This window comes from Podarcis raffonei, chromosome 6 (assembly GCF_027172205.1).
Source record: "Podarcis raffonei isolate rPodRaf1 chromosome 6, rPodRaf1.pri, whole genome shotgun sequence".
Taxonomy (NCBI): domain Eukaryota; kingdom Metazoa; phylum Chordata; class Lepidosauria; order Squamata; family Lacertidae; genus Podarcis; species Podarcis raffonei.
In genome coordinates, this window is record NC_070607.1 from 40,892,373 (window position 1) to 42,045,805 (window position 1,153,433).

The 1,153,433-nt window shown below is 41.8% G+C and overlaps 7 protein-coding genes and 1 long non-coding RNA gene across 30 annotated transcripts; 6 read left to right on the forward strand and 2 right to left on the reverse strand.

Annotated features, from left to right (window-relative positions):
• The first annotated feature begins 7,426 nt into the window (after nt 1–7,426).
• On the forward strand, nt 7,427–43,376 carry OMA1 (OMA1 zinc metallopeptidase). Of its 2 annotated transcripts, XM_053392272.1 has the most exons (8): nt 7,428–9,440; nt 14,161–14,389; nt 15,418–15,591; nt 16,289–16,396; nt 16,951–17,079; nt 26,597–26,671; nt 29,282–29,431; nt 42,424–43,376. In XM_053392272.1, the coding sequence occupies exons 1-8, from the start codon at nt 8,968–8,970 to the stop codon at nt 42,607–42,609; spliced, it is 1,524 nt and encodes a 507-aa protein (XP_053248247.1). In that variant the 5' UTR covers nt 7,428–8,967; the 3' UTR covers nt 42,610–43,376. The 2 variants fall into 2 exon arrangements, with proteins under 2 accessions (XP_053248248.1, XP_053248247.1); XM_053392273.1 differs by lacking the exon at nt 16,289–16,396 and having other exon boundaries at nt 7,427–9,440.
• Nucleotides 43,377–74,687: 31,311 nt separating this feature from the next.
• LOC128415708 (uncharacterized) lies at nt 74,688–133,414 on the forward strand. 6 transcript variants are annotated; one of them, XR_008331046.1, is made up of 8 exons: nt 74,688–74,877; nt 75,674–75,853; nt 81,976–82,103; nt 95,113–95,195; nt 111,124–111,222; nt 116,635–116,800; nt 132,094–132,192; nt 132,311–133,414. It is a non-coding gene; the product is annotated as an uncharacterized LOC128415708 (long non-coding RNA). The 6 variants fall into 6 exon arrangements; XR_008331048.1 differs by having other exon boundaries at nt 132,399–133,414; XR_008331047.1 differs by having other exon boundaries at nt 111,124–111,218.
• A 19,067-nt stretch (nt 133,415–152,481) lies between these two features.
• DAB1 (DAB adaptor protein 1) lies at nt 152,482–720,571 on the forward strand. 14 transcript variants are annotated; one of them, XM_053392292.1, is made up of 19 exons: nt 152,487–153,095; nt 315,397–315,568; nt 438,791–438,852; nt 552,096–552,212; nt 583,447–583,649; nt 647,438–647,577; nt 652,402–652,500; nt 677,044–677,175; nt 678,904–679,023; nt 679,580–679,618; nt 681,188–681,253; nt 682,294–682,353; nt 696,037–696,093; nt 700,130–700,192; nt 700,808–700,916; nt 704,454–705,002; nt 706,197–706,324; nt 708,229–708,327; nt 717,161–720,571. In XM_053392292.1, exons 5-18 carry the CDS (start codon nt 583,583–583,585, stop codon nt 708,310–708,312), a joined length of 1,713 nt encoding a protein of 570 aa, XP_053248267.1. In that variant the 5' UTR covers nt 152,487–153,095; nt 315,397–315,568; nt 438,791–438,852; nt 552,096–552,212; nt 583,447–583,582; the 3' UTR covers nt 708,313–708,327; nt 717,161–720,571. The 14 variants fall into 14 exon arrangements, with proteins under 14 accessions (XP_053248281.1, XP_053248275.1, XP_053248267.1 ...); XM_053392306.1 differs by lacking the exon at nt 704,454–705,002 and having other exon boundaries at nt 152,482–153,095; XM_053392300.1 differs by lacking the exon at nt 696,037–696,093 and having other exon boundaries at nt 152,486–153,095.
• Nucleotides 720,572–726,084: 5,513 nt separating this feature from the next.
• On the forward strand, nt 726,085–762,635 carry C8B (complement C8 beta chain). Its single transcript, XM_053392291.1, has 12 exons — nt 726,085–726,319; nt 730,917–731,073; nt 735,653–735,791; nt 739,542–739,683; nt 741,775–741,907; nt 742,488–742,685; nt 751,483–751,723; nt 755,021–755,149; nt 757,093–757,256; nt 758,854–759,007; nt 760,253–760,321; nt 761,555–762,635. Exons 1-12 carry the CDS (start codon nt 726,228–726,230, stop codon nt 761,698–761,700), a joined length of 1,764 nt encoding a protein of 587 aa, XP_053248266.1. The 5' UTR covers nt 726,085–726,227; the 3' UTR covers nt 761,701–762,635.
• Nucleotides 762,636–777,495: 14,860 nt separating this feature from the next.
• Nucleotides 777,496–808,999, reverse strand: C8A (complement C8 alpha chain). Its single transcript, XM_053392307.1, has 11 exons — nt 808,795–808,999; nt 800,139–800,235; nt 799,060–799,204; nt 796,044–796,182; nt 795,371–795,560; nt 790,310–790,510; nt 788,200–788,440; nt 782,080–782,214; nt 780,898–781,055; nt 778,139–778,361; nt 777,496–777,652 (listed from the first exon to the last, which is right to left on the reverse strand). The coding sequence occupies exons 1-11, from the start codon at nt 808,908–808,910 to the stop codon at nt 777,501–777,503; spliced, it is 1,797 nt and encodes a 598-aa protein (XP_053248282.1). The 5' UTR covers nt 808,911–808,999; the 3' UTR covers nt 777,496–777,500.
• A 12,580-nt stretch (nt 809,000–821,579) lies between these two features.
• Nucleotides 821,580–856,378, forward strand: FYB2 (FYN binding protein 2). 3 transcript variants are annotated; one of them, XM_053392308.1, is made up of 19 exons: nt 821,580–821,740; nt 828,098–828,887; nt 830,650–830,781; nt 831,232–831,265; nt 833,750–833,844; nt 834,822–834,853; nt 835,610–835,638; nt 840,867–840,951; nt 841,328–841,454; nt 844,237–844,369; nt 844,477–844,517; nt 846,670–846,739; nt 847,167–847,256; nt 849,327–849,355; nt 850,444–850,504; nt 852,821–852,917; nt 854,610–854,769; nt 855,337–855,370; nt 855,707–856,378. In XM_053392308.1, exons 1-19 carry the CDS (start codon nt 821,708–821,710, stop codon nt 855,714–855,716), a joined length of 2,082 nt encoding a protein of 693 aa, XP_053248283.1. In that variant the 5' UTR covers nt 821,580–821,707; the 3' UTR covers nt 855,717–856,378. The 3 variants fall into 3 exon arrangements, with proteins under 3 accessions (XP_053248283.1, XP_053248284.1, XP_053248285.1); XM_053392309.1 differs by having other exon boundaries at nt 855,710–856,378; XM_053392310.1 differs by having other exon boundaries at nt 821,581–821,769.
• Nucleotides 856,379–858,135: 1,757 nt separating this feature from the next.
• On the reverse strand, nt 858,136–887,373 carry PRKAA2 (protein kinase AMP-activated catalytic subunit alpha 2). Of its 2 annotated transcripts, XM_053392311.1 has the most exons (9): nt 887,224–887,372; nt 880,813–880,954; nt 879,375–879,468; nt 875,988–876,132; nt 874,842–874,929; nt 874,077–874,301; nt 872,748–873,249; nt 868,369–868,495; nt 858,136–866,273 (listed from the first exon to the last, which is right to left on the reverse strand). In XM_053392311.1, the coding sequence occupies exons 1-9, from the start codon at nt 887,321–887,323 to the stop codon at nt 866,038–866,040; spliced, it is 1,659 nt and encodes a 552-aa protein (XP_053248286.1). In that variant the 5' UTR covers nt 887,324–887,372; the 3' UTR covers nt 858,136–866,037. The 2 variants fall into 2 exon arrangements, with proteins under 2 accessions (XP_053248286.1, XP_053248287.1); XM_053392312.1 differs by lacking the exons at nt 858,136–866,273; nt 868,369–868,495 and having other exon boundaries at nt 873,015–873,249; nt 874,077–874,384; nt 887,224–887,373.
• A 28,698-nt stretch (nt 887,374–916,071) lies between these two features.
• On the forward strand, nt 916,072–979,146 carry PLPP3 (phospholipid phosphatase 3). Its single transcript, XM_053392314.1, has 6 exons — nt 916,072–916,810; nt 950,371–950,528; nt 961,068–961,351; nt 962,374–962,431; nt 971,017–971,193; nt 977,194–979,146. Exons 1-6 carry the CDS (start codon nt 916,672–916,674, stop codon nt 977,317–977,319), a joined length of 942 nt encoding a protein of 313 aa, XP_053248289.1. The 5' UTR covers nt 916,072–916,671; the 3' UTR covers nt 977,320–979,146.
• Nucleotides 979,147–1,153,433: the final 174,287 nt, after the last annotated feature.

Genomic DNA, 1,153,433 nt, shown 5'->3' on the forward strand with positions numbered 1-1,153,433 from the left:
AAAAGGGGAAGTTGATAAAACAAAAGAAAAAAATTATTATGTATTGGAATTACATGTGAAATTTGTGGAAATTTAATAAACATATTCATGCTTTCTGATGAATTGGAATCTGGCCCACAGAAGTTTGGGTGACAATAAATTTAATAGTTGTTGAGGTGTAAGAAAACTCTGTTGTTTTAGCAGCGCAATCATACTGTATATAATGTAAAGTGATCTCACCACACTGGAAATGGTTTTCTTGTCCTTTGACATGCTTAGGAAATATATAGATATATCTAATCACAAGTGCTTTACAAAAAAGCTAGGTACATGACAGTTGGAACAGTTTAAGTAATTAAATAATCGTGATAAAATACTGATAAACACTACATAATTTATATCTTAGGGTTTTAACCACTTCTTCAGAGAATGGGTTGTAATATTAACAAATTGCCCCCTCAATTCCCTATTCCTTAATTGGGATGGTTAATACTATTACAGCAATAATCTTTCCCATGCAGGTACAATTACCCTTTTCAAAGCCTTCCCATTGATCTGTTTCAGGGTTTTGATAAATTTCTAAGTGCCGCAATTACTTCATTTTAATGCTAAAATTAATCTTGAGATGTTACAATTGCCTATCAGAGCAGGAAGACTTGACTTTCCCAGGTTATGTTATATATATATATATATATATTGTTTGGCAGCCAGAGCACTATTCCTTATGCCACAGTTTTGCCTCGTTAAAATTTTGCACACGCTGAATAAGCTGACAAGATCCTCATTTTATTTTCATGAAGGTCTTTGCTCCCTGAGGGACAATACACTTAGAATCCTACTCCAGTACACTTCACTACCTAGGAAACAATTATGGGGAGACACATGGTTGTTATCTAAATGAGAGGCAGAATGAGAATGGATTTGTAATCCTCCTCTGAGGTTTGAGAGATGGACCCCAAAAGAACCGGTGACATTTGCTCCCATTATTTCTCAGGCAATTTTTATTTGGAATAAACGTCTGTCCCCACTAGACTTGTGTGTGTGTGTGTGTGTGTGTGTGTGTGTGTGTAAAAAAAAAGTCTTTTTTCTCACCGGAGGAAATATGCTGAACAACAGTATAATAATTGGATCTTTCTAGTAAATGGCCTATTTGAATGGGGTCTCCAGTGCACAAAGGGTGGGGGGAGGGGAATCCTAGTTCTAATTCTCTCTCTAACCTCTGTCATTCCCTGAATATTTACACAGATACAGTACAGTTTCTTTGTACAAGAATGTTAAAATCTGTTAATTCTTTCTGGGGACTATTGAACAATATCTGCAAGCATAAAAAGGTAGAGAAAAAAACAGTAAGTTTTCACCTGTCTTTTAGTAAGCTATCACACTGAGGGACCTGGCAGCCAGGAAAAGTTTGTATTTTAGGTGTATTGTATAAACAGCACTCCTTGGAGGTAAGGTAAATTCCATTTGGGCTTGCATTTACAAAAGCCATGTATCTGTCATACAAAGGGACTGCAATTGTTTTAGCAACATTTTATTCAGCCATTTCAGGGTTTTTCACACATACTCTCCAAATCCGCATTTTGACATCCATAATCCTATGAAATTTTAATTTTGGAATTGCTACGCATTTCAGCAAAATACAATTTCAGCTCCTCCTGCTTTTTTCCTGCCTTTTCTAGACACGATGTTTGGTAGGCAAAGCAGGCCTCCTGTTAATGAAATGCAGATGGTGTTTTTCTATTTTCTTTTCTCTTTATCTCAGTAGCAAAATGCTCGAAGCATATTTTAAAGGGCTGCTATATTCCTGGATATACCTCAGAGCTTGCCCTTGGTAAAACCCGTAGCAGCCAAGGTCTATGTACAATATAAGGTGTCGGGTTTTTTGTATAGAAAATAATGTTAGTTCAATTGTCCAAAGGTTGACCTAAGGCCAGAGTCTCTTGGGAACTTTATTTTAAAAAGCTCTTTTTGATCCTTTCCTCAAAATAAAAGGTGCTATGTCTTCATTAAAAATCACGAACAGCCACAGCCTTTAATAACTACTTATGTCTGTAGATCTAGCTGCCTATTTAAAGAAAACCAGCACTTACACATTTCTAATCGTATGACTATACATGTTACATTTTTATATTAAGAGGCATTCACTGTTGGATTTCAATGAAGCTATCCTGTAATTACTCATGCTACATTTGGTGACGACTTCAGAATATTAATATGTAGGATTGCCAGTCAGGGGTGTTTTAGAAAAGCAGGGTGCATAATGTGAATTTAGTACCATAACATAAGCTTCATACACCCACAATTGACAGAGTATCTGTGCAGCAGCCACATTCGGATGGCAAGCTAAACCATAGTTTAGTGTGACAAGAATGAGTCACAGCAAGCTGAGCCTCTGGCATGTTTGAAATAGCATGTCAGAACCTTTCACTCTTCCATTAACCACAGTTTAGTGTGTTTCCCTAAACCAAATTGTTGTTCATTTTAACTGTGGTTGTTTAAACAAGCCAACTTCATAGCCCATGGTTTTAAGGTGCCTTGTTTCAAACAAACCATTATTAACAGCAAACACAGTTGTTTGTTGTTTCTCACAATATGAGAAGCTGGAGCTAAGCCCAAATGGATGTGAATTCCTCGTAGCCAGGCTGGAAGAGGGGCAAGCCTGAGGCTCACTGTGGCTCGTTCTGGTTTAGCAATTTCCAAAGAAGGATTATGTATCAATATCTGCAACTGCCAGGTGATTATGCCAAACTGTCTTTGCTGCCATTTTGAAACTGGCTCTGCCCCATTTTAAGAACATAGGAAGAGCCTGCTTGATCAGGCCAATGGCTCATCTAGTCCAGCTTCCTGTTCTCACAGTGGCCAACTATGGGAAAGCCTTAAAGGAGGACATGAGAACAAGAAGTCTCTCAGGGTGGGTGTCATACGCCCTGTGAAGACATCTTGGCAGGGCTGGTCCTAGGGGTGTGACGAATGGGAAGAGTGCCTGGCGTTGGGGACGGGCCAAGTGGTCTGTTGGGAGAAAGCACCACCCCAGTGGCATTGGATGTTCCAGTTGTGGGAGAGACATCTGATCCAGTCTGCACCCTGCCGTGAAGCTTTTCCCACCTCAAGGAAGGTTTCTGAGCCTAGGTCGGACTATGAGATGGATGCACTGCTCCATCTCTAAGGACATTCCATTGGCCATGTCAGCACCAGCAGAGCCAGCCTACTTGCAGGAGTGCCTGCTTGCCTGCCCAGTCTTTGGTAAGAGAACAACACAATGACCGCACCTGCTCTGCTCTTCAAAAGGTGGGTCAAGCATGTGTGTCAAGTGTTGAAACATCTTAGCCATTCGTCTTAGAGAGCTTTTGAACTCCTGACCTGTGTACCTGTAACCTGACCTATTTTTAGACCCTGCAGAGAATTTTGGAATAAAGCCTTTGGCAATAAAGTTGAAAGTTCAAGTACTGTGTCTATGAGTGGGAGCCAAAACAGTGGGTCTCAGTAATTTTCAGTTGTCTCTGGTGAGAACTCTGGTACCTGAGCCAGGCCAGTCTGCAAATGTGAAGGTGTGGACTGTAATCCTAGGTGCATTCGAAAGCACATTTAAAAAAATGGCTTCCCCTAAAGAAACCTGGGAACTGTCATTTAACCCCTGCAGCTACAATTTCCCAGCACCCTGAACAAATGAGAGTTCCCAGGATTCTTTGGAGAAGCAATAGGCTTTAATATATGGATGCAAGCCTATACTTCTTTGCCCTGGAGTATGCCCCATTGAGTTCAGTGGAACTTTCCCCCAGAAAGGAGCGTATAAGATTCAGCCTGAGTAGCGGGTGCTAAATGAACCAGGGAGTTTTAGTGTCAGGACTGGCAGCTTGACAGCTGCAGCTAATATTTTATTGCAAGCCTCATAATTTTATGCCACAATTATTTTTTAAGAAACTCAGCTCCCAGAGCTACTTATTTCAGGTTCATGGGCAATATCTCCTTTCTTGTTTGCAAATGTCATCTTCAAAAGCAATGCATAAATATATCTCTAAATATTCAAAATCTCAGTTCCAAATCTGTAGAGTAAACCTGTTCCTTACTGCTCTATAAATATTTCACAGTGGTTTAACATTCTTATTATTTTATGAATACTTAATGAAAGATAAGCATTTTTTTGAAAATAGAGGAGCTAATGACTTGTAAGGTTATGCCATCCATCTGGCTGAAGGGCTGACAGGATGCAAACATGACTTGACAATGGAGATAGTGTTGTTTGCTGTTTCCAAGATTCCCTAGAATAACTATCATGGCTTCATATTTCTGAATAAGGCACAGCAGAATTAAACCCACCACCTTCCTTTTAAGGTGATTTGAGGGCCCTAGTTCAGTTCCCAAAATAGCCCCTCTCCTTCCTCCCAAAAGGAACAAATGGAATAAAGTCTCACAAAATAAGTCTTGTGGTTTATTATCACAAAAGCTTTCATGGGCTAGAAAAAGTCCTTGTGAGTCTGTTCAGCTGCACAATCATCAGCAAACCACAAATGAAAAGCATTTCCCCAACAAAAAAAACAAAAAGAAAACACCATGAGCATGTGTAGTTTCACATTTTAAACTCACTTAACTTGTCCTTGTTTTTGCTCACTTCCTACCTTAGGCTATTCACCAACTCTCAGCCTAACCTACGTCATAATGGCTGTTGTGAAGATACAGAAGAAGGTGTAATACAGCTGCAAAAGGGAATTTAGTGCTTGCATCATTTATTTTGCTTACGTATTTATAAACCATGCTTTCCAATGAAAGATCACAAGGTGGCGTTTTGAGTTTGCTCCCAGGTTGGTGGGGGACTGTGGAAAGCAGAGTGATCTGCTTTCATGAGCCACTTTGGGCAGGGGTTGGCTGCACTGCCAAGTTCTCCATGGGGAACTTAGTAGCACAGCTGAACCCGACAGGATCACTCTCATTGCCACTGACAAGAAGCCTCCCTTGCCGGGGCACTTTAAGGCTCCTGATTGTGCAAAGGCAGCTGTGTTTCCACCAGCCCCATTCATGTTGCGGCTGTGGGGCAGGTGGGCATGGTTTTGGGAAAATGGCTTTGTGTCCCAAACTGGAACCCATGCCGAGCCAAATTAGTCCTGCAGGTCAGAGGTTTCCCACCCCTGAGCTGAGTGAGCCTAGTGCATCTCTAATTAGCGTATGCTCTGGACCCTGCAGCCACTGAAAAGTACCCTCTTCACACAATGGTCCATTATGGCATAACTTGGCCAACCACTTGTCTGTCTTCCCCTAATTTTGAAATCCAGATGTCCAGAAGGAGAAAAATCTCTGTCTTCCCTTGCAACAGTAAAGGCTGTTGATGAGCCACCGTTTAAAGGTTTCTTCCATTTGATTTCTCCAGTACCCCTGGGCTATGGGAAAGCCACCACACGTGGACATTTATTTCCCAGTGTTACCTAGTTGCATGTAAATGCACTTGCAATATGTGTGTGCCCATTTGAGGGTAGTGTAAGTGCCCCAACACACTTCTGAACCACCCATCGCTGGTGTACTAATGGAAATATCGGCAGATCCGCATCTGGCAAGCATGGGCGTAGCCAGGACTTTTGCTGGGGGAGGGGGCGCAATACCGACGAGATTGGTCAGTTAGTTAAGTATTTCTATTGTTTTATTTGATCTGGGCGGCATAGCTGCACCCCCTTGGCTACGCCCATGCTGACAAGCACATTTAAAAACCTGGTTCTACACATGCCACCGAATATGGCACATTTCTGCATTGCAGGGGGTTGGACTGGATGACCCTCGGGGTCCCTTCGTTACAATTCTATGACTGCATTCCATCACTCCGGACTGCCGGTAGATAGGTGCAGAATCACAGCTCAGAATCTCCTCCACGCTCAACTCGCTGACAGTAAACACAGCGGCTGGAGGCGGCCTTCTCTCGGTCGCGAAACAGGGAAACTCCGCCACCGATTGGCTCCCTCCCCAGCCCGGAAGGAAAGGCAAGCGGCCGCCCCAGCCGTAGAGCGCAGGGGGAAGAGGCCTGGTGCACGGGGAGGGCGAAGGGCGCGCCTCTCCGCGGCCAAAGGGTCCCAGAGGTGGCCATTGCGTCTTTACGCGCAGCGCCCCTTCTTCTCTCCAGGGCTGGGCGGACGGCTAGTAAGGGTAAAGCGCTGGTATCTCAAGCTCCCCCCATTACGTCTTTACTTGCTGGAGGGATCGCCGGAGCAGGGGGTCTTGCTCCTCTCCCTCCCCTCCCCTCCGCGCCTCGTCTCCGACTTGAGCTTTTGGCAACCTCGCCTCCTCCTCCTGGAACCAGTTTGTTCTGTTGCGGCTGGTAGGTGACGGGAGTGGCGATGGCGGGGGAAAGGCAGTTATAAGGAGGCGTCCCGCTTGCTCTCTATTGGCTCCGGTTTCCCTGCTGCTGCGTCTGCTTCGGAAGGCGTTTCCCCTTCCTGCCCTCGCAGCGTCTCCTGTTGACGTTGGCCAAAGAGGCTCAGGTGGCGCAGGGAGGCGGCGGGTCGGTTCCCCCGCGGCGCTTCTGCGCCAAGGGAAACCTGGGTTCTACTCGCATGGCTTGAGGCGCAGGAGAGAAGGTGTGCGTGTCCCTCCTCGCCCTCGAGCCTAGGAGCTGAAGGAGACCCCGGGGCACCACTCGCGATGGGTGCTGTTGGAGCCACAGGGGCCTGTAGCTGGAAAGATCTTGGAAGTTAAAAGCGTGCGAAATTTATTTAGCCAAGCAATACGTTGCATCGTCTCTCTGGTCCCTCAGGCCTCCACTTTGTGATTGCTTCTGTGGGACAAAGCCACCCAAGTCACAAGGTGAACCCGCATTTCCCCTGAGATGTAGTCATATAGCAGATAATATGGTTTAGGATTCCCACCTAATCCAGCCATTCATTGCTGGTTTTAATTAGCAATGGAAATTTGATTTGAAATTTAAGTGAGAAATATCTGTTCTATGAGGGAAAGAAGAATGGCTCTACTTCCGGGAAAAAACACCTGCCTACTCCTCATTTTGCTTGCCCCGGTGCCCCTTTTTTGACATTTGGATAGTCAGCCTTAGTTAAAGCCTCACCTATTTCATTGTGTCATTCTCTCCATGCAATTGTCTCTGGGTTTGAATATGACGGCCAGATCTTCCCTCACAGGGAGTTGGCTCCTGATATTGAAGGTAGTACAGTCAGTACATGAACTTTCATGAGGGTGTTTTCCATGGGACACGAGTGCATTGTTAATGAATCTGTCCTAAACAACCAAAATATGACAGGATAGTGCCCAAGCTTTTGACTTCTCAGGCTAGATTAACCTGGTGCTCTGTAGATTTGGACTGTAACTCCCATCAGTCCCAGCTACCACAGCTGTGCTGGCAGTGTTGCGGATGGGAATTGTAGTCCAGAACTTATGGAGGGCACCAGGTTGGGGAGGCTGGGCTAGATGGTAAACAAAGCAGGGGGTTAGCTGCTAGTGCTTATATAGCACTTCAGAGAGCTCAGAGCATTTTACTTGGAATCTCTCAATAATCCTTACAACAACTCTGCCAGGTAGATCAATATTACTATCTCCATCTTGCAGGTGGAGAATAGGGGGTGAAGATGAGAGATTGTGGCTTGCATAAAGACACCTAGTGATTTAGCGATGGAGGTGATATTTGGAAACTTTGAAAGGGAAGCCAAATCAGAGAGTTAAGGGAAGGGGTTGACTGTTGGCCTGAGGGAAGGAGTTTGCTGCTGACACTGAACAGAGAACAAGGTAAAAAGGGTGGACAGAGGGCCATGGGCTACGGATGCCAAGGAAGTTGTGTGTGTGCTGAATTTCATGTGGTGGGTTGTATTCAACTATCTTTTATTCAGAGTAGGCGTCTTAAAATTAATGGCTGCAATTAACTTAGGTCCAGTAATTTAAGCGAGTACAAGTTAATTACTCTGAGTAAACGGTAGGTGACGGCAACCCAGTGATTTGAAATAATCAACCAGAGAAATGGTCAGCTAAAGATCAGAAGTGGGACCTGCATTTACTGCAGTGGGATATTACACCCAAATCAACTTTTTCAACTCCAGACACTTCACTGTATCCCAAATTTTGGTTGGAAACCAAGGTGTCACATATGGAAAATAAGTGCCAGTGGCTGTGGTCAGGATTCTTACATTGGTTCCAACCCTTGATGTTCTTATAGGGACCACATATTCTCTCCCACTCTATGTGTAAATGGGGTTTGCATACAATTCATGCAAGTTTAAAAAATGGGGTGGATGTATTATATAAGTCCTACTCATACAGGTGTGTCCTGTTGGGAGAAAAGAGTGCAAGGCTCACTCCCACACATTGCCGTGTACTAACTGGTTACCTGAACTATGTGTGAGGTAGCTCATGGATGTAAAGATTCTGTGTGACCCATTGGCTTCGTTTGGACTATTTTTCTGGGCTTCCGAAACTGTGGTTCGGCCCAAAGTGGGGGAAGTCTATCTTAATAGTTTGTGAACTTGGGAAATAGCAATGGGATAGAGGGAACTGTATTTGTTTTGACCCTCTTTTCCTCTTCAGTGTGGATTTTTTTCATGTTTAATAGTGTGTCTGTTCAGCACTTCATTTCTGACTTTTACTAAGCCTGAGTTCCCTATTATATCTGGAGAATTTTGGATTATTGTCAGATATTATCCTGGTTGCTAACTAGCTGACAGATTTACACAGTTTTGGACCCACAACTCTGGCTTTTTGTAAATTAGAAATGAAGCAGAACAGTGGAAAGAGTGTAGGTATTTCGCCCTGGCTCATGCTCCTAATTTAATAAACCATAGTTTTTGAAACCTGGAACAATTATCTGAACTAGGCCATTGTACCCAGCAACAGATCCCAGCACTTTGGTAGAACCATGCTGAGGTTTCCCCAATACCCAGTACTGAGTTCCAGTGAATACAAACCCTTAAAGAGCATAGTGTCTTATAGCGTTATCATTTGCTATTGCATCATTTAAAAATATATACTCTTGATTTACATTTCTAGGTGTAACACGTGAGAGAGTGAGTGATGGCTGCTCTTAGTGGCTCAAGAAACTGTCTTTTAACTAGATTGACATCTTTGGCCTGTTGGGGAAAGTGCATTAATCCTTACAAGTTTTCCAGTGAAGCATTGAACAGACACCAGCATCAAGTGACTAAGTGCCAATCATGGAACAAAAGTAAAAACAGAAGGTGCTACTTAATGACTGAAAGTTCCAACACCTACAGTAACCTCATTAATAAAAGTCAAGTGCGGCTTTTGAACCCTAAGAATGCAGGAATTTTCAACGTTGCACACAGCTGTTCTAGGAGGCCTTGTATTTTCTCTGAGCAAAGGGCAAGAGGACTTTCTTTTCAAAAATCTCGACACTTGACTGCTTCTCACAATGTCCAGTTTCACAGGCCTTTTCACAGATCTTCAGCATTGAAGGCGGCTCCCGTTCCAATCTTGTGGATTCTATTGAAGCCTGTTCAGAAACTATTTGCTGTCATCCTTGGGAGGTAAACATTAATATTGCTCTGCTACACACTATAGCAGTATAGAGTATACTACATTGTTGCAATGTAAATTTAGATGCAAGCTTAATAGGATACTTTGGAAACTTCACATAAGACTGTCTGGCATGCTCATAATGTTGCAAAGGAGCCTTGCAAATACAGTGGTACCTCAGGTTAAGTACTTAATTCGTTCTGGAGGTCCGTACTTAACCTGAAACTGTTCTTAACCTGAAGCACCACTTTAGCTAATGGGGCCTCCTGCTGCTGCCGCGCCGCTGGAGCTCGATTTCTGTTCTCATCCTGAAGCAAAGTTCTTAACCTGAAGCACTATTTCTGGGTTAGCGGAGTCTTTAACCTGAAGCGTATGTAACCTGAAGCGTATGTAACCTTTTTGCGAGAATGACTGCTGATTTTGTGTCTCTGCTCCCCTCCTCTTCTCACCTGTTTTAAAGCCTGGTGAGGTAGCTTGGAAGAACATGTGTAACTTGGATAAAAATGGGTAAAGTACATTCCTATGCTGTTTCCCAAACTGTCCCCCAAAATACGTGAATATTCTACCTCTATCCTCTAGCAAAGGATGCTAGAATAGCATTGTGGTACTTTCTGTTCCCTTGCCCGCCCTCCCAGTACTGAGGGATAATGCCTCCTGGCTCTAGGCACTAGGTTGATAGTACAGTACCACTTTTGATTCCTGTAAAGAGGATGGGGCAGGGCCTGTAGGAAGGAGAGAGTGAGTATTATGCATTCTCAGCCTGGAACCATGATAAATCACACCTCTGTTTCTGTGCTTTCCCATGAAAGCAGCCCCTGCTTTGGGGATATGTTTTGGTTTTTATTGATTTTCATTTACCTTAGCCAAGTTTTAATTACTTGAAAGGCCAACTGCTTCCTTGATTTGAAATCTGCGAAGCACTGTAACACCTCTGAAGTGGAGTATGCAACTCTGTTCATCACTTTGGTGGGAAGGTGGGAATGAAGCAGAAGAAATAAACATGCTTTAAATATGCTTAGTTTGAAATGGCATCAACTTGGTGGCTTCTTGGTGGCAGAGTGTTCTTCCTGTGCTTTTATTTCTATACTGTCTGAGCAGTGCCTTTTTCTCCTAAATGCCACCAGCAGTTAGGCACTTTATTATCCTTTAAAAACATTTCCTCTTTATAATAAAATAAAATTTAGAATGTTTTTAACTGTGTTGCCAAGACACACCTTGTTGTGTAATTTCCACCAAGGAAGTAGTTGCGTCTCTCAAGTTTTTAACAGTGACTCAGCGCAGTGAGTTTCGTTCCTAGCTTGCAGACCAATCGGTTAACGAAATTTGGATCTTGGTAATGCACTTCTAATATTAGGAGCACATCCTCATCTCTAGTCACCTTTTAAAAGGTAATTTGGCTACTAATCTCCAATCTAGATATCATGTGCACATCAGAGGGCTGCTGCAGCACTGTCCCCATGCATGTACTATCCTGCTGAGGAAGCCACACCTTTGCAAACTTCCTGGGAAAGGAGTGGAAGGTTCTCAGAATCTGGGGCACTCCATATATAGGCCTGCGTCGCACTTGGATTTATGAGCGGTGGTAAGGGCATGTGTCTGATGCTTCACCTTGTAAGCTGTTTTTCTGGATTGGAGGTTGAGTAATTTGGGCTTAAGAATAGGTCAATCACAAAGCATGCATCTAGTTTTCTAGTACAGTGGTACCTCAGGTTACAAACTTAATTGGTTCTTAACCTGAGGTACCACTTTAGCTAATGGGGCCTCCCGCTTCTGCCGCGCTGCCAATGCGCAATTTCTATTCTCATCCTGGGGCAAAGTTCTTAACCCAAGGTACTGCTTCCGGGTTAGCGGAGTCTGTAACCCGAGGTGTTTGTAACCCGAGGTACCACTGTATATATATAGTTCGTGATCCAGAAGGTTGAGGCTTGCGGTAGTGCAGTAGAATTTTTGACTTTGAAGAGCTGACTCCTTTACTTCCCCATGCCACGTAACAAAACGCTTTTGAAAATTATCCTCAGTTTTGGAAGTCCTCAGGTTTGCCTTGTGGCATAGAGGGAGGACTTCTGTTTGAGGAAAACAAGTATAAAATCCCCCTTGGAGCTGCTTTTACAGTGCTCTGGATTCTGGCCATAAACTTTACATATTCACTATGCAGGCCAAAGCAGCAAATGATGCTCCACTTGTGCTTTTGCAATATGGATGTTCTGTTGCTGCTCAAGGAACCATCTATTAAATTTAAATTGTATATACAAGTTTGACCCTGTGGAAAACCATTGTGGTATATGTGGTAAATCCCATCCCTTATTAAACCTTTTCTTTGTTATTAAATGAACACATTTTTCTTACTGTAAATAAGGTGTCTCAGTGTTTTGAAACTTGGTTCTTTTTCTTATTATTCTCCAGAGCAGAATGTTGTTTTTTAAAATAGAATATAATAGTTAATGTTTTCTCAGCCTTTAAATATGCATTAGATTTTTGTTTTGGCTTTCCTTTTCCATTCTCAAAGGCTTCATTGTAGCCAGATTTTAGATCTGTAGAAATTAACTTTTAAAAAAAAAAAGTTTAGAAGGAGAATAGCATTAGATTATTTAAACTGCTGTTTGGTTCCTCAAATTTCAATTGAGCAATCTCCCACTTTTTTTTTTTTGTATACAGTGCAACCTCAGGTTATGTACCGTCCTGCTTACGAACGCTTTGGGTAATGAGCTCCACTAACCCAGAAGTAGGTGCTCCTGGTAGCGAACTGTGCCCCGGGATGCGAATGGAAGTCGCGTGGTGGCGGCATGGCGCAAGCGGGAGGCCCCATTAGCGAAAGTGTGCCTCAGGTTAAGAACGGTTTCTGGTTAAGAACGGACCTCCGGATCAAATTAAGTTAGTAACTGGAGGTACGACTATAATATCTTGCCTGGCATTATATTACCTCACTTTTGCTTCCTCTTCATTTGAAATGGAAGTTCTTTCTGTACAAACATGTGCATGCTACGTAGGTACTGCCCCATCTCTCCCTATTCATTTATTTGTTCTTGAAATCCATCTTCTTTTTAAACTCACCTTCTCAGCCTATGACTCGCCTTAACCTGGACAGCTTAAAAGCTGCCTGATCCACCTATGGGTTTAATATGTACAAAAGCAAGACTTTATGTAGATCCCTAGCTTTGTGGGCATCTGTATGCATAAATGGGTCCTGGGTTCCTGTCCAGCTGTGGATATGTGCACATAACCTTTTAATTCCCAAATATGATGCTGCCCATTTGTTTAATGAGAGTGATGGTGGTTCCACACTCTCTGTTTGCCATATCTTCCTCCTGTTCACTTCCCATTCAGCTTTCCTCCTTCCCTACACCAGCTCTCTCCCTCACCCCTCCTTGTTGTGCTTATGCACAGCCCTCAGCTGCCTTTCCTCATCTCTCAGACTCCTCATAACGCACAGCTAACCAATCTCCTTAGTTTGGGAGGCCCCACACTCTCTAGGTGTCAGAGACCAAGCTGAGGAGTACTGCTCTGGGGAGGAGTGGTGGGACCCTCCCCCTGCTCCTGGTCAGGATCCTGAAGCTGCCCTGGAGCAGTAAAGATTTGGAACAGTGGTTTGCAGAGGGGCATAGTTCTGACGACGAAAGTTGGGAAGAACTGGGGGGTGAACAGCAAAGCTCTCTCACTGGAAAGTATTCAGCATATCAGTCCAAGGTCACGTAGAGCAGATAAGATGGCTACACAAAAAGCATGGTGGTTGCAAGATGGAAGTGACTGGGGGGAAGTGGGGGGAAGCCTTAATTGGGAACACCTTCCATTCTGATAATGAATGCTTTGTTCTTTTGCTGTGATCATTAAAGACTCTTTAAATGGTAAGGGACTCTTTGCTTTGTCCTGCTTATCTACGGGCAAAGGGGGGGAGGAAGCCAAGTCCCCGGAGCCTGACACCGGGTTAACCAGAAAACCTCCCTAATTCTCCATTTCTCTCATGTGTACAAGAATGTGCAGCATATCCGTTTTACTCTTGTAGAGTGAGGTATCAAAGTGAACATTGCTGCAGCCTCATAGCTTGTTGTATCTGTGTCACATTAAACCATAGCTAAAGACAACTAACAATGTTAACTATGGTTTAATGTGAGCACTCCGCATGTTAGTATATGCCACTGAAAAGGTTTTGCTCTGCTCTTTTTCTGTTTCTGCTGCTGCTATGCTTACAGGAAAGAGAGCCTGGCTTGTTGTTATGTCCAAACCCAGGCCTATGGTTTCTTTCTTTCCAAATAAACCATGTGGCAATCAAGGTTTGTTCTTGGCATACCACTTGTGGTTGACACACCATGAGCCTCAGGTTGGGCACTCAAAACAAGCCAGACCATGGTTTGTTTCCTGGTGGCACAGCAGGCAAAAGAACTTTGGGGCATCATGCACTAGCACGCTATTTGTTTGCATTAAGCAGAGAAGCTTGCCTTTAACTCAACCAATTAACTGAATGTGATGCTAGCCTCTTCGGAATGCATCCTGTGGCTTCAGCATGGCAAGTATGGTTTTTAAAAATGGTGATTTTGCACTCTCCTGTTCTACACGCAGGGTGCTGGTAGCATGGCTATACATGCAAGCCTGCCAGGTAGGAAGAACACATTCACTTCTGCTGTTATGTTTTGACATTTATAACACATGCTGGTAGCACTGATGAGGGTGCAGCAGTCGGGGACACTTGCGATTCGCTCTGGCTTCCTCGAACTTTGCTATATTTGTGCCTTACAGGAGCATAAGAAAATGGTGGAGGGCACTTCCTCCAAACAAGAAGGAACTGTTTAAAGAAGCTGCAAGAAGAAATAAATGGAAGATAGCCCTGGGCCTGTGTACTTTAGGACTTGTATTTATCCTGTTTTATTTTACTCACTTGGAAGAGACACCAATCACTGGACGTTCTCGGCTTCTGGTGTTTCGGAAAGACCATTTTGCTGAATTGTCCCAGATGGAGTATTCCATGGTGGGTAGCTGTTCAAAAAAGCAAACAACAACAATAATAATTCCCTTGCCCCACTTTGCAGTAACTGAGATGACTCTCAGTAACAGTTCAGGGTCTCCTGCTATACTACTTGAGACCCTTATTAATGCACAATGCTGATGATTGAAGATGGGAACTTATACGAAGCATATATCCTGTTTTCTGGCCTTCCCACATAGCTGAGGGAATTTTTCTTCCATTTAAGGAGTGTTGGCAGTGCAAGGATTGAGAATATCTGTTTTACTGCTTGTTACATGAGGAAGATGAATATTGCTTGTTAGTAAATAATATATGTATATATAATTGCTGATGTATTCCATGTCATTAGGTCACCTTTTCCGAGTTAAATATTTTGCTCGAGCACATCTTTAAATTTTATTCCCTAAATGGATATCGTACAGCAGGGCATGTCATTTTAGGGGGTGAAATTTAATTTTTGCAAATTTCTTCCATGAGGGGGTCTTAAAAATACGTTTTTGGGTGCGAGGGATTCAAATCTGCTGTTATATTTGCAATTGGACAACATTTAGCTTGCTAAGACTACGTTTGCTTAAGAAGCAAATAAACTGCTTTTGGAAAGCCAAAGAATTTTAATTTTGCCTTCTGAAAGTGTCAGGTAAAATCATAAATATACATAATATAAGTAAACAAGAATAATATTAAAATATAAGTGCTTGGCAGTCATTTTTAAATTATTTCTATGCAATATTACACACATTTTATTTACCAAACAAAATTAGATTAATGTAAGCAAAATATCTTTTGAATTCCCAAGTCATTCTACAACTTTTTAAGCACCCTTCATTTTGGGAATTTGGGAGTTGAAAAATTCATCATGCCCTAATAGTATGGTGGATGTCTCCTCCCCGCTCTGAATTAGATTGTGTCATATATATTTTAATTTGTACTGACCTCTCTTCCATGGATATTCATGCACATTAATGTATCTCTTAATTGCAATTTTACTTGCCTTGAATCGGTCAGTATGCTGCGTCTTCTTTTTCTTCCAGTGGGTCGAAGAATTTAAAAGCAGAATGTTGCCTGAAACGGACCCCCGTTACCAGGAGGTCAAAAAAGTCTTTTTGCATTTGGTTGACAGCAACAAGGATTTTCCAGGATTCTCTGAGTTCAAGTGGACTATCCATGTGGTGGAGGGGCCAGACATTAATGCTGTTGTGCTTCCAGTAAGTAAAAATCAAAAACCAAAGATGAGATGTAACAATTCGGAAAGAAGCAACTGACAGTGCAGTCCTATTGTCCTTGGGAGGACGTCCCAAAGGCCGAAGGATTTTGTGCATCTCCCTCTTGGCAGTGAGAGTGGGGGTGAGGGGGTCTTAGCTCAGAGGCAGAGCATCTCCCTTGCTCTTCCAGATTCAGTCCCTGGCTTCTGCAAGCGGGGCTGGGAATGTCACCAAATCTGAATCCCTGGGGAGCCTCTGCCAGTCAGTGCACACAGTACTGGGCTTGACTTGGTACCGCTGTCCTTCCTCTGCCATTATTGCTTTCACAGTAGAGAGGGCAAAAAGGTGTTGGGGAGAAGAGGAGCTTCTGGGATCCAGCCTCCCCCAATCCACATACACAGGTTGAGAGAAAACATGTCCTGAAGTTTGCGTGCTGATTTTCTCTCCTTTTTTGACCAACGTGCAGGAAAGTCTCCCTTCCTCACCTCACCCCCCAAAAGAAGTGCGCTGATGAAAAGGAGGAATAAAGAAGAAACACAACTTCTCTTTTCCCCTCCATTCTGTCTCTCACCCCCTCTCCCAATTTTTCTGCTCTGCTGGTGCTGGCCTGGCCAAGCTCTAGGTTCACCCCCACCCCCACTTTGGATTGCTCTGTGAAACAATTTGTTTGCAGTATTATTTTTCCTCTCTTTGCCTGCAGAATGGACAACTGTTTGTTTTCACTGGTATGCTATCTGCTGTGTCAGATATCAATGAGCTGTCTTTCATTCTGGGACATGAACTTGCTCATGCTGTTCTGGGACACGGGGTATGTATCCTGTTTTAAAAAGTGACGTTGCCAAAGCCCTCTGAAACTAAACACACGGTCATAGGTGACCAATGTGGAGACCACCATATTTGACTGGAATTACCCAGCGATGCTCACAGCCTGCCTCTTAGGGCTAATAAGCTTTGCTCCAAACTCTGCATCTGTGATGTTAATTGAACTGACATAGTCAGAAGTTAGGGGTGTGTCGTACAACTGAATAGCTCTTTATAGGTCTTCCTTACCCAGGGTTGGTGCTTTCCAGCATCCAGTGCTTCTTCTGCCAGCATTGTGGCTTTATACAGTGTTTCTCCAATTGGATCTCCAGTTGGACTACAACTCCCATAATCCTTAGCTAGCAGGATGTGATGGGAGTTGTAGTCCAGCAACAGCTGGCGAACCAAGTTGGAGAAGTAACAGCAACTTCTGCGTCTTCACGTTTTGTAAAAGGGGTTGGTAGACAGCGCATCGTTTTGAATACAGAAAACCTTAAATATCCATGCGCAAGATGAGGACATAAATAGGTGGTTTTTAAATACTGTTTTCCTTGTTTTAAGGCAGAGAAGGCGAGCCTGATGCATTTTGTGGATTTTGTGCTCCTCATTCTTCTCATAATGATTTGGGCTGTTTGCCCTGTAGACAGCTTAGCGATCGTAGGCCACTGGCTCCAAGCTTGGTTTCAAGAGGTAAGATGATCACCGTTCTACAGAGCATTCATCTAGCTCCTGCATTGGGGGTGTTCTTTGTGGGGGGAGGTCTCTGTATTACAGGACACAATGCTTCATTTAATAGACTATGGACCTGATCTAGCAGTAAACTTACGGTCTTAAGTCAGCTTGCGTGTTGGATCTAAGAAGGGGAAAGAAACTGCAGTTCAGCCTGGGTGAGTAGCTAATTACAAGCCCGGGCTTGCCTTTCCGCCATGGGAAGCAGGTCTTGATCTCACTGTTTTAAAAATAAGACGGAGTTGCAACAAAAGTAGGTCATTTTGTGGGTGTATTATGCATACTGTCATAGGTGTGGTTTGTTTGTTTGTTTTTAAAAAACACCATTGGATTGATTCACCAAAGACACATATATTGCCTTCTAGTTTGTAAACTTCAGACTGTTGTGAGCTGGGAGTCATCGCTAGGAAATGGAAGTACTTTGTTATTTCCCTGGCCGCTGCTCTGAGCCAGTAAACATTTTTCTTATAAATTCATTCTGCTGGCCCTGGACATACTACTGAGTGGAGCATACTTACCTAGAATCAATAATTTAAATTCTACTGTAGCATTCATCACCCACAATGTTCAATCTCTGGAGGATGGCATGCATTTTGCAATAGAACGTCCTTCTCCTTTTATGACTTTGCATTTTTAAAGGTTAGCTTGATGACCCAGAAAACAATTTAAAATGTAATATTGTTCTTCGTACATCTGTTGAGCCAATATTGTGCTATTTTAACATTCTTGGGTGAAATCCACAGATCTCCCCAAGTGATCCGAGAACCTCGGATGCCCTGAGATCCTTCCACTTGGCTTTCTTTCTTTCTTTCTTTCTTTCTTTCTTTCTTTCTTTCTTTCTTTCTCTTTTGCTCCGTGCTACAAGGCTCATTAACCAGGAACTGAGAAGAGAATAAATGGTCCTGCTCTCCCTGCAAAGTTTCTTATTACACTTGAACTTCCTGCCAGTCAGGAATAAAATCAAGAGATGTAGGAAAAGGCAGTTCAGTAACCTAACCTAAAATGGCTGAGGGAACTGTCAGGATGATCAATGATACTTCAGCACCAGGCTTGCTTTATAGTACACAAGTTGCCAAACCCAGTTCTTCGCTCTCTGTCACATTTGGCAGTTTCTTTCCCTTCACATTCCAGAAGTGTAAAATGCCTGTGGTAGCTCTTTTCTTTTTAAAAAGGGAGGTGCCAGGAAAACTTCTGAGGTTGCAGAAACATGGTGATTTTATTCTTGCTGTTTCTTGGTTTCCACAGCTGTCTGGGCTGGGTACAGTGCTGCTCCCTCTAGCAATATTCCATATTATCCTCTCAAGTAAATGTTGTAACTTTGTATTATCACTCTGACAACTGGAAGTCAATACGCCACATAATTAAATGTGATCTCTGGTGACCCACAAGGCACTGAGCAAGACCATTTTGCGGTACCTCTTTGAAAAGATCGGCTTCTCAAATTAAAATTTTTTATTTCATTTGGTAGTGTTCATAAACCACCTTTTGTTGTGAAAAATAAGGTGGTTTACAAAATAAAACCGCTACAGTAAAGTAACAATATAACATAGTTAGTGCCTTGGAATAACCGTGTGGCCAGGTAGTTTTTTTTACCAACCGGTGAAAATGTGTTATTGCAAGATTAGGTAAAGGTAAAGGTACCCCTGCCCGTACGGGCCAGTTGTGTCCGACTCTGGGGTTGCGCGCCCATCTCGCTTAAGAGGCCGGGGGCCAGCGCTGTCCGAGGACACTTCCGGGTCACGTGGCCAGCGTGACGAAGCTGCTCTGGCGAGCCAGCACCGGCGCAGCACACGGAAATGCCATTTACCTTTCCGCTAGAAAGCGGTACCTATTTATCTACTTGCACTTGGGGGTGCTTTCGAACTGCTAGGTGGGCAGGAGCTGGGACCGAACGATGGGAGCTCACCCCGCCGCGGGGATTCGAACCGCCGACCATGCGATCGGCAAGTCCTAGGCGCTGAGGTTTTACCCACAGCGCCACCCGCGTCCCATTGCAAGATTAATACATGATTAATACAAGATTTGAAAAACTGCATCCTCAGAGTACTGAATTAAAAAGATCCCAATTCCACTATTGTCAGTGACACTCTGGAAGGGGAGTAAGTTTATGAAACCTGTGGTCCATGCAAAATATGAGGTATTTCAAATACAGTTGGAAATATGGTATCAATTCAAATGGACTTTGGTCCATTACAGAACTAGAGCAAGGGCCCCTGTGGCCCTGCAGGTGGTTCCTGACCATTGGGCATGCAGACTGGGGCTGATGGGAGTTGGAGTCTATCCACATCTGTAGGCCCCATGTGCTCCCCGTGCCTGTAGGGTTAAAACGAAATGAAATTTGGCAGTATTGTCAAATATCAGGCGGAAAAATCAGGGTTTTTGTTTGTTTTAAAAAGGAACAAAAGTGGAAACTGAATAAACTCTATTACAGCTGAGGAGAGTCTTGAGGCTGTAATAAGGCATGTCCATCTTTCATATCCACAATTTACTTTCAGCTGGGCTACTACACAGAAAACCTGCTATCCAAGTTTTTTTTGCTGTCATAATTGCAGTGTGAAGCATTACAATGTGTGGGTAATTTCCCATGACATTTTGGGAACTGGGTGGCAGGTAGATTGGAGCTGGGCAGGGCTTTCCTTGGGGCGAGACAGTGCCTCTTCTACAGTCATCCTAAGTTGTTACCATCCGCCCTCATCACTGCTCTCTCTGACTTCGATCTCTGTGCTCTGCTGTCACCGCCAGTCGTTGGTTTACACTGTATTATAATTCATGGATATTTGCATTACATTTTGCATTGAAAAGCTTTAATATGAGGGGGAAAGCACTCTGCATATGCTCCGAGGTGCTTTTTTCCTTAAGACCTCCGCCATGGATTTAAAGGTGAACACACATACTGCGGTGCCTCAGTGTTTTTTGTAACCATCTGTAAAATGGGACCAATGACAGCTAAATGGTCTAAATGCAATAAAGCACATAGAGCAATTGGACTTGATTTGTTTACAAGAAACACATGTGATAAGGTCACACAGGAAGCTACTGAGTAATAAAAAATTAGGACAGGAATTTATTTCATCGGATAAAGTTAAAAAAAGAGGAGTGGTTCTCTATGCAAAGGAGAGTCTATCACCTAAATTTATATTTAAAGATGATCAAGGAAGATTGATAGCAATTGAAATTCAAACACAAGGAGAAATTTTTTTGATAATAGGTATTTACGCACCAAATGAAGGGAAATCGGAATTCTTTGAAAAGCTACATGAAATATTGATGGAATATTTGGACTATAATATGATTTTGATGGGAGACATGAATGGCGTAGTGTCTACAAATATGGATAAGGCACAAAGACAAATAGTTACTAAGGATGGAAGACTACCAAAAACCGTTTTTAATATGACTGAAAATATGGACTTAATTGATATCTGGAGAACGAAGAACCTTCTGGAAAGAGAGGGAACTTTCTTCTCCGAGGCTAAAATGACATGGACAAGAATTGACCAAATCTGGGTGACCAGAGGAATGGCTCCGAAGATAAGCAAAGTTGAAATTTGCCCTAAGACTAGTTCTGACCATAACGCTGTGAAGATGGAAATGAAATTGATGCCATCTGGTTCCTTTAGATGGAGGATGAATGACTCTTTGTTTAGGAATGATGAATTTACCAAAAAGGCCCAAAAAACTTTGAGAGATTATTTTGAGATTAACATGAATACAACAGTGGAAAAAAGAGTAATCTGGGACGCAAGTAAAGCCGTCATGAGAGGATTTTTGATACAACAAAATGCAATTAAGAAGAGAATGCAAAATGAGAAAAAAGATAAAATTCTGGAAAGAATAAAGGAAGGAGAGAAGAAATTGAGGGCGAAACCAAAGTCTCAGGAGATTTTGAAAGAAATAAAGTTATACCAAGTACAATATATGAAAATGATGAATCAGGAAATAGAATGGAAGATTAAACAGATGAGACAAAAGACATTTGAATCAGCAAATAAGTGTGGGAAGCTGTTGGCCTGGCAACTGAAAAAAAGACAAAAACTTAATACTATTATGAATTTGGAAATGGAAGGAAAGAATATACAAAATCCAGTGGAAATTAGAAAGTGTTTCCAGAGGTATTTTAAACAAGTATATACACAGGAGAAACAGAAAGAAATGGATATTGACAAATTTTTGAAAATAAATGGACTACAAAAAATTTCCCAAGAAAACAAATTAATGCTGAATTATAAAATAACGGAACAGGAGGTAGAAGGGGCCATTCAGAATATGCAATTAGGTAAATCTCCAGGACCGGATGGACTGACTTCTAGATATTACAGATCTTTGAAAGAATGGTTAATACAACCTTTAAAGGACGTTTGTAATGAAATAGATAGATAGATTCTTTATTGTCATTACACACGTGCAACATTGCACAAGTGCAACGAAATTGGATGCCATCCCTTAAAAACAACAAAAGCAAAACAACAACAACAACCAACAAACCACATTCCAGCCACACCCACACCCATCAATCTCCCAGGTCACACTATCGAGTTACAGCATTCAAAAGGGCCACAGCTCTCGGGTAAAAACTGTTTTTCAGTCTATTTGTCCTTGACTTGATGTTTCTATATCTCCTGCCAGAAGGCAGTAGTGCAAACAGACTGTATCCCGGGTGAGATGAATCCTGCAGGATGTTGTTTGCTTTCCTAAGACAACGGGAACCGTACAATTCTTCCAAAGATGGGAGAGGTTGACCAATAATCCTTTGTGCTGTAGTTATGACCTTCTGGAGCACCTTCCTCTCCCTAGCTGTACAACTGGAGAACCAAGCACAAATACAGTATGTAAGAATGCTCTCTATGGAGCCTCGGTAGAAGGACACCAGCAGTCTCTCACTCAGATTGTTCTTCTTTAAAAGTCTGAGGAAATAAATTCTCTGCTGGGCCTTCTTCACCAGAGCAGTGGTATTTGCGCTCCAAGTCATGCCCTGATCGATAGTTACTCCCAAAAACCTGAATTCCGCCACCCTCTCCACCCGTTCCCCATTGATATGCAAGGGCTGAATGTCCGCCTTTTTTTTCCTGTAATCCACCACTAATTCCTTGGTCTTAGCCGTATTAAGAGCCAGATTGTTCTCTCCACACCAAACACAGAGCCGCTCCACCTCGTCCCGATAGGCGGACTCATCCCCTCCTGAAATGAGCCCTACCACCGTAGTGTCATCAGCAAACTTGATGATTTTGTTGCTGGAATAGGTGGCTGTACAGTCATACGTATAGAGAGCATAGAGCAGGGGACTCAACACACAACCCTGTGGTGAGCCGGTGTTAAGGCTAAGGGCTGTGGACATATGTGACCCTACTCTAACCCTCTGAGAACGTTCTGACAAAAAATCCAAAACCCAGAGACAGGTGGAGTTGGAAAGTCCAATCGCCTCTAGCTTGGACACCAGTCTATGGGGGAGGATAGTGTTAAAAGCTGAGCTAAAGTCCACAAACAGCAGCCTCACATAACTCCCCGGCTGCTCCAGATGGGACAGAGCAGCATGGAGAGTGGTGGTGATAGCGTCCTCTGTGGATCTATTTGCCCTGTATGCAAACTGGTAGTTGTCAAAAGTTGATGGAAGACAGGAAATAATATGACGGCGCATCAGTTTCTCAAAACACTTCATGATGATTGGAGTCAGTGCAACTGGTCTGTAGTCGTTCAAACTACTGATTGTGGATTTTTTAGGCAGAGGGACAATAGTTGACGACTTCAGGCAGGGTGGGACAATAGACTGGTGTAAGGACTTGTTGAAGATCTTAGTAAAGACCCTCGCCAGCTGATCCGCACAGCCCTTCAACACCTTTCCAGTGATGCCATCAGGTCCAGCCGCCTTCCTCGGATTCACCATCCTCAATACCTTTCTCACCTCATGCTCCTCTACCGTGAATGAGGGGCCCCTATGGGCTGGTGGCTGTAATACCGGCGTCTCAGGTGGCTCCTTCTCGAAGCGAGCAAAGAAGAGGTTAAGCTCCTCCGCCAGCAAAGGGTCACCGTCGACAGCACCAAGGTTAGGTTTGTAGTTGGTAATGTGCTGAATCCCCTGCCACATCTGTCTTGTGTTGTTGCTCCTTAAATTGTCCTCAATCCTCAGCCTATAATCCCGTTTTGCCTGTCGAATACCCCTCTTCAAGTTTGCTCTTGCCACACTGTAAAGCTGCACCTCGCCTGACCTGAAAGCCCTGTTCCTTTCCCGCAACAGGCCCTGGACCTCTCTATTCATCCAGGATAATGGATGGGAAAAGGGCGCCAGAGTCGTGGAAGGAAGCGTACATCACACTTATACCGAAAACAGAGACTGAAAAGACGCAGCTTAAGAACTACCGCCCCATATCACTGCTCAATGTGGATTACAAAATTTTTGCAGACATTTTGGCTAAAAGATTAAAAAAGGTGTTAGTAGAAGAAATCCATAAAGATCAAGCGGGTTTTCTCCCGGGTAGACATTTGTCTGATAACACAAGGAATATAATCAACATTTTAGAAAAGTTACAAGTGAAGATCAATACTAAGGCATTTTTGATTTTTGTGGACGCGGAGAAAGCCTTTGGCAATATTTCCTGGAGTTTTATGAAGAGGAATTTATTGGGGATGGGGGTTGGTCAAGGTTTTGGAAACTGTATAGGTGCAATTTACTCAGAACAAAAGGCCAAATTAATTGTGAACAATGTAGTGACGGAAGAATTTAAGATTGAGAAAGGAATACGACAAGGTTGCCCAATCTCCCCATTGCTTTTTATATCAGTCCTGGAAGTTTTGTTAAATATGATTAGAAGGGACCAATTGGTAAAAGGTATACAAGTGGGAGCCAAACAGTACAAATTGAAAGCATTTGCAGATGATTTGGTATTGACTTTACAGGAGCCAGAATCAAGCACTAAAAGAGTATTAGAATTGATACAAGAATTTGGTCAGGTAGCAGGTTTTAAGTTGAATAAGATGAAAACTAAAGTTTTAGAGAAAAGTCTAACTGAGATTGAGAGAGATAAGTTTCAGAAGGAGACAGGATTGATATTGGTTAAGAAAGTGAAATATTTAGGGGTAAACATGACTGCTAAGAATGTGAATTTATTTAAAGATAATTATGAAAAATGTTGGTCTGAAGTGAAAAAAGACTTAGAAATATGGTCAAATTTGAAGTTATCGCTGTTAGGCCGAATTGCTGTTATAAAAATGAATGTATTGCCAAAAATGTTGTTTTTATTTCAAACACTGCAAATTTTGGATAAAATGGACTGTTTCAAGAAGTGGCAGAGAGATATCTCTAGATTTGTCTGGCAGGGCAAGAAGCCTCATATAAAATTTAAGATATTAACAGATGCGAAAGAAAGAGGTGGATTTGCCCTGCCAGACTTTAAACTTTATTATGAATCAGCCGCATTTTGCTGGCTGAGAGAATGGATGCTTCTTGAAAACACTGATGTGTTGGATTTGGAAGGTTTCAATAATGTATTTGGTTGGCATGCATATCTGTGGTATGATAAGGTTAAAGCACATAAAGCGTTTAAAAGCCACATTGTTAGAAAAGCACTGTTTAATGTTTGGATAAGATATAAGGATTTGCTAGAAAATAAAACCCCAAGATGGTTGTCACCAATGGAAGCAAAGGCCCAGAAAAAACTTAATATGGAGACTAAATGGCCGAAGTATTGGGAGATTTTGGAACAAGAGGGAGACAGACTAAAATTGCAGAGTTTTGAAAAATTAAAAAATAGAGTGTGAGACTGGCTCCATTACTATCAAATAATGGAGGCATATAATTCGGACAAAAAAATTGGTTTCCAGGTGGAAAAATCCAAATTGGAAACAGAACTGCTAGACTCTAAAGTTAAGAATTTGTCAAGAATGTATAACTTGCTGTTGAAATGGAATACTCAAGATGAAATGGTGAAATCAGCTATGATTAAATGGGCACAAGATGTTGGACATAATATTATGATGGCTGACTGGGAACAGTTATGGACCACTGGTATGAAATTTACGGCATGTAATGCCTTAAAAGATAATTTAATGAAAAAGATCTATAGGTGGTACATAACACCAGTCAAGCTTGCAAAAATTTACCATTTGCCAGATAATAAATGCTGGAAGTGTAAGGAGACAGAAGGTACTTTCTTTCACCTTTGGTGGACATGCCCAAAGATCAAGGCATTCTGGGAGATGATCTATAATGAAATGAAAAAGGTATTTAAATATACCTTCCTGAAGAAATCAGAGGCTTTTCTCCTGGGCATGGTCGGCCAATTGGTGCCAAAGAAGTATAGAATTTTCTTTATGTATGCTACAACAGCAGCAAGAATACTTATTGCAAAGTATTGGAAGACGCAAGATCTACCCACCAGGGAAGAATGGCAGATGAAACTGATGGACTACATGGAAATGGCGGAAATGACTGGCAGAATCTGAGACCAGGGAGAAGAGTCGATGGAAGAAGATTGGAAAAAATTTAAAGTATATTTTAAAAAGTATTGTAAAATTCATGAATGTTAGAAAGATGCTGGAATGAACCTACATGGTCTTAGCAGAAAGGTTATAAAGAATTAAGTTAAAATGGATTGTTGATGGGTTAAAGTGTAAAATTTAAGGTTAAATTGCGTCAAGATAAACTATGGAATAAAATTTGAAAAAGAGGGAAAGGACTTGCTGAAACAATTATGAATTAAGAATACAAAAAGGGAGGTGTGAGGAAGTCATGGAAATAAGTAAATGAAAGATAAAGATATGAAAATACTGGATGTTATTGTTTTTAAATGTTATTGTTTAGCTGTATTGTTTTTGGGTTTTCTTTTTTTCTTTTCTAGCATTGTATTTTTCTGCATTTTTGAAGTATTGTAATTTATTATTATTATTATTATTATTATTACTGTTCGTTTTTCTTTCTTTGTAATTGTTAAACTTCAATAAATATTTTTTTTTAAAAAAATGTTTCTTTATCTGTATCTGATGTGTCTGCAGTATACATCACTGCTTTTATTATCAAAACCCATCTGGCTGCATGCATTTTAGTTTCCCCCTTTCACCTGTGGCTAGCTCTGGCCTCTTGTCATTATTTGCCAGGCCATGCAAATACTCCCCGCTTAGCTGCACCCACTACTTCAATCTATAAAACACTGGAGCACGTGCTATCATTCTGTCTACTGTAGACCAGAGAGAGAAAAAAGTGAAGAAGCACCGCTGGCATGCATGGCTTTTATTGGAACCAAACTCTAGAACGCAGCAGGTCCTCAGCTATGCTGCTAATGCAACTGCTGATGTAGCTGCTTCCTAAATTCCCAAGGAAAAATGTACATCTACAGCCTCTTCTCTAAGCCCTTTGCAGAAAGAGTAGGAGGGGGAATGCTTCTGCTGAAACTTGTCTGTTTGTTGCATGTAAGTTAGGAAAATGCATACTTTAGTTTCAGAAACTGGCAAGAACAAAGTTCTGATCTCTCTTTCCTTTCCCTACTAGTTGCTGTTCAACAGGCCATATAGCAGGACATTGGAAGCGGAGGCTGACAAAATTGGGCTTTGGTTTGCTGCTAAGGTAATAATAGTTTTTGGCAACAGAATAGAAAAAGTTCCTTTGCTTCATTTTAAGTAGACAGTGTTTTTCACAAATGGTTTTCTGTGTATAGTTGTAACACCTTAAATAAATGGGTCTTTCCCTTGCCGTCTGCTGTATTAGGGTTTTAGTCTTGTTTTAAATGTATTTGCTGTTTTGTGTTTTTAAATGTTTTTGATTGTCTTGTGTGTAAACCGCTTGGAATGTGATTAAGAAAAATGATATTATGAATAATAATTTGGGATTTCAGTATGAGGCTCATCAAAATGCAAAAAATCCTTACCATTTCATATGTACAGGAATGGGATAACTGTCCCACCACCGCCATCTAGTGTTAGTATTATTATTAGAATTTATTATTAGAACACACACAAGCTAGTTAGCTTGACTGCTGGGAGAGGAACAAAGTTAGTGGACCACATATTTTCACAGGCATTTTTGCGAACAGTGCTGTTCACAAGAACTTTTATTCCTCTGGGTGAAAATCCATCAAGCTTCTTTCTAGGGTTGACAATATTGCCAATGCTTATTGGTTTGTTACAATTATTTATATTTGGCCTTTGAGAATACAGAAAAGTAGGAAGAATTCATGCCCAAAGGAGAGAATGATGCTTCAGCATGTACTTAAAGGGTGTCTGGATGAGGGAAAACGGCCTTTATCATATTTATTTGCTTGTTTGCTTTTTTACCTCACTTTCCTCCATTCTGCAACAAAGGGCAGCTTCATATAACAAATTGTTTAAACTACCCTTTTCAATGAAATATAAAACATAAATAACAAATTACTCCCTTATAATAGATACCACAGTGCAGCTGCTTTATTAGCCATAGGCGCTGGCTTCTGAGGGCTGAGACACTTCCTCCCCTCCCCCATGTGTTTTGTGTTTTTGGAGTGGACCAGGAGCCCTCAATGTTCAGAGGGCTGCATGCACCATGTCAGGATGTTGCACAACATCTCCTCAATCTCCTGGAGAAGCTGGTGCCTCAGATAAGGGCTCACATCTCCCCAGAACACAGTAATATTTATTATTCAAATGCCTGGAGCATCTTTAACCTGGTACGTGTGTATCTCTCAGTTCTGTGTCCGCAGCTATGGAGACCTCTAATTTGCCCTGGAGAGTTGTGGGTTTCAGACCATCCCAGCTAGGAAGCTATTTGAGTACTAAGCCAAAGCAAAGGGAAAGGGTTAATCAGATCTTTATTGGAAAAATGTAGTCGCTGAGAAAAATATTTGAAAAGAAATGTAACTTGAGATGAGACATTTCAGCCTATGAGAAAGAGACGCTTTGTAGTTGTAATACAGAACTACTTGTTTGAAAAGGGAGAAAGAGTGAAAGCGGTGGAGATCTGTGTTGCAGTTATCAACTTGAACTTGTAACACCAATTGAAACAGAGGACAGCCTGGTTTACACGTCACAGTGAGCCATACTGGGACCATGTAAATGTGCTGATTGCTGGAGAGACCCAGATCTGTGGAATCAGTGCTGCTACAAATGCTTTGATTGTTAACCAAAACTCTTAAAAACAACCTCTCTCTCTCTCTCTCTCTCTCTCTCTCTCTCTCTCTCTCTCTCTGTGTGTGTGTGCATTAATTCAGAGAAGTATTGGATTTTAAGCCAAATACAAATTTATTTATTTATTTAAAAATAAGCTCTTCCCTTCTTTCCTTCCGTGGCGTGTTTATTTGTCTCAAGCACTTTGTAAGTCTGTTTCCATTTCATCCATTTTGCTACAGCAGCTCCTTCTTTGCCTGTAAAGGTCAAGAACTTAACCCAGATGGTTTTGCTTCTATTAGCATAATTGGTATCTCCTCCTCTTGCATTGGCATATGTGCAGAAATGCCACCTGTTCCATTTCAAGAGCTATTTGCATTTGCAGGCACTGTGCAGTTTCCCCATGACTCGAGTTCCAGTCTTCAATACCTTTATTTATTAAAAAATAAAAAATCAGTATAAGTTGTTGTTGTTTAAAAAAACAATTTCCCAGTGTTAGTTTGCTAATGTTAAGCTGTTCTTCCTTTTACTCTTCCTTTAGCATTTAGCATATGCTACAGAACCCAGTAGTTCCGTAATTTTAATTTTAATTTATAACCCAGTGCATGCCATTAGCAAGCTCCAGCCTTCCATTTGATATAAATGCTCATTTATTTTACTTTTTTCTCTTTCCCATGGTTTTCTTCTTTAACCATGGAAGTTAAAACAGTTTTCCCTTGATCATTGATATCATAACATTTATGATACTTTGCCACTTACATTTCTCTTCTAGAAAATGTATTTTTCTGCTGCCAGCTCTGACTATTATGGTCTCAGGTTTCACCCATGTTGAGTCATTGTTTAGAGTTTAGAGTTTAGAGTTGTATCTGAACCAGCTCACCTGCAAAGCACTTTTTTGCTCAGCCCAGAAATTAACAACTTGATTTTATTTCGTTAAGGCTATACCTGTTGCTCCCAAGAGTTTCAGAGCACAGAGAAACCTACTTATCTATGCTTTTTCTCTGCTTTTGATGTGAAGGAAATGGCCAGTGATGTTTACAAGCTTCTTAAGATTGCAGTTCATTATCTTTCTGAGATATCACCTTCTCTTTCTTTCTAGGCTTGTATGGATGTAAGAGCAAGTTCTGTATTCTGGCAGAAAATGGAGCTAGCTGAGACTCTTACAGGGCAACCAAGAGTGCCAGAATGGTTTTCTACACACCCCTCCCATGAGAATCGAGCTGAGCATTTGGACAGACTTATTCCAGAGGTGAGGTGGTTTGGGAGTTTTGGTGTGTTTAAACTGATTATCATTTTTCACATGTCTGTCCCATCCTTCTTTGAGTTGCCAAGGGCAGTGTGTATATATAGGATTGATTTCAGACACTCACACACTCCAAATCTAATAGTCATTATGAGTTGCTTTCTTAGCTGGCAATTTTCTAAGACAAAGATACCGTCGAAATACTTGCTGTATATTGCTTAGATTTACTGAAATCTATCTTGGTCCCCCCAAGCTTCAGACCTTCAGCTTTCTCGCAGGAACAAATGTGCCTCTCTCTTCAGCAACTCTTATCCTGGTCCCATTTCCTATGTATCATTTATACATTTGCAAACTGCTTTGTAATCTTTGCCCTCAAATGATCCTGTCATTGTTCATATTTCAGTCATGCCATACAATAATCCTATGGCAAAGGTGAGATTTGAAAACAGGCCTCTTAGTCCAGGCTAAATGTTACCTAGTATTGGAGCACAAGTTTATCTGTAAGTAATCTTAATGGAGTGCTTTAATGTGGCCTCAATCTCAATGCTTTTGGATTTTTAGCAGTGGACGCTAGTCCAGGCGATTATGAACAAGCTGTTCCTCTAAGCTTCTGTCAAATCTGCCATTTCATAGGATTTGAGCTCAAGTGCAACCGCTTGTCTCTTGGGCCCTAACTCACAGGCACTAAGAACTGGTTTGCATGCAATGTTAAACCATATTTAAACAGAAGCTAATGTAGAAGGGAAGCGGGTGGCGCTGTGGGTTAAATCACAGAGCCTAGGACTTGCAGATCAGAAGGTCGGTGGTTCGAATCCCCGCGACGGGGTGAGCTCCCGTTGCTCGGTCCCTGCTCCTGCCAACCTAGCAGTTCGAAAGCACGTCAAAGTGCAAGTAGATAAATAGGTACCGCTCCGGCGGGAAGGTAAACGGCGTTTCCGTGTGCTGCTCTGGTTCGCCAGAAGCGGTTTAGTCATGCTGGCCACATGACCTGGAAGCTGTACGCCGGCTCCCTTGGCCAGTAAAGCAAGATGAGCTCCACAACCCCAGTTGGCCATGACTGGACCTAATGGTCAGGGGTCCCTTTACCTTTATTGGTTAATGCAGAGCATCATGACACATGCAGCTAATAAAGTGCAAACTTCACTCCTTCTCTATTCCTGCTGCTGTTGCACTGCCATGTAACAACTTGCAAAACAACATCAAACCTTGCGTTACGTGAAATACATTTGACAAACACACAAGACGTAACCGGCTGTGCATTCACATAAACAATACTCTTCTATATATTCTTATCACAATATCAAATGTTTATCTTGCACATAAACAACACATGAAGTGCAATAACATAGATGGAAGTCCCAATAAATCAGTTCATTCACAAAGACCAAATATCTGCTGGTTTCTGTTCCACATATGTTCATGAAGTCCAAACTGGAGCCTACTACAGTTCCACAGTGTTGACAAGGATTTCCGGAATAATGCCTTGTTTTGCTCTCATGGGCTTCATCAGTGGTACATGTTGATATGTAGTATATCAAAGTCATGGAACTCGCCCTTCCTGGGCTTCATCAGTTGTACATATTCTAAGTAATATAAATGAATATAATGTCGTAATTCAACATACTTTAACAAATTAAAATTATATAAACAATTGTGCTATAGAAGTACATACCATATATGAAGTATCAAGATAATAGAACTTAGAAACATAGTGGTTTCTGCAGTGAACAACAACTGTTACAATGTAACATTATATAGACTGGCGCAGCATTGATTTTAGTTACAGGTGACAGCAATCTGCAGCTGTAAGGTTTTCTTCTTAAAGTGACCCCTTTAAAACAACAAATGTAAAACAAACTTTATCCATACACAGGTGTTATACATACAAGCATTAGTAATGACTCATAGAAAGCAACTATAATCAATTTCAGTATTCAAACCTGAGGGATGCAAAGAATCAGGTAGGAAAATAAATCTAGTTTCTTTCTGCATAAGAATTTTCTTTGCTCGTTCTACAGGACCTAGATATACCCAAATTACGAAAAATGTCATATCTTCATCTGAATGTGACGCTGTACTAAAGGAGCGTCAATGAAGTAGGAGTTGGGAAAGAGCAAAGCAAACACCTGTTTGCATTAAACTATAGGTTGTTTTTTAAAAAAAACAGTAGAGGGGCCTTAATATTTTAGGAGTAATGTTTTCTCTTCACATTCTGTTTCTGATTTCATGGTACTCTTGGCTTGAGTCCATACCAGTGAATCTCTGGTGCAGTATAATACTTATTAGTGCTGTGGTCCCCAGTCTTTTGCAGCAAACATTTCCTGAACCTTGTATGCTATGTCTTGTTTGTTCTGTAATAGCAACTTTTCTCATCATAAATTGGTTTACTGTTTAGGGATGAGATGAAAACCAATTTATACAGAGCAAGTTATGTACTCCTTTTTATATGTTTCTAAATATGCTGTTTTGAAAGGCATCAGTTGACATGCTTAGTGTTTTCTTCTTTTTTTTTTTAATGAGAACAACTACCAAATCTGAAAATAGAGTGCAAATTGCAAATACACATATTAGATGCAGAGTCTGCAAAATAATGGTGATATATAATGAAACAAATTTATACACAAATTGGCCAGTACAGACATAATCTTAGAGGGCAAGAAGATAATTTATATTGGTTATCTTCCAGTCTCCTCTTCAGTCAAATATTTCTGTGACAGGAATAGTAAGTGGATCACTAGAAGTGTGACATGAAGGATCTTCTCGCTCTGCTCACTCTCCTAGCTAGCAGTATCTGGAAAGTTCATTAACCGTTTTTGTTGTCCTTGGATTTAGGAAGAGAGTTGTGGTTTGCATGTTGTTCTCCTTTAGAAATGGCTTGTATATTGTGTGTTTTGTTCGCTGACAGTTAAACTGAAGGTTGCTCTGCTTTATTTGGAGACATACTTCGTTTTTGTTTTATTCCATAATGTTGCGTGTTTACATATAGATTTGCTTTAACCAGTCTTTGTTCCACAAATCATAAGCTGTCTCACAGATGAGAAAACACACATGACTCCCCACCCCCTCCCTGAGCTTGCTTCGTTTTCGAGCTTAATGAATGTCTGGGGTGGGGTGGCTGAACAAACCATGGTTAAGCAAATTTTATGGATTTGGACATAATGCCAAACCATAGTTAAAACAAACCATGGTTCTGTATCAACAACAAACCACAGCTTCACTTCATGTTTTGTTGGCAACTCCCATTAGCCTTTGGGCTAGATTGAATGTTCAAACCATACGTAGGCCAAACAAACTATGGCTTAGTGTTTGCGCAAAACCACTCAGTATAGCTTACAATTCCTACAAACTCTTTAGGATGTCAGAAATTATGATTAGGCAATTTTTGATGACGATGATGGTGTGTATACTAGCTTTCATCCAAAACTGGTTCTCAGGTGGTTCATAACACGTCTGGTATAGTATGCTAAGGGCTGAGTCAGGCATTTGATTCTAAGGAGGCGGTCGATGAAGAAGTTGAGATGATCAGTAGAGAAGCTGACTCTGGAATAGAAATGCAGCCTGCTATGGATTGCTTTGTACTCCATCCGAAGTCCCAGTGGGTTCAGGAGCTGGCATAGCTCCTCGATATCCAAGTGGCTGTTGTGGCTGGGAATGCCTTTGCCCGGCTTCAGCTGGTGCACAAGCTGCACCTCTTCCTGAAGTACCAACACCTCCCACAAGAACTGGCCCAACAGTTGCCATTGATATTAGGCAGATGCCTTATTTTTTAGCATGAGCTTAAAACATTTTTGTTTAGGCAAGTCTATCCTAGTTTTTAATTATTTGTTTTTAACAGTAAACTGCTTAGAGGTTTTGCTACAATCAAGTGGTATGCAACTTTTGTCACATAAGAAGAAGAAGTTGTGATTGTCACCAAAAGGCCTGCTCTGTGTTCTGTTGCCAAGGGAGTACACTTGTCAATGACACGAAACCAGGGCTTTTTCTGTGACAGTACCCTGGTTGTGGGACTCTCTCTTTGTAGTTCAGCTGGTCTTGCCTTTGATGGCTTTTAAGCAGGCAGTCAGGACCTTTTTATTTTGCCAGCTTTTCTTGGTTCTTAAGTGGTTGTTAAGTTTTCTCTCTTGATGCGGTTTTGTATTTTTGTTGATTAGTTTTTTAATTCTGGGGGTGGAGTGAGTCTGGGGGAAAGCAGAGAGAGAGAGAGAGAGAGAGAGAGAGAGAGAGAGATTTAGTAGGGCCACAGTTGCTGCATATGCACATCCCAGTAAACCATGGTTAATGGCTTGCTGTGAGTGTGCCAATTGCTTTCGCTTCATTCTTTCTCTCTAGCAAGTGGGAGCAGCAGACCATAGCCCTCTGCTTACTTTTATACTTGAACCAAGGATCATGGTTTGTTGTTGTGCCTAGTTTTTAATTATTTCATGACCAACAGTGGTCCCTTGTTTGCAAACGCAGCCATGCTGCAACTTAACTTAAACATCCCCTGGTTTGCGACCACAAGGTATGTGATACCTTCATCATCTTAAGTACCGTGCCTTCTTTCTACAAATCTACTGATCGAACTATATAGCGTGAGAAGAGGAAATACAGAATTTCCTAGAGATGACCTAAAGTATTTCTCTCCCCCAACCCCCCATATATGAGAGGGGGAAATCCCAGCTGTTTTCAAGCCTGTGGTATTGGAGCCTTCCAGGATTAAAAGCAAGTGCTGACTCTTATTGAAAAGCTGTGTGATCCATTCTTCCTGCAAGGCTGACTGTTTTCAAAGCACTGACACATTTATGTAAAGAAAAGCCATTCCTGGCTTACCTTGAGCTGTGCAGCAGGAAGTGGAAAGGGGTTTTAAATTGGGCATGGGAAGGGAGGAACATTGGTTTTCAGGGTGGTTGGGGAGATATTTTAAAATGTAAGGTTAGGTTTCAGAGATTTAGGATGAGAAGGAAGTCAGATGGGAAATTTAACACATGGATAGTCAAAAGGTAGAAAATGCAGAGAACCAATAATTTTAAATGCTCTTTTTGGGATGACTTTAGGTTGCTGTCGGACCCATGAGTAAAAAGCCCCCCGGTTAAGCAGCTGACATTAATGGCATTAGGGAGGGGTTCCTATGAAGACGTTCATTGAATGCTCATTGTATTAATTTCAAATTAATAGTATATTAATAGCATATATCACATAACTTCACGGCAGCTTTCAAGGAAACATATGTGTGTTGGGTGCATGACCGTTTCCTCCTTAGAGTTGATAATGCAAAATGTGCCATTTAAAAAGAAATTAATTGAAAATCCAGAGGAATGCATGCATAACTGTCTGTGCTGCTACACGTGTGTACATGAGAGAGATAGAGGGAATAGCAGAGATATATTTCAGTTTTGTATCTCTCAGTGGTAAGATGAAGATTTTCCAAACTGTGGATTATAGCTACTTAAATTATGATGAGTGGAATGTTGAAAGCAGCTATAGTTGATACTGAAGCCTAGGAAATACTCTGTTGTGAGCTTAAAAACACAAACAAAGCATATTTTTATTTACTGTTCTCTTTCATTTGATGTCACTTTGTGAATTCCATTCTAAACTAAGTGTTCAGTGTTTGGGGAAAGATTTTCAAAAGCAAAAAGTGGCATTTACATCTCATTGAATATGGCTATGTCGCGCTTTGTCGCTGCCTGGGAAAAGCTGTCCCTTGGGTTTCATTCACATGCCGGCCTTTTAAAAGGTAATTGTACTTCCTGGCTACCAAATCCCTAAGTAGTTGCAGTGACTTTCCCCCTACATCCATAATTAATGCAATAGTGGCATCTGCATTGGGGGTCATAAGAATATGTCACAGAACACAATATACTGATTCTGTGGGGCTGCTGCCACGAGATACTAGACAGTTGAACTTTCCATAGGCATGATTTACATGGTAGGACTTGCATCTGTCATTTTAGAAGTTCTCTCAAATGCCACAGCTCTTTCTGCTTAGAAGCTCAGATTGTGTATGCATGTGTTTGGGGACTTACCAGTGGGAAAGAAATCGTTGCCTGGTCCCTAACAAAAATGCTGCTCTACCTGGTATTTGCTAACCCTTGTCTCAGGCTAGTTCTAGGCATTTCAGGCAAATCACATTGCTGTGTCCCTTTGCATGCCCATCCAGATTAAAGGTCATGAAGGCGCTGTGCTGAACCATATTAGGGTTTTGTTACAGAGGCAGGGATAAAGACACACACAGCCTCAGCCCAGTCATATCTTTCCCCTTAAATCCTCTGCAACACAAGGAATACTGTGTGCTTGGTCAAGCAGTATAGCCTGATCATGTTTCCAAGTTACATGTTGATAAAATAATTTTGCCAGTGGAAACACAGCTGAGGCCTCTCTATCTTGTGACCAGGGACCACTTGCTCTGCTTTGAATTGTGCCCTTCGAGGATTGACTCTCTTTTTTCTGGCATGCCTCCTTGAACATGCCAATACAGGCAGAAATTCAACTGGAGCAGCTTTTCCTAGCAGGCCTTTTGTCTGGCTGCTTTCATGCAAGGGCTCCCAGCGACAGCAGCCCCAGGTGGGCAATCTGGTTTTCCAAACCTCTCCCATAGGTATTCCCCAAATGTGACAAAATCCTGCTCAGCAGCTTATCTGGCATTTAGCGTAATGGTTAGAGCATACAGTCAGGGCTTGTTCCAAAGCAGTGGTCATTCCATCCTAGGGTAGCAAGGATAACTTTATGGAGCGCCCACCCACTTGCTAAAGGCCATCGCTGCTGAGGCCTACGTATCCCCCTTGGATGTGGAGATAGGAGCTCAAGTGGCTGCCCTGTAGATTTTTTCCAGGGGGGCGCTCTTGTGGAATGCAGCTGTGGTTGCCACCCCCCCCAACTGAGTGGGCAGGGATCTGCAAGTGTGAGGTCTTAGCTTTGGCTCTGGGCCCTGACCACGCAGACGTTGGGCAGGACTGTGTCTTGATCTCTGTGGAAACTGGTGTTAACCTTGAGTAGGACGTTGGGGTCTGGTTCCAGGAGCACTTGGTTGGGATGAAAGGGTCATAGCTCCTCCTTGGCTGAATTGATACGTGCCTTAATGATATTGCCTGTGTCATTTAAAACTTTAGAATTTAAAACGACTCTCAGTTTAGCATTATGTGCAAACTAGGGATTTTAGATTTAAATAAAGAGCTATCAGTTAAGGCAGCTTCACACCCCCTTGTTTGAAGATGACTTGTTTAGAAACAGGCCTGAATACGCTGCAAGTCAGATTTCTCAGTAGGAAACGTGTGAATAATTTTGGACAACATGGAAAATAAAAGAAATGCAGATTGTACCTTTAGAGGAGAGACTTTCCTCAAGACCACAAAAGGGGAGGGAAGTGTTAAATACCCCCTCTGTATTGGTGTGATCCCTAAAATAATCACACCCCCCAAATGCTATCTGCCTGTTAAAAAGCCTGTATGTTAAACTCAAAGGCACTTCTTTATTTAGGAGCCAGTGGTGTAAATAGACTGTCCCTGTTTGACAGGAGTAGGACATAAAGGTAATCTTAAAACAAAACAACACAGTATAATTGTCCAATGTTCTGAAGCACAAGTATTGGCTATAAAGTATGCTCCAGGTTTTAGATAATTTATGGAGAAGCTGCTTGCTCTGTACAAACATCACTCATTCTCAGTCCAGATTTCACGTTGCTTGTGACACAGACAAACTCAAAGGTAAATATTTTACTAGCTGGTATAATTGAATTGGCCTTGAAACTGCACGGGGCTAGAAAACCTAACATTTTCAGAATTGGAAGGAAAAAACACCCCTTTTCTTGGATTATACGATGTGTACCTGCTGTACAGTAACGAACAGGCTGTCAACTAAAGATTGCATTTGTGAGAATATGTATTTTCTCAGGAAACCTGTTAGAAGAGAATGTGGCCACTTTTATTTCTACTTTGAAAGCATTCTTGTTCTAAATTACCTGGCAAACCCTCTCAAAGCTGCATAATTTTAAAGCAGCTTGCCTTTCCATAGTATTTTCTTGTTTTTGTTTAAAAAAATCTGATAAAGTAGATTACTTTGAGGACAGAATTCACACTTTCCCCATGAGTTCTGTGGGTTTCCTTCCCTCAAGTGCTTTCTTGCTATGAATGAGACATGATAGAGCAAACACCCAGATGATCTTCCGTGGTGCATTCTAAGTATATTGCCGTGCACAAGTCATTTGGCTGTGTTTTCTAAATAATATCCAGTCTTTGCCTCAGGGGGAAAGATGCGGATATTTTACATGAGTGAGAAAGAGAAGTTCACCATCACATAATAGGAACAAGCTACATAAAGAAACTTCTGCCATGCGCTCCCGTGGCTAAAGAATTAAATCGAAAAATATTGACTTATAGGTCACTACTTTAGTATACTTAAACATACAATAAATTAATGTGTTTTCACGCTATCTAAAGCACATTTCCCCCCAGGGTATGGCCTTAGGCTACACTTAGTGAGTAACCCCCATTGAACTAAATAGAACCAAGTAAACATGCATGGGATTGAATTGCTATTGTTATTTCTGCCATATATTCATATGAGGGGATCTCTGCTGTTGCGGCACACCTTAGGTCACGCTGCCACCTATTAGCAGGTCATGACCCCACCAGTTGCAGAGCAGCAGCATATGTTGCCATAATGCCAGCACACTGCTGGCCTTAAGCAAAACATCAGTAGCCAAGGAAGGGCACTCCCTTAATGAGACTTAACTTTTCCTATAGCGGTTGGAAATTGCTGCAAATATCACTCTGTCTGGAGTGTGGCTGCAGGAGGGGCCGTGCTGAGCTCACCCCTCCCTCAGCCGTGCCTGTAGTCTTCATCTTGTATTTAATGGAGTATGAATCAGTGTGGCGGGTGTTTAATCAGCCACCTTTCGCCCCCTCTAACTGCTTGATGTGGAATAAGAAAGCGAAAGGAGGTGAATCCACCTCCACGGGGTACGAATGTTTTCTCTGAACCGTCTTGTGGCTCTTGATGGTTTTCCTTCACATGCACCAGTGTTTTAGATAAGTTAAAGCAGAGAAAGGGGAGCTAGACACTATATAGTTAAAAGAGAGAGGAGGGGGAGAAGCGTAGAGATTTAAAAATGCTAAATTAGTTTAAAAGCGGATTACATTGCCCTTTTCAAGATACAACCTAAATCTTTAGATTTCTACTTGGCTTGAATAATGCTGTTTGACATTAATGCAGTCTTGCAGTGGCTTCTGTTCAGCAAGAAGAACAAGAGGAAACTCTGCCATTGCGAATATCTGTTAAGGAATTGATTGGTTGCTGAAGTGGAAACGGCTTGATATACATCTTGTGAATTTCTATGGGCGATATTCGGAGGGCCATCTGGAAAACAAAGTTACATTTTTTAGAAGAAAAACGTACTCGCAGCAGGGGAGGGAGGAGATGGGAGCATAGTAAAAATAAATATACGATGTCAGAGGGGTATGTGAGACCCTCAGCTCAGGGTGGTTTTGGTGATGAGTCAACTATTCTTTTTCCACCTTTGGATTGTGCAAATAAATAAATTAAAAGTTGTTTGGCTGGAACTTGTTTTCAAAAGCTGGTGTTTGTTTCTTGGCTAGTTTTAGAAAATAGCATTTATTTACATACTAAAAAAAAGGCATTTTTTTGTGAGAAGAAATATGGCTTCAATAGCCAGCTGTGTGAGGGAAGCTTTTTATTCCTCTGTATCTAGGGGAAGTCACACAGGCACAAAATGATTCTAAAATTTAAACTTAAAATAAAAATTGCTTCCTCACGCCAGCCAGAATTATCTGTGTACTTAACTATGGCAACAGGAGATGGTCTCTTTGTGTTCCAGTGATGTGTATTACATGAGGGGTAGGCTGTGGCATTGAGAGCATGATTGGTTTGTGTAAACAGGTGATGTCTAAACTACAGTGAGGGTTTCTGCAAAATGCCAGCAGAAGCTACCTAAGCTTGACCATGAATCTATTGTGAAGGTGGGGCGAGTGGGTCTTTATGGCATTTGCTTGATAAAGGCGCTCCACTTTTGCAACTCTCACTGCTCTGTAATATGGCTGGCACCTATCCTTTTCTGCAGTGGCTCCCCGCTTGTGGAATGCTCTTCCCCAGGGAGGCTCACCTGGTGCCTTCATTACATATATTACATATAGGTGATAGGCAAAAACATTCCAATCTATTGCCTTTTAAACTGTGTGTAGGTTTTTTTTATTGTTTTGGTTTGTTGCTATGTTAAGTATTTTGTGTTTTTATATTGTAAAATGTGATCCTTGGATGAAGGGCAGTAAGAAATTTAACAATTTTTTTTAAAAAATAAAAAATAGCCACCACCTAAAGACTTGGTTATGTGTCCTGGCTTTCAGTAATATCTGGCACCGATATGAATGATTTTTGGTTGACTGGTTGTGACTTACCTGCCTGGCTTTTAATAACTGTGTTGTGAATTTGTTTTTTTTTAAAAAAATATTTATTGGAATTTTCAAAAAATAAAGAAAAAACATAAAAAAACAATTAAAAACACATAAAATTTACATTTCTTACTGTCAATGACCAATTTCCTTGACTTCCCCACACCTCCCCTTCTTGTATTCCAGTTCCAATTTTTAGCTCAGCAAGTTCTTGTCCCCAAACTTTACCTTATTTTCTCTAATTCATTTTAGTTAACCAATTTTAACTTATAAACCTCAATCTTTATACATCAATACCTATTCTTAAAAATCTTTTTCTAAGGTCGGCCCCATCATTTTAGTTAACCAATTTTAACTTATAAACCTCAATCTTTATACGTCAATACTTATTCTTAAAAGTCTTTTTCTAAGGTCGGCCCCAATTCCCTTCCCCGAAATCCCCATTTTTATGTTAGTGGCAAAACCAAATTAAATGAAACAGAATATAGTTATACACCCTTTGGATTCCCAAAGCCCCACCACCCCCTTTCCCGGTTTCGAACCCCAACAAAAGTCCTTCAGTCCATCTGCAGTCAGCCTGCCTTTTTCCCCAACTTTGACAGCTAGTTTGACAGCTGTCAAAGTCTTTATGTCTCTTCCGCAGGCTCTCTCACCGATCGCTCCCGGGTCTTGGGGGAGGGGTGAATTCCGTTCTCAATGTTAGCTCTTATCCTCCAGCACAATCACTTAAATTGCCAAAACGTGGAGTTAATTGCTTTTATCCACAAAAAAGAAAGGTATTCTCACAACCTTAGTTATAAAATCCTTGCTTTACGATGTTTACAAGGCGGGTAGGCGGACTTCCTCTTTACACCTTACCCGGTCATGCCTAATTCCCCCCCCAAAAATTTCCCTTTTAAGTCCAATTTCCGTATTACTCACGGGTTGTTATTTTTAATCCAAATGTTCAGAGAAAGAAGTCAGCGCTCTCCGTCCATGGCATGCGGCTTCACTCAGCAGGGGAAGCAGTCGACTCACAGCACCGCACCGCTCTCTGTCCCCCGTTCCAGAGCCTTTAAAAAGGCTCCTTCGCTGGTCGGGGGGGCGCAAATGGTGCCCGCCGAGTCACCAGGTCCACAGGCTTCAACGCCTGTGGTTTCTGAGGGTCCCCGCGTCGCCGCCGAGGCAGGACCCGACCCCTGCTGAGCCGATTCCCTCCGGAGCTCGGAGGGAATCCGCCATTAGGCGATGGCGCTAACCCGGAAGTCATCGTGAATTTGAAACTCTTTTAGTAAGTAACCCTTCTGAAGTCGCTGTGCAGTGAAGTTGGGTAAGAAATGTTTTGAATGGGTTTATATTTTTTAAAAAAAGCTTGATTGCACAGCATGTATTTAAGCCACTTTTGCAGCACCATAGCTGAATCAACTTTGAGTAATGTTGCAGTGATGCAAATACGGTTTGATGCTTGAGCAGATGATGAAACATTCAGATCCTTATTTTTAACTCTGCACAGATACACTGTGCCAACAGCATGCCAGTCTGGACAATTCCAGTTTGCCCATCATGTCAGTGCCATTTAGAACAAGATGGGATATCGTGATAAGAATTTCATGACCAGCTTGACTTTTAAGGAACCAACTTATTGGAAGCATTTCTCTCTTTTTTTACTCTTAAAACATTCAGCATGCTTTCATGCGCAGCCACAAAAGGAATTGCTTGAACTCAGCTGGAGGACAAGGAGAGGACAGAGGGTGAAGAAAGAGCTGTGGGTGGAGGGTGGACTTTTCCCATCCTTCCAACCCCATGGGAAATTCAACAAACCTGCTGTGGTCCATGCCCCCCAGGGGTTCCATGGATGGGGTGGGAGGACTGGGCACAAAAAATGATTTCCCCAATGCAATAAAATAAATGCATGCAAATTTGTGTTCGTGCATGGATGCATTTTCCTGGGAAGGGGTTCCATCAGCTTTCATCAGATTCTCAAAGGGGGTCTGTGACCGCCTCCAAAAAATGTTAAAAACCACCGCTATAGAGTCGTCTGCTATATATGTATGCCTGTATTTTAATTAGCTGTTTATAAATTATTAAAGCTATTCAAATAAAGTTTTGTAATTTAACACTGGCATCAAACCAGTATTCTTCTGGGTCAGAGAAGTATTTTTTGGTCCACGATGTGATTACATATTAATGACATTGTTTCCCTCGGAGGCCTCTGTTTCAGTGGACACAGTGAATTGGATCCAGAGAAAATGGGGCAGTAGGGAGCCAAAGAAAGCTGACTTCCCTGCCCCTTCTTCCTCCCCACCCCGCCATCCCTAGCTCTCCACAAGGTCTCCCCTAAGGGTTGGGAGTCCTGCTGAATTGGAAGGTAGCCTGGGCAGGAAGGGAGGCAGTCTTCAAAATCAGACTGAGGCAGTATGTTTAAGCAACCAGTATTAAACTTTATGCAGCCAAAAGGATCCAGTGAACTCCCAAGTGCACAAACCCTGACCACTCATTAAATTGCTCTATATTTCATTAGTCTTTGCATTGTAGCAATCCTGGGAAGAAGCTGGTCATTTCCATTTTAAAAAACTGGAGTTCGTTCTCCCACGTGGTAACTTTCTTTCTTTGGTCTTTTTGTTGTCGCCGCCGCAGGTAATTAAAATCAGGGAGCACTGCAATTGCCCAGCTTTGCCTGGACAGGATCCACGCTTTGCTTTCAAACTGGCCAAGCAACAAATTCTGCAATCGTCTAAAAACGAGGGAGGCCTAAACCTCACTCACGATGCTCTTTACAGAACAAAGGAGAAGACACACGTGGACATAGTAGCTGGGAAATAACTCTGCAGGTGAAGGCAGAAATGCTTCCTGGATTAACGTTATCCAAATTCTCAAGGCAAGTACTGTGCTTTTCAGGAAACTGCTTCGGAAATTTGAAATGGCCAGACAGTGCTATTAATTTATGGCCACAATTTTTGACAGTGATGTGCCTCTGGAACTCGGCTCTTGAATGGATTTGCAGAAGAATGCTTCATATGCACAAGGAACATGAGGAGCAGTTTCTGTGATGGAAGAGAACAGGAAACCTTTGTCTGCATGGGGGGGCGGGGGTATTCAGCAGTGCCCCATATGGCACTCGCATACATACTGCATGTATAACCAGGCTGCAATAGCAAATCCTCTTGTACACCGAAATGCTAGTCTGACTGTCAGAACTATGTCTTTTCCCAATCATGTTATAATCTCCTCCACCCCCCAGCCCCGTTTCCCAATGGATGTCTCAAAGGGATGTCCAGCTGAGTGTGGTGGGGAGGGCAGGGAGGGCTGCATATTGGAAAAATGGAAACATTGCATCTGTCTAAATATCTATCCAAGGGCAGTTCTTGCAATGCAGTTTTAAGTTGTATCCCAGGGCTCAAGTTGGATACAAACCTGTCCCTTTATCACAAATAATGAAATAGTATCCCTTACCTGTGTAAATCCTCTTGAATTTGTTGCAAGCTCGGTTAGTTTTGTCCAATGATATTTATAAAATATTGGTAAGAATTCACTGCCTTTTACAAGGATCAAGATGCAATAAACTGACCAGTGGTCTGGTTCGAATATCACCTAATTGGTTGACCTGCTGTTGGGATTCCCTCTCTTTGTACTCTCTAAACGACAGATTGAGTCAACATTTCACTTTGAAGCAATCCCAAAGGCCTGTGGAGTTAACCTTACAATGTAAACATGTTTGTAAGGCACAAGACAAAATTTTATTGGATAAAATCTGACATACAGCACTAAGGAGCGCGGTAGATTATTTGTCGGTGTCATTTAAGTAAACAGAATACCACTTGGAAAGGTTAAATTAGTTACAGTAGACTTTGTCGTGGTCAGATCAGTGCTTGAAAACCCAGTGATTGATGCTCAAGGAAACTCCCTGGAGTTGGATGATGTGCTGTGAGGTGCCTGCTAGTGATTTATAAAGCAGCAAGGCATACCACTAAAGCCACATAGTCCAGACTCGGTGATTCCCCCCCCCCCCCGGTTCCTTGGGTAAATGTTTTGAGGCATAACTTCACTGATGTCTCTTACTGGACCATAATACTCCTTTGCTCCTTGTTGTCCTTGCAGAGTTCCTCATTTTCACCACATGTTCCTGTTCTCCTGCATATGGCTGCATTAAAGACTCAGCCATGGTTGCTAGCCTGCATTTTGCTGCTATCCAACACTGAAACAGTTCTCTGAGTTCTATCCTTTCTATGGACTGCAAACTATTGGGAAATATACACACACACCCCCACGTTTGCTTACTCTGGAAAACTGAAATTCCTCCGCTTCATACTGTAGAACAAATATTAAATAAGAATTACTTGACACAGTACATCAGAGAAAGGCCCATGGCTTTCCACCTTTGGTTAACAGCATGGTCCCATAACATTTAAAAGTTATTTGTATGTTCTTATATGAAAACCTGGGGAAATGTGGGATGATGGAAGCTTTATCCCGCCCCCCCACCTGATGAAAATGTAAAAACATGAAACAATGCCGCATACACCATATTTTTGCACACTATTTCCTCAAATAGGGGTCCCTGGTCCCATGTCCCCAGTCATTGTAGAGCACTGCAGTGCCACAACTCTTATAGTCACAAAATCTGCCAGTCCCATAGATGCCAGCTCAGATCCTAACAGGACAGGGAAGAGGGCCAGATGAGGCTTCAGATTGATCTCAACTTTTAAGGGAGGAAGACTATCTTCCATTACTTAAGAAAGCTAGGGGTTGCCCCTGTCACCCCTTCTGCTACCCAACAAGCCTTCAGGAGGCCAGTCTCTCTGCCATCTGCCATTAGATTGCAGCCATAGTTGTGCACACTAATTTCAGTGGGTCTTCTCTGAGTCTTACTTGGTTGGGTTTCACCCATACTCGTGAAACAAACTGAAGGAGATGAAAAGCTGCTTTTAATTATTCCAAACCTCCCAGTCTTCTGAAGTCCATGAAACTCAGAATTGGCAGCTTTGGATCTTTCATACACTGCTTCAGAGAAACAAAAACTGAAACGAACAAAATGAACCTTCAGTCACAGAACCTATAAGACTGCAGTGCCTTATTAGACATAGAGATGGAATCCGAAGCAGTCACCTTGTTAAGGGCAGAGCTGCCTTGTCTTGTGAGACAGCACAACACCATATTTTTGCTTTTAAATTGCCTCTTTGTTTTGATTTCACTAAAAGAAAGCATCCAGTATCGACTGGACAAGTGTGAACTAACAAGCTCGTAAGTTGTAGTTTGTTTACTGACTTCAGCTGAAGAACATCAGCTCTCTGAGCAGTGCCAACACCTACCTAATTTATCTTTATTTGTAGGAGGTATTTTCAAGGTTGGCTCTGCCTCTGATTGCCAGACCTGATTCTTTGTGTCTTGATTTAGTGCATCCTGCTCCTAAGCCATGTATAGATCAGTATGCAAGATGCCGGCAACAGGTAAAAGCTCACCTTGACCATCTCCTGCCACTTCATTCTTTTCATTTGTAGTGACAGGAGATGTTTGTTTTTTAAACAGAAAAGCTCGGAAATTTGGCCACTGTCACATAAAGTAAACAGAAAAATACACACTACGATAGTTCTTCTCACCCCTAGATTTGTACAACTTCTTATCTCACTGAGGAACATGTTGCAGGTGAATTGCTGTAGAGCACAAAAGGCAACTAATTGCAAAGGCCTTTGTGAATGTGCAGAGTTTTTACTTGGTTTTTAAAGTCACTCAGCATCCCAGAAAGCTGGTGGCACTACCAAGAATGTCTTGTTCCTAGTATGGCACCTGTGAAAGTCAGTTCTTGAAATTTATTGTATTGTCAGCTACATACTGAGGAGGCTATTGTTTAAAGTGCCTAGGCCCCAAGCTGTTTACAGTTGTAAAGGTGACACCCAGCACCTCCTAAAAGGGAGCATGGAAAAGGCCTCACATAATGCAGACCGGGCAGTGCCAAAATAATGTGCTCAGTCTTTTTCAACAATCGGATAGCTGCATTTTGGTCCAATTGAGGTTTCTGGGCATTTTTGTGGGCTTCCCCAGGTAAACTCTGCTACAGGAATCGTGAGGAAGTTAGTTAAGCATAAATAACTGGCTAGGTCTGGCCTTTCTAGGGAAAGACATGGCTGGTGGTAAGAACTGAGTGAGGGTACCATCTTAAATGGATGAGGGAGGAAGAAGTGCCTATACATAACATTAAACTTCTAAATAATGTGTGTTCTTATGTGTGCTCTTCCTATTTTCAGAGGCTTTTAGTACCTCTAGGCAAGCTTTAAAAAAGGACTTTACATTTCTGCAGTATGTGTTACTCTGTGTTCTCAGAGTAATTCCAGTCTTTACTGCCCTCTGTGGTAGGATTCAATTGTAACTTGTGTGAATGAGCCATTACTGTTTCAGCTTAGAACAGGGGTTGGCAAGGTTTACCTCGCCTGGGCCGGTTCACTCCAGTGGAGATCCCTCCATAGGCTGGATCGTGTGCATGCGTGAGCATGCACGGCCATGATTTCTGGCATCTGAGCATGCACAGATGTGATTTCCAGCACCGCGGAAGCGAGTCCCCGCACTGCATTGCGCCAAGCCAGTTTAGCACAGCGCGCGGGGACTCGTTGAGTGGGCAGCTTGGTTCGGGGGCCGGTTAAACAACCCCCATGGGCCACTTGTGGCCCATGGGCCTTAGGTTGCCTACCCCTGGCTTAGAAGAAGAACATCACCCTACAAAGAAAGAAGCAACAGGCAAGTTGACCATAGCCTTATTACAAGGTTTAGCATTTCACAGTTGCCTGCATATCCTGTGCAGCCTTTGTTTGAGTATTTGTTTGCTGTGAGCAGACTAGAATAATTGTAGGATCATCTAATGCAGCCCCCTGCAATGCAGGACCCTCTTGCCCAGAGTCCATCCCTGCCCCTGCCCCCGCTAATGGTTCAAAGAACATGTGGAGGCAGCAGAAATGGCTACGCTGCTTTCCCACCAGAAATTGCACTTTTTGACTTTTTGTCAGGCAGTGCTTGTTGAGAAAATGAAACAAATGACAAAGTTAACCCCTTTCCTGGTCCCCAATCTCAATCTTTGACCTCCCCCTACACTTTTCCAAGGGCTTGTCCCCACCGGGCTTTGGTGACGATGCGTTCGAGGCCATTTGACCTGTAAAATCAACTTTCCTTAAGTACCTTTGCTACTTCTGTCTTCTTGCCAAAATAAATTAAGAGCCTTGTTACGTTCCGAAAGCATGAAAAAGCCTTTAGCAAAAGCTAGAAACTATCATTTTGACCCTTAATGGAATCACTTCTAAAATCCCCGCTAAGGAACAATCACCTTGATTTATTGCAATGCATCTCCAAGGCACAATAAAAAGCAAGAGTTGCCATGTTGGCCCATAAGAAAACAAAACAAAACCCTCCGTTACTTTGCTTAGGATCCACTAAAGTGCCACAAAAATAGTAGCAAAGCTCTTTAGTTCTCTGGAATTCATCAGGTGAAATATTAGGAAGTGGAATGGATGAGGAAAAATAAAAAGCAAGAAAATAATAATAATAATAAAAAGGCTGGATGTTTAGGCTCACTTCCAACATGAAGACTGCAAATTCAATAGGAGTATCCAAGGTGTTATAGGGATCAATTGCACACTAGGGGAGTGGTGTGTGTGTTTGTGTGTGTGTGTGTGTCCCCAAGAATCCTGTATCTTACAATATTTGGTCTTGAAGCTACTAACATGAGTTTGACCAAACTGTGGGAGGCAGTGGAAGACAGGAGTGCCTGGTACACTCTGGTCCATGGGGTCATGAAGAGTTGGACACGACTAAATGACTAAACAACAAACCAGAAAGTTTAAAGTAGCCATTAAATTTGAAGCCTTGCTGAATTACTTTCTCTTTGTTCCTGTATAAGATCTTAGGTTATGTGACCTTTTTGTATTCAGTTGCAGGTGGAAGGGATAAAGGATTTTCTGTGCATCCAAAAAGGAAGAAGGAAATTGTTGCACAACAGAATACCTTGTAAAATAACACACCACTTGACAAAACCCAGCTTAAGTGCAGTGAAAAATAATGATGATTTTGAACTCCTTTTACATCCTTGGCCATCACTGCTTGGTGGCCAGTCAGCCCACTTCAATTTCAATACCTACTCTTTTAAACAATTTTCTTAGATGTGCTGGCGGACTGCATTGGTGAAGTTTTCCTTCTTCACTGGCTTCTCTGTGCAGTGCTGAGTTTTAGAAATTTGTTTTATTTCTTGTATAGCAATGTAAGAATCATTGTACCAGGGGCTACAGGAAGTTTAGCAATACCACAAGAGGTCTAATAGCACAATAGTGGCCTCCCCATATAAAAATAGCCCTGCAATAAAGCAGCACCATTGCCACTTGCTAATGAATGGCCCACAATAAGGAGATTACCAAAGCCTATTATTGGCTTTCTTCAAATTAAAACTCATTGCATTAGAGAAGCTGTCTGTAAAACTTGCATTGTTCACTCATTGTCTGATGTTCTTAAAAACTTTAGAAGAAGAGTGGAGAGACAAGTGGAGGGACAAGCTGGACTACAACTCCCATCACCCTTGACCATGGCTCATGCTGGCTGGGCCTGATGGGAGATGGAGTCCAACACCTTCTGGAGGGCCATCTCGGAATTAGATCTGAACCAAGGTATTCTGACCCTGATATATATGAGCGATCATGAATTTCAGCAAGCAACAGAACAGCCATGATGGGAAATGGATGACAAGAATGGAAGATGGCAACTCTGTGCTTCTTTTTGACAAACTTCTTGGAACCTTGACTGAATGACAGAATCATGTGAGACATTGGCATCTTGGCTGATAAGAGCTCAATGGCAAGGTTAAAGAAAACATTATACCTAAAAAAAATGCCAAAGATAACAATAAGGGCATTATAATGGATGTGGAATTATCAATATTGTTTTGTTTTGAAGAAAAATCTTGGAATATGGCAACATGACCATGACTTTTGAACATGTCAGAAAATGAGGGGGCCTAGTTAAATTTTGGACACACCTGTAGTCTGCATTTTGTGTGGGTTTTGCCTATTTATGCAACGAAGTTACCTGAATTAAATATAATGAATGAATTACCTAATTAAATGAAATTAGTTGAATGAAATTATGCATGAAATGAAATCTTCCATTGTGGTGCCTACTACGTTGAGATTAAGTGGGTGAGCTCTGATGATGAGAGCCTTTCTGCTCAGTCAGTTGTCTCCTTATGGTTGCTACCAATTCCTGATAAACCAATTCCTGAGTGGTTGTTGTTCTTAATGTTTAGTTTATTCAATTTTAATGTATTTCAAGATTCCTGCATTGCAGAGGGTTGGACTAGATAACTCTCATAGTCCCTTCCAACTTTACAATTCTATGATTCTATGAAATATACATAAAAGGTGGAAAATTCTGTGCTAGTTCCTGATCAATAGAAAATGTCTACAGAAAATCATTCCCCCTTGTTTCTTTCCTGTTACTGCCTATTCATCTCTTCTTCATGTGCTCCCTCCATCCTCAGATCTGACTGGATGATTATGAATTTTATTCCAATATGCAGGTATTCTAGGAAACTTAGAAATTCTGTTTCATAACTAGGTAGGCTAGAAGAAGAGACCAACTCTTCACTCAGTGTGGCAAACAGAAAGCCAAAGATATTTATTTAGATGACTCCAATTGATTTGTCAATGCAGTTATAATGCTGTTCTTACTATAACACTAGTCTTACATTATTTTCTATGCACCATATAGCTATCTTATACCACTTTATGTGCCTGTTTTGCTTCAAAGGTCATAATATCTTCCATGTGTACAGCATTACACTGATGAATTTGTTTCAGTTACAGCCTTGGGTCTGTGCTCTTTAATCACTGGTTATACTTTACTCCCTGAACCACTGGGTTGCTAATCTGGAAATGTGAACCTGTATTAAATCACCAAATTTAACACAAGTTACCGCGAGACATTGTCCATGGGGCAGTTGAATGTGTAGGGGACAAAATAATAGGAGAGTGGGAGGTCAGGTAAGATGAGAAAAGGCTTGGGTATGGATAAAGCCTGGAATCTAAATAGCACAGTGATTTATACAGAGTGAGGATTTTATCCATATTCTGTCCTCACCCGTATATCTCCATTTTCCTCTACAGTCCCATGAGGAACACCCATTTCCTGGAAGGTAAGGACAAGCAATGTGATGTTACAGCACCATCAGGTTAATGAGAAGGGAGGATTCGAGCGCCATATGGTAGCAGCAAGAGCAACTGACAGTTGTTAAATGTGCTGAGTGCCTGACAAGCCTGAAATATCCCAACATCCTTGCATCCATTTTGAGAGGTCCAGTACGTTTTTGACTTCTGTTTCTGAAGCAGCAAGAGGCAGCTCCAGAAAGCCCACAGAAAGCTGTGATTTCTATCCCAAATATCAAACGAAAGTTGGTCACAATGAATATTTCTGTGCCTTTGACGGCTTAATTTCTAGGACATCTCTGTCAGATTCCATTCAGCTCTCTGTCTGCCAGTGTGATCCTCTTGCGATTCCTCCAAATCACTCTTTCCTACTCATGTTGTAGCCTGTTTACCCCATTATCGGGTAGTTGCTGCGAACAATGTAGCACTTAGGTGCCCTCTGCCCTCCTCAAACACTTCCTCCCCCACTGTCTTCTGCATTTGGTTTAAAGCTTGAGGTAATTAAATTTCTCTCTTTTTCCCTCTAGCAACATTGATCTATATTGGATATTTAGACTCCAGAGAATCAAAGCTCTTTATTCCTGCCTGGAATATGTTGCCCTCAGATTTATTCCCTACGTGCATGGAATAAATGAGGAAGGACTAATGTACTGGAGTCATAGCAGCAAGATTTGTTAACCACAAGATGGCAGTTTGACTGCCTCGGCTAGACTTTTGTAATTGATGCATCGAAGCAGCCTCAGATTTTAGTCTGGCTTTGGCAGAGGATCCTGAGCATCTTCCTTTGGGGCTTTTAAATGGTTTTAAAAGTGAGACTTGGCTTTCGGTATTAAGTCTGCCATGTTCTTGGGGAATGCATTGTATGGGACATAGTATATTTCTGATGGCCTGTATATTTCCGGGAACTTTTCAGATCCGCTCTTGCTTCATCAACTGTGAAATGTCTGTAGGTGATCTGTTTGTGCATAATTACACCTGCCATTTAATAGAAGATTGGGAACATAGAATAACTGCCTTGGATTCACATATCTCAAGAGATGTGCTAATAACAGTAGGGTTATTATAAGTATATATATTTAAGTATTCCAGGGCATTGGAGTTAAAAGATATTAAGAGAGTAAGCACGATGGTATACATGATTTTAGCCCAAGTTGGGTTTACTCAGAGTAGGCCCATTAATATTAATGGGCATGGCAAACTTATGCCCATCATTTTCAGTGGGTCTACTCTGAGTGAAACTCAGTGGGTCTTGTTTCCATAGGATTGTGTTGGATGCTAGTCTTATTTTCTCTAAGGATAGGAACTAGGCTCTTTTCGTCAACTCCCCTGTTCTCCTCTCCCACCCAATAAAGTGAGGAAGTTGAAGTCTTCCAAGGTCATACAATACATGGGGATGCTGTATCAAGCTGCTGTCATTAGGTTAGGGCTAGTATTATTCCTGGGACGCGGGTGGCGCTGTGGGTAAAAGCCTCAGCGCCTAGGGCTTGCCGATCGAAAGGTCAGCGGTTCGAATCCCCGTGGCGGGGTGCGCTCCCGCTGCTCGGTCCCAGCGCCTGCCAACCTAGCAGTTCGAAAGCACCCCCAGGTGCAAGTAGATAAATAGGGACCGCTTACTTGCGGGAAGGTAAACGGCGTTTCCGTGTGCTGCGCTGGCTCGCCAGATGCAGCTTTGTCACACTGGCCACGTGACCCGGAAGTGTCTCCGGACAGCGCTGGCCCCCGGCCTCTTGAGTGAGATGGGCGCACAACCCCAGAGTCTGTCAAGACTGGCCCGTATGGGCAGGGGTACCTTTACCTTTACCTTTAGTATTATTCCTATCCTGACCATGAGATCAAAAATGCTCTCAAACAAGTGGTTCAGACTAGGACGTGTCATGGGTGCTTTTTGTATGTTTAACTGCTACTATTTTGGTTAAAAAAGAAATGGCACTCAAGACACATTATAGTGTTAGCTGCTTGCTTCAGAACAAAAGAAGAAGAGACCTTGAAGGGAAACTAAAGTGTTATAGAAGCCAGGCACAGGGAACCTGCCTATGCTATTTATTCACTCAAAGTGATTTACTCTACCAAATGCCTCTTGAAACTTAAAGGTTCACAAATCTCATCATTTGGAAATGACAGTAGTTCAGCAGACAGGTATTAGGTTTTTCTTGTCCACAACATGCGTGTGTGTTTTAAAGAGAGATTAGTAGACTGTTTATTTAAGTGTTTTGAAAATTTCTAAACTGCTCCTTCATCCAGAATGGATTCTAGTGCCCTGTTCTTAAAAATCTAATTCCAATACAAAATTAAAGCAATGACAATAAAAAATAAAAAATCAAAACATCCGACACCGAAAACTGTACAAGCAGCAGTACACTTTAAAAACCTTAGCTTCCTTAGCTAACTTGCCAAGCCCAGAATATAGAAGACACAATTTTGACATGGGTTCTTGATGAAGGAAAAAAGCAAACAAAAGGAGTAATTCAAGAAATACACTGAAATACACTGCTGGGATGGTTTCTTTCATGCCTGTAGCTTTTTTCCTATATTTTCAATGTGATGATAATTCCAGTGACAAATGTGGAAGGGAAGGCGCAAGACACAGGTGGAAATTTATAACTTGCGGCCCCAAAGGACTGATGGTCCTTTAAATGAACTACCCTTAAGAAAGTACTCCCTTATACTTTATTTTTTAAAAAATAAAAAACCCACAGAACAAAACCTTCTGTAGAACAGTTGTGGCAGTTACTGTTCCTTTCATAAATGCAGTCTGGATGTGGCTGTTGTCTCTCCCGCCTCCCCTGCCATTTTGATTTACACCACTGCTTGGTTGAGTAGAAGTCTTCCTCTTATTTATGACAGTAACCGAACTTTGTACTATGGATTTAATTTGGGATGTGAACTAAAATATTTTCCTGGCTTTGGGTATAATCCTTCACTGTTGGCTGGCATTCTTGAAGATGAGATCTGAGCGAGTGTTTTAAGGAACAATCTCTGAGGAAAACTCCTCAAATTACATATGTATTCTGGATGAATACATGTTTGACTCTAAGTAGCACACAGTAAGATGAATCTATCCATCATACATGTTTAGTGTAAAAACCTATATTTGTTTTTCTTTCTATCCGTACAGATTCGATCACCATAGCTGGTTTGTCATTTGCTAAATACATGGGCTCAGCTCTCTGCGACCCCAGCTCATCAGTTACCAAGTGAGCAGGCTGTCATAGAAGCTACGCATATCATTTATTACTGTCAGGTATCTAGAGATCAGAATCTTCCCAGAGCTTCTTATCCTTTTGATGGCTTGGAAATAGAATGACTAGGAAAATCTTGTGCATGAGAATAGGAAATGCGAAGCCTGAAATCCTGCAGGAATCGGGCCAAAAATAGGGTTGGATAAGCTTGATTTAATTTCAGTTTTGCAACCTATTCTGTCGTTTAAAATTTGCTCTGCATAATGCATCTTGGCTGTTTCTGGGAAAACCTAATGCAATACCAACGTTTCAATAGGAACAGGTTTGGCCTCCAGAATGATTGAAATGGCCTGTAATCACAGAAGCTGGAATGTAACTTGCTTCTGAGAGGCTGTGGCTGTATCTATGGTGGGGGTCGTGAAATATGCTGGTTCACCTTGTGACTGTGTCCCTGGAGGTAGTTGGGATGCATCATGTGGAAGAAAATGCACATATCTGAACTGTGCCTTCATTGTAAGGCGTTGAACTAGATGACCCTTTGTATCCCTTCCAACTCTCTACAATTCTATGATTACTGGATGCCCATTGATAAAAGTTGATTTCGACTTTGGCTGGAATTTTATTTACGCAGATGTTCATTCTTATTTATATAGATTTAACCATGCAGGTCTCCATATAAGTCCCTCAAAGTGATTTACAGAATAAAACAATAACATTGTGCCATATAAGAAAGGAATCAAATACCATTATTAAACATTAATATGAGCAGCGCATTAAAGCTGACAAACTTAAAGGTTCATAGGACCCAATTCCTAGGGGCCAAGGTACCTTCACCCCTCCCAAAAAATATTTGATGGGGCCAGACTTCCCCAAATTTGATGGACAGACAGTGCCATTCAAATTGTGCATGTGTGCCGCATCTTGTGATCAATTATGTGGGGTGGGGCTTACCTGCCCCTCCAGTATTTTATTCATGTTGGCACCCCTATAAAGGTTACAGAAGACTTGGCAGAAAAGGTCTTAACCAGAAACTTGAATTTAACTCAGATATAGACTGTGCGATAGTAAAGGAATTGCTGCTATATATAGTGAACAACTAGCTTGAAATAGAAGCCGCATTCTAGGCAAGCTGAAATTTCCAAACTGTCTTCAAGTGTGAGCCCTACATATAGTGTATCATAGTAGTCAATATTCAGTAATTTAACTGATTTTTGGAGGCACATGCTTCTAGTACATTATATTTTAACAATATAGTTTCATTATTGCTTTTCTAAGATGGAATAGTGTCGTCTTAAATTCCTCAGTCATTTGTCTTTCTTTCATCTGATATGCCTCTGCTTAATAAAATATAGGAGTAGGAAAGCATTACCCCCCATCAAATAAATATGTAAACACTGTAAATGTGGTTCAGTATAACCTGACATGAGTTGTTTAAATACAGTAGTCTGCAGTGGCGTAGCGTGGGGGGTGCCAGGGGTGCCGGCCGCACCGGGCGCAACATCTGGGGGGGGGGCGCGAGTCCAGAGGGCCCAGCCGCGTTGTGCCCTCGGCCCGCCCCTATTGTCAGAGCGGCCGGCCAGCCTCCGCCTGCTCCTACCTTGCCCACCCAAGGACTGCGGCAGCGCCCGCCCCCGTGGCCACCTACCCCGCCCCGCCTCGCCCATTGGCTCGCCTCCCTCGGCTCCGCCTTTCTCCGATGGCCGCGGGGGGTGTCCTGCTCGGCGCCGGCGCCTTTTTTCAGGAGGTAGGCAGGCTGGACGGGGAGGTGGGGTCAGAAGCGGGCAGAGAAGGAGGGGAGCTTGTAGCCAAAAGGGCTGCGCCGGCCGGCAAAGGGCCGGGGAAAGTTTGGAGAGGAGAAACGCACCGTCATGATTTCCCGGTGGAAGCGGCAGGATTAGGGATGGCGAAGCGTAATTACGCACGAATTTCGCTGGGTGAGAGCTTCGGGGATCGATCGGCGGAAATGGGAATCAATTGGAATATGAGAAAGAGAGAGAGAGGGGGACCATCATTCATAGGCATAGATTTGTAGGGTTAGGGGGCGCAAATCCACGGGTTAGGGGGCGCAAATTACTTGCCTTGCCCCGGGTGCTGACAACCCACGCTACGCCACTGGTAGTCTGCACTTTTCTTGTTATTTCCCCATTCTGCCATGTGGCAGACTGATAACCAGCAGATTGTCTCTGACTATTACCCTACTTGAACCATCACCCCTTGACTGAAATGCTTGTTTTTGACATCACAGCATAACATGCTCTGAGTTGCACCTTAAACCACTTCTCTTGCTTCTCCCAGTTTTGCTTTCTCTTTCTCTTTCTGCATAGGGGAGAACAAACCAGCTCTGCTTACTGAAGTGTGTTTGCTCAGCAAGAAGCCACTGGACTTCCAAACAGAAATTACTGGGGATTTTCCATTTAGGCTGCTTATTGCAGACTGAAAGCTCTTTAAGCATATATTGATAGTTGCTCAGTTTTATCAATACACCTTAAGACATCCCTAATGCTGTGAATGCTCCTTCTGGAGTCCCTGCAGCCCGTCAGTGCAATGATCTATTGCACTGCACATATTGGAATAGCAATGTCTCCATTGGGCCCCAGGATTCAGTTAATTGTCTTCTGTCACATGAGACACCCAGGGATGTTATCTCAACCATTTGGAACTTTGTGCAGGTCAATTGGTTGTGTTTTGCAAATGCTGAAGTGGTCTGCTTACAAGTGCTGGTTTTAAGGATACCTTTGCACAATACTTGCATGATTAGTGATACAGTTCCCTTAACAAACAGTATTTTTCCAAAAGCAGGAACCCAAACTTCCAACTTCCAATGACCAAGCAGCATGATCCACCGTAAACATCCCATTAACCTAACATGTGACATCTCTGGAGGGTTTTATTCACTTAGCTTGAAGCAACTCAACAAAGAGTACACCCTCTGCTTGGCAACCATATCACGACTTGATAAATACAAAGCTGTTCTTGTTCTCTCTCTCTCTTTAACAAAATGGCTAATTATACCCCTCCATTTCCATCTTACTGCTCCTAATTAGATTCTTCTTAAACAAACCAGCTCTTCCCTGGTGCCCCTCAGACGCATGAGAGGTGGTTATCATGCACTCAAATACCACTTGTTATCTTCCCTCATGTCAACCCTTTTGGCTCATTAATAGCTCTACTTTTGCTCTTGCCCGAATTCCCGGTCCACTCCTCCACATCTTTCAGTGACAGCGGAAATGTGTTTCCGAGGCAAAGGAGCCTCCTCCTCCACCACCCTATTGCTCCTTCTTATAATTATATGTATGCAGTTTCTCAGACGTGCATAGGATGTCCTGAACATTGGATGGTGCCAATTTCAAGCATCAAGTTGGAGGCCAAGAGAGAGGGTTACAGGGTCTCTACCTCAAATAATGGAATCCATATAATCCATAAATTAATATCCGTAGCATTCTACCTGCATTAAGGCTGAATATCTCTGCGCTTCTCAAATCCTAAATGATCCATTGGCATACTTCTTTGCGTGCTAATTTTAGCTAATAGCTATCTAGCTGGAAGAAATGAATTACCTTCAAGGTGTATGTTATGCCTCTCACACATTTGGCTTCCGACACGGTGGGCTGTTTAAGTCCAGCGTAACATGCAGTCACACTGTTTTTATTCCTCTTGCACGTCATGCCGTGTTCCCTGTGAAGATGCATTGACTTAGTTTCATTTTCACATTTTACCAGTGTGTGTACAGCCTTGCATTTAAATAGTCTCATTTCCTTTTGATACAGTGACATCTTCTCAGGAGAGGCACCATCTGACTGTCCTGAAAATTTAGCGATGTCACAAGTCATAATGGAAAATCGAAAACGCTGCGTTCTTGGGAGAGCTTGTTGGCTGGGCATGCTGCTGTGTGCTGCTTTGTGGAAAATGGGGGGGGGCCTTTCTGAATGATCAGTTTCTAATGCATTAAATGCACAGTTTTTGTTCTGAGTCCACCCAGGTTGCACTTCATTTTCAAAAAGATCGCTTTCCCCCAGAGTAACATGTGCTGTATTTTTGTGCTTGGAGGAACAACATGGAGCTGTCTTCTGGTTACAAGTTTCATTGGGCATGAGGAATGCAGTGATGGAGTGTCGTGGGATCCTATTGAAAACATGCCCTCCAACATTTCCCTGATGGAAACAGGGATGTCCTATTTAATAATAATAATAATAATATACCCCACCTATCTGACTGGGTTGTTCCAGCCCTCTGGATGGCTTCCAACATATATAAAAACATAATGAAACATTAAACATTAAAAAACCTCCCCATATAGGACTGCCTCCAGCTGTCTTCTAAAGGTTGTATAGTTACTTATCTTTTTGGCCCAAGGGTTGCATAAGTCCACACCCTCCAACATTTCTCTGATGAAAATAGGAATGTCCTAAGGAAAAGTGGGTCATTCCAGGTTCAAATCAGAAACTGGGATGGCTTCTGTAAATCCAGGCTTGTCAGACACAGCTCCCTCATTCTTGTGGCTCTTGTTTTGTGCTTTTTGGTCTTGCCAACAGTTTGTATGTTCTCCTCTGATACTCCATTTCTCAGACAGCAAGAATAACACCAATAAATTCAAAACCTGAATCTTGGGAACAGAATGTGTTATATTATAACAAACTGAAGTAGGTAAACCTTTCTTTTGTGTACATTGATAGCAAAGCCTGGTACAGTCGATTTGGATTATTTGGTTACAGAATACTTAAAAGACTTATTTATGGGTTCACAGTAGATTACTAAGGCACACCAAACTGCTTGTAGTCAATGCATGCTGGTTGTGGAGGGGGAGCAGGGAGACAATATTCACTTAGCAGCCTTCTGTGCAATGTTTGGCATTGATTAAAATTGTCCAGTGTGGCAAGGGGAATCAAAGGAGAAACAAGCAAGGTAAAACAGACCTTGGGATGCAGTCGACAGAGAAAGCCTGAGTTTTACTCTGCTGGGTCCCAGAAAATGCCCAGATTTCAACAAAGGATTGCCTCCAGCTCCCTTGTATATGTATGTGGGATACATAGCTCTTGCAGTGCCCTACAGCATCTATAATGCCATGGAAACAGCAAGCACTTCCAAAACAGTAAATGTCAGCCCTCTAACAGCAAGCCATGAAGATTTAGGAGCTTTCACAAAGAAATTATAGTTCCCTGCCATCCTGTCTGCATTTTTTCAAAGTGAGCTATATCAAAATATGGATGTGAGACTGGTGCACCCCCCCCCCTAATGCTGGGCTAGTTCCATGGTTTTCAAATCACATCTCTGTAAACCTAGGAGTGTTGTGTTCTTAAAGCAGTCTGCACTATTTGAATTAAAAGCATTGGGGTTTTTGTGGGGCTCTAGGAACCTGCTGGCTCTTCTGGAAGGCATGCCCAACAGTTAATACCTTCTGGGCAGCTATAACCGGCCTGACACCTGCGGGTATAGGTTTATATATAATTTATTATTATTATTATTATTATTATTATTATTATTATTATTATTATTATTAATGCTATTATGGTAACACTGTACACATGGGTCCATCTTTATGCCTTCTCTCATTTTCCAAGGGTGACAAGTCTTCTGTTGTGCTGAAACCACATGTTGGTTGCCACATGACCCGTAGTAGCACAAGGGTGCTATTTTTTGTATGTTGTTTTCATTAATATATGCATTTTTGCAAACTTTAGTATGTGGATTTTTCTACATATTATTTGCCTGATAAACTGCAGTGGAAGATTTAGAGAAGTGTGAATCTTGAAGAATGGCTGTATTTTAGTTTATGCATTGTTTGAGAAAGTACGAATTACATAGGTTTGCCTTAAAATGCAAACTGAGTGGAATTGCTCCCTAATACCTAGTGAGAAGTAAATGTGTTTCATGTGTTCAGCCAGCGCATGCCTTTTTGCTTAGTTTTTCAAAATCAATTTACGTGCTTTTTGGAGCATGAGTGAATTTTTAAGCGCCTTAACTCTTTTCTTAAAGTGAAACCTTTTGATCCTAGATATATTGATAGATATCCCTTGAACTGCTTTCTAATCCACTGCTAAACTTGTTCCTCTCTCCATTTATTCATATTTGGCTGCTTGCAAGTATCTTGGTTTATTTGTATTGCCTTGCATGTTCCATACATACTGCGTGGCTTCCATGGCTAAGTCAGTGTTGGAAAAGGTGAGTGTTTAATGCTGCTTTTAACAAGATCTGATAGCTTAAGTCCCTGGTGGAATTATTTGACAAGCCCTACGTGGGTACATTTTATTATCATTATTAATTGTTGCTGTGTGAGTCAGGATTGAAGAGTGGTAAGACAAACTCACCTGCCTGCCTTCATTCTCTTTGCTTTCAATCCTGCACCTTTGATTAGCCTTCCTTTCAGCCATGTGCATTTTTGTCTAATATTAAAGGTTACAAAAAGCTAATTACTGTGCAGGGAAGGTTACTGGTACATTTTCTAAAATATAACTTGTGTGTCTGACCTTGCATGTACTTGTATCGTTCTCTGTTATTTTTCATGTCAGGATGGCAAACAGGAATGATAATAGGGAAAGCAGATGCCACCAGATTGGCTGTTGTAAGTGATGTGGGAGACGTGAATAAAGATAGGGCACAGGCACTCTTTCTTAATTTCCCATCTGCATCTTTCTTCTACAAAGGGTTTCCTGTATGATTAATATTACTGCATTGCTTTTGGAATGATAAACCAAGAAAATATATATCTACAAACCAGAGGTAGCACACCTGGTACACTCCACATGCTGTAGACTACAAATCCCGCAGTTCTTTCTTATGCTGGCTGGGGCCAATGGAAGACAAATTCCACACCTGACAGGCATCACCTTAGCAGCTGCTCATGCATAGCTACAGCTCAATGTTAAAGCATCTTACTTCTATGCAGCAGGTCCCAGGTGCAATCCCTGCCATTTCTAGGTAGGGCTGGGAATGTCCCCTGTCTGAAAACTAGAAAAGTGCAAAGGCAAAAAGGTAAAGGACCCCTGGATGGTTAAGTCCAGTCAAAGGTGACTACGGGGTTGCGGCGCTCATCTCGCTTTCAGGCCAAGGGAGCAAGCGTTTGTCCACAGACAGCTTTCTGTGTCAAGTGGCCAGCATGACTAAACCACTTCTGATGCAACGGAACACCGTGACGGAAACCAGAGCGCATGGCAATGCTGTTCACCTTCCTGCTGCAGTGGTACCTATTTATCTACTTGCACTGGCGTGCTTTCGAACTGCTAGGTTGCCAGGAGCTGGGACAGAGCAATGAGAGCTCACCCCATTGCAGGGATTTGAATTGTCAACGGCAAGCCCAAGAGGCTCAGTGGTTTAGACCACAGCGCCACCTGCATCAGTGTAGATAAAACTGAGCTAGATGAACCTATAGTGTGACTCAGTATGGTATGTGTGTGTTCTTCTTCCCATTTAACATTTCCTTGATGCTTGACAGCCTCCTTAGCTGGCTGTACGTCTGAGTTGTGCGGGGCAGGGAACCCATGGAACGAGTTTCCTCAGGATGGTTTTAAATGAAGTGTGGAAAGCCAAAGAGGATAGCTACTCAGCATCCAAGATCAGTGTAGTCATTGGTTTTGCTTTTAAGGGTAATACTTCATTTTACCAGTCAATAAAACACTTCTCTATTTGTTTATTTAAAACACACACACACACACAGAGAGAGAGAGAGAGAGAGAGAGAGAGAGAGAGAGAGAGAGAGAGAGATCTGGGCACCTGGAAGGGCTGCAGAGTGCAGACTGCTAGAGATATAGAATCATAGAGATGGAAGGGACCCTGATGGTCATCTAGTCCAACCCCCTGCAATGCAGGAATAAGCAGCTGTCCCTTACGAGGATCGAACCTGCGACCTTGGTGCTACCAACACCACACTCTAACCAACTGAGCTATCCAGCAGTAGGATAATAGAAAGGGCACCTTCAAATATCCCTTGGCAACTGTAAAAGTAAATTTACAATAAAGCATGCCCTACTGATTTTTTTCCCTATCCCCTTTGATGATTTTCAATGCAATTTATTTCTGCATTAATTGATGCGGCATGGTTAAAGAAAAGCAAAAATGGTTAAACGAAACTGGGATCTTGATGGACAAACGACCTGCCTGATCAAGTATAAGACAGTCCCTTGTGTTCACAAGAAAATGGTTTAACTTAATGATGAGTGGCAGTACTATGATGTCACTGGTACTAATCCCCACAAGGTGTGTAAGCCGATACATGTACTAACAATGATGCTATACTGTAATGCCATCTTCAGCATTTTCTATGCTGCTCAGGTGTGCATCCCTCAAGAGCATTTATGTTTTCCAGGAGCACAGGGCCATAAGGTCTGGACCTGGAAATCCTCCTTCTTCACAAGTGCTAACTTTGAGGGCTGGGGCTGCTCTCATTTCTTGCTCTCCTCTAATCTTGCAGGCCCTTGGATAATGAGAGGATGCTGGTGCAAGTCAAAAGAGAATGTTGCCCTTGGTCTTTAACAGCTCATTAAGGACAAATAGGCTTTTAGCTAATGAAAATCTAGCATTTGTATTAAAGGCTTCATAATGATATATAGTCAGAGGTGCTATACTATCCTGGGTAATTGGGAATTTTATTTGTCTTTTTCTTCTGGGGGAGCATCGTGGACAATATTGGAGTTGTTCTAAACTAAAATAATTAATTGGGCTATAAAATGTAAGTACCCAGAGCTTTTGGGGATAGAGAAGCAGCTACTGCGTGAACATTAATGCTTCTCTTAGTGCTGACCTGAGATATGACCAGGGCATTACGAATTGGTCAAATACACATTAAATAATGCATATGAAAAGAAGCACTCCACTGGGGTGGGGTGGGGAGGGGAATGAAATTATTTTCTCTTGTTAAGGAGAAGGCGGCTCATAAAGGCAAAGGGCATGCTATTTCCGTGGGACAACTCTGGAAATGACACAGTCATAATGGATTTCATTCATAGGTTGTGATTCACCAGGATTGCAGGAGCCCTGTTACAAATGAATGGCAGAGTCCACTCCATTCACACAAGATAATCTTTGTAGCTTTAGCAGTTGGAGAAGTGGAGAAAATCACTGGAGGAAATTTCATTGACTATAGCAGGGTCAGGCCATGAACTGTCTTAAGGAAGGTCCTCCAGATGTTGTGTGCAACAGACCCATCTTTGGTGTGGAAGAGGCATGAACAGTGAAAATGGTTGGCTGTGAAAACGCTTGCAAGGTATTGAATTTTTGCTTTCACAAAATGGTAAAGTTGGAAATAACATTTCTTCCATTTTATTATTATTTTTAAATGGTTTTAGAAGCCACACTGTCATAAAATAAATAAATAACAAGGCTGAATACAGCATATAAAATCAAAACCAACAAAGGCTTCCATAAAAGACACAATAAATTCTGACCAGATTAGAAGGGAAATTAATGTTGCAAAGGCCTGTCCAAACAAGAAAGTCTTAAGATTCATCTGAATGGATCTGGTGAGGCAATGTATCACCCGAGGAAATTTAAATCTTTTTTGGCTGAGTATAAAGAGGTGCTCTTTTCTTAACACCAAGGGTATGTTAGTATCATTCATCATAGTACCACTCTCCTATGTAGCAGAAAAGCTATAGCTTAGTTACTACTAACCGTTAAGGTGATGCTCAGTTGTATAAGGAGTCTTGAAAGAAATTAGCAACAGTGGGTTATACTAGAGATGTTTTAAGTACCATAAAAAGCCACATATGAGGTCTTGGAAGCTTGGAATATGTTGTTTGCTTTGGAGCTCACAATTATGCAAAATCCTTTTCTCACCATTAGTGTGACATTCACAATCTGCCAGCACAAACCTCTAGTAGATTAAGCGAAATGGGTTTCTAAATTGTATGTTATTGACTTTTCAATTATGCAGGCAATGGTGGGAAAGCTACCGGAGGAGATATAGATTATAGGATCTCTGTCCCAAGGAAGATCTGCAAACAAAGAGAAGCAGAGCAGCCTGGGATCAGTCTGATGAATATTGATGGTGTGTTGACGAGGTGCAAGGTGATGTATAGATAAATAAGCAATGTCCATGTGCCAAGGAACTGTTTGGTAGAGAGACAACAGTGGTATTAAAGAAGAAATCATCCTTGATGGCCATGGGAAGAGGGGGAAAAATCTTTATGGTTATGGTATTTAGCCTCTGAATGAACACATTGAAATCATCATGTAGTACAATTACTGGAACTTAATTCGTTTCTTTGTTGTGTCATTCTTCACATGGGCAAGCCTATTTTCCTTTTGTAATTACATTTGCTCGAAAACAGACACCCGAGTATAAGCTGACACTAGGATGACAAATGGACACAAATGGACCAAAGCAAACAAAGTATAGATTTGTTAACCCTTCATTCTCCTCTCTGTCCACTAGCAGTACCTTGGAAAGGGCCAGGTAGGAGGATAGTGCTTTCATTCTGGCCGGTTGTTTGATAAACCAACTCTATTATTGCACTCCAGAGAATGCCAAGCTGAATTCCAATTAAATCAGTGGGACATTGTAACCAATGGGTCACAATCAATTATTGCATATGTATACTTTGAACACACTACCCTGAGCGGTGAGATATTTCCTTTGGGGATACTGTTCTCACTGTGTCCCTTATCTTATACAAGGACAATTCTCATACAGACTTGCTCCAAAAGTTTATTATGAGAATGAAAGTTTATATTGACTAATTATTCCAATAGTTAATGCAGAAAAGCATATGGGTATAGGTAGGAATCATGGGCACCTTTAACTTAATACATTCATACCTTAAGATATGAAAGAATCTAGTCTATTTTTGTATGCCACAACTGCTGTTCGAATCTTATTAGCCAAGAAGTGGAAAATGCAAGAACTACCAACTGTGGAAGAATGGCAGATGAAGATGACAGACTTTTTGGAGCTAGCTGACCTGACTGGAAGAATCCGCGATGAAGACTGGAGGAAATTCAAGGACTATTTGAATAAATATTGTAATATTAAAAACTAGAAATTACTTGAAAGTACCAAATAGGCCTAGGATTAAATTAGGATTTATTCAAATAAAGGGGATTTAGAACATTAAGAAAAGTGAATAAATTTGATTATAATTGGAATAATGTTGTTTAATAATGATATTGGAAAGCTGTTACATTCAGACACAAGGAAATTCAGAAGGGTGGGACTAGAGGAAGTCAAGTAATATGTTTGTTGTTGTTGTTTAGTTGTTTAGTCGTGTCCGACTCCTCGTGACCCCATGGACCAGAGCACGCCAGGCACTTCTGTCTTCCACTGCCTCCCGCAGTTTGTTCAGACTCATGTTTGTAGCTTCGAGAACACTGTCCAACCATCTCGTCCTCTGTCGTCCCCTTCTCCTTGTGCCCTCAATCTTTCCCAACATCAGGGTCTTTTCCAGGGAGACTTCTCTTCTTATGAGGTGGCCAAAGTATTGGAGCCTCAGCTTCACAATCTGTCCTTCCAGTGAGCATTCAGGGCTGATTTCCTTAAGAATGGATGCGTTTGATCTTCTTGCAGTCCATGGGACTCTCAAGAGTCTCCTCCAGCACCATAATTCAAAAGCATCAATTCTTCGGCGATCAGCCTTCTTTATGGTCCAGCTCTCACTTCCATACATCACTACTGGGAAAACCATGGCTTTAATATGTTTAAAAGGTTGGATTTTTAAATAATTTTGTTTTTGTTGTATACTTTGTTGTTGTTTTTCATGGATGTATTTTTTTGTTCTTGTTTTGGTTTGTTTCTCGGTTGTGCAACGTTTGTTGCAGTATTTGTTATAATTGTAGAAAACTTAATAAAAATTATTGCAAAAAAAAGAGAGAGAATCCAGTCTAAGAGAGGAAATATAGTGGGTGAGCATAGCATTACAATATGATATCTCTATAAAATAGAGAATGTAATAGAATAATCATTTCTTACTTGTACCCCAGCTACTCTGGGTAGCTTCTAAGAGAATATTAAAAAGTCCCAGCTCCCTATAGAACAGTCTATGGTTGGACAGATGGATTTAGATCTGGACGCCAAAAGCGGGCTTGAGGTTTCTATGCTTGAAAACAGTAAGCTCTCTCCTTCTAAATCAGATCTTACGAACCCCAACACCCAGTGTCCTTGAGAGTGGTGGAGTTAAGGACTATGAGAAATCACTGGAACCCAATATGCTTCTGAACCCATGGAAAAAATTGATCTTAAATAGGATTTTGAATTTCACAGGAGTGTATGTGAAAGGGAGGGGCTTCATGATGTGGAAGGGGAAAATAAAAGAGGGTCTTTGGAAGTAAGAGTTTGCAACTTTCCTTCCAGATGTGTTCCAGGGCTGTCATCTTGCCTGCATTGCTAATTTTCATGTACTGTGGAGTAAAGATACACGAAAATACTGTATTTTTCGCTCTATAACACGCACCTGATCATAACACGCACATAGTTTTTAGAGGAGGAAAATCCGTAGGCATGCCACCCATAGGCATTCCCTCCATAGCACGCACAGACATTTCCCCTTACTTTTTAGGAGGAAAAAAGTGAGTGTTATGGTGCAAAAAATACGGTACAATACTAGCAATTAGCTGGTATAAACAGTGCTTTTTTCCTAAAAAAAATGTTTAGGGGTACTCTCACTTTCCTACTCATATTGAAATACTGCCCCTCAATAAGGTCAAACTTAGATTCACAAAATGTTTAGGGATATGCGTCCCCCCAGAAAAAAAGCACTGGGTATAAACATTTTTAAAAGAACTAGCACATTGACAAAAATTCCCTCCCACCAATACAAGACCATACTAACCAGTCCTACTCTGGATCGTGCGGCATCTAACATTTTCCTGTCTTCAGACAAGCCAATGAACAAGTTGGCTGACAAACTAGAAAGAAGCACTTGCCATAAAAAAGGTGGGAGGGGGAGAGAGAAAATCCAAAGTATGTTCCTGGGGAGAATGGTTTGCCCATGCTACCTGAGCTGCAGAATTAAAATGGAAAATATAATTAAGCGTTTAGACACAATAGGCATTGCATTTATGGGCAATTGCTAACCCAGTATACCTTCGGTTGTGTAATAAGACCAGGTGGGTTTTATAGCCCACAGAGTACAGTAATCACTTTCAAATGAGCTGCCTGGAGAGTATTATTGCATGATGTGAAAAAGAAATTATGGATCAAAATAATAAAACAGTCAGATGTGAACACTAACTAGGGTCATATTATGGCCATGGATGAATATGAACAATGCAAGTTAATCAGATGGCATTGATAGAGGATAAACGAAGAGGGCATGTGATTAAGACATGTGTATAAGCTGTGTTTCTAATTCAGACTCAGATTCCTCAAGCTGATTTGACCTCTTTATACTCAGCATTCAGTCAATGATGATGACCAACTGTCCCACAACACTCAAAGGTATTTTGCAGAGCATTAGAAAAAGTTAAAATCCCCAAGTAGGGATATTGAAGCAAGTATGCACAGCTAGCCATCCCAACCTGGGTCCTACTTGCTTATTCCCTAGCCCTCTGACTCTAGTTACAGGTAGGTAGCCGTGTTGGTCTGCCGTAGTCGAAACAAAATAAAAAAATCCTTCCAGTAGCACCTCAGAGACCAACTAAGTTTGTTATTGGTATGAGCTTTCGTGTGCATGCACACTTCTTCAGATACACTGAAACAGAAGTCACCAGACCCTTATATATAGTGAGAGGGTGGGGAGGGGTATTACTCAGAAGGGTGGTGGGAATGGGTGATGGCTGATAGGTGTGCTAAACCTGTTGACTGTTAACGACTGCAATTGGTCTTACAGGAAAAAGCAAGGGGTGAGATGGCTAACAATAGCTTTATCATGTATAATGAGATAAGAATCCAATGTCTCTATTCAGAGCAATTGCAACTTGTTACCAAACTTAAATCCATGGAGAGACCTGGTCTGAATAGGAGGGGAGCTTCCCTCTGGGTCAAAGAGACAGTATAATATGCCTGACTTCTTTCAGGCTGTGTAAGGCACACCTAGGATGTAGGGGGTATGATCCACAGTGGCAGGGGGATGGGGGCGACACCGCAGTTGCCACTGTGCTGTCAGTGGGCTGGTTCACATGATATGGTAAGTCAAACTATGTATGCTGTATAGCTACTTGGATCCTCGATGGTGCTTTTTACTGTCACATTGCCCCAAGCCAAGGTCTGACCATGGGTTGTATCCAATGCTCAGAGTAGACCCACTGGAGTTAATAAGCATAACTAATTTAGCATTATTAATTCCAATAGACCTTGTCTGAATAGAACTTAGCTGGATAGCTGTGATTCCTGCATTGGACTAGGTGACTCTTCCAGCTCTACAGTTCTATGATTCTAACCCTTAGTGTATTGTCCGAACCAGAGCCTCATGGCAAAGCAATGACCACAAGCTGTAGCCCAGGTGTCTTCTTTGAATTTAAGCCACCTTCTTCTCATCTCTGCAACCCCTCCTTAGCTACTGTTGAAAAATCAGAGCGTTCTTTGCTAAACTAGTTTTGCAGACATCTCAAGGGATGTTTGGAACCAAGCACTTTACACTTTCACCCAAGCTTGCAAATAACTGTCCAGGGTTGTTGGAAGCATAGAAATTGCTCCCCAGATCAGTGAGTTCTGGCTTAGACCCTCTGCGGTCTCCAACAGGAATTTAGCCCATAAAAACAATAATACCAAGTTGAGTCAGACTCTGACAGACATGCATGGTTTACTGAGTCAGCACTTTTCCTGCCAGAAACCTCTATCTTTTCTTCTGCAAGCAGCATTTTGTTAATCTTTTCATCCAGTTATTTGCAATAGCGCCATAACATTGTAAAAGTTTAGCTGGACTCCCACCAGGAGGAGAGGAGAGGAGATCTGATCCTTCTTTCCTCCTACAGGCAGCCCAATCCTCTAGAGCAGGTTTTTCAGGGGACACTGGAGACTGCAGGGACTACAGGTGGAAGCCACTTGTTCGGAACTGACCATTCAGCAAGTACTGACTCTCATATCTAGGCACAAGATCTAATCAGTGGGAGAAGACAGGACATGCCTGAAATGGAATAACTGAGAGCATCCCTAGGTATGAAAGAAGCATGATATTTTCTTAAGCAAACATACCATAACCTGTCTTTTTAAATATAACCCACAAAGTTACAATGAAGGCCAACTGTGCCCTATGCAGTTTAGTCTGCAAATTCATGTCCAGCATTTATTTTGTTGGTATGCACTTTACACTTTACAGAACTCACCATTCCTTTCTGAAAAGGCAAGGGCTATACTCTTTGATACCGCATATTGTTTTTACAGTGATTCCATCCCACATCACATTGAGGTGGGCATGGGACCTGGTGGTCTGAGTGTAACCCGGTCCCACTCGGAAGCGGAACCAATTTGTTATTATTCCCATAAGGAAAGCTTCTTTGTTTTTAGGAAATGTTCTTTTAAACATTTTCTTAAGCTGGTTATAGACCTTCTCCCAGAGTACTTTGATTATTCTGCAAGACCACCATGAGTGATCAAATGTACCAATTGTTTCTTTACATTTCCAGCATGGATCACTTTTAGTTCTAAACATTTTAGCTTGTTTACTTGGCATCAAGTACCACCTGTGGATCATTTTTAAATGGTTCTCTTTTAACACATAACTAGCAGTGAATTTTAAATTTATTTTCCACAAATGTTCCCACAGGTTCAGATCAATATTATGATCCACATCTTGTGCCCATTTGATCATAGATGATTTCATGAGTTCTTCTTTAGTTTCCCAATCCTATACATTTTAGATAAATTTTAACTCCATATCTTAATATTTCTTTTTTGAATTATGATGGTTTTTCTCCAAATCTCAATTTCTTATCTACCTTAAATTTTGATTTGATTTGATGATAGTTTAGCCATGTTTTTTAATCTCCCCCCCAATTTCTGGTTCTCCTTCTGAAAAGTCTAACAAATCATGATAGGTACCCCAGTTATCACTCATATTACTATTTTTCCTTGTCTCAGCTTCTATTGGGGATAACCACCATGGTGCTTTGTTTTCTAATAAAATTTTGTATTTTCCCACACCCTAATTAAGTTTTTTCTAATAACATGGTTGGCGAAGCTTTTACGTATTCCCACTGTGCCAGCTGTGTTTGGCATCATGACCCTCCAAATCAAGCAACTGTGTGTTTTCTAGCAATATCCAGTCTTTTATCCAACACAGGCAGGCAGCTTCAAAATACAGTGCAATTCCAAATCTGGGAGTGCAAAATCTCCTCTGTCTTTTATATCAATAAGAATCCTATGTTTTATCTTAGGTTTCTTTCCCCTCCAGATAAACTTAGACTGGTCTTTTCTCCAATCTTTTAGGCATTGCGTATCATTAACGATAGGGATTGTTTGGAATAAAAATAGCATTTTTGGGAGAATATTCATTTTTATCACTGAGATTCTCTCCATTAATGATAATTGCATTCTGCCCCATCCTGATAAGACAGAAGTACTGTTTTGGGGGGACAGGATGTGGGCAGGTGTGGAGGACTCCCTGGTCCTGAATGGGGTAACTGTGCCCCTGAAGGACCAGGTGTGCAGCCTGGGAGTCATTCGAGACTCACAGCTGTCCATGGAGGCACAGGTCAATTCTGTGTCCAGGGCAGCTGTTTATCAGCTCCATCTCGTACGCAGGCTGAGACCCTACCTGCCCGCGGACTGTCTCGCCAGAGAGGTGCATGCTCTGGTTATCTCTCGCTTGGACTACTGCAATGCGCTCTATGTGGGGCTACCTTTGAAGGTGACCCAGAAACTACAACTAATTCAGAATGCGGCAGCTAGACTGGTGACTGGGAGCAGCCGTCAAGACCACATAACACCGGTCTTGAAAGACTTACACTGGCTCCCAGTATGTTTCCAAGCACAATTCAAAGTGTTGGTGCTGACCTCTAAAGCCCTAAACGGCCTTGATCCAGTATACCTGAAGGAGCGTCTCCACCCCAATCGTTCTGCCTGGACACTGAGGTCCAGTGCCAAGGGCCTTCTGGCAGTTCCGGTCTGCTGCAAAGGGAATGGAGGCACGCTCCGTGTCGTCTGATTAAAAGATGACACAGTCCAGGCTGCCAGGGCTTTGGGGGTGAGTGCAAGGGCTAGGCATCCCCGCAAAAAAACTCCCCATGGAAGAGTGGGGACTCCAGCTAGATGGGCAGGGTATAAATAATAAATTATTATAATATTATTATTATATATCTAAATATCTTTATTTCCCCTCCCCACATTTTCACATAGTTATATTTATAGATGTTATGATTGTTTGTTGATACCCACACTCCTAAATCACCCTTTTCTCTATTTTCCAGCCACTAATGTCCCCTAATTTCATTTTAACGGTTATCTATGTTTTTAAGTAACATTTTGTTTTTATCTTTATTTATTTTAAAACCTGCCAATTTTCCAAATTCATTTATCTCCTTTAATAATTCTAGTATACCTTCTAAAGGTTGTTCCATGGTTAAGACAATACCATCTGCAAAAGCTTTTGTTTTATAATGTTGTTTGACAACTTCGAGGGTATGCTATAGCATACGAGCTATTGATATGGTCAAGCACTATGTCTCAAGTACCATCCAAAATGATCATGTAGTATCGACAAGAGGCGATGCTCTGTACTATGACAGTAAAAGTAAATGCACGCTTTCAGTGATGTAGTTGAAGGTTCAAAATCAGCACCGCAGACACATACCTACCTTTCTGCACTGAATCTGAACAAGACATGCCCCGTGTTTCATTTTGCCTACTGCATAGCCTCATAGTTTCCTCCTGTAAGCCCCAACCTCCTAAATCTGTTCCATAATTTATAAGGCAGCTGACCTTAGCATCAGCCAAGCTATTGAGCAAACACTGGAGAGTATTAAACTCCGTTTAGCCAGTGTTCTTGCAGAAGCCCTTGGAGTACATGAATACTGTTCAACACTCAAGTGGCTATCTGGGGACTGTTGCACTTGTCTTGCTAAAAACCATCCCATTGTCTTGCAAGGCTGACAGATTCATTCGTTACAGTTCCAAGAAAAGAGAAAGAGAGAGAGGGAGGGAGGGAGAGAGATTGACCAATTGCCTCCTTTTCCGCATCTACGGTTAAAGAGATAATGCAGATGTACCTAGCCCCTGTTTAAGTACTCTGTTACTAAGGAAACAAACTTGTCAAGCATGAGCCATGTGGGAATAATGGTGATTTATTTAGAAAAGGGAAGGTTTGTCATTTTGAGCTCACTACTACAAAATTGCTTTTTGATTACCTTCAAGCTTATTGCATTGTCTTGTCACAATAAACTATGGAAACAAGTGGAAAGGTTAATAATTGTGGGATCTGTCCTTGTCAATTTCTTCTGAGGAAGGTCACCCAGCAGGCTCATGCCCCTGGTAGAACATGCTGGGAAAATGCAAAAGGTCCAAAATAGGAAGCTAGAACATCATCACTATTATTGCTATTGTCTGTGAAATGACATGACCCATCAACAATGTGTGTGGGGGGGGCTTACACCTGGATTTTCCAGATTCCTTCCATATGTCTTCTCCCCACCCCCTCCACACACAGTGGCATGAAATGGAATATTATTTAACAGAATTCTGGGCCAAAATGACAGGGCACTGTCCATCTCTCTCAATAAAGCATTTCTGTTGTTTGTAAAAATATACACATTTGAACATAATGCTAAACCATGGCTTAGCATTTTGTGGTTTACCTGCAGCAAGCCTTGGACTTCCATGCTCCTTCCTTCACAAGGCACTGAAAGCATCTGCTTCTGCCTTACATTAGCCTCAGTTCAGTGTTATATCTAAACCCTAAACTGTGGTTAGTTTTGCCTATGTTTTCTTGAAGGAAGTCAGCTTCATAACCCATGGTTTGCAGTTAGTTGGTTTAAAAAAACTATAGTTAAGTTTATCAAGGTGCAAACTTTACAACAAGCTGTGATTAATCTAAAACATAAGCGAACATGTAGTGCCAGAGGAGGAGGGGAGAAATAGTGAAGCCTGTGACTTACGGTAGCTCATCCTTGTAATGTTAAATTATGGTTTATGGCTTTAAAGGTTAATAACATCAGCACCTTAGATTGGGCCTGGAAACAGATAGGTAGGTAATGTAACAGTTGTGGCTTCTCCCAAAGAACCTCATGAACTATAATTAGTTAAGGATGCTGTGAGTTGTTAGGATACTGCTATTCCCCTCATAGAGCTACAGCTCACAGAGTTCCGTCGGAAGAAAAGGGATTGATAGTTAAGCCATTTTGAGGGGAATAGGAGGTCTCTTAAAAACTCTCAGCACCCTTGACAAACCACAGTTGCCAGATTCCTTGGGGTGAGCCTATGTCTGTTTAAAGTGATATGATACTGCTTTAAATGTAGGGCCAGCTCATCCCATTTTGCTACTTGAGGCAAAACGAGAAGTACTGCCCTGCCCTGCCACTGGCACCCTGCACTTTGCTGCCTGCCCCGCTGCCTGCTACCAGCAGAGAAGTGACACTGTCATCGGTACTGATTTCTCTTGAGATCTCTCACACACTCTATGAGACCTTGTGAGATTTCGGTGAGATTTCACTTGAAGTCAGTGGTTGTGCTAGTGCCACTCCTCCACCAATGGCAGAGGTGGCGCCCATGGGGGCATCGCCTCAGAGGCTTTCAGTGCCCAAGGCAGCTGCTTCAGCTTGCCTCATGGGTGGGCCGGGTCTGCTTAAATTTATAGTGCAGATGCAGCCGTAGTTCTGCAAGTTTCACTATAGTGCACTGACTTGCCAGTAAATACTTGGAGTGTAAAGAACTGTAGCAGGTAGACTTTTTGCTGGCTTGTTTTAACAAACATTTGATAAGTAAACAACTTGGATATATTCACCTTCTACTGAGGGGGCCAGGGAAATCAATGAACAAATTTAAGATTGACATAATTTAGTTGTATTTGAAAATCATTTTTATTTTAATCATTTTTGTGAGGCATTTCCCAAAATTATGGGATTTGTTTTATGTGACTTACGTAGGAGTGCGTGAGAAACATTTCCCCTACTGTGCACCTTGAGTGTGCGCTGCTCTGTTCATTTGGTCTGTCAGCGTCTAAGGCATGTTTTCTGGTTATTCTTCAAAATGGTCATGTGGAGTCAGATTATATTTTTAAAAGGTTCCCTGCGGTCCCAGCATGCTTAGCTCCACTGAAAACCTTTGCATGCCTAGTACATTGAAAACTGCTGACTTTGGGAGAAAAAATGACTCCTAACGGTCTACCAGGCAATGGTAGTTAATTTACATCCTGCTTCTCAGAAGAAAATGCATTTTTTAAAATGTTTGGATTGTTCTTGTACATTTTCCTTGAGAATTCTTGCACATTGACTTTTTAAAAAATCACTTTTTTTTAAGCTTGGTTGCTCGCAAAATGGCCACCTCATACTTGGTAATGGTTAATTGGTCTTTGCCCTGCAGAAAGCAAAGACTATTGGGTGTTGCATCACTGTCTCATAGCAAAGGTTATAAAAAGGGCTCCCTTCAGACTACAAACTGATAAGTCAAAAATAATTTGGTAGACAACCTCTTTTCATATTTGCGGGATTTACATGAGTGTCATGGTGTTAATATTGTTCTTAGTATGTGTGTGTGTGTGTGTGTGTGTGTGTGTGTGTAAAATATCTGCCCAGCTGTTTTATGTAACAAGAAGACCTGTCTCTTAACCTAGATATTTGTCCACATGAAAGCATATTCTGTCATCGACTGTCAAACAACCTGTGAATATATTTTTAAAAGGCTTAAATGAATCTCAGGAGAAAAGAAAGCCCTAAAGCTAGACTTGATAATCCAGAGGATTCTTCCAACCATCTGCTGCCTCGCCTTGAAGGACACTATCAGGCTAATGGCTTCTCTGTTCCCACCCAGCATCATATTTATGGCAACTGTGATGTGTTAACTATTTTTAAACCTAGAAGTTCTGCTTTTACCTTAAGCAGTCATTAAAAAAATTGCATTCACTTGGCTGTCTTGACTTTGTGTCTGTGTGCTTATCTCAGAGTTCCCTGTTCGTATTTCATTTTGGAAGCAAGAAATCAGCCAACTATATGTGGCTAGAAGGGCTCATCCTGAGTACAATATGTCTGAAATCTGCAGAGCCAGAAGAATATTGGGTAAGACAGGCATCTTACATTTATGTCTAAACTGTTTTTTCCCTGATGGTCTAAAGATCTTTAGCCATTTCTTCCTCGAATTTTATCATGATCACTCAATTTCTCTGCAGACATATGAAACTGTTTTACATAGATAATTGGTTACTCTTATTGTAATTCAGGTGTCACGGTGATAGCTTCTGTGGGTGCCAGTGTGCCCAGTAGAAGGGGCAGATTTCGGTCTTTCAAATTTCAGCAGCATCCTATGTAAGCCCAAAGTTTGGCACCCCCCACCCTCCACTCTGCTCAATTCACAATGGCATAGTTGTGATACCATGCAGCCCCCTAAGCATGGCACCGAGTGCAGCAGAAACAGTTGTGCTGCCCTAAATCCACCTCTGCCAGTAGTACCTCCTGCATTGTAAGAAAAACACTAGGGCCTTATTTGAATAGTAAAACGTCTGGCATCTGGTGGGCGGGGCTTTTGTGTTGTGCTCTGGAATCAGCCCCTCCCTTCAGGCGTTCAGTTAGAGAGGCCAACTGTCATTCTTGCCTCATGATGTTGTTTTAGTTTCTCTCAGACAGTATGATACTGTGTTAAAATTTGTATTATTAAAGCTTTGTTTGACATGGGCTTACTTTGCTGAAAGAAAAGAAACTCTGCTGAAGAATGGTGGAATATCCTAAACTGGGTGAGGGAGGGGATATTCCCAGTCTGACAGGAGGATTGATTTAAAAAAAAAAAAAATCACCCCACCCTCCACAACATGCATTGACTATGATAGGTAAATATTCCCTCAAAAATCCACAATGCATGAGAGAGACTCTTATCTTTTCCTGCCCAGTTCCTATTTGCACTGGCTCAGTTACCCTTACCCTAAACACACCCCTTAAACATTTTCTCATATTGTTGGATGCAAGCATTGGATCCCCACCCTCTCAGCTGTGGATGAGTGTGGTGGTGTAGTTACCTCTCCCCACCCTTGATGGGGTAGCTGATGGTGGGGGAGGGGGGCATGTCTGGACTATTTTGGAACCTTGTCTCTTTTTTGGGCTCTTTTGCTAGTGGCAGCCATTTTGTGTCATGGCACGCCCCACAGCAGCCATGTTGTATTATGGCATGTGGCCCACCCACATGGCCGCCATTTTGTGACTGGCAGCCAGCGCAGTTGTTTAAAATCCCAGATGTGCCCACTGGCACAAAAAAATGGCAACTTTTGGAGTGGCTCAAAATTGCTGACTTTTGTGACCACCTAGGAACTTAAGCGCACAAGTCTGTATCATATGAGGTAAAACCATTCAGAGAAGCAGCTCTGAATTAGGCTCTGCTAATGAATGCACAGTATGTTTAGGAAGTGGCTGAAGTCCCTCTTTGCTGCTGTCAATCAGCGTTAAGTGCCCTTTCATGCTCTCTTGTTGAGTTCTGCAAGGTGGGGCAAGAAAAAAATATTTCCTCACTTGTATCTGTCTTTAATCTCTTCCCTGCAGGGACTGCTTGCCTGATGTTTAAGCAGAAAATGAATAATACAAAGATAAGAAGATGCAGCATAAATTACTAATGGCAAATTAACAGCACATCCCCAGGACAACAGCAGTGGCAAGAACATGGACGACACCTGTTATGCTCCACGTTTAAGAGCACTTCGATGGAATTATTTATCAGCATAAGTAATTTCCATTAACTTTAACTGAATAAAAATGCAGAGAACACATTAATCACAGTATATTAAGTATTTCATTCAAATTAGCCCTAATTGCCAATCTTATTTGATGCACTAAATTTAGGTTGCTTAATACTTATTGTAATGAATATTTTAACCCAATTGTATTGCAGCATCCATGGCGGTATACTGTCATTACTGGAGCCACATATTTGGAACTAATGGGTTTATGCAGTAATAAAAGCAATGGCAGACAGTATGGCTTTGTTTGTGATGGGGTGGTAAGCACTTAAGAGTTCCAGGGGACTCTAGGTCATGTTGAGCTGCTGTTTTTTAAATAGTACATAGTATAGCATTAAGTAGCATCTTGTGTGTGGTTATAACGGGCAGCTGATTATTTCAAATTAAAAGCACTGACCATGCTGTGCACATGTATTTGACTATGTCTGCTGCTTATATTGTTCATTTCCTGCACTACCATAAATGAAATTATGCCAAGACATCTAGGACAAAGCAACTACAGCACTGCAGTTGTCGTATACTAGACATCTTGGCATTTATTGATGCATAGAAAATTAACAATATAAGCAGCAGCCATAGTACTGCCAAGGTGCAGTAGACTGCCAAATGGATAGTGCTAGTATTGCCAAGGACGGTGGCATTAGGAACTGATTTCTTATTTCCTGTACCAATGTGACTGCTGCTCAGAGGAAAGAACTGCAGCAGACAGTTCAGGAGAGGATATAGCCAGTTCCCAGTATCTTCTGAACCTGGCAGTCAGGTGATACCAGGCAGCCACTCCTGTCTGCAATAAATTCAGCAGATCTACTGCTTTCCTTTTAGTCTGTCTGAGCAACATTGGTCATGGAGGACAACAGCCTATCCCTGTGTCCCCCACCCATCCATGGCCACTACACTTCTTTGTTTTTGGCTCTAAGCTTTAACTGGCTTAAAGGTAGCTTGCTTATATATGATGTGCAATTCTTTGCTGGGGAGAGAATTGGAACAGAATTCCTGATAGAAAACTCTTAGTATCTTTTCCAAACTACAGTATCTGTTCCAAACTACAGTTTCCACACCTGCGATAGAGGGGTGGTAGATGAAAAGTGAGATATTTTTTTTAAAGCTTACCATTTATTTATTTTATGAAAGTGAGGTATGGATATTTTCATGTCTAAGAGTTTCTGTGGTATGATTGTATATTTACACCTCACTTCACTTACTGTACTATTTTATTGACTTGTTTTAGATCTAGGATCATTGAATTATGATATAGCTTTATATAAATTTACATATATTTTATCAGCTTTGTTAAATTTTAATTTATAATAAACTTTATTATACAGATGAGGGGGTGGAGACTTGCTGGGAAGCTAATACTGTCTTTCTGGCACATTTAATTCTAAAACAAAACAGACATTCACATGTGGTTCTATTAATACTTGTCAGGAACAGAAATGTGCAAAGCAATTCTGAGAGGAAAACATTTTCTTTGCTGTTCTAGTGGAAATGCATCTTAGCAAACTTTCTGTACAATAACTGGCTACCGTAAAGAAATCTCGATAGCTTTGGCAATTTCAGTGCCTTGTTGGTATGCACTGGGGGAGCCATCTGAGAAAAGGACCTTCTTTGCACCCTGTTGAGGCTGGGAACACTGCAATCTGGAAGTCAGACTGGAGTGCATGGGAGCAGCAATCTGCTCATTTTGAGAATGTTGTCATGAGAACACTGCTCCTCCTCCTCCACTTCTGAGTGCCTTAACAGAGTGCTGAGCATTTCAGTTGGCTTCCTCTCATTAAATGGTCTTAAACTGTAGCTGTTACATATGTAAGGTTCTATACTTAGGCAGGAAGAACCAACTGCCCAAATATACCGTATTTTCCGTCCCATAGGATGCACCTAGTTTTTTTGGGGGGAAATAAAGGAAATTTTTTCCCCTTTATTTCCCCCCCCCCCAAAAGCAGGTTGGAGAAACCGAACCAGGTCGAGGAACAGCGGGATGGCGGTGCTGCGCCTCTCCGCTGTCCCCCGAGCTTGTGGGGCTGGCCGATGTCTGCCCAGCGCGAGGGGCACTCTGATTCAGGGCGCCCCGCCCGCCAGGCGGCAGGCTGCTATCCGCAGTGTGGGGAGCCCTGCGGGGAACTCCTGCAGGGCTCCCCACGCTGCGGATGTATGCCCGGCGCGAGGGGCGCTCTGCTTCAGGGCGCCCCGTGCGCTGGGCAGCAGGCTGCTATCCGCAGCGTGGGAAGCCCTGTGGGGAACTCCTGCAGGGCTCCCCACGCTGCGGATGTCTGCCCGGCGCGAGGGGCGCTCTGCTTCAGGGCGCCCCGCCCACTGGGCGGCAGGCTGCTATCCGCAGTGTGGGGAGCCCTGCGGGGGAACTCCTGCAGGGCTCCCCACGCTGCGGATGTGTTCCTGAAGCGCCGGGCGCCCTGAAAGCAGAGCGCCCGACGCTCTGGGAAGCAGGCTGCTATCCGCAGCCTAGACAGCCCTGCGGGAACTCCCGCAGGGCTGCCTAGGCTGCGGATGTCTTCCTGAAGCCTGGAGAGTGAGAGGGGTCGGTGCGCACCGACCCCTCTCACTCTCCAAGCTTCAGCGAAAGCCTGCATTCGCCCCATAGGACGCACCCAGATTTCCCCTTCATTTTTGGAGGGGAAAAAGTGCGTCCTATAGGGCGAAAAATACGGTAAGTTGGGCTTGCCAGAAAAGGATCTAAGGGTCTTCATAGACCACAAGCTTACCATTGTGATGCAGCAGGGAAAAAAACCCTAATGCTAGGCTGCATCAACAGAAGTATAGTGTCCTGATCAAGGGAAGTAATAGTCTCACTCTATTCTGCCTTGGTCAGACCACACCTGGAGTACTATGCCTAGTTCTGGGCACTACTATTTAAGAATGATATTGACAAGCTAGAATGTGTGCAGAGAAAGGCAACCAACATGATTTGGAAAACAAGTCTGATGAGGAACGGTTAAGGATGTTGGTTAAGTGTAGCCAGGAAAAGAGGAGACAGGGAGGAGATATGATAGCCACCTCCAAATATCTAAAAAGCTGCCACATGGCAGATGGAGCAAGCTTGTTTTCTCCTGCTCCACAGGGTAGGACCCAAACCAAGGGAATTATGTTACTAGAAAGGATATTCATAATTATTGTTGTTGTTTTATTTATACTCTCCCTATCTGGATGGGTTTTGCCAGCTGCTGTGGGCGGCTTCTAGCAGAATATAAAAACATAATAAAACTAAACATCAGGAAGAACTTTCTGACAATAAGAGCTGTTCAACAGTGTTGTTCACAGGTTGGATGGCTAAACATTAGGCTAAACACCTAAACATTAGGAAGAACTTCCTGACAGTAAGAGCTGTTCGACAGTGGAATTTGCTGCCAAGGAGTGTGGTGGAGTCTCCTTCTTTGGAGGTCTTTAAGCAGAGGCTTGACAACCATATGTCAGGAGTGCTCTGATGGTGTTTCCTGCTTGACAGGGGGTTGGACTCGATGGCCCTTGTGGTCTCTTCCAACTCTATGATTCTATGATTCTATGATTCTATGGCTATCCGTCTTGGATGCCTTAGATGAGAATCCTGCATTGTAAGTTGGGCTCCCTTCCAGCTCTACAATTCTATGATTCTATAAGATGCTTTTCTGCAGCACTCATCTCCATCTCATGTTTTTATTGGTATGTTTGAGTTCTAAACCATTTCCTCTACGGAAGGCTCTCTCCAGGGATATTTTTTCAGTGCTAGGTGAAGACATTTTGTAGTTTAATTTTCTCATATCGTGCTTTGCTTTGAATTAGTTTTTTGCACGTTATAGTTTATTTATAATATAAGTTGCTTTGAGATGCTAATGCAGAGCGACTAATAAGTTAAATAAATAATAGTAACAACCTGCAAATAGTTAAAATGAACAAATTTTCTTGAACTATACTTAATGTAAAGCAACACAGCAATTGCCCACAAATAACAAAATGCATAAGTACTTGGTTTTAATGTATGAACAATGCAAATTTCTGAATCCAAAGAAAAAATTAGAAAATTGCTGCTTGCAAACTTTGTAGTTAGCCAGTTCAAACTTTTATTCAATCCACCAATGTGCTGGGTACTTCAGAGCAAACCACTTCAGTCCCAAAAGCAGTCAGCCAACCACAGAAAATAGATATGGTACATGGCATCATATCGACATTTAGAACCTAACAAAGGTTTCACTGTGGAACCTCCTACCAGCTTTCCCTCACTCATGTTTCATTCAGGTAACTTTGGGAAATAGAAAGAAGCGAGTCCGGAAGCTGATTCACACTAGACCTAATTTAGGGGCGGGATTATTTCTTCAGCTACATAAGATGGCTTCCCTGATTTGATATTAATTCCCTTAATTATTTCTGATAGCAACTGGGAAACAAGGTGGGGTGGGTGGGTGTTGCCTTTCACTACAGAAAACACTTTAAGGTCTCAGGCTTAATGATGAGCAGATGAAAATATATAGAAAGTTAAGGTAGATGGCAACACACAAGCAAAAACGCAATAGCTCTTGGATGCATTTAAATGCCATTCTTTTCTTTCGTATAGCTTTTTATTTTCTGCAGTATAAGCCTGGACATTACTTCTACTGCCTATTACCAGACAACCCTTTGTTTTAAAGGAATGCCCCCCTTTCCTAAACATTACGGCTCCATAGAAGTAATGGATAGCCTTTATTATTGAACAAACCAACTCCTCAGCACTACATCAAGCAGAGGCTGAAGCTCCAGGGTTATACTTTGCAGTGGCCCTTATATCTGGGGATGTCGATCTGACAATCCTTCTTCATCTTTTGAAGTGGTTGCCTGTAAAGGGGCTATTGTATGGCCGTGGCTGAGCTTATAACTTGGATATATCCAACAAAGCCATCTAATTCTGAGAATAGAGAGGATTGATGGTTACAGTAAACGGTATAAAAGCTTTTGGAAATCCAAGGAGTTCTGGCTTGTGCACCTCATAACAAGATATAGCATTGCTGGACAGCTTCTTCATCATAATAACAGAAGCAAGGTAATGACCATTACCCCAGTCCTGCTAACTGACCCACTAAGGAATATATGGTTCTGTGTACACACAGCATCTTTATACACTCCAGAATTTTTATTTATCATTTGAATATGTTACGCTGCCGAATCTTGTAGCTGTAATTGCAAACTATGAGGCAATGCATGATTATATTTTCTAATTTCACTCCCTGCCTTATCTCATTAATGCAAGCCTGAGGGAGAACATGCTCACTTCATCCTCCAGAGCCGTTAAATGTCCACTCTAGTTTTTGCTGTCATCAGGTGGTTCAAAGGAGCCAAATGTATACATCCCTCCTTTTCCAGGTCTCTAGCCCGAGGGAATGGAAAGGGTAGTAAGGCAGCCGCTGGCCAGATGGGGTAGTCAGTTGCTTCAACAGATGGTCTCCCAATCTATTTTCTGACAAAGCTACTGTTGATCGCACTCCTATGAATTCAGTCCAGGAGGTCAAGAAACTAAGTTGCTATGGAAATTTCCCTTGCATAATTGCAAGTTGAAAACAGTTAGAATTCATGAGGCAATGCAACTCCATACTCGTCTCATTAAACAGGTGTTGCATGTTTCATACTAAGCAGATGCCATGTTACAAACACTAAAAAGCAGCCTCTGGGTCAAGAAAGCATCTTAATTCAAGACATGATTTAAGGGCATTTCTAGGCTTCCTTGTACTCGGTGGAATCTGAACATTCCCTGAAAGTTAACCTCCTATCTAAAAGGCTGTCCTGACAAACATACAAACTTCTCCCTCATTGCAAGGGAACGCATCCTTCATAGCCACATTCATTTTGTAGAACTACCTTGCAAACTAACTACCCAGACAGATCTGCTTATTCTCTGAACGTATAGGGGGAGGGCTGTAGTTCAGTGGTAGAGCATCTGAGCTGCATACAGAAGGACTCAAGTTCCATCCTCAGCATTTCAAAAGAACTGGAAACGTCTCCTGTCTGAAGTCCTGAGAGCTGCAGCCAGTCAGTATAAACAATATGCAGCTAGATGGACCAATGATCTGACTCAGTATGAGGCAGCATTTTATGATCCCGCCATCACATTTCTCCTGGTTGTTGACAAGAGGCATTCTTATCCTCTAGAAATCTGAGGGCATCTGACAGTGCAGAAAATTTGAAGAACCTTTGAAGAACCTTGGTCTGCAGCCCACCCTGAACCTTAGGCTCTCAAGTCACTGCAAATATCTGAGATCTTGCCCACTTTGAAACAGGTGAGTACTTCATTGCACTTGGGCTCCCATTGCAGCCTGCCGGAACCCTAATGTCCCTTCCCCTCCTTGTATGCAATGGTAACACTCCTTGCCTCCATCTCTCCACAGAGCAAGTCATGTCAAGCTGTTGGTTTAGAACCCAATGATTGCTAGGCAGAGTTGAGAAAGCCTCCAGAGTGATGCCTCCAGGAGCCACTGCCAGTCAGTGTAGGCCAGGGATGGGAAACATGTGGCCTCCAAGATGTTGTTGGACTGCAACTTGCATGATCCCTAACAACTGGCCTTGCAAGGGGAGGGTGATGAGAGCTGTAGTCCAACAACAACTGGAGGATCACCGGTTTCCCCATCCCTGGTGGTAGACAATGGTAACCTAGATGGACCAGTGCTCTAATTCAGCTTCATGGGTGCTCAGGGCTTATCCTCACCTTTTGCCCCACTCTTTCAAGGCCCACAGGTCTATACTTTAAAGCTCTGTGTCTGAGTGTACCCCACTTTTTCTGCTCTGTAGTTTCCCCTGCAAATCGAAGCAAACGGCACTTCGGGTTTTGTGTGGATTACCGTTTGCTCCGACTGAAAGCACAGAGGAAAGCTTAAGTGTGGCCTCCCTCAGTCTGTGATTTGGTAGACTTGCAGGTACCACATGTTTTGACACACATTTGTCTTAGTTACATTTTGTGCCTTTAAAACCTTAGGCATCCCCCCTGAAAAAACATAATGGGTGAAGTTAAGTATCCCTTACAGAGCAGGAGGTGAGAGAAAATCACTGAAAAAGTTCTTTTGGACTGCAGATTCAGGAAATAATAGCTCGTACCTTAGGTGCACTGTAAAACTTCCATATCTTATTACAGTGCAGTCAAGAGCTGAGCACTGTGTACCTTTGGTGGAGGTATGCCTACTTTTTCCTGTTAAAAAGTTGTTCTGTCAGGGAAATGGGGAGACATTTCACAGTGACTTAAATTTATCTCTCCAGCCCTTTTAGCCTGTAAAAATTGTTATCTAAAGATTTGTGGTGATTTATTGAAAAATAAAAATCTACCTCAGTGAAGCTAGCTTTCTTAAATTTCTTACGTGTTATTTCATAATCTGGATGGCATCTTTTCAATATCTTTATGGTAGCAGAGCACTAAGTCCAGCACACCAAATAAAAAGGGAACACAATATCTCAGAAATAAATCTAATTAAATTTATATAGAGGAATGCAAGGCATTTTATTTACACCAATATTAACAGGAGACCAAACAAAGAGCTTTTTCCTCCCTCCTGTGGTACTATACTCTTAAAGCTGTCATCCAGAAGCATCTTCTGTACTAAATGTGATGTAGCCATCCATTTTATACAGCTCTTTCCCCTGCTAAGCTTCACTAAGTGTAGGAAGCTAATGTTGAATGTAGTGATGTTAGGACTACCTTGCTCTACAAATCAGCATGATAGACCATCATTCATTTGTATCAGAGTGAACTTTAAAACAACAAACCATGACATTTTGGGCATAAATCTACCAGCAGATAAATATGTCCACTACTTCCCTTTGTGGGTCAGGTGGTTTTGGGATTGGCTTTAGCTTGTCCTGGGCCCCGAAAAATCCATACGAAAGAGAGTGAACTGTGTGACCCCCCCCCCGCTATCAGTATGATGCTCACCTCTCCAGGGATGATGCTCAATGCAATGTATACATTATCAACTAAATATCCTTTAAGAGAAACAACTATAACCCAGGAGGTCACCTTGGTGGTGTGACTTGTCTGGAGAAGTTATTACTGATATGTAAGCTCCGAGACCTCATCCAAGGTGGATCTACATATAGGAAAAAATGCTATAAATAAGTCAGAAATTAGATCGTTATAACAAAAGGGGGGGGGGACCCTATGGAAAACTGTGTATAAAAATTTCCTGCTTTCTGGTGCCATCTGTTGTTGTATGTTTCTAGTGCATTCAAATTGTTGTTTCTTTATTAATGTAGCTGAGTCCCAGGAATGAAGTTTAATTCTACCATTAACTCCCCTTGTAGTGAATTTCTATGTAAACAGCATACAACACCACACTCAGTTCCCCAGGTTCACAAATATCTCCAATAACTTGATTATTCAGTACTTCACAACTCTCAGTCAAATGTGTGAAAAATATCAGTGAAAAAGTATTGTGCATATGTTCTGTCTCTGATTACTTACTTATTTATTTCAATATTTTTACCCTGCTCTTCATCCCACAAAAAGTTTGCAGCTCAATTTGCAGGAATCAGGGAAAAGGTAGCCCCAACCCTCAGCCTTATAGAAGAGTTTGGATTTGATATCCCGCTTTATCACTACCCGAAGGAGTCTCAAAGCGGCTAACATTCTCCTTTCCCTTCCTCCCCCACAACAAACACTCTGTGAGGTGAGTGGGGCTGAGAGACTTCAGAGAAGCGTGACTGGCCCAAGGTCACCCAGCAGCTGCATGTGGAGGAGCGGGGAATCAAACCCGGTTCCCCAGATTACAAGACTACCACTCTTAACCACTACACCACACTGGCTCTCTGAAAGACATGACAACAAAGGAAAAGGAATTGAGAAGGAGGAAGGGGGGGGAGCAAACTCAACTACTAGCTGGTTGTAACAACCAGCTGAGAGGAGGAGCTAAAAGTTGCTGGCCTCTTAGCTGAGCAGGTGAAGTGGCCCAGTAGACCTTGTGCACCCTGCCTACTATGGGCTGATGGAATGGCTGCTGCTATTTGGTAGCTCACCCATCATGCATGTGTTTGCTGGATACAACAGTTTTAAATAGATGTATGAACTGGCTCTAAACTAGGCTGGTGAAAGGGAAGCCAATGCAAAAGAAGCAGCAAGAGCTTGCTAGCAACCAATATTGTCGAAAATGATCTTGGAATAAGATTGTAATTCATTTTTAGAGGCTGAAGTTAAAAGTTGCTCTCACAAGTAAAATAAGACATGATGTCAGTCTTGTGCAAGTGTGTCAGTCATACTTCCTCTTATCAAAGGTTACCCTCTACACTGCCATGGGGGCAGGGAGAATCTTAACTAGGAGATACTGAACTAGGATACTAAATTAGGGGATATTGAATAGGAAGCCTTTTTTTTGTTGGTGCCTCATCATAGCAGAGAAGCATACACATGGAAAATGCAGCAATGGGGCATGATGGAACTATGGAAATAATACTGCTACAGTGGTACCTCGGGTTACAAACAATTCAGGTTACAGACTCTGTTCACCTGAAAGTAGTACCTTGGGTTAAGGACTTTACCTCAGGATGAGAACAGAAATCACGCGGCGGCGGCGTGGCAGCAGTGGGAGACCCCATTAGCTAAAATGATACCTCAGGTTAAGAACAATTTCAGGTTAATAACGGACCTCTGGAACGAATTAAGTTAGTAACCCGAGGTACCACTGTATATGTTATTGGGTGTGTGTGTCACTCTGCATGATTTCCTGGCCTGTGATTCTGTATCTAGCGAAGTTACAGAATCTAGTAGAAGAATCTGTTTAAAAAGTCAAAGCAGTCTGTTTGTAAGGTATTGGTCTTAATGTGGTATGCATTGCCCCCTCACCTGGCTTGACATATCATCCTAGGATGGAGAACAGGTAGGAGGTGGTCTGTGTGTTTGTGTAAAAGAGAGAGTTTTGGTTGCTACTGGAAGCTGGAAACACAAAGGCTTGTCTTGCTCTGGGCTGTGGCTTGGATAGGCAAGATATATTGGAGTGTTAATGCTGCAAGCCCTTCTATCCTGTGTTCAGGCTTTATGTGCAAAGGTTGTATATATATCCTAAAGACACCACAGTTTCCACTGATTTTCATTCTTGTGGTGACTCTCACAAGCCGATGCCTTCATGCATTTTGGAGCTGATTGGTAACATATCAAGCACCGTTGGACAGACACTGACTTGCTTCAGGGCCACCCATGACTGAGCAGTGGGAGTTGAACCTTCTTTGATCAAACACAATTCCCTGTCCATTGCCCCACCTCACTCATGCACCCTATTATGATGTGCTAGCACACAGCTGTGGCTCCTTTTAGAACCTAGTTTATTCACACTGGACAGGGTTTTTTGTTGAGAGAGAGAGGGAGAGGAAGTGGCTCCATCTGTACTCTGTCTGAAAAGTGCCAGCCAGCATCATTTCACCTACCAGCTGGAGTTGCCATTGGAGACCAGAAGACCCTTACAGCTGAAGCACTTTATAGGAAGGTTGGGACCTCTAATGTAAGACTGCAGTGTCAGCACTGGCAATGAATTCAGACTCCAATGTAGGCCTGGCAACCATGACATTCTGGGACAGAGGTGAAAGCCCTCAATGACTGAGCCAAGCTGACAATTAATTAAACCCTCATTAACAGCAAAGTGGCTCCTCACCCCCTCTCCCCTCCCGTTTAGGAATGTGATTTTTCTGTGTGAGGACGTAGTCTGCATATTTTATAGCTTGTGTACTTTAGACCTTCTTCTGATCTTTTGGAATGGCTGTGCGTGGCATATGTTCCCTGCAGATGGGAGCTGGGAAAAGAAAGGAAAATGCATATTCATTATTTTCAGTGTATGAAGGACATATTTCCTATAAAGGTGTTATTTATAAACCATTCTTAGGAGCCGGTAGATTGTTGGAAGGATTTCAACAACTATAGAGAACCACGGGTGCTAAAAGGCCAACAGCCTGCTATAGAACAGCCTTCCTGAACTTCTGCCCTCTAGATGTTGAGCAGCACTGCTCTCACAAGCCCTGACCATTGACCATGCAGTCAGGGTCTGGAGTGCACCTTACTGGGGAAGGCCACTTTATAATAACCTATCACATCTTCTATCATTGGCAAAGCCATTTCCCACACAAGCGGTTTATTACTGTAGCGTCGCTTGAGCCTAATTGTGCTCAACTGTAGGTGACACATGACTTTGTCTTAAGAGTTATATAACTGGAAATGCAGGACGTTGCCTTCAAATCAAGTCATGCCATTAGTCTACCTAGCTTCATACTGACTGGAAATGGCTCTCCAGGTTCAGAAAGCAGCCTTCCTTCCCAGTCTGTCTGAAGATACCAGGGAATGAAGCCACCATGTTTGGCATGCAGAGCATGTGCTCTGCCACTGAACCATGTATTTCCGAAAAACAGCCATTTACCCTAGGGCTGCTGAAGGCATAAGCTACATTTCATCAGGCCCTGTAACCATTGCACCTGTTGTTTGTGTGCAAGTATAACAGCTTTCTTGCATTAAGAAAACACAGTCTCCTGTTCTTTTCCTTATCATGCCACACTTCTCCTGTTTTCATATTTCCAAAATATTGCATGGTGGAATATAATGCCTCTTGGGGAAGTGTGTTGAGCACCATGACCATAGAATCATAGAGCTGGACTGTTCCTTACCTGAACTTCTCCTCCATTACTGGTCAGGAACGGTGGCCACTTATTGCTGTCTGCCCCAGTACAGCAGCAGCCTGGCACTCACTTGCAGAAACTCTTGTTAGAAAGTGTTGGCATCTCAAGTGAGTGAGCAGCAGCACCACAGATACTGATTTTCTATTAGTCCACCGCGTCTACTGCATATTGATTTTCTTATCCCCTCTCCCATGCTTTCCTCCAAGCCCCGCTTTCTCTGATTGATGGATCATTGATATTACCTGCTAAGAGGAGTTACAATTAAGCAGATGTTAGATAACTTCCCCCTGTATTTAATAGCACTCTTAATTCAATTGTATTCGTTACATTTCCTTTTCTGGCTATAGCCTTAACCAACTTTCATCCTGTGCATTCAACAAAAGAGGTGCTGATTACTGAAGGGAGACCCTTTTGCTAGAATCCAATCACCGCCACAGATCTATTGTAAGTTTTCTTACAGAAAGAGAAGTTTATTTTGCTGCTCACTTAGATACAACAAAGGAAAGCCATGTACAATGGATGGTTAATGTTCACAAATCCATTCAAAGCCAGTGGCTTGGATCTAGAGATTCCACAAGTGGAACTCTGCTCAAGGGATTTCTCCACTGTTGGAAGTGGAGAGGGGAGTGATTTTAACCAATTTGTCCTACACGGTTCCATGTGCCCCTTGAAAATCTGGAGGGTTGTGTGGGAAGCCTGGGTTAAAATCTGTGGCCCTCCCAATGTAGTGCAGATGTTGCTGGACTAAAACTCCCATCATCCTTGGCCACTGTCCATTCTGGCTGGGGCTTACTGGGCAGAAGAATGTCTGGATGGCCAAATGTTTGCTATTCCTGGCTTGGATGACTGATTCTCTCAAGGCACCTGTTTCTTTCCCCTGAGCCCTGTACTTTCTTATGTGGCACTTCCTATTCTGTATTAGGGCTCTGGGTGTCATCTCATCTGATTTCTCCAGTGAACTGTTTCACTTGTGGATCCCAGGCATTAGGGCAAATGGTGCAATGTCCCACCAGCCTCCGTCTGCCTCGCACAACTCCCACCTGCCTACCATCTTGCTTAACATCCAGCCCAGTGGGTTGACATTGGCTGTCAGCTTCCTCTTCCTGAATGTTGCCATCATAGAACTCAGTAGGATGGAGGATGAGGCAAAACTGCCATTCACTCTGCTTGTCATTGGCTCTGGCTCCCATCTACTGTTGACCTCACTGTCTTCTGCCCTACTGGTGCCAGTGAGCATCAGCACCACCAGTTCTGGATCTCTGCGTGATGGGCCAAGCTCACAACTTCTTGCTTTACAGTCGCTGCTGTCTTCCACCCTCAGCTGTTATTCCCTCAAACTGTTGTTTGACCACTCAGAAGGAAGGGGTGGAGGTATGGAATCTGCTGAAAGGAGTGTGTGGTAGTCTGATGAATCTTCTCAGAAAGTTGATTTGAAACCAGCATATTGGTTGCCTTGTGGTGAAGCAATAGTTTGTGCACCTAACCACAAGTGCAGGTCATGAGTTGGTACATCTATGCATATTTCCCCAAAGTGTATTGAGTGAGGACATTAGCCAAACAACGGTCAGTATCATTTTCAGCCCATTTTCTGCCATCACAGAAAGTTGTGAGGATTGGCACTTAATTACTATGCAACAATAGGCAGAAGCCAAATTAGCATTTCTGTCTCTGATGTCTATAGATGCTGCTGTTCCATAGTTTCCTCCCTGGCAAACTTTTGCATCCACAAAGCTTGCAGCAGTGCTGAAATCCCAGAACATATATTTAGCCCTTCTTGACAGGCTCCTAATTACAGAATGATTGATTGAGGCTGAGACTGCACCTGTCTGTGTGAAAATGTCTTCATATTGGTTTCACGACTTAAACCAGGAGAACCACAGAAGAATGATTATGAAATACAAGCGGCAACATTCAGAGATGTACAGAACATTCACTCATTTCCATGTTCAGATCAAATGTAGTATTTTCACAGGAGCAAGGAACGGTATTTCCCCAAGCTCCTTAAATGTGCAAATGCTCTCCTTTTTTCAATGCTGTTTGCTGCAATTGTTTTACAGCAACCCTACCTCCCCAACTGCCTGAAGCAGATTTGGAAATGCCAGAGAGAGCTCAGAGGAAGGAAGACTGAGAATGAATTTAACTCTTTTCTAGCTACTGTTTGGATTAGTGATTAGTGGGTGTAGGATACTGACCCCTCTCTCTGAATCTGCTTGTGCTTTCCCCACACCTAACCCATTGGCATGGTATACAGTGAGACTAACTTCTTCTAATATTTGCAGATAATACCTCATACATACCCTCCAATGCGATGAATGGAAAAAACATCTTCTGGGGCTGCACTTCCATGTGAATCACTTGACCTGTGCGAGATTGTGGCCCTGGAGAAAAATGTTTTTTTCCCAAGCATGGCAGCCCCAAAATGTGCATTTGGGGGTGGCACACAAGATGGTGGCTCCCCAAAAAGCTATTTTTCAGGGCAATATCATGTCTCCAAACTGTGTGGGAGCACAGTGTCCAAAATGGCCATCATGCTCTTGCAGGGAAAAACAGGATGTCCCTTTTCCCCAGGACAGTTAAGGGGTATGCTAATACACATAATCTATGGCACAGATGAGGAACTTGTAGACCTCCAAATATTGTTAGACTCCAATTCCCATCAGCTTCAGCCACCACAGAGCCTTACTAATGTCAGGCAGGTAAGAAGATGTGTCTGTGTAGTGAGGGTGTAGAATCAACATTCTAAATTCAGGTTGGAGAAATGAGGCCCTCCTGGTATTCTTAGACTACAACAATCATCCTTGCTGGTCATGGGCCATGCTCTAGACCAGCTCACAAAATCTGTCACAGGGTCATGGCAAATGTATATGAAATCAATTGCGGCTTCCTCATCTCACTTTGCCTTGCTGCATTTAAGTACATTCCATAATGAAGGAAACAAGCATAACATATGAGAAAGTAATTTGTCGCTGGCGTACCGTTCTTTGCTAGGGAGCTGCCACCTGCTGCCATTAAATAATCTGAGAACAAATCAATTATGTCCACTCAATATATAAACCATAATATTCCCAAGGCTAATCGCTTGAGCACATCTAAGTATGTACACACAGACACAGCAAAGCAGAGGTATAAGAGAAAAGAAAGAATGGAATTAGTCACCAAAGGCAACCAGTCAGGAAAGCTGGTGGGGCTAAGGAACATGGGGAGCTGCCTTTATACCATTGGTCCATGGAGCTCAGTATTGTTTACACTGATTGGCAGAAGCTCTCTGAGGTCACAGACTGGAGACGCTTCCAGTCTCATGTGGAGGTGTTAGAGATTGAACCTGGCACTTTCATCATTCAAGGCAGGTGCTCTGACATTGAGCTGCAGCTCCTCCCCTAAGAAAATGTGTGGTCATCATGAGTAATTTAGGGCACATCAGGATTACCTTTTGTGTCGTGTTTCTAGGCACACGCCTGCAATTTAAAGCACCATGTCCTTTCCCCTGTTTGTCTGGGCCTGACGGTTGCCATCAAGGTTGAGATAGTAGTGATCAGCAGTGGGTAGGGCTAGGGTGTGGGCCTCTGGAGATACCTCACAATGCTAACCCCTGATGACCCTGATGGTTACTTCTGGGGGGGGGTGGAATGTAGGTGTTGGAAAACAAGGCAGAAGCAAATACATCCCTTGCCATTTGAACATTTGGAGAGAACTGTTGCTTATTGTACACTAGCATTTCTCCCAAGGGTGCTCCCAGAATCAAGTATTTTGCAGGAGGGAGTCAAAAGCATGTTGATAATTTAGATCTGTGCAAGGAAAGTAGCTTAAAGGGCTCTGCTGCCCTAGCACAACAAATTCACTTTTAAATAGAAAAGGCTCCTCCAGAGGACCTGTTTATTGAACATTCATCCTAATTTGCTACCACAAATCTTACACGGGAAGTTAGATTATTTATTTATTTATGCTTGCACTGCCCCCCCCCCCGCGAATTCCTGGTAAACCAGCCTGTTGTTATTGTTTAGTCATTTAGTCGTGCCCGACTCTTCGTGACCCCATGGACCAGAGCACGCTAGGCACTCCTGTCTTCCACTGCCTCCCGCAGTCTGGTCAAACTCATGCTGGTAGCTTTGAGAACACTGTCCAGCCATCTCGTCCTCTGTCATCCCCTTCTCCTTGTGCCCTCAATCTTTCCCAACATCAGGGTCTTTTCCAAGGAGTCTTCTCTTCTCATGAGGTGGCCAAAGTATTGAAGCCTCAGCTTCACGATCTGTCCTTCCAGTGGGCACTCAGGGCTGATTTCCTTAAGAATGGATACGTTTGATCTTCTTGCAGTCCATGGGACTCTCAAGAGTCTCCTCCAGTACCATAATTCAAAAGCATCAATTCTTCGGCGATTAGCCTTCTTTATGGTCCAGCCTTCTTTATGGTCCAGCCTACTCATGCACATAGAATGTTAATTATGCTTGACAAAAGAAGATCAAGACACATACAGTGGTACCTTGGGTTACAAACACCTCGGGTTACAGATGCTTCAGGTTACAAACTCCGCTAACCCGGAAGTAGTACCTCGGGTTATGAACTTTGCCACAGGGTGAGAACGGAAATCGCACGGTGGCAGCACGGCAGCAGCAGGAGGCCCCATTAGCTAAAGTAGTACCTCAGGTTAAGAACAGTTTCAGGTTAAGAACGGACCTCTGGAATGAATTAAGTTTGTAACCCGAGGTACCACTGTAGAATGATTCTTATAGAATGTAGAAGGGCTATATGTTGTTGTTTTTAATCTGTCCATCCAAGGTAGGGATTTGCTTTGGAAAGACAGCAGTAAAAACTGGGCTGAGCAGGAAGGAGACAAATTAATATATGATATCTCTTAGAGAGCTCCAGAAGCACAATTCTTCTGTAATGTTTTGTTTCCTTTTTATAAAAAAATCTAATCGATGTTCTGACTGTAGCTATGAACTCCTTTTTTTGCTGTCACTTTAATAAATGCACACTGGGTTCACCTCCCACGTAAGGCAAGCAAGCCCCATGAGTGTAGATGGGGAGACCTTTAAGAAAAGACCAATATTTGCATATCTATTATAAATGTACTCTTGTGTTATTCTTGTTTCATTAAAAATTTCTATTTGGATAATATGCAAGGTCAATACTGTCAGTGTTGTGGAAAATTCATTTATTTTTAAATTAAAGCTAAATACAGAAAAGCTACTTTCTGAAAGTGGTGTAAATCCAGGAGACCTCCACTGATATGAGTAGTGTTACTCTGGTCTGTGTCAGATCAGAATTTATGCTGGTATATTTATAGATTCTCAGAATATTGCATGAGGGGAAGCTAACATGGCAATTACATCAATTTACTTTCTCCAGGTAAACCTATTATTTAAAATACTTTTTCCAAACCAATATTCTGAACCCTGAAGCTCAGGTGTGTATTATTTCTCCATCCTTTACAACGGAAGAGCAGAACTCTCCATTCCATGTTACACTGAGTTTGTTGCTAGTTATGTTTCTTTGAAATGAATGGAGACCCCCACAGGAATTGTTCTTGTGCAGTCATTGAAAACAGAAGTTGGGGTGTGGATAAATATGAAAGGAAATATATAGGTCAAGTGCTCATTTGCTTTCTGATTGGAAATCAGATCCACTTAGGTGCAACTGGATGAACTGGGCAGGACAAGACTAAAGTAATTTGGCATAGTGAGAACTCATTAAACGTGTTATTCTTTCATATGCCATAGACCAGTGCTTTTTGCACATTTAACTGTGCAGAAGCCACCAATAAAATGCTGTTGTTGCTTGGGAGTTATCAGCTGATTCTAACTCTTACCCCAGTGACCAAACCTTCCTGCCTTCTAATGTTCTTCTCTCAAAACTCAATGTTGGCATCTGTGAGCTCACTCATGAATCCAAATATCCATGAATTTGGATATTTGATTTAGCAGTCTGACATGACATGAACAGCCAGTGTGATACTTTTTGGTTGTGTGCTGTTGTATTGCAGAGCTATTAAACGATGTTTAGTATGTTTAGCCTGGAAAAGAGGAGACCGAGAGGAGATATGAAAGCCATCTACAAATACCGAAAGGGCTGGAACACGGAACATGGAGCAAGCTTGTTTTCTCCTTCTCTGCAGGGTAGGATCCAAACCAATGGAATTCAGTTACAAGAAAGGAGAGTCCAACTAAACATCAGGAAGAACTTTCTGACAGTAAGAACTGTTCAACAGTGGAACGGTTCCCCTTGGGAGGTTGTGGACTCTCCTTTCTTGGAGCTTTTTAAGTGGAGGTCAGGTGGTCATATGCCATGGATGCTTTAGCTAGCTGAGATTCCTGCATTGCAGGCGGTTGTACCAGGATGTTAAAACTGCTGTCAAAGAGAGATCCTTCAAGGAAGAGAAGGCAAGCCTGGATATTCACAAAATAGCTTGTTGTGTGCAACATTTTATTGGTAAATGCAAGAGTCCTACTGTTTACCACCGTATTTTTCGCTCTATAAGACGCACCAGACCATAAGACGCACCTAGTTTTTGGAGGAGGAAAACGAGAAAAAAAATATTCTGAATCTCAGAAGCCAGAACAGCAAGAGGGATCGCTGTGCAGTGAAAGCATCAATCCCTCTTGCTGTTCTGGCTTCTGGGATAGCTGCGCAGCCTGCATTCGCTCCGTAAGACGCACACACATTTCCCCTTACTTTTTGGGAGGGAAAAAGTGAGTCTTATAGAGCAAAAAATACGGTAATTTCCAAACTCTGGCCAGCTGCTGGCAGAGGGTGACAGAGCAGCTAAGCCACTGCCTGACCAGCAACTGCATTGCATTCAAGTATAGCAAAATATCAAACACTAAAAACTTCCCAGTACAGGGCTGCCTTCAGATGTCTTCTAAAAGTCAGATAGTTGTTTATTTCCTTGTCATCTGATGGGAGGGCGTTCCATAGGGTGAGTGCAACTCCTGAGAAGGCCCCTTGCGTTCTGGCTTACTCCCTCTCCCTTAAGCCCCCAGAATTCCCTGTTTTAGATTCTTCTGTGGGCTACTGTTGGCAGGTATCCTGTCAAGCAGTACTTCTTCTGGACCTCTTGGTGGGTGGAAGGGGAGCTCATCACCAGTGGCAGCCAGTGAAGGGATACATCCACCCAACCCAGCTCCCTCCACCTGCCCAGTCTGGTGCAAAGAGAGTTTGCATTGTCGCCTGAGGATTGTAGCTGATCCAAATTTTTTGGACTTGAATACTGCAAAAACAGTCAGTTAGCATTGATTGCCTGGATAAAGCGGCAAAAGATGTTATTGAACTGTGAAACGATGAAGCACTTAATGAAAACAACAGATCTGAAATGCTGAGATTTGAATATTAGAGGATGCTGTAAATATTTATTTTCTTCTGAAAGATTTTGTGAGCAAAGATGTAGATTTTTACCAGATTGCAATAACTTGATCATTGATTTCCCTAAAAAATAATTAGAAGTAGATGTATGCAATTATCATTCTTATAGTTAAATCTGATAAAAGTGTTTTCTGTTTAAGCCAATGCATCTAAAGGTCTGCATTGGGCCCTGACTTATGGAGAAACAATATTGTCTATTTAACACCAGTAAACAGTGGTGGTTAAAATGATTATTTCTTTTCAATATTTCACCTGTGAGTTGAGAAATCCAATCTTGTACTTGGTTGTTATCAACAGGAACACAGAAGAATGAAAAGCTGTTTCTAAAGCCATAAAATCCATCCATTCCAATGACTTGGGAAGGTCAAGCTGTGAGCCTGGTAAGCAAAAGGATGGGAGTTCAAAGGACAGTCTTGAATACTAACGATGTGAATGAATTTAGTTGTAGCTATTAGTTGTTGTGTTGGCCTCCTTTAAAGGTAATGAGGGATTTTAATTCTCCCTGAGCTGAGATGCATCTTTAAATATGTAATTTGAGATCCCTTTTCCTAGCCTAGGAAACGAACACTTTCTCTGATTAGCACGGAAGTGTATGAAGTTACAGATGAATTCATGAGCAAGCTTTGCTGTAGGCAAGGAAAGTATATAACAAACAAGCATCAGAAATGTACAAATGAATGAAATTAGTTATCAGTGTGGACCAGAGTAATGAAAAAAAGATATAGCAGGAGGTGTCTGCATAAAAAGACAGTCCTGTAAATAATCAGTAGGTGACCATGTAAACTTGACATGGTTTGGAGGGCGAAATATACATTTCTAATGGAACGAATTTTCATTTTCCACTTTACAATGGAAAAATATTTTAAGCAAGAGAAATATTTCCCTCCCTTTGTATGCTGCAAGGCTCTCAGGGCAGCATTTAGAGAGGTTGCTCTAAATTTATACTCGCAGCAAGCCTATGAATGAGAGAGTGTTACTGAGCCCAGGTCAGCAAGGATTTTAATCCCGATTTACCTGCTCAGAGACTGGCACTGTTAATACTGCATCATGCTTGCACTACACTCTTTAGAGCTCATAGTACAAGTATTCTCTATTGCCCTGCACAGCTACTCAGAGCATTAAAACATTTGCATGTGTCTCAGAACAATGAAAACACCTAACACAGTGGTTCCCAATTAGGGGTCTGGGGACCCCCGGGAGTCCACAGAATGCACCCAGGGGGTCCGTGGCCCCATCCCTTGCCTCCCCCCAATTATTTTTTTGTCATTTTTGCATGGTAAAATCACATATTTTGTGGCCTGGTTTTTTAGTATACCTAAAATCATTTGCTTATTCAAAGCCAATTCAAAAAATTGGTTTGCAGAGGTAACTACCATAGAGTTATCAAAATTTTCAAAAGTAGGGGGTCCATGGCTTGGCTTTTGAAAAATAGGGGGTCCTCAGTAATTGGGAACCACTGATCTAACACACTTAAGATCTAAATTGCTAACCTCCACATTGTTATACTATAAGAATGACCTGTGCCTTTGGTCATTATGGCACAGAGACTCTTGAGAGAGTCCCAGCTCAGCCCCAGACCATGGTCTAAGGGCACACAGCTACTTTGCTAAAACTAAACAGACCTGGGAACTGACTTGATGGAAGCCTACCTTGGAATCCCATGTAGGCCATCTTGAGTTCCAAAGTAGAAGAAAGGTAGGTTATAATTATCTAACTAGCGATGAGAAGCATTATTTTCTACTTGCCACTGTAAACCAATGATATTCTTCCAGTTAAGGAATAAAAGGCTATGGATAGCTGAACAGTCTTGAGGAAGCCATATTGTGGCAAATATTCACCTTTTTTTAAAAGAAAAATAACCATAAGAAATACTGGAAAGCTGTACAATGATGGTTGTTTTCACAATGGACAATGGCTTCAAGGTGGGATTGATGACCAAGATGGTTACAATTAGCCTCCTTGGTGTGGAAAAGCCCTCAAAATGAAAGAGACTCTTTTTGGCCCCAGACTTCAGGAACCACCGAGAGTAGTTCTGTTTGCAACTTCTGTAGCAGAGCCACTAGGGGGCAACAAGCTCACATACATGCATAGCCTATATGGTGTAGCTTTCTGTCCTTGGAAGGGTGTGTAAGAGGACCAGCTAATATCCGAGGCACATGGAGGTTATCATCCTGCTTGAAAAAGGAAGGTACATTCATTCGTATTTATAGGGTCTTCCGACACAGAACATTCAGAGTCACTTCAGCCATGCAATTTTGTAAAGCACCTCAGAGCTGTTCTAGGAAGCTTGACAAACCAACAGCATCACAGTTTTTCAACTCAGCCTATCACCCGTAGACGTGGATGCCATTTCCCTCTGATAGTTTACTTTTATTGGAAGAACCTTAGGCAATTAGAGTGAGGACCTTTAAGGCAGCTTTCCCCAACCTTGTGCCTTCCCAACATTTTGGACTATAACTCCCAAAATTTCTAACCACTGGATGTGTTGGTTGATAGAAATTGTAGTGAAAACTCATCAGGAGGGCACTGGCGGAAAGTGGAAGGCTGTTTTAAGGTGTGGTTGAAAGGGCGTCGATGCACATTTTTCTGGATTTGGCAGCATTTGTTTTCAAGGCTTAGTGGTACCCATTTGTTTTCAAGGCTATGTCATACCCATTTTATCACACTTGAGAATACATGGTTGGCTTCTCTCATGGACTATGTACACACCATTCATTGAAAGCATGTTTAAAACACATACACCCCACTAGGGGTGGCTAACCTTTTTTTTTGCCTGAAAGTTGTAGTCACCCTTGGCCAACCAATGCCAGTTCCGTGTGTGGCCACCTGAAACTATTGCACACTCTTACATACTCCCCCCAAAAACAAGCACACAGTCTCATCCTACAGATCAGAATGATCAAATGAGGAAGGGGATTATCACTCCCCCTTAAGCAAATGATCAACCCATCTGTATCATGGGGCAGGGGTGAGTGGAGAGGTATGCATGCCTGTTATACTATATTTTTAGTTTTGGTGATGCTGCTAGCAAAACTGGTAGGTTATGGAAACCAGAAATGTGTGTGTGTGTGTGTGTGTGTGTGTGTGTGTGTGTGTGTGTGTAGAATCAGGTCCACATCCTGGGGGTAAGCCATTCCTGTCTCTTAAGGAATGTGCCACAAGCCCTTGATGATCTGGTTGCCTTTTTCTGTCTTTTCCACCTCTTAAGATGCCCTTTTATAGATGGGGTGACCAGAACTGTACATAGCATTCCAAATATAACTGCACCATAGATTTATAGAAAGACATTTTACCCTTCAGGCTACTTTTATTTTTAGCCTTCTACTTTATAATCCCTAACATAGACTTACTGCTGGCTGTGCACCACACTGATGTTTTCATTGAGCTATCCAACATATAATGAAACAAAAAATGTAGTACAATGTGGTACCCAGAGTACAGTCTGCTGTCAGTCATCGCTGTGCTTAGAATTTCATATAGTACATTTGTCTTTCGTCTTTCCTTTTTCTGATTACCTGTTTACACACTTTTCTGTTTATGAAAACTTAATACTAGGTGTCTTGGTACATTTCTGTTATTCCTTTGGAAAAACAGTGGCAACATCAGAAATAGTGTATAGATTTTTAAGCGTATGTTTGGAACTAGGGATGTACGAAGGCATCATTTTCTGCCCTGCCCTGTATTGGTCACGTGCAGCACTGTTTACCTTCTGCTGCAGTTTGTCTTCCACCAAAACCTACATTATTTGTCTCACTGTCTGCTGTGGTAAAATTATGAAACTTGTGTCATTTATGTAACTAATTATGCAAATCACATAGTCATTATGCTATTCCACCCCAGTCATTTCAAGGCAAATTGGGAGTGGGGCTGTAATCAATTGTATAAACTACTACAACTTGTGTTTCCTGCTGGTAGACAATTACCGTAACACATGTAGTTCATCCCTGTCCCTGATACTTTGCTGTTTCAGTTGCAGTGATTTCAAATATCACTTCTCTGTATTCTGAATGGGTGCAGTTCACATGCCACTACTTCTTTTCATACCAATCTGTTCAGTTTTAACTGCCTTTCAGGACAATTCTTGCTTACAAAGGATGTTTGAAGTGTACACTAAAGCTGTAAAGTACAGACGCCACAAAGGCACATTTGCAAAGTAAACACTTTTCAGGGGATTATAACTGGCTAAAGCTCCATGTTGAGTGTACACTTGGTAACAAATTCAGGTCTGCCACTAGCCCAAACCATGCATTTGTGCTCCTATGCTCATCAGCATGGGAGTGTGGATGTGCAGGCAGTGCCACCTTTTTGTCTTCATGTGAACAGCATGACTGTCGCTATAGAGACTTCATGCGTACAGCTGTGTGCTTGAAGGCTCCACCATTACAAATGGTAATGCTCCATGTGAAGATTAGAGGCCAGGGTAACTAGATGACTTCCTGTTCCTGTCCGGATGAACACAGGAGCAATAATGCCTGTACAGGGCTTCTGTGTTGTGCACAAAGCACCTTCCTGAGCTCCTTGGTGCAATGCCAGGATTCAGAGGAAAGAAATCAACTCCTCCAACTGACTGAGAAGAGGGTTGTCTCTCTCAGTTGCCTCAATATCAGAAACTTATGGGAACAGCTGAAGGTCACGTGACCAAACTGGCTTTGCAGATATTTCTGAGTTTAATTAATAAGACCACAGCAGTATGTTTTTGCTTGCTCTTCAAACAGAAAAAATCCTGCATCTGTCTCGGCACAAGGGCTCCAACCTAAAGGATCACAGGCTAAATTGTTATTTCCTTTGGCATTTTGCTCTCTGCAGCTGCTCCACCAGCGGAGTCTGCTGCCATTGTTGCAAAACAAACACATTGATACTCACAATTAAAACCAGTTTCAAAATGGACCTTAACTCCATCTCAGAGTTTGTGTACAGGGAAGCACTGCATCTGATGTATGCAACCACTCTGCAGGGAGCCTTTGTCACAGGTATTTGTTTTCGATGTGCTTGCCCAGCGTGATGCTCAATTTGAATTCTTCCCCTTAACACACAGCAATGGACAATCCCTCTCATTTCACTTCAGGCTCTTTTGCAAAGGCTGGATGGCACTGCTGGAAGCTAATCAGCATGATTTTTTTTACACTTCTCAGGGACCTCTTGGTAATGATTGTCATAATCATCCTTTCTAAAGGGGCCCCAATGTACTCCTAAACTCTGCAATGGATTATACTCGGTGAGTCATGGGGGGGAGGGAGGGAAATAACTGTCTCTGCCAATACGTGTTTTGTTGTTTTCCCCCTGAATTCCACAGCTACCTGGGAGACACAGAAATAATCTGGCATTATGATTTTTTAACCCGCTTTAAAAAGTGCCCTTCTTTTTACTCTTAGGACAGATTTCGTATATGCAAGCGTCAGATAGCTTAAGCAATAAGAGCAATTCACATGACGCCTCGAATCCGCTGACAGATCAGTTCAGATCTAATCCACATTTAATTTCACAGTTGAATAAAAGAATTTTATTCTTTCTCTTTCGCCCTAAAGACTATGTTGCATATAATAAATCCCATCTGGAATGAGGTGGTTAGAATCTCTGGCAAGGAATATCTTCATGTAGCAGCTGCAGCTGAAACCTATGCATTGCCACCATAAGTTGGCATCGCTATACTTGCTGAATGCATATTTTGATGTGAATAAGGGTGTGCACCCCTTTTTGGGTCTTCTAGTTGTTATGTACAAGCAGAGCTTTGGTCAGGGCCCATTTTTTAGGGGTAGCCAATGTGCCATCCAGATGTTATCAGATACAACTCCCATAATCTCAGACCATTAGCCATCCTTTCTGGGGCTGATGGAAGCTGGCACCCTACAGCATCTGAAGAACACCACCTTAGCCACCTCTGCTGTAGACATAACTGAGTGTGTGTGCTTAGTCACCCAGCATTTTCTAACTTCTGGAACCAGCAAAACTTAAAGTTCTAGTATTCTCAGAAGGTGGCAGCCTCAGTCAAGACAATCTCTTTCTTGTTCGTTGTCCCATAATTGAACCCCTCATCGGACTTGAGTATGGTCTCTTCCATGGGAATTGAAAGCTCCTTGCTTGTTCAGTGTTGCTTCTCTTAAGCAGAGTGCACTAACACAGATTGCCACCCACCCATAATTCAAATAAAATTGCTTAATGTATTCCACTTACCCCGGGCTCACAAGCTAAATCCAAATCAGGGGTCTTTCTCTGGAGGATAAACGGCTTTCCTTCCACTTTTCTCTCTCCTTCTTCCCTACAAGGGTCTGAAGGGCAAACCCATTAAGATGTCAGATCTTCTCCTCCTCACTTGCCTGCCTATGATAACTGGCACCTCATGGCATATGTCTGAGGAAGAGTGATTTCTTCCGAGCATTTATTGAGAAGAGATGCAGTGATTTATTCTTATTAGTTGGGAGGCATCTATAATTCTGTACAGCACACAATCACATCCAACCTATGGAAAATTGTAGGTCGCAACAATACATCCCTGTTTGTGATAACGGGTCATCTATGCTTCTTACCTGTGCAGGTTGGGTGTCAGATGTGTGCCAGGTGCTGTGCAGGACCCCAAAGTGCTACAGTCTCAGAAGAGACTTGAAATTCATATTACACAGACAGGATAAAGGCAAAGGGTAACAACAGGGTTTGTCATGAAGGAACAAAGAGATGACATATGTACAAGATCATTGGATACAGATTAGTTATTATTTAGCTATCCTATCATGGTGGAACCATGGTTTTTGTTTTGTGAACCACCCTGAGACCTCCGGGTATAGGGCAGTATATAAATTCAATAAACAAATTAATAATAAATAAATAAATAAATAAAGCCATGGTGGTTACAGAGTAGAACCAAGGTGATAATCTAATCAGGTGTGGAGAACCTTTGGCCAGTGGTTGTTGAATGACAAGTCCCATCAGACCCAGCAAGCATGGTCAGTGACCAGGGATGATGGGAGCTGTAGTTCAGCAACATCTGGAGGACCAAAAGTTCTAATCAATTGTTTGATGTGAATAGGACCACAGGAGGCTGCCTTATCAGACTGGCTGCCTCAGGGGTAGTCAATCTAGCATACTCCAGATGTTATTGGACTCCAAATTCTCATCACCCCCAGACAGCTTGAGCAGTGGTCAAAGATTATGAAGGTTACAGTCCATTGATATCTGGAGGGCTTCATGTTGTCTTTTCTTGTCTCTTCTAACAGCTTTCCAGTGTCTCAGGTAGAGGACTTTCATCTCAGGTGCTACCCGAGACCCTGCTTTTTTAGATGCCAGGGATCAAATCAAAGGCCAGCAGAGATCATGTGACACAAAGAACCAATAAGATCTTAAAGCTGCCAACCGTGGCCAAGTCTAACTTGTTGTTTGGGTGCCAACCAATATTTCTAAATGAGATAGCTTGTCTAATCCTGCTGGCGGAAGAATCTGCTTGCCATCTGGCCCAACCCTGACAACGTAGCCCTCACCTGTTGATCCAGTACATCTGGCCTTAAAGAGACAGAAATGATATATACTATATCCTACAGATATCTTGTTGCAGTAAAAGCCTGTCCCAAAGACAGGCATAGGCCTGAGGAGATCAGGTGTCTAAGAAAATTAAGTAAACTCTTATTGTGCTAGATGTAATTCAGGTGCTTCAAGTCCTACCCACATATGCAGTGAATGTAGGGAACTTGCTTGCCATTTGTCTGTCCCATTTGTCCATAAGAGAAATGGAGGAGATGACTGCAATTTGGTCTTGTGTTCCAATACGTTGCCCCTCTCGCTGGGGTACAAGAAGATGCTACCCACTCACACACCTCCTGTTTTTCTAGGGATGTTAAGAGGGGTGTTGTTAAGTGGACATGTTCCAACTGTTTCAGAACTTTTTTCTTCTGCTGGGTTACAAATATTCCTGCACTTGATGACCTGAATTGGCTGCTGGCTGCTCCCAAAAGTGTCACCTGAAGTTTTCCCAGTGATAATTTTCTGCTCTGTGTCTCATTCCCCCTAGTATCCTCCTGTACGTTAATTCATAAAGTTAAACAATTACCTCATGCGTAATATGCTATAATTGAACTGAATGGTTCACCGAGCCAAGCAAATGCAGATGAGGTTGGACCAAGTGCATCTGAACTATACAATAAAATAAGTGTAGCACAGTCCAAGTGCTCTTGGAATGCTGAAGCTGCAGGAAATGGAGTGGTGTGAGCTTGCCAGACACAGGCTGCTTCTTGTCTTGGATATATATATATATATATATATATATATATATATATATATATTCGCCTTCTCCACACTCACTGAACCAGAAAACTGCGGGATTGTTTAATCTCAACGATGACTAGTGGAAATGACAGACCGGTTTTGCATTTCGTTTTTCACCTCAGCAAATATCAATTTATCATTAAATTCTGTTGTCATAATTTCAACATTTGCTGCATTGAGCCAAATATAGGTTTATTTCTGTGCACATTAATAAATGTCAAATTAACATAAATAGAGGGGGAAAGACATGTTTTTTGTAGCTAGTTTTTTTAAAAATAAATAAATAAGATACATTGCCATTAAAACACCAACCATTATATCTTGACATGGTGTTTTTGTTTTTATACCAATGTCTGGAAATATTATTTACAATATTTCAGTTTTTGAATTTCTGCAGCTGTGACATTAATCCAATGTTCAAGATGACATTTTTAACAAGGGACTGGTTAGCTGTCTGAATGTACTTACCTAAGGTTGCAATCATATACTGTACTCGCTTGATTGGGAGGAAGCCCCATTGAACTCAATGGGACTTACTTTTGAGTAGGTATGTATAGGATTGCGCTGTTAGAAACTGCAGAAAGAATAGAGCTCTGTCCTACAGAAGAGTAAAAACAAGTGCAACACATTTTTAGTATTCTGTTTAAAAGCAAAAAAAAATATGGTTATTGGATTTGTTTAACTGGAATACCTGGCTGGGATTTCCAGGAATTGTTCATTAGGCCATATTCATGAGTATGAACAGATTATATTTTGTGTGTAAGACCACACATGGGAGATACTCATATAGTTCTACTGCCCAAATCCCAGAATGACACAGAGAAAAAATGTTTCTCCGACTCTGTAGCTTATATAGGGCTGAATATGGTTTTTCAAATCAGTATATCTTTCCCCCTAGTATAGCTGACTTCCCCAAAGCCCATCTTCTCCACCGGGTAAGACAAGGGATGTACAGTTCAGTCAATGCCCGGTCCATGTCAATTCTGCATCTGTTCATTAATAAGTCCTATCATCCTGTTGCTGCATTACAGAAATCTGCACAGAAATTGCATATCATATAAAAACGTATACATATTTATAAATGCATTTCCCCCCTAATATATGCATTTTATACATTTTGGCACTTTTTTGATCTGAGAACTGTGTTGCAAAATTCAAGGAAGTGCAAAATCCAAACGATAATTGCATTCTGATACATGTATTAATCCAGGAGATGTGAATTAGTTTGATTCACTTAACATTTTTTCCCTGCATCCCTAGGGGGAGACTGCCATGTTTCTAGCTGAGGTTTCAGACGAACAGGAAATGAGTAATTTCCTGAAGGCTAACAGGAAATTCTATATGCCTATCGCCACCTAAGTGCTTATGTATATATTAGTGTCTATGAACTGTTAGCATCAGAAATGTATAAATTGAAATGAATTGTTATTTTTTGAATCAGAAGCTGATTCATTGAAACTTCTATTCTGGAACCAACGTTTTATTCTCTAGTGGAATCACATTGCATATTAAAATGTGTGTGTGTATTTATATGTATATGTGTAAATATATAAACACACACATGCACTTAAGTAGGACTGAACCAGTGTTCCGGTTGGGGCTGTGTATCTGCTGGGCCCACTATGGCTAAAGCTTGCAAATGTGCTCTTCATAGTGCCACATCTGCAAACTGGCAGCTTCTCTGCCTTGAATTAATAACCAGACTTACCTCATTGTTTATTCCCTCTGCCACTTTGCATAACGCCAGTATGGCCTATATTTCCTAAGGGTGACTGGGGCGTTGCAACGCTTCCCAGCCATACTTCTAAAGGGGCACTGGGTATGTGTTGCTGGATGATTTAGCCATTGAGTTTGGGTGCTCAGTCAAACAGAGCATGTTCTGTTACTTTTTTAAAATAGATGGCAGTTCTGTGCATCCAGAACAAGACATGCTGAGTTATTTAAAACGCCAGCATGTGACCATTTTGAGCTAAATTAACGCTGCAAACCTTTATTCAACATTAAATCAAATCACTGTTAATTTTGGAACTAATTAGCATTTCAGGCTGTTTTCATCTCTGCAGTGTGATGATTTTGTATATAATGCTACGTGATTGTGCAGAAGTACATAATTATCAAGCGGAATATATTGTCTCCTGCTGACATCTCACAAAAGGAGATTCTTCTAGTGCAGGATGTTTGCAGCATCTCAATTCCTTTTTCGTTTCAATTTTTTTTAAAAAAAGAAAGCAAGGGTATAAGTCTAATGGGTGAGTGAGCTGCTGGATTTACTGGTCCTAGTTCTGCTTCAATTAAATACTTAACACAAAGGTTTCATTTGATGCTGGTCACATAAACTGAGTTGAGGAAGATGCTGTGAGAGAAATTGTAAGGATTCTGCTCTTTAAATTCTAAGGAGCCTGCACTGGACAAAATCTGATAGACTTGCATAAAGCTTTGGGGTTGTGTACAGTTTTGGTCTCTCCCCCCCCCCCCGTCCCTTCCAGGTAATTAATATTGAGCAAAATACCTATGTAGTCATGCGTGGTTGAATGATGCCTTTAAAACATGAGTGATAGTCTGCCCTGGGGCTTGTTTTGTGTTCTATGCAGAAATGCCATTTCAGGGTTCATTAATGGAAAGAAAGGAGATTTTTGGTATGGCAAAGTCAGGATATTAAAAAGCCACCCTTGGATATACTCCAGTAGTATCAGCTTTGTTGAACACAATGGGACTTACTCCTGATGAGTCACAAGCTGTAAATAGAAAAAGAGTTGCATATTGTTGGATCATTTGTATGTATGTGTTTAGATATCTCACAATAACGAGTCCTATAGATGCCCCGGGAACATAAACTGAACATAGTCTGAAACTATGGGAGCAAGCCCCATTGAGCACTTTTGGGGCTTGTCTCTGAGTAGTACTGAAATGCCCTGATTTCCAGAGAGGTTTCCATGTTAGTGTATTGCAAGAAAAACAAGCCAAAAGCTTATGCCACGAGAAATGTTTTAGTTTCTAAGATGCCACAAGACTCTCTCTTGTTTTAATTTTGGTGTTCATCAAAACAAACATCCTGGCCTACCTTTCACCCTGGCATTTGTCCAGCTGTTTCTCCTGGACCATCACAACATTTGTTACCCTAAAATCTCAGGGCCAAGAAAATCTTCTGTAAATACGACGCAGGAAGAACGATTGTAGGAGTTGGTGAAACAATGAGAGACAAATAGAAAACTTAATATGGTACCTATTGATCAAGTACATATATACCTTTTGGATCAAGTGTCTGTTTGATACTGTGGGTTAAGGACTTGACTAGATTTGTTGTTGTTGTTGTTTAGTCGTTTAGTCATATCCGACTCTTCGTGACCCCATGGACCAGAGCACGCTAGGCACTCCTGTCTTCCACTGCCTCCCACAGTTTGGTCAAACTCATGCTGGTAGCTTCGAGAACACTATCCAACCATCTCGTCCTCTGTTGTCCCCTTCTCCTTGTGCCCTCCATCTTTCCCAACATCAGGTTCTTTTCCAGGGAGTCTTCTCTTCTCACGAGGTGGCCAAAGTATTGGAGTCTCAGCTTCAGCATCTGTCCTTCCAGTGAGCACTCAGGGCTGATTTCCTTAAGAATGGATAGGTTTGATCTTCTTGCAGTCCATGGGACTCTCAAGAGGCTCCTGCAGCACCATAATTCAAAAAGCATAGACTAGATTACTGAAGTCTTAACATTGTATTTTTCTATGCTCTTGCACTGAATGACTGACTTCAGCCTAGCTGTGTGAACAACTTTTATTACATTAGTCCTTAGACCATAGCAGTGTCTAGCCATGGATGGATATTTAAAGCCATCTTGGCAAAGGGTAGATGGCTGGATACTACTAACATAGAATTACATAAACTTCATACGGTGTGTGGGATGTATGTGTAAATGTGATAACTAGAAACCCTGGAAAACTGACTTTCGACCAACAAGTCATGTTCAAAGTTAGTGTTCTAAAATCCATGCTTCCAAATGTTAGCAAGGCCTTATATTGCTTGGCAGTGGGAGTGGGCTGGGGGGTTATTAGATATTTCCTGTGCTTTTTCCCATCCCCAGAGCCCCCACTTGATTTTCTCCACAGTGGCACTTCTTTCTATGCAAACTTTGTGAAACATCATCTCCATTAATTCAATCAGCTGAAAGCAGAAGTGTAGCGAAAATCTAATTCAGCTCAAGTCTTGCTAATTATACCCTTTGCTATTTTTGCACACCAGCCACATTCCAGTCTTGTCCGTGTTTGCATGCCGAAGACACTTCCAATGTCTGCCCTAACAAATGCACCTCCGGGAGTTATAATTTTTGATGCCTGGTGCAGACAAAATGGCTCTGGATCTAGAGAAGATAGCATTTCTTTCTTGTGTTTCCTGTGCTCTGTTAAGGATCGTGTTAGGGAAAGGGAAAGATCAGGGCGATGTTGCCAAAAGAGAGTAAAAAGGAGAGCACAGATTTGCATCCCATCTGCTTGTGTTGATTTATAAGTATAGATGTAAATGTAGAAAAGATTGCCTTAACTGAAATGGAAATACAATACGTCTTAACAGGTGACCTCCTGTGTATGCTTGATTGCCAGGTACTAACTGTTGACTGGCAACTTCAAGGCCCCTCCCCTCCCCTCCCTTCTTGTGCTTCTTTGAACCAGACTTGGACCAGAGAGACCTTCCAATAGAGGACTTTTTCATGTGCAGAAGGACACATGGCCATCCTAGGAGAGAATGTAATATATGGAATCAAGGCAGGACTATGTGCCAAGTGGATGGAGGAGAGAATGTGACCATGAAGGTTATGTATTGATTCCCAAGCCCCTCACTCTTTTGTGAAAGTTTATCCTTCTACCAACCTATTCCATGCTGAGTAGGGGGAAAGGTAATGAGTGAGAAGTTTAGGGCCCAAGCATGCAATGAGAAGGAACTGACCCTAGAGTTCTCAGGTAGCAACCTCTTGGCCTGTAAGCTCATTTGAATGAGGAAAATAAGGAAGTTAAATCATAGATAATGGAATGTTTTTCTGTTCTGGGCAGCCTTCTACCTGAGGAGGAGGGGCTTTAAAAGTGTGCATCTGGCTGGCTGACATGATCTGCACTTTCAGTGGATCTCAGATATCTTTGAGAATGCAGGACTTTGAAGGCACTGACTGGGTCTATTGGCAGCCCCCACATCCAATGGCTCTCTGCTGTCCCTTCTCAGGCAAGGAGGCTCCCTAGAGCTGGACAGCTCTTGCCTAAGGAGGGAGGTCTTTGCAGTTATGGGCCGAGTTACCTGACAGCCATGACAGTGGCTTATGGATGCAACACATTTCCAGAATGTTCTTGTTAGGAACAAGTCTGATTTAGACTCTGCAGGAATCTCACTTGAGGACAGGGCTTGGAAACCTGAAAAAAAAGCCCCAGCACACCTGAAGAACTCATTAAGCAGGCTGACTTACCCAGTCACCCAGCACAAGCTCATATATTGTACCATAAATACAGGCGTGTCAATTTCACCTCTGGCACCAGGAGTCAAAGCTGGATCTGGTGGGAGTGCTTGTTTGGCTGTAAGGAGGCTCCAGGATCATAACTATACTCGGAAGTAGAGGCTTTGTCAGGACGTAAAGGTGGCACTAAGTGTATCTGGTAGCTTACCTAATGAACAGGAAATTGAGGATCTGTCTGTAGTTGCCTAAAATAGGAAAAGGTGGAGCTGGGTGTACTTGCCTGAAAATCGCTAGAACAATAGCTCTCAATATGTTACTCTTGGGTAGACCTATGGAGGTTGTCTTTAGTACCAGGTGTCCCTTGATTAGAGCTCATTTATCTCTGAAGTTGCCTTCACCACTGTGATGCAGTCACCACTACATCACTGTTTTGATCTCAGCATGTGCAGTTCCTGATAGAAGGAACTGAGCCTGGAAAGCTCCGTGGAATTTCTCCACTATGTTAATAATGATTGCTGGATCAGCCTGTAGTACAAAATAAGGGTAAGCTCAACACTGTCTGCTCTTTCCCCCTCTTCATCTACCATCTTGGATCTGAGGACGGTGCAGCTGATGTTGTATAAGCCTGTCCTGCTTCCTCTTTCTCCTCCTGCAGATGTGCCAATTACTGTACCCTCTCATTATGATATCAATGTCTTTTTCTGGTGTCGGTGAGGTTGGCAGGCCATGGGCACCTGAGATATACTCTAAGTAGTGACAGCAGCAGCATCTACAAAGGAACGCCTCTGCACTTGCTAGCTGGTGCAACATGTGGAGTTGGGTGTGGCATGCTAAGCTGTTTCCACAAGGGCAGGAAGGAGAAACTGCCTGAGCACCACTGACTGACACATGCCATTCATCTGTTCTCAGAAATAAGACCATGATATGTGCAAGTAATGTGGATCAATATATGACATCCTTTTGCGAGCACCAAAATATGGATAGGTTAATGCAGGGCAGGTAGTATAGCAAGACAAATTTTGGATGCAGATGGGCAGGGTGCTATACCATCTTGCTGTACAAGTATGTCTGAGAAAAGGTTGAGGACAACAGAGCTGATGTATACACCATACATTTTAAGCACATTATTTTCCTCCAAAGCATCCTGGGAGCTGTAGTTTGGTAAGGATGCTGGGAATTGTAGCTTTGTAAACAACAGTTCTCAGGATTATTTGAGGGAAAACAATGTGCTTTCGGTGTGCATTGGAAGTGTGGTGTATATGCAGCCTAAGTGAACATGAAGTTGTGTCCTAGTTGCGTTAGTGTGAATACGGCCATACGTCATCGCTGTCTTATAAAGCAACTGAAGAATTTCTTTCACTGCCATGTGTGAAATAATTACCTTTCATTATCATTAAATAGTAAGGAGTCTCCCAATTCAAAACTACTCATAGTAAAACCAGCTCCCTTGGAACCCTCTTTTCTTATGCCAGAGATACAGACATTACCGCAGCATTTAACAGACAATGCATTTTACGGGGAGAAATTAGAAAGGGCAATAAGAAATCAAGAAAGCATCGAATTTCTTTCTTCCTTGCATAATCAAAATCCTGTCTCAGGAATCCCTTAGACTGCTTAACTCCATTGCACTTGAGGAACATTCCAATCTTATTCCGTTACAAATGCTGCTTGGTTGTAAATGAGTGTTTTAATTTGTGGGATGAGAACCCCAGCCAGCAGAGCACGTTAACGTATAACAGCTCTCCAGCAACAAAACCAAGCAATTACCTTGAACACTAAAGAATACATTTGTGAATTTCTCCAAGGGCTTGTTCATATTAGACGTTGTCACCACCTGAGAAGGGAAAGTGATGATGCAAACTCCCTTCCCCTACGTCCTCCTCCTTCCTCTGGCTAGTGATTCAGGCTGGGGTGGGATATGCTTTTGGAGGAGAAAAACAGCACCTGAAGGTAAGAGCTAAATTGGGACTTTATTCAGTACATGGAAAAGAACAAGTGCTTTTTCAAAGCATTTGAATTCACTCCTATTTAGTTATTTTACAAATTGAGGCATAAGATCAGATGACCTTGAAATGAAATAGCTCAAAAACTTATGGGCAAGAGAGAAGGTGGAGATTATGTGCACAGTTCATCACAAATCACCTGGTTTCTTGATATAATGTGTTTGTGGAGGTACATGGACAGATGGTGTTCTCGCTGGATGAAGGACATAGCCAAGCACTCCACTTTCTCTCTCGGGCTGCATTTGACTGTGCATGTAGTGAATAGCTAATCTATGAGCACAATTCAGAGCCCTCTAGCCTATGCACCTCAAGTATGGAACTCATCCTGATGCAGGCCCTTGCCTATGCTCAGTGCATATTTACCTTGAGAGCCAAAGTGATGCAGTTGTGCAGTACTTGTGTGCACCTCAGGAATGAAGTGGGCACCTCGCCATGGTGGGCATTCTTCTCCAGTCTTCATGTCATTGTTCTCACAATGCTTCTGAGGAGCCATTTGCTACATATGTGTGGTACAATCTGGGCTGAAGAAGAAACGGTGCCCTTTTGCATTTCTCTTTCACATCAGCTAATACAATGATTCCTTTGCATGAATTCGTATAACTATCTACACAAATTCTCTACACTTTTTGTCAGGGGCAACCCTCCTCATGGAACGGCCTCCCATCAGATGTCAAGGGGATAAAGAACTACAAAACTTTTAGAAGACATCTGAAGGCAGTCCTGTATTGGTAAGTGTGTTTTTTTTTATGTTTGATGTTTCATCATGTTAAATTGTTGGAAGCCACCCAGAGTGGCTGGGGCAGATCTAATGGATCTGAGCCAAACTTAAAAGCAGGCTTTAAAATGTCCTAGGTGCCCCAAGAATTTTGGGCAAGAAATTTGCCACCCCTGTTTTGAGCTGTTGTTATTTATCTATTTGACCTGCATTGCACCTGCATTGCTTTTCTAGAATATGCATATATTTTCTTACTGTTTTAAATCATGTTCTTGTCAAATCACATTTTCTTGTTTTTATTATATCATTACCACATTAACTAACCATTTAAAGGGGGGTAAAATAAAAATAATTGACCAAAAGAAAACGAATATAATAGGGCCTTACATCATCTGGATTTTTAAAAAAGCAATTAAAGGTAAAAAGCAAAGTATCAACTCAAAATAAGAGTTTACAAGCTTATCTGTAGCTTTGAGAGTAGCTATAGAGAGTGTGTGTCATGTGTGTGTTTTAAACCCTTTTTTTTTGCCTATACAGTGGATGCTCGGGTTGCGAATGCGATCCGTGTGGGATGCACGTTTGCAACCTGCAGTGTCCGCAACCCACAGCGGCACGTCTGTGCACGCGCAGGTTGCGATTCAGTGCTTCTGCACATGCACAAAGCACAATTTAGTGCTTCTGCGCATGCACGACCGCTGAAACCCGGAAGTAACCCATCCAGGTACTTCCAGGTTTCTGCGGTCCGTAACCTGAAAAAAAACGCGACCTGAAGCATCTGTAACCCGAGGTATGACACACACACTCTCTCTCTTTCTCTCTCTCTCTCTCTCTCTCTCTCTCTGTGTGTGTGTGTGTGTGTGTGTGTGTGTATATATATATATATATATATATATATATATATATATATATATGCTTCACTTGCCTCTCAACTGGAATGCCAATAATACATTTTAATATAGTGCTGCCACACTGGTTGAGGCTTGACAAAGTTTCCACTGAGAATTCATTTCTATAATTGAGTCAATGAATAAGAACAAAAACTCCTCTTTCTTATGAAATATTTCTACTAAACCTTTCAGTCTTTTCCCCATCTTGCCCTCATAAATCTCTGTCTCTGACAATCTGCACTGAAACTAACCTTTTTTAGTGACTAGATCTTTTGTTCTTGCAAATCCCATATAATAATAGGCAACACATATTGCTCAGATTTGGGTTTATCAGAAACGTCTTGGGAAAACATACTCCTTTTCAATAAATTCATTCTGATTTCTCCCCAAACAACTTCTTACTATGGTATTGGAATTTTTTGTTTTTCCATTACTTCCCAGGCTACTATATTGTGTCTGTGCATTTTTATTTTGTACAATATATAAAAATGTGTTTGCTTGCTTACAATTCCCTCTGGTGTGGAACACATTTAGCTGCATTTTTAAGGTCCAAATCCAACCATTTTAAAAATCCAAGAGAAACTGGGGAAACACCTGCATTGCTGCTTGTCTACAAAATGCAACACTGAGGTTTTAGAGTACAATCCTCTGGCCACTGTCTGGCAGGGCCGAATGGAATATGCATGTAGAAAAGGGCAACCTGGAGCTGGTGCAGTAACTGGGCCTGGATCAAGCCCAATGCTGTCACCTGGCCAGTTCAGCCTCTTCTGACCCCTGGAACACAACATTTTTGGGGCGTTTCATTTTTGCCCACCCACAAATTTAGTGGCTGCAAGGGGAAAATTGGCACCAACAGAGTGATGCACTAATACAGTGTCAACCAAAGGTGAGCTAGGTGGAGTTTTTCTACCTCTCTCAGAATACAAGAGGTCTCTAAACCACCCATCATTTAATACACCTCTATCATGTTTCCCATCTCTTGCCTTTTTGAAAAACCAACCCCCCCATACTGAAACATTGTAACTTTCCCTCATAAAGACGCTTCTTCCACCCATTGATCATTTTGATTGCCCCTTTCTCAGGTAGGAGAACAAGGAAACCCTCTTCCTGGGATTCAGGAAACACCCCCTGCCCCCAAGAGCAAACACCACTGGGCAAAATTGTCTGAGTTAGTTTAAGACAGCTCTCTGTCTTCCCTACTGTGATATAAACTTAAGTCATTTGCACCTTATTTCTAGAGACTAAATCCTGGAAAGATGTTTTGCATGCAGTATTTTACAACACCCTTACAATGTTCATGCTACGTCCAGCAGTATTCCATAATCTCCACCCACCCAATGTGAAATCTGTGTAGTAGCTGTAACATTTCCCCGAGCACATTGCAGGTGTGCAGACTTGAAATCTAGGTCACTACATGATCTATGTCATAAATGATTCTTTAATCTGAGCACTGTGTGAGCCTTGATAAGATTTGCTGCCTGGAATGCAAGTTTAAGGAAACAAAGGACAAAAGAAAAATCAGAATCAGACAAACCTTTTTATTAAAAAAAAATGCTGTTAATTGAGGATATGTTCTCTCTTTTTAAGGGAACTCAATAAAATAGAATACTGAAACAATGTAACATGTCTGCATGAATGAATTAGCATAACAAAGCATTTTAAATCAGTTGCATATTAACACTTGCAAAAAAAGCCTGATTCTGCAAAATGACCCAGCCTTAGCCCTCATCATTGTGTAATTATAATTACCCCCATTACACAATTGCTTGGAAGTAGGGACATACTTCGGGCATGCTGCTAGCACCACCTCTGGGCAGCCACGCCATTACAGTGAAGAAGCCAACATGTCAGTAGCTACTTACACATAGACGTATGCATGACTGGGACTCTGGTGTGACCAGGTGTTCCAAAAATTGGAATGGAGTCCGGGGTGAGCACTTGATAATGTGTACGTTATAGACACCAAGTTATAGACACCAAGTGATTGACCAAAATCACAAGATCTCCTGCTCTTCTTTGTTGATTCCAGGCAACAAGTTATCATCTGACAACATTTTCTTCTTCTTCTTCATCATCATCATCATCATCACCACCATCATGATCTTTTCTTTGTACCACACCCATCTGACTAGCCACTCTGGGCAGCTTTCAATAGAATATATAAAAAACGTAACAGAACACCAAGCATTTAAAAGCTTCTTTGGTTTCCAAGTGCATGATTTTACACTTTTGACTTTTTGCACCCCCCAAATTCAGTGTCTCCTGCCTGCTCTTCTGCCAGAGGACAGGGCTTGCAGCCACTCCTGTTCTCTGCTGTTGGATCTAGGATACCCACCCCATAACAGAGGAGAGTTGAGGATGTAGAAATCTTAGCAAGAGGTTTTGTTAGTCACTTATTCCGCTTCTTTTCAATGCTATTTGACACTGCCCATACCTCTTCCAAGACTGTTTTTATACTTCTTCAGACAGGATCTTGAACTATCAAGGTATTTCATTATAGAGACATAGTAAAAAGTTTCTTTAGCTCCTTCAGGTGTCACTGTGATCGATGGCTGTCTTTTTCACACCCAGTTTCAGTATAGATGCCACAATGAATTTTACATTCTCTGTAGGACGTTCATGATATTTGGTTGGTTGCTTCATGTTTCAAATGCCATTGTTCTATTATTATTCATAGAGTTTCAGACTTTATAGTACCTTCTGGATGAAGATGGCAAAGTACTTTACAGACGTTAAGCCTCACAATATCCCTGTTACGGTTTATAAGTAGCATCATTAAAGTTGGCTTAATTTTTCTACTCTTGTGAAAGCGAGCGTGGGTTATTTTACAAGTTCATGGAAAAGCTGAATTTCTGCCAAAACATTTTGAGTTCAAATCACTGCAGTCAAAGGATTGTTTGCATTACTGCAGAGCAAGAGTCACTGTGAATTTGTTTCTTGTTTAAAACACACAATACAAAATGTATTCAAAATACTAACTGTATATCAAAAGTGAATTTTAAGGAAAGGAGAGGACAAAAAAGATTTTTTTTCTAAATAATTTAAATGCTTGTGTGCTGCAAAAAATTAAAAAATAAACATGTTATAAGTTCTAATAATACTAATAAACTAATTTTGCAATGGCATAGATGACAGCTCAGTTTCCCCCCTGACAAACCCAATATAAGGTAACTAAAGCATTATGCATCTGATCATTTATGAAAAGCCTCCACTATTGTGGGACATCTATCTTTGCACCCCACCCACTGCCATCAACACCCTGTCTTTGAAAAGGACAGAGTACATATTCTGCAATACTTTATCCATGAAACATCTAATGTGTCAAAGTCTTTACTTTCCTAATATTTAAATTCAGCCCTGAAGAATTTTTTGATTGCCCAGGAATCTGCATATTTCTATCACAGAAATCTAGTTCTCCCTGTGTCAGCTAAAGATACATACTGTGCAGCAGTCCCAACTCAGAAGGGACTGCCTCTTGCTTTCGGATTCTCTTGGCCATGATTGACAGCACAGATTACCCACGCTGTGGTTTGCATTGTTGATTGACAATTGGGTGGGAAGTGGGAGAGTGACTAGAAGCTGGAGCAATTCCAGTTGCTGAGTTATGATGACCGTACTGTCACTTCACATGAAGGATGTCTGTCCTCTGATAGAAAACATAGCAATGGAGGAAGCTGCTGTAAGAGATAGCTATCTCATGCTCTGATGAGCATTTTGCTTCTTTCAGGAGTAATTTTTATTTTTATTTTTGCATCAGTGGAATGCTGCTGCGGAGGGATTTACTGATGCTTTCTAATGGAATTTACTAATGTTTGTAACATTAATAGAACATGTAATAGAAACTGTGTCCAAATTGCCCCCAAATTGCCTTTGTCTACTCTTGGGAGAGTTTTGTCCTCATGTGACCACCAATCTGACGCATGAAATGTTTGCATACTCCATTTTACAGATTCCAAGTGGTGATTTATACTAGAGGGCTGCATATAGGAGGCCAATTTTCACCTTATGAGTGGGTGGTGGTTTTTGTTTTTGATTACCTGGTGGTTTACCCTGGTGGTAGAAAAGCAGGCTATGAATGAATGAAATGAGGCTGAGATACACAAGTGTCAACTTTCTCATATTCTAACACCAACCTACAGAAGGAGGAGGTGGGCTCTTGTGGACAGACCTATAGCAGCCCCTCCAGAGAACTAAGCCTCTCCTTTTTTGCCCAGTTTATAGGACAAGATCCAATGCAGCATGAATAAGCAGCTGATTATGCAACAAAATTTCTATTTCTCCCCCTTCTTACAGCCCCCTGCTTACCTCCCAAAATTTGATCCAGGGGGTTGAGGGGCCCTTTGGAGGAGATTTTGGGGTGAGGGACTTGGATGGGGAAGAAAAGAAATTGAAAGCCCTGTTGCACAAGCAAGCAGACACCATTGGAAGGTGGCCACATTTTTTTGGCTGAGTTGAGAAGGTTTTAGTACTAAAGAAAATAAACATGCTTCTTTTTTTTTTTAAAGGAAGCTGAATTGATCTGTGTATATTTTTAATATACAGTGACTGGAGCCCTGACACGATGGTGGATGACTAAACAAATTTCCTGTGTAAAAGTGAAGAAAAGAGCATCCAACGCAGCCCCAAAATAAGCATTCATCTTTGTCACTGACTAACAGGAGTGTGAACAGATTTGATGGGATTTCATCTGCAAAATGTGCTTTTGGAGGTAGGCCAAGATGCATCCCAAAATATAAATAAATCTAGCTTCTTTAGAAGTGTGGGCAGTTAGAGCAAAGAAATAAACTGACAGCAGCATTAGTGGGCACCATTACACTATATACACCCACACAGAGCAGATTAAGCTTCGGATTTTCTTCACCATGTTAAGTCCTACCTTGTTTGCTCACTAGCAGTCTTAATATATGTGAGAGCCTGTTGAAATCCACAACTTGGTCTAAGCATACATTTTAATCAGAATGGGAAAACGAAGGTGTTGTTATGGCTGTAGGATATGGGATGTTATCACGATTTGTCATCTTTCTGTGGTGAGCTCAAAGAGGCTATGCTGTTCTGCTGGGGCTCAGGACTTGCAGGGAATGTGGAAGCAATGAACAGGTCAAGTCCAATCAAAGTACAGTCTCTCTAAGCAGGTCAAGACCTTGGGCAGCTCCTAGCTGTCCCTGCTGGCTGAGCTTTAGGAGATATTATTCTATCAGGCAAGTGTGTGCTGACAAAGCTACATTAAATTCTTCTTAATGTCACTGCCGAAAGCTAGGAACACCTGAGGCCTTATGTAGGGTTTGCATGGTCTATCCAGCAAGTGGCCCCACCTGTTTGCAGAAATGGCCAAGTTTATTTAAAGGGCCCTTTGATTCTGCCAGTGTAAACTTCTATGCTGGGAAAAGGATGGGGAAGTTATTTCAGGACTTGTCCTCTGAGCTGAGTGTGCTGGTCCTGGGGGTTAAACAAGAGGCAAGTTCCAAGTCCCGTCCGTGGTTGATGAAGCAATATGAAGGCAGTCCGTAAAAGTCGAAGCTGGGTGCAGGGCAGGGTTCAGGCAGGAACTGACAACCATCAACGTTGCTCCCGCAACTTGGGACTGGGGCTGGCTGGCTTTTATCTGCCCCGAGGCATAGGGCGGCCCCAGTCCTCAGGTAACTTGCCTCTCCTGGCCTGGAGGCGAGCACTCCTCCTGCGGGAACTAAGTTCCCTCCGCCTCTCTGCCCTGAGCCTCTGCAGCTCAGGAGAGGCTGGAGGGTTACCGGACCCAGAGGCAACCCCAGCTTCCTCTGAGGGGGCTGAGAGTGGAGCACCTGCAGACAGTGGGTCCTCCATCGCCTCAGGAGTCAGAGCAGACTCAGCTGGTGCCTGCCCCTGAGGATCCAGCACAGGTGAGGACCCTTCAGGGTCATGCCCCAACCCCGGCTCAGCTGGTTCTGGAGGCTGGGATTCCTCAGGTTCAGCATCTGAATCCGAATCCCAGGCCATCACACTGAGGAAGGTGGGACAGCTTTGTTCTCAGGCTGGGAGAACCTAGCAGGAGGTGTCAGGAGTGTAGTCTCCCCATGAGTGGACCAACCTAAATTTCCTCCTCATTTTGTTGCTTTGGGGAGTATGAATGTCCAGCTTCTGAGGTCACGACTGAGGTCTCTGTCTGCACTTCCCCAGCTCCCAGCATGTATAACAGAATACATTTTCTCTGGAAAGCAATGGTCCTACAAATTTTATGGAAGCTTGTTCCAGGCTGCTCCAGACAGACTCCAGGCATATCTAAGCCAAGCAGGCTCTGTGAAGCACTCCAAACTGAAACAGGGACCTTTGAAGTGATTTCAGAGCTATTTATCTGTAATTTGGCTAGGAACACATTTCTTCATGCAATTGTCCACAAAACAGTTGGGGAGAAGAAGTGAACCTTGTTTTAACCCCTCCCAAACTGTATGGGCTGCCCATTCAGGAAAACCACTAGAAAATGCTATATAATAGACATTGGGAAATTTGTTTATGTATTTGCTGTTTATTATTCAATGTCTATAAACACAAGGAAGTTGCTTAGGACCTCAGATTGGTTGTGTATTCTGCTTACTGTTCTGTTGATTGGTTTGTAAGGATTCAAAATTAAGTTAAACAAAGAAAGTATCCAAAGTGTACATCAGAATAACCTTTTGAAAATTAATTTCTAGCATTTTATATCTGCGCACTGAGCTGTATATTTAGAATGATGGGGAAAGGGTGGCATTCAGCGACCTGACTAATATTTCCATCAGCTGCAGCCAGCATGGCTAGTGGTCAGGAATGATGGAAGATGTAGCCCAGCAACATCCGTTGAGCTGCAGGTTCCCTGTCCCCCTGCCACATATACTCATCTAATAGCAAATAGAATTAAAAGCATTCTGAAGAAAGTTGAAAAGCAGATGGTTGCGGTTGACGTTTCATGCTGCTCTCGGTTTTCTGCTATATTATTTCTCCTTTGTTAAATTGGTGTCTTGCAGCCAATTTAAGATAAGCGGAAGAATGATCAAAGATCATTCCGTGCCTGAAAACCACTTCAGATCTGTTATAGGACATGTGGGTCAGCCCACCGGCACTAAAATGATGCACTGTATCACTTGCTGAAAAACTGATTTGCAATGATTTTAACAGGAAGGGTGTATGGAAGTGTAATCTGTTTTGAGGAATAGGATGTAGCAAGGTTCTATCCTTTTAATATACCAAGCTCTCGAAAACATGGCAAGGAATTAACATTTGGAACACATATTAGGCACAATATATCTTTCACAGCAGGAAGTTATACTGCAATCCTCCTATGCACATTTACCTGGGACTAAGTCCCATTGAACTCAGTGGGACTTCTGTCACTTGTGCTTTATTCAAGATTACAACATCAATAGTAAATTGATGTTTACAACCCATATGTTCCTCTTGCACATCCTTTTTATTCCAATCCAATTATGTTGCTGCTGCTCAAGTGATGATTTATTCCATGGCCAATCACTAAAGTTGGTTTTTTTTTGTGTGTGTGGGGGGGAACCTACTTGGTAGGCAGCTAACAGGGCTATAGATCTAGAAATTATTCAGCCAGTTTACAGCCCTATAAATGCACACACAGTCCATTTTTTGGGGGGTGCTGGTGGTGATTAGAAACATGTGCAGCCCCACAAATTTGCAGCGAAAGGTATTGTTTACAGTAGGGTTCCCAATGGTTTTGGTGCTGGGGTAGATCTGGAAATCCAAGAAGCTGTCATGGGCACCACAATAGACCTGCTTCAGAAAAGAAACTGGTGAAATAACAAAAGAAGGCAGTCTCCCAGAAGAAATTAGGAGTGGCAGGAGGTTTTTGCAGATGCCAAGAGGGTTTTCTGCAGGTGCTATGGTGCCCATGGGCGCTATGTTGAGGACCCCAGGTATATGGCCACTACAGACATTAAATACTTTTTTTCAGATATGAGCCATGCTTTTAGAATCTAAATACAAATTGGATTTCCTTTACCAGATTGGAGAAGTCAACATTGTTTAAGAAATCTGTTCTAAAATACCTTGAAGACTTGTTTGTTGTTGTGTTTTCCAACTGAGTTGAATGGAAAGTAAAAGGTTTGAATTCAGGATGGAGTGTTCCAACTCGAGCCTTTTTTGCATTAGGAATGCTAGTTGGTTGGGTACAGCAAATTTCTTTTGCAGGGTGTGTGTGTGTCCCAGGAGCAACAACAAAAGGAAAACAAGAACCAGAATTCATCACGATGAGCCCTGGAACTAGAAATAATGCACCTGCCAAAGCAGATGGATGGCAGACAGTCCACATAGATATTAAATATGATTTCTCCCTGTTCTCCACATTCATAGAAACATGTCCCTGTTTATAATACTCAGAATAGTAGTGTGTGTTTCAGGCCCTACTCCGTTTTATGTTTTTCTTGTATTTATTTACTCCCTCCTACATGTACTATACTGGAACAATGCCAACACAGGTTCATTTCTTACTTTAAAAAGAATTCAGGGATGGCAAAAAGTAACAGTTGTGGAGAATAAAAATTTCCAAATATTTATAGAATTGCTTTTGCCTCACTCCCATGACTGCATTTCTCCACCTTCAAATAATAGCTTGTTATCTTGCTGTATGGGGGAAGGAACACAGAGTGGCTCTGCTATATAAAGCCAGCTCAAGACAGATTGCTGCCTGAAGTGTTAGAAAAAATGGCAGCCTCTCCCATTCCATTTAAAGGTGCTGGCCAGACTGGAATGCTGCTTCAGTGGTGGTGAGGGGACAATGGAATGTACTCCATGCATTTATTCCATTAATTCATGAATTTACACTTGCACAATGGTACTTCCCATCCTTTCTCCTCCCCCTGTTTACCCTGCATACTCATGAAGTCTGCTACAGAGAGCTTGGGGAACCCGTAAGAATAGATTTAGAGGAGACACAGAGGTGGAGAGGGAGGAAAGTTCCATTGCACAAGCAGAAATCCTTTTGTTGGTGGAATGAGTCGCTTAGCACTACTTTGGATACAACCCAGTGCCTTATACCAAACCTATGAGCAGCTCACACCCACACCATACAGTTAAAGCAGCCTATACCACTTTGTAGCTCTCCTAGCACCCTTAACAAATTACAGATCCATTATTATTATTATTATTATTATTATTATTATTATTATTATTATTTGGGGGGAGCCATTACTATTAAAGTGGCATAAAACTGTTTTAAATATATTGTGTAGATGTGACTTTATGAGATGCAGGCCAAGCCCTGTGGCTCTGTCCTCCAACATCTTATTGCTGCCTCTGCTGCCTCAGGTAGCCACTTCAATTTGCCCAGTGAAGCAGAAGAAGAACAATTCTTTTTAGCAGGAGTGCCCTCTTGTGAGAAGTTAGTTCTTCTATTACTGGAACCTGAGAGGAAACTCCTTATAATTTAATCAAGACACTCTGACTCACTGGAAGGGCTCTGCCTTTGTTCCCTCAAAAATAGCCTGTAGTGCTGTGTATAAGCAAAGAACAATTTTACAAACACTGCATTACCACATGAAATCAATAAAATAAATTACTGTTTTCAGCTACGAGATATTCCTACTCATTACAGAGTGTTAAGGAACTCAGCTGTTTACAAAACCAGATGAAGGAAATACAGTAGAAAGAGAAGAGGTGAGGAAGGTGAAAAAGAATACAAAGTATAGGGTGGAATCCAGTTGGTGTTGCTCTGCTGATGGAAAAGATCTGAAGATGGAATGAAAGGGGACAATTTCCCACAATCCCTGCTCCCCATCCTCTAAAACAGAGTGGGGTGTGTGGAGGATTATGGGAAGGGAGAGGGAATATTCTTATGAGCAGCTAGAGGGAGGGTACAAACTATGGGTGCATGGCCTGAGGGCCACATTGACTCTTGACAAACCTTCTGGCACATGACAGAAGCAGGTCTATGGCTGTAAGTGTTGTTTTATTTGCATTACAACTTGAAACCAATAAAATAAGCAACTGTTTTCAGTTATGAGGCATTCCTAGTTGTGCCAGAGTGTTAAGGAATGCAGCTATCTATCAAATTTAGCACCATGGGATTGCGATTTGGATTTTCTACTTCAGGCACCAAAATGTCTGATAATAAAAAAGGCATCCTACAAAATGATGTGTGTGCCAGATTTTTTGGGCGCTTTGCCATGGAGCCATTTCAGGCTCTTTCCTTTTTGACCTTAATTGAACAATTTGTGTGTGTGTGTGTGTCTTGTTTGTAGCTAGACTATGCAGCATGAATTAGCACATAGGCACACACACATTAACGCCTGAAAGCCTGTCTCCCAAAGCATCTAATAATTCTGAATCTAGTTTTTTCTTTTGAAAGGAAGCCGTGCTATTTGTTTGTACTTTGGATATACCACACAATATGTTTATTATTTATGGTACTCCAGATCATTAAATATATATATAATGGTGGTATACAATGGAATCACTGAAACATCATAAAAGTATCAACCCAGAAGACAGAGAATAAATGACCAATTTTGAATTGAATCAATTCTCTAAAAAGTCTGAAAAGACGCCTTGCTCTACAAATGAGCAAACCTGGCCATTGGTGGTAATGATGAAAGGGAACAATTTAAATATATAATTAACCAAGTTCTTAAGTGTGCAGTTTGTGTGTTTGTGCCTGTTTTCCGGTACATTACAGGATCCCTGGTCTGTGATTGGGAAAAGGTCTTGTAAATGAGACATAAAGATGCTTATTGCTGAAAATCTGGTACAGAGATGTTTATTCGTGAATGCTAAACATACAGGTATAAACTATTATGTCTATGTGACTGCATGCTCAAGGATGGTTGTGACTACTTGGGTGTAGATAATGTTGTTGCTTTCATTGTAGAAAAACACACACCTTATTTCTGTGAATGTACCGTATTTTCCCGTCTATAAGACACTCCCATGTATAAGACGCCCCCTATTTTTGGGGACTCCAAATTAAGAAAACATGCCTCAGCACTACCCGTGTATAAGACGAGCCCCGATTTTAAACCGAATTTTTTGGTAAAAAAAACCTAGTCTTATACACGGAAAAATACAGTAAATGCCAAAATACCAACCTGGGATTTGCTCAATATTGTTCCATTTTCATATGTATGGCTAGCTAGTCACTTCTATTTCATTTTGTGGGTTTAACTATGGCTACGTAAGCTTTACCTTTTCTCTAAGGTAAGTTTTTTCTTTCTTGTGGCTGTTAACTATTGCTTGCCATCTGGGGGGGTTTAACGTGTTGTATTTCTGAGTCTTCTGTTGCTCTACGGATAATATTTTTGAAGGCAAGATTATAGGCTGGAAACTGTGGAAAACTCTGCAGTATGCAGTCTTCCCTTATTCACACAGTTTTTAGATGTGGATTTAAGCCTTTAACTGCTATGGTGGGTCATCTCAGTGGAGCAGTGGGAGGCATTAGTTGAGTTTCAACAGATCTTTCCTTGGAACAGATTGTTGGATGCTGCAGTGAACTGCTAATTCCTTTTCTCTTTGTTTACAGCAGGGCATAACAGATCCCAGCAGCTGCAGGCCTTGCTTAAGTCAGTCTGAGCAAGAGAAGAGCACCTTGCAGAAATTTAGAAATATGACTCCTGAAAATTGATGACAGGTTACTGGGTGTCACTGTACTGGGTGTCACTGTTCCTTGACACTTACAATTTGGAACTTATATCAACCATAAAACCAGCCCTCACCATTTTTCAAAAGGTCTACCTGTATCTTCTACCATCTTCTTGGGAGCTGCAAAGCTTCTATATATCAGTTTTTTCCCTTCCTGAGTCACCAAGAAGTGGCTCATACCATGGGCTCTTTTAGATTTTAGCACCTGGATTTATGAGGGAAGGGGGAAATGTCTGTTGTTGTGTTAGGTGTCTTCTCTTCGCCTCAATCTATTTATTGTTGAACTCTCTTTTGCAAGGCATTGTTGATTTAGATGCTCTCTTTCTTGCTTTCTCTCTAATTTTCACTTTTCGTGCTCCTGTGCCCTTGTTGATGCTATTGCTCAAGTGAGATTTGCTGGCTATGTGGCCACCTTTGGTCCAGCCAGCACCTTCTGTCACTCCATCAGCAACTCTCAATAATTTTCAAAGAAGGCTTACTGGAAAATAATAGTTCCTGAGGCTCTGCCTTGCCATCTTTTGTCTAGGCTCTGACCTTCTTGCAGAATAGGTCATCAGGGTTTGAAACATAATGGAAACATGCTAAGGGAAGTGCTATTGTCTGATGATGTGGTGTCAGGTTTCATTTAGCACTTATTACCATTCCCATTTGAGCTACTGTAGCTGAGCGATGCTCGCTGGTAAAGTCGAGTTGCAGAACAGATTGTCCAATACCTGACAAATATTAACTGGAAGTGTATCTACCATAATAGCACCTGTCTCTTGCTTTCCTGAGGTCTTTCTTCTTACCTTGAGCTAATTGGCAGGGAATTGTCATTGTTCTTCAAATTTTTCAAAAGGAGAAGGGATTTCTCCTATGCGGTATGTGTTGATTATGAACAAAAATTGGTAACAATTTTCCACGGGTGGCAGTGACTAAGGGGAAATCAATTTGCACCTATGTGCTTAGTATAAGGGAGCTCTTAGTATCTAGTCCTGCTACACAGCTGATTAAGTGCAAATGCTGAGCTATATGAAAGCATTAATGTAAGCTATGAGAAATGGCTCATGATAGTGCGTGTCTCTTATTCTGGATATAGCAGAGTAAAAGTCATTTTGCCTCGTGGAAGATGCTGATGGAATAAAGAGCTCCATTAGTCATTTCCATCTTTGGACAAATAATCAACTGTTTCCTTGTCACATAAGGAACTGGAACTCCCCCCCAAAAAACCACTCAATCTCACGGCAACCAACTAAAAACAACCAACCCACTCTGGGGGTTCCCCATTCAACCTCTCTCACTACCAAGGGAATATAATAGACAAACAGAAAGAGAACCTACCCAAATGATGCTGATATAAAAACCCCACATAGACACTAAGAATATGTTTACCACTTCTCCCCCTCCTTGCCTTCCCTCTTCTCCTTCCCCGACCTTCTTCTGTATACAACACTAATGTCTCACATCTTATGTAACTGATATATAGAAAAGACTTTTCAACCTGAGAAAAGAGACAATGCCTGTACTTTTTAAACCAAGAAAAACTTTAATAAAAAATATTTTTTTTAAAAAAAAAACATAAGCAACTGAAAATGTTACTGGTAAATCTATACCACACAAGTAGAGGGCAGCTCCTGGTTATCCCTCTGCTGAAATGAATGAGCCCATGGATGGTCCCATTGAAACTGATGGTTCCATTTTATTTTATTTTATTATTTTATTTTATTTAAGTAGTTATTACTTAAGTTACAACACTGATGTTTCTCATTTATCTGTTTTGCTTCTATGCAACCAATATTATCAGAAATGATTCACATGTATATTTTCCCTAGACTAATATATTCAAGGTTATGTCTGGGCAAGTGCTTATTTTGCCTATGTGTGCAACAATTTATGATAACTTGTTTAATTATTGTTATTATCTTCATCATTAATATTTTCAGACTGTCCTTCAACAAAAGTTCTCAGGGTGGTATATAAAAACACATTAAAATACAGCGTAAACCCACCAATTAAAATCATGACATTATCCAGCTCATGAATCAATTACAAAAAAGTATCAATACAGAATTTGTAGGGATCAGAAGCAGGCCACTTATGGTTGACATTATCTTTTGTGTTTCTTGTAACAGCATTTTATTTATTTCTAAATGTCACCTTTCAAAACATAAGTTTTCTCGAGGCCGCTTACAATCATTATCACAGACACACCAAACCCACACCAAAATAAAGCCAATATCTAATGTTTTTAGAGCTGAAATGCTTCTTAATGCTTCCTATACCAGCCCAACCATCTAAGTAAACCACTGAAACAGCATAAGCAATTTAAAAGAATGCCTAGGAACTCATTTGCGAAGTGACCTTGAATGTACAAACCTTCTGATCAAAACCGTTATGAGGTGTGTGTAAACAAGGCTGAATCCAACTCTTCCTTCCTAAAGACCATGGGGACCAGAGAGATTTAAAAATGCAAGTTTATTTGCTCTTTTTCCCCCAACCGATATGCACTTATTCCCAGTTCCAAGGGATAGAGATCCTGGGAGTACTTGTGGAACATTGCCCATCTTTTAATAATCACATCAGAGCTTTTGCCAGGCTGACATTTGATTACCTCAGAACAGTGTAACGCTGCATTAGCACCTCTCGCAAATGGATGTTGGATGGCTTATCCATGTATTTGCAACATCCCAGCTCTATTACTGCAAGCTTCTCTGGAGGTTTTCCAGAAGGGAGCACCCAGCCAGCTATTGCACACAAAGGATTCCTGTTCCGACTCAGGAATGTGTCTAAATCACTTTGCATGTGGTGACTTTTCAAATGGTTTTTGTGCATTTTTCTCCCTCAGAAAGTGACTATGTGGTGCAGCAGATTGCCTCTATCATCCTTCATCTCTGGAAATGTAAGCTTCACTCTGGCTTAGGGTCACAAATAAAATGATCTGGGTAATTCGTGGATGGATGCTAGCAGTACAAAAGAGCCACACATCTTAGCACGCTGTCATGGTTGGAAGTCTTGGTGTTGAAAGGAATTGATGATAGACTAGGAGATGGAAGGCAGTTGACCCTATGTGAAGCTAGGAGAATTGCATAGCAACAGGTATGGGAAAACAACTTAATCACCCCAAAGCAGAACCTTCCCAATATACCTCATCCAGTCCTCAGTATGCCCCTGAATAATACTTGCTGCTGGGGAAAAACAGAAGAGAGGGATTGCCCTCACATTTTCTGGTTGTGGGGTTCTCATAGCCACCTGGTTGGTAACTGGGGGAAATGGGATGCTGAAAAAAAGAGGCATTTGGTGTTATCTAGCAGGGGTCTTCTTATGAACGCTGCATGCATACTTTGGGAGTACAATAGAGCCTCTTACTTTGTATGCTGAATTTGTTGATGCAGTGAGGTGGAGTATGGCTGCTGGATATGGAGGAAATAGGGTTAGCCTGAATACCCCTAAGACATCCCTCGCACATTCCTTCAATGTGTGTGTCTGGGTGAGGGTGTTCGAAGCCCCTACCCCATGCTGTTGCCATGGTGGCTCACAGTGGGAAGGCTGGGCAAGGAGATCTGAATGCTATATTTGGACAACTGAGAAATTCAGATAACTTTGTTACTACAGGCGTTTCATCACCTCACTACTAGCAATGCTTAGACTACAGCTCCATTCCAGCCTTAAAAAAAGAAATGACATTAGCTGCAGCATTACAGCATGCAGTCATGTCTGAAATTATTGAAAAAAGATAACAAGTATATTGCATTCTAATCTAATTATCTAAATCATTTAAATTATTTATAAGGGCCGCTTCGAGTCTTTGTTCTAAAAGGTCTTTATAGACTGCACATAATTTAGTGTTCACACAGTTGAGACTCGGAGGAAACTTAAACAGTTCTCTTCTCTCCCCCCCCCTTTTAATGCTCTGCAAAAGAAAAGAAACTCCACTAATTGACAGCTTAATTGCCCCTATAACTGTTGATTCTTAACCTTATTCCAAATACGATTTGAGTAAAGAGAACAATTCAGCACAATGTTCCATGTGCAACTGGTTTTGTGAAGCTGCCATAGTAACAAGGACAGAATCTGAACATGCTTTTCTTCTGAAGGCAAACCTTGATCTTTTATGGACATTAGGCGTGATGGAGCCAGAAACAAAGTGCTTGCAGTCGGATTGGTTTAGCTCCCCCAAGAGAATTCTCGTTGCTGCTTGCTTGGCACAAAGAAATGAATTTTCACTGAAAGTTTCAGACACTGTGTGTGTTTCCTTTTAATGCTTCCAGTAGGAGTCAGCAGGTTTTGTGTGTGAACATTTATCATTCCTTATTAAATTTCTTAGTCGCCTTTTTCAATAAAGGCCCAAGGCGACTTACAGAAAATATAAAGTACACAAAAAATTGAAACACAATTGAGGAGGTTGAAGGTGGGAGAGACGTTCTGTCAGGTAGGTAAAGGTAAATGGTAAATGATGCCTGGATGGTTAAGTCCAGTCACCCCTATGGGGTGAGGCGCTCATCTCACTTCAGGCTGAGGGAGCTGCCATTCATTCACAGACAGCTTTCTGGGTTATGTGACTAAACTTCTTCTATTTCAGCAAACACAGTGACGGAACCAGAAACGGAAATGCCGTTTACCTTCCCACCACAATGGTACCTGTTTATCTACTTGCACTGGTGTGTTTTTGAACTGCTAGGTTGGCAGAAGCTGGGACAGAGCAATGGGAGCTCACCCCGTCATGCAGATTCAAACTGCTGACCTCCTGATCAGCAAGCCCAAGAGACTCAGTGTAAGGCTTTATAAGTTAAGACCAAATTTTTGAATTGGGCCTGTATAACTATATGAGCAGCCAGTGCCCCTGGGCCAGAATAGGTGGTCTATGGTCCCATTATCTGGTTTACATTATTCTGGAAACTGTTCTGCACTAACTGCAGTCACTAAATGATTTTCAAAGAATAATTGCCATTCTCTCACTTTGGAAAGAACCTTTTGGAGCTCCTTGTGATTCTTCTTGGTTTTTACCATGCTGAACAATTTGGGGGGGTCTTCAGCAAACTTGATCATCTCACTGTTTATCTCTAACTCTAGATTATTTATGAACAAATTTAAAAGCCCCAGTCCTTGTACAGATCCCACTTCTTACATGCCTCAACCTTGAGAACTGTTGATTTATTTCTACTTTCTGCTTTTTGTTCTTTATCCAGTCCAAGTACACAATGTCTGTTGGATCACTCCCATCCACTCTTAAGAATTATAAATGGCACTGTGAAGAGCATCACAATGGAGATATTCTGCTATTGTTATCTTTTCTCATTGTCATATAACTGAAAAACAAAGCTAGGGACCCTAAAAATGAGACACCAGGTTGGTTTTGCCTTCTAAAGTATAACTCTCCTGAAAATGTATTGGGACCCCCAGATGGAGATATCTGTTATTGACAAAGATTGTTGCATTGAAAGCATGGACCCTAGATAAGAATATCCAACATGGAGATTCTAGTAGTGTCTTTTAATTATGCAATGGGCCATTGTTAGAATTGGACAAACATTTATTATCCAATCCCAGGTATTTTGCATATATTCAGGCAAGCTTTGACTGAAAAAGTGAATGATTATCTTTGTCAAACCATTTTTAATTTAGATAAAAGATGCAGGGAAAATCGGTAGCTACCATAAACTCCAAAAGATAAAAGAAAAGATATATAAATATAGAGCAAAGTACTCCTTCACCACCAGCCATTTTGATCTCACAGAATTTCAAAGTTAAGCTTCATTGGACTTTAAAATATTAATAAACGTGTTTGAAGTTTAAAGGTGGCAGATTCCAAAAGGCAGTTTAAGAATTTACATTGTATGTCTGGAAACAGCTAGACACAAGGACAACTCCCTGAGTTGCTTTTTGGTTGCTTCTAATAAAACATTATCTGTTGTGAACACATGTTTATCCTGGTGAACTTTCTTTCAGCTTGACAATATTCACCATACAGGGTGTGAGGTACTGGAAAATCAATTTAAGGTGCAACAGTTTAAAATCTGCGTGCAGCAACATCTAAAATGTCCTGTTCCACTCAGGATGAGATGTGCCCATTATTCTTCACATCAAGCCCATTATCCATAATTCGTTCTAATTGAATGCATTTACAAATGCCATTTCAACATGTTTTATTCCATAGGTCTAGCTACACATTATATTAATGGTATCTCTTGCAAATGTGGTATTGTGCTCCTCCACCTTAATTACAGGCATAAGGGGCAATGTTCATTAGGAAAATAAGGTTTAACCTTTCCTTTCCTCATGATCACAATGTATATTGCCCCCTATAGGACTGTTTTCTCCCCTAGGCCTAAACACAGTGTGTCAAATAAGAGTTTTGATCTCAACTTCTGTGTGTGTTTCTGTGTAACCTCTCCTTCTGATGCACTGTGTTTCCAGTGAACATTGTTGTGGTCGTGGCTGTAACTGAATAGAAAACAAAACATAGCAAGTGACGCAATTAGCATCATGTGTTGTTAGCCAAGAGAGTTAACAAAGTTTTAACTTACAGATAAGGTTGCATGTGCACAAGAAATAGGGGAAATACAGAGCTTCTCATGTTACTGTGTTGTGTTTCTTTCCAAGTGTAAAACAACATCTTGCCTGTCAAACAGAGGGAAATTCCTTTACTGCAGTTAGAATAGGAAGCTATCTTGTGCAGCCCCACCATCTCTTCTAAGCAGAAAAACATAATCTGAGATCTAGGAGGTTTCAAGCAAACCAAAGATCTAAAGCACTTTTTCTCAAGTGACAAAACTGACAAAAACTTAATGAGCTTTGCTGCTGTACAAGTGTTCTCACTCCAGTTGCCTACTTGCAGCTTGGAAGCCCAAAGTGGTGCAAAATGGGGTTCTACATGGCTTCAAAGCAGGCAGAAAACATTCAGCATGACACTTAAGCAGTGGGCATAATCAGCAGTGAAGTCAGAGATGAACTTAAGTGCTTGAATGAACAGCAGGAGTTCAATTTAATGTATATTTCATAAAGATGTAGCCATGCTAAGGAATGTTTCGAATCAAGGTTGTCCCTCATTCTGGCCCTTAAGTAAAAGAGACTTAAAGATGGTGACAGTGTCTGCTCCATGCCAGCAGCATCAGGAGGCTTCTATTGGTTTTAAAAGTTTATTATGCTTTATTTCTTGGTGTCTATTTCTGTAAAATGCTTTGGAAAGCATTTTGTTTGAAAAACGGTCTATACATTTTAAAAAACCAAGTGACATTCTCTGCTCCGAAAATGAATGCATTAGCATCTTGTGGATGTATGTTTGAAAGCACTTCTACACTTAAATGTTACGTTTGTTTGTGTCCTTGCTTTCAATAGTGCAGAATAGGGCCAGCCCAGGATGTTTAGCCACTTCAGGCAAAACAGAAAATGTTGCCCCCTATGGTGTTGACAGGGGCGAAGGAAGGGGTGTGTGGTGGGTGTGGTCCACCCTGGGTGTCACCACTGAGGGGGGTGACAAAATGCCGGGTGGCACTCACCACAGGGCCTGCAGCGCACCTGAGCCACGCGTCTCTCCTGGGAGAGACATGGTGGCTTGGGCGCATGTAGACTCCGTGCTGCCGAAATGTTCCTCCTGCTGCTTCTCCCCTAGGTGTAGGGAGACTGAGTGGGAGACAGGCAGGCAGACTCTGGAGGCCCTACAGTGCACCCCACCCCTATGGGCTGCTCGCCCCACCCCTGGGCATGCCACCCCAGGTGCCCGAGTGGCTTCCTCCACCGCTGGCTGTTGACCCCTGTTCTTCCACAGCCCATCCCTGCCTCTGCCCCCACAGCCTTCCCCAACATTGAAGACATGGTGGTAATGGGCAGTTTGGAGGAGGCTAAGGTGTCAGGCAAGCATAGATGAGGAGGCCATGGGCAGGCATGGAGGAGACTGGGTCTGCCACCTGTGGCAACTGCCTTACCTCACCTCATCGGCTGGTCAGCCCTGGTATGGAAGATGGAAACCACTCTCCCTCTCTTCTTCTTTGCACAACACTTATTTGTTGTTTACTAGAAACTAGGGTGAATCTGTTGCTAAAGGCTTAGCCAAGCTATAGGGTTTTCAACAGCAGACAAGTTTCCCAAGTTCCTTGAGTAGGAAATTGTTCATTTTTATTGTTGTTGGGTTTTGGGGTTGTTGTTTTTTTGCTTTTAAACCTGTGCAAAGTGCCATGTGTCTTCATGGTAGTATCTACCCACATTCATGCATATATACTGCATAAGGATTGTTCTAATATTCTAACATTACAGGAGAGCTGACATAGGGAAAATGTTTATTTCGATTTTTTCAAGGAAAATGAATAGCCTATGTCTTATCTTTATGAATCGAAGTATCAAGTAGGTGGCTTGTTTACAAATATGTCTTTCTTTTCAAATCACTAAGCAATTTGTATGTCAGTAGATGATGTCATGACAGGAATGTAGGAGTGACAGGAAAAGAGGCTTCATTATTCCCCCTGCTCTCCACATCCTTCGACGAGACTTTATTATTCTCCCCAATCAATTTGGTACAATGAAAGAAAAGTAAGGAACTCAAATATTGAATTGCAATTCAACAGATGTATTTATATAGCTAAATCATAGCCCTGTCAAGTTGCTGTTGGATGGGCACTAATTAATGTTTCTCTTACTTTGTATTCAGTTCTGATCTGTGCAAGGAGCACTAAGGAAAACGTGAACTGATCACAAGGAGTCATTTGTTACTGACAGCATCCATCTTATGTTCACAGATGTTGCTCCACCTGCCCAGGAAGAAGGAAGGGAGGAACGAGTAATTAGGCAAATCTAAATGGTCACGGGAAGAAGCATCTACAGTAAATGAAGCTAATATTGTTTTCATTTTCCTACAGGCAAAGATGGCGACATGGGATCAAAGGGGGTTAGAATATTATCTGCTGAGGATTTACTTTCCCTTAATGTGCAAAAATATGGCTTTTTGAATATAACTTGTAGACTGTTACTTATAGGTATTAAAGATGATTTGCTCATTCTTCCAATGGAAAACAAAAACGGGGGGGGGGGGGACAAAGCTTACTCTTCACAAGTGCCAACTGAAAATCTTTGTTCATTCTGAGACAATTAATATTTACAAACATTTTTATTAGAGGAGGGCAATAGAGTAGAGTGGGAAGGAGATCATGCATGTAATTGTTCCAGTGGGGATGTTACAGCAAAATATGCCATCAGCAGAAATGGAGATAGGAATCAGCAACAAAACGGCTTCACCTGGCATGCCTCTCTACAGATGGAAATGTGCCGAAGAATAGCACAGGAAACACCATACCCCATATATTTCCTTAGAAGTGTTCCTTTACCCCAAAGCCTCACCACCAGTTGGAGAAAATGACTGTGTGGTCAACTAGCCTGGGACTTAGAAAGAAATCCTGCATATTTTCTGAGCACCTGTTATGAAGTTCTGCAAGGTCTCACTAGTCCTTAACTTCCAAGGATTTCAATGCATTACAATTTCTTTAGGACTCTCCCCCTCAACCCCCCCCCACCTTAATTAATTAGGCTGAAACATCCTTCATCTTTCCCACTTCCAAGGAAGGTAAATGTTTGTGACAATCCTAATCTCTTAACATGGGAAAAGAGTAACAGAAGGTATGGAATTACCAGGTGGCAAAGCCTGACTTAGCATTCCAGATTTGTGATAGACCTCCAATGACAATTCACAGACCATATTTGTCTTAGGGTTTGAGTCTATCAGTGCCATTCAGTTTGAGTGACAAGCAACCACATGGAAGGAAGTGTTGGGATACTGCCAGGGAGATAAAGTCCATCTGAGCCCCCAAGCTCGGTGCCGGACGATCCATCGACCTCCCGTAGTCACGCAGTACCAGCAATTTAGCGACACTAAGCCTCAGGCTTAGTGCACACTCTAACAGCAGAATTCACACAGCAAAAAGTTGCACAGCATGAGAGCAGAACAGCATATTTACAGGTTTTATTTGGCGTAGGTCAGAACATGAGAAGACATGACCGTCTGCTCCGACTGCTCAGGCAAAAACAGCAGAAAACGAAAGGAACAGACAACATAAACATCCTGTGAGACAGGAAATTACGCAGGCTGTTATACAAACATCCTGCTCCCTTTTTTTTTTTTAATAAATTTTTATTAATTTTCCAACACATATTAAAAGACAATACAAAACAATACAAAAACAAACAAACATATAAACACGTATAATTTCTTAACCTTCTTTTCCTTAAGCCTTCTTTCAACGACTTCCCCATACCTCCTTTTTCTGCATCCCTGTTTTAAATCTTTCCAGCAACCCCTAATTTTAATTACTTATGGCACTTCCTTTAAATCCTTTTTCTCATGTCCAATTGTTTATCGCTGCAATTCTATTTTGCATTACTCAAAACATTTTAACACTCATTAATTTTACAACAGTTCTTAAGATAAACTTTAAATTTCTTCCAATCTTCTTCCACCGTCTCTTTCCCTTGGTCACGGATTCTGCCGGTCATCTCAGCCAGTCCCATGTAGTCAATCACCTTCGTCTGCCATTCTTCCAGTGTGGGTAGTTCTTGTGTCTTCCAGTACTTTGCTAAAAGTACTCTTGCTGCTGTTGTCGCATACATAAAGAACGTCCTGTCTTTCTTTGACACCAATTGGCCTACCATGCCCAGGAGGAAGGCCTCTGGTTTCTTCACAAAAGTGCATTTAAGCACCTTTTTCATTTCATTATAAATCCTTTCCCAGAAAGCCTTAATCTTTGGGCATGTCCACCAAAGGTGATAAAAAGTACCTTCAGTTTCATTACATTTCCAGCATTTGTTATTGGGCAAATGATAAATTTTTGCAAGCTTGACTGGGGTCATGTACCACCTATAAATCATTTTCATAATATTCTCTCTTAAGGCATTACATGCCGTAAACTTTATACCGGTGGTCCATAACTGTTCCCAGTCAGCAAACATAATGTCATGTCCAATGTCCTGTGCCCATTTAATCATAGCTGATTTAACCATCTCATCCTGTGTGTTCCATTTCAACAGCAAGTTATACATTCTTGACAAATTCTTAGTACTGGGTTCCAAAAGCTCTGTTTCTAATTTCGACCTCTCCACCTGAAAGCCAATTTTCCTGTCCTGTTTAAAAACTTCATTTATCTGGTAATAATGAAGCCAGTCTCTTGCTTTAGACTTCAATTTCTCATAACTCTGCAATTTAACTTTTCCCTCCTCATACTCTATAATTTCCCAATATTTCGGCCATTTGGATTCCATATTTAATTTTTTCACTTCCTTAGCTTCCATCGGTGACAACCACCTGGGTGTTTTGTTTTCCAACAAATCTTTATACCTAATCCATACATTATATAGGGCTTTTCTAACAATATGGTTTTTGAAACCTTGGTGGATCTTAACCTTGTCATACCATATATATGCATGCCAGCCAAATCTATTATTGAACCCTTCCAAATCCAAAATATCTGTATTTTCAAGAAGCAGCCAGTTTTTCAGCCAGCAAAAAGCCGCTGATTCATAGTACAATTTTAGGTCCGGCAGGGCAAACCCCCCTCTTTCTTTTGCGTCAGTTAGTATCTTAAATTTTATTCTGGGCTTTTTGCCCTGCCAGACAAATCTAGATATATCTTTTTGCCACCTCTTGAAACAATCCATTTTGTCCACAATCTGCAATGTTTGAAACAAAAATAACATTCTCGGCAAAACATTCATCTTAATAACAGCAATTCGGCCTAACAAGGAAAGTCTCAGACTTGACCATATTTCTAAATCTTTTTTCACTTCTGCCCAGCATTTCTCATAGTTATCTTTAAATAGATTCACATTCTTAGATGTCAAATTTATCCCCAGGTATTTCACCTTCTTTGCTATCGATAAACCAGTATCACTCTGGAATTTCTCTCTTTCTGCACTTGTTAAATTTTTGTCCAATACTTTCGTTTTCTGTTTATTCAGCTTAAAGCCTGCTACTTGACCAAATACTTGTATTAACTCTAAAACTCTTCTCGTACTAGTGTCTGGCTCTTGTAAAGTTAAAACTAGATCATCTGCAAATGCTCTCAGTTTGTACTGTTTAGCTCCGACCTGAATCCCTTTAACCAGCTGGTCCCCTCTAATCATGTTTAATAAAACCTCCAGGACAGATATAAAAAGCAGTGGGGATATTGGGCATCCCTGTCGTGTCCCTTTTTCAATAGCAAATTCTTCTGTAACCACATTATTTACAATCAGTTTTGCTTTTTGTTCAGAATAAATCGCACTTATACCATTCTCAAAACCTTGGCCTACCCCCATCCCTTGGAGATTCTTTTTCATAAAACTCCAAGAAATATTGTCAAAGGCTTTCTCCGCATCCACAAATATTAATACTGCCTTAGTATTAATATTAACTTCCAGTAACTCCATGATGTCTATTATATTTCTCACATTATCTGACAAATGTCTTCCTGGAAGAAAGCCCGCTTGGTCTTTATGAATCTCCCCCACCAAAACTCTTTTCAATCTTTTTGCTAAAATGTCTGCAAAAATTTTGTAATCCACATTGAGTAATGATATAGGGCGGTAGTTCTTAACCTGGTTCTTCTCAGTCTCTGACTTTGGTATAAGTGTGATATAAGCCTCTTTCCACGATTCAGGTGCCTTTTTCCCCTCTAAAATTTCATTACAAACCTCCTTCAGTGGTTGTATAAGCCATTCTTTCAAAGCTTTGTAGTATCTGGAGGTTAGCCCATCAGGTCCTGGGGATTTTCCCAATTGCATACTTTGAATGGCTCCCTCAATTTCTTGATCAGTAATCTTCTGGTTTAAAGTCACTTTACTTTGTTCCGAAATTTTTTGTAATCCGTATTTTTTAAGAAATTCTTCTATTTCTTTTTCATTCACCGGCCCTTGTGCATAAAGTCTCCTGAAATAACTCTGAAAACAGTTTCTAATCTCATTTGGTTTATAAATGCTCTTTCCTTCCACTTCTAGATTTGTAACCGTATTTTGTTTTTGTCTCTTCTTCAGTTGCCATGCCAGAAGTTTCCCACATTTATCAGCCGATTCAAATGACCTTTGTCTCATTTGTTTTATTTTCCATTCTATCTCTTGGTTCATCAAATCCATATATTGTCTCTGGTAAAACTTAATTTCTCTCAAAATTTCATGTGACTTTGGTTTGGATCTCAATTTTTTCCCCTTCTTTTATCTTTTCCAAGATCTTATCCTTCTTCTCATTATGTCTCTTCCTTTTTATAGAATTCTGTTGTATTAAAAATCCTCGCATGACGGCTTTACTTGCGTCCCAAATTACTCTTTTTTCCACTTGTGTTCTCAGATTTATCTCAAAGTAGTCCTTCAATACCTTCTGGGCCTTTTTATACACCTCTTCATCTCTAAATAGGGAGTCATTCATCCTCCATCTAAAGGATCCAGCTGTTGTTGTGTTCATTTCCATCTTTACGGCGTTATGGTCGGAGCAAGTCTTTGGGCAGATTTCCACTTTCTTTATCTTAGATGCCATTCCACTAGTTACCCAAATTTGGTCATTTCGAGTCCAGGTCATTTTTGCCTCAGAAAAGAAAGTTCCCTCTCTCTCAAGAGGATTCCTTGTTCTCCAAATGTCAATCAGGTTCATATTGTCAGTCATTTCAAAAAAGGTCTTAGGTAGTCTCCCATCTTTGGAGACCACCTGTCTTTGTGCTTTGTCCATATTTGTAGAGACCACTCCATTCATGTCTCCCATTAAAACTACATTATAATCCAAATAGTCCATTAATATCTCATGCAATTTCTTAAAAAATTCTGACTTCCCTTCATTCGGTGCATAAACTCCTATAATCAATAGTTTTTCTCCTTGAACTTGAATTTCAATTGCCAAATATCTTCCTTGTTCATCTTTGAATACAAATTTAGGAGCCAACTTTTCCTTTGCATAAATCACCACACCTCTTTTCTTCACTTTGTCTGATGAAAAAAATTCTTGTCCTAATCTTTTGTTAATAAGTAGTTTTCGGTGAACTCTGGTCACATGGGTTTCTTGTAAACAAATCAAGTCCAATTGTTCTTTTTTCAAAATATGAAAAACCTCACGTCTTTTTCTAGGGAGGTTCAGTCCATTACAATTCCAGCTTAGAATTTGCAGAGACATCTTGTTATTTATTTAGTTACTCCCCCAGCTGCTCCCAGCAAGTCTTCTTCTGTTGGTGTTTTGATCCCAAAGGATAGGTTTGAAATGTCTGGTACTTCTGCTAGGTCCGTAGGTTCCACCGTTTCCTTCAAAAGGTCCTCCTCGTTCCTTGCCAAAAATTGTTCTTTATCTTGCACTGTTTTTATCTTGATTTTCTTTCCCTTATAGTTAAAGGACAGGCCTTGTGGGAACTCCCATCTGAATGGTATGTTGTTCTTTCTTAATAGGGTGACCAAATCCTTGTAGTAGGTCCTCACTTCCAGGATATATTTAGGAATATCTTTAAAAATCTGCACACGAAAATCTTCAATCTCAAGGGGTCTTTGGAAATGTAAATTTAATATCTTATCTCTCTCTTCCTGAGATCTCAGAGTTATCAAGCAATCTCTTGGGCTCTTTCTGTTTTGTCTCCTGCCCAGTCTGAAAGCAGTTATTATCTTAAATTCCTCTTCTTTCAAATCGTCCTGCCAAAATTCCAGAAATTCTTTTGTAAGAAAGTCTATCAAATTGTCCTTTTCATTTTCTGGAATCAATCTCAATCTCAAATTTCTACTTTTCCTCTGTAATTCCATTAAAGACAGGGCCGCATCATGTTCTTCCAGCTTTTTACTGACTGGTACCAATTTTTCCTGTGCATTTTCTGCAGAATTTTTTGCCTCTTCTGCAGAAATTTTGGCCTCCTCCGCAATCTTTCTAGTTATTTCATTTTCTTTAACTAATTTATTTATTGTCTCTGTATTTAAATCCAATTTTGTTGACAGCTCAGACAGCTGTTTGGAGTTTTCAGTGCTCTGCTTTGCGAGCACTTCCAAAGATTCATTTATTTTGACTAATGCCCTTGTCACTGTCACTGTATCCATAGAAAGAGTTGTAGCAGCTGCAGCTCGATTTGTAATTGACCCCCTTCTTTTAAGTTCAACTTTACTCTTAGCTCTTGTTGTTATTCTCTCTTCTGTTGGGCCACTCATCCCAAGGTCGTTCCCACGGGAATTACTTTCAGTTGGAAAATTCCACAAGCCTATTCCTTGCAATAAAGATAATAGCAATTTCCCTGCAGCCTCTAGAGGGAGCAGTCCAAAGTTCCTATTGCAAAACAACAAGAGTTCCCTTCAAAGGTAACAAAAGTAATAACCAATTGTTAATTGTATCCAAGTAATAGCAAATTGTAACTTTCCAGAGTACCAGACTTGAAGCAAGTAAAGTCTTTACTTGTTATAAAAGGGCAAAACACCAACTTTGTAGCAAGCCTCTAGTGACAGCTCTCAGTCCCGGTGGCTCACTTTCCAGGCAGCCCTCCCCAAGGGTTCAAAACGGCAGAAATTTCCCCTTCTATGCTTCCTCCATGCAGGAAAGACAAATCAAAAATCTTCCCCCCCTGCCCCTGCCTGCTAGAGGGGGGATTAAGTCCAATGTCTGAGTCCGTCAATTTTTAAAGCTGCTTCCTGTCAAATTGCAGCCTCCTATTTCGTTGCTTTGATTACATGCAGTCCGAGGAAGGCAGACTTCCTTATTTTTTGCCTTCTCCGTTTTCAGCCAATTTCTGAATGTTTTTCTTTTGAAGTTTTTGTTCCTTCTTACTCACGGATAATCCAATTACGTTCCGAATGTCAGGAAGGAATCGACGCTCTCCGTCAAATGGCAGCACGGCTTCACTTCACGGGCTGGGTAGCGGCTCTCAGTACCGCGCTCCCCGATGCCGCTCTGGAGCCTTTAAAAAGACTCCTTTGCAGTGAGGGGGGGCGCTTAAGGTACCCACCGAGCCTCCTTGCTCTCAGGCTTCTGCGCCTGAGATTTTAGGGGTCCCCGCTTCGCCGTAGCGGTCAGACCCGAACTCGCGAAGCAGCCTCCCGGAGCGGAGCTCAGCAGGAGGCAGCCATTAGACGCTGGCGCCGACCGGAAGTCCATCCTGCTCCCTTTTAAGGTGGAACGGAAATATCCTAACATCCTCCCCCTTTCCGTGTAACCTGTAGTACCTGTGGTTCAACCCAATTGCAACCTTTGTGCGTAAACCTTAAGTTGTTCTCTGTTAACAACCTTAGACAACAGATCAGCAGGAATTTCATTTCCTGGCATGTAGGACACCTGAATGAGTCCTTTTTGAATACACTCTCTTGCACGATGTAGCTTAATCTGCAAGTACTTGGTCCTTTGCTTGCAACTCTCCGAGTTCAGCAAAGCCAAACAAGATCTATTGTCTTGATACACTTGTATAGGACATTTCACAGAAACCCCAATGTCCTTAAACAGTTGCATCAACCATTCACAATCCATGAGTGAAAATGACAGAGCATTGAGTTCTGCTTCACAGGAACTTAGGCTAACTGTTGTCTGCTTTTTGCACAACCAGTCAAACAGGCAGTGGTTGTACATGTAGCATACTCCAGAAGTGCTTGTACCATCCGTGGTGTCACTTCCAAAACTTGCATCTGCAAAGATTTCAAGACCTCCAGTCTTCTGACTGGTGAACCTCAGCCTGTAGTGCATAGTCCCTTTCAAATACCGGGCTATGCGCTTCAGAGCTTTCCAATCCTGAACAGTAGGATTGTTACCAAGTCTGCTCAGCAGGTTAGTGTTTACAGCAATGTCAGGTCTCGAACATCTAGCAATGAAATTCAACTTGCCTAGAATGCATCTGTACAGCGTTGTGTCAGAAAACGCTTCAGCAGTACTATCTACCTGGTAACCTGTCACCATCGGTGTGTCTGCTGGGTTTGCATCAACCAAATTCAACCTGGTTAATACATCAGTAATTTTCTGTGTTTGGTGTACCAGAAAATTACCTGCTTGGTCCCTCTCCACCTGCAAAGAAAGATAGTTGGATACCTCACCAAGATCCTTCATGTCAAAGTGCTCCTTCAGCTGAGCTAGGGTGCTTTGGTAAAAAGCCTGATTCTTCCAAAACATCAGAAGATCATCAACAAAACATAAACAATACAGTTTGTTTTGCCCCTCCTCCTTGACAAACACACATGGATCAGCTTTGCCCTGGTGAAAACCTAGAGAAAGCAACGTTTCAGTGAGTTTTGGCACTCTGCTTGAGACCATATAAGGATTTCCGCAGTTTACAGACCATTCCCTTCTGTATCTGCATCCCGTCAGGTGGAAGCATGTACAGCTCCTCCCCCAAAATCCCGTACAAAAAAGCTGTATTAATGTCATGATGGGAAACATGCAGTTTCTCCTCCGCAGCGATCTTGAGCATCAGCCGAATGCTCTCATATTTGACCGTGGGTGAGTAGGTCTTGTGGTAATCCTGCCCTGGTACCTGTGAAAAACCTCTGGCAACCAATCTGGCTTTGTGTCTGACAACCTTGCCATTCTGGTCTGTCTTGGCCTTGAAGACCCATTTGCTGCCAACCAGTCTCATCCCTGGGACTACCGGTACCAGTTCCCAAGTTTGGTTCCTGTTCAAGGAATCAACTTCAGCCTTCATGGCATTAAGCCAAGGCTCAGCATCTTTAGAGGTTAACTCCTGAACCTCTTTGAAGCTTGAAGGTTCCCACACTTTCTCTGAGCTACTAAGAACAGCAGTTGCCGTCTTAGCAAACTCATCAGCAAATCTCTTCGGAGGTTTGCCTTTGGTCGCCCTTTCAGACCTGCGAACCAGACGCAAGTCTTCTGGACTCATCTCCTCCTTCTTAGGAGAAAAATGACCAATGGTGAACAGTGGTTCTTCCAGTTCATTGTCAGACTAATCAGATGGTCTGACTGAGGCTTTTGCGCTCTTGTAGTCTGCTGTGTCATCACTGTCACTGACAGCAGCAGCAGCGCCGCCCACTGAACTGGAATCCGAACTCTGATCATCATCATCATCATCATCATCAGTTTCCTCAGCTTTCTCAGCATGATCTGCTTTCTTCACATCACCTTCATCTTCTTCTGGGTAACTCTGGAAAATTCCCACATTTCCCCCCCACTTAGGATTGTACTCAACACTCCTTGTGAACTTTATGGATTTAGAGTTAGTCATCCATATCCTGTATGCACCTTTTTCGTACCCCATGAACAAACCATGTGCCCCACGCTTCCCAAGCTTGTTGCTTTGTGGGTCCTGTCAAAACTCCCAAGTCCAGAGGTGCAGCTCAGTCAGACTAGTCCATCACACATAAAATACTGGAGTCCTGATGAGCTTGCAGTCATGTTTGATTTAGCATTCTGTTGATTTCAATGGGACACAGCCATGGGTAGCTTTTCCTGAATTATGCCTGCACGATTAGCCTATAAACAAACAGCATATTCCAAAGCAATCCAATTAGCCTAAATTGACATCATGACTGAGCAAAGACTTCAGTATGGACTACCCATACCCACTTACCATTCACTGGTGCAGAGCAATCCTAAACCCTTATCTGCACTGTTGTGGGGAGGATAGGATGAAGCAGAGATGTCCCTCTTCTGAGTCCCTCTGGGCTCCTTTGCAGTGGGACTAAACACTGGTGACGGCCCTTGCGGTACTTGCTGAAAGTGTGATGGAACACACACTACCACTGATGGTGCTCCCACAGGCAATAGCCATCATCAGCACTGTAAACGGGGCATTACAGGGGAAGGATGGGGGTGGAGGAAGGCTGCTATTGGATCATACAGATCCAAGATTGGTCTATTTACTGGTGTTGGACCTAATTTGAGGCCGTCTACTACATCAGCATGCAGCTGATGGAGCAAGAAAGGGAATCAAATGACCACCAACTCTTCCTTCCTGGCTGGCACATGCAGTAGGGCTTCAGATGCAGTGGTGACTCCATTCCATCCCAGTGTTCCTAGTCAGGGCTTTGGATGCCTCCCTTAATGCAACAACAATAGGTCTGATGGAAGTTCTTACTTTATTATTGTTTTCTGTCAACATCTCCTGTACAAAAATAAGGATATAGAAAGGAAGACACACATGCTGGCAAGCTGATGTGTGAAGTTGTCAGGATCAGAACGTTTAACTGCAATGCCTTTCTGACATGCATGCTCTATCCATGCATTTTTTTGGCATGGCAATATGAGTTCTTCCACATGCAAAAATGTTTCCTGCTGGCCAAAGTCTTCCTTCTCACTGCCTATCTTGCTATTGTTTACAAAACTTGCAAAATAAGCAGAATGGTTATAAAATGTGGTTGGATATTTAAATGGTTCTTTGTGGTTATTTTTGTGGTAAGTTTTTATAGTATCCTTGCTGGTGAATTTGCTATTTGCTTTTTGTTCCATTTCTCATTGAGCTCGGATCTGGTCAGTAAATGTTTGTGCAGGAATTAATGTATGCCGTGCCACTGAACGGACTGAGCTTATTTAAATGGATTTATTTGTGTACAGTATAGCTAAGGAAGTGGGAGGGAGGCCTGCCTGCTATTAAGAGGACATTCAGATGGAACGCACCCATGCCTGCTAGATCATTTCATTACAAAATGATATTTGCAACCTATAAATCCTTGCCCTTCTGTAAAGTGTAAAGGTGTGTTGGGTAAAATGTCCTGTGGAGACAGCTAACATTCTGGCTCTATACAAATAATTTTAAATAAACCCAAAGTATTTGCATATGTACACTGCAGATTAAAGGCAAAACAAAATGGCTACACCTCCTAGTACAATCAATGGGGCAGGCTCAGTGTGTGATTAAATAATGAATAAAATATCATTTCACATGATAATGTTATACTGTAAATAATTCCATTTGTTTACTCTATGTCTGGCATTGAAGTTCACCTCCCTTGGAGGTTTCTCTGACTTTTGATGCTGTTTTGTTTTGCATATGTTTATACCACTTAACATGGCAGTCTACAAGTATATACTGATAATTCTTTGTTTTTGACTAGTGATCACAAAGGGACTTTTGTTATGAGTCCCAAAGCATCACTGGGCTCAGCGGTAGAGTGGCTGGTTGAGATGGAGGAAGAGTTTTTGGGTTATTTAAGTTACAATAGTTTTGCAGGTCTACATTTCTGTGGATGATCAACCAATGTGAAGCACCATTAATAATAAATTTTGCTTTCAGTGCCTGATGATAAATGAATCATGCTGTAATATGTGACTTAGTAGTGCTGATGGCATTACAAGGTACCCAACTAAAAGGATAGAAATGTGTATCTCATTTTGTCTAAATAAGAATTCTGTAAACAATAAACAACATCACTGGCCCAATTCATCTGAAGTATCCATAAGATGGGTTTGTACAGTGGTACCTCGGGTTACATACACTTCAGGTTACAGACTCCGCTAACCCAGAAATAGTACCTCGGGTTAAGAACTTTGCTTCAGGATGAGAACAGAAATCGTGCTCTGGCGGCATGGCAGCAGCAGGAGGCCCCATTAGCTAAAGTGGTGCTTCAGGTTAAGAACAGTTTCAGGTTAAGTGCGGACCTCCAGAACGAATTAAGTACTTAACCTGAGGTACCACTGTATTCAGAAAATAAAGGGTACATTCACCCTGATCTTTTGCCACTGATCCTTTGCCTACCTACATGCTATACCTTTAAAGCACATTCATAGCACATTTCTCCCCTCCCCCAAGAAGCCTGGGAACTGTAGTTTACTTCTAACAGAGCTACAATTCCCAGCATCTTTAACAAGTTCATAGGAAACTGTCATGTGTGCTTGTGTGTGTGTGCTTTGAATGTGCTTTAAAAGTGTGATGTGTGTACTGAATTATTGTTTGAACTAATACTAAATGCTCTCTCAATGCTATAGGTTTACCCTTCACCCCCTGAGTAATTGAGAGTTCACTTTCTGCTGTAAGATCCAGCAGTTTGTTTACTGCTATGTCCCCTAGGCCAGCTGGAAAATCATTGTGAATAGCTTGGAAGTAGAATGTAACTACTTCTGCTCCTTTGTCAGAAGTAGCTGGGTAGTGTGTCCTTATCGAAAATGGTGTCAGCCACACTGCTTTAATCTAAGCAAGCGAATATGGAACAGTGATCAAGCACTTTCATTCTTTGCCGGGAGACAAATCAAGGAAGACCAGATTTGTTTACTGCAGTGAGGAAAGTGGAGATGTGAAGCATTTTACTGCTGAACTTGGGCATAAGCTACTGACATTTGAAAACATAGGCATGAAAGCACCTTTGCAGATAGGCACCTGAGATGGGGAAGGAAAAGGATGCCGATATGTGAAGTTTATAGACAAAATGCTTGAATGTTCTCTTAACAGCCACCACCTTTTCACAGAAGCAATGAAATGGGCTTCAGAGGAGAGCAGTATAATACTTGCAGAAAACAGCCAGTATGCATCTCTCACATTTCCTTGTCTAGAAGTGATGCTGACCCTAGCTGCTGGATGAGACAAGACGCCTCTCGCTTATTTCCATTTCAGAGTTGGCCTGCTTTGCGAGGAGTGTAATCAGTTCATCACCGCAGCCATGCACTGCAGCTCTGCTGCCGCTGCAGCATGTCCTCTTGAGGCTTCTCCCCTTTGTCTGCCCAGCTGTTTGTGACACTGGGCAGCTCCCAACAGGCTCAGAGAGGCACTGTTAGAGGTTACAGAGGTACAGCAAGATTAGGAGGTTGCTTTGAGCTCCCTCGTGTGTGGTCTTCAGGCCTGCAATATAAACTATCTCATGCACTCACATTTCACACAGCGAGGACTGGGTGGAGCAAACAGCAAGAGAGCTAGGCATAGTGAGGTATCTCTCTCTCTCATGTACACACCCAGTACTTCAGCGCTTAAAATTTACAGGAAACTAAATCTGATTCAGGAGTCACACTTTGATCATCACCATTCTTCGCTTCTCTTGGTATCTTTTTAAAATGGCAGGCGCTGATCTAACAATTAAATAGATGTTCACTCTTCTGTATGAACCAACAGAATGTCAGTGTGTATATGTACACACACTTTAGTAAACCTTACTGTATGATCTTGTAACTTACAGCAAATTATTTAGTGCTGGGTAGGTAGACTGCTTTGGTCTTGGGTGGCTCAACAGGTTTAAGAAACAGATTGGAGATAATGGAGAAAACATGTTACTTCCATATGTATATACTTATGGTTTATTTTCTTTCTAAAAACGGATTGGAAGCCCACCTGACTCTAGCAATAGTTCCATACAGACTTACAGAAATCTTCCAAAAATGTGATAGCATGATATGGTATCTCATGGGCAAAGTCGTCACAGCCCTATTCGAACCCAAAGCACCAAAAAGAAACTGAATGGAAAAGACAAAAGACAAGAAGGGCAGCAAAGTATACCTTAATCACATGTAATCAATAAGGCACTTGACAGCTTTATTTATCCTTTGTTCCTTAAGAGCAGAAATCCAGTGTCAGATAACACAGGTCCCACTGCAAAAAAAATCTAAAGCAACATTGCACTAGTTGAAAGGTACGGCTCTTCTACTTTCTGGCCTCCACAACCAGGTGGAGCTTAAAAGAATAACTAAAATAAGTCTAGTCTATGCTTAGATAAAGTTAATGTTCTAATTCTAATTAGTGTGACAGAATGCATAGTCATTGGTTAGTAAAAACAAGCTTTTAGGTTCCTTGGGGCTTTACTGTATTTATTTTAAACATTTACATACATGCATCATTTTTTTCCCCTCATGAGAAGAGAAGACTCCCTGGAGAAGACACTGATGCTGGGAAAGATGGAGGGCACAAGGAGAAGGGGGCGACAGAGGACGAGATGGTTGGATAGTGTTTTCGAGGTTACCAGCATGAGTTTGACCAAACTGCGGGAGGTAGTGGAGGACAGAGGTGCCTGGCGTGCTCTGGTCCATGGGGTCACGAAGAGTCGGACACGACTAAACGACTAAACAACAACAACATCATTTTTTTTGTTTCCCACCTTTCCATAGTTAAAACCAGGCATCCCCAGCTTGCGGCCCTCCAGATGTTTTTGGCCTACAACTCCCATGATCCCTAGCTAACAAGACCAGCGGTCAGGAATGGTGGGAATTGTATTCCCAAAACACCTGGAGGGCCGAGTTTGCCTATGCCTGGTTAAAACCATGCTCAAGGGAGCCTACAATATTAAGTTACATAATATTGCACATCACCCAAATTTTTGAACAGTTCAAGACTCGAGGGGTTCCAGGGGCTTCATGTTGCAGGGTTCAGAATGCCACCTCTTTCCACTCTGATCACTCATCCTCACCCCAACACTAGTCCCCCGGCTCTGAGCCTTCTTCCCCTGGGGGTTCCCCAGCTGGTGCCTGCCACCTCTGCATCCAGCCAGTCCACACGGCACACATGGCATGGAAATATAAGTTGGATCTAGACTAAGTTAGTTGACCTTAGATCCTACTAAAACCAATGAGACAAATTTATCACAACTTCACTTAAGTCCTATTGATTTCAACTTACTTACTGAGCAATCCTAGCCATGTCTTCTCAGAGAAAACTCCTATTGAATTCTATTGGACTTACTCCCAGGTAAGAAGCATTAGGACTGCAGCCTTAATCAGCATCCAACCCATTGCCATGATCACATAGTCAATATGTACAAATATTTCCATAAGGATTGGTTATGTTTGCCAGCTTATGAACTGGCTCCTAAAGGACCATTTCACCTGCAACAATTGGCAGCCCCATTGTCTGGGATGTCAGCACCATCCTTTCTAGAATTCTTAAGAGTAGTAACACCCAAGCCTCTGAAGAAGTGTGCATGCACACAAAAGCTCATACGTACCAATAACAAACATAGTTGGTCTATAAGGTGCTACCGGAAGGAATTTTTTTATTTTGTTTCGACCCAAGCCTTAAGTTCTCTTCCATACCACACTAACATGGGTCTTTGCAAGTTAAACAGAAAAGAAAAACAATAGCAAATTGTATTTGCAAGATAATTTTTATTTACTGTGTTAAATTTATTTACAGAATTCAACTTCTACTCCTTCTGTTCTTCATCACACTGAATACACATTGAAAAATGTTCCATTGCCTCTTTTAAATCAAACATTCCACACATTGTATTATTCTTTTATCAGAGTTTCTCCATTTTAACAGCACAATTTGAAGGCCATGGCAAATATGAGATTGCACAGAGATCTGATCGGCATTTTCTACATGAAAACTACCACGAAATGGAATGCAGGCCCAAAAGCATAACACAGATATTCCATAGTTTCTTGGTCAGCTATGGCTATTATGGTTAGTCTGCCCTGGGGCATGTAATATGCTACTTGAACTGAAGTTATCCAGTTGGCACATTGGTGCCTATTGTGTTGAATAATCAAAGCTACAGAGCAGAGAAAGGAGAAGTCCACCCTGGTCCCCTTCTCCTATTCAATAATCTATTGGCCTGGCTAAAAATACTGGAATAGCACCCTGGAATATTCAAGGCATGGTCCAACCAACATGGCCAGTTGAGCAAACACAGCAAGTGCTGCTGATGCTGGGCTTGATGAGGCATATGACCCTCACCTGTTCTGAGACTGCTCCAGCTGAGGAATCATACCTCTCCTCCCAGAGCTAGCGAGCCCCACCTGGCCAGCTAGTGGGCTGGGCTGTAGTCCCTTGCCAGCCTCAGCCTCCTAGAATGTCCCTCCTGCTGCTCCCTACACCTCAGAGCTTGCTGTGTTTATGGAGACAGGGGCCCCTCTGGCTCTGGTGATGGGTCCTGCTTCTTTAGTTCCTGTGCACTGACTTGCCCCATCCCCTCATCCTCCATCAAGTCGTGAGTACTTCCTACACCAATCTCTCCTTCCCCACCCCCAGCTTGCCTCAGTGTATCCCAGTCCTGGCTACACCCCTCACTGGGATTCGCTTCTGCCTCCATATCGTCCTGCCAGTTCATGACATTCTACTTAATTTTGTCCTATATCCTGCTGCTGCCTTCTCTGGATAGATTTCACTGAAAGCCCAGTCTACAATGAATTCTACCTCCAGAAACCTATGCTAGGTTTATATGCTCTTTCTTTCTCAGTTCTGCTTTGTCTCTCTTGTGAGTTCTGCTCCAGAGATCCACCTCAATACGAGATCCAATCTTGCTGGAGTCTCATATTTCATACCTCTCTGTGCTCTGCTGCCTATGGCCTAGTATTTTTTCCCTTCAAAAGTGTAAGTAGTATAGCCAAATATCTCACTCCATTGATGAAAAACCGACTTATCTTATGGGCTATTTATATATGCTCATAGTAGTTTCTAGGAGATGCCATTTTAATTTCCCATAAAGCTTCCTATCAGCTATAGACTGATAACTGCATTTCTATAAGTGCTTCTTAGAAGGCACTCTGTTGAAGGTTCCCTCAAGCCTGTAGCTGGCCCAACATCTCCCTCAGCCCCATAGTACATGTTTGTAAAATTCTATTATGTACATCAATGGAGGAGAGAATATTCACTAAAGGCACCCTTTCCTCCATTATCATCATCTGGACTAATGGCAATGCAGTAGTGTAAGACCTTTGTTCTGGAGGCAAACTGATAAACTGAAGATGTCCCACTACAGTGTGTGTGCATGTGGGTGGGGAGTAGGAGAGGTCAGGTTTTATGTGTCCTTGCTGTTAAAAGTCACACAAATTGACTTCTGTGCTATGCATCTAGCTTGAGGGTTGGGTGGAACATAGCGGGTGTCATTTTTCCAACAATGCAATGTGTCCAGGTAGTCAAGTGATAGCTTGTGTTTGGGATCCAAGGTTTTTGACAGAGCATGGAATTGAGAGTCAGCTGAGAAACCCCTATGCCTCCTCTGCACATGCTAAAAGTCTCATGTGATGGAACTGAAGTTTGGGTGGGTTCAGGCACGACTCAAGACCAAGATTTAGCTCAAAAATGATTTATTGGAATATTAGGAACAAGAATGGAAAACAGGGACCCTCAGCCCAGTATATATATACACCTTAAGCCAGCCCAGGGCAATATGCTTGCCTGCCTGTGATAGGTCGCTTTATGCCATGACTAGCGAATCATAACACTGGCCTTATTGCAGCAGGGAATGGCTGCCTGCCAGCTACCAGCAAATATCATTAGAGGTTTGAGAATCCTCTCTGTCTTTTGTTATGCAGATAAAGCTCCTGAGCTCCAGGAGGCATCAAGGCCTAGGTCTGCAGTGTCATGCATACAGCCTGGCTTCGGCCTACAATGCCCGCATACATAACAGGAACATTCCAGTATGACACTTTGATTTATGGTATATGTGTCCATTGTGCTCAGTTGTTGACTACTCAAATGAGTAAAGGGTAAAACAACAGGGTCTGCGGAGGGAAGAATGGCTAAGAGAAGCTGTAAGTTTTCCAGTCGTTTTAATACAACAGAAATAAGAGAGAGCAAATGCTAAGGCGCAATGGAAAGGAATTCCTCTCAGAACTGGGTAGAATGTGTGGCAGAAAGTTTGTTTGTATGGGCTCAAAAGGCATTTCCTTTTCCTACAGCAATGTCCTGTCTGAAGAAGGAAGCACTGAGGGAAACACTTCCTTCCGTTTTGCTGTTATTCTGTTTCTTGTTTCCTATGAGGCAGAGGCCTGAGACTGGCAGTTCATTTTGGGTGTCACAAAAGGGCAAAAAAATATCAGTTGTTGTGTTTATTATTGTGTTGTTATTGCCAAACAGCAGAGGAAGTTGTGAGATTTTTTGGCTCAGTTGCTAAAGCAACTTTAGTAGCCTGATACTATGTAACTTGACTGGGTGGGGGAGGGGACGCATGTTTCTGTTCTGCCTCAGACCCTCAAATGCATTGGGTCAGCCTTGCTTGTTCTGTTTCCCTCCCCTCCCCCCCACCACAGGAGCCAACCCCTAAGGGCTGAGGTCCCTTGCGACAACCCTGCCAGCTGATGGCCACTGCCATTCAAATTGTGTTTATGTGTGTGCTGCATCTTGTTATCGATTATGTGGGGCGGGGCTTACCTGCCCCCCCCAATATTTTAGCACCTCTTCCCCACTAGGTTCTCTCAGTTAACAGCAGTGTTGAGCTCTAGCTAAATAAGGCATTATCATTATATGATTGTAATGGAGAGACCATGCGATTCAAAGTGACTCATTTCTCTCTCTGGTTTTTCAGTCAGATATGCTACTTAGGCACAAAGGGAAGTGGCAAGAGGTGACAGGAATCAAATATCCCAGAATGAAATTCAGTGACCGGGCCTCACTTCTGTTTGGCTCTGACTGCTAAAAGCATATTTTTACTGAGATTTATAACCCAGCCTATACACCAGTGGTGGGAAACCAGAGGCCCTCAGGATATTGCAGAACTACAACTCTCATATATCCCTGACCACGGGCCATGCTGGCTGGGGCTGATGGAAGTCCAGCAACATATGGAGAGTCACAGGTTCCCTTATATCTGCTATACACAATAGAGTTGGTAAACAGATGCACAGAGGGGGAGGGGGAAGAGCGGCAGCGGCGGGGGGGAGGAGGGGGAGGGAGGGCAGGGGAGAGGGGAAAATGTCACAAAATCCAGGAATGGGGTGGGGGGGAGGTTAAACTTCCAAGTGTGCAGAAATGAGTGTATTGACTCAAATATATTTCAAATAACTCCTTCAGGAGTGTTTTGAATACAGTGGTACCTCGGGTTACATACACTTCAGCTTACATACGGTTCAGGTTACAGACTCCACTAACCCAGAAATAGTACCTCAGGTTAAGAACTTTGCTTCAGGATGAGAACAGAAATCGTGCTCCGGCGGTGCGGCGGCAGTAGGAGGCCCCATTAGCTAAAGTGGTGCTTCAGGTTAAGAACAGTTTCAGGTTAAGAACGGATCTCCGGAACGAATTAAGTACTTAATGCAAGTTACCACTGTATTTCCTTCTTAAGCCTTATTCAGTCTTTCTTGTCCTTGTGCAGTAAGGGTGAAAGTGGAGGTGTGCTTATCCCCTCTGTCATGTCTCCTCCTTTGCATTCTGGCCACCTGGTTCCACCAAGCTCTTTATGTTGGACAAGAAGGTCTGCAGTGTGCAGTCTGTTGTTGGTTTCTTTTGCGATTTAGAACCCCATATGATTAGTATAGCAATTTCCTCACTACAGACCTTTGTCCTCCAAAGAAAGGGCAAAGGCAGCTAGAAACATACCCACCCACCCTTTCCCCTTGCACAGTTCTGATTGTGTGATGTTTCTGGTTCCTTCATCTTTGGCCTCAAAGCCTGAAACTTGGCTGTGCATGACATGCTTCATGTAGTCCCACCCCCCACCCCCCGTTGTTGTTGTTTTTGACAAATAGCTGGCAGCTGTGGGTGTCGGGTTCAAGCTAGATTTGGACTGTAGCCTGTTTGTGGGCTAACCTGTTGATCCCATCACAGTCCCAATCCAGGGTCCTTCACACCTGCAATTCAGGATGGGAGGAAAGTGTCCACTGGTGCCAAATGGAGATTTCCTCTTGCTAGAAATCACAGGCATTGTGTGTGTGTGTGTGTGTGTGTGTGTGTGTGTGTGTTATTGTGTGTTTCTGATCAGGAACATAGCAGGCATGAAGGTTTGAAGCCTCCATGGGGTTGATTCAACTCATATCCCTGCAAGCCAGTTTTTTATTTTCCTAAATCCACTACATGACAAGCAGTACATCTAGACCACAGAGTGCCACACAGAAGATATTGCAATACATTGGTTTCAATAAACAGATTTCTGTGCACCAATAAACATACTTTTTGTGCGTCTAGAGAGCTCTTCTACCTCCCCCCCCCCCATATGAGAAGCCTGCCACAAAGATCTGGAGTTTTTCAAAACAGATCTTTTAAGCCCTTCCTCTGACATTCCTTTATCAACCGGCACTGTGGGAATAATGTGTGTGCAGAATTTGCCCCGGTGTGGAGAATGGATTTCACTGAGCCTGTTTGCTCTTTTCCCATGCACAAAGATTTCTTTCTCTCTCTTTTTTAGAGGCAGACCTAATGAGCAGGGTGAGCCTAACCTCCAGGTGATGACATGCTTGTTTTGCTACTCCTGCTGAGACACAAATAGCCTGCTGATGAGATGGAGACTGCAGGAATGATTAAGAACAGTTCAGATGCAGAAATGCAACTGCACAGCGAAAGCTCAGGGGCAGCCTGCGATGAGACGCTGTATTGTGCTCTCCTATTAGAAGGAATGTGGTAGTGATGTATAAGGTATGAACGATGTGGCCTGCAGAGTACCAGAAGCACTGCCTTTGCTGCTGTTGCTTCTGCTGCTGAGAAGGAGATGCTCTCACTGAACTGAAACTGCTGAGGATTTTCTCACTAGGATACCCGTTTCTGAGTGCTTCTGCTTTCAGGATCTACGGATTCTACTGCGGGCAGACTGACTGATAAATATACATACACACAGGGGTTATCTCCCAGAAGAAAATAAAGAACTGTCCATATTGTTTTAGGAACAGAAGACGGGGGGAGCATTTCCCCCCTGCAACAAGAGGATGTGTAGGGGGGCAGATGAAGAAGCAAGCCTGTCTGAAGGTAGGAGAGAAGTTATATTCCTCTGATTGCTTTGAGGATGAAATAAGTAAAGGGCTGAGGGGGAAAGATGATTTTTGTCGAGTTTGTGGTTTTGATTAATTGTCATGTTGCTGTTTGGCATCCTTGGTTCATGTACCTGTACAACCCTCTTTTTAAATTAGCCTCTTCTGCCTTTTCTTGGTACAATCCCTTTAGGATTGTTATGATTAGCAATTTGGAAATGATCAGGGCTCATCTACACTGCTGGTGATGGGATGAAAAAATGCAGAAATGCCTCAAAGAGGCTTTGCAATATGTACCAGGCATGCAGTATCCTGCGGGGTACAAGTGGCATTGAGAATTGGTCGAGGATTCCTATTAACTTTTCTCCTTTTTTTGCAGAGGTGGGGCTGGAAGGGTGTTGTGGGATTGCATAGATAGCCCTTAATTTCAGTTGAAGTTCATGTTTTTTGCCCTTTCACTCTCAAGACTGTCCAAAACCTGCCGCTGTCAGCCTAGCTGTATGTGACTGGAGTAAGTTCTACGCAAAGGCAGAGATTCCAGGGAAGGGGCTGGAGTCTGACAGCATGGCATTTATCCTTTGCCTTTGCCACAAGGGCTAAATCACAAGGAAAGGTACATTTTATTATGCAAATGTGGAGATGTGAATCCAGAGTGTGTCTGGTGGGATCTTTCCCCCATACAAGCTCAGGATCCTTTAACTCCTGCATGTCTGACCCAAAGCAACTTACTTAACATTCTGGTCACCTTTCTGAAAATGGTACAGATAAATGTATGGAGTTATTGACTTCCTGATTTTACACTGTTAGGTCCCCCTTCCCCAATCAAGCTTCTCTCTCTCTCTCTCTCTCTCTCTCTCTCTCTCTCTTGTGTGTGTGTGTGTGTGTGTGTGTGTTACTAGGCGTCTCTGATTGGTTTTAACATTTGTACCTGAATAAATATTTTCCTGCCCTTCACACTGCTTCTCGATGTCTCTCCAAAATGCAGATGATTAATCAATTAGGCTAGTGGCCAATTAGGCATAACCTTGTAAGAAAATAATTAGGTATGGGCGTGTGGGGATTTGACTGGCAATGTACTACAGTATACACCCAGATATTAAAGCTCTGCCTTAGTACATATATTCTGTTCGGTGGCTTTTCTAACAAGCATCAAAGTGCATCAACTATAGATATACCCCAAGGGTTTCACATCTTCAATAGCAGCAGTAAAACATATTTTACCAGTACTTTCTGAAGCAAAAAATAGGGAAAGAGGCCAAAGGGACTATTGGTCACCAAGTATCTTACTCTTTTATATATTCTGTTTGTAATTTTGTATGTGTGCTTGCTTTACTTGTGTATGTGTGCTTGTGTGTGTGTTTAAAATCCTGCAGCACCAAAGGAAATGAGGCTAAAGTGTTACATCTGATGAGAACCATTATTTTTACCAATATTGTTAAATAAATGCATTATTAAAAGAGGACACATAGAATGGTGGTTCCTAAGTTGTGTTCAGAGAGGAATTCCTCTTTATTGCTACAGAGGTTCTGGCACTGCAGCATTACAATACAGCCATATTAAAAAGGTCCTTGGAGCAAATAGCCCCCTCATGCCTCATCTTCAGTAGACTTAAGTAATTCTCCAGAAAAATAATAGCAATGGATTTAAACAATCTAGGCTAAATTGATGATTTTTGTTTCTTTAAAGTTTCTTACATTTTCCAGGGGCAAACATAAATGTAACCTGTCTAGCATACTTCAAATACCTATACATAATTTTGGCAACAGGTCATCTGGTTTTTCAAATGAATCCTAAGGATAGCATCCTGCTTGATTTGTGTATATTTATTTGAGTGGAGGTCTCGTTTCTGTAGTCCTTTGATGAGGAGAGTGGGTGCATGCTGAACATTACTCTTAGCTGAACAGTTTGCTACCATATCTCCCCTGAATATATGAAAAAGGACTAAATAACAATAAGTACAAAGGGAAAATCGGGATGAAAGGAAGAATATATTCCTGAAGGATTACTGAGCTGGCAATTTCTAAGATATTAAGGCTTGTTCTGAAATATCCTCTTATTTTTAAATTGTACATGATTGCATTGAGACATCAAATTCAATTCAGTCAGTGAAGAGGCAGCAATATATATGACAGTTGTCTGACACCAAATCCACAATTTCATTCTTGAGAGGCAAAGGAACAGATTCCAAATGCAAAGCTCTTCTCTATTCACATGTCAACCCCTTAACCCTTTGATGGTTTGATGCTTAAGGCTAGTCTTTGAGTTCCAGACCTTTAACTATATACACCAGGCGATTCCTATTGATGACTAGCACAGATGAAGTGACTTGTTTTGCAGTTCTGAATTCTAGTCTTCAGCCTTTGGGAAAAAAATACTGTTACAGTGTTTTTCAACTGCATTATTCAAAAACAGATGCATGTCATATTTTCAGAAGATTGGGGACGATATCCATCTTGCAGATACCAGGAAGCAGGGCTAATTCTGCATTACACTTGACATGGAAATTTTGGGCACAGTGTTGATTGCAAAGATAAGTCCACACCAACCCTTTGGATATACCTTTTGCAAAGAATTCGTATCACTGGAAAAGGTGATCTAAGACCTGTCAAAGTTCAATTGTGTGAAACATGCCTTGGGTGCAGAAGGTCCCAAGTTGAAGTATCTCTGCTTAAAAAATGTCAGACAATGATGGGAAAGATGACCTGTGCTGGACACTGTGGAGAGCTTCTGCCAAGCAGAGTTCAAAATTCAGGACAGAAAGGAACGGGCAAGCGAATGAGCCAATGTAACACTACCTTTGACCTGGTAGTCAGGCAGAGTTATATTGGCGTTATTAGGACAATTTTGAATTGTGCGTGGGTTTTTGTGTCTGGGGATCTATAGTAATGTTTGATTTGACATTTTCAATAATAATAATAATAATAATAATAATAATAATAATAATAATAATAATTTGTTTATACCCTGTCCATCTGGCTGGGTTTTCCCAGCCACGCTGGGTGGCTTCCAACAAAGTATTAAAATACAGTGGTCTGTTAAACATTAAAAGGTTTCCTAAACAGGGCTGCCTTCAGATGTCTTCTAAAAGTCTGAAAGTTGTTCTTCTCTTTGAGATCTGGTGGGAGGGTGTTCCACAGGGTGGGTGCCACTACCAAGAAGGCCCTCTGCCTGGTTCCCTGTAACTTGGCTTCTTGCAGTGAGGGAACTGCCAGAAGGCCCTTGGTGCTGGATCTCAGTGTCTGGGCAGAATGCTGGGGGGTAGAGATACTCCTTCAGGTATACTGGACCGAGGCCATTTAGGGCATTAAAGGTCAGCACCAACACTTTGAATTGTGCTTGGAAACATACTGGGAGCCAATGTAGATCTTTCAAGACCGGTGTTATGTGATCTTGGCGGCCGCTCCCAGTCACCATTCTAGCTGCTAGGTATAGCTGGCTAAAAAGTACTGTTTCTAAGCTTGCCCATAGTTTCAAATCTAGGTTTAGCACTAACTACGATACTAAAAAGTTTTGCTTGGCAGATTGGTTTACTGTGCATGGACAAATTGCATCTGCTTTGCTCCTCTTGGCTCTGAAATATTTTTAAAAAAATCAATAACTAAAAAAAATACTGTATTGAAGGGACAGTGTAACCAGATAGGAGGAAGTTTCTTGTGTTGCTAACGCCTGTGGAGCAGACACCCCCTCCTTGCCAATTTGAAGAAGGGCACCAATCAAGCTCCAGAGTTTTGACCACATACAACATGAATTCCTGCTTGACAGCTAAGGCAGGCCATGTGTCTTGTTTGCCATAGTTTTCAAATGATGAAGAAATACTGAAAATGTCAGCCAGGCTTTCTGTAGGTCCCACCCATGTACAAAGTACACATAATGGCTACCGTTCATGCTCAAAATGTGCAGCAGGAACCATTTTGGATATTGCATTTTGCCATTGAAGAGGCTCAGAAAATAGACTGAGAAAAGGGAGGATTAAGTGGTGCGGTTGAAATGTGGAATGGTACCAATACATCTCCTTGCACCAAGGACAACCGGGCCACTTAGATAACATCTGAAGTGGGCGTCAGGGTGGGAGATGCACAGTGCTAACTGGTTAGAACAGAATTTGAGAGGATATGTAGGAAAGGATATAGGAACAAAGGACACAGCCTTCTACTGAGACCATTGGTCCATCTAGGTGATCTAAAGTATATGTCCATGTAACTTCATTGATACAGGATATATTTTGAGGAGCAAAGTAGCCATGATGCTTTGGCCCTTGCATGCTTAGCTTTGTTTACGAATTAGTAGCTGCAGGAGCACCTGGTCCAGATGAAGACCACAATAGGAGGAGTAAGGAGAGAAAAGAGATTTAGCTCTTTGCCTCTGCTATGATTCTGATCCAGATTCTATACATACAAACCCAATTGGTCACAGGAGAAGTTGCACTTGCACTAAGGGGAGGTTTTGTCCTGGATTAGCAGCCCCAAACAGCAAAGGATTAACTCTTCTTCCCCATGCTGTGCTCTAAATCTGGGTCATCCCCCCACATCCTGCAGTAGCAATTTTGTAAACAAAAAACCAACACCGGCCAACCTAAACAGCTCATTGAGTGTGGCCCTGAATCATTCCACTATGCAATGGGACAAAGTCCCCAACTTAGACATGGGACATGTGTGGTGCAGACTGTCTACTTTTGTGTTGCAGATGTGATTAGACAGGCTTGGTGTCCTCCTTTTAAAGTTGAATAATGGTTTCTAAGCTGTTTAAAAGGCAAGGATTCCTTTGATAACTTATGGGGCAATCATATTAGTACCTTTGTTTGTAAGGGACAGGCTGTGGGAATTGTGAATATGGGGAATGCTTATCACAAGGAATGCTTATCCTAACAAATCTTCACCATGGTAGAATAGCTAAATCCAAAGTCGTATCACAAGAGCTAAATTCTTTTGTTATGAAAGAAAATGAAGTGAACGTAATTCAATTGTTGCCGAAAGGAATTGTGGGGAAAATAATGGAATAATCCAAGTTGGTGCCCTGGCTGGGTTAAATATTGATTAATATTTTTAGCTAAGGGGTTTTTGGGTTGGTTTTTTTTTTTTAACGTCTTCAAGGGGAAAAATTGTTGGAAGATTAGCATGGGGAACTAATAGTCAGAAATGGGTTTAGCATTTTATGTGAGAGATTGAATTAAGGATTAAATGAGTGCTTTGCTTTCCTTCAGAGTAGATTACTTTGATCAGTGTGCATTTCACCCTAAGGGTCTGTGGCTCTCTTGACACATACATGGCATGCTTCAGCGTGCTCAGGGCTTTCCACATCCTGCCCTACTTATCTGAAAGGGAATCCAACCACTCACATTGCTTTACATATTTTATATTTCATTTCCTTTTTGTTTCATGGCTATGTAGAAGACTGAGTTGTTATTTTTTAAAATTGCTTTATTGGAGCATTTATGGCAGTGTATCTAAAGCCATAGCCATCTTTTGGGATGCACGTTTTACAGCAATATATGCAGGACTTCTGCCCATGGCCACAATTTGCTGATGTGGTCCTGTGAGCAGCTCCTAAGGTTGGCTTTTGCCGCTATGGAGTTGGAAATTCACACATGAGGCTTAGAGTGGCTTCAGCATCAATTGGGTTTGTACGGCAAATGTGAACTGTGCACTGGCCATATATTTATTTCTATTGCCAATGCCACTCCTCCACTTTTTCTTCCACATATACAACAACCAGACAATAACGGATAAAAGGAATAGGCAGCCTGCAGACCTCCACAAATTGCAGAGACCAAATTGCAAACATGCGCTGGATTATGGAGAAAGCTAGAGAGTTCCAGAAAGACATCTACTTCTGCTTCATTGACTATGCAAAAGCCTTTGACTGTGTCGACCACAGCAAACTATGGCAAGTTCTTAAAGAAATGGGAGTGCCTGATCACCTCATCTGTCTCCTGAGAAATCTCTATGTGGGACAAGAAGCTACAGTTAGAACTGGATATGGAACAACTGATTGGTTCAAAATTGGGAAAGGCGTACGACAAGGCTGTATTTTGTCTCCCTGCTTATTTAATTTATACGCAGAATACATCATGCGAAAGGCTGGGCTGGATGAATCCCAAGCTGGAATTAAGATTGCCGGAAGAAATATCAACAACCTCAGATATGCAGATGACACAACCTTGATGGCAGAAAGTGAGGAGGAATTAAAGAACCTTTTAATGAGGGTTAAAGAGGAGAGTGCAAAATATGGTCTGAGGCTCAACATCAAAAAAACGAAGATCATGGCCACTGGTCCCATCACCTCCTGGCAAATAGAAGGGGAAGAAATGGAGGCAGTGAGAGATTTTACTTTCTTGGGCTCCATGATCACTGCAGATGGTGACAGCAGCCACGAAATTAAAAGACGCCTGCTTCTTGGGAGAAAAGCAATGACAAACCTAGACAGCATCTTAAAAAGCAGAGACGTCACTTTGCCAACAAAGGTCCGTATAGTTAAAGCCATGGTTTTCCCAGTAGTGATGTATGGAAGTGAGAGCTGGACCATAAAGAAGGCTGATTGCTGAAGAATTGATGCTTTTGAATTATGGTGCTGGAGAAGACTCTTGAGAGTCCCATGGACTGCAAGAAGATCAAACGCATCCATTCTTAAGGAAATCAGCCCTGAGTGCTCACTGGAAGGACAGATCGTGAAGCTGAGGCTCCAGTACTTTGGCCACCTCATGAGAAGAGAAGACTCCCTGGAGAAGACACTGATGCTGGGAAAGATGGAGGGCACAAGGAGAAGGGGGCGACAGAGGATGAGATGGTTGGATAGTGTTCTCGAAGCCACAAACATGAGTCTGACCAAACTGCGGGAGGTAGTGGAGGACAGAGGTGCCTGGCGTGCTCTGGTCCATGGGGTCACGAAGAGTCGGACACGACTAAACGACTAAACAACAACAAAGACCTCCACAAGTTGGTGGACTCTAACTCCCACCAGCGCCAGCAAGCATAGCTGATGGCCAGTAAGAATGGGAGTTAGAGTCAAATAATTCGAGTGTCTATTCTGCATTGCTTTATTTTAATTCAAAATGTATTGGCTGGGGTTTTTGTGGGTGGGTTTTTTTTTTTTTTTTGCTGTTTATTATAGTATAGTACCTTGAGAAATTGTGTCGAAGGAGATTAATAAATTATCAGAACAATGCCTGGAATGCCACAAGTTCCTCATTGCTGGCATATGGAGTGAGAGGACATCAAATCAATATATGCCTCAAGTGTGAAAGCTCCCATTTTATTTCTAACATGGCACCCAACAGAGGCTGGGGATGTGATTTCATGGTGGTGCTGCCTCACAACTTGAAACTGGCAACTCCCTCCCCAACTTGCCTGCAAGTAACTTATGTATGCTGACAGTGGTTACTGGGATAGTCCCGGTGTCCTGTGTGACTACTAGTTAGACAGGAATCAATTGTGGAGGATAGCCACATCTAGCAGTAGCATTATGTTTTGGGATGTAAGGCATCATTTTCTGTTCCACCCTGTATTCTTCACAATGCAGTGCTGTTTCCATTACACTGCAGCTCAACTTCCAGCAAAAACTATGTTATTTGTCCCTCTGCCCACTGTAACTTATATAGCGTTCATAACTTGCAAAAAAATTGCCTAAATTAATTTTAATTGCCCGATTAATTTTGATGCAAAGGAAACACAATGGAAATTGGGTTGTGGTGGTGGAATGTAATCAATTACATATTGCAGGCTGAAAGAAACAACTACAGCAAATACTGATTGTATTCACTGGATGGATTGTTGTTGTTTAGTCGTTTAGTCGTGTCCGACTCTTTGTGACCCCATGGACCAGAGCACGCCAGGCACTCCTATCTTCCACTGCCTCCTGCAGTTTGGTCAAACTCATGTTCGTAGCTTCGAGAACACTATCCAGCCAACTCGTCCTCTGTCGTCCCCTTCTCCTTGTGCCCTCAATCTTTCCCAACATCAGGGTCTTTTCTAGGGAGTCTTCTCTTCTCATGAGGTGGCCAAAGTATTGGAGCCTCAGCTTCACGATCTGTCCTTCCAGTGAGCACCCAGGGCTGATTTCCTTAAGAATGGATAGGTTTGATCTTCTTGCAGTCCATGGGACTCTCAAGAGTCTCCTCCAGCACCATCATGGGATAAATAAGTAAACATTGGCAATTTCCTTTCCCATTTTTGATTTTGTTGGAATTCTATAACATCCCTACCTTTGAATACCAGTCACTGGGGCACAACAATGGGATAGGACTATTGCTCTCACATGCCATGTCTTTTAGTTTTTACACCAGAATAAGCTGCACTGATATACATATATAAACAGATAATTACTTTAATGCTATGGCATAAAGGGGATTCTAGATGAGGTTTTTGCATGCACACAATTTTTGGGCATGGGTAATATATAATTTCAAGTGTTTAATAACTGTGGTTCTGGGTTAACTGTCTTTGATATTTGTGCATTGACTGACTTACATTTGTGTAATGCAGGGATATCTTGAGAAGAAAAACTTGTTTCAAACTGGGAGAAGATGCTGTGTTTAAGAATGAGAGATGATCTGTGCATCATTTTACATGACACAAATCCTCCCCCTGCTGCTTGTTTGATGACCAGTGTTAACATTTTCCTTGTTGCCGGGAAAGAATTGCTTGATCTCAGTAAAGAGTTGTGCTTACCATGGGCTGTTTATCTATCTGCATATGTGATCTCATATCCTCATTAGAAAGCAGATTTTATGTGCAGCTATAAAATAGTCAATGGGATTGAGGATCCATAAGAAAGCAGTTAAATCCAGAGTTTCCAAATAAGTCTCGTATGCAGAGAATAGTGAACACCCTAATCCTGACCACATTTCCTTGTAATTTTCTATTGATTTCAGTGGAACCAAGTAGCTACAGTATGCTTCAGATAATAGATTGCACTCCAATAGGAAATCATGAGTATATTTATTCAATTCCTTTTTTGGTCACTTAAGGGTATCTTGTTAGTGGGGCAGTAAATAAATTAGGATCTACTAACAGATGTCCAGAATGTGGGTGAATATATCATTCCATTCTTTTTTCCAAATGTTAAAGCAAGTGATCTCAGAGTTTAGTTTGTGTGTCTTGTTCCACTGTATTTATCTTGAAAGCTAACCATATACCAGGCAACTTGGTTTGTAGTTTGACTTCAGTTGGATGCAATAAAGCAATAATTTAGTACTAATGCATTTGTAGGCAGATGAAGCTTTAATGCTGTAGCAGGTGGAAATGTAAAATTTTCTTATATTCAGTTATTGTAATGACTAAAAGGGGGCAAAAGGAAAAGAAATCAAATGGACTAGGTGTGTAACTGCATTCATAATTGTTGGTAAAGGAGAAAATAAGCATGCCCTTAGAAATTTTACTTTGGACCCCAACATTTTAGAGTTGCTGCAGACATTTGTTTGATATCAATAGTCATGCACATATATTTACTTTTGTGGTGTAATGATTAGACTAGGGCCTGGGAGACCAGGAATCTCATTGGGTGACATTGGGCCAGTCACTTGTTAACTCACCTCAAATCACATCTGTCTCCATTCTCCACTCTGAGAATGAATGAGGACATCTATGCTCTCTTGCTTCCTGTCTGATACCCTCCTCACACAATTCAGCCAGTGATGTAGGTAGACCAGCACTCAGGTCTAAGGAAAGGGGGCCATGAGGTTCACCCGGCTGCTGCTATGGACCCTTGCACTGTGGGATCTTATCCATGGGGCTCCTGCCTGCCAGCCTTGGGTTTAGTGCCCCCTTGTCACCTGCATTTGGTTCAGAGTCTAGCTCCTTAGCTAGTGACTTTGCAGCCTCTGACTTAATGTCTTCATCACTGCTGGTTGTGGGATCAGGACAAATGGTGAGCAGTCAGTTCTGCCTCTGTTAATGACTGGACAATTGCAAGGTGATTGTGATGGTGGAGTGAATAGAAAAAGATATGGAGGGAGAGAGGAAGCATAGAGAGAGTGATGAGGTGGCACCAAAGAAAATGGCAAAGAAACTGATGATGACTGGTGTCATTGGTTAGGAAATAGGGGTTATATTGTACTGTTTCAAGCCTTCTCCACCTGTTTTCCCAGCTGGTCAGCCAATCCTTCAAGTGTGTAATTAAACCAATTAGTCTGGTACAACTGTTTAAATTTCCATGAGGTTTCAGCCTTTTCCAGTGCTCTAGAACTAAATGCCATACATTGGAGACGTGTGTTCATTATTTTATTGGGCTGGCTTAGGGTTATGGTTGCCCTTTATGTCTGGGCTTTAAAGCTTCAAATAGCCTTTATTGGTTGATGAATAGAATACAGTGACCTTGTTCTCATTTTGAAGGAGGTGAGTCTTCTGGCACCACTCCATGGCAGGAGAACATTTAGTAATGATGCAATTTTCTTGGTGCTATCTCTACTAGACACCCAAGGCAAAGCTAATCAGAACAAACAGAAAAGGGACAAGAGAAGGGAAAGTGAAAAGGTTAGGAACCTATTCAAGCTATTCTGGATACTTCATGCCAATCATTCTGATTCTTAAGTGACGGCTGTGTCCTAATGCTTTTTAGTTTGTGCACTTGTATGTTTCACTTTGAGTAATACGTCTTTTCGAGGGAATACTTATTTGGGATATTCAGAATGCAAATTTACTGCCTCAGTGAGAGTGTTTGCAAGAGGATGGTGAAGTCAGCAAAAAACAGAGTGAATTTTGTTACAAATAAATATTTTTAAAGTGTTTTTTTGCCAGCTGCTGAAGCAGATTATGTTTCAGGAATGCTGAAAAAGCAGTGGAGAGTGGGAGAGAGCTGCATTTGGATTCTCACTGCTGAACAGTGTGAGGAAAGTGTGTGTGTAGGGGAGACACAACCTCTGTTCACTTTGGAAATATAACATTTTCTTGGTATTAACCAAGGAAAGATATTGTGACTAACCCTGGGTTGTTGTTTTTTTAAAACCAAGGCACACAACAACTTGTTAATCTAATTATAGCTACTCAGCTTATCCTAATTTAATTATGGAGGTTAGATCAGAAACTTAGGCTAAAGAGCTCATTAGCAGGCAAGGCTTTTAAAAATACCGTATTTTTCCGCCTATAAGACGCCCCCATGTATAAGACGACCCCTATTTTTGGAGACTCAAATTTAAGAAGATGGGGGGAGATGGCCCCTGTGTATAAGACACCCCCAAATTTTGGACATTATTTTTTAGGGGGAAAACCTAGTCTTATATACGGAAAAATACGGTATACAGTGGTACCTCGGGTTACATACGCTTCAGGTTACATACGCTTCAGGTTACACACTCCGCTAACCCAGAAATAGTGCTTCAGGTTAAGAACTTTGCTTCAGGATAAGAACAGAAATTGGGCTCTGGCGACGCGGCGGCAGCAGGAGGCCCCATTAGCTAAAGTGGTGCTTCAGGTTAAGAACAGTTTCAGGTTAAGAACGGACCTCCGGAATGAATTAAGTACTTAACCCGAGGTACCACTGTATTATACAATGAAGGCTTCCAGAAGTCAACCATCAGCATCCTCATTAAAGCACTGGTACACTCTTCCATTGGACAGGAGTGAGCCCTTCGCAGCAGTAGCCTATGGGTTCATCAGAGCCAAGCAGTTGCTTATGAGGAAGTCATAAGCAAAAGCCTTCTCCTGTTGTTGTGACCCAGAGGCTAACATTCTGACCCTGGGGGTAGTTTATTGCTAGTAGCCACTGATAGCCTTACTCTCTATAATGCCCTGTTAAACCATCTAAATTGGTGGCCATAGTTTATGTGTGCTGTGTGAACTGCTATCTCCTTTTGCTATGCTTGGCTCAGTGATTTCTTTGCTGACTTGGCTTCCTTCCCACTCACATGAAAACTGAATAGCTTGCTCCAGGCACAAGGGAAGCTCATTCTGCAGCAAGATGGAACTTCAAATGACCTTATTGTGTTGTGAGAACAGCAGAACAATCTCAGACACTCAACCTTTATTTATTAAAAAGTTTTTATACCAACTTTTGGCCCTATGAAGACAATTTGTGAAAAGAAAAGGCAAAAAAAGCAAGTTAAAGAGAAGCAGAATTACACCAAAACATTAACAACTCAGATGAGGAGAGTTAGAAGCTCCTCTGATGACTGAGGAACAATATATTGACAGATAGCATGTAGGAGTGACTGATGCCTGATAATTTATAACTTTTGGGAGTCCATGTTTTAAAGGCTGTTGGAATCAAAGCTGTATTAACAGGCATTTTGTTTGAGGTGAAATTGATGTTCAATTGTGTGTGTGTAAATACAGTGGTATCTCGGGTTACATACGCTTCAGGTTACATATGCTTCAGGTTACAGACTCCGCTAACCCAGAAATAGTACCTCGGGTTAAGAACTTTGCTTCAGGATGAGAACAGAAATTGTGTTCCGGCGGCGCGGCGGCAGCAGGAGGTCCCATTAGCTAAAGTGGTGCTTCAGGTTAAGAACAGTTTCAGGTTAAGAACGGATCTCCGGAACGAATTAAGTACTTAACCCGAGGTACCACTGTAAAACTCTTCTGTATTTCCCCCCCCATTCTCACTCACAAGCGAAAGATAACTACTTCAATGGGGAGGGACAGATTTATTTATCATGCGAGGAATTTATTAACCACTGAAACATTAAAATAATACCATACAGTAAGAATAAAAGCAAATAAAAGAAATAGCACAATTCTAAAAAATAAAAACAAACCCAGAGCTGCTCACAAATTCCTGCATTTCAGGGGGTTGGACTAGATGACCCATGGGGTCCTTCCAACTCTATGATTCCATGAAGTAAACTTGGACTTCTGGGGAAACCTAGAGTAACAGAAAGGCTTTTTAGTGTTGGTGCTGGTATGACCTCAATGACCAGCGTGTTCCACCTGAACCTGCATGGAAAGACCTGGTCCAGACTATCATGGGACAAACTAAAATGTCTCTTTGCCCTGGAATTAATTTCCCTCTTGTACAATAAGAAGTATGGTGGAGGGAAAAGCTTTTTTTCCTTGAGGCCAAGGGGATTTTCAGAGGCATTTATAGGTTGTTCCATGGTAATCTTAATTTTTTTTTATTGTGACTTCAATATCGAGGAAAAGTAAGGCTCATATCAAAATTAATGGCTTTATCATGTGCCAGAGTGAACTTTCCCACTTATCACATTGATCCTGTGGGTATTATTTGTTTTGTCTTCTCTTGTATGGCATGGCTTTCTGGAATCATTAATTTTGCTAAATATATTAAGACTGCAATCCTATACACACCAACCTGGGAGTGAGCCTTATTGAACACTGGGATTTATTTCCGAGCAACCTTTTGGTGCAGCATGTTTGGGTACTTCATGACCTCACCTTCTAGCACAGCCCAAACCTGGACATATGGACTAATCCAGGTGTAGACTTGAGGCTTGTTGGATCTGCTTTGTTACTTATTAGAACCCCAAGATGTAGCCAAGTACAAAAAACCCACAGAATTAAAATAGCAGGGTCCCCATTAGCAGATTCTTAACCAGGGATTGTTTTTCAATAGCAAAACAACTGTGTTCACAGACCTTGCTTACCAGTGGTGGGTTTTTATGTGAAAGGTCTGTGAACACAGTTGTTTTGTGAACACAAGCAGCATTTTATTGTTGTATCAATTGGTAGTCAGATCACTCAGCTATCTCCCAGTTGATCTCAGCCCTGCCCACCCCTGATTACAACAGTTTGGTGATGCTGGGATCATCCTGCATATTGTTAAAACTCTTGGAGGTTCCTTCATGTCCTATATGCTTAAGACGGTGGACCTGACTTTACACCGTGTTAGTACTACATTCTGAAATATCCTCATTTTAGGACAGAGCTGAATGTTTTCCAAAGATAACATCTTTTCAGCGCACAAAAGCGGCTCTGGGGGAAGCTTCTAAAAACCTAGCTACTTTATTATTTATGTTCCTGTTTTCAATTTAAGGAAAATCAACAGAGCTTACAAGAACAATGCATACAACAAAACAAAAGTTCAAAGAAGCCAGTGAATTGAAATAGTACCACCATACTAAAACACCAATAAACAGCAGTATTAAACCTTCTTGGCATTTAATTATCACAACTGTGAGCATCAGTTACGATTAAAATACCCAAGAAGAGTCCTGCTGCATGACCACTGTGAGAACAAGATGCTGGAGTAGATGAGCCAAGTGCAGTCCCAGTGCAGTCATATACCATAGATTTGTTTAATGTCATTGTGATATTGGCAGTTTTATTTTCACTCCTTCTCCCAATGATCCTAACATGGAATCTACCTTTTCCATAGCTGCTACACACAGGGTCAACATTCTGATTCAGCTATCCACTACAATCCCAAAGCCCTTATTTCTGGCTAGTTGCTGCCTGTTCAGACCCATGAATGTGTATGTAGAATTAGCTTTTGTTGTCGTTGCTGTAGTGTGCATCACATTGAATGGCATTTGCCATTTTCCTGACCATTGGAGCTCTTCAGAATCTATTTTTGTTTTAAACACCACGAACAATTTGGTATCACGAGCAAACTTGGCTACCTCACTGCCTCAACCCTAAGTCTCAAACTTTTATGAACAAATGAAAAAGCACAATTCCTAGTACCAGTCCTAGGGGGACTCTACTTTCTATGTCCCTCCACTGCACAATATGAACTCTCTGCTTCCTTAACTGGTTACTGATCCATAAGAGGATCTACCCTCTTATTTCATGACTTTTAATCTTACTTAGGAGCCTTTGGTGACGTTTAGATTTATTATTTTTAAACTATATGTTTATTCTATGTATCTGGTTTTTAAATGGTTGGTGAATTGGTTGGTATTTAAAATATGTTGTAAGTAACTTTGAAACATTTTTATAATAAGTGATGAGTGCATAATAATAATAACAATAACAATATACATTGTACACAATTCCAATTCAATCACTTCTATCTATGTGCTTGTCTACATTCTCAAAGAACCCTAAAAGCCAGGTCTTGCTCCTGCAGAAGTCATGCTGGTTCTGCTTCAGCAAGGGTTGTTCTTCTATATGCTTGATAATTCTATCTTTAACAATGCATTTCATGAGTTTTCCCAGAACAAAACTGGCCTGTAGTTTCCAGGATCTGAATGGATCCCTTTTGAATAATTGGTGTTAGATTGAACATTTTCCAGTCTTCCACTATGGTCTGATCTTGGGGACAAGTTATATATTTTGTCTTATAAGTTCAAAAATTTCACATTGCTTACTGCTTTCAAATTTGTCAGTAAGACCTAGAACTGGCATTATGAAGCAGGTCATTTTTTCAAACAAAAATTGCTGCTGGAACTGGGACGACAGAGAAGATTGCAGTGAAGTGAGCTCACCATTGCCTGAATGTCTGGTGTGTTTATATGTATGTATGTATGTTTGTATGCATGTGTGTTTTGCAAGCCTCTTAAATATGTGTTGGCTCAAAATGTTCAGCACTTTGTGAAAGCAGGTATCCATGAAACAAGTTAATTGCCTTTTGCTGCCTGGAGAGAAAATCCTTATTAAACACCCATACCCATTTCGGCTCAGCCCTATTGACCTCTCTTTTATGTTATTACTTTCTGAAGTATTTGGAGTATTCTTCCCATGCCTTGCTTCTTCATGTGTAACCAAAGTGGTTTGTTCCAGTGAGTATCATGCAGGCTTCCACTTAGGAATTATGAAAGCCAAATTCATTTCACAGGTGATACAGCTTTCAGTCATGGTTACTCTGGGATAGATTTAAACTGGCAGAACAATGCAGTAGCTGCATTGCTATCATTCAAGGCCTGAGCAACTTGGTTAAGGCAAACCATTTCCTGAGTTATAGGACACTAGAGAATGCCAATATCATGTTTTACCATTTTAATTTCTTCGGTTCAATTGATCAGCTGCCAACAGGGAAATTTCAAACCCATGTAACACCAAGCAGGGTTGAACAGAAATTATTGAACCCGAACACCCCTGTTTTCTCTTTTAATGCACATACTGGATGCAGCCAAACTCAGTGTTATTCAGGAATATTTTGACCATAGGTTTCTACAAGTGAAATCTGCAACAAAACCAGCTGTATGACCCCTTCCATGATACCACATTTTATTCCCCCTCCTAGGTTTACACACAGAGCGGCATGCCCAATTGCATTTTAGGTGCCTAAAGATCTTTTGCTCAATGCTTTACAAGCTGAACCCATGCAATCAGAATTAAGCAATCGTAAATACTTTAAGAAAACTGCATACAATTACAATCAGGCAGATCTTAAAAAAATGGGCATTATGTTAGGTGCTACTGCCGTGTGCATGGAGCAGACTCTCTTTCAAGGCATACCTATGGATTCTTCTTCTTGGTGATATAGCTAAGCGGGCTGTCATAATGAGTGCCTGTACTTCGAAATTCACCACTAACCTACTGCACAAGACTTTTTGTTGTTTTTGATGCAACAGAGCTGGTGAATAACATACAATACACACCACTTCACCCATGCCTGGTTTGCTGACGTGTCCACAAAATGCCAAATATTCCATGAAGTTACAAAGGGATTGTCCAGTGTTTGAAACTCCCGTTGTTCTAGCCACATTCTGAGACAGGATATTTCTTTAGCGCAAGCAGTTTCTGAGCTCTGCATGCAGTACTGATTTCAGATTAAAACTGCAGAGTGGAAGGAAAGGAAGAACTTTTTCTGCCTCCCCACTTCCAGCTACTCTCTGAAGATTGGAGAAGAGACCCCCTTGAGAATATTAGGGGGGTGGAAAGGGGAAGGAGTAGACTATGTGAAAAATGAACATAATATTTTAGCTGCAGTTCATTCATTTTCAGCTTTGTATTCTTGTTATTTAAAAAGCATGCCTAGACATTCCGTTGTTGCGCCCTTAACCTAGGTTTAAGGTGCCATTTAGCTCCTAGCTTTCATAGCTCAGTTTCTAACACTGGGCTTGTCCACCGCTTCCTCCTGGGAAAACCCAGCACCCTTAGCAAACTACAATTTCCAGGATACTTTGTGAAAAACTATGTTAAGTGGTGTTCAAGCACACTTTACATTTTGCCCCTCTTCAAAATGGTTTCCTCTGTTAGCCTTGGCTCTTGTTAAGCCCTCTGAAGACATGGGGGCAAAACCACAGTGGGCCTTATTGCTCCAGACATGAGCCTTAGTACAAAGGATAGAAAACAATAGGGAGGGGAGGGGCTAATGAAGTCTTGACTTCCAAAATGCACTTACTAAAGATGGGATAGCTCAGTCAGTAGAGCATGAAACTCTTAATCTTAGGATCATGGGTTTGAGCCTCATGTTGGGCAAAATATTCCTGCATTGTAGGGGTTGGACTAGATGACCCTCGTGGTCCCTTCCAACTCTATAATTCTATGATTCTATGAGTCCAGTTGTAAACGTGCCTAGGATTGTGCTGCATGTCAGCCAGGAATTGCCAGTGATCCAGTATATGCAAGTTTAAGTCATAGTTTAAATCTGTGATATGTATCTGTGCTCACTCCCAGGTGCCGTTGGTTTTCCATCAGCCCCAGCCAGCATGGTCGATGGTCAGGAGTGATGGGAGTTGTAATTCAGTAATGTCTGGATATCCCATTCTGGCTTAAAAAGCATAGATGACATCCTTTCCAACCAGTTCTTCAAAGCTATGACATAGTTGTAATTCTTTCAGTTCACTCACCAAAATTCCTGGGACACAGCTTTACTGTGCTTAAAAATGTTACGCAGGAAAACATATTTCTGTCCAGTCCACAACCAGCCTTCTCTAGTGCTCAGTCATTTGTCTTTTCTGTCAGTCCCACTTGCTGATCCTACTTTTTCATCTCATTTGCTCTTCTGAGCAAGCCACTTGAAGATTGCCAACTGATCACATTATGGGTTACCCCTAGCACCATGAATTATTCTGTGATTGACTGACCAGTTGGTTATTCCTCACCTTTTGCTATGATCATAACAGTGCCACAAACACAGGACAGGCTGACTCCAGCTGCAAGGTGGCATTAAACAATCTGATTCGCCATCAGTGTTGGATCAGTTGCAATCCCTCAAAACACAGAATGTCTCTTGCCTCTAATCTCAGGTAACATTTTTCTTAACATCAAAGACGTGAAAGACACGAGGATGGTCCTGGTAGATGGCAACTGCAATTCATTGTGGCTTCCATAGATCATGGGGCTTAAACCAAATGGCACAAACTAATGATCATTCATGCTTTGAATGCAGGGAAGGAGAGATTGGAGGGAAGGAAAAGCAAAAGGTACATGTGTGATAAGGAGAAGCTCTAGCTGACAGAAATGGAACTTGAAAAGCAGTTGGACTCTCCACATAGCCTACAAAGAAGAAAATTGGTTTGTGAGAAATATAGGTCATGGCACCGTCCTGGTGTCTTGATGTTAGTGTTCTATAAGTATAGTATATTACCAATGGCAGCATCTGGGACTTCTATTAGAGTTGTGCTTTTCTGTCTGACTCAGACGGCTATTTAATATCCCTTATCTGATCTTGTGCGCTCTGCTTCACACTGACAAATAAAGGGGATTTCTTTAGGATTCATTCACACTGCAAAACCAGTTGCTGAGATATTTTCTTCTGACTAGAGCTAGCAAGGAAGCATGGAGAATAAACGTCTGGCAGTTTGCAGAACAGAAAAAGCATTTAAATAGAACCTGACATTCATCACAATCAATCTTCAGAGCCCATGAAGCCATTTCCAAGGTAAGTGTCTCTAATCTGAATATTTGAGGGTCAGGTTATTTCCTGAGTTTGCACTGCAAGTGAAGGTTTGAATCCCCAAACTTGCTTCTGATCTTGTAATAATTCTAGTGGTTTAAGGAGTACAGCTGAGAGGCAGAAAACCAGCAATCCTGTTCCAATCATTTGTATAGTTCTCATATTCAGTAAATTATTGGCTTGGAATATCAGCACATAGAAGGATCGCTCTAGTGTTGCAACTTCATGACATACAAATATTGGGGTGCAAATTTGGTGATGTGTTTTGGACTGACAATAGAGGCAGGCAATGCCAATGAATCTTTGGAACTCTCCAGAAGCCCTTCAGACCCCCTGATGTTTTCTCCAGGATATAGAACTCATGATCTCATTCTTGCAAATGTATCTTGGCCCCAGGAAGCTGCCTGAGGTTCCAGGTGTTGATGCAGGACCTGCTTTATATCACTTGCAAGTCTCTGTAGTAAGAAGTTCTAGGGTCTACTTTCCATATGACTTCACCTTGACCTCTGGCTGCTACATAGTGGACAGGGGGCCATCATAGGAATGCAGGAATCTTTTGGTCCAACCTGGGACTCAAACCCACAACCCTGAGATTAAGAGTCTAATGTTCTACTGACTGAGCAATCCCACAGGGAAGCTACTATCTGATTAAAAACACTCTTAATCCATCAGACTCTTACCAACATTTGTAAACAGCGGCTTTTGACAAAAATGAAGGGGCAGAGCCTTTTCAATGGTAGCCCCACAGCCCTGTAGCCAGGATGGGGCCAGTGGGTCCACCATCCCAACTAGGGGTGTGTCTGGGTTTAAGATTGGCTTTTTAATTTGTGTCATGACGATGTGAGCTTGCATTTAAAGAATGACAGCTTGTTTTAAGAAAAGAAACAATTGTAGTTAAAATATGGCAGGAGCTTCTGGTACTTCCTCCAAAAGTGGATTAGAAACAAGACCCCACACTTGTGGAATTCTGTGTCCCAGAAAATTTAAGTGACCACATCTTTCAAAATTTTAACTAGCAACTTAAAACATCTTTGGTTCAGCTTTGGATTAATTGCTGTTGTTTTTACTAATTGCTGCCATTTTAACTGCTAGTGTTCAATTTTAAAGGCATGTAATGCTGTTTTAATTGGATGATTGCTGCACTGATGTTGTATTTTATTAGATGTTGTGCACCTAAAAGGCTGTGGGATATATATATATAAATCATCATCATCATCATCATCATCATCATCATCATCATCATCATTGTTATTAATTACACATGTTAGTCGCTTGTCACCTAAAGGTCTCTAAGTGACTTGCATTAAAATTACATTAAAATACATTCACATACATTAACATAAGCATTTTATACCATTATCAGAGGAAATTAATAAAATGCTGTCCAGATCAGAAGATCACCTTAAAGATTTTTAGGGTGCTTGATGCTGAGGAGCAATGAACTGCAAGTATCCACCCTCTGTAAATTTTAAGGTGCTTCTATATTAGATAGATAGTCTGGACTTCAGCAAGGCTTGCACAAAGCACAGCAGCTTTATCCTGCTCTAGAATTCACTTTGGAGAATAGAATAATAGTTCTCCCCAAACTATCCATATATGTGATATGTGTTCACATTTTCTGCACTGTGTGCACTACATGGTCTCAGGTCTGAGGCATATGTTTGAAAACTGCAGTCATTGGTCATAATGCTTTCTGTTAGTTTACTAGGGAAAGGAGGACAACCCCTCTGGTAAATTAAGATCTCAACAGAGCCCATCAGTCTGGCGTCTTCTTTTTCCCATCCTCTAATTGCCTTTGCGGTCTTGAAAACCCTCCTGTTCCTTCTGTAGCCTCACAGGCATATGATAAGCAGCATCTTTTGCAGGAATGGAAACAGCTGGCTTCATTTGAAGCCCAAGAAAGTTGTTGCTCCATTGCCGCTCAGTCAGTGTGCTTCCAGCCTTGTATCAGAGGCCAAAGGCACCCATCAGACTGTGGGATCATCTGTAATATGAAGCAGTGACTGTGGCAGCTGGAGCTGTTTCTTATAATGAAAGCCAATCCAAAACACATTGTGATGTGAATGGTGGGGTTGGAAGTGGACAAAGGGGGTCTTGAACCCCTCTTGCAAATGGGATGTGTGTAAATGTAAAATTCTGCATAATTCACAGGAGAAGGGCTTACTGGGTAGCAATGCTGGTAGTAGTCTTTTTCTTTCTCTCTTCCAGCTTCCCAGGTTGAGGTAGGCGGCTTCTTCCTAGCAGCCAGCTCCCACCTGCTCAGTGCCCAAAGGGAGTTATGTTACACCATTGTATTGACAGCATCATTCTAGAGCAGGGTCAGTGAATCTGTGCCCTCCAGATGTTGAGTGGGCTAATGGGAGTTGGAGTCAAACAACACCTGGAGAGCCACAGTTTCCCCATTCTTGATTGAGGGGTGCTGTGTGTAGGTGTGTGATGGCAGTTTCCACTTGGTAGAAAGAGCGTGTCATTCACAGCTCATGCACAATCTCAAATCTAGTATAGAATGCACCCATTTCTTCCTAAGCCTAATCTTTGTGTTTGTTTGTTTGTTATCAGGGCCTTTTATGTAATGTCCCCCAGCCCATCAGTCAGCTGCACCCTGACTCTGACCATACTGCTTTCCTTTTAACTCCATGTATCCCAGATGTGACCACCTGATTCCCACCCGAGGTATCCCATCTGAGGTAACTGGAGCTCCTACTGGTTGCATCATAGATGCACTACCACAAAGAGCCTTTCCACGCAGTGTCTTGTCAGCTTTGTGCATGTCCTGCAGGACCCAACAGTCATATCCTGCAGTACCAGAACAGAGACAGCCCTTTCCATATTGATGCTGGTGTTCCCCACACCCATACTGGTCCATTTGCAAAAGCTGTGCTGAAAAGTAACAAAGCATGCAAATAACCCAATGACCATTTTAAAAGGAAAGTGAAGCAACATGCCAGACCAATCTGAGCTAACATAAATATTCCCCAGCCCTTGTAAAGAGCAGTAGCTAGAGTTCAGGGTGTTGCATCCTATTCCCTCATATGGGTTGGCCACTGTGCTTCCAGAGCTCGCACAACCAGCAACATTGGAGGTAGACAGAAGCTGGCATTTATGTGCCCTGACCCTAATCTCAGAGAAAGTCTCATGAATCCTAAGCTTGGTCTGATACCTTGTAAGATCTTCAGGTAATACATGACAGCCTCTTCCTTTCTCCTCGGAGGTCAACCCTCTCCCTGAATACTTTCCCCACGGCAGATGATTGAGGACCTTTTCTCCACTTGGCTCTCTGGCTGCTCCCATTTTTGTAGATATTGAGAGGCAGCAACTGATGAAGATTCCCTCAGGTGGTAATTTAGTTTAGTAAATGCCTTTGATGCTCCTTCCTTGCCTGTGGCCCAGCAAAGCCTCTCAGATCAGCGCAGAATTCCCTCTTGACTATTTATTTTTAGAACTTGGATTCTGCTTTCTTATCTGAATTGGTAGCTGAGTTGGATCACAGCATAGAAAAATGGCAGTACAAGAATGATAAATAAGCAATGAAAATCACAACAAAACATAAAAGAAACAGCAATATCCAAAGCATTCAAAAACAAACAAAACCATAAATGGGTTATAACTCATTTCCTTTCTGGCATAAGACTGTTGTGTGTGCAAAGTTTGCACTGCACTTACATGAGACTAAATTTAAGCATTTTCCTTTTTTTAAAAAAACCCCAATATTGTTACAGTGCAACCCTACACGTGTCTTCAGAAGTAAGCCCCTTTTAGTTTTATTCCCAGGCGAGTATATAGGATTGCAGCCTTCAATAATAAAAATAGTTAATTTATTTTGTTCAGACTGCCTTTTGGTAGCCAAGGTTAAGCTTTCAAGGGTTTGGAATATTGGCATATGTCATAAATCTCTCTGTAGGTTTAAATGTTACCATGTCCTGAATTTAGGGATTGGGGTTCAGGGTACCGCATTATAAATAAACACATTTAGGAACTTTGCAATTAATTTCAGAGAAATGCGGAGCCTTTGCACTCAGGGAAATATTTGACTCAGCAGCAGTTTACATGGTCTGCCTAGTGTCATTTTTCTATTAATGATTAAAACGTGAAGTGTTCTAGACGCCACCTACAGCATAATGGCAGAAAAGAATTGCCCCTAAATTCCAATGCTTATTCCTCATACGTATTACAGACGCAAAGGAGACATGTAAAAATAGCAATTGGAATACTAAATGTATTTCTTTCCCCCCAGCCCCCTTTTTATTTAGCAAAAAGTGCAGGCACGCTGTATAAATAAAAAGTAGCACAGATCAACTGACGATGCAGCTTTCCCCTCTTAGACCATTCTGTCTACCACCCCTTCAAAAGGCAATGCTAAAATTTACGGAGAGATTTTCGCTCTCCATAATAAGTAACTGGCTGATCTCCAAGGCTTTTACTTTTTTTTCTTCCAGATACCATCCCTTAGGAATAGTGTTGCAACATGAGTGGCTGACATTTTCTTAGAAGGACAAGCTGAACATATCTTTCTGAGCGACAGACATTGATTCATACCTTTCCCTCTTCTTCAAAAAGCTAATGTTCATGCACTGATAAAAATTATTTTGTGCACACTTATTTTACCACGGTAAAAGGTATAATTGGCTCTTTTGTGAACTGTAAATGTAAAATAGTCTTTGTGTGCAGTGTAGAGATCCACAGTAAATAAGCCCAAATGTAGGGCTACTATTAAATTTGCTATACTGAATGAAAGCTGTAATAGTGAAGGGATTATAAAGTAGTTTTAGCTTTTAGATTTGAAGAACTTATGAAGGATCTGAGAAGCATCTTTGGTGCATCTGATGAAGAAGCATGGTCCACAAAACCTTAGGTAAAGGTAAAGGGACCCCTGACCATTAGGTCCAGTCGTAGCAGACTCTGGGGTTGTGGCGCTCATCTCGCTTTATTGGCCGAGGGAGCCGGCGTACAGCTTCTGGGTCATGTGGCCAGCATGACTAAGCCGCTTCTGGCGAACCAGAGCAGCGCACAGAAATGCTGTTTACCTTCCTGCCGGAGCGGTACCTATTTATCTACTTGCACTTTGACATGCTTTTGAACTGCTGGGTTGGCAGGAGCCACAAAACCTTATGCCATACTAAATTTGTTAGTACTTAAGGTGCCACGAGTCTTTGCGTTGTTTTAGTGTATCAGACTATTCTGGTGCATATGGTGAGAGACAGGACTGAAGTGGGCTTTTGTGCCAAGTTTGTAGCATTTCCTCCAGGCTTTGGTTATTATAATCTGGGTTTAATTAGTATTTTGTCCACTGACCGGTTGGCTGCAGTGGGAGAGAGGAAGTGGTTTCTGCCCTAGGCTGAGCATCTGTTAATGGAACCTGCCTTACAGGGTGAAAGACAAGAAAGAAGTGTGCTTATGCTAGGTGAGGTAGCATGGCTGATCTTCTTCTTCTTCTTCTTCTTCTTCTTCTTCTTCTTCTTCTTCTTCTTCTTGAGTTAACTGCTATTCCTAATGTCTTTGCAACTTTTGTTTAGCTGGAAAGCCATACCTGTTGTAAATCTGAGAGTGAATAACGGGTGCTAGGTAGTGTGTATTACTGTGACTGGGGGTGCAAAATTTGGGAATCATAGAATTTTAGAGTTGGAAGGGACCCCAAGGGTCTAGTCCAATCCCTGCATCCACATCCAACATCCACATCTCTTCTCCCACCACACCAATCTGGCCTGGTGCTGCCCTGAGTATCCAGGCAGGTTTTCAACCTTGCAGCAGTAAGTCAGTTCTTCCTCATTTTACATGGATGTGTGCCTGCAGTAGCATCATATGTTTGCAATGTCCCATATTTTGGAACCTTCATTTTGGCATGTGTTGGAAAAGCAGTGTATTGAGTGAGTATGATATTTCAAATTGATGAGTGATCATAGGGAAGGGAGGGTGAATTGTATTTAGGATTACTCTGCAGTTAATCTCTTCAAAGACCCTGTCGCTAGTCTGAGAAATGTAGATGGGTTGACTATTCTGTATTTCTGCCATTGCTTTGTGGGTGGGTAGAAAACCCACATTTAAAACTATTTACATTTATTGTCAGATAAAACAGTCAGCCGTAGCTGATCCAGCCTGACATGATGCTTCACAACATAATGGAAAACTCAGAAGAAGGGTGCAGTGTGTGTTTGCCAATCTGCTATTCAAGGATCATTTAGGAAACACATTCCTTTTAAGAGCTATTTTCCGGTGACGGATATTCCTCCCCCTCTTTTAAGGATATTCAAGATCTTTGAGGGGGAAATAGCTGAGTGGCATGTATTCATTTGTCAATACTATTCCTTTGGAACAAAGCAGAACAAAGCACAAGTAAATTGAGGGACTGTGTGTGTTGTATGAAATCCCCAAATGGGGTTCCTCTTATCAGTGCTTGAAGATCCAGACCCTCCAAGTGTCCCTATTTTCCAGGGGTGTCCTTGATTTAGAGAAGGCGTCCACTTTTCCTTAGGATGTCCCTATTTTCACTGGAGAAATATTGGAGGGTATGGAGTTATCCGACCCCCAAGTCGTCTGAAGGCAATCCTGTATAGGGAAGGTTTTTTATGTTTAATGTTTTATTATGTTTTTATATATGTTGGAACCTGCCCAAAGTGCTGGAGCAAGCCAATAAGATGTGTGGGGCATAAATAGTAAAATTAACATTGTGGGATGGGATGTCTCTATTTTCACCGAAGAAACATTCGTGGGTATGGAGCTCTGGACTTGTATGTTAGGCCGAGATCTGTTGCAGAGTGTGCATGACAGCATCCCCCTATTCCTGGTGCAGTGTATAAAAGGCCAATAGGACTGGATCACTAGGACTCAATTTATACATTATTTAGGCCATGATTAAAATCTTAAGCTTTGTGTTTTCACCCATATCCCATTGTGTTTAAATGCCCTGCACATACAGTGCTGACCTTAGTGCTGGAGCTATATGTGAATGGGCCAACACCTACTTTGCCTCCGTTTTCTCCCAAAAGGAAAGCAGTGCTGTGACAAGGGCTGTGTACACACTCCTGTTTACTCTGCAACCAGTACACTCCCAACAATGGTTTGGGAAGCAGTGTACCCACAATGTTAGCCACAGTTCGTACCACAGTCCATTGCTTCTTATGAAATACTGCATTTTGATGTGTTTGTCCCCAATCCAGCTTCGAGCTGAATTGAGAAAAAGAATGATCGACCTTTGCTTCAGTATTGTAATGTATACATCCCAGGTTTAAGAAGCATCAAACAATGGAAGGAAGATTGGAGTAGCATGAGAACAATTTGTTAACACCAAACTTAGCATGAAGAAATAGATGTGAAACTCTTAAGCTTCGTGTGCACAACTTCGTGTGCATATATTTCCAGGGCTGGTAAAATAAATTTTATGTAGCTTCATTTGCATGCCAGGATGCTGAAAGTCCAGTCTTATGCCAAGTTAGACATGAAGAAGTCCAAGTTAGTTGTCGTTCTCCATGCTTAACCTGCCCTTCTATGCCAAACTTTTCTCAGAACCAAGTCCAAGTGAGACCCCTGCTCTAAACACAAACGTCACTGTTTCCCTAGCAATGGGTATGATGTCGTTTCCTTGGCAACACGATCCATGCCGAAAGCTCTTTGAAACAACTCCGACCCTCAAGTCAAGTTTTTCTTTCAGCTTAACAGTTCTTATGTTTGTTCTCAGGTTGTTGGCTGTTGAAAATCATTATCCCCCCCCCCCACTTTTGCTATTTAAATAATCAAGCTTTAATTACATTTTGATATTATTATTAAGTACCAAGATGCATTTATTCTCATATTCATGGCCTGATGGTGAGGGAGTTTATCTGCAGTTCCTTTATGTTTTGGAAATGGTAGATTGCAGTGCTCAAGATTTATTTATTTTTTAAACGTGAATCTTGCAGGTAGAACTATCAATTATAAGATGTCACAGATCAAAACTGCCTCCATGTTCTCATTCAGAATAGTTTACCTTCTGAAACATTCATGACACTTGAAGGACTTGGAAACATTTTGTATTTCCAGCGATGCTTTTGCAGATCTGTTTGCAAACACTGAGCAGTATATCTGCTGGTCACACATAGTAAGTTAACATCATCTGTCTACCATGATTGGCTCTTACCGTAGGGATGCCCTGACTCCACAGCAAGGGATTTTGCATTGAGAACTGCTTCAGGAAAGTCTGCCATAGATTAGTTTGAAAAACCCTAGATGGTACTCCTGGGGAGTTCTTTAGGAAGTGAACCACCATGGAGCAATGTCCATCTTAAATTTCCCAGGAGCTATTTAAGTCTGGGATTTCCAAGGTTTGGAGTCCTCTTCTGATTATTGCAAGTGATCAAGCATTCATTTCTCGCTGTGATGTGCCACTTTGGGGTACTGTTTTCTCTTTAGTCACATACTGAAGAAGAATCCAATGAGAGCTACAGGTTGATAGACCAGTGGTCTTGACTACTTGTCTGTTTGGGGCTTCACACCTGAAGAGCATTAGATTGCAGCAAAAATGAGGGCTGCCTAGTTTGACCTTGATTTCATGATAAAGAACCATAAAAAGAATGAGCAGGGGCTTTGAAGTTGCCCAACAACAGGTACTACCTGGTTATTCGACTGAGCAGGAACACATCTCACCTGGTCATAGTCTTCCCCACTATGATGAGATGTATTATATCTTTGTTTGAATTAGAGTAAGTATTTTTAAATTTGCATTGGTTAACAGTTTATTTCCAGACCCAATTCAAGGTTCTTACCTTAATGTTTCAACCCCTAAAGGCCTTAGGCCCTAAAATATCTGAAAGACTGCCTCTTTTCCTATAGACCTTCTTGGGTGTCAAGAGGAGCAGAGAGGGCTCTCTTGGTAATTCTACTGTGCTCAGAGATTTGGGGTAGTGGTGGCCCTGGAGGTTCCACTCTTTGGTATTCTCTGTGGCATCTCCCTCCTCACAGAGGTGTGTCTGGCACCTTCATTACATAATTTATAATATATGCTGAAGATGCACCTCTTTGCCCTAGCTTTTTGACACCTGAGATATGTGTTTTCATGACCCACCCTATTCCTGTGGCTGTAATTTGTTCTAACTCATTTTAATATTGGAACTAAAATTGTTGTAACCCTCCCTAAGGTCTAGCAAAAACAACAACCAATTCTACATGGGATTATGCCCTAGATGTTTTATTGATGACTCCATCTTAAAATTGGACTGCTGGTGCAGTATGTATTGCCCACATTTTTACTTTTAAAAACCTTATTTTACAAAGATATCATCTACTGGAATATACCTCAAGCAACGTGAAATTAGAAGCAATTGAGATTAAAGCTCTGTTTGTATTAAGTTTGTCCTGTTTCTTATATAGGCAAAGGAGAGAAAACAGCTCTTAATATCACCCAGCTGTGCTTCCAAGTCTGATTTATGGCAAATGAAATTAGTCTAAAGTGTCTCATACCTAGTGACTTCCCCGTCTTATATACTCTTATTTGTGACTTTGAATAAAATGTGTCTTTAGCTGTTTGAAGCTTTTTAAAAACAACAGATGAAGTTCTGCATGATTTCCCACCTCCCCTTTCAAATTAAAACAGCTTACTTAGAAATGAGATGCAGCTTTTCTCCAGCAGATTAAAAACTTATTAAAGAGTTACCCAGTGGTGCCATGGCTATAGTTAAAGCTCTTGGAGTTTCTATTATACTTGGTTTATATTATGGTGGCTAAAAGACTGGAATACAAATTGCTAGCTTTGTGGCTAATTAATATTTTTCTCCCTAGAAAGGAGTGGGCTTCCCCTGCCCCTAAGAACCCATTATACTTGATTCTGCGTTGCTTTCTGTAAGCCAGAGAGTGCAGTAGGTCACAGACGTGGTGAAGAATTATGTGATGCATTGAATTATTCTGAACCAAGCAGAAACTTCCAGGTGTCAGAAACTGGAAGGAGGAAATGCTGGAGTCTCATAATTAATGGACTGCAAGATATTCAGTACCTGGTGGCTTCCTTTGCTTGTAATAGATTGTATTCTCATCTAGGTAGAAATTGTGGGATTGTGTTTAAACTGGTTGCACAGAGAACCCAGTGGAAGGTATGCATTCTTTGAAGCATGCAGATACCTTCCACTGGGTTCTCTGTGCAATCAGTCTTGGCGACATAGCCCTCAGTACTTGCTACCCGAGTTCACTGTTAAAAAAGAAGATAGTACCTATTATTGGATGACCTTGAATCAGGGAAAGGCTGTGTCAAAATCCATGCCATAACTACAACTGTGAAAGGCGGAGTGTTCCTTCAGTATAAGTGATGAAATTGCAAACCTCTGCATTCGTAATAACTTTTAACTCTGCTATTCTTAGATTTGATGTTTCGTGTATAAACTCTCTATGGCATTAACATACCATTTTGCAAGTGACTTGATGAGCATTTCAGCTTTGGTGGAGCACCTGATCTAAGTAATTCACAAAGACTGAGCAAAGAAACAGAGTGATGAATAAACAAAGGAAAAGAGCATTGCAAACTAAATGGGTGCTCTTTATCTGTTTAGTGGAGCAAACAGATGTACACTATTAACACATATCTTAGGGCAAGTTCTGTACTTGCATAATGGGAAGATGCTGCAGCAGGCTTCGCTGTAGTGTTTCCACTACCAAGAAAGAGGGGATCTGCCCTGACCTCAAAAACTATGTTTATAGAGCAGCTTCTTTGGAAACAGTTAAAAACCCTTAAGAAAAACAAACAAAAGGCCTTAGAAGCCCAGAACACTGAATCTGGGCATCTGAAAAGCTACAGATGAGATAAATTATTTTCTCCTTGAAGAGACATGCTGTTGTATCAGCTGTAAACAAAGCACCCTTGATGCTAATCTCCCTCTGCGGCACTAAGGCCTCTGCCAGAATGTAAGACCCCCACCAATTGTGTCACACCAGCTGAAAGCTCATAGAAATGCCTGGGCAGGGAGGTAGGGCAGTGCAGTGGCTGGATTAAAAAGAGAGGGCAGGAATCCTGCACCTTTTAATAGTACTGTACTGCAGAAGAGAGGGGGGTAGCATGTATGGCAAGCCCTGTCCTCTTAACTCCCCCCCTCTCCATCTGGCCACCCAACTGTGCAGAGGAGAACAGACTGTGCTTAAGGGGTGGGGGAGAAGGAGCCTGGTTCAATGAAGATAGCTTTTCTAGATAGACAAAGTGAAGATAGACAAAGTGACTGTTCTTCAAGCCTTAATGAGGGCTGCAAGCCATTGGGAAGGTTGCACTTCTCTCTTTTCCCCATGCTTGTTTTTAAGTTAATGGTGCTCCCAAGTTTTTGTCATTGCTAAGAAAAAAATTGAAAGCGTAACTAAAGTATACATTAGTTTATTTACATGATGCTTTTGCACAGTGAGCTGTGTCCAAAGTCGCTTACAACAAACCTCAACAATAATGTTGGAATAATACTGTAGAATGTGCAAAATCATAATTGCACCAACCCCACCCTCATATCATATTTTTAAAGGTGTTCCTGTGTGTGTGTGTGTGCGTGCGTGTGTGTGCATTGCCCCCTTTGGGCAGCATTCATTGCTGGCATGCATCCTGTGGAGCAGAGGCCAACATTCAGTGTGGGATTGGCTGTTAAACCACTGTGAGAATTACAACTCTGTAAGGGGAATTGGGGTTTCCTACCAACTCTCAGCACCCTTTAAAACCACAGTACCCAAGATCCTTTGAAAGTGTTATGAGGCTACTTTAAATGTAAGGTGCAGATGGGGCCCTGCTGAGTGCCACAAAATTACTGCCCTGTATCTGAATAAATGGACAGTTCTCTGAATGGAGAGAAGTAGAAAGTGGAGTCTCCCAAGGATCAGCATCAGGACTTGTGCTTTTTAACTTGTTCATAAACAACCTAGAGTTAGGAGTGATCAGTGAGATGGCCAGGTTTGCTGATGACACTAAATTGTTCAGGGTCATTGAAACCAAAAGGGATCGCTATGAGCTCCAAAAGGACCTTTCCAAACTGATTGAATGTGCAATAAAATGGCTACTGAAATTCAATGAAAACAAGTTTAAACTGATGCATGTTGGGGCAGAAAAATATTAATTTCACTTATACCCTCATGGGGTCTGAACTAGAGGTGATGGACCAGGAACAAGACCTCAGGGTCTTAATAGATAGCTCAATGAAGATTTTGACCCAGTGTGCAGCAGCCATGCAAAGTGCAAATTCAATGCTAGGGATCATTTGGAGAGGAACTGAAAATAAAATTTCCAGTATCATAATGCTATTATACAAATCTGGTGTGTGACTGCATACTGTATACAGTATACAGTTCTGGCCACCTCACCAGCAAAAGGATATTGTAGAGTTGGAAAAGGTTCAGAAGAAGGAAGCCAAATGATCAAGTGACTCCCCTATGAAGAAAGGTTGCAGCATTTGGTACTTTTTTTGTTTAGAGAAAAAACGAGTAAAATGACATGATAGAAGTTAATAATATTATGCATGGCATGGAGAAAATGAATACAGGATAGTTTTTCTCCCCTTCTCTCACAACCCTAGAACTCGTGGACACCCAATGAAACTGAATGTTAAAGGATTCAAGGCAGATAAAAGAAAGTTCTTCATGCAGCATATGTTAGACTTGCCCCCACAGGAAGAAGTGATGGCCACCAACTTGGATGAGTTTAAAAGAGGATTAGATCAATTCATGGAGGAGAGGGCTTGCAGTGGCTACTAGCCATGATGGCTGTGCTCTGCCTTCACAGCTGGAGGCAGCAATGCTTCTGAATACCAGTTGCTGGAAACCACAAGAAGGGAGAATGATCTTCTGCTCAAATCCTGCTTGCTGGTTTGCCACAGGCATCTGGTTGGCCACTGTGGGAACGGGATCCTGGGCTCGATGGGCCATTGGTCTGATCCAGAAGGCTCTTCTTATGTCCTTATGAGTCCCAAACTACATATTCATGTAGTTCTGTGGAAAAGGTCTATAATTTCAAACTTCCTTGCAAAGCACTGAGGAAGTATAGCTATTACTAACCCAAGTTTAATTTACAAATGCTGCAGAGAGATCCTCTGCAGTCTCTCTGGAGACAAGAATCCCGATTAGCGCTAACACTGTCACAGCATCTGAAATAAGCCTGTGCTAGAAATAAAGAGAAACAAATAGAAATACTCTTTAAAACCTATTTGCCTTTTTTTGTTTATTTTGCAAACATCTGGAAGTGTGTCTCCCCAAGCACATGATTACTTCCATGATGGCATCGTGCAAAACAGAAATTATATAGGAAATGTTAAGAACGTATTTACCATGGTTAAGTACTTCATTCCCATGTTTCAAGATTGGGATAATAATCTTACTTTACAAGGGTGGTGAGAAGATTAATGTTTATGCAACATGTTGAAAACATATAGAATGTACTAAGTGCTCTAAATTATTACTGTTAACTCCCACATTGTGTAATGTGAAAGCTACCCATGGGGATTTGTTTTCTAACTCTTGATTTTGCAGCCTTTCTGACGTGATGGAATTATAGCCTTTGGAGCACCCTTTGATGCCTCAAGTCAGATTCCATTCACAAAGAAAGAAGGAGCTGCAAAACCCAAACTGTGTGGTGACTGGCTATCCTTCCCACCCAGCAAACTGCTTTTGTGCTGCCACTCACTATGATTCTTTTACTGCACATCTCAAGAGCACCAGAGAAAGAAATGGTCTCAGTGAAATCAGTATATGTATCCATCCATATGGATAAGCAACTTCATGTGGACACTTCAATTTCTGCCCTGGGATGCTTTGGGAGGACATAATATAAATAAATGACACTGCATTTTTATTGGCTCTTATTAATGTTAAAATAACAACACAATCTGAAAAGAAGTTCAACAAATCACAATAGTAGGAGAGAGCTCATTGTATGTAATCAGCTCTTCAAGAGGATCGAATCATAGACTCACAGAATTGCAGGGATCCCAAGGGACATTTAGTCCAACCCTCTGCAATGCTGGAATCTCACAATCCCTGTGATGGGTTGAATATCTCTCCATGGTGTTGCCTGAATATCAGTATTGTTGAGAGGTCTGTTCTTTTTTTAAGGGGTCTATTTTGACCCACGGGTTCCACGTTGTTTCAAAGACAGATCTTTTGGAACAAACTTCAGTTGCAGCTCATGGTTAGTGAGGAAACAGCATAACCACGAGTCTCCACTTGGAAGGCACATTAAGTCAAACCTTGGTTTAGTTTGGAACGGGGAGGAGTAATGCAGTTGTGAGCTCCTCTCTGGGAGTCCACATGTTTGTGCAATCTCTGCAAGTCATATTTTGGCTTACCATGTTAGGTAAACCAGCTCAGTGTGCTGAGATAGGGCCTTTTTTGTATCAGCAGCAATTCAAAGTATCTCAAATTTATCTACAGTGGTACCTCTGGTTATGTACTTAATTCGTTCCGGAGGTCCGTTCTTAACCTGAAACCGTTCTAACAAGAGGGGAAGAGACACAGGCTGATTTGCAACTACAATGCCATACTTAGGATAAAGCTGTTGAAATCAGTGGACTTATTGGCATCTGTCTGTCTCGAGAGACAGTGGAGGAGTGTGCCTTTATGGGTGGAGTCAAACTGTTGGCCCATTGATTTCATTGAGTCTGCTCTGAGTACGACTTAAATACCCCCAATTCTCTTTCCTCTCATTTTCAGAATGAAAATTTACCTTTTGCTGCTGTGCCTTCACCAGTTAGATTAAGAAAACTATTCTTGTTGAGTTTGGGTTGGGGATAGAGATGGGGAAATTGATTCAGTTCACATTTAAAGGTGAATTCTCCCTAATTCACACTTTCTGAAATTATGCGAGCTGAAACATAGCCATCCGTTGAAATTCACATTTATTTGAATTGTGCAAAGCAGGTCTCCAGTCAAGTAATGTGTACAAAAAATGCACACACTAGGGTAAAGTGTGTATTAAAATGAAAGTATTGGTAGCCTAACATACAAAAATGCATTATATCAAGGGAAATTCCAAAAAAAAAGTATACATAAAGCATGTGCACCAAAATGCTGATGAATTTTCATGATGACTTTTTTTTTTAAAATGCAAGCTGATGTAGAAATGTGGAGAGCTAAACTTAAGATTGGAAAAATGAGAAGTTGAGAGGAGCTGAAATTGACAGATTCTCTCATCCATAGTGTGTGTGGGAGGGAAGGTCATTTTGACTCTGTATTGATCTTCCCGCTATTGCTACTATTAGGTTAAGCTTTTAAACATTTTTTAAGGTTGGGATTAGTTTAATTGTGAATGATTTTTAATTCTGCGGTTTCCTTTAATTGTAAACTGCCTTAGGAACCATGCTTTCTGAAAGGCTGCATGAATGGATAGAATAAAAGCAACTTTGCTAGCAAAAAATGAAATTGAAAATGGCAATATTTGCATATGTAAACTTTAGAATTTTAATACTTCCTCATGTTACAAGCATGCTAGCCCACTCTAGAGAGCTGTTTTCTCTTGATGTAAAACAGCAATGGCAAACCCTTGGCCTTCCCAATATTGTTGGACTGCATCTCCATTCATTGTCATGTTGGCTGTGAGTTGGAAGTCCAACTTCTACAGTTCTGCAGGTTCCACACCCCTGATGTAAAATAGCAGTGCCTCTTCTCATTAAGGAAATGAGGCAAGTGTGAAAATCAGTATCAGTCCAGCTATTTGGTTCTGCAGTTTCTGTTCACTATAGCCAAGGTGAGAAACCAAATTTTGCTTTTTTAAATTTTATTGCTTTAAAAAAAGTTTGTATATATTCAAATCCCATACAGACTGGGATAAAGTTCCCCACTTAAAAGGATTGTTTTTAAAAAGGAAGGTCTTCATAAGGTGATGAAGAAAAGACAATCGAGATGGCACTGGCTATGTAATGGCCCGGAGTACCAATGGCTTGTTTCCTGCATTGTGTAGAACAGGCCTCCTGATGAGATGGTATCTGCAGGAGGTCCTCTCTTGCAGAGCACTGTGAAAAAGATTCCTGCTGCTAGCTGGGTAGAATACTCAGATTCTTCCTATTTGTACAGAAGCACACACTCCTTTAAGGCGAACTTCTTCAGGCTATTTCATATGCTAATGCTTCTTCCTACTTTGATGTAGGGAAAATGGTAGGATGCGTATCGTTCTTTCATGTGTGGTATATGTATTTTCCTGCTAAATACATGGAATATACATAATGCTTGGAAATTAGGACCAATCAGCTTCTCTGTGTGAGTGCACAGTGCAAGATATATTTGTGTGTGAAGACCCCCAAAACCACTCCCCAAAATAAAGACACAATAGACACGGAATTTTGTTTAAGGTTTTTTGGTAATAATTTGGCCACAACTTTATTGATTATAGCATGTGAGTGGTTGCCTAGGCATTGGTTCCCGACTACCTGAAACTGCACTGTGGCAGAAACAGGACTGAGAACTGGGCTCCACCAGAGGTCAGTAAGGGAAAACTGGGGGAGCATGAAGCTACATTCAGCCTCCCAGCTCACCCCAGATGCTCCCAGGGACTCTGGCGTGGCCCTAGCCCCTTGATGGGGTTCAGACAAAAGCAAGGCGAGCCCCTGGATTTCTTTAACGCATGCATGTCCAACAAATCACTGGTAGATCACTGGCTCCCCCCAAAGAAGCTTAACATCTTTGCTGCACCCCTAAAAGATGGGCCTTCCTCCTAAAAAAAGCTCAACAACTTGACCTGAAACCCCATTCCCCCCAAAACAGGGGTAGATCACTGCCAGCTTTTAACTCTGTGAGTAGACTCTTGGGAGTTGGCCACCCCTGCTTTAACTGAATTTCCTAGCAGCAGCAATGGAGGGGCAGGCACAGCCAACCACTTCCCCTCCACAAAACATTGAACCAATGCCTAACCGCCAACCTTACAAAGTTGTGACGATTTGCTACACGGTAGGCAAAAACCAAATGGCAACAGCCAATCAGCCAAATGGCAAAATTCCTACCGGGCCCCTGCTCCAAAACAGACGACCCCAAGACAGGCATAGCAAGGCCAGGAGAGCAGCCCTAAATATAGGGAGGGAGGGAGGGAGATCCGATGCACATCACGAGAAAGAGAAAGCTCCTCGCAACGTGCAGCAGCTTCAATAGCCCCTCAGTAGCCAGTAGCCAAGCAAAAGGGCCAAAATTCTGCCCCGGCAACTGAGGGGCAACCAATGAGGGGTTGTGGCTATCCAAACAGTCCCGCCCCAACATTATGGAGACAGTTTAGGTGATCTCACTGCAACATGTGCTCTCCCTGATGGAGGACATGATTTGCGGTGACCCCGCCCCCCCACTTACATGCCCAATCTGAGTGCAGGTTTCATGGTTTTCTTGCTTGGAAGTGAAATGCACAGTGGGCTTAGAAGACCCACTTCCTTATCCCCTTTATGTCCTCTGTTTTCCAGCCTACTCTGCTTGCATCATCTGCAAGCTAGATTCTGTTAAAGGCCTTCTCTCATCATGTCACTTCTGCTGCTCTTCAGCGAACAACATCTGGGCAGCCCATCCCCTTTCCTTAAGCAGAGCATTCCCAGCTGCTACTGTTCCTTTCATTCCCATCTTCCATTGCTTCTGACAGCACTTGGTCCGGCTGCTAGGTCTGATTAAATGGCTTGAAGGTGTGAATTAAATGTCACTTAAATTCCCTGTCTATTCCAGCCTTGCAGGGACAACATGAAACAGAATTTGAATGCCATAGAGCACCCTTTTGCTCAGAAGTGTTTAAACACTCGGTTTTAGCAATGGACTCGGTCTCTTCAAATATGGTTATCTGCCATCTGAGATGTGAATAGCTCTCTTGAATTATGTTCAAGCCCGGTGCAAAAGCCTGGAAGTAAAATTTTCTTTTAAATGGAATGATGATACTGAAGATGAGTCTCTCTCTCTCTCCCTCTCCCCATCTCCATCCCTTGATATCCTCTTTCTCTTTTGCTATATATAGTGCATTAATATATTTTTTAGCTGCTGTTACTTTCTATAAAGAAATGACATTGGAATCAATATTGAGACAATAGCACATTAGCAAAGTATGCGTTCCCTCTTGTTTTCAGTGATGCTAATGCTTTCTTTTTATATGTTATTGTTAATGCAGCACTCCTTCCCCACTCCTTTTTCTCAAAACAAGCAAACAAACAACACGGCACAATAGATATGCAGTTTGACTTCTTAAGAGCCATAATCACAAGTCTGTACTCAACAGCCGGTAGGCATGTCAGGCAGACTGTGACCAAGAAAATGAGACAAGTGATATGGTGCTGCATGCTGTGGACCACAAATCAATGGCATGATGACAGGCATGGCCAATGTTGCAGATAGCCAATATGCAATGGCTTTTTTCCCCTGGACAATCAAAGGGTGGGGGAGGGTGGTCTGAAGCAAGAAACATGCCAGCAGCAGTATGTAAAGTTTTCACCTTGGAACTGGTGCCTGTTCGTGGTTCAGTCAAGAGATGGCATTTACAATGTAAGTAAGGAGAGGCATTTCCAAGTGGAATGTAGGGTTCCAGTACCCAATTGGATTGGATGGCCAAAACTTTCCATACATATACACAGACATATCACCTCTCTATCTCTCTAATCTTGTTTACCTATCTGTAGTACACATTTGCTGTATAAAAAACTCCCTTCCCCTCATCATAGCTGCCTTTCCTTGACTACTTCATTACATGCTGCATTACAATGTAAAGGCAGTTAGATACGGTGTAAAATCAGTATGCCAACTGCCACAACAATGGTTTTGCATTTCTTCCAAGACCTTCTTCCCTACTTCTGTTAGTAGTATGCCTCTGAATACCAGTTGCTGTCTGTTGCAGGTGGGGAGGGTGCTGTCGTGCTCAGGTTCTCTTGTGGGATTCCCATGAGCTTCTGGTTGTCCACTGTGAGAGCAGGATGCTCTCACTAGATGGACTTTTGGCCTGACCTAGCAGCTTCCTCTTATGTTCTCAATTCCCTTTTTGCTACCACTTGCCCACATTTTAGGCCTACCACATATAATACAAACAATACAGTTCTGTTATAGCTCAGATCTTTACTAAGCTTGAATTGCATCACCTTTGTGGGCAGAATGGTGGCATGCTACCTCATCTTCCTACTCCAGTTTGAGCTGCCTTGTTACTCAGCTGTTTCAGGTGACATTCTATACAATGAAAAACGTATTTCCCTGAAGTGTGAGAGTCGGGGGGGGGGGAATAATGAAGATACTGCAGCATGCATATTTCTACATTTGTGAACTATGATTATTCACTAGGTGGCAGAAGGCACTAGGGCTAGCTAGAGCTCTGTGTGCCAGCCAGATGCTGGTACTCCATACCAGAATGTCTTCCTGGGCAGGAACATATTATGAGGTTCTGGCCTGGCCTCACCTACCCAGGCCAGCCACTGGACCCTTCTGTTTGGGATGGGACGTTCCTCTGAACCCTACTGGGTGTGGTTTGTCCAGACTCTGGGCTTTTTCCCATGGTGCTAATTCTTTTGGCATAGCTCCTGACTCCTCTCAGACAGCTGCCTGCCACTCAATCTGATACTAGGTTTAAAGCAAGTGATACTTTTAATTACACTGTAGTAAGTCTTTGTTTCAAAAAACACACACTTCACAACATGATTCTCAATGGGTCTCTTTCTTCTGCTGTTATCTATGGTTACCATGGTACTATGATGCAGATGAAGCATTGGAGTCAATTCCTGACCTAAATATTCATTTTTTCAGTGTCCCCGTCTTGATGTTGAGTGAGGTCTATTTTAAAATGTAGATTTATTAGAATTCTATTAAAAATACTATTTGCTTCAAGTTTGCCATTAATTTTATCCCGGCTCCTGCTGTTACCTCATAACTTAAATTAATACCTGCTGTAAAGAAAACTTCAAGAACTGCGCAGTAGTTACTAAAATAATCAAGGTTTGGAGCCATGATTTACACTGCTTAGAATTTATTATTCATACACAGTTGAATATTTTCTCGTAGACCAGCAGCATTTATGTTTGGTGTTTCATCCTTGATATTTTGTTACCCTGCCCTTCTGTTGGTACATGCCCTCTCCTTTGGGGGTGGGAGGGAAGATAACTGGCCCAACCTCCCAAGCACAGACAGTTGCGCTCGATGGCATAGAAAATAATTGTGTGAATACTATTGCAAGAATGCTTTGCCTCCTTTAGCACTTAGCAGTAAGGGACAAAGAAAACATAACAACTGTTTTTTTACTAGTTTTGGACAGCACATTATCTAAAGAATCATAACTGAACAATGTTCTTGCAGATAAGACCAGTGGGGGGCAGGCGGGGGGGTAGAATACTAAGTGTAGGTTGGATTAAATTGACATATCACAGGTTTATTAAAAAGCTCGACTTTTGTATGTCTTTCCTTTAGCCTTTTAGAAACAAATATTCCTCCACTATTCCTGCAGAGTCTTAGGCAGAGAGTGGGATTAGTCCAAAGAAAGACATGCATTCCTCATGAATGCCTCTCCTATGTATTGCTTTGCACATGTAGGTAATACTTTAAAAGTCTCTTGTTTAAAATGAGGGGTGATTAACCCTACATTTTTCTGGCCCTTCTGGCCACAGGAAGGTAGGTTGCTTAATGAATGCCAGAGACTGCAAGTGATTCACAATGACTCTATTGCTGCCTAAAAGTGACGATACAACAGTCATAACTAGCTCACTTATGCAGACCTTATAAGTGTCCTTCAGTCCTAGTTCTGTCTTCACCTTCCCTGTCATACCATACAAGGCATTGTCTATCTATTCAGGATCACATTTCACCATGAAGGCTAGGTGTCCAGTTGGTCAATAAGGAGTGGTTGTGTGCGAGAATGTGCGGTGGCAGAGGGGGTAAATGTGACCCTTTGGCCAAAGAAGAAGAAGGACAGATTAACCATCCCTGCATTAAACTGATATGGCCTAGAGGGCTTAGCCACTGTAAAAACACATTGAATTGCTTCTAAGTGAATCACAGGCACTGAGGGCTGATTCACAAACTGTACCAGTGCACAGATTAGTTACATGAATGGAGGCAGAGGAGCACCCAGACAATGGCCCCCTGTCCCTCTCCTTTGTTTCCAGTTTTGTGGCCACAATCTCAGTCCTCTATCTTGGCATGCCATGATCTAAATATGAGAAATCTGGAAAGACTCACAGCAGTTCTGAAAAGCATGCCATGATCTAAATATGAGAAATCTGGAAAGACTCACAGCAGTTCTGAAAAGGCTTCCAGTGTATCCCCTTATATTTCACCAAGAATTGTGTGCATATTTCACCCTGTTCCATGGTGCTATGGTTCAGAGGGGCACACATTGGTTACCAAGCTTCCTTCTAGGGATGATCTACTACTGTAGGCCAAAATGTGTGTGTGTGTCTTTTTAAGTACTGCATCTCATTTCTTTTCAGATTACAAATTTCAACCTTCTAGATAAAACCGCTGGCTTTTAAATCATTGCCCTTTTCTTCCTCTCTTCCTTCCTCTAAAACCCACACACAAACATAAAATAAATTATCAGTACACAAAGCTACATCTTTCAACAAGGCTTTATTTTTTTGTTCACAAAAGTCCCCAAGTCTTCTCTAAATTATATTCACCCAGAATTTGATCGGTAAATAAAGCAACAACAGTAAATTTGGATGGCATGGCAGGGAAACCAAGGCATATGGTTTTTAGTAAACAACTTACTCATAACTACAAAGGACAGCTTTGACTTGCCTCTAAATGTCAATGCACAAAATATCTCCTGCTGTGAGGGAGTATGGTCTTTGCAATATCTTCTGAAACATTCGCCCCAATACCTGTCAGCTATACATGGTGACTTTATGGGGCATGATGGCTGCCTAACCAGTCAGAATGAGCATCAAATTGGATTATGGGAAAATTCCATTGCACCTGACTGCTGTGATGGTCTGTCAAAGGAACATCTGAACTGATTAACAAGCACAGTCCTTAAAATGAGCTCGTCTCATCTGATAGCAATTTCCAGATTCATTGCTATACTAGGCAGAAGCTGAGTAGGAACTGGATGTGGAAGGAGTAAGAGGGGGAAAATATATATCTATTCTTTGTTCCATTTCTGTTTAATATTATTTCTCTGCCCATTACTGTAGCACCTGGTACTGGGGTGAATAAGAAATTCAGTTCACATTTTAATGTGTATGAGAAAGATTGCCAGGCACCTTCCCACTTAGGTTTTCCTGTGTTTCCAGTGGTTCAACAACTCTGCCCCATTGGTTAATGCCAAGGGTAGTGCCTAGAGCACCTGGGAAGCATTTTGGTTCCCATAGTGCTCCAGTTCCACCCATTCCAACATAGCACACTCCAAAATCTCAAAGGTTTCAAGCAGTTTTGACTCCTTCCGTTTTGGTTAAGTGGGTGTGGTACAGTGAAAATTGTGGAGAAACTGCACTCGTAATGTCCTCATGTTCCTTTAACCAGAACATGTAAAAGAGCATTGCCAACCTTGCTCAGAATAGCAATTTCTGGAGGTGGGGGAATCTGTTAGGAACAATGTGTTGCCTTTCATTTTAGCACAATATTTTGCAAAAATATATATGAGAATTTGCTTGTTTTAACTTCTTTCCTGATTGAGGACATTCAGGAGTGGCCAGTTGGGGAGGGCACCACTCCAGATTCGGCTTCTCTGGTAGCAGCATCACTACTGTTTACCAGATAAGGTGGGGCAGGGATAGAAATGAGGTTGAGAAGACATTGCTGCACTGGCAGAGCCAACCCAGCAATTCTGGGAGTCTGTCTTCTGCCCTATGGTGGCACCATGCTATGCTAGGAAAGGCCCTGAGGACATTCTATTACTGAATTCACAGGGGCCTCCACAAAGTTTGGTCTGTGCCTAGTTTTTCACTTTGTCACTGGCCCACCAGGGGATTCATTGCAGCATATTCTGCAGGTTGACACCTGGGCTTTCATAAAAGCTGTGCTGTTCTTATTTGGAAAATGACATTTGGCCTTTTCAAATGTCATTTACAAACTAATGCATGTCTGACCTCTACAATGACATTATCTGGTCTATGTTGTTTTCTGCTATTTAAACCCCCAAATCTTGCCTGTTGGTACACTGAACATTCCATGCCTTCTTATGGTGCTGTTTTCTTTTCCCAATACCTGTGTGCTTTTAACAAACCATCCCTTCCTATCTTCCCTACCTCTTTTTATTTTTATTTTTCATGAAGCCCTATGTAAGTTCTCCCCATCTACTTCCACTTCCTCCTCCTGCCAAACACACCCCAGATGCAATCACAGTTCTGCATGTCCAAAGTTCCTGGTGACATTTGCATCCAAATGGGAATGCCAACTGGCTTCTAGGACATCGCTTTGTGAGTGCCTGCCCCATTCAGGAGAAGAATGGGCTTGCATGGGGATTTTTCACTGGGGAAATTGTCTGTTTTTGTGGCAAGCCATCTGCCGACTGTTCCTGCCGTGCCATGTGGTACATGGAAATGGCCACAACTACTGTGACTACTCCTTTTTGTCGCTGCTTTGCATTCACATGCCTCTATTTGACTGTGCCAACAAATAGCAGGGTCCTTCTGTGCATATTTGTGTGCAATTACCTTTCAGATAGTTTGCCCTCTAATTCTCCAAAATCTATTGGCCTGGCTAGTGGTGATTAGCTTGATTAAATGTGTTGCGCATCTTGGGCAACAAGTGCAGCCAGCCAGTCAGACATGTGTTATTTCTGTAGCTTTTTACATTGTATTACGTCTGTGGCATGATTATGGGACAGTGGGCTTGCGTTTTCCATGGGATGTGCTTTATCATCAAGAACTGAATTTTGCTGACTTGTAATCAGATAGCAGGGGTGTGTGTGTGTAAAAACCCACCATATATTAGGGTCATTTGCATAAAGCATGCTTAAAAATTGCCCATCACCTAACATTGAGACTGAGCTAAAAACTTAGAGTAGGGTGGGATGCCATCTTACTTCTCTCCAAGAAGACCTAAAAAAAATAGAGTTGGAGGAACTCCCTGCAATGCAGGAATATGCAGCTGACCCATACAGGGATCAAACCTGCAACCTTGGCTTTATCAGCAACAGACACTCTCCAACTGAGCTATCTATCCTACTGCTTCCCAACAGGCTTAATTGAGCCAAGCCTAATTGCACTGATGTTATCTGAAAGAAAAAAAAAGACCGAGATAGTTTCACACTAGTCAAATATTACTTTGTTTTTCTTGTTGTTTGTAATGAACCTTCTAGCAAGTGTCACTGAATTTGTAAGCCCAACTATACAGATGGCACATCTGCCTGGTCTGATGCCAGCAGTCCTTATTTATTCACCTTAGCATGTTATTGCAACTCTACATTGCTTCCTTCTCTTTCTCAGCCTCTAGGAAATTCAATTTACCATTTTGAAGAGCAAGTGAAACAGATGTCTTGTTATCACTTGCCACTTTTTGTCCTGGCATGGTCTTGGGGTGATCTGAGGGATTTCTCTTTTGTGAACATAGCAGAACATAGCAGTAGGATCACCAGTGGGCACAGAGTGCCTCTTATGTCATGCACCACCCAAAAGAGGGCACAGATTCGCAAGAAATTTGCCTTCGGTAATTTGTGCCTAGATATAAATGTGGAAATAATTACTATTGTAATTTAAATGGAAGTACAGTACATTTTACTATAGTTGGGAAGACTGTGACCACATGTCCTGTGTGCCTGCTCAGTCTGCTATCCAGACTAACAGTTGGTGGGTGAGTTCAAGGCCCCTGTTCTTTATGTTTATGAGATAGATCAGTTGGTAGAGCATGAGACTAGTCCAACATCCTGCAAGGCAGGAATCTTTTGCCTAACGTGGGGCTAAAACCCACAACCCTGAGATTAAGAGTCTCATGCACTACTGACTGATATTTCAAAGATTTACACCTTAGAATGAATTTTGCATCAGGGGTCAGACAGCAGGATTTCTCGTATCAGCCTCAGTCCCAGTTGTTCTTATGCTTTCTACCAATCATTTACCTCTAATATAGCAGTCTTGACCAACATACTTTCCAATCTGCAGAAGCGGGTACAGATTTCAAAATGAAATTGTCCAAGTGCAACCCCTTAGAGCTCATTTGGCTTACTCCCAGGTAAGAGTATATAAGATAGCATCCTGGGGGGGAAAAGTCAAAGTGTGAAAACATTACAGCAAAAGTGGGGAATCCCTTTCAGTCTAGCAGGTGCGTGATGGGTGGGATGAAAGGCAAATAAATGTGTGCAGGCCCAGAACCAACAGTCAATGGGATAATGGATATGACTCTCAGCTGCGCTTTTGCCATGCAAAAGTCCTCCCACCCACTCATACCAGCAAGCTGGAGGCATTGTCACAGATCAAGAGCACATCCCAGCTGGGTAAAGTTAGCCAAGGGCAGGGCTAGGGAGAAGCATGGTCTGGAGATATGGATGGCAGCCTGGGAGAGTCCTCGGGGTTAGGTACAGAGGTCCAAAGAACCACATTTAGCTTTCAGGCTGAAGGTTCTATACTGCTGGTATGCTGAATGTGAATTGGTTTACTTATTTCATCAAGCCCAGTTCAAAAATATATCATTCTAGTGAAAAAACAATTTATCTGTTTTTACAGTGCACTCCTGCACCTGCCTCCTCAGAAGCAATCCTCACAGAAGTCAAATGGGCTTACACAATAGGGCTTAGATCTGAGATGGCTTGCATAGGATTGCACTCTCAGTCTCTTTCCTTGTCCGGTGCTTCCTTGACTCCCAGAGGGCAAATATCTGCTTTGCTTGACGTTGGTGCCTTTTTATTTGGCAGACTTGTCCACCTTGCTGATGATGTGCAACCTGGAAGACATAATGAGAGGGTATTTGGGAGTGAAGTTTCTTATAGGCTACTAACAGCCTGAAATGCAAATCATCATCATCACTTAATGTTTGGCCTCTGCTAAAAATGCCACACATTCAGGCTAGTGTGTGATAGAAAGCAAAGTAGCCCAACTCAGAGACTAAGAGTGCCATTATTATGTGCCATTATTATTTTTCAATGTAGAAGCAAGCGAGGATTATGAACGACTACATTTCCAGCCACAAGGCTGTGGCATTCTTTGCTGACATACAGAAAATTGCTGATTCCAGTATCTTCCTGGCTTGCTTTCCAAAATGGACCTGGGAATATTTAAATATAATATTCATTTTGCTGCTGCACAGATTGCTGCTGGGAATCTTTAAATCTGTCTCCTTCTTTTTAGTATGATATGGAACCAGTCAGTGTCTGCAGACAGGTTTTATTCTGGCATGTCTTATTTGAGCAACTGCGAGGAATGCTTAAATGGGAGAATAAAAGCACAAGAGTTTCCCTCTTTCAGTATTGCCTGGCTTGATTCTTTAACCAATGGAATTAAATGAAACCTATCTCTAGTAAATTGCAAATGTACTCTTAAATGAGCATCACAGATATATTCCTAAAGCAGTGACCTTTAAAGAAAGGCAGCATCTGTCTCTGAAGCCTTAAATGAGCAAATAATACTACCATGTGCAGTTCCTAGTCCTTTATACCATTTCCAACTATAAAAACACCAATGTCATGTTGAGTAGCTAACTTTCCTGACTAACAAAAGTTGTCTTTGATTGGGGATGGATGAATCTATCAATTTTGGTTTCATAGTTTTCCAATCATAAGCTCAGTTCTTCACATTTCCACAGCAATTTGCACATTTTAATTTTTTTAAAAAAATCATTCTCATGAAAAATTCCCCTAATAAATCCATTTTTGCAAACAGTTTCCCCTAATATAATGTAGTTTTGTCTGTTATTTTCTCTGATATTTGCATTTCTATGCATATTTCCCCTAATATAATGCATTTTATACATTTGGAGAGCTGCATCATTCAGAGAAGTGCAAATTTCAAAGGATAGCTGTGTTTCAGTTCATGTCTTGGTTTGAGAAGTGCAAATTAGGTAGTTCTTCATTAAAATGCAAAGACAGCTGAATTCCTTCCCCATTCATATCTCTGTTTTATATCTAGAAATGTAAAAGAGCAGTGTGTCTTGCTTGTATTATTTCTTTGATGGTCACAGGCTCTGTAGCTTCAGCCTCTGGCTGTGCTTAAGGAGTCCATTCACAGCAGCAGCTATCTTCTGGGTCACTACTGCATGAATTGAGGCTTCCTGAGCCTAAATTGTGATGCTTTTTCCTCCCACTTAGCAAATTGATGTATGGCTGCAAGGAAGTAGGGAATGAAATATATAATGCTCTAAAAATAGAGCTCCCCTCCCCACAACCCACTAGTAGAGTGTGTGCTTTTTTCCCATTACACTGAGACCAGTCCCTGTCTGTGGCTTTTTAAATTTCATAATTTGTCATGTCACCCAGCAAAATGGACTTTTTCTGTCATGCTGGCCAGTTCAGACTTCAGTTAGCTCACACAAAAGTGGGTTGGTGTGGGTGGCTGCACACAGTGGTTTCAGGCTAGCTAGCGTAATGGAATCTGTGCATTTATGCCACATATAGCACTTTGGAAATGGACCATGAACTTCATATTTCTATGGTTATTTTTCTTCTTGTTTAGAATTAACATCCACCAGCAGGAGAGAGAGAAAGCTGTGGCCGCTGTGGATTAAAACCCACCACAAGCAGCATACAGCTTTTATCTGTTGTGAAAATCTTTGAGTGAAGTACTAGCTTGAAAGGCAGGTGGTCAATGCTTGTGCAACCTTCCGGACTGTAAAACCTCAGCAGTGGCACATAGCCATTGAAAGCAATGATCTGTAATTATCCTTTTAGGTCTATATTGTTATAGATAAAAGAGGCTTTAATCTACCTTATGTGGCTGAACATGCTCCCTTCCACATGGACACATCAATGGTATATTTCACATGTATCTGTTGGGCTGGTTCAACAGCAGCATTCTTGCTTTGTTTCCAGATTTTAAACTTCGCAAGCAAAATAGTTTACATGGTATGCAAACACAGGTGCAGACTGCTAGGGGCCTGATGTATTTTTTGAGGGGGCCAGGCTTTCAGAGGGCTTTCGGCCCTGCTCCCTGGCTCCTCATGATGTCATATTGCCCCCCCCATCAGCTGAAGAAGCTGGTGCCTCTGTATGCAAGCATAATTATGCACTTCTCTGTCACAAGAAGTCACCTCTTCTCCAAATAGGTGAAATTTTGAAATGAAATCCTGCATATGTGTTATTTGTCCCATTTTGTGATTTCTGTCCCTGTTTGTTGTTACTAACCTGACCCCCTCAGATCCTTTCAGTACTCTATAGAGAATGATATGCCCATTCTACACTCTGTTAGTGGTGTAACCAATGTGTGGACTATGGTTGCCAACATTGGCCATGCTGGCTGAAATTGATGGGAGTTGGACTCCAAAAAAACTTGGAGAACACCACAATGGCTACCTCTCCTTTATTGCCTGACAAATCTCTCTCTCTCTCTCTCTCTCTCTCTCTCTCACCTCCATAAATTCTGTGGATTTATTATGGATCTTCAGGTAGAAATGCTTTCTAAGCAGAAGAGAACTTTAATCCCTGACTTTGTTTTGCTGCATATAGAAGGTACTTTATGTTCCTAGTATTGATTTTAAAAGAATGTTATTTTCCACCATTGCATATTTGTATCGATACCGGATAGACCATTTGAAGTTTTGCTGCAACACAACTACCGTAAGTGAAATAATACAATGCATTGGGCTTTGACATTCAGGAGCAGCCAAAATAGAAATATTAGAAGTGTAAATGAGATAGAAAGGAAACCTCAAGTTTAAATCTGCCTTATGTGTCACACCATCAGTTGCCATTTCCTTTGTGTGGTACTCAATGTGGTGCCTTTTAGCACAATATAAACAAAATTATAATCTTATCAATCAGGCTGAGTTTTAGTGAGATCACAGGCACTTTGGCTGCAAGAAGTGAGATGTAAAACAAAATCATTTTCAAAATAAGTGACAACTTTCTAACCTCAGGATTTGAAAGAAAATTACACTAAAGTTTTCATTTCATAGTATCTGCAAGAGACAATAAAGCAAATTTCTAACAGAGTTCCAAAAGGTCTTTTCTCCTTTTTTAAAAAATCACATAGGATTGGAAGCAAGGGATGAAGGGGATAAAGGGTCTTGTGAATTATGTTACTTAATAGATGCCTTTTTTTGCACACACGATTTGGATGGAGAACTGCACCACAAAATTCAGACAAGTGTGGATTTTGAAGAACAGCTGTGCTTTGTATTAAAATATGGACCAAACTGGATTTCTTCTCCATCCATAGCTATATGCCTGTAACTGGCTTCCCAGAAGGATTAGCCAGGTTGCATGATAAGCACCCAAGTCAATGCCATCAGTTCTTGCCAGACAGAGGTGCCTTTCTGCTAGCAACCAAACTGGCACACATTGAAATAGTTCACAGTAAACTTGCATTCTTGCTCTTTTCAAAACACTGCACACCATTTAATTTTGTGTGTTTATTGCTTGGGAAGTTATTTTCCCTTTAACAGCAAAAGCACATTCTTCTGTTTTCCTGAAGGGAGGCAGTTAATTTGTCTTGATGCTACTATAAACTGGCAGCAAGGAGCTGATATAGCACCTCCACAAGGACAGCCGTTTCACTTTTTCCTATGCTCTATATTGGCTGATGTTAATCCTGTAATTGAAGCTTCCGGTGTTAGGATTAAGCTGATATTTATCAGTCAAAGCCTGGCAAAAAAGAGAAGAGATTTGTGGTAAATAGCGATTTAGTCTAACTCCTTCCATTCTTTCTCCTTGTCTCCTGCACACACATCGACATCTTTCAATATTTCCCTGTGTTGTTTGTTTTCTTGATCTGTGTAAGCTCTCTATGCTATACCACCCAGGCTGACTATTGAAGGCTACTCCAGTAATTTCTTCAGCCAGGGGAACTGTCTGCTTCCAGCGATTAGGGGGAAAGCAGCCCCTGAAATGTATAATCACATTGTTATGGCAGACCAGCAAATCATATTCATGATCAAAGTTGGCTGCTTCTTCCAGGATAACTAAATGATTTCATGTGAAAACGTACATTAAAATATATGAACGAGGACCTGGAGGTCAAAATGAGGGAATTCTGCTTTGAAATGCAATCAAAGATAATCCAGCCCAATGCCCAACCTCAATGCATAATCTTTTTTACAAATTAATTTACGTATTCACACTAATCTTGCATATTGACATTGATCCATGATTTGGGTCCTATTGATTAAATGTTTTGGTATGAGATTTGGCTATATATACCACTCTTAATAGGGATGTGGGTGGCTCTGTGGTCTAAACCACAGAGCCTAGGGCTTGCCGATCGGAAGGTCGGCGGTTTGAATCCCCGTGACAGGGTGAACTCCTGTTGCTCTGTCCCAGCTCCTGCCAACCTAACAGTTCAAAAGCACATCAAAGTCCAAGTAGATAAATAGGTACCGCTCTGGAGGGAAGGTAAACGGTGTTTCTGTGTGCTGCTCTGGTTTCACTAGAAGTGGTTTAGTCATGCTGGCCACATGACCCAGAAAAACTATCTGTGGACAAACGTTGGCTCTCTCGGCCAGTAAAGCGAGATGAGTGCTGCAACCCCAGAGTAGTCTGCGACTGGACTTAACAGTCAGGGGTCCTTTACCTTTACCTTTTTACCACTCTTAATGCTGCACCTACAGTTCCTCTCCCCCTGAACCACACTGTTTAGAATCACACCACCATTTTCTCTGTGCTGCTGCTGCTGTGTTAAATGTACACTTTGCAGATATGAAGTGCATCTAAGACAGCTATACTAATATACAGAGGGCGGTAACTACAGAATTCTGTAGCTGAACCAACCTCATGGGTTTAATAATTGCTCTTCTAAATAAAAGTGCATATAAAACACACCTGCTGGCTACATCATGGGGGACATCATGTGTCGATTTATGAAGCCCTGAACAACTTGGGACCATGAAACCTTAAGACCCTTATATCTCAGCTGGATCACTGATAACATCTAGAGAACATCGTTGTTACAGAGGCCCAACTGGCCTCAACTGGAAGTCAGGCATTTAATGTCACCAAGCATCTAATGTCATTGGTCCCATGCTGTGGAGTGCTTTTCCAGCAGAAATCCATCAGACACCCTTGCTTTTGCCTTTCAGATGTCTCTTCAAGATTTCTTTTATGTCTACACAGGGCTTTGCAATCTTTTTTATTTTTGATTAGCTAATTGCTTTATAATTATCTTGGTTTTTAATTTTTTAATTGTGTCTTATGTTTTAACATATTTTATGATACGACAGTAATGCTCTTATAAATAAATAAACCTTCATAAATACCATAAGCACCCTTGAAACCACAATTACACATTAGAATAGTATAAAAGTCAATGCAGTGAAAGAGCAGATAATGCCACTTCCATTAAAAACAGCACCTTGAGTGAGCAGGCACATCCCTTGCATTTGTTCAACTTTTGAATATCTTGGGCTTTTTAATATTTCATTTATAGCCCATTTAATGCCCAATTTGCACGATGTATTCCTGTGAAGTAAGACAACAAATGTGCATGTATGGATCCAATCAGAACCATTCATGATTGCTTGCATGCACATCATTTGTTGAATGGCCATCAAGGGTATTAAATATTAATTTCCCCACAAATATAAAGCAAACTATTGGGAGAGGGGCAGGGGAGAGAGCCCCATACAGTGTGCTCTGTGGGCACAGAATACTGACGGACAGGAAGGATGGAAAATGGGGCAGTGGTAGCTGGAATGAAATGAGTGGAGTCCTGAACAGCAGTAGCCCACACAGCAACATTTTGATGCAAGCCCCACTTGTGAAATCTCAGTGTTCAGAGACAGTATGCCCCATTCACAAGCAAACAGAATTCAAGCACAGAAAGGCCTGTCACCTCCATTCCCTGCTTTTGGGTTTCCTGGACACTGATTTTGGACCACTATGGAAGGAAGGAAGCTGCACTAAATGGACCTTTGGTCTAAACCTGCAATGCAGTGAGATCCCCAGTAACAGCAATATCTGCTTCAATCTACTGCACGTGAACACCTTCTCTGACACTGCACTGCTCATGTGAGTAGACCCTCCTGACGCAGCGTTATTCACACCTATCATTAGGTGTTTAATAATGTTTAAATCAGCTCTATGAAACTTGGTCAAAGGCTCTAAAGCAGTGCTGACAGGGGTTTCTTGTGCTCTGACTAGTTTGTCAGCACTGTCTGTCACAGATTCCATAATGGTGATGTCTTACAATTTATTTCGTATTCCATCTCATCTCTCTTCAATCTCTTTTAAAGTTTGAGCAAACATATTTACTCTTTTGAAACCATTGTCTGAGGTTCCCAATAGCACAGCAGGGGGAAAATATATGCTTAAAACAGTGTGTATTTTTATGTTTGGCTACATACAGCCTCCTTTAGTCCTGAATTCAGAACATGTAGTACATATATCACTGTTCTGTCCCTTTAGTAATTCTTGCATTGGCTCATGAAATATATTATGCTGGTTATTTCCCACCATTGTTCTCATTCTGGAGCATTTTTTCCCCACTTTGGCTTTCAAAGTGTTTTATTTGCAGGGTTTAAGGAGAAAATGAGCTAAACGTGGAGAAATATGTCTCTGACAGAAAAGGATGTATTAGTGCTTTAGCTGGACATTTATAGGTAATGTGGCCCTTGTTTTCTGGTGCACAGGTTATTATTCTGTAGAAATGAAGAATAGCTTTAAAAAAGAAAACCATAGCAAATAAATGAAGTCACGGTAGCCCCTAGATCTCAGATATAAGGAAGAAGACAAAAGCACACACGGCTTATGGTGGGCAGCACTGTCTGAAGAGGTGCTCATCTCTTGCTATAGTATGTTTTGTTCAGCTTTTCCCAACCTGGTGCCCTCCAGTACTGGTATTTTGGAATACAGCTTCTATGGAAGATAGTATATCCAATTCAGGTGCTAGATTTATTCACTATCAAAGAAATTGTGGAGGGAGGGACATGGTCCTGTATGTACCAGCCCTGCCCCAACATCCCTGTCTTCTCTACTCCTGACCTTCACATTTTCAGTGCAAAGGTCTGAAGGGAAATTCTAATTGTATTCAACTGAATGTGCACAATCAAGTTTCCCAGTTGTGGGAAGGATTTTAAGTGTGTTCAGACCATCACACTAAATGCACAAAATCTAGGTGTGAAGGGAGTGGGGCAGAGTAGTGCATATTTCCACTCCCCCTTTTTGAATTGTGAGTTGACTTAACACCTGCACAGGGCTAGAGTTTGGCTTCTGTGCAACACTATCAATCTAAAGGTACAGTGGTACCTTGGGTTACATACGCTTCAGGTTACAGACTCCGCTAACCCAGAAATAGTACCTCAGGTTAAGAACTTTGCTTCAGGATGAGAACAGAAATCGCACGACGGCGGTGCGGCAGCAGCAGGAGGCCCCATTAGCTAAAGTGGTACCTCAGATTAAGAACAGTTTCAGGGTAAGAACGGACCTCCAGAATGAATTAAGTTCTTAACCAGAAGTACCACTGTACTAATTATACCTTTTAAACACATTTTGCTGTGTGGATCTAATGACTATATTATTATTCTTGAGTCTATTTCCCTGTGTTGTGTCTCAGTTTCTCTGACTGTCAGTGTGGTTCAACCGCAGAGCAACAAGAGAAAAGGGAAATGGGTCTTCCTCTTTTTCTTTCTTTCATAAGATTCTGCAAAATGACATTAATTAGTGCAGAGACTCAGAGGCAGTGCCTGAAATCACTTCCAACTCTTTGGGGGTAATTGACTAGTTTGAGTGGTGCAGTGAGAATGTAAGACACTGTCATAGATGGTAATTGAGTTTTATCCCATGATACTTTTAATAATAATAATAATAAAACCTTTGGCTTCTATGGTGAATGGTTGCATATATGAAGCCTTTCAAAAAGTACAAGTTGAATTTCGTATTAGAAGGAAAAGGCTCTTGCAACATTAAGCAGAAAGTTAGGAAGCCAAATGGTAATATACATATTGTCGCTGTTTCTCTTAGTTGCGGTACAGGATTATAATTATTTTTTGCTCATTTGAAGGGGAATCAAAAGAGTAAAAAAAAGGTGCTGCTTTTGTATAATGGGTTAGAGAAAATAACCACCAGGATTTTCCCAGCCCATGGCACCAGGGGCGTAGGAAGGGTTGTAGGGGGGTGCGACTCTCCCCGGGTGGTATCCTTGATGGAGGGGGGGGGGTGACAAAATGGCACACCACGAGAGTCAGTACTTGCCTGGCCTACAATTCCACGTGTAGCCTACACAGTGAAAAAGCAATGATTATTAGCACTAGGAGCCACCCATCCGGATGCAGCTTGGAAGTCTACTGTTTAAGGTAGAGGAGCAGTATGGTTGGTTTAGGCCAGCCTGATGTTGGGAAAGATGGAGGGCACAAGGACAAGGGGACAACAGAGGACGAGATGGTTGGATAGTGTTCTCGAAGCTACCAGCATGAGTTTGACCAAACTGCAGGAGGCAGTGGAAGACAGGAGTGCCTGGCGTGCTCTGGTCCATGGGGTCATGAAGAGTCGGACACGACTAAACGACTAAACAACAACAACAACAACAAATTATGATAGGCTCTCTAGGAAGGAACAGAGGAAGCTGTGCTGAATCAGACCATTGGTTCATATGAATCAGCATCACCTCCTGGCAGGGCTTTCAGAGAGAAGTCTTTTCTAGCTCTACCTAGAGATTCCATGGATTGAACTTGAAGACCTTTCACATGCTAATTGTGTGATCTACCGAAGAGTTGTGGAACATGAGTCTTATGGATACCAGCTGTGTATGCTTTGCAGGTTCTCTCTTGCTGGGCACCTTTGGTGCCTAATTATGATTCATGAATGCTAAGTTTCTTGCAACAGCTGTTGAGGTCATGACTTTTAGACTTTCATTTTGCTTAAACTATCTGCATGTTCACTCATGTTTGTGCATAGGGTAGTGAAGCGGTAGAGTTTTTGACAAGAGATGGAAGATGGCCAGCTCTTAGGAAAATGAGGCCTGTTTAATTAGGAAGGACTTATTGAACAAATCCTCCCGCACTTTCAGTGATCTTGACCCTAAGATCCTCCTGCTGCCCATTATGTCGTTGGCCAAAAATAAATGCAAAAGTCAGATCCATCATTGTCTGCAAAGTAACAAAATGGAATGCTGTGGATTTGTTCTAATGGAAATATGGAGTATATTTCCAGGCAACTACAGAAGGCAACAGAAGGGCAGCAGCAGCAGTAGAGTGGCGTCCTGGAAAGGCAATATGACAGAATAACCGAAAACATGCAAAACAAAACAAGTCTGAGTGTGTGCCAGAGGCATCTTTTCTCTAAATTATCAGAAGACTCTCAATAGGAGCTGACTGCGGAGGCAGTGTGCTTTTTCACACCTGACTGTAGCAGTCAGTTTTGTATCTTCTTTATTTCTCAGCTGCCATATAGGATACTCAGGCTTCAGTGCACAACTGTTGTGATGTTTAGAGCTGACATGTCTTTCGTGGGCTTTATATTACACTTTCCAGAAACTGAGGGCTGCTAATTTGAAGTCCAAATACAGTATTGCTGTTCTAACTCTGTTAGACTGGCTCCATCACTGCTCACTTTCAGAAAAGCACAGCTTTTTAATTGTTTCCAATGTGTGACGGTTTGATTCTGCTGTCCCTAGTTTTATGATATTTCCTGCTCTGTTTGTAACCTAGGTTATTGCTGTTGTTTTTATATCTTACTTATTGTTAAAAATTGGTTTTAATGCTTACTTTTTTGTGTACTCGTGCCTTGTGGACCTTTGTTAGGGCTGAAAGACTGGGTAGGTAGGTAGGTATGTGGATGGATGGATGGATAGATGATAGATAGATAGATAGATAGATGATAGATAGATAGATAAGGGATAACAGTATGACATTCTGTGTGGCACTGCACTAGACTTCCAGGAACCACAATTCAAGACAATTCTGGTAAAAGGTAACATTGTTCAGTAGGGGCAATGGGAAAGGGAATGTGAATGGTTACAGCTCCTGATAGATCAGAGACAGAGATACTGTGGCTTTTCAGAGGTTGTTGGACCACAGTTCCCTTTAACCCTGACCACTGGCCATGCTGATTGGAGCTGAAGATTTCTGTAGTCCAACAATACCCAGAGGGCCACAGGGAGCTACCCCTGCTGTAGAGTGTCCTCATGGTGGAAAGTCCCACTTCGTGTCTATACAATATGTAAATTGTTCTGATTTAAAAACTGAAATTTTCACACCTCTTTGGCTTAAAATAAAACAAAAAATCCTAAATGACTTAGGGTCTGTTACAAATTCATTAAAAATGTATGGATTATGCTTTTCCTTGCTGAAATAGGAGAAAAATATAGTACACATGGCATACGGCTGCTAATGTTTTTAAACAGAATGTGGATATTTCCCCCCATATTTTTTTTAAGGCTTAGTTTTTGCTTTCTTGTTTCCATGGCAGCACAGACTCTTTCTATAATATCAAAACACACATCCTCAAATTGTTGTTTCCTAAATAATAAGATGATCATTGAGACAAAGGTGAAAATCATTGTTTTTTGAAGAAGTTTAAAAATAAATTAGAAGGGAATGTGAGAACAGGAAAAAAGAATGGCAATGCAACATAACTGGCTACAGAGAAAGTAGAGTTTTGTTCTCCTAGTATTTTAAAATGAAGTATCTTTAAAATCAAGCAGGGATGCCTTAAGTCTCTTCAAGTTTATTCAATTTTATTTCTTGCTTACCCAGGCGGAACACTAATAGCTGTAAGAGTTCGATGAAAAGGAAATGCTTCTGTACTGAGCAGCTGGAAGTTAAACTCTTTCGTCCTTTCCTTTTGCCATATAGTATCTGTCCATCCGTCCAGCTCTTTCCAGACAAGTGAGCTAAACCTCTCTATTCAGAAGTGCAGCTGGCACTGTTAAGGCAAGTGAACCTTGACTATACATTGAATGCAATAGTCCACTCTTCCGGTGATTTTGTGATTCCTTACATCTGTGAGAGAAGGAAAAGTAAGAATAAAGTTTTCTTTTAAGGCAACAGATAAAGTGATTAATTTCTGATACCTTCTACCTAGAATTTGAGAGTGGGTTGGGCTCTTTCCTAAGGATGAGTGAGGAAAAGACTGTTCATCCTGAAAATGAATCAAGCAGCTCGCTTGAGTGTTCAGAACTGTTCAGAACTGTTATTCAACCAAATGCTCAAAGGCATCAGATAACTTCCCTTTCCCTTGATCCAGTCAGTGGGGGAAAGCTTAGCTTGGGGGTCAGAACAGGGTAGGAGGTGACAGTCAGAGGGGTCCAGTGGGCCTTTTCCTTGCCACATCCCCCCCATCATAAACTACAGCAGCATCACTATGCTGTGAGCATCTCCTTCAATCTCAGAAAATGGAGGCTGAAAAAAACAACTCCCAAGATCCAACGTCATTTTCCATCAAGGATGAAATCATTGGACATAATTTCAGACAGAGAGATGTTAGCAGTGTAATAACACTATAAGCATCTCCTGCAATTTGAGGGGGAAATATAGGCATGGGGCACAATGGGGCCTATACATCTTCCAAGGAGACCTCATCTGCTAACTTCTCCTGGTCCTCAGATTATGCTCTTCCACTTTTTGGACCAGGATAGAATGGTGGGGTTAGGAGGGGTGTTGGAGAGGGTGGTTCTCTCATGGGGGAGGGGGGAACGGACATATTCCCCATCCCTGCTCTAGAAGAAAAAAAAACAGATGCTTTTAGTTCTTTGATACTATAGACATTGGTGCCTTTGAAATAGCTAATTCAGAAAACCCAGCAATTTTTTTCTTTTCTTTAGCATTTGCAGTACTGAAAGGTGCAAAGACCCTGCTGGTGATGCATTGCAGGATTCACTTTATATGTGAAGGGCTGAACACACAAAGGAAGGATCAGTTGCATGGGATTATAGATAAACCCTGGAGCATTTTTCCTTTCTTTCAGCGGAGTGATGTTTAAAGTCAAAGTGTCAAGAGCTAAAGGTCTGCATTATCTTGTGTGTCTCTAACTTATACACAAGACAATCTAAGGTCTCATTCATTTTTGGCAGCTTTTCAAGTCAGTGAATCGGCAAAAAAAAGATAAATTGTTCTTGAACTCTGTCTGCATAAGAGACTCCTCTGTGCTATGGAATATTGTTTTGTACCTCCTTTTATGTTGTAAGTGCTCCTAGCGTATGCCATTGATAAAGACTTTCCTTTATATTTTAGTGCCTAATACAACACATAAACACATAGTGAGGAAACAAGCTGGTGGAAACATGAAGTTAAGGAAAGTGGAACTCGGGCAAAATAGTTCCCCTTTAATCTCAATTCTGCATGCCGAGAACACTGGTGCCTATCTCTTCCTGACATAGAGCTGACAAGATTCAAGTGTCCATGCCAACTTTCTTCATATATTAAATGTATGGAAGGGCAGGACAGGATCTGCTGCCTGACTGGTTGAGCTGGCTCAGAAACTAGCACATCTTCCAAGTTTACAGGATCAGTAGCTAGTCTAGATAGTGGATTGTCTGGACAGAGTTGCTTAAAGGAAAATCAGAGTCAACATTGGGGGACTTAATCCAGATAAGAAGTGTATTAAACTATAATAAGAAGCAAAATTACCATAGTTGCAGAATATTGAGTTACTGAAGGCTATCCCCAAAGGGAAGGGATGGGGAGTGACATGGTGTTATATTGATTACAGTAGCGTGCAGGGGGGACATTGGTTTTGTGTAATGCAGCCTGAGACTTTCAGGGACACTCTCTTTTCCATTTCCATGGAGGGTGGTAGAAGCTGATCCTGACCCACACTCAAGCCCTGTCAGCATTATCTGCTAGCAGCAATAAATGGAACATATGGAAGCATGGAGACAAAAGGGAAGTAATTGGACAACAGGGTACATATGCAGGTACAACTGTACACAGGCAGTGGGCCCAGCAGACACTGTCCAGAACTCAACTCCATGTGTTTAGTGTACACATGAAGAGGGCTTCAGTCAGGAGCTCATCTGATTACAGGGGGGAAAGCAGTCTCAAACAGCCACACATTGCATCATACCGAGACTTCAAGGAATTGCAAAATGACTTTAAGTTTCTGTTGGCTTTACAGACAGATTGCTCTAGCTTTCTGGAAACAACATGGTACATGGGAAACAAACTGGTCTCTTCTGTGCTGCTTTTCCAGCCCACTCCCTTTTCTGAAGCGCTGGTACTGAGTGTGTAGAGTGACAGTGGCTGACTTCACAGGCCTCAGTAGAGAAATATCAGGGAGCATTAATAATAGACTCTTCAGAGCCGGGCTGCCCACTTAATAATATGCCACCCATGTATTTCCATTGCAGGCTGATTAAAGCTGATGCTTTGTGACTGAATAGCTGTTCATTCTGTTTTAGTAGTTCTTACAGAATGATTTTAAATATGTGGCTTGCTAAACCCTCCAAATTCATGTGTGGCTACATTATTCAGATATCGTAAGTTCTGAATACTATGCCTTTCTTACATTTGTCCCTGTGTCACACATTTTCTGCACAGATCGACCTAATCAAGCGTGGTGGTAGCAACAATGAGAATGATGCCTTTTCTTGGCGCTCTGCTTTCTGTCCAACAAATATTTAAAACTGAAGCAGGGAGCAGAAACCATAGCTAACCCATTAGATAATGGATTAAATTCAGTCCTTCAAGGGAGTATGCTATAGAAATAGTACAAAGCTAAAGGTCCCTCAATGTATTTTTGACATTTACATGGATCTTCTAGCAAATGGAACACTTAAATAAAAACAAAAAAACCTTATTTCTCTTCACAAAATATACTATAGTATCTTTCACAGTACTGTAGATGAGATACAAAGCCATAGAAACTACTTTGCTCACTGCCATGTAGTCACTTAAAATCTGACAATGATCCAAGCTATTGAGAGTGCTCTGTGGGGACATTAGGAGCGGATCAGCAGGTATGGCCTACTGCTGGGTCTTCGCTACAAAGAAAAGGCAAATATTTGGGTAGTCAGCTTGGTGAAAAGAAGAATCCAGTACTATGTCAAATCTGAGTTTGTTGTTAAATCCTGATTCTCTAAATCATCTATTTAAATACTTTTGATCTTGCCAAATTAGTTCTTCTGCAATTCTTCTCCATTATTTCAAGAAAGTACAGCTAGAAACTGAAATGCTGTCAGCAGTACAGACTAAATGTTCCATAGATACTTCACATCATTCCTGCTAATAGTAAATTTGGTGCTTCTATGCCAATCAGTTTAAAAAGCAAAATGGGAGCATAAAAACCCAAAGCAAGAGGTTTCTTCATTCCTGGAGAGACCCTGAAATTTGCAAAACCGCCTACCTGTCAAAATTAGCTTTCCAAAATGTGGCACTTTATTTTTAATGTAGCACCTGAACACTGTGCAAAGCATGCTGTACTCATGCTTCTACGGAGGGAGTTCTCTCCACCCCACCCCCGTGAAACACTGTGCAGGGCTGAAAGACTCTTCTCTGTAAAGTAGAAGACATGGCCACCCTAGCTACAGACGTAAATCAAAACAGTCTGCAACATTCTGTTTTGGGTTCCTGCTTGATACATCTGAATAATAAACACCACATTTGAAGAATTAAATGGGCAGCAATTTCACTTCTGTCTTTCTCAGGCTTAGAGGAGAGTATATGCATCTGTCTGCACTTTTAATATTATATAGGTAGTAAAAATAACAAAGGGTTAGTCGTCTTGTACTATTTTTGATGGCACTGGTGTTTGTTCTGAATATATTTCTCATGGTCCGACAGACTAACTTCCATCTGTAGGCACCAAATGTGATGAACTACAAAGAGGGGCCACGACTCAGTGGCAGAGCCTATGTTTTGCATGCATACTGTCCCTGGTTGACTCCTTGGTACCTCAGGCTTAATGGGTCATGTAGCAGACGATGTGAAGAACCTCTGCCTGAAACCCTAGACTGTTGCTGCCAGTCAACTCTCAATAGACAGTACTGTACTAGGTTGGATGACGAATAGTCTGATCAGATATAAGGCAGCTTCCTCTGTTTCTAACTTTTCTGCATTTAAATAAATTGAATTAACTAGTAGACAAATGACAGGAAATCCCTAACTGTCCATGCCGTATTTAGTGACACTTCACTTAGGGGACAATGTCCATGAACTGAACCTAGTTTATGTTAAGTGCTTATATTATGTAATAAAAACCAGTTATAATATACTACTTCCTTTCTGTGTAGGTGGTTAGATGTTCAACCAAGGGATCAGTTAGACAAGAAGGGAAATCGGAATGTCTGATGGTGCAAGTACAGTACTGTTTCTCCTGTAGAGGACATAGGGAGATGCCATTGGCCCATCTAGCTGACTGGCAGTAGCTTTAGTTTGTAGGATTTCAGACAGGAGTCTCCCACCACTCTACCTGGAAATCTTAGGAGTTGAATGTGAGACATTTTCCATGGAAAGCATGCGCTCTTAACACTGAGCTATGGCCCTTCCCCATAGTTTTCACTTCTTCCATACCCTGATGTGTTATTATTGACATACACTCATATAACAAAACTCCTTTCTAGGGCAGTGCATTACAAAATGTATTTCTGAAACTCACATTTGTGACAGAAAAGATAAACAGATTAAATGTTTGTTTGTATGACTCTTATACTGAAAATAACATGGTGGCATAGCATAAAGATCAATGCCCCTAGAATAACTGCTGATACTTGCTGGTGAGTGGGGTGGCAGGTGGGTCATTGAAGCAAGTCATATTGCTGAATTCTTTAATAAATTGGTTTGAAATACTAAGTTTTACTTACTCATTATCTTGGACTGTGTCATGGAATGAGCTGCATTTCTACCCAAAGTTTCTTCTCTGGCTTGAATACTAAAATATTATTTTGTGAAATGCTGTGTGCATACACTGTCAGCATTCAGCAGGCCAGGCACCGAAGACCAGCTGCTTTGTAGGCGTAGACACATTTTTGTTGTTGTTAATGTTGAAATCCTTAGTTTCACTGAAAATGTTGTTGACTACTGTGAAACTATATGAAATATACAAGGACAGATGCGTTGTAGAACAACAAGGTTATTTAATATTAAGTTTTTGTTCTAGTTGTTTGCTGTGAACTACATGACCAGACCACCCAACTATGTAAGTTGCCTTTTGTTTGTGTACACTGCTCATTTCTTTTGGTTGTTTCTTTGCAATCGGTTTACATAGTTCCTGTTCCCCATCCAGATCTAAAACACTCTCTTGCTCTCACGTGCTTGGTTTTGCAGTGGTTGAATTTCCTTCCAAGTGGACAGTGTTGGAAATTACAATTCCAAGGGGCTAATGCAATAAGGTGCTTGCATCATCACTCATGTGTAATGTTATGGCTCAGGAAAGAGCTTTTGAAAACTGATAAGTTCTTTGAGAAAGCAATCTAACCACCAGCTATAAATGGATTCTGTGTCTCGTATAACTAATGGGAACTGAGTTAGACTAAAACTCTTCAAGCTATATAGGGGTTGCCACTGTGGGACCATGGATGCATATATGCCTGCAGAGGCCTTCTGTGGTATCCACAGGATCTCACCATCCCATGCTGAAATTGAGTGTGAAATAAGCATTTTGTTGTAGCCAACATAACAGGTTGCAATATGCTTAGTTGTGTGGGAGGGGTGTTGCATACAACCGTTTGTGTTGTAAATGTGACCATGGGGTGAGTAAGATGGACAACCTCTGTTGGGGATGACATATTTCTGAGTCTGCAAAGTTGTGAAGAACATTTTTGGATATTATTGTGCTCCTTGCATTCCCCAGTCAGTTTTAGCTTTCATTTTAAATATGCAGTTCTTGAGTATAGTACGAGTACTATTAAACACTCAACTCAACATTAGTTAAAAGAAAAACCAAACATCACATTCCAAGGCACTTTGTGGTAGCCAAATCAAATCTGAAGTATTTTGAATTAAGCTACAGTTAGTAGGACATAAAAGCAGGTGTGGATAGACAGGAAACACAAGGCAGGGTCCACAGAGATTACATGCTTCAAGCTTGTTACATCAACAGTATGTCTTGGTAGGCCACCCATGTTTGAAAGAGAAATAGTAAGAGGTCCTCTTGTTGCTTCCCAGTCCATGCATAATGTTCCTTTTGCAATATGGGAAAAAGAGTGAAAGAACCTGAGGAAAGCCAGTTGTATTATGTCTGAGGGTACTACCAGGTAAGGCACTGGGCTGAACACTTCTTCCATCTCATTTTGAACAATCACACGGGGGTAAGACATCAGAATCCAACATTAATATAAGCATGCCCTGAAGTAAAAATTGGTGCTGAGAGGGATTGCTGAGGAGAGAATCACAGTTCACATGGCCACATAACTGAAGTAGCTCTAAGCCAAAGTCAGTATCTTCACACTACCAAGAGTGTTGCATTTGTAATAACCTAGAAGGAGTGCCTGGACATGATGTAAGCAGAGAAGCACGAGAAATTGTCAGCAATTCATCCTGAGGGAGAAAAGAAGCAAAACAAAATTCTGATAAGGAGCAAGTTTCAGTGACACAGCCTGCCCCTGAAGAAGCTGTTGTGTTTTTAACTGGGGATTTCCTAATACGAAGAGAGACATCTACCCAACTTTTAATTCATCTTGTTGGTTCTGAAAACAAAGGTCTCACTAGATTCTACTTTTGTGACCTACTTACCAGAAATCTACTGCCCAGCAAACTGCATTTGACGGGGGAATTTCTCCCCTGTGTTTCAAGTTCATCCTTTATTTAGCTTCTAACGGACAGAATCTCTTGCTACTGTAAATAGACACATTAGATAAAGACTCACCTCAGTGCTTCATGGAAAGGAAAAGCTTTGAAAAATATGCTGTGTGGTGACAGCTTTTTCCAATCTGTCTAGAGAGAGTGCATAAAGGTTTTCCAAAGGCTTTTCATGTTGTGTGTAGATTATTTTCCCCACAGATATATGGACTTTCAGTGACCCAAAATGTAGGCATTTTGAGATTTTCACTCCCCATGCTCTGATTTCATGCTGCGCTTTCAGACCCATCCCATGCTGTGGTAAAAATGCCAAGTGTGTTTGTTCTTTTAGTTTGCTGATATACAGGAGGTATGCTTTCTCATCCGGCTCCTGTTTGTACATTTCCAGTTATGCACTGGGTCCAGAGTGAAACTATTTATATTGGATTGGAAAAGAGAATAAAGTCAAAGGCTGGATAAGTTTGATTTAGAAAATGGCCTCATGAGTCTTTGCTACTCTCACGTGAATAGGAATATTTAGGCAATCAGCTATACTAAACTATAGCCATTATCCAGTTAAATTGAGAAAAGAGAATGTTTAAGGGAAGTGGGATGAGAGAAATGACCTTTTATTGTGTGTGTTTATTTCTACTATTTATATTTGTTTTACAAATGAAGAATGAAAATCCCCCCACCAAGATGGCTAACAGGATAAAAATAACATACAATCTAATTTAAACTCACCAGAACAATTAAACTGGTACAATAAAACACAGAAACAGCCACTAAAATTCTCCAAAGTGTTGTTTAAATAGAAATGGCTTCCAGAATACTAATGTTGGGCTTTCATGGGTCCCTCTGAGGAAGGAGTTACAAAAACGGGCATGGCATTGGTGCAGTTTTTGCCAGTGGAAATTGAAAAGGGAAGCAAAAAATTGTTAACAAGGTTGCAAGAAATGAATTTTTTTTATTAAAAAAAATGGCAGATACAATAATGCATATCAAAACCATTCTTTCACAGGCTGCTTCTGCTTCCCATTTACTTAACGACACCTTTCTTGTAGTCCCTTTACGCAGATGACACAGCCCCTTCTCCCTCTCCACTGTTCATTCGCTCTGTAGCTCAGCAAGCAGGGCCAATTTAAGTTAGGTCCATAGGATGGTTAAAGGTGCTGAGGGGGGATGGAAGGCTGCAAGCAAAGCTATCATAAGCCGCCTAATGAATACCCACTTCAGACTGCTAACAAGCTGGATGGACTGTTCCTTCTGACACTTGTCAGGCAGCCTGAAAGAACGATAGCATGTTGATGATTCTGAGAGACAATAATGAATTGAAAAAGGAAACCAAAGCTGATGAAAGGAAACATGGGCAGTGCAAGTGAGATTTGAATCCCTCATTGTTTCTCTCCTGCCATAAAGAATGTAGCTCAGAGCCACGTCCGCCTGTGAGTCTCATATGTGCTCTCTCCCTATTCCCCTATGTCCTTCGCTCCTTTCAGAGGCATATGCTAACACTTGTAAAAGAATTAAATGCGTGCTTCTTCCTCACTCCATTATTTTTAGTACTTGTAAGCAACCCTACACTAACTCATATCACTATATATAAATGGACAAAAAATGGATAACGGATATGGGGAAGAGCCACTGGCATTTGTTCAGGAAGGATATGCTGCATGTAAGGAGGCAAGTTCATAGAACTCCCCAGAGATTCATTGGATTGCCTATCCACAATGATTTGCGCTCATGATGGGATCAAGGCAGTTCTAAGTGATCCGGATTTCAGTACTGTTTGCACCTGAAAAGTTTTCAAGGCAGACAGTCTACTTCATTCCCAGTTGATGTGTATCCAGTAACGTCCTGCTGAAATCCTGTAAATTTTTACACCATAAATGTGTGTGTGTGGGGGGGCTAATGTCCCTATTTTGTTGCTTTATAATCACATGTTTGCAATTGGGGAATGTGCACAGCAGACTGATGTGCTGACAGCCAATATGAATCTACCACTAATGCACTATTGTGTCAGTGACCTGTTGCAGAATACAGTTGTTTGCATCCATCTTGTCTCGGGAGCACACCTTTGGGGATGAAGTCCAACCTTTGAAGAGTTACAGGGATACAGGAGAGACATGTTTTGTTGCAGCTAGGGCAGATGAAGGCATCTAGTTGTGCTGCTGCTGCTGCTCCATGGCGCTGCTTCTCTCTGTGCTCCTCCCAGCAGCCATTCCTCCTCTGGTCACTGTTATGGGTGCATGACCTGACTGTCTGTCTCCAGTCACGGTGGTCATCTGCAAGAGCTTCCCACAGGGCGGGGTTGATGTTGCCAGGCTTCATGTCACATTTGCAGACATCTTTGTAAATCAGAGTTCCATTCTGTGCACATGGCCAAGCCGGCGAAGACGTCACTGAGACAGGAGTGTGGACATGCTGGCAATGTGGGTTTGTGAAAGCACATATTTGTTTGAAACTCTGTCCTGCCATGTGATGCCATCTTCCTGATGCATGTTGTTGTTATGTCTCTCTTGAATAGTGAAGAACTGAGGAGGTGACCTTTTGCTGTTTTTACTTTGGTACAATCTGTAGGAAGAATTGACAACTTTTAAAACTCTAGCTTCTGTTGTAGAACTGTCTGTTCCTGATTCCCCCCCCTTTTTTTTAGTATTTCCCATTCAGCTAATTTAGAATAAGTAGTCTTTATCTTTGGCATGGAGTGCCAAATTAACCCCCTAATTTCTTACCAGGCAGTCAAGTTCTGGTCCGAAAGGGTACCAGAATATTTGAAATGGAGGTATTGTTGGCTTTGCCGTGTTCACCCAATCTATGTCAGATAATAGTAATATTCCATAGGCTCATTTGGTTGAACAATCTGTGGCACCTTGTCTGGTGTTCAACTGAAAGCAATATTCCAATCTGCCATGCTTTGGCTGAAGAGCCTGAGTATGTCACTTTTTTCCCTTTTCACAGAGACATACGCCACATGTCACACAAAGCTGCTGTCCCCTCACACATTCTGTATAAACAGTTTCCATAGTTTTCTGAACATATTGCCTCTTCTGCAAGTAAATTCGACTTCTCTCTTAGTAAATGTTTTACATACGGATGTGGTGCCTCTGATACAGGTCCCAATTAGCCTCTGAGAGTATTGTCTATAGGTTGGTAAATTGGTTGGTAAATTGCTCCCAAGATTTCAGAATTCCTAAGCAGTGTGCCATTTGTTGTTTCAACTGTTCAAGTAACATGGTAATATATGTAAACTAGGGTACTCATTCATAAAATAGGTGCATTTTGCTATCATTCATAAAAAAACCTGTGGTTAATTTGAAAAAAGTGAAAGGAAAGGACAGGTGATTGTGAATATTGCAACTTTTCCAAGTCACTTAAGGGTTACTTTTAGATTAAGAGTAGAATCTTATACCTGTTTAATCAGAAGTGAGGCCCACTGTGTTCAATAGGTTTTACTCTTTGGAAAGTATGCAAAGAATTGCAGGCTTAGAATACTTCTAATATATAATTTTCTCAATTTATTTTAGCCTTTGATAGTTCAAATGCACATCAAATGCAGAAGTGTCTAAGAAAATCTAATCTCCAATTCCTTCCTAAAAAGAAAGTCTGAAGGGAATTATCTGGAATGGGAAATGGAGAACATTGCCTTTTTTTACAACCTACTAAGTGATTTCCATAAATAACAAGGAATTTTGATAACATGCGGATTAGAGCCTCTTGCTCCGGCATTAGAAGGGGTGGAATATCACAACTCTAGTGCATTTGAAATCCTTATCACCTTGGATAATGAGTGCATTTTCTTTACTACATTGTAAAAGGGAGGGGGGCAGTTCATCTCTTTAAAAAGGATTGTTCATGCTGTGATAAAGTGAAGTACCTTAGTAATACTGAATTGTTTTTTTCAATAGTTACTGTTGGTTCATTATTTTAAAATAATGCCAGGGAAAAGAAGGTATAATAATGCTGTATATAATTTTGAAACTCCAATTTATTGACAAAGCTGTAATAAAAAGCTACTGTTTGACAAAGTCCAAGAATGGCTAATAAAATTAATGGGAAGAGAACCTTATTTCACAGTAGGGTAAGCTATAATAAGCACTGAGTCAGTTTTTTTGAGTTTTTTAAAGAGGCTAACATGGGCATTAAACAAAAGAAAGGCTTGTGCTGTTTTGGTGTGTTGCACCTTGCAAATGTGTGTGTAGATATCTTATGAGACTTGGGTTCTGTAACTTGCACCAATCCAACAATTTCCCTCAGTTTAAGGACAAAGATGGCTGGTACCATGAGCAGGCAAAGTAAGCCAGTTTGCTCATGTGACACATTGTGGGTATGGTGACAACAGTCTTTCCCATCTTCCCCTGCCAAGCCATAGCTGTCAAGTGTCCCTTATTTGAAGGGACAGTCCCTTATTCCAGTGCCATGTCCTGCTGCTGTCCCTTATTGATAGATGTCCCTTAAATGTCCCTTAAATGATGTCCCTTAAATTTCAAAGGAAGCAGCTCCACTCCCTCCCTCCCTGCCGGCCAGGGAGGAGGGAAGCTCCAACTGTGTTGCTTGGCTGTGTTGCTCACCCAATAAGAAGTCTAAGAACGACTGAGGGGTGGAGCTTGCATGCCTTGTGTGTGGCTAGTTAATGCAAGCTGAGGGGGTTTTTGAATGCTGGACGCCATTTTGTTGCACGTGCTGCTGCAAACTTTGCAGTGCAAAGCCAGACCGGGGAGCCATCTTAAGTTGAGGCTGCATAGGCCTTGTGGTGCATGTGATTCAGATTCTATTCAGTTAAACCTCTGGTTACAAAGTTGGTTGGACAGTGTTCTCGAAGCTACCAGCATAAGTTTGACCAGACTGCAGGAGGACAGGAAGACTGGAGTGCCTGGAACAGGTGAGGCTGCAGGTCCCTTATTTTGGCTGCTGGTCCCTTATTTTCAAGGCTGCTGGCCCCTTATTTTGAAATCTGAAAGTTGACAGCTATGTGCCAAGCAGTCATTGGCCAACAACAGAGGAGTCTGTAGGGTACTTTTCCTTGGTCAGCAGTATTCCACTTGTTACACTCTTGCACCCTCTAAGTGCAGTAATAGATAATCTTTGTTTTGTTTGCCTCCCCTTTCCATTTTTTTTCAGCCAGGACTTTATTTCCCCCCCTTTCCATTTCTTTCTGCCTGTTTACCTCTTTACCCCCTCTCCCCCCATCTCAATCCATTTCTTTTCCTTCTGCTTGCCATTTCCTTTTTGCTTTGTTCCTGTTTTCTCTTCCTTCCCCTTCACTTTTTGCGCTGCTCTTGCTTCTGGTGGTCTCCTTCCTTCCATTTTTTTCTGGAGTAGTACAGCCAGATTGGTGTTTGTGTGTGTGTGTGTGTGTGAGTGAGAGAGAGAGAGATACGAAGAGCAATCCAATATGTAGGTCCTGCTAAGCTCCGCAAGGTCCCCTGGTAGGACTAGGAATATTCATTGTCAAAGGCAGCATCATATAATTCCTACATGTTGTTGTTGTTTGGTCGTTTAGTCGTGTCCGACTCTTCGTGACCCCATGGATCAGAGCACGCCAGGCACTCCTGTCTTCAATTCCTACATACTTTTTTTGCAAAAGACAGCTGAAAACTTGCCTCATGTTTACTTACACACACACACACAAACACACGAGAGAGAGAGAGAGAGAGAGAGAGAGAGATGCTTCCAACGTTTGCTCTGCTTTGATTTGTCTGAACAGAAAAGTGCACCATTTATTTGTTTCTCTCACCCATTTCCCTCCTGTTTTGTTTTGATGCATCTGCCCCTGAACGTACTTTGCATTCCTCCACTATTTGCAAGGGGGAAATTCTCCCATCATGTCTGCGTCTCCCTGAGTTCTGTTTATTTTTCTTTCGGTAGCAGGCTCTATTTAGTGCTTGTATTAATTACCATAATAGTTTCATTGAAGTGAGCACCTCATTTAGGGGAACCTCCTGGGGATCCTAGCAAATATACACATCCTCATTAGGCAGAATGCTTTCCACTTGTATATCAGCACTTTGATAACAAACACTTCATGGCAATGAGGTGTGCAACACAAATTATAACTTGAAATGTAGCAAGGGGACTGGATTTCATGTCAATGTGGTAATTGTTACTCATGCTGCTTTGGGTCATCTAACACCCATGGATGAAAGCTGGTCATACTTTTGCCCATACTCCTTCTGTGCTGTGTGGATTTTTAGTTACTGCTCTCCTCTCCTCCTGCTCCTTTCTTGATTTTGCGCAATACACCTGTTACTGTCCATTGTAAATTGCTGCTTATACACGGCTCTTAATCTGTACTGTCAGTACTAAGGACATGATGTAGTGCCCATTGGTTCAGCATTGATTCTTCTCCCCACTGTTTATCCTGCTACACACAGGAACATGGACATGCAAACAATGCTAATTAACTATATGATCTATGGCAAGAATTGACTTTCTAGTAAATAAAATTTGGTGTTTGTCTCATCTCTTACATAGCTAACAGGACTTGCAAAATTATCCAAATCTTCTCATCATGAGAACCCACTCTGCAGTCCCCTGCACAGCTTCCATTCATTTCAGTAGGAGTTGTCCAAGGGTATTTCTGACTGTGAACCATTTATTCTTCACATGACTATTGTGAACCTACACAAACAGAATTTCCATTTACAGTGGTACCTCGGGTTACATACGCTTCGGGTTACAGACTCTGCTAACCCAGAAATAGTGCTTCAGGTTAAGAACTTTGCTTCAGGATAAGAACAGAAATTGGGCTCCGGCAGCGCGGCGGCAGCAGGAGGCCCCATTAGCTAAAGTGGTGCTTCAGGTTAAGAACCGTTTCAGGTTAATAACGGACTTCCAGAGCGAATTAAGTACTTAACCCGAGGTACCACTGTATATGAATTTTGGACCTCTAGAATCTTTAGGATTTTTTGGGCCACCCACTTAGTTTGTGTTTGTAATTTAGGGCTCGTGTACCTTTATACCAGGCTTCCTCAAACTCGGCCCTCCAGATGTTTCGAGACTACAGTACCCATCATCCCTGACCGCGGGTCCTGCTAGCTATAGATCATGGGAGTTGTAGGCCAAAAACATCTGGACAGCCGAGTTTGAGGAAGCCTGCTTTACATCATGCTTTCCAGGCAGAGGTTTAGACTTTGCAGGTCTGTGTTTGAGCAGGTTTTTCCTCTCCTCTCAGTGCTTTCTCCAGCAAAACCAGCTTTTTACCACTGAATCAGAGCAAATGGTAATCCACAGAATACCCGATTGCTGGTTGCTCCAATTAAGCAGTAAGACACGATGTTTTCCAGGGAAAGCACTGGGACAAAAAAGAGCATTGCTCAGACAAGGACCTCAAAAGCCCAGACGTTTCCCTAGAAAACATGGAGCAAAAAAATTGCTGTACATTTTATACTAGATGTCTGACAGCTCTTGATGTATTTCGATATAGTGAAATGTTTTTAACTGGGCATTATCAGCCACCTTGGAGGATTTTGGTTTGTTTAAGGACAGAAAGGAAGGATAGAAATGTATTTTTAAAGTTTCCCAAAATAGAGGACTTATCCAGTGGCTGAATGCTTATATACTCTCATATATGCACTTCTGTCTACAGGTATCAAGCACTTTTCAGTGTCACTTAACAAATCTTGACAGCTTTCCTTTCCCTTTCATCTTCCTGCTGTATAATTATACCACTTCATATGACAATAGTCTCAATTAACTAACAGCACAATCCTATATATGTCTGCTCAGAAGCAAGCCTAGATGAGTTCAATAAAACTCATTGAACGTTATTGAATGGAAGTCTAATTTGCTTGGTTTTACACATTTACACCATATATTTAAAACACATGGCTTCCCCAAAGAATTATGGGAACGTAGTTTGTTAAATGTGCTGGAAACTGTAGCTCTGAGTGGTAGACTAAAGTTCCCAGCATTCTTTGGGGGAAGGCATATGCCTTAAATATGCTTTAAATATGCCTTTCCTGCCTTGCTCCTGCCCTGAAGAAAAATCAGTTTTTTTGAAGCAAGTATTTGCATCTGGAGGAGATATTCCACTTCTTCTCTCAGCAGCAGAGTTAAATTCCACACCTGCTGTGATTCCATTCATCCTCAGCGGACCCTGGCTGATACTATTTTTATGCTTAAAAACCTGCACATTAGATGCAAAGACGCTGTCCCTAATAGAGTGGCCACTTACGCATTGCCTCCAAAAAGGACAAAAGAAGATTTGCATATGCTTACACACACACATATATTGAGATATAATTCCTATAATTTAAATGAGGTGGGGGGAATCTCACCACAGAGGGAAGGACTGTCACCAGGTTACTATGCCAGCTCCACCTGCTGTCGGGGTGATAAAAGGATAGGCAACTTCAAGGCTCTTTCTTCTTATTTGTCTTACTCTTTAAACAGGACTGGGACTGAACAGCCCTTAAGACAGAGGGCTGTGCTCTGTAAAGTGGGATACCTGGCTACCTTACTTTCTAAATTCTCTGCCTTTTAGCAAGTCAGACCATTGGTCTGTCTAGCTCAGTACTGACTGCACTGCCTATAGACCAATGGCTCTCCCAGCTTCCAGGGAAGGGACATTCCCAGCCGTGGCTAGAGATGCTGGCGATTCAACCAGGGACGCTCTGCATGGAAGCAGCTGCTCTGCCACTGAGCTACGGCCCTTCCCTAAGGCTGCTTTGCACTTAATGAGAGTTTCTATGAGGAGTACTGCTGAGTCCACCATTCACAGTAAACAGTCCCAGGAGATGCCAGCTATGTCGGAGCTGGTCATATTTGGCCATACTTCTTCATTTTAATGATAAGCTCCTAGGCTGGATACACTGAAAAACACAGTCCTTGAAAATAATATCTTTTCAGGCCCTCTTTTGGGAAGGACTCTGAGGAGTCACTAGCTGCAGTGCTTGGCCATTATCCAATATAAAGTGGTTGTACCAATGCAGTTTCCCATTTGTTGCAAAGGACTAAGAGGAGCTTCAACTATACATTGAGTAAGGATCTACATTTGTCTCCAGGGGAGGGGGTGAAGCTTGTCTGCTATTTACTCCAAGCTTCTACAGGTCCCTTGTACAGCTTACAGAAAGTTAAACTTACTGTAAGTAATTTAAAACAAAGACACTAAATCACTGTTTTTGTCAGACATTAAATTACTTGTCTTTAAAACAAAACAAAAAGCACATTAAAATACTGCAGTATAAAAACAGTCAATGGGATGAAAAGCAAACAAACAAACCCCAAACAATATAAAAGCAATTCACAGAAGGTTAAAGCACCTGGGGGTGGGGAACAGGGAGGTATTTTATTGGATCTGATATAATATCAGCCAGGTGAGCCTCCATGGAAACGACACCCAGTTGGTGTCGCTCCACCAAGTAGGCCTTTCTCTACTGTAGCCTTTTGCTGAACCTCAGATGACAGCAAAGTCCTATAGAAGAAATTGGTTTATTAAATAAGCCACCCAGAGTGGCTGGGGGCAACCCCTCAGATGAGCTGTGCACTAGAATAAAACTATTATTAATTATTATAAATAGGAACATACAACGTTGGCTTTTTCTGAATCAGACCATTGGTCCCTCTCAGCTGATATCCACAATGACTCTCTTTTGCCAGCTTGGTTTGACTTGAAACTATGTGGGCAAATGCCTGGCACTCAGGTTCACACCAGAGAGAACAATATGTGGCATAACCTGATCAGACCCTCCAATGTCCCTATTTTCCAGGGACAGTCCTGGATTTTCTGAAGTTTCTGTAAAGAAGTCCCAGTTTCTGATTTGATCCCAGAATTTCCCGCATTCCCTTAAGATGTTCCTATTTTCACTGGAGAAATGTTGGAGAGTGTTGAGTTATCTTACCCCCAAGCCATCTGAAGGCAGCCGTGTATAGGGAAGTTGTTTAATGTTTATTATTATTATTTGTTGGAAGATGCCCAGAGTGGCTGGAGCAACCCAGTCAGATTGGTGGGGGTATAAAGCAGAATATTATTCTTAGTATTATTATAGAGCAGGACGCCCTTATTTTCATCTGAGAAATGTTGAAGGGTATGCCTGATTCATGATTTAGGATATATGAGCTCCAGTCTTGTCCAGAGACCAACATACTGATCACCTTGTGCATGCACAATACCTACAATCTTGTTAGTTCATTTGCTTGACCAGTTCTATGTCTGTAACGCCCAAATATTATGTGTGGGGAGGAGAAAGAGGGAGAGCACAGCTCAATGTAGGCTTTAGCAACTTCTAGGTGGTATATATTGAATGAAATAAAAAAAGAAAAGAACTGCCCTTCATCGCAGTCAGTTCCAGAACAATATGCATTTTTTTAAATGCAGCACTTAAGAGCAATAGAAACAAATTAATAACCTGATGAATAAAAACAACAACAGCAACAGTGCACTGGAAGACAATTGCTCACTGCTCTTACCAATACTTTAGCCGGTGATTTAACTGTATCCCACACACTTTTAACCTTCAGCAAATCTGTTTGGGAAAACAATTCAGCATAGGATCTGACTGTTATTTGATTTATGGATATCAAGAGGATCTTTGATGCAGGAACATCCTCAGATGTTTTTTAATGTTTGGTTCCAGATGCCATACAAAATAACTGTTCTAACGGGAATTGCATAAGTGACCTTAAAGCACCAAATGGCATCTAAATGTTTAGAAACTAAATGGCCTCCTTAGAGGCTTTAATATAATGTTTTCCATTGCAAGCATGATTTTTGGAAACAAGGAATCGCTGAATCAAATAGGTCTATTTTCAATCCAAGCATCTGTCTAATGAGAGTTTCCAATAAGATTTACTGTTAAAAATAGGCAATAATGCACATGATAAAACTGCTTAATGCACGATGGCATTGAAAGCTAACTTTTTTTTTAAAGTTTGATTAAGAATATTCTGGTCACTTCTGTAATCTCATATGAAAACCTGCTAAGGTTATCCCACCCCCACCCACCCCGGTTTTATTTCACTTAATACCATTTCAATGTTCAGTGAACTTATTTGCATTGATCTTGCCTATTTCTTCCTGGTAACAAGATTTTGCTTTTTACTGTGTCAGTAGGCCAATTGTTAGCATTGGGACTTCTCTTCCTGCATTGCATAAACTCTAACTACAGTAATACAATGGGTACTTCACCAATTTTCTCACAATTGTCAATTGAATTACAATTAATGTTAAACTTGCATATGCACAAACAAATATGAATTGTTTTGTTCATCATCTCTTAGAAAAAATAACTGCTAGTGTTGGGGGATAGTAACATCTTTTTACAGATTAGATTTATTTATAAATATCAGAATGGTCTCCTCAAGGTCATATAATAGGGTTGCCATATTTCAAACAGTGAAAATCCAGACAGAAAAGTTGTTGAACTGCTTTTTTTGGGGCCAAGGCAAAAGCTACACTGCGTCCGGATTTTATTCTGGATATGTCCAGGAAATTCCAGACGTATGGCAACCCTATTTATTAAGTTTCTAAGCATTTCTAATAACATATTTCACAGGAGGTGTCTGAACATTGTTATCATCATTAATACATGCCAGGTAATTGAAGATGACTTGTTTGGCCTCTAATACACCTTATTTTTTGAGTTCATTTTTCAGAAATAGCTATGGACAAGATTTGACTACGGGATTGAAATTTCCCTGGTTTCACTGGTCAATGATCTGTGGCAGGCTATGGGCAGAGGTGAAAGCAGTTTCCTGGTTCTGCTGGATCTCTCAGCAGCTCTTGATACCATTCACCGTGGTCTACTTCTGGAGCATATGTGGGGCTTTGAGTTGGGAACAGTGTTATGCAGTGATTCTGCTCCTTTCTCCTGGGCTGCATCCAGAAAGTGGTGTCAGGGGATAAGTGTTCAGAGCCCTGGGTACTCACTTGTGGAAAGCCTCAGCGCTCTGTCCTCTCCCCCAAGTATTTTAACATCTATATGAAACCACTGGGAAAGATCATCAGGAGGTCTTGGCTGAGTGTTCATCAGCTCTACCTCTCATTTAAAACAGAACCAGTGAAGGTGGTGAAGGTCCTGTATGACATCACCACACAGCAGCCTCTTGGCAAAAAGCAGGCCTTGGTGATGGTCTCCCCCTACTCTGTAAGAGCCCGTGGCACCACAGCCTTGGCACCACAAGCTTGCCATTTCTGCTGGATCCCACAACTTGATACAGTCACCTCAGTTTGGCTCATGAGCAGGGTGGCCATAGTCTAAGGAACTCTCATCTCCCCAAAAGATGTCACTGGGTGACACTCCCACCCTAAGTGCAAATACATACCTGTAGGTTCTTTACAGAGCCAGCATGGGGGGGGGGCAGGTGATATCAGACTCGAGCTTTGCTGCCAGCTGTATATATTCCACTGGCCCAAAACTGTCTGCGTACCAAGATAACTTTAATCTTACAACTTTGATAGTTCATACTGAATTTTGAAAATGTTAGCAGTTTAAGGAATAGGATAAAAAAACCCTGGCAATATGCAAACGAGCTTTCTAAGTTGTGGAGAAAGAGAGACAGGCAGAATTTGTTGCTCATTTGGCTTGTGCACCAAACTGAAAATCTAATGTGTTTCCTTAAAACAAACATGCCTGCTTTCCATGGCCAAACATCAGAAAATATGGGACAAGACTTGAAAGTACGGTAGTTGATTGTCCTAACAAAAGATTGGTCCCTGCTTGCTGGTGTAAGATTGCTTAAATGTTTGAGCTGTGTCTTTTGCCTCCCACCCTTTCCCTCCCCAAACCAGCAGTACATCAAGCACTTTTAGCTTGTGGCGCCTTCTGTAGAAGCATGGCTTGGTCGTAATGGACATCATGACCTATAGTTGCATAGGTGGGACCAGACCTCAGGAGAAGAGCATATGCTTGATGTGCTGGTCCTAGTTAGGGAGGGGCTTTCAACACCCTATCAATCCTGCTGTTTTCTCACAGGCACCTCTGACTGGATGTGCTCCATCCCTCCATCAAATGATGCATCCCACCCAGTCTCATTCCAAGCACGACAATCTAGGAGTTCCCACTTGTCCATCAGTTAGCAATTCATCTATATTTATCTTTTACTGGCATTTTGGGTCTATCGTGGTCATTACTGCCACAGTTCTCACCCACGCAGAGAGTAAATATCGACTAATGTTCTGCCCATTTTTTCAGCTTAATAAAACACAGGCTGTTTCTGTTCATTTGAGGCAGTGGAGATTTTAGTTGTTTTAGCAAGGTCAGCTGTGTCACAGATCTACCATACTTCTACAGTATAAGACAAAATAAGAAGCAAGGAAATATATAGACACCATGCCACCAAGATGAATGTTTAAATAGAGCTGGTGTGCCTGCAAACACTTACTTGAAACCTCTTGCCTTTTGAGAAGAACTGTAATGCTACAAGGTGCTATTTTTCCCCCTCATCAAGAGATAGGTGACAGCTAGAATAGAGAAGGTTCTTTGTTTTTCATAGGTAGCAGACATGTCACCCCATGCTGTGTAGCATCTCAAGTGTGCTAGAACAACTGAATAAACAGCCTGATAATGTGTCACAGCTGCCCTGGGGCAGCTTTGTCCTACAGAAACCTTTTTGCAAAACTTCTTGATGTTTCCTAGAAACTGAAGCAGGGGATTCTGAGCAGCATAATGTATTTCCCTCTGTCTCCCCGCTATTTTTATTTTTATTTTATGTTTTGAAACTAATTAGGAAGACCATACTATAGGCTTCAGCGGTCAACAGAAATAAGAAAGAAGAAATATTCTGACCCCAGGCTTGTGTCCTCTCTGTTTTTTTTAGAGTGGGAAGTGAACTGGCACTTGGTAGAGATAGAAAAATAATATGATACAAGTTGCTTAACTCAAGGCTATCTACAGTAAGAGCTGGTTCACATACGCAAATGCCATGCTCTTTGATATTTCACAGATGAAAATGGGGGTGTTTCTGTGCATCAGAATGAGGCACTAGGGACAGAAACCAGCAAGTGGGCCCAGCATTATGGCCTGGTAGACAAAGGTAGACCAGCGCAATGTGCCTCAAGGATCAAGCAAAACTAAATCTACATGTAAGCAGATGGGTCCATACGCAAAGGCACTGAGGCACATCCTACACTACGTGGGAAGTCAAAATACACGACACACATGCATGCTGCATATATACCAGGTGGAGGACTTTGGTTCCATTTTGCAGCTAAGGAACACTGAGACATAGCAATAACTGGCTAGCCAAATAATTTGATTTCATAGCCAGAATTCTTAAGAACACTGAAGAAATAAGAGGTAAGAAGAGACAGGCAGGCAGGCACACACACACACACACACACACACACACACACACACACACACACACCTGTATTCTTATGGACAGAGCTTTGAAAAAACATGGCAGTCCTGGGTGAAACTAGAGGATAAGAGTAGGCATTATATAGAGACATGTCCTAGCACTCCATAGATTCAGATCCACTGTGATTTCCTTGAACATGAGGACTCATCTTTGTATGTGACCATAACTATGTTGGAACATTTTGAAATGAGCACTCTGATAAGAGGTTAGAGATCTGGTACATATTTTTCATACCACCTGAAGTTTATTCTTGTCCGAAGTAAGGAGCACTTATGTTAATAGGAAAGGACACAGGAGAACTAGTGTACCTATACTCAAGGCCAAGCCAATGAGATTTTCATTCACCTTTCCCTTCCAGAGGTCATAGCATCAGTACTGCAACACACATGTCCCAACTCTGTCTTGTCACATGTATGTTTCTCTGGAACTGGCATATGCATGTCCACACCTAGGCCTGTATACTAGCGATGAAAGTTTCTGTCCATTTCAGTTCCTCACATGTTCTCATTTTCCAGTTCACCTCATTTCTGCGTCAGCTTGCCTTTTTTTGTTTTTAAAGCAAGTCCATTAAAATGTGTGTACACACACAATTGGTACTTAAATTTGTGCAAGCAATTTTCCCCAGTACATTGCATTCTTGTTCATTATTTTCACCACTTCACATTTGTGAGCACTTTCCTCTAATGTACATTTTTATATACATTTTAGCTTGGAGAATTGCAGTGCAAAATTCAGAGAAGAGTGGATTTTGAAGAATAGCTGCATTTTGACTCATACAATGGTTCAGGAAGTGCAAATTTGATAGGTTCACATTAAAATGCAAACTGAATGGATATCTGTTTTATTCTCTATGAAGCTATACAATGAATGGGCCTGTGATAGTCCTAGATTGCACATAGTTCCCTTCTTGTGTGCAAATTTTACACACATGGGAATGTCACAGATGTGCATGTGAACATGAGGACAGCAGGTAGCAGCTGCTGTGTTTTTGCTCCCTTCTATGCACATTTGAGTGTGTATAAGGTGTTTTATATGTAGAAACATTATGGAAGGCTACTACATTTCCTGAACACAGCTGTGACCTGGGTCATAGATTTGTCTCCTGTTCGGGAGATTTATCCCCAGAGAAACTACATGGAAGAACAATACCCATAAACCATTCCCATGCGTAGATGCTCATATAATCCCTTTAAAAGGTCAATCAGTGAGTACAAAATATGACATTTGGAACGGTTCTCATTTCTTTTCACTTTTCACTCTTCTGCATGAGAGATATTGGGTGGAGGGAAGAAAAGGAAAGGAGTTGAGATTTGGTAGTACCATGGTTGTTGTCAGGCTCACTTAATTGAACTTGCCATTTGTCAGTCTCTGTTTTACTCTGGAAAGAGATGCATTATCTCCATGGAATCTTCCTCATACCTCTTCTTTTAGCTGCAGAAATGTTGCCAATAAAAATGTGAAGAGTCTGCAAATGTCATGCTCAAAACCTATTGAGCTAATTCACCAATGAATATGAAAACAGTTTGAACTGGTGAACTCCGGTTAAAATCAATTGATTTATTTTAAAAGAAAGAATAGCTTTGATGGAAGCCATTCTGACAGTGGAAACAGAAAGCAATGGATAGGATTAGCAAACTGAACTGATTCATTTCATTACTACTTTTTTTTTAAAAGAAAAAAAGCTTAGGGTCGATGACCTTTTTCTACCATGAGGAGGCTTGACACAGTGTTGTCTCATGGCAAAGATCTACTTATTGTTTCTGTATTTTATGCAGAGTGTATCAGTACAGCCAGTGCAGATTTATGTATCCTTCTGTGTTATACTTCTTTGGGATGGATTATGATGCCTAGATTGTTAAATAACCAAGCTGCATAGAAAACTTGGACAATGAGGGGTTGTGTAGAACTTCCCCAAACAAATCTCTAGAAGAGAATGGATAACATGAATGAGGAGGGAAAGGAAGACTGTCTTACATCTTTGCATCTGTCCTTCACATGAGGATGTAACATTTGAATAGGGCCTATGCATAAATTCAATGGGCAGAGGTCTATTTTGAACAGCCAGTTTCCTAGATAAAATGTGAGTAGATGCCATGTGATCATAGCCTGCACACAGAGCTTTCTATGTGCATAGAACCTATTAAGTCACAGTAGAGGTATGCACAGGTCCCAAGATTTGCCTTGTAGCTATACTTTTTATTTTAATTCATCAATCCTGACTTACACACATATACTAATACAAGCAATCTGTATACCCAAATAAGTATGTGAAAGAGATTGATGATTATAAGGTATATGTTTAAACATAGAAAGGACACTGAGATCTTAAAGACCACTGAGTAGCAGATGGTGGGTGCTTATCTTCCAAGCCTTCAAGTATAAGTCTTCTTGCAACCTTAAGGGCTCACAGTACAACTTTTGTTGTCCATTCATTAGCACCCACATCACAGGAATATAAATTAAAAGTGGGATTCCTGAGTATTAATAAGGCCTTCAAGTTTCATGTACAGTGGTACCTCGGGTAACAAACACCTCTGGTTACAAACACTTCAGGTTACAGACTCCGCTAACCCAGAAGTAGTACCTCGAGTTAAGAACTTTACCTCAGGATGAGAACAGAAATTGCATGGCAGTGGTGTGGTGGCAGCCAGAGGCCCCATTAGCTAAAGTGGTACCTCAGGTTAAGAACGGTTTCAGGTTAAGAACGGACCTCCGGAATGAATTAAGTTTGTAACCAGAGGTACTACTGTATGCTGAAGTTCTCTGCTGAATTGTGGTCATTGTGACACAAGGTATCACAGAATGTGCATGAAGCAGGATAAACTTAATACCTTCAGTATCCAATTTCTTGATCTCTTCCCAATGCTGCTATGTAGTAATTCTTGGTGTCTCCGCAGTGCCAGGATACATAAATAAAGACAGAGTCCTTTAGACTTTTTCATTAAATTTCTAGGGTAGTTTCTTGGGCTTGTTTGTTTATGTGGGGATCTTGACATTTCTTCCATTTTGTCTGGTTTTAAAATATAAACCTTTAATATAGCACAGACAGATTACTGAAAAAGAGTTTGAAGTAATTTATAGCCTAGAATTTACAGTAGAAGCTGAAAGCATTCCTCCCCCCCCCCCCCACTCCCTGCCTGAACTGACTCTTCTAAAATTTCATGATCTCTGTTCTCACCAAAGTGAAGTTTTGGCTCCTTCCCTTTCCAGAAGTCTCCATAAATAAAGATAAAAGAAGTGTGATAAACACAAAATGAAAGATTTAATTTGCCAAGGACGTTGGCAAAGAAAAAGCCACCAGGAAGAGTGCTTACAGTTTTTCATAGAAAGTCACCCATAGTACTTTTTACTTACTAAATAAATTTTGCTGTTTGATGTTGGCGTCAGTGGATCCCAGGATGACTGAGCCTCTCCTGTGGATGCTCCATTTTCTGGATTCCCATAGCTTATCACCAGTGGGAATCTTGCTGGTGGTACTTCTGCCTACTTGCATGTTCAGCAGGTGGAACACAGAACTCAGTGCTGGAAGACTGTTGCCAGGATCACCCCTCGAGCATGGTGATTTTGATTGCAGCCTTTCAACAACACAGCTCAGTTGTGAAAAAAAAAGAAAAAGTGCTTAACCTGACTGCATTATATCTGATATATGGCTATTCCTATGAATGTGTACACATTCATGGCTGAAAGTGATCTATGGTTGAGAGGTTATTAAAGGGCTCTTCAGATAACTGAACAAGCAGGATGGAGGTGGTGGTGGTGGTGGGAAGTCAGAGCAGGTTTGCAGGCCTGACCCTTCACCAACTTATGTATTCAGCCTACTGTGGGAATGGAGCATTGGCACATATCAACTGTATGTGTGTAGGCTCTGTACACATACAGTCGCAAACCCTTCCCAAAATAAGAGTTTACAGTTGCAGGGACAACTCTGTGCATTTGCATTTTGTACCCGTTGTTGGCATCCATCTGTCCTGAGAGACAATGGAGTGCACCTCCAGGGGTGAAGTCCTAGATGACCTACTTTCTCAGGTTGATGAGCCCCATCTGCCCCTCACTTCCCTCTATGGGAAATTGCCTTCTTGATGGTTGGGCCCACAGTTGGTCTTGTCTGCTCAATCCACCAGAGCCTATTTTGCATGCAAGGGAAGTCCTTAAGTCACCAAGGGTTTGTGTCTCCTCGGCTACCCTCACCTGGTTTAGCCAGCCAGATAAAGTCATGTCCCAGGGTGTGGCCGCTGTCACATGCTGACAGCTTCTAGGAGCCACAGGTGAGAGCTGAGTGCAGGGTGGGGGCCAAAGGTGGACAAACTACCCCAGAAGGATCACATTGTGTCCTGCACCAGAAGTACTACCCCTCCCCTAAAACCCCATACACCCCATTTGTACCTCTATAGGGTTTGATTCCTATAGAGTGGATTTAACACATCTGGATTTAAGTAGAGCCTACCACTGCAGTGTTGCTTCTCCCCACCATGCTTGTGTTCATTCTAGTCTACACTGCTGACTGATTGAAAAGTGCTACTCTCATTTCCCAAATGGACATTGTCTCCCCACTGTTTCTTTTGGTATTTATAATCCTGTTTTTACTGTGGTTTATTAATGCTTTTAAATAATCAAACCTTAAATCAGTGTGCTATGAATATATTATCAAAAAGAAATGTCCATTTTTTTAATTAAAAAAACCAACCTAGAACACTATTAAGCCACTGAATTCTTTATTTTGGAAACCATTCAAGCTGTTATTCCAATCCACTGGTTGCAAAGTCATCCACTAATACCATGGCAAGCTTCTTAGCACTTTCCAACAGATCGCAGAAGGGTTTTTTTTGTTTGCTTCTAGTGTTGACAGCTGGGTGGAGGTTTATTACCCGAGGTACAGCTCCCATCTCCTTATATACCTTGTGTCATATAGTCCAATCTAATTGGCAGCAATGCAATCTGTTTTAACACCTGGATTAGTGAGGGCCTTTGTCTCCCATTTATAACAGATTAGAGGATTTGTGTTTTTATAAACTGAGTACTGATCACAGGATGGCGAGAATTTTTGCTGTATAAACAAACGAAATGCGTTTTGCAGCCTTCCCCCTCTTACATCAAACATAATCAATTTTAGCTAACAGCTTTAGCGGCTTCTTTCCAGAAACTTTGCTGTTTCTTTTATGTATCCTTCAGGCTGGCAAAGTGCACTGGAGCATTTACAGAGAACTTGGTGCCAAACTGATGATTGATGTGGACCAGCGGAACAGTGTCTCAAAGACCTTACACATATGGACACTTTTTGTCAATACTTGGGGTGCTAGTGGTATAATACTGGTGCTGGTAATTCCTGTGCAGAACATGCACATGATTTGCCCCAGGGAATGCAATAATTATTAGCAGCAGTTATAACCTACTGCTAATACATAAGGAAGAATTGCTAACTGTAGTGCATGAGAGAGCAGTATCATGAATAAAAATCCTTGCATACTGAGAGAATAGTACCATATTCACTGATGCTGACTCTTGTATGTTGTGGGCATGTCCATTTATCTGTGCTTCCCAATGTCATTTTGAGCGAGTAAGGTAACTTGGCAATCCTGTACACATGGCTGCATGGCTGATGCACCTTTGAACTCAGTAGGACTAATTTTCAAGTAGACATGTGTTGTGTTGCAAATGACACTTTTGGCTTATTCTTCTGGGATCTTGGTGGGAAAAGAAGTGTGGGGAGGACATAGGTAGTTCAGGCGCTGAGTAAACGACACTAAAATTATATATTAAAAGATCCCTGCTGGATCATACTCATCTAGATCCTGTTCTCAAAGTGGACAAGCAGATTTATTTAATTATAAAATTTATAAACCCACTTGCAGGGTCTGGCAATTTTCCAAATCATGTACAGATTCTAGTATATATATCTATATCTATATCTATATATATCTATATCTATATCTATATATATCTATATCTATATATATATATATATGGCTTGACTAAAATACACAAACCAATTAGAAACAAACAAACAAAAGCATTAAATCCACCATAATAAAGAAAGATAAAACCAATAAAACTTTTAAAACATAACAACATAAGAAGAACCTGCTCAGTCAGACCATCTAGTCCAGCATCCTGTAAACACGGAGGCCACCCAAACACTCAAGCAGCACCTGGCCACAAGAGCACTTTCCCTTCCTGTGTTTTCCAGCTATTTGAAGCATTACTCCCTTCAACATAGCTAGCGTGGCTCGTATCCATTGATAGCTTTATCCGAACATGAATTTGTCCAAGTTGGTGGCTATCATTACATCTTGTAGGAACAAATTCCATAGTTTAATTAATCACTGTGTGGAGAAATATGTCCTCTTGTTTGCCCTAAATCTTTCAACATTTGGATTGACTGGATGTCCCTGAGTTCCAATAATAAGAAGAGAGGGAGAAAATGTCTCCCTTAAGGAAATCAGCCCTGAGTGCTCACTGGAAGGACAAATCCTGAAGCTGAGACTCCAATACTTTGGCCACCTCATGAGAAGAGAAGAGTCCCTGGAAAAGACCCTGATGTTGGGAAAGATGGTGGGCACAAGGAGAAGGGGACGATAGAGGACGAGATGGTTGGACAGTGTTCTTGAAGCTACCAGCATGAGTTTGACCAGTGGAAGACAGGAGTGCCTGGCGTGCTCTGGTCCATGGGGTCACAAAGAGTCGGATATGACTAAACAACAATCCACTTTCTACATTTGGGTTTGAAGATAAGTGAAAAATGAAGAGTGAGGGCGTACTCCGGGGGGACACCAGTGACCTGGCGGGGCCCTGTCCAGTGTCCTAGCATATGTCTGGGTCCTTGCTCTGGTGAGCAAAGGAGGGCTTAGACCTGCTATTCAAATTTCCTAAAATGCTCTGAAGTACTATAATTCTAGGGCATTTGGGGAAATTAACATGACAGCTCCTGCTTTTTTAAAAAAAGAAGTAATTCCCATAATGCCCCAGAGCAGTTCCACATTACACAAAAGAGGAGCTATGTCACTCAATGGCAGGCCAATGCTTTGGATGCAGATCATCCCAGGTTCAATGCCTGCAATCTCCAGGTAGCATTGGGAAAGATTCCAGTCTAAAACCCCAGAGAAAATGCTAGGCTACATGGACCCAATGATCAGTTAAGCTCACTAGAGCTAAGGAGCAGAAGTAGGGACAGGGAAGAGGCCCACAAGAGCATCTTGTGCAAAAGGTCTCCTCAAACCTTGATCGTGCCCTCTGTTCAGTTAGACAGCATGGAAGCCAGAAGAAATCAAGAAATAAGAACTGTACAGATTCAGCTCCACTTCTGTTTTCTAAGCTTATTCAAAATAACTTTCACTTTTTCATGTTTCTTTTTAATACTGCCATGACATTTAGAATGTTGCTCTTTTGCTCTTTAACAAAACGGGATAAAAATATAATTAAATAATCTAAATATTTTCAGCACACTAATTGGGTTTTTTATGGTGGTTTTTTTTTTTTTTTAGGGTGTTTCATTTATAACTGATGTTAGTCCTGGCCAAGAATAGCTCTCTTAATAGAACTAGTCTGCTAGTGAGCTCTGTTTGGTGCTTAAATCTTTTCGGTGCTAGGTAATAATTTACCTCCTTCTCACCAGGCTTTTGATAGACTACAATGATGTTGTTTGCAGTTAGTTGTCCTGCTTTTTTGCATTGTTTTTAATGATTTGCGTGTGTTTTTGTGTAAATGTGTTTCATGTACGTTTGTTTTTTATTATCATGTGTTCATGCATTTTTTGCTTTTACATTTACATATGTTGTCAGTTGCCTGGAAAACTTGTTGTGTAACAAGAGACTAACAGGTAACAACAACAACAACATCAACAATTTGGTGAAGGTATCATCACTGTGTATCACTTTAGTCACTGCTAAGCCCCATGTGACTTCTTCATGGATGACAGATTAGCTGTTCACTATGTGTTGATTTTGTTCCTGGGTATGAATTGGAAGAGAAGGCCATATTAGACCAGGGCGCCAATTTGTCCAGTGGGCTTTAAATAGTTATGCATTTGTGTCACTTTGAAAGGAACTAGTGCCCTATCTTTTCCTAGTGATGATTAATTGCACAGAGCGATAGGTGACAAGGAACGATTTTTCACGTCAAATACGGTTCTGGATGGCAAAATGCCCGGCACTTAATTTCCTACAAGTCCCTTCAAAATAACAACAATGGAAAGTGAAACAGGACTCCGTGCTGGCAATTTTCCTCAAACTACTGGCATCCCATGGTTAGAATCCATCACTTTCCCACTGTGGGACCAGATGTCCCACTATAGAAACCAATGTTACTTTGAGAATGAAACTAGGTGAGCTACCATGAAAGCTAATCTCAGGTGTTTGTCTAACAGTTGGATAGCTTCTTCCAGAGATGGCTCAGAACTGCCCATTTTTTTTAGAACTGAGGTTGTCATTTTCACATTCCTTTTGGCAGGAAAGTAACCTTTAGATTAGCTTTGACATCGCTGCTGCTTGGGGAGTGAAATAATGGGAAAGTCAGGTATTTGCCTCTAACCCATGCCTGTGGTCTGCCATACTCTATTGCAGACATCAGATTATTGAACCTGCATCCTAAACAGCATTGCTAGCTAACCATCTCCCTAATATTCACAAGGGCTTTTCCACGAAACTCTAATGAATATTAATACTGCAGTAGCTGTGCATTCATTTTCTATGTGCAGCTGATTATTTATCACTGGCTTTGCAACAAGATTGGGCCCTGCAGCCCCATAGCGCATGTGTTTCAAATGGAGTTCTCCCACAAGGTAGCAAGAAATTATATGTTTCCTAGGTACCCCATAAATAATGTATCTAATTGAAAATTCACTCTTAAATTATTGCGGACTGCACATTTCTCAGTGATGCAGAAAGAAAAACACTAGGGAATGTAGTATTTTTTGCATCCCTGGAGGTTGGAGAGCTGCACCATAGGCCTCTTCACAGCTAGGAAGTCACTGCTTTTCTCTCTCTTGCAGAACTTGTACGCTCAAGGGCTTGCATGAAGACCCTACTGCAGAACTGTGAAATAAGGCAGTTAGCAAAACTGCCTACTCTAGAAAACGGGACATGAAGAGTCCAGTGCCATTTTAGCATAAGTAGAACTAAAATGCATGTGTAAAAGCCATGTTGCATCACTTATTTGTTTTTGTTTAGATTTCTGGTTTCCTCTTTCATACAAATAATTCATTTGAATGTACTAGACAGGCTTTCAGGGTCAGTTTTCTTCTTAACCACTGATGATTCAATCAACAGCCATTTTTGTTATACAGTCATGTGATACACAAGGTTTCATTTCACATTCATGTAGTGTAGTGTAAGATGTCACATGACTAATGCACCCTCACCCAATAGATAAGGATCATCAGAATGGTTAAGCATTGGTGTGTTTGAATGTTTTGCAAAAAGAATAGAGGCATTAATTTATGATTTAGTTGTTTTAGAGGAACAGAGTTGCCAAGTTCAAGCTTGGAGACTATGGCTTGGATCATAACTAGGGTTTCATGAATGGAAGGGAGCCTCCTGGCTGCTGATGGGATCCAGGAGAACACTTTACCAGTGGAAGGTGGGGGGGATGAAATTTTCATTGATAAACCCTGTATCCCACAATGCTCCTCCACAGGATTCTCCAATCTCCCAAATCAGTTTTTGAGGGGGACAACAAGCAGGAGGAGGAAGCGGGTATCAGAGAGAGTAATAATAATAATAATAATAATAATAATAATAATAAATTTTATTTATATCCCGCCCTCCCCAGCCAAAGCCGGGCTCAGGGCGGCTAACAACAATAAATAACAGGAGTAGCACTCCTGTTGCTGGCAGGACCCTTAATTCTGCTTCATTAATGCTGCCTCTACTAGAATCAAATTTCTTATCCTAGCCTATGCCTTTAGTTTATAGAATGAAAGGCATAGGCTTCACAAAGGCAATTTCTCACTCTCCTAGACCTCTTAGTCACTAGGCTGCCCTATCCATTCTGCCTTAAAATAGCCATAGCTGTCAGCATGGTTGTGTATTGAAAATGCCAGTGATTCGTAGGACTTGTTACCATTCCAAAATTCTGCAGTGCTCAAGAGGTTTGGTGGGCAAAAATACAGGCCAATTTATGCATGCAACAGTTTGTGCATGTTGATGTGACACGTTGTCTGCTTGTGCATCTTCAGCTGAAGATACACATTAGCCAGTAATTTATACTGAGAGACAAGCTATATTGTTGCACTAGAGATTTTTCTTTTCTTTAATAAAGCAGAGAATGCGAACACAGTTGAGCTTCTTCTATAGGAAACAAATTCAGGTATGCCCTCTCATTTGTAAATGTCTGAAAACCAATAGCAGTCAGGAAGAAATCTTATTTTGATGAAGTTTTGCTTACCCAAGCACAGTCGGTTTTGTATTATTACACCCAAGTCCATGCATGAGTAACCAACAGTATCATACTGAACACACTCAGCCACGTGGAAGCCAGGTGAATTATGATCCTGCAAGTTCCTCTTTGTAGTGAGCAAATATTAATGCCTTGAATGAATTGTCTCTTTGATTACTCTGAAAATGTTAGGAGCCAAGAAAAGAGAGTTATTGGAACATGGAAAAGCTTAGTGGATGATGAAGTGGTATCATAAATGAGTTTAAGGCATAGCTGAATTTATACTTGGAAGTCGACACACGGGGATGAGTCTACAGCTGCGCTGAAGTCAATGGGAAGCTTTCTTGGCACACAGCTGTTCTGTTCCAGAATACGGAGCATTAAATTTGGGACCAGAGGGCTGCAGCTGAAAGCTCAGCTAAGTCATTAGGAGAGGTGACATTGCTCAAGTCACTATGACGTGGTCTCATTTCCCCGCAGTAGAAGTTGAAATAACAAGAAGGAAATCATTATGTCAGTATGAGATGAATATCGAATAACACCACTGCATACTAAAAATCAAAATATTTTACACAAACAAAAGCATCATCATCATAACCATCATCAGTCTCCCACCTGAGATTTATTGCTTCTCTTAGGCTCCTTGCTCTTTTCTGCCTGGGTGCTTTCAGGTCCCAGCTCACTTCTGTCCAATGTTTCTGTTTTCCTTCCCTAGACCCATCCTGCCTCCTCTGTATTATCTGAGTAGCCAATACAATGGTAGCTAGGGATTTTTCTACCCCTCTGATTTTAATGCAATCAGTGCCAGAGGCTTTGTATGATGCTTCTGAATACCAGCTGCTGGGAACCACAAGCAAGGAGACTGCTGTTGTCCTCAGATCCTGCTTTTGGCCTTCTCACAGGCCACTGTGAGAACAGGATGCAGGACTCTAGCCATTGGCCTGATCCAGCAGGCTCATCTTCTGCTCTTAGTACAACCACCACAGCATTCCCAACAGCATAAAAGGCTGAGCCAAGGATCTGGACATTTGTGGTTCAAGTTTTGTTTCTGACATTAATTCACAAGGTGGCATTATGCAAGCCACTCTCTCTTAGCCTCGCCCTCCTTCCCACATCTTTAGTCTGGCAAGTTGTAATGATGCTTACAACAACCTTAGAGGGTTGATTTAACAATTGTAACTAAATAATGTATATGAAGTGCTTTGGACATTTGCAAGTCCCATAGAAACAGTAAGTATTACTATAGAAAATATAAAACCAGCAATTTCTACAGATAATCGGTGGAATCCAGTGCTCCCATTCTGCTAGTGCAAGGGCTGTGAGCTAGTGGAACAGAACTTTCCCCTCCTCTTCCCTGAAGCCCCCTGCACACCTTCACCTCTGGGGGTGGGGGTGGGGCTTCTGGAGAAGATTGGAGGGGCACATAGAGGGAAGAGAGGAAACAGAAGTGCCACTGCACCAGCCAAACTCCACTGACACTGCTTTGGAGACAACCCTCTATTTCAGGCATAGGCAAACTCGGCCCTCCAGATGTTTTGGGACTACAACTCCCATCATCCCTAGCTAACAGGACCAGTGCTCAAGGATGATGGGAGTTATAGTCCCAAAACATCTGGAGGGCTGAGTTTGCCCATGCCTGCTCTATTTTTATATGTTTATTCCCCCCCCCATCATTTTTAAGCTGTTGAGCAAACCAAGTTCTCTTTCATTTTCAAGTTGCTACTTGGCCTTGTTTTTTTCATTCTTATTCCCCTTTGGAACCAAATTTAAGGCTATATTATATAATGCAGGCAAAACTCTTATTTGAAACCATTACCTCCACTCTCAGGGTCTGTGTTATCACCAGAAGTCTGGTGTGGAATTATTTTCCCTGCAGCAAATAGGCATGCTTTTATTGCTATTTTTACTCTTATTTTAAAGGAAATTGTAATTGACTTTGTTAGAACTTATGTGTCCAAAAGGGTTAGAAAGTAAACAGTGTTTTTTAAGACACAGAAGCCATGTCTGGTGGCTAGCCTTTCCCCCTCCTTAGAATCACATCTTGTATGTGCTAGCTCTGGGGTTAGTACCAATCCTATTGGTATGCAGAACAAAGGGCAAGGAGTTATGCACAAATAAGCACATCAAGATGTGGACACAGGCACTGTGGAATTCAGCTCCTGGGAGCAGTGTGTTGTTGAGAATCCCTGATACGCTGTATCACCAGTTTGTAAGGTTACAGACACAGAGGCTGCAGCAGATCAAGGCAAGTCCCACTGACTATCCAGGCATCTACTGGTCCCATTCCCTACCTGTCCTCATGAATCCATTATGTGCAGCTGCAGCATAATGTAGGCCCTCACAGCTGCATTCCAGCAGCCCTACAAGTTCATTAAGGGGGATCCATGTCTGTTAGGTAACTAGATCCTAAGGGCTGAGAAGGTGGTAGAGAAGATTGCTATTTATTATAAAGTATTTCTAGGCCAACTTTCTGAATAGATTTTTCAAGGTGGCTTGGTTAATAAGAAATACCAGGTCTCAGAATAGAACACTTCCAACTCCACCTGCAATTAAAAAATTAGCAGTAGCAAAACACTTATTCCATAATACAAGCATAGTTTCCATAAGACCAACAGTTAAGAGAGAACAAAAGACATCTCTCCCTCAGAACCCCATGTTGCCAAAGTATGAGTAGAATTTCCTGGAAATCTCATTGTAGAACACAGTCTGCCCCACCCCCAGCACTTGCTATACTCACTGATCTCAACAAGTTATTTCCACCCCCCTGGTTCTGCTAAAAATATGAACAGTTCTCAAAGTTTTTACTGCATTATTATAGTCATTATTATGTGCAGTATTATATGCATTACTATACTGTAATATATACATATATACTCCAGGCTTCCTAAAGCAACCAGCACATAAACAGATAACACAACAATGCACATAACTCTCCAGAAATACTTACATTCTAAAGCTTATAAAATTATTCTGCAGAACATCAGACAATCTTGCTGGATCAGGCCAGTGGTCCATCTAGTCCAGCATCCTGTGGCCAACTTGATGCTTGTGGGACCTGAGCTAGCAGGTCCTGAGCGCAGCAGAGAAATATAGTAAAGCATGAGGCTTGGTTCTTTCATACATATTGTATGTATAATATACATTTTGCATACAGGTGTTTGTTTGTTTTTAAAGCAGATCAGACTTAAGTGGATACTAAATGCAAGGGGCAGCTTGATGCTGACAGTGCTAAATTGGATTAGAACTACCAAATTCCCTGTATAAATCGTATTCCTCCTCCATCCTCATTTTCAGCTAAAGGCCACCTGGAACAGGTAGGCATTCAAAGCTTTTGAAAACTGAAACGTGGTAGCAAGTAACTGCTTGAGACTTCCAAGATGGCTGTCTGGTTCCAGCAATCAGAATAATGGCCATGTCTCAGCATGCAACTTGGATCTGGCCATTCCACTCACTCACCTCTGTCTCCTATCAGCTCTTGCAATGGAGCCTGATTCTAAGAACTTCCCTGGTAACAGCCACAACCCCAAATCTGGCATGGACTACTCCCCATCCACTAGGCATCTTCCTCCTCCTACACCAGCACTGCCTGACCCTCACATGTAGGCAGGATCATTGAGCATGGCAATGTTAAGGATAGCTAACAGTAATGACTTATAGGCCAGCATAGATTTTGATCTGTGTGCTTGGGATCTGAATTCAGACAGTTGGATCTACAACTCACTAAGGTAGGATATATGCCTTGAAACTGGATGCTCTCCCTTAGCTGTTTCTCTGTCTTTTCTATGCATTTGCCATTCATGTGTTTCCACCAGTGAATTCAATTTTGTGGACCTCCTTAAATGTATTTCAGCATTACAATGGCATCACAGCCTAGCAGCTGTGTTCCAAAGCTTTAATACTCATGAATGTGCAAAGTCATTTTTTTTTAACACTGTATCTTGTGGTAAGTCACAGTGGGCATATGAACCATTTGCATGAAGAATATAAAATATCCCTTAGCACTGCCTTGTAATTCGGATGATAGCTTCCATTCCAGTAGAAAACTAAACGTGTCTGTAGACTCTGTACCAATTAGATTACTTTATAAGGTCAAAATAAAAGTTTGGGAGCCATTTCCTTCAGCTTCATCAATGGTAGTCATTTAACACAAATTATAGAGTGGAGCCGTGTTAATGATAAGGAGCATCAAAACTTGAGGAAGTGAAAATGGAAGTGTCAAAGCTGTCAGAAGATTCATCCATAAGTAGGCTATAGCTGAATTTCTGGAGTGCCTTATTGAGGGCAGAATGACAGCACCGCTGTGTATCCTTGAAGACGGCAAATAATATGCCAACATCTCTGTCCTTATTGCTAATAAAATTCCAGGATGAGTACAGCTGCAATGACAATAGGTGAAGTGATCTGATAAGTCAAAAGGACTTCTAAGTCTTGATTTTACTTTCATTTAATGGCTTGCACGGGTAGTATATAGCTGAGAGCTGTGCACAGCTGATATAATGTGCACACATACATATTGAGTAGTATGCTTCGGTCGCATACATTATTAAAATGAAAGTTATTTCTATTCATTACCTCTATTTTATCATACTGCAATTAACTGTGTGGCAAGGTAGTTATGCATATGCAATTATTAGCTCCTGTTTCTGATGCTCTCTTCTGGCACACATGTGAAATAGATATATAGATTTAAATGACACCAGAAAAAGGTTGATATACCAGTTATTGTTAAAAATGCTGCTTGCACTGTCTCATAGTTCTACCACCCAGAGGTAAGAAGAGAATTCATGTAGTTTACAGTAACATCAGAGAAGCTGCCCTCATGTTTTCCATACCCCAACGTCTAAAATGGAAGAGTAGTTCCCCCCCCACCAAATTTGCATATATAGAGAGCCAATCTGAATTCAGTTGAACCAATGGGAGCACCCTGTTATGAAAGACAGTATATATTTTCTTAAGTATATAAAATTCCCTGCTTGTGCATTCACACTGCACTGACCTTACAGCTACCTTCCCCCTCTGACATGCAGCAGTCATTTAGTTGGAGGGAGGTCAGGCGAGTAGCACAGTCCCATCTTCATTTTGATAAAAATTGGATGCTAAGCCCATCTGAAACACATGTGCAGAGGTTCTTAAGGCTGCAATTCTAAGCATGCTTATACTAGGGAATAAAACCCACTGAGTACAGAGGGGTTGGTTTCTGAGAAAGCATACATAGGATTGTGTAGGAATTCTTTTAGTGTAGCCCTCATCTGTCTCCTCACATGTCATGAACTGGCAAGATCCAGAGGTGTGGTGGGAAGCACCAGCTGGGGAACCCCTAAGGGAGATGGCTCAGAGCCAGGGGATTGGTGGTGGGATGACAATGAGTGGTCAGAGGGAGAAGAGGGAGCAGACTGGGAGGAGGAGGTGTCAGAAGCTGAAGAGGTAACAGGATTTAGTAAGCAGGAAGATAATGGGGAAGAGAGCAGTCCAGAATCAGAGGCAGAAGTGGAGGTGGGCCAAGAGGCAGAGATCAGGCAGGCAGCTGAAGAAGCCAGGGAGTCTCCCCCTCCTGCTGCAACCAGCTCCCCTCCCCTCTGGTTGCCCAGAACCTGCAGAGGCATGAAGAGAGTGAAGCAAAGACAGACAAGGCAAAGAAGTCTCAGGTTGCTTGGGAAGGACCCTGGGGAGGAAGAGAGTTAGGGAACTGTGGGAAGGCAGGGAACTTCAGTGCTCGCAGCTGCCCCACTGGGGCAAGACATCCTGGCAAGAGAGTTGCTGTGCATATTAGGCATGGCCTGCTTTTGTTTCTTTGAATAAGGAGTTAACTTCACCTTGTGAGTTATTGCTGACTTGTCTCCCAGCTCCCACCTTGACCTCAAATATTTCCTACATTGTCAACATATACAGGATATTTCAATTTATTAAAAAAAGTTTGTATTTGCTGCATTACTGATTTTAATTGTTAACCAAGCTGATAAGGTTCACAAATGACATTTTTATAACAGGAACATTATCTGTTTGTAAAATATATGATTTTACAGTGAGTCAGTCATCCCTACTCTTGGAATCTTACTCTATAGATTTCTTCTTCTTTTTTTTAACAAATAAAGTGCCAACATTCATATATTGATAACATTAGCATGGATACCAGCACAAAATGACTGCCTCTGGAAAGTTTCATTTCCCTTTATTTTAGTTTCTAAATATATACTGCATAAATTTAAAGTAAATGTTTTCTTTAAAATATATATATAGCGTATTTTTTCTGTGTATAAGACTAGGGGGTTTTTTTAACCAAAAAATTGGTTTAAAATTGGGGTTAGTCTTATACAAGGGTTGTTTTCTTAATTTGGAGTCCCCAAAAATAGGGGCGCCTTATACATGGGGGCATCTTATACACGGAAAATATGGTATATATCTTGAAGACAGTCTTCTAGTATTGAAATTTATGTTCTCTCATAGGTCTTGCATGCTATTTTATAATCTACAGAGATATTTCTTACCAGTGAGTGTACAACCCTAGGAAAAATAAAAGATTGTTATAGAAGTGTTTACACAACCCTCTCTACTTTGCAAAAACTAATGCAACTATAGAAAAAGCAATCTAAAACCACTGCTGTTTTCTCGAAGGCAGACATGGTTTTTATGTCCTACAGATAAACCCCCATTATAAGTTTTGATCAAAGCAGATACTCTCTCTTTGAGACTTTGGGTACATGTAAATTGCTTTGTTATACATACACATTTGCATATATTTTCAAGAAGATGAGCTGCTGAAATGGCGCCTTATGTATTTTGATGCTGTGCTGAATCTAAAGTATCTCTAGTACTTTGTTGCCAACTAAGATGTTTTAACAAAGGCTAGGAAAACTATAACATGAAGGAAAGTCAGTAAAGTTGATATACAGTATATATCTATCTCTGCAGCTGCTGTGCTAAGGCGTACATTGGGATAGGAGCACCTTAGTTTGAAACTGTTAACACTGGCATATGAAGCATTTGCCATATGGGATTTAGTGCATAGGCAAGGATGTTCAAATGCTATGATGTCTTTCTCATCTATGTCTTTCCATTTTTTGTAAGCTCTCTGCTTAGTTTCCCCGGATTAAATTGATTAACTTTCCATCTCACCTCCCATTAATTATTGCATTAACAGTAATAATCAAAATGTGTGAACAGCTGGCATTTTAGATGTTCTTAAACTCAGCCCCTAGCTTATGTTTGCTGCTCTACTTACACGTACACAAAATTAAACAGCATTTATAATGTGTATGCACACACACACAGTTAGGTATATTTTATGTTTTGAAGCCGCACGTGCACATTTGACTTGGAAGTCTCTTCTTTGCTTTGTGAGTTCCCTTCATTATCATGGCTTGTTAATTCTATAGATGACAAGGTTAGATAATTACGACCTTCTTCATTAAACATCCCTTTGTAATTAACACAGTGCCTCTGGGTTTATGGCCTCTCACTCATTAAGCATATAGTGCTTCAAAAATATTGGTAGAACTGCTTTTCATATCCGTCAAACATCTCTGTGGCAAATTACGGTCGCCACAGTTCTTTTACTACAAGTCTTTTCAAATAGGGGCTCCTGCTAGTTTTGATAAGAGAAATTAATTAAAAAATAAGAGATTCCATGCCCAAATTCTACTTAGCCACTTGTTTCCTATATACCAGGGGTCAGGAACTGGATCTGGCCAGTGGGCCTTGAGGCCATTTTGACAGATAGCATGACCACCATCAGTCTCCTTGGAGAAAAGGTGGGATATCAAGGTATCTAGCAATCAAGTAAATTATATCTTCTTAGTGGATTTTCATTGGGAAGAGGTTTTAACTCCATCCTTCCCTTCTTTCTACACAGTGCTGCCCAAATCCAGATTAGGAATCACATGCCTCCTTGTGATAGATTGATTGATCAATCAATCAATCGATTGATCAAGGCACAGGGCTTTTTTTTCAGCCAGAACTCACAGGAACTCAGTTCTATCACCTCTCAGGTGGGCACCATTGCCATTATAATAAAACAAGGGAGGCATTCATGGTGAGTTCTGGCACCTCTCTTTCTAGGAAAATAGCAATGAAGATACACAAATATAATCACTTATTTAACATATAGAATCATAGAAATGTAGAGTTGGAGAGGACTCTAGGATCATCTTGTCCAACCCCCTACAATGCAGGAATGTGCAGCTGTCTCATACAGGGATCAAACCTTCTACCTTGGCGTTATCAACACCATGCTCTAATCAACAGAGCTATCTGAATCCATGATCTACTTTAGTCCTAAGGCTTTTAGTTAAAAAAAACAAAAACCACCCCAGACATTTTATTAGTGGGTTTATTTTTGTCTCAGATTTTATTTTCTTGCCTCTTACGAGTCAGAATTTGGTAGCTCAGCCTTCCCCAACCTAGTGCCCTCCTGATGTTTTGGAATATAATTCCCATTAGCCTCAGTCAGTATGGCTGTGCTGGTTGGAGTGCAAAACATCTTGAGGGCACCAGGTTGATAGAGAGACTGTTGGAGCATTACATCTGACTGTACAAAATAAACGTGTGCTTTTATATATTTCTAAGAGACTTATAGGAATGTGTGTGGTCACTTTATGGAGACTGATTACGGTCATGCTGCTTGGAAACATTTCCCTCCACCCGCCCTAAGGATACTTAAGCAACACAGATGCCATAGTTGTTGCTGATAAGGGAATTAGAGAGTATAAATACTGCCTCTAAACTGCAAAGTTTCAAGTTTATGGATCTGTGCACTGCAGCGCTGTAAACGGTTTTTCATAAATCCTCACCACTTATCATCCGTGTGATAGCTTTCCTTATAGATCTTACCCTTGTAGTAATTTTCCATTTTGCCACTCAGATGAATGGTGCATGTAGGTAAAGCAGCCCTGGCAGTGTGGAGCTAATTGCATTGCAGCATCTATTTAACTGTTCTCTGCTGAAATTGGGTAGCTATTCTGCATTATTGATTCTTTTCTGAAGGTAAAAATAATCAAATATGCATAAAACATTAAATGCAAAGTGAAATAAACGAATGCATGTTGTTCATGAATATACGAGGGAAGCAAATATCTGCAGCCAGAAAATGAAAATACTTTCATGGCACTGTGTTCAGCAAACTGTTCTGTCAACTACCCATGGTTGTAACATTGTTCCAGCTGTCATCTTTTAAAAATCTATACACACTAGAAAGAAGATTATTTCAACATTTACTAGGCTGGAAAATTGTTATTGCTCACACAGCAAGACTCAGTGAGTTTTGAGGTTTTCCTTTTCATTGCTGCCGACTTTTGATGATCCCAAGGAGACAGATTTTGGATCCTGCTTTAGACTTGCTCCTCCTACTTCCTGTGACTTTAGAATGTCAATGACCCACAGGCTGGGAGCGCTCTGTGCCTTGACTGCTTAAGATGAACCTATCATCAATAAGACATGACATCATATAGAGTTATGAATATATTGTACTGTGTTGTCTTAATTGCATCCAGTCCTTTGCAAACTGATCCCTGCATTGGCCAGAAGAGAGATAGTAAACATAGAGCTGTCCAAATGTTGTTGTACTCCAACTCCTGCCAGTTCCAGCCAGCATGGGTCACCTTGCACCCATCAAGCATTCAATAGGGAGGCACTGAGAGGGAGAAGAACTCTGATGTTTGTGGAAAGAGTGCAACTGCAGTCCCTCTGCAAAAAGATCAAAGCAGAGAAGAAAATGTATTAGCAGAGTGGTAGACTTGTGCTCCCTGCAATACAAAAATCATTCATGCATCTTGCAGTTACCATATTTTGTAGGATAGGGCTTGCAGTTCTGTTGTGCATCAGTGTAATTGGCATTCTTTTGCTGAGATTATTGGGTTTTTGACTCTTTGCACAGTCAAGGCAGTTAAAAGGACCTCATCTTCCATAAAAAAGAAAAGTCAAAGAAGAAAATTGAAGATGGAAGTTGAGTGGAGTTACAAGCAAGCAAGCAAGCAAGCAAGCAAACAAGCAAGCAAGCAAGCAAGCAAGCAAACAAACAAACAAACAAACAAACAAACAAACAAACAAACAAGATAATGTTGTGTTATTTCTGAATCTGGCTCTGCCCACTGTTGTAATGCAGCCCTCAGTCCAAAAAAGCTGCCCATCTATTATACACCTTTATCTAAGAGTAAGTTGCACTGAACTCAGTGGGATATACTTCTGAGTACCTATGCACAAGATTATCAGTTTTGCATTTTTCTGTTATATGGTGGGATGATTTAAAAAGGATAACAGAAGTTCATGATGGATACATTTTGCAATGTCTGTTAGGCATACTTAGCATTCCCACTCATATGTCTAGTCTCCATGAATATACAAGTAATGGCCCACTGTAAACCTGTGCAGATTCAGAGGAGTCACAAAGCTCCTTGGGTAGGACTATGGGCCCATCCTTGCACTTCCACCCTAGCAATATTCCCTCTTCAGACAATATCACTGATGCCTGAGGCGGAATGCATTTGAGTACTACATCCAAGAGAGAATGGCCATGACCTTCAGCGTCTGCTCAGTAATGCTATCAGGTCAGAACTTGAATAGAAGTTCAGCAGAGTGAGCAGTCTAAAATTACCTAGCTGCAACTTTGACCCTGCTTATGCACTTCTGGAGGCATCAGACAGGACGTTATCTCCTAGCAAGGCAGTTCTTACGTTCACAACACAAGCAGTTCAAGAGTCAACTTATAGCAAAGAAGGCAAAAGGCATGAATGTTGGAAGTGTTCTGAAAAGCATTGATGACTTGAGTATGAAGACCAAATAGCAGTTATCTACAATTAAAATGCATCTCTAATCGTCCCACTTAACTTTTTAGTTCATCAACTAAAACAACAGTGCTCTCTTAACAGGATATTTATGCTCCATCCATTTCTAAAAGTGCTTCTAGGCTATTAAGGCAACAATACTGTGTACATTTATACACAGTGTAAGGGGAGTAAGTCCTACTGAATGAAGTAAAATTGCTTAGCATTCTGCTGTAAGCTCCTAAACCTCCATTGTAATGGAATGGATTTGGGTCCTGCTTCTCAGTTAGCACCAGTTCCATTATTTCCCATGTATTAATTACCTTAACTCAAAATAGAGCTGGGAGCCAATGTCTATTATCACTTTTATTTGCTGTGCATAAAGGCCTAAACTGCATCCTTGTGTGCGAGAGCTGGCTGAGGTAATCTGTAGCACTGATATGGTTTTTGCTTTTGTCACTTCTTTGGAATTTTTGGAGGTGATGGAACATACATCTATCCTGGGCATCAATGCCACTTAGTTACATTTTGGCCTTCTAGAGAGATGGACGATGCTGTGCAAACCCTGGATCCTCCCAATGTGTTTGCCATTCAAAGAAAGTTGAAATGTGTAATCCTTGTTCCAGGGTTGCAACTAGGGATCGGGGGGATTTGATACACGTTGAAAGGTGAACCTATCTCATTTATATAGATATACTGTGTAAAAGCATATACTGTGTAAAAGGTGTATATACATGTATATATTACTTAAAATTGCATGAAAATGAATCGTTTAAGCTTTACAAAAATGTGCAAGACTACAACACAAAAATGTGCACATTAAGAGAATTTGTCCCTGAAATGCCGATTAATTTTTATCAAGACTTTATTTATTTTTTTAAATGCAAGCTTTTATAAAAATTTGGAAAACAAACTTGCAACTGGGGAAAAAATGAGAAACTGGGGAGAACTAAAACTGACAACTTAATCCTTTTATAGTTGCAACACAGTCCCTCTCTCTCTGTCTCTTTTTTTAAAAAGTGAATGTACATGCTTATAGCCTACACAGGACACTTCTAGACTGCCACTGTTTCTGGGAGGTATTCAATTAGATACTGACAAATTCAAGTTGTGCAATTAAAATCAACCTGGCACTCTTGTGCTACAAGCTCAAGCTCACCACCCACCTTCCCCCTTTTTTGTAATAAGGGAAGCAACAAGGAAATGCACTGGGATAACAATGGCTTAGCATACTATCATACAACCTTCCCAGAAACAAATAAGAATCAATAAGCATTAAATAGCCAAATGTAGTCTAACCTCCTTGTAAACTTTGTGCCAATGAAGCAGGATGAATGCTCTATAAACAGGTCATCTGCAAGTGACCACAGACAAGAGTCCGTTGTCACGTTCTGATGTCTTCCTTAAAAATATTTAGTTGCCCAAATTTCAAACTGTTGAGCCTTAATCCTCTTTTCAGTTCACATGCCATGAAATTGGATAGACTTAGCATCTCACAGGGTTTCCTGCATATATGCCAAGAGCTCTGTGATCCTTGGATAATCAGCAGTAGATTATTGTTAGCAACTTTTTGCTTTTCTTTCCAAAAGTGGGATTTATTTCTGCAAAGATTGTTGCCGTTGCATTCCAAGTTTTCCAAGACAGATGAAAGAATGTTGTTGGAAGTCAATTGCATGTACTTGCAGTCCAAGACTATAAGTCTGTGCCAATTTACCTGGAAATTTCCATTACATTAAATTCTGAGCAGGTATACATAGGGTTGCATTACACATTTTTATCATATTCTATCATAGTGGGGATAGCAACTTGATTAGGAATGCAATCCTAAACACACAGGAGGAAGTAAGGTCTATTGAACACAGTGGAACTTACTTCTGAGTAAACATGTATAGATAGGATTGCTCTGTATGAAGATCTTTATTATATTGCATATCTGTCGGAGTCTAGAATATAATATAATTTAATACAAAGCACTTTCAGCCTTAACTGAATGAATTTAGTCTACAACTAGCTAAGCAGGTATCATATCCTAGTGAAAAAATTTAGAGCTGATAAATTGGGGGTCCTCTATTGTTAGTTACATTATTTGGCATTTGAAGCAGAAACAGAAAACTATGTGATGAGTTTGGTTTTTTTCTGTCAAGAGCTAGGTCCTAGCTTTGTTTACTTAGAAGTAAGGCCTGATTCATATGGCCAAATTGCTCTTTGGTAATTTATTGAAACACAATAATCTGATGATATCTCCATGTGGCAATTCACCCCATGCCAACATAAACAACAATAGCAAAAAAGCTTTGAAATTGCTCAGATTGGATATGGAATTGGTGCTATTCATGTATTATTCACTGGTATGGCATGGTATTACTGAAATAATTTGATCATTGAGTATGCCTATGTGGGAACCATAAACCAGAAGAAAAAGCAAAGCACCAACATATAAAATAGGTAGGGTACTTGTTTATTTAGGTACGGAGCAGGTATTTTATTAAAAGCAAACATAAGCTAAATAAAAAGCTAAACATAAATTAAATAGACTGTGACCCTATAATGCCATGTATGCCCTATATGTACCTGCAAAGGGGAAAACATGCAGTCAAAAAAGCATATATATATATATATATATATATATATATATATATATATATATGCATGCTCCTCAAAGGGATTTAATAATAAGCAAGGATTGTCTCCTCTTCCTTTGCTTCTGAAGACTCTGTAATATCCAAATGATTTCTAATTAGCAAGCCTATATATTTAGAATAAATTTCAGACATTGCTGTCTTAAGCCCTGCTCCTAGGGCCCGAGGGACTCTGCTAAAATCTCTTGCATGTAATAGATTTTCTTTCTAATCTTCCTTTATTCCCCTCCCCCATAGCTCTGGAATCTGACACAGTCGTGTTTTAATTGGGAAAAATGCCTACGAACCTTCTCTCGCCTTCCTGAGAAAGGCACAAGGGGTGGGGGAGGCTGGAATATCCTGGGATAAACAAAGGAGCTACCTTTATGTGAAAGAAGCCTGAATATCATTGAAATAATGAAAAGTTGTGCTTACAGGGAAGAGGAGCAATTTCCCAAAATATATCAATCTGATATTCAGAGCACTTGAGAGTCTATCCAGGTTACCTATTTCCTGAGGCCTTACCAAATAATACAGATTTAACAGATATGCTTTTTTTCATATGTATTTCTCACTTCAGCATCCTTTCCATTCCCCATAAACGGGCAAACCAAATCAAGTCTGCCAGATTAGTATGTGCATTAGGAATTGGCTGGAATATGTCATATGGACCATTGAAGGAAATAAAGATACAGTACATTGGATGTGCTGTCTTTATGCATGGTATTCCCTCCCCCTCTATCACCTAGGTAAATCTGCAGCCTCTTTGAAGCTTCTTCCTTGAACTGCTCCATATTTGCTGATCATCCTTTCTCTGTCAGCATTTTTCAAACGTCACAATCCAGTGGTGTATAAATTTTATCAAATAAATAAACTACAGCTGACATGAATTTGCCTCCCAAACAAACCATCCTTTGCTCATTTTGGATAGCAAATTTTACCTAGCTACAGATTTATCCTATTTCCATCTTTGACCCCCAGTAATATTAGATTTTAGTGTTTGACATGGCAGTTTATATTTCAACAAGCAGCAGAATTAGATTTTGTCTGTAGTGAACAGTGATATGCAATCGGATATCATAGTGATTTTTCAAATTTTCTACCTTCAAGGAAAATGTTTTGCAATGGCATCTTCCAATGACACCTGTGCATCTTCCATAGAGTTCCATTGCTTCTTCAGGGACCATATTAGGTTCTAGTGTTGGGTCCTGTTGGTACATATCAAACCTTACTGGGTTTCTGAACCAACTTGGAAAACGCCAGGCAGCTGCGTTCTCCCCCACAAGCGACCCTCGGGATGATTCATCACTCTTCTTTCCCGATGCACTTCTGTGACATATATCCGAAGATATATGCACACAATACGATAGCAGAGTCCAAGCAGAAGCTAGGCATTTGAGGTGTGGAATCTAAGCTACTTTATTATATACAAGTGTTACAGAACAAAGGAACATGGCTCCTCTCTCTTTCTTCTTCTCTGAGAGAGAACAGGAAAAAGCAATGGTACAACATAACGGAACAGTGTAACTGAACTTCCGTTCTCATGACTCCAACAGTATGGAATGTCAGCACAGACATGTGATGAAAACAATGACACATCCTGCAACGGGAGGAATGAAATCCCAACAGGTCCCAGCATCATATTTGCCAAGTTTGACCCAGAACATACCCAACACTACCTGTGACTGGACATTGAAGAGGAAAGGCATTAAGTGATGGACAAATTATCTGTGAACACTTCTTATTGAGGAATCTCCAATACGCTTTTAAAGAATTCAGGATTCCCCAGAAAATAGTCTGAGCATCACTAGTGTATCATATCTGGAATGTAACACTACTTAACACTAGATTGTGTTTTATAATTGCAAGGTGTTAGCATTTTTATTGTAGATTCCTTACAGGGTAGAGATGGATGGATGGATGGATGGAACAGTCTATATCCAGTCCATGTCAGTTTCCCTTAAATCCATTCTGTCCTATTTCTCTATTAAGCTGGGGTGTACTTAAAAAAACAAACAAACCTTCATGAAAATCCACATTGAAATGCATACTTTATAACACAATATGAATTTAATTCCATACTTCATATCAAGGAACACATTTCTAAACTGAATTTTATCATTTCAGAAGCATTTAAAGCTTTTTTTTTTTAGCTGAGAACAGCATCACAAAATTCAGAAAAAGCAAAATCCAATAGAGAATAATGTTCCAATATGCACATTGGCCTGGGAAGTGTGGATCATGTGAGCTTCCCTCAGAATTCAGAGAAATACCATTCATCCAGCATCCCTGGTTCAAGCAGTTTCCCATTCTGACTGAGCTGCAACTTGGCTTTCTTTCAAAGCTATGCAGACTGACCCACATTGAGCCATCATCTAGAAACTTCCCATGAAAGATACCATCTGGTTTGGTAACTAACCCTTGTATCCTAGTGGATGGAGGGTGGGGGAGACCTTTAGACATTCAACACATAGTTTTTGGCTTCTGGACTTCACCCGGTGCTTGAGGGGTATTTTGCTCTCCTTTCTAGTATAGCAAAGGTCTTGTGTCTAGTTCCTCACTCATTATTTGGAGTGTTAATAACTAGTTAGATTATACAGTGCATATTTCTGTGGTGCGTATCACTGTGGCAGCTAGATGCTTTAATTACAGAGATTAAAGTACTAAACAAGGACAAAAAGAGAGAACAGCTATAATTACTAAATCTGTACATCTGTGGAAAACGCTTCATGCACTGCCTCAAGAGGGGTGTCGTGTAAGTGCCTATTTTTTGTTGTTGTTGTTGTTTCAAATGTTAGCTGTGGTAGCAGAGTAAATGGAAGCATGTAGCTGTCTCATGTTGCCCATGTTACAGGCTCCAGTGACATGGTGGTTTTAGACTCCTGGTTTAGATATCTGAATCCCCACCTACGAGGTATGAAGTGGTGGGTGGAGTGGTAGGAAACATTTTGAAGGGGAAAGAGTGAAAGAGTGAAAAGGTGAAACTCGTGTCCTTCAGGTGTTTTTCCTGCAAACAGGGCTGCAGAATTGGAACTAAGTCCCACTGGAAGAGAGAACAGCTGAGAGAAGTGGTTTGGGGCTACCTGGGCAGAAACAGGTAGAGGATTCAAAAACTCCTCCTATGGAGTGACACTTTCCTTCTATGCTTTATATCTGTTTGGCATGCCCCACAACAACACACTGGTTGTGCTATGTTCTGCTGAGTTAGATTTAGATACCATACATCTCGGAGAACAGTGTCCTCTAAAAGTTTTTTCAATTGCATGGATAGGTCTGCGTGGAAGGTGGTCAGTTTGGCTCTTGGCATCTCAAATCCAGGGCCTTGTAAGACCCCTGTCTAAAACCCCGGAGAACCAGTCAGCTTAAACAATTCTGGGCAATGTTCTTACTTAATATAAGGCAGCATCCTATAACTCCAAAAGTTTGTGTGATAGATGCATTTTGGTGCCCAGCTTTTGCATTATTTTTGATGAGAAAAGGGCAAGAGAGTGAAACACATGCCCTTGCTGGCCCAGCAGTTTCCATTAGATCAGACGGATGAATCATCTTTCTGGAAATTAATTTCTTCCTTTAAATTAGTCACATCTCTGGCAGAAGACAGTGTGCCACAGACGGATGTGACCCACCTACTCTTTCTTCCAAGACAGCAGGCCACCACTCCTTACTCACCTATCCAATAAATGGCCAATGATGTTGGTAGAACATCTCTGCCTTTGCAAAATTCATTTTTCAGTGGCCCTTATATATTGTATATATTCTAGCAAAAAGAGTCAAAATAAACCCGTGGAGTCCTAGCAAAGACTATAAACACTTATATTGGAGTAAGACCTATTGAACTCAGTGACTCTTATTTCTGAGTAGGCGTGCATTGGATTGCATTGTAATTCATTATCAGTCTGCAACCTTGCAGTTAAAACTTTTTTTTTTGAAGACTTATTATTTTCATAGCACTTTAAATACATTCATTCCATTGAAATCAGAGCAAAAGCTCCTGGTGATTTTAATAGAACTGGATCACACTCACCTACTTTTCTATCATCCATGTGTGGTTCTGTCTTTATTATTTCCATTCTCCATATGAAGATGCAAATCTGAAAGAGAGTCCATTGCCCCAAAAGGCCACCCTGTGAGCTTCTGACGAAACTGGAACTCAAATGCTCATTGTTCCTGAGTCTAGACCAACCCTCTAGCCATTGAGGCAACTTGCTTTCAAGCTATGGATCTAAGTCTTTTTTTCCAGGCATCTGCAACTTGTGACAACTGTGAGGACTCTTTCTCACATTACAGAATGAAACACAGTGAGTTGCCTGTGGCACTCCAGTTTGAGCAACAAGAAGAAAGACTCCTCTCGCACAATAACATCACTGGGATGTACTGCCTTATAGTTGGACTCTTTCATCTATAATGCAGAGGAATAAGCTTTCTGTTTGTAATATTTGTAGTTTACAAATTCAAAACATTGGATTTTCTTCAGATAGATTAGAAAAAACCACGACCCAAGTAAGCACATCACAGGAAAAAGCAAGCACATTCCCCCCAAAAAAGCAGAATAAAATGAGGCATTCAATTATTAAGAAATGGGTATAAATAAAAATGTTCTTTTCTCTACTTCGCAGTCACCGATATGATCTAAATTAAGACTTATATCTCATTTGACTTTTCCCCAGGAAAGAAAAATGCTGACAGAGTAGAAGTTTGAAGAGCTCCCCGAGGTTAAGAGTGCTCCACATTTAATTTGTAGCATTGAGGCAAGAAGAAGAGAAGGTGTGAGATAGCTCCTTCCCTTTTTCATCTCTTCAGGCATGGGGCCTTGTCCATACAATCAGTTTATAATTCATAAGAAAGACACCTTTTGCATGCCTGTCCACATAGCTTTCTTCTAGCTTCTTCTGAACGTCCCCATTATTTTGTATCTGGTGCACTGATACTGGGAAAATATGACTCATTTAAGATAATGTATTCAGTTTGATCTGGTTCCTATATTGCCAGCTGTGTCATGGGAGTCACTGAGGCATGGCAGTTCTCCCAGTCACACTTTGAAGAAAGCCAACCATGTGAGTGGGGCTCACAATGCGATTTCGACGGTCCCCGTTTTTCTTTCCTGAAGGGCAGGATGACGAATCCTCCAGAGAAGCAGGTCCCTTTGGGCAAATGCAGAGCTTCTCAGAGTTGAAGCAGGATGTTTCTGAAGCTAAAATGAAGCAAGGTATTCCAAAACAATTTGAGGGCACATTGGACAATGATAATAATAATAATTTATTATTTGTACCCCGCCCATCTGGCTGGGTTTCCCCAGCCACTCTGGGCGACTTCCAACAAAGACCAAAAATACACTAAAATGTCACACATTAAAAACTTCCCTGTCAGGTAGTTGTTTATCTCTTTGACATCTGATGGGAGGGTGTTCCACAGGGCGGGCGCCACTACTGAGAAGGCCCTCTGCCTGGTTCCCTGTAGCTTTGCTTCTCACAATGAGGGAACTGCCAGAAGGCCCTCGTGCTGGACCTCAGAATCCGGGCAGAGTGAAGGGTGTGGAGACGCTCCTTCAGGTATACTGGACCGAGGCCGTTTAGGGCTTTAAAGGTCAACACCAACACTTTGAATTGTGCTCGGAAACGTACTGGCAGTCAATGTAGGTCTTTCAAGACTGGTGTTATGTGGTCTCGGCGGCCGCCCCCAGTCACCAGTCTAGCTGCTGCATTCTGGATTAGTTGTAGTTTCTGGGTCACCTTCAAAGGTAGCCCCACGTAGAGTGCATTGCAGTAGTCCAAGCGGGAGATAACTAGAGCATGCACCACTCTGGCGAGACAGTCCGCGGGCAGGTAGGGTCTCAGCCTGCGTACCAGATGGAGCTGGTAAACAGCTGCCCTGGACACAGAATTGACCTGAGCCTCCATGGACAGCTGTAAGTCCAGAATGACTCCCAGGCTGCGCACCTGGTTCTTCAGGGGTATAGTTACCCCATTCAGGACCAGGGAGTCCTCCACACCAGCCCACTCCCTGTCCCCCAAGAACAGTACTTCTGTCTTGTCAGGATTCAACCTCAATCCATTTTCATTCATCTTAACTTGCTATCCCCCTGCCCACATCCTTATCAGATTACTTTCATAAGGCAGGCCTGCCTGCCTATGAAGCAGACTGAGGCAGCTGCCTCAGGAAGCAGAATCCTACCACCACTGCCTCTTGAGAAGCAGCAGCAGAGGCAGGTTCCAGTGAGATCTCACCAAAATCTCACCAGATCTCACCTGAAGCTGCTGCTGTTGTCACTCCACAGGCACCACCATGTGACCAGGTATGTGAGGTTTGGGCAGCGGGGCAGCACCTTCCCATTTTGCTCAGGTGGCAAAAAAGGACACACCATCCCTAAGATAACTTCTATAATGCAAGACCATTCCATAATAAGATTGTTGTCCACAAAAGTACTGGGTGTGTGTGAAATGAATCACTTTTAATTCTGCCCTCCATAAGCCATTTTAAAGGTGGCTAGCACAAAAGCTCCTTCATCGACCCTTCTGAAATGGACAGGTTTCTTACATAGGAGCCCAACATAAAAACAAAAGTTTTAGAAAATTCTTTAAAAATAAATAAGTAAGGGGATTAGCACAAAAGTTCCAAGACCTAGGTTCTGTAATTTGGCAAGCTTTACCAACTTGGGAGAGACTGCTTCTACATGTATATTTTTAGGACCAGCCTTATTTTTGTGATTGTAAGTTGTTTTAAACTGTCTTTAATATTGTGCTTTAATGTTGCAACCCACCGTGGTACCTTGGGGTAAAGCAAGCAAGCAAGCAAGCAAGCAATGATATCTTTAGTGAGTATCTATGAGGTAGGACAGAATTTTTAAAGCTTCATGGCTCAAAGTATTGTTAAAAGCTATATTAATGCAATGCAATCATAGATATATACACAACCATTTCAGCATCCATTCTTGTGCTTTATAACCCGTTTAACTGCTCTTACAAGAAAACAAACAAGCTATTGTTCCCCCCCACTTGGCATTATGGGGTGAAAGCAGATTGGTAGGAAAGGTGAAGCAGGGGGAGAGCATGCAATGGCTCTTTGGAAATCAAGTGCAGATTTGAGTTTACATCCCAAACATTTATTTCCCCATTTGTTCGTGAGACATGCCATATATGAGCAGCTTAGCAGTGGTGGGCTTTTGGCTCTCAAATTTTAGTCATGCCCTGTGTGATGCTAAAAGCTGGCGTACCCCTGCCTCTCTCACTTGGTTCTACAGTATGGTTGTGGTGCCCCTGCAGTGCAGTGCAGCCACACCAGTTGTGGCACTCTAAAGCTGCCTCTGAGTTTAGCAGGAAATATTTGACATTAGACATAAAACTGTTATCTATAGACCTGTTCTGGATACCTCCCCTTTCCCCAGATAAACAAAGTCTGATTACAAAGGCCACTTTTGAATGTAAACTCATCTCTGGAGCTAAGACTTCATCTCAGTTCCACCTGTTCAGTCAACATAGAGAAGAAGCAGAATTAAGCTGGCTGGTTTGTCTCCATGTCCATATATTAGGCTGGTTATCATAACAGGCCCAGTGCATGCACCAGACCTGCACTTGCAGTCAAAAACTCAGGTTCAGCATATAGATCATACACATGTAGAGTTTTCCTTCATAAGAGGGAAGGCCAAAGACAGACATTTTGCTGTCTGAAGTGGGGCAGAAAATGGTGCCTTTTCTCCACTTCCATCCATCATGGTGCCTAGTAACAAAGGCCTGCCAGATATTTTTGCATGTGAAATAATACAATCTTTAAACACCTTTTCCCTTCTCTGAAAGTAAAGATAAAATATCTAGCTATGTGCTGTCCTTTCATGATCCCCAGTATTGGATGCCTAAGTGACAGGAAGCTTTCCTATAAACAGGTTCAGCTGTGGTAGTACGGGTGAAAATCAGGATCGGAAAAGGTGTCTTGTTATGTACTGAGTTGAATAGGATCCAAACTGCAGCAGTCTGATTGGTCCTAGAACAATAGGATCCAAAAGGCAGCAGTCTGATTGGTCCTAGAACAATAGGATTCAGAATGCAGCAGTCTGATTGGTCCTAGAACAATGCAGCAGTATGATTGGTTGGCAGGAACTACCCAATCATGCTCCAGATAGAAGTGAATCCACAACCTGATTGGCTTACAGTAGAATTCCGGAATTAGCCAATCATGTGCAGCCCATTGTGTAAATAATGTATATAAAGCAGATACTTTGAGGGGACATTCATTCATTCCTCCTCACCACTATGAGCTGAATAAAGAGCATGAAATCACTTCGCGACTCTGAGTATATTTCACTGGCGACGAAGGTGGGATCCCGCTGAGCTGACTGCCACACACAGCACCGCAGCACCGCCACCTGCCGCACCGCTGCCTCGCACCGTGTATCCAGGCTTCAGCTCCGGGACACAAGGAACTCAGAATGGCAACCGACAACAGCTTCTCGCCATTCAACCCAGCATCTGGAGACTGGGAAGCGTACGCCTCCCGTTTCACCTTCCTCCTAGAAGCCAAAGGGGTCACCGACGAAGAAGACGCCAAGAAGAGGGCGATATTCTTCAGCGTCTGCGGAGAGGAGACGTTTGAAATCGCCCGGGCTCTCCTTGCGCCTGAAGACGTCGCTACTGTTCCATACAAAACAATAATGGAACAGCTGAAGGGGCACTTTTCGCCGCAGCCCTCAGTGGTGGCTCGTCGAAATGCCTTCTACGCAAAGCGGCAAGCCCCTGGGGAAACCATAACTGGGTTTGTGACCTCTCTCCGCCAAGCCGCCCGGTTCTGCAACTTCTCAGAGCTGGAGAACATGCTTCGTGACCGCCTCGTCGGTGGCCTGAAGGATGAGAAGCTGCAACGACGCCTCTACGCTAAGAAGGACCTAACGTTCCAGGTCGCTCTGGAGGAGGCCCTGGCAACGGAAGCTGCCGAGAGGTCGACGCAAGAGGCACGGCCGAGCCGGCTGTCCCAACCGAGGGTCCACCACGAAGACCTCACCGACGACTCAGGATCCGACAGGGAGGAGGTGCACCGAGTACAGCAGCGCACTCAAGCAGCCCACATACCACAGCTGCCTCGACGAGAAGGAGGGAACTGCGCAAGCTGTGGAGAAAGTCACGAGAGGAGGACCTGCCGTTTCCGCAACGCAGAGTGCAGGCAGTGCAGAAAATTGGGACACATCGCCCGGGTGTGTCGGGCTCGGCCCACCCGACGCCAGGCATCAGATGACCAATCCAAGAGCCCCAGGTCCCGGGGCCCAACGCACCAAGGCAACTCGACAGAGCTCACGGACTTCCAGGTATACCAGTTGCCCCACCCCAACGTAGAGAAAATTTATGTTGACGTACAGATAGAGGGGGCCCCATGCCGCATGGAGCTTGACACGGGTTCAACTCTATCCATAATCTCGGCAAGGACCTTAAGGAAACTGTGTCCTACTGGGGGTCCCAAACTCAGGCCGGCCCCATTCACCCTCCGGGACTTCCAAAAACGTAAGGTCCCCACAATGGGGGTGGGGACCTTCAGGGTGCAATACCGAGGGCGGACGCGGCAACTGGACTTGCTTGTGGTCAAGGGCCCCTACATTAGCTTACTGGGATTGGCATGGTTTGGACCACTGGGGCTAGCCGTCACCGGGGTGAACCACACTAGCTTACAAGTGGACGTGGACGCCATATGCAAGGAATTTCCGGGGGTTTTCGATGGGAAATTGGGACAGTATACGGGCCCCCCCATTGCTCTACAGCTTGACCCCGCAGTACGACCGGTCAGGCTCAAGGCCCGCCGGGTCCCATTCGCCCTGAAACCCCGTATAGACGAGGAATTGGACCGGCTCGTGGAGCAAGGAGTGCTGGAGCCGGTGCCTAATGCCCCCTGGGAAACCCCAATCGTCACGCCCGTCAAGCCTAATGGTTCAGTCCGCATCTGCGCAGACTACAAATGTACCATAAACAAGGCCCTCACGGCCCATGCATACCCAGTGCCAGTGGTCAGCCATGTTCTTGCCACCCTGGCTGGGTCGAAAATTTTTGGCAAGCTGGACTTGGCCCAAGCATATCAACAGCTGCCAGTAGATGAGGCCACAGCAGAGGCACAGACGATTGTGACACACAGAGGAGCATTCAGGGTAAAGCGGCTGCAATTCGGTGTCAGCGTGGCACCAGGCATATTCCAGAATCTAATGGACTCTCTACTTAAAGGGATTCCTGGCGTCACCCCCTTCTTCGATGATGTGTTGATTGCCGGGCCCACACCAGAGGAGTTTGAGGACCGCCTCCGCACCGTTCTGCACCGTTTCCAGACGGCGGGTCTCAAGGTGAAGCGGGAAAAATGTCTACTAGGAGTGCCTCAGGTGGACTTTCTGGGATTTATGGTGGACGCAGAAGGGGTCCACCCGACTGGGGACAAGGTACGGGCCATTTGTGATGCCCCAGCGCCCAAGAACAAGACTGAACTTCAGGCCTTCTTGGGACTATTGAACTTTTACCATTCCTTCCTTCCCCACAAGGCGGCGGTAGCAGAGCCCCTACACAGACTCCTGGACAAGCGGGCCCCTTGGGTGTGGGGCCAGCGCCAGGAGGCCGCATTCCAGGCAGTCAAGGACTTGCTTGTCTCAAACTCGGTCTTGGCACACTTCGACGAGAGGCTGCCGGTGGTGCTAGCATGCGATGCCTCGCCCTATGGAATTGGCGCTGTCCTGGGACACCAACTCCCGGATGGAAGAGAGGTACCGGTGGCATACTTTTCCCAGACACTCAACGCAACCGAGCGGAACTACTCGCAAATCGACAAGGAGGGTCTGGCAATCGTGAAGGGAGTAAAAAAATTCCATGATTTCTTGTACGGGCGGCCCTTCACCGTGGTGACTGACCACAAGCCGTTGCTTGGCTTATTTGCCCCTGAAAAGCAGACCCCCCAAGTGCTGTCTCCTCGCGTCCTCAGGTGGTCAATTTTCCTTGCCAGCTACCAGTATGCACTGATTCACCGTCCGGGGAAGGCGATGGGCCATGCGGATGCCCTCAGCAGGCTACCACTACCGGAAACAGGCCCCGACCCAGCACCTGCACAAGAGGTTATGAGCCTGGAGCTGCTTCCCGACCGCCCCATTCAGGCACAAGAAGTTGCACACCATTCCAAGAAAGATAGGGTCATCTCCCGGGTCCTGGACTGGGTGTGGAGGGGATGGCTCAGCAGCAGCCCCGGGCCAGAATTCGCCGGCTACACAACCCGCAAACATGAACTGTCGGCCCACAAGGGGTGCCTGTTATGGGGAAGCAGGGTCGTTGTTCCCCAGCCCCTCCGCAAAAGGGTCCTCACAGCCCTACACGAGACACACCCAGGGGTAGTAAGAATGAAGGCCCTTGCCAGGAGTTATGTGTGGTGGCCGGGGATCGACGGAGAGATAGAGGCCTGGGTCAAACACTGCCAGGCCTGCCAAGAATCCCGCCCAGATCCCCCAAGGGCCCCAGTCCAGTCCTGGGAGTCCGCCCGAGCACCATGGTCACGCCTGCATGTGGACTTCGCTGGCCCCTTTCAGGGGAAAACATTCTTCATAGTGGTGGACTCCTACACCAAATGGCTGGAAGTCGCACTGGTACCGTCCACTTCTACGTCCGCAGCCATCCGGGTACTACGCAGGCTGTTTGCAACCCACGGGCTCCCTGACACTCTCGTCTCAGACAACGGGACTGCATTTACGTCAGGAGAATTCCAAACCTTCACAGCGCAGAACGCCATCCGCCACATCCGTTCAGCGCCATTCCATCCTGCCACCAATGGCCAAGCAGAACGCATGGTGCGGACCACCAAGGACACCCTTCGCCGCATGACGCAAGGGGATTGGGAGTACCGCCTTGCCACATTCCTTCTAGCACAGCACAGCACCCCCAGCTCAACAACTGGCCGGAGCCCCGCTGAACTACTAATGGGTCGGCGCCTTGCAATCAGATTGGACCGCATTCACCCCGATAGAGCTCAGGATGAGGTAGTGGTGGGGGAAGGCAGGAACCCCCGGACCTTCGAGGCCCAGGACCCAGTGTACGCAAAGAATTTTGGGGCAGGCCCAGCATGGGTACCCGCCACAGTCACCAGGGTCACTGGCCCCGTGTCGTACGAGGTGCTAACAGATGGGGGGCAATGCTGGCGCCGCCACTGCGACCAGATACGGCGACGATTCCCGGGAGAAAACCAGGAGGAGGAAAGGTCAGAGGAGTCCCAAGGGAACAGAGGGGCAGTGAGGCCCATAGAGCACGAGGGGCCAGCAGGAGAGGCAGAATCAGTAAATACAGAGAGGACCTGCGAGGCCGAAAGGACACCGGAACCAGAACCACGACAGAGCGAGCCGGTTGCGCCAGACCAAATAGCCCCATCACAGCCAGCATCCTTGGAACACGAGCCAGAACCTGAACCCCGGACCAGGGAACACCCCAGGCCGCAACGCACACGTAGGCCGCCAGCGTACCTCGAGGACTATGAATGCGACCTCCCGGGCAGGACTGGAACTTAGAGGGGAGGGGTGTTATGTACTGAGTTGAATAGGATCCAAACTGCAGCAGTCTGATTGGTCCTAGAACAATAGGATCCAAAAGGCAGCAGTCTGATTGGTCCTAGAACAATAGGATTCAGAATGCAGCAGTCTGATTGGTCCTAGAACAATGCAGCAGTATGATTGGTTGGCAGGAACTACCCAATCATGCTCCAGATAGAAGTGAATCCACAACCTGATTGGCTTACAGTAGAATTCCGGAATTAGCCAATCATGTGCAGCCCATTGTGTAAATAATGTATATAAAGCAGATACTTTGAGGGGACATTCATTCATTCCTCCTCACCACTATGAGCTGAATAAAGAGCATGAAATCACTTCGCGACTCTGAGTATATTTCATGTCTCGTTTCACCAGGCTCCCCTTAACACCCTACAGCAACAGCAAACCTATTTTCCCAACTGAGTGCATAGAGTTTCTTGCATGTTTTCTGAGAATTTGAATTGTGGGACAAGAATATCAGCAGAAAGCAGCAGGAAGAAATGTACAGACTGTCTATCGTATCAGATTTCAAGAAAGCAGAAAGAAATGTCACAGGGAGCTTTTCGTGGAATATTTAATTAACAGCAACAGCTACAGAAATGAAAAACAACATCCAGGCAATTACAGTGTTCAATAAAGCAGCTCTCAAAGGATGAAGCAGCAGTGGATTAGTGACTGGCATTTAAATATGTTATCAACCAGTTAGGGGAGACTGGAGTAGATTCACTTCCCGGAGGACTAGGCTAGTGCAATGTATTATCGCTATATTATTGTGGATTTTTTTACCCAGGGCAGTAAATTGAATTATATATAGGAGAAAGTGATGCCAGTTCAGGTCTCAACTTAAGGTCTCAGCTATGCAATCTGTTCTTCTGGACAGTATATTACACCATGTTCTTGATATACCTTGGGATTCAGTCAGCCATTCATTTTGCTGGAAATCAAAGGCAATATATGTTTTGGTTGAGTGAGAGAGAAGCTGGAAAACTGTATTATTTATAAAGGTGGAGAAATATGCTAATCTTTGGACACTTAAATAGAACAGAATAAAGCATTCATGTGCTCTTACCTCAAGGGCCATGTACACTTGGCGACGGTTGTGCCTTCATGTCAACTGGAAGAGAAAAACGTTGGATAGAATTTCCATAGGTAGTGATCTTTTCCCCAGTAAAATAGGCTTCTTCTTTTTTTAAGCATATTAACTGGACTAAATCATGCATTCACTACAATAAGTTGGCATGCGGTTTCTTAAAGCATTACTTTTTGAAGCCATGCATAACACTGCTTTTGGTTTGTTATTTTAAACACATCAAACAAAAGGTTTCCTGAGCCACCTTGTTCCCTGCTTCTCCAGGCTATCACCATGCAGGCTGCTTGCAGCAGAAACAGCCCTGTGCATTTGGAGCATTGGTGTAACATAGGGGTGAAGACTGCAGCTCTCCACACCAGGCCCAGGAGAGACCTTCTCTGAGTGTTATTAATCTTGGCTTGGGGCCTAACTCAACTTTCTGCAAATAGAAGGGAACCCTCCAGTCATGGAGGATCTCACCAGTCCAAGGCACCACCTTTTTGCAATGGTTGCTTGTTGTCTCTGCCCAGCACACAAATCATCAGCCATGCTTTCTTGTAGTCATAGCATATGGGCTTCTGAGACCAAAAGCAACAGAGATGATCACAGCCAGTCTATGGCTCCAAACAGTAGCCCCTTTGTTTTCTTTGAATCACTTCTCTTATGCTGGCAGCTAAGACAGTCCCTTTCAGAAGTAATTTAAAATGCTGCTTCTTTAGTGCTGCTTGACATTATATCTTGAAGGGTAATTGCATTCTAGGGTGTCACACCCATGCAACAGACCTTCGTAGCTGAATATCTGGCAAAAGAGGAGAATAGTCACAGGCCAACAAATAGTCCTGTGACCCGTCTTTCCTCCCTTTTGAGGATTTCAGAGCCTTAAAATGGCCCTACTTTGCCACCTCCTCAAAATATGATCTTGCTGCCAAGGAAACTCTGGCTTCTTCCACATGTCACAGTTGTACTATATAGCAGGTTAGTTTTTGTTTCATAATGGGATTTGCTGTTAAAATAAATGAATAAACACCCCACAGGTTGTTTTTTGAGGGAAACTCAATGAGTCTTCATAGCACGCAAGACTCTTTGTCTCAAATTGCTCATTCGGTAGAGGGTCTCAGGGTCATGGGTTGAAGCCCCACATTTAGCAAAAGATTCTTGCACTGCAGGGGGCTGGCCTAGGTAACCCTTGTGGTCCCTTCCAATTCTGTGACTGAAAAGCATAAGGCAAGATGGGTCTGTGAAGTTGTTGTGTAAATCTGAAAGGTAGTCAGTAGTGTTGGTAGCATGTGTGGGAAGGGGTAGAAGGTGAGAACAGGACCTATATGCAGGTGACTGTCATACATGATAGACAGCAGAATATATCACCATCCATACACATCTACTGAATGTTAAAAAAAATGCAGAAAGAAGGATAAATGAATGTGGAAAATCAACTAATGGTTGTTGTCAGCATCAGCATTCATTAACATAACTTTATCATTTAGGACATTCATCAGATTGTGTATGACTCTCAGCATTTTTCATGGCTGTTGGTAATTTCTGCATTTTGGGCATTTCACTGTAACGTTTAAGTATGACTGCAGCATGACAGCATTCTGAATAGCACTTTTCCTTGGATGAGTACCATCCAATGAGGGTTTTAAAAGTGGGCTAGAAATGTTGCTGCTGGAATGAATTCCTGGCCGAGAAGGAAGAAATTGTGTTTTTCCATCTCCATACCTATTTCACAAACTGCTGAGACATTTTGAAAGCTTGCATACACCCTCACAGCAACATCTAATAATTTCAGCCCAGAGCTAGTATAGAGGCACTAGGGACAGTGAGAAACCTATAGAAAACTGCCTCAGTGAAGCAGTTTTTAAAGAGTCCTCCTACCCACAGAGCTCTCTTCACATAGGACCCTGAGGTAAATTTGTCAAAGTAGGTCTCTATCACTGTGAAAAATTATAAACATGCTTCCTGCAAACCAAGAAGAAAAAGAAAATCAGAAGCAAAATTGGTTTGAGCTCATCCACTTTCCCGCCTTGCTGCTGCTTCATGGAAATAAAAAGAGCAAAATAGAAAGAAGGGGTACTCTATCAGAAAATGGCATTTATTGTTGTAAAGTATCTGGAAAATGGAAAACACCACCACCATCCAATGTTAATGCTCTGTGTTAATAATATAAAATACATCATGTTCACTACATGCAGCAATAATACCAAGCCCATTTAAATAAATTATAATTATATCTAAGAGTCTCTCATGGCCCTTAAAATATGAATTCAATAGGACATAATCCGTACTATAAAATTCCAGAGTTGGACTGACCATAGGAGCTATTATTGCTGCCATCACAACTGGAATCTCTGTAGCCTCCTAAGTGTCCTGCCAGAGACCATTATGTCCTGTGGAGAGAACAGGTGGAATCAGGGGAACCATCTCTGAGACATCATCTTAAGGCCACATGCCAAATGAGAGATATGCAGTGCAATTCTATAGATGAGTAAGCCAAATACAGTTCAATGGGACTTATTTCCAGGTGAGTGTTCATAGCATTGAAACTCCAGTAACCTACTTTTGGTTCTGTGGTATTCAAACAGGGCTGCAACTAATTGATTATGAAAAGAGACTGTGTGGAAATAAGTACAATTACTCAGCAGTGGTTCATGTCCCAAACAAAATGAATACCGAGGCATACCACACGGTGCACATGCCAACATTTTACACAACTACAGCTGCTGCTGAAGTATATTTTGAATTATGGTTTGTAGGCCGATTGTGATTATCAAAATAATCACTACTCTCTGGGCTTTTAGGTCAGTGTAGGACAGGCTGCTGCAGGGGGAAGTGAACATAAGATAAAGCCAGGTGGTGAAGAGTCTTCTACAGTACATAACTATGAGCAGAGTGAGGCTCAAAACGTGGTCATTGGTATATGAGATGTGTTGTGTTACACAAGCATGCCTATGTATATTTTTCATCTCTGAAATATCTTGAGACTTTGCCGGCATAGAAGGCAGCCCACCAAGCCATCATCTCTCTCCTCTAAGCATGCCCACAATTCTCCTCTTAAAGGTAAAGGGACCCCTGACCATTAGCTCCAGTCGTGGCCGACTATGGGGTTGCGGTGCTCATCTCGCTTTATTGGCCAAGGGAGCCGGCATACAGCTTCCGGGTCATGTGGCCAGCATGACTAAGCCGCTTCTGGTGAACCAGAGCAGCACACGGAAACGCCATTTACCTTCCCGCCAGAGCGGTACCTATTTACCTACTTGCACTTTGACGTGCTTTCGAACTGCTAGGTTGGCAGGAGCAGGGACCGAGCAATGGGAGCTCACCCCGTCGCAGGGATTCGAACTGCTGACCTTCTGATCAGCAAGTCCTAGGCTCTGTGGTTTAACCCAGAGTAAATGTTTTCCTGTGATCAGGTGCTAATGGCTGAGGTTAGCTGGTTCAGCAGCATCTACAAAGGGATGCTTGCAGTTCCACTTGAGCACCACAAGCACGGCACTTTCATCACTTTCGACTGAGAGCAATCACAGCCTATTGTTACACACACAACACACACACACACACACACACACACATGATAATCTTTTTCATTTTCACCTAATGACAGAAATAGATTATTAATTGCAGAAACTTAAAGCAATTAAAGCCATCCAAATTGTGGAATCCACACTTGCTATGTAATTGAAAGGAAAAACTATACTCATTATCGGATGGCGTTCTGGGGTGGGTGGAATAAAATGACTATTAAAACATACAAGATGTTTCTGAATTGAAGGGTTATTATCATATTATTCATACATAAGAAATTTAATATTCAAAGCATTTTACAACCTGTGCTTTGCTTTACTTGCATGCTATTTTAGGGGACAGTACGTTTCCTCAATAAGTGCATGTGACCAGACTATGAGGTTGCTTGCTGTTACTCCCAGTTTACATACAGGGAACTGAAGTTGTAGAGGATAGAGCCTCTCCCAGATTCTGCATACTTGGGTCTCCCAGATTCTGCATGCTTTCAGTTCTCCTATATTTACTCTCTCCTCAAAGTATGAAATGAATAGATTTATATAAAGCATGCTTAGGACTGGGCATCTCCACAATTAGAAAATCACATGTGGAAGAAAGGTGCATTGAAAATGATGTTTGTGGCACTTATCTCCTGGTAGATTAGGCTAATGATGAATTTAGGACTGTCAGTCATCTGTTTCCAGGAGTTCTCTGCTTCACAGGCTGTAGAAGGATGACCCTCTATTTTGAAGGAGTCTCCTGTATGAAGGGCTGCCCAGTCAACACCCAGTTTAAAGATAAAGAACCTTAAGGATGGAGAGCAATGAAGCAGGCTACCCTTGTATAACACAATCGTCTCAGAGTTCAGTGAAATTATTTTCCAGTTACTGTGTTCAGGACTGCCACAGAAGTAGGTGAAGTTGATAGAGAGTAAGGATGAGGGTGAGACACACCTACGTAAGTGTTAAAATACATGTGGGTTTGCCACACACTCTGCCACTGACAGCCGCAAACTGGGCACCTAAGAGAAGTAGTCATACATGCATACCAATTTGTGTGTGTTGAGCTCCACCAAGTGATGGGGGAATCCTGAGCCAAGTAGGCCCATCTCTCACATGAAGGAGCCCTATGTACAAAGAGCTTCCTCTAACATACTATATAGCATTTACAGGGGGGCAGCACTACTCAGTGCACCCCCTTGATACATTCTTTCAACACATAAATGCATTTGAGTGAACCCTTCTGTAGTGCCTCACTTAAGGGCCTCCATGAGAGTCATGATTTAAGGTCTCTTTGGTTTAGGTGTAACATTGTCCCCACCACACCCCACCATCTAGTGTACGGAGTAGAGTACAAGATGGATGCAGACTGTCACATGAAACAATTTTATGTGTACAGTGGTACCTCAGGTTACATACGCTTCAGGTTACATACGCTTCAGGTTACACACTCTGCTAACCCAGAAATAATGCTTCAGGTTAAGTACTTTGCTTCAGGATGAGAACAGAAATCGTGCTCTGGCGGCGCAGCAGCAGCAGGAGGCCCCATTAGCTAAAGTGGTGCTTCAGGTTAAGAACAGTTTCAGGTTAAGTATGGGCCTCCGGAACGAATTAAGTACTTAACCTGAGGTACCACTGTACATAGAATCACAGAACTGTAGAGTTGGAAGGAACCACTAGGGTCATCTAGTCCAACCCCTTGCAGTGCAGGAATCTTTTGCCTGATGTGGGATTTGAACCCGTGACCCTCAGATTAAGTGTCTCATGCTGTATCTACTGAGCACGTGCATACAATCATCATCACTAATTACAGCTTCCCAGTGTTGATGTGCATGCAGTGATATATTTGCCCTGGCAATGTTGCACAAGTGTCACCGTTTTCTTCTTCCATGGAAGTTCCTGCTGAAGCAAATCAGCAATGTGGGAAGCACATTACCTAGAAGTAAAGCTTAATGTCATTAACTTTTTGAACGATCCACGCTGTTCTGTGAAAAAATAGCATCTTTAGCCATGAGAGTTTGGGGAGGGGGGTGGAATCCTGAACCAGCAACAAATTTGTCTTCCTTGTACAGAATTTTTAATGAAAGTCCATCTGTTGGTAGGTCTCCCACTGTGGGTCCCTACCACCACTGCCATTTGCAGCATGCTACTGTTTAGATTGTGGTTATCTATGCTGGGGACCAAATTTGTTTTGCAAACAACATCTGGGGTGGCCAGAATGAGAAGTGCAGAGTTCAGCAAAACACTGACAGAATCCAGAGCACGAACACCTTGCTTCAAACCTCTGTGCTTCAATTACGTGAGCTGGTTCACCTACCGCTTAATTGGCCGCAAGCCATACAAGTAATTATGCCACTGACATCTCCTGAAATTATATTCTTAATTGTTACATTTATTTGTATCACAATGAAATTAAACCACATCTCGGTTTGGTGGGGCTCTGTTGCTCTCATAGCTACAAGCATTGTGGGGGCATGGCAAGCATCAGTTTTACATTTCATGGAAATGTCGTTTGGCAAGCTAGGGGGAGGAAAAAACAAAGGAAAACTCCTCCAAGACCTCTAGGGAGCAAGAATTGTAAAGATGGCAAAGTAACAGAATATTGTAGTATGGCTCTTATTATTATCATAGCGCACTGCAGATTACTCTGTTTCTTTCCGCTCCCGAACCCCCCCCCCTTAAACTCGCTGTTATTGTTTGCTACAATTTATAAGAGTTTACCAGGGAAATGCTGAATTGGTTTGCCTGCAAACAGCAATATAATATCTCACTCCAGAGACACAACATATCTCTATTTGTCGTTGCAAATTTACTTCTTTTGAAGAAATCGGGGAGGGGGACACACACACATCCTGCTTCCTCCCTCCTGTCTCCATTTCTTTCTTTCTTTTTTTAAAGAGGAGGAATAACATCCTTTCAAGGAAAATGTATGCGGAACCAATTTACAGAGGTTTGGGGTGGGGGGAAGGAGCTCTAAACACAGTTTGGTCTTTCTGCTCAGAACTGCTCTCTAATTGCTTTGAATTTACTTTATTGCAAGGTTGGGGATTGCTTTGAAGTGATTATGAGGAGAACGAACAGGCCTTTTCTTTATTTGCAGGGAGAATTTAGAGAAGGAAAAGCTCTCTCTCCACCCCCCCTCCATTTGATATCCTGTTTTAGAAGCTAGAGTTCTAGAAGGTCTCAACAGTTACTAAAAATGTAATGGTGACACATTTACTTCCTTTCTTTAATGGCTGAGTCATTTGTACTGGGAATCTTTTGCTGGCATTGAAAAGTACTGCTTCAGCTTTTCTCCCCTTAACTGTATCATTTCGATGGATGGAGCAACTGCATTCTTCTGTTTCTTGGCAATCCCTTTGCAACACCCCCCTCCTGCTCCTTCCCCCTCCCTGCTCCTGGGCTTTCCACCTCTGGGTTTTCTTTTGCTCTCATACTGTTAAATGTGTGAACACAATATGATTTGGGAAATAAGTAAAATAGCAGTCAGGATTTGCATAAGGAATCTATACCTGATAAAACACAAGCAAAGCTGGTTGAAGGAAAGCAATAAATAGGTCATGTAAGATAATGCTACACACAACCATTGTTAGAATGTTGAGCATCTGAAATATTTACATGGTGATATTGTATATTTATGTGAACCCTTTAAGCAGCCTTCACCAGCACAGGCTGGGAATGATGAGGTTGGGGAAGCCTGTCTTAATGGGGCAAAGATGTGTCTAGCTGCCTGGAGCCCTCAGCCCAAGGCCAGTGCTCTTTGCCTCCTCTCTGGAACCTTGTGGGCAAATAAATTAATAAAATGAAATGGTGCTAAGCTAACCAGCAGTAAGTTTGGTCCACCTTTCATCTCCATGATAGCACAGCAAACTTTGGATATCAGAACTGAGCAATGGTGTTGTGGGTGCAATTTGACTCCCCATCTCACCAGAGATATATTTAGTGGCACAAAGAGAACCATAGAACAAAAAGAATGAAGGGAAGTTTAAGTGGAGAAAGAGAAGAATCCAACTCAATGCTTCTTGTTACAATCTACTGGTGAACGTCAGACAGGTATGACAGAGGTGAACTACTTCAGTGATGACGAAATGACAATGAGCTTGGCCGAAAGCTCCTTCAAAGTTTAGGCCCAACTCATATTAAGCTCTCTTGTGGAGGGAAAGCCAGCTGTTACCACAGCACACACCCCTTTCCCTTTGCCACTAAAATTTACTGAGTCGTAACAGCAGCAATGGAGTCTGAAAACTCTAGTGCAATTCATGCAATGTTGCGCTGCCTTGGGGGTGGCCCCTCCTCCCATGGCGTATAAGCTTCCATGAAGAATTGTGCCATGGTTGTCTGGAAGGAAATTTGAGCACATGAGCTCATGTATAGGAGATTTGTGTGATTGTGACACTGGGTCATGCAGGTGCCCCAGGCGTGTAGAGCATCTTCAAGTGAGCTGCAGCTCACAAGCAGGGTTTTCCAACACACAGGTGTTGAAGGAAGGCAACATGAAGGGCTCGAAAATAATGACCCGAAACCCAAGTCAATAGCAGGGCATGCTATTGCCGTAAACACAAGTAATGAGTGAAGGGGGCTTATGTTACAGCAGCATTACAAGCACTAGGACTCCTGGAATGCACCTTTGGACTCTGAATCCTCCTTGCTGCTGTTGCCACAAGCAGGTCAATTTCCTGAAAAGGGATGGGGGAGGTGGAAAGGTGCTGAATGTGGGGTGGGCAGTGGCAGTGAAGTGCTTGATAAGGCACTGGGAAGATAAAGAGGCCTGGACTTCTAAATGAGCTCAGAAACAATACCATTTATTTTCTGAGTATTTTTTGGAGTGGGAAGGGGAAAACAATTCCTTTGTGTCTACTCTGTTGCAAATTGAAATGCAGAGATGAGGTAGGTTTGCCTATCACAGAAGAATCACCATATGGATCTGGGGGTGTTATTCACACACTTTGCCCCAGAAAGGGGTTGCATATTCAGACATGAGTGGAATACTTTACTGACCCTTCCAGAACAATAAGAAAAACCATTAGCGCTCGAGGCCGCTGGGTACAGAATACACAACTGAAGCAATCTGTTCTGAATGAAATATTAATAATAGTAAATGCATGGCTGTCAGGTTTTTATATTGCACACATCTTTATGTTGAGTCTGAATACTTTGCGGAGCACACATTATCTTGTCTAGGCCATTTGTGATGCCTCAAAAACTTTGCATACCACCTATCTATAAAATGCATGCGTAATGTTTCAGCACAAATTAATTTCTTCTGTATGCAAACTAATGTGTGCACATTTCTGCAGAGGTCTGTAGTTCTGAGTCGAAATGCTTCCCCCGTGGTATTCTGCAGCCAAATAATGGGTAAGGTATTTTTTTTAATGTAACAGATGTCAGGCAGCAGGCCCAGAGAGCAGGCTGGGCGGTAGGATGTAAAATATTCTGTTCCAAAGTCTGACAAATACCTGTCCCGTGACACCAAAAATGTCACATTGCATCTCTCACTTCATTTTTTCTCATTTCACTTCTGCAGTTGTTGTGCAGGAACTTTTAGATTCTGACAAGGGAATGCAAAAAAGAAGTAAGTGATATGTGCTTAATTTGAAATCAGAAGGACCTGAGTATGCCAATTACTTATGATGTCAAAGGGCTTCAGGTTTTATCCAGGTTATGACAGGACAGGTGAAATATACTCAGAGTCGCAAAGTGATTTCATGCTCTTTATTCAGCTCATAGTGGAGAGGAGGAATGAATGAATGTCCCCTCAAAGTATCTGCTTTATATACATTATTTACACAATGGGCTGCACATGATTGGCTAATTCCGGAATTCTACTGTAAGCCAATCAGGTTGTGGATTCACTTCTATCTGGAGCATGATTGGGTGGTTCCTGCCAACCAATCATACTGCTGCATTGTTCTAGGACCAATCAGACTGCTGCAGTTTGGATCCTATTCAAATCAGTACATAACAACAGGGATGAGAGGATAGGAAGGAGCATGTTAAAAAAGACAACATGAAACTATCGTGTATGTATGCATGATAACTGGCTGACTTTAGCCCTCCTCAGGTGTGCAAATTCAGGGCTTATAAAATATGTGATGGACATCTTGTGGACATCTTGTGACTGTCTGAAGCAGTGAGCCTTCTGAATTCATGAAGGTTCCCTGCATGTTTTAGAACCCTGGAAAATCAGAGTTATTAAACATGTGACAGAAAGCTCCACACTTTTCCTCCAAAAAATTGGTGGGCTATAAGAACAAGTGGGGTGGGCAGAATATGCTCATTCTGGCAATCCCGCCCATTTCACCTATTAAATTAATCCCAAATGTCCATGCTTCAAGAGGGTTCTTCTGGTACTCACACCTGAATTGGGCTCTTTTTGGTGGAGCATCTGTAGATGTCTGGATTGGCCCACAAATGGGTCCCAAATTACACATCTCATTTTTAGGCCTGAGACAAGAGACAACAATTTAATTCAGACCTCAGGTCAGTCCTGGAAGAAAGAATGGGCCTGAGCTGCCCCCCCCCCATGAGCGTCTAGTCTTTGTGACTAAATACAAAAAAAGTAAGAACAAAATCTGTTAGATTTCAGAAACAAGGGGAGAAAACATGAATCAAAATTTTGTACACCACCTTGAAGGGTTGTTTTTTTTAAAAAAAAAAGAAGGGCAGTTAAGAAATATTTTATATTTTGGCAGCTGCATCACTACCAAGTGATTAACAGTGAGGGGGTGGTCAGGGCAGTCTGGGCACACTGGCAGAGCCAAACTGGCACTCCCACCCATGCACCTGAGTCATTGAGATGCTGCCAGCATCCCACCCCTTCCGTGTCCTAGTACACAGTGATGATGCCACTGCCAGACTAGGTCCACAGTGCCACTCTATGCCTCCAGCTCCTCTTATTGCCGCTGCAATAAAACAGTTCCCAAAACCATCCCGCAGGCAGAAAAGGTTGCATGACTCAGACAACCTTCTTGCCAAGGAAACAATTTGCCATCTCCCCCTCCCCAAAGTGGTATCTTGTTTCTTTAACACAAAGAAATTCAGCAGTTAGTTTCATCCTGCATCTATTTATTTTAATGGGGTGCACAGCTGAAAAATGCTTAAGACTGCTCTGCAGCTATTCCTCCTTACCCTTCCGACCCCCCCCCCCACAGCACAGACATTACCAGCACTGAAAGAGAGACAACATTTCATGTGGCACAAATTGCTAGCATTTTGTCCCTCCCTCCTTCTTATCCCCAATCAAACATTAAATCTGCATGCAACAATATCAGCCCATCTTACCTGTGACTTTCACTTCAAACACTTGCTGTCTTCAAAGAGACTAGTTGAAAGGATTTAGTTTTATTAACCACTCTGGCAGCTGCTGCTGTCCTCCCTATTAGCTAATGGAGTTTAATTATTTTTGTGGGTGGAAGATTCTGGTTTAAATACTCCAGTTGTATTTTCCTTGACAAACGGGGCCTGCCAATTTACATGGAACATGTACCCACTTTACCAGCAGTTGTTATCATCATGGAAGCACATTGTCAACTTGTACAGAACCAGATGCTTCCATGCCCAAATGAATTACAGAGGAAGAAAGGCTCCTCCCTCCGTATCCTCAATCTCAGCACAGCGAAAAGTCAGAAATCTAAATAGCATCTTGATATATACTAGGGATGGGAAACCTCTGGCATGCAAACCTAATTAGGCCCAACACAGATTCTCAGTTTGACCCGTGAGGCCATTTTCATCAAACCACATCCATCTAACACCCCTAAGTGATTTCAGGTGAGGTGCAGGTAAAGACATGGCTACAAACAAACATTCAGGAGCTTAAAGTGCTCTTCTGCACATGGAACTTGCTGACAGGAGTAACCCACCTTGCCACCCAAGCTATAGCGAGAGCTGTGTGTATTGGCTCTGACAATGAGCCCTGTTTGGATTGGCTGCACTATGAAGTTTGCCTTCAAATGGGCTCATTGCTTTGTCCATTTGCAGGTGCAGTTTTAATTCATGTGACTCTCTGTAATCTCTGATTAGTTGATTAGTGATTATAATGAACTACTCCCAACTTTTACAGGCAAACTGCCCCACACACCTGCCAAGGTTGTTCTGGGGTGGTGGTGGGAGAAATTCTCACCCACTGGCTGGATCTGGTCTCTCCACCCCTATATATGTAAATGGATGAAGTCATTATCTATGTGTGGATCTCTAGTCTCCCAAATGCTGCTATTCATGTACAAGAGGAAAATATCAGCAGGCTTGAGAGGACCTGAGGTTTCCAGGAGCATAAAGAAATCTCTAGAAAAAAACTCCAGAGGGGGTGGGCCCCCCAAAGAGTGCTGTTTAGGGGAAATTGTTGGCACTTAATCATACTGGTATATATGCTACAGATGTATGTAACAGATTTGCTATCTGTTTGCCAAAGCTGAGCATGATTTTTACAGCGATTTATAAGCTAGGCCAATGGAGACATAGAATGCAGAAATCACTTTTTTGATTATAAAGCCCTTTTGATTGCTGATCACTACAAGTTCTTTGCCTTTCTTTTGCAAATCTGATTCTTCTTTTTTAGGGGCTTGGGGAGCGAGAATGAAAACCTTGCTTTCTTCTTCCCATCAGTTTATGTAGAGTGAGCTCTTTTATTCTCTGGATTTTCTTTGCCATTCTCTACCAAAGAAAAATCCCGGCTGCATCATTCCAGTCTCTTGTAGCCTGATAGGCAATTTAAACATATATTAAAAATCATCCTTCCAGGCACATCACTTTGAATGCTGTCTGACACCATTCACAACATCTGTGTCACATCAGCTCTGGAGCCCAGGGAAAACCTGACAGTAGGAATCTGTTTTTCAGGCATCTCTGGGATTTCTCCCCCTTGGACAGTCCTTTGGAGTGGTCTCCTTGACAATACCTCATCATTGTTGTTTTAGTCAAAGATTTAAACTGAAATGACACAAAACAGGGTCCTTGTCCATAAGCTGGGGGCTTTGTGCAACTGACAAGGATTGCCAGCAATTTCAGAAGGAAAAGAGGGAGGTGCTTTCTCATTTTCATAAAATACATTTACTGGGCAGGGTGGGAGAATAAAAGCTGGATTTGCCCTTTTTAGTGCTCTGTCAGAAGGGCAAAACCAAAGGTGGATTGCTGGTTTTCTTTTCTCCTTTCTGAGGTTTTTCAGGGGACACAATTTCCCTGCCATTGGGTGGTAGCCAACATTAGTCATATTCAGAGGCCATTGATTTTCATGGTTCATCTTTGAGTGTGACAAATGCTGGATTTCACTTGTTGTTTCCAAAGGGAGAAAAAATATATACAGCAGAGCCAGGGCTGCCTTACATTCCCACCATTTTGGAAGCAGGGGCTGGGGAGTGATCTGCCCCAGGCATGCCCCCCCCTCCGTTGGTTCACAGTGCTGAAGGCACCCAATATGGCAAGGGCTACAGGGGTTTCTGTGGTGACAAGGAAGGGACTTATGCTCTCTCTCTGCTCATGGAGAAGGAGAGCCAAAGCTTCCTATGTCCCCTGGAGCACTCTCCCAGGGTTCAGAGGATTGTAGAGATATGCACACACAAACCACTGGACCTGCAGAGTTGAAACGGACCTCATGTTTCACTGTCCAATTTGTGGATGAAATAGTGAAGTAAATAGAGGAAGGAACTAACTGTTAATGGAGGCAATAAGAACTGTTCCTGGCATCTGCCAATTTCCCCTCTGGAAGTCTCTTTAGAGCAATACTACGTGTTATTTCTAGATTACTTCTGTGGTGGGGGGATGGTAAGATGAGCTTTTTGTATCACTCTCGGTGCTGCAAAGCTTGTGTAGTAGCAGCAGCAAAAAGAAAGGAGAGTGCTCTTACTCTCATTTTTACCCCAACTCCAAGCCAAAAGTTCTTGTTTGAACTTTCAACTCACCACTGCTAATGATAGAGGGATACTAGGCCAGTGTCATGGGTGGCTGTGACCAGAATCTATGAAAAACCTCAACTCCAGCAGGGCTGCATTGATGAGAGCCCCCTGCTGGAGCTTCTGTAGTGAGGAGCTAGACTGACTGAGGGAGGTGACCCATGTGTCTTGTGTAAAGCCCCCCTCCCCACAAAAAACCTGGATCCTACTCCCATCAGTCCCAACAAACAAGCCTAATGACCAAGAATGGTAGGAGTTGTAGTCCAGCAAAATCTGGAGACTCGTGGGCTTCTCCAACCCTGATGCAAGTGTTAAACAGCCTTGGAGATAAGATGGACCTTAGTGGACTAGAACTTCTGTACAACGGGAAGCCCAATCTTGTTTTGTGAAGCTGTTCCAGAAGATATGATATACACATTTAAAATAGTGTAATACCTAAAATTGGGGCACATTGAAAAGTTGACCAATACTACCATCTTTTCCTTTTGGTCTATGGGTGAGCTGCCTCACGGAATTGGACACAGATCATATGCAGGCCTCTTGTTATTTATACGGAACTAGGCCATTTGGTAAGAGTGAAATCCCTCATCCATCCTCCTACTCAGACTATAAAAATATAAAATTATGTCTTTGAATTTTCCTCCAGAGTGTTTTTTCTTTTTTTGTCCTGTTTCCAAACTTGTCCTAGAAACTCACCCATGTCTTGCATGTGCATACAGACACTGTTGGTGCTTTAAATAATTAGTAATAATAAGAGAACACTCAAATCTAACTCAAGTTGTCAGGGATTTTAAGATACTAATGAAAGGATTAAATAGGGCTTATTACCCATGAGAATCCTGAAGCACTCTGCAAACTGCTATATTTATACAATAGCTTCACTCCCCAAAGGAACACTACTACCTTTGAGTTGAAAAATGTGGTAACTCTGTAAAAGCTTATTAAGTCAAATGAACAAGATGGAGGGGGATGGCACCATCCTTTTATGTCTTATTCGTTCAGCCATTGTGGCCTATTGGAATTACTGAGCTCTGTACAATATTGTGCCTGCTTAGGGTAGGACATCTGGCCTTGTCTCATTTGGCAGGATTAGATGTGGATTTACATTGCTCTCTGTACCACTTAGAGTTGTTGCCAGGCTCTGTAATTCCTGGGCTTGGAATATAAACTTTGTGATTTATCATGTTTGCCTCAAGTGTCAGGTATACATTTCATACACACACACAAATGTACAGCATGAGAGAGGGGATGAGGGAGGGAGAGGGAGGTTCTCCAGTTTAGATTTTACTCCAAGCTGGGGAAGAACTGCACTCTTTCCCAACTGACCTACTGCAAACCCAGTGATCTTTCCACTTGTCCATTTGTTTGCAGCCCCCATCCATCCATCTACCTGCCCACTTACCTTACTGATTCTGCTGTTTCAATGGCAGAAAGGGGAAGAATCATATATCTCTCAATGCTCAGAATAGTAATAGGGATGGTGGGGGAGAAATCCCAACTCAAGAACCAAAGCTGAGCCTCTTCAGACAGATGTGGGACTTGTCAGAGATTATGTGTGTTGAGATTCCTGGATTGCAGGGGGTTGGACTAGATGACCCTCAGGCTCCCTTGCAACTCCACAATTCTATTATTCTATTATTCTAGCATCTAAAGCACTCTCAACCAAATGCTTCAGAGATCTGGATGGTTAAATGAATGCTGCAGACAGCACGTCTGCAAAACTGAAACATGCCAGGGTAGGGAAAATGCCAGGGTAGGGAAAAGGGAGAAGGAGAGCTATTCTGTGACTGACAGGTCTCTAGTCTCTAATTGGATGGAATTTGTTTACCAGGAATCTCATTGGGGAAGGGATGTTTCAGCTGAAAAGCTGACAGCACAATCCTATATATGTCTGCTGTGAAGTATGGCTTGCTGTGCTCAATAGGACCCCCAAGTAAATGTGTGCAGGATTGTTGCTTTAGGCTGCAATCCTGTACCTACTTACCTAGGACTAAGTCCTATTGAACTCAATATGGCCTTCCTCTGAATTGCCATGTATTGGGATGCCTTGCAAGGTAGCAGAGTCAGTGGCACGTCAAATAATATATTTGTTTCTAAAGTCTAAACTTTTTCAGTTTGAGAACCAATCCCTAGCAAAGTTTATCTTAAGCTGTAGAAGTTTAACCAAAAATAAAACCCGTAAAGCTGACTGGTCCAGCATTATCAGAACATCAAATACAGTATGTAGAATTTGTCTACTGTGCTAGTAAAGCCTAAAGCACAATTTGTTTTAAAGAGAGGCAACCTGTTGTAATGTCACACTATCCAGCATACCACAATGGGTCTACATGAGAAAAGGACGTTGGCAAACTTAGACATTTTCCTAACAGCATTGGCACCCCCAAAGGGACAAGCAATTATTTAGTTTAAAGCGCATTTTGTTTCTTGGGCAGCTGTTGCAGCAAAGAACATTAGAGTGAACCCTCACTTCAGCTCTGTAACGTGTGTGTAAATGGCATTGCAGCACTGTTCTGAACATAGTAAATGGTTAATTTTGATTGCCCTGATAAATATGCTATTCATACAAATCTCATAAAACTCTGAAAATTAATATTTTAACCAATGGCCTTGCTTCAGCAAACACAATAATACTGTGCTCTATGTCACCGCAGACCGCTAAAGCAGATGGCAGACGGAAGCTGAGCTGCATAGAGCAGCCTGAAATATTAAATCAAATCAATCTGAAGTTGTGTTTGTGCCTGAGGGAAGCTTTCCATTCAGATGAAGGAGATGGTCTCTCCTAACTGCCTATGCATGGGCCTGGGGTTGGAACAGATTGCTGAAAGATTCAAATGTTAGTGCTACTGTGCTAAAAAGAAAATAGGGTTAAACCTAAATGTGCAGGATTAACCCCAAATTATGTGCATTTCCAAAAAGATATTAGTGAAAGTTGTCATTTTTTTGCTTCCCCACTGCAAAAAGGAGCAGCGTGATTGTTCAGTTCATGCCAATGATCCTTTTCTATTTGTTTAACAGTCTTTCACATATGTATCTGTACAAAAAAACAACAACCCAGTTGTAAGGAATCTGTTTTCCACTGGTGCCCATGGGAGACTGGTAGGACAGAAAGCAAGGAAACCAGCAGTAGGTGGAGTCAGAGAAAATGACAGGCAGAATCAATCAATTTGAGATTTTTCTCCCCATCCTCCTTGGTAAATTCTTCAGGAACAACGCTGAGACTCAGGAGGAGGAACCTATCAGGCAGTGCCACCTCCTGGACTAGTTGCAAGTAAGAAGGCAGACAAGTGAGGGTTGGTTAAGGGCAGGCTGAAGTTGGTGCGGCAGTGTCCCATTTGGACCACCCCCATTGCTGTCATCATTTATACCCCACTCATAGACATGCCTACACCTTATCTGTCAATGCTTTCCTTATCTATTAAGGCATCTATGCATTTGTGGCTTCCAGGGTGGTGCTACTGATGCTTGTCAACATGTCTATCCAGTGATATGATGTGATTTGTGGAGTCACCTGCAGGTGATTCCTTGAATACTTCACTAGAGGAGGCTGCTTCCTAAGGGCTGCACTGAGATGAATGGGAAAATGTTGCCCCATGCTGTTTATATCAGAGGACACATTGAAGTCTATCTAGTGGAGGAGTCATGTGTTGAAAGCAGGGCAGGAGGGTGTTGTATGGCTGTGCAGGCTACCTCCACCCCACTGATGTGCACAGCAGCCACATTCCCCTGCAGCTCATGTGTTTAATGAGTGTGTGAAAGAGCTCTACATATGTACATCAATATATGCATGGAGCAACTTCAGATGCTGCTGATGGTGGATAGTGTGGGACAGTACATAAATTGTATGAAACAAAATATAAATCAATAAATGTTCTTTCCATATATGGGGGACTCTTCTGAACCCCCCTGTGTTCCTAGAGAATGACGCAGCTGTCTCTTCTACAGATGTCATGCTCTTCAAAAAGAGACAAGCTAAATTTTTGGTTTCCATTTCAAAATATGCACATTCAGAAAGGGGAAATTTTTCATCTTCACACAATAATCAAAAGTGGGTCTTTGGATTTTTTTGCCCTGTTTCTGAATGCTATTTGCAACTCACTGTGCAAAATCCAAAGCTCCCGAGAGGAAAACTCCATTCAGAGGACACAGCCACTCATTTATTCATTTATTGTACTCGTTTATTTGGCAATTCATATACCACCTTATTACAATAATTTCTAAGTGGTGTACAAGTAACTTGGTTTGAGCATATTACACTGATCCTGGTCTGACTGCACTGGCTACCAGTTAGTTTCCGGGCCCAATTCAAAGGGCTGTTTTTGACCTACAAAGCCTTAAATGGCTCAGGACCGTGATACCTCAAGAACCACCTCTCCATATGAACCTACCTGGACCCTGAGATCACCTTCTGAAGCCTTTCTTCATGTGTCTCCTCTTCAAAAAGTCCAGAGTGCGGCAACAGGCCTTCTCTACAGTAGCTCCCCATCTGTGGAATGCTCTCTCCCCTGGGAAGTTCACCTGACGCCTTCATTATACACCTTTAGGCACCAGGCAAAAATGTTCCCTTTTAAGCTTTGGTTGATTTGATTGACATCCTATGCCCTTTTTAAATGTTTTTTTTTTTTTGGAGGGGGATGTTATTGGGTTGTTTTTGTTTTGATTGCATATTTTGTTGTTTTATATTGTGATTTTATTCTGCGAACCACTCTGAGACCTCCGGGTATAGGGTAGTACATAAAATTAATACATCAATAAAACAATAAATCACTGCAGCTGAAATCAGTCAAAACAACAAAGTCATGAAAGGAAATGGAGCTGATTTCCCCCTCTGCCCTCTCCCTCCTGGAAATCTGTTCTGGAGGGTTAGAAAAGTGGTGGGCATGGTACAGAAAGCTCCACGGAGAAAGGATTGTCTCCTCCTTTCTGTGAGTGGCAGCTACCACTGGAAAAACTATTCTGCTCCCAAATGTCTGAAAAAATAGGTAATTGAAATTTGCCCTTCACAAAACAACAATTACCAGCACCCTTAATGAACTGCAGTTCCCAACATAAGTTTAAAGTGTTTTAAATATGCCTTAAATGTATGGGGCCCACAAGGGGTAGGAAAACTGACAAGATGGCTTTCAGCTCAGCTGTATACCAAGGGCCTTATGAGAAACCTCTAGGTATCCACTTGAGTTGAAGCCCAAGCTGCAGCTGTCTTGATAGGCACAAAAGCAAAGTTCTGCACTAACATGCCACTGATGATGTCTGGCAATGATACTATTGCAGTCAATTCAAAAGTTGGTGCTCAGTGATTCCCTCCCCCCATTTTTTTTTTTTTTTTGTTTGAGGAGAGAACTCATGACATCCTTCCCTACAACTGTGCTTGTTATTTTTCCTGCTTAAGCCTTAAAGACTTGTTCTTCTTAACCCCCTCAGTGTATCAATCAGGGTTGTCTCCCTCGAGTTCCAGTCTCGTGAGCCTCTCCACTCAGCTCCACCATCAAAGTCCACTTCATTTCTCCTTCTACTTTGTTTTCTCTCCTCTCGTCTCCTCCTCTTCCCTTTTTCTCTTTGGGGAATGAGGTCTTCAAAACACACCTCAACTCATCTGTTTCCTTGAGCTTAGGAATGTGCCGCTTTGGGCTCTCATAATTCCTGCTCTGATCAGCAGTACAAAGGGGGGGGGGGATCTAAATTTGGCCCTTGTTAATGAATGCCTTGGGAAGATTTGCTGTCACAATTCTCCCTCAAGAAGGGAGTATGTAGTTGCTTCTGAAGAGGAGGCATGCACACAAGGAGGAAACTGTCATTAGAGAAAATTTGTGTGACAGTAATCGCCAGTACGTAGCACCAGTACTTATTTTTTCGGGGGGGCATGGCACCAATTTTATGCTGGGACTCATGGCACGTCTTTCACCTCATTCTTTACCAAAAAGAAAGAAAGAATGAATAGCAGCATGAAAGAATTCTAGAGAAAAGGAGTGAAAGACATGTTAATGTTGGCTGTGTACAATGTCCTTTTATCCTAGAATTAACAGAGACTACCTGCACTTTTTTCCACGGAGTCCAAACGCAATCTTGATCTATTGCATCTTTTTTTGGCCCCTAAAAACTGCTTCTTGAGAAACTGGTTTCATTCCAAAAACAGAAACTCATCATAGATTGGTACTGCATTACCCAGCCTTTGTTGTCCATTTGAAAGCAGTTGTAGGTAGTCCCAGCAATGGGGGGCAGGGTGTATCCACACCTGCCCAATGTTGTTGTTGTGTACCAAGATTGCAATGGCCACTCGCTTCTTCATTCACCTGGGACGTGTGCACGGAAGAAAAAACATGGATAGCCTAACCATGGGGAAGGTTTTCAAACATGTATCAAGTAACCAGACCTACCCTTGGCTCAATCTAGATTGAAAGCAGCATGTTGAAGACAAGCACCCACTATTCTTGTGCTGCAAATGGGTTCATGTGTAAGCAGCTGTAGAATTGCACTACAGTGGTACCTCGGGTTAAGAACTTAATTTGTTCTGGAGGTCAGTTCTTAACTTGAAACTGTTCTTAACCTGAGGTACCACTTTAGCTAATGGGGCCTCCCACCGCCACCACACAATTTTTGTTCTCATCCTGAAGCAAAGTTCTTAACCGGAGGTACTATTTCTGGGTTAGCGGAGTCTGTAACCTGAAGCATCTGTAACCTGAAGCGTCTGTAACCCGAGGTACCACTGTATAGTACTGTTACTGGTGCTCTTGTATGCACGCTGATAGGAAGGGAGAAGGAATGGAGCAACGTTTGGGTCAGGGCTGAGTTGAATGTTATTGGTGGATAACACTTTGCCTTGACTTTCTGGGCAAGGAGATGAAACAGGGAGATATTTGAAAACGTCATATAGTTGGTGGACCATGAGCTTTCTCATTTTGACAGTGACACTAGGCACCCCACTTTTTGTGAATTCATCTCCTTCCCTGTGCAGGTACTAAGTTGATAGCTATTTATCCAAAACAAGAGCTACATTGACAGAAGTCTGGGAGCAAACCCCAAAATCTAGGCAGCCTTTGATTGCCTCCTATTCTTGCTTTGTGTTTTCCCCCCTTCTCCTAGCCATCACAAGCACATGATAAAGCAGGTCTCTTAAGATTGCATTTCTGGATCAGTAATTACTGAATTATAAACAGTCTGGCTGCCTAAAGAACTTCAATTTTTAATGAGGAATTTTGATCTCGAGGTGGCTGAAGCAGAAGCACATATGTGTGACCTTTATAGCTGCATGCAGCATGTGTTTCCAGCTCCTGTAAACAGCTGTCCTTTTCAGTGGTATTGTGCCTTTATGTGTACTGAAGGGCTTGCTGCTGTTACCAAGTTATTCTTGCTACCCATGCTGCTTTGATGTTGAATCGCATGATTTGTTTCTCAGAGAGCCACTTTCTTTCTCTCTCTCATAGTAAGAATACAGTGAAAGCACTTCCAGGACACACTGGGATGTGCAGCATTCATGTGCTTCTATTATTTATGATTAATATGCCACTAGTGTGATTTTGAAAGCAACAGTGAAGCTAAACAGGGGGGAAGCAGTTGGAAAATATTGCAATGGATCTGGAAAGAACCCCAGAGTGGGGGGAAATAACATCATTACAAGGTGCACCTTTTCAATCCTGAAAACATTTCTATATAATGTATTTGTTTCTTTAAACAAGATTACTAAAATGTCTGATGGGTTTCAATGACTTGATTCACATCAAATCCTGGTTTAATAATCCAGGATATGCACAAGCTCCTTGCATCTCTGTGTGCCTCCTGCTTCACTCTTCCATTCACACAAATAGGGTAATTAGCCAGGAAACTGAAGCTAACCATAGTTCCATGTTACTTGGAAACCAGGAAGCTATTGGTAATGACATCCAAATAATCCAGTGCTCATGAGCCAACTTTGAATCATGAATTAATACTGTGGCTGGTTTGGAAGCCATTAACCCTGCTTTGACTGTTTGCTCATAATGGGAAGCTATGGTTAATTGTGATCTCCTAACTTGTTTCCTTGTTTCTGCAAAGCGGCTGTGTGCAGATGGGTGGAGCTCATGTGTATTTGTACTTGTTAGGTCAGGATTTGATTGTCTGATCACGGCCAGTATCTCTGCATCCCTCCGTTCATCTAACAATTTCCCACTGAGTCTCACTATTTATTCTACTGGGTTGTTGTTTTGCTTAGTGTATTATCATGTATATAGGTTTGTTTTTCTGTGTGTGGATTGTGGGAAATGTGCATTGGATTGAACCTACTCCATCAACAACTTTTCTTTTCTAAGCCAGTTGTTAAATACTGGCAAGATTCCTTATCTCTCAGCGTGCATCCACATCCTGCATTACTCTCCCTCCACAGGGTGTTCCTCCACAGCACCCTTTATGCCCTTTCTCTATTATATATCTTAACTACCAGCCCATGAGAAATCAGTACTTTGCTAGTCTCCCTTCTCTTCTCATTGAGGCCTGGCCACTAGATGCTGCAAGCAGGCAGAAACCCAGTTTTGACCCCATTAGATCTATCACTCACCATTCCATTGATGTTGCCCATTTCTCCATTGTGATCTGTTTCTCAGTTTTCCTTGTTGCCTATAGCATTATGCCTTTCAATTATTTCCCCCTGCTTCTCCTATGCTGCACCAGCAAGGGATCAAGTTGTATCAGGGAAGAGAATACTGGATCTGCTGAAGTTTCCACCTCTTACAAGCATTGACTGAGTGTCTCTGTCTAGGACAGGGGTGATATTTGGCCCTCCAGGGTTGTTTGCCTACATTGCCCATCAACCTGAAAGGGTGAAAGGGGCTGGAGTCCAACAACATTTGAAGGGCCACAGATTTCCCACCTCTCATTTAGGGTTGCCATGCAAGAAGGCCAGCCCTCCTTCAGCTTACATACCCTCCAAGTGTCCTGGTTTTCCAGAACGATGAAAGCCATCCCAACTTCTGATTTGATCCCAGAATGTCCCTATTTTCCTCACTGGTGCCACCAGTACTGAGCTTGGGGAGGAGGATGAGCCAGCCCTTCTCCTGAGCAAGCACGGTGGCAGCTGTGGCAGCTGCAAGGGAGCTTTCCATTGCCTCTCCATGGCCTCTGCATGGCTGCTGCTGCCAGCCTCCTCCCTTGGGCAGCTTGTAGTGGCTTCTGGAGAGTAGGTGAGGAGGAAGAGAGGATGCCTCCCCCTAGGCCCAGCCCCATGTACATGCTCTGACGGGTAGGCAGTGGGCAGAGCCACCCTGAGTGGAAAGAAACAGGGAGCAGAGCAGAGCATCTAATCTTGGCCCTTTCTAAAATTTGTTTATTGGTGTGTTTTCTTCTTTCTGTAAATCATCCAAAGAAAATAATTAAACAGGGATTAAGGGGTTTTCTCAGTGTGGTAAAGATTGTGTGTGCTGTGCCCCATTGGTGTAGTTTTGGTGGCACTCAACCTTCTTCTGATAATAAATACTCTGTGGGGGGGGGATGACACAAAATGGGGTTTGAGGAGGGTCAGTTGGAGGGCAGTGAGAAATGACCCTGTTTTCATCTGAGGAATGTTGGAGGGTCTAAGCTTATCTCTGAAATCTTTACTCAGTAGCTCAGGATCACACAGATGGTCCTAGACAGTACACATTTCTGGCTGATAAGCCACATGGTCTTCCAAAAGCCTTTTTAATGCTGCTTTTTACAAAGTAAAATTCTGAAGAGATCAGCGTTTTCTATGGCTATTCAGACTACCACATAGGCCCATTCTGAATGCAAAGAAACAGAAAACGTCGTCGTCTTGTTTACCAATGTATGGCTGGCTGCTAGTAGCTATCTTCTAATGAATTTGTCTGACTAATGTAGCGTCGGAAGCAAACCCTGCTTTCATGCTCGAACACTGCATGTATATCAGAGCTGAAATAAATGACCTTACAATTGTATTCATCCAATTACTTACATTTTTTAGTAGATGCTGCAGAGCTGCAGTATTGATTCTTTCTGTACCGTGCAACATGGATGAAAACCAAATGGAAATGCTAATGTTTATTAAACATAACCATAACCACAGAAAATAGGATGATAGCCTGACAACAAAACAAGACTGGTGGGAGTCTGGGTTCCTGGCTGGTCCTACTTGTGACACTCCCCCCTTGGTTTCCCTGTGATTCTTTTTTGCTAGACCAGCATCCTGAGCAGTGCTAGGTAGCTTACTGGTCAGTTGTGAACAGCATTGTGCAGCTCTAAGCTGCAGTGTGTTCTAAGAAACAGTGGGGTTGAATCTCCCCCAGTGGCCCAGAGTGATGTTACAGGGTGGGAAATTCTAGTGTTGTCTGGAGCCAGTCATCCCCTGCTGACTGTTCCCCACTGCTGATGAGGAAGCCCACCAGAATCAATCCGCTCAGGAGAGGTTGAGCAGAGGGCACTTTGCCCAACCCAGAGCCATCCTTGACACTTCATACACAATGCCTCTTGTTTTAGCTTTCCATGACTGTATGATGACACTGGAGGAGCTGCTTGCCTTCCCACCTGCACTAGCTGTTGGGAATTACACCCAGGTGTACTGAAGGAAGGTGGGGCTGGAAGAAGAAGAAAATCAGGATATGCCACCAAAAGCATATTTGAATACATGTGCTTGCATGGCTTCCAGAAGGCGTCTATGATCTTGTGGTGTTCATAATATAGTAGGTAAATCACATGCTTGTACAGCCATTTTGTTTGTGTTTCTGGGTAATTTTTACAATTTGCAGTAGGGAGCCTTCTCTGTTGTTAGTTGCCATGGCAAATATGATGAAATGTGTATTATTAGTGCACACAAAGTGTACCTTCTTTATTTTGCTCTTGTATCCACTTGCTGCTTCCTTTCAATGCTTCTTTTCAATAGGACTGAAAGGAAACTAATAAGCAAATAGTCAGTTGTACCATTTCACTCTTTCAGGTGGTGTGTTGTGTCACTATTGAAACTTCAAATTTGGGGGAAATTGTGAATTTAAGGTACATACACTTAGAGCGGCAATGACAGTCATAGCAATCTCTCTTCCTCACTGAAGGGTAGTTATTCTTTTGAAAGTCAAAGATATGTGATCTTCATGTCAAAGTGGATTAGCTAGCAAAAAGCAAATGGCATCCTTTGCGCCTTGAAGGAACCATGTAAACAAAATTGAGACTTGTTTGTTGTATGCAGAGCACTTAATGCCCACAATTCAACACAAAAGTATAGCGTGTCCACCAAACTCAACAAACTAAGGTTGCAGTTCTGTTTTCCCCTTACTTGCCTGGGGGTAAGTTCTGTTGAACTCAGTGGGTCTTACTTATGAATTGACATTCCTAGGCTTGTGGGGTCAGTCTCTCTCTCTCTCTCTCTCTCTCCTTCTCTCTCTCTAATGCAAAGGAGTCAATGGATTGTGTCGCTGCATTTTTTTGCACATGAATCAACATGTTTGCAGTTGTGATGTATTTAATGCACTCTTTCCTTTTCATTTTGAGTGGTGTGCATAGGGCCACCCCAAGAAAAGACAAGGTGTTGTCACACTCCATTCTATGTGCACAAGCCAACTGGTATGGCAGATGAATCTTGTGTCAAAGCCGGCAAGGGATTGTGCCTTCCGCTGCATCAGAGGCTTCAGGGTAGTTCTGCAGATGAGGGACAGGCTGTGTAGTAAGGGGCTAAGGAAGAGCAGATGGGGCAGCTACCACTTATTGCCCCCTAGCAACTGCTGCCTGTGGTGGTAGCCACAGGGTAGAGCTGGCTTCAGGTGAATAATAGATATAACATATTAAGGAGTTTGTACTGGTCTATTGGAAAAAAGCTCAGACATTCTAAATTATGCATGAAACCGGCACTCCCTATACACAAATCAGAACAAATTGTGGAGCTGGAATTTTAAAGAACCTCCAGACTCAGAAACCACAAAAAAGAAATGGACGTAAAAGCCCATAGCACAACTGTACATGTAGCTAGTATATCCTTCCCTTAACTTCAGGAGCAGAGCTATTAAAAATAAATACCATTTTATGGTTCTAGGGAGATCTTCCAAAAGCACCTATGAGATTGAGGAGCACTGAATCCCATTGATAATGAATTAGGCTTCCATTCCCAGCTCCCTGTTGTGATTTGAAAAACCTGCCCCAGAACCGTTCTGCACTGTGAATCCATAAACAGATATAAATTTTTACAAATTATATCCCTGATGCAAATTTATTCAAGGGGAGTTGCAGGCAAGTTTCTTCTCATTTATAAAATTCTCTGTAGTCACTAGGAAACTAGAGCTATCAATCTAAGGTATTTGCTGTGACGTCATATGTTCTAGCTGAAAAAAACACCCCTACTTTTAAAGTTACAATTCTAAATCTTGGGCTGTAGATCATAATGATCAAGGAAAAAGGAAGAGATCCATGGGGCAAAGGGGAGGGACAATGTGTTTTGAGACAAAACTGGAGGGATGGCAGTGTCCTTGGCCACCCCAACTAACTAATACGCAAACCTGTAAAGAAAGATGTAACAGTGTTATTTAGAAAGGACATGGGGAAATATATTTGACTTTTCACTTTAGGGTTTCTTTCTCCTTTTTTGGTAATGTCTGTCAGCCACTGGCATTAAAAATAAAATGTCATTATCTGATAGATTCTGAAGCTTCAATCTTGAACACTCCGAAGTTCCTGTGTTTATGTGTGTGTGTGTTTAGAAACAACAACAACATGATTTGGTTGCAGGTATTGGTGGTCTGAATTCCATCTTGTATACAATTTTACGCTTAGAGTCTGAGGGGCTTTCGTAACCCCTAAAGATCTGTAAGGGGGGGGACAGAAACCTGCTGCTGCAGTATTATTAAAAAGGCAAACCTGAAGGGCAGCAAATACCATCAAAGAGATGCCACAGTTTGATTTGAATGAATATCAGAAGGTCTTTTTGCCTGCTCTGCTTGGAAGATTTTGAGAGACAGATTAATCCTTCACATCTTTCATTATTGAATTGCAAAAGATGCGGCATTCATCCAAAGCAGATGCGCTAACAAAGTTTTTAATAAAGGTCACTCATTGCTCAGCCGTTCACATTCTGCATGACGCCCCAGCCACCATATATAGTTTTAAAATTAGCCCACCCCAATTATTTTTCCCTTCAGACTTCTCCATTATCACATTTCTAACATTTGCATGTAGATTTGCTTGCAAACATGTTGATGATTCCTTTTTACGGATAAAAACAACATGATAGAAAATGCATTCCTCTTTTGCCATGGCAGTGGAATCTTGCGACATTTTCCCTTAAGAATATCACCCACGGTCAGCCAGACTGATCTAATGATACACTCATAGAAAGTTGCTAAATGTTCATAACCGCATTTTGCTATGCTGAGCCACTGCAAACAGCACTGAACTTAGTAGACCCATCATCTGAATTGCTGTAAGGCAATTTTAGATGTGCCAAAGTTATTCCAGCCCATCATTATATCTTATATATTTTTCAGTACCTTGCCATTTCCTACTACCATTATGTCATCAAGGTACATGATATTTTTCAGACTAACATAATCAAAAGATGGATACGTGTCCCACAAAAGACTTACAATTGTGGGCGTCCGATGGCCATAGTCTATAACAAGACCATCCAACATTTTCCTGCTGAGGCACCTTTCAAGAAGATGTAATTAAATTGGTTTCAGATTCCTGGATGTTCTGGATTTAATTGGGTTGGAAAAACACCATGAACACAGTGTCTTCTGAACATTTCTCCCTTTCAAGGACTCTTCCTATTCACTATTTTGAAGCATTTTAAGTTTTGATAATGGCATCCTTGATGACAGTGCGCATACTAGCCCCACTTTTCTTGGCAGGTTTTGAACTCCTTAAAACCTGCACAGCCTATCAAATTGGAGATGGAGGAAAGTGGCGTGAGTGCTTGAATTAGGAGTGGCAATGCCTCTGACATTCAACTTACTTAGTGATTATTGTCTTTCTCTGGCCACATAACATCACACCCTTTCCCCATTATCAGCTACATGCATCTGTTATTCAAGTTTTCTCTCTTTATATGTGAATTTCTACACGACTTTCTGTTTGTTAAACTTAAAAGCTGGCATACGCTTACACTGAAGGTTTTGGTTTTTTTACATGCTTTGCCTATCCTATTGTTTTCTCCAAACAATACTACATCCACTGTCCACTGAACATAGTTTTAAATGAGATAAGCAAAGAAAATTGAAAGCAGGAACACCCACTCTTGCTGTCTTCTGTTATCTGTGCATGTGATTAAGCATGCAAAGTGGTACATAGTGGATGTTGGAGCTCCTTCTTACATTGCTTTGATGGTACAGCGGTGAATACAGTTGGGGATCTTTCTTCCGCTTTTAAGTAGGCGAATCCTGGTGTGGGGATGAACCAGTGGTGGGATTGTATCTCAGGAAGAAGGTGGGCCTCACAGATTATATGAGATTATTTTGTCAAGATATGGTTGTTTGTGGGCCATTATTCAGTATTAAGGACTTAGGTCATCCTTTTTCTGCCTAGCAGCCACATGACCCTTGGTCAATTAGACCATAGGTGTGTCTAATTTTAATATTTAACTTTCAAAGGGCAAAGTTTTGCATTACTGTGAGGCACCTTATGGAAGCAATCAGTAAAAAAATAAAGATAGCAAGTTTATTTATTTATTTTTTTAAATGGACAAATGGGGAGAGGGTGTGCTTGGAGGACCACAAAAAAACTTTCTTCCATTGCAGTGTTGCAGCATTTGACCTATAGGAATAGTCCATATATTTTAAACTAAAGTTGGAAAATTTGGGGGGAGCCTTGGGGCCCCAGAAAAAATTGGATCAACATGACAATTTAAAGAAATTGTGGGGAGGGTCTTGACACCTCACAAAAAACCCGATGGGCTGTGAGTTAGTCACTTCTGATCTAAGTCAAGAGGTAATTCAAGGAGACAGGCAACAGAAACTTGAGACATTCTAAAGCCTATTTAAGTGTATACAGTATGTGTGTATATTTTTTCCCATTAAATTAATTTTTAGAATAAACTTGACAACAAATGTTCTAAATTCTTTTTTTTCTTCTTTGTTAAAATGCCATGGATAAAAAGTTAAAAACTGAAACTCCTAGTTAAATGGTAGGTTCCTACCACCTTTCGTTTTAAAATAAGTGGGTATATAAAGCCACACAGAATGCCACACAAACCTATTTCACTTCTGAGATGAGCTAAAGCATGGACCTCTCCCTCATGGCATGAGACATCTCATGCTATGCTAATGGTAAGGAAAGGAAGACTATTGCAACTGTTCTCACAACACCAAAATACATGAGAAGGGGTCTCACAACCCCTGTAAATCCTTCCATGTAGCAGGCTGGTGGGGCTGCTGTCTCTGACTTCCTATTTTATCCATTTTATCCTAATAATTCTGTGACTACGCCTGGAGTTTGTTAAGTTTTTATATCCAACAGGATGCACACTAGGAAAGAAATCATTACTCAAACGTAGTTAAGATCGTTATCTGTAGCCATAAAACAACAGGTGGTGGGACAACTGGGACATATCCTTAACTCAGACATATTTGTTATTGGTCTCATAGCACCCATGAATGCTAACAGGAATTAAATACCTAACTATGCTTTCCCCCCTAAATTTGTGGTAGAGCGTGTGAAGCAAACAGCAGATACGGTTTCTCCACAAGTTGTATCTCTCCTTGGAAGAGGATGGGAAATACAACATAATGTAACTTTTTTTTAAAAGGAGCTCTAAAATCCAGGTATCTTTTGGGTCCACTTAATGTTTTATGATACAGTTTATGATCCTCCTGGAAAAATAATAATGCATTGTTCATATACAATATATCTATGTGGAGTAGAGTGGGAAAGGGTCATAGCTCAGTGAGCATCTACATTGAATGGAGAAGGTCCCAGATTCAATTTCTGGCATCTCTAGGATGCCAGATCTCCTTGGAGAGACTCCAGTCTGAAACCCTATAGGGCCACTGCCGGGCTAGATGGATGGCCAAATGTGTGAATGTGAAATGGATAATTGGAGAGAATCATTATGCAGGGATGGGAACCCTTGGCATTCCAGGTGTTACTAGACTACAGCTGTCATTGTCTTCGATCATTGGCCACTCTGGCAGAGGATGATGGTAACTGAAGTCCAACAACATATGGAGGGCCAAATGTTCCCTAGTCCTGCATTATTTGGCATTAAGAGAAGTATACAGTGCACACACACCCCAACCTGGCAAATGCTACAAATGATGGATAGTGGGGCAGGGAAAGAGCTGTGGTCATGGTATTCTCCACATCCTGGTGTTATTTTATTGATTTATTTCATGAAATTTAAATACTGCTTTATGGTTTGTTTTTTTAAAAAAAGACCTCAAAGTGGTTTCCAACCCCCCCCCCAAAAAAACCCTCAGGATGTGAGATTTAGGAGTGCCATTTTGAAATATGGGATCTCACTTCCAGCCTGGCCTGTGTGGGTGTCTTGTCCCCGATGTTAGGATATTCCATTCCACCTTAAGTACAGGTGTGACTGTTGTGTGTCACATGCCTGTTTACATCTCAGCACAGCTTGCTGGGAACTTCTGTTTGTGTATAGCTTTTGCTTTTGCTGCCTTGCTTTGGACATGAAGGGGAGCGGACATGTTTTTCCTTTTGTCCTGATATATGCTGAATAAACTGCTTGTAAGTATGTTCACACATGCCTCTCCTGCCACTTCTGTTGTGCATTTTACTCTGCTGAGTGTGCGTGCCCAGCTTCTGAAGGCTTCTGAAGCTCGGGTCGCAGTTTCATGCTGATCCAAGGACTGGAGATCGCCCGGCACACCGGCTGGTGGGCTGGGGCCAGCTGGGGACCTGCCAATTGCCCCGATCCCTGGGCTGCATCCCAACACCTGCAGCCTAGATGCAGCAGTAGAGTTCTGAGGCTGGGTCCCTGTAAGGATTATGAGCACATGAGTGGCAGCAATAAGTGTTGACAATATGGGTGCATATTCCTGCATTGCAGGGGGCTGGACGAGATGATCCATGGGTCTGTTCCAACTCTATGCTTCTATGATTCTTTGAATACTTTGTTGTAACTACCTTAGTTTTTCTGTAATGCAATAAATCCATTCCATCACCCAATTCCCACTTGTATGGTTTAGGTTCTGTAGACATGAGGACAGAGTGATGTCACCAAGCATGCTCTTTCCTGGCAAGATCTTACATAGCCCCATGTTGATTTGCCATGATTGGCTGCAGGGTTGTGGGAATCCTGTTATCCACTGTGACACTAAAGAAGTATAAGATGGGGCTTAGTCCCCAAAGTCATTGACTTCAGTGGGATGATTTAAATTTATTGTACCACTTCTTTTGTAGGTGTAATGTTACCATGTCACAGGTGGGTGACAGGCAATGAGCCCTAAATGAACATTGTATCCTAAATTCTTCTCCTCCCTCACAACTTCCCTGCTCCATCCACTTTTGGACCTTTCACTAGCTAGCCCAGTAGTGCTTCATCATGTAAGGGTTTGTCCAGCAGGAGGGCTGAGTGATCTAATCCTGCTCAATAGCTGTAACTCATTGGTAGGATTGCACTGAACATGTGCCATGCTATGTGTCATCATGCGCTCCTTTTTCTAAGAACTGGTAAAATAAGCAGAAACATTCAGCTTTAATATTTAATGAATATATATTAAATGTTCACCCAACTTCATTTTTTTTAAGAGAGAGAGAGCACACAACTACTAATATTAACTGCCCATTCCTACAACACAGATAATTCTCTCCCCTGACCTTTTCCTTGAGTCATTTCATGCATTAAAAAAACCAAAAAACTAATTGCCAACTCTTCCTCATCTGTTTCCCCTGTATGGCCATACCTTGTTGCTTATTTTCAGACACAGGGAAAACCTTAAGTTTGATGTAGAAATGGAAGGTAAAATCAGAATGAAAGAAGGAAGGAAGGAAGCCTTAAAGAGCCTTTACACGTCCAACTAATTTAGTGACGTGTGCTCATCATTATGTGTGATTTTTGGGTTGCTCCCTATCTGATGTTTTGGTCAGATTTCAAATACAGGGGAAAGAATCTCTAACACACTCACAAAGTCAGGGTGGGGGAGGTGTTCTGGAAAGCAGTAACATCCCTATGGTCAACCTCTATGTTAAAACATTTCTAGAATGCAGGGATCTGACAATGAAAGATGTTTCTGCGTGTCTATTGTCTTCAATCCTTTTTTTTTTTTTAAGAAACTATTCAGGCATACCCCTGCCCTCCAAATGACAAAAGCAGTGAATTAAGTCAAGCCATTTCCATGTACATACATGCATATGCGTGTACACATACAATATTGCATTGTACCATTATGAGGCCACTGCTCCCATTTTATATTAATCCACTATCAAGCATATGCATGTTTCTATATGAGTGTGGGTAGCAATCCCTTTCATATGCCTATTCCAAGCCTTCAACTTTAAGCTACTACAGGTATGCATAGTGCTGGGGGTGGGTGGAAGAAGCTTACTGCTTCTTTTAAGATCCAGATGATTGGAGGGCAATTGTTCCCCAGCACAGAATTCCAAAATCAGTTGGCAGAATCAGTTGGCAGGCAAAGGAAACTAAAGATTTTGAAGCAATCAATCAAGGCCAACTAACCTTAGTATTGGGAACCTGACATATTGTCTAAGGTATTGTTGCTTATATACCTCTTAGCAGGGGTTCCTCCAATCTAAAGGGAGTGGATGGCACTGCCGTCTAAACCATTAAGCCTCTTGGGCTTGCCGATCAGAAGGTTGGCGGTTCAAATCTGCGAGAAGGGGTGAGCTCCCATTGTTCTCTCCCAGCTCCTGCCAACCTAGCATTTCAAAAGCATATCAGTGCAAGTAGATAAATAGGTACTGCTGTGGTGGGAAGGTAAATGGCATTTCTGTGTGCTCTGGCACTTGTCACAGTGTCCTGTTGCGCCAGAAGCAGTTTATGCATGCTGGCCACATGACCAGGAAAGCTGTCTGCAGACAAATGCTGGCTCCCTCAGCTTGAAGTGTGATGAGTCCCGCACCCCATAGTCACCTTTGACTGGACTTAACTATCCAGGGGTCCTTTACCTTTACCCTCTGATCTTCTGCAGTCTGGCTATAGGAAGCATAGAGCGAGAGATGCCCCTACCATTAGGCAATGTCTTTTATTCTGTTCCCCACCAAGTTATTTCTTTTTATGTTATTTTCCTCTTTGGAAAAATGAAGCAGAAGAGAAAACTCTGAGCATATCTGTAACCATTAAATAGACATTCAGCAAATAACAACAAACTTGGTGGCAGTATCCAATAAATTATGCACAAACATATAGTTGCTCTAAGACTGTGGACATGTGTAATAAATTTCTCCTCTTATCAGTCTCCTGGTGTGTTTTATAGATTAGGTTTTCCTTTTATATGCCAGAGGCAGGGGCAGAGGAGGCAAAGAGGGGGGCACTCCCTGTACATGCCCCTCTAATTTATCTTGAAGAGAAATTTGGGAGGTGCTTCAAGAAGAAATATTGCAGTGTATTGTGGTCCCAATCTCTCTCTGGAGAGGTAGACAACAATATGAAACATGCAGAATTCCAACTCATTTTTCTCATGACAGCCCAAGTATCCTATCTTTAAAGAATTATCAGGCAGTGTAAATTGAAGTGTTAACATTTCTTCAAGATGCAAGCTTAAGGTTTGCCCAGAATCCACAAAACTACTTTCCTTTCCACCCCCCCTTTAAACTTTCTGTTCATTCTTATTTCTATTTGGTACAACAAAAGCATCTCCAGCTAGTTCACGTGTTCCTGGTGTGGGATTTTCTCATACAAAGGTTGAACATGGCTCTGTGAAATAAATAGGATACAGAATAAGCTGGGTGGGTGGGTGCCTATGGCATTGAAAATTGGAAAGTGTCATCCATGAAATTATGCTCATATCTCTCACTCTCCAGAGAACGGGTGCAGTGGAAGTCAACAAGGAGGTGAGAGCCGCTCCACCTCCCCCCCCCCCAACATGTTGAAGAGTATTTCTGCCTTGAACATTGAGTGGTCTTATAGGAGATACTGTTTTGGAGCTCCATGCCAGCATCTGTAAGAAAATGACAGAAATGATGACAATGCCTCCCACAGTTGTGAAGAATGATAATGTTCAGCACAGAGGTCCCCCTGGTGCAAGCACTGTTATTACTGTGAGAATTGCTTCACCAGTAAGGGTAGATATGGGTATTAGTAAGAGAAAAGCAATGCAGATCAGAAATGAGGAAAACACATGATATTTCCAATATGTTATCCTGTGGCAGAACCATGATTTCACTATTGCTTAAATGGCTTTTACCAAAATAGTTCTTTATATCTATACCTATATCTATATCTATATATCTGTATCTATATCTGTATCTTTATGTATATCATCTATATCTATATCTATATCTATATCTATATCTATATCATCTATATCTATATCTATATTTATATCTATATCTATATCTATATCTATATCTATATCATCTATATCTATATCTATATCTATATCTATATCTATCCATGTATGTTAATAATCAAATAGCTTAAATATGGAGAGGAAAGGAGATGAGGGGATGTGTGCTGCCCTTATTTTATTTTAACTTCATTTTTTCCTGTTCTCTTGTTTGCCCCATGATAGTCACTCTTTGCACCCTGGTTTTAAAGACAATCTAATGCTACAGGGATGTAATTACATTTACACCAGCATTCCTTCTATCGTGTCAACCCAAAGAGTCACTCAGTAGGCTTCTTTCTCTAGCCTCCTGTGATACAATATTTTGCCTTCTAAATTCGAATGCTCTTTGGCCCCTGCAATGCCCCACCAGAGGCACATAATTCAAGATACCAACCAACGTAGTACAGAGAAGAAGGAAGCCAGCATTCCCTGCTTCATAAAGTGTTGCACAACATATTCCCAAAGGAAAAATGTTTATATTTTTAGAGCTAATATATAAAAATAGCCATCTTGCTGGAGACAGGGAGACAATATTGGAAGCAGTACTTAATACTGTAAGTGTGCAATCCAAAGATTAAATTCCACTACAAAGAAGAGTCAGGGGCCAAGTTCATGTATCCCTTTAAACAAGAGTTAAGGTTAACTGTGGTTCAAAGATAAATGCATAGTGTGCTGGTGCATGGGAAGAAAATTGTGGCCACTTTGCTCCACCCCTGCTTGTGCTGTGCTACCAAAAGTGAAGCTATGGTTTGCCTGAGCACTGTATCCATGGTTTGTCAGTCCAAACCAACCATGAGATATAAGCAAGGTTCTCTATGGGTTACCACTCATGGTTTGTTTGGGGAAGAGATAATCCAAATGCATGGCTTAGCTCCCAGTAGTGCAGTAGAACAGGGCAGGAACAAAGTGGCTTCAGTTGTCACCCTTTGCACAACCACAATGAGAGTTCACCTTTAAACCATAGTTAAGTATAACTACGGTTTAACGAGACATGTGAATGAGGCCTTTATTGGAAATATTTAGTACCATATAGGTGTACCATTACACTAGGATGTTGCCTTCCTCTTTCTCTCCTCCTTCAGTGCTCCATATTTTCTGAAAAAGTGAATGTCTGTTATCTTATATAATCTTCCCAGGCATGTTCTGTCCATATCTCAAAATGCCATTACTCCTGATTTAATAGATTCCAAATTCTCATTTGAATTACTTGGTAACTTTCACATGATGAAAGTGTGTTCTGGATGAATCTCCTTCCACTACACACCTAAGGTATCTGTGGTATGAACATGAATTACAGTGGTACCTTGGTTTTCGAACGTAATCTGTTCCGGAAGACCGTTCGACTTCCAAAATGTTCGAAAACTGAGGCGCAATGGGCAGTCTGCAGAAAACTGTAAAAAATAACACGTACATGCAGTGGAAGGCGTTTGACTTCTGAGGCGCGTTCAAAAACGGAAGCAAGTACTTCCGGGTTTTCGGCATTCAAAAATCAAAACATTCGGCTTCTGAGAGGCTCAAAAATATTATCACCACAGTACACCTCAATTTCTTAATGTCTGAATCTCCTCATTTGCACAAGCTGAACTGAAAAATCCGATATTGTTCTTAATTGTACTTTGTTCAAGCTATTATCACATTATATTGTGATAATAAACAAAGCTTCCAGCTTTGTTCCATATTCATTGAAATTACTAAACACACACACAAAAGAGGAGAGCTTTCTAGCACATTCCTTGTCACATTAGTGGATATAGAAGTCACAGCTGAAAACACTACTAGTGTAGTGTTACTCTAATGTGATAGGATCTACAATTTCTTCTCTGTTAACATGTTTTGATTGCATTAGTAAAGGAATGTTGCCCTTGTTAGGGGGAGTAAATGGTGTACCTCTCAGTTATGCATGGAAAGCTTCCTTGAGGGACATGAATATGGAAATTAGAGAATGGCAAGGGACTATTGATTAGACTGGTTTAGTAGCTGGTGCAGTTGATAGCATCCTGTAATCTGAGGACATGTCCAGCTGATTCAAACAGAGGAAATGCCTTATTTTGGTGTATCTGATGCAACTACTCACAGGCACACTTCTATAGCCTATGTTGGTTGCTCACATGGCTGACTATAGCGCTTTTCAGCTGTTGAAAGTGAACGTGACAGGAGGAAGCCTCATTCCCCATTTCAATATCCCCAATGGGACATTTAACCGTGTTCAGCCAAATAGGGTGATGTTTAGCACAGAATCAGAGTAGGTTTTGTGGTCCACCTAGCTGACTACCTGCAGAAAGTCATTGCATACATCACTTAGGGATGTTGATGTATTTTGTATAGAGCAGGATGAAGAGAGCTCAGGACCAGGAGCTGAATGTGGCCCTCCTGGCCTGCCTCTCTAGTGTTTCATACTTTCCCTGGGTCTCTCCTCTCCCTAGGCTGTAACCCCCATCAACACTCCTTCATGCCTTCCTCTATCTCTTTTGCTTGGCTGAAATATGCCATTGAACTGTGATTGTATGGGCCTATGGCCGTAATAAATGAAATGAATGGACTGTGATAATGTCTCTTCTTTGCCTGGAAGGAGGTTGTGGAGGTGTGTGTGTGATGTTGGGGGAAGGGTATAGAAACCTATATGGCTGCAACATACCATGCAGTACATTCAGATGTAAGAGTCACATTCATTGATCTACACACTTTTGCCTCTGTTCCTACCCTCCATGGCATTTCCACAGAAGGGAATTCAGTCCTTGGACTGAAAACAGTTCCCTACCCCCTGGAATAGAGGAGAAACACTATTAATTCACCTCACATTGATTGAGTCTTATTAACCATTATCAGGCACAGAGTTACTCAGTACTTACACATCCAAACTTTCTCCTAAAGCTCTTTGTGCTTATCATTATTATCAAAAAGTAGTTCTACTTTGAAGTGCATTATGGGGAAAGACAGTGCCATATTTAAGGCAGACTAAGTTTCCCACCATGTCACTTGCAAAGCCTGAACAGATTTCATAAAGGCATGTGAACCTTGCCGAAGCTAAGTGGGTCTTAGATTGTTCGGCTGCTGAATACACTATGCACACATTGGGGAGTTCAAGTATGGAAGAAAGATGAGATGCAAATGAGAAAAATGTCCTCCTTCAGTTTGCTTATTGAAATGGCAAACTGGAATAGCAACTATGCATGAAGGAGAAGTTCATTCAGGGCTTATTCACACTTACCTTTCCTCTCCGCTTTCCAGGCACTGTCCACATTTTAAAGCTGCAAGTCCAAACAATGCTTTTCTTTCTCTCTTTTGGTCTGGAGCTTTTGCCATGAAAACCCATTCTTTGCCACTGAAACAGAGCAAATGGCAATCGGCTGAAAACCCCAATTTCTATTTGTTGTGCTTTAGCTTTAAAGAGCAGATTTTCACGGGGGGGGGAGGTAACTTGGACCTGTGCCAGGAGAGCACAGGACAAAAGTGTGAACAAGCCCTTAGTTCACTTTTAAATGTGAATATACCTATTTTGCACTTTACAAAACAATATGTAAACTGAAACACAGCCATAACACATACAAAAATGTTTATACTAAGGGAAAGTATGTGTACAAAGGCATATATTGGTGAAAATAATATACAAAATTCATTATACTGGGGAAAATAGCTTGCAAAAATGCATATATATTATGGGAAATTTCATGTGAAAACAGATGTTGAAATGTAGAAAACTGAACTTATGATTGGAAAAATAAAAAAACCTGATAGGAACTGAAATGAACAGATTTGCCAATCCCCAATGCCTACAAAGAAATCTATCTGTGAGAAATCTACCCCATTCTATTCCTGACCTCTGGGCCTTGGGCTTCTTGAACCTTAAATACTCCTGTGCTGAACTTTCCGCATGTGCCTTGGAAACATTCACAGGGCAGCACAGGAACAAAGAATGGGAAGTGACAAGGGAGAAACCCAAATACAGCAAGAGCAAAATGTACAATTAGAAGCAGTGGTGCAGAACTCAGCTTAAGAGTACAAGCTGCTGCATGAGAATGGCCAGTCTCCAATATAGTCCAGGGACTATCAAGCAAGTACCCTCTTTGAGAAGGAAAGAAATCGTTTGCCCTCATAATTGGTATGCTAGAGCTCCCTTTCAGATATAGCTTAATTCTCTACCAATGTTTTATATTCATAGACTACATCATGTCAGCGTAGAGTTGCTAGCTCAGGACACTCTGGAATGACACAGGAGGCTGCAACTGTCTGATAACGTAATGCATGTAGGGATGAATAAGAATACATTACATCAGAAAAATGCTGCAGGGAATTCTGGGATGGCCATCTTACTTGGAGCAGGGGAAGAGAAGGGGAAGAGTGCAAGCAACATGAATAACAACAGAGAAAGGCAAGAGTTGCAGATTTCTGTGGCCTGGCTTCATTCAAATGCTTTTCACACTTTACCAATAAACCTCCTATTTGTCCAGGAATTACTTCCCCTCTCTGTTAACAATATGTTTTGTAAAATGTTGAATGTAAGGAAAGCAGAATCACTCTCGGGTGCTGATAATGCTGCTATGATTGGGGGGAAATGGCTGTTTTTTTGTTAGCTGTCTGTTTATCTAGGGTCATATTCACTTTCAAGATAGTGCAAAGACTGTCTGCAATAGTGGCCTGACTACTAATAACTCAGCTCAAAGACAGCACCCACTGGTGATTTTTAAATTATTTCATTGAGGCCAGGCTCTCCATTGTTTGGTGGGGCTTGGCCATATCTAAATAGAGAGAGCTGACTTGGGATGCAGCAAACAGAGACACGTGGAAAACGATGGTTTGTTCTTTGGCTTTTCACAGCATACAACACTTTAGTTTTTAATTTACCAGTGCGCACCAGGTGCATCCTTTCTTCTCAGCTATTTGGAATCCATGTAACGTGTGATACTCCATTTTTATAAAACAATCTACTACAAACCACTTATACCAGGCACAGTCATACTGACTGCAATTTTGTACAATGGAGATAATGGCTGAATTAGGGTGTAACACTAAACCATGGTCAGATAAGCTGAGGAAAGGGTTACTGCTCCCTCCCCACTTGTCATATGTTTAATATAATGACCAGGGATGACACATGTTGCAACCCATCAGGGTGCTGGGATTTCCCACTCCCCATATTGCATCTGCTTTAATTCAATTAATTTAATTTTTGCTGCTGCTGCCAAAATCAGTGGAGTCCTAGAAAGACAGAAAAAAAATTGCTTAGGGGCCTGATCAAGCCTCTGGGCCAGGGATTAGTCTCTCCTTCTCTATGACACAGACTGTACCATGAAATTACTAAGATTACTCAGAGAAGGTGGTGGGATGTGATTCTTTCTGTTGCAGTTGTTGCTGACTTTGAATTTTTTTTTTGGTGCTTTTAAAACATGGGACTAATTAAAGCACAAAAGTTATGTGCTGCGTATTTCCCTAACCAGTTTGCAAGGCTATTGACTCTCCTGTGGTAGGGAATCAGCCTGAAAGGATAAGGCTATGAGGTGAGAAAAGTGCTGGAAAGTAGCTCATTTGGCATTTCAAATTGTCTTTGCTTTTACCTTAGCAGACCCATACGTACAGAAGATTGGAGCACAAACAAACAAACAAACAAAAAACAAACAAAAAAAATTTCAAAAGAAATTAATATTATCTCACCTGTCGCAAGGATGATGGGGAGGCTAATTTCTAACCATTTCTCTTTCTAAAAGCCAAAGTGAAGCGCCAGACAAAATGAGCTCTTGCAATTCAGAGGAAGTGAAATATCTGTCAGGTTATTGATTTGAATCTAGTTGTAGACACTGTAAACTGACTTGTAACCCAAGAAGGGTACGCTATAAATAGAACGGCTGTCTCATTAGTTAAGTGAGGAGCAAACAGCAATGGAATATGAAAGGAGGGTGAAAAAGAAGGGAGGAAGGAGGCGGTTAGAAGGTGGGGAGAGCATGCTAAAGATGTTACATCTGGTGCCTTGAACGAGATCAAAATGGAATCTGTAATATCAGATCCTTGGTAACCTGCAGGCCAACAGGAACTAAATTATTTAAGCAGCCTGCTCGGTGTAAAAAAATTAGTGGAATTAAACATGGAAATGTCCAACTAGGTCAAGCTGAACATTCCTCCTTCTGTCAGATGTTGCATAAAATATTTCACCTGCTGATATAGTTAAACCTATACTACAATTTCAACACAAATTGTCTTATATTCAGTTCTTCTGTGAATAAATGAGTGGCATCTTATGATACTTACAGCACAATCCCTTGCATGTTTTCTTGGAAGTCGGCTTCTCTGAGCTGATGTCTCCGAGTCAATGAATTGGGAGGAATTCAACATAGCACTCTGGCAATCACTCCGGCAATGCGGGGATTGCAGCTTTCTAAACAAAATGGTCCTCCCACCATGTGCTGTTCTGGGAAGTGGTCCCCTCCCCTAGGCCAATTTGGAAGGCATACAGGGGGGGGTGCGAGGGGGGAAAGCCCATTTTGCCTAGGGAAAGCCCATTTTGCCTACATGGGAGTCTGTTTTAAGGGCTTCCATATTCTGTTCCTACATAGAAGTGCTGCTGCCTGCATTAGGATTGAGATCTACACTTTAAAACTCTGAGACACTCGTGACACAGTAACCTGGTAAAGCAGCTTACACAGTACTTCTTTGGGGAGGGGGGCATTCATTGCCTCACCTGCCAGTCTCCACGATGGGACCTTTCAAAGCACTCTCCTAGCTCAGGTGGCAAGAGATAGCCGCTCCCTCACCCAAGCTGGAATAGCAGAGCACTTTGAAAGAGTGTTGGACCAGCTTTTGGCCTATGTGAACTGCCTCTTCTTAAAGCAACAGAGACAGCACTTTGAATGAGACCGTGTGACATTCTCATGTAGCATGGTGCCAAGATGCATTTTAGCACAGCCCCCAGCAAATGTGGATTGAGACTTAAAGAAGCAAGAAGGAACAGTCAGTCTTCTCACTCCATTAGCCCACAGATTTGGAGAAAATATATCCCAGCTCCTTCAGTTTTGGGACCGATTTTTTTTCATCCCATGCCCCAAGACTGGTAGACAACATTTGAGCTGAAAATTTTGGCTCAGCACTGGATATACTGAAAGTGGGGCAGGGGACCTTGTATGGAATTACATTTCCTGTAATTATGCTTACATATGAAAGAAGTGGACCATTTCTTTCTCACCAGTTATTAATCAAAAATAGATGCACAATCTCTGTTTATTATTTGCATAAATCTGGCGTCCTTCCCTCTCCCCATCCCACTTGGCTTTCTTCACACTTTTCCATCTGACCTGGTTATTCCCATATCCCCCATTTAGCCGGCTACATTGTTGGGTTTAACCAGCCTTGCCCAATAAATAATAGAAAGTTCTCCTGCTTGAATGACCCCACAACAAACAGCATAAAAGCACTGTGTCACAATGCATCTGGATATCAGGGCGCCAGGTGACAGCTATGCATTTTGCCCAATCCCTGCTTATAGGGCTGGGAATTTGTGGTCTCGGAGAAATGCATTTGGTGTGAAAACATGTGCTATTTTCAGAAGATTGTGTCAGAACCAACAGGAAGATGTTTTGTGTGTGTGTGTTTACATTTAATGCAAATTATAGCAGCACAAGCCTCTTTTATTGTTGCATGAAAAGCTTTCAAAATCTGCTTTCATTTGCTACTATATTTAAATTTCAAAAGCTTCAGTGTGCTAAAGATTTTCCTTTTGTGCATCTCCATGGCATTGGAAAAGAGACAAAGCAGAGATACTGCCTGTATGCATTGGACCAATCAGAGACTATGTATAACTGGCCCAACAGTTGCTGGTGGTGATACTAACAGGGAGAGGGGTGTGATGAGCTTGGGCTGAAACCACGGACAGGTGTAAGCTGAAAGCCCATTCCTGTCTTTTATAATTTGAATATTATGTTCTTATAATAAATCACTGATACAATCATTTATCAAATGTTGTTGTTATTCCAGACACCCATTCCACCCACTACTACTCCTATGTTTTATCTGCTACTCTTAAAACTGCCATTCACTAAATCCTTGACAGACTGATTCCTTGATAGAATGAAACCAATCATTCTTTGATAAAATGACCCCAATCTAGCTGAACTGTAGCAGCACATTACACTTGTGGCAAAGCCTCTGCCCTCTGTTATGCTCACTGAGCTCCACTTTTTTCTGATGTAGGAGCTGCATACACAGGAAAAACCTGACCATATAACAGGCAAGCACTTGCCTACAGATACTGTCTCAAGTTTTCCACATCTTCTAACCAACTGATGGATGTCCAGTCTCTATCTTCATGTGTGATCCTTATAGCTACTATTCCCAGGTTACATCTGCTGTTCATTTTGGAATGTAGTTTATCCATCAGTGCTCTATATGTTTGGACACCTCTTAAGATATAGTCATGAAATTGGGCACAATGGTTCCTGAGATCGATGAGAAAGTTTCTGCCTATGTTTTGATACCACCAGACCCTCTATGTGTCCCTATTTTCCAGGGACATCCCTGATTTAGAGAAGCTGTCCCACTTTCTGATTTGATCCCGGAATGTCCCACTTTTCCCTGGGATGCCCCTATTTTCATTGGAGAAATGTTGGAGGGTATGGAGTTATCTGACCCCCAAGACATCAGAAGGCAATCCTGTACAGGGAAGTTTAAAAAAAAATGTTTAATTATATTATTATGTTTTTATATATGTTGGAAGCTGCCCAGAGTGGCTTGGACAACCCAGTAAGATGTGTGGGGGTATAAATAGTAAAATTAACATTATAAAATGGGACGTCCCTATTTCCACTGGAGAAATGTTGGAGGGTATGTTCCACTGCATACCATTTTGAATCAGGATGGCGCACTGTGCCTTAAAAGCTGCAGTGATTTGGACCTGTTAATAAACCATCACAAAATTTGACATGATGGTTCCCAAGATCAAGGAGCAGGTTATGACCTATGTTTGCCTACAACAGGATTCTATTTTGAATCAAGATGGCCAACTCTAGTATTTCTGAACTGGACACCTTTTAAGATATTGTAACAGCCATGCCCCCACTAGAGGCATCTTCCTCAGAGGATGACTTGTCACTCCTCAAAGTAGATGTTACAGAGGAGAAGGCTGCTTCAGTGGACTGTGTGACAGGGCAAGGGGAGGTGGGGCCTTCAGCGCTCACAGCCACCTCTGCAAGACACAAAGGGCCCTTGCACAGAATCAGATGTCAAATGCGAGCCTGGGAAATGTGGAGTCCTGGTGCCTAAAGGTGCCTGTCCAGTCAGTTGCCAGAGTGCCCTTGGGAGTAAGGGACTACTCTGGAAAAAGCTGTTCCTTATTAGTAGACCAAACTCCTTAGGCAATCCAGGTGGCCTGCAGTGGGGCTCTGAGAGCTCATAGTTCAAAGCCTTCAGTTCCTGGGAGAGAGTGCTGAAACAACATTCTGCTCTGTCTGTGGGATTGGCTTTGGTTATTTATTTATTTTTTGAAAAAAACTGAATAGCAAAAACAATGGCGCTGAAAAATAAGTATTTTTGTACGCATGTACTGCAGAAACCCTGAAGATATTGGCATAAAGCTAACAGCCATCATTTTCTTTACAGTATTTTTGTAAACGTTTACTTGGTGAGAGTTTGTTTTGTTTCTAGTTAAAAATATTTGTTCCTGCTCTGTCTTTATTAGTCATTATTCCAAATATGTAAATAATACTGTGATGTGGGTAGTGTGTCTTGCAGAATCTTTTTTATTTGTATAAAGAATAAAGACACTGAGAGAAAAAGAATCTACTTTTGATTGCCCTTTTGATAAATGAATTTGCTGGGGGAACTTTTCCACAGTGGTCGCAAAGCATAATTTTTAATACTGGAACTCTAGGTTTAAGTCAGCTGTAGTTTACCATTGTTGTGAAATAATCAGCCTGGATGTTGCAAATTCCTTACAGTTAATATATTCATTAATATTATCAAAAATTAGATAATAAATACTTTGGGTTTTGACATCCCTTTGCTTCTTTCTATTCTGTGGGTGGGCATTCTTATTAGAGGTGTGCATTCATTTTAAAAATGAATGAATGAGCCTCATTCATTCATTTCTTGTTACAGAAAATGATGAATGAAAATCTGAACAAATAAAAAATAAAAATCCATTCATTATTTTTTACTTGCCTATAAAATGAAGATCCTTTGTCTAACATGTATGAATTTTGGAAGGTTTGGTTTGGTAGTAAAGTAGCTGATATTGCAGTTTGCATAAATAATACAGAAGTTACAAGCTGCAGGAGATTGGCTGGATGCGCTATTGAGAAAGAACCTAAAGGACAAATGAACTAATGCATAAATTCAATTCCATAACATGGAAAACAGAATTAATTAAAGTATAAAATGAATGTAAAAATTACACACCCACACACCCATATAAACCCCCCACGGAAAGAAACAGAGCTATATATTTCTATATTTCATATTCCAAACTTGCATCTAATACTCTTCACTGCAAGAGAATATGTTTCACCTTCATCCCCCACACTTTATATGAGATGAACATGAAATTTGGGTTCTAAGAGTACCAGAGTGCTGTTAGTTCTCATGGAAAAATCCTGTTGTGATTTCTGAATGCCTCCTGCAGGAAGCTAGATAACACTGCAATTTTGATTTGCAAAAAAGCACAATTTCTTTGGGCTGAAGAACCTATTGATATATTTAGGCACCATGTTTAATGCATACTATTGACTAGATTCCAGAGGAAAAAATGTAGCCTGCATTGTGTGCACTACAAAGGAAAAAGGCACTTGTGCTTGGCACATCTGCTTCCATCTGCTTTATCGCAAATCTATTGGCCTGCTTTGTGATTCTTTCTCTTTCTGTCCTGGAAGATTTATTTGTGTTCTAATGTCATGCTGCAGTTTGCATTGGTGTCTATGTCATTCATATTTGTGTGTGTGTGTGTGTGTGTGTGTGTGTGTGAGAGAGAGAGAGAGAGAGAGAGAGAGAGAGAGAGAGAGAGAGCTCAGTTAGTTAGAGTGTGGTGCTGATAATGCCAAGGTTGGGACAGCTGCAAAGTCCTGCATTGCAGGGGGCTGGACTAGATGATTCTCAGGTTCATTTCCAACTCTACAATTCTATGATTCTGTGATACAAACTCAGCACTTTGGCTATAGATTTATATTCACTCTGCAGCCACAAAATATAAAGGAACATTCAGCTGTAGGTGCAATCACTGGGCCTGGGAGCAGCCGCTGAGACCACATAACACCAGTCTTGAAAGACCTACACTGGCTCCCAGTACGTTTCCGAGCACAATTCAAAGTGCTGGTGCTGACCTTTAAAGCCCTAAATGGTCTCAGTCCAGTATACCTGAAGGAGCGTCTCCACCTCCATCATTCAGCCCGGACACTGAGGTCCAGTGCTGAGGGCCTTCTGGTGGTTCCCTCACTGCAAGAAGCCAAGTTACAGGGAACCAGGCAGAGGGCCTTCTTGGTAGTGGCACCCACCCTGTGGAACGCCCTCCCACCAGATGTCAAAGAGAAAAACAACTACCAGACTTTTAGAAGACATCTGAAGGCAGCCCTGTTTAGGGAAGTTTTTAATGTTTAATAGATTATTGTATTTTAATATTCTTATTGTATTTCCCCAGAGTGGCTGGGGAAACCCAGCCAGATGGACGGGGTATAAATAATAAATGATGATGATGATGATGATGATGATGATGATGCAAGGTGAAAGGAGGTAGAATATACTTTAACACATCATCCCCACCAACAGTTTAATAAGATCTGCAAATTCAAGAAATCCAGGCCTGCAACCCAATTTCATTTGTTTTAGTTTTGAGTGATCCCATAACCAGGCCTCATCCTACCACCCCTTTCTTTAAGGCTAAGCTTAAAGGCCACCTTTAAGCCATTCCACATATCATGCAGAATGATCACTCCCACTAGCTGCAAGCTTAAATGGCAAGAACTATTGGGATTGGAGCCAAACGAGAAACAAAAGGGGGTATCAGAAAGCTCTAGTATAGGCAATGTTGAGATTTGCATCTTTTAAAAAAATGGAAAGGCGACAAAAACCCACCTCAAAAAAGCCTAGCGAGGACTGAGAATGGCGATTGAGGGTGGCACTGTGGTCTAAACCACTGAGCTTCTTGGGCTTACCAATCAGAAGGTCAGCAGTTCAAATCCCTGCAACAGGGTGAGCTCCCGTTGCTCTGTCCCAGCTCCTGCCAACCTAGCAGTTCGAAAGCATGCCAGTGCAAGTAGATAAACAGGCAAGTAGATAAATGCGGTGGGAAGGTAAATGGCATTTCCGTGCGTTCTGGTTTCCGTCACGGTGTTCTGTTGCGCCAGAAGCAGTTTAGTCATGCTGGCCATATGACTCGGAAAGCTGTCTGTGGACAAACACTGGCGCCCTTGGCCTGAAAGCAAGATGAGCACCACAGCCCCATAGTCACCTTTGACTGGGCTTAATCGTCCAGGGGTCCTTTACCTTTACCTGTACCAGTGTGTATAGAAAATTGACCTGTACAAACAATTAACACTGAAGGTTTATGTGCCAAAAATTGGTATTAATGCATAACTAATTAAGCACCCCAAGGGGCCATGTTCACATTCAAGTATTTCATAAGTTTTATATCCAGTTATAAGGATGAAGAAATGGGATTTGATATTTTGAAGTTATTTTGCAAACTTATTTCTTCAGATGGGTCATTTACAGTGTGCTTAAGTCCCGACTTCCACTGCACTACCCTGTGGTCTATAACAATGATGAACTGTACACACTGGAATGTCAGACCTTGTAAAACTGCAGGCTTTTATGTTGGTTGTTTGACTTGGCTAAGTGTATGGCTGCGACACTACATGGTATTTCTGTTTTTTAGTCTAATGGGAATAGCCTGGATTGTTTTCACCTGCCACAAGGAGCAAATGTCAACACGGTGTATTCAGGGGAAAAACCAGCTTCTCAACACTAGGAACATAGTGCTGATTTGACAATTGGCATTAGATTCTCAAACACTGTCCTTGCAGCAGGTGGCTTGGAATATGTGAGCATTTGTTTTAAATTGTCAGTGGACTAACCTACATTCAAGCTGCCCCCCTCCAGTGTATGATAACAGTTTTAATCTATGTGTGCATTTAAGTAACATTGCACAACAAAACGCCTTCAAGAGAGCCTCTGTAAGTTAAATTCCTCCATATTCTTAGGTCATGTCATGCCAACATTCAGGCTAGGAACCATTTCATTAGTTTTGCCGCCTGACATGTAAAACGCTAAAGACAAATTTATCAGCAGCATCTTTGTAGGATATGTCTGTCTCAACACTGACCTATAATCAAGAAAGATTGGAATTTTGGCATTTGCTAGCTGTTTAAAACCTCTCTTTTGATGATAAAGTGGAGAAAGTTGAAAGCCCTCATTTGTGCTTTGATCTAATAAAGAATGTAATTCCAATAGCCAGCTAGTGACTAAACTCTCCCCCCCACTGGCCTTTTTCTAGACAGCTTTTAAGGCATTGTATAATAAAATAGATACTATCTTGTGATGTATTGAATGAACCTTCTGAAACACAGAACATTCAAAACAACAGCTAAATGTTTCAAATCAATGATACAAGGAAATTGAGGTGGGCTGGAAAACAATATTTTATATCCTCTTTTGTGGTCATCGTGTTGTTGTTTTAAAAGCAGTTATTTGAATACACACACTCCAGGCCTGAAGTAGCCCAGAATTTAATTTACTGAGTTATTAACTAGTGCTTGAGCATGATAAGAGCCTGTGCCCAAGAATGAAGCCATATTAAATATGAATATGAATTGTTAATACTTCATTATTCAACTTATGCCTGTTAGCTCAATTGGTATCTATTTCCTTCTGCCCTGGGGTGATTTATTTGTTACCAACAACCATTTGTCTGGTGGGTGGCAATTGAAATAGCACTCATTGGGCCATATGAAAAGCAATTTCTTAAGCATTCCTAGTGCTGGAATTGGAAATGTTTCATTCATAAAGTCAGACTGTACATTCCTAATGAACCCAGGGACAGTGTGCAAATGAAGGTCAGGGGTGGGGAAACTGTGCCTTCCAGGTGTTGTTAGAATCAAGCTCAGCTGGTATGGTCACTGGTCAGGGATTATGGAAGCTATAGTCCAATGACATTGGGAGTAGCACAAGTTCCCAATATCTGGTCTAGGAACAAGGTCTTTCATGGGTGCTCCAGACCAGCCTTCCCCACCTGTGGCCCTCCAGATGTTTTGGATGATAAATCTCATCTTCCCTGACAATAAAACATCTGGGGGGCATGGCTGCCTTAGCATAGACAGCTTTGCTCTATAGAATGAGTATTCATGAGGGTGAATCACCATCACAGTGCCAGGCTGTGCCTTAGCCTATGCACACTCATTTGAATACACAAACACACCTACCTCACTCTCCACATAACCACCCAGCCTGATCTTCAAAAGTTCCTGACAATATTGAGAGAGAGCCCCATGCATATAAGATGTGCATGAGATGGAGCCTGCCATTGCAAGGCAAAACTCATATGTGCGTTCTACACAGATCAAATGTCAGAATAGAGCTATTTGTCTACTAAGTTAAAACCTGCTCTTTTTGGTTCCAGACAAAATATGTGAACATGACCTTTTTCTTCACTTTCTCCCCTCCACTGCCCACTTCCCTTTTCTTTGCAGAATATCCATATGTGTGAAGACACTCTGGTTGCAGACATCATAGGATTTTGGTCATTGCTTCATAACTGATGTTCTTTCGGTTGACTTTGGGCTATACTTCTAGAATTTGGAAGAGCTCTGAATGTTTGGTAACATCAACTGTGGTAGCCAGCATCACACGGAATTGCAGCAGGTAGGCAATTATGTAACATGAGGTATTGTGATTTTATATATATATAATATTGCTGCTTTGTTTCCACATTCTGTTATTTTAGTGTTACACTGAATTTCACAGTGAAAGTTGCCATTTTTGTTGAGTGCAACAATGTCTATGGAAAAGAAAATCTAACCTTCTACTTTGTGTGCATTTTTTCCTATCTACTTGCATTCATTGTCTCCCAAATCTGATGCTGTCTTGGGAGTGGTGAAAGGAATGAAAATCCTTTGCTCAGATAATTTTATTGTTGCTGCTATGACATGCATCTGTGACAGACATATGAAGAAAGCAAAGGGTTACTATCAGTTTGCTTCAGCTGCCTGTGTGTAAGCATTTTGTCATTTACTGAACTATTTTTAGCTAAAAGAGAAATGAAATTATCACACTGCTTAGTGCTACTCACATAATAAAAAAATGTGAATTATTCACATATACAGTACCAGTCATTTGCAGTAAGAATATGCATTGCACAGTTCATGACATGCCTGCTTCTTCCTATGTGGATTATACCAAATAAATGTTGAGAATCTAGATGAATATGCACAGGAAAAAAATGTGGACTGTTTGTCATATGAAGTATATAGTTTTGGACCCTATAATCTTATCTGAGCTTTTGCTCAAAAATGAATATATGTAACTTACAAAGTGTTCATACTTGTAAAGTAATAGTTACTAAGTTAACACCTGTAACTTTTCTGGACTTTTAAAGTGATGATTTTAAAGTATGCCACTTTCTTATTGCTTTCTTGTTAAAAGCTATTTGATATTTGAAAATGACCAGGGCATTTGCAATCATTATTGACTTTATTTTGCATATAAGCCCAGGGGTAGCCTTAGCTTTCAGTCTAACCTGCTTTGTCACACAGTTAATAAGGAGATTAGTGCAGTTGGATAAAAAGAGGGTTTTTTGTTTTTGTAAAGCTAGTTTCACTTGGGCTTTAAGCCTAGCAGCAGATGTGTTTAAAATGCTGTTTGGGCAACTGAAAAGGAGGGCATGTGTTCAATGGCATGTAGAACAAAGTTCAACCCTCAATGGAGTTTGTTGGTATTTCTTATGCTACTATCCACAGAAAAAATGACCCTAAGGCTACACCATAGTGCATGAGAATGATTGACAGGTCTGCAATTAAAATGCAGGAGATGCTTTTTGACCTGCATGCAAGATCTCTGTCTTGACCTTTGAACAACTCCTGATATTTTAGCATTAAATGTGCAGCACTCATAAACTATAGTTATACTTGGTTTCTGAATAAAGTGCACATCTTGGAGTAGCTGAGTAAGTGGTCAGGTGTGTTATCTCTGAACTGCTGGTTCCCCATATGAATTCAAGTATAGAAATCAAAGTTAATTTTCTGAAGGGTTTGGTATCATAGTTAAAAGCCAGGAGACTGGGGGATTAAGAAGGAAGAGATGAAGAGACTAAACACACTGATTAAAGTCTCATGCTGCTCATCTATTTATGTGATTCATTTGGGGTTTTTTAATGTCTACCCCACCTTATTTTTCCACCAGTCTATCTGGATTCCTGTTGCTTTAGCATAAATCACTACAGTGGCCTGAGCTGGCACCCTGAGGACTGATTGTAGCTAATTCATGCCATTTAATCTTAGACATTCAGGACATCATGCAAACCAGTCATACGGTCAAAATAGAGTTTTAATTAACATTTGTGTTTGAGATAATGGGCATGGGCTAATGGGGTGTGTGTATGTGTGCTGGTGAAAAATCTAGATAATCAAGATAGTAAAGCTGCACATGTGTGAGAGTGTGTGTGTGTGTGTTTCTGCAATATTTTAAATAACGCTGTAGAATTTATTAGCTGAGACATAACTGCAAGAGGAAATGACAATTGCTCTTCATGACTTTTATCTCGGCTGTTAACCCACTGACTTCAATACTTTTTTTTATCTTGCCTGTTTTCAGAATATGCTATATTCAGGCATGTACGAGGGTCACACAATTAGAGGAAATATATATATAATGTTCCTTATTTTGTCTCCTGGAAGATCTTCTAAATTTATTCAGATTCTCCCCGCCCCATGTTATATAATTATCCTGTGTCCATTAGGCTGGCTGTGATCCATCTTTTTTTCTAGGAGATAGCCAGGAGGTGCTGAAAATAGATAACTCAGCTGTAGCATTCAGTATAAAGCTGGTGAAATAGACCAGAAAAGTCTTCCGTTTGTGAGAACTTGGTTGCCTAAGAAGACTGGGCCTCCTTACAAGTACACTGCATTACCTGGAAAGGACTTGGGATTCTTGCTTTGTTGAAGTCCTTCAGGGAACATAGAAACTGCTTATGGCACATCTGTCAAGCCAAAGTCTTTACTTGTTTTTTTCTAACAGCTTGAAAAAGTTCCTGCTGCAGTACCAGGCCATCTGCGAGCCTCTACTGCTTTGGGCTTTTATACCTGTAGCCTCTGCAGTTGTAACAAAACTGCAGCTCTTGTCTTCTAACTTCTCAGCCTTTCATCGTGATGTCATTGCGCAGGATGCATAGTTAATCTCAAGTTTCCTGCTACTCAGAGAAGCTTCGCTGTCCTGGCATAGATGCATGTTCACATGCTTTTAAAGCACAACATGCCAGGGAGGAATTCAGCAAATGACCTGCATGCAGCTTTATGGCATAAGAAGTTACACTCATTTTCCCTTTGCCTGGGTAGGGACTGCAGCACACTGACAGAGCCATGCTTTGCGTGCAGAGTGTCCCAGGTTCGGTGCCTGACATCTGCACCTAAAGGGATCAAAGCAGTAAGCGATGAGAAGCATCTCTCCTTGAGACTTCGAAGCACAGCTGCCAGTCAGAGTTGGCAAATCTGGGCTATATGGACAAATAACCTGACCTAATAAAAAGCAACTTTCCATGAATCTTATAGAGGCTTTTAGGGAACCTGAAATGGTTTGAGTGGCTGCAAACTGCTAGTCCAGTTGCAGAGAGGCAGTGATATGGTATACCAAAAGGGATGAGTTTTCTGCAAGCGGCAGGAGGAAACGAAAGAGAGGATTTGTGTGATGTGTTGTTTGCTGAGACTTACCTGTGTTCTGCCCTTTTGAGTCTCAGGAGGACTAGAGGCTGAGTTGCTACACCCCTAAATGAAAGGACAAATGGTTGATTCTACTTCCTATTCTTTTTAAAATATCCTGGGGACTATCAGGGGCAGAAAAGGATAAAGCCAAAAAGCTCAAAGGGACCATTGGTATTGAATGAAGCTCCCCAGTATAGCTGCAACAACCGACAGCTGAATAATCACTAACCAGACCCTCTACTATAGCTTCACAGTTGCAGAGCTTTAGTTAAGATAAAGATAGTCTATTTTTTAACTTACTTAATGAAGGCTTCTCCTGGTGTGGTGGTTACTGTCTGCCTGAAGCACTTGGGCAGCTCATTGTACAAAACAGCTAAATATGCAGCTGGGTATCATCATGATTTGGCTTCTCAGTAGCAACTACACCACTGGGAAACATATGACCCTATGAGGCATTTTGTGTGTGTGACTGCTCTTCCGTTCTAGCGTTCTCTACTCCAATATATTCACCAAAGAATGAACCCGGTCTTCTGTTGGACAGGATTAATCAAATTAGGATGTACTGTACATTTGTACAGTGGTACCTCAGGTTGCAGACGCTTCAGGTTACAGACTCCGCTAACCCAAAAATAGTACCTCAGGTTAAGAACTTTGCTTCAGGATGAGAACAGAAATCGTGCTCTGGCGGCGCGGCAGCAGCAGGAGGCCCCATTAGCTAAAGCGGTGCTTCAGGTTAAGAACAGTTTCAGGTTAAGAACAGACCTCCAGAATGAATTAAGTACTTAACCCGAGGTACAAGCTTCAACTCTTCCTACTTAACCATCTGAACTTTCCCCCAACCAATCTGATAGATTTATCACTGTCTCTGCCTCATTAGTGTAAGTTCCTAAAGTAGCCTGGATTGAGCTTCCCACCCTGTTGGGTCTCTGGAAGTTCTATCTTTGTGTGGACTAGAAACAGACACATACTGTCTTTGGTCAATTCATGTTCTAAGGCACCGTGCAGTGTGCAGCCTGCCATTTCACACATGACAGCTGCCGTGGTGTATTTTGAGCCATTGATAACACATTGTCAGGCAATGATGTTCTGTCTAATATATCTTTAATTGAAGCTGTATACACACTAATCCATTTGTAGCATAAAAATGTAGGCTCCCCAGCTCCCATCTGCAATTGTTCGTGCTTGTCCTCAACATGCTGCTTTCAATCTAGATCGATTTTAGACACTGCTGTCCTCAAGGGTGGTTGTGGTTACTTGATACACATTTGAAAGCCCTTGGCCTGATTGGGTTATCCATGCCTTTTCTTTCCTGGTGATGCCCCAGGTGAGTGAAGAAGGAAGTGATGAATGCAATCTCGGTATACGTTCCCCCCATAATGTCATTGGGTGCAGGTGTGGCTACACCCCCATAACTGAAACTATGGTACAACTTTGGACATATTGTGCAATGAGCTTTCCTTTTTGGAATGAAACCAGTTTATCAAGAAATACTTTTAAGGGGGCAAAAAATACGCAAAACACCAAGAATGTCTTTGGACTATGTATAGAGAGAAAAACACAAGGAATTGGTCTCTGTTGATTCTAGAATAAAATGCTGTGTGTATGCAGCCCATAGAACAAGAAAAAGCAGTCTTTGCTCTTCAGTCAGTGGAGGGCTGGCCACTGAAGGATAAATGAATATATGCTATAGCAGCATGAAACAATGTGGAATATTGGGGAGAGATGTCTTGGCAGCAGTGATCCTTTTCATGGGAACACCGCCTGTGTTCCATTTTCCAAATGCTACTACAATCCATGGCTACTCAACTTGCCCAGTTCTCTTCAGGGTGTTTTATTTTGTTTTGTTTAAATGTGTTTATATTTCTGCAAACCTTCGGGTTTCCCTGAGCATGTTTCTCAACAACCCTATTTTGGCTGCAATCCTGTTGGCACTCAATGCGAGAGTTTACTATTAGGAATGATATTATGCCTGGAATATTCATAATGTATATACCGGTGGATGCGATGGCTGGAAGAGCTGCTTACCTTGTAGGCAGCATACTGCTAACTAGTTTACAATGACTTGTTATGGGGTTTTTATTTTAATTGTTGTTAAGCCACTCTGAGCAGAGACAATGCATTGTAAGGGCGGAATATAAATCTTTTGAGAGATTTACACACACACACTCCATGCTGATATGAAATGAAAGATTGTGTTTTAATTTATTTTTGCACAGTTCAGCATATAAGTATTGGAGCAAGGGATGTAAGACAAATGCTTTCTGTAAAGTGGCCATTCAGATTCATTACAAACTGGGGACCTGGGGCCAGCTGACATAATAGTAGTCCTTCTTTCAGCCAACATGGACCACAGTTGTTAAGAGTGTTTAATGTAAAATAATTGTCCGTGACTGGTCTGGAAGGCGAATCCTCTGATAAGAAATGACTCCCACTAAGCTGAGAGCTTGATAGAGGGAATGCCAATTGATTATTTGTTACAATCTCTTGCTCTGTCAATGATAATTAGTGTCAGTAATTGCTGGAGGGTAGACCAGTACCGGTCAGGACTCCTGCCATCTTTAGGAAATAAATCTATAATAGTTAAACTTTCTGTACTGGATTTTTTTGTGACGTATGCAATGCAGGTCAAGTTAACTAAAAGGCTCCTATCATATGCTCTAGTGACCATAATAAAGTACAGGCTATATTAATATAACTGTGTAAGTCTAGGGACTGCACTCATGGCCATTCTGCTCATCCTTCCCTGCTACCCCACCCCAGAGCAGCCTTTAATCCCCTAGAGCAGCCTTTCTCAACCATAGAGCCCCAGATATTGTTGGACTAGAACCCCCATCATCCCTAGCTAGCAGGACAAGTGGATGATGGGAGTTGTAGTCCAACAACATCTGAGGACCCAAGGTTGCAAAAGTCTGCACTAGAGCTTTCCCCTCTCACTCCATGCAGCTACTTAGGTCACTTCCCACCTTCCCAACACCATTTCTGAAGCCACAACTCTTTTCTATTTTGTAGTTCTGCTTTGTGCCCATTTTCACTTCACCCACATGTCCATGTCTCCCCTGCCACTCCTTTTGTGCAACCCCACATGTCCATAAACCAGTGGTAACCTCCTGCATCTTCCTCCTCCCACACATTGCAACTGCTACGAGGGTCGTTCATTAAAGATTTCCCCTGACCCACTTCCGGTTATCATAGGAGGATAAAATTGCACATGTATAATGATACATCTCTCCATAGGTAGCATGGTAATTTGTAGCTCTGAACTCCTAGCAGTTTCTCTGTTATGGGTGCTAATGTGGAGTAACCTCTGATAATGGAACCAGTTGAATGCAGAGCGGTTATTAGGTTCCTGTACTTGTTAAGGGCACACACCACGGGAGACGTTCGATGAGATAAAAGGGGCTTATGGGGAGGATGCCCCATAGTATGACGTAGTCAAGCACTGGCATTGTCAGTTCAAGTGTGGTCGGACTTCAGTGGAATAGCTCCCATTCCTGGGTGACCACAGTCCGCCATTGATGAAGACACCACCCGGCAAGTGGAGGCCGCTATTTTGGAGGATCGGCACATAACTGTTCACCAACTAGCTGCAGATGTCAAGATCAGTATGGGCTCTCTAGAAAAAAAACCACCCATGACCATTTGCACATGGGAAAAGTGTCTGCACCGTGGGTTCCCTGGCTGCTGATGCCTTTCCAGAAACAGGAATGAGTCACATGCTCATGGGCTCTTTTGGCCATGTGTCACAAAAACCATGATGACTTCTTCGCCAGACTAATTACTCAGGACAAAACATGGGTCCATCATTATGACTCAGAGACTAAATCCCAGTCCAAACAATGGAAGTACTCTGTCACACCACCTCCAAAGTAGGCACGTGTCCAACTGTCAGTGGGCAAGGTCATGCTCACGATCTTTTGGGACCAGGGCGGAGTAGTGATGATGGATTTCCTGGCAAAGGGTACCACAATTCCTGGGACATACTATGCTTCACTGCTGCAGAAATTGTGGAAGGCCATTAAAATTGAGAGTCGTGGTATGCCAACCAAAGGTGTCTGCCTCCTGCAGGATAACGCCCTGGTTCACAACTCGCATGTTGCTCAGACGGAAGCACAATCTTGTGGCTATGAAATCCTTCCCCACCCCCCTTATTCTCCTGACCTCACACCATTGGACTTCCACCTCTTTCCAACCATGAAGTTATTTTTGAAGGGCAAGTTTTTTCCAGACGATGAAATGCTGATTTCTGAGGTCCAGTCATGGCTTCTGACACAACCAGCTGACTGCTACAGATGAGGTCTCCACAACTGCTCTTGCTGGTAGCTATGTAGAGAAGGACTAATAACTGTGCCCAGTTTCATTTGTCTCAGTCCACGGGAAGTACACCAGGGCAAATCTTTAATGAATGCCCCTCATAAGCTGAAAACTGCTACTTCCCCTCTCCGGTGTTACTCCCTGCTCACTCTACTCAAACATCTGCCATTGTTTAAAACAGCCGCTTCCCCCTCTTTCAGCACCCTTCCTTCTTGTTGTATTCAAACTTGTCCCATTGTTTAAAACCACAATTTCCCCCTCTTAGTCTTCCTCCCTTCTCACTCCCATGCTATGGGCACTGCTGGTGTGGAACCTTCCTTTACTTTTGCTTCCCTATCCCACTCTGACTTCATGCGAATCCTGGATTGTGATGCAGCATTACAAATCTTCCAACAGGAGCTGTGCAGTGATGATCTTACATATTTATTATATACAGAGAAAGGGAAGGGTTAAGGTTATGTTGTCACATCATATGAACCTAAAACAGAGAGTGAAGCCATTATCAAAGGGATGTTCCCCAACTGCCTTTGACAAAACGAGGGTATCTATGGGAGTCACAGAACTGGGACTGGAAAATCAGGCTTTGTTCAAACAGAAGGTAGTGCATGCACTGAAATAATCCTAGAAATAACAGGAACAAATGCTTGATTATTATTATTTAAGTAATGTAGGCCCTATTCAAAATAATGCTTGAGGATTCAAGCTATAAAGGGAGCATGGTGCGGGAGAGTCTGTATGTGTACAGATCCACTCCAATGTCCCCATGTATACTTACCCCTCTCCCAACATTTGCACATTCAGTGTGAAATTTTGCAGAATGACACACACCTTCAGATGCCATTTCTAGCAGAGTTGGTAGCACTGAATCAGAAGCAAGTGGGAGGGAAGGACGCAGTAACTTCAGGGTGATGAAGCTATTACCGCTCATCAGGGTAAGCACCAATCAACACCAACCAATCAGCTCAGCAGAGCTCCTGATTGGTGTGCAGGGTTTAACATGCTGGTATTCCCATTTATTTTGCTTTATTTATAACATTTCTGGCCAGGCCTTCACTGGAAGGTCCCTGGGCAGATTACAATGATCCTATAAAAGCAAATAATACCATTCCAATTATAGCACAAATAAAATGGTTCCAAATGGAGTAGAACAGTATAAATTTTGCAAAAGGGGTGGGTCCTTCAAAACAAAACAGCTTAACTGTCCATGACCAGGTTTAGAAGCAGGTCTTCAGTGAAAGCTGTATGATGAAGATGTTAGGTGCACATTGATGCAGAGGAAATCCCACAATTTAGGGAGCTGCCACAGAGAAAGCTCTCTCCTGGGCTGCCATTCATCACACTTTTGAGGTTGGCAGAACTACCAAGAAGGACCCCTCTACAGATCTTCACCTTACCAAGAAGGTCAGTATAGTTGTGTCCTTAACAGGGGAGCTTGATCATAGTGATAGTGCCTAGGTAGGTAGAATGAAGAGGGCAGATATGCTGCAAGCATTCTCAATCCCTATAGCTGCTTTTGGTTCTGTCCCTGAGTTCAGCATGCATCTTCAGGATGTGAATTTCTCCTGGAAGTGCAGTTCTGTCAATTCAAAGGAACGTGTTACGCAGACCTGAATCCTACAAAAAGCTTTAAAAGAAAACAAAAAATGTTGGCAGTTCCCTTTTGGAAATGGCAATTGGGGAATGATGGGTTAAAACACGCTTTTAACTGTCACGTTTATCATTATTGGGGACAGTAGCCAAGAGACCTGCCAGTACATGAATCATATGCTTTATTGCTATCTCATATAAATGCTACTGTTGCCAAGCTTCACTTCTTAGGCTCAGTTTTGACATATTTGTCTTCTGCTCCTTTGGGTTTGTATGAGCCCACCCTGAGTTCATTTAACTGGTAGGCACTGGGCTCTAGGCTTGCCCAGTCTTGTATAAAGAATGCTTCTTGAATGTATTGTACCTTTTAACTAATTTGTTAGTCTAAGTAGGGATGGGGTATGTGGGTTGATGGGGGGGGGGAGGGAGGTGAAGGCTCAGTGGAGTGTTGAGATAGAATCCTGAAGCGAGCAATAGAAGAGCCACTTACTGGATAATGGATTGATAACTACAGCAGAATGTACCGTATCTGTATCAAGTTCAGTGCCTTTGTAGATACAACTGGGGAAATTGTACAGGACGTGGCTTGCTCAACCACGAAGAAAAGAGGGAAATGAAAACCAGAGATAAAAGCTCCATGAATGCAGCATAGCGGGGGACGGGATCACAGAATGTAGCAATACTAGTGTTTAGGAAGTCCTATTTGGGGGCAATAAGGAATTTAGTGAGGTACAATGCAAGGAAGCGTTCAAGGCAGAAAAAAAAGCAGCCAATGTGGTTTTAAGCAGAAACTGTTCAAAGGCCTGGGGTTAAGAAACAGATAGGGAAGGCAGTGAGACAAGAATAGACAGTCAGGTAAAGCTCACAGGGGAAAGATAAGGACAGACAGCAAAAGCCATTAATGTTAGAGAAAGAGAACTAAGGACACCGAGAATCACTTTCAAAATTAGATTCCATCAGAGGAAAACAGAACAAGAAGGAACTCGGAGAGAATCTATATGCAGAGGAAATGTCATTAACATAAATAGATGGTGCGTTTTGTTAACACTATTTTACTGAGGTCGTTTTTAAAGAAGGAAATACGTTCATGAAGAATAGGATATGGTTTCGAACTGGGAGTCACAAACAATATTGCTTGCTTTATTGGTTAAAAAAAAGCTACATAAACAGACAAGATTTAGGGCATCATAAATTGGGAGTCACAACTTCACTGGGTTTACAGAAATGAAAAGGTGGGAGATGAAAGAAGATTGTATAAGGAAAGGGGGCATATGAAAGCAAGGTGGAGAAATGTCATAGTGCTTATAAGAAAGTAGTGTAGATCAGGCAATTATGCTTGGTGAAGTTTCTAAATTGGAAGTGAAGCTCTTTCAATTTTAGGGGGAAAGGCAACTTAATAATATTTTTTTAAAAAACAGTGTTTTAACATACTATGGTCATCTTTTGGTTTAAACATGCATGTAGACTATTCACAAGATTTGGGAAACAGCCCAAACTCTTCTGGCTCTTCTGATTTAATTAAATTCATTATTCAGGTCAAAATCTGACTCGTAAATCTATGCTCCGTTGAATATAACAGGGAATCTAAAAGCGGCTCTAACTTAGCTTTTCATAGAAATGTTTTACTTGACTTTAACATTCCTCCCAGTGCCCCCCACCTATCACCTTCCTTTCTGCTCAGTTTGCTATGCCATAGTCGCAGTGCCCTGCAGCACTCCCCAGGCTCAGCATCCCATGTGGCAGAACCAGTTGTGCTGCCCTAAATCTGCCTCTGCCCACCTGTCCAGGGCATTTTCCACCAGTCAGCTTGGTTTTGTTTTGAAAGGAAAAAAGGCATATGTATTGCAGCTTTCCCAGAGCACCCAAGACCACAGAGCGTCTCAGACCTGTCTGGCCAAGCCATGTCTGCCTTTGTCTGGCCAAGCCATGCATCATCCTTCCAGAGCAGTGGCCCTGCTCGGGTGACTCCTTGAGTGTCTTTCCATTCTAGAGCTGTTATAATGCCCCTTGTTTGTCTGGGTGAAGGGCAATGTGTATAGAAATGTCTGGAATGCAAGAGTCACAGCATTTGACCCCATCTGCATTGGCACCAGCCCTGCCCACCACAAGCACACAGGCTGCATGGTGTTGCCTGTGAGGGAATGCAACCCTTGGTTCCTAAAAGGTTTCCAATTCAAGACCTTCAATTCAAGGACAAAGTAAGCAAGAAAACCCTAAATTATACAGATCAGTAATTCATTTTACACACAAACATAGGGAGAGAGAGGGGAGGGAGGGAAGGAGGGAGGGGGAGAGAGAGAGAGAGAGAGAGAGAGAGAGAGAGAGAGAGAGAGAGAGAGAGAAGAGACAGACAGACAGACAGAGGCACACACAAAGGCAGAGAAGGAAGAAAAACATGTATTTTCCCCCACTGTAGATTCCCCACTCCCTCAGTTGAATGTTTACTGTCAACTTTATCCATACAACTGTTGGGATTGACAAGCATTGTATTGTAGCATCTGAAAGATGTGGGACTAGCGAGGCAGAAATGGCAAAAACCACTTCAAAATGTGTACGGATAGAGATTTAAAAAACAATGGAACAGTTGTTTTTCTTTTTTTGAAATAAATTACGGACTGTACAGGTTTTGTGAAACAGGCGCCTCATTAAGATTGGCTTATGCTGGGAAAAGTTTGACAAAGAAAATCTTTTTTATCTTGGGAAGAGAGGGATAAAGATAAAAAATGAAAGATTTGTTCAGAATGATTTTGTGTGCAGGCTGAACATCAAAGGGCCAAAGAATTTTCGCCCCCCAGTCACAGATGGTGAGAGCAAGAGAACACAATTCTAGGGTCTTGTGCTAATGAACACACCGATTTCACTGAGCTGAGAAACAATGGCAAACACTTCAGATGCTTTGCTTTTTCACAGCCCCTTTCATGAAAGGGCTCTGAAGTGTCTACAAAGTCTTGGGATAACAAGACAAGGCGTTTTGAGAGGAAAGAGAAAACTTGTGCTTTGGCTGTGCTGGTGAAAGGAGAATATGACTTTAAAAGAGAAGATCCCCTGCCAATGTGTGTTGATGAAATGGGTGGATAGGTAAGATTCTTAACTGTTTTTATGCCATGGGTCCTAGGCAAGGGAGATGAGATCCCACCAGATTTTGTTGTAATCCCCCTATCACCTTTGGGTAGGGTTGCATTAGGTTAAATTGCACAGCTCCTGAAGTCTTGAAGAATCAGAGCAGAGAATACATTCAACATTCCATAAAATTATTCATTTCCAGATGTATGCACAGTCATGCAGATATGTTTAAATCCCACCATTTCAAGTACTAAACATTAGAATATAGGCTTGCTAGAAGTAGCTGGTGGGCCTTCTGAAGGACCCCATGGAGTGACCAATTAAAGGCCTCAGTGCCACACATTTCGCTCTCTCTGTATTTTAACTCTCCTGTTATATCCCTTTAGCTTAGTTTACAAATATAATCTTGTCACTTTGAGATCTAAGTGAAACTGGATTATGAGAGGAGTCCAATATGCTAACATCTTTGCATACTTTATCTTGGAATCTTGATGCATTTTTTTACAACTACTGCTCCAATAATGTGCCAGACATTTCCCACTGTCAGTATGCGTAGCAAATATGAATCAGTAGTTCAATATGGATATCACCACAAAGTGATGCTGGTGGGTGTTGTTTGCAGTGCTTTTTTCCTAGAAAAATAGGTGCCAGTACTCACCACGGCAGGTGGCGCTGTGGATCCAGTATATCTGAAGGAGCATCTCCTCCCTCATCGTTCTGCCCGGACACTGAGGTCCAGCTCCGAGGGCCTTCTGGCAGTTCCCTCACTGCAAGAGGCCAAGTTACAGGGAACCAGGCAGAGGGCCTTCTCGGTAGTGGCGCCCGCCCTGTGGAACGCCCTCCCATCAGATGTCAAAGCGATAAACAACTACCTGACATTCAGAAGACATCTGACATCCTGTTCAGGGAAGTTTTTAATATGTGACATTTTAGTGTATTTTTCATCTTTGTTGGAAGCCGCCCAGAGTGGCTGGGGAAACCCAGCCAGATGGGCGGGGTACAAATAATAAATTATTATTATTATTATTATTATTATTATTATTATTATTATTATTATTATATATGGATTAAACCACAGAGCCTAGGGCTTGCCGATCAGAAGGTCGGCGGTTCGAATTCCCGGGGTGAGCTCCCGTTGCTCGGTCCCTGCTCCTGCCAACCTACAACGAAGTGCAAGTAAATAAATAGGTACCACTCCAGCGGGAAGGTAAACGGCGTTTCCGTGCGCTGCTCTGGTTTGCCAGAAGCAGCTTAGTCATGCTGGCCACAAGACCCAGAAGCTTTACGCCTGCTCCCTCGGCCAATAAAGTGAGATGAGTGCTGCAACCCCAGAGTCGTCTGCAACTGGACCTAATGGTCAAGGGTCCCTCTAATTTTACTCACCATGAAGTAATGACAGTAAGTGTCACACTTTTTAGCAGCAGCAGCAGCAGCAGCAGCAACAACAACAACAGTCCCTGTATTGTGTACCCTTGAGTACCCCCTGAGAAAAAACACTGGTCATTTGGTGCATAATAGATACCCAAAGTCACCAACCAACATTGTTGACAATGTCAGGAACTTTGGAAAATTTAGCAAGCATGGGATAAGAGGTTTTGTCACCTATAGTTTAGTGCTAGGAAGGCCATTGTAAGACTGGTCTACAGTTGCAAAAAATATAGTCTTAAGGTGATATCCAGCTGTAGCAGCCTGCATTCACAGCAGATGTCTTGAGCAAATGGGAGTTTCCCTTCCACTCTTTTCCCGCTGCAGTCCCCAACATGCCTCCCAAAACTTTTCTGGGACACTCCCTGGAGCAGATTGGCGGTGGTAGTGGTGAACATGAAAGCTACAGGGAAAGGGGAGGAAAGGGAAGTCCCATCGTATCTGCTGGTGCAACACTGGATCTTAAGCTTAGAACCTGGCAATAGCTAATGCTACCACTTCAAATTGTAGGATAAACAGAACTCATCTTTCAGTACACCTACATGAAAATCACACTGCAGAAAATGAATGGTGTGTAGGCTGAACTAGAACATTTCTCCTTGCTGTGCTTGTGGGTTTGTTGCTTTGTTTGTTTTTAGACACAGAGAGTTGTTTTAAAATAGAGGAGCATTACCAAACAGCAACCTGCAACCTGGTGACACAGTCCATTTTGCCACTTATTTCTGCTGCATTTACAGAGGCCTGAAATGAGCATTTAACTGTAGGATAAAGTAGCACTGGTTTCCACGGGATTTTGGCATGCTCATCTTGTACATGTGTCATGTCTATCAATAGAACGGCCACTTTCTTAAAATATAGAACTGACTGTATGCCATTGTTTGCTTCTTATATCTGTAAATGGAAACAAATTTTAAAAGCTACCAATGTAGGCAATGAAAAGTTTTCACTGGCTTAGAAAAAGAGAAAACTCGTATGCGGCATTCCATAAAATGAGCCCTAAATGATGGAGAGAAACTTCCGTTCTGATCACGTCATTCCATAGCTGTGCTCTTCCAACGAAGCATCTTGTACTGGCTGCTGTCAGAGGCATGTTGCTGTACAAGACAGACTGCTGCTCTCATCTATTGTGGCAATGCCTGCATCCTGTGTTTCTGGCAGCATCAATATATGCTAGTATCTCTTCTTCATAAAGGTCGGCAGGCCCTGGGTGCTTTGAACCACATTGTCTATTCTATTTGCCTTTCGGCCAATTACATTCCACATGTAGGTTGAAAGGCAGCTGCCACTGGATGCCCTCGTCTGTTGAAACCAGCATCAAACTGACAAGCCCAAGTTCTTCTGTGGCTGGTTTACATGTAGATTTACATTTTGATTTGCTTATGTGTGATAGGAAATCGTAGGTTCCCCCAGACAACGGAGCCGCAATGCTTCTGTAATTGGATACACTTTATACTGCTAAACTGAAGATTTTGTGGAATCAATTGATCAAAGAGGTGGTGGTGGGAAAATCAATGCTATCTCCCCCCTCCCATGAAAATGCAAAGGCATAGAGCTAAGCAGAGAACAGCTGTTTCCAGGGCTGTACCCTTGTCTTATTCTCCTGGTGTTTTCTGTAGAAGGTAAAATCAGAAATAATGATGTTTGTCCCATCAGGAAAGAGTTACTTGATTTAGGAACACAGGAACCTCTGTTGAGTCAGGCCACTGGTCATCTAGCTCAGAATTTTTAATTTATTTCATAAAATTTATATACTGCCAGATGCGCCAAGTGTCCCTATTTTCTGGGGACGTCCCTGATTTAGAGAAGCTGTCCCGGTTTCTGATTTGACCCCGGTATATTCTGCTTTTCCTTAGGATGTTCTATTTTCACTGGAGAAATGTTGGAGGGTGTGGAGTTATCTAACCCCTGAGTCGTCTGAAGGCAATCCTGTATAGGGAGGGGTTTTTTTTTAATGTTTCATGTTTTATTATATTTTTATATATGTTGAGAGTTACCCAGAGTGGCTGGGCCAACCCAGTAAAATGTGTGGGTTATGTTGTTGTTTAGTCGTTTAGTCGTGTCTGACTCTTCGTCACCCCATGGACCAGAGGACGCCAGGCACTCCAGGCACTTCTGTGTGGGGTAGAAAGAGTAAAATTATCATTATGGAATGGGATGTTCCTATTTTCATTGGAGAAATGTTGAAGGGTATGTACTGCTTGATTGTAGGAAAAACCTCAAAGTACTTTTGTCTGCACCAGTAGTCCTCTCCTTCCTTCCTTCCTTCCTTCCTTCCTTCCTTCCTTCCTTCCTTCCTTCCTTTTTCAGATCTGGGACCCGCCTTTAACCCAAACATGCATCTGGGGACCCATTTCCTATTTATTTGTTTTAAGCCATATATTTGTATGGTGGTAGTGCTGCTGAAGCCCACCTTGAATCAGGCCATTACCCAGTCAACCAGCTGAAGGCAGATGTCTCTTGCTGATTGGTAGTAGTTCTTCAGGGTTTCAGGCAGGAGTCTTTCCCAACCATTTTACCCGGGACTTTCTGCAAGCAAAACAAGGGCTCTCTCACTGAGCTATGTTTCCCCCATGTTGCTCTGGAATGGTATATCTCAAAACAAATGAAATGGTATGTAAAAAATAAACATAAACATAATGTAAAAATAAAGCAGTTAGAATTATCGCTTTTGAGGGGCAAAGCTAGAGATTAGCTTTTGACCAAATACAATGTAAAACTTTTGAATGTGTCAGATTGTTGTGCCATGTGCCATTCAGGTTTATTTTGTGTGTGTTAAAAACACAATGTCGTCCCTAATGCCATACCGTAAAATCTTTGGTTAATAGTGTCTTTCAGGCAGTGTTTAAATAGACTCCTTGGGTCTTGTGATTCAGTTCCTAGAATGTTCGTTCCAGGAAATCCGATAGGCTCCATAAAAGAGATCCCCAATGGCATAATCTAGTAGTTGTGCCTAATAGTTGTGTGGTCTAGCTTCTTCATTCCCCTTTCTAGCTAGCAGCTTTGCTCATACTGACCAGTGAAAAGAGCCAGTGGGATTTGCACCTCATATGTATTTTTTATGCTTCAGAAATGGAGTCTTACTTCGTGATTTCCAATATCAACTTGTTTACTGCTCTATTCTTGTAGTGAATGTGACTGGAATAGTATTCAAAATAAAATAATTATTAGTAAATCAGACCCACCAGAAGGAGCTGAAATTTCCATTTCTAAGTTGTTCAACCATGGCAAAATACTTTTTTCAGAATAATTGGTAAGTGAACATCAGAGCTGCCAGACTAAATAAAATATTGGGGGTGGGGGGCAGGTAAGCCCTGCCCCACATAAGCAATAGCAAGATATGGCATGCACACACCATTTGAATGGCAATGCCCATCAACTTTGGGGGCCCCTCAAATATTTTATGGGGTGGTGCCAAAGGGACCTTGGCCCCTAGGAGCTGGCTCCTATGGTGAACATGATCTTTAAAAACTCCCACATGTGATCATATTTGTTTATGGGAGTTGCTTAGTCCTCCTATTAAAGTATCATCTAGATCAGTTTGCATTTGTCTCTACAAATGCTGTTGTTATGAACAAGCCTGTAATGCAGCGGGTGGCACTATGGAAACAGGTAACATACTTACCTGAGGTACATGAAATATTACAGGTTGGTGGAATAAGCTTTTGTAGACTAGAGTTTGCTTTGCTGGATGCTTGAAAAAGATGCATCTCTATAATATCTCCTCTGGGCTTCTTGTTTTGCCCAAAATCCCATAATGTACCGTATTTTTCGCTCTATAGGACGCACTTTTTCTCCTTCAAAAATGAAGGGGAAATCTGTGTGCGTCCTATGGAGCGAAGACGCCATAGCCCCGCGACCCTCTCCCGGCTGGAGAGGTGACGCGCGGCTATGGCAGGAGCCTCCTGCCATAGCCGAGCGTCACCTCTCCAGCCGGGAGAGCGCGCACGGGGCTAAAGCAGCCCCCCGCGACCCTCTCCCGGCTGGAGAGGTGACCCGCGGCTATGGCAGGAGCCTCTATAGCCGTGCGTCACCTCTCCAGCCGGGAGAGGGCGTGCGGGGCTAAAGAAGCCATAGCCCCGCGACCCTCTCCCAGCTGGAGAAGTGACGCGTGACTATGGCAGCAGCCTCTCCGCTGCGCCTTTCTGCTGCTCCCTGACCTGCTCTTTGGGGCTGGTGGTGGGCTTCCCCCCGCCAGCGCCAAAGAGCAGGTCGAAAGGAACCTTCCAAGGTAGCTGCCTGAACGCACCTTAAACGGCACCTTGTTTTAGAGCGGGAAAACAAGAGGGGGAAAATTCTCCCACTCTCTGTGCAGCGCCTCCTGCCACTTCGCTGAAGGGGCGCTGGGCAGAGAGCAGAAGAATTTTTTTCCCTTGTTCTCCCCCCTCTAAAACAAGGTGCGTCCTATTGTCCGGTGCGTCCTATGGTGCGAAAAATACGGTAACCATACTGATGGCATATATTCAGATACTGAAATGAAGAGAAACAGGAAAGCAGAAGGCAATGCTTTGGGGGTAATCTTTCCAGTGATATAATACAAGAATTATAAGTTTATATGATCCTTTTGACTGCTGGTAAGGAATGTGTGGCTGCTAGTTTTTAACACATTATAACATGTTCCCACAGTGAGACTTTTAAGGCTGCTTTAAGCTTGACTGTTGACTGTTTCAAAAACAATCAGGACAGAACTATGGAAGAACAAGACACTGGCAATTAGATGAGAAAATCCAAACTTGAAGTAACCTAGCACATTTGTTATAATTACTGAAATATTCATTAATATTCAGTATGTGATAAAGAATTTTGTGACCCTAGAGACAAGAATCAGAGGCACATGTGGTCAGTTGGACTCTGGTAAATTCCTCCCCTACAGCACCCTGAGATCACTGCAGATGGTGACAGCAGCCACGAAATTAAAAGACACCTGCTTCTTGGGAGAAAAGCAATGACAAACCTAGACAGCATCTTAAAAAGTAGAGACATCACCTTGCCAACAAAGGTCCGTATAGTAACAGCTATGGTTTTCCCAGTAGTGATGTATGGAAGTGAAAGCTGGACCATAAAGAAGGCTGATCGCCGAAGAATTGATGCTTTTGAATTATGGTGCTGGAGGAGACTCTTGAGAGTCCCATGGACTGCAAGAAGATCAAACGTATCCATTCTGAAGGAAATCAACCCTGAGTGCTCACTGGAAGGACAGATTGTGAAGCTGAGGCTCCAATACTTTGGCCACCTCATGAGAAGAGAAGACTCCCTGGAAAAGACCCTGACGTTGGGAAAGATGGAGGGCACAAGGAGAAGGGGACGACAGAGGACGAAATGGTTGGATAGTGTTCTCGAAGCTACCAGCATGAGTTTGACCAAACTGTGGGAGGCAGTGGAAGACAGAAGTGCCTGGCATGCTTTGGTCCATGGGGTCATGAAGAGTCGGACACAACTAAACGACTAAACAACAACAACAACAGCACCCTGAACAGCTTCAACAGATGGGATTCTCGGCATGAATGGAACAGCAAGGGAAGGCACAGTCTCCAGCTAAGGAGCCAATGAAGTTTAGGGCTCTTAGCTTGCTGCTGGTGGAGATCAAGAGACTGGTGTTCTTGAGGCTGTGACAGACAGAAGCACCCAGAATAACCTCCCATACTACCAGGGCCTGTCAGGCAAGAGCCAGGAACCTCATGGGTATTCTGGATGAAGGGAGGGTGGGCGGCTAACAGATTGAGGTTGAAACCTGACAAGACAGAAGTACTGTTCTTGGGGGACAGGGGGCAGGCAGGTGTGGGGTACTCCCTAGTCCTGAATGGGGTAGCCATGTGCCTGAAAGACCAGGTGTGAGGTCTGAAAGTCATTTTGGACTCAGGGCTGCCTATGGAGGCACAGGTCAACTGGTATGCAGGCTGAGACCCTATCTGCCCACAGACTGTCTCACCAGAGTGGTACATGCCCTGGTTATCTCCCGCTTGGACTACTGCAATGCTCTCTACTTGGGGCTACCTTTGAAGGTGGCTTGGAAACTACAACTAATCCAGAATGAAGCAGCTAGACTGGTGACTTGGAATGGCCACCAGGACCATATAACACCAGTCCTAAAGGATCTTCTCTGGCTCTCAGTACATTTCTGAGCAGATTTCATTGTTGGTGCTGACCTTTTAAAGCCCTGAACAGCCTCAGCCCAGAATACCTGAAGGAGTGTCTCCATCCCCATTGCTCATCTCACACACTGTGGTCCTCCTCTGAGTGTTTTCTGCTGGTTCCCTTACTGCGGGAAGTGAAGTTACAGGGAACCAGGCAGAGGGCCTTCTTGGTAGTGGCGCCCTCCCTGTGGAACACCCTCCCTTCAGACGTCAAGAAGACAAAGAATTACACAACTTTTAGAAGACATCTGTAGGCAGCCCTGTATCGGAAGGTATTTAACACTTGATGTTTTATGTTTTTAGATATGCTGTAAGTTGCCAAGACTGGCTGGTGGAACCCAGCCTGATGGGCGGGGTATAAATAATAATAAAACAACAACAATAATTCTGAGGATTATTATTATTAATATTATTACTATTATTCTACTACTGAGGCTGAGGAACCAAACTGAGACTGATTCCCATACTTTTGTGTATGAGTAAGAAATATCTGCTGCAGCTAGGACCCCCCCCCCCGCCGCCTATGGGCTGTTGTGACTCTAATCTGCAGTTAGCATAGCTGCTGCCCTGCAATGTTCTGCCTGGTATGTCATTCATTTGTTCTCTCATGCACTTTCCTGTATTTGCCAACTCTTGGTTAGTAGAGTGTCCTTCTCCTTCCATCTCAATTTTCTGACCTGCTTTCCAAACTTCGTTTAAAATTGAGCTGCATTGCCTGGGGAGGCTGGACAGAGCGTTCTATAAGTGAGCTGCTAAAAGGAAAGATTTGAAGAAATATTCTTTGTGTTTAAATTTTTAGCAGCTCAGTGTTCAACGGAACCAGTGGAAATGGGATGATACGATAGTGAAAGAAGCCCTATCATATTTGAACAAGTGGAAAGGTTTTATGTTTTGTTTTTAGAATAACCATGTTTGGTTTCCTGAATTTGTAACTGGCTGACTGACCGAACCCAAAGGGTGCTCATCAATGGTTCCTCTTCATCCTGGAGAAGAGTGACTAGTGGGGTGCCACAGGGTTCTGTCTTGGGCCCGGTCTTATTCAACATCTTTATCAACGACTTGGATGATGGACTCAAGGGCATCCTGATCAAATTTGCAGATGACACCAAACTGGGAGGGGTGGCTAACACCCCAGAGGACAGGATCACACTTCAAAACGACCTTGACAGATTAGAGAACTGGGCCAAAACAAACAAGTTGAATTTTAACAGGGAGAAATGTAAAGTATTGCACTTGGGCAAAAAAAATGAGAGGCACAAATACAAGATGGGTGACACCTGGCTTGAGAGCACTACATGTGAAAAGGATCTAGGAGTCTTGGTTGACCACAAACTTGACATGAGCCAACAGTGTGACGCGGCAGCTAAAAAAGCCAATGCAATTCTGGGCTGCATCAATAGGAGTATAGCATCTAGATCAAGGGAAGTAATAGTGCCACTGTATTCTGCTCTGGTCAGACCTCACCTGGAGTACTGTGTCCAGTTCTGGGCACCACAGTTCAAGAAGGACGCTGACAAACTGGAACGTGTCCAGAGGAGGGCAACCAAAATGGTCAAAGGCCTGGAAACGATGCCTTATGAGGAACGGCTAAGGGAGCTGGGCATGTTTAGCCTGGAGAAGAGGAGGTTAAGGGGTGATATGATAGCCATGTTCAAATATATAAAAGGATGTCACATAGAGGAGGGAGAAAGGTTGTTTTCTGCTGCTCCAGAGAAGCGGACACGGAGCAATGGATCCAAACTACAAGAAAGAAGATTCCACCTAAACATTAGGAAGAACTTCCTGACAGTAAGAGCTGTTCGACAGTGGAATTTGCTGCCAAGGAGTGTGGTGGAGTCTCCTTCTTTGGAGGTCTTTAAGCAGAGGCTTGACAACCATATGTCAGGAGTGCTCTGATGGTGTTTCCTGCTTGGCAGGCGGTTGGACTCGATGGCCCTTGTGGTCTCTTCCAACTCTATGATTCTATTCTATGAATTTCGCATTGAATTGTATTAGTAAACTGTCTCTGAAGTTCCAAAGAAGCCTGTAATCTTTGTGAAATAAATGAAAAGGGTAAAAATGGTGGCAAACCTTAAGAAGACAAAGTTAAATGTAGGACTGAATTATAGATTGTCCCCCACCGCATGGAGGCCTGACAAGGGCCTCTGCTGCTGCAGGGAAGTGTGGCCCACTCTCTGCCACTGCAGGGAGGTATGGCGGGACTGTGCCCTTGTGGGGAGACCCAGAAAGGTCCCCTGCCGCCACAGATACATATTGTGATATATCAAGATATCATATTTAGCTGGTGATATATTGTGGTGTTGAAAATCAGATATCGCCCAGCCCTATTACACAGATGGACCAGTTGAGAGAGCACAATGTTGAATTCCGCTCACTATTACGCTGTGCATGGGAGTGCTACTTGCTTCATGGACCATGTTGCCACTCATATTTTATTTGCTTTATGGACCATGTTGTCACCATAGGAGACATAATATCCTGCTGGTTAGTCAAGAAGTCCTTCCAGTACTGTAGCTGTTCGGAAAGCCTTTTTTGCTGGAGGAGATGAATTTGTAGGCCCAACAGCAAAAACTAAAGCTTGTAGTAAAATGTCTCTTTTGATAAATCTGCACCCCCAACACCAATATTAATGACTTCCCATATGGAAGGTACTTTGGGAAATTCAATGTAAGGAATCATGGTCTGTTTACTACTACTTTGTATATCAGTCTGATGGCAATGCAAATAGTTTTCCTACAGACAGAAGACTTGGGAATAGAAAATAAGGAATAATTTACTAGTCTCATTGTATATGTGAATGTACTTCTCTATCTGATGAAAATGTTAAATCAGCCTTAAAGCCAGTCACTCACCATAAACTTTCCCCATCCTAATGTACAAAAGAAATTCATGTAAGCCCTGGTGGAGAAAAACATTTCGAATCAGCTTTAACCATGAAATGCCTGCTTTTCTCTCAATAAAAGAGACAATAATGAAACATGTGCAAATTTACAGTCAAAAGGAGGAGTGAGTGAACTTGAGGAGGAACCACGCATAGAGCTAGAGATGACATCTTGGTACTTCACATGGTGTGTGAATATATGTTAAGAGGAATGTTGAGTGGTTAATGTACACAAAAACCAGCTATTGTGCACACTCTCCAGAGCCCATAGAGAATGTGTACTTAATCCTTCCAGAAAGTGGGAATTGTTTACACTTCCTAGTCAATATACTTAATCTTCAACAGGCCTTGTTGGGGTCTTGTCTTCTGGGCAGCCCAGGACCATCCACACTGCTCTGGAGAGGTCACTTCTATATTGCTATATTGCTTCTATATTGCTAATTCAGCAGAAACAGTGTGGGAGACAGCAGTTACAAGTTATTGGTCTCTGCAGCCACAGTAGGTGCTGTGATTCTCTGGTGGTATGACTTCATTCTGGTGGCACACGACAACAACAACCTTCCTGAAGCATCAGGAACAACCTAGGCAAATTCTGGAGTAAGGGACTGCTTTGGGGCTTCACCTTCCAAGTTCATAGCAAAGATTTAAGGACCATTGTCATGTAGGGCAAATACCTTTCTTTTCTTCCCCAAGCATTCTTCAACAAACTTGGAGCTGTGCTTTTTCTGCTTTGTTATACTAAATGAATTTTATCTGCTGCTTTTATCCTGTTTCTATTGTTTTGTGATTTTTAAAATGTGAATGGTACTGGTAATTATTGTTGTTGTTGTTGTGAGCTACCTAGAGGACACTTATGTACTGCTGGTTTGAAATAAAAACCAGTCAATCAATTGGATGATCATCACTTAGGAAGAAACTAAAATATTAGATAGCTCTTGGATATGTGTTCTTTTCATTTGGGAGCAAATAGTTTGGGTACAAATCTGGCACCTACCATATTAGGACCTGAGGAAGAGAGAACTTTTTTTGCCATATTCCCTGCATAAAGCAAATGGCCGCTATCAGCATTTGGGATGGGGGTGGTTCACTGTTGTTCTCTGCATCAGCAGATGTAAGGATTAAAGGATTACAATCACATGAAAATTTTGCACATCTTTGCCACTTAAAGGCTTGCTGAATTGTATTTATGGAAATTCATGCTGCGGCTAGTTTGGGGTCTCCTTTTATGAAAATAATATGTTTTGACTTTATAAACGGTCCCCATCTAACATCCAATTTTTCCCCCATCTAACAGATATATATGCTTTTGATAGCTGTACAGCAACATAAGAACTAAAGCCATCTCAAGGCATTCAGATAATTGAATTACATTATTTCTTGCTATGCCACCAACTTGGATTTGGGCACCTCTCTGTGGACTTAATAATTGCAGTATGTGATCGGTTTTGAAGGTGCATTAAAAAAAATTAAAAATCCAAGGCTCTGCCTGGTTTGTTTTATTATTGTTGCCCTAGCGAACCACACTGATTTTTTTATAGAGTTCTCTGAATGTCCATGTTCTTGTTTCTCCTTTCTCTTTCCCAGCCTTCCTATTCTCCTCTGATCTTCTGTCCATATCCTTTGCCTGTTATACTGAACAGTTTACTTATCTGATCCTGTATGGCTTGGATTTCAGCTAACCCCAATAAAGACAATGCACATATACCAAATGACACTGAGGACAGAACCATTGCTGGGCTGTCATGACAAATGGAGATTGCAAATAAGGGTACATCTGCTGAAAGGAAAGCATATTTCTTGACTGTGTCCAGATAAACTAGATGTACATAGATGCAAATTCAAACTGTTGCCTACTTCCTGATCATAAGCATTGTTCTGTATAGCACTGTCACCCCGATCAGCTAGAGCTTTTCAGGAACTGATGTCTAGCAGCATCCCCTGAAACTGACCTGAAAAATCTTCCCTGCTGCTTTGAGAAATTCTCAAGAAAGCCTTCCCTTTCATTCCAATTTGTTTCTAAGGCAAGGATGGGCAACTAACCCCCATCTTATAACAGTATCCGCCGCCTGCACCCGCCCCCGCCCCCGTGATGTGTACTGGAAACATAACAATAAAAACCACAAGCAGGAGAAAGAATTATCTGTCACTGATTCATGTAGTCAGAACTGACGAGGAACAGGGCTACAGATACAATTGTTTTGGATTTTGGAATAAAGACTTCCCTTTCACTAGGGCTTTTTCAGATTAAAATTACCAATCATATACAGGTAAAAAGTAAAACCCACTGGGCTTGATGGGGTTACTCGCAAATAGACATACATATGTATTAAAAAGTAGTAAAGGTAAAGGTAAAGAACCCCTGGGCGGTTAAGTCCAGTCAAAGGCGACTATGGGGTTGCAGCGCTCATCTCGCTTTCAGGCCAACGGAGCCGGCGTTTGTCCACAGACAGCTTTCCGGGTCACGTGGCCAGCATGACTAAACTGCTTCTGGTACAACAGTACAACATACCAATACAGTTTTTGTTTTGTAATGTATGTGGATGTAATTCTCTTTTTACTTTAGTGTGCTATACAAACACATACATTTATCACAGAAGCCTCTCAGTTTGTTCACAGGCAGCTGGGGTGGTAGTGAATTGTCTCCCCATAGGTCAATGTATTTGTATCAAATAAAATATTGCCTCTTCCGGTTGTTCTAAATCTACATAGAAAAGGGAGGGGGATACTTTTACAAAGTGGGGGGGGGGGAGACAAATGAACAGGAAAAAACAAATGAGCAGGAAGTATTTTTTAGTTTATAAATAAGAATAAAAATAAATCATGTAAAAGGTATCTATAGAAAAATATAGATATACAATACACTGAAACAAAGAAATATAACACCACCAGTATCCAAAAACTTAAAATAAGAACAGCTGTCATGAAATGCCAGGACAGAGTAAGGAAATATAATGGGATAAAAGAATGAGGTTGCTTCAGCAGGTGTTGAGGGCTATGTAAAATGAGGTTGGAGGCCACAGGTTGCCCACCTGTGCTATAGATCATTGTCTATACTTTATGTACACTATATAGATCCTATATAGAGCCCTTGACACTTTTAAAAAAGCTGAGGTGTTTTGCACATTGACCTCCTAGGCAGTACTGTTTTCCCCTCAACCTCTTTCTAGAGTTTAACATAGGCATAGGCAAACTCAGCCCTCCAGATGTTTTGGGACTACAACTCCCATCATCCCTGACCACTGGTCCTGTTAGCTAGTTATGATGGGAGTTGTAGTCTCAAAACATCTGGAGGGCCGAGTTTGCCTATGCCTGGTTTAACAGCTCCATCCTTATCTACATGCATTCTGGAGTAATTCCTGCTGTGTTCAATAGGGCTGACTCCTAGGTAATTGTTCATTAAATTGCATCCTAAGAGTAAAAAGTGGAGTCCACTGACACCAGAGTTTTGCTAAATAAATAGAAAGCAAGCCTGTCTGCCAAAGAATGGTGATGATGATTATTGTTTTTATATCTCAGTCCCAGATGTCAGTTTCGTTCTAAAAGCTGCTTTATCACAAATAATATTCTTAGAACCTTCAAAGCTCTGAATATGGGTATCTGAACAAGTCTGACTATTGCTATATGCAATGGATTAATCAGAGCTGTTACAGAGTTAGCTTTAAGCCCTCAATACTGTTAAAAGGTTTGAAGCTAGTCTACTTGCAGTGTACACTGTGGAATCTAAAAGTATTTTCACTCTCATATAGCAGTGCTAGGGTGGTCTTTGGCATATATAATCTATGAAATGATGGACTGCAAGTGTACCTTAAACATGAGATGAAAATGTGTAGAGGCACACTGAAAGTTTTTAAATGAGTAAATATGGGACATATACTTTCCTCTGCTCCCCTGAACAGCGAGGAATAATGTTCAGTATTTGTTTTTAAGAACCTAATAAATTAGGAGGTTTAATAATTCTTGGACCTAAAATTCAGGACCAGGTACAAAAAATATTAGAAGTCTCATTTTACTACAATATATGCCTATTTTACATTAACTTTTGCAATAAACAAATTATGAAAATGGAAAAAATAGCACTGATAATACTTAGACAAGTAGTGACCATGAAACTGTCAAGTACACCCAAAATAAATTATTTATTCCACAAGTTAGGTAAAGATAAAGGGACCCCTGACTGTTAAGTCCAGTCGCGGACGACTCTGGGGTTGCGGCGCTCATCTCGCTTTACTGGCTGAGGAAGCTGGAGTTTGTCCGCAGACAGCTTTCCAGGTCATGTGGCCAGCATGACTAAGCCGCTTCTGGCAAACCAGAGCAGCACACGGAAACGCCGTTTACCTTCCCGCTGGAGCGGTACCTATTTATCTACTTGCACTTTGACATGCTTTCAAACTTCTAGGTTGGCAGGAGCTGGGACCCAGCAATGGGATCTCACCCCATCACAGGGATTCAAAAGTAGCACAAAAGCTCTAACTAGCCAGGGAGCAAACCAAACACTTTCTGTAGTAAATAGAAATTTTTTATTATGTACCTGTATGTAAACTGAAAAGACACAGCCAAGACATTATATTTGCTTGTGGAATGCTTGAAAGTCCCCTCCCCCTTTCTCCCACTTGCACTGAGCATATCTTGGTCCTAAGGAAACCACTTAAGTTAAGCAGTTGTCTTGAATGTGCAGTGTACAATTATTCTATAATTGTAATTTGAGTTATGTTGGGCTTTATGGACAGTTTTGCCATCTCCTTCATCTGTATTTAGATAGATAGGGATGCAGTCCTAAACAGGGAGTAAGCCCACTGAATATGTACTTCCAGGTAAATGTGTAGAGGATGGATTGTGCTGAAAGTCCTTTAGCATTTTAGTCTATGCTTTTCTCCTACCATATGCTGCTGTCACAATCAAAGGGCTTTCGCTATGTCTAATGGGCTTTACAAGCTGCTTTCCTACCTCCCTACCCCAGGCCTTAGCCATCAATATATTTGATTGTGATAAGTGTTCCATCTGAAGCAATGAAACTGTAGGCACTTGCAAAATCCCAAAGATTATGATTCCTTAAAAATCTCAGGATTTGATACCCTGTGACAGAATGATGAAATATATGACAGTACACAATCTCCACAAATTATATCCCTTCACACACATGCACACACAATCACTCTTGCTATTTAAATTCAAATTAAACAGCCCCTTACAACATTTTTAGCATCATACTGTTCCAGTAATTCAGTGTCTAATTAATAGAGTGCCACCGGCTATCGCCAGTCAGCAAAATTACCTCAGGAAGGCTCCCTGTGTTTTCCAGTTTTGTTTATCTTCCTCTACAAATATGTGTAACCACACCTCACATCCTCTCTCTGACCCTTATTCTTAAAGGGGAACTATGCTATTGGACACATTCTGTACATACACATCATCTGTCTCTGGATAAAAGTAATCCTACCAATGCATAAAATTTACATGAAGAACTGTTTACATTTGTTCATGTGAACGGAAGCTGAAATTTATGACACCTCTTTGAGCATTACACTCCTATGTTAATCAACACAGAAGTAGAGGTTAGCAGGTAGCCCTGTCCTGTAGCAACAGCGCATCCAGCTGTATGACCACACACACACACACACACACACACACACACACACACACAATCTGCCATGTGACTTGGAACTCATATTGCACCTGAAGTGTTAGCTGTTTATAGAGGTTTCTCAGTGTCAAATGAGGTCTTCTGCTTTTCCACACCACCAGTTGATGGCCCAGTTCAGTGATGGGCCTCACTGATCCTCAGTCTAAGCCAGCATGGTCAGTTATCAGGGTTATGGATGATGGGAATTTAGTCCAACAACACCTGAAAGGGCAAAGGTTCTCCATCCCTGGCCAGGGCCATTTAAAAGAGCCTGAGGCAACATGGAACACTTGAATGCCTGCTAATAATTCCTGACACGTCTAGCAAGCTTCATGAGTATGTTATCTTGTATTCTTGGTTTGTAAAGTACGGTACATTTTTAGAATAATGACAACCTTTTACAAACATGTCAGTGATGAACTATGATGAAAGAGCACCTATTCAAAAACGTTGAGCTTTAAAAGCTACCTAGATATCTATAGATATTGGCTGACCTGGATTCTGTCCAGTTGTCATAGCTATGGCACAAATAAGCTCAAACATACAGACAACTGTGCTGAGAAGCAACATTCTGATGCAAAGTCTTTGCTTTACTAAATCAAATTATTCCTCTCCTTCTTCTGCAAACAAAGCTTTATGAAAGCAAAATTTTCAAAGCAAAAGCAAAAAAGAAAAGTTTCTACAAAATGATGGCAATTATGCAGTTAATTAGGCATGCAATTGCAGTGGCTCTCAAATTTCCAACAGGTGGTGCTTAATAGCAAAGAAACTCAGGTGCATCTAAATCAAAAGGCAGAAACAATTGGGTGGACCTGGAGGCAAGTGCATTCATTTAAGTATGCAGTTGCAGATGCACTATAATTACTTGCCTAATTGTGTGCCCAAACTAAACGGATGCAATTAGTATGCATATGTAATTAATTGTAACTTATTGGTAAGTCCTCGGTCTACAATTCATTTTTTCCATCAATATCTGTGTTTGACACACATACACTATCTATCATCTATGTATCTATCTATCTGAGAATGATTTGGGAATCAACATCGATACGTGTTTTGGCTTTCATAACATGCGAGCAGTGATAAGAGTCAGTCACAGTTCTAAGGATAGAAAGGTATGATTATCCCCAGCTAAACATCACACATTAAGCAGCACCAAAATTTGTTGGATAAGCAGCCTCATACAACCAATATGCTAATTAATGCCTGAAGGGGTTAAGACTATAGAGTAAGCTGTCTCTTCCTGCTCTCACCTTGGAAGGGAGTGGTATCAAGCTCCGCCATTCCACCATTTGAATCTTACTAGAAAGGAGGTCTGGGCTGGTTGCTCTAAGCCCAGGCTGTGTGGCTTAAGCAAGCTGCATTTGTGTTTCTATAGAAATAATTTAGAAACATTTACCACTTTGGAACCTAAGTTTTACTGTCTATGTTTTCTTACTGGAAAAGCACATGAATCTGACCTTTGAAGAACTGGTAAGTAAACCATTTTTAGCTTAGCCGAAGTATGGTCTCTTTTACGTTAAGTGAGGAGGGAAACTTTGAAAGCAACTTAGAATGGGGTATTTTAAGGTCTAACAGCCTATATTCTTGCTGAATATTTTGTGACATTAAATCTCTGCTGGGGTTCTCTCACAAAGAGTATTTGCCTCCACTTGGCACTTGGCATCCAGGGAATTCTCCTTTTGATATATACCATAACTTTTTCTTTTTCTTTAAGTCAAAAACAAAAACCAACAAAATGTACAGTACTCAGTGGTTTACTTAGGTAGAAGTGAACACAACTTCAGGTCACACATAGAGAACATTTCTAGAACAAAGGGAAACCAAATCTACTAGCTGATTCACAGCCTGAAGAGTTTTGTTATTCTGTCTTCCATTTCTGTCTCTTTACAAGGAAGTTCAGGGGAGTTTCATCAACTGGGTGACACCACATATTTAGGATACGCAACTCCTTTTGGGTCGGAATGTGTTTTACAGAGATGAGGATTCTGTATCATATTTCTATATGAATGTAGCACTCTAGAGCACATGTGGTGCTTAATGGCAAATGGAAAGATTTTGCACCAGCTGTTGTTGAAGTATGTCAGACTGGTTTGTTATGCACTTGCTGTGCTTATAATGTATCAGCTTTTAATATGTTGAGTTCTTTTGTGTACATGTTGCACAATTTCAGTAACCCGCCCTGAAATTTCTTTGCAATGAAGAGCAGCCTTGTTGTTGTTTAGTCATTTAGTGGTGTCCGACTCTTCGTGACCCCATGGACCAGAGCACGCCAGGCACTTCTGTCTTCCACTGCCTCCCGCAGTTTGGTCATACTTATGCTGGTAGCTTCAAGAACACGGTCCAACCATCTCGTCCTCTGTTGTCCCCTTCTCCTTGTGCCCTCAATCTTTCCCAACATCAGGGTCTTTTCCAGGGAGTCTTCTCTTCTTGTGAGGTGGCCAATGTATTGGAGCCTCAGCTTCACGATCTGTCCTTCCAGTGAGCACTCAGGGCTGATTTCCTTAAGAATGGAGAGGTTTGATCTTCTTGCAGTCCATGGGACTCTCAAGAGTCTCCTCCAGCACCATAATTCAAAAGCATCAATTCTTCGGCAATCAGCCTTCTTTATGGTCCAGCTTTCACTTCCATACATCACTACTGGGAAAACCATAGCTTTTACTATACGGACCTTTGTTGGCAAGGTGATGTCTCTACTTTTTAAGATGCTGTCTAGGTTTGTCATTGCTTTTCTCCCAAGAAGCAAGCGTCTTTTAATTTTGTGGCTGCTGTCACCATCTGCAGCGATCATGGAGCCCAAGAAAGTAAAATCTGTCACTGCCTCCATTTCTTCCCCTTCTATTTGCCCGGAGGTGATAGGACCAGTGGCCATGATCTTCATTTAAGAGCAGCCTTAAAATGTTTTAAATAAACTAAATCTTTGCTTAAGACTTACAGAACTGTTGTGATGGTTGATTCCGCTAAGACAGCTGAATAACTAACCTAAACTTGTTTAAGGAAGCACCTTAGGTACAATAAATTTGTAAACATCATGAGTTAGACAGGGAGTGGGAAGAGCACAGGAATATGCTGATGCTTCCAGAAAGATTTAATGGAATGCATTTCTCATTATACTTCACTCTCCTATTTCTAATGAAATTTTGCTTTCTTCTAAATTCTAAACAGCTTTTCAAACCAACCCTTAACCCTTTTAGATTTGGCAGACCGGCATCCTATTCCGTTCTTGATTTTTCAGGGTTTCCATTTCCTATTATGAAAATGCCTTGTTCTGGCATCAGGCTGTGAGAAGAGAATGGGCAAGTCAAGCTACAGCACAGCTTACTATTCACACTCTATTACGTATTCTATTTCTGTTTTTTCCTGACACAGCAGAAATTTTGCACTTTCCCCCTTTCTCATCTTAGTATTGTTTTAAACTTTGGTTTCCTTCATGGCTTTTGTAATGGGCTCCGCTTCCCCTTAATCTTTTGTTTGTCTTCCCACCCACCCACCCACCCTCCCTCCCTGACATGCACAAATTCCATATTCATTGTGGCACTCATATCTCTCTCCATTTCCCTTCCACCTTTTCACAGTCACTTCTCATCTATTATAAGCTTGTCTTGGCTTCTGCATCTTCTTAACTCCAGTGTAGGTAGCTGTAAGTAGCACAATAATATGAGGGTGAGAAGATTTTAAGATGCCTTCTAGTGATTAAAAAGGCACACCGTTATAAAATAAACAGTTTGATCAGTCTGATAAATGCATTTCTACTCTGTGATCCTTGACAGAGTCGGAAACTTGCCTGATATTTTTTTTCCAGGTTATTGGCAAAATATAAGGACTGATATTTGCAAGATAGAAGGAACCACATAAAGCTTCTAAAATTCAGCATTACACATAAGTAGACAATAAATATTTCGGACTGCTATCTTGTCAGTTGAGTTGCCTCCCCACCCCACCCCAACCCCCAACTCCGCTCTGGTACTTTTGATTTTAACAAATGATGCTACTCTGTGGTGGTTCAGATTAAATTAATGGAATTTAAATTCAGACCATCATAGGATCCAAAACACACTATAATGTTTGGTGTAACTTTCCTTATATGTTCTATAGAAAAGCAGTGTGAATCTCTCACACAGAGCTTGTGGGAAGGTTTATCACTCCAAAAGTGTTATCTTAGACAAGTGAAATTGTGTGTCCTCTGCAGAGCTAAATTTGATTTAGAGTTTCCAATTACTAAGAGAAGCTGTTTTGAATGCTGGGTTTCATATCTAAAATATATGAAGATCAAGGCAGTACATTCTGAATTCCCAATGTGGTCCAGTTCAGGCAATGATACCTTGACTTAATAAGCTGAGATAGGTGTGAAACTTCTGCTCATACATACAGCCCCTTTGCTCTTCCCTTAAAAACAGAAATCTGGAAATGTAATAAACGATTGTGAAAATATATAGGGAAGTTGCATAAATTCCACATTCCCAGGGGAAAACAAATGCTTTCAGCCCAGACTGAGAAGAAAAGAGGAGTATCTGGTTCCAGAAGGAGGCCATTTCACAACATCTTTTTCTTCTAACAGGTACTGGTGGCAGAAGGAATTGTTGTACATCGCTCACCTTCACTTGAAATATAGGGGCCAACTAGACAAACTAATATTCCTCATCAGATCTTGTATTGCTTTACATTTTAGTGGTAACAGCCACAGGGCTTCCCATTCAAGTTAGGACCATCAAGTTCAATCCTTTCCCCAGCACCTACGACAATCCTGTCCCTGAGCTACTGTTTGCACCATTAGGTATTTAGACAGGTTGTACACATTCATTTCCCCTAGCAGGGTGTGGAGAGCCCACCTTTTAAAGTGCCTTCACTAGAACAAGGTTTGGTTTAGATACAATATATGTCTATGTGGGGATCATGTGAAGGGTTGCATTTGAAATACTAAGTATCTGTTGGTGGCTGATGGTGTTATTTGGTTGCAGAAGACTGGTCTGGGGGTGGGGGTGGGTGGAAACTAGGTTCTTTTAAATAGTGAGAGAGAGGATTGTAAAATTGCACTTCTGCAGAGATAAGACTAATTTTCTTATGATTATAATTTATTTAAAACTGTTTTTGACAGTGTCTGTTACTGTAACCTGCCCCGGGTCCTCCTGGTGAAGGGTGCGTAGTAAATATAATATTATTATTTGAGAAAAGAATGTTTTCAACAAACGTAAAAAACATAACAGTATGTGCACTCCACCTCCATAGGGATGCTTTCAGCCATTTTTCTTTCCATATCTGTTTGAGGACAATTTGGGCTAAAAAGCTAAAATAAAGAATAATTTGGAAATATTGGAAGTACTGTGACTTGAATTTGGCCCTAAAATATTTGTAACTTTTTTTGTATGTGTGTGTTACCCATGTTGGCCAACAGAGTGCACTTCCAATTCTTCCTTTGCAACTGCAGTTTGACCTTTCCTATGCCTAATGACACCAGTATAGGAAAGGTAGTGGGCCTAATTTAGGCTTGTGGGCTGGAGATGCCCCACAACTGTATTAAGACATACTTTTCAAACTACTATTAAAATTACTAATTCACAGTGGAGTTAAAGAAGTCATATCCTAAAAGACGCACCCACATTCAGGGGCATAGTAAGGGGGGGCAGTGGGGGCGAACTGCCCCGGGTGCCCTCACTGAGGGTGGTGATTCCCAAGCCTACCCCAAGCTGTTGGGGTAAGGGGGGAGCTGCACCACTTTGCCAGCGACATTCCCCCCTTCCCTCTTTGCTTTGACAGCTTGGGGGAGGCTTGGGAGTTGTGGGTGGACAGTGCACTGAATGTCTGCCATGAGCGGTTGCTCCGCCCCCATGGGCAGCTCGCTCTGCCCCAGGATGCAGGGCGCACGCGCTGCTCCAAGCGCCCAAACAGCTATTCTGTGCCTGGGAGGGCACCCTCCATGCCACACACCCCTCGGGAGTGCGCCGCCCTGGGCAGCATGGGCATATGCTCTGCCATGCTCTGCCACATGGGAGCTTTTACATGTCTTGAATGTGCTTATTTGGGAGAAGCCACAGAACATAGCCTAGATTGCCCTAAAGGTAGACAATGAGAAGTTCAGGCCACACACAAATGGCACAGTCAACACATAGGACAGAACGTATAGCTTCTATGTCAGATTGTACATGGTCCCCCCCCCAGCAGTGTTTCCTACACTTCCTGCTTTGCACTTAAGTCTAGAACATAGAATGTGAGTAGTCCTCACAAGGACCTGAACAAAGATGAGAAAACCTAATACACAAAAGTAAAGCCATCTAATGGAAAACAGTTACCGTATTTTTTGCTCTATAAGACTCACCTTTTCCCTCCTAAAAAATAAGGGGAAATGTTTGTGCGTCTTATGGAGCGAATGCAGGCTGCGCACCTATCCCGGAAGCCAGAACAGCAAGAGGGATTGCTGCTTTCGCTGCTCAGCGATCCCTCTTGTTGTTCTGGCTTCTGAGATTCAGAATATTTTTTTCCTTGTTTTCCTCCTCCAAAAACTAGGTGCATCTTATGGTCTAGTGCATCTTTTAGAGTGGAAAAATATGGTATTTTGCTTCGGCTCTTGTTCCCTTTGTACATAACACTTGCTCCCATCTGTGTTCTGTATGGTTATGCATTCCACAAGAGTGACAATTTTTATATTGAATTAAGTAAACAATTTGTCACTTCTGAAGAAAACCACGTTGGCAATTTATTACAAGTCACTGTGTTTCGGAGCACAGGATGAGCGAGCAAGACGAAATGGACCTAGCTAATTGTAGATTTCAGGACAAGAAAGAGAATCCAAACTCTTGCTATATTAAAATATGATAAAGTGAGCAAAGCGGCTTAACGAGGCATTGCCAAGAGTTTAAACACTCTGATTAACAACTAACCTATTTTACTTCAAAAGCAACTCCTCCCCACCCCCACCCTTCAAGATTATTTTCAGTAAGTAGGTCATTAAAATCCTAATACCAACTATCAGGTTTCCATGCTCAAATGAAGCATAACTGTGTAATTTTGTGGCACTTAAGTCTTCACAGTAGGTTTTGAAAATGAGAAGTTATACTGATATTACCATTGTATATAAGGTCTAACTAAGTGGTATGAAACACAAACAGCTTTCATTAGTTTACAGCAGTTTTGTGTGGTCTTCCTTTAGTGTCTAGGTAAAGAAAAGAAAAGGAAGAGGGAAGTGTTTTGTTTTTTGTTTTTTTAAAAAACCTTTCAGTTAAGAAGTGTGTTTCTGAGGCAGCAGGTAATTCCTGAGGGGCAGATAACATATTCATAAAGAATATCCCCTCCTTTAGCCTTGTGGCACTACAAGTCAGTTTTTTTCCAGTATGAAGTCCATTACTGGCAGTGGATGCGCTTGAGACTGTTCAGGTGATTAATGACTCTCCTTATGGGTCTGTTACCAACAGAGAGTTCAATTCATCTCACTTCATGGGAGCACTACGTATGCTGCATTGTCCTCAGCAAGGATATGGTCTCTGGCAATTACAGTAGGTAAATTCTGTCTTTCAGAACATAAGTGGTAATTCTTTCATTAGCCTTCTCTTAAGAACTGAGTTGTGAAATGGCCCCAGCTGTGTGCTCTGGGAAATAAAGCGCTTCAATTTGATTTCTCTCAAGTAAGTGGCTTTACTCTGCAGGCGAGGAAATAAGAACTTTCTTCGTTTTCTTCTGTGGATGGTAAAAAAAAATATGAACAAGAAAAGCTCAGCCCAATTGCACAAAGGAAAAGGGTGGGGAGAGTTAAGTGGAGTCTAATGCTGGTAAGATTATGCAGTGGCCCTCTTTCCTCTCTTGTTTTCTAAACGTTTTAAACTGACTCATATATATATATATATATATATATATATATATATATATATATATATGTAACCTCGTTTCCAGCTATGTATGTTTTAATTTTCCAAATACATATAATGCAAAGTCAGTTGTTAGTTCTGGGGTCAGAGGCATGGGTGGAACAAATGTGCTTTATCTAATCAGTTCTGATTTGATTTATAGCTGCTTTAAACGAAACATCTGGGATACGGAAGGTCAAATCTGTAGTATTATACCTCCACTGTGGCATTTATTTATAGCATTGCAGTAATACAAGTCTAGTTCTGAATATATTTGATTGACATTTCATATATCACTTCCATATATATATATATATATATATATATATATATACACACACACACACACACACACACACACACACACACACACACACATTCTGTGAACCAATGCCTTGTGGAGTACCAGATTTAGGGAAGTGGGTGGTTTCCCTGCACAGGGTGCTGAGCTGAGGGGGTGCAAAATCGAGAAGATCCGTAACTAAGAAGATCCATTTTGGGGCACCACCTTTTTTTTTTTTTTAATAAATTTTTATTAATTTTCCAACACATATTAAAAGACAATACAAAACAATACAAAAACAAACAAACATATAAACATGTATAATTTCTTAACCTTCTTTTCCTTAAGCCTACTTTCAACGACTTCCCCATACCTCCTTTTTCTGCATCCCTGTTTTAAATCTTTCCAGCAACCCCTAGTTTTAATTACTTATAGCACTTCCTTTGAATCCTTTTTCTCATGTCCAATTGTTTATCGCTGCAATTCTATTTTGCATTACTCAAAACATTTTAACACTCATTAATTTTACAACAGTTCTTAAGATAAACTTTAAATTTCTTCCAATCTTCTTCCACCGTCTCTTTCCCTTGGTCGCGGATTCTGCCGGTCATCTCTGCCAGTCCCATGTAGTCAATCACCTTCGTCTGCCATTCTTCCAGTGTGGGTAGTTCTTGTGTCTTCCAGTACTTTGCTAAAAGTACTCTTGCTGCTGTTGTCGCATACATAAAAAACGTCCTATCTTTCTTTGACACCAATTGGCCTACCATGCCCAAGAGGAAGGCTTCTGGTTTCTTCACAAATGTGCATTTAAGCACCTTTTTCATTTCATTATAAATCCTTTCCCAGAAAGCCTTAATCTTTGGGCATGTCCACCAAAGGTGATAAAAGGTACCTTCAGTTTCATTACATTTCCAGCATTTGTTATTGGGCAAGTGATAAATTTTTGCAAGCTTGACTGGGGTCATGTACCACCTATAAATCATTTTCATAATATTCTCTCTTAAGGCATTACATGCCGTGAACTTTATACTGGTGGTCCATAACTGTTCCCAGTCAGCCAACATAATGTCATGTCCAATGTCTTGTGCCCATTTAATCATAGCTGATTTAACCATCTCGTCCTGTGTGTTCCATTTCAACAGCAAGTTATACATTCTTGACAAATTCTTAGTACTGGGTTCCAAAAGCTCTGTTTCTAACTTCGACCTCTCCACCTGAAAGCCAATTTTCCTGTCCTGTTTAAAAACTTCATTTATCTGGTAATAATGAAGCCAGTCTCTTACTTTGGACTTCAATTTCTCATAACTCTGCAATTTAACTTTTCCCTCCTCATACTCTATGATTTCCCAATATTTCGGCCATTTGGATTCCATATTTAATTTTTTCACTTCCTTAGCTTCCATCGGTGACAACCACCTGGGTGTTTTGTTTTCCAACAAATCTTTATACCTAATCCATACATTATATAGGGCTTTTCTAACAATATGGTTTTTGAAACCTTGGTGGATCTTAACCTTGTCATACCATATATATGCATGCCAGCCAAATCTATTATTGAACCCTTCCAAATCCAAAATATCTGTATTTTCAAGAAGCAGCCAGTTTTTCAGCCAGCAAAAAGCCGCTGATTCATAGTACAGTTTTAAGTCCGGCAGGGCAAACCCCCCTCTTTCTTTTGCGTCAGTTAGTATCTTAAATTTTATTCTGGGCTTTTTGCCCTGCCAGACAAATCTAGATATATCTTTTTGCCACCTCTTGAAACAATCCATTTTGTCCACAATCTGCAATGTTTGGAACAAAAATAACATTCTCGGCAAAACATTGATCTTAATAACAGCAATTCGGCCTAACAAGGAAAGTCTCAGACTTGACCATATTTCTAAATCTTTTTTCACTTCTGCCCAGCATTTCTCATAGTTATCTTTAAATAGATTCACATTCTTGGATGTCAAATTTATCCCCAGGTATTTCACCTTCTTTGCTACCAATAAACCAGTATCACTCTGGAATTTCTCTCTTTCTGCACTTGTTAAATTTTTATCCAGTACTTTCGTTTTCTGTTTGTTCAGCTTAAAGCCTGCTACTTGACCAAATACTTGTATTAATGGGGCACCACCTTTTGGCCTCACATAGGGTCCATGTTACATAAGATTACCAAAGTCTACCCCTGGTCCTCTGTACAGATCAGCAGCAAAACCCCACTTAGCATCTTCCTGTTACCTCTCCACATAAATGTTGGCATCTTCAACCCCTTCAAGTTGGTCAGTCCCAGGATTAGACCCATACCAGGATATTTATTTCAAATACTTTCCTAAAAGCTAGAGAAATTTCTCCTTGTATATAAGAAAGTGCCAGCCCAGCCCTCACTAGCAGAAAGAAAAGTGCCTACTGAGGCACGTCCTATCACTTTATCAACACACACATTAACCAAAAGGAGGAGAAAAAGCTTGGAGAATGGAAGCAGAGAAGATGAGACCAGGGTGGGGGGAATATTACAGAGGATTGGCAGTGGTGAACTTCTTTCCAGAAATAAGAACTTCCAAGATAGAATACAAGTCAAAATTTATTTTAGGGCAGTTTTTCTTTGTGGGGACAATAAAAGCAAAGACAGGTCTACTGTTGAGATTCTGGCAAGAGTGATGTGCTTTGCAGAAGACCCTGAAGAATTTATAAATGGTTTACAGGCTTTTGGCTCCAAAATTTAGGATTTCTAGTTTATGGAGGGCTAGCTTAATTCTTCGCCTGCAGGTCAGATACAGCAAACTAGACGGGTATTACACCTCTTAATTTAGTATGCACAAAAACAGGGAGCTTGATCAAGCACCAGACCTTGAGATCCTTTGAATCATAGGGTTAGAGTCTTGCCATTTAGCCTACACCCCTGATTGATGTAGGAAAACCTGAGCTAGATCAGAACAGTGGGGTGTGTGTGTGTGCGCGCGCGCACAGGAGCATCATGGGTGGCACAGCCCAAAATAACAACTGTGGCACCAAATCACTATACAGCTTGCCTCTTCTTTAGGTTGCCCTTCTCCCCATTTCTGTTGCAGTGCTAAATCTGACATGGGGAAAAGCTGCTTTCTGGACACAGCTTAACAGAGTCAAAGAACAAAGCCCACTCTGTCAGTGAAGTGGAGTGTAACAGCCTTTTCAAGAGCTGCTATTCCTTCTGTTTGATGAAAGCAGTGATAGATTGAGCTACCAGATGGAATGTGTCCTTTTTCTCTTGGCATACAGACTGTTTGTTTTGGAAGTCCAGAAGAATGACAGGTTTATAGTTGCCAGCACACTGGATGTCAGAGATTGCATTTACAATTCAGTATTCCTGTTTGCCATGGACTTTTTGAGAAGCTCTTGAATAGTTGTGCACTTACTTTTCAGTAATATTAATCCAACTCTAAATCATGGGTGCATCCAACCAAACTAATTAAAAGAGCTTAGTATTTTCCCATTGCTTTTTATATAGTTCAGATTTAATGGCTCATAGTATCAAAATGCAGTCTTATGGGAATTATAGCATTTGATCCGCAGGCATCGAAAGAAAAATATCAAGTTAATGCAATGATGATGAATCTCCTTTTGATTCAGAATTATTTGCGTAATTATGAGCTTTCTCTTTAAAGATTTATTTCTAAAACATCAGAGATTCCAGGAGTTCCAAACTGACGTTGTTGTTGCTGTCTCCTGGTATTTAAAGTTGTCAACATCAGTCTTGGCAGACAATCGCTTGAAAACACTGCCCTACTCCCCAAAGGAGAGTAAGCCCTTAATATTACAGAAATTTTAAAAAGATGGCAATAGAGTTGACATAAGCCTTCTTCATGCATTAATATTGATCATGAAAATGCATTAATATTAATTATGAAAGAATAGTTTTCTGTATTGCATGAAGATGCTTCAAATGGTCAAAAGGTAGTGAGATCATGACTCCTGTGATTTCTGGCCTCCTCCCTGATGTCAAACACTAGGCTGTCCTCTCATCTTAACATGCACTCATTGAGTGTGGACATAAAGGCTTGGGTCCAGATTAAAATGCGACATGAGAGCAAAGCACCAAGAGGTGAGACTTCCTTAAGGTTCTACTTGTGGAGTCCATTCACATACTATAGTTATAGCCTTTTCTGGACCTTTACGTTTTGATCTGAGACACTTCTCTGGGCTTCATCCACTGAGGGAGTTTCAGAGATTGACCACAATGGTTTTTAATTGTAGCTTCCTCTTTGTGCTCTCCTCAGTGAGGTCTGCCTGGCAGCAATGTTAACATTGTTTTGGTGCCAGGTAAAACCGTAGCTCTCTTTCCAAGAATTTGATGGAGTATGATGGCTTTGCTGCTTATTGATTATATATACTTTTGCTGCTGAAGTTTTAGATGCTGTTTTATTAGGTCTGCTCTATAAGTTCTTGATAGAGGAATAGAGGAAGTATTTAAGAGTGCAGTGCACTAACAAACCACTTGTGTTTGGATATCACCTTTCCTTCAATTAAAGTTTGTGCAATATACTGAGTTATCTTACTTAATACCTACAACAACTCTCTGATAGGCTTATCTGAGAGATAGTATTTTAGCCAGGTTTACCATATGAGCTTTATAAGTCAGTTTGAACTTGGACCTCCCCAATCTAAGGCCATCTATTACATGTTGTTGTTTAGTTGTTTAGCCATGTCCGACTCTTCGTGACCCCATGGACCAGAGCACGCCAGGCACTCCTGTCTTCCAGGAGCCTATGTAGCTAGTTGTGAGAGGTCTCTGCCCCAATATTTCAGGATGTCACAGAAGGGAATGGAGAACCTTATGGGCTGTGGTCCACCCTTTCTTCAGAGAGTCAGGTGTCTATGTTAGTAAAAGAGGTAGGTGGCCAATTAGCAGGGCCAGGTGAACCAGAAGCAAAAAGGACTGACTTAGGTCCTGTTGCCAAGGATGTAACACCATCCGCACAAGTGAAGAGACCAAGGCCACCCCATGCTCAGTCGTCCTGCTTGTAATGAGAACTGTACAACTGCCTGGTTCCACCCTGCTCCTTAAAAGCAGAGCGGGAGGAGTATGTCAAGTATATCCTGTATCCTGTATTTCAAGCAAATGCTGAGATTGTACTGGTTTCTTAAACAAAGCTGCTAGGTTTCCTTGAGCTGAGAGTCTGAGTACAGTGCCCAAGGGGTGAAGCCAGGACATACCATATTTTTCGCACCATAGGACGCACCGGACAATAGGACGCACCTTGTTTTAGAGGGGGGAGAACAAGGGAAAAAAATTCTTCCGCTCTCTTCCCGCTCTAAAACAAGGTGCTGTTTAAGGTGCGTTCAGACACCGACCCCTCTCGCTCTCCAGGCTTCAGGTTCCTTTCGACCTGCTCTTTGGGGCTGGCGGGGGGAAGCCCACCACCAGCCCCAAAGAGTAGGTCAGGGAGCAGCGGAAAGGCGCAGCGGAGAGGCTCCTGCCATAGCCGCGCGTCACTTCTCCAGCCGGGAGAGGGTCGAGAGGGGCAGCTTTAGCCCTGGGCGCGCTCTCCCGGCTGGAGAGGCGATGCGCGGCTATGGAGGCTCCTGCCATAGCCGTGCGTCGCCTCTCCAGCCGGGAGAGGGTCGTGGGGGGCTGCCTTAGCCCCGCGCGCGCTCTCCCAGCTGGAGAGGCGACGCGCGGCTATGGAGGCTCCTGCCATAGCCGCACGTCACCTCTCCAGCCGGGAGAGAGTCACGGGGGGCTGCCTTAGCCCCGCGCGCGCTCTCCCAGCTGGAGAGGCGACGCGCGGCTATGGAGGCTCCTGCCATAGCCGCGCGTCGCCTCTCCAGCCGGGAGAGGGTCGTGGGGGGCTGCCTTAGCCCCGCACGCGCTCTCCCGGCTGGAGAGGCGACGCGCGGCTATGGCGGCTCCTGCCATAGCCGCGCGTCGCCTCTCCAGCCGGGAGAGGGTCGCGGGGCTATGGCGTCTTCGCTCCATAGGACGCACACACATTTCCCCTTCATTTTTGAAGGGGAAAAAGTGCGTCCTATAGAGCGAAAAATACGGTAAATGCTGAAAGCATCAAACTTACTGCAGTTTCCAGTATCCAGACTGGCATTGTGCAATACTGCATATTGCAGTACTACATACCCACATCTACTACCACTCCTAGACAAACCCAGTAATAGCTGTAGCTGTTATCTTTCTAAGCAGGCCATCTGCAGTAGCAAATAATGTGGCTCTCAACTTATCTTGGTCTGGTCAGAAAGAGATGATACTGCTTCTTGCCTTAAAAAAAGGTAATTTATCCATCTCAACTCTGCAGCTGTAATTCTCCTTCCATCTGTTAGTAGATCATTCTTTTCCCTTCACTTAATTGTTTGTTGGAGCATAGTTGGGATAGGATTTGATGATTCACCCCTTGCCTTTCTTCCGCTATGCTATTGCAATTATGTACCTGTTCACAATGATTGTTATCATGTGTCCTTAAGTGCTGAGGTGTGTTGTTCCATTTGTGTCTGTCTTTTGTTCTCAGAGAAGCTTCTCCATGGTTTTTACCTTCAAACAAATGGAAATGCCATTGTCTGTCTTTGAAAGTCTGTCTTAAATACTTGCTAATTGAAGCTTAATTTGCTCTTAGGTGTAATTTACCTGGTAAAACCTACTAGAAATTATCTGCTGTTGGTTTTAGGTACTTGATTTTCATATAGCTGTTATCCAATTATAGACTTTAAAAAAATCTTTTTTAAAAAAATATATGAAATCCAAGTTATTTGACTTGACCAACAAGCCCCCAACCAGCACAATGTTCCCATGAAATGCAGAATAATTATAATTATGTAATTTCTAGTGATTAATACAGTCAGTTGTTAAAAATAAAAATGTTGACATTTTCAGAATTTTTAGAAGTTGGGGTTCTTGCAAACGCCCAAAATTATAGACATGCTTTTAAGGAAATTGTATTGAATGGCGTAGTTACAAGTTTTTCACTTTGTTGTCAAAACCAGCATTCTTATCAACTAGACTGGTTTGATGGGACTGTTGGCAAGAGATGAAAGAGTGGACTACTAATCTCTCGTATTCTGTACCTGTCCCACTCATGCCCAGTAATCCTTGCCTGGAGGCCATCTTCTCCCCATCAGCAGTTGCATTCTCTGGTTGGGGTGGGAGAGGGTCAAGAAAGTTTGTTGGGGAGTGATGCCAAGGGAGGCAAAGAGGTGTATTTTGGGATGCCCACCTGTGCTATGTCAGCTAAGCAAAAGTGAACAACTTTCTAGTAACAGTTGTACAATTTACTGAGTCCTTTTAGGAGATTATCACAAAAAGGGCACATGTTCACTCTGTATAATATCTTGTACTGCCTTCTTCTAATGCAAGCTAATTTCTTTATTTGCCAGGCACCACAGTGGATGTTTCTGTCAGTCAGCTTTAACTCTGTAGGGAGTTTGCTGTAGTTTTGAATAAGGAATAAAATGGAAAAGTGGCTTACCTGATGATTTTCTGAGGGATTATAGTTTTATGTAGGAATAATCTGGTAGATCGGATTGCTAAGGAAAATCCATAGAAATTCACTGGAGCATAACAAATACTGAAGTTGGTGTTTATTGTTCCTCCAAACTGCTGAGGCTAGAATTATTTTCTAAAGTTTGCTGGGGAAGGGGGGGTGGGAAGTAGAGGTGAATTGCACATAACATTAAAAAATGTAAGTGTGCCAAGAAACCTTTACTGGCGTGTGTATGTATGTGTATATATATATATATATATATATATATATATATGCGCCCTACTAAACTCTCTTTGGAAAACCAATACTAGATTTTTGATTTTTCCTTTAATATATGAAACTTTTGTTGTGAAAAGTCTCTTTACATCTAGAATTAAATGTTTATTATGTCCAATCAAAGCTGGAAAATCTTCTGGAAGTTATGAAAGACCTGCTTGGGTAGAACATGCATCTTGTAGCTGAGCAAATTTTTCATTGTAATCTAAAGGAATGGTGTGGGTTGTCTCTTGGGCTCTGATGACCCCTATGTTGAACATTGCAGAAGGAGCCTCACTTGCTTGTGGTCCCTTTGTTTGCATATCCTTTGGGTGACATCATCTTTAGGGTTTAGATGGCTGGAGATAGGGATGGCCCAGGAGATTGATGGAGCTAATCCTGCCTTAGTTGAAGTATGTCCTGATAAATGATTTCCACCTAATCAGGTGGTGTAACATCTCTTATTTATTGGCCGGGGGGGGGGGGGGAGAGAGAATATAGGTAGCTGACAGATCTGACAGGAGTGGAGTGGCAAACTAAACAACACTAAAGCATAATGATAATGCATTTCCTAATGGTCTCCTCTGCAGCTGTATACACTGATTTAATCTTTCCCAAGCATTCCTTGTTTATGAGGCCTTTGGGTACAATTTTACGCCTCACTGAAGAGGTTGCTAATAGCTGCCATATTTGTGTTTAAGGACCTGCAAAGGATTAAATATTTTAAAGCAATGAGCCATAATAAATTTATAATATATCGAGAATAATAAACTGCTTTTATCAAATAATTAACTACAAGGCTAGTGAACATCAGATGACAAACCTGCTAATTAAAAACCTGGCATCTAAGCATATAGCCATGTGAGGACCTGATGACCACATGGCACACTCTTTCTGTGCGCCCCAGGTGCATATCAGTGCACACTGCAGCTTTTATTATTATACTTCCTGTCTGACTCTCATTGGGAAGTCATGCTTCAGAATCTGAAGCACTCGGGGGACTGAGCAGTTTGGTTGCACACACATTCTATGTTGTATAGACCCTATTACTTAATTTTAGATTCTGGATTTAATGGGCTGATCCCCACCCCCAATTGTTAGATGGCAATGTGTATTTCTTCCAAATGTCACTGCCCTGGTGTCTTTCAGGGCCTTCTTGTTCATGCTACTGAGTGGGGCCCTGCTTTTCTGCCCCAACACCCTGCCACTTTCAGTTATCACAATGCCAAAGTCACATTTTACATGTAATTGTACATTGCTTAGGGAATACATTCTGAGCAAGTAGAGTACAAATTGAGAAAAGTACTCAATTTTTCTAAAGCATGCTAAAAATGTCTGTTCCTCTGAAGTGCTTCTTCTTATGTTTATTTGCTGATGCAGTACTAGTATCTTATTAATCCAGACATCTGGTCCTTTATATCAGATACAGCCCTGCGGATGCTCAACACACTAGGGAGATAAGCTCTTTTCTGTTATCACTGTGGTTTCCTATGAAACCTACAAAGTTCTCTCTGCCTTCTGCCTTTACCAATCCAAAGAGGCACCAGCCACCAATGGCTGCCTGGCAGGCCATTTCTTCTGTATTACATACATCATTGCAGCCCACCATAATATAGCTGCCTTTACTGCCACATTCTATACCAACTTAAGCTTCCAAAGTCTCTTCAAAGGTAGAATTCAAAATGTAGAGCACATCGCAGTAATCCAACTAAGACGTTTTACCATTGGAAGAGGTGCAGCTGGTCCACCAGCCTAAGCTGGGTAAAGGCATTCCTGGCCACCAGGGCATCCAGAGATAAAGTTGAATCCAGGAGGACCTCCAAATGACAAACCTCATTCTCCAAGAAGAGTATGACCCTAGTTCAAATAAGGTTGAATCCCTATTCCAGAACTCGTTTCTCTTCTGATCAAGAGGTCATTGGTCTTTGCTGCCTTATTAGCTTTTATCAAACCCCTTAGCACCCACAAAAGCAGAAGGAAGCCATGTCTTCTTAACTGCCTACAAGGGAGCTTTCTTTTTTCTTGGTTTGACATGTTACCATAAAAATGCAAATGTGGTGCATGCACCATCCTGCACACGGGGTTGTGTTGCTTTTCTCTATGTGGGTGGTACCATCTACACTAACAATGGGTGTCCCAGACTGCCAAAAAGATTGCCAAGCGAACACAATGGTCTGTGTGTGCCATAGACTTTGAGCTTTTCCAGGACTGAGTGTATTGAAGTAGCGAATCTAAGTCTCCCAGGAAATGCTGGACAAACAAGACCTTGTAGTCAACATTTACCACATTGTTTATTTAAACCAGTTCTGTATAGTCAGGGTTGCAACTCATTGAAAGCTGCTTGGGTAAAAAACATCATATTATACATTGTATGTGGATAATTGCAGGCTGTAAGACTACCAGCCACAAATGCAGCACACTTTATTGAAAAGAGTTAAAAATGAGACAAACTAATGAGCAGAGGTTTTGTTTTAAAGACAACAATTATACAGAATGGGAATCTCTTTCAATTTTGGTTTATTACTGTGCTGAATAGATTTCTTTACTGCTTTGTGTTGAGCTTCAATGAAATACATTATAACACATAAGATCATAATTTGGATTTGTGCTATTTTGGTATTGCAAGCAGCTTCATGTGGTACAAAAAACACTGTAGCATCTTCTTACATTTGATGCAAATATCCAAGAAGAAACAAATAGCCTCAAAAATTGCTATTATTGTATAGTGTTTGTGGCCATGATTATCATCATATGGGAGCAGGGTGAAGCTGCCCTTCTGAAAACTTTCCATAATGGCTGGCTGGGTTATAATTGATTCTATATCTGATACGTTTAAATGATCCTAATTGGTCTGATGACAAAATAAGGAAACTGAGAAAAGGCCCATGCTTGAACCCTGCATTTAAATTGTAATTTTCTATTACTTTCTTTTGGAATGTTTTTAAACGCCACTTCCTTTGCTTGCTAAAATTCTTGTAACTTGCATATTCTGCACACTCTATGAAAATAGTACTCCTTTTTTATTTCTGCTGCAGGACTAGGGAACCTTTCTCAGCCCAAGGGTTGCAGTTTCTTCTGGGCACCCTTCTGGGGGACACATGTTGGTAGTAGGCAGGGGCAGGGGCGTACGAAGTGGGGGGTGGAGGGGGTGGTCTGACCTGGGTGCCATTCTGGGGGGGGGGAGATGGCCCCTGCCTCCCCCCACCTGTAGAGCAGCCAAGGGCGCGCACAGTCCGTATGGGATGCCACTCTCATTTGCTGTCCCCAGAATTTCCCCAGCCACTCTGGGCGGCTTCCAACAGAGTATTAAAATACAGTGGTCTGTTAAACATTAAAAACTTCCCTAAACAGGGCTGCCTTCAGATGTCTTCTAAAAGTCTGGTAATTGTTCTTCTCTTTGACATCTGGTGGGAGGGCATTCCAGAGGGCGGATGCCACTACCGAGAAGGCCCTCTGCCTGGTTCCCTGTAACTTGGCTTCTCTCAGTGAGGGAACTGCCAGAAGGCCCTCAGTGCTGGACCTCAGTGTCTGGGCTGAATGATGGGGGTGAAGATGCTCCTTCGGGTATACTGGAATGAGGCTGTATGGGTGTCCATTCAGGCTGCCTCTTGCACGGCAATCGTACGGACTGCCACACGTGCGTCACTGGGAGGTTCGCCCCACCCCTTGGCATCCCGCCCCGGGTGCCGGAGAGGGTTTCTCCACCACTTGGCAGGGGCATAGGCAGAAATGGGTGGTGGGGCAATGAATACAAATGGTACTTCTGTACAATGGGCTAGTTTCTATGCATACCCCTCTCTGTCCTCCGTCCAGGCAAGTAAGAGGCATTATCAGAGCTCAGGAGTACATTAAGAGTGGAAGGCCTCAATTCCCAGTGATATTGGAGGCCCCTGCTCTAAGAATTTGGCTATGCCACTTCTCAGATAAACCAAAAGCAAAATATTCTTCAAATCCGGGAAACCCTATTTTTTTCTTTATTTATATTTTATATGTGGCACATGCATCATAAAGGGAAAGGTTATGCAAACAAGAGAAAATGTTTGCACAAAGTGAATTATGCAGTGAGAGCAATGAGAACTTGATTCATTGAGTTATGCTTTTATAATCAGTGAACAAAAATAAAATATATGATCTATTTAGCTGACACAGCTTGACTACTTGGATTCATGATTAACTACTTCAGTTGATTCAACAGGCCATGATTTACTCACAAAGTTAAGTCAGTAAGTAATAAAGAATAATACCCACGAGCTACTGGCAGACAATTTACAAATGGCAAAATGGGCTGAGAACACATTTAATACATTATTTTCTCTGTGAATTAGTCACTCAGTTCTAATTAGCACTCCATTATGAAAAATAGCATGGGGGCCTTTTGAAGACCCCATGGGTTTTGTGTTTGGGTTTACAGCCCTTGTGCATTACCCCTCCTCCTACACACTATGCTGGGGACTAATGGTTATCCTAAACCTCAAAGTGCTCAGTCAGTGCCTTAATTGTCATTCAAAACAGTATCCATGTCAACTCAATACATATAAATTTTTCAAACATTCTTGTTCCAGGAATGAACCCTGGGCTTCTTTGGAAGTTCACTAGGGGTTCCTCAATAGAAGGATCAAAAATGGCAGTCAGATTTTTCTGAAATATGACTTGCTCCTAATCTTCCTCTGCAATATACAGCTGCAGCAGTGTTCATGCAAGGTAATGAAAAAGCCCAGTAGGCCTAGCCAGCCAGCCATGTAAACTGACCATTCAACTTAGAACACACCTATGGGTCTTCTACAATATTAAGAAATGGGGACTTCAATCCGTGAAGATTTGAAAATGAACACCTCCCTTGTTTTCTTATAACGGCAGTGGCGCTAACCTGAGAGGCACTGGTAACTGGCTGAAAAAAAAGCCCTGCTTTTGACCATCTCGGAGGAGAAGATGGGAGGGGGAGAGCAGTAGACTCTTAGGTTCAGTAAGGAACTCTTAATACTAGATCGTACTTTAGCATTATGTGAGAATCCTCCCAATAAGAGATAGTCCAGTTACTGCACTTTGGATATGTCTTGACACCTTTATACCCAGAGTATGTTCCTCCTAATGCAGCCTGATTTTAGCTGAAGTGAGTCCCACAAAGTTCCATGGACTTTCTGGCTTCAACATTCAGCCAGCTTTCTCTATTGCCCTAATTTCTTTTAGTTGAATCCAGTCTGATTAAAAGTTCTAGACAACTGAAAAGCTTGCTTAGTACTGTGTGGTATTTTAATTGGACCTCATACAGGTAATGCCTAATTCTAGATTTTGATCTCCCCCCCCCCCACAAAAAAATAAACCAGTGTGTATTTGAGCTATAAAGTTGTATCCTAAATGCACATGCATAGGCCTTGGGGAAAACAAAAGGTTTATAATCTGTAGAGAGTTCTTCTTATGTACCTCAGCCAAATAATTTTAAAGTCCAGGAAGGTAAGTATAATGCCCATTTTTGGCAGGCCCATTCTAAGTAAATTGGCAATGCATTCTTCATTCAGCTATGTGTGTTCGTGTGTGCATTTGCACATATCAACCTCTTTGCTTTACAGAACCCCCCCCCAATCTCTTCCCTACTCATCTGACAGCTTGCACACTGTGTTATTCAAAAGTTAACAGAGGAAAGAAGACAAAAAAAGAAGGCAAATACCATGCTGTCGCTGAAAACTGACACGATAATTTATGCTGCATTAAAAACCCTTCCCTGAGGCAATGCTTTAATAAGATTCCTAGTCAGAAGTCAAGCTCTGCCCAGTAATTCACTCTAAATCCTCAAATGTGCATGGAAACTGTAAAGCCAGACTGAAGAAACCAGAGGCACATATATGAAATTAACCAAACTTAATGTCAGCTCAACTTTATAAATAAAAGGAAATGAGGGATGCAATACCAACTGAAGGACAACATTTCTATCAGTGACAGGCTCAGCAAAGGTTGTTTGAAATACAGTTTTATTAGGTTTGCTTAAAGCGCATATTCAGTATGATGGTTTATTTTTTATCTTAAAAAATTATTAAAATGAGAAATGCTACATTATGAAGGAATTTTGTGGAAGACAAACATTCACGTAATAATATTGCAGATAGTGCATTATATTAAATGGTGCTTCTGTGTTTTATTGAAATTTAAACACTTTAAAATATTTTTTAACAATGCATATGCTTCTGATTCATAATATTTGAATAATAGATACTAATGAGATCCCACATGTTTTATTGATTTGGATTATTCTTGGATACATTCATCCATTTCTCTCGATTGTCAGAGATGGATAAAGCAAAATATCTTTTCCTTTGTTACATTTCTACAATTAGGTTGCAGGCCTAGGCCCATGTACCTGGAACCATTGAACTCAGCAGGTCTGCCTTCTGAGTTCCCATGTCAGACATACTAAACCAATTTCTCCCTGTACTTGTCAAACACAGTGAATCAAAAGCCACCCCCCCCCCCCAATTATCTGTGTTGGGAATTTCTCACATTTGGAGACCTGTGTCATTTTTTTAGAAAAAACATTTGCAGTTCTCACCTGCAGCCTATATATATCTTGCTTTAATTAGTAGTCAAATAGGCTGAAAGGGAAATTTGTCCCCCTGCCTTTAAAATACTGTGCCAGCAATTATATACTCAGTTCAAATTATAAGAAGCATGGGGTGACATAGGAATACAAAACTAAGCAGGCCAGAGTTGCATATAAACCTGAGACATGTCTCTGCACACGGTTGGATCCAGAGATCCCATGATCAAGCATTCCATTCGCAGATGGATGCTTGTCTGAGATTTTTGCCTTTTGTCCCTTTCTCCTGAGCCCCCTCAGGTTAGAGGACATGTTAGAGGACCTCTGAAACAGCACTGGAAATAGCACATAAAACTGCTGGGGGAAATTGCTACTCCACTTTTTGGTCTATGGCTGCCTCCAATGGGCTGCTCATTCTCCTGCATATAGAAGCAGCTCTTCTATTCATAGAAGGGCATCTTTGGATCCAAACTGGTATTGTGATTGTTTACTTCATTTGTATCCCCCCCCATTAAGTGGGTTGATTGGGGATTGGTGTATATAAAATTTCATATAATAAAACAAATAGTCCACATGATAAAAATAATAACGTGTACTGTATTGAAATCTGTTTAACAGCCATGGATTCCCAAAGCAAACAATAGGAATTGTCAGTTTCTGAGGCAGATGAGGGTTATTTGGTAGAGCTTATGCAACAACTCAGGCCCTTCTTTTCCCTACTGCTTCCTCTGTAGTTCCTGGTATCCAAATAGATGTACCGGTATATACTTGATGGGGAACATGCCAGTGTGGAGCCAGGGTCTTGGCACTGCTGAGCTAGGGGCGTTTCTCTACAGTATTTGTTTTTGCTTCGCAAAACTTGAAGAAAACGAAAACCGTGGTTTGAGTGAAAATCAAGTTTGGTTGATCCAGGGTTCACCCAGCAAGGCACATCTTTCTAATTTCATGCCTCACTGGGATGATACGTCATGCTTTCTACAGTGTGACAGCTTGCTACATAGCATAACTCAACAAACTGATGCAACAGAGCATGCTAAATTAACCTGCTAGTCAAACCCAGGAAATTCAGACCAACATGCAGCTTTTGCTGAAACTTGCATTGTTTGAAAACGTGCCTCTTTGTGTCGCCTGGTTTTGTTTGGAAAACAATTTACTACGCTCTCTGCATGGTGTGGCATTCAAATTTCTCTGGTTCCACTAGCTGTAGTAGCGAGTAACTGCTTTGAGAAACTCAGTTCCATTTTCGTCCAGCCCAGGCAGAGCTTCGTCCAGCCCAGAGGAGCAGGGAGGCCATTCACACTGAGCATTTTGCAGAACATTTCAATATATATTCATTATTTTATTTATTTTTAAATGGTGTGTTTCTTAAAAAGTAGTATTGTATAATATTCTTATGAATATAACACACACACACACAATTTTTCAACATAGCTCATGAATGCTCTATATCAATATACTGTCATATGTATGGTCTCATTACATGAGTGGTTCAGATGATCACCACATGGGCTAGCACAGTGTGCCTCACAGCCACATCCCCACGATTTGGCTGGTATGTGAATGCCCTGCCTTGTTCTGGTAGCAGTCAGATATCAGGGCAACTGAGAAATGCATTGTCTTGCAAAGCCGATATTAAGTACAGTGAGGCCGTCCGAGAACAGGCATGGTCCAATAGCAGAGTCATACAACAAAGACAACATAGACTGTCCAAAAGTAGGCAGCATTCCATCATCAGGGATCCAGTGGCCAATAGCACAAGATCAGGCAGGCTAGGAAGCCAAAACAAGCAGCTAAGTTGTACAGAGTACACGTGCTGTTCCAGCAACTCAGAAGCTCAAAGGCAGACATAGTCAAACTTGGCCCTCCAGATGTTTTGGGACTACAACTCCCATCATCCCTAGGTAACAGGACCAGTGGTCAGGGATGATGGGAGTTGTAGTCCCAAAACACCTGGAGGGCCGAGTTTGCCTATGCCTGCTCAAAGGCCTCCCAGGGGGATCCCTAATCCCATCTGCCACTGATGTGTTCTGATAGCCCTTCTACTTGAAATGTACCCATTCTCTCAAGCAGCTCTTTACACCTCCATTACAATGACTTTGAGTTCTTCAGGCATGCACCTTGTTGTAGGCCTGCGGTCAAGGTTTGAATCTTTAGATGCCTGCACACTTGAGGACTGTAAGGTGACTTGACCTATCCCTGACCAATCTGCTGCCTGGAGCTCAGCCTAAGGGCCCATAAGAGTTTCTTCAAGAGGCAGCCCTGGGGAGGCTCCCCTCAGGATTCTCAGAGCTGGCAGCAGGGGATTCTGTCTATTCTCCCAAGTGTTCGAATCATAGAGCTGGAAGGAACCCGCGGATCATCTAATTCAACCCCCTGCAATGAAAGTATCTCAACTAATGTTACCTCTACTGTAAAGAAGTCACCAGGAAATGTTTCCAAATAGCAGCCACTACAAAAGAGGGGATGCAACATAGAGAAGTTCACCACACAGAGTTCCTGTATCTCTCCACACAATTATCACACATTCCTGTTGGCTGGCACTTGCTTAAAGATATCAACATGGCTGCTCTACTGTAAGTAACATGTAGCCTGTCCATGGCCTTCTGGTCAGTAGCAGTAACATGCAGCAGTCTCAGGAAAGTGGTGGCACAGTAGTTGGCTGCTGCGCTAACAGCAGGCATCCATAATGGTGCAAGGGGATGAAGTATTCCATTGTGTCAGTGCTTGGGATCTATTGCAAGAGTCTATGTCAATGTGTCAGCTCTTTGGATTGGAATATAAGACAACTTGTGTTACAATACACATCTGTCTTGTGAGACTTCTCATCTTAACTCTGAGAAAATTTCTCTATGGTCAGTGGGACCTCTCTGTATGAAGATACTTGATAGCAGTGCTAAGGAGTTTCCATATCACGTTGTAAAATCCTGATAACGCACTACAAAACTATGAAGCCCTTTCTTTTTTCCCTTTTTGGTTTTAGTTATTCACACAAGTGCCTCTTCTTTGACTGCTCTGTTGAAGTTGAGGAGTGCTTTATTGACAAATAACTTGAAATCTTTTAGAGAAAATATAAGTAACGTTATCTGTTTCTTCCTCTCCTTTTTCAAAAAAATCCAAAAACAATGCACAAAAGCCATACAGCAATATTATCAACACTTTGCACTTTCCTTGGTATGTATCTTAACATTCTGTAATCCTCTTTGCAACAAAAAGGGGACTACACTAAGATGGAATTATATTTTAATGTAATTCCTCGCAAAACAAAAGGGGAGTGTGCTCAATAGCTGGCTAAGATGTATGGTAAACAGGGAGCCAGGCAAGCCCAAGGAACATCATGAGTAGTTTCTATGGCAACAAAAATGTCAGCTATCCTTTTGGCTGATGCCGTTACTCCATAGTTTGAAGCAGTGACACCGACACTTTGAAATTTATTTTTAAAAATAAGGTACGGAGAGCACCCCAGTGAAGCTTCAAACAAGGGGAAGTTAAGCCATTAAACATAATGTTATGTGACATATATATAATGATATAAAAGTGAAAGAAATTGCCTCCAACCCAGCTTTTCTGTGTTTTATAACAAATGTGATTAAGCTGTTTACTAGAGGAGGTTATCCTGAATTATTTGCCTGTTCTGACAAAACTCCAGATTAGCTGCTAGGATCTGAACATTCAAGTTTTTTCGAGGCAACGTTCACTTGCTGTACATGATCAATGCAAATGCTTTTTATGCAAGTCGTCACCCATATAGAATACTCATGCACACAAGTTTGAACAGAGTTCCCTGCCTTTTCATAGGGCATTAGACATTCGTTGCACTTAACACATGAAGCAAAGTTGAAGCCTGACATACGATGAATTGCAAATGATCTCTTTTTCACAGCAAATGTCTAGTCAGTCAAAGATGGGTCCTCAAAAGCAGTAGTGTTGCAAATGCATCCATCAGATATTGGAGTCAGCCTATATGGGTCAAATACTTTCCTAGGGGTACTCAAAATGATTATGCTACGTTATTTTCCCAGTGGTGCCTTTTATTTTCTGTTTCTCTCTCTCTCTATATATATATAATGTATAAACACATTACTCTGTTTTTCAATGTACGGTGACAATACATGGTTCTACATATTGTACATGGCTGTGGAAGCTGGAAGTAAATATGGTTGTCATGATGATAAGAGCATCTTTTCATCTTTATCTTAGAAATACAGGATCCTCAGGAAACTGACAGCTTCTTGTTATGGAAAATAAATTTGTAATAGTAGAACGGTATCTCTCCAGTTAGTCTTGACTTCTCCCTGCTTGCCAAAGGCAAGGAAGCAAATGAGCATCATTCTCAAGCCTTCTGACTAGTTTCTACATTGCACACGAGTCACCCAAGAAAATATTGTTTGGTGTACAACTGAAACACACAGGCTAGGAAAATGTAACTGTTTATGGTTATCAGTGAAAAAGAGGATGTAAGCTCTTCACACTTTTATCAACATCAGCATTTCAGAAGGTATTACAAAGATTATTTATGGTAGGCTAGCTTTTTTAAAAAACAGAAAAATACATGCCATTGCTGGTTCTGTTTAATATCTGCCTTCTGCAGAATGTAGAAGTGGCACAGTCTGCATTTTGCACAGGGCATTCATAGTCACTCTTAGATAGAGGGATAGGGACAGTCAGAAATGATAGGAAATCAGGCTAGGGAAACAGGAGATCAGGCCAAAGGCTTGGCTGAAGATAAAGGTATATCAAGTGCTTCCAGCTGTTCCAGAACTGCAACTTCAATTATCCCAGCCACCATGGACAATGATCAGTGATGACTGACCATTGAGGGCATTGGGTCCGGAAAGCCTATCTCAAAGAGAGAAATGTCCTTTAATTAGCACAGATTGCTCCAGATATTGAAAGCAATCCTATCAGCAAGGCCAACACTATCATTAGGCAGGATGAAATGGCCATCCCAGGTGACTGATGCTTGGAAGCAGCAAAGAGGTTTGGAGGACAGAGCTGTTGATGCCACTTGTCTTGCCATGCACCTCCAAAGCCAGTCACCTATGCTCAGGTCCTCTGGAGGACATTGCAGCATCATGAGTGTTGAAACTAGAGTCAACTGCTGGTCAGGTCCACTCCTGTATGACCTGGATGTGGGCTTTGCCTTGGGCAGAAAAATGTCCTGAACTGGTCCTGCCCACCAAAACAGTTTCAATAGATGCTGAGCTCTTTTCTGAGGATCTTGTTCTATGCTGGAAGCCATGATTGCTGAAAGCAGGAGAAGAGATGGGGTAGGAAGCAGACTTCTTTCTCCACATCTTTATTTTTGATTGCATATGGAAAAATAGCAGAGGGTTCTCTCTTTGCACTATTCCACTGTTACCACTTGATGGGAAATTGCTCCTGTGTACCAGAAAGAAAGGGTGCATCTGTTTATGTATCAGAAACAAACTAGATGTACATGGAAACATGTGAGCCTTGGAGAGATAAAGTGATGGAAATTATTGTGTACATTTGTAGGTGTGCACATGTGTGTGTAGGAGTGAATACAGGGTCATGCATTTTGACGTGAGACAAATCAGTAATATGAATCTAGTCCTGAACTATTCATCATGCCCATAATAAAATGTTTTCAAAAATCTCTCATTACCTGTTTTCTGGATACAGTTTTGATGCAAGTCCCTTAGAGGTGCATCCATAGATTTTTTTTACAGTTGTCTATTCAAATGCCACATTTGAAGACTAATGCTGCTGTGCATTTGGTCGCTCAGCTGTTCTGTTTTATTTACATAAGTAGGCTCAATAGGAAAAAAAAAATCTCAGAGAAGTCTGCTAGATATCTGTGGCCTTCTATTTGAGTTAATTTTTGTTAAAGATCAGCTCCAGAAATCTCATATGTGAATATAGGCAATTTACAGCATAAAATTAATCTAAATGCCACAGTTAAAATATTCATTTGCTTAGCCTTGACAGAGACAGAATGCTGACTAAAGACTAATAGATACAAATTTATATGCTTTCATTAGCCTTTTAGTCCTGAAATGAATGTTTGTAATGCACCAGCCGACCACATCAAGAAAAGCAGTGTGACCCTTTCCATAAGAGGGTTGCATAGTGCTGGCAAAAAAGGCAGCATTGGGCTGGCTGAAACAAGACTGGAAGCCTCTGTTGTTCATTTGCATAGGCTATAATTCTTCATATATATATGTTTTGCCCTTTTCCTGTATTATCTTGAATGCAATACCTGCTATTAGGAAAATCGTAGAGCTTATTGCCATGCCCTTTTATGCAGGCATTAGCTGCAGTATTTGCAGACTGACTTTGTTTTGGAGCTGGTATGGGCTGTAATGCCACCTCTAGGCTTTGAAGGGCAAGGAACTCCCAGTGGGTCCCATCAATGTGGAATGTGGTAGAATAGGTAGAAAGGGGGTGGGAAACTCTTTTCAGCCCTAGAGCCACATTACCTCCCAGACAACTGTCTGGAGACCACATGGTAGTACTGGACCAGAGGCAAAGTGGGTGAAGTGCTGTTTAGCAGGCTAAACTCCAGCTGCACAAAAGTCAGAAGTGTCTATAGAGGTTCTGGAGAACCAGATACTTCCTCCAAAAATATATATCAATAGTGGTGACCAGATTGTCAGGTAGCACAGTCCAATGAAAGGGGCTTTTAAATATAAGAGCATAAGAACACAAAAAGAGCTTGCTGGATCAGACCAATGGCCCATTTAGTCCAGCGTTCTCTTCTCATGGTCAGTGAGATACCTGTTGGAACCCCATAAACAAGACCTGAGCACAAGAGCACTCTCCTCTCCTGTGGTTTCCAGCAACTGGTATTCAGAAGCATTTCCCATGGAATATTTTGCTACCACCATCTTTGTTGGCACCAAATTTAGCTCCCACTCTGGGGTTTGGAGGCACCATTCCTCATGGTCTAGAACTGCAGGAGCCTTCAACCGACAATAATCTCTACTGCTGGCTACGTGGCAGACAGGGACAAGTCTTGGCTATGCAATTCAAATGCCTTGGTTTCCTAATTGAATAAGCCAGCATCCCCCATCCTACCCTAGAAAACATATTCCATTTCCCTGGAGCACAGTCTACTTTTTTGGTTGTTCAGTGAACACCTGACTGGAGTATGCAAAATACACGGCTTTTGTGCAAACTTTAGTTCCAAATGCATCTCAGCCATAATTTCACTGGCTGATCTAATCATCTGTCTCAGTTTTTCTTCTATATATAAACCACAGTGACCTCACAAGGTCCTGGTAAGGATGAATGAAAAAGCACAAGTATAGGAAGTGTTGTATAATTAATTTCTCAAATTAAATGTTTTCAAATACAAATTATTTTCTATATATAGGCTTTTGTGACCCGAAATCAACATTTAAGGGGGAGAGGAGAATTTTCAAAAACCCTTTCAATGATATAAGTATAGTGTATATAATTATCATAAAATGCTATCCAGTTGTAGCAAGTGTAATAAATCAGAATGTTTATTCTGCAATTCTGCATTCATACTCTACTGCTGGAAGAAGGCTGTTGATTAAGTTAAGTGCCTGTGCATTGGTAGATAGATGCTGTTTTCCTGCAAGAGGGGAGTTGTCTAATAAATGAATGCTAGTTTCTATAAGACTTCCTATAAACTGTATTCTGTTGCTGTTCTCTTCTCTCTTTTTCTCAACAGAATTTCTTCACTCTTAGAGGAAGAGGCTAGGTTCTACTTTTAGGAAACTGTATTTATTTTTAATCCCATACAGGAGGGAGTCACATCTCAGCTAAAATAAAGTGTGTCTGTGGAAGGCTGATAAAAACACAGGTTTCAATGTAATGCGGTATTGAAAAATGTGACAATTTAGAATCATTTTCACTACTGCAATTGCTGAAGTTTTGCTTCTGTGAATGAAATAAAGAATCTGACATGGCAGTGGAAAACAGTCATCCATTTCATTGTCTTCTGTGTATGAGAGAGTCAGACTGTTGAGTTTAAGCCACCTATTCCATAATTGCAAAATGCTACCTAGCAGTAGTATTACTCTGCTATATTTTGGGTCAGATGTGCAGTACCCGGGCTTGACAGAGATCACTGGCTAGCAGTCCTGCAACTCACTCAATCATAGAATAGTTGCCACAAAATTCTAAATGTGTTCGGATGGCCCCATTCGTGCAGAACATCAATTGGGATTTAGAAAGGTGCAAGAAGCGAGGTTTTCAATCGTGACATCTGGCTCCCCTGCAGTACACCTGAGTATCTTTCCCCCTCTTTTACCCACTGCAGTGGCTTGGCACATTCCCAGAACTTGGAAAGAACAGGGAAATAAATCACATGGTTGCTGTTTTTAATTTAGAAAGAGGATATTGAGCATGATAATTGTCTGCAAAAGGTTGTGTGGTTGAAGCAGGCTGTACATCCTTTAAGGATACAAATGGATGGAAAGAATAGAAATTTACATAAAAGGGTAAGCCTTGGAAAGAGCTGGGAAACAAGTTTAAAACTTTGTGATTAAAAGGAAAAATAAGTGAAAATGAAGGAATTACCTAAAATAATTATTTTCCAAAATGTAAATTGTTCCATTACATTCATTACAGCAGGGGTTGAGAACCTTTGGCCCTTGCAGATGCTGCTGGACTGAAACTCACAAGCATGGGCAATGGCGAGGGATGGTGGGAGCCATAGTGTTTGCTGACTCTCACTGTACAGCAACTGGTATTAGATACCTGCCACAGATCATTTCTGATCTCAGATTTCAGGAAGCTGCTGCTTTATTGCTTGGCTGCCCTTAGGTGCTGGAAGTGGCAATGTTAATGTTCATCAGGTAGCCAAAGAGTTAATCTGGTGGAGATGTGAAATCAAGGATCATTTTAAAATCTCAATAACAGTTGTTGCCTAAGGGATCACAGTGTGCTAAACCACAAGATAAAAAGGCCTGACAAAGATTATTGACGCTTTTACCTTTTAATGAGAAGCTTGGATTGATTTTGTTGCCCTTCAGCACTGTTTGGCTTGCCCTGTTTCCACTCATGATGTCATGATTAACAAAGAATATAAATATGCAGGAGTAGTGCTGCCATATTTGAAGAAATGCAAAACATAGTTATAAAGAGGGCAAAAAGAAACAACATAAGCCCCTGAAGCTCCACCATTAAGGATTGCACACTGTTGCACCATCCTTAAATAAATAAGGCCCACTCAGGCACAGCTGGGTCAAATTCAGTCCACCCAGCTTACCCACTTAAGTCTTGGTAATTAATACAAACCAGGTTGGCTACCTTGTCCATGATCAAATCATGGATAAGTGGGATCTTATTATGAATTGACCTGACATTAAATAGCAGCACTGTCAGGCTGGATGGCCCCTGCAGCCAAGTGGCAAGATAAAGAAAGGGCCGGAAGAGGGAATGGCCTACACACATTGACATCTAATTATGCAAACATCTCTAATTGCCTGGGAGTCTTTGTGTGTGTGGGGGGGGGGGGTGGGGGGGTTACAGACACCGGCTCTATATACTACATAAATTATGTGATGGTGGGGAACTTCTTTTTCTATAATTTGCTTTGTGTTTCTGTCTTTACTAGAGTGGTGAATAATCTCTGGGCTTCAATACTGCTGGAAAGCTGCCAAGGGTGGGGGGCGGGGATTGCTCTGTTTGTATGTTATTTAAGCTCTATGGAGATGCATGATTGGAAAATAGCCACTGTAACACAATTTTTAAAACAGTGATCTGGGAGGATCCTGGAAACTACAGGCCGGCTAGCTTAACATCTGTCCCTGGAAAACTGGTGGAAAATGTTCAGGATGAAATACCCATGCATTAAGAAGAACAAGCCTTGCTGATACAGAGTTCTTTGAGAGTGTCAACAAGCAATAGAAATAGAAATGATCCTGTTGACATAGTGTGCCTGGACTTTCAAAGAGCATTTGACAAGGTACCTTGAATAGACTCCTGAGGAAGCTTAGCAGTCATGGAATAAAAGGAGAGGTCCTCTTGTGGATCAGGAATAGGTTAAGTAGCAGGAAGCAGAGAGTGGGAGTACTTTTATATGGTCAAAACTGTCCCTAAAGTAATATACTGGTATCTGAAATGGAAACTGATTACACTATACTGGAGGTAGCCAATATATTGCCTTCCAGATGTTTTTGGACTATAACGTACATCAGCTTCAGTCAGCATGGCCAACAGACAGGGATGATGGAGGGCACCATGTTGGCTATCCCTGCCTAATAGCAAACCCATTATCTGAGTGTGGATTCTTATGTAGCCAAAACAACACCATCCAGGCACAAGAGGGAAGTATCAGCAGGTTCTGAAAGCCCAAAAGTTTACAGATGTACAAAAAATCTTCATGAGAAAAAAAATCAGGAGGGAGGCAGAATCAAAAGCAGCTAAACGAAGACTGAGAGTGCTTGATGGCCACAGAATGGTGACTGAGGTGGAGTCAGGATGCAACTGGAGTATCCTAGAAAAGGACATGGCTGACTGACTGGCACTGTGAACAGGAGCTCTCCACTCTATAACATTTTGTTGCAGGTCCCATTTGTCTGCCATATAATCAGCAAATAGCAGGAATTATGAAATGTCCACATGTCCATCAGTCAACAAGCCAGTTAAAAGATATGTTCCCCATGTACACTCCATAGAAGACAAATCCTAAATTTACATTAGGAAGGCAGGTGAGGTCAGTGTTGCTCACATGTAAGCACATTCATGTGCAAAGGATACAAAAGGGCCTCCGCTATTGTGGGTTAGGTTGTGTTATATATAACCCTGGAAATAGCATTATCAGAAGAGCCATGCATACATGGGATATGAATTATTTAATTTCTATTAAACTCTTTCAACTTGTTAAGAAGTGTTGAAGGACAAAAATACAATCAGCTGTTGACCTTATGTTGCTGGATCATGCAATTTAAAATAGAAACTGGGCAAATGCTAACACTAAGCGAATTCAAAAGTAATCAAAAACAACCCCCTGCAATAAATGAACCCCCTCTGTGCTCAGATATTCTAGGGCAGCCCTATTTGGCACTTGAGTTGACCTTTGTCATGCGGAATTGTGACTTATGTTCATAACAAGCTGCTCCAAGTTGCCTTCAAATTGTCCACTGCCTTCTCACTTGTGCCCTAGTTGTGGAACACTTTCCCACTTGAAGTATGCTCTGGCACAACTTTTCATACTAAGTGGACCGCAAGAGTACTTCAACACAGAACCCGTGAGCTGCACACAGCTTTATCACATGCAGGGGTGAGTGAGGCCAAAATCTGAAATGGCATTAATATCTGGAGCTGCATTGGAAGCCCAAGGGATTCCTTTGTTTGTTTCAAAAGGCAACTCATTCTTGGCTTCTGAAACAAAATGGCTGAATGTTTTCATGGGACCACTCATTGTCATAAAACAGTCCATGGACAATAATAGTTTTGCATTGTGTATCTGTTAGGTATCCACTTGTAAAATTAATAAGCTTTATAAACAGAAAAAGAAACATCAGGGCTAACATCTTCTTTAAGAATACATCATTCAGATTGAAGCATAAAACTAAACCAGCGAGAAATATTTCTTCTGACCTTAGCTGGTGATCCCTTTAATTTATGCCTTTGAGCATGAAGGTTGGGAGCCCTTATTTTTGATAGTAATCTTCTAAGAGGCTGAGTTGCACTGAAGATGGAACTTGTTTCCTGAAAGGGATCTTTACCTGCCTTTCATGACCTCAGGTAACCTAGAGACATTTGGGACTATATTCACAATAAAAAAACCCATAAATTTCTGTAATGCTTTTAGGCAGTCCTGATAGTGAACCCAGAAAGTCAGTAAATGTGGCTTTGAACTTATAACAATGCAATATGAAAGCCTTATTATAAAGGTAAATATTCATCATCAGATATAACATTGGTTTTCTTTATCAACAAAGAAGATGGCAATGCAATTTGTTTTTATGTTCTGCCAAAAACTAGTATTCATCATTGTTGACCCTGTGGCTGAGACAAGTTTATAGCATCTGCTTTCTATGTTAGCCCTTGGGGTTCCAGTGCAGATTCTGCTTTTTGCTGATTCTCTAGCAATAAACTGCACCCCATATTAAGAACTCAGAACTGCCTGGCATGTTATCCTGTTGCTGTGATTGCAGCTGACAACCCAAATTGCATGGGCACCTTTCTGTGAAGTTAATAGCCTATGTTGAGCGGTGCTCACTTTCGACTGATTTAAACAATGATTTTGTGTGTTTGTGTGAGCAATTTTCATTTTCTTCCCCGTATAATCCTGTTGAGAATTGAATATTAGTAGGGTGTCTTATACAGTTGGGGTTCCTTGATGTAACCATACCACCAGGATAATATGTGACATGGACATATTATCTGGATAAATAGAGCAGAAAACAAATGACAGTTCATTAGAAACTACTACATACCCTCCCTTGCTAATTTTGAATTCAGGACCAAATGTTTCCTGTCCTGCTCCTCCAGAAACAGCATCCTTAATACGGATATTTAACAATAGGAAAGACACCCCAATAAATGAAGAGGTACTACTTAATAACATTTTGTGGTTCTCATTTTATTTCTGACAACTCCTCTTATTGATTTTTCTTTCCCTCATGCTTTTGAACTTTTCTCATTCCTACTTCTTTTCCATCCTTCTGATGGAGTGTTGAACTCAAATGAGGTGACTATTGTCTCTGAATAGAGTCAACAGAATGGGATGAGAACCAGTGTGGTGTGGTATGGTGATTATAATATTGCAGTGGGTGCTGGGTTGAAATCCCCAGTCAGCCATGAAGCTCACTGACTGACCGTGGGTCAGCCTTGGATATGCTGAGCTAGGAAGCAGGCTAGATGGTGAAACAGACACGGGTGTAGGCCTGACTCTAGGTTTAGCAGGACCTTCCTGTCCCTGTCTGGGCATGTAGCAAACCCATTCTGCCGGCACTACCAGTACCTATGCATATTTTGAAATTTTCTCAAGTAGTGAGTATATGTATTTGACCAAGAGGAAACATACCACTGACTTTTGTGACTAAAAGTAGCCACAATATGGGCCCTGAAGTTTTCCTAATCAAGGAAAGTTAGGCATAAAGAATCAAAGTATAACTAGTAAATGAATGTGAAACTATACCGTATTGCTGAAAGCTATAATTCAAGTTAATTACTTATAAAAATAAATCATCTTCTGAAGAAAATACAACTGTAGATCTGTGACTATTAATGCTTAGAAATTGGAGAACAATGGCTTTACAACCTTATGTATGAATATTAAAGAATAAAAATTGTGTTGTGTCGCAACGCAGCAAGCTAATGATGTAGAACTGAGTTGTGATAGGTTTGAGCAGATGAGAAATGCACTACTCCTATGAATACACTGGATCGACAGAGTCCAGATAAGAAAGCCATAGAATTTATGTTAATATAAGATAAGCTCGTGGACACAAAAGGGGAAAAAAATTAAAGTTCTTGGAAAATAGCTTCCCTGATTGTCTGCTTCTAACAGCGAGAAGGACTAATGGGGATGGTAGCTGCTAGATGAGAACTTTCACCCAGCCCAATTTTTTAACAAAACATTAAAGCAAACAATCCATTAAATGCAATGCACAGCGATGAGAATCAAATATGAATCAGACTAAATCACCCTGGCCTCGCACAAAAGACTAGGAAGCTGCATTTGCAATACAAACAGTTTTATTATTCTCATAATATAGAATTAGAGGAGGGGAAGATAGAGCAGCCAGTTTCTCACTGTTAATATGCACCCCCTCCCTGTGGAACTCCATACTGGTTTCATTTGTTAAAATGAATTTGTCCCATTTTAGAGTAGGTCCTGTCTTCAAATAGTGTTGGAGAAGACAAGGTATGGCGCCTGCTTTGTGCTCATTTGATTTAAGAGCTTGGCAGTGAAGGCATCATTATATAGCTTCAGAAAATGTCCTGTCTTGGGCAAATCCTGCAAAGCAAGGTGGAAGCCTCAGGAACCTGCTCAGGTGGAAGTACTCAGAGGCAGCTCAGTGTTTTGCAGCCAAAGGTTTGAGCTAGAGGACATGGATGTCCAGCTAGTGAGGCAAGACAGATAGAGGTAGATAGGAGTTTTATATGGTGGCACAGATCCTGGTGACTACCATAAGCTCTGTTCCCTTGATAAGGAATGGAGTCTTTTATTAAACAGGTCATATTCTAGGCTGGAATCTTGAAATCGGGGGTTCTGATTTTGTGGGTGGTGTTTCAGGCAAATGAGTGACTCTTAAGGTAGGTGGTAAGATGGCTCCTTTGTTCCCTTTCAGTGATGGCCCATGGTTGTTCTGGTCAGCTGGGTCCTAAGGCATTAAAGCTACTCCATAGTAAAACAACCACAATAAAAAATAGATGTTTCCCCACTACTGAAAATGTAAAATCTAGTAGTCATACAGTTCAATTCTTTGTTTCCTTTTAAAAATAAAAATGTATTTAGCTTTGCAAGGCCTTCATCAATGTGGATAATTTGGTTTTAACATCAAAGCTACCTGCAGAAAATGGAGTACCAGGCATTTTTGTAAGGGACATCTCTTAATAAAATAAATATCTGAAAATGCTGCATGTATGTGAATATTAGCAAGCCACCTCAAAGGGTTATTATAAGAGCAGATTTCGAAGGACTGTTAAGCATGTTACAAATACTGTATGAGATACAATGCCTGCAAGCTACTTCTCTCCTCCCCCCATAGATGATTCAACATAATTATAGATCAGTTTGTTTAGTCTAGGGCAGGGAAGGACACATAGACTACTGGTTCCTGCAGATCACCTTCAGATTAACACACTTAACAGAGGGATGTGAACATAGTGGTTTTGCATATTTGTTAGCCTTAGTTTTCCTGTGAATCTATATAGTACTTTCTGAATCAACTTATGCACAGAAAGGGGATCCTTTAATCCCTGCCCTGTCTTAATAAGACTAATCGGGTTTGAATATATTTATATAGCATTCTGGAAAGAAGCCTATTTAATCTAGAGTTAATTCCACCTTCATCACACCACAGATACACTTGCAGGCCTATGAAGTATTTTAATTTCCAAATGCCAGGTGTAGAGAATTAGTGCAGTCATAGCGGATAGCTCAGCTTTTAAAAGTCTTCTTGTGTTTAGTGGTAATAAAAAGTGTATAATTTGTTACAAAGATTAACCAGCTGAAAGGAAAATGAAGATTCAATATAGCTCTTTAATGATGGGATAAATGCTGTCACAATCTGCAAGGAATAATCTCAAGAGTGCCCTTCCTGCTCTTTGTAAAACGAAGTTTTTCATCAAGGCAAAGCTTGCTATTTGTTAGGGTATTACTACAGCTGCATGTTGTAGTATCCCACTCCTTAACAGCTGGCAGCACCTTTTACCATCAGAAAGGATTTCTGGGAAAAGACGACTAGGAAAATAACACAGTAGTTGCTAACAGCAACTGGTGACCACAGTTACAGGCTTGTATCTAGATATGTCTCACATGAATGGAAAGGCAGTTCTGCAAGACTACCCCACTGAATTGTCTTGCGCTCCCTGTCTCACTGCAACACCCTATTTCTCTTGACAACTGTGTGTTGGGTTTTTTGGGGGGGATTTGTTTTACATAGAAAAACGCTTTGATCTGTATGAAATGGTACAGTCCTCAGACTGTTTCTCTGTATGATCTTCTAGTTGTGGACTGTTTTCTAAGTGAATATAACTTGATTGCACAGAAGCTGTCGCAGCAGAAGTACTAGTACTTGGCTGCATCCTTTTGCTTTATTTACCATTTTTTACCTATGCTGGCTGTTTGCCATAATAATAATAAACAAACACCATTTCTTACCATTATTGCTAGAGAGCAGCAGTAAATGTTTGTATCTCTGCCAGGGATGGATGCATTGGTGTATTTGGGGTCTGTATCACTTTTGTTTGTGTCCATTCATAAATCTGTGTTGTCCCACTTCTGTATAATCTGGATTTGATGAACATTTCTAAATGTATTTTTATGCTCAAAACAGACATTTCTAAACCTACTTTTCCTAAGGTGCACAATTTCAACTGCACTTCATTTTTTAAAAAATGAGCTCAAAACTGCACCACAAATTTCAGAGAACTGTGACATCCAAACAAAAACCATGTTTCAATTTGCACATTAATCTGTGATGGTGTGGATCAGGGCAGTTTATATCAAATTTCATACAGATCAGATTCCTCAGGGTTGCCTTTGACTGCCTGGCTGAGGAACAAGCTGTATTTTGTAGTGTTGTCCTCACAGCATATGTGGGGCATTCAGGAACCAAGGGATGGATAAAGGAAGGAGAAGGTTTAGGCCACTTTTCTGGCATGAATGATGAATGCCCCTCCTGCCACTTGAAGAGTATTGCCCCAACCCCCAGTCCTATAAAATGTTGTCTTAAGGCATCAGCTCATAGAGAGCACCTGATCTGCACTTAATCAAACTTTATGGGTAAATCTAGTATGTAACCATGTAAGCTTGACATCTGCTTCAGCCCACAGGACAGATCCAGATGGCATCTGAAATATTTTCTAGTTCAAATATGGTCTGACTAATCATCCACTCACACTTGACTGTGCTGCGTGGGGAGGAGGCAAAGTAAACTGTCCCTATGATGGAACTTTCACAATTCTTACAGAAGGCAAGACATTTCCTTTTTTGCCGGAGGTGAAGCAGCAAATAGTGTTTCAGTCCCCCATGTAAAGATGGAAAATCCCACAGGTAGTAAAAAAATCCCTGGCAGTAAAAAAGAAAAGAAAACAGAGGTAATTAATTAAATAATTGCTGCCTGGAGCACCAACCTCACTCTGCCTAAAAGTAAGGCCAGGCCTATATAGAAATAATAAACCAATGCTTGCATAGTTTGCTCAATTATTTAACAAGCTCTTTGGGCTGTCAACCTAACTCTGCTTAAAAAGGCTCATTTGAGAATGTTGTGTAGGCATTTTAATAAAAAGGTAAGGACATATTGTGCTTCTACTAGTCAGGCCATGTAGTTCAAAACTGTCTTTGCTAACAGGGAGCAGCTTTCCAGACAGAAATCTTGCCAGGACTTGGGACTTTCTATGTGCAAAAAATACATTTTGCTCCAGAGCTAGAGTCTGAGTTACAACGTTTCCCCAATAAGATCTTGCTTTAAGGGTTTTAATGTTGTTTTAATTGTGTTGTTTGGGTTAAAATATAATAGCAATCTTGAGTGCTTTGGGGCAGAGAGGTGATCTATACATTTAATAAATTCAGCTTGCACATTTTCTGTTACGTTTTTGCTAGGGGTAGGAAGAAAAAGATCATAGTTACATTTTCTTAGAATAATTGGCTAAAACCCTTCAAACATTTCTTGGCCCCTATCCTTTCTCCCAGTCAGAGTAATATATCTTCTTGTGGATGATTGACTGTCACCAAGGAGAATCTGACATGCAGAAATTTTAGATACTGGAGAATTGATTTTCTCTGCAACATTTATTTCCCTTTTAAATTCCATGTACCTGATCAGGTGTCTCAGCGGGAACTAAAATAAAGAGATTCATGTAATAAATCTTGATTTAATGTGTGTGTGTGTGGTGTTTCTGGTAAAGTATATGGTACAGTCCTAGCAGTAGTTAGTTTACTACTTGGATTCTTACTGGCAGTTTGGAGAAAAACAAAGAGAATCAAATCTTCAATGATCTTTTAAAAAAATCCTTACACTTTTCTTAGTGTAAGGATTGCACTAATGCTTACACTGACACTTGAGGCCCAGTTGACCTCAGGGTCTAGGAGCACCTGTTGGACTGAGATGATTCATCCACAGTATGGAAAGAAGATCACTCAGAAACTCTGACTGGTCCAAACTGCAGCTATCAGATTACTGGCTGGAGTTGCCCTTGGAACACATATAAACCTTGTTATAAAACAGTTTCATTGGCTACCAGCTTGTTTCTGGGCCCAGGTCAAGTTATTTGTGTGATTGTTTGAAGCTCTAAATGACTTAGGTCCTAGCTATGTGAGAGACCGCCTCCTTCCCTACAGACCCTCAGCAGAGGGGGCCCTCTTGGTAGTTCCACATTCCTCAAAAGTTGTGGGGAGGGGGGTGGCCCAGGAGAGGTCAGTCTCCGTGTGGAATTCCCTTCCCACAGTGGCATCTGTGTGATGCAGTTTTCAGCAAATGCTAAAGACACACTCCCCGCCCCCATGACCTTTAACACTTGAGAAGTGTGTTTTCAGGACCCACCACAAATGTGTGATTATAATCTGTTTTAACTGCTTTTAAATCTTCCTTTTCAGTTGTTGTAGCTCACCCTGGGACCTGCTGATGAAGAGTGGATAATAAATTTTATTGTTATGTCATCATAGTAGCAAACTATTCCAGTAAAGCCTGTTTAACAAACCAATATTTAGGGAGTGTCTCATTCTCCCTGCCTCCCCAAAGTTGTGTCGTCTTACATGTAAATCAAATGTTTTGATTGCAAGAGTCACATCATTGCTATCACCTCATCACTGCCAGAAAACTCCCACTGTATCTAATTCAGTGAATCTATGGACTCCCAAAGCAGATGCTACATCAGAACCATAGTCCTACTATGTTTCATCCTTGTTGAGCTTAGGCGGAATCACAGATAACATGGCATTGATAAAGCTAGTGCCCTTTGGAGCCCTCCACTGACCTTAATTTCTTAAACTTAGTAAAGTACTAATGCTTATTGCGACTTGAGGTATGTGCTGTTGAATATTGTAGAGAATGCGCAGACTTTCTGGAAGTATTTGGTTGCAAACTGACTGGATGAAGAAGAACAAACTGCTGCTCACTAGTAACTTGGTTACTTAGAGGTTTATTATTTACAGCAGACTCACAAGTTACTATATATATACAAGATACAGACACGGATCTTAACTCTCTCTCTCTGAACAAACTTCAGCTAACTCCAAGACTTTCCTACAAACAGACCAACCAACAGAGAGGTCATGTGTCATTATGTCTATATGGGTGACCTCGATCAATAGCAGAGCTGTATCCAAGGTTCCCATATCACCAGGCAGAAAACTCCCTCTGCTCAATCTTCCTGGCCTTCGGCCAACTCACTAATTGCTTCTGTGAGAAAGCTGGATCAAAGCACGTAGCAAAATCCCAACATGTACTGTATGTTTGGCAGATGCACCTTCTGATCACGTTCCCCCATATAATAAATGGAATAATAAATGGAATAGCCCATGATGACACATTACCAAGGTCTGCCCATGTAGGGAGGGTTTAATAACAGGAAGCCTTATTGGTAGTGTTGGTGTTGCCGCTGCTGCTGGATACAACCTGTTGGCAAAGGCATGTGATTGGACCTTGATGTGGTGGTTTCCCTGTTTAGGGAATGGCCTTCCTGGTGAAGTGCATCTGTCTTCCACTTAATGAACTTCCTAGGAGGACTTTAAAACATTTGTGCATTTGATGACCCAAATACACTGTTCCTGGCAACCTTGAAATTATTAGTCATGAGAGTTTGTGACTATTTTGCTTGTTTTTGGATGCTTTTAACTGTTTTGAAATGTTTTAAGTATGTTCTTCTTTCTTTTTGATTGCATACCCACCAGGTGCCCTAGAAAAAGGGACATCCTTCCCCCCCCCCCAAGATCGCAGTGGCCATTTTGGGTACCACAATCTTGCACACTCTCTGGGAAAAGTGCTTTTTGTGGGGCCTCATTGTTGCGCGGTGCCCCCCAAAATGCTTGTTTAGGGTCCATGCAAGTTCTCGCTTCAAAAAAGTGTTTTTCCTGGCAAAAGCAAGGCATGAGTCACGTGACTTGCTCAGGAGCCCATCATGGAAGATGAACACCCCAGTTTGGGGTTTTCAGAAATTGTGTAGTATGTAGTTGTATTGTTTTTCCACTTTGATGTTGGCTGCCTGGACTCCTTTGAGAGGATGGGTAGGATAGAAATGGAACAAACAAACAAGCAAACAAACAAACAAGAACTTGAACCTTTCCTGGAAAAGGTACACATATAGTGAAAGTCCGTTATTTTCTCTACTTATTTATATCTCAGAAAGAAAATGGCATTTGAAATGACTTGCTTTGGCTATGGATTCATTCACATGAACAGCAAAGCAAGTGGTAAATTTAGCCTCCAGTTCCCACTGTTTGGCAGTTGTGGAGTATCTGCAAAACTCACTAAAAATGTAAAGTGTGAAAACAGCTCAGAAACAAGTCTCTTGACTTCAGCTTTCAAGAAGTACACCTAAAAAAAACCACAACCCTGAAAAAATTCTTTATTTGTATCATCATCTCAGAGTGGAAGCAGGGTGGGGAATTTCTATTTTCCCTATTTGTAAATATTTTAGTAGTTTGTATCCTACCCATGAAGAAAGAAACAAGAAGGGTCTTGAAGGAAAATGTGGCTGCAACCCTAAACTCACTCACTTGGGGAGAACACCTGCTGAATACAATGGAACCTACTTCTAAGTAGGCATGCATAGGATTGCAGTGTGAGACATTTAATTATTTTGGATTCTAGGATACATAAAGTGAATTGCATGCTACTTATAACGAACGTAGAGTTCATACATTTTTAGTGAGTTTTGCAGATACTCCACAACTGCCAAACAGTGGGAACTGGAGGCTAAATTTACCACTTGCTTTGCTGTTCGTGTGAATGAATCCATACCACGTTCATACATATACATACATTCTTATGTATAGATCAGGAATGGGGTACTTGTGAGACCCCCACCCGGTGATGTTAGACTGCAACTCCCATCATTCCCAGCCAGCATGGCAATTGCTCAGAGATGATGGGAGTTGAAGTCCAACAACAACATAGGTTCCTCATCCCTGGAATAGTGTTGGTGCAGGGTTCAGGAAATGATATACTACTTATGCTACCCTCACTCCTTCCAGCTAGAACAGGGGTCAGCAACCTTTTTCAACCATGGACCGGTCTACTGTCCCTCAGACTGTGTGGTGGGCCGGACTACTTTTTTTGGGGGGGGGGAATGAACGAATTCCTATGCCCCACAAATAACCCAGAGATGCATTTTAAATAAAAGTACACATTCTACTCATGTAAAAACACACTGATTCCCAGACCGTCCGCGGGCTGGATTTAGAAAGCGATTGGGCTGCATCCAGCCCCCGGGCCTAGGGTTGCCTACCCCTGAGCTAGAATAATACTTAGGTGGTCATGTTAGCTCTACTCCTCTGTGACTGGTCCTGTTGCCCTCTGCAAGCTGGAGAACTGAGGTTCAGCAGGGAGCCTGCTCTACTCTGAGTAATGCTAAAGCAACAGGGTTCTAATTCATGCAGCAAGGCTCCACAAGAAGAGCTTTGCCTTCCTGGCACATGGGAGATGGAGGGAAGCAAGCTGCAGGATTGCAATTGAGGGGTGGAGCCAATAGGCTCATCCCCACTATCTCCCTTATGTGAAGTCATCATACATGGGCTTTTGAAGCAGGCTCACAGAGCTTCTCTAGCGCTGCTGTCATTTGTGTTGAAAAATCCTTAAAAGAAAACTTCAGAATAACTAAAATGGTAGCTAAATGGGGGCTTCAACTTGAAATATGATTTGGCTGCCTAAGTCATTTCACAAAGGGATTTCTAAAACCTGTGGCCAGAAGTAATAATTCCAGATGTTGTTGTAGTTTCCCCAGCTGCTGCTGCCGCCAGGGGTCCCAAATGAGAAAACTGGAAACACCCATGAAGATAAACCTTTAACTTTTGCCCGCCCTAAGAGAGAAAGTTCATAGAAGGGTTACTACAGCCAAGCAGCTCTCCAACATTGATGTGTTGTTTTCTGATCAGTCCTCTAGGAAATATCAAATGATAAATTGGACGTAGCTGTAAGAGAGTCATCTGTTCCACTGAAGGGAATCATTTATCATGTGATGTCCTATTGCTACAGAAAATTACTATGAGAGCCTATTGATTTTGAAGAGCCTTCTAGTGAGGCTGCTTCTTCAAAGGGCTCACAAAAACCACTTATTAGACTGCGGGGCCACCCTTATTTCCAAGCAGCTTTACCAATTAATGTGAGTGCTGCTTTGTGGGACCCAATCCAAAGAGGCTAAGGAGAGTTAAATCCTTAGCTTTGTGGGTACCAGTTTGCACCTAGAGTCACAAAGTGAGCAGAAGCGTTAGCTCTAAGATGCCGTATTTTCATGAGGAACCTGCTTCAGACAATTTGCTAGCTACATCACTCACCAGTTCCCGGTGGCATTGCTTTGCTGTGCCACTTAATTGGGAAGCAAAGTCTGAAAAATGGATCCATCTCTGTTATTGCTAAAATGTCGATCACTACAAATGTGGCTGAACATAACATTTACAAAGCAGTCAGGGATCCAGACCCAGTGGCCCTGATTCACACTGGCCACTTGCAGATTGGTCCCACAACACTCAATAATTTTTCTCACTGTATTACATAGAACCATCTGTTCTTTTTACTGTAGTTCTTATAAGAAAGGGCATCCTGTATAGTCATCACAATGTAGTCTTATGACATTTGTATGTTTTATTTATACATTTATTTAGCACATTCATGTGCCTCAGGAATGGTGCCTTGGGAACTTGACTAGTGTCCAGACTGCCTACTTCCAGTCCTGGTACTGCTGGGAATGTGTGGTCATTTGCAAGTGCTGCTACTGCTGATTGCAATCTTTGAGGAGACTTGACACTTGGGGCATTCCAACATGAAAAATATGTTGGCTTGGATCCTGATCACCCTTCAATGAAAGGAAGGGCTTGCAATCCAATGAAACATCCTGGTGGGAAACTGTGTTTAAAAAGCTCGGTGGGTAGGCAGGGAAGCTCATTGGAACAATGTTGCAGCTTCTATGCAGTCTTGGAACTTTTGGAACCTTTGCTACTAATCCGGGCTCCTGAACATTGGCTCTTGCTCTCAGACCAGACTTATTGTTGCTACTCCTTTGCCTTGTAAGAATGGCTGAAACTAGAATTTGCTCTTGCCTAACTGCTGAGTTTGTACCAATAGACTGCTATAAGTTTGCTGCTTTCCCTTCCGGTAAGTGCACCTGTTGTTGGTTTGGCATGGTAGCCAGGACAGAGAGGGGAGCAGTTAAAAGTAATTACACACACACACACACTCTGACAGTAGGAACATTACATCAGTAGAATTCTGTTCACCATATGCTCTGATCGTTGGAAAGAAGCTCAAGATCCTAGTCACTGTGATCATATTTTTTGAGAGAATTAAACTGAAGCCACTCATTTGTATGTAATGCTAAATGACACTTTTTTTGGTTGATGAGCTGCTCTAGATCTCAGAAGCATAAGCTGATAAAGTATAAACATAACACATTTGGACAAAAATATGGCTGCTTTTTAGTACGAAGGTATCTGATGCATACATGGTGGTATTAACAAACTTTTTTGTGCTAGGGTAAGGATTGGCACTTTTGACCAAACTGCGGGAGGCAGTGGAAGACAGGAGTGCCTGGCGTGCTCTGGTCCATGGGGTCACGAAGAGTCAGACACGACTAAACGACTAAACAACAACAACAAGGATTGGCACTAGCACAAGTGGATTTCCCTCCTCTCTTCCCCCCATGTGCACACTGAGCTGTCCCCAAAACTGCTATGGAGAGTTGAAAGAACCACTAGAATAGATTTAGGGGGCATGTAGCGGGGGTGGGGGAGACGAGAAAATTCTTTCTCACAAGGAAAAATTCTTGTCTGACAGTATGTTTACATTAGGGCTATGTTGAATACAACCCAATGACTTCTTTCTATCAGCCCCTGTATGTACAGCAACACCCCACTCCAGCAACATCCCATGTCCACAGGGCATTTACCATCATTCCAACTTGCTTTCATTAATATTTTCATTATTACAGCACCAATATCATATTAAATATTTTGTAGTACTTGCATTTTTTCTTTTTTAAAAAAGAATGCAAAATATCGCACCATTTTGTTCCCAATACAATCTTTCAATATGGAACCATGCAATATTGAGAATCCCCTGTAAACAGCATATTTGTTTGGAGTGCTGTGTCACCACAGGAAGAGGCTATCTTGCAACATCATGCTCTGTGGTGATCATTGACATGTTACAGAGTGGGGAGCACACTTAACATGAAATCTATGCATGAGATTGGATACCGTTTTGGTGGTAGCCCCCTGTGAAACCAATAGCTCTGCCCACAGTTTATGAAGCTAGTGAAATGTGATTGGTGATACCCAATTATGATACGCTTGCATGGAAATCAGTGGATTTAAGTAGTCATGAATTACCTTAACCCAACTGTTTTCAAAAAGTCCACCCTGCTTCGTGCTTAGTGCATAGATCCCATCCTATGCTTTTCACATTCATGCCCATAAATTTTATTTAATGGTTATGGTTTTCTCTTGGCAGACAGAATATTACTAAGGCAGCAAGAAAGGACTGCAACTCAAAATTGCAGCAATACTTTGTTCTTTTCACTGTAAAAAACTATCACATTTAACAAAACTTCATTTTTATTTTCTATTCTTAAATGTTGCAAGTATGGCATATGAGTGCTAAATGTTAATCACATCTCAACATTTAATCTGGACAAAGGAGCCAACTATTATATAAGAAACGTTAAGGATCAGGAGCTGCTCATTGTCCAGTCAGAGAACTGTACATTTGAATGGGATTTCCATTTAAATAGCTTTACTGCCCTGCTGGTTCCTAAAGACCAAGTCAAAACAAAAACTAACAGCCAAATTGATATTATTACTAAGGGGGAATGAACACTAGGCAGTAAATCTATACCTGCTGGGAGCCATCAGTGTACTTAGTGAGTATGTAGGTATAAGGGCTTGTATGATTACTGCAGAACTGTCCTATTTGCAGTGTTGTATTATAGGGATATAATTTTTTCCTGCTAGGTTGAAGGTATATTTCCATTAAACCATTTTGTACTGTAATTGTAGCCCTTGTTACCATGAAAAGGCTTAAACATGAAGAGGAAGTTGAATTGCTTGGAAAGAGACTACCAATTGCCCAGACTTCCTATGTCTGGTTCTGCCCCATGCGCGCTCTCTCTCTCTCTCTCTCTCTCTCTCTCTCTCTCTCACACACACACACACACACACACACACAAACAGACACATATAGCTGAGTCAAACCATTGGTCCATCTAGCTACATATTATTGTTTGCTCTGACTAACTGTTGCTCCTTAGGGTTTCTGATAGAAGATCATTCCCAGGCCTACTGAGAGATGCCAAGGATTTAACTGGGAACCTTCTGCAGATGCCCTACTGAGCCACAGCCCTTCCCAATCAATGTTAAGAATCCTGGGTATTGCCTATGGGAGGTGAGCTGGCCTGTTCTTCTGAACCGACCCACACATGCAGTTGTTTGACCAGGGCATTGGAATTCTAGGTTCCATTTATTTTATCAATCCCATGTTTCTAGTCCTTGAACTTGCTAGACAATTGTGAATAGTGTTCAGTGATGACTCAAATTCGGTGGAGCTAGGGCAATATTTTTGGTGATCCATTCCTTGGATCAATTCTATTGGTCACCAAATTTTTGTATTGCCTTAAATACAAGGTGGCCCAAGGTTCTACTCCCCGCTTCTTTGAACAAAACATTAACAACAATCTTGCTGCCACTTCAGAGGGTTAGCATGCCAGCTCTCAGCAGCTTCACCTTGTTCCCTGAGTAGAATCCCCTACCTCATGATGTAGTGTCATTCCCAGAAACATGTTGGGTGTGTGTGTGTGTGTAAAGATGGCTACTTTTGTTCCTTTTGTTAAATGATAATGAGAGAGGAAAACCCAATCACATTGTTTTCTGCTTTGTGACTTTGCAAGGGGGGCGGGTATTGTGAAGGGATTTTATTGTGAATTGCATTTTGTATTTCATTGGCTGTGTGACCTGTCTAGAGAACCTGGTTGGATGAGCAGTATCTAACTGTAACAAATGAACAAGTAAGCAATTTAAACATAATGCCTAATATTTATTTAAATTCACCCTTCTCTTGAAAGTTGCTGAATACTACCTTCCTTTTTCAGGGGATTTATGATCCTGCAAAAGTGTAAGTGTGTGTGTAGCCTTCTTTGGTTTTGACTAGTGTCCAAGATGTGTACTAATAAGAATGTCATCCATTGCTGGCAAAGTCTGCAATAAAAGGTGGGGGGGGATTTTTATTTTTAAAAAACTACTACTACTACAAAACACATACCTGAAAGTGTAATAAATATATACTGGAATGAATCAATCATATCCATGGATTTAATGTTTGAAGAAATGTGCAAAAGTTAGAGAAGCTGAATCTGGAAAGGGGGGGGAAATAACCTCTAACTCAGGTATTTTCCACTGCACATTTGAATTTCACACTTGCTGCCTTCAGAAATAGATTTTGCATTGGCACTGAGAGCAACTTAACATCTGGAAATCAATTCTTACACACAATTTCTCTCAAAGTATTAGATTGGAAGTGCTCCTCTGACACCTATGGAAGCAACAGTTTACCCCATTAAAATTGGCTATGTTTCTTGGAAATTAAATCAATACTGAACCTCTAGATGATATCTCATTGTGGGTTTGAAATCTGGGATGGATGCTTGTTACCCACCCATTATGAATGATTTTGGCTAAGGAAGAAAGGAAGGGAAAAAATCAATGTGACCAACAAAGGGAAGTGAAATAAAATGATGAAACAAACAACAGTGACAAAAAGCCCAGATACAAGAGTGTCCTAGTTTAACATGTATTTATAGTATACACATTAAAAAGACGGGTCCCATTTACGGGATGGGGCATGTGCTTCTATATATATAAAAGTACACCCCACAATTCTTTATAAAATGAAAGTCTCTCCCCCTCTCTATGCATAAGCCAAACAACCACAATAAAAACAGCCCAGGCTGCAATAAAAATAGTCTGAATTACTAGAATCAATTTCATACATTAAAGCCAAAGAGCAGGATAAATCAATTTGGTGTAAAAATAGGTAGACAGAACCCTGACCTGCAGAAAAACCTTGGTGAAATAAAAAGGTCTTCTGTCTGCTCACCTGAAGCATAAAAGAGAGGGTGTAACCAAACCTCTGTAGATAATGAGTTATGCTAACTTGTGCAGCACTCTGAGACTGTGCAACATGTACAGCACAATGCAGTACTTAAACTAGGAAGATCTGGGTTTGAATCCCTACTTAGCCATGAAACTTACAGGGGAATATTGGACCAGTCACTATTTTATAGCCTAATCTACCTCATACGTTTGGTGTGAGGAGGAAAGGAGGTGATAATGAGCTCCTTGGAGGAACAGCTAACTGGAAAAGCATTTGTAAAGGAAAGGCAATTTCCCCCACACTCTGTAGATAGTTTCCTTTGCATTTTGCAATGGATTTTGCATAGAGATGCAACTGAAATGAAAGGTTTGGATTGAGCGATGGAACTGTGGTGAGGAAATTTGCCTTGTATCAAATTCATACTTGGGAGTTTTTGGTTTGTTTTACTTACCAGAATAAACCATCAAGAAACAGCATAGCTAAAATGCCTATCTACAAATTTATGGCTGCCACATCAGGGCCACTCTAAATTGAAAGTACTCCACATGGCACATATTATGGGGCGGAAGTAAGCCATCCAGTGAACCACATGGTTAACTGGCCATCGCATATAGAACAGCCACTTTTGTGTCCTCTATATCAGATTCCTAGAGCAGGTTTGAGGAGAACTTGGACTGAGATGATGATGCACCAGTTTCCCAACTTGAGGAGGCACCCTCAACACTCCCTTCTATACTGAATGGCCTAAGCATGTAGCTCTCCTGTCTTCCACAGAGTCTGACTCCCCTGCAGCTAATCCTGATCCACTGCACATAGGAGTATGCACTACAGACCCTTTAAATTGCATACAGCTTTCTTAAGGAGGTAGAACCATTGGAGGGGAAACTCATTCCACTCTCCTGGAAGCCTTCAGATAACTCTAGCCATCTGCTGAGACAAAGCCTTTTTATCAGCCTACAGGGCCCAATAGGAGCTGACCAGGGTCCTGATTTTGCCTTACTGTCTGGTAATCACTACTTTCTCCTCCCAGCCCCACCAAAACAGCATACCTAGGACTGTGTGAAATGACAACCATTATGTGTGAGCCTGACAAAGGCTGCAATCCCATGTACTCTTTAAAAAAAATAATATTTATTAAGTTTTCCATTTTAATAATCCAATAAAAACTACATCAAAACATTCCAAATTACAATACAATAAAAAATGCCAAATATAAATGCCAAATTATATATCTCAGTCCTATGTACTCTCACTTAGGAGTAAGTCCCATTAAACTCAGGTCATTTTACTTTGAACAAATATCTGTAGGAGTGGTCTGCAAGAGTGCTTTCATCTCTGTGTTATATAATTAGAATCTTATTTGCTATGGCCTCAGAATTATTAAGTCTTCCTTGGTTGTCCCTTTATCTATGTGATCAACTCATAGATGAGGAAGTGGGAATAACTATCCCCATTACCCTCCATGAGTTAGAGCAGCCCCCCCCCCATATCTGGTGCCCTCTAGATGTTTTGGATTACAGCTCCCATGAATCCCAGCTAGCGTCAGGTTGGGGGAGGCTGACTGCAGCACAAGTAGAACAGACACTCCATTGTGGAAAGTCCCATCAATTCTATGTTAATCGGATGGAGAAAGGAACATCTGAAGAGGACTTTAATCTTCCCAAGTTCTGGATTACACCTTGTTCAGAAGGAGACACTACAATTTTGGCAGAAGCTTGGTACAAATTTGATCATGGATCTGTACAGAAATAGGCCAATTCCATGGCTGCCATAGGAATGCACAATTTTGTCACACAAATCATAGTTAAACCAATTTCTAGAAATTTTGAATTCCCAAATATCGCCCATAATTTTCAAGGCTGTTTCTGCAGAGCTTTTTAAAAAATAAAATAAAATACCAAGGACTTGTTTCTGTGGCATAAGCTAGTGCAACCTTTCTCCTGCCCTGTCGCTTGTTTGGCTCTCCAAGAAAAACATCTGCCCATTCGGTGGAGCTCCCATTTTATAGGGGAAATGATACTGTCCAGCTCCCTTTAGGCATGTATGTGTTGCCAGGGAACCCCTGATGAAAGCTGATATCTCATTGCTGAAGCATCTGGGGTGAAGGCTTCAGTGACTGGGGTTCCCTCTTAGATGAAACATTCATATCTGTGATTCGTGCACAATGGATTAGAGAAGATAGATTCACTTCTAATAGAAACCAACCTAGCCTCTGGATCACTAGAAATTAAATTAACACAGGAGTTCCAATTCTACTTGATTGTAGGTTTGGGTCTGGCTGGATGGTTGCTTTGTTCACTCATTGTGTCTGATCACTGCCTCAGAGGAAATCAATAGCATGAATTCAATTGGGAACTGAAATGACAGGATAGCAAGGCCTTCTGAGTAGATGCACTTTCTTGAAAGCAAGGAATTCACTTCTCACAATCCTGCACAAAACCGAACAGTTTATGGCAATATATATCACATTTAGGGGCATCGTGAAGGACCTTCCAAGGTGTGGCATATGCCATTTCTTTTTGAATGTCTTAATATAGGACAGATAAGCCCAATTAGCCAGGCAATGAGTGCTGCCTGTGAAACTTGTATGAGGGTAAGTGGTTTGTGATGAAATCTAACTTTGAGAGGGAGATTTCATTGCAGAGGTTTTTCCAAATCTGTTGGGGGGAAATAAAAAAGCATAAATTCTGCTCTCTTGCTCTTGCTCTTTTTTTGTATGTTATTGGAAGATGAATTAAAAGCTGTAGCTTTATTTTCCCATGGGAATAGTAATTGAAAATAAACGTTAAGAACTCCGCATGATTTCCAGTAATCTTTAAAAAATGCAGATTTGTGAACACAGTGACAAATCTAATTGAGAAGGGGACTGCGGTTTTGTACAACATATTTGCTGTTATTTACAGGACGCTGTTTTTCTTCTCTCTAATTTAAGATTTTATATGGTGTTGAACATTAGCTAAAAACATTGCTTCATAAAAAGGCAAGGGAAATCGTCCTTTGCAAGACATTTCATCTAAGGCCTAGTTTTGAAAGCCAAGCCCAAACACATCATAATACAGGAAATCCATGGCTGGCTCTTCAAACTTCTTTTTCATTCATTGAAACAGACACAAGGAAATACATTTCTGTTCGGCTGCAGCACTAGGGGAGGGGTTTAACTCTTGCACCTCCCTCACATTGCAGTCCCAATGCAGACAATCCATAGAATTGCTACTTACCACATAGGGAAGAAATAGAGATTACAGGCATTGGGTTTTCTGACAGTCAAAGCTTTGTCCCATTTCCTGACTTTTCTCATATAGTTTGGTACATAAATATCAAAGACCCCTGGGAAGTTATGCACAAAATGTACCTCAATTACACCGGGGTATGTTTCACGAAACATGAACAAATGCTAAACCTTCTAGGCTTTCCGAACAATTAGCATGCTTTGAACTATATATGTATCAAATTCCTGTTTCTTGTATAGAATGAAAGACCCTGGAACAAGGCATGTTGTGGGTCCCCCTGCCTGAGGAACAGTTGTATAAATGCCCTCTTTTCACACATCCCTTGTTGAACTATCCTTGACTGCTTACTTACCAAACTTTCTAGTCCTGCAATTGTATTGACAATTGAGTTAAGTCCCCACAACTTCAGAAGAGAGGCTGTGCTCTGTATGAAATGCTTGGATCAGCCTTGCATGTTAACTATAACTATTTCTGAAACTTGCTGGGTGACCTCAGCCTACCCCCCCCCCCAATCTCTTAGCCTAATCTACTTCCACAGGATTGTTGTGAATAAAGCAATGAGGAAAATATGTACAGTACCCTTGGGGGAAAGATGGGGTATTGATTTACCAACTAATAAATAAATTATATTTAGTTAAAGATTTGATACACACACACACACACACACACACACATGAGAGGGGGGCGGGGAGAATGTATTAAGTGTGGGTGGTGGTGGGATTTAATTCCACCACACTAGGTCTCTCTGTCAAATACTTCATTTTATCTAAACCTACAATATACAGTACTTCATGCCTCGGCAGCATAGTTTCTCTCTCTTCCTACTGTTTATTCCCATTGCTTATTATTTATCCTACTTTAATATACTCTTAGCATTAAATGGGTAAACAGCTTCAGAATTCCTTATTGCTCCACAGTCCAGTAAGCATAATGATGGTAGTTTTAAATGCCAGATGATGCTGATTAGAACCATTATGTTAATATGCATTTATTTGTTTTACCTTTACCACTTTAATCTCATCCTTCACAAATTAGGGTGTTTTTTTAATTTTCTGTACTTTTTAAACCATCCAGTGAAGGTAATTTGCCATCTTTTTCCATTTGAATTGTAAAGCTAATTGAACTTAATGGCTTTAGAAAAAAATCAATAATTTCTTACTGTTATTGATATAAAGGAGCTCACATAAGAGATTATCCAATGGGGACACAAACCATTTAAACAAAGTATTCAACTGTACAGTGTACTGCTTAAATGCTGCACAGACACAATTAGAGAGAGTTTCTGGTATTCATAGGAAACAAGAACTCTGCCCCAATTCACAGATCCTTCCGGGCATCCACTCAATAGACAACCACCCTAGGGGTATTCACATGTTGTTTGCAATGAGTGTGTCTCTGTGTACATATGTACACAAGCAGTTGATGTACACACATGTACAGTTCATCACATACAATGTTCAATGTGTGTAAAGTTTGTGTATGCAATAGTTGAGCTGTACCAGATAACAAGTGTACATTTTTTCACACAAACATTTGTACACGTGCAGAGGTTGTGTTCAGTGTTACATGTGAAGAAGTCTTCTCAGTTCTGGAGCTGAGGTGATGATTGGATTCAGTGCCAACTGAGCCCCATACTCCACTTCATCCCCACTGGCTAGCATTCAGTGGGGTAGGTCCACCCATGGGCAGCTCCCTTTCAAAATCCCTGCAACTCAGCTTGCAGTAAGGGTAGGTTGGGAACTGCTCTTCACCCTCCAAGTGCCTCCAGGGTCTTGTCTAATCTAACGTGACCTCCATCTTTTCCTACCCACACTTGCTGCCATAGAAGCAACTGACTTTTCAGCAACCGTGTGAGATATAATCTCCATTGTACACCTATTCAGTGTCAAGTTCCCTAGGAAACCTACACTTTCCAAGGTCCTTGGCACCTGAGTTGCTTCCATAGCAGTGAGCTATATGTCAAGAATGGAAGGAATCTACTTGCCACTTTTTCTGGCAGAATCATGATCTAGGCAGGGTAGAGAAGGAGGTAAATGGGTGATGGGTGGGTCTGAGAAGGAGGGCAAGCAGAAAGATTATTCAGCCCGGATTACAGTAAATATGATACACAGCCCTAAAATCATGAGGAAATTCAACAGAGGATTTCAATAGTCTCTCACGGAAGAGGGAAGAGTACCTGCTTAAGATGATTCTCATATTCTGGAAATCTGCTTCTTTATTATAGCTTTCCTCACTCACTTCTCCTTTGCCATTTTCCCAACTGAAGAGCTGAAATTGAATGCTCCTCAAGGCAGAGACCTGTCTGTTTTGTTCATGTTACTCTGCATGACACCGTGTACATTGACAATGTAATCATCATCCGTTAATTTGTTCCCAGCTGTGAACCAGGGGAGGGGGAACTGGAGAGGTTCAATCCACAGGTTTCCCAGCAGAGCCCTGCCTGCCAGAAACACTAAATGAATAGGATGATAAACGAAGTGCCAAGTGCAAATGGTTCTGTACACATTGCAGAGCAAAGATTATCTCATTCTGAAAGCTTAACCTTTGGCTCTGGGAGACCTGACATTTCAACCAAAGTCTGTACTTTTGTCAAGATGACTCAAGACTACTATCAGCACAAATACACTGAAATTGTTATAACCTCCAAAGGAACATTTGGCCTTTCCTGGACTGCTGGGATATATTTTGTCCAGTGTCCTATTTTTCTTAACGTCTACAGAGTGTGTACTATCATTTAAGGTCTGAACTAAGTCTGTGCCACAAAGGTTTGGTGTCTTAAGAGCCATGTCTACCCAAAATATTATTGCTTCTTCCTTTTTGGATTAATGGGTAGATTTCAGAAGTTTGAAAGTTCACTCTCTAGAAAAGGGCAGGGATCTCAATTTCTTTGCCCTGTGATATGACCATATCGGCCATTTTACAAATACAAGATATTTGAAAGATATTCTTTGCCTTTCACACACTCTGCCTCTGACTCACCATCTGAGTTCACAAAATACAATGACTGTGTCTACATGTCACTGCAGCTTCTGGCTGTATTAACACACTTTCTGAAAGCCAAAAATACTAGGGATAATCAATGTTTCCACTCTGTAATGTTTTGGTGGGATGCATCAGTTCTTCTCTACAGAAATGATGGATTGAAGTGTAGGAGGCAGAATAGCTATCACTACTCACTTTGGACATGCAGCACAAAAATGCACTGCTGGCTTCCTTGCACATCCCCTGTTTAGTCCCAGACTGGCATAGTGAACAGGTGGCATTTTTCCTGACTGTGCCAGGTACAATTGGGATATATAAGGCAACATCCTGGTGCACATGAAGATATCTCATAAGCTCCAGATCTTAGCCCAACAATTTTGATTTCTATGTCATAATGGTGCTTAGGTGAAATATACAGATTTCAATGCAAAGACCAAACCTCATAAAAATGGACACAATCTCTTTCTTTTTTAATAATAATAATAATAATAATAATAATAATAATAATAATAATTTCTTTGTACCCCGCCCATCTGGCTGGGCTTCCCCAGCCACTCTGGGCGTCTTCCAAAAAATATATATTAAAATACTCTAATACATCAAACATTAAAAGCTTCCCTAAACAGGGCTGCCTTCAGATGTCTTCTAAAAGTCTGGTAGTTGTTGTTCTCTTTGACATCTGGTGGGAGGGCGTTCCACACGGAGGGCGCCACTACCGAGAAGGCCCTCTGCCTGGTTCCCTGTAACTTGGCTTCTCGCAGTGAGGGAACCGTCAGAAGGCCCTCGGTGCTGGACCTCAGTGTCCAGGTAGAACGATGGGGATGAAGACGCTCCTTCAGGTATACAAGACCGAGGCCGTTTAGGGCTTTAAAGGTCAGCACCAATACTTTGAATTGTGCTCAGAAACGTACTGGGAGCCAATGTAGGTCTTTTAAGACCGGTGTTATGTGGTCTCGGCAGCCACTCCCAGTCACCAGTCTAGCTGGCGCGTTCTGGATTAGTTGTAGTTTCCGGGTCACCTTCAAAGGTAGCCCCATGTAGAGCGCATTGCAGTAGTCCAAGCGGGAGATAACCAGATTTTATTAAAGCCTTTTCATAATACAATAAAAAGCTAATCCAAATCAAAAATAAAAACAGAAGGAGAAAAGAAAATATAGACTCCTCTCTCTTAAAGATAGTTCTTAATGCCACACAAAAAGTGGCAGACCCTCCCAGCTCTCATCTGGGAACTTACTTTTCTTCTCCCAGTCTCTCACCCTGGGAGATATTCAGTTCTCTGTCTCTCACTCAGAGTCCTTCCACCAACAATCTACTGTTGGCAGACTGCCGACAAAAGACGTTCAATCCACCATGTTCCCTTCTGTGGAAATCCAAAAATTGACAAAGTCTCCTAGAGTTTCCTAGAAATGTCTGAGGATGCTCTAGAAGGCAATTTTGCTTCTCATTTTAGCCAGAAGGTGGTTAAAATTAGTGCGCACTTGTTACATTACATATGTGCAAGCATTTTTGGACTTTGTCTGTGGGTGTGAGGGGGGGATCCTGTTCCAATTCCAAAAAGGCCTTCACCTTAGCCAGTACTTAGGGTTTCTTCATGTTTTTGGATTGGAGATAAATTTGGGAGCCATTCTAGATAGAAAAAAAATGAGAAGGGTGCTAAAGCATATGCACAGGACTTCCATATTTCTCAAACAAACCAACTGTGAGGTCACAACAAAACTACAGGCTTAAGGTACATAATAATGCAATGGCTTGCAAGATTATATGTTGACAAAAGGTCATCTCTAAGCTGCAAAATCAAGAATATGAAAAACCAGAGAGACATGAGACCCTAAAGTTCCTTATATTAGAATCAAGATAGTAAAATAAGAATGACCTTTATAAAATTAATTGCATTTAAATTACTCTTTAATCAGAAAGCCTATTCCACTTGAGTGTTTCATTGAATTAAGGACACCAAAAGATCAATGGCAATTCTATTATTTTAGGACACTTTTAGTGTTTACAAAGTGACATTTTGGAAGTGACTATTTGTAATAGCTCTGTCTATATAATAACATTGAGGACAGTCCTATGAAGCAGTACTAGTTTGGCACTGAGTGTTTTAAACTGATTTGAATGATGGAGGAAGCACTGAGGTTAGAGAAAGCTGTCAGCACATTTGCTAGAAAAATGACAAGTCTAAAGTGCATAGAAATCAGAATCATTTTGTAGCTCTTAAGAGCCAGCTTGGAATCGGAACACACCTTGTGAGAATAAGGCATGGCCAGCCAGATGCCTTTGGGAATCCCAAAAGCAGTACCTGAGCACAAGAGCGATCTGCTCACTTGTGATTCTCAGGAACTGGCATTCAGAGGCATGCTGCCTCTGACAGTTGAGGTAGAACATATTCATCATGGCTAGTAGCCAGTGATAGCATTATCCTCCATCAGCTTGACTGATGCTCTTTTTGAAGCCATCCAAGTTAGAGGATGAGTGCCTGAATCAGGGAACTTCCAGGGCTCATGGAAGCTTCCCACACAATGTAGAACCCTAGAAAATTTGAGTTCAGCATTGTTTGAGGAACCCAAATGAGTAGAAGAAGGTCTCTGCATGAGTGAGTCACCCTCCAACTCACCAAGTGCAATGGGAATGGCACCAACTCTTCATGTATTGCTTTTCTGGTTACCAGAGCAGCTAAATAGCATCTTCCAGTGACATTCTTGGGGGAAGAAAATGACAGCTATATTAAACTTTCTGTATTTTATTAGGTTAGTCGAGCTCAGACCCTGAGAGCAAGGCCGCATCGTCACCTATGTATTTATTTGCCTAATACTGTAGTTGTATTCATGTTTTTGTAAGGAAGAATTTAGTTCACTGATCCTCTTTCCAATGACTTCCAGATACTTTAGACTAGGGCTCCCATTAGCCCCAGCCAGAATGGCCTGTGGTCAGGGATAATAGGACTCAGCAACAAGTGGAAGGTATCTGCTTGGAAGAGGCTAATATAGGTGCAGGCAATTTTAGAGTAACTACAGAATAGCTTAATAGGAATGTACATCCCACAGCGGGTTACTAAAGTGATCTCTATGTGTTCAGGAGAGACATATCCTATTCCCCTTAGGTTTCTTGCAACTGAACTTTACTCCTTCCCATTTAAGAATGGAGAATACATCCTACATCCTTATCTTTCCTGCATGAGGCATGAAGCTCCAGTGCTTCTTGTTTTGTGCGTCTCTTCTGCACAGCTCATTGAGTGCAGTCTGCCCTCCCTCTGCCTGTCACTGAGGCTCTGAGGTAAAAATGTGCATATTAATCTTGATTTTAAGACCCTTCTTTTCAGACAATGCATGCAAATGTACTGAGTGATTTAAATTGGTTTTTCTCTGTTTGTAAATGTAGTGTTCTGTGACTGCCCAAGGGCAGTGCTAACATATGCTCCTTGATAACTGACATTTTTCAAAGTTTCAAGCTAGCAGACTATTTGTAACTTACTCGCATGCGCCTGTCATACCCTTCCACCCTCCTTTGTGTGTCTTCCTTGTGTGTGCATGTGTGCACATTTGCTGTTTGCGTGTGTATGGAAAACAGATTTTTAAAAACTGTATCAAGACTTATTCTACTATTAAAATGGACCATGATATTGTGATCAGGCTATTCAGTGGACTTAGTGGCTGAAAGGACATTATTCCACTCTTCAGTGTGTGTCACAGGCTGCCCGTGAGTTTCTGAACACCATTGAGATGCTGTTTATGGCTTTTAAAACCAAAATTGGTACCACAGAAAATGTCTCCTCACATATGAAGTGCCACCATTTTGCAGCGCTGTCTTCCTAAAAGGAGGCCTTGTGCCATCCAGATAGCTTTGCCTTCAAAGGCAAGCCTGTTGACTATTGAGGTCTAGTTGTTCCTTCCTCCCTAGGAGGCCCAGCTAAGCCTACACTTTCAACAGTTATAGGACTTAAAACATTTCTTTATAGGACTCAGTTATAGGACTTAAAACATGGCGAGCATTTGGGATTGTGGGGCTCATGTAAAAACAAATCCTGATTGCCCTGATGAGTGGAATGGCAGAAAATGAATCTTTTAAAAACAAATAATGTGTAATATAGAAGGAGTAAATAGCCTATATGTTATCTGTAGCGATGGGCAAGCCTCCCCCCCCCAGCTTATATCTACCTTAAAGTGAATGAAACTATTTCCCCTCCCCAAAATGAGTTCATTTGAAGGAGGGCCTGTACCCATCCCAATGTTCCCATGAATTAAATCAGCATGAGAGATTCTTCTTGCACTCCTGCCAATAGGTAAAGCTCAATAGGTAGAGCCTTCTTAATGGTGCCCCTCAGTGCTGGACCAAAAATTGACAATTTTTTTTGTCCTGATCTGTGAACTGCAGACTGGTTGGTGAGAAGCTGCTTTCTTTTTCGTATATTATTGCTGTATTTTGCATTGTAAGTCATATTTGTTTGTTTGTTTGTTTCATAGGATAATGACATAGCTGAGGTGTGGGATAGAAATTCAGATAATAATAATAATGATGAGGATGATGATTCTGTAGCTTTCTCTATTGAGATAATATATACACAGAACCACAAGAGATGGGTCATATGTGGGGATGAAGTGACCACTCTTAGCAACTTAATAAAAAACATGTTGGTTTTTTGCAATTCATTGGTGATTATTTTCCAGCTAACAGCCTGATCCTAACCATGTTTACTCTGAATCAGGTCCTATTAATTTCAGTTTTATTTACTTCCAAGCAAGGCCTTTAGAATTACAGCAAACATGTTCTTAGACTCACTGCTTCTTAGTCTTATTTCTTAATGGCATCAATGGGTTTCAGTTAGCACAGAAAAAGTCTGAAGTAGAGGAGATCAAGAGTTAAATGCATAAATTAAATCAATTCCCTGCAAGCTCACTCCATTAGAGAGTGAATGTCTCCAGAGAATCACAATGAGGTTTTTTTTCTATAGAGAGTCATGAAAGTACTTCTCTTGATCCTCCAAGCATTTTGAAACGTTATTGGCACCCTAGTGATGTGGACAGAATACAATTTATCAGGATCATTGCTGCTCACTTCCCTTAAAGGCTTGAGGTTGGATATGCACTACCTTGCTTACACAATAAGGCTTGAAAGTCTGAAGGAGTTGATTAATCATGGTTCGTCTTTAAATATTGTAGTCTGATTCTGATTTGATTCTAGGGTGTATTTTAATTGATTGCTTGATTTTATCTTGATGTGTTATATAATTGATGTTAGCTGCTCTGTGCCTGGTTTTGGCCGGGGAGGGCCAGGTATAAATTCTTCTTCTTCTTATTATTATTATTAGGGATCACTGAACAAAGACACTCATCCTGATACTGCTTTCAGTATACTATTGTTTAGAAAGAAAGAATGGGATAGAATGACGGTTCTTCTGGACCAGGCAGTGCTCCATTGGCATCACTGGCCAAGACTGTGTCTCAGCAATCAAAGTCACACACTCAGCTGATGTGGGCTGCTTACTGGATGGAACTGCCCTTGTCAGAAGCCAATACATCCTAGCTGAGGAATAGCTTCCAGATTCCTAAGGCTAATGGGAACCATCACCTCAAGTGGGCCACCTATACAATGAAGAACAGGGCCCGTTCTCATTTAAGCCTTTCATTATAAAATATATTTTCTTGCATATTAATAACATAGGATGGGCCCAAAGTAGGGATGGATCAAGAGTCAATAATTTGTATAAATATAATTTATTTATTCATTAAAGTTCCATCATCTTAATAACGAAGTAGGCACAGAGGCAGCATACAAGCAGAGCAAAATTCTGAGTCCAGGTTTTGGACTGGAACTAGTTAGGCAATGAACATTCTTCATCTATGCCCTAGAAACTTCATCAGCTCCTAGTTAGTTTCTAAGTGCAGTTTGAGGGGCCTGACAGGCTCTTAAGGACTGCTGCTGCTGTTGCTGACCAGGAGGACTGTCTGCTGAGGGCCTGAAGGACCCCGCCCTTGCCTCTTTCCACCTGGCTTGGGGTGGGGCCTGACAGGCTTTACAAGGACTGCAGCTCCTTTTAAATTGTTTTAATTTTTATCTGTGTTGTTTTAAATGAGACCATATTGGCTGTGAGCCCAGGAAGACCTGAACCTTCCTTGCTGGCCCTTTCCCATCTGGCCTGGGAGAGTGGAGTGCTGACTGACTCCAGCTACAAAAGCTGAAGCTGTTGAACAGATTCTTGGGCTGGAGTATTGTTTACGGGGGGTTGAGAGAGCTGTTGCTGTTATTGATATTATTGTTGTATCTTTAGTTTTAGATCTTATGATTTATGTGGAAATTGTTTCCATTTGGTTGTGTACTTTTTGATGTGTTTAATTTATTGTTTATGACTTCTGTTATGTTAGTAATTATGTAAATCTTGTCATGTTGTAAGCCGCCTTGAGCATAGTTTCAACTATGGAAAGGCAGCATACGAATAAAATTATGATGATAATGATGAGGTGAATAGCCTAAGTCCAGGCTGGTTATTGGACATCTTCCAATAATAACACTCTGTTGGTAGCCTATTCCCCTGCGCATTGCAAAACAGCCCTATTTTGTTAGTGGTGGGGCTACCATAACATATTGTTATGACTCTCATAAACAATGACAGGGGCAAACACAATTAACTTTCATTTCATTATTAGATATTAATATCTTCTGTAAAAAAGTCTTTGGTTTATTTTTGAGGTGTTATGTTCCATGCTAATAAACATGGAACTTCACATCCATGGGATGTCTACCTTATTCTTCTTCCCATTTGGTGCTCTGCCCTTTTAAATGAGAAATGAATTGAATCCCCTTACCCAGAGGCAGACAAGAAGTGTCAGGTTGCAATTGAAGATTCAGGGGCCTGAGGCAGGTTGTGCAGTCCAACCAACACAAACGGGCATAGTCTTGAGTTGTGAAACGAGTAGCAGCTCAGGAGAAAGATACAGAAGCCTAGTCTGGCAAAGTGCTCTCTGATGACCAAGTTCCAGGACTTTGTGGGACCTGGTGGTCAGAGCCTGGGTCATGAAGATCTACTGATGAAGTACTCAGACGGGGCTGTTACTACAACTTAGGTGTTTCCCTTGGAGCACAGGGATCATTTGCAAGACCCGTGATTGATACAGAGTGACGGTGGTGCTGGCAGCCTAGGTCCTAGGGCCCCTCCCTTAAGCTTTAGAGGCAAGGAGTCTAGTCATGCAAGTGTTATTTTGGAACAGAGACCATTAATTCTGTCAGTCGTGGCACTGTTTTTTGAAATGTGAATCTTAGGCATGAAGATCCAGTTGTACTTAAATATTCTGAAGGGCTCATTTATATGTTGGAAAGGCCCTTGGGAGCTGGGGTAAAGCTGCCACAGAGATTGCATACAATGCATGCCCTTCCACTGTGATCTCCCTTTCCTCCTGTAAGCTGTGCTTTTGATTTGTTTGGGCAACATCTTGTTAGCATCTCTCAATAGATACCGTATGACCTTTCATGAAAGGGCCGGCATTCAACTGTGGTCTTCGCTAGAGTTTGTTATCAGTGTGAGAAGCCAGTGCTTGGGCCCTCCTGAGTGAATAACTTTACAAAGAAATAATCCAAGTACCCACTGATCATAACACAGGCAAGGAAAAGCAGGAGGCAGAGCTTTACTTATGGCACTTGGCTGCTTTTAAAAGATATGTTCCTCCTGCCCCCCCTTGTTCACTCAAATTCCCCAGACAACTGTTTCGCAGCCTTGCAGTCAGATATTGCAGAATATGTGGTCCAAGCATGGGTTAGTACCAGTGATGACCAAACTTGGCCCTCCATCTGTTTTGGGACTACAACTCCCATCATCCCTAGCTAACAGGATCAGTGGTCAGGGATGATGAGAACTGTAGTCCCAAAACAGCTGGAGGGCCAAGTTTGGCCATCACTGGGTTAGTTTGTTTGTTTTGAAACTTTGGAACAGACTCCTATGGGAAGGAAATTAATCTGTTGCCAGATGATTCAGGAGAGTCAGGATTTACTTATGTTTAGCCTGGTAAAGAGGAGACTGAGAGGAGGTATAATAGCCATCTTCAAATATCTAAAGGGCTGTCACATGGAAGGGGGAGCAAGCTTGTTTTCTGCTGCTCCAGAGGCTAGGTCCTGATCCAATGGCTTCAAGTTACAAGAAAGGAGATTCCAACAAAACATTGGGAAGAATTTTCTGACAATAGGAGCTCTTCGACAATGGAATGGACTCCTGTGAGAGGTGGTGGACTCTCCTTCCTTGGAGGTTTTTTACACAGAGGTTAGACTGCCATCTGCCACGCCTGATTTAGTTGAGATTTCCGCATTGCAGGGGGTTGGACTAAATGAGCCTTGGGATCCCTTCCAACTCTGCAATTCTATGAGTCTATGATTTACAGTGTGCCCACCACTTACATGAGGGTTTGGTTCTGGGGGTCCACATGCAAGGTGAAGAGCTGCATACCGGGTGCTGGGAGAGGTGGCACCTTCCGTTCCAGTCTCTGGGAAGAAGGCACGAGGGCTTTGGGAGTGTCCCAGGGCCCTCTCATGATCTTCCCAGAGCATGGTAAGCGAGGTGGAGGGCTTAAGAAGCTTCTTCTGTAACACAAAAACCTGCTATGAATGGGCTGTGTAAGGTTGAATTTGTGTAAGTTGCAGGTGCACTGCATTTATTACTTAGGGAATTTATGTATGGCTTAACATTATTTTAAAACTAAGGGAGTTATTCAGCTAAATAGTTGTGCTGGTACAAGGATTAGCATTAGTGCAACAGGATTTCCCCCTCTCCTCCTCCTGCATGCACCCCAGGCCACCCTCAAATCAGCTCTGCAAGGTTGAGGGAATCCCTGGAACAGATTTAGAGGAGGAGCAGGGAGAAAATTCCATTGCACAAGAAGAAATCCTTGTGTTGAAGGAATGGTTTGCTTACTGTTATGTTGAATACAACCCAGTATCACTCAGTGGTTTACAGCATATCACAATATTACGTACAAAAATTTAAATACAAGAAAAATGGTGCATTATAAAACCCAATTGTTTTTTTAAAAAAACCGGAATCAACAACTGAACAGGATAACCCTTCTAAAAATCAGAATAGGCTTGAACAAACAGATGGGCTTTTAACAGGCATTTAAAACATCCAATTGATGAGGCTGCCTGAATCTCATTTGAGAGGGCATTGCAGAGGGCTGGTGATACAGCTAAGAAGGTCTGTTTCCTTGAGATTTCCAGATGACAATTTAGTGTCTCTCGGTATGGTTGGTAGGGCTTGCCCTGCAGATTGAAAAAGCTGATTTGACTTGTAGCAGGGAAAGCAGTCTGCTAGGGATTCTAATCCCAAATTGTTTATATGAACTTGGCTCAATAGCAGATAGGCAGCCGGTGCAGGTCCTTAAATGTTGGTATAATGTGCCCATGAGATGTATCATTCGCTACTCTAGCTGTAGCATTCTGCATTAGTCGCTGCATCTGAGCAAAGCACAATGGCAGTCCCACATAGAACACATTGCAGTAATCTAAGTATGAAGTTACCAGTGCATAGGGTATCCCTGGCCAGGAGTGGGCATAGCTGGCAGACCAACAAAAATTGGTAGTGAATGCTTCACGCCACAGAGGTTACTTAGGTCTCTAATGACAAGGGTAGATCTGGGATAGGAGAGGATTACTTGAATCCCCGTTAGGTCTCTGGGGATTATACTACTTATTCTGTGTGTCTAGGAACCAATCTGCCTATTACTATATGAACTCTATTGGAGCTCTACAAACCAGTTATTTAACAAGTAGGGTTTGAGGTATCCTTTACTGTGGACCAAGACCATTTGCTGAGGTTAGAGCAGAAGAAAACCACACACTCCTTTTCTCCATCTTGCTGTGCCAAGGCTGGGCAACCTGTGGCCATCCAGATGTTGCAAACTACCATCATCCCTGGCCATTGACAATGCTGGCTGGGGCTGATGGAAGTTATAGTCCAACAACGTCCAAAGGTCCATAGCTACCCCATCCCTGGGCTATGGGATTGTCTGAGAGCCTCAGCTTCTCTCTTGAGCTGAGGCAGCTCTGCCCTCCCAGGAACCTCCCCAATACCTTTCAGCATCCTTCCTGAACCATTCATTGTGCTTTCTGTTCTCCTCTTTCTGTGTTGGCCTAATAGGGCTTCCTTCATACACAGAACAGCCCTGCCTCCTGCTCTGGCCCATGTTCTATCTGATCACCAATTTGATAGTGTATCCTGTTGTGTTCTATCATGGCCTTGAGATGCTAGCCCTCTTTAGGCATTCAGCCTAGATATGTGAGAACAAAAGTGCAGAGCAATGGTGGGGAATCTGTGGCCCATGCAAGGCCTTTTCCACAAACCACTTCGACCTGCCCCATGCCTGTCAGGACAACACCACTTCCCCACCATTGGTTAGAAATTCACCATAATCTTCTCATTGCAGCACTGCCCCATCAGATTTTACTTCTGTCATCTTGTTCAGAATGAGTTTTATAGATGTCTGAGATGTTTTATCCTACAGAATATCTTGAAACATCACCAGCCCTTAGTATATTGAAAGCCAGTTGTTGGCAACCTGTTAAATCTGACATTCAAGTGGTTTAAACTCTTTGAAGTTCACCTTTCAGGTGGTATTTTTTTTAATAAAAAAAGTGTCTAAAGCTCATTATTTATTTATTTCAAAGCTTAAACTCTGCCCTTCTTCTACCCTCAAAAGCACTCAAGAGTGGCTTCCATTAAAACAAAACAACATGTTACAATGTACAAACACTAACAGCAAATCAATAAAACAATATTAATAAGGCATTATTCATAAGGGCAACAGGCATAAAAAATTCAAATGGCAGAGAAAAATCTTTAAAAGGCCATTTTCACACTTGAGGCTTAAACTCGTTCTTGTTTCAGTAGCATTCATGTGAATTGTGTCAATAACTCTTTTCACATTAGCACTATTTCCTTCTATTTTCTCTCTTGGCCTCATCCACATGTCTTTCTCTCTGAATGTGTTATTTCTTTAGCCATATGTACTTCTTAGGGCACCACAAGATTTGCTACATATCAGTATTATCTGGAAGCAGCCCAGTCTGTTTTGGATCCTATTTGTGTCATTCCAATTCAATTTATTACCGTATTTACTTTAGTCTAATGTGACCCTTTTTTTGCCAAATTGTGCTGTGAAAAATTGGGTGCACATTAGATTTGATGGCGCATTAGGTAAAGGTAAAGGGACCCCTGACCATTAGGTCCAGTCATGACCGACTCTGGGGTTGCGGAGCTCATCTCACTTTATTGGCCGAGGGAGCCAGCGTACAGCTTCCGGGTCATGTGGCCAGCATGACTAAGCCACTTCTGGCGAACCAGAGCAGCGCACGGAAACGCCGTTTACCTTCCCGCTGGAGCGGTACCTATTTATCTACTTGCACTTTGACGTGCTTTCGAACTGTTAGGTTGGCAGGAGCAGGGACCAAGCAACGGGAGCTCACCCCATCATGGGGATTCGAACCACCGACCTTCTGATCAGCAAGTCCTAGGCTCTGTGGTTTAACCCACAGCACCACCCCCGTCCCTTTAGACTCGAGTAAATTCTAAATAGGATTCAAATTTAAATAGTTAAATCTAAAGCTTAGCTTTGCTCCAGTTGACTAAAATGGGGATTTGAAAATATCCCTAATTTTTTCTCTCCTTTTCACATAATACAGGGGTTGGCAAATATTTTTAGTCCCTCAGGCCTTGTGGCGGGCCTGAGAAGTGGCACCGGGGGGGGGAGCTGGAAGACGAGGTGAGGGGGGCAAGTAATCCTCCCCACCCCCAGCCGCTGCGCTTACCTTCCCAGGGGCTGCCACTGCCGACCGCCACTGCCCCTGCTGCTTCTCATGGGTAGGCAGAGCGAGCTTGCCAGCTCCGCTCTTTGGCCCACAGGAGCACCAGGGCGGCGGCGGCGGAGGGAAGATGTGCAGCGCAAAAGGGCTGGCTCAGGAGAAGGGCTGCTTAAAATGGCGCTCAGCCCAGCCCCCTTCCTCCCCTAGGCAGAGTGGTGAGAAGTCAGGAGGATGGAGGGAGGAGGTGCCACCTCCTTTGTGAGGGAGGGAGGGAGGGAATTGAATGGCACAGGGGCGGAAATGGCGCAGCCCGAACGAACAGAATCCACATGCCGATCCATGGACAGTCTGCGGGCCAGATCCTGAAGGCTATTGAGCCTGATCCGACCTGCAAACCTTAGTTTGCCGACCCCTGCCATAACAAGATGGTATACAAAACACTTTTTCCAATTTTCTAATAGTTCAGGCAATAAAATCCCCCCTATTTTCCTCAATTCTCTAACAATAATAGGAGTAAAAATATTATAAACATTAGTATCACCCACTTCTTTAGTATCTCAACCAATGTACCAAAAGTTATCCCTATAACAGCATCTTTTCCTAGGAAGGGAAAGGAAGTGATACTGACAAATTCATACACATCCTGACTATAAAACTTCACACATTTCTCTCCACAGAAAGAAATAAGAAAAGCAATGGCAGGAGATCCAGGTATCAAGGATCTTTGCTGTTTCACTCGCCTCTGTGCAGCAAGAAGGTGTGACAATGCTTTCTCCCAGAAGGATTAGGCATAAGTTATTTCAGTGCTCCTCTGTTTCAGGAAGATCTTCTTTTCTCAAGTGCACTTAACACACACTTGTGAAGTTTTACCCAGAGCCTTCAAATTTGTGATACTGTGGCTAACCACTGGTTTGCCTTCAAATTGTCTGTCTCAACTTAGTTTACCATATTAATTGGTGAAGGATTCTCACAATTGTCCAGGCTCAATCTATCTGGAAATCATGGAAGTCTGACAATTGTTGCAGCCTCTCTTCTTTTTACTACCTCCGTTACTACTTCCATTACTACTACTACTCCAAAACTAAGTGCTAGCATTGAAAGAGGACTCGGAAGTTCTCATTCTAATGAGCCAAAGAGGAAAGCAAATAAGCTAGTGATCATTCCTGGACTTTTGCATCTATTGATTTCAGAGGGAAACAGCATGCTGAACTCCATTACTGAAATCACTAGGACTTGCGTTCAACTCTGACTGAATTCCACTCTAGTTTCTGTTTGCGTTGAATATTTAAGTTGTCTCCTTAAAGGACTTCATTCTTAGTTTGCATAAATTTCTTAGCTGAGGAAAGCTCAGGAGATGTTATTGTTGTTTTGCTACTTGAGCTTTGTTTATTTGGTAATCCATTTGCTAGTCCTTCCTGATGCTCCAGATGTTTCTGTAATCTCTCAAAAGGTAATATTTGTTAAGGATCTTAAACTGGCAATTTAGAAGAGTTTCATGATCAAAATATCAACTCTGAATACAGCACAATTTCTCATTTTCCCTTATAGCATTCAGAGATTTAGGTTGTTTTATATCTAATCTACATAGTTAATCCAGTCAGTAGGATACTGATGTTGAACAAGTATTGTATATGGTATTTTGCATCTACAAATTCACTGCTGAAGAATATGTTAATATTCTACAATTATCAAAGTTAAGGATGATTCACAGTGAGTTATCGAGCACACAGTAAGCATTGAACATGAACCCAGCTAGCTGCACATGATTGCCCTACCAAGTGCCCTATGCAAGTGCATAGATTGCATGCCAGCAGGCCAGGGAATTAATTCAAAGAAAATGTTAAAGGGACAACGAAAGCAAGTAAAATGCATGCAGAGTGGAAAACTGGAAGCAGTAGAAATATCTGATGTACTCTAGTGATAGGTAGACCTCCTCAGTTCAGTTCAGAACCTGCTTTTGGTTTTTATTGCTCCCCCAGTTGAACTGCTTTATTAAGTGCCCCAAGCTGAATCAGAGCCTCATTATTTTCTAACTTACTATACTGGTGGTCTTCTGCACATACACCTTATTCTGCTGCCCCCTAAGAATGGCTTGTTCCTACTAGCAGCTATAAAGGAGGGGTTCGTGAAATTTAGGCATCTCCTGCCCCCCAAAGTAACATGCCCAGGAACAAGAGTAGATAGAAAAAAACTACCACATGAAATACTGGTGAAGAACAAAAAAGAGAATCGACCCAAAGGATGGACAGGCAGTTCAAAGCCATCAATGAGTGGTTCGTTGAAAATAAAGAGCTCGATTCTGCTTGTGCAGGATACATTTTAAGCTGGAGAAGAACACATAATGCAAAATACACCTAAGCATGGCCAGCTTGCTGCATTTGTAATATGAACCACAACTGAGGCGCATGTGTATGTTAATTCCACCAAAAAATACACATATTTGTGGACAGTTCTCCTAATATACACATTTTTGTACACCATAATGCCTCCTCCTGTGCTCTTGTAATTCTGAAGGTCTGATTGAGAAATACTTTGATAGTCAGCTTCTCAGAAACAGCATTGGAAACAATAAATTCAAAGACAGAGCTTGCCAAATGTAGTCATCCCCTGTAATTTTAGGACAAACGTTAAGTAGTGTGAGATACAGACCCAGTAGGCAAAGCTGAAGTAAAATAAACTACTTTTGTACTGACTCATTGAGTTAAGCTTTGGGATTTGTCTTGCTAGCAGTGAGAACACTTTCAGGGAAAAATGCCTTCTAGAGTTGAATCTTATTAATTGAGAGATTTTCTTCTTTTCCTAAGTGGCAAATATTATTACAGAGTGAAGCCTTCTTTCACTGTGATTTCATTTTCTTTCTTCAAAGGAAATCATTCTCCCTAGTGCATTAATTTTGTGATGTTTGTTCACCCAAGGCCAAATTTGCATTCCTGCCAATTTGGAAAATCCCCCCCCCAAAAAAAACACACATCTAGGGAACAATTCACTGGAAAATTCTCCTGCTACAAATTCTCTGGTTGAAATGAATGGAAACTGTGCAAGGCCATAGACATATGCTGGACAGCTTCCTTGTTGAATGTTGTCTAGGAAGTCTCCAGTATTTCATCTAAAATAAGAGGTGGGGAAAAGTAGGTGCTGCATTTCATAGAAACATGGACTCATAAAATTGTAGAGCTGGAGTACACACCCCTGCAATGCAGGAATCTTTTTCTCAACATGAGGCTTGAGGTTAAGAGGCTCATGCTCTACCGACTGAACTTATTTCCCCTTGTTACTGAGCATTTACCTGTTCCAAGTGTAGCCTTGAAACATTGCCCTCACTCTGTATGGTCTTCTTGATCTGACACATTACCAGCAATTATTGGCTATGTTGTATTGTGAAGCCATTCTATTTCTATGATTGATGGTTGGCTTTGATCAGTTGGGAAAGGGAGGCAGCTAGAGTGGAGAGCACTGAAATAGCAGAATAGACAGTTTGGGAATACCCAAAAGGTGAATGAGATTTTGGTTCCCAAAGCCCCATTTCACCCCAAAGGGTTCTTTCTTTCTTTCAAGTGAGCACTGTGCACAGCCCTATATTAAAACCAAGAAAATAAGGGGCACAGCCCTATATTAAAACCAAGAAAATAAGGGGCATCGGTTCAGATCGTATTCCTAAACTTGTGCTCAAAAGCCAGCATGTTAGATTGGAACACTATTTAAATGTGTTTATCAGCAATTCATTTTAGCTACAACTGCTACTCAGCCCAATGACAAAGGGGCTAAGTAAGAAGTAATTAAGAAACTTTGCTAAACTTGATGAGTGACGTAGCTTAGCTTTAAGGTCTTGAAGGGTCTGCTTGCAAGATTGTTTATCTGAGCAATTTAGCAGCTCATTAGCACAGTTATTTTAATTAGTATGCAAACGAGCAACAAAGTATGCACAGCAGATGATCTTTTTTATGCTATGATTTAGCAAGCTCAGCACAGACAATTTTACAAGGTATCTCAATCCTGCGCATATTTGCTGGGATGTACTTTCCTCTGAGTTCAATGAACCTTCCTCTCAAATAAGTTTGCATAGTTTTGCAGTCTTAATAGACAATTGAGTTTACTTACTTGTTTGTTTATGAGATTGGTATCCCTCCTCTCATCATCCAAGGTGGGTCACAACAATATAAACTACAGTATAATGAATTACAGTTAAAAATGTATCAGCACACCCATTTGTCATATTCAGGGGACCTATTCAGTTTTATGGGAATCTTGTATATTTGTATTCCACTCATCTTCCAGGTAGTGTATTGTAGCACACATAGAGCTATCTCTTTTATTCTCACGGTATGCCTGTGGCCTAGGTTAAGACGAGAGAGAACGATTTGCTCAAGGTCACCCAATGAGCTTCATGACTGAGCAAGGATTTGAACTTGCATTTCCAAACTCAAACCACTGCAACCACTAAAGCACACACTGGCCCTCGTCCTCCTTTCACATTGCTTTCTGAGAACAGATTGTAAACAAATGTATCAAACAGATACAAAGCAATGCCCTGTGAGATGATAGCCTCATACTAAGGATCATTATGAATATGGGCCGGCATACTGATCACATTAATACACAGTATCTGTAGCAATGAAGGCAATTTTGGACTGCACCAGCTATCACAGTACAACTAGCAAAAGAAAAATGATTATTTGGGCATGGCTGCAAGGTGGAATTCATTCTCTGGGAACTCCCTCCATCCCTACACACACACACACACAGAGAGAGAGACAGACATGTGGGGTCACTTCCCTGTGGTGCAATCCCATGCTGTTTGGGTGTGTTGTGAAGGGGATCAATGGTGTGTTGAACTTTCCCATCAAATCAGCACCTAACCTAGAGGGCTACGCCATGGAGAACTGTTTGAAGGTGAGATACCAGTCTTCTGTTGCTTCTAGGAAGCATATAGGGCAGGGGTTGGATGTGGGAATGATATGAATGGCAGTATTCTGTATCTATATCCTATGTGCATGTAACCTATCTCTGCTGCTCTTCAAGTGCCCCCCCTTGGGCACTTTTCTTTCTGAGCAAAGTGGGGAGGCAAACACCAAAGTGATGTTGATATGATGTTTTGCTACTACACCAGCATCATGGGCCTGGTCATAATGTTAGACTAGTGCCAGGATAATCGTGCCAATGCACTCTCTGGGCTGTGATATACATGCATCAGCTCCCATGACTGGACCACAAGCCGCCAGAACATCTTTCCTTCCTTCCATTATTATATTATTTGTCCATCAGCTCCAACATGCAAATTGATATTTTTGAAGATAGCAAATTTGTAATTCCAGCTTGAATCCATTTAAATAATGGATAATAGACATCTGTAATTTCTCTTCTTAACAGATTTTTTCCCCCCGTTGTAGACAGCTGTGAAAAAAAATCCTATTTATAGTTATCTTGATGCATAATTTTCAGCCCAGTAGCAGACTTCAGATTGGAATTCAGCTTCCAACAGGTGTCAGCTTCTGGTGTGTGGGGATGTTCCTATTTTTGGCTTGAACAAAATATTATTTTCTGCTGCTTCCCCCCCCCCTAACGACAATCTGCAAAAAATAGTTTATCCTCTATGAAGACAACATACTCTCCCCACCACCACCAATAAGTTTTTGTTCTGATGCTAAACAATATTTCAATCATCAGATCAGCTAGAAAGTCAGAAGATTTGGGGGGGGTGCAGGTGGGAATGCATAGAGTTCATTAGAAATCTAGACACTAATGTTTGTTTTAACCATTGATTGGAAAGAATTAGGCTGCTTCCTTTCAAAGTGATAAAATCAACTGGAACTGTATTTAGGCTGTGATTGAGTAAGTCTGTTAATCAGGCACTTACATTTAAGCACATGAGTAGTTCTGTTCTCTCCTCTGGGGCTGCTTGTGAACTTAAACGAATAGAAAATATGCTTAAATACTCTGGTGGGTCCTGTCAAGCTTTCTCTGAAGTCTTTGTATTCTATGGAAAACTTTACACATAGAATCACTCTGACTGGGCAATAATTAGGGTTTCCCAATGTCTTCGTGTAAATGATGGACCTCCCCCCCCCAAAAAAAACCCCTAAAGAATGTAACAGGAATCCTTGTTTCAGAGCACAGAACCTCAGTTTTCCTTCATTTCTTTTTGAAACCATGATCTTGCCACTCTAGCTTTTTCTCAGCCAACGGTTTATAAAAACTATTTAGAGATGCTTATTTTCAACCAACAGGGGTTTCTGTGCTGAAAGTGCCAGATTGTGGATGAATTAACAACAACAACATGTTCCTAATAGAGTTAATCATTTGGGGCATGCAGAATCCGAGGTGGTGGAAGAGAAGGGACACATTTGGGCACTGTTTTGTGTGCGCACGCATATATGTGGAAATGTGTGCAAATTAAAGCATATTTGCTTATCTGATTACTCACATACTAGGGTGGGCAGAAACATTGACAAGGGTCATTGTGAATAAACAAGACAGTTATGTCTAGGTCTGTGTTAAATATTCTCCACTTCAAATATTTACATATTTTTTTTAATATAGCAATTTCATCTCATTTTGATTGCGTGAATTTTCAGCTTTTCCACTCCTGCTTGGTGTTATTTTTCACCCTGGCTACTGCATCGTTGCTGTCATTTCTTCCTCCTCCTCATGCTGCTATTCCTCCCAATCAGGGATCACATAACGATTGGGATGGCCTCACGGCAATACGCATTGAATCAGTGTTGCCTGCATCACGATGACACTAAGGACAATGGGGAGCACTTCTACACAGTGGTCTATTGTGGATTCATGCTTGCTCATGCACACATCCGCATGGCGTCATCTTCATCAAAATGCCATTCTTTTTGTTCCCCCTCATTTAATCCCAATTTACCATTTTTGCACAGTGGAGGTGGGATGGGGCATGGGGTTTGTTTGTTTACTTAGCAGATATTTGCCTGAAATGGAAATGGGGAGATAGCATGGGATGGCATTTTGATGAGGATGCTGTGCGGATACCATTCAAAGCTTTCATGCTTGAGCAGCACTGAGTCCACTATAGACTGCTGTGTGGAAGCTCCCTGAGAGTGGAGCAAGTGAGGACAATCTAAACAAGTAAGCCACTCTTTTAACAGGGAGTGCGGGAAGATCATTGGAAAATAGCTTAACAAAGGTCACTTTGTCCAAACTCCTGAAAATGCAGGAAACTCACTGCCACGGCACCCCCTCTAGCTGGGCATGCAGCTTAGAAACAACTAATGAAGGGGTGTCCACCAATTTCTGGGGGACTCCACTGTTGGAAAAATGCCTACTGTCAGGAAATTCTTCCTAATGTTTATTCTAAATCATTTCCCGTGATATTTGAACCCGTAGCAGCCAGTGGGGTGGGGCAGAGTCACCCTTCTGACAGTGGCATCACTGCTGCTTATGGAAACATTTACTTTTACAAATGCCTTTAGTCCCCATCACCATGCATAGACATACAGGAAATCACATGTGAATTTTCTTGCAATTTCCACGTCTTTCTCATGAATCTGATGGTTTAAATACTATAGCTTATACCAATGGTTCCCAAAGTGGTTGGTACTGTCCCCTGCGAGGGATGCCTAGTGGGGCTCTAAGAGGCAAAGGGAAAATGGGGAGCCCTGGAGGTGTAAATGACTATCAGACTTTGTAAGGCTGGTATCACTGGATCAAATACATCTATTTTGTTGAATTAATTAAGCTAAATAATTTTAACCACATTTTGAATAAATGTGCAATTACTGTTTTGAATTTTATTGCGCTAAACCACAGAGCCTAGGGCTTGCCGATCGGAAGGTCGGCAGTTTGAATCACCGCGACAGGGTGAGCTCCCGTTGCTCGGTCCCAGCTCCTGCCAACCTAGCAGTTCGAAAGCACGTCAAAGTGCAAGTAGATAAATAGGTAGCACTCCAGCAGGAAGGTAAACGGCATTTCCGTGTGCTGTTCTGGTTTGCCAGAAGTGGCTTAGTCATGCTGGCCACAGGACCCAGAAAGCTTTCTGTGGACAAACGCCAGCTCCCTTGGCCTACAGAGGGAGATGAGCACGCAACCCCAGAGTCGTCTGCGACTGGACCTAACAGTCAGGGCTACCTTTACCTTTATGTTCCTTAGTGAATGGTGCAAACCACTATTCTGAATTATGCTTTTAAAAAAATCACAGCAAATCAATTCAAAAGTGAATAATTGTTCATTCTATTGAGAAAATTACAATAGGCAACTTGGCATCTGCATAGGAATGTAAAAAAACAGACACAGTAGTAACTTGAGTCCTGAATCCACCAGGTCTCTCCACAAGTTTCCATGAGTTGGAGGTGGCCTTCTTCTTCTGATGCATAGATGAAATAAATGGTTGCTGTACCACATAAAATACAATGGGCTTGATGCTTTTTGTAGTGCACTGGGGATGAGTTTATGGAACCAAGAAGGCAGGGGCTCCCAAAAGTTTGGCTTATACTATTAAAAGAGGCAGAACTGTGTGGGAGAGCAAGCACTCCTGCTTTATCTTTTAGTATATAGAGAGTTTGTCAGTTCACTGAAGCATGCACATTGAACAGTTGCACATTGAAGGAATCAAACTTGCTGATCAGCATTTCTAAAGAATACATATTTAATACATTTGCATTCTCTGTTGAAACTGCCTTTTTGATGCACCTCTGATAGATACCTTGTAGGATTATGATCTACATATTTAAAGTACTAGACCCTGAGGCTTATATTCCCAAACCTGAGGTGCCACATAGCTATGAACTGCATGAGGATGTTATGCTTATTTGGGGCTCTTGTCAGGTTTGGTGAACTTTAATGAACAGATTCATGAAGGAAATAGGGTTTGCATACAATTAACATCCAGAGTGATACAGATGGATGTAGCAATGATGGGAACATGTGCTCACATCACGATGAAATGCAGATTTGAGGCCCCGGAGCAATCTCAAGGATGTGGGCCAGCCGAGTTTCATCTCTGTCAGCTTTAATCTGATCTACAAATGAGTGTGTGAGAGGAATCGCCAGTCTCAGAAAAGTAGAGTACCAAATGCAACTTCTGGGTTTTTTTTTCTCCCTAGCAGAAATTGTTTAAACAACTGTTTAAAGCAAACTAATTAACTATATAAGCTGCAAAAAGCTTGAGCTGTATGACTGAAAGTGACTGGGAAGAGGGAAAACAGGGTGTGAGAAGCTTCCAGGTTGTATTTAGTTCCTGACATTCTGCTTATTGAGCAGTCAATCTACTCAATTGAACCCCAGCCGAGCCTGATCCTCTCGTTATAATGCATGGTGTGGAGCCCACCCCCAGATGAAGCACAAAAGAATGGCATAAAAAGGAAAGAATAAATCAATGCATAATGATAACACATGAAATCGGGCAGAAAGTGATGAGCAATGAAAGGCGCAGTCTTAAGAAATTGACCTTGAAAATGTGTTGATCTCTGAGAAACATCTCTGAGTCTTTCTTACTTATTCAAGATTTTGCCTGAGGCACCGGTTGGAGGTAAAGATTGAAGTCGGAGTTCCTTTGCTTGGAGTCAGAGGTAGTTATCCTGGGGATTTCTTTCAAGGACTTGTGGTTTGACATGGAAAGAGATGTGACTACTTGTGCAAGACAAGCAAAACATGCTGGAAGAACTGGACCAGGCAGAAAATAAATAGATGCATATGGGGGAAAGATCAAAGATGTAACGGCTTGTAAAAGTTGACCAAACTGCTTTGCACTCAGGCTATAATTCTTAAAAGTGCAAGGAAAGTTCCCATGATAAGGTTCGCCTTGACCCTTCTAATCACAGGATTTGAACCCCACCTTTATATATTTATTTAACTTATATGCCTTTTGTACTCTGTGATTTAAAATACAATTTAAAAGTAAAATAATAACACACTGCAGACTGCGACTGTGTCAGCCAGTCCCAGAAATCCTCAATATCCCCTTACATGTTCCCACTGAAGCCAAACTGCCCAGTCGACCCTTTCATGGACCAGACTGTCTTTTGAGAGCTCCTTTATGTTCTCACCCCATCGACCACCAGTAGATTTTTTGTCTTCTGTAAATTATTTCTGTTCCCTTGTCTCTTTGACTGTTCTCCAGTCCTCTTTGCTGCAGTCTCTGCATCAATCCCCTCCACACACATTCCTTCTGACATACATGCTTATGCTAGCTGCCTCCCTGCCTCTCACATCCTCATTCTCTGTTCCACACATACAGGCACCAGCTTTCACTTTCTCCAGCTCTGTTTCTGCTCTCTCACCTTCACTCAGCTTTTGTTTGCTCTCTCTTTTCCCACTTTCAACTATTCTCTCTCCGTCTTGGCGTACTCTGGGACACAACCCAACAGGTGAACCCATACTGCTTTTACCTTCCTCTGGTTCAAGCACACTTCCATCTCCATTGTCCTTTCTCCAGCACTCACTGTCCAGTCTTCTTGGCTTGCTTTCAAGGCTGGTTGCCAACATCTGAGAATGGTAACACATGGGCTGCTGCCCCCCCCCACCTTAAAGGGCCCTTATACTTATTTTGCAGTCTTTGGATTCATAATTAGAGGATGCAGAGGTACATGGCTAGAGTATATCCTTCAACTAGAAGACCTTCCAAATAAGGTACTTGCCAAAGAAGTAGTCTGAACCTGGTCTTCATTAGGGTCCTCTGCCATCCACTGCAAGATCTTGAGATGAGAATCATGACACTGATAATGATAGGTCACCATGAGCACCTGACACCTGCACTGCATCATGGGCACTGGCTTTCAAATTTCTCCTTGGCAAAATAGAAGGAAACACATTAGACACTGCCTCTTCTTTCACGTTCCACCATATGAGAAAGCCGCCTTCACTGAACACTGGATTATGATAACACATGGAGAGGTAGGTTGGTGTTCCATAGTTGGGGAATTATTTCCCTTAGAAATTGGCAGAAACTAAGCCTACAATTGTAAATGTAATTTTATTCAGTGTTTTCATAATATAATATTTAAAACTAGGTATTGTATTCTGCTTAGGGGGCATAGAGACCAACTTGTATTCTGTTATTCCCCACCTCCCAAAACTGTGTGCATGTGGAATTACAATTGTATTCTATATTTATATGGTTACTTGTTCAAAGGCCTGAAAGTGCAAGAGAAATAGAAATTAAACATAATTAAATTTTCTGAAATTTAGTATTTAGAATTGGTTTTAATGACACATTTCTTTGTCATGGAGATAAGTTGGCTGGAACCTCCCTTTATTTAGCATGCCCTTCCAGTGCAAATTAGAACTTGATTAATCTAATTGAAAGACATGTCATACTCAGAGCTGCTGTGACACTTGCTGAGCTGAGCCTAATGCACAGCAGCCTATTAGTGGGTCAAAGTTCTTCACAGATGAGATAGATAATAGTAAGTGAACATTGCAGCAGGATAGAAAACTCATTTACTTCCTCCTTTTTTTCTGCCTTAAACTCAAAGTACAAAAGGAATTACTTTTTCACATAGTGTATAGTTGAAATATGAAGTTTCCTACCATGAGATGCAGTGCTGAATGCCAACTTGGATGGCTCTGAAAGACGACTAGAAAAATCATGCAGGATAAAGCTATCAATGGCTACTAGTCATAATGACTGTATCTTACTTCTAGTATCAGCGGTATCATGGCTCTGAATGCCAGTAGGTGGAGAATGTTGTCATACTCGTGTGCTATGCTTGGGCTCCCTATAGTCATCTGGTTGGCAACTCTGGGAATAGAAAGCTGAACTAGATAGCCTATTGGCCTTATTCAACAGGACTTTTCTTATGTCCTTAATCACCATCTCACACAGCTCGTAACCTTTTGTAGTATATAACACACCGGCATTATGAAGTTTAGCCACCGCTTTTGCAACTGGTGGCTGCCAACAATGGAATTTTGCCAGCAGATGGCTACCCATAGCACATATACCAGATTTTGATAGCTCATTCTGTAGGTATTTGCTGTAGGTATGTGACAAATTTCTGAATTTTACATAGCCTTCCAAGGCATTGAAGAAAAGAAAGTAAAACAAAGACAATCCTTTAAACACATTAAAGCCTTCAAAAATGAAGGAAAATGCAGCAGTGGCCCTCTTGGGTTGGCAGAGATGCAGTCGCCGCATGAAATAATTCAAATACAGTTCACTGAGTGGCCTTGTTCCAGTCCCACACCTTCCTTACAGGGTTGTTGTGCAGATAAAATGTGGGAGAAATCACTGAAGCTCCTTGGAGAAAAGACTGGAGGTATATTTGGTTCATATTCCCACAGGTTAACAACAAGTGTTTAAGTTTGCTGTGCAAACATGCTGTTTACTCTATCTCTTATTTTATCCTTTCAATCCCTGTGTTAGATACCTAATGCTGTTACTGAATCTAGTTGGTTTGTGTCATCATAAACTGAGATAAATAATGGTGAGGAACATAAAACAAAATATATCTAATCTTTATGCCATGGATGTTATCATTTGGCTTTGAATAGCATCAGAGCTCCTATTAATATGGAGGAATTTCCAATGTCAGCCATGAAGAGAAGTGGCCTAGGCCATATCTGAGTGCTGTAGTTACTGATGCTCATTCAGTTACACGGATGACTTCCACCTCAAGGTCTGTGCACATGAAAGCTTATTTTCCAGTGGGGGAGCAGATTGGATTTGGACTTGTTCCAGCTCAGTAACTGAATGCATTTCTTTCAGCTGGGAGCAATTCCTGATCCACTCAGCCCAGCAAGTGCCTAACTAGATCTGGCTTGGTCAGGAAAATGAGTCTAGTGCACAGGGATTGGAGACAAAAGCAATGAACTGTTAAGTGTAGGGGCAGGACAAATATCTGAGGCTATTCCCAAATTCCCTGTCTTGAACTTAACCTACTTTGCAGGCTTGTGGTGAAGATTCTGCTACTTATGGGTGGTAGATTTCTAGCTAAAGAGATATTTAGATGTGTTGGTGAAATAAACAGCTACCACTGAAATACAATGTAATAGTTACCGTATTTTTCGCCCTATAGGACGCACTGTCCCATAAGGCGCACCTAGTTTTTTTGGGGGGGGAAATAAAGGGAAAAAAATTATTTACCCCCCAGGCGTGGGGCTGGGGCGGGGGAGGCCCGCCTGAGTTTTCCCCGACCCCAGCCCCCAAACAGGCAGCTCTCTGCAAGCTGTGGGAGCCCAGTGCTGGCTCCCGCTGCTTGCTGAGAGGTCCGCGAAGCCTGGACGCGCTGAGCTCAGCGCGCGCAGGCTTCAGCATGCAGGCAACTCTCCGCAAGCAGCGGGAGCGCTCCCGCTGCTTGCGGAGAGGTCCGCGAAGCCTGGACGCGCTGAGCTCAGCGCGCAGGCTTCAGCATGCAGGCAACTCTCCACAAGCTGCGGGAGCGCTCCCGCTGCTTGCGGAGAGGTCCGCAAAGCCTGGACGCGCTGAGCTCAGCGCGCAGGCTTCAGCATGCAGGCAACTCTCCGCAAGCTGCGGGAGCGCTCCCGCTGCTTGCGGAGAGGTCCGCAAAGCCTGGACGCGCTGAGCTCAGCGCGCGCAGGCTTCAGCATGCAGGCAACTCTCTGCAAGCTGCGGGAGCACTCCCGCTGCTTGCGGAGAGGTCCACGAAGCCTGGAGAGGCTTCACCGAAAGCCTGCATTCACCCCACAGGACGCACACACATTTCCCCTTCATTTTTGGAGGGGGAAAAGTGCGTCCTATAGGGCGAAAAATACGGTACTTAGTGAGTCGCTTGCTTGAAGTATAAACATACAGCAATTTGCCTAAATGGATACAAAGCCAGATAAGACCAGTCAGTGTAGGCAGTACTGAGCTGGCTGGTAGCGTCCCATGTCGCCCATGGGAGTTTTGTCTCTGAGGTAAGCAGTGCCATTGGTGGGAAGTTCAAACGTTCTCTCCTCGCACATGGTGATCTGATGAAATCACCCATCCGAGGTTTACATCCCTTGAAATGACTGCTAGTCACACAATTAAAGTAGAGCAGGCACAGGTAAACTCCAGCCCTCCAGATGTTTTGAGACTACAGTTCCCATCACCCCGACCACTGGTCCTGTTAGCTAGGGATGATGGGAATTGTAGTTCCAAAACATCTGAAGGGCCGGAGTTTGCCTATGCCTGACATAGAGCATCACTTAGTCTTTTAAATCAAATTTTTTTCCTCATAATTCCAAATTATGTTGCTGAATAGAAGGGAAAGACCTTTTGTACATACTCAAACACTCCTTCTCTTCCCTTTTTACTAAAATATTTTAAAGACTCACATGCCATTCAAAATAGTTCTTTAGAACTAAATGCTGATCATTCCTGGCTCAAATCAAGCTTCTTTGAGTCATGTGCTACATAATGATGTGTTATTCTATATTAGAATGATGCATATGGATGGAGTGTTCTCTTGTCATTGTCAAAATTTACAGTTCTCCACAGAATATTTTTTTTAATGTGGAGAACTGCTCAGCTCCCACTGCTGTTTGGAGAGTCTACCAGGGCACGAAACATAATGTTTTTCCTCCATTTCCGGGCCTCCCTTGTTTTTACCAAAAAAGTCAGTGTCTTCGTCAGCTGGAATGATAAACCTAGATTCGGAAACAACAAGCACTTGGCAAAAGGCAAGCTTCCCAAAATTGTGGCTATCAATGAAAACATAGGTAGTTGTGTTTTGCATCCCATTCTCGTGTGTTGGCACTGGCTAGCATGAAGGCTGTGGAAATAATCAGATGATGTTTAAGCTGAATACTTACTGACAAGTCCTGTTTTTTGTTTCTCATGTGGGATTATAAACTAAGGATTGGTTCAAGCATAACTTTTTAAAATGTGTGCACCAGGGATGCAAAATAAATTTGATATTGTTTGCATTTTAATGACAACTACCTAATTCACACTTTCTGAACCATTCCTCAGATTGAAACACAGTTATCCTTTGAAATTTGTACTCTTCTGAATTTTGTGATGCAATTCTTCATCTAAACAATGTGTGCAAAAATGCACATATTAAGACAAAGTGTGCCCAAGTATGCATATTCTAATGAAAACAACAAACAGAAATGCATTATATTAGAAGAAATTTCATGCAAAAATGTGTATCTCAGTCAAAACCGTACTCATACTAAAATATCATTGAATTTTCATGACTTTTTTTTTAAAAGACAAATCACAAATTGCTGTGGAAATGTGGAGACCTTAATTTAAAATTAGAAAAATTAGAAATCAAACCTCACCCTTTTTATCAGTCCCTAGTGTGTACCTTAGCAAATGCATGTGCTCTATGGGGCTGGAATTGGCCACAATGGCAAACATGCTCTCCTTCTATGTTATATTTGAAGGCTACAATCCCATTCCCTGACTTAAAAAATGACTTCCACTGAGACTGGGGTAGGAAATGGAGAAATTTTAATGTCAAGAGAATTCCAGGCAAGCCAGAACTCAAACATTCCCTATCAGAAATTAGGTGAAAGCATTTTCCACTTATTAAATCCCATTATTGAAATGGCCATTGTTTCTTATCTGGTTCAGTATCCAAATAAAATTGTTGTCCAGTTACAACTAGCCAAAATGAATCCAGTGTATGCATTCAATTATACAGAAATCATAGCTGTGAGAAGTGTGGGTAAATCCAAACTATGTGCGCTACACTATGCAAAAATCAAATTATTCTGTACTAAGCCTTTCTCTCTCTAGATCTGTATAATTTTTGCAAGCCCCCTTTTTTTGTTCTAGATTTTGCAATGTTAATGACTTTGACTAATTGTCAACACCACCAATTACTATGACTGATACCTTATCATTTCCTACAATGAGCAATGCTAATTAAAATTGATCGTGCTGCCATTCTGGCACTGCAGCAAGTTCCCCTTTCATTCCCCCCCCCCCATTTTTTATTTTTTGTTTAAACATTAGTGTATTGTGCCAATTTGGTGAATTCAATAAGGAAAGCTCATTAGTTTGATGTTTATTTTTCTAGCAGGGGTTTGAAGTCATATCGAAAGCCAGTTACAGATGTTGCAGAAATAAAACGGCAGGGAAAGAATTAATTTTTAAACTATCAAAGCCTACACTAATAAGAATACTTAGCTCTCTAATAGTGTGGTGCATTTTTTAAAAAATAGCATATGCATTGAAATAATAAAATAATGCATTTTAATTTCAAATGATAGGCACAAATAAATATCATAACCAAGGCATCCTGGTGAATTAGGCCCTTCCTTCCTTCCTTCCTTCCTTCCTTCCTTCCTTCCTTCCTTTCTTTCTTTTAAAAGTAGAATCTAAACAATGGTAGATAAACAGAGGCCCACTTAAACAGCAAAATCTGTCCCACACTGATAGCCCTGAGCTCATCCCTTGTGATGTGTCCCACAACTTCACTCCATAACTTTACTCTGTTGCTAAAGATGTACCTCTTTCCCTGGCCTTTGATATAGATTCACTCTATTCTTTTGTCTGCCAATTGTTTTAGCTGATTTTAGTATTGTATTTTTATATTGTTGCAACTTATGGGAACTTATGGTGAAGGGTGGGTACAAATCTAATGATGGTGTGTCCAGGTGCATTGTCCAGCACAAGAAAACCAATCTGTGCCACTAAACAGAAAGCTGAGTTTAGATGCAAGCCTCTGTTGTGCAACTCTTAGTCTTCAAGACATATACAAGGGTCACAGGAATGTCATCTTCAAAGATGCACCACGGAGATATATGCATGAGACAGGAATCTGCCTTATAACAAATCAGAGCACTGGCCTATCCAGTTGGGTATTGTCTTCGCTGATACATGGAAGCATGCAGAGAAACAGATACAGAGTGTGCAATTATGACATTCCCTGGGATTTTTCTTGAACAAATCCACTGTGTTTAAATTATAATATAATTGTGACTGCTGTCATTCAGAGTTAAGATGAAACCAATATAAAAATATTTGCTCAGCGGAAATGTCAATATAAAATAATCAAATTAGAAATGAATCAAGTGTATAATTAGCCAGAATAATGCAGTATTTTATGACTTTCTGTTTGAAATCACATTGGGTATATTTGCAGTAGGTAAATTAAAACTTTTAAAAGCTTGATTTACAGTTAAAGCAGCCTTTGCCAACCTGGTGCCCTCCAGATGTTTTGGACTGCACACCCATGTTTTTCAGAGACTGAGTTAAAGCACCATAGTAGGATTTAGCTAGTTTAGCCTAAGTAGAGTTTCAGTGCACACTGATTTTCCTCCATCGCCCTTTGTTGGAGAACCGAGTAGCAGCTGAATTTGACAGCATTACCAAGCACATACCCAGAAGCATTGGTTGATGGTGCTGAATCCTTCTCTAAACCCTGCTTGTTATTTGTATGTAGCCAGGCGGGTGGCTTCATTTGTAAATGCTGAGTGCATAATTCTGAAGGGATACCTAGCAGGCTGATGAGGCAGTAATTTTGTGGCAGAGACCTGTCCCCTTTCTTGAAGATTGGAACAATGATTTTGGGAGGAATTTGGGCTGTGTTATTTATTTGTGTAAACAGCCTGGCCAAAATAGGTAACCACCATTCCGAATGAGTCTTGAAGAGCTCTGGAGGCAGCATGATTATATGCCGCATTTATCACAATCTTGGTGAAGATCTTCCCCATTTACAGTAATGAGAGAGAAATCTAAAGCCTTCCATTTTTAAAATGAACAATTATTTCAAGCTAGTCTGTATGTAACAAAGAGAAACGGACCAGCGAAATGACCTGAAAATGTTAATACATTCTGTGTTTGGGCTTCATTCATATTGTATGTCAGCTGGGCCGGAAGCCTTTTCTCATTTACGAGCCACCAGTAACTTTTGCTAAAACAACGAGTGCAAATGAGAAGTAAAGAAAATGTGCCTTGCATGTGGGTTTTTTCTTCCAAAGGAGACACCAAGCAGTGCCCTTTCCAGAACTTCATGTGCTAATGGAAGCACATTATCTTCTAATAATGGTACCGTTAATGCATGTCACCCTTGAAGCTCAATACGCTTCACTTTTCCTGAGAAATGAAGGTGTGTGCCATTCCGCTACCGGAAAGAGTGTGAATGCAGTGCAGTGAGTGATACTAGGAAGGATACTTTGCAGTTCTGTAACATCCTCTTTGTAACCTCTATGGATCGTTTATGAGCACTTAACAAGTATGAAGCCTCAACATTCCTCCTTAAGGTCACAGAGCAATCTGTGGGAAATGAGTAGATGCCAGACCTCCTTACTGAGAATATTGATTCCTTAGTTGGCCCTTTTCAGGCTGGAAATACATGGGGCCATTTCTAAAAATATTTTTGTGAATGGTGAGGATCATGGAAGCACAAAGAAAAAAGGTTCCCCACCTGTATGTTTTCGGCAGAGATACTGGAAGTCTTTCCTGATATGATTATGGTCAACATATGCGTGGAATTCTTTTCCTGTAGAGCTCCAAGAGCATCTATCCCAAGCAAAGGAGGAGCCATTTTACATCCAACACACTCAATGTTGGCGGAAACTGGTGACATGCTTTTACATATGAATAGTAATGCAAATCTCTTTATTGCCATGGCTGTGCTGATTGGGAAGCTCAGATTAGGAATGGACAAATCGGTCAATTTCCAGTCGCCCTGTCATTTTTGTGTGTTTCCATTCATAAGTCTGTTTCATTCTATTTATGCATTGATTACACACACACACACACACACACACACACACACACTGCACAGTGCATCTTCCTTCAGGCAGATCTGCTGGAATAAAATATCTGTCATATACCCATAGAAGTCTTTTTCCATATACCACCCTGCCTTTAATTGAATATTTCTGTGTCCTGTTCTTTTGGCAGCTCACTAACCAGTATACCTTTTGGGCTGATCCAGGTGTAATACTAAAACCAAGGAAGCCTTAAAGACTCTTGGACTTTTGCACCCCCTGCCCTTCTTCCTCTTCCCTTTGTGTGCTGAAATTCTTTCCATCCCCCACATCCTGGTTTGAGTCATAGTTTGCTGTTCCACCCAAACCAGAAAACTATGGTTTGTGCTTGCCCTGCAACCAACTATCCCAATACATTAGTACCTAAATAAGGAGAACAATTAAGAGCTTTCCCTACCTTCCTCTCAAAAAAGAAAAGAAAAATCATACTGGTTCCATTCAGATATCTGCCTTAGGTGCCAAACTAGAACATGAATAACAGATAAGGTGTTTTATTATATTTTGATTAATCATTTATACAGTGTTTTACAATATTTATTTCACTCCTTGGCTGGTGAAATGTCACCTTGCTCTTCTGTCAGTATACAGTTGTCAACAAACTGGCTAGTTTTCACTTTAAAAGTGCTGACAGTGTTAGTAATCTAATGTTATGCTTAGTATAAAGCTGAATCTAAGCCTCTAAAAAACATGGTAAAATATCCTTGGCAACAGTTCATTGGCATTGGCTAGTGCTGGGATGGGCAACCTGTGACGCTCCACATATTGCTGAACTACATCTCCCATTCTCCCAATGTGGGATGCTCTTGGGGGCTGATGAGAGGTATAGACTAGAAACATCTGGAGAGTCACAAGTTCCCCATCCCTGGACCAGAGCATAAACAGTGTGATTATGTTTGTAGAATGCTCCACTCAACGAGGATTAGGAAGTTGTTTTTAACAACAGCAGCAACTAAAGCAAATTGGAATGGCCATTTTGCTTTCTCCAATGAAGATATACTAGCTGGTTTTAATGGAGTACAGGAATTGAGTTCTGATTAATATAAATTCATTTTAAAGCAATTTATTAAAAATGCATTAAAAGTTAGAAATATTGATCATGATCCAGTCCAGTTTCAGGGGCTTTGAATTGGTCCTATCAGATTAAGCACACATTTTTAAATTATATTTGTTTGTTGCATTTATATCCTCCCTTTCTCTCCAAGGAGCTCAAAGTGGAGTAAATGGTTCTCCCCCTCTTCATTTAATCCCTACAGCAAACCTGTGAGGTAGTAGGTTAGTCTGAGGGACAATGACTGGGTGAAGGTCATACAGTGAATTTCATGGCTGAAAGGGGATTTAAACCCTGGCCTCCCAGGTCGTAGTCTGCCACTCTAAAAACTATGCCACGCTGGCTCTTTCCCACACAGCTGGAGCTGAACTTGTGAAAGTGGAAGGAGCTTTCCTGTCCCTTTCTCCTCACTTGCTGCCCCCAAACGGCCTCAGCAGAAGGTCTGGGGCCCCTTTTGAGCAGCACTGGCTGTGCCATGGGGAGACTGTAGAAGGAAGAGGGAAATGCCCCACATCAGGCAGAGACCAGGGTGGGGGGAGGGAAAGGAGACAGAACAGATCTGTAATGTGAACAGCTTGTGGAACATTTGGTCCAATTCATTTGCAGCCAGTGAAACTTGAACATGCTTAACTCTGACTGGAGCGTGTTCATTGAGATCCTTCAACCATTTCCGGAGAGAAAATGCGTTGTTTCATTTAAATGACGTTGTTCTTTCCCAAATATATCTAACTTTGTTATTCTTTCCTTCCCTGAAGCGGGATAGCTCCAACTGTTTGCTCCTGCACTCTTCGTTTCCATGTTTGGCTTCCTTTTAAGCATTCTGGCACATTTCATGACTAACTTGGGAAGATACAAATCAATCCAGCAGTGTTATGTCTACTATCCCTTGGACACAAATAGAAACAAGCACTGCTAATGATGAATCTCTTGTGTCTGTAAGACAACTGACTTTGATTCAGTCACTCATTATTGTTCTCTGTGGTCCATTGAGAAACTAGACTAAGTTTTCCCTTATATTTTGCATTGCAACAAAAGACAGTGGGAAAGGTAATTTCCTAAGTGTTAAGACTGGGCACAGAAATGCCTCTTTTGAAACTGCTGATGGTTGAAAATAGGAGCCATTAGTTAGTTAATGAAAGTTGTTCATTCTACTTTCCTGTGATCCTAAGGGTTAATTCTCATGGCCCTTATTTACCGGGAGATCACTGGAAATTCAGTAGATGGAGCATCTGTAGTAGTCCTTAGATTACTGTTGGGTATATTCATCAATCACAATATGTGTGTCCTGAAGGACTTCCTTTTGTAATTCCACATTAGAATCCTCTTTTCCCAGAATGGCTGCTCTTACTACTTACTAAAGATTTTTTTAAAAAAAAACCCTCTGAAAAAGCATATAAATCTAATTGTAATTTGCAATGCACGTTGCCAAAAATAATGCGAGTAACTGCATAGTAGACAAAGAGTACATTTATTTGTTTATTTCCTGGTTTCCTCTAGATTTCTATCTTAGCAAATGTTGTTTCACAAAGCCCTAATGGTAGTCTATGTAGTTGAAGTACAATAAAAACAAGATTAGAAAATCAATAATGGTTTTAAAACTGTGCGTGTAAACCACAGTTGGTGGTGGGGGCTAAACCAGAAAGCATAATACATACAAGCAAGTAACATGTATTTTCCCTTCACCATCCCAACAGCCTATTGAAAAGATTTTTGTTTGTTTTTGCTAATCTAATAATATTGCTAATCTAATAATAAACAAGAGGGGCGGCCAGTAGGTAAAATAATGTATACTAAAGCAACTGATGATTTTTATGAGGACTATAAGAAAAAATAACAAATTGATGCAAAATTGAACTGAACTTAACATTGGGGGGGAAATGTGAAATTGAAAGAAATCAAAATCGCCAAATTCTGGAGGTGGTGGAGCAAACCTATTTAAGATGCTAATCCAGGATGCACACTCTCCGCCCATGCCCCACCCCAGTAAATTGATGGGAGTGTCATGCAAATGCTGTTGCAGTATTGTTTCTGAGTCTTCAAGTACCCCAGCATTAGTGATGATGACCAAAGCACAATGGGTCAAGTTTTGATTGTCATGGGGGAAGGGCAGTAACTGTTTCAATTCTTTCTCCTTCCCCATACAATGTTCATCTGTGCAAACATGCTTAATCCGTTTGCTAATGAAACAGTCTGCAGAGTCAGCAACACTGGGCAAAAAGTTCTGCTTATATGCCACTCCTTCTTTGGTGTGTTCAGATCCACATACTGTTGTGAAATAGCTGTAGGCCTATACCCTGTGCCTTCACTTCACTCGGGATGCAGATGTGCAAAGAGTGAGCAGAACACACTTCATCCACTATACTTTATTGGAGCCCTTTCCATACAGGTATTCTCCAGGTGTTTTGGACTACAATTCCAATGAGTTCTAGCTCCCATGATCAGTTGTCAGGAAAGACGGGAGCTGTAGCCAAAAACATCCAAAGGGTACCTCGCTACAGGAAGCTGCATTATTGCTTCTGTCCATTTCTTACCTACTGTTTTTTTTATTTGTGCTACAAAAGAACAATAATATCAAAGACAAGATGAGAAAGTGCTATTTTATTATCCTTGGCATTTGTGGTTAAATATACTGTTTGGGTCCATGGAGTTTTCTTGGCAGGGGTACTTGCCGGTACTTTCTTGGCAGGGTTTCTACTCCAGGTGGATCACGTTTGGTCAAAACTCTCCACTATGACCTGTCCATCTTGGGTGGCCCTGCACAGCATAGGTCATAGCTTCTCTGAGTTATTCAGGCCCCTTCACCACGGCAAGGCAATGATCCATGAAGCATCTTAAAAAGCAGAGATATCACCTTGCTGACAAAGGTCCGTATAGTTAAAGCTATGGTTTTCCCAGTAGTGATGTATGGAAGTGAGAGCTGGACCATAAAGAAGGCTGGTCACCGAAGAATTGATGCTTTTGAATTATGTTGCTGGAGGAGACTCTTGAGAGTCCCATGGACTGCAAGAAGATCAAACCTATCCATTCTTAAGGAAATCAGCCCTAAGTGCTCACTGGAAGGACACATCCTGAAGCTGAGGCTCCAATACTTTGGCCACCTCATGAGAAGAGAAGACTCCCTGGAAAAGACCCTGATGTTGGGAAAGATTGAGGGCACAAGGAGATGGGGACGACAGAGGATGAGATGGTTGGACAGTGTTCTCGAAGCTACCAGCATGAGTTTGACCAAGCTGCGGGAGGCAGTGGAAGACAGGAGTGCCTGGAGTGCTCTGGTCTCTGGGGTCACGAAGAGTCAGACACGACTAAATGACTAAACAACAAAATACTGTTTGGGTAGGCTTTGAATTCATTATAAGATGCTATGTGGCTATGTAAACATGCATCTTGTCCATCTGGGTGTGTGTGTGTGTGTTTTGAAAAAATACTACTATGCATCTAAATCAGGCAGAAGCTAGCCACTAGAGGTCTCTTTCTAAAAAGTGGGGGCTTGGATTCTCGGGAATTAGGGAGAAAAGGATTTCTGCCTAAAGGTTTTTTTTGGGGGGGTCGATTAGTCATGTACTGTTTTGTTATGGCATTTAACTGTACTACGGTTTTCTCTGTGGTGCTTTAGTCAGCTTTCAGGGGCCTTTCCCATGTAATGAATATGACCTTATTATTTAGTTATTATAGCAGTGCAATGGACAGTAATGCTTTCCCCAGCCAACCTAAATACTAATGTAGGGCAAGGCTTTTAGAAAAGTTTGGAGTAATGACTCTGTACAATAATTGTGATGATGAATCTCCTCCCCTCCTGAGAATAATGACATAAATAGAGCCCCATGAAAGGCCTATATAGTCCAACATCCTGTTCTTACTGAGATAGTCATATCAGGTGTCTATGGGAAGCCTAAAAGCAGGACCTGAGTGGCAATAATAATAATAATCACATACACATACACACAAGTTTCTAGTTCCTGTGGCTGCTGGGGGGGGGGGGACTATTCACAGGAATGCCCAGGTAACAGAGAGAATTGTTTCGAAGCACACAGGTTGCCCACCATGCTAACCTGAAATCCACTTTGTTCATATAAATTATGTTATCAATGTACAATTAAGAGCCAGGCAGGAGATGGACCATTGACCTAGCCTGGTTCTTACAGTCTCATTCAGCAAAAGCAAACCAGGAGCCCATTGGCTGTGATGTTCAGCTTGAGTGCCTGCGGATGTCTAGCGTTCATAGATTTACTTTTCTTATGTAAGCATTATCCTAGCATGCAATATCAGTATTTAAGCCAATGACCTGAGAAATGCTGTTTATTCCAGTTTGACTTCTCTGCCTCCTCTCCACTTAATCATTCTTAATTTTATTTATGTATCTCATCTCCCTAGTGAGACAATGTGCTAATTAACAGTGTAGCTTATTAAGTTTATGTTATTTTCTCATCATAATGTATACACCAAATGAACCCGATGCTACAGCTCAGGTTGCTGAATGGCTGATCTTTTTATTTCAGTAATAAGACACACATGACAAGTGGTGCATTCCTGGGTGATTATGCTTCTAGGAGTGTTAGGGGACACAAGGTCAAAAGGTTGAGTGACTTTAACTACCTGAGAAGAGCCATATAATCCCCTGAAAATGGGTTGTCTGGAGTGTGTTATGCCTGCTGCATGGAGTCATGAAAGTCATAAAGTGTGTGTGCGTGCACTGAGGAAGGGATGAATAGTCTGAAGTCCTTGTCTAGCCTCTTGCATGGAAGTAGAATCTACAAAGCTACACAGAACAGAGCCAACCTCTTCAAGATCTTGCTTTCTCCTTCCCTGCACACTGCAGACACAAATTTATTTTGTTCTGCTATTCCACCTGTAAGTGTCCTTGTACAAGACAGCTGGTGACAATAGAAGACAGGCAATCAAAGCAAAACCATACAATAAGATAATAAACAGTAAATAAGTACTCAAAGCAAAAATAATACAGACATAAGAAGCATTTTTACAGCACACACACACCCCAAACTCATTATGGAATTGTCTGAAAATCTTGATGTCAAGCTTATCTACACAGGGTTGATTTTTTTTTTATTAAAAAAACCCCATCTCACTCCTTAAGAGAAGCAAAAACCCTCAGTTCTGCAAAGAATGAAGTTATCAGACCTCATTCACATTATTATGTTTATTATAAGCATAATATATTACATACATACAGTATACACTCCAGATCCCCTATGTAAGGAGCACATAAACAGATGCATACAACAATGTATATAGCTGTATGATATATAGATAGATATAGATATAGACAAATTATGCTCCATAAATATGGTACAGCCCACAATTTGACTCTCTTATATTTAGTATAAGATTTGGGGGTTGTGTATTATTTTGGGTGGTTGTTGTTTTTGCTGGCATCTCTCTTGGGAGACAATGGAGTGCACCACCAGGGATGAAGTCAAATTGCTGGAGAATCAGATCACCTGCTGTGACTGCAGAGACTGGTAACTTGTAACTGCTTCCTCCCATGTTGTTTTTGCTGGGTTGGCAGCACCAAAGTGACCTCTCTGGGGCACAAGCCTGAGTAGTGTGTATGGAGGTCCTGGGCTGCCCAGATGACAAGAATTTGCTGGTCTCTCTGATATGATATAAAGGAAAGGAGAGCAATATATTTGGCACCAACTTTGCTGCAGGAATTGCTGGAAGGAGGCATACAGGACACTATCCAACTGTTGTAGGGACTCCACTCCAGATTTATGTAGGGTTTACTACTTAGCCTTTTCACTCTCCTGAAGATGTCCCTCAAGGCAGCAGGTATTTGACTCATTATATGCAAAAATTATACCCCAAATAGACTTTTTAAAAAACAAAACACAGCAATACCCAAGTGCAGGAACAATGCTGCAGTGCAGGAATATTAATCTTGGCTGCATTGAAATCCCTGATGGTAGTGAACAGTTTAAAGCCTTCCCTATTGTCATGGCCCCAGGCCAAGAATCCTCCTACAGCAGCAGCCCTGAGGAGGAGATGCCTCCACTTCCTGGCCCTTCCACAGTGTGTCCACTGGCATCTCAACTCTAAAACACCCAAGTCTGGACCACAGACATCTCAGAGGACTGGGAGAACTCCCAGGATTTTTCTCTGAAACAGTCCCCACTGCTAGAAAACCCACTGCTTAAAAAGCAACTGGCTGCAGATGGACACTTAGCAGGTAGGGCTCCATCTTTACTACCTAGACCACAATATAAGGCTCTGCCCGTTGTTCCAAGATACTTCTGAGATAGCTTCTGTTTTCTGACTCAACTGCAGGATCACTAACCATGGTCCTGAACTTGTACTTTAGTCCTTATCCAAGGTCCTGAATTTTCCTTCCTTTCCCATCTGCTCCTAATGGAGTTATGGACTGGAAATGGGACAGATATTCAGGGAACAAAGATGCAAGAAACTTGCCTTAAAGCTTTTTATGAATTAATAAATTAATTTCAACTGACAGACTCCTGAAACAAAAAAAAAAGTGCTAAAAGCCTGCATGGTTTGTGGGAATTGTATAGGTACCCGATTTCTCCTTAAAAGAGAGGATGGAAATTTATGGTTCCCCAGATGCTGTTGGACTCCATCCCTTATCAGTCTCAGTCAGCATTGCCAATGGTCTGGGGTAATTCTCCAGCGACAGATGTACTCCAGCAACACCAGGGCAGCAATCTAGACCTGGAACATCATTCCACATTTGGACAGGTTTCTTTGGAGGTGGGAGGTGAAATCAGAATACTTTCAGAACATATTTTGTGGTGTGAACTTCTTGAATCTTGTTTTGGGTTAAAAATCCTATTAAATATTAGTAGGAAAGATGTCACGGTCAAACTGGAAAGTAGTACATTTGTACCTTGGATCTCAAATGCCTTGGCTCCCGAACAAATCGGCTCCAGGACGATCGAAACTCGGAAGTGATTGTTCTGGTTTTCAAATGTTCTTTTGGAAGCCAAACATCTGATGGGGCTTCCACGGCTTCCAATTGGTTGCAGGTGCTTCCTGCAGCCAATCAGAAGCCACACTTTGGTTTCCAAACATTTTGGAAGTCAAACGGACTTCCAGAACAGATTCTGTTCGACTTCCAAGGTATGGCTGTATGTGACATGAGGATTTATTTTAGTATTATATTTGCAGACAATTTTTTGAAAACCAGTGTGTGTATCACAGTATGCTTTTTCAAAATGCTGCAGACTTCTTTTGACACACACACACACACACACACACACACACAGCGGCAAAGCCCTACTCAACATTCATCAAAGTATTCCTAAGTTAATGTTACTCTTCATAAAATAAATACATGAGGCTTCTGTGTGTATTCCAGGCCTTAGGGCTTTATATGTAGATCTGTGCCATTAAATAGAAATGCATTGGAGCTGCTATTCAAAGGGTCACAACTTTCAATACCAAAGGAAATTGCTGAAATTGTTTTAATATATCTGCTCTTTTTCTCTCCTTGAAATGTCCACCACAGTATATTGGTTCTTAAAGGATTGACTCTATTATTCCTAAAGACTCATTGAACACACCAAGTGTATGACTTTTATGTGTGCAGAAGAAAAGGTGGAGATTAAAGCCATTGGGGGGGGCTTTGTTTGCAACGGAATAGTTGTATAGTTATACAAAGAAGAGCTGCAGGGTTCTTGACAAATCTGAAGTGCTAAACTAGTCCACCCTTCTTAAACCAGCATTGTGGACCATTTTTGCATCATCTTTGGTCATATCTGTGAAAGGTGACCTTAAAATGTAATATTAAGAATAACGGGATGACTGAGAAGCAATAAGCAGCCCGTGTTGGTCATGTGATTATTGTGTCTGTCTCAAGTTGACTGCATGAATAGTCACCGGTCACTGCCACCAATAGGCGTTTATTTACCATGTGAACAAAATGTTACATGGAGGATACTTTATCAAAAGATGATAATTTTATTCCTTGATAATTACTGGTCCCAAGTGATCGTGTGAATTGCCCTTAATCTGGTTTGGTTTTCCCCAGATGTTCTTTATTCTATATTCCTTCATGGATCTGCTTGATAAAAGCTCAGTCAACCAAACGAATGACAGATCGAATCATAAAATTGTAGAGGTGGAAGGGACCACAAGGTGATGCTAGACCAACCTCCTTGCAATGCAGGAATCTTTTGTGCAACATGGGGCTTGAACCCACTCTCATGCTCTACTGGCTGAGCTATCTGTATTTGTAAATCCAGTTCCCTAATTGGTATTTATTTCTTTTAAACAGTGGCCAAGGCATGGTGACTGCTAAGTGGATCTAGGCTTCATGACCGGAAACAGATTACTGAGGTAATTTGATGCTTTTTTATTATTATTGGTCAAAAGAACTGTGTTTGTTTCAACTATCAAACATGACTTCTAAGGGCAGTAGACAATCAAAGGTCAGGGGGACAGACTGTATTTCATTTTAAATTAGCATTGGCAGACAGTAAAAGTATAGACATGAATTAGTAAGTCCTTTTTAATTCAGACAAAAGAAACATATTTTATACAGAGAACTGTTGGGCTGATCTTTCTCAATCTACAATCACTTAGTTACATGAAACAACTATTATAAAACAGTTATCTGTTGTGCTCAAGGATATTGTGCAGTGTACAGATTTAGTCTCTGGTATTTGTGTGTGATAGGACCTGGTGGCCCCAATATATTATGAAAGTGAAGACTGACATTTATGTGACAGGTGTTTTATTGAGGCATACAATGTGGGCGTAAAACATCTTAGCACACATGTTTTGCAACTTCCTCTGCTTAGAGCTCACTGAGAGCTCCTAGCTCTAGCTCTAAGTGAGTCCATGCTTTCTGTACCTCTTTCCAGAAGAAGAGATATACATTTTGCTTGGCTTTTCTTTTTGTTGTTTTTGTTTCTTTTAAAAACAAGGTAAACTGAAGTCCTTCAGTAATAATAATAATAATAATTTATTATTTATATCCCGCCCATCTGGCTGAGTTTCCCCAGCCACTCTGGGTGGCTCCCAATCAAGTGTTAAAAACAGTACAGCGTTAAATATTAAAAACTTCCCTGAACATGGCTGCCTTCAGATGTCTTTTAAAGACAGGATAGCTGCTGATTTCCTTCACATCTGAAGGGAGGGTGTTCCACAGGGTGGGCGCCACTACCGAGAAGGCCCTCTGTCTGGTTCCCTGTAACTTGGCTTCTCGCAGTGAGGGAACCGCCAGAAGGCCCTCAGAGCTGAATCTCAGTATAATGAGCAATGAGGCTTGTAGGTTCCTGGTTATTTACTATGCTGTAAACAGCAGAAAATGAGGAAATGCAAGTGAGCTGCATTTCATCTGTCTGTTCTGCTGCAACATACGAAATGAAACTTGTAGATCAGTGAAGAACATGAACACCACCAAGCTTCTGAGGCTTATAAATGTCAATATGAGGAAGATCCCAAGTCTTACTTTTGAACACTGCCATAGAAGTGTACAAAGAGGGAACATCTCTCACTCAAGCTTCTTCTCTTGCTGGTTCTCCGTAACATGGAAAAAGGTGTTTTGAGGAGACCAAAGTAAAAATGCATTTGCTATATCCCTAGATCCAGGAAAAGGAGCCGGGAACCTCTGCCTCATGGGACAAATTTGGCCTACCATGACTCCCTATTTGGCCCCTGAAGCAATTTGAGTGAAACCCCGCCCTTGCTTGCCTTGCACATGAAATCATATATGACATCAGGGAGTAGGAGGGAGGTAAGGGCATGGCTTGGTCAAAAGGGGCTTTACAGGCACGGCCAGTTTGTGCAATGCTTCCAAATTGCTCAACAACCAGCTGGCTGTTGGGCACTTAGGAAGCAGTGAGCACAGGAATTGTGAAGCAGTTTGTGCAGTGCTTCCAAAATGCATGAAAATCAGCAGGCAATGAATTCATACCATGCTGGACACACCTGGCCACCCCACTGGCTAGCTTGGACTGTACTAGGAGGCTGCATCAGTTGGAAATGATTCTATTTTGCCCTTTCTGCTCAGAGGAGCTACAGTGGTGGAGCTTTCCACTGCCAGTCAAAGGATGATCTTCACAGTGGACCTTCCTTTACCTCCTGGAGTGTCACCTTAGGGACTTAGGATTGCACACTCAGTATGTACAGTGTGTGTGTGATCATATATTTTATCTTGCTTTTCATTTATATATTTTTCCAGTTTTTGAAATACTCAATTGGTTCTTAAAAAAATCTAATTAGAAAATAGTAAATTGTATCTGTATCTTATAAATCTATATATGTCTATTTTGCCATATATACAAATGAGTCCTGTCAGCAGAAGCCTTGTGCAAGGATGCCTGCTTGTGCAATGGGGTCAACTCCTTGTCTCCCCTGTGTACCCTCTTTGATTTGCCAATTTTCACAATTTATATGGGGCTAAAATATGCTTGCCCTGATGGAATGATCACCTTTGCATAATGTTGAATTCCTCCCATGGCTATACATAGGCGCATGCACACAAGAAACAATGCAGTTTCTGACATGAAATGATGTTCAATCTAATCCTATAGATGTGTGCTCAGAAATGAGTCCTATTGTGTTCAGTGGGACTTATTCCCAGGTAACAATTCCTAGAATTTCAGCTTGGGTTTAAGGAAGTTCAGCTTGTATGTAGCAGTTCTTTGTTGTCAGCCTTGACCTGCCCTCACAATAATGCATTTGGCACTCACATGCTGTGTCAGAAAAGGGTATGTGAGGAATATGTCCTCTTATTACAGCTCAGCAAAGCTAACAGGTACAAATAATGCTGAATGTATCATGACAATGAATTTAATGCACACAGCACAATAAAAGGATTGCTAATATGCCAATAAAGTGATTGATAATGTACTGAAGGAGTTGATGGAGGTGGGAAGATCTCTGTGCAAATGGATAAAATTGTATGTAAAGAAGAGGTAGAAGAATGGACTTGCTTCAGTATCTGGCCAGCTGGTTGCAGGCTTTTTGAAGCATTCTTTGTGTGTGCATTTGTATATGACTGTTTCACAAATAGCTCAAAGTAGCATACATGAAGAAAAGATTCCAAACAGTCTTTCCATCTAGGAAATGAGTAGCGTGAGGCCTGTTTGAATTTGAATGCTTAAACTCTTGCAAAAGACCATCAAGTCATTTTAGGAGCTGGGTAGCTGGCCATGATAAAATAATAATAATAATAATAATTATTATTATTATTATTATTATTATTATTTGTTCTGCTCTACAGCTTTGAAATTTAAAGTGGCTTGTGATGGGAATAAAATAAAATAAAATCAGGTAAATCACAGCAAATACAACATTAGTTGCCAGAATGAAGCCATATTAAACTAAAAGTCCTGTGACTTCCTTGTTTCACAGGAGAAAAGGAAAAAGGGAAGTTTGCATGTATAATTAGCTTTTAATCCTTAATAGCTGAAATGTTGTGAAGCTCTTGGCAGCCCTATGACAGGATACATTTGTAAGCCTATATATAGCATATTTAATCTTATCCTCCACCTGAAAAGTGCCTAGGTTTTCTGTTCTGGATGATGGATGGATGGATGGATGGATGGATAGGCACATGCACTCACACAATTCTGCTTAAAGTAATCCCCTCTGTCTTTAGTCTGTAGCAAATATACCATGCTTGATTTAGAATTGTTGGTAAATTATTTATCTTCTGTGGCTCATGTTGTATAGAAAACAAATGGAACACTGTCTTTTGCGGAAGCTTTGAGAAAAGGGGAGACTTCCTTCGGAGAGAGGTGAAATAGCATATATACTTAACAAATGTCATTGGAACATTGGGGTTTACTTTAAAGGTTAAAGTGGGTTAGATGGATGTTTCTTGGGAAATGACTTAGGGCTTATGTGCCTTGAACTAAATCCCCCATTTTGCCCATCTTGAGCTTGCTACTTCTGCTGTGCACTCCTGCAAACTGGTTGCAAGACATTGTAGAAACAAATCCATTAGTTTTTGCTCAGGTTGATTATGATCATCCCAGTGGAGCAGACAGAGACTATCATTTTGACCTCTTTAACTGTCTTCTGGGGGAATTGCCTCCATAGGAAGTTCTGTATGTAATTATTCCTGTGGATACCCTAACAGGAATCTCATACTGTAGTCTCCCTTCTAACCTCAAAAATCCACTTGGAGACAACCAATATAGTGCTTTTGCATCTATTTTCTAGAATAATTTTAAAAAGCGTTTCTGTTGATACAAATGCTTGATCCAGACTTGCAAATACATATGGAATTCAGCAAGGTAAGCAGTTAAGGATGATTTGCACCACATTTCCTGGGTGCAGATTCCTCAGAAATATGCATCAGTTTCACCGAAGCAGCCATGTTTTCATTTCAGCTGTCATTGGGTGATGGATTCTTGACTTGGGGGCACAGCAGAAGTGTGTGAACCAAATCCTTGGTTGAGTTATTTGCTCTGCTTCCTAGTCCTGAATTGTTCCCTTTGGATACCATGCAGTGGAGGAGAGAACAGTATAAAATTCCACGAATAGTCATTAGTCCTTAAGTGCATGAGCATCTAATGCCAACATCACTAGAGTATTATTGGCAATTTTTCTGAGTTGCAGGGGCAGTTATAGCATAGTCATCAGATTTCGGTGTCTGAAATAAAGCGGGATTTTCAGAACTTCTGCAAATACATTCATGAGAACCCTTTTGAAATAACTGCTAGGATGCATGGCACATTAACCAGTAGCAAGCATTCATTTTCACGATGCCACATTTTACTACTAGCAATATTCATCACAAACTGTTGCTTCCATTTGGCAGTAGTGTTAACTAACCTACTCTGGTGTCATAACTTCCATCAAGAATTGTGACTCTGTGGTGTTGAATTATACCGTTCAATTGCAACTACCATCTGATCTGCTTCATGCTGTGCAATCTTTAATTGGTACCTGCTTCTGTATGTGATCCAGTGTAGAATATTGCTGGAAATAACGCACTCATCTTCTCCTTACCTCCTTTGGTGAGTTGTTCTGCTTTCCCAGAGATCAAAGACAAGGAAGTAACAGGTGTGCCTCTCCAGGTTCAGGGAGTGCGACATGTTCTTTAGTTGATCTCCCACTGTGCACCCACAGCGAACTCCATCTGGCTTCCTTTGCACTGCTTCTGAGTAGAAGATGTAGCTGCTAGGAAGCATGGGTGTTCTGCAATATGCTACTTGGCACACAGTGTCTCAGGCATACCTGTCGGAGAACTGGGATCAAAAGGGAGGGAGGCCATAGTGGCAAGTATCAGCACAGTTCTACATTTCCTCTACACCATAGTATTTTTTCCCCTGTCAGATATGCTAATGATCATCAATGGCCTATTCATGTTTTATTTTATGTTAGTTTTTACTGAAGACCTCTTTTCTGCAAGTGATGATTAGGTGAATGTCCATAAAAAAAACCTAACTTGTAAATGTATAAATATTGAACAATTTGCCTGATGAACCTAACTGCATTTATACTAGAATAATTGGTGTAATAGATAAGGGGGATGCAGTTGATATATTATATCTAGATCAGGAAGGTGACACTTGTGATACTCCTAATGTTCCTGGACTGCAGCTCCCATCATCAGTGATAATTGCCCATGCTGACTGGGGCAGATGGAAATTGGAGTCCATAAACATCTGGAGGGCCACAGGTGCCACACCCTGATCTAAATGCTGGGCAAACCTGTGGACATGCTCACATAGGATTCTACTAGGGCAGAGATACAGTGGTACCTCGGGTTAAGAACTTCATTCAGGAGATCCGTTCTTAACCTGAAACTGTTCCTAACCTGAGGTACCACTTTAGCTAATGGGGCCTCCCACTGCTGCCGCATGATTTCCGTTCTCATCCTGAAGCAAAGTTCTTAACCCAAGGTACTATTTCTGGGTTAGCGGAGTCTGTAACCTGAAGCGTCTGTAACCTGAAGCATATGTAACTCGAGGTACCACTGTAACTTTTATTGTGTTGTGGGTCCAGTTTTTTAATTCAGAGATACCTCTCCCACTCCAATATTGAGTCCTGAAGAAACCAGCAGGAGAAGCCAGCTGGGGTATTTTTGGTTATATCAAGCCAATGACTGCATACAACTACTGCTCCAAATCACCAGGAATTATTTGCACAAAGGAGGCAATGAAGGCACCTTGTACTTCCAAGTGATCACTGGTGTATGTGCGGTGGGATCATCACTGAGAATGAAGCAGCCACACATAAGGCCTTGCTCAACTGGAAAGTGTCACTATATATTCCCCTAGGCTAAACCAGCGTTCAATTCACTGGTGTTTAGTATTTTTATTTAAAATGTAAAGCTAGGTGGTGGAAGTAGGAGTGGTGAAAAGCAGCCTCTGATTTCTTCCATAATGTCATGCTTGCCTTTCCTCTAAAATATCCTAAAATAGCTCACGAGAAAGTACTATAATGAATGCAATTAGATGAACATACTACATCCACATACTCTTCCACTGTATTGAAACAGCAAGTGCTAGTACTGACCTTTAAAGCCCTAAATGGCCTCATCCCAGGATATCTGAAGGAGCATCTCCACCTCCATCATTCAGCCCAGACACTAAGGTCCACTTCCGAGGCCTTCAGGAGGTTCCCTCACTGCGAGAAGTGAGGTTACAGGAAACCAGGCAGAGGGCTTTCTTGGTAGTGGTGCCCACCCTGTGGAACACCCTCCCATCAGATGTCAAGGAAATAAACAACTATCCGACTTTTAGAAGATATCTGAAGACAGCCCTGTTTAGGGAAGTTTTTAATGTCTGACATTTTATTATTTTTTGTATTTTGCTGGAAGCTGCCCAAGAGTGGCTGCAGAAACCCAGCCAGATGGATGGGGTATAAACAATAAAATTATTAGCATTATTATTATTAACAGATAGCAGAATAAGCAGTTCTGTCCAAAGGAGGAAACCTAAGAGTTGATGAAAATGGAGCAGGGGAGGAGGGAGAAAACAGGAAAAGCCAAATAGATTTTTCAGGATGATATGGGTATTCCTATTTTAAAAAATGAGATTTCCAACTGCACTGCTTGGGAAGGGAGAACTGGAATCAGGAGAATGGCCTGGGGTGCATAAGTATTTGAGAATGTGGGTCTGTAGAAACGAGATGAGACAGATTTGTGGCCTGCTGTTTGTTTCATAGTAGATTTGGCTATAAAAGTCTACTGATTTGATAGAAAGTTTGCGTACTCAGAATAAAACCCATCACATCAAATTGAAAGAAGAAATGTGAATAATGTAAGGGTTCCTGGCTCTTTCTGTAACACTTTGCAACTTGCTGGTAGAAATCACATACAGCTGTCTCAGCATGCAAACACACACATACCAGTCTGCATGTTGACGGAACAGCATCTGCCTCTGTAACCACATTGTGTTGTGTGAGAAAAGGAAAGAAGAAAGATTACTGTGCCACTTTTAAGGCTTTGTCCAGGTAGGGGATGCAAATAAATGGTGCCTTCCCAGGTGCATAAAATACCTATAGCTAGCCAAATTATTTTGTCCCTTGCAGCAGAAAACCCCCAAGGTGCCTCTCTCTGTGAGTAAAAAATACAATGAAATAAATAGCAAAACTAAAAACTTTTTTGTTTTGGTAAGGCTACTGAAATATGTGTTTTAATATAGACCGGAAAATCTATTTGTCTTCTCCACTTTGTGTGTGTGTGTGTGTGTGTGTGTGTGTGTATACACACACACAGTGGTACCTCTGGATGCGAACGGGATCCGTTCCGGAGCCCTGTTCACATCCTGAAGCAAATGCAATCCGCGGATGCGGGTTGTGATTTGCCGCTTCCGCGCATGCGCGACATCATTTTGAGCATCTGCGCATGCACGAGTGGCAAGACCTGGAAGTAACAGACTTCGTTACTTCTGGGTCACCACGGAGCACAACCCAAAAATGCTTAACCTGAAGCTACTTCAACCCGAGATATGACTGTGTGTGTGTGTGTGTGTGTGTGTGTGTGTGTATATATATATATATATATAAAATATTTATATATGGTTTTATTTTGATTTTTTTTAGGTTACCTTGTTTTTAACTCTGACTTTCATTGATTTATTTCACATTATTTATTTATTTATTATGAAAACGCAAAATCAACCATTTTCTGCCCTTTCAATGACACCTGAAATGACATCCTTGGGGCAGCTGGGGCGTAGGAAGGGGGGCGCGGGGTTGTCTGCCCCGGGTGTCACACTGGGGGGGTGACAAAATGGCAGGCGGCCAAGGGCTACACTCACTGTAGGGCAGCTGAGGGTGCACACGCCGTTGTTATGGGTGCCGCTCGAGCGTCTTCCGTACGGCGCTCGAGTGGCGCCAGCGGTATCAACACCGCACATGCGCCATCTGTATCAGCACCATGCATGCACCACGGTGCCAAAGGAGCCTTCTTTCACCACTGGGGGCAGCCTCTCCCTCTACGTAACGACAGAGGTTTGTTTGTCTTCCTGTCCTTGAGTTAGAAATTAAGATTGTATCATAAATGCAGGAATTAGCATTGGTTTCCATTAGGGTTCATCACAGCCATGATTTCAACTTAAATTAGTGTGTATTCTATTCATATGTGGTAAAGTAAGAGGTGTGCCAAAATTATCTCCACAGTGTGCAAAAAACTCTGGATTCTCTGTATGAAATGTGCATGCCTGAGTTAGCAGAATGAAAAGCAAAACACAGCTGGAGCGTTCATTAGATGAGGGGTTGCATGTGGGGTTGTAAGCCACATTTAGAAGTGAGAGAATGAGAATTGAAGAGATTTAAAGCAGGTTCTAAGCAAGGATTTGGTGACATGAAAATACCGAGGAGAAGCACCTAAAAAGCACTCTACAAAGTCCCATTTTCAGTCCTGCAACACAGGTGACTAGGAACAGAGGATGCAGCATGGAGTAAGTATAGTTACTAATTAGAAACTGGCCTGGAATAGGGATTAGATCATGAAAAAAATAAATGGAAAGGAAGAGTACACAAGTGTGTGACATTTTCTTTCTATCAGCTGATTATTGGGAGCCACCTGTTGATCTTCCTTGCTTGCCATACCAGGAAATGCCAGACTTTCATACTTAAACATAGGGCGAGCAGCCAGTGAACTGCTAGTTGTTGGTTTTTTCCTATAAGCCTCTTCCTGTTAAGGAAAACTGCCACCAGTTGCTGTCTCCTCTTCATGACACTTAATGCCACCAGCCCCTTTAAACCACTTAAAACAACATGAGATAATGGGCCTAGCATTATGCAAAACAAGCTTGAAGGAACCCAAAGCCCAATGGAAATCACGTTAAAATGTTTTATGAGTAGAAAACCCAAGACCACACGTGAAATAAGAATACAGCTGAACCTTGGTTTTCGAACAGCTTAGTTCTCTAACGTTTTGGCTTCTGAATGCCACAAACCTGGAAGTAACTGTTCCGGTTTGTGAACTATTTTTGGAAGCCGAACGTCCAACATTCTGTGGCTTCCAATTGGCTATAGGAGCTTCCTAAAGCCAATCAGAAGCCATGATTTAGTTTCTGAATGTTTTGGAAGTCGAATGGACTTCCAGAATAGATTCCGTTCGACTTCCAAGGTACAACTGTATATGTAAGCATGCATGATAGCCACTCAGTTACAGTAGAACAATATATCCAAAACCCTCAAGCAGTGATCTCCAAGTTCCTCCAATTGTTATATGAGATCATCTGGATTGCAACCTTCAAAATTTTGTGAAGGGACTGTGCAGACTTTGGCAATTTTAACAGAGGCCTTTCAAAGTATTCTTTTAATCCAACTCCACCCACTCTACCTCTGGTTTTTATAATTGCTGCCTCAAAGTTTTCCCCCAAGAAGCAAATATAAATTTACAGGCACATTTTAATTTTAATCAGGAAAACAGCATGGAGAGTTTCTCCTGATAGCATTTTGGGAAGTTCCCATGAAAAACGTCAGGAGATTCTAATCATGGATCTCCTCCATTGTGTCCAGTTTGGCTCAAGAGATTGTTATTTTAGTTTTAATTATTTCAGAACAGTTTAAATGAATGTTAATTACTCATTGGAAGATCAGGGCCCTACATCACATAGGGCACTTATTAAAGTACTATAGGCTCCCTACTGCAGTCATTCAACTATCTAAGTGTTGCAGAAATGGGGGTGGAATGGGAGTGACAGGCTCATTCTTGCTGTCCCCCTTCTGTAATGGTAATCACGGGGCGGGGGGGATGAGTGTCAAGAGCTTGTAAATGCTCAGAATGTTGTGCATATTCTTGGAATCCTGGTGTCAATGCACAGATCAGTCTTGCTGTAGCACAACCATAGTTATGATTAGCAGAAACCACAGAGCCTAGGACTTGCCGATCAGAAGGTCAGCGGTTCGAATCCCCGTGACGGCGTGAGCTCCTGTTGCTCAGTCCCATCTCCTGCCAACCTAGCAGTTCGAAAGCATGTCAAAGTGCAAGTAGATAAGTAGGTACCGCTCTGGCAGGAGGGTAAACGGTGTTTCTGTGTGCTGCTCTGGTTCGCCAGAAGCGACTTAGTCATGCTGGCCACATGACTCGGAAGCTGTACACCGTCTCCCTCGGCCAATAAAACGAGATGAGCGCCGCAACCCCAGAGTCGGTCACGACTGGACCTAATGGTCAGGGGTCCCTTTACCTTTACCTTTAAGTCATGCTGTTGGTGAAGTGGTCATCTGAACTGATTCATCACATCCACAGGTTACCAGCAATCCTGTGCTGAGCTGAGCACAAAAATGAACTCAGGTCAACACAGGCTGGGGAACTCCAGCTGGAAACTCAATTGTTTGGCATCCCAATGAAGATAATTTGTGGGGTTGTCTCACAAATTAGTTCCAGCACACTGAAATTTATCATCCTGTGGTTATGCTGTGCTGTTATTCATCCCTCTTAATTCCTTAAAAGAAACCAGTGAAAGCTGTGCTTTAAGAATGTTACTTGGTCCTTTAATAAAACACAGCAATTCTGAACTGCCTGCTGGGAGTGAATTTTTTTTGGACAAAGCTATCAGCTTTTATTTAAAGGCCTGCATTGGATTGCACGTTGAGAGGAAAAGCAATCCAAGTGTCAAAATTGATGAAGCTGCCCAAAGCCCTCCCTTCTAACTCTTGGTGGAATTCAACATATTGTTACGTGGGGTACGCATGTGGAGAATGATGTCCGCTCATGCAGAGGGGCTTCCTTCCCCCCCTCTTCCATGCACCTAAGTCACTCCATGTGCCCATAAACATATTCTGGGGGTTTGCCCAAACATCCAGAGCAGATTGGGGGATGTGGGGGCATCCAGTGGGAATGTGGGGGGAAGCCCCTCTGCACGAAAAGACCTTATTCCCAGCATGCATACTGCACTTAGCACTACAGGGACTTCCACCCAGAACGCAGAGTCTTGCATGGCAAGATAAATGACTGGCTCTGCTTACTCTGGTAAGTGAATAGTGAGCTAATGAGGCTTTTGAGTCTGTGATAAAAGGGAAATAGAGAATTAGGCCAGATTCTTTTCAGTGACTCTCCCCTAATGATATATAATAGATCAACACAGCTTCCTGCATTTTGGGACTCTCCTATAGGAGCTATAGGAGCTGCCATGATGAGATCCTGCACAAATCCCTGTTTAATTCTGCATGTAGTAATCCATAAAATGTTCTGGTCATTTTAGCCAGAAGAAGATTTAGGCCAGGGGTGAGGAACATCAGACCCTTCAAACTCTTCTCAGGCTACACCCCTCACTGGCCCTGCTTTGCCTCCCTCCCAAAGTGTTTCTGCTTGGTGGAATGTGTCATTGAACTCTGATAATGCCTCTTGTTTGTCTGGTTAGAGGTTAGCGTGGGTGTGTATACAAACGTGTGAGTGTGTATACAAACCAGCCTATTGTAAAAAGGTGAAATTTACATCCATTGTTCTAGCTGGCGCCACCTACCACTGACATGTGACCATGGCAAGGTTGGCCAGAAGGGAATGTGGTCCTCAGATTGAAAAAGGATCCCACATGTCATCAAGGCAATGGCTAAGGGCTGGATCAAAAGCCCTTTTGTTTTTCAAGAATAAAGGTTGTGAGCCTGGGTTATTTTGAGGGAAATGTTCAGGTTGACTAGCTAGCTAGAATTTGAAGCTGTGAGCTTTAAGTTGTTAACTGTGAGCTTCCGTAAATTTGTGCAGTATGAAGCTTTTGATATGTTAAGTGGAACTCCTCCATGTGAAAACTAGAAGTGCTTCTGAAATCCGAGTCGTCTGAATTTTTGACCCTAATTTTGGGGGAGTTCTGAATTGCCTAGTCTTGTTTCTGAAGTGAAATGAATAGGAATCCCCACCATTTTTTATTTCCAAGTATTATACAGAGTTCTGTGCTTGCACACTTTGCTGCAGCTTTTATTTGGGTCTTTCTTTCCCCTGCCCCATGGGCATTGATAAATCACAGCAAAGGACAACCATCTTGATGTGATTGCACATGCAATTATATCGACAAAGCTTTTATGTGTGACTGTTTAACAGTGCACAGGATCAAATACCTCAGGCCATGATCTGAGATAACCTAAGGCTGAAGCTAAGCAGCTATGCCTCCTTGATGGGAGAAAGGTGGGATATAAATATAGTAAGAAACACATGCATCAGTAAAACACTACCTGAAGATAAACCTGACACAATTATACCTATCATCACAGAAAACTGATTTCTTTTTTTGGGCTGGGCTGAATGTTTGGCCCACCCAAATTCTGAATGTTTCTGGATGGGGGGGGACTCTTTTGGGGACTTTTGGCAGGAAACATACATTTATAAGAGGAAGGGGAGAAATAAGTCAGTTTACAGTTATGAGCTGGTCTAAAGACTTGTCCATTTTTCTTCTTTGGGGGCCAACTTGCCTCATCTGCTCAGAATTTTGGGGACTTGAAGGATGGCAACACAGGAAGGTCATCCTAAACACGTTCAGGATGTAGCTAGGGTTGGGGGCAGGTAAAATGGCCTCTCCTTGCCCCCAAGCAGAGTCTGACTGCTTTTACATTTGAAGGCATCTGCCTGATATTGGGTACCAATTTCTGTACCAGTGGTTTCCCTCTGCAGGTTTTGATAGTTATGTTTAATAAAGTGGCCTGTAGTTCAACCCAGCTACTGATGTCAGCGTCATTATTTCAACCCTCAGTCGCAATCTAGATCCAAAACTGATCAGAGAGCAAAGTATTTTAGGCTTTCCCTTTGTAATGAAGACACAGCAATGGCCTGGTTATCATGTGGGATGGCTTTTCCAGCATCCTCCTGATCTATTCATAGAAACTTCAGCTATCTTCACATTTGATCTTTTTCAGTAAAAATATCTCCCACGGTGTAGGGGGAAGAGTGGAAGGAAGAAAGCCTCCTTTATATAGTTCAAGCACACATCGTTCTGCCTAACTGTTCGTAAGGCTCTTCCATCCTCAGACTGTTTATCCCAGAGTAGATCTACAGAATTATTTCCATCTCTTTCTGAGGTCAACAAGGCCATTTAAGACTTAAGTATTTCTGGATTGCAAAAGTACTATTTTGATTTCAGAAGTTGGATTAGTGATGATGTGTCATTTTCATAAGTGAAAATAGCTTTAGGCAAAGAGCTGTTCCAACTTTCTTGAGTGGGAATTATGCCTTTGCTCAGAGATACGTCATGGCCAGATGGTTGTATTGGAACAAGAGGCAGCAAAAATACATTCTAGATATATTTACACCTGTGAAGGCTCATGTTCAGGATTGTGTCTCAAAAGCAAGGGCAAAAAAAAAGGGGTGCAGAGGCATTTCTGGCTTCAAAATGAGACATGTTGGTTTGCAGAACTCAGGGCTAAAGCCAGGAATTAAGAACTCTTTCCAGAGCAGAAGGTTTTAAATAAGTAATATACCCTGGTAAAATAAGCCCAATGGCAACATTGCAGCATTCTTGAGATGTCATATTCTGATTTACTTCCCCTGGCCCCCCACCAAATAATAATTTCCACCTCTAAAAAGATGATGATCATGTTTGTGTTTACATCCCTGGTTGGCCACTCTTTAAAAGGTTGTATTGCGTTGATGCTAGTCCTTTGATTCTCATTACAGCTACTTAGGTTTCTAAAGGAGAAAGGAAGAGAAATAAAGGCCCTTCCAGGCCTTAATAGAGGGAACAAAGGTGGGCAGACATCCCGGGCTTGTATAGAAGTGCTCTCAGGCCAGGATGTTTGAGGGCAGAGGTCCATTTCCCCATTCAACAGAGTGATCAAACACAGCAGGGGATAGACTTACTACATTTTGAATTGTTATTATTATTTACATTTTTATTGGCCTTCCACCATGTTCTTAAGGCAGTGTACGAACAGTATAGTAAAGATACCATAAGAACATCAACATTAAAACCATAGTACCACTATAGCAGTTCCTCCAGAAATAGGAGGAAGAAATGCATCTGTTTTTTTATGAGTCAGAGAAGAGAAATTAGATAATTTTTATATTAGCAAATATACAGATTGATCTTAAGTTCTACACTAACTAAAAGGCCAATAGAAGCCAAATTTGGGCAGCACTACATAGCAATAGGAGGGTATGCCCTTACCTTAAAAAAAGGCCTGATTTTCAGCTGGTAGAAATTCTTCAATTCCGTTCACATTTCCTGAACCACATGGAAAATGAAGCACAACAACTCTGACTTTTGCAATGCAGTTCTCCAGCTAAGTAATGTGCACAAAAATGAATATGGGAGAGTAAAATGTGTTTTAAAATGCATTTCTTGGCACATTGCATTAAGGGAAATAGTTTTACAAAAAGAAATGTATACTAAGCAGAGTTGGATAAAAATATATTAGAAGTCTGCATTAGAATGCAGATAGCTTTTCATGAGGATTTTTAATTTTATTTTTATCAAACTGATGTGCCAATGTAGAGAACCGAATTTAAGCCTGGAAAAATGAGAAACCGGGAAAAACCAATATTGATAAATTCACCCATCCCTAATCATGGAGAATTATTTATTCCCCAACCCAAAAGAGAAGCATAAAGTGCTGCATTGGTCTGTGTGGGTGGCGATCCAAAATGTTTTGCCCCATTTCCTAGGGTTCTCCCTGCATGCAACATGTTTGGTGTCAATTAGCCCTTAATTTATATAAAAGTCATTTTATGAGGATGAACAATTTGTTCTGCCTTATTATTGTGACATGGAAGAAAGGTGGATATATCAGTGATGAGCATGTGGAGGGCTATGCTTTCCAGGCACCAGTTCCTATTGAATCATGTGCATCATCTTAGCATTTATAAAACAGCCAGCGGTTAAAGTAACACCTGCTGGTAGTCCTTCACATGTTGCAAAATGCAAGTAAGGATGAGTCTGTAGGAAACCTAGATAAAAGCACCACAGCCCTCCGTCACTCTGGGTGGTATTTGTATGCTGTACCTAGATGACAAAAAAGAAGAAGAAGCAGGTATAAAGGTGTTTATTGATTTTGAAGAGGCTTGTTAGGAATAAAGCTTCTTTGAACAAAGCCCTTTGTTGAGACTCTTGGCACTGACACATGTTGCTTATATTGCTTTGTCTCCAAGCAACTTAGAAAGGAAATACTGAGTTTCTGCTAGCTATTGTGATCAGGCTGTATAGCCCAGAAGCATGGTAACATGGCTTGTGAGAAATAAAAGTCAGCTCACAGAAATGCAACAAATGGGTGCTGACATCTTAACATCAGTTATGGATGTTTTATGTGATTTAAGCATGGTTTCTGGCTTGCCAGAAAACTAGGACCCTAGTATTACTCGGGAACTTAATCCCAAAATCCACAGAGTTTTGAAATCAGTGGTTAAAATGAGTGCAGTTTTGAAAGGTTCAGTCCACCATCCTGATTCAAAATGATGGCCAATTGTATCAGAACACAGATGTAAATATGTTCTTGGGAACCATCTTGCAAAATCTGGTTACAATATCTTAAGAGGTGTCCAAATGCAGAGTGAACAAAGAATTTTCCAAAATACATTGTAGGTAACAGAAAACACATTTTGTTTGCATCTTTTCTCACAACAAACACCATTGAAATATGTTTATTTCCCACCTTTTCTCAAAGGAGCTCTAAGTGGCATGCAAATACCTGCCAAAGGAGAATCAGACTCAGTCCCAAGGTGAACTGCAGTCTTGGATAAATAAACTATTTTCATTGGGAGCACTGCTTCTCCTATGCTGATACTGATCTTCATGGCTGCTCTTTAAAAACTAGACATGCTAATTGTAACCATGCAATTTCAAAGTTGCATAAACTGTACTTAGAGGTGTCACCATTTCCCCTCAATATCTTCTATTTGCATTATATATTTTTTTTACATGTTCCAGGGGCACATGGCATAATGGCAATACTTTATGGCCCTAAATGCACCAATGCAGCACACTGAATTGCATTAGCACTATTTAATATTGTCGTGTTGGTTTTGTCTTTTCGTTTGGAGATATCACCTCTGCCTTCAGCAGCACCTTACTAATCCCTACTTTTCCTCATTGCTGACAACCCTGCTTTGTTTAATAGGATGAGAAAGAGCATCTAACATTGCTTGAACTCATCTGATGCCTTGTCAGTGCAGGATTAAACACCAATTACTGTAATTCAAGCTGCAGCTTTAGAGAGGGAAGGGAGGAGACAATCACTTAATAAATTTATTATGAACGCAAATGAGCCCTACATAAATCATACTACCTCATTAAGGAAGGCATTCAGTCATCTAAATACACAGGTGGCAGAGGTTAACTTTGCAGTCATGACACCAACTCTGGCATCATTTCTTAGGCAACTGAATGACGAGTCATTACGACGGTAATGTTCTGGGTTCTCGTCCTTATATTACAGGATAATTTGTTCTGGCGATGCGAAGACTGGAATGAATGCTAGAAAATGTGAGACAAATAATGAAGAGGCTATGGAATCATAGGTTTTACCTATTGCTATTTTAGTTTATGGTAGATGTCAAGGCCAGTGATGCCTGGTGCCCATTGGGACTGGTAGACCAATGGTGGCTGCAGCCAGAGCCAACGACAGGCAAAGCCACCCCCTGGCTGGTTGTATGTAAGGAGGTGGACAGCTGGGGATTGAGGGCAGACTGAGGTTGGTGGGGCAGTGACCCATTTTCCCTAATGGACCAGCCTCCACTGCTCAGGGCAACTCTCCACATTGTTTCCAAAAACTTTTACAAATTAAGAGGTTGTCAGTTAACGTATCTTCAGTGGAAACCAGAGGGTTCCCCTCTGCTGCTCCACATTTAGATCCTTTCCAGTATCTTTTCCTTTAAAAGTGAGCTTATTTGAACATTCTTTATCAGAATCCCCTATTTGTTTGAATTCCCTGCCCAGGTTCAGTTAATCTTTCTCAGTCTCATAAACTATGGTTTATTTCCCATTTTCATAAACTGGGGTTTATAAAGCTGGAAATTAGCACCAGGTCTAAGTGCTCTTTGCCCCTTTCCTTACTTACACCCAAGTCTGCAACTTCATTCTTGGCTTGTATTGATGATGATCATGATGATCATATTCCCATTATGGCAACTTTTCCGTTGAGATGTACATGTTGTTGTTATATCATCCCATTATGCCACCTATTCATATATCTTACTGTCTATATCTACTGTATCTAGGTATATATTTTCTATGCATGAAGAACTAATATGATGAATCTATTGAGTGGCAGGCAGAAAACATGATAGGGAAAGAAGAAAGTCTGGGGATGTTTTTAATATTTCTCATCAAGAAGGCTTCATGGCCTTTTCAAGCTCCATGTAGCCAGTTCTGTGTTGCATGATGGCTGGGACGCATCAACAAAGTGACTCTCTGTCTTAATTTAGTTATACCTATGGTGAAAACTATCCAGTCGCAGCACGACAACACAAACAACAGCCTGCCATATGTTGTGTCTAATGACTTAGGCTGGTGGGTGTGTCTGTCACTCTCCCAGCATATTTCTAGGGCCAGGTGCCTGTGGCAATGCAGCTGTTATCCCTTTTATTCCTTGTTTCATTTTCCTCTTGGCTGCTGCTGCTGTCTGTAGCCAGGAAGTTTAAGCTGTGGCTGATGTGATACAGTTTTAGAAATATAGCACTTGGGTGAGGATGTGATTGCTATAGCCTAGTGCACACTGAATTGTTGCCATATTGTACAGGTAATGATGTCAGGCAACAGTACTGATCGGAAATCTGAGCAGATTCATTTTGTGCTTCTGGAAAAGGGAAGAAGTCTGCTGATGTGCATTCGATTACCAATTGAAATATACTGTATATCTGAAATGGCATTAGACAAAAGAAACACACAGCACAACAGCTCATTTTCACAAGATGTAGTGATGGTCACCAACTTTGGTGCCTTTAAATGAAAATGAGACAAATTTGTAGAGGATGAGGCTGTTGATCTTTATCAGCAATGATGACTGGGTTCTGCTTCTAGTGTTGGAGGCATCATACTTCTGAGCACCACTTGTTGGGAATCACAGTGACACTCCTGTCCTGCTTGCAGACTTCCCACAGGCCTCTGCTTGGCCACTTTAAGAACAGGATGTTGAACTAGATCAACCTTTGGCCAGATCCAGCAGGGTTTTGCTCATGCTTTGGAAAAGAAAAAAATGCTCCCGCAGTGCTTTGAGGAAAAACAGCTTTCTTCACAGAGGGAAACATGCTGCAGTTTGAGGAGCACTTTCCCCTCTGCAGAGCATTTAGGAGATTCATTCTAGCCAGCAATTAGCTGATTGCAGGTTGAAGGGAGCCTCTTTGAGGTACACTGGGAGCATCTCTTTGAAGATGTTTGTTCTATAGTGACCTCCTTTGAACTTTGCTGGTGTCAGTCACCTGGCATCATTTTATTATCAGATGACTGACAGGTAGGTTATATGAATTCAAAAGGGAACCACAGCCAACAATTTGGCTCCTGTGTTTTGGACCAGTTGTATTAACGAGCAGCCCCACATAAAGTGCATTGAAATAATCCAGTCTAGAAGTTACCAGACCACAGAATACTGTGGCCAAGTCATCTTTGTCCAAAATTCATTGAATATTGATATTCTGGTTTAGCATGCAGAGCTTGTTTATTAAATTGCACGCTATTCTTTCATACTTCCCCCTGTAACCTCTTAGTTCATTTGATTAGGCCTATAGCTAGCAAGATCAGGCGTAGCCAATGTGGTGCCCTCCAAACTTTGTGGACTACAACTCCCACCATCTCTGACCACTTACTGAGCTGGCTGAAGCTGATGAGTTGAGTCCAAGAACATCAAGAACATTGGCTAGTGCTGGGCTAGATCATTTGGTTTTGCAAATATAGAGCTTCCTTCTTGTTAATTTCAGTAGGGCTTGTGGAGTATAACATCTCACTTTACATGTCTAATCAATCCTTAACACCAGAGTCTAGACTCTTCTGTAATATTAAATGAAAGCTGTACAAGGAGCTGGGATCATGTTGAAAGTATGCAGTTAATTATCTGGCCAAATCAAGTCGGCATTCCTGACAGAAGCCCTGATAAAATAGCCTATTTGGATGTAATTTTACATATCTGTTTTCTTTTTCTTGGATCTATCTCTGCAGCTCTAGGTTGCTTCTGAGTTCATGAGCTCCTGCTGCTTCTCGTTTCCTTGAAGCTGTCCTAATCCTCCATTTGTGACATCATGACTACTTGAGAAAGGGAGATAATTGTGATTTCACAAACTGTGCATTGTGACCTTCAAGTGAGGGAGACACAGCAGGAAGAGAGAGATTCCTAAGCAACAAAGAGTATATTTTAGAGAAAATATCCTATCTATATATATGCATCTAAGTAGTGGAGTATCCAGATGATGCTATCAGCAAAATATTTAAGTGGAAAACTTTTTCTGAGTTTTTTTAAAAAATAATATTTATTAAAGTTTCAAAAAAAATACAAAAATAAGGAAAAACAAAAAATACAAAATACAGAAAAAGTAAAAACAGTTAAAAAGAAATCCATCTTTCCATAACTTATCTTTCATTTACTTATTTCCTTGACCTCCTCGCACCTCCCTTTTTTGTATTCTAGTTAAATTAATTGTTTCAGCAAGTCCTTTCCATTCTTGTATTTATCTTATTAATTTATCTTAATATATTGTAACTTTACATTCTGACCTGTTAACAATCCATTCTTCCTTAACCCTATATAACATTACTGCAAAAACCACATTACTTCATTCCAACATCCTTTTAACATTCCTTAATTTTACAATGTTTCTGTAGATAGTCTTTAAATTTCTTCCAATCTTCTTCTACCAACTCTTCTCCCTGGTCTTGGATTCTGCCAGTCATTTCCTCCAGTTCCATATAGTCCATCACTTTCATCTGCCATTCTTCCCGGGTGGGTAGCTCTTGTGTCTTCCAATACTTCACTATAAGTATTCTTGCTGCTGTTGTAGCATACATATAAAAAGTTCTATCCTTCTTTGGCACCAATTGGCCAACCATGCCCAGGAGAAAGGCCTCTGGTTTCTTCAGGAAGGTATATTTAAATACCTTTTTCATTTCATTAAAGATCATCTCCCAGAAAGCCTTAATCTTTGGGCCCGTCCACCAAAGGTGAAAGAATGTACCTTCAGTCTCTTTACATTTCCAACATTTATTATCGGGCAAATGATAGATTTTTGCAAGCTTGACTGGTGTCATGTACCACCTGTATATCATTTTCATAATATTCTCTCTTAAGGCATTACATGCCGTGAACTTCATACCTGTGGTCCATAACTGTTCCCAGTTACTTTTTCTGAGTTTTTCCATGATGCCCAGTAACTATTGCATTAGCCAAGGACTAAGGTTTTATTTACAGTAAAGAGCTTCTTACAACACCATTGCAGTACAGATGGAAGAGCCTTTTTGTGTGGTTAATTTTTATTTGGATATTAAAGCCCCTTTTCACATTGACAGAGAATATTACAAAGCATCCTTAGAAGAACAGTCATTCTCAGTGGAAGAGCTGCTTATTGATACCATCCTTGGGGAGGGCCCCAACTGAACTAAAACAAACTTATTTAAAAAGTGATTTATGTTTGTGTAAGCAATGCCAGTGGCAAATGAAAATCAGGTTCAAATATGCATACTTCTGATTTTTATTTTACTCTGCCTGTCAGAGTATCTTGTACATCTCAGAGGACAGTTTGAGGCATGGGATGCCAACGTGGTACCCACTCATGTATCCAGAGATGCCTTCGCTGGTGCTTTCATGGCCCTGCCTCATCTGCTGAAATTAGGCTTGAAAAAAGCCTATTTTGGGATGAAGGTGACAACTGAGGAAGGGAGAAGTGCTGGTGATAGTATCTCTAGTTTGCAAATAGGCTTGCAGGCCTCCCCAAAATTGGCAAACCCTGGTTTGGTGGAATTCTCGAATCTGATCTGAAGAACACCCTGTTTCTCTGTGTGTGAGCACATATCTAAATCCAGTGCTATTTCGCTATAAAAAGAGGTGCTGGAACTCACCATGAATACCTCCCTTGTTCTCTTATCAGGGCAATGGCGCTCACCTAAGAGGTGCCAGAATTGAGTTCAGTTCCAGCTGAAAAAAGCCCTGTCTAAATATATTTTGCTTTGTTCTTTACTCCCGATAACTTCTTTGTGATGAGGGACGGCATGTAGGCAGGCTGAAGCAATTCTGGAGTGGAGAGCGGCAGCACAGCAACATTTTGGATATGCTAGAAATGTGAAGCAGCAGCTACAGTCGGAGTGTTGCCTCAGATACTGTGGTCTGTGCAGTGTGCAAGCCTGTTGCCAAAGATTACACAGCATACTCTGATTATCAAGTGAATATCTATATTATATCTGTATTTACTGCATCTGTGTCTAAAACCAGTCATGTCTCAGAAGCAATTCTTCATTCCTTCCCACCCCTGGAGAACTAATTCAGCCCTTAGCCAGAGTAGCACATGGAGGCAGCCCCAACTCTCCAAGCCAAGCAAAAGTAAATAAATCTGCTTAGCTCTGGTGTGATTCACAAATCACAGATATGAACAGCATAGATATTCCATCCATACCTTTGGGAGCCTCTGCATGGAAAAAGGAAGGAAAATGGCATTGGTCAACCTTCATATTGGAGGAGGAGGAGGAGGATATAGTAGTACTGGGTTAACTACCAATTCCAGCTCTCTGGTGGTGATCAGTTGGTTCCAGCAACAGCTGGCCAGGACTTTTCAGAGCACTGAGCATGGAAACTGCCAGCTTGAGTTTTGAGGAAGAGGAAGAAAGGAAAGTTTCACAGCATGCATTTTTTCTTACTAAATGTCTATTTTGTTGTTTAGTCGTTTAGTTGTGTCCAACTCTTCATGACCCCATGGACCAGAGCACACCAGGCACTTCTGTCTTCCACTGCCTCCTGCAGCTTGGTCAAACTCATGTTAGACTTCCCAAATATTACCTGATTTTTAAAAGCCTATGTATCTTCTATATAACCACATAAATGTAAACAGCCCTTCACATATTATGATTTTTACATGTTGTGCATAAAGAGAAAGGCCACACAAGCAACAAGCGCAAGTTTGCAGCTGTGTAGATTTTACAGGGATGCCTACCAGAGATCCAAGATTGTCTGTGGCTCTTCATGTTTGCTGTTGCATAATATGCAAAGGCTAGACAGTCACACAAGTAGCATCTCAGCTGTGCACAGACAGCAGGAATGCTGCTGAATTTCAGCGACTGAAATGAGATTTAAAAATAGGTACAATTAGCTTCACAATGCAGGTCACAGTGGCCACAAGAATATCAGTCTCAGCTCCATGTGAATCAACTACTTCAGAATTGGATGGAATTGTTAACAGTCAAAGTTTGGTCAACTTGTTAAGTGCTCAGGGGCTGAGATGTTACAGCTTGTAAGTCTCATTCTGACCTTTTGTGCGCAAAGGTGAATTTGGCTTCAGAAATGGAGGCCTTGCATTTAGAAAGGCACAATTTGAAAGTGAAATATCACAGCTACAGCGGACTGCAGCTGTGGGGCTCAACCTTTCCCACAGTGCAGGCCACATCTGGATGGAGACAGTCTCTTTTTGGCTGTGTCTTCCTCTCTCCACTTGTAATCACATACATGGAGTTCCCCAGTGTGAGCTGAGCATATAATGGCCTCTCACTTATACCAAGTATATTGAGCTGTACAAGGCAAGCATTTGAAACCCTTGGGGACTTCACTCATCCATTATTTTCAGTGAAAAGCTGCTGAATCAGGCATATATATATATGACAAACAACAAAACTATAGTTCTGAAACTCAACTTTCCTCAGGAGGAATAAACATTCACAGGTCAGCTACAAAATCCTAAAAGGCAAAGTAATAGACTTGGCAGTTCCTAATCAGCTTTTTAAAACATTTTTTCCAGCCTAATTGAAATGGCTGTTAAAGTCTGCAATTGTATGAACATCTGCTGAGAGTAAAGAATGATGCACAGGTTTTCATTCCATGCCATGGGGAGCAGGGCTGTAGCCAAGTAACCTCACCTCATCACTCCTACCCTTTCCTCTGGCATCTGTGCATATGAAGTAAACATCTGCAGGAAAGAGGCCTTCATGCATACAGCTGTATGTGCAAATACCCTTGACCAGAGGAGGGGTATTCAGTGCATGCAATGATGTGGGATGGGAGTTGTTGGCATGACCCCACTCTGCCGTCACTTATTGAGAGAACACATGTGACATTCTTTTGACAAAGCCTTAAGTGTAATTTAATTCAGTGGGTTTTACTTTTTAATGGACATGCATAGGCTCTCAGCAGTACACGCCTCAAAGAATCTTGGTAGTCCAAAATGATTTTCTTGGATTGTAGCCATTCTTGTAACATCTACTCAAACATCGAATAAATATGTGCCAAATCAAGAGGCAAATTGTGATGTGTCGAATTGTAAACATGTAAACAGGATATTCCACATTGTATACCACCTGGGTTGTGTTGTTTCTTCTGAGTTCAAACAAGCAATGGAAAAAACTAAAAAGTCCATGCCAAATAGATTTGTTGTCATAGAGATGCAACTGTACTGGCATGAAGTTCAAACTGCTGAACAGGCATTTTGTATTGTTAGAGGTGGTAGATATTCTTTTAGTTGATTTGGCAGGGGCAAAATCATTGCCACTATCCTAGTTCTTGTTAGAGAACATGTTTTTCTGGTTGAGAAACTTTGCAGTCCCTCTGCATTTGGAAAACGTGGCATTTCCATAATAAAGTAACGCTGAATAATCGGAAATGACCAGATCCTCAAATTAAACCAAGTCTACTTTTTAAGAGTTCCTTTATGCGTAGAGCATTTACTGGCTTTGTGCTTTTACAATGCTTCTCATTTTTATAATGTTGAAATTCAACAAGTAATTCTAAAGAGCCTGGTTTATAAGAATACAAAGCAACAAATCGATCTGCTCTAGGTATTGGATATTTTTTTTAAAAAAAAATCTGTTAAACAATGAAGGAACTGCTGTGCAAAATGCTGGTGGCTCAATAAAGATAGCATAGAAAAATTCTCAGTGAATTATGCTCATTTACTCTGATCGTAGAGATCATGGCAGGCAGCGCAAGGAATTTTCCATCCAAAAGGTGGTTAGAACTGTTGGCTGTGAAAATACGGATCATATAGATCAGGGATCAGCAACCTTTTTCAGCCATGGGCCACTCCACCATCCCTCAGACCATGTGGCAGGCCAGACTATATTTTGGGGGGGAAATAAGAACGGATTCCTACGCCCCACAAATAACCCAGAGATGCATTTTAAATAAAAGGGCACATTCTACTCATGTAAAAACATGCTGGTTCCCAGTCTGTCCATGGGCCGGATTGAAAAGGCGATTGGGCCACATCTGGCCCCCGGGCCTTAGGTTGCCTACCCCTGATATAGATGCAAAGAGAATTTCTGTCCAGAACACAGGAAGATGCGTTACACCCAGTCCATCTAGCTACACTCTCCACGATTTCAGACAGGTTTGCCTCTCACCCCTACCTGGAAATGTTGAGGTTTGAACTTGGGTCCTGCTTACAGTGCAGAAGCTCTTATGAATCTACGACCCTTTCCTTAAAGAACTCTGTTTTCTAGACAACTCCTGAGCAAAGGCAAACCTAATATTATAACTGAAAATGGCAGGTGCAAACAAGGGCGAAATTAATTCGATGTCCCTTGAATTGAGCCAAAGCAGATCTCCATGGAAAAGGCTGTTATTATTGTTTTTCTCCCAACATTAGTCACTTCCCCAATCCCCATGTTTTAAACCAAAGTCCTTGAAGGTTGCTCCCATTTGTTTTTACCGAGTTTTTCATTCCTAATGAGCTTTCTGCTCCTTATGTAGATTGGGGCAACATAGATTATGTGCCCTGCCTTAGAATATGCAGCTTCCACAACTGCAGTTGCAACAATTCCCGGCTTGTGCGTGTCAATTTAGATGCAAAACCATGTTTCTTCTTCTTAGAAGATTGTATTGTTACGATAAGTTCATGTAAGGAAACAAATACATTTTGATTTTATGTATGCCTTGCTGATTACTCAAATATCCGCACTAGGTGTCTGATGTGGAAATCAAGAAGGTTTTGATTAGGCTCCTTCTGATATGTAAATGCCTGCAAAGAAATGGGAATACGCAAAAGAGGTGTGAGCAAATGGGCAATAGCATTCCAAGGTGATTAGGATTGAAAGGGAAAAGGCAGAGATGAATATTTGTGTGCTTCAAAGAGCTGAAAATAAACCCCCAGCTTTCTGATAAAATAATAAGCTCTGCAGAAATGTGTGGGGAGAGGCCTGGCTTCTTTTTCTCAAAGGTCTTTTAAAAAGCTGCTATAAAACAATTTAAGATGGAATCCTGAGCAGTTCAAAGTCAATTTCTCAAGTCCTTTGCTTTGGGTCAGGTTAAGCACGCAACCCACGTTAACAGCTGCTGATATCTGCTCTCTCCATTACCTGCTGCCTGTTTTAGGGGGTCATAACTAGAGATATGTGTGTTTTGCTGTACAATAAAAAAAGGGTAAAGCCCAAGAATTGCAGAATTTGGCTTGTAAGATACTGGGGCAGGGAATTTGCCAAGGAATTCTGTAGGCCAGCAATGGGGAACCTGCGGGTCGAATGTGGTGCTCAGGACTCTCTCTGGGTTACAGCTGCTCCTCAGTCACCTGCCCTCCTGCAGGCTATATTTTCCTGACCCTATTTTACACTGGTGTGCTAGTCAGCTGACTCCTGCAAGAGCACAGCCCCCAAAGTCACATGTCCCAGTTTTCACTGTAGTCCCTACAACTCGGTTCCATAATGTTCCAGAGGATTCTTCAACCCAAGTATTCCCATGAGTCTTGGGCTGCAGGGGGTGGGAAGAATAAGAAAAAGTCACCTCCTCCCTCTGCCAGTGGGAGCAAATCTGGTTCTAACCTAGTATCTTGCGAACGGATACCAATAAACTTGCCCTTGTTAAAAAGTTCATGTTTCAGTTTTTGCTTATTGCTGTTTTTTAACGTCTTTGTTACTTTGTGGGTGTTGTTTTCCCCCCTGCGTAAGTTGCTTTAAAGCACTTGAGTGCAAAAATGGGGTGATGGTGGTGATGTTTTTTAGGAGAAAGATTTTAGCTCACCTAGGGCTTGTTTTTCAATACCTCCAAGAATAAGGTGATAGCATTGCAACACCCATACTCTTTTTTCCTTTCTTTTTTATCTGAGCAGTAAAACTCCATATCCTCAATCTTTGAGGTCAGCTGTTTAAGCAGAAAGAAAGTGTTCCCTTTTGCAACTGCTAGAGGCAACATTTGCCAGAAAGAGAAAGTCAGTTCTTTATTCTTTGTGTGTGTGAGTTGCTCACCGTGAGGGGGGAAATACTGCTGACAAGGGATTAAAACATAGCTCCCAGACTGTTCACAGAAGATGCCCTCTGCGAAAGTATGTACAGGTTAAGGTAACTGTGTGTTAACAGAAAAGGGGTCCTTTCAGTGCACATCAGTATATGTTTTCACACAAGTCGAAACTTCTAAAATCTAACTTTTATAGGTTGCATATTAGAATACCATCCAGGGGCCTGCTGTCTCAATGGGCTATTTGACCGGGTTGGTGATTAGCTTGCTGAAAAGGCGGACATCTGCAAAGTGACCTTTGCTGAGGATGATTTAGCTGCAGCAGAAAACTGTTTTATGGCAGAGGGTGACCCATCCCCACAGTTGCTTCCAATATGATCCAATAATGTCTTTTTATCAGGTTTTTGAATATGCAACATGTTTCAGAGTGGGGCTCTCCTGTCCAAAATTCCAGCAAACTCTGCCTTTTTTCATGTTATTCCCTCTCTAATTGGTTTTCTGCTTCTCACCTTTTCCAGAAAAACCCTTCTTAGGGCTCTCTTTTTTTCATTTTGGCTGATTTTTTTTGTACCACAAACCTAGGGGTTCCCTTGAGCCCTCTAATTGTTCTTGGGTGTGGATGATGCCATTTTGGCTCTGTAAGTAGCCACATTTGGAGAATGAGTTCATTATTTAACCCACAGGATTTCAGGGGGAAAATAAATATGGGATTTCAAAATGTTTCATTAAAACAAGGTGACTTTTGATGACATTCAGCCCTTTGTGAGAGACTGATTTATGCATGTTTAATTTTTACTAATGATGACTGCAGGGCACAGAATGAAAATAACTTTGGTTAATAATGTGAGTATATATTATTTACACTTTTTCTGTGATGATCGTTTTCTTCTTGCCAGGCTGTTGTTAGAAAAGCACCTCATGCCTTAACAAGAGGTATAAATGTGAAGTGCTGATAAACTGATATGCTCAAATTATGCACTGGAAAGGTTGTCTTGAAATGTGGTGTCTTTTGAAACTTTGATGGAAAGGTGTTAAAGAAGGAGCCAATTCTTAGCCAGTTAGTAATCTACCATTAAGACAAAATCCTCATTGGGAAGCTGATATACAGGTTGGATTCAAATGAGGATCTTCTGGTTATGATGCGACATTTTTACGCTAATTAGTTGGCATGTTCAGATGGTTGCCCTAGTCCTCAGTGACCTGCAACCTGAATCTGTATTAAATATTTCACAAGACTAGAACTGGAGTCTTCACCATGGACTGACCTCAAAATAGTAGGGTATCTTGGGGAATATTTGTATGGATCAGTCCATGGTGGATATGATGAGTATTTTCTTCATAGGGACTCATTAATATGTTGTTCCAATCAGGGTGGAAGCAACCTGTTGGAATTAACAACAACATGGATTTACCCTCTTTCTTTCATAAGTAGCAGGAAAATCAGACCCAGATACCTTTTGGAGTCTGAGAGCAGTAGAGACTAGTCATGCCTTTGTAAAAATCTCCATTAAATTACAAATGTTCAGGTTAAGCAGGTAACAGGCAAACAGGCTCTCAGCAAGCAGTTTGGGAGAATTCCACCTCCAAAGCTGCCAGCACCAAAATCTTGAATCTCTTTTTAAATGTCTCTTTGCACTGATCCCCCCCCAAAAAAATCAAAGTCTGCAGCTGATTTTTTAAAGCCATAATACAGAAAGACAACTGTTGTATTCCAATCTAGCCTTTTAAGACTAAGGGCATCTCACTTAAATGAAAGGGTGATGAGGCAATGTAGATGATTGGTCTTTCCCACATCCCTTGTACATAGAGAGAGATAATAGAGGGCCCACATTTATTTCTGAAGGACTAGGGATTTGCAAAACAGCCCTGTGAATCTATATGGTAAATCTCAGGATGGAGTTTTATACCTGTGAATTTAAAGTGACAGAAAATCCAAATTTTAAACTGCAGGACTTATCTTCCTAGCTCTTGTTGGCAGTTTTTGGGTGTAAGAATTTACTTACACAATATAGGGGAGAAGCTATTATTCTCTGGAGATGCCTGACTTAGATTGAACCTCTGCCATAAGAACAGAATTGAAATGCATTCAGTATGCATGTTCAGATTATTTTTCTGTGATCTTTGGGTCTAAATAATGCCTCATTGGGCAGTTTATGGAGTTTATTTCATCTAAAACTGAAAGCTGTTTTCATCTTTGAGTTTTGCTCCAATCTAAGAAGAACCACTCTTGTCTTGCTTAGGCAATGCCTCCTGAAGGAAAAGGGAACTCATGAAAAAATAAACAGGCACACAAATGAGTTTACCAAGACATGGAAAGAATTGGGCTCCAAGCAGAAAGCCTTAGCAGTTTCTACCAAATAGCCCATTATCTGTTTCATTGAGCAAGCCAATATCTTTTCTCAAAAGATGTATGAAACTATTTAGCCATTCTAGTGATGCAACTAGCTGAACATTTTAAGGTGCTCTTTAACTTGATTTATCAGTCTCTGGAAGTGTGTCCTTGATAGCCTCTGTGCCATATAGTGACTATCCTTTTTCCTTTCTTTTATTTTCTTCCTTCTTTTTTTGCCTGATAGCTGTAATTCCTTATGACCTTCAATTACTGGAGCAGTCATAACTAAATCATCAATACTTACCACTTCAGAGATTTAAATGATAGGTAGCCATTCAGGGTAGGTGAAAGGATCTAAGAATTACCAGACTCAACATGACTGAAAATCCATCTTGCCCAGTGTGTGTAGAGAAAAAAATTCAGGGATGTTTTAAAGAAGAGTGTAAAGGTAAAGGTAAAGGGACCCCTGACCATTAGGTCCAGTGACCAACTCTGGGGTTGCGGTGCTCATCTCGCTTTATTGGCCGACGGAGCCGACGTACAGCTTCCGGGTTATGTGGCCAGCATGACTAAGCCGCTTCTGGAGAACCAGAGCAGGGCACGGAAGCGCCGTTTACCTTCCCGCCGGAGTGATACCTATTTATCTACTTGCACTTTGACATGCTTTCGAACTGCTAGGTTGGCAGGAGCAGAGACCGAGCAATGGAAGCTCACCCCGTCGCAGGGATTCAAACCGCCGACCTTCTGATCGGCAAGTCCTAGGCTCTGTGGTTTAACCCACAGCGCCACCTGCATCTCATAAAGAAGAGTGTAAGAAAGCATAAAAGAGAAAAATGCAAAACCTAAGGCCTCAATCCGGCTATCTCGGTAGTAGTTACAGTTGTGATGCACAAAAGTAATGAGATGTGACCTCACCTCAAGTATCATTTCTGGTGTTCTGTCTGTGATTCTGACACCCCCCTCCTCTTGTTGTCTTCCCAAAGTTGGGTAAGGAGGCACCCAGCCTTGGGGAGGAGGCATAAGGGCTCTGGAAGGGTCCTAGAACCCCCACACTGCCTTCCAGTGCTGGAAAAGCACAAACTAAGCTTTCGGAAGGAGGAAGGAGGACCCTATCAGAGCCTCACACCTCCTTCCGAAATCCCAGTTAGTGCTTTCCCAGCTTTGGAAGGCAGCATGAGGGTTCTAGGACCCTTACTGGGCTTTGAGATGGCACCTCCTTGGCTCAGCATTGAGTGGGTGCACACTGCTCAGACAGCCCTAAGTCCACCTCTGCTCCTGCTTGGACCTAATGTCCTAAACTAGAAAATGAGGTGCCCTAAAAGGTACTTTCACATTTATCCCTAAAGAGAGATCCTACATATGTTCAGTATGTACATAGATAGTCTCATTCATGCCATGGATATTTGGAAGCTAGAATCAGGGACAACAGGAGTAATGCCATTCTGTCATTTCCCTTGCTTCTGCTAAAAATATGATGATGAAAGTGTGTAGACAAGACAATGAGAAAACAGGGATGGAAGGCCAAAAAACCCCTTAACTAGACAGCTGAATGGGGGCACGGGCGGGGGCAGAGTATAATATGAAATAAGGTAGTTTGCATATATCCTTTGGGGGGTCTAGTAGTAGTTAGAGGTTTTGCAAAGAAAAAGAATTTATAAATGTGAACCAAGCTGTAGCTCTGAAATCTGACTATTTCCATGCTAACAAAGCCGGGATTCATGTGGAAATGCTATGTGCTCTTTAGAAACTGAATATAATCCAAAAAATATTGCTATTCATAATGAATTAACTCAACTGCAACTCACGGCACAATGGAAATCATGTGAGCGTAAGTGCTCAATGTGAGCCGATAAACAGCATATTGGCAGTTGTGGTAATTTGTGTCTGGAATTTTTATCTCCCCTTTGCATTTCCATACCATGAAATCGTACTGTGTGACTCAGTCCCTGTGTGGGTTAATCTCCTGAGACTGCAGAAGGAAATACAACTTCCCTCCTTTGCAAAGATCCAATATAAGCTTATTGCATCTCTTTTTATTATTAAAACCACAAACTAGCCATTCACATCTTCCCGTGTCACATTTATAGGCTCAGTGCTAGGGCATAAAGTAAAGTAATAGACCAAGCTTTGACATTTAATGAGCTATCTTAGAGGTGACAAAATCCTGCCGCATTGAGTATGAGCAAATATCTTCAATGATAATTTTCTGTATAACCTTTTATATTCTGAATATAACTCCATGTGCTTTTTCAACTGATTTAAAGTCAGAATGTTCTTCTTGAGTGAATGTCGTATGAGACCAAATAAATAAACTAGTTAAATTTTATAAGTATCAGTAAATAACTTTTCTGAACATGATTAGCAAACCTGTCATACCTAGGTCTGAAGATGCTTTTGTGCAAGCTCTTTAAAAATGGAATTGAACTGAGACTCTTAACTGCAGGGATGGAAAACCTGTCCATATGTTGTTGGATGCCATCCTCCATTAACTGTGGTCAATAAGGTCAAGGGTCAGTGATAGTGGGAGTTATAGTTAGGGCAGTGGCGGAGCTTCATGCTCTGGCACGGGGGGGGGCAAAGAGCAGGTGGGGCGGGGCTGGTGCACATTCTGGGGGCGGGGCATGCCACCCGCAGGCACGGGGGACATGCGTCCTGGGGCTAGCGTGGGTGGTGGGGTAGCCGCGATGGCACCCCACTGGGATTGTGCTGCCAGGGGCAGGGTGCTCCCCCTGCACTCCTCTTCCTCCGCAAGTGAGTTAGGGTGGCCACTTACACCTTGCTCCTCCCCAAAAAGCAGTTCATCGCCGAAAAGATTTGGCAGTTTAATTTTTAGATATGTCAATTTACATGTACAAAAGCAACTTTTAAAATAATAGCAGTAATGTAAACAGAAATATGGATGTAGGAGGCGCTGTGGTGTAAACCACTGAGTTTTGGGCTTGCCAATTGGAAGGTCGGAGGTTTGAATCCCCGCGATGGGGTGAGCTCCTGTTTTTCAGTCCCAGCTCCTGCCAACCTAGTAGTTCGAAAGCACATCAAAGAGCCGGTACATAAACCAGGGGTAGGCAACCTAAGGCTCGGCAGCTGGATGCAGCCCAATCGCCTTCTCAATCCGGCCCACGAACGGTCCAGGAATGTTTTTACATGAGTAGAATGTGTCCTTTTAAAATGCATCTCTAGGTTATTTGTGGGGCATAGGAATTCATTCATATTTTTTTTCCAAAATATAGTCTGGGCCACCACATGGTCTGAGGGACGGTGGACCGGCCCACAGCTGAAAAAGGTTGCTGACCCCTGACATAAACAAACACTACAACCTGCCATTTGCCATGTATCATCAGCTATAGGGTATAGAAGTGGTCCTAGAGAAGTCTAGTGTAGTTTTCTCAGCTTCTGGTGAGCCACTGCTGTCCTGTGTGTGCTGCTGCTATGTATGGTGTATTGGTATGTGCACAACAGAATAGTCAGCAGAAAAAAGAGGACAGGATTTCTAGACCTTTTGTTGTTGTGCGAGGTACAACTGAGATTCCCTTATCTACACAACTGTTCAAAGGCTTCTACTTGTGTGCATCAGGCCAACATAGTGGTCAAACAATTAATCTCAGAAGCCTCTAGCAGCTCCTAGTAGGCTAGATCTTCCTGTCCCACATCCCTCATAGGCCACTTTGATAGGTGGGCAGAGTCACTCACCTGTCAGGCACCTGGCATCACTATTAATCCAAGTTGGTCTGCAAAAGAAATTCCTTTTACTATGTGGTTTGATTTCAGATCTTTTTGTTTCAGTTCAGCCAAGTTTGCAAAGAAAAAAAAAGTTCCTTTGCACAGATAGGTTCTACTGAGTTGCTCACAACTGGTGCCAATGCCGGTGGACTTGCATTCAACCCTGAACTTAAATTCAACACCAAATGCAAGGCCTGTGTGCAGCAGGAATCAAGTCCACTCAGGAGCTCCAGCTGAGATCTTCCAAGAGAAGCCAATCCCAGTGGGATTTGCATTTGATGCCAAATGTAAAAGTCCCCAAATTCTTGCAGAGGGGGGAAATTATGTACAATTTAAGACTCCTGATAGTTCTCTTTGTAGACATGGCATTCCCCATCTGACATCATCTGGGCCAATTGGCCATAGCAGGGAGAATATCCTTGTGGACCAAATTGGGGGCCCTGCCAGGTGTAATTTGGCCTGCAGGCTGGAGGTTCCTCATTCCTGATCTAGGCAATGACTCATGAGTTCACATGGCTTATAGTTCCCAATGTTGAAGCGAGTCTGCTCCAGACCACATCACTCACTGTTCAAGGGGAAGGGGCTTAGGGCACAAGGGTTCACTGCAATACCAAGAATGGACCATCTGATACACTGAGTGAAGCCTTCTGATCCAGATTGTCATACTGATTTCTTCTTTCTGCCTCTTCTTCATCTGTTTAGGGTCCTCTGCTACTCGCAGTGTTTTTTTGGGGTGCTGCTGTGGAGCCATGTAGAATCCAGCCATTTTTGGTACCACTCTTATTTCCTGCATTTTCATCCAAAAGTCCCCCTCCAGTTTTTGCAGGAAGAGGATAAAAGGAAGCCCTCCCAGTGAATATCATTGCTGAACAAAATGTAATGCTTTCATAATTAATTAGATGTGCACTAATCTGCATCTGATATTTCATGTCTTGCCAACCCTCAGCCCAATCCCAAAAGCACTTTGCCAGAGTGTGTCCCAGCCAATTCAACAGCCCTCATGTCTGCAAAGTGCTTTGAGAAAGAATCTGCTTAGGCTAGATTCCCATTGACTTCACTGGGCAGCAGATCAAACAACAGTTCTGTCATCAGAGCAGGGTGGAAGGACACTCTGTAGTTAATGAGGCTCTCTACATGTGATCTATTCATTTCTGCCCAGAAGGATTCTCTTTCCATGAAAACCCACATATATCTATAGCCATCAAAAACTATCATTAAAATATTCATTATGTGAGCATTGCATCTTCATTATTTCCGTATGTCAGGTGTCCCCCCCACTCCCCCAGTATTACAATTAGCTTCTTCCATCTTCTTTCCTAGTAGGTGGTTAATTTTTAAAAAATTAGTAAGTAATGAACAAAATAGTTTTCAGACCTTTAATCAAATACAACATTGCATGCTAAAATCATTAATCACCATCAAAGTTGTTACAGACAAACATGATAGCAGAAACCTTCTTACTTAACAAAAAGAAGGCATCAACTGTCATCTCATTGTGTCTATTACATACACATGAGATTTTAAATTGCTTGTCTTTATTTTAGTCTTACTCCAGAAAAAAAATGGATGAAGTCCATTGTCCTGATAAATAGGAGCCTGAATCAGCAAATCTTTCGGCTCGGATTATTATTGAAATCCTGGCTTTGAGGCTAATTTTACATTTTAAATCCATGTGAGTTAAGATTTCATTATTTTAAGCTTAAATGTGTTGGCAGAGGAAAGTCTGTAATGACTACTCAATTAACAAAGGTGATGGCCAGCCAATTCAGCCAAGCAAAGTGTGAGATATTGCATGCAATCCCCAAACTAGGTAGTATAGTAACTCACAGATTGAATTTGCAATGAAATGTTGCAGTGTGGAATGTTCCTGCTCAGGTTTCTAGCCATGCCATGCATTTCCTCTGTGCCACTTTTTCACTTTCCTCCCATAACAGTCAACATTCCATGACCAAAGTGTTGGGTCCCCCACTTCTAAGGGCTTTCCCCCAAATAATTTTTTTTTATTTCTGCAAGCCTTAGAACTCCCCCAAACTCATAGATACCTGCCTTTTGTGTGCATGGTGTTATTGTTGCCTGGTACTCGGACAACTGAGTTTGCAGTTAGTATATATATGATTCTTATCAGAATTCACTAGCTTCCTGTCAAAGCAAATAGTAAATAGCTTCAGATTTAACCAATATTGGTTCATGCCTCCCACCACCGCCAATAAATGAGATTATGCTGGCCCTTAGCACTTTTAGATTGATTGGGCTACACTTGACTTCACTGTGACCAGTCCTTGAGTAACTGATTTTTCAGGCTGCAGCCACTGTGATTAACAGCAGCAGTTGCTTTCTGAGAGAGCAGGAAACTGATCAGAATGAGTTGGTGGAGGATCTCAAGAAGGCACTGCTAAGGAAAACCTGTATTTGGTCCTGCAAGAAATTATTAAAGTGCAAGTTAAAAATAAAAATATATTATTTTTATAAAATGAAAATATGGCTTGTACGTTCATTCAGCTTTAGAATATAGTGGCCTCTGCGGTGTTTGAGAGAACTCATGTTGTATCTTTCAGCTTGTCTTTTAGGGCTGCATTGCTGTTACTCTTAAAATAAAATGATTGCCAGTAAAATTAATGTTGTAAGCTGATCAGAGGGCAGACCTGTCAGTCACCTGATTCAGTCTAGGACAGCTTTCTGTGTTCCTAAAAGACAACAACATAAGTGTCAGGTGAGACAAACTGGTTGTTTAGCATACAGTCATGTTAAATCTGTGAACAAGAATAGCCTCGTAGCTGTGAGACTGGAGCGAAACCTTTCTGATTCAAACCTTGCACCTACCATGAACATTCCAAATGGCCTTAGAAAAGCTAGTATCTTTCCATCTCAACCTCCATCTGCAACGCAGAAATAATAGCCCAGACCTACCTTACAGTGCTGCTGTAAGGATTACCAAGATAATGTATGTGAAGCTCTTTGAACGCTCTGAAGTGCTATACGAATGCCATTATTGAATATATTCTTAAGCCTTTTGCCTTTTCTTCTTTTCCTTTTGCTTTGTTCCGCAAAGTCAACTTGCTTTTTTCATTCATGAGGCTTCAGAATATTCTGTTATCACTTGCATTTAGGCGTTATGAGGCATGGCTGATAAGAATGAGAGGAAAGGCATATTTGTAGCATTTATGAACAGTTCTACTCTTAAAAAAGGATGCTGCTAGCACTTTGTTATATATGAATTTCAGTGTCTCAGGGAAAAAGATAATCTAGATCATATCTGTGCAGGTATCGCTCATACTCCCCTCAAAGCTGCATTTCTGCAATGTTTCTTTGTTGTATAAAAATTGTCTGCCATGATCTCTCAAAGATCATAAATGATTTGTGCTCCTGTACAACATTATCATAGGTCAGTTTAAATGGCTCCCGCAAGGAGTCTGCAGAGATTTCCCTCAGCTGTAAGGTTGTTACAGAGATCTAGTAGACTCCGTTTGCAGGAAGAAAATGGGATGTGAATTCCATCAACCTCTGACAGGCTAATATGGGCTATTTGACTTTCAATTTTCCATTATTAAGTTTGGCAGCTGCAAGTCCTCTGGAAATAAATGCTTATATTCAAAACGGGTGTGTGGGGGGGGGGAAGTATTTCACTGTTCCTTCTCTTGGCACAATATTGCAAGTAGAACTCTTGGCTGTCTTGTGAATATGGTCACCCCAAGCAACATGGATACTGGTGTGCCCACAATTGCTCCTATGCTGGCCAGGACTTCTGTCCAGGTGGTTCCTGTGGAGCAAGGGTAAGAAACCTCAGCACTAGGGATCAATTGCAGCTCATCAGGCCTCCCTTAGAACTCCCTCCAGGCCATACCTGCTTCCCAGTCAAACCCTATTTTCTAAGGCGACACCTCTCACATCCTCCTGCAGTGGTTTTGCCTGGCTATAATGTTTCCTGCCAACCTAGCAGTTCGAAAGCACGTCAAAGTGGAAGTAGATAAATAGGTACCGCTACGGTGGGAAGGTAAACAGTGTTTCCATGCGCTGCTCTGGTTCGCCAGAAGCGGCTTAGTCATGCTGGCCACATGACCCGGAAGCTGTACGCCGGCTCCCTCGGTCAATAAAGCGAGATGAGCACCGCAACCCCAGAGTCGGTCACGACTGGACCTAATGGTCAGGGGTCCCTTTACCTTTACCTAATGTTTCCTTCAACTCTGTTAATGACTCTTGCCTGGATGAAGGATAGAGAGGGGTGGATGTAGAGATTCACCTACTGTAGAAAGGTTAAAATTATAGTTATTGCTCCACCCAGTCTTGCCGCTGGCCCTGCTGGCCATTGACATGTGGCCCCTAGAAGCTTGCCCAGGGGGAAATGCAGCCCTCATTCTGAAGATGGTTGCCATCCCTGCTGTAGAAACATATATGTGGTTTAGAATATAATGCAAGTCTAACACTTTTCAGTGGCCTACCCGTTGCTTGCATAGTATGATAAATATGCTACTGGACAGACCAACAATGCAGCTGGGAACCTTCATTTCATATAGACCAGTGTTTCCCAAACTTGGGTCTATAGCTGTTTTTGGACTACAATTCCCATCATCCCTGACCACTGGTCCTGCTAGTTAGGGATGATGGGAGTTGTAGTCTAAAAACAGCTGAAGACCCAAGTTTGGGAAACACAGATACAGACTTTAGCTGGTGCTGGAGTTGCAGGATGACAGCAGCAAACAAGCCACCCAGGCAGCAGCAAACAAGCCACTCAGAATATGTGTAAAGGGGTCTAAGACAACAGCTGAAGACAGACTTCCAGGTTGGCGCCATTGTTTAATGGCGGATTCCCTCCGAGCTCCGGAGGGAATCGGCTCCGTAGCGTCTGGGTCTGGCCGCTGCGGCGAAGCGGGGACCCTTAAAATCACAGGCGCGGATGCCTGTGAACACAGAGACTCGGCGGGCACCATTTGCGCCCCCCCAATCTGCGACGGAGCCTTTTTAAAGGCTTCGGAACGGAGGCAGGGTGAGGCGTGGTGCTGAGAGTACTCCCTCGCCTACGGAGTGAAGCCGCAAGCCATTGACAGAGAGCGCCAACTTCTTCCAAGACCGATTGGACTCTAAAATATAAACCCGTGAGTAATACGGAGATTGGAACCTTAAAAATTCTTAATTTTGGATTTGGAACGAGCGGGAAGGGGCTAAAAAGGAAGTTCACCCCCCCCCTCTTTGTAAACAATCTAAAGCAAAGGACTGGGCAGCTAAGGTCGAGAGAATCTGTTTTTTGTTTTTTAATGAAAGATCCTGACTTCACGGTTTTGACACTATAAGAAGACTTACTGGAGGATAAAAAGAATTTTGGGAGCTGAAAATTCACCCCCCCCCCCGAGACCCGGGAACGTCCTATGAGAAAGCCTGTTGCATTGAAGATTTTGACAGCTGTCAAGTGAGCTGCTAGTCAGCTAGTTGTCAGCTGGAAAAAGAGAACATTATTTCTGCTGTTTTTGCTGGTTTACTTGGTATAACTTGTTGAAAATAAGGAGGGCTGATACAAAATAACTGGACTTTTGGTTTTGAGCTAAAAGGAACATCAAGGAACTAAAATCCCCCTAGAGGGGTAATAGGGACATTACATCACAAAAATGGCTGGAGTATGTAAAATCCAAGCAGAATTGGACAGAGCACTCGTTCTCTTGGGAAACTTGCAAGATGAGTACAATGCTTTGTCTACAAAGGTATCGCTACTACACTGGACAGTAAACAACAGTTTTGAGCCTGATAAGGACTTGAAACAGGAAGCCCATTTAACTGAACAAATAAATGAAACTGAAAGTGTAGATACGATGGAGCAATATGTTGTTTTTGAAGAAAATGAAGGAGGAGCAGGAGATTTGCAGGAGTCAAAGGAGAGTTACAATATGAGGCCTGACATGATGATAAAAAAGGACAATAAAAATTGGATGTGGAAAGCCTGGTCTGAATGGGAGTCTGGAAAATGGAGAGATCCCTTTTGGAGGAGATCTGAAGACCTGAGGATTACAAATTTGTTGGTGAAAGCTGGAGCTTTGGGGACATCTGGATCTGAAAGAAATTTGAAACAAGAGTTGGAGCACCCCATAGGCTTTGCCTTTAAGTATGGAGGACTGGCTGGAAGCATCATGGATTCTGTTGGGCCGGAGCCCCTCCGAGGCTTGGGGTTTAACATCAAGGACTATCAAAGAGACCGGCAGAAAGGAACTGAGAGAGATATAAGGGCCTCGGATGTGAGATCTCCAGGCTAAATAAATAACATAAAGACTGATGGATATTGGTTGGGGACTGGAACCGGGAAAAGGGTGGGTGGAGGTTGGGAATCCAAAGGGTACATAAGGATAATTTGCTTTTTATATTTTTTGTTAGTGGTAAGGAAATTGGGTAAATCGTGGAAGGGAAATTTTGGTCGACTTTAGGAAAAAGGTTTAAGAATAATTAATGAGGTATAAGTATTGATGTGTAATTTTAATAAGGTAAAATTGATTTCTTTTCTTTTTAAATTAATTGAAAATAAGGCTGTTAAAAATAAATTGAAGAAATGGAAAAAAGAAGTAAAGTAAAGCAATAGTATGTTAGAACAAATGTTTAAGCTAAGGTAAAGAAATAAGTTAAGGACTTGCTGAACTGACAATTTAAATTGGAATACAAGAAGGGGAGGTGTGAGGAAGTCTGAGAAATAAGGTTAAGAATAATAAGTATTAGAAACTTTGTGTGTTTTTTCTATTTTTTCTTTTTTTTTTGTTTAGTTTTGAATGTTATGTATTTTTGTGATTTTTGTTTTGTTTATTTTTTGTCTTTGTTTGTTGTGTGTTATTTGAAAATGCTAATAAATATTTAATAAATAAATAAATAAATAAAAACAGCTGAAGACAGTACCTCAGGTACCATTAGGTGAGGAGAGAGTAGCAGCTACTGTGAATGTATCCGCACGATCACATCTTGGGTTTAATGAGCTGTGACCATGTCAGATAATCATACCCCCAAAATAAGGCAGACAGCATCTAAAGCTGGCACTGTTGGTTTCTACAGCAACCAGCACATAGCAGGTGGCTGATGGATATGTTGTAACAGAATGTAGTGTGTACATTGTAATATAATGACTCTTCTTGAATGAATGCTAATCTACGTGGGGATATTTCAGAAATAAAAAAAGAAAGGAATGGAATCTCGCCCCTCTTGTAATTGAAGCTTTATTGTCTGCAGTCCAAAGTTTTCATTTGGTTAAAAGGTTAAGCTGTGGAAGGACTGGTAAGTCCCAACACTTACTCTTCCCTGTCACTTATAAAGTTTGTCTTTACCGGTTTACTAACCAGCAGTTGGAAAAAAACTTGTGGTTTGTAATATTTTCAGTATCTGAAATCCACCACCATCTGGGAGGAAATCCTTTTCAGAATGATTCTCAGGCTTACCCCTTTTCTAAGAAATTCCATATGAATGGACATTATTTCATCTTTCACAGAGAGTGCCGAGTCCCACTTTATTAAAATACTTTACAACCAATTACATTGTACTGTTCAACATATTTTATCCAATGGTTTGATAAAGGACCAAAACATGGGTATAATAAAACCTCCAGACTGCTTTTCACATAGGAATTGACACAGGCCAGCTTAAGTGACACAGTGAACAGGTGAATAAAAGTTTGGGTAAATCAAATTTGGATGGCAAAGGTTCATCTTTGTTTTGTCTGATGATGCTAATACCTTCTCACAGAGTGAATGGTGCTGTCATTCTACAGTCTGAGTGATGAATCAGCCGTGTGCTCTTAAAAGATTTTCCCTTACTGCTTTAATATAAAAATAGATCAAACTTCTGCACCTCGGAAAAGGTATGACTGGCATTTAATTATGTGGTATGAAACCAACTCAACTCCCTTCTGTGAGGAAACTCAGATATAGATTTGTCTCCTAATTTCATTTTTGAGCATATGGTAGTTTATTGTGCTTCTGAAACTTTTGAGCTATTCCTGCTGTGCACCTTTCAAACTAGCCTGGAAATTATTCATTTTTTAAAAAAAATAGACGGTTGATCCACAAGACAGTCATTGTGTTGTGTCTGTCATGAAATGAATTTAACAGCCCAATGACGGATGTAAGAATATGAGTTTGAGGAGCTCTCTTACTATTCTATGTTTATTGCATTTATTTCTTAAAGAAACATCCACTGTTGCATTTTATTACTTTCCTATCTAGTAACCTAGCTTTATTGTAAGAGAAGCTTATTCTTATTCTTTATCATTTCAGTCCCAGTCTAAATGGCCAGCTACTCACACGGACCTGCTCAAATAAGTCCAGCTTTTCAGACCCTTAACAAGTTAGGAAGACAGCTACCAGGAAAAGGGCTTTTTCAGCCTTGTCACCTCATATATGAAACATTATCCTGGGGAAATTTTGCCTGGTACCAAATCTTATGGGTGATATCCCACATAGTCACATTCTAGTCAATGTACAAGTCCTAAGTACAACTACCCTGAATTATCATCGTATGTATATTTAGCACCAGGTGAAGACTCCTTCCTGCTCAAGGTCCTTTAGTATCTTTTACTTACTTAAGTCCTTAATTCTGCTTCTTAACAGACCTCAGACGTTTTGTTTGCTGGTCTCCTATTTAACCGTGCAAATCTATATATGTCTACTCGGAAGAAAATTCTGTTGACTTCAGTAGAACATGGATAGATCGTGGTGCTCTTTTGTACAGTCCTAATTGTAAACTGAAAGGGAAGGGGTGTGGTATTGACAGTATGATCCTATCCATATTTATTTTGAAGCAGATTCTGTTGTGTCCAATAGGACTTAGTACAGTGGTACCTCAGGTTAAGAACTTAATTCACTCTGGAGGTCCGTTCTTAACCTGAAACTGTTCTTAACCTGATGTACCACTTTAGCTAATGGGGCCTCCTGCTGCCATTGCACCGCCACCACACAATTTCTGTTCTCATCCTGAAGCAAAGTTCTTAACCTGAGGTACTATTTCTGGGTTAGCGGAATCTGTAACCTGAAGCATCTATAACCTGAAGCGTCTGTAACCCGAGGTACCACTGTATTTAATTGTGTGTAGTTGCATTTGCAGGCCTAGGCTGAAATCCAATACATAGTTATATGCAATCAACTCTCATTGAACTCAATGAAGCTAACTTCATAGATTGTGCTGTAAATAAATATTTTATTTTGAATCAATGCATAGCCATCAAGTTCCATCTACAGAAACTGTTCCAAATGCAGAAGCCTGAATCATACAGTTTACTGTGCATGCGGTTTATGCAATAGATTTGTGGATCCATGGGTATAACTGCAGCTGCAGCATCTTCTTTCATGGCCACAGGTACAACTAAGAGGTCCCAGAACATTGCAAGCCTCTGCTAGCCAGCATACTCCATTGAGAACCAGAAAGCTATCTCATTATCTTTTTTTCTAAAATTGTATTTTTTAAAAAACCAGTGACAGAAACACTGGGAACTGCTAGCCTGATATTTATTTCTTAAAATACCTTTTATTGAAAATATCATTTAGATTTAGAGAATCCCATTTAATGCTTAAGAATATAAACTGGTATGTCTGAGGTCAGGCTGAAATCAATATAGTTATCATTGCACAATTGTCCAGCATAATACTCTATGATTGGATAAAATGCAATTACTTTGAATCTGGTGTATGTTTTAATGGAGAAAATAGAGTGAGATCTATATCAGAATATGGATTAATACTGATCATGTTGTTCACACCCACATCCATATTCTTTTAAAGTACAGCTATTTGTTTCAATGATGCACTGTAATTGAATAGTCATGTTCTGCAGAACGTTAGCTTAGTTAAAAAATACGATACCCCTGACCTTTTTAATGAAGTGGTTCCTTTTGAAGTAAGGATTTTTTTTGTTTCAAGTTTCAACTTGAGGGTTTTCAGCAATTAAGAAAATCACATGCAGCAAACGTTCTGTTTTCATCAAAAGGCTTTGAAACTACTCAGCCAATTCACACCAACAAAGCATTATTAAAAAGCCAATCATATCTAGGCAATAATAATGCAATGCAAATGAACAGAAGTAACTCATGGACCTTGAAATACAAAGGGCCACATAGCACCAGTTACCTGACTCTCTGTTTCCTAATATCAATATGACATCAGAACAACAAAGCCAATGTCAACTAGAGAAACCATGGTAACTATGCCTGCTGTCTGCCACTGTGAAGAGCCAATGGCACCCTGTAAAGGGAGGCAGGAAGAAATAGGAAGAGCTTGGAACATAGAACAAGCCGGTGGATAAGGAATGGGTTTCAAGGCCATCAGCTAACACTAGAACCTATTAACTGTGTTTTTGAAGGGTAATGTTAGCTGAATGCACAACATCTGACCACTGTGCACATTTCCAGGTCATTTTATACACTTTGCAGCAAGCCTTGGGAAGAAATGTGCATACCCCAACAGCATTTTGTGGCCAGATTATGTGCACATTCCCCACAAGGAATGGTCAATGTGCATAAAAGCTGGTTGCCATGTTTATTTTCATTTCATTTTTCATTTGTATATTGCCTTTCAATGCACAAGGCAGTTTGCAAGCTGAAAAAAACAGCAAAATATGCACGATCACCATCTTATAAATCTGATCCAATAAAATAAATCACATTAAAAGTATGGTTTAAAAGAAATAACTTATATCAAAGTAATATTCAATAACTCATTAGAATAGTACAGAAAAGATCTCAAGATGTCAACAAATCATAATTAAACAGAAATTCACTCTCACCAATTACAAGAAATAATTATTAAATTATAATCCATAAAAATAACAGCAAAATTACAATACAATACAATACAATACAATTACAATACATAAAATATCATACTACATTAAAGAAACCCATGTTTCTTTTAAAATTATTAAAAGAACCCCCCCCACACACACACACAAATATACACCTAACTCCTCTTCTTTTCACAGTCACTCTGTTGTTCTTAACGCCATGGCCTGCCTGGGAGAAGCTGTTGCTCAGCTGGACTTTACTGAGGGTGGGAGAGGTGAAGCTCTTTTGCCCTTCTCCACACTTCTCAACCAAGGGAGCTGGCAGGACTCTGAGGCAGAGTTAAAGTGAGATGGTGCAGCAAGGTGTCTATTAGCCATTTAACTCACCGTATCCCTATCTTATGTGTCTAGTTTCAGGGGTGATGACAAGACTTGGTAAGAGGGCCATGTAGCTGCAAACGATCAGGACCTTGGCCAAATCCCTGTGGAGTAGGCATTGGAGATTATAAAGCAGCACAGATCAACAAAGTAGGAGAGTTGCACAAAGCAATTGTCTGCAGCCAATGTTGATCTTTAGTACTCCTGTGCAACAAAGGGAGCAAGTTCTCTCCCTCTCCTGTCCCTGCATGCCCACCCACCCCAATCTGCTCCAGAACTCAAAACAGATTTGGAGGGGTTGCAGGAAAAGGAATGGGAGGGGGAAATCCATTGCACAAGTCTTGCACAAACGGGGTAACTTTGTTAGATCTCATTGTCTGTTGTTACTTGAAGGTATCCTGAGTAATACCTCGAGCCTACAGTTCAATGGGACTTGGGAGTCTCCTGCTTCCCTTGGTTGTTGAGTAGTAGCAGTAGGATGCCTCTCTCACTGTGGAAAATTCTGAGGTGGAGTCATCCTCAAAGTCAGTGGGAATGGAACTACTTTATCAGGTGATGTAGATTTGGATCATGCTGGCTCTGTAGACTGTCCTTTTGTAGGGGTCTCTGGCAAGGTGAGAATTTCTGGGGTTCTGACTGGGTGTGATTCCCCCCCCCCATTCTTCCCCATCCTCCATATTATCAGTATCTGGATCCACAGTCCTCACAACATAATACTTTCCTTTTAGTGCATTACAAGTACTTGACATATTCAGAATTCATAAGTTGAGGATATGAGTAAATAGTTGTAATAAAAAGGCAAGACTCCCATTTGCTTCACTGTATACAGATAACCAAATGCCCACTGACTCTACGGACTTGTTTCAACAGAGCGAAAATCTTTCATTAACCTAACAAGTTCCAGGTGCATAAGATTCCAGATAAACAAAGAATATCTCCCATTTATTAATTGGCTTTTGCATGGATTTTTTATATTTATAAATTCACTGAAAAAAGGGTGTCAACAAGCACATGAGATTCCAAATAAACAAAGGAGCTCTCCTCTTTACAAATATGTTTTTGCATGGACTTTGCATGTTTATAAATTCATCGAAAAAAGGATGTCAACGGTGCGCTATCACTCATTTGCAGAAACTGATTAAACAAGTGTAAATGTGATAATTTGATATTTTGGGAGTCTGGATAATTAATGTAGTGAAATAAAGAATATTTATTTCTTATACTTTGTATGCTGATCATAAACGTCACTGATCTAAACAGGAGCAACTGTGCATTTTGAGTGTAAATTTAGAATACTTCACACATGTAAAGTTAATATTCATCTTGTCTTCAATATTCATATTGCCTTTTAAACTAAAGTGTCATAAATATATGTTTGAAGTTGGTTATCAGATTCATATATGCAGAGTTGTGATTAATGTTTGCAGTGTGTTGTCCTCTTCTTTACAAATCCAGATAAAAAGTTTGCCTCACAGTTGCTTGGCGGTGTTCAGTTCTTCAGGGGACTCCTTCTTTGTGCAACTAAGCATTGCAATATCCAAATATAAAAGTTGTTCCCCCCTGATTAAATGTCTCATTATTAAATAGAAAGACTTGAAACAGTACGTTCATCTGCAAGAATTCTTACTTTCAATTCTCAAAAGATCTCTTTTGCTGCATGCATGGAACACATTAAGATTAATGATTTAGAAATGTATACAAAGGGGAACAAACAGATTTCTCAAAGGCTCTGTTGTTTTTGAAAGAGCCATGTGTGCTTTTGTCCTTCACAAATTAGGCAATAAGGCATGCCTTAATTGTCATGGTTTTTAAAACAGCCTTTCTTTAAAGACATTTAAAATATGGATTATTTACCCCCTTTTTAAAGCCCTGCTACGCAAAGATCAATACCTTCTCAGGTTTTCAAGAACTGACCTCCTCCAAGTGTGGTTGGTGGTGTCATAGTTGAAAAGCATTACAATGATGCACAATTGTCTTGATTAGATGGATGCCAGAGAGTCAAAGATTTAATGAGGTGCTCTGGAGCGTAATCGGCCTCACTAATGGGTACTCACTTTGAGTGTATTATTCAACAAAGATGAATTACATTCCGTACTCTTCTACAGTATGTAATATTTGCAACATGGTACAACTGGAAGCCAACTTAATGAGTTCTCGATGCCTATTGTCATAATAACAACCACTGCTATCTAAAGAGAGAATCCTGGGGTTTGTAGGATAGCTTTACATTGTTTTATTAGCTGTGATTTGAGCATCGGCCAAAAGTGTGCTGGGTTAGCATGAGCAACAAAATGAACATTTGGCATTAGATCCATGTTCATTTAGAAAGCCAGACAAGATTCTGTCATAGAGCCAAAGAAGCAGCCAGATCAGATGTTGATTGTCATTCAAGAACTGAGAGAATATTTGGGGACCTCCACACAACATGTAGTCTTCACTGAGTCAAGTCTTATTTCAGGGCTCTGGTGATGCAGTCCTATGCATTCTTATTGAGAAGCCCTATTGAGCTCAGTAAGCATGTATGGGATTGCAATCTGACATTAATTTCATGGTGTGGGTCATGCTTTGTATGTAGGGCAAAGTAGCAAATGGTTAATTGTGGGCAGTAATCTAAAAACCACGATGGGCATTTGCATGCTTTGATGTACCATTAATTTAAACTGGGAAGTTTGCCAAGCTGTGGCTGGACAAATATTTCTTTATTTAGAATGTAAATAAAATAATAATCTCAATGCAGTGTACGAGATAAAGATATAAAATCACAAACAGCACAAAAGTAAATACTATGCTTTCCAAGTCAAGTGAACTTCTAGATGATTACGTGAGCAAAGCAGGAAAGCAATGAAAGCCAGGATTAGGGAAGTCAGTGTGTTTCTCTGTGGGGGCCCAGACATCAGTGCTTGGTCAGTGCTGAGGAATCGTGCTAATCTAGAACTGAGTCAGATCAGGATTGTAAGCAGAAGAGCACTTCTCAGGTTTCTAGGCAGAAATGAAGCAGAAGCGTAAAGACAGCTCAAATACAGGGATGGATGCAGAATAAAAGTAGCTGGTATATATGCATCAACCATGATTTCTGATCTTGTGGAGCAATGGTGTACAAACGACATTATTTAGAGCAGGGATGGGACATCTGTGGCCCTCCATATGTTGCCAGACTACAACTCTCAGCATCCCTAGCTCTTGGCCATGCTGACTGGGGCTGATGGGAGTTGGGAAACCATCAATACCTGAACAGCCAGAAGTTTGCAATACCTGATTTACAGAGGTTGCCTTTAAGGAAACAATAATGATGAAGAGCAAAAGAGGCTCTGTTTTAGAGTTCTTGTTCCATTCTCATAGGTGAAAGCTAGTGGCTTCTACTTTGGAATGAACAAATAAGTTAAATATGCTCCTAAAGATATGTTAGCAATCCTTCTCCAGCTGCCACCACCACCACCACCACCACCATTATTACCACTCTCCCTTCACCATCAAGATTTAAAGTCATTGGATCATGTAAAGAGGATTTGGTTTTCAGTCATTGCATCATGCATTGCCACAGCCTTTGATCTAGCCTCCTAGTGATGTAAGATGAAATGTCAGGTGTTGGGTTGTTTTTAAGCAGGTGGCTGTGACTGCCCTGTGGTCCATTTGCTTCCGTTGCCCATGCTTTCCAGTATCTCTTCAGTTCTCACTTAGACACGTGCATAATAGAAAGATAAACATGTGGAACATTTCCTTTGTGGTTATAGATTTGTTACACAAAATGGATCATATGTTTAATCATCATTTAATTAAGGTTTTTATTCCTGCCTCTGAAATCCTGATTAGATTTGTTTCCTCCTCTGTTTTCACTAGGCTCTTATCCCTGTTTGGCAGCAAGAGTCCAAACAGCACCTGCAAAGAGCTTGCCCATTGGTTTCTGTGCAAGACTCTCATTAATTAGCACCATAGAGAAACAAGAATCATTTGTATGGCTACCTAGGGCATTTTCAGAAAACTGTTGTGCTAGATAATAACTTGTTCCTCAGTTGCAGAGTTACAGCTGTTGCAGAGAAATAGCATTGCCCAAACTCTGTATTTATGTACGTGTATGTATAGATACATATGTTCCCGCTTCCATTCACGTACTGCAACTATTGAAACTTTAGTCCTCCTCAGATAATCACAGATGGGGGGGGATGAGTGTAGTGGCATGGAAAGATGGGGCTGTTCCCTAATAAAATAGGTGCAACTTTGCCCCACCGCATCATTAAAGTAGTCCGTAAGACTTCCTGCCATAAATAGGGAGTGGCTGAGATTTTACTTGGCCAATGTTTGACCAAGCAGAGGAGTTAATGCATTGCTGCCACAGGAGTGGCAGACCAGCACAACAGCCTGCCCAGCTGCTCTTTGAGTAGCGTGGGGAAACCTAGTTGCTGCTTTTGTGTGGCCAAGTAGGATTTTGGGGGTATCCCATGATTGGAGCATCTTCTTTTCACCTGCTCCACACGGATCTTTATTGTTGGACACAGTCTTGTTCAGTATTGCTAATTGTCTTTTCCTGCTACAAATTTACCAGATATGTGATATGTGCTGGTAGGGGGGTTAACTTTTAGCCTAGCTAAGCATTCAGAGGCAGCCTATGGGAGATGGGCATTTAACCAACTTCCTTCACATTGTTCCCCAGCTTTGGGGGTTGTGTTGATGGAATGCTCTTGGTTTCTGAGCCAAAGGGGCCAGGGTGGCTGAATAGGTTCCCCCACGAGTCAAATGCATGATTAGTCCATAAAGAAGGACTCACAACAGTCAATGACAGGTGCTGGAGTTGAATGGGGAAATTGGGGGTGAGGAGGATACATCCTATCTCCTTGTGATAGATCAGGCTACAGATAGTGAGGATAAAGTTATGATATTGCTGCCAATTCTCTAAGAATTCAGTTTGATTACACTTGCATCTCATCAGGTTGCTTGTACAGACACAGTTGGCTCCTCTGCATATTCAGGTATCCTACTTTTTACAGGGTTCCCAGCTGTACACATAGAGCCTCCATGCATACAGTTTGAATGTATATATAGAACATACATTTTGAGGGGTGGACTATCTAGGGGCTGGCACACAGTACGAAATACATGAAGGCTCTGCCTCCTCACACCCATTTCTCCCCCAAATGCTACTGGAGACAATAGCTATGGTCTTCCTCCACAGCTAGAGGCAGCAATGCTTCTGAATACCAGTTGCTGGAAACCACAAGACAGGAAAGGGCTCAAATCCTTCTTGCTGGTTTCCTTGAGGCAACTTTTCAGCCACTCTGAAAACAGGATGCTAGACTAGATGAGCCATTGGCCTGATCCAACAGGCTCTCCTTATGTTCTTATGTTTATCACTTACATTTTTGGATGCCTGAAGACAGTCAGCGTCGAGAAGCATTGCAATGATTCAAAATGTCTTAGTTACCTTAAGCTGAAAGAATCTGTCATGGAAAAACTGCATTTCCACTCCAACAGCCAGTAATACGTTTTTGCTTGGGAAAATGTGATTCAATGCCACTGTCCCAGGGGAACTATTGCAGTTGTTGCTATAGTGCAGGCATACGCAAACTCAGCCCTCCAGATGTTTTGGGACTACAGTTCCCATCATCCCTGACCACTGGTCCTGTTAGCTAGGGATGATGAGAGTTGTAGTCCAAAAACATCTGGAGGGCCGAGTTTGCCTATGCCAGCTATAGTGATTACTTTATGGAATGAGGTTGTGTTACTGTCAATTTTTCTATTTTTTTGTGTAGGGGAAGTGTCATAGGGAAAAGACCATAAAAGTGTATGTAGCATTAATTGCCCACCCACCCCATTTCTTTTCCATAATAGTTCAGCAAGGATTCCAACTCTTAAAGCAGGGGTCAGCAAACTTTTTCAGCAGGGGACCAGTCCACTGTTCCTCAGACCTTGTCGGGGGCTGGACTATATTTTGCGCGGGGAAATGAACGAATTCCTATGCCCCACAAATAACTCAGAGATGCATTTTAAATAAAAGCACACATTCTACTCATGTAAAAATACTCTGATTCCCGAACCATCCACGGGCTGGATTTAGAAGGCGATTGGGCTGGATCCGGCCCCCGGGCCTTGGTTTGCCTACCCATGTCTTAAAGTTTTATTCAAATGTGTAGCTCATATGACCAGAAGAAAAGTGTAGAGAACACAAGCACATTTGAGCTGTGGAAAAGTCTAGTTATTCCATAGCTGAATAGAACTCAAAGGAAAACAGATGTTAGCCCTGATAACCAAAAGAAAATAGTTGTGGCCAGATGCAGAAATAGATTTCATTTTATCTGTATAGGCAAGGGGGGTTAATGAATTGAAGAGATGACTAAAATAATATCAAGGAGAAAGAAATATAAAGGAAATCCGGTTCCCATAGGATCTGGCATTTTTCAGCTATAAACTCAATATTTTCTGCATTTCTGTTGCCTGTTAACCCTATCCTACCTTTGCTACTTTTTCATACAACTCTGTCACTTCCCAGAAGCTTTGTCTTCTTCATATTATCTGTTCCTTGGTCTTCTTAAATCACTTTAGCTGCAGCCACAGACTATATGGGTATCAATGGTTGTATCAATGGGAACAGGATTGTGCAGTTAATGAAGCACCCCAGAAAGATCTGGCCACAATTCGGAACAAAACTGGGCACACTTCAGCTTACTGATTTCCTGGCTTTGGATTAAATTGTGGCCTGTCTTTTTGGCTTTGTTTTCTGTAAGCTTTATATATTTATATCGCATCTTTGTTCTATCATGGAACCAAGGCAGCACACAGACGGTTCCCAGGTGCTCTTGCATTCAGGCAGGGACCAAACTCAGACCTGCTTAGTTTCAACAAGGTAGTGGCCCTGTGCTTCTTTGGTCCTCAACCTTTCTCTTTCATCCTTTCTGTTCCTGGTGGACTTTCACTGATGGGACTTTCAGTGCTCGTGCCCAGAGTTTCGAACTCCCCTTCCAGAAGTGTCCTGCTAGCTTGTAGGTGAAGTCCATTTGGGTCTAAAATACCTTTAATGAGTTTAGTGGCATTTGAAGTCTCAGTTACTTGCATTTTATCTGTTGTATTTATTTATTAATGGTTTTGCCTACTGGTTTTATTGTATTGTCTTTATTGTGTAATCTGGTCTCTTTATTGTTATTTGTTCTAATTTACTTTTCTATTTATTTATTTTTTGTAAGCTGTCCAGAGATACCATTGTGCAAAAGATGTAGTGGAAGGATGCCAAATAAATAATCTTAAAGTGGTCTTATAGTTTGCCTGAAGATATTCTGTCAACTTTGGTTGAATTTTCCCAAAGAATTTCCCCCCACCCCTTTAAATGATTTCTATCCAATGGTAATAAAACTTCAATTATCAGTATTAAGGAGGAAATTGCACACCACATCATTTCCAAAACCTTTAACTGCAAGCGATAGCAATTAAAATCCATCCCATACACCTAGACTGTTTCCTCCTGAATCAATAGAAAAGCAAATCTGATATGGATCACATTATACAATGAGTAATACAAACTCAATTATTGTCAAAATCCTTGTTCAGTTCTTCATGCAACTATCAACTATGGGTGCCTTCCTGTGTTCCCCTTTGTTTAATTAAATTACATTCTTTTTCTCCCAGAGTCCCTTCTGTCCTTGTTTGTTGTGGACATTTATTAATAGTGTCACTTGGTTGATAGGCTGTTAATTTCAATTTTGTTTGAATTTGGTTATCTTTATCTCTTCACGCTTCAGAGTGTATATTCTTTTTTTGTGCTTTTTTTGAAGGATCTACTATCATCTTTTTGCCTTTAATTGCATATGTAAGTGTTTTAATGCTCATCATTAACAGGAAGAAAAGAAAAGAAGAGAAGAGAGAGAGAGAGAGAGAGAGGGTGAGAGAGAGACGTAGTGAATGACAAACCAGCACAATAAAAGTGTAAAGTATTTATATGTGCAGTAAAAGATGCTCCCTCGCCAAGGCACTTGTCGTTTTTTAGAGTCCTAAGAAAACTCTCAATTAAACCTAAAGAACCAAGCTGTGGTGATGATTTGACTGCAGTTAAAGTGACTGCAAATCAACAGATTTCAGAGCAGGGCCAAAGATGAAACTGGGGATGATAAATCTTTTCATCTGCCCCCTGGAGCCGAAGTGTTTCCTCTATAAAGCATTTATTTATATGAAATCTCGTATTTTACATAGGCAACCTACCATGGTTCTAGTCCCGCTTCAGCTTCAGTACTGCCGCTACAGAGCAAACATAAAAGTAATGCTTGCAACTATAGAGCCATACACGGTTATACTTCCTGAACTCCTAAGCAGGGTTATAGAAGGCCAACTGTTGAGAGCAGTCAGCCAACCTGCTTTGTGCTGTTTTTACTGTTTTTTCATGTTTTATTGTTTATATATTCATACATACTGCCCTGATATTGTATGAGATGGTGATATACAAATACTTTTATCCACTAACCAACCAATCCTTAACAAAAGGAAGGTACTTGGCAACTTTGCCAGGACTTGTGGATGAAGTAAGATTCCTTGTGCTTTTTTTGCCACTACAATTTTGAGTTGTATTTGAAAAATAAAATAATGTTGCCCCCTATCTAGATAGACTTTTATTGTGTTTTCATGATTATTTGTAGTCATGATGGTATTAGGGTGGATATATGTGATCCTGTTTTCAATTCTGTTTGCACCTGCAAAGGTTTCAGAGTGGACATTCATTCTAGGAACTTCCTGCTGAGAACATGCAACTTTTGCTAACAACAACGGCCCATGCTTTTTTTGTTATGCTATAGCACAAGAGGACCACAGACCCCAATCATGTAGGAACAAGTGGGAAAGCCCTGCAGAACAACAAATAAAGAACTGTTGAAGCCCTGCAGAATAGGGCTATGCTATGTGAGGAATGCTATAGGGATGATTCAGTACAAATCCCCCAATAACACACTCTTACTTCATCAGTGACGTGTTGCAGAATACACCTGCCAGAATACAACCTGGGTGGTGGGTCCCTCAGTCCATAGCAGTACTCTGAGGTCCATTAACCCTCTGCTATCCAACCCACAGAAGTGCTAGTTCTGCTTCTGGAGATGTTGTAGCTTTCTGCAACTACTTTCTGAGGAATTAGGGAAACTTAGGGAATACTGTGATTGTTGAAATCATGCCGCAGGAAAAATAAATGCCCGTGTCCATTGCACACTCAGAGAGAATTCCACAATTTTGAAAGCACAGCATCTGAGCAGGCCCTTGGGGATTGCAGGACTAAAGCTAGCACAAAGACAAGAATTGAGGGCATTCTTTTAATTGGTGACTTGTTTTGTTGCCAACAATTTTTGTCAGGAAAACTTGCTTCAAATACATATTTAACTAAGTCTGGGTCTGCCTCGGGTGGATTGCAAATCGGGAGTACCACTTACAAAATCCAGCATTGGTTTTTAAAATAGTTTCTTAACAGATGGATACCACAATGGTCACGTCCATCTATTGTGCATAGTGCTTAGAGCATTTCCTGGATATATAATTCATGAGGTCCTTGTTGCATGCATTCCAGTCCTGTTAGACAACATGACAGGAGGACAGTGGACAGCTGCCACTTCTGTTGTACCTTGATCTAAAAGTACTATTCTCATGCTTTTTAATGCATGAGCCCCAACTTATATCTGTTATTCAGCTAAATTCCATTAAATTACTCTGAGTTTTGGAAGGGAATGGAGCAGATTTACAAATATACATGTATCTCATGCTCATGGGGAAGCTATTTCTCTCTTGGTGTCATGCCGAAATTCGCTACATTTTTGTACTTGTGCAACTTCGTAACAGAGGAAATCTGCACTTCCTTGGGTAGCTTGAGCAGAGCTCCCATTCTGATCTGCATAGTGCAGCCTGGTAAAATACAGGCCCAGTTAATGTCCCTGATTCCTAAGGGATCCTGTTCCCTAAGGCTTCATGAAGTCTGGGAAAACTTTGAGCAATTTAAAGGGACCAGGAGCCCCAATGGGCAGCCTCCTTTTGAAGTTGCTAGCCTATCCTAGCCTTCAGGTTAGGATTTCATTTGCTGCTGCTGCACTTTTGATTTGCACCATGTTTTTCCATGTCTCTTTCTCCTACACATTTTAGCTTTCAAATCACTTGTGTTATAAAGCTGACAGCCTTGTAATACTCCACTCAGAAGGTTTTCCACCCTGACATACAAACTTCCAGCTTCCTCTGAACATAGATACCTCCCTCTTGGTTTTTAGCAAACCCCCCCCCCCTTTCCTCCTCCAATCCTGTCTGGTCTACAGTCACTATTAAAGTTTGTTATTAGAGGGAGAGGTTATGCTGTTTAGAGTTGGGATTCAAGTAAAAAGCATTTGCCTTCTGACTCGATGTCTCTTTCTGCTCCAGATCAGGGGTGAGAAACTCATAGCCTGTCAAATATTGCTGGACTTCAGCTCCCATCAGCATGATCAATGTTCAGAGATGATGGAGCCCAACAACATCTGGGCCGCCACAAGTTTCCCACCACTGCTTTAGACATGGGTTGTGTGTGCTTGTGATGTCCCTAAACACATTTTTTCAGCGTACGAAGAGGAAAATGCAGCATAACTTATGAGTGCTCTTATGCTTTAGTAGGCTGCAATTCAATACTCACTTGTATAGGAATAAGTATTGCTGAACTCACTTGGGCTTACTCTTGAGGAGACATGTACAAGATTGCACTCTTAAAGCTGCAATCTTGTACACACAGGAGGAAACTAAACTGAATACAGTGAGACTATCTTCTCAGTAAGATGGCATAGAATTGCACTCTTCAGAGGAACACAAGAAACTTGCATAGATGGGTTTTCTGGGCATTTTATTACCCTCAGCAATATTCCAATTTATATTGGGAAATTAAAATGACCCCAAACATGGTAGGTGTGAATGTGTGAGAAGAAGGAAATTTAATTTTGCTTCCTTTGATATGATGCCATTTGAAGAACTCCATGGGATATTCAGCATCCCAAAATTTTTCACTAGGTGGGATAAAAAATACTCCAAATACAGGAATCTGAAGGGAATTTATTGGAACATGTTTGATCCAAGACTCTTTTGGTTTTCAGAATGAAAACTCTGTATGAAGATTTTCACCTCCTTTCCTAGATCAGTTTACTGCACTGTTGTTGTTTTTTAACCCCAGTATTCTACACTAGCTGGGATAAAGTCTAAATACCCCACATACATCAGGCAAGTTCCTTTGCACTATTTTGGCTCCTGCTAAAAAATCATTTTTTGTTTAAGCAAGCCTTTCCAGCCATGTAAAAGCTGTCATCTGTTTAGTCTGTAATTTTAGCTTAACTGCTGCTTTTAATTATATTTTGAATTTTTAAAAACTTGTTTTTAAGTTTGACTTTTATTGATAATTTTAATGTATAAGCTATATTTGCCTTTAAGCAGTATATAAATTTTCATAATTAAATACATGCATAGAAGAATTCAAAAGGAAGTTTGTGGATATTTTTTGTCTGACATACTTTTTGATCAGGAAAAATAAGCTGTGACTGAAATTTGGGCACAATTGTTTACTGTTGCCCTAAAAGGGACTATGCTGTAGATGAACTTCTATGCAAAAAGTGCATCCAGGGTGGACATTACCCTTATCTTTTGACAGAATGTATATAGATATATATACTCTGCTTTATCAAGAACCTTTCAAATGACTTCCAAATGGGCATAAAATCCAATTTAAAAACCATCAGAAAATAAAATTAAGTCTTATCAATCTTAATAACAGAATTATGGTGCTACAATTGTAATTAAAACATTAATAAGATAACATTAGAGTAACTGTATAGCTTTTATACATCATATCTAATTCCATTGCTTCCCTGCCCCAGAACATTTTGTGTTGCATTGTGCCTTGGAGTTGGGTTCAGGTGGACGTCCTTTCATATATTCTGGGGCCACAACTGAGTTATCCAAATCTCTTGATTATCTAAGTTTAATTTTTACTTTATATCTGTGTGTATAAATATATCCTCAAACAGCTGTCTTGTTTATCTAAAATTCTCATTATCCAAACTTTTTCGGATACCCCTGAGCAATTTAAGTAAATGAGATTATGCTGAACAGCAACTGTCTCCCGGGATAAGAAAATGCCATGAGATTTAAACAAGAGCAACCAAAAGCCCTAAGGATGATTTCAATTAAGTGGCTGCAGATAATACAAAAACTCAGCCTGGAGTTGTATTGAGAGCTCTAATGGAAGTGTATGTATGATGAATCCATTCCCCAATCCCACCCAATGTCCCAGAGTGCTCTGTGTGATTGCAGTATCCCTTCTCAAGGGATATTCAAGACTCAAAAAGCAGGAGATGTTCTAGGAAGAACTGGGGAGTGGTTCATCTGTATGAGGGTGATGGATATTTAGACATTAAACTTTAAAAAAAATATATAATTTACCTTTGCAAATCAATATGTAGCTCAGTCAGATTTCTACATACTATGAGTAAGGTGAATTGAGCTGATAAGGAAAGTTGAGGATGTGCATGGCCAAACTGAAGTTGGATCCAGCCAAATCACTCTGAACTGTATCAAAGGCCTCTGAAGCTATTCGGAGTGATCCACAGTGCTATTTTTCTAGAAAAAAAGATATGCTGGAACTCACCATGAATGCCTCCCTTCTTCTCTTATATTGGCAATTCTTCTTCTTCTTTGGCGATCACTCATAGCTGAGCACCCACCTGCGAGATGCCAGAACTGAGTGGTTCAGAAATTGTGTTGCTTAAAAAACTGTGCAAGCAGTGTGACTGTAGGCATTGAAACATTTTTCCCTAAGCTTGCAATAAAGAAAATGCCAAGATGGGGAGGAGAGGCCTTTTGTAACTGACAGGTCTAGCTTCTAATCCCAGGGAGTGGTTTTATCAGGGATCTCCAATCACAGTGGTTTGGGAGAGGGACATTGAAGTTATGTGAAGCTTGTTGGTTCTGTACTGTTTCCTAGTTCTGCTGGTGGTGCTTGCTTGGAAAATGCTAGCCATTCAAAGCCTCTCAAATTTGATTTGAACTTAGTTTCTATGAGTTTGGGTGCCACTTAAGTAGAGCACAAGTCAGGAATTGTGTGTGTGTCCTGTGCGTAGATGCACAACCCTAGTACATATTTACACTAATATTTATTTATTTATGCAATGAATTTTGTACAGGCAGGTTAACATGGTAGGCGATAAGTAAATAGTATGTGCATAGTTGTCCACCAGCACACATGATGTAAATTAGCTAATGACTCTAACACACATCTTATCTGATACTGGCATTATGTGTGCAGGCTTGTGGGAGTAGCACCCTCTTCTGTGTACACTGTTCCCAAAAGGACAATGATGTAAAGTCTCTGTGATGCTGTTGGGTGGCTCGAAGAGTGAGAAGTATGGAAATTAAGAGATACAGGGGGTAAATAACAAGCCTCCGTATTCTAGTATGTTGCTGATTTGCTTATATTCATGGCAGCTAAAAATCAATTGTGTTAACAAGAAAAGACAGAATAACAGCTGATATTTCCCCCCAAAGTTACAGTGTAGCCAGTTAACTTTTCTTGCATCTGACGAAAAACTAGTTCAGGACTTGGTGTTGACAAATTGTTTATCTCAGGTATGTGTGTCAAGAGAATATATAAAATTCAGGTTCTTTTTCCATCATTGTACCAGAAGCTTAACATATATTTGTTCCTTCATACGTATGACACGGTAACATCTTGCTAATCGTTCTCCAATTCCTCTTGCCCTCTTTATTTGGTAAGAACATTTGAATGAATGGAGTGCATTCAAATACATACATTTTGCTCATTTAACTCCTGTCCAACTTTTTCCTTATCAAATCATATGCATGCTACTTTTGTATTTTCAGATGTGTAGGTTATATATTCTATGGAGCTTTTGTGTCTTGCATTTTGGGCATCTTTGCCAAGGAAAGCATGCAGAGCACAGCTAGAATTATTCTGAATGTCCTGGGAGGGCATTCAACAGAACTGAATAATCAATAATTTGAATGAAGAGCTACTTGCACAGAAATACAGGAATCATGAGTAGTGGGGCACAGGTATGAGTAAACTTGGAAAGCAAGCGCATTCCCAACCACAACTGAAGCCTATATGTCTTAGTTTCCCTTGCTGCAAGAAACAGTGCAATGCATAAGAAGTTGCCTGATGCTCAGCAGCGGTGAGTACCACTCACCTGGAATGCTCACCTGACCTCCATCCAGCTGAGACAGAGAGGGATAAGGGTGCAGCAGCAGTGAAGTCAGTGCAGTGCAAACACATGAGCAGAGTCAATCCAGCACTTGTGGCTGTGCATTTGCACCTCACCACTGCACCTGTCTTCCTTTCCATTGTAGTATGTTGTAGCAACTCAACCAGATGGAGGTGAGCAGCACAGCCACACCATGCTGTCTGCTGCTGCTTACACTAAATCAGTCTATCAGTCCATCTAGCCCATTGTAAATGGCAGCAGCTTTCCACGTTCTTGAGCAGGAGCCTTTCCCTGCCCTGCTAGTAAAAGCCCTTTACATGACATTGCTAAGGACTGGACATGGAATCTTCTGCATGCAGCACATTTGCTCTCTCATTAAGGTGTCCAACCTCCTTTTTCCTGAAAGGAGGGAGTAAGTGAGATTTCCCTGGGTATATCTGGGGAAATGAACCTAGGGCTAAAGAACAATTTCTGCAAACCAACAAGGCAGGCCTTTTCATGAAAACACTGTATTGCCTTCATGATTGGCACAGTCCTAGCTAATAATATTCCTTGCTCTGTTGAGATTCTGAAAACAGATGAGACTCAGGCAAAACTGGGGCATTCCTCATAATGAAGAAAATTTGAAAGGATGTTAGTGAGCAAAGGCATTAGTATCACTGGAGAAAGCAGCCATCTGGAAGTGTCCTCATATAGTTACCGTACTTTATTCCTATGTCTTTCTGCAACTGCTGTGTTCAGCTAGAAGTATCCTTCTGATTTTGTCCATCTGTAAACTGCAAAGGGTTGCTTACAGTGATTCCCCCTCTAATAATTCTCCGCATCTTTATCAGCTACATGAAAGGCAGGTACCGTATATAAACTATTTCCTAGCATGGAGATGGGGCCAAGGGATTGTAGACCAGTAGCTATGCATATGCATTTTACGCTGAAGGTCCCAGGTTGAGGGTCTATGCTACATTAACAGTGTGATTAGCAATCTTATTGTATTTTCTTTAAAAATTAAAAACTACCCACAGGGGGATGGTGACTGGAGCCACAGTACCCTGGGGAGCTACCCCACTTGGTGCAGCAATGGAAAGAGCTGCCCTAAACAACTTGGCCAGAGCACCAGGTCAGGTTGATGGGGGAAGGAAAACCAAACACCAGGGTGGAGAAACAACATGAAGGAAGAGTTCCACTGTGACTGGTCTAGCTTCTAATCAAACTATTTTGCATCTTATATATATATATATATATATATATATATATATATATAATATTTTGCAGGACTTTCCAATCCCAATGCTTTTGGAGACAGAGCACCTGTGCAAGAGTAAAACTTTTGTCTTGAAAAATAAGGAAGAAGGCCGGGGGTGGTGGTGAAGAAAGATTCTTCATGGCTGGCAGGTCCAGCTTGTAATCAGTTTCAACAGATTTGTTGAAATGAATCCTTTGGTTCTTCCTGCCCCAAAATCAACTTCCAAGTTGCTGAGCCCCTGGGCCTATTTTTCTGACATTTGGGAGCTTTCTTACTTAGGAGTGCCTCTGTCATGTTAGCAATTTTCAGACCAGTTGCCCACAAAACATTAGGGGATATTTATTCCTTTTTCACTCACACCAAAACTATAACAGCTGCCACTGTGGGAAAGCCACTTCAGCTATCCTTCTGAAATTTGACATGTTTCACGCTGCCAGAAGAGACAATATTGCCTGCAAATTTCATTCAGTTCTGCCCAAAATTAAAAATACTATAGTCAGTATTTTGATAGGCATTATTCACTTTGGAAGGGCTACTTTGTGTGCAAATTTCATCCAGTCAACAGAAAAAGAAGTTATTGTAACAACAACAAAATTAATTTAGATAGTGAAGGGATGGGGCAAATAAAGTGGAGATTGAGCCCAAAGCCAAACTGAGAATCCCTCAGACTAGTTTTATTCAAATCAGGCTGCATTACAAAGCATTGAACTGGGAGCCCAACTGAATCTTGTGCTGTTGCACACCCCTAATTTAATAGCTAGACTTAAATTGGATCTGGATTGCAACTTGAACTTTGGGTTATCTGTGCTTTTTATTTCAGATATATTGCTCTGACTTTAATTTTAAATGCTGCCGTGAGGCAATATGTGTACAGATAAATCAATTAAAGCAAAAGGAATAAAGAATGTGTTCTGTAACCTCTCTGAAAACTTCAGTAATTGTCTTGGCTTCCACCAATGAATCCCATAATTAAAAATCCACTTGATTTTGGCCACAGAATAAGAAAAGAAAATAATGGCCTGCTAGGAGCTTTGCCCTAATGGACAGAGTTAATACACTCTCTGTTTTTCCCAGCTGCTAGAGTTGGCAACCTTGATATCCTGCTTCTGCTACTGTGTAGAACAAATACAGGGTCAACCAACATCAACCAAGGAAGGGATTGGTTTGGCTCATATCTCACAACAACCGACTGTTCCCTTACCTTGGAAGCATTCAAGACTGTTAGTTATCTACAATGAGAGTTTTAAGGCCCCCTCAGGTATTAGCTGTCCTGTCCACAGAAGTAATTAACAGAATTGCACTGAGTAGCCTGTCCCTTATCATTTAGGGTTAAAGATTCCCTAGAAGCTTTTGGGTGTACAGCTGTATGGGTGAAGGCCACCTTCTTGCAGATGTTTGTGTTGTACGTGCAGACAGAGGGGAAAGGGCTAGGTGGAGCAAGTGATGTCATGGATGGGGCCATTGGTTAGAGCCCCCCCCCCATTTTTGCTATGTACAACAACATGGGAGCTAATAATTCCTGAAGGGGGAATAAATATATTTCATCCCAGTATTAGCACAAATGTGCAACCAGTTTACACTTGGATACAGTACATTCATCTTTGTGTTAGAAATCACAAATGCGGAAAGCTCTAAGTTGAAGCCCACAAGACACCCAGAAGAATCTGAGAAAAACCAAACCATATGCATCTTTTGTAGCATAATTAGCAACAAAAAATAATTCTCACATGAGAATCATCAACCCCTGCGTATAAGGCCCCCCCTCCCCAGTCTCATGTCCATAACATGAGGTTGCACCACTTTCTCACCTTTTCCAAGGCCTCTGGTTAATGGGTTAGTTACCCTCGTACCTTTGCTCATAGCACAACCGGTTTTCCTGGCGGCTGGTATTTTTTATTTCTCTTTCCCTTCAGACCTCATCTCAAGTGCTCCTACCAATCCGGTTTTAGTCTGAATTAACAGTGCAATGGTCTTCGCGCAAGCTCTCTATATGGTAAACACCAGGCATTACAAGGGGTCTGATTTTCATTGAGACTGCAGCATGTGCATGTTTAAGGCTTCCCTCTGCAGCTGCAATGCTGACATCCTGCCATTGCACCACTGCATGACAACTAGCAGTAGAAAAAAGGCCCCATTGGTCCCAAGACATGAATGTATAGATCCTGCCACCATGATGCTATGTCCTCCACCCCCTGCCAGCTTACATGGGTCCTTTCTTTTTTTTAAAAAAAAAAATAACCTGGAACGAGAGTCCTGGTTGAATGTTGGTGATTCTAGATTTGTTGCTTGCTTTGCAATACAGTGGTACCTCTGGTTAAGAACTTAATTCATTGCGGAGGTCCATTCTTAACCTGAAACTGTTCTTAACCTGAGGTACCACTTTAGCTAATGGGGCCTTCCGTTGCCACACAATTTCTGTTCTCATCCTGAGGTATAGTTCTTAACCTGAGGTACTACTTCCAGGTTAGCAGAGTCTTTAACCTGAAGTGCCTGTAACTCGAGGTGTCTGTAATCCGAGGTACCACTGTATGTGAATAGGGGGGGAATATGATTGGCACAATGTCATCCTTATCACAAATAAAAATGTCATAGGAGGAAAGGCAGCAAATTGGAAAGGTGAATGTTTCACAAATTATTGAAACAGGAAAAACAATGGTTTTGTTGCTTGTGTATGGCGGATGAGTCACAAAGAAAGAATTGAGAAGGCAAAAAGCAATCCATGCAATGACTCTGACAATTATGAAGAAGAGATAGAGGAGGAAGCTATACAGTTCAGTTCACTTTAAAAGGCAAATATACATTACACACACTTTCTGAAACAAACTCTAGACTAAACCAAACTATACATGTGTCTTTAATTGCCGTTTCCCTTACAAAACACAAGCCAAATAAATAAATAAAAATGATGCCACTGGGTGGAGGAAAGTTAGAAAGAAATAGGAATAGCCCAGTCTTTCAAGGCTTTGAAAGGAAGAATGCATGTTGTATCACTTATCCATATAGATTTATTGACACAGACATGCTAAGCATTACTGCACCACACGGGTATCAATATTTAATCTATTGCAATGGGCTATATGCAGGGATGCGTGTATAGAGAAGAACAGGGAAAGAGAAGGGTGGGCGAGAGATTTCATGTTGAAAGCTTTGTGGAATAGTTATCTTTGAAGGATATGAGAGAAAGGAAGCTACTATTTTGTACTCCAAAAAAGACATATAAAGCATCTCCCTTTTTGTTTCAAGAATAGGTAAAACATTGCTATACTTCAGCACATTCTGTTCCACGTTGGCATTGCTGTCAGCTGATGTTAGGAAGGAGTCGCGATCACCACTGTCCTTTGAAAATATGATCTGCTTTGTTTCTGTCGGAAAACATTTCTTTGTCGTCTTAAAATGTCATTGCAGCTCACTTATGCTTTATACCTTTAAGGAAAGAGGAGGAAATGAAATTCTAACAATAACATGAAATGTAAGTCATAGAGTGCAGTGGGGTGGGTGGGTGGGGGTGTATGTGTGTGGGGGTGTAAATCTACAAGATTTCAATTCATTTTCTAACATACATGAAAAGAGACAGCAAACATTCTCACTTTTAGACTGGAAGAGACTTCCTTTTAAAAACTTCCATGAGAGTTATAGCTCGTTGGAGAACTGAACACTTAAATGTCCACTCTTCACTTCCTCACACAAAATGTCAAAAGCAAACAAGCGATGCTCAAGCAGAATGCATTCACACAATAACTCTTTAGTGTATTCTAGAGTTTATGACAATTCTACACCTTGACTGTTTCCTGGCAATTTTGCTGGCTGTGTTTCTCATTTTTGTCAGCATAGTTAGGAGAAAGGTTAATTCCTCACAGGCAACATGTATCTTTTGGTGAGTTGTGTTGCAGTCTGAACTCAACAGAATGCAAAAGTCAATGCTGCAGTGCTGCAAGCATCACTCCATCAGCGCAAGCCTCATGCCTTCTGCCCTGTGAACATGGAAGCAGGCAGAAGTGCTGGTGGCAGCCAGTGGAAAGCCCTCTAATGGGGTGTTCCAGGGGCAAGGTGAAGCTGTGCTAGCTCAGTGTCTGCTGGATCCTGATCCAGTGCCATGGCTGTCAGTTGAATGCTCCAGGCTGCAGCAGCAATGTGTCTCCTCCCTCACTTTCCACCTCAGTTGCCATGTGCAGCCGGGCCCCAAGTTCAGTGGTTCTCCCACTGCTCCATTCAGTCCTGTTGCACAGTGTCCAGTGTTAAGACTGTGCTCTAAATAGGGGGTCTCTGTTGAGAAGCAGTTCACTGCCAGGGTCTAGAAAAAGCAGCAGAAGCAGATTTCCCCCCTGTATATCAATACTGTTCTGTATGACAACACTGTATGTGAAAAAATAAATCAAATAGGGCATTGCTATGGGTGTATATAGGGACGCGGGTGGCGCTGTGGGTTAAACCACAGAGCCTAGGACTTGCTGATCAGAAGGTCGGTGATTCGAATCCCCACGACGGGGTGAGCTCCCATTGCTCGGTCCCTGCTCCTGCCAACCTAGCAGTTCGAAAGCACGTCAAAAAGTGCAAATAGATAAATAGGTACCACTCTGGGTACTCAGGGGTCCCTTTACCTTTACAATGGGTGTATATAGAGCCCTTCGTGTTGTGTTCTTGTTACCTCCTTTGACCACCCCCTTCCTTCTTTGCTCATACATTTTTCCTGCTCATAATGTAGTGCCTCAACTGGTTTTCTTGTTTTATAACCGCCAGGATATGGTGAGCAGCTTAATCTTTGTAAAATCTTAATTACTTGATATTTTTCAAGAATCGTAAGACTATAGGACCCTCCAATAATTCAGGGAAGGACAATGTAGGCTATAGGATGAAAGTGTTTCATTTTGAGGTGACAACCTGGAATCAATATATGTGTAGGTCTCAACTAATAACAAAATTCTGTTTTAAAATGTGCCCACATTGTAGCTGTGAGGACTGCTTTTTTGTGAATCCCTTCTTCCACGATACAAGAGATTTCATTTAATATAGCATCCAGCATGGACTTCCCTCAAACAACAAGCTATTAAGAGTTTGGAGGCCAGCCAGAAGAGGAAACAAGGTTGTTATTGGCATGATTTTAATCATGATAGACAATTAGCACAGCTTAATTATGTTAAGAAAGAAAATGAGCGCGAGCAGCAATAATGAATTTCCCTAGTAAATCTCTAGTGCCCCAAAATAAAATAGTTGACCTATAAATAGAGTGGAATTAGAAGAGGTGTTAGCCCACATGGCCTAGCATTGTTTACCTCACACCAAGCAGAATTTCTGCAGTGGAACTAGAGGCAAAAGTAACCAGGGAGGAACAAGCATATTCACGGTCTAATACTAGCAGGATCTTATATCATTTCAGAAATGCATTTAATCAAAGTGATGGTTTGGGGCTGGATCCAAATGTGTCCCTTTGCCTGATACAAGGAGCTTCTTGCAACAGAAGGAGTCTTCTGTCAGTGGAAGGAACCCTTCTGTCAGAAGAAGACTTTTTTTCCCCAGGAGGAAGATTTCTTCCGTTTGGTGAAAGGAACGTTTGGATACAACCCAGAGTTTATAGTTGTATGAAGAGCAGAAAAACAAGTAATCAACTTTTCATCACTGAGAGAGGGCATTTCAAAGATCTTTCAGTTTTAATTGAAGAACAGCTCTAAGACTTGGATGTGTTTCTATGACATCCAGTGTCCATGAGATGAAACAAAGAGATGTTTGTTTTTCTAGCTGAAATGCCTAGTATTAAGTGTTCATGTGATGTTTGTTCCAATCCTATACCTGCTTGCACCCAATTGAACTCAGTAGGACTTAATTCTGAATAGATAAGTATATTATAACACTGTCACAGGACTTTTAAAAAAAATCATTCCTAGATACAAATACATCAGGCTTATCAGGCTTTCATGGCTGTTGTAGGTACATTTTTCCCCTTTCCTTGAGGAAATTCCTAGCTGCAATCCAAGCCCCCTATGTGCCTGGCTTCTATGGGGAGTCAATTGGGCAGAGGTGTCCCCCCAAGTCAGTGCTGTCTGCCTCTGCCCACCTGAGGGTATAGAGTGATGCCAGTGTCATTCCATCAGTGCTGAGCTCCCCATTTCATCCACCAAACATGTGGGAAGATGAAAGCACCAATGGCGGGGTCCCTAACAACAGTGGCCCATTGAAAGCTGCAAAATGTGGTATTCGGAGGGCAAGGGGGTGCTGAGCTGGCCAGAGATTTTCTGGCTCCTAGGTTGACTCCACTTCTATTCTTTAATGGCATTGGGCTCAATTCATGCTCAATTGTTGAGACAGCTCCAGGCTGATGCAGCAATTTGCCTACCCCTGCCTTCCTACTTTGGCAACATGAGCAGCATGACTGTGGATGTGGTGGCAGCTCTGTCACTATCACTGTCATTCATCACCACTGCTCAGAAGGAGCAGGACATCCCGCTTCACCACTTGAGGTGCCACTCTGAACTGCTGCCCTGCCAAAGCTTCTATTACCTCGTTTGCAAAGTGGTACCTATGATTCAGCGGCGGTGGCAGGAGGTTCTGGTGAGATCTCATTGAAATCTCATGAGATTTTGGTGAGATCTCAATAAATATTTCCAAATAGCTACACATGTGGTATTTGCTTTTGTACCAAAAGTCAGGTTATGGGTGCAGCAAGGATTTTTGAAATTTCAGAGGATTTCTTTGCTAGAAGAGGTCCAAGAAAGCCAGTGGCATTAGGTCAGTTCAAAAATATAATTAATGAACATAACCTGCCATTGCAGCATCAATGCACATTTTGCTTACGGTGCATTGCTTCATCATGACTACTTATGTTGGGAAAAGATTATGTATCTCATTAAATATATCGCAAAGTGGAAGATTACATATCTCATTATGCAAATGCAGAGGTTAACACTGAACTTATTTGTTGCCTTACTTAGGAATGAGGTATGCTAAGATGCACATGACTTAGGATGTTTTGAACATGGGAGGGACGTTGTGTGTGATTATTGGGTGCAACTCACTCTCATTTTCAGACTGTGTCACAGTGGATTGAACAGACAATGTAGCAGTGATGGATTGTTTCCATTTCGTGGTATCTAAACCTCTTGTCCCCTTTGAACTTTAATGTGTCACATCTTGGGAAATTCAAGCTTGGGAAATAAGCCACTCATTTCACTTCTCACTTCCTCATTGTGAACCAGGACCTGTTATAGTAGTGTGCTTATTTTTGATCTACCCGGGTTAGTTTTTCTATATAAATCAAGTATTATATTGCAAGTTTGCACAGCTCTGGTTTAGAATCAGAACTGTCGCATGGAAGCAAATTCCTAAGAAGGCATCTGGAGACGTGAACCAGTGCCTGGAGCCATCGATGGTCAGGAGAAGAGTGAAAAAAACCCTGAAGTTTTTATCCAGACAAAATGTAAGTGCTCCTTATTCAGCGTGTGTCCAGTTCAAGGATAGGAATCTTGATTCATTCTGAAAACTCATACCTGCCGTTCCTAGATCTAGTGCTTTGAGGGTGATAGTAGCCAAGAATACATTAGCTGACTTGCCAGCTTTGCACTTGCCTGAACAGGGAAGACCTAACCACAGTGATTCATGCCTTGCTTACATTCAGACTAAACTGTTGTAATGCACTGTGTGGGACTGACTTGAATAGTGTCTGGAAATCACAACTGGTTCAGAACCAGTTGATTGATGTCATGCAGTTGATTGATGCAGGGTTCATGGAGATACAGCACCACTAGATTCTCAGGTTCTACACCCAGTTTAAAGAGCTGGATATTAAGTGTTTACACACACATCCAATTCAGGGCCCAGTTTGGCAATTCAGACTGGCTCTGTGTAGGCCCAGAATGATCCAGACCCAGTGTGGCCCAATTCTATAGGAATCTCATTGACTTGCATTGTGAAACCAAAATGTCTCCAGTATTTTGGGGTTTCCCCCACAAAGTAAATGAAATTTGGAGACATAGTAACTTCAGAAGGTTACAATTTGAAGATACTGTAATATGTCTGCCCTTTTCAAAGACTGCTTTGAGTTTTGATCTATTCAACTCAATCTGGAACAAATTTGTCTGATGATTCAGTTCATAATTTGCAGTTTGGACAAGTTGGGTCTGCATCCCTACTGGGCCACTTTGGGAGGAAGGGTGGGATAACTAACTAACTAACTAACTAACTAACTAACTAACTAACTAACTAAAGCTCTAGACCATTTGGTCAGGGTATATCTAGCTTTGCCCACCCTCATGCAAACCCACCTGTATGTTAAGACTTTAAAGGTTGTTTTAGACTGACATCTGGGCATAAAAAGAATGCAAATTAAAAATTTCACAATTAAGCAAATAAATTTGCAGAAATTAACCTATCACTTTACCACATCTGACAACTGTTGATATTTAGCGTATGCAAATTTGCACACCTTTTATGTGACTTCTTTTGCCATTGCATCATTATTGTTAGTCTTTACACATAAGACTAGGCTTGTGTGTCGTGATATGACTAATTAGATAAATTAAAGATATGTTTGTGTGAATAAAGATTGCAGAATTTGACCTGAAAACCTTCACAACTAGGTAACTTATTTTTAGCATGTTCTCCATCTGTCTTATCAACAAAGCACTTTAAGGTAATGACTTGGGCATATTTGATGATTGTTCATTTTGAAAGATGTCATTTTAAGAATTTCTAGAGGTTTCAAAACTGCCCTGTGGGAGATCTGTTCTATACCAAAATGTCATTTCAGATTCTGGACTACATATTTCCTTGGACTTTTGCTTTATAAATGTTTCACATCACCTGCATTTTTTATCATTGCACTTTCATGTGAACTGTGAATTCCTTGTGGATAACCTACAATGCCTACCTAAAAGCTAAAATATTTTTTGGGGGTGGGGAAAATAAAGAAATGACTTTGTTCCTATGTCAGAAAAGATGAAACCACCTAACGATTCCTCCTCTTGCGCCTAGATAATTTTTATTAATATTTTAGCAAATGGAGTCTTTACTGTGTCATTCATGAACCCATGTGTTGAAATTACAATAAGCATGCTCTTAAAGTGCATTATCAGCTTGCTGCTACTATAACATGGACAGAATTATGTCTTATCTCTCCAGCAGCATAAAATACTGTCAAACTGTGTCATACAAAATAATAATTTGGGTGACTAATTTGTAGGTAGAATACGCACAAGAAGTAAAGTAAAACATGTTAAAGGTGACTTACCAGATATCGTTGGGCTCGAATTCACAATCACTATCAGACAACATGGTCAGTTGTCAATGGTGATGGGAGTTGTAGTCCAATGACATAGAGAGGGCCATAGTTTTCCCACTCTGTTTAAAGGAGAGTGAGAGGCAGGGAAGGGAAGATCTCCCTGGTGAGAGCTAGGAAGGTCCACCTCTTTCTGTATGAGACAAGGGTTAAGAGCTCCCTTTAAGAGAGAATGCTGCATTTTCTCTTTCTCTTTCTATTTAGATTAGTTTATTTTACTTTATTGTAGTATGAAAAAGCTTTAATAAAATTTTAGAGGGGAAAGACAGAAAATGAGTAACTCAGAGAAAGCAGCATTGACACATTCACCTATCCCTAGTTATGCCTGGGATTCTTACAATGTCACTGAGGTTCAGCTGGCAGAATGCTGGCTGCTCAAACAGGTGCCTAGTCTTGATGACTCTATGGCTGGGCAGGCCCCGTCACCATTGGCGCTGGCATGGCTACGTAAGAACCTTTGTAGTTAGACCAGGCTTCCTCAACCTTGGCCCTCCAGATGTTTTTGGCCTACAACTCCCATGATCCCTAGCTAGCAGGACCAGTGGTCAGGGATAATGGGAATTGTAGTCTCAAAACATCTGGAAGGCCAAAGTTGAGTAAGCCTGAGTTAGACCAATGGCCTCCTTGTCACTCCCTATTTCTACATCAGTGGAAGGAGCTATGCTACAAGAATCTGCTTCTCGCAATACATTTTAAAGGGTTAGATAATTTGTTGGGAGAAAGATCTTCATACACCAGAACCACTGGCATTGACAAGTGCTGGCACTGGATCTTCTCTCAGACATGATAATTCTCATCACTTTATATCTTAAAACACATGTAAAGGCTGCATGGAACTCCTTACTGCTTAGCGGAGGGGAGCCCAAACAATGGACATGACCTATGCCATCCCTTTTGCATAGAATTTGCTGTGGTTTTGATGAAACAACCTGAACTGGGAGGACAAAGCCTCTGAATGATGCTTTTAAATACTATGATAACTTTTTGTAGCATGTTTACTGCAGTCCTGCATTACTTATTGCACTGAAGTTTTGTTGAAAGGAACAGGACCTCTGGACAGCATCTCAGCCATCTTTTGCAATGCATGATACAGTTGATTCTTAAGAACTTAGGAACATTATGTGGCAAAATCAATACATGTCACTAATATTCTAGGTACTACATACTTCATGCATGAGAATGCATGTTTCCTATGTGGGGTGCACTGACACTTGCAGAAAATTATGTTGCATAACTGCTTTGATCAGCTAAGTGCCACTTTTAACTAATTGACCTCTGATTCCCATTGACATTTGCAAAATGCACCTGATTAAAATTCATTTTAAAGCAAGATGCTTCAGAAATAACTTTCAGCATTGTTCCCCAGCCGCTATAAACAAAACCCATATTTTCTTGAAATGCAGAGCAAGAAAAAGTGGAGCGCTCCAATATAACTCTGGTTGCTTTAACTACACCATGTACGACCACAATAAAAGGCATTGACCAATTGCTTTATTTTCATGTGCTGATTTATACAAATCAAGTTTGAATAATGAGAGGCCCAGCTGGTGCAAATGGTTGTGAAATGCCTTTCAAAGCCATCTCTAACAGAAACACATTCATTCTATTTTAACCAAGAACAAATTGTTTCAAATCGTGCTTGAGTCTCTCAGATGTACTGAGCACAAATCCAAATGACTGCTTGGAAGGGACAATTAATTTATGTGCTTATCTCGTGCCAGATGTGAGCACTGACAGGTTCCTCTACAACAGTTCCCTGAGCAGCTCCCCAGTGAGTACAATTTTGGGGGTGGAAGGTACATCACACTACCCAAACAAAGCAACCTTGGCAGGCAAACTTGCTCAACAACCTATTTATTAGTTGCTGTACTCCTCCCCTGCTGTTATATTAATATAACGAATTGTTCACAGGTGCTCCAAATGAGGTTTAGATGATCACTGGGAGCGCTGTTACCAAAGCAAGCCAAATTAGGAGGAGCAGATGCATCAAAACCACAACAGTCCCTTAGCAAAAGAACAAAACATTTAGTCATGAAGGTCATTGCACACACATGGCCTTGATAACCCTTGCAAAAGCCAGACTTATAAATCAAGTACAGTACAGTGCTAAGATTTGTATTTGTGATGGGAGGGCGGGATTTCTACTCTTTAGGTCTAAACTGGAGGTGTAAGCAGTAAATGGTATCTATAGGGAAAGTTACACAGTTGCACTTGAGGAATCCATGTGAGCTCTTCATTGTGCACACTTCACTTGTTTGTACGACCCATGCAAAAGCGAACAAGGGTGTTGGTGGCAGAAAAAAGTGTTAGCGAGGGATGTAAATCCGTTCCAGTAAATGGAATTTCATAAATCAACTTGTGGTCTGGGTAGAATAGTAACATATCTCTGCTTATTCCTGTGCTTTATTTTTCTTCAATATCCATTATGTAAATGTTGTTTCCTCCCTTTTGTACCTATGTTCATGACATGCAGGTAGGTAGGTAGGTACAAACACAGATGTACACACGTGACTTCTGATTTCAGAGACTATTTCATCCATCTCACAAAATAAATTGTAGCCCCCAAAAGGCCCACAGAACTGCTGTTTTTACGACAGTGCATTGACAGCTACCATTCTGGAATTTGGTAGGATAAACAAGCTAATAGGATTCCAACAAGAGTTTGGTAAGCAAATGCCTGACACTGAGACTCTTATGTCGAGCTGCTTGGTTTGGTACCTACGCCAGTCACTCCAAAGCTGCATTTACATTTCTGCTTTCTAAAGAAAGTTCTGTTTAAGTGACAGAGCTCTATAGGCTTCTGACAAATACTGATTTGTATTTATTTCATTTCTGAAAATCCTAGAGCTGTTCCTTGTCAGGAATTCTGCAGTGAAATGGTAGCAGATTTAGCCATCCAGCTAAATTTAATTGTGAATGTAGTTAAGTCACTGGGGTGGTGGTGGTGGATTAGGTTAGGTTAGGATGAGGTGCCATTCACACAATTGGCAGTTTCACAAATGGCTTTTGAAAGGTAAATTGCAAGCTTCCAGGTTGATTCTGGGTTTGGAACCTGTTGTCGAGGTAGAGAACTTTAACTTTTTGCTCTCGTCCCACTATGGGCCCAACTTAGATCAGCCCCACCTCCCACCTGCAATTGGATCTTTTGGCAAAGTGGAAGTAGTAGCATAGGGTGCCCAATCCAGATCAGGGCAGCAGTTGGGGGGGGAAGGATTAAAGTCACCTAAAACAATGTGGAACTGAGTCCCCATGCCTGCGTTTTGCTTTTTTAAAAAAGCTATTCATGTAATTTCCAAATGCATGAATGACATCGTGTCTACTTTGGCATTCAGTTGTAATTTGGCAGTTAATAAATCTCGAAAGAAAATGCAAAGTTAAGCACAATAAAGATGTGCCTTCAATCACATGAATGTAAATTGCAGAGGTATAAAAGATGCATGCTGTCTTTCCCAGCCTTTTATCCCCTCCGTGTTTTAGACTGTAACTCCCACCACCTCCCAGTCAGCATGGCCAAGGGTCAGTTGCAGTGGCGTAGCGTGGGTTGTCAGCACCTGGGGCAAGGCAAGTAATTTGCGCCCCCTAACCCGTGGATTTGCGCCCCCTAACCCATGGATTTGTGCCCCCTAACCCTAACCCCCAGATGTTGCGCCCGGTGCAGCCGGGGCCCCCTGCACCACCCACGCTACGCCACTGGTCAGTGGTGATGGAAGTTGTAGTGCAGTAATATCTGGAGGGCACTGGGTTATGAAACTCTGCAATAGATCCTTGCCTATTTATGATAGTATTAGCTAGGAAGTTGATTAAATGTTCCAGCTAATGTCCATCATCATAATGTTTTCTCTGATGTGAGCAGGAAGACAGTATTAAGCCTAAGAATATAATTCAAAGTATGAAACAGTAAAATATGCAATACAATTAAATTATGATGCTTGAGAGCTAAAATATATTGATCAAATGCTCATCCCTTTGTTTGATCATCATCTTAGGGCTCAGCAAACACACTAACACAAGCTCTCAAAAATAATCCCAGATTAAAATAAGAAGAGACAATGTCAGTGACTTGCTAGGTCCATTTCCTTCCCCTATCAAACTCGAGAGAAGAACAAAGTAGGGTTATGAAACATTTGACATTTATTTCTGGAAGAGGGGCATGTGTGTCAGTCACATGCAAGGGTCATAAACACTGCAAAGAAAAAAATCTTTGTAGTTATGTGCATCCTTACAGAGCAGACAGTTTGAAAAGACAGGATGCATTTATATGAAAGCTGTTCTCTTACATGCATGCATTTTTCATTATAAACCTATAAGGGATGCTGCAGAATATTTTTAATAAATAACTGTAACTGCGCTCTGCAATCATGTGTAAAGAGGGGGTGTGTGTTTCCAACAGTGTCACTCAGCTGACTGTAAAGCATCTGTCAGCAAGCAGAGAGGGAAGTAATCTTTGGTGATTCTCCTTCCGCTCTGGAGCAGATTTAGTGAGAGCTGGACCATAAAGAAGGCTGATCGCCGAAGAATTGATGCTTTTGAATTCTGGTGCTGGAGGAGACTCTTGAGAGTCCCATGGACTGCAAGAAGATCAAACCTATCCATTCTTAAGGAAATCAGCCCTGAGTGCTCACTGGAAGGAAAGATTGTGAAGCTGAGGCTCCAATACTTTGGCCACCTCATGAGAAGAGAAGACTCCCTGGAAAAGACCATGATGTTGGGAAAGATGGAGGGCACAAGGAGAAGGGGACGACAGAGGACAAGATGGTTGGATAGTGTTCTCGAAGCTACCAGCATGAGTTTGACCAAACTGCGGGAGGCAGTGGAAGACAGGAGTGCCTGGCGTGCTCTGGTCCATGGGGTCATGAAGAGTCGGACACGACTAAACGACTAAACAACAACAAAGGGAGTTGTGTGTGGTGGGGAGAGCAGGATTCTCCAAAGATTTATTGTCTCCTCATTGTGCTGGCAGAAGAAGTACTGTAAGCTGAGTGACACCTCAGAATCCTTTTTTTACTCATGCAGTGCTTAAAATATAACTGGCCCTGCTAGCAGAAGCTCATGCAAGGACTTCCACTAGTGCAATGGGGCTTCACCCACTTTCTCCCTCCACTCCCTCCCTCCAAATTGGCTTGGGCTGGGATTAGGAGGGCCACCAGAACAGCACATGATGGAGGAGAGGAGAGATCATTCCACCAGGCAAGCAGAAATAGCAATTACTAACTTGCCCCATTGATTTTAGTGGAAACTAATTTACATATTCCGGATCCAACCCAAAGTTATTAACTTATATGTATTGTGAAGATAGATGGATAGACGTATGGATGGTTGGATCTCCCCCTAAACCTTTGGGACTGGGAGTTAGAGAGATCTAAAATAATGGTGGTTGTAATGATGTAAGTAAAATGCCTTGGGCAAAGCCTTCTAAAACAAAAACAAGGTGCATAATGACACAAGTCTTATGAAGAATAGCAGCCCTCTCGTTTTGTGCCCATGAAAGACACAATCATTCAAACTGACAATTGTTCTCCTTTAGCAATAGATTGGCTTCTCCTTCCACTTGTGTCATATGCAATTTTCCCTCTTCATATTTTGCTTTAAAATATTTAGACAGAGTAGCGAGTTTTAAATGTGTCATTGACACAAATAAATGTTTAAGTAGCCATTCTACCCTGGGCTCTGCTCTTGTCAGATCTGATAAGCTAACCATGTTTGGATCTGGTCAGTAATTGGATGGGAGATCTCAGAGGAGCACTGAAAAGCTCAAGAAGTTTTCTTGGTTATTCAGTAGGTGGTATTTTAACCTCAGAGTAGGGTTGACATCCCAGTAGGGATAATGGCAGGGATGTCATGCCTCAAGTCCTGCCATAGCAGTCTTTTCCTTAATAAAAAGTTCTAGTGCTTGTGTCTAAAATTTGTAGTTTCATTGTAGTATACTTTTATTGCTACTTTTTAGTCTTCTTTTTTTTTGTAAGATGACTAAAATGCTTTGATGAGGCATCCATCAAATGACTAAGGCCATCAGACAGCATAACTTCCCCAACCTAATGCCCCCCAGATGTTGAATGACTGTAATTCCCAATGAGCCCCAGTCAACATGGTCAGTGGGTTTCTCAAACACAGGAACTACTCAGCCACAGTGCCAGTGTCTTGCCAGGATTAAAACTTACCTTTAAGTTCTCACCAGCCAAAAATGGACAAGGGGATTTTCACCTATTCCCTCTACTTCCCACAACCCCTTGTGCCCTCCTCCCCAAAAAATCTGTTCTAGGGGGTTACCTACCTTTAGTCTGTGGAATCCTCTTTTGGATCTTTGTCCTATCCCTAAATATCCATTTAGCAGAAGCCTACTTAGGATTAAATTCATAATAAATAGCTAACAAATAATAAAGTGCAGTTGAAGTACTGAGTGCTGTGCAGATTCTCTGTGGTCTAAACCACTGAGCCTCTTGGGCTTGTCAATCGTAAGGTTGGCGGTTCAAATCCGTATGATGCGGCGAGCTTCCATTGCTTTGTCCCAGCTCTTGTCAACCTAGCAATTCAAAAGCATACCAACGCAAGTAGATAAATAGGTACTGCTGATGTGGGAAACTAAACAGTGTTTCTGTGTACTCTGGCACTCATCATGGTATTCCGTGCACCAGAAGTGGTTTAGTCATGCTGGCCACATGATCTGGAAAGCAGTCTGTGGATAAATGCTGGCTCCCTCGGCCTGAAAGCAGAGATGAGTGCTGCACCCCATAGTGGAATTTAACTGGACTTAAACATCCAAGGAACCTTTACCTTACTTATAACACCATTTTGATATGAAATGCTCCATGTATAGTGTTTGGATAAGGTAAAAGGTAAAGCAAGCCAGAGTTAATGCTCTGGAATAATTTGAAAAATGCTACCGCTGCACTTTGGATTGTTTAGTCTTTGTGTTACGGACAGCCCAGATTCACAGTAGGCTTCTTGTGCCAGCCACTGCAGAAACCTTAAATTTTAGAGAGATCCAGCTCAAAAAAGAGCTACAGTTAAATAGACAAAGGCACGAAAATGAAAAGAAAATGAACATATATTAAATTTGTCGACAGGAAAGAAACATGTTAAAGCTTTTCTTGACCCCTGCCTTCAGCCAGGCTGCCAATCCAGCCCTGCAATGATTGTTCTGCTTATTTATAAGGGCTTAAGATAGAATGCAGTAAAAAAACCAATAGGATTGTGATGCCAGACATCTTTGGAAAATGTTGCATTATATAATACTGAAAGAAAAAGCCTCATTCTTCAAATAACTTTCTCCAAAGTGATCTTACAATAGCAACACCCCAGAGTGAGTGTTAAGTTTTTGTGTCACTAGGAATGCATCAACTTTGACTATGGTTGGGTTTTTCAAGGTCACAGTAAGCTCACAACATGAGAAGCTGAACCACCAGCTGCTAGTACTCCATACCTTAAATATGGGAAGTGGGAATACACTTGCAGTTTAACTGCTTCCACAATGAAATCTTTACAAATGATTACTTATTTAAGTTCAGATTGTGAAGCTGAGGCTCCAATACTTTGGCCACCTCATGAGAAGAGAAGACTCCCTGGAAAAGACCATGATGTTGGGAAAGATGGAGGGCACAAGGAGAAGGGGACGACAGAGGACGAGATGGTTGGATAGTGTTCTCGAAGCTACCAACATGAGTTTGACCAAACTGCGGGAGGCAGTGGAAGACAGGAGTGCCTGGCGTGCTCTGGTCCATGGGGTCACGAAGAGTCGGACACGACGAAACGACTAAACAACAACAACAACAACTTATTTAAGTTGGCTTCAAAGTGCCCTGGAGTGGGGCATGAGATACTCAATCATTTGCACATTTCTAGGCAGTTTTCAAGATTGTTGTAAACCCTGAACAGGGAATGTGTGATCAGTTACCACTCAGCCCAGATTTCCACTGATGATTCAAATATTTAAAGCTTCATGTTAAAAAAGTCCTGATGAAGTGCTAGCTCAATCAATCAATCAATCAATTATGAATTCTAAGGGTTGTAGCCAACTAAGTGGCACTCAAGAGTAGACCCATTGAAATTACTGCACCTATGTTAGTCATGAATAGCTCAGTTGGTAAATCATGAGACTCTTAATCTCAGGTTTGTGGTTCAAGACCCATGTGGGGCAAAAGGTTCCTGCATTGCAGGGGTTTGACTAGATGACCCTTGTGGTCCCTTGCAATTCTACAGTTCTATGATTCTACTATGACCATTAATCCCAATGAATCTACTTTGACTCACATTAGCCACCATTCTAAAGTTTGGTTTTAATTCTGGAAGTGCAACACTATTGCACCCATCAAATGTCCGCACTGTTGCATACCATACACCTGCAGTTAAGATCTGCATACTTAACATCACCTGAATGCATCTCGAAGGATGTGTGTTTAGGATTGCAGCTTTAAAATACAGCACTACCTGGCCTACCACCACCACTAGGGAAATCTTGAGTTTTCATTTACACCTCAGTGAATCTGCGACAGTTGAGCCTAGTTGACACAAAGCCTGAGAAAAATGCTAGGCTCCTTTCTGAGTGGAGATAAATTGGGAGTTTGGGAATGAAAGACAAGATATGGAATCGTGAAGCTGCTAATAGCTCTATTGCACTTTTCTAAGTCTCTCTCTCTCTCTCTCTCTCTCTCTCTGTGTGTGTGTGTGTGTGTGTGTGTGTGTGTATGTAACACAGTAGAGTAGTTTCAAGCATCAAAGGATGCTCTTTACTTAGCCAGTCTATATCGCCACTTTTTCCCTGGTGCATCTGGTGCATTTTTGTTGGTTTAAATATTTAATACAGTTCTATTCTTCCTTGAAGATTAAAATCACAATGACTTGAAGCACTGGAAGCCATCAAAATACATCAAATAAAATGCTGTCAGAAAGCCACCAAAACAGTCATTAATAAAAACACAATATAAGAACAATATATAAAGATTAAGGGACCAATAAATCAACCGCTTGCTGAAATAAAAATGTCTCTATAGACAGAAGGGATAGACTAAGCGTGGAGGGACCAAAACCAGCCACCCAAAGCATATCCAACTGCCCTGACCTGATCCTAAGAACCTTTCCCTTCCACGCTCACAAACACATTTATATACCTCAGTTGATGTTTGCTAAGCAGAGTCAGAGGCAAAGGGACAGAATAGATTTTTAACTGTTTCTTTCTCGATGTAAACAGCAGAAGTTCTCTATGCACCTTAGTTGCCCATTGCTGTGTGCAAGTTGTGACACTGGCAAATCAAAGTAAGCAAGTGAGGTACTTAAGGCAAGCAGGAGTGCTCTGTGAAATAACTCTGTTGCTGTTCACACAGGGTCAGAGGAAATGAAGAATCCTTAGTGTGTACATGTTAGTGGCTGATGACACCAAACTGAGAGGGATAGCTAATGCCACAGAAGACAGACCTGTGGGTATAGGGCGGTATATGAAATATAATAATAATAATAATAATAATAATAATAATAATAATAATACAGTCATACCTTGGTTGACGAATGCCTTGTGAGTCAGTTTTGGCTCCTGAACGCCGAAAACCCGGAAGCGAGTGCTCCGGTTTGCGAACGTTCTTTGGAACCCAAACGTCTGATGCAGCTTATGCTGCTTCCAAACGTTTTGGAAGTCAAATGGACTTCCAGAATGGATTCTGTTCGATTTCTGAGGTACCACTGTACAAGAATACCGTACCTTAACCAAATGGAGAACTGGGCCAAAACTAACAAAATGAATATCAATAGGGACAAGTGTAAAGTTCTACACTTATGCAGGAAGAACCAGATGCACAAATATATGATATATGGGGGACACCTGGCTTGCCAGTAGTACATGTGAGTACTTCCGGGTGGGGAGGAGTTGCGGTCGGTCTACGCGGCCACCCACTCCTTTCTGGGGTTGGTGGGACTTCATCCAGCATCATTTGGTGGTCCCAGCTGCGTCATAGCTCCAACAGCCAATCTGGCTGGTCAGGGGGCATGGCCGCGAGCATTTAAGCCTCAGCACGAGCCAGGGAGCTCCCTTCTGGCTCGGTTTGCCGATCTCCCACCCTGACCTCCCTATTTTCAGGTACTGACACTGGCCTTGCTATGGACCTCGGTTGTCGCCGTTAAGGGGCCTGGTAGGAATTTTTCCACTTGGCAAATTGGCTTGGGCCATTTGGTGTTCGCCTACCTTGTAGCAATTATCAAAACTTTGTAAGGTTTTGTGGTTAGGCATTGGTTGAACTTATGTTGGAGGAGGGCAGATGTGGCCATCACCTGCCCCTCCAATATTAAGGGTATTCTGTTAAAGGAATCCGGGGGTGTGGATCTTGTCCGCAGCCTGTGGAGGGGCTAGGGCCATGCCACAACACTATCGGGAACCCAGGGGTGAGTGTGAGTTGATTTGCATTGACAGTGCTCCTCCTACTGGTGGTTGACCCTTACATTACTCACTGCACGGTGGGCCGGAGTCAGATATAGTCAGGTCAATTCCAATGCCTAAGCGAATACCGCTGACATTCTGTTACCAATAAAGTTGTGGCCTAAATTTCCCCACTAACCATTAACCTAATATCTGTGTCCCTGTGTCTTATTCATCAATGGGCAGTGGCCTCGGGGTCTTGACACGCAAAAGGATCTAGGGGTCTTAGTAGAGCACAAGCTACAGTGTGATGCAGCAACAAAAAAAGCTAATTCTATTCTAGGCTGCATCAACAGAAGTATAGTGTCCCAATCAAGGAATGTAATAGTCCCACTGTAATCTGCCTTGGTCAGACTGCTCCTGGAGTACTGTGTCCAGTTCTGAGCACCACAATTTAAGAAGGATGTTGACAAGCTGAAACATGTGCAGAGGAGGGGAACCAAGATGATAAAGGGTCTGGAAACCAAGCCTTATGAGCAACAATTAAAGGAGTTGGGTATGTATAGCCTGGAAAAGAGGAGACTGAGGAGATATGATATCTATCTTCAAATATCTAAGGGCTGTCATATGGAGCAAGCTTGTTTTCTCCTGCCCTGGAGAATAGGACTCGAACCAATGGCTTCAAGTTACAGGAAAGGCTATTCCAACTAAACACCAGGAAGAACTTTCTGACAATAAGAGCTGTTTGACAGGGGAACAGTCCATGAGTGTAGCCAGGGTTTTTGTTGGGGGTGGGCAGGCTTTTGTTGGGGAGTGGGGTAGAACCTCAGGTGTGTATTGATTTTTATCCATTTAGGGGAGCAGCTGCCCCCTGCCCCTCCCCAGGCAACGCCTATGGAACAGTCTCCCTCAGGAGATTGTGGACTCTCCTTCTGTGGAGGTTTTTTTTAGCAGAGTTTGGATGGCTGTTGACTGAGATTTCTGCATTGCAGGGTTTGAACTAGATGACCTTTGGGGTCCCTTCCAGCTTTAGAGTTCTGTGATTCTGTCACTTTGGTAAATATTGATCACTTACCTCACAATCCACCATGTGGTTCTCCTACCAAAGGTACACTGTGGCTGTTCAGTTTACTTGAAAGTACATCATTTGGATGAAATATGACAGGCTTCTGAATAGACATTCATATATTGCGCTGTCAGATTCATAGGGTTTGCACAAGAGTAGTGCCTGCTTGATTCTACTTGCTTGAGAAAGATCCATGAGCATATAAATGTCCTCATTCAATTACCTTCAACGTAAAGTTATGAACTAAAAATATTTTGCATTAAATTGGAACAGATTGCTTATGGTAACTCTTGCATAATGAAAGGGTACAATGAAGAATTGCAATTCAAATTACTTTTCAGGTCTGCTCAATTTTTTTATTTTTTTAATAGAAAATTGCACACTATAATTACAGCATATTCATTTGCATTCATATTGAAGCCTTGTGAGCAATTTTGCTCTTTTATACTTTTTAAAAAATATTTTAGAAGTGTGACTTGAATCAATAAATTCCAGCACTGAATATCAAATTGACACTTCTCATTCAAAGTTTTGTGTGGTTTTTTTTAATAAAAAACCCTTTCATAAATTTGAATTTTATAAATTTCATAAATCTTCCTTGTGTATCCACACCATTGCATGAGGCTGTTACCTATGCAGAAGACATAACTTGGGGTGCAAACTTGAAAGGCTGTTCAAAACCTTCGTTAAAACTTAAGGCTTACAGTTCATGCTCACAACCCAACACAATCCAATTAAAATGAATAGGCTTAAGAAAAAGCTATTGTGATGATGATGATTAATAATTTATTATTATTGTTATTGTTATTGTTATTATTGTTATTATCTGGCCCCCTCCCAGCCAGAGCCAGGCTCAGGGTGGCTAACATCAAAATGTATAATACATTAAAACATAAAGTTCAGCAATCGACTGAAATACAGCTTAAAATCGGATTAAAATCAAAGTTAAGATCAGATGGCTACCCACAAATTACAACTATAGGGATTGGATACCCTAAGTACTGACCAGGCTCGGCTATTTGTATGAGCCAGTGAGAAGAGTTAGAGAGGCCACTTATCTGCAGGGTCTTGTAACAGGAGGGGGGTCAGACGGGGCCCTGACAAAAAGCCTGGCGGAACAGCTCCGTCTTGCAGGCCCTGCAGAAAGATGTCAAGTCCCACAGGGCCCTGGTCTCTTGCAACAGAGCGTTCCACCAGACTGGGGCCAGGGCTGAAAAGGCCAGTCTAACTTCCTTGAGGCCCAGGACCTCCAAGATATTATTCTTTGCGGACCATATGGTCCTCTGCGGGGTGTACCAGGAGAGGCAGTCCCATAAGCACAAGGGTCCCAGGCTGTATAGGGCTTTAAAGGTTAAAACCAGCACCTTAAATCTGACCCTGTACTCCACCGGGAGCCAGCACAGTTGGTGTAGCACTGGATGGATGTGGTCCTGCAGTGAGGACCCTGTAAGTAGCCTCGCCACAGCATTCTGCACCCGCTGGAGTTTATGGGTCAACTTCATGGGCAGCCCTGCATAGAGCGAGTTACAATAATCAAGCCTGGAGGTGACCTTCACATGGATCACAGTGGCTAGATCAGGGCAGGATGGTAGTGATTAGAGCCATGAAACTCACTTGGTGCTTAGGCTATGTCATTCTTTCTCAGACTGGCAGAGCAATTTGTATCCCAGCCAGGTAGCGGCATCTGGGATGTGAGGAAATGGTGGAGCCACAGTTGCTCATACTTGCTGGGGTGGAAGGCAGGAGATGGGGCAGACAGAAGCCTACTAATCTGGAGCTGATGTAGAGACTGGGCTCAAATCAGATGATGGCAGTGGGGCTAACTCAGCCACTGTCTGCCTCATGGGTGGGTGGGACACAGACTGCCACTACCAGGAAGTCCACGGATAGTAAATCCGGCTTCCCGCACTTTAGCAGGCAGAATGAGGAGCTCTGCTAGCGTTCACTCAAGGGGAAGATGCCCAGTGCAGTACATCAGAGATTTACTTTGGACTGCACCCTAACCTGCCTCTTGCAAGGAAGAACAGCAGCACATGAAGAAGTCCAATAAACAAACTTCCTATAACATCTCCAGAGGCAAGCTTCTCTGTGAAACAGCCTCTTCTTCTACAACTATGCTTTCTTTGGTTTTAATACAGGCTCTTTCATCAGGAAGCTGTGTGGAATGCCTTCGTCTCTATTATGGACAGGGTGATATTTGTGGAGAGAAGCTGCTATCACAGAATAGGTTTAATGGGTCGTGAATTTTGTGTCGAGAAGATAGCGTCTGGATGACTCCTGAGCTGCTTGCAGTAGACCTATTGCCTCAGCAGCAAGTGCATTAGACTACATATGCTCAGCTCATTGACTCTGGAGGTAGCAGCCCTAAATGCCTCATTAAATTTTCATGGGTGACTGAGAGAAGCCACGAGGAAGAAGGGGGGGGCACACCAGCAACCGCCCCATCACATTATTTGTTATTATGATGGTGTTTTCTAGGCAAGGAGGAGAGAGAGAGAGAGAGAGAGAGAGAGAGAGAGAGAGAGAGAGAGAGAGAGAGAGCCAGCAACCTGAACATGAGCAGGAGCAAAAAAACTCACTTCCAAAGAAACGACCTATTTTCCGTAGGTTTTAGACAGTGCACCATTCCACTCGAGATTTGTCCTTCCTCACAATGACTTATTAATGAAAAATGGCTGACATGCTATTAAGGAGCATGCAAAAGGTGCAGGGGCATGAAATGGATGGAACGAAGTGTGAAAAAACAACAACCCTGTGCATCCCTGGTTGGGGATTTGGTGCCCTAAAACGGGATGCCAGAACTTCAGGGTCCAACCAGATTTCTTGAGGGAGGTTTCTATTCCAGACCCAGTCAGAGCGAGCCTTTGCGAGAGGAAGCAGTGAATTGCAGGCACGCGCTCTCCCTGCGTGTATGCGTGCATTTGAATAATCTAATTGCAAGGAAACTCTGGATTTACAGTACACGGCTGGTTCTTTCTGAGGCGCAGAATGCCTGTAACTATATATAATTTCCCCGCATCTCTCTTGAACACCATCATTTAATGAAATTGGCAAATTAAAGTGGGGCTTTCCCCCCTCCCTCGGTGTAATTATAACAGCTCTCCTCCTGCAATCAGTTGAAAAAAGAAGATACAGAAGTGCAAACGTTTGTGAGGAGGGATGTGACAGTATTTGGCTATAAGCAGATGCCCGGGCATATTGGCGAAAAGTCTGAATTGGGTCTCCAGGCTTTCCTCAGGACCCCCCCTTTCTTTCTTTCACCCCTCGCGCCCTGTTCCTATGGAAAAGTGCGCGCGAGGGGGGGGGGTAACATGGTAACGAGAGAGCCTCGTCCTCGCAAAGTTTCTCTTCCACTTCGATAGGTGCTTTCCTCCCCGAGCGCGCGAAGTCTCCAGGCTGGCGCGTGGAGATGGAGGGGCGTGGAGCGAAAAGAGGGGCGCGTGAGGGGAGCCTCGTTTCTAGCCGTGCCAGGCATGCCTCCTTCCCTGGACCAGGCAGCCTGCGAGTCGCGTGAGGAGAACCCAGCGTGGCTTTCTCTCTCCCCGCCCCCATCTTGTTTTTCTTACACGCCGAGGACACCCTCACGCCGCTTCAGAAATCATCCTCATCATCATCACCATCATCCAGGCGCTAAATCCTCTCCCCACCCCCCACCCCGCGTCTCCCTCGCGTCTCTCCGAGGGGGAGGAGGCGGCGTTAGCAGCAGCAGCAGCAGCGACGGCGGCGGCGGCAGCCAGCGACCCTTCCTCTCCTCCTTGGCCTCCCCCTCCCTCCCTCCCTCCCTCGCTCGCTCTCTCCGGCTGGCCTCAGCTTAACCGCGTCGTCGGGGGCCTGAGAGGGCAAAGGCGGCAGGGGGCGGACGCACCCAGCGAGCAGCGGAGGGGGATGGAGGAGCTGGCGGAGCCGCGCGCGGGCTGAGCTGGGGACGGAGAGCGCGGGAGAGAAAGAGAGAGGCGAGCGCAGCCGCCTCAGTCTCCGACCATGCGCGGGCGGGAGGGCTCGGCCCGGCGAGGTGAGTCGGGTGCGAGGCGGCGGGCGCCAAAGGGGGTGGGGCAGCCGGGGGCGAAGGCTGCGCGTGCGCCTTGGCGCGGGGAGCAGCGCCCTCGGAGGCGCCGGGGCTTCCCTTGCGCGCGCCTCGGGGGCGCCTCGTCGAAGTCGAGAGCAGCCGCCGTCCGCCTAGTACGACCCGCTCCTCGCGCGGCTCCCCCTTCCGCGCGCAGCTTCCGCGGAGCGCGTGTTCTCTACCCAGCCGGGCTCCGTTCGTCCCGAGAACAGGTGCCGTCCTCTTTCCGACCCTTCCGGATGAAAACAAAGTGGGACACGTGCGCGCGTGGGGGCTCCATAGTGTGTGCGCGCGCGCGCAGGGAGGCGATGTTAGAGCAAAGGAACCTCTTCTCTCCCCCCCCGCCCCCAATGAGTTGGCTTTTGGGTTTGTTCCATTCGCTGAATGCTGGTGGGTTCCTCACCTCTCCAACGCGAAAGCTGCCTCCCCTTTCCCATTCCTGCTTCAAGGCGGCGGGTGGCCCCCACGTGCAGCCCTGCGGAGTGGCGAGGCAAGTTTTCTGCAGGGCACCCATCCTACAAATTGGCAAAGAACCGTGCAGGAATAATAGCCCCCCCCCTTGTCTGTCAGGAGGTAGCAACTGGGAGTTGTGGAGAGAGAGGAGGCGTGGATGCTCTATTTCTGCCTCCTTGGACTGCTGGCTCCTCCGTGTAGGCATGATGGGGGGGGGGGAAGGGTCCCCTGTAATTGCTCTGGTGAGGAAAAATGCTTCAAGCTCCTCATTATTTTCCCACTTCATTACAAGGCACAGATTCTCCAGGCATTGACAGCGGCATTCATCCCGCACTCATCTCCAACTTGTCTTGCGTTCTCCATGCTCCCTCCTGATACATAAAAGAAGGAAGTTTCGCTGCTCATCTCTTTAAACCCAACAGTGGAAAAGCTTCCTTCCAGCTTTCTGACATGCATTCTTTATTAGACAGTTTGCATTCTTTTATAAGACAGGCTTCTTTTTCCTGTGCTCTTGCTTATAAACCCTATGAAGATCAGCCTTGTCCTTATAATTACTTCTGCTCCCCACTAAAAAGCACAGGAGAGAGGTGGGGGGAGAATATATGATTGTGTGCTTAAAAAATAATAGCAACCAGGATTCAGCGTTCCTGGTGGAAAGCTGCATGTGTGATGGAAATGGAGTTTGTTTTGTGACTGAGTAATAGTTCCCATCGTTCCATTATAGCTATACACAATGTCATGTTATTGTGACAGCCCACAAAAATATGTTTCTTCTTCTGTGTTTACTATTATGCACAGCAATGTTGCAGATGCTTTGGTAGTTCCCTGGGGCTGTTCATAAGGTAATTGCACATCAGATAGTCAAGCAATTTTTCTGATTTCAATAGTACGCAGAAGGAATTCTAAGTCCAAATCAGGGGGGAAAAACACAAAGCCTTTATTGTTTGCAACTGTGCTCAGCTCTGAGCCTAAACCGATATATACTTAGGGATGATCTTGGTTTGCAATCTGTCATTTTCATAATGCATCTCCTGAACATCATTGTGCTGCTCTCTACTGTCCGTTTAAAAAAGGTGTATTATTAGAGTCTCATATTTTTAAAAGCACTACTCATTCGTGTATTTGTCGGGGGTTTTCTTTTATATGATATATTAGGAGTTCAGCTTTCCCCCCCTCCCTTGTGAAAGGAACACAAAAAACTGTTATAACCAGAGATACAATGTAGCAAGTCAGAGAAGGATGTCTGCTACTTTAGGACACAAGCTTCATAGTCATTGTAGAGATACATGCTGTATGCATCCTCGAGTTACCAGAGTAATTATTGCGTGGAAAGAAAGCTTACTGAGGAGATGGCAGAGCATGCTTTGCCCCATTTAAAACTTTCACTTGTTCGGAACACATCTAATGAATTGCAAAGGTACAAATACTGAGGGTATTTGAGAGTTTATCTGTGCAGACCTCTAGATGTCTCTGTATAAGCGAAGAGCTTGAAGGTGGGGGTGGGGAATAGACTCTTAGACCTTCTCATGTGTAAAAAGGCATCCCTTCACAATGGTGGCTGTGGAGGAACTAGGCCCCTTATCTGGATGTAGTCTGGGAATCCTGGTTTCTCAGCAGGCTTTGAAACAACTCCAGAGACTCACATAATGTTAAACTAAAGATGAATTTGTTGATGGAAATTGTGTCGGGTATGATTTGATGAAAAACATTTCAACACTGTAGTGGCATTTGCATGTAAATATGATGGTATTTGTTGTTAGCCACTCTGAGCCTGGCTTTGGCTGGGGAGAGCGGGATACAAATAGAAATTTGTTGTTGTTAGAGGTGTTCTGCTATCACAAGATTCTCCAAGTACTGTATCTGTAGAGTTTGGAAGCAGCCCACTCTCTTTCTGGATCTACTGTGTATCAGGTTCAATTTGTTATTTGAGGCCAATCTGATCTTTTAAATCCAAAGTCTGCTTTGCTCCATTGATTATAATGGGGAATCTAAAACTGGTGATAACTCTTTTCACATAAGTGGGTGACATTTGCAGACAGAGGAGCCCCTCCAGTGTGTACTAAGTCTACAAAATTACAGGTAGATACGTTCTGGCTTTTTCATGCAGGGAATCTTTATTTTTTAATAAATAAATAAATAAATACTTTTAATTGTTTAATATTTTGCCACAGTTGAATGCAACTTGCAGGCAGGTTTGTCACTTGTGAGGTGATAAAAGGTAAAGGTAAAGGTACCCCTGCCCGTATGGGCCAGTCTTGACAGACTCTGGGGTTGTGCGCCCATCTCACTTAAGAGGCCAGGGGCCAGCGCTGTCCGGAGGCACTTCCGGGTCACGTGGCCAGCGTGACAAAGCTGCATCTGGCAAGCCAGTGCAGCACACGGAAACGCCGTTTACCTTCCCGCCAGTAAGCGGTCCCTATTAATCTACTTGCACCCGGGGGTGCTTTCGAACTGCTAGGTTGGCAGGCACTGGGACCGAGCAGCGGGAGTGCACCCCGCCACGGGGATTCGAACCGCCGACCTTTCGATCGGCAAGCCCTAGGCGCTGAGGCTTTTACCCACAGCGCCACCCGTGTCCCATTTGTGAGGTGATGAAGCCTGCCAAATTTAGGAAAGAAGAGTGCAGCAGTTCTCCTACAAGAGCAGACTTGGCCATTTTGGGGTGGGGAAAAAGAAATCCCATGACCACCCCTAGTTTTCTAGAGGCAATTATTTTGAAAATTGGGACATAAAGGAAGTACTCATGAGTAAGAAGCCTGAAGAAGTTCAGACAGATGCTTCCAGGGGCTATTGAGCTGGTGATTTTACCTTAGTTATAAAAAAACCTGGGGAAAAGTCACAGTTTGTCTTGTCACACTGTCTTTCTCACACTGTGTGTGTGTGAGAGAGAGAAAGAGAGAGAGAGCGCGCACTACAGTTTTTAATAGTTTATTAGCGAAAACTGTGCTTGGGAAAGAAGCGGGCCACCCCTATAGTCTTAACTTTGCCACTTACACCCTGCTCTCATGGCTAAAACTTGGAGGTGAATGATGGCCCATAGGAAAAGCAACTGAGTGTATTTCAACATTCCCCTTAATTTCTGATACAGTAGTGCCCGTGGAAAATAACTCACTGTGATTAAAACGTAACAGCAGGTGACTGATAGGTGTGTAGTGGCATCCACTTCTCAAAGTTAGTCCGTGGGGGGAAGGAGATGGGTCTGCTATGCCAGAGTGTTTCCTGATCACTCAGCAAGTAGAGCATGAGGCTCTTCATCTCAGGGGTCACAGGTTTGAACCCCAGCTGGGCAAAAGATTACAAGATTCATGCATTTCAGGGGGTTGCACTAGGTGACTCCCAGGATCCCTTCCAACTCTACAATTCTGTGATGATGAGCATTCTGTACTCATGATCAGCCAGTGGCGTAGCGTGGGTTGTCAGCACCCGGGGCAAGGCAAGTAATTTGCGCCCCCTAACCCGTGGATTTGCGCCCCCAACCCGTGGATTTGCCCTAACCCCCAGATGTTGCGCCCGGTGCGGCCGGCCCCCCCTGCACCCCCCATGCTACGCCACTGTGATCAGCTGATAGGTGGAGAGTTCAGTCCTGGTCTGCAGTGGTCTGCTTTGCCAGCATGTTCCCTTCAGGGAATGATTTGGCAAAACACCACCCAGCAGGACTGAACCCCGCCCCCATCAGCTGATGCCAACCAAGGATATCAGCTGATTGACAGACGGACATTGTTTTGTGGGAAATGATCATGTGAGCCAAACTGGACCCCCTAACAGGCCAATATTAACCTGTGGGCTAGAGCTTCCCCAACCCAGGTGCTGACCACCAGTGGTGTATTTTTTGACGGATTGACATATAGTTTCATAAAAGAGAGAGGGGCTGTAAAGGTTATTATATTTCTGTTTTAAGAACAGACCACTCTTTGAGGCAGTCTTCCCATTGAAGGGAATGAATATTTCTGAAAATAACTGCAGCGTACATTGTAGCCCCATGCAGAGTGTCAAAGTGCAGAAATGTATGTGAGTGACAAGGGATTTGGATCACACCTGCCAGTCCTCTCTCTGATATCCAAGTATTGATTGTAACTTTTGCGCAGAGACCTCCATGAGTAGACTCCAAACTCATGGACTGTGCCTTGCAAAAATGAAGGTCATGTGTTCAGGGACAACATGTGTTAGTCATGTCAGTGGCTGGTTGAATGGAAAAGACTTTAGGGAGAGAAGAAAGGAAGATTAATACTAAACAACAAACTCCAAAAGGCTGTTAGAGTGTTTATCATTTCCTGACCTATCAGTAAAAATTAGCAAACAGATTCTTCCACACAAAATAGTTCCCAAACTAAACCTTTATTTCACAGGGAACTATTTTTATTACTATAATTATTTTGCCAGTTTCCTAAATTCTGACTCTATATCTGCAGCACTTAATCACCTTCATTGTTTTCGGCCATTCAAACAGAATAAAAATTACTTATTGTTGATGAAGCTCATCTCTCAAGCTGTTGCACAGTATGTTTCTATTGCTGGATGCAGAACTGTGGAAACTGCAGAGAATATATCAAATCTTTTTTTAACTCCCCTCCCCCAATATCAATCTGCTCCTTGCTGCTGTGTTTATTTAAAGAAAAATAATAACAGGAAGTTATTGCTAAATGTTTTGATCAATATCTTGGACTTCTACCTGCAGTATGTGGTATTTTAACATCTGTCTTTAATATATAGTTTTGGAGAAATGCTTTAAATTGAGGCTGCAATTCTACAATACTTACCTGGAAATAAGCCTCTCTGAACTCCATGGGACTTAACTACTGAGTAGATGTGTATACATTAGGGCAGTGGAATGGACTCCCTCGGGAGGTGGTGGACTTATTCATTGGAGGTTTGTAAGCCGAAATTGGATGGTCCTCCGTCATAGACACTTTGCTTGAGATTCATGCTTGAGATTCCTGAAAAACAACTACCAGACTTTTAGAAGACATCTGAAGGCAGCCCTGTTTAGGGAAGCTTTTAATGTTTAATAGACTATTGTATTTTAATATTCTGTTGAAAGCCACCCAGAGTGGCTGGGGAAACCCAGCCAGATGGGCAGGGTATTAATAATAATAATAATAATAATAATAATAATAATAATAATAATAACAACAACAACAATAATAACAATAATATTTATTATTATTATTATTATTATTATTATTATTATTATTATTATTATTATTATTGCAGGGGTTGGACTAGATGACTCTCGGGATCCTTTGCAACTCTATGATTCTATGAATTGTGCTGGAAACAAATATTTCTCCTCTATTAATATTTTAAATGTAGCTAACTGGGATATCTATAGATTTTTGAAAACAAACTGAATATGACACACACACCCCCATAATTCTCACACACTCCCCAGTTTGTTTAATTACATGCAATGTGTTCTTTACACTTAGAAGGAAAATGAATGTGGATGCCTTTCTGCATGCTTTGCTTGAGCTCAGAGTGGATTGCTTATATGCTGAGAAAGGGCGCTATCTGTGGCCTGCGTTTCTGTGCGCTTGTGTGATGATTTAAGACCATTTCAGGACAGCAAGGGAGGAGGACACTGGCTCTCATGCTTCTTAGTGGGAGCTGTCTTCTGTGAGTGCACATACCAGTGGCTTCATCTTATGATGATTGGAATTGATTTTTTTTTTTTATCTCAGCTGGTGAAAGATCCAGTGGGTGCCCTTTGACCGGTGGCCCCATATGATGAAGTGACACCAAAAGTGGAGATTATCATCTTGAGATAGAAGCTGTAGGGCATCAAGAGCAAGCGCCACAACATAAGCAGACTTTGTCGAGGCAGTAAGCGTCTTTGAATGCATTTGCAAGCCATAGCTATCAGCATGTAGAACTGAGCGAAAAGAGCCAGGGCCAATTAGGATGAAGGCTGTTTCTCACTAAAACCTCTGCTTCTAAGTTCATATATGTTCCTGGAAAATAAAAGATTACTTTATTATGCATGTTAACATACACACAAACCAGATACAAAACTAAATATATTGCTTTTCCCCTAGTGCTAAAGATAAATAGATAATAACAGGTTAAATAAAAATAGTGTTATTTTTTTTCTGTTTCTGTTTAACATTGCCACATACATGTGTAACCTATTAAAGGCAACCCCCAAACAACAAAGCATTGCAGGGAAATCCTAATCCCCGATCCGTGCCACTGGAGGGCATAGGGTAAGATAGAAAGGACCATCTGCTGGGTTCTGTTTGCCTCTGCTGCTGGGTCAGAGACCCCTGTTGAATCCAGGGAATAGGAAGCTACTGTGTAAAAGTAGCCTGTGTAAAAGACTTGAAACAGGGTGTGGCAATGGTTTGGCACCATTGTCTTTGGATCCAGTCCACAGGTGCCCTGGAGCTGGCACAGCAAAAAGAAGAAACCACCTCACACCCCATCTTCTGTGCTGGCTGGTGTGAAAAGCAGTGTTTAGGATTGTTCTATATGAGTACTTTTGGAAGGCGTATTGGACTAGAACAGGATGCACTCCAGGGACAGGGAGTTTTAAAATGAAGCAACCAACAATCCCTGCCTCTGTGCTTTTGCTGTCCAGACTTGGTGTGCTGCTGGTAAAATATATTTAAAAAGTTGCTCTTCCTTTGACTTGGCTGTGTAAGACTGAATGGCTTTTACTTTTGCAGTGGAGTGGCAAAGTTATTAAAGTTTTCATAGATCAAAACCTTTTGTTTTAAATTATGATAAAATTAATGAGTATAGGAACACCTATGCGACTTCTCGGTTTCATGTTTTTGTGTTGCCAGGTGGCTCAAAAACAACAGACTGGAGAAGCAAAATGCTTTGTGTGAAAAGTTCAAGTTTGGTGAATTGAAGGCGTTCCACATCAGGAACTCTTTAACTTTCGCTGCTATTTCATAAATTTATTTAACAAGGGTATCATTTGCCTAATTTATGTCGGACTAAAGGAACTCCATTATTTATGTGTATTTTGTAGAGGGAAAAGTGATAAACAAAAAGGAATTTGGTTTGTGGATAATCACATCAACCTATGACACTAATTTGTGCAGGTGTGATCATGGTTCCATGTAGCCCAATGCTGTCTGCTCTGAATGGCAGTGTCTCTTCGAGATCCTTTATGACTTGAGAGTAATCACTCTCTTGTTTTATAGTGGTGTGAAGGGGAATCATAGAGGCAAGAAATAGCAGTCACATATCTACTGAGGAAGGCATGGCATTTGCTGAGTTTATTTCTGAAGGTCCTATGCACTCCCTTCTCACAGACAGAAGAGTAATCCTGACTGTGCAGGATTGTTTAAACCTGATCAGTCTTCACATGCACAAATGTTGCCAAATTGCTATTGATTTTTCAATTTTGCTATTTGCTGGGTATGAAGAAATCTTTTATTGCTTAAATCTGTGTTTCCTTTGTTTTGTCTCAGACGGTCATTCATATAGTAATGCTGGCAGTAATACCTCAAGAGCGATCCAAGTACCACTTCACAGTATTCTGCTGCAGTCCCTCAGAAATGAATGGGATTATAATTTTGTAAGTGGTTCTAGAATTGCCCTCTCATCTTTTTTTCTGTAGGTAGACATATCTCATGATAGTTGACTATTTTTGCACAGTATATGCCAATCTAAAAATATAGTGCAGCCCAGATTTTACCAGCAAACTAAGATAAGAGAATCTTCAACTCTTTCATGAAGATTTTAAATATGTTCATTTGAAAGTGCTGGCTTTACTCAAATGAACTACGGAATATGAAGAGCACAAATACGTTTCTCACACTTTTCAGCCACAAGTAGTCAAACCACATGAAAAAATATCTAACAATAAAAATTCTACAATAATTATCAATAAATTTCTACTAAACATATGAGAAGGCTGTCCCACATGCACTTCAATTAATAAGCAATACAGAATTTATAACCATTAAATCAATAAACCCTTACAGCACAAATATTCCAGTATATTTATAAGGGGATAATAAAACAACAATACTCCAGCAGCCAACATAGCAAAACACATACCCTTTCAAGTAATAATTGAAACTACTATAGAAAAAAGTTAAATAAATTATGTAACCACAGTTCAAAGAAATAATACTGCTATGATTACATTTGTTTGTTTGTTTGTTTATTAACTTTTAAATATGTTTAGGCCACTTTGCTGACCAGATGCTCATCCAAAGTGGCTCACAATAAAAACAATAGAAAGAGAAAAGAACAATAATACAAAATTTCAGAACTTAAAACTACAACTTGGCAACACTCCACATTAGAAAATGTAGCCACAGAGTCAGAAAACAACAACAATCAGGCAATCACCCAGCTATTAAAACATCTTGCCTGGAAAGCCAATTTGCAGGCAGTGTCTTCAGGTCCTTTCAAAAATTGTGCAATGTATAAGTTTGATGCAGGTCCAAAGGAAAGGAATGCCATAATTATGGGGCTGCAGCAGAGAAGCATCTCTCCTTTACGACCACAACTCTTACCAACTTAAGTGGGTGGACACACCAGGTGAGCCTCCAAAGCAGATATTAAAGCACCCACAGAATGTTTTGAGGGCAGGTAGTCTAATAAATAGGTCCAAAACAGTTAGGGCTTTAAATATAAAAAACAGCACTTTAAATTGGGCTTGGAAGCGCATCAGTAACCAACACAGTTGAAATAGTAATGGTGTCACAGATGTGACTGCCTCACCCTCAATAGGACTTTGACCAGCTGAAGTTTCTGAACCATTTTAAAGGCAGTCTCACATAGATTAAATTACAGTATTGACAGAACCAGAGCATGGATCACTGTGGCAAGGTGAGTCCTGCCCAGATAGGGGTGCATTTGATGTAGCAGCCAAAGCTAGTAGAAAGCACTCTTCTTCCATCAGTGCTGAACCGACTGTGCTCCTGACTGCATACTTGGTCTTTCCAGAGCTGGGAATCTCTCCACCCACAACTTGGATTCAACATCAGCTTGCTTGATAACATCCATCCCGAAAATGCTTCAAGGCACCTGTTGAGGATTTCAACAGTTTCCCTGGGATCTGAGAATAGAAAGGAAAGGATAGATAGAGCTGAGTGTTGTCAGCACACTGATGGTACTGCAGCCCAAACCTACTAGTGGCTTCATGTAGAAGATGGTTAAGCATCATGGGGTAGGGATGGGCGATGAATTGGTACACCATCCAAAAATGGTTTGAAGGCCACATTGTGATAGCGATTTCATAATATTTGACCTGGCAATGTATTGTGAATCACAATGTGTGTGTGTGTGTGTGTGTGTGTGTGATCATTTCTACATGTAATGAGGAGCAACGCAGCGCTTGCTGGAGGTGGCAAGAAGATGAGGAGAGTTGGCATCCGCCGCCTGGCTGCCTTCCCTTTCCCTTCCCCGTTCCCTCCAGTGTCAGAGCAGTCCCCACCTCAGCGCCTTTCTATAACCACAGTGTCCTGCTCCCTGCCTTCTCTGTCTCACTGGAAAATAATAGCTTTCTTTTCCCTTCAAATAGAAAGTTTGTGCAAGAAGTTTTCTTTTTTAAAAAAATCACTATATAATCTTATTTGTATGGACCCACCTCATATTTGGAAATTATTTGTATGCCAGTCGTTCTTATGCTTCAAACTACTCCACAAAAAGGTTGTTTTCTATCAAGACTTCTTGTCTGTGTGGCACAGCTGCAGGTGGCAAACTGTCTTATTGAGGGCTCTTCATATAGCTGGAGAAATTTTAGGCACACGGTTGCAAGAGGGGTTGACTTTATCATTTGCATCCTGCTCTTCTACAGTAATGCTCAGAAAGGCTCACAATGGAGTAAACATAGATACAGTCCTAAAATACAATTTGAATGAATCAATCTCGTTAACAGCAAACAATTCAAATTCAGTATATATTAAGCAAGTAGAACAAGCCACACTGAAGCAAAACTAACCAGATGTTGAAAGCCTGTCAACATTTGAGTCACATGTTGAAACAGGACCCAATGCAACTCTGCAGAAAATTAATTTTTCCTCTGTGCACACTTACAGCAGGGCCTCTGAGATCTCTACAATCCATGTGGAAGTACGTTGTTGTTGTTGGTGTGGTTGCAACTGGGCCAAAACTACGGAGCTGATCACACATATGGCTTGTCCTGTGGAGTTGTACCACACAGTGATTATTTTCTGTGATGGAAGTAGAAGTGGCTGTGGCAACCCAGTCAGAGGGGAGGCATATAAATAATAAAATTATTATCATTTATTTGGCTCTTTACATGAGGTTTGGGAACAGAAGTGTGTAGTTGTTGGAGGCTGAATGGAAGAAAACCCATAAGGTTAGAAAGCTAGAGAATGGAGACCCCAGAGGCAGAGTGGCTAAAGTGAGGTCATGCCATTGGCTTAGAAACAGGACTATGGGTAGGTTATGTGGATGAGGCACAACATGAAGAATAGAGGCTTAGCAGAGGCAGGGAATTAGGAAGTCACTAGTGGACAGAAGGAATGGGATAAAGCCTTGCTACAAGCCTTTCATACAGGATGGGCTATATGTATGCTGTTAGCAGAAAGAAGAAAAAAGAAAGGCTTTATTGGGAGGGAGGTTGAAAGCTGGCAAACCAAGGAAGATCATGTTGGATAGCAGCTAAATGACAGAGAAATTCTGTAAAGCACCTACCCATATAAGTGTTTTCAACATGTCAGTGTCACATTTAAACTGAAATTTGATGAGCATTATCGATGGAAACCAGTGGTATTTCTTTTTAAGCACCTGCTGTACTTTAGGGACATAGTAATTTTTGAGACCATGATAAACCACGTTTTTTTTTTTAAGTTGTAGAAAACTGCCACACAGTTATGGAATCTCCTTAAAAGGTGAACATAGACAATTAAACTTTTTTCATTTTCTGCAGTACAGGTTTGTATGAAAAAATGATTTGCTTAGGGTAATAAGGGTTATTCAATATATTGTTAAATACAGTTGAAGAAAAGTACATCACATTAAAAACAGCAAGAGGTTGCATGTTATTTCAGCAAGTAATTAAATAGCAATGCTAGACGTTTCCTCTTTTCTGCAGTAAGCTACAGTTTTGAGAGACCTGTAGGAAGCCTTTCTAGTTTACTTCTAAGATTAAATATGAATATATACCATCAGTCAATTATGGTTTTAGAAATGTCTGTGGCAAAATAAACATTATTTGAGAAATGTGATCACACTTGGAAAGCAAAGCCAGCAGCAGAAGTGTTAATACACATTTAAAGTTGATGATTTGTGGCTTTACTTATGGTACTTAGCAAGATAATAAGGCTATTCAATGTCATATGCAAAATGTCCTTCAAGTTCTACTTGGGATAAATGACAGTCAAAAGAACATACCTAGAAGACCAATCTACATGCCAGTTGCCATTACCCAGATTTCAGTAAAAATCAAAACCACAGCCTTCTTGATTCCAAGTAGTCCCATATATTAATAGAGCTACTATGAAGTAATTGGAATTGGCTTATGTACCAATTAGAAACAGATCACTTGTAATGGACAAATGATTTTATTTCCAGCCAATCGAAAGGTATAATAATAATAATAATAATAATAATAATAATAATAATAATAATATTTAGGTATGATTTGGGGCAAGTTAGTACCTTGTGTTTTCCCCCCTTTAAGCTTTCAGCTGTGCCTTTGATGCAATCTAGCATCAGGGTAATTAATGAAAAACTCACACTTCCTTTTAAACTTTAATGTGAGCCACCTTGTCTTCATAAAAGCGAACTGCTGTTTAGTTCATCAACAGCCATTGTGGCAAATATTTTATTAATATTTCAATTTTCAGTTCACTTTTACAAAATAAAATATGCAGTTAAATTATATCCTTTCTTCCTGTCCTTGCTCCAGTGTGCAGCTGGGGCTGAATCCTGACATCTTCCATGTATGCCATTATTCTCCTTCAAACTATGAGGTATAAAGTGTATTAGCAGCAGATTAATACTTCACTGCAAAATGAGATTCACCTGATAGGCATGACTTCATATTGTGTCCTAACTATGCATCTGCCAAACCATGAAATTAGGGACCTTTCCAGAATCTATTTCCCTCCCTTTTCGTTGTGGAAAATGTAGCATGGATGACTTTTCTTCAGTGAGAGTGTCACCCTCATTTGCTGGTGGATTCTCAGCTAGTCATTTCCTGTTTTACAATGACACTGGCAATGTCATGCAAGAATCCTACTTTCCTGTACCTTGTTAGTGCACCTGGGAATTAATTGCTGCCTGCATTTTTTCCTCTTTTTATTAAGCTCTAATTAGTGCCAGATAAATTTGGAACGATCAAAAGCGATTCTTCTTCACTCGGCATGTAGTTAACTTGCAGAGGATTACATACTGTAATATTTTAAAGGGATCGTTGTATTACTTACAGCAACAGTGCAAGGTTTCTTTTCTTCATAAAGTACAACCTGCCACAAAACAAGAGAGCCACATGCCAAAAAGGAAGTCAAAGGCAGCCCGATGTGGTGACAGACACAACACACACAAAACCAATATCCTTTCTCCATCTCAGTGCATGGGATAGGTTAAACATCTGTTAGGTCTTTGATTTTTGACAAATATTTTGCACTCATATAGGGAGTGTAATGAGTCAATGAAATATGGTATGATTCTTCCGCACATACAGTGAGGGAGAAAAGTATTTGATCCCCTGCTAAATTTGCCTGTTTGCCCTCTGATGAAGAAATGACCAGTCCATAATTTTAATGGTAGGTTTATTGTAGCTGTGAGAGACAGAATAACAACAGGAAAACCCCCAGAAACCCAGAAGATGGGTCAAGGATGGGTATTCCAGCATGACAATGACCCAAAACACACGGCCAAGGCAACAAAGGAGTGGCTCAAGAAGAAGCACTTTAAAGTCCTGTAGTGGCCTAGCCAGTCTCCAGACCTTAATCCCATCGAAAATCTGTGGAGGGAGCTGAAGGTTCGAGTAGCTACACATCAGCCTTGAAATCTTACTGATTTGGAGAGGATCTGCAAAGAGGAGTGGGACAAAATACCGTCTGAGATGTGTGCAAACCTGGTGGCCACCTACAAGAAACGTCTGACCTCTGTAATCGCCAACAAGGGTTTTGCCACCAAGTACTAAGTCATATTTTGCAAAGGGATCAAATATTTATTTCACTCATTATAATGCACATCAATCTCTGACTTTTGTCTTCTGGGTTTCTGGGGTTTTTCCTGTTGTTATTCTGTCTCTCACAGCTACAATAAACCTACCATTAAAATTATGGACTGGTCATTTCTTCCTCAGAGGGCAAACGGGCAAATTTAGCAGGGGATCAAATACTTTCCCCCCCTCACTGTACATATCCTTATATCTTCGAATCTCAAACATTCTAAACAAATGGAGACCTAATGTATCTTGTGCCTGTATAAAAATGCTGCACACATTTCCATCTCCTTGTGTTCTCTCCTCTTGGTCTTTCCATGTTTGTTGTTGCAAGCCTGCATCCTTGGTTTTTAAGTTGAAAATGAATTGCTTTTGAATGCATTGAGGCTGCAGTCCAGTGAACACTTAGGTAGGAGTAGGTGTCCTTAAAGTCAATGAGGCTTATTTCTGAATAGACATGCATAGTATCTTACTGCATAGCTTTGCTCCTGTGCTTGCAAACAGTTCAAGTCAGAATCACATAAAGATGTATAGCCTTAGACTCCAAGTTAGCATTTTCAAAAAACTAGGAACTTCTATGTGCAAAAGGGATGGCCTCAAGAAATCAAGGGGTGCTACAAAGAAAGCTGTCAAAAAAACTTGGGTTGACCCAAATTGACCCATTTTGGTTCAGGATTTGGTTGAGGCTAGTGCACAACCCTATAAATCAGGTAGATGAATGTGTTTAGTGATATTTGCTTTATACGTGAGACAGTTTCGAAAGAAAATGTTCTCTTTAGTGCTAGTTCTATAATAAGTATGGAATGTTTCCACATGATTCATTTTCTTCCTTTTGGTAAATTACAAAGCACAAATTTTAACATGCTGCAGAAAAGTCTTATTTTTCCGATCTCTTTCTTCCTAGCAAGATATTATCACCTGAAAATCAAATGAACTGAATTACATGAGGAGCTTCCTTTTGAGTAGCGATATTCATTTCAGTATGTTGGGTTGATGTTGTCTGATAGGTTAACCTCCAGTTCATTGATTAATCTTAGTCTTCACAAATGATAAATTACATCTCCAATGATAGCTTTATTAAGGATAGAACATTCAAGAGATAAAGTTTGAGGCAGTTCTGGAATGATTGTAAATGAAACATTAATGTCATAAACATATTTTTGAGTGCCAGATTACCACATATTTGTGATCTGAAAATTATTGATACATGCAGTGAGAAAAACATGTACAGTGGTACTTCAGGTTAAGAACTTAATTCATTTTGGAGGTCTGTTCTTAATCTGAAACTGTTCTTGACCTGAGGTACCACTTTAGCTAATGGGGCCTCCCGCTGCTGCCGCACCACCACCATGCAATTTCTGTAGTAATCCTGAAGTAAAGTTCTTAACCCGAGGTACTATTTCTGGATTAGTGGGGTCTGTAACCTGAAGCGTCTGTAACCCGAGGTACCACTGTATTTCACACTAAGGTGAAAGAAAACTTCATGCAAATGTATTCAAAATACAAATGTGAATCCTTGTTTCAGGTGCACATTTTTTAAATATTAGTTTCCCCTGGCAATAACTCTCATGGCTTTCTGCTAAACTGGAAATTAGGCAATGACTTAGAGTTTGGCACTAACAACTGTATTTCTTCACTTTTTATTTTCCTTGTTTTCCAGTTCCCAAGAGTGTGTTGGTGGTGAAACTGTAGATGTGGAGAGAGTTGTGAGCTGGGTGCTTCTTACATCAGTGTGACATGTTGCGATGTAAAATTAGCTTGTATTTTCCCTAGCTACATAATCAGCACCACACCAGTAAAACAGGTCTTTCAAAAGTGATCACAGCCCACTGCCCACTGTAATGGCTACTGAGGCAGCTGTTCTGGCTGCCAACAGTCATCTTAGTTTCTCCAAAATGCAATGCCCTGGAAATCCTACCTTTCCATTAAATTGCCTTTTGTTTTTGTTGTTTTTGTTTTTTAAAGCAGTTCCAGTGTTATTGGGGAAGCTACCATAATTGTTGGTTTAGGGGTTTGTTTGTTTTTTGCTTTTTTATTATTATTACCCACAGCGTCCCTCAGTGATGGAGCTTTTGCATTTTTGGAAAACTAAGATGGTGATTAGGAAGACCATAAAACCACAATTGGCCTTAAGCTTTCCCAGGCATGGAATGAGTCCACTGCAATACAATCATGGCAGCTGATTGTAAAGGAAGGCAGGTTGGGGACAAAAAAATCTACCAATATGTGTGCACAATGATAGACGTATATAGAATCATAGAATCGTAGAGCTGGAAGGGACCCTGAGGGTCATCTAGTCCAACCCCTGCAATGCAGGAATCTCAACTAAAGCATCCATTTCAGATGGCCATCCAACCTCTGCTTTGAAACCTCCAAGGGAGTAAAGTCCGCAATCTCTCAAGGGAGTCCATTCCACTGTCGAACGGCTCTTACTTTAAGAAAGTTCTTCCTTGTGTTTAATTGGAATCCCCTTTCTTGTAACTTGGATACATCGGTTTGAGTCCTACCCTCTGGAGCAGGAGAAAACAAGCTTCCTTCATCTTCCATGAGACAGCCCTTAGGTATTTGAAGATGGCTATCATATCTCCTTTCAGTCTTCTCAGAAGTAAACCCCCCTGAATTCAAGTGAGACTTATGCCTATGCAGTTGTGTGGAGAATTGCTGTCTAAATCTCCAATATTGTTTACTTCAGTGTTTGTAGGGTCCCCTAAAATCTAGAGTTTATTTTTTTGGTGTATGTTTCCAATTGAATCCTAATGGTAAGTCCTAATTGCTGAGTTCCAGGGTTTGAATGATTGTGTAATAATAATGCTGATAGAACATTACCGTCTAGTGAGACCCCTGCTATTCATGCCATGAGAAATGTGAAGCAATTATATATAGTGAGTTTGTTTGACAGTTTTTGAAGAAAAGGAGCATTTTACCCTAATGCAATCTTTGATAGCAAACCATTTGAGAGCAAGCCATTGTGCCACGGTTCAAAAGTTCAACATCTTGTAAGTTTACGGTACAGCAGCCAGTTACAAAGGATACCTGGTGTAATCCAAGTTTGAAGCAGAGAAAGTAAGCATGCGGCTATTTATCACATCCACAACTTTAAAGCCTCTATATTGAAGGAGGCCTGCTAACAATTTTCCTTTGGTTCTGTCATCTGCTGATGCTAGAGGTCCTGGCATTTTCAATAGATGCTCTGCAGTAGATTGGCTACTCCAGAATAAATACGGTATTTATTTATAAAGCACCTAACATTGCTGTGAAGAAATGAAAAATAGCACTGGCTTTGTCTGCAGGCTTACAGTTTCGTATTAGGCAGGAAAGGAAGGTCAATAAGGCAAAGCCGGTGGAACAGGTATGCCCTATGAAGTCTTGCGTCTTGTTCTTCACTTTTGTAATGTAATGTAATTAAGAAACTTTTTTGGGGGGCGGGGAGGGAGGAAGAACCTTGAATCTCAAGAAATTTGGGTTGTGTCCATTCATGTTGTTCGGTTTCCATACAAGTTCTTCAAAACCTGATTAGGGCACTTTTGTCAGAGTTCCATCTCTCGTTCAGCACTACCTATCGTAAAATTGTTGGGTTGTAAGGGACCATGAGGGTCATCTAGTCCAACCTCCTGCAATGCAAGAATCTTTTTGCCCAACGTGGGGCTCAGACCCACTCTACCACTCTACTGACTGAGCTATCCTTGCAAGCCAGGTTGTATATGCTATTTAGCTCATTGTGATCCCTGATATTTATTGGGTTAATGTACGGATTAGTGGGTTAATTGTTTAGACGGTGTGTGTGGCATGGTTTTCACTATGCAATGTGCTGTTTTGGTTCTGAGTTCTCTTCATTCCTGCTATTTTGGGGGCATCTTAAGGCTTAAAGGCTTAAAACCTTGATGCTGAATATCGAAATATTGCAGACATACATCTGCTTCACCATCTCTTGCCCAAGGGTTGTTATGAATGCAAGCTAATCTTCCCAGAATCTCAAGATTTACATGGGTCTCTTAGTATTATCACACTTTGCTACAAGACGTAAAATTAAAATTCCCCATGGACCTGGCTTTTTAACTAGTGATTTGCAAATTGTAATCACTAACTGTAATGATGATAGATTTGAATGGAGGTTTAATTTCAGCATGGGACAAAGCTTCATTCTTGCTGGCATCATGACTTACGGTTGCTGAATGGTGTAAAAATAAGCCTTTTGGGAGGTATATTATCTACCTCTTCCACCCAAATATGCTTTTATTTAGTTTTATAGTGTTTAAATTTTAATAAATAAATAAATAGGAGTTTGCGTAGAGTCACTGGAGAAAGTGTGTGAGGAACCACTGTATGGTTTCATAGCCTCATAAGTGGTATTTGCAAATAAATATTTCCATGTTGGCATCCTGGAAAATTTGCACAAGAGAAAATTACCCACTTAAAGTAAATGGAGCCTATTTCGTCTTTCCATTTCTTATCATTTTTTCCCTATATGTCACAGCATATTTCAAAAAGCACAACACAGAAAATCTAGAAAGAAGAAAAGCAGCCTACAGTATCAGGAAAATGACAAGTGTAAAATTATATTCACCATGGGTGTAGTAGGATATCATCATATTTATTTTGTTTTGTTTTTTATTGCAGTGAAATAGCCTTTGATTAAACTTCTGGTATCCATAAACCATGGCTATTTAAATCCACAATGTGTGCCCGTATAACCCTGTATAAGTGTGTGTGTATGATTTACAAATAATTTCTGTTTATTAAACAGCTGATTTTCTAAACATTTTGATATTATGCAGGCCTTACAGATAAGTGAGGTTATGTGTGTTCTTCCAAGATTTCCTGAGTATACACAAGGATGTTTATAATTCCAAACACATCTCCACAATGATTTAACAGTCTGCTAATCGACTAACTCAGCTGGATAAACCCTTTAAAACACTAGCAGTAGGATTTCCTAAAGTGCTTACTAGTGGTTTAATTCTCTTCTGAAAGATTTTTCCTGCTTTGCATTCTATTATTATTATTATGAAAAATAATAATAATAATGGCCAACTGGTGGCCTGCTGTTCTATTTAACTCCAATACTGTATCAAAATGTAATCAGTATGTAGTAATTCCACCTCTCCTCCCAAAACACTCTTAAAGAAAAAGAAAATGGTTTATAAAAGTTGGAAGCAAAGAATATATTACACACTTATTGTTGTGTTTTCTTTCCTTACTTTTATATATATCATAATTAAATTATGATAATTAAATTAATTAATTAAATTACTTTAATTAATTAAATTACTTTTATATATATCATAATTAAATATATATATCATCACTGAAACCTGGTGGGATAAGTCCCACGATTGGAATGTAATAATGGAGGGATACAATCTATTTCAGAGAAACAGACCAGACAAGAAAGGAGGAGGAGTGGCGTTATATGTCAGGGATGTGTATACCTGTGAAGAGATCCAAGATTTAGAACCTCAAAGCCAAAGTGAGAGCATTTGGGTCAAAATTAAGGGAGAGAAGAATAACAGTGACCTCATTGTGGGAGTTTACTATAGATCCCCAAGCCAAACGGAGGACATAGATGATGCCTTCCTGGAACAGATGGCCAAGCATGCAAAAGGAAGGGAGATAGTAGTAATGGGGGACTTCAATTACCCAGATATTTGTTGGATGTCAAACTCAGCCAAGAGCATAAGGTCAAACAGATTCCTCACTGGCCTTGCAGACAACTTCATTGTCCAGAAAGTGGGAGAAGCTACAAGAGGAACAGCCATTTTAGATCTGGTCCTAACCAATGTTGATGACCTGGTTAGTGGGGTAGAAGTGGAAGGATCATTAGGCGCGAGTGATCATGCTCTTCTGAAGTTTACTATACAGCGGAAAGGAGCAGCCAAGCATACTAGGACTCAATTTCTCGACTTTAAGAAAGCCGACTTCATAAAACTTAGGGAAGTGCTGGGTGAGATCCCATGGACAGTAATACTAAAAGGAAAGGGAGTTCATGATGGCTGGGAGTTTGTTAAGAGGGAGATAGTAAAAGCACAACTTCAGGCAATACCAATGAGACGGAAACATGGAAGGTGCCTAAAGAAGCCAGGGTGGCTATCTAAAGAACTTTTAACTGAGTTAAGATTAAAAAAGGATGTGTACAAAAAATGGAAAAGGGGGGAAACCACCAAAGAGGAATTCAAACAAATAGCCAGCACGTGTAGACACAAAGTCAGAAAAGCTAAAGCACAGAATGAACTCAGGCTTGCTAGAGAGGTTAAAAGCAACAAAAAAGGCTTTTATGGGTATGTTCGTAGCAAAAGGAAGAACAAAGAAACAGTGGGGTCACTCAGAGGAGAAGATGGTGAAATGCAAACAGGGGACACAGAAAGGGCTGAACTCCTCAATGCCTTCTTTGCCTCAGTCTTCTCCGATAAAGAAAACAATGCCCGACCTGAAGAATTTGGAGCAAATGATTCAGCAGAGGAAACACAGCCCAGAATAACTAAGGAGATAGTACAAGAATACTTGGCTAGTCTAGATGTATTCAAGTCTCCAGGGCCAGATGAACTGCATCCAAGAGTATTAAAAGAACTGGCAGATGTGATTTCAGAACCACTGGCAGTCATCTTTGAGAATTCCTGGAGAACAGGCGAAGTCCCGGCAGACTGGAGGAGGGCAAATGTTGTCCCTATTTTCAAAAAGGGGAAAAGAGAGGACCCAAATAATTACCGCCCAGTCAGTCTGACATCAATACCAGGGAAGATTCTGGAGCAGATCATTAAGCAAACAGTCTGTGAGCACCTGGAAAGGAATGCTGTGATCACCAATAGTCAGCATGGATTTCTGAAAAATAAGTCATGTCAGACTAACCTGATCTCGTTTTTTGACAGAATTACAAGCCTGGTAGATGAAGGGAACGCAGTGGATGTAGCCTACCTTGATTTCAGCAAGGCATTTGACAAGGTGCCCCATGATATTCTTGTAAAGAAGCTGGTAAAATGCGGTCTTGACTATGCTACCACTCAGTGGATTTGTAACTGGCTGACTGACCGAACCCAAAGGGTGCTCATCAATGGTTCCTCTTCATCCTGGAGAAGAGTGACTAGTGGGGTGCCACAGGGTTCTGTCTTGGGCCCGGTCTTATTCAACATCTTTATCAACGACTTGGATGATGGACTCAAGGGCATCCTGATCAAATTTGCAGATGACACCAAACTGGGAGGGGTGGCTAACACCCCAGAGGACAGGAACACACTTCAAAACGACCTTGACAGATTAGAGAACTGGGCCAAAACAAACAAGATGAATTTTAACAGGGAGAAATGTAAAGTATTGCACTTGGGCAAAAAAAATGAGAGGCACAAATACAAGATGGGTGACACCTGGCTTGAGAGCACTACATGTGAAAAGGATCTAGGAGTCTTGGTTGACCACAAACTTGACATGAGCCAACAGTGTGACGCGGCAGCTAAAAAAGCCAATGCAATTCTGGGCTGCATCAATAGGAGTATAGCATCTAGATCAAGGGAAGTAATAGTACCACTGTATTCTGCTCTGGTCAGACCTCACCTGGAGTACTGTGTCCAGTTCTGGGCACCACAGTTCAAGAAGGACATTGACAAACTGGAACGTGTCCAGAGGAGGGCAACCAAAATGGTCAAAGGCCTGGAAACGATGCCTTATGAGGAACGGCTAAGGGAGCTGGGCATGTTTAGCCTGGAGAAGAGGAGGTTAAGGGGTGATATGATAGCCATGTTCAAATATATAAAAGGATGTCACATAGAGGAGGGAGAAAGGTTGTTTTCTGCTGCTCCAGAGAAGCGGACACGGAGCAATGGATCCAAACTACAAGAAAGAAGATTCCACCTAAACATTAGGAAGAACTTCCTGACAGTAAGAGCTGTTCGACAGTGGAATTTGCTGCCAAGGAGTGTGGTGGAGTCTCCTTCTTTGGAGGTCTTTAAGCAGAGGCTTGACAACCATATGTCAGGAGTGCTCTGATGGTGTTTCCTGCTTGGCAGGGGGTTGGACTCGATGGCCCTTGTGGTCTCTTCCAACTCTATGATTCTATGATTCTATGATTCTATGAAATTTATATCCTGTATTTCCTGCAAGGAGTTCAAGGTGGCATATATGGTTATCTCCACCATCCCATTTTATCCTTCCAGCAAATATCCCAAACCATAGCTAAATATGTATCAGTTTTTTTATATGTTATGGAGAGTTTCAGAGACATGTCCCGTTTGTGTTTGTGTACCTGATGTCTGTTAAGGGAAACAAAAATGTCACATTGCATTGTTGTTGTTTTTTTAAAACATTGCTTCTGCAGTGTGTAATGCATTTTTCAACTATGGTTTGTAAAACAGTTTTTGTTATCAGTTGTGTATTATTAATGAAATCGCAGTAGGAATAAGAGCTATGTTAAGGGGTCTGCTTAATCCTTAGAGTGAAGGGAATGTAGGAAGAATATCACACTTACAAAGGTTGGAAGGGACTATGTGGCTCATCTAATGATCACAGACAATTCAGAGTTGCAGGAAAGGGCACATTCTGACCATACAGGCTTCAGTCTTGCACATGGTTATGTAGGTCCTGCTGCTGAAATGCAGGTTTCCATAGCAGATATTGATTGGCAGCCCTCATGCTTAAGCATATCCTTCCAGCATATCCTTCCAAGTAGTTTAAGAGTTCTGTGGGGATGATAAGTTTGACGTGTTTAGTTTCCTTGGTCATGTGAAACCAGACTTTCCGCTCCTTGCCCAAAGAATTTTCGTTTGGAGTGTGTAACTTTCCCTATGAAACACAGCTACTCATGTAAGGGAGAAGTGGGCAGAAGATTTAACTGAAGACATGGAGGTAGCTGAGTATTACATACAGTGTTTTGTTTTCATCATATATAAGCCCACATAAGGGACGTGGATGGCGCTATGGTCTAAACTACAGAGCCTAGGACTTGCTGATCAGAAGGTTGGCGGTTCAAATCCCCGTGACGGAGTGAGCTCCCGTTGTTCGGTCCCTCCTCCTGCCAACGTAGCAGTTTGAAAGCACGTCAAAGTGCAAGTAGATAAATAGGTACCGCTCCAGCAGGAAGGTAAACAGTGTTTCCATGCGCTGCTCTGGTTCGCCAGAAGCAGCTTAGTCATGCTGGCCACATGACCCAGAAGCTGTCTTTGGACAAACGCTGGCTCCCTCAGCCTATAGAGCGAGATGAGCACCACAACCCCAGAGTCATCCACAACTGGACCTAATGGTCAGGGGTACCTTTACCTTTACCTTAAGCCCACATAGCCTGTGCCTCTTAGGGTATGTCTGAAGCAAAATCTAGAATGCTAACAAAACCTACCTGTAATCTTTACATTAAAATTGCTCTGTCTCTATATTAATTCATATGCCTTGAGAAACATTTATGTAGTTTTCTATGGATCTAAGCCTTATGCTTTTGAAATATCTCTGCCTTGTTGTTGCATTAGACTTGTATTACACTGATGCATTCCATTTTTATTTCATTTGAAGAAATGCATACAGGTTGTATGGTCATCTGTCATGGATGCTTTAGCTGAGATTTCTGCATTGTAGGGGGTTGGACTTGATGACCTTTGGGGGTGCCGTACAACTCTACTATGATTCTGTGATCTAATTTGAAGAAAGAAAAATAAAAAATCTTCTATGATGCACTAGCTACATAAATCACGAGGAAGATAAACATGCATTTTTCTGATTTTTAAGGTTTTTACTCTTCTTTGTCGGATCCAAATTTCTACCCAGTGTCTTCTGACATCAAAAATTAATGTCTTGCAATTAGGTTGGGAGGGTTGCAAAAAGAAAAAGGTTAAAGGAGTTGGGGACAGGGGGACTGCCAGTACTTTGACTGGCTGTGCTAAAAATATACACAAAGTCATATCAGCCATTTAGCTGAATTTTATACAGAACTGCATTATTTGTGCATAACTACTCACTTAGACTTACCGCTGGATGCTATATGTCATTAAAATTTAATCACTGCTCTGTGACACTGAGGTCAGGGAGGCTGGTCTGAGAGAATGGAAGGAGAGAGCAAACTTGATGGGTAGTGAAATATTTCAATCAGTGAGCACACTGATTTATTTGTTTAAGGAGGGACCTGAGGGAAAATGAGTTTGGCTGTTTTCTTGCAGGTAAGCTGCAGGGAACAGTCAAGATATTATCCAGAAAGGTCAGAGCTGTACATCACAATAATCGTGCATAATAACAACAGTCTAAATTGTCCCATTTTTACACACTGCAGACAATCAATTGAACTGGCAGTATGAACTGTCTTACAGCCGTTTACCAAGACACATAGGCAAGGCAAACTCTTTCCACACTTTGATGATGGGGGTTTTCCTCACAAGAAATGCAACAAAAGGTAGCAAGCATTCTTTAATATTCGTTTGGTACGTTCATTTTTTGAGGACAAATTTTTTATTGTTACCCCTGTTGCCTTGGAGCATGGGTTTGGCTTTTTTTTAATAGGTTGTATCAGGATTCACAAGTGGGCTGTGTAGGACTTGCCTGGTTGTGTCAGTGGCCGTATGACATAAGGGGGGAAATGACCTCATGGTCAGGGATGTGACCCCCTTTTTGACCAAGAATAAAGACAAAGTTCCTTATTGTCTCCCCTACTAAAAGTCATGTTTTGCTATGTTTGTAAATCCAACAGGGTTGATTAATATGTCTGCCTTTCTAGCCTATTTTCCATCTATTTGTGTAGGCTTGTACCTAGTTTATAGAGGGATGTGTGTACTGCTTAACATTCGCCTGGTTCATGCATTATGCCAAGTGAAACCATGGCTTAGCATAGATGTGGGGGGGGGAGGGTGGGTCCTGGGGAGAAGATTGTGACTGTTTTGCTCTGCCCCAGTCATTTTGCTACTGCACTGTGCTGAGCTAAGTCATTGCTTGACTTGGCTTACTGGATTTGTGGTTTAGCTCTGCACAATCGGTAACCAATTTTTGTGCGCGTTTGTTTTTTGATTTGCAGCTCATGTTCAGGAGACACAAACCCTGAGCCCTGGTTCATATTAAATCAAGTCATGGCTCAGTATAGTACACTATCAAGCCATGGCTTTTCTCAGTGCACCACAGCTGCAAAATAAGCAGGAATAGTGAAGCAGACATGGGGTGGATATACACAGAGAAAAAAAACCTCGCTATAAATAAGTCATAAATAATATATTTAAAAAACGCACCACTATGTAAAACCGCATAGAAACATTTTGTGCTTTACAGCGCCATCTGGTGTTGCATGTTTATAACACATTCAAACTTCGGTTTGTGTTTTTTTATTAATGTAGCTGAGTCCCAAATCTCCTCCCTCAGAGTCCACACAATTACACTTTTGCACTATGGTGTGCTTTGGCATGTGATCCAGGCGAGTATCTCTGGCCTCATCCAAGCTGTCAGTTACTTGAGAGGGGAAATGATTCTTGGAAGACTTGAGTAAGAACTGATAACTACCATTGGATACCATTTTGTTTGGTTTTAAATTTAATACTTAGAGAAAAAATAGTTTGCGGTATTTTATTTCACTTTGTCTACAAAGCTATTTGCAGATGTCTGTGAACCCTTGAGCAGCAGAGTGTTACTCTCTTTGGTTCCATCCCACTGGTAGCATACTCTCCTCTTCTAGCCACATCCCTTTGCACCACCTGGTAGTGCAGGGATTTTCCAAAATATGCTTTCCTCCCTGTTCTACTGACGGATGGCTTCTGTTAGTGGAGGACACCAATAGGATTCCACCCTGTATTCAAAAACCTGAAGAGTTATGCATCAAAGCCAATCAGCCAGAGTCAATTAAATGTGCCCAGTTAGTCAGACCTGGCAAAAAGCCATGCCAATCTAGCCAAATATATATTTAAGACACTCTCCTCTTTGTGAACTGCATTTGGAACAGCATTTTCAGTAACAAAATGGTGAATCAAAATCTATATATTCTGTTTCCTATGAATCAGCCGACAGGACTAGGAAAGCACTCGGCCATTCGTGATTCGTTGTATCTCTAAAGATCCTGTCTTCACCGTCTTCTGTTACTGCTGTAACCATTATTTCAACCTATTCTCTGTATCAAGTGCAAGATCAGAAGAGGTTAAGCTCAGGTTGTTGTTTTTTTAAAAAAATATCACTAATATCTTAGTATCATTAAGAAATGCATACTTGTTGGGAAAATACTACAGCTACAGCTACAGTAGATAACATCACTGAATAGATAAAATCAGTGAATCATAATAAGCTTTCCTTATCCACAAGACAGTTTCCAGTAGATACTTGAAAAATGTGGAAGGAAGTAGTAGGACTTGGATGACACAGTGGGATGGAACTGAGAGTTCAGACTCTATCATGCTCTCATGGGAGCACAACAGGATAGGATTTGACTTGTAATTTGGCTCGAAATTGTATTTTTACCAGCCAACCCACTTTTACTAGTTTTTTCTGATTAAACTGGGCTGCTAGAGTCTGGCTAAATTGAATGCCCCCTCCTTCCCCGAAGAATCAAAGCAGCTGATTCAGGCAGTGAGTTTGTTGGCCAAACGAGACATGTCAAGTGAATTTTCGTATGCAATCCTCAATGTTTTAAAAATAAAAATAGCATTACTTGAGAGGGAAAAAGGGATTAGTTTATGAAGATTGTAACTGGTGCGGAGGTGAAATTTGAACCTTCCTCACCAGCACATGTTTGCATTCACATGGCCTTAGGGTCAACCACTGACTTATTCAAAGAAGACTGTGTGAGACTCCTTCTTGAAACCTTGGAGAGCAGCTGCCAATCAGTGTAGGAAATGCTGAGCTAGGTGGGCCAAAATCTGACTTGGTCTAAGGCAGGCATCCCCAAACTTGGCCCTCCAGCTGTTTGGGGACTACAGTTCCCATCATTGCTGACCACTGTCCTGTTAGCTAGGGATGATGGGAGTTGTAGTCCCAAAACATCTGGAGGGCCGAGTTTGGGGGTTCCTGGTCTAAGGTAGCTTCCTGTGCTGCTTTCTGGCCTCAACAGAGGATTTTTCCTCAAAGCAAATACCAGCTACAGAAGAAGGATTTTCCCCAGGACTACAGCATAGAAGAAAAGGGTTAAATTCCACTTCTATGCCAACTGCAATGATTAAAGCTGATGTAAAATGTTTCACAAAACCATACATTGCAAAAACATTTTTAATGCCATGTGTAGTTTGGCCTTGCATGTGAGAACATTTAGGGATATAACCTTCATCATAACTGCTAAAACCAACAGAAGACCTATTTTCTAATGTGGTGATGATATGTAATGTAAGGAAGACCAAGAGGTTTTAAAATTTATTCCCATCAGAAGAGGTTTGTTGAGCAACCCCAACTGTGTGCCCCATGGAGTTGGTGTACATTGCCAGCGTTACTATTTTTCCATGCATAATCAATAACTGTCAGGTTTCTTTGAGGAGCAGATTGGAAACCTTGTGCTTTTTCCGAGAGTCTGTTGTGGCTACCGTAGAGCTGGATTACTGCTGTGCTGAAATAAATTATCCAATTTCTCAAATGCTTCTCTTCCCTTCTGGAAGAAGCTTCCATTTTTCTGCCTCAATCACAGGGCACTTTTTGGAATTTTGCCAGATTTAGCTTTGTATTGTATTTTAATATTTTGTTGGAAGCTGCCCAGAGTGGCTGTGACCCAGCCAGATGGGTGGGATATAAATTATTATTATAAATTATTATTATTATTATTATTATTATTATTAGAGGGGTTTAGTATCTTCTTTCAGCAGTAGGTGCCAGTCCATACATGGTCCCCTGCAGCTGACTTTATTAACATGTTTTGACTTGCCTGAGCAAAAATATTCAGTAAGTGCCTGGGCAGGTATGAAAGTAAAGCCCAACCTACTCCACAAATCTCTGGAAAGGGTCCAAACAGGAACAATTGTTTGTGCCTTCCTTCCTTCCTTTTTTAATTAGCAATTGTTTATACTGGTTAAGATTTCTAAATCTGTTTTTTCTTCCATGCTTTACATTAGTTTTCTATTTCTGTTGATTACAGTAGCCCTATGTGAGAACTCTCCCCCCTCTTTCCTCCCAATAACAAGAGAGGTTTGCTGCCAAATACAATGGCTTTTTCACCCCTGACAGAGTGTTGAAATGGTTCACTAAATATCAGGGCCCATGGCAGAGCAGCAAAATGATAATCTCACCAACTCAACTGTCAATCTGGGTTAAAATATGTTAATATCCAACCCCCTTTGTAGTTATCCACACATGTTTTGCTTGCTAGCTGTCAGAATTACAGCTGACCTCTTGCTCAAAAGATCTGGAACAGTTAGCAAATGCTGAGGGATGTTGCTTGCCAAGGGAAAGATCAAAATAGGTCCCTGGAAGATTAGACTGAAGGATTATTTGAAAGGAGAGGATTTGTGTATCTGTAGTATGCTTTTCCTGCAAGTGATATTTTCTAGGGAACAGAAATAGATATTCCATTTCTAGGCTATTTTTACATTTGTTTGGGCACTAAAGCAGAGATTAGCTATGAGATTTGAAGGAAGAATACAGGTTGAAGTAATTCTCAACCATGTTCTGTAATATGCCTCCAAAGTTTTAGCAGCTTATGAATTGCACAGTAATGTCAGCTTACCTCAAGAATAGTTGTTTCAAAAATCTTAACATGTGTGCCATGCATCATGGTGTTTTGTACTCCACAGGAATGTCATAAAATCCAGCCTGGGGATTTGTCAGAAAATATTGCCTTGAGCGAGACCTCAGGTTTTGTCTGTCTAGGAGCCATGTCTTTACTGTGATCTGCTGACACAACTGATAGCATCCTTCCCTTAGTCATTGCCTGTGTACATTCACATATATACACTAATTGTGTATTTTCTATATTGCTTTTAAATTAGGAGTATAATTTAGGTTCCTTAGATTGGGCAGATTCTATTTCTTCAAGACGAAGAGCAGGCACTGATGCAAAAGCCAGCTAGTAGGTGGATGTAACTTCCAGGCTTCGTGCCCAAAGAGCAGGTAGAATAATTGAATTGGACGGAACCTTGTAGGCTGTCCAGTCCAACTCACTTCCCCTTCCCCATCTTTGGAGAGAGTCTGTTCTACTGTGAAACAGCTCTTACTGGCAGAAAGTTCTTCCTAGTGCTACAATACCACTCACCCGTGAAACTGGTTCTGGCTCTTTAGACTCTGATGGCACAAGGATTTTGGTATGCTATTGCTTGCCCAATTTGCAAAGGTTGTGGATGTCACTGCAGTGTGACATGTGCCCCAAATCAATCTCCATTGCTGAGCAGCAGAATCATATAATGTATACAATCCTGGTTACTGTAACTGCAGAGTATATGCTCATTCTGTGTTATCTGCAGTATGCCTGATAAATTAAATACCTCCTTATAAATTAGGTCAGATGTCAAAAATAATGTGTAACTTTGTTTAAAGACCGTAAAACAAAATTATCTGTGGGAGGACTGTAAGCAAATTCTGAGGATATGTTTCTTTATGCCTCATGCTACCCTCCCAGGGTCATTGGGCTGGAATTTTGCATGTATGTGGTACATGACCTGAAGCTCAAGGGAGAGAAGTAGGAGACTCTTGCTTCTTGATTTCTGCCAAAATTCATCAGTGTGCCTAAAGAGATTATTACAGCGGTTTTTATTCCTGCAAACAACAAGTAGCCAATACATTCTCAAGCTCATGTAAACCAGCAAGTTTTGTATTCTCCACCCCACCCCCCAATCCCGTGTCCTAGAAACTTATTATGCTAATACTGAGGTTGGGGGTTGGGTGAGAGAAACGATGAAGGAAGATTTCTGGTGTGTGCTTTTTTTAAAAAAGGGGGGTGAGAGGAGAGCCCTTCATCCTTTCCTGAATAACATGATGAATTGTGGAAGCTGTGATTGAAAATTCTAATCACAGCCTTGCAGTCCTTCAGATCGCAACCGTTGACAGTTGATTCACTCCTTTTCATGCCTGCTGCCTTGCACTGCTTATGGTGTCTCTTATGCATGAATCTATCATTAGCACACAAAGCATGATGGATTGGTTGGGAAACCTCTGTCCTCAGAACCTGGGAAATGCTTCTTTTTCAGAATCGCAGAGCCTGTGTGTGACACCGTCATGAATGAGAGAAGGAAGTAATACACTATTGGATGTGCCCGCTTGCTGCCAGTTTTGAGACGCAGCAAAAATGATGCATTGTGGGGAATGTAAGTATATGGCCTGTTCTTCCCTCATCAGCTACCAGTGCAGAATAAAACATTGATCACAATCAGTGCAAACTACCCCTAGCAAATGTATTAAGGAGGTGATGTCCTTTCAAAAATCCAAACCGTCGAAGAATTCCTCCTCAAACTGCATGTAGTACATTCAATCCTTTTGACTTTCAGAGGAGCCATAAGAACCGAAAGGACTGTGGGTTAATTGGTTTTGATCTCCGTGGAGATTTTCTTTGCACCCTTTGACTGTGAGATGAGAACCACCTTACTACATTCACAGGTTGCTTTTTTTATTTGCTTGGGGTTTTTTTATTTGTCTTGGTGACAAAAGCAAATGCATTTTGGCTGAGAAGGTAGATCAATAGGAACAATTTTCAAATGCTGAATCAAAACAAAAGTAAAAACAGGCATGTTCAAAGACATCAGAGCTGTACTGTACTACAGTGCCTTGTAATAAATGAATTTGCACCGCTGAGTTGACAGTGGTTTGAAGTAACATCATCTAAAGTTTATATTATGGTTTTTGGAAGGCAGCCTTAAAATACAATAAGAAAAAAAGTATTAACAGAAGTTTTTTTAAAAAGAAGATGGGGCAACATGCTGTTATAGAAAACAAATTTTATTGAGGCTGTATTTTCTTTCTACAAAGTACTTTAAAGAGTGTTGAGTGAAATCCTAGAAACAGATATACCTGCTGCAACTTTGCTGTAACTTGCAATAATAAAAAGCTCTAAAAGGTAGTAAGAATTTTCCCTCTTTGATTTGCGTTATTGTGGGATTTTAATTGGTTATATAGAAAATACTAGCATTGTTCTGGAACGCAGGCAGTAGCAATCCAAAATAGAAATTTAGGTTGTTTACCCAGATGGAGTCACTAACATTAATATGTTCCTGTGTTTTTCTGTATGGACAACATAAATGTGGTGTCTTTAAGGATAAAATGAAGGGGTCCACAGATTCATCTGCTGGGTTGTCTACCCTAGTTTGACTAGCCTTACTCCAGATGCCCCATAGAGATAGCCATCACCATGAGTTTTCTTGTCATTGCAGAAGACATAGCAAGAGATATTCCACTTAATTTAGAGCTTTTGCCAAAGGCAGAAAGAGCACATGTCTCACCTGCTCCTGTCTTCTAAAAAGGTTCATTGTGAAGTGATAATAGAGCCATAAAAGCGGAGTAAAGCATCTAGCTGCAGGAACAACATTTGAGGCAGTGTCAAACTCAGCCCGATCCCCTTTCTTCTCTCTCTTGTTTGCTCCCAAAGATGTTTAGCAATTCTTTTGAAAAGATGAGAAGAGACTGGACTGCATTTCAGAAAAGTCAGAGCTTCCTGTATTCAACTGGGCTTGTATATATGAGGCAGCTGGTTGTGAATGAGCTAGTGGCTAGAAATTGCATGTCTTTGCCTCAGCCCACAAGAGGTGGGTACATGTTGTAATCATGTTTTTAGTAGGTGCAGTATAGGAAGCAGGCCCATGGGGGCGGGGAGGAAAGAGAAGCACATACAGCCAAAGGTAAATTTTAACCTATTTTCTTTTTTAGTGCTTACTGTTCAATATAGCCACAACACACTCATGTGCTGATTGTTTGCTTGAGTAAGAAGAGTGTGTGCAGTCAGCTCTGCTAGCTGGAACATACAAAACTGTGATTATAGCATTCTGTTCTTACAAATTATACATTTTATCTCATTTGGCATTATCTTAACCATGGAAGCCACACTAACACTTTTATCATGTAATATGCATGTGTAAACTCATCTGTAAAAATATCTTGGGAAACTAAGATGGGAAGCTGTGTATAGATCTTCCTTTTTTTGGTTGCAGCATTCATATGATCATGCCCTTGTACTTTCAAATATTTAATCTTTATTTTTTGGGTGTGTATGTGTCATGTACTGGTTCCATAATTAGAGTGCTCAATGGTCTCCTTATGTATAACAAAATCCCTACCTGGAAGGCTACCATGGGTTAATGAAAAGTGCATTGATCACATGCTGCTCTACATGCAAGTTTCAGCTCATTTATTTGAAGGAAGCGTTTTCCGTGTAGGAGCTTTCTCATATGTGAATGTGAATCAGCTGTATAGCAGATTAGAATTCCTGCTTCATCCATAAGCATGCATTAGAAGAGTAGAGGAAAATCCAGTCTAAGCATCCTGATTATGAGTACAACAGATGGTTAAAGGGTAACTAATACACATTAAGAGGTCTTGAGTAAAAGCCCAGAGTTTCCCCTCTTAACCAAAGCCCTTGCTTCTTCATTAGATTGTCTACTATTTTTATATGAGCTATGTAGCATCTTTGCAAGATTTGTGGCCTTCGTTTTCCATTTATCTTTTTGTTTGCTCTCCTGACCCATTTTTAAACTACCATTTTATCACTTGCTTGACACATTATAGATGCCACTAAGCCATAAGCTGCCCTACTTTTACTGCCAGTTTCCTCAAAACCTTAGTTTACTGGTAAGAGCAACAATACTTAAACTTTATGGGGGAGGATTTGTAAACAAATATGTTTTACTGATGTGATGATTTCTAACAGACCCTTGCTAGATCATGGGCATGGAAATTTTCCCCTGTCTCTCTAATCTGAATAAATTGGGGTTGAATCCCAATGTGTATATGAATGGTAACTTCTTTATAAGAACTAAATGATATAAGTAATACTATTTGGTCTCTGGGAAATGGTTTTCTGATTTTGTTCAGTATATGGTGCTAAGAGTAGCAACCAGCAGCCATGAAGTGACTAAGGCCTCCTGAATCCTGCATTATGGGTTCCTCAGCCACTTCATGTACTATTGAGAAGCTTATTTGCTGCTCCCCCACACAACTCGGGAGACGTGCCAGTCTGTCAGTGGAGATTAAATACAGAAATAGAAGTATACAAAACTCAAGATGTTTCTGCAAATGATCTCTCCACCCCCCCATCCAGCAAACAAGAGGCAGTATCATTCTTCAGAAGCTCTTGAGGAATGTGTGGAGTAGAACTGAGGAGGTAGCTTAGAGACGGTCACAAGGGTCAGATTAGGGAGGCCTGGAGGATAATATTGGGCCCCTAGGCCTCAGGCTCCCCATCCCTGTTATAAGGCATATTGCTGTTAATTCTGCGAGGGAGCTGTCTTCTATAAACTCCCCCCTCCCCCACGTTTGCCTGTGCTCCTTTAACTCTGTGGTGCTCTGCTCTTTTCATTTCGCGTTGCTTCTCCCAGGAATAAGGCCTCTTCCTGCCTCCTTTCCCAGTTCAATACTTGGCCTAGAATTAATTTGATGCAAGTGGACATTGGCACATTATAAATGGAAATGAGACTGCTGACACTTTGCAGGCATTGAACAGTTCTTAGGTGGTCACAGCTTCTGAGTGACTGTTAGTCTAGAGGGATTGCAATTGGTGACCTAGAGTGAAAGGTCCTGGATCTCATTACAAATAGCCTGACCACTCATTTCCATCAAAAGCTGTGTTTTTGTTTTTTCCCACACTAGAACTTTAGGTCCAGTGCATCTGTGCGCTTTTTTTGTTTCAATAACAAAAGGTCTCATCTCATTAAAATGCAGCATGTTGTTTACAAACTGGTGTGGAAGCTCTCTGTGATCTGTGCAGTGTAAACAAAAGTATATACCTTTATTTGGCTTTTCCGGCATGCAATACATGGTGAATCAGTAGGCTATTCTAAATGATATGCAACGAACTCAGAATCGCTGTGTCAGAGAATTGCATCAAAAATGGTCTGAGTATATATGTACTCAACTGAGATCCTTCAGAGGGCCAGACCACATCCTGTGCTACACGTGTGACATGCAGCTGTATCTCTGCTGTTTCTTTAATTACATGCAAAGGGTCCTCAAGTGTTATTGGGATCACAGCAAGCAAAGCCACAATCAGGATGGAATTTGGTTATCAATGCTGTATCAATGTATCAATGCTGGGGGGGGGGGAGTTCCTACTCGTGCCAGTGGGAACATTTTTCTAATTCTTGTAGCTGTGCCTTGGGAAATATTGTCATTTTCATCATGGCTGAATGTGGAAGAGATAAATCTTCCCTCCCTATATGCTGTAATCTGGATACCAATCATTACCCCTGACACCAATAATTAAAGACATAGCTACACATTAAGCACAATGTAACATTTGGCTCTCAAATAGCCTAGCCTGGTCATTGATTGTTGACCTGTTTCTATCTGTCCTGTTCATTTTTTAAAAAAATAATTGATATATTGTGTCCTGCATTTAGTTTTATTGTTGCAAGCTGCCCTTGTATGTGGACAGGGAATACCAATGTGAAGAGTAAATTTGTATTTTACTTCAGTGATATTTAAGTAATGCTACTGTGCTTGATCACAGTCATAGGTAGTTAAGGGGTATATAAATTATTTGCTTAAATAAATGAATAGCATATTTTTCAAACCTACATGTCTTTAAGTAAACATTTTTTCTTTAAAAAGAAACTTATGTGACAAAGTGTAGGCCAATAGCCTTGAAATTTATTATGAAGCATCGTTGTAAATAATACCAGTGCCTAATAACTTTGAACTTGTTGGGAACTTAGTGCAGCCTATTGTGTCTTACATTATATATAAAGAATATATAAACAATTCTGGTTTGTGCTTGTGTTGGTGTTGAGCATGGACAACTATGCAAAAGAATGTACCTCATATTTATTATTTGAGCCATATTCCACTCCTGGTTCATCTTTCCTCATGATTTTATGCAAACTTTTATGCTTTTTGTCAGTGGCTTTGAATCTTCTTATGTGTCAAGCTGATAATAGTAGTGATGATGATGATGATGATGAATGAAGCAGCAGAATGAAGTTTTGAGGCAGTATAATGCATTGTACCACTGATACTGCAGGTGTGGGGTATTCGTTTGAAAGCTTCCTCATGCAAGAAATGCCTGGCAAACACTGCATTCTCAGATAGAATACTTTATTTCACCACTTCAGAACTCTGCTAATTTATTCCCAACTCTTTCTCCAACATGTGTAAACCAGGCTTAAATCTAAGACCGTACAGTATTTTGCCAAAGTTATTGATACTTTGCCTATGAGTTTCAATAGCCTGAGATATTACAATAAGTATCTGCTGAAGGCCAGTGAGCATAGAACGGTGGCTGGAACACTGTTGCTAAATAAATAACACCATCTAGCAATTAGATGGCTCTAAGATACTTGAACCAGCTCACTGGGCCTAATTATTACTGCATGCATAATATATCAGTAAACACTGATGAAGACTTCCACACAGAGCTAAGATTATACATTGGTCTGGGACTCAGATATTTGTGTCGCAGGAATTGGACTGTTTTAGAACTGGAGGGAATATTTGTGGCAAACATAAAATTCATATCCTCCAGCATCTGGTTGACCATGAAAATAAAACATTTACTATCTCAAGCCGTCTGACCCTTAGTAGCTGTACCCCCTAACTAGAGAGCAACAACATCAGCAGTGACATCTGTGCCTCTGTATTAGTGAAGCAGATGTTTTACTTCTCCTCTGTCAGCCCTGCACCCATCTAAAAGTCAATTTATCCACCATCATTTATACAAGTGCATATTCTCACCCACACTTCCACTACATCAGTCACCCTGGCACATTTCCTGTCAATCACATGCAGATTTCTTTCTCAATTCCAAATAGATAAGTATTTATTCCTACTCCTGAAGACTCTAGGGCTGATGTTGTCTCATCCTATGTAAGAACTTAACCTGGTCCCTGCTGGATCACATCAAGGGTCTATCTAGTTAGGCATACTTTTCCCACACTGGATGACCAGATATGTATGGGAAGTCCAAATGCAGGGCATAAATGCAATAGACTGTCCTACTGTTATTGTTCATCAGCAGCTGCATTTAAGAAGCATGTTGCTTGTGAGTTTGGAGGTAGTATGGAGCCCTTATGAACCATTGCTAGCCATATCTTCCATATCTTCCATCACCACATCTTGTAGTAGTGAATTCCATAGTTTAACTATGCACTGTCTGAAGAAGTCTTTCCCTTTGTCTGTCCTGAATCTCCAACCCATGAGCTTCATTGGATGACTTTGGGTTCTAGAATTAGAGAGAGAAACTTATTTCTGTCATCCTTGAACACATCATGCATAAATCTTACATATCTTTGTCCTGTCTCTCCATGCTTGCTTCCCCCCCCCCTAAACTAAAACTCCACTGTTTCTGTAACCTTTTTAGAGGGGCGTTGCTCCATCTCCCTCATCATGTTAGTTTTCCTTTACTAGCACCTTTCCCAGATCTATGTATCCCTTTTGATGAAGAAACATGGAAATCACTTTATAGCTGCCATATATAGACTTGACATTTTCTTCATTCTGCCTTGCCTGGGCATTCTGCTCCCATCACTTTCCGTCTGCCCCTACCTGGGCCTTTCATTTCTTTTTATTGACTCTTATTTACATAGGATCTGCCTCCCTGTGGAGATTACTGCATTTTCATGTTACGTTTCATCCAGTCTATCATCCTGATGTACACATATTCCTGCCTGTATTGGTATGAAATCCCCAGTTCGTGATCTTAATGCTCACTTCTCCTCTAGTCTTCCTGCCCAGTTAACTTTGCTCCTTCCTCTTGCTTCCAGTACCCGAGCACCTTTATTATCACTGTAACTGCCCCATGTGCAGGTTCTTGAGTTATGGAAGTTCTTTGTTGATAATGATGTCCATTCCTGTCCTTAGAAACCTAAAACTGAAAGAGAGATCTAGACCTACTTGAAAGTGACAAAATTAAAGGACTTATTTTCAAAACACACAGTGGTTTGCTTAATGAGGATAATATTAAGCTTCCCTTTTCTCCTAGAGCTTCAGTCCCAGTTGGAACTCAGCTTGTATTGTGAATCTTCAGTAGTTGTTAAAGCAAATGGCCTACAATAGCCTTTGGGCTATTCTGTTCCAGATTGTCGTCAGGGAGAAAAAATTAATCCAGTGCCAGTTTACATTTGCTGTCTGTGAATCAAACTGTGAAAGCTAATTTAAAAACTTTCACACTTGGCTTGAATGAGGACTGTCTGTGCTTTGATAATGTTAAATTGTACACGATTAGCTCCAAAGAGTGCTGGCTTAGGTAATACTCATCAGCCTCAAAGTGCCAAAGCTTAATGATTGCTCTGATAAACTAACACCAAGGTTGCAAGTGTGTGCAAGTGAGTTTAAGGGCACTACAGAGATGCAAGCACTCTATGCTATAAAAAACTGACCTTTAAATCTAAGTCAACTTATTTTACAAATAGTCTGTGTAAAATGTTGTTGTTGGTTCCTAGACTTTTTTAAAAACTTTTTAAAAACATCAGGTATTCCCGTTCTTTAGTCATTTCTTTCGTTGAATATTTACACCCTGCTCTGCTTGAAAATAAGTCTGGAAAATCACTAGCAAATTTCTGCCTTGTTATTCATCAGCTGCTCATTCACAATGATTGAGATGGCCAAACGCATAACAGTATGTTCTTGGTTAGTTATATTTGTGTATGCATATATATTCACAAATATCCAAAGAAATGTACTGTAATTCTGCACTATTGTTCATCAGTTTATGGGGACACCACTGTAAACTATTTGGCAGCGCAGTAATCCTGATCTGTGGAAGCAAATTTGTGAATTATGCCAGTGTGGTCAGGGTGGCTTTTTGTCTGTCTCAGCTGTGATATAGCTGTCTCTATCTCTCCAAATGAAGCTTTCCCTTGAGAACCTTATTCTTAATCTGAAAGTGGTACAAACTGTATCAATCTCCACAGCTCTGAAAACCTCAAAAGGCACACAAACCCATATGAACTTGAAGGTGTCATAATTGTCCTGCGCATTCTCCCTAACTTCAACAAGTGGGCATATATCCTTCCTAGGGATGGAGGAGAAAACCAGTTCAGTTCACATTTAAGTGTGAAACTACCTGATCTGTACTTTCCAGAACCATATAGGAACTGAAACATAGTCATCCTTCAAAATGCACACTTCTCCAAATTTTTGCAATAGTTAGCAATGTGTACTATATATTAATGAAAATAACATAGAATAATGTTGTGAAATATATTATGTGAAATTGCTTTGCAAAAATGTCAATAAGCAAAATTGCACAGAAAATGTGTATTTTAGGAGAAAGTAACACTGAAATGCTGATGAATTTTTATGAGGACTCTTAATTTTTTTTTATTTTAAATTGCATGTGGAAATGCAGAGAAATGAATTTAAGACTAGCTGGATGAGAAACTGAAAAAAACCAAGAATGGCAGATTCACCCAACTCTACCTTTCACAGTTGTGCTGTGTCAGAAGATTTGTTTCAGTACCATTTTGGGAGTTTGCCTCTGTTATTGCTCTCCTGTGTCAAAATCAACAAATTACAACTGTTGAACTGGATTTTGGATTTTGTCCAGTCTTAGTGTAGTCCAGCCTATTGCAATATATGACAGAATAGATTAAGATAAGCATTTACCAAGTGGTAGCTTCTGGGCCTATTTTGTGGCTTTTGTCTTTGACATAATAATTGTAAGCCAATTGTCTGCATCATCCTGCCAGAAGGCGCCAATAGGTAGTAAAATAGTAAATCTGTGTCTGTTAATTTAAGCTCAAACACATGCATTCTGAGAAGTATTAGGTAGCTACTTCATTTGCAAAGAAGAGGCTATAGGTAATTTGTCTCCGATCACATGATTTCTGCAATGCCTTTTCTTATCCCACCCCCTAAGATGGACTACTTTAAGTGTCAGGAGGTTTAAAAAGAAAACCATTTCAAAAATAAATAAGAATTTATGACAGGGTTTTCAAACTTTGACATCTAAAGCTTCACCAAATTGGGGTGTGGTGGGGGGAAGCAACACCAGCTGTGACACAGACCAAACAAGAATGAATTGGCTATCAAAGATCATTCCAATCGCATCAAGTAGTCACTCAGTCAGCACAAGTGACACATGACTTTCTTCTGTTGCAATGGCTACAGATTTGGGGGGAATGGTGGTGGCAAGATTTGGAGCACAAACAAGCAGAAGACTACAGCTTTCCTAGAAATATGGGGCTGACATGTATCCTGAAAGCTCTGAATATGTTGCATATCAGAATCATGCATAATCAGTGAGCCATCTTGTAAAACACCTGAATCCATTTTTTTCTTTAATCCTAGTTCTTTCCCCTTCTTCCTCCTCCAGGATTTTTACAATATTAATAGTGAGTTCAGATGAATTATATTATAATAATGCTTTCCAGTGCTTTATTGGGTGCAAACAAGGTTCCCCTTCATCATCCTGTTCTCTCCAGCATCACAAACTGCAAGTTCAGTCCCTGCAGACTGCACAGCCAGAGGCACACTGGTGCTTGCTGCTTACTTATCCCTTAACTAAGCAGAACATTAAGTCCCAATGTCTTTTTTTTTAACCTTGCATCCAGAGGATGTGTTCTTTCTCCCCCACCCACTCCCAGTAATAATAAAATGCATTGCAAAAGAAAATACCTGAACTCTTAGCATGTTGTTCATTTATAGGGTTTTGGGGGGGCCTTATCTTATTTCTTGCATTGGGATTGCCACCATCATAAGCTCACTTAAAGTCTAGACCTTCCTACTTGGTAAATGCTAGGGAAGTAGGGAGCTTCTCATAACCTGTGCAATATTAGAGGATGATGGACTAGGCACAGCAACATCTATATCTCAGACAAAGACTGATTGGACGCCATACTTTCTCCAAGTTGGCAGGAAATAGGGATTTCTAGATAAGGAGGAGTCTGAATCGACCAAGCCCAGTCCCAGCCCTTTCGACCATGCTTCATCCAAGTGTTGTTCTTATTGGTGCTACTCTCTTGACCAGGGGTTAGCAAACTTTTTCAGCAGGAGGCTGGTCCAATGTCCTTCAGACCTTGTGGGGGGCCGGACTATATTTTGAAAAAATAAATAAATGAACAAATTCCTATGCCCCACAAATAACCCAGAGATGCATTTAAAATAAAAGTACACATCATACTCATGTAAGAACACCAGGCAGGCCCCACAAATAACCCAGAGATGCATTTTAAATAAAAGGACATGTTCTACTCATGTAAAAACACACTGATTCCTGGACCGTCTGCGGGCCAGATTTAGAAGGTGATTGGACTGGATCCAGCCCACAGGCCTTAGTTTGCCTACCCATGCTCTTGACTTTGAGCAGGATCCTGCTTTGCTGCATCAATAAATAAGATAGATATTCCTGTGCTACCTAGGCTCAGGAGTATGATCTTGGCTACACTCTTGTGTTGTTGCATTTTGACAATTTCACTTTTACCTCATCAGCATTGCTCCATGGTCAGTTTCTTGTGATATGACTTAAGGCTGCACAGTTGAAAACATCTGAAGTGTCCCTAAGTTGAACACTGTGTACCCACCATCCTGACCTGGCTTTCTATACTCACATACCTGACCTTGTCTTGATGTAGAGTATATTTTAGCTCCTGACACTGCCAAGAAGCTTTATCAATAGTGTTCTAAAGCCTCATTCGATGAAGGAGAACAATCACAAGTGTGCTAGCTCTGTCCCCTGACACCCCACCCCTCCTAGACTCTGCAAATTGGAGGGGTCACTTCTGCAGCAGGGAATCATTTCTACTTGTGAAGTGTCCCTGCTTGATTTAGAACCCTGATATTCCAAGAGGAGGCTGTATGTGTTGGACAGGCTCCCTGCTTCAGAATTTATTCCTCCATCTTGTGGAGGGCAGCAGTGCTCAAGGAAGATTTATGCCCAAGTCCGTACTCTCTGCCATCATGTGAGGAATTTAAAATAAATGGCTCCAGTCAACATCCCAAAATTCCACCAGGCCCAGTGCCCAACAATTCTAGATGGTTTAGAAGAAATGTGTTGTTTCAGAAACTTTTTTTTTAAAAAAAGTCTGAGGTCCCCAGTTTCCAAAGCATTGTTCTAATTAGAAGTACTGTTTGATGAAAGTTACACTTAGATCTCAATAAACTATACCAAGGGTAGTAATGAGGACATGCTATATTTCTCCTTTACTCAAAATAAATTATTCAAGGTGTGAGACAAATCCTCATTTTGTTGTATTACTAGGCTTCAATTATTATTATTATTATTATTATTATTATTATTATTGTTGTTGTTGTTGTTGTTGTTGTTGTTGTTGTTGTTATTTTGAAGTTTAGTGGCATTTTATTCATTACTGTGAATTAGGTGCTGGATACTTAAATTAGCAACTGATTTTTTTTTATGCCAAGGACATTATACTTCTGAGCCAAAATTTATTTATTTAATTATTGAGCCACTGTAATGATCTGGCCGCATTACAAAAAACTAAAAGCAGGAGACAGATCTTGCTTATAGGCACTTTTTTGCCTGGTTTCTATAATTTATTTTTGCTTCTGCCTGTCACTAAGAAGGGACAGGGTATCTATGAAAGGCCCTGGTCTGCCTCCCTGTTCACTGGTAATCTCATTCAAGCTAGAAACTGTCCATTTTATAAAGCTCTAAAACACACACTAATGAATCAAATGTATCTTGTATGATGAGCACGATCTCTTTTCGGCTGCTATATGGCCATCTGTTATTTAGGGTTTCATTTATTGATTAGACTTTATTGTGCTATGAGCCTTTCTTTATCAAGAACATTTGGCAGTCTTCAAGTAACTATATCATCTACATTTTTTATAGAAGTGATTCAAAAGATGAAATCCAATAGAGATGTGTTTCACAAGGTGAAATATTGCAGATCGTCTTGGAATTAATGAATGTGATTCATATTAGTTTTCTTATATCTAAGTATGATGAAGAGCAGAACAGCTGATGATTTTCTGCAAAAGCATTAGGGGGAGATAATCAAACCAGGGATAATTAGTTACTATTTTAGTATGGAAAAAGCAAGAGGCATATCTGAGTAGCAGAATGAAATTGGATTATCCAAATGCATCTCTGTATGGCACCCATTCCATTCAGCTAGAAATATAAACTCCGTACTGCTTCTGTAATTCTTAGTTCCTATTTTCTTTTTATATTGTTTGTTAATTGGTTGGCCTTCACCTTCAATAAAATCTTTTTCAAAAGTCATAGATACAAAGCAAAAACCTCTAGGCATTCATAGGCATATGTGCTTGCATATGTTAGTAAGACACAGTTGGTTGGTTGGGCAGTGTTCTCGAAGCTACAAACATGAGTCTGACCAAACTGCGGGAGGCAGTGGAAGACAGGAGTGCCTGGCGTGCTCTGGTCCATGGGGTCACGAAGAGTCGGACACGACTAAACGATTAAACAACAACATGTTAGTAAACCATAGTTAGAGGACTGCTGTGAATGCACCAGTGTTGACCACCTGACTTCACCCCACTCATACTGAGAGGAAACAATCCGTGGTCTGTGTCTTAAGCTTTATGTCTGAAGCAGGGATTTTGATTTGTTTCACTCCCTGAAAAGTATAAACTGTAACCAATGTTTGCTGGTGAGAAGACTGCCCAGAAAACAGCATTCACAATATACCATTAAGTATGGTTTACCATGACATACAAATTAAGCCATTTTTCTTTATATTAAAGGTAAAGGTACCCCTGCCCGTACGGGCCAGTCGTGTCCGACTCTAGGGTTGTGCGCCCATCTCACTTAAGAGGCCGGGGGCCAGCGCTGTCCGCAGACACTTCTTTATATTACCTCAAACTTAATGTATATTCTTTGAAAAAGATTTTTTTCTTTTGTATATCATTTAAAAAGGGAACAAATTAAGCTGTTAGTTCTGCCTTAGTCATGCAGCCAAGAGCTACCTGAGTGTTTGGGTCAATAAACTCAAGGTTTTTGGTTGGGTCTTTCTTTCTTTCTTTCTTTCTTTCTTCACTCACTCTTACAAACTGGCAACGTAGTGTCCGTTCATTAAAAGAGATGTCCCACATTCAAGAGTTGAGAAAGTCAGACTTTGCCTTTGAACTGAGACAGACTTCAAAGGTGAACCAGGACGTGATGTTTGCATTAGACGTGTGCGCAGCTTATCTAAACTATGCATATCCTGCTATTCTGCCTCGCATTAGCATTTTTCTCTTTACCATCATTTAACTTTCAATCTAACCATATAGCATTCCCTTTAATCTAGCTTGGTATTCTGCAATTTTCTCTGCTCAGGTTCAGGACTTGGGTAAAAGAGCTTGCATCAGTGAGTGCTACTACTGTGATTTTTGGAGCGGTGGAATATATTATGTATGTTTCAAAGAGCTGATCCGGAAGCCATAATGGTTCAGTCCAGGGGTTGAATGTGGCTCATTGGCTATATGGGAAATTGCCAAATAGATTAATGAATAACATCAGACCAATATGTTTTGCATTTGGTTACTGTTATTGAGAGTGCTGCTGCTGCTGCTGCTGCCTGTATTTTTTCCCCCTGCCATGTTTCCTTAGATGTCCTCCAGAGGCCTTTAAGGTCAACACTTTCTGAAGCAGATAAAACATTATAATTCCTTGAAAGTAAATCAAAAGGATTATGACATCTAGGAAGAAGCTGTTGCCAGACAGCTCATGAACAATATCACTGTGACTGACCCAAAGGCAATACTTAAACTGCCAGTAAAATTGCCCATGGAGTCTGCCAAGAGACCAGATGCTGCTGCTGCTACTGGAAAAAAAAATACCTACTGTAGCTTGGCATTTGTCCTGTAATTGCTTTCCAGGAGAAAATAAACTATAGCATGACAGGAGAAGGTGAATGGCTCCTCACTGTAAACTACCTGGGTGACCTGAAAATGTGTATGCCTTTTTGTGGCATGTTATCCATCTGCTCCATCCTTCATTCTACCCGAGCTGTCTAGTTTTTGATCTCTACTGCAGTGGTGATCTCTGTTGATGATTTACCACTGCACACCTATTCTTTTTGTCTGTGTTGGGACAGGGGGCTTCCATGGAAGAAAGGGGAGTTGTTATTGTTGTTAGGATGCATGGGTTGTGTGGCCAGAGCCTACAATAAACTTATTGCATGCACACACAGAGAAGGAAAAGGACCAATAATGATTGTAATATATGTTCCAGCATGCCAAGGTTTAGATTCTAAACTTTAGAACTACATATTCCATATTAATCAGTTTTGATTTGTTTGTTTTTTACCATTTTAAAAGATAAGGTGTTTTTTGTGGGGGGTTTTGCACTAGGCCTACATTCTGGCTGTCATGTTAGTAAATGAATTTGCAGCTTGAATGTTTCATGTGCTCAAAAATTATTTAAAACTCTGTGAATAGTGCTTCATTTTCTGTTCATAACAGTTCTGTGATCACACTAAAGGTATTGCAAAATAACTTTACTCAGAATAATTATCCCAAAATATCTGATACTAATTTCTAAAAGCTGTTCACAAAAGTTTTGATGAGTTAATTTCAACAGATGTTCAATTTGTTAACTTTTAAGTCAAGCACATTTTTTTAATAGCTGACTCAAATGTGCCCTGTACATCATTTGGAACCTTTGGGAATGAAATTATTTTTCTGAAGATTGACTTCCTGATTTAAGCAGCTGAAGGCCAAACTAAACTTTATGCTGCATGTGTAGCATGCAGTCATGGCTGTGCTCTTTCATTGCAGTATTTAATTTCGGGTTATATGGTGGGGTGGGTGGGAGATTGTCATCGGAACCACAGTCTGTAGGCATCCTGAGGAAAATCAGGCCCACTGCATATTTATAAGGCTTAGGGGAAATGATAATAATAACAACAACAACAACAACAACAACAACAACAACAACAACAACGTATTACTTATACCCCACCCATCTGGCAGGGCTTCCCCAGCCACTGTAGGCGGCTCCCAACAGAATATTAAAAATATGATAAAACATCAAATATTTAAAAACTTCCCTAAACAGGGCTGCCTTCAGATGTCTTCTAAAAGTCAGATAGTTGTTTACTTCCTTGACATCTGATGGGAGGGTGTTCCACAAGGCGGGTGCCACTACTGAGAAGGCCCTCTGCCTGGTCCCCTGTAACTTTGCTTCTCGCAGTGAGGGAACTGCCAGAAGGCCTTTGGCGCTGGATCTCAGTGAACGATGGGGGTGGAGATGCTCCCATTGTCTCTGAGTTGTCCTGGGTCTTCTGCAAGTAAACCAGAATTCCTTTTTCCCCCTTTTCCCCTTTTTTTTGCATTCTCGTAATAACTTTGGGGTTTTCCTTAAAAAAAAAAAAAGCTTTGAGGTGTCCAGATTTTTACTTCTTGAAATATGGCAACCCTAACTAACCCACACACAAAGTATTTTTTCCCTCCCACATACACACAACTTTCAACTTACAAAGGGTTACATTCTAAAAATAATAATAATAAAAGGAAGACAAAGCCATCCAACTATTTGTGGCCAAGCCAGAGGAAGAGGGAGACGCCTTGAAAAAGGCTTGTCTTATTCATACAACACTAAGTTGTGGTTTAGCTCCACATAATGTCTGTACCAGCTTAGAAAGCTGGCATCTATGTCTTCAGTGCGTTTGAAAGCTCTGACTTTGAGTATGTTCAAATTCATGTAAAAAACTACCTCTTGGTATTTATTCCTCCTCCCCTGGTTCTCTCTGGAGATGACTCTTTGTGACTGGGTAAGTTTCACTTCTCCCCAGCACAGCTTCACTTTAGTGGACATTTAACAGACTTAATTACAACATACTCTGATCTTAGCTGTGTACTTTGCCCCCTCTCATTCCTTAGTCTCTATTTCGCTTTGTAAAAACAGAATCCAGAGCTTCGAAAGACGGGAGAAAATCCCTTCAGCTTGTCACAATAAGTCGCAACAGCGTAGCATTGGTAACGTACAAATTTATCGTTCCTTTGTTAGTTATTTCAGTGTACAGGAGGTTGGAAAATGGGAGTTTTCATTTACCAAGCATACCAGTACTTTAAGACAGTGTTTCAAAGACTATGTATTCTAATAATTATCTCACTGAAAGCATGTTAAAGTTCACAGAGCTACTTCAGGACTAAACCAGGTTTGTAGATAATGCAGTGTATGCATAGGGTGCATGGTTTGGTTTGTGGTGGATGTGCTCATGAACAAGGCTTTTTAAATTGTTATATAGACAATTGCCTAGCTGGGTGCATTTGGAGGGTGAGTAGTACAGGAAGTTCAGGTAGCAGAAGCTGGCAAGCTACATTGGAAGCAACCTTGCAGGATGATATCTGGGCAGCCTCAAAGAGGTAGACAGGGAATGCAGAGATAATTTGGCAGCAGGAGCAAAGCTCAGTTGTAAAGCTTCCTTGGAAGAGTACCCTCACCCAGTGAATAGTTTGTGTCTTCATAAGAAGCTCTAACTTACATTTTGAGACTCATGTAATTAGAGCAGATATTAAATAATTAAAATAAGAGGGATCAAATGGTCGGAAGCTGTGGCCCAAAAATACCAGGGTTTTTTCCATAGGGAAATTACTGCCTATTTACCTCAAATAACTACTGATTTACAAGATTCCAATTCGGTTTTGAAACTTTTTAACCTTCTTATAACAAACCTTACTACTTTTTTTACATCACCTCCTCAAAAGGCGAAAGTGGTGCATTGCAGTGCTGGGGCCCCTTGGTTTAACACCTCTTGCAAACAAGCAAGATCCCTTCTTCGTACCATCTATAATGAATACAAAAACTCTAATGCCCAGGCTCTACCATCCTCCTATTTACAAGCTAAAAGAGCATACAAACAGACTTTAAAGCTGGCCAAACGTGAGTGGTATCAAAAGCGTTGGCGAGCCTTGATTGCGGCCTCGAGATCCCGCAGACCACAGGAATTTTGGGCTCTGATAAACAAAAGAGGAAGGAAGTACCCACTGACGATTATCCCTGTGCCCACATGGGAACAATTCTTGAGTAAATATTTCTCCTTGGCAGAGGAATCCAACTCATCCACGGAATTCCGAGCCGACCATTTACCTTTGTGGCCCTCCACCGACCCAGACCTGATAATGGACTTGATATTTGATCTGAAAACAGGCAAAGCCCCCAGGCCAGATCTAGTCCCTGCTGAGGCTATTGTTGCGCAACCGAGGTGGTGGGCTGAAATTCTGGCCAAAGTCTTTGATGTAATTAATTCTACGGGGCGTATCCCCAGGTCATGGAAGGAGGCCGTGATCGTGCCAGTCCATAAAAAGGGTCCCCCTGCTGACCCGGAGAACTATCGGAACATCAGCCTTTTGTCTATCATCGGGAAAATCTATGCAAAATTTTTGCGGTCTAAGCTATCCCATTGGGCAAACGACTCAAATTTGATTGGCCATGAGCAAGCGGGCTTTAGGAACAATTATTCGACCTCGGACCATATGGTAATCATGTATCATCTTGCCAGAAAATATTCTGCCCCGAGTCGGGGGCGCCTATGTGTCGCTTTCATAGACCTAAAGGCTGCCTTCGACAGTATCCCAAGAAACTGCCTATGGAAGAAATTAGAGAGATGGGGCATAGATAGAAGGCTGTTATGGCTTATAACCCAATTACACCATGGGTCGTCGGCTAGAGTGAGACTCACACCGGCGGGAAACCTATCCAACGAGGTCCCAATAAATAGAGGTGTGCGCCAAGGCTGCATTTTGGCCCCACTCCTCTTCAACTTGTTTATTAGCGATATGAAGCTCTTTCTGAATGAGTCTCAAGCCAACATTCATGCCCCCCGCCTAGCTGATTTTCGCTGCCCTTTGCTCCTATATGCCGACGATGCAGCGATCCTTTCCTACTCTAGAGTCGGTTTATGCAGAGCTCTAAAGATTTTTGCGGCTTATTGCAAACTCAACCATTTGACAATTAATTATGGGAAATCTAAAGTCCTGGTCTTCACCAGGTCTCGGAAAACTTACAGCTGGAAGTTAGATGGAGTCCAATTAGAACAGGTTTTCAAATTTAAATACCTGGGAGTCTTTTTTCACTACAATTTAAGCTGGAAGCCACAGATACAGTATTTACTAAACAAAGGGAAAACAATGCTTTATACTCTACTCCAATTTTTTGCGGCCGACGGAGCCTCTCACATCCCTTCTGCATTGAAGGTATACCACGCAAAAGTGGTCTCCACCCTCTGTTATGCTGCCCCGCTTTGGGCCCCAGGGTCCAATTTAACATTACTGGGGACATTGCAGAATCAGTTTCTCCGTCGCCTTCTGAAACTCCCCATGTGTGTGAGCAACGCAGCCATACGTCTGGAGTTAAGGATTGCATCATTGGAGACTGTCATCTGGAAGCGAGTCTTTGGCTATTGGCTGTCCAGCTGGCATAGGCTTCCCGACCATTATCTTTTTCAGTGTCTCTGGCGGGACGTCTTTGTCAATCCGTGGGTAGGAAAAATCCAAGCCAAACTTCTGAGCATCGGAATTTCCCCAGCGGACTCCTTAAAGATGAACTTACGCTCAGCCAAAAGCCTTATTGAGCAAAGATTAGCAGACATTGAAAATCAACACAACCTCGCCAGTGGTGGGGGTGTCTGCTCCCCCAGGTATCACGGAATAACCCCACCACTTGGCCTTCCATCATACATGTCATCTCTTTCATCAGTACCACACCGACTCGCATTTATTCGTGCAAGGTTCAATGTCTTTCCATCGAACCTGCTGAGCCACAGATTTTCCAAGGGTTTGGTGTCTCCGCTATGCGTGTGTGACGGGAAAACTGTTGAATCTCTTCCACATATAATGTTCAACTGTCCCCTACATAGCATAGCCAGGACTAAATTCCTGGGTCCTGCTTTACTGCGCTTGGTTGGCAGGCCTGTTGAGTTACACGCCGCACTGCTTTTGCAGGATACAGATCCTTCTGTAACTCTGCAGGTGGCGAGATTCCTGAATGCGGTTATCTCACACACAAAAACCACCAAAAACCAACAAAAACACCTAAACTAATCGGACTGTTATGATGAGAGTGCATGTCAGATCTCGTCTTCAGTTTTTCTTTTTCTGTGAACCGTCCCTTGGAGCTCTCCTGGCCCCAAGCTGTCATTTGGCTCTGCTCAAGGACCCACCCTTGCATCGTGGTGTTCACCTTCTGTTGTCGGATATATCGGTCTTTATGTCTCTGTGTTTTTATGTTTGTATATATTTTATGGGCTAATAGCCGTAAATAAATAAATAAATATTAAATAATTGGAAAATAATCAATATATAAGAAGCTAGGTAGTTACCTCTAATGTTTAAAGTAGAATTAGCTCTTTTGAGCTCATTTGTTGTTGTGTGTTCAGACCTAGAGACCTCCCCCCTAAATAAAATCACACATGACTCAAATTTTAGTTTGGGTTTTTGGCAGAATTTAGGACACATCTTTATTGATTACAGAAGGTGAGTGGTTGCATAGGCTCTGGTTCAACTAGTTCCCTGCACTCTTGCAGGCAGCGCTAACCCAGGGAACCAGCATAGGTCAGCCAAGGGTGAACACCTGGGAAGGTGAAAAGCTGGGTACAGACTCTGTTCACCACCCAGATGCCCCCCTGGACTCAGGTATGGGCACAAGCCCCTCTCAGGGGTTGACCAAACCAGTTGAGTCCATGGATTCCTTTAACGGAATACCCTTCACATAGGGATGGCGAGACCGCTCCCCCATCCCTATCGCCTATCCGCCACACGAACACTGCGCTCGCTGCCAACCACTCACATCTGTAACCAATCCCTTAACCCTGCTGACACGGAGGTCAGCCACAAATCATTCCCAATCACAGACAGATGAACCCCATCAAGCCTGTAAAGGGACGCATCACGGAAGGTAATGCCCGGGTGATGAATCACCGTCCCACCCAACGCCAGCACCTTCTTGGCCACTGCGCTCTGCACGCGCCTCCTGGCCCTCTCAGTGGAAGCTGGGCATCGGCTACCACACCACACACGTCGCTGCAACAGCTGCGACCAAAAATTCAACTCTTCCAAGTCCTCCTGCATGCGGGTCCACAGGCTCAAGCTGGGAGCTTCCAGTAAATTATTGTCACCCAGCTGCACCACCATCGCCGCAGGTGTGCTTTCCGCAGACACCTTCACCCGCACCATCGGGAGAAGCTCCTCCCAATGCATTCCTTGTATGGACACCCAGGAGACGCACACATGGCCGAGGAGTCTGAGCCTGCATCCGAATCCAGACTCCGCTGCCCTCCTGCTGGCCCAGTGGACAATGCCGTGCCCGACTCTCCAGACATGCAGGGCAGGCGGACCTAGGAATGAACAAAACAACATTAATAACTGCACCTCAGCGCCGAATCCAAACATAACCCCTGTATACCTCAGATTTCCAGTGGCCCAGATCCTTGATCCTGTCGACGGACAGACCCCAGTGTGCAGCAGTAGTAGCTGCACCAATATGAAAGGAATGAGGTGCATTGCGCATTACTGCAGCAAATTGATGCCTCCTTAACAGGGACCCAGCCTCGTGAACCAGGAAGGGACTGTCCCCAAGCGGGTGAAGTGACAAATATCTCTTGGCATCCTTTACTGGACAACCCAGAACTGTGTCTGAATCATCATCAGAGGTCTGAGAAAACGTACCAGTAGAAGAGGAGGAATCGCCATCTCTCCACCTCTTGGCCCTGCACTTGGAGCGATGACTCCTCTGCCACTTGCCACCAGTTGAAGGGACTCTAGGCACCGGGAGATCCTCCTCCAAAGACTGGACACTGAGTGCCTCCCTCGAAGGAACAGACCGAACGTGCACAGAACTAAAAACATGTGAGGAGCTTGGCTGGGAGAACATTCCCCTTCCCACATGCTGTGCAGGCTGAAGCCCTGAACTCCCCGAACCTGGGGGTGCCGACTGCGAACGAGGCAGCCCTGACCGAAAGGCCTGCTGCACCATAGCACCCATGCTCCTAGGACGACCCCTAGGACTAGCTGGGACTGGTACTCTGGAAGGCTGAAATTGAGACAGCAAAGCCTCAGAAGGATCATAAACCTCACTCCCTTCACTCACATCCAAAGGACCATGAGCCTCAAAAACAGTAGAGGACGTGGAGGGGCCAGGCTGAGCATCAGGCTGCCTCCCAAACTGCTGAGCCAGTGACTTAAGTTCTGTATTAAAGCCAGTCATGGCAGCAGGGTCTGAGCCAATATTGGCCATAATTGCACTTAAGCGATCCAGCGTAGGCTGATGAACCACATGGGCTGGCACAGAATGCAATGACTGAGAGGGACCCCTAATGACCCTAGTAGAAGGGAGAGCAGGATTGGGATTCCTTTTAATAGGCATCACGATCCTTTTGTCTTGTGTAGGGAATGCTAATTACAAATACACAAAAAGACCCAGGCCTTTAAAATGGCACTCCCGCCTCAAAAAGATGGGGCTCCCGCCAATGCAAAATGGCGCTCCTGCCAAAACTAGTAAGGAAGAACCAGACCCTGTAACCTAAAATGGCGGCTGGAACAAAACAGAGGTTTTTCCCGCCCTTAACAAATACACGACCCAGCTAAAATGAAAGGGAGCACAATAAAGGCAGGGAGAGGGAACTCTCGCTGCTATGAAACCAATCAAAGGACTTAACGACAGGGCTAAAGGAGCGACAAACGCACTTGCCCACAGTCGTGTATTAGGCACAAGGCTGCTACTGCAGCCAGAAAAACCAACCACCAAAATGAAAGGGGAGAGCAGCGGCAAGCTCCACAACAGGAGCGCCCGGGGGCTGGAGCCCCAGAGGGGGAAAGTCCGTTAAGAGGAAGGGAAAGGGAAGGAAAGGGGGAGAGAACAACTCAAAAGGAAGAATAAAAAGTAATAACCAAAAAGGGGGAATAAAAAACAGAAAGAAATCACCCAGATGATCTATCAAAGGTAAGTCTCTTGGCTGCACAGAGGACACGCTGTTAGCTTGTTCCGAATGCATGAGCCAAAAGAGGAAGATCTCTCGATCTGTTTGGACTGCGCCCCATTGGTCAGATGGGGCCCAACATCAAGGCACCTACCAATTGGAGGTTGTGGCTAACCAATCAAACCCACCCACAACAGAGGGGGTCAGTCTCCAGGTCTCACCGCAAAACGTGCCCTCTTTTAGGAAGGAGACGATTTGTTGTTTTCTACTCTACAAAGTTTGAGAAGACTTCGTGTACTTTTGTTTTTCATCATAATATAACCATTTTTTGATTTTTGTTTTTATTGATGTGTTTTTGCTTTTGTACATTACTGTTGTAGAAATCTGTAAAAATTGTGTTGTTTTTTTTAAGAAGCTCCTTTCAAAAAGATAGATAGGATTTGGGGATTTTAAATCACAGTAGCAGCTGGACTTCATTGTATCATCAAACACATGACAAAAATCTATGAAGAATAATTCTGGTGTGTATAAATAAATTATATGTCTCAGCTAAAATATAACTTGGTGCATCTTGCTCTGTTGCTTTGCAGTTTGTCAAAGAATATAGTGTAAGAAAATGGTGGAAAGTTCTCTTCCTTTGATATTATGTTTCATATCCAACAGGCATGACAGATAAATGATTCAAGTAATTTGGTCATTTCCAATTATATAACAATAGTAAGTGAATATACAGTAGGATCCCACATGCTGATTTTGCTTATGTGATCACAGCTTTATGTGGATCACCAATAAATGAATAGAAAGGGAGCAGGATATTCTTGCTCTGGAGGCTCTTGTGGGACTGTCCAAGAATTTGCAAGATCTCAGATGGTGGGAGTGGTTCTGGGGGGTCATTCTGACTTTGCACAATTTTGCATTTATGTGCAGCCATCTGGAAACATAACCCTTGTGTCAGTTGTGGTCACACTATGTTAAAATACAGAATTGGCCAAAGAAGAAGAAAACAAATGAGCAATTGTACCAGCACCCGTTATAAATTACAAGTAGTTTATTTCCTCATGTGTATAAAACTATGACTACATTTGCACATAGCAGTATTTTAGAGTTAGAGAGCAAATCGATTTACTTCAGGTTCCCAAATGTTTCATTGTTTTCTGCATTGGGCCAATGCAATGCAGTTGAGGGTTTGATGTATTTGGTTATGAAAGGGGCCTTGTGCGATATCTCCAAACTTAACCTATTCAGAGATTAAATCTATACCTGTTCACAGGCTTGCTGTGATGATAAATGAATTAAGAATTGAAAGCACTTTGTATGTATACTGAAAAGTGCTATTATTAATGGTATTTCTCTCACTGATCACATAGTATGGCTAGTTAAGCCTGTCTGCAGATCTAGGTTACATGACTGACAATCTGTGTGGAATTAAGATAATCACACATATTACAAATTACAATAAATAGGTCAGATGCTCTTGGTGGACTGTACTCTCATCTTCATCTAATTGTTTTTCTTTTTTAAAAATGAGTAACTATGCATATTCCCAGAGCTTAGGTCAGATGACTTTTTTTCTATATAGAAGGAAAGAAATACATAGCAGATGTGCCTGAAGTACACAGAATCCCAAGAGGCCATGGGAAGTGAATTTTTTTTCTTATGCTTGCTGATTGCTAAGAGAGTTACTGTGACATTGGAAAACTGAAAATGGTCCATCTGTGAAGGATTTTTTCCCACAGAAATAATATCGATGTATTTTAGAGGAATTAGGTGGGGAGGAATAAGGACATATTTTGGAAGACTAGGACCTCAGTTTAATTATAATCATACTTTATCTGCTTAATATACCGTGTTGTGAATGAGACAGTGTTGTGTACTTATAAGCACATAGATTACTGATTGGATTACTGTCATGCATTATACATGGGGCTGCCTCTGAAGATGGGTTTGAAACTTCAAACGGAGCAATGGCCAGATTGCTCCCAGAACAAGACTGTCTGAGCATATAATGCCAATCCTGGCCTGACTGCACTGACTGCCAGTTAGTTTCCAGGCCTAAGTTAAAGTGCTGGTGTTAACCTATAAAGCCATCTCAGTACCTTAAGGACCGCCTCTCCCCATAAAAACCAAACTGGACCCTGTGCTTGTCATCTGAGGCCCTTCTTTATGTCCTCTCTCCTCAAGAGGTTCGATGGGTGGCAGCAAGAGAAGGGGCCATTTCTCTGGTGACTTCCCAACAGTGGGACGCTTTCCCCAAAGAGGCTTGCTAGGCACCATCATGTCATGCCTTTAGGCACCAAGCAAAACCATTCTTCTTTATTAAGGTCTATGGCCCTTCAATAATCTATGGCCTGTTAAAGCGGGGGGTAAAGCAATGGACTGTTATCATGATTATTTTATTATCGCAGTGTCTGTTGTTAAGCTTTCTATTGAGCTTTCAATGCGTTTTTATTACTGATGCTCTGTAAAATGTGTTCTTAATATTGTACACTGCCCTGGGATCTCTTGATAAAGGTGGTATATAAACCAAATAAACAAATAAATAGATTGACCCAGAATTTGTACCCAGGCTCTTCTTTTTAGAGCCTCCCTCCTCCTATTTCCTGGCTCCATCATAATTTTGACTGTTGTCCCAGTCCAGTAAGAGAGGTCCACACATTGAAGTTGGGCTCCAATCATCACATACTACTGCATTCTGTTGTGTGGATGTCAAATGCTGTGCCAGGAGGCACCTGATGCACATAGATCAAACGGAGGTGTGCATCTGAGCATGCACGTGCATTGCATTGTATGCTGTGGATAGAGCGTGTCTGTGTAAATTTGTTTTGTGCTGTGAATGACAGTCAGTATTTATTTTTTATTTAGGGCCAGTACATGCAGTTTTTATCTGTTTGTAAGCAGTCATGTGCTGCAACACTTCATTGAATGTAGCCATCTCTTTATTAGGATCTATGTCTACAGTTACAGTGGTACCTCAGGTTAAGTACTTAATTCGTTCCGGAGGTCTGTTCTTAACCTGAAACTGTTCTTAACCTGAAGCACCACTTTCGCTAATGGGGCCTCCTGCTGCCGCCACGCCGCCGGACCACGATTTCTGTTCTCATCCTGAAGCAAAGTTCTTAACCTGAGGTAGCGGAGTCTGTAACCTGAAGCATATGTAACCTGAAGCGTATGTAACCCGAGGTACCACTGTACATGTGTAGTGGATGACATGATGGGACACCACTGCTCCCCTGACCTCCAGTGGGTCACATTGCTGCTGCTTATCAGGAGGTAGTGGGGAGGGGAGAGGTTGGTGCCATACAAAGACCCTGGTTGGGAACAGCAGATTGTACCCACTATTGTATTTGCACTATGCATTAATGGGACTGTGCAAACAGTGGGCTCCCAGAGAGGAGCTTATGGCTGCTTTGCTCCTTCCATGTCCTTTTCACTGACATTGTGTTGCTGATCTGAGCCAGGGTTTGGCTTAGCATGCTGTTCCAACCTGGGCTCAACCTGGATTAAGCTCTCACCTTGTTATTCGGTGCAGCTTGGGATGGGTGAGGATAGACTTTCATCATGGGCATGAGTTTGAACAACATCCAAATCAAATTTTGGCTCACCTCAGTATGGTGCAGGAATAAAATAGACTGGGGAGAGGCAAAGCAACAGTAAACTATTCCCCAGGAACTCACATGTTTGTGTGGTGCTGGTGAAGTGCTGTGTAAACCAGTCCTACCCCCCTTTAAACTAACCACACTTTTAAGTGTACAGTACATGAAACTCTCCAAAATAGACTGTTTCTGCAGGAACTGTAAGATCCGTTCCCCCAATTTTCCTGCAGTACAGTAATTAGAACTGTTGATGCACCAGGTCAAAAGCAGCACGCTGTTTTGATTCTTGTCATTGAGCATTGAGCACTTCAACTCTAGCGTTTAATTGACTCACCAAACACAACTTTGTTCCTTGACTGGCTTCTTTTCAATTGTTTGTGTGCTTCTTCTTTCTCCTTGTTCCCAGAGAAAACATATAAACTGAATTTTCTATATTTGCACCAGTTCTATCTGGGGCACCAGTTGATCGAAAAGTCCTATTGTACATGTGTAATATAGGACATACAATATTTTCCTTGTGTTGTGTTATTTTCTAGCCAGGAGAGTTTAGGTGGAGGTCACTATTGATGCATTTTGGGCAAGGAGGTATAAATGTATTTCTAGTTTACTAACTCTTCTTAACCCAAGTGATAGCTGTGTGTTAGCTCATTAATGCTCAAAATATTACAGGCCACAAAACTATTTTCTCCTGTCTAGTCTGCTTTTGTTCAAATAAAATCAAAAGTGCGTCTTGTAGCCCAAGCTATGAAAACTGTAAAATGCTTATTTAGTGCAAATGCCAAATGATTCATAAAATAAAAATATTTCTAGAAATGTGGTGGAAAAATAAACTTGAAGCCTTTAATCAGTTGTGCAGAGCAAATAGTAATACAACTGCTGCTAGTACTTTAACTGTATTTAATTGGGTTTTTGAATGTTTACTTCATTAATTCCTAGGTATTATATCATCATAAGATGCATTCAGGGTATAAGCTCTGTACTTCTCTTAGAATTAAAAGCCAATTAATTCAGAAATTGTTTGCATTGCTCCTTTGTGCACTCAGAAAGAGAATGGAAATCTTCTCATGTTTGTTAAAATAAGAAGATTGCATATAATCTGCAGGAAAATCTAAGTCATGGGGACACTTTTGTAATAAATAATAGTGTGGTGTAACACAAGAGCTGAAATGTTATGGAGGAGAGATACATTTTAAAACTAATTATGTGATTGTGGTTCTTAAACTACAGTGAGAATAACAGAAGAGCAGAAATGGCATCTCATTGATAAAACGTGCTCCTTCCTCCCCCCTTTGGAAAAGAAATTAAACAATGACCTAGATTGGCAGAGACAATGAAAGCTGTGGCTCTGAATAGCAGCCTGCTTGCCATTCTGATTTGGATATCAAAACAGATGAAATGTGGAAAATATGTCAGCGTTTTTCTATCATGACCCATGCAAAGACCTACAGTTGGAAGGAAAAAAAGCATTGTTGCACGACCTTATTCTGACCCCCGCTTTACAGATGTCAAGACCTTGCTTTCATATGCACTGTTTAGAGGATAATAGGGCGTGACATTGGCTTTTAAATAAATTTGTGTGGGAGCATGTCCATAAGAATTGTAAACCAGTTCACAGGAAGTTCTTCTATGCATGTTTCATTGAGGTTCGTGAAAGATGAGCTACCCCGGCTTGATTTTGGACCCCAAACCCACTCCGAATAGGTTTGCCCCTTCAATCCTCCATTTCAGAATTCAGATTTTATTGCTTTGGTGATAGTGACATTACCCATGGCACCCACACTGGTCCCTGGACCACACCCCACATACTCTTCTCCTTTGTTTTTTACTAATTAGGTGGTGTTTGTAGTAACATCACCACCATTATCAAACATGTCCGGAATGAAACAATTTAAAAGCAATTGTAAAACAGTTACAGTTAAGCTCTCTCATCCACTGATATCAGGGTTGCCAAGAAGCATGTCTAAAATTCCTCAAATGCCTGGAAGTTTATTTTGTCCTGGCTTCGGGTCAGAAAACCAGGTGTGCAATGCCACCCTGCTGATCACAGCTTGTGTACAATGCTTTGGATGCTAAATATATTGCAGGTAAAGGTAAAGGTAAAGGACCCCTGACAGTTAAGTCCAGTCGCAGACGACTCTGTGGTTGCTGCGCTCATCTCGCTTTACAGGCCGAGGGAGCCGGCGTTTGTCCGCAGACAGTTTTTCTGGGTCATGTGGCCAGCATTACTAAGCTGCTTCTGGTGCAACGGAACACCGAAACCAAAGCAGTGCACTTTGACGTGCTTTCGAACTCCTAGGTTGGCAGCAGCTGGGACCGAGCAACGGGAGCTCACCCCATTGTGGGGATTCGAACTAAAAACCTGATTGGCAAGCTCAAGAGGCTCAGTGGTTTAGACCACAGTGCCACCCACGTCTTTATCCCACGTCCAGTCTACTTGTACCTAAGATGCTGGTACCTATGCTCATCACAGTATCTCAGTTGCAAGGATAGTTTGGAAATGTAGATTCCAGGGTGTCTAATAAGGACGAGGGAAGCATGAAAAACTACATTGGTCATAGTTCTTGGTGGCTGGGGTGTTCCCACTGTACCATTCCAGACATCATGGGAAGTTTTAAATTTTGAGCTGAAGAGGAAAATTGTTTGCAGGGGTGTGTGTGCGCACAGAGGGATTGCTGATCAGTTTGTAATTCAGTCAAGCACTGTAAGATGAACAAGTTCATATTCTGAGTCAGGTTATTGTGAGCTTTGGTTCTGTATATATCTGAACTTCATGGCAGATAGATGCAAATGAGGACACATGATCTCACATTGCCAGCATTTACCATATTTCAATGGAGATAGTGCAAAAGTTCTTGGAGTGTGTCTATATTTGTTTTCAAGATTTTATTATTTGAAAGAACCCAGTGGAAGTATGTTTTGCCATAACATCTCTTAAGCATATTTTCTAAATGGCAAACAATATCAGAGCATCACAGTTGTATTGCTGTCTTTGATATAAACCCTTAAAAGTATGTTGAACTTCAGTGGTGTTTCAGTAGTTGTCATTTTCCTCCCCTGCTTTTTGACAACACTTCTTTTTGCTTTAGGCTAGGGCTATACATGTTCTACAAAGTAATCCTGATCAGTATATTTTTGTTTTAATCAACCTTTCTCCCCGCACCCCAGCCCCCAGAAATTGAGGTTATTTATATTGTGTTTAAACAGCTACTCCTGTGAAACAGTTCCATTGTCATTATCTGAATGAGAGACCCATTAAGTGAATGCTGTGTGGCTGACAGCTCCTTAAAAAGAAATAATATGCCATGATAATTAAAGGGGAAAAGCTTCCTTCCGCTTCTGTTGAAAGAACTTGAAAGACAAAGCACTGGATCCAGGCTGGGAGGTTGTTGAAAGCATCCTTCCCCTTGTCAATCTTCTTGTACAGCTTAATAAAGCATAGACAGGACTTAATCAAAAGGAAAAAGGCCTTCTCCACCCAAGCTCAAGATAAACTATGATTATCAATGTCACTTTCCCTTAAGAAAACCAGTAATAAAAATGCTACTTTCAGTAACAAGTCTGAATTTTATAATTTTATAGCAATACACTAGTACAACTATTTTATGTAGGTGTTCTATCTATCTATAGGTTTATTGCGGCCATTGGCCCATATCTTTATGTAGGTGTTCTAAATTTTCATTACACTTTTGCAATCCTGATTGTTTTCACACACATGATATTAGTTGCATGAGTTAGTATTAGAATGGGTTAGTATTATACCCATTTTACAGATGTGAGGGCTGAGTGTTTGAGGCAAGTTCCCTAATGTTGCCTACAATCCTTGGCAGTGAAAGAACTTAAACCATTCTGATGTGAACAGCTTTTTCTCACAATACATTCCTGGGGTGTACCTTCTCAATTTCATTTGAGAAATATGTTCTGGTAAACTAAGAATGTGCCCAAAATTCCCCTTGCCCTGTTGGGTTGAAATAAACGACAGACGAATGGCAAGTGTCATATGGGAGGCATCTCTCGAGCATGGGTAAGCATATTGGAGTTCCTGTTTTCTCATCTTGGTTTTCTGAAGCTGAATTCTCCATTGTTCTGTTAAAAATAAATAACCCAACAACCCTTAAATTTACACAGCATAATCTGCACGTGCGGTTTGCTTTAGCTTTCATTTCCCTTCTAAACAATATTTGTTGCCCAGATTCTGAGGACTTAATGTTACAGGCACCGTATATGTAATCATGGGCATACCCTTCAAGTTTTGGGCAACTTTGTTATTGTAATCTTGCATCTAAATTTTGAAAGGTTGTCCCAACTCAGGACCTTGTACAAAGTCATGAAAAAGTTTGACAATATGTCAGTTTTATCATTTCAAGTGACATCCTTAACAAGTATCAAGACTAAAATCAAGTGCTGCTTACACATTGGATCTTCCTTGGTTTCTCTTCCTGCAGAAAATATTAATTTAGATAAATAACATGGTTATAGCCTGATTCCGTGAAAGGGAGCTGTTTGCTGACATACCATTTTTGCAGCTTTTCTACAGTCGTCTTTTCAGCATGTTATTTCTTGCCTAGTAATTCCATTTTCTGCTGCTCATGTCAGGGAGCGAAAGCTGTGATGGAGTAAGAACTTTAGTTCAAGAAGGATCCCTAAATATTCCACTAACATGTTTTGGCAGAAATTTGCTTCCAAATGTTTTCTGGGTGCTAGTATTGCTTTTGTTCAGCTTCCTTCATCCACATAGATTAGAATGTTCTTCCCCATCACAACCCTTTCCCCCATACATATAGACAAAGTTTTAAGCCTTCATCTTATCCAGACCAAACTTTCTTTTATGGCTTCTAAATAGTTTTGACTAATTAGAAATGCTGTTCTTGTAAAGGTTTTCATAAGCAGTTAGAGCCTTTCTTCATTTCATAGATTAAATTTCAATTTTTCCATTCAGAAAGGTAATTTACAGCTCATCTGAAGCATCAACTATTTTAGAAATTGGTCGGTTTGATTTTGGGTTGTTTATGTGTTATTTTGGAAGTTTGATTTATTTATTTGGGTTTCTGGGAGAGGAGGCAGAAACTTTATACTTTTAAATCAATTGAGCACACTTTGAAGATCTGTCCTTGAAAGTTGCATAATTCACATACAGATCTGAAGAGCTCATTAAGAAGAACCATACATAAACCCTGACACACTAAAGGAATATTAAATCAATTCAAATTGTGCATAGCCATGTAGTGTTATTGAAGCATTTCAAAATGTTGAAAGAGCCTGGATTTGAAAAGGGCAAGTGGTTTTATAGACTTAGCTTCAATAAGTGATTTAAATTGTCAAATCATTCTCTAGTGTTGAGAAGCTTTAATCTCCTAAATTGTAAAGAACTGGGTTTCCTAAATCATTGTCAGGAGCAGAACTGTGGGGAGTCTTGTCAGGATTCAGTTGCAAGTTGTATTGAATCCTAATAGGAATAGGACTTTGGGACACACAACTGAATACACACACGCAATACTGAGTCTTACTGAGGACGCCATCAGAAACAGAAATAAAAATGAGGTCAAGCAAACTATAGTCAGTTTACCCAGAGAAGTTTGGGTTGACAGTGCAGGAATGATGGAGACTGCCAGAGAGGCAAGAAAACAGATACTAGTGAAGGCATTACTTAATATTCCAAGGTAGGGATAGGAGAGAATGAAAACCTACCTAATTCACACTTTTCAAACCAAAATGTGAAGGGAACCATAGCTGCTGGCACAGAACAGAAGCAGGAGCCATTGGGACAAAGGAGTGCTGAAACTTCAAAGGATTTCTTGAGTGCTGAAGGTCACAGAATACAGGAGCTACTTTTCAGCACCCTTGGAAATTAACACAAAAGTGGATAAGCAGTTTCGGCTGAGTGTTAATAACTACACCTCCATGGATGGTTTGTCATAGGTTTAATCTTTCTTGGATAACCTGATTCTACAGAAGATGACCCACCCTTATGTTGCTTTTTCTTGCAGCACTCCAAAAGGGTGAATGAAATGAACTGTCTGCATTCTAGTATCTGAGGAGCTGAGTTATTCTCTTGGAGAGTTGTTCTAAATGAGCCTGGCCAAGATACTGGATCTGTGTGAAGAGGACTAAGGATATAATAGGATGTCAACTGAGACAGAACTTCAAGTGGCTGTTAAAACCAGCACAAAGAAAGACTCAAAGAAGAAAGGTAGGAACTTCCCATACTTTGCAGTTTGGTAAAGATTGTGTTCTATTTATAATTAGATCCTTCATGGTTTTAGAAAATTAGCTATATTCCTGATAGGTACACGTATTGTTGCTTTGCTGTTTTGTTCTGTTGTCCAGTGTAAGTTGTCTAAAAAGAAATGAATGCTTTAGAAATGTAATGCATGTTTCCTCAAAGCACTTTAAAAGTTCACAACAATTAATTCCACTCTGCTAGCCGATTCAGCTTTTCACGTTTTCCCTTGGCTTTATTCTTTCCTGACTGATCCCTGCCAATCAGGAATCACATAATGAACATGATGAAGTTGCAGTGTCATGTAGCCAATCTGATTCTGCTAAGTGCTATTGATATGAAATTCCTGTTGGACTGCCACGTAGGTAAACAAATTTGGGTATATATGGATGCCATGTAAGTAATAACCTTATACTGAATGACAAACACTTTTGCTCCAATCTCCCTCCTCTACAAAATGGTGAAAGGACACACTATTCACAGCTGATGCAAGCATTCAGGGAAAATACTTTGTCCTTTAATTTGTATTTTTACGCATGCTCCTTTATTATACAAAGCACAACTATTGTTGAAAGAACTAGGTTAATGACAGTTAACTAAAATCTTCTCTGTTTGTCAGATATTATGTTTTCAGTGTTAACCTTGGATCTTCAAAGTATAAAACGTATAATAATCTTCCTTAGAACAGTGTGTCATGTCTGCACCTACAAGGTCACTCAGAGAAGCTGACAACAAAAGCTTTCCCATCTATAGACACTGAATCTCTGGATAAAATGGGAGAAATGCCTCTTGCATAAGGGGAAGACAAGGAAAGATGTGTCATTTTAGAAGTAATACTTCATATGTACATGTTTCCCCCTAAAGTTTCCCCAAAATGGGAGCTCAGAATTTATGGCCAAGCCTCCTGTGGGTTGTACTAGGTCTTCATTGTTACCTTCTTTCATTTGGCTCCTCCTCCACCTATTTTAGCTGTCAAGGCTTCAGCACTCACCCATCTCCCAAGTTTCAGTCTTTGAATTCAGTGCAGGAGGCTGGCAAACCCATATCTGGGATGGTAGCATTAAGCTCCTCATCTATGAAAAATGCAGGAAATGTAGTGGAGGGAGAATCGCAGGTCGACCTACTGGGTCCAATTGATGTAATAGCTGGACTGTTGCTGTTGTCCCCTCATTGTTTTGACTTCTAGATCTGGGATTCTGTCTTTTTGTCTTCATAGCATCAGTACAGACTCTAGCAGAGATTTTTTTTTCTGGCTTGTTGAGATGCTTTCTTTTCTCTTGGTGGTTTGTGGACTTAGGTTAGAGTTCCCCTAGCTCAGAATGCTGGAAGTTGTGACGAGTCCAAGGTGTTTGGCTGTAGCAATGGAGATGGCTGTGTTTCAATCCCTTCTATGGTTTGCCTGTCCTTTCTGGTACCACATTGCCTCAGGTTCTGAGCTACTGCTATTCTACTGAAAATGTATGCTTGCTTGCTCCCACTCTTGCTGAGTGCTGTTTTGATAGTGAGCTGGTGGATGGAATTACCACAATAAAGTCGTGACTCTAATGATGGTAGAGAGAGGCATACTGGACTTAGAACCAGAGATGCTTTTGATCACAAAATCCTTATCAAAACAACATAGCAACTTTTATTGTCGTGGACTTCTCAAAACGCAATGGGTGTTTGGCAGTGGCAATAAGCCAGTTGGGATGTTCCTGAGAAACAAGCAGCAGCAATTTGGTCCACATCTTTAGGTTAGCATAAGAGAATGAATTCTGAAAGGTTCAAAATTCTGAAATTAAATTATATAAACAGAAACTTGGATCCCAACTCCCCTTTTATGAATAGAATAAAGTTCATGTTCATGGAGCAGAATGGAGTTTTTATGCCCTCAATCTGCCTGTGTGTGGTCGGAGACCTTTGGGAATGGAATGAGATATCATGTAAAGGGACCCTTGACCGTTAAGTCCAGTCACGGACTACTCTGGGGTTGTGGCGCTCATCTTGCTTTACTGGCCGAGGGAGCCGGCGTTTGTCCGCAGACAGGTTCTGGGTCATGTGGCCAGCATGACTAAGCTGCTTCTGGCGAACCAGAGAAGCGCACAGAAACACCATTTACCTTCCTACTGGATCGGTACCTATTTATCTATTTGCACTTGACGTGCTTTCAAACTGCTAGGTGGGCAGGAGCAGGGACCAAGCAAAGGGAACTCACCCCATCGCAGGGATTCGAACTGCTGACCTTCTGATCGGCAAGCCCTAGACTCTGTGGTTTAGACCACAGCCTCACCTGCGTCCCATGAGATATCATGTAGGGAGCTGCAAATGGAGGGTGAAGTTGGTGGAAATCTCCTCTTCCCTTAAAGTGAGCAGAGCAGCAGCATAGGATCTAAGCCAGAATGGTTATAGAATGATAGTTATAGTTTGTAATTAAAATTCATGGAACAATTGTTTTAAATCATGGCAAACTCATATGAGTGGTTATTTCAGACTCATGAGACTACTTGAATGAATGAATCAATATGTTTCAGATTACATTAAAGACTCTCTTGTTTACTTATGTGCACTTAAGGAATGCTTGTTGACATGTTGCTATTAATTCATATATAACATTTCCATCTATTGCTCCTCATTCTGCTGTACTCTTATTTCAAACTCTACCTTTAGCTTCACCTTTAATATGTTTACAGGCCTTCTTGAAATTTAAACATTCAAACTGTGGAAAAATAATAGTACAAGGCAAAGGACAAATATTTTTAGTATGCATTTCACATGAATGAGTGTGTCTCTAAAGCCTCCTTCATGCTTTAATCATGTAAAAAGGGCTGTGATTGCACAATCTGTTCTGCAACAAAGTTATTGGCAATTTGTTTGTGTATTCTCTTGTGCAACAGCATTCTGCTAGTGCAAAACATTTTGCCAGCAGAACAAGCATTAAATGACTTTACTTTAGCACAGCATTGGCTACCACCCTGGATATTCACTTCTACATGTAGGACTCATGGCCAGCCCAGCCATGTGGCTTCAAATTAAAGATGCAGGACTGCCAGCTTTGGAGGAAAACAAGCTTTCATAGCAATTCTTCTGTTTTGCTTGGGTAACTGGAAATTAGAGAAACCCCCCCCCCAAAAAAAAAAAATTCTGTGATGCTTCAACTTAATAAAGTGTTCCTTTCAATGTGAGGCAGTGGTTGACAACATATTATTACAGGTAAAGAATATCATTAATTTTGTATGAGGCATACACGTAGTTTAGTAAAGTTTTTGTGAAACATGTTTTCGATGTATTATGTGCACATAGTACATTAGGACCTTGGCTTGCAATTCAGGAGCTACAGTTTGCACATGGAACTCTGTGTATGCAAGATGCTCCAGATTCTGCTCAGTAATTAGTGCAATGCTATTCATGCACAAGGAAGAATTGTACACAGAAAGTTTCCATTCAAATATAGTAACAGAAAGCTCTTGCCTGCCTGTGGCCTACAGGCCACTTAATTTAACAGGATATTTTTTTTCGGGGTGGGGGGTGGGAATTGTCACTGTCCATAATTCTGAATACACAAGAAATAGAGAGCCAGAAAATGTGGGAGAACATGCAGATAAACACATCCTGCAGTCCAGCTTCTTCTGACCGCATAACTGAAAAGAAATAAATGCACTTTGATTATCAGGTGCCAGTATCAATATTATCAGGATCAATATTCAGTGAATGCATGGGGCAACAGATATAAATCATAGAGACTCTTTGCCTTATTATATTTACAAATGAGGCTTTTGAAATTATTCCATCCAAATAATATCAATTATATTTACCTTTATTGTTATGCTTTCTGTTTTTGGACACACTTTATCAACCTGAGCCCTTATTGGAATGTGGCCATAGAGATGCTGGGATCAAGCACCAGTTCTGCTATGTGATTGACAACTAAATCAGACAGCATACCATACTATATTTTATATTTGCACCTGGTTTGTTGGTTTTTTTTGCAAAATAAATTATATGTAGTCATCCTTTTGGGTTTTCTTTGGTATGCAAACATGAATGAAACAGCATGAAAGAAAAAAAAATCACATGTGCTAAGTAGTGCACGATTGCTCTTTTTGAGTATTATTTGTGTATAATTGCAAATAAGAATAAAATGAAGCATATAGAGAGAAGCTGTTTCAGACTTTATTTCTATTGGTAGTAAAATGTCCCATTCACGTCTTGTAATATTTACTCCAGTAAACTTCATAAAATAATGTCACAGGAAATTGCCATAAACAGAAAAACTTAATACTGTGCAATTCTTATTAGAACAAAACAGATCTCAGCGTTAATGCTTTTCTAGCCTGCAGTTTTCTCTCAGAGTTTCCTATGCACTCATTCATGGAAAACTTTGGCTCCTGCTATCAATCACTTCCCATCATGAAAATAGAATTGTAAAATGCACACCACCCACTATATATGGGAGTCGGATGCATCCAAATTAATCATGTTCCTCACTGAAAGTGCCAGTATCAGTGTCTTGAATCGTGTTCATTCAGATAGTACAGGCTACAGAAGGAGGTGTGTGTGTGTTTTTAAAAAAACCAGGCTATATATAAAATTCCAAAGCATGCTGTTCAGTAAAAGCAAAAAGTTGATTCTTCCCCTCCCCCATTTATTTTTCATTGGATTATGTCACATCATGTATACATCAACAAATGAACCCTAGCCTAGTTCAGTGTGACACAATTGACATTTTGAAAAAATATCTATTTTTCAGGTTCATTAACTGCCATCAATGGGATCTAGCAAGCAAGGCACCTGAAGTTGTATTGGAGATCACCTAGTTTGTTACTCAATGGAATTTTTTATTCCCAATAAATAAGGCCTTTGATTTAGAGATAAAGAGGTTTCGGCTCTTCCAGCAAATTGCATAGATGGTACAGGAAGCCTATTCAGCTCAAAATAACCGTGGCCAAATTAATCGCGAGCAGGAGAGTAACAGTTTATGTATGTTCCTCATAATTGGGAACTTTAACTCATTTATTGATTGGAATTGTAGCACATCCCATTTCAGTGTGTTTTAAAAGAAGTAGACAGTGTGAAATAGCAACCTTCGTGTTTCAAATTCCTACTGTGAGGAAAATATGATGCCTTCCCCCTATATCTGGTGCCCTGGAAAACAATATCCACACAAAATCCAGTGCTGGTCAGGATCAACCCTCTGCCTGCGGTTTACTTTAAAAGGCTGTTTGAAATAAGATAAGAATGTTTCAACTTATTATATATCACCACAGAAAAAGAGTAGAAATACAAACAAGGCAAGCATGGAGGTGGTTTGAGTTAATTTGTTACCCATAAATATTTCAGTATATTAATCATAACAATGGTTTGATTTTTTTAAAGTTCATTAAAGAACAGAGGAAAAAGTAGATGGCTATGTCTTGTATTGTGCCTTATTCTAATAATTGGCAAATAAATATATTTTGATAAATCTGTCGTCATGTGTCAGTTGTGTATTCTGGCTAACCCTAAAAGTTTAGATAGTAAGACAACTCTCTTAACCATTCTGTTATAATGGGGGGTTCTGGTGATTTCCAGTGCTGCCCAATACAAAGTCTGGTTTTAATTAAAAGGCTCCACAGTAGTTGTAAATTGGCTTTCCCCCATTTCTCTTGTTAGATACTGGATAAAAGATACCTTCAGGGGTTTTTTAAAAGTAATTTGATACCCAGTGATTTGTTGAACAATATTGAATACTTCTTGCATTGATTTATTTGTTCATTAATTTGGACTTGTCCAATTACACACAATTTATGTTAGTGTAACTAGCACCATGTCTTGTTTGGCCTTGAGTACTTAACAGAAAGAGTTTGGGGAAATGACTCGGTGACTCTGGAAACAAGAGCCCTTTTCCTTCCTTGTTTGCTGTGTTGATGTTTTTAAACTGCTTAAGCCCTGGTGCTGGTTCGTAAGATTGAGGGGAGTTTCCTCCCAGAATTCTTGCTTTGCCTTCCCTCCTTTCACTGGACTTTTTCCTTCTGCCACATTGGCAGGTGCACTTGCACTCTTCTGAACCCATGACCAGCTCAACCAGGAAAAAATGTGGCTACTTACACCTGCAGTTTTTCTGCTCTTCCATGGACTCAGCTAGATTGGGAAAGAAAAAGTGTTTTATATGCATTGTATATGCAATATAACACCGTGATGCCATGAAGGAAAGGTGGAGTGCAATGTATTTCTTATTTTTCTGTTCTCACTCGGCTGTGTAATAACATTCAGGGACTGTAACAAAGACTTGGCCTAAAGTGATCCAAGATAAAAAGGGTCAGGGATGTGTATGAGCAAAGGAGCATTTAAAAAATGTGAGCAAAGTCCACTCTCAGAGGAGTGTATGTGGTTAAAACTTTATCGAGGGCTTTCACCTGGCGGAGTTTTCATTGTTCAGACAGTGCAGTGCTCACTGCTTTGCCCTATGGAGCCACTACAATGTCCTAATGAAATTTATGGCTGTAAATAAGTGGCACATGTGAGGTACTATGTGAATTATTAATGTGTGTATATAAAGCTTTTAAAGAAACATGGGCCCAATTTCTTGTGCTATACTCTGTTGCCCTATTTTCTCCCTTCTGAAGTTTAACTTTCTGCTGCTACTCATCTGTAACTGCACACAGGGAATATTCAAAGGCATCTTTCAGGTTTATTTTGAATCCCGCAGTGTAATTTACTCCCAGGCTCTGCAGTGCTTGGCAGAACCAACCAGAGCTGTGCCTGTAGAATTGGCACAGTGTATGCTCAAACCAATAAAAACATTCAAAAGATATTTTGTCTGGGATGGGAATAATTTTTTTGAGCAAAACCAGTGTCTCTTCCAAGAGATTTGATTTTATTTGATTCGTTTTTGGATCCCTGCTTTCATCTGATTAGAAACACAGGGTTGTTCACAAGACAATAACCCACCACCCCATTAAAAATACCTCCCATAAAACATAAATAAAATGAGTTTAAAACTTCTTCATATCAGCCCAGCAGATACCAATATAGAAGGCTCAACCAAATCATCACTATCACCCAAAGGCCAGGGTGAGCATGTGTTTCTTGAGCTGGCTGTGAAAACTCAATAATGAGGCTTCAATTTAATGCTACCTTTATCCTAGCCATTAGCTGTTTTATAAGTGAATCCTGTGTTGCAAACACCTTGATAGGTTTCTCTGGAACTCTAACTGGCATCCTGGAGATATTTGACACCACTAATTAAAATGTAGAAGGGCTGTAGCTCAGGGATGGAGCATCTGCTTTGCATGCATAAGCTCCCAGGTAGGGCTTGGGAGTGTCTCTTGTCTGGAGATCTCCTGCCACTCAGTGTAGACAGTATTGAGGTAGATGGACCACTGGCCTGTCTAGTAGAAGGCAGCTTCTTATGTTCCTAATAGCAAATGGCCTGTAATCCTAAAACCTGGCGTAAGTCTGTTGCTACACCACCCTTTCCTAAAATTATTAGCAGAAGCGGAGAGAGGGATTGAAGGAGTGTTCTCAGGGACTTAATTAATTTCTCTCTCATACACTCTTGGTCATTTCCCCACAAATTAGGCATCCTACCACAAGGGGGTGACAAATTATTAATGAATCTACTCATGAGTTGGCTGCCTGTCTATTCACAGCAATGAGTCTACTGAGAGAGTGGATAAGGAGCTGGCTGTTAGTTGCCTTGGGACAGGGAATTGTAAGGTTTTATTAGCCATACTTTCTAAAAATGTGTAACCTCTGGTGTGCTTGTAATACATAGAGAATGCCCATTTGTGTAAATATTTATGGAATCTGAATCAAATATTAAAGATTTACTTCAGCCTCTTGAAATTTAAAATGATTTCCCAAGTTCTTTTGAGACTTTGACTATACTGGGAAAAGATGTGTTCTGATAATATACCGTAGGTTAGTCATCTCTCCTCTTTTCTGGTTGGTGGTCTACTTTTCATCTTACATTTGTCATGCACTGCAGGTCTGAAGAATACTTGTTTTTGACCTCTTGGAGAGGTGCCTGCTTGTGGACTCAAGCTCCAGTGAACCACATTGTGGCACATATTGCAGCAGGCATGTTGATTTGCGCACTCATTTGTTTTCACTTCCATTCAGCAGATGCATGCTAAGACGTTCAGTGAAGAGGAGGAAGATTTGGGTAGGGTTTGCCTACCTATCTGGCCTGGGCAATTTTAGGAGTGATGAGTGGTTTCCTAACGAAAGAGAGAACCATCTATTGTGCTAGTTAGCAAGATCGATGGTGATGATTTGTTAGACTTGTTAGCCACTTGCTGCCCAAAGGTCTCCAAGTGACTTGCAACACATTAAGAAACATAAACACAAATAGATAATGTCATTACTAAATTATGTGAAGCATTAATAAATCCATATGAAACACCTACAGTTCATTGAAAACATGCCCACTCCCACCTCCACCCCACTTATCCAACAGCCATTGGAAGTTTTGGCAACACACTTAACAATGAAACAACATCCACTCAGTCCATCAGAAGCCTGGGGAAAAAGGTAAGTCTTTATGCAGCACTGAAAAAAATGTTACTGAAGGTGTCAGGTTTGGTGTCAGGTTTACCTTGGTAGGGAGAACATTGCACAGTTTGGGAGCCACAACTCAAAAGGCGCTCTTCCTTGTCATCACTCTTTGATCCTTCCTCAGAGAGAGGGATCTGAAGAAGGGCTCAAGATGATTAAACACCAGTGTAGCTTTTCCCAATCTGGGGCCCTCCAGATGTTTTGGACTACAATTCCCATCAGCCCTAGCCAGCATAACTCATAGTCAAATATGGTAGTCCAGAATATCTGAAGAGTGACAGGTTGGGAAGGGTGCTCAAGAGATTATACCCATATAACAGTTGGGCCCTTCTGGGAAAATATAATCTAGATTTCATGCAGTCCGTTTCATTTAATAATAATTTTTAGTTGTAGCATTTCTGTTTCAAGACTGACGCTTCCTGACATGTAGCAAAATAATAATTTTTGCTAGTGTTAAATTGGTGGAGATCACTGTAAAGAACTGGTTTTTTTATGTGGAGTAGGCATATTTAATGCATTTCCCACAGTAACAACATGGTTTTTTAAAAAATTCATTCATAGATCCATGTGCAGCAAAACTTAATTGAGTTCAAATGCTTTTCTAAATAAATCTCTTGTGTGAAACAGTTACTGACAGCATTAATTGGAGATGTTTTGAGTAGTAGCACAAGCTACAAAAACATTTCTCAACTGAGTCACAATGGAGAAAGCCATTTATTTTCCCATTCCTGCCTTTTGTACGAGTGGTATGTCTGTCAAATACCTACTGTTACAGAAATGAGTTTAATATACATAAAATGTAATGCTTGTATGCAGTGAAGTTTAAAAATGTATGTAAATGTTTGCATTTGCAAAGTAGAGAAGTTTGCATTAGGCAGAAAGAGATGGCAGAAAAAAATGGATATTTCCATTTCAGTCTTTAGGCTAATTGATAATGCACCCCGGAAACATGAGCAGCAGATCTCTCACCTCAGGAAGGGGAAACCTGATAACTCACTGATTTTTAGCCAGACAAACAGTGGCGGCAGCGGTCGAAGCTAAGTTCCATGATGATGAACAGTCAAGTTGCTCTGGATCTCTATTTGGGACCAGAGAGAGGAAAGTTACTGAACTAAAAAGGAGATGAGACCACATTGCTAGTTTGTTAAAGAGCAATGTTTTACTTTGTATTTTTGCCAGTGTTTATTATGTAACTAGTTTAAGACACTTCGCAGTAAAGTTTTGAAACCCATTCTTGTGGTAGAAAGCATTAATTTCTACTCTGCAGAAGGACTAGATAAATAATTCTGTTGCAACAACTCTAACAGCTACTGGCTCTGGGTGCTACACTCTTGCTCAATTTGTGACACTAGCATGAGCTGAAAGCCTAAAGGTTTGAAGGCAATGATTTCTAAATCCAGGATCATGTATTGGACTTGGAATTGTATGGGCTGTTTGCTTTGAACAGAGCTTGAAGGCAGTTCACTGCATTCTATAGATATTGACACAGGGTGTAAGTAGATGTTTGGGAGATAACAGGAGTATGTAGGTGGATCATGGAGGGTACTTGCCAGGGAGAATTTTTGGCAGGGTTGTCCTCTGCTCTCCTGATACTACCCTACATTGGTGGTGCAGTGTTACCTGGAAAGGAGGATCTGATGGGAAGAACTAATGGAAATGGGAAGGGTTAAGTACCATCCCCAATTAGTATGTGTGTGTTTCAGAAGATTAGAATTATCAACACATTTCCTAGGCTGTGCCTTGAGAAGGCTGGTTCCCACCTCCATCAGAACGAATGGTTCCACTAATTTCTAAGGGCAGGAAAAATAGGGAGAAGGACACTCTGTGAGGACGACCGCATGTAGGTGGCCTTCTCTTATCACACTTAGATTTGGTTCTAGAGGTGTTCCTTTCCCCAATAGCAACTGACCTCAATAAAAGGATAAGAAAAAATAGATTAAGTGGGTCCACTCCATCTGGGCCTCAACAGGAGCCCTCACTTTGGCCCTCTCAGAAGCATCTCTGCCGCAAAGCTCTTTTGTGTTACATGCAAATGACTGGAACCATTTTGCACAATAAATCTCAACACAAGGTATTCATACAGTTTCTCCAAGCTGTTAGGCTCAGTTTACAAAAATGATACTTTAAAAGCAGGAGGAGTAATGCCTCTTTTGGGATGAAAGAACAAAACAAAACAAGGAGGCAAGAAACAATAACCCAAATGTAGCCAATGGAATACTGACTAATACGGTTGAGCAAAAAGGCCGGAACCCCAAAATTAGGACTCTATTCATTGTGTGGAGGACTAGATGGATTGAGCTTCTATCCCAATCAGAGGCCATGCAGGCACTAAATGGATGCCAAACAGGCAGTGTTGTTTGGCAGTGCCCTCTGAGCTGCTCAAAGCAATCATTTCTAGGCTTAAGGCTTTTGAAATTACACATTTTTAACTGTGAGCTTATTACCAGGAAATGCTAAATGTCTCAGTCTTGTCTGTGGAACCCACAGTAGTCATCAGCTACAGTGAGTTTATCCACTTCACTCCACCACACATAGATGGAAACAAATAATAGTCTATGAGGGGAGTAGAAAATCAGTCCAACTCATACCTGTAAGTATAGAAATCATTCTCTTCCATGACAGCAACAAATGCATACAGGGTTTTGTTTTTACATCACACACATAGGCACAACTTCATTCACACAAAGAAAGAGACAGAAAACTATGGCACGGGAAAGAGAAAATGTCTCCTTTCCTAACACATGCACACTTGCTGATGCTGGTTGCTTGGGAATGCCCTCCCAAGATGTTGAACAATGAGCTTGAGTGTTCAACCAATAAGAGTGAATAGATGAGCAAGTAGTTCATGGGCCTGACAGCACTATAAATAGGCACAACAACACCAACAATTGTTTAGAATCTGTTGGCTGCTTCAGCAAACAATGAAGTCATAAATCAAGTCTCTTCCTCTCTCTGTTTTACTTGAGTGAAAAGTGTTACTATGAAAAATCTGTATTTGCTAAGAAGTTGAGTAGAAAATTTCTACACTAATAGCAGGGAAGCTATCAGCATGAGTTTGACCAAACTGCAGGAGATAGTGGAAGACAGGAGTGCCTGGCATGCTCTGGTCCATGGGTTCATGAAGAGTCGGACACGACTAAACGACTAAATAACAACAATAGCAGGGATGGGGAAACCTGTGGCTCCCCAGTTCCCTCCAGCCCCAGCCAGCATGGGTTCCTGATCTCCGCTAATAACATCGGTGAGCCTCGTTCGTAATTTCTAATTCAAATGTTGCACCTAAATAAAAACTCATTCCAACACAGAAAGCATGAAAGGGAAACAAAATCCTAAAGAAGCAGTAAGGGAATGTAAAACATTCATTAATGGTACGACTTATCGATCTCTCCTCTGTGCATTTCACACCCACTTTGCACATCATTTTGGCTATCAAAATTCTCTGTGATTCACATAGTACTATTCCTCCCCCCTCACTACATTTGTTCCCCACCCCTAACCACAATGTGATCCCAGAATGGGTTACATAATACAGTGGTGCCCCGCAAGACGAATGCCCCGCAAGACGGAAAACCCGCTAGACGAAAGGGTTTTCCGTTTTGGAGGTGCTTCGCAAAACGAATTTCCTATGGGCTTGCTTCGCAAGACGAAAATGTCTTGCGAGTTCCTGCGGGTTTTTTTTCCCATTCCCCCCCTTTTTCCCAAGCCGCTAGGCCGCTTATCAGCTGATCCGCTAAGCCGCTAAGCCGCTTAACAGCTGATCCGCTAAGCCGCTAAACTGCTTAACAGCTGATCCGCTAAGCCGCTTATCAGCTGATCCGCTAAGCTGCTTAACAGCTGGTCCGCTAAGCCGCTAAGCCGCTTAACAGCTGATCTGCTAAGCCACTTATCAGCTGATCCACTAAGCCGCTTATCAGCTGATCCGCTAAGGCCGCTAAGCCGCTAATAGCGCTAATCTGCTAAGCTGCTTATGGGCTTGCTTCGCAAGACGAAAAAACCGCAAGACGAAGAGACTCGCGGAACGGATTCTTTTCGTCTTGCGAGGCACTACTGTATATCTAGGGACGCAGGTGGCACTGTCGTCTCAACCACTGAGCCTCTTGAGCTTGGCAATCGGAAGGTCAGTGGTTCGCATCCCTGTGACGGGATGAGCTCCTGTTGCTCTGTCCTAGCTCCTGCCTTCCAAGCAGTTTGAAAGCATGCCACTGCAAGTAGATAAATAGATAATGTTGTGGCAGGAAGATAAACAATGTTTCCATGTGCTATGGTTTCCATCACACAGTGTTCGTTGTGCCAGTAGTGGTTTAGTCATGCTGGCCACATGACCCGGCTCCCTCAGCCTGAAAGCAAGATAAGTGCCGCAACCGCATAGTCGCCTTTGACTGGACTTAACCGTTCAGGGGTCCCTTACCTTCCTTCCTTCCTTCCTTTTTTTACAAAATATATAACAAAATAGCTATATCAGGTACTGGAAGAAGCAAAGATCACCAGTGTTGATGCAATGATTCTTCAACATCAACTTTGTTGGACTGGTCATGTTGTGCCGATGCCTGATGATCGTCTTCCAAAGCAACTTAAAAATGGAAAGCATAATGCTGGTGGTCAACAAAAGAGGTTTAAAGACTGTCTCAAGGCAAATTTTTAAAAAATGTAGTATAAACACTGGCAACTGGGAAACACTGGCCTACGAGCGCTCCAGTTGGAGAACAGCCTTTACGAAAGGTGTCATGGGCTTTGAAGACACTCAAACTCAGGATGCAAGGGAGAAACGTGCTAGGAGGAAGGCAGGCTTGGCAAAGCCACACCGTGATCAACTCCTGCCCAGGAACCAATGTCCCCATTGTGGAAGGACGTGTGGATCCACAATTGGCCTCCACAGTCACTTATGGACTCATTGTTAAAACTGTGTTTATGGAAGACAATCTTACTTGGCTACAAGTGATCGCCAAAGAAGAAAAATACAATAAATATACAGTAGAGCATTGAAACAGTATAAAATTGATAAACAAATTGTAATTCCTACATAACTAAACATTGGTGCACATACCTAGAGGTGTTGGGTTGCTTTCCAATAACTTAAATCCCTTCCTAACATGAGCCCAAACTTGGAGCTAGGATAATTTGAATAAAAGGTTGCCCAAAGCTAAATGTTTAGGTGTTCCACAGAGGAAGTATAAGGGTTGTGGTAAAGTGCTGCAGCTTGTCTCCTTTTGTAGACATCCATAGCCTTGAATTTCAGAGTTCCCCTCTGTTACATGAAGACAACAGCTTTTATTACAGATTAATGGGATGCAGAGGCACTTGAGGACATAAGGCTCATCTTTGGGTTTTATTTTGATGTCACAATGAAATTCACATTTTGAGTCAAGCTATTACCACTTCGAGAGGGTATTGACACAGGGCTAAGAGGGTTTACTGGAGTTCTTATGGATACGGAGACAGTCAGCACATTAACCTTTTAAATAAATAGCTTCAGTGATCTCCTTGCGGGTTATGTGCATGACCTACATATTGATAAATGTAGTCCTAACACATTGCAACAACAGTGAATTTACTTCTGTCTCCATGGAGATATACGGGAACAATATTTCAGGCTTTGGTATTGATTGCAGGCCAAGGCTTTTCTGACATACAAAAACTGATATAATAACAGAATAATATAGGGGAGAGCAAAATACTTAATAAATAAATAAAAATCCACTGGCTGGCCTTAGAATGGAAAAGAGAATAATAATAAATAACAACTGATTTGGAAAGGTAAAGGCTGTTCTTTTCCCCAACTAAATATATAATACAAATAGATGAACAATCAGTCAGTAGAGATAACGTAGTGCAATATCACAGGACTGTACCACTTAAGACACCCTCCCATCAGAAACTCTGCCTGCAGAAAGCTGGAATGTTTTTTTTAAAAAAAGCTTCTAGTCTTGCATGCTCCAACACACTATTTTTTTCTATGTGGAAGGAGCATTTCCCCCCACAAAAGAATTCAAACATCCAATTCCCCACCTGCAGTATGAAGTGATATTGTACATAAAAAGCTTTGCATCACTTTACATTTCTTTATGTTGAATGGGAATTGCCATTGTAATGCTCATTTATCCAGTTTAGAGCTATTTTTTAAGCATCGTTTTAACCAGTCCCCTCATTTTCATAAATTTCCTTCATTGAAGTGAAATGTGACTGTGTTGGACTTTCTTGATAATTGCCCAGTTACATATATGTTGAATTTGATAGTCCTGAGGTTACTCTTCCTTTACTTTGGCATGCTGTGGATTCTCTGTTAGCATTGTAACAACAACAACAACAACAACAACAACAACAACAACAACAACAACAACAACATCTTCAAGCCATTGAAACTACCATACAGCCAATTTATGCTACAGAATTAAAAACCTGACATTTAGAGAGGATCAACACATTGTTTCACATTGGTGTTCCCACCCTTTATGGGTGGTGGGGTGAATTTGTCAAACCCTCCCTCCCCTAGAGAAAGAGGAGAGGTATGGCCTGAGGCTTATTGTGCCCAATGGGGAGAGGTGGTGGCCAGCTATTTAAGCCTGCTCTGCCCCCCTCTTTTTCTTTATACGGCACCCACCCTGTCACCCTTTCGCAGTGTGAACCTCCTGATTAGTCGTCTGTTTTCCAGGTGCTGAGTAGGACTTTTTTGGGAGACCCAAACTGGCATTGGATCTTCTATTCTGAGTCAACTCCACATTGGTTGGTGATGTTTGTCTGCTGGAATGCTGTTCCTTCAATTTGGCTAATTGGCATGTAGTCCAGGCAGGTGACAAGATTTTCCTGGAAGCAGTGTTGGGTTGTGGTCATTCATTAGTCACTGTTGTTAGGCATGGCCTGGGGGTGCTGGGGGTGCACTTTGGCCTGATGGACTCATTGGGGTGAACATTGGCCAATGGGGCCATGGTGTGCATGTCAGGCTCTTTTAAGCGCAGCAAGAATGGATGAATCTTAGGATACCTTGCTGTATGCACACAGTGTGCGGCTGTCAACTTGCCCAGGTGATGGGAGAAGAAATTTCCCCCATCTATTAATGAACACCTTCCCAGACTTAATTTGATCTGGTTATGTTGGTCAAATCTGCCTAGTTTGTTTCTTTTGTATTCACATCTGGTTGTCTTGACTCTTCTTTCTGGTGTGCTGGCAGTGAAACTTTGTGATAAAATTTTCCCACCCTGGCCTAGCATCAGGTATTTTCCCACCTGCCAAAGGCATTTTGTTACTTGTGTATATAGGGATGATTGTGTGTCACCTGTTCCATTCCATTATTTAATTGATGGATTTGTTGTGCTCCATTTCCCACTCAGTGTGCCTTTCAGTTTAACTTGGAGAATTTTGAACATTAATTTCATGATTGGTGCAACACAGAGCTTGCTGAAGTTTTCAAATTTAGTCCTGTGTTTCTCAGGTTGTCATTGCACATGTTCACAAGTGTATTGGTTAAAATGCTGGGGGAAAGGAACAATGACACAGCTGCATTTCAACACCAAAATTGCTTCTTCTTTTCCTCCCTGCTACAACTTCCAACAGTGCACATTTGCTTTGAATAAATCACAGTGCAAGAAGGAATCTCACGTTTGCGTGATCACATCAAGATATTGCCAAGTGTCTTCAGAATCAGAAGCCGTGGTTCAGGGGGGACTGAAAACTGTGCCATAATGCACATGCCCAGCTGAAATCCAGGAATCAAAACTAGGAATGGCAGCTTGCTAATGCATCAGTGCTGTTCCACAAAAAAAGATCATTTGAAATCCCAAATCCAGAGGGAAAGAATTTTGTTAAGCATCTTGCTTCCTAGTTGTGCCTGTTAAACTCTTGATAATGAAGGTGAGTTGCTATCCACATCCCTGAAATAGTGATAAAATGGTGGTTAGTGCTCAAGTTCTAGAAGGGAAGGCTCATGCTTCACTAGTTGTCTGTGGTTCTTTGAAGCTATTGCTGCCCAAATAGATAAAGAAAAACACCATGGCTGTGGTTTGATTTTCACCGGGTACCAGTTTTTCATGGTTCCATAGTAGAGATTAATTGCAAAAGTAAAGTCAGAAGACAAGAGGTAAAATAGAGTTCAGGTGAAGAAAAATTTGCTGGCAAGAAATGTGACAGAGTAATCTTGGAAGGCAACACCACTTAGTGAGAGGTTACAGAGTGATAGTTATAGTACATCAAAAACTGAATGTGAGGCACCAGTGGGAAGTTTTACAAAAGAAAAGAGCTAATGCTAGTTCAGCTTTCATTAGTAGAGCAAAGGTATCCAAAATAACGGCAAAATGATAACTGTTCTTCTTGAGTTAGAGATTCCTTACAAAGATTATTCTATTGTTCTAGTGTGAGAATGGATAGAGACAGAATGGAGGGTTTGGCAGGTTCCTGCCCTTGTTTGCATCCCATCAGGCTTATTTGGAATTTGTTGGCTGGGAAGGTAGAAACAGCATAATAATGAAAGGCAACTCGTGATCGAAGCCATTGTCTTTAAAAACAACAGAGGCACATAAGAGTCAAAAGTAAGCCCTTTTTTCAATTGCTGGAGTTACCTAACTGATCCATTGCATATTTAAACTTTTAAATTGTAAAGTGATATTTTTGAGTCATTGGCAAATCCAGTTCTTAAGTCTTTGCAAATCTGGAGTGGGGGGAGAGTGAGATGATTCTCCTTCATATATGTGAGCAGGTAGTGAGGCTAATCCTCAATCCCACAACCAAGCCACTCAACGGCTATGACTGAAATATGTGTGCATTCCGTGTGCATGAGAAGCAGATCTTGCACAAATAAATTAATACACTTTGAGATCTTCCATGTGAGGAGGGATTATGATTGGGACAGTATCCTGACTTGCATGGATGACCCCTATTCATGCGCATTGGTATGCATGACTGGGGTCATGACTGTGGGCACATTGGCAGTAGGGGTGTGGTGTGGCTAGCTCATGAAACCTGTCACATGTTCCTTCAACATGTGGGAAGGTGTCCCAAATACACCGCTCTATTAAATAAATGTTAAGAATTGCAGATTTGTCATGAGGGAAGTTGGTAAGGGAAACAAGACCTGAGACAGACTTCTGCAAGAGAAGAAAACAAAGACTTGTGGTTGGCTCCACCAGCATAATGTGTACACCTTGCCTACCAATGATGATGGCACACAGAACCTGTCTGGGCACATACAGTTTTGACACTGTTGACTAACTGAAATTTGAGTTGCCCTTTCCATTTATCAGAGAGATGAAGTCAGCATACCTTTAAAGGTTAAGGGGTGATATGATAGCCATGTTCAAATATATAAAAGGATGTCACATAGAGGAGGGAGAAAGGTTGTTTTCTGCTGCTCCAGAGAAGCGGACACGGAGCAATGGATCCAAACTACAAGAAAGAAGATTCCACCTAAACATTAGGAAGAACTTCCTGACAGTAAGAGCTGTTCGACAGTGGAATTTGCTGCCAAGGAGTGTGGTGGAGTCTCCTTCTTTGGAGGTCTTTAAGCAGAGGCTTGACAACCATATGTCAGGAGTGTTCTGATGGTGTTTCCTGCTTGGCAGGGGGTTGGACTCGATGGCCCTTGTGGTCTCTTCCAACTCTATGATTCTATGATTCTATGATTCTATAACTGCAGGATGAGTGCTAGTCTTATTCAGAAACTTTTTTTACTTGCACCCAGATGCTGATCCCGGGCGATCTGGTCCTGTCCTATTCTGAGCAGCTCTTTCCTGCTGAGTTACTTTTAGATGCATGTCTGCCCTAGAAGATAGTTTATATGGACAACAGCATAGGCATGGCCTCCAAACGAAAACAATTTTCTACACCAAATTGAAAGTATCCTTCAAATTCTATGGCAAATTGAAAATATCCATCAGCGGCACTATAATGTTGGATTATAGAACGGAAGAATGGAATTTATGTCATTTTTATTCTGCACAAGGGTATCTGGAGAACAATGAAACTTCAGTAATAAGAGGTGATTTCATTACGTCTCCCTCAAATAATCCCAAAGTGGCTTTCATGAGCATGGATGCTTCAGCAAATAAGAACAGGCCAAATCCTACACATATTGTACATTGAAAAAATACATATATTTATTGCAGAATAAAATAATTCCTCATATGATATTCGGTGTATCAACTGTCAACATGCTAAGGGATTATGAATGTAACAGATATATTTTGCACCAACAATTGTGACTAAAAATCTCCAAAGAGATTGAAGTTGTTCAAATATAGCTATGGCAGATTTCTTAGTATTTTTGTAATATATTAAAACCTTTACAAAGAGAGTGATGATGACATGCTGGAAAAGACAAGTAATGCCTATAAGATCAACATAATTTTGGGGGGAGGATAAAGGTGCAGTAAGAGCAACCACCCTGTTCCCTCTCTGAACAAACAGGTGATTGGAACCTGTTGATCAAATATGAAGCTGTAGTTGATCAGATTTCCCATCATACTTTGAAAGTGGTGGAAACCACTTAAAACAATGTGGATATTACAGTGAAACAACATTGAAAAGAGCGTAATTTGGGAAGAAATAAGCTTAGAATGTAATCTAAGGCAGCAACGGGACACGATGTGTCATACTGGCTGCTGTTGAAAGCTGCATCCCAGAGTTACTCACTCTTGTACAAAATTGGAGAGCCTCAGACTCAGAATGTCGCCTTCCATGCCTCTCTGTCTCTCCTTTTGGAACTGTTTCCCCACCGCTCCCTGACCCTGCTTCACACACAAAGTATTGCCTGACTAGAATATGTACCTGAACTCTGATAATGCCTCCTGCATGTTTGGATGCAGGGTAGGTGTGTGTGTGTGTGTGTGTGTGTGTGTGTACAGTGGTAAAATTGACATTTGCTATTCTGTTCACATCTGCCTCTGGCTCCACTTACCACTGACAAGTAGTCCTCAGAATGTTGCTCAGAATAGAATGTGGCTCTCAGACTGAGAAAGAAGGTTCCATACTCCTGCTCTAGTACTTTAAAACATGTTCTCCGCAAACAGAAGCCAACCAAGTGGAGCACAGATGGAGAACAAAAGGAGATGTTTATAGTACTTAACGTTACTGTGTGGTGAGGAAAGGACATGATGCTGAGCTGCTGTTTTCAGCCACAGACATGTGTCCCCTGTCACATCTAATTCCAGCCATTGAGCCACTGCCTAATGAAGTAAATTCAACATATGTTTAACATACTTAAATTGATTTCAGAATATTTACTAATTCCCAAAGTATTTTGTGTTCAGAAAAAACCCTCACAGAGCCACGTTATATGTTCTTTTGAAATGTTATATCAATGATGTTGAAACTATGCAAAAGTTTTATAACGGCACAAGAAGCAACACGTTTCACTATCTTCCACTATTGATTCAGTGATTCTGATTTTCCAAAAGAAGAGTTGGTCACCATCAATAAAAATAGGCAAATGGAGCAGTAATTTCGCAAAATAATTTATTTTCTTTTATGATTACAGTTATTGTCCCGGTTTAATGTATATTAGGAGTTTCTTTTGCTCCCAGATCTAGTGCAGATTTCTGTTCCATTTCTCTAGTGAGTCTGTTATACATTTCAGTGATCTCTAATGCATTGATCAACTGTTTTAAATTGTCCCCCAAGGCTGCAAAGACAGATACCTGTATTCTATTTGTCTCTTCCCCTTGTTGTTGTTGTTGTTGTTTAGTCATTTAGTCGTGTCCGACTCTTCATGACCCCATGGACCAGAGCACGCCAGGCACTCCTGTCTTCCACTGTCTCCCGCAGTTTGGTCAAACTCATGCTGGTAGCTTCGAGAATACTATCCAACCATCTCGCCCTCTGTTGTCCCCTTCTCCTTGTGCCCTCCATCTTTCCCAACATCAGGGTCTTTTCCAGGGAGTCTTCTCTTCTCGTGAGGTGGCCAAAGTATTGGAGCCTCAGCTTCACTATCTGTCCTTCCAGTGAGCACTCAGGGCTGATTTCCTTAAGAATGGATAGGTTTGATCTTCTTGCAGTCCATGGGACTCTCAAGAGTCTCCTCCAGCACCATAACTCAAAAGCATCAATTCTTCGGCGATCAGCCTTCTTTATGGACCAACTCTCACTTCCATACATCACTACTGGGAAAACCATAGCTATATGGACCTTTGTTGGCAAGGTGATGTCTCTACTTTTTACTGCAAGGTGATGTCTCTTCCCCTGCCCCCCCCCCAATTAATTATTAGGAGCTTCAGGAGGGGCATTTAAATGACCGAATAGAATGCTGGGAAAGTGTTCAGTTCCTTGCTCTTTCAGTGCTGCATCTCTAATCCAAATTACCTTCTCTGCCATGACTGCAAAGAAAGAAAACAAATAAAAATGCACAAAAAAATATGATAACAGTCATTTAACATTGTTTGGGCCTCTACTGTGCATTTTTCAAGATAACACCTGCTGCTACATTGCTCCTAGACTGATACATTGCACATGTGAAGAAAACTTGCTGTTGTTGTTTTTGGTGGGCGGTCGGTCGGGGACACACAAAAGAGTTTCAGGAAGAGTTCAGTGATCTAATAATGAGTGCACACTTGCCTGCCTAGATTGCATTCAGAAAGCACTTTATTCCATCTTCTGAACATTTCCTTACCTGTTTCTTTTCATGTTTTCTGTGGACATTCACACATTATAAAGCCACTTCTGGAAATACGGTGGAATCTAACAGAAGATTAATACTCACTTTTGTGTTTCCAGGAAAAAAAATAATTCTACCCCATAAGCTTGGAAAATCACGGGAGCTTTGTGTTGTAATACCTCTGCATTTTTCGTGGCATACCATCCCTCCCCCCCCCCACATGATGAAATTTGGGACACTAGTGCAGCATGCAATTCTTTGCCACAGTTTAAAATTTAGCATGGCATGGCAGTCTATTGATCAAATAGCCACAGTTCCATACCATAACAGGTACTACAATGAAAAAGGGAATGATAGCACTAGTACCATAGACAGTCAAATTCATGTAATTAGGGTTGCCATATTTCAAAAAGTGAAAATCTGGACACAAAAGTTGTTGATGTCTTTTTTGCAAGCTCCCCCCCCCAAAAAAAAATGTTTTGTTTTTGAGCTATTTTGAATGGAACTTGCCAAAAACTAAACTTCCTACATGGTTTGCCATATGTACAGATTTTCCAGGGCTTTAAAAGAATTTCCACTTGGACACTGTTTCCTGGCAATGTCTGGGAAATTCCGGATCTATGGCAACCCTGAAAAAAAAACCCATGTCTGAACCCATCCCAGACTCTTCTTCTTGGAATTTTGCATTGCCCTATTCAGAATGGTTGAAAAGGGTTTATGAGTGAATGTCACTGGGTGCCTTGTTATCTCTGGATTAGGCGAACTAATATCAGTGTACTGGATGAAGCAAAGATCACCAGTGTTGAAGCAATGATTCTTCAACATCAACTCCGTTGGACTGGTCATGTTGTGCGGATGCCTGATGACCATCTTCCAAAGCAACTACTCTATTCCGAACTTAAAAATGGAAAGCATAATGCTGGTGGTCAACAAAAGAGGTTTAAGGACTGTTTCAAGGCAAATCTAAAAAAATGTATGAACACTGACAACTGGGAAACACTGGCCTGCGAACGCTCCAGTTGGAGAACAGCCTTTACCAAAGGTGTCATGGGCTTTGAAGACACTTGAACTCAGGACGCAAGAGAGAAACATGCTAAGAGGAAGGCACGCTTGGCAAATCCACACCGTGATCAACTCCTGCCCGGGAACCAATGTCCCTGCTGTGGAAGGACGTGTGGGTCCAGAACTGGCCTCCACAGTCACTTACAGACTCATTGTTAAAACCGTGTTTATGGAAGACAATCTTACTCAGCTACGAATGATCGCCAAAGAAGAAGAAGAAGAAGATATATATTAGAATTATTTTTAGAAGGAATAAGCAAAGACATTCGGGGCAGCTTCCTTGGCATGCTGCTTCCAGAAGTACTTATGCAGACCACAGAAACATTACATTAACATTTTCATATGAGTATGCTCACTGTGAAGCAAACCTGCAAGTTGATGCCTCAGGATTACATATCTTGAGATTGCTCCTGGTGTCCACCATTTGGCTTTCTTTCCCTTGATGATACTAAATATATAATAGTTTTAATCTTTTATAAACTGCTGTATTCCTACTGTGGGACATATTTTGTCTCTTTTGCTGTTAGAAGGCTAGCTATATTCAAAGAAAGGGTGAAATTTTCAAAGTATTTTATCTTTGGGAGATTGTCCAAGGTCAGTAATGAAATTTCCATTTCAAGTAATTTTGTTCAAAGGGGGGAAATTCCCCCTTAGGTTTAAACCATAGGTTCTAAAAGCCTGAAATCTGAAAATAAAGAGGCAGTAGCTGTAAGCACTGTTCAAATTATGCCTCTTTAGACTACTCAGAAATGCGGTTAAGCTTCTTTCTTGCTTGCTTTAAAATATTCAAGGTTATTGCCCTGCATTAAACTCTAAACCCTTTAAATGCCTCCTTTGCTGCAAAATTATTTAAGATTGACAATCTGAAAGGTTTAAAAATCTGGGTTTGTAAGAAGGAGGCTCTCTGAAAGGTGAGGCTAGGAATTTCCATCACATATGTCATACATTCTTAATATGTAATAGATGCTGTTTTCAAAAAAGTTGCTATTAAGTGGCAGTGATCTCAATAGAATAGACCATAAAGAATTCTGTATTGTCAGTAGCACTCTTTTAAGGTAATAGTATCTGAAATCCACACATCTTTATAAGTGAATTAAATATATTTAATGGCTTGATATAAACAATTTGTCAAACGAATGTGGACAAATCTTTTAATCAGTGTTGGATAAGCCAAATTTCTGTTCATCTGGAATACTGTGTCCAATTCTGGGCATCACAATTAAAGAAGGATGTTGACAAGCTAGAACATGTGCAGAGGAGGGCAGCCAAGATGATCAAGGGTCTGGAAACCAAGCCTTACGAGGAATGGTTGAAGGAGTTGGGTATGATTAGCCTGGAAAAGAGGAGACTGAGAGGAGATATGATAGTCACCTTCAGATATCTTAAGGGCTGTCATATGGAAGATGGCACAAGCTTGTTTTCTCCTGCTTTGGAGGGTAAAACCCAAACCAATGGCTTCAAGTTATAAGAAAGGAGATTCTGACTAAACAACAGAAAAAAACTTTCTGATAGTAAGAGCTGTTCAACAGTGTAGTGGAGGTTTTTAAGCAAAGATTGGATGGCCATCTGTCATGGATGCTTTAGCTAAGATTCCTGCATTGCAGCAGGTTGGACTAGCAGAGTCGTTACCCTCACAAAAGGTGAGACATTCAGCATCAGACAAGGATTACAGTGGGTTTGATGTCACCATAGGAAAAGGTGCCTGTGGAAACCATATTTCTTCTAGTCTCTGCTGTTTCTTGATTTCCCAATGAAAACATAACCCTGGGGGAGCGCCTGGAACCTTCCTGGAAGCTTGCTCCACTTGGCAGACTGGAGGTGGCATGTAACAATATTCTGCTGAGGCTGAAATTAGGCATGCCAGTGAAGTTCGTCAGCTGGGCTTAGAGAGAACTTTGCAGGTTCACAGGAGACAAGCTTTACAAGCCTCTGGCTTGAATTACAATGCAAGAAGGTCAAGAATTTGTCAATATTCCCCCACCAACCACACACACCTTTCTGTCTTCCGCAACTCTGAAAACACATTTCCCCTTCTCTTTACTTGTTTAGTTTTAGTGATGCAGGGAGAGAGGAAGATCTGTCCCTTTCCACCCCTCACTATTCATCATGTTGCATCACATTAAAGAGCTGTATTATATTTCCATTATATAATAAAAGCACTGGGTTTGTAGAATACTTATTATTTTTTAGTCTGAGATGGAAAAAAAATGTTTCAGAGCATTTATTTTTCACAGTGCTTCAGCAAAGTTCAGCCTTAGAACATCATTAAAGCAGTGAAAATCTCACATAATTGTTTGACTGTATCAAGCTGCTGTACCCATGAGATTCCCCCCTCCCTTTTCATGTCGTTGGATATAAGGGGGAAAATTAGATAGCAGCAACATATCTCTGTGAAACCTATATAAATGATAGAATCAAAGCACTAGCCCATCTAATACATGTCTTTTCTATGACAAGGCTTCAGGAAAAACATTTGACATTTCTAGCTCCCTGGAGTGCATGTATTTTAGTTGAATTTTGAAATGTGCCTCTGTCCATCAGTCTCACATGCTTATAATTACAGTGTCAGGAACCTTTGTGTACTTTCCTAAGTAAAAAAAATATTTATATCATGTTGCATATAATAAGATTTGTTTAACCTTAATGATAGCTGAACCTATATACTTAACATGCTTTTTTTTTTTAAGAATATGTAATATTGTAATTAAGCAGAATCATTAGGTGGAATGCTCTTCTATTATCTTTATGAAGTGGAACTATAATTATCTTACAAAGCAGACTGTGCCAACATGTTTAGTTTCAAACTGTATGGAACATGGGCACACCCTTTCTTCCATGTCGCAACCAAGTTTTGAAATTGGTTTCTACTTTGGCAGCATTTTTTACATTAGAGAAGAAATTAGCATGCCATGTGTTCACTGTATTTTTAGTGGTAGCATATAACCCTGTGAATATGTGAATTGACTACATCTGCTTATTTCACTGGATGCTCATTGTGGAAGTTGGTGAAACCAAATGCTCTTCCTTGTAGCGTTTTCAACTTGGATACAGGATATGACAGGCTTTGGAGGCTCAAACATGGATGGGCAAATCCATCCATTTCAGTTTCTCTCAGTTTGTCATTTTTCCAACCTTAGCTGCGGTTTGCCCTATTACTGAATCAATTTGCAATTTTAAAAACAGAAATCCCCCAGAAAATGTATGGTTTATGCACATTTCTCCTTAGATATATATACACATTTGTATGCATTTTTGTCTAAATATACATATTTGTGCAATGTGTTTTTTAACACTTTTGGGGGGGGGCTTGGAGAACTGCATTGCAAAATTGAATGGAGTGCAGATTTCAAAGGATATCTGTGTTTCAGTGCACGTTAGATAGGTTTACTTTAAAATGTGAACCAAACGAAACCATCTATGCTCAAATTGAGAACTTTCATAAAGATAAAGCTTAAAAAAAGCTAAAGGACCCCTGGACGGTTAAGTCCAGTCAAAGGTGACTATGGGGTTGCGGTGCTCATCTCGCTTTCAGGCCAAGGGAGCCAGCATTTGTCCACAGACAGCTTTCCGGGTCATGTGGCCAGCATGACTAAAGCACTTCTGGTGCAATGGAACACCGTGACGAAAACCAGAGCGCATGCAAACGTTGTTTACCTTCCCACCGCAGCGGTACATATTTATCTACTTTCAAACTGTCGCGGGGATTTGAACCACCGACCTTCTGATCGGCAAGCCCAAGAGGCTCAGTGGTTTAGACCACAGCGTCACCCATGTCCCTAGTAGAACTTTCATACCACCTCCTGGACCTACCTGGACTACTGTTTTCCCATGTTGTTGTTTTTAGTTTTGGAGCTTTTAACATTCTCTGAGCAATAGTGTTTTCTGTTGCTGGTTTTATTTTTGTTTCAGGGGTTAGGTGATTGAGAGGAACCAATGTCCTTGGGTTGTATGAGATCCCACCTTACATGCCTGTTGATCTCAGGTTCACTGTGTAAGTGGTATTGTCAGAATCCCCTTGTCACACTGGAAACCTCAACACATGCAGTACTTGGAGCCAAAAAATTAATGTAATCTACTGTATGGTGTGTGGTCACACACACACACACACTGAAAATAGGGGAAAGGCTGTATACTGAAAGAAGAAAGCTGGGATACAGTGGTACCTCGGGTTACATATGCTTCAGGTTACATACGCTTCAGGTTACAGACTCTGCTAACCCAGAAATAGTGCTTCAGGCTAAGCACTTTGCTTCAGGATGAGAACAGAAATCGTGCTCCAGGGGCGCGGCAGCAGCAGGAGGCCCCATTAGCTAAAGTGGTGCTTCAGGTTAAGAACAGTTTCAAGTTAAGAACAGACCTCCGTAACGAATTAAGTACTTAACCCGAGGTACCACTGTATTGATCTGATTTACAGTGAAATGATGGTGTAAATGTGATCTGGTACAGATGTAGAATAATCCCAGGATTATTCTAGAACATCACAGCTGGTGAAAGCAGAAAGAGAAAGGGAAGTGGGGGGAATGAAGTATTCTGAAAGTGCTGTGCTGCTTGTATGCATATGCTTATCTGCATGTGCTGGAAGTCTCATCTTGAATCCAGGGCTGCCAGTCTGTCAGCATCGGGTAACCTTTTGTGCTCTAGATTTGATTTAACATAGAAATTAGCAACTTATTATCACAGGGGGTTGGATATAAGATTTCCAATTAATCGAATTTAGAAGAAGGAAGAACATTGAGGAAGTGAAGGAGGAAAGACAGCTCAGATAGGGATGTGTACAACCAGTCCTTCTGCCCCTGTAGAGTTTTCTGCATTTATGCCCTATATACTTCTGTATGAGTGGAAAACCTGCAGAGTGTCCTTGCTTCTCTGAACAATTTATGCACATTTAAAAATAACATACACACACACACACAAGTGCAGATGTATAAATTAGTGCACACTATAGTGTAGGGTCAGTCTCTCTGTGTTGACATTTTACATGCACAAATGCATGTGAATTCTTAATTCAAAGTCATTTCTTTTTAGTCTGCCTTTAAGAACGAACTGTTTCCACCAGGTGGTTTATAAAGATTTAAAAAGCACAAAGTAACAATAATGATATACCTCATCCATAATAATTTATAAACAGTATATTAAAAGTAACCAGATACAACCAGGAATAAATAAAGCCTAACTGAAGACATTGCCAGACTAGGAGCCAGGCTACCAAGATTCAAATCTCCATTCAGCCATGAATATTTGGTAACCTTGAACATTTCCTCATGGAGTACTATAGTGTTCTTTTTCTTTTTACAGAGTAGATTATTTTGTAATTGGGCAGACCATGATGGTAGCTGTGCCCTGGAAGAGCAAGGGAAAAACCAAGATTCTATGCATATCTAGGGACTGAGGTTTTTGGCTCAGACATGATGCACTCCTGAATTCCTGGAATTTACCTATAAGTGATTCCTATTACTAAACAATTCCACATCAAGTATTACCTCTTGTGTGCCATTGGGTTCAGCCTCTTTCTTTAATACTCCACTAATCCTTAAAAGTAGCTCTGTGGATTTACCAGTAGTAGCAGGAAAGCAGTGTGAATGTGGCTGTGGGTAATTTGAATAACCATTGCAGCTTACCCCCAGGAATAAAAGTTACTAATATAATAACAGAGGTCATTGGGAAGGGACACATTGACATATTGTTCTGAGAGTTGTCCTTGACAGCTTCCATTTGTTTTGCTAGTTAAGTGGAAAAGGTAACCAGCAAATTGCAAACATTTAGTGAGATGGCAGAGTGGAAAGGGGACTCCCTAAGTAAAGCCCAAGTGAATTACAAGCATCCTCACTCTTGACCTCTGCAGCTAGAGCGAGAAGGGTAAAGATTTCTTGTATAAGCTATATCCTAACCATGGCAGGTCAGACTGGATGTAGTTAAATCACACTCTGAATTGTCACACTCAATTATTAATAAGCCCACAGTTGTTCTGCTGCTTATAGGAGTATAAGGGCTGCATGCAGTAAAGTTCTAGAGACCTTATATGCCTTTGCATATAAATTAACGGTGGTTTGTCCAAATGAGGTCAGTTCTTATGTGAATGCAATAGAACTAAACATGCAGTTGGTTTTCTGCATCATTCTCTTGAGTCACAAGGTTTACCGGTGCAGCATGCTTGCGGTTACAGATGCACAAAATAATTAGATCAGAATTCCATGCTATTTTTCTAGAAAAAGGAGTGCATCACCACAAATACATCCCTTGTTCTCTTATAGTAGGAATGGCCCCAACCTGAGAGATGCCTGAACTAATTTCTGGTGAGTTCCAGCTGAAAAAAAAGCCCTGGATCAGATCATTTACTGTGGGGTGGTGTTTTAAAAGACATTCAGGCACGTATGAAGTGGCAAGTTTCACATGCACTCACATTCCTAGTTGCAGTTCTTGTGAGTTTGTAAATGCAACTTGTGTGGCAAGGTCCCAAACCCTCCCAGGAAGTGGAATAAAGACACATGAAACAGTATTTTAGGTTAATGGGTGAAAAAGGCCACAGCTTTATTGATTGTGAGTGGTATTGATTGTGAGTGATATTGGCTTAGGCATTGGAAACCACATGACTATATCTGACTCCTGCCCGTCTGCAGGAAGTCTTGGAAGGGTTAACCACCAATAGGGGGAGACTTGCTGATGCACATCAACTAGGAACTCCCCCAGGGTCACTGCTAGGGGTCATGCCATGGCCCTAGCCCCCCATCTGGGGCTTCGGACGGACACCATGCCCCCTAGATTCCTTTAACAGAATACCCTTGAATTAGGAGGGGTAGGTGATGGCCGCTACCTCCCCTCCCCTTCGACCAAATACTCCAATGCCTTACTGCCAAACCTTACAAAGTTGTGACGATTGGCTATGACGTAGGCGAAAAACCAAATGGCTGGTGCCAATTTGCCAAGTGGAAAAATTCCTACCAGGCCCCTTGGACAACCAAGGCGACCAACCGAGGTCCATAGCAAGTTCAAGAAATAAAAGAGCCTAACCTAAGGGAGGGAGGGTGAGAGAACTGACCAAGCAGGGCAACAACAAGGGCGGGTCCTCAGCCGTGGGCAGTTTAAATAGCCCATGCCATGCCCCAGGACCATCCGGATTGGACGGCCTAAGGATGACATGGTCGAGGACCGTCCACTGGCACAGGGGCTATACCGCCCCATGCGCGTGGGGAGGGCTTGCTCCCAGCCCGCAACGTCATCTCCCCCGGGAACGGGAAATGGCTTTCTCACATTTCCTCACACCTTGCAGTTGGGGGGAAATGTACAGGTTCTAAATTGAGACTCTATTTAGAAACGTTATGTGATTTAAGTGTGTGGCAAAGGGGAGACCTGGGCTGATACCGGGCATTTGAATTTTAAGAACTGGGCAATCATTTCACATTTACCACTTGATTTCCCAAGAGTAACAGTTGTTGACATGCTGAATTTAAATTGGCCGAACTAGATATTTTGGAAGTTCTGGTATGCACTGAACTATTTGCAAGTGTAGTTGATGTGTTTCAAGGATGTCCAGATGCTTCTCAAGATGAATAATTATTTGAAAATATTCACTTTGTTGGGGGTTTTTAAGCAGTTTACACTTAATATTCAATATACTTGGAACTGGTGTGTGCACACATTGGAGTAATATAGGTATTCCCTTTCCAGAACAAGTTCAAGCACTTGATTGAAGCAGATCCATGTTTATATGGACATATATGCTAATATTGTGCCTAGCTTGCATCTGGGCCACTCACACATCCAGTTCTATCTCCTTCCCATAACACCCAAAGCCACTCTTGAGAGTACTCTCCAGTTGATTTCCATATACAGAAGTACCCAGCACTCATATATTAATGAAAATAACATCACAAAATGCATTAGGGAGACTGCTTTGCTACAATGTGTTTATTAGGCAACATAGCATACAAATGTGTAGATTAAGAGAAATTCACACTAAAATGCTGATGAAATCAGTTTTGATGTGGAAAACGGAACTTAGGAATGGAAAAATGAGAAACTGAAATAGAAGGATTGCTCCATCTCATTCCATAGGAATTGTAAAAATGTTTCTGAAATTCTCCATTCTGAATTACTTCAGGAATTTTAGGGCTCTCCATTGCCTGATTTTGTTTATGAACCAGTGGCAACGTGTCAGTGATCTATCATTCTCCCATTTTTAAATTGTTTAGACTGAAACATGTGTACGGTTTGCTGCATGTTTCAGGGATTCAGTGTTATGACGATGACTCTTTTTACACGAATTAAAACTGAGGGGGGAAAGTATTCTGATGTAATAGTGTGATTGCATCAATATTACTTTTGCCTTATTTTTAAAAACTACAAGAGTGAAATTAATTTTTTTAAAATTTCCAAGCTCTGCAAGGCAGTAGAACCAGCCTAGCAGACTTTGGATAAGCGCTCTCTCTCTCTCTCTCTCTCTCTCTCACACACACACACACACACACACAGAGAGAGAGAGAGAGAGAGAGAGAGAGAGAGAGAGAACCATTCATGCATACAGAACTCTAAAAAGAAGAGGTTTGACAGGTCTGTTACACAAAGTGCTTACAACTTTGTTTATTTTAAGAAGATTTCGATTTTGTAACTACACCTACACAGACTTTAATGCTGTGTTAATTATTTTGTCTTATTTATTCTTGGTCCTCTTTTTTAATTGCTTGAGCTTCTAGTATTTACTGTCATTAGGCTAAAGACCTTTGCTGCTGTTTTCACTCTCAGTGCTGGCATACTTGAGCACTGTTCATGCTGCTTTTTAATAGTGTTTATTTGGGGGGAAGAGTATGATAGCAATATCACTGATTTTTATAGGTTATACTTATTTCTTATTAGCAGTGTGATCCCATGAGGGAAGGGGGCAGAGAATCTGTGGTGGAAGAATGTCCAAATCCAAAACCCTGCTAGTCTTGGAAAGTGGGGTTGGGTTGGGCATTGAGAGTGGTGCCTTCCACAGTAATTGGGAGGGAGCTTTGAAGGGCAGCCCTCCTGCTTTGTGTGTGGACCTCTCTCCCTCTTTGCCTATAGAGACCATAGGATTGTGCCCTAAGAGTTACTGAACACAGTGAGACATACTTCTGAGTAAATATCCTAGGGATACACTGTTCATGGCAGGAGCTCATGAGTGGCTTCACAAGTGATGCTAAGAAGACTCTCCATCGCTTGTGATAGTTAAAGCTGAATAATAATAAAAATGGAAGAAAGACATTTCTAAATCCAAAATACATTTGAGTCAATGCAGCTTTTTCTTTTACAGAAAATTTGTCTAATGTGTCATGCGAGAAAATGTCCAAACTACTGAAAAACCACTATTTCTAGGTATAATATATATCCTGATGGCCATTATTTAGGATGGTGTTTCTAATTTGCCAAGTGGCATTCAGATAAGAAAGGGTTCCAGTCTCCTTGGCACACATAGAGTTGCATTTCAGTTGAAAGAATCTCCTAATGTCATAAATTTGAGGCTTAGTTGGATAATAGATTCTGCATATTCTGTTTGTTCTCACTTTGGTGATAGAATAGGGAAAAGAAATACAAGGCTAGAAAGCCATGATATAAATTAGGACTTGGGCAAGGTACAGGAAAATGGAAGAGGGATAGTATCATTTGTACAAGAGTAAGCTTCCTGGAACCAAAAGATAGTAATAGTTAAAGTCTCTTTGATTGTGATAAAAGATGTCCAGAAGAAAATGGTATAGAAGAATTAAGGGCCAATATATTTTGCATATATGCAAAATAAGCATACATAAAAGAGAGTATTATTCATGCCCTGTCAGGAGTCCATGCAGTAATGGGAGGGAACCCTAATAATCTGAAATTTATTGAAAGAGTGAGCACAGAAGGACATTGTCTTGGTGTTGATGGTACAACTGGGATTGATAAAACGTGATGACACATATTGGACAGAGTGAATAATTACTTTTCTTTCTCAATTTGTAATTTGCTGAAGTGTTTTTGCCACATTGGAAGAAAAGAGAATAAGACGAGAGCAACGCACAGTGCTTTCATGGTTTTAAAATGTTTTGTTTGAAAGAGGTTTGCATTTTTCCTGGTCTATGACAAAGTGTAGAAACTTGCAGGCTGTGGCACTAGGAGATTAGAATCAGATTTAAGGATATATATCTATATACAGATATATCTATATACCCAACAACCTTCTGACTCAAAAAGAAAAGAAATAATTCAATTTAGATGAGTTTTCCCCCAACAAGAACGTCTCTTGGTAGGTTCTGTTGATTATATACCTTCCTGCCCATATATTTATGTGTAAGTGAGGGAAGAGTAGATATATGATGTCACTGTTACAGTCAGAAACATAATTCCAAGGAAAAAAGTGTCATATAGCTTTATTAAATGATGCCAACAGAGCCTGTATTGCTTTCAAACCATTTAATCCTCAATGGAGATATAGCTCTCTGGTTTGATGTGTCGAGATGCCTGCTTAAAGCATTTCAGTACTTTAGAAACTGCAGCTGTTCTCCTGGAAAGATCCATCACCAAAGGGCCTAAACTAACTCTGAATGTTTTCATTGACTTTTCTGATCTACCAACTTGAGTTAAAAGCATCATTTTATTTTGCTGTCACTCAGTTTCACTTTTGTGAAAAATTTCAAGATGTATAAGCTCCCTTAGGTGACAGCTCCTGCATGATGCTGTCACTCTAAGCTAGACCATATTGAATTCTGTCACTGAACAGGAGACAAAATGAAGTGCACTGAGGTGTAAAATTTGACTTCTTGTTCTTTTTTATCAGTATCATATCAGGCTATTAGTAGCTATTACTTCAAACTGATATGTTTTACTCTTTAAGCATGCTTCAGCTAAGCTACACGAACCATCAAATAAAATGTGTCAACACGCTTTACATTGGGCACAACAGTAGCACTTTAGATTAGCAAATTACTTTGGAGGCGACACAGCTAAAAATGGCTGATTTCTCTAATGTCGGGGGATAAAATGGAAAACATTTTAAATACCAGTATGTTCTTTATAACCATGTGCTTTAAAGTCACATATTAAACTTTGCATCATCACTCTGTGGGATGTTTTGTTTTGTTTTTAATATATCCATTGTGTTTTCATTGATTAAAGTGCTTTCTGCTATTAAAATGCAGCTCCTAGTTGCATTTGATATTTGTAGGGTGTACCTTCAAAACACTTCTTTTTCTTCCTACAATTACCAGATTATACAGTCATTCAGCCTCTCTGCATAAATACTCATTTGAGATTCCCCTTTCTTTATTAAACATCACAATAGATAAAACTATGCAAGTGCTGTACCCTTCACTATGTTTCAGTGCACATGGGCAGATCTAGAAGTGCTGAACCACAGCCGCAACTCTGAACTGCCCTTAAGAATTTAGGAAATGCTGGATCCAAAGTGTAGAGGTAAATTTTATGAATGCAGAACTGTGCTTGGTTGGAGCTTTAAGCTACTACACATAGCTGAATTTAATTATAAAAAATTGCATGATTTCAAATGAAGCATATATTAACCAAAATGAAACACCTACTTTTAAAGTTAATTCTTTTGAAGATAACAGGATAGAATCAACTCCCTAAAGAGGTTTCCTTTTCTGTTAAGAATGAAGTTCCTGATCCTGCACAGTACTGATAACTTCCTGAGAAGTGCAAAGCAAATTCTCTATCAGAGGGAGTTGAAAAGAAAGACAAGCTGCACATTTCTTTTAATGTGGAATGCTCTTGCTGATGGAATGCCTAAATAAGATAAAAGGAAGTAACCTGAATTTAGGTCAATAATAATTACACACTGTTAAAACTTTATTTTTTTCTGTTTACTATGGTTTATGGTCATTGCATGTAGCATACTATCACTGTTTTATGCACAAAATACATTTCTAATACGCAGATCTTTTATAATTTATTTCTGGCAAAACCAGCATTGGCTTTAAACACTGGTATATATACAGTAATTCGTTTATTTAATTCACTTCCTTGTTTTCTGGAATGTTTCTATCAACAGAATTTCTTGTTATAACTTAAGACAAAACTGCCTGGTATAAACACTTGCAGTTTCTGGTTTGGGTGCTCCTAATATAAACATGCCCTCATTCGTATAATCTTAAGCAATCCACACAAAAATTAGACAGATATTGGCTATGATCCAAAAGATTTGTAGCTATGATTCAAAGCTCTGGCTATTTTCCTGTGTAAAGTGTCAGTGGTGCCAGCTTGAATAAAATATTGGGGGAACAGGTAAGCCCCGCCCTGCATAATCGATCACATGATGCAGCATGCACACACTATTTGAATGGCAATGCCCATCAATTTCTGGAGGGCCCATCCCCTCAAATATTTTGTCGTTGTTGTTGTTTAGTCATTTAGTTGTGTCCGACTCTTCGTGACCCCATTGACCAGGCACTCCTGTCTTCCACTGCCTCCCGCAGTTTGGTCAAACTCATGCTGGTAGCTTCGACAACACTGTCCAACCATCTCGTCCTCTGTCGTCCCCTTCTCCTTGTGCCCTCCATCTTTCCCAACATCAAGGTCTTTTTCAGGGAGTCTTCTCTTCTCATGAGGTGGCCAAAGTATTGGAGTCTCAGCTTCAGGATCTGTCCTTCCAGTGAGCACTCAGGGCTGATTTCCTAAAGAATGGATAGCTTTGATCTTCTTTCAGTCCATGGGACTCTCAAGAGTCTCCTCCAGCACCATAACTCAAAAGCACCAATTCTTCGGCAATCAGCCTTCCTTATGGTCCAGCTCTCACTTCCATACATCACTACTGGGAAAACCATAGCTTTAACTATACGGACCTTTGTTGGCAAGGTGATGTCTCTGCTTTGTTTTATTGGGGGGCAAAGACCCCTCGGCTGCTAGGAATTGGCTCCTAGGATTCCTGTGTAGAAATGTGTTTCCTCTTTAAATTCTGCAAGTGAGGCTTACAGTGCTGAAGTGTGTCCCACTGCTAAAAGAGAAACGCTCCTGTCCACGTCTCTCAGAGCAGGGGACATTTCAGGCAAGGGAAGGGGATGAGGTACACGCTTTTACTTTTGCCCTTCCCTCTACTATAAGGCCTCCCACTACTGTGCTGTAAAGCATTAGAGGGCACTGGTTCTGGCTCACAGCTCTGAACCTGAATGTTTAATTTTCTGCTTTCTTTACCACCATCATACTAGGGGTTCACACAAACTCTCTAGATACAAGTGCCATTTAAATTGTCTTTCGTTCTAATGAAGTGAGAAAGTTAAAGTAAATATTTACCACCAGACTTGGTAGATGTATAGCTGAGCCTTCCTAATGTAGATTTTTATCAAAATATATTGGTCAAGTATAGGTAAATGTTTCTCCTAATCAGGTTTGATTAAACTGCTATCAGATGCATCTGCTCCCTTGGGCACATCACAACCTTGTTATCTCAAATTCTCTTCCAATACAGTTTTTATTAGCTTTTCCTAATCCCCAAATAATTACTCCATACAAGGGCTATTTGTAGAGACAATATTGTCTCAGGAAAAGGGATTCACAGGATATTACAAGCCCTATTAAATTCTTTAGTTCTGTTAAGGCACTACTTTTTGCAGAGTGACCTTCCTCTTACACATGGTAATCGATCTGGAATGTTGGATTTTGGGTTAGATGGGTTGTATGTATGCTTGCTGAGTTCATAGTTTGCATGCATAAGGTTCCAGGTTCAACTTCTTTTTTATCATCATCATCATCATCATCATCATCATCATCAAAAAATAACAACAACAAATGATCTCAGTTATCAGGGCTGGAAGGCATGTGCTTATTACATTGGATTGCCATTACCAATCGAAGGAGTCTGTATAAAACAGCATTGTATAGTCAAATATTCAGTCTTGCATATTTGGACTAAAACATTCATATGTGCTGCTATAAACTTCTGGCAGCTTAATAACAGGCAAGTGATCTTTTGTTGCAATGACTGCAATAGATATTTGCAATTTGCATGCAAAACACAAACATATATGAATGCAACTAAGCAGATAAAATTGCCAAATTAAATTTAAAATTATACGAATTATAATAGGGAATTTCATAATGGCCCTTCTTTTAATGACAGCCACTTTTTAAAAAATTGCATCCTTTGCTGTCATTAGCTTATCTTGGTTTGCAAGGAGAAAAGTCATGTCATAATCCGTCAACCACCATGGATGAGATAATAATGGTAGTGGTGGGGTGATTAACTCTTTATACAAATCTCCGTAAAAATAGCAAAATAGAAATACATGAGCCAGTATTACTGTTTCTACATGGTCATGCACAATTTCTTAAAATGATCTATACTGCCTCTACGCTGCCTAAACCCTGCTTGTTCATCAGTCAATATAGTTTTCTCTTCTAACAGGCCATGTAGGTTGTTGTGATGATTCTTTGAATACCCTGCTCTTGGTTTTCTTGGAAGGAGAAACTTCACTAATTAAGCAAGCAGGGAAAAAAGAAGCTTTTCTGAGAACTACTGTAGTGTAGTTGCTTCGTGACTTATGAGCTGGGAAATCCCCATTTCTAATTCCACCTAAGCCATCAACTCACTAGGTTATTCTTGTGTATGGCAAAAAATGACAGAATTTTATGACACCTTAAAAGAATAGTGAATTTATTCCAGCTTAATCTTTGGTGGGCCAGAGCTCACATTGACAGATGCATGGTGTCACATAAATGAGTAGATACCTATCTCTTGAGCACAGAGAGAATAATGAAGGAAGATAGACAGGCATGTGTAAGGTGAAGCTTTGCAATGGGTAGCATTAGGCCAATGCATTGGCTGTGCAGAGTAAGACCCAGTCAGACTGTTCTGAGCCTCCCTGCTTCTGCAATATGGGGGTGACAAGACTGGTCCACTTTACAAAGCTGTTTCAAGTTTGAGATATTGCACATGCAACACTTCGGATGTGCTATGTAAATGATAAGCATTGCTAATTTTGTGTGACAGTAATGGATTATGGTTTGTTTTTTTCTGTATTTGACTCATTTATATACCCCTTTATGGTTTTAAAAACCCACTCCAAAGGGGTTTACAACCTACTTTAAAACATTAAATGGAGCATTACAAAGCATCAGAATAAAATATTGCAAATGAAGGTCAAGTACAAAGCAGCACTTTAATTAGCAATATAATGCACTTGGAAATGAACCAAGTGATGGCACCCATGCCTTTAGCTGCCTCATACCGGAAATCATAAAAGGTGCCAGAGGTGGTACAGGTGGCCATGGTTTGGGGGAAAGGGACTTGCCGGACAAATTAGGATCCTTACTGGGGCTAATTACTGTGTTTTTCACTCCACAAGACACACTTTTTTCCTCTTAAAAACTAAGGGGAAATGTCTGTGCGTCTTATGTAGTGAATGTGTGGCCCCTGGGGCTGGGGGGGGGAAACCCGGGCTTCCCCTGCCAGCCCCACAAGCTCCGGGAGCAGCGGGAAGGCTGTGCAGCCTGTCTGCTGCTCCCCGAGCTGTTTTTGGGGGCTGGGGGGGGGGACCCGGGCTTCCCCCACCAGCCCCACCAAGCTCCTGAGCAGCTCTGGGGTAGCCCGCAAAGCCTCCGCAGGGCAGCGGGGAGCCTTCATCCTGCTACCCTGCGGAGCCTTTGCACGGCTATCCCTGGCTTTTGCAGGAGGTGGGGGAAGGGACAGAGCGAGGCTCTCTCACTTCCCCCACCTCCCGCAAAAGCCCCCAAGAGCCGTGCTCCTTTTAAAGAGGCATGCAGTGTGTGTGTGTGGCTCTTGGGGGATTTTCCCCGAGGAGGGAGGAAAAGCCTGCAAGCGCCGCACACACGCTCCACATGGCTCATGAAAGGGAGCGCTGAGCAGAGCCTGGGATGCATACAGGCTCTGCTCAGCGCTCCCTTTAAATATTATTAATTTTTCTTGAATTCCTCCTTTAAAAACTAGAGGAGCCTTATGGTCAGGTGCGCCTTATGGAGCGAAAAATACGGTAGGCCCACGGGCTGGAGGTTTCTCATACCTGCTTTGCATTGTAATTTATGCTGAAATTGTACACTTGAAATTAATAATAATAATAATAATAAATATAGTTGCTTGTTTATCCTGTGGAAGCATGGCCCTGAACATACTGAACTGCCCTCAGTGGCAGACCAGATCATTACTCACGTTTAGTAGGGGAGCTCATTGATACTGTGCATCATGGATATCCATCTTCTGTTTTTATTTCGCCCGATGATTTATTAAAACAACTAGGCAGATAGGAGGCATGGGGTGGCTGAAAGCATAATTTATTCACTTGAACTATAACAACAGTGTATCATGAATTCTGTCATCTTGCCAGTATAGTAATTTTGGTTCTTGGGCTTGTTAAAAATAAACATGAAGGAAGGTGAAGCTTAGTGAGGTCATTTAGCTGCAGTTGGTTTATCTACTCTTAGTACAAAGCATGGCATTTTGTTTTGCTTTTTAATTGCAGGGAACTGACACCTATTTTTTATGAGAAGGGGGGAAAGCTGTTATTACAGAGAAATAGATCATAACTGACTTGTTCTCCAACTTGTGTTCCCACAGGGGTGTTGATGGGGGTTTCCTCCCCTCCCAAAGAAGGAAGCTTAAATTGCTTAAGGGACTACTTAGCTGCCACTGGTGCAATTAGATTAATGTAGACAGGATTTTGATTTATTTCTAGAGATGGTTTTGTTTTTCCTAGGTCAGTAATTCTAGTTTGGTGAAGTGAAATCAAATGTTATGTTAAATGTATTCTTGCTGCTTCTTTTTCTCTCTCCTTTCAGCATCCTTCTATTTCCTTTTGAGAGGGGGAGGGGGGAAGTGCCATATACAGGAAGATACTGTAAGAAAATGTAATATCATTGCAAATAATTAATAAGCAGACTGTTGAATAAATGATGAAAATCACCCATTAGGAGAATCGGCATTGCCTTGCTTTTTCGAACTTATCATTTAAGACACACATATATCTAAAAAGAAGAAAGAATGGTAACGTTCATTCCATAAGTATACTAACAACAAAACAGGCTAAGGATAAGAGTTCTCCATTCAGTTTTGTGAGCATTCCCAACCTTACTGTTAAATCCATTTTGTGCTGAAATTGAGCCCTCCCTCTATATAAAAGTTCTTTTCTCAAGATCACATTATATTTATACCATTTATATATTTACCTTTTTATATAAGGACCTAAAGGTTATACGCATGGAGCTATCCAATCTCAGAAGTAGCGATTTGCCAAAGACGACACAGTGAAGCTCATAGCTGATGAAGGATATGGGTTTCTGAAGCCCAGCCCTCTAACTCAGGTCTGCACAGTTTGTGATCCAGGAAGCGGAGCACAACTCACTAGCCATGTGTTATGGTCTGCCACAAAAACAAAAAGGAGGAAAAAATATTTAAAAAGCCAAGAGCTTTAATGAGAACTTTTAACAAAATTGGGGGGGGGATGCAGAAATGTGATAAACTAGTTGAAAAAATGAAAACAGAAACATGAGAGAAGCTGAAATTGACATGTTTGTCCAGCTAAGTGTATGCAAAATTGGCAATCCTCTATGCAGAGAATTTGGGGTTTGCTCTATGGTCCTGTAACTGATACAGACTTTTAAAAAGACACTTTGAAGTGGTGCATAGCCCAAAGTATCTTGTAATATAATAATAATTTATTATTTATACCCCGCCCCCCTGGCTGAGTTTCCCCAGCCACTCTGGGCGGCTTCCAACCAAGTGTTAAAAACAACACAGCATTAAATATTTAAAACTTCCCTAAAAAGGCTGCCTTCAGATGACTTTTTAAGATACGATAGCTGCTTATTTCCTTCACATCTGAAGGGAGGGCGTTCCAGGGCAGGCGCCACTCCCGAGAAGGCCCTCTGTCTGGTTCCCTGTAACCTCACTTCTCGCAATGAGGGAACCGCCAGAAGGTCCTCGGCGCTGGATCTCAGTGTCCGGGCTGAACGATGGGGGTGAAGACGCTCCTTCAGGTATGCTTGTCTTTTTAACAAGCAAAGAAAACAGCATCCAGGCCATTGTGGTATTAGAAAACTAGAGTATAAGTAAAATAAGTACTGTGCGGTCAACCCCTGTTTTGTATGTGTTCTAAGAATGCACGACCGTTCATGCACGGGCCAATTTTGGACGTAGAAGAGGGTGGCATGGAGCAGAACGGTGAGGTGAGGTGGTGCGGGGTGGAATGGAGAATAATGGGGTATATTGGGCTTATGTACGCTCTACCAATGCGCTTAATGACCCAAAACGCAACTCCCACGCCTGTAAATGCTTCTTTGCCTGTGCTTCATGGCTTCTAATTGCTTCATTACAACCAAACAACATTCCTGCCTTTTTCTTCCTGCCACTGCACAAAATTATTACCGCACCAATAATCTATATTTCATTTTAAAAACTTTTCAGAAATAAAACCCAAGTTCCAAACAAAGCATCTAAAATCTGAACACTTCTGCAAATGCTATGTATTTGCACCCATTTCTTCTGTTTATAAAAACAGTTAAAGTTGAAAATGTTATGTCATCCATTGATCTCAGGATTGCCAGGTGATCTGCTTTATACATATGGATATATTTGTCCACATAGCAAATGACAGGTATGCCGGTATAGTGAACTATAATTTAGAAATACAAACTTAGACTGCCTCTGGAGTTCATAAGCATTTTAATAAACCTTTCTCAGTTTTGATGATGTCAGCAGAACCTTGCTATTGAATTATGGATTAGATATTTAATCATGATCCCTCCATTACTCTACCATGTTCTTTTCCACTTCTGCTCTTTCCTGAAAAATTGACAGCCTAAAATTTGATATACATTGGAAATGAACAGACACCTGATAAATAAAATTGTATTGTCCTCCTTCATACATCGTAGTAAGAACAAACAAACACAGAAGATGTTGTTGGCATTATTTTAGAAGCAGAAGCTAAGGGGTGGAGAGGTCTCAAAAGCAAACACCTACACCGTACTGTTCTAATAGATTTTGGTGGTGGAGATTGTGAAGCTTCTGCCACCAGTTGCTAAGTCGCTGTGATATCTTGAGATTTTCACAGATGTTCTGAGTGCTGGTTGTAACCAGCAATGCCTAGAGTTAGGAGGTGTTTTGTGGCTGATCAGTTATTGAGGGAAGTAAAAGTAAATTTGACACTGGGACTAAAATCTCACATGCTGTATGTGCATAGTCTCCAACATTTCTCCGATGAAAATAGGGACACCCTGTTCATAATAATTTTTTTATTTATATCTCGTTTGAATTTCGAAGGATAGCTGTGCTTCAGTTTGCATGTTGCCAATTAGGTAAGGCCTCTCCTCCTTCCGGAGGGGAGGTGTTGTGAGCGGGAGACGATTCCCGCATCACGCAGTGGACGTTCTGCCCCCTGCCCCATTCTCATGGCTGGCGCGCCATGCCCCTGGTTGCGCACCCAACCGGGAGGTTTGGCGGCGGCATGGTTTGCTCCTCAAATGCAGCCGCGCCAGTCATTCTGCCCATTGCGCTCACCTTTCCGCTGTTGTTGGTGTGTGGAAGGGCAAGGTGTGGCCATCGCCTACCCCTTCAATTTTGGGTATTCCGTTAAAGGAATCCGGCAGTCGTGGATCCTGTCCGATGCCTGTGTGGCGGGGGGCCATGGCACGACCCTCAGTGACATCAGGGGAGAGCTTATAGTTGTATTAGCATCAACAGGTTCCACCTTCTGGTGGATAAACCCCCTTCGGGCTCACCCCCTCTCCGAGTGGGTGGAGTCAAATCTTCCGTGGTCCAATGCCTAAGCCATTACCTTCTCACATGCTGTAATCAATAAAGTTGTGGTCTTTTCTTGCCCATTAACCTTATACACTGTGTCCACATGTCTTTATTCCCCCAAGCGGGGATCGGGTTCTCGAATCACAACTTCACATTAAAATGCCAACAAAACTGAATCCCGCCCCCACATCCCTACCAACACGTGGGTATCCCTCCATATAGTTGAATTATGATTAGCTAACTGAAGTAGTATCTGCACTTATGGAGCTGGTCTTATGTGACAATATTAAAAATACAAAATTAAAATAGCAAAATATGACCATTTAAAAAAATAAAATATCAGATACCAGACTAAACTATCTCACATTAACTTAACCTTGTGTGATTGGCCCTCTTTTGTCTGTGGAAAAAATGTATATGAAGAATCATACTTGGACAACCTCAGAATATATCAGAATATATAGAGGTCTTCTGCAGTTGACTTGGAGAATCCTACAAGGGGAAACCAGACAGTTTCTGTATCATTTATCATTAGCCTACCATATGACCCTGAAAACCAATATTGATTGACCACAACTATCCTCTATCCTTGCCATAAACTCTTAAATTCTGATATAATTATATTTAATTCAGATTAGTTCATTTTAACGCAAAGATAGAAAATAAATTTAAATAGTTGGATACTGCTGTTAGATTATGATAATATAAATATTGAATAATACTGTATCCTTACACAAAGGTGGAATAAATGACAGGTGGAGGAAAGGATTGACATCCAGTTTAAAACAGCATTACTTCAATAGTGATTCCAAGACTGCCTTTATTAGGCATCCCTGCGAATGGTGTGTGTATATATATATATATATTACTAACCATTACATGTTAAATAATGACTATGTGTATAATCAACAATTAGATTCCATTGAATGCCTACAGACACTAGCATAAAGGTCTTAGGAAAATGATTAAAAATGAGGCAAAACATACCATTTAAATCGTAGCAGGAGGACTAACTAGACAAAAAGGGATAATGATTGCAGTTGATTAGTATAGCAGAAAGAGCACTTAGGAAGTTCACATTAGGACCCTGGTAATTGAAAGTATTTAAAAATAACTGCAGTCTCTATTTTTCATTGATTAAAAAGGTCACTGGCAAACCAAGGTATTGCATTCATTTTGCATTCAAGTCTACTGGGACAAACATGGAGATGGTGCACATCGTCCTCTTACCGTAAGAAATTCCTGCTGATGTGAAACAGAGCCAAACTGTGATATTAAGGGCAAAATACATTGTGGCTCAGTTTTTCCACAAGCTCCAAAGTTATATTTAGCTGTTTATTTACTAGGGACCAGTTCATACTGTCAGAATTCTCCAAACAGGGCTGTAGGGAGTTATTTTTGTGATCACAGCTGCACTTTCCCCCCCAGCAGCTGTGATTATGTAGCCCTTGCATATTTAGCCCAGTTGGTACTAGCCTCTATTTGTTGCATGTATTTTAGCTTTCATGTATTATTACAGCCTTTCATGCATTTTGGATAGATACGTTCCAGTGATATTAATAGTCTAATGTTCTAATGATATTAATAGCAGGACGTGGGTGGAGCTGCGGTCTAAACCACTGAACCTTGTGGGCTTGCTGATCAGAAGGTCAGCGGTTCAAATCCCCGCAACGGGGTGAGCTCCCATTGCTCTCTTCCAGCTTCTGCCTACCTAGCAGTTCAAAAGCACACCAGAGCTAGTAGATAGGTACCACTGCAATGGGAAGGTATATGGCGTTTCCATGCACTCTGACTTCCAGTATGTTGCAGGCTCCAACATACATTAACATATCCTCCAACATTTCTCTGATGAAAATAGAGATGTCCTAATTAATTAATTAATTAATTAATTATAATAAATTATATTATTTATAACCCACTCTTCTGACTGGGTTGCCCCAGCCACTTTGGGTGGCTTCCAACATATATAAAAACATATAAAACATTTAGAAAACTTCCCTATACAGGTCTGCCTTCAGATATCTCCTAAAGGTTGTATAGTTACTTATCTCCTTGGCTTAGGTGTCGCATAACTCCAACATTTCTCCAGTGAAAATAGGGACGTCCTAAGGAAAAGTGGAACATTCTGGGATCAAATAAGAAACGGGGATGGCTTCTGTAAATCTGGGTCTGCATTAAAATTCTGAAACTGTGAAGGAACCTGTTCCTTTTGGGTCAGGCTAGTGGTTCGTCCAACCTGGTATCTGACTATGGCTGATTCTAGGTGCTTTTGAAGAGCTGCAGAGCACCCCATTCCTTACTAAGTCATTTGTCTAGTCCTTCCCAGTACAGTGGTACCTCGGGTTAAGTACTTAATTTGTTCTGGAGGTCTGTTCTTAACCTGAAACTGTTCTTAACCTGAAGCACTACTTTAGCTAATGGGGCCTCCTGCTGCCGCCGCGCCGCCGGAGCACGATTTCTGTTCTCATCCTGAAGCAAAGTTCTTAACCTGAAGCACTATTTCTGGGTTAGCGGAGTCTGTAACCTGAAGTGTATGTAACCTGAAGCGTATGTAACCCGAGGTACCACTGTAATAGCTTTGCTACCACAGCTTTACTTGTATGAAATTTCACCACTCATCTATGCAGTGTGAGTTTTAAATCCTTGATTTTTGAGTATGTATGACTGAATTCCTCTCAACTATTCAATAACAGGTAATCAGTTATGAGTATTATTCGATAACATTTTTAATTTTAAAAACCCCCAGTAATTCTCCCTGACTTATATGCAGATCTATCTATCTATCTATCTACACACACACACACACAAAATTTTTGCTGTGGGTACTTAAGGGTACGCAGTACCGACACTCCCCTCCCCCCATGTTTAAAGTCTGACACGTACTGTGACAACTTCATGGTGAGTATCAGCACCATTTCCCCCCCAAAAAAACAAACAAACCCAAAGCAATTTTATCTATCTAGCTATAGCTATAGCCATATATCAATACATATTATGGGCGGAAGTCTACATTGCGCTATTACAAATGTTCCATCTGTATAAGCATCTCAGCTTGCCAGACAGACCAATGTTCCCTCCCCTGCATGCTGTTCTGGGGGTTCTACTGACCCTCCACCCTGCCAATTTAATTGCACCAGCAGAAGTGTTTGCACGGGCTTCCGCCTGCACGACTCATTGGTCAAATCCCTCCCATTGCATTTATATGTTTTCAGAGCCAAAACCTGATTCAGAACGTTTGGGAAATGCAGAAGCCAATGGATAATGAAGTCCAAATCTGTACATTTTGTCTAAGAGGTGCAAATCAGATCCATTCATATCAGAAATGATGGCAGCTGAATTCCTCAAGCATCCTACCTAGAATATGTGATGTGCAACTGTGGACATTTTATTGTTTTGTGGTTGCTGCTTTTATTGGTAATAAAAATAAAACACACACAAACGCAAATCCTAAATTTGGTGCACATTTACAGAATAGGCACTTGTAATAAAAACAAATAAGTATGCAAAATGTCTCTTAATCATAATCTTTCCCTTTCCTGTTCTCACTTTTACAAAACAAGAGCAAACAGGAGTATGATTATTATATTAGGGAGGACATAAATAAGGAAAGGGGAAAAAATTAATATATGGTTAGTGACACCACCAAATGTGGAGGTGGATAAAACTGGACACAGGGAGCCATGATTTAAATATAACAGTAAAACATAAATATGACTTATTTTAAATACTGTATGTTGAATTAGGAAATTCATGAATAAATACTTGGCAATAACCAGAATTATCTGACTAGAAATTGACCTACTTAGCATGCAATATGCCTGTGAATCCCCTAGTTAATAGCACACTAACCTAGCATAGTGATGCTCTATTTTACAGTGCACTAATCTGCATGCAAATGTTAAATTATTAGGCTGTTTTCGCACAAAAGATTAGATGCGGTCAATTTTGTTCAAAGATGAGGGGAGGCAGGCATGTGGAAAAAGCCAGCAATAAGAAGATTCTTCTGTTGATGGCTCAGGTGGGGCTCCCAGGAAGAAAACCATGCCATCATGTTGTCATCATATCAAAGGCTGCAGTGTTGCTCCTATAAATAGTGCTGGTAGTGAATGCACATTTCATTACAGGGAAGCATGAAAAGCGCATTGGCACGGGTATAGTGAAATAGCCTGTGAAGCACACAGTTTCTTTTTTCTCTTGGAGCTTAGCAAAATCTCCATGAGAAACAAGCAGATACACACTGACACAAATATGCCTTCTAATATGGTCGTCCTTTGCATATGGTCAGCTTCCTGCCTTGAAGCAGCACTGTTACTCTGCAAATCTGAGTCCAGATTTCACCGTGACAACATTTAGCATTGATGCTGTTCATTTGTTAATATTATTTTTATTGTTAGCATCATTGTTGTTCATATTAAGTTGGCACATGTTGAACTGCAGTGGGAATTTCTTGGCATTAAATTGTCTAAACTTTCTTTCTGCCTCTCCATAAGCTAATATTTTGCAAGTTTAAGTTGTTCTGCATTTTTAATAGAGGGTTTCAGGATTCAGAATGCCAGTGTGGTTATATTTATAGTACTGGGCATGGACCATTTAGAATTATTTTTCTGTGTACAGTGGTACCTCAGGTTACATACGCTTCAGGTTACATACGCTTCAGGTTACAGACTCCGCTAACCCAGAAATAGTGCTTCAGGTTAAGAACTTTGCTTCAGGATGAGAATTAAGTACTTAACCGGAGGTACCACTGTATAAGACTAGGGTTTTTTTATCAAAAAAAATTAGGTTTGAAATTGGGGGTCATCTTATACACAGGTAGTGCTGAAGGGTGTTTTCTTAATTTGGAGCCCCCCAAAATAGGGGGCGTCTTATACATGGGGGCATCTTATACACAGAAAAATATGGTAGATTTGAATCCGTGCTTGAGCCATACAGCTTAATAATAATAATAATAATATACAGCTTATTGGGAGCCTTCTCTCAGCTTCACCTATCACTTGTACTCCCTGGACTTCCTGGAGGAATAAACAAATTTTACTAGTCTTTATCTCTGAGCCGGACATGTCTTCATTCCCTAAACTCTGCATTAAAATGTTAGCAGGTGTCTTTTAAAGAAAATAACACAACAATTCTATTCATGTCTTAGGTGTAGGACTGGTTTTGCTTCATCCTGGTTTCAGCTGAGACGGCAATTACTTCTTTAATATAACAAAGGCATATGTTTTGATCCTTCCAAAGGGGAAGCAAACGCATTAATATGTTAAAATCATATCTGCCCGTATACCATAAATATATACAGCAAGAATGGGGAACCTCATTCTGTGGGAGGGTGATGTAGCCCCCAGACCTCTCAGACTGACCCTTTGAACCTAGACCAGGTCATTTGCCAAGTTAGGCTCTTCCCAGGTCCTGCTCCGTGCTCTCCTTGACGTTCTTTCCTGGCTAGAATGTGACCTTGAACTGTGTCCTTGTCTGTTTGGAGATATGTGTGCCTACAGAAACCATCTTGCACAGCTGGAATATAGTCTACTGTAAGAGCTGTGTAACTGGAGCCCCTCCAAATGTAATAGCATTTGGCTAATAACCTCAAAGTCACAAACTTGCCTCCCTTTTATGGAGAACAGATGGCCCCACAGCCGGGCTCTAAGGTGGAATCAGCATACATATAAGAACTCTTCTGAAAATGCTTTTTAAAAAAGCGTTTTTAAAAATACATTGAATTTTCCATAATTGACGATTGCCATCTAGTGTCTCATTGTATATTGCACCTAAAACACACTTAAAATGTTATATTTGCTGCTGTATAGCTGAGTCCTAATTACCAGGCTGTTGCTACCCAGAAAAGACCAGCTGCACAAAGAGCCAAGCTCTGCTGGTGTTTTTACTTTTTTATTATTTATTATTATTTTGGGATTTCCCCCATGAAAAACAAAGGTCATAAGTGAAAGTGTTCAGAGGATTTATATGCATGTTTCTTCAGTAAGCAAACACTAATCACATTCTGTCTAGGTTACAATATTATTTTGTATGGAATTCCTTGCAATAGCATTAAATGAATAACAATGGCTGAGCTGGGAGGCAACCTTGAGACTGACATTTGCTGTCTTTTTGCGTATTTTATTTTAGTCTGATTTCGTTGTATTTCTTTGACATGTCTAATTGTATCCTGTGCTAAGACTCAGAACAGATTAAACGCAAAGCATAAAGTATCTATTAAGATGTGGTGCAAACATAACATCTGCATACCCATTCTTTGTTCTGATCTTCCAAATGAGGCACATGTTTTTATTTTATTTATTTACTATTTGATTCCATTTATGAATTGCTTCTTCTAAAATACCTCTAAAATATTTTCTAGAGAAAACTAACAATTAAAAACAATCCCATATGTAAAACCAATTAAAACCATGTCACAAGTAAAACCCATTTCGAAATCCAGTACAGATAAAGATTGCCACCCAAAAGGCATACTGAGAAAAGAAAGACTTAAGCAGCCACCAAAAAGGCAGTAGAGGAGGTGCCTGTCTGATATGTGATTTGAGCTGAATTTATATGTATAGATGAGTTTCTATCTTCCAAAAGGTGGCTAGATTTAGGTTTCTAAGGATTGCTATGTGTATTATGATACACATCAAGAAACTACTGGAAGATACATCTTTCTAGATTCCATATGGCTGCAGTAACATATTTAACATACTTATGTATGTAGAATAGTTTAGTTGTTGTTGTTTAGTCGTTTAGTCGTGTCCGACTCTTCGTGACCCCATAGACCAGAGCACGCCAGGCACTTCTGTCTTCCACTGCCTCCCGCAGTTTGGTCAGACTCATGTTTGTAGCTTCGAGAACACTGTCCAACCATCTCGTCCTCTGTCATCCCCTTCTTCTTGTGCCCTCAATCTTTCCCAACATCAGGGTCTTTTCCAGGGAGTCTTCTCTTCTCATGAGGTGGCCAAAGTATTGGAGCCTCAGCTTCACAATCTGTCCTTCCAGTGAGCACTCAGGGCTGATTTCCTCCAGAATGGATAGGTTTGATCTTCTTTCAGTCCATGGGACTCTCAAGAGTCTCCTCCAGCACCATAGTTCAAAAGCATCAATTCTTCGGCGATCAGCCTTCTTTATGGTCCAGCTCTCACTTCCATACATCACTACTGGGAAAACCATAGCTTTAACTATACGGACCTTTGTTGGCAAGGTGATGTCTCTGCTTTTTAAGATGCTGTCTAGGTTTGCCATCGCCTTTCTCCCAAGGAGCAGGCGTCTTTTAATTTCGTGACTGCTGTCGCCATCTGCAGTGATCAGGGAGCCCAAGAAAGTAAAATCTCTCACAGCCTCAATTTCTTCCCCTTCTATTTGCCAGGAGGTGATGGGCCCAGTGGCCATGATCTTCGTTTTTTTGATGTTGAGCTTCAGACCATATTTTGCGCTCTCCTCTTTTACCCTCATTAAAAGGTTATTTAATTCCTCCTCACTTTCTGCCATCAAGGTTGTATCATCTGCATATCTGAGGTTGTTGATATTTCTTCCGGCGATCTTGGGATTCATCCAGCCCAGCCTTTCGCATGATGAATTCTGCATATAAGTTAAATAAGCAGGGAGACAATATACAGCCTTGCCGTACTCCTTTCCCAATTTTGAACCAATGAGTTGTTCCATATCCAGTTCTAACTGTAGCTTCTTGTCCCACATAGAGATTTCTCAGGAGACAGATGAGGTGATCAGGTACTCCCATTTCTTTAAGAACTTGCCATAGTTTGCTGTGGTCGACACAGTCAAAGGCTTTTGCATAGTCAATGAAGCAGAAGTAGATGTCTTTCTGGAACTCTCTAGCTTTCTCCATAATCCAGCGCATGTTTGCAATTTGATCTCTGGTTCCTCTGCCTCTTCTAAATCCAACTTGCACTTCTGGGAGTTCTCGGTCCACATACTGCTTAAGCCTGCCTTGTAGAATTTTAAGCATAACCTTGCTAGTGTGTGAAATGAGTGCAATTGTGTGGTAGTTGGAGCATTCTTTGGCACTGCCCTTCTTTGGGATTGGGATGTAGACTGATCTTCTCCAATCCTCTGTCCACTGCTGAGTTTTCCAAATTTGCTGGCATATTAAGTGTAGCACCTTAACAGCATCATCTTTTAAAATTTTTAATAGTTCAGCTGGAATATCATCACTTCCACTGGCCTTGTTATTAGCAGTGCTTTCTAAGGCCCATTTGACTTCACTCTCCAGGATGTCTGGCTCAAGGTCAGCAACCACACTACCTGGGGTATACGAGACATCCATTTCTTTCTGGTATAGTTCCTCTGTGTATTCTTGCCACCTCTTCTTGATGTCTTCTGCTTCTGTTAGGTCCTTTCCACTTTTGTCTTTTATTATGGTAATCTTTGTATGAAATGTTCCTTTCATATCTCCAATTTTCTTGAACAGATCTCTGGTTTTTCCCATTCTATTGTTTTCCTCTATTTCTTTGCATTGCTCGTTTAAGAAGGCCTTCTTGTCTCTCCTTGCTATTTTTTGGAAATCTGCATTCAGTTTCCTGTATCTTTCACTATCTCCCTCGCATTTTGCTTGCCTTCTCTCCCCCGCTATTTGTAAGGCCTCGTTGGACAGCCACTTTGCTTTCTTGCATTTCCTTTTCATTGGGATGGTTTTAGTTGCTGCCTCCTGTATAATGTTACGAGCCTCCATCCATAGTTATTCAGGCACTCTGTCCACCAAATCTAAATCCTTAAAACTGTTCCTCACTTCCACTGTGTGTTCATAAGGGATTTGACTTAGATTGTATCTTACCGGCCCAGTGGTTTTTCCTGCTTTCTTCAGTTTAAGCTTGAATTTTGCTATAAGAAGCTGATGATCTGAGCCACAGTCAGCTCCAGGTCTTGTTTTTGCTGACTGTATAGAGCTTCTCCATCTTTGGCTGCAGAGAATATAATCAATCTGATTTCAATGCTGCCCATCTGGTGATGTCCATGTGTAGAGTCGTCTCTTGTGTTGTTGGAAAAGAGTGTTTGTGATGACCAGCTTGTTCTCTTGGCAGAACTCTATTAATCTTTGCCCTGCTTCGTTTTGAACTCCAAGGCCAAACTTGCCAGTTGTTCCTTTTACCTCTTGACTCCCTACTTTAGCATTCCAATCCCCTATAATGAGAAGAACATCCTTCTTTGGTGTCGTTTCTATAAGGTGTTGTAAGTCTTCATAGAACTGGTCAATTTCAGTTTCTTCAGTACCAGTGGTTGGTGCATAAACTTGGATTACTGTGATGTTAAAAGGTCTGCCTTGGATTCGTATCGAGATCATTCTATCATTTTTGAGATTGCATCCCAGTACAGCTTTAGACACTCTTTTGTTGACTATGAGGGCCACTCCATTTCTTTTACGGGATTCTTGCCCACAGTAGTAGATATGATGGTCATCCGAACTGAATTCGCCCATTCCCGTCCATTTTAGTTCACTGATGCCCAGGATAGTTTAGATATACACCAAACCATGGTTTGATACTATGTGAACACATCTTATGACAATACACTCCCTCTTATCTCCTGCAGTTTCTTTCCTTAGTTCTAGACTGCTGGTAAATCATAATTACTTGTTTCCCCACCCCCACCCCCTGAACAATGTTCTCCTGATGGTAAGCCAAAATCAGAAACTGATATGGCTTACTGTGAATTAGCAGAGTGCTGGTGTATCTTGTTCAGATCCAATCTACTCTGCTCCTCCCTTTGCTGAACTAGGACATGTGGACCAGTGCTCATGGTTTACTTCAAAGAAAACCATGAGAGGAACCCAAGATTTAATCTTGGCTTCCCCTTTTGCTTTGGTTGGATGGAAACTAACCGTGAGCACTAGTTCACACATAACACTAAGTCAATGCTGTGGTTTGTTTCCTCCTGGTTTAGCTAAGGAAGGAGCATTGTGGGCATGATTTAAGCAGAATGCCCCATCATGCTGCTCATTCACAATAAACTATAGTTTGCTTTAGACAATGGACTCAGCTAGACTGGTAAAGAAAAAGCGTTTTATATGCGTTGTATATGTGATATAACACTGTGACACCAGATGGCGCTGTGGAGTCCCGTCTTTCCCTACCAGATTTCCCTGTATGTGTTTGCAGTGCGTTTAATTGAATCGCTTCTTTGACGTGTCTAGATCCAGCCTATGGTGTACTGTGATGTGTGAATCAGACTTATGATTTAAGCCTACAACACAAGTCCCAGGACTGTACACTGTTTGAGTGGTTTATAATTTACCGTTATAAGTTTGATTTTGTCATCATATAATATTAATGTGTTTCTTGTTCCTTCTTCCAACCTTCGTTCTCTGGTTGTTCTCTTCGTTCTCTGCTGGTTTTCCACACTAGTTTTGGTTGTTTGTAAGTACTTTGTACAGGGACCTGATTTCTTTGACTATTTTTATATAGTGCTTAGAACCATATTTTGTACTGCAGAAATAAAGACAGAACCTCACATTCTAATCTGAGCTGTAGTTGGTAATGCAGATTCCCAGAGTCCCAAATTATGTTTATTCTTCTGAATTAGAGACGCTGCATTTTATGCTTGCTAGCATGAGCATTCATATATAGTTGACTTCTTAAATAATCAGTTGTCCCCATACATTATTTATTCCTCGATTCCTAAATATATTCCCATGATATCTACCTGGGTCCCTTGATCTACCAATGCTCTCGGTTTCTGTATCTCAAGTCTCTACAACAACCAAGTAATTCTGCTATTGAATAATTCTAAGTTTTCTTTTAAAGCCCTCTCCTCAAAGATGGCATACAGTTTGCTTGTGGAAACCTTTCTTTTTAGTTTTTGTAATGTATTTTAGGATTTCCCTTCCTTGTACCCTGAATGTTTGCTGATCTAACTTTAAAAACAAAGCAACAAAATCAAAATAATTATAGTGCTGCATTAAGAAAGGGGTGCGTGACACTCCTCTTTTGGCCTTGGGAATGCTGTATGATGTATGGATGTTTTTCTTCTTGTTAATGTTCTGTCCAAGGGTGAGCGCCGGCAGTAATTTTATATATTTTTTGTGCTTTGTTTTGTTTAACTGTCTCCTGCTGCCACTTTGACAATAGGAATGACAGTAGGAAGCAAAAATGAAAGGAACCAATTGAAAGAAGCACTTTGCCACTGTTGTAATTTTGAAATTGACAGCATTTTTTTAGTCCAAAGTCTCAAGGAAAATGCAACTTTCCTCTTGGCCTCCTATTGCTTCCCTAGCAGGGAAAGACATTCTGTGATGTTGAGGAGGCAGTGGGAGGCCAAATGAAAATAATTTCTTCTTCAAAAACGTTGGATTGCAGAAGGAAAGCAGTGATTTTGCTTGCCTCTGGGACAAGTTTTCTGCTCCCCCGTTGGCAATAAAAAGTTGGTACATAATTTTAAGGCCTTTGTTGAGGATCAATTTTATTAACTGAATTCATTTCCCTTCTTAAATACTACTGGTTCCATACGGTCTTTGATCATGCAAACTATTATTATTATATTATGACTATTCACATCTCACTGTTTGTTGTGGGTGGGTGGGTGGTAGAATACTACTGAATTCACTGACAGAGTATAAACATTCAATTTATTTTGACTTATTTTAATCTAACCATTCAATTTACTGCTTGCCTGGGACAAATAGTGACTGTCCTTGGTTGAGATCAACCTAAGTCGCTTCAAGCTGTGAACACAACCAGCGTTATGTTGCAGTGTGTTTAGCAGAGCCATAGTATGGAGGCTCGGCATGCTTGTTCAAGCAATAGCAAACCAGTAATACTAAAACATGGAGAATGAGAAAATGCATAGGATGTGAGGGGGGAAAGGGGGGGGGTTCTTTCTCAGTATTCTACTGCCCTTGCTAGAATCTTTGCAAAACACAAAAGACATTGTGTTTGCCTCATCAACTGCCAAAGCTCCTGTCTCTTCCCTTCGTAATGTCTTGTTGTGCCCTTAGGCAGGCTCATGGAATCCCTGAGGCAGACCCCTTCTGACCCTCATCTGTATAGGCCTTCTCTGCTTTCGTGTCACTGAATGATTTCCCCAAAGACTGAGACACAACAAGGTCTCATTTAAAATCAGTAAGTCACCTGACTTCAGGATCAAGGTGGAAACTCCCCTTGAACAATGCTTAAGCAAGTTATTTTTATTTACATAAAATGAATAGACCACTTCTTCATAAAACTATACAACTGGTGAGCAAAATATACAAATACAGTGGTACCTTGGTTTATGAACAGCCCTGTTAACTAACTATTCTGTTTACGAACTCCTCAAAATCGGAAGTAGTGTTCCAGTTTGTGAACTTCACCTCGGTCTACAAACGGAAGCCAAACGGTGGAAGGGCACCGCCGGCGGGAAGCCTCATTAGGGAAAGCACGCCACGGTTTAAGAACAGATTTGGTTTAAGAATGGACTCCGGCATTTAAAGAGGCAATAAAGAACTTCCCCAAACTTAACTTGTTTCTTTTTCTTTCTTTTTTACTGCCTTCCCATTTTTCATGGTCCTGATAGCAATGGTGCTCCCTGGAGGCCTTGATTTGGTGGCAGCTGTCATTTCTTCTCAGATAGTGGAACGAAAGAACTGCCCACACTCTAATATGCTTCATCATGAAACTGTGCTCCATAGTTGGTGTGAGGGCCATTTCCTGTGTTCAGTCTATTGAATCCTGAGATGTTAAAATGGTAGTTGGCCAAACCTTGGGCAGCATCACCTCCAACTTTCAGCCTTCCTCCTCTGGGATTTCCCTTGGGGGTTCCCTGGCTGGCGTCTCCCACCACTCCTCATCGTTCAGCCAGTCCCTGACAGCTCACCACTGATTCTTGCCCTTTTTATGCCTCCAGAAAATAGCTGAAATGAATCTGCCGTTTGCACCCTGAATATGTAGGGAGATAAATTTTGGGGAGTTTCAGCTCAGCCCTAGATTGTTCCATTGTCCAATCATTCTTACAACTGCCCTCAACATTTAACCAGAACTTGGCCACTCTACAGTGCAATCTCAACCATACTTACTCAGAAATAATTCTTATTCAATTCAATGGGGCTTACTCCCAAGTAAGTACCATTAGGCTATATTATGCAAAGTCCCATGTTGTTTTCCTTTTGAACCAAAAACAGTTTCAGCAAGTTCACCAACTAAAAGAATAGGCAGGGAGGGACTGCTTAACTATATCCTTTGCAGTTTGGTAATCGTTTTCCACATGCTGCTTTTTACCTGCATGTGGGAAATCAACTTGGTGAACAGCTTGGTGGGTGCCATTTTGAGCACACATTCTCCAGTCACAATCCAGCTGTTGAGGGCAGCTTTTGCTGCTGCTTTTCAGTGAGAGAGAATGGGGGGAAATACCATTCTGTATGTCACATCTAGTTTGTCCCTATATTTGAGCTAAGGCCCACCAGGACTTAGCACTGAACCTGTTTTTTTTTTTAATTATGTGACTTAGTCCTTGAAAATGTGAAGCAGTAATAAAGAACAGCTCGTCTCTAAATATGTAAGGATTTTATTTCTCTCATGACTCATTAACCCACAGTCTGCTCAAGCTCTACCAATGGGATATTCAGAGGTAAGGGCCTTAGAGTCAGACTTTTCACAACTGTTTTATAAATCAACCCTCATATTCAGCCTACAGCAACTTAAATTGATTTCCTCTTTTCATTTTCTCCGTTGCAATGGTGAACAGTTGACGTTCATCAAATTTTGCTTGTGCTACCTTCTTAAACTCCTTTTGTCCTCATGAGCAAGTTCAAACATGGGCAGGATTGAGCCCATCAAACACAGTAGGATTTACCACTCAGAAAGCTTGCATAGGAGCAGGCTGCATGTTCTTTAATTTTCTACATAAGTGGGCTCCAAAGCTAGACTTTTGCAGTGCAAATGCTCTTCTATACCACAGGCACTCTAATGAAATCTCCACTTTAATATTAACAAACATTTATAGGGGAAAAAAGCAGAATTGAAACATAATTGCTCCCGGCTGTTATGGTCTTTCTAGAAATAATAATATAACTTTATCTTGAAAGTCCTAAATTCAAAATTAAAATTCATCAGTCAGCTCTTTAGAACTAGAGTGTGAAATTGATCATCTTTCTTTGCTTCCATTACCCTGGAAAACATGTACTCAGTCAGTGTCTCCTGCAGTTGACTTCCACTAAACAATCCCACTGAGATTTATCTAAAAGTTTAATCAAATGTAATTTATACAGAGGTCATCACGGTAATTTTGCCCTCTTGTCTCAATCACAAATTCCGCTTTGTGCTATTAAGAAATAATTCAATCTGCCATTAGTTTATCTCACAAAAATGATGAAATGCACACCTCAGATATCTATTGTTATTTGCTGAGGCTTGGGTGGAGAGGGAAACCCTTAAAACCAAACCAAACAATCAAAAGAATGAAAAAGCAGCACACCTTGATATACACAATTGACTTCCATTTCAAAGTCATGTCTAATATTGTGGGAGGGATGGTATAAAATGGCAGATTGCAAATAAACACAGAAAATAGCCCTTTATTATACCCTTGGTGCTAGGAATTGAGATGTACAGAGGCATTTGAATATAGTAATGCTATTCAAGTACTAATCATGCAAAGTGCTGTAAAAAGCTCTCAACTGGAGTTTACCATGAATGACAATGCTAAACAAAATGAAAGCACTGCTGAGATGATAATCTAAATAACGTGATGGTGTAGTTAAGGTATCACTGTATTTCCACATACAATTATGGGTAATTTTTTGAAATGCAACTCTAATGGAAATTCACCTAAGCTCTGGAATAATCTTCATAAGTATAGTCCTATTGGGTACAAAATTCTCATCCTCTTGAAACCAGTGGGAGTTTAGCAGCATTTTTTAAAAAAACCAAAAATGGGAGCAGTGTCAGTTGCAGTGTTCGCTTCCAAACAAACAAACAAATAAAAATGTTGCACAAAAATATAAACACACACACAAACACATGTGCATGCTGCTATCTCAATAGGAAGGAATTTCCCACCATTCTCTTAGTAAGCAGGTGTTAAAAGAAGTCTGCTGGGAGGAGCAGGTTGATCTTTGTTGACATCTGGAGACAGGAAGGGCTGCTGTGAGTTCACCTTGAATTTGAAGCAGGTGTCAAGCACCTTCTAAAAGGAGTGGATAGGCTATGTTCCTGGGCAGGTCCCACGGGAAGGAGCCTTTGAAGAAGCCAGCTAGGATGGCGGAAAGGCTTAAATCAATGTATGAAAATGTCCACGGAACTTAAGTTAATGACAGACCCATTCAGTTTTAGCAGGTGGCTTTTTGACACTATAGCATGTGATTAGAGATTCTTTTTAACAACCCTTGGGTAATTATCTGTGGTGGTGAGGTGGTAGCGATGGGAAGGGCCACAAGCTCAGTGGTAGAGCATTTGCGCTGCATGAAGAACATCCCAGAAAATTATGCATGGTGTGCATTTAGAACACATCCTCTCCACTCCCCCCCCCTCAAAAAATTCTTGGAACTGTGGTTTGTTAAGGGTGCTGGGAATTGTAGCTGGGTGAGGGATAAACTATACTTCCCTGGATTATTTTTAGGGTGTGTGTGCTTGAAAATGCTTTTAAATCTATGCTATGTATGCAGCCTCATTTATGACCTTGAAGGCTGACAAGAAAAGAAAGCTAGATATATGTTTGTTAAAAGTGCTTTAGGTATGAGGCTGACTTTAGGGGAAGCGGGTTAGACTAGATACAATGGCAGGGGAGCTTCTAAACTTACAGGTTCTGGCCTCCAGGACAGAGTTGTTTTCTATAACTTTCTTGATTTGAATAACTGATGACTACTATTCTCTCAAAATTTCCAGGGATTCTGAATGGTATCTGGCCTACCTTTTGACAGTTATGAACAGATTATTAACAGAGATAGATTTCTGGCTAGATTTCTGGCTGCAAAAATCTGACCACATAATCTGATTATGTTATTTACTTACGCCCTTTTAATAAAACTTAGTCTTAGTGTCCACATTGTGTATTGTGTTGTATAGCTTATTTTAGACATATTTTATATCTTCCTGACATCTTATATCACATATGTATTACAGCCTATTTTAATGTATTTAGGACATGTATTTTACATGCATGGTTCTTGGTTTTAAATTGTTGGGTCTATGAACATATAATAAAGAGGTAGATTTGAATAAAATTCTGTTGCATAGTGTGGGGAGGAAGAGAGAGATTTCGAAGTATTCCCCATTAGGTAAAAGATGGGGGAATCAAATGCAAGTCCTTTCCTGATTGAGGGTTAATCTTTTTCTAAGGTGTTGTAGCACCTTAGAGGTCATTCCTGACTGCAGTGTTTTGTATTCTCACCATGTCTGCGCTATAAAAATGCTAATTGCCTCCACGAAAACATAGAGTGTTTACAGCGTGGCTGTGTGTGCTACTGGATCAGATCCCTTTGAGGTTTGAAAAACATGTTACCTCAAGTTTATAATCTGAATGTATGACAGATAGTGTGTGGGCAGTTTATTAGTGCAAAAGACAGGGCAGTGTCATACTATAGAGCCTTCTGCTTAAGGCATGCTATTGTCTTTGCTGATAATATCATTATACATTAAAAGTTTAAGAACCAGATAATTCACACCATGCCCTGAGGGGCACTTAGATTTAAATAAAAGAATAGAATCATTTACTCTAGGTTATGGAATGCTGCTAAGAAATGTTTTGCCTTTTTAAAAGAAAAAAGAAAGAAAAAGAAACAAGATTGGAAGTCTGATCTTTTTTAATTTCGAGTTATTCTATTTACCCTGAGTCTCATCCAGGACAAGGCTTCTTAGTGGATCCTGAGCTAAAAGGACAGTGGACAATCGAGAAGCCTGTTATGCTTTTCAAAGCCCCTTATGAGTAGAGCTGTAACAGACATTAATTCACCAGTTTTGCAATGAGCTCTCCCTGGTTTGAAGCCTTAGGCTCCCTGATGCACAAAACCCCCATTCTCCATAGCTTGTGTCCGCAGAACTTGGTCTCAGCCTCAGTTGTTGTTTTTTTACTTGATACTTCTTTCGTTCCACACCATGCCTCTATTACTCATAATCTGTCAGCACCCCCATGAAGATTCGAGACAAGAAAGATGGGTGACTGGTTTATTAAACTATAACAACTATAGGATCTGCAATCAGAATAATTCAACCAAATTAACAAAAATCAGTGAAGTGTGGGAAGTGAGGTGTACTGTTAGCAGGGTTTCAACTCCCATCTCCTGAGCCAGCTGCCAGACACATGCTGTGATCACGCAGCAGGGCCTGAGAAAACTCTTTCCCCCTCACTGCGTACTCCTTTGGGATATGAACCTGACATTGATACCCTGGCCCTGTTGGCCAATATTCACCCGAATGCACCTAACAGGCCCACTCTGGCTCCGATAGCAAATGCAACCCACCCACCCTCCATACAGGGACAGAACAGAATTTGTTATCTACCTGTCTGGAAGCTATGCCCATCTATTATGAATGCCCTGCTTCTTAAGCTTGAATATATGTTGGATACAGGTTGCCTAGTGAGAACGAAACTCTGAATGCTCAGATGTGCTTCCTTTTATTGTTCCTTTCCATATTCCATGGCTCAGCCCTGGTGTGGAAGACAGTTCCCAGGCCTGAGTCCTGTTGAATACTAGCATACATTAAAAGCTCTGGAAAGGTTTATGGACCGTTACCTGAATGCAAGGTGAGGCTTTCACATAAGAATATGATATAAATCAGTGATTTATAAGACATCTTTCATGATCACTTCTGGTGATCTGTTGGTGAGAATAAGTAACCTCAAAACTATTCAAACCCCAGCTTTAATTTCCAAAATAGGTTCTATGGTCTTAGTTCAGTTTTTATTGTTTTGTGTAAATGTCATTGTTTTGTTGTTGTGTATGGGAGGGTGGGAAGTTTTTGCTAGCTTTCTGAGCTATGTAAAACAGCCAGTGGTAACAGGACTGCCTTTGCTTGAATTGCAATTCAAAAATGCATTTAAGAGCTCTGAAGATTTATCGGTTGACTGAAAAGGATAAAGACAACCAGGTGTGATGTTCTAATTCAACAGCAAGCGACATCACTGCTAGTCACAGAGGAGGAATGTTTCCATATGGCACATGCATGTCTTAAAGGAGAACAGCACTTACACAAATTAAATGTTAGTGGCAAGACCCCTTAAAATGCTTCAGATACAAGATCTTTGCAAACACCTGTACAATTACACGTTTTAATTAGCTAGGCTTAAGTATGCCATTGTATGAGCACAGTGTGCAATATCTGCTGAGTCAATTATAACAGCATCAGTGCCAGTGTATACCTGTGTTTCCCAATCTTGGGTCTCCAGCTGTTTTTGGACTACAACTCCCATCATCCCTGGCTAGCAAGACCAGTGGTCAGGGATGATGGGAGTTGTAGTTCAAAAAAAATCTGGAGACCCAAGGTTGGGAAACACAGGTATAGACACCTGGATTCAGCAAGAAGCACATTGCTGTGATTGAGTTCTGGTAACATACATATGTTACATGGGTAAGTAGTAATTTGAGATCTGAAAGATATTTCACTTCCCTCTGAAAACTTTCAAAGATATGCATCATTCAGTAAAATACCTCTGGAGGTAAACAGCCACAAGGGTAAATTACCTATATGAATAAGAGAACAGTGAAGAGGAAAGAAAGGATATGTAGAAGCAAGAAAAGAATATACATCACAGGGCAGAAAAGCTGAATAAGGCTGGACGTATCTTTAGGGAATAGAAAGCTGGTCAATTAATTCTGCTCTGGGCTTTCCATGCAGCCTTCCAAATTTGTTGTTCAGCTTAATGACGCTTCCACTCTTTCACCATCCCATGCAGTATTACAATATATTATAATTCAGAAATGCATTATTTATGCTGCTTTAAATCACACCCAGGGATCTTGTTCAATATGTTCCCTTTAAATGCTGTCATGTGTAATGAGAATATGCCTTGGCAAGGGGCCTCTTCAAATGTTACTTTTTCCATACATCCCTGTGTGTTAAAGAATGCTTACAGGTCTCAGGTATGACATAAAGCCTTTCACAGGAGAGATCCTGTGAATATGACCCTGCAACACAGAATCTGTTTTTTTAAATGTGAAGATGTAGAGGTGTGCAGATCCAAAAAAAGTCCCAACTCCATTGTGTTTAGAGCTTTGGAGGTGAGAATAGTATCTGAACAGAACTGCAGTTAACATTACCTTAAATTTAGAATGGGAAACCCCCAAATAAGTTTTTTCCCCTACAGACACTGCTACTTTTATTTCATTTCTGCTTTCCTGCTTCCACTTTATATTCCTAAGGATCTCCATGCAGAGCTGGTGGAAAGGGCTTGTATAAAAAGCACAACATGGACTATGCATAATCAAAATTATACTTACATTGAACCACAGAAATGCTTATCTTAATCAGTTGACTAATGGGTTAAAATCAAAGCAAATGATTAACTAAACAGATGGCAGCCCTTATATCTGTATTCACTCTTTTCAAGGATTTTTTAATCCATTTGTTTGGTTTTAGCATTCATTTATTCTATTTTCATCTGCTTTATAAATATGTGCCACCTCCGCAGTTTACTGATCAGCCTTTCAATTGTATCAAAGCACTTTATTTCTCATTATACGGTTTTTTAAATAAATGCTGAATATGCACAAATGATATAGGAAATTCATGTAAGTTCGTAGAACTGAACATCACCAGGTTGTTGGTATGGGAAGTCTAGGCTCTGCCTGGTTCAGAGGTAGACAGCATCATGCCTTCCAGATGTTGTGGTCTAGAACTCTCCTGGTCAGTGGTCAAGAGACTATGAAAGTTGTAGTCTACAGCATCTGGAGTGTGCTGTGATGATCACGCAAGTGACTAGATAATAGGAAGCCAGCTAGAATTTAAGTGTTCCAACAGTGAGTGAGGAGTAACTGTTGTGCCACATCACACAAGCACACAGAAGAAAGGACTGTGGCAGTGCCTAACTTGTTAGATATAATGAAGATTGTTGACAAAAAGAGTTTGCAAATTAGATTTTATTTACTGCAAAACAAAATAATTGAGACAAGAATGTTTACACACATGAACGGCATGTAGAATAGCCTGATGGTGATGTTAAGCATTGTTGTGCATCCAGATGTGATTCCCCCCCCCTCAGAGCTTAGTGTCGCAAATGTTACTTTATTGCTCTTAGCACTCAGTAGTAACATCTGCCTCAGCATTTCCCTCCAGCATAATTTAAAAATTACTTACAGTTTCTGACTCATCATCCATGTGCCATTAGTCTTTTATAAAATGTTGTTTAAGAGCATGAGGACACAACCATTTGATAAATACTGTCTGGAAATTCAGACGAGAACTTGGTGTAATAAGGAGATGATGTGGGTGGAAAACTGTGAGGTTTTGTTGGAATCTCACCAGTTTCCTTACATGTTTGAAACTAATCAATCAACCACCGAATTTACAAGCTGGCATCTCCCAGGAGGAAAGCATGCAGGGGTCCTAGTGAATTTTATTGTATTATTTTCTAAACCATTTGTGGGGATGGGACAGGAGGAAAAATAAAATTTGGAATTATTATAATTTTCTTAGAATGATGCATATTGTTTTATGATGCATAATGTTTTACTTTTACTGCACTTTGCTGAAGTTGTTGCTGTAGTTGTAGTTGTTGTTATTGTGTCCTGTCCTGGGAACCATTTGGTTGTAGGGTAATAAACAACAACAACAACAACAAATATTAAACTCTGGGCGGCTTACAACATATAAAAGAATTGTAAAACATTAGACATTAAATATTTCCTGATACAGGGTTGCCTTCACATGTCTTCTAAAAATAATAAATGTGATTATTTTTTTAAAGTGGAGTGTTGGAGGTTGTGGTTCAAAGTTGTGGGGAACTGGTAGCATTGTTAATTTGAGTTGAAGGTATCATACATGTTACTTGGTGGATTGATTGCTAGATTTTGACCTGGGATATCAAAAGTTCAAATCTCAGCCAAACTTGAGTGTTCCGGGATGGCTGGAGTTGGGCCAGTTCTTCTCTCTCTTTCATCCTAGCTTATCATGCAGGGCTAATTGTGAAGGCATGTGGAATAATGATTGTAAAACATGTTGCATAGTAGAAAATTTTGTAGCAGCTGCAACATTCCACATGGAAGGCAAATGATGCTCTTACTGGCGACCTCCATTGGGGATAGTCTGAGAGCTTGTACACATTGAAGTATTTTTCAGCTGTTAATCCACATTTTCCCTATTTGAATTAAACCAGAATAATCTAATTTGAATCGGTATATGAGGAGCAACTTTCACCTTTCCAGTTTATACCATTAGTTGTTTGCTGTTGTGTTTGTTCCCGCCTTCTAATTTATTGATTCTATTATGCCAGTTACATACTGACAGGGCATGCAGGCAGATATGCTATACATACAACTTGCTGTTATTCTAAAAAACCCACCCCAAAAGTGTGTGGAAGAACATAGGTGATTGTAAATTTGCTAGTACATTTTTTTGAAACATATATCAAGATACATACTGAAGGACCTGCATCAGGCCTCCTCATTTCCACTGCCCTCTGGTGTGTAGGAGCCATCAACTAAGTTGTTTAAGCAGATTGCTGTTGGTCACACTGCAGTGGTGGTGGTGGGAGATAACATCTGTAACATGGATTGTGGATTTGAAAGTTGACTTGACTGGTATGCACTAAAACAATATTTAAAAATTCAATTCATTACAGTTAAGGAGTAGAAAAGCACACTACCAACACACACACACACACACACACACACACACACACACACACGGTTGCAGTCTGAATAAAAATGCTTCAAAAACTTGGACTTTGATAAAACATATAGAAAACAAAACAGATTAACACATCTAACTGGCCTGTAGACCTTTAGCTTTTCTACTGCTTTCATAAAATTACATGCATTTTAAAACTGCACCTCTCTCTTTTCAGGTCAGGATCGCAGCGAAGCCACTTTAATAAAAAGGTTTAAAGGCGACGGTGTTCGATACAAAGCAAAACTCATTGGGATAGACGAAGTTTCTGCGGCACGAGGCGACAAGTTATGTCAAGATTCCATGATGAAATTAAAGGTGTTGTGAAACTCTCCCCCCCTCCCCAAAAATGTTATTGATCAAAGTATTACTTATTTGGACTGAGCCATTTTTATGTGAAAAGGGGATTTGAGGAGTCAAAGAGCTACCTGAAACATCACTTCCAACAATGTTCTTGCACCGATTCACTGGTGTTTGGAGTCCTGATAGACTGCTTCATTGCCAAATTTTTTAAAGCCCTTCTTCCTATTAAAAGTCATGACATGGCCAATCAGATTTAGTCACATGGCTGTATCAATGCCAAGAAATGGAGGAAAATCCACTTTGCTTGCCCTCAGTGACATCATCACATTGGCTAATGGTGATAATGGCACGGGGAAGACCAAGCGCATTTTAAAGGGGAGGGAAATATGTGAAGAGACTTTGGATTCAAAGATCCATGCCTTTTGGAGGTTATTTCTTATTTTAGATCAGGGATGGGAAACCCCTAGCCTTCCTAATGTTGCTGGATTGCAGTTCTCATCATCCCAGGCTGTTTGTCATGTTGGCTGGGATTGACAGGAGTTGGAGTCCCAGAACATCTGGAGGGCCACAGGTTCCCCTGTTTTAGATGGTGAAGAAGCAAATGTTCCCAGTAAATTTATGTGTATTTCCAACAAAATCTCTGATCCGAGAAACAACATTGTCCATGCAAATGGGGTAAGGATAAGGGACATAAAACGAAGCAACATAAACATGCAGTGGAATATGATGTACGTATTTATAGTTTATATGCCAACATTTACTACACACACATCTTGTGTTTCTACAATATTTTTGTCCAATTTTTAAAAAAGAAGAAGTTGGAGAGGGATTTTAAGTACTTGGTAATTAAGGAAGAACCCAATTTGAAAGGCTGGCTCTTTTTGTGTCTAAGCAGCATGTACCACGGCACATGCATAAGATTAAACTGTTTGTAGTTTCTTTCTCATTCATTCCTTGGTTCCATCTGCCAACAAGTGGTTTGGGAGCTTCTGGCTGTTAACAAGGCTAGGCTGGCCCTTTTGTCTCCATCCCAGAGGGTCTCAATTTCCATCTCTCCTCTAAAATGTTTGATTCCTGTTAGCATAATTGAGAGACTTGCCTGTGTAATGTTGAGAGGTTACTAGAACCAAAAGAAACAGGTGGTGTCACAAATTCAGATTGCTGTTTGCTCCTGCTCTATTGGTTTTTACCATGTACTGGGATGATATTATTTATTTCTTTTTAAATATTCATGTCCTTCTGCTGAAAATTTACCTGCAGCATATTAATTTGTTTCTACTAAAGGCAGCCTTATTTAATGGCCTACATGAAGGGCATAGAACCTGGCCACTTGCATTTGGACTCTGGGACAAGTCACCGTTTGTGCCAGATTCCTTCCATAAGCTTGCATCATTTGATAGGGATGCCCTCTTGTATCAACGGGGCTATGACACTGCCCTTGAATCCCTGAGGCAAAGGCTTTGGGACATTTCACATAGCGACCTACGATCTTGATCTCCAGTAATTTGTGGCCTGGTAGCAGAAGGAATCCAATATGGGTACGACTTTCAGATACCCTCATATCTTAGGAACCTGTCTATACCAACCTAACGGCGTTTATTTACCATAACCAGACTAAATGTATTTCCATCGGAAGTGCTAAATGGTAGACTGAGAGGCATCCCTTATCAGAATAGGCTTTGTTTATGTTCTCAGGACGTTGATTGCATGAAACATATTTTATTGCATTGTGGGCAGTACGAGCAAGCAAGGGACCAACTGATCAAACACATACTGGCGAATCTGCTGGGAAAATCTGAAGCCTCCCATATTAAATATCTTTTGGATGACAGCTCTAATGATATTACACTGGCCATGGCAAAGTTTCTCTTGGAAGTTAAAAGAAACAAGGATCATAATGCTTGAGATAAAACAAAATGGCCGCCCTGGTTCCTTTCTCTTTTGTGGTTGGCTGTCTTAATTGTATTTTGTTCTGAAATTTTTGATGGGTCTTTGGATCACAATAAAGATTTAAATTTAAAATTCCTAGGGATGCAGTGAATGCTAACTTGTGCGTACAGAACAGTTCAGAAACATGAGTAGTGGTTGCATATTATTATAGGAATATTTTTGATGTCTCACGATAAATCTCCAGAAAGCAAAAATCACTGCCCCAACAAAAAATAAACTAGCATTGTCATGTTATAATAATTTGGAATGCAAAATTTTTGTACTCAGTGGGTGAAAAATGAACATCATACTTTAGCTGCAGTTCATTCATTTTCAGCACTGTGTTCTTGTTATAAAAAAAGTGTGCCTAGACATTCTGCTGTTGCGTCCATAACCTAGGTTTAAGGCAGCATTTAGCTCCTAGCTTTCATATCTTGGTCTCTAACACTGATCGGAGAGTATACATTACTCTTGTTGCCTTGAGCTTGAAAATAACACAGGACTGATTGAATGTCTCAGGGTAGTTAGCACAACTGAATGGATGTGCAAACAGCCTGATTTAGGGTTGTGTGCTGGAGAGCTGCCTTCAGTTCTGGGATTAGTAATTTGCAAGCACCACATACCAGAGTCTGAAAATATTACTGCTGTGAATAGACACCAGAAATATTGATGAATTTTTAAAAAGTGTACATCCAAATAGCATGCTTTTGTCAGTTTCACATTACAAAACATTACTGAAAGTAGATACTCCCAATATATATTCATTTCCATGGCACCAAGTACAATATATGTAGAAAATACAGCTTCCACCTGTAGAATATCCATGCAAGGACTTCTAAGTATTAAATCTAATTTATTAAACAGAAACAAACAATAATGACATATAGAATGACTATATGTGGAAGCAAAGCATCGTAATAGTATTAGTAAATTTTGTACTCGATATCTGCAGTTCCTTTCCTTTTATTTTCTCCAAGTTTCTACCTATTCTTATCTCAGTTTAATGCCTCTTCTTCTTCCTTCCTTCACTCACCTTAGATACCCTAGTTTCTGAGACTTCTACCCAGGCGCCACCCTACCCCACACAGCCGCTCATCACACCACACTAGTTCATCAGTGCTATCACAAGTTTGACTGTTGCAAGAACAGTGTTATACAATTAAGCATAATGCTCTACCATAACTAGATACCATAAAAGGGGATCTGTAGCATTTTAAATTTGATAGATGCTGAAGTAGGGCATTAAGACTAATGGATTGTATGCATACAGCAGATTAGGTGGGGATACTTTCTAAACTGTACTGCCCAAGATTAGAGATTGTGATGCCACATGCTTGAATGTGTCCTCAAGAGAAAAAATAAATCCATCTGTATGGAAAACTAGCGTGTCTGCAAGAAAGCTGAGCTACAATCTTTCTTCCGGATACCTTTTTTTCATCAATGTTTTTGTTCATTTACACAAGGTAGCGTTAAAGCATGTCATTTCCCCATGTGTAGCCCAAAGTTATATAGTCTGATGATTTTTTTTGCCACAAATGAAACCTGCAACAAATGGTTACTGTTACTGTTCTCTGTTCAGGATTCCATCTGCTACTGCCATGTTGTTTCTCAGAGATCCCATTTTAGCTACAATCCTGTTCATACTCTGCACCAGAAATCGCTATTGGAAAGAGTATTGATGATACTATTTACACTAGCTTTAAAAATAATGAAGTGGAACAGAAGAGGTTATACAGCTGCTTCTAGCAACAGTGTTATTTTCTAAATAATAAATGCATTTCCTAATGTGGCAAGGGATGCGAGTGGCGCTGTGGGTTAAACCACAGAGCCTAGGACTTGCCGATCAGAAGGTCCGCGGTTCGAATCCCCGCGACGGAGTGAGCTCCCGTTGCTCGGTCCCTGCTCCTGCCAACCTAGCAGTTCAAAAGCACCTCAAAGTGCAAGTAGATAAATAGGTACCGCTCCGGCGGGAAGGTAAACAGCGTTTCCGTGCGCTGCTCTGGTTCGCCAGAAGCGGCTTAGTCATGCTGGCCACATGACCCGGAAGCTGTACGCCGGCTCCCTCGTCCAATAAAGCGAGATGAGCACCGCAACCCCAGAGTTGGCCACGACTGGACCTAACGGTCGGGGTCCCTTTACCTTTACCTTAATGTGGCAAAGAGAAAGACTGTGGGTGAGGTTTGTCTAAGGGGTTCTAATTAATGCATCAAAAATAAAACACCATATTTTGGCTTTTTGTATAAACAGTCAGAGGCCTTATTTGTTGAGGAAAAAGTGGACTAGTCTTCTGGTTGTTCTACTTCTGTGATTATATAATTCTTTATGAATCTAGAAATTAAAAAGAAAAAGAAAACTAATATTTGTGTAAAGCCGGCGGGGGGGGGGAGAACTCAAATCAGAAAAGAAAGAGGCAAAGAATGTGGATACCAAGAATTTTCTACCTACTTCCCAAAATGGAAATTTCATCAGTTTCACCTACCTAGAAATAAAACATTCCTACTGTGTTCCAAGGCAGCAGAAAAAAGAAGAATGTACAGGGAAATTATCAGTACAGCAATATTTTGATTGTGGCAAAACTACATGGTTTCAGATGAAAAATGAATAACACAGTTCATAGCAGGAGGGTGTTTTGAAAATTGATATGTAAAGTGGATCTGCCTATGGAAGCCAGTGTCCAACACAGTCCTCAGTACATTTATACAGAAGTCAGTACCAATTAATTCAGTGGGCTTTACTTAATAACAAGTATCGATAAAAGAGAATATATTGCCCCAAACCAACAGAAAGCTGAAAGTGTTCAGTTCTTTAAGGAATAACACACTGCCACTGCTCACTAACGTCTGCAGACAATGGGCAGAGACAAAATGTCAAATTATTTTAAATCGGAACCATTCTGTTTTCTCTCAACAGGGAATTGTTGCTGCAACTCGTTCAAAAGGGGAACACAAGCAGAAAATATTTTTAACTATCTCATTTGGAGGAATCAAAATCTTTGATGAGAAGACAGGCGTAAGTAAAATAATGACACCAGACAACACAGTTGAATCTCTTGGTACTTGTATCCTTGAAAGCTTCCTGTGGCTGGGCAGTAATTTTTGATCAATATAAAGTCACACAAAACAGATGACATGCTTCATAAATTGCTTATTGTAGATCATGGGTAGGCAAACTAAGGCCCGGGGCCCGGATCCGGCCCAATTGCCTTCTAAATCCGGCCCGCAGACTCTCTGGGAATCAGCGTGTTGTTACATGAGTAGAATGTACCCTTTTATTTAAAATGAGTCTCTGGGTTAATTGTGGAGCCTGCCTGGTGTTTTTACATGAGTAGAATGTGTGCTTTTATTTAAAATGCATCTCTGAGTTATTTGTGGGGCATAGGAATTCATTCATTTCCCTCAAAAAAATATAGTCCAGCCCCCCACAAAGTCTGAGGGACAATAGACTGCTACCCTGCTGAAAAAGTTTTCTGACACCTGCTGTAGGTCAAAGCAACAGCCTTGGATAACTAAGACATAGTTATTGTTTTGTTTGTTTGTTTGACACAGTAACTCAAGGAAGCTACTTCTGTGTCTGATATGATTTTATCCACATACCTTGAAGTTGTTAAAACTAGGGCCAGGGGCTTTTGTGATAGAATACATAAGGTGATGTAGGACTAAACTGTCTCTGTCATAGGTGCCAACTCCCTGAGGCCTTGGGTGTCTGAGCACCCACAAAATTCCTCATGAAGAGGCTGGTCACCCACAAATTTCAGTGCCAGGACCCCAGGCACCCATGGTCATGGGACCAAGCTGGCACTCCTGGTCTCCATTATGGGGAAATCTCCATTATGAGGAGATTTCACCCCTCCCATATCCAAGAATCTCCTGATGATCTCTGCTGATTCTCCAGAGAGAAGGAGGCGTGTTCTGCTCTCTACTTATTCTGCTCCAGCACCACATCAAAGAGCCAGTCAGTCAGTGTGTCGAAGAGAGAGAGACTGAGTGTTAGAGATCATGTGTAGAGATAAGGTTGCTGCTAAGAGCAACTGCAGACACTCAGTGCAGTGCAGCATTCATTTATATTTAGACCTCATTTAGCTCTGTATATAGTTGTATTATAGTTGTAGATAGAATAAAGAAGATATTCTACAGAGCTGCTCTCCAAGTCGTTTATACTCTGCTATACTCTGCTGTGCGACGACTGTCTTCTTGTGGAAGTGAATCTGGTGCTCACAACTCTAAGCTGTGAGTCCACAGCACTTTGACCTGTTCCTGTGCAGAAGGTGGTCTCTGGAAGTGCTACCCAGCTCGCCTAGCCCAGTCGGGGCTGAAGTGCATGAGTCCAGTTGGTGGTACTGGCTCAAGGGCGATGCTGACAGGGAGAGAGGATGGTTTTGTGTTCATATGTAAAGTGCTGAAAGTATGTACTAAAAGGGTGGTGGCTGCTTCTTCTTGTTGTTGTTATATTAAAATCTCATAACACAGAGGCTAAAGAATGGTTTGAAATTATCTCATAGTCAAGTCATTATATTTCCATCACTTAAACAATTTTATTTTGGATTAACAGGGCTTAAGTCAAACATTAAAAATAAAATCAGAACACACTGAAAAACAGCTTTTATCTTAACTATAATTATCTTCACCGTGGCTTATGCCCTCTCTTGAATTTTAAAAAGGATCTCAATTAAATTTTTATATAAATTAACTATTTAGCATGATGCTAGAAATAAAACCAGACTGATGGCAGATAGAATTAGCTTTCCTAATTAATATTATGTTATTGGATAACCAAGATCATTAAACTTACAAGTAAATAATGCAGTGTCAATTATGAAGAGTTATTGGGATAGTACTGGGTACTATATATTCAAAGTATGATGCACTGTTTGATTATCTAAGCTTATAACCTTATGCAAGTGTTGCATTCTGCTTCCTGTAATTTACAAGTGATGCCAAGGAAGAGTTGCCAATGTTTCATGAACTTGTCCGCCAAGCTCATCCTTCCCAGTGTATCTGAAGTGGGATGTGAAATCTGTGAGGCATTATGGCAGTATCTGGAATTTACTAGGACATTTCCAAGTTACAGCAGTTCCTGTGTCCATAGGGAAATTGTTTTGTCCAGACTTCTAGAATGAGAATTGTTTTCTCCAGACTTCTAGAATGAGAATGAGAAAAAAATGAGTATGAGTCAGAGGAAGCATCCACAAAGATGCTAGCACCTGAAAAAGAGGATTTTTAGCTTCACTGGCCAGAATGATAATATAATTTCTAAAGCTATAAGAGAGTGAAGCCTGCTGTTGTCATTCCAGTAGTGGATAGTGTGACACAGTGTGACATTTCCAGTTGGTCACACTGCTGCTGCTGGAGGTAGATGGGAAGTGGCAAAAGCACCAGCAGAATTAGTTCTGCTGGTGTGTTTGCACTGCACCACCCTCTCTCCCACCCTGTTATATCTTCCAGTAAGCAACAACAATGTGACTGACCAGAGATTCTGTGAGTTGTGGCACCACACACCATGCACTACAGGATATAGGCCTGCAACTGGTGTGCTCTCATTCCAGTTCTCACTTGAGAACCTGCTACTGTCGATGTCATAAAATGAGGATAAATTCCAGTTACAGGCCCTTCTTCCTACAGTCACTTTATTCTGCTGATTCTGACTTTTCCTCATCGTGCCAGATGTTCCACAGAGCACAATAAAGAAGAGAAAGTAGTTAATTAGCTGTGGTTGCTACAGTTGCAATATTCACATTGAGATTGGGCCATGGAAAGCAGTCTGAGGTGAGTCAGGAACTATGAGCCCCAAGACAGAACAGGGGTCAAGAACAGGACCAAGGGCCAAGCCAGGAGTTCAAACCAAAGAGCAAGTGAATTCTTGAGGTCAAATTGGAAGCTGGCCCAAATAATAACCTAGGATTCAGGAAGACCTTGTTTCTCAAGCAAGGATCAGCTGGATAAAGGGTAGTTCTTTCTACTCCTTTCTGCCTAGAAGGATCCAGTGATCAGTCTTGGTGGTCAATCAGGAAGGTAGTTCACTGAGAAGGTTGCCACCTGCAGTTCATTGATTCTCTACATGGGGCAAGCACACATGGATTTACAGCAGCTTCTGACTATTTAGCGTACTTCACATCTTAAAACGAATAATTTCATTGTTGGAACTGAAAATCATGGATAGTTGCTGCATCCCTGTGTGGACTATAATCCTCCTGTCCTCCGGCTTTGCCCCACTGCCCCAGTTTGGATAAGTTCATTGTCTTGTAATCATTTGCCAAATTATTACTTATTTCACAAAATGCCCATGTCTGATTTCTCTCATTTGTCTGCGTTACTCATGCACATACGTCTGACCTAATTTAAAAGAGACAAATGTTGATTTTTGTGCGCTTTGTATCTTGTTGGCTAATATTGGATTTTAATTTATCACAATAAAAAAATCAATGTGTAGCCCTAAACCAGCAAATTCTCTAAAAATTGGCATTGGCAGGCCTGACTTTAGATGGATGGTTTTAAAGAAACTGCTCCATAATTAGAGCTTAAAATAATGTATTTGGGTTACTGTCAGAAATCTTGCCTGTGACTTTTTCCTTTGCATTTATAGCGTACTTTCATGTACTGCGAATGTAATATTCATGAAAAAAATATACATTTTAATTAATATTTTAGCTGTCTTTGTACTTGAAGTCTTGATGGGTGTGCTTGATGTACTTGCACTTTCTGATGGAAAGTGTCACTCAAGGCAAATACTGTCACTAAGAATTAGAACAATTGTTGGTGAGGTTTCACTCCACTTAACACTTTAATCCTCTAAAACACTGGAGAAAGAAAATATACTGTCCCTCTTACTAACGTGGGATGATTTAATTTTACTGTTTGTAATTCTTTTTGCTATTTGTGGGAGGAGGGCTGTGTTTTGAGGAGGGGGAAGTGTGTCCAAAATGCATGCATGGATTTTTGGATTCCATCTTGTGAGGATGATTAGGGAGGCAGGAGAGGATATATTAATTAATGATACCCTTCCTAACTTGCGCTAGCAAGTTCCATATCCTAGCAGAGTTCCAAACATCCCCCTTTTTAAATTACACAGCGGTTAGCTTGTTGCTAGCTCGTCTAAGCCTCACGATTTAAGATTCCTGGTAAGATCTCTTCTAATCCCTCTTAAAAAGAATAGACATGAGAATCTGATTAAATTTAATATAAAAGTAGTTTACTCACAGAGGGACGCGGGTGGCGCTGTGGGTTAAACCACAGAGCCTAGGACTTGCTGATCAGAAGGTTGGCGGTTCGAATCCCTGAGATGGGGTGAGCTCCCATTGCTTGGTCCCTGCTCCTGCCAACCTAGCAGTTCGAAAGCACATCAAAGTGCAAGTAGATAAATAGGTACCGCTCCGGCGGGAAGGTAAACAGCGTTTCCGTGTGCTGTTCTGGTTCGCCAGAAGCAGCTTAGTCATGCCGGCCACATGACCCGGAAGCTGTATGCCAGCTCCCTCGGCCAATAAAGCGAGATGAGCGCCGCAGCCCCAGAGTCGGCCATGACTGGACCTAACGGTCAGGGGTCCCTTTACCTTTACCTAGTTTACTCACACATTCATTCAGGTTCACAGATAGATCCCTGAAGGCAGGCTTAGGTTACATAACTATATATCTACATCAGGCATAGGCAACCTCAGCCCTCCAGATGTTTTGGGACTACAACTCCCATGATCCCTAGCTAACAGGACCAGTGGTCAGGGATGATGGGAATTGTAGTCCCAAAACATCTGGAGGGCCGAGGTTGACTATGTCTGATCTACATGAACTGTCCCATAAGGGAATTAGTCCCAAGTGACCGCGACTGAGCAGTCACTTCTCCTAACACATAGGAAAACAAAAATGGAGAACACAGAGAGCAGAATATGGAGGCCATGTGCTCCTCTACCAACAACAGGCCATACCCACATCAAGTCACATGCAGTGGAAGTCTGTCCCAGCTCAGGAGGATACAGGAGGTTTTATCCTGAGTGGTACAAAAATATTCCCTAACATGTCCACTGTAGGAATGTTGTACTTGACTGCTATAAGTTTCACATCCCACACGTCTTAGATTTGTAATACCCTCCATACCCTTCCCAGCCCCATCATAGAGCAACTGACTGATGTTTGCAGCAAAGTGACTGCATAGAACAAAAAAAAAAAGAATAGGGGGTGAAGCAGAACCAGATGATAACCACATCAAAACCAAGAACTTACGAAATAAATGGTGGATGGGTGGATAAGTCCCATGGCGGGCTCAGGGAGCGGGGCTTCCTTAAATAGTCTGTGAGTAGCCCAGCGACAGGGGAGTCTTCCCTCTGATCTTCCAGCAGCTCCTGGCTCCCCTGAGAGCCAACTACCTACAGTAGTATCTCTGGATACGAATGGGATCCGTTCCAGAACCCCGTTCGCATCCTGAAGCGAACGCAACCCGTGTCTGCACATGTGTGGGTCACAATATGCTGATTCTACGCATGCGCGTGGTGTCATTGCTTCCGGGTCGCCGCAGAGCGCAACCCGAAAGTGCTCAACCTGAAGCAACTTCAACCTGAGGTATGACAGTATTTGACAGCTGTGCAGGACAGCACCGTCTTTCTTACCTCAAGATTATTGAGTGAAAATATAGCTGTCTTAAAACCCCCCCAAAATCATTAGTTTCTGATGCGTACAAGGACTTGCAATATACCAAAAATTCTTCAGTATTTGTTTTTTTAGCAATCTCCCAGAAGTGGAACGGGTCAAATATGTGGGTACATTTAACTTATGAGGGTATGTCAAGCAGGGCAAAGTTTGGCCAATCAGGATAGAAGGGTTTTTAAAAAAAAACATTTCCTTTCCTTATTATTCTGACATTTAACGTGTGTAATATGTATATCCCAAGCAAATATGCCAAGTGCTATTTATTCTATTCGCTCACTTGCTGGCATAATTAGCCCTCTTGAGTCTCCTCAAAATGATATCGCTGAGATCGATATGCAGAATTTATAACTCGGGAACAGCCTATAGATTTTTGACATTTTCAGGATTATTTTAAGACTGTAAACCTGGTTCCTAATTTAATGGTTTTGTCATGTTTTGATATATACATATAAAGACATATTTTGAGGTTAAGAATACATATATTGAACATAAATAAAAATACCAGTAAAAATGTGGACTCCAGTAAAAAAAAAAATCAAAAACATTAATGCTACAACCAGTATGGATGTATAAAAAAAAAAACATTGGCAACAAACTCCCACATGAGGACACAAGAGGCCTAATGCTAACTTGGACCAAAGTTCCATGTAGCCAGTGCTCTATGAAGCTTGTGAACAGGGCATCCTGTTAATAATATAAAATATCGCCTGATATTTTATATGATACTCTGCTTCAGCAAGAAGGAACAGATAGTTCCATGACATCTCAGAAGCTGACAGATTTGTTATGAATAATCTCTCATGGACTGATTAAATTCTGTTGGGTGGCACAAGTTTTCTGTGATTTTCTAGAGGCTGCAATGTGCCCCAATGATAGGTAGGTACCATGGAATAATGATTTCATAATATAGTGCCTCCAGCCTCCAGTTAATCTATGAATAGTGTGTGCTATTCTGTCACACACTAGCATGGTCAGGAAGCAGAACTCAGGGTGACATTTTGCTGGTTGAAGTTGTGTTGATAACTTTTTTTTTTTGCTAGGACAGCATCCCCCAACCTGGTGCCCCCCAGATGTTTTAGATAGCAAAAGACTAGAAGTCGCTCAGAGTTGCTGGAGGAACCCAATCAGATGGGTGGGGTACAAATAATTTACTACTACTACTACTACTACTACTACTACTACTGCAGGAGTCCCATATCTGCAGCAGCCAGTTATACAGTGGTACCTCAGGTTACAGACGCTTCAGGTTACAGACGCTTCAGGTTACAGACTCTAACCCAGAAATAGTACCTTGGGTTAAGAACTCTGCTTCAGGATGAGAACAGAAATCGTGCGCTGGCGGTGCAGCGGCGGCGGGAGGCCCCATTAGCTAAAGTGGTACCTCAGGTTAAGAACAGTTTCAGGTTAAGAACAGACCTCCAGAACGAATTGAGTTCTTAACCCGAGGTACCACTGTAATCCTTTAATTTTAATTTCATATTTTGCCATGTATAAAAGAGCAATGCAAGGCAATACGTGCATAGAAATAAGAGCAATAAACATGGTATATTAGTCATAATCCATTGATTAGATCTTTCAATTGTGCACAGTCATAAAGTTTCTCTTAATGGCTGACCCAGTTTTGAAGCCAATGTTGCTGTTATGACCTAACTTCTGTTACAGCAAGTTTTTCATGTGATAAATTGACTTCTGAAACCGTCACAAGCTTTTCCACCAATTTAGCTGGCAGCAAATATCAAGATAATATAGCTATGCATTTTTAATGGTGGACATTTTGGTAGGATGGTAGCATCTTGCCTCAGGAGCAGTGGGACAGTGCCAACCACCGAATGCAGCACCTGCCAGCCTCACAAATTTGGCACCATATAAACCTGCACAAGTCAGATTTCAGGTGATTCTTGCTATGTTGCAGGATCAGCTTGGAGAGGAAAGCCCTAAGAACTGAGAGATGGGTGCAAGATAGGGGGTGTCTGTTCTGGGGGGTGGGGAATCCCATGGATATTTCCCCCCCCAAGATTCTTTGAAAATCTTCAGCATCTTAAACTGTCGGCACCTGCAGAATTCGGATTTGCAATTTTTGTAAATATCAGTATGTTGAAATATACAGGCTGCTTTGCTGCCCAAAAAATACCCTCAAAGCAGCCAACAATAATAAAAAAAAATCCTTAAATGTTATTTCACGTTATGTCTTACATTTTATTTAAGTTCTGAAGATATCTCTCATTTCCTTTCTTAGTGTGTTTGGACTGGAAGGTCAACAGCATTAAAATTGGAGGGGGGGAGGAATGAAAATAATTTGTATTTTCATGGTTGTCAGACTAAAAGTATTGCTGATGGTATCTAGAGCAAGAAGAGGCTAGATGATTATTAAAGGATCCCACCCCCAATGTATGAAAAATTCTGAAGTGTAATGTAATAAATGCCCTCAGGAAACAGGGGTTTTTACAGGAAGAAAATATTGCCAGGAAACAGGTACATGAATGAATGGAGTATGATGCAGGACATTTTTAACTGGCTTAACTTGGGTGTCTCAATCTGTTGAGGCCCAAAAACTCATCTAGGGTTAATATTTCTCAACTCGTGTACAACCATATCATGCAAGTCCTATCCATGAAAGTGTTTGCCTTAACTGCTAGGCATCTATTCTGTTCTCTACGGTTAATTCAAGGTGAGCTTTTTTTGCTGCCGGCGCTAGTTTTGAATCAGGCTTTTAGAGTGAGCAAAATTCATAGGAGTATACCTAGCATGATATTATCCGCACAATAATAGCATCAATAATAATGCTCACATAGTAATATATGGACTATTTTAAGGTTAACAAGGACTTAATTTTTCTGCTATAGCCAGAAGGTGCTCAGGATGGACTTTGATTTCTGTCTGATATAAAATGTTGATATAAATGATTTAAAATGTCCAGTGTTCAGAGTAATCAAGACCTGGCCCTCAGTTCAACTAAACTAGTTACAATTGTCCCATTGAAACCGATGAATTAGTTTAATCAGAACTAACTTGTTCAGTTGATTTTTATTATACATAGCTACTATCCTATACGTGCACCCCAACATTCAGCCCTGCCCTTAATTTATGTATAGCTGAAAGCCCTTTCTAGCAGAATTTTGCGGGTGACATTCCAGCCTAAGAGAAAGTGCTTGACAAGAGAACTCTTGACATAATAATAAAGGAGTCCATCTCAGAACCACTGAAATGTTTTGTCACAAGTGGTGAAAACGCCACAGCAAAGAGTGATGTCCCTGTTTAAAGTCTTGTGTCTATTTGTCTTTGATATCTTCTTCTCCTGTATGTCTGCAAAGTTACTCCCACTTGTAGCCGATATTTTTCTCTCGATGCAGTGTGCTATATCTCACCAATTGCTTTGCAGTTTCTTTTGTTTGCTCTGCTGTTAGCAGTTGCATTAGTATCATTTCTGACATTTCCCAGCAATACTGGTGCTGTTGATGCGTTGTGTTGGCTTGCCAGATGCAAAGAACCCAAGTTCAATTAACACATTTTATTCTTTTACACAAAATGCAGGAGATTCTGATACTAGTGCTTGGAAGTAGAAATAAACCACTTAAAAACAAAAGAAAAACCAACCACTGTAAATCTGATAATGTTGGGATATGGTGGCTATTATGGCTCTTCATTTGGTGTAATTCAAGATTACTGATGCTGTATCAGTCAAGATTTCTCTGTTTTAAATACTGGAATCAAATACCAAAATTGATTTGTGACGTAGATTCACTGGCAGAGGAAGAGGAGTGGGGGGGGAGCTCACTGCCCCCAGCAGCACGATCCTGGTGGGCTGCCATCGCGCCCCCCCCCCGTGCTGGGTGCCACACCCCCGCAGGCAGTGTGCCATGCCCCCAGGATGTGCACCACGCCCCTGTGGGCAGCGCGCCACACCCCCGGGGGCCACGCCAGCCCCACTCCCGCCTGCTCTCCCCCCTGGTGCTGGAGCATGAAGCTCTGCCACTGCGTAGATCTGGTGGACTAAATATAACCTTATGTTTCCTGGCTGGAGTAGGCAGTCATTCAGATTCTGGGGGTGGGGGGGTGGGGGTGGGATAGAAAACATGATTATTTTGCTGTTTTCATATTTTTGTTCCTTGCTTTTGTTATATGTGCCTATGAACTTGGAATGAACAGATATTCAATGATGCACTGGAAAGCTTGAGAGCGGGGAAATATATGAGAACTGTTCAACAATCAAATGAATTAAGTGATAATTTTGATTAAGAGAACAGAAAAACAACAACCCTGAAATCATGCTGTGCACAGTTGCTAAAGCGGGGGGACGGGACACACTGTATTTCTTCCTAAAATAAATAAATGTACCCAGGGAGCAAGAGACACTGCTTCAAAGCCATGAAAGAATCATTGCATGCATTTAAATACAAGGTGAGAGCAGCACAGTGTTAGAGACCCATTCAAAGACATCCTCTGATTTTGCAGCAAAAAGCCAGAAAAAGGGATAAGTAAAAGCAACTCAAAGGAGTTATGCCTGTTTTGAACTAAGCTGGTGTACTGAGTATTTAATTGTAATTTCTGCTTTGAGATTCAGATGAGAGAAAAAAGAATGAAGCTGAATGCTAAACCTAATCTACATGAAAATGAGAAGGGGCCAAAATCAGCTTTTGCATTTTATCCTGCCCATGAAGTCCTTGGATCTTTGTCCTGTGCGAACACTTCCCCAGCAGGGCTTTCCAATATGCCATCTTGATTTAATTGAAAAAAAGAATTATTATAACCCAATGTGACAAGCTCCTAGGATTCAGCTTAGTTGTCGAACAATTCGGCTCCTGAACGCCACAAACCCAGAAGTGAGTGTTCTGGTTTGCAAATGTTTTTCGGAAGCTGAACATCCAACACGGCTTCCAATTGAGTGCACAAAACTCCTGTAGCCAATCACAAGCGACACCTTGGTTTCTGAACATTTTGGAAGTCTAACAGACTTGCAATACATGCAATAAACCAGTGAAAACCCAGCCTGAATTCTTAACCATATTGAATGGATTTTTAATCTAGACAATAAGAATGCCTGCAATATGAAATTTATATCAATGATTTTAGTGTAAACACATTTCTAGATACCTTACTCATTTAGATCCTTGATCGTTTCTGTATAAAATGTTTTTTTGATGATGAGGATGTCAAATCTATCTACCTGGTTGTTTATGGTATATAATTATTCCATTTTATTTGAAAGTGTTTTCTGGCTGTGCCATTTCCAATATGCTATTGGGCTGGAGAAAACGCTCTAGAAATTCCTTGTGGAGAAGCTCACAAAAACATTTCCTTGGTTTATCAGTAGAGTCACTCCTTATGGAAGGTGTACTGGGATTGCAGATTTATTTTCCATTTATAGTTAAGCCATGTTTAAGAGGCCGGTTATCTGAAGAGAAGCCCATTCATATTTGGAGAATGTTCCAAGGTTACAACTTCCTTTCTCTTCTATACTTGCCTTCCAGGAGTGAGAAATTCTGTCGCCTATTGTGTGACACAACTGAATGAAAGGCTCCAGGTCACACAGATTCAGTGGTGGACCATTCATTTGCAGCCACATAGTGTTTTGCTAATTTTCGAGAGAATAAACAGCCCCTTCTGAGGAAAGAGTTCAATCATGTTCACGCTCAGAAGTCCTGCTTCCTGGCCCATTTTGTAGTCAGTTCTTCTATCAAACCACAAATTGGCATCCTGCTCTTTGTTCACTTTTTCTTTCTCTCTCCATGCTATCACATTCAATTTGTCCTCTTTTATTTGCTCACGAGCCGTGGAGTCATTGTGGTCTCGGCCAGGGTCTGTGCCTAAAATAATAAACTACTATGTTCGTTGGAATGAAAGCGCCAAGTTAGCTTTGCCTTTCACGTTTAAACTGCAGGATCTTTTCCTCTGCTGGCTGCATTAAAAAACAACAACACAACACCTAGCAGTTAGAATTTAAAATCTTTATGTATTACTTATCTTTGTACCCATCTATGGTCAAAATGAGCAAATTAGCTATATGCATGTGAGATAAAATAATTTCCACTTGGCATGTTGTAAAACACTTCACAAACAGTATGTCAATGAAGTGTCACAAGGGCAACATTTTCCATACATAAAATCCACGTTTGTGCAAAACAATGCACAAAATTATTCTGAAATTATTAGTAAAAGTTTTCCATGCCACAGGTGATGTAGCATTCAGAAAGTTCATACCAAATGTGCAACAGCATATACAGTCATTTGCTTTCAAGTTGCTTTCCCCCCTTCAGAGTCAGAAGGCTAATGCTTTCTTTGTGTACTGCATGGACATTTAATCTTGGTCTGCCATATACATACCAGATTGAATGGGATGACATGTTGCATATTTGTGGTGGTTATCATGGTGAAACTGGCAGATGTCTTAGTTAAACCTGGATAAGACCTACAGTTGGCCAAAGTGAAATGCTGAACAGTTGCGCACACAGAATGCAATAATTTATTCCATACTTTTTCACAGAACTGGAGTATCCTGCTAAATTTCAACTGGATGGGTGCAGTGGCTTTTCTGCAAATTTTAGGATTAGGATAACTTTCTATAAGCTATTCATCAAAAAATATCCATATTGCCTATTGAAATATGCCATATCGCAGAAAACCAGACACACAGACTTTTAACAAAAATTGGGGGTGCAGAATATGAAGGGGTTAAATTTATAGTTGCAATAATTCCATCTGATTACAAGCTTGGCCTGTAAGTAACAGTAGTGATTTCCCTCTGTACCCTCTACTCACTCTGACCATGATGTTTCTTCTCTCTTTCCTCATCTTTCCACCCTGACATTATGGCAGGCTTAGAGATGCTATTACCTTTCACTTTCAGCACATGGATATAGCTTCTTCTTATTCTTTTCATGGCTGGATTGCCAAGGTGGGTCCCTGCTTCAATACAAGCCATCTTACAGAGTTCCATTTCAGCTCTGGCGAGCCCAGAATACTTTCAAGGCATTTCTATTTGGGATTTGAAATTTGTCCAAATCAGATCTTCACCATGTATTGCAGCATGTGGGTAGACATAACTGCTGGTTTGATCAAAGTTTGTTGTGTAGACTGCTCAGTTGTGCTGTGTGCGTGTCATTAGACAAGACAGACAAGTTCCTAGATCATGTATAAGGATATCATGAAGGTGGTTTTCTGAACGAGATTTTCACCTGCAATTAGCATTATTCAGTGTAGGATCAGTACCGCTCACTCATTTGTGCTGGGTTGTGTTCCATATCCCATGCATTATGCTTTGTTGAGCTGCATTGTTTCTGCAGGGTTTGCCTCTTACCTGCCAGAGAGTGCTGCCATTAATATTCTGAATAAATACCATCTTTTGTTTTATTTCATAGACACAGGGAAAGTTGCTGAAATATAATTAGCTGCTGTGTTTTAATCAGCTTTAGTTGTTCTGAAATAATTTCCATGCATTATCAGCATTATACAATCTGTTGTAACACCAAAAAAGCATGCATAATTGAGCCACCTGGTTTATTCTTTTAACAGTGCAACCCTACAAATGCCTACTGAGAAGTAAACCTGACTGAGTTCAGTGGGACTTACATCCATGTAAATGTGTAAAGCAGAAGGAGCCAACATGGTAGTCTCCAGATTTAGATTCCCAACTCCCATCAGCCCCAGTCAGCTTGATGATGGAAGTTGTAGTCCAGCAACATCTGGAGGGGACAGTGTTGGCTATCTCTGATCTGAGATGTACCTCGGTTCTCTTGCAGCCTTGGTAAGGAGTTGCCCAGAGGAGCCTACATGCCTTGGCCAGCCACCTCTGGCAAGTAAGAAGAGCCTCCAGGAATCTTAGTAGAGAAGACTTTAAGGCTATTAACCACACCAGTATTAACAGATGTGTGCACAGGGAAGATGGCAAGTAGAAATGCATATTAGCTAGTACATTTTGTGAACTTAAAGGTAAAGGTAAAGGGGACCCCTGACCTAATGGTCCAGTCGTGACCGACTCTGGGGTTGCGGCGCTCATCTCGCTTTATTGGCCGAGGGAGCCGGTGTACAGCTTCGGGGTCATGTGGCCAGCATGACTAAGCTGCTTCTGGCAAACCAGAGCAGCGCACGGAAACGCCATTTACCTTCCCGCTGGAGCAGTACCTATTTATCTACTTGCACTTTGACATGCTTCCGAACTGCTAGGTTGGCAGGATTTTTTTGTGAAATCCTTTTGTGAACTTAGGGCTGGTTTAAAAAGAGGCTTCTTCTTACTTAAGGAAATTCATGCCTTTGAGAATTTAACATTTTCCTGTACTTCTAGATAATAGCTGTCACCCCAAATGGAATATATGGCTCTTTTTCTGTTGGTGAGACAGATGCTGTGGACTTAAGTAGTGGATGCATCTAGGAATGGATCTAGTAACAAATGGTGGTTGCCATTTTAATAAAATTGTGTAGAAGCTTCTAGCAGATTCCAGCTGGTGGATGAGGAGGATGACAGGACAGAAAGGGCTGTGAGTGGAGGGAAATCATTTCCCATCCTTTGCACCTCCTGGGACACTCAACAAACCTGCTGCACCTGTGTGAGTGTAGCTGAATAGGACACAGCTGTAGGCAGCCTGAGGAAGTACCAGCTACCTTGGGCCTGTCCATAATTAACAAGTCTAGAGGGAGAGACTAGGCTGTTTCCATGAACTCCTCTTGTTGTGAGACTTTTGTGGGTGAGCTGAAGGTTTGTTTGGATTCTGAGTGAGAAGCCTGAGGTTGAGAGGAAAGAGTGTGTTCGAAGGAAAATGAACTGAAATTCATTAATATATGTGAGTAACGTTGTATTAATGTAACATTTTTATATGTAGCTGTATTTTTATAATATTGTCTGTTGTTGCCTTAGTTTTTTGTACATTGCTTAGAAGTATTTAAAATATATTGAGCGGTATAGAAATTAAATATTCAATCAATGTGCCACTAGGAAAATATGAACTCTTAATCTGGCATTTCTTCTGCTCATAATGGCCTGTGCATTGTCTGTCTTGTAATGCAGAGATAAAAAAAGCCACTATTGCTTTATAATGAACCCTAGTCATTTCTTTTCCTGTATTTTATTGTATTGACTGAAACTACTATATTGGATCACACTTACGGAATTCTCTCCCAGGAAAATCTTGAGCCTTTATGACTTTTGAAAATGAAGTAGTTTCTAACCAGAATCTTCTATAAATTATATAGGGCAGTGCATGTTTCAACATTTATGGCTGTGAATCTTCCCTTATTATTTATTAATGCTTCAAATCTGGAGTGCTATATGATTAAAAACCAGTTTGAACCCCTTGCGGTTGAATGAAATATAAACAGGGTAGAAAAAAATGATTTATATTGAAAATGGTAATAATGGAAGTAGGAGCGTTGTTTCGTGTATATTTTGGGTGGTATTCAGTGCTAATGTTTCTCAGTTTTGACCCGTTGAAGTTAATGGACATGACTAACTTAGGTCCATTAATTTCAAAGGGTCTACTCTGAGTAGGACCTCATTGAATATGACCCTAAGTATACAATACATTCTACTGGGGCCATGTCTAATACATTGTCTTCATGAAATGACTTTTAGGAGGTAACTTAAAGTGTGTGATATTTCTGTAATGTCCACAGAGATAAGGTGACACTTGTCTCTTTTGAAGTAAACTTCACTTGTTGAAAACTCTTCATTTTTCAATAAAGTAGCCTCAAATCTTAAGGATTTGAAATCTGTAGTTGCTCTTTGTGCTTCATAAACAGGACAGGATGGTACAAACTGTGTCTGCTTCTCCATTTAAACTTTGAAAATCTAGGAGACTACACAATCTTCACTATTAAGGGAGTGACTTTGTATGTAATACAGCTGCATGACTCTTTACATCAAAGTCTCACCTCTAGCTGAAGAACAGATCAAACTTCTCCACCTCTTCTGAGTTTCATTTGAGCCGAAAATCCAAACGCTCAGATCCATTTTAGTGCACTGGGATGTTGTTCCTATATGATACATAGAGAACACTAGTGTGTGTGGAAGGGGGGGGGAACACCTTTAAAAATTTCTCCCATAGTTTATCACCAAGATTTCACACAGTTGCCTAATGGCTTAGAGTCAAATATGATAGTCTTATAGAAGAATGAGTTAATAATAATGTGACCTCCCCTTTCCCTTCAGAAAAAGTTAAGCTTTTTTGGTTAAGCCATACTTTTTGTGGTTAGCATTAGGAAAATCTTTTAAGCCTCAGTTTCCCTTGTAAAAAAAAGCAACAATGGAAGCAATAGTGATCTGCCTTACATTGGTACTGAACAATCTAAATTCAGTGTAGGCATTTCGTCTTCTGCAGAAGAGCTATTCTTGCATTCTTATTTTACAGTCTCATATTTACAGGGGGCTGCCACCAGTCACTGTGGCAGATGGAGTTCCATGTCCTCTAGCTAACAGTGCAAAAGTGCCACTGGCATGTGCAAGACTGTATCATTGTCATATATTGCAATATGCATTGAAAGTCTTATATGAGCTATTTGAATAACTCTGAAAAGCCACAGGGCATTTCTTTCTGAGGCTCCAACCACTGCAGTTCTTTTGACAATGCATGGCATACAGTGAAACTGAATGGCTGGATTGTGCCTGGGGCCTGGTTTGACATTACATTTTATTTTTAAAAATCTGGATTTTGATTTTTTTTAAAAATGGGATCCTACTAGCAACTGCACAGTCATTTCTTTGGAGCACACCTGCAACATCAGTGTTAGTGATGGTTATAGAATCTTGGATTTAGTCCTTGGCCAAAGACAATTTTTTTATTCATTGATTAAAAATAATAAAGCCTGACCTTCATTTCATAGTTCCAGGATGTTTTATTATTAATTACAAAAACAGGCCCAAATGCAATGTAATGAAAATGGCATCAGTAATAACAATAATAAAAATGTCACTGGCATGATTATTTGGAAGGGACCTAAGGTATTGCATATGCTCAGCAAAGCCTTCAACTTTCAGCATTTTTTTTCATACCGCAGACAAACGAATGGACAGCCTTCGGTATTACCAGTGCTGGATTTACGTATAAGCTAAACAAGCTATAGCTTAGGGCCCCACTCTCTTGGGGGCCCCAAAAAATTTTAAAGGAAAAGAAAACCTGGATGTGCATTTCCAGAATATAAGATAAAAAATAAAATAAAACCTACATATAGCAACAGGGTTTTATGTTGTGTAGGCTTCTGTGATGTAAGTAATGGGCACCGCCTGCTCCCTAAAATAATCACTAGTTTGTTCATTTCTATATATAGGGTGCCGACATTCTGCATGTGCAAATGGCTTTAGATACCCATTAGGTCCATAAATTTCCATATACCATATATTCAACACAAAAAACAGTTGTTGACAAAGATCCTACTTTCAATACATGGACCCTCTTCATATGATTAATATGTGAAGGAAGCTTTTGATAATTGCAGCTTAGGTAATTTCAAATAGGAATGTGAAGAGATGAAATTATTCAGGAAAGGATAGCAGCAGGCACAACAACTTAACTGAAAGGAACTGAAAGTAGAGGCTATAATTCTCCAGTCCATGCTAAGCAATCTGCATAACCAGTGTTCCATTTTCCCTTATATGCTGCATGGATAGGTAGATGTTGTTTCATTCATAGAACTGCATTTATGGAAGGTCCCCCCCCCTTTCTTTCTAAAGGAAGAAGATGTTGTTTATAGAAGATGCTATTAATAGAAATAGGATGATAGCCAACTAAGTCATACTTGAAGCAGATCCATTAAAATCAATGAACTTAGAATTTTATTGATTTCAGCAGCCATTCTCTGATTAATGTTATATATCACCCATAGATTATAAGACACAAATAATAGGCTTCAGCCAGCTCAAACAAAAGGTGATGGGCAGTCTGTCAGTCTTTTCAGAGTATTGAGAAAAAGTGCATGGGCCACAGCGATTCATAAATAAGATCTGAATTATTCACATTCTGTGGCAAGCTCTGAGAGCAAGTTAACGCAAAATGTTCTGTGTCTATAATGCCTGTGAATTCTTCCCCTGCATATTTTATTGATATTTGTGTTCTGTTTGGTTTTGGAATGGACCTTTCTTTATGTAGCTTTACTGGGAGATTGGCTGCTTTAACTGGTTTCCTTTAGTATTAATTGCAACCTTAATACTGTGGTCTTTCAATAAATAAATTCCCTCATTAAAAACAGGGTAGCTGTGGTATTGTTGTTTCTTTGTCACAGAAGCTAACCCTCTTATTGGAAGTGATTCCTGGCCATTCTAAGTGCTTAATTGATCAACTTGATTGATTTCACCATGACTTGAAGGCCACAGAAAGAGAAAGAAGGGGGCAGCGTGAGGAAAGGGATGAATGGCTTTATGACAGACTTCTAGAAGCTGGAGAGAAATGGGAAAATCAAGAGATTTTTGAAGTAGCTAGATCCATTCAATTTTGCCAATATAGCCAGGTATAAGTGGAGACAGAGAAAATAAAATTAATAGCTAAGTGGATCCATGAGCAGAAACCTCTGTAAAAGTAGTGGTGCAGTGGAATAAAATTTCAGATTGCATGGGAAAGATATAACAAAGTTTAATTGATAACCGGGAAGATTTCCCAGCCGAGTGCAAAGTGTTAGCATTAATCTTTGAAGCTGCAAATGTCTTCTAGCCAGGTTACCTGAAGGAGCATCCTCTCCTGTACATATCTACATAACAGCCCTTTCTCCATGCATAATGAGCTGAGACAGGCACTTTCTAGCGAGAGGACATTATTGAAAGTGGTATTCAAATTAATGATGGCACCTCGCCAGTAATGTTTGATACTGTGCTTATTCGTTTGTTTATTTTTATTACATTTCTTAATTGCTTTCTACAAAAAAGAAAACAAATCACTAAGTAACTTAACAATATAAAACACAACCAGTCAAAATCAGTTAATTTTTTTTTGAGGGGGAGGCTTTTTGATCTTCCTCTGCCCCAGCAGCACTCAAGTCCAGACTGAACTATGTTAGGGGTGTTTTAGAACTTTGAGTGTCTGTGCTGGGTTTTAAAACCTATATTAGAAGGATTTCATGTGGTTTCTGTTGGCTTTTATGTGTTTGTTTGTAGTGATTTCATTGCTTAGTTTAGTTTTTGGTTTTGGTTTCCTTTTTAAAAAATGACAACACTGTCCATTTGAAGAACATTGTGGACAGGTGGTTAGCGAATAACTGCTTTTATCCTGCATTTTTATGTTCTGAGCCGCTTTGAGACCTACGGATGAAGCGCAGTACATTAAACAAACAAATCTCTTCTAGTACTACTTAGCAGAAGCAGCTCACCAAGTGGAGCAAAGTAACTATGCTAATTTACTAGCTGGATGGGTCACTGTTGCTTACCAATATGGGGAGGGGGCTGTGGAAGGGGGTAGTGTGGATGTCAGTGAAATACAAACTCCAGAAGAGCCAATCCAGCACTCCTCCCAGAGCTCTATTATCTCCATGTTCTCTCATCCTTTAGCCCTCCAAATAATTTGTACTTCACTTATAAATTGATAACAGGCTTGGAGACAAATTCAGGAAAGAGACTGTGAAAATTCAACATGTGAACATTATGAGGCTGGCTTCTAAGTGTGTGTGTGTGTGTGTGTGTGAGAGAGAGAGAGAGAGAGAGAGAGAGAGAGAGAGAGAAGGAAAAAGAGATGATAGTTTGTAAGAAACCCTCAACATTTTAATGGTGCTCTCCCTGTAGAACATCCTTCCATCAGATGTCAAGGAGATAAAGATCTACACAACTTTTAGAAGACATCCCTGTATCGGGAAGTTTTTAATGTCTGACATTTACTATGTTTTCATACGTACTAGAACTGCCCAGAGTGGCTTAGGAAATGGGTTTTGTACCAGATGGGTGGGGTGCAAATAATAAAGTTGTTCTTAATGCAAAGGCTAGTACAGGCATAGGCAAACTCAGCCCTCCAGATGCTTTGGGACTACAACTCTCATCATCCCTGACCACTGGTCCTGCTAACTAGGGATGATGAGAGTTGTAGTCCCAAAACGTCTGGAGGGTCGAGTTTGCCTATGCCTGGGATAGTACTTAAACTATATTTCATGAAAGTCAAGGGGTAATTTTCATTTTATCCATTTTGCAATTTCATTGTAGCCTATCAAATCCCATGTGCAAGCAAGGGCACGAAAAAGCTGGAATTAATGTGCCATTTTGCAATGATAGGTCCATTTAGAGTTTCCTATCTGGATTTCAAAAGATATATTCTAAAATTACTGTTTTTCTCAAAGTTCTCCATACATTATAATATGGGTGCAATAAGCAACACCTTATTAATCAGATAAGGCACTTTTTCATCTTCCTGTTTTCTTTCCTCCTTACCTCCCTCTGTATCAAGTTCTCATACAGGATGTAAGAATAAAACCAGCAAAAGGCATTCATAAAAACACCATTAGAAACATCAATAAATACTAAGGTTTTTAGCTTGGGGGTCTCCTGCCTCTTCCTCAATGTAAAGCTAATTTGGCTCTGAATTACCATACTGTCATGAGAAGGATTTGCTGGTGAGTCTTTTCAATAGGGTTTGCTGGTGTGTTGTGTTAAACAGGAATCAATTCATCTCCCCAGGAAAAAACTAAAATACTAAAAGTACTAAACATACAGTTATATGGGGAAAGAGGTGTATTCGTTATCTGTCAACATTTCACATAAATATGTACAATTAAACGGTTTATCCGATTTAATTGATGTCTAACAGTTTGATGTTTCTAATCAACATGCACCAGCATTTTGTCATATCAGAGTCTGCAGTATAATATTTCATATCTCCTGTGCCAAGATATAAAGTAAAACTTCATAGTTTTTTTTTAATCTCTTGACAGTCATCTTTCTAAATACTCCTTAAATTAAATACAGACAAAGCTATTGCTGTAGGCATGCTTAACTTACTTCTTAATAGCCTGGTACAGTTTGCAAGGTAACACTTTGGCATCATCAGCCATTAGAGATGTAATGATTTTCCGATAGTTAATGAGGGTTCCCAAATAAATGTTTCCATCTGCCGTCTCAGCATTGTAGGTGATATTTTTCCATGGCAGAATAATCTTTATGTCTAATTCCACAAGTAAGGAGTCTGATCATAGTTTAATTTCTCTGCAAACATTGCTTGGCAATCAATAAAGCGGTGTCAAAGAACTTTGATTGAATAGGAGCTTGAGATAACATTCTCCATAATATGCAATCGAGGAGGGGAAGATATTTAATTTCATGATTCAGAAGAAAGCCTGCAACTTGAGCACAGGAAAAGAAATTCTAATAAATCAATACAATTATATTATGTAAATAAGATTGCATCATTAATACGCTGGGGAACATGCAATTCTCATGAAGAATGGTTATACTACACCCTATAATTAACTTATTATGTCTGAAGTTATTGGCAATATGGCATAATATATATTTAGTAGGATGCAAGTGAGAGTCTATGGCCAGGGCCCTCTGGAAGTTATTGGACTCCCAACTCCCATCAGCCCTTGCCAGAATGGCTAGTGGTTAGAACTGATGGAAGTTGTCCAGGTTCCCCACCCCTCAGGATTCCTATCCTTCCTCTGAATATTTTTGTGTTGATTTACAGTCTGTATGATTAGTAGATAAATGCTAACTTTTAGGGACACCACCTTCATGTCTCCAATAAGAACAGTGCATCCATTCCTTTCAGATATTTGATAATAGTGTTCTTTACATAGTATTCATAGTATTCTTTACATAGTGTTCTTTTATAGTAATGTAGGATATATGAATGATAAGTGTTCATATACAGGTGATTTGCTTGTGCTCACAGTGGCTTGTATAGCATCCATTCTGCAGCCCTGCTGCTTAGTGGCTAAATCACAGCCTGGAACAATAACATAGTTTTGTATGCAGTTATTGTCCACTGAATTTTGCATTTCACCCTTTCTATTGGAATATAGAAACTGCTTTCTTTCTGTTTTACTTGTCTATTCATTGCAATGAAATGGTTTGCTTAGGAATCAGAATGACTCAAAGAGTGAATGCACATGTAACCTTTTTGTACTTTCTTATCTTTTTTTGAAGTGGAAGACATTTTTAATGGGGGCGGGGGGAGAAACCTAGCAACTTTGAACAATGCCCCTGCAGGTACATAACTGCTATTAGCTGTGACAATACAATAAAGTAATAAAGAAACTCACTGATTACAATCTTTAGTATATCATGCCTGTGAGAGGACTAGAATAAAACACTACAAGGAGAAGCTATAAGATATGTGGTAGCACAGAAATAAATGGAAGCCATGATGCTATAATACATTTTTTAAAAATAAAATTAGAAACCCTTGCTTGTTACACTTTCTAAGTAAGTTTGTACATACTCATGGTCTCCTAAATAATAACCAGTCTAGACTGCTTAGATGATTGGAAGCTTCCAGTTGGTATATTTTCTGTGGTGACTAGCACAAGTATTTTCTGTTGATTAGTCCAAGCAACATACTAGAGCAGGCTTCCTCAACCTCAGCCCTCCAGATGTTTTTGGCCTACAACTCCCATGATCCCTAGCTAGCATGACCAGTGGTCAGGGATGATGGGAATTGTAGTCTCAAAATATCTGGAGGGCCTAGGCTGAGGAAGGCTTTACTAGAGATCTGTGAACTGTCCGCTTCCAAAATTATCTGAAATCCCATGTCATGTGTGCAGACGTCCATTTTCTCCCTTGCAGCCCTAGCAAATACATTGTGGGGTACACAATGAGCTGCAGGGAGGAGGACAGAAAGGGGAAGTCCTTTGGGTGAGTAAAAGTCTGTCCTGCTTGCATTGAAAATCATCCATAGTAAGAAATTCTAGTTCTAGGTTTGCTTTTTTTTTACCAGGCATGGTTTACCTTTCTTTCAGAAAGGAAGAGGACCTCTGTAAAAGCAAAAACTTACATGTCAGCCAATATCAATCTAGCAATAGATATTTCTTGGCCAATGTGGTTCCCATTACTGAAGGACAAGAACACTAAGAGGTCTGCCTAAGTTGACATGAATATTGATTTCCCTCTCTCTTCACAGAAATCACCACTCAGTAAACCCACTTTGATTAATGGGTCAGCAGCTAGTTTATCCAGATGTTCAAATGTTCATCATAACATGTGGCCCATAGAAATCTATTGCTGGATAAAAAGTGCAGATAACTAGAAGATTAATATTAGCAAAGATATTGATCATTTTAAAGCAATGTCTGAGGATTTGGTTTGTTTGCATCTGTAAATATCTTGCCCTGATACTGCCTTTGACTGGAGGTAGATTTTTATCAGCTCAGTTTTATTAGGATGCAACAGTGATGCAGAAGGGTTTTGTAAGGATATTTTCCAAGCACTTAAAGTTCACATTTGCTGTATCTTTGCATACAAAGCAATATGCAACAGCTCTCACACACAAAAATGCAGAGAGGAATCCCCCCCCCAAATTCTAATTAAATATTGCTAATTAAACATATTGATGCTTCTTTTTTGTGAAAGGCAAATTTGGGCAGAAAGAGCACTATTTGTCACAAATCAACATGTATGTGTCAGTGCAATAAGCAGGAGGCTATATTGAGCAGTGAAATTGCAGAGCTGAACTCTCCTCTGTGCCACACAAAAGTCTTTCACATGTTGAAAAGTAAGAATAGCTGTTACTTAGCTGGGTGATGAAAATTGAAAAGTTACTGCTATCTGGAAGTGATAACCCTGCTACTGTTTGCAGTAATAGATGGCCTTCCGGTTCTGGAAACAGTGAAAAGCCCTTTCAGCTGGGGTACAACAAACACGTTGATAAGTTACCATTGTACTAGCATTCTCTGTCCAGACCTACACATGTTTGTTCACATTTCTAGGCTAGGTGTATTTGCTTGCAGGTTGTAATTGGAGCCTGCTGACGACCTGCTGACCACACACAGAGTCTGTGACAGTCTGCAAGGCACAAAAAGATTGCTAAAGGAGCTGTTAACAGCACAAGCTGTCCTAGTGCACATGAGAAAACAGCCACAGATTGACAGAACTGTAGAATTGGAAGAGACCCCAAGGGTCATCCAGTCCAACTTACTATAATGCAGGAATCTCAGGTTAATTGTACATGTACATCCAGCCTCTGCTTAAGAACCTTCAAGGAAGCAGAGTCTTTTCCACTGTCAAACAGCTCTTACTGTCAGAAAGTTCTTTCTGATGGTTAGTCTCAATTTCCTTTATGGTAACTTGAATCCATTGGTTCAGGTCCTAGCTTCTAGAGTAGGAGAAACCAAGTTTGCTCCATCTTCCACATGACAGCCCTTTAGATATTTAAAGATTGCTATCATATCCCCTCTCAGTCTCTTCTTTACCAGGCTTAACATACCCAACTCCTTCAATCATTGAACATAAGTATTGGTTTCCAAACCCTTGATTATCTTGGTCACCTTCCTCTGCACATGTTCCAGCTTGTCAATATCACGATTGTGGTGCCCAGAACTGGATGCAGTACTCCAGGTGCGGTCTGACCAAGGCAGAATAGAGTGGTACTATTACTTCCCTTGACTGGGACACTATACTGTTGATGTGCCCAGAACAGAACCCTGAGGGGATGAGTAACCATCAGTGAGCGCTCTACATTGAAAGTCCTGAACTGTGAGGTAGCAGTGAAGGAACCTGTGGTGACAGACAGGGAAGGTTTGTTGTTGTTGTTGTTGGTATCTGTCTGTCTTGGGAGACACTGAAAGAGTGCGCCTTTGGGGGTAATCTGACTGAACACTAAGCACTGGATGAAATGCATACAAAACATGAAAATGGTTGTAAGTGTAATATCAAATCAATAAAAATAGTCTTGAGGAATCTATACCTTGCTTTTTATTGAAACATCATTGTCATTCAGGTGTATCCTCACAGAGGTAAATTACATGCCTCAGTAAAAAATGTGAACTTTGGTAAAATATGCCCTGTGCTTCTTTGCTTTTTGTTTATGAACAGCTACTACAGCACCATCATGCAGTTCATGAAATTTCATACATCGCAAAGGATATCACAGACCATCGGGCCTTTGGATATGTGTGCGGAAAGGAAGGGAATCATAGATTTGTGGCAATAAAAACAGCCCAGGCAGTAAGTATCAAGATTATTGTCATTTTCTGCAGTTTAACTCAGTTTGATAGCTCTGTCTAGAACAGTGCTGCTTTGAAAGGGCAGCCTGTAAGCATTGTTTATGCAGTATATAATGCTGTCAGAAGTGCATGCATAAATGTTCTGAGATGGCAGTTTAGCAATACCAGTCTTGGAAAGAAAGAAATACAATTCACCCTTCTCAATTTTTTTCTTGATGTATTCCTTCTAATTAGTAATTATTTTCCTTTCTAATTAAACTGGAAACACTAGCTGAATACAAATAAGTTTACTTAGGGTCCTAGACTCATTTAGATAGAAAACGATGGAAAACAAATAGCTACTTAGCATAGTCTACTCTCATTTCATTGTATTAGAAACCACTAATAAATATAAGCAATGCCTTTTATGCTCATAATTATAATTACCATTAATCTGCAAATATAATTAGCTTATATAGAAATGAACCTTTGCCTAGTTAAAGTTTGCAGCTAGACCAATATAAACAAGGTATTTAATTCAATGAGAAAGGGTGTGTTTTGGAGTGTTTTAAAATGCCTAAGGCTGCCATCCTAAGGACTCAATTTGAATAACCAAGTTAAGCTAGATTAGTATAGGTTTAGTCACATTGACTTCAGGCACAGGCTAGACATTGTTATGAAAGTTCCAATATGGCTGTGGAAGCCTATCTTCAGTAACTTTTGTCTTGTAGATTTAACCCAGGATTTAACTCATTTCCACAAAACTTTAATTGGTGTCTGCCATTAAGTAGGAACAAATGGACTTAAATATACAATTTCCACCCTGAGATGGAACCTGAGATGAAGCTGTGGTTCATTTTGGAATTGGTTTGGCTGGTATGAGATTTGTTGGCAAGCATTTGGAAGAAGCTCACCTGAGAACTCTCATCTCATAATGTTGCTACATGCACATTATGATATTGTTCCCCTGTCACTTAGCAACTGCACCTTGGTTCAATCCTCCAGCAGTTTTCCCACAGCACTAGCCATGACAGAGAGTTGCTTTGAAGTTCACTCACTCTGTGCACCCAAATACATGCACATAGGAACAAGAGAGAGATTTGGATATAGATAGGGAGCAACAATCACATAAAGCATTCTCAAGAAGCCGTCAAGAGAATTGACCTCACTTCAGTTGGGTTGACCGGTCATGTAATTCCAGGAAACAATGATAGTTTCATTAGCAGTAAGGAAATTAAAATTAGATAACATGTGCATGCATCAACAAAGCAGCTGGCTTTGTAGGTCACATAATTTCACATTGATCAATGACAATGACACTGAGAATACAGGGCTAACGTTAAAGGACTTCTGCCCAGGTGCTTACAGATCAGCTGGTCTTGTCTTGACATGGCCTAATGATCATTAACAAAGCAAGAGCAGAACCTCTTAATGTTTGAAGCCAGAGAAGAACTTCCAGCAGAAATGTTGCCAAGTTTGCATTACAGCCAAACACTACAAACTATACAAATTCATTATATGGATCAGATGATTTCATACTTCAGTACTAACACTAATTTCAATGTAATAATTTAAATGGTTTACTCACAAGTAAGAGTATAAGAATCCATTGATGCATCTAAATGAATCCATTATACGGTTACTAAATAAAATTGTTTTTAAGACCATCTGTTTCATTAGGAAAGGTCACATTTTGTTTGCTAGTCTTCTTTCCCATATTATTGAAATACTCTTAATTTGTTTTATGTAGGCGGAGCCTGTAATTCTGGATTTGCGAGACCTCTTTCAACTCATTTATGAATTGAAACAAAGGGAAGAGCTGGAAAAAAAGGCACAAAAAGATAAACAGTGTGAACAAGCAGTGTATCAGGTATCTAATTTTTTTTTAATAGAAGTGTACACTAATGAAGTGACAAAGCAACTACTGAGAATTTGGGACTGTTGTGCTAAGACATCCTAGGAACAAAGAATAAAACTGATCCTTTGCCACAGAAATCAGGAAGTTTGAATCATGCAAACTTATGCTCTTACCTGTACCATTAAATGGGTGGGTCTTATGCTGCTGAGCACTGGTAACTGGTTACTAGTTTCAGTGGAAAGAAGATTTACAGGTTCCACTGCTGTCTGTGAATATTGCTGTTATCAGTAGTGCCATAATACAATTTGGCAGTGATTGAGAATAACAAAGCTGAGCACAGTAGACATACGAAATGGTTGCATGAATATTTAATTTGTGATATTTAAAACTGGAAGAATTTCAGAGTATTCCTTCTTAATGTGTGCCTTCATATATGCAATGCAAGGTTGAGTAGACATCTAGCCCTCCTTTACTGAACAATGTGCAATATCTTTCCTCAATATTTGGCTCTTGTACACCTGCTGTTCACTTTCTTTCCTTTTTGTCTCTTCTACTTTCTTTGCGATAGACAATTTTGGAGGAAGATGTAGAAGATCCTGTTTACCAGGTAATTTCTGAAGCTTTATAAAAACAGAGTTTCAGAAATAGTTAAGGATGTGATTAAGCTTTTAAGCTGAGTGACAGTGCTAAAAAGAGAAATAGAATTTAGGTGTCTAATAAGTCAGCTATAAAAATTATAAAATATCTTCAAAACACTGATTTATAGGTAGTATTCTTAATACTAAATTCTGAATGTATTATAGTAATGCTGCAATCTTTTAGTACCCGGGAGGACATTCTGAGGCCATGGGATTTTTAAGATCTGCCTTCTTGGAGAAGGCAATCAAACTTATATGCGTCTTCAGTGAAGCTATGGAAGGGTCTGTAGCAGTTGTCCCACTGACAGTAGAGATGGGGCACTGGGGGTGGCATGCTGTAAGCAGCAGTGGATCAAGCCCTCCAATCCTCAAAAAACACCCCAGGAATGGGAGAGAAACTATGCTAGCCCTGAAAGTTGTGCATTTCATTCTCTTCCATCAGAATAAATGGGATACACATGGGGAGAATAAAGGGGAAAAAATCAATGAGCCAAGAAGGCCATAGGAAAAGGCTATGCCTTTGGCGCTGCTTTTCAGGCTGCTTCATAAAACAGAGTTTCATTTTAAGAAGCCATTTGAAGCAGAGCCACTGGTGCTGGGAGTGCCCTTGCAAAGAGGCTAGCTGCATTTTATGAAGCGGTTTGAATGCAAACCGCTTCAAAAAGGTACAAGCAAGACTCCTCAGCTGCAGCTGATTCTACTGGGGCTTCTTTTAAGTGCTGCTTAGATGATAAGCCATGACAAGGAGCCCCACTTGCAAAAAGAAAAACCCAGATGCTCACTTTAAACTTCCCATTGTTCTGTTGTGACCTTATGACACCTGTGTGGGGCAGGTGGCCGTGGGTTGCGGGGCATAGCCACACTGAGACCAGTGCTCTGAGCCAGATTTCCCTGCCACTAATTTAAGAAGGTGACAATGATAGTCAACTTTTTGTTTCATGCAAATTGCATTTCCTTTAATAAATTTCACCGTCAAAAATAAACACTTGTTCATAACTGATCTTGTTGACTATGGAACCGCCCAGAGACCTCCAGGTATAGGGCGGCATATAAATTCAATAATAATTAATAATAATGTTACGTACTCAAATATAGTGTAAAAATTAGCCCCCTATTGGAAACTCAAAGCTGAAATTTAACTCATTGCACTTGCTAATTTTCCCTCCTTCCCTCAAACAGATTAAACGTGCCCTCAGCAGCCCAGGGCCTTCTTTATGATCCCACAGAAGTCCACAGTAAAAATTCCCAGTAGCTGCTGTGGGAACAGAATTGAGCCTTTGGTTGTATCTCCGTTGGGAAAACAGCAGGAAACTTGTCAAATGACAATTAGCGAAGTTCCATTTCTCCTTTATTTCTCTTCCATAAAAGAAGGTTGCATGATATGCCTTTCAGCAAAAGTCAATTGCTCCTAAGCCAGCCTGTACTTTGAACCTGCTTCTTTACTGCTTGTCTATGGTTATTTCTTCTGAAGTTCCAAATTGCCTTTTTTCTTTTCTGATTCATCTTTGACCTTTCCTCCTTTGCTGCTGATGTAATAGTACATTGTGTTTGAGGCTGGACATGAGCCAATCCGTGAGCCTGAAACAGAAGAAAACATTTATCAGGTATAGAATTGCTCCATCTGTGTTCTCATTGCCTCCAGCAGTCAGTCAAGCACATTCCATAGACCAAAGTTCCTTTTAAGCATTTTCATTTATCCCAATGACATGTGTACCATTTCATACTCATGCAAGTACAGATATAATTTGTATGGTGTGATTTCTCTAATAACTTGTTTCTTTTTTATCCCCCTCAGACTTTTTTATGTTGGTATATATTATTTATATTGCCTTGAAAGCTTTACCCTGAATATTGTGTATAACATAGAAAAAAGTTTTAGTTTAATTTGTGTTGGACACATTGGTGTTAACTTATCGTATATAGACTACATACTTTTCAGCTCTAAACTAAGTATTCTCCCCATTAACAAATCTATATTTGAGTGGTATAAAGTAGCTCATTGTCAGCCCTCTCAAAGAAGCACAGTAATTGGCTGAAAACCAAGCTTTGACTTGTATTGTGACTCACAACTGTAAACTACCCCTTGCTGCTTCTGATATGGTGCAGGGTGTTGCTTGGTGAGATGTTGTGTCTAGATCACTCATTACCTTCCAAAATGTACAAGACCATTAGCATGAGCATTGGGAAGCACTAAATTACTGTTTTAAAAGGTGAAATTGATCAACTGTTACAAATGTGGATCTGAAACTGATATTTTAACCAGTAGATGCTCAAAGCCTAGATATATATTGTAAATTAAAATTAAATGCTTGTAGAAGTTTTAGCTCATTTCTGAAGGATATATATTTTGATGGTTTGTTTACTTCAATTGGCTGTTTGGCAGGAGTGCCAGTTGGATAAATGGGCATCTTTCCAGAGAGCTGGGCCTGTTGGGAAACCCATATCTCAGAAATGGGGATTATGGTGTACCTGTGTTCTGAGGACTGTCTGTGACTATGGTAATCTGTCTGTTTCACTACAATAAGAAAGTATCAGTTTTGCACAAGTGCAGGATCATGCATAGCACTCTTCAAGCTACCAACTACACCTCTCAATATTTGTATGTTTACCTTAATCCTAACTACATTTTTATTTATTACTACAGGTTCCTACTAGCCAAAAGAAGGAAGGTGTTTATGATGTGCCAAAAAGTCAACCTGTAAGTGTAAGTATATGCCATTCAAAGCAGGAGTAACAAGTTTTCAAAAGTTCTTCAACACTCACAGGTTTGTCTTCCTATATACATAAAAATGTAAGGCTGTCATTGTGCAGCCTCCATTGCAGGTTTTGTAGTGCCGTATCAAAGTGCTGGGTTTCCATGAATAAAAACCCAAGAGGCCCAAGGGAAAGCGAGCTTTTGTAGTTTCATGGGGTGGGAAGAAAAAGCTCTATGGGTTGCTGTGCGGGGAATCACAGGGAGATTGGCGAGCAGAGTAATGCAGGTCCTCGTGTGGCAGAGTTACCATAGCAGATTTTCTAATGCATCACACTCTAGGGAAAACAAAGACAATTTACATATCCATACACTAAAATTCCACATTGTCCTCTGCTACTTTATATACTGCATTGTAACAAACACTAAACATAGGAAAAATGGGAGGTGAAGTCGATGACAGATCACAAAGCCAAGAGCCAAGCCTAAAAGTACCCTAGAGGGAGAATGCCCCCCTGTCAGGTCTACTCCAAGGCTGGGAACAAGGACTTAGCTACAGCATTGCTGAGAAGCAAAACAGATCAGTAATTCTCCATTAGTGTGCAAAGAACAGGATTTTGCTCTCCTCTCACCTGTGTACAAGAGGCACAAAAAAAGAGTAGGCAGGTATCCAGCAATTCAACAAATTAAAAATAAATAAAGCACACATTAAAACCAATATCTTATTCAACCACTCATTGGTTTTAATGTTCTCTCTTTTATACACAGCCCTCTTTGTCTTTAAGACAGTTGCCTTCACCCCCCTCCAATTTATTGCTTTCTCTATTAGACAGCGCTCTAAAATTCAATTTCTGTGCCTGTATTACCCAGTGTTGCCTCTATCTGATTTAGATATCTATGGACACTTACTTTATTAATAGTAAACCTTGCTCACATGAATGTCTAAATGACTTTGGCTAAATGACTTTAACAACAGAGAAGTGTTTCCTTATTCTCTCCTCTTTCTAATTCACTGTACTTTATAACGCTGCGGCTGATGTAAGACAGTTCATTTTCATTTTGGGGAAAGCAGCCTTGGCAAGGCTATTTTCCTGTTCTCCTGCTGCATATGGACATCATAATTAATCTGCTGGGTAGAAATTGGAGAGTGAAAATAAATTGTGTATAACAGCTACACACATTTGTATTCTGCAAAATTAATTTGGTGTCTCTGCTGAGTATGAATGCTGGACCACATTATGCCTTTTCCTTCTTTCCTTCCTATTTTGATATGGATGTTGACCAGTCCTCCCTGCCACTTTTGGACAGAACTTCCCACTTAGTCTTTTGGGAATGCGTGTGAGCAAAGTCAAAGTAAAGCAGCCTTTGCCAAATTGCAGATCTTCCATGCCTTGTGTGGCTCCCCAATGCTGCACTTTTCTCAGCATGTGAAAATGAAGCTTGCTGAAATACAAGCTTCTTAATGAGCTCTTTTTCTTATAATTTTTTTCCCCAAAGCCTTCCCATTATGCACACATGTCAGGTTCTGCTTGTCATGGTGTTTTTAGCAACAGGAGGCAAACCGTAAATACCCTTCACTAAGCCTGTCACTCAAGTCACAATAAAACCTAATCTTCCCATCAACATGTCCAAACTATCTGTTTACAATTTTATGAAGGCTTTCAAACAACTCATCACAGTGCTATATAAAGATGTATCCCTACCGCATTTCCACAATCCCCCATTGCCTGCCATTGATTAGTCATGTATCCCTGGGCAGAGTAGGTGTCATCTGTTTGCAAATCAGGATATTAGGACTCAACCCACATCAGTTATGATTTGAATGGGTGTAGGTTTTTGGAAAGATTTATTCCACTTAAGCTGTGTTTCTGTCGCATTCTTATACAGCAGTAGTAGAAGTAATAGTTATTCACATTTGTTGAAATATACAAATATATCTGCGTGGATGTATGTAGGTGTACAAGTGGTTGCTCAGAGCTACAAGTCACAAAAATATTTTTACTAATGCATATTTTTACTAATACTAAAGATCCTGGAGGAAAACTCACTATGGCTAGCAAGTCAGTAATTCCATGGATTCTCCTTAGTATCCGATGACTCACAGTAATCAGATGAAGGTTTGTGAATGTCAAGGTTGGCAATGAAATATACTGAATCGCTCTTTGTATCTCCTATTAGAAGCTCAGCAAGGAATAGTAGTGCTCAGAACACTAATGATAATCTGGTCATGGTTAACACATGAGCTTCACAAATTTTGAGCTTAAATTGGGACCAATAACAACAATCTGTTCATGTTTAACTTCTAAGCATCCCAAAGTTTAATGTTACATTTGTTTGCTTGGTTGCAAAAGACTAGTCAGGATTGCTTACACACAAAGATGCGCTTAGATCCAGTGATGTCTTCTCACTTGTGCATTGGAAATTCATCTGGGCGACAGTGGGTCCCCATCCAGAGTTTCCAGGACAGTTCTTTTGGAGAATGGGGGGCATGCATAGGACTGCAGGATGAAGAAGGAAAAGCAGACACCCTGTTGCATGAGCAGGCACTACTCACACTATTTTGAGATTTCCCCTATATGTATAATTCAAAGCAGATCATTAAATTTAATCTCATACCTGCTTTTAGTAAGTAAGACTAACCCTTAACCACTCTCTTAGCATTTGGGTCAAAATCCAACAGAAGCTTTCTTGCACAAGCCCCATTGAAATTAATGAATGGAAGGTTCTGCTGGATCATGGCCTACAAAATGTTTAAGTAGATTTAAACAGTGAAATTGAAGTTTAAACCATAGTTCTAGATTTCTGTATTCACTGGATGTTCAACTCTTAAATCCATGTTTTCAAATACGAAACTGACTGAAAATGCCAGTAGTTTGTAGGTGCAAAACTAAAGAGGTTTTTAAGAGACCAGGAGAATTTGGTTTTCCCAAGCAAAAAAGAAAGTGATCTACTTGTAAAGGATTTTTTTTATTAGTTTATTTAAAATAAAGATGGTGTTGGGGGGGAGTGTAGACGTGTCACCCAGCAAGAGACACAGAATGAACCCCATGTTACAGATGCACTTGTAGGGCTAGAATCATAGTTTATTTATTTGTCTTGATATTAGTACCATTTGTCAGGGGAACTCTGGTGATCATTAATGGCAAAGCTTGAGTAGCAAAGCTGAAAAGTGTTTGTCTCAGTGCAGAAATTGCACCATTGTAGCAGAAGCGTTTGTAAGCAGTCAACATGCAGCTGCTGCTGTCGTCTTTGCAACCTATGTTATCAACTTTGTGTCATGCTCTATATGTTTTCATAGAATGTTGTTAGGTTGTATCTACCAATGCACATATCACTGTATGTTGTGCGCATTTGACGAGCCTTCCTACCCTGTCGTATTATTAAATGCACCTTGGTATGTTTTTCTTGTACCTTGGATTCAAAAGTAGTATCCAGATGGCATTCGGGGGAGCATCTGCAGGCACTGCCCTCCAGCAATGTGTGCAGCTTGCTTAAGCAAGGCAGGAGACCTATTTCCACAATTCCATCTAGACATTTATAATCACATTAATGTTGCATTTATTTTTTCCTTGCGCATATATAGTATTTGCTAGATGGCAGTTGTGAAATGAAGATGTCTTTATGAATGAAATACTTCTTAGCTATAGAAATTGCACTGGAAACATTAATATTTCTTACATAATATGTTCCTTCACTAAATTTCTAGGTCACATTAAGTTTTGATTTTCAAGTTTTGCTCCTTCAAAGCAAAAATTACCTTTGTCTTCACATTTCTATCTTACAAATAAGAACAAATAGTGTAGGTTGGGGTAGTGACAAATATAGCATGAATACATTGGTGCATAGGGTAAATCTGAATTCATGTTTCAGAACAGGAGAACTCATCACTGCTGTTTATTGTGATGTGCAAATCCTCTTTAACTTTCTGCTTGGGACATCAATATGCTGTCAGTGTGTTTCAACAATAAATCCTTCTCCCTCACTTGATACTTTTGCAAAGTGCAGGAATATCAAGTCTATAAATGCAACAATATTGCAAACTAAAAAATGAAAAATGTTGACATCAGTTATCAAGATGCATAGTCACATCTCCTGGAGCAATTATATTACTGATTAGTGTAATGTTTCCTATTGGAATGTTCCACCAATTATTCCTCTCCTGGTTCTGAATGAATTCCTGTCCTTTAATCCTCACCAATTTAGGGTGTGTGAAGAGGGCACATGTCCAAACATCATATAACAATCCAGGGAAGCCTGCTTTTAGACCAAGGGAGAAAACAAAGGTACTGCAAAATCCCAGCTATGTTGCAATTGCTGAGTAGTGCAACACTACCAGTAGCAACAAGTCAAAAAGAAGAGGCCCCCAGACCAGGAAAAAAACATCATTGAAAAAAGACACTTTGTCAGTAAGACTTTTTCTGACATTTTTAATTAAGAAAATTATGTCTGTTACTGTTACATTATTCTCTTTAAATTAATTCATTTTATTCTCAAATTACTGCTCCTGCCTCTAATTCATAGAGCACCTGCACCTGTCTCTGAAAGCAAGCATCTTTCCTCTATTAATATTCCAAAAACATAATAAAAGTTGTAACTTTATCAAAATTCTCCTTGAAAATGTACAGTTTGTTTTTTATGCTAATTTGTTTCCACCAGTTCCCATACCATCAGAAAAGTGATGAAGGGTGCTTTCCGTCCATCTCAAAAAGCTAGCTCAAAAGCATGTTGCAAACAGAGGTGTAGGGATGTGATGCAGAGCATCTGTAGCAGAGAAAGTATGCTTTTCCCTCTTGGGAAACTGTGTACTGCTGTGTCTATAAACTGCTTTAAAACTAACAGATGCCACATTACAGGGAAGCAAACATTTCTCCCACTGTCTGCACATGGCCTGAAACATTGCTGATATCACAAAGAATGGGGAGAGCCTGTTACTGCCTTCACATATTGGCCCAGCACTGATGGAATAGTTTTTGTCTCCTTTTGCTGAGGGGGTTCTAGAAAAAAACATTACCGAGAGCCTTTTCTTTCTTCCTTTTTGAGGGGGCTTAATCTTAAATCAATGTGTTTAGCTATAATTCACATGATCTCCCATCCCGCCAAGCATGTTCACTCAGAAATTTTATACCTTCAGCTCTTCAGTAGAGAACACTGGTACTTTCTTAAATAGCCTCTCTTGTTTTTGTGAGTTGCAAACTATTACAGGATTTGAAAAGGAGTTTTCCTGCCAGTTTAAGGAAACATTTGTCAGTTTAATGCAAGATAAAATGTATTCTTATTAAGTTAAGTCTAAGGAATTAAATAGAGAATTTCCCTTTATTTTATCCTGAAAAAGCATAAGATAACAAGGTCTGGCAAAATCTTAAATGTGAGGAAAATGTTATGCCAATGTTTCATAAAATGTAATACATCCTCTCAATTTGAATATGGCATTTCTGAATCTCAAAGTAGTATTCTGCTTGTTTTAACTCCAGCTCTTTAGAATATTTTCTTTCTTTCTTTCTGAAAATTGAAAAAAAAATCTGCAAGCTGTTAGCTTCTTCTGAACTTGAGCTAATTTGTCAGATACAAGTTTTAGCTGCCTTTAAAATTAAATATTTAGATCACCAGATATGAATATAGTAGTGATATAGGTATGTCCTAGAATTGGGATCTGCCACGTATATGATTGCCACATCCTATCATGATGTTCTCCCATGCAAATTTACTTGTATGTAAGTGTGTTGTTCTGGTCTTCAATCATTCCTATTCAGTGGGGATTTTGCTGGAGAACTTCCTATTAAATGGCACCTATGGTGAATTATAGGGACGCGGGTGGCGCTGTGGGTAAAAGCCTCAGCGCCTAGGGCTTGCTGATCGAAAGGTCGGCGGTTTGAATCCCCGCGGCGGGGTGTGCTCCCGTTGCTTGGTCCCAGCGCCTGCCAACCTAGCAGTTCGAAAGCACCCCCAGGTGCAAGTAGATAAATAGGGACCGCTTACTGGCGGGAAGGTAAACGGCGTTTCCGTGTGCTGCGCTGGCTCGCCAGATGCAGCTTTGTCACGCTGCCCACGTGACCCGGAAGTGTCTCTGGACAGCGCTGGCCCCTGGCCTCTTAAGTGAGATGGGCGCACAACCCCAGAGTCTGTCAAGACTGGCCCGTACGGGCAGGGGTACCTTTACCTTTACCTTTTATGGTGAATTATAATTATGAATTGTTTGTTTGCTTGTTTCTGCCACCAATGAAAGCTGTGGATCAGAGAAGCCTGTCTGTGTAATGTGGGTGGGTGGGAGCGCACCTAGTTGGTGAGAACCCAACCTACATATTATTTGCTGTCCCAAAGGACACATGGTTCTCTGCATAAGACTAACTGACAGATAGTGTGTTCTAATGTAATTGCACTCTTTGGCTAGGTTTGACAAGGTGATCCATTTGAATGGCCATCCATTTGAATGTAACCATTGAATGGTTACAGTCCCCTTTTCTCTCACTTATACCTTCTCAAATATTTGAGGAAGTCCACAACAAAAAAATGCTTAACTTACCCATTGAAAATGTGTTAATAGGTTACACAACAATTTTACCCCAGACTACACAACATATACAGATTTGGGATGTGATGGAGCAAATGCAGTGTACATGGAGATCTCAGTTTGTGCAGGGAAAATTTTCCTTGACTTCTAAGGCTACAGAAATGATCTACATGCACCATGAGAATCACCATGTGCAGAGACTGGGTTGTTTTGTTTTTTTTGTTTGTTTAATTGATGAGGATGGAAAGGTTCTGCATGTGGGATTTTGGATCATGCCACTATAATGGGAAAATAAGTACTGTAATCAAGTTGATTCCTGTAATGAACAGTCTATAGAAACCCGGAGGAAACTCTTCAGGGATCGTTTTTTAATTTTAATGTTTTCAAACAAAACAGCTGAAGTCTCCCCCCCCCCCCGCTGCCGCCCTTTACATTATTGGATAGATTGGAAGCACCTCTTTTGATGTTAGTTTTGATGCCACAAAAGATGCTGGCCACATGGAGGAGGCCTTGGCATGACTTATTCCCATGCTAGCATTGCTCAGGAAAAAAATATGGCACTGGAAGGAGCTCAAATGACCTAGATCTGTTGATTTTGTAGTGGCATAGCAAAAGACTGCAGTTATGCTATTCAGGTCATATCAAAGTAGAGCAAAAACATCACTTTTATTAGTAAAATGTCTAGACTCCTTTCAGCCCGTACCTGAGGAAGCTGCAGTTATTTACCTCATAGTGGAAACTCAGGAGGAATGTCTATTAACCTATAGAAATGACTCAGCTCCGGGGCATGTAGCAGAAGGTAAACAAAAGAGAAAGATAATGAAGGTGATAATTAATTATTTCACCTCAGTAAAGTGTCTGAAAGCAGCACAATTGTCTTATTCCTCAATATTTTCTCCTTACCTCAGGCACCAGTGACCCAACCCACATTCACTGGTCTCCTCTCTCATCAAATCCCACCTTAGTTAAATGGGCAAAGGGTTCCCTGCTCCCTCTCTCATCAACTTCTAAGGTCTTGCAAAACAAAAATGGATCCTTCCCAGCAGCATTGCCAAAGAAAGGCAAGTTTTACTGTGGGTGCAACCTGTAAAGTGAGAGGACATATTCATTCTCCATAACATAAATCCTGGGGTCTACTGGTCCATGTTGAATATAAATTGCACTGGCAAACATGCTGTGTCTGCTCTCATGGACATGAATAATGTGGCCCAACTTTGTAAGAGGCGTGTCTGTGCTTGCATATTTATATGTATGTATTTGCAGTATGACTACCCTTTCTCGTTAACCAATGAACTGTTTCTAGGAGGAGGAAAAAACAAGCTTCCTTTCTTGAAATCTCTAAACAGATAATTAACAATACCATATAACTGTGAACATTTACAGCAAGCATTACACTTTTGTTTTGGATTTGAGTTTTTTTCATATTTGCATAATGTTCTGTCTAATGAGATTCATTGAACTAGGGGTCAACAATCAAGTATTGTGCTTAAGCAGGCCACCTCTTGACTAAAGGGTACAAAAAGTGGTATAAAGTGGTACAAAGGTGTGTGGTGTGTGTGTGTGTGTGTGTGTGTGTGTGTGTGTGTATGCTGGGCTTATTCCAGCAAGGCAGAAGAAGGAAGAGATGTGTTTTTCCTATGCTAGGCTACTATGTTTCCTGTTTTAAAGATGTGACAGGATTGTGAGGATTCTGAAGCATCTCATGACACACCTCCAACATTGGAAGGGCACTGGGTGCAGATGCCTTTCCACAATACAGAGGGTGTTTCCACCACTGGAAAGGAAGATCTGACAAATCCTATATTCCTTGGGCATCCCCAAGGGACTATGTAGGCTTGCAGCCTGGAAGTTTGTTCTTGCTTGTTTCCAAATACCTTTCATAAAAACCAGAGTGCGTTTCCTCTAAAATGCCTGCATTTTAACATGTTTTCCATTGATTTCGGAGTATTATCCCCACCTTACCTTGTAGCTTAGCCTGCATTTGTATTTTACCTATTTAAATAAGCTTGCTACCTTATTCACTCACATTATCGGGCCAAATACAGATAAATTGGCTACAACCAAGTCAAAAGTTATGCCATGCCTAAGTGCTACTAAAATTTATACAGTGGTACCTGGGGTTACATACGCTTCAGGTTACATATGCTTCAGGTTACAGACTCTGCTAACCCAGAAATAATACCTCAGGTTAAGAACTTTGCTTCAGGGTAAGAACAGAAATTGTGCTCTGGCGGCGCGGCGGTAGCGGGAGGCCCCATTAGCTAAAGTGGTGCTTCAGGTTAAGAACAGTTTCAGGTTAAGTACAGACCTCCGGAACAAATTAAGTACTTAACCCGAGGTACCACTGTAATGGTAGGACTGTAGCCTAACAATCCTATAGTCACTTTTATTTATTTTTAAAAAGCTATATAAAATTATGATAAGGTAGCATTTCATGAGGTGCACATAAATGCCTAGATGAGTCAAACAGCCTTAGGGAATTAAGTCAGGAAAGACATTACAAAGATTTCTGGGTGTTGTGTTGTTGTAAATCATACTATTTAATGAGATTCCTATTTAAAGGTAAACAAACACATCACAGGAGTTTTGAATTAACTTGACTACAAAAATCAAGTTGAGTAGAACAAACTTAAATGGCTCAATACACATTTTGATTATCTGAGGAAGTTCTTCTTTTGAAGCTAGTCAACAAGTGAGGTGGAATGCTTAATGTTCCTTGAATGAATTGTGTTCAACGTCGAAAGATTTTAATGCGAACACTTGCTTATAAATACATTAAGCTACAATTTGAAAATAATTAGCAGTGAGTGGCTAGCTGACCTAACCTAGACATTCATCTGGAAGTGATGAATTTGAAAACTGTGTGAGGAATACAAAGGAAACTAAGAACAAGATAACATAGTGAGAAAGATAACAACATAGGTTGGTGAGGACTGCTTAGAAAGTTCAAAAGTAACAACAAACTGTGGTTAAAGCAAGCCAAGATTCATAAACCAGCTCCAAACTATGGATTCAGTTCCTACTTTGTGGGCCTTGAAACAAAGCATAGTGATACTGGTTAGGTTTAGCCATTAACACAAACAAAAATTAAGCCATATAAACATCTTAAATATTATAAACAAAAATAAAAAGTAATATTGACAATATATAATGAAATTGGGTCCAGAGGATAACCAAGACTAATTTCATTTGAATGTGAAATTGCCGACTTTCAATGAAGAAAAGAAAAAAGTGCAACTTGTCGCTAAGCTCATCTGTGCCGGAGAAAGTAGCCAATGTAAGACCAATTTTTACAAAGAGGTCAGATGGTGATGGGGTTTTCTGGGAAATTACAACCTGGTTAGATTAACGTCTGTTCCAGGAAAGCTGGTGGAAAGCATTATTAATGCTAGAATTACCAAGCAAGCCGATGAAGAAGCCTTGCTGAAGAACAACCAGCATGGCTTCTGCAAGTCTAGCTATCCTTGTAGGATTTGTTGAGAGTGTCACTAAGCATATGGATTGGGGAGATCCAGTAGTCACAGTGTACTTGTACTTTCAAAAGCCTTACAACATTTGGGGCTATTTAGTTTAGAGAAAAGGTAACGGGGGAACAAGATACAGGTGTAGAAAATTATGCATTGTGTGAAGAAAGTGGCTGGAGAAAATTTTGTCTGTCATAATATTAGAACCCAGGGTCAACTAATGAAGCTAAATGTTGGAAGATTCGGAACAGACAAGAGGAAGTATTTCTTCATGCAGCGCATAGCCACCAAAATTCAATGGCTTAAAAAAGGATTAGACAAATTATTGGAAAATAAGGCTATCAGCAGCTGCTGGCTGTGTTCCACGTCCATTGTTGAGGGGAGTATACCTCTGGATATTAGTTGCTGGGAATGCTGTTGGTCTCATGTCTTGCTTGTGGGCTTCTCCTAGGCATCTAGTAAGAAGCTGTGAGAAGACAATGCTGGACTAAATGAGCCACTGGCCTAAACCAGCAGAGCACTTCTTCAGGCAGTTTCAAATCAAACACACACCCCAATGTGGGAGTCCCCTGGCAGCTCAGGAATGATTTACAATAGAGACTAGACAGCCTTGTTCTCAGCTTCCAGAGCTTGCATTTTTGAGATGTGTCAGTTTTGAGAAGGCTTTTTAATAATGCATTATTGAGATGAGAGACAAAGCAATTAACTACTTTATTAGATTTTTGAAGCAGCATCTCTATCCATTAGGTCAAGACAGTGATATTTTTTATGATTTGCTCAAACGTTTCCTGCTGCAAAGATTTTAAGAATTAAAAACTTCATTAATTGCTTAATAAACTATTCTAAGGCTTGGAGGCCTCCCACAGAGCATTTGCTAATATTAACAGTGGGTGCACAAAGGAGACTTAATGCCAGGAATAAATGATTCCTGAGAATACATTCCTAGGAGGTTTGCAGACCTAAATATATTGGGCAAAATTCATTAGAAATCAGTTCTATATAAGCTCCGTTAGACTGAGACATGCTCAAAAGGCAGATTGTAAAATAAGGCACAAACATGATAGAATATCATGGAAAAACAAGCACCAGATTAGCAGCAGGAGGAATTAAAAAAGAGAATGTCTATTTGGACTTGAAATGTACCAATTGCCTAAACTGTTTGCTTTGTCTGTCAAATATGAAGGTGAAGAATCCAAGACCCGGGATTTTATCTAATGCTAGCCCTACTTAGACCCATTGAACTTAATGAATTTAAGTTAGTTGTATCCATTAACTTCAGTTGGTCTATTAGATGAGTAGGATTAGGATTAGCATGGGATACAACCTCACCTCTTCCTCCCCCAACTCCTTTCTCTGTTTGTGTCTGTTTCTCAATGAACATAGCACAGGTACAGTAGACACTACATTGTATCCTGTTGTTTCACTACCGTCCTACAAATTTTTATTTTAAAAAACAAATATGATTTTGTCTGTTCCCTTCCACCAACTGACAAATGCCGTGGCAATGGAGAGGCTTACAAAACCCAAACAGGTGCCTTTTAATTTAAACATCAGGTTGAAACATTTGCAACCTCTTTTTCTGTATGCCGACAGGAGGAGATACAACAGTTGTTGAAAGGCTTAATACCTTCCTGGTAGGAGGGTTTTTGTTATTCCCCCTACCCCTTCAGGCAACTTGCGTGTGTGTTCTTCACTGACTGAGCTGTGGGGTATGTGTGTGTATGTTTTGATCTGTGATGAGACAGATTTTCAAGTAATTAGAAGCAGCCTTTACATTTTAACACACAGAGAGAAATCCACAAAGGCTGCAATTATACAGAAAGATCAAGCAATCTAACGTCTTGCTATGCTGCCGGTTGTTTCTGCAGCTCGCTAGGAAGAAGCAGGTGGGGGGTGCAGGAGGGTTTGCTCTAATTGGAGAAACCTTTTGTATTGAAACGTCTAAGGAAAGACAGACAAACGGTGCCAAATATTTGCCCCCAGTTAGAGCAGTGTAGTCCTGTGAAGTCTCCGCTGAAGACTTTTCCACGGTCTAATAGACACTAATGGCTCACCCTTAGGAAGCATCTCCTCAGCGGCAAGTGATGCAGAACAAGAACTGATGGAGGATACAGCCCAAGTGCTCCATGATAATTGGGCACTTGGGACATGCAGTGACATGGCAGGCAACTATTTTCTGGGAGGTCCTGCCATAGCACAATCAGGTTGTTGCTAATGGTCTGTTGAACGCCGCACACATGTTTCTCCAATGTTACGCTGTTGCTGTTTCTCCAGACAGCTTCATAAGAGCAATCAGTGTTGGTTCAGCAAGGCAGCTGAGGGCACAGCGTGACTCAGCGTGACAGCAGTGAAGAATTTTTAGGACAGCTGGAGTGATGCTCAGGAGGAGGAGAAACAAGATGAATCCTGTCCCGAGAAAAAAGATAATTTGTTTTAGATTCTGAAAATGTACATGACTTGTAGCAAAGTAATCTATTACTGCATCTCTGCCTTCATGCTTCTCTGAAATCATGTGCTGGTTAACCTTTGTAGGCCTTTCTTAAAGCGAGTCCATAAATAGTGACTACATATTTTCCTGCTGGCAGGAGAACAAAAGGAAAATTAATCCTAAATGGTGCATTGGGCCAACTGATAGCTTATAGATGCACACATGCTGACTGGGGCCATTTAGATGGGAGGTGGAGTTCAGGAGCTATCTGTACTGGGCCCACAACCAACAAGGGGACCCTGGCATTATTATTTTTTAAAGTAAATCTCTAGCCCCATTAGAATGAGTTATTAAGCAAAATGTGAAGCCACAATTCAAAGTAATTGCTTTGAAAGATATGAGCCTCTTCCTGCCTTTCAGTATTATTAGCCTATGAGGGAAGCTAAAGTTGTGAGAAAAATCTACATTCATGAAAGCCCTGGGACACCCCAGAACATCTTAAAAATAAACCAGGAAGTCTCTTCTCTAGGATTTGGCCAATGACTAGGGATGGTGGAAGTTGCTGTTCAAAACACTGGGAGGGCACCAGATTGTGGAAGTCTGTTGTAGAGCTTTTCTCCAGATTCAGAAAATACAAAAGGGCTGCCTGGTTCATTTTGAAGGGACTTTCTGATTCATTCTGAAACTTTATTTTTTCTTCCCTGATAGAGAAGTGATTTTGCTCAGAGAAAATAATGGTGAAATCCAATTGTTAGTGTGGTTCCCATGGCATCCCTATAACTATAGGCAATGGGTGGTGGTTCTGTCCCTTGTAATGTGTTCAGCTGCAAGGATTTATTTTTCTCTTACGAGTGTCTGTTGACCATTTTCATATATGAGGAAATATATGTAGGACACAGTAGAGATGGAAGTCATCCTCACCCTAGGGACCCCTGTGTATGGGAACTTCTGTGCTCTTTCCCCTTGCCTCAGTGTCCCATATTATAGTCCACTTACACAGCCCAGAGAACTCAAGGGAAGCCACTGAGAACTCTGGTTTTTCTTAAATGGATATTCCCAACCCTTCATTTTCACTTCCCCACGCTGGGTTCTGTTTCTTTGTACGATATAACCATGAAAACTTATAGTATGTATATAATCACTGAGTCAAGCAAAAGCATCTGACCAGGAAACTATAAAATAGCTCTTGTTCAGAAGTAAAATCAATAATTGTTGAAGTCATCATTGTTGTGCTGAGCAGAACATGTCATTTTCATAAATCATTCACTTTCATTTTCATCAATCATGCATTACAGCTGGAGAATGGAAGCCTGTTGTTGGACATAGATGAAAATCTTGGTAGAGTCACTCAGGTAAGAAAATTCTCAGTAGAAATAGATGAACTCACCAAACTAGTTAGCAGAGTATGACTAAACAGAGATTAGTGCCAGTTACTACAAGCTCTTAAGATGTTGGCAGAAAGCACAAATGTTTGATTATAATCCATATATTTAACACTTTATCTGTCTTTCACACAGTGTTACTCAAACAGCTTGTGAAATTTGAACATGCTGAAATTTCAGAAAACCTGAGAAGGAGCTGTTTGAGTCTGACCTGTAGTTCAGAAAATGGACAGGATCTTTCCCTAGTAATGCCTTCTATCCAAGGCAAGCCCCAGACATAGTCCCAAAGACAAAGCAAGTCAAAAGTTAGAGATATGAGGCAAAATTACAGTCACCTTCTAGCACCTCCATAGTGGTGAACGATCTCTCCAAAATTTCTGCCACTTACCATTTAGAGTTCTCTTTCTCTGCACAAAGCAATGACAACAAATATCTAAAAAAAGCACAACTCATTCATATGTGTGTCATACATCGGCTGCCTTTCCATCCCAGCAAATATATAACGGGGTAAAATAAACTCTAGCTAGTCCCATATTTTCTTTCTCAGAGTTTCCTTTGTACATTAGATATTTAAATTTCTAAAATATGAAATCTAAGCTAATTTTCCTATACAAATTGCATCTAGCAAGATCCACATTTAACAAGCAAATGCTTAACAAGTGGTTTACAGTAGTAGCAGCAGCAGCATGTCAGGTATGGAGATTCTTTGCCACTGGTGACAGAGTGCAAATGCAAATGTTTCCATTCTACAGGCAGCATGATGTTACATGTTGTTAGCTGCCCTGAGTGGTGCATGTACACCTGAAGAGTGAGACACAAATGCTTTAATAATTAAATATCATTAAATATTTAATTACCAACAGAAATACACTTAGGATTCTTGCAGATATAGAAAAACCCTGCATCTGTGATGCTCTTTACTCATAGAGTATGTTTCCATTGCAGAGTGTGTGAGAGAAGGAGTTATAGTGCTTGAATCAGCTAAAACTAAAATTATGCACTGTGATGAATGATTGCACGGTGGGGATGGGGCTGTATGCTAATCAGTTATCCTCCTACGCTCCTTTCGCTGTATTGCAACCTTATTTGCACCGCTTTGTTTCTGCTCACTAAAATTTAAAAAGCTGTTGCCAAATAAAAAAACAGATTTTTGTGCAGCACCATGAGGGTGGAACATCCAGAGGTGAAGTCATCTGAGGAAAAAAAAAAAAACACAGAAATGGGTATGGTTAGCCTAGACTTGAGAAAACACTTGAATGTTTTGAATTTTTAACTCCCATGTCCATAGTTGAACAGTATCATTAGTAGAACCAACCAAAATGACACAAAAGTGTTTCAAGCCTTAAAGTTCTCCAGAACTGTTCATCAGAAAAGATATTACACAAAATAGGATGGGGGAGCAAGGGAAAATAAAAGAAGAAAAATAAGGCTGGATGATGTAGTCATAAGGTCAGTTTGTAGATCTGCACCTGCTGCTTTGGGTATCTGTTGACCAGTTCATATGTGCAACATCCCCCACACAATTGCCTCTGAAAGCAGATGGGCCTGTTAGCCTGGTCAGGATCACTTAAAAGCATTTATTTTAAAAACACTTCCTCTAAACAGCTGTCCTAATTCCCATAGTTGTAGAGGCACTTTTTCAATATGCAGCCATCACGGAAAATGTTCTAGTAAATCAAATTCAAATATGCTCTTTCAAAGAAAATTATTAGCTTCTAAGGAGATCATTTATTTATATTAGCCAAATTAATTTTGATCAGCTTCACTATTTGCATGCTAATGCACCTCCTCAAATTGTTCATCAGTTTATCATATCTTTCTTTCCTGGCATCATTCTGTGAATGTCCAATAATTCACTTTGCAATTACAGTGACAGTCTCAAATGCTGTGCCTTATTCGCAAGCCCAGTTGAAAGTTGAGTACGCTAGGACACTGAGACAACAGTATGCAACTCAAAAACACAGAAAACTGAGTTTCACCTAATCTGTTTTGCTTTCCAAATTATTGGTAGATGTTCTTGTAATGACCAGGAATAACTTAATTCAAAATCTGTGAAGTATTTCCAATGTACATTATACAACGGGAATGTTTACCATCAATGCTTCTCTTCCATCATTTTCTTATAACCTACTTGATTGTAGGGTGGGTGGGTGTACTTGTCCATCCCAAAATAATTCTCTAGCTCCCAAGCTGTCATAAAATTAAAGATTACCAAGAAGCACAGTTTTATCAGAGCCCCTTTGTATTGCAGAAGCTAAAAAATAATATCTACCAGTGATAATTAGGAAATAAATTTCCTTCTGGAAGTATCTTTTAAAGGAATGGATTAGTTTACACCCTTTTTTTGCAACAAAAGGGACACAACCTTTAAAATGACATCTTATTAAATGATTAAATTTTACAGGACCAAATGCTTTCAAAGCAAGCATCTGAAAATCTGCCTTGCCTTTCTTGCGTTTACATGTGGAATAGCTAATCCCTTTTCCTTCATATTAAGACAACGCAGGTGTCAAATTCCATTTTTTTTAAAGGGCTTTGTGCTATAAAAAGCATCCAGTTCACTTTCAGTTTTGAGGGCTTTTAATTGGAGTTCCTTCAAGCTCAGGTAGTTAACATCCTTTTTGTAGAATTTGTTCATAAGCAGAAGAGAGCTCCAAGCTTGGAAGGCATACTGTTAGAGACTGGAATTTCTTGAGCATTATAGTTAGCTTGCACACTGAACACCTCTAAAGCTCTGCCTGAATGCTGATTTGAATGTAAGGCTCTGTGAAGTTCATAAGAGTCCCAGTAATGAAATAACAGAGTAGTACAGCATACATTATTTAATGGTTAATCATAAGATTGGCTTGAGAAGACTGGCCGATTCTGCCTCTGGAGTTGCTGGGTGTCCGTAAATGGCTGTCTTATTTGGGAAGCACCTCCATGCTCAAATCCAATGCCCATAAAGTCCAAATATTGCAACTGGAGCCCAGATTTAATATGGCATTATCAGCAGTATGATTTTAGCATCCACAACCTGGATTTTTTCATGCATATTCAGCACACCCATCCATGATTTGCTGATGGCAGCCTGAAGTGGGACAGGCATTTATGATGATGGAGGCAGGCTGCCCAAAAAAGGGGGGGTGGAGAGACCGAATGCAGAAATAAATCAGAAAAATGTATCAAAATGACCAAAATATTTTATTATTGCATAATCTGTTCAGAAACAAAAAATACCTTCTTCAGGGACAATCTTCCGTATTGGCACGCTGCAAAAAATATATATTGTTTCCTCCCTTGCCAAATGCAACTCATTTCTCATAGGTTTTCAGAAACAGGTTCTGCCACATTTGTCCCAACAGTTCATTCCAGAGACTGGGATTAATGCAAGTTAAATGTCTGAAGGATGTAAATTAGTAGTGAAAAAAACACTTGTTGGTGCCTTTAAAAAGCCTGCCTTGGGAAGAAATGTATCTAGAACACAATGGTTTAAGTGACAGAAGGAGTCAGTAGAAGATACCTATAGGACAGTGGGAACTGTTCCATTCAATGGATTACAGCTCACTTGGTGAGAGGATGATATGGACATAACATCCTTTGTGGGAGGTTTGTAAAGGCCATTGTCTGGGTACTCATTGACAAGGTAGTAGAACTGAAGCCAGTGCAACCTTTGGATAAATTTCTTCCTCTATGAGGAGGAAATTTTTTCGAAGGGCAGGGGGAGAAATTGATCCTGTCTTCTGATCAGGAGGTGGTTCTGTGTAAAGATTTCCCTCTTCACACCATCTGTGGATTTATTTATTTTTTAACTCCTTTAATATCTAGAGTGCCAATGAGATATTAATGAAATGACAGACATTTGTTCAGGTTTGCCTCACAGACTGGCCCAAAAAAATTGCGAGTAAAAAATTGTTTTGAGAAGTTACTCTTGCTTTCCATTACAAAACTGGCTTCTGTGTTGCTCAGTGGATTAGAGATGAGACATGCCTAAATCTTTTTTCTTTCTTTTTGCAATTCTTTGCAGGCTGTTACCCAACTAGAGCTGTTTGGGGACATGTCCACTCCTCCTGATGTAACCTCTCCCCCTGTAAGTATCGGAGAGAAATGCCCTGCCTCTTTCTCACATGCCACTTTCAGCAGGCTTATTGTAGCAGCATAATGCATTTAGATATTCATGACTAACAATGCCCCATACTGAAGCTGAAAGAATTTCAAAAAGGTTTGCAATCATTTTACCCAGTTTGAATTTTTCCTTATGTAAAATTGCTCATTACCTTTCTACTTCTTTTTCTGCACTAATTGCTTACACTGATCCCCTGTGAAGCTATTAATATCACACAGCCTTAGACCTTTCATGGGGGGTGGGAGAGAACAGGTGCTGTAGGAATTTGCATATATCCTAGGAGCTGGGGAAGAACACTTTCGGGTTTATTTAATACATTACAAATCATAAGAGATTTTCCTGATTCAGTTTCCCATTCTGTTTTCTAGTTGCTGCTGTTTTCCCTTCCCCACTTTCCTGCTGCTCTCTCCCTTCTGCATCTCCTCTCTTATAACCCCCCCCCAGCCCATGCTTTCCTCTCTGTCACTTTTTTTAATTAGAAAAAAGGATGTAGAGCCAGTTCTTGGCAGCAGAAGCCACAACTGAGATGCCACCCATGTATGTTTAATCAGCACGTTGTAATCTTGCCGTGTTTTACAGACCCCTGCAACTCCAGGTGATGCCTTTATCCCATCTTCATCCCAGTCACTTCCTGCTGGTGCAGATGTATTTAGTTCTGTACCTTACAGCACTGCTGCTGTACCCTCAGGTGAGTTTTTCACATCATGTTATATAACTTGAGAACTTAAAGGCCAGTCTGAGCATATGTGGCTTTTAATGGGAGCTATTCTGTTGTACATCAGAACATCTAGACCCTTGATGAATTAGTAGATTTAGTTAGTTGTAGTTCCCGCATACCTGCTCATTAATCAATGACTGCAGTGAATGACCCATTACAGATATAAAATCCACAGATAAAATGAACACCTCCCATCAGGCATCTTATTTACGTCCCCCAACCCAGTAGATACAGTTTACACCATAAGAGTTTGGCAATCCATCTGTGATTCATTCAGTGAACAGCTCCTAAATCCTTCCATATTTTTCTGAAGGCATTTGGGCAACCTCTTTCTCAAACTGCTTAAGGCCTCTTTCCTCGAGGCCACTTTCTTTTCTCTTTTGATTTTCCTGGAGTTCCGGGAGCCACAGGAGAAAAAAGACTGGTGTTTGTTTTATGTTTTTCACTGTTCTTCGGTGTCTAAAATGCAAACAATAATAGCTTTACCTCATTTCTGAAGCTTGGAATAATAGACAGACAATGCATTTGTTCCCCATTACTACTTCTAATTTGTTGAGCAGTTGGTTTTGCTTAAATCCTCTTTCGCTTATGTAGTTTATCGAGAAGAAATAACACGTAGGAAAATGTATGTTTGTCTCTTTAAAATACTGGAAATCCACTATAATGTTAGGTGTGAATTAGCCAGAACTGTGTGTGGTCTGCACTAAATTTCTAGTTTCTGCTTTCAAGTAAATTAAACTTTGTGATTGGAATAAATTGTGCAAAGCAAGTGCATACGCATGTGCATGCATATATTACATGATTTTGCTAGGAAGAAGAGTGTAAAGACATACAGACTTAGGAAGCCTGTAGCTGGTGCACTGTATTGGTGATATTTCTGCTGTTTACTGGGACAGTGTAGGAGTTTGAATGTGCTTGTGCAGCCCTGATCTTTGCCCTGCACTGTCGCAGTAAGCAGTAGCAACACCACGGCCAGAAGAGATACAGGGCAGCATCACCCTGCCAGCCATTCCTGACTGGACAACCCGCAGCTCCTTTGATGTTAAATTAGGCTATATCTCCATACTTGCACATTTACTTGTATAACAATTTGCTAACAGATTGCAGGTGTGGTTTGAATCTTATCCCGTTTTCCGCTTTTGTGTGTTAATGAAATAGGTCAAAGTTTTGGAACACTCTAATACAAAAATTCAAAATGAGCCTGGCTTTATCTAGTCAGAGCTGTGGACATGCTAACAGCTGGCTTTGAAACAGAAAGCAAGAAAACTGCTTCTTTCCATAGCAAAATAAATGTGTAGGGTTGTTGTTTTTTTTGCAATATAAAGACTACCTTATTGTTGTGTACATGCCTCATCAGCAAAACTTGTTTAATCTCCATATAGCAAAAGAATAATAATCAAATTCTAGGTAGAGTAAACATTAAAATGAGAAAAGGGAATAACATTTGAATGCTGCTTTAGTATACTCAGCCAGGTCATGATTTTTAAGGAGAGGGAGCCACTAATTAAGAAGCTAAATGAAATTTCCCATGTTAAGGTGTGCTGGATGGACAAAAAAAGAAACTGAAACACAGAAGAATTAGAAGTGATGTATGTAAAATGTTGAAACTAGGCCTTCATACAAAATGTTTTTGCAAGCTAATGGATCTTTTGGCTACATTTTAAAAAAATCTCTTAGAAAAGAAGTGGCATCTTTCATTTGAAGTGCAGCCTGGACTATGAACATTCAAACACTGTCCTACCTTATCCAAACCTAAAACTAAACTTGAAGGCTAAGCACACATGGCTGCTCTTTCCTATTAATGTTGGTTAATGAGGCCAATTACACGTGTGCTTCATGGAGAGTGGGAACAGATGATAATAATTGGGGTGGGTGAGTGGGTTTCATAGAGATGGTGGAGCTATCATAGCACCATGACCCCAGCGCTAATGAGATGGAACACCAGATTAGGTTTTTAGTGGGGAAAGACTTTTATCAACTATAACTTTAAAGTCTTTGCAATGGGTTCTAAAAATGCTGGTGACAAAACTCCCTCCCATCACCGCCGGTCCCAAATGGTCTGAGGAGCAGTCACCTCCCTACTTCATGGTCGCTTCATTGTGCTGAGGGAGTTCTGCCTGTGTAACACACACCATCCTTGTGGATATGAGACATTTATTCAGAACCCCTAACAATCCTACCTGTTTTGAGATTTTAATGGTTATGTATGATACTCCTTTTATCTTCTAAGAGTGCTTCAGAGCACTCACCACTGTTGCTCTTTGTGCATTTCTTCGTATAATCTACATTGCACTTGTGTATGGATATTCATTATATTTACCTACCCTTGGTACCAAATTCACAAAGGTAGGAGGAGACCATTAAGCCCTAGGCCCATCTTTGAGGAAAACACCACACATCTTTAGCAACTGGAATGTTTTGACATTGCACCAAAGGGCCAGGTGGCTGGGTGAAGGACAAAACACAACTGAGGAGGGGAGGCAGTCTTGCTTTATATAGCTGTCCCCTACTCCTCTAAAGCAGTAGTGTGGGCTTGGCTGCTGACCTTTACTCTCACAGAGGGCCAGAAATACAGTTCTAAATGATGTGCATGCTCTGTTTTAATCAGTCAGATCAAATAGGTCTTGTAGGCTATCTGCAGTGCTTCAAAAACTTGCAATACCTGTTTGACTAGAGATGCCAGGAGAGGGGGGTGGGGGTTGTATGAATACACTGGGGCAGGGTGAGTGCGAATGTTTTTTCCATACTACTTTCACCTTTCTGCATACAGTTTGTGTGAGTTTGCCCAACCTCTGCGTGTTACTCAAAATCTCAGATATATGATTGACATTCTCCATATCTAGATACCTTTTCTGCTCTTGTGTGATAACTGCAGCTGCTGAAATCCAGTGAGTAAGGAGCTAATGTCCAGTATAAATAGGGGGGAGGAATCAGAAGTCTACACAGATGGTCACTTCAGAAACATAATTGCACCTTGGGCAATTAGCTTGATAAATTTGTGGGTAATAAATGGGCAACGGACAACATGGAAAGAAAAGGGTTTAGATATAAACTACGGTATGGAATAGGTGAAGACAATACCCTTTGTTAACCTACTTACTGAAAATGCAAGAATAAAGGAAGCTTATGTCATGCTAAAAATACTGGAAGCAAAGTACTGGTACAACTAAGTACTGGTCCGTGATAGGCTGGGTGAGTGAGCAAAACAAATACTCTAATATAGATTTCCGTTCAGAAGAAAGGGCAGAGAAAACACTCCCTTTTTTCTCTTATTTATTGGAAAATGCCGTCTCATTAAAATAGATTTATTTTTGCATGTGGTCTAGTAACAGCATCTGAACCTGCCCCATGCCTCTGTCCAACAACGCTTTCAGTGGAGCAACAGAAGTCACCAAAACTCCCTGTGATTCCTCATTTGTATATCTGACCTACTTTTCTTCCTTGGCTGCCATGGGTTTTATTTACTCTTCCTGTTCTGAAATTGTCCCCGCTCTCTTTCCCCCGAAGGTTATGTTGCAATGGGAGCTGTCCTGCCCTCCTTCTGGGGACAACAACCTCTTGTTCAACAACAACTGGCCATGGGTGCTCAGCCTCCAGTTGCTCAGGTGATGCAGGGAGGACAGTCAATTGCATGGGGACAACCTGGGATATTTTCTCCCACCCAGCAACCATGGCCATCTGTAGCTGGTCAGTTTCAGCCTGCTGCCTTCATGCCAACACAAACTGTATTGCCTTTACAAGCAGCCATGTTTCAAGGTACCGTTGCCCCCATTGCTACCGTTCCACCTACAAGCGATTCTACCAGATCCAGTCCGCAGACAGATAGGCCTAGGCAGCAAGCAGGAAAAGAAATGTTCAAAGATTTCCAGATGGCTCAGCCTCCGCCAGTGCCATCACGAAAACCAGATCAGCCTTCCCTCAGTTGTACCTCAGAGGCCTTCTCCAGTTACTTTAACAAAGTTGGGATGGCACAGGAAGCAGATGATTGTGATGACTTTGACATCTCTCAGTTAAATTTGACTCCTGTGACTTCTACAACGCCATCGACGAACTCACGTGAGTATTCCCCGTTTTTCTGCCGCAACCTTCCGCACATTGTTTCCCTTTTCTGAGATGGAGCTGTCAGAAGTATCCATGAATGTAATTAAAAATTAAATAAATTGGGCGTCTTTGAAGTTGGGAAGACATGAAATCGAGGATAATCGCATGGAGTTCATGGATGTCCGTAATTAATTACACACATTACTTTTAATGAATTTCATTTTTGAAAGACAGTGTAATTTAGTTGTTGAAAGACAGTGTCATCTTAAATATGCATAAAAACTGGCTTGCACAATCAGCTTTGGAAGTTCCCAAAGCTGGGATTCTGTTTGCTATCTTCATGAGCTAGGGAAATCCAGAAATTTGGTGAGGGTTTCTGCCCCCCTCCTCCAATGGAAGCTGTGCTTGATGCAATCGTGGCTTACTGATTTTGGATTCATAATTACCAGCCTTACTTGAGCATTGTGATTACATTGTTGCAAAAACATTTTGTGTGAATCAACCCTAAATTAAGAATTGCTGATGAGATGATTCCCATGCTTAAACACGCAATAAAATTGGATGGAGGAGTTGGATTTAAGCAGGTGTGGTGATGGATCATCACTGCACTGAAGCAACATTTGTTTAGTGTGCTTAATGTGTATTTCTGATGGTACTGCAACAATTGCATTGCAAGTGATTTCAGTGGACTACTGCTAATTTTATACGTCATTTGTTTCACAGTGTAGTTAGAAGAAATGACTCAGTAGGCATCTGTAGTTTTTTAAAAGATGGACATCTTCCAGTGATAGAAAGCTTCTATTATTTATTTATTTATTTATTTATTTATATTTATCTAATTTTTGTTAAAGATTTTAAGATAAACGCATTGGTACTGCTGCATAAATTAAAAACAAAGTAAACCCAGGACATTGTTTGTTGTCATATGAATGATAAGAGGTTGCTGAATTTTGCAAACTAAAATTAAAATATTTTGAATCTTTCAAAACTGTCAAACTCAATGGTTCCCAAACACTTTACTAAGAGCAATTTTACCTTTTAAAACAAGTTTCTCAGATCCATTTATTGTTAATCTTGGGGGGGATTGCCAAACCACACAGTGGCACTAGGCTCATAGCCCCCCCCCCGACACCTGCCAGCAGGTTCTCTGGTGATATTTAGGAGTCAGTCATCCATTCAATTCAAATTATCTCTATTGTCTTTATTCAGCTCCAACTCCTGCTCCTAGACAAAGTTCCCCATCCAAATCCTCAGCATCTCATACCAGTGACCCTGCTGCAGATGACCTCTTTGAAGAGGGCTTTGAAAGTCCAAGTAAAAGTGAAGAACAGGAAGCGGTAAGTGGGGCAACTCCAAATCATTAACCCATAAACTGCTCGGTTACTATGTACATGATTCACAGTTTTGAAAATTCTAGTCAAATTCTACTTTGCATGAGTACTAAAACATTTGCTGTAGATCACATTAAAGGTAGTATTCAATCAGCAAAATTGAACTGTAGAAGAAAATAGAGGAGTGTTTCCTACTCCAATTATAGACACTTAACATTGACTTTGGGCAATGAAGGTTGCCCTACAAAAAATAGAGAGTTAGGATATGAACGCAAATGTTCCCTCAATTTTTCTCCCTATTTGATGCAATGTTTAATCAAACAGAAGGAGAAATAATGAACCCAGCCCCCTTCCCCCACCCTTCAAACTTTTCTGATTTTCTCCTGACTGCTCACAACTAATGTAAATTACAGAGGACAGAGTGTTGATCAGTGCTCCCACTTCACTCTTCCAGTTTCCCCATCAGCACCAATATGTGCTAGACTAGCATGTATACTGCTGAAGCAAAAACGTGTAAGTCAAAATGGAAGATTGCACAGATTAACTTAACATTTTTATCTACATGTCAGCTTATGCAGTCTATTTGAGTGTTCCTACTTGTTATACATTTCTGCTGGATTGTTCTCTCATGATTTATTAGTCCGTATCTACCTCCTCCTGCCAGCTCTTCAAAGAGACAGAATTCAGGAGGAGCAACTGTGAATTAGATTTCAAGAACCGGAAGCAGCAGTGTGCCATCAAAGCTTTGTGTGATGGCACCATTGTAGCCAATATAAATTTGCAGTTCTGCCTTAGAAACACAGAAGGATATTGGGGCTAAAAGACAAAGGAGTTCAGAGACTTTGGGGGGCGGGGTTCAAAATGCAGCCCCTGGCACTCAGTGTCTGAGTCGAGTTTTGCCACCTTCAGACTGAACTCAACCTAGGAAGGATCTTACAGAGTAGTGAGTTCTTCCCTCTGCTTTCTCCAGGGCAAGCCAGGGAGGATGGTTGGCAGTGAAGAGGGAATCCATGCTCTCCATTTTCTAGCATTCAACAGGAATGCTTTATATGACCAGATTGTTTTCAGGGGGAGGAGCTGGCAGATTTCTTCAGACATTGTAAAAATAGCACAACACATTTGATTTCCCAGGGGGAGGGGGGAATCAGTGACATTTGAAAATGAAAGTAAGTATACACCTTAATGCTGGGAATGGACAACCCTTCACAGGTCAATGTGTAGTGGCCTGGGTAGGTGACAATATGGATAAGTTTTGCTGTCAGTACAATCACATGGCTTGGCTTAAGTTGAATAGCACGAGTGGTGAATACAATAGCTAACGCATGACCCTGTGCCTGCCCCACTTGCAAGGAGACAGCAGAAGCATGACCTCACATTGATAATGGCAACCTGGTCTCAGATCAGTGGTGTCCAAATTTGCTTGTGATGACCACAAACCAATTATGGGCACCATACACAGATCCAGATTGCTTCTCACATTGCTGAAAACTCATATTTGGCTGGGTTTGAGTTGCGGTGCAAAAATAGTCAGACGTGGCCATGGCAACTGCTTCACATGAATGGCTCATCACAAACTAGAACCACTAATTAGGCAGGCTTAAAGCAGAAGCTATGCACTAGGCATTTGTCTGCTTCTTGACCAAGTGTTGAAGGTAAAGTTAGCTTTGGCCAAAATGCACTAACCTAAAAGACTGTTTCTGTGAGCTCAAATCAGTTTACTATCCTATCCAGGGCTGGCCCGCTGGCAGCAGTTGGTCCTAGGAAATATCAGCTATAGTATATGGCTTTTAAATTATTTTCATCCACAATAGGCATTCATATTAAAATGCACCCACTGCATGAAAATAACTGCTGACTTTGTTTTCCTTTCTGTTGTTGAGAAAAAAAGGTGTTATGTTCTTGTATTCTAGCCTGATGGATCTCAGGCCTCATCCAACAGTGATCCATTTGGTGAGCCCATTGGTGATACTGTAAGTCCACAGGGCGATAGCTAGATAGCGCAGGTTGGGGTAGGTATCTGTCCTTTTCTCTCTGTCACTTTTGAGCTATTCATATTCACCATTGCCTGCCTTCATTTACATTGATGCTAGCCACAAACATAATATATTCCACATATACAATATGGAATATTTCATACCTTCATTTCACTACTTCTCACACCATTGATGCATCACTGGTTGATAATTCCATTTCTAGGTGGTGCACTTTTGTGTTGTCAGAATAATAATAATAAAAAAATACAACCCTAGGGAAAATATATATTACAGCAACTGTGAAATGAGAGATTATCAACAACAGGTTCATAGTTGTTGTTTTTCTTACAGAATATCGACGCTCTGCAGTTTCTGGTATTCATGATTACCATTTAAGATATTTGTATATTGTGCATTTTATCTTTTTCTGATAGAAATTGCAAAGTGGCAAGCAATGTTCATCCAGGACTGAAATGACATCAGCAGTGCAACATATTTTTTAAGAGACTGAATTAAGCACCATCAATAAATTAAGATGTGCCTTGCCACTCTGTGGCCACAATAATGGTCAATTGGAAAACCTATTAGTTAAAGGGTCTAATGAAAATATTAAATTACAATGTTGATGTCTATGGGTTAACAACCCATTGATACAGAGAACATGTAACCCTATCATTTTAAATATATATTTTCCATGACAAAATGCTAAGGCAACACAATTGCTTTAATCGTTAACTGCACGCTGCATGCTGTGGGTGTTGATAGATGTTTTATGAGGGTGACCGTGGCTATTTTTATTCTGGCATCTGTGTTTTGTCAGAAAGATTGTGATGCTACAGTGCCTGTGAGTGTTGAACATCCCCATCTCATCTCAATGTATTCCAATGCTGCCATATGAAAAATGTTTCTTTTATTACACTGCGCTGTGATTTGAAACAGTTCAAGCACTATGTGATTTATTGCTCATCTTTCTGTGTATGGAGCATATGAAACAAATTAATGGAAATGGTGGATTTATTTTTAGTGCATAATGTGCATCGGTTTCCAGGCTTTTAAGAATGTGCTTCCAACCACAGATATCTGAATGTACTAGCTGCTATCCAATAGTCCCTTTCCCATGAGCCTAAAACCATTTCTGCCCTCACCTGAAACCACTGTCATCCCTGAAGTCTGTGCAGTCTCACTTCCTCAGTTACTTTAAAAAAAAAAAAGAAGAGGTAAATTTAAAATGTTTGCTTTGTCATTTGTGGCTTTAGATTTCTAAGCAGTATACAACTAAGGGGGTGTCAGACTCTTCAGTAACTACTTTGTCTCTATAAAAATGTTCCTTTATCCCACTTTCCCCATCAGTTTGAACTATACTATTGTGCTTTGCTTTTTAATGTTTGCACATTGTATGGCTCCATATCAGCATTATGACAGTTTAAAGGGAGGGATGAGCAGGTGTTCCGTTTTGGCTCCCACACTTTCATCAGGTAGGGGAAATCTATAGTTAAATAATAGTCTATCTGAAAAAGCATTAAGACAGGGATGGCCAAAATGGTGCCCTCCAGATGATTTAGACTACAACTCCAGTGACCCTCTGCCATTAGGCCAATGGAACTTGGAGGCCTAAATTATCTAGAGGGCACCATGTTGGCTACTGCTACATTAAGGAATTGAATGGACCTGTTCTTTTCCCTTGAAGCTACCACAATATTTAGAGGGTGAATAGTCCAAGTTTGTTCTGTATGATCAATAGTTAAAACTGTGACAAGGCCCAATATCTTCGGTCCTACTTTATTAATGCTAAGCATCTTCTCCCAGTAAGAGGGAGAGAGAGAGGTCTTCATATTTATAGAGGGCTTTAGAATTTGGAAGTGAATAAACTTGGCATGAACACAGGGTTCTGTTGCACTCGATGCACTTGGAAGCTATGTTTATCTTCACTCAATGATCTTGTTTATGCTGCCTCTGTATATACCATATTTACTTGAGTCTAATGTGCCATCGAATCTAACGCGCACCTTAATTTTCAGGACATAATTTGGCCAAAAAAGGTGAGCATTAGATTCAAGTAAATAGGGTATTCAAGTGCACTCTCCCACTTCATTTTTTTAATGTCATTTTGCTTTCTGTGTTGTTAGCACTTCTTTTCTGTAGTATCTTAAAGTCTTTGTATTTGAATAACCGAGTGTCTTATCAGTTCCTATATCTTGAACTACGTTGCACTTTGCATCTACCTGCAATCTTAAACTGAAGCTTTCAAACTTGGAATTCACAACTAACCTTTAAAGAAATGACAACCATGCTGTTAGTAGTCAAATCTGCAATCTACTGATAAGCAAAATGTTTGCCTTGCTGTGGTTTTTTAAATCAAAAGCCAGGACAGATGTCTTAATACATTCACTGAAATTGCAAAAAAGAAAGAGTGCAGCACTATTCTTAGGCAGAAGCACGTTGTTTCAATTCAGAGAATGTAGATTTGTGGATCACAAGACAGAGGCAGCAAACAGCAATAATACATTTATTTATATTTCTTCAAAGACTTGGCTAGCGTTGTGAAGAAAAGGCAGCACTTGCTCAAAAGTATTACAATCTTTATTTTTTTATCCATCATGGCATAGCAGGATTTTTTACAGGAAGGCAGTTTGCGTGGCAAGGCCCCCAAACCAGCCCATTAGAATAAAATTCACACTGACACAGAATTTTGGTTATTGGGCAAAATTTTAGGCCACAACTTTATTAATTACGGAAATGTGAGCAGCCACCTTTGCAGGAAGTCTGTAAGGGTAAACCACCCAAAGAGGAAGCCACATCGGGGGAACCCGCCTGTAGTTCTTCTTGGTGTCCCCAGAGGCCTGGCATGGCCCTAGCCCTTCAAGCGGACATCGGACAGGATCCAGGCCCTGCATTCCTTTAACGGAATACCCTTGGTCAATGGACCCCTCCCCCACAAATCAGTGAGCCAATGCCTAACCGCCAAACCTTACAAAGTTGTGACGAGGTAGGCGAAAACCAAGTGGCCATTGCCAATCTGCCAAATGGAAAAATTCCAACCTGGTCCCCATCCCAAGATAGGCGACGAACCAAAAAGTCCAATGCAAGGCCAGAGGACATCTAAAATAAAGGGTGGGTGTTCAGCAGCGTGAAGCAGATGCCTGACACGTGTCATGCTACCACTTTTATACCCCCCCCACGATCACCCCACACAAAAGTGGTTGGCCAAGAAGCTGGGGTTAACGTGGTGCCACCCTGGCATGATGGCATTACTGCACCCATGCCAGGGGGGGAGGAACCGGCCTGGGAGCCTGCCTGCAACCAGGACCATCTTTAAAGATGATCCCACTTGTCAGAACCCAACAGGATTGTCAGCAGCCACATGCAGTTTTTACCCTCTGACACATTCCTTTTGGCTGCTGCCTAAAGGTTGCCACCTGTAGCGCAGAACCTTCAATTTGAGGAGAACTGGACTGAGATAGGACAACAATGGTGCTTAGTTTCCTGTCTTTCCTGTAGGTGAGCCTATTGTCATTTAACATATTTGGACCTATACTTGGAGGAACTGCATATATTAACTATAGTCAATGGTCTACCTTCAAATAACATGGGAAATAATTATGCATAAATAAATTGGCTTCACTATTACAGTAAAGATCTTTATACAGTATTTTGAAAAGTACCTGGAGGGGGGGGGGAGGCCTGATTCAGGTGCTGCTTATCCTTCTAGGCCCCATTTTCAGAAATGTTGCCAACACGCCAGAGCACTTTGATTCTCTGTGAACCCTCGAAGCTAGTCCTGGCCTGCTAAGCGGAACTATGAATGGTGAAATTTGTCTGTTTTGTTTTCCCGTTTTTCCAGTTCATGTATTCATTCGCATAGGGCACATTAGATAGGTTTGCATTATAATGTGAAGTGAGCACATTTCCCCCAATCCCTGGGCCAAGTGTACTTTTGTCTCACAGGATAACAGTGGCCAGATACAAGCCACTTACTGTAGGTGAAACTGGCCCAGCTAAATTCAGCCCCATAACCATTTTGCCAAGTGGTTAACATGAAGCAATACATGTTATTTAGTTATACAAGTTAATAACTACTGATATTCAAGTTATGGGGTTATATATATATATATATATATATATATATATATATATATATAATTATGTCCTGCTATGCTGAGTACTGTAAATGAGCTCATCATAGGGACGGGATAACCAAGCAAACACAATTAGAGGCTTGTTTTTCATCATGAAACCCAGTGCAAAGAAGAACTTTAGAAACATATAGTGTTTTTATACATAGCAGCTGTTATTAATGAGTACATAACGCAAGGGTCCCTTCACCATAAGGAAGCAGAACAGCCCTGCGCCTACCCCTCCACTGTTGGATCTGGCTCTCTAAAGAAGCCTAGCTTGTAGTATAAAAGATACATTACAATCTTGACTTAGGTGCTACTCCTTTGGGATTCCTTGACCTTCTTTCTCTGCAGCAGAGTCTCAACACAGGGCTTTCCTTCTGACTGGATGATCAGGAAGCAGAAGACTTATTTTCTGAAATGCATCAGCTGAGATTCTACTTTCTGTTCAACCAGCCAGAAGGAAAACACTCTGCTTAAAATCTACATAGGAACACAGAGGTCAAAGCAGCCTTGGGAGAATTGCAAGTTTAAGTTCATAATGCATCTTTTATGCCAGCCTTACATACATCAGTAAGAAAAATTCTGCCCATCACCTTGTCTGGTTGGTTTCCACTAGCAAAAAGGGATGGTCTCTGTTAAGATAATAAAGAATACAGGGACAATAGTAATGGATATAAGGTGTTTGGTAATACTTTTAGCTTGAAGAAAAGGTCCAGAATGGTAGTTCCCTTAGAAAAATAATAATGGGAGCAAACAGTACTATTAGTTGTAAAGCTAAGCGACATAAAGGCTCTTTGCAGTGCTGGATTTACATATAAGCTAAACTAGCTTAGGGCCCCACTCTCTGGGGGGCCCCAAAAAAGTTAAAGGAAAAAAACACCTGGATGTTCATTTCTAAAATATAAAAACAAATAAAATAAAACCTACATACAGTTAGAGCTTAATAATTATTTCATTACTAAATATACTTCTTCTTAATTGTATTTCAGTTCAACAATTGCTTTGATAAAGACTCTCCTCCTGGAAGAGAGGGGAGTGGTTGTGGGCGGGAGCCCGAGCCCCGCCTCTACTGCCTCCCACTTACCTGGCTGGCGCCCACGCCCATTGGCAGGCACCCAACCAGGTGCCTCCGAGGGGGCGTGTATAGCAGCCTTAATACGGTGGCGCCAGCCCCTCCTCAGCCTCACTCTTCGTTGTCCCATTGCGATTCACCCACCCTCCACTCCCTTTGAGCTCAGGACTTAGTTTCCCTTGGCCTTGCTATGGACCTTAGGTTGGTCGCCCTGGTTGTCTGGGGGGCCTGGTAGGAATTTTTCCATTTGGCATTAGGCTTTTTGGTTTTTTCGCCTACCTCGTAGCAATCGTCACAACTTTTGTGGTATTGGTGGGTAGGTTAGGCATTGGAATAATGTGTTGTGGTGTGTCGAAGGGCTAGGTGTGGCCATCGCCTATGCCTTCAATTTTTGGGTATTCTGTTAAAGGAATCTGGCAGTCGTGTATTCTGTCCGATGCCTGCTTGGCGGGAGGCCATGGCACGACCCTCGGTGACATCAGGGGAGAGCCTATAGTTGGATTAGCATCAACAGGCTCCACCTACTGGTGAATAAACCCCCTTGTTTCAGACTCACCCCTCTCTGAGGGGGTGGAGTCAGCTGTCGTAATCCAGTGCCTAAGCCAATACCTTTTCACTTGCTGTAATCAATAAAGTTGTGGCCTTTTCTTGCCCATTAACCTTATATCACATGTCCTTGTGTATTCATTCCACTTTGGGGGGGGATCGGGTCCTCGAACCACAAAATACATATTTTGTTATGTGCTTTAGATACCTATTAGGTCCATAAATTACCATATAGCATATATTCAACAGAAAAAACAGTGACAATTTTTTGTTGACAAAGGACAGCTGGACATATTACCTTCAGTAGCTTAGGGCCTCATCAAACCAAAATCCGGCCCTATTTGTGATCATTTTTAAGCTGAAGCCTTAGCAATGACTTTCTGAATTAGAGGATAATTTTGATAGCTAAGAAATGGGAATTGAGGTGCAACAATCTTGTTAAAAATGTGTTTTTTGCAAAGGCTATAAAGAAGATAAAAGAAGATCGTGGCATTATTTATTATTTACATATTCTTTCCTGTCCCTTCTAATTTACTTCTCATGCACCTCTGTACTATAAGGTGATAAATGGCTTTTTAATTTAATTTGTTCAACCATGTGCATTTGCTATTCACTGCTAAAGGTATGACCCAAAGTTCACTGACAACAGATAGCTGGATCCTTTCTGAAACTTCAAGGCCATTATTGTAAGGATAAAGTGAGGATTACACCAGAGCAGAATGAAAGGTCCCATCAAAATTTATGAAGCCTAGAGGCCAAATCGTCTTTCTTTCAAGTACTATTGTAATCTAGCCAGAATTGTGTCTGTCTGTGGTCTATGCAGCAGCAATCTATGTAAGCATAATCTTTGAAGTGTCCCCAAACTTGGAATAGAATTGTTATTCTTTCTTGCATACTGGGGTAAATATGATGATGGACATAATGTTCATTATGTGCGCAATAAGACCTGATTTGAAATGCTGAGATTCTCTGCATAGGTGCTACAGATTCATGGGCCAAGAGAATAGTAGATGTGATGGGACTTCCCTTTACTCTCTTCTGTAGCCCCCTCCACCCCCAACTTTGTGCCCTGTTGAGGGTCCCCTAGCCTCCACAGCAGATTATTTAGGGGTGGTGGGAGCTTGGGGGAGGGGGGAGAGGAAGTAGAAATCCCATTTGCCTGAGCTAAAATCCATTACCCAAATGGACTGACCTTGTTGGATATCACCCATAAAGACAAGATATAGTATGCTTACCTTTGCCCTTCTTCTTGAGAAGTGAATACTTTGTGGATTGGAATGCAAAATATGCTGCTGTTACATGCTCCAACTCATTCATTTTTTTACTTACAAGCCCTGCAAACAGAGTTCCATAATATAATTCAGAATTTTAAATTAGTCATTTACAAAGAAAAATAACCTGCATTTTTTAGACCACCACCAACACCACCACTCCATTTGGAAATAACCCATCACAGTATACTTTTGTCAAGACCAACCCAAATGTCACAAAGTTGTGAGCAAGCTTTCAAGTTCTCCAGAATTTTTATCACTTGCATGTGCCCATTTCTGGACTTGGCAAGGATGGAGCATAGGTCCTACAGCACTGCTCCACACCAGGATTTCATAGCGGGGCAAGATCCTGAGGGCAATTTACAGAAATGTTTAGATCCTTTAAGAAGTTCTATAGCCAAACGTGCCAATGCTTGCAATGTGTTTATTACATGGTAGTTCTACTGATATATCTGGTATCTCTGACTTAACATTTATTTGGATTTTGAATTTGTATAATATCATGGAATGCTAAGGTGACATGGTGCATTGGGCTTCTTGTTGGCTCACCAACATCCATTGTTTCGCCATTTTAGCCATTATTATTTTAATCAAACCTACACTGACTTTGGAGTGAAGCCTTTCTGCATCTAATAGCTGGAATGCGCGAACAGAAAAGTTCATAGTATAAGATGTGAAATATTTAACTGGAGTACAGGAAAATAATTTGTCATTATTTCTCTGAACTAAAACTGCATGTTTATAAGCTGAATGATGACCTTGCTCTCAGCAGGGGTGAATTTGCCTCATCCACCCACCTTCTTGGACTTGATAGAGACTCAAGCTGGTTTCTCCCGGGGGAGAGGACAGCTAGTCATTTGAGCAGGAGTGTGTAATGGGAGGGGACAGTCCAGTCCAGTATTTAAAGTTACACGGCCGCCCCCTACTCCCTCATTTTGTCTTACCCCTCTATAGTGGGCTTTGCCTAGCCACTTTTTTGGGGGGTGTGTTGAGAAGGAGTTTAGAGGGAGCCCCTGGTTGGGACTTAGGTTGTTTTTATCTACTTCGCACTGTAGGGTATCTTGTGGTGCTTTGGTTAACTTGGCTGTTTGGCATTCAGTGCTGGCAGGTAAGAAGAGATAAGATCTTATGTCACTGCCACCCTGAGGCATCATGGAGGTAAATAGGCACTCGTGAGTCATCATCCATAGTCTGAGGTTTGTTGGTACTTGAAAGAGTGCTAAGGATGTGGTTTGCACATCATGATGAATGCTCCACAGGAGGAGTCAGGTGTGCTGGTTGGGTTTCACATATCCGAGGCTTGCTTAGCAAAAAGGGAGATTCTTCTCCCAGTCCTTGGCTGGGGAACTCACAATGCAATGACTTACATTCCCATGAGATAGAGGGTTGCTTCTCTCATATGCATTCATCGATTCCACCTGCCTACACTTAATTATTTGCTTAACTGGCAGACCCTCTAATTTTGCTACATTTTAATAAATATAATATTTTTACCATTTAGTCAGCTGTCTTGAATCATCTTCCAGGGTGTGGGGGCAATGGGCCGATTTGCTCCGTGTGTTTAAAAACAATAATTGCAAACTTAGCCTCTTCTGGTCTCAACTGTACTGTGAGATGTACATGAATTCTATTTCATTATAATCATTTCAACTTAAACAATGAATTGGGTTTTTAATAAACAATGTGGAATTGCTGAATTCTTTTATATTATTACTGCCTTTTCAAACATCATCATAATGCAAAATAATAAAAATGCTATTTCTTTAGCATTTTTATTCTACTCACCTACTTCCCTGAAATCTGCTGCTTAGATACAAATGACTAGAATTGTCTCTATTCACATTTCTTTCTATTGTTCCCAGGAAAGAGAGCCTCTCTATGCCCAGATCAACAGACCTAAGAAATAGCGTTGACCCACGCTTGTGGTGCTTCAAGACTCAAACAGAAAACTACAGCCTTGACAGGCCTTTGGCTCCCACATTTTCTTGCAGTTGATCTCATCTAATAAAGGATAATCACCTCACTGCATCAGTTCAACAAGCAAAATATTTTGGCAACCAGTGGCAACTCTCTATGGCAGAACATGACACTTTTGTTTTGTTCCACAGTCCTGATATCCAAGCAAAATCTTTCCTCAAGTTTCAACTATCCAGCATTTCCCACCACGCCTTGTCACTTTTTTGCCATTTCAAGTGCACCACATTATGGAAGTAATCAGTTCAAATCTGTTAAAGGACTGCTAATCGTTTAATAATATAAAAAAAACACAGGGAAAAAATCATGAATTCTACAGCCATTGAGCTCTGTGGCTGCACATTTTGATAATATGGTGACTTTTTTATCACCATATTAGACTGATCTGGCTGTATTCCCCGCCGCTGCCGCCCAATACTACTCTATAATGGCATATTTGAAGGTAGGGGACAAAGTATTTGAGTGTTCCATTCTATCCCTTTTCTTACAGACAGGTGACAGACTCTAGCAGCAAAATGCCTCCTGTGAAAATCATCCTTAACTTGAAACCATGGATTGCCATTCTGCTGATTATCCATCTTGATTGGGAAACGTTGCCAAATGGACCTTTTGAAATTACAGTACATCAAAGAGATGAAATGCTGCTTTTTTGTTTTGAATACTTCTGCTGTGGGTAGAAAAGGACATCAAATATTTTGATGAAGAAAAAGAAGAAGAAAAAGACTTAACAGTGTTATTTCCTAGGGGACTCTTAAAACAAAGACCAGTAAAGGAATATTTTTTATTTCTTTGATATCTTGCTGCTGTAATGCTATGCAGACAAGCGTTTTTCTTCTCTGTGTGCCATTTTTGAAGAGAGAGAGAAAAAAATTGTTTGCCAAATACTTCCAGTATGCTTTCTGGATTTGATTGGGATGGACTTTATTAACCAAGATGAAGATGGCATGAATTTTGAAACTGATTATGTGATCAAATTGTTCATCTTTATCACTTTTTGTACATCAGAAAAATTCAAATGGGATTTTTATTTTATAACTTGAAATTAAAAAGGAAAAAAAAACTTACCATAAAACTCTTTAAATGTTTAAGGGGAAATGGCTTTAAGGAGTTTGAATGAAATTTGCCAGGTTTTTTTTGTAAATATAAAATGTTATGAGAGTTCTTTTAATAATGCCATGACACTGTAGAGAAGGTAGCAAATGGCAGTACTTTGGAAGTGTGGAAACCCCCAGTCTGTGGCTCTTGCATCTCGTATGGTTTTCCCCCCCCCACATGCTTATAATAAAGTGCATTTCCCAGCAGCAATTAGGTTGTCAGCAACTAGTAAAGTTGATGGGTAACACATGATTTATTTTCTTGCTTTTATGACACAAATATTACTACATACTGTACATTTTCAAGGGAAAAAAGTACATTCCATAGCCATTTCATAGCTAGAAAATAAAAATTCAAAACTGTTTACACACAAATCGGAAACAACTTTTTAAAAATTCTCTTTTTTAAACATTTATGTAAGAAAAGTGCAGTGTTTGGTTCCTATCCTTAGCACATAATTTGCATAAAGAATCTATATATTTTTGGCCTACAGAGAATTGTTATACAGGTCAAATGTGTTTTCCTGAAGTTCCTATGCAGATCACAATATATTGAATTTTAGTGGTTTAGCACTAAAAAAAAAAGTTAATGAACCCAAATGAGAAATTGCTTAATGGGTTATGCAGATTTTTGTTTTTAGATCATAACACCAAGGTTTCTGTGTGTTTTCCATTGATTTGTGTAGGCCTAGAGTTGTATATTTACATATGTTTGAATGGTTTAATGAAAGCATTTTACACACACAGCTGAAAGCGGAACAGGATGGTGATTTGGTGGTGCTGGCAACTAAATTTCCTAATTCCAGCCAGTACCTGTGAAATATATACTGAATGTGTGCTTTAGCAGTGAGTGAATGATACACTAGATGTTGATAGGCTCAGTATCAAAGAAGTGAGATCTGATGCACTGTTCCTGTCATTTCTTCTCTCTGTTCTAATTGTCAGGATCTCTCTGGCAAACTCACATCAAACAAAAGATGCAAAAAATATATTCCCAGTAGGATTTAAAATGTGTGGGATTGTATATTTTCAGTTCAACCAATTGAATGAAAACATTTTCTTATTAGATAATCTTCCAATTATTGATTTTAATAGGAAATGCTACATTCTTCCTTAACAAAGCTATTTACAGGGTTGCCAAACATCCGGAATTCCCCGGCGAAAATAGCATTGGGGGGAATTTCGGGAAATTGGTAAAATGTCCAAGATTGAGGATGATTGCCAAAAAAAAGTTCAACTTTTGTATACTGAATTTTGCTTCCATAAATAGGGCAACCCTACTATTTACCATTTTTGTGTTGGGATATTGGATTAGAAGAAGGTGACATTTCAGTTCTTCATAAAACTTTGGAGTAGGTTGTGGTCTCATTAGCTTTTCAGTTAATGACCAAAGCATTCACATCATAGTTTGAAGATTTCTGTAACCATACGACTCTCAAGAACCTTCCCAGGATGGGAAAAGTTTATGTAACCAATACTACACAGTAGCTATAAAAGAGAATCAAGTTGGGATATCAAAATCAGAACTCACAAAGAAATTTGCTCCATGTAAACATTTGGTTGTGGGTTTTTTGGGGGGTGGGGTGGGGTGGGGTTGAAACAAGAGACTCCATAGCTGCCCTGTTCCACCATCAGAAGATTCATTTTTTGCCATAGCCTAGAAGAGAGATAATATTGGAGCCTACACTGTACCATTTGATAGATACATAATAGGTTCAGGGGAGTCAACAAGCTTTCCCCATCCTGCTCTTCACTAGCACTAAATTTGTCACTTTAAATTTTAAACCAGGGAATCCCACTCACCATCCTGTACTGTCTTGATTCCAACCATGTCATTAAAAAAATATTTTGATAGATCGTAGTCATTCAACTGTCTGACAAAACCTATGATCAAATAATGTACTGGGCACCTTCGTTGCAAAGATGTTTACTCTCTACCTTTATTCATTTTGATTTCTGCATTCCGACACGTATTTTTTTAATAAAGAAAAGAAAGATAAAAATGACTGTTTTTTGCAGTACATTTCTAGATCTACTTTAACTTTACCTCAGAGGAAAACCATTTGTTGAACATCTTTTTTTCACCCTTAACTTTATGTGTAATGCATTCAGCAGAAAAAAACCAACAAATTTTTAGAAATTTTCCATTAATTTCTGTAACACACCATGTAATACTGTTACAAATAAAAACATTTAAAATCATAAGCATTATTTGCTCTCATTCTTTTGCAGGCTGAATGTGATAGACAAAATATAGAGTTGACCACTTGTCCATTCCTGACTATAGTCCCAATACCATAAAATTGTACTTTTGTAAATATGATAACATCTGCAGGTTGCGGTGAACTGCTAGTATGTTGTGTTCTTCCACTTGGATCTTAACAGGTTTTATAATTTATTACTTTTTAATATAACAAATTCCCATCAAAAGCTAAGCATTCCCAACAGAACTGATCATTAACCACTCATATGCAATGCACTGTGTTCACAAGCCTTTTTCAATGAATAAAGACACATTCATATACTTAAAAAAATAAAATAGGATTCTGCCTGATACCCCAGAGAGCCACCTGTCAGTCAGTGTCAACAATATTAAGCTAGATGGTCCAATGGTCTGACTTTCTATAAGACAACTTCCTTTGTTCCTCTAATTCTACTGATGATCACTGTCCTGAGACAATGTAGGTCAGATAGTCAGGTGCCCTCCAGATGCTGTTGGACTACAACTTCCATCAGCCCCAGCCAACCTTGGCTACCTCCAGGGTAGGCTATCTGTGCAAGCCATAGTTTTAAAAACAATTGGGCTTGCCTTAAAAAACATGCAAAGAACAAAGGCATCTGATTGGGCCTAAGTTTTGATATATTTTTACTTCGAATTTTTGCCTCTTCTTGCTTAGAAGTAACTAGGTAATTCTGAGATTATATCTCAATGGGGCCTGTAAGTTTAAAATAAATGTGTGTTCAGGAAGATGCAACTTTACCCCCTCTGGTTGTAAACAGAATTGGTTATAAACGGAAATATATACATCATATGGCCTCTCTCTTATCTGTGAGGCAGTGAGAAATAACACAAGATACCCTGTTGAGATTTCCTGATTCCCTGCAGGAGCATTACCTATCTCCTTTTGAAATTATTCTGCTGCAGGAAAGGGATATCAGGCTCATTAATGAAACAACTGTCCAGCAATTAGCTTTTCTCAGTTCCAAATAGTCTTATCTCCATGGAAATGTTTGCCTTGCAGCCCATCTATCAAGCTCAAAAAGTTTTATCAGAAAGCTAATAAAACAAATGATGTACTCAAAAGCCATGCCTCTTTGAGGCATTATTAGCAGCAAAATATCTCTTCTTATAAATTGCTATCTCCATAATCCGATTTCATAGCTCTCTTAGACCCAACCACATTTCAGTGCATTCATGTTTCCAAAAGGGAACCCCAGTCAAAAGTTTTAAAAGGAGGGGAAAGCCTGTAAACAGTAGGCGGAAAGAACAATGTTCATACTGAGTATGTTCCTAACAATTAAGACAATGTGGTACTGTGGTGAACAGTTAGTACGGTAAGTGTCAGTTCTGCATCAATCCTGGATCTCTAGGTGGTGTTGAATGAGTCCTTTATCCAAGTTAAGGTAAAGGTAAAGGGGCCCCTGACCATTAGGTCCAGTCGTGACTGATTCTGGGGTTGCGGCGCTCATCTCACTTTATTGGCTGAGGGAGCCGGCGTACAGCTTCTGGGTAATGTGGCCAGCATGACTAACCAGAGCAGCACACGGAAACACCGTTTACCTTCCCGCCGGAGCGGTACCTATTTATCTACTTGCACTTTGATGTGCTTTGGAACTGCTAGGTTGGCAGGAGCAGGGACCGAGCAACGGGAGCTCACCCTGTCGCGGGGATTCGAACCGCCGACCTTCTGATTGGCAAGTCCTAGGCTCTGTGGTTTAACCCACAGTGCCACCCGCGTCCCTTCTTTATCCAAGTTCCTTTATGTCAAATAAGAATAATAACCTAGCCTACTATGGTCAGTATGAAAATATACAAAGCAATTTTGCCAGTGGTTGAAGCCAGCAGAAACTTTAATAGCAACTGAAATTTCAAATACAATGGTACCTCGTGTTACGTATATAATCCATTCCGGAGGTCCGTTCATAACTGGAAACCATTCATAACATGAAGTGTGCTTTCGCTAAGGGCACCTCCAGAGCGTGGCTTCTGCTTGCATCCCGGGGCAAAGGTCACAACAAGGGGGCATCTACTTCCGGGTTAGCAGAGCACGTAGCCCGCAGCATTCATAAGGGGGGCGGTACATAACACGAGGTACCACTGTACTCGAATATTTCATACTACTTGATGGAATAAACCACCAAGGGTCTAGTGTAGGAGTGGCTAACCATTTTTTGACTCAAGGACTACATTCACCCGTGGCCAACCTTTTCAGGGCAGCATGACAACAGTGGATGTTGGCAAATTAGCATTGCTAATTCTGTACTGGATTACAGCAAATATCTCTGAAAGTTTGATATAACCTGTTCTGTGATCTGGCATGCAAGTTAATATTATGATTTTCTTTTCTGACCATTAATTTGAATCAAGACCGAATAATATACAGCGGTACCTCGGGTTACATACGCTTCAGGTTACAGACTCCGCTAACCCAGAAATAGTACCTCGGGTTAAGAACTTTGCTTCAGGATGAGAACAGAAATCGTGTTCTGGCGGCACAGCAGCAGGAGGAGGCCCCATTAGGTAAAGTGGTGCTTCAGGTTAAGAACAGTTTCAGGTTAAGTACGGACCCCCGGAACGAATTAAGTACTTAACCCAAGGTACCACTGTATTAGTCTTCACAATCTGGCTGCCACTCTTGTATGTACAAACATGTACCCAGTTATGTCTGCCAGGTGTCTCATTTATGATACTTTTGAACCTTGGTTTACAACCATAATCTGTTCCGGGGGTCCGTTTGTAAACCAAAACAGGTTGTAACCCAAGGCGTGCTTTCGCCAATGGGGCCTCCAAAAAAATTTGTTCGTAATCCAAAAAAAAGGGGGGGTTGTAATCTAAAAAAAGGTTGCAAACCTGGACACCCACTTCCAGGTTTAACAGGTTTGTAATCCAAAGTGTATGCAAACCAAGGTACCACTGTATCTAATACGATCGCTAACTTTCTGTGTAATTTTTCATTCTAACATATATCTGGTTAATACTGCAGAACAATAAATAAAAGTATTTTGGAAAAACAAGAGATTATAAATTATATTTAGTAATTGGGTGCTATTGTTGTTTCTAAACGACACTCACTGTAGGTTGTCGGATTCTGTTCTGCATTCTCTTTTTATAAAATATACAACATTTTTTGTATCTATAATCTCAGGTGATACTGCTTGCCTTCTGTGCAAACAGTGATCCACAAACTTTCCAGTAAATGGCATTTTATCTGTGCACTAATGATTAACAGTGAAATTGATCACATCAAAGGTCAAGCCACTGCTAGAAACATCTTTGTTAGTCATGGGACCAATGGGACTTGAAGCTGACAAAACCTTTGGACAGCCTGAACCATCTTTCTTAATTGTTAGTCTTCATTGAATACCGATGAAGGGGAAAGGTTATCGGTTAGGCCATCTGCTGAGAATCCAGTTGGCAGAACTCAGGCTTTCCTGAGCACTTCCCATAATAAGTCAGCTGATATGGCACAAGTTCTCTGTTAAATGGTTGTTGCTAAGTTGTTTGTTGTAAAGAAATGATGTTGCAATAAAACAATTCTATTTTTTTAGCTTTGTGTTTGAATGGGACTTATAAATGTATAAGGGATGTATGTTGTAGTAATTCATGTCTTTTAGATTTCATGATAGTAATTAGAATACAGTGGTACCTCTGGATGCAAACGGGATCCGTTCCGGAGCCCCGTTCACATCCTGAAGCGAACGCAACCCGTGTCTGTGCGTCTGCACGTGCCACAATTTGCTGCACATGCACGTGATGTCATTTTGAGCGTCTGCGCGAGCGGCAAAACCCGGAAGTAACGCATTCCGTTACTTCCGGGTTGCTGTGGAGCGCAACCCGAAAACGCTCAACCCAAAGCTACTTTAACCCGAAGTATGACTGTACCTGAAGAACTTGTGCCAGGCAAGTTAAAGTGCGTAGAAGCTGCCGTCCAGGTCTCCTCAAGGAGAATGTCTGAAAACAGGGCCCTTTTAGTGGTAGCACTGCAAATAGAATTCTATAACGTTATCCCCCCATTTTTGTTTTCTGTTTTTTTCTTCAATTGGCTTATCGTTTGTTTTATCAATTCTTCGGGGGGGGTTAATGGCGTTGTATTGTATCAGATTGTTAGTTGCCTTGAAAGTTTGTAAAAACTTACAAATAAATTTACATATAAATAAACATAACCTCCTTAGAAATTTGATGTTCTAATGGCCATCAAAGATAAGATTGTGCTCAACTCATTATTTAAAAGAGCCCTTGACTCTATTTATAATTGGTAGGAAAAAGAAGCAATTGCTGGTGGTTGAGGTCTGGCACAAGCATTCAACTACAATTAAATCAGTACAGTCCTTGTTATCTGTGGAATTCCCACCTGCTTTTGACTGCTGGATCCACATCACGGGTAGTGAAAATATCCCTTTAACCAAGCATCAAACTATAAGCAGTTGTGTCTAGTTGTAGATACTGGCTCTTCTTTTCATTACCCTTGTTTTTATTCTGATGCGGAGTGGCTATAGCTCCAGAATATGATCTGCAGTGTATTATTCAAGATGTGGCTGCCATGAGATAAAAATATACAATTAAAAATAAGGGGGGGGGTGTGACCCTAAAGCATTTATTGATCTTGACCGGGATCACCTATACTTTTAGCAGATGGTTTAGTTTTCCTGCAGAATCAAGGAAGTCTCTGTGTTTTAACTCATTGTGATTGATTATTTCAGGATGAAAACAGAAAGGTAGGAACTGGGCTTTGAGGGCGATAATGATTTCCTTTTCAAATCTTTTCTAAATTAAGATTTTAAATACTTTACTAGTGAAATCCTATACTTACCTGAGACTAAAGGTAAAAGGTAAAGGTACCCCTGCCCGTACGGGCCAGTCTTGCCAGACTCTAGGGTTGTGCGCCCATCTCACTCTATAGGCCGGGGGGCCAGCGCTGTCCGCAGACACTTCTGGGTCACGTGGCCAGCGTGACAAAGCTGCATCTGGCGAGCCAGCGCAGCACACGGAACGCCGTTTACCTTCCCGCTAGTAAGCGGTCCCTATTTATCTACTTGCACCCGGGGGTGCTTTCGAACTGCTAGGTTGGCAGGCGCTGGGACCGAGCAACGGGAGCGCACCCCGCTGCGGGGATTCGAACCGCCGACCTTTCGATCGGCAAGTCCTAGGCGCTGAGGCTACCTGAGACTAAGCACCATTAAATACAAAGAATTGTAATGTTAATCCACAAATGGGAAGCCAATTATAGGTAGAAGTTAACAGGGGTAGCAGTCCCCTGCTGTTCCTCCTTCCTCTGTAGTAAGTCCCACTGTGTGTCCAATAAGGCATGTTACACCCAGGTTACTATGCATAGAGTTCCAATTTTAAATCTCCATAACTGGCTATAGGATTGCAGCCTTAGATTTATGTAAGACAGGCCAGTAAACAGGTCCTGAGCTGTGCTTCATGTCTCCGACTTTCTCCAACAGTTTTCCAGCGGCCCAGTAGAAGGCTCTGTCCAACCAGTAAACTTTGTTAAATTTGTCGGAAGGTAGCTTATCTTTTGTTTGCCTGCTGGGAAACAGCTACTAATCTACCTTGCTCGCCCCGCTGTTTTCAAACACAGTAGCAAGCGGATTTAGTAAAGAAACATGCTATAGATTTCCCACAGTACTTTAAAACATGAGTGCAGCATCTATACTCTTTTGTTCGTGGCTGGCCAGAGTTTTCGTGATCTGTGTAAGCATAAGCTTCTTAAATTTGCATTGCTCCAGGTAAGTGAATATTGTTTTTCAAACCAATATCAGTATGGTAATGTGATAGATAGTGACGTTTAATGGTAACCACCTGTTCTGATATTTGTGTGGTACATGGAAAGTGCCTCTTGAGCTATTTCTGGATTAGTAGCAAAGTTTTACCAAAGGAGGACCATATTGAACTGAACATGTTGCAAAGTGACATGCATTTGAACAAGCCTGATCGCTTGGAGACTCCAAAGTATGTGAAATGGTGCTCTGATATTCAGTAACATCTTTCTCCCTGTGGCTGTCTTGCCTAGTCGAGTCTAAAATTTAAGATATTGGGTGGGAGTGAATATTGTATATGCCAACTTGTCACTTCCACTTTTTCACATACTCCACTTCATATGGGTGATACCTTCTGTTTCCATGCTGTCAACCACATACCTTCCAACACTTATCCAATGAAATAGGGATGTCCTATTCCATACCCTACAGCATTTCTCCCAGCACATTCTGGGATCAATCAGAAACCAGGACAGCTTCTGCAAATCCGGGACTGCCCCTGGAAAACAGGGACACTGGTCTGCAACCATTAATCCTCACCTTCCATTACAGGAGCTGTGCTGCTGTTTATAAGTTTATCCCACTGTTATTATTTAACGTTTAAAGGCCTGCAACACTAGAGCTGATTCTACGGGAAAGGTCCATGTGGCTGTAGGCCTTTAAATATCACACTGATGCCCATAGGATAAACACATGGACATGGTTCTTCCACAATGCTAGTGTAATACTTAAAGAATCTTCACTCTGGGTTTCTTAGGTACTGTCGTCTGCCCATCTCAGAGGCATGTCACTAAAGGGCCACCTTTGACTTTTTCCTGTCCTTCTCCTTTAGCAGCCAAGCGAACTCTGCATCCTTTACTACATCTCCCAGAGTTACCTTTTCCTGTACATCTACTTCTATCAGGAAGTCATCTGGAAGACGACTATAACTTCTTTCCTACTAACACCCTCTTCCGCAAAATCTTCCCTTTTTAAAAAATACACACACACACCCTAAATTCACATTTTCCACCTATTGTTTGATCATGTAATTCTGTTTCCCTACATGTTAACCTCAGGCACTTCATCCTTACTTTTAAAGCCCTCCACCTTTCCTACACTGCTGCCCCGTTGTAACTTCGTCAGACCTTCATTATGTATAATCTCTTCTCCCATCAACCCCTTTTGTCATCTTATTCTGAAGAATTGCACTCTATGCCAGGAACAGCCACCCCTCGCTACTTAGCTGCTTTTTGTTCCTAATATTAATAATAGCACTCATTTATTTTAATATGACAAAAAGTGTTAAGCAGATGTCAGGTAGGTATATTGTGTTTCACTTTCGATCAGACCTTTCAATGCCTGATTAAGTTGTAAGCAGTACAATTAAGAGAAGTATCAATTATTTACTTAACTGGGCAAGCAATTGGAATATATCATGGCGGTGTAAAATGTACACTTACGTCATGTAAATCTACTTGTTGCAAACCTGCTTCTGCTAAAAGAAATTGCTGAAGCCAGTGGCATTCCCATCTTAATTATTTGTGCATTGTTTATTTCTCTTCATCTTTCTAGAAAATAGCATTTTTCTTTGTTCTCTATTTCTGGCTTGCTGTTGTTGTTTTTCAAATTACTCCTCGAAGCAGAATTTACACCCTGCTCTGGGTGTTTAACCCACCATAATCAAGGTGGATAGAAGCTTTTATTAACTGCCAGTGAAAAATTAATTATCATTTTAATTTCTTTTGTAATTAAAGTTTGATTACGTTCCCAAAGACTTTCAGAAAATTGATTGTAGGAAGTAATAGTTGTGACAACAAGGCATGCTTATTGCTCCAGAAAATTTTATAAATAAGACTCGTGGATCTGTGTGTTAAGGATGGCAAAACACTGCCGCTCCCCGCCATGTTTTGTATTCCTTGGAAAATACAATGAGACCTATTTGAAGGTGTCTTTGAAACAGGCGCATCTTGCCTCCCTAGTCCTAAGGGAGCTCATTAAAACAGGACTGCACAATTTGCAGGCCCCCCAAGCCAAATGCTGCATCCTTCTGCCAAGCAGTTGACACTCCCCCTCCCATTTTTCCAACCCTAGAAGGCAGCAGTAGAACAGGCTTAACAATCCTTGGGACTGAATATGGCTTGGTGGACCACACAGTTTTCAGATTAGCATTAAAATACGTTATATGTCATTCTGGAAAACGGAGGAGGAGGAGGAGGAGGAAGAAGAGGGCAGCGATAAGTGTGCTAGCAAGCATAACTTGGAGGGCAGTCTTTTAGGACTCCAATTCTAAAATGCATGAGGAGACACTTAGGACTTCATGCGGAGTCTCCTAGGTTCAGAAGATCAACTTATGGAGGATGATTGAGGGGCGGGGGCACAGCTAGTGTGCAAATCCTTACTGCCTCTTCTTTTCTATATATTATTATTATTATTATTATTATTATTATTATTATTATTATTTATTATGTTTTGTTTCCGTATGTTTCTGATATAGAACATCTGAAGAGGAATACTCAACCCTGAAAATGATCACTAAATAGATTTCTTTTTTCTGGTGATATCAGGAGGTTTTCTAGTATTATTTCATGTCATTTGTGCAGTCAAAGGCTTTACCCCACATGCACACAGAGAGACTTATCAGGCTTTTATTAATAGCCTTGTCTGAGAAAAAAGGGCTTAACATTTGACTCATAATGTTTTACATGGAGGTAACAATCGTCAGTGTGTCAAATTGAAATATGAAGTATTCTCTCTGTTTCGTGGGAAACCGTTGATGGGTTGTATAATATACAAGGAAAAGAATAGATTCCTATCAGGTATTGTATTAGTTACAGAAAGTGAATTGGTTGTGTGTATATATTTGTTTTACCTTCCTCCATTTGTACTAATACATATAGATTAAAACCTATAAAATCCCTTCATATGTTAAAGAGGCAGAATGGAAACTCGGCCATTTGCGACTTCTCTGTGTCTCATCTCTGTCTCATATGCATGTCAGAGTGAAGGCATGAAAGATTCCCATAAATTATCCATGTTCAAGCTGCAGCCAGGCTATAAGGCAGGCATGGTTGACCTGTTGCCCTTCTGATGTTGCCAAACTACAATACTCATCATCCCTGATCACTGGCCATGCTGTCTGAGGGTGGTGGGAGTTGTAGGCCAGCAGCATTTGAAGGTCACAGGCTAGCCACTGATCCCCACCGACTTCCACAGTCTCAAGCATTAATACTTCTGAATACCAGTTTGATGTCATCTGCAAATTTGATGAGCATGCCCTCAAGTTGTTGATAAAGATGCTGAACAGCTATAGGCCCAGGACCATAGATGTCAGGTCTAGGGGCCCCTGGATGCCAGGGCACCCACAATTTTTATTTTTTATTTTTGCTTAGCTCTCACAACATGGGGTTCTGACACGACTTCCAGTTTCTACTAGAGACCTGATGCAACCTCCCAGAGGAGGTCAGAGGAGGTCAGAGGCCCTGCCAGGCCTCCAAACCCGATTTCCAATACAAACCGGAAGTCACATCAAAGGACTCGCAAGGCCTCAGATGTGACCTCCAAGGCCCTGCAAGGTCTTAAAAGCAATGTCAGAGGCCTCCGAATGCGACTTCCAGTAGAAACCGGAAGTCACATCAGAGGTCTTGCGAAGCCCTTCGAAACCCTGTGAGGCCTCAGAAGTGCCGCTGAGCCACCGACACAACGTGGCATCATGATGTCACGATGTCATGACGGCAGGTTACGTCATGGGCTCCACTGGGTACCCATAACCTGGGTTCCATGTCAGCACCCCTGACCAGGACAGAAAGAACCCTGTAGCGCCCTACTTGTCGTCACTTTTTTCCAGAATGATGAGGAACCATTAATGAGCATTCTTTGGGTTTGGTCAATCAACCAGCTACAAATCCACTTATCAGTTACCTAATCCAGTGAGAACCATATACTTGTGGGGGAGCAGGAAGGGTGGAGGTAGGACCACTAATTCAATACAGTGAATAAGCTCTGAATATCAAGCATCTGTGACATCATAGCAATTCAGCCAATAGCTAGGAAGGGACTTCAAAGTGGCAGGTTAAATTCAGCCTGGGCTTATTAGATTTTGTCTCACCATTTACTGAGTTTCAGTGAGCTTTGGTCAATTGGCATCACCTCAAGCTGAGATGCAACATCAACTCTGGATACTATCTACACACCCATTAGTACTGGGCACTATGTATTAGTACTGGGCACTATGTAGGTGGTATGTTGACTGTTTTCAACAATAAATGCCTCTCAGTGGTATGCTGATGGGCATGCAGTGGTCCATGCAGAGTTCTGCATCACACATCCTTAGTAATCACACAAGAATTCAATTATGTGGGATTTCGCTTGTGCAGCAATTACAATACTTGAGTTGGTTGTGCAACTTGAATTTTGCACAAGGCAGAGTGGCAAAACTGTTGTGTACTTTAATTGAACACCTCGTTTCTCTTTCTGTGAATGGGAAGTGATCTAAACTGGTGCCCAGGTGGGTGCTGGCATTAAGAAATAGGAGACAGATTGACATGCGCCCTAATGAAAAAATAGCTTTCCCTCTATTAAAATGCAGTGGAGAAAAAGACAGTTCTCTTCAACTATATGGAGCCGATACCAATGTGACCAAAGGCAGATGGCGCCGGTCTCCCAGCAATCCACCACAGCCCATCGATTGTACGCTTTCCAGCTGGTCATCATGGAGCACTTGCGATCCTTGCCAGAGGAAAAGGGTGAGTGTCTTTGTGATCTGTTTGTGTGGTATTTCAATGTATTGCAATGAGAAGCTTGCAAAGTGGCTGATTAATTCAAATCAAAATGGCTCCCTTTCAACTCCATGTCTCTATTACACATCGTTTCCTTGGGTCCTCATTTTTCAGAGCAGAGCACTGAAAAATGCCCACTTGTGCCTTGTGGGTGGCCTTTTGTGTTCTCATATCTATACATAGACATTCCACAGAGTATACAAAGCCATACTGATCTATGTGGTTCCCCCCCCCAAGAGTCCCTTCCTTAAAAGCAACAATATAAAATTTTGTTTTGAAATAAAGTTTTTTTTTAAAATGCGGATGAGAAAAGAAACTTAGTTTGTCCTCATTTCCTTTGCTCCCTTCCCTCAAGCCATTATTTATCTTGCCCCAAATTTCTTTTTCCTTCATTCACCCCTATTGCCTTTGGGCCTTTAGCTTCCATGCACTTCTAGTCTTCAGCCTGTCCCTCAAGCATACTGTCATCCCAAGAGACTGTGCTGCAATCCTTGTAAAACCAGCAACTTTCCCTTCCTTCAAAAGTTGGATTACAATCATTTTGACAAGCTCTATTCCCTAAACAGTAGGAAAGTTCATGAGCATCCAATGCCATCACACCAGCTCAGCCAACAGGTACCAGAGGTTGCACTTACACAAGCACAACATAGACACCACTTCCTCTTCCAATATTCCCAGGTGGTGTGAATCTGTAGATTAATCAGTTCAGTTCAATTTATGGGGCCCAAATACCTGGTCTGAATTTCAGACCTCATTGTACCTGTTCAGCTGCACATACCTGTTTGGTTGTCCACATTTCATAATGGTAAATTAAAAAAAAACAAAAAACAATTTATCAGCACCATGTGCTGTCTGGAGAAAGTCATGATTTAAAAATGAGCATGTCCACCACCCATTGTCTTCTCTTACTTCCAATTATTTTCAACAGAAGTATCATAATCCCAACTTCAGTATTTATTGGCAATGCAGTTTTGTATCCACTTAAACAGCCTGCTTGCAGTCCCACTGGAAAGATGGAGCAGATATGTTTTATGTTGCTCCAGTGGGTCAGTTTCCTATTCTCCCCCTTTGACAGGTTGGCAACCCACCTTTCAAATTATCTGATGTCAGGTCAATGATACCTGTCAGTCCCTTGTGCAGCATTTCACAAAAACGCCCAGCAACCAGCTGGCTGTGTGGCATTTGGGAGGGCAGCACAATGTGCTTTGCTAGCCCTTAGAGCTAACCGTAGAGCATGGAGTCAGCAAAGCACTTTGCACAGCAGTGGGGGAGCAAGCCTTTGATTGTCTTTCTTGTATAGAAAGTGACTGGGGAGTTGCCACACTTTACTAGCTATGCTAGAGCACTCCTGATGTAGAGCCCATTTGTGTGGAGCGCCCTCAATATCCTTGCTTTTGGCTGGGAGATTATGGCCCACAGCCGCTCATTTTTCATCCTTGAGCATTTTCCACCTACAAAGTGTCTTCAGACTAAGGCTTTGATTGTTACAGACATTAGTGGTAAGATTCCCATTATCTTCAAAAGTGCCGTATAATATCATCTTGTCACCATGCTAAGGCTACTCGTTTTTTGAGTAGTCATTCTTTGGCCTTGCTCAAAGCCACAGCTTACATATGATTATTTATCATCATTACTTTTGTTATTGGAATAGCAGCTGAAAGCCCTATTGTATTAGATGCTAAGAAAAGTGGATATAGCAAACCGAGGATAGCGCAGATAATATTGAACTTGTAACTGAGAAGGTTTTATTGCATGCTGGCTGTTGCATCTAGAGGTATAGAGCTTATCGGCACTCTAGCATATGACTGAAAGTACACAAAAGCCAGTAAAAGTTTGAGGCCTTTCTCCCATGACATCTTTCACAGCATCACAATGAAACTGACAGCACTGGTGATACATTGCATATGGGCCTCCTAGTCACCCTGTCAAGAATGAACAGGGGCAGCATAGGTTAAAGCCCACAGCAAATATGAAATCATAGAAAAGAGTTGCATGAGCACATCTGATCTCTGAAATGTGCCCTAATGGCATGACAAGGCAGGACGGAAGATACGTGTATCTGGTACTAAGCAAACCCCAGAGATTTCCACAGACCTGCTCACTTAGTGTTTCTGGATGGAGGATTTTGGAGGGTGTTAGAGGTAATGAAAATTGGGACCCTGTCAGGCACTTAGTATCTAGTTTTGGGCAGGATTGGACCTTTGCTAGCATGAAGGGCTTCTGGAGACCATGGCAGAAGGTGAGGATGCTGGGAACATTTTTTAAAAAGTAGAGTGGTCCCAAGGAGAGGAAACCACCTGCAGTTTGGTGGAGCATGAGAGGTGAGTTCATGGTTGGCAGAAGAGCAGGCAGATAAGCAGAAAGGCAGGAGTCATCCACCAAGAGCAGAGGACCAATTCAGCGACATCAGCTGATCCAAAAACTGCTGCAGTTCCTAGAGGAGATGTCAGTACCTGGAAGTCTCTTAGCCAGATCTGGCTTCTTCAGGGGTCCTTTCTCCTAATTCCTCAATTGCCAATCCAGGGGCAAAGGGGAATGTGAAGGCAAGAGAGTGATGCCTGCGGTGACAGGACTTGCCAGCATGCTACTTCAGAGCATTAAATTAGAGCCTTGACTTTCCACCCCGATCCTCTCATCGAAGCAATGCTCCCAGCTGCAGGGTACATGAATTCTGTGTGAATCCTATCAACAGTGATGATCTACTTGACCCCATCCTATCCCTGGCCAGCTTTGCTTATGGGCTAAGAGCTTAAGTGGCCTGCAGCCTGCATGGTTTTGTCTGATACAAGAAGGAACATGTAGAAAACTGGCCTTTAATCAGAATTAGACCTCTCAGAATCAATGCTGTGGTGAAGAAGAAGAAGAAGAAGAAGAAGAAGAAGAAGAAGAAGAAGAAGAAGAAGAAGAAGTTTTTATTTATATCCCACCCTCCCTGGCCAAAGCCGGGCTCACAGCAGCTAACAACAGTAAAATTAGCACAATTTACATAAAATCACAGTCAATTAATTAAAATACATTCTAAAATCAATTCAGAATCAAATTAATGGCAACCATTGGGCTAGAGTTCTATGAGGATTACAGATGGAGAGAGGGGGTCAGACTGTGCCTTGGCCAAAGGTCGGTGGAACAGCTCCGTCTTGCAGGCCTTGCAGAAAGATGTCAAGTCCCGCAGGGACTGTCTTACGACAGAGCGTTCCACCAGATTGGGGCCATGGCTGAAAAAGCCCTGGCTCTGGTTGAGGCCAATCTAACCTCCCTGTGGCCAGGGATCTCCAAGATGTTTTTATTTGAAGACCGTTAGATCCTCCATGGGACATACCACGAGAGACGGTCCCATAGGTACGAGGGTCCTAGGCCGTATAGGGCTTTAAAGGTTAAAACCAGCACCTTAAACCTGATCCTATACTCCACCGGGAGCCAGTGCAGCAGGTATAGCACCGGGTGAATGTGATCCCGCGGTGAGGACCCCACAAGGAGTCTCGCCGCGGCATTCTGCACCTGCTGGAGTTTCTGGGTCAGTCTCAAGGGCAGCCCCACGTAGAATACTCGTTAAAAAGGGAATAAAAGTTTTTCCCAACTTCGGAACAACAACAGAACAGCAGTCAGACAGGTCTTCCTGGGGAAGGAGTTTCACAGCCAGGCCACCAAAGTGTCCCAAATCACTATTTTTGTCCCTACCTCTGAAGGTGCAAGGACGGGGGGTGGGTAATGTAGAAGTCAGGGGAAACCATTCCCTCAAACAGCAAAATGGGTAGCTATCTGCCAATCAGTATGGCAACAAAAAGAGAACATTCTGCATACTTAGAGCAGTACTAGTGTAGTCTTCCCCTCAACCCACAAAGGAGGTACATCCCACACATATATTAGAGATTGCATGCACTGCTAAGAAGGTGCAAGACTTCATTCTGCCTGGCGACATCTCTCTGCCATCCTAATCACTATAGAACACACATAATCATGGGAGATCTAGCCCTGAGAACTCCTTATTTGAACATAGCCCTTAATAAAAACCAGCAAAAACAAAAATCCACAACATACACACATCCCTGGCTGTCATTCTGAAAGCAACTTGGAAACATATGTTCTATACATTTGCTTGGGCATTAACAGGATATTAATGTGTATATATGACATAAGATGAGCCTACTGGATCAGGCCTAGCATCCTATTCTCACAGTGGCCGGCCAGTGTTAAACCGCTTGCACTATGTTGTGATATAAATTTTAACACTAGTACTTTATTTTTACCTTCTCTTTTGTAAATTGATTTGTGGATTGATTGTTTTGATAGTTGGTATATATTGGGAACTGGGCTCTGCTTTGATTCTGAGATCATTTAAACAAGGATGGTTTAGTAATATATATATATATATATATATATAATGCCATCAGATGCCTTCTTCTTAACCACAGAGATGGAATAGGAAGAAATCCGATATTTGCCATTGATGCTTGGTGCTGCCACTAGCAGAGATCTAGGGATATCTGGGATACATGCCTTTTTTAATTTAGGAGACCTGGAATTCATAATCTCTATTCTGTTACAGTACAGATTTGTCCATGTGGAACGGCCTTCTCAGTTTGGCGGTGACCCGTGTGATTACTCTGACAAAGAAACTGAAGACTGCGTTACAAACAGACCTTGCAGGAATACAGTTAGATGTGAAGGCTTTGTGTGTGCCACAGGTTAGTGAATAAGAAGTGGTTTTCCTAAATTTGAAGCCAGTGGCTAAGCCCCCATGTATTGAATTGTATTTGAACTTAATAGAGTGAATGAAAATTTGAACTTAATAGAGTGAATGAAATCATACTCATGGCAGACCTTTTAAAGTGTAGAGTAATAGTTCACATTGTTTGATTTGTCGCAACTGAAATTTGATATGGTTTGCATTATTAAACAGACATAATTATAAAACCAGCAAGAAGAATGGGACAACAAGGAACAACAACGGCCTGGTTTGCGCATCATTTTAAACCACAGTTAAACTAAACTATGGTTTATATTGTGTGCTGGTGAATGATGCAAAACAGTGGGCGATTCACTTCTCACGAGCAACTTCTGCTGTTGCACTGCTGGGAATCAGGCCAGAGTCTGGGTCCGACACTACATCCCAATCTGGGTTTGCTGCTTTCCCAACAAACCATGAATTGAAACTGTAATGGCTTTAGGGGTTGCTTGTGCGTAAGTTACCGCCGCTCTGGGCTAGGTTGCCTGGTTAAACCGTTTCTCTCTGGACAGCCATCCATTCCGTGGCTGTTTAGTCGCTAGCAGAATCCGTCAGTGGGCGTTTCTTGAACCTCTTCCAGCAAAGAAGTTCTTTGACGCCAAGTCGCCGCCTACTTTCCCTGCGCGGAAGTCTTCTGCGCAGGGTGGGTGTGGGCAGCGGAGGACCTGTGCTCTCCTCGCTGGTTTCCTGCGAAGAGTCCTGGAGCCTCCTCTCTGCTTCCCCCATCGGCCCCCCTCTATCCCTGGTGTTGCGCTAATTTTCTTCCCCAGCCGGAGACCTGCCTCTCTCCCTGCTTGGCCCCTCTCCAGCATCGCTGTGGAGCCTCGCCTCCTCCTCTAGTTCCGATGGCAGTTCCCTGACAGAAACCAAGGGTTGTTATTGGCTGACCAATTGTGGTTTGTTGGGAGAAAACCATCTACAATCCTGAGTTCAGACTAAGTCAGACCATGGACTGTTTCCTGGCAGCACATATACAGTAGAGCACGAGTGGGGAAGGAGTGAAGTGCCTGTAACGTCAACAGTGTACACCAGCATACTGCATGCTCATATTTAATCCATAGTTTAAACAGTTCCACTCTGCCAGGTGCAGTGCTTGTGCAGACGGAATGTCCATGTTCCTACACAATGCACAATGTTCAATTCCACCCGCTGTGTGCCCCTGGTGGTGTCATGTTTCAGAAATCATAAATGATATGCTCTCTGTTAGCTTTATCATAACAAAATTTATTTGTTCCCGGCTCCCTTTCTAGGTTCATTTTAAGAGGTCCATACAGATCAAAATGAAGCTCACGTGCTTTCTCTCATGTCTGCTGTTAAAATTTATTGGATTACATTATGCCCAAGCCTGCTTGGTAATCACGCCTGCGTGTGCATTTTCCAGCAGTATACATGGCAGGGTGCTGGAGGTATAGATGCTCTAGACAGGCTGCAAAGAATTTCAGATCTGTTCTGGGTTATAAACTGCAGCAAGAAAAATAAGAAAACTGCCTTCCCAAGCTCTTCTAATGACTCATATTATACACAGCTAGAATTTCAAAATATTGCAGTCGTATTTTTTTAAAAAAAAGATACTGCAGCAACAATCATCAACATTCGTAATATATTAAGAATTACTCCTCATCAGCTTTCTCCTCAAACTTCACTATAAAACAAAAAAATGAGGATTTATTAGACACAGCAGTGCTGTCTCAATTTCTGCAGCCAGGAAACTCCAGGTTGCTGTTTGCTTGTTTTTTATGCAATGGCAACATTTGGAATTCCTACAGAAATTGTACTTTTTTTGTGTGGTTGCAGCAAGTGATGAAAGGATGCAGGAAGCATTAAGTTGGTAATGCAAATGGGATGCCATGGGAAAGAGACTTTGCATTAGGCTATATGCAACGTTGGCAGATTCTGCTTTCATAGCAAGCAGGCGGTCCCAGTTTTCAAGAAGTTTAGGGCAGGGTCTTATTCAAGCCAAGAAAGCAGTGGAAGCAGAACCAGAAGCACTTTGGGGGTCAAGGAGAAGGGGGAAAGGCAGGAAGTTGGCACAGGAATAAGAGTTATGGCAGGGCAGATAGGAGGTTTTGAAAACATAGACTCAAGAGTGCCATAAGTAGGATTTGCAGTACAAATTTGCTTAGACTCAGTTTTATGGATGAGGAATCCTTAGGTGGTGGACATATTTATATACTACTAGTGCTAATAATAATGATAATTTATTTATATGCCACCCATCGAACTGGGTTACCCCAGCCAATCTAGGCAGCTTTCAATAGATTAAAATACAGCAGTAAAAATCACTAGTATGTAACTCATCCTATTGTAGTTTTGGGGAATAGAGAACAGGGATATAAACCCAAGGTTAAAGCCATTGCACTGTATTTACCCACTTCTATAGATCCAGGTTTAGTATTCAAACATGGCCCATCAACTGCTGCTTCTCAGCATAGGACATTGAGTTCAGGCTGTTCAGTTTCTCAACTTTCTGCAGACAGTGGCCTCATTCAAATATAATGATGAACTGTTATTTTTCAAAACATAAATGAGACAGTGCAAGCCTTGGGTTTGAGTGGCCACCTTCCAGTCTCTTCTTTTGCACAAGTACAGTGAGGAGATTGGAAGATTTCACCTCCATCTCCAACTGACCACAGTTTAATGTTACATCCGAATCCTAAACTGTAGCTAATCTGAACTAAGGTGTATGTACACCAGTCAGCGTCATAAAGTGAGGTTTGCATTCAGCAAAGCATAGTTAAAACTATCCACAGTTTGTCCAGCTTATGACATAACACTCATCGGCCGTTAATTAAAAAGTGGAAGTGAAAGCTTCCCATTTTCCTCCAGGACTGACCTAAGCCATCTTGTTGTCTGAAGCACATAGCAACATGCTCCACACACCCTTTTCATGTACAGAAACTAACTAGCAGTTAAGTCTTGCTCTAACACATACAATGTGATAGCATCTGTCTGTATGTATATCTCTGTGCACCTGATGACAGCAGGCTTTTTTAGGCATATTGCACACATATTTCTAATCTCCAATGGAGGGGAGTTGTTGAGGAACAGAGGCCTCAGGAGGAATTGAAAGGGACCACTGCAACCTCCTCTAGCATCTGCACCTGAGATAATTCCCTTACTCTGCCTAGCGGTAGGCTGGCAGTGCTTCTCATGGCAGCGCAAAGCAGAACAGGGAAGGTATGAGCCTGAGGTTTGCACAGGAACATTGATGTAACAGTAAACCATAGTTTATTATTACATCCAAACAAAGCCAGTACGAGCATGCTTTCAAGCATTTCAGCGCAATTCTAAAGTACAGAAACATTGCCTTTTCAAAACAATGATCCTCAATACTCAGTACATTCTATATTTCAACCAGATTGCTAGGTTATACATTGGCTGCATGTTGCAATTACAGTTGTACCATATTTCTCAAGTTCTTTCTGCTAGTGACGACTTTTCGCCTAAGAAATGCAATACAATTTGCCGCTAATTTAAGTTCAAAATAATATTACAAAAATGTTTATGCAGACTCATCCTAATCAATTAAATGTGCCTGGTTATTAAACCCGAATTTGTAAAGGAGCAGATAAGCCAAGCGCTTTCCCTGAAATAAATTGATAATTGCATCTTCACATTTTCAGAGGTCGGGGCAAAGCATTGCACTGATTGAGCTAAAGGGAAATATCAGATTAACAATTAATTAGTGTGTTCCCACTCTGTGTTGTAGGGAGATGCATTAATCGGAGGCTGCTTTGCAATGGAGATGATGACTGTGGGGATCAGTCAGATGAAAGAAATTGTAAGAAAGTATATAAAAAGTGCAGCCAGGAGATGGAACAATACTGGGGAATACAAATGCTAGCAAGTGGGTAAGCAGTTCCATTATATTTCCAGAAACAGGACTGATGCCAAATGGAACAATTTGCAGTTCTACCTTTAGAATTGAGGTGGGAACCGTTTTTTTCAGCTTGAGGGTCACATTCAATTCTGGGCAATCTTCCCCAGAGCTATGTGCCAGTGGTGGGTGGGACCAGAGGTAAAAGTAGGCAGAGCAACAAATGTAAATTTTACCTTTATTCAGCAGGCTAGTTACTGCACCCACCCAGCCCTACCCTACATTCAGACCACCATGAGGAATTAACAGAGTTCAAGGAAACATTCCAAAAACACTCAAGGAGGGTGTGAAACTAGGCTGGTGAGGCTGTGGCCTGGGAAGAGATGAGGTAATCAGGGAGGGGAAATGACTTTGGGGATTCTCAAGGGCCAGATAAATAGGCCTAGAAGTCCACATTTGGCTCAGGGGCCTGGCTGAGATTTCACATTCCTGCTATCAATAAAGAGCTATCAATAAATTCTATGACTGCTTAGAGAAAAGGGGGGTTTTGAGACACATTCTCATACTTCCTAGAAAAGTAGCCATGTTACTCTGTTGCAGCAGAATTTTACAACAGGTGTTAGAAACTTCATATAGTTTAGCTACATCTGAACCTTCATCAACTCATGGGAAGAATCTACTTTTCCTCCACCTGCTCATTACCCAGGCAAGGGGACAGCTTTTAAATAAAACATGGAACCAAAAGAATTACAGCAAGCTTAGATACTATTTTAATAGCTCAACTTAACATGGTTGTTCTAGCTGAACCACTACTTCAGAAAAAGGTCTGACCAGAGTAAAAACAGAACAAAGCTTATATTGTAGCTCAAACACAGCATACAAAGAGTTATAAAACATTGAAACATTCCTAAACATCCTTCTACAAACATTCCTGTCCCTATCTGTTCCTTGGAACCTCTCAAGGAGATGCCGGATTTCTTCACCCCGATGCTATCTCAAAGCAGAAGTAGCAGAACATCCTGAGTGACCATTTGTGCTACTTTCAGGGTCAGATAGGAAAGGAGTTTATCGCAAGAGTCATAAAATGCAGGCACACCAAAACAGGACTAATACATTCTAGCCAAAGGTCCAATACAATATTGGAACGGTTTTAAAATAAAAAAATTCTATACCCTGGGTGTCCCAAACCCCTGGCCTACCTGTTGGCAAGTCAGTATGTCAAGTTCCCAGTCCAGGGTCAGTCCACATGCCCAAAGTCCCACAGAGATCCTGGAGCATCAACATGGGCAGTTACTTGAGCAGACACAGCACCTCAATGATTGCAGCATCTGGGCTTAACGAGGCAAATGACCCTCACCTGTTCTGAGTCTACTCCAGCTGAAGAATCACATAGCGAGCTCCACCTGGCCAGCTAAGGAGATGGGCTGTGGGTTATTGCCTGCCCCAGCCTCCAAGACAGATTCTGCTGCTGCTCCTTACACCTCAGAGCCTGCTGTGGAGACAGAGACCCCTCTGGCTCTGGTGATGGGTCCTGCTGCTCTGTTTCCTGTGCACTGACCCCTGCTCCCATCCCCTCTGGAAAGCACAGTAGCTGCAATCTGGTATAGATAATGCTGAACTGACTGAGCCAACGGTCTGACTTCAGTATAAGGCAACTTGCTATGTTTCTATTGCATAATACTGTAGCCTCCCTCACACACAAGGCCCTGTCCACCTATATATACGTCTAGAAAGGAAGCAATGGAACAGGTTTTAACTGTTTCAGGTTTTAACCATTTTAACTCTCATGGACTGCCACACCTGACTGCTGGGTTCTGTTCAGCTTAGTGGGTTACAAGTAGTGCAAGTATGAAAAAAATCAGAATACTTTGGAGGTTCTCTCCTGGATGATAACAGAATACAATTTGTTCACTGTGTCTGGGAAAATCAGTATGCTTGATAGACAGACCCAGTTTTGACCCCCTCCCATTTGCTGCATTACTGCTTTTTAAAAAATTGTGTAGTTTTTCCAAGGCCAAAACAGGCCTCATATGAACTAAAAGATGTTGCCAAAAGAAGATGTATAACTTACTTTGAATAACCAATGTCTAAGCACGGCAACTTTATCCATTTCCCTTCTCCCCAGATTAAATATTTTCACAAACGACCTGGAAGGATGGGTTTTAGACTATAAATACTATGCTGGAGCATGTTCTCCCCAGTATATTGGAGACACCAATTTCAGAAAACCATACAATGTAGAAAGCTATTTGGCAGAGGTATGTATTAAAGAGCTGTACGTGCAGTTAAAATTCCTCGGATTGTTGATACATCAAGTCATTTATTAAAGTGAAAATAATGCTCAACCAAATATTTATGTTTTATGCTTACGTGTTTTATGTGAAGTCCAAGTCACTTGGGCTTCCTCAAGTACTCTACATATGTGTGTTAGAGATAATCTAGAAGACCTCTTCACTGATAATATCAGGTATTATGAGTTGCATTTTTCCTTCATAAGGAAGATTTTTCATATTTTCAGCAAAGCAGGTAAGGATTCTGTCTCTCTTTTAATGAATCAGCAATACATATTTTTGTAATATAGTGTTGAGGCACTTAACTTTCTACCAACCAGCCATATGCCTTATGTGTAAAACATGTCTGCATGTGGACAACTATGTATTTATTTAATTACGAATGCCATTTATTTGCTGTCATATACAGAATATTGGTTTGCAATAAATTTATTTATTGGTTTTATTGGTTTGCAATAAATATATAGAATGAAAACTACAAAAATTATGATAACTTTAGGCGTGGAATCAGGATACAAAAAGTTCCTTATTCATGTTTTTTGTTTAGACCAAAGGCAAATATGAATTTGCGTTGAGTGAATATGAATCTTATTCAAGTTTTGAAGAGAATGTCTCCAAGGCAAAAGCGAAACAACAAAGCTTCAGCATTGGCATAAAAATACCAGGCATGTTTGAAGTTGGTTACAGTAATGATGACCAGAGGTACCAGAAGTACATTCAGAGGACAAAACGATTTTCTTCAACGGTAAACATGCTTCTCCATAACTCTAGGTTCATTTTAGTGAACATGGACAGTTTTAGAAACACTGTGTACTGTGTTTTGAAGTTAGGAAAAGTAAAGGTGTTTTTAGTTTTTCTCAAATGTTTTCACACCACATTTAGAGCTGAAAATCACTATATTCAGAGATTTCTTTCTGTTGTCACATCACCCTTTCTGAATTAGCTCCAAAACAATGGTTCAGGTCTGGAATCATTCTGACACATTACTCAGTCCACACTATACATTAAAGCACGATCTTCACACTTCAAACAGTCATGGCTTCCTTTAAAGAATACTGGAAGCTATAGATTGTTAAGGGTGCTTAAAGTTGTTCGGAGACCCTTGTTTCCCTCACAGAGCTACAGTTCTCAGAGTGGTTTAACAATCCATCTCTCTTCAGTGGCATGTCTGGAAATTACAGATCTAGGAGGATAAAATAGGGGTCTCCAACCAACTCTCAGCACCCCTACAAAACTACATCTCCCAGAATTCTTGGGGGGAAGCCATAGCTCTTTGAAGTCGGTTCGTAGTGCTTTAAATGTATGATGTGGATGCAGCTACAATGACTTGCTGGGTCACATTTTCTGCAGTCCTGGCTTCATATGTAGGATTTCCATGTTGTCACCGGTGTCAGTGTTGACCACCTAGGGGGCCCTGAATCCAAACAGATGTTCCTTTTTATTTTATTTTATTTTATTTTAAAGTATGTTTTTATTGATTTATTATAAACCTATATGCAAACTATCACATAACCTCATGCCCTGAGGGGGAATGAAGAAGATATAGTAACAGCTTTTTTCTAAAAGAGTTGTCGTATTTATTGTATGGTAATCTTTTCCCCCTTTTCTTTTTAAAGTGATGCCAACCACTTCGTGAGGTCTTCCTGAAAAGTGATCTATATATACTTTAAAAACAAACAAACCGCCATACAAACAATAACAGAATGCTACACAGATCCATAATTTCAGGGAGGCTCCACAGAAAGAAAGTTGTGCAGTGATGTATATGGGCAGCAAGCATATATATTGTGAAGGAATTGGAATGAACGTCTGTGGAGGGATGTATGCAAAAGATCTGGCCATGTGAAAGTGTGCATTTCCGTTTATTGGATAAGGCTACAGGGGATGTGTGAGAGTACCCTGCAGGTATGATAGGAATTTGACAGGAAGGCTGGGTTCAAAGCCCTGATGCCCCACCGCTCACTTCTGCTTAAGAATCTTTCTCCAAGGGTACTTTCTGAGATGGCTGCCTTCCTGTCCTTGGAATTTCCAGAGGGATGTCAGCATGCGCATAAAAGGCCATGCTAATGTTAGACTGGTGAAACAAGACAGGTGCTGTCAGTTCAGAATATGGCAATAGAAGCAAAGAAACCAAGCTATTCCACTGCAGGGCAGTCATGACAGTAATATATAATGAAAACTGCTTGCAGGGCTTACATAGTTTAATTATAGACTGAAGCAAGCCGATTCACCTTGGAAGAGTCGGTGCATCCACTGAAATGCCTTGTTCAGGAAAGCAGTGTGGGTTGCATGAAATACTCGCAGTTTCATTGCGGGAGGATGATACTGATCCATGTAGAATTTATTTCAAAACAAACCACTTGATACTTAAAAAGCGGGACTGGATTTCAGCACTACAAAATCCTCAAATTCTTCAGCTCTCAAAATTATGGGGAGAAGAAACCTTATTATCACTGATATGAAAAAATATTTTTTTTAAAAAAATGGTTATAAGATTTAGATACTTAGGCAATACAATTATCAGGGGAGTTTTCTAGCTGAAACTCAGTTCCGGCACCTCTCAGGTGCCATTGCCATTTTAAGAGAATGAGGGAGGCATTCATGGTGACGGCACCTCTTTTTCTAGAAAAATAGCACTGACAATTATTATTATTATTATTATTATTATTATTATTATTATTATTAAGTGCATTAGGAAATTTGATTCAGTGCCAGAATAATTAGTGTATTTTTAATTCACTAATTAAACTTGAAGATTTATTTTGATGAATGAATCATGTGAATACAGTTAGTTAGCTATACATATATCCCCCCTCCCCCCAATGTAAAATATACATCTAGCTGGCACAACTTTCTTGAAGGTTACTCTACTATTACATTTTCTCATATTTTTGGCTTAGACATGAGTCTGGGTATCTTTGTCACAAAGTCCATAGACTACCATACAACTCAGTGTTATTTCTGGCTTCACCCAAGGCAAAATGATTATTCAGTAGGGTTGGTGGGGCAGCACAGGACAGGCTTGTGAACCATGGCAGATTTGGGTATTATGGCACCCTGTGCAGAGCCCATATTTGGCACGCTCCACTGCCTTCCCAAAGGCAGTCCCAGAGCCCTCGCACATCCTTCCCAAAGCTGGGAAAGCACTAACTAGGCTTTAGGAAGGAAAAGGAAGGACTCTAAGAGCCTCATATTTTCTTCCCAAAGCCCATTGCCTCACTTGCTGGGCTTTGAGATGGTGCCCCCTCTATGCACCATCCTAAATCCACTCCTGCTAGTTACCCAATGCAGAGGGCTATGTATGATTAGCCAGTGGGCCAAAAGCAGCCTGGAGAGCACATACCAGACATTTCTGAACATGAAAGGGGGTAAAAGTCATGCTTCTTGGAGACTATGCAAAGTGACTGGGGTGTGTGCATATTGCTCGGAGAATGTGCAAAATGCAGCCAAAATAACAGCTGGAGAATGTACAAAATTCAGTCAATCTATGCACATTCCCCAAAGCCTGTTGAGGAGTATGTATATTGACTAGGAAATGTGTACAGTTCTCTTTTCATGGAAGGGTTATGTGCAGATTCTCCATGAGACCTGATGAATGGGTGCAGTGAATGTGTGCGCGCCCCCCCATCTTCTGTGCGAATACCTGTGCTTTCTAGAAACAACTAAAGATGCTGCTGTTCCAACCAACTTTTCCAAACTTAGGTATTCATTTTGTATCATTTTAAAACCTATTTTCAGTTGTTTTTGTACCATTTTAAAATCTATTTGTAGTGGTTTATAAGTCACCTTGAAACAAATGTAAAAGGTAGTAAGTCAATCAAAGCATCATCATCATCACCTGTACATTTATTTCATACTGAGGTTCAGTGTGATATATTTTTCATATTTTATTGTATTTCCAATACAAAATGTATTTAGTGCAAGCAGCAACACAGATTGTTGTAAATATATCTATGGATGTATAAATATGTCAGGGAACTGCCATCTGAGACGCAGGAGGTGAAAGGGCTCACGGAGGGTGAGAGAGACCATTCAGCTGAGGAGGGAACCAGCAGGGGGAGAAGTGGAGTTCCAAGGGAAAGTGAGTCGGAGGGAGGGCTCAGAGACACTTCAAGCGAGAACAGTGGGGAGGTTTCAGGACCTCCTATAGGGACACCCACTCCTCGCCGGAAACTGTCACGCCGAGAGTCCAGAAGACGCGTTTCCGTTAAGGAGCTTTTATGCTGGAAGAAGTTCCGTAAACGCCCACTGTCCGATTCAACGAGCGACTGATGGAGCCATGCTTAAGGAGCTCCGTCACAGACAGAGGTTTGTGGACTTAGCCAAACTCTGAGGGACTAGGATTTTACGCACAAGCAGCTCACCATCCCATCACAGCAATCGGACAGTCCCTGAAAGCAGCTTGTGCAGAGAGGCATCATGAGCAACCCAGCCGGAGCCGGGGGAGCAGGAGGAGCTGGAGAGGGTCCAAGCCTGGAAGAAAGGTACAGGGTGTTGGAAGTCCAGCTAGCACTGCAAACGGCGAGGCTAGAGGAAAGGAGGGCGCAGGATGCAGAAAAGGCAAAAGGCGCCACACTAGCAAGAAAGATGCCAGGATTGGTGCAGAAGTTTGGGGGGGACCCCAGGAACTACCAAGCCTTTAGGACAGAGATGCAGTATGCTCTCGAACTGCAGTTTAACGACTTTCCCGACGAGGCATCGCGAGTGGCGTTTGTGATTGGCCATCTCGAAGGGGGGGCGAGAGACTGGGTTAGACCCCTGATGGCAGGGAATAGTGAAATGCTGAAGGACACGAGGAAGTTTTTTCGCGCCATGGATTTGATGTTTTCCAGCGAGATTGAACAGGGACTGGTGCGCAGACAATTGATGGCTTGCAAACAGGGTCGCCGATCGGTTCGTGAGTACTGGACTGAGTTTACAATGTTGATACATAAATTGGGGTGGGACCTATCGGCGGAACCCATTCAAATGCTCTTTGAAGAGGGGCTTTCTTCGGCGGTGAAAGACGAACTTTCCCGGGCGCCCAGGGCGGAGTCTATGGACCAGCTGACCAAATCAGCGCTGACCATTGGAGCGCGCCAGGAGGCAAGAGCCTTGGAGAAGCGGGAGGGGAAAGGAGAGCGTTGGAGGGATTTCCGCATTCCAGAGATTCCAGAGCTAAGTTTCCCGCCAGGAGAGCCGATGGAAGTTGGAACAGCGCGCGCGCGCGCAGTTTCAAATCCCAGTGAAGGGAGGAAGAAGGAGGGAAAGAGCGCCAAGAAATGTTATCTCTGCCAGCAGCCAGGTCACTTTGCCAGAGTCTGCCCGCAAAGAAAGGAATGGCAAGGGATGGCGGGAGCTGTTGGGGGGAAGGAGGAGGGAGTCCAGGAGCCAGTAAAAGCCAACGCCTGGCTGCCACCGTCAGGGCACTGCAGCCAGGCCAAGGAGCAGTAAAAGTGCCCACTCCGGAACCTCCAAGACCAGCCCTAGTAATAGAGGTGTTGCTAGAGCTGGCAAACGGATACCCACTAAAGACAAAGGCGCTGTTGGACTCAGGCAGCTCCTGTAATTTTATGAGTAAGGAGTTTGCAGCTGAACACCAGATACAGATACTCCCTTTAAGCAACCCCCTGCAGGTGACCACGATCGATGGGAGGGAGCTGTTGGGAGGAGAAGTTAGCCTACAGACCGTCCCAATGGTTATGAGGGTGGCCAGGCACACCGAAAGGATAGCGTTCAATGTGGCCACCCTGGGAGGGGCTCCCGTCATTTTGGGAATGAGCTGGCTAGCGTTGCATGACCCGCTAGTGGGCTGGCATCAGAGAGTGGTCTCCTTTGGGTCAGCACATTGCCTGGAACACTGCAGAGAAGGAAAGGTGCCAGAAGGGGCAAAAGCCTTTATAGCAGGGACGGAAGTGGCGGACAAAGGGAAGGTGCCCAAACAATACGCTGACCTGAGCAAGGTCTTCAGCGAAAGGGAAGCAGATAAACTACCACCGCATAGAGACTTTGACTGCCAAATTAACCTGGTCCCTGGGGCCCAGCTCCCCGTGGGCAAGCTGTACGCCATGTCAGACAGGGAAATGCAGGAGTTAAGGGAGTTTATTGATAAAAACCTGAAGAGGGGCTTTATCAGAGAGTCCAGAGCGGTGGGGGGGAGCCCAGTGTTTTTTGTGGACAAAAAAAACACGGATAAACCCAGGCTTGTAGTGGACTACCGGCGGCTAAATGCCGTGTCAGAACCAGTGACTTTCCCCATGCCCAGGATTGATGACATTTTGACCAGGGTGAGGAAGGGAAAGATATTCACGAAACTGGACCTGAGAGGGGCATACAACCTGATACGAATAAGGAAAGGGGATGAATGGAAAACCACCATGTTCACCCCTTTGGGGGCTTTTGAATATTTAGTTATGCCATTCGGATTGCAATCAGGCTCCGCCTGTTTTCAATCGCTCATGAACCATGTCCTGGGACCTTTGCTCTACAAGAATTGCGTGGCCTTCCTCGATGACGTGCTGATATATTCAGAGAATGAGGAGCAGCATGTAAAGGATGTCAGGGAAGTGCTGAGCCAGCTGCAAGCAAACCAGCTGTGGGTGAAATTGGAGAAGTGTCAGTTTCACACCAAGGAGGTGGAATTCCTGGGGTACCGCTTATCAGACAAGGGATTAGCCATGGATCCAGGCAAGGTCCAGGCGGTGCTGGAATGGAAGACACCGAAAACGAAAAAGGATGTGCAAAGGTTCTTAGGGTTTGGGAACTTTTACCGGAAATTCATCAAGAACTTTGCCCACTTAACGGCTCCCATCACGGACTGTCTAAGCAGCAAGAAGAAATTCGTTTGGACGGCGGAGGCGGAGCAAGCATTTGAGGAATTGAAAAGGGCATTCGCTTCGGAAGAACAGCTCCTGCATGTGGATTTACAAAAACCCATGAGAGTGGAAACTGATGCCTCAGACCGGGCGGTGGGGGCGGTGCTGCTTCAGCCAGGGAGCAATAAGTCGGAATGGAGACCGTGTGCCTTCTTTTCGCGTAAGCTGAACAAATCCGAGAGGAACTACACCGTATATGACCGAGAACTACTCGCCATTCACGAAGCGTTCCGGAGATGGAGACATTTACTAATTGGCGCACAGCATAAGGTGCAAGTGTGTACGGACCACAAGAACTTGGAGTATTGGAGAACGGCATGAGTGCTCAACCAACAACAAGTGAGGTGGGCCCAGGAGTTCTCCAAATTCCATTTTGAAATCTGCTATGTGCCAGGTCCAGAAAACATCAGAGCGGACGCTCTCTCACGCAAACCTGAATATTTGGAGGGGGAGGGAGCGCCTGAAGAGAGACATATTATCCCAGAGGACCACTGGGTGTGTGGGGCGGCCTGGGTGGGGCAAAGAGAACTGGTAGAGGGAACGGTAAATGATGAATACGCCCAGGATAAGCTCAGAGGTTTAAGGAGAGAGGGAGAAGACCCCGGAGGTTTTGAAGAAAGAAACGGGGCATTGTATTACAAAGGGGCACTATATATACCGGAAGGGGAATTGAGGGGGAGAGTACTCAAACAGCTGCACGACAACCCCACAGCAGGGCATTTTGGGCAACACAAGACCATGTGGTTGGTGACCAGGGAGTTTTGGTGGCCCAAGGTGAGGGAGGATGTACGGGAGTATGTGAGAAGGTGTGACCAATGCCAGAGAGCCAAAGGAGAAAGGCGGGCGCCAGCGGGGTTATTAGAACCGTTACCCACACCAGAACGACCGTGGGAGGCGGTATCGATAGATTTTATGACTGATCTGCCTAAATCCCAGGGGAAAACCGCCATACTAGTCGTAGTAGACCTGTTAACTAAGATGGGTCACTTTGTAGCTTGCTCACATGCAGTCACGGCGGAAGAGACAGCGAAATTGTTTGTAGAACATATTTTTAGGCTGCATGGCGCCCCCTTGAGGGTGGTCTCCAACAGAGGGAAACAGTTCACGTCCAGATTCTGGAGGAAACTTATGAGCTTATTGCACGTAGAGGTCAACTTTTCGACTGCCAGGCACCCTGAGACCAATGGGCAGGCGGAGAGGGCAAACGGTATCCTCCAACAATACCTGAGGTGTTATGTCAATGACAGAGAGAACGATTGGGTCGAAAAGTTGGCGCTAGCGGAATTTGCTTACAATAATGCAGAGAATGTGTCCACCGGGATGAGCCCCTTTTTGGCTAATTATGGGTGCCACCCCAGGGCGTTTCCAGGGGGAGGAGGGGAGAGATGGAGTGTCCCGGCCGCTGAACATTTTGTAGAAGAAATGGAAGCGATCCATCGTCAACTCCAACTCAACTTAGAAAGGGCCAAAGAAGAATATAAGAGGCAGGCAGACAAGAGCAGAAGGGAAGGTGAAACCATTAGGGTGGGGAGTCAGGTCTGGCTATCAACCCAAGGGTTGCCATTCAAGGGGGGTTGCAAGAAATTGAGACCCAAAAGATTGGGACCATTTGAGGTCATCCAACAGGTCAACCCAGTGGCTTTCAGACTCCGGTTACCGAACCACATGAAACTGCACCCAGTATTCCACAGGTCATTACTGTCACCATATAGGGGGGAAGGTGAAGGGGTATCCACACGGGGGCCAGCCATAGAAGAAAGGGAAAGCAGCAACCATGTGGCGGAAATCATCGACTCCAGGTGGATGGGTAATCAGGTGGAGTATTTGGTCGCGTGGGAAGGGGAACCGGAGTCGGAAAACACCTGGGTGACGGCAGAGGAGGTCCGTGACGAGATCTTGATCGAAACGTTCCACCAAAGGTTCCCCAGGAAACCTCAGCCAGTAGCGAGGTTCCGGAGGGAGTACTTTGGCACCACCGACGATGAGGAGGAACTGGAAGGATTCAGGGAATCGGAGTTGGAAGAAGGAACAGACTCCGATGAGGAGGAGTACTTGGAAACCGGAAATAGCAACAGGTGGAGGGAAGTGTTCGAAACTTCTGAAGATGAGGGAGGTTCCTTCAGGGGTTTTGCTCCCTCGCCTCCCGCAGAGGAGGGGAGGGAAGGGGGTGAAGGGGGCCCTGGAGGGGAGGTGGATGTCAGGGAACTGCCATCTGAGACGCAGGAGGTGAAAGGGCTCACGGAGGGTGAGAGAGACCATTCAGCTGAGGAGGGAACCAGCAGGGGGAGAAGTGGAGTTCCAAGGGAAAGTGAGTCGGAGGGAGGGCTCAGAGACACTTCAAGCGAGAACAGTGGGGAGGTTTCAGGACCTCCTATAGGGACACCCACTCCTCGCCGGAAACTGTCACGCCGAGAGTCCAGAAGACGCGTTTCCGTTAAGGAGCTTTTATGCTGGAAGAAGTTCCGTAAACGCCCACTGTCCGATTCAACGAGCGACTGATGGAGCCATGCTTAAGGAGCTCCGTCACAGACAGAGGTTTGTGGACTTAGCCAAACTCTGAGGGACTAGGATTTTACGCACAAGCAGCTCACCATCCCATCACAAAATATATATGGGGGCCTGTAATGCAATGGTGAAAGACCTTACAAATATCCTATCTCTCATTTGAATGCCTTTGCTTCAATTTAGTCTAGAAAATTTATCCATGCCCGTTCCGAACTGGAAGTTGCCCAATATAAACTGAAGAGTCGGAATTTAATGCTTCACCATGAGTTCTTCCAGAGACTTCTTCGCTTGCCTTTAGAGTACAGCTATGGGGAATATCGAGAACTCTACAGAGACTACGGAACACATTACATTACTGAAGCTACCCTTGGTGGAATTTATGAATATACTTTGATCTTGAATGATGAGCAGCTTCAAAGAGCAGGTATGTGGGCAGAGATGGCTATAGACAAACCAGATTGTTTTATGCTGACATGGAACAATGTTCTGAACCCAGCATAGGTATTTGACATCACACAAGGTGGCATATTTGTGTAAAGCAATAGTTACCTGATTAATTCATTTTCCTGCAAAGAGATTTGTTTGTTTGATTTAGCTGGATGCTGACTGTCAGGCTCTTTCAATGAGAAAGCAACAAATATTTGTGATTACATGTCTGTATCTTTCTGCTGGTGACTATGTTTGTTATTATTTGCTCAGATTTTAAAACCATCTGTCTGATCTGAGCATTTACTATTATTATGTGTGATGCTGCTAATCCCACTATCTTAGACTCCCAAACCCAATGGACCTGGTTATCATTTTGACACAGAACTTTCAAGGCCTAACCATTTGGCTTGTAGCTCTGTACATTTACATTGGGGGCCTTGGAAACTTGCATATATATTATTTAATCTTTTAATCTAGAATTTAATTCCCGAGTATGAAACAAGATAAATAAAGGCAATGTAACAAGTCATGTTGATATTTAATTCCTTAAGGAACAAGGAAGGTATTTATCTGACACCATGCCTTCTTGTATACAGTATTCATTTCCCTCACCCCCAAGAGTTGAGATGAAGTAATGAGGTTACAGGACCGGCCACCAAGAAAGGCAAAATTGTCATTCATAAGAAGTTGGTGATGGCTCCAGTTCTCTTTAATGGAATCCTTTCCCAAAGGAGGGGTGACAGATGCATACAATTGGCCTTTCTGGAAAGTCTAAAAAGCTTCTAATTTTGCCAGGCTGTTCTGTTGTTTTAGCTCCAGGTTTTAATACTGACTCCGTTTTTGTTTTGTTTTTACATTTTAGTGTGTGATTGTTGATATTGCTGCTTTTATTATTTTAGATCAATGCAAACCACTTGAAGGTGTGAATTTTTTTTTTAAAAAAAATCCCAGCATTTCTAACAAGGAAGTAATAAGTAATAAGTAGAAATTTAGTGTGGGATATTGTTACATAGGTTGGTATCATGCAGAAATATCTGCAATGTTTCGTGTTTCCTATGTTGCTTCTGTATGATGACTATGGCCTATAAGCATCACAGAAATGATGGTCATTTAAGCCACAATCCAGTACCAGGGAGAAAGCCGCATTTAACTTTGTGGGACATACTTTGTGCACACAGGGGTGTATAAAGTTGCACTGTTAAAGTATTTTTTCAACCACTTGACAATGGCTCGGAAACACTTTCCAAGAACAATAAAGTGGCTAAATCCATTGATAAAATCTGAAGCTAACCCCCTCTCAATCTTGTAGGTTCTCTAAGGTTTCTAGTTGTGCCACTCCTCTCTATTTCTGTAAGCATACAGATCGTAGGACTCTGAGAAGTGGTAAATAATTTACTGGGACGACTCTCCTATCTGACATTGCTCTTACTGCTTGATGGATGGTGCTTTCACAAGGGCTAGTGTTTGTTGTGTAGAACAAAGAGAGCTTTGGGCTGTTAATCAATAGCTTCAGTCTCTTGTTTACCCATTGGCAACGGGAGCTTGACAAACTGTCTGTAGAAGGTCTTACTGGATTCCTCTCTATGACATGCAGTGACTCGGATCCAGAGAAGTCCATGCACACAAACAAAGCACTTCTGTGCAACCAACATTTCTCTAGTGGCTGATGCTCTGGAAGTCCCGCAGCATTTTCCAGGGAGTTTTCAGGGGATGTGGGAGCTCAGGAGATGGGAAGCTGTAAAATTCCTGGTCATGAAGAATCATTGCTTCCAATCTCATGCAATCTGTTTTCTCATTTATTGGATAGCAAGAGGATAAGACAGGGATGGGGAACTACTAGCCCTTAGGCCATATCTGGGCCATGACACATCTAGTCTGTGGCCTCTCCACCTCAGCCCTGCACACCCCTGCATAGAAATCCCATTGGAGCCTATGAGAGCTTCCCCCACCCCAACCCCAATCTAAGCATGATTGCTTTGTGAAGGGTGCTATTTTCATTGGAAACACAGCTGTGGAGGGAGAGAATAGAATAGAATAGAATAGAATAGAATAGAATAGAATAGAATAGAATAGAATAGAATAGAATAGAATAGAATAGACTACTATTGTTAGTGAAGAATTTATCCTTTATTGTGTGTATGTTTAGATGATAGATAGATATATTGATATTGATATTGATATATAGATAGTAGCCCAAGTCTTTCTCTAAGGGCCAAGGTAGATGTGATATTTATTGCATACTTTGGCATTGTGCAGCTGTTTTTTGTTTGTTTAACAAATAGTTGGGGAGCTTTAACTCGGCATTGTTCGCCTCATGCACAAACCCCATCCCCACTATTTGCAAGGGGGAGAAAGCTCCTGTTGGTGCTAATGACAGCTTTCCTCCCACTGGAAATAGCAGGAACAGAGGATTGATTCCATCAAGACCGTGGTAGGGCAATGGGTTAAACTCCCCCTCCTTCCAAATAGACAGGAAAGCACCTGTTTTTATATGGCTTTCTGGGGTGTTCTCTAGCTGTTTTCTGCTTAAAGGTAAAGGGACCCCTGACCGTTAGGTCCAGTTGCGGACAACTCTGGGGTTGCGGCGCTCATCTTGCTTTATTGGCCAAGGGAGCCGGTGTACAGCTTCCGGGTCATGTGGCCAGTATGACTAAGCTGCTTCTGGTGAACCAGAGCAGCGCACAGAAACACCGTTTACCTTCCCGCCAGAGCAGTACCTATTTATCTACTTGCACTTTGACGTGCTTTCAAACTGCTAGGTGGGCAGGAGCAGGGACCGAGCAACGAGAGCTCACCCCGTCACAGGGATTCGAACCACCAACCTTCTGATCAGCAAGCGCTAGGCTCTGTTGTTTAACCCACAGCACCACCCACATCCCACTGTTTTCTGCTTACCCAGTGCCAATTGGGAGGAGCCTTGGCTTAGTGGTGGAAAACATGTGCTTTGCATACAGAGGGTCTCAGATTCAATCCCCAGCATCTCCAGGTAGGGCTGGGATTGTTACCTACCTGAAATGCTGGAGAGTCATTGTAGACAATGCAGAGGTAGATAGAACAAAGGTCTTACTCAATATAAGGCAGCTTCTTTTGTTCCTATGATCCCATTTTCTGTCTCTGTTGCAATGCCCAGCAATATGAATCCAGAGGGTCAGGAGACACTCAGAGCAGCTGGGGTTGGGTGCATTCTTCCTGATAGTGGAAGTGTCATACACTCACACAGATTTTGGATCCAAACCTGTTTCTTTTAATAAATATTGTGTTCTCTCTCTCTCTCTCTCTCTTTCTCCTTAAGGCTACTCTTTAAGCGATGTCCGGTCTTGTACAAATCACGGAGTCAAAGTTGGTGCAAATATTTATGGTTTTTATCTATCGGCTGGAATATCAATTGCAGGTTGTGATGCCATTTTAAAAGAAATTGGAGGTAAGTATACCATGGTCAAGGAATGTGAACAATCCACACACTAATTTAGAAATTTCATTCATGAACAAAATACTTGTTTCAAAAAGAAAACAATTTTGTTAAAAGGTGACTGTAATTATTGATAAAATGTGAGTTTTAAAGGAGACAGTTCTGTAAAAAGTGTATTTTATTTTGAAATGTACCAGTCCATTGAAAAACAATGGGCTGCTATAACGTTTCAGTGATTTTACAAACATAGTAAAGGTAAAGGTAAAGGTACCCCTGCCCGTATGGGCCAGTCGTGTCCGACTCTGGGGTTGCGTGCTCATCTCGCTCTAAAGGCCGTGAGCCAGCGCCGTCCGAAGACACTTCCGGGTCACGTGGCCAGCGTGACGAAGCTGCAGCTGGTGAGCCAGCACCAGCGCAGCGCACGGAAATGCCATTTACCTTCCTGCTATAAAGCGGTCCCTATTTATCTACTTGCACTTAAGAGTGCTTTCGAACTGCTAGGTGGGCAGGAGCTGGGACCAAACGACGGGAGCTCACCCCGCCGTGGAGATTCAAACCGCCGACCATACGATCGGCAAGTCCTAGGCACCGAGGTTTTACCCACAGCGCCACCCGCTTACAAACATAGGAAACAGAAAATAGCAGCCTTTTTGTATATATCCTTCAAAACATACTAAAATAATAACACAAACGAAGAAAGAGAAAAGGAAGGCAGAAAAAGCACCATCAGCAGTTTACCAAAGACACACTATATAAATCAATTTAAAGTAAGGCATGACTGATCTTTGATAGTTTTATAAAATAGTAATTATAAACAGGGCTTAAAGTGGACTTCCCCAACCTGTTGCCTTTCAGGTGTTTGAGACTACAACTTGAATAGCCACGCTGCCTGGGGCAGACTAGTGTTGTGATCCAAAATCTCTTGAAGACAAAATCTCTTGAGGACACCAGAAAGCTAATCTAGAAGATCACAAAGATACAATTTAAAAAATAATTTAAAATGATTGCATAAAACAGTGAATAATACCTTACTCACTTCAGCTCATTGCTTATATTGCCTATGTTTAACGATATTAAATTTAAGGTGATACAAGTGGACATTGCAGCGTCCCAAGCTGCTAAGTGGTGTGTTCCTCTTCACATTTCTGGACAACCTGGTGCAGGAATCTTGTGCTATTCAGGTCGGGGTTGGGAAAGTTTCAAGAGTGGAGAAGTCTTGATGGGCACTTTTTTTAAAAAAAAAAAGTTACCTCGCCTTATCCTGCTGTGCTATACAGTGGTACCTCGGGTTAAGTACTTAATTCGTTATGGAGGTCCGTACTTAACCTGAAACTGTTCTTAACCTGAAGCACCACTTTAGCTAATGGGACCTCCTGCTGCCATCGTGCTGCCGGAGCACAATTTCTGTTCTCATCCTGAAGCAAAGTTCTTAACCTGAAGCACTATTTCTGGGTTAGCGGAGTATGTAACCTGAAGCGTATGTAACCCGAGGTACCACTGTACTACTAACACTTGATCAGGTGTGGATAACCTTTGGTCCTCTAGATGTTGCTAAACTTTAATTCCTGTCAGCCCCAGAAAGCATGCCCGATTGCCAGGGATTCTGGGAGTTGTAGTTCAGCGCCAAAGGTTCCAGATACCTGCACTAGAGGTTTGAAAGGTTCAAACCTGAACATTTTGAAGCTTTATCATAAGGGGATTTTATTGCCAGGGAGTGTCATTATAGATTCTGGAAAGCTTGAAAGGAAAAGCGCATTCCTTTTCCTTTCCTATCCTTCTGAAACATCCTGGGTTCATTATTAGAAGGAAGGATGGCATTCCGTTTCCAGCCTTGTATGCAGGAGGTCTTTCCACTTGTCTAAATCAGTGCTTGAAGTTACAGTTATCAGATGATAAATATTCATGTACGGATGCACATGTAATCTGAACTGATGTGTTTAATTGTGCCTCTACAGATAACACAGCAGAAAGGAAAATTGTGGAGGACTTTGTCGCCCTTGTTCGTGGAGGTGCAAGCGAATATATAACAACACTTGCTTACAAAGACCTGCCCACTGCAGAGCTGATGCAAGAGTGGGGAGATGCTGTTCAATACAACCCTGAAATCATCCGGATGAAGGTGATGTAGAGCGATCACAATGCTATATTGACAAACTGAAATGTGTTTGGGGATACAAGGCTTGTACAAATTTGCTAAAATTTCAAATTTTCACATTGGATTTGAAACTGTGATGTAATCAAGATGGAAAAATAAATTTGATTATATGATTGAAAGAGAAAAGACATGATCAATTAAATTTCACATTAGTTTCTAACCAGAGAAATGGCTAGAAATGGTCAGTAGAAGATTACTTTACAGTGCCCTGACTTCCCCAAGGAGCTCCCATGTCTCTCCTAAGGGCTGGGTGCTCTCATGGAAAGTGTCCTCGTCCATTTTTAAAAAAAGCATTTCCCACCCAATTCAGTTCCCTTTTTCTCATTTCCCTGATCATAAATTCAGTTCTCCACATTTTCCAGCAATGTGAAATTATCCTCATGAAAATTCATTAGCATTCTTCTGCAAATTTCTCTTAACACAACTTTATATCCAGCTTTAACATTTTTGCAAGCAATTTCCCAAATATATTTTTGTATGTTATTTCCCTCCCCCCCATGTCTTCATTTTTATGCACACTTACCCCATATATATGCATTTATACAAACATTGTTTATTTGGAGAACTGCTTTGCAAAAATTAGATGTGCGAATTCTGAAGTATGGCTACACTTTTGCTTTGGAAAGTGAAAATTTCATTGATTAAACTTTAAATGAAAACTGAGTTGAATTTCTGTTCCATCCCTCTTCTGGAGTGTTTACTCTGGAGGAGGAAGGGATACAAAAATCACCTTCTACTGGTCTCCTTCCATTGGCACATCTTTGGATTGAAACCTAAGGGTGGGCAAGCTGTAGTTCTTGGGTTGCATGTAGCCCTGAGCCTCATTTCAAAAGACCCTTGTAAGCTAACAATTCAGACCTCTGGTGATAGCAATCTCTTCTCCACTTGTGGGGAGAAAGGAGAGTTCAGAAAGAGAGTGAAAGCTGGTAACAGATAAAGAGAGAGGAACTAGGGCTCTGCCCACTGGCTGGTTTGTACCTTACCCACGAGCAAGTTGGCCTCCCAATAGATCACCATCACAGGAGCATGGACCTTGACCCAAAAAGGTCCCCCAACTCTAGTTTAACAACAGCTATTAAAATCTGATTGTGAGGGGTGGATATAATGGATATAGTGTTCAAGTATTAACTCTGAAGACAGTGACTGTGGAGGGAAGCTGAGCTTGACTCTCTTTCAAAGGTGCCACTGATGCCCACCCACCACTTGGTTTGGGGGGAGAGTAGTGATGGGTGGCACATCTGGGTCAGACCAATGAGGGGCTCTTCTGAGCCCTGGGGTCAGTGCCAGACCTGAGCAAACACTGGTGCTGGGTCTGAGGCCCACAGCCAGCATGGTCAGTGCTGATGGAATTTATAATCTAAAGCTTAAACTTATGTAACTTCAGTGCCTGAAGTGCCTTTAACCAGCTGTGATAGATGCGACAACCATGGCTGTTTCTGGACAAGGAAAGCATGTAGTTCAGGCATTGATGACTTCAAGACTGGATGACTGCAATGCACTCTAAAAAAACATTTTTAATTTAAAGTGTATTCTTCTCCGCCGCCCTCCCCTCTCAATGTAGGTGGAGCCACTGTATGAATTAGCAACTACCACCACCTTTGCAAATGCAAATACACTGAAACAAAACTTGAGGCGTGCCCTGGAAGAGTTCCAACAGGAAACGAATAGCTGTCACTGCAGTCAGTGCCAGGGCAATGGAAATGCATTTTTGAAAGGTAAGATCTGGCCTCTCCCCTTTCATGCCTGACATCGCTGATCAGGAGAGAGTGTGCTTTTGCCCCAGCTGTCTTTATTTTCCCATTAAATATTACGAAGGGAATATAATAAGAAGAGATATTCATTTAAATGTCACTATTGTTTCGTGGGCAGTGCAGCGAGATGGCGGACTGTGCGGCTTTGGCAAGTGGAATGTAATCTTAATCATTTACATTTAGGAAGGCTTTTCCAACTCAATTATGCATAAAACACAAAGTTGCAATCTGCTTGAAATCTCTTTCGGAAATAGCTTTGCTAAGCTTAGCAAGCTGACTAGCTCTCTGGCCATTAATTAGTGTTTCTCCCAGCTCTTGGAAGATGAAATGCCATCTGCAACTGCTAAAGACTGTTATCATTATCATCACCAGAGATTCTGCATTGAGCACTCCCTCCCCCCAGCTCACGTTTTGGGCTGCTCTTGCTTTGAAGATGACACTGGCTTCACTGCACAGGGGAAAGTAATTTTTGAATTGTAATAAAATGAGTCACTCGGACATATGAAGCTGTCTTCATACTTTGTTAGGGTATTGGTACATCAAGAATGATCGGCGCTGTGAGCAGCTACCCAATAAGTCTCAGTGCAAAGACAGGGAGAGAGCGAACTGTCTGATATCAAGACACACCGTTTGTTCAGCTAGCTCAGTAGGGCCAGCTCTGATGAGCAGTTGCTCTCCAGGGTCTCAGGGGTCTTGCACATCACCTGTTGGCAAAACACAAGGCTCACCAAGACCCTTGTAGGCAGCTATACATTGGTGGTGGGTTGCATTTGGCTTGGTGCATCACAAGTTCTGCGAGATCAGCAGTTTTCAACCTTTTGGGACCCAGACCCACTTTTAACTGAAGCATGCAACTAGGGACCCCTTTCTTTCTTTTTTCTTTACTGTCAGATCAGGCTTCAGTCTAGTAGTGGCTCCTGAACAACCAGTTGAAGACTAGTGTTCATGATAAGCATAGTTTCAACACTAGTGAGATAAGGGCGAGGAGCACTCCCATTTACAACCCTCTTGCAGAAGTACAAGGTCAGCTCTTCCTGTGTTGTTACTGCCACCTCTTTAGAAAGGATTGGGAAAGAGCCAACACTGTGCTGATTGCTTCCTACCCTTTCTGCACTACAATTATTTTTTTTACCTGCTTCTTGAGGCTTTGTGTGTATATATAAAATGGGTTCAGAAGAATGGGTTGACTCTACCTACTGTGTTTTTCAGGGACTCACTGCGTGTGTATATGCCCCCTGGGACATCGGGGTCTTGCCTGTGAAAACACGCTAAGGACAGGTAAGAGATTCAAAGGATTTTTTTTATAAAGAAAAAGAAAAGAAAAAGAACAAACTATTGGGAGAAAATGACTACAGAATGATGTATTTGTTTGTTTTTATTTAGAAGTATTTACATACGGCTTTATATTTAAACTGTCCAAAGCAATTTGGATGCTACCTATCCTTTTCTTACTCATCTAGGAACGTTTGCCAAAGTAAAATATAATTCTATAATATGTATATTTTGTGGGTGGAGAGGGGGTGCATCTCTCAGTTCTAATGCTCTTCTGAAAGCATTGACATGCACTATCCCAGATGCAGACTACAACTCCCATCTGCCCCAGTTAGGATGGCCAATGGTCAAGGATAGTGGGATCTGTAGTCTGCAACCACCTCGTTGCTTTTCCTGTGCTGTACAAATCCTGAGATTGCTTAGAACTGTGTGTTCCTCTGCTTGTTACTAGTCTGGCCCCTCTTGCTTTCTCGCTCCCAGCTCAGGGTGACTTCCTACCATAGGAAGGAGACCTTTCAAGGTATAGATCTAGCCAGCTGACTGCCAGTCTGTGCTGTTAAAGGCATCCCTCTGCAATGGTCATCAGGCTCCTACCTGAAAAGAGATCTTTGGAAGTGTGGATTGAGTCAGTTGACAGACAGCTTGATCAGTGCCTTTGAGAACTCTTTGGCACCCCAGTGCTCAGGGCTGGGCAGCCTCCTTCTTGAGGAAAGACACCTTTGAAGAAATGTATCTGCTGCAGACTGGAAGATCTGCACTTTCAGAGCTCCCCCTGCTAATGCATCTGTACCTCACATGTAAACCACCTGTACCTCTTGCCTGACTATAAATATTTACGTGGCCATTTTAAGGTGTTGGGTGGGTTAAGTTATCATGAGGTTATTTCTTAGCCTCCATGTTCATGCTATGAATTGATCTAGAGAAGGCACCTTCATTAAGTAAGTTCTCAAGCTACTACACCCTGAATAATGTTCCAGATTTTTAAATGAATCAGTAGCATGCTGTGTGAGATAAAGAAATGTCTTTTAGATTCAGGTGTAGTTATCAATTTCAAATCCGTCTTGCTCACAGCTAAATGTATCACTTTGATGCATGGTCAATCTCACCGTATCCAAGATGTCTGCTAGTACAGAACCTAAATAAGGAGAACTAGCAGAAGAGAGGAAGATTGACACCGGGCCAGCACCAAATCTGTAATACTTTTACAGTAACCCTGATTTTAATCTTTAATTATTCCAGATGTTGCTATAGATGGGAGCTGGAGCTGTTGGTCTAGCTGGTCTGCAGGTTCTGGAGGACGACGGACAAGAAGGCGGGAATGTAACAACCCAGCAGTGCAAAATGGTGGCAAGCCATGCATGGGGCCAAGCACTGAAACTGCTTAGTGAAATATTAGAGAAGTTACTTGGAAGAGCAATAGAAGGGCCCTAAAAGCGTTTTCTATTTTCCACTAGTATTAATTCCAGGTTTTTTTACATTGTTATTATTGTTATTTAGGTAGACACTTTAAATGGCTGTGGGCTAATATAGAAACTCCCTTCAGGCATGGAGACTCTGACAAAAGTATTGATATATGCTTTCCTATGCAGTTCAATGGATAGAGGGAATCACATTGCATGAGCAGTGTTGATGGTCCCCTTGTGCAGGACTTTTCTGTACACTTCTGAATGAATACATATGACCTTTTGAACCAGAATATAAATCATATGGAAAATATAATTAATAGATACATGTTCAGAACATGCAGCAAATATATATTTTTAATATCTGCCACTGTTTTTTTCATTTTGCATATATACAAAAAGTCATCTGTTACTCTGACATCAAGAAATTCACACCTTTTTCTTTATTTGGCTGAACTTCAATCAACTATTTCCCATGAATGCCTAAAAATACACTTTTTTCTAATAGTCACTGGAGGGTGCTTCATCCTGCTGAGATAAATGAAAGCTTTAAATCTCAATCACAGCAGCCTCGGCAAATGTGAAACTTGAATCCAATGTGGTGGCGATAGACTCAGTTTCCCATTTATTGCATTGAACGTAAATTGTTTAACCAATTAGATATTGCCTTAAAGGGAGAAAAGTGAATTGTGAAGTGCTCTCAAATACCCCTGTGACACCCAATAATTTCAAAACTGTGTTATAATGATATGCTTATTCATTGGATGATTTCCCCCTGTAGATTACCCTGTATAAGAAAGACCTTCGCAAGCAACCTGGAACTGAATGTAAAAATGAAATGAAATAAATTAAAATTCATAAAGCTTATGGGCAAAAACACTTGATCCACACAAATAAAGATTAACCATTATGCTGTACGCTGAGAGTCAGCATGTTGCATTGGGAGTGATGCAAAACAGACTAGGCCACCTGCTATGTGCTTTTAATTGTTGGGCAGAAGCAGTGTTGGTACAGGTGATCTTGCAAGTATCAGTGCCACTCACTAAGAGGGGGAGTCCATGACTGCATGGCCCACTGTGGGAGCACTAGGTTGTCTCCACCCATCCATCTACTCTGCCCTGACTACACCACTACTTCGCCCTGCCTTGTAAGCAAGTGGCTGTTGCTGGAAGGCTATTGCTATGGCTCTGCCACTAGTGAGCTGCTCCTGCTCTTCCATAGCTGTTCCCAGGCTCTGGGAAGCCCATTGAGCTCCCCTGCCTCCAATGACCTTCTGCTGGCAGGCCTTTGGCCTCATAAGCTGGCTCATTATGGCCACAGTAAATATGCTGGTTTTTATGCCCTTTGATTGCTGTTTTGTACTTTGCATTTTATTGCTGTTGGAAACCCAACTGGGTGAAAAGGTGAAGTCCAAATCTGAAAACTAAAAGAGCAAATTCTGAGGTGCACCCACAGCCAAAGAAAACTGATTAAGTGCCAGCCATGGTCATATCTGAAGCAAGGCGTCACAATAGACCCTTTTCATGTGAGTGGTGTACAGAGAAAGAAGCAGAAAAATGATGTCCCTGGAATTTCCAGTGCTGAATTATGATTTGGAGTGTTTTTACACGAGCTCCCCCACCACCTTGGCCCAGTTTCAGAACTGCTCGTCATTTTTCGAGTGAGTAAAGAATGGAAGTTGACTGAGCTGTTTTCTGGACAAGAGTAAATTCTTTTATGTAAATTTCACCATCGTTCCTGAGCATAAATATGAAGCAAAGCTGGCAAGAGGCTGGGAGCTCACTCTGCATCTATCAATTGCATCTGCTGTTTCAAACACACACCACATCATAATGCTGAATGGCTCACTGAGCTAAAATAAATCAGGACTCATGACAGCGTGGCAGCATTGGGGAGCTGGGAGGGGGGGCTCAGAGACTTTGCAAAAAAAAATCAGTGAGGTGTTCATCTCATTATGAAAATGAAAGGATTGGGAATAATCAAAATATTTTCTTGGGCTTTTTCCCTAAGACCATGATATTCAGCCAATTAATTCTTTAAACAGAGCCTCAATCAATCAGGAAACAGATTTAATTTTACTATTTATTTATTTATTTATTTATTTATTTATTTATTTAATATCCTGCCATTCTTCCCAAAGGAGCCTAGGGCAGTAAGCACTTATAAATGTATAGTGCAAGTACTTCTAAAAAGGGTGAAACTCCAAATTTATTCATTTTTTTCTCCTTTGCAATTACTCTGACCATGAGTCACCAGTGTATATTTGCTCTGGATTAGAGTGCACATTCTCTGAGCAAAGGCTTTCAGTATTACAATAAGCAATCCAGGCTACCATGCAGTATATGAAGGACGACAGCAGTCATTCTTGATTGGGATTAAACTGTTGGGATACTGCCAGGGAGATAAAGTCCATCTGAGCCCCCAAGCTCGGTGCCGGACGATCCATCAACCTCCCGTAGTCAGGCAATATCAGCAATTCAGCGACACTAAGCCTCAGGCTTAGTGCACACTATAACAGCAGAATTCACACAGCAAAAAGTTGCACAAGCATGAGAGCAGGACATGCATATTTACAGTTTTATTCAGCGTTGGTCAGAACAAAGAAGGCATGACCGTCTGCTCCGACTGCTCAGGCAAAACAGCAGAAAACGAAACGAACTTACAACATAAACATCCTGTGAGACAGGAACTTACGCAGGGTGTTATACAAACATCCTGCTCCCTTTTAAGGTGGAACGGAAATATCCTAACATCCTCCCCCTTTCCGTATAACCTGTAGTACCTGTGGTTCAACCCAATTGCAATCTTTGTGCGTAAACCTTCAGTTGTTCTCTGTTAACAACCTTAGACAACAGATCAGCAGGAATTTCATTTCCTGGCATGTAGGACACCTGAATGAGTCCTTTCTGAATACACTCTCTTGCACGATGTAGCTTAATCTGCAAGTACTTGGTCCTTTGCTTGCAACTCTCCGAGTTCAGCAAAGCCAAACAAGATCTATTGTCTTGATACACTTGTATAGGACATTTCACAGATACCCCAATGTCCTTAAACAGTTGCATCAACCATTCACAATCCATGAGTGAAAATGACAGAGCATTGAGTTCTGCTTCACAGGAACTTAGGCTAACTGTTGTCTGCTTTTTGCACAACCAGTCAAACAGGCAGTGGTTGTACATGTAGCATACTCCAGAAGTGCTTGTACCATCCGTGGTGTCACTTCCAAAACTCGCATCTGCAAAGATTTCAAGACCTCCAGTCTTCTGACTGGTGAACCTCAGCCTGTAGTGCATAGTCCCTTTCAAATACCGGGCTATGCGCTTCAGAGCTTTCCAATCCTGAACAGTAGGATTGTTAGCATGTCTGCTAAGCAGGTTAGTGCTTACAGCAATGTCAGGTCTTGAACATCTAGCAATGAAATTCAACTTGCCTAGAATGCATCTGTACAGCGTTGTGTCAGAAAACGCTTCAGCAGTACTGTCTACCTGGTAACCTGTCACCATCGGTGTGTCTGCTGGGTTTGCATCAACCAAATTCAACCTGGTTAATACATCAGTAATTTTCTGTGTTTGGTGTACCAGAAAATTACCTGCTTGGTCCCTCTCCACCTGCAGAGAAAGATAGTTGGATACCTCACCAAGATCCTTCATGTCAAAGTGCTCCTTCAGCTGAGCTAGGGTGCTTTGGTAGAAAGCCTGATTCTTCCAAAACATCAGAAGATCATCAACAAAACATAAACAATACAGTTTGTTTTGCCCCTCCTCCTTGACAAACACACATGGATCAGCTTTGCCCTGGTGAAAACCTAGAGAAAGCAACGTTTCAGTGAGTTTTGTGTTCCAACACCTGGCACTCTGCTTGAGACCATACAAGGATTTCCGCAGTTTACAGACCATTCCCTTCTGTATCTGCATCCCGTCAGGTGGAAGCATGTACAGCTGCTCGTTCAAAATCCCGTACAAAAAAGCTGTATTAATATCATGATGGGAAACATGCAGTTTCTCCTCCGCAGCGATCTTGAGCATCAGCCGAATGCTCTCATATTTGACCGTGGGTGAGTAGGTCTCGTGGTAATCCTGCCCTGGTACCTGTGAAAAACCTCTGGCAACCAATCTGGCTTTGTGTCTGACAACCTTGCCATTCTGGTCTGTCTTGGCCTTGAAGACCCATTTGCTGCCAACCAGTCTCATTCCTGGGACTACCGGTACCAGTTCCCAAGTCTGGTTCCTGTTTAAGGAATCAACTTCAGCCTTCATGGCATTAAGCCAAGGCTCAGCATCTTTAGAGGTTAACTCCTGGACCTCTTTGAAGCTTGAAGGTTCCCACACCTTCTCTGAGCTACTAAGAACAGCAGTTGCCATCTTAGCAAACTCATCAGCAAATCTCTTTGGAGGTTTGCCTTTGGTCGCCCTTTCAGACCTGCGAACCAGACGCAAGTCTTCTGGACTCATCTCCTCTTTCTTAGGAGAAAAGTGACCAATGGTGAACAGTGGTTCTTCCAGTTCATTGTCAGACTCATCAGATGGTCTGACTGAGGCCTTTGCGCTCTTGTAGTCTGCTGTGTCATCACTGTCACTGACAGCAGCAGCAGCGCCGCCCACTGAACTGGAATCCGAACTCTGATCATCATCATCATCATCATCCTCAGTTTCCTCAGCTTTCTCAGCATGATCTGCTTTCTTCACATCACCTTCATCCTCCTCTGGGTAACTCTGGAAAATTCCCACATTTTCCCCCCACTTAGGATTGTACTCAACACTCCTTGTGAACTTTATGGATTTAGAATTAGTCATCCATACCCTGTATGCACCTTTTTCGTACCCCATGAACAAACCATGTGCCCCACGCTTCCCAAGCTTGTTGCTTTGTGGGGTGTGTACCCACATGTCAGAACCAAAGATTCTCAAGTGCTTGGTGTTAGGTTTCTTACCAAACATCTTCTCATAGGGAGTGCAACCAATAGGTGATGACATTCTGCGATTAAAAGTGTAAACAAAATTCGAGAGAGCCTCCCCCCAAAACTTCTCAGGGAGGTTGGCATCATGCAACAAGGTTTTTATCCCTTGCAGCAACGTTTGATTTGCTCTCTCCGCAAGCCCATTCATCCATGGCGATCTAGGCGTTGACATGTCATGCTGGATTCCCTTCTCAGTCAGGAAAGATTCAAACTGCTGAGAAGTGAATTCCCCACCTCGATCAGTAAACAGACAACCAATACGTTTACCGTGAGCATTCTCCAACCAAGCACAGAATGCCTTGAACCTAGGAAATGCTTGCGATTTCTGCTCGAGCATAAACACATGAATGTACCTGGAAAAAGAATCAATTAGAACCATGAAGGACCTTGCTCTACCCAAAGAGGGCGCTAGAGGACCTACCAGGTCTGCGTGAACTAGCTGGTAGGGTTTGGAAGCCTGCCTGCTAGACTCCTTGCCTTTTGGAGCAACCTTCACCTTGTTCTCTGCACAAGATACACATTTCATGTGAAATTTACAAGGTTTGACGTCCAAACCTTCAACCAACCCAGGCATCTTGGCTAGTGCTTGCCAAGAGAGGTGACAAAATCTTCGATGTGCATCATGAATGCATCCTGCATGAAGAACCTTGTTAGTTTGTGCAACACAACAAGTATCAGCATTAGATATAACAGCATTGTCATCATAAGTTAGACTGAACAAACCATCCATCAACTTTGCATGCAAAATGTCCTCTTTGCCTTTTCTGATGACACAGACAGTCCTCTTGAAGGAAACCTCAAAACCACGCCCAGTCAGCTGTGGTACACTAATCAAATTGTCCGCAGCTCCTGGAACAAAAAGTACATCTTTGATGGTAAGATGCAGACTTGCAAGTTTCACAGTCCCAACTCCTGTAGCTTGCAAAGTCCTTCCATCAGCCAGCTGGACCTCTCCATCTTGAGGTGTGAAGGAGATAAACAGATGGCGGTCTTTGGTGAGATGGCTCGTGGCCGCAGAGTCGACTATAAACCTGGCCTTCCCCTTTGAAGCAGATTTGCTGGCAAACAAAACCTTGTTTTCCACCAGCGTGGGCTTTTGCAGCTTGCCTTTAGCCTTTGGTGAAGCTGTGCCAGCAAACATAGCCGTGTTTTCCACTGGCGAGGGCTTTTGCAACTTGCCCCCCTGCTCCTGGCCATCAGACGTGCCTTTAGCCTTTGGTGGAGCTGTGCCAGCAAACATAGCCTTGTTTTCCACTGGCGTGGGCTTTTGCAACTTGCCCCCCCGCTCCTGGCCACCTGCAAGCATCTTGCTCTGTTTACATCTGGTCTTCCGGCCTCTGCAAAGGCTCTGACCTTGGTTCTCACGAGAAACAAAGCTCTCAGCTGCCGACTCCTTGGCTCCCCCTGGAGGCTGGAATGCTGCCTGGGATGACGTGGCAGTCTTCTCCCCCTGCAGCTTGCAACCGGTGCCCTCAGCATCCCTGCATTCACTAGCATTCTGGGAAACAGCCAGGACCTCCGATGCATTCAAACCCTGGGCTGGGATTATTGGCTGGTGGGCCTTTTTCAAAGCATCCCACATGTCACGTGCCGTGAGATTTCTAGCAAGCGTCTTTATTTCCTCCAGAGAGACGGATAAGACTATTATATCCACGGCCTTCAAATTCTGGCCCTGCCATTTCTCTGTCCGAGGAACTGGAGTGGCTTCTGATATAGTATGCCAGACTCCAAACTGACGCAGCAAACTCTCACACCATTTTGCCCAGGTCTGATAATTGTGCCGATTTAACTTTGGGCACTCAGTGGCCTCTGAAGCTTGGAAAAACTCCATTCCAGCTTTTTACGTGAGCCGTGAGCCTTTATTGCCTTCTAAGACTTCTTATCTCGGCAGCTCATAAATCACGATGCCTCTGGCTCGGCTCCCAGGCCAATTAGCTTTGCTGGACATCAAAGGCTCTCGCCGGCATTCAGAAAAGCCTCTGCTTTCGCTTTTCCAGCACATACCTTTCAGCAGTCTGTCGCTGTCTTACTCTTCTGCAAGTGCCGTGAATCTGGGCCCGAAACCTTGTTGTTGGGATACTGCCAGGGAGATAAAGTCCATCTGAGCCCCCAAGCTCGGTGCCGGACGATCCATCAACCTCTCGTAGTCAGGCAATATCAGCAATTCAGCGACACTAAGCCTCAGGCTTAGTGCACACTATAACAGCAGAATTCACACAGCAAAAAGTTGCACAAGCATGAGAGCAGGACATGCATATTTACAGTTTTATTCAGCGTTGGTCAGAACAAAGAAGGCATGACCGTCTGCTCCGACTGCTCAGGCAAAACAGCAGAAAACGAAACGAACTTACAACATAAACATCCTGTGAGACAGGAACTTACGCAGGGTGTTATACAAACATCCTGCTCCCTTTTAAGGTGGAACGGAAATATCCTAACATAAACCAGACAAGGGTTTTTCAGGGGGGCTCTACGATAACTCACCAGGCCCGGGGGGGGAATCAAAATATACACCACACACTTGAATCCAATGCTGGAAATGCCTCTTTGCACATGCACAAGGGTGGGGAAATGTGTCCCTCCAGATGCTGCTGGACTCCAGTTTCCATAACACCCAGCCAGCATGGTCAGGCAATACACGAGATACACGAGAACATCTGGAGCACCAAAGGTTCCCTGTTCTTGCATAAACACACAAATTCCTCTCAGTAGAGGTTGGCAGGGTGACATTGCTCTTCCCAATGTGGAGCTCACCGCCAGCAGCTAGGAGGAGTGAGGCAGTGGGGAAGTCAGCACAGTGCAAATGCAATGGCAGGAGTGTTGGATTGGCTCTGCTGCTGCACTTGCACCATCCCGACGTTCTTCCTTTTTTTTTTTTATTAAATATTTATTAGCATTTTCAAATAACATACAACAAACAAAAACAAAAAATAAACAAAACAAAAAACACAAAAATACATAACATTCAAAACTAAACAAAAAAAAATAGAAAAAACACATAAAATTTCTAATACTTATTATTCTTAACCTTATTTCTCAGACTTCCTCACACCTCCCCTTCTTGTATTCCAATTTAAATTGTCAGTTCAGCAAGTCCTTAACTTATTTCTTTACCTTAGCTTAAACATTTGTTCTAACATACTATTGCTTTACTTTACTTCTTTTTTCCATTTCTTCAATTTATTTTTAACAGCCTTATTTTCAATTAATTTAAAAAGAAAAAAAACCAATTTTACCTTATTGAAATTACACCTCAATACTTATACCTCATTAATTATTCTTAAACCTTTTTCCTAAAGTCGACCAAAATTTCCCTTCCACGATTTACCCAATTTCCTTACCACTAACAAAAAATATAAAAAGCAAATTATCCTTATGTACCCTTTGGATTCCCAACCTCCACCCACCCTTTTCCCGGTTCCAGTCCCCAACCAATATCCATCAGTCTTTATATTATTTATTTAGCCTGGAGATCTCACATCCGAGGCCCTTATATCTCTCTCAGTTCCTTTCTGCCGGTCTCTTTGATAGTCCTTGATGTTAAACCCCAAGTCTCGGAGGGGCTCCGGCCCAACAGAATCCATGTCGCTTCCAGCCAGTCCTCCATACTTAAAGGCAAAGTCTATGGGGTGCTCCAACTCTTGTTTCAAGTTTCTTTCAAATCCAGATGTCCCCAAAGCTCCAGCTTTCACCAACAAATTTGTAATCCTCAGGTCTTCAGATCTCCTCCAAAAGGGATCTCTCCATTTTCCAGACTCCCATTCAGACCAGGCTTTCCACATCCAATTTTTATTATCCTTTTTTATCATCATGTCAGGCCTCATATTGTAACTCTCCTTTGACTCCTGCAAATCTCCTGCTCCTCCTTCATTTTCTTCAAAAACAACATATTGCTCCATCGTATCTACACTTTCAGTTTCATTTATTTGTTCAGTTGAATGGGCTTCCTGTTTCAAGTCCTTATCAGGCTCAAAACTGTTGTTTACTGTCCAGTGTAGTAGTGATACCTTTGTAGACAAAGCATTGTACTCATCTTGCAAGTTTCCCAAGAGAACGAGTGCTCTGTCCAATTCTGCTTGGATTTTACATACTCCAGCCATTTTTGTGATGTAATGTCCCTATTACCCCTCTAGGGGGATTTTAGTTCCTTGATGTTCCTTTCAGCTCAAAACCAAAAGTCCAGTTATTTTGTATCAGCCCTCCTTATTTTCAACAAGTTATACCAAGTAAACCAGCATCCCGACGTTCTTCCTGCCCCAGCTCTCCTCTTCTTTGTGGTTACCAGCAGCTACCTATTCATTGGGAAGTGACTAACCTCACCTACTCCTGAAGGAATTCCTTCAGCTATGTGTAGTGTTGAGCAGTACTGCTTCCTCTTCCATTCACTCACAACCCTACAACCTCTGGCCTGCTTTGTGGAAATTTAAATTATGCTTAGCATACGAATATGTGGGTATGTAGTACTTCTTCAAAGAATGTCTGTTAAGAAGGTAATCTCTGAAGACATTATTATGTCCAAGTATTTTTCTCATGTGCAAGGCAAACCTCTGGAGATCAGCAGCCAATTTTTCCAGTGAAGATTCTTCTTATTTTTGTTTTGTTCCGCTTGCGGTAAAAAGTAAATCCTAACTAATATGGCAGCTTTCCAGAACCTGATGCTCTTTGTATGCTGTTAGACTACAATTCCTACGAGACCCAGCAGGGCAGACTTTGTTAATCATTGGTAAATACGGCTTCTGAAGTGAGCCCAAAAGTTGGCACCCCCCCAATGGATCTTCTCAATTATAGATCTTCTCGATTTTGCTCCCCCTCAGCTTGGTACCCTATGCGTGGGAACTGCCTGCAACACCCTAAATCTGAATCTGAGACCCAGCCAACTTGGTCAGGGATGATGAGCATTGTAGTATGGGAGTCACATCTTGAGAGTGGTGAGGGCTGATTTCAGAGACTGGAAAGTCAGGTAGAGGGAGAACACTGTCATACAGACAGAAGACCTCTTTCTCTGCCTCTACCATTTTCAGCAGTTCTCTTATCTAGCTATCTTGACTCTGCACCTTGAAAACCTAAGGTGCACAGCCTCCAGTCATTTAATAGACACTGCTTCTTCTTTTTGTTAATAAGCCTGTTTGTTCACATCCACATCTGTGTCCCATACCTTTTAACCCAAGTGCCACCATCACATGAGTCGGACACAGAGAAATAAGGTTTCCCAGAAATATGGGAATGCAAAATATGAAGGATAACAGCTGCCTCGAATGTGTGTCAGTATGTATATGGGGATAGAATTCCTTCGTTACAAGTGGATGGCAACTGTAGTATTATTATTTTTTAAAGAAAATCTCCTATTATGAGCTTTTAATTTAGGCCAGAAAATGGCTGCGCCTTATCTCATCTGGTATGGCTCACATGCTGGGCCCTTCAGCACAGCTTATATTAGTTTCTTTGACTAGCACTGTAAATGTGTAATTGCTCATAATCTTTTACAGGCCTGGCAGGCAGGTTCTCCTTTCTCTCTCTTTCTCGCCCTCTCTCTCCCTCCGCACTTCAGCTTCATTGCACAAAACTCCTGTTTTTCATTGTTAAGGATTTGTGAGCCTCGGATAAAATGTGTGTGTGTGGCAGGGGGGATGCCTTGGGCTTGAGGAGATTTCTCTTTGACATTTGAAGAGAGCCTCAAAAGGGGCATTTTGCTGCCATTTGTTAGGTGGCTCGCGGTGTATAGCCTTCCTGTACATTTCCTTGTCTTTTTGCCAGGGCTCAGACATATTAAACTCTTCAGAAAGGAGATAGGAAATAGGGGCTGAATTCTACAGACTGAATTAAACATTCCACCCAGAGTGATCTCTGGTTGTCTGGCAGAACATGTTGCCAGCATACACCTTCTCCATTTTCAATTACTGCTAATTATTTCCTTTAAGTCTCTTTTACTTCTAGTGTCCTTTTAAATACCATCCAATTTGTATACTGGAAGGGTGGGTGCCTGGTGAATCAGTCTGTTTTCAGTCTATGTCACTTTTGTATATGTACTTACTGTCCTGTTTCTCTGTTAATTAGCATTTAAATATATATATACATATAGACAAAAATGTGCATTTCATATCTACTAAAATATGTATCTTTAAATAGATTTTCATCTACAGTTAAACAGATTTTTCTCTCAAAATATGCATTTCCACAATTTCTCTCAAAATATACATTTCTCCAGATACATTTGCGTTGACTATACCTTTCTGAATGCATTTTGGCTTTTTTGTGTGCTGAGAACTGCATCAGAAGTTCAGAAAGAGTGAAAGCTGGTTGACAGCCATGATGGTTACATACTACCTGTTGGGGATATGCGCGTAGCTGCACCTTAAAGTCCTAAATAGTTTGCTGCTATAGAATATTAGGCTTCGGTAATACAGTTCCAAATGTTGATATATACACAGGGGAGTCCTGTATACACATGCTGTACATACACATACATACAGGGGATTCTTGTCATCTGGGCAGCCCAGGAGCTCCAAACACACTGTCCAGGCTTGCACTCTGGAGAGGTCACTTTGCTGCTTCTAATTCAGCATAAACAACATGGGAGGCAGTAGTTAGCAGTCTCTGCAGCCACAGCAGGTGCTGTGATTCTCCAGCAATTTTACTGCATTCCTGAAGGCACATTCCATTGTCTCTTGAGACAGATGGATACCAATACCAACAAAAACAAAAACAACAACAAGCCTGCTTGCCTGCTTATTTTTAAACATGACGCTTGCCAGATTGGTGCAGTAGTACCCAAAGTTTTGGCCTTGGAAGTGTGGGAATGATTCAGCCACAAATTATCAAGCGGTCCTAAGCAAATCATTCTCTCTCAGCCTAGCCTACTTAATGGGCTTTTGTGGAAGTAAAATGAAACCACAGTCCTTTGGAACAAATTATAAAGTCTTCCAGATTTTGGGGTGGGGGATGTGATGAGAAGGTTCTTTTTTCAAAAGCTGAAATGTTTCTATGACTACAAGCTTGAAGAACATACAGAGGCTGGGTACAATTTCGTTTGGTGTCTGAGTTTCGCTCATTTAATTCTTTACGGACCTCAAAGAAGCGTGATGAAGCCACCAGGCCCAAACAAGAGACAAGACTATATTTCCCAGGTATCAGCGTCATGTGTAGCTTGTGGACATCTCCCTTCTCTGTGCATTCTAGACATTACAATACAGCAGGTAGCTACGCTGGGTCTCAAATGTAATGGAAGTATAAGAGAAGCTGGGAACCACTGTTTGGAGCCTGGTGTGAGAGCAGAACCTTAAAGGATTACTGGAGCTAATATATGTGGTTTCAGATCTCTGTGAAAAATAAAGATTCTTTCCCCCTTTATAAAAATGGCAAAATACTGCACCATCTGTACAAAACCATGAATTATTATCAATTTGAAAGCGTTATACAGCTGGTTTCTCTCTTTCTACAGAAAAATCAAATCTTGGTGTTTAGAACAGCATGGCGTAGCCCTTCGAACAAAAGAAAATTGCTTTCGTTTTGACAAGAGCTAAAAAAAATTCCACACACAACGTTAAAAGAGAAGAAGACTTTTTTCCTATCTAGAAAGGTCACATGAAGCATTGGTCTAATCCTCCAGGGTGTAAAGCAGTCAAGTTAGTGAAGCTACGATAAATTCTAAATGCTCATCGATATACTGTTGGAAAACATGCATCTCAAGACCACGGCTGTTATTAAAACGCATTTTGTTAAATAGTGGCTCTATCTCAGCGTTCTCTCTTTGTCCTCTTCACTTTGCTTCATCAAACATGGAAGGTGCTGGTACTCCCATGGGTGTACCTCCACATGCCAAAATTGCCACTGCCCCAACCCTGACCAAATAAGCAGCAGCAGCCCCAGTGTCAGGAGAGGATCTGCATCCCACCACTCTAGTCTCTTCCGGTGTCAGATAATCATTCTGAGTGCAGCTCTGTGTGAAGAATGTGCTCAGTTTGTCCTTTTGCTCAGTTAGTCCCTCTAAGTTATCCCAACTTGAGTCAAAAGTCAGGGCCAAATAACAACCACAGGATACAGAAACATGCCAGAAAGACCTCAAATCCCTTCCAATATCTAGCCTTAGTGGGGACAGTGTGTCAAGCTCTTCTTCTCCTACTTTGCAGGCTTTACGGTGGCATTTGGTTGGTCACTGTGAGCATTGGATAAAAGGGCCTATGGTCTGATTCAGGACCGCTCTTTTTATGTAGTTAGATGGAGTCAGTCTAGGCCCTAAACTACCTACAGCAGCTGTAATGTGTAGTTTCATGGCTCACCACATGGAGCACTGTTCACAATTCCAAAGATTCCCAGTTCAAACCCAGCGCCTCCTGGCAGCCACACACTTGCATCTAGCACATCAAAGTCAGAGGCTATAGGTTTCTTTTCCCAGTTTTTGCACTCTCCCATTGGTCACAAGGATTGTTCTCATGGCTCTTCTAGCCTATGGCAGCTGTTGTGTTTACCAGTCCATGCCCTCTAGTCCTTCCAGCTAAGCCGACTGAGAGACACAATCAACTCTTGGGTGGAGAAGCAAATGGAGAGGGAAACCTGGTTTTAAGCATGATGTTGCTTGATTTTCTCCTCCTCTATTATTGACAGCCAGTCCACCATCATAGTTCTTTAATTCCTTTGCAAAATGCACAGCACAATCAAATGCAGCATGGTTGGTATTCACTGTGTGCATTGGTTTGTTTGTGCCTGTTTTTATTGGTTTTTTGCAGTCATTCATTCAAAGCATATTGCTGTGGACTCCCAACTACAGTCTTTGGAATCAGTTCAATCCTGTGCATATTCCTGTACTGAGATTTATGTCTTGTTTTCCAAAAGGGCTCCTAAATCAACTGGACTGTTAACATCTCCAGCTCTGGAACCCTTGGAGATAAAATGCTGGTGTTCTAATAGATGATTCACGGCCAGTCTTAAAGGGAAAATAGCCTCATTTGTGCAGCAATGTCCTCTGTGGACAGGCTGCATGTGACTATGATTCTTTTATTCATCATCACGTTATATTAAAAATTATAGCAGCCTGGATTTTAGAATCTTTGAAGTTGGCAGTGTATCTGCTTGGAACAAAAGTAAAGCATTATTCAGGTTTTCTTGTCCACTATTCACCCCTGTTTTGATATCCAGTCCATTCTATGCTCTGTGAATCAGGAATGTGTCATTTTTCAAGCAAATAAGCAGTTACTGATATTAGCAAATATATCAATTGAATGAATTAGATGAATGGTGTGTATGAGCCCTTCTTTCCTTTCTGTATAGCTTTGTGCGATGCATGTATAGGATGGAGGGTACCTGTGGAGCATTTTCCCTCTGCCCACTTGTAAGCATATGCTGCACTATATGTTATGTAGTTCTGACATAAGTGGCATCTGGTTGTTGTTGTTTTTTTAAAAAAATGCTTTTATTATCTTTACTTTGTAACAATTCAGATTGATCCACTTTCTTTAAAAGTGCATATCTGCTGCCTACATTTCAGAATCAGATCGGAAGAATTTACAGAAATGTGTTTTGATATGACTGCCAAAAGAGTTGCACTGAATTCTGGGTCAAATGCTTTGGTTTTGTGATTCCATGGGCTACAAAAGTATTGTGTGTGTGTGTGTGTGTGTGTGTGAGAGAGAGAGAGAGAGAGAGAGAGAGAGAGAGAGAGAGAGATTAAAAAAGGACGCTAAGGCTTCCTTTGGGATTGAAAACCTAGGGGACTAATTGTCTGGAAGGGCTATTCAAGTGGAATCAATTGTACTTAGAAGAAACACAATATATAAGGGTGCAATATTCGTTGTACAATCTAAGTACCATGTAAGGATGAGGATTGCTTTGTTTCAGAAATTTGTTCACTTGATGGTGGTGAATGGAAGAGGCAATGTATGTGGTCTGCTCAGTGATTGCGATTCTCACCCCACCAATGTATCTCTACATGAGTCTGAGAAGGAGATGCCACATCAAAATGTCCTAACAGGACTCAGGCTTTCAATAGACAGTCTTTGAAGACTGTGAGGACCCAATCATCACATGACCATACCTAAGACCATTTTCTCCCATCCAGGGTAACATTTTTGTTACTATGGAAGGAAAATGGCGGTGTTAAACTACGTGCATGAGCTCCTGATTTGGCACATTATTGCAAAACTAACACAAAATGGCCTTTTGTGGAGACTAAATAAGAAAACAGGGCTTTGTTAGACTGCTGAAATTGCCCAGTCATAGCAGCAAGAGGGGAGGGGGCATAAAAAGTGGTTATATGAATCAGCCGTGAGATTTACAGACACGATAAACTCTGGTTGTATCCACTTGGCCTGGTAGTGAAGTGGTTGTGTAACACCTTGTTCATCCATGGACAGTTTCCAACTAAGTCCACACTTGCCACATCATGGAAATGTGGAAGTGATTTAGTTGCAAGCTGGTCTCATGGTGGAGGAAATTGCACAACCATAACCCTGAGGCAGCTCATCTACACTCAGTGCTGCTCTGCACACTGAATGTGCATATGGAGGGTGAGCTACTGGACAGCCCTGTTGTAACTGTCAATCTGTGATACTGCAGGCCAGTAATACTCACGGCAGTCCCTTTCCTTTCATATTTTGTTTTTTTGGGGGGAACCATATTCCTTTTCATTGCAGCCTTATACATGACAACTAGAATAGCTGCCATAGTTGTTAGCCCCTAAGCAATGAGCCCCCTTCCCCAATTCCCTCCCCTTTATTCATTCTGTTGGGCACCTTTATCACAGATATTAATAGCCCAATGCATTTGACTCAGCACTCATACCATCATTTTCTTGTTTGGCAACCCGACTCATTAACCCACTCATGGCAAGATGTTAGCATCCCTGTATTTCTACACTCTTCCCTGCGCACATGGCTCCACCATTTTGAGGAACTGGGTTGATACACTGTCTTGTCCGCCTTCTAGATCCAGCTTCGCAGGGAGTCCATAGTGTCCAGCAGCTCCAACCACCATCTGTTGGACGACCTGTGACACAATACATTATGAGTAGAAACTTAAAGACAAGAAATGGAACCTTGCAAAGGCACCTTGAGCAAGACTTGCCAAGAGGACTGGCCTGATCCTATGCAGACTTAGGTGCTCCAAAACCTGCTGAAATAAATCAGCTTAGGCACACCCACATCTGCCCCAGGGATGAGGCTGCAAGACTTTAACATTAATATTCAGTTGGTGCCATACTTTGGCTCAGGTCCTGCCGCCTCTGGTATGATTTATGACACTGGAACATTTGTTACCTCTAAAACCTTCTTTGCTTAACCTGGCTTACTTATAATAATCACTTGAGCTGTTAATTTTATTCCTGTATAAGGCCCCTTAGGTTGCCTGGCACGCAAGATGATCAAAGGCATCGAAAGGAGGTGTTGATTGATGGATAGATCTTGGGAGGTATCAATTAGCCAGAGTCAGAATGATGTATTCAGCAGACCTTTCCCTCCAATGGTTTCACCTTACCCCTCTGTCTTGTGTTCTCACACGCTGGGCCTTCTGAACCCTGCTGGCACTCGCAAACACAGGAGGACCCCATCAGCACCGGTTCACCGTTGTTCTGGCATGGCCCACAGCGGCAGGCACTGAACTCGATTAAGTATTCATCCAAAGCTCTCTTCAGGTTTTGCCTTTTGGCTTCAATATTGGCAAGGTTGGTTCTAGGCAGTATTTCAGTTATGGGTTGCAGCTGTGGAATAACAGATGGGGAATTATCCGTGACGTTGCTAATGGATGGGTAAAGGGTTGGAAATGCAATACCCAGGAGGAATAGCTTCTCAAAACTGGCAGAATAACTGTTAAATAGTAGCTTGGAAAGCCCTTGGTAGGCTACCTGACAATGCTGGGCAGTAGGTGGCCTGAATAAAACTTCTCACTTACTAAGGACACTTCACACACTCCAGAGTGGTCATATGTCCTACTTTACAGAGATCAGCCCTCTATCTGAAAGGCTATTGGAAGACTGAAGAAATTTGAAGGGATTTCTGGCCCAAGTTTTAAGGAACCGTAAGAAGGAAGTGTGAGCAGGGACCTTGAAGTTGCCCTGCAATAGTCAGCACTTGGACAGTAGACTGAGCTTGCTTGCAACTCACCTGGTCACAACCTCCCCCATTATGCTGTGACATAGGGCATAAGGCACCCACACCCACAGAAGGGCCACACATTTACACAATCAGTCTTTGTAGCACAAGCCATAATGTACCACAAGCAGAGAGCGGGAACACTGCAGAAATATGCTGCCAGGGCAGCAACTCATCTTAACAAATGAAAAACAACTTCTTGCAGAACAAAGCAAAAAAACAACCACAGAAAATCAGGATTGCCCTGCACCTGATCAGGGAAACCATTTTGTCTCAACCCTCAGTCAAACAGCCATCCTGGGGTGGGTGTGTACGTGCATGTGCACAAAGGAGGACAGTGAGCCACCCAGGAAGGAACAGCAAAGAGCAAGATATAGATACAAGTAACGCTTAGAGCTGCCAGGACCACACAGGACAGTCTATTTGCAGAGGTTTTGCTTTCTGTACTTCACAAGGGCAGTAGGGATTTCCACAGAAGAGCTGTGACATGGCCTTGAAAAATGATGTTCCGGAACAATATTTACACAAGGCCTTTTAGCAAACAACCATGAGTCAAGATAAGGGGACATTCAAGTGGACATAACTAATTATTGGGTGCTTGAATCCGCTCCAAAACTACAAGCACTGGCAGAGCTCCTGCAGCAGCCATTTAAAGGTTATAGAATAGGCTACAGGCAAACAGTAGTGTGTTTTGGGCAGCATTAATGGAAGATCTGTGCAGAAAATACACAGGAACTGCTAAGAGCCTTTTCTCGTGATGAGCCTCAAAAGCAAAGCACCATCACCCCATCACCTCAACCTTCCTCCCTGCAGTCACTCTGAAGCCCCCTCCCATTCGCTTGTCCACACAACTGCCAACAAAGTAGCAGCTCAGAGGGGTCCTTCTTCAGAGTGAGGCACTATAGGTGAGATCATCCATAGTGCACTGGATGACGGTGGTAAACAAGTATAATGGTTTTAGGTCACTTTAAATAGTAACTTGCCCCCATTGCAGCAAAGGACCGGTGGTGAAGGCTCCATCCATGCGGCCTCACTCACAATGCCTTGCTCTGGAGGAGGACCTTCTAGAGCACATCATGGCTTCTTTCTCAGCTCCCAAGCCAGAACCCTCTTGGGTGCCACCCCACCAAGCCTGGCTCAGCAGAGAAATCAGGAGCTTCTGGTACAGCCAATACAGACAGGTTGCACACCCCCTTCGGGCCACAGGGGTGTCCCTTTTACAACCACACAGTCTTCAAACCAGGGGCTAAACCTTGAGAAACATGGGCTGTGGGAAGAGATTCTTAAGGCCTCCACTCACCTCTAGCTTTTTGTGGAGCTAGCTGCTCACTTGGTGCTGCACAGTTAACCTGCCTTAGAAGTCCAATACGGATGGATTGCAACACTTCCTCCCCATACTCTGCTCCGCAAAGCATCTGCTCCAACTGCCCATCTGAACTGGGATAGTATCCTTGCAAGCTTCGTATCCACCCATCTCTCTGCTGTCCTTTATCAGAGACCGTGCATCAAAGCTGCATGGTTGTAGATGCACCCCCAGCAGGCCTTCTTAATACCCATTGCTCCACAAGTCCACTCTACAAGTCTCCTGCGCCACTTCCATGTCACCTGTCTGTGCATATGAATCCTTCTGCAGAAAGGATTCTTTAGAGCAGGCATGGCCAAACTCGGCCCTCCAGATGTTTTGGGACTACAGTTCCCATCATCCCTGACCACTGGTCCTGATGATGGGAGTTGTAGTCCCAAAACAGCTGGAGGGCCGAGTTTGGCCATGCCTGCTTTAGAGCTGCACTTGGTATCCTGGGGAGGGGGAATGTGCATGATTCTGCATCTCCTTTTCCAAGAATTATATAACACGGATGAATATGACTGTTTAAAGCTTCTTTTTGACAAGCTAGTCGCCATATTGCAATGAACTGAAACTTCGATATTCGAGATAGATTCTGTGTCTTACCTCCCTTGCTTCGAAGGTGCTGCTTTTAAAAAAATGCATTTGCTCATTGTGAAATAGGTCAGCAGATCAGTGGCCCATTACATTTAATCCTGTCCTAAGATGGAATAGCAATAAAAATATAAAATGATCTGGTCTAGTACACTTTCAATCCTTTGGAGATGTGGCGTTTCTACAACTGAAAGAAAAAGGCTTACCTCAAAATCAATAACAGTGGGATTAAGTTTTAATGACCTCCCCCAATAACGGTATGCATTGGCGTTCCAGCTTCCCATCAGCCTTCCAATCGAGGCTGCGTCTCCGCCTCGAACCCGGGGAATAATATCCTCGATGACTGCCTTTTCCTTTTGAGGGTCTGGAAAGTTGGGCAATGAAATGGATTACTGTTCGCTTCTATGAATCCACTAGTGGAGTCAAAATTGCTTCGTCAAGGTGACTCGGTGGAGGACATTTGACAGCAAGGCACTATTACAAGGCGATGGCCTAGCAGACACTCATAGAGGTAAGATCCCAAAGGAAGCTCAAATGCCCCTTGTGTGCTCCTGAGCTCACTTAGGAGGATCTTTATTTTATTTGTTATTTGTTTTATCTAAAGACAATTCAAGATGAGAGTAATAACAGTATAATAGCATCGCATGCATTGCACTTTTTCAGCTGCAGGTGGTAAAAGTGCCTGAAAATGCCAGACAATTAAGGATTTTTAAATTAAATTATTTGCTGTTTGCTTGTTTTACTAACGGGACACATAGGACGACATTAAGGTTGCAAATGGTGGTGTGGGTAGCAGCTAAGTGAATGAGCCATGAACTGGCATGTCTTTCCTCTGAGCACAAGGTCTCACTCCGGTCAGGAGCTGTGCTGCAGCATTCTGCCCTAGCTGCATCCTCCTGATCAAGCACAATATTGAATGCCTTGCATGAATGAAGCGTCATGAGTACTTAACAGAGCAACCCTGTTTAGGGAAGTTTTTAATAACTGATGGTTTAATGTATTTTTAACCTTCTGTTGGAAGCCACCCAGAGTAGCTGGGGAGACCCAGCCGGATGGGTGGGGTAGAAATAAATTATTATTACTGTTATTATTATTGTTATTATTATTATTATTATTATTATTATTATTAGCGAGCATTATCATTATCAAATGCACCTCTCCCTAAACACGATATGGAAGTAGGTCCCACTGACTTCTACAGCACTTTCTACTACACCAGCCCCATTGGAAGAAAGTGGAGAGGTATAGGACTGTTCTTGTGGGAGTGGTCCTTGTGATTACAAAAGAATGACTTTAGCAAACGATTCAACTTTCCTGGAAGGCAATATATCCTTTTCAAATAAGAAAAAGAGGAAGAGGTTTTTGGAAAACGTGAATGCATTTCCTACCTGTGTGTTGGCCTGCATCCTTTGAGCAGCGTTTGAAGGACACCTTGGCACCTATGGTTATGTCTGCGTCGTCAAGGTTATAGCCTAACCCTAAGGATCCACCAAAACAGGAGCTTACCATGTCCCTTGTAACCCCTGAGGGAAAGGGAGGGAAGGCAAGTGTCAATCACAGTTTTATATCCCTAGATACTGACTATAAATCTTCAAGTGTTAAGATGTTACTCAATACATGTATGCAAACAATAACTCGAAAACGTACAGTTCCATTTGAGCTACTTTTCATTAGTCACTGTCCGAGAGAGAAAGAAAGAAAAAATCAATAGCTGGAACCTGGAATGCTATCACCAGTGAAGCAGTAAGTACAATTCTGCTTTCTGAAAACAATATAAATTTTATTCTATAGTTGCCACCGAATAAAGCCCAGCCCATTTTTTTAAAAAAAAGGTTAGAAACACCACCAAGAAATGTGTGAGGGCAACTGAAGTTCCAACACTGATTTGTAATCTCAGTTTTGAGAGAATTTGCTGAGGAAAGGCTCAGCAGTCATTTGGTTACATTGATGTTACGACAGGCAAAGAACTTCATTCATTTTCCATTGGAGTCAGCAGCAGAATGTCTATTGATTTCTTCTTCTTCTTCTTGAAACATAGGAGGAGCCCTGTGGAGCCCTGTTTGTCTCCCATCAATTGTAAAGGGTGATATTTCTTCGACAGATCATACAGCATTGTTGCTCAATGCTCTCTGCTGGGTCATGTCCCCTTTCACCTCCCTCTAGTATTTGGCTATCAGTGTGGCATGCGGCACCATGTACCAACCAGGGGTGTGGGGATGTACCAACCAGCAGTGTGGATCAGAGTCACAAGAATGACTACCAGCTACTCAAGTTATTTATTTGCTTTGGTGCTGCTAACATTGTGCTTAGGGATTGTACAAAATGTAAAATAGCACTACTGGTATACACACCACTGCAACCTTAGCATGACAAGAAGGGACCCGGGCAAAGACTTTTCCTGGCCCCACCCCAAATCACAAGTGCCTCTAATCAGCCGTTGAGAAGTTGGATATATGTGGACAAAGGGGTAAATACTATATAAAACTATGGAGCATTATAATGGAAAGGATCCAGAACAAACTCTAGGCTTGCATGCTTCTCCTCCCCTCCCCTCTGGTGTGGCCACAAGGAGACTGGAAGCTTTTAAACTGTGATGAACCTCAAGTATGGCTTGTTGAAATAAGGCAGCTTCTTCCACTCCATAGTTAAGACTAACCACAGTTTGCCACATTTGAATGAAACAACAAACTGTGTTTAATTAAAAATGAAAGCAAAAGCTTCTGAATTACAGTGATACCTCAGGTTAAGAACTTAATTCATTCTGGAGGTCTGTTCTTAACCTGAAACTGTTCTTAACCTGAAGCACCACTTTAGCTAATGAGGCCTGCCACGCCGCCACCACGCGATTTCTGTTCTCATCCTGAAGCAATGTTCTTAACCCGAGGTACTATTTCTGGGTTAGCGGAGTCTGTAACCTGAAGCTTATGTAACCCGAGGTACCACTGTATTCTCCTTGCAGCTGCAATTAAGACAGAGACTGAGGGAGAAAAGGGGAACACATGAATGGCAAATTTTAATCGAAATCAGCTACTGTTATGAGATTTTAGTTAAAGCAGATACCAGATTTAATCCACAGTTTGGAGTTTTGCTTTTTTTCAATCCTGAAAGTGTACATGTTAAGATGTGGGGCTTGCGCTGTTTGGCAAAACTTCTAATTAACAGAAGTTAGGGCTTCTAGCTCCCTAGAGAGAAGGCTCTCAATAAAGTTATAGCTTGGTCAGTTCTTTACCACAGCTAATAAAACAAATTTCCCCAATTGCTGAATTTATATTCATTTGCTGCCTGCTGACAGTGTATTAATAAATCTATAGTATTCAATGGCTTGTGCTTAACTAGTCTACAACTGTTAACAACACAACCGAGTGAAATATATTTACTGTAAGCAATAGGAATGATTATTGTTTATCACTGTTTGAGTGCCATAAAATTAAAGTTGAACTACACTCTGATTAATTGATATATTATTGTTCCTGTTAAGTAATTATTTTCAGCAAAGGCCAGTCAATACAATTTGTTATTGGTTGCCACAGGGGGGAAGAATCCAAGGCTGATCAATCTGAATGCAGCAGAAGCAGCAAAATGATGATCATACAAAATATTGGCAATTTAAGGAAGGAGTAAACAAGATTGCTTATTATGGGATGCAAATCCAATGATATGAATATGGCCCACCAATTAGATTGATTTATGCTTTTAATTTTTGAATTAATCACAAAAGGGGAAAAAATCTCTTTCTATGTAGTGATAAACCACAAGTAAATTGCATTGTTTCTCAGCAAAGTCATAAAACAAAAGTGTTTTCCTTTGAAAGAAAGAATAAAAGATAACATTGGGGCTGCTCACGAGGATCCTGCTTTCCTCTAACTTCCTTGCAGATCAACAAAGCCTCCTTTTCATAACAAATGACAGTTCATTTCATTCCTCAGTGGACCATGTGGTAAGGCACCACTGCTCCACCTGAGCTCAGGTGAGTCACATCACTGCTGGGAGGTAGAGAGGGAGGGGCGTGGTGACTGTGACATGGGTGAGGTACACTGGAGTCAATCTGATCACCTGCCGGTGCATTTGCACCACACCAACCTTGCCGCCATCTACCTCTCCACCAGCAGCAGTGTGACCAACCAGTGTTCAGATGAGCACTGGGAATCCCACCGCTTTCATTACAATGGTACCTCGGGTTACATACGCTTCAGGTTACATACGCTTCAGGTTACACACTCCGCTAACCCAGAAATAGTACCTTGGGTTAAGAACTTTGCTTCAGGATGAGAACAGTGCAGCGGCAGCGGGAGGCCCCATTAGGCTAAAGTGGTGCTTCAGGTTAAGAACAGTTTCAGGCTAAGAACAGACCTCTGGAACGAATTAAGTACGTAACCAGAGGTACCACTGTATTATCTTTTCTAACAAGTTTAGGGAGGTTTTTAATGTTTGATGTCTTATTGTGCTTTTAATTCTTTTGGGAGCCACCCAGAGTGGCAGGGTAAACCCAGCCAGATGGGTGGGGTAATAAATAATACTATTATTATTATTATTATTATTATTATTATTATTATTATTATTATCATCATCCACAGGAACTGTCATCAGATTAAAAAAAGCTAGGATTGTATGCAACTGCAGTTCTACATGCACCCAAGTGTAGCATTTGTTTTGTGGGTACAAGGTTCTGCTTTCATTAAAAGAAGAAAAAAATCAAATGGAACAGCCCAAGGTTTCTCACACCAAGTCAGAGCATTGGTCTCTCTCACTCTTGGCCTGGCAGCAGCTCCCTGGGGGGTCTCCCTGGGGATGACAAAGATTGAATCTGGGACCTTCTGCCTTGCAACTGTAAAAACACGCTTGAAAGTGCATGGGCAATATCTGGTTAAATTTCAGAAGCCAGAATGGGTGGCTATGGGAAATGGCTGCCAAGTACATTTACACAGGATCACAGTCTTAATCTAGCAATTGCTCCGACCCTGATTGTGAAGGCAAGCTTCAGCAGTCAAGCCCTGGAGGCTGTATTTTCTGCAGCATTTCATCAGGCCATCCATGCTGGAGTGGGTACCAGTTGCATCCATCACCAGCATATTTAAAAGAAGGGAAACAAACCCATAATTCTCGAGAAAACATTTGCTTTCAGACGCTGGCCGTGCTGAAGCAAAGGGCTGCTGTTCACTGAACCATTGATTTGCGTCTCCTTACTCAATGTAGCACTTAACCAGAGCACCAGCTTGATAAATGTGCCCTCTTTTTATGGTATGCACTGTAGATGAAATTATACAAGTATCCTACATAAAAGTAAAAATTATGTCTGTTCTGGGACACATTTTTTGTCTCTTTTAGAACTTCAACTTCCCTCTTCCTTACAGTAGGGCCATCTTGTTGCAATAAATCACAGCACTTCTGAAATACAGTAAGCAAAATATAAAGTAAAATAATGGCTCTGTCTAGATGCTGCTAATTCATTCTTCCTCTTCACTTGGCAGTCAGCTTCCTGAAGCCCCTCTTGGCAAGCTCTTTTCTTTATCATTCAGCCTTCATGTCCAGGAAAGACACTTTCCCAAGAATATTAAGGACAAATAAATTAACGGGAGAGAAGGAGGGATGATGGGCTGCAGTCGGCTGGCAGGGGACTGGGAATTTTATAGCAGTCTCCCTACTCCCAAGCAGGAATGGGGATTCAATTCAGTTGGTGAACTGACCTAATTCACACTTTCCAAAACAATAAAAGGACTGAAATGCAGGCATCCTTCAAAATTCACAGTGCTTCCAAATTTTGAAATGCAGTTCTCCAGCGAAGGAATGTGTACAAAAAAATTAAATATGGCGGTAAAGTGTGCATAAATGTTAGTGAAAATAGAAGATGAAAATGCATTATATTAGGGATGAAATTGCTTTGCAAAAATGTATATCAGGCAAAATTGTATGCAAACATTTATATATTAGGAGAAATCATCACTATAATGCCAGTGAGTTTTTAGGAGGTTTTTTTTTTTTTTTAAATAAAAGATAATCACAAGCTGTTGTGGAAATGTGGAGAACTGAGATTGGAAAGATTGGAAAAATGGGAAACAGAGAAACTCATCCAGAAAATCACTGGGAATCCTGCTGACCCTAATCTAGGTTTGACAAAGACGTAGGCAGTGGCACAAAGAGAGCAATGACAGAGTGCACAACTTGCTAGTGAGTTGCTAGTGATGGTCCCTGCCCATGATGGTGTTGCCAATTTGCTTTATTATAAACTACCTTAAGTACACTTCAGCTTAGAAAGCTGGGATATAAATCATTCAAATAAATAAACAAGGGCTACAGTGGGTCAGGATTCTCTTTGAGGACAGTAACCCCTAAACTTACATATATTTAATTGTGTGCCAGGAGTTTCTGCAAACAACCAAGATTCTTGTGAGTAGCTGGGCATTCTGTGCCTCTGCTTAAAAGCTTGGTGAGTAGGTGGGGAAACTTGTTGGAACAACTTCACAGTTCCTGTGCAGCTGTGCAATTCTCACTAATTATCTTGGATGCATGAACCCTAACCCTTGCTCTTAGACCAGACTTTCCCTGCTAACCTTTTGCCTTGTAAAACCTTCTGGACTATATCTGGCTCTTTCCTCGCAACTGAATCTGCACCGTTAATCTGCTTTAATAAAGCATTGCTTCCTTGCCAGGTGCACCTGCTGCTATGTTTTGGGTAGGAGCCAAGACACACTGTGAAGACCAGGGATGCTGAACTAGTCTCCCTAAGATTAGAGATACCTGGCTAAGCCTGGTGTTGCTGATGTCACCCTTTTCCATAGAGAATCCCAGAATGAAGTCACCAAACCAGAACCTTTGGAAGAGAATGTGAATAACTAATATACTGGTATCACAGAAGGCACAGCAGGTTCTGGGTTTTATGACACAGTAGATGGCTTTGCAAAAATGAACAAGAGAATCGTGTTATTATAGGAAATTTCCCATTGATGATTAGAAGGCTTTATGCTTCAACTATCATGAAATGTGCATGGCAACAACTGCAGAAGCTTGGCTACATGAACACAAAGTGTAGGCAGAACTATGCTGTCTTTGGATGCCTTCATTTGCTGAAAGCTGAAGCTAGCAGATCTCTGTCATTCTGCAGTTTGAAAGCCACCTTGTGTAAAATGGTAGGTGCAATGCCAAAAACATTGTTTGTTTACACTTTACGAGTCAAGAAATGCCTTTGAATTTATCTAGGTCTGTCTGCAGGATGCTGTCACGTGCGCTTTGAAATGCAGAAATTTCAAGGCTAAAGACAAGAAATTCCTGGAGTTATCATTGCTGTTATTTTTGCTATACCTGGAAGGAAATTATTTATTAACTCGAAGAAACAAGTTTGGGCATGCAAGTTCATAACATTGTTGAATAAAAGAGCAGTGTGTTGAATAGGAATCTTGAGTTTCTGGGTCATTACAACATACTGCTGATCAATATGATTTACGTGTATCAAGGAATTGGTTTCTAGCACCCTACAATGTACCAAGCGGGTAGAATAAATTAAACCTGCAAACCTCTTTTTCTCATCTCATCTTTGTTGACCACAAGGATGTATTCGAATATGCCTCCCATGGTCCCAGATGTCATAAAGTGGGTGCCATACTCATTAATGAACCTGGCATACATTCCGTAGTTGTACTGATCTGGAAGCTCCATCAGAGACTGAAGCATCTCTTCATCCAGGACAATGTCACCTCTTCTCATCTTGAAACGGGCTGTCTGTACTTTGGTACGAGCTCGAATAAATCCAACATTCTGTAGATGAAGCAGGGCACAATACATAATTTACCCACTTTTTTCTGACGTTATATCCTTCTTTCTTTTTGGCAGGAACCAAAAGAGACCGATAGGGCAAGGCTGTGCTCTTATACCAGGGGTGCAGAACCTTGGGGGCCAAATTTGGCCCTCCATACCTTTCTACCTGGCCCTTGGGTAGTGGTTAAGAGCGTTAGACCCGTAATCTGGTGAACCGGGTTCGCGTCTCTGCTCCTCCACATGCAGCTGCTGGGTGACCTTGGGCTAGTCACACTTCTCTGAAGTCTCTCAGCCCCACTCATCTCACAGAGCGTTTGTTGTGGGGGAGGAAGGGAAAGGAGAATGTTAGCCGCTTTGAGACTCCCTACGGTAGTGATAAAGCGGGATATCAAATCCAAACTCTTCTTCTTTCTTAGGCCATTCCACCTCACCAGACCATGCTCCTTATCAGCCTACTCTGCATCCCTCTCAAATTTTATTGCCAAGCTACAATGTGTTTGAACAGTGATAAACTCCTTTGTAGCCTGGACAAAAAGGAATGTGTGGGTATAAACCTCTGAGTGCATGGCTAGAACGTAACCTTCTATACAAAGGGAAGAGTCACATCCTTTGGCTCTGGCCCTGTGCATCACTTGCATGTGGGTCCTAGCAGGTTCTCCACAGGAGAATGTGATCCTCAGAGTGAACAAGGTTTTCCACTCCATTTTATACAATCCCAGTTTATTTCAAGCATGAAGCAACACACGTTGGGATGCTTGAGAACTTTTTCCAGTGAGTGATCTAAAATGACGCTGTGGATAATGATCATTTGATTAAACAGCAAACTGAAGGAAATAATTTCTAAAGATGGAGAAGCAACTCTAGTATTAGAGTATGAATGAATGAAAAGATCTTGCCTGACTATATCTTTCTTTTCTTTGTGGACCAATCCTAAGCTACAGAGTTTTGGTTATGTAATTATGACCTTGAGGAGAGCTAGTGGTGATATGCAAGGCAGAGACCAAAGGATACATGTCATGTGCTATGAATCCTCCAAGCCTAACTGCCCCTCTCCCTGCAGATCCTTTCAGGAACTTCAGGAAAGTATTCTTCAGACATCAAAGGGCTTGCAAGGGTTGCAGAGCTGATAATTTAATTTAGGGGGGTAGTTTCTCTGTTCCCTTACAATTCAATATGTGCTCCCTCATCCATTTGTTCATAGACAAATGCCAGCTCCCTCGACCTGAAAAGCGAGATAGGAGACCCCATAGTTGTCTTTGACTGGACTTAACCATCAAGGGGTCCTTTACCTTTTTTTACCATAGGTCCCTGCTTGCAACTATCCATTACACAAGGTTTCCACGCTTAAGCAAGACAAAACACAAAGCCCAGTTCTGTTTACATCTCTGGATTTCCCAATGATTTCATATCCATTAAGAAAACAAATGCTTCTCGCAGCCATTTACTCAGGTTTGCACTAATTTAAACAAGATATATTTGTGACATTGGAACATGTTCCCCAAAGACAACTGTTGCTGATGAGCAATTCTTTAAATTCCCCCACTCTGTTCGCCACTCCGAGCACTTACTCATTTATATACTTAATGTCACCATGAAACAGGAGGGATGGGGCGAGATGGCATGCGTTGTTCTACTTGTAATTCAATTTCATTCCCATTGCAATGCTTCTGTTTGCTTCAGTGTAATAAGGAAGGCAAACAGAATTGCTAATGATCAGACGTGCAATTACATGAACAAATTAAGGTAGGATGATTATTGTTTCAAGGGGAAAACATGTGGGCAGGGAAATAAAGCAATATCAGTAACAGAGTGTTTGGGCGATTTAGCATCGCAGGAGTAAGAAGCCCCCTCCGCCTGCTTTCTCATTACCTTTGCTGCGTATTCAGTAAAATTTCTCAGGGTCCCCTCACCCTTTGATAAGCCAATGCCTATACTCAGAGACAAAGGGACATCTTCAGGGCTTATGCCAAATGTAAAGCCATAACTTCGAGAGGTGTCCTTTTTTATGGCATTCAGTAGGTCCTTGGCATCATCGAAATACTCTGAAGAAAAGCCAGAATCAGCATGTGCCTGAAATGAAAAGAGAAACATCTTAGCTGGATGGAGATATTTTAGATTAGCATATTGGCTTAACGGGGGGATGATTCTCCTTTGCTCTGGAGACTCAACAAAAACCAAGCCTGAGCAGTTTTCAGTGGTACTGCAAGACTTTTTTTTTTTAATGCTAGAGTTTGGTGGCATAATCGTTTCAAATGATGCACCAGGATGACATCTTGCTTTAACTCATTGTTGCATTTTTGTAAGGATTTTATATGACTGGATGAAGTGCCTGTGTGGTTAGCCTCTATAATGAGGCTGGGGAACTTCTACTTCTTTGGCCAATCCATGCCTACCAGGGAGCCCAGTTTAGGCCACAAGGCCATTTTCCCTAAAGCCCTGCCCATTTCCTGCTACCACTGTGTGGGAGGACGGGGTTAAATCCTGCATTGGTCACATACTCCTGTTTCTAGCAGGGAACAGGCCTGCGCAACCAAGGCAGCAGGATTCAATCTCTGTTCATCAGCTGATGAGTGGGGCTGAAATCCTGATCAGTCTGGGTTTTCAGAGGCCTCAACCAGGAGCAAGGGGCTGGTCAAAAGCCCTCTGCAAGAGTGCTTTCAAGAGGATTGTGCATGGACCCCTGTGCAGCCCACAGAGGATACAATCAGAGCTCCATGCTCTTGGTCAAAGAGAAGAGAACATTTTCTCATGCAGCCCTCAGGGGCTTTGATGCTGCAGGGAACTGCTTTTCAAGAGCCTTCCTGAAGGCCCTGGACAAGCAGGACCTGCAGCAGCAAGCCCTCTGTTCTCAGCTGGAGTGTTTCCACTGCCATTCCTTCTTCCTCCCTGCTCCCACCCCCCTGATTAAACATGTGATCAGGAAGGGCATGGTGGAAGAAAGGAGACTACTTTTCAGAATTGTTTCCATCATTTTTTGATGGAGGCCACTGTTTCCCCACCCCAGTGCCCCAGAACAATGCCGGAGTTCAGGCCATTTCAGAAGATACAAAATGGGGGCCAGGCTGCCAACACAATCACTGACTGCCACTTGCCAGAGGTGTCATGTCACCTGCAGTGGCAGCAACCCCTCAACCCCCCCAAAAAAAACCCACTTAGGAGGCACAAAAGAAAAGAGCTGTGCTCCTGTCACTTCTAATGGTAAGCCTTACCACTGGGAAATGGTAGGATAATTTATCCTTCCCCTGGAGAAATCAGGTCTCCCTGATGTCTCTATCCTCAAGTAGGAGACTTTTGAGAAGCCATTTGTGCCCAGTGTATAGAGGGGTGTGCACATCAAAAGCATTGCATGTGGCGTCCAAGTTTGGTAGAGGAAAGATGCGTGGGGGCCCCAACTGGTAAGTGTCTGTGATGGGATGGTGAGCTGCTTGTGCGTAAAATCCTAGTCCCTCAGAGTTTGGCTAAGTCCACAAACCTCTGTCTGTGACGGAGCTGCTTAAGCATGGCTCCATCAGTCACTCGTTGAATCGGACAGTGGGCGTTTACGGAACTTCTTCCAGCATAAAAGCTCCTTAACGGAAACGCGTCTTCTGGACTCTCGGCGTGACAGTTTCCGGCGAGGAGTGGGTGTCCCTACAGGAGGTCCTGAAACCTCCCCACTGTTCTCGCTTGAAGTGTCTCTGAGCCCTCCCTCCGACTCACTTTCCCTTGGAACTCCACTTCTCCCCCTGCTGGTTCCCTCCCCAGCTGAATGGTCTCTCTCACCCTCCGTGAGCCCTTTCACCTCCTGCGTCTCAGATGGCAGTTCCCTGACATCCACCTCCCCTCCAGGGCCCCCTTCACCCCCTTCCCTCCCCTCCTCTGCGGGAGGCGAGGGAGCAAAACCCCTGAAGGAACCTCCCTCATCTTCCGAAGTTTCGAACACTTCCCTCCACCTGTTGCTGTTTCCGGTTTTCAAGTACTCCTCCTCATCGGAGTCTGTTCCTTCTTCCAACTCCGATTCCCTGAATCCTTCCAGTTCCTCCTCATCGTCGGTGGTGCCAAAGTACTCCCTCCGGAACCTCGCTACTGGCTGAGGTTTCCTGGGGAACCTTTGGTGGAACGTTTCGATCAAGATCTCGTCACGGACCTCCTCTGCCGTCACCCAGGTGTTTTCCGACTCCGGTTCCCCTTCCCACGCGACCAAATACTCCACCTGATTACCCTTCCACCTGGAGTCGATGATTTCCGCCACATGGTTGCTGCTTTCCCTTTCTTCTATGGCTGAAGACCTTGCTCAGGTCAGCGTATTGTTTGGGCACCTTCCCTTTGTCCGCCACTTCCGTCCCTGCTAGAAAGGCCTTTGCCCCTTCTGGCACCTTTCCTTCTCTGCAGTGTTCCAGGCAATGTGCTGACCCAAAGGAGACCACTCTCTGATGCCAGCCCACTAGCGGGTCATGCAACGCTAGCCAGCTCATTCCCAAAATGACGGGAGCCCCTCCCAGGGTGGCCACATTGAACGCTATCCTTTCAGTGTGCCTGGCCACTCTCATAACCATTGGGACGGTCTGTAGGCTAACTTCTCCTCCCAACAGCTCCCTCCCATCAATCGTGGTCACCTGCAGGGGGTTGCTTAAAGGGAGTATCTGTATCTGGTGTTCAGCTGCAAACTCCTTACTCATAAAATTACAGGAGCTGCCTGAGTCCAACAGCGCCTTTGTCTTTAGTGGGTATCCGTTTGCCAGCTCTAGCAACACCTCTATTACTAGGGCTGGTCTTGGAGGTTCTGGAGTGGGCACTTTTACTGCTCCTTGGCCTGGCTGCAGTGCCCTGACGGTGGCAGCCAGGCGTTGGCTTTTACTGGCTCCTGGACTCCCTCCTCCTTCCCCCCCAACAGCTCCCGCCATCCCTTGCCATTCCTTTCTTTGCGGGCAGACTCTGGCAAAGTGACCTGGCTGCTGGCAGAGATAACATTTCTTGGCGCTCTTTCCCTCCTTCTTCCTCCCTTCACTGGGATTTGAAACTGCGCGCGCGCGCGCTGTTCCAACTTCCATCGGCTCTCCTGGCGGGAAACTTGGCTCTGGAATCTCTGGAATGCGGAAATCCCTCCAACGCTCTCCTTTCCCCTCCCGCTTCTCCAAGGCTCTTGCCTCCTGGCGCGCTCCAATGGTCAGCGCTGATTTGGTCAGCTGGTCCATAGACTCCGCCCTGGGCGCCCGGGAAAGTTCGTCTTTCACCTCCGAAGAAAGCCCCTCTTCAAAGAGCATGTGAATGGGTTCCGCCGATAGGTCCCACCCCAATTTATGTATCAACATTGTAAACTCAGTCCAGTACTCACGAACCGATCGGCTACCCTGTTTGCAAGCCATCAATTGTCTGCGCACCAGTCCCTGTTCAATCTCGCTGGAAAACATCAAATCCATGGCGCGGAAAAACTTCCTCGTGTCCTTCAGCATTTCACTATTCCCTGCCATCAGGGGTCTAACCCAGTCTCTCGCCCCCCCTTCGAGATGGCCAATCACAAACGCCACTCGCGTGTTAGGAGAGGCTCAGAACTTACAGGGTTAAGAGTTCTGAGTGATGACGCCTCACATTCTGAGGGCGGGTTTAGAACACTGAAGGGAGTGGTTTTACTGTGTTCTCTCAGTCAGTGTGCGTGTTAGCTCCGTTGAGAGAGCAGAGATGTCCGCTCTGTCGCCAGGCAGGAGATTTATTGCTGTTGTGTTTTGCTAAGGAATAAAGGCTTTAAGATAAGGAGACTGCTGCGTTTCAGCCTGAATTATTGCCTTCACACGAAGAACGTTTCCTGCTTCTGTTCCGCTGTGTTTACGCTCTGCTGAGTCAAAGGTCCCAGGGGGGAAGAGCAAAGCCGCGCAGGAAGTGTGCCGGACCCCCGGACGTCATTGACCCCCAAAATCGCGATGCCTCGTCGGGAAAGTTGTTAAACTGCAGTTCGAGAGCATACTGCATCTCTGTCCTAAAGGCTTGGTAGTTCCTGGGGTCCCCCCCAAACTTCTGCACCAATCCTGGCATCTTTCTTGCTAGTGTAGCTCCTTTTGCCTTTTCTGCATCCTGCGCCCTCCTTTCCTCTAGCCTCGCCGTTTGCAGTGCTAGCTGGACTTCCAACACCCTGTACCTTTCTTCCAGGCTTGGACCCTCTCCAGCTCCTCCTGCTCCCCCGGCTCCGGCTGGGTTGCTCATGATGCCTCTCTGCACAAGCTGCTTTCAGGGACTGTCCGATTGCTGTGATGGGATGGTGAGCTGCTTGTGCGTAAAATCCTAGTCCCTCAGAGTTTGGCTAAGTCCACAAACCTCTGTCTGTGACGGAGCTGCTTAAGCATGGCTCCATCAGTCACTCGTTGAATCGGACAGTGGGCGTTTACGGAACTTCTTCCAGCATAAAAGCTCCTTAACGGAAACGCGTCTTCTGGACTCTCGGCGTGACAGTTTCCGGCGAGGAGTGGGTGTCCCTACAGGAGGTCCTGAAACCTCCCCACTGTTCTCGCTTGAAGTGTCTCTGAGCCCTCCCTCCGACTCACTTTCCCTTGGAACTCCACTTCTCCCCCTGCTGGTTCCCTCCCCAGCTGAATGGTCTCTCTCACCCTCCGTGAGCCCTTTCACCTCCTGCGTCTCAGATGGCAGTTCCCTGACAGTGTCTTACAGATAAATCTGCTAGAAAGGGTTCAGAGGTATCTGCATATGCTTCCGCACTCACATATTATCTGGTTGATATTTTGATAATATGTAATAAAGAGAATGCCCCCCCCCCCAATATACAGCACCTAAAACTGATATCACATGCTAATGTGATATTCTGGACAGTGGAAATTTTTAAAAGGTAGCAGTAGATGGTATGGAACTTCAGAGGAGCTCACGTGTTGCAAGGGTCTATATTTGGCTGAGGTCCAATTGCCCACTCAGCCTTACTGATAATGTTGGCCTACAAATACTTACAAGGAACTGATAGTAGTGGATGTTATATGGCTTTCGGAAATATTTCTCATCATCCCCGTAATACAGACGTTCACATGCCGCATCATACTTCAATTCTCGCCATTCTCCATTATAGACAGATTCACACTGGCCTCCATAGAATGCAGGATCGTACACTATCTGTGCCTCTTTTTGTGTAAGAATATTGTATCTTTCAGGAGCAAAAGAAACAGGAGCAGGCATGTAAGTAGAGTTTGCTAGTGCTCTTACACACACACACACACACACAGAGAGAGAGAGAGAGAGAGAGAGAGAGAGAGAGAGAGAGAGAGAGAGAGACTCTCACTTTCATTCCATACAATCCTTCCTGTTTCCTTCTAGGCTCATCAATTGTAGTTTGAATATAACAAACCACAATTCCTGATCTGAATTTAATGCAGAGTGAGGGATCGTGGTTTGTTTTCTGCCAGTGCTCATGTGGAAGAGCAAAACAGGCACAATTTGCTCATGAGTTATAAGACAAAGTCTATGAAAATAAATAAACACATGGACTCCTATTTATCTCCTTTATTTAAGAAGTTTAAAACTTGGGAGTTCTCTAAACTACACAACATAGCAAGTTAAAATTAAAAAGAAAATTTCCCAATGCTTAAACCATGTGTAAGAACCATAGTACTTGGGTCTGGCAACTCACCCCTGTGCAGCTTTACTGATCCCGGGGACTGGATCCAAATCATCGCAGAATCTTTCAGCATCCTCACAACTTGCCTCATCAGATTGATCTCTGCAATCCGGTTCTCCATTGCATACAAGGTGGCGTTTAATGCAGCGACCTGCAGCGTAGATAAAGATTTGTTATCCATTTCTAGAATCCATGTTTGCTCTAGCTAGATAAGGCTGGACTTAATGGTTCACTTAAACCAAATCACAAAGATAGTGTAGGACATTGCTCAGGTTGTGCTGTTGTCACTTTCTAACTGAGCAGGAGGTCTTTGTGAAGAATACTCAAAGAGAAATATGTTGAGAACAGGAGTGGCTTTGTGCATGTGGCATGGAATTTCCTTTCCTATTCAGAGTTCCCAGTCAAATGCAACAAGATATCATGTACAAAATTGCATACGACCCCAGGTGTCTTTTTATATTGACAATGAAAAGCACTTAGAATTTGAATTGTTATGTCTTCACAAGCTACTCTGAAGTTAATGGGTTTTGTTTTGCAACCAGTTGCCAGTACCCCTCAAGGCTGGTCTCCTGAAGGCAAAGGAATGGTTAATCCATACCAAACAACAGATGTTGCTTTGTAGGGTCCTATAGGGTAAGGTCATCAGATTTTTTTCAATGAATCCAGGGACACTTTCCAACTTCAGTTGGAATGGATGGATTTTGTCAAGGGACTGATATGTAAATCTGGGGACTGTCCCTGGGAAACGGGAACGACTGGTAACCTTACTATAGGGGCCCTTGTGTCACCTGATTATTTCTGGGCTAGAAGCTGCTGTAACACCTTTTAACCATACCTGCAAGGTATCACTGGGAGGAAGCAATGGGCGGAACACACCTTGCTATGCTGCAGGATGAAGCAACCATGAGAAGATAGGTGAAGTAGGAATGTGTGTCTGCAGCAAGGTTTTCAAAAGTGTTGGTCCTAGCAGAGGGGGAAATGTTTGGGCTCAGTTTCAGGCCTGCATTGGCAACTGGGCCTCACTTATTGGAGGCTTAGAGAGAGAGAGAGACCAGCCAGAAAACTAGACAATATCTTTCTTGTCTTCCTTAAACAAGAACAAAACAGCAACAGGAAACTTTAGACTCCATCCATAAACAATGTACATACGAATGCAGGAAACTGCCTGATAAGGAATCAGGCCATTGCTTCATCCTGCTCAGTATGGTCTACATCAGCTTTTCTCAACCTTGGGTTCCCTGATGTTTTTGAACTACAACTCCCATCATCCCTGACTACTGGCCATGCTGGTTAAGAATGATAGTGGTTGTAGTCTAACAACATCTATGGAACCAATGTTGAGAAAGGTCTATATAAATTAACAGCATCAGGGTTTCAGGCAGGGTCCTCTCCCAACTCTACCAGGAGTTGCCAGAGATTGAACCTGTGATGTCCTGCATTCAAAGAAGCGACTGAATTTGTTGAGATTCCTGCATCGTAGGTGGTTGGACTAGGGACCCTTAGGATCCCTTCCAACTGTACGATTCAGTGAACTACACACTCATTACAAGAATCTCCTGGTGCCCTTTACTGTATTCTTTATCATTCCAGACTTTGGAGATCTCTCTTTGTATGAATGAAGGAAAGCACATCGCTTCAAGGGTGCTCCCAAAACTAGTTGCAGAAAGAATCTTGAAACTTTCCCTGTTCTCTTCCACTGCGGTAAGACAGGAAAAGCTTTAGCTGGGCACCTTTTCAGTTCTAAATAATGGATTATGAATAGACCGTGTGCTGCTCCTTGTCAGGTTCACTTTGTCAAAGCTCCCAGGATGCATTTGTTATCCCTGCTTATGGTTTTTAAAAGCAACTATAAGCCTAAAAGTCTCCTGCTGCTACTTTTTGGAGAAATGAACACTGTCAGCTTAAAGAATGGGCTGGCGCTGTGATGTTGCAGAATGTGCTTGAGAAATTTGTTGCAATAATGATGGCTAAGGCACGAACACTCAAGGAACATCCTTAAGAGTAGCTTCCTGCCTTCTCCTGATTTAGCCAACAGTGTGGGAAGTGTTCCTGAAGAAAAAGGCAGGTGTGGCTTTTCACACTTTAACAACAGCCCTGCCATACAGCACTCAACCTGGGTGAGGAGCAGACAAGAAAGCAATTGGTGTATCAGTGGTTCAGCAAATCTGTACCCAGAGGGCACCATTTGGGCCATGGTCCAGGGTTAGCTTGGCCCTGCAGCTGCAGATTTGCAGATCTATTGTTGCAAGCACAAAATGTTGCACATGTGGAGATTGGCACAAATGAGGATACAGTGCAGCTGGTCAGAATCTGCATGTGCAGCAGAGCACTCTCTGCACACATTGTCCTTTTCAACGCATGCAGGTAGGTACCTTTGGATCAAGCCCACCTCACGCTACTACATGATAGGGCTGGCTTTGGCAGATCCTTCGGCAATTCCTTCTTTCCCTAGATGTCACTGTGCCCCACTTTAACTTTATTGCATGGAACAGTAGATCAGTATTGTAATGGCTTTAGGGGTTGCTTGTGCGTAAATAGCTGCCGCTCTGGGCTAGGTTGGCTGGTTAAATCATTTCTCGCTGGACAGCCATCCACTCCGTGGCTGTTCAGTCGCTGGCAGAATCCGTCAGTGGGCGTTTCTTAAACCTTTTCCAACATAAAAGTTGTTTAACGCCCAGTCTCCTCCTACTCTCCCTGCGCGGAAGTCTTCTGCGCAGGGAGAGCGTGGGTAGCGGAGGACCTGTGCTCTCCCCGCTGGTGTCCAGTGAAGACTCCCGGAGCCTGCTCTCTGCTTCCCCCATTGGCCCCCTCTATCCCTGGTGTTGCGCTGATTTTCTTCCCCAACAGGAGACCTGCCTCTCTCCCTGCTTGGCCCCTCTCCAGCATCGCTGTGGAGCCTCGCCTCCTCCTCCTCTAGTTCCGATGGCAGTTCCCTGACAAGTACCTTTTCCGCATTCCTGAAATGGGTTAATGGTGTGGAGCAGGATCACTGGATCAGCTAATGGATCTGTAATGGCATCATACTCACCAGTCTCCTCACACCGAAAATCAGCTCCACAGTCTTGGCTCACAATACATTCTCCTGCTGACTGGCACGCTACTTCATCCCAAAGGTGGCCGGTACATATGCTCCCCTTGTATTTGGCTGGCTGTTGCAAAGTTCGATATCTGTGCTATAATATGCATTTTTTTAAAAATAAAAATGGATATCTGCCATAAATTATATATATATACAAAATGATAAAATTTGAATTAAACATCAGGAGGCAATAAAAACAGATCTATACAATATTTTAACCTAGCAAGAGCAAGCATTAATTATTTAAGTATTAAAAATGTAAAACAAATTAAGGCTTTATCAGTACAGCTATGCCTGCCAAAACCAAAAAATTACTTAAAACACAATTTGAAGTTCATAGGGAAGAAATGTGAAGGGATGAGAAGGTTAACAACACAGCAGAAGTATTTGCAACTGACTTTTTCCATACCTGTCAAATCATTCCCAATGTCTTAAATGGAAGAGTAACTTCATTGGCTGATTGAAAGCCAATCCAGTCATGATAGAATGTCACATGACTGAGAGTTCTACTGTATGTGTCTACAGACTACTTGTCTGTGCAAGAGGCTTGCCCCGTGCACTCCATGTGTTTGTTGCCTTGCATATACGAAACTGTCTCCATTCTATCAGGGCTCTTCTTATATTCTTCATGGGCATCCTGCTTTGTTGAACTGCTGGTCACATAGGCCACACTCCATCTCTCAGCTTAGGCCCATTGGTTTTAATGGGCTTGGGTAAACATGCATCTGTTTTCAACTGTAAACCACTGGCTTGTATTCAGTATAGTGTTAAGTCACCATTCTACCAATGCAATGATTTTCACTTATGCAATGGGACACACTTCCCCTGATGAACCCCCCTCTCAAAGAAGATTTGGGGAAGGCATGGGTTGTACAAGGAAGAAGAGGTGGGAGGTCCCATTGTGCCACTGGAAATCCTTGTGCCGATGGGACTGAGGTTGGATACTGCCCTTTGTGTTCAAAGTTTGTGACTATTTTCACTGCAGGCAGCTATAAAGAACGCTTGGCTATATTAGAGTGGAGCCTTACTTTTCTTCCTTGACAAGGGAAACATTCGGTCCATCCTGACCACTGACTTAGGCGGCAATCGATGGGAGCAGGTGTTCCAGCTTGTCTTCTTGCTCTCCTGGGGAGAATAAAAGTGATTGGCAATGCTGAAAGTCCCTATATTGCACGCTCCCTGTGGAAATCAGTTTCAGCAGGATACACATGGCTGCAATAGATTTAATATCTACAGCTGAGGGGCCCCAAGACACCTTTTGAAAGGATCTTTCGCTGAGCACCTCTCAGACAGTCCTGCTTTAATTCAGGCCTAAGCACTGACTACAGGAAGTGGGGTGGGGGATTTAGACAGGTTCCTGAGTGTGCCTAAACCTTTTCCTCCTCTTTCCCTTCCCACTGAGAGAGAAAATGCGGGGGAGGGGGGTGTTGAAAAAGCCTGATGCCTAGAAACAGATGGAGCATTCCTCCACCCTCACAGAGCCTAGCAGGATGTCCGGTGAAGAGGTGGTTAAACTAGCTTCAGTCTCCCCAGCCTCTACATCTTAGGACCACAGCCTTATTCTCAAGGCCCCCGGGCAAAGAGCAACTTTTAAGAAATTAGACTCAATTTACAGACTTACACACACACACACACACACACAGAGAGAGAGAGAGAGAGAGAGAGTCAATTTTACAGTGATAGAAATTTATATGTGAGGTTTCAAATGGACTCCCATGACATATTAGTAAATAAATGGTTGAAGTGTAATTATATGTGTTTTGATGAAAAGCTGTTATTTCTCAGCAGTCATAAGAGAAAGCACCAAATACTTGCAAATACCATATTTCCACAATGCATATATGTGGGTGTCCTTTGTTGATGGTCACCAAATGTAAGAAAAGTTAAACTCAGTCCCAATCCAGCAGAATAAATCTGTTTATGGAAGTAGGCATCTCTTGGGGCAGCCAGTGTGATTGTCCACCTTCTTATGTGCATTCCCAACTGGGGCCACCTGGTGATGCACAGAGAAGCCTGATGCAATTAGAATTCTAATGGGAGTCTATTCACTGCCCTCCACCCTGCTGCACCCCCACCATCGAGCCACATTGCCACCCACATGTGGGAAGATGAGCATCTGTGCACCTTGCTGTACATAGAGGCTTCTTGGGTGCTTTTGAAACCTGACCATGCAAAATGTTGCAGTGTGGAGTGATGCTGTTCAAGATTCCAGCCACTCCATCCCCCCACCCACACACTCCAAAAACATCCCATGGACACTGAGCATCCTCAGGTCTCAGTGGGCTGTTTGGGGGTTCCCATCTTCTTCTCTCCCTTCTGAAAGCCTTTTGTATGTCTGCACACCTTGGGGTTCATCCAAGCCTACTGATGTCACCCTCTAGTGCATGGCTGGTGCCCTTTTGGATATGTAAGGAATGACACTCACCTCTGAACATCAAAGTCTGATGGAGTGATAAGAAAGCAATGATAAGGTGGAGGCACCCAGTTCAAAAGCCAGCAAGTTCATCAGTACTTCTACAGAGCTCTCTCTAACCCCACTTCTCCTGCTGAAATGATAGTACATGGTAGGGTGATTACACCGTGTCCTCCCATTTCAGAAGGGATGGCTCAATGGATTTCTAGACTGGAATGCCACCTTCATTTGTAATCCAAGAGTGAAGATGCAAAAATATTTCCCAATACTAGTCCTGGTGATCATCCAATGTTTATTGGATAGATTTCCCCCCAAACTGATTTTTGAATTCTGAATTTATTGTTATTCACATTTTATACTGTATTTCATGCTGTTTTTTGTTGCATCAATTAAGTGTTTTAAATTTGTTGTTAGCCGCCCTGAGCCCAGTTTTCTGAACCAGGAAGGGTGGGGTATAAATAAAAAATTATTATTATTATTATTATTATTACTGCTTCAAGAGCAACTTAAACTTGCACAGGTGGTAATGGGAGATCAATGTGTGTAAACATGCCTCTGCATGCGGGTTGCCCCTCAGTGGGTCAGAGACTATTATGTGCACAAATACATATGGATGTTACTGTGGGGTCCTATTATGTGTATAAATAATTCTGGATGTTAATTTCCCCCCCAGCACTAGGATGAAAATATGACTCAGTTGTGTTAGGGGAAAGAGCAGCAAAACAACCTGAAGCACAGTGGAGAGATGCCAAAAAATTAGAAGGTTACAATCAAATCCTGTTTTTGGCTTCTTTCACAGCATCTCAGCACCAAAGTGCCAAGATAATGACATTTCCAAGTGCATGGCAGCCACTGCATTACAATAGCAAAATAAAATTAAACAGCAATTCACATTTGGATAATGCTTCAAAACATGTAGGTGAAACGAACACACGTCAGTATGTGCCTGATTTATGCTTCAAGGGATGAACTGCATGTCTACAATTTGCCCGCACACCTGAAATCAAAAGCAGTTCTTAGTATCGGGTTTGGGGCTGCATTAATTGTTTTACTGTTAATCCTGCCCTATTGCATTCTCCATTGGTATAACTGGATAAGAGCAAATGTGATCAGTATACGTATGAGATGCACGTGGGAAGCTGTTTGCTGCGATAAACCTTTAGAAGTTCTGTCAAAACTACCGGTAGTTTGTTTTTGGGTTTTTCCACAATACACAGCTGACTATTTGAGATTTTCCTTTTGCACACACCAAGGGTCTTCCCCTTAGTTCGTCTCATTTTGAAGATAGAAGATTACACAGCCCCAGCAATGGCTATATAGTTAAGGCAACTGGTATTTTCTGCATTCAATCATTTTAAAGCTCAGCTATTTTATTCCTTAAAAAATCAAGATGATTTGTCCCATCACAGTATGCAATTGTCAAGGAAAAACTATTTAGTGAAAGTTGTAATCTGGTGAAAATTATCATGAGGATGCTTTTGGTGCAGCAGTTTTTAAAATGGTCCTTTAAAGTGAAGACTTGACATTTTCCTTCTATTTTTTGCGACCATCCAAGTTTCTCCTTTTTTGCCAGTTTATATAATGCCAAATGTCTGAGAGTATTGCATTGCTCTCCCTTCTACTGGTCTGGTGAAAATACACTATGTATTCCTAAAGTTATGAGTTTTTAAAGTCAAGGCTTAGAAGTATGAACACTGAAAAATTGTGTGAGGAGCACAAAACACACGATAGATAAGTGACTTTCATGTTAAAAAAATGGAAGTGGTTTTACTGTGGGTTTCTATTGATGAAAAGATTGGGAAAGGCTACACTCATCTATGAACAACAAATTTTAAAATTTAGATTAGATTAGATTAGATTATTATATATGTTATGTTACAGAAAGCCACTATAGTTGAGGTATTATTCCTAATTAAACCTCCAGTAGAGGCATCCCTCATCACAACCTGATCTTATGCAGCCCCCAAACCAAGGGCCTTGTACATCCCTGGGGCTAAGGTGGTCTCTCCAGACACTCTGCTTTCACCCTCTCCATCTCCTCCTCCCTTCCCTTGCTGCCTGATCCTCCCATACCTTTCTGACAACTCCGCATTTGCTCCAGGTGAACCCAACCCTATCTTGGGCTGCCTTGACCCAATGCAGAAGAGTCCTAATTTGGCCCAAATCATGCCCATTTGGTTTAGGATTTGCGATTTGGCCAGGTACGTTGCACAGCCTTGGAATACCCTGCAAGTGTCCTGGAAAAACTGGAGCATCCTGTTTTTTCTTACAAGAGGGCAGCAGCCATTTGGGGCACCATGATCTCATGTAATTTCACACTTTCTAGGGGGTGAAATCACGTGAGAATGCAGCATCCAAAATTGCCATCATCCTCTCATGAGAAAAAACAGGAAGATGGAGTCCCAGAAGATGGCATCCTGGGTTTTGCCTTTGATGTGTTGGAGGGTATGCCCTAGTATAGACAACCCTACATATTATGCCTATAAGATCCCAGTCTATTGCTCACAGATATTGTGATTGTGTATCAAAAGCTGGATTCTGTGTGTGGCAGTACATGTACATTAGTAGGTGAATGAAGGCTGGACATACATTGGAATTTTACATAGCAACTATAGCTGGGAACGGCTGTGTGAATAGGCCCTCATAAGCCTGTCCATTTAAAACAAAATTAACTGATTTCGTATTCCCATTGGTGAGGTATAATATAGAGTACATTACTCACTCTGAATTCCTCCTACAGTGTATCTGAAGAAGTGTGCATGCACACGAAAGCTCATACCAAGAACTAACTTAGTTGGTCTTTAAGGTGCTACTGGAAGGAAAAAAATTTTTTTGTTTTGAATTCCTCCTGATCCTGTAACAAATTCCATATAAAACCAGGAAGCATTAAGCATGAGGCCAAATTTAACATTCAGGGCTAGAACGGATAAAAATGCATCAGAAATTCTCCATGAAAATATACCTTGTCCTGTGGGTTTCCTTTAAAGCTCAACAAAATCAATAATAAATTCCAATGCAAGCAGATTAAATGTGTAGATGCAGATGAATTAAATCCATTCCAATCCAAGTAAAATAGGCTTTTAAAAACAGTGCCATCTGCAATACAAACAACTGTTGGGCAGTCTTTGTGGCTTCAAAAGCCAACAGTACAGTACAGTAGCTAGAATGCTGGACTTGGGCCTGAAAAGTTGGCCTGTGAATGGTCTTTGGAAAGTTACTATTTCCTGCCTTCCTCCCTCCCTTCCCTAAAACTGGTGGACTGGCAATCAGCTTCACAGGGCCCATGCACAATACATGATATCAGCTGCTTTTGTTACCCATCCTGAGCTGAAAGGTAATTTCTAAGATAATGTTTGAAGCTCATGGATACACTTTTTAGAGTGATCTCTTGAGCCTTTCCATTACACGATAACTGCAACATTCTCCAGAGATATCCGACAGGATTGTGTCGGATCCTGTTCAACTCTGAAAAGGTAGGATGGGTGATTAATCCCCATTAAATCTTTTCAGATGAAGGTGCTCACATGATTCCTTTGAAATGCAGGAGCCAAACATGACCCAAGACACAACCATTAATCTGGGCTATGGATTCAACAAGTTAGATAGATAGCCTGAGAGACAGACAGACAGACAGACAGCATATCTGCTGCAAGGAGGGTGAAAATTTGGGACTTACCCAAATAACAATGCAGCTAGCACCATGAGCTGAGTTTTAATTATTTATTTTAAACATTTATAACCTTCTCTCCCTCATAAAAAAGTAAGGGAAGCTAGCAACAAAGTCAAACCATAATTCAACTGTTTAAAATATCAGCTGCAAAAAACACTAAAGAGAACCGTAAAAATAACAACACAGAAACAGCTGCAGTAAAAGTTATTCCAAAAGATGCAGATAAGAACTAATACAATAAAGCAGCCATCCACCCCAAAGAAGCCTTTAAAAGGATGTGTTTCTTTGGTTTTTTTAGTAAGTTCTTGATGGCCATTAAAGAAGGAGTGTGGCTGTGTTTTCCCCAGAAGCGACGGCCTGAGTGCAGGTGAAGCCATGGAAAATGCTTTCTCCCAGCCAAGTAAGTACATTTCAGGGGATGCTGAAACTAGTGGCATGGGAGAGGTGTTTTTCCCCCCATATTTCATTTTAATGAGCAGCTACCTATTTCACAGTCCTCAAACCAATACATGAACTGAAACCCAAATATCCGTTGCAAGTTGCACTTCTCTGAATTTTGTGATTCAGTTATCCAATGTGCACCAATATGCATACAGGTGAAAATAACATGCAAAATTGCATTACCTTAGGGAAAACTGCTTCAAACAATGTGCATACCAGTCAAAAGTGCATACAAAAATCTGTTTATTAGGAGGAATCCACACTAAACTGCTAATCTAAGAGTGGAAAAATGAGGAATTGAGAGAACTGAAACTGACAGATTCATCCATAGCTATTCAAGACATAACGGTGGGCCTCAGTGGATGGACTGACCTGAGCAGGTCATCTGTCCAGAGAATCTTGAGAGGGCATTGCTGAAATTATCTGGGACAGACCCATGTTTGCTGTGGCAGACATGAACTCCTGAGCTGCCCCTGACAGAGAATTTTGGGCATGGAATATCAACATCCCCCAAAACAACCAGCCTGGGATTAGGACTCTGGTCTTGTGTTTCTTGAGCAGGAACAATGGCACTCTTATCTCCCCCTGCCCCTCCCTATGCTGCATGGGAAACAACCTTTGTATCTAGACAAGACTTAAAAAACACTGTGTGATAGGAGAGGTACATCCTCCATATGATGTCCTTTACTAAGTCAAACCCACTAGTCCATCTCAGAACCAACCCACCCATGAGGCTGGGTGGGGCGGCCACCTCAGTCGGCATCCCCTCAAGGGGTGGCACACCTGTTCTGCTCCCCAGCTTTGCCACTGGTCTAGCCGGCCTCTAAGGGCAGAGAGGGGCTGGTGGCAAAGCTCTGTGGAATGCCTAAGGGCAGAGAGGGGAGGCATTCCACCATCCCGCTTTGCCACTGTCTCTCAGACAGAGAGACAGACAGACTGACACAGTGGTGTGATGGGGCTTTGCACTGGTTTCTCTTGTAGGGAAGAGCTGGAGCAAAGCCCCGTTGCTGGGCAGGGGTGAGAGAACCCTAAAGGACAACCACCCCAGAGGGGAAGACTTGTTACAGAGTCTGTGCCCCCATCACAGGGTGGCAGTGGGGAGTTTCACCTCAGGTGCCCCTTTCCCATCAAGCTCAATATTGTCTACGTTGGAAGACAGCATCTTTCCAGGGTTTCAGACAGGCAATCTCTCCCAGCCTCTGCTGGAGATCCTGGCAACCAATGAGCTACTGCCCTTCCCCTAAACATCTTGGTTCAGGCCCTGGTGTCTCCATTTGCAAGGATTCAGTATTAGGTGATGGTGTGCCTGGGATCCCCAAGATCCACTGCTAGTCAAATTAGAGCAGGAATGGGGAACCTGTGGTCCTCACATCAGTCCCAGCTGGCAAGGCCAATGGTCACGGCTAATGGGAGTTGTAGTCAAACAACAGCTGGCTGGCCACAGTTTCTCCACCCCTGTAGCGGACAACATAGGGATGAATGGACAAGTAGTTTGATGTGATATAAGGCAGCTTCCTATGTCCCTATGACATAAGTAGCTTGCTATTGGAAGGAGGAAGGGAGAGGGAAGAGGGCAAAAGTCCCAGTGAGCACAACTAAAGAAGCTCTTTGTATCTGTGGCCTTTATGTTTCCCGCATTGAAATTCTGTCAAGTGACTAACAAGAGCCTGCAAGCTACAACAGTGCAAGGATGTGTCCCTTTGGGGTATATCCTCTAAAAGGAGCCTAGACGGAGAACAAAGCAAAATATGTATTTTCCCACTGTGAGACATAGCCATGATTTGCATCCTACATATTCCATAATAAGGAACACATCTAGTTTGATTATTCATTGATGGAGAAGGGGAGGAGATGGTCCCAGAATTACTTGTTATTGTTGAGTTTCTGACTAGAGCTCCATCATTATCATCTGTTAAAGCCAACAAGCAGAACAAAACAGCAAAGACTCCTAGGGCACCTTAAAAACTGACACTTTATCCTGGCAGGAGTGAGGTGGTGTAGGCTAGAGCCTGTTTTGTCGTGTGACAGACAGGCTGCTTTTTGCTTAAGAGGCTGTGTAATTTTTTTCTTTTTCTTTTTGCAGGGTTATGGTAATTCTACTGATAATTAGAAGAGAGATTCATCAGAAGCTCCAGAAGAAAGAACACTAAATGAAAAACTCAAATGCTCAAGAGATGAGCCTGTGGATACACATCAGTGTGTGTAGGATCAAATTGCAGGGTGCCTGTGGACAGGCAGCAGTCAAACAAAGAGAGAGGGGTGTGTGTGTGTGTGTGTGTGTGTGTGTGTGTGTGTGTGTACATATATTGTGGTGGTAGAAAGATGTGATGCCTCTATCCTTCAGCTTTCCGAAAAGTATTCAGTGAGTTCACCTTCACCTAGATTTAAAATGTGCCTCTTCATTATCCTGCTTTGTTTGATAACTTCATCAAACATCAAAAATCTGTTCTTTATTTGGTTTCTGTAAGGATTACTAGAATAAGCCTTCATAATTAAATGTATCTTTTCTTTCCTCTGCCTCCCCCCTCCCTGCGTCTATATCCCAATTATTACTGATACCACTTTTTGATCTTTCTACATTATATTTCCTTTGGTCCAGTTTGCAATTAGCAGCTTGGGAAAAGCCCCATAGAGTTTCCTTTAATACATGATTTAAATACATACAACCCAAACCCACACACAACATTATTATTTATTATTTATTATCCAATAGGATATTGAAAGAGAAGAAGAAGAAAGAAGAAACGGCATCTTGATATATTTTCTTTCACTTTTGTCTGAATTACTTCATTATCACCGAAATAATATGAAATACCGTATCAGCTCATTGTGTTACGAAACAACGGCAGTTTAAAAGCTGCATATCAAATTAGAATATGTGAAAGATGAGAACTGAGGAATGAAATCTTCTTGAAGAAAAAATTGTAGTGCAGAAGGAAATGTATTAAAAAAAGGTATAATTATAAGACTTCAAAATGGTTCATGTTTCAGCCCTCTCACCATATTGTGATGGGACTATTGTATAAATCGTTTTCTGCTAGCTGCTTAAAAGTAATAGGACCCACATGCCTCATTCTCAGTCTGAATTGATGCACTGACCAGATAGACAGCAATTTCTATATGTAAGGCAGTATCTTAAATTACATGGAGATAGACTTACCTCTGGGATGGCAATCCTGTTAGCTTACTGCGTGCTGCAACTGTATCCTGACATGATAGTAGATAAGCTATCAAGAGAATCATAGGAGGAAAAAGCCTACTCAGATGGAACCACATTTTCTTTTAATAAAAACAAATGCTTTTCATTTTTGGTTTGGAAACCTCCAGGTACCTTTTTTGGAGAGTGAGCTTTTTAAAAAAGAAGGTTGCACCCTGAGCTCTCATAGTATTGTGAATCATTAACAAAAGGCCCAGACATCACTGAAGGACATCACTATTTTGGAAATAGATTCCCGAACACTGGGCAAAGGGGGAAATTGTTGTTTGCATACTAAAGTCAATGCGAGTGCTATCAGTGGAACTGAACTGAAACCCTCTGAGTAGTCATTAGGCAAAAATGGTTTCCTTTATAGAAAACTCCCCCTTGTTAAGGGAGCCACATTAAAAAATAAAGTTTTGGGTGCATGTGGTTGGTTATTGTTTGGTACTTTTTCAGCACACAAAAAATCTAAAATTCACAAACATGCTTGTGCGAGTCTGAACTGGTGGTGACTGACCAGGAACGACGCCTTGGGGTTGTAGTATTTTTGAATTCAGTTTAAGTTTATTGTTCTAGCCAAAGGCCATGATAAACCCACAGCAACAGTACCAGCCAATAAAACAAGACAGATCACATACATCCATACTTCCATGATGTAAGAGAGCAGTTATCAGAGACGTTGATAAACTCAAATCCAGCTTGATTTCCAATTAAACCTCCAAATACCACAACAATTTATAGTGATTTTATCTAACTCCTTTCTCCTAATTTCTTCTGCAGCCAGTGCATAGAGGGCTGCTCTCTATGTTGAAATAAAAAAAAATAAGGTCATAGATTAGATAGATAGATAGATAGATAGATAGATAGATAATGTTCATAACTGCATATATAAACCACATGTCTGAAACCCCACAGAAAAAGTCCTGAAACCATTTTGTTCCTCCCAAATTGCCCTCAAATATTTCTCTGCAAGGTCAAAAGAAAATGAAAAAGCCATCCCTTTGTCTTTTCATTCACAAATCCTGTCTTAAAGGTATGTCTGTGTATGAATAGGGTGAGCCTGTGACCTGGCTCAGGAACTAAGTATTTGTCATTACAAAAGACTGGCCAGGCTCCCCAGGGTATCCAATCAAGTGACCATTAACAGGTAACCTGCCAGGCAGGAGATAAACGATGTACTCAAATTTCTGTTGTAGACCGCCTTTTCTGTGATGTAGGTATGAGGTTTGTGGGGGGTGGTCTTGTGCTCCAGAGCAAGGAGTTTAAAATGTCTATATAAGGGTAGGCACACCTTGGTTCTGGGTCCTCCTCCTTTCCTGTGTGTCAGGGGAGCACCCTGTTGCAACAGTTCAATAAAGATCAGGCTTACGAGCTGCTTTGCTTCTCAATATTCTCTGGTTGGCCTCTGTTATTTTCTCCTACCGATGGAGAACCTACAAACTACTCTATAAGGGCTCGTGCGTCCCCTATAAGGGAATAAGGGCAGATTTTTGTTTATTACAGAGTTATGAAGCTATTGTTATCACTCAAAAGAAACGATCATTTCTGCTGGGGTCTGTCTGCTTGCTTGTGTGAACAAAGGTTTCAGAAAGTAACCTCTTGGGTAGGGGCAGGCTAACAGGTGACGAGTGATGTCTTCCACCTGAAGTTGACTGTGTACAGGACCTTGTCGTAGCAGCCACCCAAGACTGCAGTGGGCATCACTTGGAAATGCAGCTTTAGTTAAGAGAAAAGGAAAGAGGTGACATGAGTTAAGAGATGACAGAGTGGCTGGGAAAACCCAGCCAGGTGGGCAGGGTATAAATAATAAAATTATTTCTTACTATTATTAGTGATGTTTGTAAAAATTTGCATCACATGGAGCAAGTGGACAGAGAAAAGTTTTTTCTCACTCTCTCATAACATTCCATAAAGCTGAAAGTTGGAAGATTCGGGACAGGTAAAGAAAGCACTTCTCAATGCAATATATAGTTTAACTGCGTAACTCGCTGCCACAGGAGTCAGTGATATCAACCAGCTAGGATGGCTTTAAAAGAGGATTAGACCAATTCATGGATGATAAAGGTACCAGATGCTGCTAGCCATGATGACTATGTTCTTCCTTCACAGCTGGAGGCAGCAATGCTTTTGAAAAGCAGCTTCTGGAAACCACAGGAGGCAAAAGTGCTCTTGTGTTTGAGTCCTGCTTGCGCAATTCCCCACAGGCATCTGACTGGACACTGTGAGAACAGGATTCTGGGCTAGATAGGCCATTGGCCTGACCCAGAAGTCTGTTCTTATGCACTCTGCATGTGTGAGGCTAAGAAAAGGGAAAGCAATGTTACCGTCTTTTGCATCCAGATACTAGAGGATTTGTTCTCATTTTTCTCCTTTCTACACTGAGCTTTTAACACGCTGTGCACCTCCAGAGGCAGATGTTGCCTTTAACTATCATTAACTACCCTGAGTTGTCCATGTTGGTTAGAAAAATCTGGCTGTATGTAGAAATCAATGCATGCAATCTCTACATATGCATGCTTTGGGAGCTTGGTGGAATGCAGTAATTGAGTAGCCTGAGCCATACAATTTAACAGTGCCAAGAGATCTGGTGCTAGTAGCATTTTGCTTCCTTTTCAGTCAGAAGCACTGAACCTCATCCTTGACACAATATCAAATTTACTCTAGCTTAGGGAGCTGGAGGTAGTTGCAGAGAAGAAAGTATAGCTTGATCTTATAAAGGCCTCGTATTCTGAATTAGGACACTGCCCAGGTTGGTGCTGTGGGCAGGGGGTACTTTTACACAATATAACTTTTCAAGACTGTTCTACAGTGGGTGGGCTGATGATCACATAATCACACAGCAACTCTTGGTACACTCTGAACACTTGGCAGGAGAACACTAAAGTCTTTCATCAGCTTCATAGAATTGGATTGGATCCTGAGGATCATCTAGTCCAGTGTTTCCCAAACTTGGGTCTCCAGCTGTTTTTGGACTACAGTTCCCATAATCTCTGACCACTAGTCCTGCTAGCTAGGGATGATGGGAGATGTAGTCCTAAAACCATTGGAGACCTAAGTTTGGGAAAGACTGATTTAGACCAACACCCTGCAATGCAGGAATATGCAGCTATCCCTTACGGGGATCAAACCTGCAACCTTGGGGTTATCAACACCATGCTCTAGCCAACTGAGCTATCCAGCTGAGTTACCATTTGGCAAAGTTAAAGGTAAAGGGACCTCTGACCATTAGGTCCAGTCGTGGTCGACTCTGGGGCTGCGGCGCTCATCTCGCTTTATTTGCCAAGGGAGCCGGCATACAGCTTCCGGGTCATGTGGCCAGCATGACTAAGCTGCTTCTGGTGAACCAGAGCAGTGCACGGAAACGCCATTTACCTTCCCGCTGGAGTGGTACCTATTTCTACTTGCACTTTGACGTGCTTTTGAACTGCTAGGTTGGCAGGAGCAGGGACCGAGCAACGGGAACTCACCCCGTCGCGGGGATTCGAACCGCGACCTTCTGATCGGCAAGTCCTAGGCTCTGTGGTTTAACCCACAGCGCCACCTGCGTTACCCTTTGGTAAATGGCTGTCTGCTCATGTCATGGGAGTATCACGACACATGTCCACTGACTGATTAAAAAGTAGGGTGTGAGGGTCCAGTCTATGTCCACATCATTCCTGCTAAACCATGAGGCCTGTCATGTTTAAGCTCAGATGAGTCAGGAATGGAGAGTGATAAGTAAGTTGCTGAGGTTGTCCTTTTTATTCCTTTGCAGCCAAGTCCTGACATTCAAACCGGTTCAGTGCTCAAGCCCTGGTGAAACCTGATTCATATGAAGCCAAGAATGTATTAAAATGCCAGTTTGTTGGCAGTGGATATGGGTCATCCTGCTACAAAAATACAAAATGATTGCACACACCTTTAACTCTTTAAACTAATCTAGGCTCATTAGGCCTCTGCAAAGTCACCCACACTTACCACCTGGCAACCCAGGGATTGTCATGCGGGAGAGCTTTGCAAAATGGTGCACTGCATCTTACGGAAGAATTCACTTAGGAAAAACAAAATGTACACAGTACAGGGCCCTAAAGGAAATGGCAATTCATTTTCCCCCCATTGCCTGTCTCAATAAAAGAGTTTCTAGCATCCGAGGCAGAGTGAGTTATTGCTCAGCTCATAACGGCTGTCATGTTTGCCTACTCAGTCACTGCATCACTGGGATCTAAATCTTTGTTTTCTAAAGCAATTTGAGAGAAGAAAGCGGCAACTTAAAATATGAAATTCACCTTTAATTCTATATGCTGAGTGAACCCCAGCCGCTGAGAATCTCTCAAGTCCACAGCCTGACCGACCTTTAATATAAATGACTGCTTTGCGCAGTCAAATGCCTCCTTTCTCAGCATCTAGAGATATTATAGAAGCATTATATCCATTTTCCGCCTCCTGATAGCAGCATCAGAAACATACCACATGTGATTAAAGTTATTTGTGGATCTTTTTCTAGAAATAAGGCGACGGACAGCCTTGTGCAATCAAGCACATCTCCAATTTCAGAGTGCTGGTAGGTAGGTCATTGTAGTGTGTGTGTGTTGCAGGGGGCAGGAGAGGGTTAGAGCGATTTAAGCAGCGGAGCAAATTGCGGGTAAAATATAACAAGTCTCCCCATTGCAAGGTGTTCCATATTGAAAATGATAGTTAAAGTTATACTTCCACATACGTAGAAGAAAATGAGGAGCTGAACTAGCCTGAAATACTGGTTGGATATCCTGCTATCAATCTGGCTGGCTGGCACAATGACCTTCAAGAGATTGTCCTCCTAGATCAGTTTCCCACACCAAATCCAAAAGGCATAAAAAGAATCCATGCATGGTCACAGATCACAAAATTGCCCCCATCTCGGAACAGAATGTCATAAAATAAGACCCGTACCTGGATGAAACTTCAGGTGTATGAAAGGAACAAAAAGGGAGAAGGGTGCTAATTCTGTCACACTGGACAGAGATCACGAGTCTCGGCACAATCCTGGTAGCCCTCTTACTGCAACCCTTTATTTGCAATAAGCATAAAAGGCAAACAACAGCTTTCAGCGGCAGCTATCAGTCACTAGTGGCACAGCCCTAAAGAGCCTTATAGGATGGCAGGCAAGAGAAACAAATGGGCACTGACTGAGATGTGAGGCAGAAGGCTTGAAGCTACCTCCACTGACTCATCAGAAATCTTGCATCCAAATGGCCCAGTTCTAGAGCTGAATCCAGAGAACTGAATCTCTCTCTCTCTCTCTCTCTCTCTCTCTCTCTCTCTCTCTCTCACACACACACACACACACACACTTTGCTGTGGTTTGTGGAAATGCAATTCCTTTTGTTCAATGTGTGGATAAATGCTATTAGACAGGACTCATCCGGACTTCCTTTTGCGCTGCACTTTCCAGGTACAGGTTTAAAGCTCTGTCTGAGCAGGGTCCCCCCCCCCCATGCTTTCCCTGGAAAAAACCCCATGGTTTACCATGGAATTGGAGCAAGTGGTGATCCATGGAAAAGTCATTTGCCATTTGCTCCGATGTAGTGGTAAAACACGAGTTTTCACAGGGAAAGCACCAGTACTATCCTCTATCCTCTATCTATCTCTCATCTATCTATCTATCTATCATCTATCTATCTATCATCTATCTATCTATCTATCTATCTATCTATCTATCTATCTATCTATCTATCATCTCACTCAGACACACAGCTTTAAAGTTCAGACCTGTGCCTAGAAACAGAGTACAAAAGGAAGACTGGATGAGCCCATTGTTATGTCATAGGAACACAGGAAGCCACTTTATATACTACATCAAACTCTTCATCCCTATAGTCCACATGGTCTACACTGACTGGCAAGGGCTCTCCAGATCCTAAGGCAGAGGTCATTCCTGGCACCTACTGCCCAATCTTTTCAGCTGGAAATGCCAGGAATTGAAACTTGGACCTTCTGCATGCACAACACTGCATGCTACAACAGAGCAATGGACCCTTTCTCATGACCACAGCTACCCATGTAACTGGGTGGTTCCACATGCTAGGCATGTTAGGCACACACCTAACCCTTGTGCTCATATTGTTCTCATTTGCAGGTCGACACTCTTGATTGACCTGGGTTGTGAAACTAAATGGTAAAACAACGTCAAACTGCAGGAGAGATAGTTATTAAAAGTGGTGCGGGGAGAAGGGTCCTGCTTTTTTACCCCCCCCCCATGATCTATAGAGTATACTGGCACCTTTAGTGGCACCTTTAGTTATTGGGTAGCAGAGTTGGGACTGTACCTTGAAGCCATCGGGAGACATTGCTAATCAGAACAGACAATACGAGGCTGGATGAATGAGTGGGATGACTCATCAGAAGTTGCATTCCATTATGGAGAGTGGTATGACTCAGTAGAAGCCAGATTCAAAAGCTTCCTTTGCCTCTCCCCTCTGGCCTGTTCAGGAGACAAGAGAGGAAATAAAACCAGGCTATTTAGGATTTGAGGTGCCTATTAGAAAAATTGTGGGGTGGCTCAAGTTGGTTGGGATTGTCCTGGGCAAACTTGGGAAAGGTTGTTATCTCAAGGACAGCCCTATCTATGGGCACGGCGAGCGGCATATCGGAAGCATTTGGCCAGGCATAGGGGAAATTCAGTGCAATTGACAGCCCAGAAAACACTTTCCCATTTGTTTTGGTTTTTTCATTGTCCTGTTTGGCTAGAGCTCTCTTAAAAATTGCTGAGGGGAAAAATAATAGATGTGCAATAAATTTTATTGGTCTGGCAAATAATTTATAAGTTGGCCCAGTAAAAGTTTTCATTACCCACCTTGTCTGTGTTTAACTTAAGGATCAATAAGTGCTGTGGATATTCCCCCCCCCCTTTTCCTTCCTCAAATGCTGGAAGAATTACATCAAAGAAACCCAATACGGGTATCGCTAGCTTAGCTCACCCTCTAGTGGAGATTTGCAGCCAAACCCTTTTCAGACAACAATTTGAACATGACTGGCCATACCAAACTGGGATGAAAGGCACCTGCGGAAGGTTGGTGGAAAGCTGCAAGCGGGTCATAGGAGCTTAGGGTGCAATCCTGTGCGCCCTTCGGCAGTCATTCCCACTGAGCTCAATGAAACTTTCACTCAATAAAATATGCATATGATTAGACTATAAAGACTCTTCCACAAACACAAAATAAAACAGTTCTTGCTTCAACAAGGTTTGTTATGTCCACATAAAATTTACATTCAACAAAACACTCATTCACTTGGTTTATTTATTGAGGGCACTCATAAAACTGCTTGATCAAAAGAAATTCCCCAAGCGGTGTGCAGATAGCATTATAAATAAATGAATGAAATGGCTAAAATACCTAAACCAATTAAATACAGATATGCCTAAAATCATCATTTATCACTAAAAGCAAAGGTAGAATCATCATTTATCATTTATCACTAAAAGCAAAGGTAGAATCAATAAGACATTGAGACAAATGCAAGTAACAAAATTAAACATCTGGATAGGCTTGCTGGAACAGTCAAGTTTTCAGCAGGTCTAAAACAGAGCAAGCAAGCAAAAGGTGGCATGTTCAATTCCTGGCATCTCCAGGTACTGCTGGAAATGTTCCACACCTGAAGCCTTGGAGAGCCACTGCTGTCAGTGTAGACAATGCTAAAGGAGATGGGACAATGGTCTAACTTGGTATAAAACAGCTGGAGGGGTAACAGAGTGCCACCACACTCGCCCTGTGTTCCTAGGATAAATCCAGGTGGATCTGTAATGCTTATCTCAAAATAAAAGCAAATACTGCAAATCCTTTTCTTCAGTTAGGATTAAAGTGTCCCTCATCTCATTCCCCACATCAAATTATATATTGTGGGCTTTTGCCACTCTCATGAGATCGCTGTGTTTCAGGAATGACATTGATTGCTGTTTTCAAAGGAGCACACAGTCTTGCTAAATCTTGTAGTAAAGCTCTCTTCCATTATGAATCAGGCCTCAACAAGCTGATAAGTCAGTTTAGGAGTCCTTCCATAAAGCAAGAGGACAGAGCCATAGTTCAGCAGCAAACCATCTCAGAAGGACCCAAGTATCATCTCCAGGTAGGGCCGGAAATGTTCCCTGTTTGAAATGCTGGAGAGCAGCTGACAGTCAGGGTAGACAATCTTGAGCCAGATGAGCCAATAGTCTGACTCAGTATGAGGCAACTTCCTATGCTGCTCCCTTCCTTGAAGTATGGGTCCTACTTTCCTTCCTTGACATTTCAAGGTTGGATTGCTTTGAACGTGTATTGAGGACCAGGCCATTCCAGTGGGGTGGGTGGTGGGGAATGTTTTAGAGGGTGGGGGTGATTAAAAAAACCCAATCCTCCTGGCAGACTAGGAATATCCGCCCCCCCGCCCCCGCCCCCAGTTTAGAATATTCCATCATTCTTCAGCAGAGTTTCTTTTCTTTCAGCAAAGTAAGCGGCTCACATATATGTCAAGCAAAGCTTCAATAATAATAAAACATTGTAACACAATAACATACTGTCTGAGAGAAACTAAAACAACATGAGGCAAGAATGGCAGTTGGCCTCTCTAACTGAACTTAATTGAATACCCAAAGGGAGGGGCCAATTCCAGAGCACAACACAAAGCCCCGCCCACCAGATGCCAGACATTCTACTATTCAAATTAGGCCCCAGTGTTTTTCTAACACAGAATCAGTCTGCTTTTCAGAGACAAGCAGAGCTGCAATCAGGTGATCAACCAGCTCCAGAATTACAGGCTAAAGTAACAAATGACTTTCCACAGCTGGGTTTCACTCTTCAAAGAGTTGGGCATCAGCACTATGAAATAAACTGCACAGCTCAGGTGATGATGGAACAGAAACATACTGTTGTACACCATGCTAATCTCCAAGTAGTGCGAGATTCCTAGGGTTCCAGGCACTTACCCAGGATTCAGTTTCCTGGGAACAAGGGACAGTGGAGACTGTGGTGTCTTTATGATATATGGTTTATTTACACATATATACAACCTAAGTCTGTGATGGAAAGACTCGCAGCATTAACAGCCCAAGAGGGTCTTGCTTCTCCGATAACCACAGCCTTGGATTCAAGCAGAAAGCAAGCATGGTTCTCATGCCCTGACCTCTTCCAATGGCCTACTTGCAGTTCAGCTCACACAAACAACTCAGCTCTGGTTATTTGTCACTACCAGCCAGGTGAGGGAGGGGGCCCACCCATGGCCCTCCAGCACAAAGCAACTTTCTTTCTTTAGACTAGGGCCCTTTAACTAGAAACTGGCCTGGCTACTTCAACAATGGGATCCTCCATTAGATTTTAACCTTTGCTGGATCCAGAAATTAGAAGGGGTTTAGACATCATACAGCCTAATGCCTCCCCCCCAAAAAAACCCTTCACACTCTATGGTTTCACTTCCCTTTTCCCAGTACAAGTGTGATTGTGAAAACTCATTCTCAGATTTGCTGAATTCACAGCCCTGTGCTTATAAACAATTATCCACTAGAGAGATATAAAGTAATTGCTATGTCCTGTCCTGGTTTGGGGGGGGGAGTGATAGGTCAGATTCCAAGAAGCAGCTCACTAAAGAGCAGAAATGAGCAGCTTAATAGATTTTTTTTTAATAAGGCACCTTTCAGTGTACAAAGTGCTTTACAGTTCTATATTTATTTACCCTTCCAATAATAACCCAGAAATGACTGTTTGGAACCCGACTCTGGGTCTCCCATTGTCCTGGCTCCCACTTTCAGACACAGGCTCTCGACTCAAGGATTCCCAAAGGCTTTATTCCAAAAGTCAACACACAATTCAAATACAGATCAAGATACAGGTTGCACAGCCTATATAGTTCAGAAGCAAGGCTCTGAGATACACCACTAGGAGTAAGCTAAGGCGTTGACTCCACACCTGACATGCCCACTTTGCTCACCTTTAGAAGAGTGGGATAGGCACAGTCATTCACGTGATTCTCATCTCGAGAAATGGAGCTGGTCAAGAAGGCAGGCACTCCTGCAAACAGCATGGGCCGGGTTGTGTTGGTGCATCCAACAGTGGGTCATGGGAGGTGGGACCTGGATCTGCTAGGCCAGCTCAGTGTCCTACTCAGGTTCCTGCACTTCCTCAGTTGCCAGGGCAACCTCACTCTCAGGAGGCAGGGGGATGACTTGCTTGCACAATCCTCCCTCCTCTTCTGGAACATTCTTCAGCAGCAGGGAGGCGATATTTCCAAGCACATCTCATCCCATTCCTCCTCTCCCCTTGCCAGGATAGAGCTTCCTTGCTTGCTGCCTCAGGACTCATGACACACATAACCAAACTTTGCTCTCTACCCACAACACCACACTGTGAAGTGTTGGAGGAGGGCTGCGTGTGGGAAGGAACGTACCGATCTCCGTTACCTGGCAATAAAAGCACAGCTCTTTTGCTCTGGGGAAGTGTCTCTTCCCATATCTTAACTTTGCATTTAGGCTTCAGGAAACCTGGTTGTACAGCGAGATTTATAGCAGAGAAAGCACTGCTTGTATGATGAAAGATGATAGCTGTCCCTCCTCAGGCTTACTGCTGGTAAAGAGGAAGAGAATGGCATTTAAAAAGACAGCCGCACATCAAGGGTCAGCGTAAGGATGGGATGTTGACTTGGGGCTGAGTTATACGTTGCTGCCGCGTTGAGGCTGCTTTAAATTGCTCCATGTGGTAATTGTCAGCACATGGTCTGCCATACACAAAACAAGGAAGGGCATTTTCACCTCAGGCATTCTTATTCCCCACCACCGCCACCACAATAAAAGAACCTGGGACAATGTAGAAGAAACTGCCCATTCTCCTTACATACAGAGTGGCTTAAAACTCCTTGCACTTTGAAGCTATAATGCAGGGATGGGGAAATTGTGGCCCTGCCCTCCAGGTGTTGTTGGATTACAACTGCCCTCATACCTGGCCACAGACTGTGCTGGTTGGGGCTGATGGGAGATTGATTATTTAATTTCCATAAAGCTTATTATATTTAAAATATCTCTAAGTGGTGTACAGAAAACTGAAGCAACAACTGACAACTTACAGAAATTTGCAGTTACATTTAAAAATGCTGCATGAATGCAAAGTTACTAATCTATATAAAGTTAAAGGGATCCCTGACCATTAGGTCCAGTCATGACCGACTCTGGGGTTGCGGCGCTCATCTCGCTTTATTGGCCGAAGGAGCCGGCGTACAGCTTCTGGGTCATGTGGCCAGCATGACTAAGCCACTTCTGGCGAACCAGAGCAGCGCACGGAAACGCCGTTTACCTTCCCGCCAGAGTGGTACCTATTTATCTACTTGTACTTTGACGTGCTTTCGAACTGCTAGGGTGGCAGGAGCAGGGACCAAGCAATGGGAGCTCACCCTGTCGCGGGGATTCAAACCGCCGACCTTCTGCTCAGCAAGCCCTCGGCTCTGTGGGTAACCCACAGCGCCACCTGCACCCCAGTATTAATCTATATAAATCAATATGAATTCATTTTTCTTCTGACACACCCTCCCTCCTGGCCTCTGGATTCTCACCCAGGATCCAAACAAACTCTCAGCTCACCCACAAAAGTCTCACAATGAGAAGAGTTCCTAGTCTCTCACTGTGGACTTGCTTTTTATGAGCAGGCCCAAGGCAGATGATTCTCCCTCAGTCTGCTTTTAGCTGTGTCCCATTCAGCTGCACTCTCCACACCTAGGTCCAAGGACAGCAGGAATGCAGAGTTTCCCAGGGGGTCCAAAGGGAGGGATAAGGGCCCCCTCCATTCATAGTCCATCCTTCTTCATCTGGAAAGCTACAGGTTGGTTCCCCATTCCTGCTGCAATGCATAAACTAGCCTAGCCAACATTCATTCTTATCCTTTAATATACCTGTTAAATTGTGTTAAGGATAGGTTTGTACCCTATTTCCCCACTCAAACTGCTTGCTTCTTTCACACCTTTTCCTTTTTATCATTTCTTCTTTTTCATCTAACTGATTTCCTCTCTTCTCTCCTTCCTTTGTATCCCCAGTGGCTATAATTAGGGTTTTTTTATTTAATTTATTTTGTATCTCTTTAAATTCTTACAATGACTTCTCTGGCCTTTCCCCCTCAAAGTATGAAGACCTCTCTTCCCGAACATTTCTGTCTCGCAGCCATCTTTTCTCAACAATGGGGAGGGTCACTGGTGCTGGCATCGGTCCAACAAAAGAAAAATCTATGGCTACATCAAGGCGAGGAATGTAAGTGAGGAGGCACTTGATAAGCTTTGGAACTGAGGCCCACATGAAAGTAGCCCATGCCCCTACCCCATTTCAGAGAAGCTGCACCTGAATTTTGTGTGAGTGCTTAGTTTGATTTCTTGCATCTCCACAAAGAGAAATGTAACCCAAATGACACCCAAATTATTGGCATAATTTATTTAATCACAGAATCTGGGCTACGTGAGTGCAAAACTAGTTTACACAGCTGTGTGTATAGTGTGATCTCTGTTCCGAAATGCACAGCCTGCTGTGTACAGCCTTTCCCTCAAAATTCAAGGCCGGGCAGCCACAACCCACGATGACTGTAGCATACCTTTGCTAGACTAACAGTTCTCCAAAGACTGACATTTCCTCCATGGGCATGCCTGGTTCTTGTGCAACAAAGGGGGAGATCTGTTTGCAGGTGAAGCAAGTCTGCCTTCTCTCTCTCTCTCTCTCTCTCTCACACACACACACACACACACACACACACAGTGGGTTGGGTTAGGGAGGAGCCAAGTCCTTCAGCCCAGGTGTGATCCTTCTGCATTTGCTCCACCTTAAGCCCACTGGCTCTTGCTGCAGGATTACTCTGAGCTGCCAGGAAGGAAGTTCCTTAAACTCCTCTGCTCTGGGAGCAGACTACTCACAAGCTCAAAAATGGGCTGCAACACTGAGCCACGTCAGAAGGAGGTATGAAAGCAAGAGAAAACATGGAAATGGTAACTACAAATGCTGCTCTGCTGCTTTTTTATGTGTCTTTCTGGGGCATTGCCTCTGTTTGCTGTTCAAACAGTTCTTCTTTGGCTTATCTTGTAACGTGGTGTGTAGCTCTACATGGATCACTGCAAAGAACAGGGAGCCGGTTCAACGCTGGGGGAGGTTACCTGATAGGGAGGCATAAATGCTTTCGGGATTTAGCTCCCTATTATTACTTTTGCTGGAAACTTGTTGTGCTGGTCTTGTGGGGCTAAGTTCCACCCCACCCTGTCCAGAGAAAAGAGCAACTTTTTGGAGATATCACGGTTGTGCTATAATGATATGGGAATGTTCAGGGTTAAAAACCAAGGCAGGGGGCATCTGTGGTCCTTCAGTTGCCATCAGCCACAGCCAGCATGGCTCGTGGGTCAGCTTTGATGGGAGTTGTAGTCCGGGAACCACTGGAGGTTCCCAGTCAGTGCCTTAACCTGGCCACAAATGCACCTCTTTACTTTCTAGTGTTAGGGTTGAAACCTTATCCTTCTGTGGGAAACATGGGGTGCACAAAGTGCAGGATGTTTTCTTGATGAAAGGTCATGGTCCTCTCATGCCTGAGACTACCTGAAGTGCTTATAAAAGGGTGGCCGACTGCAGCAGGGGCTGTCCCTTTCAGTAGTGTGTGTGTGTGTGTGTGTGTGTGTGTGTGTAAAAGCGAGACTGACTGACACACAGAGAGAAACTATACCTGTTGAACTCTTTCTTCTGCACAGCTCTGCATTGCAGGAGCCCAGTCTTCCTTCTGTCGGTTTTAGTTCTATTTCTTGTTTTTCCAATCTCCATGTTTCTGCAGAAGTTTGCAATTTGTTTATTTATTTATTTTTAAATCCTCATGGAAATTCTTCCGCATTTTAGTACACATTTTTCCTAGTAAGTGCACTTTGTGCGCAGTTTTGACTAATGCGCACATCTTGGCAAGCAATTTCTCCTAATATTATGCATTTTAGTGTGCTATTTTCGGTAATGTCAATCATTTTTATGCACCCTTTCCCCTTATCATATGCATTTTTTGTAAGCATTGGTTGGTTGGAGAACTGTGCTGTAACCTTTGGAGGAGTTTGAATTTCAAAGGGTGGCTGGGCTTCAGCTTCGGAAACTATGAATTTGATAAATCTGGCTTTAAATGTGTCTAAATTGAACTTTCCCCCCATCCTTATTTCTTGATGCCTCCTTTAAAACCCTTTTGGGGGGAGGGGGAGCAGAACATAACCTTTAATGATTCTTTGTAACCATTGAACCATTTGTAAACACCATAGTCCCTTTCTTATTTTAAGAGTTTGGGCTGCAATCCTTAATCTACTCACTGAGAAGTACACTGAACACAGTGGGATTTACTGCTGGGTAAATATGCCTAGGTTTGTACTGCTAAACTAACAGCCCCGATACACTCTTCTCTTTTCCCTCCCAAAGTCATTCTAGTGTCTTTGATTTGGCTATGAAACTACCTGGCTAACCTCTTTCCATTTTAGTCTTTTGAGAAACTCTGGGTGGATTTGCAGGAAAACTTGCCTAAGTTTATACTTTCTGGATGTCATCAAACTTGATTCATGGTACCTGGAGCATGTGGCAAAATTCCAGCAATTGTGGCTGCTGCGGGTCAGAGTACTGTCTTGAGTAAACAAATGATATCTGCAGAATGTTCCTGTTGAGATTTACAAAGCCAATCAGTTCCATAAATAGGAACCATAAGAGATTCCTGTAAATGGCGCTTTGTGGAACTGGCAGATTACAGTCTTGTGCAAAGTATTTTTAAAAAAACAAAAACTGGGGAAGTTGATTTGTATCCTCCAAATAGTATCTGGTATGCAAACTTGAGCAAATCTCACCTACCTCACAGGGTTGCATATTGAGCATAATATAGACCTGGGCAGGCAGGGGGTAGGGGTGGGGATGGGGGTGAGGTGCATGCTGCCTAGGCCTCTTTGGAAGGATGTGTGAAGAGTTGTTGCAAATGGAATCCCTGATCTGCATCCTTGATTGTGCAGAGTAAAAATTAATGCTCTCCACCACAAGTTTCAAAGAGTTTTTCTGCAGTCTTAAACCAGTTACAAAACAAACATTGCAAAATACAAAGTAACACATTGCTCTTAAACTAGCAATACAGTCCAGTCTTCCTAAAGACCTTAACTTTCCTCTCTCTATTCCCAGAGAGAAATCCTGTACAAGTAACCTGCTTGCTCCAGATTACTGGGCTCCTGCTGCTGCAGGCTCTATTGTCCTCTGAGAAGCTGAGTTCTCAGGTGCCCCAGGGATTAGTCATCACTTAGCTGGAACAGAAATTTCTAGTGCCTCCTTCCGCATTTCCTAGATGCTGCCTAATGCAAACCTCTTTTTTATTTCCGTGCATACGACCATCACATTTTATGCTCATTAAAGTTACATTGTTAACAGGAAAAATGAGATTAAAATGTAATAATCTGGGAACTCATTCCAGAGCATACAAACCCAGCATTGAGTCCTTCATGCCTTTTAGAACTGAAGTGGCAAGTTTATTGCTGTACAGACTTTTTCCCACTTACATGTAAACCGGGGACAGTGATCTGCCTGAGTGGCATAGCCTATGCCGCATAGGAGCCAACTTCTAGGGGCCAAGTTCCCTTTGGTCCCCCCCCCCCATTGATGGGCATTGACATTCAAATGGTGTGCATGTACCACATATTTTGATAGATTATGCCGGGTGGGGCTTCCCTCCCCCAATTTTATTCAAGTTGCCATCCCTGCTGAGTGGTGATCTGCAAACTTGACTTAAGCACTTGGCTTTTTAAATGTTGGTAGCCCTGTTAATAAGAGGGACGCGGGTGGCGCTGTGGGTTAAACCACAAAGCCTAGGACTTGCCGATCAGAAGGTCGGCGGTTCGAATCCCCGTGATGGGGTGAGCTCCCGTTGCTCGGTCCCTGCTCCTGCCCACCTAGCAGTTTGAAAGTGGAAGCAGATAAATAGGTGGGAAGGTGGGAAGGTAAACGGCGTTTCCATGCGCTGCTCTGGTTCGCCAGAAGCGGCTTAGTCATGCTGGCCACATGCCCTGGAAGCTGTACGCCGGCTCCCTCAGCCAATAAAGCGAGATGAGCGCCGCAACCCCAGAGTCGGTCATGACTGGACCTAATGGTCAGGGGTCCCTTTACCTTTATCTTTTGCCCTGTTAATAGCTTCTACTTCCTGCTCTCTTCCCTTTCTTTCTGGGTGAGTTGTGGTTACAGCTGGTCAAGTGATCTGCTAGGAGCACACCACAGCACACCATTCAACCTCACAGCCATCCCAGATTATTGAATCCATTATTCCATTTATTTGCAAGCCAGCTTTAATGCTAAACAAGATTCCCCCTGACTTCTCAAGGCCTATTGTGTTCTCCCTCGCTCCCTCCCTCCCTCATCTGTAATATGAAAACACAGGGGGAGAAATGAGTTAATGTTGGTTAGTGGATTTTAGTAGTGCCCAAATGGTAGATTGGCAGCTAATTTCACCCTTTTCATCAGCAGGCTCTGTGTTAAAAACCAAACCACACTTTGAGAGTCAGGTTATGTACACACCATACCTTTAAAGCACATCCTGCTCTGCATTAATCCCGGGACCTGAACTTCACAGAGCTACAATTTGCAGCAACTACAGTTTGCAGCATTCTTTGGGTGGTGAGTATGTGGGTTAGGTTCAGCAGCTGCATGGGGTTCAGCAAACTGAGCCTCAGCGTTGGCACAATCCCTAGTTTACTCTCTGTGCTGCTCTCCACCCAGGCAGAAATAACTGGTAAGTGATAAGTTGGAATAAATGAACTGAGAATGTCAAGGGCTTGGGTAGAACAGGACATTTTCAATGTTAAAATAATTAAATGGAACAGAGCAAAAACATCTGTCCTTGTTGTAAGTAAAAATAGTGAACTGAGGGAGATTGGAAACTTGAGCTTAAACTGCTACCGGTGGTAATATGTCCGCATTATGGAAATGCTTCCATGGAAACAGTCAAGCACTTAATGCTTCTGGCATTCAGGGGCGAAGTACCCCAGCGAGCTCATGGATGCACTGCCTGGGAAAGCAATAGCACCTGTGTTGCCCTTTCAGAAACAGGAAGAGCTCTCCAGGATTCAACTCTGTAGTTTTCAGCTGTGCTTTTAATGCATAATAAAACCACAAAGCAATTGTTACTTTTTTAAAAAAAGAAAAAAGCTTATCTCTAGTTAGGGGGTGGCAACCTGGCAAAGGTTTCATCTTTCATGGTGGCTTCTCTCTGCAGCTCTGATGAGGAATTCGGTAATAAAAGAAGCACCTGGTTTGCAGTAAAGCACCGTAAACAGTGCTGTGCATTTGAGCAGATCTTAAAGTCCGCCTGCAGATATTGCACCCATGCTGAAGAAACAATGGCATTTATTTTGCCTTGGCTTCCATTGGTTGTAGTCATAACTCAGTGTGAAGTTTTGGATGAAGATCAGAGGGGTTTTGGTCTGTCTTTTCCTTTACGGAAATGTTAATTGCATATACATTCCAGACTGGGCTTGGGCATAGTACTGAGTTGTATCGTACAGCTGGCTGCTCCAGTACAATCGGAGCAATTGAAACATCTCCTAGGTGCTTTGCATCATGCTGTGTAATGTGAAAATAATAGCGTTGACTAAAAGGGGTTATTCAGGAGAAACTGTTTTGTATTTAATAAGTTGGATGCAATTACGCAAAATTCAATAAAATCTCAGGACAAGGCTCTGCTGTGCTGCCTTCTCATTAAAGGCAACTGTGTCTCTTTTTCAGCATAATGGCACCTCTGTCCAAGGTTGTCTTGTTCCACCTAATTTTCTGATCCAACAAGCTGTTGCAGGAGAGCACAGTTCTTTGCACAAGGCTGATCTGCATGGCTGCTGTTCCTCCTGCCGAGCAAGCACATTCAGATTTTTATAAGGCAGCTCACAATATACAGGTAGCTCCAAAAAGAGAGCGAGTAGGAAATGGCCACATTTCATGAGCTGTGGAATTTGACATCCAGTGCCTAGTTTCTGAGGCTCCCAAGGTGTGCTGCGACATTTTAGATATGGGTGGGGTCACTATAGAGTAAACACTGTAGATGACGACGATCTTATATTGTCAGATTTGTATATAGAAGAGAAGGCTATTGTAATCTCACCCATATCCTACAACTGTAAGTTTCCTTCAAGCAAATGGTGTCCTGATGCGATCTAATTGCAGAGTCTGGGGTATTGGGTGGGCTTGGGGGTTAGTTGGAGCAGGGGAGGGAAGGATTTGTTCTCAATCAGTTATCTGAATACACGTTCACATCTGCCAAGTATAAATGTGGTGGTCTTTCTCCCCCTTCCCTGAGCTGCTTTGTTCCAGGCCCAGGTGCAGTGGAACCATTGAGGTGGGGCATGCACACAAAGAAGGCACAAGAAACCAGTATTGGCATCAAATAAGGGGACAGCTTTTATTGATTACAGATTGTTGATGGATAGCAGGGGTTGGCCATTGTCAGAGGTCACCCTATGATGTGCACTATTCCGAGAAATCACCTCTGGTCACTGGCTGGGGATGCTAAGCCCCTGAGATGGGCATCTGGACATGAAGCACCCCCCAAATTCTAGGAATTAAGCTTTGGTCCAATCTCATCCCACAGACATAGCTTCCTTGTGAAGTTGTCAGTACCCCAGCAGTGCCCATCACTCGCAATGTCCTGTTCTCCTCTTTTGCGGGGGAAGCATCTGGGTCCATTTAAATTGCCCACACTGTCCCTGCGTGATGGAACCAGATGCTTGGCAATGAATTGGACAGATATGCCTAAATCTATTTTGTGTCATTTTCAGTAGCAGTCAGTCCTATGTCAGTTTGTCCTATTTTTTGCAGCCTTAAGGAAAGGGGCGGGCATGAAAAATCTGCATGGAAACTGTATGCATTTTGTACACACACATCCTATAAAATACATACATTCAATGCATTTTCAGCATAGGGAATATATATTTTATGTGCACTTTTTAGGAGTGCAACTTCAGCACAAAATCCACCATGCATAATCTGGCAGTCATATTCCAACCCAAAAGCACATTTGGGAAAATTAAATAAGGCCAGCCCACTGTGAAAAGAGGACAAACCCAATTCCTCTCTGTATCTAGTTGTGCACTGTCATCAGGTAAGCTACAAGAGGCCCACTGACATCAGAGGGGCCCCATCAGAATATACTTTTCACATGAACCTCCTCTATCCTGAATCCAGAATTGATTGCCAAACCATCTACACCAGTCTGGGTTCTTTCTCAGTTTGGGTTAGAACTGCTTTGTTAAAAATATGATTGATAGTTGTCTCTTGTATTCTTGGCTGTTTTAGGAAAGAGCTGGAGACTTCCGAGCACTTCGAGCAAAATTTCAGAATGATTCCAATTTTTCCAGTGCACTGCTCCAGCCTGTAAAGAGCCTTCCTGCAGAAACACCCCCTCGGCAAAATACCGATGGCAGTCCCGCATCCCATCCCAAACCCAAACCATTGTGCCGACGACAAATTCCAGATCCTGAGCAAAAGACAGCGCCCTTCAGTTATTTATCGCAGAAGTCTGAAATAGTACAAATCAAGCCTGTCGTGCTACCAAGGGCCCGGCTTCACGAATTGCCTGAAGTCAGGAAGAATGAAGATAGAAAAAGCAAAGACATTACGGAGACAGTTTGTGCAAGAGTTGTACTGGTGGAAGACTCACCAAAGCAACGTCCGGCATCTTATCATTGCCTTCAAGACACTGCACTGGCAAGCAATTCTTTCCGCAATACTCTGAACATCTGGGAAAGTGCTTTGTTGCAGAGTGACAAAAAGGGCTCCGAGACCCCTCCTCAGCGTTCCAACAGAACAACGTCTCTTCCCCAGCCCAAAACTGTGAACATTGCTGTCACTCCAGAGGTTCCAGCAAAAGCAGCTGAAAATGAGCAAGCAGTAGTGCTTTCTGCACCAAGCACCCCTTCTCACCTACAGGTCGAACCTGTTCCATTTCCCACAGTCTCGCCACCTGTTCCACCAAGAAATCATGCAAGCTCAGAGACACTGGCCCACGGTGCCATTAGAGTTGCTGATTCCCCCCAAGACGCTCATGACTTAGACAGGCCAAGCAAGACCTCACAATGCTCAAATGGTAAGCCATGTTACCTGACTATATTTTGTAGCCCTAAGTCAGTAGTGGGCAACAATACTTTTGTGTTAAAGAACTTGCCTATGATGTTTCTAGTATCTAGCTAAAAGCCAGTCAGTTCAGGGTAATGTGAGTAGGTTTTATATGCTTCCTAGACTTTCAGAACAGAACATAAAATGCACATGGGTAGTTCCTACATTGTTTTGAGCAAAAAAATACCCTCGCCGCTTAATTTTTCAGAAGGTGTGGCATGAAGAAGGGTAGTTGTCCAGCTGTGTTGTTTCAAAAAAACTCTGGAGAAATGTTTAAAATGTATTTTTGATCAGTCTTCACAACTGGAGAGGGTTTGCAATAAAATAAACTGAGACGCTGCTAGGTTATTTTAATCAGTAGCCCCTCTTATAATTGCACAATAAGGGCAATGATAAATGACCTCTTTCTTCCTCCTAATAATCAACTTGTACTTTCAGGCACTGTGTAAACAATTGGCAATCTGAATACATTCCTTATTTCTGCAATTTGACCGGTTTCCTGAAGTGAATGTACCTAGCTGCTAATCAATGTCCATTCTTTATAAATATTAACACTTGTCTGCTGTCATGGTAACTTTGGAGTAGACGTTTTGGGCCAGACCAGTACTTGGGAGTCCAAAATTGAGGCTGAAACTAATCTTTGCATTGCCTTTTTGCTAATTGAAGAAGAAGAAAAAACCTCCAGCCAGGAAGCTTCTGGTTTGACATGCTGTCTTTACAAAATCCAGGACCAATGCCAACTACGAAAAACATCTTTTTTCTTTCTTTACTGGAACAAGCTGCCTTACAGGAACTTAGCATTCAGCAGCTGTTTTGCCAACTTACAATGAATTGCAGGTGACTAATAAGATAAGGTGTGTGTGTGTGTGTTCCAGGATGCTGCTCTGGCTAACCTTTCTGTGCACTTTGCCAGCTTTGTACCATGCCAAAGGGCTCTTCCTATTAGTCATGAGTGCAGTTTAAATTGTTGCTATGTGACAGAACGGTATATTTGCCAATATGCACAGGTTTCCTTTTCTGACGGCTTTGACATGTAGAGCAAGGTGGTCCACAGAGACCCCCAGGAAGCCTATTACTTACACAGCCCTACTCTATTGGACTCCTATAGGTCAGTGAATGACAAACTCTGTAATTACTCTTGCCTACTGGGTTACAACTCTGCCAAGCATGCTCTGACAGGTGGGAAGGAAACCATTAAAGGAAAAGGAAGTTCAGGCTTGTGGTTAGAATCCCTGTAGCTGGGTAAATTTTTCCTTTCTTTCTCAAAAGAGCAATTAATTTTGTGAATGCTGTGTCTTGCATCCAGGTTGTCGGTTTCCCCACTTGAGAATAATAATAATAATAATCCAATATCTGCTGTGTGTGCACCTAAGCAATCAAGAACCCCTTTCGACAGCCAAAGTGTCAATGTATGTCAATTCCATCATTTGGAAAGGGGCAACTGTATCTGCCAAAACTTGAAGAAAGGAACATTATGATTTTCGTTTGGTCTGTTTCACTCGGTGCTTTTTTTCTGGGGGGTATGCAGGGGTACACATACCCCTAAACATTTTATGAATCTAAGTTTGACCTCATTGAGGGGCAGTATTTCAATATGAGTAGGGAAAAGAGAGTACCCCTAAACATTTTTTTAGAAGAAAAAAAAAGCACTAGTTTCACCCACTGCAAAATTCCAGCATGGAAGTTCATTCTCCCTACCAAAGCATTAATGTGCTTTCTTCCCTCTGTTACAGAAAGATGGCATGAGGTTGAAAAAATCCCAAAGCCTAAACCACTTCCTTCTATTATTTCACTTGGTCCTCCTCCAAAGAAACCACCAAGGCCTCCGAACGTTGACCTTGGTCCCTTCCAGAAGAACATTCCAGGTAAGGCATTCTCTGTTTGGGTTTTAGGCACTGTTAAAGCAATGGCTGGTGGATGCTGATAAGAAATTGAGATAATTTCCAGTCAAGAACAGGAAGGAGCGCTTATCTCAAATGTATGTCTTGGTGACCGAGAGTGGCCCAGAGAGTGTGTACATGGTTGGGCGGGCTACTTTCAGTAAGAAGAGGCATGATTTTTGTGTACATGCATCCCATCCCTTGGTGGCCCTTGGTGGGAGTGTAGACCAGCTCGAAGTCTGGAATCAATCCTGTCCATTTACTGCCTGGGTTGTCTTCTCCATTGCAACAGGCTTGTTTCAATTCAACGTCTTCTGGGACTCTTGCTAGGATCAAGGAATGGAAACACCAGGACACTACATCACTAAATTTCACTCTGGCATACTGTGTGGTTGCAGTCATTGTTTCCTTTACATTACAAAAATTTGTTTTCAGATGCTGTGGATGATGCCTACATGACTCCTGAAACGTAAGTGCACCTCTCTTTATGTTGCCTGAAAATCTAGACTCTTAAGCAGGTCACGTGGTCTCTTAGAACTTCTTTGGAAGTTTCTGGGAACCATGGCTCTCTAGATGTTGTTAGACTCCAACTTCCAGCAGCTCCAGTCTGTGTGATCAGGGGTGGTGGGAGTTGTAGTCCAGCCACATCTGAAAGGCCACAGTTTCCCCATCCCTGCTTCAAGAAAGAATCACTAACTCTCTGGAAACCAGAAATGCAAGTTGTTTCATATTCAAAACCAAATAGCTAACACAGGGATCTGGCAAAAGAGACTTCATTTCATGTACTTTCTTCACTTTTCCTATTACAAGACTACAGACCCAGTTCTGCCTCATTCTCTTTTACATCTAGCTGTCTTTTGCTGGTACTCCTTTGAACCTGTGGTGAACATAAACGTATGTCTCTGTGCAGCGATGTACTTGCTTTTCCTCCCTCTTTAAAGAGATCTGCTCCCACACAGTGTTTTCCCTATCTCTTCCTTCTCTCTGGCTTGACATTTCTGAAGTTAGAAGCTTTGAGGCCTGTTCCTGTAAACACACACAAGCTAGTTTAATCCGCAGGTGCTGAGCACTAACTTTTATTGTTATCGCTGGCTGTCAGCAGGCGAGAGTTTTGATTGCATTTGCTAATGTTTAGGCAGCAAGCGTGGGCTTAAGCTGCATAAGTTGTTGTCTGGTGGCCTTTGTTTAGACAGCCTTTCGAGAACGGCTGGTGTTTTTGGACCTTTCTCTCTGTGTGTATGTGTGTCTTGGATATCTGGTGCTGTGGGGAGCAGATAAAATGTGCCAAAAGTAAATCTATACTGCTTATATCAGTTCGGCAAGATGTGTAAGCTGGTGAATAAACTGGGGCATTGACTGCAGTGACATCTTGCAGCTTTGCTGAGGTTGGAGAGATGTGCTTCAACTTAGCCGGACTAAGCTCGGAGGAAAGACAAGTACCCAAGACCTAATGGTTGCATTCACACACCACACATTGCTTCTCTGTACAGTGGTACTTCTGGATACACACACCTCCGGTTGCGTATCCTTCAAGATGCGAATGCGGCAAACCCGGAAGTATTTTCCCGGGTTTCGCAGCGCGTGCATGCGCATAAGCAGTCCCTCCGGTTGCGGAAACCTCGGGATCCGACTGGAGCTCCAGAACGGATCCTGTCTGCAACCGGAGGTATCACTGTATAGGATCCTGGGAACTGTAGCCTATGCCTCACAAAGCTACAATTCCCAGCACCCTTAACAAAATGCTGTTCCTAGGGTTCTTTGGAGAATGGTGTGGACTTTAAATGTAAGATGTATATGCAAAGGTATTGGGATGAGTGGACGTTAGTCCCAGACAAGTTGCCATTTAGCAACTGGTTCAGTTTCCATAGAAGCCTGGTTTTATTAGTTCGGTTAATGTATACATCAGAAACACTGTCCTGGACAACAAAGGTATATTTTAAAAAAGACAAATGTTGGATGTAAGATTGCAAGCATCCCTGGCACCTGGTTGAATATTTGGCAGCTTCTTGCCTTTGGCCCAGCTGACCATCTGCAAACCTAACACTGTAATACTTACACACAACAAGATCATGTTGGCAATGCTACTTCATTGATAAACAAGCTGAGCCGCCTGCTTTGGGACTTGTGCACGACACATTTGGCTCTGTCGAGTCTATCTTTTGAGATGATTTATGGAGAAATCAGTCAACAAATGTGCTCCTGGCTTGATGAGATAGAGGCGGGGATTTTTACCCCTTGGGTAGCTGGCAGATTCATTCATTTGCTTGCTTCAGTTTAATAGCATGCTCTTTAAAAATATGCCACTAAATGTGGTTTATTGTTGTTTGTTAGCATTTGTTAACAGTATGTTGGGAAAATAGCTCTTAGCAGGAGACAGGAGGTTGACTTGTCCCATTGGCACTGAACCACAGGAGATGCTCCCTAGTCATTGATGTCATCCTGCTTGCACCTTTCTTGAAGCAACACCAGAAACTTCTCTAAGGCTGCCCTTTGGGCCAGCTTTCTCTCTCTCCAATGCCTTCTGCTGCATTTACCCCTTTCTGTTTCCCAATAGTCCTCCAAATGTCTGGCAAACAAAGTTTAGTCTTTATATGCAGGGCTGTATAGGCAGCCAGTAAGTAAGGTCCAGGGCCCAGTCTCTTAATAGATACGTGTTTTAGAAGTTTTTTGCTGTGTTGTGCATGAAGTTCTTAATATTTCAGAACTTACAGGGCAGTCAGCTCCTGTTGTTACATATTCTCTCTCTCTCTCTCTCTCTCTCTCTCTCTCTCTCTCTCTCTCTTTCTCTTAAGCTAAGCTTGTATGGTTCTGGACAGCATCTGGATAGGAACTTTAAAGTCTGTCACTCTGTGTCTTTTTGAGGAAGGCACCTCTTCAGAGAGATTCTAATCCTTTCATCTTCCCCAAGAGAGTCTCCAAAACAATAACGCTTTCCCCTCCTCATTTCTCTTAGTCCTGAAACAGAAGAACTAGGCACTTATGAAGAAACAATGTCCTACCTGAAGCTGCCAGAGAGTTCCACCAATGATGCTCAAGGAATTACACATTGTAAGTCTATTAACAGTTGGTATGCGTATGCCATGCATGCTGTGTGGGCAGGCTTGGTACTGATGGTTGGCCAGATCAGGCACCAGCTGGACCTTGCTGCACTGATATTCCCCATCTTCCTCTTCAAGTTCCCAGATACTTCTAAGGAGTGGGAGGGAGTGCCACTTTTGAATGGGAGCCACGTTGAGTTCTGTGGTGGCCATATGCCATTTAAAGTTACTTAAAAGTCATTGCTTCTGATTATTATTATTATTATTATTATTATTATTATTATTATTATTTTATTAATACCCTGCCCATCTGGACGGCTTCCACCATACATAAAAACATAATAAAACATCAAACAATAAAAACTTTTCAATAGCTGCCTTCAACTTTTCAATAGCTGCCTTCAGATGTCTTCTGAAAGTTGTGTAGGATGAGTTTGGTTCGTGTTGCAGTGAACCACCTTTGAAAAGTTAGCTATCCTCACACAACAAAAAACTCCTGGCTCTCTGCTTTGTCTGAAATTCTTTGGTCTCTTGCTTTTGCGTAACTGGTGTCACAGTTCTTTATCCCTTGCTTGTTAACCTTTAACCCGTCTTTTTAGCTTCCTTCCCTTCACCTCCCCCTTTTTAACCTTTTATCTTTGTACCTGTATGGAAAATCTCAAACACTTCACTTGCGTAAATTTTGAGCCTGTCAATTATCAGGGTTTGAATGCAGGTGACAATAAACTATATCTCTAATTATACAAATAATGCATGGAGTCTTGCATGTGTAACTGTCATTTAACAATAAATAAATCTAGGACACCTTTTGGTATACTAGGCTGCAGTTATATTGTGGGATGGTTCCATAGCTTATATCAGCCCAGGTGAGAAATGTTGGGTAACCTACCATTGCAGCTTAAACTCCATATTATGATTAGTGGCTTTAATAATATTAAATGAAATGAAGATGGAACATACTAATTTTTACAAAAATATTTACTCTAGCTTCCAAGGCTGGGAAAAGTGAGAATATTGAGGTATGTATTCTCAAACTATGGTAAGTGTGATGTACAAAATCAGAGCACATGAAGGGAGGGGAAGTTGGGAGTGTGTGAGCACAGGGCTCATATACATAGCTCCAAATCATGGTGTTGCATCTGATGTAAAAATGGTTCTGTAACTGACTGGTCCTATAATACTGAACACTATATATAACACTGACCAACTGATGTGCCATCGCTCCTTTTCACCCCCATTTCAACAGGTGAACATATCACCAAGTCTACTTAAATGGGCATAGTCACAACATGGGAGGTTTAGTACAGAGCTGAAGCTGCCTGTGACATTTTTAAAATCTTTTGCTAAGAGACCTGGCGACATGCTTCATCTATGTAAATGAAGAACACTGCCTGGGATCCAAAGGCCCACACACTGTCTTGCACATGGGGGCTTTTCAGCCATGCATTTCTCACCAGCTGATTGCCTCCCTCTGTGCAAACCCTTCAGAGTGGAGACCCTCTGGAATGCCCATCAGTTTGTTGTCAGGGACTTAGTTTGAAGGGAAAATTGGCAGGCATGCACACCTCTGTACGCACATGGAAACACACTGTAATTTAGTGTCGTCTTTGGATTCTGGCCATGTTTCATATTAAGGACGTGAAAGAACAGATGTAGATCAAGATATTTCTTGAGTAAACATGTTGCTTCAAGACAAACAACGCTGCATTATTGCCTGATTGACCTGACTTTTTAGGCTGTGAAAGCTGAAGTTCTCTTCTTTGTGTTTTGCACAGAAACAAAGTTTTCTTCTTGCCACACCTAGGTAAGTGTACTTTCTGGAGTTTCATTTTATATTTTTGCCCTTGCTTTCTTAAAGTAAGATACCTGGAGCAACTGGATTTTAATTATTGATTTATCTGACTTAAAAGTGAAACTGAATAAGGAAGGTCTATCTGTAAATGTGTGTGAATTTAGAACCTAAGCCTACATACCACCAAACATTCTGTAGTGTATCTAGGAAGGTGAAGGAGCTAGACAGTGACCTTGGCGTAACACTATATTTCATCTTTTATTTCCTGACAGGAACCATTGTACCTTTATTGTTTGACCAGCCATCTAAACATTTTCCTGATCTCTGTGCCAAGTAGTGCTAGTCATAGAATTGTGGAGTTGGAAGGGACCCTGGGGGTCATTTAGTCCAGCCCCCTGGAATGCAGGAACTTCAACTAAAGCACCCCTGACAGACGGCCATACAACCTCTGCTTAAAAACTTCCAAAGAATGAGAGTCCACCACCTTCTGAGGGAGTCCGTTCCACTGTCAAACAGCTCTTACTGTCAGAAAGTTCTTCCTGTTGCTTAATCAGAATCTTGTATTTTGTACCTTGAATCCATTGGTTCAAGTCCTATCCTCCAGAGCAGGAGAAAACAAGCTTGCTCCATCTTCCACATGACTGTCCTTTAGATATTTGAAGATGGCTATCATATCTCCTTTTGGTTGTCTCTTTACCAGGCTAAACATACCCAACCGTTCCTCATAAGGCTCGGTTTCCAGACCCTTCACCATCTTGGTTGCCCTCCTCTGCACATGTTCCAGCTTGTCAATAGCCTTATATTGTGGCACCCAATATCATTCCAATAACAGCCTCATTATAACAATGCCAATTTTATCCAATTAATACAATTATTAAAACCAATTATTTATATACTGATTTATACAATTAAGTTAAAGTGGCCTCCTCATGTGCTAGATTTGATGGGTTCCTTTTTTTATTATTTTCTGTGTTCCAAAATCTTAATAATTTCCATTACATCCCCTTCAAGATAATAATCCCTTATACAACAGCTACAATCTTATGGTTTCACTTCATATTGATTTATTAAGTAATTTATAAAGTTTCAAGTGAGCTACTCAGTTTGTAATCATTGTTCTTTCCTGTGTGTGGTATTCCCCACCCCACCCTGTGATGTTGTCCCAACCATATATGGTGTTGTGTCCTTCATTCTTCCAACTGTTGATATTTCCCATCATGACTCGGGGGAAGCGGTTATCTCAGTTTTCCAAAAGCCTCTGTGTCACTTCATCCCATGATTCAAGAGCTTGTTAGAGATCCCTCTGTTCCAACAAATAAACTGTCCTTGTCATTTTTTTCAACCTAGGAAGAGTGGTCTGATTCCAAACTCCAATGATTAATATGGAAACCTCTGACCTTGCAGCTGGCAGACTCCTTTCCTCCTTTCAGCTGAACATTTATAGCCAGTTATCCATCCAGTTAGATTACATTCAAAATTGTCTCAGTCTCCTTCACTTTCCTTTGAAAATAATGGAGAGCAGGGGTGTTTTCTTTCTATATTCCAACATAGTCCTTTCAAAGAGTGAAACTTCCCTCCCTTTCTCTCTCCCTCCATTCCACTCATACACGCAGTTCCAGTTTGATGCTAAATTCCATTATATTAATCCAGTTCCTTCCAACCTCACATTTTGTATTATATTTTAACGTTGCAATCCAAAGAGGGTTGCCAAATCAGAAATGTAGAAGAAAAACTTGGAAAAAACAACCGTGGAGTCCCCTCCCCCCACCGTCTCTGGCACCGAATGAAACCTTATCTCAATTCCAACCTTTAAATCCTTGCAGCAGAAATGTTCCGCAGTTTGTCATCTCACCGCTCCTAGCACGCGCCTGTACTTTACTCCAATTAAAGCCCAATTAGCAGGATTTCCTGTGTTTCCAGGAACGGATCCGGTGGAGGGGGGGTCACAGCAGTCGGAGTGCTCCATGCACCCAGTGCCTTTGCCTGCCCTCGCATTCCATAGGGAGTGCCAGACTGCAGGGCAATCCACAGGTGAAAGCCCATACCTCTCCCACCTAGTGAGGAATTCAAAGAATGAGTTTTCTCCATCATTCTTTATTTATCTCTGTCTGTATCTCCCTGAGATGTCAAGGCAGACCTCCATTCCTGGCACAGGCAGAAACAGGAAGCCTGGGTCATAGTATTCAAATTATCCTTTTCTAAGTGCTCACAGACCAACTGTTCTAGGACCTTTCCTGGAATCAATGTCAAGCTCTCCGGTCAGTAGTTACCTGGGTCTTCTTTTCCCCCTTTTTGAAGAAGGGGACAATATTTGCCTGCCTCCAGTCTTTAAGGATCTCACCTGTTCTCCAAGAATTCTCAAAGATTATAGACAGAGGCTTGAGATTACACCCACAGGCTCCTTTAGTACCCTTGGGTACCCTTTAGTACCCATCAGGCCCTGGAGATTTGAATTTAAAGGAGCTAGGTGTTCCCTAACCACCTCCTTTCATATCTTGGGCTGCAGCTCCCTCCTTGCATCATTTATTCAGTTACCTCTAGGTTGGGCACTGTGTGTTCTTTCTCTTGTTTCAAATCTAGCCAAAGAAACCGTTGTTGTTATTATTTTTAACCTCTTTTGCAAGCCTAAGATCATTCTGAGCTTTGGTCTGCCCAACCATCTCCCTGCAACTGTTGGCTACTTATGTATACTCTTCCTTCATGGTTTCCCCTTTCTTCCATTTCTTATACATTCCTTTCTTACATCTCAGCTCATCTGTATGCTCCTTATGCAGCCACACGTTGCTTTAGATGTCTCTCATTTTCCTTTCTTGTTGGAATTTTGAAGGCCCTTGTGCCTTCAATATTTCATCTTTAAGAATCTCCCATCCATTTTGGACTCCTTCTCTTTGAGCATTTCTGACCATGGGACTTCGATCCGTAGTTACTTAAGCTTTTTGAAATCAGGCTTCTTAAAGTCCATAGTGCATGTCCAACTACATTCAACTTTCTCTTATCTGTGTATAATGAAACCCAAGAGATCATTATCATTTTCTCCCAAGGTTCCCTGTAGTTTTATCATCAATCAGTTCCTCCCTGTTGGTGAGGACCAGATCCAAGAGAGGTGGTCCCCTTGTTGCTTTTTCCACCTTCTGTGGAATGATATTGTCAGTGAGGCTATTGAGGAATTTGTTGGACTTTATATTATTGACAAAGTTTGAGTTTCAATAGATAGCAGGGTAGCTGATCAATAGATCAATAGAAATCAATAGATATCAGGGCCCTGTGACAACTACATTTTTCCTTTTGGAATGTTTGGTAATCTGCTCTAGACATACTTGCATGGCACAAAAATAACAGTGGTGCCAAGTCACTGTAAAAATGATCCTCCCAAATTTAAGCACATTTGGTGGTATTCAGGCAAGTTTTAATTAGAGTAGCAACATTGACATTGATTAACATGACTAAGTTAGATCCATTAATTTCAGTTCACCTACTCTGAGTAAAACTTGGTTGACTATCGCTCATTAATTTCCATCACTTTTGAACAAGTGAACTGGATTGTCAGCAATAGACATAAGTGAGATCAACAAAGGCAGAACTGGCTTGACTGTGTCCACTGATGATGATGGGCTTGCTGGTTCCTTTCTGGGTGTGTGGCAGATGTTGCTGGGGACATTTAGAAGCATCTTGCTGAGCCCCTGATAAAATCTGTTGCCATGAGGGAGTGCTGCCATGAGGGAGGCAGATCAAAGGAGTAATCTACAGGTATCTTCTGAGTTTGTTGGAAAACTCTGAATAGATTTCACCCTCATTCTGTCAAAGAACTAGTTCACCTAATGCAAATCTGGAGCATTATAAATTAAAATAGGTTCTGTGAGTCAAAATACACTGGTTAACAGCATGAGGGAGCAAACCTCCGGTAGGTAAAAGTTTCTGTTTTTGCCCTCTATGAGATGCTGCTATTTCAGTGCTAGAGCATATAGCCTAGAACAGGGGTTGGCAAGGTTTACCTTGCCTGGGCCGGTTCACTCCAGCAGAGATCCCTCTGTGGACTGGATGCGCATGAGCACGCACGACCGCGATTTCTGGCGTCTGTGCAGACACGATTTCCGGAGTCTGAGCATGCACAAACACGATTTCCGGCACTGCGGAAGCGAGTCCCCTTGCCACACTGCGCTGGTTTAGTGCAGCACGTGGGGACTCACTGAGCGGGTGGCTTGGTTCAGGGGCAGCTCATGGGCAGGTTAAATGACCCCCATGGGGTTGCCTACCCCTGGCCTAGAACATGGCTATGCTACATAATGGTGTGCATGCAACCTTATTGAACTGTCAATGAGTTTTGTCTCCTAATAATGGACAAAGCAGAATGAAACTACTGTGGAACACGTTACAGAGTTAGTCCACTTGATTACTCATCAGACTTTGTATTTTCATATATTTTTGTGATTCAACTCATTACCACCTGTTTTTATCAATCCTAATTTTTACAGCTGAAACACTAGAAAAATGGCATTCTATAGCAATTTAACCTGGGTGTTTCAGAGGCTAATGCCTTTGTGAGGAAAAGACAGTGGTGGCTTTGACAGGTCACTGAAGGAGGTACAGTGGTGCCTCGCAAGACGAAATTAATTCGTTCCGCAAGTCTTTTCGTCTTGCGCGGTTTTTCGTCTTGCGAAGCACGGTCAGTCGCAACTGCACCTCTTCAAGCGGTTTTAAGAAAAAGGAAACAAACTCGCAAGACGTTTTCGTCTTGCGAAGCAAGCCCATAGGGAAAATCGTCTTGTGAAGCAACTCAAAAAACAAAAAACTCTTTCGTCTTGCGAGTTTTTCTTCTTCCGAGGCATTCGTCTTGTGAGGTACCACTGTATGCACTTGTGAGCAAGGGCCAACAGGAAAAGGAGTAGCTGCCACAAGAAGGCCCAGTGGGGTATTAGCCGAATAGCAGGTGATAAGACAGCACAGCAGTTCAAACAAATTATATGGATTGTTTTGAAAGTTGTAAGATAAATGTAAACTCCAGTACACAGCTACTCTAGGGAATATGTATGACTCTTGATCATTCCCACCATTTTGCAGTCCAGACAAATTCCCAAGCAGGAATGTATATATATTATACTGAATAGGACTGAAAATATATATATAGTAGTCTTATTCTAAAGCTACCTTAGATGTCCACTGAAATATATTTTGGATCTGTGTTAATGCAGATTACATTTATAATATTGTGGCATGAGTTAAAATATATATTGAAATTTCAGCTCTAAAACAGAGGACACAGAAGAAAGAGGACCGCCCTGGAATCATGAAACGACAAAACGCCAACAAGCTAAAGAATCAGGCAAGGTATATTTAAATAGAAGCACATAAGAGAATACCCTGTGGTGGTTCTACTCTTTTAGGCCTTGAAGTACATGTGCATAGCAAACATCAAGTATGACTCTTTAAAATTAGTCAGTGGAAATGCTGATGATCTTTCGTTAGGAATAACCATAGTGGACCCCAACCTTTTCCATATTCCCTTTATGTTAGTCTGTAGAGCAACCACTACCATCAGATGATTTCTCAAACCTTCTCACAGCCTTGATTTCCAAGCTGGAAGAAAGGTGGGATGCAAACATGCACAGATAATGACTGTCATGTCATTGTTTGATATAGCAAGAATCGGGGAAGGAATGTCTTGAAAGGGCTATAACCTGAGTTTCACAATGTTTACTGTTAGATTTGTGCCCCAGGAGCTATGCTCGCTAAACCAAAAATCACTGGAGAATATAGAGGTGAGAAGGGCATACTTCAAGAGGAGACAACACCATCTTTCCCTAGGGTACAGCTGGCAAAAGATGGAAACGGTGAGTTACTTCTTGCTACTACTTTAATTTAATCTGAGTTCAGTACGGTTTACACTGTGCAGTTACAGCCCCCTGGGAAATATGGAGATGATGATTCTGGTATTGTCTTATGGGGTTGTTGTAACAATCACAGCTAGATAATTCATGCTTTAATTGCTCCATAAGGTGCAATATATATTTTTTCCATGAGAACAGTTGGAGAAGAACCCAGAACTTGTATTAAACAGATAAATGGGGTACATGACTGCAACTCCCCCCATCAGGTTTGTCTGATCAGCTAAGAATAGAACAAGACCTTGTTTTCTAAATTATTCCAGTCCTGCTGTGCAATGACTTTAGTTTGAGCTTGTCTTGTCACTCAAACAATGAGCCCCCTCTCTCTTATGCATGCGGATTCCCTTGGCAAAAAGTTGGTGCTGCCTTTAAATGTTGTGATGACACGTGTGCTGTTTGTGAATCTTTTCTGACAGCTTCCCTAATGTAACCTGTTCTGCTTTCAAATATAAAAGAGCCTCGCCACAGTGTTTGTGAGCTGGAAGCTGGGCTCGTTTCATGCTGTTACATCTCTTCCAAGTATAAACACTGCTGTGTTAAAGCTTAATCCAGCCGTTAGATGCATTTGCGACTCCCACAGAAAGCCATTAGCCTGCCTCAGCAGGGTTTGTATGATAGCGGAGAGAAAACAGAATGGAATAGTTTGGGTGGGTGTGGGTAGGGTTTGAATGCTCAAGGGTCAAATGTGGCTCTACCTGAAGAAGATGAATGGGGAAACGCTTTCAAATAATGTTTCGCTCCCTTTCAAGGAAAATATGAAACACATCCTTTTTTCCAGTTCGTTATCATCATTTCAATTCGTTTCAAGTTGCTATCTTCCAGAGAACGACATATTCGGATTAAAAACTTGGAAACTAAAGAATGCACTTTTTCTTTCTTTTCATAATAAATGACCTTTGTTGAGTGTTATCTGCCCCAGTAGTTCTCCACCTTTGCAAGTATTGAATATGCCCTCCATGCTAATTGTCACCATTTTAGGCTCTTTTAATTGAAAAAACACATAATGGCAAACAACTGTTATGACCTCAATAATGCTTTTAAATTAATTTGTAAATGTGCCAAAATCAAAGGAGGTGGCAAAAAATATTTATTTATTCACCCAATGTACCCCACCAATTAGCAATTCAAGCAATTAATTCTAAGAGGTATAATAATAATAATTTAATAATAATTTATTATTTATACCCCGCCCATCTGGCTTGGCCTCCCCAGCCACTCTGGGCGGCTTCCATAGAAACCAAAAATACAGTAATACAGGTATTCAAAATAAACTTGTTCGTAACTATAAATTCATTCATTTCCCCAGTGTACCCACCAATCAACCCTATTAATCAATTGTTAAATGTATCGAATATATTTTTATTTATAATTAGAAATTTATTCATTTCCCCAGTAGACCCAATGAGAACCCAACTAATCAATCAAATTACAACTAAATACAAATCTATTTATATCCAACTGAACTTAAATGCAATCCATTTGAAGTAATCCTCAAATGAATTAAAATGCAAACTTTCATAGTTACAAATGTAGCATATTCTGTACAGAATCAGAACCATCATTTGCATACTCCAGTGAAATCCCTAATCTCTGTAAATAAAGCTATTTATATATACAGTTCATTTAATAATCTGTTATTATTTTATTTATTTTCATTTTTTTAATAAGCTAGTGGGCATGAGTAGCAAATCCTAAAACAGCCTCCAAAGATCTGCCCCTAAAATTTACCTTATCCAGTCCCCCACCCAAGAATTAGGCAACCCACATCCATAGAATTTATTCCTACAGAGCACCAGAAATACTCGCTGATAATGCCAAAACTCAGGTGCCCGAATGAAATCAGTAATTAGGATGAATGAAACCCATCAATGGCCCACAGTAGGTAGTCTGCTAAAATCCAATGAAGGGCCTTCAAGCCACTATGCCATGTATTCTACCTCCCACCAGTAAGCCCTATGTGTAGTGCAGTATCAAAGTCCAGGAAAACCTAGGCACAACACACCTCTGCAGACAAACCAGCAGAAGCATGGAGGGCAAGGTCAAAGCTTGCTGTTTCCATGCCTTGCCACCACTTGTTCTTTTAAATGCACCTCACACTAAGTACCAACCAAGAAATAACAGCAGGGAAACCAGGCAAAAGCCACTCAGTGGCAATCTTGTGCTTGCCAATGGTCATAAATGCCTCAGCGATAACACAGTGCTCCTAGAGATTCCACTGTGAAGCAGAAGAGGACAGCAGAGGAGATGATCGAGCTGTTTAGAGGAACATTCTTTGTGGACGGACCCCTTGGGTAACTCCACATCCCTTCCCAGTGGCCAGTGTCTCCCAGGTTGGGAACCACTGATCTACACATCCATCCTCAAGGTTGTGCTTTTGTTGTTGTTGCTACCTCAGATCCCACCCAAAGTTACCCTTTTGATTAGCTACTGTAACATTATGGTCAAACCTTAGGAGACAAAACTGGATGTTGTTGAACATCAGTATGCTGTAGCTTCTCAAGCACTATTGAGTCCTAAGAAGGCTGGAAGCATAGCAGGCAGTAAGGACTGAGAATGTTGGTTGGCTGTAGATTTTTGAGGAGGCATGCATGGAGAGGCTGATACACTCATGGTAGTCCTACCTGAGAAACGCAGGATTCTGCTTTGCGATTTCAGCATTAAGAAGTTTAGGTAATGCATCAATTTTGTATAGGCTCGGGAAAGCTTGTAAGCAGGAATATTGCTCTAGTTTCAGATGATTATGTGTGCCTGGAAGCTTTGAAAACAGATGAAGAGAATTCAGGTCTGGCTCCAAGGACTCCCAAAGTGGTGCAAGTTCATGAGGAAGTGTATGATGACGTGGAAGGAATACAGAGGGAATTGTGAGTACTAACAGAGTGTCCAGGTGTAGATGTAAGTTTTGGAAATGTCTTTCGAAATCTGAAGCACATATTCATCACAACTCTTTTAAAAATTGTTTCTGTTGCAGTCAAACTTCTGATGCCCACAGCTCACTGACTTCAGAGACCTGTAAGTGTGAAAGTAACACCATCCTTTTTCTTAAAAAAAAATAAAAATTAAGTTATAAAACAAGTATAACAAGAGTTATAATAGATAAGTGGAAATAGCGTGCATAGAATGCTTTTTAAAAAGCATTATAATCCTAGTTCAGAACACCTTTGCCAATCCAAATTTGTGGTCTCCTGATAACCTCTAGTTGATGAGTAATGTACAAAATAGGAACTGGTGTTCAGTCTGTTTTCTTATTGTACAGGGTATAACCCTCTAGGAATCAGAAATAACGCTTTCTTCTCCATCCATTAAATCTGTTGAGGTTGCATGGCAGGAACGAGGGCCTTGTAGCCCTCCAGATGTTGCTGGGACTACAACTCCCAGCTATGCTGGCTATGGCTCATGGGAGTTTAGTCCAACAACATCTAGGAAGACACAAGTTCTGCATCCATGCTGTATGGAGTTGTTCTAATGTGCCTTCCGAGTCTGAGGCATGTCTAGTCCCCGCTAATAGGATGCATGCTATATTCTGCCAGATCCCTTTGGGGCTGTCCCCAATGTTTTCTTAATCTGCTTATGCACCTGTTCAGTGATTTGAGAGGTTCTTGTTCACCCTTATTCTGACGGGACCTTTATTATATAGCTTTTTTGTATTACTATAGTTTTCTTACTAAAAGAGCTCAAGGCAGCATACCCCCTACTCTTGTTTTCCCAAGTTAGGCCAAGTGATCGTATGGATCCATCACAAAAGTTTACTGAGTGACTTTGGGTCAGTTATTATCATACTTTGAACAGGCCCACTGAAATCAATGGGGCTTAAAGTTTGTGGCTAACTGTCTCCAACTATGCATGAGTCAAACCCCTTGTGAGTGAGCAGATTCAATTTGCCTGCTTAACTATATTTGAAGCAACTGCATTTAAAATGTTCAGGGGTTATAATCGTACTGTCAGGGACAAAAATGGCCCTTTTATGAGAGACTGATTAGCCCACAATAATACTTAACAGCAGCCATTCTGTGTGTGATGGTGGAAGTCATAGTTATCCCTGTTTTTAAAATGTGTCTTTATGTTGAGGTTTAGTTGAGGGGAAAGTGCTAGTTTCTAATCTGGTCTTCTCGTTCAGTTATTTTATAGACTTCTCTTTTTTTGCTCTGGGAGTATATGGGCTGTATAGTATTAGCAAAGCTTATTAAAATAAGTTGGTATTTTAAAGACACTAGTTAAAGCACCATATAGGTATAGCTCATTTAACATGTCCTCATGTAGAGGTTTATAGGTTGAATAATTCAATGCTTATTGACCTTCCAATAGTGCCTTTCTTTTATGTGGAAGTAGTCCTGTGGGTTATTCCCCTTGTAAGATGTGCTGAATTTGAAATTCACTTGACCCTTCCTTCTCCTTCACAACAATTTACAAGGCAATCCATACACACACACCAATCTGCCATGCTGGAAGGGGTTTGGATGAGGCAGAGGTATCCCTCCATCCAGCCCTGCTCTGTCACTGTTTCTGAGGGCCCCACTTCTCCATACCCAAACAGTAGGCAGGCAGAAGCTACCACAGGTGGTAAATAGTGGACTCCCCACCCCCATGCCCAAACAGGGCATTTCAAGAGAGAGGATGGAGCTAGGCTCTGTTGGAACAGAGATGTCCCTGTGCCATCATGTGATGGCAACTGGTCTGACCCAGGTGTCTTTGCTTTACCAGTTGGGGAGCTGGTGCAGGGAAGAGGCATTTTTCTTGCCCTCCATCTGCCCTGGCCAGCTTGAGCACCGTACAGGCAGCAACCATTTTGCATAGGTGTTCCCCCACATAAGCCCCCCCTATTCTGCTCTCCCCACCCTGTTCTGCCCTCTCCCAGGCCCCAAAGGACCCGCAAGTCGGTGATCGCATATCAGTTGGACACGCAGAAAATTCTTGCCATCTATAGTACTGTAGTAGCAATGTGGATGCAGCTGTGGCTGGCCACCGAGTTTGGAAGGCAGAGGGGGTTTCTGCTTAAGGCTTCAAAGAAATACTTGTGCTATGTTAATAAGGTATAATAAAAGGTCTGTTGTACATTAAACTTCGTTGCTACGTCCCTTAACATCTCTGAGCATTTGACTTTCTGTTCAGATAATAATTCACTGCTGGGAATTGTGTTATTAAAGAGATCTAAATGTATATCAAGTTTCAGAGTATGCCTGTGAAGAAACCTATGAGGATGTTCGAAGTGAAGGCTATAGTTCAACCAAGTCAGAGTGAGTGCTTTGTTTCCTGTCTTTTACCTCAGAACTGGCAGCTTAAGTAGGTTTTCACACACTATGAAGGCAAAAACCTATGAATTTTCACTTTTGAACACCATTGGTGAAAAGGAAAGATACTCATTTAAATAAATAAATAGTATCTAGTAGTCCCTCAGAACACCCATGTTCCATTTAGACCTCTATACCATGGATTTGTCTAATCCCTTTCAAATACCTCTTAAGTTAGTAGAAATGACTACATATTGTGGTATTGAATTCCAGACATTGATTACGAATCTGCCGTGTTCAGAATGACTGCCTTTTGCTAGTCTTAACCTTATTGCCAATCAACTTCACATTCATAAATGGTGATAAAAGATGAATGTGCATAACTTCCCAGTTCTGGGTTTAATCTGATGTTTTTAACCTTCTCTTTACCTAGTGATGTCAAAGAAAAGCTAAAGGGACTTGGGAAATTTTTCAAGAAAGGAAAATTCAAAATGAAGAATTCACACTTAAAAGAGAATTCGCGGTATGTAGTCTTAATTTAAATCAACAGCTGCCCTTTATCCTGAAAACAAAGTAATTTTCCTTGATTTACTAGCCAGCTTCATATGCATGTGACTATAAAGCTGCCTGGAGCCCAGGACTGTGTCTGTACTGAAAAGGTGTCAGCCCCCAATTCTGGCATTTGGAGAGAGGAAAGGGCAGCTGATAACGTCAAATGCTTGCCAATACTCAACAGATAATTACATTTTATCTATTTTTGTATCTCTTTGGGATCAAAACACGGGGGAATATAGGAAGCTGGCTGAGACAGACCATTACTCTACCTAGTTCAGTATTGCCTATACAGTGGTACCTCGGGTTACATACGCTTCAGGTTACATACGCTTCAGATTACAGATTCTGCTAACCCAGAAATAGTGCTTCAGGTTAAGAACTTTGCTTCAGGATGAGAACAGAAATCGTGCTCTGGCGGCGCGGCAGCAGCAGGAGGCCCCATTAGCTAAAGTGGTGCTTCAGGTTAAGAACAGTTTCAGATTAAGTACGGACCTCTGGAACGAATTAAGTACTTAACCTGAGGTACCACTGTACAAGTGTTTCCCAAACTTGGGCCTCGAGCTGTTTTTGGATTACAACTCCCATCAACCCTAGCCATCAGGACCAGTGGTCAGGGATGATTGGAGTTGTAGTCCAAAAACAGTTGGAAACCATGTTTGGGAAACACTATTCTATACTGATTGGCAGTAGCTCTCCAAGGCTTCAGACCAGAATCCGTCCCAGCCCTACCGCATCATGCTGGGGACTGAACCAGGGACCTTCTGCACATAGGGCAAATGCTCTAGCTACAGACCTTCCCTCTCCCCACCCTTGCCAGGATTCTCAAAAAAATGATTATGTAACTTGTAATTCCAGGATCTGTTGTGCAACCTGCCAAAGGAATTCTAACACCTTGAACAGTTGTTTCATGCTCAGCTGCTCACTAGTACTTGCATAACATTTCAGCTGACTTCCTTCTGCATCAGCCTCTCTGCATCGCTGGCTCACCTTAGAATAGTGTAGTCATGTTAGGCTCTCCTCTTTGCCCATTCTTCTTCCACTGGTCCTATGATCTTGTTGCTGCTCAAGTCGGTAGGAGCTCTATTGGACAAAACACCCCCAGGACTTTACAAATGTAACTCTCTTATAATTATGTACCTGCTGTTAGTTACAAAATGGTGTTAGCCGTGATGGATATATGGATACGTAAGGATCCCAGTAGTGATGTATGGAAGTGAGAGCTGGACCATAAAGAAGGCTGATCGCCGAAGAATTGATGCTTTTGAATTATGGTGCTGGAGGAGACTCTTGAGAGTCCCATGGACTGCAAGAAGATCAAACCTATTCATTCTGAAGGAAATCAGCCCTGAGTGTTCACTGGAAGGACAGATTGTGAAGCTGAGGCTCCTGAAGATCCTGAAGATGGAGGGCACAAGGAGAAGGGGACGGGATGAGATGGTTGGACAGTGTTCACAAAGCTACCAGCATGAGTTTGACCAAACTGCGGGAGGCAGTGGGAGACAGGAGTGCCTGGTGTGCTCTGGTCCATGGGGTCATGAAGAGTCGGACACGACTAGACGACTAAATAACAACAAAGAATTTTTTTAAATGCCAAGAGTTTGGTTCAAAAGGAGCGTATGGCATAGATGGAGAGACTGCAGCCCTCTGGGTTGGACTCCAACTCTCATAATCTCTGATTAACACTGGTTAAGACTGATAAGAAACAGAGTCCTATGTGTAGAAGTCAATTAGCTCATGAACTCCTGAGGCCACCTTTCTCCTTGTCTTTTCATATATTCTATTCCTCCCTGCAGCATTGATTTATTCTCAGTGTTACTTAGCCACGTTAGCATAATACTGTAAACAGTACTGGATATGGTTAGGTAGCAGATGTCTAACAATTTGTTCTAATGTTCATCCAAAATGTAAGTGTGATGAGAAAGCGGATGTGTGCATGCAAAAGCCTTCTTCAAAGTCTTTAATTGCATACAACCAGTACTGAAATTTATGAACCATGTTGAAACACACAACTTAGATTTTGTTTTGTTTTTCTCCTCAGCATTCTTTCCAGTTCTGCACCAAATCTGGGTAAGCTGATGTGTCCCATACTGGAAACTGCCTCCCTTTTGAACACATTGGGGTTGTGAGGTGAGGTGTCTCTGACACTGAGGATGGAGAAGTAGACAGGTCACAAGATGTAATTGCTGGTTTTTATAACACAGCCTATAATTTACATCATAACAATTGTTTACAACTAAATGCAGCCCAGACATATTTTCATGCACCTACTGCCACTGATCTTACAGGATGAATCTGCCTTTGTGTGCACTGAAAACCCACAGAGCTATATTTCATACAAACCAGAATGTAATTTTCAAAGGTTACTGCTTGCTTAGCAATTTTAAGGCTTATTATACAGGTGCTGGGAAGGCAAATGACCCTCATACCACAAGCAAGTTGCCTAGGATTTGAGAGGTGGCAATTTCCCTGATTTGAAGAGCAGGTTATCCACTTTCTGAATTTTTGAACAATTAGACGCTTTGTGAATTGATTTAGATGTTGAGGCAGGTTTAATTTCCGATTTGTGCATTAAATGGCTTGTAGAAGAGAAACAGGAGCTGGAGTCCAGCAGTGCCCCTGGATTACAGTATTGTTTGTAACTGAGTTAACTGTTGCATTGCTGAAACTTTAATGGACAGTTGCTCATCTCTGTGTGTTTCCCTTTTCTCCCCATATCCTGCTCCAGATCAGAGCCGTAGCTAGGTGATCTTGCGCCCCTGGCAGAACCATCCAGATTGCACCCCCATCCATGGACAAATTAGTTCTTCTTTCCATTCTCCTCAAACCCCTTCCTCCACCCATTCATTTCACCCAATTTTAAAAACCTTTTCTTATGAGGCAATAATCAATATTTTTATTTATAGACATATTTATGGACATACTTTAGCCGATTTGGCACCCCCCTCTCGCCTGTGCTCCTGGTGGAGCCCACATCACCACCCCCTACCTATGGCCCTGCTCCAGATCACTTTGTCTCCTTTTGTGTTATGTCTATGAGATTATAAACCTGTAGGCAGGGGATGTGGCCTGTTTAAAAATCTCTGTACAGCACTTAGAAAAGTTTAGGTACATTGTAAATGACAGATAATAACATCCACATGTGCTTTTGACAACAGATGTTATGGCCCCAGAAAGCATGGTGTATGACAACATCGACGCAGAACAAAATGATACAAAGTAGGTAAAAACTGTGATAAATGACATTTTGCTCTCATAACCAAAATTCTATTGCCAGCAGTAGTGTTATGTAATGATTCTGCTACTCTGAAGATGGACCTCCCGGTATGCTTGCTTAATACATCGTCCACAGTGAATTTATTTGAGCAAGAATACTTCTAGTACTCCATTTTGAGCCACACCATCTGCCTCGGAATATGAAGGATATGCCTTTGGTTTTATTTATGCTACAGTCTCAATAGATCTTAAGAGCATTCCCTTTGTGCAAAGGGAGCTAGCGATTTCTGAAAATTATTGGCATTCTCCCCAAGCAACACATTCCCAGCAATCTTTGGAGGGGCCATGATAGCAGGACAAAAACAGAACAGGTTTGCAGCATAGATGTACCCCATAGACTGCTTTCCATGTGGATCCAGGATCACCCCCCCAGTTTGTGAATTGTGGCAATGGCTCTAGGTTTACAGATGTGATGACAATCCATGGTGGTGGTGGTGTGTGTGTGTGTGTGTGCTGGCTGCTGGCACCTGTTGTCACATCCTGCCTAGGATGCCTCCCCATGTGGAGCTCTGCAGCCCGCCCGCCCCCCAATCTCCCACACCACATGTAAGCTTGAAAAAGCTCCTATTGAATGCAATAGGAGACTTTTCTCAAGCCTAAGTACAGAGCCAGGGGGCATTTTGGAGGGGAAGACTTGCAGCTTGGGAAGGAAGGGTTAACCCTCCTGTCATCATGCACAGTGACCTCCCCCAAACAAAACCACCCCCTGCCTCAATTAGATTGCAAATAAGCTTCAAATTTTCAAGTTTAATTGCAGTTGGATAAGGTGGGGAGGTTATAGAAAGTGTGTGTGTGTGAATGTTAGTGAGAATGAATGGGTGTGTGCACTGCATGTCTATATGAATGTATGTGTGCAGTGTGAGAATGTGTGTGGGAGAAAGAGATGGTGCAAATGAGCATGATAAAAATGAATTAGTTTTTCAGCAGCATGGGAATAATTGACTACTAAATGTATAACTGTCTCTTCGTGGGGTAGAAAGCCATGGAGATGAAATTCATGCGGCATTCGAAGGAAATTTTAATTTTTGACATCTGTTCTATGTTTACATTTTTTATATATAAAAAAATCCCTTTCAGCTCTACAGCTGAATAAAACTGCTTGGTTCTCCACTTGCAACCTATTGAACTGCAAGTCTGTGTACTGCTGTAACTACATGATTCCTATTGGAAAATGTTTTTGTGATTCAGTGGTGCATGAAATGAGGCCTGTTTGTGTGGGGTATTGTGGTTGATCTCGCTGATACTCATTGTCTCTCTTTGGAGCATCAGCATTTTTTGCAGCATGTGTGCCATTAGGAAACCTGGTGTTTCCCCTTTTCTCAGGAGAGAAAAATGAGATTCATAAAATGGGAAGTTAAAGTTCCTCAAGTCAAAAGAGAAGGGTTGGTGGAGAAATGGTGATGGCCCCAAAATGTGATGAAAAAGTGTATTTGCTTCAGGAAGCTATAAGAATCTATCCTAAAATAAATCCACTCTCTTGGCTCCTCACTATATATTAGTAATGGAAAGCCTCAAAGCAACTGTAGTTGATACCCCTCTCCACAAACTATAATTAGTGAAAATAAGTACGGTTCTGAAACCATGCTTTGACCGTATCTTTTTTTCTCACTAATTGTAGTTTAAGCAAACTGGAGGTTCCTGTGTTTGGACATCAAGGGAACCATGGTTGATTTGAAATCATGTTTGATAGAAGAGAGGGAACCCAAGACCAAGGCTCTCCAAAGCTCACTTCTGTAGCAACAAATCATGGTTTCTCATTGCCTCCAAACTAGGCTGTAATTTTTTATTTCTCTAATATTTGCTAGTGTCCTTTTGTTCTTCTGTCCTTTTGGTATTTAAAAAGTTTCCATGCATATGTAGACACAATTCCTGTATTGTAAAGTTAACGTTTAGAGATGCAGGATAGAAGTAATTTAAATTGGATATAAAGTCTATGTTGACTAGAAAATACATTTGGCTCCCTTAATAACTTTTACAAATGATATCTTCTAGATTAAATGGCATTCTTACAACAGACTCATATGCATGTTATTTTGAAGTATGTTCAGTGAGATTTGTGACATTTTCCTTTGGGTGTCTATGCAGAAGTAAGTTCTATTGAGTTCAGTGGGACTTGCTTCCAGATAAGTATACTCAACACGGATGCTTTCTTCTCACTTGTGAAAAGTGCTTTTATATGTCTCCAATACCACCCCACTTTTGTTCTGAATTTCTTACATTGAGTTGCTGGTTTATCATATGTATATTCTTTCTTCATAGACCTTCCTCAAGAAATTTCTTCAAAGTCAAGAAACATGCTTTAGAGAAGAATAGCAAGATGACAAAAGAAGAAAAGCAGTTTAGAGAGAAGTTCATGGTAGGTTTCCTTATTTTGTTTTTACAAAAGGCTTGGAATATGTTGGCATGGTTACCTGCAATGCAGTCAACTCTTGCATGTGTATGGTGCATGAAAGTCTATTGCACAATCTGTCACCTCCTGTCATGTACAGAACTGTGAGCTGCAATGTTCCAGAAAACTGTTCTGTTTAAATTATTTTGTCATTAGTTGCATAGGTAATTTTTCAGCAGTTTGCCAAGGATTCTGTGGGTTGGTTCAGATAGAAACCCGCAAGCTGCAAAGTATAGAAGTACCTGAAGAATTGTAGGCTGCAGAATGCAGCAATCATTATGGCACACATTTGCTAGAAACATACAGTGGTACCTCGGGTTAAGTACTGAATTCATTCCAGAGGTCCGTTCTTAACCTGAAACTGTTCTTAACCTGAAGCACCACTTTAGCTAATGGGGCTTCCTGCTGCTGCCGCCGTGCCGCTGGAGCATAATTTCTGTTCTCATCCTGAAGCAAAGTTCTTAACCCGAGGTACTATTTCTGGGTTAGCGGAATCTGTAACCTGAAGCGCATGTAACCCGAAGCGTATGTAATCTGAAGCGTATGTCACCCGAGGTACCACTGTACTAAAATAGGGCTCCAATACAAGGAAATGTTTTCTAGATCTGATGCTGATTTTTCAAATCAGCTGCTTGAGCCCAGTCAGGAGTATTTCCAGCTACTTATATGATGTCTCTGGTAAGCCAGGACATAAACCTCCTAAGAGGTTAGCCCAGTTTGGATGCTTGACACTTTCCAGCAGCTGAACACCCTCAGGAACTGTTTGTATGATCTTTATAGTGTTTTAGGTGGTGATGGTTAGGATTTATGATGCTGGAGACAGCACTTGTTACATGTTTCTAGCTGTCCCCTCCCAATGTTTTCCATAGTTTATTATTTAATGGATTTGAACTGAAACAGTCTTAATTTTTTAAAAAATCTAGTGTTCATTTTCATTTTAAATCTGCTTCTGAGACTTTGGGGAAATCAACCTTGCTGCTGCTATATTTTGGGAGCCCTAACACCTGGCAAACGGCGTTTCCGTGCGCTGCTCTGGTTTCGCCAGAAGCAGCTTAGTCATGCTGGCCACATGACCCGGAAAAACTGTCTGTGGACAAACGTCGGCTCCCTCGGCCAGTAAAGCAAGATGAGCGCCGCAACCCCAGAGTCATTTGTGACTGGTCTTAACCGTGAGGGGTCCTTTACCTTTACCTTTAATACCTGGTGGGTTGGATACTAGGATTGTTTTTAAACAAACAAAACCAAACAAACCATAGGCATCATTCATATATTTCATGGTCTATTCTGAAGGCTGCAGATCCTCCTTAATAGTGATTAGAAATGTTCAAACTCATGATATAGCCTGATATCCAAATAATAATACAACTAGTTCTTCTGCATGCCCAATGAAGGTTTAGCCTTGCATTTCTCAAACATTCATCCATATGCTCAGTCATCCCGATGCTGTGTGGCAGCCTACTTCTGAAACATGAGACTTTGCAAAGCAGCTTGTGATGTAAGTTTGTGTATATCATTTGTTCAAAGGACCATTCAGGATGCCCAAGCCCTTTTAGCTACCTATGCTTAATTGAAAGTAACCCCATTATTTTCAATGGGTCTTTTTCCAGTAAGTGTACTTTGGATTGCATCTTTATTTATTTTCTTATTCCCTTCTCTCAGTATGATAAGGAGATTGGGGTAATCAATACTGCAGTTGCACACTGCTCAAATACTTTGACCAAAGGAAAACTTGACTTGAGGATCACTGCAGGCGAGCAACTTGAAGTCATTGATATTACGGAAGGGAACCAATTGATATGTCGGAATTCTGAAGGCAAATGTAAGTTTTCCGAGTGGTGTTGAATGGAACGGCCATGTTTTAAGCAGAGTGTAAACAAAACAGTTTGGGTGGGTAAGAAGAGAGTTGGCAGTCTCAATTATCACAAACTGGGTATTGGGTATTGCAAGGAAGCAATCTGAATGTGTAAGTAGCTCAAATGAAATTCTGGGCTCCTCAGACCCTTCTACAGCTGAGAACCAGACTCCTTTTTCTCCAGAAACCAAAACTATGCTACCAATGATGGGCTAAGGATTATTTACTTGAATCAGTATTTGACTCTGGCAGTTTGAATTAGGAAAACTTATTCTTGGCATATCTTTAACTATTCACCAGTTTTAAGGCATTTGCCATATTTTTCCGTGTATGACTAGGTTTTTTCCCTTTAAAATGTCAAAAGTTAGGGGGCATCTTATACACAGATATAGCTTCCCCCATTTTCTTAAATCTTAATCTCCCAAAATAAGGGGCGTCTTATAGATGGAAAAATATGGCATGTTTGGAGGATTTTGCATATGCCTAAAATATTAAGAAAGATTTATGAATATAATTTATTTTGTTCTTTCCTAGATGGATTTGTGCTACTAGAACACTTGAATTTCAGGTAGGTTTTGTGTATTTTTTATCCTGATGTTAAGAGAACAATTTCATAAGCATTTTTGCTTGAGGTTTAGTGTGGCAGGATCTGGTAGTTTTGCTTGTTCTTTGAGATAATTAAAGTAAGAGGCTCCTTTATAATTTTATTTTGGGAATGATTTGTGTTCTTACGTAGCTGCATTGTTTTATACTTTCTGGATGCCCCATGATCAGATTTTAAAGTAGCTGAGTTCAAACACCAGTCAAACACTAAGGGAGTTGCTTCTTTTGTTTCCCAATGTATTTATCACCGATAAATACCCATGCGCAAAGCTGGGGTAAACTTGTGCCTTTTCTTTTGTAGCAGACATTAGTACTGTACATCTGCAGCACAACTGTTTCCTATGAAGTGATGATGTATCGATGGCATCCACCGAAAATAGGACCAGTAAGAAACTTCTTTGCGTGGGAAGAAATAGAATTGAGTTGTCGATGGCAAACTGAATGCTAAGCTTGAATTCTTCAGTAGCTCACAGTTAACAGCTGCCACTTGCTTGAATGATAGACAAGGAGTTGCTTTCCAATATTGCAAGTTCAAAATTGTTTTTCAAGTTCATGCTGTGCCATTTGTGTGACTTGATAATTTAGATTCTAGCTAACTGCAGGGATCCCAAGACCCTAGCGCACATGGTTAATGAACCTGCATATGTATAGGAGGCTTTCGTTGGATTTTGTTTCCAGCTCCCATCCCCTCCTGAACAAGAGGATTTTCAGTTATGACAGATGGAGAACATGTAAAGTTCCTGTGCATGTGCAGAAATCACCTTGGTTCCTTGGATCATGGCCAGCATATTTACAATTTTGTGTGTGCAACAGCTGGTCTGTGTGTGTGTTGTCAATGATGAAAATGTAAGCCTTGGCATTTGTCCTGTATGCGCCTATATTAAGTCTGCATCAATCCCTGTACATATTAGATGTGCTGTTGGCATACTTGAAACATTCCTTGTAGATGTAAATAAAATGAAGTATGAATTGACATTTAATAGATTCTTTTTGAAGGCGATGCTGCTTAAAACTTGGCTTCCTGTTTTTATTTAACTTAATCTGTAAGTAGCTTAAATAAAATAAGGGAAGTAGCTTTGAGTTAAGAACAAATGGCCATGGGGAGGGGACCCTAGTTCAAAGATGAGAGGCCTTGACACAAATGCATGTTGGCCTGTGCTTCTGGTTTTGTGGTAAATGGGCTGGTTTCCCTCCAGATTTACAATGTCTTCACAGCCAGGCATCCCATGGTAAACTGTGCAAAGAAGGGTTGAATGTGCAATGAATATCTGAACTTATTGTAGAAGACTCACCAAAGAAAGTAAAACTAATGCAGATTGGTAAAAATAGGCACCGTGTGCACAGAGGCCTTGAAAACTACATGGTTTCAAGTTTGCACAATCAAATTAGAGTTTCTGTTTGTTTCAAGATGTTAAGAGATTTTATAACAATTGATTGGCTTTGTTACAAAATATGATTTGTTATGGAAAGCCAATTGTAGAAATGGCACTTGTTACAATGACCAGATAGTACAGCATGTGGGGGAAATCTGAATAAAAGCCAAATCCCAGTCTCAAGCAAGAACTTCTTTAGAATTTGATACCCTGGAGTTTTGATTTTCTAACATGTGGACAGAATTAAGTGTGCTGACACGCACACTTGCTTTCAAAGTAGCTTAAGCCTACAAAACACAGGTTTGTCAGCACAAAATATTGAACTTCCATAATCTCAGGAGAAAACTCAGAAGAAATGTGGATTTGTGTAAACACATTATTTTGTGTGGATTTGTGTTTCCACATTAGATAAACTTAACGTTAATTACTTTGACTTGGCTTGTCAGTCTCTTTGATATGCAACCACCGCAGCTGGATTGTAGGAATGAAAAATGGATTATTTTCATGGCAAATATTGAGATATTTCCTTGATAGTCATGTCAGTTAGCTGAATTTCCCTACACCGTGCTAGAATCTGGGACTCTTTTTTTTTTTAGCAGAAAACCTATTTCAGGCCCAGTACCTGTACATGAGTGCCTGAAGTTAGTGTTGGGGAAAATACCATTAAATAGTATGTGAGAACAAATTCTAGATTAGCTTTCTGCCCTTATTTCTAGTGGGCAATACGAATGGGCTTTCCTTAATATTGTGCCTGCCTTTGTGCCACCCCGTGATTATTTTTCACTTTTAATGGCAATTCTCTGGAAGCTCGCGTTTTCTGATAACTTGCTAAGCATTTCCTTCCACACGCTGCTCCCTGGTAATTCAAGACATACCTCACTTTGCTATAAGCAGACAGAAGGTATCTTAAGTCCTTTGATTTTATCACAAGAACAGCTCAAGCATGTAGCATTTTGTAAGATTCTCATCTCTTTATTAAAGTGCAAATGTCAACCATGGAGTAATAATCACAAACAGTGTGGTACAATAAAAGGGGAGGGGGGAAATCAACACCAAAATAGGTCAGTGAAACTGCAGCCACCCAACCTTCATTTTCTGCTTAAGTTACAAAACTAAATGGGCAAGGAGTTGTGCCTTCCCTGCAACACTGTCATATATGCAAAACACTGATCGGTTTTAAGATCATCCAGACTTGCTCTCCTATCAGAACAGAGATGCCAGCTCAGATTGGATTTGGACATGAATGTCTGAGAAGCGAGACTGAATTAAATTTGAGCCATAAGATTCTTAGGCTTCTCACCCACCCTTGCCAGCTCTTGCAGCCCCCAAAAGACCTTTCCCCTAGCTCCTGCTCTCCTTCTTTTCCTCTTTCTCTCTATTCCTCCTGTACTGATAAGCAGCATCCTGGAAGCTCCAGGGAACCATGAAATAGATTATTTCTCTCAAGGACCAAAAGGAAAGGGGAAGTTAGTTTCAGGAAAGTGGGCTAGCAGGTAGGGCATCTGGGAACTCTGAAAACTGGCTGCACTGGGAGCATTCTTTTGAGCTCTCAGACTAGCTCTGAATATAATAATTTGGGGCAACAATTGGGAGATCAAAGTTAATCCACAGGTACATTTGAGAGAGCTTGCCTATCTCCACTTTTGTCCACTAATGAAGGTTGGGTATCCAGAGTTCATGGCATTGCTCCATTTTTACATAAGAGAAGCTGCACGACACAGGCTTCCCTGCTATTACCCAAGTTACAAGTAGTTCAAGGACACAGTTGTCAGGTGGCTTGCAGTTTTGTTGTGCACACCGAAGAAGAAAATGCTGCTAGATTTACAAAATATACATACAAAGATTTCTTAACACAGAAAAACTGCGTTCACTTCCAAAGTAAGAATAAACACTACTGTATCATTGGTATTCATTTCAGAGCTTTGTGAGGTTAGGATACATTCACCACTTGGGGAGAAAAATGCATGAATGAACATGGAGACACTAAATAAATAAATTACATAAATAAGTTTGATCAGTTAAGGCATTTTCAGCAGGAGATTCAAGGCTTTTTGAGGGGAGAATATACTTTATCTGAACGCAAGGGTAACAGAGAATTAGAAGATTTAATATTGTGACCAGGTTTCTTGTCTAGTAAATGTGTGTAAAGAAATATTGCTGTTCAATGCATAGAAGACTGCATTTACTAAGGGTTTAAATGCTTAATTTTACAGTAAATTAGAATTTCCACAACCAGAAAAATCAACACATTGCAATTTGCCGCATAGCTTATGACGTTCTTGAGTCAAAGTCACTTGCGTGCAAGTAAGAGAAATTACATTTGGGATATTAATTCTTCCTGAAAGCAACTGTGACTCCTGAAGAGACAAGACAACGCTTTGAACTGAGTAATGGCTTGCCTTTTCTGGCATGGGAGCTGCTTTGGAGAAACATAGAGGAAAGGCATAAGAGCACTGACTGTTACTTTTTGCGTGTATGCTAACTTGCTTGTAGTGTAAGCCACAGCCTGGTACCTGATCTAGTGTGCATAGAGGAAGTTCTCCTGCCCACAAACGTTTTCTTGCTCACTTCAATGGAAGGGCAGCCCTACATGTGCAAAGAGCTGTGCCTGTGGACCTGCTACTTGCTTTGAAGTGAATGGGGCATCCTTCAGAATCTCCTCCTGTACATTGTACGTGGTGGATTGGGACACACTTTAGCTTCCTATAAAAGCGTGCCACATCTTAATAGCAAACATGTTAAAACACTGGATGGGATGAACTTGAAGCCCAAATAAGTCATGGATAACCTGGGACTGGAGTGGAGAAAAGAAAGGAGTGACAAATTATTTTTAAAAAATAGCTGGATAAAAAAAATGTCAGGGTAGGTGCCACAGCATTCAGCCTCAAGACTAGGAAGCTGCCTTATACTGAGTCAGAAAATACCGGCTCAAATAACTGTGTATTAACTACACTGAGTGACAGCAGCTCCGCAGGGCTTCAGCCAGTCGTCTTTCCAAACCCTATGCTGGGGATTGACCTCTGGGCCTTTTGCATATAAAAAGCATGAGCACAAATACAGACCTACATGGCTCTTCCACAATGGCATCCCAGCTGCTGCTCTACAGGAGGTTTCCAACAAGAAGTTTTATCCCATGCAAATGCAAACTCTGAGGCAACGTGAGAACACAGCAAGCACACTTCAAGTATTTAAAAAATCTGCACCTCGGGTACTGAAGGCTGCGCACTAAATGAGCGGAAATGAATCGTTTGTGATTTTTAGCAGCTGATATGAGAAGGCACGGTTTTGTATTCTCTAGCTCAGGCTGATCTTCCTCCTAAAAACAATATGCTACCACTGATAATAAACGGCAAATTGCCTAGACTTACTAAGCTACATCTGTAAATTATGTCATATGACTCAGTGTGTGATGATGCGAAGAAATTGGTGCGATTCTACCACAGATGCAGCAGGGACCACTGGGGGGAAAAATTCGTGCAAGGTTAGTACCCTTACTGGAAACAAAGTTTAAAGTCTACAGAATTTATCCTGTATTATATTGTGCTATTTTAAATCCTTATCCAGTGTTCCTTCTAGAAAATAGCTAGTGGTTTCTTATCTGCAACACGCCATTAAACCAGCAGCTGAAAATTGTGCTTTAGTGCTCAGCTTTGCATAAATGCATCTATTCTGCTTGCTCAAATACATATTTGCAGGTGTGTGTTGGCTATCTGGCATACATTCCTTTGCCTTACTGGAATTAGGCTTGAAAGAAGTCTTCTCTTGTAGTGTGGTGCGTGGATGGTGCCCACAATGATTTGCCCACATGGCAAATGTGTTCATGGACCCCCCAAAAGGTTAGCACAGCCTTTTTAAGGGTAGAATAGCAATTAGTCTTTAATGTCGGTGATCGCTTTGGCAGATGTTTTGAAGCACCTGACACTCAGATGCTTCTAAACTGTAGTTCTAATTCTTGCCACAGTGGAAGTATGACAATAAGGATGTTTCCACACGAGATGTGGCTTTTTACTATTGGCAAGCAACGTCTGTGGTGCCAGATCTTGGCCAATGCTCCCAGCTGCGACTGACATTACAAATAATTTATAACCACTCAGAAATACTAATAAAACTATTCTCCGTCTCTAGCCTGTGGCAGTATCAAATTATTTATTTAAAAAGTAGCACTGATTCTTCCCCCCCCTGCTCCCAATATTAGTAGTGTCTTTCTTAAAAAGAGGTAAAGTGCAATAAAAGTGCTAAATTTAAAAGTAGCAATTTAAGAATTTATGTCTGTCATGTAAGTAAGGGTTAAGAGTTGGCCAAGGAAACCTGTTCCTATACACTATGCATGGGAAATATTTTAACAGCCCAGGAAAAGACAATGACATTCCACTCAACTGGCAGTGGAAATAGTTATATTGCTAACTCTTCCCTAATGCTGTCTTTCTTCTCCCAACTATTTCCTTCGGCCAAACTGATGGGCTCCCTATACGGAGTGAGCTTCTGCTTTCAGAGCATTTCAAGATGAAGAACTGGGGGCGAATTCAAAGAAGCAGAATTGCACAGAATATAGCCTGTATTTCATGTATTAGTCATGTGAACGGGTTCTGTGAGAGTAGCCCCAGATACTGCACAGCTTACCCACACTGGCACCCACACACTGAGCACGGGTGGGTGGGGTGCTTGGGGGAGCCTATACATGTAGAGATGTACGCACAGAGGCTTCCCCACTTACATGCCTGTGCTCAGTGTCTGGGACAGGAAAGCCGTGCAATGTTGGGTGAGCAGGGCCAGCGGTACAGCCTGCTACTCCTTCAGTCAAGGCGAGTCCTTTCCTATGACTGTGTGAAGTAAGCCATAGTGCCTCCTAGGAAAATGAATATCCTGCAGTAGTTCAGAACAAACGGGAAACTGAAAAACGGTTTTGATAAAACAATGCTGTAACAATGATGGAGAAGACTTGTTTGGCAAATGTTTCCCTACAGAGGCTTTTGACTAAAGCTGTGACAACTGTTCTCCCATTATTACTATTTATTTATTTTTAATAACTGTTTATGGCCCCAGTGTAGTTTTTTGGCCCTCTTGTCTTGACTTGGAGCCTATTCTGCTTCCTTTTAGTTTATCGGGCAATTGATATCAAGCCCACTATAAAATTAAACAAAAGCAGCTAATACTTATTGAGAGAAAAGTGACATAAAATCCACCCCCCCCCAAAAAAAATGTTACTGAAACATCCACACAAGCTATAGCTTTGTCATCCTAAAAGCAAGGTTTTTACCCTTTAAAAATGGCATGTTATTACAAATTTAGAAAACCTGATTCCTTCAGCCATCCTGCAGAAAAGGAACAATAAAACACAAGTTATTCCTGCTTTATCAGTGTATCAGTAGAGGTCACAGTCAATTAAGCTTTGGAGGTACATTGAAGCCCTGAGGTCTGGAACAGTATTGTCAAATTTACATTCCAGCTTTCATGAAACAGCACACGGAAGGGATTCTATCTGCTCTTATATTAGAAAGGTAAATTTGGCTGCTGTCCTGTTTTGGGCGGTTGGGGGGAATAGCCAGCATCTTTGTCACTAGGAAGAACATTCAAAATGAAATGCAAAACTCAAACAAACTCTTTAGACCTCAAGGGCACTGGCCTGTACCATGCAGGGAACCCCATATGAGGCTGCCAAAATATATTTTGGTCAACGTAATGACAAGTCTGACCGGTGCAGCCTCCCTCTGTATTATAATTTCTCATTCAGTTGTGACTATGAGCACCTGTGATTTGTGGAGTATGAAATACCTTTCTTTCTTTTTGCCTAATGAAACAGCACAGCCCACCAAGATGTTATATTTACCACTGTGAAGGGCTACTTCAGGGCCAACCGTATGCCATTTGTGAAGAAAGTGCATCCTGAGATGGCAAACCGATGTTGGGTCAGCATGGCTGATGCACTGCAACATTCAAGACTGATTATCTGCCTGCTGCCCTACTGCAGAATGCCCACTACACGCGGTCAGAAAACATTCAAGACACAAAGCTCGTCCCACTGTAGCTCTATGTTGGACGAGCTTTGGCTCAGTCATTAGGAAGAAGGAAAGCGGAAGCTGATATGTTTATAATTCAACAGAAGTCTGAATAGAGGAAAAGGTCACGGAGGGCAAGGTATGGAAACAATGAGAGGCATGTCTTATTTTTAGCAGATGTGAAGAGCTGGTTGGAAGCAACAAGGTGAATTGAGAAAGAAGGGGGCAAAAGACAACATAATGATGGTTCAAGCACTGAAAGATGTTGACGATCTAACTGTAGAGAGAAAAGGAGAAGACTGGGAAACACTCTTGACTCCTAGTAAATTTTCAGATCTTGGGGATTACAGAAGCCTGACCCAAGTCCCCGACAAAGTACACACCTTGAGGGGTTGAGTCCATTGTGGATTCCTAGTTATCTCTCTTAGGACATATTAATATGTTTCAAAAGACAATAGGGCCTGGGAGCAACTGGTTCGTCCTGAGCACTGAATGCCTGGTCTTCATCAGTGGGAAACAGATTGTCTAGCCTTTATGGCAAGCAGAATCTGCCCTGCTCTTGCTCCCACAGCTGGCTGTGTAGCGGAATGCCGACCAGCTGGGCCTTTTGACAAGAAATGCACTCCTGTATCTGAATTTTTAAAAACTTATTTGGTTTGGTTTTTAAGGTCATGGATTAAACATTTTTAAAGCCCTTTTTTGTGATTGTCAGTTATATACATTTCAATACTTTTACAATCATTCTAACATTTCAAAACTCAACTTACTTCCTCCTCTTTCTGAGATTCCTTAATTTTATTTTTATCATTCCCTGCATATTCTAAGTTAACTTATTCTTTTACTCATCTACTTTAAATATATACTCTTATGAAACTGCAGGTTATTACAATAATCCTGCCAATGCCCTTATCTGTTTACAATTAAGAAGTCATTTCTTGAAGAGGTTATGCTGATGAAGATCTGTGTTGGAATCAGGATCAAGCAGATATGGTAAAAAAAGAGGAATGAAGCCACAGCAGAAAAAAAATCCCAGGCTCAGTCCTGAACGGAGGTCCATTCATCTTGCGAGTCAGGATATTCTTCATTTGATTCTTTACCTTAATGCTCCTAATTTTATCCATTACCTTCTTTCCTGCTGTATTGCTGAATACACTCTCTAATTATCTTGCTTTATGCTGGTGAACAAGGGTGTTATCAAAGGACCTCACTCCTGAAGAAAGATATAATTTTTTCTCCCCCATCCCACTATTATGAGTTTTACATAGATGGTTACAGCAATCTTTATCTGCTCTACAGCTGCCATGGGGTTAATGATTGCTCCTCATTTAAATATACAGGCCTTGCGCTTTGATATTTCTGGTACAAGGCAGGGGCTGCAATGATTGATGGAAGACTAATAATGTGATTAAGAGCAGGCTGCGAGTATTGCTTATGGGATATAGTAGGTGGTCTGAGCTTAACAAGCCCAGGACAATGAACAGCAGTGAGCACAAAATGGTTATGAAAGGCTGTAGTGGAAAGAATTCCTTTGGAGGGAACAGAAACTCCCAAATGCAAAACTTTAATTAAAGCTGTGAAAAAATGTTGCTGTGGGATGTTTACTAAATGAGATGGTAGCCCTGTGCAACCATGTCACAAAAGGCTTTTTCCAGCATTCAAGTGCTGACTGACTTCTAGTGATTGCCAGCTAGGAGATTCAGTATCCAAAGAGGGGAGAGCAAAGGATACATGTACACACACCCATCAGTCACTTCTGGGCAGCAAGAGAGGAGGCAAGGTGGGTCTGGTACATGCACTGCAGGCATATATTATAGGGGTGGGTGTGTGTATACACACACAAAATGGTGTGTCCTTTTGTGCACCTTGTTGGCACGGTTGCTGTATAATTACAGCCTTGCACTCTGCATACTGACCCATCTCTTTCATTCTAACAGATTTGTCTTTTGAGGATGTACAGCAGGGGTGGCTAACCCGTAGTCCTCCACCCTTTTTTGTTTGTTTGTTTGGGGCAACAGGTCCCCCTCATTCCCAGTCACAGCAATTAGGGCTGGAGTCCAACAACATCTGGAAGCCTCAGGTTAGCCACCCATGATCTACAACTCTCTACAAGGGTGTGAAACACCCTAGCAGTAATCAAACTATGTTAAGAGTGTGCTGAATTCAGAAAAGGACTAAATCAAAGGATATATTGGATGGAGAACTGCCTGTGCATTGTTCCTCAATGGTAATACCCGATTCTCTCTCTTATTTTGCCACAATATGACAATAATATAATAGAGTCAGGCCACTGTTGTTGACTATAATGGTCAGCAGAATTTAAATCCTGCTCTCCACTGTTTTAGGAAATTGTGGGTTTTTCCTGCTGTGGTGCGTTACTTTACAGTAGTGTGCTTAGAATGGAGGAGTGCACTTGTAGGCTGCAGCTGTTCATTCATATGAACCTATGAGCAGGGAACAAGATTCCTGTTGACTTCTGAACATTCAAAGAGCGCTTCCACGAGGCAGGAGTGGGGAAGGGAGGGAGAATGTTACATTGCAGCTTGGCCACAGAGGCTTGCCATCAACTGTTTCCTAGCCAGAGATGCCTGAGACTAAAACCTGTAAATATTTGATATGTGGGATTGAAAACATTCAAAAATTGCACTTCTCATCAAGCTACAGTCCTTCTACAAAAGGTGATTTTACATGTTACAGTAGGTGAAAGAACAGCAAAGGTGAAAATTTCTTCCACATGCGTAAAGTGAAAATCAACCCCACCAGAAGGATAAAGTATACATTTTCTGAAATCATTTTTTTTCAGAATCCTTTGGAGCAATACTCAAGTATTCAGGAACATTATTGCACTGATATGTTTACAATGGCGGGGCACTGTGGATTCTGTGACTGGAGACATTTTTCAGATTTTTGGCAGACGTTGCTGTTTCCTGCATAATTGAAGCTTAGTGTGGCAAGCGATGAGACTGGACAGTGACCAGCTGTTGGACAACGGGCCCAAAGCCCTCCTCCACTGCTTTCTACCTCCACTTCTACTGCAACTTCTAACACAACTATTCCAAATTCCTTGCAAAAAGAAAGAAGCAAATTCTGCAATAAGGATTACATAAAATCGAACACATTTGCCTACTTCCCTTAATATACATCATATATTCTGGGTACCGAATCTGGGATTTCTACCTCAAGGATTAGGTTCCTTGCTGCACCTGCCCAAATGATCCTTTGACATGCAGCTTTTGCAAAGAAATCAAGCTTCTGAATGATACCTGTCAGCGAGCCAGCGCCATGATGAGACTGGCACACATTTCAAAGAAATCCATGGTGTGGCTACCGAGACGAGGTGTCACAGAGGTCATGCTCCCGGTCAAGGAGCCCATGAGAGACCCAGGAAGCGACTGGCAATCGGCGGTGGCGGAATCGAGACTCAGCCTCGGTCTGTGCAAGCGGGCTGCGGAGCAGGAGCGCTGAGGTGTAGAAGAGCCTGACCTTTGCTCCATTACATCATCTTGAAGGCACAAACAGAAAACAAAGGTTTTAAACATCTGCTCAGGCTGATAGGAGGCTACTGTTCCTTTCTCCAGCAACTGACTTTGCTCCTATGCTTTATGGCAGGCTCTCTTCAGAAGGTGTGGCTTGCAAGAAGAGACTGAGATAAGCTTGATACGCGGAAGACATTTCAGGATACATATAAGAAACAACAGCAAAACCCATGCAAGCCTTGCTCCCCCATCTCCCCCACGGCTCTCTCATATTAAGTTTGGGGAGTGGGAATGAGCCACAAAGCAGGAGTTCCTGTGCCACAAAGATCGCTTGAGAAGTTTAGGATCATAAAATTGTAGAGTTGGAAAGGAGCCCAAGAGACATTTAGTCCACCCCCTGAAATGCAGGAATCTCAGCTAAAGCATCCATGACAGATGGCCATCCAACCTCTGCTTAAAGACCTCCAAGAAGAGTCCACCACCTCTCATAGGAGTCTGTTCCACTGCCTAACAGATCTTGCTGTCAGAAAGTTCTTCCTGACGTTTAGTTGGAATCTTGTTTTTTGTAACTTGAATCCATTGGTTTGGTTCCGAGCCTCTGGACCAGGAGAAAACAAGCCATTTCTGCCTATCTCCTTCAAACCACACTTTCTCTGCAAACTCTTGATGAGGTAGCTGTTGCATCTCCTTTTTGTGCTCTGTACACTGCCAGCTGACTCTCTCTTTTGCTGCATCTTTTTAAATATTCTTAATCAAGCCTAAGACTATCCTTTCACTTTGCTTCACCTGCCTCTCTTGTGTCCCTAAGGTTGTAGCCTATTTCAATGGAATTTAGTGCTATTCAAGCTTCCATACTGCTGGCTTTAAAAGGACGCTGCTGTTGGACAGCTGTGTTCCATGTGTATTCACTCAGAAGGAAGTCCCACTGTGTTAAATGGGCCTCACTCCCAACCAAGTATGTATATGACTGCAGCCTAAACTGCACATTAACTTGGGGAAGGGGAATCTGTGGTCTTCCAGATGTTGGATTTGAATCCCCACTAGCCCAGCCATCATAGCCAAAGAGCAGGTGGGAGTTGCAGACTTTTTCTTTGGAATGCACACTTAATAGTTCACATTTGCATCGTTTTATTGAATTTTTAAGGCCCTTTGTATTTTACTGTAAATCGCTTTGGGATGCCTCTGTATGTGGGAAGCAATTTAGAAATATAATAGGGTAAACATATAGAGAGCCACAGATTGACTATCCCATATTTAACTGGGCTGGTGCCAAGGAAGAGACTGTACCGCTTCTGAGTTCTGTGGGGGGGGGGAGCACTGGTAGTAATTAGCTGAATATTCACAAGCTTTGACTGTCGTGTTGAAATGTGATGACGAAGAACCTTACGTAAAACAGCTAAGAAAATTGCATAAACATCTACAGTATTATTTTGTACACAATGAATAACTGAAGTGATTCTTAGCTGTAATGAAAGTGAAATTTACTGTACTGTAAGATTGCAATGCCCCCAGTGGTGCAATGGGTCAGTGCATCCGGCTGCTAACCAGAAGGTTGGTGGTTTGAGCCCACCCAGGGATGGCTGTGGGCAGGATTTCTGCATTACATGGGGTTGGACTAGATGACCCTTAGGGTACCTTCCAACTCTATGATTTTATGAATTCTTAACTGGATAAAAGTCCTGTTGAACTCCATGGGGCTTACTTCTGAGTATGTAAGGGACTGCACTGTAAAAAAAAATATTGTGTCTCAACTAGTAGAAGCAATTGTAACAATTCTACAGAGGTGGGAAAGAATTTCACTGCAAAAGTTCATTATTTGGAACTCCAAAATGGTTTTTGGTCAAAAAAGGTTTGCAACAGAATTATCCATTTAAGCGTTACTGTGAATCCTGCTAGGAGTAGAATTCTCTCTTAACCTACCCAACTGCAATTAAATTGTCACAGTTAAGATTAGAGGTGACAAAAAGATTAAGGTAGTACTGCTGGAACAGCAGTCCTCACTAGGAGATATCATAAAGTAAAATAAAAATAAAAAGAGTAGATGGGGAAAGCGGGTTTAAAAAAACAAGAAAAAAACTTCCTTCGTGCTTGTGGTTTTATTCTACAACATTTCCTGCTTACCATCAATGCTTTTAAAGTCCAACAGATAGCTGCGATTGTCAACCTGATAAAGCTGCAAACTCATTTTCACGTAATTTCCCGTCACTGGATTCTTTCTGCGGACTCTAAGATGATAGGCATTCACCACCTAAAACATGTAATTGTCTTTCAGGAAAAATGGGTTTATGGCACAGGAGAAACAGTCTTTTTTCTTTCTTTCTTTCTTTTTTTGCAATTTCACATTTCAAGAAAACAACTCTGCCTTAAGCATAGGCTGGCAGTGCAATCCTACACGGGTTCGCTGTCAGGTTTAGTGTGCACAGAACTGATGGCATTCCAACAAAGGTTTACTCCAGAGAAGACCCACTGAAATTCATGAACATGACTATGTTAGGTCTACTCAGAATAAACCTTAGTTGACTATTACCCTCAGTGTCCTTTAAGAAAAGAATATATATTTTCAAAACACTTCATAACCATCTATCATACCCAAAAATGCTTTTTGTGCAAGGATATCAAATGCAGCCCCTCTTTCCACTTTTGGATAATCAAGGTTAGGTTTGTCTCACCTAATACACATTTGCAGACTCGGGGGGGGGGCAGGCTGAACACCAGTCTAGCCCACTTCAGTTCTGTTCTGTGATGACCCGTTTATAGTTACCCAGTTTGTAAGAGACCTGAAAATCCTCCCTTCAATACAATGGTTTTGTTCATTCAGGGAATTGTCTTTACCTCCTTGTTACAAAGCATGCATGAGTTCAGATTAGGAAGGCTCCATTAAATAAATAAGTATTTCACCCTGAAGTCAGCCCCAAAGCAATCACTTGGTTAAATAAGCCTATATGAATAACGGGCCCTAACTACAGACACAGACTTTTAAGTATTCCAGTAACGCAGCACAGTATTACTACAAAACGAACAGAAAGGAAGTAAAATGCCAGATCGATCAAGGTGTTCCCTTCTGGGTGACTGTGATTGTGTGTAGGTAGACAGTGGAGTCTCGCCTGCCGGCCCCTCCCCACTGCCCCTTCCCCATCACAGAGGATGGAGCCTATACACATGCACCCAGGTCCCCCTTTAGAAACATTTCTCTCCATCACACCACACTGTTCAGATGGGGCATGAACCTCAGAGGTGCAGCTAGCAGGCTTTCTATTCAGAAAGTCCAACTGGGCTCCTGCATCGCATGCTAAACCCTTGTTATGTTCAGGCACGAATGGATAACCTGCAACCCTTCGAATGTAGTTGGACTATAAATCCCCTAAGCCCCAGCCTGCATAGCAGGGCCCTTAATGTGCTAGTTAACCCATCCCACTCTCTGATGCTGGTTCTTAGTTTTAAAAGAGACGTTCTCTGAGGGAAAGGCATTCCTGGAAAAGCTCAGGCATGGAACACGGCAGGCTGTTAAAGACTCTCTTCCACCTGCTCCATTCCTTCTTGTGTTTTTCTTCTAAATATGCTTCCTGGAAACTCTTCTCAAGCCTTCTTCCCTCCATCATGAAAAGGAGGGTTTTCAACATGAGGAGTCAGTTAATCAGAGCAGCAGTCCTAGTCCCGCCATCCATAATATAATATATAATAATATTTATTATTTATACCCCGCCCATCTGGCTGAGTTTCCCCAGCCACTCTGGGCGGCTCCCAATCGAGTATTAAAAACAATACAGCATTAAATATTAAAAACTTCCCTAAACAGGGCTGCCTTCAGATATCTTTTAAAAATAGGATAGTTGCTTATTTCCTTGATATCTGATGGGAGGGCGTTCCACAGGGTGGGCACCACTACCAAGAAGGCCCTCTGTCTGCTTCCCTGTAACCTCACTTCTCGCAATGAGGGAACCGCCAGAAGGCCCTCGGCGCTGCATTCTGTCCAGGCAGAATGATGGGGGTGAAAACAACTACAAGCTTCTCTCCTATTGGGCTTCTAGTTAGCAGGGGCATGTATTAGTGAACGAGAAAACCAACTGTACAAATGCGGAAACTGGCATTGACCACATTATTGGGGGGCAAAGTGTCCCACTGACTATTTCTATAAGCAACAATTTTCTAGTCATTATGGCTCTAACAACAGACAACGTATGGGACAGCTGAATTGCGATGATTAGGAGGCAAGGTTTTCTCTACCTACGTAGCTCTGTGCCCTAACAATGACTAGAAGTATTATTCCAAATAAGCAAATTGTTAGATTATTTCAAAATAAGCAAAGACATGCAATTTTGGCTTCGTTTTAAAATGTATAGGTCACAGAATTCTCTTTCCTTGGCATGGAATGTTGGTTCAGTTTGTACAGGATATTGGAAGCAATCCTATGTACACGTACCTGGGAGTGAGTCCAACTGAAGACAGCGAGACTTACTTTCAAGGGTACATACAGAGGATTCACTGAACATTTATTCATTTTAGAACACCTGTACCTTGCTTTTCTCATTCGGCAACAGGCAAAGCAGCCAAAAGAAACAAAGAATCAAAATGCACACAACAAAACGTAATAAAGGCAGTAACAAAACAATAGCAGCAGGGAAATAATCAACATCTAAGCAAGCAGAACAGGCAAGGAGCACAGGTTCTTTAAATTAAAATTTGTATGTATTTATCTTTAGTGCATACGCGGTTTGTTTTTTAAGCAGCTGCTTCAGTAAACATATCGAATGTAGCATATGTCAGTAAGCAAGGCAGCAGAAGACTGCATTTCCATTTCCTACTGAGGACTTGAAGTTAAATCAGAACAACGAAAGAAAGTGAATCTAATGATGCCTCAACACTAATTCTTGCTCATAAACCACTAGCTCAAAAAGGTGGGGTGGAGGCATACACAGGAAAACAGAAAGCCTCACGAAGATAACCATTAATCCTCAAGATCAAGCTCACCCCCCAAATGTGGCTGTAAGTGACGGACATTAGGATTGTGAAATGAAGGCACCTTATGTACAGGGAAATACTGTGGAAACCAGCAAGTACCACAATCCTGTGGCAAAAAGAAGACTCAGCTAATACCAAGTTATTTAAGACAGATTTAAGGGAACAATATTGCATTTTCTCCCCTGACCACACGGTTCTTGGATACCATGTAGAAATAACATCTATTTATTAGGAGCTTTCAGTAAGATTATTTACCCAGAAGGGAATTAGCTACTATAATTAGAAATGTGGAGCTCCTGTTATCCCTACCACTGTGTAAGGCAGAATTATCTGCCTATCCTCAAGCTTAGGAAGCTTAAAAAAGAAAGTATGTTTTGTCCCCCGCCCCCTTTAGGTCAGTAATTAAAAATATACATTATTTAACCGCTTTGAAGGTGCTAATATTCACAAAGAGGATGATGTGAGAGTAAGCTAATAATAATTAACGATGAGACATGGCGAATACTATCATGGCCATTGGAAGACTGCTCATCTATAGTGCAATTCTAACTCCCAGGTGCTGATGGCTGGAAGAGGCTAGAATGGCTTTTGGACACTTCACTGCCAGCCACTGAACCAGAGGTTCCAGCTGTGCTGGGCAGAAAGCTGCGGACAGCAGTTGTCCCAGTGGCGGTGAGGTGGCCAGATCCAAAGTCCTGCACAGACCCAGAGGGGACCTAACCTCAGGCCCCTCTGCTGCACCAGCCTGGGTCTGAAGTACAGAGAAAGTAAGAAAATAAAAAACCATGTGTGTTTCTGTGTGTGTGTGTGCAGGCCTTCCACCTTGGGCAGTGTGAGCTAGAAAGGCTTGGGTTGCAGTGGTAGATCTGCTGCTCCACTTGTCCTCCTCAACCCCATTTAGGATTGCTATGCCTATTATTATTAATATAGCTGGGGACCTGGAGAGTGCCTACTTGTCATGTTCTGATAGTTGCTGGAGGCCCTCTTCCAGGTGTCCCCACCACCAGGTGACGCAGGTGGTCACTGGACCTCCTCGTTTGTTGTGCCCCAGTCCTGAAACTGCCTCCCTGGGTAAGTCTGGCCTGGTGCCTATTCTGCTGTCCTTTCTGCACCAGGCGAAGACCTTTACACTCTACCAGGCTGCTAACCTTTTAACTCTGATTGAATCTTCCTGCTCGCTTTATCCACTGTTTAAATTCCGTAAATATTTCTTGTGTGTTTTATTTGTCCTGTTCTCTTGATCTAAGCTGCTCTGAGAATTATTATATTGAGGGGGCAGCATTTGAATGCATTAGCAAATACATAAGCAAAGCCAGTTAACTGAGAACTTACCGGAGGTATTAATTAATTAATGCATTATTAAATATTATTAATAATGAATGCACAATTAATTAATGCATTGTTTAATCTGAATGTCATTTAATGCCAAAATAGGCTTCTAAGTTGTTTACTAAGTATAAAAAAACCTGGTATGCAGATAGTAAAATATAAACTTCCATTATCAAACGTTGAATAGCATTCAAAGCATTCGTATTCCTTACCTTCCACTCAAAATCTAGCTGTTTCATAGCACGGTACACTTCAGCCATGATGTCATAAGGCCTGCTTTGACTCCGTATTCCTAAATGCCACTTGGCTTTTTTCACAGTCAACGGCTTTGGCTTAGTGGTATTCAGTGCATCCAAGGGACACTTTCCTTTGGGAGTATCTGCTACGAGAGGAGGCATCCGTTCCGGGTGGGGCTTCACCCCTGGAGGGATGTGCATAGTGTCATCCATGAAAGAGCCAGTGGGAGGGCTGGAAGCAAGGTAGAACTCACTGGCTTGGTTCATGATTCTCCGATTGTCAATAATAAGGTGATAAGCAACCGCAAGCTGGTCTTGAGGATCCCCACTGTACAAGCTGGTCATCACCTCTGACTCAGTGCACTCAAATTTTTCACAAACTTCCCGCACGGCATCGTCGTCAATAACATTGGCGTCGTAAGAAGGATCCTCTGGAAACAAGTAACTGGGCAGTTCTTGTTTGAACCACTCGTGTTCTCTAAAAGGAATCATTTCTCTAATGAATAATAATACTGTTTATGCAACATCCCAGATCTGACTCATCATAAAAGACCAAGCATGACACTAAAATGTTAAATGATAAGTGTCAAGCTGGTGTACGTATTCCTGTTTAACCCTTCTGAGTTCAAAGGGCTGAGGTTTCGAAATGCACTGCTCTGAGAAACTACGGACCCTGAGAGTTTAGCAGGAGTAAAACAAGCTGATTAAAGGAGGAACTATAAATTATTTGTCCCTTACAGCACATGGTGTAGGGACCTATGTGCTGTAAGGGACAAAGCAGTCTCAACCACATTCTTTAGTCATATACTACACTGCATGTTCACACAATGGCTCCCAAGGCTTCAGGATATGGCATTCCTGGTGATACTGGGATGAGCTGGAAACAGGAGATGAAAGAAACACAGACAATACTATGGTGGGTTGTAATTTTGGGCCATATAAATAGTTTGACATGTACTGCTTAGTTGAGGGATTTTGGCCATCCTTGTGACACTTCTGATTATTCAAATGCTCTTGCTATTTCAACAACTGAGGTTGCATTAGGTGATGTTTCATCTTGCTTTCTCCCAGTCACTCCTTATGAAATACTGTAAAGAACATAGCAATAAAGAGAATGTAGCAATAATGTAAGCTGGTTAGATTAGATGTTTTCAAGCCTGTCAGCTCCATTCCCTGTTCAGCCAATTTCTTTTTTTATTATTATTTCTAAAGGACATATTGGCTGATTTTCTCTGATGATCTTCTCAGAGATCATCAAAAAAATATTAGTATGGAACGAGTTATAATTTTGGCACCAGACCTTACCGGATGTCCTTGATAGTTGCTCGTTTGAGTGGATCCACCTGCAGCATGTGCATAAGGAGGGTGGCAACTGAACGGTTGAGGTATTCGGGAATGTAGAAGACACCTCCACGGATCTTTTTAAAGAGGGTTGGGACATGCTCATCATCAAAAGGAAGAGTCCCACAGAGGAGAGCATAGAGAATAACACCACAGCTCCAGATATCAACCTCTGGGCCAGCATACAATCTGAACAAAAGGAAGGTGCCATTAACCAGTTCCTTAAGACATTGCAGTATCTTGCCTGAAGTTCCAAAGGACACCCTAAGTAGCTGGGAGAGGGAAAAAGGAAGCAATGCTAAACAGTCGCCTTGAATCCAAGTGACAACTGGAAGAGCATCTCATTACAATAACATCCTCCCTGAACTTATTTCATAGCCTGTTCATCATACTGGAACTGCTCAAGCCTCTTCTCTTTGATTGCTCTCCCCTACATTCTCCAAAAATCCTTAACATTTCTCTCGAGTGTTGCTTAGAAGTGTCCACTCTCTTTGGACTTGCCTTGGTGCAGTCAACAGAAATAACCTCGGTGGTCAATTCCTGGTATCCTTTTGGTGCTATTGTTTCTTGCTTAAAAACAAACTGTGCAACCAGAAGGACAGAATGCTGCCATATGAACACTACCTAAGCACATATAAATGACCACGAACTACTCAGCTATATGAATGAATCCCATGTCAAAAACATGCCTCTGATCAAAAGGGTATCCATTGGTCTTTAATGTTCTACCTTCCAGAGATGACTTCTGGTGCTGCATAGTTGGGCGAGCCACAGCTGGTTCGCAGGAATTCGCCATCTGACATCATGTTGGACAGTCCTAAAAGGTTGTGGAGGGGAGAGAGAGAGACTCATTTGTTGGCATTGCTAGAAGAGAGAGAAGGGTGTTTGTGTGTGGAATAGCAAGGGAGGCAGAAGGGAACGATATAGATTAAATTTTTTTTAAAGGCTCTTAGAACTGTGTTGCATTATTTGCTTAAGAAACAATTTCTTACAGGTAGAAAGGTCTTTGTAAAGATCTACTTCAAACTGAAAGCTAGATTCTCAAAGCTTATTCTAAGCATTTCCCCTGGAGAGAATTCAATGGACCATCTTTCCTCAGGTTCCTTCATCTAGGTTACTCAAGAGCTGGAGTAAACTCTGTGCAATGGAGGCCTAGAGAGGGAAGGCATCTGTACGTCCCAAGGGGAAGAGAGGAGGACCTCATGTTTCTATATGTCTAGCATGAAGCTGAATATCAGTGCTATACAATCAGTCCTGTCCTGTCTGCTTTAAGGAGCAGTATTATGGTCAATGGGACAAAAATAAATAAATGAAACCTGATAGTATAAGAAGCCACACGGAACTGCATGAAATATTGAGAGGAAATGTTAAAAGTGGCAAAGATCCAAAATAATTTTGTAAATGATTTCTATTATATATCTATAATCACACTGACAACACCATAACAAGAAAAGCCTGCTTTCCCTAGAGGTGATAAGTGAATGTATGAATTGTATTGTTTCAGTCTGCAGGTGAAGGTTCTTATGGCTGAGTGTTCCACCATATAAGATAAAGAAAAAGATGTAGAAAACTAGATGCCAGGGAAATGGCAAGGCTAGGACCCTTCTCCCTGAAATCAACTTATTATGTGCCAGGATTTCTTTAAAACTTTGAGTATGGAGAAGCATCCAGTTATGTAAGCGTCCACCTTCAGGTTTAATACTCAGTGAAGACGAGACTAATGTTTTCAACTTGGGAAGTTTTTCACAGTAGCAAAGAAACTGCTAATGGTGATGAAAACTGATGCTGGGTTCTTTGAAGGATTTTAGCCCTGAGACAGTTCAGCAATTGGCATAGAGCTGGTCACATTTCTGGAATGCTGCTGGGGTCACATACCAAAATCAGCTATCTTGGCATTCATGTTTGCATCCAGCAGCACATTCTCTGGTTTCAGGTCTCTGTGAACTACCATATGCCGATGACAGTAATCTACAGCTGACAGAATTTGCTGGAAAAGACGCCTGGCTTCGGCCTCTTCAACCTAGAAAAATGCACAGGAAAGGAAATAAGGCTCAATGCTTTTGTTTTTTGTCCTGAAAGGATACTCAGCGAGGCAAAATGTGCCTCCTTAATGGGCCACAAGAGACAGAATTACAGTAAGCAACACTAAACAAACAAGTAAACAGTGGTGAGCCATCCCAAGGAGACATTCCATTGCACTATTCTCTTATAATTAAGTGTGTCAAATAATTAAAGGCCATTTAAGCTTTAAAACTGTGCTTCCTTGAGCAATCAATTGTTCAGCTCATTACTCTGAAAAATTTCTCTGCTACAGACTGCAACCCATGGCAGTAATTTTCCAAAGGCCTCTGCAAACTGAAGGAACTAGATTGCCCTTGTTACTTTTGCCTTCTACTCCTTGACTGCACCCAATTTGGAAAAACCAAACATGAGGGCCAGAGACAGCAAAGTAGAAGGCCCTGCCTCCTCATCTCACACTTTTGAAATCAGGACTGACCTCTAAAGGTGGCCATACTTGGGCGTCGGCCAAAGCCCAAGATTGGCCCTGTTGTTGCTCCTCTCCACTGCTGCAACTGGCTTGTTTGTTTACTTTTTGTTTTGGACTGGAGGGGGATGAGGAAACAAGTGATGGTGGCAGTAATAATTAGGATCAGCAGGTGCTGCCACCTGCTTGCTAGCTCTTTTACTGGCAAGCCAGCAACAGTAGCAAAGTGTAGAGGACAAAGCCCACACAAGGAAACTTGCCCAGGCTAGAACCTTAAACCTCAAGCCAGTACAGTTTAAGATCCGCCCCCCCCCATGCTATTGGGGATGGATCTACAGTGGTACCTCAGGTTAAGAACTTAATTTGTTCCAGAGGTCTATTCTTAACCTGAAACTGTTCTTAACCTGAAGCACCACTTTAGCTAATGGGGCCTCCTGCTGCCGCTGGGCCGCCGGAGCACGATTTCTGTTCTCATCCTGAAGCAAAGTTCTTAACCTGAAGCACTATTTCTGGGTTAGCAGAGTCTGTAACCTGAAGTGTATGTAACCTGAAGCGTATGTAGCCCGAGGTACCACTGTACAGTAGAATGAAATAGGAATGTGCCAGAGTGGGGTCACATTTTCACCTAGTCCCACAGCTCCATAATGTACTAGTTGGAGAGCACCAACTAACTACAGTTTCCTGTCATGCCTGGTTTATTCAAACTACGGTTTGTTAACAAAGTGGGATATCATATCATGCTATGATCCTGGTTTGTTTAAACTAAACACAGAACAAATCACAGTTCCTTCAGTTCGGACATCACAAACTAAAGAAAAAGTGGGAGTTTTTAATATCTTCTTCTTTGTGCGTATCTTAAGGGAAAGAGAGTAGAATGAGCTATACCAGACCAAGTGAGGGAGATCATATTTTTTATGGCACCTACCAGGGCCGGATTTAGGTTTGATGAGGCCCTAAGCTACTGAAGGTAATAGGGCCCTTTATATGTCCAGCTGTCCTTTGTAAACAACAAATCGTCACGGTTTTTTGTGCTGAATATATGCTATATGGTAATTTATGAACCTAATAGGTATCTAAAGCCATTTGCACATGTTGCCATGCAACCAGTCCATGCAGAATGTAGGAACCCTATATATAGAAATGAGCAAACCAGTGATATTTTAGGGAACAGGCTAGCAGGCGGGGCCCATTACTTACAACATAGGAGCCTACACAACACAAAACACTGTTGCTGTATATAGGTTTTATTTTATTTGGTTTTTTATCTTATATTTTGGAAATGTACATCCAATTGTGTTTTTTTCCTTTAATTTTTTTGGGGGAGCCAAGAGAGTGGGCCCCTAAGCTATAGCTTGTTTCGCTTATACGTAAATCAGGCACTGGCACCTACCAATACACCCCGCAAGGGAAAAAACCCTAGGACAACAAGGACTAATTCCAGGCTAGACTCTTCCTGATGTCCTAGTTTTTATACTTGCAGGAAAGTCCCATCCCCCAATTAGAGAGCATTCAAAAATGGCACCCCTAGCTGCAGTCTCAGCCTGCAAGATCCTAGCAGTTGTTGTGAAACAGCCTGAGTTGACTGGGTCTGTTAATAGAAACTCTATTTTTAAACTGAATTCAGGCCATTAATGGATGCGCCTCACCACTTAATCATAGTGGTAAAACAATGGTAATGATAGTACATACTTAACATTTTACATATTTCTATAACAAGTATAATTATATAGCAGATTATAATATCCTCTCAATAAATTATGAACAAGGGATCAAATTAGGAAATATTATGACTACAGGGTACAAAAATTCAAATACTGAATTTTATGCAGTCCAAGTGGTGAGGTGACAATCACATAGCATGCAGCAGGGAGCATTTCAATTCTGCTAATAGCTTCCGAAGGATTAAAGAAAAAATAGATATGAGATCCTCTCTAACCTGTGAATTGGAACTATGGAAGGAGCACAATCCTAAGCACGTCTATTCAGAACTAAGTCCTGCTGAGTTAAAATAGACTTATGTACATGTGTACAGGAGTGCAGTCGAAATCTGTTTATTATTTCTGCTTTTGCATAGAATTTAGATTCTATGTTTTAAAAAGCATTTAATAATTTCTATTTCAGGGAAAATCTGGGCAACAAAAATAAAACACTGTTCAACCATGAATTGTGCTGATTGGCTGTAAAATGTAAATTTACAGAGGCAAGCACTTCTGTCTTGCTTCTGAGCTTGAACTATCACCTACACTCTAGGAAATTCTGTGGCTCATTGTCTTTTCTGGGCAATTATATAGTAAACTGATAGTTATCACTAAATTATACTGCAACGGCAAATAAATGCTCAGCATCGTCTGAAAAGGCTGTTCTACCAATGCAATGTCACCCAAAAAATTGCACCACCATTACAAGCACACATCTCAGAACATATTTAGGACCGGATCACTATCACCAAACTGCTTTCATTTGCCAGAACACATTCAAATATAAAGAGCCAGGAAGCTGCTACTGGTTATTGCCTTGCTTCTTACATGTTTATTCAAATGATATGCAATTCAAGGCAAGATGGATCAGCAAAATGTTTGCACTGTAAGACTGTATAGGACACCGCAGTGCCATCAGGCCAGTTGCAAGTCATTCCAGATAGGTCTGTGATGAAGCCAGCTCTATTTTCGGCCTTAATAACCTTAAAAAGAACCCTCATTTAGCAAAGATATTATAGATCGGTAGAATTCACTTCCCTCCCGCCCACACATTTATCCTTAATGGAAAAAGTCACTTACATGTCCATGTTTACAGATGTAATCAAACAATTCCCCACCAGACACATATTCCATTACCATGAAAAAATCTGTTGGTGTGCTGATGACCTGGTACCTAACAAAAAGACACACAAAAATTATGTTGTTTTTTTATTTGCATCTTTTTCAATAGTGAGACAAGAGCTAGTGCTTACTTAATCTTACTAAATTAACATTTTCCTTAAAATTAGCAATTCACGCATAACTGCTTTCCACTTCTGAAGGTGAATTTTATTATATTCTTTATGATAAAAGCAGATATAAACTGTTTCTGGGCTCTGACAGATTTACCTTTCTTCTTCCATAAGTTTATTGAATCTCTTGGAATCTTTGAACAATAATTATACCTCACTTATGACTAACCCTCTTTTCAAATTTCCATTGTGGCTACAGATGTTCAAGAATGTTTGAAAAGATGGGAGATAATACTCAGACTCGAGTAATATGGTAAAACTGAATCGTAGTGGCAAGAGGATAGGGAAGTCCAAGTATAATAGTCAAAATATTTTACTTTTCAGAAATCCATTTTTGCACAGAACCACAATATCCCAGAGAGTGAGATGCACATCTAACAAGCAGACTCAGTTGCTTCGCCCAAGAAATTGCTCAAATGCGCATCAAATCCTTCCATAAAATCCAGGAATTTACTTCAAATCCATCAGCTAGTCCAAGTTTTATTTCTGTTCCTCAGTGAGCACAGAGTATAATCCAGCCCTTATATGTTACTATCACAAGCTCCCAGATGACGAGATGAACGTTTTACAACAATATTTTATAACTTTCCCTCTACTCTAATCTGGTAGTCATAAATTAACAGAATCCCATTAGAGATCCTGTTTACTGTGGTTCAGAAAAGCAAAGGCTGTAGTTCTAAGTATAAGTAAAGGTAAAGGGACCCCTGACCATTAGGTCCAGTCGTGGCCAACTCTGGGGTTGCGGGGCTCATCTCGCTTTATTGGCCAAGGGAGGCGGCGTACAGCTTCCGGGTCATGTGGCCAGCATGACTAAGCCGCTTCTGGCGAACTAGAGCAGCGCACAGAAACGCCGTTTACCTTCCCGCCGGAGCGGTACCTATTTATCTAATTGCACTTTGACGTGCTTTCAAACTGCTAGGTTGGAGGAGCAGGGACCAAGCAACGGGAGCTCACCCCTTCACGGGGATTCGAACCGCCAACCTTCTGATTGGCAAGTCCTAGGCTCTGTGGTTTAACCCACAGCGCCACCCGTGTCTAGGAAGTAAACTCAGTGGAGTTCAGTGGAATTTACTCCAGAATAAATGTGCCTGGAATTGCATTGCAGGTTACCTTTGAAAATATTAATTCAACACACAGTAAAATATCAGGAGCACACAGGGTCCCTGAGGGCAGTACCCCCATTTCATGCAACACACAACAATGGGAGTAGTGGCAGCAGTACTTACAATTTGATAATATGGGGGTGTCGGAAAAGCTTCAGGTTTTGGATTTCTCGTTTGATCTTCCCAACCACATCCAAACTGCGAATTTTTTGCCTATTTAAAATTTTGACCGCTACTTTGTGCCGTGTGAGCTGGTGTTCTCCAACTAAAAGAAAGAAAGAAAAGTTTCATGTTTTATTGAAGTACGTATAATGTATACTGGATAATAATGACAGACTGTCATGAGGGGATATTTGGCCCTGAACAGAAACAAAAGTAACAAAAGGTAATAATATAATTTTAAGTCTAAGGTGAAATGTTCTCCCCACCGCAATTTCCTCATCATCTTCGTAGGTTGTGAAGAGGGATGTTAGCTGCCAGTGATTTAATTTTTTATTTTTATTTTTGCCAACAAGGGCAAATGGTTCACTCCAGTGAGCAAATATGTTCCCACTGCAGTTGAAAGCCACTTTCTCTTTTCTCACAAAACACAAATTTGAGATCAGAAATGGCAATATTTCAACCTCACAGAATATGTGTCTGTGACATTAGAGTGGCCATCTTGGGGGCAGAGGAACTTTAAAGGGAGACTGCAACTTGAAACAGTTGGATTACAATGCATCAAGAGTTCAGTGCTATTATTTATGGACTGCATTAAGACAAAGGATTTTTTTTTTTAGTAAAGTCATGTGTTAATTGGCTTACAAATGCCAGCATGTCTGAATTAACATTTTATGAATCACTGCTGCTAATTACGTAATTATCACTGTCTGTGCTTTTCTGCATTTCATTTCCTCTGACCTTACTGTTTACAGCCCTCCCCGCAAACATATCTGTAACTCAGAAAAGTGTGTGTCATGTTGCAAGAAACCAACGTGGCCACCCCCTCTGGAAAAGAAAAACAAACAAACAGGAGTTTTATAGAACAGTCCCAAGCTGTAAGGTTCTAGTAGAAGCCATTACAGTATGCTTGTTAAAGCAAACAATGAAATGCCATTTAGGATACAATTCACTGAACTCTCACACAGCTTAGCATTCTAATTTAAAAGTCATGGAATGTTAAAACTAGGCAAGAGACTATCTGTGACAGTGACTGTGGCCCCGACTAAAGAACAGAGCAGAGTGGTAAATGCAGTAGCTGTATAGGGTGAGCAAGTCGCTATTATTAGCAGAGATAAGAGCAGTCTGAAATTCTTTCCTCAATATGAGTGTTCTAAAAATAAAGTGCTTTGCCACACTTCCAAATAAAAACACTTGGGCTTGTTTCCTTTTTATGTACTCGGCTAGGCTAGGAAATGTTAACAGGATGCTATGCTCTGCATCGCACAAGTGTATTTATTTATTTTACAGATCAACCATATTTTTATCCTGCCCTAATAATGAAGTAAACTACAAAGTGTAGATTAAAATCCATATAACAAAAAGGTTATATGGAATCAGGTTTTAGATTTAAAAACGAATCAGGTTTTAGATTTAAAAATCAAGAGGTTACATTTTTTTTTTACCTGTCACCAAAAAGACTGCAAGCCTCTCTGCAGAGAGCATTCCACAGCTGGGGTACCACTGAAAAAGGGTTTTTCCTCTAGCTATATGACCTATGGAGCAGTGAGCATTTATTCTGATTTGTTTGCAGGGAGTCTAGACAACGGTACATGAAGGTAGCATTATCCACCCTTTCTAGTGCATTTCCCCATCGCGTTCCTTTTGCAAGAAGTCTGGTATTTGGGGAAGAGGGTTTGTTTCACAAAGGCACTAAATCAAACCAACCATAACTCTGCAACATGAATATGCCCGTATATGGTTGAATCCCACTTGACAATGGGTGCCTCTAGTGAAAATCTATGCCTCTATCTCGACCTTTCTCTGGCAAACATAAACCCTAGGAAATGTTCCCAACCGATTGCTGTGAAACGACAGGAGGGCTAAATAAGAATTATCATTCCTTTTCCTGTTATGGAAATTCACTCTGCTCCATATCCCTCGATTGTCTGCTGCAGCCACTATGCTATTTCATAAACAGCCAAACACAGAGTGAAACCAAGTCCTTCAATATGTTTCTGTGCAAAATTGAGGTATTTGCTTCAGCAAAATGGGTGCACATCATATAGCTTTTCATGCCTTGGGTGACCAAGTGTGAAAGAGGATTTGGCTTTTGTGCTTTATGCAGCTGCATAAAAGGGGGGGGGTCTTTTCTTACCATTGCTGCAATATGATGCAGGTGTCAAAATAAGAATATTTTTCTTATATCTACACAAGCACTAAAACATGCAGGGCCATGTTAGCTTGAGCACCTGGACACCCCTTCATATTCCAGGTTGTAACTACGCTCCCAGGATCCTAGCAAACCCATGTTTATTAACTTTTGTTCCAGCACCCTATTGCAGTGCCACAGCCAAAAAAATATGGGCCACAAATTAGTCTAGTAACAGTTATCCTAGTTTGATCATTCCTGTACCTCTAGCAGCAGCTTGTTCTGCATACATTAGCAGGCGATAATGCGTTCATCTTGAGCCTCTAAAAATCTTTACCTGCGACTTCCTGAATGCTACGTTTGTACTGTACAGGAGTAAAGCACGACATGTTTCCTGACAACTGTACTGCTAATATTTTGCTCTGGGAGATGAAACAACAAAGATGCCAGCTGTATATACACATGCATGAAATAATCTGGGCCTTAGAAGTAGTGGGAACAGCAATCACTGAGTTCACAGCTTGCTCCTGCAGCTGAACTCACACACATTACAGGTTCTTTTGAGGATGCAGCTAAGGCTTGTATTTTTATACATGGGGGGGGGCAGAGTGAGGGCCTAATCATCCCTTGATATGTTAGGGAATAACTGAGTGGGAAAGAGACTAAGCACATGATAGCAATGCTGCTGATCATTGAGCGAGTGGGTGATAGCCAATGTTAGTCATACTCAAAGTAGACCTATTGAAATCAGCAAGCAAATTACTTAAGCCTATTGGATTTCAGCAGGACTACTCTATAACTAAGGCTGAGTATCACCCAGCGGGTATGAAACATCCTTGAAATTGGAATTTTCTCTCTGCTATTTCTGTCAGAAGGTGTAATGGTTAGAGTACTGGGCTACAACCCGGGAGAGCAGGATTCGAATCCCCACTCAGCCATGAAGCTCACTGTGTGACCTTGGGCCAGTCACCATCCCATGGTCTAGCCTACCTCACAGGGTTGTTAGGAGGACGAAATGGGCAGGAGGGAACCACATACACCACCTTAAGATCCTTGGAAGATAAAAGGTAGTACTGTATATAAATGTAATAAATAAATGCTTATCTGGCATCTCCCAGATCAACAATGTAAATATGTTCCAATGGGACAAAAGTCCCAGTTGTATGCTTTGGTGACCACCTTAGGATGATCTATTCTACGACCTGCTGTAGTTCACACAGAAGATTTGTAAACTCCAAACCAGCAAAGCAAACAAACCAAAGTATTAAGCTGCAACCAAGTAGCCCATCTTTCATTTGTTATCAATAAAAAAAAACTACATGTGTCTGTTTGTGGTTTTCTTAGTGCTGATACATTAATAATTAATAATAAACAAGTCTGCTTTGTAATCCATCGTTTGCTTACAGCAAGGAACTGATACAGAGATATTATTGTTTCGCTCCCTTGGGACTTGTTAAGCCTACTTGAATGTCTTAAGAGATGCAGGCAAGAGAGACAGTGTTATTTGTTGCGTAGTGTGGTAACTCAGGTTCCTAATATAATCATGAAGCAGAGGCACAACAACTCCCCATGATACACTATTTAACACATTACTCTGTGTGTGTGTGTGTGTGTGTGTGTGTGTGTGTGTGTGTACGCATCTGTGTTTTAATTAAATGGCATAAGGCAGGAATGCTGAAAGACAGTATTTCCTTCTGAGTAGGTCTACTCAGAGGGTGACCTTAGCAACATTATAGGAAATGGTTCAGCTCAATTATTACAATGGTCCTTAAGAAAGTTAGATACTAGCTACTGTGTGCTGCGCCCTAACCTTTCATACCCACTGAAAAACAATTTTTTTCAACCTTGCAAATAACCCCATTAAAGTTACTAGCCCTAAAAAAAGTTTTACTAGCCCACCCACATTAGTAGTCTGTAGCACACCAATGAATGATGACAACAATCCTATACATACTTATTTAAGACTAAGCCTCACTGAGCTCAGTGGGACTCATTTCTGAGTAAAATATGCATAGGATCAGGCTGTTAAGGGGGAAAGAATAAAAATAATTTCTTGCTTGGGAGCAAATCTTGCTCCCTACAAGCAACATGGCAAGTGGCAGTTGACAAGCCTGGAATTTACTTTGCAAAGGCTGGGATATGATTTGGGCAGTGTATGACAGATGGGAGGGTCTGTATGATTAAGAAATAAGTGTGGTTCTGGACTTAAACTGAGGAAACTCAGGTTCAATCCTTATGCAGCGACTGGGTGGCCTTGGGCAGTTCACTACTTTTTCGCTTCAAGCTTTTTGCAACGATAAAATGGGTAGAATGAACCATGTATGTCACCTGAGCTCCTTAAAAAAAATGTAACAAATATGGCTGCAATCCTGTGCATATTTTCCTGGAAGTAAACCCAACTGAACACAAAGGGACTTATATCTGAATAAATATGCACAGAATTGTGTTGCATTAACTTCATGCTAACATTGGAAAAAATACTTCACGATGTGAAGATTCTCCATGGATTTGCAAAGAATCAGACTCATGTATGAATGACATTTTCTGCCAGCCAACACGGGAAAATATCTCACAAATATCTCACAACAACAATTTCATAAATAGTAATAATAATAGCAATAGCTTCTAATAGCTTAGCATCTCTTCCTGAATTAGCCTCTTTGGTGAGAAAACAAGCTTTTGTGGACTACAGTTCACTTCAGCTTTAACACCTCAAAGTCTGTTGAATTTAGTCCATCAGTCCATTTCAACTGATGATGCCATAATTAAACTGTTAGCCAAGAGTTTTGTGACCTAACACAGCTATTCCTTTTGAAACTGTTTTCTTTGGTGACAGCATGCCCATGAAGTTTATTCTAAAAGGCTACTACAGGGCAGCCAAAGACCAAGGTTATGTGAGCTGAAGATGTCCAATGTCGTTGCACCTTGTGCAAATGCTGGAGGGAGCAAGATGTGTACATCCCAGAACTGCCAAAGGCAGGGCTCACAATGCATTGCACATCTTAAATTAAGGGAGGGAGGGAGGAAAGGCTGTGTGATTCATTAACTGGAGGCCAAACAGTGTGGGTAACCGCACACATTTTGCCTCTATTTATCCCCTCCTGTCCTTTCCACAGTGTCACGTTCCCTGCTTGAAACTCATAATGGCAGGGACCCCTCTCCCCAGCACTTTTATTTTGCTAAAGCATATATACACAGCTCATGTGTACTGTCAGCGCTGACTGAAAGAGAAAAGAGGAACGTATGTGTGCTGGAGGCTTGCCAGGTGCTCCTGATTTCAAGCCAGGAGCTTTTTGTCTTCTAACCCTAGGAGAACTTCCAAATAACTCAGTTGGTAGAGCATGAGATGCTTAATCTCAGCGTTGGCCAAAAGATTCCTGCATTTCAATGGGCTGGACAAGATGACCCTCGTGGTCCCTTCCAACTCTACAATTTATGAGTCTTTGAAAAAGACCCTGACTCTCTAAGCCCCTGTCATTATTCTCCAGCATCCTATTGCGGGTTTCTGAAGGCTGCGGGGAGGAGAGTGCAAAGGTGTTTATGGGAGGAGCTGAGGGGGAATTGCTGGACTGGGTGCCTGGCTGAATGGAGGGTCAGATGGAAATGCAAAGCAGGGGTGCCAACTTGAATGAAATATTGGGGGGGCAGGTAACCCTCCCACACATAACTGATCACATTCCATGACATAATTGATCACATGACGATATGTACATGTGTATGTGTGTGTGCGTGTTTGTATGTGTGTGCGTGTTTGTATGTGTGCACACACACACACACTTGAATGGCATTACCAGGGGTGCCAACTTGACTAAAATATTGGGGGGCCCAGGTAAGCCCCACATAACCGATCACATGACATGCATGCCATTTGAAGGGCAATGCCCATGAACTTTGAAACGGGAGGGGGGGCTCAAACATTTTATTGTGAGTTGGCTCCTATGCCGGTGGCTGCCTCAGATAAAAAGGGATATACTGTGGGGTGGGGGGCACCGGGTGGAGGAGGTGTTCGCTTCAGGGGGTGGGGAGGGGGCTCTGGGGAGGAAAGGTGCAGGATGGAGACGGAGGGATAACTGAGCGCGGGGCTGTCGCCTGGTGCCTGTGGCGCGTGTGCGTATATTGGGGGGGGGGTGCGCGCGCTGCGCCTTGGAGAGGCGCTTCCTCGCGCGCGCGCCCCATCTCTCCCTCTCTCCCTCCCCACCTCGGCTGCAGCCCCGAGCCCGCCCCTCCCGCGCCCCATACTCAGCTCTTGACTTTGCCGAAGGTGCCGACCCCCAGCGTGTCCCCCAGCACGTAGTGGCCGATCTTCACCCGCCCGTCGTGCTTCTGCGGCTGCTTCTCAGCCATCTTCGCTCGGCGCTGCCGCCGCCGGCCGGGCCGGACCACAATGCAGCAGGGCAGGGCCGGGAGGGGAGGCGAGGCGGAGGCAGGCAGGCAGGCAGGCTGGCAGGCGGCGCGGAGAGGGAGGGCAGGAGAGGGAGGGGGCCAGGTAAGGGACGGGGGGCGCTGAGCTTCTGGAGGCGCTGGGTGGCCCCTAAGGGAAGGAACGTATTCTATAAAATAGCATCGAAAGGAGAAAGGGCTCGTGCCCCCACAAACCCCTGCAAGCTTCGCTGGACTAGACTGTGGGTACGGCCTTGCACTCGGCACATGCACAGAGACAGTCTTGCGGTTTTAGGTTCTTTCTTGATCGTAGAAGCGCAGAACTCAGAATCATCTAAGTCCACCCCCCCCTTGCAGTGCAGGAATATGCGGCTGCGTTATCAGCACCACGCTCTAACCAAGTGAGCTATCCAGGCTCTCCCTTTCTTATTTTACTGTTACTGTTTTATTTTGGTAAGCCGCCTTGTGAAAGAATCATAGAATTGGAAAGGAGCACAGTGATCATCCAGTCCAACCCCCTACCATGCAGGAATCTTTGGCACAACGTGACCCTGAGATTGAGAGTCTCGTGCTCTACCTGCTGAAAGGAGGTCTATCAATATGTCACCGATATTGCAGAAGGAACATTTTGTCCACCTTGATCTTGTGCAAGGGAACACAAGCAGAGCTGTCCTTCCATTGTTCCTTGAATAATTGCCAAAGGAGGAGCTCATTCTAAGTCTCCATGCTTGGGTGTTTTTTCTTTTCTCGATAACTTCCTGAGCTGAAACTTTGCAATGCAAACCGTTTTAGGCTGCAATCCAGTTATGCACACTTAAATGGAAGTAAGTCCCGTTGAACTCAAAAGAGACCTATTTCTGGGTAGACGTGTAGCATTGCACTGTTAGACCCTCACATTAACCCTTGACCAGAAGAACAGTGGTATGTATATATAGTTTTACCACCTTTTGAAAAATATGTTTGGCACACTGCTGGAGAGGAGTGGTGGCTGCCAAATGTGTGGTTTTGGAAGTATCCATAGGAAGTTGAGTGAGACGGATTCTGGCGGGGAAAAGGCAAGCTGGCGGAAGTAGATAAAAATCTGAAACGACATTAAATGTGCCAGGCATCTATTTTCGTTCCTCAGGTTTGCTAGTTTTTAGCATTGGTGATCAAGGACGATTTCATTTTTCATTTTCATTTCACTTTTAATTTGTATACCGTCCTTCTATTTCACAATACCCAAGGCGGTTTCCAAGCTGAAGAAACAAAGAATGTTCACCTTATAACAATCCAATACAAAAATGTGATAATAAAATATAACTTTAAAATAAGCAACTTATATCAAATAAAGTAATATTCAACAATCCATTAGAATAGCATAGAATAATATTAAATATTAGCATATAAAAATTAAACAGAAATCCATGCTTAACAATTATAATAAATAATTTCTAAACTATAATCAATAAAACAATGGCAAGTCACAATGCATAAAATAATACAATACAAATTGAGAAGCAAGACTGGAGGGTGGGGCAAGGCAGGTAGAAGGCCTTGCCTGATGAAGTCTCTCCCCTCATAGTTCTAGATCCAAAGAATCAAAAATTGTTCAGAATCTCATTCTTCAGTAGAGGAAACATATAGGCTTGTCTGAAGGCAGCAGTTGATATCCTGTCATTTAGAAAAATGGGATAAAAGCTTAATTGGTTGGTTGGGGGGCAGCAGTAAGAGCAAGTGAAGCAGCAAGGGAGTGTAAATGGCAATAAATGTCAGCCCTCCCGAGTTAGTATTAAGCACAGGGACTTTGCAATTTAGAAAGAATGACTGCTACTTGTTGGGATATTGTTAAACACTCTGGTCTAGAGGGAGATAGTAGGTAGCAGAAGACAACTGTGTGTTCTCAGTTTGCCTATTTTGGCTCTGTTGCCTATTTGGGCACTCAACACCTGAATTCACTATTATGGGTAGTGCTATCAGATGACTTGCTTGGAGCACAAAGTTCTTAGACAAATGAATAGAGGGAAAGGTCAGGTGGCTAAGCAGAGTTGGTGCCTTTCCTTTTTAAAAAAACAGCTTTGCCTACAGGCATGCGATGTTGGTTACCAAATATCCTCTATTAATCAAGGGAGAGTTTAATATTTCTTTATTTATTTTCCAGCTACCTAGCACCCATGACTTGTAAGTTGCAATTGAACAGAAGTCTGTCTGTTACAATGCAAGGGGTCATAAGTATATTGGCAATATAAGATGCATTATTTTTTTAAAACACTGTTTCTAGTTCAGCCTGAAACCAAATTCAGATTAAACACATAACTTTCTTCCTCAGTGTCAGGGAACTGCCATCTGAGACGCAGGAGGTGAAGGGGCTCACGGAGGGTGAGAGAGACCATTCAGCTGAGGAGGGGACCAGCAGGGGGAGAAGTGGAGTTCCAAGGGAAAGTGAGTCGGAGGGAGGGCTCAGAGACACTTCAAGCGAGAACAGTGGGGAGGTTTAAGGACCTCCTGTAGGGACACCCACTCCTCGCCGGAAACTGTCACGCCGAGAGTCCAGAAGACGCGTTTCCGTTAAGGAGCTTTTATGCTGGAAGAAGTTCCGTAAACGCCCACTGTCCGATTCAACGAGCGACTGATGGAGCCATGCTTAAGGAGCTCCGTCACAGACAGAGGTTTGTGGACTTAGCCAAACTCTGAGGGACTAGGATTTTACGCACAAGCAGCTCACCATCCCATCACAGCAATCGGACAGTCCCTGAAAGCAGCTTGTGCAGAGAGGCATCATGAGCAACCCAGCCGGAGCCGGGGGAGCAGGAGGAGCTGGAGAGGGTCCAAGCCTGGAAGAAAGGTACAGGGTGTTGGAAGTCCAGCTAGCACTGCAAACGGCGAGGCTAGAGGAAAGGAGGGCGCAGGATGCAGAAAAGGCAAAAGGCGCTACACTAGCAAGAAAGATGCCAGGTTTGGTGCAGAAGTTTGGGGGGGACCCCAGGAACTACCAAGCCTTTAGGACAGAGATGCAGTATGCTCTCGAACTGCAGTTTAACGACTTTCCCGACGAGGCATCGCGGGTGGCGTTTGTGATTGGCCATCTCGAAGGGGGGGCGAGAGACTGGGTTAGACCCCTGATGGCAGGGAATAGTGAAATGCTGAAGGACACGAGGAAGTTTTTTCGCGCCATGGATTTGATGTTTTCCAGCGAGATTGAACAGGGACTGGTGCGCAGACAATTGATGGCTTGCAAACAGGGGAGCCGATCGGTTCGGGAGTACTGGACTGAGTTTACAATGTTGATACATAAATTAGGGTGGGACCTATCGGCGGAACCCATTCAAATGCTCTTTGAAGAGGGGCTTTCTTCGGCGGTGAAAGACGAACTTTCCCGAGCGCCCAGGGCGGAGTCTATGGACCAGCTGACCAAATCAGCGCTGACCATTGGAGCGCGCCAGGAGGCAAGAGCCTTGGAGAAGCGGGAGGGGAAAGGAGAGCGTTGGAGGGATTTTCGCATTCCAGAGATTCCAGAGCCGAGTTTCCCGCCAGGAGAGCCGATGGAAGTTGGAACAGCGCGCGCGCGCGCAGTTTCAAATCCCAGTGAAGGGAGGAAGAAGGAGGAAAAGAGCGCCAAGAAATGTTATCTGTGCCAGCAGCCAGGTCACTTTGCCAGAGTCTGCCCGCAAAGAAAGGAATGGCAAGGGATGGCGGGAGCTGTTGGGGGGAAGGAGGAGGGAGTACAGGAGCCAGTAAAAGCCAACGCCTGGCTGCCACCGTCAGGGCACTGCAGCCAGGCCAAGGAGCAGTAAAAGTGCCCACTCCGGAACCTCCAAGACCAGCCCTAGTAATAGAGGTGTTGCTAGAGCTGGCAAACGGATACCCACTAAAGACAAAGGTGCTGTTGGACTCAGGCAGCTCCTGTAATTTTATGAGTAAGGAGTTTGCAGCCGAACACCAGATACAGATACTCCCTTTAAGCAACCCCCTGCAGGTGACCACGATCGATGGGAGGGAGCTGTTGGGAGGAGAAGTTAGCCTACAGACCGTCCCAATGGTTATGAGGGTGGCCAGGCACACTGAAAGGATAGCGTTCAATGTGGCCACCCTGGGAGGGGCTCCCGTCATTTTGGGAATGAGCTGGCTAGCGTTGCATGACCCGCTAGTGGGCTGGCATCAGAGAGTGGTCTCCTTTGGGTCAGCACATTGCCTGGAACACTGCAGAGAAGGAAAGGTGCCAGAAGGGGCAAAAGCCTTTCTAGCAGGGACGGAAGTGGCGGACAAAGGGAAGGTGCCCAAACAATACGCTGACCTGAGCAAGGTCTTCAGCGAAAGGGAAGCAGATAAACTACCACCGCATAGAGACTTTGACTGCCAAATTAACCTGGTCCCTGGGGCCCAGCTCCCCGTGGGCAAGCTGTACGCCATGTCAGACAGGGAAATGCAGGAGTTAAGGGAGTTTATTGATAAAAACCTGAAGAGGGGCTTCATCAGAGAGTCCAGAGCGGTGGGGGGGAGCCCAGTGTTTTTTGTGGACAAAAAAAACACGGATAAACCCAGGCTTGTAGTGGACTACCGGCGGCTAAATGCCGTGTCAGAACCAGTGACTTTCCCCATGCCCAGGATTGATGACATTTTGACCAGGGTGAGGAAGGGAAAGATATTCACGAAACTGGACCTGAGAGGGGCATACAACCTGATACGAATAAGGAAAGGGGATGAATGGAAAACCACCATGTTCACCCCTTTGGGGGCTTTTGAATATCTCGTTATGCCATTCGGATTGCAATCAGGCTCCGCCTGTTTTCAATCGCTCATGAACCATGTCCTGGGACCTTTGCTTTACAAGAATTGCGTGGCCTTCCTCGATGACGTGCTGATATATTCAGAGAATGAGGAGCAGCATGTAAAGGATGTCAGGGAAGTGCTGAGCCAGCTGCAAGCAAACCAGCTGTGGGTGAAATTGGAGAAGTGTCAGTTTCACACCAAGGAGGTGGAATTCCTGGGGTACCGCTTATCAGACAAGGGATTAGCCATGGATCCAGGCAAGGTCCAGGCGGTGCTGGAATGGAAGACACCGAAAACGAAAAAGGATGTGCAAAGGTTCTTAGGGTTTGGGAACTTTTACCGTAAATTCATCAAGAACTTTGCCCACTTAACGGCTCCCATCACGGACTGTCTAAGCAGCAAGAAGAAATTCGTTTGGACGGCGGAGGCGGAGCAAGCATTTGAGGTCATCCAACAGGTCAACCAGTGGCTTTCAGACTCCGGTTACCGAACCACATGAAACTGCACCCAGTATTCCACAGGTCATTACTGTCACCATATAGGGGGGAAGGTGAAGGGGTATCCACACGGGGGCCAGCCATAGAAGAAAGGGAAAGCAGCAACCATGTGGCGGAAATCATCGACTCCAGGTGGAAGGGTAATCAGGTGGAGTATTTGGTCGCGTGGGAAGGGGAGCCGGAGTCGGAAAACACCTGGGTGACGGCAGAGGAGGTCCGTGACGAGATCTTGATCGAAACGTTCCACCAAAGGTTCCCCAGGAAACCTCAGCCAGTAGCGAGGTTCCGGAGGGAGTACTTTGGCACCACCGACGATGAGGAGGAACTGGAAGGATTCAGGGAATCGGAGTTGGAAGAAGGAACAGACTCCGATGAGGAGGAGTACTTGGAAACCGGAAACAGCAACAGGTGGAGGGAAGTGTTCGAAACTTCGGAAGATGAGGGAGGTTCCTTCAGGGGTTTTGCTCCCTCGCCTCCCGCAGAGGAGGGGAGGGAAGGGGGTGAAGGGGGCCCTGGAGGGGAGGTGGATGTCAGGGAACTGCCATCTGAGACGCAGGAGGTGAAGGGGCTCACGGAGGGTGAGAGAGACCATTCAGCTGAGGAGGGGACCAGCAGGGGGAGAAGTGGAGTTCCAAGGGAAAGTGAGTCGGAGGGAGGGCTCAGAGACACTTCAAGCGAGAACAGTGGGGAGGTTCCAGGACCTCCTGTAGGGACACCCACTCCTCGCCGGAAACTGTCACGCCGAGAGTCCAGAAGACGCGTTTCCGTTAAGGAGCTTTTATGCTGGAAGAAGTTCCATAAACGCCCACTGTCCGATTCAACGAGCGACTGATGGAGCCATGCTTAAGGAGCTCCGTCACAGACAGAGGTTTGTGGACTTAGCCAAACTCTGAGGGACTAGGATTTTACGCACAAGCAGCTCACCATCCCATCACACTCAGATATAACTTCAACGCATTTTTTGGGTTCTTTGCCTTAAACGTTTTAGGTTTGATTGTTCCTTCTTATACTCCCATCAAGATCTTGTCACTATATCTTCACACACTTTTTGTTAGTTCCTTGAACAGATTTCCTCGTAGATGATCTTATGCAGAGGTTGTTTTATGCCCCCACCATTTTCAATTATTCTCTTGAAGAATGCTGATCCATCTTCATAAATAATTCTTTGACATGTCCAGAATGCACAGTGACACACATGAGCCCTCTCATTCTTTGATTACTTCATAACCTATTTGTATTGTTTACATTTTTATCCCACCTTTCATCCAAGAATTCCAAGGTGATGTACATTGTTCTCTTCCTCTGTGAAGTATGTTAGCTGAGTGATTGTGATTGACCCAAGGTCACTCAGGAAGTGTCGTGGCTGAGTGGGGATTTGAATCCTTACCTCCCAGCTGCCAGTCCAGCACTCTAACCATGTTTTAATTTTTGTGAAGCACCTTGAAGCCATTGATACAAGCCAGTATATAAATAATTCTGAAGGCAACAAATGCTTTGTAACAATGCCTTCTATCCCAAACTACTATACTTGCAGGGGCAGACTTTGGTAATATGGTACCCTGAGCAAAGACAAATCCCCACCCCCACCCCAATATTTCTCATTTTCACAATAATTCATTTTTGTATATTTGAATTTTTTATGGATCTTCTCAGTAGGTACCCATATAAATATAGAGTGAGTGGTTGGTTGGTGCCCCCTCTTCTCAGCACCATGTGCAGGGGAACCACCCACACTGCCCTAAATCTGACAATTATACTTGCACCTCCTTTTAAGAGACATAAGGGGGTTGTGAATAACCAGCTACTAAACTTTCAGTCCAGGTTCTTATCTATTGTTTTCCAGACAGGCAGTGTATGTTACTGATGTATTATCTTGGTTCACACACAATTAAGGCATAGGTAACCCACAAAAATTGCAACGGTTTCATTTTTTTCCTGGTCCTTCTGCTGCCGCACTACCTATGGCTAGGGACGTGTCTGGCACTGTGGTCTAAACCACTCAGTCACTTGGGCTTGCTGATCAGAAAGTCGGTGGTTCAAATCCCCGCAATGGGGTGAGCTCCCATTGCTCTGTCCCAGCTCCTGCCAACCTAGCAGTTCGAAAGCATGCCAGTGCAAGTAGATAAATAGGTACCGATGCTGCGGGAAGGTAAACTGCGTTTCCGTGCGCTCTGGTTTCCGTCACAGTGTCCTGTTGCCCCAGAAGCAGTTTAGCCATGCTGGCCACATGACCTGGAAAGCTGTCTGCAGACAAACGCTGGCTCCCTTGGCTGAAAGCGAGATGAGCGCCGCAACCCCATAGTCGCCTTTGACTGGACTTAACCGTCCAGGGGTCCTTTACCTTTTTTTACCTTACCTATAGCTAAGCCATCATTTGGCTTAGCAGTATGTCTGAACCCAGGATTGTGGTTTGTCTTACTCCAGACAAACTACAAACCATAGCCAGCATCTATAGGTTTTGTTATTTGTTTCTTAAAATATGACCTTAGCAGATTGGAGAAATGGGCGCAACAAAATGAGTTTCCATAGGGAAAAATGTAAGGTTCTACACTTAGGCAGGATGAACCAGTTGATTAAGGGATGTAATAGTCCTACTGTGGTCTGCCTTGGTCAAACCACACCTGGAATACTGTGCCCAGTTCTGGGTGCCACAATTTAAGAAGGATGTTGACAAGCTGCAATATGTGCAGAGGAGGGCAACCAAGGTACTAAAGGGTCTGGAAACCAAGCCTTATGAGGAACAGTTGAGGGAGTTGGGTATGTTTAATCTGGAAAAGAGGAAACAGAGGAGGAGATCTGATAGCTTTCTTCAGATATCTAAAGGGCTGTCACATGGAGGATGGAGCAAGTTTGTTTCCCTCCTGCTCCAGAGGGTCGGACCCAAACCAATAGCTTCAAAGTACAAGAAAGGAGATTCTGACTGAACATCAGGAAGAATCTTTTGATGTAAGAGCTCTTTGACATTGGAACAGACTCCCCTGGAATGTGAGAGATGCGTATAAAATTATGAACGCATTTTAAAAGGGATTAAACAACTTCATGGAGGATAAAGCTATCAGTGACCATGATGGCTATGTTTTACCTCCCGCTGTCAGAGGAGTATGCCTACAAGTACCTGTTGCTTGGAAGCACAACTGAAAAAGTGCTGTTGCATTCATGTCATGTTTGTGGGCTTCCCATAGGCATCTGGTTGAACACCATGAGACAAGGATGCTGGACTAGAGGGCTTCTGGTTCCGCTCTGCATTAATGGAGGCAGCACCCATGACGGCGGGATATCATTGGCAAAGGAAAAACAAGAATGATTGTGGGTAATCATCCTTACAAATTCCCCTCAGGGATGGGGGGGGAATGGGCTTCACTCACAGTTTGTCTTGGTACCTGGCTCTTGCTTTGGCATGGAATGGGGCGGGGGGAGGCGCTGAGTGCAAAAGCACATTGCCTGTTGAAAACCTTCCAATGCCTCCATTCAGAACCAGAGGTTCTCCTGTTAATTAGAGCTTAATTGGGCTAAAGTACAGGTGTGTGCTTGAAGAGATGAGGTCAAAAACTGCAGAACAAACTTAACTGCAAGGACTTTTAGGTTTGAACTTGAGATAAGATTTCATTCGGTGCAAAATATAGTTGGAGGGAGGGGAGCCTATGGTTTATTTAAAGTTTTCTTCTCTACATTTATGATTTTGTAACCCTCCTCTGAATGTTAGTTCAAATTATATTTGTACAAGCGAGTATGGAAGAAATGGGATTATAAAAATGGAATATAACATCAAATGGAACTGTGTGTAAAAAAAGGAAAAAGGAAGGGAAGCTCTATTTTGCAAAAGGTTAATGATGGAAACTTAGAGCTGACTCTTCCCCAGCCTTTATTATTTACGAAGTGACCTGAATAACACTAAGAAGACTTGGAATTTAATTTAATTAGAAGTATAATTGCTCATATATGTTCAGCTGGATGGAAGGATGAAAGGAGTCTGTGAACTGCCAAGGAACTGAAGGTTCTTTATCGAGTCATTCTTCCCAGGCTGAGAGGGAAAATGGTGGCAACAGTTTATTTACTGGGACAGAGTGACTTTTGCAGTTGTTGTTAAAGTTCTTGGTGCAAAACAACAAAGCACGGGACGGAGTGATGGAGAAATTTCTGAAGCAAAAATGGGATATCGGCTCCACCCAAAGTATGACAGATAACAGTAACAATTGGGGAAAAGACATAACATCTTATAAGGACAGGACGAAACACCACGGACAGAATAAATGCCACACACAAGAAGAACAAAGATATAGTTTGAGTTCCTCACTTTCAGTTTTATAAATCATTTAAAGTGTCAACACAAATAGAAGTTACGATATTAATATTGCAGTTGTATAAGGGATTACTATTATGACCTGAATGTAATTGAAACTAATAAGATTTTGGGATGCAGAAATAAAATCATCAAACCGTCAAATCTAGCACGTGGGAGGTCACTCTTAACTAAATTATATAATTTGGTATTTGAATGATTGGTACTCATAATTGTATTATGAATTGGTATTGCTATAATGATGCTTATTATTGGACTGTCATTGAAAACTAACAAAAATTTCTTACAAAAAAAGGATGCTGGACTAGATGAGCCTTTGATCTGGTCCAGCAGAGATCTTATGCTCTATGTTCTTGTATCAACATTGACTAAATATTAAGTGAAAGCCCAATGACTATTCAAGATCACAATTTGCAAAGTAGAATTTTGAAGAGCTTTTTTTTGGGGGGGGGACAACTTCATTTCACCAAAAGTTTATAGCAAAAAAATTCTCCCACATTTTTAAAAATACAGTTGTGGGAGCAGGGTAAGTGTTTATTCCCTACCCACTATCACCCATTCAAACAGCATGCACTGTCTCATATTTCCTTCTCTTTAGGATTAATACAAAAGCGTCAGAAGGAGCACACATGTTCACCACAAACTGAAACCTGTTTTATATCCATTCCCTCTTCACAGGGAGGCCTGCAGACTGACATTCTGTGAGAGGTGCTGTCAACAAAGAATTATCCGCCCTCTTGCCAAATGACAACTCCTGGGTTTCTTTGAGGGAAGCCGTTGCAGTTAAATTGGTAATAAAAATCAATAAATATTTGTAATAGAGATCTGCCCCGAAAGTACAGGAAGTCTTGTACAATGTCTATCTTAGGCGTTTTAGAAAGGGAGTGGGGTGGGAATATTCTTAGGAAATAATCTTGTGAACAGGGCCAGATTTAGGTTTGATGAAGCCCTAAGCTACTGAAGGTAATGGGGCCCTTTATATGGCCAGCTGTCCTTTGTCAACAACAAATTGTCACTGTTTTTTGTGTTGAATATATGTATACGGTAATTTATGGACCTAATAGGTATCGAAAGCCATTTGCACATAACTAAATATGTATTTTATCAAAGTAATTGATGTAGAAATGAGCAAACCAGTGATATTTTAGGGAGCAGGCTAGCAGGCGGGGCCCATTACTTACATCATAGGAGCCTACACAACACCAAACACTGTTTCTGTATGTAGGTTTTATTTTATTTTTATCTTATATTTTGGAAATGTACATCCAGGTTTTCCCTTTAATTTTTTTTTGGAGCCCCCAGAGAGTGGGGCTCTAAGCTATAGCTTGTTTAGCTTATAGGTAAATCCAGCACTGCTTGTGAACATACCTTAACTGGTTCACACCTACCTTATTTAAACTTTTTTCTTTTTCTTTTGTGATGCTAAATTCAATTGTCTTGTAACACCCTATTTCAAGCTGATTTAGCCAACTCAAATTACTGTTTGTTAGCTGTTAATTGTCTGGATCTGTTTCATTTTTTGCCCCAGCACAATTGTGACACTGCTTTCTGTAGTAAAAAAAATAACTTTTTTTTAATGAGCCCTTTTAAATGCGGTGTCTCTTTTCTGATTATTTTAAGTGCCATTCCCCCTTACCCTCTCAGCAGAAGTAGTTCTTTAAAAAAAAAGTTCACCTTTAGTCAATGGGGTGAAAAAGGATTTATGAATTAAATAAAAATAATACGCATTCCTCCTGGAAAGACACATTCCAACTTTTCCCTCTTTGCTCAATAAAGCAGCATTTTTGTGGCAGAATGCCAGCATTTTTATGAATAGAAGCCTTACTTTCTTCATCTGCAAGAAACAGCTCTGAAATATTAATTAAAATGAAAGCCCCACATGAGACGCTCCATAGCTGTGCTATTTTTAGTCAAGGATAAGGCGTTTTTGCAATGCGAGTATTTCTTTGAATGATTTCTTCCAAATATATTTTTTTAAAATACAGGAAAACTGAAGTATAATTTACAGTAATATGCTTACTATTGTTCTCATTATTTCTGGTATCAACACAACCCCCTCAAAGGATTGTTCTCACAGCAGCCAATATAAAGAACATTAGTTGCCTGTTTAAATCCTCAGTGAATATTCCACAGCTCAAGTGAATGGAGGGGGTGCAGGGAAGCAAGCAATAAACATGTCAGTCTAGAAACTAGCTTTTTAAATAAAAAGGTTGAATATAGTGACATTCAGCAGACTGGAAATGGGTGGGAAGATTGTTTTCAGATGTAAACAATTCCCAGCAACCTTTTATTCTGTATGACAGTGTATTCACTATCTTACATTGGAAGACAAAGTAGCATCAATTCTTAGTAAAATTGTGGTTTCTCTTATAGGATTTGGAACAGGTACCTACATTATTACTCTTCCCTCTGCATCAATAATAACCACGTGCAAGAAACCACTGTTTTCACGGCAAGATTTCTCAAGCGCAACATTATCTTTCCAACAGTGAAGAAACCATGTGATGACACAACTTGGTTTCCTGTTTTCCACTTTTTATTTTTAAAGGTTGCTTGATTTATCACCGATAGTACATATAGGATAGCAAAATGATATTTTTTTTAAAGGAACCCTGTTAAACCATTTGAAACAAACATACCTAAATAAGAACAACTCAACAAAGTAACTACATGCACTAAAGAGATTATGTACAAGTGTGTGCATTGGTTTACCAGCTTAACGAAACCCTAGCCTACTTGGTGGCAAGTCAACATGTCAAGTCCCCAGTCCAGGATCAATCCACATGTCCAAAGTTCAGCAGAGAACCTGGCTCATCCAAGCTGAGGACCACCAAGGGGCAGTTGAGCAGACACAGCATCTCAGCTCAGCTGCCCTTTTGTACATTGCAAGCTGAATGCTGCATCTGGGCCTGATGAAGCAAGTGACCCTCACCTGTTTGGAGCCTACTCAAACTGAGGAATCACAAACCTCCTCACCAAACTAGTGATCCCCAGCTGGCCAGCTAGGGAGCTGGGCTGTGGACCTTTGCCTGCCTCAGCCTCCTAAAGCAACCCCTCTCGCTGCTCCCTATGCCTCAGAGCCTGCTGTGTTTGTGGAGACAGGGGCCCTTCTGGCTCTGGTGATGGGTCCTGCTTCTCTGGTTCCTGTGCATTGACCTCCATCCCCTCACCATCCTCTGTCACCCCATGAGTACTTCCTACACCAACCCAGTCCCCAGCTTGCCCCGGTGTGTTTCAGTCCCGGCTAAACCCCATGCCAGGATCCTCTTCCTTCTCTTCCAACTCCCCGTCATCCTGCCAGTTCAGGGCATGCAACTTATATTTGTCCTATATCCTGCTGCAGTCTTCTTGTGATAGATTTCACTGAAAGCCCAGTCTGCAATGAATTCTACCTCCAGTCTGACTTTCCTGTGCTAGGTTTATATGCCCTTGCTTTCTCAGTTCTGCCTTGTCTCTCCTGTGGTTGCTTAGCATGATTTTTTTAAAAATTAAGAACATTTTATGTAGTTTGATTGCAGGCATTATATATCTATGCATGTATTTAATATGATCACCCATCAACAAATGTACCCTGGGTAGCTTACAAAGACAACAAAATTACAAAATAGAATATAAAATACAATTCTGCTGGCTACTATTCTAAGCTTCCTATTTTATACACAACAACCTTCCCCAGCTTGATGCTCTCCCATAGTTTTGTACTATATCTCCCATTAGCCCTAATCATCACACCATCAATGCCAGCCAACATAGTTATCCTGGCTGGGGTTGCTGGGAGCTGAAGTCTGAAATATCAGGAGGGCACCAGGTTGGGGAATATTGCTACAGCCAGCTACCATTGAACTCAAGGGGATTTCTTGCATAGGGTTGCACTGTGAATGCCACTTGATGATAATAAATGAAATATTTGATTAAGGTTCCTTGATTTAATGCCTTTTTCCCCTTCAAAAGATGGTGACTATTGATTTTTTTTAAAGAAGCAGGCTGTCTATCTCCTCAACAGCTCATAAATCATAACAGGGTATATTTGGACAGTGTAGTTATTGTGACCTAATAGGAAAGGGAGAGCCTATTATCTCTGACACTTGGTGTTAGCTGACATGAATGGAAAAAGAGGATGGTTGTTTTGTTTTCCCCCTGTAAGCAAGAGTGACTAAGGAGGACTAAAAGACAGCAACTTGTCTTACTGCAAAGTCAAGGACAGCTGTGTCACTCTGGATTCGCAGCCTTCATGCTGCACAAGATTGATGTGTCCTGACATTCCAGAGATAAATGAGTATACACTTAGATTATCTCAAGCATCTGTACAGCAATTCTGGACAAACGTTCGTGTTCTGATAGAATTCTTTGACTCATTGAAACTTGCATCATGGTGAACATGTTACTGAACCATGAATGATGAACACTAGATGGAGCATCCCCCACACTATAATTTAAAAGAGCCTGAATAGAGTTTTTTGGGTGGATTTAATTTGTAAAAGCATGCCTAATGTAACAGAATAATGCATCCTGTCCCCCCCACTTTTTGCCCGACTACACTATCTACATCTGTCCCTTGCTGTCTTAGTTTTTTCAGTTCAGTTTTCCACATTTCCACATCAATTTTAAAGGAAGGGGAAATATGATGGGGGCAGTGCTGTCAGTGGAGATGGTTCATGCCAGGTCTGAGCCTAGAGGCAGTTTGCTTTTTTGACTCTGCCCTGAAGTCAACAATTCTCTATAAACATCTAAACTTACCAAAATTTCCTGCTGCTTGTGTGCATGGGAGATTACAGCTCACATATGTGCAGTACTAGGAAAGATAGTTGGTGGAGACTGACCTGGTCTCGAAGCAGGTACAAACTATAGGCTGGTTTATTTTTTAAGACCAAGGTAAGGCATAACATGGGACATGGGTGGTGCTGTGGGTTAAACCACAGAGCCTAGGACTTGCCGATCAGAAGGTCGGCGGTTTAAATCCCCGTGACGGGGTGAGCTCCCGTTGCTCGGTCCCTGCTCCTGCCAACCTAGCAGTTCGAAAGCACATCAAAGTGCAAGTAGATAAATAGGTATCGCTCCAGCAGGAAGGTAAACAGCGTTTCTGTGCGCTGCTCTGGTTCGCCAGAAGCGGCTTAGTCATGCTGTACGCCGGCTCCCTTGGCCAATAAAGTGAGATGAGCGCCGCAACCCCAGAGTCGGCCACGACTGGACCTAATGGTCAGGGGTCCCTTTACCTTTAAGGCATCACATAGCAAAGTACTGATTCAAGTCTCGTCATCCCCCCACCCCAATGTTGCAAGAGAGATGCATTACTTGGAGAGTTACTTCCACAGTCTAGCATACAGCACTCCACCTAGGGCCTTTACTGAACTGAGATTGCAGACAAAACCATCTCAATATCTATCTGGTCATTACTCTGAGGTTCCAGTAAACCAACATTTTATGTTTTGGGGAGATATCTGTCATTATTTGTTTCATTGCTCTATTTATTCAGCCCCAATGATACATGTGTTGTCAGGTCTGCTAGTGAGAACAGCAGAGGCAAATGACTTTTTGAGGAAAGTAAACCATCTGTTGTGCAACCATGGAAAATAGATTACCTATAGGGGAGCTCAATTTGCTACTACAGCACAAAAGCTGAGAAGAGCCTTTATAAGAGGGGGAGGGGGAGGGGTGGGTTGTCACGAAGATTGACTTTCTTCTATTTATGTTACTACTGCCTACCATTTTCATGGTATTTCTACAGTCTTATTTTCCTGAGTTCTGTTTTAAGTGAAACTCTTGCAATGGCTATGCTTCAACTTTTCTTTCTTTCTTTTTTGCTGTTATTAATTATGTCACCCATCTGTTTAAAAAATAAAAGTGAGCTGCATGATGGAATGGTTGTGAAGACACATTACATGCTAATGTGCTGTAGAAACATTGGTTGTGGATCGAGGGCCCGACCCCCGCTATGTGAAATAAACACACAAGGACACGTGATATAAGGTTAATGGGCAAGAAAAGGCCACAACTTTATTGATTACAGCAGTGAAAAGGTATTGGCTTAGGCATTGGATGACTATAGGAGGTGGGTTTATTCAACAGTAGGTGGAGCCTGTTGATGCTAGTCCAACTATAGGCTCACCCCTGATGTCACCGAGGGTCGTGCCATGGCCTCCCGCCAAGCAGGCATCGGACGGAATACACGACCGCCAGATTCCTTTAATGGAATAACCCACGGTAGATAGCATAGGCGATGGCCACACCTAGCCCTTGACACACATGAATCCAATGCCTAACCTACCCACCAATACCACAAAAGTTGTGACGATTGCTACGAGGTAGGCGAAAAAACCAAAAAGCCTAATGCCAAATGGAAAAATTCCTACCAGGCCCCCCAGACAACCGGGGCGACCAACCTAAGGTCCATAGCAAGGCCAAAAACCTAGACCATGAGCTAAATGGGAGTGGAGGGTGGGTGACTCGCTGCGGGACGACGACGACTGAGGAGGAGGCGGAGCTGGCCCCGCAGCATTAAGCTGCTAAACACGCCCCTCGGAGGCACCTGGTTGGCTGCCTCCGGTGGGCGTGGGCGCCAGCCAGGTAAGGAGGGGCGGGGGCTAGTGCTCCCTGCCAGGGGTGGAGCTCGGGCTCCCGCCCACAATCACTCCCCTCTCTTCCAGGGAGGAGAGTCTTTCTGAAATTAACAAATCAGAATTCTGCAGACTCAGCTTGCAGTGGGCACTATAACTAGAGGGATACACCAGGGATATGTAGTTCACTCGGGGATGCTTTTAAATCTCAGGCTTCTTAAAGCACAGCCAGAGGCACATGCGTTTTGGTTGCATGCCCTCGGTAGCATGGAGTTGGAAAAGGAGTTAACCCTTCAAGAATTGGAAAGGATTCCAGCAGTTCTTTTCACCAGGATTGGGGAGTTGGATTTGGCTGGTGGGCCAGATACTTATCTCCCTGCACCTGCCATAGACCAAACATGGCAGGTGGTTGGGGTCGCCCACCTGTCAATCATGCAGTGATGTCAGGTGGCCTGTTTTTGCCTGCAGCAGCCATCAGCTGACCATCTGCACTTGCAAGCCTCAACAATCAGCTGCTTGTCAGAGCTTGGGTGCTTTGCACACAGAGCGACTGTCAGCTGAACATTGGGGCTCTGGAGTCTTGAAGGCTAAACATCCAGAACCAATTCTTGTTCTGCTTTTCTTTGACAGCTTCCTATGAGGTATGGTCATCTATTAAAAACCACTCACGTTCCTGCCCCTATACAGTGTGTCTCATGCCCCTGTACAAATAATTGATAGAGGAGGTGGCATTGTCAGCACAGGATTGGGCAGTCTTTAGAAACCCTAAAACCTATTGATGTAAATATTGTACATATAAATTCCTTCAGTAGAAAGTAACTAGTGAAGCAGCACTGCTTTGTGGGAGAGCCATAGCTTAGTGGTGTAGAGCATCTGAGCTGCACTGGTGGAGAAAATCAGGACATTCCAGGATCAGATCAGAAGCCAGGATGGCTTTTGTAATTCCGGGACTGTCTCTGGAAAATTGGGACACTTGGAGAGTACAGTGGTACCTCGGGTTACAGACGCTTCAGGTTACATATGCTTCAGGTTACAGACTCCGCTAACCCAGAAATATTACCTCAGGTTAAGAACTTTGCTTCAGGATGAGAACAGAAATCGTGCTCCAGAGGCACAGCAGCAGCAGGAGGCCCCATTAGCTAAAGTGGTGCTTCAGGTTAAGAACAGTTTCAGGTTAAGAACAGGCCTCCGGAACGAATTAAGTACTTAACCCGAGGTACCACTGTATGTCCTTTAGCAGGTGTTGGCACTGGCCAGTTTGATGTTTTAATTAGGGACTAAAAAGCTGCCTTATACCAAGTCAGACCAGTGCTGGATTAAACCCTGTGGAGGTCCCTAGGTAGTCGAAATCTCGGAGGCTCCCTTGCAAATTATCTCAAATATTATACTAGGATATGGAGTCGGCAGGAACGCACAACCCTCTAACTCAAAGAAAGCTTCGTATCTGGAGCTTTCATGTGCGCTTGCTCTAGTGGGATAACATTGAACTAAGAAAGCTTGATTAGAATTTTCTTTCAAGAGAAAATCAATATTATTTTAATGCATTGTTGTGGGGCCCCTAAATGGCATGAGGGCCCATAGTCCAAGGCTTACTCTGCCTATTTGGTAATCCAGAACTGAATCAGATCTTTGGTCCAGCTAGCTCAGTATGGTATACACTGACTGGCAAGCAGGGTTTCATACAGGAGACATTCCCAGCCCTGCTTGTCCAATGTGAGGGACTGAACCTTCTACATGCACAGCAGATGCTCTACCTCTGAGCTACAGCCCTCCAGTAAAGTCTGTTTTCAAACAATTCCCTGGCAAGATTGCAAGGTACCAGGCTATCCTTACAGTGACCTGAAAATGCGGCCTCCGCATCCCACTTTACTCACTTTCCAAACTTTACTCCTGGAAACCGGCCAGCCTGTAGCACAAAGTCGGAATTTACCAGCCTTTATATAAACTCTTGCACACATACTATTTCTTTCATTGCCAGCTTACTCCAAAAATGCCTGCTTTGTGTACATAACACATAGGGTAGTATACACACAGCTCTCTAAGGTGAGCTATAGCCACATGAAAAAGAGTTTGAAAATATATACATATGGCAATGTTGTGATTTTGAAATACTGTTGTTTATCTTCTGCTGGAATGTCTAATAATTACTCTCCTTTTTGCTTTACTTAATAGCCTGCCACACTTACTCTAATTTTGCTCCAGACACTTACATTTGACAGTTAAGCCATTTTGGAAGCCACAAGATAATAATTTCAACTTTTATATCCCATCTTTCTATCAACGTTGAAGCTCAAGTTGTATATATGACTTTAGGTGATTTAAGTCTGCATTTATGAAGAACTGCTAAGACCTACTGTTAAAGTCTGCTGTTATATATATATAACAAATCAACCTTTCCCAGATACTCAAAAGCTACGCTCAAACCACACATTTGCCAAAATAAATATATTTTAACCCTAGTCTAGCTTGAGTGTGAGGATTTGAATCAAACAGAATTTAGAAGCACTAGGCTAGGGAAAATGGCAAGAGATTATTTAAGGGCAGGGTAGGGAATTTGCAGTCCTCTAGAGGTTTTGGGGATTCCCAGCTCCCAACACCCCCAGCCAGCCTGCCTAATATTCAGGGGTGATAGGAGCCATAGCCTGGAAAAGAGGAGACTAAGAGAATATATGATAGACATCTTCCAGTAACTCAAGGGCTGTCACATGGAAGATGGAGCAAGCTTGTTTTCTCCTGTTCTGGAGAGTAGGACACAAACCAATGCCTTCAAGTTCAAAAAAGATTCCAGCTAAACACCGGGAAGAACATTCTGACAGTAAGAATTGTTTGACCATGAAACAGACTCCCTCAGGAGATTGTGGACTCGCTTTCCTTGGAGGTTTTTAAGGAAAGATTGGGTGGCCCATCTGTCAGGGATGATTCAGCTGAGATCCTGCTTTGCAGCGGGTTGGACAAGATAACACTCAGAGACCCTTCCAACTCTACAATTCTATGATTCTAATATCTGGAGGGCCACGGTTTCCCCACCCTTGATTGAATGCCAACTATTATTTACTATTTCAATGGCTTTCAAAGCAGGAGGCTCACATTCATGTGAGTGTTGCCACACCTAGGAACTGACACCTCTCGTTTAGAATCCTAAAGTCATGAATAAACATGCGAAGGTTTCATTATCTGGCCCACTTCTCCTCTGGCCCTGTCAACATCCCTCTCATCTGTTGAAATGAACGGACGCCTCTGCAGGCAGGGACTGAGAGTAGGTGATGGAGCTGAGAAAGGATCAAGAACAATACTTGCTTTTTTTATTAATAATAACAAATGCGGATAGTTTTACAGGTTATAGTCTGATGCCCTTACATTTTATGGAGGTGAAAAGATTCTTCACTTTTCCCAGTATTATCTCATGCTTGAGCAGCAAAGAAGCACAGCTTTCTATTTTATCAATGCAGCTTGAAGATTGTCTGTAGCAGGGACGGCAAACCCGTGTACCCTTCCCCAGGTGTTATTGGGCTACAACTCCCACCATCTCTAACCATTAGGTATGCTGGTTGGGGCTGATGGGAGTCCAGATTTGGTTCCCCACCACTGACATGTACCAGGAACTGCACACATAACTGCCTATATTCCAAATACTCTTTCCTGTTCTTCACTTAAAGCTCCCACCCTGCTTTTCCCTGATTGGTGTGTGTAGATGTGCTGTACTATGTACAACAGTTTACACACGCAGATTCACACACACACAACCTGCTGAGATTTCAAGACGTGGGTTTGATATGCACATGAAGCCGCTCATCTGGAGTTTGTTTTTAATCAGAAGGATACAGACAGAAAACACAGTATCACATAGCACTGAAAACCTGAGCACACCATTGTACTGGCATAAAAAAGCATAATACATTTTACAAGATGAGGTGCCATATGTTTGAAAACCCTTAACATTTTGTTTGATTGCAATACCTGCCGAAGACACTAGATGGTAGCATCTGCTTCTGTTTGAAAATGCAGAAACCTCAACCCTCTAAGAAAGTGGAATCAAATCTGATTCACTTTGTCAGGCAGATTATCAGGGAAACAGCTCAATAACTTTCCAATTACCTAACTATTTATGAAGAGTCATTTTTCACATTGCTAACCCCACAGGCAGCTTGGCTATCTTTCTGGTAACAATAGGTGTGCTTTGCTGCACTTCGACAAACTTTAAAAATAAAATGTACAAAGGAAACCAGTAAAATGTTATTTCAGGTTTTTTGAGGAGAGAGAGGACAGCATTGGCATCTGGGTGCTGTTCTATTGATGTGACTTCAGAAGATGGCAGACAAAGATATTCCTTGCAAGTCTGGCCTCCCTAGAACAGAGAAAGGAAAACTGCAGGTCTCTAGGTGTTGTTGGACTACAATCCCCATCAGCCAGTGCAATCAATGATCGGGGATGATAGGGGCTTTCATCTAACAATATCCAGAGGGCCACAGGTTCCCTAATGCTGCTTTGTTGTTTGTTGTTGTTTAGTCGTTTAGTCGTGTCCGACTCTTCGTGACCCCATGGACTAGAGCACGCCAGGCATTTCTGTCTTCTACTGCCTCCCGCAGTTTGGTCAAACTCATGCTGGTAGCTTCGAGAACAATATCCAACCATCTCGTCCTCTGTCGTCCCCTTCTCCTTGTGCCCTCAATCTTTCCCAACATCAGGGTCTTTTCCAGGGAGTCTTCTCTTCTCATGAGGTGGCCATAGTATTGGAGCTTCAGCTTCAGGATCTGCCCTTCCAGTGAGCACTCAGGGCTGATTTCCTTAAGAATGGATAGATTGGATCTTCTTGCAGTCCATGGGACTCTCAAGAGTCTCCTCCAGACCATAATTCAAAAAATTATGCTGCTTAGAGGATACTAAATCTTGTATGCAATTTCTGAGCATGTGACAGCTTCCGTTAAAAAGGGCAGATTTGAACAAGTGAAAATTGGATTGATTTGTCCAGGCATGATTGTATATCTCTAATCCTATCCAAATTCACTCAGATTTAATGCTAATTGGGTAGTAATTCCTACTGGACTGCGGGACTTACTTCTGAGTAAACACAACCATGCTGCGAGTCCCACTTTCTTCACAAGCCTTTGTTCCGTGTAAGTTTGCCTAGGGTTACAGCCGTGCAAAATGGTCCCACACATTCTGTTTATGTCCAAGCAAATACTACCAAGTTCCATAGGATTTTACTTACTAATGAGATTGGGACTGCAGAGGGTCTGATCAACTGCCCACTTACTGGGCCAGTAGCCACAGCAGAAGACGTACATCCCAATGAAAACAGCAACTGGATTAAACATTTTGGGTTTAAGCAAACTGTGCCAACAGCACAAGGATTCCCTTCTTATACAATGGAAAATCCTCTCCCGTGGGTCCTAAATCTCTTCTGGGTTCCCCCCAAAGCAGATTTTAACCAGCAATGGCAGCAGCTTGCCCGTGTCCTTCTGGTCCTAATTTAATGTGCTGGTAGTAATGGCTTTCTAATCCCTAAATCGTTGCAACCAGATTAGTTAAAGGACAACATACTTTCATATATGTCAGGCTGTAACTTGAAGACTGTTTGGAGGCTCTGTTGAGATGCCCACTAGTGACAGAAGTTAGGCATGGGGCTTAGAGTTTTGTTTTTCTGTCTGTGGTCCCACAATTGTGGAATATGATCCCATGGGCCACCACACCACATCTCTTTTGCCTTTATGACACCTGTTGAAGGCTTTTCTCTTCCAGCTAATTGTTTTATATGTAATTCTGTTGGTTTTGTCTAATTGCATTAGATATTTTCATCATTGTATTACAAATCGCTTTGAGATGCCGCAGAAGAAATGATTCATAAATGATATAAATGATTCATCACCTTGATTCTATAATTCTATAGCAGGCTGCATCCCAGAATATCTTCAAATAGGCATTAAGAACTAAGGATTGAATCCAGCGTTTGACTTACTCAGAGTAGACTCCCAAGAAAGTAGGTCTTCGTTTGTGATCAGATCCCTCCATTTTTCTGTTGTTTTCTGTAGAAAGGGAGAGGAGGGCATTGTTTCAATAAGAATCCAGGACAAATACAAATGGAAGCCTCAACTCAAAGGGAGCCCTAACCTTCGATTCAGAATTAGTTGTGGACTGTCACTCATCTAACATCCAGTGCGATGCAGGATTGACTCTTAGGAAGAGGACGTCCGCCCCATTCTTTCAGACATGGTGGACCTTGGCTTTGCTGACAAGGGTGAAACTTGCATTAACTTCAAAGGGAATGCAAGCCCAGCAGAAATTCAGAGCCTGCCATGTGGATCGGAGAACAATATTTTCATGTATGAACATGCTATGGCACAGAAAGACATATGGAAGAGTGGGAACAGCTGCTTCCTTACGTTCAAGTCCCTTCTTTCCCAACAATCTCTTATTTCCTTGATAGTAAGATTTTTATTTTATTTTTTAAAATAAGAAATAGTACTCCATACCAGAAATGAGTGAAGGAGAAATGGATCTGCAGAACCACTCTATTGACATTCCATTGGGCTCTGTCCTCTCTCGCTCAGTTATCTAACAGCAGCCATTCCATCAAGCTGTGGCAAAGGGAGAGATGGGACATGAGTGAAATAAACACGGAAAAGCTCATTGTTTCTCCACTGAGCTATTGTAGTGTTTATACAGATTCAGTGCCACCCTGCCTTAAGTTCTGAAAGCATGATGGTCCCCTAGATGACTTGTCCATCAGATTAGGATGAATCCTGAGTCAAACTGGGTAACTTCGTTGGCGTTGGGTGGATTTTATAGGCAGGATAGGATATATTTTACAATTTTTCTTTCTCGTTACTCACATATGTGAGCAGAACATTTAAACTTAGTTAGCAGTGTTTAAAACGCCATCTCTTGTAGTATTGAAGTGGAAACTTTGGGACTAAGCTATGTAGTAGTCTTATTACAATTAATACAGGCTGTGGTAAGAGAGTGATTTCTGAGGTAGAGGGAAGTAGAAAGGCTTAAACCCATTTTGTCTTTTTCCAGGCCAGAAAACTCAAGGAAAGTGACATCACACAGTGCCCTCTTTAGTCATCTTGAACTCTCCACCCCTTCATATTCTTATTTAGCAAACATGCATTGTTAGATTTTGGCGGCAAAATATATACAATGAATGGATGACAGAGAGCTACATGGGATTTGTTGCATTTTACTAGACAGAAAGGGAGGAGGGTCAGGAGTTGGCACCAGACAGCTGTTTTACAGTGGCAGACATATGTCAGTCATCGCTGTGATAGAGAATTGTGTAAAACAGGATGGGCGAGCATATGCACAAGAGAAGGGCTATATAGAGCCAGAGAAGACATTAATATTAGTCATACCCATAGCAGACTCAATGAAATCCATGGGTCTTCTGTGACTATGACTAATGTTGGATATGAGTGTGACTAATATTAAATATCACCCTTAATTCTTTACAAATATTTCCTGACATAAAGAGGGGTTTTTTCTGCAGGGAGGAAAAAGGGTCAATCACTGGTGTTTCCCTAGAACTCTTGCCCAACTCACTTTCACATTAATGATGCTTAAATACAAGATGGTATAGAATCATTTGTGTGTGAGCAACTCTCGTTCGTATGGGGGGGGGGGCTTTTCCCTGTGTATTGACACAAGGGTGCATAAAATCACTGCAGGATTCTGTTCTGTTCTCTAAAGACATAATTATACTTTTTGAGTTTGTGCATTTTAAATTTCTCAGCTGAACTGGACTTTGCATTCCCAAAGAGTTTTTGCAAATGCAAGCATCACAACTTCCTTTGTCGGCTTTGGTTTTTTCCTCTTCAAGGACAGGTAAACCACTTCTTTTCCCATTGTTGTGATCATAATAAGAGTTTTTAAACAAAACATAATAAAAAGGCAATTGAATGTAACCTATCACTGCTTTAAGTACCAGAATTGGCAGAAGCTGGAACATCTGGAAGTCAAATATGAATCACCATAGATAGCTCTGCTGGTTCAAGATGAGCCTCTTAATCTCAGGGTCATGAGTCTGAGACCCACATAGGGCAAAAGATTCCTGCATTGCAGGGAGTTGGACTAGATCTCATGACCCCTTCCAACTCTATGATCCCATACCCACAATTCCTTAAGGGGCAGCGCCAACTGGACAATCCAGCAAAGTGGATCTCTAAATCCTTTCCTCTACCTACAGACTACAGTTTGAGTCCCAAAGTTAGTCACATCCATATTCTCCAAGTATGCATGAAAAGGAGTGGCCTGATCCAGTATATTCATGATCCACAAGCCTTTCCCATTCATTTCAATGAAAAGGGCTGATCTTCTTGAATGAAGGCAGATCTCTCCACAGGCACACAAAACCTGTGTGTGAATTTGAGTACATACAGATCAGTGCCAATATTAATGATTGCACCAACACATACTACATTATGCAAACCATCTGACATACCTCATCCTGGAGCTTCCATAACTACTGTACAGCGGTACCTCGGGTTACATACGCTTCAGGTTACATACGCTTCAGGTTACAGACTCTGCTAACCCAGAAATAGTACCTCGGGTTACGAACTTTGCTTCAGGATGAGAACAGAAATCGTGCGGCGACGGCGCGGCAGCAGCAGGAGGCCCCATTAGCTAAAGTGGTGCTTCGGGTTAAGAACAGTTTAAGGTTAAGAACGGACCTCCGGAACGAATTAAGTACTTAACCCGAGGTACCACTGTATCTGTCTGGCTAGCACAGGATGTTCTGATTTCCCTGGTTACTTGGAGTTACCTCTCTAATTTGTGCTGAATTCTGAAATTTCAAGTTTTAGCAGTTTAGAAACATGGTCATTTATGATGATGACAACAACAACAATAACATGGCAGTACCTGTCTTCCCCAACTTGATAGCACTCTCCAGCTGCCTTGAAGCCCAACTCCCATCAGCCCCAGCCCCAGTGCCGGATTACCAGAGTAGGCACTGGCCTATGGAGCCCATGCCTTTTAGGGGACCTGCCACAATGGGTTGAAATAATATTGATTTGATCATGAAAGAAAATTACAATCAAGTTTTCTTAGTTCAATGTTATCCCACTAGAGCACGCACACAAGGGCCCCTCTAAGATTTTGACTGCCTAGGGGCCTCCACAGGGTTTAATCCAACACTGCCCAGCCAGCATAGCCAATGGTCAGAAGCAAAGGGAGTTGCTGTCCTTCAGTATCTGAAAGGCCCCAACTCAAGGAAGGTTGGTCTGTGCACATCTTTGGCACTTATAAGGTTGGCTCATGCAAAAAAGGTTGGTTCATGGAAAAACCCACACTATTTATTTATTTAGGCTTGTGGTGGGAAAATCCCCCATTCCTGTACCAATGATGCAAACAGTTGTATTCCTTAAAAATTCAAAGCCAACACATAAGTGGTCAGTTACACGGAAGCAGAGTGAATATAATGATAAGGGGATTTTTAAAAAAAAATCAAAAAAATCTCTGTAATTTCCCAATAACTGATAAAAGCTGTTCCAGGACAAAAGATAAATAAATAAATCACATATTAACAGTCTCAAGCTTTCACAACATTAGGGAAGTGTTCTTGTTAATAACCCCACTGTTATAATAATCAATCATTCATGCAGCATTTACAAGGTATTTACAAGGTATCCCAGTTGTGGTCCTCTTGTTAAGGGCAAGTCAAGGCCGACCCACCCATAAGGCAAGGTGAGAAGACCACCTCAGGTGGCTGGAGAACCACAGGGGTAGAAGACTCTGAGGTAAATCTTTATCCCCCCACGCTTGTTTCTGATGTAGATCTTCACTCACCCCAACTTCCCTGGCGGGGAGGGTGATGCCAGACTGTTTTGGGCCAGCCCTGGGCGAGTCTTCTGAATCACATTTCACCATTATAATGGCTGGGGCAGTATGTTCTATGGCTTAGAGTTCGAAAAAGACTCAGCCAATTGACTTGAAATTTGGCATTGTAGGAGAGGAAGGCTTGAGGGCGGTCTGTGCTGAATTAGGGATACAAAAGATTTTGATCAAGTTAAATGTTTGATGAGAGACTCTGGCACGTTGACAGGTGCTGTGTGTTCTTCTTCCATCCACTTTGCTGAGGTGGTTTTTCTGAAAACATTTCCCAGTTTGTCCTGCATGTTTTAAGAAACGGGCCTCTACTTTAGGTCAAAGGGGAACACTTAGTATAAGATTTTTACCCAGGAGTCGTGTAACAGTGGTAGCCGTATGAGACTCTTACTCTGCTGTGGCCATGCAACCATTTCTGGTTGTTGTTTGGAACCTTGCTATTGCTAGGCAGGATTCTCACAGACCAAGGCTTAGTTTGAAAGCTCAAGGGATTGGTTGGCACCTGGCACCTTTAAAGAAATAGCGATGTGGCCACTCCTACAAATAAAAGCTCTGTGTGGACCCTGAGTACTTAACAACTACCATTCATCCACAAACGCTCCCTTTTGGGGATAAGGTGCTCAGAAGGATGGTGGCAGGCCAGCTACAGATACTTTAAGAGGTTATTGTGGCTCTCCCTCTCTCTCAAACTGTTTATTAAAAAATAAAAGATACAATATTGTTCTACTGTTTTTATGCTTGTATCTGTGTTTTCATTATACTGTTTTACTGAGGGTTTTGTATACCATTTAAATTTTTTTAAATATTAAGCTGTTTAGAAATATGAATAAATAAATAAATGCACAAATTCCTCACTGCTGCTCATGTAGGCTGAGAAAAGTTAGGTATTAAAGGAGATGGGGAGAAGAAACCAGAGATGAGTACAAATAGTTTGAGACATGGGCATAGCCAAGGGGGGGGGCAGAGGGGCAGCTGCCCCCCCAAATAATACAAATCTGATGTTCTGCCCCCCAACAAAAGTCTGCCCCTAACAAAAATACCTGGCTACACCCATGGTTTGAGAAGTGTAGGGGGAGGGAAGGTAAAATATATCAGAAGTACACAGCAGCTGGACTTCTGATGGCCAGATTTTAAAGGAACAAGAAAGCATTCAGGAGAATGAAAGTGGGAAGAGTGTTTTAGGGGGCGATTTTGTGGCAGTGTGTGCTTTATCTGTTGAATTTCCCAAAGCTACTCACAAGAACTTCATTCTGTGACTCATGCCACAGAATGACTTAATCTGAAGACAGTTGCTACTTGTCAGTGTGACCTCACTTGTACGCAGGGGCATTGCTTAATAGACTTTGTGCTCGGGCCCATGACACAATTTACCGCCAGACAAATTAAGACAACAAATGGCTGGGGTCTCATCAGGACTGTACTTTACAGAGCACGTAGCCACTCTGTTAGTAAAGAAAAAAATGGTTTGAAAAGAGGGGAAGGGGCAAGAGATACGTGGCGGTGCAAAAGACCCAGGGCCATTTCTGCCCTGGATGGATTTAACTTTATGTTGGTATGCCCAGGGCAAGTGTTCAGTTGCTGGTGGGGCATAAACAAAGAGCACAATAACCTAATTTCTTGGGACAAGGAGTTCCACAAATGAGGTGCCTGTACACTATCACTGACTAACATTGTATGTTTACCCATGTTTTGATCACTTGCCGCAGCGTGCCATTGGAGGAATGGGAATCTGGAGTGTCAGAAAGGCAGGCAGGAAAAGTGTTGAGCATCAATCTCCCAAGTGGCTTCATCCTTATTGCTAAACCATACTGAACAGCCACTTCTTCCAGTTGCCCCCCAAGTCAATCAAAATCAATACAAATCTGAGGTTCTGCCGCCCCCTACCAAAAGCCTGCCCCCCTAACAAAAATCCTGGCTATGCCCATGTCCTGGCCCTCTTCATTTAGCAAGATAAACTCTTAGGTGGAAAATAAAAAGAGGGATGGATAAGGGAACTATAACCCATGCAAGAGTTTACAATGCCATAGACATAGTATTCTCCTAAGCAAGGAGGCAAAAACTAACTGCATACTGTATCTGAAAATTATGAGTCATGAATCACATGAATTTTGTGCAGCTAACCCCATGATTTTGGAATAGACCATAACCAGCATATCTTCACAAATTGGCAGCTATGCTATGCTTAGAGGTCAATTTCTAAAGACGGGGTTAGTGAGTTGGTCTAAAAGTCTTCTCCTCTCAAGAGAAATTCATTCACCTTAAAATCCCAGATATGTGTGTGTGTGCCTGCAGATTGGCTGTAGTGGTTAGGGAACGGAATTCTGCACATGCTCAGAGGCTCATATATGTCCCGGAGATGAGCTCTATGAAAAACAGGGCTGAGTCCTACCAAACCCGATATTTTCGCAAACTCTGTTTCACTCTTAAGGCTTCGAAGAGTGTTATCTTCAGGATAACACTAAGAATTAAATCCCACGCTCCGTCCAGGATATACCAAAAGGCAGCGGAAGTTTTCAAAGCAAACTTTTCCAGCTTTGCTTCCAAGCAAAGACTGGGAGTGGGGAGGGCGAGGGCGGGGGGAGAGAGAGGAAGAGAGGGCATCGTCAGAGAGAAATCCAACCTTAGCAAGATTTGCGTCCTCACTGAGCTCAGCAGGGTTGTTTTGAACGCAAGGGGCGCTAGGGGCATATGGAGGATTTTCCTGCCTCTTTTCATCCTGGCGGGGGGGGGATGTGGGGTTAATTATCATATGTATATGTCAGTTTCAGGAAGGGGGTTGTACTTGGATAGCCCGTAGCAACCTTTAAAAAAAGAGGGGAAAGAGAGAGGAGTGGGAAAGGATCAGAGGAATTAAAAGTGCAGAAGTAACCCCGTCGGATCACACAAGCTCAGCCGGACACTGACTTTCGACGCGGCCGGGTGTGCAAGTTGCTTGCCTCTCTCTCCCCATTCATTGGCAAGGGACTGGCCGAGTTGCAAGCTCCGCTCCTGCCGCCAGCCGGGATTGGTTGGATTCCCGATCACGCTGCGCCAAACTTTCCCAACTTTTAAAAAACTTTCGCTTCCCTCCGTGTTGTGCTCTTTTTGCATGGTCTTCGCAGCCGACGAGGGAGCTGCTACTCGCGCGCTTTCTGCTGCCTGAGAAGAGGAGAAGGAGGAGGAAAACTTCCCCGCGGACGCCGAAAGGCCCTGGCAGTGGCAGCCACAAGGACAAAAGTCTGCAGCCGCCTGCAAAACCCCTTCTTCCTCCTGCTCGCTCTTCCGACGTGAGCAGGCAGCGATCAGCCCCAGCCTCGGCGCCCGGATTCCCCTGCTGCTCCCGGCCCAGCGCGACCCCCGAGCGGCGAGAAGGAGACGCAGCTGGGAAAGGCGATACCCCTGCCTGCCATGCAGAACTACAAGTACGACAAGGCGATGGCTCCCGAGAGCAAGAACGGCGGCAGCCCTGCCTTGAATAACAACCCCAGCAAAAGCCCCAGCAAGAAAGCTTTGCTCATTTGCCTCGACCTCTTCTGCCTCTTCATGGGTGAGATTTAAAACTTGAGCGACTCTCTCTCCCCTCTCTCCCCCATCTTAATTCACTTTCTTCGGATTTTATAAGAAGCCGTTCCAGGGGGTTGCACAACTATTTTTTTTCCTCCTTCCAGCAGTCTCTCTGCTAAAACTAACCAGTCTCCTATTCTTCTTTCCACTCTTCGTCTTTACTCTTTTGGTTGCTCACTTTTGCTCTCTCCTTTCTTGCTTTTTTTCTGTTAAAGAAACCAAAACACCACAAAACTTTGTCACTGGGACATAACAAATCTTCTGGAGCCGCTCTCTGCTTTGCAAGAAGACAGTTCTTCGGAATAGATTCCTCTCCTCTCCCCATCTTGCATCCTCCAAGCTTTTTTTTTTTTCCTTTCCCCTGACCTTTTCTGCTTTCATGATGGGTTATGATGCCAAAGGATAAAAATGTGGGAGGAAAAAGCAAGCAGAAACAAAGCAAAACGCTCCACGGCGTTGCAAAAGAGCTCTTAAGTAGCAATATATGCCGTACTGTGTGTACAAAATGCACTAGCTAGGGCAGCCGGGCGTTGTTGATGCCAAGAAGGTTTTTTTTTTTTTAAGGGCTTCATTTTACTCTAGGAAAGCACCCAGCGAAGCCACAGAAACGTATGGAAACCCAGAGCAGCCCTGGTGCCCGTCCAAATAAAATGGATGTCCCAGCAAATGAGCTGAGCCTCATATGTAAACAAAGCATCTCCCATCCCAGCTGGCCCCGGAGGAGCAGCCAGGGAAGCAAGGCATGCTTTTCACTTGGCTGCTCCTGGTTAAAGAATAGGCTTCAAAGGTTCCCTCCAAAGGATTTTCTGTAGTGGGAAAGGGAGCGAGGGAGTGTTTTGTGTGCCTTTCAAAAGAAAAAGGAGAAAGGAACTGCAATGATCTCAAGAAAAGATCCAGTTAGCAGCAGTTGTCCTGAAGCTGATTTTGCTCTCACACCAGTTTGTGGCTGAAAGGTCCCCAGTTTTCCCAGGGAAGGGGTAAAAATGTGGCTTGCAGAAAAGGGAGGAGAGGTGAAGTTTGGCTGTGCTGTTTGGTACACACACACAGAGGAACACACATCGGTGACCTGTCAGTGTTAAGAGTGGAAAGCATGTGCTGCAGTACTTGATCTGCTTTGAATTCTACCTTGTGGAATTAAAACGGGGGCGCTCCTTCAAACGAGGGTTCCTGTAGTTGTCTGAAAGGGTATAGGAAACAAAGAAAGAACAAACTTTTCCTCTCTGTTAGGGCTCTTGTTTCTTTTACCCAACAGGAAAGCCAGCAGCACTAGCTCTCCATGCCTGGAAAGGCTTCACCTTTGACATTTCTGTCTACCATTCAGCTGTTAATGGCACAGAAACCCTGCCTGAGGAAATGTTAAAAGGTGACAATCCTAGCATGTAGCTATGGTGTCTTAGCTAGCTTATGGTGGCTTTCATGCCACCATTCTTGATCGGAGGCATAGAGTATTCCAAAAAGGTGGCAAGTGTGCAGATGCTTGGGCTGAGACACTCAGGTGGATCAGCCAACCTGGTGCCCTTCAGATGTTTGGGACAGCATTTCCACAGGCTGTGCTGGCTGGGGCTGATGGGAATTGTAGTGCAAAGGGCGTGTTAAAGGATGTCTGGATATCCTATCTGTTCCTGACAAATATCTGACTGCTTTAGGAACACTGCAAACCATCCAGGGCAGAAAGATGCTCTCTCGCTGAAAAGATTGTTCCTTTCTTCAGACTGTCAGTGCTCCAAAGAACTTTACAAAACAAACAGTGCTGTTGTCATATGGCGCCCGTTTTCTCTTGATAGTGAAGATACAGTGCTGAATTGCCCCTTTAAATAGATCGCCATAGGGAAAAGTAAAAATGCATGTCTCAAACTTCTTACCCTAAGTAAGCTTGGAGACACTGAAAGGATTACTCCCTTTTGAAGTTCTCTGAGTGTCCTGGCTCCAGTGATTTATTATGCTTGAGGGGTTGTGGTGTTTAGAGAAAGAACAAAATAAGGATGTCTGTTCACCTGACTGAATCCAGATCAGGGCCATTTCACATTCAAGACGAAGGTTTTCTAATGAGTGACTTTACATGTTTTCAAAGTCTTCCTCCTGCTTCAAATGTTTAGGTACCCTTAAAAATGCAACATGAGAAGCAACATAGCCATTGGCATTAAGAGACTGTGCAAGGGAATTCCAGCTGTTACAGAATGGAATGAGACACTGTAGTTTACACTAGTAGCATCTGGCTTTGTTGGGATCTGTAATAATGCTGACTGCTGTCCAATCTGCACAATTTGATGTGTCTATAATAACAGTGCGTGTTAAGAGCAATTAAATCCCAAGAGCTGAATAGCTCTACGATAGAAGAACTTCAGTGTAAGTGGAATATTGGCGTGTTTCCCGGCACTTGGGATGCTGCATAGGTGTAAGGCTTTGTTTTGGGAAAAGAGAATCTTCTCTCATTGTTCTCATGTATCGTATGATGAACATTTAGTGAACCAGGATCTTTAAAAGAACTTTGTGTCTGCTGCCCATTTCTCTTGAGTAGAAATCCATTGTGTTTGGTGAACCAATCAATAACCACTCTGTATCACTTAAGAAATTCTAAGAGTTTTTGAATGTGGAAATCTTCTTGATGGGTTCACGGTCATACTATTTCAGTTCACGTTAGTTGGTGTTTTGTCATTAACTTTAAAAGACGCAATATGAAGAGGGATTGTGCTCAATGAACATTTTTTAACACAAAAAAATTTTCTCCTCTGTCATCATAATGACCTGTTTATAGGGCAAAGTGCAAGAAAGAAAAGGGATATATCTGTAAACAGAGTCTAGGGGGCACTGTGGTGTAGTGGATGGCGTGTAATTCACCAAGGCAATTCACGATGGTACATTGAGTCAAGGACTTGAGTTCCAATCCTGAGCATTAGTTATTGGGAGAGTAACCTAACATTTGTGTGCTATACCAGCTATGCATTGTAAACAACAATGCTTATTAATTTTTGAAGCATTAAAAAAGAGGAAACAGTATTGTGGTAACAGCAGAGGGCGCGAATCACAATTATAGGAAAAAGTGCGTAAGAAACAGTGAGCTGAGTTTGATAGCTGGATTACATCTTTTATAGTCCAGGGACAACTCTGAAAGATATAACAGATCTTTGTCTTGGGCCACTCTACTCTATGAAATATGGACATAGAAGGTGCATCTTTGTACAGGTATGTTACAATGAGATGACTATGGAGTGGCACCTTAGCGGCTAATTAGTTTACGTGATACAAGCATTTATAGGCAATACTTACTTGGATGTCTGAAGTTCACTGAGAAAATTCTAGGTAGGTAAAACTCACAAGGATCAATTTAACAAGGTGAGAGCTAACAACAATAACAAATCTCTTGACTACTAGAGCTCTCCATGTATCTACTATTGAATATTTTTAGTGCTTCAGTAATCCTATATTGTCATGAAAGCTTATGCTATAATCAATTTCTTAAAAAGAGTTGAGATCTTCTGGAAAACAAGAGAAAGATAAAAACAAGATACCACAAGACTATGGTTTTTGAAGGCAGCCACCCCTCTGGAAACACATTAAGCTTACTACAAATTTCACAAAGTGAAATTTTATGCACACTTGCTTGGAAGTAATGAATTCTGGGAGCTTTACTTATTTACTTACCCAAATAGGATCAGGCTGTGAGTTTTAACACTGTGAAAATTAAAGAGAGTTGTGTCTTCTCCTGTGCTTCCAATGAGGCACTTGCCTCAGTTGTTAAACCAATGCACCATATCTTGTCATTCTGCCCCTGTACTCCCAAGTAGCTACCTAGCTGTGAATATTTAGTTGTAACATTGTATGAACATCTAGCAGGGAGATGTTTGGAAGAAAGCTACAGGACTGCAAACAACTTTTTCTATGAATGGTTTACATGCTGAAGAATCTTTCAGTTACACTAATGTTACAAAATGAATGGATTTCCAAGAAAGAAAAGAAGAACACAACAGCATGTGACTTTAATTATCCAGATACCACAGCCTTTTAACACTGATTGTTTCTGCTTAGAGCACATTTTTCTTCATACTGTCAGTTTGGTTTAATTTTTGCAGTTTATCGTTCATCTGTTCTCTATTATCAGGCACAAATATATTAGGCAGAGAGAGAGAGAGAGAATAATAGCTTTTTGCTTTATAATCCCACATGAATATGGACCTGTGGAAAAAGTTTCATCCTCTAGCGTTTGGAGGAAATGACCTATTTGATATGTACAGCATAAAAGTGATTAGTAGAAACATAGGATCCTTTATCCTAAGAACATAAGAGGAGTCCTACAAAAGCAGACCAATGGCATATCTATTCCAGAATTCTGTTCCCACAGTGGCCAACCAGATGCCCATGGGAAACCCTTGAGGAACTGGTATTTTGCCTCTTATACTGGAATTAAAAGCCTTATCATGCATGAAATTGTCTAATTTGCTTTTAGATCTTTCCAAATTTTGGTGGCCATCGCTACATGCTGTGGTAGTGAATTCCTTAGTTCAATTAAGGTGCTACACGAAAAAGTACCCCTTTATCTCCCTGCCTCATCTTTTCTCCAAATTAAAAGCCCCAAAAGTTGTAGCCTTCAACCCCCTTGGTTACCCCTTTCTGCATCTTTTCCAGCTCCTTTTCTGAGGTGCAAAGAGAGCATGCAAGGGATCAGACTGCATGACTTAACGCTATTTATCCTTGCCTAGGGATAGCCTTGTCAGCTTTCCAGGAGTGCACAAATCATAGAATTGTAGAGTCGGAAGGGACCACGAGGGTCTTCTGTTCCAACCTCCTGCAATGCAGCAATCTTTTGCCCAATATATGGGGCTCGAACCCACAACCTTGAGATGAAGAATCTGTTGCTCTACCGTTGTGTTTCCCAAACTTGGGTCTCCAGCTATTGTTGGACTACATCATCCCTAACTAGCAAGACCCGTGGTCAGGCATGATGGGAACTGTAGTCCAAAAACAGCTAGAGACCCAAGTTTGGGAAACACTGCTGTGCCAAATGAGTTATCCCAGCTGCCATCAATATGCTGTGGGGACCAGGTGTGAGAACCTGCTTGCAGATATTCACAGCTCTGTAGCCAGTGCCTTGTGGTCCCTGTCCCCCCTCACTTCACTTGTTCACTGTGCTATAACAGTGACTGTAGGCCTGGACATATCAAACAACATCTTCAGAGTGGTAGTGATACATGTGCACATGTGAGAAGAACAAGGGAATTTACCACCTGCCCTACGTTTAACTATGCCATTAGCACCTAACGCAGGCAACTGCGTATCTTCCGAGAGATGCACGTGCTGTTCTTGCATTGGGAGACTGCCAGCACTCTTTCACACATCGACAATCCCAGGATGTGCGGAATGTATGCTCCTTTGCTTTTAGGAATGTTTCTAAGAGCATTTAGCCAAGCATGTAGAAGCTCCCTTCAGACCTCTGCACTCAGCGCAGGAGGATGGATGGACTGGGTGCCCCTAGCGCACCTGGAGACATTGGGGGTTGGGCCAGCGTGCACACTGCCATTCCTCTCCCTAGTTTGAGCTCTCCATTCCTTTTGAACACTTGAAGAAGACTCAACTCATTCAGTCATCCAGATATGTGTAGCAAGTGCACTACTATTATATAGTGTACTATCAGTGATGGGAATGAATGAGCTTCTTAAATACCTGCTGTATGGCAAAATTATTCTGTGCTTCAGACTTTAATCCCATGGACACTTACATGGAGTAAGTCCCCTTGAAGGTTTTTGGATTTATTTCTAGATAAACATGGGTAGGATTGTGCTATCAGCTGCATGTCAAGAACAAAGGTTCTTGGGAGCTTTTCAGATGATGTATTGTTAGAAGTGCATTTCCTCCTCAGTGCAGGTTACATATTGGAGATATTCCTGCAGGATTGCAAAAGCACTTGATTCTGATCTAATCCTAACTTGACACATGGCTGTTTGAAGCAACAAGTGCTTTTTAGTTAAGGAAAACCAGAGCTTGTTGGAGAAGATCTAGTGTTATGTTAAATAACTTTTGTTCAGAGTTAATGGATTATTGAAAGTTCCACCTGAGTCATAACACTGAGTGGCAAGTTGCTATTCCTCAGCCTCCAATATCTAAAACAGGAACAATAACGCTGTGAGTGAAAATTAAGTAAGGATAGTAAAAGACTTTGCATATTCAAATTAGTTCTCTTTTATTATTTAGCTAGAACATATTTAGCTTTCAGATAGAAACCAGGTATAGAGATGTTAGGCTGGTTGAATATAAGGAATTTACAGTGAAATCTTCTACACATGTACTTAGAATCCTACAGATATTTTACCTGGGAGTCAATCCTGAGCAAACATGTATGAATTGCGCAATTATACTTACAAATTTGGAATGATGGGTCTGGTTTGTATACGTCTTCTTCTCCTTGCCATCTTAGTAATAATACATTTTCTATGTCTCACAAAAGCACCTGAATGTTCCATTTTATTATTCACAGATGCAGAAGAAAAAAAGAAAAAATAATGATTATAAAAATAAATCCTGTGTTGGACTATTGTTTTGCATAGACTACCTGGAGCCAACTAATAGCAGGAAAAACTGAGTCTTAAATTTCTTATGATTGGATGTCAGAAATAAATGGCTACAACTGGTACTTACAAACTACTCCTAGTGTGAATTAATGTTTCTTCTCATGTTCTACTCCTAATCATTAAGAAAACTGTTTATCTGAATGGTGGAAAAGTTGGATTTTGATTAAGAATAATTAAAGTCATTAATAAATTTCCAGGCAAGGACTTTATTTACTTTCTATTGATGTATTGGTTGAATATTTTTTGTTTCTGATGCCCTTGTTTCCTACCAGGATTATTCTTCAAATAGACCTCATCATAGAAATGTTTGCCTATTTAGTTTAGGACTGTTTACAGCCCTGTGAGAAGTTACGTCAGAGATGGCTGATTAGATTAAACTTTATTTTTTCCATGGTTTTGCTTTTATTTATATCCTGAATAACTTGAGGTTTTAATAGTGGCATTAGATATTCTCCAGGCTTTTTACAACTCTTTGTAATATAAAGCATCTTGCTTGATTTTGTCTGAGGCTTGCTGAAACACTTTCAATGTTTGCTCCTCTTAGAAGGCCAGTATTTGGACTGGCAACTTTGTATATCCATGTCACAGTTGCCATCCAGATTCAGCTACTGAGCTTTATTTTATTATACCAGCCAATTACTCAACAAGAGCAACTGGGGGGATAATGAGCTGATAATGTGCTTGCTATCTCTTCTGCTTGTGTGAGCTCTGCTGGACTTAGTGGTTTGTAAGAATAACTTCCAAAGTAAATGTCATCCTAAAGTGTTGGTGCCTGGAACAGAGGACAAATGCTATATGGGAGATGTTGAGAAATAACGGGTCTCCTTTAAGAATTTTGGATTCCTGAATTGATTTAATAGCCAAAAGAGAAAGAATAGAAAGGAAACGGGTCTGCAACCTGAAGTATATAAGATCTCATGAAAGCAATAATTCACTAATCTAGCTTGTTTTCTATTACAAAATAAATCCATTGCTCATAGTTGGTACTGGAGCATATGAAATATTAGTTCTGCTTAGCCCCTTTCTCTGTTTCATCATTAACTGCATCTCACCCTAAGGCATAAGAAATGTTCTTCTATTGAGACAGCCGTTTGGTTACTCCAAGGCTGGGGAGCCTATGGCCCTCCAGAAGTTGGACTCTAATTCCCATCAGCCTCAGCTAGAAAGGCCCCTTCTCTATGCTCCATGGAATAGAATGAACTCCCCACTTGCTACTGATGTTGTTATAGTGTTTTTGGATTGGTGTTGCCTGCAGCTGTACTTCCCTACTGTCAGTTATTCAAGCTGTGATCAACCTGGAGAAGCACTGGCAGCCTCAGTCTAAGATTATGACAGATTTGGTATGTTTGATTCAGCATTGATTGCTGGTTCCATTTACATCAGCAAATGCTTGTTCTGTATCATAATAAAACAAGCTTTTTAATATAGATATTGGTTATTCCTGAGAAGTAAGGCTTGTGAAGGACAGGAAACAGTCTCAAAACAGTAAGGAGGAGTTGTGCAGCCCCTGGCAATGTTTCCCAGTTTCCCTTTTTTCCTGCCATTGCCATTTTTCCAGTGCCTTTTCACCCTTCTGTGTACCAGATATAGTGGAACTACAGGATATAAATACCCCATGCTCCCAATATTCACTCAAGATGTAAGGGAAAGGACTTACCCTCTAGGTAAGCCTGGGAAACCAATCCTGAAATGCTGGTGAGCATTGCCAATCCTAGCAAACAATACTAATTTCCCAGTTGGATCAATGGTCTGAATTGTTTTAAGGCAGGTTCCTATTGGCACTGTGTTTCCAAGGTGACAGGATATTTGCATGCCTAATTTGAAACCACACCTTATAATAGGTTCTGATAACATCCCAGTGGGCAATCCATTATCAACATTTCCATTTTTACAGGTTGGAAGAAGGTGTTAAAAGACAGGTGTGTTTGAGTGCTCATGAAACAGACTTTATACTTCTGTCAACCAGCTTAATTCTCTGCACATATTGCATTGCCACCTTTGAACCCTGAATGGTGTGCCAATATGGTTGCCACTAGGAGAAAATAAAGTCCTTCTTGTTTTAGAAGCTCTGATGCAGTAAGACCTTATATGGGAATGATGACAACTCCCCAATCATCCAGATTTTCCTTTTTTGCTGGAAGGAGAATGGACCACTGAAACACTGGGGAGAATGCTTTAACACCCAGGGTAGTTTATGTTTTCATATTTGAAGGCAATATCATGAAATAATCTTATGTACTTACATGAACTTTTGAGGAAGGGTCCTGCAATTTCACTGTTGTTGAAATTGATGTGGTGAAATGGGATCAGCACCTGAAGGCCTACACTGCAGAGGCACCGCATTGTGCCGTATTTCAAACATGCTTTCATTTCATTCTGTTTTTTAATCCCTTGCATATCTTGCAACTTTCAGCATACCAGAGTTTATACATTCCCACAATGTGTAGCCTCTTTTGCTGGTGGGAAACTAAGCCCCTTAATCAGGCTTCTGTGCATGAGGCTTTTGTTTTGACAGCTGTCAAAAGAAATTCAGAAGGTATAGCTTTCACTTGATTGGTGGGTGATTCAACTAGTTACAAGTCTAAGGACTCTAATCAGCAGGAGAAGCATGTGAAATTGCCAGAAGTTGTGATTGCTTTGAAAAAGTAGGCAAGTGATAAAACAGAGAGTTAAGCCACCTTTAGATGGATTTGGCTGGCAGTTTTTATGCTCATGGTTAAGGGAGAAAAAAACCCCCTCTAGTGACAACTTGTAATTAAAAAGAAAATCAAACTGGAGTAGATCAAATGAATCAGTCACTTTCTCAGTCTTGAGCCCCATAAAACTCTACTTCTTATGTTATCCAATAAGCTTTTTTAAAAGATACTTGTTTGACTGGGTATTAGGCCTGTCAGTGGAAGCTAACCCCAAAAGCCAAACTCAGTCTCCATTTTGAGATTTTTTTTCAGAGCTAGAGCTGATGGAAATTCTAGTCCAAAATGAATGGACTGCACCAGGTTGGCAGTTGACTCCTTTAGCTCATACCTTGGGCTGGAGTGTAACTATTAGGAATGTATATCACTATTATTATGTTCTGATTGTGAACCTGCCTTAGGCATCTTGTCTGATCTTTTGTCAATAAGTTTTATGGACCATTGATATATGACTCAGCCTGAAAATTCTTACTTTACTTGTTCTTGATTTTGCTGGGGAAGTTAATTGATTCAACTTGCAAAATAATGAGCTATGTGTGTATATTGTATATGATTTCATCACAGAGTGTTTGCTTAGCAAGAGGACTTCCTCAATAAATTATCTTGGGACAATTCGAATTAGCTCTCCTCTGCATTATCAGTGCCTACAGGCAATGTGCTGCTGACATGGTTTAGCAACATCTGACAAGTGAATCAGTGGATGATTGTGTTATCATTGCGTTAAAAGTTGCATTGTGTTAAAAGGAGTGTTGGTGAAGTAACAGAGTGCTTCTAAAATGATGGAATCAGAACCTATTGGTTAAACGTCAGAAACCTGTAGCTGACATTAGTGGATGATGCAAACCTCTCCCTTTCTTTTCATTACATTCATTCCAGACACCAAAGATCAGATGAGTCTTTTACGTACCTTTTGGCCGAGTTTTAAGAAGCAGCATGGCGCAGCTGGCAAGGAATAACAATTTCGATGAGACTGGAAAGAGGCGACCGTTTGGATATCATTGCAGAGTGGGCAGTAGAAGCAGGAAGGAAAGGAGTAGGGTAACTCACCCTTTACAATGTATGGAAGGTCCTATATTTTGAAGACTTTGTCAGCTGTAGTCCTGATGAATCCTGGGAAACTAAATGGGTGATGGAATGTTGAGGAGGGCACAGATAGGCAGGGAAATGACAGAGACCCTGGACTGGTGAATTCAGGGACCTCACAAATGAAGTCTATTCTCACCCTGGTGCATTTGACCTGATGCTTGTTTTTAATGAACTAGCCTGCCATGTTAAGTTAGCAGGTGCCTAAAAGGGGTAGGTAAGCTAAAATGGTGAGTAGGTGGGCAATTGTTTTGATTCTGAGGGACACTTGCAGCAGTGGGCAGTCAGTTGGAAACTACATGCCAGTGGGCACTGCCTAGCAGTACCCCTCACCACCACATCCTCTCTCTCTCTCTCTCTCTCTCTCTCTCTCTCTCTCTCTCAATCAAACCCACATGTCTTTGTATGCCTCATACACAGATACACACCCTCCCTGCCTCTGTCACACACTTAAGAGACACGTAACCCCACTCTCTCATACACAAACACAACTCGCTCCCCACATATGTGCACTGTAACCCATCCCCAGCTGCATTGGAATTGCTAGAAAGGGCGCTGCAGGTGAAAGAAAATAATTGTCACAGCAATCTTGTGTCACTGATGCAGCTAACCATCACTGATGCAGCTAACCATCGCTGCATTGCTTAGCATCTAGTTCACACCTGGGCAACTTGTGGTCCTTGCCCTAATTACTGGACAAAACAGCAGGCCTAGTGCTAGACAAAACAGTGTGTCCTATCCCCTCCCATGCCTCTCTCTTTAGAGAAAAGGAAGTGTAGTTCCAGCCTTTAGTAACATTTTTCAAAGTTTCAAGCACATTTATGCTTATCTACGTTCTCTTGTATTACAGTCTGACACCAGGAATGGAAGGGTGCAAAGTGTTATGACGTCCCTATATTGCAGGGAGTACCAGAATAAATTTTAAAAACCACCCCCAAAACCAACAACTGAGCTTATTGGTACATCTCTAACCTTCCTCTGATAGCACGGAGAATGGGCTCAGTTGTTTTGTCTGCCTTCAAGGATCTCTGCATGCTTTGCTGTGGAACAGGGTGGCCCTGGGTTGCGTGAGGAGGGCAGAAAGTAGAAGGCAGTCAAGGTCACAGAGTCTGAGAAACTTGTCTAGAGAGGATCCTGTATTAGTGGTGGTTCAGAGAGATCACCTTCCATTCCTTTCCAAGTTTCCCATCTAAAATAAATAAATAATACAGACACCTGTCAGTTGGAACTTCAAGAGAAAACAGTGGTTCTTCAGAAGCTAATTTTGTGTTATTTGGTGCAATCAGCTGCCTAGACTGCTGTGCTTCTGTTGATCACCAATGATCACCAACTTGAGGTTTTGTGGACAGTGGCTTTAGGAACTCTTTGCCTTGTAATATACTAGTATTTTGACAGATTGCTGCACACACACACCTTTTAGCTACCCACTGCACTATACAACAAGTGAGTGGCAAAACTGTATCCCATGTTTAGATACCAAAATGTTGTTCTTCTAAACTGGTCCTTAGTGCAATCATGTTGAAAACCTTTTTTCTTTTAAGAAAACCATTGAGTTGCCCAAGGGTCTGATTCTGCCTGTGCTAAAATAGTGTCCAAAGCATGCAAATTAATTCTGTTTCCAGACCTAATGGAGGCAGATTCCCCCTCCTTTTAATGAATTTGGTTAAGCATTTAATTCAAAAAGGGCTGAAAAACGGACAGAACGTGAAGTATGTGTGTGCTCCAGCTCTTTGAAATTTGTTTCAGTCCTGGGGAGGGGAGGCATTCCCCAACGCCCCCCCCCCCAGCCACAAAAGTTGTTAGCAGAGGTCAGTCCCTGCTGTCCGTAATTTGCACAGAAGCCCGAGCTCGCTGTCTTTCCCACTGTTGCTTTTCAGTGCAGGCATTGTATAAGCCTGGTATCCATGGCAACCAGCCAAGAACTTCAAGCTAAGATCTCCTTAGCAAAAGAGAGTCTGTCGCCATGGTTTTGAGGAAAGCATTGAGAAAAGAATACCATAACCCCAGAAGGTTTTGGTAAACTGGTCATTTGAATGCAGTTAACAGTATTTCTCGCTCAGGCAGCCCTCATAGATCCTCAGAGGATAAATGCTTCGTTCCCCGAAAGTCTCCCCCCTCATAAAAGGGGGGGAGAAAGAATTTTAATTGATTACAGATAATTGATGCGACTCACTAAATCACTTGGGAGTAGTCTCACATCAATCATCAGTGGACTTTGTTCCATTGAAAAAAAATGTGGATCCAAGCCAAGTATTTGCCAGTTTTACTTGAGGTCCACTGAGGCCTGTGTGGAAATCCTTCTCCCGCAGAATCTCACACCCCCAATTATTGGAAAGACATATGAAGACTCTAGCAGAAGATGGCAGGTAGTGGTTAGTTGGTTGGTTAGTTAGTTAGTTAGTTAGTTAGTTAGTTAGTTAGTTAGTTTGTGGCTATTAAGCATCTAGAAAAGTTCTAACCCTGCCATACCTTACATCCGTCCAGTTCAGTCATTTCTGCCCATTTGTAGCTCACTTCTGGTATTGGGGCCAGGAATGGTGGAAACCTGGCTGGAGCAATCAGCTATCAGGAGGTAAGGCATAAGAGGCGAAAGGTTAATGGCCCCTTTTGCCAGCTCTATTCCCTACTTTCCATTTGAATAGGGTGGACACATGAATGATAGTCATGTCCAATTTGGCCCACTGAAGATTTGGGTTAAAACTCTGCTAAACTCAGGAAATGCACCAAGACTGCAGCCACACTCATTTTTTGCCCTGGTTCAAAGAAAGAGGGAAATTTCCCTCTTTTTCCCTCTCCTTACATTCTGATTGGCACTAATTTGATCAATGCATGCACACTGAGCAGTGGGGAAAAGAAGACAGACTCATCGCATCTTGGGAAGCTGCTTATCAAAAAACAAGTAAGAGAGAAGGAGAATGGGAAGTTTGGAGGTGGCATAGAGTCTGCTACCTCAAGTACTTCCTATTTTAACAAGACAGACAAACCACAAGCCACAAGTCACCAAAGGTAACTGAGGCACAAACCACTCTGACAACTTGGTGAGCTGAATCTTTTTAGTGCCTGAACTTTCTTCTTTGTTGTGGGTTTGTTTTCTGTTCCTCTTTTACTGAAGTCTATGATGGTCTGAGAAGAATGGTAAGGTAGGACAGAGGTTTAGCTTGGTCCTGCTGGTGGACCTTGTTCTTTGAATCTTGCTCATGGTTCTATGTAGAATCCATCTGCCCTTAGTAAGATTGGATGGTGACACCGGTTTGTTCCCTTATTTTGCCTTTTGACATGGATTTCCTGACAGAATGATTTGGGTGTATCATAATAACTGTCACTTCTGTTCCTGGCACACTTTGTACCACCTGGTGTTTGATTAAGATAGACCAACTAATGCATTCCTTGTAGTTAATGAAAGTGGGCATAAGCAACATGGTGCCCCCCATATGTTTTGGATGACAGCCCCCATAATTCCTGACCATGGGCTATGCTGGCTGGGGCTGATGGGAGTTATTGTCCAACAAAGTCTGAAGGGCACAATATTGACTACCCCTATAGGCCCTATTGCTGATGGTGGGAGGCTAAAGTGATAACTAATCTGAAAGACATGGAAGCCCTAGTTTCACTCTAGGATCCCTAAAGACTGTCTTGTTAGCATTGATCTTATTGAAGGTTTCGCTCTACCATCTATGAGACAACACTTTTCAGATTTTGGAAAAGCCAGTGCTCAATTAAATAAATCTTGTGAAGTTTACAAGTCCAATTTTGTCTCATTATGATGTTTATGCTTCTTCAGTCAAGTAGAGGAAGGGCCCCCAGAGACCAGGTAAATATTCCCATTAATGACTGTCTCATGAAAAACTAGAACCAAGGATTGAGGGCCAAATTAGACATCAATAAGATAAAATGCTGTTTTCCTCCTGCACTTACAATTGTCACAATATGGAACAAAAACTTGTACACCATCTGTGAAGAATGCACATTGCTATATGTCTATTTTGTCACAGGCACACATTACTGTGTAAAAACTTGTGTGCAGTTCTTCCTTCCTACACAGAGCTGGTACCTATTGAGGACAAAAGTCTTGTGTGTGAAGGAGTGCTTGGTTCTGTGTATTTCAAGGCCTTTGTTGAAATGCCATTAAGGGTTAGAGTAGCGTGTGAGCCAGCTTCTGAGAAAGAATACTTGCTCTCACCCTCCTTTCCCTTAAAAGGATAAGTTTTGTGACGTCCTTTTTGGGTTGTTTTTTTACTCATTTGGCATGAATCTTTCACAAACACAAACCCATGGAAAAGTCAAATAGAATTTTGGAGGGAGCCCATTTAAGGGGAGAGAGAAATATCCTCACACGTTTTAAGGTTACAAAGAAGCTTTCTGAAGATTTGGCTATGTCTGTCCTAGGCAATGTATTCCAAAACCCAGCCTTTTCTTTTCTGGCATCACAGAGCAGACTGCACACCAGCAAGCATCTTCTTCAACTAATTCCCTGGCATGTGCATGATTAGCCTTTAAAGGTGATCAGTCCGAGGGCCAAATTAGGCATTAAATCAGGCTTTGCATTTAACCCACATGGTTGTTGTTGTTTTTTAGTGCAGATAATAGCTGGGGGAGAGCTAATAATTATCAGGATAGCAGCCAGTGGGGAAAGGGATTTTTAACCCTTTCATTTCATGCTGCTTCCCCATAGAAAATCTTTCATCTGGAGGTTTGCATTGGGAGACACTGTCTCCTTGGCGCCAAGACTTAAATCGCACCCTCCCTGTAATCCTGATAATTATCACTGCCTGCCACATGTTGCTATTTTGAATCTTACCTCTTGTTTAAATGAACCACATAATTCCTGTTTATTTGGATCCTGGATAAGGACCTCTGCAGTTGGTCACAAACCAGTGAGTCTTCACCACTGCAAAATTGGCAGTATGGTGTGGATACCAAGAGCGATAAAAACTGTTGGATGTGACTTGGATTTTTCCCCTTGGCTGCGGTTGTTCCTGATTCTCTGTAATTATTAGAGCAGGGAGATTCAAAAGCACAATTCTTTGCAGTGAGAACTGGTATGTGACATCAATAGGCTTTGCATCAGCTGATAAATTAGTTTCAGTGGGAGTAGGAAATGCTTGGAGAGTGTGGTTCCGATGAACTGATTCAGCACATCCACTGGGGTGCATAGCTCACATCGCTCCCCCAATAGTTTTGATAGCAGAGTGGAAGGATTAGGAGATTAGCGTGGCAACGCCCGCCTGCTTGTACTTAGAAGGATCTGTTTATAAACCCACTTTAATGTGCCCTAGCTTAGCTTGGACAATTGTTTACATTTAACCATTAGTAAAAATGATGTTAGTGCTGCTTTTGTTTACAAAACCATCATAGCAGACTCCAGCTATCACCTGTGAATGCTTCTTCCTGATTTTGATCTTCCACTTGTGTCACTGGGACCGAAGTTGTTGTAGTTTTGTTAAAGGCTTCCTAGATAGTTGGATCAATGGTTCAACTTGTTTAAGGACTTTCCATATGCAGGAGAGTGACAGTTGCCCTTCCATGTGCAGCCCCACCCAGTAGGAGCAGGTGGCTGGAATGGAAGCAGGCAGAGTTTATGCATGTAGTGTTAGAAGTGTGTACCTGGACTCACACGTGAGCATCCGGCACTCGTGTATGTTCATATACATGCTGTTGTGTATTGTAGAATTTGCTGCCTGCTTAGATTGCAACTTTGCTGTCTGAAGCAGCATTTTAATATATTCTGTCACTCCTATTTCATATAATAAACCAAGCTTTCCTTATTCCTCGGTGTGAGAGCTTCCTGTGGGCATAACAAGCACATGTCATTACTTCAGCAAAAGCTCCTAAAGCTCTCTCAGTATATGAACATACATGAGTGCTGGCTGCACACATGTGAGTTCCAGGTACACACTTGGAAGAGTAATTCAGCAGAGTTCCAAGCTGAATGCATATGTTGAGCTTTTTATTGTTGTTGTTTAGTCGTTTAGTTGTGTCCAACTCTTCGTGACCCCATGAACCAGAGCACGCCAGGCACTCCTGTCCTCCACTGCCTCCCGCAGCTTGGTCAGACCCATGTCTGTAGCTTCGAGATCACCGTCCAACCATCTCGTCCTCTGTCGTCCCCTTCTCCTTGTGCCCTCAATCTTTCCCAACATCAGGGTCTTTTCCAGGGAGTCTTCTCTTCTCATGAGGTGGCCAAAGTACTGGAGCCTCAGCTTCAGGATCTGTCCTTCCAGTGAGCACTCAGGGTTGATTTCCTTAAGAATGGAGAGGTTTGATCTTCTTGCAGTCCATGGGACTCTCAAGAGTCTCCTCCAGCAACATAATTCAAAAGCATCAATTCTTCGGTGATCAGCCTTCTTTATGGTCCATCTCTCACTTCCATACACCACTACTGGAAAAACCATAGCTTTAACTATACGGACCTTTGTCGGCAAGGTGATGTCTCTGCTAGTAGACCTTAATTAATCCTCATATTTAGTTTCCTATAAAAGATGACATTTCACGTTTGTGACCATTTCTTGGCCTGCATTCACTCTGTGTTAGTCAAACCCAGTAATGCAAAAGACCATTTAGAAATGACAACTTTAGTAACTCATGGGAAATTTGAACTGTGTGTTGTTTGGATTTCAAACCCTAAAGCATGTATTTATCAGGTTTGCAAGAAATGATAAGGACTTGAAAATTACTTCAGAAAAAAAAGCAAAGCAAAGGACTTCAGCGCAAAGACCTTGGGCCAAACATATGGTTGCTACCCAAAGTGGCATCTTTAAAGAAACAAAACAAACTATTTCCATCTTTATGTTGCATCTTCAACAGATGCTGCTAGAGGCTGATTACCTCTTATCATTTAACCTGGAGTGAAAATGCCTTTAGATCTCTGGTAGTAATTAAGGATAAAAGTTTTTGAAGTCGTTCTGTAATATTGTCTCTTTCTTCCTACTCTGTTAGTTTTTCTGTTCTCCCTGCCTGCACACCCTGTCCCCCGCCTCTCACTGGAAAGAGTTCCTTAATAGTAAATATACTCCAGCATTGAAGTTTGGAAAACTATTATGGGAACCATAGACCTGCTAGCAGACTCTCCAGCTGCCAAGGCCTGTGAGTATTATACTGTACTGCAGGGTTCAGTCACAGGATATGCTGAATTGGAAAGAGATGGCAAACAAAGAAGCTTTTCAGTGGCAAAGTTGAGGTTTGGCTTTGCTCAAGAGCAGTTTTGGGTCGAAGAGGCATCCGGAGCTCTGGGAGAGGAGCAGAAATATATTGGATAGATGCAATGAAGTAGTACTCAGAACAGCATGGTTTTGTTTGAAAGCTTACAGAATCAGCTTTAGGGGGTTTTCTCTCTATTCTTTTTACAGTTTAGCTTCTCTCTTCTCTGCTTTTTGGTGCAGATCCTTCCTTCTTCCAAACACATGCTAGTTTTCTATAAAAAAATTGTTGACTCATTGCATTCTGGGCACATTTCAGCAAACGTTAGACATGATTAACTTACACAGAAATAGTTGGCTTTAGGTTACTCTTGACTAAGCCCCATTCTGTTGATTGCAGAGGGACAGGCTAAGGTCTGCTACATCATGGCAAATGCATTTGCCTTTCTTTTCAATCTGAATCCAGGTAGCAGAACTTGGAAGCAAGGTGGATGTAAGCAGGGAGGGAGAAGTTTAATTGTGTTGGGGAGGAGCAAGTAACTAAATTGCAATCAATGATTATGGGAGGAAAGCACCACTCTGTTTTGATTTTTTGTTTGAGTAGGGATGGGGAAACTATTGCTCTCCAGATGTTGTTGGACTCTCATGCCCAGCTAACGTGGCCAGTGGTTGGGGTAATAGCAGTTGCATCCAACAACATAAATTCCTTATCCCTGATTTGGGTATACAGTAGTTATATTATTCTAAAGTTCTGTACTCATGGCAAAATAGTTTGTAGAGCATACAATATAACATATATCTGATCTACTGTATCTGGTACCCTCCAGATGTTTGGGACTGGCTGAAGCTGATGGTACTTACAGTGCAAAACATTTGAAGGACACCAGATAAGCAAAATTTGCCAGAAATTCATAATATGGCACTTGGCACTACATGAGCTTAACAATTTTACTTGTAGAGATTAGCAAGACTACAATTCAGAGAAAACTGCAAGCTATCAAAAAAAGAAAAGGGAAAAAAAGCCAGCAATAAAATGCCAGGCTCATATTTCCCTATTTCTTCCTAGTTTATTTTAGCAAATCTTAATGGTGAACAAAACTCTTTTAAGACTGGTTAAGACTTGCTTCTTTTCAAGCACGCGGAAATGTTAATTTAAATCAAAAGAGAAAAGACGGAAGGGTGTATTGCTCTGAAGGTGTTATGAGGTCAACAAACCATGCAGTGCAAGCTGTTTCTGCGATTTTAATTTATTTTAGAATGTGCAGCTTTAACTGCCCTCCTCCTGGAGCATCTAAGGAATGAAATGAACAAACATACAGATATTAAGTGTTATCTTTGGCAGAAATTTTCAAGGTCTGTAAAGATTTGTTCTTTGCTCAGTCTGAACTCTTCTGAAGGTATTTATATTTATTCACAATTCTGTGTAGTGTTCTGAGTTAGACAGGGGCCAGGCATATGTGATCCCAACAATCTTGCCAAGACTCTTAGAACTGTAGAGTTGGAAGGGGTCCTGAGGGTCGTCTAGCCCCTCCCCCCCAGGCAGTGCAAAAATCCTGCCCACATTTTCACAGATGTTTCACCTGAACAGGACCCTGAATTAACATGTTTACTAGAAACCCAGGACTGCACTGCTGTTCACCCTCTGGGACCTCATCATATATTCCACTCTAGCTATAGCTGCAACTAGGACAGGAGTCACCCCTGTGGCACCCATGGGTGCAGGGCACCCACAGAGGCCTTCCAGGACATGGTCCCCACACTCTGCTGAATTAGGTTAAAAAGAAGCATTGTACTGTAACCACTAGAATGGATAGCAGTGTGTGCTTGACTGATGTGTGTGCATGCACGCATGTAGTGCCCATGACAGTTTGCACATGGGCTTTAAAAGACTGCTGACCCCTATACTAGCATAAAAGTTGTTAAGTGATGTTACATTGTTTGGAAGTCCCCTGTTGAGCAACTGCCTTCTTTTTCTTTTTCTTCTTTTTCTTTTTGCTGCTGGATAGATGCTGACAGGTTGCACAATTTCACTTAGTCATGTGGATTTTGAGTCCACTGGATAAAGGGAAAACGAACTCAATATGAATTTCTGTTCTGTCTTAATGTTGGAAAAGCAGTTAGAAGTGAATCATAGAATTGTAGAGTCGGGTCCTGAGAGTCATCTATTCCAGCCCCCAGCAATGCAGGAAGCTGATGTCCTGTGCACGGTTTAATAACTTTTTGTATCAGGAGATGGCCTAGCTGCCCTCACCCCTTATTTTCAGCTTCTGTTGGCGCTAAAGACGAGGCAAGGAACCTTTCTCAGACTCAGGGCTGCATTGCCCTAGTGTGGAGCTTTCCAGGGGCCATGTACCTGTGGCAGCAAAAGTGGGTGGAGCAACAGATGTGGCTCTTTCATCTTTGTACAATAGGCTGCCGTTCAGCCACACACAAGTCAGAGGTTTCAGAACTTGCCACCACAACATACCTCTCTGTCCACCCATTCCAGGTAGGGAAAAGCACTCAAGGATGGAACAGAGCAAGACAGGCGAGTGGTACAGCCTGGGGAGGCAGCATGGCTTAGTCTGATTAAAGGTAAAGGGACCCCTGACCATTAGGTTCAGTCGTGGCTGACTCTAGGGTTTATTGGCCGAGGGAGCCGGCGTACAGCTTCCGGGTCATGTGGCCAGCATGACTAAGCCACTTCTGGTGAACCAGAGCAGCGCACGGAAACGGCGTTTACCTTCCCGCCAGAGCGGTACCTATTTATCTACTTGCACTTTGACATGCTTTTGAACTGCTAGGTTGGCAGGAGCAGGGACTGAGCAACAGGAGCTAACCCCGTCACGGGGATTCGAATCGCCGACCTTCTCATCGGCAAGTCCTAGGCTCTGTGGTTTAACCCACAGCGCCACCCGCATCCCTTAGTCTGATTAGAGAGGCTTAAAGGCCACATTCAGTCCCCTGGCCCTGAGGTTCTCCACCCTGTTCTAAAGATCATTTAGATCCTCATAATATTGGACTATAGTTTAGCACTCTGACCAAACCAGAGTGACAGACATGAAAGGCTATAAGTTTTTAATGTTTTACTGAGTGTCTTTGGTCAGGATCGTCATTCTTATCCTCTACTAGAAACAGAAGTTCATAAGACAGGAAGACTATAACAAATCACAAACAGAATAAAGACGATAAGTTCCTTGACTATTTAAACAATTATCTGTCTTATAAAAAAAAGAGTAGTGACCTCCACGCAAGTGGTTTGCCCTGCTATATACATAGGCACTCTTTCTTCGCTTCCCTGACTGCAGAACATCTGCAAGATTGTTTGAATTGTTTGCTTAACGTTAGGGCTAGCAAACATTCTAACCCGTGCTGAGCTTCCATTGATCTGTTGAATGGCACCCCCTCCACTGGGAGTCCAAGGTCCTGTCTATAGCAACACTAATCTGTAGGGAGATACATGTTATCATGCGTCCATTCTCTTGCTCCCTATCTCCCATGGTATTTTTGTTTACAGGCTTCAAGAATAGTCTGCCTCTTCCAGCTCCGAGGCTGGGCCAATTCCAAGATAGCAGTGGAACTATTCACAAGCCAGGCTGATTGGAGTACTGCGGAAGGACAATGGCAGTGTGACCTGTCAGCACGCAGTTCTCATGACTTACAGCTCACAAGCCAGATAACAGATTTCCTTGCTGTATTTCTCTTTCATCATTGGGTTGATGATCCCTGTTGAAGTGGTTGGTAAATGCAGCATATGGATTGATACGGGTTATCAGAAGAATGCATTTGATGTAGGTCAGCTGCAGAAATACTATACACTTGTTCAGAGAGCATCAGCTCTGATAAGGAAGAAGATCCTTTGACTTCCCCCTAGGTGGAAACTCTCCTAGAAAATGCACAATTCAGACAGCATAAAAACTAATGGACAGATTTGTGCAGGGTTGGCTTTGGCTTTGGCTTTGAACTTTATACTTTCCCACTCAAATATTTCAAGGATTCACATATTGTGTATTATGAAGATGGAAAGTTCAGGGCAGAATCCTTTGTTTCAGATTTCTGCCATCGATAACAGCTACATTTACTGTTGTACATATTTTTCTAGGCCATCAACACAGTGTATATATAGTAGATATGCTACGTTATTAATAAAATGCTGTACGAGTCTTGGGTCACTCAACCTCATTACATCCCTCTAAAGAAAGGCATTTATATTCCTGTTTTGCCAATGGGATGTTGAAACTCACTTTTAGGGACTTTCCCAAGCCACATCCCCCCTTTACTTCTTTTTGGATGTACAGAGAGAAGTTCAGTGTGTACACCTAAAAATGTAAAACCTGTGTGCATCAGAAAGGCATTTACAAAGATATGTACCATGAATGGGGAGTTGCTTTATGATTTAAATAATATTTTGCATTTCTACCCCCATCATTCAGCCCAGACACTGAGGTCCAGCTCCGAGGGTGGTTCCCTCATTGCAAGAAGTGCGGTAATAGGGAACCAGGCAGAGGGCCTTCTTGGTAGTGGTGCCCACCCTGTGGAACACCCTCCCATCAGATGTGAAGAAAATAAACAACAATCTGACTTTTAGAAGACATCTGAAAGCAGCCATGTTTAGGGAAGTTTTTAATATTTGACGTTTTATGTGTTTTTAAAATTCTGTTGAGAGCCGCCCAGAGTGGCTGGGGCAACCCGGTCAGATGGGCGACATATAAAATTATTATCATCATCATCATTATTAAACTGTGATTTTTATACTCTGCTATGGAGCCACTCTGTGAAAGGCAGGCTACAAGTACAAATAAATAAGTAAAACAAGTGCATCTTTTGGGGACCCATAATTAGCCAATGCTTCCCCATATGTACACACTGAATTTACTTGGGGGTCTTGGGTGGTCTACCATCCAGGCATTGGATGAGACCTAGATCTTCTTAGCTTTAGCAAGGTGGCTGCATCATGTGCCCTTAGATCATGCTTTCTCTCAGTAGAAATCTATGCTTGCTATTATATAATGGTGCAAAGGAGTCTTGTGTTTGTGATCAGAGATTTGAACCTAGCTCTAAATATAGCACTCCCTCCACTTTCTATAATGGGGAAGAACATGTTCAGCATATCAGCATTTAACTGTTCTTAAATCTGGGATTTCCGAGGCATTTGTCAAGTATATTCTTCAGAGGGTCCTGTGTTTCAGCTCTTGCCCATTCTGCCAACCAGCCCCTCACTAGTGTCTGTGTCCCTTCCCAGTTAGAGTCTCACCATACACAGGGCTTTATCAGCACTCTTTCTGTGATCCACTGACTATCGGCTGATTCCTGGTGCTTCAGAACAGCTTGCAGCTGCAGTATCCTCCAATATCACTGTTCCGCCTCTGAGGCTTGTATGTCCTGCTTTGGCGTTGCAAAGCATATTTTTCCCAGTGTCGGAAACTCATAGCTCCATAATGAATTCATTCCCACAGTATCCCACATGTCACCATTTGCCTGAAGCCTCAAACTGAAAACCCTTCTGGGGATGGGGGAGACCATCTGCCTTCTCAGTGGGGGAGGTGGCAATTAACACTGGGAAATGGAGGATGAATTAAAGAAACAATTGGATTAACAGACACACAAGTTTGGTTTGGGAAGGGGGGAAATATTGTTTGAACTTGTGAGAAAACAAAGCCGAGTAGAGAATAATACAACTTCCTGTGTTCTTAAAGTCTATGTGGTTGAGCCTGGAAGCATAGGGTTTCAATATGGTATTTCATTGAAGTGGTCACTAACTTAGATAACTTAAAAAATGGATTACATAAAACCAGAGAAGATAGGCCTATCAATGGCTGTTGGTCATGTTCAGAGGGAGTGTGCCACTGAATACAGCTGGTGGAGAATAAAAGCCAGGAAGGGCTACTGCACACCAACATAAGAAACTGCATTATACCACTGGATCATCCAGCTCAGTCTTGTGTACACTGGCAGCAGATTTCCAGGGTTTCAGGCAGGGATCTTCTCCCAGTCCTAACTGGAGATGCCAGTGACTGAACCTTCTGGGACCTTTTGTAGGCTAATAAGATGGTCTACCCCTGAGCTAGGACTCTTCTCATTTCTTTTCTATCATGTCTGGTTTAGTGGCTTTTCCAGACCCATTTGGAAACCAGGGTGCTTGGTTAGACAGATCTTTAGCCGGATCTAGTAGGGCTTTTCTTATGTTCTTAGTCCGTAGAGAACAAATGTAGCAATTGTCATCCTTCCGATTAGTCATTTCATTGGGATTTACCATAGATTGATCGTATCCAAAGATATATCACACTGAAGCAAAAAAATTTGCTTACTCGGGTGTCTCAAAATCTCAGATGGTATAGTATATATCCCTGTGGAGCACTAGGAATATATATATGAATATATATATATATATATATATATATATATATATATATATATATGGTGTTGGGCAGGATGCTTCGATAAATGTCAAAACTTATCTACCTGTGATCTATGAGCAGCTGCTTTCATTGGTGTTCCCTTTGAAGATTAGAATCTGGCAGCAGATTCTACGCTTAATTACGAGCCACCCATGGAAAGACATAGGCAGCTAATGAACTTCTGCCAGAGAGAGAGAGAGAGAGAGACCCCTGCTCAGTTTGTGAAGTTTGACAGGCTTAAAAAAAGGGGGAGGGGAAGGAAGCATATTGAAGAGTGACAAAAAGCTCACTTTGGCAGGATTTAAAAAGGGACTAGTTTTCCCAACCGTTAATGCCTTCCTGGATTGCACTCGGAGAACTAAATATCCATGTGTATATTCTGAAGTAAAGCAACAGTGGCGGACTTTGGTGTCTCAAATATCAGCAGCACCCTGTGCGACACTAAAATTCAGTGTCATTGTCCCTGCCCCCCTCACCTTCCATTCAATAACTTAGTTGTGGCTCCCCTGCGGTGCTCCTGAGACTCCCTGGAACTTCCCCTAAATCCGCCTCTGCAAAACAGCTTTTAAGCTTAGCTAGGGGATGGGGAAGTAGAAATAGATGACAGTGACCTGTCATCCATCCATCCATCTCTTGGTCTGTCGATCTGTTGGTCTGTCTATCGGTCTCTTTCTCTCTCACACACACACATGCACATGTATATCTTAGGATGCTCTGTGTCTTGGATGAGAGGACTGCTGAAGCTTCCAGATCAGCATCAGTTGAACCAATTTATTCAGCGATGTGGAAAACGTTCTTTGATTAAGCTCTTGGGGCTCTTGTTGTAAAGTTATTAACGGTTCTTGCTCTATATCGGATAGGTTTATAATGTTGGCAGTGTTATAAGGTAGGCCGTGAGAAATTTCAGAATGTTACTGCCTGCGAAAGGGATCACACACGTACTTTAATGAACCCTGAGAGCTATATCGTGCACTACCCACTTAAGCCGCTACTTGGGCTCTCCTCGGTGGCATTTGCCCAGTGCCGTGTTCCCAGTTCTGATGATTAGATTTCATCTGAGCGCTTCTCCCTTTTCATGTCTATTTTGACAAAGGGAGTTGTTGAGCGAAAACCATTTCCATGAAAAACCTGCGATTTTCAGGCAAACATACCAGCCTACTCTCATGGCAGTACCATGGTGAAGGGGAATAACGTTATTTGGCACCAAGCCCTGAAGGAGGAAAAAAGTGCAGAGAACAGGGGTGCCTTTGTCGAAAACCTACCGCAATAAAGTGCAAAAATAGGGGGGAGGGGGTTGGAAGGAATGAAAGTGAGAAAAAGAGGCTGCTATTCCCTTAGGTTTCTTTAACCTTTTTTCTCCAATTTATTCACACATTGCCTGACAGCAGGGCACTGCATTGTTACAAGAGCTCTGAAAAGGGAAGCTGGGACTTCTCCATTTTTATTTGTGAACGAACACTATACACATTGTGCCCCAAGAGAACAAATGAACTGTAGCTCTGCTACTGCCTGCTCCATTGAGGATTTATTAATAGGGTCCAGATTGGAACTGCATCTCTGAAAAGCACATACAAGGAATAGCAAGGAATAGTTACCGGAGACTCTGCGAAGCCTTTATTTGGTGACAATTCAAGGCTTGTAAACGTTTCCCTGCCCTGGGTTACAAGTACGACAACAGGATGGGATGAGCCTGCCTTAAGAGGTATCACTGTAGAGACTCAGACGTGGAAACCCAACAGACAAGAGACTGGCTTTCCACCTAATTGCTTTCAGGCTACTTCCACTCTTCTCAAGATGTGAACCATGAGGAAACATTCTTCAATATTCTGGTATCTTAGTGGGGAGGGCAGCTTAGGGAAAGTCTTTGGAAGCTCTAGGAGTTTGCAAGGCGTAAAAAGTTACTGTTGTGAGTTGGGAAAAGGATTAGGGTTAGCATTTTGTAAAATAAAAAATAAAAAATGTGCAGCTTCTGTTCCTAAGCCCCAAAATGAAATAGCCTGTCTAAGAGGAAATGGTCTTTTAAGCATCTTTTGTCTTGATCCAACAAGCAGATGTATGTGTACATAGAAGAAAAACTCGTGCATTTTAGGTATGGATTCAGGTGTCATTTGGATGTTCATCTGAGCCCCCTGAGTTGGCAAGATGCATCTTTTGTTGCTATGGGGATGTACAGTGCACACAACTAACCACAGCTGCTAGTTGTTCTTCCTGAGAGCTGGATTGGGGTTTCCTATTTGGATTCTTAGGGTTAAGATTTTGTCAGAAGCTAATGAAAAAGCAAGTGACTCCTGGGTGGTAGTGGAATCTGGGCAGGTGTGGGGGAAACAACATTTCATTGGGGGTAGCCAGCATGGTGCCCTTTAGATCTTGTTGGACTGCAACTTCCATCATCTCTCCTGGTTGGCCATGCTGGCTGGGTTGATGGGAGTTGCCCATTGGCTTCCCCAGTTTACCTGAACAAGTTTCGAACTATTCATAGTTAACATGGAGAACAGTGAAAAATTGTGACTTTACTGGTAGGATAATTACAAAATCAAGAAAGAAATCCCCTCGCCTTAGAATGGAAATAAATGTAGGATCCTTCATGCTTCTTTTTTTAAAAAGGAGCCTGGATTTAACATGCCCAGCCATATTGCTGTCTTGGACCCATCACAATTTCTCATACCCCATCTGTTCTAGTGTATGAAGACACACACACACACACTCTTTCTCTCTCTCAATATATAAGCACCACAATTTTCTTAGAATGTCAAGAATTGAAACTGTAGCGTGCATGTTAATAAAAAGTGCATAAATAGGGACTTAATGTCCTATCTTGAGAACATTTCACTTACTCAGTAGTCCACTTTGCTTGCCCAAACAGAACAGCCCCCCCCAAAAAAAAACAGTAGAAAGGAAAACCATAAGAAGAAGTTGATTTAGTTAACACCATAGAGCAAATAAGGCTCAGGTACTCCCAAGGTCCTTATTCTTGTTGCAAATTACACGTCACTCAAACATCTGCAGTGAGTACTTGGAGTAAAAAAATCTGGAATGTTGCTTAAGCCAACCAAAATAATATTTTTGTAACAAAAGACCATTGGTTCAGATTTCTGCTAGATACCCCTGATCAGAGCTGAGACTCTCATTTTAAATTCCTAGGCTGCAGCATCATATTTTCAGAGCCAAATCTGCAAAAATATCAAACTGTGAAGGTACCAATGGTAAGTTTATTGTGATGGTTTTAGGAGCCTGGACAGTCAACCAAGACTTTTTCAGCCTTAGCTGTACTCAGTGCAATAAGTGTGGTAGCTATTTTTTCATGACACACACCAGTTGCTGATGTATGTGAATTCATAAAGGCCAGTGTAGTTTTCCACAGAACTTGTTCGTTTCATAGAAGGTTATGGATAGTGCTATTTTTCTAGAAAAAGAGGTACCGGAACTCACTATGAATGCCTCCCTCGTTCTCTTAGAATGGCAGGTGCCCACCTGAGAGGTGTCAGAACTGAGTTCCGTTGAGTTCTAGCTCAACTCTAGGGTGAATGGTCAGTACATACTGAGCACTGGTTAGAATCTAGCATGAAGTGCTGCTGAGTTGCAGGAAAATTGCATGGTGATAATCACCTTTATTAACAGTGATGGTTCACAAAATACAGTAGTTGACAACACATAGACATACTGGCTTTGGTAAGCCAGTAGCCACATGTAGTGTGATAAAAATCCATTGTGTCAATTTAGTCCACAATGGATAGCACTGAATCTCTTGATGCATTGTAATTCAATGGTTTTACATTGCCAGCTTCCCTTTGAAGTTCCTTTGTTCACAGATAGACAACATAAGGTCAGTCACGGAGTTGCCAGTGCCAAGTTGTCTGTTCTTTTATTAGTGGCCACTGTTAATAGGGTACTTATTTCCATCTGTACTTCTCTGAATTTCATTTCCTTTTGACCTCACGATTTACAGTATTTTGGTCCCTTCCATCTCTACAGTTCTATGATTTTATACCAAGGTGTGACAAAATTGTTCCTTGCTTTACTAAACATGTACACACAACCCCCCCTCCCAAGAATTTCTGCTTGATTCCAATCTTGTCTATATGCAGAGTTGAGCACAGTACAGAATGGTTTCAGAGGTTTGTTCCCTTGGCTTCTCAACCCAAATTGACAGCATTACCTTGGGTATGTTTGCACAAGCAAGAACTCTGTGTGATTTTAACCACCAACTTTGCATACTGCTCAACTTTGCAGAGCACTCAATCCTTGTTTTAAATGATGAGTTGTACTCACATCTGCCCTACTGTACAGTCAGTTGCCTCACGGTAAAAACAGAGATAATGCAAAAGTCTTTTTCTGCAGTGGAATACTCTTTCTTCTGTTTAACTCATTGTCTCCCATTTGTAAAACAAAGCAATATATGAATTATATGCTGGGCACATCTGCCCCGACTCTGCCCTGGGGTGACTCAGAGGGTGTGTAAGTATTGGACCCCTCTCCACCAAATGGGCCAGTTTAGGATACAAGCCCTGCTTTCCCCAGAAATGGCATTAAGATTGCTCCCTTAGTTAACAAAGCTTAGAGACCACACAACAGAGTAGTAGCAGTTATTGAAAATTAGCTGAGGTGGTTTTGCTGGGCTGTAGTTCTTTCCATCTTAATATGTCTACAAGGGGCTGAAGAGGCTGGTTCTTCAGTGCTTCATTCCAAAACAAAAAGAAGAAACTTGAAAGTGGGAGAGGCAACTGTGTTTAATATAGTGCAAAGGTGAAACTTCAGCTGGGAAGATCAGAGCTGCCTGTTTGGGTCACCACAGTAACATATCCCACATGACTTTATCAATGGGTGGCCAATGAAAGCTTATCCTGTCTTATATCCTCCACACTCCCCAAATCTGCCCAACTCTTAGGTTTTCAAAGGTTCAATGTTTCAAAGCATTGAATTCAGCACAAGAGGCCTTTGATTTTCTATCAATTGCAAGCAGCTCAGTCAATGCTCCCCCCACCTTTTAAATCACCTCCTGTGTCTCTGAGGTTGTTAGGTTTCCTAGGAGGTAAAGAAAAATTAATTGATTGTTAATAAAACAATGTTGCTTCTTTTACATTTAACGTTCAAAGCCTGCCAAGTTCCAGCCCAGCTGCAGTAGCCCTTATTAAAATGTAAAGCAAAATGCAATGTCAGCTCTCCCCTGAAGCAGCTTTGGATAGGACACCAGCCGCGAGGAGTCAGAAAGTCATTTTGACTTCCTCCAAAGAAAAGCAGCATCCTTTTCGTTTTCCTTCCCTTCCTCCTCCAGTGTACGCTGCAGCAAAAGCAGCTCCTACAGGGCCTAGCTGAACTCCTTAGTGCCCACAACCTGTGTAGTCCAGCTACTTATTAATTGATTCATTGGAAATGCTTCTAAACCAGCGTTCACCAACTTGGCGATCTCCAGATATTTTGGACTGCAGCTATTTTGGACAGCATATCTGTACTTGCTAGAGCTGGCAAGAGTGTGCGGAGCACATCTGGAGGACATCAGGTTGGTGAAGACTGCTTCAGACTGCCCTTCATCCAGATAAAGAGAAATAAAACACTCAACTCCCATATAATACAATTAAGGATGAAACAGCATCATTGTCTTTTATATAATGAGTGAGTTTTTAAAAAGCATGAGGAACAGGCAGGATGCTCCTCAGTTTTCAGGCTTTGGAGTTTAAAACATCTGGGCAAATAAGTTTTGACCTGGCACTGAAGCGAAAAGCCATTTCTATCGTTTGTTTACTTATTCAAAGCATTTCATACCTGCTCTTCGTTGCAAATGTAATTCTAAAATTACAGATTAAAGCAAATCTGGATACGTCATTCAAATACTAAAGAAGAGTCAGATAGTTAAAAACAGCCAAATGGAGAAGGTGTTGTTGTTGTTTAGTCGTTTAGTCGTGTCCGACTCTTCGTGACCCCATGGACCAGAGCACGCCAGGCACTTCTGTCTTCCACTGCCTCCCGTAGTTTGGTCAGACTCATGTTTGTAGCTTCGAGAACACTATCCAACCATCTCGTCCTCTGTCGTCCCCTTCTCCTTGTGCCCTCCATCTTTCCCAACATCAGGGTGTTTTCCAGGGAGTCTTCTCTTCTCATGAGGTGGCCAAAGTATTGGAGCCTCAGCTTCAGGATCTGTCCTTCCAGTGAGCACTCAGGGCTAATTTCCTTAAGAATGGATGCGTTTGATCTTCTTGCAGTCCATGGGACTCTCAAGAGTCTCCTCCAGCAAAATAATTCAAAAGCATCAATTCTTCGGCGATCAGCCTTCTTTATGGTCCAGCTCTCTGGAGCAGGTACCACTTCCTTTAACACTGCCTTACTATAACAGGAAAGCCTTCCTACAACCCTTATTCAAGCTGCTGAATCTGGCTCTCCAACGGCATGCTTTAGTAAGGACTTGAGCAGACACTTTAGAAACACAGAAAGAGGCCAAACTGGAATTGGAGTTACAGAAGTGAATGAAATCATGGGTTTATCAATTGTGGCTATATGGGAGCTTTTTGTCCCAAGGCATTTATCCACTGAATACCCAGAGGATGTCCTGAACTTCATCTGGTTGGCCACTGTGGCAAGCAAGATACCGGACAGGGGGACTCTGGTCTGGTCCATGGGGCTGCTGTTTTGACTTTTGCATGTAAAAGGTCCAGAGTTATCCCAGGTTCCTTGTGCCATTACAGAGGCAAAGGGATACACTGGGAAACTAAGCAAGCATCTCTTCTTAGCTGTATCTTTCATGGAGGAGAAAGGCTGGGAATTATAGGATCCTAAAAGCTCTCCACAGTTGTTAGAAGAGAGGTGTGGCATGTCTGCTCATCCCATGCCCACCACCCACGTTAGCTGATCTTGTCTGTGAGGATCCTGCAGGGCTGTAAATCACAAGGGGGTCTTTCAGGTATAAAGCAGGCAGGCACCCCACACTGGTTATGCACCCCAACATTTGAATCTCACCAAACAAATGTGTGGAGAATAATGCCCAGAACTGGCCTAAAGAGATTAAGTCTCAGAGATAAGCTTCTGAAATGGCTACAGCTGAAAAATCCAGGGTCACATTTCTCCCAAACTCAGATTACTAAACTTTAGCCCAGAGACTGATATTTGAACCACCAAATCCAGCGGGGAACTAGAATGCCCGGGAAATCCATCTTTTCCAATTTTGTTGGAACTTTGTTTTGTTTTTTCCTGTCAAAAACTGACACCATCATTTATACTGAAACACTGTCAAGTCTTGTTGAAGTTTGGTTTCAGCAGTGTTGGCAGTGAGTCTGAGTGAATGATTTTTGCCTGACTAGAACCTGATGTCTCGCTGTACAACCATAGTAGGTTGTTGCTGGCCTGGGAAACTGATTGAGGTGGGTTATAGTATGAGATGTTGAACGGCCACAGACTGATCTTACACTTCATATTTACCATTTTGGTGTAAATGAAATTAAGGCCTGGAGCCTTTCCTGTAAACAGTCACGCAGCTAGAGCTATTTCCATTTTGTTGTTCCTTCCCTCCCCTCCATCCTTGATTTTCATCTGTGGCATTCCCACCCCCTTTAAGATTTCTAGTAGTATCTTTTGTAAACCCCTTTTCAGGGTGGCCATTGGCACCAGCCCATGCTGGAACCTCAGCGCCAACCATTTCCAGAAGATGGGGTTTGTGCCAGAAGTTGTGGGTGGTGACACAATTCCTCAAAACAATCTGTGCTCCAAGAGATCTTCCTTGGAAACAAGGCTACCTTAGCAAGGGCTCTGACACCACAGTGCTCATTTTGACGGCAATGTGTGCCCTGGCCTGGACGGTGACCTTGGTGAAGCATGGCCTCCAGCCCAGTCCTCAGAGTCTAGGCATGCCGCGGGTTTTGTGAGCAATATCCGTTCGGCTCCTGAGAGTATGTTTATGTTTCTCATATGAAAATAGGGAATCTGAGGTTACTGTTGTGCTGGAAAAATGTCAAGACTCAATTGGCAATATCCCACTAAACCACAAGTTTGCAGGAGAAAAAAACAAAACCCTCACATTTTCAAAACCATGTCTGTATGCTTTTAAAGAAAATATATACAATCTTGGTCAAGTCTTGCTCGTATTATGGTGGTGGCAGTCCTGAAAATAATTGAAATGTGGAAATACTACTCCCATGCTGTTCGGTGAATGAAGGGGGAAACAAATCTTTATTATTCCAGAGTTCACATAATTTATAGGAACACTATTGTCTTTCCTCCCCCTTAACCCATGTCCCCTATTTCTTTCTTTTTCTTTTTTAAAAAAGCCCGATTTAGCTCTCAGATATGTTTTACTGTTTGAGGGAACATGTGTTTTACAGACTTGTCATATGAAAACAATTAAAAAGAGGAACTGGAGCAATAACAATAAGTCACGTAACCATGGTATGGTTAATCCCCAAAGTTTGACTATTAAACTGTTGCTTCTAGTGGATGTGAAACCAGATCTCATCATGCAGTGTTAGCTTTTTGGCAGCAATCTTTTATTGGGATGCAAAGGATTTTTATTTTTTTGTTCTTTTCTTTTTTCTAAAAAGGCTATTCATATCATATATTGTTGGCTCAGAAAACAGATTCTGTATCCAAATTGACTCTGTTCCAACAGGTTTTAGGTAGTGGAATGAGGATGGCCTGGATCTGTACAAATATGCTAAATTCTGAGTTGCAAAATCAGAGGTTTCTTGATGCCTCTTGACACATTTATTCACTATTTTATGAATGTGTTGCAAAACACACACTTCTGTGTACAATGAGTCAAGCATTTGACTAGGCTTGTGAAGGCAGCAGTGCATCAGTTCCCTTTATGAAGGTGCCAGTAGTAGAAGATGATCTCACTAACTACGTATGCTGCAGTTCAGCAAAAAGGAAAACGTAAAGTTATATTTTAAAATTTGACTTTTTGCATAGGGTCGTTCCACATGCCAATTCATTGTGGACTCAGTGCTGCTTTGTGTAGTGTTCTCATGACACCTTTAGAAAATCAAAATGCCACCCCTATGTTCCCCCTCCCATTTAATTTGCATTTAGTGTTTCAACAGGTTTTTTTAAAAAAAATTCTTTTCTACATTAATAGTAAATGGGGGAAAAATATGGGGCATCATTTTGATGAGGACAATGTTAAGAGGACACTGTGCAAAACATACATGCATGACAAGCACCAAGACCACAATTAATAGCTATATGGAAACATATATAGTATTAGGCAGCTAGAAATAATATCAAATCCTTAATTACCTTCGGTTTTCTTCCAGGATGAAAATATTTTCAGTGATTGAAATTTAGCTTTTTTAAAAATAATGATGTGGCTTTGAAATTTGTTACAAGTAATTGAACCAAAGAGCACAGTTGGTTTCATTCTATGTTCCTATTATTGCGCTTTGCCTCTGAGCTCTATCTGCTTTGGGAGATATAGGGTTGTGACATTTTAAACAAGCTGAATCAGAGAATCTTGTGAATTTGACTGATTTTAAATGCATAAGTCTTTTTCTTTTGGGGGAGGGGAGGTGGCTAAAGTATAGTTCAGTGTTGAATAAGTTTATGGAAACCCCCCACCCCTAGTATCTGTATGGGATTTCCCAGTGCAAGTCCCAATAAATAGTATTTCCCAGAGTGCCATAATCATGACTACTAAGGTCCTTGTTTAATTCTTACTTGTGTTTCTGACCACACTATTTTTCTTTTGTTCCCCTTCCTTTTCTCCCTCTAGCTGGCCTGCCATTTCTGATAATCGAAACAAGCACAATCCCACCCTATAAGCGGGGATTTTACTGTAATGATGAAAGCATTCGCTACCCTCTGAAAAGTGGAGAGACCATCAACGATGCTGTCCTTTGTGCTGCAGGCATTCTTATAGCCATACTTGCTGTAAGTAGGACAAAACGACTGCGGTTTTATTTCAGCTCCCTGTACTATAAAAATAAACACCCAGTACCAAACAACATGGCTATTTTTTTCTGTTCTGTTTTTGTTTTATTGATTTTTCATAAATAAAAGTTAGGATGTTGGTTAGTCAACATTAGTGGTTCTAAATACTTTGTTACTGAAAAACGTTGATGTCTTTATGGAATTAACCCAAACCAGATCATACCTTGAGCGGCAGCTCTTAAACTGAAAACTTCAAACAACTTATTATGGAATAGTTCCCTAAACCCACTGCAGCGGGGACCTGCCTTTTGTTTGTTAACCCATCAGGGTCATGTGCACTGCTGATAATACAGCATTGACAAGGATAAACTTTTGAAGGGAGGGGCTTGTAGATTCACTGGCTTTGACAAAATAGCTTTCAGTATAGCCACCACTCAAATCACACTGCAGACCAAATTAATCTGTATATGATATCCAGTGATAGAAATTAGCCAGGTGCCAGGTGCATTTTGTGACTGGCACAAGTTCAATTGGAAGCACATGGAGATCTCTGGATGCCAGTTTGGCGACTGACATCTTCATTTGGCTGGGCCCTCCAGCTTTCTTAAGCAGGTAAGCAGAAGAGCTCCTTTATTGTATTTATATCCCATCCTACAGGGTACAACTCCTCCTCAGTTAATCTGTACAACAGCTCTGTGAGGTAGGTTAAGAGGCTGTGACTGACTCCAAGGTCATGACTGAGTGGGGGATTTGAACCCAGGTCCTAGCCAGCACTCTAACCACCCCACCACATTGGCTTCCTAGAGTTCTTCTGCTGTGGGGCAGCTCTATAAATTATGTAAATAAATACAGGGAAAGCAAAATGTCGCTTAAAGAAGGATATGAAATATTTTCCTGGAAGCTTGAATTTGTTTTATACTGGATTGGTTTGTTTTGTTTTTGTTTGTTTTTTTTGATGTTTCAATGTGTTGTAAACCGCTTGGAGATTTATTCTTTAAAATGTAAAGTGGTGTAGAAATGAGATAATAATAAGAACCACAAGAATAGTAATAAACACCTTTGCTGGGGGGAGAATGGCACCTAGACATACCATTGTGGTGACCATAACCCAGACTTAAGGTGCCATTTGGCAACTAGCTTATATATCTGAGTTTCTAACACTGCACCCATCACATGCTTATCATGGTGTGAGTGGGGAGGCTGTGCTTGCTCCCACCAACGCCTTGGCCATGACCCTGGTGGTTTGGCCTTGCTGCTGACTATGCATTGCTCTGAAAGTTTGAAGCAGGCAGCCTGCTTACATGCGTATGCCCTGTGCATACTTTAGAATGCCTGAATGATCAGGACGGTAAATTGTGTGAAGATATACACCAGGTGCCATAGTTCAGGCAGGGTGAATGACGACAAGGCTGCACCAGGCAGTTAGAAATGCAGGGATGAGGCCACTGGAGCCTAACCCTGCTCTCCCAGTCCCTAAAATTAACTGTGTGGGCCATAATATCTGAAGAGGGCTCTTCAGCACAGATGTTGTGAATGACTGCTCCCTTCAGCGCCAGCCAGCAGGACCAATGGTCAGGGACAGCCAGAGTTGTGGCGTGCAACATCTGGAGAACACAACAGTTGTTAGGCAGTCTCTACTGTATGAAGAGCATGATTGGTTATCTAATCCAGAAGTGCGCTAGGAACAAACTCCGAGTTGGGGACAAAACGTTCCTTCCAAAACCATACAAGTCAGCCAAATCCCATAAATTTCATTGAACAACCAATGTAGGAGACATTTTCCAGCTCAGCAACTACGTGCTTGTTCGGCAAAAATTTAGCGTCTTGAAGGATTTGGTGTACATTGTCTGCATTCTGGTACGCTTTGTGGTATTTACATATCCCGTATTTCATGTTGGGTTGTGAAGTATGTTCTGCTTTGCAGCCAGCCACTGACTGCCTGGAAATGTTTTGCAGACAGTATTAGGTTCTGATATCTACTAAGGAGGCAGATTTTGAAAGGAAATTTGAAACTTGGGAGGCCGAAGGGAAGGGGCAATGTCTGTGTTCCCAGTATCCTTTGCATTAAGATAGATAATTCTGTTTGCATGTTCTTTTCCTTTGGATCTCTGAAACATTTTCTCATTATTGAAAAAGATGCTGCTTCATGTAGAGGGGGCAACTGGGTATTTCTTTGTCAGTAATTGGAGGCATATTCTCAGCCAAGGCTTATGAATGGAGGTTGCTCATATGATTGCATTGATGACCACTTTACAAACTGAGTAGTTCAGTTCAAATATGATGCCAAACTATGATTTGGTGCTAAGAAAACAAATCTAGAGGAACCTTATGTTTGTGTGTTGGGATGAAAACTGTGATTTGTTGTTACCTCCAGCCTGACAAACTCTCGTTTGTATTTTCTCTACAAACTAGGAATAAACCCTGGTTTGCATGGCAAGTCGAAGCTATGGTGTGGTTGTATCGGCAAACTATGGTTTGTTGAAAACAGGAAGTAACGAGGGAAGAGGAGGAGAGGGAGCAGCTGAACCTGAGGTTTCTTTTCCTAGCACTAAACCATGGTTTGGTACTACATTTGAAATTAGGCAAAGGGAAGATGGGTTGTACTTCTAAGTAAACCAAGAGTTTACACATAGTTTCCATGAAGGTCTGAATTACAGTTGGCTCGGGGAATGTAAGAGTGTTCCTGCCCCACAACACCTGCATTGGTGACCTTTCTGAGGTAAGAAGTGGGATTGAAAACTTGTTCAGCTGAATGCGACTGGGAGCCCTGCATGCTGAGTTGGATGCACCTCAGACCTTATTGCTGAAAGCAGGAACCTCAGGTAGAATGGGGGCAGGGGACTGGCACATGCAAGGATGTTGGGGAGGGGAAGGCTGGCACATGTTCCTCCTGCACACTCTCTCATGATTGGAATTTCCTTTTTATGCTGGAAATTATTATAACAATCTTATAGACTTATTGTTATTTGCAGAATAATTGTTTTAAACAGGTCTCAGATTTGTTAGCGTCTAGAGAGGAGACCATTCTTGAGCTTCCCAAATGAAGAGTGGGAATAATAATAAATGCCAGCAAGTATTTCAGTTGACAACTTCTCTTGTTTGAACATGGCCTACTCCTGCCAGTTGTAGGTTCTGACCTTCAGGACTTAGAGGACATTCTTCAAAATGCTAAGTTGTATAGCAGGCTAAGACCATACGTAAGGCCCGGCGTGTTAAGAAAAGTAAATTTCATCAGTCACATAATTTTAACATGCAGATCGCATATACTTTTGATTGTGACTTTTAGCCTAGCCCCACTCATTTCTCCCTCTTGTCTACAAGCCAAGTTCCTGCTGCTTCAAGTGATGTAAAATAAAATAAAAACAAAATGAAACACAATGACAGAGGGCAATCTATAGCAAAACCCTTGTTTGTAGCGTCCAAGAGTTTTGTGTGCTTGGGTTGGCCAACCATTGTGTTAGGTCTGCCCAACCTTTATGTGACTCCCCAACCCCCACATCCATTCTAGGTTTCTTTGCTTCACTGCTATTAAAACTTCCTCCTGCCATTATTTGTCAACAAAGTCTGTTCCTACTAAGTGCTCTATCAACTAAATAGCCCCAATAACCAGTTATTTTTGCATTCAAAGAGAAAATGAATAAACCTATAAACAAGAAGGAATTTTATCCTGCAGGGGAACTTTCCCATTATAGAAAAGCCATAAATGAAAGTGAAAAAGCTTTTCATTTCCATGTTATTGCCTAACATACCGTCATTTGGGCTCCTTGCAGAATCTGCTTCTGATCAGGAGCAAGCCAGTGGTGTGTATTATTAGTGCTGAAAATGTGGCTGGAAACATAATCAGCTGACTATATAATCCATCAACTTTCTAACACAAAATGGCAGGCTAATTAAAAACTGGGGGTGGGGGAGAGAGAAAGAAAACCCCGGCCACTCTGACGTAAAATAGCTGATTCTCTGCCATATTTGCAGCTTTCCCAACAAAAGCAAGCGGGTATGGAAAATACAAAACAATACAGCACTTTTATTGTGGAGGATTGCCAGTCTTATCAAGCATGCAAAGAAATGGATTTAGAATTTTTATTTTTTTTATTTATGATGGGAGAAGATAGAGAAAATTTGTCGTATTTTTAGTATTATATCAATAAATATACATGTAAAATTGCCACACACCAACTGCTACATCATGCAGGCATACATGCAGACCTAGAAACAACAAGAAAACACCACGCATGAAGTAAACGTTCACTTTCTCTCTATCAGAAGTGGGGAACTTCTGTCCCCCCCCAACATGTTTTTGGACTCCAACTTCCATCAGCACTAATCAGGATTGGTCAGGGGTGATGGGAGTTGTAGTCCAGCAACATCTGGAGGGGCACAACATCCTCATTCCTGTTCTATTCCATAATACTAACAATTTTCAGTTTATAAAGCTGTTTAAATCCATATATACCATACCATCTAGGAAAAGAGTTTTCCACCAGGTGGTGACCAGTGGTGAGATTTTAACTCTCATTCTGCACATACAGTACATATATTTCCCACCACCACCCAGAAGGCATGACTTAGATGCCAGGATTATTGTAGCACAACTGGAATTCACCCTAAATTCACTGAGTACTAATTATCCCCTTTAAATTTGATGTATTTGCTTTCCAAACACTCCATAGCTGGCATAAGGGCATTGGGGGACAATAAGCAAGACAATCATTTTCACACTGCTAACCCTTTATTTTATATAGTGTCATCAATAGACTCCCTCATCTAGAGCAAAAGGTCTAGGTCATGTTTTATGGGGCTTGCAAGGCCCACAAAGTTCTTGTTAAGTAAATACCAGAGGCTGTGACCTTTGTCTCCATCAGTACATGGGAGGATATGAATGCACAAGACCCTTGAGATACTAATTGCCTTAGGGGATTTTGCTTTCCAGACCTCCCCTAAATATTCCCAAATCTTACCCCACATTGTATTTCTTTTACTTTAGAAAATATGGCTTGGTTTGACCTTTCAGGACCTCATGTTATCCACAAGTCATGGCTGCAAACTTCTATGCAAACTTCTACTTACTGGCCATCTAGTAAAGTCTCACATTTGTGACTGATGGCCCTTCTCTCTGCACATTTCAGTAAATAAGCAATGCCTGGTCCCCTATTGGCATCTATACCCAACTTCGTCTCCTGTAAGAAAAGCTCATCTTGTACAAAGGAGACATGTGACCTTTTGCTACTTAAGAACACAAATCCTATGCATGCTTACATGGGAATGTATCCTGCTATACATAGTAGGACTTGTTTCTATGTAAACATGTATCTCCTCAATTATACAGAGCCTTTTCTGTTCTCTAAAGAGGTGAATTTCACCTTAGCAGAGGAAAAGGCACTACCAGTCCACCGTCAATTTGAACCAGTGACGTAGTTAAAGTGAAAGTTAGCCTACTTCCTCATGTCTCTCTTTGCATGCACTTGCATAGCCTCTTAAAAGTTTTGTTTAAAGCAAAAATAGAAACAGTTGCACTTAGTAGAGTCAAAACCAGTGCAAACAAAACAGAGAGAAGTGTGTTTAATTTATTTAAATCTCCCCATCCTATTAGATGCTGGGGGGGGGGATTTCACAGTAACTTGAAAATGAAGCATGGTTGGCGGTGGTCAGGAGAGATTGCAAGGGTGACTGAATAATAGAAACTAATTGCACAGAGACCTTTCAAGGATTTGATGAAAACGGATTTGCAGCCATGCTTTCCAAATACTGGGCCATTTTGCACTTTGTCCCTTACCAGCTTTGCTCCCCTTTAAGCGTTTCCAGCAGTTCACACCACATGCATACTACTTGCTGGAGACACAAGTCAGAAGAGGAGCTTAATATCTTTAAGACTTGTTTATTCAGGATGAAGTTTCAGCTTTTGCACATCTGTGCTGAATTAGTTGCTTGAGCTTTCTTTTCCCCCCTTTTTTTTTAATCAGGGACAGCGTTGCCAAAAGAACAAGTTTATCCTACTTCAGCTTCTCATTAAAGGTCCGGCCCTGATTTCAGCTAAAGCAGGATGGGTCATGGCTACACACTGTTGTGCTGGTGGGGGGCTGAAGTCTCCAATTTACAGTCTGCTACATCTGTGCAATTACCAGGACCACCAGCAGCGAGAGAAAATATTAATCCCTAGACTTTGTTGGCCCTGGTCAAAATATTCCCATGTCTATCTCCGGACAGGCATCTATGGTTTAAGAGACTCCATGTGTTCGGAATAAAATGGTGGAGCACTTATTGTTACGCTTTTTCCTTAATTCAGTTTGTTATGCTGACCCACGTTTGTATGGAGTGAAAGGCTCAACCACTGTAAAATGCAGATTTCCAGTTGTTGTTGTTTTGTTTTTACATTGATCATTTGCATCCACATCCCAGGACAGCTGGGAAGCATAGAATCTCCTCTGAAGCAGCTGAACACATGTGCATCTCCCTTATACATATTTGTACTTTTTGAATGTAGTGCTCCTACAGGCCACTTTTGCTTGTGCATATGTGGTGGAAATGCATTCCCAAGTGGCCACAAAAGCCACAGGGGATTTGTAAGAGACTCATCCTCCAGTAAATAAGCAACAGGGAAAAGAAACCGATGCTACGGTTGTCGGAGAGAGGCCCTGGCTGTAAATAACCATTAGAGGCCATCTGGCAAATTAATTGCGTTCTGCCAAAGGAGGAGATGCTGAGATTCAGATGCTTTTATTCGCCCCACATGCAAACGTAGACTCTGGCCGATCGCCTGCATTTGAAGATGGTCCAACAGTCAAGATAAGCCATCAGCTGTGCAGCACTTGTGTTCTCCAGGGCTTGCATGGGATTCTGGAACAGGTTAGCTCCTAAACCTAGACAGCCTGGGTGAAGCCCCAGGGACCGCAATATTAATTTCCGGTGGGGTGGGGGGAATGTGACAGTGCAGCTCTTGAGTATGTGCCGTTTTTCTGCCGACTAAACAAAAGAAACTAAACTAGCAAGCCCACACTTTTTCTAGACACTCTTCCATGAAGTAGCTATGAATGCTTGTAATTTCAGTGAATCCATGTCCCTTTCTCCTCTTTCCCATCCCCACCCAACTGTCTCATTCTACCTCCATTTCTGAATATGCCTTCAGTTTCAGGTTTTGCACCTTACAATACAAACCTTCCCAAACCAGGAAACCCAGTTTCCTGTAGCTTGTCTCCTCAGCCTTTAAACTTTGCAATTTTTTTGTCCTGTAAATTGGATTGCTTGCTACCCTCCAGGGTCTTCCTTTGCCTCACCCCCATAGGGTTCTAAGCAGAATACCCAGAATACTACACTTACAGCTTGTGGCACATTGTTAATAACACTTATTCTTGTAAATCTTATAATCAACAAAACAGACACCCCCCTTCTATGAAACATCTATAAGAGAGCTACCCATTTCCTTCTCTCTTTTGTGGATAAGCTTGCAAGGAAGCTGTTTGGTGGTGTGACATGAAAAGCAATCCTTTCTGAACCTTCTAAGCATCCTTATATTAGCATGTTGCCTGCATGCCATTTGTGGCTGGGCAACAATCTAGAAAAAACAAGAATACACAATCCCCCAGAAGCATTACAATATAAAAATTTGTGTTTCCATATCTAGTGAAGCAGGCTTTGTTGCTCTTAATAGTTATTTCCTTGTTTTGCTTCATTAGTATATTAAGCTAAATAGATTTATAGATTCATTTTAGTGATAGTTGGTACACAAAGACTTTGTGGTGAAGGGGAGAAAAGTAAATTAGAAAGAATTTGTGTGTGTGTCTGTAATTGGCAATGTTTCCATGTTGAGAGTAATATTACTGGCTGTTTTAGAGATTGATTTGCATGAAGGCATTTTTCTGGCCATTGAATGTGTATATTCTTCTATTGGCCAGAATAAAAAAACATGTAGAGGGAAAGGAACCTATTTTATTACAGAGGTATAAAAACAGTGAAGTAATTAATAAAATCCTAAAAATGTAAAACCAGAGCTCAAAAAATCTACTTGGGTAACGTGACAAAGAACAATTTAAGCTTTTTGCCTCTTTCCTGGAGGTGTGACATTTGGAATTGATTTCACAGCCTGATTTTCATTAAACTGCCTTTAAAAGCTTGAGATTATAAGAAGCCAGGAAACCAAGTTCATAATGATGATTGATAGCATTAGTGTCAAGTCTAGAACATTCTCTCTAGATGTAGCACAGGAAATACTTACAGTGTATGGTTCAAGGGTTCTTGGGTCGTGCTCCCAGAAACATGCTGCATTGTAGGAAGAGCAACAGAAAAGTGTGTGCAGGTATGAACTGTGTTTCCCACAATTTTAAGAAATTATAACGAGAACCATTTTGCACTTTATGGGAGCATGCAGTCAAGCAAGGAGCTACAGCTAATCCTGGAATCTGGCCAATTGTACCTATGTTGATCACATGCGAAAGGTGTACATTTAGACAATTTAGGATGACATCTAAAATGTGATAGCTGAAGCAGAAAATGTCTACTTATTCCCACCCTCAGCAACCTAGAAAAGGGTAAAGCAACCCAGTTTCTTCCTTGCTCACTGACTAGTGCCCTGCACACAACCTGGGATAACTGGTCCTGTAGCAGTCAGCCACTTATGACCCTCCTTTTCCCCCTTTGAATGATCCCAGTGGAGTCACAACAGAAATAAGCTTGCTATCTGTGAGATCCACAAAACTGTTTGCTCCATCTACCAGAATCCCATGCTTAACAAGTTGAGGAACACTGATGTATTGGAGAGCAACCTCTGCTCCCCCAGGAATGTATATGCAATTCCAACCTACCTCACCTAAGAGTTGAGAAGGAGCCTAATCTTCCATCCGTCCAGAGGTTAAATGAGAAACTTGGCTCTGAAAAGTGTGATATAAATTAACAAAATATTATTGGACAGTGGCCAGACATAGACACATCAAAGAAGTGTTTCAGTTAAACACGCCGTAAACTTTGTATGAGAAATCGGGTTGGCGAAAACGGAACTCCACAGCGCTGTCTGGTGTCACCATGTTATAATGCATATACAACACATATAAAGCACTTTTTCTTTGCCAGTATAGCTGAGACTAATGTTTCAAAGATCATACTTGGCTAAGAGGGAAATCTAAACCCATGGTCACCAGTGACAGGGTTTAATGGAGCATCATGGTCACCACTGCACCACAGCCCTATCACTTGTGCTGACCAGGAGCAAAGAACCACCACCCCACCTCAAAAAAATGTTTTATTGCTGTGCCAGCTCTCAGGCTAATACAACAAATTGGGCCTGTTGCTGTCACGTGATGGCACCAGGACTGGCTCTCCCAACCCCTCATGATGTGTTTGTCCCAAAGAAGCCATGAATGTCAGTCAAAGAGGAAAACCTTGGTCTCCGCTTGTGGTTTATCTGGAGAGAAACTACGAGACTGGCATCAGGTGACACAAGCTAGACCATAGCTTGCTTCCCAGGAAGATTGGGGAAGAAGCAAAGCATCTGTGATTTCAGGAGTTTATTTTAACTGTGGTTTAATGTGACATGTGAACTAGCTCTGTTTAAATAGAGAGAGGGGAAAGTGCCTTTGTAGTGACTTCCTTTTCAAAAACATGTGAATTGGCCCAGGTGTCTTGCATTGCTTAAGGTTTTGCTGCAATTACTAGAGCAGAATTTTTAGAGCTCTCCGTTCAGGTGACAGACTTGGAAAAGCTCAGCTTAGGAACTGTTGTGCTTGTGGAATTACCTGCTATTTTTGGCTACACCTGCAGCTTATTTCCAGCTTTGTCTGAGGTGCAATTGCCCAATGACCCATATATATAAAGATGCCAAAAGCACCCACATCACTTAGATTTGATTCTTTTCCTTTGGTGTTTAGAACTAGATAGGATCGTCCAAGGAAAGCAGCTAGACAAGTTCTTTCTAATGATATCACTGGGCTTGTCATCATTGCCTGTAAGCTAAGGCATGGAATAACAGTTACTATGATTGCTCTCGTTTTGCAGCCTTTGCAATTGTAAGAGATTCCCCCAAAGCCTTCTGATTTATTATTGCATTCCAAGTTGTACTTATAAGATAGTCTCTAGTAATAACTTTGGGACGTGTAAATTGTTTGGGGAATGTTGTCTGTCTCTATACTAATAAGTACCTTCCTTGTCATTTTGGCTGCATTCACAGGGGAGTTACTAGGTGCCATTTGAATGTTTTTCTCAAATAAAGACCCTAAATAATTACCGGGGGGAAGAGGAGGGAATCACACAAACTTGGCCCAGCATAACAAAGCAAGCCCATGAACTTTAGCAAGCTGACGAAATGGAACGCAAGTGTATACCGGTATGTTGCGCCCATTTCAACAGTGGGTGGAGACGGAGAGGCGCCATAATCCTCTGTCTCCCCCAGATTAATCATACAGTGAAGTGGGATTGTTTCTGAGGGGAAAAATGGGATATCTAAAAAAGCTACACCTGTACGCTCTGTTCTGATAAAATTGTATTGACATGTGGCCTGCTCATGAAGGATGCACAATTTCTTATCTTAAACATATACGTATCTTTCCCTTACAGATCATAATAGGAGAGTTTTATCGGATCCATTGTTTAAAGGAAACATCCCGATCCTTCATCCAGAACCCCTATGTGGCAGCTCTGTACAAGCAAGTGGGTTGCTTTGCCTTTGGATGTGCCATCAGCCAGTCTTTCACAGACATCGCCAAAGTGTCTGTTGGACGTTTGAGGCCCAATTTTATTGCGGTTTGCCGGCCGAATTTTACACTAATCAACTGCTCTCAGGGTTATATCCAAGAGTACCAGTGCTTTAATGATGACGAAAGCAAAGTTCAGGAAGCCAGGTGAGAACTTTTTCTCTCTCTTTCCAATGGAAATAGTGTGTTGTGACTTGAATAAAAATGATACCCTTGTTTGCCTACATAATCACCTTGAAAAATGGCAGAGGAACCTGAATGAATGAGCAAGCGGTTGACTTTCTCAACCGTAAATTTAAAGACGTAATAGCTCTCCTTTAGTCTTGATACCTCCATGCAAGTTTGCAAGTCATTTGTCCAATTTTGATTCCTTTGCACTGGGTGTAGTAATATCACTGTAAGTCCTGTTTCAATGGTAGATTTGCAAGTATATTTCCTTAAACAAACAATGGATAATTGTCCAAGGGAAGAACGTAAGAATGGAAAGGTGAGAAAGATTATAAAAAGCTGCTGGGTGGTGGTGGGGGGGGGACAACTAAAAGAATTTGATACACTTAACTTTATAAAAATCACTGCTGCTTACAAAGGAAGCATTTTTTGAGGAAGGTGTAACTTAACTCAGATAAGCTATGTAGCCTTGTAGCAAATATCTGAGTCCACTTATAAAGATAAGCACCTATACTTTTGTCACTAATAACAAAACAAAACAAAAAAAGTAAAGGAATTTCAGAAAACTTTCCATATCAAGAAAGACAGATTAAATCATAACTTTTTTTAAAAAACTTGCTGTTCCAAACTGCCTCAAGAAGATAGGCGAGACCAACTGATTATGCACTAGGAGATGGTAAAACCTGCTACGTAAGTGCCCTGGGCCGCATGGCTGCATGCCAGAATTTTATTTAAAATTGCCATCTCTATGAGTATATATGTGTAGGGAGGAGGAGACATCTTAGAGACATATAAATAAGTAAATATAGACAGGCAGTGTGGACTGTTTAATTTCATATCCTTAAGTAATTTTAAACTGCTGTTCCTGTTTTCGTATTTTAGGGGTTGAGAGTTAAACTTGATTTTATTGATGACTGTGCAAAGGTGTTGTACAGAAAACCAAAGTATTTGGCCATTTGCTCCAGTAACAGGTGTGCTACTTTGCTTCTTTTGTTTTGCAGGAAATCATTCTTTTCTGGACATGCTTCCTTCTCCCTCTATACCATGCTTTATTTGGTGGTAAGTAGGAGGTCATGTATCTTTAAGAAATCATGTTTTATCAATGTTTCTTAAGGCAGTGTGAGAAATGAGTGAATGCTTATGCTGGGCCAAAGTTTTCAGCCCAGCTTTGTTTTTTGACATTACATTGGGTGGTAGTGTTCAGGTGACAGCCCCCGCCCCAGACCAAAGAAATCAAATTATACACACACACACACACACACACACACGTGTGTGTGTGTGTGTGTGTGTGTGTATGTATATGTATGGGGGCAATTCTAAGAGCTTTTTTGTACATCTGGCCATTTGGCTTACCTTAATGAAAGGTGACTGAGAGGTTTTAAAAATTTCTTTTTCTTTTCTTTTTTCTCTTTAAACCCCTTTCCCCAAAATGTGAAAATTGCTGGGCCAAATACTACTGCCCAACATTACCATAAACCATGGTTAATGAACAGGGCTGTCTTAAGCATATGTGGCGCCGGGCTGCAAAGATCTGCCCGGCGTCCCACCCCCCAGGTTGCTCAGTCCCCAGCACGCAGGAGGGCGGAGCTGGCCGGTCACCTCAGCATCTCTCTGGCTTGGTCGCCCTGAAACCCGTGGTGCAGAGCCTCCCGCAGCAGAAGAGCCCGCCATGGTGCTCCGACCAATGGACGGGCTCTTCCCTGGACTCAACTCTCGGGCCCCGGACTCTCAGCCTGGCACCCCTGAGAGCCCAGTGCCTGGGTGCCCTGCACCCCCAGTGCCTATAGGTAAGACGGCCCTGTTTATGAAGGTAGCAATGTGTATTGAATGTGCATCAGAGAGTAACATCAGACATCAGCCTGATTTGTTCCTCATCTTCGAGTTGGGAATTATGACCTATGGAATAGGATTATGACCTATAAAACAGGTGTGCTGCAGAGGCATTTGGATGCTGTGGTTTCAAGAAGTTGGCGTGAACAGCCGTAGCTGAGAGCTAGGCAGAACATCTGCCTTGCAAGCAGAGGGGACCAAATTGAATTCCCCAGCCTCTCTAGGTACAGTTGGAAAAGACTCCTAGGCAGTGTAAGCAATAATGAGCTAGATAGACCAGCACTTTCTTGTTTCTTTGCAATGTTTATCCTGCCAAAAAAGAACCACATCTGCATTACTTGTTTCGATCTCAGTTTCACTAGAAAAAGCAAGAGCAAGCAAAGCTCAAGGAATGTAAGCCTGCGTGTATTTCATTTTGCCAAGCAACATAATTGAGATAATGTTAGGCTGCTTTATTTATCATTTACCTACATTGATTCAAAATCATAATTATCTGTTTCATTAGTTTTTTTAAAAAAGTAATCTGCTTTCTGAGTAGCTCTTCAGGAAGCAGGGCAGGTGGACTTACTAGCCCACATAGTTTCATCCAAAACTATGGGGCTGGTCTTGTTTTTCTTTGTCAATGAAAAATGGCTCTGCCCTTCCTTTCCTCAGCTTGTTATGCCAGAGTATTTCCTGACTGTAGCTGCTGGAAGCATGCTTGATAGAGCTTGTGAAAAGAGCACGGCACAGGTCAATTATGGGTGGAACTACCCTAAGCTCTTTGGAAGGAAAAGGGAGAGAGATTTAGGGAGTGATTTGTGGTAAATGTAATTAAGGGAAAGCTTTTTCTTCTTCTGAGACTATTTCAAAAGATCTGTGGGCCCTGAATCTCCTGTAACCTTAGATATGAAATTTGGGGGCAGGTGGGGGAGGAGAACCCAGACCTGAACTTATAAAAACATTAAACATAAGTAGATATATATGTGTAGGCTTTCTGCAACACAATTCCTTCTCTTTGCTGCCCCAAAAGATAAATTAACACACAGCTCCCTGCTGTTTCCCCTCCCCTTTCCCTTTTACTCTTTATGATGGAAGCAGCCTCCATAATTTAATTACCATGCCTTTCAGACTGTTTAGGAGTCTGCATGAATTTATTTCCCCATATTTTTCTCTCACTTTTCTTTAAATGTTTCAAAGTTATTCCGTAAACATTTACACCATTTCCTCTCAGTGATGGTAAAATAACATTGCCAGTGAACTGGAGGCGGGTAGATTTGCAACATGAAAAAGGCTAAAGCTCATTTTTTGTCCCCCCCTTCCTCCTTCTTAAAAAAAATATAAGAATAATCATAGCAGTAGTGAGTGAGTGTGTGTCCTTTGGTTATAGCAATGGAGCTGGTCTCAAGGACTTCAGAATAAATGATTTGTTTTACCTATCACCACTTCCATTTGCCATGAAATGGTTCCACCATTTCCCACCCTATATGTCTACACCCTGCTAAACTCTCCAGGACCTCTTTAGAGGCCATTTATGTTCACTGATTTTAAACTTGGAGGAACAGTATGAAGACCTTCTGTACTGTTTGGACTGAGGTGAAAACAAAATGGTGATTATATGGCACTATATAGTGTAATAACCAAAGCAATTAATGGAGAATTCACAAAATGGTAGACTTATATTAATGTATTGGACTGAGCTGAATGTTCTGCAGCAGGGGAGCCTATTCTGTGGCCCTGCAAATCTTGTTGGACTACAACTTCCAGTAATCCCAAACAACATGGCCGGTAGTCCGAGATAATGGCAGTTGCAGGACAACAGTAATCTAACCTAGAAGGTGCTCTGGTAAGATCTAGCTTAGATTACTGCAATGCCTTATACACGGGGCTGCCTTTGAAGATAGTTCAGAACTGCAGCCAGTGTAGATTTCACCAGCCAAATTGTTGAAGGGGGGGAGTAGGATGTTTGGTCATATAACACCAATCCTGATCCACCTTCATTCACTGCCAGTTACTTTCTACACTCAATTCAGAGTGCTGGTTTAGACCTACAAAGCCTTACGCAGCTCATGACCCAAATACCTTCTGGACCACATCTCCCCATATGAACCTATCTGGACCCAGCCAACATCATCTTGAGTCCCTTCTTTGTGCCCCTACTCCGAGCAAAGAGTGGCTAGACAAGAACAAGTCTTTTTTGTGGTCGCTCCCCAATTGTGGAATGCTCTCCTCAGAGATATTACACTTGGCACTGTCATTATATGCATTTAGCACCTGAGGGTGTTGAGGTGAAGGGACATAGCATCTTTTGTGCTATGCTCCATTCACAGTGCTACTCAATTGCTTATTTGGCACCATTTCCCCCCTCCCCCAATGTATTCAGTGAGAATTAGCTAGTTGGTGATGTCATTCAGGACAAACAAATCTAACACAGATTTTTATTTTTTTTAAAAAATGTCCTCACTCTGAATTTGCTTCACTGGTAATATCATCACATAGTCAATTCTCACTGGCTAAATGGCAGCTTCACTGCTCCATTAGAGGATGGCTGATACGAGAGCAAGTGCCATTGGGATTGTGAAGAGTCCCCCCCTTTTTTTCTGAGTGTATTGTGACCTGAGGAGATAGGATGGGCACCACATCTGCCCAAAATGTACTTGGAAGAGGCTCTTTTTATGTTTGGCTGTACAGTGGTACCTCCGGTTAAGTACTTAATTCATTCCGGAGGTCTGTTCTTAACCTGAAACTATTCTTAACCTTTAGCTAATGGGGCCTCCTGCTGCCGCCGCGCCGCCAGAGCACCATTTCTGTTCTCATCCTGAAGCAAAGTTCTTAACCCGAGGTACTATTTCTGGGTTAGCGGAGTCTGTAACCTGAAGCGTATGTAACCTGAAGCATATGTAACCCGAGGTACCACTGTACTGGGAAGAGGCACTTGTCAGGGGAGAGCATGGCAGTCCTGAGTACATTTGGGGGTTTCTGCAATCATTTAAACACTTTTCACTCTCCTTCCACCAAATAACGGTCAAAGAAAAGGAGGGGTGCAGGCAATAGGGGGAAAGGTGTTCGTGAAATGTGCCCAGCTAGTTTGGCTCATAAATGTTCAAATTTGATCCTTGGAAATGGTTGCTGCAGAAAGTAGGAGGCTAGAATGTGGCAGGGAGCTCCCCAAACATTCAGAGAAGTCACCTTTGACTTAGATGAGTCACTATTAGTTTTGGATTCATTAAAGAAAATGGCATGTACAGACAAGCATGTAATTTCTGCAAAACTGGAGGCTGTCTGTGTGAGTTTCAACTTACTGAAAATTGGACTCTTTCTCTGCCCCTACCGCTGTACACTACTGCCCCCACCCAGGCAATTGCTGATTCTGAACCTGCAGAGAAGCAATTTTACAGGCTTTGTGGGCCTGGCACACCGTATCATAAAAACCTGCTCTGCTGCTTTCGTACAAAAAACAAAATGAAAACCACCTTGAAGTGCTGACTAATGTCAAACTCTCCCACAAGGTGCTAATTTTCCTCTACTCTCATTTGACTTCAGGTAGAAGAAGCTGTCACGGTTGATCCAGTTTTGCCTGTAGGGTTCTCTCTCTTGCACTCCAGTCCTGTAGGGAGTGGATCTTCATTAAATTTGTCAGGGTTGCATTTTTTTGGATCCTACAAGTTCAGCATTGTGCTCTTCATACTGTTTGATACATTTGGGGGTTTGTTTGTTTTTTGAATGAGTCTATTATAGACTCATGTTTTGTTCCAGTTAAAACTGTAACATTTGAAGCGTATGCATTGCGCATCTATTTTAAGTCTCGTATATTATTTGGAGAGCCGTGGGTTGGTCTCTTGTTGCTCAATGCAGGAGGTAAGAAAAGGTGTGTGTTATGGTTTTAGTTGATTTGCAACAGGAATCTGCATTGTGTATTAGGAGTGTGCATTGGATTCAGATGAATCCTGAATTCCAAAGGAAAACCCACAATGACATAGGGAAGCTTCTTCACAGGAGTGTTCAGATGTGCTGGGCCAAAGCTCATTCTTGACTTAATGACATTCCATTAAGCAATTGCATTAGTTTCCTGCTGCTGCTCCCTCGGCCCAGTTCAGACACTACTAAGGCCAGTCCAACAATACCCACACATTTACTCTCTCCTCTTTATGTGGAAGAACACCAGCTACCATCTAGGTCAGGCTTCCTCAACCTTGGCCCTCCAGATTTTTTGAGACTACAATTCCCATCATCCCTGACCACTGGTCCTGCCAGCTAGGGATCATGGGAGTTGTAGGCCAAAAACATCTGGAGGGCCAAGGTTGAGGAAGCCTGATCTAGGTAGCATTTAGCTTTCTAAATAAATGTGTCCCGACTCCAGGGGTTGTTAGAGTAAGCCAGGTAATGTTGCCCACAGGGTGTTGCATTGTGCCAGCCAAATTTGAAAACAGCTGCTGGATTAATGTCTTATATAACTTCACTGACATTTATGTTGTTGTGCCATGCGGGGTTAGGAAATAAACTCCTGAGGTGGCCACCTTAAATGCTACTTGTTTTAGTTCCCAGGGCTGTGCTATACTTACTCTAACAGCCAGATGAACAGTGGAGTTCATGTCTGCAAGAACGCCAAATAGCAAACTTCTGACTCTATTTCAGTGGGATCATGGCCAATCTGTTAGTCATTAGATAAATATCAGTGACTGATTTCAAAGCCCCAGACTCAACAAAAGGGAATGATTTTCCCCCTTTACACTCTTTTGTGTGACTCTAACCCATCTGCTCAAATGAGGCCAGATGCAGGTACTCATTCATTTGAAAATTTCCTACAGTACTTCAGAAACTGTTAATCATTAATGTAAGCATTTCTCAATCAGCAGTGTACTCTACAGTGTGTTCTTACTCATCCCCACAGCAATATTTGACGTAGGTTAGGCAACCCTGGCAGCTTTAGAGTTTGAATATGGGTCACGGTTACAGTTGTGTCAAACGGAGCTTGCTTGTCAAGCGCTTATGAGGGAAGTGTGTGTGGTTGACCACATCTTCTCCCTCCCCAAACAGACTGTCCAGTAGCCTCTCCATCTTTCCAAAGTGTTTTCAAACAACGCAAAATCTCCCCAGAGCAGTACTATGAAGTAACAAAGATGCCTTCACACAGCTGGTACTGGTAGCATGAGTTTACTTGTGTAAACTTCATGACACGCAGAGCTTTTCCCCCCAGTTGGAACTCACTGGAACTCAGTTCCGGCACATCTCAGGTGGGTGCCATTGCCATTATAAGAGAACAAGGGAGTCGTTCATGGTGAGTTCCAGAACCTCTTTCTAGAAAAACGGCACTGATGACAAATGTATTCATTCACGCCTGATATAAACGTTGAAAATGGTGGATTTAGCTGCTTTGAGCCACTGTCTGAAAATGGAATGAAAGCCCTTCTTACAACAAACATATGTTGCATGTGATATTATTATTATTTATTATTATTATTATTATTATTATTATTATTATTATTATTATTATAGCCAAACTTTCTGAAAAGTAACAAAAATGTAAGCAACTATTAATATTTTTCTCCTCCTCACTTGTTAAGGGAACATGAGCCTCTCATTTTTATTTGCTTGGGATCCCTGACTAACCACAGACATTCCCACTAACATCACTGGAAGTCCCCTGGCCGCAGAACTGCTGCACATTGCCCTGAGAGCGGTCTGTTCTGTGGTGATGTTGCCACTGCCAGATTTCTTATATGCGAGAGGTTTTCCAGCAACCCTGGCTACATCTGGCCACGAGGTCATTGCTGTCTTCCCTCCCTCTTTGGTTTTGTCACACTTATCTCCTCTGTGCTATTGGCCGCCACTTTTCCCACTGCAGCTTATTGGTCTGCAAGTGGCAGTTGTTCATTTCATGTTACTATATAAACACCACACTGGCGCCTCCGTAAACCTCCCACGACTGAGTTAGCAGTATATAGAGACTTGAGTAAAAACCACTTGTAATTCACTTTTTGTCTGCTGTAAAAACAACTTCAGTTGGGTTGTACATTTTTGTTTTTTGTTTTTTTACATTAAGTGTTTGTTTTCTTTAGCTTGGTTTCACTTTATAATGAAAACCTTTCGGATGTAAGGAGGGCAGAAGATGACAGCACAGGGTGGGTTTTGTGAAAAAGAACACAAGATCGGGCTAGTTAACCTTCCACATGCTGCAACAAAATTTTGTTCAGCAAATATGGTGATTTAAAGTTTCGTCGAAAGAGAAATAATTGATATTATGTTGAAGGATGATTCTAAACTGTTTAATGACTGAATGGGCTCTTATACCTTCAGGCTTAGATAAAACAATTCAATGATTCTGTGACAAGGGAGAATTCCAATAGGTACAGCCTCTTTCAGAACTGAAATGCCATGGTAGAGACAGCTGTATCTGGTAAAATTCTGCCTTGCTTGCAGGAGCTCTCTTAAGTTTAGACCTGACCTTCCTTCTCTCAGACTACTGGCATGCACTGTTTTCTTCTGAAAATATACTGATTGGCTTGTACCCGTGCTTGTGTATTGTACCAATGGCAGGTTCAACAAAGCAACTACATAAAAATGTCCCAGTCCAGACATAAAAATATTGGACTGAGAAACCATGGTTTATTGGCTTAAGAATGAGCCCATCCTAATTCATGTCTTGATTTGTAAGCAGTGATCAAACTACAGTGCCTTGCTTTTCCTCCAACTGTAAACTTTTACTGCATCAATTATACAAGCAGGCATTGCTGTGACCTTGTCACGTTCATCTCCCTGCCTTGTGTTATGGGAAGGCAGCCATAATGGGAGGACTTGGCCATGTTCAGACTCCCCTCGCCCTGCATTTCAGATTGGGTTAGCCTCCAGCTCCTTTGATTTGTGGGCAAACGTTTCTGCATTTCCTGCTGCCTCTTCCTCTCTCTTTTTGGCTTCCCAAGGTTCCCACAGGAACTCAAGGAATAGGTTGTGCCCACAACTTTCAAGAGGAAACCAGACCAGGATAAGTGGGGAGGGGTGAGGCAGGGTTCGTTTTCCCTGGCTGAAGCAAAAGTATCATTTCGAACACTGTATTTTAGGTCCAAGGCATTTTAAAAGTTCAAGTCACAAAGTGGTCACAAACACTGCTAGGATTTAAAAGCAAATTAGGAAAAAACCATAAGATGGTCTGAATCTTAATGCTATGATCCATGCTGCAGCTGCACTTGCAATAATATTCAGCAGTGTTCCAGTTACCTCATCTCAAAAAGGGGGTTGCAGATCTGGAAAATGTTCAGAAGTGGGGAAGCCAAAATTATAAAGGGGGGGGGACTTTCCATCTGAGAATGGTGTGCTTTCTTTATCAATTTTTAACACACTATTTATAATTGTATAAACCTTTCTTATTAGGTAGAAAAAATGATCAAGGAAAGACATAAGAAAGGTTTATACAATTATAAATAGTGTGTTAAAATTTGATAAAGAAAGCACACCATTCCCCAGTAATTGTAATCATAGGACTGTGGGTCGCTCATTAAAGTTGGATGGCATGACAGACAAAAGAAGTTACGAAGATTGAGCCGAAGGTTTGAACTTGGAACCCAAATTTGGTCGACAAGGTGGGGGTTGAAATTCCTCTACCACTTTTTGCCTACTGCTGACACCTGTTTTGCAGTGTTGGTAGTGACAGCAGAGGCCCTCCCTGCCACACAACGCTTTTTTCCCCGGCTGCTATTTTGCTCTGCCCTGAAGATAGGTTTGTTTTCTGTTTGCCATATTGTAAACCTGGCACCAATTCTGTTCCACTGCAGTCTGGTGCCAACTGTTGCGAGGACAGCATCCTAATGTCTTTCTCCTTCCTTTTTTTTCCTTTGTAGCTGTACCTGCAAGCCAGGTTCACTTGGAGAGGAGCCCGTCTGCTGCGTCCCCTGCTGCAGTTCACACTGATTATGATGGCCTTTTACACAGGGCTTTCTCGTGTGTCTGACCACAAACATCATCCAACAGACGTCTTGGCTGGTTTCGTACAAGGGGCCCTGGTGGCTTACTGCATAGTAAGTGACATGTCATACCATAGAATTGTTTCACTAAACAACCACATGCACCTTATCCATAAGACAGTGATGCACTATTCGAGTGTTAAAGCCCATCCTAAGGGCAGAGAAAAGCTTTACCCTGGCACCAGAAATGTAGTATCAGTGCTAGGTGGACCTCACTGGGGAGAGTGTTGCTGGCATTGTGCAGGAGTTGGTAAAACCAAGGAAGGATAGACTTAAACAAAGAAGGGAGAAAGGGATGGAGACTTAAATAAGGAAAACCAATGTGCAATGCAGTGTTAGAAACCTAAAAGATAAATGCACAGCAACCAGTATCCTTTCACATGTAACATGTGAAGTTCATGTGAAACAATTTCTAAGTATTAGATTGGTGATGTTTAGTGCACGGAAAAGAGTTCTCCTTGAATGCATACTAGACTGGGCACATTAGCAGGGTGGTTCACACAGGTGAATGTGTAAACCATTATAGCAGTCCCCCACCCATCCCGAGTTTTGAAACATCTCAAAAGACAGCTGAATATATATGTATTTTCTTTCTTTTCCACTGATTCCATTGCTAACCAAACCACTGTTTGAATTCTGTGAGGAATGTAGTCTCTCAGTACCCAAGTACAGATTGAAAAGCTAAGCAGAAATGTTTTTAGCTCCAGAAAACATGCCCAGATCTTTTTGAGACATCGCAACCTTCAGGAGAAAGCTACCAGAGCTTCACAGCATAGAGATAAAGGATCACAACTCCACAATCAGCACCATGCAGTGCTATGAATCAGGGCCATTTTGTGAAGTAAATAAACCTGGGGATTTCCAAGCACTGAGTTCCCACATAAGATGCAATTTGACTATGCAATAACAGGAATTGCACTTATATGGGAGAATTGCCAGTCAGGTGCTTACTCCTTCCCAAAACCACCAGTTCTCCCCTACAAATGCCCTGCCCTCCTCACTTGCAATTTCACAATCTAGCTGGGAAGAAAAATAATAATAAAACTGCCAGAGAATCTGGGAGGGAGGGAGAGAATGCATAAGCGCTCTCCATGCCCCCAGGCCATGCAGTTTTCCAGCAAGCGCTTCTTCCCCAGTCCTGCTTCTCTCACATACACATTGAACCTCAATTGTAATTTCAGTGGGTGAACATCTCCTGCTTGCATTTTACTTAGTAGCAGAAGTGATAGTCTCCACTAAGTTGCAGAGACAGCGCAACAAGATTCTTCAAAGCTTCCGTGGCATTTTTATTCTTATTTATTTCTGTCGCGGGTTAAACAAACAAAAGATCACCCTGGAAGGAGCTCTTGGATATATTCAGAAAATACTTTGGGCAACTTTTCACACAACGAAACAGTTTCTTTTCAGCTCAGGGGCTTCAATTTGGGTCATGTGGCTTTGTCTAGAATCGCCCGGTATTAGAGATAGCTATATGGAAGGCTTTGACTAAGCTCTCCTGTTAGTTGCTCTAAATACTTTGCCAAAGAGTTAAAGAGGACAGAGAAGAAGAAGAAGAAGAATGTGATGCTAGGGTACAGTAGGATGCAGATGAACTCAATGCATTGCAGCAAAAACGCTTCTGACAGACAATAAGGGTCTTGATGCTTGAACAGGACACTTTTCACCATTTCCTGTCCAATGACAAGTTACAAATCTGACCCCGTTTTCCTGACCAGTAAACAGATGGCATGTTTTACTGGGCCAGAGGAGGGGTGAGAGTTCGGCTGCTATAGGCTGACTTTCCTGTGACGAGATAAAGGCCACGGAGGAAGCAGCTGCCTGAGAAACACCACACACATGTACATCACTTCCTTTTTAACCCCTTCCCTCCGTGGCTGCTGCCCTTTTGTATGCTTCAGTCCTTCATCAGGATGTGCAGAGGGTATTGGTCACTTTTAGTCTGGCCCTTGTGCAGCCACGGGGGGTGGGGAAAAAAGACATGGCTGTAGAAAAGGAAATGAAGAGAGGGGTGACTACTGCTCCCCTACTTCGTCCCATAATTTCCTTAGGAGAATGGCCTAAATGTTCATAAGCAACTTGAGTGTTGCTTATGAGACTTAGATTTAGAAAAGCCCTAGCCTCACCTTTTTCACTGTGCTTTATATACTTTTATGAATTTATTTAAAAATTATGTCCTATCCTTTGACCCGGAGTTCTTGCAGTTTAGTTCTTCTGATTATTGGCAATAGGTGCCGGTAGCTGAGGCTAGCCTCTAAGGGGGTTGCAGTACTTGTTTCATCCAAGACCATACAAGATCTTGTTTTGTTTGGAATTCAGATGCAATCAGAATGGCTGAAATCAAAATGTCTTTTATGAACCGCTTTTGTGGTGGCTATAATTGTGTTGTGGCAAATTATGGGAAGATGCAAATCTTAGGGGCCATTTCCTTCTCCTATTCACCTAATCTCATGTTAAGCTGTTTGCTTAAAATGTTCTGGGTCCAAGTGAAGCCTTTTCTAATATAATGAATTTAAGAAGGGCATCGATCAGTTGAAATGGTGAGCTGCCAGCTTACAGCATCGTATAGCACATTCCCTGTCGTCTGCTGTTGAGTTTTCTTTATGGGTGGAGAGCACCTTCCACAGGAAGTGGCATAAATCCAAGCAAAAACACTCTGTGCATTTACCCCTCTCTCTTTTTGTGTTAAGCAGCTGAAGCATTAGGAAGGTTTAACACACTGTTCTAACCTTAGGAGATCATGTTTCATGATTTCTCAAAGTGTTTTTATAACCTCAAACCTTGCTAAAAGTGAAATACAGTTTAAATGGGAATTAACGCCACTACCCAAATATCTGATTTAAAGCCACACACGCCATGAACTGCAGAGCAAAGGCTAAGAAAGCCAAGATGACACTCCATCCATAACTTATCCAGTTAGAAAATACAGGCCAGATTGAACCTAATCCCCCATCTGCCACTTCCACCGTGCAACCGCTACTCACTCCTGCCACAAATTGATTTGTCATGGAGCTCTCGGTATAGAATGTGGATATCGTCGTGATTGAATCCAGTCTTAGGAAGTGGGTACATGAGAGGCATGGCGTCAAAATCGCCTTCCAACTCTTGCTTCTGCCATACTACAGAAATGGATGAATGGGTACAGACATTTAGCAGTTGTGTTCAAATTAAATGAAGATTTAAATACTTCCAAAATCTAGAAGACACACAGAGAACACCAAGTATGCCTATTCCCCCCAAAAATCAAAGGGACGCTTACAATTCTCCATCACAAGTTTCTTGAAGTAGTGATAGAATACAAGCATGAACCACAAGTACTGCACACCATCCAACAAAAGCAAGTAGTCAGAAGTGGTCTTGACTAATTTAAATCTCATTGATTTGAGTAGGACAGTCAGAGACAGCATTTGCTGTCCGGAGTTCACAGCTCCTTTTCCTCTCATTATGAAGGGCTAGTGTTATAATGGGTAAGAAACCTTTTTCTCCAGAACCAAAAGAAAGTCTAGAATGCCTATCCATCTCTAATATAGCTTCATTTGAAACAGGAGACTTAATATGCTGACAATCAGAAAAAAGGAACTGTAGTTTTGGTTCAGGAACCCTAGTGTTGCCTTCAAAGAGAACATGAAATTTAAATAAGCCAGGGAAAGAGGTTGGTACTACTATTTATTTTTCTTTGGTTGCAGCCAACCATCTATTTTTTTCCTGAGTGGAGTTCTGTTTCCTCAGAGAAATAACTGTTTGCTTCAATGCTAATATTTAGATGACAAACTAACTGATCTGGGAACATAGCAAGACAATTGGAAGCCTGAATGCAAACATCTGCATCCAGTAAAACAAGCAGTCTCTTTAAACAATCAAATGCTTTGTGATTTCTCACTCTGAAAAGCCTAGTAGCCTAACTAATGGAAGTCTCGGGAAGTTGAATTAGGAGCACAACTTCTCTAACCCTGCTAGAGCTTCAAAGCAGTATAAAAGCAATGCTTTTGGTCATAACATATGAACAATAATGCTCTTGCTGGACACATTTGCTGGTGGAATAAGAGCCTCTCACACATTGGTTACTTCAACTGCAGAACAGAGTGATGGGTTTTCGTGGAATTACATTTGTCAATAGATGGGCATATTTCATGGATCAGCTGTTTTATTTAACCCCATTATCTTTTCTGTACCTTGTTTTTTGGGGATTCCTGGTAGGTAGGATGAAGACGTAGTTGTTAATGGGGCACCTTGCACCAAGGGAAGATTTTGCACAAACTATTCCATCACAAACTTCCCACTTGTAAAGTCAGCTATGGGTCTAGAGTTATGTAGCCACACGTTCTGCTTTTCAGAATGTGCAGTCTATGTTCTGGGGAGGTGCGCTGCTCTTGTTTGAGTCGTGAGTAGCTCTTGGGTTAATTGGAATCCCATTCTGCAGCCCCTGTGTAAGGTGGGAATGAATTGCCTTGGGCTTTCCATTGACTCCTGTCAACATATACGGTATTTAGACGGCAGTCCGAAGCTCCAGTCTGCCTACCAAATGACACTGGCATCATTCGTCCGGTATGTTCCACTCACTCAAAGTATTACCAATGGCAGTAGCCTGCAGAAAACAGGATATTTTGGGGGTGGGGATGAGCGAGCCCACGTCTCACTGTATCTTCAACCATCCCATGGCACTGGGCCCAGTCACCACAATGCTCAAGAAATTGGAAAATTAGTAGTAAACCAATTGTCATTCAGCCAGTGAACAACTCTGTAGCAGCTTGTGTGATTGTTGTTGTATATAAATATTATATGTGTTTAATAGCTGGGATTTGTTTGTACCAAGCCTCTAGCATTGAATAGCAGAGATGAGCCTTATTCTCCTGTCAGCAGAGCCTGCATTCTGTCTGACCCTTTTCCTTTCTGGCTTCAGAGTTAAATTTTGCAAGGGAGAAAGTACATCAGTCATGCTGGACTTGATACGATTTTGGCTGAGGGAGGATGTCAAAGTTTCCTCCCAGGGCTTTCCTATTGTGTGGCTGCCTCTCTGAATTGTCAAGTGGGAGACGTTTCACATCCGTAAGAGCGGATACGTCATTGATTATTTCAGGGAAAGGTGGTTGGGAATATCTCTTCCTTGACACTATTTCTTTAAAATGACAGGACAGTCATCCTGACTAAGCTTTAATTTTCTAGCTGTGAGGAAAGGGCAGCAGGGAAGGGGATGCGGGTGGGTGGGAAGGCAAGGAAATATCAAGCTACCCTGACTGACTAAGAATTACGGAGAATTGACTCCAAAGGGAAGTTTAATTTTAGTCCATTTAAATCGCCAGAGGAAGCGAAGCCATGTGAACTCTTGGTATGGATGTTGACAGCTTCTTGATTGTGTGCCGGGTTGTTGTTGTTTTTTAACTGTAAATAACATTTTTCAAGACTTCTGTATTAAGAAAATTCCCATCCCCACAGTACATCTCCCTTCCACACACACAGTGAATGTATTTGAATTAAAATAGTGAAAGAAACCAATGGGTGCTGGGTGAGATCCAGTGGAAAAGGAAAGGCAGAGAAAGGCATTTTCCATATCAGTAAAAAGTAGGTGAGAAGTGATACTCAATCACACTGTCTAATTACATTAATCAGGATTTTCTTTCCTGCTGGGCACTCTTAAGAGGGGCATCCCAGGCGTCCCAAGTTCCAGATATTTCTTGCAGATTCCAGATAGATCTCTTGTCCCTTTCCCCCTTTTCGAAAGCATAATTTATTTTTCTTTGCTTACACAATGCCAGGGCATGCTGCAAATTTGATACCAGTGAGATCCCCACCAGGGGCACTAGACATTTATGCCAAGTTGTGCCTTGGGCCTTTGTCCCTGCTAGGTATCTAGCAGTGCTTGACTCCTGTGAAATAATTGTTTGCTTTTTGATGGACCAGTCTAGAAGACCTTCAGTCTGGTTCTCATTATAGCAGGATAGTGTAACTTCAGAACTGTTATGCTTATTAATAGAGGATATAGAGTTCCTTTACATAAACCGGAGCAGGTATAAAAATCTGAATATTTATATTGAATGCATATATTCATTTTATTTACAGGTGTTCTATGTCTCAGACCTCTTCAAGGAGAAAACAAAGATTTCTCTGCCCCCACCTCCAATCCGGAAGGAGTTACTTTCACCTGTGGATATCCTTGATCGGAACAATCATCACAACATGGTGTAGACATTTGACAATTTTTTTTTGTTTTTGTTTTGTTTTTGCAAAATGACTGCTGACAGCAACTACCTGCTGCTCTCAATCTCATCAGACAGTAGAATGTAGGGAGAGACTCTTGCCTGACCAATGAGGTCTGACTCTGTGGCCTTTTTTACACTCACAACATTTGCATAAAATGGGTGTTGTTCAAGTAAGTCAAAGGCAACAATTACGAAATAAATCAAAACACGATGCAGGAATTCTAAATGTGCAATTGGCTGAGTGTTCATGTTGTAGTGAATGCTGAATTGTTCATAGCTTAATGAACACTAAATGATTTCTAGGAAACTGGCCATCTCTGCTTCTGCTTCTTTTATTTGCCATGACAGTTTTCAATTCCTATTAAGTGAGAGAGGGGAGAGAAAAATCCTTGCCAACTAGATTATAGCACTATCTATGAAAAATAAGCACTGATTCATGATTTGTGATCACTTTCTAAGTGTAACCTCTTATTTTATTGGTTTTCTTTATCTCCATTCCAATTCGGAACTTACTTTTGGTTTCGGAGATGTATACCCAGTAAAATGTTAGAAAAGTGCCTATTTCCACTACACAATTCTATAAGACAGTATTTTTCTATTTCCAGTTAGGTGTAGAATCCACTTTCTAAATGCAACCCAGCCTGCTTCACCAGTATCCCTGGTTGTAAAGAGTCATTCCATATTTGTTTTCACCTATCCCTCACTTTCTGTATGACATTCTCCATGTTCACAATTATTATCATCACTAATACTTTGGAGAGCAGGTTGGAGGTGCAAATAAGGGACAACACAAGAAATATGGGACCCATGCCTCTAATATCTAATGTCAACAGTACTGTATGAATTGTCCAGCCTGCATAGTATTATGCTTGGTGGCCTAGTTTTTTTAATTAAAAAAAAATCCCCTTTTACCATTGACTCAAATAACAAAAGTATTTTCTGAACATACGGATACCTTGTTTGTGGTCAGCCTTGTTGATCTATGTTAGCACTATTGGCTCTGGGGTTGAGACTCAGAACGCAACTCCTCCAGCTATCGGGCGGACTGCTGGGCGGGACCGTCTTAGCCTGATGTTCAGTCAAATCCCTTTTGTAATTCCCATGGCTTGAAAAGGGATCATTTTCGACTATTCATTACAGACTAGGCTAAATGCTGCTCTCAGCAACACCAAGGGCACGCGAATAAAGTAAACCGGAAGAGACCCGCTTCTAGGCTTTCAGGTGCAATTCCAAAAGACAGTTCTTAAAAACCTTAAAAGGACTGAACTGCTGATGCTAACCAGGGCAGACTGACCTTTGCACATCTTTGCCATGCAAACTCCGTCCTATCATTTCAATTCTAGCAAGCTATGATTTTTTTTTATAAATATAAATATATATAAATATATATAAATATTATATAAATAATGTATAAAACATTAAAAATTAACTATGTAAAATATTATTTCTGAAACAATTTTAGATATATCCACTATGATCATAAACTGTGTTTTGACCTGTGTTATTTACATGTTGCTGCTTAAAACAAAAAGCATTGACTTAATTTTTTATAGTCGACTAAAATATTGTAGTTCTGTGGTAGCAATATTTTAATGAAAGTAACAACTAAAGACAATTGTATAAAAACCATATTAAATTGTCTGTATTTTTGTAATGTTTCTTTTTTTGTAAAAAGAGGAATATGCAAGACTTTTTGTAGAGTACAAAATTAAAGTTTGTATTTGCAAAAGAAAAAAAACACAAAAAAATGCTGTATAAATGTGCTTTATAAATAAATGTTTCAGGCGCAAATTAATAATGCTGTGCACCCATATTCTCCATTTTGACTATTCCTTGGAGCCTAAATGAAATGGAAGATTATAGCAAGACTGATATTTCCTTGGAAATTTTTACACAAAAAGGGTTTAGCGTTCTATGCATATCTACATACCAATGGTGATGAGAGGTTATGTAGAATACAGCTCAGTAGTACCTGTTGAATATTTTACAAAGCTGTTAACATATAGCCCAAATGATGTTCTGTTTTGAGCATTGACCTCAACAGTATGGAGGCAGGTGAGCCAATTCTTTAGTGGTACACTGGACAGCACCATGCAAGGAATGAATGAATGAATGAATGAATGAATGAATGAATGAATGAAACTTTATTTGCATCAGCCGTCGGCCATAGCAACAAAAAGCATTGCAATATACACAGAACAAAATAAAAGTCAGTTATATAAAACACGGTTTAGGGTCCTGAATCAGCACCATGCAAGGTTTGTGCAGAAGGCTCCAGAAGAGAAGAGCTCAACTTTTATACTATCCACATGGTTGCAGAGTGGGTTACAAAACTATCACAATTCAAATGACATTAAAATCATAAAATAAAGTTACAGTGACAAAATAGCAGAAATGCAGTGCAGGAACATGCACTCAAAGAGGCGCATCTTGAGCAATCATTGAAAAGCATACGTCGATTGTGCTAGAGGTGGGAGTGGAACTATGGTAAAACCCAACTCCCAACCCTCAAAAGCACCCTGGGAGGACACATTGGTCACAGGTATCAAACGTTGAGAGGTTAAGGAGAATGAAAAGGTTGTCCTTCCTCTGTCACTCTCCTAACAAAGGTCAACCAGGGTGAGTGAGGCAGTTTTGATGCTGAACTTGAGCCCAAAACTGGATTGAAATGGGGCCAGATAGTCTGCTTCCCCCAAGCATGCCTGCAATTGGAGTGTCCCTTGCTTTTTCAGCACCTTCTAGGTCCACCATTATATACATTGGTTGATACTGATTAAAACTTGGTTAGCTGGTTAGTCCTCCCGTTTTTAGTCCAATGTTTAGCAATACATTATTTAAGAAAATTAACTTGCTATGTTACTGTTGCATTTGGAGTAGAAATCATTAGGAAATCCTCAGCAAGGAGGTGGATCACTGTTGTCTCTGCAAGCTGGAGCAGAATAATATGTCATTGTATACCTTTTGTGATCATTGTTCAACACTGAGGCTATAAGGCACTAATGTAATTGCTGTTGTTAGCTCCAAACCAGAGAATAACAGTAGATGATTTCATTAAAGGAAAGGACACTAATCAACCCTGGAATGCTTAAGCAAAAGAAGAAAGGAAGGCTGAGCCCCCGGCTGCCCCATCCATTACAGGTGCTCCAAATAACACTAGAAGTTGGTGCCTTGTTTATTGTTCTGTTACTCATCTGGAGACTGTTGCAAATGTCTGCAAATCCAGTCTCTCAACCACAAACAGACATTAAGAATGCAAGAGTCAAAAGCTAGGAGGCATCCAAGAAAACTTCTATATAAAAATCAAGATTCAAACTCATGGTTTCCGGTTTCCTGGCACACAGATACGCGCAAGGGGTGGTCTCCTCCATCAGCCTGCCAGATATGTATATGTTACATTGAACCTATAGAAGTGAAAACTGACATTATTTTGGTTTTGGTTTCAAGATCGTTTCCAACAACTGCCCTACAGGAAACTTGATTTTGTATTAATACTTGCACCAGATTTGTGCCAAAGCAATATTATAACAGTAAAGTGAAATGACTATCTGGTCTGATCGAGATCTGAAACAAGTAAGATTGCAAAAACAAACAGTTCTATTAAGGCTAAAACCTTTAATCTTTTTGATTTCTTATAGTCATTAATGCAAACAGTCAAAATGTGAGGTTGGCATGCAGTAGTGTTACCCTAGAAATTAAAGAGCACCCATTTTCTCCCCAAACACTTTCCCATGTATACAAACTGGATGAGTGTGGGGAAATCACACACAATTAAAAACATGGGGGGGCAGTTATGGGTACCAGTGTACCTACAAAATACATTTTTAAATATGTTTCAAAATGTGCCATTGCTCAGAAATTGCAATACTGTCATAAGAAAAGCTACTGGATTGAGCTAGATATTTTCTTCCAATTACTTTTGGACTGTCACTAGGACCTGTATTGCTTCAATTGCAGAAGGGAGATGCTAGCTTTAATGTTCCATTCAATAAAAAAAATTCAATAGAAAACAAGCATAGCAAGAGGTGGAATCACAAACGAATTATCTCTCCCACATAGACACTAAACTGGCTGCAACAGATCTAAGGCTCACAATGAACACTCACTGAAAACTTTAGTTTAGTGTTGGGATAAGGGGAAAATTCAATTTAGAAAACAGGAAGGTAAAGAAAGGAACTGAAAGTAAAGCAGCAGGTATCAAAACGTTGTTATATTAACCACTGGTATATCACTTGTGGAATACCAAGTGTGGTTCTTATCCCCACCTTGCTGAAAAGATATTGCTGAGCTGCAGATATACAAAAAGGAGGTTAGGGCTTGCCAATCAGAAGGTTGGCGGTTCGAATCCCCGTGACGGGGTGAGCTCCCGTTGCTCGGTCCCTGCTCCTGCCAATCTAGCAGTTCGAAAGCACGTCAAAGTGCAAGTAGATAAATAGGTACCGCTCCGGCGGGAAGGTAAACGGTGTTTCCATGCGCTGCTCTGGTTCGCCAGATATATTTAAGAGGTAGGACTACTTGAGGAAAGAATTACAAAGGAGAGAGGCACACACAGAAGCTATATTATTATGATGGATAGTGTGAGAAATGTAAAAATGATGTTGCCTCTCCTAAAATCGAACCTGACTGGCAGCAAGTTTAGAGCAGACAAAGGCAGAAAGTTATTCACACAGTGCAAAAATGGTGATTGCTATGCAATAGATAGGGGTTTAAGGTATAAAAATGCATTCGTTCCATAACATTTTGCAATATTTTGAGGTTGGGCCCAAGGTGAAGCAAAGTTACTGAAACCAGGGGACAGATTTTAGTTTGTCACCATCTTCAGAATGATTGCCTTTGAAGATGCATCTGTCTGTACTCTTCCCACAGAATGGGTCCTTGCTGATTACCCTCTTCAGCTGTAACCTTGAAGATGAACTGTGTAGTTAAATAAAGTAGAAGGCAGTTGGGAGTGAGAATGACGACCATAGTTATAGAGCACAAATAGCAAAGGAAATCAAGATGAACATTAAGATGTTCTTTAAATACCTATGAAGGAACTGACAAGGAGTCTGCAGGTCTACTTGGAAACAGAGATAGAGACTAATGACAGACAATGTCGTTATTGTGAAGACGCTTAACAAATTGTTTACTGTTGCAAGTGAGACCGTCACGTCCTAGATAGTAGATATAACTCCACGGGAGAAGAGGAAATGCTAGAAGACTTTTAATATCTTTTGACTGTTCAGCGTAGGTAATGGACCTAAAATTCCCTAGGAGTTCCATACCAGAATTCTAAAGGAAGTAAACAGAAACAAAAGAAGGATACTATTTTGGTAGATTGCTAAGCACAAAGGAAATACGTTAAAGGTTTATAAGAGCACTGTTATTACTTCTCAGTAACAGGTTTAGGAACAAAGCAAGGTAAAGAGATACTTTTGTAATTATACACTTTTAACAGGCAATCATAGACCTCTTGAAGGTGGGAATGCTGAAGATGGATTGAATCTCATGGCCTCTTAGGAATAGGAGGAAGCTTAATCCAAATACCCCATTATCACAACTAAGAGAGCAATCCTATCTATGGGAAGCCAGCATAATTTATGCCACTCTAAGTTAAGACAATATAAAGTATGCCAGATCCGAACCCCATTCAGGAGTGAGACTACTGCTTGCTGAGCCAGCCCGAGCTTGTCAGAGGGGGAACAAACCTCTAAAACAGAGTTTAACTTACACCACCCTTTTTGGCCATTATTAAGTTCTGCTGGGTTTCCAGGTTGTGTGATGGAGCAGAATGGAGCTGGGATCCAGCTGAGCTGGGATGAGGGACTGTGCCAGAGATTCATCACATCCTAACATGCTCATCCTGGCAGATCTTTGGTTTGGAACATCCCCTTAGTTCTTATTTGCACCATTGTTTTGGTAAAACTATAACTGAGACAAAACAGTCAGCCTCTAATCCAATGCACAATAGGAGCCAACAGAAAAATAATGGCTAGCTACAGGTAGCTTTCATTTTTCGTTTGATAATGAAGCACATTCCATTTCTTCAAGCTTCTCAATTACAACGCACTTTCTTAGCTGTTCCCCAAATCCTTTCCCTCTCATAAATAATTTCCTTGGACTGTAGCATCTGGAAGAAAAAATAATAACAGAAAAGAATGTTTGAGCCTAGCTAAACCAGCCTTGTTAATTTTCAGATTATGGAAAATGCTTCTGTTAATTCATCCTCAACTGGTCTTCCCTGCCATAGAAATACAGATCAGAGAAGATTCACAATCCTTCTGTTGCCAGCTATCTCCATCTTAAGCTTACGAATGTAGGTTTTTTGTTACACAACAATGAAACTTAAAATGTATATGGTTAGATTCAAAGGTTCCCTTCCTCTTGCAGACAGGGTCTTTTTATTTCAAGGTCTTAAAACATCTGACATTTAAATCAGGACAAAAAGAGATGTTAAAAATCGTATTTTCCCAAGATTCACCTCTATGATCCTTATTTCTGCTTTTGGGGCCTAGTGCCAATAGGACCATGCAGCTGCCTCAAAGTGACTATTTTGCCATTATTCCTAATGAGCATGATGGATTTGCCTACCTGTGTGCAGGTAGGACAGGAAGGTATGGGGAACCTGTTACCCTCCGGAGCTCATACAACTACAATTAGTTGCAGAACAAACATTCCACCAACCCTGACCATTGGCCAAGCTGGCAGGGATGGATGGAAGTTGAAGTCATTTGAAGCGCCATAGGCAAAAGTCTTTCCCAGCCATATGTGAAGAACCTGGCAGTGGCATCTGACAGAGCTGTGTGGGTGGGGCTGTGTTGCTCTCTGGACTTTACAACGCTATGTGTCACTGCTGGTTACTAAGAGAGAGGAAATTAAGTGGGGTGCTCAGCCTGATGCGGGGTCTGAGGTGCAAACAATCTGACACTCCCAGTGCTGCACCCACACCAGGCTGAGCTCCCTGCTGTCTCCCCCTCTCCGTCTCAGCAAATAGCAGTGAGGTACAACAGTGAAAAGTCAGGAGGGCAATGCAGATCCACCTGCACAGCCCTGCGAGTCACTCCTGGAGCTTGGATCTTTTGCATTTAGGACATGCACTCTGCCACTGGTCTATGGCCCTTCTGCAAGCTAGCAGTCGATATGTGCAGCCCTGGAGAAGGTATTTCCATATGGAGGGTGGATGCAAAACTCCCATGGCAGTGTAGTACAGGGTGCATAGGTCAACAGGGAAGGGCAGCCTCTGCCTCACGCACTGCAATGTTGCCCAGGCAGTTCCTGACCCTATGCTTGCACAACCACATAATCACAAGTTTCACTAAAGAACAGAAACAGCTCAGTGACAGAGCACATGTTATGCCTGCAGGTCAGAAGTTCAACCACTAGTTTTATCAGTATTAAGGGTCAGGTGAGCAGGTTCTAGGAAACACCTCTGCCCATGACCCCGGAAAGCTACTTCCAGTCAGGTCAAGTCATGCAAGGTCAAATGGACTGATTTCGTATCAGCCCAGAAGCACATGTTTAAATATCTCTGGGATGCTTTCCTGTGTCCGCTTGTTGAAAATGAAAGGAGGCATGGTGAAAGTAACGCAAAGTGGTTGTTCCTGCTGCTAGGACCTTTGGAACAATGGTAAAGAACTTCAATTATTGAAAAAAGAAATCTATAGAAATATATGCTGAAGGCATCTTTTCAGTGACACACAAACATATCGATAAACTGTACATTTTTGCTTCAAACCACTTCATGTTTTATCGGAGATCAAGATCAATCCAATTTATACAAGAAACAACAGAAGTATGGGAGAACAAGATTAGTCACACAACACAGTTTTAAACATTTTGTGGATAGTTCTCAGATTGGCGTTGGAGATAGTTTATAACATGAGATTTGTAGTTTGGGTTTTGTTGTGTGCTGTGTTTCTTCCTGTGTAGGGGTATCGGATTAAGCAAAAATTAACAGAAGCATAAAGAAGATTCGGGATTTGTAAAAAGGTGGGGAGTGATTTTCAATATTGGGATCTCAACTGCTAATCCCAACTGCTGTTGGGTGGATTTTGCAGTCAAATCCACATTTGCCTCATGTTGTCAATTTCACAGTGACCACACAGTGGTTGTAATGGAAGACCTGATAAAAATGTTGTGCGTCTGGAAGTTAAGAAAGCATTAAATTGATGCAATGAACAACCTGGAAAGCCTCAGACTGGTTGAGCTCATATTACCATGAAGCAGCATATAGGTTTCTAGTACACCAAGGCAGTCTAAATATTTATGTTATTTTGACAGTATATCATTATAATTAGTAAGCAAAAACATATGTACCCAGAAGAGAAAGCAAGAATAAGTTTAATTAAGGGTGTTATGAAACTGAACATTGTGTTTCTAGATATTTCTTCATCAGCTGCAAGACTCATGCTTCTAACACTGAAAGCTAATGGAGCACAGTGGTTGCTTTTTAATAATATCACCCATCGGTGTGCATTTTACTCCAAAACCATTTTTGTATTTGTCAGTGTTGCTTAATTTCTATGTCATCCTATAGAAATTATGGAACAATGTGTTTGTTTTCTGAACTGCATTTCAGCTCAACTCTTTCTTGCTTTCTGTGGGGCTGTGGGTTCTCCCAAAATGTCCATGATCCAATGAGTTTACAATCTGAAATTTGAACCAAGACAAGACAAAGGGAGAGGAAGAAAGGAAGGAGCAATGGTGACTAGGGATGAATGCAAGCAAGCACAGAAACACTTCTCTCTCTCTCTCTCTTACAGATTATTTAATCATTCTGTCTGTTGCCTTTCAAAATCAAATATTTTCTCAAGGCAATGTTACAATAAAAAATGGTGCCATTATAAACAGGATCAGTAGGATCACAACATCCACTTCAGCAAACTACCAGACGAATTTCTATATTGCTCGTTCTGTGCAGCCACCCTTCAGCTTACAAGAGGGATGGGGTGGGGGAGTTAGCACATGTTAGCACAAGCGCCCTTACAATGAGCTGATTTTCCCAGTTCCTAAATGAGTGAATAGGGCTATACTTCCAGTTCGATCCAAAACATGTTTACTCAGAACTAACGGTGGAATTCAATGTTGTGCAATGACGGCCGTGGAACAATTCCCCCTCTCCTACCCTATGCATTGCACTGGGGGTTCTCCTGAGCCCCCAGATCCAATTGTTGGGCATGCACATGGGACATGTAGAGTGGGTAAAGCCCTGTTTTGCAAGTGGAAGTCCCTGAGCAGTGCTTCTGCTGATGGTTTTTATTAAGTGAATCGCGTCCTAAGCTCCATTGAGTTCACTGGGTCTTACTTCCTTGCAACTATGTTTAGGAATCCACTTAGAAATTTGATTGAGTTGCATCTCTGTCCTAGCAGGAAGCAGCCTCCCCTCCGCTTTGCTTTCCTTCAGTACTGCCAGATCTAACTGGATGTGCTGTAATTGGATTTCAGGAAGAAACTACATGTTGCTTTCCCTAGATCACTGGAGCACATAGAACAAGCCCTGAGCCATGGGGTTAGGAGTCAAATCCGGGATCTTTTCTTCTTATTCCCCCTTTTCTTCTCAGCATCTGAAGATCACAGAAGAGAGTCATTCAAGACAAGCCTGATTTTGATTTTAATGCAAATGTGCCATGAAACTTGATCAATGTCACAGAATTCCTTGTGTTAAAGCGGGAGGAGGAGGAGGGTGAAAGAAAAATACTACAAGGGAAATAGACTTTTCTTTTCTTTTTAAAGTGAAAAACAAATAGCATCATACCAAAGATGGAAAGTTTCCAAATGTCATGAGGGAACTGCATTTCAGAGGGCTGGGAAAGGTTCTTCTGTCAAATGAGGTAATGTAGTAAACAGAGACTTTTCTTGGAGTAATCCAGAATGATGTAACATATATTTGATTTTTAAATGCACTGAACGCTATGTACCTTAGGCTGGCCTGCTTGGAAGAGAAACCATTCTGGGAGAAAGCACCATGTTTTGGCTTTTGTCCTGGAATCATTTGAAAGCTGTCTCTACAAGTTTCCAGCGCCCTTACAAGTTAAGATACAATCTAATAAGCCAGGGTGGTTCTCACCAACTCAGGAGAGATAACCTCCCTGGAATGGCCTCCTTTTCCAATAGAACAAGACTTTGCAAAATGCATTGTTACCTGCATGCCACAATATTTTTGGGGGGGGGGTTAATGCAAAACACATGGCTAGGAATGGAGGAGAAATTTGATCCAGTCCCCATTTAAAGGCAAACCAACATAATTTGCACTTTCTGAAACAAGGCATTAGCTGCCCCTCTCAGTTTGGTGTTATCTACAAATTTGATGAGCATCCCCTCAATTCCTTCACCCAGGTCGTTTATAAAGATGTTGAACAACAACAGGCCCAGGCTAGAACCCTGCAGCACCCCACTTGTCACTTCCCCCCCAGGATGAATTGGGACATAGCCATCCTTCGAAATTTGCACTTCTTTGAATTTTGCAATGCAGTTCTCCAGCCAAGCAATGTGCATTGAAAATGCATATATTTGCGGAAATCACATAACACAAATGTGTCTTTTAGATCACATTGCATAGAAAAATGTGCATATGAGGATAAATGTTTGTGAAGACTTTTTTTTAAAAAAAGTGAACTGACGTGGAAATGAACTTAAGAGTGGAAAAAAGAGAAAGCAAAATTTTGGGAGAAATCAAAATTGACAGTCAAATGAACACATCACAGCATTATCATCTTCTCAGTGACCTGATGAGTTTGCTCTGATGGAACCTTCATACCCAAATCCAGCAATGGCAAGAGGCATAATTGTGACTAATTTTTATCCCATGGATTTGAGTGGCCACTAAGTTTTGCCACATTATGCTCCTCCTATTTATATTGCTTGACCACACACATGGCTATATGGACTGAGGTGGTTACACCTTGGTCTCCCATTTCCCATAAACATTCCAGATTTGTCGAAAGGAAGCTGGGCGTAGTTTGGTTTAACTTTTTTTTTTTTTAAGCCAACAAACTTTATGGCTGGGAAGATTTCTTCTCCTGTTTCCATTACTGGGAAACATATAAGCAAGGAAGTAATATTTATAACAGTCGAGGAAAACACTGCTTCCTTCTTCAGCAGGAAATGGTAGTTATTCTCAGGGCTTTCACAGTGGAAGGAGAAATTAAATAAAGAACTGTTGGCCTGTGTTAGGTTTATTCCTGGGGATTTATCACCTCCAAGTCAAAACAAACACCTTTTGCAATGCTGGGAGAGGTATAAGATAGCAAGACGGGTGGTGGGAGAAGGGATGTTTACAAGTTTCAGGGGAATAGCGCACGCAAGTTTATCAAAGTAGGTGCCAGCAGCATTTAACATCTTCCGGGAGACATTATCAGATTCTTTGGAATGTAGGGGGAAAGTCTCAAGGACTCAGGTGCTTGATACTGGCACTAGATCAAGGTAACCTACTGGAAAAGAAACTGGATCATGGTGGAGTATGGGAAGGGACACATGTGGTCAGTGAGGATAAGTTCCTGGAGTCTACCGACAGCTGATGCTATGAGGGCTCATGCTTATTCTCTGTGGCACAATGGATCAATTTGTCTGGCTGTTAACCAGAAGGCTGGTGGTCCAAGCCCGTGCAGGGATGGCTGTGGGCAGGATTCCTGCATTTCAGGGGGTTGGACTAGATGACCCTTGGGGAACCCCTTCCGACTCTACAATTCTGTGATTCATCCATCTTACTTTGCTTGCACAAAGCTTACGTTGTGGTTACTATGTGCGTGGTATTAAGCATTCATTCCAATTTGTTTACAGGGCAGTTATACAACAATGAACACTCACACTTTACTTTCTGGGTGCCCTTTGCAGGATCGTGCGTGGTGCTACAGTTCCCCAGGAGCTTACTGGCAAACAGGGGCTGTAATTTTTGGAAGTTTCTTGCTGGGAGGTGGGGTCAGCCCCATTTATCAATAGGGGGTGGAGCCCACAACACCACGAGTTGGTGGTCTCAGGTGGCGGTTTTTGCCTTGGGTGGTATCCTTTAGTCTTTTCTTCCCTATATGGGGGGGGGGCATGAAGTGATGTCTCATCCCCCTGTGGCAGCGATTCCAGGATCCTCCTCTTAAAGGAGTTATATATATGGGTGTCACTGGCCATACACTGAAAGGTTGTCAGTGAACTACCTTGGCTTGGCTGCCTGCTACACTTACACCTCGCAGAGCACCTCCATTTCCCATTTACCCTGATGAGCCCCAGTTCCCCCCGGCTGGGGGCTGGGAGGGATACACGCCCAAGGCCTAAGCCAAGGTCTTCCTATATTCAGAAGTTTAATAAAGTTGTGGCCTAATTTTAATTCCATATAATGTCAGAGTCTTTATTCCTTCCTTATGGGGGCTGGGGCTGTTGCCATCTGGTCACACAATGAGAATTCATCTGGATTTGCTTATGGGGTGTTTACACATCTTTCTGTTAACCATTCATTCACCTCACACTTCTCAGCACATTTCCACATCACTTTCTTAACAGCAAAAAGTCAGGGGGTTTCCTTTTATTTTTTTGTAATGGCTTTGTTGCAGAGCACATTAATCCACTTCAGTTGGGCAAACCTAAATTTCCAGTGTGCGTTTGAATCCTTCCCACAAAAGAAGTGACTGTCTGAAAGCAGCCTGGTTCAGTAAATTCCTTTCACTCAGCAAATTCTAACTGTAATGTTCAGGCTCCTGTTCTGTCCTGCGTGATGCCTGGTGGTTCAGGACAGAGAAAAAGCTAGTTTTAGGGGTGGGTCTACATCCCATAAAGTGCTGCATCTAGACAGGATACAGGGCTACTCTGATAACTCCAGCACATAAGGGATGAGTAGCTATGGGCAATTAATTCTCTTTCCTATCTCTCAGTAAGTCCCTTGGACTGCCCACCAGCACCACCAGCAACTTAACATCCAATGGTTACTTCTGTGCAAGGCCTGATGTCTGCTCAGACTATGTGTCAGAAAAGCAATCACAGGCCCAGCTGCTTGCCTACTTGACTATTGCTTAGCCTATATATCTCAACACCAACATTCTGGAAAAGTTACGTAGCAGTGTGGAATTAAATCAAGCCCTGTTATTTCCACAACCATCGCCGACGCTCTGTGTGTACCCAGATAGCGTTTGGGATTTTTGTGTTTGGGGGCCTGTAGATGGTGTTAATTTTGAAGGCCTTAATATAGAATGTATAACGTGGCAAAGTTAATGAGAACCACAGCTTTTTAAGTTTTCAATTTGCTGCATGTTTAAACTCTCAGCCCTTAGGACGCATTAACGAATAACAGATTTGCACTTTTAATTGCCTTGGGAGGAGCGCAGTTCTCAAAACGAAGTAGAAAACAATAGAAAACTTGGCTCACACACATATGGGTAAAAGCATGAAGTAGAATTCTTTCCATAATTACACCATTCCTAGGCCTCTTTTGAACTCCTCGTGGAATTCCAACTCCCCTGGAAAACAGTGGACGGTTAAGTTGACAGGATCCATGTTTTTCAGCAATTTCTAGTTGAATGCGCTCATGTTTCTGATGTTTGGTAACGTAGCAAATTTTAATTCTCTTCCTAGTTGCTGTTTCTCAATGAACAGATGAACAGCAAACAGTTTGTTTCCGTTAAGTGGCTTAGTATTTGCAGTCAGCATATAATTGTACCAGAATTAATGACAAAATAGAGGGATGAAAGGGACCTGGAATAATGAGCTTCCCTAGATTGCTTGCCCTAGCAAACCCAGTCCATATATAATGCACGAGTACAATTTGCCGCAAGCTGAAAGGGTGTGTCGTGGTTTTCATCTGGACAGGCAGAAGCAGCATTGGATCAAGGGCAGCAGGTTGTTCTGACAAGAAGCTCTGGCAAAAACAGCAAAAGAACTCCTGGAGCCTAGCAAGAGTTTCTAAGTTTTAGCACAAGGTGATTTATATACCATGGCTGGCTCTGAACTGAAAGCTCCACCCTTGCCTGATGGGTCTGATTATGGCCAGGAAAGAGAGAGCTTGTTTCTGATAAAACTCAAGAGAACCGGTAGATTTTCTTAAAGACACACACAGTTCAAGCTGCTGAACTGTTATTTCTCTACCTCTGAATCAACTTGCATCTGACCTTTGGGTGGCAGTCTCTTGGGAAGCTACTAGGGAAAACTTGGAGGGAACTGTGAATTCTGTGAATTAGGAGCCAGTGATACCAGTGAGGGGGGGTAGCTATTCCCCTGTGGTCACTGTGGGCCAAGCAAAGTAAGAAGAGGGCTGGGGAAGGCAAATGAAACTGCAAGAGTCCACTCCCAGCAGATCTATTTATGGAACACTTTGTGGATTGGATGACACCAGCTGACTAGAGAGTATCCATTCTGATTTGTTTCTAGGAAGCTTTTCTGGTCTTGTGTGAAACAATTGTAGTCCTACATGCCTGTGCATTTTCACAAAAAGTCCAGTTTGCCTTCAATAGAGGGGGCACAGAACATTACACACCAAAAGTATCCCTCGTTGCTCCTCTCATAGTTTCAGCAAGCTGGGGTCCGAGCAGCAGCCAGTCATAGCCCCTGGTCTGTCGGTGCAGCCTCCTCCCACCAGTGCCACGTTCCTCCTTCTTGTTCCCAGAATGCCTTGCCAAACACAACCCCCCTCTTCTATCCTCCCAGCTCCAGACCTTTGTTTTTTAACAGGACATTTTTGCTGATTCACAGACTCAAACATCTTCCTTTGATGGGTCATCAACACCTTTGTCATGCTTAGCAACTTCCCCCCAGGTGATGCCCTGGTCTGGGAGACAAGCTTAACCTGCATTTTTTACACTACAAAGCTGCCTCTCTCCCAAGTGAAGACTCCAAGCATTTAGTAATTCCTAACATTGACATACTCCAATTATGGGTGCTTTTGCACCCACAAACTCTGGTATCCCAAATCTGTAACAATATAATAAGACAGCAGAAACAAGGGGGAGGTGTACACACCATGAATTTAAAATCACACCCACCCAAAAAATTCTGTGAACTGCAGTTTTTTGAGGGTGCTGAGAATTGTAGCTTTGTGAGGGGTAAATGTCAGTTTCCGCTATTCTTTCAGGGGGTGGTATGCATCCTGGCTAGATGTCTCCTGCTCTCTGGTTCTTGAGCTGCTCTTTGACAACAGCTGAGGGAAGAAAAGGCTACTTCACTATGAACATCAGGAGCTAGATAGTGGGCAGCCCTCCAGCTGCCTTCATGCTTGGAGTTTTCTGCACAGAACCAATATTATCCAGACCAGGTGAATTCACCTAGAGCTTGGTGTGCTTCACTGAATCGAAAAAGACTGGAAGCTCCTGTCTAGGACAGCACAGTGTAGCTCTGTAATTTGAAAAGGGAAAGATCAGGCACTGGGAATTTCATAGTGGAGCATGCAAGAAAGCCAGAGGAATTAGCAGGCTCGGGCAGAGCAGCTTATACGTTTGCACATGTGATGGGATAACAGTGCCTGATATTGATATCAGATGTTCTGTACAATGGTGGAAAAGAAAAACAGTAATCTCTCCAAGGGTGTCAAGTGGGGGGCAGGGCCCCCAATATTTCCAATGAAAGGGCTGCCCCCCCAAAGTCCCACAGTGGCCACCACGAATGTCATGGAGCATGCTGATGTTGGGCCCCCCTGGGGGCCCCCCTCAATCACAGGGGCAAGACGGCATGTGTGAATCCCTCCCCAAAGTCACAGCTTTGACTGTTTATGATTCAGATTTCAAAACAGAGGGATGAACCAGCTTACCACTGGAGAGCAGAGAATAGAGGCAGTGGAGAAGAGGAAAGAGAAACAGTACCAACATGTCAAATAGCAGCAGATTTTGAAGGGCATATGCTAGTTTTTATCTGTGTTTGGCTTCAGATTGCCTTGCATGTGCCAGCCAAGATGAAGCTGGAGGTAGAATAGTTTAGTAGCAGTAACAGAAATGATAGATACTGAACTGCTAGGTCAGCCATCATCAACCTGATGCCCTCTAGATCTTTGGAACTATAACTCCCATCAGCCTCATTCACCACATCTATGGTGACTGGGGCAGTGGGAATTGTAATCCAAGACAATTGGAAAGCCCCGGATTAGTAAAGGCTGTGCTAGATCTGGTAGATGCAAAATTCTCAAGAATGTGAGTATATGATCAGACCTTTACTTTCTTCTTTCCTGAAGCTTGGCAAAATTTACTTTCCTCCATTTACTGGCTTGGCATTGTAGCTCTCCCCCCTCCCCTTAATGCTGATTTTTCTTTTTTAAACAAGACTTGAAGAATTCTTTGTTCTCTCATTTTAATGTTATTTTCGTATGCCTTGCCTTCTCAGGGAACAGCCGTGTGAGAAGGAAGAGGCAGAGGATGTGAACTCCCACAGCCAACACAAAGAAAGGGAGGATTATACGTTACAAGCTCTGCTGAAGTGCTTCTCAGGAAAATGGAGTTTGCCATAAAAGTTAAAAATAATATTAGGCGAGTATGGGATGAGGGAGTGGCTCACACCCACACCGTAATACCAGTTGCAGCAGAACAGGGGTTTTGTCCCTTTCCCAGGAGGGGATTTGCACAGGTGATGCAGCTTATCAGGCAGGAATGAGAGGGAAAAAATTGCCACATTCTTTAAAGAACTACTGAAAGGTACTGGAGTCTTGTTCTTGGCATGTGGTTAGCCTGTTCAGCATCAACCTTCTGCGGTACTTGCAGACTGTTGCTCTTTCCAATTGCATACTGGCAAATTCAGGCTGGACAATTACTTGAAGTTCTTGCACAAGAAACCCGCTTCCCAAAAGACCAGACTTTTGCAATAAGGAAAGTGACGAGAAAATGCAGTGGAAAGTGTGGGATAACGCTTGTTTTGATGCAATGTCATCTAACAAATCAGAATTGCGTGCTTATTAAAGAGTCAGTGTTGTCTAAGATCCCTGCAAACTAATCAGGATGGGCATGAATATACGCAGTATAAATAAGATGACATAAAATGATGACTGTAAAAGATTGTTTTATTTTGTTTTGTTTTTGTTTTAATAAAAAGCAATTTAAAAAACCCAAACAAACTAATCAGGATGGATGCTCGATTAGCAGGTCACCTGGAAGTGCCCCATGAATCAGCTTTTGGCTTTCTGCAAACACTCAAAGTGTTCAGATTCAATAGTTGGAAAGACATGGCACTTTTAATCTCAAGGTCGTGGGTTTGAGCCCCACATTGGACAAAAAAACTCATGCATTACAGGGGGTTGGACTAGATGACCCCCATAGTCCCTTCAAATTCTATAGTTCCATGATACTAAAAGCAATAGGTCAACCAGCACTAGCCTTGCGTAGGCTGTAATCGCAAAAATGGCATGCAAATTAATACATGTTAAGCATTTGAAACGTTTACAGGACCCTTCCTGTAAATATGGTACATTTCTACTTTGATTCCCCCACCCCAGCACTGAGGACATTGGCAGCCTTGCAACAGAAGGCAGATACGCATTGCCGTTTACAGCACCGTGTCCTTTGCCAATGCCTGAAAATAGGTTTAATGGGGAAACAAGCTGTTAAAAGGGAGGATACAGTGCAGGCCAGAGCTCTCCCAAAGTGCAAGACAAAACAGTTTAGCTCAACACCATGTTTGTTATACACAGAAAAACATTACGTTCTCAGAGTCAGAGCCAGGTTATTCAGGTTCACTACAGAATTCCTAAGTACAAGGGAAGGCAGCTTGTTCAACTCTTTAGCTGAACCGCAGTGGCCTGCATTATTAGAGGTCTGTGGCTAATGTCCATGCTTTTGTTTTGGCGTGCTGTATCTCAGGGCTGCTTTGCTGCTTGTTTTACACATTAATTAGGAAATACCTGATTTGGCAATTGCCACATTTTGGGCTATAAGCTGTGATGAAAAAGGGGGGTCCCAACTATGTGACAGACTATTATTATTATTATTATTATTATTATTATTATTATTATTATTATTGGGTTGCACCTAATAATGATCCTGAAGAGCTTCTGTGTGTGGAGCAAGCGACACTAGGATAGACAGACAAACAGGCAGATCTGTCAATTTCAGCTTCCAATTTTCCCAATCTTAAATTCAGTTCACCTCCCTTTCCCAATCACTTTGTTTGTTTGTTTTAAAAACAATAATAACAGCTGGTAGACATGCAGCATTACTTCTCTGACTTAGCTGAAAATAAGTGTAAACTGCTGTAAAAATACATGGTTTCAAGTGTGCATAAATAAATAAAAAGAAAGTAATGTCTGAAAAGGATGCATTGCAAGCAAGGCAGAAGGAGGACATGGCCTTCCTCACCAACGGAGCTGTCCAGCTCACTGGGATGATCCACTCTGTTGCCAAAGTCTGTCTGCCCGAGAGTAGATTCAGCTCCAAGAGACTTCCAGAGAATTCCATGCATATTAATGAAACCAATTAAATACCTCTGCTTCGGGTATGCTTTTCACATAGTTTCATTTAGCAAATTGACCTAAATCCTGCATTTCATTTTCTTGACCATGGGAGGACAAAACAGCCTTTCTTTGGATGAACAATTAACTGTATGGGAATCTGAAGATTTCCAAATTCATTAAAATGGCAAGCAGGTGCGTTTTCTGCACATGAAGTTGCAGCTTCTGGCTCTGAATACAAGAAAAACCCTTGTCCTTTTTTCCCCCTTTTTGAAAAAAACACACATCCCAAAACAAAATAGCTGTTCAAAACTCAGATGGCAGCATCCAAGACTTCACTGGGAACATTATTCATATTCTGAACACTTCGCGTTCTTAAGCAGATGACTATTTCTGACCAGATTTAAAGGAAGGGATCCATTGCCAAGTAGTATTTTTCTACATGGCTGGATGGTTTGTTTTCTCCCAATCCTTCACCAGTGCAGAAGGGTTATGGTTTAGTGCCCCTATGTTCCTTTTAAATATATTGTCAGATGGGTATTTTAGTTTTTGTTTATTATTGTTATTATTTTAATATTCCCGTTATTATTATTTTTTCTGTATAAGTTGCTTTGAGGCATTTGGGTACAAAAATGTGATGGATAATAAGTATAATAATAATATAGCTAGATCTGGGAGGATATGCATTAGCTAGGTCTTTGGTACCCACGACATGCATACAAACTGTACAAGGAAAGGGGTGGGAGGGGAATTTGTGGTCCCCCAGATGTTGTTGAACTGACTGGTTAGAGCTGATGGGAGTTGGAGTGCAGCAGTGTCTGGAGGGCCACAAATTCCCCTCCCACACTATACATGCATACTAATGTAATGTCTGCATGAGCAAGGATCCATACTTGTCTTTTCCAGAGTTACCAATAACAGGGGCAGAGCCTAAGCCTGGCATTGCAAGCATATTATATCTTAGTATATAATAAGATTATAAGAATTCTGGCCACTGTGGTCTATCCTTCTCAAAGTTACAGTTCCCAGCAACCTACAGTGCTCAGAATTCTTTGAGGAGGGGAAATGTGCTTTAAAGCTATAGTGTGTACATCAACACTTGTATTGTAATCCCCAAGTGGTGCAGGAACAGAAAACCCTGCTAATGCATATGCAAAGCTAAGCAGGGTCAGGTATTCAAATTTCAACTCTTTGTCCTGAACCCAGTATACCTGGAGGCAAGTCCCGCTGGTGCACTCAGTCCCAAGGGCAACACCAGAGAGTAGTCAGACAGTCCAAGAGGTCAAATACCGACCCAGGTCCAATACAACAAGCAAAGTCTGAAGTCAAACAGTAAGAACAGGCTCTCACCTTTGCAATAGATCCAGGATCAGAACACCTGAGGTCAGCCTTAAAGTCGCAGCCTAATGGAGTCCCCAAAGCAGCCAAGCTGTGATGCATCAACAGAGAAAGTTGAGGAGACACAGAGCCTCTGCCTTTTATCCCTCTTATCCCTTTCAGTCTTGATTGACACATCTGGGTTTGCTCCAGCTGAGGAGCTGTGTCTCTCCACTTGAGGGCCCAATCCAGCTGCATGACCACAAACCTCCTCCCAGACCTAATGAGCCTCATGATCTCCTCCTAGACAACTAGTGAGCTGGGCTGTGTTCCCTTACCTGCCTTCCTACAGGGCACTTCCTGCTGTTCCTGATGCTCTGCTGTGTCTGCAGAGATAGGGGCGCTTCTGGTTCTGGTGATGTATCCCTCCCTCCAGGCTCCTGTGAACTGTCAGCTGCCCCTTCACCATCCTCTGAAGCCCCATGAGTACCTCCTAAGTCCCCAACCTCCCCTTCCCCATCTTCAGCTTGCCCTGGTATATGATGGCTACACCCCTGGCCAGGATCCTCTTCCCCTTCCTCGGTGTCCTGCTAGTGTCATGGCACTCTGCAATTCTAGGATTCTAGGCTGAAGATTTTATAATGCACATAATGTAGTTTTAATTAAGGTAGACAGGAAAGATTGGATTCCTCTTTTGGAAGCAGGTTGATGAAGAGCTCTTTAATTTCTTAGAATGATTTCCTCCTTCCAAATGTCTCTACATGATGTTTGCCACCACCAGCATTTGTCGCAGTCAGTTATTTTCCTGGGTACTTGAGAAGCAGACATAATGGTCCTACACCTTTTATTGCTCATACTTTCTAGCCAACATATTGAATTTTCAGGTTTATACACCTGCCAGAGCTAGACTTGGAAGCTTGTTGGGGATTTTGCAGGGTACTACTAAAACGAACAGGACTCTGGAAAGAAGAAGGCCAAGAGAATGACCTTCTAGCAGGTGGATGGTTTATTTAATTCTCTAGTTTCACTAATTGGCTGGCACTGTGCTCAGGCAAGCCATAGGAGGTAGACTGGTAATGGCTTCTAGGCCTAAACATTTGGCTCCGTTGAAACATTCCCAGAAGGAAATAGCTCAAAGTGGTGCTGGAGTCAACTTGGCCTCTGTCTCATCACGGTTGCGGAGAGACCACAGCTATCAAACCATGTCTCGCGCTAATTAATTCTCCACCATTAAGTTGGTTAGAGAGTAATGTGCCTTGTTCAGTGAAATAATAAAAAAGGCAAAACCCCTAGAGGCTTAAACAGAAACTAATGCCGTTTCGCTACTCCACTATAAAACTAGCAATGATTGGCAGGGGGGAGGGTTGAGTTTTCAAATGAGAGCAAAAAAACCAGAGGTGCCTGGAGAGGTCCATAACTGGATGGTCCTTTCCTTTAGTTGCTAATAGAGATACTCATGGAAAGAAAGTGGACAGGGTTGCTCCTGATAACTTGACCCAGGAGCTGACAAGGATGTATACAGGGAGCCACATGATGTGTACATGGCAGAGGTAATGACACAGCTAATTGTTTGTTTTAATTATTTTTTTAGTGTTTTTAATACTTGCTTTTACTGATAATGGTCATGGGTGGGTATTGTTCACCACCAGGGGAGTTGTCCTGCAGGGTTCCATCTTGGCCCCCCTCCCCTATGGTATTTAACATCTACATGAACCTCTGGGAGCTGTCATCAGGAGATCTGAAGTGAAGTGTCATCAGTATTTGTAATGGTGTTGAGTACTATTTTTTTGTTTCAAGTAAGTTTAGAAGTTATGTTCTTCTTTATTGAAAGTGTGTGTGTGTGTGTGTGTGTGTGTGTGTGTACCATTTTGAGGGATTTTTTTTTACAATCAAGTGGTGTTTAAATGCCACAAAATAAATTAATAAATGTGCAGATGACGCCCAACGCTATTTCTCTGTTCTATCTGAACCAGAGGGGGCATTTGAGGCATTAGACCAGTGCTTGGAGGCAGTGATGAGTTGGATGTATGCCAATAAACTGAAGAAGAATCTTGAAATGAGAGAGGTGTTTTCGCTTGATATCTCCAGTGAGAAAGTATCAATTTAGGAGCAAAATAGGAACATCCACTGCACAAATCTTGGTGTTGATTCTCTTCTCCTTCCCAAGGATTACAGCATGCATTTTATTTTTTAAAAAGAATTATTTACATAACCTTCCAGGAATTTCAAAACAACCGCTCCATAGAAAAGTAGTGGCTACACTTTGTGCACCATCCGCCTTCCCTCCCTTCCCCTCTGGAATGATCTGCAAAGGAATGAGAATAACCCCCCTCTCAAGTTGTGGCACCATTCCTGAGCCCTTGCCATGGCTAGAGAAATCTCACTTCTCCCACACCTCTAGGTAACACCCTGGGGAAAAGGGCACGGGGGTGTCTGGCCACTTCTGGCAGCGCTTGGCTGTTTATGGTGGAGCAGCATCAAAGGGTTGAGATGGCCACCAGCATAAAGTTGCACCTGAGTTGAGAGAGGCCAAGAAAAATCTGGCAAAATATAATGTGTGAACATCTAGAAGCATAAATGGAAAAGAATAAAAAAATATATAAAAGCCTTCTATTTTGACAGGCTCTCCCACCGAGCTTTCTTCTTTCGCTCTTCATTTCTCTGTTTTTCCTTCTTCAGCCACTTTTATTTCTCTCTCTGGTATTTGTTCTTTCTCCAGTATTTTCTAACTGTACATTTGCTATGGTGCTCAGACCCCTGCGACAGCAGCTTGGTGCAAACAAGGCTTGCTGCAAAATCAGAATTGGGCTACTAACTGACACCACTGGATGTTTCCATGCAGACAATGGATCAAAGCTAGTAAAGCATCAATCCAGAATCAAAACCTGGGGAGGATTCAGTGTTCATTCTTAAGAGTCATCTCTGTTTTCCTCATTTTTTTTTAACTAGCTATCCTAGTTTCCAGGAAGACCAATGTGTAAGCACATAAAGTTACCACTGCTGCGTTTACAGAAACCCAGAGACAGACTGAAATTTCACCTACTGTGTATAATTATTGTTGTGTGTTCTAAGAACTGACTGGAGCCAGAGTCAGGGCAAGTTCACAGGCTCAGTTGGAGGAGAAGAGCTGCTCTTGTGAATGCTGAATGTGTAAAAAATTCTAGCTGACCCCATCCTGGATGTAACCTGCCAACTCCTGGCCTTGCCAAGCAACTCCAGGGCTCTCACTTTGTTCCTTTTGTTGTGATGTTATGAAGCGGACACCCCAGAGCTCCTAGCACATGCATTAGCTTACACTGGAAACTCTCTGGGCTGAACCAGATTGCAATGAAATAGGACATGCCTACCATGTTTCAAAACACTCATACCATGCTCACATAGCCTGGATAGATAAGTTGATTAGAGCATGGTGCTGATAATGCCAAGTTTGCAGGTTTGATCCCTGCATATTCCTGCATTGCAGGGGGTTGAACTAGATGATCCTCAAGGTCCCTTCCAACTTTACAATTCTATGATTCTATGGACCAGGACTACCATGCTAATAGAAAGTCAACACGACTTTTATCCCTGCATTATCCTTGCAATTTGAAACAGCAAGATCTCTGTGGAGCCCAAAACATTCTGAATGTTTTTCACTAGTGAAGTCGGTCTACTGGCCAACGTGCTTTGTGTGTTAACTTATCTGGGGCTACGTCAGGAGCTCTCAAGCATCAACTTCCCTAGTAGAAAGCCAAAAAGCTACCACCGTCTTCAGTGCCATAATATTTTTTTTTTTAATAATATTTTTATTGAACAATTTTTTATATAACAGAAACAAAACATACATGAACAAACATTCAACAATAATAAAACATAAAACAAGTACCATTTCATAACCCAGTTTCTAAACCTTACTTCCTCGACCTCCTCTTACTTCCCGTTTCTGTATTCCAAATTCTTACAGTTATTCAGCGAAATCTTACCTTATTTTATTATAAATTTATGCTAATCACCCTTATTCTCTTCGTCATAACCATTGCTAATAGTAACCATTTGTTTTAATCCAACATCATTCTAACTGTCTCCAATTTTATAATATTTCTTTAAATAGTCCTTGAACTTTTTCCATTCTTCTTCCGCCGCTTCTCTTCCCTGGTCTCGGATTCTGCTCGTCATCTCTGCCAAGCTCATATAGTCCATCACCTTCATCTGCCATTCTTCCAGTGTGGGTAAATCCTGTGTCTTCCAGTACTTTGCAATAAGTATTCTAGCTGCTGTTGTAGCATACATAAAAAAAGTTGTATCTGTCTTTAACACCCCCTGGCCGACAATACCCAAGAGAAAGGCCTCTGGTTTCTTGGGGAAAGTATATTTAAATACCTTTTTCAGTTCGTTATAAATCATTTCCCAGAATGCCTTAATCTTCGGGCACGTCCACCAGAGGTGAAAGAATGTACCTTCCTTTTCTTTACATTTCCAACATTTATTATCAGGCAAGTGATAGATCTTTGCAAGCTTGACTGGGGTTATGTACCACCTATAAATCATTTTCATTATATTTTCTCTTAAGGCGTTACACGCCGTAAACTTCAACCCGGTGGTCCACAACTTTTCCCAATCAGCAAACATGATGTTATGACCAATGTCCTGAGCCCATTTAATCATACTTGATTTTACCATTTCATCTTGTGTATTCCATTTCAGCAGCAGATCATACATTTTTGACAAATTCTTAGTACTGGATTCTAACAGTTCAGTCTCTAATTTTGATTTTTCCACCTGGAAGCCTATTTTTCTGTCTAGTTTAAACACTTCATTTATTTGGTGATAATGTAACCAATCTCTCACCTTCCCTTTTAATTTTTCAAAACTCTGCAATCTCAGTTTGTCCCCTTCCTTTTCCAAGATTTCCCAATATCTTGGCCATTTCGACTCCATATTTAGCTTTTTAACTGCCTTAGCTTCCATTGGTGATAACCATCTTGGAGTCTTGTTTTCCAGCAAGTCCTTATATTTAACCCAGACATTCAGCAGTGCTTTTCTGACAATATGGTTTTTGAAACTTTTATGCGCTTTAACCTTGTCATACCACAAATATGCATGCCACCCAAAAATATTGTTAAATCCTTCCAAATCCAAAATGTCTGTGTTTTCAAGAAGCAGCCATTCTTTTAGCCAGCAGAAAGCTGCCGCTTCATAGTACAGTTTAAAGTCTGGCAGGGCAAACCCCCCTCTTTCCTTTGAATCCGTTAATATCTTAAATTTTATTCTGGGCTTCTTGCCCTGCCAGACAAATTTAGATATATCTTTCTGCCACTTCTTGAAACAGTCCATTTTATCCATTATTTGTAATGTTTGAAACAAAAACAACATTCTTGGCAAAACATTCATTTTTATAACTGCAATTCGACCTAACAAGGAAAGCTTCAAGTTTGACCATATTTCTAGATCTTTTTTCACTTCTGTCCAAGTTTTTTCATAATTGTCTTTAAATAAATTCACATTCTTAGCTGTCATATTCACACCCAAATATTTCACTTTTTTAGCCACAGTCAACCCCGTCTCATTCTGAAACCTTTCTTTTTCAATCTGTGTTAGATTTTTCTCCAATACCTTAGTCTTTAACTTATTCAATTTAAATCCTGCCAATTGACCAAACTCTTGGATTATTTCCAAAACTCTTTTCGTGCTAGCTTCTGGCTCCTGTAATGTAAGTACCAGGTCATCTGCAAATGCTCTCAATTTGTATTGTTTGACTCCGACCTGAATGCCTTTAACCAACTGGTCCCTCCTGATCATATTAAGCAAAACCTCAAGGACCGATATAAAAAGTAATGGGGAAATAGGGCACCCCTGTCGTGTCCCTTTTTCAATCTTAAACTCTTCTGTTACAACATTATTTACAATTAATTTTGCTTTCTGTTCAGAATATATTGCACCTATACCATTTTCAAACCCTTGGCCTACCCCCATCCCCCGGAGGTTCTTCAACATAAAACTCCAAGAAATGTTGTCAAAGGCTTTCTCGGCATCCACAAATATCAAAACAGCCTTAGTGTTTATATTCACTTCTAGCTTCTCCAAAATGTCAATTATATTCCTTACATTGTCCGACAAATGCCTTTTCGGGAGAAAGCCCGCTTGGTCCCCATGAATCTCCTCCATCAAAACTCTTTTCAGTCTCTTTGCTAAAACATCAGCAAAGATTTTGTAATCCACATTTAGTAAGGAGATGGGTCGGTAGTTCTTAAGTTGGGTCTTTTCAGTCTCTGTCTTTGGTATAAGTGTAATGTAGGCCTCTCTCCACGTATCGGGTGCCCTTTTCCCCTTCATGATCTCATTACAGACTTCCTTCAAAGGTTGTATAAGTCCTTCCTTCAAAACTTTGTAATATTTGGAAGTCAGTCCATCTGGTCCAGGTGATTTGCCCAACGTCATGTTTTGAATGGCATCTTCTATTTCCTGTATTGATATCTCCTGATTCAAAATTGTCTTACTTTCCTGCGAAATCTTTTTCAGCCCATTTTTCTTGAGGAATTGTTGTATATCTGTTTCATTCTGCGGCCCTTGTGTATACAATTGTCTAAAGTAGTTCTGAAAACAATTCCTAATTTCTACTGGGTTGCATATGTTCTTTCCTTCCACTTCTAAGTTTGTTACCGTGTTGAGTTTTTGTCTCTTCTTTATTTGCCAAGCCAATAACTTGCCACATTTGTCTGCAGTGCCATAATAAGATGTGACAACAGTAATGACATAAGAGTTAGGTTACTTTGTATTCTGATCCCAACAGCAGCTAAAAGCAGAAAATGTAAGCAGATAAGTGTCTGTGGTTTGGCAATTTTCTCCCTTCATTTATTGTTCTTCAGCAAAACTGTAGTTATCCTGCAGAGACAAAGAGAGAGAGAAATAAAGACACAGACAAGCTGAAATGTAATCTGTGTCATCCCTAGGAGCCACTGCCCATGAAAAGCTGACCAAAAGGTTTTGCTATTAGAATCCCACACAAAAGTCTTTTGAGACTCAATGTGAACTTCCTGTTTATTCCAGTACCCAATAACAAAAACGTTTCAATGCCCTAAAATGAAATAGCTCATTTTCCAAGGGAACTGCTCGTTATTCTCTGTCATGCTTATCATCAGGAAAATGGACGCTGATTTCAAGACATGTAGGGAAGGCAAAATGCTGTTTTACCCCCATTATTAACTACATTAAGAAGTAGGGATAGCAATAAACATAACTGAAAACAGAAGTTTCAAAAGATTTACCCTGAAATAATCAATGTTCTTAAGAAGAATATCTGATATACGGTAACAGGCATAACTCCAAAACAGTAATAAATTTTACTTACTGGGGGCAAAATACCACAGAGTAAAATTATGCTACCATTCAAGGATTCACCTTCTACCCACCACCAAGAGAATACGATATAGCACAAATGAAAAATGGCATTGATACATTTCAAAGGAGATACAGGGGGTTTTTTTCATGATGACTCCAAGGATAATATAGACTTCTACAACAGAAATCTTCTACAGCCACCAAAAACGTGGAAACCTTATATCAATGGATATCTTTTTCTTGTTAATGGAATACTTAACAACCACATGCCAATACCTGTTTATGACAACTATGGAAAGAAGAAGAAGAAGAAGAGAGAATTTCCCTAAGGAATCTCCAGATGACAAGGTCAGCTTAGATCAATTTAAATATTTCATCAACATTATTCATTCCCCAATCAAGCTTACATTCATTAGCACCATTGAAAATCCACACATCTCTTTGCTTGATGTTCTTTTATTCATGGAGAACAGATCTTTACAACAAGTCCACTAATGACCATACTTACCTAACCTGGAAGTCCTGATACCCCAAACATAAGAAAAGAAAAATCAAGTACAGCCTGGTTCTCCAAACTCAACTGGGCCATTGAAGAAAATTACCGAAGAACAAATGAATTTAAAGAATATGTTTGCACAGCAGATATCCTATGCATGCTATTGAGAACAACAGGTTCATCCTTTATGTGCTGAAATCGCAGAATCCATGAGCAGAACACTCTGGGTAATGCATGGGAAAGAGCCATATCTCATGTAGCAAGGGGAGGAAAGTCTCCCAGCAACTTATACATTTTGGTTCATATCACACTCATTACAGTGCACCATAAACTGAGATCAGGGTCAAAGCCATATATGTAAACCAGTTTCAAAAAACCACAACTCCTCTCAAGGGTATCATGGGAATTCTAGTTAAGGGTTGTTAACTGAATTCTCAGTGCTCATGAATGACTTACAATCTCCTGAGTTCCTACGTGATGTTGTGGCAACTAAAGTCACTACAATTTTGGAAGTACAGTAGTACTTCGGGTTAAGAACTTAATTCGTTCTGAAGGGCCAATCTTAACCTGAAACTGTTCTTAACCTGAGGTACCACTTTAGCTAATGGGGCCTCCTGCTGCTGCTGCTGTGCTGCCGATGCACGATTTCTGTTCTCATCCTGAAGCAAAGTTCTTAACCCCAGGTACTATTTCTGGGAGTCTGTAACCTGAAGCGTCTGTAACCTGAAGCGTCTGTAACCCGAGGTACCACTGTATAAATGAGCCAAAGTAAAGCAGCCAATCAGATCCGGTGGATCAAGACATACATACTGGTCAGGAAAACAAATCCACTTTGCTGTAGAAAGAAGCCCAAGTCGAGGAGTCACTTTGCAGGGCAACATGCAAACTGCCCCTAAATAGAAACCTGTCAGCCTTTATTTCAATGTTACACTTGCTTTTACTCTTTCCATTTCTTTGGGAAAATTCCTGGTGACATCTGGGTTTAAAAAAAGAAAAGGAAGGGGGGAAAAGAAAAAGGCCCAAACATGTGTAAAGCCTCTAGGAGCTGGTCCAATTTGTTTTGCCACTTACTTATCTAAACAAACTATGAAATGCTTCTGCAGTTCAGCTCAGCCTATCTATAAAAACAGTAGACTAGGAGAGGTGGGAAAGGAAGCCTTGCTGTTCTTAGGTGTTGTTTTTCTAAACATTTGCTTCAGTAAGCAGGCAGCCTTTCCATGCTCTATGGTCCCATTGAGATATTTAAATTGCACAGCAAGAAATTCTAAAAAACAAAGACCTCAAACTTTCAAATTCAAAGGGATTGGGAAAGGATCTCTCTCCCTCTCTCCTTCCCTCCCATCCTCGCTCCCCTTCTCCATCTTTCCTGCCTCCAAGCATGAATATTTTTTAAGAGATCAGTCTCCCTTACTCATTTGTTAAAATTAAATGTAGGTCTCTGCTTCTGAGCTCTGCATTTGCAGAGTTGGTTGGAGGGGAGAAAAGATGGGATGAGGGTGAAAGCACAGCTCTCTGGAAAGATCCTGGATGCTATAAATGGACACTCCTCCAAGTTCAGGGCATCTGAAGCAAAATGAAAATATCAGGCATCCAAGAAACATATGTGGACATGGCTCCAGGCCCAGTATTATTTTTTTTTGCTACAGCTCTGTATTAAACAGCAGACATTGGGTCAAGTGCTACAGATACGACTGAGAGGTGGGCCTGGCAGTAAGGTTTCAAAACAATTAGAAACACAACCCCTGTTTATGGATAAAGCAAATGGGTTCTTGCAGTGCAAGAGATCAGCAATATGGGGAACAAATAGAATGATTTTTTTTTAAAGACAGTGTCCATGTACAGCAACCTAGAAATTCCCTCGCTCCAAGAGAAAGCTAACGCTAAGAAGGCCCTTGACCATTACGATCTACGCTTTTAAATGAAGATATTAATCAATCCAGAACTTTTGGCAAGAGTTTGCAGCTAATGCTCGTGCCATAAGCCAATGTCAATTATGTCATTCCTGAGCCTGCAGAAGCTATTACTAACATTACTTTTACAGTTCACTGCCAACCAGAGAAAAGAGTTTTTCACACTGTTGTCGTTTTGTTGGAGCAAGACTATACGAATCACAGATGGCTTCTTTGCCATATGGAGCCTCGCAGGAGCTCTGAGTTTATAAGAGGTTTAATGAAAACTTGGCACTCTCCCAATTTACAAGGGGGGGGGGGGGAGTCTTGTGCTGTGAACTCACGCAAACAAGTCAAGATGGCCCAAAAGCTCCCAAAGGCTTCTTCCTGACTCAGTTGGAAAGCAATGCTTTATTTGAGAAGACAACTGGATGGTGTAAGGCAATGGATTGTCAATGGCCTGGATCAGTGTCCACTTCCATTTTGAAATGGTAGAGTTAGAATGGGAGCGTCAGCATCCATTCTAGGCTAGCTCCTAGCACAGGGGCATGAATTACTGAACTGCCTCCAGTTTAGAAATATAGGAGATTGTGTTACAAAATGCAGCTTCTAGGTTCAGCACACGTTTTTTTTCCTCAACAAAGACTGGAGGCAAACTTTAGAGCCTGGAAATGTAAGGACCGTGGGCGTGACTGGAAAGAGGCAAGTCTAGAGCGGTGACTCTTGCAGAGAGACACAGCAGAGGATTTATTTTGGGGAATTCTGCTGCACCTTTGTATGAGGTAGGACTGAACCCCACATAGAGGTCAGGCACAATGACCTGCTCTCTAGCACAGGGTGTTTTGAAACAGTCCACAGTACAGTAAAAAAGTGCAGAGGTGCAGTGGGAAGGCAGAGGGCTTCGCTAAAAGTCACATCCAGAACAGGAGGTAGAGAGCAAACTGAGGTTGGCTCCTCTGGCTGCATAAATGCTGGAAGGTGAGACTGTGTGAGGGCAGACTGATGGGTTCTGTGCTTTTAGATCTGGGGTGAGCATTGGTTTTCTTTTAGAACCAACACACAGATCTGTGTGGGATGCTGGTCAATGTTCACCTTTTGTTGTTGTTGTTGTTGTTTAGTCATTTAGTCATGGCTGACTCTTCGTGACCCCATGGACCAGAGCACGCCAGGCACTTCTGTCTTCCACTGCCTCCCGCAGTTTGGTCAAACTCATGCTGGTAGCTTCAGGAACACTATCCAACCATCTCGTCCTCTGTCATCCCCTTCTCCTTGTGCCCTCCATCTTTCCCAACATCAGGGTCTTTTCCAGGGAGTCTTCTCTTCTCATGAGGTGGCCAAAGTATTGGAGCCTCAGCTTCACGATCTGTCCTTCAGGGATCTGTTCTCAGGGTTGATTTCCTTAAGAATGGATAGGTTTGATCTTAAGGATCTGTCCTTCAGAATCTGTCCTCAGGGCTGATTTCCTTAAGAATGGATGTGTTTGATCTTCTTGCAGTCCATGGGACTCTCAAGAGTCTCCTCCAGCACCATAATTCAAAAGCATCAATTCTTTGGCAATCAGCCTTCTTTATGGTCCAGCTCTCACTTCCAAACATCACTACTGGGAAAACCATAGCTTTAACTATACGGACCTTTGTTGGCAAGATGATGTCTCTGCTTTTTAAGATGCTGTCTAGGTTTGTCATTGCTTTTCTCCCAAGAAGCAGCCGTCTTTTAATTTCGTGGCTGCTGTCACCATCTGCACTTTTCACCTTACCAGCCTATAAAATCATGGAGGGTGAGGAGCTAGAGCATCCCTGCTCAAAAAGCCCAGCAATGAGACCCCCCCACATTGGTAGTTGTTTCTATTGTCAAAGTGCTCTTAGCATCAAGAGTCTCCCCCCACCCCCCCAAAAAAATGTTCAACTCAAGATGCACACTCCTCGAATTTAATCCTTTAAGGCCCAGTCCTTCTCTTTGGGGCAGCAGAGGGCAATAAATAATAACCACCCTCTTCTTTGTGTTAGCCCTGCAGGCCTATTGGGGTCCCCCTTCAGGCCACATTCATTTAAAGCTCTATTATACCACTCTAAACAGTCATAGTTTCCCTCAAACAAACTTGGGAGCTGTAGTTTAAGGGTGCTGAACGTTGTTGGAAGACCCCTATTTCCCTTCCAGAGCTACAATTCCCAGAGTTCTCTGGGGAAAGGAATGGATTGTTAATCACCTTTGAGAACTGAAGCTCTGGGAGGGCTCTCCTAACAACTCTCAGCACCTTTAACAAACTACAGCTCCCAGGATTCTTTGGAGGGAAGCCATGACTGTTCAAAGTGGTATCATAGAGCTTTAAACGTAAGGTGTGAATGTGGCCTTAGTTTCCTCTCCTCCTGGCTACACATACCTAGAAACTTCAACTTTTCTTCATAGGGCTTGCTTTCCCTACCACTGACCATTTTCATTGCCCATTTGCTCCCTGCACTTAACACAAAATTCTATCCGGCAATCTCTCTGCAGAGGATATTGACCTTGCAAAGACTGCCACAAACTTTTCCATTGCTTGGGGGAAGGAATAGGAAGTATTATAGCATAGGATGTTTGGGATGATTTATCTGCACCTGACTTGCAAATTATATTAGCTCTGAGCTTGGGAGGCTTTTTATTTTGTGATACCTCAAGAGATTGAGGCAAATACTGGTGTGTGTGTTTTTTTACAGAATGTGACTTACACCTTTTGAGGGCAGATGGAAATAAAAACAGTCCAATTCACCCAGCCAGCACAACTTTTAAGAAGGCAATACGGCATAATGGCATGTAAAATTCACCCATAAAATTGTTTGAAGGATAGCATAAAATTATAAGACACATCTGCAAAGCTCAGAAACCATTTGCAATATATCAAAGGTGCACATAAAGTTTCTGTTGCAGGCCAAGTCTCAAGCTTAAAAGTCTTTCAGATGGAACCATTTCTGATGATATCTGAAAAGACTAGATCTCACAGTGTTGCATATTACTTCTTTGAGTGAAACCCAAAGCAGCTTGAAGGAGGGCTGTCTTAGGTCTGGGATACAAAGCTCTGAATCTGCCCTCAAAAGGAAGAATTGGAAGAATTTGCCAATTTTGATTTCTCTCCATTTCTCATTTTTCCATTCTTAAATTCCAATCTCCACATTTTTGTGGGATAAATCTCAACAGGGAGGAGGATGGGGACAAAACCAGAATCAGTTGGCTCCACCTATCATTGACTCTGACTCCACCTGCGACTGGCATCCCTACCAGTTCTAATGGGCAGCAGCCACCACTGGGAAGGTTCACATTAAAACCCAAATCAAACACCTCCATCCCTTCCCAGGACCCCCTCCTGTTAGGTGCCTGCACTGCTGCCATAAACCTGATGAACTACTATCACATGATCAGAATGATCCCTATCTCTGTGAAGTAAATCTGATGCATCTGATGAAAACTCATGTCCATGAAAATCTATGCCCCATACATTTATTTGTCCATAAGGTGCTACCAGATTCTGATCTGGAATGTTAGGGTTGCCATACATCTGGAATTTTCTAGACATATCCAGAATACTGTAGTGTTCAGGCAAAAATCAGCAAAATGTCCGGGGGAAATCAGACATTTGGCAATCCATGTCGGTAGTGTCGTTTTTACTGATTTTCTTTAAAAACTGTGATTTCCCCAAACCTTTGTCTCCAGATTTTCCCTTTTTGAAATATGGCAACCCAGATGTGGATCCATGCTGTGAATTCAACTCACACAGATACACAGGCACTAGCATTAAATAGCTGCAAGCACTAACAGCAGGGTGTTGCTGCAAGTGCTTTATGTACCAACCATTAGGACATCTGCCCATTGCTGATAGATGTGTCAGCAGGAGCCCACTGATGACTGCAAGTAGTACCAGTGGCAGGACATCTAGTACAGCAAAACCCAAAGAGCCAAAATTAATTTTTCATATATTTTTCAATACATAGCTCTACTTTCCTTGTTTAATTCTGGGCGGCGGGGGGGGGACCCCACCACTTCATACAAGAAGCAAACAGGAGGATATAGCTGACCCCTAGGCTGCATTGATTTCAAGTGAGAGACCAAATCATGTTGTGCCTTAACTTTGGTTGGCTTGTCCATGTTTGGTTACTCCTTGTTCTCCACTGTTGTGCTGACCATCAACATCTAATTCCTTGCAGGATTGGTCCCTTAAAATGCTCCATTGATGAATCAGCACCTAACTGCCCCCATGGGGCCTTTCTACTAGTAAAACTCTCCACTGTTTTATAAGTCATGAATGGTAGAAGTTAAGACAGGAAACAAACTCAGTGCCCCATCATGTCAGGCTCTGAAATGGAGCCAAATTTTGTAGAAAGCTTGACTCATCTGTTATAAATACATCGAGACTTTTATATATAAAAAAAAGCCCACAAGGGCATTTCCCTAAGCTGTGATATAATCTTGGATTCCTGCTAATTTGGGTTGTTTATTAGAAGCAGAGTGTGTTGGTGGAAAACCTCAGGCGTAGTCTAAAATTCAAGACTACCAGATAAAAATATTTAAATCCTATGATAATTTCCTGGATGGCTTTTTTTTAAAAAAAATGGCATCCCATTTGATTAAAAAGAGGAAGAGGGGTGTGAAATGACACAAAGAGTCATTATTGGGGCACGTTAGATAGAGTCTAAAACAACGAGACCAGAACATGGATGATGTGATGCACATGGCAGAGCTGTCCCACATGAATAAAAGCGTTATGAAGTTGCATTTGGGAAATGGACCCAAAGAACCCTTCTGATCTATTTCTCCTCCCTGCTAACTTTGAGGCGACAATGTTCATAACCAGGATACAGAAGTGGTTTGGCAAGTGCAGGATGCCAAATGGTTATAGTTACCATTTTATGTTTCCTTGGTATCTTTGTACATGGTGCCAAAGATGAACATCACAGTATATCCAGATGGAGCAAGCTCCCTTTCTTCTCTTCGCCCTGCTCGGCTTCTGTAAAATTAATGGGGTTGGTATTGTCTGTCTGCATGAAGAATAAAGAAGCTGACTGATGCAGAATGCCCCGCCCCCTTCAGATCAGAAATCTTGAAGCACTCTCTGACTGGAGCCAAAAGGAATATATAAAAAGAATTTGGGGCATGTTGGCTTTGCTGGTTCAGTTGCCTAAGTGTCTACAGGAAGAGATAATTGGTTAAGTATATTCAAAACCTGTGCTGTCTTGACCCCATTTACCCTGCCAGTTCTTACTGGGCATCTACTGGTGCCCTGAACTGCTTTGAACAGTTTATTTACTGGAAAGGCATCTTGTAACTGTGAATAATAGTTAGATAAAACAGTAGCAACAAGGCTGCTGGGTCACCCCTTAGAGATTACCGTATGTTGTATTTTTAACCGCTCAACAGCAGCGAAAGAGGTAATGACAGCTTTTCCTCCTCCAGCCCCTTCAGCCAGACTCTTCTCTGGATGCTGGGATTTATTTGTGATGAAAATTTAATAGATGCTTCCTGTGATTGCTTCTATATTAGCAGAAGCACACTGGATCACTGAGTTTAATGAATTCAAATCTTCAGTCCAGTCTAATCCAACTCTTTTGTACCTTATTATTTTATTTATTTATTTTACCTTGTTTTTTGTTTTGCTTTTTGTTTTATTTTAAAGACATTTAGAAAGGAGTGTTGTTTATTTATTATACTATTTTTTGGTATCTACTATATATTTTGTAAAGTGGTTTGTCTTCCTGTCCATTTGTTTGTCCTCTATATGTTTGGATGAGATATCATTATCAAACTTGGCATGAGGGTTTCTGAGATGGAGTGAGCACTCTTCCTCAATGTTTGGATGCCAGCTGCCATTTTGAATTAAGATGGTGGACAAAAACATGACTTTGGTGTGACTTCACCTGTTTATTGGCATCGGTTTGGCCGCCTCTCACGATATCATCACAAAACTTGGCATGAGGACTCCTGAGATGGAGCAGCAGACTTCATCACCATTTAGACCCTGGGTGACATTCTGAATCAAGATGGCAGATTGAAAAGTGACTTTAGATTTTTCATGTGACAGGTCCAAACTCACAAATTGCACTATGCATTTAAAAAACAAAATAGTCTTTGGCTTTTAAGAATACTCCAGAAGTGTGGGACACTCCCCGCTAGTAAACGGTAAAATCCAAATTACAATTCACTATAAAAACGCTAACCAAAATAAAATCACAAGAAGATCAGCAAGAAGCCAATGAAAATCAGAATAAAACACAGCAGCAGAAACCATTTAAGCAATTTAAGAACAGTATAAAATCCAGCAATGGGTACTTGGTGCAAAACCTGAAGGGCCTGAATGATCCTGTAGTACTTTGTGCAGGATGAGGACAACTATACACCCTACAATTGATTGTCTGGTTTGTGTTTGCTGAATGTCCATAGATAAAAGGTGAAGATCTATTCCAAAGAGAAATTTGTAGAAGTCATTGACCGTTTTGGCCAAGACCCTCAAAGATTCCAGTTTCTGTTTAAAGCATAATTCCCTTTGTCCTATATTTTCCTTTATGTTAAGAATGGACAGGCATTAACAAAAAGGTCTCACACATTTCAGACCTTATGATTGGCATTCGCCATAGCCAAGGCAGATGCTTCATAAAAGATGAGATTCCAGCCTTAGCAGTTTTTAATTTGGTTCAGAATCCTGCAGTAATGTGGTTCAGAATCCTGAGGTATTTTTGTTCACTGGACCAACTGAAGCTGTACGTCTTTTTAGTGACATACTCTGTTACTGTCAAATGGACAAACAAAGCAATTTGTTAGAAGTTCTGAAATGTACAGTATGTTGTTGTTTAGTCGTTTAGTCGTGTCCGACTCTTCGTGACCCCATGGACCAGAGCACGCCAGGCACTCCCATACAATACAGTAAATCACTGTTGTTTCTTAATTCTTCAGCACCATATAATAGTGCATGGGGTTCAGACATAAGTTAACAACCGGTAGTTACAAATCACAGACCCAGCTCCCCCAGAATTATTTCCGCAGAAACCCATGATAATCGACCTGCAGCAACTCTGGACTTGGCCAATGAATGTAACACAAGCTGAGGGTATTTTCTTCTTCTTCTAGGTGGTCTACTTCAATTTATGCCTGGCTTTGCATCACAAAGAGCGTATTTTTAAGCAATATCCATATTTTACAAACTGCGAGTGATGTATTTCTCCTCACAGTATTCCATCTTTGCCTCCTGGAGATTATATATAGCAGAGCCCCAACATTTGCACATGCATTGGGAAATTTAAAATAAAATCTACATTGTCGTCCTTCATTCGTCATCTAACAAATCTTCTGCAATTTGTCACCACAGGACATAACTCTGCTTAAAATGAGTGTTTTATCCTGGACCAAGTCCCTCATCCTTGAACCAGGCTTTGAACTATGTTCTGTTTGGTGGTGCCAAAATCAAAACAAGGAGAGCTCCTTGAGTGCTTTTGGCTCAAACAGTTGGGGACGGAGAGAGAGAAAGAGAGAGAGAGAGAGAGAGGAGTCTGCTGAGTTTTGAAGATACTCCATGCCATGAGGAAAGAAAGAAAAACACTATTTCCCAGAACAAATTAAGAGAAATGCTGTGGGAGGTAATAATTGCTTATAAGCCACATGAAAAATCTTCTGGTGGCTTCCCTGGCCCTGACAACTGCTGGATACCTTGGTAGGCTTTCATGTGGTGCCTTATAAATAGGCCCTATGGTCCTCTGCGAAAGAAAACGTTACAAATCAAATTTGACGGCTCATGGTATTTCCCACCAGAAGCAACACACTCTCTCCAGTGTAAACTGGTACCTCAGATAAGTGGACGAAAGAAACAAGGGCATACTCATTTGAGGAATTCATCTTGAGCAATAAACATTGCTAACGCTACCTACCCTTACACTGTGTAAGGGATTGTAGGGGCCTGTGCGCGACACCATGCAATGTCATGACATCATGTGTGCAATGCTGCAAGGAGCCAGGGCATGGTGCTGAATGTCCCTCTGAATATTGTGAGGGCTTGGCCCCCTCAAAAATACTTTGGGGGGGGGGAACTGCCTCGGCCCCTAGGCATTGGTGTGCCTAGTATGAAGTATATGCTGAATCATAAGAACATCAGGATCAACACAGTTAGCAAGTCTGAAAACCAAGTGACATAAATTAAACCAGGCAGATTAGTTAGTTAGTTAGTTAGTTAGTTAGTTAGTTAGTTTTAAAACCCTACAGGGGTCATTTCTATGATATCAAAATAAAGAGGCATTTTAAAAAATGATTGGTTGAGTGAGCCACAGAGCTGCTGCTTATTGCTGTTGACCATTCCACCTTCTGTTTTATAAGGTTAGAAGCAGAAAAAAGACCAAGTTGATAAAGACTATACTGTACTCCAGATGGATGACAAAACTTCCAGAAGCTTATCCATATCCATATCCTTATCCATATTTCAATAAAATTACCTCTAAACAGAAGGAACATGCCAGAAATTCCACATGGCAGCACAAAGGTGCAACCATCTCCTTGTAGGTCTATCTTTACAAGGCTTGGCCATTCTGAATCTCACACGGTCATTCTGAGCATATTTTATTCTGAAGTAAATTCACTGAGTTCAAGAGTTCATGCTCCATTGAGTTCTTTAGTAAGGACTTCCCTAGTAGCAAGCCCCATTGAACACAGGGTGGCCCACAGCTGAGTAAACGTTCATAGTCACTGAAACACACCTCTTCCTTCAAATATTAGAACATTTGCCCACATGGTGTCCTCAACTTCCCTCAGCTATATGCTGCCTGGGGCTGATGGGCATTGCAGTCCAAACATCTTGAGGAGTCCAGGTTGGCAAGTGAGGACCCTTTTGGACAACTGCAGCAGGTGACAGCAATCCCTTGCAGCTTTCTCCTAACCTTCATTTGGCCTTTTCCTCCCTGCTGCTGCAAAGGCCCACCCATTGTGGCACTTGCCATCTCTGGCAATGGTGGAGATAACAGAAGTTTCCAGTTCACCCTGACTGAGGCTCTTCTTCCCACACTGACAGATGGATAGATCTCCCCACTTATAACCAGCAATGGTGACAAGTGAGGTCCTGCCACGACCATAGAGGAATATATTCTTGGGAACTTGTGAATGACTGGGGAGGTGGGGTGAGGAACACAAGGGCTTTTAAGGTCAACCAATGGCACATATAATTTCCCACAATAGTTAAATAAATCCCTGTGGTGTGGTATATTACCTCCAAGCCCACTTGCTTTTCATAAGCAAACACAAAAATGCAGCTGCCACCCAGATACCTTTTTCCAAAAAAGGACCACATGCCACGTACTTATCCTCCAAATATGAAAACAAACACAATGCTATCATCAACAGACATCTGTCAGAGCACTCTCCAACAACCTCTGCTGCGTTTCTTCTGTAGTGCTGTGTAGATGCCTGTCTCTATAAAAACAAAGTGCAATGTGAACCATGTGAAAGAGCTGCAATGAAGGAAATGACTGATGACGAGTGAGATTAGACATTGTTGGTTCTCAGAAGTGTGTGTCTGGGAGGTGGGCATGGTTGGAAGGGGACTCGTACCTTTTCTGTTCCCTTTGTCCCTCTCTTGAATGGAGCCAGAAATTAAGTGCCAGTGTCTCTTTCAGTGCAATACAAGCAGTAGTGTTGCTGTTTTTGTGTCGGTGGAGGGGAGGAACGGAAGCTTTTTGTTCTAAGCATCCATCTACTTAGCAGCACAATGCTATCAATGCCTATTCAGAATTAAGTCCCTGAGTTCAAGAAGACTTACTCCCAGGTAATCATGCATAGAACTGAAGCCGAAATAAGTTGTAAGGCCCAATCCTTCTTTCTGTTCTTTGTATCTGCTTGTAACCAGGACTGGACGAGCCATAGGCCTGGTCCAGCAGGCTCTTCCTATGTAAGTGCCCAACCTTCTGAATAGCTGTGTGGCTTTGCATTACCCATAAAGATAAATGCACAGCTGTTTTGTTTTGTTTTGAGACCAAAGAACAGGAGTTATAATTTAAAAAAGCATGGTCATCAACTTAGGAAAGCAAAAACTCTTTCCTTCAGGGTTTCCCCCCTGATAAATGAAATTGAACTGACTGGGGAAATGTCTAAAGCTAAAGAGGGGAGTGGTGGACAGGCAGGAAATCATTCAATTTGTTTGACAGGTCAAGCTTTCAAATACACTGAATTATATCCCCATATTCTCATTCTCTCCCTCTCTTTCACAGAGGGAACATCTAGGAGGGGTGGTGGGGTGAGAGAAAAGTCTTACTTTCCCAATAGCAATGCCTAAATGGTAAAGTCAGTCCTTAAAGGAGATCCTCTGCACCTCGTTTTCTGAAATTTGGCAAGCTGCATCCCCTCAGAAGGGCTAACCATGTCTGCAATGGTTCAGATTTAACAGATCATATATGAACTGAACAACTGGAACAACACAAAGTGGATCCAAACCATATCAGGCCTCTGCAAAACACTCCGAAAACAGATACAAGGTAAATATTGTTGTCACCATGCACCTAATATTTATCCATGACATGATATGACTCAAGTGAATTTGACCTGCAGATCAGATTTGGAAAAGAACATTAGAAATACTTAGAATTTTGACACATCTATGCATTTATCAACTGGCATGGAGGTAAGAAACATAAAAGAACTATCCTCTTCAGCCAGTTATGCCACCACCAATGCTTACAGATGTATATTATAAAATTGGGCTACGACCCATAAGTAACAATGTAAGGATCTCATAAAGCCGTGCCAAGCCAATATAATTCTTATAGATACCACACGTTTATTTCACATTGCCAGCCCAACTAATCTAGCATCCAGATGCTTTCAATATGCATTGATTTAGCAGGGTATTCATCAATGTAGTCACAACCTATGAATTTACCAACCTGACTTCTAAAAGTGAAAAACACTGTATCTTGTTCTCTTTTTCTAATAAAGAATCCTTTTTATGCAGCTATAAAGTAGCAACACCCTGGTTTCTATAGGAAAGCTGCATATCTACATAGCTTAGTAAGCAGAAAACTAAGAATCGCGCCCCTCATGAGTAGCCGTCAAGTGTAAAACCATTATTGGACATCCTTCATACAAGTAAAACCCCTGGCTGTGGTATAAGAAAGAAACATTACCACATACAGTTAAAGCAGAGCTCTCTAGCATTTGTTAACAGAGAGAGCTGAAACTTTTAAGCGCCCAGGAAATCAGTCATGTTACCCAGCTCACATCTTTAGTGAGGGAGAATCTGTCAGAGGACCCACTCTTTGGCTCTGGTTTAATCCAACTGCTGACCAATATGGCAGGGGAGCTGCTGTGTTTAGATGCAAAAGAACCTGTGTTTGAGGAGGAGTTGAATTGGCGAAGGTTTTCAGGAGCACTGCATACCTCTTGCCTGCAATTTTTCAGTCTCTTTGCTAAGCACACAGAGCCCATGAAAAAAGGGAATGTTAGAAAAACAAACAAAAACAAATCCCTGGGACGTTGAGGAATCTGGAACTTCTGGGTGGGTTGCAATTCTGTGGGGAACGAGACATTTCCATCCCTTTCAATCCGCACCAAGTGGGAAGGACGCTGGACGCTTATGCGAAACAGCTGGCCTCCGTTTCAAATATTTGTTGGCCTTCATATGAATGTAAGTATGAAACAAGGACTGTATAATATTGTGTAAATAAGCAGAGGCCCGCTAATCTTTCAGTCTGGAAGGCTGGATCCTTTTATTCACACTTCTAACCACAGACGTATGCGGAGCTTGCCAGACTTGGGAATACATATGCTCTGACAACCTTCGACCCTAAGGGAGCCTCTTTCTTCTCTCTTGACCACTGTAGTAAAATAGCATCACAGCCAAACGGGAAAGGTTAGGTGGGCCACATGTATTTTCAATGCACTTTTTAAAAAGAACAAGCTGGAATTTGGGTCATTGTTGGAAGCAGGTAAAAAAATGTAACCTGTCTGTGGCCAGGGAGTGTCTTGCATTTTATAGCTCTTACATAAGCCTTTTGGACTGAAGAATGGGGTTGAAATATTTGAAATAAACAATATTTTCAGATCACATATAAGAACACAAGAAAAGCCCTGTTGGATCAGGCCAAAGGCCAATGTAGTCCCGCATCCTGTTTTCACAGTGACCAATCGGATACCTATGGTTTTGCCACAGTGCTAGTGTACCACAATCACAAGTGGGGCCAATCATTTGGGTTTTGCTGGATGCCGGTTTTCTGGAAAAGACCTATCTGACATGCCCAGTTGCAGAACTGTAAACATTACCCTAGTGGCAAGAGATGGTCCTATGTTCATCCCACAGCACTCTTCTAACTTTTAAAGGACACCTCAGTGGTGTGGTGGTTATGGGAAGTTGTCAAGATGTCACTTTATCAATTGTGGAATCAAGGGTGTGGAACCTTTCACCCTCCGGTTGTCATTGGACTCCAACTCCCATAATCCCTGACTACCGGCCATGCTGGCTGTGGCTGATGGGACCTGAAGACCAACAGTATCTTGACAGCTACAGGTTCCCCATCCTTGACCTACATGGTGCTCTACCCATTTCTAACACTTGCAAGGTGTCTGATAATTTGAAGCGCAACACATGCAAGTTCAGGCAGGCAGTTACAGATAACAGGAGGTTCTGGGAAATGTACAGCAATTTTGGATAATTTATTAATTCATATAAACCATTTGGGTGTGTTATGAGAGGAAATAGACAGGCATTTCCTTATCAAATGCCTCAGGATATTATCAAGAGGGAACGAAGGCTCAGAGGAATGTAGACAGGAAACTGAGGATTCCCAAAAGAGCTTGCCCTCGTGAACTGATTCCACTCAGAATTTTGCTTTGAAAATCTGCCACCAGAAGAACCCTATTGATGCCCACCAACGTTTTGTGTATATTTGGTGCTCACTCATCAGCATATTTTCCCCTTCCACCTTTCACAGAAATTCTGTTGTTAGCTTTGTCTCATGTTATCTCTACCACCAACCATGGGAAGAAGGAGAAACTGGGGGGGGGGGGATCATATAAACAGTGCTTTCCCACCACCTTGCAAAAATAAGGAATGTATGTGCAGTCGTAATAGAAGGGAGAGTTGCAAAATAGCTAATGGCTTCACTTCATGGGTTTTCTGGCCTGGACCTGGCTCTGAGATAGACTACTGCTGGGCCAAAGGCAATATACGTGATCATGTATAGACTAGATCTAGATCAGGTTCAGAAGGCAAGAGGCAATTGCCAAGTCAGAAGATCAAACTTCAGGGCATCTCCAAAGGCCACAGAAGCAGAAGAAAGAACACACCAGGCAGGAGCTCCAGGGCTGTTGGCAAAGTGCCTGGTTAATTGCAAGTGTGGGGGAGAGGGAAACCTGATTATACATGCTTACCTGGTTGAGAACAAGGAAGGTGTGAATCCTTTAGGCTTTCATAAAGGCATCTCCTAAATCTTATTTTGGAGGAGGTGGTGGAAGGACAATGCCCAGGTCCCAGTCTCAGGGGAGAAATCTTCCTTTTAAATTAGGGTGGAGTATTTAGATCACTAATGGTTAACATTGTTAGTGAAATAGGTCTCCCCAACACAACAATTATCATCACCATCATCATTAAAACTGATGGTGAAAAGGAGATTCATTAATAATTTTACCAGGAAATAAAGTCATGGGAAAAGATGAACTCTGTTTTTGTTTTAACAAAATTCCCATGAAGGGGATGCTAACGTTTTGGAAGGCAATTTTGGGAAAGACAAAATGCGGGCCATTAACAGCTAAACTGATGCAAACCAAATGTGGATGTGTTGGCCTGCAAGGCACGGAGGTCATTGGGATACCCGGCCTGCTTTCATGCCTTCTAAAAGTCTTTTGACTGTTAAATATAGTAATTATAATCATTCAATAATTAAATATTGAAATAACGTATTAACATAATTATATTGTTATGTATCCTTATAGTCAGAAATCTAAACTTGTAGCCATCTAAGGCAAGTTCATGTAGGCCCTTTTCTGATGTTTGTCCTCAATGCTTGGAGGCTAAAGGAAGGCCTCTATCAGTGTAGCCTGGTTTCCTCAGAGTTGCCACCAAAATTAACTTAGGAAGTCCCATCTCTGAAGAAACATCTGAGAAATTTCAAGGAAAGCCAAACATTTCAATAGAGCTAGCAAGACCCCCCCAGGGGTAAGTGGTATAATGAAGAATTCACTATTTTACACTCACTCCCCACTTCCCTCACATCATAACTATAGGCTAAGAGACAGGATCTGGGCCTATGCATTTTCGCAGGAGTAAGAAAACTTTTTCAGCCATCTTCCCTTCTGGGGAACCTCCTAAAGGCCACATGCCCATGATAGACAAAGCCAGAAGCAAAAGGGGAGGGACAAACAAATGCCCATTTTATCTATGTGCACTAGGCTAGTTTCCACACACCCATACACCACTTGTCCAGAGAAGCAAAAAGTGATATCAGAGTTCAAGGATGTATTCCTGCCCAGAAATGTGAAGTAGGGCAAATGAGGAGTGTTGCCTGTGGAGGGTTGCCTTTGCTCCTTGAATCTGAGGTTCCCCACAGTCGTACTGCCACCGTATCTTAGAGGGAAAGGGTATACAAGAGGAAAGTCAAATTTTAATATTAAAAAGGCCAAAATACGAATTTTAACTTATCCGAGTTTTCAGACTGAAGCTGAAAAGTGACTATTGCTGACAAAACTTTTTGAAGCCATTCAAGTCCAGTGTTTGAATTCAATGCTTTGCGTATGAAAATCCCTTTGTACTGTCATGAATGTGACCAGTCATTTAAGGGTCAGATATTACATGAATCTGGCATATTGTCGTTGGGTTTTTTTGTTATGTACACCATAAACAGGAAGTTTCTCAGCAATTTGTGAACTGAACCAATTATAAATGTAATGCAGGAATGCAGGAAGAAACTGAAAAGAAGCCGCCTCTCTCTCTCCCCCCCCCCTTCTTCATTTGCCTCACTCTCTGCTTTAAATGGATTGTAGGGTTGTCTGAATAGTTTCCTAGGGAGTATTAGTGAAGCTCACTTGCTCACATTGTGTCATGCACTCAGTTTGGCTCACCAAGGAACATATTCAAATTATGAAGGAAGAATAGATTCTCTGTGACCAGGACTGTCATTCATATAATCCATATACATGGGGGGGAGGGGAAAAAGAAAAAGCCTGTTCTGAAAAGGAAATGCATTCTGGGTGTTTTTTTATGGTAGTCAATGGTTGACAAAAACAAAACTACGTGATGCTGTAAATAAGAACCAACAATTTGGGGGAAAAGGTTACACTTAGGAATTGTGAGGATGACAGTGAGAAGAACAGCAAAATACCCAGAGTTGTAGGATTCTGTATTTTACTCACTCTGACTTCACTTTACTTACTGCTACTTATTGTACCCTGGGCACTAGCTCTCTGACATTGGAACTAGCATCAACCTCCTTGCTAATGCCTTCTACTGCTGTCTTTCTTGGCTAGGACCCAGGTCTATTCATCTGTGTGTCTGAAACTGGAGGAGCTGACAATTGTTCCTGGAGAGAGAAAGAAGAAAAGTGGGTTGTATCTCTTTTTTTGTTCAGAGTAGACCTACTGAAATTAATGCTGTCCCTTAGTGGTGTTCAAAACTAGTGTTGCAATCATCTACACGTCTACTCAGAAGTACGTCCCATTGAGTTCAAACAGTTTTTAGGTAGGCCTGCACAGGATTGCAGTCTAAGACTGTTTACTTTGTTTTTGCATTTAACCAAACAGCTATTCCTCATTAAATCTTACAAGCCCCCACAGGGAATAAGGGGAGGGAACCCTCTTATCACTGCCTAATTCCATGATTTTTTGAAAGCAGAAACTCCATGTGTTTTCTCAATAAGCACTTCTCCTCCTGACAGGGCTCGATCTTTCATAAACATGGGCAAGAATAACCTCTGGATGCTAGCCTGCAGCAGTGAAGTATGAAATTTTGAATTCTACGGGTCACTGTTTTTGCTGCAGCCAGATGTGGATAAAAGGCAACGGGTGTTTTATTGTTGTTTTCTCAAGAAACAGAGAAAGGTTTGTACTGAGACGTGTCAACTTTCGCCTTTTTGTGAACAGGAAGAAGAAGAAGAAAAAAACAAGTAGCCAACATGTGGCTTGAATATGGCCATTTGCCATTTCAAAAGATGAAACTCTAAAAATATATATATATTTTGAATTTAAATATTCTTGTCTGCAGCTAATAAAACATATTTTGAGTCTAAATTGGATTTAGAAAAATACATAAAGCTGCTGCTAAGTTCATGACAATCTGAGTGTTAACAACATGACTGACATTTCTAATTGGTTATGGACTGGATTATCAGGCTGTAATTGATAGTCATCGTTTTCCATTGTTTTAAGTAGTACTTGCTTTGAGGGGTGGGGGGTGGGGATCCAGCATTATAGTATTGCCTTGCCTGGTTTCAACAGTGAATGATCTTAGAGCCGGCATAGGCAAACTCCGGCCCTCCAGATGTTTGGAACTATCGTTCCCATCATCCCTGGGAATTGTAGTCCCAAACACCTGGAGGGCCAGAGTTTGCCTATGCCTGTCTTAGAGGTACAGAGATGGGAAATGATGAAGGAAGCCTAACCCTAATAATACCTAGGTTTTTAGTATTCACTCACCTAATCCATCATGGGGAGGATTGTAGGCAAATGCTTCACATACTGTGTTCCTGGATCTGAGGTTGTGAAATCGCCAGAGCAGTCTTTGTATCCCAGCAGCTGCTGCTGCTCCAAGACTGCTCCATTGTCAGACCCACAGCTTACATAGGAAGCTGCTTTCCATGAGACAGACTGTTGGCCTACACCAGGGGACAGCAAACTTTTTCAGCAGGGGGCTGGTCCACTGTCCCTCAGACCTTGTAGGGGGCTGGACTATATTTTGGAGGGGGGGGGATTAACGAATTCCTATGCCCCACAAATAACCCAGAGATGCATTTTAAATAAAAGGACACATTCTGCTAATGTAAAAACACGCTGATTCCTGGACCGTCCGCGGGCCAGATTTAGAAGGTTATTGGGCCAGATCTGGCCCCCAGGCCTTAGTTTGCCTACCCATGGGCTACACTATCTGACAGCAGATCTCCAGGGTTACCAGCAAGAGCCTCTTTCAGCCATACTTGCCTGGAGATGCCAAGGACTGAACTTCACCATGCAATCCATGTCCTCCGCCACTGAATTATATAGCCCTTCCCCTTTTTAGAATAGGCTAACTAACTAACACAGATATTTTCTATACATTATAAATTATACTGGTTTGGTAAAATGTTCCATTTCTCCATTCAGAATGTGAAAGTAGTAGACTTTCTTTCCAATATCAACAACAACAACAAAGTTTCATTGTTACTAACGATAAATACTGCTGATGTTGTTCTAGAAGGAAAAGCTTCTTAATGGATAAACATTTTATCAATCCAGCATTATTTACAATTGTGACGTCTTGCAGAGGTTTACTCCTTCATCTAACTGTATGTTTTATGAGCTGATGTTCCAGGAGGGGTGATTTCTGTCGAATGTTAGGAGAAACCTGTTGGTGGTAAGATCAGTCTGGCAGCAGAACCAATTACTGAGGCAGAGGAAGAAGCAGCTGCTCCTTACCAGAGGTCTTTGAGCAGAGCCTGGACATCTAGGTCTGTTGCGGATACTCTAGCTATGGATTTTCTGGATCAAGCAAGAAGTTGGGCTAGATAGCCTGCAAGACCCCTTCCAAATCTATGGTTCTGTAACAGCCTTAACCAATGTGGTGCCCTCCAGATTGTTGGGACTGCAGCTCTGCTCAATCCTAGTCAGTCGAAGTTCAAAACATCTGGAGAGCACCACATTGGGGCTGTTCTTCTAATATTCTAATTATGACCATTAATCATTAAAGGTATGTGCTGAACCATGAGTGGCAAGTCATGGTGGCCATAAGTGGCACAGCTGGCAGGGTTAGGCCTTACTATGATGTGGCATCAGATCAGCATGTCTGTCATCCTACCCTCTTGCCTGCTAATGGATTCAGTAGACTAGAGGCAGAGCCATAAGAGAGCTTAGGGTGCTGTTGCATATACAACGCAGCAAGCACTAGAGAGATACTACCTTATACCTAATATGTGACCATAAAGGTTGGCAAACAGTGTGCTAACAGCACACGTAAAAGTGTAATCAGTGTCACTTCCAATTAACATCTGCTTACAAGGTGACTAAGGAACAAATATTTCTCAATGGCAATGCAATCTATGCAGCCAATCATGTCTCCTTGTTATCAGAAAGCAGCCCCTTGCAGCATGCAGCAAAAGTGCCAGATGACTCACAATATGTGAAAATGTCTTCTTTGTGGATGTATTCATGAGCATAGCCAGGCTTTTTTTTGGGGGGGGTTATGTTAGGGAGGGGCAGAACCAAGTTATCTGCAATGCAATTGGTCAGTTGGTTAAGTTTTATTTATTTGTATTTATTTAATACACTGTGGGCTGTGTATTAAATCAATTACTTAAACCAGGCATGGCCAAACTTGGCCCTCCAGCTGTTTTGGGACTACAACTCCCCTCATTCCTAGCTAACAGGACCAGTGGTCAGGGATGATGGGAATTGTAGTCCCTAAACAGCTGAAGGGCCATGTTTGGCCATGCCTGAATTAAACCCTTCCAGTATTGCTGAATTTACCTGGAAATTCTGAAACCTTTTATCTCAACTATCTTCTCAAAGATAGGTCAAATGATATTACCCTGATTGTGGCAGATGATAAGAAATAGAAATCAACATGCTCTGGATAAAACATAGTGACTGCCTTAGTATCTTTTCCTTGTATCTCTGCTGCATTTTGCTTTCAAAACTTTTTGTGGGTCTTCGGACTCTAATAAAGAATGTGTGTGTTTCATGACCCTATCATGACTTCTCCATGGTTTCTCCAGTCTACCATGTAGGGGAGCAGGCAACAGTGGAGCACTGAGGAGGCAGGCATGTGCTTTCTGTGAAGAAGATCCCAGTTTCAGTCCCTGACATTTCTAGGTAGAGTTGGGGTGGAAAACCCTGCAGAGCTGCTGCCATTCTGCGTGGACCAATGGTTCAAGGTGATATTAAGCAGCTTCCTATTCCTGTCTTCATGGCTTTTTGTTCTCCTGCTCTAGTCATGCAAGAGATCCTATTACCTGTGTTGGGGCAGTCATACTGCAGGTTGGACAGTCATGCCTTAAGCTAGGGAAGCTGATTTCTGCGGCAGTTCAGTGGTTTGGGAGGGTCTATGAAGCCAACATTCAGTACAAATCTCCAGATTTGCTTGACATCTTCTTGGTGTGCCAAATTGCATTTCTTGTGCGCCCACCATCTTTTATTTTAAACTCTACATAACAAATGGCACCCACACTCTTCATTCTTCAAAGAAAATAAACAAAACATGATATCTAAGGGTGGGTTGTGTTTTCAGCTTTTTACTGTTATTGTGGAACATTCTGTAATAGTGCTGGGGTAATTATGTTATTTTATGACACCATGGCCTTCCGTTTGGAGAAAGGGTGATGTGGAAATTTAAATATAAATGAATAAAGTATCAGTGATTGGCCTGTAATGCTCATCTAATAAATGGAAGTGTCAAAGCTGATTGCTCCAACACATAACCTTATGTACTTGACTGGCAGCTATGTATCATCATAAGGAAAAACTCTTAATATGTTAAAATCCCAACATGCCCTGCACTGCAAAAAGAAAAACAAGAGGGCTGTTGATTTTCAAGGAATAATATTTTATTAAGAACGTTGTTTTTCCCAGGAATTCTTCTTTGAACTGCATCTGTATAAACTCTCCTGGTTAAGATTATTAAATGGTCTATAAAGATTCACTTCGGAAAAAACAAAAGTCCTCATTCTCAGAAACAGGTTGCAAAATTTCCAGAGTAACCTTTTATGTTTTAACATAAACTCAAACTGTTTTTAAAGCAATTCTAAAACTAGGGATAAATGAAAATGCCCCCCCCCATTTCCCACACTATTCACGGGCAGTAAAATTGAGTGGGGGCATATTGCTGGATATTCTTGAGGGTGGCTAGGGGGAGGGAGAGGAAAAATTATCCAGGGAAATTTTCTCAGAATATTATCTTCTGAGAAATTTCAGCTCACTTAATGTTGAATGAAACTCTATTGTTAGTTCATATGGGTGGATGACGGAAACCTTGGCCTTTCTGAGGAAGATGGGGTCCAAGCCCATTGCTTTGGCCAACAATATTAAAATAACATGAAACAATATTTAAACCTGGACCCACAGTTGCACCCAACATTCACGACTAATGGAATTGGAGAGGCCGTTTTCCTGCATTCTCCAGGGGAGGACTAAAGTTCTTCAACAGCACAGGAGAAGTTTGAAAACCTTGGGTAAATCCACAAACCTGTTTAAAATAAAATAAAAGGGATTCCTCAGCTTGGCAATCCGAATTCTGCACCAGTGAAGTATATTCCCCAACTTGGTGAAATTTCTGGAAAATGAGCAAACAAGATTGTTTAAGTTTATTATGGAGAACACACTCTGCTATATTTGCTATATTGCGCAATTTGATCTGCTTTTGCTAGCAGGGGTAGGGGGAAGATAAACTAACTCATTCTAGTGGTGCAAGGATCTTTGCACACAAATGCCACACTTGCAATATTGCACAGCACTGATATTGTGTGGAGAGATGGTGGTCAGCAGCACCCACCCACGAGGTGGGGTGAAGCAGCCACCTCAGGGCACGGAAGCACCCAAAATGGCACCTCTGTGGGGGCCCCATTTGCCCTGCTGCTGGTGGATAAGTGGTGTCAGCATCAGTGTTGATTTCTGCTCACTGATATCTCATGAATTCTCAAGGAGCATGAGAGGTCTCACAAGGTTTTGGTGAGATATTGTGAGATCTTTCTGGAAATCAGTGCTGATGTCATCATGGTGTGGCATGGCAGTGGTGGCAGCAGGGCAGGCGGTGTGGCAGAGCAGGGTGGCACTTCTTTTGCCTCAAATGGCCCTATCTGTAGCCAGTGTGGAGAGCCAGTGTGGTGCAGTGGTTAAGAGCGGTAGTCTCGTAATCTGGGGAACCGGGTTCGCGTCTCCGCTCCTCCACATGCAGCTGCTGGGTGACCTTGGGCCAGTCACACTTCTTTGAAGTCTCTCAGCCCCACTCACCTCACAGAGTGTTTGTTGTGGGGGAGGAAGGGAAAGGAGAATGTTAGCCGCTTTGAGACTCCTTAAAGGGAGTGAAAGGCGGGATATCAAATCCAAACTCCTCCTCTTCTTCTTCTTCTTCTTCTCTCACCGATGTGGTTGAGATCATGTTCCCTATCATTTTCCACTGCCAGGTGGCAATTTTTGTAAGTGGGCATGTTGCTATTAGAGGCATTATCAGATACCACAGCTGACCACTCTGCATGTGGTAAAGGGATCCACACATTTTAAGATTTTAAGCAGCAGCCAAGTGCTTCCCCGTTCTTTGAATACACACAGAGAAAATCTGTATCTTCATCTCTATTCATCCCAGTCCAATTTGTAGCTTGGATCTGGAGCTACCCTGAAGGATGCAAGTCAAAGAATAAGAGGTCTGTACCTTCTGGCAAAAGGCCATCTGAAGTCCCCCTGTGAAAACATTTGACACTCAATGGACACCAAAGTTTATTCCCATCCTTTAGCTGCCTGCTGCATTGAACTAGCCTTTGATGGAACACATCAGAGCCAATCTATAAATAAATAGAGCACAGCGAAGTGCACATGTAGATCACAAACTCTCATTCTGCATCTTGCACTTTTGCTCAGAGAATATGTTGTTTCAGCTTATCTCTGTAGGTATCTGCAATGGTGTTTTCCTGCTTGTTTTTGTTTTGGAGATAGCTGGCAAGTAATGGAGCCACTGAGAGCATAGTGGTGACTTGTGTTAACCAAGGACCTTCTCTATTAGGATATTTAAAACAACAACAACCCTTTTGTGAAGACCTCATTCACTGGTTGCTAAGCCCTGAGCTGATAGGGAGTTTTATGATCATTCTTGGATATAACTGACAGTATAATCCTATACATGTCTACTCAGAAGTCCAATTGATCTGCATAGGCTTTATTTACAAGTAGGGATGCACAGATTGTGCTAATAGTGTATCAGTGACTTATAACCGGGAAAATGCATTGAAACCTTACTCCCCCATGATACACTCTTCATCCTGTCTTAACAAGTAGCTGCCAATACCGAACACACTGGGTAGTTCTTTCACCTGTAGATTTCAATTATTTTAGGTCCCATGGCACCAGGGTGGGGAGCCTGTGGTCCTCCAAATATTGTTGAACTCCAGGTCTGATCATCTCTCATCATTGGCTGATAGGAGTTGGGAGTCCAACATCTGGAGGGCTACAGGTTAGCTACTCGTGATATAGTCCAGCTGTTCTGATGGTTATGCAAAACCTATTAATAACTTTCTAATACCCTTGGCACAGAAAAATAACAATAATAAATTCATTTATTAATGAACCACTCCAATGCAGTATCTTCTAAATGGTTTGTTTTCCCCCCACTTGCATCGCAAATAACCAGTTGTTCCCAGGAAACAAGGAAAGTTGCAGTTATCACTTGTCGTCTGATAAGAACATTCTTGTAACCTTTTTTTAAAAAAGGTTCAAGTTACTTGGCTTCTTGATCCCAAACCCTGAAGCATAAGTGAATCCTCCCAAATAATTTGGAAATTGCACAAGATCCAAACATAGCCCTTGCAACGTCTGTTTGGGACCACAGTGGTCTAAGCACATAAGAGTTAAAAGCCTAATCCAACAAATTGATGCAGAATCCGCAGTGATGTGATTTGCATATTCTTGGCTTCTACTGAAGAGATATAAATACATTCTTTCCATTATAATCGACTTGCAGGGTATCAGCGCTCGATACTGCTAACATGGCCATTGTAAAGTTAATTGCTACTCAGTGATTCAGAGTACTTGGGGTTAAGGTTGGCTGTCTAATTGTCAGCCGAGAGAAAGGCTTCAAGTGTCCTTTTTATTTCCATATGACATTTAATCATCAATGATAGGGTTGTTCTCTGCTAGTCCCTTTTTTGTTCTCAGTCAATCTGCGATGCCAGAAGAAAGGGTTTGCACTGCTGCCAGTACGTTAAGGACTGCTGTTTAATAAGGCAGAACATGATTTATTTATTTTCACAAGCAAATCTGATTGTTTTTTTCTTCTTAAAAATAAATATATAAATTGATTTGATAGAGCATTATTAGTATACAACTGGATGCAGATGATTGATGTGTAACCTACTCCCATACATGTTTATTCAGAAATAAGTTCCGCTGAGTTCCATGGCATTGATTCCAAAATACCCTTTGTCTCAGGATGAAAATGAGAAGCTCTTTTGTGGTACCTCTACATTCTGGCTGACCATAGGAGAAGCCTTTCCAGATCAGAGGAAAAGCCTATCTGGTCCAGTCTGCGACTTCCACAAGTGAGCAGTCAGATGCCTCTGGGAAGCCTACAAGCAGATTTCACCAGCATCTGGCATTCAGAGGTATACTGCCTCTTTAATAAGTCTTTCATAAGTTTATAAACTCCCGTCCCCTGGCAAAATATGAAGGCAGGGGCTGTTTTTTCTTTATTAACTTTTCCATTGAAAATAAATAGTCGCGACCTTTTCCTTTCTCCTGAGAAGCTTTATCTGTTAATCTCGTCCCCCCCCCCCAACAAACTTTTATATTCAAAATCCTCCAGGCAGTTACTTAGCAACTCTTAAACCTGTCATAAAAATGCTTCCTTATGCTACTATAATCAGCTGTTTGAAGTCATGGGGAGCCCATTCCCCCCTTTGGGGGTGGGGAAATCACTTCGCTCTCCTACAATTCTGGTGTTAGTGCATGTGGCAGGTCACCAGCAACTAACGAAGCACCATTTTGAAAGCACCAGATTAAACAAAATATATAAGCCACCTTCATTCCTGAGAGCTTAGAAACTAGGGGAGGTAGGAATGTGATCTGGAAAATGTTATGGCTGCTCAAGCGCTTTGGTTTTAAATAACAGTGAGAGGATCATATTTTTTAAAAAATATATATATTGCTGCCTGTTAAGGCTGTACTCCTGTGCCCCCTTACCTGGGAGTAAGCCCTGTTGCGCTCAGTATGAATGATTTGGGAGCAAACATGAGTAGGATTGGGCCCCATGTTCCTCTTGGGGTAGAGGGCACTGCAAAGAAGAAGGTGTTGATGCTGGCAGCCTGCATTTCTGAAGCCTTGAAGAGCTGCTTGCCTGCAGAAGCATGTGTCCACCCCTCCCCATCTGTCAACGGCTCCTTATCAGCAGCAGCAACAAAGAGGCTTGGTGCATCTTAGAAGACTAAAATATTTGCCGTTTTCTGCTACAACAGACCAACATGGCTACCCCTCTGGAAGTTATCACTTCAAAGTAAACATGTGTAAGCAAGTGCATTACACACATGAAGCAGCTTCAAATGAGGGATGGGAGGTTTTATTGTCACCAGGCATGCCGCTGAAAGTTCAAGCGGGTAGATTTCCTGGCTTGATTTCTGAATGTACCGGCTGCACACTTTCGTGAGTGAGTCGCTCACATTCATGCTCCAGGTGGTACCAAGGGATACTTGGACTCCTATGGGATTCTGAGTTCTCCAGCCTGATTGGTTGAAATAGATGATAATGCCTGCACATTCCAATGATACAGACACAGACACTTTGAAAGAACCCTAATGGTGTCATATGGAAGAAATATATTTCCATCATCAGTATGCCTATGGAGCTCCTTCTCCTTCTGACATGCTTCAGTTGTGTAAACATCAGGGATATGGTCACTGGGTATTACAGGGGGTGAGAATAGGCCATGTAGCCCCATTATCCTCCCTATGCATTCTTTCCAGGTACGTGTGTGTGTGTGTGTGTGTGTGTGTGTGTGTGTGTGTGTGTGTTGGTATCATCTGAACTCCTCTGTCTCAGCTTCAAGAAATTTTGTCTAAGCAAAAGAATGATAAGATGGTCAAAGTTCAAAAAGATCAGATAGAAATGGCGGCGGCTGCACTTTGAAGATTTTCCCTTTGAAATGCAACCACCCTTCAAGAACTAGGCTCTGTGTGAGTTCAGGGAACCCTTTCTTATGGTTTCCTATGACATGGAAATGCTACACAGGAATTTGGAACCTCAGAACTGGTTGCCAAATGCTGACCCCCAGACCCCTCTATCTAGCCCTTTGGGCTCTCCCCTGTTCCCACATGTTTTACCAGTCCTGCTTTGTACCCTCCTCAAGTGCCTTTGCTTGGTGGAAATGTGTCCTTCAACTCTGATAAAATATCCTTTTTCACTAAAGGTGGAAAGTACCTTTAGTGTTCCTAGCAAGAAAGTGTCCACATGTGTGCCAAATTCTACTAGCTGAGGTGAATAGTGTCCATTTCCCACCAGAGACATGAAGATTTATCATGCCGGTGCTCTCCTTGGTGCAAGAAAGGAAGCTCTGCTGAAGAGCTGAGCCCATCCCTACTTCTGCCCTGGATACATCTCATGGTGTATCTCATTGGTGGAGTCAGGGAAGGAGGAAGCAGTAGCTGCGGGTGCAGAGCACTCAGGAGTATTTTGTTCACACCTGTGGAATGTGAACATAACATTGCCAAAACATATTGCTTAAGCAGGCATTGTGGTGTCCACCTTGTTTTACTGGGACATTTCTGGTTGGGTGGGTGAATGTGGTGGGACAGCCCAATGAAGAAAGTTCTGCCCTCACAACCGTGTCTGTCTGCTGCCCGTTACATCACCCCACAGTCATGTCCCCTAGCTGGGATCACCATTGTGACAAATCCTGGAAACAGAAAGCAGCACCAGCCAGGGGAGAAAATGATGCTGAAAATGGGAGAAACAATGGCAGCAGATACAGCTGGAGGTAAATAGATACTTTGAGGGGAAGTACAACTTAAAAACAAAACAAAAACACCCGACCTGGATAACAGGATTGGCACAAGGTTTTAGAAGGCCTTGAGCCTCTCTGGTAGACTCTTTCACCTGTTGGTGGGTCCAGCAGCAGTGCTGAGAGTTGCCATTTTAATTACCCACAGTGCCCAAGAGTGCTGGGTGCTACCACCAAGCCCTGTTAAAGAATGTTCTGTGGAAGCCTACAGGTAACCAGGCTCTGTGTGTTCAGGGAAGCCTGTTTTGTTATGGTTTCCTATGATGTAGGAATGTGGAAGCTCAGGCCTGGCATTTCTGTCGCACAGTGTTCCTTATTTACTGTAGGAGGGTAAAAAAAATTAAAATGTTTTTCACATATGAAACAAAGCTGTAGTATGAAACAATACAGGAGATTGTCACACTTTTATTATTTCTTTTAAGGATTGGTTACACTGTATAACTGGTTCCCTTCCCCCAGATGTTGTCTATTGCCTCAAATCTTTATTTTTTTTTTTTGGGGGGGGGGACTGTAGAAACGTTTCCCTGACATCTTTAAAACACTCCTGTATTTCTCCCCCATTCCACCGCCTACATACTGCAGCCCAGTTTAATGAAGTCAGTTTGATGTGGCTACTTCAAATCAAAACCAGGAGTGTTTTCCCTCCATTTGTACCCTGTAATATGTCCTGTACACCAGTGATTCAGAACTATCTAAACAAATTGGTTTCTTTAACAGCTGTTAACTTTTTCTTCTCGGTCTCCTGCTCCTTACTAAATATTGTTTGGGATGGGGGCACATTGGACGGGTCATCTAATTTGTTAAGAAACTGTTTTTGAAGGTGCTGCATAGAAGGAAAACATGTCTAAAGGGCACTGAAAATGTAGATGGCTTCTTTTTCTTCTGGAATTCAAAGGTGTTATATATTTCCTGTTACGAATTCCTCTGCACAAATGTAGCTGCACCCAGTGGCTACAGAACATAACCTCCTTTTCACCACACAAAAGCAAATTCCTTCTTTAAGCAATTTGCGCTTAAAGTACTAGCAGCCCAATCCTACGCATATTGACTTGGAAATAAACTCTACTGAGTTCAACTGGGCTTATTTCCCAAGTATAAGTATACATAGCTCTGTAGTTTTAAGCAGTCTTTTTAAATGTTTTTCTTAAGAATTTATTACTGGATATGTATCATATTGGGGTGGGGAGGGGGAGGAAACAATATGTTGGATCCAGAGCAAACTTGTTGCATTTGGGATGGATCAATGATTAACAGGAATTAACATGGGGTAAATAAATGATTAACAGGAAGCTGTAATTCGACTGCACAGGTAAATCAGGACAAGTTTAGGGTAAACACTGATTGTTGCATAACCTCCACATGAACAAATCAGAAGGAATAATACTCAATGCAAGACCCAACATAGTGTAACTTCTGCAAAAGTTTTGTGCAAGCAAATCAGGATGAATGCTCAATATACAGGTCATTTGTAGGAGTCCGTCCTCTGGATTCAACCCAATGATTTACTGCCTGAAATAACTTTGTTTTACTTTTTTTGAAAGATGGAAAATGCTCTTATAGATTTTGATCAATCCATAGTGATAGGATAGATTTGTCACAGAAGGTGTGGACTGAGAATGAGGCAGGGAAGGGTTTAGAAGGAAGAGCCGTGTATACGAAGTCCACCTGGCACCAATGCTGTTGGCATTTTGGTGCCGCATAATGGTAGACCTGTTTGCCCGGGAACTTGTGGAATGCTGATATTGGGAGGAGAGGACACCAAAAGTGGATAGAGATAAGTGAATGAGGGAGGGGCAAGGAATTGGCTTTGCTTAGAAACTACAGTTAGTTCAACCTATCTCCAAACTACTAACTAGGACCAAGTGTTAGAATCACATTAGTGCTTAGAGAGCTTTGCTGGTTGCAGGTTCATCTCTGAGTTCAGGGTCTCAGGGTTGACCTTCGAAGCCCTACAAGGATCTAGTCATGTAAAGGAATACCTGCTCGACATCAACATCAACTGAGATCATCCAATGAGGTGCCCCTGCTGCCCAGTGTGAAATGGGTAAAATCCAGAAGGGAGGAAAATATATTTTAAATTCTGAGTTTGAAGATTTTAGGGTGGTTCTTTTTCTTGCTGGATTCCTGTTTTTATTATAATTTTATTTTGTTTCATGGTTATTTATATTGTTGCAGATTTGCCTGGGAACTAATTGGCTTTTCTATTTTTACAGGTTCTTTTTCTAGATTATCTGAGAATAAGTGTGTGGTCCAGATGTCCCACCTGCTTCCTCGTGATGAGTTTCTACCTCTGTGCTGTAATGTCTCCAAATCCTCAAGAGGTGGTGCCACAATGCACAGAGTTTCCCCACAAACCATGTCAATGGTGGCTGATGTTGGCGTCAGTCGGGAATCTTACTCCAATGATGCCACAACACCTGACATTTGTAGATGGTTGTTATCGTGGTGGCAATGTATCACAAGGAAGTGGCTGGGGCATTTACCAAAACTATAAGTCACTCAGGAAGCAAAGATCAGTTTTATATTGCACCAGAATGTATTTAGGTATATTTTGTGAAGGGAAATCCTGGGGGTGGGGTGGCTGAGGGGCTGGAATATGCTCCAAAACTCACTCTGTAGTCAGAGAGGAAGGTCTACAGTCGGAAGAGGAGGTCTTTGATCAGGGATCCCTGTTGCTGTGATAGTTTTCCGCTGCCATTGCTCTGGCAGCAGGAGAGGCAGTAGTTTCAGGGGATCAGAGGAGACTGGATCCACAGGTTTTCTTCAATATACTCCCAAACTGGTTGAGCACAATGGTTTGCAAAAGAAGGGAACAAAGAGAGAACAAGCCACTCTCTCCGCCACTTCTACCCGATTGGCACAAGCCAGCAGGGATAAGAAATCGGCTATTAGGAATTTCCTCACCTTACTCTGAACGCCATACGTTTGCCTTGCAAGGCTACATAATTTTGCCTTTTTGTTGGCTGTTTTTAAGATGAACCGCCTGTGCCTTAAAAAAAAATAAATGTTATGCTTTAACAAGCCGTTCCTCCTGGTCCACCATCTTATTTGAAAGCGAATCCTGAAAGTTCCTTAAGCAAACACTCATGTGAGATCCTTTTCTAGAGTGGCATGCACCTTTTATGCCAAAAATGGCATTAGTGCATTCCCTTTGCTGTGGCTTTGAAATGATGTGTGGATAATGCACATATGTGTTGCCTTCCTTTAGTTCTCTCTGTTTTTGCTTCTTGAATTTGATTCTGTACAGCTGTAGGCCAGAGTTCTGCAGGTGCCTGCTGATCCTTATTAGATTATTCATAACTGTTTTTACTTTCTTTAAGAGGCAATTAAAACCATGTGGAAAGGAGGGATCGTGATGATTGGAAGTTCTGCTGACACCTATTTCCAGGTTATGGTTGTCTGTTTTCACTCAGATTATACAAAGTGGCATTGGTACATGTGTAGCCAGCTGCTTAAAGATGTGAGAGGGTCTACACCAATGCCACCATTAGGAAAATGCAGCAAAGAGGCAATTATGATTTGCCCAGAGCATAACGTGAAAATTATCTCTCACTTCCATGAAATTAACAACAGTAAAAATGAGAACTATTACTACCGCTGCTGGTGATATGTTAAGCTTTTCTTCCAGAGGTCTCAAAGGAATGGGCAGCATGGTGACCCCATGCTTTCTCCAAACTTCTGCAGCAGACTAAAAAGATGCCACCAGCCAGACATAGTTTATACAAGGAACATGGCCAAATCCTTAAGAATGACAGAATTGCAAATGTCAAAGTATTTATTTGCAAAATCACTCCTTTCCTCTAAGAAGAATTCAAGGCTCTGTGAATCTTTTTTCCCCTCTTAAAGTACACCAATAAAATGCAATCCTAATCTGCAATGTTATATTACATTAATAAACATTAGTGCTTGATCAGTTAAATTTGTAAGTAGCTTTTGAAAAATAACACCCCTCCAAAGTCTGATTATAACAGATTTCTTGCTTACACATATTGTAAGGACCTTTGGAAGTTGAAACTTCAACTCTTTTGTTGGCAAAACATTCTGAAAGATGTCAGTGCAAATACTGTTGAAAAATATGTTTTTAATGAGCATGTGGGAAAGGGCTCACGCTGCATCATCTGCAAGAAAAGAAGTTGCTCAGTAGATTATGACCTTTCATAATTTGATGTCAACCCTCAGATGTGCCCACAAGTCTTGTGTGCTTGAATGTTGAAATAGAAATTTCACATTCAGATCTAAAATTTCACATTTAAAACTTAAATTTCCTTACATAGATTTTTTCAATTGTTATTCTTTTTCCTATTGAGATTTCAATATGTGATTGTTACATGCACCATTTTTGGGAAGCATCAGCAGAAGAGTTACATCTGACTTAATAAATAAGTTGTAAAATTACAGTTTTGCTGACCTGCAGGTCTCACTCTTTTAACTGGAGCTTCTGGAAAAGATCACCTTTTTTGTTTGACAGAGGTGTGTCAAGGTACTTTCATTTCCCTTTGGTTGGAATTTGTGCACTCTACTTAAAGGAGCAGAGGGAAGGAAAGAATGCCACACATACATTATTTTCTTCCTCCCACAAAAGCAAATGGCAATCATGCTTAGATGATCTAACTGATCATGTAACTGTGGAAGCAGCCTCCAATTCTGGTTTCAAATCTTGGCTCAGAGGGACCCCTGATTAAGGATGGCAGGAGAAATTGGAGCCAGAGAAGGAGAAGAATGTGCAGTTTTGCATCTCTCAATCTTCTGTCGTGTGACCTGCTTAAAACTGCTGTTGTTGGTTTTTAATAGGTGTTAGTTTTATTTGTAATTTGTTTTGTTTTAGCTTGGATGATTAATAATTCTGTGTGTGTGTGTGTGTGTGTGTGTGTGTGTGTGTGTGTGTGTTGAAAGAAACTGATGTGTTACAGCCAACAATGATGCTGGCAAGAAACTGAGGTGGAATGTTTTGTGAGTGCATCATTCTTAAGCAGAAGGTATATCAACATCCTGAGAACCCTAAGAATGCTGACTCAGTGATGGATTACACTCCATCATCCTAAGAAAAGCAATTGCTGTTGACTATCCCAAAGGCTGTCTTTCTGTACTCTGTCTTATGTGGTGGGTGGTCAGGTAAGTATTTAAGTGCCCACTTATGCAATGATGAATAATCCTGTGGAAAACAGAAGCCTTTGCATTCTTCTGTGATGGTAAGCAGGCTTCATTACCAGTAATTGAAAATAAGGTATTACTGAAATTTTAAAAATCTTGTTTCCTCCCTTCGATGCCTTTCCGCCCTTTCTCCTTGCTTAGAATGAGACACTATTATATTCATGACAATCTAGAAGATACTTGGTTGGTTTTGGAGCTGAATTAATTTCTCTGCTCACAATTAGCGTTGCCATGGTTTTCGGCCCATTTTGAATTAGCTAAATTCTTCCACACTTATTCATTCCCTCGGGTGGTGTGGGGTGAAATCACAGGACCTGACCACATGAATGTTTCATTCAGTCACTCATTCAGTCATTCATTTGACAGATTTTTGTATATATCCTATTCCAAGAGGTGGAGTCAATTTCCTGCCACTGTTATCACTGTAAAAGGAGCTGCAGGGCCACCACTTTTCCTGTTTCATAGCACTAAATCATCATCCTTGTGAAATACAATGCTTTTGTTGAATTTTTTTTTCTTTGAGCCCTATTAGGGGCTAAAGCTCGTGGATCTTTCCTGTTTGACTGACGCAAGTGTTGGTATAAGAGTGCTCTCTCCATCAGGCATGTCAAGTGCCCAGTGCTTGTCTCCCCTATTAGAAAAAGAGATATCTGGTCAAAAACCACCTGAAACAAAAAACATCTGATCTGGAAGCCCTTCCCTTGTCCCAGATGTATGGGAATTCCCTCTACTTCAGAGGTGATGCAAAAAGCACCTTGAATACATTCAGGGATGCTTCCACTATTAAGTGCTTCATATATTCCAAAATATACATAGAATACGCATAGTATAAAGGTAAAGGTACCCCTGACCGTTAGGTCCAGTCATGGACGACTCTGGGGTTGCGTGCTCATGTCAGTCTATAGGCCGAGGGAGCTGGCGTACAGCTTCCGGGTCATGTGGCCAGCATGACTAAGCCACTTCTGGCGAACCAAAGCAGCGCACGGAAACACCATTTACCTTTCCGCCGGAGTGGTACCTATTTATCTACTTGCATTTTGACGTGCTTTTGAACTGCTAGGTGGGCAGGAGCTGGGACCGAACAACGGGAGCTCACCCCATCACAGGGATTTGAACCGCCGACCTTCTGATTGGCAAGCCCTGGGCTCTGTGGTTTAGACCACAGCGCCATAGTGTAGCCCCTTTTTGTCTTTAGAAAATCTTAACTACATAGGTGTCCCCAACCTTTCTTGCCCCCATGGGCACACTGGGAACTTCTCTTGGGGTGCCCATTTTATAAATAATTCTTTTCCTTTCTCGAACCAGCCAGTTCACACCCATCTTTTTCTCTCTCTCCTGCTGTATTTTTATTTATACCCAACTTTTCTCTGCCTAACAATCTGCTATTTTCCCTCCCTCCCCCAGACCCTGGCAGTTTCGTTTTTATTTCTCTGTCAGCTCCAGGTCCATCCCCACCCTGCAAACTCCCAGCTCTTCGGGAATGGGCTGCTCTATTTTTTTCTTGTTCTTCCAGGCTGAAAGGTTCTGGCTGCTCCATTTTTAATTCACCCAATATCTACCTTTCTTTCCTGCACTAAAGCAGAGCCTTAGATAGCTGTTTCTCTCTCTCTCTCTCTCTCTCTCTCTCTCTCTCTCTCTCTCTCTCTGACTTGGATGCTAGCAGCAGAGTTTTAAATTTTGCAAATTAATTCCCCTTAGACACCATCCTGACTGACATGAACTGGAAAAAGTAGCAGTGTCCCAAATTGTTGAGGCAGTTTTTACTACCTTATAGGTTTCAACAATCTGTGTGCATAAATATATGTTTGCATGTTTAATTGGTTTCCATGGGGCTTATGTGAACATAACTTGTGTGCAGGAGTTCTGGCTTCATACATAGATTTCTAATATTTACTTTTTTTACAACCGGGGAACAGTAGATGAGAAAGGGACATATCCAAGACTGAGCAAATGTGTGGCTGAGCATTGATTACATTTCCAAGAGCATGTATATTGCTTTAGTCACTGCCCTTCTGTTTGAGTCTTAAATAAATACACAATCTCATATGATCAGAAATAAGCCAACAACACTGGTGCCTTTTAAAAATTAGCTAGCCTTGTAAACACTTGCCAGCAATTATTTTCTCTGCTATTTTCTCCTAGGTATTTCTTCTATCTCACCTTAGCAATTAAGTACTACTGGTCCTGGAAACACAAGTGTGCATCTTGCAGTCACCATCTTTGTCCAGGTTTGCTGAATCGACACATAGTAGATTCAGCCCATTACTGAAACCAGCCCATTGGATTAATGAGGTTTGAATGTGATGACATCCAAAGCACATTCAGGCTGTTGTGCTATAAACCATAGGTGCCAGCTCCCTGGGGCCCTGGGTGCCCAAGCAGCCAGAAAATGCCCCATGAAGGAGCTGGCCATCCACAAATTTTGGCACCAGGGCCGTGCATGCTGCATGGCACCCAGGGTCCCAGGTACTCATAGTCACAGGGCCAAGCTGGCACTCCTGCTATAAACATCTTCATGGGAGTAAGTCCCATTGAACTAATATATATTATTCTCTCTCTCTCTCTCTGACTTGGATGCTAGCAGCAGAGAGAACTGTTTTGTCTCTTCTTTTCCAAGTCTGCGGGCCAGTCAGAATGGTGAGCACCTAAGCAGGCAAGATGGGCAGTGCAGGGGAGAACTATTGATAAACTCAGACTGGATGAGTTTATCATCCTACATGTTGGGGATTAGAGAGCATGGATGGCATCCTGGTAGGCCCTTGTGGGTGCGCTGGTGCATTATGTTGGGGTCCCCAGGTGGTAAAAGTATTGGCATTTAAAATGGCTCTGCTTCAGTACCACTTCCGCAGAAATAATATACTGTTGTATCATTGTTGGATGTAGTAAGGATGTAAAAATAAGGCGCCCAGCTGTGTTTGGGGGTATTTGCTCAGTAGCAGTCACAAGATGCTGACTCAGAATAACAAGGGAAGCTTAGCAAACACCTAAAAACATATAATCCAACTTCTTCTCTACCTATGTATTTTCCAGTAATCTTTAGCCACAGTTTATTTGCCTTTCTTGACTTTTCCAAATCCTCAGCCAATGAGTGATTATCTTGGATTTTCAGCTGTGAAATGCTTGTATTTTCTTGTGCTACTGGGAAGAGAGACTGCTTGACTATCAGATGAACCATCCTTATGCCTGGTTTATTTTTGAGATGGTGCTGAAATGTGGAGAAGTCAGGAAGCATTAAGAATAACGAAAGTCATTCCCGAGAATCTTACTGATATATTTTTCTTTTGTGAATCAAGGAGTAAAAAACAAAACCAAAACCAAAACCTAAAGAGAGAGATCAGCAGTAGATCATAGCTATAGTAGCACAGTATCATACAGTTAAATACATTTTGAACAAAACCGAAAGAGGGAAGGGAGTTAGATGGGGGACGGAGGGAGGGGGGAAAGCAGGGGATAGGCTCTGGCAGAGCCTGCTGGGCATGTACTTCATGCAAACAATTCCAGGTATGAATTCCTATATATCTGAGTGTTCAGCCATTTGCTGAAAGTTGATTTCTCATATCTTGCAGGAGTAGAGAAGGCAAGTGGGACAGGGACGTACACTTCTTCCAGTGTTGCAACATGTGTCTTTTGGCCACCAACAGGTCACACAAAGTCCAATTATGCTGCTCCTCCATCAAGGTCTTAGATGCCATCAGGGAATTTAATTCATAGTTGAGGGTGGAGGGTTAAAAAGAGGGGAAGGAATGAAATGAGGCCATTAAGAAAGAAGGGAAGGGAAGCAGGCAGGGACAATAACAGTAAGAGCAGCAGCAGAAAATAGTTCCAATACAAACAATAATGTCAACAATGATAGAAAGAGTAAATGTAGGCTTTCTTATCTTTGTAGGGACAGCTGCTGTCCCAAGGATGCCGCTTTCGCTGTAGCTTCATAAATGGAAAAATCAGGGGAGTAATAGTTGGCTTTCAAGATTAGGCTAGCAGTCCCCTCCAGGCGCATTCATTCAGTGTATAGTATTTCTGTTAAAATAAACCATGTGTGGCTTTCCTCCAGTATTGGTCCAAAATGTGAGATGTCAGAGGGATGCCCATCATCAGATTTGCTTAACCCGCACATTCCAACGCACCTGGTCAACAGGGAGGAAGGCAGCACTTACAGGTGGTAGGACTTGAACCAATGGATTCAAGTTACGAGAAAGGAGGTTCTGGCTAAATATCCAAAAGAACATTCTGGCATTAAGAGCTGTTTGACAGTGGAAGGGACTCCCTCAGATGGTGGTGGGCTCTGCTTCCTTAGAGATTTTAAAGAAGAGGTTGGGTGGCCATCTGTCATGGATGCTTTAGTTGAGATTCCTGTATTGAAGGGGATTGAACTAATGACCCTTGAGGTACCTTCAAACCCTACTATTCTATGATTCTGCGAAAACCTTGGGTGAAACTTTAACCCACTTGATAGGATAATTATTCTGGGTCACTCTTCATTTTTAACAATTTGAGTAAGCAAAGGTTTTTTGTGGCTCTGGAGGCGGGGGGAAATCTGCTCTTAATATAAAACTTGCTTACTTGACATGAAACCTGAGTACTGAAACTTCTGAAAACATAGCTGTATTATGATGCCAGATTCTAAAGTCTGGGCTTAGCCACACTTAGCTCTCCCCCACTCTTTCCAGGCACAGTCTGCACTTTAAAGCTCCATGTTCGAGTGTCAGTTTCCCCCCGCTCTGGAACTTCCTTCATGAAAACCCTCTGTTTTAAGCTCCGTTGGAGAAAATGGTAATCTGCAAAACACACACCTACCTGAATTGACGTTTTCTCCAATTGAACACTATACAGCGTGTTTTTGTGAGGAAAGCTGTGGGACAAAAAAACATGCTCGGACCCAAAGCTTTTAAGTACAGACCTCTGCTAGGAAAGAGGTGGGCAAAGGTACCGTATTTTTCGCTCTATAACACGCACCCGACCATAACACGCACATAGTTTTTAGAGGAAGAAAACAAGAAAAAAAATATTCTAACGAAACAGCGGATGTATGATTTTTGAGGTTCATGCTGTGGCCACAGACATGTGATCTGACGGTGAGTTTGGGGTAGCCCAATGCAAAAATCCTGAGGATCCATCTGAATCCATGCTTTGTAACCACGTTTTTGTACCACTGTGGCCCCAGGCAACAGTGGGTGCGTGATTTTTTTGGTGCAAGCTGTAGCCATGGACATGCTATGTGATCTGATGGTAAATTTGGGGTGACCCAGTGCAAAAATCCTGAGGATCCATGTGGATCTGTGCTTTGTAACCACGTTTTGAGTGGGGAGGGAAGGAAAAGCACTCAAGGGACAAGGGACACGCGTGGGGTGGGTGGAGAAGGATGCTGCTAATAATGAAGAAGAGGGGTATAAGAGGAGAAGGCTCCTCTCCTCTCCCGCTTTGCTCCTTTAAAGCAAGCAGGCTCTCTGTCCCTCTCTCCTCCCCACTCAGCGGCTCTTCTCCCGCTTTGCTGTTTCAAAGCGAGCCACGGAGGAGGGAAGGAAGGGGAACCATGGATCCTCTGCTCACGACTGCAGCAGATTCCCCCGCCATCCGTAGGCATTCGCTCCATAACACGCACAGACATTTCCCCTTACTTTCTAGGAGGAAAAAAGTGAGTGTTATGGTGCAAAAAATACGGTAAGTGTGTATAATCATCTAGGTAGATATTGTGACACACAGGTAAAATTCATCATCCCATCAAATATAGGTGGGTGATCTTCATCACATATTGCTTACTTGCTCTTTTATTATTTATTTATTCAGTTTATATCCCACCCTTTCAACCCAAAGGAGTCCAGGTTTTCAAGCTCTTGCTCCGAAACATCACATCATCCTCTGAATGTGTCATGAACTGGCAGAACGATGGAGAGGAGGAGGAGGAGAAAGAAGAGGAAGAGGATCCTGGCAAGGGGTGTAACCGGGACTGTGACACATCGGGGCAAGCTGGGGATGGGGAAGGAAGTACTCTCAGGGTGACGGGGAATGGGGATCAGTGCACAGCAACCAGAGCAGCAGGACCCATCACTAGAGCCAGAGGGACCCCTGTCTTCCCAGACAGAGTGGGCCATGAGGCATAAGGAGCATCAGGAGAGATAGTCTAGGACAGGGTTTCCCAAACTTGGGTCTCCAGCTGTTTTTGGACTACAACTCCCATCATCCCTAGCTAGCATGACCAGTAGTCAGGGATGATGCGAACTGCAGTCCAAAAACAGCTGGTGACCCAAGTTTGGGAAACTCTGCTCCAGGAAGACGTGACAGGCAAGGGCCCACAGCCCAGCTCCCTAACTTGCCAGATGGGGCTCGCTAGCTCTGGGAAGAGGTATGTGATTCCTCAGCTGGAGTAGGCTCAGGACAGTTCAGGGTCACATGCCTCGTCAAGGCCAGATGCTGCAATCAGCATGCAAAGGGAAAGCGGAGCTGAGGTGCTGTGTTGTGTAGTGTTTGTTCAACTGCCCATGTTGAGGGACTTCAACGCTTCAGAACCTCCATGGGATTGTGCTTCAGGTTTGACTCTGGACTGTGTTTTCCAGATTTTGGACACTGGACATGTGGATTAACACCAGACCGTGTTTCCTGACTGTCAAACTTAGGACTTGACATACTGACTTGCAGTCAGGTAGGCCAGGGGTTCAGGAGAGAATGCCAGTTTACATTTGCATATCCACTCAATTGAAAAGTGTTATCTTTGAGGGGATGTGAGGTGAGGAGATACAAAAGTGCTACAAAAGACTGTGGTCACCCAGGGATGTATGAATCAGACATGGGTTTGATAACTTGGAATAAAGTTCAAACTGAGACTAAATGGGGCTGATATCGGATTTTTAAAAAACCCAAACAAACCCAGAAACGTTCATGAAATAGGAAACCAAACTGCTCAGTCAAAGTGGCTGCAGATGTTACATGAAGTGAGGCAGGAAGCGCAGCTAAACTGTGGTTCCCATCTAATGTCTGAAGTATGGAGATGAGTGTGGTAACGTTGAGTACATTTCCACTGTTTCATTCTTGAAATGTTCTATGATATTGCATCCCACCGCTCTAAAATTCTGATTTAACTAGGAAAATTGGTAAAATTAATCCCATAATTGAAGAATGTGCATTTTGCTGTTGCTTTCCATTCCTTTAGTTAATTTCTTTTCCATTCTTCTTTGTTACTAATGTGTGCATTTGCAGTGATAAACACTGCAAAAAAAGGCAATCTTGAGGAAACGGTACATATAATTGCACCAGCATTTCTGTGCAGCGTTTTAATGCAGCACCTATGTATTCCTGTGCATTGTCAAGGCACCATTCCCTGCAACTTACTAGCTAACCCTTCTTCCCCAATGTCCACTGCTCCCTTCCCTACCTTGTATTAAAAAATGAGCAAAGGGGAGAGAAGATGTAGGTGAATTTCTCACAGAACTTTTGTTGTGCCTTATTTTACTTTTGAGGTGACCAAGGGGGTGTTTGGACTGATTATCAGTTAAAACAAGGACAAGCCGCGTTTCAATGACTCCTCAGCCAAAGTGGGTATTGGCTTGCCAAAGGGAAGCACAATCTTTACAATGCATTACAAGGCAAAGCAGGGACATATATCTGCTGAAAGTGAAGTGGGGAGAGCAAAACCTTACAATGGAGCAGCAGATGTTAATACAGTGAAGTTGCCTTAATAACTGTGGGACACTCTGGCAGGAGTTTCCTCTTCTTCCTTCTCAAAGTGATCTTTCTGAACATAGGAGCCAGAACTCCTAGGGGCCATTTTTTTACTTTGCTGCCCAATAAAATATTTGAGGGGGCTGTGGCCCCCCAGAGATAATGGGCATTGCCATACAAATGGTGTGCATGTTCCATATCATTTGATTGATTACGCAGGGTGGCACTTGCCTGCCCTCCCCAATATTTTATTCAAGTTGGCACCCCTGTATCTGAATGTTTGTTGAAAATTTTCTTGTGCGTGTGAGGCTTCAGATCAGGCCCAATATACATACCTACAAGTCCCAAGACCAGGCTACTCTGAACGAACATCTGTTTTATTACAGGGTTTGCTTATTATCTACTTTTTTCATTATTCATGGCGGGTATATCTGGCAGTGACCCAACTTGCCACCCATTACTTAGAAGCAAGCAGTTAAAATGACTGGTTAGGCCTTTGCACCTACAACAAAGAGAAACTGAAATTAAGATCGTAAAGATTTAGATAAGCTTGGTAACTATATCAGCACAACATTCTTGGAATTTCAGGTCTTTTATAGAAAAATATTTATTTTGCCATAAAACTCAGCAGAGTCCTTGCAATCCTTCCCTTGCTATTTGTTCACCATTAATGTTCATTTTTGCAGTTATATCTTGATCCAGCTTTTCTGAAAAGCACTCAACATATTTTCTAGTTCACTTCATGGCTATATTTGGAAACAGAATCTCATTCAGGATGGGAATGATAGCCAAATACTTGACGATTCCTCATCACTAATGGGCGTTTTGGAGAGAGGAAAGAGATTAAAGCACTTGCTTTAACAATTAAGAAAAATTCATGTTAATTGTTTTGTAATGTGAAAAAAATGTTTGGTTGCAGGACTGGGGAACTGAATTTAAATCATGATCTCAGAACAAAGTAGATCACCATGCCCCTTTGGCTCAGAAATGGAAAAGTCAAAACAGCCTTTTGGTCCCTCTGCCTGGATCATTCATTGAATCTGTTTGGTGGAAGATCCAGGACTGAGGAAAGGAACTTCTTCACCTACAGCTTAATTAATATGTGGAATTTGCTGCCACGTGGTGTGGTGATAACCTGCAGCTTAACTCCTATTATTCAGGCATTTAATGGAGCCACAGAGGGCTCACAGGGCATGCACTTCCCTCCTTCCCTCTCTACCTCCAACCTTCCTCTGCTGAGGGGGAGATGGGTGTCTGTGCCTCTGGAATTTCCCAGACATATCCAGGATTCATTGGCCGAAAGCAGCGTCTGAGCAGAATTTTCAGAACCCAGGGAAATCCTGGTGTATGGCAGCCCATATTGGAAGTGTTGAGGGTTTTTTTGCAAAGTTCCTTAAAAGAAAAAAAAAAGCTCAGAAACTGCTTTGGCCAGAGAAAGCTCAACAACTTTTGTGTCTGGATTTTCACTTTTTGAAATATGGCAACCCTACTTTTGCTGAACACAGCTATAGCCTTCCCTACAATATAGCTGGTTGTGTTTACTATCTGATTTCCAGCCTTCCCACTGCAGTACAAGAGGCAGAGGCAGCAACTGAAGCCCTGTGGCCCCCTCTGCAAATACAGACTTCTAAACAGAGCTTTAGTTGGCTTGAAAAGAGAACTAGACCAATTCAATGAGGTTAAATTCTATCTGGTTTTGATCTTGTGAACCTCCCTGAGATCTTTTCATGAAAGGTGGTATACAAATGTGTGTGTGTGTGTGTGTGTGTGTGTGTGTATGCATGCTCTGGAAATTGTAGCTCTGTGTGAGGAATGGACCCTCCAAAAATACTCAGTTCCCCTAACAAACTACAGTTTCCACAAGTCTTTGCAGGAAGCCACGAGTGTCTAAAGTGGTTTGATACCACATTAAATGTATACTGCTGAAGGGAGGGGTTTACTTTTAGATTCTAATTTCAAACAGCATAGACACAAATGGCATTGCAGTGCAATGCACTATTACGCTTATTAGCCAGAGACTGTGCCTGCATGGAAACTTCCTCTGCTCATCCCTTTTCCATCCCCTCCTGGTTCTGGGAGACAGTCGTGCAGGGGAGGGTGGAGAAGCACCTGGCCCTTCACTTGCCTGCCCTCCAGCTCCAAAGCTCCCCCTGCCTCTGATTCTTGCCTCCTGGCTGGTACAGATCCCACAGACCACTGCCCTGCCCTCTTGAGCCAGTCTCCAGCCCCACTTCTCTCGGTGCACACTTGTCGGTGTCCTGCCGGTCCCTGCCTGTACATGATTTAGCCATTTAGTTGGGTTGGGGGTTGTCTAGCCATTGTGACAGTGAGGAGTAGAAACACTTTTGAAAAAGAAAGGAAGAAAAATGAAGTTCTTTATATTCTAACAAGATCCCAGGGGGCCAAGGAAGACATGCTTTGTTGTTCAGCCCTGCTCTTCATATACAAGCAGTTCCTTAGGAGCAGATTTATTTCTATCTTCTATCTGCAGAAATAAAATAAAATAAAGTCATGTAGGAAATATGTTTTTAATAGTAATGTCACTGATAAATGTGGAGGAACAAAATATTGGTCATTAAGCAAAACAAGGCAAGGTTGGAACGAGCATCATTTGTCTATTGTCAGCTTCTTTCAACTGGCTTCACTTTACAGTGGGGCGGGGGGAAGGATCCAGCTAGCTGCAGTTCAGGTAATGGTGAAAAATATTCACTGTCAGCAGCAGGTCAATGAAGAGAGATATATTATTTTCAAAGGGCTGAATTCATATTTTCTGCACAATGTACTTGTCCTTTTCATGGAATCCCTTTCCCGAAATGATTCACATATGTTTTGGCGTGGAGGGGGGCGCAGGGTGGGTCAATTTTATACCATCTGTTTGTCCCTAAAAGAAAAGTTGTGATTTGCAAGCTCTTGTTTCAGTTTATTGGAGCCATTGCATCGGCTTTGCTGGTTGCCATGCCAGGCATTGATCCAGAAGGTAACCACTAGCAGAGCAACAGTTGAAGGCACTGCTGTAAACCCATGAGATAAATACACAAGAGGTTGGTGGTGCCTTGTGTGACTATCTTTTGAGGAGCTTCAGCAACAAACAACGTGGGTTTGGCTGCCTCGGGCTAATAAGTAACGGATATGTCTCCCCTCGCCCCCCCGCCCTGCATCATAAAAGCTTTCTGTTGTCTGGAACAGCCTCTGTTGTCTGTTGTCTGCATGTGTCTGCTAAGAAGCACATCAGGCACAACATCCTTTGTTCTCCCCTTTGCGAAATGCATAAATTATTGTGCCATATGGTGTTGTTTGTTGTTTAGCAAGTGCTCTCGTAGCTTTGATGTGCATGCCTCTGTGCGGTCCATGCCTTGTGACAGCTGGATTGCCCTAGTAAACAAATGTTCACTCTGGCTGGGACAAACAGGTGAGAGCTGCCACCCAATCCGGGAACTGCGCAACAGGTGTCGAGCGTGTATTTATTTGCATATCTCAAACAATTTTCTGCTCTTCAGGGAAGGCTTACACCAAATGTATTGCATTCACATGTTTCCGTTGGCGAAGAAGCAATGGGAACAACAGCCAGCGTTGGCCACAGATCAGTGTTTTTGCTCATTAGCAGATGACCTCCAGTCCACCTTGGGCCCAGCAAGGCTCTCCAATCAGCTCTGCATGCATTCTATCACTGTTGCCCCTTGACCACTGCATTGTCTTCCACTATTTGTGATGGCTGCCAGCATCCCAGACCCAGCCCACACGTTTCCTTATGATATCGCACATGCAGCTTCTGTGAGCAGCAGATACGCAGGAAAGGAAATAGCTTCCAGGGCGGGGCAGTATAAGTACTGGAGAGTCATGCCCCTCCACTTAATTGAGCAAAGCAGCCCAAGGATATGGGATGAATAACCAGCCAGTGGGCATGAAAAGCCTGCACCCCACCCACACTGGTATATGTATGAGCAAGTGTGTGAAATGAGAAGTATGTTACTACGTCCACTTGAGATATAGTTATAAGATTCCCCTTCAAAAAAGGAAGGATGTTCTGGCTGCTTTGTGGCTTTAACTGCTCATTCTTATTGCCATCACCACAGTGCTGCCTGCTCCCTCACTGTGCATAAGGATGTTTCTCAGTGCATCTACTAGATTTCTCTGACTTGCTTATCACACAGAATGCCAAAGCGCAAGTGAGGGATGGAAGTGGGCAATGGCATTGTACCAGCAACATCGGGTTGCAGTCTGAGTTTGGGGAAGGTGTGATTCCCCGTTATATAATGTGGGACGCTATGGAGAAAAGCTGGAGAAAAGGTATTGGAACCCCTTGCAGCTGATGAGTAATGACTAAACATTCTCCCTGCAATAACACACCCATCTGGAAAGTCCTTCAGGTTGACTTCTCCATAATTCAGATGTTTCTGGGAAGAAATGCTTAAAAAAAGAGATCACAATGAGAAGAGGCAAGTCAGCCAGGAAACCTTATAACAACCATATAATTCTATACCTGTTCAGTTCCCTCTGCCAGCAAAGCTATTAGCTGGGAAAGCCACAGATCCAGATGTTGCTGTTGAGATAGAACAGCATTTGGCATCTGGGTTGTGCAGCAGCCATGACCACAAACAGCTGGTTTTATGTGGAAATATACACAGGGCCCAGATGAAAAGGAAAGAAGCACTCTCCATATTTGCCCACAGAGCTCCGGGGTGCAGTCTGTTTGCTTTTGTGTTTCCTTAACATATTGTTAGGCAGTGATTGCAATAATTATTAACATCCAATGGCCTAATTTCAAAAAATAAAAAATGATGCTACAACTGTTTTGCATCCATAAGTTTTCCTGCCTTGTTGTTTAGAAAATATGTCCAACTCTGGACATCAAGCAACTTTTATTTATCCCCAATGGCCCTGCCAGATGTGTTAAAATCATTGATATTTTTTCTTAAAGGCTCATAGTTACACTTGTAAAGAAAAGAAGCAAGGCATTTCTATCCAGTGTCCTTGTACACTTTGGTATTGCTATCTCCTTCTGTAAAGGCAATCTGCCTTTTGAGGGCATCGTTCAGGAATCACATTTATTCTCTTATCCCCACTCTCTGATGACCTCATACTAGTGGATTGCATATGCCCCACCTAGTTTGGTGTAGTGATTAGAGTGTTGTGCTAGGATCAGGGAAACCTGGATCAGCACCATGTATACCAAAAGCACATCTCAAGCAACACAGACAAAAAAATGCACCATCTGTACAAATGTATTTGCCACCAGCCCCTCACCCCTCTATCCACTCCATCCATCTACAAAGTCCCAGCATCCTCTGCAAGAGCCTTTCTCAACCTTGGGTCCCCAATGTTGTTGGACTACTGTCAGGGATGATGGGAGTGATAGTCCAACAACACCTGGGGACCCAAGGTAGAGAAAGGCCATTCTCCACAGTCCAGTCCTTTTTACAAAGTCTCACCTCCTCTGCTCAATCCCAGCACCCTCTACACAGCCCTACCCCAGCTGTCTTAGGGACACATCTTCACCTCCCTGTGTGCTCCCCCACCCCCTGATCCATGTGGGGCCTGACACACTTAGCTCTGGATTCCAGTGCTCTGCCATCCATGCATGGGGTTGGGCAGTCTGATGACTGCACACCCCTCATGATGGTTCGAAAATTCTGCATACTCTGGACGGTCCATAGAACCCCATTGAACAAAATCCACAGGTGATACTGATGCTGCCACTGTTGCCTCCTCCTTATCTGCTGCAGTCCCTTAGGAAACCACTGGTGCCACTGAATGGCTGCTTGGTGGATCCTGTGCCTTGTGATGCGGTGCTGCCAGCTCGCCAGCCAAAGTGGAATCCAATGCCACACTATGATGAAAGTTCTGTTTGTGCAAGAATTAGAGCAAATGTCCAACTCTGGACATCAAGCAACTTTTATCTGTCCCCAGCGAACGCATTATTTGACAAGCACCAGTCCTGGCTCAAAATACACAATAGGAAAATTATTCTATGTCTTCCCTGAGAGATGCTAGCAGGGACCCACAGGCACTTTCCTCCTAACAGGTTCTACCTACGCAGATACATTGATATTCCATGGAATATGTTCTGAGGCTGAGTTCAGGAAAGCAGTAGCTCAAATTAAGTCGTGCTCAGTGCCAAAAGCAATATAAAAAGGGAAGATCTATTTCTTAGGACAGAAATTTGGCTCAATATATAATTAATGTTAGAAATTCCATTAACTTTGGATCGGACAAAGTTCTCAACTCTCCTGAATGTTGAATGAATAACAATCTCTCCATTGTCTTGCTAACGCTAAACCGTGAATTCTAGTTCCTCCGTTTCAAACATGTGCAGACTCCAGGATGATTGCTTTAACACACCTCATTTTGATCTTTTAATTAGCCGAGGGGCTGCTTGATAGACTTGAAACTGCCTAGTTCAGTAAAGAAGTCTGACCTTGCATGGAACCTTCACAACCTCCAAGCTTTTAAGAGCTCAACTATTACACCGACTCCTGGGAAACTCGGCCCATGTGCAAAATCTGTGCAGAAACACAGCGCTACTATGATAGTGTTCAACTGTATTATATCTTGCTCACTGCAATTAATTACCATTTAGTTATTAGTGAAAGTTTCGGGGGGGATGCTTGGGAATGGTGAAAGGTTAATGTGCGTGTGCAACAATGTATTGTTTGTGTGTGTTCCTTCTTAACTGCCCCTGAAAGGTTGAGTGTTTGGGGATATTTCCCCATGTGGCTCTCACTTTCTCCTCTATTCCTTGCCTAACCGCTGCTTTGTTAAAGCAAAAGCAAGGGAGAATTTTGGCAAAATGCCTTGGCAATAATAACCTGAATAAGGCAGCGCTACAAAGGCCAATGAAAAGATACCCACAGTTAGTCTTAAGTGGGGTTTGAAATAAGCCCCATGTAAGTATATAACAGCTTGGCCTAAGCCCTCCTTTATAGTTGCAAACTGAAACTGCACAGCTCTGAACTCTTTGCTGGAGTTTCTTACGCTGCCTATCCCCAAAATCACATTGGACCACCCGTCATGCAGATCAGATTGCTTAGTGCTGCTTAGAACTGTTTGTTCTGCTCGAAAAGGTTCTGGTGGAGAGTGGAATGAATCCATTCTGCTCTGCCAAAACTCAAGTGGATTGTGTCATCTGGAATGGATGTCGCAATCCATGTGTAGAGAAGCCAAGCTTGGAGGTCTCAGATAGACAAGAGGATGCCTAATCTGGTTAGGGGGAGAGATGCATGGGGTGAGGAATGTGGGGGGTGTTCAAGGCTTACAGGAGCTTTAGAGAGGATTTAATCCTGTCTGGTTATTCTGATATATACTAAGGTTTGAGGTTTATTAAAATCATTTTTAGCCTTTTTGCTTGAACATTACTTTGGGCACTTAGATAAGGTTAAAGGTGATGCGTAGCTCAACAGAACTCATGTTTAGGCAGCAGTAAGTCCCACTGAGCTCAGTGGGACTTTCAAATGTCGAACAGAGGAGTCGCTTTATTCCATCTTCCCGACATTTCCTTACCTGTTAGTTTTAGAGTTTTGTGTGATCTTTCACATGATGTAAACTCCATTTCCGAAAATTTAGTGGAACCAAGTGAAAGCTTCTGGGTTGTTTCCGGGGGGGGGGGGGTTGGGGGGATTCATTTGCAACCCCATTAACTAAAAAAAATAAAACACCACAGGAATTTTGCTTTGTAATTTTCCTGCTGTTTTCAAAATCCTGCAACTACAGCTCACGTGATGAAATTTGGGCTGGTGTCCCAGCATGCAGTTAAAATTTAGCTCAACGTGGCGACATTTTGAACAAAATGCCACAGTTCCATAACACAACAGGTTGCTGCAGCATAAAAAGGATGGTTAGAAATCAGGACTAACACAATAAACCCAACAGTCTATATGTCATTCTAACCTGGTATTGCTCACTCTGATTGGCAGTGACACTCCAGTGTCCCTTAAATAGTGCAACCTGATCTTTTTAACTAGAGATGCCAGGGACTGAACCTGGGCCTTCTGTCTGCACAGCATGTGGGCTGCCAATGAGATGCAAGCCCCTTCCCTAATGTGCAGCTGTTAGCAATGTCCGAAGCTGTAAAGTTTCAGTTTGTCTCAGATTTCTATTTTTCTAATCTTAAATTCAGTTCTCTGCATTTTCGCCTCAGTTTGGGGTGTGAGGAAGCCCTCGTGAAAATTCATCAGCACTTCAGTACACATTCCGTTTGAAATTTTGCCTAATGTACAATTTTTTGCAAAGCAGTTCTTGGTTTGTGTATTGTTTCGGAAAGTAAAAATTAGACAAGTTCTGCTTTAAATGTGAACTGAATTGGATATCTCCCTCATCCCTAATACGTTTTATTAATAAATAAATAATCCTGGAAAAGTAGCCATGAAAGCAAACTTTACATTATTGCCCAGCTCCTAGCATTAGGCAAATTGTCATTCATTCAGTTATCTGTGCCCCTTCTTCTCACTTCCCTATAGTTTTCCCATTTCTAGTTGGCCTTACCATGCTCTTACTAATTACTCCAGCAACAATGATGGTTATTTTTCCAGGAGTTTTAGCCCACCACATTAGGACCCACATTTGCCAACATCCTTAACAGTATCTCACATTAAATGATTGATCATCCCTCAACGCCTGTGCTTAGTGAAATGTTCACTAAGAGTACATTACAACAGCTCACCTCCAACCCACTTTTTAGCAGAGCTGGTTATTTTAAAAGAATTGCGAACATTGCTAGTAAACTTTTATCTACAGTGAAATACCTTCCTTTACTATGTGTGTAAGCTTAGCTGCAAGTTCCTTGGGTGGCCAAATTTCCCTCTTCCTTTATCTCACCCATAGAAATGTTATTGCTTCATTTTTATATGGGCTGGTACAACATTCCTCTATATTGCGCAGAAAAGCAGGCAATGCGTTTTACTTCATGAACAGCTTACTTATTCAGAGTGTGAGTGGCTAAGGGCTTGTGAAGGATGGAGATCTGGAAGTGGGCACAGATGGAGAAAATGGATACACTCTAGGTAGATCTCAATGCAACGTTCAGTACAGGCCTCACATCAAAACCAGCAGTCTTTTGTTAATATCCTCTAGCTCATCACATTGTCTTGGCATGCTTACCTGTGTCGTTTCTCTGCATTTCCCCAGGCCAGTGATTCGGAGTTTGGGGTGAAAAAACCCATGGTGTGTGGTGATGTCATGTTTTGTTAAACATGATGTGGAGAAAGGGAAGACGTTGACATGATGCTGCAACCCCATGTTAAGCACTGTTCTACCAAGTTCTGCCAACAATAACCCTCCTCAGATGACTGATATATCATTCAAGACACACCAGAACTTCAAAGGAAGGTGGTTCTGTTCTAAAGAAGCAAATGCAACTATAGAATAAAGGACCCTGATCTTTCAAAGCAACTAAACAGCTTTATTAGCTGGGTGTGTTATAATGCATACAAACCAGCTCTGGGTGGATAGCTCTCCATTACAGCTCTCCCACTTTCCCCCTTTATGATTCAGTAGACAGGTCTCTAGGAACAGCTCTCAAGCTAAATATACTTCACCCACAGGTATTCAAGCCCCAGGATATAAGGTCTTCTCCACTGGTTCTAGCTGTGTCTTCTCCTGACTGGGGTCCCAAATTGAGGGTTTAGACAACCGTCCTTTGAGCTAGTCAGAATGAAACCCTAATTTTATGGGTTTCCCTAAAGTTAGGAAGAGATTTAGAAGGTCTGTTTCTTCTTATCTGCATCTCCTCCTCTTCCTCTTCACCCCCCACACCTGCTCATTTTCTGCTTTTATTTCCACTTCTCTCATTACAGTTTTGCCCTTGTCTACCAATCCCAGATGCAGCTCATCCAACCCACCAGGCCTGGGCATTCTTCCTGCTTTTCTCCTGCAGATCCCACCATGACCCATAGCTCATAGCGAGTTGGACAATACAGTGAACACCAGCTACTATAACATGAGGACATGTCATTTCAATGGAAGCTGCCTTGCTTTGCGTGTGCTTTGCACAGCTTTCTTGGGGATGAGACACCCTCAACATTTTTAGACATGGAGAGCAGCCTAACCAAATGATCTTTGCTCTGGCATAAATGTGTGAAGTAACATGCCCCATCTCCAGTGATACTTGCACATGCATTTTTGAACAGCAGTAAGAAACTCACAGTATTGTCAACCTACATTTCCCCCTTAATTTCTTTTAAAAGACTCCCATCTTGCAGCTATTGCCATAGTGAATGATCTCCACATGACTCTTCACTTTGAGATTCTCCAGATACCATTCCATAAATTTGACTTAGTACAGGGCTCTGCTTCATGGCCTCTGTTCTGAGTGAAAATGAGCTTCAGCTTAATTCACTGGCTGATATAGGCAAGTGACCTTTGAACCCGTACCAACCCCTGGAGCCTAAAAATTAGACTTTAGCCCACATGGGCCCACAGTCTGACAGATGACCTGTTATTTTTATCTTGAGCAGCAGCAAAGGAGTGTTGGCGGATGGCATTTTAGAGCTAATAATTCTTGCACTGTGTATGTATATCAGCCTTTCTGGTGTACCCTTTATCATTGCCCTAGATCTGAACTTTGTTTTGCATTGGGTTCTGTTCTGACATAACGGGCAATGCTCACTGACAGTTCTGTGAATGTTATTTGGGGTAAACTTTCCTCACACTGGCCACCTTATTGCAGCCTTCTGCACTACTTCACCCATTTAACCTCAGCTCCTGTCACTGTTGCCACAGAAATTAGAAATCGCCTCCTAATTTCAGTTTTTCACTCTCCCTTGCTGCTGCCTGATTCCCCACACCTTGACCGGTATTTCTCTGTTTTGCCCATCTGCCTTAAATATAGTATAACAATAAGCATGTAGTTCCTTTTCAGCTTTTACATCCTTTTACAACCAGCAAGTCTGATAATCATGGAGATTACTAAATAAATTAATTGGTCCATATTTCTGAAATAACTCTTAAACAGCTGGGTATTGTTTCTAATGTTTATAAATGACAGTGAGAATGAAAGGTTAATAATGAAACTAGATTTTTAAAACTAACCACCACAAATTAACATAAGATCACTCCTGTAATTTTTTTAAGAATTGTGAATGCAGTAATATGATCAATAAATTAATTAATCAGTGAGGAAGAATACAATTCACACTAACGATGGTGAGAAAACTTTAACCATACATAAGTTTTTAATTTTGCAAATTAATTCCCCTTAGACACCATCCTGACTGACATGAACTGGAAAAAGTAGCAGTGTCCCAAATTGTTGAGGCAGTTTTTACTACCTTATAGGTTTCAACAATCTGTGTGCATAAATATATGTTTGCATGTTTAATTGGTTTCCATGGGGCTTATGTGAACATAACTTGTGTGCAGGAGTTCTGGCTTCATACATAGATTTCTAATATTTACTTTTTTTACAACCGGGGAACAGTAGATGAGAAAGGGACATATCCAAGACTGAGCAAATGTGTGGCTGAGCATTGATTACATTTCCAAGAGCATGTATATTGCTTTAGTCACTGCCCTTCTGTTTGAGTCTTAAATAAATACACAATCTCATATGATCAGAAATAAGCCAACAACACTGGTGCCTTTTAAAAATTAGCTAGCCTTGTAAACACTTGCCAGCAATTATTTTCTCTGCTATTTTCTCCTAGGTATTTCTTCTATCTCACCTTAGCAATTAAGTACTACTGGTCCTGGAAACACAAGTGTGCATCTTGCAGTCACTATCTTTGTCCAGGTTTGCTGAATCAACACATAGTAGATTCAGCCCATTACTGAAACCAGCACATTGGATTAATGAGGTTTGAATGTGATGACATCCAAAACACATTCAGGCTGTTGTGCTATAAACCATAGGTGCCAGCTCCCTGGGGCCCTGGGTGCCCAAGCAGCCAGAAAATGCCCCATGAAGGAGCTGGCCATCCACAAATTTTGGCACCAGGGCCGTGCATACTGCATGGCACCCAGGGCCCCAGGTACTCATAGTCACAGGGCCAAGCTGGCACTCCTGCTATAAACATCTTCATGGGAGTAAGTCCCATTGAACTAATATATATTATTCTCTCTCTCTCTCTCTCTCTCTCTCTCTCTCTCTCTCTCTCTCTCTCTCTAAGTTTTGCATTCTGCACAGGTTTTCTATAGATAGGCACGTATATAAGGTGTACAGTGTGTGGCCAGAGTGCAAAAGGTTACAAAATGAAGTGGATTGATGCATCTAGAGCTATTTATTTTATGTGTCTCACTGTGCCGAGGTTAACTGCACCTTGAATGGGTGGGACAAAAATAATTCAGCTATGTGGGAGCAGCCTACCAATTAAAAGGGACTTGATGCCTGAATGAGTCACATTATAAAAGCAGTTCACAAGCAATAATACCTCCCCCCCCTTTGTATATTATCCCATGAACTGCTTTTTGTCACTCTCACCAGTTAGCACTTTGAAGGAGCCACCTTGGTTGAAGCCCTCATTGGTGGTTACCTTAGAAACGTCTTCCTTCCTGGATGTTGAGCCACAGTAGTTCAGGCATCTAAAAAGCCCAGGGAGTACCCTGATTAAACAGGAAAGAGCAGACAGTTTAATGGCTGGCTTTGCAGCTCTGTTCCTCCACGGTTTACAGTAGTTGCGAGTAATAAAAAATAATAATGATGAATGTTTATTTTACAACTAACATTTCTCTTGTTGTCCCAGCACATTACTGGAGGGCATACAGAATTTGTAGCTCACTGTTTATTGGCTCAGCATCTTAGAGCAATGCAACTGATGTGCAAAGTTTATTCTGAGGAGAAATAGGCCAAAAAAAATTATTATTATTTTAAAAAAAGCTTTCTTCATGGAATAAATGTTGACTTCAAGTATGCTAATAAGTAGCTGGGAAAAGGAAGGCAGCCTGAGTTTTAAAAAGTAAAAAATAAAAAATGCACCCCGTATGGACTTGCGTCCTGTATAACTTTTGATCAACAAACTCAACATTGTGTCTTGTTTGACATCAATGTACAGAAGAATTGAGGGATTTATTGATTTTATTATTATGTTTATAACCCACATTTTCTCCAAGGATTGAAGCAATTCAAGATTGAATGTATTGCCCTCGGTTGTACTTGAGGGACGATTCCAACAGATTCTACACAAAAAACGCTTATGTCCCTGTGGAGATGGCAGTACCGAATCGGTGGCACATGCCCTTCTGGTTTACACTTTATATAAAGACTTGAGGAATGAGATTATCACCCCTATTTTATTGTCCATTCCAGGTCACCCAACCACTTCCACAGTGTCCTTTCTCTTGGCAGATCAAGATGAGCAGGTGACAGCAAAGGTTGCAAGGTTTTTAGCTGGGGCAATCAGAATAAGACCCACCATTTGACTATTGATTCAAAAGCCTAAAATGTATTTTATATAATTGACTTTTTATTTCTATTCTTTGTATATTGTATTGTTGTTCTATTGCTATGGCTGATGGCTGACGCAAATAAAGTTTCGTTCATTCAATGCATGTAGTGATGTGCAAAGTTTGTTGTGTTTCTTCACCAAATAATTGGCCACCCAATACTACAAACCACAGAAACCAGCAACCCTCTTCAGGTCTGTGCTTGTAGTGGAGCTACAATCTGGTCACCCCCATTAAAGGAGATCAGAACTAGACAGGACCAGCACACTGACTACACAGGTGTGGCCTTTGCTGAACAAAAGAGCTGTTCTCAAGTGTGCTGCCTGCTATGAAAGACAGACTAGCACAAAAGGTCGCAGAAAGTTAAATGCAAAAGGTTCATAATAGGGTTGCTTATAACCAACACATCCTCCATAGATACATAGATATTGCATAGCTTTGATGGTAGTGGTGACAATGAAGCATCTATCAGTGGTTAAACTCACCCGTCCAGCTGACATTGTGGGGGAAAGTATTGAATATACTAGTGCAATGCTGAAAATGAACATACACACCTGACCTTCTCCATCAATTGCATCTGAAGATTATGAAAAGGGAAATAAAATTTTGCTGAATTCTTATTGGTGGGATGTAGAGTCTTGGCCACACTTTTGTTGTGACCAAGGAATGTTTGTGAATGTCATTTCATTCTACAAATCATCTCACCAGTGGTCTGCACTCTTCAGCCTTCCTGGGTGCCCATTCTTCAATTAAATCCCAGGGAAGACATTGTAAGATACTTCAGACCAGGAAGCACAGGCAGCCAAGGTGGCTGCAGAGCATGGAAATAAATGTCTGCTAGAAAGAAAAATACACACACCAGCCTTCACCACCTCACAACAGAAAGTCTTGCAACCACTTATATTTGAAAGAAAGACTAAAGTGGCCCAGGAACAAAGGAGAAAAAGTAAGCCTATTTTGGAAAGAAGAGGTCGCTCATCACCATTTGATGGAGAGCACCATGGCTCTGAAGGGGGGATTTGGCACTTTTTACCAGGGGAGGGTGGTCTAGCTTCCCAAGGTGCACACCCAGTACCTCCTACCAGTATGTCCTGTGGACATTTTGGCAGCTGCCATTTATGTTAATCTGATGGCTGCCATCTAAAGACCAATATATTGCTACCTTTGCTGGCTCAGTGTTCCTGCATCAGGTATTATGTGCTGCTATCACTACTTCTTTTGATTCTGTCCTTTTGATTCCTTTTGATTCTGTCTGGCTCTCTTTGCCCACTGCCAAGGATTCGGAAGCCCCCTCACAGTGTACCTTGCATAAAGAGAATTCATAAGGATCAGAGGTCTTCTGAGGCTGCATGAAAATGGGAGCCAATCTAAAAGATGATAGGACTGCTTCTGAGATTCATGAACTCTTACCCAAAGCAGAATGGCAATTATGGGGTTTGCAGGGCAGGCTCCAAATACAACTTTTAGATAAATTTTGGAGGTCAGGCTTAGGCAAAACATTATAATTCACACTTCATACTTGACACCAGGGTTATGGAAGCATCTGTTAATTTTAGGGGAAATGTTAGGAAGGCTGACTATAACTGGAGATGACCATGCCTCTCCCTTCCAGGCCTGCAGAGCCTTATCACCATTGTCACTGTCTTTTTTTTTACTAGTAATAGCCTGGAATTATGTGGTTAAATGAAAAACTGCAAGCTGTACCCAATGTCAGATTTATGTAATAAACATGTCTAGTGCTCCCAGTTTTTGTTATTGCCTCTGTTAACTTTTGCTATGAGAAAGCAAGCCTGGCTGGCTGGGTTTTATTCAGCTTGCCTATTCTGCTCCCCATTTCTGTTGTCATGACCAGGTTGACAGCAGTAATTCTTTCAAACCTTATCAGTACCGTTTGCATTTTACAAGCCCAGACCATTAATCTTCTCAGTCATTTTTAGAAGGAGCCTAGAACTGGAACAGTTGCTTTTCTTATCTCTGCTTTAAACTGTCATGTGTTATGATAGCAGTGTGCCGCTCCAGTTATCTTTGAGATTGCTATTTTACTAGAAATTTTGGACTCCGAAGTCCAGTTTTATGGCACAGGACCGTCCCAAAAGGTGTTCTTCCCTGAGGTGAAAGACAAATAGTACCCCCATCGCACTTTCATGTTTAGAAGCCGACTGAACTAGCAACTGAATATGATTTGGATACAGTTGATGGGACAGCATTCTCCACCATGCCTGAGGGAAGCTGGCTAGTGAAGACATTTTGGAGCATACATGTGGCACATCTTCCCCTACAACTCAGAATGATGTCTCTATTCCGAACTTAAAAATGCAAAGCGTAATGTTGGCGCTCAACAAAAGAGGGTTAAAGACTGTCTCAAGACAAATCTATAAAAATGTAGTATAAACACCAGCAATTTGGAAACACTGGCCTGCGAGCGCTCCAATTGGAGAACAGCCTTTACCAGAGTTGTCAATAGGCTTTGAAGACACTCAAACTCAGGACGCAAGGGAGAAATGTGCTAAGAGGAAGGCACACTTGGCAAATCCACACTGTGATCAACTCCTGCCAATTTCTCCACTATGGAAGGATGTGTGGATCCAGAATTGGCCTCCACAGTCACTTACGGACTCATTGTTAAAAATGTGTTTATGGAAGACAATCTTACTCGGCTACAAGTGATCACCAAAGAAGAAGAAGAATGTAAGGGATGTAAAATGGCTGGCAAGCTGCCAACTGTGACAACAGCAAAACAAAACAAAACTTTAGGGGAAAAGAATGAGGCTATGCCACTTCTGATGGGATGCACCATTTTGAAGAAACCACTGGAGGATTCCCCCCCCCCCGAGAATAGTCAGAAAAATTGTACTCCAAATTTTGCTGCCTAAAAACAGGGTGGAGAATTTTGAGAGGACATTTTTGCTCATCTCTATTCAACCATCAATCCTTTTAACTTATTGCAAGTGGTTACAACTTAATACCAGCCCCACCACCATTCCCTGTCTGCTGATGAATGACAGACTTTGTGAATGACCCAAAATACCCAGCTTGCTTTATTACTTTTAGAATTAGCTCCTTGCTTAACATGGAAGGCGAATTTTGCAGTGGCACTGCTTTTCTTCCCTTGTGCTTATCTTTGCCCAGAGAGAGGACTTTTGACATAAACCTGGAAGGTACTTCAAAGCCACACTATGTAAACATGAATCTTTTCTTCTTTTTCTTTTTTGTACTTCAGAAATAGGTAATGTAGCAGTCGAAAGGTGAAGGGTACCGGAGGTTTTGTTTATTTCACCAAGAGTCAAAAGATGGGAAACATCTGCCACTTACACACCATGTAAGTCTTGAAAACAAAGAAGCCTCAACTTTACTCCGGCTGAGTAAGCACTGGGATAAAAGCTAACGACAGACTGCTTATTTAAAAGGATCATAATACAGAACAGTCATGTAGGGAAGCAAAGAGGATCCAAGAATGGGAAGGAAGGGAGCAGGTTTGGATTCAGTTTTGTGATTCCTTGTTAAGGGTCAAGTCTGATCTCACTTGTACAGTTGCATATTTCCTCATGCAGTGCCCTCCCTCCTCACAGGAGGCCTATAGCAGGAGCAGCCGCCATTTGCTTTAAACACTGCAATGCATTTTTTTAAAAATCAGAATCCACACTGCTGTTCAAAAGATATTATTATGTTTTCAACTGAATATATTGAGAAGTTAAATGACAACAGTCACATTTAGGTTTAGAAGTGTTAACTATGTGTACCAATTTTGAGGGTTACATGGTCCTAAAATGGTTTTGCAAAATTTGATGCAGAACAACAACAAAAAGCCCACTTTATTATTACGTGTAGTGACATTCACAACAAGGCTGAATTCAACATCTGACACCATAGTTGAAAACTGAATTATGAATTTTTGTTACATGACACATTTTACTGGGGTATTTTTTGGGGGGAGGGGAAGTCTGGTTGCATCACTGCTGGCAAAACAACAAATTCACACACTTATTATGGACCAGTAATCAAAAGCAGAAACAGACATATGTTCCTCTCCATTTTGTAATTTAGTTACAAGGTGGGTCTGTGTCCTGGGTGGCTTTTGCGACCCGGCGCAGGCTTCCCTGGCCCATGGGGTCAAACCTGCCTATTGCTCCAACTCCTGGGGCATCCCTGTAGGTGGCAGATCATCCATGTGACCTGCACCATCAGCCAATCAACTGCAGCCCTGGGGACAGAGCAGGGAACCAGAAAAGGAGGCTGCCGGCAAGGCTGGTCAGTGATTCTGGTCAGAGCATCAGCGAGGAAGGTCGTTGTTGGACCCACCTTTTCTCTTAAGGTAACATGGGGGGGGGAGAGATTGAACTGCGGGGAGCAGCATGGCTGAAGCCAAAGGATGTGATGGTTGGTAATTTACATACCCTCCAGTCTGCTGTACCTCTGCAGCCTTCATGCCCAGTTTGCAGTGCTTCTGTAGAATCTAGGACACCGGGAAAGAGTGGGCATGGGCCATACTTTACAGAAGACTCTGTCAGATGTCAGTCTTCTATTTGAAGGACTCTTCTCTTTGAAAGGCTGTTTAAATCAAGTCTAGTTTAAAGAATCATAAGATGGGAGACCAGGAAGAGTCTAGACGTTGTCTATCAGCACTTGCCCTCTGGACAGCAGACCGAGTAGGCACTTAGGTCATGATTTTTCCCACTATGGTGCAAACTATTATATTTCTATTTAGATTACAGTAATTATTTCCAAATATTTTAAATTATAGCAATTGCAGCTGTTTGTGTAAATCAGCACATGAAAATTGGCATCCTCTTTTTTGATTATGCATTTCCTCTTTTTCAGTGATGCAAAAGTAGCCACACTAGAGAGAAGGCATTTGGCAGTTTGGAAAATCCAGGGAAAGATCCAGACAGTTTCTTTCCATGGAGGTCAACTAAAATAGCAGCTCTTTGTGAATCTCAGGCAGGTGTAGAAGTTCCACTAGCCCTTTTTAGATGCCTGCTTGATTCTAGTATGCTCTGCATGCCTATATGTTCAATAGATAGCTATATTACAAAGACACCAGCGGCCTTTCTCAGCTGAAGGAAATGTAACTAACCCCTGTAACCAGGGAAAATTGGGAACATAAACCATTCCACACTACTACTAAACTTCTCACTACTCAAGAAAGTGATGTGTGAACAACAACATTCTATTTTGACGTTATATTGAGAAAACAGGCTTTTAAAAACTCTTGTCTGAAATAAGTCACAGCTAAAACGGTGATATCCTTGGCTTTGGAGAAGCTAATCTTGCAGGCAAACTCACTTGTCTGGTGCTCCAAGCAACAATTTAAATATACGTTTGGCACTCAAACAGGAAATAAAGGACTGTAGCAAAGCAGCCTCTGACTTTTCATCCAGTTTTTAATAAAATCATTAAAGACAACATACTCCTTGTTTCTGATAGTAGGGGGACTGATGATTATCATAAGCAAAACACATTCTTTAATTTATATTGATATCTTTGCAAGTAGGACAATTGTTTTGATTACAACAGCAATGCTACAGGGATCCAAATGGAAAGAATACTTCAATTAGGGCCTCTAGCCTCAGTTCAGTGCTATTGCTGTCAGATAAGTGTTCATAAAATATTGTGACTATGCCTAGTTAGCTAATTCATAGAGTTAGCTATGTGATGACCAGTCCCTTTCCCCTCCTGGTCAGATCCCACCATGTTTAGGGCAAATATGCCGTCTTAATAACCGGTCACTGGTTCAAATTGCACTTCAGCATGGAAGGCACAACACAGAGATTTACAGTGGTATGCAAAATTGTGTTTTGTGTATGCAACAAATGATTTGGGCGACCCATGTGCTAAACGTATGGTCAACCAAGGCCGGAGGAAAATGCTCAGGTCATACCCACCAACATTTTGGGAGGGCAAAGCAAGGGACACCCCACACCCTGCACCATCCTGCCACACCCGTCACCCACCCACTCGCTTGCCATTGCTGCCCACTGCCACCACCTTCCTGCTCACTTGCCCGCCTGCCCACGACTCAGGGAGGTGTCTTACTGTGGGCATCTTGCCCAAAGGATTCCCCCAAACCAGCACTGGAGCCAGGCATTGAAAAGAGGGCAGGGCTAATGCTTGCAGATCTCCAGATAAACATTATAAATTTCACTGTTCAAAGAAAGACATCTAGAACAACAACAATGCTGCTACAATGTTTGTTGGGGTTTTCTTGAAGGCATTTTCCTAATGTAGTGTATGCAAACCGTACCTTACAACCAAGGCTAGCTAACATGGTGGTGGCTGATGACCATGGGGCTGGTACAGCAGAAGGCAGGGATGCCAACAGGAAGTGAAGGCAGAGCCAATGTCAGCCAGGGCCAGCCGTTTCTAGTTTGATCCCCATCCTTCTTCCACAGTCCCCACAAAAATACAGCTGCAAATAAAGCGTTTTAAGTGTGTTTTAAGTGCAATATACAATGTGTGACACTAGGTGATGATGGTGAACCTTATGGAAAATTCAATATATTTTTTAAAACACTTTTTAAAAAGCATTTTCAGAACGGTTTTTATGTGTGTGGAGATTCCACCTCTCTGAAGGGAAGCTTCACCGGGATTTTAGCCAGAATTTTTATATGAAGAGAGTTAACCTAATTAATAAGGCCAGTACAATTCAAATTTTCCCTCAGTGAAGTTTGCAAAATAGGAAAGCTGACTAGAAATATTTCAAGTTAAAATGTGTTATTATATTTTATGAATCCTTTTTTTTTTACCAGATGAAAAATGTCTGCTGAAAACAAACCCTTCACTGTACTTTTAGAGTATATATGTATTAGAATCAGCACATACAGTAGTTGGTATGTCCAAAGCTGTAAAAGTAAATTTACATCGTATGTCAAACACTACACATGTGGGTACAAAAATCAACACTGACTGGAGCCCTAAAAGATATATGTATTTCCTCGAAGTCAGCAAACTGTGTCATTCACATAAGGTGTTTTGGGAAAGGCCATATCTGCCACAGCCCATTCAGGCATGAGCATATGATTTACAAGTGACAGAAGGGGCCATTTGGTTTTTAACTAGTTTTAATTCCTGCTTCAGAGATTTACTGAGGGAATAAAAGTTTGGGTCCATTAATTCTATATACTGGAATTGCTGGTGACATCATACATTAGAGTTTGATTATGCTATACATGAGTGTTTGCTATCCATTTAGGATATATTCTAACTTCCCAATTCAGTTATATGAGCCTTGGTAAAAATTAAGCCTAGGACAGATATATCGGAATGGAATTTTGGGCACTGAGGTAAATTTTAGGCAAGGCAGTAAACTGGTTGTGATCTCTTTACTGCTCAGCTAGGTCCACACACACACACACACACACACACACAAAACACACCAGTTCAAATATTTTTAAGCAGGAGATGAAAGAGGAAGTCTGTGTCAGACAAGTCAAGCCCCAAAATGGATCTGGAAGTCTTGTTCTTTTTTGGTAGTAACTGGCCAATCCCTCACTTCCCATAACCACTCCCTCACTTCCACAGCAACATGGGAAGAATGAGATATGCTTCCATAATTTGTGACTGCCTTTGTAAAGCCCCACAAGAGCCATAGCTGTCAAGTGTCCCTTATTTGAAGGGACAGTCCCTTATTCCAGCACCATGTCCCGCTGCTGTCCCTTATTGATGGATGTCCCTTAAATGTCCCTTAAATTTCAAAGGAAGCAGCTCCTCTCCCTCCCTCCCTGCCGGCCAGGGAGGAGGGAGGCTCCAACTGTGTTGCTTGGCTGTGTTGCTCACCCAATAAGAAGTCTAAGAACGACTGGGGGTGGAGCTTGCATGCTTTGTGTGTGGATAGTTAATGCAAGCTGAGGGGGTTTTTGAATGTTGGACGCCATTTTGTTGCACGTGCTGCTGCAAACTTTGCAGTGCAAAGCCAGGCCGGGGAGCCATCTTAAGTTGAGGCTGCAAAGGCCTTGTGGTGCATGTGATTCAGATTCTATTCAGTTGAACCTCTGGTTATAAAGTTGATTGGACAGTGTTCTCGAAGCTACCAGCATGAGTTTGACCAGACTGCAGGAGGACAGGAAGACTGGAGTGCCTGGAACAGGTGAGGCTACAGGCCCCTTATTTTGGCTGCTGGTCCCTTATTTTCAAGGCTGCTGGTCCCTTATTTTCAAATCTGTAAGTTGACAGCTATGACAAGAACAGGCCTCTAATGTATAAAAGACACTTCCAGCAGCCTAATTCCATGTTTCCATAGCATCTGCACCTAATGTGGGGTAAAAAAATGGTTTTTACCACTTGGCAACATGATGCAAATGGACCCCTTCACACACATCTTTCCAAACTTTGTGACACTTGGCTGGCAAACAGTGGGTGGGACAAACTGGGAGCCTCTTTCCCAGTCAGGTGCCAGTTAGGTGGGAAAGACCAATGCAGTTAAGCTTCACTCCTGCCACTGCTGCATTTGTACACATGCCGCAACCATAAGGGAAACCACCAAAGAGAATGGAGACCAGCGAGCTTTTAGGCATGGTGGCACAAACTTGTTGAAAATATTTTATAATTCTAGAGAAACAGAATGGAATTTCGGCATTCAATCTCCCCTCCCCCAGCACAATTATAATCATGTTTGAGAGAGTGAGAATGCTTCATGGTCCTACCACCTTCACTACATCCCTCCACCACCCTCCAAATATTGGAAAGCAAATATATGCAACGGGGAGTGAATGCTATGTAGACATTTATTCTAATCTTTTTCATATTGGAGACCAGAAAAAATTGTGTGGTTTGTGGTCAGAAGCTGCTAGCAAGGTTGTTGCATGAAGAGCTACACATTTTAACTTCTGAGTTAGGTTGTTCTGGAAGGTAACAGAAGTAATTTCAGAACCATCACCCACTTCGCAACTAATTTCTTTGTGTCTACAAAGACAAAACCATCTCACTAAAGAGAATCGGCCAAAATGGAAAATCTAACAAGGGTTTCACACTTGTAGCAGCACACTTAACACTGCCTGGTGGGAACATGCAAGGCTGCCTGCTGGGCAATATGCAATACCGGTTGCTGAAAACTGCTCCCCACAGACATCTGGTTGGCCACTGTGAAAACATGATGCTGGACTATTTCAGCCTTTAGTCTGATCTACCAGGGTTCTTCTTATGCTCACAGCCAAGCACAATTCATGCACGGGCACCGTTTGTGAGTCCCAGTGATTTCACATGGGACATGGTTACAGTCATGGCAGCCCTATCCTCACCAATGGTACTTTCACACACACACAAGGCTCAAGCAACAATCCCTCACATACTTCTAAGATGCTCACAGGTGTGTGGAGGGTGGAGGGGTTTCGCCATAAATGTGAACTAAATTTTCTCTCTAAACTATGTGGTTGTGATATTTACCTCTTTCCCCTGGCCTTTGACACCTGAGATGTATATTTTCAGGAACCTCTCTATTTGCTGTTGTTCTATTCATTCACTGAAAGTTTTAAAGCTGTTTTATTCTGTATTTTAAAATGTTGTAACCTGCCCTGGGACATTGTAGCATAGGAGCCTACGCCTAGTGGCTGAGGTCCCTTTGCACCCCCAATAAAATATTTGAGGGGGCTGCCCAACAAGGTGATAGGCACTGCTATTTAAATGGTGCGTGTGCACCATGTCTTATGATCAATTATGCAGCGTGGGGCTGACCTTCCCCCCAATATTTTATTCAAGTTGGCACCCCTGGACCTTAGGGTGAAGGTTGGGTGTTATTATTAATAATATACAAATATAAAGTATTTATTGATATAAATATACACATATAAAGTAAGATCCAGTAATGGACTACAGAGAAATATTTGATGACTGTTAACCATCACAGTTACAATGGAAATGCCAAACTATCACTAAATATATATATTCACGTCTATGTAATACATATATGTAAAAAAACAGTGGTCCCATTTGTCAGGTTGTCCAGAGCCTTCTGAATAATTATTAATGTAATAAACTACCAGTTTAGATGCTTAGAAGCTAATGGCTCAGCTGCAGGTTCTCATATTTCATGCCTTTAACAGATGTAGCACACTTTTAGAGGGGTGGTGGGATGAAGAAACTGATATGAAGCAGGAAGTTTGTCTTGACAGATTTAATTCAAACAGTTTGGCACAGATTTTCCAGGAGAAACTATAAACTGGGCATATCCATCCATGTCCAAAGACAGTATACCTACCAAAATATCTGATGCCAAGGGCAAACAACAAAAGAACTGGCTGTTTTCATGCCATGCCTGTGAGGTTCCCAAACACACTTGGCTCACCACTGTCAGAAACAGAATACTAGTCGAAATGATCTAAATGAATACTACTCTAAATGAATCTTTTGTCTGATCCAGAAGGGCAGTACTTATGCTCTTTTGCTAGATGATGAGATGAACCCTTGATCCTCATCGCTGTGTCTTTTGCTGAAGTCCAAGCACAACTGTTAACCATTAAACTTGACCACATCTGGGAGAAGACAAAGCTATGAAATGTTATCACTGCAAAATGGGTGGTGTAATGGTATGACTACTATGCTACTTCCTGGATATTAGTCAGTGGTGAGGGATCGATGAGTAACAGGAATTATATCTGTGAGGGACTGTAGACAAACATACTTGATGTTATGCCTTCAGACCTGTCTACCACCAGAACATCCATTCACAGGCTTAACAAACTTGAAAAGAAAACCAGTTACTTGTGTCAGTCGCCTGAAGGAGGCAGGGTACATTGTAAACCACTCTGCACATTATGAAAGGAAAGATTTATGCAACAGACACATTAACACTGGTAGGAGCTAGTGATGGAAGTGAGTGGAGCTGCCACTTTTGTAAACAAGCACCTCCCACATTGCATGACACGATGGCATTATAAAGCAGCCTAGGCAGAGTTAATTGAAAAATTGGGGTTGCAATTTTCATGGACCCTGATACACATTTAAGCCAATTTATTGGCCATATAATAATAATAAAAAGGAAACACCTCTAAGTGGTTTAAATAGTGTAAAATATCTATCCAAAATACAAATACAAATAATATTTAAGTGTGTGTGTGTGTGTGTGTGTGTGTGTATATATAATAAAATAAAATAAGATAAAATCAAAAGGGTTTTCCTCCAGGTCTATAGTTCATTTTACAAAAATCTAAGTTAAATAAAGTATATTCATGTTATTGCAGCTACCTGTTAGACTCTTCTACTTGTTTCCTTTACATGCTGCTCCAAGAACATTTGGCTACAAGAACCATATGACTTAAGCCAATCATATTTTGCCTCCTCAAGTGAATATTGCCTAGCTGGAAGGGAGGCACTCCAATGGGATGGAATGAACCAAACATCCCCCTGCCACTGCAGTAATGGATAAAATAGCCCTGTGTATACACTCTTATCAAATGAAATTGAAAACATGATCTCTTGAATCTTTGCTTGCAAATTCATAATCAGTTGTATTTCCATAAGCGGACAGGTTCAAGGTAGCATTATCAAACATGACGCCTTGAGCTGCATCCCGTGCGTCAGCCCTAGATACTGGCTGACCCTTTTCTTCCTTTTGCCTGAAAGACAAATGGTGAGACCACATCAGATTTTATCTCCAGTGCACGTCCTCGGCAGAAAAGAATAGAAAATATTGAACTGGAAGTGAGCTATTTCTTGCTACATGTCACAGCCCTTTCCTTGAAAGGTATTTTTAAAAAGAAAATAAATTCTGCATAGCATGAAAATGTGGTCATTTGCATAGGTGGGTGGGGGTATATTATTAACAAAATGTCCAATTCCTTTGATTTAATTAAATTCTTTAATTAAAAAGGCCTTTTTCCCTGCATTGTCACTGGCTTAGAATGACAATTCTTGAAGTCAGCTGCTGATGGGTGTGTTGGTGTGTGATGGTGATGTGTTGAGCTATGCTTTCCCCCTTCCCTGACTCATGTGAACAGGTTTTATGGTATGGGATCTAATCCTCATCCCCCCCCCCCAATTACTCAAGCAGTTTTGGAACCCAAGCACATGTTGGGCTTGTGGTGGAGGCCTCATGAATTTTACAGAATGCAGTCTTCAGGACAAGAAAATGCATGGTACAAAGGGGAAGGGCCATCTGACTAAAGACCACAACCAATTACAGATGACAATGCTCCATTCTTAACTTATATGATGAAATCCAGCTGAAAAATCCAATTTACACAAAGGCAGCCATTTAGGTTTCGGACGAAGGAGAAACCTAATACATGCTTATGACACATTACAAATAATAGGCAATAAATTGCAAATTAGTGCCTGGACACCCAAGACAGCTCTTTCTGCAATTACATACATGCCCAATATTTTACCTGCATTTATTGTACTTCACGGGCTTAAATGAATAATATAGTATGAGAGTTTATAGAATATAAATGATTCTAGAGGATAATAGGGCAGCAGGCTTTGAGAGAACTACATTCCCCATGAGTCATCAGGCTCCATTGGCTGACATGCCAGTAGTAATCAGACTGGAGCTTCAGAGAAGGGAGGGAGGAGGCGGTGTGGGGCACTGTTTGGTTTCTCTGCCATTGGTCAGGCATCACTGTGTCTATAAGCTTTTTTAAAAAAAGTAGAATAGGGTGTATTTGGGTGAGGGGTTGTGGGCAGGGCTTCAGGATGTGGCTGGGGACTTTCTCTTACCCTCTTAGATTGGCTTTGGAAAATTAGCCTGCTTCCCCCAGATTTCGGTGGTGGAATTGGATACATTAACAAGGCAATCCAAGAGGCATTTTGGAGAGCTTGTCCACCCTTGCGTCTCAGTAATCTTTCTCAAGTACCAGGTGTGCTTAAACCTCTTTGACCAACTTCTGGCATTGGGGCAGAAATAATGCTTAATTGGGAGGCATTTACTTTGCGAGATCATTTGTGTTCAAAAGGAGGGTTTGCCTCTGCCTTAGATGGGGCAGTCGTATCACAGCGGGTGCTGGATGTTGTCCCAAAGGCTCCCGGATGGGATTCCTTGTGTAGTGGGATGAGCAGAGATTCTAACTTCATGCCCTGTTTGTAAACTTTCAGAGACACATGGTTGGTGTGGGACACAAAACTAGCGGGGTCGTGGTTTGATCTAGCAAGGAAACTCTTATGATACTATGTTCTTAGAAATGCTAGGTCAAACAAGTAACATTTTTACATCTACCATCTAGTTTCTTGAACTTCTGAAGGCCAGTTCAGTAGGGACTCAGTTGGCACCTCTCAGGTGGGTGCCATTGCCATTCTAAGAGTATGAAGGAGGTGTTCATGGTTAGTTCCAGCACCTCATTTTTTTTTTAGAAAAATAGCACTGGCAGTAATGATTAAATTCAACCAGTCCCCCACCACTCAAATACAGGACACATTGCTTATTTTTGCTCCATGCACAAAGCCTTTGTTTTATTTCAAAAGCACTGCTTTGCATACTTAAACCAAAGACAACAAAAATCCAGTTGACATTGTATTTCCTTGCAAAGACAAACATATTGTGCCTATTTTTCACCAAGTGACACTACAAAAAGCTATCACTGCTACTTCCTTGACCAGGCAGTTGCTGGGCTGATCTATTAACTGGTATTTACATTTCATGTGGTTTCCAACAAACTGTTAAATTTATTAGCTGTAACTAACACCCACAAACCTCCCTCCCACCCTTCTTTAGGTCTTTCCCAAAAACAAGAATTTGTGTTCCTGAGAAAATATACAGACGGAAATTGTGTAACTTGAAGCAAGATGTTTAGAATTATTTTCTTGTTATCGTGCTTAGTAATCTTCCCTACAGTCTGATGACAGAAGGGCTGAGCAAATGTATGATATATTATTCATCATTTTGGTGTAGGCCAGGGGTGGGGAACCTCTTACCCTTTAGATGCTGTTTGTAGCCCCAGCCAACATGACCAATAACCAGCGCAGAGAAATGTAACCACAAAACAGCTGAAGGGCACCAAGTTTCCCACCTTGACTTTTTTTTCTTTTGGCCCCAGAATGTTTCAACACTTTTTAATGTGAGAAACAACACTCACTCTTCATGAGATAGTAGCATTGGAGAAGTTACCAAGACAACCAGGCTGACACTTCCTTGCCTCTGTCAAGTCACACATAGTTGACTAGCTGGTGTAGGATACGGATGAAGGTGCACATTTTGAATGTATTTTTGAGTGTAGATGTTGTCCATCCGTATTGCATTTATCTTCAATGGAATATGCTTTTGGATGCATATCCACTTCCATATTCTGCACAACCAACTGGTCTCAGTTGCCCAGGAACCATTCCCTCCCTCACTAAACCCAGAGTAATTGCAGTAAGAAGACTTTGGTCATCCTTACTGATCCATGTTGATGTGAAGGCACCATGTACGTAACCCCAGATTGGCTGGGATCATGAATTGAAAAAGTCATTTCAATTAAACCTAAAGAGTACTAAAGCATTAACATTTCTTTTTCTTTTTCTCCCTCCCCTTCCCCCCTTTTAAAGACACTTTTAAAAACCCACTTTTAATGTGTTGTATTCATAATTTTTTTAAAAAAAGAAGAAGCATTAACAGACTATTTACTTAAAAATAAGGTCAAAAACTTCAATTTTTTTTGAGATTTTCCAAAAAGAAGCCCAACAACTTTGGCCAACTTTTGTGTCTGGATTTTCACTTTTTGAAATATTGCAACCCTAGAGTAACAGGAGCTTTGAACAGGAGCAAAATACAGTGGTACCTCCAGTTACAGACGGGATCCGTTCCAGAGGCCTAGCCATATCCCAAAAAGTCCGTAAATGGAGGCGCCCTTCTGCACACGTGTGTGGCATGATTGAGTGCTTCTGTGCACACACACGGCGTGCAGATCGCTTCTGCGCATGCACATATGGCGAAACTCAGAAGTATACACTTCTAGGTTTGCCATGTTCGCAACCCAAAGATTGCGTATCCAGAGGGATACGTAACCCAAGGTACCACTGTAATAGAAAAGTAGGGCCTCCCTCCCCCAGGAACCTACACACACAGGAAAGAGCAAGTTTTGTATCTCATGAGCTACAGAGAAGAAACAATGAACCCGACAAAACAAGCAACCAATTGTGAATAAAAGGTTGGGGGAGTCTATCTTCCCCCAGCAAGTGTGCTGCATTCATATATGTTGGACAGCAAGTGGAGAATTCTCTCCTCTTTTGCATTTTTCAGAGCATTGATGCTACTGTGATTTCATAGTGACACATTCCACAAAAGGTGTTAACAGATGACCACTAAGGGTTGCATGTTAAAAAGTTGACCTTTTTAAAATGTAGAGAGTGGAGCAAAGTTTTATACCGTGAGAAAGATGTATACAGTTCATGGCTGGAGCCTACATACGTGGTTAGTACAGACGTGGTTAATACAATCATCAGGAAAGTTTGAAAGCGGTGGGCGTGAAGAAAGTTGCTGCCTTATTATGGTTTCTGTTACTCAAACTGAAACTGAGCAGCACTTTTCTCATGTGCTGCTGGCACACAAAAACTGATTAAAATCATTTGAGTTACTGCAAGAATATATTGTTGCACTGCACCCCAATCTCTAAGTGTTGCAAGATTCCAGGGGTTCCAGGAGTTTACACAGGATACGTGTTTTCTCTTGTGAATGAGACACATTGGAGACAGTGCTGTCTTTAGGATATATGGTTTATTTACACATATATACAACCTGAACCTACAATGGAGGAGTTCACAGCACTAACACTCCAAGATTATCTTGCTCCTTCTATAGCTGCAGTTATGGATTCAAATTAATTATGAAAAAATATATATTGGGAAAGTGTTGCATGAAATATAGGTCAGAATGGAAATTGATACCTTCTTGCATCTCTATGGGAGAGTGAAATTCTTGAGACCTAACTGTGAGCAGGAAGACATATGAGTTAATCTTAAGGACATGAAAGCAGAATTACACTTGGAAGAGATTAAAAAGCCATCTAGTCTCACTTCCAGGTTAAGACAGGTTAAGTCAGTTTGGGTACATCCACCAGCTCTGCAAAGAGCAACCTATAATGTTTCATAATAAGATACATATTGCAAGGGAAGACAACAACAAATTACTGTTGAATTAATTCCTGATCTCAGATATGGTGAACAGCAAGACTGAGCAAAATTCATCCATTGATTAATCCCCCAAAGGCATGTTATTGGACACAACTTCAACCTACCCACTATATCAAATTATGGCATTCTCAGAAACCTTAGGAAATGGGAGAGGATGGGAAAACAATTAGCCTATATAAGGGGAAATCTTTCTTGATTCTAATGGCTAAGGACTGAGGCATCTGAATAGAAAAACAACATATTCCTAATGTGTTTATCCAAGATGTCACATAATTCTAAATATGTTTACACAGAAATAAGTCCTATTGAGTTACTTAGCTTGCTGCTAAGTACGTATGCATAGAATTGCACTGTTTAATCAAATGAGGATTTCCACCCACCCACCCCTCCATAATTACTGTAGGAAGAAAGTTCCCAAATTTTCTCCAAGAGTATCCTTCAGCATAGATAAAACTTGGGTGTAGCAGCTGATGGATTTCAGTCATTCTGAAGAAGCCTTCCTATCTTGAATGGAGGCAAAAGGTTCTAAGGACTTATTCAAAGTAACGTGTTATATAAAGCCACACAGAAGTCAGGGAAACTTACAGAAAAGATGTTGTTAAGGCTACCATCTGGACATGTTCCTGAGAGAAGTAAGTCCCACTGAACTCAGTGGTACTTTTGTTTTTCACTAGTTTGCACATGTTGCAGCAGGAAACACAATCATCTTGTATGTGTGGAATGGATGATGATGTGTTTTAAGCTGGTTGGGCCTAATCAGCCTTAACAGATATAAACAAAATGAATCAGGGTGTGGACATTTGATTTCACACAACAGCCCTCCATTTTCAGCAGGTACTATACATAGCTGATACCAATAATTCCTTAATTTTTTGTATTTATTAATCATCAATGCTTAATATTTAGGAGTCGGGGCATCATATGTGTTTCATTTCTTTCAATATGAAATGTGGGTCAAAGAAAATAAGCCACGGATCATATTCCTTTTAAAAAAATACAGTCATTTTAGCAAAATTCACATGAAGCAATTGCTGATCCTATCAGTGCTGCTCACTGGATTCAAAAATCTCTAAAGAGACCTAAAGAAACACGAGTCTCCATAAGCAACCGAGTAGAATTCCTTTTAGTACTTCCCCCCTGCCCCAAAATTCTCAACAAAAATATATTAAACTCTATGTGAATATTTCAAGACAGTTACAAAGCTCTCAATTTTCCAGGTGCTGTTTATAATAAGCCCTTTTGATAGCAATCTTTTTTTAAAAAATCACTAAAATGGTCAGTAGTTTCACCCCCAATGTGATCAAGGTTTTTCAAAGAGGTAACTCAGGAATTTTTTGGAAAAACAAAACAAATTCTCACCTAAGCATGGGACTAAACTAAATCATGTTTGAAACAAAGCACTTCTCACACCTTATCTCACTTTTTGGGGTTTTATAGGAAACCGACACTCGCAGTGGTGAATGAGAAAAAATATCCACTCCGCTTTCCATTAAAAACCTGTCAAATCTGGAAAAATCTATCAGGCACATAGGGAATAATACAGGGAAACCATGAACGATTTACAGAATAAGCCTTTAACAAACCTGGCTGTAATATTTAATCTCTTTCCTCTTCATGGTATCTTGACATTATAGGTACAAAATGATTGATAACTAGAGAAAGCACAAAGTCAATATTTTTTCAGAACGATCTAGTTCCTACCCATAGGGGTCAAGTGATTGGCTGACATTACTGAGTTAATCACCAGATTGGTCAGAATTTATGAGACACATCGTAAATCATACCAGGGCACAACTAGATTTGGATGAGCACATGTTCAGAAAATACAATGGCAGGGTGCATAGTGGACACTGATGAAGAAAGTAAATACTGCAGCAGTTGAAGTATATATTAAAAACTACGAGTAGAGCAGGGATGGAGAACCTGTGACCCTCAAGTTGTTGATGGATTCCAACTCCCACCAGCCCCAGCCAGCATGACCAATGGTCATACTCAGGGATGATGGTTCATAGTTCAACATCTGAAGGGCTACAGGTTCCCCAATCCCTTGGCCAGTTTAATAGCTATTGAATGAGACTGGACATTCCATGAAAGCCATCTACTTCAATACTTAACTTCCCCCCCCCAGGGGTGTAACTATCACACTTCTGAAATTGTATGATCATCTTATAAACTCTGTCCTGTGCACTCCATAGGACAAGTCATTTGTTAAAGCACACCCACCAGACATGACTGGTGACTTCCAGGGAACTGGAACTGTAGCTAACAAAGGAATTGTATGGCTGTTAGTGGAAACTGCAGTTCCCATGAATTTGGGGGGGAAGTCATGTGCTTTGAATTTGTGTTGGATGTGCTTTAGATATATGGAGCGGGTCTGCTCTTAAGCCACTACTATGGCACCTAGTCAAGTACAGAAGACATATTACATGCAGTGAACATGTAGAGAGGAGAGTAGGATTGTGCTCACTGACCCCGAGTTAAACCTTTGTATATCAACTGAATTGGTGCACAGAATCTCTGTGTGTACATAAACCACACTTATTTTATAGGTCAGCAGATATAATCACAGAAGCATAAAAGTTGGAACAGAACTCAAAGGTCACCTCATCCAACCACTTGCCAATGTAGAAAATCCATAACTACAGCATCCCTGATAGGTGGTCACCCAGCCTCTTGCTTAAAAAACCTCTAACAAATGAGAGTTCACCACCAACCAAGACAGCCTGTTCCATTGTCAAACAACTTGTACAATCTTTGTAATGTTTAGTTTAAATCAGCAATGGGCAGTGGCACTCTGATGCTAAGCTCGCACTGTGCTGAGTTCCCAAAATGTCACACCTCCTCCCTCTTGGTAAATGGTAGCAGCACTTGATGCTGCCAAGTGTGCAATGCTCTGCTACCACATTGGTTTAAATCTGTTGTTGTTTAAACCCACTGGAGCAATGGAGGACAAATTTACTCCATTACCTCTCTGTGATAGCCTTTCAAATATTTGGAAATGGTTAGCGTGTCACCTCTTTAATTGTTTATTCTCCGGACATACCACACCCAGAATACTTTTCCTCACAGGATTTCTTTTTAGGAATATCATCATCATTGTTAGCTTTCTCTGGATATGTTCCAGTTTGTCAAAATCCTTCTTAAACTACAGTGCGCAAAACAGAACAGAGCATTTCAGGTGAAGTCTGACGACAGCAGAATACTGTTACTTCATTACTTGATCTGGACACTATATTTCTGTTGATACAGCTTTGGTTTATATTAGTTTGTTTAGCCACCACATCAGACTGCTGACTCATGTTTAGTTTGTGGTTTTACTTAAAGCCCCAAGGTCCTTTTCGCACACACTGCTCTCAAATTTGGTTATCACCTATCCTGTATTTATGCATCTGATTCTTTCTACTTAAATGCAGAACTTTACACTTATCTGTGCTTATATTCCTTTTGTTAGTTTTGGCCCAGTTCTCCATCCTTTCAATATCATACTGAATTCAGTTTCTGTCTTTCAGGGTACTGGCCACAATTAGGTCGGTTTCATCTCTGAATCTGATGTGTATTTCTTCCATTCCTTTCATCTGAGTCATTTATAAAGATACAAAACAACACTGAGCCCAACTTGTCACTAGTCTCCAAGCTGACAAGATGTTCATTAAAAGTATTTGCATGTGGTCCATCAACCAGCTGCAGTAGCATCATCTAGCCCACATTTTACCAGCTTGCCATCAAGAATATGATGCAGGACCATGTTGAATTTTTTGTCAAAACAGAATATGCTATCAAAAAAGGAAGTCAGGCTAATCTAGCATGACTTGCTCTTCATGATCATGACATGCTCTTTGTGATCACATCCTCCATGTGTTCATCTGAATATGCCTTTCTGAGAAGGGCTACTGTCTTCTGCAGGGTCAAATGGATGGAAGCAATTCTCTAGAGTCTCAGGAAGGGGTGTCTACGCCAGCCTTGCTATTATCCCTGGAGATAGCAGGAGCCAAAGGTGAGGCAGCATTCACATTAAATAGTTGTAATAGCCCAACAGTGACTAGAGTATGGTCAAGTGGCCGAAGAGGAGGGAGAACTGGCAAAGTATCAGCAGAGGGCTCACTAGCAAAACTGCATTAGCCATCACACCTATTAAGTTGAAGTTTGTTAGAGTGCTCAAAGTTATTCAATCCAAAGCAATGGAGCAACTATTTTGATTGACTCGTGGAGAATGTGTTCCAGCATTAGGTACAAATCTGCCGTGCACAAGCTGCTGCTGAATGCATGTAAAAATACATTGGCTCCCAGTACGTTTCTGAGCACAATTCAAAGTGTTGGTGCTGACCGTTAAAGCCCTAAACGGCCTCGGTCCAGTATAGTTGAAGGGGTGTCTCCACCCCCAACGTTCTGCCCAGACACTGAGGTCCAGTGCCGAGAGCCTTCTGGCAGTTCCCTCACTGCTAGAAGCAAAGCTACAGGGAACCAGGCAGAGGGCTTTCTCAGTAGAGGCACCCACCCTGTGGAGCGCCCTCCCATCAGATATCAAAGAGATAAACAACTACCTGACGTTTAGAAGACATCTGAAGGCAGCCCTGTTCAGGGAAGTTTTTAATGTGTGACATTTTAATGTATTTTTAATCTTTGTTGGAAGCTGCCCAGAGTGGCTGGGGAAACACAGCCAGATGTGTGGGGTACAAATAGATGATTATTATTATTATTATTATTATTATTATTATTATTATTATTTTATTAAGAGTGAATGACTGGATATTAAACCAAGCCATGATCGCCTACTATATGTCCATACAGAACAATCCCAAATACATTCTGTTGGGTTGTTCACTGGAAAAAAAGACCCTAGATGCATTTCATATACACAATAGATGGCTTTGTCCCTAGAAAAAGATGAAATTGATATGGAGCTTTCCTCAAGCTTAGACAAGTTCTGCTCTAAAAAAGAAAGAAAGAAAAGAAAACCTTTTCAGGATGCTACAAAGAGGCTGACATCCCAAAGAGGTTTGTTTATTGGCATGAGCCTGTGCCCCCCTCTCCCCTCCCCAGCAGCTGGTGAAGTCAAACGGCTTCTGTCCAGGCCTGTGAACTGCCAATAAACTTCAGGAACACATGTGAGGCTTGACGGTCTGTTTAGAAATCTGACTTTCCCCAATGACAGATTGCTGAAATAAAATGTGGAAAGTCAGCCCTTTGAAGAACTCGTTTACCTTGTTATTTGAGAATGAGATCCCAGTGGCAGCACAGAGCCACTGGCAGGCACAGACACTGAACACCCCTTTAGGACTTTTAAAGCAACAGCGACATTGACAATAAAGAACTCCTGCCCAGTAGAAAGCTGGAGGTGGAAATGCTCTCCACAACAGATCTAATTCAGAGGAAAACATTTATTCGTGAATATATTATTACTGTGAACTAAATCCTGCTTTCCCTAATGTTGTTAAGTACTAACCTGTTACTGTTAAACGACGTTTGACTCTTGGATGGCATTTCCTTCTGCTTTCTCAATATGCTTGCAAAATATCGCTTGCAAAACAGTAATTTGTCTATCTGTCTGTCTACCTGCCTTCACTGTTTACTTCACGGATATAAATGAAGTGGTCTTTAGCCTATGAAAGTTCATGCCATGCCAAATCTGTTTGTCTTTAAGTTGCCACAGGATTTAATTGCCATGATGCCTGCTGTTAAATATATTATTGGTGTCACATCTGTGTTGGATCTCTGAAACCCAATTCGTGGAATGTACTCTGACAAGGCTCAGCACCTACCTGTGTACACAGCACAATATGTTATTGTCAGCCAATGATGGGTCCATTCCACGTAATCTGTGATGGCAGCCGGTTCTCTATATGTGTCAAAGTTGCTGCCATGTACTGAACTTAAAGCTTATACATGGAGTTCATCAGCATTTCTGTGTGACATAATACTGCCTATTTCAGAGCCACTGTGATATAGTAGTTCCCTGAGGCTGCAGCAAAGGGAGACCCATAAAGCAGGGTCACTTCATGAGCTCCACTAGGCTCCTCCATCCAGCAACTGTCATCTGGCAGCAACAGGTGGCAACAGAGGGAGAGGTGGGAAGCAGAGCCACTCCACCAGCTCTACTGAAAGACAAGCTCTATCTGCCCTTCCCTTTCTTAGCTGACACCGAGCAGCAGCTATTCTATCAGGCTGCATTAGAGGGATGCAAGGGAAGCAAGACCGATCAGCTCAATCTGACTCCTCCTCACCTGAACCATTTCCATTCAAACTGGTAATTATAAGAGTTATTACTATGCCCCTTTAGGAATGGATGCCGGAGCTTGCTTGTTTTTCACTCCCATCCTTGTTCCTTCCCTTTTTATTTTTATTTTTTTAAAAAAAATTGTGCCATGACTGTAAGCCTATGGATGGGAACTGCCTTGTTTGTTATTGATTTTATGTAAACTACTTTGATTAAAAAGTGGCACCAAAAATGCTCTAAACAAATAAATAAAACACCAGAAAGAGTGTTGGTCTAGAAAGTTTTCTTGCACAGGTACATCACTGGCAGAGATGCCTGATCCAATTAAGGGCCATAGTGGGGGAAGCAAAGGGTTAAAGCCCACTGACCCCTTGATTGGGATCCAATCTAGATTGGACACCAGAATGGTGATTTGTGTGAAAAGCAAAACAAAACCCAACCACCCTGCGCTTAAGGGCACAGGGAGTCCTATTTTTCTAGAAAAAGAGCTGTCAGAACTCACCATAAACGCCTCCCTTGTTTTCTTATAATGGCAATGGCGCCTACTTGAGAAGTGCCAGAACTGAATTCTGGTGAGCTCCGATTGAAAAAAAAGCCCTAGGCACAAGTACTGAGCTAACTTATTGCCTGGTTTGTCTTTTATCACACCTTTTCTGTTCCTCCAATCTTTTTGAAGCATATCCTACTTTATGAATGACCTGCCATTTCATCCCATAATGTCCCAGTGGTCATGACTGGGATGTATTAATTCGCCACAGACTCCTTTAAACTTACATAACATGCTCATGAGAGGCTGGGAGGCAGCGCTTGAGGGAGAGTCAATTGAAAAAACAGCAGTCGCCATGAATATTAGTAGTCCATGAAAAGAGCAAAATTGGCGTTGGCACTGTGTATCTGTAGATACTAATCATTTAAGGGTTTTTATGGCAGCAGGCATGTTACACCATAATCTACTGAACACATGGTTCAAAAAGAGGCATTATGACAATATCAGTTTATGGATTGCAGGACTATAGGTGGGGGAATCATATTTCAATCAGAGTCGTACCAGACATGAACAAGGAGCCTCGTAAGAGGCAAATGAAGTCACCCAGTTCTAGACTTAAAAGCAGAAAGGTTTCATTTGTTTACTTTAAGTTGGTCTGTATTTCTCCTTGGCAGTTTTCTTCTTTAGAAATTATCTCAGTGTTTGGTACTGAAAACACTAATTTGGCAATCAGGGAAATACAACATATACATATTAGTAAAAACCACCACCCATCCTATCGCTAGACTTGAAGAGGTTGCACCTTTAAAATATAACCACCAACTCCAGTGATTTGAGAATTAATGAAGAATCAATGTTTAATCCCTTTACACAAGTATTATAAGACTTCTAATGAGTTTGTGTTTCTTTTCTTTTTTACTGTATCGTCTATTATTTTAACCCAGTCTGTGAACATTTATAATTAAAGGCAGGAAAGAAACCTTAGCAATTAATTAATGGAAATATTTCAGATGTCCAGCAGATAAAAAGTTAAAATAATTTTTTACATTAAAAAAATGACCCACAGCTGCTTTTGATTTATTTCACTAATGTCCTTACTAAACTGTATCATTATTATTTTCTTTTACTCGACTTTGTAGCACTTTGGAAATTAAAAAACAGCAACACAAAACCACGCTACATGCAAATGTAAACTCTTCATTTGTCTTTTCCCAGCGTGTAATACAGACTCACAGCATGAGGAGGACTGGAGCATAACAACCCTTTGCAGCAGCTGTGCAAATAATATAACGTTGCACACTCTTATTGTGTTGAGTTGCAATCTTGAACGTCTTGATATCTGGGCTTGTTTAGCCAGAGCCTAAGGCAAAGTAAGGAAGGAAATAGAGATATTGAAGCCATATAACTGGGAACAGATTCTGCATCCTCAATAAAATTGTGAACTGGAACAAAAATAAATAAATGAGGCGACAGCCTTTATGCAGGGCTTCAGGCTCACCACTGGGAGATCAACTCAAACCGCGTATTCTGCATGTGTGCAGCCATATATTTCCCCCAGGTGGTGGGGAACATGATCTTAAATGGGTAAATGGCATAAGGGTTAAGAAGCTCCTTTTCCCAGTGAGATTACAATCCCTAAGCAAGAGCACCCAGCTCTTCCCTTACATTATAAAACAGATGCACAGAATTGTGACTTCCATTTGGTGATTGCTTTATTACAGGATCCCCTGATTATCTGTCACCCACCCATGATAGCACTTCCTGTGCAGGCAATAATAGGAAACCATTTCTTTTGTATGTGACAAGCAAATTCTGTCTGTTTCGCATACGCATAAAATCTGTATCCTGAGCGTACAATTATGTATACATCTGAAGTGGTTGTGTATATCTGTTTCACTGTATAGGCTCCAGAGGACCGTGGCCAATTCCAGCAGCATTGTATGCATCATAGTTGACCCCAGACATTGCAAATGCTGGGCCTTGTCCAAGTCAAGTTGCACAGTACCCAAAGTTGATCAAGCCATTCTGGCAACTCAGGCGAACCACCAGCATCTGTTGCCTGGGGCAACTTCCTCTTCTGTCTAATGGTAGTGCTGGCCCTGGGTACATGTTCAGCTTGGGTTGACACTGTTTTTATTGACATAAGCTCTGTGCCTTTAGAAGCAGCATTAGATAGAATACAGCAAGTCACCTCCACCACCCAGGCATTGTGATAAACGGATGGGTAAAAGCCACACCTGTTGATTTCTACCTTGCATGCAACCTTTGAAGGCATAGAACTTTCTCTGCACATTATAAATAAATAAAAAGAGGGATTGTGCCAGGATTCATCATTTTTCTTTGTAAGCGGTGCACAATGTTAATTCAATGGCTTGTCTCAAAGATTCCCAGCTATGAATGCTACCAATCTAAGAAAAGAGCTGTCAGACTTTGCTACCAGACCTGCTACCCAGCAGCAGGAGTAACAGGAGGAATTTGTGAAATACAAACATTTCTGTTGTTAATATTGGGCAAGCCTTATATTGGTCGCATCCACAACGTACATTTAAAACACATGTCTCCCTCGCACCCCAAAATTCATGGGAACTGTAGTTTACTACTTAAAGTAAAGGGTAAAGGGACTCCTGACCATTAGGTCCAGTCGTGGATGACTCTGGGGTTGTGGCGCTCATCCTGCTTTACTGGCCGAGGGAGCCGGCATTTGTCCACAGACAGCTTCCAGGCCATGTGGCCAGTATGACTAAGCCGCTTCTGGCAAACCAGAGCAGCACACAGAAATGCTGTTTACCTTCCCGCCGGAGATGTGCCTATTATCTACTTGCACTTCGTGCTTTCGAATTGCTAAGTTGGCAGTTTAGTATTTACAGAGCTGCAATTTACAGTGCCCTTCACAAACTACAATTTCCAGGCTTGGGGGGGGGGGCGGTATGGGCTTTAAATATATGATGTGGATGTGACCAACATGGCAAATGGACAAGCTGAAGGCACAATATTATTCATGCTTGGTGGTGACATGGAAGAGGGCCTTCTTAGTGGTTGCTCCCAGACTTTGGAACACCCTCCCTGGAGAAGCTAGACTGGCTCCCTCCTTGGTATCCCTCTGCCAGTAGGTGAAGACCTTATTCCAACAGACCTTTGGGAACAGACTGCTTTTAATGAAAGGCCTCTATTTATTGTAATTATAAGTATGTTTTAAACAGATTTCATATATGTATATATTGGTTTAATTCTATCAATGTTTAATTGCATTTTAATTATTGATTTTTCTATGTTTTTAGAAGTTCTTATTTTTATCTGTAAGCTACATTGAGTCCCGTCAGGTAAAAAAGACGGGGTATCTAAAAATACAACAACAACAACAACAACAGACTCATGACATTTACAGCCTATTTCCTTGAGGGAAGCCACATCACCCCCTGAGGTACAGCAGGGGATGAAAGCAAAGCGCTGTTTCTTCCTGGCTGTACAGTGGTACCTCTGGTTAAGAACTTAATTCGTTCCGGAGGTCTGTTCTTAACCCGAAACTGTTCTTAACCTGAAGCACCACTTTAGCTAATGGTGCCTGCCGCTGCCGCATGATTTCTGTTCTCATCCTGAAGCAAAGTTCTTAACCCGAGGTACTATTTATGGGTTAGCGGAGTCTGTAACCTGAAGCGTCTGTAACCTGAAGTGTCTGTAACCCGAGGTACCACTGTATAATTAGCCCCTGAGTCAAGGGACTTGAAGAGGAAACTTCATTTAGAGGTGAATGGGAGGAGGAAGGCAGGGTGGGCCCCGAAGAAAAGAAGTAAGCGAGCTGCCTGTCTGCCGTAGTTAAATAAAGCTGTTCATGTTTGAGTTTACCTGGATTTTCTTTCTAAGAGAGGCAGCCCTGCAAGGCAATAATATTCACCACAGCAATGGAAAGTGGAAAATTCCAGTGAAATTTATTGCTCTTTCTGCTATCCTGGAGTAGACCAAAGGATCTCTTGCTTTACACGAGAGCTAATGGACTTCTTTCCATTATAGCAACCTTCACTCTTAAAAGGAAGCAGCAGCACTCCACTGCTTACAATGAAGGGGTATCTGTTTAAAAGGACACATGCACATTTTAGTAATGTTCTAATAGATGGAGAGAGAAATAATGAGCAACAGCTGCTCACAGAAATGTTTTATTTCCTGCCCCCTATCAAAAGGGGGAGAAAACCCATTTTTAAAGTTTGTTTTACCTCATGGCAGTAAGCTCTTTTAAGGGCCAGAGCAGATGCGATGAACGGCCAGTCACATTGTTCCCCACATGCCCCATCACATTGAAATGCATCACATTGCCATGTGTGTCAGCCCAGCCATGTGTTGCAGAATCACATCATCAGTGGCCCAGGAGGGTGTGCTGCTTGCACACTTCCAACGAGCAAGGGCATGTGGCAAGTGCATTTAGCTGTGACAGAGCATGCTGGGATAACGTGCTTGGGCAAGTGAAGCCCGCGTCACGTTTGCTTTGGCCCTAAGATGGCAGAAACTAGCAATTCTGCAGAAACTGGCTTAAAGGGTTTTGCCCAACGACTAGATAGAAGCCATTATATGGCGGGGGGGAGGGGAAGGATTTCTCTACAGCTCTGCCTCTGCCAAGGCAATGTGTCAGTGGCGTAGCGTGGGGGGTGTAGGGGGGGCCGGCCGCACTGGGCGCAACATCTGGGGGGCGCGCTCGCACTCACAGCTCTCTGCCCCTACCTGGCTCACTCACTCTCTCTCAGCGCTGTCACAGATTTCGCAAAAATTTCGCTATTGTCACACGGATCCTCCTCCTAGCCAATCAGGAAGTGGGATCCACTTCCTCATTCGCTGAAAGGCGAATGCATGCAATTGGCTGAGCTGCCGAGCAGGAGGCGGGAGGACTTGAGGAGACGCGGGGAACTGAGTAGAAGCCGCCGCTGCAGGTAAGTCTCTCTGTATTGAAAGGGGGCACACTGGTCATTCTGCAATGAAAATCCACGGGTTAGGGGGCGCAAATTACTTGCCTTGCCCCGGGTGCTGACAACCCACGCTACGCCACTGCAATGTGTAACAAACACAGGGGCTACAAAATTCCTAGAACAGGAAGACAAAAGAAAAAGCAGGGAGAGTAGGCCTTGTGAGTGATGGGGAATTCTGAACGGCCCAGAAGACACCCACCAGTCCAATATATATCCAATAGGCCTATGCAGTTGCTTAAGTCTTTAGTAACCAGACATTTTAATGATTGTTCTATACTGTCTTTAATGGTGTTTTATGTTCTATTGCATACATACCATATTGCTCCACACCTCCCTGATATTTGACGAAATTGCAAAATATAAATACTCTGAAGTGGTGGTTTTGTGCCACAGGAGCTTAGCATTTGAAGTAGAAAGTGGGAATCTTGTCTTTACCCTTCCCCTGCTGATACGCAAAGCAAGGGAAGTCAGAGAAGGCCAGGCTTGGACCACAAGAGTTATGTGAGTGTGGAGCAGACAGAGAATATATGTGAACATTAGGATGAAATGGAAAGGCAGGATTATGTAGCTAATCAGAAGGTTGTTGGCTGAAACCTTGGAACCCAATTGAATTTGTGGACAGTGCCTGCCATTGCTGAAATAACTATTCCTATTTAACAAGAAGATCTCCCGAGAGTCTGTTTGAACTAGAGTTTCATATTAGTATCACTCAGATCTGGGGCACTATGCAAATAAATGATATGTGAAGAGTGCATCTGTGCATATGCAGATTGTTTACCCCTCAGCATTTGCTATAAACATCTTTCATGCTTCTGAGATAAGGGAACAACAATGGATGGGGGAGAAATTAGGTCCAGGTCACACTGAAAGTCAAACTTACCTAATCTGCTCTTTTTGGTTCAACATGTGAACCAAAACACAGCCATCTTTTGAAATCTGTATGTCTCCAAATTTTGCAGCACAGCTCTCCAGCCAAGTGACGTGTACAAAAATGCATGCCCTAGTGTAATGTGTTCACCAAGTGCATGTGGTAGTGAAAATAACATAGAAAAAATGCATTTTATTAGTGAAAACCGCTTTGCAAAAATGTGCAAAATGCATAATTGCATAGAAATATGTGCATACTGTAACAGGCAAAATTTGCACTATAATGCAGGTGAAATGTCCTAAGTGTTCCCCCCCCACCCCACCCCCCTGATATGGCAATGTGGAACACTGAATTTAAGACTGAAAAAGTGAGAAACGGAGAGAAACCAAAATTGCCAGTGGCTTCTGGGCACGCTTGAGCTCTCACACCTCCCGTTTATAATGTAACCAGCATATTGATGCTGACTTAAGCTAAAACAGAGAAGCTACAACAGAAGGTTGAGAATAGTGGATGTGGGAAAAGGAAACAAAAATAGCATTCTAGCATTGATGAGATCCTATAAAGCCATGGAGTTAAAGGGTGTTTCCTACAGGAAGTGGGCTTCATATAAAAGAAGACCTAACCTATATATAATTCTCCCCAGGTTTTTGGAGTGAGACAATATATCTGCAGCTGCAGTGTACTGAGGATTCCCTGTGCTGCACACAGCCTCTCCTTTGAGGCTACACACTTAGGCTTCTCAATAGTCTCCATTGTAAGGTTCTGGCTCCCTGTTTCCGCTGTTACCACCGATGGACTGATTCCCTAAACCTCGACAATCACTCAAATGACTATTATGCAAAAAGTGAAGGCAAGTGATGCAGAGCAAACTTACTAATCATTGATTTATTTCCTTTCCTGACTTCACATGGCAGGGATCCAAATGAGAAACCGCGGACCACTATTTCTCATTCTGAGCTCATCCATCTACTGTATCCATGCACTGCATTTTCCCTCCTGTTGTGCTCGAAGAGTGTTGGGTACAGATTTCAGAAATAGCTCTTCCATGTGTTTTCAGTGGGATTGAAGCAGGATCTTATTATATTTTCCCACCGTGGTTAGGCCTAAATGCACAATACAGTTCTAAGCAAAAAACTATGCAGGAAGGAATGGCTACATTCTCCCAAGTTTAGAAATTATTGTTCGTAAAACGTTTCCTCGGTATCCTGTATTATTTTGGCAGTATTCTATTCTGGTCTCTTTTTAGAAATTTTCACTTCTGAAGGGGTCAGATACTTCAGGCCTCAAATACCAGGAGGAGCTCATTTTGGTGACTTGCACAAACAGACAGGACATGGAAACCCCACTGACTTCAACAGGTTCAATTTCACCAGCAGCACCATTTTGTTGGCTGAGTGTGGGGCAAATCCTATTGCAAAACAGGCAACCAACAACGTCCATAGCAAGGCCAATGCACCAGATAAAGGGGGTGGGTGGGCAGGTGATCCACTGCAGGAAGGCAAAAAGGTCCAGCAAACATTGTGCAGGGATTAAATAATGTTTCACGGCCGCCACCCCCCCCAAGCCAAGACATTGGCTTTAGGGATCAAGTGACCGCGAAACAACCAATCAGAGTGGAGCAGGTGGAAGATGCCTGGGGGCCCAAGTGCAATGCGTACCCTCCTTGAAGAGGTTCTGATTTGTCCAGTAACACCTTAGAGACCAACTAAGTTTGTTCTGGGTATAAGCTTTCATGTGCATGAAAGAAGTGTCTGAAGAAGTATCTGAAGAAGTGTGCATGCACACGGAAGCTTATACCCAGAACAAACTTAGTTTGTCTCTAAAGTGCTACTGGACAATTTTTTTAATTTTTTTATAAATTCTGTTTAGTTATACTGACTTAGAATGGAATTTATACAACTGCCTCATAACATAGGATCTCTGGGCAGCTCATGGAGCACAATGTTAAAAAGGCATTTGTGTGATGACTTCCCTAACTTATCCTATCCGTACCTACTGCTAAGCCAACAAATGCAGCACAGGGCAGAAGTGGACAGATATTTCAGTTTTTATAGTAACTCAGCATCTCTTCTGTAAAACAGCTAAACCTATAGTGCTATTATAAAATGCCACATGGGAAGAATAAAAGACCAATGACAAATGATTAAAATATTAGGTGATGGGTGAACAGAGGACAATAAAACTATACGAAGCAGATTGTGGGGTGGGGTGGGATGAGCAGGGAAATATATTGGAGGGATAAGAGTTGAGACACACAGCCGTGCGGTTATCTTCCATTGCACAGTGCAGCCATTGCGATTGCAGTTTTGGTAGAGAAACTACCTGGAAGTCAGCAGCTGTTGACAGAATGCAGGAATGTGTTGAAAATGCATAAAGTATGCACATTTTTCCAATGAGAAAAGAAGGCTAACCGTTGCTTATTTTAATTCATTCATTCACACGTGAACATCTTTAAAACTGGCCATTGTCAAGCATGGAGGTTGAGATTTTTTTTAAAAAAACACACACACAGTAATATACATATAAGGTAAAATAAAGGTTTTGTGTTAAGTGGGCCCAGGGCCTGCCCAAGACATTTTGGCAACTGAGGCAAACCCCAAAATGGTGCCCCTCTCCCCACCAGGGAAGAAGGGGTGAGGGAAGATCTACATCAGTAACAAACGGGGAAGAAAGATTGGCATTGGGATCTGCTGTCCTGGTGGATCCTGCAGCCTGAAGCAGTTGCCTCACCTTGCCTCATGGGTGGAGTGTACCTGTAGGCAGACAGTTCCATTTGCATTTCCACAGTTTCCTGGTGACCTATTGTTGGTAGAAGGGAGAGTGGATATGAAGATGACATACCGATGGGACTCAGGCTGTTCTCAACACCTTTGAAAATGTCACAAATGAAATTCACTATGAACATTTCTGCTTAATTGCAACAGAGAGTTTGGCCCAGCTCAAAGAAGAAGGCTTATCAGTGTCAAATATTATTGATCTATGCCAGATATGCTATTCCATTTCCCATGGCACTGTTAGTTTTTGCTTCCAGCAATTCTTTCCTGATCTTTAACAAGTGGAAGAGAACGTAGCACACAGAAGACTTGTAGCTTGTAGCGACAGCATGAAGAAAGTTGCTTTAACAGGGGTCTGATAAACTTCACACCTGCCTGCAATGTTGTACTGGAAGTTGACGACAGACTCTTTAAATATCTGCTAGGTAGAGATGCAAACAGAGCTCTCTTCTCTTGCTGACACACAGATGTTTGCATTGATGCCGTATGCTAACAATAGAGGAAATAAACAAGCTTTAGTTACATTACTAAGCAAAGGAAGCATCCGTTAAGTAAAGGAAGCATCTATTAGATTTGGCAGGCAATGAAAGTAGCCTACTGCTACTTCTCTAATTGACATGATACCTTCTCATCCTGAGAAACATCATGCGTTTCTGATGTGTTCTTTTTAATATCAAATTTCGCAGCGACTTTCTTTGCTGAATTTGAAAATGCTCCACCTGTTGCCCCTATTTTGCCTGCTGTAGCTTTTGCAGTTAGTTGCGCTAGTGGAATGGCTTGTGCAAGAGAAAGCACAGGAAGCCAGCATGGTTCTTGTGGCTGGTTGTGCATCAGATTTCTGTAGCCCTGATGCTTCCTGCTGCACAACAAGATTCAACCAGCACAGCTGTTGCACTGGATTTCATACTGCACAGCCATTATTCCTGTCCCTATGCTAGCGCAACAGCTCTTCTTCTGGTGGTTAGAGAACACTCAGGACTTCATAGCTGCTGCTACTAGGCAGAGCAGTGCTGCTGCATCTGACTCAGATTCATAGGCAGCTCTGTATGTTTGTACCATTCAGTTAGGACACCGTACTAATAATTGATCATAGATGATGCGCTATCTTAGTGGCAGTATACATGCTTTTCATGCAGAAGGTCCCAGTTTCAATCCCTGGCCACTCCATACTACACAATATCTGCCTGAAATCCCAGGGAGCCGCTGCCAGACAGAGTACACAGTGCTTGGCTACATGGACCAATGCTTAGGTAAGATTGCCAGAAATGTTTCTAAAGGAGAAGCCATAACTATGATAAAGCTGTGCTGTGTGCCCTTGGTTATCACTCGAAAAGCATAGGTCACTGGCAGTCAGTAATAATGTTCACATTATGCTCCTTTTCAAGGACACAAATATTTCATTGAACAAGGCTGTATTTTGACTAAGTAGGACTTGAAGGCTGGTGATGACTGAAATTTTAGTATGTTCCAGTAGTGCAATATGTTAATGGAAAATTGGGAACACAAAGTTCCATATATTGTTACATGGCCAAAATCATAGGCCTTTCTCATCTAGGTAGCTACCATACAGCCAGTTTCTAAGAATTTCTGCCAACTTATTTCTCTTTCTTTGTTTTTGTAATATATATTTCTTCAAATACGTAAGTGCTACAAAATCAAATTAAGGGGGAAAAAGCAACCAACAAAAGATGTTGCAAATAATATACCGCACACAGTTAGAATGTCCAGTGGCATTTTTTCTTAGATTGTCTCTTTGCCTCTCAGGCTGGGGTGGTCTAGAAACACAAAGATCACTCTCTACATGGGGCATAAAGAGATATCATAAAGTGATCAGGTTTGACCACATTCCCTGACCACTTTGATTTGTGAATCAAATTTTCCCCAAAAGTTATAGGGGCTACATCCCATTCATGTGTGCACCATCTCTAAAGAACTGGTGTTGGAGTCCTTCCAATGTTTACAACTTCTAATTTTGTTGTTTCAGTACTATTATGTTGGCTTTTTAAAAAAGTAACATAATTGTTGGAATAAAATACAACTATTTAGGCAGAAAATACAGGGGTAAAACCTGTATTGCACCAGCTGCTAAGGAAATTCTTCTAGTATTTGATAAATGTATCTAACAGGATAATGCAAGAGGCAGCTGTCTTGTCCAATATGTTGTGCTTGAGCCAAAGTCAATAAAAACACTAACAAAAAAACAACCCTAGCTTTAGTGCAGAGGTGGGGGACTAATCATGTTTATTCTCAGTAGATGTGCAGACCCCTAAGCTAAGCCCTTGCAACTAACTTCTCTATGTAACAACAGAACATTGCTTCATCCTTTCTGGAACTTCCCCTGCTTCCAGGGGCTAACTGCACATTATACTCAAGTCTCTGTAACCGAATCTTGATGCTGCGGTTGTTGTTTTTTAAATGAAAAACAGTGGGAGAATGGAGTGCTTAACCAAATTGTCGCCACTATGCCTTTGCCCCTTCCATAAACATCTAGATCATTCTTAGTCTTTGAGGGAATGATTTAGAGGGGATAAATTGTGAATAGGAAAAAGGGTTGTGTACATACTCTCCCATTTCACTTTATTTCTATCTTCTGAAGCTGGTTTTCATATGAAAACAGCAAAACAAAAACCCATCCCCTTGTAACCACTGGCTAGTATTCAATGAGATTATTCTGTCAGTGCAAGCCTATTTGCCCGGCGGAATGATTTTGCCTCTCCACTGAGTGCTGTTCTGGGGGTTTTCCCAGCTCTTTGGAGCAGATTTGGGGAGGGTGATTGTACAGGGAGAGGGTGAGGGGAGTCTCATCGCACTAGTGGGAATTGTTGTGTTGGCTACTGCAAGTGTAACAATTTAGTTGAAAACAGCCCACCATGTTGAGGACATGGGCCATTTCACACATTACGTAGAAGCAAACCCCAATGTATTTGATGGGGCTGTTGCAAACAAGTGTATATAGCAGATGTGGAACACCTTTGGCCCACCAGACGTTGCTGAACTATAACTCCCATCAGCCCCAGGAAGCATGGTCAATGACCAGAGATGATGGGAGCTGTAGTTCAGCAAAATCTGGAGGGTCATTCATTCTCCACACCTGGGAGTAAGGTCCATTGAACTCACTGCAGATTATTTCTGAGGAATTATGTAACAGGCTTATACTGTTACGCTCTTATGGCTTAGGAGGGGCAATGTTGGCATAGGGAAGGCCTGTAGAATGGGTTCATCCTACACGATTCAGGGCTTCCTCTATAACTCTTTTGGATGCAGGAATAAACTAGTGTGCCTCTCATGCTGTGGAATTAATGTGAAAAGGTGACTTAAGTACAATCATTTAAAAAAAAAGTAACGAGTGATGTAGTGGTGGCCCAATGGACCATACTAAACACAATTCCTCATCAATTGGTTTCTCTGGCTCTGCCTAAAGGTTGGGTGTACATGTGACTCTGATCTCACTATTGCAGGTTGCTGTAGGATCTCAGCAGCAACTACAGTGCTTTTCAATGTCCTATGAACTTTGGTTATAATGTGATACTTCCCCTTCTTGTGGGATAGGTTATCAGAACCCAGTCCTCTCCCTACAGAGTTCTTCCTGCTCTTTAAACAAAGTCAGGAAGACCAGCTCATCACCTAGCCTGTGTAATAAGCTTAATGGCCTTCCATAAAGCAACACAACTTGGCTGTTTAAAGGACCACTGTTGATATTGTCCCCAACCTGCAGTACACCTAGTTCCCCTTCTCTGCTCCTGGTTCACCATCAGGTAACCTTTGCTTGAAATTAGAAGTCTTTGCCTCCAGTTGTTTTGCTAGTTTCAGTCCCAAGATGAAAGGTAACTCTATCTCCACAACATGCCCAGATCATCCATGGTTTCCTGTTGCAGGCTGGTCTCTCCCTATAGCCTATGCCCTCTCTTCTTGTTGGCTGCCTCTACTCCAGAGATAGAGACTGCCCCAGTGCTGCACCAAGCCACTACCAGCCAGACCATATCTATATCCCCTTGGGACAGCCTTAACATGGAGTAGACATGAACCCTGGCCATGTTTGACCTCCCATGTGGTCAAGGAAGCAAAGTCAGAATAGCTCTCACCCTTTGGGTGTGTTGTCAAAAAATGATCAATGTTAAATGTAAAAAAAGAAAGAAAGAAATCTCTGGGGATTTAAAAACTAGCAAAGGGCACCACGAATCAGGCAGGCATGCCCAAGTCTCAGCCAAGCATATCAAAGCATTTGAGTTACACACAAAATGCCTTTGTTAGCATCCTTCATCCATCTGCCAAAAACAAACTCTGTAGCAAATCGGCAGAGCTTCTCCAAGAATGTTATTTATTTATTATTTTTCTGTTTTGATGCTTATGCCTCTGCCAAGCTTTTAGTTCTCTGTTGCTCTCTAGATTGGCGAAGATGAAAAGACTCCCATCCATTTTCCACACGGTCACATACCATATCTTTTCAACGGTTTGAGCCAAAGATGCTGTGCCAGTGTAAACCAGAGAGAGTCTGGTCTTCAATAGCTCCAAATGTCGTCTTCTTCTTTTTCCTCCCGAGGAGGGGAGTGGAAGCTGCCAAGTAGTATATGTCAACGCCTCATTCCCAGTCAGTTACGGAAGGCTTTATTCACCATATTTGTTCATATCTTGCTATTTACTGGCATAGTGGATTTAAAAATAAATCACTGCAACATTGCTTTTCCATGAGTTGAAGTGTTCTGAGGCATCAACAAGGGAAGTAGGAATGTTGCGAAGAGTGAGTTCAGGATATTTCGAAAGGCCAAGGGAACGCCGAGATAAACTGGTCCGAGGAAAACATTGAAATGAGAGACCTCTTCATTGTCAACAATGTGCAGACTTGTAAAGAACCATGTGGCACCATAGAGACTGACAAATTTACTATTGCATAATATTTGGTCAATTACAGTGGGCTTTACTTCATGAAAGCTAATGCTGTAATTCTTGTGCTTTTAAGTGCCACAAAACTCTCTTAGGAGAGCCAGTGTGGTGTAGTGGTTAAGAGCGGTAGTCTCGTAATCTGGGGAACCGGGTTCGCGTCTCCGCTCCTCCACATGCAGCTGCTGGGTGACCTTGGGCCAGTCACACTTCTTTGAAGTCTCTCAGCCCCACTCACCTCACAGAGTGTTTGTTGTGGGGGAGGAAGGGAAAGGAGAATGTTAGCCGCTTTGAGACTGCTTAAAGGGACTGAAAGGCGGGATATCAAATCCAAACTCTTCTTCTTCTTCTCTTCTTTGTGGGGCTTGCTACAACAGACAAACATGCCCATCTCTCCCTGACTCATATCGTTTTCAGTGGCTACCCATTCATTTATCTTGCAACCAAATACAATAAGGCTAATATAATGGAGCATGTAAACAGATCTTGAGTCAACAACCTCTTGTGTCTATGCTTTAAGAAAGGTTGGGGCGGGGCTAAATTATTAGCAAACAGCTGTATTTCCATATATTAGCAAATTAAAGGGGCATGCCTAGGATGAAATGTGCTTCCTGGCCTGACTATTACCCAGGACCAGATCACATAGGTCAGTGATGGCCAAACTTGGCCCTCCAGCTGTTTGGGGACTACAACTCCCATCATACCTGACCACTGGTCCTGTTAGCTAGGGATGATGGGAGTTGTAGTCCCAAAACAGCCAAGTTTGGCCATCACTGACATAGGTGTTTACTTATAAAATAGGATAACTGTGGGGACGAGGGAGTTAAGATGAATCAGGGGTGGGGTGGGGAGAAATTTCAGGTTTGTATTCTGATCAATAGGCACCAAAGGTCACAGAAACAGAGGTCACAGAAACGAAAAGCAAAGCTGTTTTGACTGGAGTGGATGTGTGAGCATGTGACAGGGACAGAAGAGAATTTCCCAAGCAAACACCAACAGCAGGACCAGTGAAAAGAACAGATAAGAACAAGGTGATGTGTGATTAGAGAGCTCTGGTAAAATCATTCCCTCTTATTAAAAGATACACCTGTCAGTCACAGAAGAACCCTCCACCGCCAAGTGTTTGTCTTGTATAACAAGCTTTGGGGAAACTGTTTCCATTTCGCTCTGCAGGGTTGTTGGTTGTTGTTTTTTCCAGTGTCTGAATCTCCAAAGCCCACACCTCAGATCACTTTGGAAGTCCCTGCTTTAGTTCCAGGCACTTCAGAAAGACCCTTTTCCCACTCACTTTGGTTCAAGATTCATCCGAACCCACCGAATCCCTTGTAGAAAGGGGAAAAAACTAGGCCCCTGCCCTCATGTAACTCGGCTATACAGCTGCAAATAAAATGTTTTAAGTATGTTTTAAGTGCTATATACAATGTGGCACTAGATGGCGATGGTGAGGCTGATGGAAAATTCAATGTATTTTTTAATAATGCTTTTTTAAAAAAAGCATTTTCAGAATTGTTTTTATATGTGTGTGGACTCCACCGTAGTCTATGAATTTTGACAGCGAGAAAAAAAACAGAGAAACGAGATGGAGATAAAATGCAGGTACACATATTTAGTTATAGAGGCCTGGGTGAAAATTTACTGGTTGCACTTGGGGTTGTGAAGCTTTTCTTGGTCCAGTGTCATGGGAAACTTCCTAGGGCTGCCATGCCAGCAGTGAGTGGCACAAGAGGGAAACATGAGTGGAGAAACATGTGACTCAAACTTTCGTATAGTGGGCTTCATTCCAGTGACAAAAAGTCAGAAGTTTACACACAGCCACGTCCAGGAAAGCAAAAGGCCTTACCAAGGGAACCTTCCAGCCTGTCCGAAGAAGTTGAGGAGCGAACAGAGGAGGGTTCTGGAGAGAGTCTCAACTACCAGATAGAGGTTGCCCATTTCTGGATTAAAATGAAGTCCCTTAAATAAAAGAAGAATTTTGAATAAGGCTCTCAAGGAAGATAGGTTAAAGTCATTTCCCCAGGACAGTATTGCAATTAACTGTTTCCTCACTAATGCATTGTACATACCCAGTAAATGGGAGGTTGGAGGTTTCAACGATGGAACTTTATCGAATTAATAAAAAGACTTTCTTGACAGAGCACTGGGCACACCTACTTCTTTAAATCGTGCAGCATCCATCACAGAAAAAGAAACAATAAAGTACCTGTCTCTTGATTTATGTAGCTGATATGAAATATTTGTTATTTCCTTGGGGATGCATTTAAATTCAAAACCTGAAATACCAGCTGATAATATGTTACACATTTCTATCTGAGTGCAAGGTTGATGTGAATTTGAAGCATGTTCATCTGGGCGATGCAGGTGCAATATTTTTAAAGTTATTGGCTAGCAGTTTGCAATCTTGACATGAATCATTACTCTTTCCGTAAGCTGCAGACAATGCAGGTATGGAAATGATCAATGTAATACTTTTTTGAAAGAAAGAAAGAAAGAAAGAAAGAAAGAAAGATGCCAAGGCATTAGAGCACCATTTGTCTGCAGATGAAAATTAATTTAGGAACTATCGCTTAGATCTTATTCAGCACTGCAAAATTGTAACATGCAAAACAAATCTGTGCGAATGATCGCTGCTCAGGGGTAGAGAGCATGCTTTGAGAACAGAAGGCTTCAGCTTCTGTTGCAGGGATCTTCAGCTGAAGCAGGGATGGAGAGTAGTCTCTCAGCCTAGCCTAACCTACAGGGATGTTGTGAAGGTAGGGAGCCAGGATCTTGTACTCTTTTCTGAGCTAACTGGAGGAAAAAATAGACTGAAAAATGTAATAAATATGATAATTGTAATACTCTTCTTAGTTTTGCAGATGTGTAACTGAAGTTGACTTGCTGATGCTCAGATAAAGGCCTGATTCAGAGGCACTATTCCCAGTCTAAAAAATCAAACTATTGTGGTGGAAACTAGTGGTAAGCTCAAGCAATGCTTCCCTGCCTTCTCCTCTTCTCCTCCTCTTGCGCACCTGGGCTTCAGAGAAGGCCTCCTGGTTTGCTAAACCATAGTTTCTCTGTGATGACTGGACTTGGAAAACTGTGGTTTGAAAAAGAAGTCTCCCGTGTTGCTGTGTACACAAGAGGAATACAGAAGAGAAGAAGGGGGCACTTGAGTTTCTACTCCAGGAAAACATCCTTTATTGTACGAAGAGTATTTATGTCTGAACTGGGCCAGAGATGGGTTTTAAACTTTGAATTCATAGCCAATTCTGTGTTTACCGGATGCTTCTACTTTGTTTCCTAACATACTTGCACTTTGAGTATTTACAGCTGAACAGAATGTTTACTAAACAGAGCTACACACATGTTTTGTTGTTTGATTCCCCCCTCCCCAGAAATTATTATATTTCGTTTAAGATAGTGCACCTTCATGGTGCACATTCATTTAAAGAGCTATGGAGTCAGGCCACAGTACTAGCAGTGGCTAATAGCCCAGTACTTGCAGTGATCAGGCATGATCTTAAAAGCCTAACTAAGCATGCAGGGCAAACCAGAGTAAAAACAAACTTAGAACACAAAAGATTTGCACAGAATTGTAGGAGAAAACAAAATTGTATTTTGCTATTGAAATAGAGATGAGAAAAGGATCATTTCCTAACAACCCCAGGGTAGCATAGCAAATCTTGGAAAGAACCACATCTGTAAAATCTGGTGCCAGGCTTGCACTAGAAAGGTCTTGAAAAATGCCAGTGCCTGGCAATGAAGATACGTTTAAAGAAGGAACAGCCTAATGTGGAGAGTTTGTCCAAGAAAAGCAGCTGATGGACCAAACAAAAATGGAGAAATGAAGCCAGATACCAAACAATGTCAACCTCAGCAATGTAAATATGAATTAGCTATTGGAAAATAAGCCTTTGAGATCTGGGAAAACATATAAAGCATGACAGCCTAAGGACCACAGGATGCAAAAAGCCAGTTGTTTACCGATTGCATAACAGTAAATCCTCTTCTTGCATTAAGTTGAAGATATTTTTGAGAGTTAAGGGACTGGCATGCTTATTTTGCAACAGACTTTAGTGACCTCAAATGAGCAGTTTATAATGGGCTGTGGTTTCACCGTCCTGAGCCTGAGCTTAATCTTCAGTCCCCAGACCCAAAATGGGAGGCTTCACCCCAGAAGAAGAAGGGAGGAGAATCGAACGGCTGTCTGAAAATGATTCCATACTGAACTTTGAGCAACAGACATGTGACTCAAGGCAAGTCAAAGGAGAAAAATAGACAATGTACATTTTAGAGTGGAGCCCTCCCCACCTCCAGTCTCAAGCACTGGCTTTCTAAACAATACTTCTCTTCCAGATGATTTTAGTAAGCCCAGGCACATGTGTTATAACCCCCTTGCCGCAGTACGATATGAATAACCAAATAAAAAATCTCTCCAGATTTTAAGATTTACTGTTTGCAGTGGGAAAAGGCCAACCGGATGACATCATTCTCCTTCCAATATGAGTTTCTGCCAAGTTCGGCAATACATATGTGTAAAAATTGATCTTTTTGTTTCTTAAAAAAACCCCTGTTTTTCTAATGGTGTTTTTTTTTTTGTTGTTTTAAGTTACTTATGTGGGTGTCAGTATTTATGTTAGGTAAAGTCAACTTTGCTGAATGCTAAAGCAAAAAGGCCTTTATCTTTCCAGCTCTTTTTGTTTGCAGCTCTCTATTTAAATAGAAATTACTGAGCCTTGCAAATGAATTGTTAATACCACACAGAATTATAGTATTAGTCACAAAATGATGGTCCTGATCTCTTCAAGGATTTGTTTAAAAAGTGGTTTCAAATTTGAATTAGATCCACCACAGGCTTGAATGTCTGTTCTTCTGCCTCAACTAGGGAATGGCTAACGTGATGGACTACAACTCCCATCATACTTGGCCATTGGCCATGCTGGTGGTGGATGATGGGAGCTGTAGTCCACATGTATAACATGCATGTGGATAGCCACCATTGTTCTAAAACTTTTCAGGGTCTACTTCAAATTAGAGCTGAGCTGAAATGGAGGGGGAGCAATTCTGCATTCCTTTCTATGAGCTCCTGTGCTTCCAATGTGATCCCTCCACCACTGTTTGTGCCAGCTACAGATAACATTCTCGCACTTAGAAAGTTAGCTGCACTTAGAAAGTTAGCTGTGGAAGCACAGCCTTAGCGCAATCTATGTAAATAATATGCTGTGTGAAGTAAAGCATTGTTTATATTTCACTTGCGCCAAGAAGTTTGCGCTGCTGCAGTTGTAGTCCCAGCTTCTTGAATCACAGAGCATCACAGCCTGCCTACATAATAACTATAACCACATGAGCTGTTCTGATTTCCTTTTATTAAGAGGTACAATGAGAAACAAAAGAGTATATTGTTCTCTGGGCCTGGTTGTGCCATCACCATTGGAACCAATACAGCTACTCTGCCTGCCAACACCTTCTGTCACCAGGGTGGATTTTCCTAGCATAAAGATGCAACTTTCTTGGCATGGTGATGAAGGCTAATGGATAATAGAGCGTTGAAGGATAGTGAGAAGATTTCCCATGGAATAGACTAAAACTTGAAATGAGGGCTTTCAGTGCATCGCCATGAAACAGATCACAAAGGATTGGATGTGCTTTATTGCGTTCACACCCAGTTTCTAAAGCCCAAATGCAACATTTCCTAGGGCATTTCCAAAATTTGACAACGTCAAATTGTTTAAACTTTTGGAACTTTCTCAGAAGGTTCTAGAAAGACAAGGGCACAAGGAAGATGCTTGAGTACCATCCTTATTTTCATTAAGGCTTCATACACACCATGCATTTAAAGCATTCCCTGCAAATAATCATGGGGGCTGTAATTTGTTAAGGGTGCTGGGAATTGTAGGTCTGTGTGTGAGGGTGTGTGAGGAGAGGAGAAATACGTTTAAAATGTATGGTGTGTACACTGCCTAAGTTGGGAAATATTTATACCCTTACTGTAGCTTTTGTTGGACTAAACAGTAGAAGCTGCCAAGCCCTTTAAGGCTGAGTACGGAAGTACAGAAACTCCTGCAGGTTTATTACAGGCACATACTATAATTTTCCCTAGGAAGACATGTAGTTTTATATCCCTTTTCAAAACGATAACCCCTGCTACATTTTGCAGAGCTTAAACGTTCCTTTGAGGCAACAAAAAGGGAAATAGTCTTAAGAGCAAGAAGTTAGTGATCACAATAAAATCAGACCACACATCTGTAAGAAGAGAAGGAGAAAGTGAATAAATATTTCTGGTGAAAAGAACTCTAGCAGAACTGTGGGTTTCCCTCTGTGTTAATCTTAATTATGACCTTTGGTTTTTGGTTACTATCATTTTTGGTCACCACATCAGCGACCCTTGGCACAGAGCCCCTCAAGTGCACTCACTCAGAATGCCGCTGCCTATTGGTGCGCCGAGGAGCCCTAGTCAGCCAATCAGTAGGTCAGACAGTGAGTGGTGTGAAAAGATGGCAGGCAAGGAGAGGAAACTATGGGAGGCTGGAAGCGGGACAATGTCGAGTCATAAACATGTAAGTGTGGCAAATAAAATGCATTTCCAAGAGTTCTGGAAACTCTGAGGGCTCTGCAATAAAACTTATTTGCTCCTTCCATCCCGACAGAAAAAGCTGAAGCAATATCATCTGTTTTGTTTTGGATGGCTTCAGATCAGGGCTTCAAATCAAGTGAGAAGCAGGAGAACATGAAGGAAAATGTGTAACTCAGTGCTCCTTCCTGCATCGTTTTTTTCCCCAGCCAGGTTGCCCACAGGAGTTCTGGACCCACAGCAAATGGTGGATTGCACCCTGCTTGTGTGCTAATGTTCAGGACAAGTGTTCCAATTAAATACATATGAAGGTCAAAACTTTGAAGTTCCAAGGTTTAGACAAGTGCTTGTTATTACATTTCAAACAGTCATGTTCTTTTGCCCTAGCTTGAACTTTCATGGGTAAGTCTATTTAAATAGATGATTTTGGATCTACAAGTGTCCAACTAAAACATGTAATGTGGTCATAAATGTGCTTTGGCTAGTTAAGAAGAATGCCTGAAAGAAATGTGGAGAATGTTCCCAGCCTTCTTTTTCTGATTGGATGACAGGAAATGCATTAAAGCTGCCACTGCGTGTGATAGGAGGGCATATGGCTGGGCTATTCTACTAACTGTTAAAAAAGAAGAAGTTGGAAGCTAATAAAAGCTCTACTGTTCAGCAATGTTCCTTCAGCAGGAATCATGCCTGGACACAATTCTCCTATGCAAACCTCACTGAAATAACTAGAGACACAATCCATCAGGAGGTCCTCCTCTGCAAGCCATGTTGAAATGAGGGGAGATGGATTGTGCTCCCCAACCCTTCAATAGGACTTCTCCAGGAGAACTTCCTGGGGCATTGTTCCAGTGGAAATGATACAGAGCAGCATATGCTGGATTGTACTGTTAACAGGTGAATGCTAGAAGAACGATTACCAAATTGTTAAAAGAAGGGTTTTTTTGTGGTGATGTTTCTTGGTACACTAACTAAGCCTGGTCAGAATCGAATATACTCTGAATATTCCAGAGTTAACACTAATTACATTACTTCCAGTAAATAAGCTACCATAGCTGCTAGAAGGCGGAGAAAATTTGTGTCCCAGGCTTTTTAGATTCATCTAACCATGTAGTATCTGAAACCCAAGGGGTGCATTGGTGGCCAGATGTGAAATACTGTATATTGGCATTATTTTCAGCTCTCCCGCTCCACTAAAAGGATTTAAGCTGCAGCAGATATAAGTGAACATCAGGAAACATTAGGGAGGCATCAAACAAGATGATGAGGGAAGTTCAGAATTTCCATTCATGGAAGGCTTTTCTTTCTTTTTCAAAAGACAAGGCAGACGTATGTTATAATCTTCAGTATGATTATTTCCTGTCTCTGGGCAGAGTATAAGAATAGGTGACTCATTTGGCTGCTATGATTCTAAAAGGATGAGACTGCTTCAGATATGTGTATTATATGCATTCTAAAACACCTTAAATGAAGCAGTAAAAGCCTTGGATGCAGACATATGGTTCGTCTAATGAAACATGAAACTGCTCCAAATGTATGCTGGTGTCCTGATGAGTAAACACACTGAGGTCATACGGGGAAAGTGGATAAGTCTCTCCCTACCTCCTTTGCCATTTTTCCTTTTAAAAACAGCAACATTGTGATTCTCCATCCAAATCTCTAAGTCTCTCACACCCTAGGACTGTATTCAGTTGGCGCCATGATTCATAGCTCTTGATGAAGTTTTAATCTCAGAGACCATCAAAGATGACACATTCAAATTAGCACCAATTGTGGTCAGCTCCTTAATGTGTCGTCTTTTTATATATCCATTACTGGCTTTCCAAGAAGTCTGAAAAGAACATGACTAAGGTTTGGATGTAGAAGGCTACAAGATGCTTCAGAGTGGTACATATGAAGTGGTACTCATACCAGTTGCTGGAAACCTCAGGGTGGGAGAGTGCCTTTGTGTTCCAATTCTACTTTCTGGTTTTGCAGAGGCAACTGTTCAGCCACTATGAGAACAGGGAGCTGGACTAGAAGGGCCAGTGTTCCTATGTGTTGGCAGAAGAGGTATTGGTGACAGCAATGAGGGCTTTGCTTCTGTCACACTGCTGCTTCAGTTCTGTGGTCTGAAACCAGTTTTCTAAGGTGCATCTGCACCGTGTACCACCGCACCCACTCCAAATAGACAAGAGCTTACTGGGACAGGTAGGGACAATCCCTAGAAATCTGTAAGAAGTTGACTGGTACACATGTGCCTTTTATACCACGGGTGTCTAACCTGTGGCCTGCCAGATGTTATTGGACCCATCATCCCTGACCACCAGCCATGTGACTAAGGAAAATGGGAGCTAGAGTCGAACAGCATCTGGAGAGCCCAGGATGCTCAACCCTGCTCCCTTCAAACTGATACCTGCTATTTCATCTCAAGTATTTTTTAATCAAGGCTTCTGCTTCCCATAGCCTAAATGTTTTTCATCAGAGGTCCTGGTTAGGGTCTGAGTTGTGTTTAGGATCTGAATCCATGATCATGTATCAAGACCTCATTGGCTTTGGCAATGGTGTTGTGTAATTCGCCCACCAATTGGAGCCACCAGCATGCTGTTTCTTATTTTGGAATGTCATTGTGCTGGGCTGATCTAAGGCACTTTTTCTTCCTGAGAAAGAACAGCAAAGTCAAGTCAAGGCACCTAGTACCCAAGTCTGACCAAGTTACTTGCTGAGAACTGCTTGGGAGCACTGTCATCAAGAGCCTCACATTTATTTCCTTGGCTGTTTTCCCTCTTCTGATCAGCTCATTTGGTCTTGATTGCTTCCCAGCAGTCCTGTGGGCTCTGAGAATATGCACACCCACAAAGGGCAAAAAATACAAATAGCACTACAAGACTAGGGAACCTGTGGCCCCACCCAGAGGCTCATGGGCAGGGATGATGAGAGGTGTGATCCAACAACATCTGGAGGATCCATGGGATCCCCATTCCTGATGGAGTCATCTAGTATGGAAATTGTTTTGTTTTTGTTCTTGTTTGTATTATGTATATTGTGCTATTATGCTTTGAACCAACCTGAGATGAAGGGTTATATACAAATTTAATTGGTGGTGGTGGTGGTGATGATGATGTTGATGATGATGTTTGCTACCCTGCCTGGAGTCCTTTGGAAGGAAGGACATATATCTATATACAACCTTTTCTCCAAAGAGCTAAATGTGGTGTGTGTGATTCTCCCTTGTGAGGTAGGTCAAGCTGAAAGGCAGCGACTGGGCACCCTTTGAATCTATCAGATTCCACAGCTAAACATCTTGCCATCGACATTTGTTCTTCTGCCATCTTTAAAAAAACACATTGTGAAACACATTGCTCCAGAAAGCAATCCGGCTCCCTTCTGTATTGACATCGGCCGTATGTATGCTCAGAACATACTCGCTGGCAATTAGGAGCAGTGCTTTACACTGCCACCTGTATAGAACCTTGCGAGTTCTTCCTCACATGCAGTGCTTCTGCACATGCAGTGCACCTGCTTCTGTCGATGTTCTGATCACACAGAGCCCCCACATAAGAGGAGATGCTCATGCATTGACCTTTTCCCTTCTATATAGGTGACCACGCAATACACAGTTGTAAAAAAAAAAAAAAAGACCTGCCAACAAACCTGCCATCTCTACCACCTGTGTATGTATGCATTGGGAAAACTGTGTACAAAAATGTGTATATTATTCACACCAAAATGTTGATGAATTTTCATGAGAAGTTAAAAAAAATAAATGACAAACTGAACAGAAGTGAAGATGGAAAAATGAGAAAGGGGGAGAAATATACATTTACAGATTCACTCATCCCTGGATTGCAGTTGCCAGCTCTATAAGCTAGCTGCTCGCTCAAAAAACATTTGAATTTCATTCTGGGAAAGCAAATACCATAACAGAGGACAACTTGGTTTTCCTCCGCAGTTGACTGAGAATTTAAAATACAACCAAGAGTGGAACAAAACTTCAGCTTAACTGCAGCCAAAAATTTACAGAAGCCAATAAGTCATGCTTTATTTCTGCTTGGGAAAGCTGGCAAATAAAACTTCCGTTGGGTGAATATGAAATGACATTAAGGACAGGCAATAAATTAGCTGAACACCCAGAAGGATGGATCTTTTGAGTCTCATTTGTGATTAATAATAATGTATTTTGTTTTTGTTTACCCCACAGGGTTGGAACAAACTCACCCATTATTAAAACTAGGTATTTTCTGAGCAAAATAATCTCCTCCTCTGTCTCAAATATCTATTCATTGTGTATCTAAAATTCCTATATAGAACAGGAGGGAGATATGTTTTCCCAGACTGATGTTTTGGTTGCACTTGCTTGTGGTCTGTGAAAAGCCAGCTGGTTATATGGTGATGCCTGTTTTGCATTTGAAGAGCTAAAAGGTAAAGGTAAAGGGACCCCTGACAATTAAGTCCAGTCGCGAACGACTCTGGGGTTGCAGCGCTCATCTCGCTTTACTAGCCGAGGGAGCCGACATTTGTCCACAGACAGTTTCTCTGGGTCAGAGCAGCACACGGAAATGCCATTTACCTTCCCGCCAGAGTGGTACCTATTTATCTACTTGCACTTTGACATGCTTTCAAACTGCTAGGTTGGCAGGAGCTTGGACCGAGCAATGGGAGCTCACCCTGTTTCTCAAAGGCAGAGCGCATTCTTCACAAGTCAAAGATCCCAGATTCATTTCCTGGCATCTCCAGTTAAAAGGACCTCAAGTGAGATGGCTGGGAAAGACCTCACCTCACTGCCTCTGACTTGGAAAGGCAGTGCCTGAGTAATCAGTACTGGGCTGGATGGCTGCATGGTGTGGTCTGGTGAAAGGTGGGTTCGTGTGTCCCAATTAAAGTTCCAGGAAATTGCCTTTTTAAACATTTTCTTGATATCTAAGCTGCCCTCAGGTGCTGGGTGGTCTTGTTTTATCCTGTTTACAACAGTTTTGTGAGGGAGTTTATACCGAGAAAAGATGAGCTGCTGAAGTCTTCATAGCCATATAGATAAGCTGTCAGCTTGACTAGTTAGATCAATGGTAAAAGGTCAATAACTGGACATAAATAAGTACCTTGTGCTGTTTCATTTCACAGATGGAAAAAGCCCAACTCTGGGATGCCAGCTTTCCATAACCTGTTGCCCTACAGATGTTTCAGTCCCAGCCAGCATGGTCAATGGTCAAGGATTAGGAGAGCTGTGATCCAAAACATCTGGAGACTACTTGGTTGGGAAGGTTTCCACCAATAATTCAAAAAATTTGAAGAATGAGGTCAGATCAAATTGAACACACTGTTCCACTGATTTAAAATTATTACCAAGCATGTAATAATCCTACTGCCGATCATTAACATGTTCTTTTCTTCCAAATCTGCCATATTGTTCCTTGGCAAATAATTCGGGGGGGGGGGACCACACTTGAGACACCAAACTTCGAAATACAGTGTGCAAATTGTGTTTATATGGACAATAAGCAATTTGCATAAACAATTATCTGCATAATTTGTTTCACATATACAATTATGCTTTGTTTTGGTTAGAGAATAAACAGCCTTTTTCTCTTGAATGACATCTGGGGCTGAATGTGGTAAGCTTTCGATAACTGTATAATTGGATTTTCACCATATTGTTCTTTTGAATAATGTTAAATCCTTTAGTAAACCACCACTCTGTTTTTCACCCTCATTAGGCCAGTGTTTGGGGGGGGGCAGGATATACTTTTCATATAGCTATCTTTCTTTTTTCAATCACTCAATCTACTGTGGTCAATGATCAGTATTCAAAATAGAAACTTTGTACAAATATATAACATAATACCAACCAAAACAAAAGAACCAGAAGAATAAAATGCCTAGCAACTGTATTGTACTATAGAACACTGGGATTTTTATTTTATTTTTTTGCATTTTCCTTGTTCTTCTTTCCAGTCTTGACCCAGTAGAGTCTTCCTGAACAATTTTAAAGTAAAACCCTCTTATGAGTTTTCTTTCTGTAAATGATGAAAACCGACCTTGTTTGGTTTTGTGAGAGCCAGCATGTTCAGAGGAGGTTTGGCTTCAGGCATAAACATTGATCGAAAGCATTGTTTAGTCTCACGTTAAATACAAAACTGTTCTCAAACGCTCCAGTCTGTTATGAGTAAGACAATTATTCACTAGTTTAATATTTATCAGCTTTGGCATACTGTACACTGGAAGTGGGAGTTGATTCTCTCCCCACCCCCACCTTATATTTATAATTTAAAAAGTTAACTTTGCATTAAAACACACTGACTTTGGACTGTGATGGGGGAGTGCTCTGCTCTACCCTCCATTCTGCCATCTATTCCCCTGTCTCAGTTGCTTGACAATCCTACATACATGTCAGGATACTTGATGCATCATTTCCTGATTTGTCAGGACTACAGAATGTATTGAAGAAGTTCCAGATCCATACGTTGAGTCATTAAAAAATAAAAAATGGGGCACTGGCTCCTGCTGCACCTTCTGTTAGTAGTCATTGCAATGTATTCCTCAAACGACAGTTTAAAATACAAAGGGGGGGAAATCAGTGTATGATTCGTTCTGCGTACAGGAAATGCTGATTAATCCTTATAAACAACATGGGGCTAATTCCAAAATTCTTTTCCAGTGACATCCCTGTTTTTTATCCAAATTCCAACCTGATGGAGCTGTCCAGAAAGAAAATTCATGTTTCTTTTAGTGAGAGATTTTGGCAGGAAGGAGGTACTGTTTGAGGACTGCAAGCTATTGCACATGTCCAGGCCGCTGAGTTTGGTTATATCCCAGATCTATGTAGTTAAAGTCAGACAGATAGCTTGTTTAATTTCATACATTTGGGTTAAGCCCATTTCAGAAAATACCATAAACAACTGGATGCATGAAGCAGTTTGAGAGCCCGTTGAAAGTTGTACCAATAGTTCAGAGCAATTAAAACCTTCTTCCTTACCCATCTGTTTTTCACAGTGGTTTATAACATCCATGTTTTAGCTGCTATAAAAAGCTGGGTTATATTGCATCAAACCATTGACCTATCTAGCTAAATACAGTCTACTCTGACAGCTAGTTTGGTTGAGGTCTTTTCCATCACTGACTACCGGACGGGAGATATTGATTGAATCTCGGACTTCCTGCATGCCAAAAACATCCTGTTCCGCAGTTATTGCCTCCCCTTACATAAGGTTTCCCTGACCAAGATGACTTCTTTGCTCTGTTATCTTATTATGTGAGGAAAATGTGGTCAACCAACATTGTGTCTTTCTTGTCTGGGGAGATAATCAGGGGGAAATGTCACCAGGGCTAAATATAAACTTCCAGTTGATTGCATATGAAGAGACCACCATTATTAATACAAGACATCATACATCTCAAATCTGGAGTAGATAATACAGTGTCCTCCAGATGTTGCTTGACTCCTGTCAACCCCAGCCAGCATGGCTAGTGGTCAGGGATGATGAGATTTCTAATTTCATCAACTTCTGGATTCCACCCCCCTGTCTTAAATGATGACATCCATGCATTAGGAGAGGGAAACAAAGCAAAGAAGGAGGCTTTTGTTATAAATAGAAAACCAGTTCTCTTAGCAAGAGGAACAGCAGTGCTGTGGAGTTCCTTCAGCACTGAAATGAATTTTGGCCATGGAATCTAATATCTAACTGGCCTGCCTGAATAGCTAGATTTCCTTTCAATATTTAGATAAACTTTGTTTCAACTTGCTCTTCAAGCATTTTTACAGTGTAATTGTTTGGAAAACAGAACCGAGTACAGTACCGAGAACATCTGAAAATAGACATGGAGCAACAGGAATATTATAAAACTTGATTTCAAAAGAATGTGTGCAGTAATTATTCAGGGCTGCATTAAATTATAAAAATTGAGAAAAGCTGTGACCTAGATTTTTTTGTACCCCTTCTCTCAGCATACTTGCTTCTCATTTCAAGGATTTTTTTTTCCAAGGCTCTTCCGCTGCTCTTTCTAATAGAAAGCATGCATTTCTTGTTGGTAAGGTTTTTATCTTTGCAAAACTGTTCTGCTATATTAACAAGTTGCAGGGGATAGTTAAACATCACATAGACATATGTAGTCTCCAGAGAGAGTTGTGGGTGGGAGGGAGAAGAGACTGACTTATTTCTGAAACAGAAACCCTGTAAGTTTGCTAAGAGTTGTCCAAAATGAAGAATTTAAAAATAAATAAATGCAATCCAATGCAATTTCAGTATTGGAGTTTTAAGACTGAATAGCTCCAAAACAGAATGAACAGTGTTGTCTGTACAAATATGTAAGTTTGTTTAGCAGTTTATAAAAAGTATGGGGGGAAAGTTCAAATATGCATACCAAGCTGCAGAATTTCAGATATGTTTGAATAAGTCAAGCGTAGGACCTTGCTTCTGTCTGGAAAGTCAATGGAAGCTCCACTTGGAAGAAGATCATATCTGCCACAGTGATAGTAATTAGGTGCTAGATGAATATTTTTTGGAAGAAGACTTGTCCAGTTTGGCAAAAGATTATTTTGATCTTAACAAACAAAACAAGAAGAACAGTTTACTAATTCCTAATCAAAAGGCAGAGTTTATATTTGGGGTCAAGGTTTCCAACAATATTCGGTCACAGTTGCATATCGGTTAAGGTCTTCTTCAGAGGCCCTGCGATGGGTGCCCCTGACTTTAGAAGTTAGGCAGGTGGATATTGCAGCTATTGGAGAGAGTGCCTCAATTGTCAACAGAACTCGTGACATCCATTGAAGCTGAATTTTGGAAGATTCAGGGCAAAATAAAAGAAAACACTTTTTCATGCAGGGCATAGTTAAACCATGGAACTCAATCCCACAGAAGGCAGTGATGGCCGCCATCTTACATGGCTTTAAAAGAGGATTAGACAAATTCATGGAGGACAAAGCTATGAACAGCTACTAGCCATGATGACTGTGCTGTCCTTCCACCAGTTGCTGGGAACTGCACGTGAGCAGAGCGCTGCCGCATTCATGTCCAACTTGCTGGCTTTTCACAGGCATCTGATCAACCGCTCTGAGAACAGGATGCTGGTCCAGATGGGCCATTGACTTCTGTTATGTTCTTATAAATTCATTATTGTGTGGTGCTTTCTCTATTAACTGTCATGTGCTTGTTGAAATCTGTCCTCTTCCCCATGACTTTTAATAGCACATTGGTGATCAGCACTAGGGGAATTGTTCTTCTGGCTGCCTGTTTGTGTACACTGATAGGTTTGGTGACATTATTGTTTGGCAGTTGCTGTCCATTGAAATTGCTAATATGGAGCATTATGGACAATCAACATTATTAGTGGGCGATGGTACCGTCACCATAGACACTGTTGACATATCTAATCCATTGGTGTTGCTGCCCAGGTGTTTGCTCCTAAGCTATTGCTGTGCCCAAGTGCTGGTTGAACATAAGAGTGGGATGATAGCATGCCAGCATTAGTCTTGGCAGATTGCAGCTAACAGGATAACCCTGTTAGTTACTCCATATGCTTTTCCATTACAGTCACGTTCTTGCTTCCCACGGTTAGAGCAGCAGAAGACCGCAATAGTCTAGGCATTGGGAAGGCTGTCATTTTAGAACCACAGACTATTTGTTTCCCACAGCGAAGAGAGCAGCAGACAATTGTAATTTTAGATTTGTGAAGACAACTGCTAGCATTTCAGAAGGATGGGCAAGAGAATGGAGGTTTTGAAAGCATTGGAAGACACAAGACTTACCCACTCTGGAAGAATGGCAGATGCAAGTAATTGACTATATGGAAATGGCGGAGATGACTGGCAGAATCCGAGACCAGGGAGAAGAGTCGATGGAAGAAGATTGGAGGAAATTTAAAATCTATTTACAGAAGTATTGTAAAATATATGAATGCTGATGACATTGAAATGAAATGAAGGGGTTCTAGCAACAAGATAGATAAAAATTCGAAATTATAAATTTGGGAGGTAATATAAGTAAGGATAATGATATGAATTTGCTGAACTAATTGTTAAAAAGGGATACAAAAAAGGGAGGCATGAGGAAGTCAGGAAAATAAGTTAATCAAAGACAAGAAATTAGAAAAGAGTGATTTGTGTTTTACATTTTTGTGTGTGTATTGACTTCCCCCCCCCCCTTGTTAGGTTAAATGTTTGTATTTTTGTATTGTGAAACCTTGTATTGTTATGTTTTATATTTTCCCTGTGTTTTTATTGTTTTTTCTGTGGTTGTTTGTTCTTTATTGTTAAACCTAATAAAATATTATTTAAAAGAGAGAGAGAGAGAATGGAGGTTTTGTTTTCTCAGTAGATGTTGCTCAGAGACCGGCAACACTTTCCATCCCATTCTCAGAACAAATGGACTAGCTGGAAGCTATTAATGGGGGATTCCACAAACACAAGCTTGGTGCTGAGGCTCTGGGTTCAACTGGCATCCTGAGGATGCACCTAACTCCTCAGCTTCTTTAGCTGCACCTTACAGGCAACCGTTGAAGGAATATGGGCTCTTGCAAGCATGGCAGAGGAAAGAAACACAAGATGTAGGTGGACTCCAGAACTCAGCTCCTGGAAAGGCAACATTCAGGTTAAGCAAACATGCAACCCCTTTGTGTGTTCCAACTCGCAAGGGCTGGCTAATGGGCCAGGAACTCAGCACTCCCCGTTCTCTGTGCAAGAAGGGCTTCTTTGATGAACTGGATCTTGTGTGGAGCTACGAAAGTGTATGCATGGGCATAAAGCTCATTCCTATGATAGGCATGGTATTTTGATACTGCCAGCAGTTGCCTGAAGCTCAGTTTTTCACTCAGGGACCACACATCATCAGCCCAGCACATGCTCTGTATTAAGGGCGTGCACCAGCCACCAAGTTTGGGTCAGACCATGATTTGGAACTTCAGAAAACAGCCTGCCTCAACATGAGGCACTTTGAAGGCTCTTTGATTTGACTCAGGGTCTAAAACAAGTCTGCTTGGGGGAGGGGAAGAAGGCTTCATTCCCGCCCCCTTTAATATTGGGAATTTTTAAAAATAGGGCTGTAACGTTTCCTCCTTTCAGCAGAAGTGGTAGAAATTTGCAGTCATGATAGCTCCTCTCAAGTCTAAAAGTCCCTCTTTAAAGACCATAAACTCTTTACTTCAGTATTTGTTGAGGGCGGGAAAGGGGATGAATCACTGAATATTTGGTATGTGAACATTTGTTATTCAGTGATTACAACTTAGCAGTGAATATTGAAGGAAAGGGTCAAGAACTGGCAGTTCTGCATCCCTGACTCTGCTATAATGGAATAACAAGAGAATGCTCTAGAATGGATTGCATAAATGAATAAGGAATCTGCCCTCCCACAATAAACCCTTAAAACACATACAGAACCTAGAAGACGTTAAGGGCTTCACATTTGTTAAATCTATTAAAGTCCATTAATGCAGACAAATGACCAAAATTTTGACATTAGGAGTGCAGTTCCTCAGCTTGTACCATTTATTGACAGGAAATTAGAAACAATTAGATCTCTATAGGAGCAGGGTGGGAAACTATTAATGCACATGGTCAGGCAGTAGGAAATTCCAAGAGAATGGGAGTTTGTGCGTGAGGGTGAGGGTGTTTTACAAGTATGGTACAGACCTTTTATAAAGTACATATGGCTTCAGTGAGAATAAATGGCAAAGAATAAAAACAGATTTCTCAATTTGACTGTAATATGTTCAGTACAATTTTCCATCGTTATTAGCAGACAGAAAAGTGTCTCTCTGTATTTGGTTTATGATCTTTTTATTGGGATTATTGTGTTCCAGGAGAAAAGAGTTTCTGTGAGATCGAAAGCAGGGTGGCAAAGAGTAGGAAAGTAATTAATTCTTCAAAACACAAGTTTAATAATGCATAGAGCATTCACAATGAAACACCTGCAAGTGACAATTTCATTGTGCATGTGAAATGACAGAAGTTATGTAATGTATTCAAACAACAGAATCATTCTAAGGAAATACACTGAATAGACAGAGAATAATTTTGTCTATAATGTATGTTGACTATGAATATCTATTACATGAAAGGGAAAAACAACCATTATGGGGATTATTATTATTATTATTATTATTATTATTAGGGGGGAGATACAACCTTTGAGCCAAACATGCAAAGGTATATAAAATGAATGTGCATGGTATTATTCTGCTACAAACTTTGCTATTGCTACAAACACAGAAATTACAGTGTAGTAGCTAGAATGCCAGACTAAAACGGTTGAGACCAGTGTCAAATCCTCACGCAACCATGAATCTCACTGAATGACCTCTCTCCCTTTCCCCCATCCCTCCCTATCCTAACTTGTATGACTTTTGTGAAGAAGAAAAGGGTGGTAGGCAGTACAATGCACTGAGTTTCCTGAACAAAAGGCAGGAACGAAGAGGAAAACTTGCAGCAATCATATAGTACACAATGCGTCTTTGCACACATCCCAAGCAAGGCTGTTTGACTGTGTGAACTAGCTCCAACTAATATAGAACAAGGCATGGGAAGCCTATTTTAGCCCGAGGACTACTTTTTTCTAGGTTAAGCTGTCCATTACTTCCACAGCTACATGAAAGTGCTAGAATCAGCCAAGATCCAAATTTTAAACAAGCTCTTTTGGGATAAGGAGGATGCCATTTTTCAGTTCTAGTGATTTAATGTAAATTTTATCTCAAAAGACAAAACCAGGCTGTATTTTAAGCTACAATGTAGGCCCACTTGTTTACAGTATTCTTACCCACATTGGCACCAGTTTGGCACAGGGCACCTCTTTGAAAAATGCTAATTTTCTGCCAGTTTCCCCACTGACTCTGCCACTGAAAATAAACACAAAATTAAAGAAATACTACAAAGTTAAATTATTTTAGGGGTGGTCTCCTGACATGATTTTCCAAAACCTACAAAGCTCTGATATAATCAGTTCCAGATTATCACAGACAAGCACCATTTTACTCCGTATCTCGTCTGTTAGTTTACTCCATATCTCTCCCTTCTGTTCTCTCCCAATTATGTAAAAACCTCAGTCATGTTCAATATGTGGAATAGCTGGAGAATCACCAGGCTTGGAATCCGACCAGCTGGGTGTTTTTTGTGTGTGTGTTTTTAGCCTAGATAGGAATGGGCCCATTGACTTTGTTGTGCTTAGTAGAGGATTTAGCTAAAGAGATGAAAACTGAATTTCAGAACCACAAGAAAAAACTGGGTGACTCCCTTAGCCTTAAAATATGCCCCTTTAAGTTGGATTTGCCCACTTCTGGTGCACTTTAACCTTCTCCAAACTGATGCACTCCAGATGATCTGGATTACAAATCCCATCAGAACAAGCAGCATAGTCCATGGTCATTCTTCATGGGATTTGTAGTCCATCAACATCTGAAGGGTACCAGGATGGGAAACCTGGTGTAGAAATGCAGCTGCATGGGATACACCTTGAGATCATCTGAGCAGGCCATCTTTCAAGACAGTCTTAGACTGAAATCACAATTAGGTTTTAAGAGTCGAGGGATGGTTATTCAAATATCAAATGAAATGAGCCAACACTTTTTGACCAAGAGAAGTGAGCTTGAGCCACTATACTCACTAGCACATCGGCTATAGGTTTCTGAAGAGCATCGTATAAAGACAGGTAATGTTAAAAGAATAAAATAACTGCAGATCATATAAAGCTGACATTTATGGGAGGTCTGTATATCTCTGTCTATCAGATGCACAATCGCTTTCTAAATGGAGATCCAGTTAATCCAAACCAATTACACATCTGCTCTGTTGTATTTCAGATCAAAAAAGATGATGGATCGCTAGAATATCTAACGTGCAAAGGCACTGCTGTCAGTCTGCCCAGATTCAAATGCATGTGACTTTCTTAGTTGTGAATGGCATAACTCCAAAGAGACCTATCTCGTTGCACGCATAAGGTAACATTTATTCCATTCTGGAAGAAAACTGTATCTTAAGGCAACATTAATGAGCTCAAGAAACAACTGAACTGACTGGAAGGAGGTGTCAGCCGCAGAAGTTTGGCAGGTCCCCTGCCCTTTGTCTTCAAAATATTGAGTGAATTATTGTTACCAAATGAACCTCACAGGCAGTGATATTTTTTTCCTCCTTCCTTGCTTCCTAATCAGAGTCTCAAAACACTTTATAGAAAGTCACTAAAACTGGTCTTGTATTGCAGTTCATTTCTGTAATAAAGTCTTAATGGTCACCCAGTGAGTGGTGCATGGTGGGGCTGCACTGATCACCTGACATCTATCCATCTGAGTCACTGTGGCATAGCAGACTTGTGACTGGGAGTGGCCGCTGAGTCCATATAACATTGGTCCTGAAAGATCTCCATTGGCTCCCAGTACATTTCTGAGCACAATTCCAAGCGTTGGTGCTGACCTTCAAAGCCCTAAACAGCCTTGGCCCACTATACCTGAAGGAGCGTCTCCACCCCCATTCTTCAGCCTGGACACTGAAGTCCAGCCCCAAGGGTCATCTGGCAGTTTCCTCACTATGAGAAGTGAGAAGCACCCACCCTGTGGAACGCCCTCCCATCACATGTCAAGGAAATAAACAACCATCTGACTTTTAGAAGACACCTGAAGGAAACCCTGTTTAAGGAAGTTTTTAATGATTGATATTTTATTGTGTTTTTTATATTCTGTGGTGAGCCACCCAGAGTGGCTGGGGAAATCCAGCCAGATGGGCAGAGTATAAATATTATTATTATTATTATTATTATTATTATTATTATTATTAGGACAGTGTGGGGAAAACAGTGCAGACACAATCGGAATCAGTCTGGTGCCCCTGCCAGTGCATTTATACTACACCAACCTCACTGCTTGACCTCTCTGCCTCACTATGCTCAGCAACTCAGCCAGATGGAGATCAGGTGGGCACATGACTGGCCATGTCCCCCATTGCTGTACTGCTTCCACCAATCCCCAAAAGCTGAACTTCTTCAGGGGGGGAAACCCTCACTGTGCAGCCCAAGTGTCCTTGCATACGGTAATTGTGCTGCACAAGCCTTCCTGGTATGCAGTGACAAGACTTTGGCAGCGATCCAAGAAGAGTGCCATACTAGTGTTGAGACACTCATGTGCCAGTGTGGTGTAGTGGTTAAGAGCAGTGGACTCGTAATCTGGTGAACCAGGTTCGCTTCCCCGCTCCTCCACATGCAGTTGCTGGGTGACCTTGGGCCAGTCACACTTCTCTGAAGTCTCTCAGCCTCACTCACCTCACAGAGTGTTTGTTGTGGGGGAGGAGGGGAAAAGGAGATTGTTAGCTGCTTTGAGACTCTTCTTCTTCTTCTTCTTCTTCTTCTTCTTCTTCTTCTTCTTCTTCTTCTTCTTCTTATTCTTCTTCTTCTTCTTCTTCTTCAATTCAGTAAGCAGCTGCATCAGCAAAATTGCTCATATGGTCATCAGGCCTCTAGTTCCATTGCCTCAATGGGATGGGCTTCCTTCCAAGTGGTTTGCCGTAGCTGTTTGCAGATCACTTTACATGATTATTGATTAAACAGTGGCAACTGAAGGGGGCACCAAATGTACATCCAGACTTTCAAAAGGACCACCCTGAAGATGTACTTGAAAGTTAAACATAAAAAAACACACCACCCACTATAAACACGATAACTGTGCAAACTGAAGGAGGGAAGGAATCTGTTTATATCTAACTGTATTTATAATACACGCCTCATGTCTAAAAAAATTAAAAGAAAGGTAGAAAAATTGTACTCTTATCAAAGGTGACAAGAGAGGAAAGGGACTGTAGCCAACATTTGTAGCATGTTTAATAAATTGAAAGCTTAAGTCAAAGGAGGAATTTTACAAACATTTGCAACACACCTAAATTGTAGACTGCTGTCCCCCTTCCACTTTGGAGTGGATGTTATGCAAAATCTCACTGGATTCTTCCTTTAGTCCAACTTCCCAGAAGATCTTGGCCTTAGACGATGACTAATTCTTAACTGTCATTAGCAGAAGTTAATGTGGCCTGTGTGGGTAGATTCTGAGCCCCCAGTATTAAATGCACAGTGTGACTTTCTGGGATATTACCCTCTCAGCAACAGCGGTTACGTAATCTCAGGGCCACCTGGCTGCTGCAAGTGTAGATGATAGCATTTGCTGATAGTGAGTAACAATGACTTGTGAAAACTTGCCACAGTGGAGTGCGTCAAAGCTAGAGAGCTGCTGAAACTGGAACCATCAAACTCAAGCAAATCAAGAATTTAATCAAGGAAGAAAAACATACAAGCCGGTAGAATTTATCAGCAGCGGCGACTTACTTGATTTGATTTAGAAATGACATAATGATGATGGGATTTAAAGCTGCCTTGGTGGAAATGTAAAGGGAGGAGGGACACACAAAATAAGCTCAGGGACTGCAAGCTGCGGCTTGGATGTGACATGAAATAAAAAGAGGCATCATTTTCTCTAATATAAAAGCAGCACATGATGGTTTGGCTTACATGTTTAGAAGAAAGAAAACATGTAGAAGAGTGCAATATTTTCAATATTAGACCACGTCTGCACTACATCTTGAAAGCAGCATTATGCTATTATAAGTAGTTGTGGTTTCCCCCAAAGAATCCTGTGAACTGTAGTTGCTTAAGGCTCCTGAGAGCCGCTAGGAGACCCCTATTCCCCTCACCCAGCTACAGCTCTCAGAGTGGCTTAACAATCAATTCCTTTTCCCAGGGACCTCTGGAGATTCGTAGTTTATAGGAGCAGCAACCAATGAGCAGCTAGCTGAAGGTAAAGATGGACAAAAAGGCAGCACAGGCAACCCAGCACATTTTCGGGGACTGTGCTGAAAGCAATTCCACAGCATTCAAAATGAATGTCAGTCTTTACCTTAAGAGTCACCTAAGCATGACTACGCAGGTCTTCAAAAAAACAGTGGGACTAGAGCAGGAATGGAGAACCAGTGGCCCTCTAGATGTTTGTTGGACTACAACTCCCGTCAGCAACAAACACTGCAGTCCAACAACAGGTGGGACACAAGTTCCTTATCCCTGGACACATGTGTGTTTGTGTGTTGTATAATTTCAGCCACTAGCTACAGAGCTTAATCAGTAACACAGAGAAACCGCTTGGCAACCCAACAGAATAGGCCTCAAATCCACCGGTACCTATGAATGAGCAGTTAACAGGGATGAAGGCAGACAGAAGGGCTGTTCAGACGAAACCCCACACATTAAGTCAATGTGTGAGGGAGAACAGGATCGCAGCTGCTGGCCATGCGCTTGGCATCAGACCCCCTCACCCTGCCATGCACTTGAGTTGCCTCCCGTCCGGCGCGACTGTGAAAGGGAGTCTATGTGCAAACAGATGTATGTTTGTTGGGCTCTTTGCGGAAGCAGGAATCCTCAACGACCGGGATTCCCACTCGTGAAGGAATTTAGTATGTGCATCTTTGTATTAGACATTCTCTCACACTAACACCAAACAGGCAGCTGCTGGGGTATGGCTAGTGGATTTACTTATTTAGATACCAAGTAAATAAATGAATTATATACTGCTACATCATTTTTTTAAAAAAATCAAAGCAGTTTACAATAATATCTTCACCTATAATAAAAATACATAAAATGTTAAAAAAATCAGAGGCAATCAGCTAACCAAGATGTGTTCATAATTGCCAGTATAAGCCTGGAGGCATAGAAAAGGTACTGTGGAATAAGGGGAGTGTGGGGGACTGGCCTTTTTTTAATAAAGAAACACAGTGTGGGAATGCAGTAAGAAACATGTCTGTCAAAGTTTCTGATCTTAACGCTAAGAGGGTGTGTGATGAATCCTGGTCATCCTTCTGATTTAAGAAGCTGGTTGTTGTTTGTGCCCCCGGCACACTGATCAGCATCCTCTGTAGAATCTTGAAACTGATAGACAGACCACCCACTCATTGCGCAAACAACTTTCATAAGCAAAATCTTATTTTTGTTGACTCGTGCCAGGACATTCATGAACTCCCATGTGGCCACAGGCAGAGCACATTTTTAAGCTGCAAATAAAGGACTCGAGAAGCACAAATAGTTACACACTGGAAACAATACAAATATGAAACTAGACCTTTCAAGGCTGTAGGGGAGTATTAAAACTAAATGCCCACTGTGTTCTCAGCTCCGTGGTGCAACCTTGGAACCTGATGAGTAAGTTGTTTCTGAGCATATACAGAGTGTCTCCTTCTCAACACTAAATAGATGAACTGCAGCATCTTCACACATTAATAGGAAGGGCACTGGGAAATTGTCAGCTCATAAACCTTAGGTCCCGCAACTGAGTGTTTGAGCATGTTTTTTGCATGCAAAAACTTTTGGGTTCAGGGGCTGCCCTCTCCAGTTAACAGAATCACATTCAGGGCTTGGCACTGGGGAAGTTTCTGCCTGAGATCATTGAAAGCCAACAACACAGGGGGAAATGGTTATAGTATAAGGCAGCCCTCCGCCCCAATATCATTTCAGAATGACATTTCCCATGAAATTGTAATCAGTGTTTTGGTTTCTTCCTTTAATCATGAGAAAAGCTAGCAAAAGCAGGAATGGGGGAAAGTGTGGTTTTCTTGATGCCAGGATCTGCCACAAGTTCCCTGGAAAATGGTGTTTCATTTACTAGTATCTACATACAGTACCTGAGGTACACTTGGGGCTCAAACACTGGGTAAATGAATGAGGGTGAAATATTTTGAGCAAAACCAGGAAAGGATTAATTGAGGGAGAGGCTGAGAGGGTGGGAGGCTACGCAAACATTTAGAAAGCATGCAACATTTGGAAGTTAGCTCAGCACTAGCCTTTAATTAAGATCTGAATAAACATGCACAAACATTGCAACATCTAACTTCTTAGGACACGAAGGGCAACAGTCTACTGGACCTTTGCCTGCAGCTATATCCCTCAGTGTATAAACACTATTATGCTAGTAATGTTGGTTGCTACATGTGGCCCTTTGCAAGATTGCACAATATTTCAATGCGGCATGTTCAACCTTGGGGATTTTTTTTTGTTAAGGTTTGATATATGTATAAATGCAAGTGGAGCATTCGGAGTACAAAAGGATGGATCTGGGAATGCAGGTTAATTGCCCCAGAAATGCACCGAGAGGTTTTTGGGGTTTTTTTTAATTTTAACCTCATTTCTTATTTGTAACTTCATCCCATTATTGTTCTGAGCCCGGTGTTCTGTCCACCGTACATGAACGGCTGTTTGGTTACTCCAGTGATAAAGGCGCTCTTCCCATGCTCAGAGGCTCTCTTCTATATTTCATATGTGTCTAGGTCTACAGACAGGTTAAACTTGTGATCATTTGCTGTAATGATTGTTTTCCCTTTTAAAAAGAGATTTGCCATTTCTGTTCACACTCACACCGCCTTATGAACAAAGAAAGTTTTTTCTTCTTGCTTCTCTCAGCTTTTCTTTCTATTACTCTTTCTTGGTTTTGTTCAAAATGCTTATCTCTCATTCAATGAGATTTAACCAACACTTCCCAAACCTAGCCTTTGTAATTGATTGTGACTACAAATGGACATCTGCAACTGTGACCCGGTTACCATGGGAGAAATAAAAGAATAATGCTAGGGCTTCAAAGTATTTCAAGTATTCTGAGCACTGCTTGTGTAGGAGAACAGCAGAAGAAAACAAAAGAAGTTCCTGGCATAGTGTTTGCAAATGTGCATATTCCACTCATTCTCTTCATAACTGAATACCTAATAAAAGGCAGAGACATTCTCACTACCCAGGAGTTGCAAATGTTTTGGGGCCCATTTGAAACCTTGCGAGTGCATTCGTGCTTAGCTGCTTAGGTACCAAGGTCAGCCTGGAAAAGTTCATAAGATTTCAGAGAGGACAAAGGAAAGAGAAACACCCTTCTCTCACTTCCTTCCTCACGTCTATGTACTTTTCAGGGCAGAAAACAGCAACACTGGTTCCATTCTCAGCCTGGAAAAGTTCATAGAGTTGAGAGAGGAAGTGGGGGAAACTGACACCATTTTCACTTCCACCCTCAACCTTATGCACTGTTTAAGTCTGCGATTGCTTCCCTTTCCATTTCCTAAGGATGCATTCACATGACCATTTATTCCATTATCATTATGCTTCCCTAACTGTTAATTTCCACATTATCTTTGTGTTTTCAAACGATGTAAAAGCCACTTCTGGAACTATAGTGGAATATAGCACAAGTTTAGCGCTCATTTGCAAATAGATTTACAGTCATACCTTGGGTTGAAGTCGCTTCAGGTTAAGCCTTTTCGGGTTGCGCTCCGCGGCAACCCGGAAGTAACTGAACACGTTACTTCCGGGTTTCGCCGCTCACGCATGCGCAGACACTCAAAGTGATGTCACGTGCATGCGCGGAAGCGGTGAATTGTGACCCACGCATGCGCAGATGTGCAGACACGGGTTGCGTTCACTTCAGGATGTGAACGGGGCTCTGGAACGGATCCCATTCACATCTAGAGGTACCACTGTATTTATTTTTTGAGGAAAAATAAGCACTAAAAGTGCATTATATCCCACTATGGTTGCAGAAGTGGCTTTTACATCATCTGAAAGCTCAGATAAAATGCAGAACTTAACAGTGAGGGGAAAGTTGCGAAAATGAAATAAACTGAATGCGCTCTAAAAGAGAGAAAAGGGTGGAGGGAAGTGATAATGGGTGCAATTACCCTTGTTGGCACTGCGTTGGAGATACCAGTGGTACATCAACTGTTGGAGCCATTGATGCTAGGCCCTGGAAACGAAGATGGAGGGTTTTTGTTTGGTTTTCCGTTTAGCTTTAAGGACAACCATCTGCAATGAAACAACTTTGTCCTTATGCTGATTATCCTTCATGCATGGGAGAAAGGACTACAGTGGTACCTTGGTTCTCAAACGCCTTGGTACTCAAACAACTTGGAACTCAAACCCTGCAAACTTGGAAGTAAGTGTTCTGGTTTGTGAACTTTTTCCAGAAGCCGAACATGCTCCATTTCGAGTGTTACACTTCTGATTTGAGTGCCACACTTCCTTTTTGAGTGTCACATTTCCGTTTTGAGTGTTACACTGAGGTCTGTCTATTTTTGCTATTTATTTTGCGTTTTTGTTTTCGCGGCTCTTCTTTTGTGACTGTGTGGAACCCAGTTCAGCTACTGATTGATTGTGTGACTGCAGTACATTGTTTATTGCTTTCATTTTATGGATCAATGGTCTCTTTAGATAGTAAAATTCATGTTAAATTGCTGTTTTAGGGGTTGTTTTTAAAAGTCTGGAATGGATTAATCTATTTTGCATTACTTTCTATGGGAAAGCGTGCCTGGATTTTGGAACGTTTTGGTTTTGGAATGGACTTCTGGAACGGATTAAGTTTGAGAACCAAGGTACCACTGTATCTGGCAACCAGTTTAGTGGAGCCCTAAGTGTAAACATCTGCATGTCTGCAGACCTCCTGGGTTGGGGTCAGGTGGCACGGCTGGCAGGCACAATCCTGCCCTTCCCCCACACATACATTCATGTTTCTGTGTAGACAGCCCTAATCGTGCTAAGTGTGGGAGCAATGGTTTCAACACACCTTCACAGCCAGAGAATTTGTTTCCAAAGCAAGGAATGTACGGCTCATCTGCGGCATCTCAAAATTCACCTTGCGCCTTAATTTTTTGGGTAGGAACCACATGACATTTCTACCAACTGTCAAGCTTTTATGGAGCTAAAACATACTTTCTCACTAATTGGTAGTAACCTAAAAAGGTATAGGCTTGGCCTTTTTTGCATCTCACCATCCTATTTATTGTTATATCTCATTGTTATATTGCCCTATAACCCACCTTGATATTTATTTATTTGAATTGAAAGATGTTAACAGATAATTTGAATGAATAATTTTTTATTAAAAAAAATAGTAGCACCAATAACAGTTTGGTTCTTTTGGGTCTTGTGGGAATACCAGGCACTGGGGCCTCAGGTAAGGCCTGTGTCTTTTAGGACCAATTCTGCACATCCAAAGTAGGCCTGGAATCATCTTTCTCCAGATCCAGCAAAAAGAGAGACGCACCCCCTTCTAACTGAAGCACCATGCCATTTCTAGTCTGCACTGTCTCTGAGCATTTTCTTGAGGATACTGCACCCCCAAGAATATATGGAAAAATAATCTTTTTCATATGTGCATCTAGGAAAGCATGTTAACTCTTTATAAAGTTCTGGTCCTAAGTGAATGACACCCTGCCGTTTGTGCCTGTGGTTTCAGATACGCACACACTCTGTTCTAGAAATTAGTTTGTGGGTTGTTGCTGTTGTTTTTAAAAAGCATATGTTTTCACTTGGTTGGAGCTATCTTCAGTTGCTGCTAAACATATTGAAGATTTTAAAAAGAAAGAAAAACCCACCACCACCAAAACTCATATATATATATACTCAAGTAGCCTTCAATCTAAAAACCAAGCTTTCTGGCCTTAAGGCAGATACATTATTTCGCCAGCAGTACAGAGACAAACATCATCCCTGATTTTCATAAGATGACTTTTCAACACCCCACTGGACCAATTGAAGTTAAAACAAAAAACAAAAAACACGCCTTTGAACCAAAGCAGAAGGTAAATCTCTCATCTTGTAAAAGGGCAAGAAATATGGAGTACTTTAAAATAAAGGAACAGAGTATCATCTGACACCAAAAAGCCTCCTAGGCTTTCTGGGGACAGCTGGTTTCATTTCACAACTGCAAACACCAAATAGTCCTGGTTTTTTTTTTTAGATGCACCATACTGATTTGCAGGTTTTATTACCTAGACCTCATTTTTCCCCCTTTTGCCCTAAGCTATTTCAAAGGCTGTAAGTGGAGGCAAAGATGGGACCAATGTGGGAGATACTGTAGATTGAAATGCACCCAGAAAGATGTAGAGCATAGGTAGGCAAACTAAGGCCCAGGGGCCGGATCCGACCCAATCGCCTTCTAATTCCGGCCCGTGGAAGGTCCGGGAATCAGCATGTTTTTGCATGAGCAGAATGTGCCCTTTTATTTAAAACACATCTCTGGGTTATTTGTGGGGCAAAGGAATTTGTTCACGCCCCCCCCCCCCAAATATATATATATAGTCTGGCCAGTTCTCAGACTTCTTCAGCAACAAGGTTTCCAGGAGATTTTTCAGAAGAAGCCCAATGGGTGAAATAAGGGTGTATCCTGGGAACTGGTCTATCATCAGCTGCCTTGTTGTTACTAAGTAGTTCCGTTTGTTACACTCTCAAGACATAGGACGAAGCAGAAGGAAGTTTCATTTGTTACACTTTTAAGACATAGGATGCAGAAGGAAGATATCAGTATAAAATGGCGTTACCAACAGGAACTGTACATTGTAATCGTTGGACTTCACAATCCTTGGACTGTATGACAATAATGCATATAGAAAGTTAATAGTAATATAATATGTTATTGCCATCAGGAACTGTGCTTTGCATTATTTTGATATGATGATTAAATTACTGTTTTATTACATATAATGTCATGTTACTTTACAGCCATTTACGTGTGTGCTGTGGTGTTCTAAACATGATTTACGTAATGAGGCAGTTGTGGTGAGTGTTGAGTTAATTTTGATGAACTGCAAAAGCATTTTTAGTTTGCTTTCTGTTGCCACCCTGGAACTTTTCTTTATTACTGCCACTTTATTTTGTATGATTTCTTGGTTACTGAGAACAAACAAGATTGTACAAAAACAAGATTGGGCGCAGGCCTGGCCAGGACATAGACGTCCTGATTGTGACAAAGGTGACCTGCGTGCTTGCTTGCTTGATGAACAGCTTGATGAACAACTTCTTATGGTCTTTGTATTGGACCTGGAGATTCCAATAGAGAGCATTCCATGTCAAGAAGGAGGGCAAGTGGGCACCCTATCAAATGACAGGGCAGGAGCTACACAGAGCAGGGCCTTTTCACTGGTGGTGCCCATTGTATGCCTCGCTCTTCCCAGACCTGTTGTCTTTTGGCCTGTATTTTGGAGCTTTATAATTTAGGAAGACTTTGGAAGAACTGGTTGACAAGTCTTATCAGTCGCTGACATATGAGCGGATTTTATTTGCTGCTATTCTGGGCTTCTGGTGCACCAGGGTTTACACCACCATAATAGAGTTGGCCAGGATGCCAGAAGAGATACAATTTACGAGCTTTCTCCATTATCTGCACAGCAGGGGGTGTTGAGTCAAAAGTGCAAAGGCTGAGCTGAAGCATTCACTGCTGGTTACCTGCTTTCAGCAATAGGGGTCGCTGTTTGGTAGTACCCGATTGGTTAACTGTCAGATTCTAGAGCTCCCTACTGGTGGCTGTTAGGTAATTCACAAAATACAGATTCCATTCATAAAACACAGTGTTCATTCATAAAGCAGTAACATAAATCTCCATTGCTACATATTGGGTGTATATTTCAGCGGTTGAACGTACAGGTCTGTGGCCATGCTGTTGTGTAGTGTTTATGCAACTGTGAATAAAAGTGGCTGGGATCATTGTCTCGGGGTTTGGGGGGGAGGTGACAAAACTGATTTCCAATAAGTGCCCCCCCTTATTTCCATAACAAATCCTTGAGTCTGTACTCTGAATAGTGACACCAGGGACCTAGCAGGTGCAGCGCTTGTCAGTCCAACCCCTGCACAGTCTCATCAGGACTGACCTTAAGGCAATTGGAGCAATTGGGCCAAATTGGGCCCCGCGGGCCGCTCCTAAAGGGGCCCCTGCACCAGGGCAATCTAGATGGATTTTATTTATATATATAAGATTTTGCAGACTTTGGCTGTGAGCTGGGGCCCTACAAAAAAAAAAATCCAAGCTGTGCCCCACTGTTTCAAATTGGGCCCCACTGGCTAGCTTTGTGTCTCATAGTTGCTGGGCCTGAGTTGCCCTACGCTTGCATGAAGTCTTGAGTTTGCAATTTTGGGAGAGGGAAGACTGCGGCACTGGGGAGCAGGCAGGCTGGCGAGGCCCCCTAGATTTAGAGGCCCAAATTGTCCTCCCCTCACATGAAGTCTTGGGTTTGCAATTTTGGGAGAGGGAAGACTGGCCACTGGGCAGTGGGCAGGCTGGTGAGGCCCCCTAGATTTAGAGGCCCTAGGCTTCAGCCTACTTAGCCTATACATAAATCCGGCACTGATCCCTACTCAGGTTGCCAGTTTTAGTTCCAACACATATTAGCTAAAGAAAGGGCTGTTTCCATTCCATTGCTGTTTGCTTCCTGCCCCACATACCACAATTTCTTCCTCTTTTCTTTTCTTTTCTTTTCTTTTCTTCCAGTGACAGGTCTTTACACAGTTCTTAACGTCATCATGCGCTCCTTTTGCTACAATGTTAGTTTTTTCACTAAACATGTAAGCACTTCATTTTGAAAAAAATGTTGCAAGTAAACCAACTGTATTAGGAAAACATTCGAAGCATTCCTACCTTTTCCATGCTAAGGGTTCCTCTCTTACCCAGTTAGAATCCTGGACCCAGGGATTGCTCTGCCTGGGCTGAGCAGGGCAGCAGCATGCAGCAAGGAGGGAGGCAGGTGAGCCCGGCTTGGAATCAAGTGGAGATGCTGCTTGGCTCAAGGAAGCTACTTCTCTTGCTCTCTTGCTACAGGGGCTCAGCGAAAGAGCACCCGACAGGGATCTTACAGTCAGACCCACTTGCAAGCCAGGCTTACTGGAGGATGATTCCTCAGGACACTCGGCCCCTTCGCCAGCTCTCGTAAGGCCACCAGAGGGCACTTTGCCAAGAACCCCTCAAACCTGCATCCAGACTTGTCAAACAAGTGCCTTGGAGTTGAGATGGATTTGCCATTTGGAAACCAGCCTAGTGAACAACACTGCATCCTGTTTCCAAACATCTATCCAAATTACAGCTTATTCCCACCATGTGTAAGCTATGTGGCTAGTGTTGGTTAAGAAGAGGTTATTTTCTAGAAACAGCCGGGATTGTGCATAATTCTTAGAGAGAGGCCAGGCCATTGATGGTATCAAAACGGAAACAATTTTTTTTAAAAAAAAATGGGAATGGGAAAGGGAATGTGATAACAAGAGGTAAAAATGTGCAGTTTGCAGAGAAACTTAAATACCCTTTAGTGGTGGGTATCCTAATTCTAAAGGCTAATGCTATTTGGCTACAATTCCATTGCAATATTATTTTGTCATATATAATATGAAAATTAGCTCCAGTTTCCCTGTGACAACCTTGTCTAGGTGGCTAAATATTGGGATAATCAGTGTGAATCAGCTGACCCCAACATCACGCATTCATGGAGCACAATGGCTCATCCATAGAGGACTGTGTGATCCAGTTTATGCCCACATTTAGCCAGAAGCAGAAGGATTTGTTCAAGGCTGGGTTTTGGGGGATGGAACTGTCCATATTTTAAATTTGCATTTAATTTACAGACTTACCTGCTTCTGCATATCCATGAGAGTCCTCAAAGTATACAGAAACTAGTACCTTATTTCTAGGTGATCCCATTTCAGTTCCAAACAGCTGGACACTCAACCACCCAAGTTTATTATTAGAGGGAACGACGGTACTTAACAGAATTAATATTCTGTATTATTGCTAAGCATAAGGCTAAGTTGAAATGATTTGTGTCCATAGGTGTTTCTTTAAATGGCTGCCATTTGCCTTCACAATGGATGGCATTCAACTTTTGCTCAGAGTAGGCCCATTGAAATTAATGGAAACCACTTGCCCTCACTGATGTAATCAAGTGGTCAGATTTGACTAGCTTTTTCACATTGTAGCATCGCCGGGGCATACCCGGGGTGGTCAGGTTGCCCCCTGCCAAGGACACAGGCCTGGGGGGGGGGTTACAGAAAATGTGCCTCTCCACTTGGCTCAGAGTGGCTAGGAAACTGCCTGCCTGCCCACTCCCCAAGCCACTCCTTCCCTTCTCTGGGTGGCACAGGTTCCTCTGGGCACCTTGACGGAGTAATCTGGCCTCTGGCGTGGGCCATTGCAGCATCCTCTACACGCAGCACAAATGCTCTACCACTGAGCTATGGCTCTTCCCTGATTGCTTGTGTTAATCTAGTCCATGGTTTAGAAAGAAACAGTAATCATGGTTAAACAAGAATGCTGAATAGGATGGGAAAACCCATCATTTAAACAAATTTGGTAAAGCATTTTGACACAGCCAAGGTTTGTAAGTTCTTTCCAGGTTTTCAGCTGGCAAAAAAAATAAAAAATGAAAATGTTCAGTTTAGCCCTGTTGATATTCTTTGGAATATTTTGCATGTAAAAAGCTTAACATTCTTAACTTGTTCATCTTCTCAATAGCCAAGTGAGAGTTATTGAAATGCAATATTAAACAGAGACAGAAGAGATTTGGAAGCTGTCGGGTTTGTGGATTCTTCTAGTATAAGCAGAGGGAAAGATTAAAAGCAGCATATTGAGTTTCTGCTAAGCTTTCAGCAGTGTGGGAGAAGGCTATAATGGCGCCTCCTAGTGGGTCCCAAATTTATTATATTTAGTAATCAATGTCTCTTGGTTTCATCCAGTCCTCTGAAGTTTCCTGTATTGTCGCCGACAGATGCTGCTGGATTCCTTCATGGACTCTTGATCCATTGCAGGTTTTGTAGTTTTCCAGCAGAAGGTGCTATATAAAGAACCAATAGATTGATATACAAGGGAACTTCTTGAGACATCAGTTTTGTCACATAACATTTTGATTTAGTTAACACATGCGGGTGGCGCTGTGGTCTAAACCACAGAGCCTAGGGCTTGCCGATTGGAAGGTCAGCAGTTCGAATCCCTGTGATGGGGTGAGTTCCCATTGTTTGGTCCCAGCTCCTGCTCACCTAGCAGTTCGAAAGCACGTCAAAGTGCAAGTAGATAAATAGGTACCGCTCTGGCAGGAAGGTAAACGGCATTTCCGTGCGCTGCTCTTGTTCTCCAGAAGCGGCTTAGTCATGCTGGCCACATGACCCAGAAAGCTGTCTGTGGACAAACACCGGCTCCCTTGGCCTATACAGCAAGATGAGCGTGCAACCCCAGAGTCGTCCATGACTGGACCTAATGGTCAGGGATACCTTTACCTTTTTATGCTATTTTTCTAGAAAACTAGCCATGAACACCTCCTTTGTTGTCTTATTATGGCAATGGTGTCCACCTGAGAGATGCTAAAACTGGATTCTGGAGAGTTCCGGCTGAAAAAAATTCCCTGGAAACGTTGTTCTTTTCTAACCTGTGGTCCTTCAGATGTTAGTCTCCAATTCCCATCAGCCCCAGGAACAGGACTAGTGGTGAGGAATGATGGGAGCTGAAGTCCAGCAACATCTGGAGGGCCAAAGCTTAGCCACCCCTGCTTCATGATTCCAAAATTATACTGGTTGGTATCCCAAGGCTTATTCCGCAGTTCAGTGGGGTGTGTACAAAGTACCTACAATTTAAAAGTATATTGTATTCTTTTCAATCAGCTTTTTAACTCACCTTAAGATTGCTTTTTGTGCATGTTTCCACAAGCTTTGGTAATGACCTATAAGTTTCAGAAGAATTTCCCTGCTTCATCTGGGAATCAGGAAGGTCTGCCGCCATCACCCTGCCGCATCCAATAAATAGCAAGGGGAGCTCCGTAGAGTCTGGATTGGGCCTCACATAAGAGTTTCACAGTTAAAGATAATGCATGAAAAACATTATTTTGATGGAAACGGCAGTGTCCTTTTTCCATACACATTTGGTTTTGGTAGTTTTCACAGTTTTTCCTCCCCCTATTTCATAGTTCTCACACACTGGGGCTGTTGTTTTGTTCTTTTTACTACTTCAGTCATTGACAATTGTAGTAATAAGGTAACAATAGATTTATAGCTTAATTTCTCACACAACAAGACAATGTCGGAGCCTTTTTAAAAAATGGAAAGAAAATCATTCCAGTTCCCAATTAGTTACAAGTGGGAAATGAATGCCATGTGTAATGATGTAAATATTGGCATATGTTAGCTTTTGAGTAGAGAGGAGGAAGCCCAACACTTCTCATCTGTCTTAATTTGCTCACATTATTTTGTCAGACATCTTCCTACGTCCAAATCAAATATCCTTCCTACCACTCCATTTGTAGAATGAAAACATATTCAGAAATATGGAGAGTGTATAGTTCAAAATGTTGGCATTTGTTCTCTATAAATCTAAGGACAAGCTTCTGTTATCTTTTAAGGAATCTGTTAAAGTATTTGAAAGAATTTAGATTAGCCATGTAAATAAATTTAGGTATTCTTAATGTAAAAACAAAAGAGAAAACTTATTGCTTCCCAAGCTAGGTGGTTTAGGGAAGAACTAGATCGCTGAGCAGGGAGGAACCTGTGATCGATCCTTTAAAAGTTGTGGAGCTCCAGCTCCCATCAGCACCAGCCAGCATGGCCAATGGTCAGGAATGATGGAAGTTGTAGTCGAGCTGGAGGATCACAGGTTCCTGATCCCTGGATTAGACATACGGCTGGCCCAGAATATTTTCTTATCCGAAACAGAGCAGGAAACAGTGCCACTGCTCCGAGAAGTTGGTGCAGAGTATCCAAGACCAGTTAAATTATTTTGACATCTGAGGAAGAGCATCCTGTAAGCCCCCCTGTCTCCCCCTGGAATTAAAATTACAATGTAAATTAATTAAAGAACTATCCATATGCTGCCCTCAGAATCTACTGCCTGAGAAGGCATTATGGCATTGGCAACTGCATGGTTCCAAGCCCTGTATTTGACAACATAAGAGGGATTGTGTGGTGGGACACTTGCAAAGGAGAGCTGGTAGGTCCCACTCCTACCAATTTTCACCTGCCAATGGCTCTTGAGTCACTTCGAATTTCAAAGCCAGGCAGGTATATGTGTGTGTGTGTGGAATCAAATTGCTGGGTCGGTCGTCTGCATTTGGGAGAACTGGCAGGTGAGGAATTGCTCAGCCATCACTTCTGGCCCATTAGTTCTCTCCTGGAAGTTCTTCTCTCCAGCCTCACATTAAAGTTATGAAGGAAAAATGAGGAATTCTGTTTCCATCATAAGATCTAGCACTGCTTTCAATGTCTTACACTGCACATTGATACATGACATGTATACACCTAAGCCCCACCAAATTCAGTAGACTTACCCCTTGGGAAGTGTGTATAAGATTGCTTGGTTAAGGCTTTATCTGTCTGCCAGGCCCCCAGCACAACCTTTATTGAAAACCACTGAAACTGTGGAAGAGACAGGAGGGATTTTGCACAGCTCTCATTACTTGATCAGATGAACTGGCAGGTGCCCTGAGTGTTTTCCTTCCCCAGAATATAAGAACAGTTTATATGTTCATTGTATTTCATTCCTCAAGCAGGTCAGTTAAATAAATGAATGGGAAAGGAAAGTTCAGTGGCATTACAGAGGTAAATTTGCCCATATATGTAGGTTGCCTGAGCTACCCTTCTCACCACCAACCATGCCTCTTACTAGAATATGACTTTTCCATTCATCACAACGATTTCAGCATTTTCAGGGATAGTACTGATCTTAAATATAGTGAAAAAGCAAGATAAAGCAAGTTTAGATTCCATTTCAAATGAACCTTTATTCATTTCTATGCCATAGCATGTATTGGTTTTGAAAACGCTTTGTTTTTCTAAAATCTCAGGCTTTTTTTTTTTCAAGAACAGAAATGACTGAACCATAAGAATATATCAAAACTAAGATATAGTTCATCTGAGAGAGGGAAGAGGGGGGATGTTGCTGAGGTGGCTCTCTGATAATTAATCCAACAAAAAGAGATTGTATTTCCTACTTTGTAACTCTCTAGAGAACGAAACACATTTCAGTGAAATGTTCCATGCCGCAAAGTGGATAAATGACATGTCCCCTGGGACAATAATGGTTGGCTTGCTCACTTATGGTGCAGGCTGCACTACTCCATTGAGCAGCTAAATGCTAATAAATTCTGATTCACATTTCTCACAATAAATTGTGTTTGCAGTGAGCTAAATGTTTTGAAGAAATACAGTATTAAATATTAGAGTGGCTGAGTTCCTCAGAGCCAAAGAAAATGTGCAAATATGTAAAGCTGGTTTAAGTATAATTTGAAAAGTTGTTGTTGCAGATAAATTACAGTAAGGGAGTTGTGTTGGCTTGTTGTAGCAAAAAGTGACAAGTCTTGTGACCCCTTAAAGACTACCAGATAAACAGAGCCAGCCGGTGAAGCAGCATGGGTGAAGTTGTGTTGCTCTCCTAGCTTCCCAGCTCTGTGAGCCACTGCCAGTTACCAAGAGAGGGAGGGCATCAGGTTGCTCAGAATGATGAGGAGGCAGCAATGGAGTCTGATGCTTCTCATGCTGTTTCCCTGCCATGCCCTGCTGCCTTGCCCCTCTCTCTTGGTAACAGGTGGCAGTGCTGCAGTGCTGGTAGCAAAGACAGCAACACCTGTGCCACCTGTGCCACCTGTTCCAACATGCCAGGTGTTACTATCCATAAGCTATCTTGGGGCAGAACCCACTTAATAGATTCGTGTATCTTCAGAGTAGACATGAAAGCTTATGCCACCAAATATATATATGGTGTGTGTGTGTGTGTGTGTGTGTGTTTTAATGGTGTCTTGGTTGGGATTCTGTTGTTCCTGAAGATAACACTCACTCAGGAAATGTTCAGAACCAGTGCTTTTTTCTGGGGGAGACGCAGGGGTACGCATACCCCTAAACATTTTGTGAATCTTTGTACCTTTGTCCATTTACTGTATTTATTTTTCCCGACTTGAACTATAAAATGGTTTTCTTGAGTCAAAATGAGACTACCCCTAAACATTTTTTTTTAAAGGAAAAAAAGCACTGTTCAGAACATTCCATTTTGGGGTATGGATTTATGTCCATTGTTGCCAAAGGTCTGCAACAGGGCAATAACTCCATTAGGCCTTTATTGATTGGGAAAGAGCCATAGTTCATATCAAGTGACTCTTCTAGGATGAATCGATTTAGATTCTTATTTGTCTTTCTGTTCCTATTGTGCATTTTTTCATAAATGAGATGGCCCATCCTGTTTATGTGAGAACATCAGCATAATTGCTACTAGGAGTCTGCAGCTAACTAGTCACTGTAAATATTTACAGACATTTCATTAATGCAGCATAGCTGATGTAAGAGGTGCTGATTGGATACAAGCTGAGGAAAATAACCATTAGCCGATTTGTACTCTGATGGGATTTCCGTGCCAAGGAAAAATACTGCTTGTAAGTTAAGCTCAAATCTAGGGGAAAGGAAAATAAACCTAAATGTTCCCCCTTTGTAATTAACATGACATATTTTATTCCAGAGTGTCATGATCTTAGAGTCAAACCAGAGCTGGTGAAATATACTCAGAGTCGAGAGTGGATTTCATGCTCTTTATTCAGCTCATAGTGGTGAGGAGGGAATGGAAGTCCCCTCAAAGTATCTGCTTTATATACATTATTTACACAATGGGCTGCACGTGATTGGCTAATTCCGGAATTCTCCTGTAGGCCAATCAGGTTGTGGATTCACTTTTATCTGGCGCTGGATTGGATGGCTCCTGCCGACCAATCATACTGCTGCATTGTTCTAGGACCAATCAGACTGCTGCATTTTGGATCCTATTGTTCTAGGACCAATCAGACTGCTGCCTTTTGGATCCTATTCAACTCAGTACATAACAGCTGAGCTGAAATTTCTCAGCAGCCACCATTTCCCGTGCACAGGGCCCCAGAAGCACACTTGGTTAATGGCAGTTTGGAGGATGCAAAATGGTGGTCAGCCTGTCAACACGGTTGCTGCTGTTGCAGAAAAAATGAAAAAAGAAGCAGCAGCACTACTACCACAGCTAATGCTCAGAGCCGCTCCTAGGAAATAGTTAGAGAATTTCTCCTTCACCTGGATGCATTTAGTGAAACAGTTGCCTCTTTCTTTCTTCTTCTTTTTTGCCCACAAATAAGAGTGGAGAATTTCCATGAGGTAATTTAGGCACACAATAGTGATGTACGCTCCACATTGGGAATGCAGCACAGGGGAGGGAAAAGGAGTTTATACTTGAAGTTTTGTCTTTGAGAATTGTCCTCCAAGCAGATGGCATGGTGAGGCACCTCCAGTTATTCAGTCTTGTCACTGTTGCTAGAAGAGGAAGAGAAACTGGCTCTGCCAGGGCTTTTGCACCGCACCAACCACACTAACATCTCCCATAAATGGCATCACATGCTGATTCAGCTTTCATATATAACTTCACAGAATACATCACATTGTCGGTGTGGATGTGAGCCCTGCTACATTTTTAGTGGGAGTGTCCACTTGTCCCATAATTTTGGTCTGAGGTGTGCCAAGAAATCTCTGCTGTTTGTAAGACGTCCTGTTCAAATGACTCCGCATTTTAAGTCTCCACTTTAAGTCTATGGGACAAGCAGACTCAACGTGGGCATTCAAAAGATAATTCATCACATGGTTGTTGGCAGAAGCCAGAAGGTTGTACAAAAATGGAAGATACTGCGAGGATTACAGATTTCCTTATGGTATAAAAACATATGGAACATTGCGACTGTAAAAAAAAAATTGTGCATAATTTGTATATTTCCAAGAGACTGGAAATTCCGGAACATTTCCAAGCTGCATGGTGGGGCCTCATCTCAAATAGCCTCAAGGGCTCCATGGCTTTACCAATGCATGAAATATGGCTTTCCTAAGTATGTATGATTGTTTCATTTATCATTATGTCTCTCCATTTTGATTTTGTTTTGAATGAGAAAATTTATATGTGGTCCCCATCTTCCCTTGCTAAGTGGGATTGTATGGTGTGCTTATATAAATCAAGACTCAAAAATTCAAAACAAAACAAAACAAAAAACACCTCAGCTGATAGTGACACATCTGCTTTGCCACAATATTTACTTTGCGTTTTGAGTCCCCACACCACTTCATGTGCACATCCCACCACTCTAACAAATGTTTAAAGTGGTTAGTATTTCCCGAGTCTGTTAAAACTTTTCTTTCGAGTGATCTTTTCTTAAGGTAATGTTCTATGACACAATTTTCAGCCAAATTGGTTTGATCAGAGAATTGTGTGTGTTTAAAAATAAACAAACCAGCTCACTCCCTCACGACCTATTTGGGAGCTTGATTTGCAGACTCATTGTGTATATGGCATATTATGACCAGTCTCCTGTGTATGTCATTCTTAAAAAGCTCACCAACCTGAATCTTGTAGCCTTACTGAGATAGGCATAGCTTGTTTTCCCTTGGGCTTGGCCAGTCCAAGGAAATCAATAGGAGGCTTTCCATCAAAGTCAGTGAGAGATGGATTGTGTGGCATAGTGTAGAGTGATCCCTTTGAGATATTCTGTTTTTCCTGGCAGTCCCCTGGTTCAGGGTTTGGAAGTGTTTATGGTATAGCTTGATGTGACACACACACACACATACTGTATATTCATGCTCAAATGTTGTTACATTCTTTTCCTCTAATTTCTCCCATGTGTGGATGGGGGTCTGACATTCCCTGTACATTTTGATGATTCCCCCATCCTTTTTATTATTTAATATTAATAATACAAGTTCATCAGAGCAAGTACCAAATATTCACTTGTATTTTTACTGCATTTTCAAAATATTGGTTTGTTTTTTGCCAAAATGACATGTTGCCCTTAAACATGAAATGATTGTAGCTACTCCTCCCACAGTTCTTCCTCCTCTTGTCTTTCTTACTACCCTCTCCTTTTCTTACCAGAAGTATATATCCAGAAATATACAGAGATCTAACAAGAACTGAAACAAATATAGGAAAATTCTCCATCATTTTCTTAATATTTTAAATCTATGTATGGAAGCCTGTATCACAAAATACAATCTTGCAGAGTTTGGAAATGTATTCAGTTCTGGAGATATATATTATACAACAGAGGTGGGATGGGTCAGCACCGATCACCTGATCTCCGGGGGGTCTAGTTGCTGTTGATTATTGGGAAGCAGATGGCAGTGAGGGCAGGGCAGGGCAAAAACATGGACAGAGTCAATCCAGTGTTCTTGCTGGTGTGCTTGCACCACAGCGACCTCACCCCTTTCTTCTCCAGCTCCCAATAAGCAGCAGCGATACAACTGACAGGAGGTGAGATGAGTGGTGCTGCCTTGCTTCACCATCCACTACAGTGGTACCTCAGGTTACAAACGCTTCAGGTTACAGACTCCGCTAACCCAGAAGTAGTACCTTGGGTTAAGAACTTTGCTTAAGGATGAGAACAGAAATCGTGCGGCAGCGGGAAGCCCCATTAGCTAAAGTGTTGCTTCAGGTTAAGAACAGTTTCAGGTTAAGAACGGACCTCCGGAATGAATTAAGTTTTTAACCCGAGGTACCACTATACTGATATTATAAAGTGGAGTCCTGGACCAAAATGTTGTTCTGAGGAGTGTGTCTGTTTAATCCACTCACTGCCACACACAGACGCACACAGAGTCAATTAGCATTCCATGTCCACTGAGCATGCTCAGTACTCATTGGGCTATATTGTTTCTTTCCCCACTTTAGATTTTGGGTGGTGGTGATGGACACAACTGCTGCCTAATTTAAGGTTACCAGATTTTTTTCAATGAACCCAGGGACACTTTTCAACTTCAATGGATTTTGTATGGGGACTGATTTGTAAATCCTGGGACTGTCCCATGGAAACGGGGACATCTGGTAACCTTAGCCTAATTCCGTCTACATTAAAATCTTGGATTTCTCAATTGATTTCTATGGCCATTGATTTCTTCCATCCTTGGGGACATTTAAGAACAGGTTTTCAGTGTGAACCAAGAAATTTCCATTTTAATGGTGTGCACATCCTATGCATTGCTAAATCACCATACAAAAAAAAGACCTTGCAAAGTCAAGTCCCCCACTCCAAGGAGATCATAGATTAAGATTGTTTAAACAGTTAATCATCTGGCTGCAAGTCAAGTTTAAAAAGTTGCTGTGCTGTTTCATTTTTAAAAATAACTGGTAGTATTTCCCCCCCAAATGTCTCTTTTAAATGATTGCTAGATTACAATTATACTCAGATTTTATTCCAAAAAGGGAATTAGCTCTTTTCTCCCAACTTCCTATTGAGTTACATGGAAAACTCACATCTACTTTTTTCATCTGTATACACTTAATATTTCCTGACTCAAAGCATAATCAATAATGGCTTCATACCGCAAACTCAATTATAGCGTGAAGTCTTCCCCCTCCCTCACAAGTAGAAGGAAATTAACATAACACCGGGCTTTACATTGCAGAAATAGGTACCTTCACTAGTTTCTACAGCAAGTTTGGCAGCTGGAACAAGACATTCCTAGGTTAGGAGCTGGGGCAGCAACTGGTATCCTTGGGCTGCTATCAGGCCCCAAAGACGTGCCAGGGCCCACTGCCGGTGCCTGACCTGCCCCCGCCCCCATTCTTGCTGGGGAGCAGGAATTAACCTGGTGCTCTGAGCCAGGTGGGGGTGGATCTAGCCCTGCTTTTAGTTTCCCACAATGGCCTGACGAATGTTGCTAGTTGTGTCTTCAGAACAACATATGAATCAATGTGGCTAACTAGACCCAACAACCCTTCCCAACCTCACACATGCAAACAATGACCGCTCCCCACATTAAATGGTCGTGTGCAGCCCCTGGACCCTATGTGGCACCATTATCACAGGCTTGGCTTCGCCTCCCCCCAGGTGGGATATCTGGAGGTCTCCACCTACCTCAGTCAGTTGCCCAATCCCGCCTGGGGAAGCATTGCCAAGGTGACCAGGCCAGGTAGGGGGAGGGACTACCTACCCACACAACAGAGGGAGGAGCTTACCTGGGAATCGTCAGTTCGCTCCAAAGCGTCTCCCACCCTACCCACCCTCAGTTAAGACTTCTTTTGCAGGTTAACTTTTTCTCCACAGGTACGCGGGCGCTGCTACGTCAGGGTCGCTGTTGAAGGACCAGAAAGGAATTCCCCTGCATTGGCAGGTTTGCCTTTCCCATAGCAAAATGTCACAACTAAAGGCCTTGTGCGGAATCCTTTAGTCTATCTTCCCTGAATAGGGGGTGGGCATGCAGCAGTGACCCACGCCCCCTCCTCTTTGTGGCGGTGATACCAGGGTTCCCCGTTAAAGGGGTTGTTTGAGGGGAGGCTTTGGCAGTACGCCTAGAGGTCGTCATTGCTCTCCCCTGCGATGGCGGCATAATGGGGGCAGGCTCTCTCTGCTTGAACATATGTTCTCCAGAGCCAGCCCACCCCACCCCCAATGGATAACCCTGATGTTCCTCAGATCCCCGGTGGGGGACTGGGAGGGATAAAGGCCCAATGCCTGAGCCAAGATCTACCCAAATCTGAAACATAATAAAGTTCTGGCCAATTTAATCCCATAGCACGTTGTCTTGAATCGTTATTCCACATGGGGGCCATCCAGGGTTTGGGGGACTCCGCCTGTCCACACAAAACTCATTGCAGCCAACTGGAGGCAACCAAACATGGTCTGGCCGCCCACCAACGTCTTTCATTGCCCTTGAAAACTAACAAATGAATAGAAAGAGAACCTACCCATGTGACACTGACCCAAAACCTTGCACATACACTATATAAAAAAATAAATAATTACTACACCCCCCCCGCCCGCTCTTTCTCCTCACCTCTCTTCTCTTCCAACTTTATACTTTATACAGCACTAAAGTCTCACATTGAATATAACTGTTCTGTTGAAAGGACTTTATTATCTGATAATAAGAGACAATGTACCTTTCTAACCCAAGAAAATCTTTAATAAAAACATTTTTTTGAAAAAAATAACAAGTCGAATGTTCTGAAAGAGTAGGGAACCTCAGCATTCACCTCCCAAATTGCTTCAGGTAGGGATGCTGGGGGAATTCCATTTCCAGAGGGAACTGATATTGCCCACATTTCCTGGACTAGCATGCAGATCAGGAAATAATACTGCAGATTTCATAATAATAATAATAATAATAATAATAATTCATATGCTGCCCATCTGACTGGGTTGCCCTAGCCACTCTGGGCAGATTCCAACAAATTTTAAAACCTCCATACATTAAAAACTTCCCTATACAGTGCTGCTTTCAGATATCTCCTAAATAACAATAATAATTATTATTTTGAGATGCAGTCCTCAATTTTAAAATCTACTGAAATTTGTTTAACATTTCTATTTTAATGTGAAATGCTCAAGCAATAAGATGTAACTTACAAAAATATAAGACAGAAAAACATGACGTTTATAAGCAACAACACCTAAAAAGCCAAATTTGTCTACTCTCCTGCCTGAAGGCAAAGGGCAGTCCCTCTCCAATATGTCAAAAAGAACAGGAGTAAACCCCCAGGCCCTGGCTTCTCCTTGTGAGGGTCCCAGGCTGGGGGTGGGGTAGCGCAGGTGGAAAACCTTGACCCTTGATGGTCCGAACACAATCTTTCCCCTGCAGTAAAACAATATTCCCTTCCATCTTTCAACATGCCCCTCTTGGACTTGCAGGACCTTAGCATTTCAAGGCACCTATTAAAGGAAAATCTGTGTTTTACTGCAGGGGAAATTGGTGTCTTTTACTGCAGGTTGAAAGTTCCTGGGCAGACGGAAAGGAATATTGTTTTAATCAATAAGAAAAATATCCACACACACAGTTTGCCTTATTCATGAGTATATTTGAGAACGTAGGCTTAATGGGGGAACAGGCAGTGAAGGATTATCCCTTTAGTACTTCTGCGTATGTTCAGCACTGTGACAGGAACCATTCTCAGATCAATTGGGTTCAAGACTTAACTCTGCTTTTAAAAAAGTGCATTGTTAACTGAAACATAATAAAGAAAATGAAATACAGAAACTGGGAGGATATAGAGGGATTTTTTTAAAAAAAATGTTAACCAAGTTGTTTCAAAGTAGTATGATTCAAAACACAGAAGAACAAAATCTCAGTGCAAGTTTTAATTTTACACTGCAAACACTAAAGCATAGGAGAAAAATGCAAGTCAAGGGCTACAGAAACATAACCAAAAGGGATAAATAAAGTAAAGGTAGCCATGTTAGCCCATAAGAAGAAAATCAAAGTCCATTTTTAAAGCAATGTCTTTATTAGACCAACTAAAATGTTATTATTTTAATATTTGGAAACATTACTGTGCCACACACACACACAATATATTGTGCATAAAATCAATAATAAAACTGTAGCCATAAGTACAAAATACATCACAAATCGGTGTATCAGCTTAATATGTCAACATAGCTGGCCCACCTCTTAGGGACTACCTGGCTCACCTTTCTTGGAATAGTCTCCTTCAGCATAACTGATCTATGAAACACAGTCAGGTTTTGGAGCATACAACTGAGGCAACCCTTTTTTCCTGGGTTCTAGACCATTTTTCCTTTCTGTGGGTAATCCGTATTATCATACAGTTGAAGTGTGGCATTGGTGGAACTGGGGGAAGCAATGTGGTGACAAGGACAGTTCCCACCTTCTGATATTTGGTGGGGGAACAAAGCAGACACCCCTTTATCAGTCATGACTCCTCCATTTCGGACAACTTCTCCATCCTCGGCGCCTTCTTCCAAATGATTTTCCATGTCATTTGAAAACATAACCTTTTAATAGTGTTCAGGGCTTTTAAAATGTAATGTTACTGGTGTTACACATTGTATGTTTCCCTAAATGCCATATTGCTGTGCCATTGTCTCCTTCAACTGATGTTTTTAATGAAACGTCAGAAACTAAGGAGGGACACAAACAAGACAGAAGCCAAATGTTTCTAGGGATGCCCACTGTTCCTACTAGCATTGCTGAGTGTGGAGTTAAATGCACTTCAAGATTCATGGGAGGGGACACAGGCAGTGCTTTCCCCCCTAAAAAAACATTTAGGGGTACTCTCATTTTCCTACTCCTATTGAAATACTGTCCCTCAATGAGGCCAAACTTAGATTCACAAAACGTTTAGAGGTATGCGTCCCCCTGCTTCCCCCCAGAAAAAAGCGCTGGACACAGGTATGGGAAGACTCTTCCCTTAGTGCTTCCTTCCTCTGCACTCAGGAGGAAACTATTTTGAGGCCACCCTGAGCACAGACCACTCTTTCCAAGATGTCTGCCAGCGATTGCCTTTTCTAGATATGACTCTGCAAGTACCCACAACCGCATATGTCAATATACACACTTGGAATCCATGATAGGCATGATATTTGTCAGTGCTGCTTTATAGGCGGAGTTTTGCAGGCCATTGGAAAAAGTTGCCCTACAACTTTATTGGAACTTCCCAAGTTCTGCCAAATAGCTTTGGCTTTAATTGATCCAAAAAGCACACACCAACTCACAAACCCTTGAGCCTGACAGCATCTGTATTCGATCCAAGGTGGCAATGAGCTGTACAGGAGGTGCTCCTCTGTCCACTACCTTCTGAGGCACAGCAGCATCAGGGATATCAAGTTTTTATAGTTGAGGTGTTGAAAATAATAGGAAAACAGTTGACTCGTTTTTCAGGCCATCTCCAAATATTGCCAACAAAGGCTCTGTCAAGTTTCCACCATCTGCAGCTTTTCAGATTTTTTTTTTCCACTTAGGTGATTTATTTCAGCAAAACAGCTCTCAGGTCACCAGCTGCTAAAGTACTTATGTAATGGGCCTAGTTGTTTCTCATGCTATCCAACATGAGGCCATCAGACTCTGCCTTGCCTCCAAATGTGCAAATATACTAAGGAATATTTGCATAAAGTGATTAATCACAAGCACTTCAATGCTACAGTTGGGACAGGCATGATTTGGTCAATGGGAAGTTCAAATAAATTAGGGTAACTTATTTGCTTGTGGCTATACAATAAGGTAAAAGGTAAAGGATGCAGGTGGCACTGTGGTCTAAACCACTGAGCCTCTTGGGCTTGCCGAAGGTCGGCGTTTCGAATCCGCACAATGGTGGTGAGCTCCTGTTGTTCTGTCCCAGCCTCTACCAATCTAGCAGTTCGAAAGCATGCCAGTGCAAGTAGATAAATAGGTACCGCTGTGGCGGGAAGGTAAATGGTGTTTCCATGCACTCTGGCATTCGTCACAGTCCTCCGTGCACCAGTAGCAGTTTAGTCATGCTGGCCACATGATCCGGAAAGTTGTCTGTGGACAAACGCTGGCTCTCTCAGCCTGTAGTGAGATAAGCACCGCACCCCATAGTCGCCTTTGACTATCTAAGGGTCATCTAAGGGTCATTTACAATAAACTTCTGAGGTAAGCCATGAAGATAATAGAGATTCTCCTGCCTTTGGGAACTCCTACTGTTGCAAAGAACCAGAGCCCCAAAGAGTCCCTCCATTGCAACATGCACAAAACTGCTGCTTGGGGATCTGCAGGGCATTTTAAGCTGCTGCCACCTCACCACCACTCCATGGCCAGATCTACCAGAAATGGTAGATGTAAGGTAAAGGTAAAGGATCCCTGGCCATTCAGTCCAGTCATGACCAACTCTGGGGTTACGGCGCTCATCTCGCTTTATTGGCCGAGGGAGCCGGCGTACAGCTTCCGGGTCATGTGGCCAGCAGGACTAAGCTGCTTCTGGCGAACCAGAGCAGCACACGGAAACGCCGTTTACCTTCCCGCCAGAGCGGTACCTATTTATCTACTTGCACTTTGACATGCTTTCGAACTGCTAGATTGGCAGGAGCAGGGACCAAGCAATGGGAGCTCACCCCATCGCAGGGATTTGAACCACCGACCTTCTGATCGGCAAGTCCTAGGCTCTGTGGTTTAACCCACAGCACCACCTGCGCCCCATGGTAGATGTAGGCCACATCTAAACCATACATTTACAGCGCTTGTATACCTTAACAGTTATAGCTTCCTCCAAAGAATCCTGGGAGTTGTAGCAGAGATTGATTTAGGGCAGTGCAACCAGTTCTGCTGCACTGGATGCTGAGCCTAGGGGACGTTTCAACTATGATGCAGTGTATGGAGCAAGACGGAAGGTGAGAGGTGGTGGGACACCAAATTTTGGCCTTGCACAGGGCGCCACTGAAATTTGAAAGACCAAAGTCCACCCTGGCTGTAGTTGTGTGGAATTGTAGCTCTGTGAGGGTTCTCCTAATGGCTCTCAGCACCCACAACTTCCTATGGATGCCCAGGGTGCTGCCATGATCTCCAACCCCCTGCCAAACTGTGTATACAAAAAGTAACTAAAATACTTTTGTAATTCTAAAGAATGTATCCACAGAGGCAGCTGCCTGTTGTGTCTCTGAATGAGTCCTGGTGCTGGTCATGCCCTCTTTCAGTAATGAGGCATGCTCCCAAACAATTGCTCCTGTAATAAGGCTGGGCGGTCTCCTCTGAAGGTAGGCCTAACCCTAACCTTTGCACATTGCAGAAGTAAATCTTTTTTCAGGTTTAAGAGTGAAGTAAACATCCAACTTTAATGGGAAGGGGGAGGGCAAAGTATGCCCTAGTTAGCAGAAGTGGAAACAAATAATACTTGAACTGAATGCACAGATATTTTCAGAAGTGGCACCAGAGCTTTCCCAAATATTCTCATTTTTGTGTTTTTGGCATTTAAAATGTGTTGCTTCCTTCCTCAGAAATTCAGATCCCAGGCAAATGCATATATTTTCTGAACTTACTATTTCAGGTCTGCAGATAGGAAACACTGAGATGAAAGGAAGATGGGCTTGCTGTGGATAACATTCAACAATAGTGATACCACATAAGTAACCCTCAGTTTAAAAACCAGTGATGTTCACTGCACCGCCTAGTTTTATTTTTTCATTCAGTTTCTTGTTTTCACAGATGGCGTCTCGGGAAAGTGATACCAAAGTGATATTTTGATTTGTAAAACCGCATAAGTTCCAGCTACTGGTGATAACTCCAGGGTCAAAACATTTTTTTTGCAACATGGCACTGGCACTAAGATTATTTATCTACTAGATACGTATCTACAAATAACAAGAGACTCAACCAGTCTTGCGGACGTTAATTGCACCAGCTAATCAACATCAGTGTTTGTACAAAGTGCAAATGGTCGCATCGTACAGGGAGGAACAGAAAATATTGTGGGCATGATCCAGCCAAAGCTAAGCTTTTTTATTTTTATTTTTTCCGGTCCCATTGAGTTTCAAGGAAGAGAAATCTCTACCTCAGTGGAGTAAAAGAGGACAGACTGTTCTGTGCTTGCATAAGGGGTGCTGTTTTTATTTCATTGGCAAGCCGCGTCGAGCTACTCCTTTTGTGAAAATAAAACTGCCGGTATCATAATGCTGTTATGCATATCTGTGATGAGACCATATTTGGAATACTGTGAGCAGCTCTGGCCAGCTTACCTCAAAATAAGGATACTGCAGAATTGGAAAAGGTTCAGAAATGGGTAACCAAAATGATCAGTTGGGATTTTTTTAGGTTAGAGAGTAAGAGGTGACATGATAAAAGTTTATAAAAACCATGCGTGGAGGAAGTGGATAAGAAAAAGGTTCTGTAACACTGTTGTTGTTGTTTAGTCGTTTATTTGCATCCTATTCTTTGTGACCCCATGGACCAGAGCACGCCAAGCACTCCTGTCTTCCACTGCCTCCCGCAGTTTGGTCAAACTCATGTTCGTAGCTTCGAGAACACTATCCAACCATCTCGTCCTCTGTCGTCCCCTTCTCCTTGTGCCCTCCATCTTTCCCAACATCAGGGTCTTTTCTAGGGAGTCTTCTCTTCTCATGAGGTGGCCATAGTACTGGAGCCTCAGCTTCAGGATCTGTCCTTCCAGTGAGCACTCAGGGCTGATTTCCTTAAGAATGGAGAGGTTTGATCTTCTTGCAGTCCATGGGACTCTCAAGAGTCTCCTCCAGCACCATAATTCAAAAGCATCAATTCTTGGGCAATCAGCCTTCTTTATGGTCCAGCTCTCACTTCCATACATCACTATTGGGAAAACCATAGCTTTTACTATACGGACCTTTGTTGGCAAGGTGATATCTCTGCTTTTTAAGATGCTGTCTGTAGAACTTAGTTAAACAAGGGAATTCTCTCCCGCAGGAGGCAGTGATGACCACCAACTTGGCTGGCTTTAAAAGATTATTAGACAATGGAGGACAGGGCTATCAACAACTACTAAACACAGTAGCGAAGTTATACTTCCAGTGTCAGAATGCTAGTTGCTAGAAATCGCAACATGTGCTGATGTGTTCATGTTCCGCTTGTGGGCTTCTCACAGGCAGCTGGTTGTGCATTGGGAGAACAGGATTATAACCAGACTTTGAATCTGAACTGGGCCTGGAAATGGGCATTTCCAATATCCAGCTCCAGCCACCCCCATTTTGAGCAAGCTGAAGCTCCTGGAAACTCTTCAAAGGGAGCCCTGTGTAGAGTGCATTTGATGGTCAGGACCCATAAAAAAGCCTAAGGATCTTTCCATGCTTCCCAAACTAGGCAGCATCAGTTGTAGACTCTCCAAGTGTCCCTATTTTCCAGGGACAGTTCCAGATTTGCAGTTTCTTATTTGAAAGAAACTGCTTTTCCTTAGGACATCCCTATTTTCACTGGAGAAATGTTGGAGGGTATGGAGTCATCTGACCCCTGAGCCATCTGAAGGCAGCCATGTATAGTGAATTTTTAAAAATGTTTAAAAATGTTTTAAAATAATATTGTTTTATTATGTGTTTATATATGTTGGAAGCTTCCCAGAGTGGCTGGGGCAACCCAGTAAAATGAGTGGGGTATAAATAGTTAATAGTTAGTGGTAGTAGTATTACTAGTAGTAGTAGAATAGGATGTCCTTGTTTTCACTGGGGAAATGTTGGAGGGTATGCAGTCGACCCACTATAACTCCATTAACTGCAAAGCAAGCTTTTACAATTCAAAGTAATCGACAGAATAGAGATGGCGTTCCCCACCACCACCTAGCCTTAAGAGCCATGGCACAATAAATCTCATCCATTCCTCCTTCCATACCCCCGCAAGTGTTATAAAAATGAGATTGTGGAACATTTACAGTGATATTAATACAATCAATCAGCATCAGCCAACAGAGATGTAAGAGCCAGCTAAGCCCATGAGGGGAAAGTGGGGAATGGGAATGATAAAGTGGTCTCTGTGGTGGTCAGGGAGAGATGCCAAATACTTGAAACTGGTTTCCAAACTAATAAGCTACAGGGGGAAATGGGGACTACACTCAACTCTACTCTACTTCATTAAAAATAATTAACTTGACTAAGGAATGGCTTTCCATATTTGTGTGTGTGTGTGTGTGTGTGTGTGTGTGTGTGTGTGTCCTATATATATGAGAAGCCTCACACTTCTAAGTCATATATATCCTGTACTGCACTCTGTATGGGTCTGTCCTTGAGAAAGATCCAGAAGCTGCAGCTAGTGCAGAGTGCTACTGCTATGTTGGTAGTGGGACAGCCCAGTGGAACCATGTGACATCAGTCCTGAAAACACTGCACTGCCAGTTCAGATGCTGGACTAAAGTTCCCATCTAAACCAAACAGGGCAGTGAAAGCTAAAATAACTGTTCTTCAGAGAATCACCTGGCTATACCTCTTTACCTTCTAGACTGCTCAACTCTTTGGAAATCCAGCATTTCTTGCTTTGTGCAATGCAAGTGGTTGAGAATTCCAGTTGAGAACTTCATAATATCTGTGTTGTTTTATACAACCTAATGAGAACAAAGAGCTAGGGTTGCAGTCCAAACCACATCCTTCTATCAAACCCAGCAAACAAAATATTATAAAATGGCAGGGCCTGGAGCTCACAGCTATATAAAGATGTGGGATAATGGTTGAGGTTTGATGCCAGGCCTTTTTGCATTAAAAAGGGTTTTACAGGGGTAGAGTTAGGGGCCTCTGACATACTATAAATTGTATTTTGGGGTTAAAAACAGAAAGTGTGTCCCTGGTATCTCTACGTATTCTTGCACACTATATCTTTAAATGTAAGCAATAGGCTTGCCAAACAATTATAGTGTTTAGAGAAGTTGATGGCCTACATCTGTTTAAAATACTACTCAGTGTTTAGACTGATGTGATTGAAAACATTCTGCAAAGACCAAGTATAAATTCATAAAGCTTGATTTTTAGGGATTTGTTAGAATAAAACTCTCCATGTAGGATATAATGATTAACCATTAAGATGTACCAGAACTTTCAATGTTGTTGGTGAATCTATCCTGACTGAGGACAACGGTATTGTTGTGAAATCGCTTTGCCATCCAAAGGCATCATGAGTTCAAGCTGCTCCTTTCTAACAATGGACATTTCCATCTTGGGCGGTGGTTGTGGGGAAGAAAAGCAACTGAGGTTGTAATCCTTTGCTTCCTGGGAGGGCATGTCGGAGCTACAGGATTTTATGGATATCTCTTTGTGGGAGGGGAGTGTAGTTGTAAATGCCACTCCATTCCAAACCCCTTCCCCCAGGTTTTCCTCCCCAAAAATAAATGAAACTCTGTACTGCCCACACCAACACTTTTCGTTGTGGGCATCCATCTGTCTCAGGATACAATGAAGCAGTGCACCTTTGCGGCTGAAGTCAAGCTCTTGGAAGTTGCAGCGCCTGCTGTGGCTGTACAGACCGATGCAAGAGAGACATGTTTTGTTGCAGGTGGGGCAGATGAAAGCATTTGGGGGTGTTGCTGCAGGTGCACCATGGCATTTCTTCTCTCTGTGCTCCTTCCAGCAGTCATTCCTCCTCTAGTCACTGCTATTGATGTCTCCAGGCACTGTGGTTGTCTGCAAGGGATTCCAGCATGGCAGGGTTGATGTTGCCAGCATTCACATCACATTTGCAAACATCTTTGTAATGCAGAATTGGTCTTCCAGTGGGCCAGATACCTGAAGCCAGATTGCCTGTAGAGCACATCCTTGGAGAGCCTGCCATCCTCCATTCTATGGACAAGACCAAGCCAGTGCAGACATCGCTAAGATAGGAGTGAGAACATGCTGGGAATGTGGGCTTGGGAAAGCACATCTTTGTTGGGAATTCTGTTCTGCCATGTGATACCCAAAATCCTCCTGACACAGTGCATGTGGAAGGTGTTGAGGTGTCGCTCCTGACTGTTGTAAGTTGCCCACAACTCACTTCCATAAATCAGTGTGCTCAATGCGCAAGCCTGGTAGACCTTCATCTTGGTATTAGATGTTAACATCACATTCTCCCATGCCCTTTTGGAGAAGCGAGCTATTGCTATAGCTTCCTTCCCAATATGCTTGTCCAGCTCAGTGTCAATTGAGAGATTGCTGGTTATAGTGGAACCCAGGTAGGCAAACTTGTCTACCACCTCAATTGTGTGGCCACCAATGCTGACGCATGGAGTGCTGGTGATGTCCTGACCTAAGACTGCGCCACCCAAAATTCAATGGTGTGGAATGTTGAGAGAGCTTCAGAGTTATTATGATGCTGTTTGGAAAGCTTCTCCCTACCTTCAGAAGCCCTGTAAATGTGCTTTTGTTTGGGTTACCTAGGAACAACTGATACCTCTTTCTCTTGTGCAGTTTTGGATTCATGGAAAGTCTAGAACTGATGTTAGTATACAGATGTACCTAACTGAAAGCAGAGTTTGGAAAGGTTTACTGAGGCCTTTTTGCACCTGATTAATCCAATACATCCTTCTTCATTAGCAAATGGAAATCTCAGGACAAATCTCCCTGAAGGCATAATTCCTTGGGTAACACTGAAGTCTCCTAAAAACAATGAGACTCATTCATTTGGGGAGCCTTTGTGGGGTCATTTGACTGATTTGCTACATTTGTTATTTGAAGGAGGGCAGGTTTTATGCATAAGGAACACAGACACCCCTGAACTGGACTCCAAGCTCAGACACTAATTTGAAGCAAATGCTGCTGGGATGTGGCTGGGATTTGTTATGTTTATTAGATGTCATATTGAGAATTTCAAGATGCAGCTTGTAAACCAGAGGAATATTTATTAAGAAGCAACATCAGCACAATTCTTTACAAGATTATAGAAAAATTGTTTTGAGTTATCTCTGTGGTTTTACTAAGGGTCAGTTCATACGTCTGAATGTATGGCGCTTGCAAAAAAAAAAAAAGGTATATTCTGTCTTCCTGTGACTTTTCAAGCTCTCTTTCAGCTTTGGCTTATAAGGTTCTTTCGATGTGCCCTCTGGAGTTGTGGCAAGTTAGTCCCTGGTAGCCTGTTGCTGGAAACTTCCTTCTCTGGGGTTTCCCTCAATTATTATTCTTTTTCATGTGATACATATAGAGCTGTTGTTGCACATCAGATTAGGAATACAGGTTTGAGGCTTCGAAATAAACAGAAGGATATCATCTGAAAAAAATTACTATTTTGTATTCAGCTGGATTGTGAACTGCTCCGTGAATCTCACAATGTTGTTTAATAGCGCAAGCCAGGGTTTCTAAACATATAACAAAAAGCAAAGGTGAAAGTGGACATCCCTGGCTGACACCTTTGAGGCACTAGAAAAAGAGCAGACATAATATTGTTCATTTTAACTTGATGTTGGTGAAACTAGATGTTGGTGATGTTTAACCAGATGTTGGTGAAACATACAATACTTTAATCCATTTTATAAAGTCCACTGGAAATCCAAATTTAGTTAAAGCTACTTCCATATACTGTTTATAAATGTTGTCGAAAGCCTTCTTAGTGTCTAGTAATATAATGGAGAATCGATCCTTATTTTTATTTAAGTCTACCAAATCCACCACTAGTCCAATATTATCTGCTGCTTAGCATGTGCACATTGTCTTAAGGTAATAGTTGTTTTAACACATTTTAACATTTCCTAACACCTTGTTTTATTTTAGTTTCTGCAAAGTAATAGCACTTGGCCCACTTCTTCGTGTTTCTAGCTGGGCCAAATTTTGTAGGGATTAGGTTCTGCAGTTTTAATTTGAGTCTATGGCCGCTTCCAGCTAACTTTTTCATTGAGCATTTGGCCTAATTTGTTTGTGGGGAGGTTAGGTGGCAATAATAATAATAATAATAATAATAATAATAATACCCCACCCATCTGGCTGGGTTGCCCCAGCCACTATTTAATGAGCATTCATTCTCATTTGTTTGTGGGGAGGCTGGATGACACCACATCACAGCAAGTGTTATTCCACATATTCCAGGAGTTTTCTGCCATCATTTTCCTTATCAAAAAAGTATGATCTTCAGTGGAAGTGGTTTGCACAAGAGCCCCCATTCAACTATGATTGCTCAACTTGAATTTGCCAGTGTTATCTCTGCCAGTGAATCTCATCCGGAAATAGCAGTCTGGAAGCACCTGTAACTGGATTTTATGGCTGAGTTTTATCTATTACTGTGTTGGTTTTAGAGATTTGCGGTTTTATTGAGCTGTTGTATCGCTTCTTTTAATGTTATCTAGATCACTGTATTTGTTTCCTAGAGAATATTTTCAATTAGGTGGCTCATAAATTGAATAAAACAAATAGGTGCAGGTGAACCGCGGCAGAGTGTCTTGGAATGGGACTTGGAGAACAGTCATAGACAAATGTTAAAGACATGGCTGGAAGACTGATAATCTGGATAGGCTTCTTGATGAACAGTTGGGGATAATGTTCCAATTAGGAATGTAATGCAAGTCTGACGGGGGGGAATTAAGAAGAAATTAAGAAGAAATTAAGAATATCACGTTGGTTGCAAGCATGTTCTGCAAAATCATACAAAATTGCCACTGCTTCTTCTGGTGACTGTTGTATCTCTATCAGGTTTCTCTTGGGACAGCAAATGAGGTGCTTTAACCTCTTCGCTGCATTACAGTTCTAATCTCTAGCTCTTCCCTCCCCTTCTGGCTAGCTTTCTTCCTGGTTCCCTTTCATTCCTGCATCCCTTACAGGGATTACTGGGATCCGTAGTATTACGGGAGTATCTCCAAAGCACCCTTGCAGTGGTAAAGCTGCAAGCTCTGGTACCAGGGGCAGAGAGCAGGTGGGGGCATGGCTGGCGCGCATCCTGGGGGTGTGGTGTGCATCCCGGAGGCATGGTGTGCCACCTGCAGGGTCATGCCAGGCGTCCTGGGGGCGTGGCACCGCTTGTGGGGGCATGGTGCCCGGTGTGTGGCGCATGTCCAGGGGAGCAGCCGCGATGGTATCCCCCTCCCCAATGGTGCCAGGGACGGTGTGCTCCCCCCGTCCCTCCCTTCCTCCGCCAGTGCACCCTTGGCCAACCTGGTGCCTTTCAGATTTTTTTAACCATAGCTCCCGTCTGTGCAGGTCTGGAGAGCAACGCCTGCTACAAAGAAACTACCCTATACTTACCAACCACTAGATAGTGTTGCAGTCAGATCCAGACCAGGAATGTATGATGAAAACTAAGAACACTGCAAAGGCGCTAAGCAGTAGGTTCAAGAAAAATTGTAATGTTCAATGACTACCATTACAACTAAGAATAAGAGAACCTGAATTTAGAGGTTCTTACCATGAGTGTGTTCGTTCTGCTTCCTCAATGTCGTGCCCAGCAGGGAATAACACTGTAGATCATTAGTCCAGGGTTTGTTCCAGTAATTTTGCCATTTCTCTTTTGATCCGAAACATGCAAGAGGCTGTGTTAAAACATGCAGGCGTTTTCATCACTCAGTCCCCAAGAGAGTATGCATAAAATTACTAAACGCTCTTTAAGCAACCACCAGAACAGCTTTCCTCTTTCCACTGTCTTGAAAATGAAAGCTTTCCCTATTTGTTTGGGGGTTAAGGAGGGGAAGTGTATGTGCATAGCTTTTACAGTCCAGCAAGACTTCTTTCACATTCATCAAAACTCCACTTTCATTCAGGTCTGGGTCCTAGTTTGCTAAAAGTGATTCAACAGCCTTCAAAGGGACAGGAACTCACATTATGTCACAAAAGGAATCCTAAATCAGTGTTCTTTCATTCCTTATAGTGCATGTGGAAATTCCACGGATTTTTGTAGTGTTGGGACTATTGAAAGACAGTGCTGTGTTTGTTAAACATAGTGAAAAGAACACAGTGAAGAGGACTGAGGTCAGGAGCTATAGAAAGAGCTGCTTCTTAGGATTTCTAGGATAAGGTATAAGATGTAGCCTGGCGATGAGGAGCCTGTGGCCCTCCTGATGTCATTGGACTCCAGCTTCCAGGAGCCCAAGTCAGCATGATCAGTGGCCAGGAATGGTAGGAGCTGGAAGTGTAACAATATCGGGGGAGATGGGACCAGAAGATTCAAAATATGCCAAGCTAACGTATGAAGGTTTTCACCGTGTGGAACCAGATTGAAAACTGTAGGGTTGAAGAACTCTGTACTTCTTTAAATCTGCATTACTGTAGCAGGAAATGGCATATTTAATACTTGCCACAATGCTTTGCATACCTTCTTTTAACCCAAAGTTCCTTGCTGACCTCTCCTTGGAATGCCTCTCCCCTTTCACTCATCGCTACGCTAATGCTTGGCATGCGGGGCAAGGAGTTTATTTGTTTCCAATGAAATGGAAATCCATTTAACAAATGGTTCGTAGAGCATGGAAAGTCACATCAGGATACTGAGTCAACGTGCGTATCATTTCTGGATATGAAGCCAGATATCACACTGATGTCATTACAAAACATTTCCCTGGATTAGCAAGTTTTAGCTGGTTTTGGAGCGGAATAGTATGTCACCCTTAAGAGGGCTTATTTGAAGATTTGATTGTCATAGTTAGGGAAATGAATGATCAATTATCAATGGCAAACACTAATTTAGTGATTTTAAAAAACCCTGTTGGTTTAAGACCAGAATCTCATATTAGCTCAAAGCCAGGAAATGGGAAGCTAAGGCTGATGCATGAATGGGCATGCCCTGGCATCAGTAATGATTTTATACAACACAAATTGTGTTGGCTTACAATTTAACCTCCATGAACTCCTTTCCCTGGTCTTCATACAGAGAAGGATGAAGTTCCTGGCATCAGCCAAAATGCCCCATGTGACACTGTTCCTATATTTCCTTTTGAAACATCTGAGACCTACTGCGTTGTTAGAGGAATAGTCCGGTGTGTTGACCCAAGCATATTAGTTTGTGGGGGGTTGTGGTGTGTGGTGTAATATGCACAAATAGTTCAGCCTTCCCTCTTACGGTCAAGGCATACATCCAGGGCCAGTCCACCCATGATGCAGTTCCCTCAGGTGGCAAGCTGGGGACAGATCCAGGCCCCAATGAACGTGCCACTCATTGTCTCCTGCACCTGTC

Excerpts from the sequence above, each read along its gene's own strand:
- OMA1 (XM_053392272.1), top strand. The coding sequence starts at position 8,968 with ATGGCTGCTCTTAGTGGCTCAAGAAACTGTCTTTTAACTAGATTGACA. Across the intron at positions 9,441-14,160 it reads TTTGCTGTCATCCTTGGGAG|GAGCATAAGAAAATGGTGGA; the intron begins GTAAACATTAAT and ends TGTGCCTTACAG. Across the intron at positions 15,592-16,288 it reads TTAATGCTGTTGTGCTTCCA|AATGGACAACTGTTTGTTTT; the intron begins GTAAGTAAAAAT and ends CTTTGCCTGCAG.
- DAB1 (XM_053392292.1), top strand. The coding sequence starts at position 583,583 with ATGTCAACTGAGACAGAACTTCAAGTGGCTGTTAAAACCAGCACAAAG. Across the intron at positions 679,619-681,187 it reads TAGAAGATCCTGTTTACCAG|TACATTGTGTTTGAGGCTGG; the intron begins GTAATTTCTGAA and ends CTGATGTAATAG. Across the intron at positions 706,325-708,228 it reads AAAGTGAAGAACAGGAAGCG|CCTGATGGATCTCAGGCCTC; the intron begins GTAAGTGGGGCA and ends CTTGTATTCTAG.
- C8B (XM_053392291.1), top strand. The coding sequence starts at position 726,228 with ATGAGTGCAGCATCTATACTCTTTTGTTCGTGGCTGGCCAGAGTTTTC. Across the intron at positions 741,908-742,487 it reads TAGAAAGCTATTTGGCAGAG|ACCAAAGGCAAATATGAATT; the intron begins GTATGTATTAAA and ends TTTTTTGTTTAG. Across the intron at positions 759,008-760,252 it reads TGGAAATGCATTTTTGAAAG|GGACTCACTGCGTGTGTATA; the intron begins GTAAGATCTGGC and ends TGTGTTTTTCAG.
- C8A (XM_053392307.1), bottom strand. The coding sequence starts at position 808,910 with ATGTGGTTCCATCTGAGTAGGCTTTTTCCTCCTATGATTCTCTTGATA. Across the intron at positions 795,561-796,043 it reads ATCAGTAAAGCTGCACAGGG|ATACAATATTCTTACACAAA; the intron begins GTGAGTTGCCAG and ends TGCTCCTGAAAG. Across the intron at positions 788,441-790,309 it reads TTACTGAATACGCAGCAAAG|AATGTTGGATTTATTCGAGC; the intron begins GTAATGAGAAAG and ends CTTCATCTACAG.
- FYB2 (XM_053392308.1), top strand. The coding sequence starts at position 821,708 with ATGGGCTGCAACACTGAGCCACGTCAGAAGGAG. Across the intron at positions 835,639-840,866 it reads TTTCTTCTTGCCACACCTAG|CTCTAAAACAGAGGACACAG; the intron begins GTAAGTGTACTT and ends TTGAAATTTCAG. Across the intron at positions 841,455-844,236 it reads GCTGGCAAAAGATGGAAACG|TTTCAGATGATTATGTGTGC; the intron begins GTGAGTTACTTC and ends ATATTGCTCTAG.
- PRKAA2 (XM_053392311.1), bottom strand. The coding sequence starts at position 887,323 with ATGGCTGAGAAGCAGCCGCAGAAGCACGACGGGCGGGTGAAGATCGGC. Across the intron at positions 873,250-874,076 it reads GCAACTATCAAGGACATCCG|AGAACACGAGTGGTTCAAAC; the intron begins GTAAGGTCTGGT and ends GATTCCTTTTAG. Across the intron at positions 866,274-868,368 it reads GGACTTTAAAAGCATTGATG|ATGATGTAATGGAGCAAAGG; the intron begins GTAAGCAGGAAA and ends TGTGCCTTCAAG.
- PLPP3 (XM_053392314.1), top strand. The coding sequence starts at position 916,672 with ATGCAGAACTACAAGTACGACAAGGCGATGGCTCCCGAGAGCAAGAAC. Across the intron at positions 950,529-961,067 it reads TTCTTATAGCCATACTTGCT|ATCATAATAGGAGAGTTTTA; the intron begins GTAAGTAGGACA and ends TTTCCCTTACAG. Across the intron at positions 971,194-977,193 it reads CCCTGGTGGCTTACTGCATA|GTGTTCTATGTCTCAGACCT; the intron begins GTAAGTGACATG and ends TTTTATTTACAG.